Source organism: Hypanus sabinus, chromosome 10, assembly GCF_030144855.1.
Source record: "Hypanus sabinus isolate sHypSab1 chromosome 10, sHypSab1.hap1, whole genome shotgun sequence".
Lineage (NCBI taxonomy): Eukaryota > Metazoa > Chordata > Chondrichthyes > Myliobatiformes > Dasyatidae > Hypanus > Hypanus sabinus.
The window spans coordinates 25,350,527-26,266,129 of NC_082715.1; the positions used below are offsets into that span (position 1 = coordinate 25,350,527).

At 40.6% G+C, this 915,603-nt stretch overlaps 3 protein-coding genes and 1 pseudogene across 9 annotated transcripts; 1 reads left to right on the forward strand and 3 right to left on the reverse strand.

Moving 5' to 3' along the window:
- Positions 1–1,156: 1,156 nt before the first annotated feature.
- Positions 1,157–55,870, reverse strand: themis (thymocyte selection associated). Of its 2 annotated transcripts, XM_059981525.1 has the most exons (7): positions 55,723–55,870; positions 21,613–21,771; positions 16,796–17,251; positions 10,827–11,866; positions 9,839–9,977; positions 7,471–7,599; positions 1,157–1,761 (listed from the first exon to the last, which is right to left on the reverse strand). In XM_059981525.1, the coding sequence occupies exons 1-7, from the start codon at positions 55,817–55,819 to the stop codon at positions 1,751–1,753; spliced, it is 2,031 nt and encodes a 676-aa protein (XP_059837508.1). In that variant the 5' UTR covers positions 55,820–55,870; the 3' UTR covers positions 1,157–1,750. The 2 variants fall into 2 exon arrangements, with proteins under 2 accessions (XP_059837508.1, XP_059837509.1); XM_059981526.1 differs by lacking the exons at positions 21,613–21,771; positions 55,723–55,870 and adding an exon at positions 19,401–19,518.
- Positions 55,871–114,120: 58,250 nt separating this feature from the next.
- ptprk (protein tyrosine phosphatase receptor type K) lies at positions 114,121–770,489 on the reverse strand. 6 transcript variants are annotated; one of them, XM_059981528.1, is made up of 31 exons: positions 770,268–770,489; positions 648,085–648,207; positions 564,599–564,870; positions 498,461–498,542; positions 493,115–493,230; positions 487,626–487,800; positions 402,228–402,521; positions 302,650–302,952; positions 270,343–270,452; positions 262,738–262,939; positions 261,182–261,281; positions 235,254–235,527; positions 233,446–233,482; positions 203,366–203,501; positions 197,643–197,672; positions 194,828–194,988; positions 174,105–174,289; positions 164,394–164,481; positions 163,318–163,394; positions 159,081–159,117; positions 153,881–153,978; positions 151,840–151,956; positions 143,269–143,423; positions 141,502–141,637; positions 139,097–139,246; positions 137,596–137,769; positions 136,790–136,921; positions 135,150–135,275; positions 121,303–121,466; positions 118,746–118,881; positions 114,121–115,343 (listed from the first exon to the last, which is right to left on the reverse strand). In XM_059981528.1, the coding sequence occupies exons 1-31, from the start codon at positions 770,341–770,343 to the stop codon at positions 115,290–115,292; spliced, it is 4,320 nt and encodes a 1,439-aa protein (XP_059837511.1). In that variant the 5' UTR covers positions 770,344–770,489; the 3' UTR covers positions 114,121–115,289. The 6 variants fall into 6 exon arrangements, with proteins under 6 accessions (XP_059837511.1, XP_059837510.1, XP_059837514.1 ...); XM_059981527.1 differs by having other exon boundaries at positions 203,366–203,504; XM_059981531.1 differs by lacking the exon at positions 770,268–770,489 and adding an exon at positions 703,313–703,358 and having other exon boundaries at positions 203,366–203,504.
- Positions 310,746–310,821, forward strand: LOC132401419 (small nucleolar RNA U3; annotated as a pseudogene).
- Positions 770,490–830,102: 59,613 nt separating the features above from the next.
- On the reverse strand, positions 830,103–871,563 carry si:dkey-126h10.1 (vesicular inhibitory amino acid transporter). The gene is made up of 2 exons (XM_059981352.1): positions 871,312–871,563; positions 830,103–831,294 (listed from the first exon to the last, which is right to left on the reverse strand). The coding sequence occupies exons 1-2, from the start codon at positions 871,561–871,563 to the stop codon at positions 830,143–830,145; spliced, it is 1,404 nt and encodes a 467-aa protein (XP_059837335.1). The 3' UTR covers positions 830,103–830,142.
- Positions 871,564–915,603: the final 44,040 nt, after the last annotated feature.

The window sequence follows — 915,603 nt, forward strand, 5'->3', positions numbered from 1 at the left end:
AATACAAATTTCACAACTGAACATCTGATAGTATGCAGTGTAATCTTGTGTTGGTTACTCATTGAATTATAAACTAGACAATACATTTATCTCAAAAAATGAAGCTTATACCATCAGTTTCAGAAACAAAAGTGTTATCGGTGAATCAAAAATCATTGATGGATAATGGAAATTTGAGGTAGCGCATTGAATACTTCTCAATAATCTTCCACAAACACACATTGCTCAATACAAATGTAGGATTCCTGGATAATCTCATTCTTCTATTCAGATGTGAAAGCAAGGTCCACTCTGTAAACGACATCGCCCTACCAACTATTTGGTGCTCATTACGCCAAGTTCATCTATCTTTGTACAGAGGTTGGGTGAGACTGGAACTAGAGGACATGGGTTGGGGGTGAAGAGTGGAATATTTAAGGGGAACATGATAGGGAGCTTCCTCACTTGGGGGTAAGTGAGTGTGGAATGAGTTGCCAACAGAAGTGGTGGATGCAGGTTCGTTTTCAGCATTTAAGAGAAATTGAGATAGTTACATGGATGGGGGAGGAGGTATGGAGGGCTATGATGCAGGTGCAGGTCAATGGGACTACACAGATTAATAGTTCAGCATAGACTTGATGGGCTAAAGGGCCAGTTTCTGTGCTGTAGTGTTCTATGTCTCTGTAACACTAATGCTCATTCTATGTGGCGGTGGTGAGCGCCACTTAACATGCAGGTGCCTATTCACAGTGAATTTGTAAATAAAGGTAACAGGGCTGTCCCTATTGTCAGGTATTCCCTAGTTTGCCTCTTCCATTTGCATTGACAGAAACTTGGAGAATAGTATTATTTTATTTCCAGATTTTCTACCCTAAATCCACTGAAATTAACTAAGATCAGTACTAACCTGTAGTTAATTAGCCTACCGGAGCAAAACTTGCAATCTCAGCCAACAGCGATCTCAGTGTGATCCAGGAGTGCTTGTGCTAAAAAGCACAGTTCTCCAGCTCAGGGGAGGATGATCAGTGGCAATTTCTGCCATCCAGCTCCAGATTTGCCAACACTGCAAATACAGATTGAAGTCCAAGGGGCTTTATCCAGCCACCTAACGTCGTATTTGTGGCACTGTCTGTTCAGCCACCAAGGAGAAAATCTCAAATCATTAACAGAGACCGTCTGTTGACAAAATGGTTTAATTTTAGTTGCATTTACAAAAATTGCAATACAATTCATGTATTTGCAAACATTGGTAATATATAGATTTATTCAGAAATAGAAATTCAGTATCTCAGGAAGTTCTTGAAGATCACATATATGTTTATGAAAATAGAAAATAAATAGCTCAATATTGCAAAAGAGAAACAAATAAATTAATGCTTACGTATAACAACTAAAACAACCATTCTTTCTTAGTAAAATCCTCCACACATTTGGATGAATTTCAATTATTTGCAGTTTATCAAGATAATAAAAATATACAAACAAGATTTTTAAAAGTTACACAACCAAAATTAATCTATCTGTTCCTATCTATTGAAGAATGATTTGACACCTTCAGATTTTCAGGCTGAACAGGAACAATAATCTTCTCTTCATATGTTAAAAAATTTGCTCCACAACACTTCAATGGTCCTAACTTAATGGAATTTTAATCACATTGAGAAATGAAGTCCAAAGAAAGAAAATGTTGTGAAGATTGACTCAGAAGAAGTCTTATTCCCGAACAGATGCCTGCTTGTGTTCCCTCAAATGCGTCGCACGTTCGTTCTTCTTACTGGTTTTCTAAAAGTAAGGCAAACAGTGTTAAGTCAGCGAGCCAGAAGTTTACCTCGGCACATTCCTGACCTTAAATGTCAACCTCCAGAAGGAAGTGGAGCAAGTCGCAAAAGCAATGGGGAAACTGTGCGGACTGCGGAGAAGCCAGGTGTAGTCAAGGGGCACTGGTGTGGCTGAGGTTGAGCATCTCACCTGCTTGTCTGCAGTTTTCTTACAAAGGTTAAGAAAGTGTACACTTGAGGTTTGCTGCTAGTTAATCCACTTAATCCACAGCAGGAGTCGAGATGAAAATATTTAAGGGGAACCTGATTCCTTAGCCAAATGAAAGTAAGAAAAGATGCAAATAAAATTGAAAGAGTCCAAGAAAAATTTACAAGGATGTTGCCGGGACTGGAGAGCCGGAGTTAAAAGAAAGGTCGGACAGGTTAGAACTTTATTCATTAGAATGTAGAGGATTGAGGGGAGATTTGATAGAGGTATACAAAATAGATAGGAGAAATGCAAGCAGGCTTTTTCCACTGAGGTTGGGTGAGACTAGAACTAGAGGTCATGGGTTAAGTGTGAAAGGTGAAATGTTTACAGGGAACACAAGGGGAAACTTCTTCATCAGAGGGTTGTGAGAGTGTGGAACGAGCTGCCAGCGGAAGGGATGGATACAATTTCGATTTCAATATTTAGAAGTTTGGGTAGGTACATGGAGGGCTATGGTCTGGGTGCAGTTTGATGGGACTAGGCAGCTTAAATGGCTTGATACAGATACGAAGGATTGAAGAGCCTGTTTCTGTGATGTAGTTTCTATGTCTGCAGCAAGAATGTGTAACTCATGGCGAACCAAAAACTAACAAAAATGTTGACTGTCATTCCTAGAGTTGTGGGGCCCTAGTATCACAGTTGAATCCTATAATCATATGGTACACTGGAAAGACAATCCTGACATACTTGTTTTTTTTCAATTAATGTATTTATTTAATAAGTTTAATTTCATCTTGACTCCTGCTATGTGAAAATGATACCAAGGTAACAAACCACCACATAAATAACAAAATGACTGTGAACTTAATGAATATTTGCAGGTGGTGAAGATGCATATTAACAAGTTTTAGACTCCAGTCATCATGGTGAGTTCTATCTAACATCATCTAGAGGTGGAGAATATATAATGTTAAAAGGCTGGCTTGCAAGCTGGGGAGGGAGAGGGAAGGGGAGCGAGGGAAGGAGTGGGGGAAAGACCAGTAGCTGCAATTAAGGATTAAAGCATACAAGGTACAGCACGCCGAAGTCCTATTATAGCGCAATGGTTTTGCAATATCTATCACAAACTGCAGATGCTGGAAATCCAGAGCAACACGTACAAAAGGCTGAAAGAACTCAGTGCCTACGGAATGGAATGAAGAGTTAATGCCATTTTTTACATGTTACATACATACATGTAGTCACAGCTTTGCGAGCCTTAGCTGATCTTCCCTATTGGACGAATTCAGACCAAACTCAGGAAAAAAATAGCTTTAGGAAAAGCCACATGAAGTTGCCTTACTCACTGGAGTATGTCATAAGGGGACCTAAAACAGGAGTTAGGTCTTTTATTTCAACACACTGCAACAAACTTGATTGGGCTAGGTGGCAGGGTAATGTGATGAAGAGACAAATTGCTGGAATTTCAGACAGGAAACACAATTTTTTGGCAGATTTATCCCAATTTCAAGGATGTTTTACTTCCCTTTATTTCCTTACTTGGAAACAGATCTACAGTAACTGACACACTTGGTTCAGGCAGGGAATGTTGTAGAGCAGAAAACAGGTCTGGCACAAAGTTTTTTTTTAAAGCTGAGTTGGTGGGAGATTACATTTGACAGCTGACATCCCGTCTCAAAGTACATCCAATCCAATCAAGTCTGGTGTCCATGTGTTGAAATAAAAGACCCAACTCCTATCTTAGGTCCCCTCATGAAATTTGGACAGTTTGCCAAAACTTGTAAGTTCTGACCATAACAGCACAACAGAGGAGGACGTAGAGACCCCAATCAGTTCAACAATAGAAGTGCCTTTTGCTATCCTGTCTGGGCCAAGAGAAACTTGGCGGGCTCCTCTTTCCCTTCCATGAGGCCTCAAGGCCAGGTTCTGCTAGTCACCACCACTTTCTTGCAGAGCCTCATCCAAGTGCCTGAGCTGCTGTCATTGCATCTTGTGATCATAAGACTCTCATCCCCCTCACCACTCATACCCAAATCTCTTGCCTCATTCCCTCCAGGAGACAGGAACAGACCAACTCAACTACAGTCTTCTGCCACTTTTTCCAACTCTCATTCTAGTTCCCCCCCCCCCCCCCCATGACATTATCCACTAGACCAGGGGCTCCCAATCTGGGGAACACAGACCTCTTGCTTAATGGTATTGGTCCATGGCATAAAACAAGTTGGGAACCCCTATGTCAAATGGATATCTAGGCAGTGAACAGAAGACTAACTAAAGGCCCTGCTATTAGATACAACAGAAACTCCACTCTCTTCTCTTTCTGCAGCTTCCGCCATCCTCAGCCCTCATTCCCACCTCTGCCAACCTCACCCCTCATTTCTTCACCAAGCATGCCAGCAAAGCAGCTACTGTAATGTTTTACGGGTCAGGGTTCAATTCTTGTCACTGTCCGTAAGGAATACGTGCATTCTCTCAGTGCCCACTGGGTTTCCTCTCATGTCCCATAGACTATGGGCGTGCAATGGTGCCACAAACATGGCGACACTCACAGGCTCCCCTCAGCAACCGGCAGACTGTGTTTGTCGCTGATTCAAAAACAACACATTTCCTGTTACAGTGTACGTATGACAGATAAAGTTAATTTTAATTTGACCGCACCCATCTCGGACACAAGTTCAGAGTGAAGTACGAGGCTACACCTCCACATCTTCCATTTATGAATCAATTAGAAGCCTTTATCATTTATCACAATGTTTGAACATTGCTTATCATAGAAGCTGATCCGTTTTCTTTTTACCCATAACGTATTACACAACCTCTATCCTCATGACCACGAAGAGTGGAACGGTTATAACCACTGACCACAACACCACCTGCCCACGCAGCCCCAGGATTGTCCAAATTCAACAACGTCACACGCAGATCAATCTCACTGAAGTGAGAAGTAATAGCACTTGAGTGACCAATAGTCCTGGCACCTAAAACCACAAGCGTTGAGTTATGAGCTGATCAACTGAACCTTAACTTTCTGCAGTAAAGTACTTCAAACAACTGCACTTGCACATGCACGTTTCTAGGTTACCATGCTGCAGACAGCTTACAGATGACACTGCAGTGAGGTGAAAGAGGCTCTCTTTTGGTCTCTACACTAACCCAGGTAACCCTCTGTCCTCTCCACACCACAACCTTCTCTGCAACTTAAATCATAGAACCATAGTACAGGCCCTCCATGTTGTGCCCACCCATATAATTGTAAAAAAAATACTAAACCCACACTACCCCATAACCCTCTATTTTTCTTGATAGGTTCAATGAGATTCCCCAATGAGAACCAATCAAATGGTGAAAGGCCTTGAAAGATTGGACGTGGAGAGGACGTTTCCTATGGTGGGTTAGCCTAAGAATAGAGGGACATCCATTTAAAATAGAGATGAGGAGGAATTTCTTTAGCCAGGCAGTGGAATTCATTGCCACAGTCGGCTCTGGAAGCCAAGTCATTGAATATATTTATGGGAGGGGTTGTTAGATTCTTGATTAGTCAGGGCATGAAGGGATACAAGGGGGGGGGGGGAAAGGCAGGAGATTGGGGCTGAGAGGGAAATGGATCAGCCATGATGAAATGGCATTGCAGACTCGATGGGCCAAATGGCCTAACTCTGCTCCTATACCTTATGGTTTCAAACTTTTCCTAGTCCTGACGAAGGATCTTTGCCCTGAGCATGAACTATGTTTCCCCCTCTAAAGATGCTGCCTGATCTGCTGAACATCTTCAGCATTTTCTGCTCTAATTTCACATTGCTAGTATCTGAAGTTTTACTTTTTTCTTTTCTCGGTCCTTCTTCTTGGGTTGTAGACTATACAGTCCTGTCCTGGACCCACAAGCTCTATTGCAGGTGGGACACGTATATGTGGTAGTGGTGGTAGTGATGGCAACCATGGCTGCATTTCTCCTGGCTCTCTTCTGCTGTCTTCTGGTTGTTCTTTCCATCTCTAGAATACAAACCCCATCCCAACACAGCTTTCGCCAAGTGTTACGGTCAGCAGCAACTTCCTCCAAGTCCTCAGGTCTGATCTTGCACTTCCTTAAAGCATTCTTCATCTGATCCTTATAGCGCTTCTTTGGCCCTCCAGCTGAGCGTCAACCATGATGCAGCTGGCCGTATAACACTCTGCGGGGTAGCCGACATGGGGGCATCCTTATCACGTGCCCCAGCCACTGCAGCTGACCATGGCCTCAGTACTTCTGCAGTTGGTCTTTACAAGTATTTCAGTGTGAGGCACCCGCTCACACCAAGTAACTCCCAGGATGCACTGAAGGCAGCTTCTGTGGAAGCACTCCAAGGACTTGATGTGACGGCTGTAGGTTACCCAAGCTTCACAGCCATAAAGGAGGGTGGTGACACAGACTGCTTGGTATACAGCGACCCTTGTGGAGGTCCTGCATAAGCAAGGTCATCCATGGTATATATTTTAAAATCTGAAATGTAAATTAAAGACAACACTCACAAAATACTGGAGGAAAAATGTAAACAAGGTTGAAAGAGTACAAAGAAAATTTACAAGGATGTATCTGTGTCTGGAGGGCCTGAATTACAAGGAAAGATTGAATAGTTTAGGACCTTATTCTTTGGAACAGAGAAGATTGACAGGAGATGTGATAGAAGTATACAAAATTATGAGGGGTATAGATAAGGTAAATGCAAGCAAGCATTTTACATTGGGGCTGGGTGGGACTACAACCAGAGATGTAAGGGGAAAAGGTTTAAGGGGAACATGAGGGGATACCTCTGCATTCAGAGGGTGGTGAGAGTGTGGAGCGAGCTGCCAGTGCAAGTGATTCATGCTAAGTTCAATTTCAACATTTCAAATAAGTGTGGATAGCTACATGGATGGTAGGAGTATAGAGGGCTATAGACTGGGTGCAGGTTGATGGGTGTAGGCCATTTAAATAGTTTGGCATGAAATAGATGGGCTGAAGGCCCTGTTTCTTTGCTGCACTTTTCTATATCTCTAACTCAGCAGGTCAGGCAGCATCTACGGACATGAAAAACCAGTTGACGTCTCGGGCCGAGACTACTTCAGGACTGGACAGTGAAGGAAGTAAATTAAAGCGCATCAGAGTGAAAGCAATAATCACAAAGGCTGACCGGCAGTTATAAATAGCGAACACATTGTTAAATGGATTATTTCAAATGACAAGGTTTTAGATGCGAATTTAATACACATCTACTCTTGAAAGTAACAAATTCATGCCAATCAATGTCTTGAGTTGTGATATAAATATCAAGATTATTAATGCGATAACACAACTCAGACAGCAACATCTAAATAGCCATGCTCATCTGTCCTTCACGTGAAATGAACGTACATTAAAGAATCACAGGCACCACTATTAGCCTCAACTGTCATCTTGACAGCAAGCTCATCTAGTTTTCATTGTTAATGTCCACTTCAATTTGGCAGCTGACATATCCAGTTCAAATAGGAAATATGCGTTTAGAACAGTGAGAAATTTAACTATACCTTTTTCACTCTTGCAGTTTTTCTTGCTTAGGTGTTCATTTTCATTTAACTGCTTCCTTATATCTTCAATTTCATTTTCATTAATATATTCATAGTCATGTTTGTCAGACAAATCCAAGTTTTCAAGATCTATGGTAAGGAATAAAAGATTTACAGGCATGGTTTACAAAGGTGACATTACTGGGCAACCACACCAAGAATCAGAAGCTAGTAACTTTCAGACCACACCAACAGTTTACAGTTCAGGAATGGTAGAGCTGCTTCTTCCAATATCCATTGCACAATTTGGCTATTGAATATAAGCAACAGTTCGCAAACTTTTCAAGCTGGTCTGCACCAATGGATTTTAAGGTCATTTTAGCGCTAGGCACCAAATAACCCAAAAGGGTGCAGATGTTGGAATCTGCAGCAATATACGAAAAAGATGGAGGAACTCGGTGAGTCAAGCAATGAGGGAAATGGACAGTTTTTGTTTCAGGTTGAAATCCTTCATCTGGACCAGACCCAATTAAGGGTTTTAAAAGACCACAAGATACAGGAGCAGAATTAAGCCATTTGGCCTACTGAGTCTGCTCTGCCATTTCATCATGACTGATCCAATTTTCCTCTCAGCTCCAATCTCCTGTCTTCTCCCCATACCCCTCATGCCCTGAGCAATTGAAAATCTATCATCCTCTGCCTTAAATATAAAGACTTGGCCTCCATAGCTGCCTGTGGCAAAGAATTCCACAAATTCACCACTCTCTGGCTAAAGAAATTCCTCCTCATCTCCATTCTAAAAGGACGATCCTCTATTCTGAGGCTGTGTCCTCTGGTCTTGAACTCTCCCACCATAGGAAACATCCACTCTATCAAGGCCTTACACCATTCGATAGATTTTAATGAGATCACCCCTCATTCTTCTGAATTCCAACGAATACAGGCCCAGAGCCATCAAATGCTCTTCATATGACAAGCCATTCAATCCTGGAATCATTTTCATGAAACTCCTTTGAACCTTCTCCAGCTTCAGCACATCCTTTCTAAGGTAAGGGGCCCAAAACTCCAAGTGAGGCCTTCATAAAGTCTTTTTTTATCTTTGCAATACTTACTTAGTTAACTTTAAAAAGAACACACACACACACACACACACCCTTAAGAATATTCACTTTTACGAACATTTTTCCCATATAAATTAATAGTACTGTGCTTTACGCCATTTCAGCTTAAGAAAGGTTTCATGGGAACGCTCCACCTTTGTAAAGTGGGGGGACGACACCTGTATATATACACACACACACACATATTATAAACAGCTATATATATATATATATATATATACACACACACACACACATACACACACCCTTCTTACTGTAATTTACAGTTTTTATTATCATGTACTGCTGTCCCATAACAACAATTTTCATGATGTATGCCAGTGATATTAAACCTGATTCTGATACTAGTAAGGGCACTTTTAATGCACCCCAAGGTGTTTTGCAAGTCCTGACCACAGTATTAGGATCAGTAATCTAATAATCACAATATATTGCTCTTCAAACTTATAATTTCAATTTTACAGCATTTTAATTCTGAAAGATGCAGTGGGCCCTAGCGGGGGTGGCATGGTGCGGCATCCGGACGGGAGACAGTGCTACCCCCCCTCCCCAACATTCACAGAAAACAAGCTTTATTGTGGCGGACTGAAGATTCGCATAGACTGAATGGTCTGCACTATATATGGTTGTAGATAATCTAAATGTGCTTGTTATTTATATATGCGAGGATTAGGCTGCAAACCAGAGTGTTGCTTGAGAGAGGTGTTGGAGTTGGGGCTCCCTATCAGGGGTGTTTTGACGTGGCACCGTCTAGGCTGGAATCAACGCTGCTCCCACCCCCCCCCCCACTTAAAACCCAAAAGACAGTTTTAAGATTGTTTTATAATTATATCAGGAAATCATATATAAAATAAAGGCATTCAAAATCATCATGTCATTATAGCATTCTGAGGCTACTTGTCTTAACATTACCAATAAGATTTTCATTTTATGGCACGGGAATAAAGAGTGATTTCGATATGGGAAATCCACAAAGAAATATTTGTGTAAATTCTGTTAATGAGGCAGCTACTCATCAATTTTCAAATTCAGTCATCCTGGACTGGGTTGCAGTTTCTTTCGATGAATGCAGCACAAATCATGAAAAGCGGCCCTACTCCAAAAGAAAATCAATCAAGAGAAACAAGCCAAAAACCAAATCCCAAACTCTAGATTCAAGTTTATCCAGTATTGTGCACACCTATAAGTCAATCCTACGAGTTTTGGTTTTGAAGACTCTAGGAAGCACAGAGTATTTCAACATTACTAAGAAATTTCCAAGTACTCACCATTCAGTAGCATTGTATCTGTTGCTGGTGCACCAGGTTCTGTAATTAAGGTAGGAGCAATATTCTCTGATTTTGCAGTGACATCAGGGACAAATCTCTGAGATTTAGCTTTGTTTCTTGGTTTTCCAGTTGTTGAACACTAATTTTAAAATAAAGCACAATAGGTATCAATACAAAAAAACATTTCCCAATATTTAATACTAACAAATTGAACCATAAACACACGAAGTAGTTTAGTTATCTTGGCTTTTTCATTGCTCTCCTCAGCAGGCTGCTGGGTTTCCCCAAACACAAAATACACCACCTTTCACACCTATTGAATTTTGAAAGGTCTAGATTGAGTGGACACAGAGAAGATGTTTTCCATAGTAAGGGAACCCAGCACCAGACAGCATAGCCTCAGAATAGAAGGATGTCCCCTTTAGAACAGAGATGAGGAAAAATTTCTTTAGCTAGTGGATGGTTAATCTGTGGAATTCATTGCCACAGACAACTGTGCAGGCCAAGTCATTTAAAGTGGAGTTTGATGGGTTCTTAATAAGGGTGTCAAAGCTTACAAGGAGAAAGCAGAAAAATGTGGTTGAGAGGGTTAATAAATCAGCCACAATGGAAGAGCGGAACAAGCGCAATGTGTCAATTGGCTCAATTATTTGCACCTACATCTTATGGGCTTAGCTATTCTTGATATCTCCTTCAGATGTTCTGTTTCTGAAATTAACAACAAGTAAAAATACAGTCCACATAAGGTTGGACCTTGCCTCACTTACCAGATCTTCACAAATATACTCCACAAATAGAAATGGTTTCCCCATGCTGACCAAGATCAGTTCAACTAGCCCTGTCATTCTTTATTCACAGGGATCGCAGACAGGCAGTACTGATTTCACTGACTTTCTTGCCGACTGGCATCACCCTGCACTAGGGAACTTCCTGACTTGGGTAGACAATGGATGGTAGTATGTTCCTTTGATATGAAAAGTCACCTTACCTTTGGAGATTTGGGAGGGTCTGGTTTCTTCGACTCAGGTGGAAGCAGCCTCATTGTTTTTGTCGATGTGAGAGGTGACTGAGGTTTTCTTGGAGGGCGGGGTGGAGGAAGCAAAGTGGAGTTTTCATATCTCCGCAGCATGTAGTACATCTCCTCACTGATCTCCTCTACAGCGAATGTTGGCGTCAGAAATGGTATGTCTGCATCTAGTCCTCGCATGACCTGAACGGTCATGCTCACTCTTTGAACTGGAACCCTGAAGCATTCTGATGGACTATCCGACAAACTAATCAGAAGACAAGGATCGGCAATTTCTTCTTCAATTCGTAATGAGGCCAAGGCAGCTAAATTGTCATTGATTGATAGATCTCTAATGGATACTTTAACATTAAATGGAAGGCTAAATTGTTTACAAATTTCCAAAATATCATACTGCTTTTTATCGTGGACAACTTCAACAAAGCCCCCTCCCATATATGTTGGAAGAAGGACTTGTTCACAGTCTTTTTCCAAAATTCTTTCACAAGCCACAGCTTCAATTAGACACTTCTCTCCTTCATGGTTGACTTCAACACTCTGGCAACGATGGACAAGAAACTGGTCTCCTACAACAACAGAGGCAAATTCTGCATACTCAGGGACAAACTCTTTTGTTGCAATGACGTGCAAGGATTCATTGTTTTTAATGGCAAGCACCAAGTCATAGACAGTTGGGAACTCCCTTGGCCTTCTTTTAAATCGACCCTTGTAGCTTTTGGGGATTAAAAAATGCTTTTTATTTAAATCGCTTCTGTTCTCAGAGGCAATTATTGTGTTGAATAAGTGTTTACTGTGAATGATAATTTGCTTTCCAGTCATCAGTGATTTGTAAGTACACTGTTCGTCAACGATTACTGCCAACAGTGGGAAGTCTTCATTTGGTCTTTTATAAACATCAGTTAAGGACATTGGTTGTACAAATGAGTTAAGGTCATAACTTTCTGTTATATCTTTAACCTCTACGTCCAAGTTAGATGGTATGCGTAAAATATCCATTCCAACTGTGAAAAAAAAGAGGAAGCAAGTCAGTCATTTTTTTTTCCTCAGACGCATACATAGAAAATACAACAAAACAGTACAACATGCCCTTTGGCCTACAATGCCTGTACTGCCCACAACAATAATTTAAACTAATCCTGTCAACCTGCAGATGGACCATATCCCTCCACTCCCTGTCTGTTCATCTGCCTGTCTCAAACCCTCTTGAATGGTGATATCGTACCTGTTTCCATCACCAGTCCTAGCAGCACTTTTTAGGCACCTACCTGGAAATCTTTCTCTCTGGAAAATATTTAATTTATTTGCCTGTTTATTTAGTTATCTATCTAACTATTGATCTATTTATTGAGATTATTTATCTATTGATTGAGATACAGCACAGCCCTTTCTGCCCTTGTAAGCCACACCGCCCAACAAACCCTGATTTAACCCCAGCCTAATCACAGGACAATTTTCAACGACCAAACAACCTACCTATCAATACGTCTTTGGACTCTCTATATCAATGCACCCGAGGGTCTTGCCATTTACCGCATACTTTTCTCTTACATTTGATTTCCCGAAGTACACTACATCACACTTGTCCACACTAAGCTCCATCAACCACTTCTTCATATATGGTTTCAACTGATCTCCAGCATCCAGGACATCTTCAAGGATCGATGCCTCATAATGGTGGCATGCATTATTAACAACCCAGAACATGCCATTTTCTCATTATTACCATCAGGAAGGAGGTACAGGAGCCCGAAGGCACACCCTCAATGATTCAGGGATGGGTTCTTCCTCTCTGCCATCAGATTTCTGAATGGACATTGAACCCATGAATACTGCCTCACTTTTTTTCTCTGACATATGCCAGTGATATCTAACCTGATTCTGATTGATAACCTACTGTATCCTTTGACAAATTTCCTCACTATCAAGAATCCCACCTGTTTTTATGTTGTCTATTCACCCACATTTTCATCCAGATCAACCAGATATCTGCAGACCACCATTGATCATAGAGCTCCAGTAGAATTGCCCCTACACTACCACCCTGCCCTCTGTGGACAAGACAATTCTGAATCCAGTCTGTTAAGTCTCCATGGAACAGTCTACCAAGAGGGACCCTGCTGAATATTTTACTGATGTCTATCCATTGCAGTTATAACTTGCATAATGTACTGGTTAGGCACAGGAGTACATTCAGCCAGAGACTCATTCCACCGAGATGCAACACTGAGCGTCATAGGAAGTCATTCCTGCCTGTGGCCATCAAACTTTACAACTCCTGCCTCGGAGTGTCAGACACCCTGAGCCAATAGGCTGGTCCTGGACTTATTTCCACTTGGCATGATTAACTTATTATTATTTAATTATTTATGGTTTTATATTGCTATATTTCTTCACTATTCTTGGTGCGGCTGTAATGAAACCCAATTTCCCTCGGGATCAATAAAGTACGTCTGTCTGTCTGTCTGTCTGAAATCAAACTGTGATTTAGCAAACATTATATCTTAATACCTCCTAGCATGTGTTTTTTTTTGTCTATCCGAGGCATGAATCAGGTGTTAAACACACAAAAACTGATCCTGTTTATCGATTCACAGTAGTAACACATTCCACAGGAGCATCACCCTCCTAAAGTAATGTCTTCTCTAGATTTACTGAGAATTCAACAGAAAAGGACTGAACGTGTGTACCATTTTATGGGATTGTTACCCCGATATGTTCCATTATTACCACAGGTTAAACTATTGTTCTTTACATGTTCCCCGGTTCTCTAATTTTATTTATGATTCTCAGGGTAGATCGAAGGGTGGAAATGGTACAGAGGAGATTTTAAGTTTGCAGATTGGACAGAAATGAAAAGGTTTAACTCTAGCACCAGGGAGGAGATGAGTTAAATATCCTTTCTCATGGCAAAATGGTTAATGTCACCTTCCTAAAATCTTGCTGTTGGGCAGTTGGAGTATTTATAGAACATAGAAATCTACAGCACTTCACAGGCCCTTCAGTCCACAATGTGTCAGCCAGGTAACCTACTGTCGAAACTGCCTGGAACTTCCCTGCCGTATGGCCCTCTATTTTGTTTGGAATGGGCTGGGGTCCCTTCTGTTATGCAAAATTGTAGCCTTCTGATGTCAAAGTGATCACATCCCATTTTAGAAGCACAGTCTGCAGACTACAATTAATTTCCACAATTATTCTTAGGAGGGAAAAGGCACAGAATTAATTGCTATGATGTTATAAAAAGCAGGTGTTCTCTCTCTACGCTCCACAATACAACCCGAGCTGCTGGAACAGTTGCATTGGGACATTCAACATGATATTAACCATTAACCCAGCTGCAAATGGGTTCAAAAGCTCATGTTCATTATGATCCAGCAAAATCACCGTTCCTGTCTACAAACTGGTGTCACACTATTTGGAGAACAGAGGTGAACGACTGATAAGAGTTATTTCAAGGTTTCTTTTCAAATCAGGACAATGAGACTCACAACTAACAGGGTAAAGGAAGATAAGCAATGTCAAAAGCACTGCAAACGTCTTCTTGTTGCTCTTCTCAGCTCTTGGTGTTGGATGAATTTTGCGAAGGGAAATAGTATCATGGCCGCAATAGAAGCAGTTAATATAGATGCCTGCACACCCCACAGAAAGATTTCAAAGTTGAGAAGTTTCTTTGTTCTGTGTAACAGGAAATGAAATGCTAAATTTGACAATTTTTTCCCAGGAAAGTAGTGAATCAGGCATGCACTGATCTGAATCATCCATTAGCAGAAATAGCAGTCCATTGTGAAAGGCAACTAAACAAGATAAAAGGAGATAAAACGAGTACGTCATTTTGTTTCTCTGTGTTAGAGAACAACCTGATAGATTGAATCAGGTTCCTTTATGGAATTGAATTTACTTTATTACTTACATCCTTCATATACATGAGGAGTAAAAATCTTTACGTTACAACCCCATCTAAATGTGCAATGAGCAATTTATAGTAATTTATAATAAATAGTACGAACAACAATATAACATATAAATATATTTACGTCAGCATGAATTAATCAGTCTGATGTCCTGGTGGGAGAAGCTGTCCCAAAGCCTGCTGGTCCTGGCTTTTATGCTGCCGTACAATTTCCCGCAGTTTGTGTTTGGGGTGACTTGGATCCCCAATGATTCTTTTGGCCCTTTTTACACACCTGTCTTTGTAAACGTCCTGAACAGTGGGAACTCCACATCTACAGATACACTGGGCTGTCCGCACCACTCTCTGCAGAGTCCTGCGATTGAGGGAAGTACAGCTGCCACACTAGGCAGTGATGCAGTCAGTCGGGATGCTCTCAATTGTGCCCCTGTAGAAAGTTCTTAGGATTTGGGGGCCCATACCAAACTTCTTCAACCATCTGAGGTGAAAGAGGTGCTGTTGTGCCTTTTTCACCACACAGCTGGTATGTACAGACCACGTGAGATCCTCGGTGATGATTATGCCGAGGAACTTAAAGCTGTCCACCCTCTCAACCCCAGATCCAGTGATGTCAATAGGGGTTTAGCCTGTCTCCATTCCTCCTGTAGTCCACAACCAGCTCCTTCGTTTTTGCGACATTGAGGGAGAGGTTGTTTTCTTGACATGACTGTGTCAGGGTGATGACAAGTTTGTTGTAGCTGGGGGTGGTAGTGGGATAAGTTCCCACTACCTATTATATTAAATGCTCCCAATGGTGCTCAAATAGTTGCTGACAACCAAGTTTAGCTCCCACCCTTCACGTGTGGTTTGGTTACTGAGCCCGGCAGAATCGCTTCGACTGAGAGGAGGAGCAGAGGTGGGTTACTGGCGCCTTAAAACCAGTCAACTTAGGTAGATGGGGCTCATCAGCCACGGAGGGCAGCTCATCTAGGAGAAGGAAAACTCTGATCTCAAACCTCCGCTGCCTTGCAGCTATACCCACTCATAGGGAAGGCTTTGGGAGTAAACCCAGAGGGAAAAATCCGGAGCTGGAGTCCCTAAGTCCTACGTTGACAACTCCTGCAATGTTGCTGGTTCCAAACGCTATTGGTCTCTGCCATTCCTTTGGTTTCATCAGATGCCTGGAGAGAGGGAGCTTACTACGCGGGCAACAGCTTGCTCTCCACGTGGCCTACATATCTAGACAGCCAGGACGCAACATCTGTGATTGACCCTGACCTACAGAGGCCCCTCTCAGACTGAATTGGTAAATAAAGATTTTTATTTTTTACTTTGATTGTATTTCAAGTGTGTATCCTTTTATGCATGCTGTCAACCATGCTTCAAGCAAGAGTGGTGACAACCAAGGTGGGCTTTGATGGCCATCATGGACACATGGGCTGAAGGGCCTGTTCTCAGTTGTGTGACTATGATTCTATAACTCTGTGAAGGAAAGTCAGGCTCAAGGGCTTCTGCTGGTGCTGGAAATCTCGAGCCCCACACACACATGAAAAATGCTGGATGAAGCCAGCAAGTCAGGCAGTATCTATAGAGGGGAATAAACAACTGATGCTCCACCAGAACTGTTAACTGCTTATTAAAGCATCATCATTTATTTCCCCACCATAGATGCTGATTGACCTGCTGAGCTCCTCCAGCATTTAGAGTGTGTTGCTCGAGGAGGGAAGTTGATGCTGCACTCCTGTTGTTACTGATGCCCTCTAGTGGGCAAAGGGGCACAGAACAGCTTCTCCACTTTGCCTGACGACTGGACCCAAGTACGGATTTACTCAATGTTTGCATCTTGTACTTCAAATGGTTTTGAGACAGACATTTCTGCTTTACCTTATTCAAATAGCAGTGAACTTCCAGAATCCTGTGGCAAATTAATTGTAATTAAAGTACCAGGAAAATTCCTGTTAGCCCGCAAGTTTTCTCCCAAACATTTTACCGGGCTAAAGCAGTAAATCTCCAGAACTGTGATGAACCATAGACAAGTACTCACATCTCGCCATTGCTTGTACTTCATAGACAGGCAGAAGGTACACATCACCGTGTAAATACTCATTGTAAGGGCTCTCTTCCCAGGTGGCCGTTGTTTTCATGAGCTTCACAACTCGCCTTCTGTGCTTGGAGATCTTCCATTCTACAATCTCCTTCAGAGTATAAAACTGGTCATCTTCACATTCATGGAATGTCCCTTCGAATGACAGTGGAATTCTTAACGTTTTGGCTTTGGCACCTTTGATAACTGTGCAGTTGACACACTCTTCGCCGTCCACTTCTGCCAGAGAGTTTAGCACTATATGTTCACCTTTTTTAATGAGAATGTCATTCAGCTGAATGTCCACGGTGCTCCAGAAATGAGGATGACCCAAGCGGTTGTCCCCAATTTTTACTGATCTTACGATATCCTTCAAACTAGTATATGGACATGGATCAACATGAAGCTTGAAGAAACCTGTTGAAAATAAAACCACAAATTAGCTGCTATTCATCCTAGAGTCACTGAGCAGTACAGAATAGGATCAGGCCCTTCGGCCCATCTACTCCATGCCGAACGAATATTCTGCAAAGTCCCATCAACCCACACACCTGGACCAAAGCCCTCCATATCCCTCCCATCATGTTGCAATCAAACCCGTACCACCACCCTGCTGACAGCTCATTCTGCACTTGCAACACCCTCTGAGTGAGTTCCCCCTCAGATTCCCCTTGAATATTTCATCTTTCACACTTTACCCTTAAGATCTAGTTACAGTCTCACCCAATTTCAGTGGGAAAACACCTGCCCACATTAACCTTCATAATTCTGTATATCTCTATCAAATCTCCCCTCAATAGTCTACATTCTAGGGAATAAAGTCCAACCCTATTTAATCTTCCTTACAACTCAGGTCTTCAAGTTCCAGCAACATTCCCATATATTTTCTCTGTACTCCTTCGACCTTACTAATATCTTTTTTGTAGTCAGGTAATCAGAACTGCACACAATACTACACAAGATGCTGGAGAAGCACAGCTGGCCAGGTAGCGTCTACAGAAAAGAATAAACATATGACGTTTCAGGCTGAGATCCTTCGTCAGGACCGTAACGGGTCTTGGCTCAAAATGTCGACTGTTTACTCTTTTCCATAGATGCTGCTTGGCCTGCCGAGTTCCTCCAGCATTTTGCGTGTGTTGTTTGGATTTCCAGCGTCTGCAGATTTTCTCATGTTTGCACACAATACTTACCGTCTTATACAACTTCAACATAAGTTAGTAGTTTGATTTAGGAAAGCTAATGTGCGAAAAGGTCTGTTTATGACCCTCTCTACCTGTAACACCACTTTCAAGGAATTACGGATCCGTTTCCCTATATCCGTACTGCACACTTCAGTACCTTAGCACACATTCTGTAAGAAAGTTTCTATCTAAAAATAAGTCATGTCTTAAGTTCTTGTTTTATAATTGTAACTTAGCTATAGATCATATGTCATAAATACTTTAGGAAATACAAAGTGAATGGTTTATCATGTCATGTAACTTGATTAAAATTTTTACTTAAACCCAGCTCAGATCAACTAAACAGGCATGAATGGAAATCTGAAAGAAAAGTTAACAGCTGGTGTACTATGGATGAAAAATGTATCTACTCATTAGGGTTACTGCCAAAAGAATTTTTAAATTACTGACTCTGGTGAGCCTTTTATTAACTTGTTCTAGAGCACAGTTACGTACAGTTAAATGTGTTCACGAGCTTTTACGATTTATTTCCTGCTCCTCCACTAGGGAATGCTGTTCGGCAACTTTCTCTGCCGTACTCAATCCACTTCTCAAGGTAGACTGCCTTTCTCACCAGTCTACAGCTCAAAATAGCTCCTATATTGCTTGTCACTTTTATTTTATTTTTATTTACTTAGAAATAAAGCTTGGACTGGGCTTTTTTGACCCAACAAGCCACACTGTCCAGCAGCCCGTCTCTTCAGCACTGGCCTAATCACAGGACAATTTACAATTACCAATTAACTTACTAAGTGGGACGAAGCTGGATGGGGAGACCAAACTCCTTACAGATGGCCCTGGAATTGAACTCTAAACTAGAGAACTCCCCGAGCTGTAATAGTGTCCTGCTAACTACTACACTGAGGTGATGTCCCAGCAGCTGAGGATCAATTGACGCCCTCAACCATTTACAGATTATTTGCAACTCAAGACTCTAAATATATTGTTTTTTATGTACACGCAGTATCTTCAATACTGTACTAAATCACAAATATTATTAAACATACTTGGATCCTAAAAATTGAATATATTGTCATTCCTATATAGAAACGTACAAGATTGTTTAAAATAATTAAGCTTATTTAATTTACAACAGTCTCATTATTCATGAAGGATGAGGACATGGACTTTTTATGGACAACAAAATACAACAAAGATAATCGTAAGGCTATGAACAATGATACTAAACCTGCAACGACATTTGAAGGTCAACATACACACGGATAAAACTCCCATGCAAGTTTCAGTTGTGGCTTGTACGTAAACCCACCCATATTCCTGACACCTAAAATCCAACTCCAACCCTGGTTCCAGTCACACACAGAACACACACACCATCTGCAAACCTGCCCACATTGCGGACCGTCTTTGCCCCTGATCCTGACCCCAACTTTGCAATACACAGATCCAAGGTGATAAGTCAGAGCGTAACAAGGGTTTAGAGTATTTCAGTTCTCTTTAATTGAAATGCAATCATCTAAGAATTGTGCTTTTTCTATTTCTACTTCCTGGGTCAATGTACCAGAATTCTTCAGATGACTCAGCCTGTTTGATGACATTACAGCTAATGAACAATCAAAATTCTTCATGGTTAATGACTGATGTAAACTGATGTCAGAAAAAGTCAGATTCACGCCCCTGACACTCCTAGACATTCCTGCTTGTTAATAATTCATGGAGGTCAATAAAATGGAAGCTAAATTTACACTCATTTCAAATCCTGTACAAACATACAGCTTGCACTTCACTGAAAAAAATAGTCGTACATCTAAAACTTTCATGATAGCCCAATCATCAGCTGTACAGGTCCTATGGCCCATTGCCTCTATGCAAACCATCATCCCTAACAATACTAAACCCATTTGCCTGCATTAATCCCACATTCTTCTATGCCTCACTCATTCAATTACCTGCTAAAATGCCTTTTTAAATACTGACACTGTTCCTGTCTCCACCACCTCCTGTAGCAGCTCATTCCAACTACACTTTGTGTGAACAATTTACCCCTCAGATTAAATCCCCTCTCTCTCATCTTCGATCTATGTGCTTTAGTTTCAGATACCCTGGCTATCTACCCTACATCTCATAATCTGCACCAGTGTGAAGTGAAACTAGGGCAGAACACATATAGTGAATGACAGGGTTCTGGGTCATGTTGCTGAATAGACAGACCTTGGGGTAGAAATATACAAATCCCTGAAAACTGGAGCACAGGTAGATGGGGTGGTGAGGATGGTGAACCTCCTAATTTTTATACATCTTTCATGTCATTTTTCATCATCCCCAGCTTCGGAGATGAAAGATCTAGCCGATCCAATTTCTCCCAGTTCTCAAGCCTCCCAATCCACGTTAATCTTTTCTGTACCCTCTCCAGTGTGCACAGTGAGCCGAACTGAACACAATATCAGCAGCAAACTTACTAATCGTGCTACCTACATTCTCGTCAAAATCATTAACACTTTCCATCATTTACATTTTTCTATATTCTATGCCCTAGATGAAAAAACGCTGCACCACACTACTGTTCTCGTTGCACGTAGTTTGCCAGAGAAAGTAGAGAGGCGGCTGCCTAACATTTACACTTCCTGTCAAAAAACAAACTGCTGGACGAACTCAGCAGGTCACACAGCATCTGCGGAGGCAAAGGGACGGTCGAAGTTTCTGGTCGGAAGCTGCATCAAGATCATTATGCTGTTTCTAAAACACTTCATAACTAATACACTCTAATGTATAGTTGACATTGTGACAAAGGAAACACAGTATCTAACCCATACACTGTAATCTCCCACAAAAAGCTGTACAATAATCATCAGATAACTTGATTCTTTAGTGGTGGTGTATGCAAGAATAAATATTGGGCAAAATACCAGGTATAGTTCCCTCTTCTTCAAAAATTGTGCTATGTGCTACTTTACATTCACCTTAGAGGGTAGTAGAACCTCCCTGTATTACATGTGACCACATCTATATTGCAGTTAGAAAGGAAATGGTTTTCTAAGTGGTTGCATTTATATTTTGCAGAAACAAATGGGGCAACAAAGGCTTACATAAGACTTGTTAGCTCACATGTACATGTAGCTATAGACATGCACAACTACGTAAAACTTACAATAATGCAAGTAGGTCCTAGCTCCTGAAGTAAACTGAAACAAACCAAAAATCGACAGAAGTATTTAATGGGGCAGATGACAAAACGAATGGTAGAAGGAAAAGGAAATGGAGGGTTTTACAGAGGGAATTGCATAATATAAAGAGTCTCGGCACAGCTGCCAACAGTGCAATTAAAGTCAGCAAATGCAACAGGGTATCTGGATGAGTGGTAATATTTTGAGGGGTTATAGACAGGAAGAGGTTACAGAGATAGGAAGGATCAAGACCGTAGAAGACCTGAGAACGAGGGTGACAATTTTAAGAGTGGAGCATTTGTTAACCGCAAACCATTGCAGGTCAGTGAGCCAAGAGATAACGGGGGACAAAACCTAATGCTAGTTAGGGTACAACACAAGAAGATTACAATTCTTAGACAAACTTAAACAGAGCAGAATTACAAAAAGGTACCTGGATAATCCAATGGCAACTCCACTGCGAACGGGGAGATGTTCCCTTCAATGAATTCACAACTCTTCACTTTAACTTTTACTACTTTGAATCCAACGATCTTAATGATTTCTCCTGTAGACAAGCAACACACTTGTCCTTGTATTTCATATACCGAACCTGGGGAAACAGTTCCAAATATTTTATTTTGCTAATTTGAATATTTTAGGGATGATGATAGATATTTCAGATAATAGGTAATTCATACAATAACTTATCAAAAAATTCAAGTTACATCATGGAAGGCAACAATCCAGAGTAACAATTACATGATGTTGAAATAACAAGGCATGCCCCTATATATTCCAATAACACTATAAGAAATAAAACTGACAAATATAATAGCAACCTGTATCAGCAAGGTGCCTATAACATAGTAACTGACTTAAGAACATGAATTTTACAGGGAATAATTAGTGTAAAATATTGGAGCAAAGCATTCAGCAAGGTGACAGAGTAAAAGACGAGGTTTGTGGATGGAACTTGAGAGCTGGGAGCTGGGTCACAAGATAGATTACACTCAGGAATAATCAAAAAGCCACAATCGCGGATACCTCATACAGAGGTAGGACCAAATAGATGCACGGAAATTGGAGTGGAAAGTGAAAATATAAATAAGTTTCAATCTGTAAGTGAGGGTTTTAAAATTGAGACACTTCTTAATGGGGGTTTATTTAGGTCACTGGGACCAGAAGTGATGGGTAAACACAACCTTTTGTGAGTTCAGGGAAAGGAAGCAGAGTTTTGTTGAACCTCACATTCGCAGGGGATAAACTGAGTAGTAGCACAGAACAGTTCACCGTTTTAATAAGACCATTTGCTTTACAGCTATCATAAATCATGACCCAAACATTTGAAATAATACATAAAACTCACTCACAGAATTTGTGTGAGATAAAAAGTAAATAAATTAACGAGAAATTTAATTTTTAATTTTCCATCTCTTGACGCATAAACAGATGATGCGGCTTCATATTACAGAAAATCCTGACATTGTCTATTTTCTAGGAATGCAACTCCCCAGTAAAGCGGGGTTGTGGGGGGGGGGCGCTTGTGCCTGGTTTAATGCTGTCTCACAGAGCACTGATCCATTACAAAGTTGTTAGTCCTGGAGTCAATCCATTCAGGTCTTGACTTTAAAAAAAGGCAAACTGTTTTGACGACACGAGTTTCTGCTGGAAACCTGGCATGAATGCTCATCCTCCTCAGGTACTCCATTCATGTGGCGTGAGTAATGAAGGCCATCTGCAGAGGCCACTGCTGAAGGCAGTTTTGGTCAGATCTGGGTGAGAGCTGCAGCTGTCCGGCACTGAGATATGGTGCTCAAGTGTACATCCTGGCTGGTACTGAAAGTGTGGGCCAATGCCAAGGAACGGAAGCATCTGTTTGGAAGACTGTCCAGTTCTGATTCCTGTTGGATGAGACGGAAGCTACTGTCTCTCCCTCTTTTTGTTTCTCTGCAAGGCCCTCCCTAGCCCAGAGGCTTGTCAACTTTAACGGGCTCAACAGATGTAACGACGTTATGAGTGACCACAACAGCAGTAGATGGCCCAAGGCACAGTGAAGTTAGTTAGCCTTGTTAGGTAGTTGAAAATTGGCAGTCTTAAATTTGGCATAAATATCTGGTCTGAAGCACAACCAGGGTTCAAATATGAAATGAAGGCTCCTTATAGATTTAGAACAATTTCTGAGAGTCTCTAAGCACTGAAATTAATTTGCACACCCATCAAACTTTAAGTTGAAATACATTCATCATTTCAATATTATAATTAATTTATATGCAATGTGATTTGCTGTTTATTTAAAATGATAAATAGCTACATATTCACATGTTTGATATAAGAAGCAAGTGCAGTTATAGAATTCAATGCATTGTTATGAGTTTTGATTTTCCAGCAGATTTGCGTTTCTTCATTCATTGGTTAAGTTTGTTTTCTTATTTTTTTTCATTTCCATTTTAGAAAATTTATTTTATATAAATTAAAAGACTAATTAAACTTATTGTATCTCAGCACGTGGTCTGACTCTAAACTCTTCTACAGGAAGGATGTAAATAGAGCTGAAAGAGTTCAGAGAAAATTTACAAGGATGTTGCCGGGCTCTGGGTTATAAGGAAAGATTGAATAGGTTAAGACTTTATTACTTAGAATGTAGAAGACTGAGAGGAGATTTGATGGAGGTATACAAAGTTATGAGGGGTACAGAATGGGTAAATTCTAGCAGGCTTTTTCCACTGAGGTTGGGTGGACTACAACCAGAGGTCATGGGTTAAGGGTAAAAGGTGAAATGTTTAAGGGAACATGAGGGGAGACTTCTTCACTCAGAGGGCCATGAGAGTGTGGAATGAGCTGCTGGTGCAAGTGGTGCATGCCAACTCGATTTCAATGTTTAAGAGAAGTTTGGATAGGTACTTTTTTTTATTATGAAGTGCAATTGTGAACAATAGCCAGATCAGAAATGCTGATCAGGTCAACTAGTTCCTAAAGAGAACTCTGATAGGCCAATCAGATGGTTCACTGCTGCTCAGCAATAGAACACAAAAAAAAATCATACCTACAATTAAGAAACATTTTAAAAAAGTAGAAATAGTGGAGTCATGATGATCATGATGAAGGCTGATGGAGAGAGACATTGATATACATGCTGTCCTCCATAATTCAGAGAAATTGAAGGATAAGGTTACAGGGTGACAAAACGTGACAGGAGCACTTGGAACTAAAAACTAATCCCTACCGGGAGAAAACAGCACCTGATCTTTCCGCACTGTTCTCCAGCAGTTTAAGGACTAAGTCCAGCCGGAACATAACTCACAACTGCTCTTGAAAGTCAGGTATTAACCCTACCTACCAACAACCAAGCACTGTCATCCTGGTCCCCTTCATGATAACTTATGAAGAAGCATGTGACCTCACTCCCAGAGATGATCGGTGTTTGTGCACTTAACTCTTGGACCCCATCGTCACAGATGTTTCCAACCACAGCATCTGGAAGGATGTTCCAAATTCTGATAACACAGTGAAGGAAGTTTCTATCCAGTGCGTTGGTTCTCGCATCAGGTATAGAAACAGCATGAGCAGGCATAGATAAACTTGATTCTGTGGTGCACCGTCTCTCATAAGATGAAGGCAGCATGGCACAAAGGTCTGCAGGGCTGTGGCTGGTGTGCAATTTGTATAGCACAGTAGCTGCAGCAACCTGTCGTCTGTGGTGTAAGCTACTGATGACAAACTTCTCATGAGCTGTGGCTTCATCTACACCTATAGTCCTGGGAGCCTTTCTTTGAATGAATCAAGCTGACAGGATATGAATGGCTATGGTCAATGTGAGCAGTCATTTTGAATGGTTTTGCATTGATTAGATGGGCCAAAGGGCCTATTTCTGTGCTGTACTTCTCTATGACTGAGTCGATATCACTTCTTGATAAATAACTGCAGGATATTCATTACCACCATTCAATCCAGAATACCTAATTCATTCCAGTTATCATTTAATCAGATTGTCTTGCCTACTAATTATCTATTGATGGTTCTCAATGTACAAGATTAATAATGCTTCATATCTCCTGAAAATGAAAACACTGATTTGTAATATAATTGTATAAATTAGTCCATTGGAACATTTGTGTGTTAGGCTTTATCATAATTCTGCTGTTATGGGGCAAGAATGAATCACAAAGTCAATCACCTACAGAGAAATTCTATGGGGGGAAGAAAATGGAGGAGTGGAGGTGAGGGGCTGGTGTGAGAGGAGGGGGAGAGCAAAGACAAGTTTCCAGAGTTTATGGTGAATTATATTTGAAACACAATGGATTGTCTGCTTACTTCTCACCAATTATGACAAAAAAATCACCGCTTTTTTGATGATATTTAAAAACTGTTCACTCTAAGCACGGTGTAGTGTTTAACAACCACACAGGGGATTTTTATCATGATAATTTGTGAGAAATAGGGAGTAAGACAATTCAGATCTGTTCTGCTCACTGTGGTTTCAAGCAGTCAGGCTGTGTTTACCAGAAATAGCTGGGAGTGTAAATGTAACAACTTTACTACTTCAACAGGATAGGAACTACAAAAAACTTGAAGGTATCAACAATCATCTTGAATGTTACAATGAAAATGAGGATTGAGAAAGCAATTGTCAAAGACATTGTACAAAGGCAGTTCGTTATCTACACTAGGTGTCTGTGCTGATTTATTCCTTTACAGTCAATCAAAAGAAGCTGGCAGTGTACACTAGATTAATTCCTCTGTAGATAACAGTTTTATAGTACCATAGTGGTATTGGTCATGTTCTAATTTATGGTATTTTATTTAAATACATAAATAGGTACTTGGTTAAAAAGTAGTTTATCTTTTTTACACCTTTTTAACTATTTCCTTTAAACTTCCGCTAATTGGGGGCTGCTTAATTGTGCCAAAATGTACTGATACCCCAGTGTTCCAATTAACCTGAATCCACTGTAATTACAAAGCATGTTGCACAAACTCAAAACTTATGTGAATTTAATATTTAGCTGTAGATATTACATTTTCAGTTACAGAGTGTTATGGAGAGAATTGTAATCATGCCTCCAAATTTTTCAGAGGAACTGAGGTCACCATGTTACGTTATTGAAGACACTACCCTAAGAAAGATTAATTAGGTGGCTACATAGATTTGATTGATATTTTCTTTCCTTGCTGAGTTTTCCATACATTGCAAATGATTTTTGTCCCTTCTCAGCTTCGAGTTTAATTGTCATTCAGCCATACTTGAGTACCCGTGAATACAGCAAAAGAAGCTGCATTACTCTGGGGCCAAGGTGCAAAACGTTTTATCATCAGTCACACACAACACAAAGAAGGTACAAGACAGCAGTGGACATACAGGGTATCAGTAAAATACAGTCAGACAAAAATGCAAGAAAAATTAGATGTGGATCTGCACAAGTTTGAGATTTGAACTACATTACACTGATTGAATGTTGAATATTGAACAGTCAATGTTTTGAGCTGAGACCTTTCATCAGGACGAGGGAGGAAGCCAATTGTCAGCATCTGCAGAATCTCTTGTGTTTAGGAAAAGAGTCTTGTCTGTATTTGGGATAGATCTGAGGAGTCCCTTGAATGTAATCGAAGAAGAGGTCAGAAAGTCATAGCAAAAGAAAAGACACTCAAACGCAATTTCAAACATACCAAATATTTCATGGGTCAATCTTTGACCAACTCATAAAATGTGTACATGGGTACACATTTGGGACGTGGATGGCCAACCTATAACCACCTTTCCCCCCAACCCCCCACATGAAGACAGGCTGAGTATTTCTAACTAGGAATAGACAAAAAAATTCTGGACAGCATCAATTTCCTGAACTGTATATAAAAACACAGCTATACACTTAGCTTTAAATACTTACAGATTAATCTGAGAGAGAGGTGCACAGTTGCAGAATAACATCAATATAATATGTAGCCAGATTGCTTCTTGACAAAGGGATTCGATGTTGGAACAAGTTGGATAAGCAGAATGACATTTTTTCATTACTATATTCTTATTGATAAGTGCCTTTTTCTAATTTATTCATTAGCTTTTTCTTTTAACTGCTACAGCCCATCTATCATTATAAAGATTTCAATTACGCTGCTTATCTATGTTAATAATGCTGTTGGTTTGATTTCAAGTGCTCCTTTGATCTTCTGATGTAGACGACGGCTATCCAAAAATAAAGCAGCTAATTTATATTCTGTGTCCACTTTTCCATTTTCATGCTCTGGCTTTTAACCATTTCAGTCTTCAACTACTCAGTATCTCCTTGAAACCTGGAGTAGGGGAATAAGTCTAGGACCAGAGGATCTAGCCTCAGAACACAAGGGGACCCTTTGGAACAGAGATGAGGAGGAATTTCTTTAGCCAGGGTCGGTGAACCTGAGGAATTCATTACTGTAGATGCATGTGAAGGCCAAGTTATTGGCATATTTAGGGTGGAGGTTGATAGGTTCTTGATTAGTATATGTGTAAAATGTTACGGGGAGAAGTCAGAAGGCAAGAAATCAGTCATGATGGAATGGAATAATTCGACTCCCATGATTTATGGTATTTATTAATGCTAATTATTGGCAAAAATAATTAAAAGAATATGGTGAATTAGATTTTTTTCTGTATAACAAAAACCCATATTCCAATTTTTTGTAACCATGATTCCAGAATATTTAGGCTTCAAATTTACAGAATCTTTGGTTAATATATCAGCTCAAAATTCAAAGAATGAAAAAAGAGGTATGACCGTGCATTAGAGACTATTTTCATTTCCCTCCCCACTTACATGCTACACTCCTTATTTAAGTTTGCTGACGACACCACAGTCAAAGGTGGTGATGAATCAGCACGTAGGAGGGAGACTGAAAATCAGGCTGATTGGTCCCACAACAATATCAACACAATGTCAGCAAAACCAAGCAGTTGATTATTGAGTTCAGGAGAAGGAAACCAGAGGTCAATGAGCCAGTCCTCATTGGAGGATCAGAGGTGGAGAGGGTTAACAACTTTAAATTCCTTGGTGTTATTATTTCAGAAGACTTACAATCATGAAGAAAGCACAGCAGCGCCTCTACTTCCTTAGGAGTTTGCAAAGATTCGGCATGACATCTAAAACTTTGATGCATGGTGGAGAGCATAGAAATTGGCTGCCACACAGTCTACTATAGAAACACCAATACTCTCGAATAGAAAATCGTACAGAAAGGTGTAGATACAGCCCAGTCCATCAAAGGTAAAGTTGTTCCCACCACTGAGCATATCAACATGAAACAATGTCACAGGAAAGCAGCATCCATCTTCAGGGACCTCCATCACCCAGGATATTCTCTGTTTTTGCAGCTGCCTTCAGGAGGAAGGTACAGGAGCTCCAAGACTCCACCACCAGGTTCAGGAACAATTATTACCCCTCAATCATCAGGTTTTTAAAACAAAGTAGATAACTTCACTGAAATGTTCTCACAACCTATGGCCTCACTTTCAAGGACTCTTCATCTCATGTTCTTGATATTTTTTGCTTATTTATTTTTATTATTTCTTTCTTCTTGTATTTGCACAGCTTATTGTCTCTTGCACTTTGGTTAAATGCCCAAGTTGATGCAGTCTTTCACTGATTCTGCTACTGTTCTATTGTGATTTATTGAGTATGCCCACAAGACAATGAATCTCAAGATATTATATGGTGATGTATGTGTACTTGGATAATAAATTTACTTTGAACTTTGAAATCTCTGCTTTTTAAATTCTGCAAGCTTCCCCCAGGTTCTGTTATTACAAACATCCAAAAGTCAATTTTGTCTGTTAATGAGGAAAATACACTCAATATGATAATCATACTCCCACAGTTTTGTAATGAATGTTATCAAAAGCAGATGAGACTGATAAGATTGAACAATTACTGAAAGTGGGGCGAGTGTGAAACTATTTCTGCAGTTTGTAGAAATTAACAGTATGCATGTTGGACTTTTGAGTTCAATAACATTATAGGATCTCACTTGTATGTAGAGTGTATTTCACAAGTTGGCCAGTCACAACCCAGAGATGTCTTGTAAACCTTTTAGGAGATGTTCAAAGATTGTCCCATATTTGTTAAGTGTGAAATTTCACTTAAGAAGCTCAACTTTGGTTATGACTTTCTGACTACTGCTTTGAAAACATTCAAGAAACTGTTCAGATCCATTCCATCTTTTTTTATTCTAAATACCTACATATCCCTTTTCCCAAACACAAGCAATTCTGCAGATGGAGGAATTTGGCTTCTTCCCCCTTTCCTTCCAGTCCTGAATGAGAGGTCTTAGCTCAAAGATGCTGCCTGGCCTGCTGAGTTCCTGCAGCATTTTGTATATGTTATTCTGAGGTCTCTTTTCCTACTGGAAATTCTGGAATGAGAAAACAACTGAAAGTTTCCAAAAGTATTCTGCAACTTTATTACTCCAAAGGAACGATGCCCCATCCACGCTGTTGTCCTATTTACACAGGAGTCCCATGGGTTGGTTACCTTAGAAAGCTGATGGAACAATCATAAAACCTGAATGAAGTGCAGCTTTGAAACACATGGCTCCACCTTCACTCTTGCAAACTGCTAAGTACATAAGACAGGAGCACAATTTTACCATAAGCCCATCTAGCCTGCTCCTGTGTTTCATCATGACTGATTTATTATCCATCTTAACCTCATTCTCTTTCCTTCTCCCCGACACCATGAATAATCAGGAACCTATCAACTTGTATTTTAAATATACTCAATGACTTGGCTTCCACAGCCATTTGTGGTAATGAATTCCACACATTCACCACCCTCTGGCTGAAGAGATTCCTCCCCATCTCTGGTCTAAAGATAATTTAATGTTTAATATCATTTTTTGTACACAACTATAAAGGAGAACAAAATAATTGTTACTCCAAATTCCATAGAACCATAGAACACTTCAGCAGAAAAAACAGGCCCTTCAGCCCTTCTAGTCTATGCCGAAAGTTTATTCCGCTAGTCCCATTGACCTGCACCCAGTCCATAACCCTCCAGATCGCTCCCATCCATGTATCTATCCAATTTAATCTTAAAACTTAAGAGTGAGCCCGCATTTACCACATCAGATGACAGCTCGTTCCACACTCACACCACTCTCTGAGTGAAGAAGTTCCCCCTAATGTTCCCCCTAAACCTTTCCCCTTTCGTCCTAAAGCCATGTCCTCTCGTATTTATCTCTCCTAATTTAAGTGGAAAAAGCCTACTCACATTTACTCTGTCTATACCCCTCATAATTTTATATACCTCTATGAAATCCCCCCTCAATCTTCTACGCTCCAAGGAATAAAGTCCTAACCTGTTCAATCTTTCCCTGTAACTCAACTCCTGAAGACCCGGCAACATCCTAGTAAATCTTCTCTGCACTCTTTCAATCTTACTGATATCCTTCCTATCGTTAGGTGACCAGAACTGCACACAATACTCCAAATCTGGCCTCACCAATTTCTTATACAACCTCACCATAACATCCCAACTCTTATACTCAATGCAGCACAAAAAAAAGAGAAAAATAACGCAATAAATGTAAGACAGCTTGCATACAAAGATTGGTTGTATGTTCATAAAGTGATACTAGGCACAGAAATGTCTGTGCAGAAGGTGACTGATAGGAAATAAAGACATGGTGGTTGTGGACAGGTTGGAGGGGGTGTTCCTTGTATTCTGAAGCTGTGCCCTCTGGACCTAGACTTCCCAACTATAAAAACATCCTCTCCAGGCCCACTCTGACCAGGGCTTTCAATGTTCAATCGGGCCTGAGCCTGGCACTCAAACATGGTGGTCAATTTATACATAAGAAGATGGAACAAATATTCATGTGTTCAGTCATGCTGGTTCAGGGTTGAGTTGGTCAAGGCTCTGGAAAATCTCCCCTGACACACTTTGAATGAAATGGTTGGATCTGATCGTCCATTTGACTGGGCAGAAAGGCTCCAGTCCGACATTCTCTTTTTTTTTAAGAAATAAAAGGAAAAAATTGTCATATAGCATCTAAAGAAAGAGAACCTAAGCTAATATTTTAGGTCAGAAACTTCGCAGTGGAACTGGAAACGTTAATTTAAAGACGTGGAGAGGATAGGAAGGGATGCCTAGGGGAAAGGGACTATCTCTGATGGGGTGGGGTCAGGATTTATGGAAATATCAGTTGAAGAGCTTAAAAAGAGCATTTGGAAAAGGATAAAACAGACAAAGGAAAGTAGAAGTTTGCAAAAAACATGTCAGAACCTAAAATGACTATGATGCTGGAAATAATCTGTACATCAAGGAACAGAGGAAGAAGAACTGGACTTGGAGTCATACAGCATGGAAACAGACCCTTCACCCCAGGCATTCTATAATGACAAAGATCCCATCTAGAGAAACACACAATATGCAGGAGAAACTCAGCAGGTCAGGCAGATTCTATGGAAATGAATAAACAGTTGACATTTCAGGCCAAGACTCTTCTTCAGGACTGGAAAGGAAGGGGGAAGACGCCAAAGTAAAAAGGTGGCAGGAAGGTGAAGGAGGATAGCTGGAAGGTGATAGATGAAGTGGGTGGAAAAGGTGGAGAGGAATGAATCCATGGGAGAAAGGGAGGAAGGAGAGGCCCTAGAGCAGAGGTGGTAGGCAAGTGAAGAGGATATAAGAGGCTGGAATGGGGAAATAGAAGAGGGAAGGTTGAAGGAAAAAAACTACCAGAAGAAGAAATCGATGTTCATGTCATCAAGTTGGAGGCTACCTAGAACATGAGGTGGCAAAAGAGGAGACCATGGAATGACATGTCGGAATGTTGAAATGCGAATGAGAATAGGAATTAAAATTGTTGGCCACTGGGAAATCCCACTTTTGGCGGATGGAGCAGAGGTGCTCGACAAAGCGGTCCCCCAATTTACATAGGGTCTCACCGACTAGAGGAGGCCGCACCAGGAGTACCGGACACCACAGACAAAACCAAAAGATTCAGAGATGAAGGGCTGCCTCACCTGGAAGAACTATTTAGGGGAGGAACTGAATGGAGGTAAGGGAGGAGGTGTAGCATTTCGGTTGCTTGCAGGGGTATGAGCCAGGAGGGAGGTTAGTGCGAAGGGACAAACTGGCAAGGAAATCATGCAGGGAGCCTTCCCTGTAGAACGTGGGGAGTGGGGGGAGGGGAGGTAAAGATGTATTTGGCGCTCGGATCCTGTTGAAGATGGTGGAAGTTGCACAGAATGATGTGGTGGATGCGAAGGCTTGTGGGGTGCTAGTTGTGGATAAGCATGGTCCATCTAAGCTCGTCCTATTTTCCCCAACTCTGGCTCATGTCTCCCTAAACCAGGGGTTCCCAAACTGGGGTCCACAGACCCCAGGGTTAATGGCTGGGGTCCATTGCACAAAACAGTTTGGAAACCCCTGCTCTCAATGCATGTTCTAAATGCTGTTAACTTGCCTGCCTCGACCACTTCTCCTGTTAGCTTGTTGCATATATTGATCACTCTAATGGTAAAGAATTTCCCCTCAGGTTCCTTTGAAATCTCTCCTCTCTCACCTTAAACCTCTCTAGTTCTTGATTCCCCAAATCTGGGGAAAAAAAAGACTGTGAACATTCACTCTATCTATGCCTCTCTTTATATACCTCTGTAAGATCACTCCTCATTCTCCTATACTCCAATGGGAAAAGTTCCAACCTGCTCAGCCTCTTTCCATAACTCTGTCCCTCGAGTCCTGGCAACATCCTCATAAATCTCCTTTCCAGTTTAATGGCATCTTTCTTATAGCATGGCAACAAAAACTGAGTACAATATTCCAAATAATGCTCTGTCTTGTACAACTACAAAATAACATCCCTCTCAATGATCCGAAAAATGAAGGCCTGCATGCCTAAAGCCTTCTTCACCATCCTCAACACTGATTTCAGGGAACCATGTACATGTCCTCCCAGGTCCTTCTGTTCTAGAACATTCTTCAGGGCCCTACTGTTCACCGTGAAACTTCTATCCTCATTTGTCTTCCCAAAATGCAATACCTCACACATATCTAAGTTAAATTCCATTTGCCATTGCTTGGCCCACTTACCCAGCTAATCAGGACCTCTTCGTAATTTCTGATGACCATCTTCACTGTCAACAACATGACCTATTTTAGTGTCCCCTGCAAACTTACTAATTATGCTGTAGGAGTCATGCATCTGTTTTCAATCTACATTGTATTCAGTGTTGCATGTTTATTATGGTAATTAGTCATGTGGGTGGGGGTATTGTAAAAGTGAAGGGTTTAGTTATCCATTCATGCTTTATTCTGGGTCATTTAGACTGGAGACTGAAGGGTGCCATATCTTTTATTGACTGCTTAATTACATTTGAAGTCACTTAATTCCACATAACTTCACATGAGTTTTAGATTCACAGGTTTCAAGACTGTATGTCTTGGTAGTAAAGCATCAAATACATTTGACTTTTTTTGAACGTTATTATTGGATTTATTGGAGGGGGCATCATACAAGGACTGCTCCCTGTGCAGTCGTCAGCAGCGGTATCGGTTTGTTCGAGATGCCACAACACACACTTTGTGCGTTCCCAGCTAAATCATTGATATAAAAGATAAATAACATTGGGCCTAGCACCAAGCCTTCAGTCCTAAAAAACCTAACCTTCCGCCAATACCGATCATCAAGTCATTTGTGTATCCAGTTAGCTAGCTCTTCCTGAATCACATGTAATCTATCTTTCCATATAACCATATAACAATTACAGCACGGAAACAGGCCATCTCGGCCCTTCTAGTCCATGCCGACGCTTACTCTCACCTAGTCCCACTGGCCCACACTCAGCCCATAACCCTCCATTGCTTTTTGTCCACATACCTATCCAATTTTGCTTTAAATGACAACACCGAACCTGCCTCTACCACTTCTAATGGAAGCTCATTCCACACAGCTACCACTCTCCGAGTAAAGAAATTCCCCCTCGTGTTCCCCCTAACTCTCAAACCATGTCCTCTTGTTCCACAGCAGTTTACCATGCGGAACTGTATCAAAGGCATTACTGAAGTCCATATCTACTGCTCTGCCCTCATCAACTTCTTGATTACTTCTTCAGAAATCTCAATGAGGGGGGATCTCCCATCTGCAAAGCTATGCTGACTGTCTCCAATTAACCCCTATATTTCTGAAGGCTTCGAACCCTTAATCCTCGGAATTGCCTGTAGTAACTTAATTTGGACAGGCATTAGGTTTATTGGTCTCCAATTCTCAGGGTTTTCTTTTCAGCCCTTTTTAAATAAAAGCAATAAACAAAAACATTTAATATTAGAGATGGATAACATCATGGCACAACTGGCTGGTGCTGATAACAAACAGAAAAAACAAGTTACCAGAAATTATTGAATGTGTTAAAGAGTCACTCTGACCTACATTTCACACTTTTAGAATCTCCGTATTTGTTTTCACTCTCTAGAATCACCTTGGCAAACCTGCCTTCACCCTATCAGAGATATTCCCTTTGTCCCCTCTGTCTCACCCACTCTCCCTGCAACCTCTTCTAGGAAAGGTTCTTTGACTTGAAACGTTAACTATATTTTTCTTTCCAGCATTTTCTGGTTTTGTTTCAGACTTCCAGCATCTGTAGGTTTTTCACTTTCATTTCCTTTCCCAAAGGCTGTGCACAGCGCTATTGTAGATCGACACTGCAGCCTGGACCACGTGCTCAGGTTTCTGTTCAGGGGCTTAAAGCCACAAAGTTCCGACTCTGAACTAAAGCTGCTTATACTGTGACAAAGCAAACCCTAAACTACTTGAGGTTAAGTACACAAAGAGAGGAGCTGTGCAAACAGATCCACATACTAACAGATGTTACATCACAATGGAACGATACATTATTAATAGGAAAGGTTTATTAGCAGCGTCATTAGAACAATCTCTTACACCAATGGATAAAACTTTTATCAAAGTGACTGCATTGGCCAACACATTCAAAAACGCAAAGGTTCAAGGTCCATTTTATTGTCAAAGTATGTACGTACAATACACACTCTGATATTTGTCTTCTGGAATCATCTTACAGCATCAGGTTCACCAATTTAAGTTTTCGCAAATAAAACAACACAAGTCCTGATGAAAAGTCTCGGCCTGAAACGTTGACTGTTTATTCCTTTCCACAAATGCTGCCTGACCGGGTGAGTTCCTCCAGCGTTTGGTGTGTGCTGCCTTGGATTTTCAGCAGCACATTTTCTGCAGATTTTCTTGTGTTTCTGAGGCGTTTTATGTTTAAGAAAAACCGTAGCAACTCATTTATTGTACTCCAAACCCTGAACACAAAGGCATAGTAACTGAACTTCATGTTATAACATCTGCACGTCAGACCAGCCTCTTAAAAAGAACCCCAACCCAATGTTGGTGGTTGTGAATTATGTATGTCTCCACCAATTACATTACCCTGCCCTTCCCAACCCTCTGTATTTATCTGAAACATATTCTCTCTCAATCCCCTACCCCAATCTCCTACTACCCCTCTGCACTAGAAGCAATTAACAGTAGCCAATGAACCTACCAACAAGTACAGTATGTATCCACAAACCATTCAGCAATGCCATATGAAACAAGCTAACAGACTGTGACAAACACAACACTTGATGCAAACAGAAACCCTGCACCTTTATATAGCAAAAACTTCAGGGCAGTAACATTCTTCATCAATGTCAACTGCAGCTGATTTTTTAACAACACTAAGCTTTCTGCAAATTCCTGAAACATTCCATAAATTGAGCTAAAGGAAATGCCATTTGCAGTCCCTTTATACTGAAACTATACACACACACTTACTGTAATTCACAATTTTTTCCTCCAATATTAGGTATTGCATTGTGCTGCTGCCACAAAGTTAACAAATTTCACGACACGTGCCAGTGATGTTAAACCCGATTGTGATTGGGACAATTAAACACACTGGCTCAGCCTTGTAAGGCCCAAACCCTTTTAATAAATAAGTAAAATGGGGACAAATAAAAAGGTTATTCAGGTTAATGAAATGTATTTTGTTAACATTATTTTATCTGGGTTCATAAGATCACTGAAGGTAATTCTTTTAAAGTAGCTTTGTCTTTCTCTGACAAATATTGCGCCTATCAGTGTGTCGATAAGCCACAATAACTAATAGTGCCGTTCTAGCAGATGAACTTTTTGAGAGAGCCTTTGAACTATACTGAACATTGTTCAGTTGTATCAAAGATTTCCTGTTTCCAGCTCACTCCCGACTCTGAAGTGGTTTGGTCTCACAGCTTGTAACTGGATCCGCTGACAGTGCTCAGTGAAGAAGAGGCCCCTAAAGCCACACTACCCTCATAATGTTGCGGCTGACGCTGAAACTCGCACTATAAAAGTAAAAGGGTACGAAGAGGAAAGGCAAGAGGACGGTGCTGCACATGGTATCGCCATCAACTGTCGGACGGTTGACAGCAGTTACTCTTCTGGGGTCAGTAACCACCTAGACAGTTGGGATTGCTCATGCTGGGAATCCTCAGAAGTTCCCAGAGGAGAAGGTCCTTGTGTACAAGGGCAAGATGGCAGCAACAATGAGATCAGTTGCAATTACTTGACCTGCTGGAGCCAGTTGTACAATATAGATAACTTGGCCCAAGGGAGCATGTCTCCTGCCATATGGCACATCACTTAATGTTTGCTTGATAAAGGAAAAGGTGCAAAAAAGTGGTTCAGACCATTGAAATGATTGATGGAAAATCAATGATTCCTGGACCTATGTTACGCATATTTGAGCTTGTGTTAAACTGAGAGCAGGGACCAAAAAAAAGGAAGCAAAGCTCAGGGTTTAGAGGGGAAATTAACTAGGGCAGAGAAAGTTCCTGTGGGGTATGTGGTGGTCATGAGTGAGTGAGGGCAGTTTTTTCAAGAATGTCAGCAGCAATAGAGACATTGAGAACTACAGTACAGAAACAGGCCATTCAGCCCATCCAAATCCATGCTAAACTATTATTCTGCCTAGTTCCATCAACCTGAATCTGGACCATAGCCCTCCATTCCCCTCCCACCCACATAGCCATCCAAACTTCTCTTAAATGTTGAAATCAAACTCGCACCCATCACTTTTGTTGCTGTTAGTCCCACACTCTCACCAGCCCATGGAATGAAAAAGTTCATCCTTTATGCTCCCTGAAAAAATTTCACCTTTCGACCTTTAACCATGACTCTAGTTCTAGTCTCACCCAACCTCAAGGATAATGGAACAATCGCCTGGAATGATTTAGAGCCAATGGTAACAGTCCAGGAACCCATGAGCCACTACCTTGCTCTTCCTGTTTTTACGTCTTTCACTGTACTGTGGGCATTAAACAACAAACATCATGACATGTAACAGTGAGACGGATTCTGATTCTGGGCAACGAAAGCAGGGCGACCACCTGTCCATGGTTCACTCTGGGGACCCAGAGTCAGAGGAAGGGTGCAAGGGCACAGTCGCTACAGTCAGAGCTCAGAGTTCAAAGTTCATATGCCACCATATATGATCCTGAGATTCATTTTCTCGCAGGCATACTCAGGCAGGCAGTGCAGAATCTCTGGAGCTGCTCCTTCAGAACAAGGGAACAGCGGAACAGAAACCAATACATTTGGCCACCTCTGACCATAAACCACTCACCCCAGAATTTTCAAAAATCTTAAATACTGTTTTAAAATTTTATTTTTTTTATTCCACCGTATCCAAATGCCAATGCTTGTTAGATTTCTCTAAAAATGTGGTGTCAAGCGATCCCGCGTTGTCCCGAGATCTCAAAGAGAATTGACAACCAGTGACCAATCATCATTATTAAAAACCGTATCCAGGATCCAGGCATACTGGGGAGCCAGCACTGAGTTTCAGTTGTCGTTCAGACCAAACATCAGAAAAGAGAAGAAAATGCAGGCAGTACTGAAAATGGTACATGAGGATCTCACAGCGACCCATCCAAACATGAGGATGGAAGGGAATACCAATGCTGCTATTGTACGTTGGACAGGCGAGGTAGATAGGGAGGGAGGAATGACATACACTCAGGTGGGGCTGCTTTAAAGACTCCAATGGGAAAAGTGAGAGAGGATTGTAATTACTCCAGTGGTGATTCATTTGCTCGGTTTGTCCTCTTTTGCACATTGGTTGTTCGTCAGTTTTGTTTTTGCGTAGTTTTTGCATTGATTCTATTGTATTTATTTGTTCTACTGTGAATGCCTGCAAGCAAATGAATCTCAGCGTGGTATATGGTGACATACAGTACGCAAACTCAGATAATAAATTTACTGTGAGTTCTGAACTGCAGTAAGCCAAGGCACGTGGTCAAGTTTGTCATAATACAAATGGTGGAGAAGGGCAGAGCAAAGGAAGGCTACAGTGAAATATACGAACATTGGATAGCTAGGACACATAAATGGACAGCAATAAAACTATCTGAATATTATCAGTATGTTTCTCATCCATGTACCTGGAGGGATATGTCATCAAAACTTGAAAAGTTTATCAAAGATACACAAACAATTTTTAAAATGAAAACTGGCACTGAAACTGCTGTTTGCTCTGCTGACCCACGACTCTGCAGCAATACACGGCTCGAATCACATCATCAAGTTCGCCATTGACACGACCATGGTGGGTCTCATCAGCAAGAACGATGAGTCAGCATACAGAGAGGAGGTGCAGCGGCTAACGGACCGGTGCAGAGTCAACAACCTGTCTCTAAATGTAAACAAAAGAGATGGTTGTTGACTTCAGGAGGGCACGGAGTGACCACACTTTGCTGAACATTGACGGCTCCTCCGTTGAAATCGTTAAGAGCACCAAATTTCTTGGTGTTCACCTGGCGGAGAATCTCACCTGGTCCCTCAACACCAGCTCCATAGCCAAGAAAGCCCAGCAGCATCTCCACATTCTGCGAAGGCTGAGGAAAGTCCATCTCCAACCCCCCCATCCTCACCACATTCTACAGGGCTTGTATCTAGAGCATCCTGAGTAGCTGCATCACTGCCTGGTTCAGAAATTGCACCATCTCGGATCGCAAGACCCTGCAGCGGATAGTGAGGTCAGCTGAGAAGATCATTGCAGTCTCTCTTCCCGCCATTACAGACATTTACACCACACGCTGCACCCACAAAGCAAACAGCATTGTGAAGGACCCCACGCACCCTTCATACAAACTCTTCTCCCTCCTGCCATCTGGCAAAAGGTACCGAAGCTTTCGGGCACTCATGACCAGACTTTCTTACCCCAAGTCATCAGACTTCTCAATACCCAGAGTCTAGACTGACATCTACATCATTTATTATTGTATTAAAATTTGTCCTCTACTGTGCCTATTGTCTTGTTAATTAATTAATTATTGTACTGCCCTGCACTGTTTTATGCACTTTATGTAGTCCTGTGTAGGTCTGTAGTCTAGTGTAGATTTTGTGTTGTTTAACATAGTCTAGTGTAGCCTTGAGTTGTCTCATATAGTCTAGTGTAGTTTTATGCTGCTTCATGTAGTACCATGAACCTGGAGGAACGTTGTTTTGTTTTTACTGTGTACTGTCCCAGCAGTTTATGGTCGAAATGACAATAAAAAGCAATCTGACCTGACTTCTCTTGACTTGATGTGATAAAACTACATTCATGTTCAACTTTGCAGTCCTTGTCTGAAATTAGATTGTTAGGAAGTGTCAATTGCTTGTGGTCAGTATTATTTACTAATCTGCTCAAAGCTGAAAGCTGTTTATCTGTTTACACTTATCTTTATCGTTGAGTGTATTTTCCTGTATGAGTTCTATTTTTTAACTCTGTAGGGTAGGGCACCGAGAAGTGCTGTAGAATAAGATCTGGGAATACAGGTCCATAATTCATTGAAAGTGGCATCACAGGTAGATAGTGTCATAAAGAAATCTTTTGGCTCATTGGCCTTCATAAATCAAAGTACCTGCACTGAGTACAGGGGATGAGATGTTATGTTGAAGGTGTATAAGAGATTGGTGAGGCCTAATTTGGGGTTCTGTGTATAGATTTGGTCACCTACCTACAGGAAAGATGTAAATAAGGTTGAATGAGTACAGAGAAAATTTACAAGAATGTTGCCGGGACTGGAGAACCAGAGTTATAAAGAAAGATTGAATAAGTTCGGACTTTATTCTTTATGATATAGAAGATTAAGAGGAGATTCAACAGAGGTATACAAAATTATGAGGGGTATAGATAGGGTAAATGCAAGCAGGCTTGTTCCACTGAGGTTGGGTGAGACTAAAACTAGAGGTCATGGGTTAAGGGTGAAAGGTGAAAAGCTTAAGGGGAATATGAGGGAACCTTCTTCACTCAAAGGGTCATGAGAGCATTGAACGAGCTGCCAGCACAAGTGGTGCATGCAAGCTTGGTTTCAACGTTTAGGAGAAGCTTGGATAGGTACATGGATGATAGGGGTAAAGAGGGCTATGGTCCCTGTGCAGGTCGATGGGAGTAGGCAGCTTAAATTGTTTGGCACAGACTAGAAGGGCCAAAGGGCCTATTTCTGTGCAGTACTTTTCTATGACTGTGACTCGAGTCATGCCATAATTTTGATTTTTAATTTATTTAAAAGACATGATTATTCCATGGGTTTTCAACTTCAGATGCTCCTCTATAAACTGATGAACTCCTAAGTTATCACACGAACTAAAGCCCAGGCCTGGATGGAGATGTTCATTTTCTTTATTTGTCTATATGTACAATTTTCGATGGAATGTTGACTTAAGGACTAAAAACTAAAATATTAACTCCAAATACTAGCATGCTTTCTTTTAACCAAATAAATTATTGACTGCTGTGAGGAATTAGTGCCCAAAAAGAACATAGTAACCTGCCTCAATGACAGTTGTCCAGGAGCACTTACATCCATCATGATGGAAGTGCTTTGAGAAGTTAGTCATGAAGTATATCAGTTCCTAACTGAGGAGTGACATGGATCCACTCCAATTTGCCCATTGTTGCAAAAGGTCAACAACACTGTGCCTTGGTACCTCCTCATGCAACTGCATCCTCAACACCACCATTGCGGGCGAATCAAAGATGGTGACAAATTGGCTTATCGGAGGGAGATTGAAAATCTGATTGAGTGGTGCCACAATGACAAATACAAACTGAAATGTTGCATGTGTGGTTGAGGCTGAAAAGAAGCTAACTCTTTCAGTTGACAGCTCTTCTATTTTTTTTTAAATTTAAAGGGATATTGTTTTTATTTAGAAATACAGCACAGTAACAGGCCCTTCTGGCCCTCCAAGACTGTGCTGCCCCATTACACCAATGTGACCAATTAAGCTACTAACCTGTACCTCTTTGGAAACCAGAGCACCTGGAGGAAACCCACACTGTCACAGGGAGAATTTACAAACTCCATCCAGACAGTGGCAGGTACTGAACCGGGTCATTGATGCTGTAAGGCGTGGTCTAACCACTATGTTACCGTGCTGCCCCCTTTTTCTACAATGACAAATTAAACCCTTGGGTTTTTGAGGAGAGTGGCAATTGGTAGTCTTTTTTTTTAAAAAAAGCAGATTATGATGGCTTTTGAGCTTCAAAAGTTGCAGCCATAGAATTTAAGAACTAGTTAGTGATCATTAAATTTTGTATGGTGACAATTTGAATTTCAGCCTTTGCCTTTCAGAGGCTGGGACTTAGGACATTTGGTATCTGAAAGAACAAAATATGCCAGGAGAATTTTTATATTTTGTCTAAGGAATGATCAAGTCTTGATCACAAAAAAAAAGAGAGAAAGGTGCATTCTGGCATAAGGCTGCATACAATGAATAATATTACACAATGAATAATGCTTTAATTGGGGAGACAAAACTCAACTTTATTAAAATTTGTCAAATCCAATGATACTGTTTGTTTCTATGAATGTGAAAAATGCATAATATATCAGAATATATCAAGAGATTACTGAGATTTAAATAACTATGCTTGTAACTTAATAGTTTGAGAGTGTCATGAAAATATTGTATTGAAGTTTATCCAGAGCTCCTACATAAGATTAAAAGGTAATTTTAACTGTACATTATCAACAGCAAATAAGGAAGTCACTCCACTAAATGGATAGATTTCCAAAACAGCTTTTGAATGAGATTAGATTAATTCAGTATAGCTCATTAAAAGACAAGATTTAAATCAGGGAAAGTACAATTAAGAATCAATAATTAATTACTTTCTCTTGGAGATGTTTTCTTTGAACTTTTTAAGCAAACTGTACTTGCTAATCACATCGCTGGATAAAACATGATATGGACTCCAAACTCTTTGTATTCTTTTGAAGATCACCCAAAAGCCAAAAGACAGTTTGTATTATTAGATGAGATTTTCGGCATGAGTTTGGGATGCCATAGTGCACGTGAAAATGTGTTTCTTTGCATTGAGGCAACATGCCTGTGGAAATGCATGGATAATTTGCACTGAAGACCAGGTCTCAGACTTGTTCAGTTGTAGGATAGTGGTGTATTGTTAAATATGGCTCAGGAGAAAGAGATATACCTGTAAAAGATAGTGAGGACTGCTGAAACTTCATCGGGGCCTCTCAGGACGTATCAGAGTCTCTGCATATGCAGTGCCTCCAGCATATTGTCAAACACTCGCCCCATCCATCCCACCTCTTTCATCACCTGCCAGCAGGAAGAAGGTACCGCAGCATAAGGACCAATTCTATCAGTCTGACTATCAGCTTCTTCTCACTGGCTGTTAAACTTCATACCACATGCTGCTGCCCCTCAGCATACACGTGCAACCTGTCTGAATGCCCTACTGTCCACCTCCCCCCAACTACTACCAAACTCACACTCGCACTGTCACCCAGCACTCATCACTTTCATCCTTTGTTGCTGCTGTCTCACATCTTTATACCACTGTTTATTTTATTACAATAGTTCCAGTAACATTATCCTGTCTTACATAAACGAGCATCTCTCACTTGACGTCAGCCAGTCAATCTTCAGGCCTTGTCGCTCAGGGACTCGTGACAATGTTATTTTGTGACTGTGTGTGCTGTGTGGGACTATACAGTACATACACACTGTGTTTTGCATTTTGGCCTCAGAGGAACATTGTTTTGTTTAGCAGTATACATGCATATGATTGAATGACAATAAACTTGAACCTATTTACATAATCAAGACTATGTCACATATTGCATAAAGAAGTTAATTTTGAAACAATTCAGACAGAAGTTAAAACACGTAGTTATCTTTGAGTCAAATAATAAAAACAGATAGTTGAAAGCGAGTGAGAGGTAGTTCTTTTTGCAATGATCTCCTTCAGAATGAATATTATTAAAAGGCTGTGCTAAAGGGTCTTTTACATTCATGGTTGCTTTGGGGCATTGTGAATTTCTTTGTCTGGATACATTTTTTTCCAATTATCTGAGAAATTAAGGAAGCAAGCAGTTAATCCAGAAATTGCTAATCCCTTTCATTTGTTCCTACTACAAATTAGTGACGCTGTATGGTGTGTCATTTTTAATTGTGTACGTTCCCAGGAAAAGAGAACCAACATAACATTTACAGAGCTCAATTTTCTCACTCCTGTTTCAAGATGGACATCACTGGGATATCCAGAAATCTAGGAGAAGGAAAATAAATTTTGTGGATTTCCATTAATTGAACATCCTGGTTGTAAACTAGTACCTACCTTCATCAGATATAATCTATCTAGAAGCTATCAGGAAGGATTGAATCAGAAAATTCAAGTGGATAATGAAGCTATAAGTTATGCTAAAGTCATTTAGTCAAGTTAATCAAGTTGCTGCAGTTCATTCTGATTTACTTTGTCTCTGTCTGAAATCGTCAGTTTGTTTATAGGTTGGGAGAACAGAATATACACAAAACACAATGCTTTTGGACAAAATGGAGTGAGTGTATAGCCAGTCTCATCTATTTCTAACAAACCACTATGTGGATATTTCTGCTTTAACAGATGATATTTTTCCCATTACTCTACTCTCTCTTATATACTTGGAATCAGGATTTTCTGTTCCCACCTCTCTCAAGTGGTTTTATCCCACAAATGTGCCATCAATGTGATCAGCAGTTGTCAAGAATTCCCAACTTTGTTGATGCATACTTTAGGCACCATACCAACTAATATTCAGACTGAGAATAAGTTGGGAGACCTGAAATATCTTTTCCAAATAACTCTGCCATTCCCGAGGAAAAGCAATAACGGGTGATTATCTGCTGAAACAGATCTTATTCTGCCTTCCTAATCTTCAAACTGAATAAATGAAAAGTACAGAAAATCAGAGGATTGGTAGGAAGTGGAATACTGCTGACAGGAAAGGAATTTTATTCTCTGAATTAAAGAACAACAATTAAAGAATGTGAATCTATTATTCTACTTTAATACTAATAGCTCAAATTCCATCACCATGAGGCCTCTTAATTCTCTGCTTGGCTAAATCATTTTCAAATTAACATGTCAAGTTAAAGTGGTGAAACAAAATTTCAGGCGAGGTGCCAATTCTTAGAAGACAGATAACTTTGTTCAGATGTCTTCTATATGGAAACTAATTATGTGCATATTCTACTTAAAGCAATTTCCAATTTATATTGAGCAACTATTGGAGATTAGCTCCATTCCTATTGAAAAGACTACCATCATTTCAAATGGCAACAGTAACTCCTACACAAATAGGTGCACAATACATTTTGACAACCTTTCTTCCTACTATAATATATTTTTATATAATCAATTGCTTCTTGTTTATAAAGGCCATACTCATTCTATATAGATTACATGTCAGTCATAACACATCACAAAAACATTGCACAGACAGGAAGATAGGTGTCAATGAGACCAATGGACACTTCAAGAGCACAATTTCATTTTATATGAAAAAAATGTGATGAATTATGCATGTTTTTGCAACCAGAAGAGGACAATGCAATGACAACAATGTGTTTAACCAATGAAGTGTTAGATAGAAGGATCTCAGGAAATGCAATTTTATTGCACATACATCATTACAATCTATTTGCTCTAGTCTAACCCTCGCTCCCTCAGAGCAGTGCTCTTCAACATTGTTTTACAAATATCAAATGAATTTTAAATTCATAGTTAATGGTCAATAGGAAAGAATTTACTGTATTTTGCACAATTTTATTTACTAATAGATTTTATTTAAATTCCACAAAATAACCGACTGAGAAATTCTGATATAAATTTAGCTTTCATTAATGTTTGTCCTAGCTTTAAAGTTATCATGCAAGAATTCACTGATTGTGGACTTCAGAAAGGTTAAGATGAGGGGACCACACCAGTCCTCAGAGGGATCAGAAGTGGGAAGAGTGAGCATTTTCAAGTTCCTGGATGTCAATATTCCCAAGGATCTATCCTAGGTTTAACTTATCGATGCAGCTACGAAGAAGGCATGACAATGGCTATACTTCATTAGGAGTTTAAGGAGATTTGGTATGTCACCAAAGATAATAGCAAATTTCTACAGATGTACTGTGGAGAGCATTCTGACTGGCTGGATCACTGTCCGGTATTGGGAGGGGGAGACACTACTGCACGGTATCAAAGTAAGTTGCAGGGTTGTAAGTTTAGTCAGCTCCATCATGGGCACTAGCCTCTATAGTATCCAAGACATCTTCAACACGTGATGCCTCAAAAAAGGCGGCGTCCATCATTGAAGACCCATAGGTCATGCCTTGTTCTCATTGCTACCATCAGGAAGGAGGTGCAGAAGCCTGAAGCCACACACTCAACGATTCCGGAACAGCTTCTTCCCCTCTGCCACCCGATTTCTGAATGGACATTGAACCCATGAACACTGCCTCACTACTTTTGTATCTCTATTTTTGCACTATTTATTTTAATGGAAATAATTTAATAGAAAGCAAGAATCAGAATCAGGCTTAGTATGAAAAGTATATGTCGTAAAATTTGTTAACTTAGCGGCAGCAGTACAATGCAATACATGAAAATATAGAAAAATAAATAAATCAATTACGGTAAGTGTGTGTATATATGCCTATTAAACAGTTACGCTAAAATAAGTAGTGCAAAAACAAACAGGAAAAAAGTAGTGAGGTGATGTTCATGGGTTCAATGTCCATTATGTATTGCACTGTACTGCTGTTGCTAAGGTAACAAATGTCACAACCCTTGTCAGTGATAGTAAACTTGATTCAGATTCCGTTTCATCCACAAAACAGGCCATGCCTCCAGACCCCTCTCAATATTCTAGAGGAATATTGTTCCTCTAGAATTAAAGACCACTGTTTAAAAAGATGTTTTTGGCCAAGGCATTTTCTCTCTCTCTCTCAAAGGGCTCAGAGCTTTTGGAACTCCCTCAAAAGACAACAGAAGCAGAGTAATTTAATGTTAAGGCAAAGGTGGGAGGGCTTTGATCGGAAACACATAAAAGGTTATTGGGAATAGGTGTGAAAGCAGTATTGAGGTTATAATCACATTAATCTTGAATGCCACAGCACTCTCAAAGTTCAAATTACCCACTCCTGTATCGACTGTGTAAATTTGATACTTCTGTTACTTACACCAGTGTATACAGCTAAGAGGAGGCTACTGGAAAATCCTTGTGACAACCAATATGAAGGCTCATTAATAAACTTCATTATATTACCACAGAACCAAATAGAACAGTAGAGGCCCTTCATCCCACAACGTCATGCTGATCTTTTAACCCACTCTAAAATCAATCCACACAGCTTCCCATTTTTCTTTCATCCATGTCCCTAACTTTAAAGACCCTAATGTAACTGTCTCAACCATCACCCCCGGCAGGTCATTCCACACACTCACCATTCTCTCTGTAAAAAAAAATGCTTAACTCTGACATCTCCCCTAGACTTTCCTCCAATCACCTTGAAATAACCCTGTCCCCTCCCCATATTATCTATTTATAAGCTAGATAAAAATTTCTCTGGCTATCCACTTGATCTACACCTCTTATCATCTGGTGCATGAGATATAGGATTGCTTTTAATACAATTTTAGTGATAGGTTTCTAAAATCCAACAGATTGGGTTGTTGACTGAAAATCTTACGTTTGCTGATGACGAAGAGTTTCAGCAGTAAGTTAAGCAAAACCACTCTAGCAGCACCTCTTCACCCCAAACTCCACCAGAAAAACATAAAGCAATACAATTAAGGCATAAAACGATACATTAGGTCCATGCATTAAGATGACAGGGCCAGATTTAATTTTGTTTTAAATCAGCATTTTGGTTTCAACGGTGTCCACTAAGCGATGTGCTACAATTTTACAGTCTACTGATCCAGACCCTTGCGACTAAAGCAAGCAGCACCATCGTATCCAAGAACAAAATGAAATGAAGTGGCTGGAATCTGAAATAATTGCTGGAAACGCTCAAGCAGGTCGGGCAAAATCCGTGGACAATAAAATGAGTTAATGTTCCAGGTTGAAGACCTTGTGTCAGACAAAAGCTCTTTTACAAAAAACACCAGTTCCGTTTCTCCCACTGATGCTTGCTGTCCGGCTGAGCTTTCCCAGCATTTGCTGAATACAAGAGATTCTGCAGATGCTGGAAATCCAGAGCAACACAAGCAATATGCTGGAGGAACTCAGCAGGTCAGGCAGCATCTATGGAAATTAATAAACAGTCAATGTTTCAGGCCAAGACCCTTCATCAGAAACAATAAATATTTATTCCTCTCCATAGGTGCCGTCTGACCTGCTAAGATCCTCCAGCATTTTGTGCGTTATTCTGCCTGGGTAGCCTCCAACCTGATGGTATGAATATTGATTTCTCCTTCCGGTAAAAAAATGTTTTCTCTCCCCCTCCTCTCTTCTATTCCCCACTCTGGCCCCTTAACCCTTCTCATCTGCCTATCACCTCCCCCAGGGTCCCCTCCTCCATCCCTCTCTCCTATGGTCCACTCTTCCTCGCCTATCAGATTCCTCTCTCTCCAGCCCTTTACCTTTCTCACCCACCTGGGTTCACCTATCATCTTCTAGCTATCCTCCTTCCCCTCCCCCTACCTCTTTATACTGGCACCTTCTCTCTTCTTTTCCAGTTCTGAAAAAGAGTCTCGACCCAAAACATCAATGGCTTATTCACTTCCACAGACGCTGCCTGGCCTGCTGAGCTCCTTCAGCGTTCCCTGTGTGTTGCTCTGGATTTCCAGTATCTGCAGAATTTCTCATGGTTATTATTTTCTGGTTTTGTTGCATTCCTGTGGGTTAATTTATTGCAACGGTTGAGTAGTTTAAACTATTCTCCTGGTCGAACTCCACTGACTTGTTCTGATTACAATTGCATGGTGGCATCTCATAAACCACACAGAAATGACAAACTCTGTTTGTTCCTTTATAAAAGGTATCAGTAGGGAGTTTGGCTATTCTCCCACGTGCTGAGCAAAGGTTATTGGAGAAGTGAGGTGCCAGGATTTGGGAAGGTCAGATAATGCAGTGTCTTCTGCTTCCATTAATCATTCTCAGATATGCAGTACAATTAATGATGTCACAAAATGTCGTCACAATATTTACGAGGGGTGATTGATAAGTTCGTGGTCTAAGGTGAAAGGAGTCTATTTTAGAAAACCTAGCACATTTATTTTTCCTACATTTACACACTCCAGTGGTCATGGAGCATACGGATCCCATCTTTGTAAAAGTCAGCGTCTTGGACCTCCAGAAAGCAGTCCACAGCAGGGGTGATTGATAAGTTTGTGGCCTAAGGTAAAAGGAGACGAGTTAAACAGCTCTCGTTACATGCATGTACAGTTCAACTCTTTGAGTGAATATGCAGAAAGTTTGAATTTAATAACTTTTGTGGTATTTGTTTCAGATAATTGAAAATTGCAAGGAAACACCGTCTGAGAAAATGGACATCGGCCTTCATGCAGTTATCCGCTACCTCGGTCTCGAGGGCTTATCACCCAAGGAGGTCCACGAGGACATGGTGGCAACACTAGGGGAGGGTGAAAAATAAATGTGCTAGGTTTCCTAAAATTGACTCCTTCTACCTTAGGTCACGAACTTATCAATCACCCCTCGTAAAGCATGATTAAATTTCCTTGCAATATCAATGCTTGTTTGGTCAGAAATATTGACAGACCAGGGCCCCTGTGGCCCAAGTTGAACATCCCACACTGTTCCCTGATATCTCACCCCCAACTTCCCAATCTTTCAGGTATCTATACAATTTTTTTTTATTTTATTGAGATACAGCACAAATTATGGCCTTAAAGTCATGGTGCCCACCAATCCCCCAATTTAACCCAAGCTTAACCACAGGACAATTTCCATTTCCAATTAACCTACCAACCGATATGTCTTGGGACTGTGGGAGGAAACCAGAGCACCCAGAGGAAACCCAAGTGGTGACAAGGAAGAACATACGAACTCCTTACAGTCAGAAGCGGGAATTGAACCCGGGTCGCTGGTACCGTAAAGCATTGTGCCACTATGCCACCCAAGTCTAAACAAAGACGCATTTAATGACGACAGATCTTATCTACTGTTAAGCTCACAAAAGAGTGGTCATGAACTGGACCATGAAAGATTTTCTTTAAATCGCCCATGTTGGGGATGCTGTAGGCAGTTTTATGGAAAACATTGCTTATTTTCAACTCTTATTGCTAATTCCGCTCCAATGTGTATGCTGAAGCACAATTCACAGTGGAATTATGTCACCAAAGAACCAGACTGACAAAACAAAAATTGAAAATGGCAGCAAGAATCAGATTTGTGAAGAAGTTAGCGCATAGATAGACAGATAAGCCTAAGTGGACCAAAAATATGATAAATCTTAACAATTTATGAAATACTGCCTATTATACAATCATCATTTTCCATTAGAAGTCAGTAATTGTCCAAAATAGCATACTGTAGTTCCCTGGCAGCTTGCAAAATAAACATTAAAACGTTTCATTTTTTCTCTAATCTGGCACATTATATCACAGATTTACTTTAAGTTCTCAGGCAAAACAGAGCAATCGATAGAGTCACAGGAAGGGTTCATGACATAAAGCCAGCGCTCAGCTCAGGCTATCAAGGACAGCTGCAGTTCAATGCAGGGAAATATTGTCAGGGCCCACCATCTTGTTTGACGACTCCAGTGGCGAAGCCCGCCACTTAGAAGAGTACAAAATATTACAACCAGGAAAAAAAAGAGGAAACAATTCAATACAGAAAAACGTCAGCACAAGTCAAATTCCAGACACCGTCTCTGCTTAAAGGAAATTTAAGTACAATGCTATACACAGTATCCACACTATAAAACTATTCACTGAATGGCCATCACAGTAGGAAAATTAGAAACAGTAAGCAATGCATAGAAAAGGAATTTAAAAAAAAAACTAAATCAACAGATTAGTACTTGTATAAAAATGGATAAATTGTAGACATCTTGTTTGGTTTTTAACCATCTACCAAAAACAGTCGGTAGAGTATCTACCGAAATGTCACAGGATGTTAAATTGAAATGTCTTTGTTTAAACAGAAGCCTTTGAAAAATTAAAAGATTTCCTGTTAAATGATCTTGCACCCAAAGCAGAAAGGTTTACCATTGAATGCAGGGAACTTAGGCGGCACAAAAACGAAATCTACACCATTGCTGAGCCTCACATTCCAATCGCCAATATATGCCTGTAGCTCTGCAATACACCACCAGTCTATAAAGTCCACTCTAAAATAAAGAATGAGAGAGAATTCCACCAAAGGTTCTTGCAAATTTTATGATTTACAGCAAAATAGGCACAGTTCTTCAGCAAGTTTACCCTAAGTGTATTTGGACAACTTGTCCCGGAAACTGTTGAGTTCAATCCTTGGTCAGTACTGAGTTAACTGATTTCAAAAGGGATTAAAATTAATCTCAGCACTTTGCATGAAAGAAGAGTTGTCTGTAGTCACCAACAGAAGCAAGCATGTCATCTACAAGACAGATTTGTCCACCACTTTAATTTCTCTTGAAGCCACGGCTTTCGGATGCATTCAATGCGAGCATAGACTTGGACAGAAAAGAAAACAGCAACCATTAACAATAGAACCTTTTGCAAAGATGAAGTTAGTGCTTTTGGAAGTGAAGGGATGGTGAAGAAAGAAAACCAACTAGAAAAGCTGGACTGCACTGCTTCATGAAGAAGGGAGCTACCTGGCTTATACTCTGCACTGTTAACTTTTACGTGTATAGATTTTTCTAAGCGTGGAATCAAACTGAGTTTTTCTATTGCAACGCTGCACTTTTCTTAGAAGTAGAATTACCATCAAACACCAGCACATTTTAAGAATCTTTATCCATTTTTATTAATATAACGATTTGTAAATTATGCTGTTCTATTTCTCAATATTGTCCTTCCCTCCCTTGTGGAATGGAATTTATCCTCTGTTACTTCCTCATGCAATAAAGCCAATTGGGGGAAAAACCTAAGCAGAAATCACTGTTAGTTATTCCTGAGCACACATCCATAATTCTTAATTGAATAGTGTTTGCATTTGATGCTTCCCTATGGAAATACACAGTAACACACAATTTGTTGCATATCAGAATCAGATTTAATATCACCGTCTTATGTCATGAATTTGTTATGCAGCAGTAGTGCAATGCAATATATATTAAAAACTGCAAAATTACAGCATATAATATATAGATTTAATTTGGCTTTTTTAAATTTGGATGGTTAGATACAGCACCTATAAAAAGTATTCACCCTCCTGGAAGTTTTCATGTTTCATTACTTTGCAACATTGAATCACAGTGGATTTAATTTGGCTTTTTTTTTTGACACAGATCAACAGAAAAAGACTACTTTGTATCAAAGTGGAAACAGATCTATACCAAGTGCTCTAAAAATTACAAATATAAACACAAAATAATTGATTAAGTATTCGTCCCCTTTAATAATGACACACCAAAAGACAAAAGAACACTCCAAGCAACTCTGTGAAAAGGTTATTGAAAAGCACGTCAAGAGACAGATACAAGAAAATTTCTAAGTCACTGAATATCCCTCGCAGTGCAGTTAAGTCAATCCTCAAGAAATGAGAAGAATATGGAATAGCTGTAAATCTGCCTAGAGCAGGCCATCCTCAAAAATTGAGTGACCATGCAAGAAGGGGACTAGTGAGGGAGGCCACCAAGAGACCCATGCCAACTCTGGAGGATTTACAAGCCTCAGTGGCTGAGATGGGAAAGACTGTGCATACAACAACTGGTGCTTCACCAGTCCCAGCTTTATGGGAAAGGGGCAAAGAGAAAGCCACTGTTGAAAAAAAAACTCACGTGAAGTCTTGGCTAGGGTTTGCCAGAAGACATGTGGGAGACTCTGAAGTCAGCTAGAAGAAGGTTCTCTGGTCTGATTAAACCAAAATTGGTGTAAACCAAACACCTCATATCATCAAAAACACACCATCCCTACCATGAAGCATGTTGGTGGCTGCATCTTGCTATGGGGATGCTTCATTTCAACAGGCCCTGGAATGCTTGTGAAGGTAGAGGGTAAAATGAATGCAGGCAAATACAGGGAAATCCTCGAGGAAAATCCAAATCAGTCTGCAAAAAAACTGTGATGTAGCTGAAGATTTATTTTCCAGCAAGAGAATGACCCCAAGCAGAAAGCCAAAGTTACACAGAAATGGCTTAAAAACAACAAAATTAATGTCTTGGCTAAGTCAAAGTCCAGACCTCTATCCAATTGAGAACTTGTGGCTGGACTTGAAAAGGACTGATTACTTACAATCCCAATGCAATCTGACAGATCTTGAGGAGATTAATAAAGAAGAATGGGGATAAATTGCAGTGTCCAGATGTGCAAAACTGATATTGAGGCCTATCTGCACAATCTCAAGGCTATAATTGCTGCCAAAGTTGCATCTACTAAATACTAACTTGAAGGGGTGAGTAATTATCCAATTAATTATTTCTACCAATTTGTAAACTTTGTTTTTGTTTTGACACAGAAGAGTCTTTTCTGTTGATCAGTGTCAAAAATGCCAAATTAAATCTACTGTGATTCAATGTTGTAAAACAATAAAACATAAAAACTTCCAAGGAGGGGAGAGAATACTTTTTATAGGCATTGTATATATTCAAACAGTTAAATTAAATAAGTAGTGCAAAAAGTGAAAAAAAGTAGTGAGGTAGTGTTCATGGGTTCAATGTTCATTCAGAAATCAGATGGTGGAGGGGAAGAAGCTATTCCTGAATCTCTAATATGTGTCATAATCCTGAATATGTAATTGTTACTTCAATTTATTTGGAAGTACTTGCTTATGATATGTGGAAAAGGATTTTGAAGTCAAATCTCTTTAGAAGCTATAAAAATAATTTTAGCAATATTCAATACATTTTCTATCATTTTTAGTGAGGTATCAGTAATTGTGGAGCCTTACCAATTTGCCATGTGGCAAATATACAGGCAGTTTTATTTCCAACTCTATAAGTACTTCAGAGAGTTTTAAATGTTGCTGGTTTTGCTAGCTCTTCTTTTACCACCTTAAAACTAGATTTATGCGGCATCACATACAGAAAACGCAAATACTTTGATCAGTTCGGGACAAAAGAAAGTGGCTAATTGTGCATTTACTTCCACATAAACTATCAAAAAGTCCAAGAACAGGGTTTAAAAATTGTGAGTCTGAAAGATAAGTAAGTTCATTTAATCACATAAAAAGGAAAAAGTGTTGTGTCTGTGCGTGTGTTTAGAAAAGGCATTTTATTTTATAGCAATATTTTCAACCATTAAGTCAGAAGAAACTTGAAATTAAATCTAACAGAAAACATTTTTGGAGGCAGTAAACTACCTTGCCAATTTATTTTGCTTTAGACTTTTTAAAATTACCGTTTGCTATCTTATTTGTGTTCAGTTTTTTATCCCCAAGCAAATATCGACACTGATGGGAAGAAAAATCACTTTATTAACAGAGAAACTTTCATGACTTCTATGCACCCAAAATTTCTGAAACTAATCAAGGAAGAATTTGCAAAGCAATAGCCACAGTACTTCCCGCAAACAGCAACCACCACATAGTGTCCATCTTTTAGGGAGCTTGCTTGAGGTACAAGTTCTGGCCAGAACACAAAAGAAAGCTTGCCCAGTCTTTTTGAAATATTGTCTGGTGATCAGGTGAGATAGCATAAAAAAGCTGTCATTTGGCCATTGGGTTACTAAGCAGAGAGAGGCTAACAACTGATGTAGAAAGGAGGATAAAGCTAGGTGTTCATGAATATTGGCTCAGAGTCCACAAGATTTTTATTTCTATTTGTTCAAGAGTACTCCAAACATTGAGTAAGCAATGAAACATAAAATCAATGGTATATATAATTAGTGCATCTATAAACCAGAACGGAATTTACAAGATGCTTCCGAAAATATTTAACAGCAAAGCAAACTGCCCGGATATCAAATATAAAATTAAGATTGATTCGTGACAGAATTATATTCAAAGGTCAAAGTACATTTAATATCAAAGACACGAAGAAGTTTGCAGATGCTGGAAATCCAAAGCAACACACAAAAAGGCCTGGAGGAACTCAGCGGTTCAGGCAGTATCTATGGAAAAGAATGAAGTCACCGTTTCGGGCGAGATCCTTCTTCAGGACTCGGACCTGAAGAGGGGTCCCGGCCAGACCTGTATTTTGTGTGTGTTGCTTTTAATATCAACGTCTGTATATGTCACCTTGAGATTCAATTTCTTGCCGGCAGTTACAAGAAAAAGACAAATACAATAGAATTCTACGAAAACTAAACATAAGCGAAGACTGACAACCAACCAATGAGCAGAAGACAAACTGTAAATACAAATAAAACAGAAAGCATGAGTTGTAAAAAGTCCTTGAAAAGTGAGCCTGTAGGTCGTGGAATCAGTTCAGAGTACTGGTGATTGAAGCTACCCACGCCGGTTCAGGAGCCTGTTCCCGATCCTGATGATGTGGCACCGGAGGCTTCTACACCTCCCGCCGGATGGTAGTAGTGAGTAGTGTGCATAGCCTGGATGATGGATGAAGCATTTCCTTAACGCGATAATTCCGGTAAATATGAAGCAACCCTTCACCCTCCCCCTCTAAATCCGACAGGTTTTAAAATTTATTTTTGAAATATAACATGGAGGTAAGCATTGCAGAACTGACAAGTGAAGTGCAAGTGGAACAGTGGGGAGCAAGGTGCACAACACCGGATATCTGCACAATCTGGTGCGTTGAAAATTCAAGGCATTAGAAAGTAGATCAAAACGAAATGTTAACAAAACCCTTAAAGAGAGTGCACTAAAACTCCCGCTGATCACAGATAAACTAAACTACATTTAGCACTGCAAGAAGAATGACCTCAATCCAGGTTTCAAACAGGCAAGGTACACTGTGCAGCTAGAGTTTTATTTACCTGTGGCTCCATTCACACCGAATGCGTACTAACTTTAATATGAACACACATTGAGGAATTGAACATTAAATAAGCGAAGTAAAGCCAGTTTGTGCTTAGTTTTGTCAGTCTGTCCAACACGGCGGAATGTATGTCACAGATAACGAATGGAGCAAGAAAATAAAATTAATATAATTTAAAACACTCATATAAGTTTTTTAGTTCAGTAGGATCAGTGAAGCGGCAGTTCTTAAGTCTAACCTTTACCTTCGGAGTAAATTCCACACAGAATCTGCAGAACCCTCGGGAGAGTGGTGGGATCTAGAGAGTCGATGTAGTTCTCCAGACTGAGCGCCATCGCCATGCGACGCTCCCTGAGCCGCGGGTGCGTCCTAAGAAATTATAGCCGGCGCGGCGAGCGCAGTTCGCACTCTCCCCCGCCCACCATGTCTCAGCTCCGCCCCCTCCTCGCCTGGCAGGGCAACCCCACCACCACACACACACACACACACACACACACACACAATGCCAGTCCTCCCCATGGCTATATTCATAGAGGCCTTCTCCAACCACAACCTGTTCCACGTGTCCCCCGCACCCCCTACCAGAAGATACACATTGGACCTGGTCCAGTCTCCCCCTTCATCCAGCTCCACTCGGCCATTGTCCCCAATCTACCTGCCCAAACCATCCTCATTCCAGTCGCTCAGACAATTGAGAGCTGCCTGTGACAAGTCTATCTCCGCTTACACACTGGGACAGTCAGTCCATCAATGTTCCACCCAGCTCAATTTTCCCACCTCCACTTTAATCAGGATCAGTCTCTGTTTGGCCCCCTAACCACACTGCCAAATCCAGCCTGAACCCTGCCTATCCAACATTACAGCCTTTGTTCTAGTCTGCACAGGCAACTCCAGAGCACTGGCACATCTATTTCAGTAAGTCTCCATTTCAATAAGTCTTGCCCTCTGGAACTTCTCAAATTTTCCACAGCCAACCCTCCCTCCCCCACCCCACATATCTCCTGCACAGATTCCCCACATGGGCTGTGGCTGGCTGTCTGCTCTGAGTGCAGCTGCTGATGGTGGGAGCTGTGGCCCCGGAGATGACTGCCTTGTCTCATTGTGGTGGCTCATTCTTATCTGCAGCATCACAAGTTCATCCTGTAGAGCAGCAGTGGGCGACAACACCACTAAACGTCTCATTTTGCAGTCTCAAACAATATCAACTTGCCAGAATTTCTCACAGCACTTTCTATAAATGAAGTCTACAGATGAGGTAGTGACAAGTCTGCAAGGTAACACTGAGGATTTATGAGAGGCACTTGCAAATTCACACCTTTTAAAGTGTCAGTTTTTCTGGCAGATCAGTGTCTACATTTTACAGTGATAATTACGAGGATCTATTTTTCAGATTGACACGAGGCAGAGTCTTCATGCGAGGTACACACAAGGAAACAGCTGCGACTCGGCATCTCCCCATCTGCTGCCTAGCGGCTCATACAGTTGGTTCCTGAGTTTTGCTGCAACGAACATGACCCAAAGAAATACCTGACTGTTTTTTCATAGATGCTGCCTGACCTTCTAAGTTAAGCCAGCATTTTGTGTGTTGTGCGCAAGGATCTTGTTTCCTATTGCTTGAAAGGTCAGCCAAGGGAAGGGGAATTACCCCTTGCATGCAGAAATCTCAGAGACTGCTTCCCAAGCAGTCACACCTATGAACATCATCCAATACTGAGCCATCACTGCTATTGTTTGCAGTGAACTTTTACGAGAAAAAGCATGAGAAAAAGTACGAGAAAAAGTATTGAGTTGTTTCCTTGGTTTGTCTTCTGATGGCATATAGTTGCTAGGCTTCATCAGTGCCATCTTCGACCAATGGTGTCCTGGAATGGTACAATTATCTTTCTCAATGTACATTTTATTACTGATATACACTGGATTCTCAATAACGACATGGTTTAAAAAAAACTTGTCTTGTCAGTTGGCTTCAGTGATTGAATGCATACCCTCTACTTTAGAAGTCACAAAATTAAAGGTGGAAAACTTTCTGGAGACATAAAATCCACGATCAGTCTTGATAAAATGTTTAAGATGTCAAGATAAAGAAAAGATCTTGAAGGCAGCTGCTCAAGGTGCCAGAAAGAGAAATGGGCCATTGATGATAGAAGGGAAAAGAGTTCTTTTTTTATCCTGACATGTAACGACCTTTTGAAGAGGCGGAAGGCATTTAATTCAGTGAAAAAATCGTTATGGGAAAAGGGTTATAAATTTATATTGAGCTACCCAGCAACATTGATAATTTTTCTGGATGCTGAAGAAAGAAGATTTTTTACTGATCATCAGAAAGTGGAGGAACTTGTACAAGAACTCCCTAATATTCGCGAAATGTGGTAAAGAATTATAGAAATAAAATGGCTTAAAGATGGAGATTGAGATAGGGATTGGACGATGGACATTTATGAGTAGAAGAACATAAATATACTTTAAGTATATGATAGAAGGGGAACAAGAAAAAAGAAAATAATTGAGGAACATTAATTGGGAGTAGAGACATTAATTTTTTTTCTTCTTCACTTATATATATCTTTTTTTTCTCTTTTCTTTTTTTTGCGGGGGAGCTGGAGGAGCTTCTGATCGATGGCTGCGGGATTCACGTGTGTAATCATGGCGATTACCATGACCATTAAAACGGAGGGGGGAAATGTCGTGTTTCTTTTCATTCACAACATTAGTGGGGGGGTATTTTGTTATTTTTTTCTGTATCAATTATCTTTCTTCTATTTTTCTTTTTTTGTCTGGATGATTGGGGGAGAGACACATAGCAACATGGAGAATTTTAAAAAGATTCCCCAAGGTATTATGAATGACTAATTTACTTAATTTTTTGTTTTAATGTTAATGGCCTTAATGGATCTGTGAAAAGAAAAATAGTTTTTAACATATATTAAGAAAATGAAAGGAGATATAGCTTTTTTGCAGGAAACACATTTAGCAGAGACAGAACATCAGAAGTTAAAGAGAGATTGGGTTGGAAGTTTTATTGCAGCTTCATTTAACTCAAAATCAAGGGGAGTTGCAATTTTGGTTAATAAAACCTTACCAATTAAAATACAAAATGTATTAATTGATTCTGTAGGGAGATACGTGATTATACATTGTCAAATCTTTTTGGAGTTATGGACTCATATGAACATTTATGCACCAAATGAAAAAGATGCAAAATTCATACAAGAAGTTTTTTTGAATTTGGCCGATGCACATGATAAAATATTAATAGGTGGAGATTTTAACTTTTGTTTAGATCCAGTTCTAGATAGGTCAATTAAAGCTGTTACAAAATCAAAAGTAATAAAGTTAACTTTATCATTAATGAAAGACTTAAATCTGATTGATATATGGAGAAAAATTAATCCAAGAGAAAGAGATTATTCATTTTATTCAAATAGACATAAAACTTATTCAAGGATTGATTTTTTCCTGTTATCAAAGAACATTCAGGATAGAGTGAAAAGTGTGGAACATAAAGCAAGAATACTGTCAGATCATTCCCCTTTGATAATGACAATGATAATGATGGATAAGGAGAAATTGATTTATAGATGGAGATTTAATTCAATTTTATTAAAACATCAAGACTTTTGTGATTTTTATGAAAAAACAGATCCAATTTTTTTTGGATACAAATTCACATTCAGTTGAGGATAAATTTGTATTATGGGAAGTGATGAAAGCATATTTGAGGGGTCAGATAATAAGTTATACTTCTAAAATTAAGAAGGAATATATGGTAGAAATAGACCAATTAGAAAAAGAGATTACAAAATTAGAAAAAGAATCCCAAAGATATACGACAGAAGAAAAACGAAGACAACTTGTCAATAAAAAATTACAATATAATACACTCCAGACATATCGAACAGAAAAAGTAATTATGAGAACTAAACAGAGATATTACGAATTAGGTGAAAGATCACACAAGATTCTTGCTTGGCAATTGAAAACAGAACAGGCTTCCAAAACAATAAATGCAATTAGAACAAGTGCAAATAAGATTACTTATAAACCTTTAGAAATTAATGAAACTTTAAAAAAATTTTACTCCAAATTATATCAACCAGAATCACAAAATGAGATTGCTGAGATAGAAACATTTTTATCACAAATAACTCTTCCAAAATTAAATTTGGAAGAACAGAAAGGATTAGATATGCCCTTTACATTAAAAGAGGTTGAAGAAGCTTTAGTATCACTTCAGAGTAATAAATCCCCAGGAGAAGAGGGTTTTCTGCCTGAATTTTATAAAAAATTTAAAGATTTATTAATCCCTCCTTTTATGGAGTTAATATATCAAGTGGAAAGAATGCATAAACTCCCACAATCTTTTTCGACAGCGATCATAATAGTATTGCCAAAAAAAGATAGATCCTTTAAAACCAACATCATATAGGCCTATCTCTTTGTTGAATACAGATTATAAAATAATAGCAAAAATTTTATCTAATAGAATATCTAAATATTTACCAAAATTAATACATTTGGATCAAACAGGCTTTATTAAAAATAGACAATCGATGAATAATGTAACTCGGTTACTTAGCATAATTCATCCGGCACAAAAGAGAGAGGAAATGAGTGTGGCAGTTGCTTTGGATGCAGAAAAAGCATTTGATAGATTGGAATGGGATTTTTTATTTAAGGTATTGGAAAAATATGAGTTAGGAAAATCTTTTATAAAATGGATTAAAACCTTAAATACTAGTCCCCAAGCTAAAGTAGTGACAAATGGTCAAATTTCAACATCATTCCACTTAACAAGGTCAACTAGACAAGGCTGTCCATTATCACCTGTCCTATTTGTATTGGCGATAGAACCATTAGCTGAAATAATTAGAACGGATTCAGATATTGTGGGTTTTAGAGTTAACTAAGAAGAATATAAGGTTAATTTATTTGCTGATGATGTTCTGATTTATTTAACAAACCCATCGCAATTGTTGCATAAATTATCTTTTAGATTGGAAGAATAGGGGAAAGTATCAGGGTATAATGTAAACTGAGATAAAAGTGAAATTTTACCCCTTACCAAAGGAGATTATAGCCAATGTCGACTAGTAACTCAATTTAGATGGCCAACAAATGGTATAAAATATTTAGGTATAAAAGTCGATAATGATATAAAGAATTTAGATAAATTAATTTATTTGCCATTATTGAAAAAAATAAAAGAAGATCTTGATAAATGGATGATGTTACCAATAACATTAATAGGTAGAGTTAATGCTGTAAACATGAATATATTTCCTAGATTACAATATTTATTCCAAACATTACCAATACAACTGCCTCAGAAGTTTTTTCAAGAATTAAATAAATGTGTGATGAGGTTTCTTTGGAAAGGTAAGATGTCAAGAATATCATTGGAAAAATTGACATGTAAATTTGAGTTAGGAGGTTTACAACTTCCAAATTTTAAGATTATTACAAAGCAAATCAACTTAGATTTATTGCATCTTTTTTTGATTAAGAAAAACTGGCTTGGATTAGAATAGAACTAGGTAAGATAGGAGAAAATACACCAGAAGATTTTATATATAAATGGGAATCCAAATGGATACGGGAAAAGAAAGAATCTCTTATATTAAGACATTTGATTGATTTATGGAATAAGGTAAATATGGATGATGAGGTAAAGAAATCCTTATTAGCAAAAAGAACACTAATTCAAAATAGGCTTATTCCTTTTACAATGGATCATCAACTTTTATATAACGGGTTTCAAAAAGGGATCAGATATGTAGGTGACTGTTTTGAAGGAGGTATATTGATGTTGTTTGATCAATTAAAAAATAAGTATAAAATATCAAGTAACACTCTTTTCTGTTATTTTCAATTAAAGGCCTATTTACGAGATAAACTGGGTCAAACAATGTTAATGCCAAAACCTAATGAAATAGAAATTTTAATTCAAAAAGGAAAAATTAAAAAATTTACATCTTGTATGTATAATTTGTTTCAAAAACAGACAAGTAAACCAGGAATTCATAAGTCAAGACAAAAATGGGAAACTGATTTGAATATTAAAATTGATGAAAAAAATTGGTCAAGGCTATGTCTTGATAGTATGATAAATGCAATAAATGTCCGACTTAGATTAGTACAATACAATTTTTTACATCAACTATATATAACACCACAGAAAATAAATAGATTAAATTCAAATTTATCTGACCAATGTTTTCTATGTAATCAAGAAATTGGTACCTTTTTACATTCTACTTGGTCTTGTTTTAAAATTCAACCTTTTTGGATAAATTTAAGACTTTTACTGGAACAAATTATTGGAATACAAATCCCACATAGCCCAATATTATTTTTATTAGGTGATATTGAAGGGATAATACCGAAACCTAAATTGAATAAATATCAGAAAAAAAATATAAAAATTGCATTGGCAGTAGCCAAAAAAGCTATTGCAGTTACTTGGAAATCAGATTCATATTTAACTATGGACCATTGGAATAATGAAATATTTAGCTGCATTCCACTTGAAAAAATTACTTATAATTTAAGAAATGAATATGATATATTTTTGAAAATTTGGCACCCCTATCTACAAAAGATTAGAATAAATATATAGGTCCTTTGAAGATAAAACTGTAAGTTATTTGGGGAAAATAAGAACTAAAGTTATTTTGAACTCCATGGAGCATGTGGGGATCCTCCGATATCCAGGCATTCTTTCTTTCTTTTTTCTTTTTTTTTCTTTCTTTTTTTTCAGATAGGGATCTAAGGGGGGAAGGGTTACGGGGAGGGGAGGGTTAATATTAATTTTTCACTATTCTAATATTCTATTCATTTTATGTAATTCTCTTAAAAATTTAATAAATAAATAAAAATTTAAAAAAGAAGTCACAATGGAACACTCAAAGAGATGGCATGAATCTCTGAAAGCATAACTTGCTTCAAGTTTAAATACATGATAAACTTACTAGCAATGAAACATAACATATCATTTTTCCTGCCTGTTTTATCAAAAGCATCATTGTGATCTTTTACATACAAAGCATTCCAAAATCAGAATCGGGAAAAGTCTGCTAAACTGGTATTCTTCAAGCATGAATTCAGCTGAGGATAAATGTCTTCGAGTTTTCATGTCCTTCTAAATATTAAAATTTAAACTCTCTCGATAATATCATTATTTTATTTAGAGTTACAGATCAGTACAGGCCCTTCCTGCACTGCCTACAACCAATCTATTTAACACTACCCCAATCACAGGAAAATTTTTATAACGACCAATTAACCTGCTAACCAGTACAAATTGGACTGTGGGAGGAAACCAGAGCACCTGGAGGAAATCCATGCACTCACGTGAAGAATATTAAAACTCCTTACGGACAGCACTGGAATTGAACTCTGAACTCTGGAACTCCCTGAATTGTAATAACACTGCACTAACCACTACACTACCACAGCACCAACGGTGTTATTGTTCTCTTCAGAAAATATTTTCATCCATTCTTTGGAGTTTCTGCTAATCTTTGCTTTCTCAGTGGGATTATCTAAATCTGTTTGTCAACAGTGGTGGATATTTAAATCAACATGTCACTTATCTACAACAGTCATTAAAAGATAAACAGGAAGCATCTGATCATCTGATTATTATATACAGTGACAACATGCAACAAGATAATAGGTCTCTTTTTCCTCTGGGTTGCTGCCAGCATTTCCCATCCCCTTCTGTGTGTCTGGAAGGCAAGTCCAATTGGCCAGCAGTTTCTCAAGCTGAGTAACGTGCTTCTGGGTCAATGTTGAGTCATTAGAATGTAACTGGCTGATGTGAGCAAGTTGAACAAGATCCAGGGATGGAACACATTTGTCAGACAGCCAAGCCCCCATCTACCTTGTCAAAAATGTCACATTATTAAATGGTTCTGAATTATCTCTGACAATTATCAAATCAACCTATACACTCAGTATATAGGTAATATACCTAAAAATGTGGCTACTGAGTGTATGCTCATGGTCTTTTGCTCCTGTAACCCATTCACTTCAAGGTTTGATGTGTTGTGCATGCAGCGATGCTCTTTTACACACTACCATTGTAATGCATGGTCATTTGAGTTACTCTTACCTTCCTGTCAGTTTGAAGCAGTCTGGCCATTCTCTGTTGGTCTCTCTCCTTAACAAGGCAATCTTCAAGGTTGGATAGATTCTTTCATAGTAGGGGAATTAATGGTTCTGGGGAAAAGGCAGGTAGGTGGAGATGAGTCCATGGCCAGGTCAGCCGTGATCTTATTGAATGGTGGAGCAGGCTTGATGGTCCAGTTGGCCTACTCCTGCTCATATTTCTTATGTTCACCCATCGAACTGCTGCTCATTGGACACTTTTTGTTTCTCACCCCATTCTCTATAAACACTAAAGGCTGTTGTGCATGAAAATCCCAGGAGATCAGCAGTTTCTGAGATACTCAAACCACGCTGTCATTCCACAGTCAAAGACTCTTAGATCACATTTCTTCCCCATTCTGGTGTTTGGTCTGAAGGACAACTGAACCGCTTGACCACGTCTGCATGCTTATATACATTGAGTTGCTGCCACATGATTAGCTGATTAGGGACTTGCATCATCAACAAGCAGGTGTGCTCATGTACTTAATAAAGTGGCCACTGAGTTTATGTTTTAAAATAATTGAAATTTAAAAAATAACAAAGGATTTTGACACAAGTTCAGATAAGGGTTTGCTATTAGTAAATAAGGGCCAATTGTGAGTGCTAATATAGCTTTGCCCATGAAATTCAAAGTTCAAAGTAAATGTATTATCAAAGTAGATAATGTCAGCATATACTACCTTGAAATTAATTTTCTTGCAGGCATTCGCAGTAGAACACAGAATCAATGAAAAACCACATTCAGACAAAACTGACGAACAACCTCTGTACAAAAGAAGACGAACAGTGAAAATTATAACAACAATAACAAGTAAGAAGCAAGCTGGATCAGGGAGGAAAAAGAACGTACACACACGATTGAAGAAATGCAAATACCAGAAGTTACAATGGATACCCTGAAAGAGATTATAAAAATTATCGACAACAAGGAAAGCACTGGAAGTGATAATATTCATAATTATCGGTATAAAAATTTACTTGCCTTCATCTGTACCTTTTAATGCATATCAAAAATTTTCTTAAAAATTCTGAAAAAGTGCCTGAATTTTTGACAGAACATAAAACATATTTTACGTAAAGGGGAAATCACAAAAGATCAACTACATATAAAATTGTAACATCATGTATCTCGCAACTAATCACCACTCAATGAGATAACCACAATATACTTACAGAAGAGCAGAAAGGATATCAAAAGGGTACAGTAGGATGTAAAAACACTGATAATAGATTCCATAATTCTAAATCAAGCTCAGAGGAAAAGCAGAAATCTTTTGTGTTGCTATATTTACTACCAAAAGGCATTTGACTCTATCCCACACTCAAGGTTAATAGAAGTTCTTTATATATATAAACTACACCCTAAATTTGTGAAATTCCTGCAACATTTGATGATGCATTGGCGTACTGTAATCACCCTATCAATTAACAACTGAAAAAGAACAACCAATCTTATCAAAATAAACTGTGTCATTTTACAAGGCGACTTTCTAGGCCCACTATTGTCTGGTCCAGCTTTAAACCCGATCTCTAATTTACTGAATTGGACGAAAATTAGGTATCACACTAGCAACAATGAAATGAGCTAGACCTTAACATACCTTCTGTACATGGATGATTTGAAATTATATGCTCCTTCATCAGTTAGCTGAAACAATTAGTTCTAATAGTAGAAATATTTACGAAAGATATAAACATGAACTTTGAACTGGATAAATGCAGAATATTAAACATAAAGAAAAGTGCAATAGAGTTAATAGAATAGGATCAGAGTAGCAGGATACAATACAACCAATGGATGAATATAAATGTATAAATATCTGGAATATCAACAAGGAAGGAAAATAGATCTAGTGCAATAAAGGAAAAACTTTCGACAGAATTTACTTCAAGGCTCAAGAAAATCTGCTAAACAAAGCTCAACAGTAAAAATATAACAAAGGCAGTAAACACTTTTGCTATACCTATATTAATATATCTTTTGGCATAATATCTTGGTCTGAAACCGATCTGCAAAATTTACAAAGGAAAATAAGAACTCTATTGACAAATTTCAGAAAACATTATGGACATTCTAGTACACTTAGATTAACAGCTTCCTAGGACAGAAGGGGGAAGAGGAATACAGACATTAAAAATCTACATAACAGTTAGATAAGACTTCTAAGGCTATAATTTCATCAATGAAAACAGGAATTGGCACACCACACAAGCACAGAAAAATACACCACTAAATTTAAATGAGAGCACAACCCATAAAAATGAAGAAATTATCACTTTTGAAGAAAAAGTTAAGCAATGGAAGAGCATGACCCTCCATAGAAGGCACTCCCATGAACTCAGCAGACTAGATGCTGATAAGGAAATGTCGAGCCCCTGGCTCAGAGTTGGACACCTCTTCCCAGAAACAGAAGGGGTCCTTGTGGTAATGCAGGATCAGGTGGTTAACACAAAAAATTATCAAAAGTATATAATAAAAGACCAACAAACTCAAAATGATAAATGTAGAAAACGTAGAGAAAAAATAGGAACAATCCAACACATTACAGGATCCTGTAGCAGTTTAACACAATCTGATTACTTACACAGTCACAATCAATTGGCAAACATCATTCATCAAAATGTTGCTTTAAAATTCAAACTCATAAATAAATTCACACCTTACTATAAATACCACCCTGATCCAGTTTTAGAGTCAGAATACCACAAATTATATTATGCCTTCTCAGTTACTACATTTAAGACAATCCATAACAACCATCTGGATGTAAGAATATAGAATAAACAGGCAAGAACAAAATAGATATAACCATTCCAAACACACATTCTGTACCTTGTAGAAATCAGTAAGTGAAAAAACACCAGAAATATGCTGAATTAAAAGAGGAAGAACAGAAATAAAAAAATTGACACAATAGTCAAATAGGACTTCTAAGCATATATTTTCATGATTGAAAACAGGATTCCACACTACACACGATCATTTGCAATTCTGATAAGAAGTACACACCACTAAAATGAAAGCACAATACAAGTCAAGTCGAGTCACTTTCATTGTCATTTCGACCATGACTGCTGGTACATAGTGAAAATGAGACAATGTCTTTCAGGACCATGGTGTTACATGACACAGTACAAAAACTAGACTGAACTACGTAAAAAACAACACAGAGAAAGCTACACTAGTCTACAGACCTACACAGGACTGCGTAAAGTGCACAAAAACAGTGCAGGCATTGCAATAAATAATAAACAGGACAATAGGGAAAATAAAGATAACTATAAAAATAAAGATAAAAGTAAAGAAACTATCACTACTGAAGAAGTAGTTAACCAATGGAAGGCGTGACCCTCATAGGACATACACCACATTCCAGGCCCTTCGTCCCACAATGTTGTGCTGACCACATTACCTACTCGAGAAACTGCCTAGAATTTCCCTACCGCATAGCCCTCTGTTTTTCTAAGCTCCAATTCTACCACCATCACTGGCAGTGCATTCCACACACCCACCTCTCTCTGTGTGAAAAACTTAACTCTGACATCCTCCCTGTACCTACTTCCAAGCACCTTAAAACTATGCCCCCTTGTGCTAGCCATTTCAGCCCTGGGAAAAAGCCTCTGGCTATCCACACGATCAATGACTCTCATCATCTTATCTACCTCTATCAGGTCACCTCTCATCCTCCATCACTCCAAAGAGAAAAGGCCAAGTTCATTCAACCTACTTTCATATGACACACTCTCCAATCCAGGCAACATCCTTGTAGATCTCCTCTGCACTCTCTCTATAGCATCCACATCCTTCCTGTAGTGAGGTGACCAGAACTGAACACAGTACTCCAAGTGTGATCTAATTAATGTCTTACATAGCTGTAACATTACTTCAAGGCTCTTGATCTCAGTCCGACAGTTGATGAAGGCACAATACGCCTTCTTACCAACACTGTCAACCTGTGCGCAGATTTAAGTGTCCTATGGACACCAACTGGAAAGGTCTCTCTGATCCTCCACTCTGCCAAGAGTCTTGACATTGATATTATATTCTGTCTTCAAATTTGACCTACCAAAATGAACCACTTCACATTTACCTGGGTTGAACTCCATCTGCCACTTCTCAGCCCAGTTCTGTATCCTATTGATCTCCCGCTGTAACCTCTGACAGCCCTCCACACTATCCACAGCACCCCCCAACTTTTGTATCAACAGTAAAGTTACTAACCCAACCTTCTACTTCCTCACCCAGGTCATTTATAAAAATCAGAAGTGGAGAGGTCCCTGAACAGATCCCGATGGAACACTGCTGTCCACTGACCTCCATGGTGGACAGCCCACAAGCTCAGCAGACTAGACATCGACAAGCAAGCATCGAACTCTTGGCTCGGAGTTGGAGACCTCGTCCTGGAAATAGAAGGGTCACTTATGGCAATACAGGACCCACTGGTTAACACAAAAGAAATGATCAAAAACAGGTAAGACTAAACCAACAAATTCAAGATTATAAATATAGAAAATGTCAAGAGAAACCAGAAGCAATGCAATTCATTACAGGATCCTGCAGAAGTTTAACTCATTCTGATTACTTAAATGGAAAACATCATTCACCAAAATCTTGCTTTAAAATATAAACTCATAAAACCACATCTTTCTATAAATACAAGCCTGATCCAGTTTAGAGTCAGAGTCCCACAAATTATATTACAACTGATGTGTTATTACAGATAGGACAATCGAAATCTGGATATAATAATACAAGATAAAGAAGCAAAAACAAATTATTCAATCGATATACTGTAGCCACTTCAAACACACATTACGTACAGAAATCACTAAGTGAAAACACCAGATATATGCTGAATTAAAAGAGGAAATTGTAAGACTTTGGAACATCAACAGGGCATACATTGTCCTCATTGTAATGTCTACAACTGGTATCATTCCAAAGTCACTACACAAAAGCATTAAACAATTACACCTACACAGCAATATTTATATAAATCTTCAGAAAATAACAATATTAAACACCACTAGAACTGTCCAAAAGTTCCTAGCAATTGAGAAATGTGTGTGCTTAACTATGCCCATAGTTCAGGTTTTACCAGTCTGAGCTGAGAAAAAAAAACATACATAAATGAAGAAATAAAAATTAACACGTGTGCCTGCAAACACACATTACATATATATATATATATATACACACACACACATATACATATACAGCAGCCATCGTCGGAGTGGACTGAGTCGGAGTGGGATGGCTTTGGGTCAATCAGGCTTCGGCGAGAAACAGGCAGAGGCGAGGGTAGGCTCCGGTAAGTTTCTGTTTTGAGAATATGCCAGGCAGGATGTTGGAAAGCTCCTCTTGCAGGATGTGGGAAGTCAGGAAGACCTCCGGTGTCCCTGACAACGATATCCGCAAGAAGTGCATCCAGCTGCAGCTCCTAACAGACCGCGTTAGGGAACTGGAGCAGGAGCTAGATGACCTCCAGATCATTCAGGAGACTGAGCAGTCTATAGATAGTAGCTTCCAGGAGGTAGTTACACCTAAGGAACAGGGCACAGGTAATTGGGTTACCGTCAGGCAAGGGAAGAGGAAAGGGCAGGTAGTGCAGGGTTCCCCTGTGGCCATTTCCCTCCAAAACAGGCATACCAATTTGGATACTTTTTTTGGGGGAGTGGGGGAGGGCTTATCTGGGACAAGCTGTGGCAGCTGGATCTCTGACACTGAGTCTGGTTCTGCAGTGCAGAAGGGAGGGAGGAAGAAGAGGAGAGCGGTAGTGATAGGGGACTCCATAGTCAGGGATACAGACAGGAGATTCTGTGGTCGTGACAGAGACTCCTGGATGGTCTATTGCCTCCTGGGTGCCAGGGTCAGGGATGTCTCTGATCGCATGCACAGCATTCTGAAGTGGGAGGGTGAGCAGCCAGATGTCGTGGTACACATCGGTACCAATGACATAGGTAGAAAGAGTCAGGAGGTCTTGAAGAGTGAGTACAGAGAGCTTGGTAGGAAGTTGAAAAACAGAACCTTGAGGGTAGTGATTTCCAGATTGCTGCCTGTGCCACGTGCCAGTGAGGGTAAGAGTAGGATACTCTGACAGATGAACACGTGGCTGAGAAACTGGTGTAGGGGGCAGGGTTTCAGATTTCTAGATCATTGGGACCTCTTCAATGTCCATTTAGAAATCAGATGGCAGAGAGGAAGGAATACCCATCAGGTGTTTGTTCCAGATCGTAAGGATTTCCAATTATTTCATTTTTGTTGACTTGACTGATCTCACCATGATGGAGATGGAGAAGTTTCCAACTGCATCATGACCACCATGGAGATGGAAACTTCAGCAAACAAGCAGTTAAAACCACATTGTACATTGACTGTTTCTGAATTTATTAACTATCAACTGTAACTATCATTATAACTTCATGTAAATGCACTAGCATCCAATATTACTTCAATTGTATACATAGATAGGCACTGATTACATACAAAAGATGATTTGTTGGTACCAATGTAAGAAAGAGTTTCACAGATTACAGGAAACCAGTATCCCATGTCGTTACAATCTCAACACAAACTAGCAACTCTGTTAGATCCTGTCCAAAGCCTCTGATGGGGATGTTTTGTTTAGTTGCACTGGTTAATGTTGGAAAGACTCTCCATCCAGCCAAGATATCCTGACAATGAAAGGGATCCTGAGAGTGAATAACTACACAGCTGTGGAGGAGTTTGTCCTTAAAGCTGTCAAAGGATCCATACTTCTTCGCAGTAATTCATAAGTGATGCAGAATTGAGGTGGCAAGACCCAGGCCTGGGGCTGATAGCGAGGAAAGACCTGAGTATTAATCAAATGAAGCACCGGCCTGAATTGGGAAGGTCAGGTACAGGTCCAAGAGCATATCGAAGCAACAGGGCCCAGGTCCAAGAGCGAGGAAAGACCCAAGGTCTGGACGATTTAAGGGCTGGGCCAGATTGAAAAGGTAAGGGTGTCGAGGCTAGAAGCACAGTTCGCTGCTCTGCGAGGTTTACTCATCTCTTGCGCTGAACTGTTTGCATGATTTGCCTTTTTTAATGCACAGTGGGTGTTCGACAGTCCTCTTTTTTAATGGGGTCTATTGGGTTTCTATATTTCATAGCTACCTGTAATCTCAAGGTTGCATTGTTAGGTACATGCAACCCTGTAGTAGTATCAGCAGCAATGGAGTCAGGTTGTGCTGTTAACAAATCATGATTTTTATTAGTAACTACCAAATATAAAAACTTAAACCAGGTAAACCAAGAGTTAGCAGTGTTATGCATATATAGGTGTAAAACTAAAGTTCCCAAACTCATTCAAGCTCAGGTGGCTACAGTTACAGTCTCACGATGGTATGTAAGAAAGTTCAGTTCAATCCACATGGTATGAGAGAGGTATTTGTAATCCAAATAAACAGCTGTCGTCAATCTTCCCATTGTCCTCCAAATCCTTCGAGTTAGCCAAATGTGACTCCACTAAGGGTACTGTCTTCAAGTGGTAAAACTACTAACCCAGGCAAGGGTTAAACACACTGGCAGTTCCCACGGGGTCACCCTTACACGCACTGTGATAGCCACTGTTCCAGTTCCATGACAGACGAAGTAACTCCAGCAGTGATTTGCCACAGGGGTGCCTTCTTCAGCGAAATACCACACCCAGACAAGGGTAAATACACAAGTGGTATTCACAAAGATTTTCCCTTGACCAGGGAACCCACTCCTGTGGATTAACTATGGTCAATCACACTTTCGTATCCAAATTGAATCAAACTCACCCTTACGGGCTACTTGGAGAGAGTCCAAACAGTGATCTCTTCGTCACTCGGTTTCTTCTGTTTCAGACCTTCATCTCCTCTCCTTCCTGCAAACTTCTTCTAGTTGCAGCACTTGTGAGAGTGTTTTATCAATACTCTGGATCAATCTCAACTCAGCCTTTTGGGCTACTGAAAGTTTAAACCAACCACCCCTCTCACACCAAGCAATTTTGTAGTCACTAGAAATCCAACAGTGTCCGAAAGTCAGTCTCATTCTTTCGGCGTTTTAAAGTGACAGTCCACAGAAAAAATGGACCGTAGGGGTATATAACAATATACTTTGATAATAAATGTAGTTGAAACTTTCTTCCTTGTGGGTGGCATGACCGTGGGTAAGGTCACAGTGTGTCTATTCTTAGAGAGCCAACCGATGCTCTGTTTGGTCACCAGGAGATGTAACTCCCAGTGGTCTAAGACAAACTTTCTTGAACTAGACAACCAAGCAAGTGAGTGAAGTGGGACCCATGGGGGATCCACAGCTGGCCTTTCACTAACAGAGCTTGGCTATGTTTCTGAACCTTGTCAATACTTTTGTTGAGAAACACAGGTGAATTTATGTAAAAGTTCTGGTGAAACCCAGCAAAACAGCACCCATCAATTCACACTTCGGGGGATCTTAATGTAGCCAGGTGATTCGGTTCAAAACTTTTGTCCCCCAAGGTTATTAATCCCTTAAGCAACTTCAAGCTGGTTGCGAAGCTACCAACATAAATTGCTGAACTTGCTTTCATTTATGAAAAAGGAAATTACTTAAAGTCCAGGAATTAAAAGTACACCCTTGAGCCTTTTCAAAGCATCAATAGCTCATGGATTGACTTTCAAATGGTAAAGACTTTGCCCCTAGGCACATAATGCTTGCTAAGATGTGCAAAATGATTGGGTTTCAATGCTGACACCTCACAAATCGAGTTTATAGTCCCTTCTGGGATATTAGTGTGGCTGAGGTGAAATTTCTCTGTCATGGGAAGAAATTAAAGTTCACTTCATTGGTCTCGCAAAGAGGACAAGAGTAAGATTCTCTAATGGCACAGCAGCATAGTGATTAGCAGAACGCTTTACAGAACCAGCGCGTTTGTTTCCTGGCTCTGTCTGTAAAGAGTTTGTACGCTCTCCCCATGGCCACGTGGGCTTCCTCTGGGTGTGCTGGTTTCCTCCCACAGTCCAAAGACCTACTGGTTGGATTGCTCAGTGTAAATTGTCCCATGATTAAGCTACGGTTAAATCAGGGGTTGCTGGGTGGCATCTCAGTAAGTAAATAAATAAAAGGAGGTTTTATCATATCACTTGAAAATACTTAAAGTGCCAAATGATATAGGTTTGCTTTACATAAATGGATGAGAGAATGAAGTAGGTTCCAGGTACCATCAGAAATAAAGATCAACTACTGGAACATGTGGGGATAAAAAGCGATGGGACAAATGGTATTGATGGGCAGCTATTCATTCAGTGACGAAGTGCCGGTGAGCTCCAGTGGGCAGATCAGCCCATGACTTCACACTTCAGTACGGAAAGCCCTGAAAGTAAAATGCAGGTCAGCTGACTCCTTCCTGCTGCTATGCACTGAGCCAGAAGTGGTTCTGTCAATGGTAGAACTGAGGGGCCATGTGCTTATCCTTTCATTTGATCCCAATGGTGTGGTTGCTGTCATAAACAGAAAAAGTAAGTAAAGTGTTTTAATTAGTGCTTTTATTAATGTCTTTAAATTAAATTACTAATTTTTAAGTGCATTACATATAATTGCCACTGATTATCTGTCAGAAGGCTGTTATGAGGCCCTGAGGCAGGACCATTGTTTGTGTTACCCGTAGTGCAGTCTGCCTCCCCATTTGGCCAGGGATACAATGATAAACACAAGAGTTTCTACAGATGCTGGAAATCCAGAGCAAGACACACACAAGATGCTGGAGGAACTCAGCAGGACAGGCAGCATCTATGGAGGGGAATAAGCAGTCGATGTTTTAGACTGAGACCCTTTATCAGGACTCAATGATTTAGGGAGCTGTGCAGCCTCAACAATGGGACTACATAGATTATGACAATGAAAATAATGTATGAAAATAAACTGGCAAGGAACATAAAAAATGGACTGTGAAAAGTTCTAGAAGCATATAAAAATTATTAGTGAAGACAAATGCAGGTTTCATTACAGTCAGAAATAGAGAATTTATAATGGAACAAAGAAATCACAGGGCAATTAAACAACTACTTAGGTTCTGTCTTTAGGGAAGGGCCTAAATACATTTCCGGAAATGCTCAGAAACCAGGAGTTAGATGAGAAAGAGAAATTAATGGTAATTTAAAAAAGTATACATGTACAGTATACGCAGTGGATTCCAGTTAATTGGGGTATCAGGGCAGCTGTTTATTTGGGACAACTCTTAAAGAACAAAAACTAAACTGCAAAGATAGTTGAGGTTCCCTTCGTTCGTTTGGGATGCTTTGCTGCTTAGTTGGGGTAGGGGACTTGTTGCTGAACAACTCCTAACTTGTATCAGTCATGTGCACTTGAGGTGGCGTCAGCCTCTAGACAATACTTAGAATGTAACTTTTTTTTTTAAAAAGAGAAAAGATGATGAACAGGTCACTTAGCTAACATGAATCATCAGGGAAGTTTCAGAGCCCGTTACAAAGCTTGCTTTAAGCTGGATACGTAGAAACTAGCAATGTGAGTTCAGAGACTTCATGTTCGACAAACCTAATGGAGTTTTCAAAGAATTAAGTTTTCAAGGAACCGCATTATGAATGGCAGCGATGCTTCGCCCCCAGACAAGCTCAGCACTTTCTATGCTCAGTTTGAAAGGGAGAATAAAACTACTGCTATGCAGGTCCCTGTAGCACTGGTAGCCCTGTGACCTCTGCTTCAGAGGCCGACGCCACAGTGAAATCTTGCAAGGCCCCGATGGACTGCCTATTCTGGGGAAGAGGTGACCTGCACAAGAGGGACGGGTTGCACCTGAGCTGGTGGGGAACCAATATCCTGGCTGGGAGTTTTGCTGATGCTACTCAGAATTTAGGGAGCTAGGAGATAAATTAAAGAGTAGGACCTCAAAGGTAAAAATCTCAGGATTATTACCGGTGCCACGTGCTAGCCAGAGTTGGAATACCAGGACAGCTTGAATGAATATGTGGCTTGAGCGGTGGTGCAGGAGGGAGGGTTTCAGATTCTTGGGGCATTGGAACCGCTTCCGGGATGTGGTTAGATAGATTTTTACATAGTAGGGGAATTAAGGGTTATGGGGAAAAGGCAGGTAGATGGAGATGAGTTTATGGACAGATCGGCCACTATCTTATTGAATGGCGGGGCAGGCTCGATGGGCCGGATGGCCTACTCCTGCTTCTATTTCTTATGTTCTTATGTTAAGTTTTTATGAGAGTTTAAACTAGCTTTGCACGGGACTGGGAACCAAAGCATCAGGTCGTTAAGAGAAGGATCAGACAAGAGGGTGTATGTAAGGGAAAGTATTGAAAGTCAGAATCGAAATAACAGATATGATGGGTTGGATAGCTTGAAATGTTGTATATTTTAATGTTAGGAATATTACATGTAAGGGTGAAGAAACATAGAAACATAGAAAACCTACAGTACTATACAGGCCCTAAGGCCCACAAAGCTGTGCAGAACATGTCCCTACCTTAGAACTACTTGGGCTTTACTCAAAGCCCTCTATATTTCTAAGATCCATGTAGCCATCCAGGAGTCTCTTAAAAGACACTATCGTTTCTGCCTCCACCACCGTTGCTGGCAGCCCATTCCACACACTCACCACTCTCTGCGTAAAAAACTTACCCCTGACATCTGCTCTGTACCTACTTCCAAGCATGTTAAAACTATGCCCTCTCGTGCCAGCCATTTCAGCCCTGGGGAAAAGCCTCTGACTATCTACACGATCAATGCCTCTCATTATCTTGTACACCTCTATCAAGTCACCTCTCATCCTCCGTCGCTCCAAGGAGAAAAGGCCGAGTTCCCTCAACTTATTCTCATAAGACATGCTCCCCTATCTGGGCAACATCCTTGTAAATCTGCTCTGCACCTTTCTATGGTTTCCATATCCTTCCTATAGTGAGGCGACTAGAATTGAGCACAGTACTCCAAGTGAGGTCTGACCAGGGTCCTATATAGCTGCAACATTACCTCTCAGCTCTTAAACTCAATCCCACAATTGATGAAGGCCAATGCACCGTATGCCTTCTTAACCACAGAGTCAACCTGTGCAGCAGCTTTGAGTGTCCTATGGACTTGGACCTCAAGATCCCTCTGATCCTTCACATTGCCCAGAGTCTTACCATTAATGCTATATTCTGCCATCATATTTGACCTACCAAAATGAACCACCTCACACTTATCTGGGTTGAACTCCATTTGCCACTTCTCAGCCCAGTTTTGCATCCTATCAATGTCCCGTTGTAATCTCTGACAGCCCTCCACACTATCTATAACACACCCAACCTTTGTGTCATCAGCAAACTTACTAACACATCCCTCCATTTCCTCATCCAGGTCATTAATAAAAATCACAAAAAGTAGGAGTCCCAGAACAGATCCCTGAGGCACTCCACTGGTTACCGGCCTCCATGACTCCTTGAATATAACCCATTTACAACCACTCTTTGCCTTCTGTGGACAAGCCAGTTCTGGATCCACAAAACAATGTCCCCTTGGATCCTATGCCTCCTTACTTCCTCAATAAGCCTTGCATGGGGTACCTTATCAAATGCCTTGCTGAAATCCATATACACTACATCTACTGCTCTACCTTCATCAATGTGCTTAGTCACATCCTCAAAAAATTCAATCAGGCTTGTAAGGCATGACCTGCCTTTCACAAAGCCATGCTGACTATTCCTAATCATATTATTCCTCTCCTAATGTTCATAAATCCTGCCTCTCAGGGTCTTCTCCATCAACTTACCAACCACTGAAGTAAGACACGTCGGCCTATAATTTCCTGGGCTATCTCTACTCCCTTTCTTGATTAAAGAAACAACATCCACAACTCTCCAATCCTCCAGAACCTCTCCCGTCCTCATTGATGATGCAAAGATCATTGCCAGAGGCTCAGCAATCTCTTCCCTCGCTTCCCACAGTAGCCTGGGGTACATCCCGTCTGGTCCCTGTGACTTATCCAGCTTGATGCTTTCCAAAAACTCCAGCACATCTCCATTCTTAATATGTACATGCTTAAGCTTTTCAGTCCACTGCAAGTCATCCCTACAATTGCCAAGATCCTTTTCCATAGTGAATACACAAGCAAAGTATTCATTAAGTCCTTCTGCTATTTCCTTTGGTTCCATACACACCTTTCCATTGTCACACTTGATTGGTCCTATTCTCTCACATCTTGTCCTCTTGCTCTTCACATACTTGTAGAATGCCATAGGGTTTTCCTTAATCCTGCCCACCAAGGCCTTCTCATGGCCCATTCTGGCTCTCCTAATTTCATTCTTAAGCTCCTTCCTACTAGCCTTATAATCTTCTAGATTCATATCATTACTTAGTTTTTTGAACCTTTCGTAAGTTCTTATTTTCTTCTTGACTAGATTTACAACAGCCTTTGTACATCACAGTTCCTGTACCCTACTGTACCTTTCCATGTCTCATTGGAACATACCTACTCAGAACCCCACGCAAATATCCCCCGAACATTTGCCACATTTCTTCCATACATTTCCCTGAGAACATCTGTTTCCAATTTATGCTTCCAAGTTCCTGCCTGGTAGCCTCATAGTTCCCCTTACTCCAATTAAACATTTCCCTAACTTGTCTGTTCCTATCCCTTTCTAATGCTATGGTAAAGGAGATAGAATTGTGATCACATCTCCAAAATGCTCTCCCACTGAGAGACCTGACACCTGACCAGGTTCATTTCCCAATACCAGATCAAGTACAGCTTCTCCTCTTGTAGGCTCATCCACATATGTGTCAAGAAACTTTACTGAACACACCTAACAATCTCCACCCCATCTAAACCCCTCACTCTACAGAGAAGCCAATCAACATTTGGGAAATTAAAATCTAACCACCACAACAACCCTGTTATTATTACTCCTATCCAGAATCTGCCTCCCTGTCTGCTCCTCCATATCCCTGTTACTATTGGGTGGTCTATAAAAACACCCAGTAGAGTTATTGCCTCCTTCCTATTCCTATCTTCCACCCACAGAGACTCCGTAGACAACCCCTCCATGACTTCCTCCTTTTTTTGCCGTCGTGACACTATCTTTGAATAACAGTGTCACAGCCCCCATCTCTTTTGCCTCCCTTCCTGAAACATCTAAAGCCTGGCACTTGAAGTAGCCATTCCTGCCCCTGCACCATCCAAGTCTCTGTAATGGCCACATCATCATAGCTCCAAGTGCTGATCCATGCTCTAAGCTCATCGGCTTTATTCATGATACGGAGGCAGACTGGACATGACTTGGACTCGGAGCTGGGACTTGAGCTGGATACAAAGCCTTCATTGGGACATGGACGTGGAGCCTTGGCTGGGACACAGACCCGGAGCCTTGGCTTGGACTGGGACTCAGAGCCTACAAAACAAAACAATGACAGAGCCCTCGCATCCCGGCTCTGAGCAGCGGCAAAACTGCCAACAACACTGAGCTGGACACGAGATGACAAAATCAGACAACGACAGACAACATGCATCCTCTCACGGAGAAGCTCATGAAGATGGTCCCTTATTCTCGGCGGCTCGGAACATTCATTGTCACCCTGGGTACGGTGATGGACCAGCCCTGAGCAGCTGTAAGCCAGGGATTTTCCCTGTCGGTTCGGATAAAGATCAGGTGCCCTAATCAAGGAGCCCAGTGGACACAGGGAAAAGGAAATTAACTGAAATGAGTAGTTAACGGACCGGAGCATGACAGGAGGGGTCAGACATCGAGTCCATTTGGGTGGAACTCAGAATAAGAAAGGTGCAATCACACTAATGAGATTGTTCTACAGACCCTAAATAACCAGTGGGGCATTGAGGAACAGATATGTAATCAAACTCAAGGAAATGTGTAATAATATTAGGTTTGTTGTCATGGGGGATTTTAACATCCCTAATTTGACGACACAAAGGTTGGGGGTGTTGTGGATAGTGCAGAGGGCTGTCAGAGGTTACAACGGGACATTGATAGGATGCAAAACTGGGCTGAGAAGTGGCAGATGGAGTTCAACCCAGATAAGTGTGAACTGGTTTATTTTGGTAGGTCAAATATGATGACAGAATATAGTATTAATGGTAATACGCTTGGCAGTGTGGAGGATCAGAGGGATCTTGGGGTCCAAGTCCATAGGACACTCGAAGCAGCTGCGCAGGTATACTCTGTGGTTAAGAAGGCATACAGTGTATTGGCCTTCATCAATCGTGGGATTGGGTTTAAGAGCTGAGAGGTAATGTTGCAGCTATATAGGACCCTGGTCAGACCCCACTTGGAGTACTGTGCTCATTTCTGGTCACCTCACTACAGGAAGGATGTGGAAACATAGAAAGGGTGCAGAGGAGATTTACAAGGATGTTCCCTGGATTGGGGAGCACATCTTATGAGAATAGGTTGAGTGAACTCGGCCTTTTCTCCTTGGAGTGACAAAAGATGAGAGGTGACCTGATAGAGGTGTACAAGATGATGAGAGGCATTGATTGTGTGGATAGTCAAAGGCTTCTTCCCAGGGCTGAAATGGCTAACACGAGAGGGCATAGTTTTAAGGTGCTTGGAAGTGGGTACAGAGGAGATGTCAGGGATAAGTTTTTTTACACAGAGTGGTGAGTGTGTGGAATGGGCTGCCAGTGACTGTGATGGAGGTGGATATGATAGGGTCTTTTAAGAGACTCCTGGATGGCTACATGGAGCTTAGAAAAATAGAGGGCTATGAGTAACCCTAGATAATTTCTAAAGTAAGGACATATTTGGCACAGCTTTGTGGGCCAAAGGGTCCGTATTGTACTGTAGGTTTTCTATGTTTCCATGTTTCTAATTTAAGCTGGGACCTTCTTAGTGTAAGGGCTTTAGACAGGGCTGAATTTGTTCAGTGTATCCAAGAAGGTTTATTAAATCAATATGTGGGCAATGCAGTAAGAAGACAGACCGTATTGGACCAGCTGTTGGGTAATGGTCCAGCAAAGTCGATGTGCACATGTTGCCATGATGATGAGAGCCACTCCCATGGATGGAGAGGGGCTTGTGATGGTGTGTTCTGGATCTTTTGACATCCAGAGCAGTTCTTGGTCATGTCCTCAATCTGTTTATCGACTCCTGGCCACCACATATAGGCATGGGCAAGATGTTTCATCTTTCATCTTCACTTCTGCTTCTTGTGCAGTTCCTCCAGCACTCCTGTGCGTAGCTTGAGAGGAATCACAACTCGTGAACCACACGTCAGAGTTCCCCGACACTCTGACAACTGCTCCTTCCTCGCTGAGAAGGCTGGAAACAGTGTGTTACCCCGTGCTGGCCATCCCTTCACCGTGGTGTCATACACTTTTGGCAACATAGGGTCATTGCGTGATTCCCTTTCAATGAGGCTGTTTGTCACTGGTAATTGTTCAACTATTGTTGTGTGAGAGACCTCTGCTGACTTCATTTGTGTAGTTATCACTGAAGTCAGCAGTGGTAAATGTGACAAACCATCTGCATTGCCATGTTGCTTGGTCCCCTTGTGTCCAATGTCATACCTGTGACCTCCTAAGAAAAGAGACTATCGCTGCAGCCTTTGAGCTGTCATCACTGGAACGCCTTTTCCTTGGGTTGAAGATTGACAAAAGAGGCTGATGGTTAGTCAACAGGGTAAACTTTTGGCCGTACAGGTAGTGACTGAATTTCTTGACACCACACACTAGGTCTAGGGCCTCTCTGTCAATCTGTGCGTAGTTGCCTTCAGCTAAAGTTAGAGTTCTTGAGGCAAAGGCTATTGGTCTTTCTGAGCCATCTGGAAACTTGTGCAATAACACAGCTCCTATCCCATGGGGTGAGGCATCACACGCCAGTCGGATTTGTAAGGAGGGGTCAAAGTGCACAAGCACCCCCTGTGAAGTTAAGAGACTTTTAGTTTCTTGAAATGCTTTCTCACAACTCTCAGTCCACTTCCATTGTGTCCCTGGCTGTAATAGTGCACTTAGTGGGCATAGGACTGTGGATAGATTAGGCAAGAACTTGTGGTAATAGTTCACTAGACCAAGATATGCTCTCAGCTGAGACACATTTTCAGGTGGTGGTGCCTGAAGCACTGCTTCTATCTTGTATTGAGACATGTGTAAGTCATCCTTGGTGATCACATGCCCACGGTATGAGATTTCCTATTTGAAAAACTCACATTTCTGTCAATCAGCTATGCGCCCATATTCTGGTAACCTGGTGAGTACTTGTTCAAGGTTAGAAAGATGTTCATCGTCATCTTTGCCGGTGACAATGATGTCATCCAGGTAACACTGAGACCCTGGAATCCCCTGCAGGACCTGGTCCATTGCCCTTTGTCAGATTGTAGGAGCTGATGCTATCCCAAACACCAACCTGTGTACTGGTAAAGTCCTTTGTGTGTTTGTATTGTCAAGTATTTCTTGGATACTTCATCAATTTCCATTTGGAGATAAGCCAGGGTCAAATCAATTTTTGTGAAATGTTTCCCTTCTGACAGGGAAGCAAAGATGTCCTCAATACGAGGGAGCGGATAATATACTGTGTGGAGAACCGGGTTAACAGTCACTTTATAATCACCACATATGCTCACCTTGCTTGGTTTTCCTGGTTTTGTTTTGGAGGTTTTCTTCATCACTGGAACGATAGGCGTGGTCCAGTCACTCTAATCCACCTTTGACAGGACCCCAATCTGCTCCAGATTTTTCCAATCTGCCTCTACTGTAGGACGAATTGCATATGGCACTGGTCTGGCTTTGTGAAATTTTGGACATGCATTTTCCTCAATGTCAATCCTTGCCTTCATGCTGTGAACTGTTCCCATTCCTTTCATGAACACTTCCTCACAGTCAGCAAGTACTTGTGACAGTCTCTCAGATGTAGTTTTGCTGACACATCTAGTGTCATCTTGATGGTGTGCCAGTCCAACGGGATTTTCCTGAGCCATTCATGTCCCAGAAACAGCGGTCCTCCATTTTTCAGTACATAGAGGTTCAGCTGCTGTGTTTTATTTTCATAGGTCACTGTTACTTTAATTTTGCCTTCGGGATGCACTTGCTGTCCTGTGTAAGTCTTCAGTAGAAGTTTAGTTTGTTTCGGAGGTATGTGCAAAAACCATTGTTTGTAGTCGTGCACTGTTAAAGCTGAGCCTGTGTCCAACTCCATTTTCAGTCTCACAGCCGCCACTTGTGGAGTGATCCATATTACTCTTCGATCACCTGTCTCTTTCACACTGTGAAGCTGCCGACCAGACAATTCACTTTCGTCAGAGTCGTTTTCATCAGAACTGCCATCTTTCATTTTATGTACATTGTTGTATTTTCCTTTCTGAGGTTTCTTGTTTCTCTGTATTTTGCCCCTTTTCTGCTGTTGACTAGCTTTGCATACTCTGTCAATGTGGCCCTGTTTGCCACAGTTTCTGCATTCTTTGTCTTTAAACCATCAGTCATCCTGGTCATGTGACCTGTTCCCACAATGGTAACATTTCTTTCCTTCATTCCTGTTCAGTGCCATTTTATTTGTGGCATATTCCAGAGATTTTTGTTGCATCTTGGAAGCGCCCCGTGCCCCGTGCCACTGTTTCCATTCATATTGCAATATTTAGCACTTTCTCGAATGTAAGGTCTCTTTGACACAGGAGCTTCTTCTGTGTGGTTTCACAGTGCATGCCACTCACTAACCTGTCCCTCAATGTGTCCGAAAGACCAGCTCCAAATTGACAATGTTCTGATAATTTGCGCAATTCAGCACAATATTCAGAAATGCTTTCATTTTTGCTCTGAATCCAATTGTGAAATTTAAATGACCAGTGGTTTGGGGTTTAAATGCTGTTAGAGAGTGCCACTATTTACTTGAACATTTTGTCAGCTGGTCTTTCAGGGGTTAACAAGCTCCATAGCAGCCCATATATTTTTGCTCCCATAATACTGATGCTGGCTTTCTTTTCATCATTAACACCGTTAGCATCACGATATAACTGCACTCTTTCAATGTAGGTTACCCAGTTTTCAATGCCACTATCAAAAGCTGTAATGGTTCCAATCATCGCCATCTTTGTTATGTTAATTTAGTCCAATTTTTCCTTGTTTTCTTTTTAGCTAGCTCCTTGTAGTCACTACACGTTCCACTTGATTCAGGTGTCCTTTTTGGTAGTGCAATGATCGCACTCCGTCTAGATGCGTGTGTCGCTCCTTTCCATCTCTCTTCTCTTTCTTTACAGGTATCAACTAAAACACGGTGTTCCAATAAGATGTAAGTTCATAATTCTCATCGCCAATTTGTTGTGTATATGGCCTGTTACACAACTATGTTATTAATAAAAACGCTGGAGACGGGATCTAAGTTTCATGGTTCTTTACTGGTAGAGTCCGAACTTGACACACACATACAGATCAATATGCACCTAATAGTGCATGCAACGACATGTTACTAAAACATAAAGTAGTCCCTTATTATAATGTAGGCTATACGGTATAATTTCTATGTTTCTATTCCCACAGTATTGTTGGGGAGGTTTAGACACTGGCATGGCAAAATACTTTCAAGACTGAACTACTAATTTTTTTAATATAACAGACATAGTTCAATCTGCCTTGCTGAACAGACTAAACAATGAGGTCCTGAGGATGTTTGGGAGCCGGACAACCTCAGCAGTGTAACTGTAGGGAATTGTCCATTTCACTCTTTAGATGCTGCCCAACCTACATACCTCCTTCAGCACTTTGTGTGCGGCTCCAGACTCCAACGTTGTTGCCTCTATTTTTTTTAAAATTGCTTATAGAAGAAGTGTATAAAATCTACAGAGTAGAAAATCAAGCTCTAGACTTTGTGCAAGCATGCAGACTATCAGTGGGGAAAATCTAAAGTTAAACCATTAACGCGAATTGTCATTTCTTAACATTTAAGTAATCTATTAGAAAACTTCCATGATGAGTTTCTTATTTTCAGATGTGAGCTTGGTGAATTAATTTTCCCAAAAAGACAAAAGTGGGCAACATGTCCCACAATCTGTCTGATTAATCAGCCTTCACAATCGCAATTTTAAAAAAGGATGCATTTTTTATATTTAATTTTCTGTTATTTTTGTCTGTTCCATTACGTTCGCACATTGTTTTCATCATTTTTTCTGCGTGTTGAAGATGCCACTGAATATGATGAATATCTTACACACGCCTGCTAAGGCATAAAATAGTTCCACAGTAACTTACTTTCTAGAAAATATTGGACCACAAAAATACTATTCATGGCAAGAGCAAACATCAAAATCTTTGTAGATGGAATGGAAACTTATAGTAGATGCATTCTTCAGAATCAGAATCAGATTTATTGTCACAGATATATCTCATGCAAATTGTTGTTTTACGGCAGCAATACAGTGCAATTGATATGTTTTAAAATTACAATGAAATATATTAAAAATTGCTTGTTCATTATGTACCATGATATATAACATGGGTGATCATGGTCTTTTCATGACCATGATTGTTCTTGGCAAATTTTTCTACAGAAGTGGTCTGCCACTGCCGTCTTCTGGGCAGTGTCTTTACAAGACGGGTGGCCCCAGCCACTACCAATACTCTTCAGAGGTTGTCTGGCTGGCATCAGTAGTTGTATAACTAGGACTTGTGATATGCACCAGCTGCTTATTCAACCATCTACCACCTGTTCACTTGGCTTCATGTGACCCCGATCGGAGGACTAAGCGAGCGCTACACTTTGCCCAAGGGTGACCTGCAGGCTAACGGAGGGAATGAAGGTGTGCTTTGTACCTCCTTTCATAGAGATTCTCTCCACCCTGACACCCAAGTAAAAATTAAACAGTGCAAAAGATGAGGCAGTGTTCATGGACCATCCAGAAGTCTGATGTTGGAAATTTCTAAGAGAAATTGGTTTCATGTTGGATCAGGAGGTTCCCAAACTGGGGGGCATGGCCACCTTGGTTAATGGTAAGGGTCAATGGCATTAAAAAGGTTGGGAACCCTGTCTTAGATTATGAGGAATGGGAGGGCTTTTCTCTATGTGTGCTGGTGTAGGAGTGAAAGATCCTCATCTTCAAAGTCCTTACTTGCCCATAATGTACAGAAGAAATGCATCCTTGCAGTTTTGATTCAACCAAAGAGTGCAAGAGCTATGCAAGGATGTAGTTCACGAGGGGACTGAACTGAAGGGCCTTTGTTCATGAGAGCAGGAATATGCTCAGAGATTGTCTGCCTGCTGTCTGGGGTCACATAATCAGATCATGAAAAATGTTCAGCAGATCTGCTCTACCCACAGTTAATGCTCCTTCAGCCCGTGTGGATGTGGACATTGGATATAAAAACACATGAATATTCTGGGGACAAAAGCAGGGATTATTCATTCTCTGGATTTATACATATATTCAGTGTTTAAAATGACACCATCAGAAAAGTTTGCCAGTTTCCAAATTAGCTTCACATTTTTAAGATTAAAAAGGAGGCATTGTAGTGCAATAGTTAGCTTAATGCTTAAACTTGTCAGCTGTGAGATAAGACCATAAGACATAAGAACAGAACTAGGCCATTCAGCCTATCGAGTCTGTTCCACCATTCCATCTTGGCTGATCTCGGATCCCACTCAACCCCATACACCTGTGTTCTCACCATATCCTTTGATGCCCTGACTGATGAGGATACTATCAACTTCCGCCTTCAGTATACCCATGGACTTGGCCTCCACCACAGTCTGTGGCAGAGTATTCCACAGATTCACTACTCTCTGGCTAAAGAAATTCCTCCTTACTTCTGTTCATCCACCAATTCTAGTTCTAGATACCCCCACCATAGGATCAGGGTTCAATTCTTGCTCTCTGTAAGGACTTTGTGTGCTCCCTCTGTAACCACATGGGTTTCCTCCAGGTACTCTGGTTTCCTCCCAAATTCTGAAGACATACAGGTTAGGGTTAGTAAATTGAGGCACACCTCCTCTGACTGTGTTGGCTGTTGATGCAAGCAACGCATTTCACTGCATGTTTCAATGTTTCGCTGTACGTGGCAAATAAAGTTAATCTTAAAGTCTTTAATGGAAATTATCCCCACTCATCCCTGCAAGTATACAAAAAAAGTGAGCAGCCTGCTTATGCTGTTGTCCTTCTAGTAAACACCAAGTATCACTTCTGTTAACATTTTATTTTAAACAACCTAACCATGATGACAATCATTAAATCATTATTAGACTCATTCAGAAAGTCACAAGGCATGGGATCCAGGGTAACCTGGTTGTGTGGATTTGGAGCTGGCTTGCCCACAGCAGGTGGGGGGGTGTTTGTAGTTGGAGTGTACTCTGCCTGGAGGTTGGTGTCCAGTGGTGCTCCACGACAGTCTGTTCTGGAACCCCTGCTCTTTGTGATCTTTATAAATGTCCTGGGCAAGGAAGTGGTAGGGTGTGTTAGTAAGTGTCAAAATGCCACAGAGGTCAGTGGATTGGATAGTGTAGAAGGTTGTCGCAGGTTGACAGGTGGAGCTCAATGCAAATAAAAATCTGTGAGATGATATACTTTCGAGGGTCAAACTTGACAGAATTAATAGCCAGATTCTTAACATTGTGGAAGAACAGAGGGATCTTGGGGTTAAAGATGATGCAAACATTGTGAACACTGAGGAAGGTTGTTGAATGTAGGATATAGATACATTGGAAATATGGATGTAGAAATGGCAGGTGGAGTTTAATCTGGGCATGTTTAAGAGGCTGCACTTTAGGAGGTCCGAAGTAACAGGAAATGCCAGGACCCTTAGCAGCGTTAATGTACAAAGAGGCCTCTGGGTGCACGTCCAGAGCACTCTGAAAGTGCCAACACCAGAAAGTAGTGTAGCATAACACACACTTGCCTTTATTGGTCAGCGTATTAAGTATAAAATTTAGAAAGTCATGTTGCAGCTGCATAAAAATTTGGCTAGGCTACATTTAGAGTATTGTGTGCAGTTCTGTTTCCACATTTCAGATTGTGGAGGTTCAGGAGAAGATGACTTGAATCCTTTTCTTTGGAGCTTCAGATGCAACCTGATAGAAGTTTATGAAATTACAAGAAGCATAAATGGGCAGATGGTCCCTGGAAAGGTCAAATACAAGAGTGCGTAGCTTTAATGTGAGAAGGAGAAAGTTTAAAGAAGACTTGTGAGGCAAACTTGTTTTTACACAGGCAGCAGTGGGGGCCTGAAACATCCTGCCGGGGGAAGTGGTGCAAGCAGAAAGGATAATAATACTGAAGTGGCTTTTAGAGAAGCATACGTACAGGCAGTGAATGGAAGGATATGGATCAGTGCAGGCTAATGAAATTAGTATAAACTGACATAATAGTTGACACAGGTATTGTGGGACAAAGGGCCTATTCCCGTACTGTACTGTTCTATAAAATCACCTAAATTATAGAATGGGGTGATGTTTCCAGAAAGTCCCCTGCCATGGAGCAGTCACTGTTTTGCTTCTGTAGCAGGCGCACAGCAGAGAAAACATGCCCAATGAAGGGTCTCGGCCTGAAACTTCGACTCTTTGTTCCTTTCCATAATTGTTGTCTGACCTGCTGAGATCCTCCAGTACTTGTGCATGCATCACTCAGGATTTCCAGCATCTGCAGTGTTATTTTTTTGTAACTTCAACCCATTAAACCAATTCAACAGAAGACATGGGGGTCTGAAATGTGAGTCTAATTTGGTGTTGGACTCGAGGTGTGCACAAATCTTGTGGTGGCGTGTTGACACGTGCAATTCACATATTTATATAGATAACCTGCAGTGAATTATTGAAAGAAAGCTTAATCGACAATATATTTACAAGATCACTCAAATATTACTGAAGTATTAAATACAAATATAGAAACTTGTGTTTAGAGGAAATATACCTATCTCTTTGTAAATTTTGTTCCATAAAGGTCTTCTTTCTGTATTTTGAGAATAATACTGATACAAGGCGTCAGAAGTGTTGGTGAATGAATTTGATGAAATTTAGATGCTATGTAGAAGAGTGTCAAGCGTCAATGATTCAAATGAGATAGCAGGGCATGGAACTAAGATGTATGAGCTGCTAGATTTGCGGGCAGATAACCTGCTGAAGGAGTGAGAAAGAGATGATAGAAGACGACTAAATTTTCGCTGAGCATATTTAAAAGGTAAACAGGAACAGGCATAAGGTCTTTCATTAGCCTTTTGTTGATTATTGTTTTACAAAGTGATTGTCCTGAAAGGCAGCAGTGGCTCAACAACTTTTCAACTCAAGTCAGCTTTTCAGAGAAGGGCATCCCAGATTGGAGGAGCAGAAGTCAGGCTGGATGTGGGGGCAGAGTCCAAAGACAAAATTTCTGTTGGGGTACTTTATCAAATTTCTAAGTGGACCACAACCTTGTCATTGTGTTTGGAGGCTTGCGTGCCTCGATGGGTTATGCTGCCTGGAGTCGGGGCCTTGCACTTTGACATGTGGTAGGGTCGCCCATGCCAAACAGGTCAAAGGGGTTCAGCTCAGGCTTCAACCCTGACTGGTCAAAATAAAAATTGTTACAGAAACAGCAATGAAGAAGCCTTCTACGTCCGTGTGCGACCGAAGGCAGACAGAGATGGAGGACCTTCATTGCTACCCTAAGCACCAGTGGCGTAATGGGAACAACATGATATTTTATCAAAGTATGCAGAGACTGGACAGTAATTACGATAGTCTTTTCTTCTTGTATGGAGGATATGCTGCTCTCGCCACACTGAGCATGTCATCCTGAAGTTTGTGGCATGCAGTTCCTCTGTATCACCACAATGCATAAAAAGAAGCATGCAGGGAGAGCCTGTATGACAGGTCTCAGCTTGTCTCCATGTAGCAGGTGCATAAAAGAAAAGGAATGTTTATCCCTCAGTTAATTTCCCTTCTGTCTTGCTGTATCGTATTCATACTGATATTGTAAAATATATATGGTGAAGAAGATATCTGTTCTTTATCTCTGATGCAACTAAATGACAAATTGAACGCTCCATGTTTAAATTTAGTTTCATGGTGTTTAACAAATGTTGTATTAAAACACCTTCTAATATATTAAAATTGATTTTCTTGAGATCCCCTCTCACTTAATTAGGTACCTCCTGTTCATTTCCTTTCAGTTCACGGTTTTTCAGGATTGAGAACAAAAAAAAATTAGAATTATTTATTCAACAGGTTCTCAGAGGAAACAGGAGACTTTATGAGCATAAGCCCATTTATATTGATCAGAATAAATATCATTGGGATGGCATGGTATGGTAATGTAGTGGCTAACACAACGCTTTACAGTGACCCCTGCAGCTGCCTGTGAGGAGTTTGTACGCTCTCTCCATGACCACGTGGGTTTCCTCTGGGTGCTCCTGTTTCCTTTCACAGTCCAAAGGCATACCGTTTGGTTGGTTAATTGGTCATTGTAAATTGCCCTGTGATTAGGCTCGGGTTAAATCGGGGGATTGCTGGGTCGCGTGGCTTGGAAGACCGGAAGTACCTATTCCATTCTGTATGTCAATAAATAAATAAATATTAAATGATTTTCATACCTTTATTATGGAATTTGACCTTTGTCAAGGTAGTTAGGCGTGTAAAGAGTGCACAATACTTCTGAAATGCAAAAGAGCCTTGCAGCTTCTTTAATTACCCATGGCCGTAGCATTAATGAGAACATTTTGGCGGATGATTCATTTTTCAGAAAACTGCCAACTGTCAAGTCTTCCTGAAGGACAGTCAGTCATATCCTGTGGGGGGGAGAAACCAGTGCAATGGTCCCAGACACCTGAATTATAGCTCCTGTTAATTTCTTCGCCTCAGGGTCTGTTCAGAGATGGTTGACATTGCAATTTGATCTAGAGGTTGTAATGTTGGTGCCTTTGTGGTGGCTAACCTAGTTTATTAATGCTCTGGCTCACAAAAATATTCAGCGCAGAGCAGGAAAGCATTTCAAGTAGTTATTGGAGAGATGCTGAAGGGATCAATTATATCCACAAATCCGCCTGTGTGTCTCTGTCAGGGATACTATGAATGTAAAAAGCTGAATGAACTGCCAAGTGTGTGTTGCTGGAGGCAGATAAACTACTCGTCGAATTTTAGCAAACGGTGTTATGAATAGAGAGACTTTCATCCTTGCAGCATGCCCTGGGGTAATGCCTCATTTTACTAAGCCTCACGGTACAGAATTGAACACAGACTCCCACGACTGACAGTTCATTAAACTGAATGGTGACTAATGCTTGGGCTGGGTTCCTGAAATTACCTCCCTACAAGTGCGAACCCAGTACCAACAGCATGCTTCCGCAAAACTCATGCACTTCCGACAGTTATTTGGACGATTATTAAAGAATAACTTTGAGCCAGAGTCATGCAACATGAAACAAGGTTACTCGTCAAACCGAATTCTTGTTGATCAGCAAGCACCTAATTTATTTTTATTTATTGACAAATGGAGTGGAACAGGGCTTTCCAGCACCAAGCCAGGCCACCCAGCAACTCCTGATTTAATCCTAGCCTTATCACAGGGTAATATACAATGACCAATCAACCTACCAACACGTACATCTTTGGACTGTGGGAGGAAACTGCAGCACCTGGAAGAAACCCACGTGGTTACGAGGAGAACGTACAAGCTCCTTACAGGAATTCTAAACTGTTGTGCTAACTGCAATGCTACTCCATTAATCCCATTTTTACCCCCAAACCGTACCAGCAACTTCTCTGGATTCTACCCCTCACCTACAAATGGGGGACAGTTTACACTGGCTCAGGACATGTGCCAATGTGAGGTGGGACAAAACCAGAGGACCAAGGTCACAAGGAGAACATGTAGCCTTCATACAACACCAGAGGTCAGGACCACATAAAAACCAATGGAACTGTGAGGTCGCAGCATCCCAATCCTGGAAGCATTTTGTCGAGTAGTGCTGAGCTAACTACATATCCAAGACATTATGTTCCTTACGTAGATGCTTCCTGACTTGCTAAGCTCCTCTACCATTTTGTGCATGTTGGAAAAGTTGCTACGTTTCAACATAAAATACATCCCAGTTTTTAATTTGCAAGTTGAGTCGGTGGTGAGGAAGGCAAATGCAATGTTGGCATTCATTTTGAGAGGACTGGAATAGAAAAGCAAGGATGTAAGGATGCTGAGGCTTTATAAAGCACTGCTGAGTCTCATTTGAAGTATTGTGACCAGTTTTGGGATCCTTATCTAAGAAAGAATGTGTTGACATTGGAGAAGGTTCAAAACAAGGTTCACAAAGATGATTCCAGGAATGCAGGTCTTATCATACAACTCCCATAAGTTGTATAAGTTTCATACCACTTGTGAAAATCTTAGCAAAAGGTGGCGGTTGGCAGATTCTTGATAAGTCAGGGCGTGAAAGGTTATGAGGAGCAGGAAGGAGATTGGGGCTGAGAGGGAAATGGATCAGCCATGATGAAATGGTGAAGCAGACTCGATTGGCCAAATTGCCTAATACTTTTCCTACACGTTAAGGTCTTTTTCAAGTCTAACAAATTGCTTGAGTCACTCTAGATATATGTATACAAGGCATCACAAACAGGGACAGGCTGAGAAGGGCAATGGGGGAAAGTCCCTCCATTTCTTTTTCTATAGCCCCATGTTCTGATCAAACATCATCAGCTAGGAAGTGCCAAACAGGGTCAGTGCAATTCCTAAAGGACTATTAACAGGGATATGAGAGGGAGCGGGTGTGTATGATAATTGTATTGGGGAAGAGAAGACACAACGCATTGGAGACCCTCCCAAACATGGGGGCATTCCTTTTGCACTGAAAAGACACAGAACATCACCAAATTCAAAGCAGCAGCAGCAAGCTGCTATTGGAATAAGAGTTCACGTAGATCCACCACCGCATAGCTGATAACACTTAGTTTGCAAGGGCACAAAACTAACAGAGTATTTCTGCCTTCCACGTTTAGGTAAATAACACACCCATGACATTTACATCTTCCTACGACATGCGTTTAACATCAGAAGTTGAAGGGCAAGCAGGGGTAATGCTTTGCATGAGACAATGCAAAATTTCCCACAGTGTCTTCAGCAGAAACATCACACTCTTCTGCCCGGAGTCAAATGGAGTTTCTGCTCCTTCAAATTACCTTAGAGTGAAACTGTAACAAATAACGATGAGCCAAATGGCTCTCTTTTTATAGTCAGACTGAATGAAACGTCTTTCTGCTCCCTATAAAAAGCTTTCAACAAGAACTTCCAAGCCCACATTCCACACTTGATAGGACTCCGGAATATGTTGGGAGCTGCATGTCCTGAGGTGGTAAAATTGCATTGCTTTACAAATTACAAGAGAGCTGGTATGCAATAAACGTGTTTAAAATGGAAGTGGGAGCCAAACTTATAATTAACTCCTGCCGCAGAACTGTAATACTCAGAGCGAAGGGAAAATCTTGGCTCCAGACATTTGTGGACCAGGAAAAGCTGGATTGTGGGACCTGTACTCCAACACATCTTTCCAGAGGCAGAATCAGGTTTATTATCACCGGCATGTGTCGTGAAATTTGTTAATTTAGCTGCAATATATAATCTAGAATAAATCAATTACAGTATACGTATATTGAATAGATTAAAAATTGTGCAAAAGCAGAAATAATAAATTAGAAATCCTATATATTAAAAGAAGTGAGGTAGTGTTCACAGGTTCAATGCCCATTCAGGAATCGGATGGCAGAGGGGAAGAAACTGAGGGGTCCTTAATAATGGACGCTGCCTTTCTGAGACACTGCTCCTTGAAGATGTCTTCAGTACTTCGTAGGCTAGTACCCAAGATGGAGCCGACTCAATTTGCAACCCTCTGCAGCTTCTTTCAGTCCTGTGCAGTAGTCCTCCCCCCATACCAGACAGTGATGCAAACTACACACACAAAATGCTGGTGGAACACAGCAGGCCAGGCAGCATCTATAGGGAGAAGCACTGTCGATGTTTCAAGCCCAGACCCTTCGTCAGGACTAACTGAAAGGAGAGGTACTAAGAGATTTGAAAGTAGTGGGGGGAGGGGGAAATGCGAAATGATAGGGAAAGACCAGAGTGGGTGGGATGAAGCTAAGAGCTGGAAAAGTGATTGGAGAAAGTGATACAGAGCTGGAGAAGGGAAAGGATCATGGGACGGGAGGCCTCGGGAGAAAGAAAGGGGGAGGTGGGGAGCACCAGAGGGAGATGGAGAACAGGCAGGGTGATGGGCAGAGAGAGAGAGCAAAAAAAAACAACAAGCAAACAACTATATATGTCAGGGATGGGGTAAGAAGGGGAGGAGGGGCATTAACGGAAGTTAGAGAAGTCAATGTTCATGCCATCAGGTTGGAGGCTACCCAGCTGGTATATAAAGTGTTGTTCCTCCAACCTGAGTGTGGATTCATCTTGACAGTAGTGATGCAGACTGTCAGAATGCTCTCCATGGTACATCTATATAAGTTTTTGAGTGTTTTTGTTGATGTACCAAATCTCTTTAAACTCCTAATGAAGTATAGTCACTGTCTTGCCTTCTTTATAACTGCATCGATATGTTGGGACCAGATTAGGCTCTTAGAGAACTTGACACCCAGGAACTTGAAGCTGTCACTCTCTCCACTTCTGATCCCTCTATGAGGATTGGTATGTGTTCTCCTGTCTTACCCTTCTTGAAGTCCACTATCAGCTCTTTTGTCTCACTGACGTTGAATGCAAGGTTGTTGCTGTGACATTTCCACTAATTGGTATATCTCACTTCTGTACACCCTCTCATCTCTATCTGAGATTCTATCATCACTGGTTATATCATCAGCAAATTATACATGGTGTTTGAGCCATGCCTAACCATACAGTCATGGATATAGAGAGAGTAGAGCAGTGGGCTAAGCACACACCCCTGAGGTGCACCAGTGTTGATCGTCAGTGAGGGAGAGATATTATCACCAATCCGTGCAGATTGTGGTCTTCCAGATAGAAAGTTAAGGATCCAATTGCAGAGGGAGGTACAAAGGCCCAGGTTCTTCAACTTCTCAATCAGGATTGTAGGAACGATGGTGTTAAATGCTGAGCTACAGTCTGACATAGGTGTTTGTATTGTCCAGGTGATCTAAGTCAGTGTGAAGAGTCATTGAGATTGCATCTGCCATTGACCTGTTGAGGCAACTTATATAGTTTCCATTGAATATCAATGTAAAGAAACTTTTATTACAAACCTTTCATATATTTTCTAGCGAAGAATGAAATTCCATTACCGTCCATCAGAAATCCCAATTCATTTGCTGAATACTTTGAATAAAATTCATACCATTCAGTTAGTTAGCTAGCTAGTTATTTATTTATCTGTTTGCTTATTTATTTATTTAGCTATATAACATGGAGTAAGGCCTTTTGGCCCATCGAACACAACGCCCCAGCAGCCCCCAACAAATCTGATTAACCCTAGCCTAATCACGGGAGAATTTACAACGACCCAACCTAACCTATCCTACTAGCCAGTGCGTCTCTGGACCATGGGAGGAAACTGGAGCACCGGAGGAAAACATACACACTCCACAGGGAGAAAGTACAAACTCCCTACAGAACAGAGCCAAGATTGAACTCCGGAACAGAGTAATAGCTGCAATAGTTTCATACTAACCGTTATGCTACTGTGCAAAATGTGTTCACGTTGTAGAGATTACATCCCATTCTTTGCTTCATAAGCAACAAAAGGCTTGGTTCTACTCCAGTATTTTTGCTTATCCTACACCTTTATCAATGAGGATGATTCTGACTTGATGGGAAAGCAATTTTTTTTGATAAGGAACATCTCTTGGAAAAAAAATGACATTAGATTTTATGGTCAGGGCTCTCAGTTAAATAGTCTACTGAATTATTGCAAACTAGTGCACAAACTGCACATTCTTGCAGATTTTTATGGTCCATAAATCTTGTCATATGACTTGTGTCACACTGCAATGGCATAGCAGGTAACAAATTAAAAGAGTTTTTGTGCAAGGAAATTGCTTCTGCAAGTCTAAATCCAGCAAATGCAGTTAACTATCGGTGAACAGATATCATAATGTTTTTAAAGTGTTGTTCAACCTTGTCAAAATTTGTGTGACACTGACAAACACTCATGATTTTATCTGCACTTTACTATTTTCTGCTCTTAAATTAAATACCAGTGTCTCATTCAGATAAGAGAATACGCTTAATGATTGTTGGTATTTTGCACAGCATAACTAACATTGAACCATAAAATTCAATAACAAATACCTGGGAATAAAAGTTGCACATTTTTACTCATAGTTAAAAGGCAAAAGACTTTGAAAAGACATTCATGCTAAATGTGATAGCCTCAAAGATCAGATACAGAAATTGAATGGGAAGTTAATCTGAACCCTTCGATAATGCTGGCAGCACACCTTGTTTGAGTTCTCTGCCACCTTAAACCTCAGACTGATTGAGTGGATGCATTAACAATGAGCCAATTTCATGGCCAGCTTGTGTTAAAGCTGCCTCGCACATTTTAATTGGGAGTTTACTGTGGCTGGAGCAAGTGTTGGCAGTGATCCTACAAGATAATCCGATTGGGGAAACAGTGAAGTGTGACACAACACAGGAGTGTGTGTGCATTCATACACTGAATGAAAAAGCGCAGAGGAGAGATGTCCTTTATCAGCAAAAATCCTCCAGCCAAATGTACAGGAACAGTTAAAGTTAATCCCAGGAGTTTATTCCCGGAGATACAAGACACAACTTCATGTGTGGTAAACGATATTGAATGCACCCTCAGGGTACTGACAATAAAGTGCACCACTTGGTGTTAGGAAATATTTAGATTTAGATCGAAGTTGACGATACAAAAGATTGTCATTGGTGATTAACTGGACTCTGAAAACTCAAATTCATTTCTCTACCACACTTTGTACACTGGTGCTCAAGGAGAACAACATGACTCCTGTCACCACACTGCTCTGAAGTTAAAACAAAGAAATTCCATTTTTATACAGAATTGACTAGTTGGATACAGATACGGACCAATTGGTAACCTTGCAAATGTTCAAATTCCTTATTTGCCTGATCAATTACCAATCACACTATCAGAATCAGAATCAGGTTTAACACCTCTGGAATATGTCGTGAAATTTGTTGTCTTTGCGGCAGTAGTACAATGCAATACCTAATAGAGAGAAAAAACTGAATTACATTAAGTGTATGTGTGTGTGTGTGTGTGCGTCGGTCTAGTGATCTGAAGGTCGCTAGTTCGAGCCTTAGCTGAGACAGCATGTTGTGTCCTTGAGCAAGTCACTTAACTACACATTACTCTGCAACGACACTGGTGCCAAGTTGTATGGATCCTAATGACCTTCCCTTGGACAACATCGGTGGCGTGGAGAGGGGAGACTTGCAGCATGGGCAACTGCTGGTCTTCCATACAAACCTGCCCAGGCCTCAGTCATCATCGAAAATTGATGGACGGCTGAAGAAGAAGAATAGTTAAATTAAATAAGTAGTGCAAAAATAAAAATTAAAAACTGTAGTGAGTTAAAGGTCATGAGTTCAACGTCCATTCAGGAATCGGATGGCAGACGGGTAGAAGATTTCTTGAGTCATTTAGGCTCCTGTACTTCCTTCCTGATGGTAGCAAATAGAACAGGGCAAGTCCCAGGTGATGGGAGTCCTCAACGAGGATGCTACCTTTATGTGGCATTACTCCTTAAAGATGTCCTGGATACTATGGAGGCTAGTGCCCATGATGGAGCTGACTATGTTTACTCTCTGCAGCTTGTTTCGATCCTGTGCAGTAGTGTCCCCCCCCCCCCCCCATACCAGACGGTGATGCAGCCAGTAGAGAGTTCTCCAATGTATATCTATAGAAATCGGAGAGTGTCTTTGGGGATATACCAAATCTCCTCAAATTCCTAATGAAATATACCACTGCCATGCCTTCTTTGTAGTTGCATCAATATGTTGGGCCCAGGATAGATTGTCAGAGGTGTTGAAACCAGGAACTTTAAATTGCTCACTCTTTCCTCTTCTGATCCCTCTATGAGGAGTGGGCTAAGTTCCCTTGTCTTACCCTTCCTGAAGTCCACAATCAGGTCTTTGGTCTTTCTGACAAGGTTGTTGTTGTAACACCACTCAACTAGCTGAGATATCTTGCTCCTTTACGCCCTCTCATCACCATCTGAAACACTACAACCAACAGCTGTGTGGTCATCAGATTTATCGATGGGTTTTGAGCTGTGACTAGCCGCAGTTATGGGTTTAGAGAGCACAGAGAGCTGGGTTAACTCATACTGCTGAGGTGCACTAGTGTTAATCGGCAGCAAGCTGGAGATGTTATTTCTCATCCATGCAGATTGTGGTCTTCAGGTGAGGAAGTCAAGGATCCAGTTGCAGAGGGAGGTACAGAGGCCCAGGTTTTGGAGCTTTTTGATCAGAACCGCAGGAATGATTGCATTAAACACGGAGCTGTAGTCAATAAGTAGCATCCTGACATAGATGTCAGTATTGTCCAGATGATCCAAAGCCGCATGAGGAGCCAATTAGATTGCATCCATTGTAGACCTATTCTGGTGATAGGCAAATTGCAGTGGGTGCAGGGCCTTACTGGGTTAAGAGTCAATTCTCGCCACTGCCAACCTGTGAACGCACTCGAAGATGTGAGTGCTTGTTTAAGACAGCTCGCTCTGCTCTTCTTGGGCACTGGTATGATTATTGCCCTTTTAATGCAGGCGGGAACTACCAACAGTAGCAATGAGGGACTGAAGATGCCTTTGATCACACCTGCCAGATGGTTGCCACTGGTTTTCAGAGCCTTATGTTACTCCATTGGAGCCCAGCACCTTGCAAGGGCTCACCCTCTTGAAAGACAGTATGATGTCGGCCTCCAAGACAAAGAGATCACAGGGTCACTGGATCCTCATAGCTGTACTTTTATTCTCCCTTTCACAGTGAGCTCATCTGGGAGTGAAGCATCACTGCCATTTATGGTGTTGGGTTTCGCTTCGTAGGAAGTAACAATCTGCAAATCCTACCAGAGTTGAGGTGCAGCTGATTCCATCTCCAACCTCATTCAGAATTGTTCCTTTGCTCTTGAGATAGCCCTCCATATGGTAATAGAGGTATTAACAGCCAATAGAACCTACACATTAAAGGCTAATAATACTTCAGAAGTGGTAAAGTAAGTGTCATTTCTATTCTTCCCTTGTCTCGGTATGCCAAATAGCTTTGGTCCTCCTGCTGTGCAAAGGGAAGATCTTCTGTGTAAATCTGAGTGCTTCTGGGCGATATTCTTCTTGGGCACTGGTGTAATTGCTGATTGCACACTATCTGCAAACTATCCTAATCTGGAAACTGGAGCAACACACAAAAATGTGAATGGTCTCAACTCAAAATCTCAACTATCCATTTTCCCCCATCGATGCCGGCCTTTTGTGTGTTGTTCAAGGAAGCCAGTGAAGTGTGTGGAGCTCTTATTCAAGTAGCAATAATACTTCTCATTTTAACTCTGAGATTGACTGATCCTCGATGGTCAAAGGTGATAGATTTTACATAAACAAAGTTATTGAGAAACTTGAGGTAAAATCGTGGTAAATAGAGGCAGGTTAGATCACAATTCATCTTATGAACAATAAAACATGCTAAGATGGAAAAGGTACATATCCTTTAAGAGCATGGAAAACACCTTGCTTACAATATGGAACAGATTTGGAATGTAGTATAAGTAAAGCAATGTGCATACAAAAGCAGTCTGGGCAGGGCACATCTGAAGGTCTGGAAAAGGCATTTGTTCTCTCATTTGATGACCTTTGACCAGAGAAGATACCTGCAATCTGCTTTGAACAGAGGTCCATCAGTGCCCTCATTTAAAAAAAACTGTGACTTCCAGCTAAGAAAAGCCCAGATGGCTTAAAAGTTCAGACCATAAGACACAGGAATAAAATAGTTCATTTGGCCCATTGAGTCTGCTCTGCCAATCCATTATGGCTGATTTACACAACAACACACACAAAATAAAAACACAAAATGCTAGCAGAACTCAGCAGGCCAGACAGCATCTATGGGAGGAGGCAGTGACGACGTTTCGGGCCGAAACCCTTCATCAGGAATGAAGTAACATGGGATGGTCGAGGGGGTATAAGAAGTGGGGGGAGGGATAAAATAGAGAGCTAGGAAATGATAGGTTGGAGGGAAATGGGCTAGGGGGAAGGTGGAGAACACACACAAAATGCTAGTGGAACACAGCAGGCCAGGCAGCACCTATAGGGAGAAGCACTGTCGATGTTTTGGGCCGAGACCCTTCATCAGGACTAACCGAAAGGAAAGATAGTAAGAGATTTGAAAGTAGTAGGGGGAGGGGGAAACGCGAAATGATAGGAGAAGACTGGAGGGGGTGGGATGAAGCTAAGAGCTGGAAAAGTGATTGGCGAAAGTGATACAGAGCTGGAGAAGGGAAAGGATCATGGGACGGGAGGCCTCGGGAGAAAGAAAGGGGGAGGTGGGGAGCACCAGAGGGAGATGGAGAACAGGCAGGGTGATGGGCAGAGAGAGAGAGCAAAAAAAAACAACAAGCAAACAACTATATATGTCAGGGATGGGGTAAGAAGGGGAGGAGGGGCATTAACGGAAGTTAGAGAAGCCAATGTTCATGCCATCAGGTTGGAGGCTACCCAGCCGGTATATAAGGTGTTGTTCCTCCAACCTGAATTTGGATTCATTTTGACAATAGAGGTGGCCATGGATAGACATATCAGAATGGGAATGGGATGTGGAATTAAAATGTGTGGCCACTGGGAGATCCTGCTTTTTCTGGCAGACCGAGTGTAGGTGTTCAGCGAAACGATCTCCCAGTCTGCGTCGGGTCTCACCAATATATAAAAGGCCGCACCAGGAGCACCAGACACAGTATACCACACCAGCCGACTCACAGGTGAAGTGTCGCCTCACCTGGAAGGACTGTCTGGGGACCTGAATGGTGGTGAGGGAGGAAGTGTAAGGGCAGGTGTAGCACTTGTTCTGTTTACAAGGATAAGTGTCAGGAGGGTGATCAGTGGGAAGGGATGGGGGGGATGATTGGACAAGGGAGTCGCATAGGGAGTTATTGATGGTGCATCAATGATGAAAATAATTGATGAGGGGAGAGTGGTGGATGTTGCCTGTATGAACTTTTGCATTCAGTAAGACCCTTATGGGAGGCTGATCCTGAAGATTAAGATACATGCATTCCATGGAGAAGTGGAACATTGAAATCAAAACTGGCTTGGCCATAGACATTGATCAGCAGCAAATGGGAAAACTAACAACACAGAAGCTGGATAAACTGAGACACCTACTCTCCTTTCCTTTCCCATTCTCAGCAGCCTGTCTGCTGGAAAATAGGTTGGAGGGGATTTCTTCCAATCTGTATTCAACTAAACAAACTTGAGGGAGGGGTTGGTGTTATCCTCGGGACTCAAAAATGGCATTAAAACAGTAAAAATAAGCATTGGAGATGATTGCCATCATGGTCTTTATTTAATTCATTGTTTTTAAACTTGTACACGTTGACTGATTGCACAATGCCCTCAACAACACAGCTTTCAGTGTCATTCAGCTAAAAGGTGCAGAAGTATTGTGGACAAAAGCTCGTAGTTTTAAAGACAAACATGACAGTCACAACAATGATCACTACTGTGCTAAATTTCTAACCAAATCATGCTTGGCGCAAATAACAGCCACAAGAGTGACTGCAGATGCTAGAAATCTTGAACAACAAACAAAAAATGCTGGAGGAATTCAGCAGGTCAGACTATATCTGTGGTGGAAAATTGACAGATAACATTTTGGGCCAAGACCCTTCATCAGGACTGGAACGGAGGGGGCCAGAAACCAGAATAAGAAAGTATGGGGGGGCGGGAGGGAGGGAGGGAATAGAAGAAGAAAAGTGATGGGTGAAGCCAGGTCAGGGGGAGGTGAGCAGGTGGGGAAGGAGGAATGATGTAAGAAGATGGGAGGTGATAGGTGGAAGAGGTAAAGGGCTGACAAAGAAACAATCCAATCAGAGAGGACAGAGGATCAAGGAATAAGGGGAGGATGGGAACCAGAGGATGGGAGGTGGTGGGTAGTTCCTGAGGGTGGGATAGGAGAATAAAATCAGTGAGAGGCTAACCAAAATGGGGAATGAAAAAAGAGAGAAGGGATTAAGGCAGTGGTCACCAAACTTTTTTTGCACCGCAGACCTGTTTAATATTGACAATATTCTTGCAGACCTCGTGTGCATTCAAATTCAACAGTGGGCGTGACAGGGAATCAGGAAAGGTGCAGCTGACTCGTATCGTTTCATATTGCCAAATCATATCATTTCCTTGCGGCCCGGTACTGGTCAGCGGTCCAGTGGTTGGGGACCACTGGATCAAAGGTAAAAAGTGGATTAGGGGATTAAGCATTTTACAGGGGGAGGGTGAGCAGCCAGAATTCTTGGTAAATATTGGCACCAATGACATAAGTAGGAAAAAAGAGGACGTCCTGAAGAGCAAATTTAGGGAGAGAGGTAAGAAGCTGAAAAGGTGGACCCCCAGGGTAGCAATCTCTGGATTGCTAACTGTGTCATGTGCCAGCAAGGGTAACAGCAGGACAACTTGGCAAATTAAAGTGTGGCTGAGAGACTGGTGCAGGAGGCAGAGTTTCAGATTTCTGGATCACTGGGGTCTCTTCTGAGGAAGGTATGAGTAGCACAAAAGTGACGGATTATACCTGAACCTGAGGAGGGCCAATATCCTTATGGGCAGGTTTGCTAGAACTGTTGGGGAGGATCTTAACTGATTTGGCGGGGATGGGAAACCGACAGGGCTGAAGGTAGGGCAGTTGGTGTACAAGGAAGGACAATCAGTGGAATGAGTTGCAGTATGATAGGGGGACAAAATCAAAAGATGATTAATACAGTACTGAAGGTGTTATATTTGAATGCACCAAGTATACGAAATAAGGTAGATGATCTTGCTGCACAGTTAGAGATTGGCAGGTATGATGCTGTGGGAATCAGGCTGAAAGAAAATTATAGCTCAGAGCTTAACATCTAAGGATACACATTGTGTCGGAAGGATAAGCAGGTAGGCAGAGAGGGTGGTGCGGCTCTGTTAGTAAAAATTGAAAGAGGTGACAAAAGATTAGAAAATACAGAATCATTGTGGGTAGAGTTAAAGAACTGCAAGAGTAAAAAAAAGTCTCTGATGGGAGTTATATATAGGCCTGTGAACAGTAGCCAGGATGTGGGTTGCAAATTGCAATGGGAGATAGGAAATGCACATCAAAAGGGTAATGTTATAATAGTCAAGGGGAATATCAATATAACCATATATAACAATTACAGTACAGAAACAGGCCATCTCGGCCCTTCTAGTCCATGCCGTATGCTTACTCTCACCTAGTCCCACTGACCTGCACTCAGCCCATAACCCTCCATTCCTTTCCTGTCCATATACCTGTCCAATTTTTTTAAAAATGACAATACCGAACCTGCCTCTACCACTTTTACTGGAAGCTCGTTCCACACAGCTACCACTCTCTGAGTAAAGAAGTTCCTCCTCATGTTACCCCTAAACTTTTGCCCCTTAACTCTCAACTCATGTCCTCTTGTTTGAATTTCCCCTACTCTCAATGGAAAAAGCCTATCCACGTCAACCCTATCTATCCCCCTCATAATTTTAAATACCTCTATCAAGTCCCCCCTCAACCTTTCTCTGTAACTTAGGTGCTGAAACCCAGGTAGCATTCGAGTAAATCTCCTCTGTACTCTCTCTATTAGCGACTTAGAGTAGCTCGTGGTTGAGCACACGAGGGGATCAGCTATTCTGGGTTCAGCGTGGTGCAATGTGCATTTGGGCGTGGAGTATCTGGCCAAAGTTGATTGGAAGAGGATACCAGCAGGGGTAACAGCAGAGCGGAAATGGCTGGAGTTACTGGGATCAATGCAGAAGGCTCAGGGTAGATAGACCCCAAAGGAGAAGTAGTTTTCTAAAGGCAAGGTGACGCAACTGTGTCTGACAAGGTAAGTCAAATGCAACTTAAAATCCAGAGAGGGCATATAATTGAACAAAAATTAGTGGGAAGTTAGAGGATTGGGAAGATTTTAAAAATGAACAGAAGGCAACTAAAAAAGTCACATTCAAGAGGATACCAAACATTTTTTCAGATATACAATGAGTGAAAGAAATGGAAGAGTAGATACTGGACCGCTGGAAAATGACGCTGGAGAGGTAGTATTGGACAAGGAAAAGGCAAATAAACTGAAGAAGTATTTTGCATCAGTCTTCACTGTGTAAGACGCTAGCAGAATACCATAAGTTTGAAAGTGCTATGGGGCAGAAGTGGGTGCAGTTGCTATTACTGAGGAGAAGTTGCTTGGGAAACTGAAAGGTCTGAAGGTAGATAAGTCAGCTGGATGAGATGGACTACAACCCAGGGTACTGAAAGAGGTAGCTGAAGAGATTGTGGAGGTATTAGTAATAATCTTTCAAAAATCACAAGGTTTTGGCAAGGTTCAGGAGGACTGGAAAATTGGAGATGTCACTCCACTCTTCAAGAAGGGAGAGAGGCAGAAGAAAGAAAATTATAGGCCAATTAGTCTGATCTCAGTGGTTGGGAAGATGTTGGAGTCAATTGTTAAGGATGTGGCTTTTAGGTACTTGGAGACATGTGATAAAATGGACCAAAGTCAGAATGGTTTCCTGAAGTGGATATGGAGAGGACGTTTAGGACCAGATGCACAAGCCTCAGAATAAAGGGACGTCCATTTAGAGCTGAGATGAGGAGGACTTCCTTTAGCCAGAGAATGGTGAATCTGTGAAATTTGTGCCACAGGCGGCTGTGGAGGCCAGGTCATTCAGTGTATTTAAGGTGAGCTTTGATAGATTCTTGATTAGTCAGGGCATGAAAGGCTACAGGGAGAAAGCAGAAGAATGGGGTTGAGAGGGAAAATGGATTAGCCATGATGAAACCCAAAACAGACCAAACCAAATGGCCTAATTCTTCTCCTATGTCTTATAGTCTTACTCGGACTCTGAAACTTGACAATTCAAACTTGGGGAAAAGGTATATCTATTCTGCTCATAATCTTACAAACTTCTATCAGATTTCCCTTTCAAGCCTCCATGGCCCTAGAGAAAACAACTCAATTTTGTCCAAGCTCTTGTTATAGCACATGCCCTCTAATCCAGACAGCAGCCTGGTAAACCTCTTTAGCACAATCATCCAAAGCCTTGACATCCTTTCTATAATAAGACCAGAACTGTATGCAATACTCCAGATGTGGCTAAACTAGAGTTTGAAAAAAGTGCAATGTAACTTTCTCTGTTTTGAATTCAGTGCTTTGACTGATAAAGACAAGAATGCCAAATACCTTCTTAATCATCCTATCAATCTGTGTAGCCACTTTCAGGGATCAATAAACTTGGACCTCAAGATCCTTCTGCTCAGCAACAATGTTAAGGATCTTGCCCTTTGACAGTGTACTGTCTCTTTATATTTGACCTACCAAGGAGCAACACTTCACGTTTGGCCAGGTTAAACTCCATCTGCCACTTCTCCGCCGATATCTTCAATTGATCTATAGTCTACTGCATTCTTTGCAGTCTGCTACATTATATACAATATTACCAATCTTCCTACTAATAGCAAACTTACTAATCCACTTATCTACATTTTCATCCAAGTGATTTATTTCCATCACAAAAAACAGAGGTCCCAGCTGAGATCGCTAAAGGATATCATCACAGAGCTCCAGCTAGAATAAGTCCATTCAACCACTATCCTCTGTCTTCTACGGACAAGCCAGTTCTGAAGCCAAATGGCAAACTTATCATGAATCCCGTGCACCTTAATCTTCTGGAGGAGACTCCCATGAGGAACCTTCTCAAATGCCTTACATGTTGATGACATCTATAGCTCTGTCTTCATCAATCACTCTTCTCATCTTGTCAAAAAACACAATCAAGTTAGTAAGACACAACTTGCCCCACACAAAACCATGCTGGCTCTCCCTAACTAGGTCATAGTTTTCCAAATACTCATAAATCATATTCCTAAGAATTCACTCCAGTAACTTCCATAAGATCCACCCCACTATCCATCAGACCATAAGATATACGAGCAGAATTAGGCTATTTGGCCCATCAAGTCTGCTCTGACATTTCATCATGGCTGATCCCCACTCTCATGTCTTCTCCATGTATTCCTTCATGTCCTGACCAATCAAGAATCTGTCAACCTCTGCCTTTGTTGTTCAGTTGAGTCTGACTCTTCGTGATCTCACGGACTCCTGCACATCAAGCTTTTTCTTAATTGGAAACTGCCTCTCTAAGATCCCCCAAGATGATACGCATTGTCTGAATGATATTAACTATCCATTGTAGCCTCTGTCATCCTCTCCTTCTTTTATCTTCTGCTTTACCTAACATGAGAGTCTTCTCCAAGAAATCCTGTCTTCTCATGATGTGGTCAAATCATCTGAGTTTTTGTCTCATAATCAAGCCTCCTAGTGAGCAGTCTGACTGTACTGCTTCAGGTATTGACTTGTTAGATCTTCTTGCTGACCAACAAACTCTTTAACACTTTATTCCAGAATCCAAGTTCAAAAGCATCAATTCTTTTGTGAACTATCTTACTAATAGTCCAGCTCTTACAGCCATACACCACAACTGGAAATACCATCGACTTGACTATACAGATCTTCGCAGACAATGCTATGTCTCTGCTCTTCAGTATTTTATCTAAATTTGCCATTGTTGCGCCCCAGAAGTAAGCATTGTTTGATTTCGTGGCTGCAGTTACCATCTATAGAAATCTTTGAACCGAGAAAGACAAAATCCATCACTGCTTTCACTTCCTTCCTATTTATTACCACAGAGTTAATAGGGCTGGTCAACATAGTCTTGGTTTTCTTAATATTGGGCAACAATCCAGCTTTTGCACTTTCTTCTTGATTAGAAGCTTTCTTGTATCCTCACTTTCAACTTTTAGAGTAGTACATATACATAAAGTTTTGGTGTGTAGGATTTTGGCCAATTGGGCTGGGTAATTATCTTTGCAAGACTATAGAATTGTGTGTTTGTATTGCTCAATGCTGGGGTCTGTAGAAAATCCTGGTGTTACCCTTTAGCCTACTGCTGTAGATGTGAGACTGTGTGATGTTGCCTTCTAGCCTGCAGCTAGCTTGCTAATAACAATACCAAATATGGAAATGTTGAAGAAACCATACCCAATAGAATCAACCGTAAAGAGGGCACAGGTACTGTCTATAGCAGAGATGTGCTGTTGCTCTCCGTGTCACGTAAATAAAGAGTCTCCTGACGAATACCTGGGTCTGAGTCTTGTGTGGAAGAGGAAATTCCTAACACTTGGCCTCTACAGCTGCCTGTGGCAAAGAATTCCACAGATTTATCACTCTTTGGCCAATGAAACTCCTCATCTCCACTCTAAAAGGATACCCCTCAATGTTGAGGCTGTGCGCTCTGGTCTTAGACTCTCCCACCAGAAGAAACATTCTCTCCATATCCACTCTATCAAGGTCTTTCACCATTTGATAGGTTTCAATGAGGTCACCTCTCATTCTTCTGAACTTCCCTACTACTGACACAAGAATTGCCAGTCTATAGATTCCAGGATTATCCCAGGTTCTTTTCTTGAATAATGGAACAACATTAGCTACTCACCAGTCCTCTGGGACCTAGTCAATGGCTAGGGAGGACAGAAAGATATTGGTCAAGGCCTAAGTAATCTCCCACTTTGTCCCTCTCAATAAACTAGGGTACAATCCCATCAGCAATATGTGGTGCATGCTAGCTCGATTTCAGCATTTAATAGTTTGGATAGGTACATAAATGGTGGGGTAAAGAGGGCTACAGTCTGGATGCACATTTAAACACAAAGTACACTGCAGATGCTGTGGTCAAATCAAGACGTACAAAAAAGCTGGGTGAACTCGGTAGGTCGGGCAGCATCTGTTGAAAGAAGCAGTCAACGTTTCGGGTCAAGACCCTTCATCAGGACTAAAGAAGGAGCGGGAAATGTGTCTGGGTGCACATTGATAGGCGTAGGCAGTTTAAATGGTTTGTTATGCACTAGGTGGGCCAAGGGGTCTGTTACTGTGTTGTACTTTTCTATTACTCTATATCTTGAATTTAAATGCCATGTTAACGATTTTGCAGAAAAAATACACAAAAACACTTAAAAAACTGGAATAAATTCATATTAATTCTTTCCATTTGGGTTGAGCCTGATTATGTCAAAACCTTTCTCAAAAGGGTGCTTTCAAAATCTGGGCTAATTACACCCTGTAGGTCATACTTTTCTATGAAGTTAAGAAGTAAATGAATGGCTGAAATGTCACCTGTTATTACCAACTACACTGCATGCCTGATTGATTTAAAGTGGGCAAATCAGAAGGAACGTCAAAGGAGATTGTAGGTAGCAATGAAATACAATTAGAGGTTGTGCAAACTGGTCCACTACCTTTCCAATTTCTAAATTATCCACTATGAATTAATGTAAAATGATGAAATCAGTGCGATAAGTTGAGCTCATTCTAAGATGCCAGTCATTTTGGAAATTAAAGATAATAATTTATGTGTTTTATCAACTACAAACTTCTTCCTTAATCATCCCTTTCATTCTCAGCTAGTTCTTTGTTCATGAAAAACTGTTGAAAACCCATGGATAATTTGGTCCACTTTATTGTCTCTGTTACAGTTTAGTTGTATCAGAGTCTCCCAATCTCACCTGATGTCAAGCTGATCACATTTCTCATCCATCCTCAATTCCTCTCCAAGCCTATTTGTCTGATTTAAAAATTTGGCCTGAAACTTTAATGAGTTGATTATTTTCATTTCTTTGCTTCTTACAATTTTGTGGTTTATTTTTCTTGGGATCTTTGATTATAATCCATAAAGCCCTGCTCAATTTGGCCCCAGTAGTATTTAACTGGACATTTTCTCACATCCAAGTATTCCAGAAAAAAAAAGATAGGCTTCATTTCATAGCATTAACCTAGTGGGTGTCCTTTAACTGCATATAAATTAGAATTTACTTATATCTTGCATCCATCCCACAATGTGAGGGAGTAAAAATCTTTACGTTATGACTCTGTTGCAATGCACAGATATGTAAATTTAAAACTCTAATGGCTTGTAGAATGAAGCTGTCCTGTGGCCTGTTGGTCCTGGCTCTAATGCTACAGTAGTGTTTGCCAGACGAAAGCAGCTGAAACATTTTATGGTTAGGGTGACTGGTGTCCCTGATGATCTTCCAGGTCTTCTTTCTGCACATTCTTTCAATGTCTTCAGCAGAGGGAAGTTCATGACCGTATATGTGCTGGGCTCTGCAGTGCCCAGCGATCAAGGTTGGTGCAGTTCCCGTACCAGGTGATGATACAGCCAGTCAGTGTGCTCTCAATGGTGCCCCTGTAGAAGGTCTTGAGGATTTGGGGACCTATGCTGAACTTCTTCAGTTGCCTGAAGTGGAAGAAACGCTGTTGTGCTTTTTTTTTGCCATAAAGCCAGAGTGTACAGGCCAGGTGAGATCATCGGTGATGTGTATACCAAGGAACTTGAAACTCCTCACCCCCTCAACTGCAAACCCATTAATGTTGATCAGGGCAAGCCTGCCTCCATTCCTCCTGTAATCCACAATCAGCTTTTTTGTGTTTTGGACATTGAGGGAGAGGTTGTAATCCTGGCCACTCTGTGTCAGGGTGCCAACCTCTCCTCTGCCTCATTACCGCTAGAAATAAGGCCGATCAAAGTCATGTTATCTGCAACTTTGATCAGCAGATTGGAGCTATGTGTGGCAGTACAGCTGTGAGTGTAAAGGGAGTAGAGAAGGGGACACAGAACACAACCCTGGGGGGCACCTGTTTTGAGTGTTAGAGGGGCAGAAGTGAGGGAGCTCACCCTTACCACCTGTTGGTGATCCGATAGAAAGTCTACGATCCAGCTGCACAAGGTGGGTCTTTGCATAAAGTGCCAAATGAATTACAAGGCAGCATATTCCAACAAATGCCACAACCCAAACCTATTATGTAATTCGATATAATCAACAATGTTGCCGACACCAGTCGATTGGACGTGGACATTCCAATAATGCTGTATTATAATATAGAGCTGGTTAGATTGGCAATTCCATGCCCTTGAACCAAAAATCTTAGAAAAAGTAGTGGACATGACCTCGTCCATTGTGTGTAAAGCCCTCCCCGCCATTGAGCAGATCTACACAAAGCATTGTTGTAGGAAAGCAGCATCTATGATCAGGGAACCACAGTATCCGGGACATCCTCTCTTCTTCTTACTGCCATCAAGAAGGTACAGGAGACTCAGGACTCACACCACCATGTTCAGGAACAGTTATTACCCCTCAACTATCATGCTCTTGAACCAAAGGAGGATTACTTCACTCAACTTCACTTGCCCCATCATTGAAATGTTCCCACAACTTACGGACTCAATTTCAAGGACTCTTCATCTCATGCTCTCCATATTATGATTATTTCTTTTTGTTTTTGCATACAAGTTGAATGCCCAAGTTGCGCGGTCTTTCATTCATTCTATGATGGTTAATATTATAATCCGGATTTATTGAGTATGCCTGCAAGGAAATGGATCTTGGGGTTGTATAAGGAGGCATACAAATATTGTAGTGATAAAATGACTTTGAACTTTGATTTACTAACCAAATGGTAAGAGTAGTGAGCCAATTAAGTCTGTCCAAAACTGATGCTGGACCATCAAGTCCACTCTGCTTCTCCTCACATCCCCTTTTCCTCACTCCCTTCAAGCTCTCCAATGTCAGTTGCTATATAATCTTCTGAGCCAAAAATAATAACTGTGCAACCAAGCAATGCCTGGAAATACAGATAATTATGTACCATTCCACAAATTTTATGACAAATGAAATTTTATATCATTTCCTTTTAAAATTTGAATTAGTGAATTTACTATTTAAGGAAAGATTACACATAGGTTACAGACTACAACCCAGGTAAGTATCCAGTTTTTCTGGCATTACAATTTGGAGTATGGGAATGAAACATTTTCAAAAATATCTTATGGAATTTTGAATAAGGGAATAATAATGAGACTCTCAAAAGAATTGAATTGCATTTTGAAAGGCATAGCAGCTGGAGCATTATAATATGTAACCACAGGGAATTCTCCATTACAAAATTTCTAATGCTTACTGACATTAAGTATGCTCAATTAAACAGTATCTACTGTGATTTATTAATAAATCATAATACACCTTGTTTTGAACAGACGGAAACAGCCAACAAGAAAACCACTGGTATCCCCAAAGGTTCAAGTTTCAAACACACTTAAAACAACTAGAAGTTATTACATTTGTAAATACCATAAATTGTATTACATTCCACAGCTGTAATTCATCATGTATATTCCCAAATGACACTGAATTTTGACTAATGTGGAACATTAAAACTCTGCTTTTGTTAAAATGATTTTTAAAATACATCTCCACAAAGATGTCCTGCATTGGTAAAAATTTTCTTGATAAGTATGTACAGGGATGGTACTTTGTAAATACCATCAATCATAAAACAATGAGAATATTGTTGAAGGGATTTTTTTTGTATATATATTTCTTAAAAGAATCTCAATATTTTGTTATTCTGCAACTGCTCCAATCTGTGAGTATTCACTCCCCTATCTGATTTCACCTTCCTTAATTATCAGATTCTAGTATCTCCACTTATCACTTTCGGGCCCCTGTCCCTACCTCCTCTCTCCCCTCCTCCATCTACCCATCATTCCTGTCCACACGTTTCTGCCTCAAAAATCCCTCTCACTAATTTATACTGACCATCTCCCTACTACAGGCCCTTCACAGATACTAATCACAATATTTTGACCCAGATTACAGTATCTGCTGTCTTGTGCCCCAATATTTCATTTGCTTCACAAACATGAGTTAATTTGCAGATGATGGAAATCCGAGCAACACACACAAAATGCTGGAGGAACTCAGCAGGCCAGGCAGCATCTATGGAAACAGTCCACATTTCGGGCTGAGACCCTCCCGATGAAGGGTCTTGGCCTGAATTGTTGACCATTTTCATAGATGCTTTCTGGTCTGCTGAATTACTCTAGCATTTTGTGTGTGTTGTTTTGCTCGCTTCATTAGCTCATATTCTTAAATTTTATAATGCCATGTACAGATGAATTTGACATTTTCAAATTTAAGGGCATTTTATAATGACATTAAATTTTATAATGCCAAATTCATCTGAATGAAATTGTCAAATAATTTGTCACACTCTATAGCGGTTCAGAAAACAATGCCATAAAAGCCATCATATCATGCAAATCACATTGTTCTTGTAATCATGCTTACTATCAAGGTATGACTTTTATGAACACTAAACTTAGATTTTTCAGTGTTTTGCTAACAACTCCAGCTTACACGGACTCCAACAAAGGACTTGGGGTGTAGTTAGCAGTTCAACACGAAGCTCATAATTTACAAGAGAATGGTGGAAAAACTGCTGTTCAATATCACTACAGTGTGTAACTGACAATGCCTCACTGAATGTGGAAATTTAGTCATTGCTATTAGAGACAGTGCAAATTAGTGAACTGGACTCCAAAGCCAGATACCTGATGAAGATCAGGATGCAGAGGGAAGATAGGATGAATACATACTTTTCATCTTTTCCGGTCTAAACAGTCCTTCCAGATGAAGTTGTGATCCATATAACAATTACAACATGGAAACAGGCCATCTCGGCCCTTCTAGTCTGTGCTGACACTTACACTCACCTAGTCCCATTGGCCCGCACTCAGCCCATAACCCTTCTTTCCTTTCCTATCCAATTTTGCTTCAAATGACAATACCGGACCTGCCTCTACCACTTCTACTGGAAGCTCATTTCACACAGCTACCACTCTCTGAGTAAAGAAATTCCCCCTCGTGTTACCCTTAAACTTTTGCCCCCTCTCAAATTATGTCCTCTTGTTTGAATCTCCCCTACTCTCAATGGAAAAAGCCTATCCATGTCAACTCGATTTATCCCCCTCATTATTTTAAATACCTCTATCAAGTCCCCCCTCAACCTTCTATGCTCCAAAGAATAAAGACCTAACTTGTTCAACCTTCCCCTGTAACTTAGGCGCTGAAACCCAGGTAACATTCTAGTAAATCTTTTCTGTACTCTCTCTCTATTTTGTTGATATCTTTCCTATAACTCGGTGACCAGAACTGTACACAATACTCCAAATTCGGCCTTACCAATGCCTTGTACAATTTTAACATTACATCCCAACTCCTATTCTCAATGCTCTGATTTATAAAGGCCAGCATACCAAAAGCTTTCTTCACCACCCTATCCAGATGAGATTCCACCTTCAGGGAACTATGCACCATTATTCCTAGATCACTCTGTTCTACTGCATTCTTCAATGTCCTATTTGGATTATTCCTACCAAAATGTAGCACCTCACACTGATCAGCATTGAACTCCATCTGCCATCGTTCAGCCACTCTTCTAACTGGCCTAAATCTCTCTGCAAGCTTTGAAAACCTACTTCATTATCCACAACGCCTCCTACCTTAGTATCATTTGCATACCTACTAATCCAATTTACCACCCCCTCATCCAGATCATTAATGTATATGACAACGAACACTGGACCCAGTACAGATCCCAGAGGCACACCACTAGTCACCGGCCTCCAACCTGACAAACAGTTATCCATCTCTACCCTCTGGCATCTCCCATCTAGCCACTGTTGAATCCATTTTCCTACTCCATTTGCATTTCTTTCAGGCTGGGTTCACAGTGTGGTCACATCTACATTGTAGAAATTGCATGCATACTCTTTTGTCTCTTTTTCAGTTCTGAGAAAGGGTCTTGATGATTTTTGTTTCCTTTCCCACAGATGCAGCTACCATGTGGTTTGCTATTGAAATGAGAGTTAAAAAAAACAAGGATGATTTTCTCAAATACAGAAACTCAGCAGATGCTGAAATCTGGAGCAACACACACAAAATGTTGGAGGAATTCAGCAGGTTGTCAGGCAGCATCGATGGAAAACTAAACACTTGAAGTTTTGGGTCGAGACCCTTCTTCAGGACTGAGAGGGAAGGAGGTCAATGCCTGATTTAAATTTCCTTTCCCTTTCCCTATTGCCCAAACTGACCTTTAGCCTCCTCCCACCTGCCTATTAGTTCCCCTTGGGTCCCCTCCTCCCCTTTCTCCTATTGTCCACTGTGCTTTCCTATTGGATTCTTTCTTCTCCAGCCCTTGACCATTTCCACCCTCCTGGCTTCACCTATCACCTTCTAGCTAGCCTCTTTCTCCTTCCCCAACCTTTTAATTCAAGTATTCTCCCCCTTCCTGAAGAAGGGTCTCACCCTGAAATGTTGACTGATTCCTCTTTCCCACAGATGCTGCCTGACCTGCTGAGTTCCTCCAGCATTTTGTGCCTGCTGCTATGGATCACTTTCTTCTTTCTGACAACTCATTAAGGACACTCACTATTCAGAACATGCCCTCTTCTCATTACTACCATCAGGGAGGCAGTACAGGAGACTGAGGACACACACTTTAGGGACAGTCTTCACCCCTCTGCCATCAGATTTCTGAACAGTCCACGAACATCATCTTGCTACTTTGCTCTCTTTTTGCACTATGTATTTGATCTTTATTTATGGTAATTTTTAATCTTTTGGAAGTGTACTGCTGCTGCAAAACAACAAATTCATGACATGGGTCAGTGACGATAGGTTTCAAAGGTGCATTTAATGCCAGAGAAATGTACACAATATACACCTTGAAATTCTTTTTCTTTGCAGGCATCCATGAAAATGAATGCCAAAAGAATGAATGACTAAAGTTAAAGGTTAGACCCCAAAACTCCCCCCCAGCTCCCCCCTCCCACGCACAACTAGCAGCAAGGCAATGGCACCCCCCCCACAACCAGCAAAAAATCATCAGCACCCTCCTCCGAGCACTCAAGCATGCAGCAAAGCATCAATAAAGACACAGACAACGCGAGTGAATCTGCAGATGCTGGAAATAAATAAAAACACAAAATGCTGGCAGAACTCAGCAGGCCAGACAGCATCTATGGGAGGAGGTAGTGATGACGTTTCAGGCTGAAAACCATCATCAGGATCCAGGCCTGCTGAGTTCTGCCAGCATTTTGTGTTTTTAATAAAGACACAGACTTGCAGCACCCCGAAAACTACTCATTCACCTGATAATTCGACACACCACAGGCTCACTCTCTCCCTAATACAGGAAAAAGAGATGTGCCTGTTTCACAGTGAAAGGGGAGGCATAACAAACAACTCGCCGATTTACGACGTTGAAAGTCTGTTGCGTCGCTTTTTCCGAGCTCTGCTGCAAAACAATCTGCCTGATTCTGACTGCACTTAGTACTTACCCACTATTTTTTCTTTTTTTTTAATGTTAAGTCCAGTGCCATTTCTATGGAAATGGTTATCTTCAGCTTATGCATACAACTTAAAAAATGACGTGGTGCAACAGACTCTGTTAGTTACAGGAAGAGAAAGAAAATTACCAGAACATCTCTTCATAAGCAATCAACACCTCAAATCTCCTGATGCCTTTATTTGATCATTTATTCTGCAATACCCAAAGTCATCTTGATTTTCTTTATACAGCATTAGAATAACTCAGAAAATACATCGCAAGTGAATAACTCATTACATCTTTCATCCTAAACAGTATTATTCTTGCATTGATTGCCCTGCTAGATTACCTTTAGACAGATTTAAAACACATTGTTTCCTTCTGATAATCATTTCTTGTCGTAAGCCATCTATAATACTGCCTCAACTATTAGAAGTCATGATTCATCAATGTAGGCTTTTAAGCACGAGGTACAGCTGACATTAAGTCACACATAGCTTTATTTAAACTAGTTCGCTAACACATGTGGAGAAACAAAGCTTCAGAATGTCTCACATAAGAGGAAAAATTTGCATTTGGTCCAAGTTTAGAGGCCTCCCAACTATCTCAATCTTCTTTATTCAAATAGGTTAGCAATTAACCAGCACACAATGTAAACAATTCTATGAATGAATTAAAATATGACCAGTTACCCACACCAACCACTACATATAAAAGTAAACTATTTAAAAACATCCAAACTTAAAAGCTCTTTCAAAAAAAATTCTGTAAGAAATGATTGTTCTGCTTTCAAATAGGTTTACAAGCAAACAATAAATACAATGTGCTTTCTTCATATAGACATATTTACACTCATCTTTGGCTTATAATAAAGGTTGCATTACAAATTACCCTGTGTGATCCCAAAGATCACACATTAAACTTTAATAAGCCAGCCAGATATTAGCTCATATACAATAGCAGTCTGTGCACAATTCTGCTTTTAAATGAGCTTGGTTGAAAACAAGATGTAGCGTCACAGCGTTCGAACTTGTGCATGCAGAACTACATGTTGTTTTGTTTGGATAATAAAAAAATTCAAAACTGTTCTTGAATAACACTTGAGTTTTTTTTAGCCTATCACTGAGCAATGAAATCTCGAGTCAGATCATATTGTTATGATGGCACCAAATGCTGTCTGGTAATAGCCTGGATGCACAAATACACTGTCATCATAGTTAAGACTCTTTGTATAATAGAATACTTAAGCTGGTTTTTAAAAAAAAAACTCAATTAAATGTGTACTCTTCATGCGCAGCATTAGTGATAATTTCCCATTCAAATTTAGCACAAATCTGTACTGATGTAAATGTGATAACTAAGAAGATTCAAGGTATTCCAAAGCAACATCGTAACAGAATCGATACTGATCCTGAAAAACAAAGCAAAAGAAAATTACTTCAGTTTTTCATCTAAATATAGTAACTATACTTTATTTTCTATAAATTTTATATTAGTGAATCTGTGGGGAAAAAAATCGAATATAGGGATAAAAGAGCTTTGTCTGTTGTTCAAGCTTTGTGTCCTTGTGAACATCTTTGAGTTTCCCAATTAAAGTTCCAAATATGCACAACTAGAGTATAGCGCTGGCCAAAACCCATCATTAGAGCAACAACATAGCTGTACAAGCTAATGGTAGATAGATGAGCCACAAATCAACTCTGCATTGTTTCACTCACTTGTCTGCTACTGCACATAAACAAGCTGATTTCCTTGTAACTCCGAGTTCCACACCTGTGGACTCTCCATGATAGCATGCTAAAAGATTAGCCAATTGAAATCTGGTACCGAGCTTTATTTTAAAATTTCCCTGACAATAATAATTTCCTGACAGAATCATAAAACATCACAGCTGTCTACTTGCAAACAGCTTGATAACTTGCAGATCGTAGAGAGGCTGAAAAATATTTAGCTTCCACTCCCTTGAAAACCAGTATTCATTTTGCTTATATCATCACTCTAGTGTTGAGTTATGAGTTGGTTAACTGGCCAATTGATCTTAAGCTGGTGCAATTTTCATTTAATTGGGGAACACAATTTATTTAAATGGGATGCTACTACAGAAAGGCCTGCAAGGAATGAAATGACAGCAGAATGGCTAGTATTTATTGTTGAAGCTGTATAAGATGTTGCTGAGGACTAATTTGGAGTATCGTGTGTAGTTTTGGTCACCCACCTACAGGAAAGATATAAATAAGATTGAAAGAGTACAGAGAAAGTTTACAATGGTGTTGCCGGATCTGGAGAACCTGAGTAATAAGGAAAGATTGAATAGGTTAGGACTTTATTCCTTGAAACCCAGAAGATGGAGAGGAGCTCAGCTAGAGGTATACTAAAATATGAGTATACAAAAAGTATTGTACTTTTTGATGACTCTATTTAATTCTAGAATAAAGCAAGGAAATAAGGGAAAACTAGTGCTCGGCATTAATAAAGTATTATTTTTATTATTAAAACAAAAAGGATTACTGAACAACTGAGTAGCATCAATGAGAGGACAAAGGCAAAAGCAAAACAATGGGAAGTGGAACTCATGTTATATGAACTATTCTGTAAAATCTTTTTCCAACACCTACAGTATCATGGCTACTTTTAATAAAATCTATGTAGCACTCGGGATTTTCCAGCAATATAATCTGCAGGAATTGAGACACTTTGAACAGTATTCGAAACTTTTAAAATTTCCGTTTATCTCCACCTCATAACAGAAAGTTAATACAGGTGTACTGTGCATAAACAGGGTCACACTTTTAAATATTAGTAAACCAAATAAAAGCATGGAATAATATAGTTTAAAAACTCTGCAGAAAGTAATAATGATCTTGGTCATATTCTGAAATTAGTCAAAATTCCAAATGATGAATTTGAAGTTAAATGATATCCATTTTGTTTTGTGAAACAGAATGCTTCTGCAAAAGATGTGGATGGGGAAAACCTCTGGGCTAATTGTGCATGTTGATGGTTTCTGATTATTGCTAGTAACAGAATAGCAGCTGAACAACACAGTGGCATTAATCTCATAGCAACCAGAAAATGTATTGGTTTCATTTACCTAAAAACTAAGACGAGATGCACCAAATGAAATGAAAATGAAAAAAAAGACAGTTTATGGGTATAATGGAAAATGCTGCTACAGGCCCTGGGGATGTGTAAATATTCACCCATCAAGCAACATTTCCACTTGTTACCATTACAAATAAAAATTCAATTACTTCCCATCAGCACTTCAACGGTAAACGTGAAGTTCACAACACATCATTCAAATGATCACAATCCTTTTGCTCTCGCCAAATGAAAAATGTTGTGGTTAAATCTAGTAAATCTGAGCAGCGTTGGCAGCCAAACCTCAAATATTAGCAAACCTATTTTCTGTATATTTTGGAGTACTGATTTTGCAATAGGGGAAAAAAATAAGATCGAATGTACTGATTTTTTTTCTTTTTTGAACCAGTTGTCGTGTTAAATTTATAATTAGCATAATACATGAAGGAAATGCCCAGGGGTGAAAGTTTAACATTGTTCAAGTTGTTGTAATCAATAAAACTGTCATGGGAACCTTCTTAGATGGGAAATAAAGTTCTCAGATCTGAATTTAATAAAAGATTAATACTTTTTATAACCCCAAGAGATCCTGTAGATGTGCCCAGACCAACACACACAACTTGCTGGAGGAACAGGAAGCATCTATGTGACTAAACAGACTGCTTATTCATTTTCGTAGATGCTGCCTGACCTGCTGAGATCCTCCAACAATTTGTGTGTGTTACATCTGGTAACCTTCAATTTGCACAAGTCATATTTAAGACTTTTGGCAGAATTCTTCCAAACAATTCCAGTATGTCCTTTGATTTTTGGTTCTTTTTTACAGTTCCGACATCTTTTGTTCTGCCTTTCCTCTGTTCTCATTTATCTCCTATTTAAATCTCCTCCATATAGAATATATCTATAGAATATATATATATAATTTATCTATCTATCTACTAATGGAGATACAGTGCAGAATAGGCTCTTCTAGACCTCAAGCCACACTGCACAGCAATTCCCCACTTTACCCCTAGCCTAATCAAGGGGCAATTTACAACAACCAATTAACTTACCAACCATTATGTCTTTGGACTGTGGGAGGGAACCAGAACGCCTGGAGAAAACCCACATGGCCACGGGGAGAACGTACAACCTCCTTACAGGTAGTGTTGGCAATTGAACCCAGGTTGCCTGTACTGTAAAGCATTGTGCTAACCACTATGCTACCATGCCTCTCCATTAACAAACTTCATATTATTCTTCAAACGTGGTGCCATTCGGTCTTTCCTGATCTTCCTGCCACAGATATTCCTTTTATTTTCTCTCCTCAACCTCTTCCTTATCCAGAACTTAAGGTACATTGGATTTCTAACTTTTCCTAACTCTGAAGAGAAGTTTGACCTGACACAGCTCACGTCTCTACTGACACTACGTGACCTACACAGTACTCTGTGTATTTTATCCAAATCTTTTCAGTCTATCCTGGTCGGCTGTCCTGCTTATTAAACAGGCTGTGAGTATTGTGTGAGACCAGCCATACCACAACCTTAATCTTTAATCCAAAGAAAAGTGGTCAGATGTCTGCTCTTGCATCCAAAAGTATTGCAGAACATTTAAAGTGACTGCAATAAAACATCAATATGATTTTAAAATAATACCAATAGGCAGAAGTGTACAATTTATTTATTATATTGGATTTCATTTATTTTTGTACGTTATGAGGAGAATAAAAGGGAAAACGAATTCTCACCAGGGTTTCCACCATATTTGGTTTGCTGTTTCGAAGCGTCTTTACTCCATGGAAAATGTCGACTACATTTTGCCTTTTGATCATTTCGCAGATAATGTTAATGGCACAAAACATTCCACTGCGGCCTCCTCCGTTTCTGAAATGCACCAAGGAAATTCTCAATGTCTCTTTTTATTTTCCAGGTGGAATGGAACTGAAATCATTTTTGACAAATTATGCTACAATTCTTTGAGGATGTAACTGAGTAAGTTAAGGGAAATTAAGATGTAGTATATTCGACCGCTTCATCGGGCACCTCCCCTCGATCTGCCAAAAGTGGACCAACCCCCATTCCTGTTCTGACGGTCTCCTCTGGTGCCAAGATGAGGCCACTCTCAGGATGGAGGAGCAACACTTTATATTCCGTCTATGTAGCCTCCACCCTGATGGTAAGACTATCGATTTCTCCTTCCGTTCTCTCCTTTCTCTCCCCTCTTCCGCACACTGGCCTTTTACCTTTTCTCACCTGCCTATCACTTCCCCCTGGGTCCCTCCTTCTTCCCTTTCTCCTCTGGTCCACTATCCTCTCCTATTAGATACCTTCCCTTTACCATTTCCACCCACCTGGCTTCACCTATCACCTTCCAGCTGGCCTCTTTCCTCTCCCCACACCTTTCTATTCTGACAACTTCCCCCTTCCTTCTCAGTCCTGAAGAAGGGTCTCGGCCCGAAACGTCAACGTTTTATTCATTTCCACAGATGCTGCCTGACCTGCTGAGTTCCTCCAGGATTTTGTGTGTGTGTTACTATCTCATGTATTTGAATTTCCAGAAGGCATTTGATAAGATAATTAAAACAAAAGATTACTGCACAAGTGGATAATACATTAGCATGGGTAGAGGTGTGGCTACAGAGTTGGGATAAATGGGTTATTTTCAGAATGGTAATTAGTAACCAATGAGCAACGACAGGGATCTGTGCTGATGTCTCAACTAATTAAATTAATAAACTATTTTGTTAACTTGGGTGAATGCAGAGTTTGTTGTTGATATGGGTTGGCAGATTTAGAGGAGGCATGAAAATAGTAGAGCTGAAGGTAGTGTTACTGAACACAAGGACCACGATGTTGCCTGGATTGGAGCATTGAAGTTATAAGGAGAGATTGGATAAGGCTGGGTTTGATTACACTGCAGTGAAGGAGCTTGAGAGGTCCATGGACCCTTTGCTTAATGGTGTGGGTCCGTGGCATATCAGATAGAGGTTTATAAAATAACATAAAGGGCAGAGACAGTAACCAACAAGAATCTTTCCCTGTTGGTGAGGGTATCCAAAAACAATGGGTCATAGATTGAAAATGAGATGCAAGAAGTTGAGAGGGGACCTGAGGGGGAATCTTATCCACACACAGTATTTGGAATCTGGAAACCACTGCCTAAGGAGGTGAAGGATACAGATACAATCACAACATTTAAGAAGCATCTAACCAAGCATTTGATTCACCAAGGCAGAGAAGATGATGGGCTAAATGCATGTAAACAGGATTAGTACATCCAAGTACAAATATTGGCATAGACATGGTATACCAAGGGGCTGGGTCAATTACTTTAAACAGCCCGTAAAAGAATACAGATAATAAATGAATGAGCAAAAAGCTGGAAGATGGAGTATAATGTGGGGAAATGTGAAAACATCAAGTTTGGAAGCAAGAATGAAAAAGCTAATATTGCTGAGCAGAAAGAGATACTAATATGTTGCAGTACCAAGTGATCTGAGGGATTGAGTGCCTGAGCCACAAGAAGTTAGCATGCAAGTACAGCACGTACTTAGGAAGACAAATAAATTGGTATACAAAATTATGAGGGGTACAGATAGGGGAATTGAAAGCAGGCTTCTTTTCTACTGAGGTTGGTTGAGACTACAATGATATATCAGGGGTTAAGGGTGGACAGTGAAATATTTAAGGGGAATGTGAGGGGGAACTTAACTTCGACACTGGTGAGAGTGTGGGACAAGCTGCCAGCTGAAGTGGTAGATGCAGATTTGTTTTTTTCTGCATTTATGAGAAATTTGGATAAGGGCGTTGACGGGAGGGGTATGGAGGGCTATGGTCAGGGTGCAGGTCAATGGCACAAGGCAGAATAATAGTTTGGCAAAAATAATAGTTTGGCTGAAGGGCCTGTTCCTGTCCTGTAGTTCTCTTTGTCTCTATGAATGCTGGCCTTTATTGCAAGGAATATGGAGAACAAATATAGGGAAGTTTTGATGCAACCTTTGCAAGATTTTGGTGAAGTTGTACCGGGAGAACTGTGTACAGTTTTATTTTCGTTATCTGAGGAAGAAAATGTAAGTTCACTCCATTGATTCTTGGGAAAATGGTCTGACATATGAAAGAAGGTTTTGCTAAATCCAATAAAGTGCAGAAGTTTGAAAAGCGTTTTCTAGAAGCACATGTTATGATGAAGAGTCTTTGAACTGAAACATTAATTCTGCTCCCCCCTCCGCCTCCAGGGATGCTGGGAGTGTCCAGTATTTTTTGAAGGAGTTGATGAATAAAAACTACCCTTATGGTGTTACTCACAGACAGTGAACAATAGTTCGTCCTTCTCCTTCTTCACAGTCTTCTTGCCATTTATCAACCTGGAGAATTAACTTCAGAAATGATCGCTTTGAGGCAGGTATTTCCCTGTGAGCCGCCCATCCCAAGTACTGGAACTGCTGCACCATGAGATAACCTTCCTGTGGCTGAGGATTAAATAAAAAAAAACAGACATTGATGTACCTGCTTCCATATAAAAAAATAATAACTGACTGCTATCATGGAGGCTAATTCATCTTCCTAAAGTACCTGTAACGGCTGCCAGCGCACAAAAATATAGACAGTGTTATATTTATGCACATATATTTCCAACACAGCCTTCTCTTCCTACAGCTTTTATTTGCGAAATAATACTTCACACAAGGTGCTGCGGTACTGTATACCCAGAGAGAAGAAAACCTGTAGTAGGGTGTAATTCTCACTTGGAGAAATACACAGGGTGAACAGCAAGATGTTTCTCCAGCATTGCCATCCTGAACACCAGAAAATCCATCTAGTTGAGGAACAGTATGGTTATTTTCTTCTTCCAATTGCTGTTGTGAGGCTTGGCTGTAAATTTTAGTGTCACAATATGAAAACTGCAGCCTTAATTTTTGTCAAAGCAGCACCATGATGAGGTCAGAATACTATCCTGATGTGCAATTGGATATAATTAGAGTTCTTATTTAAAGGTAAAGACAAATCAACTCATTGTGCTACAAAGATGTGTTATATAGCAGTGAAGCAAGATGACATAGAAAACAAGATGTCAAGGAATGGAATTTTGCAATTAATGACCGAGTAACCCTGCCCAGTAACTGGATCACCCAGCAATGAACACGGTGAGGGGAGAAAGCATGTGTTAATTAAGGATTAAAGACATCACTGGCATCATGGTTTGCATCACACCAGCCCACCATCTTTTGCCATTACCTCATCTTAGAACTAGAGCCAGAATATAAAAGCAAGCGCTTAATGCTGAGACTTTACAAGGCACTGGTCAGATCACATTTGGAGTATTGTGAGCAGTTCTGGGCCCCATTTCTAAGAATGGATGCAGTTGCATTGGAGAGGATCCAGAAGTAGTCCATGAGAATGATACCAGGAACAAAAGGGTTAACATATGAGGAGTGTCAGATGGCTCTGGGCCGGTATTCACAAGAGTTTAGAAGAATGGAGGTGAGGAGGGGAATCACATTGAAATCTACTAATACTGAAAAGCCTAGATAGAATGGACATGAAGAGGATGTTTCCATAGTGAGAAAGCCTAGGACCAGGGGTCACAGCCTCAAAGTAGAAGAACATTCCTTTAGTATGGAGATGAAGAGGAATTTCTTCAGCCAGCGGGTGGTGATGGAGATGGTTGTTGACTTCAGGAGGGCACAGAGCGACTGCTCCCCACTGAACATCGACGGCTCCTCGGCAGAGATCGTTACGAGCACCAAACTTCTTGGTGTTCACCTGGTGGAGAATCTCACCTGGTCCCTCAAAATCAGCTCCTTAGCAAAGAAAGCCCAGCAGCGTCTCTACTTTCTGTGAAGGCTGAGATAAGTCCATCTCCCACCCCCCATCCTCATCACATTCTACAGGGGTTGTATTGAGAGTATCCTGAACAGCTGCATCACTGCCTGGTTCGGAAATTGCACCGTCTCGGATCGCAAGACCCTGAAGCGGATAGTGAGGTCAGCTGAGAAGATCATCGGGGTGTCTGTTCCTGCCATTACAGACATTTACACTACATGCTGCATCCGCAAAGGAAACAGCATTATGGAGGACCCCACGCACCCCTCATACAATCTCTTCTCCCTCCTGTCGTCTGGGAAATGGCACCGAAGCATTCGGGATCTCACGATCAGACTATGTAACAGTTTCTTCCCCCAAGCTATCATACTCCTCAATACCCAGAGCCTGGACTGACACCTTACTGCCCTATTGTCTTGTTTATTATTTATTGTAATGCCTGCACTGTTTTGTGCACTTTATGCAGTCTTGGGTAGGTCTGTAGTCTAGTGTAGTTTTTTTTTCTGTGTTGTTTTTTACGTAGTTCAGTCTAGTGTTTGTACTGTGTCATGTAACACCATGGTCCTGAAAAACGTTGTCTCATTTTTACTATGTACTGTATCAGCAGTTATGTTCGAAATGACAATAAAAAGTGACTTGACTTGACCTGAATCAGTGGAATTCATTGCCACATATGGCTGTGGTAAGTTATTGGGTGTATTTAAAGTGAAGATTGATAGGTTCTTTATTAGTAAGGGCATGAAAGGTTACAAGGAGAAAGCTGGAAATGGGTTGAGTGGGATAATAATTAAGCCATGATGGAATAGCAGAACAGACTTGATGGGTTGAATGGCAAATTCTGCTCCCACAATTTATGGTTTATCTTAATCCCAAAAGCTCCTCACATCTGTTTTCTAATCCTCCAGGCTACCTCCCTGCTCACTGGTGTTTTCCCTGAAACACAACTCCAGTATGTTCAGTCACACCACCATGAACAAGGGCAAATGGTATATGGTTTTGTCTCATATTAGTTAATTTGCAATGTCAGCTGCTTGCTTGGTTCAATTGCTTGCATTCTTGTCTTTGAGTTGATAGTTTAGTTCTCACCCAGGGATTTGATCAGAAAGATCGAGACTGACATTACTTTGATGTACTAAGGCAGTCTGACATTGTCTGATTATATTGAGCTGAGTGGGAATCCATCAACTCCCTCAGCTGGAAGCAAGTGATTTCATATAGGTCTCCCACTGAACAGCAGTGTTGTCATCAATGTCCTCCACAACATCCATGTCACTAAACTAAAATAGATAACCCTTTAACTATCACATTTCTGGTTTAAGAAAACCTACAGGGCATAAATTAACTTGTTTTTTACAATACAACACTACCTGCATTTCTAAAATATTTTAATGGCCATGTTTTGAGAAATAACAGATGAGGTACAAAAGGGGACAGACTATGGCAAGTTTCTTCTTTTTTGATTGTGAATAATATTTAACCTAATAGTTATCACACTGATAAGGCTGTCAACATAAAATATTGTTCAGCAGGATTATAGTTAATCAAGTGGTACATGTACAGTACAACCTATTCAACTGATTCAGCAGGTGAATTTTCATTGGGAGTTTGAGATCTGGTAGGTCACCAAAAACATTTGCAAATTTCTACAGATGGTACTGTTGAGAGCATTCTAACAGGCTACATCACCATCTGGTACGTGGAGTGGAATAGCTACAGCACAGGATCAAAATAAGCAGCAGGGGGTTGTAAACTCAGTCAGCTCCATCAGGGGCGCTGGCCTCCATGGTATCCAGGACATCTTCAAGGAGCAATGCCTCAAAAAGGCAGTGTCCATCATTAAGGACTCCCATCACCCAGGTCATGCCTTGTTCTCATTGCTACCGTCAGGTAGGAGATACAGAAAGCCTCAAGGCACACACTCAATGATTCAGAAACATAGAGGTGTATAAGATGCTGAGAGGCATTGATTGTGTGGATAGACAAAGGCTTTTTTCCAGAGCTGAAATGGCTACTATGAGGGGGCATAGCTTTAAGGTGCTTGGAAGTAGGTACAAGGGGGATGTCAGAGGTTAAGCTTTTCACACAGAGAGTGGTGGGTGCGTGGAATGCACTGCCAGTGAAGGTGGTAGAGGCGGATATAATAGCATCTTTTAATAATAAGGTTGTAAGAGTGCAAAGAAGGTTTACAGGGATGTTGCTGGCACTTGAGAAACTGAGTTACAGAGAAAAGTTGAATAGGTTAGGACTTTATTCCCTGAAGCGTAGAAGAATGAGGGGAGATTTGATGGAGGTATATAAAATTATGATGGGTATAGATAGAGTGAATGCAAGCAGACTTTTCCCACTGAGGCTAGGGGAGAAAAAAACCAGAGGTCATGGGTTAAGGGTGAAGGGGGAAAAGTTTAAAGGGAACATTACTGGGGGCTTCTTCAAACAGAGAGTGGTGGGAGTGTGGAATGAGCTGCCAGATGAAGTGGTAAGTGCGGGGTCACTTTTAACATTTAAGAAAAACTTGGATGGGTACATGGATGAGAGGTGTATGGAGGGATACGGTCCAGGTGCAGGTCAGTGGGTCGAGGCAGAAAAATGGTTTGGCACAGCCAAGAAAGGCCGAAAGGCCTGTTTCTGTGCTGTAATGTTCTATGATTCTATGAGACTCTTAGAGCTATGCAATAGGGTAATTCTAGACAGCTTCTAAAGTAGATTAAATGGTCGGCACAACAGTGTGGGCCAAAGGGCCTGTAATGTCATGTAGATTTTCCATGTTCTCTCACAGTTTCTTCCCTCTGCTTTGCTGAATGGACATTGAACCTATGAACACTACTGCACTGCTGCCCCAAAATCAACAAACTTCATGACATATGCTCATGATATTAAACCCGCCTCTGATTCTACAAAGGTTAAAAACAGCAAAGACTGGAAGCCTATAATCATTTTGAACCCACCAGGTGAAGTCATTCTAATGTGATGTAATTTCTTTCCCAGACAAATAAGAATGAAGGAAATTTGCTCATTTTATCAGGACAGCAAAATCCCGTCCATCATTGAATAAGAACAGAGAAATGAACTAGGCAGATATGAAAAGATCTTACTCTTGTCATTGAATGCATCTTGTGTGTGTTGCTTGGATATCCAGCGTCTGCAGATTCTCTCATCGTTGACTGCATTGACAAGATCAAACTATATGGAAGTTTGGCCAAGTGGATTCAGAATTGGCTTGCCTGCAGAAAGCAGAGGGTCGTGGAAGAGGAAGTACATTCAGATTGGAGGGTTGTGACTAGCGGTGTCCCACAAGGATCGGTTCTGGGACCTCTACTTTTCGTGATTTTTATTAATGACCTGGTTGTGGGGGGAGAAGGGTGGGTTGGCAAGTTTGCAGACTGATGCAGAAGTGGGCTGAGAAGTGGCTGATGGAATTCAACCTGGAGAAGTGTGAGGTGGTACACTTTGGAAGGACAAACTCCAAGGCAGAGTACAAAGTAAATGGCAGGATACTTGGTAGTGTGGAGGAGCAGAGGGATCTGGGGGTACATGTCCACAGATCCTTGAAGGTAGATAGGGTAGTTAAGAAAGCTTATGGGGTGCTAGCTTTCATAAGTCGCGGGATAGAGTTTAAGAGTCGCGAGGTAATGATGCAGCTCTATAAAACTCTGGTTAGGCCACACTTGGAGTACTGTGTCCAGTTCTGGTCGCCTCACTATAGGAAGGATGTGGAAGCATTGGAAAGGGTACAGAGGAGATTTACCAGGGTGCTGCCTGGTTTAGAGAGTATGGATTACGATCAGAGATTAAGGGAGCTAGGGCACCACTGCTCAATACAAGAGAACATGGCTTTAAGGTAAGGAGTGGGAAGTTCAAGGGGGATATTACAGGAAGGTTTTTCGCTCAGAGAGTGGTTGATGCGTGGAATGCACTGCCTGAGTCAGTGGTGGAGGCAGATACACTAGCGAAGTTTAAAAGACTACTAGACAGGGATATGGAGGAATTTAAGGTGGGGCGGGGGTTATATGGGAGGCAGGGTTTGAGGGTCGGCACAACATTGTAGGGGGAAGGGCCTGTACTGTGCTGTACTATTCTATGTCTGTCACAGAACCTCACATATGCCCTCAAGGAATATTAGTTATCCACATTTGATTTACAAGATATATTCCCTGTCCAAAGATCGTGGTTGGTCGTGACGAAAAAACCATTTCAGTTAAATCTGTCTACTGGTTATTCATTAGCCAATGTTCATTCATGGAAAAGGCAAATTAAGCTAGGAATGTCACAGAAGAGCAAAATCTTGTAAATCATTTAAATTTGCACACAATTTGGAGGAGACTTCACTGATTACTAAGCTTGTAATCCATTCTAGTTCTGGCAAAGATTTATGCTGTAAATTGTTCAGCTTTCCTGAGATTAGCCGAGTTTGCCTCTTCGAACGTCAAACACTCCCTTATTGGAATTAAATGGAAATGAATGTTGTAGTTGCCAAAAATGTTGAAGCCACCCACCACTGAAAGGATCTAATGATATCTTTATTTTTTCTTGATGTATTGTCATTTGGCCCTTAGGAACACCAAGCAAAATAATGACAATAAATTGAAGTGCACTCTGTTTGAGAGTTGATGAATCTTCATTCTATCCCCACCCTCAGCCCCATATTACCAGTAATAATTTTCAGCTACTTTACTGAAAGTTTAACATCCTTGTGTGAAATCTTTTGATGACAACTATAAATTCTCAAATACAGTAGTAGTACTGTGCTAAGGTTTTATATACATATATATATAAATAAATAAAACTTTTGCACTGCACTGTATTTGTCAACGTGGAGCGGAGAGTGTTTGTAAATCCGGTGGGAGCAAAAGACGTTGGAAATAGCAAGGGTAGAACACTGCAGGAGGAGTATGGGACAAGTGGCAGAGAAGGAGTGTCAGGGATGGGGAGGCAGGTAGGCATAGGTGCTGACACACCCAGCCCTGGGAAGGCATTTGATTCCAAACAACTGATTTATTGATCATGACAGAATGTCTCTCTGGTGCCTCCTGCTCCCTCCCATCTCCCAACTGTGATTCCCCTCCCCTACCCACTCTCACTCCACAACAGAGACCTATCTCATATTTTGGCCCAAAACGTCAACTGTACTTTTTGCCATAGGTGCTGCCTGGGCTGCTGAGCTCCTCCAGCATTTTGTGTGTGTGTGTTACCCATTTCAGAATCAGAGTTATTATCACAGTGCAGTGCAATGCATAAATTACTACAGTACTGTGCAGAAGTCATAGATATGTGCCAAAGACATTTTGCACAGTACTGTTATGTTTTGTGATTTTCATCTCAACAAAGTCTGAAATGTAAATTGTATAGGTATTTAGAGCATTTTCTGCTTCTACTGAAGATTTCCAGCAAACACAGCATTTTGCTTTTGTATAAATTTGGTGATTGAAGGCTTGTGGTCCAGTACTTCCACAATCAATAAAGAGCGATTATATCTGTCAAGAGTCATACACCCTCATAGCTCATGTGTATCATTGGCTCATCTTCTTTCTCTTGTCTTGCTGTTCCACTGGGACTGCCACTTTCTACACTGTCACTTCTCATACAAAGGTACCTTATTCATCCTAGTTTCCAGGGAGTAAAAGCAATATTTTAAACCTGACCTGTCTGGTTTCTCAGCATTTTACCTTAACATTCTGTTGTGATTTTGAAAGAAATTTATCCTGATAAGCTCCTGCTACACTGATTTTTCAGATCAGTGATTTCATTTTGATTAAAAACAGTATGCTTTGTTGATGCGTCTTTCTCCCTCATGTTAACTTCTTCATTCTTCCTATTCTTTCCAAACAATTTGTAAATTGGATGAGGGATGACAAACATAATACAATAAAAACATTAAATTTATTATTATTTCATAATGTCAACAAATTAAAAATTCTCCCAATTTTATTTTTCTTTGTAAACCTGCATGGCACAGTAGTGCAGTGGTCAGCACATGCTTTACAAGCCAGGTGACATAGGTTCAATTCCCACCACTACCCGTAAGGACTTTGTATGTTCTCTCAAGACTGCGTGGTTTCCTCCCACAGTTCAGAGATATACCACTCAGTAGGTCAATTGGTCGTTGTAAATTTTCTCATGACTAGGCTAGGATTAAATGGGGGATTTAATCCAGTAATGGGTGGTGTGGCTTGAAGGCCCAGAAGGGCCCTTTATATAACCATATAACAATTACAGCACGGAAACAGGCCATCTTGGCCCTTCTAGTCCATGCCGACGCTTACTCTCACCTAGTCCCACTGGCCCGCACTCAGCCCATAACCCTCCATTCCTTTCCTGTCCATATACCTATCCAATTTTACTTTAAATGACAATATCGAACCTGCCTCTACCACTTCTACCGGAAGCTTGTCCCACACAGCTACCACTTTCTAAGTAAAGGAGTTCCCCCTCGTGTTACCCCTAAACTTTTGCCTCTAACTCTCAACTCATGTCCTCTTGTTTGAATCTCCTCTACTCTCAATGGAAAAAGCCTATCCACGTCAACTCTATCTATCCCCCTCATTATTTTAAATACCTCTATCAAGTCTCCCTCAACCTTCTACGCTCCAAAGAATAAAGACCTAACTTGTTCAACCTTTCTCTGTAATTTAGGTGCTGAAACCCAGGTAACATTCTAGTAAATCTCCTCTATCTCTATCTTGTTGACAACTTTCCTACAATTCATAATTATTTAATTATGGGAATTAATTATAATTCCTATAATTTATTATCTCAATAAAGAATTAAATAAACAATGCCAGGGAAACTTCTGTCAAAATAACAACTGTAGGCCTGTCAAAGGAAGCGGCCAGTTTGTAAATTCTGAAGTGATGCTCACAGCACCTCCAGCTTCCTCTGCTAGTTTGCAGAATACGCTATATTTTATCATTGATTATTGCAAATATTATTAACCACCATTGTTAATTTGGATTAACTAATTTAGTTTTCTGGAGATTGGTATAGATTTTGCATTGGACTCTGATAGTCAATTTGTACATACTGAAGAGCACTGTGAAACCACGTTCACCTGATGGATTACAATGGTTCAAGAAGGTGACTGTCACCTTCTCAAGGGCAATTAAACAGAAGCAATAACTGCTGACCTTACTACTGATGTCTTGATCATGATAACAAACAAAAAACTTCCCCAGATTTGCTTAGAATCTGCAGATGTATCAGTATCTGCCTTGAACACACTCGGTGATCAAGTTGTCACTTAGAGTGGGGAATCACAATCATTCCCCATCTTCCAGTGAAGAAGTTGCCTCTCACCTTGTTCCTGAATGGCTAACCACTTATTTTGAGTGATTCTTGGTTCTAGGTAATTCAGGCAGGGGAAAAATCATTCCCTTTTTCAACTGTCTCAATCCCTTAAAGTATTTTGAATGATTGAGTTCACCCCTCATCCCTCCATCAATATATTAGTATATTCTCTCCACAGAGAATTGAAATGTATAGTAACTTTTTAAAAAAAACACTTTGCAGAACAATCTATTTCACAACATTACAGTGATATAAAACCGATTCTCATTCTATGTACCTTAAGATTCCTCAATTTGATTAATTACCCTTGATTCTGGTCCACAGGGCTACAGAACTGAGTTCCTGGATAATTAAACTAATCTCAGTATTTCTGGGTTAATCCAAGCACAGAGAGGAATGCTGCTGCTGCTACTTTTGTTGTATTGATGATAATAGGACATGCTTTTCCATCATGACAGTGGCAAAATCCAGACTTGTGAAACTGGTTCACTGGATTTCCCTCATCCAATTACAGATGAGAGAATAAATTAATTGGATTGTATTCACCACTGAATTCCACATTAATAAAGCACATTTGATGGGAACCGAATTACGAAATTAATTTAATTGATCCAAACTACTGAGTCACACATAATGTTTGATTCCAGTGACTTAAATGAAATCAGTAAATTTGATTCATTGAGATAATAATGAAATAACTATACCATAGCTAGACATGAAAAATTTATTAAAAAGTTAAATGGATATATTGTATGCCCTCAGTGTAGGTTAATTTAATTAATTCACGGCACGGAATGAGTATCGTAAGACCGTAAGAAATAGGAGCAGAATTAGGTGATTTGGCCCACTGAGTTTTCTCTGCCATTTCATCCTGGCTAATTTATTATCCTTCTCAACCACATTACATTTGTGTAGCTTCAGTATCATATAAACTGAGGCTATACAAACATATTGCCCAGTTCAAGGAGTGTAGTCACCCCCAATGTCATGCAAAGTCAAGCTGGAGTGTGAAGTGTAGGTTTGCCAGCACCATCGGTGTCCAGCAAAGAAATAAGTGGAACCCTCTAACTCATGTTTGGAAGGTGCAGAGCATCAGCAAACATTATGAATAGTGCTGAGAAGGGTCTATTATTGAGCATTGACTGAAGAACGAAGAAGCTGTTTCCTGGGGGATCTATCAGAGGAAGAGATGCCCCAGATAAGGAATGAAATAGTACTAAGTACCCTCATAGCATGGTGTGCTGAGGTAATGCCATGAGACTAGGACAGAGGAGTAAGTATGGAAGGAAGGAAGAGATCATTAGATCAATTAGGAGCAGTTGTGATGCATATCAATCACACTCCAGCTGTTCAAACATGTCAAATATATTCCATTTCACTGTTGTGTTCCAGTAACAAATTATACATACGCTTCATGGGATCTCCATTTAAATAGGTATTTCTGTGACATAAAATGGATGTAACAGCAAAAGGAATTGGTTGAACAGAAGTTATGTAATAGAAATTAAATAATATTCAACAACCTTTTCTGATTATAATTGTACCTTAAAATTCTGTCCCCATCATATTTCTGCTCTCATCAGCCTACAAAGTAAATTTGAATCTGATGGTAAAAATTTGTTGTTCTTTTGACTTTCAGAAGTGAATATAAAAAAATGGATATTTAGTATTTCAGCAGAGTCACAGACTCATCCGGCTACTATAACCTCCTCTGCAGCACTGTGCTTATGCCCAAAGTAGGGACTTTGTAACTCTCTTCTGAATTTCCCCCTCCACATACTGAAACATATGATTGTTATGTGTCGTAATTCCAGAATCTATTGGAAGCATCCAGAGCAAACCACATGTTCAACATCAACAACATATTACCTTGGTGCAGAACACGGGAGACAAATCACTTTATAATTCAAATACCCAAATCAACTTGAATATCAAGTTTAAGTTATATTTAAAATAAACCGAAGTTCAGCTGCAACTATAATATTTAATAATGATAAAACTGTAAGTTGTTGTTACATTTGCTTCTGAACAAGATAAATGTAACATTTAATGTTTTAGTAGAACTACTTAAACAGTGGATTCCGATCAATTAATCCATTGGTTAACTGGGGCAGCTGCCTACTTGCTTACTGTAGAACAACAAAGGTTAATCGAGAACATAGCCAAGATTCCCATGATTTATTTAGAACACTATGCCACTTAATTGGGACAGGCGACTGTGGTCAAACAGATTCTAACTAGCGTCAGACATGTGGACTTGTGTGGCCATCAGCCACTGCTCCATGCTTAAAACAGTTTTAAAACAGCATCAGCTGTGTTACGTTTGTGCTCCAAAAATCAGTGTTTTTTGTCACTGGTAGCTGGCAAGAAATAAGCAGGAAGATAATTTAGATTTGTTTTGCTCACTGTATTTTCAAGCATTCATGCTTAGAGATGTCAGAAACGGCTGGGGGCGGGGGTTGAAAATGAAACGAGAGTTTGAAGGTATTGACAATCATCTTGAATGTTACAATGAAAATTAAGATGTGGAGGATGCAATTGTTAAAAGCATTGCATGAAGGCAGTCTATTATCTGCACTAGGTGTCTGTGCTAATTTTGTTCATTTAGATTCAATCAAAAGAATATGGTGGTGTGTTTGTTGTCCGGTGTATCCGACGATGACAGTGAAATCTGTGCGGAGGAGTTTTTAAAGTGGAAAAGCCATTGCACTGGGACAGTTCCACTCTCTTGACCTGGTCCAATGGTACAAGTAGTTGTCAAAAACTGGGGTCTTCCTCGGTCGCCGAGGATAAACATAAGTCCTCCTGTGCCTATCATGCCTTTCACTCTCCACGAAGTGTTGCAGAGCCACGTTCTTGACTGCTGGATCTCACTGTTGATCTCATCCACCCAGTCCACCAGAGCTAACGTCACATGCTAGAGCAGCCATGTCCCTATCTTACCGGGGTATGAGGCTCACTGGCTACCCTCACCCAGTTTAATCCACCAGTCAAAGCAGAGCACCAGGGTATGGCCGCTGAATGTCTGGTGGGGACCAAAGGTGAGTGAGCTGCCCCAAAATGGACACAACTAGCCCCTTCACCAATGTTGATACCCCTCCCTGGACACCCCATACACAGTACTGTACACTGAATGAATTCCTCTGTCAATAACTATTAGGAACTAATACACAGTTTTACAGCACTATAGTAGCATTCTTCTAATTTGTTCTGTATTTCATTTAAATACTTAAGTTGTAACTCAGTTAAATGCTAAATTGAGCTTTTTTAAAGTATCTTTTTAACTATTTCCAAGAAACTTTGGCTAACTGGGGCAGCCACTTAATTAGTCTAAAATGTACTGGTCCCAATTAACCGGAATAAGAACATAAGAAATAGGAGCAGGAGTAGGCCATCTGGCCCATCGAGCCTGTCCTGCCATTTAATAAGATCATGGCGTAAACCCAGCTCCATCTACCTGCCTTTTCCCCATAACCCTCAATTTCCTTACTATGTAAAAACCTATCCAACTGTTTCTTAAATATATTTAGTGAAGAAGCCTCAACTGCTTCCCTGGGCAGAGAATTCCACAGATTCACCACTCTCTGGGAAAAACAGTTTCTCCTCATCTCTGTCCTAAATCTTCTCCCCTGAACCTTAAGGCAATGTCCCCTAGAATCCATTGTATCACGATTTTGATTTCGTTTTTCTAAACAGTGCACTGGTTAAAGTTATCAATTAAGTGACACAAAGGTAGATGTTTACAAAAATGTATTTCACTGCAAAAATTTTAAATGCACAAACTTAATACAGTGCTTCTATTGGAAGGTAAGACAAATAACTTTGCATCAAAAGCATTTGAAATATGTTTTAAAAATACCAATGGCAGAAATTAATCCTATCTTTAACCATATCTTTATAATTTTTCATTGTCTGTAAAATGTCAGGTGCCTTATGGAACAAAAAATCTAAAAAAAATGTAATTTGTTCTTTCCGTGATGCAAAAATGTAACATGAGACCATAAGACATAGGAGCAGATTAAGGCCATTCAGCCCACCGAGTCTGCTCTGCCATTCCAACATGGCTGATCCCAGATCCCACTCAACCCCATACACCTGTCTTCTTGCCGTATCTTTTGATACCCTGACTGATCAGGAAATGATCAGTGTCCGCCTTAAATATACCCACGGCCTTGGCCTCCATCGCAGTCTGTGACAGAGTATTCCACAGAGTCACTACTCTCTGGCTAAAAAAAATTCCTCCTTCCCTGTGTTTGAAAAGGCCGCTGCTCAACTTTGAGGCTGTGCCTCTAGTTCTGGAAACTTCCTCTCCACGTGCACCCTATCTAGATCTTTCAACATTTGGTAGGTTTCAATGAGTTAGAACATAGAACAGAGAAATCTATAGCACATTACAGGCCCTTTGGCCCACAATGTTGTGCCGATCATACTGCCTAGAATTTTCTATTTTTCTAAGCTCGATGTACCTACCTAAGAGACCCTATTGTATCCACTTCCACTACTGCAGCCGCCAGCAGTGCGTTCCATGCACCCAACACTCTCTGTGTGAAAATCTTACCCCTGACATTCCCTCAATACCTAGTTCCAAGCACCTTAAAACTATGCCCCCTCATGTTAGCCATTTCAGCCCTGGGCAAAATTAATCCACATAATTAATGGCCCTCATCATCTTATACACCTCGTAAGATTCCCACGCATTCTTCTAAATTCCAATGAGTGCAGGCACAAAGCTGCCAACCGTCCTCATATGTTAACCATTTCATTCCCAGTATCACCCTCGTGAACCTCATGTCTACCAAAAACGTTTCATATATTATCATAATTAAATGGACAAATATTTACTTTCAAATAATCCTCATGGATTTATAATTATTTGATGAGTGCAAAAAAAAGATTTTATTGTTGTTGAACTTGATTGAAATGAAAGAAAAAGAGTGGCAAACATGAAAAGCTCAAAATAAGAAAACTATTTGGCCAATAAAGAGCAATAAAAGTAGTTTAATTTTAGTCAAGTTTCTTAGAAAAAACATGGTCTGCAAAACACTTACCCTTGTAAGATTGCAAATCCTGAAGAGCCGACTTACTAGATCACAATCCATTGAACAAGAAACGCAGTCAACTTGAATAGGCCCATATCGAAGTGTCCCTTCTTCTGGCCAATACTGTGGGCATCCCTAAGTTACCAAAACATATTTATACTCTATGAGATTTTGTGTGTATGGCAAAGAAGCATATCAATATATAGCTCATGTGGAAGTTAATGGCCATTCACCACTTGTCTACTCAATTATCTGCTCTCAAGTTTCACAACCAAATGCTCAAAGAGGGTTGATAAACAACACTGGAATTCTCAACATGTTCCACTTTGTTCACAAATAATCTCAAGATGAACAGAGCACGGTGCAAATATGAGAATCGACAACTTTGATCAGGTTTACCCAAATTAACACTAACGTGGGGAGCAGGGTTGAGATGCACACTGTTTGTGTCAATGCCAAATTATTTATTGGTTATAAAACTCTGTGTAGGGCCAGGTGGTCAAATTTAACAGCAAATCAAAACTACATTATAAACTGAGTTAGTAAATGTTCCAAAAGCAACAGCAGACCATTGTAGTAACGCAACACAAACAAGCGACCTTCAAACTTGTGGGCAAACAGATTCATGCAAACCTAATAATTTTGCATGCTCGTTTATTGCATGGAAGTTTCATTATGAGCATAAATTCTAACAATACACCTCCTCTGGAAACAAATACGTAAATGAAGTGCATAAGTTGATAAAAATCATATTTCCTCATAAATCAGAATGCAGAAAATTAGTATCACAAATACACTGTGTATTTACTCAACAACTATTCTGGGTCTGGAGGACCTGTATTATAAGGAACGATTGAATAGGTTAGGACTTTATTCCTTAGAATGTAAAAGATTGAGAGGGGATTTGATATTGTTATACAAAATTCTGAGGGGTATAGACAGGGTAAATGCAAGCACCCTTTTTCCACTGATGGGACTACAACCAAGGGTAATGGCTTAAGGGGTAAAGATGAAAAGTTTAAGGGGAACACGAGGGGAAACTTCTTCACTCAGAGGGCTGTGAGAGTGTGGAACGAACTGCCAGCACAGGTGGTGCAAGAAAGCTCAATTTCAATGTTTAAACGAAGTTTCGATAGGTATATGGACAGTAGGAGTATGGAGGGTTCTGGTCCCGATGCAGGTTGATGGGAATAGGCAGGGACTAAGTAGGCCGAAGAGTCTGTTTCTGTGCTGTACCTCTATGATCCTTAACAGTTCAGAAGGGATTGATTTTGGGTAGCACGTTCAAATAATATTTCATTAAAACTGTAGTAAAAACTCTTCTCATTCAGAAGCGCATATGTTGGATCTATATAACTTGTAGAGCCATAAATTCACCTAGAAATTACATTTTCATGATCGACCAGCCACTTTAGGTGGCAAGAAATGCTAACAAGAGCAAAAACAATCGGGCATGTTATTAATTTAAGATACTTAACATGAGCTCCCCGCATCACTTGTTTTACTCATCAGGAAAATTAATCAGTCTATACTCGTCTGGGTGGCTAAAGCTAAATTATACACCAGTAACACTTCAATGGTGATAAAGCTGAAACGTGCAGGGGTGAACATACTAACAATGTCATCATCTTCAAAAAGACTGTAGCTACCTGAACAAGGTCCAACTCGTTCAACATGACAACAGAAGTGCAGCCATAATCATAGACCAGCCTCCAGAAATCTTTGACTGTGTTTGGCAAAGGATGCTGTGTCACTATAAAGGCAGCTGGTTGTCTGTAGCTCTGTAAAGATAGAAAGACCAAAAACTTAGATGATAAAATCGTTCAGCTTAGTTCTGTTTGCTACACAGTTGGTAAACTTAAAATATGCTGATTTTAAACTGACTGCAGGTTCAGTCTATTACTTTGGCCCTATTCCTTAAAGTGTTTTCAATGCGCTGACAGCTGGAAGCCGTGCAAGTACAGCTTGCTACAATTGGCTCTTTAATCTTACATTAACTCATTTCTCTGCCTTTCATTTTTACAGATGAAGCCGAAGTCCCGCTGATTGAGGCAGTCACTTCAGAGCAGAGATGAGGTGGAAGTTCCTTACCCAGCAGGTGGCAGATCTGTGGAATTCATCGCTGTGAAGGCTATGAGGGTCAAATTTCTGGGTAAATTTAAAGCGCAGGCTGATAGGTTCTTGATTAGTAAGGACATCAAAGTTTACAGGGAAAAGGTAGGAGAATGGGGATGAGAGGGAAAATGAATCAGTGAAGGGCAGAGCAGATTTGATGGGGCCAAATGGCCTAAATCTGCCCTTACCTCTAATGGCCTATCTTAAGTGGGAGGAGGCTAATTTGTTTCTCATCTTTTTAGAAATGTTGCATAATACTTATCAAAGCATCTAATAAAACTGACGATTAAAATAGATGTTTTGTTTTGAAATTGGGAGGTGAAATGTATGAACCACATACGTCCATAAGACCAGCATTGATGTAGTTACTGCTTTCACCATCTATGGTGATTAAAAATGGCAGGCATCTGTCTGGTGGCAATGCGTCCATGTATCGATTCTTCTCATGATTCCTGGGAAGAAGGGCAATGCTACAGTCTTCGGGTTGTAGTTGTGACGATACAGAATTTAGGGTCTATGTAAGAAAACAATAAAACACATTAGTTGCCCAAGTGACTCCAATATACTGCCTAAACAACACCTTTAGATAACCATTTCAATTCCTCTCTATGTGCATATTAAACACATAAATGCTCTGTGGGTTAACTGTTTATTACAATGTTCAAAGTTCAAATTTCATTATCAGTGTGCATACATATCATTCATTTCCTTGCAGGCATTCACAGTAGAATAAAGAAACACAGTAGAAGCAACGAAAAACTACACACATCGACTGAAAAGCAACCAACCAGCAAAAGAAGACAAACTGCAGAAATACAATAAATAGATAGATAAATAACACTGAGAATATGAGTTGTAGAGTCCTTGAAAGTGAGTTCAAACGTTGTGTTCAGTGATCAGATCAGTGTTATGATGAGTGAAGTTATCCACGCTGCTTCAGGAGCCTGATAGCTGAAGAGTGAAAATGGTTCCTGAACCTGGTGGCATGGGACTGAAATTCCTCAAGTTGAAACTATTAATTTACACTTGAAATATTAGAATCTTATTTTCTAGTTAGGTATTGAAAATCAAAGATATTGACACCAAATATATAGTTCTGGCAAATATTAATGCCAAGCTACTGCAGGAAAGCTTGCTGGAAGCAAAAGAAGTGACTACATTTTGTTTCATTTAAAGGATATTAAAAACAAACCCAAATTCCCACAACTATTTTAGCCTTGCATTGGGAATAAATGTAATTGTTGAATATAGAAAATCTGAAAACAACTGAATGAACAATATTGCATTTGATGCCAGGAAGGTTTACAATTACTGAATAAGCACTTTCCAGGGCTAACTCCCTAGAAGACAGCAGCAGCAGGGGTGCAGCACAGTTCAATAGACTGTAAGTTATTGACCCTTTTGACAGTCCTTGTAGCTGGAAGGAAGTCCTGAGCCATGTTTAAGATGTCTTCTTTCTGTAACATTTTGTTTCTTTCAAACAATGCTGTGGTTTACGTAAGTAAGTAAATAGCACAAAGGAATATTGCGGAAAATATACATTTTATAATGTAAGAAATAAATCTATGTAGAAGATGTTACACTAAATTTAGAAATGTTCCACGACGACAACCCTCTAGAGAGACATCACGAATGAAAACATAAATTTACAAATCCAACTTAACAATCCCCGATTAAAAGTCTATATTTTGGATTTATGACTGCACACATTACATATACTTTATTTACCAATATCCAGTTTATTTCACTGAACATCAGCAAAGTGAATGCGCAATTGCTATTGAATAATGAAAATAACTAAAAGAATTCATGTCCACATCTTATAACTGAGGCTTGCTTACTTGAAATTCATCTTTAAGCTGGGAAGAGTTACTCTGTGAATCAACTCGTATCATTTCGTAATAGGCTTGCTTGATTTCACAGACTGGTATTGATGTGTCCCCACACAGACAAGCCTCCAGAATGGCATCATGAATGAATATATATTGTTCCTTTAAAACAAAAACAAATCCAGTCAGTATCAGATTCTCACTTCATGGCTATTAAGTCAGTTAATTGCATTTAAGAAGACAGCATCCGCTGTGGGATAGAGCTCAAAGGAATGTAAAACTTAAGCAGATAATCCACAGTGAGATGAAGAGGCCTCAGATCTCAAATTGTTAACACCAAGTAGGCTTTGCCCTTGATGACAGAGAATCAAAATCAAAATCAAATGCACTGTACGAATATTGCCATTCAGCATAAATGAGCTTTCCAAATTTCTTGATTAAGTACAAAGAGAAACTTTAAAAGTAATAAAACAGCTCTAAGGTTCCAGAGTCACAAGAGGCTGCAGCTGCTGGCTTTTGAAGAACGCGACCGGTGAAGCAGCATCTGGGGGCAGAAAGGCACATCAGCACATCACAGGACCCGGCCTCCCCTCGATTCTTCTTATTGCCTTCGTAAAGCAGACCTTAAGAAATAGGAGCAAAATCTGGCCAGGCAGCATAATCAAAGGCTCACCCACCCTGCTCTCTCTTCTCCCCTCGCCCATCGGGCAGATGATACATAAGTCTGAAAGCATGCACCACCAGGTTCAGTGACCGCTTCCCTCCCACTCTTGAATGATAAGATGAACGGCTGTTAACTCGTCAAATGAACTCGTTATGATTTTGTATTTTAGGGTTTGCCCGCACTGCATTTCTCAGCAGCTTTTGCATTTTATTCTGCATTGTTCTTGTTTTGCTTTAATCTAGCTCAATGCACTGTATGATTTGATCTGTATAAATAGCATGCATGGCAAACTTTTCACAGCATCTTGATGCTTGTGACAATAATAAACCAAAACTACTAGGAACCGTCAACGTTTTGGGTTGAGACTCTCTGTCAGGATGGATCCAGATCCAATTGCAGGTTCTTGACCTGAGTTCCTCCAGCACTATGCATAATGGCCTAAACCAGAGCTCCAGAGAACCCTTGGGGATCTGCGAATTTCAATGGGAAAAAATCTTACATCTTTATTTTCACTAACCTTTCAATGGAATTTAGCATTTCCTTCAGGCAACAAATCACTGTAGCATTATCAGTATCTGTGACTTTGTCACCAATAGAAATCACAGGTATTTTCATATCAGATTACAGTTCAAAGTAAAATTTATTATGAGAGTACTTATATGTCATTGCATACAACCCTGAGATGTTTTTTCTGCGGGAGTACATCTATAGAACAGTAACTCTATACAGGATCTGTAAACTGTAAACAAACTGTGCAAATGTAGATAGCAAATATATGATAAACATGACATAAGAGTCCTTAAATGAGTGTAGTTATCTCTTTTTGTTCAACAGCCCGATGGTTGTGGGTTAGTTAATGTGGGTTAATGAACCTGGTGGTGCGAGTCCTGTACCTTCATGTACCTTCTACCTGATGGCAGCAGCGAGAAAGCAGCATGGCCAGGGTGCTGAGGATCTTTGCTGATGGATTCTGCTTTCCTATGCAACGTTTCAAGCAGATGTGCTCAGTGGTGAGGAGGGTTTTGCCCATGATGCACTGGGCCGAATCAACTACCTTTTGTAGGATTTTCCACTCAAGGGCCTTGGTGTTCCCATACCAGGCCGTAATGCAGCCAGTCAGCACACTTTCCAACACACGTCTATAGAAGTTTGCCAAGGTTTTTGATGACATGCCAAATCTCCGCAGACTCCTGAGGAAGTAGAGGAGCTGCTGTGTTTTCATCTCAATTATATTTATATGATGGGTCCAAGACAGGTCCTCTGAGACAGTGACACCCAGGAATTACAGTTGTTATAAATTCCTTAAAATAGCATTTACAGCTCACTCATCACTATAGTTATGTCCAACATGACGTGCGTGTTGCTTTGTCAAAGACCACCCCACAGTTTAAGGTTCTTATTCAAGCAACAACACCCTTCACACGGATAAGTATTTACAAAATAAAGTTTAATCTTAACTTGCCTATATTTTAAATGTATAGTCTTGTTATTTAATATGTTAATAAAGAAGTACATATAATAATAGGTCAACTGGTTCTTTTAAGTATTTTGATAACTGTATTTTAATATAATTGGTTTCCTTTGTAATCCTATGTATTTCATTTTGTATAGTTAAATACATTATTCCGAGAAGGAGCGCGTAGGCTAAAGAGATCCATGACATAAAAAAGTTACGAATCCTTGGTCTAAACTTCAGCACACGACTGATGTCATATTATGCCAGGTTTTTTGAGCACTTCAATTTGAATCTTACCTCTGTCTGAACCATATTAATGCGCCTCGATCGTAATGCTTTAACACAGTTATAGATATCAACAACTCCTTCTCGCTCTGCCATGTCCAACATGATATCTATAACAATATAACAGCCGGTCCTTCCTGCCCCAGCACTGAAAACAAACAGAATGGAGAGTTTCATGTGTAGTTAAACACTGTCATCATTAGATATTAAAATTCAGTTTACAACTCAATACTATTTGCAATGAGAAATGTTCAGTGGGATAACTGATTGAGACTAGTAACTTAATTTCAATGCAGTGAGGTCTTGAGAGCAACTTATAAAACATCTTTGACTTACAAAAGTACTGCTCAGAATACTAATGACAACCATGGCAGATTCACACAAGACACTAGTTGGATTTGCTTGGAGAATGATTTATAAGAATGAAAGGGAAGTAGAGAGACAACAAGGTTATGGAATGGCTTGCAGCCTTGACTGCTGAAGAAGCCGGCTGCAGAGTGATCAAGCCAGTATTAAAGATTCACAAACGACTGCCGGAAAGAGTTGTGGAACACAAGGACCATAAGACATAGGAGAAGAATTAGGTCATTCAGTCTGCTCCCCCATTCCATCATGGCTGATCCCGGATCCCACATAGCCCCATATCCCCATATGCCTTCTCGCCATATCCTCTGATGCACTGACTGACCAGGAAACTATCAACTTCTGCCTTAAATAAACCCATGGACTTCGCCTCCACCGCAGTCTGTGGCAGAGCATTCCACAGATTCACTACTCTCTGGCTAAAAGATGTGGAGGATTTGACACAGGTTCAATGCTATCCTCCAGCGCTGCCTGTGTGGAGTTTGCACGTTTATCTTTTGGTAGTGTCTGTGTTCGTGTGTGCTCCTTTTTCCTCCCATATCACAAAGACGTATTAGCCGTTAGGTTGATTGGCCACTGCAGATTACCCCTGGTTTAGGTGGCTGCTGAGAGAACCGGTGGGCGTTAATGGAATGTGGGAGAAATAAGGTTATAGGGAAATACATGTTCTGCTGGGGATTACATACAACCCATACACATGACTGAGTGTTTAGGAGACTGTGGGGTGCAGCTGCTGGCTGCTGTGCCAACTGGCAACTTGGCTAACGGCTGAATTTTTGACTGGCAAAGTATCCAGTTTGTGAACTATTCCCAGAAACAGAACCCTGTTGTAACCTGCAGCTGACAGAAAGGTGGCAGTAACTCCAATTACATCGCGTTACAACAGTGGTGTGCAGAGGAGCATCTCTGAACACTCATGTCGAACCTTGAAGTGAATGGGCTACAGCAGCAAAAGACCATGAACATACACTCAGTGGCTACTTTGCTACGTATGTGGATACTTAATCAGATGGCTACTGAGTGTAGGTCTGTGAAATAGGGCAGGTTAATGGATACATATAACTTTGTGCAAGTTAGGAAAAATGATCAGAAAAATGCTTCTCTCTGTTGAAGGATAGGAGAGAAGAGATGAAGCTGTATGCCTTGTCTTAATAGAGATTGTAACAAATTGTTGAACTGAGGACAATGAAGCAACAATGGTCCAGAAACAATCAGCAGAGCTTTGGAGAGAAGGACTGAGTGATTCGGTAAGAAGATGGGGTGAGATGAATCATTTCTGTGTGAACTAACTGCCATTGGTAAGTTGACTTCTTGCTATGTGGATATATTTGTAAATGCAGCTATATTGACATTAGGCACAGAGATACACAAAATCAATTTTGCATTATTGAAATATTTATACAAAATGAAGCCAACCTGCAATGTACAACTACTGGCCCCGCTCCTGGGGGATTTGAGATTTTCACACGGCGGATAAACGCTAGTAGACCAGTTGCATGATAAGGAACGCCATGATCAGGCCAGCCAGTGAAATGGAACTGCTTCACTTCACGAATTTCATCAAAGCCTCTCTGAGAAGGAACAGGTTTACATTTAAAAACTTTTCTGTTACGGAATTATGATACAAAATGTGTGAAAGGTATTCACAGCTACATTTCAGTAAATGAGGCTAAATCTTGGCCTCTAATTAGGAATGCAATCATGATCATCTCAGGGATGCACATTAAGAACTTAAACATACCACCTTTTAAAGGGGAACAAGTGCCGATCCTTAATGTTATAGGGTGTCCATAATTTCACCAGATGCCACTGTATCTGGTTCATTGAATCATACATTTATTATGGCACAAGAGACATTCATTCAGCCCACTGATCAACTCTGCAATCCCATTCTCACAGTTCCTTCCACATTTTTATTGTATGGTTGATGGTGGGGCTGTTCCTTTCACCTGATTTAAGTACATTATGTTTCCAATGAGTATTCTGACCTATAATCTGCTGCTTCCTTCACATCACATTTCCTGAATGCTTATCCTTATCCATGAACATCGACTGGCTGTTGAGTGCCATGACCAACTCCCCCTAGCCTCTGCTCATGAATATCAAGAAGGGCACAAACTGGACTGGGCATCACTGAAAGTCATGGTGCAAGCAAAGACTGAGCATGCAAGAGATTTTCTGGAAGCATGGTTTTCCAGGACCAATTCTGTAAACAGATATATACACCTCCATCCTATTTATAAGTCTGTGTGGGCAAAATTCCAGACCACAAAGGACAGAGTTCGCCCTACAACCAATCAGCAATGAGACCTCCTCCCCAGGTCACAACTGAGTTTCTGCAATGATGACCAATCAGCTGATTGGTAAGTACTTAAAGCCAAGCATTTGGAGGACACACCACAAATTAACAGCACAGCAACGATGTCTCCTTGTATTGTGATGCAAATGAATTGGCAGCACTGGAGAAGAACTCAACCCAACAATTATAGTGGCAAATTAACCTACTAAACTGCACAACTTTGGGACACAAGTGTAGACTAGAACATCTAGAATAAAACCCATGCGATCACAAGGAGAGTGTGCAAACTTCATACAGGGAGGATCCTACGTCAGGATTGAACCTTAGTTTCTTGAGCTATGAGGCAGCAGCTCTGCTAGCCGAGCCACTTCCTTCCTGGTTCAAGATTCCTAAACTCAGTGAAGTCAAGGAGAATCCCAATAGTTCTGTTGTGTCAGCTATGCTTAGTTTTTGTGGACAACATACCACTGCTCCTCTTGAAAGATCAATCCCTGAAACTAAGGTTCATAAAGTTCAAAGTAAATTTTATTATTAAAGTACATATATGTCACCATATACTGCCCCGAGATTCATTTTCTTGTGGGCATTTTCAACAGATCTATGGAATAGTAACTATCACAGAGTCAATGAATGACCACCCAACATGAAGATTTCATGTCTGGAGAACCGCCTTAGCTACTTCTCTTGATCTTTCAGACAAGTAGCAAGAAATGGCTAACACCTCAGAGGTTTTACCACTGACATACCTAGACTTTAAACTCAGTTTTTTAAAAAAGCCTGACCTGCGCATCTTAGCAGTAATATTATAACTAGTGGTTCACTGACCCTTCCTCCCATTCTAGAGGGTTTCAAACCTGTGGTCCTACAGTGTTTTCTCCTCGCCCATTGTGTGAAACCAAGACATTTTTTCTGAAGATGTGAAAACAAGAGGTTCCCTTAACTATCCAATCTATCCATCTTCATGCATTCTTCAGGCCTTTAAGAGTTAATCCTGGGGGGGGGGGGGGGGGTGGAGTTTCAAGATGGCGACGTAGACATCTGCCTTTTAGGCGCTCTTCATTTTTTAAGCTATAATCACCCTTTAATCAAATCTTTTCGTACTTAATTACATGGGTTGATATTTACAATTTATTTCTTTTTAAAAATAATACTTGATTTAATTTTTTCAAACTTAAAATGTCTGTACCTAAGAAATCGTCTAAAGACCCTATATCTCTCGATGCAATCTCCAGTCTTCTGGATACTAAACTGGATACTAAACTTGCAAGTCTGGAAAACAAACTTACTGCGAAAATGTCTGAGCTTGAAGAAGTCGTTAAATCATTTGATATCAAGCTTCAATCGCAGGCAGCAGTTATTGAATGGCATTAAGAAAAGTTTGCGGCTCTTGACAAGATAATTTGTGAAAAAATACATACAATCGAAACGTTGGAGGAGAAGGTACGGTCGACCGCTAAAATAGTGGAGCAGAATAAGTTTAAAATCACCGATCTTGAAAATCGATCTCGCAGACAGAACTTGCGTATTATTGGATTTCCCGAAAATGTTGAGTCTGGTGACCTAACTGAATATTTCTCTAACTTATTGTGGGAAATTTTTGGCGAGGACGCTTTGCAGGCTAAACCTACTATTGATCGTGCCCACAAAGTTTCGAGATTTTTTGCTGCAAGAGACAAGCCACGAGCTGTGATTGTCCGTCTCCATTATCCTCGGGAGAAAGAGCTTTTAATTCGATTAGCTCGTCAGAAAGGTATGATTTCTCACAGAAGCAACAACTTTCGTATTGTTGAAGATTATTCATTCGAGGTGATGAGGGCGAGAATCGCTTTTAAACCGGTGATGGCAGAGATTCATTCGATTGGACTTAAACAAGCTTTAAGATACCCAGTGAATCTCAGAATTACGTTGAGTGATGACAGTCAGCGCTTCTTTAATACTCCGGAAGAAGCGAAGAAATTCGTTGAAGAATATCGGTCTTCTAGTACAATTTGAACTATGTGTTATGTTGAAGAATTTTTGGAGAGAAGACGCCATTCCATTTTTAGGCTTTAACTTATGAAGCTGCGGTATAGCTTTTTACTTTGGTCTGTAGACCTGGTTTTTTTTTTATTATCATGATTTACAGATGCTCTTTTAATTTTACTATAATGTCTTTTTTCTTAATTAAGTTTTTTTCCTCTGGATTAGATATACATGTTAAGACTTTGTAATAATGATTTATTTTTTAAGATGTCGTTTCTTTTTCCCATAAGACTTTGCTTTCCGTAAGCGTTTATTTGCCTGTATTTGAGAATGGGACGAATGTTTTGAATTTTTGGACCTTTTTTTAATATATATTGTAGTGGTTATTGAACCTTTTTTAATCTTATTTTGATGACCTTTTTTTTAAAAAAAAAAGATTGGCGAATTTACATTTATATTCTGTAATATGGTCCTTTCAAAATGTCGTTTCTTCTTCCCTTAAGTCTCTGTTTTTGAAACGTCATTTTCTTATATTTGAATATGGAATCTTTTTTTAAAGGCATATTACACTATTTTAAACTTCAATGGTTATCCTTTTTTTTATTAATGATTTTTTGCTTTTTTATATTATTTTTTCATTTTGATTGATATATATTCTTTCTTTTTACAACCCTGTGTTTATATCTGGGTGTTATATAGTTTCTCTTTTCTTTCTTTTCATGAAGTTGCCATCTTGAAAATGGGGGTAATATTAGTATTAGTTTGTGCGCCTGCCGTTTGGCTCTTTTTCGAGGGGTTGGGGGAGGGGGTAGGGATCTTTTTTCACGCTTTTGCTTTTTATTTTTTTGCTTTTAGTTTATGGGCTGACTTTAAATTATTAATATTGTTGAGGTGTCATGTTCTCCGGTTGCTCCTGAATCATTTTTCCTTCTTCCTGAATTATTGGTTATCTGTCTTTTTAACCTTTTATGATATATACAACTAATATTGGCATGATGGATAAGTCTATTAACTTTATCTCTTGGAATACTAATGGTTTAAATAATCCGATTAAACGTAAAAAAATATTTAAAGTATTCCATAGAATAAATGTTAATATTATTTTTGCACAGGAGACCCATATTAGGAGGGAGGATAATCAACGTTTTTTTAGGTTCTGGAAGGGTCAACAATTTCACTCGAATTGTACCGCCAAAATTAGGGGTGTGTCTATTTTTATAGACCCCTCAATTTCGTTTACACATCATGAAATTATTTCTGATCCACAGGGCAGATTTTTGTTGATAACTGGTTCACTTTTTAATCGAAAAGTGGTTCTAGTTAATATTTATGCTCCGAACTTTGACTGCCCTGAATTTTTTAAACGTTTATTTACTTCCCTTCCTAATCTAAATGAATATATGTTGATAATGGGTGGAGATTTCTATTGTTGTCTGAATCCTTTGATGGATAGATCTAAACCTATCCGAATTCTTCCGAATAGATCAGCCTTACTTACTAATTCTTTTATGGTTGATTCGGGAATTACTGAAATATGGCAGTTTTTGAACCCTAAAGATAAAGAATTTTCGTTTTTTTCACATTCCTTATTGATCATCATTTATTAACGGATGTTACTGATTGTAAATATGATTCTATTACTATTTCGGATCATGCACCTTTGAAGTTATCTATCAAGATTTCGGACTTTTCCAATAATACTAGATCTTGGAGACTTAACGCTACTTTGCTTCAAGATCCAGAATTTATCACCTACATAAAACAGCAAATTGACTTGTTTTTCTCAACAAACTATACTGAAGTGATTGACAGAGGAATACTTTGGGACTCTTTTAAGGCTTTTATCCGTGGACAAATTATCTCATATTCCGTTGGTAAAAGAAAACAAAGATATTTAGATATTGCTTTATTAGTGGATAAAATTAAAGAAATTGATAAGATTTATTCCGTGACTCCTACCAAAGAACTTTATAAGAAGAGAGTTGAGCTTCAAATGGAGCATAGCTTATTATTATCTTCTTCAATTGAGAATCAATTAATTAGGACCAGGGCTCAATTTTATATCCATAGTGATCGAACTGGTAAATTGTTAGCTAACCAATTAAAAGCTATTTCGACTAAGTGACAAATTATTAAAATTCATAAACAAGATGGTAATCTAACTACTGATCATAAAGAAATCAATAACACTTTTCAAGATTTTTATAAATCTTTATATCAATCAGAATTTGACGGTGATCTGTCCATGATGGATAATTTTTTTAACAATTTGAATATTCCCAAACTGACAGATGAAGATCGTAGCTTGTTCGATGCTCCTATCTCTATGGCCGAAATAGGAGAGGCTATCTCATCAATGAATTCAGGGAAAGCTCCTGGTCCTGATGGTTATATTATAGAATTTTTTAAAACTTTTTCTTCTTTGCTTTCCCCTTGGTTATGTGAAATCTTTCATGATGCATTTGCTAAGAAGAGATTACCTCAATCTTTTTACGAAGCTACTATCTCTCTAATTCTTAAAAAAGATAAGGATCCTACTTTATGTGCATCTTATTGCCCTATATCACTATTAAATGTAGACTCTAAGATTCTTACAAAAATTTTAGCTATTAGGTTAGAAAAGGTACTATCACAGATTATTTCAGAAGACCAAACTGGTTTTATTAGGAATTGGTATTCCTTTTTCAATGTTAGAAAATTGATTAATATAATTTATACTTCATCACCCACAATCCCAGAATGTGTTATTTCATTAGATGCTGAAAAAGCTTTTGATAGAGTTGAATGGACATATTTATTTAACGCTTTGAGATATTTTAATTTTAGTCCTAATTTTATATCATGGATCAAACTAATATATTATAAACCTGTTGCTTCTGTTCTTACAAATAATTACAGATCCTCTTTTTTTCAATTATCTCGTGGTATGAGACAAGGTTGTCCCTTAAGTCCTTTATTATTTAATATTGCATTAGAACCTTTAGCCATTGCTATTCGTGAATCTCCTAATATTTTTGGTATTACCCGTAATGAGAAGTTATACAAGTTATCACTTTATGCTGATGACTTGTTGTTATATATTTCTGATCCTGACAGGTCTATTCCCGCTATTTTATCCTTGTTGGCTCAATTTGGTAGTTTTTCTGGTTATAAACTAAACTTGGATAAGAGTGATTTATTCCCTTTAAATGTGCAAACTTTATTGAATGACAGGATACCATTTAAAGTTGTTACTGATAACTTTATTATTTAGGTATAAAAATTACCAAGAAATATAAAGATTTATTTAGACTGAATTTTTTACCTATGCTCCATCAAATTCAACAACTTACTACAAGATGGTCTCACTTATCCTTATCATTAGTTGGTCGGATTAATGCTATTAAAATGATGATTTTACCGAAATTTTTATATTTATTTCAAGCTTTACCAATTTTTATTCCTAAATCTTTTTTTGATAACATTGATTCAAAAATTTCCTCATTTGTGTGGCAAAATAAGAACTCCAGGTTAAGTAAAAGGCAATTACAAAAATCTAAAAAAGATGGTGGTTTAGCTTTACCTAACTTTAGATTTTACTATTGGGCGAATAATATTCGTAACTTAATATATTGGAAATTAGATTTGGATTCACCATTGTGCCCACAGTGGGTAAATTTAGAATGCAATGAGGCACAGGGATATTCTCTATTCTCCGTTCTTGGTTCTTCTCTTCCTGCTGATTTAGTTAAATTCAATAAACAGATATCCAACCCTGTTGTCAAACATACATTATGAATTTGGTTTCAATTTCGTAAGTTTTTTACTCTGAAAAACTTTGTTCTTGATAACCCTATTTTACTTAATTTTTTTTTCAAACCTTCTTTGACAGATCAAGCCTTTAGCAAATGGAAAAGGAAAGGTATAATATGTTTTCATGATCTTTTTTTTGAAGGTAGTTTGATGTCTTTCGACCAACTGTCCAACAAATTTAAGTTACCTAAATCTAATTTTTTTAGATATTTACAAATCAGAAATTTTTTACATAAAGTTCTACCATCCTTCCCCAATTCAACTTCAATGGATTTTTAAGATTTGATTTTTACCTTAAATCCTTGTCAGAAGGGATTTATTTATAATATGATTATGAAGATACAACCAGAAATATCAGGTAGAATTAAACAAGAATGGGAAAAAGAACTTCAATATAATATATCAACAGAAAAACGGGAAAATTTTTTATAAATGGTTAATTCTTCTTCTGTATGTGCTAAACATGCTTTAATACAATTTAAAATTGTACATAGAGCTCATATGTCTAAAGATAAGCTTGCTCGATTCTATTCTCATATTAACCCTCAATGTGACAGATGTCATTCAGATGTGGCCTCATTGACCCACATGTTTTGGTCATGTCCCACCTTATATAACTATTGGAAGGACATATTTGCTACCATTTCCTCAATTTGGAATATCGATTTACAACCTCATTTTATTACTGCAATTTTTGGTATACCAAATGAGGATGGTAATCAGTTTTCCCCTTCAATTAGACGAATGATCGCCTTTGTAACATTAAAGGCCAGAAGGTCTATATTACAAAATTGGAAAGAAGTAAATCCTCCTACCACGTTTCAGTGGTTCTCTCAAACTATTTCTTATCTGAGCTTGGAAAAAATTAGAAGCGCTATTTTTGACTCATCAATTAAATTTGAAGAAACTTGGGGACCGTTCATTCGACATTTTCATATGAATTAATTTGGCCTCTTCCAGACCTTCTCTCTGTTTATTCTTGTTCTGGTATGGAGTTCCGGAGTTTTTGACACTATCATATACATATAAACTGTTATTATTGCCCATGTTAGTTTAGTTTAGTGTTTTTTTTTCTCAATATATATTTTTTCTTGTATTTTTAAATTTTTTTTCTTTTGATGATTATTCTTATTTTTTTATTTTTTTTCATATATAATTATTATAGGCTTGATTGATTAATGTACTTTTTTCTGTTGATATTTTAATAGGATATTGTTATCTTATTATTAATTTAATTTCAAGTCTATTGCACTTATAACCTATTCATTATTATGTTTTTTTTTATATATGAAACTTAATAAAAAGATTGAAAAAGAAAAGAAAGAAGAGTTAATCCTAGCAATTCTATTTGAATTTAGCTAATTTATTCCAAACTCCTAAAACTTCATATGTAACATTTTGGCTTTTAAATATGGCTTCTCGGTAATTAAAATATGATTAAATTGTTCACAAGTAATATCATAACCATCTTTATTTTTGCTATAAATATCTTAAAGGAATATTGGCTCATTCCTTTTTTGGAGGTTAAATAACCAGTGATTAATGCATATTTAGCAGTCGCCAATTAAGTTGTCACAGAAATATAACACCCAATTGGTGCCGAACGCACACTGCTGACTTGAAAGCACACTTGCTGTTGGCTGCTCAGCATCCACAGATTAGTGTTTAATATATTGTACAGCCACGTGCATTAGCATGAAATTGAATTTTCTATGATCTCCTACTTTGTCCATTAATTTATTTTCCAGTCCAACAAGTAAATGCCTGATTATTTTAACTGCAGATTTTTCCGGTTTGTGTGGGTTAAGTAATGAGGGTAAAACATAATTTGAACAATCAATCTGACTGAATACCACTTCTCCTAAAAATCATTACATCAGGTAAGTACTGTAAAGAAACAAAGTGAGGAAGTTAGGGTTGATAAATGAACTTACCCTTTCCAATGTAAATGTTCGAACAACATATTCTGCAAGAGGCTCCTCTTCCACGAATGTAACTTTGAAATCTGCATAAACTTCACTATCATCTGGCCAATATTTGTAACACTTGACCTAGGATTTAAATTTTTAAAAATCAAAAGATTAGGAATGGGAAATGATCCTAGTTTTATAGTGATAACTGAAATATCTATTATAGACAAGCAATTAAAACGGAATTGCTTTGCATTATCTTTGCTGGAACACTAAAAGGGCAAGAAAATACAGTGGATTCTGGTTAATTGGGACACATCGGGCACTGGAACATTTCACCCAATTAGCCAAAGTTTTTACAGAAATAGTTGAAAAGAATCAGATTTAATATCATTGGCATATGCAGTGAAATTTGTTGTTTTACAGCAGCAATACATAATAATTTAAAAAGCTAGAAATTACTATATATATTAAAAACTAATGCAAAAAGAGAGCAAAATATAGTATGGTATTGTTCATGGGTCCATTATCCATTCATAAATCTGATGGCAGAGGGGAAGAAGGAGTTGCTGAAACTTTGAGCGTATGTCTTCAAGCTCCTCTACCTCCTCCTTGATAGTAGCAACAAGAAGGGGGTCCTTCTTCAAGCATCACCTTTCGATGGTGTCCTGGATACTGGAGAGGCTATTGCCCATGATGGATCTGGCTGAGTTTACAACTTCTTGCATTTTTTTCTGGTCCTTTGCGGTGGCCTCTCCAGTTAGAATGCTCTCTGTGGTACACTGGTAGAAACTTGGGAGTGCCTTGGGTAACACACCCAGTCTCCTCAAATTCCTAATGAAATATAGCTGCTGTTGTGCATTCTTTGTAATTGGACCAGGATAGATGTTGATACCCAGGAACTTGAAACTGCTCACTCTTTCCACAGCTGATCCCTTGATGAGAACTGGTCTGTCTTCCCTCAATTTCCTCTTCCTGAAGTCCACAATCAATTCCTTGGTTTTAGTGATGTTGACTACAAGGTTATTGTTACAACACCATTCAACCAGCTGATTTATCTCACCCCTGTACACTTCCTTGTCACCATCTAAAATTCTGCAAAGAGGCCCACGAGACCTTTAGCCATTGTTACAAATGGCACTGCAATAAACATTCTCTGAAATAGTCTGATTTGATGTTAGGTGTCTCGGCCTGAAACAGCGACTGTTTATTCTCTTCCGCAGATGCTGCCCGACTCGCTGAGTTCCTCTAGCATTCTTGTATGTATTGCTCTGGATTTCCAACATCATCAGTTCACAAATATACTACACAGTGTCAGGTGGACCCAATCAAATAAAATGAGCTCGTTTCTTGAGCCATCTCCTTCAAAGTAAATTCTCCTTGAAAACTTTATGAAGTTACCAAGGAGAGGAAGCCTGTGAAAGGGATGGGAGTCTTGGAAGAATTTGAAGGTATCAACAATTATCTTGAATGTTACAATGGAAATGACAACTCGAAGGATGCAATGATAGAAGGCATTGTATAAAGGCTGTCTATTATCTGTACTAGGTGTCTGTGCTGACTTTGTTAATTTACAGTCAATCAAAAGAAGATGACAGCATACACTGGATGAATTTCTCCTATAACTATTAGAAACTAATACACAGTTTTATAGTACTGTAGTAATATTGATAGTATTCTAATTTTTCTGTATTTCATATGGAAGGCTATGTGTTAAGGGTGAAAGACAATTTTGAGTGAAATTAGAGATGGAATCGGGTGCACATCATCCTAGTCTAATAAGTGTAACCACTAATGGCCAGAGAATGTTACTTGACTTACATATATTTTAAGGAGCGATAAAATCCAAGTACAGCAAGCAGTGGAAGCTTTGCCTTGTGCAAAACACACTCTGGACTTTAAACTAGTGAATACTCAGCACATCAAACAACATCCATAGAAAGAGAAGTAGAGTTAATATTTGTCAGGTTTCTAGCATCTGCCACTTTAAAAAAAATTCTTTTCTCAGATTTTACGTGCTCCAAAATATTGGCATATACGATCTCACCACCAAAACTAGACTTACTCTTCCAACTTCCACCAGATTTGTGACCATAACGATACAAACTGATTGTTCTTGCCAGACCATTCTCCAGAAGTCATAGACAGTGTCATGTACTGGCCCTAGAGAATAGAATGAGAGAAAGTTAGTTAAACGATTAGCTTTATTTGTCACATGTACAATGAAACATGCAGTGAAATGTGTCATTTGCACCAACTCGAATCAGCAAGGATTGTGCTGGGGCCAGTGTTGCCATGTTTCTGACACCAATATAGCAGGCCCATAATTTACCAATCCTAACCAAACCATACATCTTTGGAATGCAGGAAGAAACTGGAGCGGAAGGAGGAAACCCACGCTGTCGAGGGGAGAATGTTCAAACTCCTTTTGGACAGCGGCAGGATTTACACCTGATTGGTATGAAGTGATGGTGCTAACCACTACACTACCCTGCTGCCCTTTTATTTATGTAATGTGAGAAATAATTTACTGCCTCAAAAATTTCTGGTATCACAAGTTTTTTCACATATGTTATTCAGCTGTTTCTTAAAGCACACTTACATTGGAAAGTAATAATAATAATAAATGCAAATACACAAAAATTATCAAAGCATTTTGAACATTGAAGCTTATTTCAATAAATTTCTGCCCAAAGTATTCAACTTGCATTACCATGCCCTGTAACGTTCATTAAATGTTAATTGAAAGTGAAACTTTCTGCTCATTGGTGCCAGATCACAGTAAAACCTGACCACAGAAAATGTCCAGATCATCTTTCTCTGAGCAGGAGAACTGTTTATAAGTATAGACACTCCACATGTCAATGAAGGGCACTGAGGACTTTCTGTAACAAAGAGCCACTAAGTTTTATATTAAACCGTGACACCATGGCAGCAATGCTGTTCAAGTCAAGAGGTTTGTACATCATCCCTGGGCACTCTGGTTTTCTCCTGCAGTGCAAAGATGTACTGGTTAGTAGGTTAATTGGTCATTGTAAATTGATTAGGTTAAGGTTAAATTGCGGTTGTGGGGGGTGTGGCTCAAAGAGCCGTAAGGGCGTATTCTGCCCTCTATTGCTGAATAAAAAAATAAATAAACAGACAGAAAAAAATAAAATCAGAAGCACTGTTACATGCACTGGTAGGTTAATTAGCTTTAGATCGGCACATCCCAGTTAATTTTAGATCTTAGTTGGAATTAATTAGTATAGATCTCTACTGCAGATTCAGAATGTGCTGAACCAAGGGAGTTGGCCAACCCCAGAATGATGGGCGTGTACAAGTGGACCAAACACAATAGATTCGAAGTTAATTTTATAATTGTACATAAAGTAAGTTGCCCATGATTACTGGGACTAATAATTTTTAATTTGGAATTGGCTTGGCTTGATATAGCTGTCTTTTATACTCCGTGCACAGTACTGAGCCAGGATGTGCAATCGACAGCAAGCTGCCTTCGTGTACTCTTGTGGTGAGTCTGAAGATGGATTTGCACCACAGCTTTGCATGACACAGTGCTATTATACGGGTGGACTAATATAAAACCTGACTTCAAAGTAACAGGAAAATATCTGACAGCCAACCAAGATATGCCATATATAACATATCAATGATTTTGAAGGTTCCTAGATGCCCCCAACACTTAAAAGCATTTTAAATCTGTAAAGAAAAACATTTAAACATTTAAAACAATTACTTTAACAGAAATAAAGCATTTCATGTACTTCCTACAACAGGGTGAAAATACAACTCGTCGAGTATCTGCCAATTCACTGCAGAGCAGTGTCATCTGTTGCACTACACCCCTCAGTTCCCTGTTAGCTATTTTCTCATTAAATCCACAACTCCCTCCTCAATTTTCCTGTCAACCTACGACTCGGGGCAATTTACTTGTCAGAATACCTTTGTAATGTGGGAAGAACCGGAGCATGTGAAGAAAATTCATGTGGTTACAGTGAGAGTGCGTAAATTCTACACAGAAAGTAAGCAAGGTCAATTCTGAATCGCTGAAGCTGCAGGACAGCAGCGCTAGCTGTGGTGTCACTTTGCTGCCCAGTACAGGCCTCTAATGATACAAGAGCAGGCCATTCAGGTCATCAGGTCAATGCCAGCTCTATTAGTCCTGTGGTCTGATGTGGAACTTTATAATCCATTATAGAATCAGAGTTGTACGTTACAGGAAACAAGCCCTTCATCCACCACACCCATGCCAACCATTTTGCCCATCCACACAAATTGCAATTTCCAATATTACGATTGTGATTGTACCTGATTCCAACAGCTCCCAACCTCACCACCCTCCCAGCAGTATCTTCCAAATATCAACCACTGTAAAAAAAATTCTCCTCAGATCCTCTTTAAAACCCTTCTTCTCCCCTTAAACCCATGCTTTCTTATCCTTGCTTTTCGTAATTTTATAGACCTCCATCAAGTCACCTCTCATCCTCCTCTGCCCCACGGAAAGCAAACCCAGCCAATGAAATCTCTTCCCAAAACTGAAGTCCACCAAGCAAGCAAAATCCAGATGCATTTCCTGTGCACCACCTCAAGCATAATCACATCCTCCTTACAGTGTGGCAAACAGACGTTGTTTCCATGCTTTAAACATTCAAGCTTGTTTATTCTATGCCCCAAACTTCGTCACACTACATCTGCCATGCTTTGCCACTTTCAGGGAACTGTGCCTTGAACCCCACGGTACCTCTGATCATTAACACTCCTCACTTACTGCATATATCCCACCCTAACCAAGGAGTCACAAATCCTTGAGTATATGGGATGTAGGGACACATCATCATTATGTGCCATGTTGTATGATGTAGGCGATCATGGTCTTTCCGTGACCTTGTTCTGGACAAATTTTTCTACAGAAGTGGTTTGCTGTTGCCTTCTTTTGGACAGTGTCTTCACAAGTTGGGAGACCCCAGTCAGTGTCAGTACTCTTCAAAGATTGTCTGCCTGGCTGGCGTCAGTGGTCGCATAATGAAGAATTGAGATACACACAGCTGCTCATACGACCATCCACCACCTGCTCCCATGACTTCACTTGAACCTCATCGGGGTTGGGGGGGGGGGGGGGGGGAGATGAAATAAGCGGTGCTACACCTTTCCCAAGGGTGATCTGCAGGCTAGCAGAGCGAAGGGGCGCCTTACACCTATTTGACTAGATATGTCTCCAGCCCAACACCCCAATGAGGGAAATGGGAGGGCAAGATGTGGACAAGATAACTTTGTTAGACTAGGTAAAGAGGAATGTCAAGAGACTGCACGTATATTAAGAGTAAAAGGGTATCTAGAGAGAAAATGAGACCCCTTAAAGGTGAATGTGATCCACAGAAGATATAAGGAACTGATGTACTGCAAATACCCTACATTATAAAAGAGGGGGTACTTGTGGTCTTAAAGTGGATAAAGACCTGAGGTTCACCAAGTGTATCCTAAGACATGGCAGGAAAGGAGAAAAAAAACTGTTGGGGCCGTGGGGTAGATATAATATTGCCTATAGCCCTAGATAAGGTACTAGAAGACTGGAGGTTGGTTAATGTTGTGCCTTTTTTTTAAGAAGGATGCAAGGTCAGGCCAGAAAACTGTAGGATGGTGAGCCTAACATTAGTGGTAGGAAAGTTATTGGAGAGGTTTCTGAGAGCTAGGACTTGAGTAAAGGTCTCCCAAATCTGACTGAGAATTTTTTGAATAGGTTGTAAAGAGAATTGACTAGAGTAGGGCATGGGCTTCAGCAAAGCCATTGACAAGGTTCTACATGGCTGACCGTTCCAGCAGGTAGAGCAAACGGCGAGCTAGTCAATTACATACAAACTTGGCTTGGTGAAAGGGGTCAGCAGATGGTAGTGGAAGTTTGATTTTCAGAGTGGAGTTTTGAGACCAGTGGTGTGTCACAGGGATCAGTATCAAGTCCATCAGTACAATTTCTTAATTATCATGTCAACTACATTAACAATTTAGATGAGAATGTAGTTGTCATGATGAATAAGTCTGTGGAAGATACAAAAATTGGTAGTACTGAAGAAGATTATTTATGATTACAACAGAATCTAGATCAAGTGGGAAAATGGGCTAAGGAATGGCAGCTGCAGTTTAATTTGGAAATGTGTTAAGTGTTGCATTTGGCGAGTTAAACCAGGGAAGGATTTACACAGTAAAAGGAGGGGCCCCTGAAGAGTGTTCTAGAACAGAGAGACCTTGGCATACAAGTACACAGTCCCTTGACAGTGGTGACAAGGGTAGATGGGATGAAGGAGGAGCTTGCCTTGTTTGTCAATTGGCCAGAATGTTAAATAGAAGAGTTGGGACTTCCATGTTACAATTGTACGTCAGTGAAACCACATTGTCTATTATGTGCATTTCTGGTCACCTAGAAAGGATATCACTGATCCAGAAATGGTTCAGGAAAGGTTCACAAGGATGTTGCTGGGATTTGTGGGCTTAAATTATAAGGAGAGACGATCGACTGGAACTTTTTTCCCCTTGAGCAGACACAGCTGAGGGATGACCTGATAAAGATGTATATAAAATCATGAAAGACATAGACAAGGCGAATAGTCACTGTCTTCACTAGGGTAGGGGAGTCTAAAAACTAGACAGCATACATTTCAGGCGAAAGGGGAAGGATTTAACAGAGACCTGAGGGGCAACATTTTTCACGCAGATATGGTGGTATGTGAAATGTGTTGGTGGGGAGTACAATTACAACATTCAAAAGGCATCTGAGAAAGAGCTAAAGATTGGGAGTGACTGTAATGCCTCTGCATCATCGCAGGGTGATGTTGTATGATGACTACCGCAGCATATTGCAGGGATCAGTACCAAGTCCATTACTGTTCATCAGTACAATTTCTTAATTATCATGTCAACATGCAGCATGACTACATGTTGGATGACGACTACCGCAGCATAATAACTTTATACTTTCCTTCTTTAATATAATAAAAGCTGTAAGTTTTATATAATTTAAAAATGTCTGAACAGCAGTGTGCAATAAATAAGAGCATGGTTGTTAACTTAATCTCTGGCCTCATGTCAATATTTATAGGTTATCATGAATCACTACCTTACCGAGGTTTAAGACTTTGAAGAGAAAAATACTTCAAATCATTCCTCCAGCATAACTGAAGACATATTAGGTCACAGAAACTGTATTCAATGCAATTATTTTCAGAATCCCAACGACATACAAGTTATGCATTACTTAATGTAAAAATTGTTACCTTGTGTAGCTATGTAATGACTTGGCCTGTGGTATCCCTAAAAATGATAAAAAAAATATTTCACACAATCAGATCATCTGAAGAAAGGATTGGTCTGGAGAAATGTACCAGTGTAAAGTCCATTGATACCATTAACATATACCAATGGCAACTTGCTCACCCAGCACCATTAAGATAAAGGCCGACAGCTTAATTCAAACAATTCTCACTGAGCTACATAAAAGTCAAATCCAATTAAGGACGATTACTTGAAACATATGTTACGACTGAAGAGGAATAGAGTATAATTTTTACCAGGTTAGCTGAAAAAAAGGAATGGACTATTGTCAATTGCAAGATGAAGAGTGGGTGTGCTTCATTTCAGACTTCTAATAAATATCTCCAAATGGCAGTCCTGCCGACCCTTATGCAGAATGGCACTTAAGAACAACGTTAGATTAATCATAAATTAAAGGCTTTTCACAGGCAGTGGAGATGACATTAAACCACAATGGTACATCTTACACCGGAACGATCACATGAATCGGCATGAATAAAATGATTTAGTTGAAAATGTTAACATAAAAATGGAAGTTACTAAAATACAAAAATAAGTCTGGTGAAGAAAATGACATCTGGAATAAAATGTAGCTAATATGAATAAATAAGAGCACCGGATGCTCACAAATAATAGAACTATGGTGAACTTTACTGGTGACTTTTTTTTTACAGCAACTTTAGCATTGCCGTGAAGCTTTATAACAGATTTAAATCTGTAATATTAATTCACTGCTACTCCCACAAATGTTTTCCCATTTTCTCCCTCTCACACTCTTATCCCTCTCCTCTGCCCTACTTCATCATAAATTATTAAGATAAAGGCCAATGAAAAGGGGTGGGAGACCTCTGAAAGGGCACACCTTCATCTAATTTTAAAATGTTCTCAGGGGTGTCAGCATTTTCTAGCTGTAACTGGCCTCAGTTTAACGATCGCAGAAAGTTACTCACATTTGGACAAATAGTGCCACCCATTTATTGATTTGGGCTAAACACCCCTAAATTTCAATAATATTTCTAAACAGTTTTAAAACAAAGGCTCAGTTAATATTCCAATTTTAGGAGTTTCTGTCTCTAACCTGAAACATTAGATATTTCGCTTTCCATAAGTGATACTTGATCTGCTGAACGTCTGTTAATATTTTCTGTTTTTAATTCAGATTTATGGAAGCTGGTGAAAAAAAATCTCCGGTTTTTGTTCAATGCAGATAATGTACCTGCCACTATCAAAGGGCTTTCCATGAATGGGACAGGGCATTTCAAGGAGGGCAAAAAAGAAAGAGTGAGAAGCTGGGGGTGGGAAGAAAGGGAAGAGAAAAGGGAACAAGAGATGCAGAGAGACAAAGAGATGGAGGAAAGACAGAGAGAAAAGAAAGGGAACTGTGAAGAAGAGACAGAGAAAGTGGATAAATGTAAGAGAGTTCAAGAGGGAGAGAGGGATAAAGAAGGCGAAGAGAGGGTAAAAGAGATAGGGAAGAATGAACGAGGATGAAAGAGAAGGCGAACAATGAAATGAGATAAAAGAGAGAAAAAGGAAAATGACAGGAAAGGAAAAACATTTGAGGAAATACAGAGAGGTGGGAAAGAATAGTTAAGATGCTAAAAAAGAGAACATCTGGAAAAATTGGAAAGTGGGGCAGAGGAGAGGGGAAAAGAGTGAGAGATGCAGAAAAGGGGAAAAAGATTGTGGGAGCGGCAGAGGCCCAAGGAAAGAAAGAAAATTGGAAGGGGTAGAGATAGCCTGAAAGAAGCAGGGAAGAGGGGAGAAAGGGGAGACAAAGAGAAAGAGAGAGGGTGATAGGAAAGTAATGATTTCAAATATTTAAGTCTCTTTAGAAAAACTTGGACAGGTACATGGATGAGAGGGGTATGGAGGGATATGGCCCAGGTGCAGGTCAGTGGGACTAGGCAGAAAAATGGTTCAGCACAGCCAAAAAGGGCTAAAAGGCCTGTTTCTGTGCTGTAATGTTTTATGGTTCTATGGTACCAGACTGTCTTTCTTTTCATTTATAATTTTTTAAATAGCTCTGAAAAAAATTGAAAGCTTTGACAAATAGCAAAGCTGGGCCAAGGCTTTACCAATGTTTTCTGAGAAAAGAAGGGTACCAAGTCTGATCTGGCCCATTCACATAGCTCAGCTACAGTACATGAGCCTCTGATGACCTGCCAATCAAATCAACACAGCTTTTGTCTGGCGTTTTCTTCCTTACAGGTATGTATTATGTGCAGTTCCATTGTTCAAGTTAGCAGATGCATTTCAGCAAGATTCAAGGCTCTAGCATTGGAACAGATGAACAGTTTAACTCTTGCTCTCCCTTCCAAAATGTTTTAAGCACACACTTTCAAAATTGCACCTTGCATAGGTTCGAAATGCCTGAGCAATACTCTGAATTGGCATATTTTTAATTCAATGACCAGTGAACAATTAAAAGCTGACAAAAATTCAGAAATTTTAACTGAATCCAAGTTTGTCCAAGAATAAAATAAATAAGTATGTTTTTAAAAATCTAATACTGAAAAGAGGGAACTGATTGAAGATTACAACCTAGACTCAGAAGTAAATTACACCCATTTTGGAAAATCTAATCTTAATTCCCAGTATGAAATTTGGGGGAAATAGTTTTTGCTTTATTTTTAAAAAATTATTATGATTACAATTTCAAGGTTTTATGTTGCCCTTAAAGAAACAAAATGAACAATATTTTAAATTGAGAATATAGGCTTTATATACAAACTCTTGAATATTAAAGGCTTGCAAGCAAAGCAAATATGAAGCGAATCCTGAAGAAGAGTGCTGGCCAAAAATTATCAACTGTTTATTCATTTCCATATATGCTGCCTGACCTGCTGAGTTTCTCCAGCATTTTGTGTGTTTTGCTTTGAATTTCCAGCATCTGCAGAATTTCTCGTGTCAGTGAATATTTTGCTTAGTTATACTTCAGTTTTAATCATTTTTAAATATTTGACTTGATTCTTGGAACTCTCGGAAATACAAACCATTGTAAGTGCATTTAATTAGCAAAATGCTGCCAATTCCACTTGTAAATTATTCACAATTGTGATCTTCAATGGCTCAGGAAAACTTGTGGTTCCAATGTAAGTGATGCCTTCAATTTCTTTCAGTACTTTTTCCTAAAACTATATTCAAGACCATAATTGTCATTTACTGAAATGTTTTGTATGGATATTGCTTTTTATTGACACATGTTTTATAGAGTGCAAATATATATGGTATCTCTTTTAGGAAAAGGTGAAAGAAGGCTCCTTTTCACCAAACCACTTAATTGAAGAGCATTTATCTTCAAGGCTGTGTCAAACAAAAGCAAACTATCTGTATACTCTCAGAATCTAGTTTAAAATTAACTAGTATCCCAATCTTATGCAATTTTTACCTTAGATTTAAAGTCACAAGGCCCATGATAACTTTCAACTTAATAAAATGATATTTGCACTTTTACTGTAGACCTGAAAAGTTACTATTTTCACCCACACGTGCATTAGAAAAAAAGTTTTTAAGCACAGCAGATAGCCATAGAGAATATACAATGATAACTTATTTACATGCAGGAGTTCACCACTTGGATCTCTTCATAATGTATGCCATTGGCCATGGTTCTTTAACAGAATCATTTTGCAACATCAACCCACAACATTTTAATAACTAAACTTAAAATGCCAGTGTATTCAATAATAAAAGAAAATCCAGGGCTTATTTCAGAGTAATGTACTTAAAAGGTGATTTTTCTCCATTATACAAGGCAGAATATTGAACTAGTTTATGCACTTTAACAAGAGCATTGTTTATTTTCTGCTAGAACCTCTTTACATCCCACACCATGGAAAAATATTACTACTTATATTATGTGAGGCTAACTGAAAATCGAAAATGCTTTTTTTATGAAGAGAATCAAAAGGGTTAGCTCAACTATCTGCTGCAAGTACTGCTTGTTTTAGTAACATATTGAATATATTTAGAAAAAAAAATTAAAAAAAGAAAAGATCCAGCTATTTCAGTGGTACTTACATCCCTGTACAGCCATATCTACAGCCCAAACCAAAGCCAGATGTGAAAGAAAGCACAACAGTGTCAGTGAGTGCCAGCAAATTTAATATACAAGGTGTACATTGTAAGAGTTGTAAATTTTAGACACAAAACAGGAAATGAAATTTTAAGATCAAATTGTTAAGAAATACCACTTACATCAATGTAATTTGCATTAATATAATCTGATGTTGAATCATCTTCAAGAGACTGTAAAATGACTCTGGAATGGTCATCTGTAGGAAAAGATTTCAAAATTTAAATTTATTCACGCAACACCTTTTTCTGAGAAACAACACAAAAAGATTGAAAAATTGATGCCAATATCAACCACAAATTAGTGGCACAAACTGTTTCAGATGATTAATATCTTCACTTCCCCAGATGGTTTCAAACACTAGTGCTGGCATACAGCAGATTTACAATTTAAACCATGCTACAGGGAAAGAGGTGAGCGACAGACTGAAAATATTCTACTGAGTTTGAATTTGAATTTGATAAGTACAGTTTAGTACTAGTTTCAATTTTAACTAGCTAAAAATTAGCAGTTTGTCTATTTTGCAGTTCTGCTCTGCAGTGTAACTCTCATCTACGGGTCAGAAGGTTATAAGTTTAGATCCATTCAAAACAATTCACATCAATTCTTTAGTGGGGAAACAACATTTAGCACTCTAACAGGTGGCTTGTTATTTAATCTCTGTTCAAGAAGAAAAAAACTTGAATGCTTTCAGTGCCAAGCTGCATTCAAAGGGAAAATAAGCTGAATTTGTTCCAACAAAACTTACTGATTTTCCATTCTTGAACACTGCTTCCTACTGAGATCGCAGACTCTCTGCTTTTATCCCAAATCCTTCTCACTCAATTATGGGATACCTCATGTTTATACTGACATTTTTACATAATCTTCTACATATTTGGCAATGGCAAATTGTACTAGACTAGCTTTGTTAATAACTGTACGAAATAGTTAAAGTGAAAATGGTGGTTATGAGTGGCTTTTTTTAAACAACATTTTGATTTGGTTTTAAATAAAAGATGGAAGTTCATCACTAAAGGAAAAGCAGAAAAATAAATGCAAGCTATCTCAAAGACTAAAAATAAAAATTTTGAAGGGGTGTTGTAGGATTTTTCTTTCTACTCAAATTCAGGTAAAATAAAATGTTGCTCATTGAAACTCAAAATTTCAATAAAAATAATTTTTAAAATGCACCAGAGACACTTGCAGATCAACTTACAGGCTATAATATTTCCATAACGGTTTTTTGTTCGGTTCTGATCTTTCTTGGCTACGTCCCAAGAAGCAGATTGCCCTTCAAAGAAACTCTGCCAATGAAGAAAATTATATTAACTGGAATGATTTCTGCTTTATTATTTAAGTTTCAAGTCAAAGTTTGCAACTTCAGCGAGCCCATATAAATAACTAAATGGTAACACTAAAGTAATTCCTACAAAGAGCAAACCATAAAATTTACTTGTACCAAATACTCCTGATGAAAAAAGGACATTTTGGACTATTAGAGGCTTTTCTAAATGTTGAATGTGAGACCTTCATTGCTCCAACTTGCTAAGTATCTACTTTTCACAGTTGAAACAATGGCTATAATTATTTTACCTTATTTATATCATAGTTCAATAGAAACAACCATTAAACTGACCTTCTGATTTCACGATGTGTTAAAATTAGAGTATAATTCCTAACAACTGCTGGTGGCTCAAGAAAATTGCAAGAAGAGTTAAGTGCATATTGTGTATTATTTAGGTATATGGAACAATATTCAACATCACAGCTCAGCTCAGTATCAAAGGATTTTTAAGAGGCAGCATTTTTCAATATATTTTGTAGTGACAAAAATATGATAAAACAATAAGTTATAAACACAGTAACACGCACAAAATGCTGGAGGAACTTAGCAGATCAGGCAGCATCTACCGAAAAGGGTAAACTGCCAGCATTTGGGCTCAGACCCTTCATCAGGACTTCCAGCAGTGGATTTTCTCGTGTTTGTGAACTTACAAACAATGTGATTTTATGTTTCATTTTGTAATAATACTATGACTGAAGTTCTGCACATTAAAGGCTGTTGGTCTCCCCTTTCACTGTGGCAGGAGCGATCATACCTCTCTCTCTCCCTTGTTAGTTGAGAGTCTTAAACATTGGGATGGACAGTAGATAGTTTTTCCTCTCTGTTTTGTGAAAGTCTGTGAAGTGTTAGGATTTCAGGTTGTATATTGTATTTATTGTCTGATAATACATTGTTCCATTAAAGCTCTACCATCAGGAGCATTTCCCTTCCTGTGTGCCAGTTCCATGCCTCGCAGGTAATTGGTTTTAATCTATGTGAGCATGGTCTCGGAAAATGATAACTGGTTCACCACCATTGTTTAACATGATTATCCTTCAGATTATCATGAGCAATTTCTCTTGTCCAAAACAGTTTAAGCAAAAATATTCCATAATAGCAGTATATACAGGTGGGTTATAACCAAAGGAAAGTGGCTGGGGCTGCTTAGCACTTTAGTGCAAGGGTGCTTCCTAGTTGCATCAACAATCAACATACAGAAATTAGAAAAAATAGTGAAAAGAAAACTGCCAATATTTACAAAAAGATATCTACCAGAAAACACAACAGAAGTTTCTACTATTCTATTTGTCCAGTCTGAACTCCTGGCAGTCCCAATCTCTCTCTCCTACTAAGGGCAAAGAGCTCCTTTAAATTGGCACTAGGACATACCATCTTTAATTACCAACAAAATTAACTTAAGACTACACAGAAATAAGAATATGATGCAATCAAATTGCAAAATAAAAAAAAAGTACCGCATACAAGCAAGATATACACATTTATACATTGTTACGAGTGATGAATAGACCTGATGGACAATGGGGTACAGAGTTAACCATTTCCCCTCCTGAGAAACACCAACTATTACTGTTGACCATGAGAAAAAGAGATGGAAAAACAAGTAAGAACATCGGCGACAGATAAGAGAGAGGAGGAAATTGCTGATTAACCATACTGTGATTCCTTTTTTGAATTATTTACTGTTTCGCTGCAAGGACAATAGTTTGCTCATGAACATTCCTCAGCGGACTGAAGGAGTGGCCTTATTTGATGGACACAGTCATTCAGGAGTGATGGATAGCTGAGTCCCCGTGAGTAGGGATAAAAGACAGGTCTGGAGAGACACCCTCCAGACACGCCAGTGGACACTGATTGAGTGTTGCAACCCACAAGAAAGGTGGGGGCTTCAAAGACCAAACCAGGAGGTCGGTCATTAAGGCTATCAGTGTAAAAGCAGGGCCGGTGGGGACTTGTGTATGTGTCCACTCATGCCAGAGTGACGAGTCCACCACAGAAGAACCGTCTAGCAGAAGGACGGAGAGGTCATAACTGAATGACCACACCGATACGACGGATTAAGAAAGCAAAGGAAGGTTTGCCTTACATCTTGCTCGCTCTCTCTCTCTCTAACGATTACAATACAACAACTATATCTACATCAGCACTCATGAACTGAACTGAACTTTATACTTTTCTATGACAATTTATTTACCCCTAGACATCGACAGAGCTTGCTTATTATTGATTATTATTATTCCTACACTTTTAGGTTTATTACTGCTAACTGGTTTTATATGTATATTTGCATTATTCATATGGTTTTGCTTATTTTTATTAATAAACACTTTTAGTATAGTACCACCAGACTCCAACGAATTCTTCTTTCTCTGCTGGTTAGACACCCAGTTACGGGGTACGTAACAACATCCTCATTATGTAAGAAATTGAATATTCCACCATGTATGAGAGGGGGGATGCACCATAAAGCCAATCCAAGTGCATCAGCTTGGTTTAGGACCCATTATGAGAACATACTAGGGAAGACATTGAAGTGTGCACACTCAGTGCAATTTCAGCAGAACGGCAAGGAAATGGTCGTGCTGTGTGTGAATCCGTGAGTCTGAGGAGTGTGTTTACTGAGTGCTCCGTGTTACAGTGGGCTGATACTTCCCACCCCCCCACCCCCCCCATTGAGGAGATGATCAGATCATTTACTGTTAAGAGTCTTGGTAATCAACTTCAACATCAACACACACAAAGTGCTGGAGGAGCTCAGCAGGTCGGGCAGCATCTACAGATGGGAATTGACATCTTGGGCGACACACTTTTTGAGAAGGGCTCAATGGATTAATACACTGTTTTCGTGTATCTTTTTTTTGTGTTCACCAGACATCCTTTTAGGTAATTATGGGTCTCATGCTGTTTTTTTTAAAACCAATGAAATATAAGCTTCTTCTATATGAACCTCGATGAAGATGAATTTAGTTTGGGGAATAAAAATTTCCCCAAATTCAATATTGAATAAGGCCATTCAGCACTTTGTCCAACTTTTTCAACCTCTGGTCTAATTTTCTGTTCATATCCTTCCATACTTTTCTGATCAAATCTTCTGATTTACTGATTTAAATCTTCATCGGTCTGAACAGTTTTTGATCAAAGTTTTTTTTAACCATAAATTTAAAGTATATCTATTACAGGTAAAATTTGTGGGTTTTTTTGAGTCTTAAAAATACTTATATTTAAAAACTTCGGAATCATCGGGAGAACAAGGGAGGTTTCACAAGTTTCAAAATCGAAGTTGAATTTTGAAATTCATTTATTCAAGCAGGGCCACTGCTGAAGACTTGAAGTGCCTGCATTAGTTTGATTGTAATATCCTCTATCTGAATCAGTAGCTTGTGGTTCAAGTCCTGCTCCAGAAACCTGACCACAGAGTACAGCGTAACCCAAAGGATATGCCATATTGACAGAGGTTCTTGGCAGCCACTCTACTTCCTTAAGTGTTTGCTAAGATTTGGCACAACATCTAAAACTTTGAAAAACTTCTTTAGAAGTGCAGTGGAGAGTACGTTGACTGGCTGCATCACGGCCTGTTATGGAAACAGCAATGCTCTTGAACAGAAAATTCTACAAGAAGTAGTGGATATGGCCCAGTCCACCATGGGCAAAGCCCATTGAGCTTCTATTGAGCACATCTGTCAAAGGAAAGTGGCATCCATCGTTGGGGACTGCCACCAACCAAGCCCTGCTTTCTTCTTGCTGCTGCAATCAGGGAGAAGGCACTGAAGCTTCAGGATGTGCACCCACCAGGTTCAGGAATAGTTATTACACTTCAACCATCAGACTCTTGAATCAAAGGGGATAACTTCCCAAACTACGGAGTCACTTTCAAGAACTGGACCCTTCCTCTCAAGTTCTCAATATTTACTGCTTATTTATTTATTATTTCTTTCTTGTTGTACTTGCTCAGTTTGCTGTCGTTTGCACAAAGGTTGAATGCCAAAGTTGATGCGGTCTTTCATTGATTCTATTACGGACTTATTGAGTAATGCCTGCAAGAAAATGAATTCCTGGTTGTAAATGGTGACATTAATGTACTTTGATAATAAATTTACTTTGAACTTTTAGCAAAGATACTGTATAAACTTAATCTTTTTCTGCTTTCCCAGTTTAATGTAGAAAGTTTCTGAGCACTGCTTAAAGGAGGCAAGTTCTTCCTATTAGCTGTCATTAAGCAGAGATCATTACAGAACAGATTATTGGTCATTATCAGATTGTTACTTCGACAACCCAGCTGCTGAGTTTCTTGCAGTTTCGTGGTCTTAATGGTATGTCATTGGCTGTACAGGGTTGGGACAACCATATTTTCATTTGGCAGATGTGGCTCTCTCAACACCCCCCCCCCCCACCCATCTCTGCCAAAGTGGAGATGATGAATTACTTTATCAAAGTGCTTCAATGGGTCAGATGAAAATACCCTCACAATGCTTTTGGGTGGGGATTTCCAGAATTCAGAGGTAGCAGTTTATTAATGGGGATTATATTTCCAAGTCCTAATGATAATTAATTTGAACACAGATCTGCTCTCCGTGAACGTGCTGGTGGCAGAGGTTGTGGAGTTAAGCTCAGGCAAGTAACTATGATGCAGACGGTACACGGTTCAAGCTGCTTTGTTGGAGATCACGTTCAGCTTCTTTAGAGGTTCACTCAACCAGACAAGTGGAGGGAATTCCATTACACTTCTGACTCGCAATGGCAGAAAGGCTTGTGGAATATCTATATATCCACATTCTGATCACTGACGAATCATCTACAGATGACTGTAGTAAAACAGTAGTTAAGCAGATTTATTCATTGCTTTAGCCCACTCACCGTCTATTGTAATCTTTTTTTTCTTTTGGCCCGTCAGTAATGCTACCAAACCACTGCTGGTGATGGACAGTCAAAATTCCCCAACTACATGTCATGGTATGGCCACTTGCGATGGAGGAGCTCCACACATTCCACAGGATGAAACCGTGAGAGCAGTGACATCCATGGGACAGCTCTCCTAATAAGGACACTCTAGGACAGAGGTTCCAAAACTAGGGTCCATCGCATAAAAAAGGTTAGGATCCCCTGCTCTAGGATATTTGAGAGATGCACTTTGCAAGTTTTGACCAGGCTGGGTGCAATCTGAATGCTGTGCAAACGAGGAACTCCATTTGTCCAACCGGTTTCATACTCAGTGAGGTGTGCTTTGCCAGTTGACAGATGGCTACTCATAGAGGCCTGTGGTTAGGCTCAGTTCTGCTGGGATTCCCCAGCATTATGCTTTGGGTTTGCCAGGCCAATCTTATTTAGGTCACATTTGCCCACGTTGATTCAAATGAGGTTTCCTGACTGTTCTATCAGGGAGCATAAAAAGGGGCAAGTAACCTTTTAAGATTATTTTGCTTCAGTTCAATGTCTTTATTTAGTTGTGTTACATGGAATTGCATATACTTAAGATATGGCATCTTGTTTTTAAAAGTTAAATAAAAATGTATTAGATTTTAATAGATTTTAAATATCAGAGACAGTGATAGCTTTGACAAGCAAGAGCCAGCCTTTTGTATCCGGCCCAGTTCCACCACAATCTAGCACTTTGATTGCATACAGCAATTTATCCAGTGAACAGTTTGATAGTCCATTTCAGAGAAGGGATGTGATTATGGAGTCCCATTTAGGCCTCAAACCAGGTACGGCGTCAGATTTCAATCCCTTCATGGTATTAGTTAAAGAAGAGGGATTTTGCATTCCAGTGCTTTAATGATCACCAGTACCAACAGTCAATTATTATTCCCAATTAGTTTTAATGAAGTGAACTTAAATCCTTGGATAGTCGGCAGGCATTGAACAAGTAATACCTGATTGCCCATTCAAGCCTCTGAATTATTATTCCAGTAAACATTATCATGACCACAGACAAATTCAGCAACCAATGACTGCCAGATATGCAAATGTCAAGCTTTAAAATTAAACGTTTGTCATGCCCTTAAATCTTTTTTTCCACCCACTGTGGAAATTCTTTATGATGTTCTGACTGAGATCAATTTGACAAATGTCATGTTACTCCTAGACTGATAAGTATGAATTAAGAATAGGTACACCCTCTATCGGATAACACGCAGGTGCCTTAATTACAAAGGCAAGCAGATATAGTACTGTGCAAAAGTCTCAGGCACATACATAGAGCTCCGGTGCCAAAGATTTTTGCATGGTACTGTAGCAATTTTATGTAATGCACTGTACTGCTGCCAGAAAAAAAAACAATTTTCATGGCATATGTGAGTGATGATAAGCCTGATTCTGATATGGGTATCTATTGTGGATTGAGAGTGAGAAGGGGGCAGGGAGAGGGGAATCATGGTTGAGGAATGGGGAAGGGAGAGAGGAGGGAGCAGGAAGCACCAGAGAGATACGTTGCGATGTTCGATAAACCAATTATTTGGAATCAAATACCTTACCTGGTGTCTCAGGGGTGGGCGAGCCTGCATTTGTGCCACCTCCCATCACTGGCACTCCTTCTCTGCCATCTGTCCCACACCTCACCCTTGCCAAATACAGTACTGTTCAGAAGTCTTAGGCATCCTAGCTCTATATATGTGCTTAAAATTTTTGCAGAGCACTGTAATGTGACACCCAAAATACAGATGCATGACCAAAAAAAAAGCCTTGAAAGCAATACTCTTGTGTGAAATAAAATGATCCTTTTCAATGAAAATAAACCATTTGGCTAACTTATCCCCCTCAAATAACAATGTGGGTTATTGCAATGGGAATTTTGTCATCTGCCCTCATGTTGGTTAAGTCATTGACAGACAAGTAAATGCCAGTAATCAGCATGAAATTAAACAATTCATAATAAGTCCACCACAGTAAATAATCCTTCACGAGGAAAGAATCCAACAAGATTTAGTTGCAAGATCTAACTTTTCCAAGTCCTGTGAAACCTGAACAGATCATTTTGGACATGAATTATTTAATAGTTACTGCTCAGTCTATATTACATTTTTATGCTGTGTGAGAATCCTTTGTGATACTCTGCTGGCTTCTTTACAATGACAAGTAAACAGGAAGCTGCTCAGAAACAATTCATTTCTACAGGAAACATTATCAGTAAAACTATATTCTCAGTTAATAATGAATACCATATCACTTGATTGAAATAGAATAAATCCTGATATTCAGACATACCAACATGACAAAATCCTTGTATGTTGCAATACAGAAACCCACCCAGTTTGGTCGATACTGATGCCACCATATAATCTATTAAAAAAAGTTATTAATCCACTCTTTTAAAGAATTTGATTGAATTTCTAATGAATGCATGAAACCTATTCTTCCTGATAGAAAAGAGTACCATACTGGCACAGTAACATTCGTCATTAAATGATTTGCAATCCTTCATTAGATGTTCTATACTTTCAGGTGAAACAATTATAGTTTTACTGTGCTAATTGCAAGTTACATTTAGCCGACAATCAATATCATTACATCAATTGAGAACACATGTTGGAAACAAATAATTTGGGTAAAATAGGCCAATTAAGCTGCAAAATCATTGGAAGCCATATGAAACTGCGGTTGTTTTGAAACTGCAACTCATTGTTTAAATGTCTATAAGTTTCATAAATGTCTCATGTTTTAATCTTTGACTTCTATCACCTGAATCACTTATTTATAAAGTAACTCAATGTTTTTTGCTGCAACTCATGTGAAGTCAATGTTCAGCGAATCTTCTGTCATTGTACATACCTAAAACGGATGCCTGAAATAATAGGCTCAAAGAAGCTGCATCTTGAAAGATCATAAATTCAAACTTCCAAAAGCAACGATTTGCAAACAGAGTCAGTGCAGGAAATGTGAAGCTGCATAAAGTGAAAGTAGTGCTTTTTTACTGCTCCAGAGTTCATTTTACACAGTACTCACATGGGCAAGGAAAATTCTCCACAAAGTGGCAGGCTAAGGAAGGGGTGTTTCAGTGGAAGCAAGAGAGCTGGCTGGGTTTGGGATGAACAAAGTCCTCTCTGCACACTGCCAGTTTCCCTCTTCACTTGCTGCCCTCCCTGTTTTTGGAACATCTCACTCAACAGCAGCTGAATCCAGACTATTTTAAGGTATAACTGTAAAGAGCTATAAATTGTGAAGTTAACTGTAAGACCTGGGCTGTCTAGTTGACCACAGTGCAAAATGCTAAACTTATCAATACTCAGGAGTTTCATTCCAATATTTCTTGCAGTCTGACTATGGAAGCTCCTACAAACAGAGAGCAGTTAACCACCTTAGACTGTAGACAAAGGAGATGCAACCAACCATTAATTAGCTACCAATTTTTGCAGAAAATACACCTATCTTCTTTCACATGCTGCCAGCGTCAGACAGGCTGTAGTCACAAAAGGTATCACGTCAATTACTGATCAGTTGCACATTATGCACATACCTAACTTTACAAATTTAGCAGCTTCAGAATCCCAAATAATGGCCTACAGGATATTAACAAATTCAGTTGTGATCTGCAAACATTCCAGTCTGTTAGTGACCAGTTTACTGTGGGCAAGCTATGAATGTAGACCCTACCACAGGCAGGAGGATCCTTTTTTTGACAGTGTGTGTCCAAATTGGTGATTATCCTCTAAAAAGATTCTAGAGTGTCATAGTAACATTGAATAGATTTATCATTGACTAATGAATTAGTAACAATGATAATAGACCTTGCTTAAGGAAAAAGGATGAGTCCTGTTGCTTATGTACATGTACTGTTTGTGCTGTTATTAATAAAACTAAAAGCAGATTTGAAATATATGAAGCATTTTAAAAACCTATTCAACAACTATCAATAATCTTAAAAAAACAATTGAAAATAACATCATTTTTAAATAGTATTGTAGTCATTTACTTTATAAATACTCAAGGGTATTTCATGTCTGCCAGGATTTCAAAATGTATTATCTAATGTCCCATATTCTCAGAACTATCCAGCTGGCACAAACACCTCACTGTTCTTGGGTTGTAAAAAATCATTTGGTCATCCTTACAAGCATTAAGTATTTGTTTTTAGTAAGGGTGTGGGTCCGAAGAATTGGTGCATGTCACGTACCACCAAAATTTTTGTGTGCGCCATCTGGGGCACATTTTTGTCACCTCTGAACAAGTCCTTTCCAAAACAGACAAGGTCCCTGGAACTGCAATCATCCTTGGAAAATGGACCAAAACCACATCAGAGAGATGGAGTTCCCAAAGCTGGCATGATGTCAGGAGATGCCAAGGAAAGCAGCAGCAAGGCTGAAGGTGCATCCAATCTTGGGATATTTCCTCACTGAGTTTACGGTGACTATTGTAAAAGGATTACTGTTGCCAAGTTCATACATGTTTCATTATATCAAAAAGGCAGGTTTCATATTTGGTTCTTATCACCCAGAGTTAAGGATAGCTCTGGAAAACAAAACTTAGTACATGCAGGAAACAAAAATGAGGAAACAGAATTTATAGGTTGGAATTCCTGAAGTTACTCTGTTAAAGAAAGATGACCCTCCAAAGCTGAGTAGTATGAAACATTCACTTGCATTGTATTCTCACCTCGTATTCCTCCTTGAAGCCGTAGCCCTCTGACGTTTTCATTAGGTTGATATGTTGCAATAAGTCTGCAACCCGAATGGCAGGGTGGAGCTGACCGGTCTGGTATGGAGATTCTGTGTGCTCACCATGAAAACGAGGGACATCTAGCAACCTGCTTGACTCTGCCGACACTGTATGGTTTTCATCTAGGGAATGAGAAAAAAACCTTGTGTTCAATTTCTCCATCTGCTTCTGACAAAAGAACACAGACCGGAGATAAATGGCGTGCAATTTTAGAGTCACCCTTCACCATTATCTTACACCTGGCATGCTGACAAAAATATGTACTACACCATTTGAGAAGATATTTATGTTGTTTCCACACATTTATCATGAGATCTACCCAGAATTAAAATTGTACAGACTGCCTTATGATTTGTACCAGTAGAACACACCAGAACACTTCATTTCCTAAAACACAAAACAGCTCTTTTTAGTTGCTGTATTTACACATAGAAGAATAAAAACGCATTCCAACTCTTTTGCTGGGAAAGAAGGCAGCCATTAAGCAGCTGGTACACGTTCTAGGCTTGGATAATAACATTTCAGAAGATCACAGTCTTCAAGTATAGCAAAAAGATAACACTCGTCGGCAAACATACAGCTACATCACATGGTTTTATATTTCCTGTAACACTTAAAACCATTGTTTTCAAATACTCACCAGCAATAGGCACTTTGTAGAATAGAGCAGCGTAAAGGAACAAACACAAATTAAGATTGACGCATTGTGCAAAAAATAAATAAAATGATGCATAAATTAGCATCCCTATTTTAGATGAATTGATATATAAAATGATTAACTATATCTTCACTCTCTGCTTTATATGAAAATCTTTAAATTCATTTGAATTAAACTGAAAAATAATGTCACTGGCTCAGTTTCAAAACTGACTTGTCAGAAGGAGGAATCAGGTTTTATCAATGAATAAGGTTTCTCGATGATTAGGGTGCATGACAACAGCAGATTTTTGGAAATGCTCAGCAGCATCTGCTGAGGAAGAAAGAGTCAATGTTTGAGGATCATGAGTTTTAATGGTGACCTGAAAGGTTACCACTGATTCTCCTTCCAAATATACACAATAAGACAAGAGCAGGACGAGGCCATTTGGCCCATCGAGTCTGCTCTGCCATTCCATCATGGCTGATTTATTATCTCTCTCAACCTCATTCTGGGGCCGTCTCTCCAACACCTTATGATGCCCTTAATAATCAAGCATCCTGCAACCTCCGCTTTGAATAAATCCAATGACTTGGCCTTCACAGCCATTTATGCCAATGGATTCACCATTATCTGGCGAAAGAAATTCCTCCTCATCTTGGTTCTAAAAGGATGTCCCTCTATTCAGAGGCTGTGCCCTCTGATTCCAGACTCTCCCACTACAGGAAACATCCTCTCCACGTCCACTCTATCTAGGCCTTTCAATATTTAACAGGTTTCAATGAGATACCCCCCTTCATTCTTCTAAACTTCAAGAGTACAGGCCCAGAGCCATCAAATGTCCCTCATATGTTTATTCTTTCATTCCGGGGATGCACCACCGAGAGCATCCTGACTGGCTGAAAGGGCCCAGAGGATCATCAGGGGCTCTAGCCATCCCAACCACAAACTGTTTCAGCTGCTTCTGCCCAGGAAATGTTACTGCAGCATTAAGGCCAGGACCAACAGGCTCCAGAACAACAACTTTCACTGGGCCATCAAATTTATCAATACATACTCAATAAATCTTCATTCCTGTAAACCTCCTCTGTACCCTCTCCAATGTGAGCAAATACTTTCTTAGCTAAGGAGCCCAAACTGCTCACAGTACTCCAAGTGTGGTCTGACCAACGCCTTATAAAGCCTCAGCATTACGTCCTTGCTTTTATATTCTAGTTTTATCTGCCCGGCAGGTCGAGTATTTCCAGCGCTTTGTGATTTTATTTCAGATCTTCACTTGCAAGTTTCTTGCATTTTCTCCAATCAAAGACTTCAGATGACCTTACATTGCAACAGTTACGAGCAAATAGCTTTGAATCATCTGGCAGGGTTGTCATTTAAATCGGTAATCTTGTGCTTCGTTTAATATTAATTGCCAAACTATACAGCTAGTTGCATCTTTAGCACTGTGCATGATCACTGAACAAGTGCAATGAAGGAACTTCAACATGATAACATTTAGGAAAAGCAAACTAAAATAAGTTAAAAACAATTGTGAATTTTGCCACTGAGGAACAGACATTTACTGACAACACATGCAGCAACATACAATCTTGCAAAACCCACGGAATTAACCACTGCAAAAAGGAGCCATAAAATGTTGAGTTTGCAAATGTTCTTTATAGGAGTAATTGTTCTCCAAGCAATTATTCAATGAAGGCCATATGAATAATAATGTGATAAAGGATTTTGCTTTCAAATTTGACAAATTATAATTGTAGCACAATTTAAAAGATCCTGAATTAACTTTGGTTGTAATATATACGAACCAGACAATTTATTTGACATTCTTTTAAAACAAAACTCAACACCATTCCTACCTAACCAATATTTTTGAAATTCACTGTACTATCACAGTGTGTTTCTAATGGGAAATAGGGAGAACCCTGGCTAATTTTAAACAGATTTTTGCTGCAGTAAAAACAGAACAAAGGATTCAGTGTTTTCTAATCTGGCAGAAGTTATAATGTGGTCTATGTGTTAAGTGTTAGATATCTTAAATGCAATGTACACAGCAAATTGACCAATTTGCAGAGCCACACAGTTCATCTGATTAGTAATTATTTTAAATTATTCTGTCAAATATATTACAAGCCCAAATAATCAGTAACATATATCTGGCAAACTTTTGTCTTACTATTTATTTTGAGTGAACTTCACAAATTAAGATCGCCAATGTGAATAATTAGACAGTAGAACTTTCATTGCCTCGGGCTTTTATTTCCATAAAGCACATTCCTCACATTTCTGCTTTTCTTTGAGTAAATCTTATCAGCACAGGAGATGATTGAAAGTGAACAGTGCTGCCCACCAAAACAACTGTTTCCTTAAACCCCCTACATCTCCATTCTACCTTAAACCCAAGCAACTCTCCTTCACCTACCTTCATCCAACAGCAACTTTTCCCAACTCCACTCATTTTCTCCAAATCAGCAGTGTAGTTATGGCTAACTGCATGTCCTGTCTTTTCTTTGTTGGATACACGAAACAGCCCTTGTTCCAGTTTTACTCAGAACCCCCTTCCTCAGCTCTTTTTTCTACTTTGATGACTGGGTCTGTACTACCTTCCTTCACTGACCTTTATTTTTATCATTTTTTTTTGCTGCCAATTTTTACCCTGCTCTCATCACACCCCAGCGGCTATATTTCACTTGTGAGTCTGAAGGGGTTTGGGATGTCACCAAAGACTCTAGCAAATTTCCACAGATGTCCTGTGGAGAGCATTCTAACTGGCTGCACCTCTATCTGGTATGGAGGGGCCACTGCAAAGATGCAGATATTGCAAACTCAGACAGCTCCATCACAGAAACATAGAACACAGAAAACCTACAGCACAATACAGGTCCTTCGGCCCACAAAGCTGTGCCAAACATGTCCCTACCTTAGAACTACCAAGGCTTTACACATAGCCCTCTATTTTTCTAAACTCCATGTATCCATCCAGGAGTCTCTTAAAAGACCCTATCGTTTCCGCCACCACCACCACTGCCAGCAGCCCATTCCACGCACTCACCACTCTCTACGTAAAAAACGTACTCCTGACATCTCCTCTGCACCTACTTCCAAGCACCTGTGTCCTCTCATGCTAGCCACTTCAGCCCTGGGAAAAAGCCTCTGACTATCCACACGGTCAATGCCTCTCATTATCTTGTACACCTCTTAACCTCCATCGCTCCATGGAGAAAAGGCCAAGTTCACTCAACCTATTCTCATAAGGCATCCTCCCTGTTCCAGGCAACATCCTTGTAAATCTCCTCTGCACCCTTTCTATGTTTTCCACGTCCTTCCTGTAGTGAGGTGACCAGAACTGACCACAGTACTCCAAGTGGGGTCTGACCAGGGTCCTTTATAGCTGCAACATTATCTCTCAGCTCTTAAACTCAATCCCACGATTGATGAAGGCCAATGCACCGTATGCCTTCTTAACCACAGAGTCAACCTGCGGAGCTGCTTTGAGCATCCTATGGACTCAGACCCCAAGATCCCTCTGATCCTACACACTGCCAAGAGTCTTACCATTAATACTATATTCTGCCATCATATTTGACCTACCAAAATGAACCACCTCACACTTACCTGGGTTGAACTCCATTTGCCACTTTTCAGCCCAGTTTTACATCCTATCAATGTCCCGTTGTAATCTCTGACAGCTCTACACACTATCCACAACCACCCCCCAAGCTATGTGTCATCAGCAAATTTAATAACCCATCCCTCCACTTCCTCATCCAGGTCATTTATAAAAATCACAGAATATGGGGTCCTAGAACAGATCACTGAGGCACACCACTGGTCACCGGCCTCCATGCAGAATATGACCTGTCCAGAACCACTCTTTGCCTTCTGTGGGCAAGCCAGTTCCGGATCCATAAAGCAATGTCCCCTTGGATCCCATGCCTCCTTACTTTCTCAATAAGCCTTGCATGAGGTACCTTATCAAATGCCTTGCTAAAATCCATATACACTACATCTACTACTCTTCCTTCATCAATGTGTTTAGTCACATTCTCAAAATATTCAATCAGGCTCGTAAGGCACAACCTGCCCTTGAGAAAGCCATGCTGACTATTCCTAATCATATTATACCTCTCCAAATGTGCATAAATCCTGCCTCTCAGGATCTTCTCCATCAACTTATCAACCACTTAAGTAAGACTCACTGGCCTATAATTTCCTTGGATATCTCTACTCCCTTTCTTGAATAAGGGAACAACATCCACAACCCTTCAATCCTCCAGGACCTCTCCTGTCCTCTTTGATGATGCAAAGATCATTGCCAGAGGCTCAGCAACCTCCTCCCTCGCATCCCACAGTAGCCTATGGTACATCCCATCCGGTCTCTGGTGACTTATCCAATTCAATGCTTTCCAAAAGCTCCAGCACATCCTCTTCCTTAATATCTACGTTCTCAAGCTTTATAGCCCACTGCAAGTCATCCCTACAATCGCCAAGATTCTTTTCCGTAGTGAATACTGAAGTAAAGTATTCATTTGTTGTTTGGCACAAGTCGTCCCAGCATCGAGGCCATGTTCAAAAGACAATGCCTCAAAAAGGCTGCATCTATCATTAAGGATCACACCGCCCAGGACATGACCTCTTCTTATTACCGATAGAGAGGAGGTACAGAAGCCTGAAGACACACTCTGAACGTTTTAGGAACAGCTTCTTCCCCTTTGCCAACAGATTGCCAAATGGACAATGAACCAACCCATGAGCACTACCTTATTACTTCTGCTCTCTTTTGCACTATTTATTTAATTTTTAATATACATTTCTTACTGTAATTTATAGTATTTTTATGATTTGTACTGTCCTGTTGCTACAAACAACAAATCTCATGGCATACGTCAGTGATATTAAACCTGACTCTGATTCTTATCTTTGATGATTCACTTCCTTGGATCTCCACCTCAGCAGTCAGATCTGCAACAAACATTCATCACAAGCCCACAGTTTCCACTGGTTACATCGATTATACTTCCTCCTACCCAGCTGCTCTGGGGTACTTGGAGGCACATGATACAATAGGTTTAAGTCAGTATTAAAACCATAGAACACTAAAGCACAGTACAGGCCCTTCAGCCCTCCGTGTTGTGCCGACCCATATAATCCTTAAAAAAAAGTACTAAACCCACACTACCCCATAACCCTCCATTTTTCTTTCATCCATGTGCCTGTCCAAGAGGCTCTTAAATACCCCTAATGTTTTAGCCTGGCAGGTCATTCCAGGTACTCACAACCCTCTGTGTAAAAAGTTTACCCCTGATGTCTCCCCTAAACTTCCCTCCCTTAATTTTGTACATAGTGTTGTTTCCTTAAGAGAAAATCCTGCCTGACAGATACGTTGTACTTTATTGAAGATGAACAACTGGGACAGACAAAGGAGAATCAGCAGATGTTGTGTATTTGGATTTTCAAAAGGCCTTTCACAACGTGCCACATGTGAGGCTGCTTAGCAACCTAAGAGCCCATGGTGTTATGAATGTACCACAGCTCTGAGGGGCCGAAGGAGCGGGAGCAGCCCCCTCCTTCCGGAGAATCGCAAGATCGCTATTAATTCGGGTCTCGGACCCAGGAAGTGAGAGACAATGCAACGGTTTTGGCCATTGTTCTTAGAGGCACCTTTGTGACGTGCATGACCCTGCTACGTGACAGCTACCATGGACATGGACACCCTCGGGCAATGTGGGGGTGGGGATTGCATCACCCTACTTTGATGGACATCTACAACTCTGCAAGTCAAGATAAAAAGGGACTGCAGGAGGCGGTACCCCAGAGAGACGCACCAGAAGGACACCCTCGCTCAGTGCTCCCATGGCTGGAAGCCACTCAATGCCATGTGCGCTCCTAACTCCTTTGCCTGGGGAGCGGGTGGCTGATAATACCGAGAAGGACTTCGAACTAACAACGGGGAAACAACGTTCCTCTGATTTTATGGAGTGGCTTCATAAAGACCCGGGCAAGTTTTTTTCGTTTGTCATCGATCCCTCTAAAACACGTGAAACCCAACGATTCCCCGAAAGGCTAAAGTCTGCAGACTTCTGAGTGACTTCTATATTTCCAACGGACAAAATATTATCCCCTAGACAACAGCAGAGCTTATTTCTTAATGATGATTATTACTATACCCACGCTTTAGATTGAGTATTGATGACGTGCATTATCTGAATGTTTGTGTTAACCTTACTTTTGTGCCCCTTTAGAAATAAAAACGTTTGAAAATAGTGACATCAGACTTCAACGGACCTCTCTATCTTTGCTGGTAAGTTATCCAGTTACGGGATACGTAACAATGGTATTACAGGAAAGATACAAGCTTGGATAGAGCATTGAATGATTGGCAGGTGGCAAAGAGTGGGAATGAAGGGAGAGTTTTCTGAGTGACTGCCGGTGAATAGTAGTTTTCCACAGGGGTTGGTGTTGGGATTGCTTCATTTTGGCAAAGATTTGGATGATGGAATTGTTAGCTTTGTTGCAAAATTTGTAGATAATATGAAGACAGGTGGGGGCAGGTAGTGTTGAGGAAGCTGGGAGACTGCAGAAGGACTTCAAACAGATTAGGAGAATGGACGACGAAGTGGCAGATGGAATACAGTGTCAGGAAATGTATGGTCATGCATTTTGGTAGACTATTTTCTAAATGGGGAGAAAATACAAAATCCAAGGTGCAAAGGGATGGGAGTCCTCATCAAGTCAAGTCACTTTTATTGTTATTTCGACCATAACTGCTGGTACAGTACACAGTAAAAATGAGACAATGTTTTTCAGGACCGTGGTGTGACATGACACAGTACAAAAAACTAGACTGAACTACGTAAAAAAAACAACACAGAGAAAGCTACACTAGACTACAGACCTACACAGGACTGCATAAAGTGCACAAAAACAGTGCAGGCATTGCAATAAATAATAAACAGGACAGTAGGGCAAGGTGTCAGTCCAAGCTTTGGGTGTTGGGGAGTCTGGTAGTTTGGGGGAAGAAACTGTTACATAGTCTGGCCGTGAGAGCCCGAATGCTTCAGAGCCTTTTCCCAGATGGCAGGAGGGAGAAGAGATTGTATGAGGGGTGCGTGGGGTCCTTCATAATGCTGTTTCCTTTGCGGATGCAGCGTTTAGTGTAAATGTCCGTGATGGCGGGAAGAGAGACCCCGATGATCTCATGCAGGATTGCCTAAAGGTTAATTTGCAGGTTGAGTCTGCAATGAGGTAGGAAAATGCAATGTTAGCGTTCATTTCAAGAGGACGAGAATACAAAAACAAAGATGTAATGCTGAGGCGTTATAAAGCACTGGTGAGGCCTCACTTGTGTATTGTGAGCAGTTTTGGGCTCCCTTATCTAAGAACGGATGTGCTTACATTGGAGAGGTTCAAAGGAGATTTATGGAAATAATTCTGGGATAGAAAGGCTTATCATATGAGGAGAGTTTGATGGCTCTGGCCCTGTACTTGCTGGAATTTAGAAGAATGTGGGGCGACCTGAAATCTTTTGAATGTTGAAAGGCCCAGAAGGAGTAAATGTGAAGATAATGTTTCCTTTGGTGGAGAAGCCTAAGATCAGAGGGCATAACCTCAGAATAGAGGTCCATTTAGAATGGAGACAAGGAGGAATTTCTTTAGATGGAGGGTGGTGAATCTGTGGAATTCATGGCTACAGGCGCCTGTGGAGGCCAGATGTTTTTGAGTATTTAAGGCAGAGGCTGATAGATTCTTGCTAAATCAGGAACTGAAAGGTTATGCCAAGAAGGCGGGAGAATGGGATTGAGAGGGATATGGATCAGCCATGATAAAATGATGCAGCAGATTCGATGGGCTGAATGGCCTACTTCCACTCCAATGTCTTATGGTCTTAAGCTTTTCTTCCCAGAGAGGTGAGGACATACAACGATGTTGTGAATATTCTGGCTGCTCCAGATTCTGCGGCCAAACTTCTAAAAAATGATGCTCTAAATGTGAGAGAATTTCAGGCCAAGATGTGTGAACTGCAATCAGATATACAAACAGATTCACAGTACTCGAGTCAAGGCACATTTTGATTGTTCTCAGGAAGTTGTGGGAAACATTAAAAAGTAATTTAGCAACTAGTGTAGTCAGTTCAGTAATGTTTGGAAAAAAAAGCACAAGAGATGATTCAGATAATAATTTCACAGTTTTGTCATAAACACACAGGTTATGGACAATTTGCTTCATAAAATGTGCATTGCTGCACCCTGTGGGATCTTCTTGATGATAAATTAGCCTAATATTTTGTCCCCACAGAGAATAGATTCTTTTGATTCTAACTGAAAGCAGCAGTCAGATGCAAACGAACAAACACAATACATTTTTAAAACAAAAAAACAAGATGAAAAATTGATAAAGGTATAACACTGACAAAAGAAATCCAGTTATAATTAACAAGGACACACTGAATTTAAAAATATATTACTTTAAAAAACTTTAGATAAAACATTCATATGGGTATGACACCTGGTAACTTGGCAATCAGATTTAAATCTCAGATGATACTTGTCTGTTGAATTACATGCTGAGCTATCCAGAGATGCCAACAAGTTTGTATTCAGATAGAAATGATTATAAAATAGTCAATTTCAAGTATGATCATTCAATTAGTGTACCATATTTATCCGCGTACTTCTTTAAAGACATCACTTTTCTGAATGTTAGAAGTATCATCATTGGGTAATGGAAAATTTATTTCTCCAATGTAGCCTTCTCAAAAGTCATGTGTCATGTAGACAAGACAAAGGGGCAGAACTAGGCCATTCAGGCCATCGCATGCACTCAGCCATTGGAACATGACTGACATACTTACCTCCTCAACACCATTCTCCTGTCTTCTGCACATAACCTGACGCCCTTACTAATCAAGAACATATCAACCACCACTTTAAATGTACCCAATAACTTGGGCTCCAGAGCCATCTGTAGCAATAATTCCAGACTCACAACCCTCTGGATGAAGAAATACCTCTTCACCTCTATTCTAAAGGGACATTTTCTATTCTTGAGTTGTTCCCTCTGGTCCAAGGCTCTCCCACGATTTCAAACATCCTTTCCAACTCCAGTCTATCTCGGCCTTTCAATATTTGTTAAGTTTCAACGAGATTTCCCTCCTCATTATTCTAACTCCAGTGAGTACAAGCTCAGAGCCATGCACTGGGACTCCCACGACTCTTTACACTTCCGATTTCTGAATTTGTCCACCATTTAGAAAATTATCTACACCTATATTCCTTCTACCAAAGTTCATGACCATACACTTCCTGACACTGAAAGGGCCTTTGGATCCCGATACCAAATCTGGACCAGAGGGCACTGATTAATACTGGAGGGATAAGATCCAACTTGGCCAGTAATGTTTTAGAAATAATCAGTTCCTCGAATATTTTGGTAGTTTTCTACAGCAAAAAGGGAGACTATCCAGAAGCAATACACAGTGGATAACCTATAACTGTGGCAGAAATTGATGTGCTCTGCCATTTCAACATGACTGATCCATTCTTCCCTCTCATTAATTTTGGCCTCCATTCCTTTTTCCTTATCATCATCATCTGACCAAGGATAAGCTCAGAATCAACATACTCTTGGCCTTTTATCTTGTGAAGTGGTATGGTTGTGACTACATCTCTGACCCACCACCAAGACTATCTCGTCTTTGCAGCATCACACTACTCTCACTGCATCAATCTCCTAATGTACTAAACAGATCAGCTTTAGCTAGCTTTCGTATCCAAACCATCACTCTTGTATTGTTCTCCTCCTCAACATGCTTTGCTCTACCGTGTATAAACTTAACGCCAAGCAGATTATTGCAGGTCACATTTTACCTTGTATCCAGCCTTGCTCATCAATCATCTCCTTACTCGCTGACCAATCGCAGCACCCGTCTCAGTGATGTCCAGAATTCAAATGTCTCATTGTTCTTGAGTAGCTCTATAGCTACACTGCCTCCCCTGCCCAAACCAGCCCCATATCCTCTGGTATTCTATATCCTTCCAAGACAGCTGCATCCCGCCACATCAGGTTTTTTGTACACTCTCACGTTTAATTGCTGCACCATTGGTCAAGTTACTTCAGCCGACAAGATCATGAGTTCTGAAATTTCTTTTCCACACCTCTTTGCTTCACTAGTCTTTATGATTCTCTTTAAATCTTACCTCACAATTTAAGGTTGGGATGTTGCTCCTAATTTCTTCTTATGGCTTTGTTTTTAATAATACTCTTTCAAATAGCATGGGATGTTTCATTATGAAATGAGTCCAATACAAGTGTTACAGCCACAGCTGGAGGGCCTGTGGGCTAGCTACAACTTGCCTTGCACCGAGAATATCTTGGAATACTTCTGCACATTCTTCACGAAGAGCCACATGACATCAGCTACAGCAGCAGTGAATGTGTCCTTGCTTGGCAGCTGTGTTAATCTCACCGCATCTATTAGTGTTAGAATGACCGAGGCTTCAATGACAGTTGGAATCTCACTAGACAGTTAACAGGCTGAAGAACTACCCAAGAGTGAAATTCAAATAGGTGCAGCTTATTTTGGAAAGTCTCCAAGTAATCAGTCCCATTTCACAGAAATGTATCAGCTGAGCATGAAGAACTCAGATGTGATTTTGAAGGCTTTATTTGTCGACGTGAACTCTGCATCAAAGACAATATTGGTTCAGCAAAACAAGTTCTAAAAATGTTGAAGAAAGGATGTTACCTTTCTGGATTCATACTCCAACCTGATGACAAAGGGGGAAGATAGTGCCGCAACATTCAGGAAACATAATACCTTTGGAAAAATATTTTCTAAAAAGTGTTTAATGTTTTCTGGTTGTTGACAGAATGCCACATGCAGGCAGAGTTCATCATAAACCTAAGAGATTTATTTTTATTTTCAGTGCTTGATGAGAAAAGAGGCACTTTGCCTTTCAAAGGCAACTTTTACTCTTCGGTGTAATGCACAGTCATGGGCTGTATAATTACCATGGGAATTTTAAACAAGCCCTTCAACCTCAAGGTCATGGATTCCCTTGTGCAACTCACACAGTAAAGAGAAGAAGGGTTGGTGGGGGGTGGGGTGCGAAGAAAGGCCAAACAGAAATGCAATCCACTGAAGTTCTGCCTTTAGAAAAAAACTAACTGGAAGCTTTCCTTTATCTCAAGACTCAGCCCTCTCTACTGAAGCTCAGATGCAAATACATCTGCAATGCCAATTCTAGGAGTCAAAGCATGCTCCATGTTTCGCACATTATTGAAGAATGTGCTGATTCAGAAAAGTGAACACAAGTGTAGATACTATAGGACAAGGGTTCCCAGCCTATTTCATGCCATTAACAAAGGGGCTCGTGGACCCCAGGTCGGGAACCCCTGTTATAGAGGTCAGGTAATGGAATCAGCAAAAGCTGAACTAGAATCCTCTAGTAATGTGGTATAAGCAACAAAGAAAGACTATAAAATGATAAAGTGAAAGCCTTGCATCAAATAAAACCTAAAAAGAGAATGCAATGGCAATATATCTGTTTGAATTCTTATTTCATGTTAATAGGAACAGCTCGCTCGCTGCTCCCGAGAAAAGGTCGTTGCATTTGAGTGATCTCTCTCTGTCAGCAGATGGTGCTGCAGCAAGGTTTAATCGATGTGGATTGCAGATTTGGACTCGTAATTCAGGTTTATGATGTGCTAATTCTAGTTCTGGTCACTCTTCTTTGCTGCTACTTTTCAACATGAGTTGAACTGAAAAATGCCTTTTGGTTTTGTGTCTATATTCTGTTTTTTGCTTTTTCTGTTTCTGTTTGCGTGACGTTTGCATGCGGGGAGTGGGGGGGGGGTGCGGTTTGATGTTTGACGTTTTCTTTGAACGGGCTTGTTCCATGGTTTTTCTTTGTTTCGTGACTGTCTGCGGGGAAGACGAATTTCACGGTTGTACACTGCATACACAGTTTGATAATAAATGTACTTTGAATCTTTGAATTCCTTTTTGCATGTTAACGACCATATTAGATACCCATCTTGTTCCAAAATGCAGCCTCTCAGCTTAATTTCTCTGGAACAAGATTCATTAATACTAACGAAGGAATAAGTGATTGATGTCTGCACTTACTCCTCCTCTCTCTCTTGACTACTGAAACTTAATTTACTACTGAAAAATACATCTCCTTGTTCACTCCATTAACCACACACTCATGAACAGTTTGTTGACAAAGCTACTGAGCATGCAAAACATACAAAGCCATGCAACAGTTGGATACAGGGCTTGGTCCTCACCTAACACTGCAGTCGGTACCAGTGGATCATTAGGCACTGTAGGAAAACATATCTCATGAAGCAAATATCTACATAAATTACTTTTGAAGTAAAAACAGCATTTAATTTCAGCTTGCAAAGACTGAAGGAGAAGCGTCAAAGGCACATTATTCATTCACAATAACTGCAAAGTAAACAAGACTTAAAGCAATTTCATCTATAGGCCATATACTAATGCCTATATTCCAATAAAAATAAAGGAATGCAATAAAGAAGTACAGAATTCTACAGAGATGAAGACAGATGGCCAATTTTCTGGATGATTTAGAAACAAGACAGGTAGTCATTACCAGATGAATTAGTCAAGAAATTACTACAGCTGCAATATCATAATCAACTTACATTGTCATATTTGATTCTTTTAAATTGTTTGTTAGAATTGACAAGTCAAACTAATTTGGATTATTTTTCAAAACAAAAGTCAACAAATCAGCAGTTAAATTTTACTTTGTGAAATTTCTCCCTATGGAGAAACTGATTTCTTAAAACATGTAATCTCTAAGAGATCAGATCACACCATGATAAACCCATAGAATAAATTGTAACCATGACATCGCCACATTGTTTTGAACTGATTAACCACATGACTATTACCTGTAATTACAATGCAAACATAACTTATCACATCTACTGAATACCAAGGAAAGGACAACGTCTCAAAGTATCCTTGCTCATGCTGGAGACTAAACCAATCCATACTTTGACCACAGGGTAGAAAACATCTTCAGAAATGAAATATAGTGGCAGAGGCAAACAAACATTCTGTGTGACAAGATCAAATAACTGAACGTTAAAATGGAGATACAGTATTCGATTCTTAAATCCATTTCAGAATATAGGGAAGATTGTCTCGCACTGACAAAATACTTACTTGAAGAAAACAGCAGCACACAGAACTATCATTCGAAATTATTCACTAATAACATAAATATAAAGTGAAACTTCAGACCTGTTCTCGATTACTTGGTGGAGAATAAGTGACAAAATCTCTGTGTATTAGGAGCTACGATCACAGAAGATTCAGCATGTTTCCTGTTTCTTCTGTTGTTTCATACATTGAAATAAAAAGTGCAGCTAATAAAAATAATATTTTATAATTGCAATTTTAGAATTTTGATTTTTACCATCAAATTTAGTCATTTTTCCCCCAGTCCTGATGAAGGGTTGCTGTCAGAAACTTTTCCATAGATGCTGCCTGCCTGCTGAGTTCCTCCAGCATTTTGCATGCGTTGCTTGGACTTCCAGCATCTGCAGATTTTCTTGTGATCAAATTTACTCTACCACTTCATTCAATTTTCTTCCCTTTCCAACAAGGTAACACACACGAGCAGGTCTTGGCCTGAAATGTTGACTACCTATTCATTTCCATAGACGCTGCCTGCCCTGCTGAGTTCCTCCAGCATTTTGTGTGTGTTGCTCAAATACTTTCACCGATTTTTAATGAAGTACTGCAATGGTGACTCAGGTTTTGCAATGGATTGAATTTCCAGGAAGTTGATGACAGAAAGATTGTAATAGTTTTGTCATAAGTGAGACAAAAATGGATAAAGGCTTGAGGTAGGGGGAGTATGAATGTTGTTGCAGATATAAGCAAGTAGTTTGTTGATAGAAAGATAAGGACTTTGAAGATCAACCTTTGACCTGACAGGAAATGGAACTGGATTATTGTCACATATAGCAAAAAGCTTGTCTTAAGACAATAGAAATGTAGAATAAAGTGTAACAGCTACAGAGACAGTGCATTGAGGGTAAACAAGAAAGTGCATGAACATAATGAGATAGAATGTGACGTTAAGAGTCCAACTTATTGTACAAGGAGCTGTTTAATATTCTTGTAAAAGTGTGGTGAAGCTCCGTTTGGGCTTGATGGTAAGTACCTTCAGGATTGTCTCTCTGATGGAAGATACAATGTCTGGAATGATTATGACGTGAGGTATAGACAGAGGCCCCCGAGGGGAGGCTGGTGACTTGTGACCAGCATTCTGCAGTTTCTTGTGGTCATGTGAAGAACAGATGCCATTCCAAGTCATTAACATGATTCATTCATAAAAACTGGTGACATTTGACAGGAATATGCTAAATTTCTTTAGCCCCCTGAAGAAATAAGGGCGCTGGTGAGCTTTCCTGGCCATGGCATTGAAGTGCTTGGACCAGTTCACACCCAAGAACTTAAAGCTCAGAGCTTGATGAGAACAGGAGTGCGTACAACATCCCACTTTAAGTCAATTGCCAGCAATTTTGTTTTGCTGTCGTTGAGGGAAAGGCTGTCGTAACATCATGTTACTAAGCTCCCTATCTCCTTCTTGTTGTATCTTTATCTGAGATATGGACCACTATGGTGGCATCATCTGCAAGCTTGTAGAGGGAGCTTGAGCAGAATCTGGCCATGCAATCATGAGCATACAGGGAGCAGAGCAGAGGGCTGAGGATGCAGTCTTCTAGAGCACTAGTGTTTGGAATTACTGTGGCAGAGATGATGCTGTTTATTGTTACTGAACATGGTCTGCTGGGCAGGAAGTTAAGGAATTACAGAGGGAGCCATTAATTACCAGGGTATGGGGTTCTGCAATGAGTTGGCTTGAAATTACAGTGAATGCAGAGTTGTAGTGAATAAAATGGTAGGACCAGATATGATGGCTTCGATTTTTGTGTCATATTTTTCCATCCTCTCATTATACGTATCAATAGATAGCAGAGTAGAATCACTGAGGTGAGGATGAGGGAAGAAGCTAGTGATCAGGACAGTGGAGAAGTACAGAAATTTTTGAACTCAGAATGTTCTTTTGCATGAAAATGCAATGAGCAGAGGACTTATGCCAAGGTGTCTGAGATCACATAGTTAACGAGGTGTCTGGGCGGAAGCAGTTTAACTTTGGGGTTTTTACCAATTCAGTGGTCATTAGCAAATTGTAAAGTTAAGTCTATAATGCTCCATCAAAGCTGGAAGTTCTCAAGCAACACACACAAAATGCTGGTGGAACGCAGCAGGCCAGGCAGCATCTATAGGAAGAAGCGCTGTTGATGTTTTGGGCCGAGACCCTTCGTCAGGACTAACTGAAAGGAAAGGTAGTAAGGGATTTGAAAGTGGGAAGGGGAGGGGGAAATGTGAAATGATAGGAGAAGACCGGAGGGGGAGGGATAAAGCTGAGAGCTGGAAAGGTGATTGGCAAAAGGGATACACAGCTGGAGAAGGGTAAGGATCTACACCTACACTCTGTCCGCTAGAGAAAGCAGGATCTCCCAGTGGCCACACATTTTAATTCCACATCCCATTCCCATTCTGATATGTCTATCCATGGCCTCCTCTACTGTCAAGATGAAGCCACACTCAGGTTGGAGGAACAACACCTTATATACCGGCTGGTTAGCCTCCAACCTGATGGCATGAACATTGACTTCACTAACTTCCGTTAATGCCCCTCCTCCCCTTCTTACCCCATTCCTTATTTATTTATTTTTTCTCTCGCTCTGCTCCTCTCACAATCTCTACTTGCCTGTTTCTCCATCTCCCTCTGGTGCTCCTCCTCCCCTTTCTTTCCCCCTAGGCCTCCCCATCCCATGATCCTTTTCCTTCTACAGTCGTGTACTTTTGCCAATCACCTTTCCAGCTCTTAGCTTCACCCCACTCCCTCCTGTCTTCTCCTATCATTTTGGATTTCCCCCTCCCCCTCCCCCATTCAAATCTCTTACTACCTTTTCTTTCAGTTAGTCCTGACAAAGGGTCTTGGCCCAAAACATTGACTGTACTTCTTCCTGTAGATGCTGCCTGGCCTGCTGTGTTCCACCAGCATTTTGTGTGTGTTGCTTGAATTTCCAGCATGGGCAGATTTCCTCGTGTTTGAACTCTCAGTGGTTTTTAACTTGGGGCAGTGAGACATTGTTAAATTGCTATACATTGCAGTGAGTTGACATTAAGTGTCTCAGCATGCATAAAAGAATGTAGGATGCTTTGACCCTCCAAAACTGGGCATTATAGCAACATAAATTTAAGTCCCAGATTAACGCAGTTGATCCAAGTGGTCAAATTTGTATAAAAATGGCATTTATTTGTTCAAACTTCTGAACAGTGTGGTCTGCAGGGACTATGCTGTTGTCCTTGTGCATAAGTAAATAGAGTGTGGCTGAGGAACAAGTGTGAGATTTCAAAGTCCAGTTAATTGGCAATGACACACCCATAGAAGTTTAAAGTGCCTATCTGCAATACAACTAGAAATCTGGTCTGCAGTATCAAGTCAGAATCCATCTTGTCACCGTGAAGTGGGTAAGCGTTTTGTTTTTAAGAGCCTTAAGCAACTTTCTTCATTTGGGATCTGTTTACTCTCTCAACCAATGTCATACTCGAAGGTACATGCTATATCTAGATTTGCATGGTTCCAGGATCTTGCAATGGACACAATATTTCTCAGCCAGGTTATCTTGGTCTGAAGTTTCAGTAATGGCATTAAACATGCAGCAGATGCTGAGACTGATAACTGATACCATTGCAATGCCCTAGTATCACCCATATCTAGATAACGCTTACACATTGAAGCAGGTGATCATGAATAGCGCTATGTATGGGAGGACATGGATCTTACAACTGGATTCACCAAGAGGCCAACTATACTGAAGAAGCCTCGACACCATTTGAGACAAAGCAGTCTGCTTGATTGGCTGTATGTCAAAACTGACAGTTCTTTGCTTCCTCGTGAAGGGCATCAAAAGTCATCAACAATGATGACTTAGATGTGGCTTTCCATTTCTTCATTCTCAATGAGCTAAAACACAACAACTTCTTGTGCAGCTCCCAGCCAAACCTCATCGAAGATCACTATCAGCAAGTATCCAACACCACAAGTATTGAGTTGTTGCTGGTCACACAAAATTGCATTTCTGGTTTTACTCAAAGTGGATATTAGCAAAACAGGGTTTGTTTTTAAAGTGCAGTTACAGCAAATATTAACACTTGCATTGAGAATGGCTTCAAACAAAAATTCGGCTTACATAAATGTCATATTTTTTACACTTGCATCAGCTAACAAAAATATTTTAGTAGGTCAATTATATCAATTATAAGTTATATCCACTTATATTTTAGTAGAAACAGATTTTCAGATGATTCATTGAACTAGAGGCTCATTCTGCCTGTTCAGGTGGATGAAAAAAGTTTCTTTTTTAAAAAAAGAAACTTCAAAAGTGTGTTGTTTTAGTAATTACATACTCATTCTTAGCCAATACTAGTAAAGAAACAGACAATGAGTTCATTAATTGTAAGGGCATGTTGTGTGTAAACTGGGGCAGCAAAATAACATGGTGTTCAGTGCCTTGCTTCACAGCCTTCAGCTGTAGGATTGGGGTTCAATTCCCGATGGGGAGTGTTCATGTTCTCCCTGTGATGTTCTGGGTTCCTCTCCCACTGTAAAGAATACTAGTTAGGGCAATCAAGTTGTGGACATGGTATATTGCTGCTGGAAGCATTGCAATACTTGTGGGCTGCCCACAACACTTTTCAGATGGTGGTGGCCACTGAATTAAAACAACATGTGTTTCGATGTTTCAATGTACATGTGACAAGTAAAGCTAATCTTCAATCTTTAAACAGGATGTTGATTTGCCTTCAAAGAGCGTGACTGCAACTCAAAAAACATTCATTGATGCTTTAGTCCTTTGTGATGTAAAATGCAAATTGTTTCTTAAATTCAATCAATGGGATATACATTTTAAGTCATCCTTTTAGTAGATACGTTTCTCATAAAGGTCCATCTAAAAAAAATAAGTGTTCATTCGGTTTTTTAACATAAGTCGTGGTTCAGGTTATTGAAAGTTGGCTGAAATCCAGAGTTAGAGTAAGCAGCAGGGTCTTGTTCAGCTGGCTCCCTCAGTCGCCTGTGTAGTATTTCCTTTACTCAGAGATACAGTGTGGAATAGGCTCTCTGGCCCTTTGAGCTGTGCTCCCAGAAACTCCTAATTCAACACCAGCCAAATCACGGGACAATTTACAATGACCAATTATCCTACTAACCAGTACGTCTTTGGACTGTGGTAGGAAGCTGGAGAATCCAGAGAAAAAAAAATACATTCCACAGAGGGGACATCCAAACACCTTACAGAGGATGCCTGGATTAAACACCTGATGCCCTGAACTCTTATAACGCCACTCTAACCACTACGTTACTGTGGCAGAGTGAGATGACATGAAAGGTGGTGTCACGGGGGGAAGGGCCAGGCAGAGCACTGGGAACCTGGAAGTGTAGGGTTGATTCTCTAGGTTGGCACGGTGTTTTGGGGGGGGGGGGGGGTGAAACTCTGGACAGAAGCAAATCATAGGATTAAGTTATATCCAGTGAGAGCAAGTTTAGCAGTTACAATAGCTCAGGTCACAATAATGGCAGGGGAAGGAATACTCAGTTTAACTGCTTTTATTTCAATGCTCAAGGTCTAAAGGTAAAGTGAATGAACTCATAGCATGCATTAGCTCTGGGGGCTGGGATATTATTACCATATCAGAAACTTAGCTGAAAGAAGGGCCGGGCTGGGCAGCTCAGTACTCCAGGATATAGATGTCACAGGTGTGACAGATGTTTTTGCCTTTTTGATAAGGCAGAACATTACAGCAATACTTAGAGATGACACCTTTTGGGGGGTGGGGGGTTGTCCAGTGAGGCCATATGGGTAGAATTTAGAAACCGGAGAGGGTTCTCTATTGGAGCAGTACTTTGGACTCCATCCTCCTCCCTCAATAGTCACTGGGAACCTGAGGAGCAGGCAGTAGAGAAATTGCTCATAGTTACGAGTATAACATTGTTGGCTGAAGTCCACAATCTTACTGTTGTTATTGGAATCGTGCTCATAATATTTATGTCATATGATGGGTACCCACTCAGTGTTTGCCAATTCTTCAGAAAGATCTCAATGGGCGGATTTGACTTTAAATTGTAGGAGTAGAATTAGGCCATTTAGCCCATCAACTGTTCTCCATTATTGGAATTAATTGGATACTCTCTGTAATCCTATTCTTTAATTAGACTACATTATACAGGTTTCCCCCGCAATCTGAAGGTAGAGCGCTCCTGTGAAACCATTTGTAAACCGGAATGTTCTAAAGCAAATAAGCAATTACCATTAATTGATACGGGAAAAATTTTTGCGCATTCCTTGACCGAAAAAAATAACCTACCAAATCAAAGCAAAGAACACATAAAACCTAAAATAACACTAACATATAATAAAAGCAGGAATGATGTGATAAATTTACACCCTATATAAAGTAGAAATATTGTAGGTACGGTATAGTTTCACTTATCAAACTCAGGAAGACAGCGAGCCAAAATTGATTTGGAGAAATAAAAACACGCATACGCATGCGCAAACAACTGCCCCCACAAGGCTTCACGGTCATTGTAGTCTTTCTCGGGGTAAACACACATATAAAGCGGGCTTCTTTTTATTGTAAAAGCGAAAATCCTCTCTGGCTAGCAAAAACAGGTACTAATGTACGTCTTTCGTAACAGCGAGATGTCGTAAAACGAACGTTCGAAAAGCAGGGGCCACCTGTATCTCAAAGACTCATAAAGTTTGGCAAGCTGCATTCCTTAAACAGATCTTAGTATTCATCTTTGCAATCTTTAAAAAGAGAAAATACATGTGTCATCTGTTGCTTTGTATGTCTTAACAGATCCCCAATTTTATAAATACTGAACAATGTAATACTTACATCTTGGACTGAAGTTGTGCGAATCCATAAAGGTGATGGAAAGAGGCTCATCAGCATGAAGTGTGCTTTGGTCGGCATAACTCCTGTCCATAGCATTCACCATATGAGTCATCTCCTGCCGAGCATTTCCTACCGCATCCTTGCGCTTCTTTGCAAGTTTACTGCAATCAGCAAAAGGCATGTCATCAAGCTGTTCAAGTCTTAAGCTTGGTTTTAGTACAGCAAATAAACATAAAGTTCCTTTAACTTGTGTGGAAACTGTTTCCTATCTTTTACAGCGTGCTTGGTAAGCCAAGTAAATAATGTCAGAAAAATTCTTTTTGGTACTACGTTATAATATCAGATCCTAATCACTATTGATAAAGCAAACACCTACAAAATAACGTTTTTAAACTTATTACTGGTGAATAGATCAAATAACAGCTCAAATAACATCATAACAAATCCATTAGTCTAGGAAAACACATTTAAAAAAACTAATGAAGCTAGGAACAGGAGTGCATTCTGCCTGTCCTATCATTCAATCACATCTTTGTTTATCACTTCCTCAAAATTTATTCAATTTTTAAAAAATAAACTCAATTTTTTTCAGTTTTGATTGGAATGCAGGAAAAAGCATCTTGAACAAATTAAATAACAGAATTCATTTGTAATAATCTAGCTTGCGTTGTGCTTCTGGGGAGGTTTTAACACAATGTCATTCTAATTTTACTTTGACTGCTGAAGATCTTTAACTGAGGAGAGTTGAAAAAGCAGCAATACCTCATCTGTTTGTATTTCAACTTTCAAATTCCTTCCAATGTATTAAAAGGATTTGCAAAGGCAAGTATTAATAAATAATTTAAAACTAAGTTTAATGCTATATATATTTTTTATGGACTACCATTGATCCATCTTTACCTTAATGTACAAAAAATGCTGACTATGATTTCTTCAGATACACTCAATTTACAGCACTGGTTTTGATTTTACTTTGATTTTTAATAGGAATCAGCAGTTGGAAGTTTTACTTTGATTCCAGATGATGCTTGTCTGTGCCAATCACTGATCAGATTAATAGAGCGAAATATTTGATTACAGAATGATAGATGTGCATTTATAAACTAGTTAACTGATTTTGATATGATGAGTCTGCATGTTAATATAAATTGATAAAATTATATCAGACAATGATGTGGCCCTATATAAATTATTCCGCAATTGCGAATGCAACATACTAGTGCATTGTGCTGTATATCCTCAAATCTTTAGAAATCACTTAATTGTTTTTCTAAGAATCTGCCACTAATCCACAAATCTGTGTGCTATAAGTATAGTACTGAAAAATGCTGTAAACTGGATGTACTCAATAAAAAAAATCACTCATGGTCAATCCAGATACATTGCTAGGAATAAATATAAATTGAAGTTCCTGAATCTTTATTCAATATTTTCTGCTCTTCACATTTAGCATGCACTAGAACAACAGTTGTCAAGGGTAAAAGGCCAAATTTATAAGCTTTGACAAAAATTCCAAAAGATAATTCAGTATTATACTGAACATGCCAACGTTTACAATGACAATTTCTATCCAGTAATTTAATTCACTGCTCAAACTTCTGACAGTCTCTCTGTTGGATTCCAGAGAACATGTGCCATCTTTCAAGCGCACTGCTACATTTTCAGCCAAGCACTTCCTATGCATCCTCTCCCATGATAAAAGAAAAGCAATTTAGTATTTATTCAGGATTGAATAAGCTGCAGCCAGTTCTCATTATTTATCAAAACAAAACTTGTTTCAATGGAAAAACTGAAGCACATATACAAGCCAGTGGTGCAAGCATTCCAAGGGTGAGGGATGGGATGAAAATCACTTGATGTAATGACACTGTGAAACTAATCATGCTTTGCTGAATTCAACCAATTAATATTTCATTTTGCAAATAATCGTACCTAAGTGCATCTTTATTTTTGGCTTCTTACCTCTGGTCACCTTTTGAAAAGTTTTATTTAGGATAGCAGCCCTGAGCCCCAATTTTTTTTAATCTTTAAATTTTAGGTATTTAGAAGAGATAGCATCTCCATAGATCTTTGGCCACTTTGAATAACCAGGTTTACGAGTCAAATTGTCTCTCTAATTAATCTGAAAACTGCCTCTAATACTCAAGGACATTACAGTGCAGCTTTTTCCAAAATAAGCACTGCAATGGGGGTACATATTGTAAGTAAAGAGCAAGTCATAACAGTCCTTAGAGATCTTGTTGACTCCTTCAGTGTGCAAAGGCAGCTGAGGTAGTGAGACGCAAGAGGCTTTTTTTAGAATTCTGTGTGCATAAAAAATGCTGATTACAGTTATATTGACTAAATTTATTTAAGTGTTTGCTCCAGTACAGAGAATTAAATCTGACAAATATCAGATGCTTTGGATAATAAATTAATAAAATAAAATTTAAGCTGAGCTTCAAAGTTGATTTAATAGTCTCTATTCACATCAGCACAAATTTTTTACTAAGAACATGAAAAATAGAAGAACTGGGCCAGTTAGCTCTTTGTGTCTGCTCTGCTGCTCAATAATATCATGGCTGATCTTCTATCTTAGTGCCACTTCCCTGAACTATCCCATATCCCTTGATTCCCTGATATTTCCAGTTGAATTTATTAAAGTGTTCTGCCATGTTCGATTTTAAGTTAAAACTAAAAAAAAATCAATGTAAAAAAGGGGTCTTTGTATTTTGGGGTTTTTGAAGTTATAACAGGATTATGTCAAAACTTATCATTTGCACCCAATACCGCCCTTTACCTTCATAATAATAACTTGCTTCTATAGTCTACTTACAGGTAATAAGAATAAGAATAGTAGCTCCTCCTGGTAAGCAAATCAGACAGTGAAGAAAGAATTATTGGTGAATAAAGTGTGGAATCAGTTATAATCAACAAAGCAAATGCTAGCTGGATTTAGATACTGATTACCTTCTGTTAGCATTTTACTGCAAACTCTTCATGCAAAAATTAATCTTACATTCCATGCAATCATGTGCTAGCAAATAAAATAGAAATAATGCGTACGGAATGACAGTGAACAATTATGCTCCAGATGTGGTTCATTGAACAAAATAAGTGAATAATTAAAGTTGATTGCACATTTCTTCCATGCACTGTACCATAAGTTAGAATTACTAATTTTCTTCAATATGTATTTGAAGAGATTAACTTCCATCTATTCAGGTTTTTTGTATGGAAATATCAGATCCAATAATTAACATTTCAGCTACTCAAACAAAACAAAGTTATGTTAACCACATCCATTACTGTACATCTATAGATTACAGATGATCAAGTCAGATAGCAGTGATCTGGTGATTTAACTTGAATCACTCATTAGCCTTTTTTATGATTTTGATTCAAATGACATTGTGTAAATGAACAACTATTCTTGTCCTTAATTAGCTGCTAACAGTATTGATGAATTTAAATACTATTTTCATTACAATGAATGAAAAATGTACACATGCCAATTGGCCTCTTTGAAATTTGATTACTATCTGTATTTTCTATTGGGTTTATCTATAGCCTTAACCAATTTACTCATTTAGGGAATAAAATCTCAGTTTAGTTTTCCTGCCAAGATACCTTGTTATAACGTGAACTAAGAACACTGTTTAAAGTTATCTGTTGGTCTATAAACACTTGTAGTATATCAATATTTTCTGAGTGAATTAAATACAGTCAGAAGGACTGTGTGCATGTGCTCTTACATACTCAAATTTAGCACAAGTTCGAGGAAATAGAGTCAATTGTTGAACATAGTGAGAAGGTAAGTGAGAACAAAGATGTAAGTTGACAAGGGTCTTTTTGGAACCTCATTTCATGAGGAAGTTGAAGAGTGAATAAAGTAAGAGAATGTGGCAGATATCATCTGCATAGATTTCTAAAAGAAGATATCCTGCCTTCTGATTGTGGATGGAATCGCTCTGTTGGAAAAGGAGCCTGAGTGGCCAATCATTGTTTCCAGAGGGCAGGCCTCTGTATTCAAGCTCTTTCGATGATGCTGACGGTGCTACCGAGGTTCTGTGTTACGAATTTGGACTGTGGACTTTTCTAGTCTTACGGTTTTGATATTCTGTGTTTTCAGCCATTCTTTCACATTGCTCTTTTGTGCGGGTGGGAGGGGTAGGGGGATTTGGAGGCCAATGCTCCCGTTGCGTTTCATGTGAGGGGAGGGGGATTTGGAGCTGATATTCCTGTTGTGTTTTGAGCGGGGGGGGGGGGGGGGTGATGATGGTGTTGCAGTTTTGTTAGCTTTTGGATGGGGAAGTGGACTTGATGCGTTTCGTGCAGGGGAAGGTTGATGATCAAGTCGCTGTTCTTTTTCTGTGCAGGGAGGTGGGTTTGCTGTTTCTCTCTGAACTAACTTTCATGGTTTTTCTTCGTTTCCTGGCTATCTGGAGAAGAAGAATCTCAGAGTTGTGTATTGCACAAATGCTTTGATAACAAATGAACCTTTGAAGATGTTGATAAAGATGAAACATTGAAAATATAGAAGCATATATTTGTAAAGATAATATGGTCACATGGCAAGAGAAATTTCCAATTCCTTTTGGAATAAAGATTGTGATTTTTTTCGTTGATATCAGAATATTAATCAGAGCTCCTATTGAGATAATCACAGGAAGAGAGAATTATACCAAACCACAAAATCTTCACCAAGAGGCTGGAGAATGCATTACAAGCACCTTGCAAACTACCCAGAAATGAAAATTTGACCTTTCATCAGTCCTTTGCACATCAACAGAATTGGACACATTCTTAACAGAGTTCACATTACCTGCAGGTTATTTGTGGACAACAGTCAGAAAATAGACAGAGCTACCAATGCTGGAGTAACAAGGGTAGGTTAATATGCAAGATGAAATATAGAAAAGGGAATGTGCCACTTAGATTCCCAGTTGTTGCAGGCACTGTGGAATGCAACATGAATAACAACACAAATAATGACCCTACATGCAGGGTAAAGTTTACACTGGACAATAATTGACACAAACAGTACACCAAAATCCATCGATTAGGTCAGCTGACAGACTGGATCAGACTCAGAACATAACTGATGCCAAATGGTTTCAGTCCCTCTACACTAAGGGGAACACGTGACAATTCAATCCCACTCTGGAGCAGTCTGTAACTAAGATCCATCAACTTCAACGGATTTATTTTTACACACACACACACACACAGGAAGTATTCGCGGTCTGGAATGAACTACCGGAAGTAGTCACGGAAACAGCATCGATTGCAGTGTGCAAAATGGAGTTGGGAAAGTATCTAGAAGTAAAGAATTTGCAGTGGAACTGGACCAGCTCGATTCCTCTCCAACAGAACCAGCAAAGACTTAGAAAGGACAGAACAACATCTGTCTGTGGCGTAGCTGTTCTGTGATTCTGATTTTGGAACTGTTTGGTATCCATCTGAGACAGCCATGAGTGGCATTCAGACTGCTGCCCAGGAAGAACTAGAACAGTGCTGGTTGCTTGCCCGCAAGCAATAACCAACAAATTATGGAACGTCACAGCATAGCCTGTCTTGCAATACTTTGATGATTAAAAGGAGCTGAAAATATAGGCAGACATCTCCTAAAAGGACCCTGAAGCAACAATCTCGCAAGACAGTCAGTTGACAGCGTGCACAAGCAGATCTGATAGAAATGTCAAGCACAGACTGGAAGGCTTCTTGCTTTGACCTTTGGAACAGAGGCATTTCACCTCTACAGCTGTGGGAGAAGCGTGAATGTGCACATTAATCATAAGCCATTCAAGGTCATTCCCGGTGAGACCCTCCAGAGAGAATCAAAGAGTTGGCAGGAAATACCTAAGAGGATACAGGTATAGAACAAAGGTTTGGTATGGTCCAGGCAAAGATGTGTGGAGCTGGAATGCTAAGCAGGGCTTTCTCAAGGACACCAGGGAGATGACTTTAATTTGTTACACCCCAAAACAGGTGAGATATTCTATTAAATGTTTAGAGACGTTTCACATAAATTACAGCTTCTCAGGACATCCAGTGTAAACGACATCAAGAAAAATGGTGCTGCTCAGGAATAATAGGACATATGGAAACTAATTTAACAAACAATATAAAAAGATGAATGTTTCAGACTTTCCTTTCTCCACCAAAGAAATTTTCACTAACTATTATGCATTATGAACTTTTGCCGATCCAAATAGCAATAAGAATTTTAGAACAAATTGTCCTAAAGCTTCTCATTGCTCCTGGGCCATTTGGAGAACCTAATATGGAAGGTGACGTGTGCCAAGAGCAGTATAATGGGCAGATCAGGAGGCAAAGTGGCCACCTGCCAGCGGGAATACTCAAACCAATGTTGTAAAATGCCATTTTTTGGGGAGAAGACTGACGTTTTAGGAGGAACCTGTTCCTAAAATGAACAGAGGCAACAAAGTTGATGGCCATGATAACAAAACTAAGAGATGAATGAATGCCTGTACATTTAAGACTGCATGGTTAGTGTATCAAAGTTTGAGATCAGTGCTTTTTTGGACAACACTGGAATCAAGGGTAATGACAATTGGGAGGAGTGGAGGCCAGAGATTAGATCATCCTTCGAGAGAGCCTGTGGTCTGCGCCTGCTCCTGATTCTTAGTTTTTGTATAATTGCAAAAGTGCCTACCTTTCTGGTAACGGAAAATTCCCTGGGAAGTTTTGCTTACAGCTGTTGTTTGAAAGAAAGCATGTCACTCTGAGTGACAAGCAGAGCTTGAATGTCCCACTGGAAACTATTATCGAGCACATCTGCAGGCCTTGGCACACCAAGACACCAACAATTAAGCAGATTGCAGTTTTTGAATTTTCTTATATTTACAAACTACTTGATGTTAATTAACAATGGAACTTTGGTGTGCATTTCTCCAAATCACACTTCACACAAGGACTCTGGTGTTTTGACTATGGTCCAACACTTTAGCCTTCAAACCTGCTCTATCAGGACACATTAAAACAAATTCTAAAAAATTCAACCTGCTTAATAAGACATGTTGTTACGGAGGTATGGTATAGAGCAAATACCAATTTCATCAGTAACCTGTCTTCAGATCTGAACGTGGATTGTAGTTTCAAATGCATCCAGAACAAAGGGGTGCTTGAAGCTGCAGACTGGCAGATTGCAAACAAAGAAACAATTCAGTTGGCCTCAGAGCCCTTCGTATGCATGAAATCGGCCCAGAGTCAGAGGGGATTAACATCCATTTTGGGTGTCTGGAGTGAAGGTGGGGGTGTTTGAAAATTATATGCAATTCAAAGGAAGCACTGTGGATACATTGTTACTTTTGATCTTAGGCTTATAAAAATGTCGTGTAATATTGGGTCAGATAGGCCTTCTCTTCCAAGAATGTCTCAAGTATGATGGCTACTCTATACCACTAGTTTCAGTGTCACCCAGTGACTTCGCTCACACTTACAACAACGTTATCTTCCTATTTTCCTACTCAGCTGTAATATTAAAACAGTTCTAAGTCCTTTTCATGACCTGCTGTGCTTCCATTTTCAAGTCTACTTCAATTCCATTTCTCCCGGTTATTATCATATTGCTCAGTACTTTGTAATCCGCTCCATTTAACAATAACATTTGCCCAAACTAGTCCTTTCTCCTTTAACTGTAGCTATACTCTGCTTGTACTCATTCTCCTCCTGCTGTCTAATATTACATACATTACTCTTCCACTATCCTTCTAATAGGGCCTCTTCTTTCACAGACATTATCCACTGATGAGTCAATTCATTACCCCTAACTGTTCAACCTTTGTTATTTAATTTCAGAACAAATCACAAAGTTATTACTTGGTTTATCTGGAACTCTGCATTACCACAGTGACTACACTTGAAAAGTACCTCAGTACTAAGCTTTGGGACATCATGAAAGAACAAGGATATAAAGGAGCGTCACTTGATAGTTTTGCTTCACTTTCAGATTTTGTGGAAGTGTCTAGAATTTTCCAACTAAGCACCCTTGATGGGTGATTGTACCTATAGTAAAGGCATATTAGAAATTCAACTGCAATGAATAGTGGGAAAGTCACACATCATGTATCCACACTCACACCGAGACGCACACACACGCACTCACGTATCTCCAGGCAGGGCATCACTCCAGCGGTATGAAATCAAGCCCTTGTGGGGTGCAAAGCAAGCCAAGCCCAAGTGTGAAATGGGGTGAAATGTAAGTTGGGACCAGAAGTTTTACCAAATGCATTTCTTTTATGATTTAGATCTCAAGAACTGGCCGAGAGGACATCTCTGGTCACTTGTCAATTGAGCCTTAGTCAGATCCTTCTAAAATAAGTAGTTAGGCAACATTAGCTCATTTGTTCTTACTGTTTGTGTTAAATTGTGAATTTGCACTGCCAAATAGTTCAAAATTTTATAAAACAAGCTTTTTCAAAGTGCACAAATACCCCTACGATTATTTTTAATGCCTTATAATCGCCTGATAGTTATTGAGTTATGAGTCAACCAACAGTTGCCGACATTTGAAAAATTCTAGCAATTTTGTACCTTCTCTTAACGATCATTACCACAACGAGGAGGAGCAGGATGAAAACTAGAATTCCGGCACTGATTCCAGCTATTTTCACCACCCGATCACTTTGCTTGCCGGGATCAGGGACCACCTCAGGTTCTTCAGTTGTGGCTGCTAAATTAAGAAGAAGAACTTGCATGAAAGCATGTAATTATTGCTGGCAAGGAAATTATATTTCATGCCACTTTGTAAATACACTTCAAAAATCCAGGTACAATTCACAAAACAGTTTATCCCATAACATGTGATGATTTCACCATGTTGAATTCTAGATTTAGTGTAAGACAGGTGAAGAACACAAGTAGCAAAAATATAAACATTGTTAAAAATAATGCAATTGCCAAAAAATAAAGGTCATATCATATTGAAGATAATTTACATAGCTCACTTTCAGACTTGGGAATAATTTGTTGAAGCTGGTGTCACAGTTAGCGAGGGCTGTAAAGAAAGCTTTGGGCACACTGACCTTCATAAATCAATGTATTAAGTACAGGAGATAAGATGTATGTTGAAGTTGCGCAAAATGTTGGTGAGGCCCAATTTAGAGTATTGTGAGTAGTTTCGGTCACCTACCTACAGGAAAGATGTAAATGAAGTTGAAAGAGTACAGAGAAAATTTGCAGGGATGTTACTGGGGTGGAAGAAACTGAGTTATAAGGGAAGATTGAAAAGGTTAGGAGTGTATTCCTTGGAAAGTAGAAGAATGAGAGGAAATTTGATAGGGACGTACAAAATTACGAGGGATATAGATAAGGTAAATGCAAGCAGGCTTTTTCCACTGAAGTTGATTGGGTGGGACCACAACCAGAAGTCAATGGTTAAGGGTGAAACTTGAAAAGATTACGGGGAACATGAGGGGAAACATCTTCACTCAGAGGGTTGTGAGAGTGTGGAATCAGCTGCCAGCACAAGTGGTGCATGCAAGCTTGATTCTAAAGTTGAAGGGAAGTTTGGATAGGTACATGGATGGTAGGGGTAAGAGGGCCTGTGGTCCTGGTGTAAGCTGATGGGAGCAGACAGCTTAAATGGTCTAGCATAGACTAGATGGGCTGAAGAGCTTGGTTCTGTGCTGTAACTTTCTGTGACTCTAATAAGACAATGACATGTCATATTTATAAAGACAGGTATCAAATACATTTTGCTCATCACCTGGATGAAGTTTTATTCCAAGCCTAAGATATTGATGAAATTGATCAATCATTTGTGTTCTCAAGCATTTTCTATATTATTCAGAATAATTATTGGACTGCAGTTCAATTACACCATTGTCAAAATGAACTATCATGTCACTATTACTTGCAGATTTGTTTTAAAAAAGGGTGGAGATACATTTCTACCAAAGGAGGTGCAAGATGCTCCCTCCCTCCGCTAACCTGTCGGTCAGCCTTGGGCAAGGTGTAGCACCTGCTTAGCCCTCCCACTCCCGATCAGGGCTAAGTGACGCCACGGGTGCAGGTGGCGGGTGGTCATATCAGCAGCTGGTGGATATCACAAGTCCTAGTTATGAAATGACTTATGCCAGGCAGACAATCTCTGAAAAGTATAGATAATGGCTGGGATAACCTGTCTTGTAAAGGCACTGCCCAGAAGAAGGCAATTGCAAACCATTTCTTTAGAAAAATTTGTCAAGAACAATCATGGTCACGGATAGACCATGACTGGCCACATCATACAACATGGCACATGATGATGATGATGGTGGTGATGACCTTGTGGGACTGATACATTTCATCCTGTAACATTCAGGATACACATTCAGTCTATTAGAGACACATCTGAGTGAAAGATGTGGTCTTATTTCAAACACTCTTTGCTTTACCAATAGTATTAACAATAACATTCATTTAAAATTGAAGTAACCTGTGCTCATTAATCACCTCTATCACTCGTTAGTATTTAATGAATCAGGAAAATGTTGCTATTTAATCATTACCACAGAGTACACAATGAAACAAAGGGTATACAGAATTAGAAAGGAAATGTAATTTACAGTGTACAAGAAAATGTAATTGAAAGCTACATTTAATTAATATTAAATTTAATTGGGCATTATGCTTACAATAATTCAATATCATTTTTTGAGCAGCATAGTATTAATTACTCTGATATTTACAGAGAAATTGTTATTGCTGTCATAGAAAAGTTGTCAAATCAATTTGTTCACATTCAATTTAAAACCAGAGAAGTTGACTTACTATTTCTTTACCTCTGTGACATTTCAACTTGTATCCTAAATTGTACCCTGGTCAGATCCCACTTGGAGTACTGTGCTCAGTTCTGGTCGCCTCACTACAGGAAGGATGTGGAAGCCATAGAAAGGAGATTTTCAAGGATGTTGCCTGGATTGGGGAGCATGTCTTATGAGGATAGGTTGAGTGAACTCGGCCTTTTCTCCTTGGAGTGAAGGAGGATGAGAGGTGACCTGATAGATGTTGAGAGGCATTGATCGTGTGGATAGTCAGAGGCATTTTCCCAGGGCTGAAATGGTTCCCCAAGAGGACACAGGTTTAAGGTGCTGGGGAGTAGGTACAGAGGAGATGTCAGGGGTAAGTTTTTTACTCAGAGAGTGGTGAGTGTGTGGAATAGGCTGCCAGCAAAGGTGGATAAGATAGGGTCTTTTAAGACACTTTTGTAAAGGTACATGGAGCTTAGAAAAATAGAGGGCTATAGGTAAGCCTGGTAATTTCTAGGGTAGGGACATGCTCGGCACAACCTTGTGGGCCGAAGGGCCTGTACTGTGCTGTAGGTTTTCCATGTTTCTATGTAAATTCTCCGTCTATCACACAATTTTTCATTACATCTCGAATGTAACTGTGAAAACTTTGCAGACTGGAATATAGACTACAAATCACCCAACAAAGCAAAAATTTGTACTGCTTGGTGTATCTACTCTTGTATATTAAACTTGTGAAATAAATTGTGCCTCTAAAACTAAATTGCCATTTTAATCAGCTAAGGGGCATTGCATCTTCAATAGGCAAGTAACCCTTTGGAGAGGCAACCGGCATCATTTGGAAAGGAGCTATTTTAATTACAATAGTTCTTGTGCGTGAACAATGTGAAATTACCAATTTGTTTTTCATTACCTTTTCTGCTCGCATCAAAGTCTTTTAGAAAATGAATTCATGGTTTGCAGTACTACAGAAAAGGGCAGTGTTTATTGCCCAATCTTAATTCTCTTTTCAGAGATGCTGGTGAGTTACCCTAAACTGTTGTAGTCTGCATGATGGTGTTCCAACTGCCACTCAGTGGTTCTGACCCAGGGACAAAGAAACGCAATGATACAGGGATGGCAAGGAAAAATACTTGCCCTCAAAGAAGGCAACAGAAAAACTGCTAGAAATGCCGGAATTTGGAAAGCAGCTATTTTAATTATAATTAGCTTTTGTGAGTGAACAATGTGAAATTTCTAATTGCTTTTCATTAACTTTTGCTCACTGAGTCCAACAAGAATGTGGAACTGAAGGGAATTCGTACTTACTAAAAACAAGTGGTACCAGAGAAAATGATGAGACTCAATGCCAAGCAACACTGGTTGAGGCATCTTTCCTGTAGTTATCCAGCTTCTCATACACCCTAATTGTTCCTGCACAACACCTGTTAAATGATCTTTACTGCTCTCCTTGTTCTGTTGATAGTGACCTAATTTGTTCATAAGTTCCCATTTACTTAAGTTTGATTGTTGACTTTTGTGGATGAAACTGTTTGGCTCATGGCTGTTTGCACTATTGCCTTGTAAACTATTGGTTGCTATTGTGTTGTCTGTTGTGGTATTGTCCTGTGTTTTAAGCTTGGCACCGAACCACAATCAATTCTGGTATGTTTCACATACTGGCAATAAAGTGATTCCGATTCTATTCGACTTTCTAGAGTTTCAAAAGAGGTGGGTTATCATCTAGCAAAATTCTATCGATTCTGGAATGTTCCCAGCAAATTGGAGGGTAGCAAATCTTAACCCACTATTTAAGTGGGAGAAAGAGAAATAAAACTACCTAATCAGCCTAACACTGTTAGTCAGGAAAACGTCAGAGTGGAAACCATAGAAAGGGATGCAGAAACAGTAAACAACATGGAGAAATTCAACAGATCTGGCAGCATCAGTGGAGCAAGTTAAATCCCTTCATCTGGATAAGTAACAAGATAATAGAATCTATAAAAGGAAAAGTTTGATTGATTTATTGGAATTCTTTGAGGGCAGAAGTAGGTAATGGGCAACCTGTAGATAGAGCACAGAACAGTATAGCACAGGAACAGAACATTTGGCCCACTATGTTGTGCTGAAACAGCTAAAAAGCAACTCAAAAACACCCAAACACTATTTCCTCCTACCAGCACCATGTCCATACCCCCCCCCATCTTCCTTTCATCCATGTGCCTATCCCAATGTCTCCTAAATGTGGTATACTTACCCCAATGCTCAGAAGGCTTTTGATAAGGAACCCCAAAAGAATTTGGACAACACGGTTAGAGACATGATATTGGGCATGGATTGAAAATTAGTTAGAGACAGACAGCAATGAGTGCGAACAAACAGGTCACTCACAAGTTGACAGGTTGTGACTAGTGGGGCACAACAAGGATCGGAGGATTGAGCATCAGGCCGTTATTCACAATCAGTATCAACAGTCTTTCTGAGGGGGCTAAATGTCATATTTCCAATTAGTGGATTATATAAAACTGTGTATGCAGGAGTATATAAAAAATGTTTCAAGGAGTAGACAAATTAAGTGAATGGAAGAAAGCATGGCAGATGGAATGTAAAAGTGAGGCTATCACTCTGGAGTATTTTCAAATCATGAGAGCCTGAGTCAAGTTGATGTTGAAAGGACTTAGCTGTCCTTGTACACAAATCACGGAAAGCAATCAAGCAGGTGCAGAAAGCAATAAAAGAGAGAAATAATGTTAGTTTATAATGAAGGATGAGTAAAAACTATCTTTCCATGATTATGCAAGGCTTCGGCGAGATGCAGCAGCTGAGGAATCCAGTTTTGGTCTCTAATTGAAGAAAGTATGTACTTACTTTAGAATTCTGTTAGAATTCAACAGAAACTCAATAGACTGTTTCCTGGGATGGCAGATTTGTGTTACGTAGTAGTGAGATTGACTAAATCAAGTCCGTATTTTTATTTTTAAACAGCTTATAAAATTACATCATCTCATTGAAACTTCCAAAGCTCTTAAGAGCTCTGTTTCAACAGGTAATGACTTCTGATCAGAACATGTGTTGCAGATTCAGAATTAGGATCTGGCCTTTTATAACTGAGATGAAAAATTCCTTGCTGCAGAGTTTGGCCGGCCTTTGGAATTCTGCAACAAGGAGGAGCAGTAAGCTGACTTCATTCAAAACAGCAGATTTCTGAACTTTAGGGGTATAAACCAGCATTGGGGAGGGAGTACAGGAAAATAGAGCTGAGGTAGAAGTTCAGCCATGATGTTAATAAAGATGGTCTGCATTTGTTCTTAAATCTTCCTCAGTTACAATGATGCAAATTAGAAGTTGATTTGCTCTCCACAGATACTGCCTCATTGTTTGAGCATTTCCAGCATTTTCTATTTTCATTTCAGACTTCTTCACTTGCAGGCTGATGATGTATCAGAATCAGACTTTAATCGCCAAGTACCTATACACATACAAGGAATTTACTTCCAGCAGATGCTGTCTCTCTGCTCATAACAGATGATAAATATAAATGAAAATATAGATTATACATACAAGTAGTGCAATCCAAGTAATAGTTAGCCGACAGTTAACTGTTCAGCAAAGTGACCGCAGTAGGGAAAAAACTTCTCCAGTGCCTATTAGTCTTAGTCTGGAGGGATCTGAAGTGCCTACCAGACGGAAGCAGTTCAAACAGTCCGTGCGCAGGATGGAAGGAGTCCTTTATGATGTTCCCCGCCCTCTTCTTCAACCTGGAAGAGTACAGGTCCACAATAGAGGGCAGGGAGGCTCCAATGATGCGCTCGGCAGTCCTCACTGTGCGCTGTAGTCTGGTTCTATCCTGCTTGGTGGCGGCTCCAAACCACACAGTGATGGAGGTGCACAGGACAGACTCAATGACTGCAGTGTAGAACTGCAGCAATTGCTGTCCATCTTCACTCTTGTACTTCTGAGTGAATTGGGGACATGTTGACAAAGCAGCTTTGCTTAGTGTAGTATCTGTATCTTACTTTGGAAGCACGTAGACACTGCAACAACAGTGCAATAATTGTTAAATATAGAATCACAGAGATCTACAGCACATCACAGGCCCTTCGGCCCACAATGTTGCATCGACCATGTAACCTACTCTAGAAACCTCCTAGAATTGCCTTACCACATAGCCCTCTATTTTTCTAAGCTCCATGTAGCTATCTAAGAGTCTCTTAAAAGACCCTATTGTATCCGCTTCCACCATAGTTGCCAAAAGTGCAGTCCATGCACCCATCATTCTGTATGTGAAAATCTTACCCCTGACATCCCCCCGCACGTACTTCCAAGCACCTTAAAACTATGCCCCCTTGTGTTAGCCATTTCAACCCTGAGGAAAAGCATCTGACTATCCACATGATCAATGCCCCTGATCATCTTGTACACCTCTATCAGGACACTGCATATCCTTTGTTGTTCCAAGGAGAAAAGGCCAAGTTCACACAATCTATAAGGCATGCTCTCCAATCCAGACAACATCCTTGTAAATTTCCTCTGCACTCTCTCTATAGTATCCACATTCTTCCCGTAGTGAGGTGACCAGAACTGAACACAGTGCTCCAAGTGGCATCTGACCAAGGTCTTATATAGCTGTAACACTACTTCACGGCTCAGCTTTGAGTATCCTATGGACACAGTCCCCAAGATCTCTCTGATCCTCCACACTGCCAAGAATCTTACCATTAATACTGTATTCAGTCTTCAGATTTCAAAGGGAGGAAGTCGGAAGGCAAAACACTTGACACAGCAAACCCAGGCTTTTAACCTGCTCTTTTTAGCTGCAATATTTATGTGGTCAGGTTATTTGTCGTAAACAAATACGTTAGAGACATGTAACAAGTTTATGGGTTTGGCCACAGATCAACTCTGATTTCACTAAACGACAGAACAGGCCTAAATGTTCACTCCGGTTCTTATTTCTCCAGATTACAAAGCTCCAAACACAAAATATAAAAAAAACCTTCAATGCGAATGATTTTATCTTTATCATAATTCGCCAGAAAAAGAACCGATTTGTTCAACTGCTGTAAATTCTACTGATAATATTCCTGCAGAGGGCAGCCAAACCTCTCCTCACACTGTTTTGTGTTCTGCTTCACACATCTATAAGGACGTGTTTCAATTAATGCAGAACAAACCATTATTCAGAGGAAGAGAACTCGAAAATTATATTTGAAACTTTCTTCAATAAGGGATTACAACTTATAACAATGGGAATCAGAATGGGTAATCAATCACCCCTGACTTAAAATGAAAGACAAATCTGAATACAACCAGCACTAAACTATCTTTTAATGTTAAATCTAAAGTAAATTAAAAGTTGAAAAGTTGATTTAAAAAAAACTATTTTCCCCTCTGCAGATCTGCTTGACCTTACAAGGGACTTCATCTTCACAGTTTTGCTTTCAGATTTCTGATAACTAAAGTATATTTCCTTTTGATTGGAGTAAACATTTTCTTTTCATCATGAACATATCGACAAACACATCTAATGTTGTGTGCACAAAATCACCGGCAAGAAGTGCTGATACGTATGAAGCCGTTTCTTTATTCGACAAAATGAGACACAGCAGGCAGCATATTGAGATCTCTTTCAGAGGAAAAAGACCTGCGTGACCCAACATTACATGACATTTTATATGCTAAAGGTCAAAGGACAATTCCATATTTACAATATTCCCTTTGAACCTTCACATACCTCCCTCTTCACAGCCACATGACACCCAAATAATGAATTTAATCAGTATCATCTTGTCTTCAAATTAACTGTGGTTCACAGTTTTTAGGAACCCCTGGTTCAAAGCTGCATTTTAGATTCAGTCCACAGTTCAAATTCATAAAAACTGGCTGATGTCAGTTGCTGAAATTATTTGTAAAATGTGCTAACCCCCAAAAATGTTCTAGCAATTAGAAGAGAGAATTTTACTGTGCTGTCTTTGGAATTTCACAGGTTAAAGATATTTCACCCTCTTTAATTCTCTTATGGTGTTGGTGAATTTTATTATTCGAAGTCTCCAATAGAACCCAGCTCTGAAGAAAATCACCAACAATATTCACCTAATACAGCATTGCAAGTTGCATGTTAAACTCCAAGGCACAAAATACATTTTAGAGAACATGTTAATACACTGTTGAAGCAAAGCCTCAGGCTACAAGTTGCTTAGCTGGAGCTTTGTCCTATTTCTTTTCAATGATGCCATAAAAACAAGTTTTCACTGACTGAGAAAAGCACACTGATTGCTCTGCAGTTATCATTAGAAGCATTTATTACCAGATTATAATGTCTCATTGATTGAAATTACATCTTCATGAATTCTATGTATTAGAGTCTTTATCCTTTCATCAAAGGGACATGGAGAAATTCCTTTCCAGTTTAATCATGAATAAAATTAGTTTTGTTTACTAAAATAAATCACTGTTAATATTTTGTTTCTCAAGGCATGTTAGCCAGCTATATAAAACAACAGAACGTTGTTTGGTGACAAGAGCAGAGCAAAGATTGTGCCAAAGCTGTAAATGGCTGCCCTCAGTGACTGTCAGGCACTGAATTCTGTTTCTTCCTGTGTCCACTGACGCAACCACTTTGATTAAACTAAATTATGTTGTGTAGGCTTGTTTGAAATTGTGCTCAAAATGTTAACCTTTGAATTTGGCACATGAGTAAGATACCAATGATTGGAATGTAAACATGGAATTAGACTTCAATTCCACTCACTTGATTGACAGCTTCGTGGAAGGGGTACCATGTGTAAATTTTAAAATGATCAAATTTTATCACAAGGATTCAACAGTAACATATCTGTGCCACTGCCAGATGTCCTTCTCTAATGCACAGGCAGGAGAGCTTCTACTGGTGTACAAAGAACTCGTCGCATTGTAATTCTGACAAATTATAAAAGTATCTGTTCCAAAATACAAAAAGAATATATCCTCTTCTACTCTAAGAGACCTTTTGAATGTTGGCCTAACTTTATCAGGCAAACCAGGGGCTATGTACTGCCAATACCATTTAAGTTTAGTGGGATATCTATTTTCTCACTCTTAAATAGCTTTTTAATAGCTCCTCAAGGCTTGTGCAAAACAGCAAAGTGCAACGATTGTAAGTTCCAAAGATGCATTTTAAAACAATCCAAGCATTTTAACTGCAAGCAGTTTTACTCTTCTGGAAGTATAATCATTCGCGTGGAATTATGTTTAAAGCTGCAAGGATTCTATGACCCTGCTTTGGGTGCAAGGCGATTGCTGACAGGGATAACTATCAGGCAAACGTTCATTGTTTCTCAGAGTGTATTATAGTACAAAGTAATTTCTATGATCTTGGAGAAGAAGGCCGAGTTTCAAATGAGGCAGATACAGCTCATGGCTGTACTTCTGGAACAAGGCACCGGACAGAAAAGCAAAGAACAAAGATACAAAGCAAACAGACACAAAGCACAGCTGGAAAATATACAAATGGGAAAACTTAATGCAAGTACAAAAGGAGCTCCAAAGAGTTTGGAATAAAAGCAGCAATGTGGCCCATCTACTATATCCTCCTCCTCCTACACTAGACTAATCTAAGATTATCTTAATAGGCACTCGGTCTCCCTCCAATCATTATGTGCTTTCCTATTTCATGGGAAAGGCTTATTCTCCTTTAACCTCAAGAAATAAACCGTGCTATTTGACAATCCTCAAAGCTGACACCTACATCTCAACGGATGTCCATACAGTTCTTTTCCAGAAGAATCAATTGACACAGCAGCTACCCACACTGAAAATCTGGCCTCTTATATCACAACCCAACAGGGAAAATATTTGTTATTTTTGCAAATGCTAACTTTGGTACTAATTCAGCACTGATGAACTTTGGAGCAGTGCTTTGAAAGCTGGCATTTCATCATCATTAAGATTCCATCATCATTAAAGTGGAATGACATATTGGGAAAGAACTTTCCTTAAAAGATACTAGTGAATCTGTTAGTTTTTATAACATGATCCATTATGATTCACAGCAACATGTCTATTTTGACATTCACTTTCCTTTTATGCTGAATTTATATTTTTTTCTCTATCTACCCTTTTTTCCCTGCAATGCAATTGGATATCAAATGACAAGCAGGTCACTGGAGCTCATGTTAGAGCATTGGCTATGGCAAGATGCTCCTGCCATCTGATTCCATTGAGCTAGATCAGTTTGACTAATGATTATTATTGGTGAAATTCAGTGGAGTAATTTCACATTCAGTATTTTCTGGACTAAAAACTCAGTCATCTGCTCCAAAATGGACAATCAGTTTTAACGCTCTCAGACACATCTCTCCCATTTCCCGTACATCTGCCCTCACCCCATCCACCCACCACCCCACTTGGGATAGGGTTCCCCTTGTCCTCACCTACCACCCCACCAGCCTCCAGGTCCAACGTATAATTCTCCACAACTTCCGCCACCTCCAATGGGATCCCACTACCAAGCATTTCCAGCTCTTAGCTTCTTCCCACCCCCTCCGGTCTTCTCCTATCATTTTGCATTTCCCCGTCCCCCCCACTACTTTCAAATCTCTTATTATCTCTCCTTTCAGTTAGTCCTGATGAAAGGTCTCGGCCCGAAACGTCGACAGTGCTTCTCCCTATAGATGCTGCCTGGCCTGCTGTGCTCCACCAGCATTTTGTGTGTGTTGTTTGATTTCCAGCATCTGCAGATTTCCTCGTGTTTGAACCAATTTTAACATCCATTTTTCTTCACAAGTGCCAATTGGAAGTGAGGTAAACTCCATTGACAATTAAAAAAAACATTCTCCTCTCAGGAAAAACTGCTGATAGAAATATCTAAACGCTGCTGAGGTCAAAACAAGATAACTTTACATACTTCTAAAGGATAACATAGGACATGTATTTCTTACTGTTCACATCTTGCTGTCTCATACAGTCCCAACTTGCAAAGATTTGAAAAAATTGTTTCAATTGGAAAAGGAAAGTAAAGTTGGAACAGGATTTGATTCAGCCTGTTTAGATTCCTGTTGTGAGGGCTCGACATTTTTCTGTTTATCTATTGGTCATGCCATTGGCAGCTCAGCTATTTCTATAAGTGGCATTTGATTGGGGTGAGGGCTTTTCATCTGGAACTTCGTCCTATGGCTGCATGAAGTTATGGTGGAGAGTGGGGAAGTGGACAGAACATTATACATCAGGTGCTCTGCACATTGTCAAATACAAAGGTCCTTCAATATTTCAGTGATGTGCAGCACAAGTTTTGTCATTCTTCCTTTGGGCAGAAAAGGGTTGGCTTATTTTAATCTGCTCAGAAGTGGATAAATATTTGTAACAGTACATTTTAGCCCAGAGTAACCAGTCAAAATAGATGCTGGATCACCTCCAATTCCAGGATAGCTACGAAAGCTAACAGCCATCCAACTGACTTGTATTCCCCCCCAACCCCCAAGCTTGGAAAACAGAAGAGACACCACCAGTGTCACAAAGGGAAACAAGAGGATTAAATACAGTGAATGCGGCTACATAGCATAGAATGAATTAATACAATTTGGGTTCATTAACACTCAGCTATGCCCTGAAAGATTTCTGTTTGTTGTGCGGTAAATTAAGTTAGGGAGAAATGCTGTCACATTTAATGATCTCAAGTTAGGCTCAAGCCAATCAAGTCAAAGCTTTATTTTGCTGCACTATTAAATGCTGATTTATATAAGCAGCTGATTTTTTTTTAAAAAGTCCCCTGCACAGGCCTGATTTATCATGAATAGATTGGTTTGCAGAAAAGCCTGTGGTCGATGGCAATTAACTAAATTTTCCCCCACATTTATGTTTGAAAATTGTCCTTTGCAGGATGCAGCAGCTAAATAAAATGTAGTGAAGTTTTTCAAGAGTAGCACTGCAACACTGCAGTCTAACCTGCACCAGTCTTACAGGTTCATACACATGGGCACAATCAATAGGTTCCTGCACTTATGAAATCAAGTTCTGTGATAAAAGTGCAGGCTCTTTTCTGTTGCTGAGCAAGTAAGCTGATATCCCTCATACAAGTTCATAATGCCTTACATAAAGCATAGAATACAATAGTTCCATTTACAACCTTTAAAGGATGACCCAGGCTGTGCTATGATTACACTCTGCACAATGTATGCTTAGAAAGCCTTCAGCTCAGTGGCCCACAAAGCCAGTGAGTAACAGCACAAAAGGAGCAGATTTTAATCCAGCTCACAGGTTTAATTTTTAAGGTAACTATAGTTACCTATAAACCAAATTAAAACAAAACAGAGGGAGGGAAATTACATTTGTTACAGTTCAAAAAATTTTTGGACCCATTACTCAACTTTTTTTTCGTGCAGTGAAGGGTGATAAGATTTATTTGCCAACGATTTGGACAGGGACGGTATATCCTTGGTGCAATGAAAATGCTCGAAGGTGCAGAAATAATTGCAAAGCATAAGCAATTAGCTTTAAATCTATATTGGTTTCTTTGCAAGCATAAATAGTTTCCCTGTTGATCTTTCCGTATCAATTTATTACCCATTTATTATAATAGAGATGTATTTAAAAAAAATTGACTGTGATTGGAGTTCCATTCGAATTGCAGCAACACGTCTCAACGAGCAACTGAAAAGAAATTCATTGAAACTTTCCATTCAGTCACCTAATTCCAATGGGAAAAAGAAAAGGAAATCATTATCAGATGCTGCGCAGTTCAGTAAAGTTTTCCCTCCAGCATCAATTGACCTCTCCCCACTTGTATTCATTTCAGCCTCCCTTCAAGGCAGCCACGCAGTTTGCCTTTTTCATCACTGTGAATACTGACAGTATTTTCATACCTAACAATGAAGAAAACGGTTTTTTTTTTGTATATTGCTATCCACTCCAGACCCCAAGTGGCTTTTATTCATCCGCAAATTTAATGAAAGAGATGCAATTTTTCATCATGGTTGCAGCTTGCATCAATTCCTTTTGTTTCTTGCTTGACTCTTATTGCAAAGATGACCCTACAGATCTTTATGACTGGTTTGACCTTGACCTGTACAAATTTTTGGCCAAAATATTATTTTAAGATGTTGTTGAATTCCACAATTTTAAATAAATCTTCAAAAGAGCTTGCAGGGCTAATCAGGATCTTGCATTAAAGACAGTATTAAGCAACCTATTATTAAACAAACCTGGCAATTCCACGGAAGTACTGTCTGTGTGCTACAAACCTGCCATTATTCAGAGGCAAGCCCAACATTGAACCGTTCTCTCCTCACCAGCCTGCTGCCCTTCACCCCTCCTTGGTCCACCAATCACCTACTGGCCTCTGTTTCACCCACCGCGCTCCCTCTCTTCCCTGTTCTCTCACAGTCCTGATTCAGGGAATTTACCTGAAACATTTACAATTCCTCCCCCCACCATCACCACCACCAACAGATGATACTTAAAACTCCACATTCCGCCAGCAGATTGCTTGTTGCTCCTGTTTCCAGCATCTTCCCTCAGGCTGTGAGACTAATGAGTACCTTGCCACCACTGACATCTCGTCAACAGCATGGTGAGCTGCTTACTGTACTGTTTACCTGTGCTGCACACGACATACATTCTCAATTATATTTTATTAACTTACTTATTATATTATTTTGCTTCATGAGCTGTGCGTGATATACGTTTTGTGGGTGCACTGTGGTCCGGAGGAATGTTGCCTTGTCTGTTTTACACTGAAAAAATGTACAGCCAGATGACAACAAACCTGAACTTGAGTACCCTCACTTATGAAAACGAGAAGACCATAAAACAAAGGAGTAGAATTAGGCCATTTGGCCCATCAATCATGGCTGATCCTTTTTGACTCCCTCCTCAGCCCCACTCCCTGGCCTTCTCCCCATAACACTTGATGCCATGTCCAATCAAGAACCCATGAAGCTCTGCCTTAAGTACACCCAACAACCCGGCCTCCACAGCTGCCTGTGGTAATATTCCATCTATTCACCACCTCTAGCTAAAGAAATTTTAAATGGATGCCCCTTCATCCTGAGGCTTTGTCCTGTTGCCATAGATTCTCCTACCATGGGAAACGACTTTCCACATCGACCCCAACATTCAAAAGGTTTCAATGAGATCCACCCCCCCCCCCATCCTTCCAAATTCCAGCAAGTAAAGACTCAGGGTTATCAAATGTTCCTTGTACGATAACCCTTTCATTCCTGGAATCATCCTGGTGAAGCTCCTCTGAACCCTTTCAAATGCCAGCACATCCTTGCTTAGATGAACAGCCCAGAACTGTTCACAATACTCAAGTGGATGTATAGGAGCTGCAGTGATGTAGTCACCCCTAGATTGCAGGAAATAAGTACCTGGGTGACTGTAAGGAAAGGCAAAGGGAATAGGCAATCAGTGCAGAGTACCCCTGTGGTGATTTTACTCAACAATAAGAGCTCGCTTTGGATACTGTTGGGGGGGGGGGGGGGGGGGATCACCTTCCAGGAGGAATCCGCAGCAACCAGGTCTCTGGCACTGAGTCCAGCTCTGTGGCTCAGAGGGAAGGGTGGAGCAGAGAAGTGCAGCAGTGGCAGAGGATTCTGCAATTGGAGGAACAGAAAACCGATTTTGTGGGCATGAAAGAGAACCTGGATGGTATGTTGGCTCCCCAGTGCCAAGGTTAGCGATGCCTTGCATCAAGTCTACAGCATTCTAAAGGGGCAGGTTGAACAGCCGGAAGTCACGGTCCATATTAGTACCAATATCATAGGTAGGAAAAGGGAGCTGGAACTGGAACCAGAATATAAGGAGTTAGGCAGGAAGACGAAAAGTGGGACCTCCAAGGTAGTAATCCTGGATTGCTGCCCGTGAAATGTGCTGGTGAGGGTAAGAATAGGATGATGAGTGTGTGGCTGAGGAATTGGCGCAGAAGGTGGGGTTTCAGATTTCTGGATCATTGGGATCTCTTCTGGAGAAGGCATGACCCGTCCAAAAAAGACAGGTTACACCTGAAGCCATAGGAACCAATATCCAGGTGGGCAGGTTTGCTAGAACTGTTGGGGAGGGCTTAAACTAATTTGACAGGAGAATGGGAACCTGAGTGAGAGGGCTGTTGGCGTGAAAGTAAAGGCAATGTGTAATGAGACAGTGAGGAAAAACAGGCAAATGATAGGGCAAAATTGTAGTCAGTGGGATGAGTTTAAGTGTAACAGAGGTTCCAAGTCAAAGAGAGTGATGAATACAGGACTGAAGGTGTTATATTTGAATGTACACCGTACATGGAATAAGGCAGGTGAACTTGTAGCACAGTTACAGATTCTATGTACGACGTGGACATCACTGAATCATGGTCGATAGAAGATCATAAATTGGGAGTTTAACATCCAAGGATACACATTGCATTGAACAGACAGGCAGGCAGACAGAGGGGGTGGAGTGGCTCTGTCGGTAACATAGAATAGGAAGATGTAGAATCCTTGTGGATAGAGTTATGAAACTGCAAGGATAAAAAGACCCTGATGGGATTTATTTACAGCCCTACAAACAGTGACCAGGACGTGTGCTATAAATTATGAGAGATAGAAAAAGCACGTAATAAGGGCAATGTTGCGATAAATCATGGGGATTTCAATATACAGGTAGATTGAGAAAATCCAACAAATGCTGTACCCCAAGAGAGGGAATTTGTGGAATGCCTAAGAGAAATGTTTTAGAGCAGCTCCTGGTTGAGCCCACTAGGGGAATGGCAATTCTGTATTACGTCTTATGTAATGCCCCAGACTTGATTAGCAAGCTTAAGGTAAAGGAACCCTAGGAGACAGTAATCATAATATGACAGAATTCACCCTGCATTTTAAGAAGCTAAAATCAGATTAGTCAGTATTACAGTGGGATATAGGGAATTACAGAGGCATGAGAGGAGCTGGCTAAAGTTACTTGGAAGGGGACACTAGAATGGTTGATGGCATAACGGTAATTGCTGGTTGCTTCTGGGAAAATTCTGAGGGCGCAGGACAATTATATCCCAAAAAATGTATTCTAAAGTAAGGATGATATAACTGCAACCGACAAGGGAAGTCAAAGCCAACGTAAAAGAGGGCATATGATAGAACAAAAAAATCAGTGGGAAGGTAGAGGACTGGCAAACTTTTAAAAAACAGCAAAAAAAATCATGAAATGGGAAAAGATGAAATTTGAAGGGAAGCTAGCCAATAATATCAGAGGATACAAAAGTATTTTTCAGACATATAAAGAATAAAATAGATATCAAACCGCTGGAAAATAATGCTGGAGAGATAATAATGAGCAACAAAGAAATGATGGATGAACTTAATAAGCATTTTGCATCAGTTTTCACTGTGGGAGACACTAGCAGAAAAACAAAAATGCCAGAGTGTCATAGGGCAGAAGTGAGTGTCATTGCTATAACTAAGGAGAAGGTGCTGTGGAAGGTAGAAAGGTCACCTGGACCAGATGGACTACACCCATGGGTTCTGAAGGAGGTAGCTGAAGAGATTGTTTAGGCATTAGAAATGACCTTTCAAGAATCATTAGATTTTGGAATGGTTCCAGAGGACTAGAAAATTGCAAATGTCAATCCATTCTTTAAGGGAGGGGGGGAGAGGCAGAAAAAAAATCAAATTATAGGCCAGGTCGCCTGACTTCAGTGGTTGTAAAGATGTTGGAGTCGATTATTGAGGAGGAGGTTTCAGTGCACTTGCAGGCACATGGAGCTGTTACACTTTACGGTATTAGGAGTTTAAAGAGATTTGGCATGTCAACAAAGACACTCAAAAACTTCTATAGTTGTATCATGGAGAGCATTCTGTCAGGCTGCATCACTGTCTGGCATGGAGGGGCTACTGCACAGGACCAAAAGAAGCTGCAGAGGGTTGTAAATCTAGTCAGCTCCATCTTGGGCATGAGCCTACAAAGTATACAGGACATCTTCAGGGAGCAGTGTCTCAGAAAGCCTCCAGCACCCAGTGCATGCCCTTTTCTCACTGTTACCATCAGGTAGGAGGGACAGAAGCCTGAACCCACACACTCAGTGATTCTTCCCCTCTGCCATCCAATTCCTGAATGGACATTGAAGCTTCGGACACTAACTCACTTATTAAAAAAAAATACAGTATTTCTGTTTAATCTATTCAATATATGTAACTGATTTACTTTATTATTATTATTCTTATCGTGTTGGCGCGTGGCCAAGTCGTTAAGGCGTTCGCCTAGTGATCTGAAGGTCACTAGTTCGAGTCTTGGCTCGAACTGTGTGTGTGTCCTTGAGTAAGGCACTTAACCACACACTGCTCTGCAACGGCACCGGTGCCAAGCTGTGTGGGTCCTAATGCCCTTCCCTTGGTCAACATCGGTAGCATGGAGAGGGGAGATTTGCAGGGGAGACTTGGAGAGGGGCAACTGCAGGTCCTCCATACAACCCTGCCCAGGCCTGCGCCCTGGAACCTTTCCAAGGCGCAAATCCATCGTCTCACGAGACTAACGGAGGCCTACAAACACACACACACAATTTTTATTTTCTTTATTATTTTTTTCTCTCTGCTAGATTATGTATTGCATTGAACTGCTGCTGCTAAGTTAACAAATTTCACATCACATGCCGGTAATAATAAACCTGATTCTGATTCTGACATGATAAAACAGGCCAAAGTCTGCATGTTTTTCTTAAGGGGAAATCTTGCCTGACAAATCTGTTGGAGTTCTTTGAAAAAATACCAAGCTGGGTGGACAAAAGAGGATCAGCAGAGGTTGTGTACTTAGATTTTCAGAAAGTGCACCACATGAGGCTGCTTAACAAAATAAGAGCCCGTGGTATTACAAGAAAGATACGAGCATAGATAGAAGATTGGTTGACTGGCAAGAGGCAAAGAGTGTGAATAAATGGGGCCTCTTCTGGTTGGCTGCTGCTGACTAGTGGTGTGCTGTAAAGGTCAGTGTTGGGGCTACTCCATTTATAGGAGCACAGAAAACCTACAGCACAATACAGGCCCTTTGGTCCACAAAGCTGTGCCGAACATGTCCTTACCTTAGAAATTACCTAGGGTTACCCATAGCCCTCTATTTTTCTGAGCTCCATATACCTGTCCAAGAGGCTCCTAAAAGACCCTATCATATCTGCCTCCACCACTGCCACTGGCAGTCCGTCCCAAGCACTGACCACTCTCTGTGTAAAAAAACTTACCCCGATATCTCCTTTATGTTGCATGTCAATGATGTGGATGAAGGAATTGATGACTTTGTGGCCAGTTCTGTGGACAATATGAAGGTAGGTGGAGGGCCAGGCATTGTTAAGGAGGCAGGGTGCCTGCAGAAGGATTAAGACAGACTGGGGAAGTGCACAGATATAATATAATGTAGGGAGATACATGGTCATGTTCTTTGGCACAAAGAATAAAGGTTACCTAAATAGGGAGAAAGTTCAAAAATCAGAGGTGCAGAGGGACTTGGGAGTCCTCATGCAGGATTCCCTAAAGGTTAACTTGCAGGTTGAGTCTGTGGTGAAGAAGGCAAATGTGATAGAAACATAGAAAACCTACAGCACAATACAGGCCCTTTGGCCCACAAAGTTGTGCTGAACAAGTCCCTACCTTAGAAAATACTAGGCTTACCTATAGCCCTCTATTTTTCTAAAAGTTTCTTAAAAGATCCTCTTAGAAGATGTCAGCATTATTTTCAAGAGGACAAGAATATAAAAGCAAGGATGTAATGCTGAGGCTTCATAAAGCACTTGGAATATTGTGAGCAGTGTTAGGCCCCATATCTAAGGATGTGCTGACTATGGAGAGGGTTCAAAGAGTTTCTCAAGAATGATCTCAGGAATGAAAGGGTTAATGTATGAGGACAGCTGGGCCTATTCTCATTGGAATTGAGAAGGATGAGGGGCAGATATCTTATTGAAACCTACTGAAAGGTGTGGATAGAGTGGGTCTGGAAAGGGAGGTTCCTATAATGGGGGAGACCAGAACCTGAGGGCACAGCCTCAGGATTGAGAGACATTCATTTAGAAAAGAGATGAGTAAAAATTTCTTTAGCCAGTGGGTGTTGAATCTGCGGAATTCAACGCCACGGACATCTACGCACGCGAAACTACTGGCTATACTTAAGGTGAAGTTTGATATGTCTTGATTAATCTGGGCATCAGGGAGAAGGCAGGAGAACATGGCTGAAAGGAATGATAGGTCAGCCATAGTGGAGTGGCAGTGAAGACTCAATGGTCTGAACGGCCAAATTCTGGTCCTATGTTTTATGGTCTTATCATATCATTTACTTGTTTTATGCTTTTTGCAAAAGACCACCTGGATGTTCTACAACACTTCTGAGACAACCTGCTGTGGACAGATGAGACAAAAGTTGAACATTTTGGCAGAAATGCACATTGTTATGCTTGGAGGAAAAAGGCCACTGCACACCAACACTAAAATCTCATCCCAACTGTGAAGCATGGTGTTAGGAGCATCATGGTTTGGGGGCTGTTTTGCTGCCTTAGTGCCTGTACAGCTTGCTATCGTTGAGGGAGCAATGAATTCAAAATTGTATCAAGACATTTTACAGGAGAATGTCGGGGTAGCAGTCCGTCACCTGAAGATTAATAGAAGGTGGATAATGCAACCAGACAATGATCCGAAAGGCAAGAGTAATTCGACAACAGAATGCTTTAAAAAGAAGAAAATTTGTATTTTGGAATGGCTGAGTCAATATCCAGGCCTTAATCCTATAGAAATGATGTGGAAGAACCTGAATCAAGCAGTTCATGCAAGGAAGCCCACCAACATCCCAGAGTTGAAGCAGTTCTATAAGGAGGAACAGCTTAAAATTCCTCTGGTAGAACTTATTGCTATACAAGGGGATCATACCAGTTACAGAAAGAAAAGGTTCACATACTTTCTCCCACAAATACATGAAATATTCTATCATTTTTCTTAATAAATAAATGAACAAGTACAATGTTTAGTGTTATTTATTTAACGAAATCCTCTTTATCTAGTTTTAGGACTTGCATGAAGACCTGATCACATTTTAGGTAATATTTATGCAGAAGTAGAGAAAAAAATTCCACAAGGTCCACAAACTTTCTAGAGCATCTTCTACGAAATCTTAATTAGGTTGCATCCCAGCATCACACACTATTAACTCCACTTCTCATTTCCATTCTGACATGTCAGTCCATGGCCTCCTCCACTGTCGCGACGAGGCCACTCGGGCTGGAGGAGCAACACCTTATATTCTGTCTGGGAAGCCTGCAACCAGATGGCATAAACATTGACTCCTCGAACTTCCGGTAATGACCCACACTCCCCCCCCTTCACTATTCCCCATTCCCATTTTTCCACTCTCATCTCATCTCCTCCCCCTTTTCTTTCTTCCAAGGCCTTCGGCCCTCCCCTATCAGATTCCCCCTTCTCCCGTATCTCTTTCACCTATCAACTTCCCAGCTCTTTACTTTTTTACTTCACTCTTCCTCCCCCTCCCGGCTTCACCTATCACCTTGTCTTTCTTCCTGCCCTCCCCCCACCTTCTTACTCTGACTCATCTTTTTGCTCTAGTCCTGATGAAGGGCCTCAGCCCAAACCATCGAATATACACTTTTCCACAGATGCTGCCTGGCCTGCTGAGTTCCTCCAGCTTGGATTTCAAGCAACTGCAGATTTTCTCTTGTTTGTGATTAGGTTCAATCCCATACCTCTTTTTCAGTAAAACTTTGGCTAGATAGTTGCAATTTCTTACAGTTGCCCTAAATGGGAAAATTCAATCAATTGCAGTTCTAAATTTTTCTCTTCTAGTGGTCTATATAACCTCTTTTGCTACTAGCGCACAAAGGAACTTAAACTGCGCACAAACGGTTGTCACCCTCTACCTCACAGGCACGTTAAATAGATTTCACAATTGTACACAATTACATTTCATTTTCCAATTTTTGATGCAGATGCTGTTGATAACACGGAGTTTGCTATGATTTGTCTGCAGATTTTAGAACTGGCTTAGCTTGAAGAAATTATTGATTCACTGTGTTGAATTCCACAGAAGTAAAGGGCACAAAGGCAAAAGAATTGCTCGTTTATTTGAACTGGAGTGGCAATGAAACAGTAGAAACCGCTACACCAAAAGCTCATGTGGTCAGGAACGTGCAGCTACAAGAAATATTTATTATGATAAAGAACCAGGTGATACCTGCCTGTATTGTTGTGATGCCAAAGTTGCTGGGGGATTTGCAAATGGAAAAAAGTGGGGTGATTTAAACTTTGCTTTTTAAAGTGGCTTTTAGTAAGTAAATCACATATGGACAGTGTGCAAAAGCTCTGGTGAGAAAATTCTTTGTTGCCCGCTATAGGCCTGCTACATATGTTTTGTGAGAGTCTGGATGAATGACTGCAAAAATGACCAAACCCAGAGGAGATCAATATTCTTATTGACAGTTATTTTATTTCTTTTAAACAATGAATAACAAACTGGACTTGGTAGGTTATTTTCCTTAAAGCAGCTTCAGGTTTACTTCTACTTAAAAATTCAGCGTGCTCATGTTGTTGTCACTGGGCAAAAAATTGCACAGTACAAGATTTTTGTGCCAATGGTCATTACCTATCAGAGGGAACGTTGGCCTGGAGCACTCTTCCTCCTATCCTTAATTGCGCAAGACAATCAAAGTCCTTTTGTGGGAACTACATGAATCTTCCTTCTTTAGGAAGTAGACAAAAACTGCACACAATACCCAAGTGCACTCACCAAACCCCAACATGAACATAGTTAGACTTCCTCACTTACGTATTCAAATCATCCTGTAACAAAAGCTACAAATATCTTCCTTCCTTATCACTTGTTAAACCTGCACAGTGACTATTGGTTACTTATGTACAAGTAGGCCATGATTGCTTTGAACATCAAAGCTACCCAGTCGCTCACTATTTAACAAATAGCCATACTTGTCTTTTGGGCATCAAAACGAGCTACCTGATTTTTTCTACATTATATCCTTTTTTCATAGTTATTAGGAGGATATAAAGAGATTTTCACTTGAAACTCTTTACATCCTCCTCCATACTGACACAATCACATAATTTTGTATTGTCAGCAAACTTGGAAGTAAGACAGTTGACATTCTCAGCCAAAGCTTTGATATAAATTGTGAGTGGCAGAGAGTAAACACCACAGAATTCATTTATCTCATTCTTTCTTCCTGATAACAAATTTCTCAAATCATGTCAGTATATTAACCCTATTTCTGTCTATTCTAACCTCGCTCACCATCCTCCTACACAGGGAGTTATTGGAAGCCTTCAAATACACCACATCTACTGGCTTCTCTATTTTTTCCAGTCCATCCCCAGAGATTTCTAGTAGATTAATGGAACATGATTTTCTTTCATAAATCCATACTGGCTTGACTTGATCCTACTTTCTGGATGTTGTTATTACATTCTTTATTGCCAGTTTCAATACTTTCTCCATACTTGTCATAAGACCTGAGGGACTGCAGTTTCCTTCCTCCTCCTCAAATAGGGACGTCTTACTCGCTGCCCTGCAATCCACAGAAGCATTTCCAGAATCTAAAGAACTTTGGATAATCGGAGCATCCATTTTTTCCATAGCCACATCTGTCAAAATTCTGGCATGTAGCTAATTGAGCCTAAGTCAGCTTTCATCATGCTCTATTTTGACAAACAGCTTCTTTCCTTCACTTTCTCATTCTCACTAGAAATCAGTTCAGTTCTCTCATATGTCTGGCATGATTTTTTCTAAAGATAGACACAAGATCACTGTTCCTGCTAAGCTGTGCAGGTACGTTAACAGCGCAGTAAGTGAAATGTTCCTGAGCAGTTGGAATTTTCTTTTATATAATGTTTTACAGGCTGTGCAAAAAAAAAATTCTTACCCAGAGCAAAGGTTGTAAAAAAAAATAGAGGGAACATAACACGTGTTTAATTTCTTTGCTATTTCAATATTGCCTAATAAAATTTTTCCTGCCTCTGACTGCAAAGGTACCACATTAGCTTTTGCTTGTATCTGATACCTGCATAAAGAGTTTACGTTTGCGTTTCTCATAGGTCTACTCTCATATTCTGTCTTTCCTTTTTTACCCAAAAATAATTCCTTGATGGTCTGAGGCAGAGTTCCACAATGCCCCCAATGTTCTGGCCTACTGCTATGTTTGGCAACTTTCTGAGCTGTTTCCTTGGACTGAATTTGTCTTGTCAGCCACGTTTGAGCTTTTGTGGGTTTTCCCTTACCCCAGAGGAGAGGGTTCGCAGACTCCCTCCATTTCACTCCATTATCCTTCATAATCTCTGATATCATTCCCTTGCCATATGCCATTCACCTGGGACTGACTATTCCTCTTCAGGGTCATTCTTCTGTCCCTTCTAATAGCCATTGCTTCCCAAGCAAAATACATATGAAATAACGGGAGATGCCACATTTGCTGTTCACTCTCCCTCTGCACCATCTACATATTCAATCAAATATACCCTTCTGGATGAGGCAGTAGGTGACTTGCATTTTTACCACTTCCCTTAATCCCATTAGGTGCTCACAATGTGGTCTCCACACCACTCTCAATTTTATTCATTTTTAAGGTAATTTTAGGCTGAAATTTGTTTTATTTGCTTTATTTCTGCTCCTTTCCGATCTTTTTCCAGACAGGGCCACAGGCCATTTCTCAGCGCAGCAAAGGCTTGGCCAGAGTTTAGTCTGACATCAGACCACGAAGGATATCCAGCAAAAAACAGATTGTCAAAGATATGCAGAATTAATTATTTCATTATACAACCACATTAAGACTGATTGATACAAATTCTGAAAATCAAGTTTAATATGTAAATTTTAAAGAAAGAGAAAAATAACATTGTCCTATCCAGAAACTCTATGATCTCTCCATGCAAACTATAAAAGTTACTGCTTTGATTTCAAATTTTCTTGTGTTAACTGGTCGTAATTTTATTGTAAATTAGACAAAGCAAGTTAAAGGACATTAAAATATAAAAAATCAAATGCATTCTGTTTTACTTCCATTGTGGAAATTGCTAAGATCATCACAAAAATAAAATATTATTGAGCCCTGCATAAAATGATCGGGAAAATCTGTTAGATGCTTCTTTAGAAAATACAATAAAAAATTATTGTTTTAACAATAAAATCTAAAGTTAAAATTACAGAGTCCAGGCATGTAAATCAGTTTATTACCTTCACAGCCATTATTTCTCTATTAATTTTCACAGATTAAGAGACAACCGTGGTCAACTATGCCAACAGCTAATTAATTTTAATGCAAAAAATTCTATATTATAGCCTCAAATTTAAAAACATGTTTAAAAGAATGTTATATAAAATAAACTGAATCAATTTGACAAAATTTTCATTTCCACAAATACTAAATAAAATACATTTTTACATTAATGCAAAATGCTTTGGGGTCCTATTAAGGAAGACTGCAAGGAAGGCATAAAATGTCTGACATTTCCAGCTCAAATACATTTCTCTGAGGACTTTGTTTTAAAACTGTTTTGTAAATGGATCTCTTGGAAACATAATTATTTAAAGCCACTTAGTTCATTTCTTAAAGTAATTAACAGCTGATTTAATTGTATTGCTTAATTTATATCTACACTGATAAAAACAATGAAAGATTTAGTGATATATCACAAGCATGAGAAAGTCGGCAGATGCTGATAACCCAAAGCAACACACACAAAATGCTGGAGTGACTCAGCAGACCAGGCAGCATCTATGGAAAAGAGTGAACAGTCAACATTTCGGGCTGAGACCCTTCTATAGGACTGTAGAAGACACAGGCTCTGATGAAGGGTCTCAGCCTGAAACATTGACTGTTTACTCGTTTCCATACATGCTGCCTGGCCTGCTGAGCTCCTCCAGCATTCTCTTTAGTGTTGCATGATTTATAAAAGTACATTGTAATCAGGGCAAAAGTAACCTTTAAAGATTAAATTTGTCAACTACGGGAAACATTATATTTTACTTTTACGTGTCTCAGATATATTCAATAAGCACAGGCTCATGCAAGACGTCTGTTTTGCAAAATAAAGATTAGATTGGTTCTCCATCTAAAATATACTGCTGTACTAGTTACATCTTGGCGAATATGAATAAAAACTAAAATAAAACAGTATACTAATAAATTTTGTCCATTATCCTTCCTAGTTGCTATAGTTTAACAAAAGGTAGATCTGCTCATTTGAGGCCACAATCTTGGGTGTGCATTATTTGAAACACTGATGCCATTCAAGGTACTTAACTTTGTCACTCTTGTTATAATGCTTAACTTCTATTTTCCCAAGTGAAAAATAACTTTATTTTAAAGGAACTTCGCCTTCAAGTTGTCAAAAAGATATGATTACTAATATTCATGACACAGCTACAGTATTTTCAGACTGCGATAATAAAAGAATATCTCTCCCCAAACCAAAATACCTAACTGGTGACAGTTCTAATTAGTGTACTCACAGTTCTGTGATCATGCATTCAAAATTGATTTTGGTTTTAATCAAAATTACTAATGGATTTGTTCTAACAATCGTTAATTAAAACATGTCATGATTAAATAACACAAGTTTATATTAGCAACACAGACAAAATGCTGGAGAAATTCATTAAATCAGGCAGCAGCTATGGAAATGATTGGACAGTCAACATTTTGGGCTGAGACCCTTCCTAAGGGCTGGTTTATATTGTTGCAATATGAATCCGATTTGTAAAGTTTTAAATATACCTACATCTGAAATCAGTAATAAAAAGCTAGCATATAAGCTTGAACAGTGCCAATATAAGAGACTGCATGTAACTATCTCTGAAACCAGTTACATATCCAGTGCTTTATTCAGTCACTTCCCACAAAACGAATGATGCAGACAACAAACTACCAGATTTAAAATAAAGATGTTCAAAAATTGAGATAAAATGCATCCCTTCGATCCACTCCACTCAGCAATACCAGCCCCCCCCCCCCCTCGAATTTAATCCTAGCCAAATTGTGGGACAATTTACAATGATCAATTAACTACTAACTGGTCTGTCTTTGGATTGTGGGGAGAAACTGGAGCACCTGGAGAGGAAACCTGTGCAGTCATGGGGAGAACGTATAAACTCCTTAGAGGCAGCAGCAAGAATTGAACCCAGTTGTCCTCACTGTAAAGTGTAGTGCTAACCACTACACTACCGTGCTGCCCCAAATTAAACTGCTAAACCACGCCTGTGCTATCAAATGTAGTTTGGTGGGCTTTCAGTGCTAACAGTGAAAATTGATTAAGGGGTGGGTTTTATGTAATTTGATTTGACATGTAATATAATTGAACTTTTCCGGTCTGTGATCAAATATCTGCAAAGCACCATTATTGAGTTTTGCTTTCAGAGTCAGTATAGTTATATAAGCATCCTATTCAGATACATTTATGTGAGCATCCAAGATTTCCATTGAACGAAATAAGGTTTATAGACATTGATTTTGAATAATGAATCAAGAAAGAAGCAGGCATAGCAATAAGTCCCCAATAGTAAAAGTGATGATTTGAAATAAATACTAGGGTGTTAAGTTCCGCCTGGCTCTTCTAGTTACTTTCTTACATTCCAAGTGAATCAGCTGAAGCAGTGCAAAAATTCAAGGAACGCTGTTTCATTTTAGCTGTGTACCTGTGTATAGTTGAATAACAATTAAGTTTGAACTTGAATGTGAATTCTCAGTCTAAGAGAGTTACCATCAAAAAGCACATTTTTGTGCATTTCTCTGGAATCTTATATGCTGGTTCAAAATTATATTTTGTCAGGGTCAAACTCTTCCGATAAAACTGCCTTCACCCCAAGGTTAATAGACCGAAAATTTGACAGCTACAGTTCAGGTAAGCTCTTTGAATTGGCTTCATATTTAGGGGGAAACTGACTGACTTGCTACTTTTTAAAACACAGAACACTATTTAACTTATCAAGAAATAACACCAAACTATTAATTGACTTAGTATTGATATTTTCAAAGATGATTTTCTGATAGTTTGCAACACATATTATTCACAGATAAAGGGCTGTGCATCATCCTTCAAGATTTTCCTCTGGTGATAAACTAATTTTTAGCTGAGGTGATGCAGCTACTCCATGGTTTCGCAATGAAATTTGCTGAGGAATCCTCGAAGGAAAAATACAACCGTGGCTTAGCATTAGTGCTGCTGCTTCACCAACTCCAGCAACACAGTTTGATCCCAACGTGTGGAATCTGTGCGTGGCCTCGCCGTGACCAATCAGGTCTTCTCACACGTACCCAAGTGTGCAGATTAGCTCCTGAACATTATCTCTGGTGTCAGTGGGTGGTAGAAGGATTCGGGGTCGGGTGGGGGGGGGGGGGCAATTGCTTTGCATGAGAGAAAAGGGCTACAAGGAAATAAATGTAGGAATGGGATTGATGCATTTGCTCTGAGTCTGCACAGATTATAAAGGCTGAATGATCTTGTTTCATGTTGTAAAGCAACATTTAAAAAAGTGAGAACAATTAAGTTGGATTAGATTTATTTATCACACGTACATCGAAATAGTAAATCAAAGAGGAATGTGCCGGGGCATCACCTGCGCCAGCACAGAATGCCTACAACTCACAATATGTCTCTGCAATGTGGGAGGACACTGGAGCACTCGGAGGAAACCCATGCAGTCACAGGGAGAACATACAAACTCTTTACAGGCAGCGGTGAGAATTTAACCCCATTTCTTCACTGCTGGCTGGCGCGTAAACCAATCCACTAATTTCTACACTACCACCCCGTCCCACTTGTTACAATATGCAACCTAATTGCATCAGCTCATTGAGTATTTTGGTCTGGAATTTTAGATAGAAAGGCCTTTTAAATAGTAAATTTAGCAACAACTTAAAAGCGATCTTACTTTTCCAAGTTTGTTGAAAAATAAATGCAAAGCTCCATTAACGGGTAATAGACAAAATAGCACCCAAAGAGTATTTTTAATACAGAAGCAGAACTTGGGAGCCCTTGGGAGTCCTAAGGGTTAATTTGCAGCTTGAGTCTGTGGTGAGGAAGGCAAGTGCCATGTCAGTATTCATTTCAAAAGACTAGAATATAAAAGCAAGGATGCAATGCTGAAATGTTATAAAGCACTGGTGAGGCCTCACTTGCAAGTTTTGGGCTCTTTCTTTGTGAAAGGATGCGCTGAAACTGGAGAGGGTTCAAAGGAGGTTTACAAAAATGATTTCAGGACTGAATGGCTTGTCATATGAAGAGTGTTTGAAGACTCTGGGCCGGTATTCACTACAATTCAGAAGAATGAGGGGTGACCTCATTGAAACCTAAATGGTGAATGGCCTTGATAGAGTGGATGTTTCCTATGATGGGAAAGTCTCAGACCAGAGGAAACCACCTCAGAATAGAGCGGTGTCCTTTGAAAACAGATGAGGAGGAATTTCTTTAGGCAGAGAGTGGTAAATCTGTGGAATTCTTTGCTACAAGCAGCTGTGAAGGCCAAGTCTTTATGTATATTTAAGGCAGAGATTGATAGATTCTTGATTGGTCAGGGCATGAAGGAATGTAGGGAGAAGGCAGGAGACTGGAGTGGAAAACTGGATTAGCCATGATGAAATGTTGGAGCAGACTCGATGGGCCAAATGGTTTAATCCTGCTCCTATACCTTATGGTCTTATCTAACTGGATCGATGTACAAATGTTTGAGAACCTCTGATCTATAGCAACAACTTCTGAGTTAAATATTTCACAAACTCTATTCAAAAAGGACATTGCCATCTTGATGGAACTTTGCAGGGCACTACTAATCCCACAGAGACGGGAACAAAGCAGCACTAAAAACAAAACAATCAAAGATTAAAATTCCAATAAATTGCAACCACTATCAGCTTACTGAACAGTTTGTAGAATAGTTTATTGATAATAAACTAAAACAGAATTTCACCATTAATAAGCCTGAGGTCATGTGATAATGCCATTTTTGCATAACCTGATCACCGACTGTATTGCAAAACTTTCTTGCAAGGTGACAATGTTCTTTATTATCAAAAGGCAAAAATAAAAGGCTTATATTAGTCAGTGCCTCAGCTGGTGCAAAGCATTAAGAGTTGGAAAACAAGTGTTCCCAAATGGTCAGATATATTTTTGCTTCTTTACATAATTGGCTGTATCCTTTTGACAACTCTTGCACACAAAAAAAAAAAGATTGCAAACTCAAGCAGTGAAGAGGTAAGGGCTCTGCCAGGTCAAAATCAAAAATAGAATATATGGCTTTACAAACCAAGCCTGCATTGGGTACAATAATAATTACTTTGCTTTGCTCTAACTTGAGCATTGCATTGAGGTTTTCAGAACTAGATTTTTTTTTAATTTTAGCTGCATTTACTGTACTTTGCACTTTGTGAATTTTTAAAAATAATGTAGCTATATATATTTGAACTATCTTACAATCTTACTTTCTAACCAATTTTCAGACTCCTGATAAGTAAGGACATAAAAGCAGGATTAAAATATAAAGTTAAATCCCAGTGAGATTTAAGAATATTTACTCAGATAAACTCCACATACACACATAATGCAAGTTTTATTCATTAGAGAAAGCAACAAAATCTAACAGCCAAAATTCCACACAAATGATAAGGTTGAGACAGCTTTTAAAATAAAACCTTCAAACAGCTTTTCACTATTAATACTCCAGCTGTTCAATGTCAAAAAGTGGTTTGCTGCAGAAATAATACAAAGTAATCTGGTCTTAATATTTATAAAAATCCTGTCTACCAAATGCATGGTATTTCTCCGGATGAGGGACAGAAAATCAAAGCACACTCCCAAAACAGGATAAGCAGATGAGTCAAAACAAAAACCTGACAGTACTATGCATCCTCTGCTAGAAAAGTAATTTTTTTCAATTATCTTTGAAGTAGGCAGGGATTTTAAAACAAAACGTTTGTCCTACCTTTTGTTGCAATCCTCACACACTGTGTCTTTGTCTCCTATAAACACAAATTGAAATAGTAAGAAGAGAATTGACTTCATTACTTACATTCTTCATACACATGAGAAGTAAAAATCGTTACGTTAAATCTCCCTCTAAAGGCGCAATGTGCAATTTATAATAAATAGCATGTACAACAAGATAGTCAATATAATATAGAAATACAGTTGTGTCAGCATGAGTTAATCAGTCTGATAGTCTGGTGGAAGAAGCTGTTTCAAAGCCCGTTGGTCCTGGCTTTTATGCTGCGGTACCGTTTCCCAGATGGTAGCAGCTGGAATAGATTGTGGCTGAGGTGACTTGGGTCCCCACTGATCCTACGGGCCCTTTTTACACACCTGTCTTTGTTAATGTCCTGAACAGTGGGAAGTTCACAACTACAGATACACTGGGCTGTCCGCACCACTCTCTGCGGAGTCCTGCAATTCAGGGAAGTACAGTTCCCATACCAGGCAGTGATGCAGCCAGTCAGGATGCTCTCAATTGTGCCCCTCTAGAAAGTTCTTAGGATTTGGGGTCCTATACCAAACTTCTTCAGCTGTCTGAGGTGAAAGAGGCACTGTTGTGCTTTTTTCACCACACAGCCAGTATCGACAGACCATGTGAGATCCTCGGTGATGTTTATGCTGAGGAACTTAAAGCTGTTCACCCTCTCAACCCCAGATCCATTGATGTCAACAGGGGTTTCCATTCCTCCTGTAGTCCACAACCAGCTCCTTTGATTGTAGTATCAAAAACAAACTGATCCAGAGACCTACTATTTCGTCATTTCACACAGTTTTCTTTCATCAGGCTTTTGGGACAACTTCTGCTACATTGTTCGAAGTCCAATTTACACCCTTCTCCAATGTTTGCTGAAGTAACATCGGAAGATCAATTCACTATGTTTATCCCCCACCCAAAATAAAATTAATTATGCCATCCTGTATTTCTACCTGTTTCCTGTAGAACTGACCCTTGGATCTGCAGTCAGGAAGAAATTATTAGGAAGATAGGAGATGGAGTATAAGGGTGTTTGAATTTAAAGAACTTCGTTTGAACAAACTCTTATTTTCCCTTTCTTCTTGAGCAAATCTAAAAGGTAATCTTCCAATCCCCTCACCAGCATTTCACAATTGTTTTTACAGTTCAAACCATACCAAACAGTATTAAGCTGGGCGACTGGAAGGTGCACTGCTTATGAATGACAAAGTCAGTCATGTCCTGATGAGATAGTGAAAGGTATTTTCCCCATACATGAATGCATATTTGAGTCATGTTTTGTAAAAATACATGGAATGCATACAAAATAAATTACAAAGAGTGAGACCATGTCATAATGGTAACAGTGTTAGAGTGGATAATTAATGGTCAGAATGCCTCTTTATTGAGACCTATTTAATTACGTTGCCATTCTTGCCACTTTGGAGGTAGGGTTGGGTTAGGAGTAGGAATTTTAACCACCAAATAATTTTTGTGGAGATATTTATAATTTTACTCTCCAGCAAGAATGAGTCCCTTTGACTGAAGACATAACCAAAAAACAAAGCATGCTTGTCGGCTTTAAATTAGTAATCAACCCCGAATCCAGCCCTGGAATGTTTTTTTTTCCCCTTGTCTTGTGGAATTTTGCCTCAGTTTTCCACAGCACTTCCAAGAGTCTCTTCTTCATGCAATCAGCTGCACATTATTACGAGCAAGTGAGTACACCCATGTACAGAATTCACTCTGAAGCTCCAGCAAGCAATGAGCCAGGGTACAAACTTCTCATCGCAATGCACTACACTCACCTTTTCAACGCTGCTCACAGCTTGGAAGTGTATGTGATATCCTTTTCTAGGGGCCAGTGGAGGATTCCAAAACCCACCATAGGTTTTATTGTCACCCACTGTGAAGGGTGTTTGTTCAGATATCCCAGTAGGAGGAAGCTCTGCAGCATAATAGTATGGTGACCCACGAGCTGCCGCAGTTTGATAGGTCACTGGAATCCGGAAGCACTCTGCCACACCTGCCTCCCTTTTAGATCTTTGGGAACTCACTTGCTCGACAACAACTTGGTAGGCACTATGAAAGAGAAGATATAAAGCTCCATTTACACGTGAGTACAGCACAATTGGTATTTCTTCAGTTTATAGATTCATAGAGGTACAGGCCCTTCAGCCTGTCATGTCTGTGTCAATCATCAAGAACCCATCTTACCCTCACCTTATTTAATACCCCTCCCCTTTTCCCATCAACTTACCTAGCTTCTACCACTAATCAACACAATAAGGTTCAATTTACAGTGGCCATTTAACATACCAAACTAACAAAATCTGCAAATATTTTCTTTAACTTGCTCTAGGCAGTTCTGGCAATTTGAAAAACAAATTGTGACACAGCACAGTAACAGGCCCTACTGGCCCAATGAGCCTGCACCACCCAATTACACCGACCTGATGTGACCAATTAACCCGCAAACCCATAGGTCTTTGGAATGTGGGAGGAAACCAGAGCACCCTGAGGAAAACCATGTGGTCACAGGGAGAACACAGAAATTCCTTACAGCCAATGTTTCACCAACCATTACTCTACTGTGCCACCCAAATGAAACAAATACAACAACTTTTGGTAAAAATGGACAAAAAAAAACAGAATTCCATTTAATTAAACATTATGTAGAAAAGGATCCATGGAAGAGTGCTGATACAAACTTTGAACTTTAAATACAAATAATAAAATGTTGCTTTTAGAGTGATTTTTGGGTTTAGCACATTTATTTTTAGCAAATGACTTTGGTTACCAGTCTTCAGGTTGGAATATAAATTGTGGATTTAATTTGGAGTACAGCTCTGATCAATGGTTCCTAAAAGCCATGAATCCCAGACTAGACAATGCTGATTAAAATTCATTTGGATATCTATGGTGTGGGTGCAAATCGGGAGGTGTGAAGTCTGTGGGTAGTTTCAAAGAAAGCATTGTAAATACATTGTAAATATGGATTTGTCCTTTGATGCTTTGCACATAAAATATTGAGCACTATGTTTGGCCAGCCACACCTTTCCACTAAAAGCATCTTCACATGATGCCTACTGTACTTTGTTTTGCTGAATAAAGAATCTGCTCCGTATCTACCAGTACCGTGCTTCAGTGACTTCATTCATGCGACAGCAGTTGCCTAATGCTGACCAAATGAGTTTCTCCTTTTCCCAATTATGATGAAATGTTAACCTTACATATTAACTTTGTTTCTCCTTCCATAGCTACTGACCAACTTGCTACACTTCCAGCATTTTTGAAATAATAAATTTGGCCTTACCCAACTTTGTGTACTTCTATACTTTTCCCCATGTGCAATTTTTCAGGAATATCAGAAACATAGTTCATTGTTTATTTGTCCTAATGGTTTCATGGACCAGAGTTTTGTAAATTCCGTATAGACTACAGATCTGGCATTTCTAATTGTCAATAGATCAATGGCGGAATATACAACAGTTTTCCCACCTTGACACCAATATCAATGATCTCATATACCCCAAATTATTTGCTTTCATCTTTTCATTATGAGGCATACAATCTTATCATAACTGAATCATAGCATTTGACATTTTTGCATGTTAGAGTCATAGAAAATTAAAGCACAGAAACAGGTCCTTCTGCCCATCTAGTCCTTGCTGAACCATTTTTCATCCTACACTCAAAACGGTCACATTGATATTCAAGTGATGGTTTAAAATATTAATCCTAGTATAATATAAATGACAAACACTTAGATACAAATATATATGGTGACACACAAAGAGACTTGGGAGTCCTTGTGCAGGATACCCTAAAGGTTAACCTCCAGGCTGAGTCAGTTGTGAAGAAGGTGAATGCAATGTTGGCATTCATTTCTAGAGGTATAGAATATAAGAGCAGGGACGTGATGTACAAGGAACTCATGAGACCACACTTGGAGTATTGTTTACAGTTAAATGTTCCTTATTTTAGAAAGGATATACTTACATTGGAGAGGGTTCAGAGCAGATTCATTAGAATGATTCCAGGAATGAAAGGGTTACTGTATGAGGAAAGTCTGGCAGCTCTTAGGCTGTATTCCCTGGAGTTCAGGAGAATGAGGAGGGATCTCATAGAAACATTCCGAAAGTTAGAAGGCCTGAACAAATTAGATATGGCAAAATTATTTCCCATGGTAGGGAATTCTAGGACAAGAGGGCACGATTTTAGGATTGACGGACGTCCATTTAGAACTGAGAAGCGGAGAAATTACTTCAATCAGAAGGTGGTAAATGTGTGGAATTTGTTGCCACGAGCAGCTGTGGAGGCCAAGTCATTGGGTGCATTTAAGGCAGAGATAGATTGGTTCTTGATTAGCCAGGGCATCAAAGGGTATGGGGAGAAGGCAGGGGAGTGGGGATGACTGGAAGAATTGGATCAGCCCATGACTGAATGGCGGAACAGACTCGATGGGCCAAACGGCCTACTTCTGCTCCTATATCTTATGGACATATTGCCAACCAAGAAAAAGCAGCAAAACTTCACTTGGCTTAAAGAAAATGACAAAAACAATTATCTCATTAAGTAAAAGCAGATGAAGAGAACAAGGTTTTGTTGATATCGCCAAGATGTCTTCACCTGCATTGTACTGTACCTGTAGAAGAAACTTAAATGCCAAAATTTGAAGAGCATTTCTGGTGGATTTCTTCATTATTCTTCTTCTAATTATTTTTAATGCACTCAAAATTCATACAAACTGGTAAATGTCAAAAAATTTATTTTTAGTAATGAATAGACACATGATCTCAACAAAAAAGCCAAACCATCTGTTCTCCAAAATCAACAACAGCAATCTGAAATCCAAGCTCTAGTACTCTTTACAGGTGGAGTTGCTAAAGGAAGTAATACAACCATCTCTCCCTTTTCCTTTTTTCAGCTTTCAAGGTCATCTCTCCTGTTTAACTTGCCTTTTTCTTTTCCATTTGATTTTATGGGCTCTCGCTTTTCACTACACCAAATTCAAAGTCATTCTTATCCCCCCCCCCCACCACCTTCAAACGCTGGTTTTGCTCCAAATCCCCTAAATTTATGTTGACATTACTTATACATTTCATTTATATATTGCATTTCATTGGCTTTGTATCAGCACAATGACAATAAAGTTGAATCTAATCTAATCTAATAAGCAGAATCTTCCTGTTCCAGAACTTAAGCAAGCATTTTTCTTCTATTCCAACTCAATAAACAACTGTACAACTAGTGTCCATCATGGGCAGCAGCCTCCCTGGCATCCAGGACATTTTCAAGGAGTGATGCCTCAAAAAGGCGGCACCCATCAATAATGACTCCCATCACCCAGGACATGCTCTCTTCTCATTGCTAACATCAGGGAGGAGGTACAGGAGCCTGAAGGCACACACTCAATGATGCAGGAACAGAATCTTTCCCTCTGCCATCAGATTTCTGAATTGACATTGAACCCATGAACACTACTGCGCTACTTTTCTGTGCATAACTTAGTTAATTTAACTTTTAATGAAGATATACTTATTACTATAATTCACAGTTTTATTATTATGCATTGCAATGTGCTGCAAACAATTCTACAACATATGCAGGTGTTATTAAACGTGATTCTGATTCAACTGATTATTTCCCCTCTTTACTATATTTACAAAGATTTCTCTCTTTCCTATTGTTCAATTCCCTTGTGGTTGATTTTACTTCACACAACCCTGTCCTTTCCCCATTTTAATTTCTACCAATTTATGTTCCCCTTTTCAATTTCACCTTCATTGGTATAATTGGGCAGCAAACACTGCTACTATAATGGAAGCAACAGAAAAGCACTGGAAGAATTCAGTCGGTCCGGCAGAATTTGTAGAAGGACAGGCTCTTTTGACTCTGGAATGGAAAGATTGAGTAAAAGGTTTCTTCATCTGGCCTATTAGTAGCTGGACTATGTCTTCCACACTATATTAATGACACTGAATGCAGAGGGGCTCAAGTCTACACCTGTAGTAACAATCTATTTATTTATTGTGATAAAGTGCATAACAGGCCCTTCTGGTCCTTCGAGCCATGCTGCCCAGCAACCACTGATCTGACCTTAGTCTCGTCACGGGACAATTTACAACGACCAGTTAACCCACCAACTGGTATGTCTTTGGACTGTGGGAGGAAACTGGAGCACCTGGAGGAAACCCACATGGTCATGTGAAGAATGTACAAACTCCTTACTGATGGCAGCAGTAATCTATATACGCAACAGATATGAACATCTCAAGAGGCCTACAATGCATCCTGAGTTAGGGAGTTGAAGCTGGAGCTGGATGAACTACGGATCATTCGTGAGGCAGAGGCAGAGATAGATAGGAGTTATCAGGAGGTAGTCACACTAAAAAACCAAGATTTAGGAAGATGGGTGACGGTCCAGAGAGGCAGGGGGAGCAGGCAGAGAGAGCAGAGCACCCCTGCGGCCATTCCCATTAACAATAAGTATACCCTACTGGATACTGTTGATGGGGATGACCTACCAGGAATGAGTTGCAGTGGTCCTGCCTCTGGCACAGAGGTTGAACCCTCAACTAGAAAGGGGAGGAGGGAGAAGAAGAGAGCGATAGTTTTAGGGGATTCTATAGTTAGGGGGGCAGATAGGAGATTTTGTGGGGCAGATCGGGAGTCTCGGATGGTATGTTGCCTCCCTAGTGCCAGGGTCTGGGACATCTCAGATCGGGTGCAGGCTATTCTTGAGAACGAGGGCATGAACCCAGATGTAGTGGTCCATGTAGGGACCAACGATGTAGGTAAGGTGAGTGAGGGGGTCCTGCTTAGAGAGTTCAGGGAGTTAGGAGTGAAGCTGAAAGGCAGGACCTCCAGGGTGACAATCTCGGGATTGCTACCTGTGCCACGTGCGAGTGAGGCGAAGAATAGAATGATTATGCACATTAATACGAGGCTGAGAGCATGGTGCAGGAAGGAAGGGTTCAGGTTTTTGGATAATTGGTCTTTGTTCCAGGGACATTGGGATCTGTTTCGAAGGGACGGTCTACATCTGAACCGGAGGGGTACTAACATTCTTGCAGGAGTGTTTGCCAGTGCTGCTCGGGGGGGTTTAAACTAGATGTGCAGGGGGCAGGGATCCAGATCCAGAGGGTTGGTCAGAAGGAGCATGGGGTTAAAAGTGTAGAAGGTTTGGGTGATCTTGAGAAGGTCATCAAAATTCAGGGTGCAATTAGCCCGATGGAAGTTCAAGGAGCTGGGTTAGGTACAGTAGACAGTGTTTTAAGCAAAGAGAGGAGGAATGGGCTAAGAATTCTATACTTGAATGCGCATAGTGTCAGAAATAAGACAGATGAAGCTCAGATGAAAATGGGGAACTATGATATTGTTGGGATAACGGAGACATGGGTGCAAGGGGATCAGGCCTGGGAATTGAGTGTACCAGGGTATATGTGCTATCGTAGAGACAGAAATATGGGAAGAGGGGGTGGGGTGGCCCTGTTGGTGAGGAATGAGATTCAGTCTTTAGCAAGAGGTGACTTGGGAACAGGGGAAGTAGAGTCTGTGTGGATTGAGCTGAGGAACAGTAAGGGTAAAAAGACCCTAATGGGTGTTGTGTACAGGCCCCCAAACAGTAGCGTGGATATTGGGTACAAGTTGATTAGGGAGTTAACATTGGCATGTGCTAAAGGTAATGTAGTCGTTATGGGAGATTTCAACATGCAGGTGAACTGGGAGAATCAGGTAGGTGCTGGACACCAGGATAGGAAGTTTGTGGAGTGTCTAAGGGATGTATTTTTGGAACAGCTTGTGCTTGAGCCAACCAGGAACGAGGCTATTTTGGACTTGGTGATGTGTAATGAACAGGAATTGATAAGTGATCTTGAAGTAAAGGAGCCATTAGGAAGTAGTGATCATAACATGATAAGTTTTTATCTACAATTTGAGAGGGATAAGGGCAGATCAGAGGTGTCAGTGTTGCAATTAAATAAAGGAGACTACGGAGCCATGAGGGAAGAGCTGGCCAAAGTTAAATGGGCGGATGCCCTGGCAGGAAAGACAGTGGATCAGCAGTGGCAGATATTCTTGGGCATAATACAAAAGATGCAAAAGCAGTTCATTCCAATGAGAAGGAAGGATTCAAAGAGGGGGAAAGGGCCACAGTGGTTGACAAAGGAAGTCAGAGATTGTATAGCATTAAAGAAAAAGAAGTATGACAGGGCTAAGATGAGTGGGAATACAGATGATTGGGAAAGTTTTAAGGAGCAGCAGATCTTAACTAAAAAAGCAATAGGGAGAGAAAAAATCAGGTATGAGCTCAGTCTAGCCAGGAATATAAAAGGGGATAGCAAAAGCTTTTTTAGCTATGTGAAGAGAAAGAAGATAGTTAAGAACAATGTTGGCCCCTTGAAGAATGAATTGAGAGAAATTGTTATGGGAAACAGGGAAATGGCAACAGAATTTAATGCGTACTTTAGATCTGTCTTCACCAGGGAGGACACAAGCAATCTCCCAGATGTATGGATGGGCCAGGGTCATAAGATATCAGAGGAATTGAGACAGATTGACATTAGGAAAGAAACTGTGATGAGTAGACTGGTAGGACTGAAGGCTAATAAATCCCCGGGTCCAGATAGTCTGCATCCGAGGGTTCTAAAAGAGGTGGCTCAGGAAATTGCGGATGCATTGGTAATCATTTTCCAATGTTCCTTAGATTCAGGATCAGTTCCTGAAGGTTGGAGAGTGGCTAATGTTATCCCACTTTTCAAGAAGGGAGGGAAGGAGAAAACGGAGAACTATTGCCCTGTTAGCCTAACGTCAGTCGTGGGGAAGATGCTTGAGTCCATTATTAAGGATGAAATAGTGGCACATCTAGATGGCAGAAATAGGATTAGGCCGAGCCAGCATGGATTTACCAAGGGCAAATCATGCTTGACTAATCTGTTGGAGTTTAATGAGGGTGTAACAAGGATGTTAGACAAGGGTAAGCCAGTGGATGTTGTATACCTAGATTTTCAGAAGGCATTCGATAAGGTGCCACATAGGAGATTGGTGAGTAAAATCAGAGCTCACGGCATTGGGGGCAGGGTTTCAACATGGATAGAAAACTGGTTGGCAGATAGAAAGCAAAGGGTAGCAGTGAATGGGTGTTTCTCGGACTGGCTGGAGGTGACTAGTGGGGTACCACAGGGCTCTGTATTGGGACCACAGCTCTTTACGATTTATGTCAATGATTTAGATGAGGGCATTGAAAACTATATCAGCAAGTTTGCTGACGATACTAAACTGGGTGGCAGTGTGACATGCGAAGAGGACATTAGGAGAATACAGGGAGACTTGGATAGGCTGGGTGAGTGGGCAGATACTTGGCAGATGTCATTCAATATGAATAAATGTGAAGTTATCCACTTTGGAAGCAGGAACAAGAGGGCAGAGTATTGTCTGAACGGTGTAGAGTTAGGTAAGGGAGAAATGCAAAGAGACCTAGGAGTCCTAGTTCACCAGTCAATGAAGGTGAATGAGCAAGTGCAACAGGCAGTGAAGAGGGCAAATGGAATGTTAGCCTTTGTTACAAGGGGAATTGAATACAAGAGCAAGGATGTCCTTTTGCATTTATACAGGGCCCTGGTGAGACCACACCTGGAATATTGTGTACAGTTTTGGTCTCCAGGTTTAAGGAAGGACATTCTGGCAGTTGAGGAAGTGCAGCGTAGATTCACTAGGTTGATTCCTGGGATGGCAGGGCTGTCTTACGCAGAGAGATTGGAGAGATTGGGCTTGTACACGCTGGAATTGAGGAGATTGAGAGGGGATCTGATTGAAACGTTTAAGATAATTAAAGGATTTGATAGGATTGAGGCAGGAAATATGTTCCAGATGTTGGGAGAGTCCAGTACCAGAAGGCATGGATTGAAAATAAGAGGTCAGTTATTTAAAACAGAGTTGAGGAAGAGCTTCTTCTCCCAGAGAGTTGTGCAGGTGTGGAATGCACTACCTCGGAAGACGGTGGAGGCCAATTCTCTGGATGCTTTCAAGAAGGAGCTAGATAGATATCTGATGGATAGGGGAATCAAGGGGTATGGGGACAAGGCAGGGACTGGGTATTGATAGTGAATGATCAGCCATGATCTCAGAATGGCGGTGCAGACTCAAGGGGCCGAATGGTCTACTTCTGCACCTATTGTCTATTGTCTATCTCTACTTGCAACTTGCAATCCTAACTATACACTTTGTTTCCCATGTTTGTCAGCCAGACAGATGCTGAACAATGTCCTGATGTAGGCTGAATCATTCTGCCTGTGGTCAGCCATTCCTAAAGAAATATTTGTTTTGTCATTTCCACATAAGTTAGTTCCAAAACTGTGCTGAGAAATTTAACTCTCTGATCATATGCCAGGGCTTAATAGGGGACAAAGTTCCAACTCCAGCTTCACCCTGTCAGACGTTATTGGGAATACGTTACCTGAGAACTTTGAGTCACCAAGGTGGAGCTGAGCAGTGAAACTGGCTCTCCGTATCTGGTTGAGGTTCGTGTGAGTAAGTTGAGCCACAATCAACAAACTGGTTTCAGTATACTTTGAGATAAACTTTACCATTTTAGTCACCTATCAGTTCTGCTATTTCACCTCATCAAAGGTCCTTGTGGCTCACTGGACAGGTTTTAAGGTCACAGTGAAGTCTTCCAGACAGTGGTGGGCCCTTGGAATATACTGCCTGAGAAAGTGGTACAAGCAAGATTTGCACTCGATAAGCACTTGCAGAGAGGCTCAGTTCACACTTGGGATAGTTGTGTGAGGCTCTTGCTCTAACTCTGTGATCTTGAATATCAACTGTTGTTAATATTCAAGTTAGACATACTCGGTTTCATTTCTGAACCACCATCCTGGATTGAATCATGCTTCCTCTATCTCACTTTTTTGGAATCGGTGACACTGGTGGTATTAAGAACAAGGTGGTGCATTGAAAAAAAAAACAAGATTTTAAAAAAGATATCCCTGTTTGTTTCTTCCACAGGCTTTCAATGTCCCTATCTTAGGCTATTTTCTACCACAAATCCAATCCCCTTGATCACCTTGGGCTCTGCCATTCAGGATACCTTTGTGATTTGCATACATTCTTAATCCATTAAAGGTCTCAGGCAGGACACATTGGGATGGTTGTGTGAGGCTCTTTCATCAATTCAATATTCTCTCATTTTGTTAATACCATTTCGGCAACTGTTGCTAGACATACTCTGAACCACCCGCCTGGATTAAATGATGCTTCTTCTAACTCACTTGTTTGGACTTCCTGAAGCTGATTTAGTAAGAGCCAATGATACCCCATCAACTTTCATTGTTCTCAGATTGTAGACCCAATTTATCCTTCCCTAGACTCCCTACACATGTTGAGAAAAAGCCACTTTGTCCTTCAAAATGATTGCAATGTTAAAATGATTTCAACTGAGACTTCAAACCACTTGGTGCAGATCCGACATTTATGATTGAGATCATAAGCAGGGAAACACTTAAACAGAAAAACTGAGCTGATTCAGCATTGATACTCACTCACTGGATATTGGCAGCTCATTTATCAAATACTCCACAGTAAAAATTATGCTAAGCATCAATGATAAATAAACTGAATCTAAATTTTGATTGAAGTGTTCTCATTGCTTGAAATTTGTCATGAAATCTAAGTATTCGACTTGTTATAAATTAATCTAACAGTTCAGTAATCTTAGTGATATAGCAGCCAAAAAACATCCTTTGAATGCTACATTGTTCAAATTTAGACTTTAATTTTTATGGATTTTTGAATTATTCAGTCAATTTTATAGGCATCCTGTGATACTGTTTGCTTTAGTACATTTACCGTACTTAAGAGGAACTGCCAAAAACGGAGTGAACTGACCTGAATGAATAATGAATAATTTCAAGGACTCTTTATGCTACTACATTTTTAGGTAGCATGAACTTTATATCAATTCTGCAACATTTACAATCGCATAATTTGGATTGCTTGATTCATATGTTGCCAAATCAAAACATGCTTAGATTTGTTAAAATACACAGGCTGCTTTTTATAATGGCTTCTCCCCACTTCTAGACTCTGGAGAGCCATCATTATCTGTGATCAAAAGGAGGAAGGCAGACAACTGTTCCAACATCAATGCTGGCCTTGAGTCACCCACTAAGAAACAACCAAGATCCAATTTATTCTTGCTGCTATGTGTAGAGCCATTTTACAGATGGTTTCAAAGGTTTCAATGCTCATCGTATAATTTTCTTTTCTACTTAGTCAGTGATTTTTTGATCTCTATTTCCTTCATTGCAAGAGTGTCTCAGGAACATCCAAGCAATTATGTAAAAATAGGGGTAGAATTTTACAGTACACAATGGTCACAAATGGGTGAAAATATTGAGAATATTTTATATAATATTTATATCTAAACAGATATTCAAGTTCTACAGGGCTCAAAGAACAAGCCAGAAGTACTTAGATGGCTTAATAAAAGATTTAAATGTAAGTTCTATATTTGTTGCAGAAACCATGTAAAATTACCCGATCCAAATGATCAAATTACCAAATCACACTCACAGATAATGATCCCAATGAAGTATTTGAGTCATAGAAATGTACAGCACATAAACAGGCCCTTTGGCTCATCTAGTCCATGCTGAAACCATTTAAACTGCCTACTCCCATATTATAAGAACTCAAACATTATTTCCACATTTGGTTTAGCTTGCTGTTTGACACCATCTGTGAACTTCACGGTAATCTGTGGCCCATTTTCAGAAGATAAGAATTTCTGAGTATTAAGTTCTACTGGCGTATTACTGTATTTTTGTTCTTCCACTCTGATTTATGGTTATCGCAAGTACCTTTGGGTCTGGAGGTTAAAGTGGAGCAGCAAGGAAGTTGAGAGTAAGCTGCTGACAGAATAAAGAGGAGAATCATATTGAAGGCAACATTAACAGTAGCCCTGCTCTCAATGAATTCTCATTGAGTAATGAAAGGGGTATATGGATTGTCCAGGGAAAGGGTAGCACCTCTGGTGAAGGGGCTTATTTTATCTTTTCTGGGGCAGCTCATTCACCTTTGGTCCCCACTGGACATTCATCTCTGACCTGTGGCTCCAAGCAGCTGTTTGCATCCAACAGCAGCCACACCCCAGTACACCACTTCAACAAGCAGGCTAAACCAGGTGAGGATACTGGCTGCCTCGTACTCTAGTGAGATAGGGACTTGCCTGTCCTAGCATACAAAGCCAGCTTTAGCGGACGAGGCAGTTGAGATATGCAGTGAGATCCAACGGCTAGAAAGGTGGTTCTGCAACACGCTGTGGAGAGTGAAGAGCATGACAAGGCACAGAAGGCATCATGGTCATCCACTGCAACCAAGGAAGACCCCAGTTTGTGATGCTTGTTCGTACCACTGGAGTTTGAGGGAGTGGAAACGCCCCAGTGCAACAGCTTTTCCATTTTAAAAACTCTCCTACGCAGGTTTCCTGTCACTGTCAGACATGATGGACAACCAACCAAAATGGAAGGGATGAAGAAGCCACATCACCTACTGCAGTCAAAACTTGAGCTTCAGAGAGCCATGACATCATGACTGAGTCTGGCTGTGGACGTTTAAGTTACCGTGACTTAACCTTTAATGCAGTGAGCTCCTTCCAGAATACAGCAGCTGGGATCAGTGCTATCTTAGCACTAATATTAGAGAAATCACCAAGTTTCTCTCTGCAAGGAGAAACACCCCAAGATCTTTCCACTTGAAAAGTGAATCACAGCAAGACAGCTGTCTAAGTATCTGGCTTCCAATGGCTGCAAATTTTCCACACCGCTTATTTTCCACTGCCATCTTGGCATTTTCTGAACAATCTCTACTACCATTGATTACGACTCCAAGTTGAGAATCACACAAGTCTATTCCCAGTTACTTGGCTGAGTCACAATTCACTTGCTGTGCACCATGTCTCTTGTACACCTTTAATTGGAGACTTTATGGAAAGCGATGAGCAAGGACTATGGCCATCACAGGTGGCCCACCTGAAGCCACTGTTAACCCTTGAGGGCTCAGCTGTACAGGGCTGCCACTTAGCAGGCATCATGGCAACGTGATCAGGCTGGCCTTGTAGCATCCACAAGAGTACAACAGGAGTGAGACTTGCTCCACACAATATATTAACTGAGCTAAAGATGGCGCCAAAGGTTTTTGCAGACCTGGGTGACTTCTTCCAGTTCATCTGCAAAAGTTTAATTTCTTCTCTTCTCATGTCTCTTTATTCCTTTTCAAGGAGGTTGGGGTCCTGTCAGAATCCATCATCTACAGTTACACTCAAACTACAGAGGATTCTACAGAGGATTCTACAGAGGAAACACACACACAAAATGCTGGAGGAACTCAAGATGATGAAGGGTCTTGGCCTGCTGAGTTCCTCCAGCACTTTGTGTGTGTTGCTTGGATTTCCAGCATCTGCAGATTTTTTCGAGTTTTTATTCTTCACAGCAGTGGGTTCTCACTCTCAGAACACGAAGAGCGGCCTGGCGTTTTTGTATTTCCAGGTATGCCTTGAAAGGCATGTACCTTTGGGGTGCATCCCTGTGAGCGAACCGATTCCTCACCGACGTTGCTGACTGAATCGTTGTGGGAGGATAAAAATCAGGACAGCAGTGCATGCTGCTGTCGAAAGAAGGCCCCTACACCCTCTCTTGATGGTGAGTGAGAGTCTGCTGGTCCTCGAGTTGGAGATCTCGAATAAGTGACACTGCAGATTGCAACATCAGTGAGCTGTTGGTTTTCCCTCTCACCTGTTACAGGAACTACATCTCTCTCTCCCTTGCAAGTGACAGAGGGAACCTGTCTTGAGATGCCTTGGGATGGACAGTGGTCTTTGAAAGACTCTGTTGCTTGCATGGTGGGTGGTGGGGTTTGACACTTCTGCTGAAGCAAGGGGTGAGGTTTGATGATTTTGCTGCCGCTTGTGTGTGGGAGGGGAGCGGGAGGACTTTGGGGTTCTAATGTGCTTCTGTCATTAATACTTCGGGCGTTTTCTCGGCTTCGTGGACGTCTGCAAAAAGTAAGTGTGGAGGAAGGGTCATTAAAAGGATTAATGAACTAAGGATTAATGAATTAAGTAGCTAATGGGGATTTTTCTATTTGAACTTTGTAACCCAATGTCCTAAGTTTAGATCTACAGCAAACAGTCTTTCATAATCAGGATGCTGCACTGAGTGCAGAAAAGAGGAACATGTGACTAAGTTACTGTCTGTTCTATGGTTAAAAATGCCTAGTGCTCTGGAGGTACCCATTTGCTCCTGGTTGTTTACAATGGTGCTAGAAAGTTTGTGAACACTGTAGAATTTTGTCTATCACTGCATAAATATGACCTAAAAAGCAATCAGATCTTCACAAAGGCCCTGAAACTAGATAAAAAGAACCCAACTAAATAAATAATACAAAAAAGTATGCTAGTACATTTATTTATTGAGAGGTATTATCCAACTTTACATGTATTTGTTGGAAAAAGTATGTGAACCTTCGTTTTCAGCAAAACAAACAAGAGAAAATCTGCAGATGCTGGAAATCTGAGCAACACACACAAAATGCTCGAGGAGCTCAGCAGGCCAGGCGGCATCTAGATCCCTGCTGAAGGGTTTCAGCCCGAAACATCAACTGCACTTTTTCCCATAGAAGCTTCCTGGCCTGCTGAGTTCCTCTAGCTTTTTATGTTTGTTGCTTTTTCAGTAACTGGTGTGATCTCCCAGCAATAACTTCAACCAAATGTTTCCAATAACTGTTGCTCAGTCCTGCACATCTGCTAGGAAGTAGTTTAGGCCATTCTGCCTTACAAAACTGCTTCAACTCTGGGATGTCAGTGGGCTTCCTTGCATGAACTGCTTGCTTCAGGTCCTTCCACAATATTTCTATAGGGTTAAGGTCAGGACTTTGACTCAGCCATTCCAAAACACAAATTTTCTTTCTTTTAAACCACTGTGTTATTGATTTACCATCTAACATATAAACATATAACAATTACAGCATGGAAACAGGCCATCTCAGCCCTCCTAGTCCGTGCCGAACTCTTAATCTCACCTAGTCCCACCTACCCACACTCAACTCATAACCCTCCACTCCTTTCCTGTCCATATACCTATCCAATTTTACCTTAAATGACACAACTGAACTGGCCTCTACTACTTCTACAGGAAGCTCATTCCACCTTTGCCTTTCAGATCATTGTCTGGTTGCATTATCCAACTTCTATTAAGCTTCAGGTGACGGACTGCTACCCTGACATTCTCCTGTAAAATGTCTTGATAACATTTTGAACCATAATGCTCCTTCCACTGTGCTTCCCAGTTGGGATGAGGTTTTGGTGTTGGTGTGCTGTGCCCTTTTCCCTCCAAACATAGCAATGTGCACTTCTGCCAAAATGTTTAACATTTGTCTCATCTATCCACAGAACACTGTCCCAGAATCATTGCAGAACATCCACGTGGTCTTTTGTAAACTTGAGCTGTGCAACAAAGTTTTTTGAAGAGCAGTGGTTTCCTCCATGGTGTCTTTTCATGAACACCATTCTCGTTTGGTGTTTTTCTTGTTGCGGACACAAGAACAGAGATTTTAGCAAGCTCCAGAGATTTCTGCAGGTCTTTTTGCTGTTACCCTTGGGTTTCTTTTTCACTTCCTTCAGCAATGCACGTTGTGCTCTTGGTGTGATCTTTGCAGGTTGCCCACTCCTAAGAACAGTACTCTTGGCCTTGGCGAGTAGGGTAAAGGAAAACCCCAAGGCATTCTTCAGTTATGTGAAGAACAAAAGGATGACAGGAGTAAAGGTAGGACTGATTAGAGATAAAAGTGGAAAGATGTGCCTGGAGGCTGTGGAAGTGAGCGAGGTCCTCAATGAATACTTCTCTTCGGTATTCACCACTGAGAGGGAACTTGATGATGGTGAGGACAATATGAGTGACGTTGATGTTCTGGAGCATGTTGATATTAAGGGAGAGGAGGTGTTGAAGTTGTTAAAATACATTAGGATGGATAAGTCCCCGGGGCCTGACGGAATATTCCTCAGGCTGCTCCACAAGGCAAGGGAAGAGATTGCTGAGCCTCTGGCTACGCTAGGATCTCTATGTCCTTGTTGTCCACGGGAATGGTACCAGAGGATTGGAGGGAGGCGAATGTTGTCTCCTTGTTCAAAAAAGGTAGTAGGGATAGTCCAGGTAATTATAGACCAGTGAGCCTTACGTCTGTGGTGGGAAAGCTGTTGGAAAGGATTCTTAGAGATAGGATTTATGGGCATTTAGAGAATCATGGTCTGATCAGGGACAGTCAGCATGGCTTTGTGAAGGGCAGATCGTGCCGACCAAGCCTGATAGAGTTCTTTGAGGAGGTGACCAGGCATATAGATGAGGGTTGTGCAGTGGATGTGATCTACATGGATTTTAGTAAGGCATTTGACAAGGTTCAACACAGTAGGCTTATTCAGAAAGTCAGAAGGCATGGGATCCAGGGAAGTTTAGCCAGGTGGATTCAGAATTGGCTTGCCTGCAGAAGGCAGAGGGTTATGGTGGAGGGAGCACATTCAGATTGGAGGGTTGTGACTAGTGGACAAGGATCTGTTCTGGGACCTCTACTTCTTGTGATTTTTATTAACGACCTGGATTTCGGGGTAGAAGGGTGGGTTGGCAAGTTTGCAGACGACACAAAGGTTGGTGGTGTTGTAGATAGTGTAGAGGATTGTCGAAGATTGCAAAGAGACATTGATAGAATGTAAAAGTGGGCTGAGCAGTGGCAGATGGAGTTCAACCCGGAGAAGTGTGAGGTGGTTCACTTTGGAAGGGCAAACTCCAAGGCAGAGTACAAAGTAAATGGCAGGATACTTGGTAGTGTGGAGGAGCAGAGGGATCTGGGGGTACATGTCCACAGATCCTTGAAAGTTGCCTCACAGGTAGATAGGGTAGTTAAAAAAGCTTATGGGGTGTTAGCTTTCATAAGTCGAGGGATAGAGTTTAAGAGACGCGATGTAATGATGCAGCTCTATAAAACTCTAGTTAGGCTAGACTTGGAGTACTGTATCCAGTTCTGGTCGCCTCACTATAAGAAGGATGTGGAAGCATTGGAAAGGATACAGAGGAGATTAACCAGGGTGCTGCCTGGTTTAGAGAGTATGGATTATGATCAGAGATTAAGGGAGCTAGGGCTTTACTCTTTGGAGAGAAGGAGGATGAGAGGAGACATGATAGAGGTGTACAAGATATAAGGAGGAATAGACAGAGTGGACAGCCAGCGCCTCTTCCCCAGGGTACCACTGCTCAGTACAAGAGGACATGGCTTTAAGGTAAGAGGAGGGAATTTCAAGGGGGTTATTAGAGGAAGGTTTTTCGCTCAGAGAGTGGTTGGTGTGTGGAATGCACTGCCTCAGTCAGTGGTGAGGCAGACACACTAGTGAAGTTTAAGAGACTACTAGACAGGTATATGTAGGAATTTAAGGTGGGGGGTTATATGGGAGGCAGGGTTTGAGGGTCAGCACAGCATTGTGGGCCAAAGGGCCTCTAATGTGCTGTACTATTCTATGTTATTTGTTAGTACTGAGTTTCCATCATTTGTATACAATTTCTCTTACTGTGGACTAATGGACACTCAGGTCTTTAGAAATGCTTTTGCATCCTCTTCTAGCTTCATGCATCTCCACAATTCTTCTTCTAAAGTCCTCTGAAAGTTGTTTTGACCAAGGCATATTGCACATAAGCAGATCCTGCTTGAGAAAAGCAAGTTTTGTCGGTAACCAGACTTTTTTTTTAATTATAGGGCAGGGCACCTATACAACCCACACCTCCAATCTCATCGCATTAACTGGAACACCTGACTCCAAATAGCCTTTGTAGAAGGAATCACTCCTGACTTTCACACACTTTCCCAAACAAATACATGTAATATTGGATAAATTTTCACAATCAATAAATTAACAAGTATAATGATTTTTGTGCTGTTTATTTAATTTGGTTCTCTTTCTCTAGTTTTGGGACTAATGTGAAAGTCTGATCACATTTTAGGTCATTTTTATGCAGAAAGAGAGAAAATTCTATGGAGTTCATAAACCTTCTAACTGATTATCTTCTTGTGTAACAGAGTACCTTGCATGCCAGTAGTCATGTATATTTGCCTGCTTAGAAGTACAAATACATGCCAAAGTCGGTCTGTAACTGAAAGTGCTGCACATTTCTGCAGGCTCTCCATGATATCAAGTTGAATAAAGGTATTGCCGCTTGAAGTCTGGTCTCTTAAAGCATTTTGCTTCGACAGTAAGGATTTCAGGTTGTATTCTGCATACACTCTCTGAAATTAAATTGAACCACTGAACCAAGTTGGAGGTGGACTGATGACCTGAACTAGTCACTGGTCTTTTAAATGCATGACAACTTTCTTGCAAAGGCTTACTGGAATCTGCAAAAGAGACCTCAGCAGAAAAGGATGTAAATAATTTCACCCTCTGTTCATCAGGTACCTATGCTATCCAATCCCTCAGTACAGCTGATGCCTGATATGAAGCCAGTTTTCTACTTTCCGGTAGTTGAGCTTTTGCATTCTCCTTCAAGGTTAGCATTAGATGGTGTACATTTACAAAAAGGTACATAAACAACATGAATTTCATCCCATTCTGATGAAATATGATACTGGAGTAGCATTACTTTTTCCACTCTGAAAAGAGCAGGGGAAGACGTGGCTGCTGAAAAGTAGCAACAATCCTCATCATCATTATGTGCTGTCTTGTATGATGTAGGTGACCACAGTCTCATGACCATGATTGTTCTTGGCAAATTTTTCTACAGAATTGATTTGCCATTGCCTTCTTCTGGGCAGTGTCTTTACAAGATGTGTAACCCCAACCATTATCAATGCTTTTCAGAGATTTTCTGCCCGGTGTCAATGATCGTATAACCAGGACTTGTGATACGCACCAGCTGCTCATACGACCATCCACCACCTGCTCCCATGGCTTCACATGACCCTTTATTTGGGGGTGCTACACTAAGTAGGTGCTACACTTTGCCTAAGGGTGACCTGCAGGCTAGCTGAGGGAAAGAGTGCTTTACACCTCCTTTGGTAGAGATTTATCTCCACCCCGCCACTCATAAGAGTAGCAGCAGGGAAGTTAAAAATGCAAAACAAAAAGATGTGGGAGAAACCTTTTGCATCTTCAGCACGGTTGCTTCCAGTGGGTACAATTCTTGCCCTGTCAGTAATGATTCGTATATTCATGAGGGAGAGCAGTCGGACAAACTTGGGTTTTTCCTGGAGTGGTGGAGACTGAGGGGAGATCTAAAAGAGGATTACAGTATTCTGAGAGGCATAGATAGAGTAGACAGGGAGTATCTTATTCTCAGAGTTGAAATATCCAATACCGGGGCTGTACATTAAAGATGAGAGGTGGTAAGTTCAAAGGGGATGTGAGAGGCATGCTTTTTTACAGTGAGGAATGGACTGCCAGGGGAAGTTGTACAGGCAGATAGATTAGGCACTTTTAAGACAGAGATGTTTAGATAGGGGTATTAAAGTGAGGGAAATGGAACGATACGGACACTGTGTAGGCAGACGAGATTAGTTTAGCCACCGTCTTAATTTTTCTTTCTGCCATTTGATTACTAATTTAGTTGATCCAGCACAACGTTATGGGCTTGTTTCATGCTATGCCCTATGTTCTATAGTGTGCAGGGTGAAGCAACTTCTTCCAGTAGCAGGTTCTTGAGGATGTTGAGCACATCTCTCTCTCTGCAAGGAAGGAATGTAATTGTGACAGTCAGGTGTGATGTTTGTAAAGTATGTTTGTCTTGACTGATGATCCAGCTGTCAGAGTCAAGTATGAACTTTCAGGAAGGCATGCTGCAAATGTGATCCATGCAGATGAGAAGCAAATATACACAAAGTAGACTATGAAAGACAAATGAGAGGGCAGGACAGATGGAATATTGAGAGTATTTGGCAACTCCGATAAAGTTGAGGAATCTTTTCCAGAATTACCACTACATTCTACATCTCTTATTAAAGATGTCCTAATACGACCTTTTCCCATTTATGTATGCCAAAGAAGTTGCTTGCCAGTATAATGGAGGAAGCGTCAGCAGTCACTGTCTTCAGTTTTCTTTCTGTGGCCCAGTCCATCACGGGTAAAGCCCTCCTCATCACTGAGTATACCTACACGAAGTGTTGTCACAGGAAAGCAGCATCAATCATCAGGGATCTCCACCACCCAGGTCATGCTCTCTTCTCACTGCTGCCATCAGGAAGTTGGTACAGGAGTCTCAGGACTCACACTACTAGGTTCAGGAACAACTATTACTCCTCAACCATTAGGCTCTTGAAGGAAAGCGGGTAACTTCACTTGCCACATCATTGAAATGTTCCCACAACCAATGGATTCACTTTCAAGAACTCTTCATCTCATGTTCTCAATATTTATTGCATATTTATTTATTATTATTATTATTTCCTTCTTGTATTTGCACAGCTGTTGTCCTTTGCTCACTGTTTGAATGTCCAAGTTGGTGCGTTCTTTCACTGATCATATTATGATCATCATTCTATCATAGATTCGTTGAGAATACCCATAAGAAAATGAATCTCAGGGTTGTATATGGTGACATAATAAATTTACTTTAAACTTTTTAACCAAAGTTTCCAAAGCAGCAGCTGAAAACCTGGTGACCTGATGCTGAGAACTGGCTGAACTCTTGGCCTCATCAGATATTCCTCATAAATTTCGATGAGAACACACCTCCTTTTCAGAGGTTCTGGCTGACTCTCCATACTACCAGAGGCACCTGACTTCAACCCACACACACTTGAGCAACATGACTGCTGCAGTGGACAGGTGAAGAGGGAAGACTTCTTCACCTGGTGCTTGAATGTGAGTGGCTCGCTTTGCCTCTGGTTATCCCAATAATGGGTAAAGCCCCACCAGCACATTTGCTAGCAGTATCAGGCTTAACATGAATGACAGAGACTAAAAATCCAAAGCAGTCTACTCAAATAATAAAAGAAAAAGGAAATAATTAAAATTAGAATGTCACAAAGTTAAAGGAAAGCATGCTCACACAATTAACTCAACTCAATTAAACCAAATAAAAGAAAATTAACTTTTAATTACTGTTCTCTCCACCTCCCTTCTGCTGGCATAGGCTGCTCCATGGGCAGATTTCCCAGCCGAAGAGTGAGCAGTGAGAGGAAATCTTCCGACTGCACGGGCTCCTTGAGGAATTGATGACTAACGATAAGATGAAGGAAGACACTGGACTTCATTCTCTAATCTACTGTATAAGCCCTACCTCGAGTTAAAAATCAGCGAATCTAGTGGAAGAGTGCTCTCATTCAAGGGCATCAATTTTACATGACCATTAAAGTGAAAAAAATCATTTGAATCTCAACAAATAAAGGCCTGCAGTACCCTTAGTGTCACATGCAATGCCACAAATTATGAATTAATCTATTTACATTTCTGAGTACACAAAATAAAGTACACCAAATGTGAAGAATGCAGTGTCTTCAATGGAAGATCAATATCTGGCTCATTACTACGTTCTGGCACATTAGTGGATTAAGCCATCCACTTTCTTAGCTAAAGACATCAAGCCAGATAAATGAGGAAAGAAGACTTAAGCATACTGTATTTATGGAGTGGTTTCAACACAAGAAGAATTTTCATATAAAGTAACTCATATATTGCAGTGGGAATAGATTTTGAGAAGGAATTTGCAAGTAGCGATGAGATTTAGAGACAGGGTTGAAAGTTTGAGTAAAATAATTGAAGAATATAACCACTAATAGTGCAGCAACAAAAAAGGAGGGATTTATAGCATCCATACGTGAGTATAATTGAGCATGGACTAGCATATATGAGGCAAAGTAATCTCATAGAAAAATGTGCAAATAATGATAAGAATGTGAATCAGTATGCAGAGTGAAAAAATAGCTAGTGAAGGATTAGGGTAGTATTAATGTGGGACATTGTACAACATACAGTTTGTTTGATAAAGTTCTCAACCCACTGTAATTGCACATGGATAGACTACATTAAGAAAATCACTTGAGGAATCTCAGGAAGAAAGAAAATTGAAGTGTTGCATTATAGGCAAGCTAAGGGTGAAGACAGTCTAAAATAGTTTGATCAATGAAGAGGATTGAGGTTAAATTCAGCTTGCTGCAGTCAACTAGCAGATCATAATGGAGACCACGAATGTAACCAACCGAGATTTTAGTAATAGGTGAATGAAGATGAATTTAGTCTTCCTGTGACTCATTAGTGAGGTTCAAAAATCAACATGAGAAAATAGAGATGAACGTAGCACCGAAAGACATTGCAGGAGAAACTGATCCATTGTGTGAAGAAACTAGCTCTGGTGCATGGACTATGTTAATGAGGAACACCACGTAAAAAGGAGTGAATAACAGATAGAATGCTATCATTTTCTACACAATATTATGTCAGTGCTCTTTCCTAATTGACAGTTGAGATCATGCTTACTGCAGGAGTACAGAAGCAGACTGAATCCCGGATGCCGCCATTCAGCTATTATTTATGTAACAGATTTTCCCCAAGCCATCGGACTACCAATCTACTGCCCTCTGCTGTGCCTATTGTCTTGTTTATTATTTATTGTAATGCCTGCACTGTTCTGTGTACTTTATGCAGTCCTGGCTAGGTCTGTAGTCTAGTGTAGTTTTGTGCTGGTTTATGTAGTTCAGTGTAGTTTTTGTATTGTTCATGTAGCACTATGGTCCTGAAAAACGTCGTCTCGTTTTTACTGTGTCCTGTTCCAGCAGTTATGGTTGAAATGACAATCAAAAGTGGCTTGGCCTGACTTGACTTGAGGAGGAACTTACTACTTCAGAAAGAACGAGCTGTCAAGGATGAATTTAAACCTAACCTTTCACCAGTCTATAGCATGGCCATATTCAGTTGACTTAAAGGGGGCAGTGAATACTTGCAAAAATCCATAACTAGTCCATCATGAAGGGGAAATGTTGGATAATGAGCTGCTGGAACAACTCAGCAGGACAAGCAGCACGTGTAGAGAAATGGGCAGTGAATGTTTCAGATCAATACCCTATATCTAGATTCTGAGAGGAAGAAAATGTCTCTGAAGTGGTCATACCTTGAAGAAAACTTGCAATGGAGTAATAAAGCGAAGATGCAAGAAACTGCAAATGCTGCACACTGACTGTCCATTACCTTCTAGAGAGCTGCCTGACCCAATGACAACCACCAGCACCTTGTAGATGCTCCACATATCAGCTTTCTGTATCTCCAAGAAATGAGATTTGTTTTCTTCAGTGCTTGTTAAAGCAGTTCTCTTTAACAGAACTTTTTGAAGTTGACTTGGCCTGCAGACATGTTCTGATTATAATCAAAATGAGGAAAAGAACTGTTTTACTTTCTTTCTTGCTACATCAGGCAATATACCATCTGCTTTACTAACTTGGATTGGTTTATCATTAGAACCATATAGCAGTGAGCTGCTCTATTTTAGAGGATTGGACAGATTTCTGCCCATCTGTCCCCATGTAACAATATGCCACTTACTGTATATTTTAGATCTGGATAGCTCCAAGCGAAGTTGGATGCAATGCCAAGGTCACGAGCTGTGTATGTGTCGTAGTGTATTCTGTCTCTAGTTAGATGGCAACTGCAGATTACTTCTGTAAGCAGCCATTATCCTGTGCTGTGTTATGAAGCAACTTGCGAAACACATATTCATCTTAAACAGTATTATCAGTAGAAATCATAAATTGTAGTTAAATCCATCCAAGGAGAATTAATGAAAAAAATATTTATTGACATAAGTTAATGTCAGAAATACTTTGTTATATCATGAATACTGCGGGGTTTTGCAACTGTAATTATTTAAAGGCTTCTAATAAAATGATGGAAATTAGCAATCAGATGATTTCCCCTGAGTGATCTAAATCAGCTTTCAATTAATTATTTCATGATAGTGTAAACATTTTGAAGAAATTATTTCAGCACCTTCGCCATAAGTACATAACAATGACCCCTTAATCTCTCCAAATGCATATTGATGTCTAACTTTCCTTTCTGTTCAGTATACATTATCCTATTTTCACAACTTAGAGTAAACATAGTTTTAATTTATATTTTACCATATACTAGCTTGATGTTTATTTTCTTCACAAGCCATGATAGTCCTCTTCATTGTCCACAACACCCCCAACCTTGGCGTCATCTGCAAATTTGCTGATCCAGTTTATCACATTATCATCCAAGTTGTTGATATAGATGACAAGCAACCACGGACCCAGCACTGATCCCTGTGGCACTCCATATGTCACAGCCCCCCCCCCGATCAGAGGGGCAACCATTGATTACCACTCTCTAACTTTGCCCACAAAACCGTGTTTTATGAAGCACTATACATAAACAAAGACTTAAGAACAACCAATGCACAAAAGAAAACAAACTGCGCAAATGAAGTTAATACTGAAAGTGACTGTGTAGGTCATAGAGTCAGTTCAGAGTAGTGGTGAACAAAGTTAGCCACATTAGCTCAGGAGCCTGATGGTTGTAGGGTAATAATTGTTCCTAAACCTGGTGGTGTGGGACCTGTACTTGCTGTTTGATGGTAGTGGTGAGAAGAGGGCATGGCCAGGATGGTGGCAGTCTTAGATGATAATGCACTCCATGTGAATGCATTCAACGGCAGGGACAGCTTTGCCTGTGATGGACTGGGCTGCATCTATCATTTCCTGGAGCCTTTACTGTTCCTGGGCATTGGTGTTTCCATACCAGGTCATGACGTAACCAGCAAACACGAGGAAATTTGCAGATGCTGGAAATTCAAACAACACACACAAAATGCTGCTGGGTTCTCCGCTCTGTATCCCTTTTGCCAGTCACCTTTCCGGCTCTCAGCTCCACCCCACCCCCTCCGGTCTCCTATCATTTTGCATTTCCTCCTCCCCACCCCACCTTCAAATCTCTTACTATCTTTTCTTTCAGTTAGTCCTGACGAAGGGTTTTGGCCCAGAACGTCAACAGTGCTTCTCCCTATAGATGCTACCTGGCCTGCTGCGTTCCACCAGCATTTTGCATGAGGTAACCAGTCAGGATACTCTCAAATGAGTACCTAAGGAAGTTTGTCAAAGATTTTGGTAACATGCCGAATCTACGCAAACTTCTACAAAAGTACACGTATTCTTACGATGATATGTGCTGGTTCCAGAACACACCTCCTGATGTGTTAATGCCAAGGAATTTAAAGTTATGACTCCCTTTGCCTCTGATTTCCTAATGAGGGCTTGCTAATGACTTCTTCCTCCTCTGGTTTGTAATCAGCTCTTTGGTTCTGCTGGTGCTGAGTGAGGTTGTTGCTGTGGCGCCACTCAACCAGATTGTCAATCTCTCTCCGATTTTGGCCAACAAATGTTGGTGTTGTCAGCAAATTTAAATATGACACTGGAGCTGTACTAACCACACAAACATACATCCAGTGTGAGTAGAGCAGGGGTGTAAACACACAGCCCTGTGATACACCTGTGCTGATGGTGATTGTAAAGGAGATGTTGTTGCCAATCCATACTGTACGTCATGTGCATTTCCAGAGTGCTAGATCATGAGTTGCATAAGCACCAAGGATTAATGTAAAAGTTGAAATATCAATTTAAAAAACTCCCCTGTAAATCAAAATACTCGAGTAAAAATTTTATAATACATGCAACATTAAATTAGTTTTTTGGGGGCAATCAGTCTGCTAAGTAATAACAATGATCTGACACATTAAGATATCACTTTTTCAAGGATTAGTTCATAAGATGTCCAAACTGAGATAATTTCTGTTCTTTGTTGGAAAGGCAGTTGCAAATAGCATATAGCCTGCACAGAGATATTAAATCAAAGAAACATACATCTGAGATTTCCACTTTTAAATATATATACAAATAAATCCCTCGGTTGATGCCAGCTTCATGGACAAATGGTGATATTGCTGCCATCCTTACACAAAATTCAGGCTACAAAAATGCTAATAATTTAGATTTTTAAAAAATATTATGGCATAAACTTGACACCAGCAAAGTAAATGAACAAGCAGCCAAGAATGAAGAACTGTTCAGTAAGTGGAGTAGCAAGTGAAGTATTCAGATCGTATTAACAGCTGCTTGAAAAAAAACTGCTTAACAAATTACTCCTCATTAAGATGACAAGCAAATGTCATTCAAAATTAATGTTACAAAGAATGTGAGAGTAAATTACACAGACTTGCCAGACAAAATGTAATAGGGGCTCCTGTGCTGGATGAGGTCATTTGATTCAAATTCAAAAACATTTTTCTCCATTTTCTTTTAAACGACCTTCCAAATTCCCAATAATTTGCATGACACTTCGAGCGTGAATGCTGACTTGATATTTTGGGCAACTATAGTTCGCTGCAAAATCAGCTCAAAATGTTTCTATTTATTCTTCCATTAAATATATGATGGAGTTAAAATAAAATTCTGGTAGTAGAATAAAGTAACATAAATAGAACAGACATATGGAGCATTAGGGACTTGAATTTGCAAAATCCCTGAAGACAACTCTCTCATTAACGATGGGTCTACTTCATAGACTTTGCCTAACAGAGCAAGAAAATCCCTTGATATCAATGTCAAATGAATATTCCCTGAAACTAAAGATCTTTATCACCAGTGACCAGCCTTCTTATCTGATGAATGGTTTACTGCACAGAAGTTGTACCTGATTGGAGCACCTTTAGCCTGTGCTGGTCTCAGCATGACAGTAATTGTGGTTGCTGTTTCATTAAGAATTGCATCTTCGTAGTCAGGCAGAGTAGGAGCTGTTGGAATGTATTAGACAAAAAAAAGAGAATTCAACTTTATTCCGGAAAATACATCCCAAGTATCTTTGAAATAAAGCTTAACATTGAAAGCTCTTTAGAAAGATATAAAATATAAATAACAGTGAATCTACCTAAAGACCTTATAGATAAAAATAGGGATAATATTTAATTCCTAATATTGCGTTCAAGCTTACACATTCTCCAGGGAAAGTAGAAAAAATAATTTGTACATTCTTTTGTCAAGAAGCAGCTGCTTGGGTATATAACTCGGAACTTCTTCCCCTTGGGAAAATTAACTTTGGTTCAATGCTTCCCTCAAGCATAACAAATGTTAAGTACTGGTCATTTTTTTGGAATCAGGACACATCCTGATTTAGGATTTCTGGTTCCTAAAAATAAGTCACCATAGCTTACCAGAACATTTTTCAACAAAAATTAGGGGAAATTGTTTGGAAATGAATACAGCAAAATAAAGTTCATGGTGGGTAATTACAAAGCTTTATTCTCCTGCTATTCAAAAGTGCATAAATTAAATACATACAACATGCTTCCTGTTTTATTACTAATTTTATAAATTACATTCTTATGAACTGCAGGAAAGTAAAATTTTATTTTTCATTACAAAGCGAAGTATGGGAGTATCTTAACACACTCTGGTGCCACAGGCAACATTTAAAAATCATAATGCAAAATAGTGTCTTTGAACTGAAGTTCACCTTGTATTCACTGACAGTCATAAATTTATTTTTCCAGAAACAAAAGTTATTTTTAAAATGAAAATTACTAAATTGGAAAATGGTTATCTATTCAAGTGAAACATATTTGAATAATGAGCATGGATTATGGAAGTTCCAATGCCTTTCCTTGAGAGTAGGAAGAGCACTTCCGATGTGTGATGCAAAACTTACACTTTCAGTGAGCATTCTGGACTTCAATGATCATTTTAAAAAAAAATCAAATGTCATTAAATTCATTCACATTATCTTATTCTTTTTGATTTGTTTGTGTTTATTGAACAACTTGGCAAAACACCACTTCCAGGCTTAAAATGTATTTTTAAAGTTAATATACTTTTGAAAAGAAAAATCAAAACAGTAAACTTACAAAATTTGTTCATGGAGAAAATACTGAACATTCTTTAAAGATCAAACTTGTTTATATTGGATGCAGCTTAGAATCAGAAATGACAAATGCATTGCAACAAGACAGATTGGGCATGGGTATTAGATTTTTGATATTTTGAAACTATATATATACATATACACACACACACACACACACACACATATATATATATATATATAAACAAGCTAAATAAGACAGCTAAACGTGTTAAACAGAAACGTGGTTTAAAGACTTTCTACATGCATTCTTTAAAAAATTTAATACACAAAATCAATTCACAGGAGAACAGTTATTTAAGTTTCAATTTTTACAAATCTTACGGACTTACCAGATATATTAGTTGTAATGTTGACCACGGTGGCTGGACCAAACCCTTTCACAGTGCTAGCCTTAATAAAGAACTGGTAGGTTGTCCCAGGATTCAAATGTGTGAAAACATGGTGTGTACTGTTCCATAATTTAGACACCTTTTGAACAGAGCCAGCCACTTGAACAGCAGGGTCAAATGATCTCACACTGCTGTAAGATACCTGCCAAAACATGAAGCAATTGCTTAAACATAAGGTGAAACAAGTGATTATAGCATTTATAAAATTCTTTTGGATCAGTCCTGAGGTGAAGATTCATACATTGATAAGTTTTCCTACACTTATTGGATACAATGAGGTGATTCTGGATTTGATTCTAAAAGCGATAGACAGAGTTGACACTGAGACAGTTCCTTCAAGAAATAAAGGAAGCGGACCAAGTCTCAGAGATCAGCTATTTAAGACCCAGTTGAGGAGAAACTGCAGCTCTATCACTGTACGTCGTCTGAGACTGATTTTTATCAAAACAGAAACCAAGGGATTTGGAAAAAACATGGTGGAAGAGTACGTATTAGTTATGATCTTACAGGATGGCAGAAGAGGCTTGAAGGGTTGTATGGCCTATGTGGTTGCCCAGTTCAACTGGACTGATCTACTTGAAAAAGCCTCTCAATGAAGGAGTGTGTAATATCACATAATGAACAAATGGATAGATGAGGACAGAATGATTGATATTGCATGTCTGCGTCAAAATACCAAATGATGCAAAATTGTCAGTAGAATGAGACCTAATGGGGGTTAAAGTGGTATAAATATGAATGTGGTTTGGGGTCAGGGAGACGTGGTGGACAGCTGTTTCATAGAATACACAACGCTGTCCCCTCAGATGTTAATATTAGCACCACGGTTTCCTCTACTGTTTACTAACCACCTGACTTCGGGTACAAAAGGCATACATTTCAATTATGCAGAGAGCAACATTTAAAAATAGAATCTATAGTGAGGAGCCCAGTAGTTTGATAAAATCAACAGGCTCAACAGGCAACAGAAGTGCTAATGGAGACAATAAATGAAAACAGGAACAAATTATGAAGAAGGGAAGGAATTGAGATACCATAAGATCAGAAGTGGAGAGAGTGAGCAATCTCAGGTTCTTGGGTCTCAATATCTCTGAGGACCCAAGCTGGGCATATTGATGCAGCTATAAAGAAGGCAAGACCATGGCTTTATTTCTTTGGGAGTTTGAGGACTAAAACACTCACAAACTTCTACAAATGTACTGTGGAGAGCATTCTGACTGGCTGCATCACCATCTAGTATAGAGGGGGAGGCGGCAGAAACTTGTAAGATTATTCAGCTCTATCACGGGTACTAGCCTCTGTTATATCCAAGGCATCTGCAAGGAGTAATCCTCAGGAAGGCAGTGTCCATCGTTAAGGATCCCCACCACCCAGGACTCTTTTAAACATAGAAACCTACAGCACAATACAGGCCCTTCGGCCCACAAAGTTGTGCCGAACATGTCCTTACCTTAGAACTGCCTAGTCTTACCCATAACCATCTATTTTTCTAAGCTCCATGTACCTATCCAGGAGCCTCTTAAAAGACCCTATCATTTCTGCCTCCACCACTACCACCGGCAGCCCATTCCATACACTTACCACTCTTTGTATAAAAAACTTACCCCTGACCATCTCCCCTGTACCTACTTCCAAGCACCTTAAAACTATGCCCTCTCATGCTAGCTATTTCAACTCTAGGAAAAAGCCTGACTATCCACACGATCAATGCCTCTCATTATCTTGTACACCTCTCATCCTCTGTTGCTCTAAGGAGAAAAGGCTGAGTTCACTCAACCTATTCTCATAAGGCATGCTCCCCAATCCAGGCAACATCCTTGTTAGTCTCCTCTGCACCCTTTCTATGGTTTCCACATCCTTCCTGTAGTGAGGCAATCAGAACTGAGCACAGTACTCCAGGTGTGGTCTGACCAGGGTCCTATGTAGCTGCAACATTACCTCTCAGCTCTTAAACTCAATCCCACAGTTGATGAAGGTCAATGCATTGTATGCCTTCTTAACCACAGAGACAACCTGCACAGCAGCTTTGCGTGTCCCATGAACTCCGAGCCCTAGATCCCTCTGATGCTCCACATTGCCAAGACTCTTACCATTAATAGTATATTCTGTCATCATATTTGACCTACCAAAATGAACCACCTCACGCTTATCTGGGTTGAACTCCATCTGCCACTTCTCAGCCCAGTTTTGCATCCTATCAATGTCCTGTTGTAACCTCTGACAGACCTCACTCTATCCACAACACCCAACCTTTGTGTCATCGGCAAATTTACTAATCCACCCCTTCACTTCTTTATCAAGGTCATTTATAAAACACGAAGAGAAGGGGTCCCAGAACAAATCCCTGAGGCACACTACTGGTGACTGACCTCTATGCAGAATATGACCCGTTTACAACCACTCTTTGCCTTCTGTTTTCAAGCCAGTTCTGGACCCACAAATAAAGCTCCCCTTGGATACCATGTCTCCTTACTATCTCAATAAGCCTTGCATGGGGTACCTTATCAAATACCTTGCTGAAATCCATTGCTACTGTCAGGAAGGAGGGACAGAAGGCTGAACGCACACACTCAGCGATTCAGGAATGGCTTCTTCCCCTCAGCCATTCAGTTTCTAAATGGACATTGAACTCATGAACTCATTGAACTCATCACTACTTTTTTAATTTGTTGCTTTTGCACTATTTATTTTAACTATGATATATATGTGTGTGTGTGTGTGTGTGTGTGTGTGTGTGTGAGATGTTTTGCATTCCTGTCTTAAATACTAAAGAAGGATTAATGCTAAAATTTATAAAGCTTGTTTAAGGCCCACCAACTGGAACACTACGCTCAAATATAGGGAACACAAATTAGGATGGATTCGCAGACTCCTGCAGAGAGTACAGAGATTGGAGCCTTCAGTTGTTGATGAAGGTATCCTTCTTTATGCAAGGAGAGAATCATTGGACGTGTTCGGAGTCATGGCATAATCTGACAGAACAGAGATAGGAGAAACTCCATCCACTGACAAGAGGCAACTGCAAATGGAAGATGAAGGGGGAAAACAATTTGAATTCTCCTTTTACTCAGTACGTAACTATGATCTAGACTTCCCTGCCTGAAAAGATGTTGGAAGCAGATTTGATTATGGCTTTCAGAAGCAAATTGGGAAAATAATTTACAAAAAAAAGGTAAAAAGTGCAGGTAACAAGGAAAGGGCAGAGGAGTTTGGATCAATGGGATTGTTTTACTGAAATGACTAGTTATTCTGCAAAGGAGCTAACTGAGAGGACCGATCCCTCCAGAACCCAACTTGCTTGAATCTACACACATTGCTGTACACGCTGGCAGTTGGATGCCCTTGTAACAGGCCTCCTGCTTCACCACTGGACTCGGTAGTGCAGCACAGATACTCTGGATGGACAGGCTACATACATCACATCCAAACTCTCAGCTTAATTCACTTAAATTGGGCAACTGATCTTGAAGAAATAGGCAGAGTGCAAATCAGTGTTTGAGTTATTTTATTAGCCACTAATTAAAAATTAAGCATTTTTTGCATAACAAACTGTTCTTTACATTATTCAAATTAATCTGAAGATTTTTTAGTCAATAAGCCTTTCACAAGGACAGGATGCACTGGCAGAGGTCAGTTCACTGTGCGGAGCTCACTCTGCTTCACGTGATGTGTTTTGGGTAAAGCGGGTCAGTTTGTTCAGCTCTTCACAGCCTGATGAGCTAAGTTTGGTCAGAGAGACACTGTTGGCAGTGAATCTGGGCAACCGGCCAGGTACAGCATGATCAGGCTCATTGCGTTTTCACCAGCAAGTTTCAATTAAAGCAATTGAAGCTCAAACTATAGAAAATTTATAAGGATTATGGTCCAGTGTGCCTGTGTCAGTCCCTTTCCTTTCTGCATTTACTGTAAATTATGGCCTCTTCAAGTGCACATCAAAATACTTTTCAAGTGTGATGAAGTTGTCTGACTTTCAGGAAACGAGTTCCAGACACCTGCCACCCTCGAGCTATAAACATCTTTTCCTCATCTCCCTCTAATCCTTCAAATGGTTAACTTTAACTCCAAACCTCGTGACTTTTGACATGCCTGCCAAGGGAAGTAACTGCGTTCACCTCAATTAAACCTCCCTTAAATCTTTCCTGTTCCAAAAAAACAAACAACTCCAGCTTATTCGAACTTCCTCATAGCAAACAACTTCCTGTCCTCATATATCTCCTCTCCATCCCCTCACGACAGCATCATGACTTGAACTATATGCAATACTTGCCTATCTACTATTGCATACAGTCCTTGCTGCTTTTTATAGTCTACGTCTCGGCTAATTAAGGGGAAAAGTCCCATGTAACTTTTCAATAATTTCATTGCTGTGTCCCACTGTATTTAAAGATCTGTTGACGGGTTACCTTCTGACTCAGCTCTCAGTATAATTTTTTCCCCAGTCTTCCTTTTCTTTGTTGCAAACCCTTCAGCATTACTTCATATTTCTCTGGATTGAATTGTCTTTGTCACTCGGCTTACCAAATGAACCTTCACATTGCTCTGAAACTAAGTTAGTATAAAGTAGCTGTTGTCAAGTGAGAAAAGTAACTTTTCACGTGAGAATTTTGTTTTGGAGCTGAAATATATGGACAGCAGGTTCAGCCATATTAAGAGCTTCCATTTAAATTAGTTTTTAGTGTCATATGCATTTAAAAATAAATAAATTCAGCATTGTGGTTATAATGAAACTTGCAGCAATTTTTGCAACATGTGGACCAAGCAGAGTTCGGCAAAAATGACAAGTGTCAAAAATGGGAACATGTTAGCATGTCAGTTCTCTACACAGCTGCTGTTCAAGCTGCATTTATAACAATCTAAGACTTTCCCCAAAATGAGGGATGTTTCTTAGTTTAGGCAGACATGTAAAGACTATCTAGCCAACAAAAGCAAGATGGAGGCTAGCCTTACAGTGGATTTAATGCCCCAAATAATTCTTTGCGTATACGGCTTGGTTCATCCCACACATAAGCATACTTGGTTTCTTTTCTGACTGATCAGCAACCAGAGTGAAATAAATGTTATACTTCTTTTGTTTAAGATGATAAACTGAATAAAGTTGGAAGAGGCAAGCACAAGAAATAAGCTCCTACAATGATAAATTTCATAAAAATGCAGACTGAATATTTCCTCTACACCCAGATTGTAACCAGAATGCTGGATTGAGCAAACTGAGAGAACTGAAAATGCTGGATTAAGCAAACTGCCCAAGTTGTTTCCACTTTGGTTAATACAAGTGTTATTAATTAGTAGAGAGAAAAAACATACAAGACTCAGAATCAGGTAGAGTTAAAATAGGAGGTCAATATAGACAACAAGATCTGTGCAAAGATTTGTTTCTCCGGAAATATGTCCACAGCCTTGTTGCAGGGTTTGGAGGTTTCATGACCTGCAGAGTTATGTTAGCTGGTGTCAGGGTTTTATACTGTGGTTCGTGGTTGGGTCACCCAGGCCAAAGCAGATCAAAGGGTAGAGGTCAGACCAAAAGTAGTCCACTGATCCTCCAGATTTGAGGGGGTAAAGCTCGGGTCTAGCAACGCTGACCAGTAAAACAAAATTATTACAGAAGACTCCTTTGATGCCTTTTATGAATCTCCTCCTGGGATATGCATGACTGACAGTAGGGAAAACCAAAAGGAAGCTACTGCTACAATGAAGGAAGCCCTGAATGAGAGATGGAGCACCTTTACTGCTGCCTTAAACACCAGCAGCATTATGGGCAGTAAGTCTCTTGGAAACAGGGAAAAAGAATGCTATTGGTATGCACTGAACATAGAACAGTACTGCACAGGATCAGGCCCTACGGCCCCATGATGTCAGCACCAAACACAATGTCAAAGTAAAATAAATCTCTTCAGCTTGCATATTCCCTGTCCATTCAAGGGTCTATCTCAAAGCCCCTTAAACAACATTATCACACCTGCTTTCATCACTACACATAGTAGCCTGTATTAGACACCCACCACCCTTTGTGTAAAAAAAATGCCCCACACATCTGCTTTAACCTTTCCCCAGTCCTCCAGTACTTCGATCACAAAGAAGATCTGCAGATGCTAGAAATCCAAGCAACACACACAGAAAGCTGGAAGAACTCAGCGGGCCAGGCAGCATCTATGGAAAAGAGTATAGTTGATGTTTTGGGCCAAGACCCTTCATCAGGATTGGAGATAAAAAATGATGAGGACAGTGGGGAGTGGGGTCCCATGGTCTCTTCTACTGTCGCAATGAGGTCACACTCAGGTTGGAGGAACAACACCGTCTGGGTAGCCTCCAACCTGATGCCATGAACATCAATTTCTTGAACTCTGGGTAACGCATCGCCCCCCTTCACCATTTCTATTTCTCTCTCTCACCTTATCACTTCCCTCTGGTGCTCCTCCCCCTTTTCTTTCTTCCGTAGCCTTCCAGCTCTGTATCTCTTCCACCCATCAACTTCCCTGGTCTTTCCTTCACCCCTCCCAGTTTCACCCGTCACCTTGTGTTTCTTCCTCCCCTCCCACACTCTCTTACCCTGACTCGTCTTTTTTCTCCAGTCCTGATGAAGGACGTGTACTGTACTCTTTCGGACAAAGATTCTGATCGTCCGCTCTTCAATGCCAGAAATTTATAAATTTCTATCAGGTTTCCCCTCAGCCTACAACTCTCCAGAGAAAACACAAATTGGCCCAACCTCTCCTTATAGCTCAATCCCACTAAACTAGAAGCCTCCTGACAAACTGTTTTTTTGTACCCTTTCCAAAACCCGCCACATCCTTCCTGTAATCGAATTGAATAACCAGGACTTTGGGATTGGTCCAATTTAGTAGGAATGCTTTTCTGCCTTATGCCAAAATTTGAAAAAAAAACATCCGCCCAGGAAAGCAATGATCTCCTTTTTAGTTCTGCAGCAAATAGATCTCACGTAGAGTGTTTATTCTGAGAGGACAAATGGGACAAAAGTTAGGAAAAGTATTTTCAACCATCAGAAAATAGAAAAGTGACTGATCCGTCAGTTCTGAGGATCAGCCAAAGCTCTTCAGAGTTATTATGCATTAAATAATAAAATTTGAAGCAATTCCTATGTGCTACACTTGAAGAATAACAATCATATCCAATCACTTTCTTTGCTGCTTCCATCATTTTGAACAGTCCAGGATTTCCACAGAGATGCATGCTTGGGCTTAGTGTAGGAGGTACAACTCTCAGTGTCCAAAGCCACATATTACAATGCTTTTCACCTTTAAAAAAAAGCAGTATGGGAAAGGAGACTCTGAGAAGAAATAAATTTCCCCAAATGGAGCCTCTCTATGGCCTTTGGAGCAGGAAAGAGTTTGGATGCAGATGCAAACTTGATGTGAGGAGATCTCAAGGGGGTCATGGAGTGCAGGCATCCACAGAACCTAGGATTCTAGCACCCCACATGCACAAATATGCAATGGCTTGTGTACGTTGGGCAAATTAAGTCTACCTAATGGTCAGGTATTGTGTGTGGCTCAGGGAAATGTGTAAATATTAGCATGGAGTAATTACCTCATATTGTGTGATGATACCATTTGCTTCAACGGGTTCACGCCAGTGCAAGAAGATTTTGTCTTCGAATGGTGTTCCTTTCAATGAATCACTAGGTATGGGACCAGGTACTGTAGGGAAAAAAATGCATTAATTATGTAGTAAATAAATAAATAACACTCAATTGGGTTGGTGGGGGGGTGGCATTTTATGAATTTCACCTCCACAGGGGATGCACTTAATTCAAGAAGTTTCAACTGAAATCTCTATTTTTGGTTATAAACACCTGGAAACAAAATTATAGTAATACTTGGTAGATTAATACATTTACACTACATCAAAAGATTAGTATTTTCTTTTGAATATATTAAAATAGCACAGGCATCCTGAAACTGACAATTGGTCTTTATTCTTTGGAGTGTAGAAGGATGAGGGGGGACTTGATAGATGTACTTAAAATAATGAGGGGGATAGATAGAGTTGACGTGGATAGGCTTTTTCCATTGAGAGTAGGGGACGTTCAAACAAGGTGACATGAGTTGAGAGTTAGGGGGCAACACGAGGGGGAACGTCTTTACTCAGAGAGTGGTAGCTGTGTGGAACAAGCTTCCTGTAGAAGTGGTAGAGGCAGGTTCAATTTTGTCATTTAAAAAAATTGGATAGGTATATGGACAGGAAAGGAATGGAGGGTTATGGGCTGAGTGCAGGTCGGTGGGACTTGGTGAGAGTAAGCATTCAGCACGGACTAGAAGGGCCGAGATGGCCTGCTTCCGTGCTGTAATTCTTATATGGTTATATATCACACTTATCAGGTAAAACTAAAGCATAATAGTAATTTCCTCGTCATGCAATTTTCAGGTTTTGGGCTTGCCTTAACCACCCTTGAGAAAATGGTGGCAATATACTGCAGAAAGCCTCCCACACCACTGTTGAATAGGGCGTCATCATAGGGCATGCAAAATATTTCCAAATCCAGATAGTGAGCAACTCAGAGGAAATTGGCAGGTGATGGTGTTTCCATGTGCTTGCTGCCTTTGTCCATCCTTCTTTCATACTTCTTATGAAAGGAGACTTTTTGTTCCTTGGGGGGTGGGGGGGGATTTATGCCAGCTCTGACCAGAGCAACTCCAGTCAAATGCCCTCTCCTCTTTCCTGGAGCTCAAATTACTGATAAGGATTGCAGGTTTGGCAGATAGTTGCTGAGGTTGTAACTACAATGGATCCAGTGCACTCAACACACTGGAGCTATTGCACCCTGACGGTGGATGGTTCAGGCAGTAAACAAGTGAGCAGCTATGTTTATTTTTATTTATTTATTGACGTATAGAATGGAGTAGGCCCTTCTGACTCTTTGAGGTGTGCCAGCCAGCAAAGCCCCGATTTAACCACGGGACAATTTACATTGACCAACTAACCCACCAACCAGTACATCTTTGGACTGTGGGAGGAAACCGGAACATCCGGAGGAAACCCAGTCCTGGGTAGAAAGTACAAACTCCTTACAGGCAGTGGCGGGAATTGAACCCAGGCTGCTGGTACTGTAAAGCATTGTGCTAACCACTATGCTACTGCGTCGCTTTGTCCTGCATGATGTAAAGGTTCCTAAAACCTGTTGGAACTATATCCAACCAATAGACACCTTACCTGTGCCCTGTAAACGGTGCAGAGTATTTGAGATAACAGAAGTTCAGTCACGAGACCCAGTTTCTTAATTGCTCTTATAACCACAGTAATTACATGGCTATTTCAATTCAGTTTGTAGATAATGGCGGAAATTTATGACGCAGAAGTCAGAGATAGTAATGCTTTTGAGGTGCACAGGTAGGCAATTAAGATCTCGCTCTCTGAAGATGAACGCTGCCTGATTGTTCTGTCGTACAATACTTGCTGCCAAGTATCAGCCAGTGTCTGAATGCGTGCAGCAGGACTGGGGCAGCAAATGTGGAATGCTTCATTTGCTGAGGAACTGCAAATGCAAATGACTGCACACACTTCTGAATTACAGTAGAAGAAAGTCATTGACGTAACATGTCAATGTTGATGGTCTGGTCAAAGCCTTAATGGACTTCTGCAGTGACGTCCTGGTACCAGGATGATCGGCTTCCAATGAACAAAACGATCTTCCACAGTATGAAGTAGTTCTCAATCATTTTCCCCTTTGGTACTCACTGTGTTCAATGTTACTGATCTGCAGCCCTTTGCTGCCTTCACCCAACACCTCCCAGCCTCTGTCACTATTTACACTCTTCAATCCTCCACTTGCCTGTCACGGATCAATCCACCTGTTCCTCGCCAGCTCCTGCTCCATCCCTTTCCTTTAGCTCTTTATTCAGGCCATCTTGCCTTTACTTTTTTTTAGTTGAGATAAAGAGCCTTGACACAAATCTTTCACTGTCCATTTCTCTTCACAGATCTGCTGAGTTCCTTTGGCACGTTCTTTACTTTGCCTTGATCCACGCCTAGTCAAATGCTGCTTTAATGTCATGGGTTGACTGCAGAAAGGTGCCAGAAGAGGGCCAGTATCGTAATGAAGGATTCCACCCACCCTGCTCATGGACTGTTAGTTCCACTCCCGTCAGGGAGAAGGCTACATAGTATCTAAGCCAGGACCAGCAGACTCAAAAACAGTGACTTTCTCCAAGCAATAAGGCTGATCAACACCTCCACCCACTAACCCACCCCTCAACTTTATAATTTCCTGTCAGAGTCACCTTATTGTATGTACAAACACTCCTGTGCCTAGCATCACTTATGGACATACAACCCCAGTAGGGGAGGATGATTATGACTCTCAGTACCAGTAACAGTAGTGTTAACTGTTCAGGCTAACAAAATGGCTTCTCTGTATTGTTACAATGAAATGGCTTCTCTGTAATGCTGTAATGGGTTTCTGTGTCTGGTATTTTTGGGTTATGACTTTCGATAAGGGGGAAAATAACCAATGGAGAATTGTTATGCTATCTTGTATGTGTAAGCTGAGTGGGAGATTACGGTCTTTCTCGGGAGGCGAGCGAGGAGGGTGAACGTGTGAGGAGTGGACAGCAGTTCCAGAGCGACGGATACCGGATGTCTGTGGTTCGGACGGTGGCCGAAGGCTTGGAAGATCGTTGTGGATGGAACCGGAGGCGTGAGCTCCAACGTATTAAAATACTATGTGCACAAACTGATAAACTTATTTACTTGGCCCCTTTAGATTATCTGTTTCTACTAACCCATCACTAAGAGATAACCATAAATTTGCAATTATTTACTCACTTTTGAGTGTATTGCCAGCGTGTACTGGGGGGGCATTACTCCGTATTTACACCGAAGCATCGCACTATTGGCGGGGTGACGGCACTTCACCCTAGGCGAACGGGGGTCAACTGGGGGCACGGAGGCTACGTGTTATTGCATGTTTCTTTATCTTCTTGTGCTTTTAAGTGCTGCACTGGATCCAGAGTAACGATTATTTTGTTCTCCTTTATGCTTGGGTACTGGAAAAGCCATTAAACAATTTTGAATCTTGAATCTCTGAAATTTAGTCCATTGGTCCAGACATCAATTCAAGTGCCAAGCAAACCTGGCCAAATCCAATACTGGACAACAGTGAGAAGGCTGCTGAGTAAATGCCATTTGTTAGCAATGCTTTTTGCATTTTCCATCGATCTGCTGATGACTGAGCTGAGACTGATCGGGGTGTAACTCAGACTGGATCTGTCCTACACTTTGCTCAGAGATATACTACACTTTTGTTAACAGATCGGGAGATATAAATAATGGTGATCTTATACAGGTGTTGAAAGCCACGAGAGGCAGAGATAGGGTGAATGCACCCAGTCTTTTGCCCAAGGTCGAGGTTAAGAACTAGAGGACATAGGTTTCAGATAAAAGAGGTGAGATTTAACAGGAATCCGAGGAACTTTTTCCACGCAAAGGATAGTATATATATATGAAATGACTCTCAGGGGAGTTAGTTGACACAGATACAACATATGGACAGGATAGGAAAGATTTGCTTGGATATGGGACAAATGCAGGCAAACTGGACTCATTCAGATTGGCATCTTGTTAAAATGGGACAGCTGGACTGAAGAGTCCGTTTCTGTGGTGTATGACCATGACCTGGGATTCACGCATTAACAATGTTAACATAATTCTGAAAAACTTTAAATATTCTCCATATCTTTTTCATAATAGTCAATTCTTTATGATGCCTTTATTGTGCAAGTATGAATGATTTCTGGGTATTTGTGGTGAACAGGCAGCATTGATGCATGGCAACACATAACTGCAAGGAATGCATGATTATCCAATAATAATGCGATGATATTTTTACAATATGTTTTCCATTAGAAATTCCAGGGCAAAGGTCGTGTCAGTACCTTTTATATCATGGGAACTGACCTACCAAGTTCCTCCCACAGGACCTCTATCCCTGGGAACAAAAGACTTGGGTTTAAACATTCATTCCATGTAAGGTAAACAAGTCTTGACATATTAAAAAGAAACAGCAATGAACTATTTTAAGTGCCATCACAAAAAAAACAGTTAAAGTTTTACTGCTCATTAGACCATTGTAATTAGCTGCAGTTGGAAAACAAAGCTAAAATTTATACAAGGTTAATTGTCCAACAGATATGCAAATAAACTGAATGACATTTATAGGGTTTGGAATAATTTCCCCACTTGATCTCCCGGGAGGAAGTAATAGAAATCTGCAAAATCTAATTTACATAATTTGTGGTTTTCTCCATCTTCTTCAATTTTACCAAACTTATTCCAAGACCTTGATTCATGAGTTGATTTGCTTACTTCTTAATTAGACTATTTTTATAAATTAATAAATGTGGAAAGACCTTCTGATAGTTGATCTCAACTGCATTTTACCTTTCAAACTGCATAATCCTTAATTCCCTTATCCAGCAGTCTATGCTAGCCTTTTACAATCTATGTTCAATTTTTACAATGCACTTCAGCCTTTTACAAGAGCAATACTCATGAAGTCCCAGTTTAAATTCACCTAGCCCTAATTAGAGCTATTTACTTCAGCATATTTGCAGAATTTCTCCTTGTCCATTTCAGACTAGAAATCTCAAAGCTTTTAATAATTGTACTTCAATTCATACTTCAACCAAATTCAGAATGTTACATTGAGAACTGTCAACTTAACTCTGTGGATTCAGAGGATTGAACACAGAACTTTAGACAGAATCAGAGTCAGGTTTAATATCACCAGCATATTTTGTGAAATTTGTTAGCTTTGTGGCGGCAGTACAATGCAATACATAACAAGACAGGAAAAGAATTGTGAATTACAGTAAGTATTTCTGATCATTGACTGTGTGCTTTCAGGATTCAGTACCTCCTTCTTGATGGTAGCAATGGGAATGAAGCATGTCCTGGCTGATGGGGGTCCTTAATGATGGACGCCACCTTTCTAAGGCACTACTCCTTGAAGCCGTTCTGGATACATGCCCACCTAAGTTTACAATAGCTGACTTTGATCCTGCACAGTAGCCCACACCTCCCCCTATACCAAACAGTAATGCAGCCAGTTAACTCGTTGACATATTACTACAGCATTTTGAATGAAAAGTCAATTGAGGATCAGTTTCCATATTCAGATGGGTCCAAAAAAATTTCACAAGGTGATTTATAAAGGAAGAAGTTTTTACAGTGCATTGGCCAGCAATCACGTGCAACCAACATTACTAGTACCAGGGCAAATTGGTACATGATATTCAATGTTTGTGGGACCTGGTTGTGTGAAAACAATGCATTGTCTTTGCCTACATAATATGAATAAGAATATTTATTAATTTGACAACTTGAAGAAGTTTTATGGAAGAGCACATACTTTCCAATTTAAAACAGAAAATGTGCTGTTCTAGTTTTCCTTAATAGTAGGCTGCAAATCAAACTGATAGGAATGAGCAATGATCAAGCATCACCTTGAGTTCGAATCAGGAAAATGTTTTCAGAATTCCATCTTTGATGCATTTACTCAAATTGGTTATAACTTGATTTGCTTAACCTATGCAAAAACGTAGAAAAGAATCTAATTGAAGTCAGGTGATAAGACAGATGACATGAGAGAAGCAAAGCTTATTTAGACATTGTCAAAACCAGTGTTTTTGCCAGTGCTTGAAATCCCTTACTTTTAATCTTTATCGACTAAGTAGATTTGGCACTGTGGTTTTATTTTATTGCACACAGATATCCTGGAGCCAGAATGAGATCTTTGAAGGATCATTAATTGCTTTATAATCATGCCAAGTTTATTGAGAAATAATCTACAGTTAGTTACCAAAAATCAATGTGCCATTATCCTACAGTACATTTCAAATTATTACAGGCCCATTATAATTCAGCTATTTCACTTTGTGCATTTTGCCTTTCTCAGCACAGATTTAACACAAAAAATCAAATTAAAATCTCAACCTGATTTGCTCTGCTCTGTAAAACTGAATTGTTTTACTTTCATTCAGTCTGGAATTAAATTCAACACTAAGGCTACAGACATTTACATAATGTGGGTTAAATGTGAGAGTAGCCTGCATTGTTCACACAGATTTAAATATTTGCATCACATTTAGTGATTGTATCGGACAATAAATAAATTAGTGGCTGATATAGTTAGGCGTGAGTGCCTTTGACGTGCACTTTGTCAGGGAGGAACCCAAGAAGAAACTGAATATCCTGATAAACTGTTGTGATTTCAATAAAATAGCTAGAAGCTGCAGTTCGGGCTAAAGGAGGACAGACTCAAAATTTAACAACAATGTAAAATGGCCAGTTCATTAGGTACTTGTTTGCCAATGCAAATATTTTATCAGCCAATCATGTGGCAGTAACTTCATGCATAAAAGCATGCAGACAAGACCAAGAGGTTTATTTGCTGTTCAGTCCAAACATCAGAATGGGGACGAAATGTGACCGTGGAATGATTGTTGGTGACAGACGTGGTGGTTTCAGTATCTCAGGACCTTCTGATCTCCTGGGATTTCCATACACATCGGTCTCTTTGAGTTTACAGAGAATAGTGTGAAAAACAAAAATAATCCAGAAAATGGTAGTTCTGTAGGTGAAAATGCTTTGTTAATGAGAGAGATCAGACTGACTGAAGATGACTGAAAGGTGACAATAACTCAAATAACCTTGTGATTTTTTTTTGTGCTGCACTGAGCAACAACTATTTGGATTCCAGCATCTGCAGATTTTCACTCATTTATGATTGGACTACTACACTGTGAATCTCTTCCAGGGATGCCTAGGCTGAAGAAGTTTAAATCTTCCCTTCGGGAAGGGTCTCGGCCCAAAACATCTTTTCCACAGATGCTGCCCGGCCTGCTGAGTTGCTCCAGCATTTTTTGTGTGTGTTGCTTGGATTTTCAGCATCTGTAGATTTTCTCTTGTTTGTTCACAATTATTTCATTTTCCTTTCTGCTTGTGTACTGGAAATGACATAAAACAACATTGATCCTGAATCTTGGTACAACGGAGGTGTGCAGAAGAGCATCTCTGAATGTACAACACGTCAAACTTTGAAGTGGATGGGCTGCAGCAGGAGAAGACCACGAACATCCACTCAGTGGCCACTTTATTAGATAAAGGAGGTACCTAATAAAGTGGTCATTGAGTGTATGTTTTGAATTGCCACTCATATGCCTCATGCCATTCAGTGTGCAATGTAACATTTAAGGTTGTAAATTCCTGATATGAATTTATGTCTGTAAAGGTGCAGCTAAGCAGCTCAGTGGACAGATGTTCCTTGTGGGATATCAGGGCAGAGCAGAAAAGGGGGTTGAGCATGACAAGAGGGGAGGAAACCACAATAGAAAGAGCTCAAGTTCTTGTATTTTCGATTTACTGAAAATGCATTGTGCATCTGACAGAGTCCAGCTCAGTTTTGATAGGACTCATGGCTACACATTTCTATCCAGGCTCACACAAAGAGCCGACACCTGCTTGAAATGACACAGGGCAACCACTTCACTGCAACATTCAAGAATCTTGCCATGAGCATAGCTCATAAATAATAATGTACTGTAGCTAACCAATCAACATCCTTACAGAGATAAAAAATGAGTCACCTTATACTGTGTATTGATAAATGCTCAAAAGACAGCACACAGTTTACAATCAGTCTGTGAAGAAGTCTTTCAGCACGACAATTACCTTAACTTAGTCACCTCTATGTATTTTCAACTCAGGACTTATTAGCGCTTAAGAACATTTTGTAAAACTCTGTTTTCAACAAAAAAAAATGAAATCCAAGGATTTCACTTTGAATCAGAATTAGAACCAAGTTTAGTATCAATGGCATGGATCATGAAATTTGTTGTTTTGTGGCAACAGTACTTCACAATACACAATAATATAAAAATTAAAATTTAGAATAAGAGATATATATTAAAATTAGAATAAATAAGTAGTGCAAAAAGAGAGAGAAAAATACTGAGGGAGTTTTCATTGTTTCATTGTCCATTCAAAACCAGGCTGGCAGAGGGGAAGAAGCGGTTCCTGAAATGTTGAACGTGTGTCTTCAGGCTTCCGTACCTCCTTGACGGAAGCAATGAGAACAAGGCATGAGCTGGGTGATGAGGGTCCTTTTTGAGGCATCGCCTTTTGAAGGTGTCCTCAGTGTTGGGGAGGTTGGTGCCTATGATGGAGCTGGTTTGAGTTTAGAGTTTTCTGCAGCTCTTTCAATCCTGTGCGGTGGCGTCTCCATACCACACAGTGATGCAACCAGTTAGAATGTTCTCCATGGTATACCTGTAGATGTATGCAAGTGTCTTTGGTGGTATACCAATTCTCCTCAAACTCCGAATGAAAAATAGCCACTGTTTTGCCTTCTTTGTAATTGCATCAATATGTTGGGTCCATGATAAATTTTCAGATATGTTGATACCCAGGAACTTGAAAATGCTCACCCTTTCCACTTGATTCTTTGATGAGGACTGGCGTGTATTCCCTTGGCTTCCCCTTCCTGAAGTCCACAATCAATTGCTTGGTCTTACTGATGCTGAGTGCAAGGTTGTTGCTGTAATACCACTCAACCAACTCCCAGATACTTCGTTGTCACAGTCTCTAATTACGCCAACAATAGTTGTGTCATCAAAAAATTTATAAACGGAGCTTGAGCTGTGCCTAGCCGCACAATTGTGGGTGTAGAGAAAGTAGGGTGCATAAAAGGCACTGAGCTCATCTGGGAGTGAAGCATCATAGCCATTTGTGATGTTAGGTTTTGCCTTACAGGAAGTAATGGCCTGCAAATCCTGCCAGAGCTGTCGTGCATCTAAATCCGTCTCTAACCTCAAATGGAATTGTTTTTTAATCTCCCTTCAAATAGCCTCTTGTCTCGTTCTGGATCACCAGTCTTGAACACCACCGATCCAGCCCTCAGCAGACTATGAATCTCCTGTTCATCCAAAACTTTTAGTTTGAGCATGTTCAATAAGTTCTCAAACACGCATCCACACACAGGAATTGATGAAGTCGGTGACAACTGGGGCGTATACATTCTGACTCGAAGATGTACTCCTGAATATTGTTCAGTCCATCAACTCAAAGCAATTTTTTATGTGTCTTAACCAGACTTTCTTGGTCCTCATCACTGCTGCTTTAGTCTTTGCCAGAACGCTGTGAATGGAAGTGCAGCCAGGTGATTGGACTTTCCAAAGTGAGGGCATGGGATGGAATGCAAGTGACCTTAAGTGTGCAAAGTCAAGCATGTCGGCCTCTCTGGAGGGAATGAATGCTTAGGATGGTAGGGGGAAATGGCAAATAAACAGTCAGAAGATTGGGTCTGAGAGGAGAAATGGATGACAAAAATGGCAGAGCAGCTAAGTGAAGTACTCAAATTCAATGTGCCTTAACCCCTTTTACATTGTTTTGGTTTCCAGTCAGGCCGCTTATGGAACATGAGTTTTATTCAGGCCCATCTCCCTTCACTCTAAGTTTAAGAACAACCAGTGAGGCAGCTGTGGGCATGTTCTGCAAGCCTGGAGGCCGCCAGGTTCTACCCTTGATGTGTCTACATCCAAGGCAAGTCAAGCTGTACTGTCTTTCACTACTTTTGCGATCTGAGTGAGGCTAGAAAGGTCAGCGTTCACTAACTCACCCCTAACCACGCTTGAAGAAGTGGTGATGAACTGTCTTCTTGAACCACGGAGCATTGAACACAGAAAACATACAACACAGAAAACCACTGCAATCTTTCTGGTGAAAGGTTTCCCCACAATGCAGGTGGATACGGAATTCAAAATTTTAAGAAGCAAGGGACAACAACACTCTTTCAGATCATCGCTTCACATACCCATTCGGGTATGTCCATATACGGCCTACTCTACTGCCATGATGATGCCAAACTCAGGTTGGAGGAGCAACACCTCATATACCATCTGAGTAGTCTCCAACCCTTGGCGTGAACATTGAATTCTCCAACTTCCGGTATTTCCCTCCCTCTCCCTTTCCCTCATCCCAGTTTCACTCTGCCTCCTCCTCCAGCTGCCTATCACCTCTCTCATGATTCTGCCTTCTTCTACTACACATAGTGCTTTCCCTGACATTCCTTCTTCACCTTTCCTGCCTATCCCCTCCCAGTTTCCCCTCCCCCACTCCTTGATCTTTCCTCTGATTGGTTTTTCACCTGGCACCTACCAGCCTTCTCCTTCCCACCCTCCCCCCACCTTCTTTATAGGGCCCCTGCCCCCTCCCTCTCCAGTCCTGATGAAGGGCCTCGGCCCGAAACATTGACTGTTTGTTTCCATGGATGCTGCCTGACCTGCTGAGTTCTCCAGCATGTTGTACATGTTACTCTTTCAGATCATCAGGACTCTTAGTGAGGTTTTAGCTACATATATGTGTGATCATAGTGTATTTTGCAGATTGTATGAACTATAGCTAGTCGTGGAGGGAAAGAATGCTTGGGATGGTAGGGGGAACTGGCAATCAGACAGACAGGAGATGAGGGCTGAGAGGAGGAATGGAGCAGACATGATGAGTGGACTCAATGGGCCTTATGGTCCTAAACAGTGCCAAGTTATTTGAGAGTTGCAGGAGACACACTCACCCTGGTTTGTCAAGGATCTTCAATCCATGATGTGTGCCTCGCAGATGGCAGAAAAGCTTTAGGTATTGGAAGCTAAGTCAGGACTCAGGATACAAAAGTTCAAAGTACATTTATCATCAGGAGTTGACTAGATTGAACTCCTGCCTCAGCAAGGATCTGGACCCATTGCAATATGCCTATCGCCACAATAGGTCAACGGCAGACACAATCTCCATGGCTCTTCACATGGCCTTATACCACCTGGACTGTTCATTGACTACAGCTCTGCATTTAACACCATCATTCCCACAATCTTGATTGAGAAGTTACAGAGGCTGGGCCCCTGTACCTCCCTCTGCAACTGGATCCCCGACTTCCTAACCAGAAGACCTCAGTCTATGCGGATCGGTGATAACATATCCTCCTCATTGATGATCAACACCGGTGCACCTCAGGGTGTGTGCTTAGCCCACTGCTCTACTCTCGATAAACACATGACTGTGACGCTAGGCATAACTCAAATACCATCTATAAATTTGCTGATGGTACAACCATTGTTGGTAGAATCTCAGATGGAGGCAAGAGGGCATACAGGAGTGAGATATGCCAACTAATGGAGTGGTGTTGCAGCAACAACTTTGCACTCAATGTCAGTAAGACAAAAGAGCTGATTGTGGACTTCAGGAAGGGTAAGACAAAGGAACACATACCAATCCTCATAGAGGGATCAGAAGTGGAGAGAGTGACAGCTTCAAGTTCCTGGGTGTCAAGATCTCTAAGAGCCTAATCTGGTCCCAACATATTGATGCAGTTATAGAGAAGGCAAGACAGTGACTATACTTCATTAGGAGTTTGAAGAGATTTGGTATGTCAATAAATACACTCAAAAGCTTCTATAGATGTACTGTGGATTCTGTACATTCTGACAAGCTACATCACTGTCTGGTATTGGGGGGGCACAGGACCGAAAGAGGCTGCAGAAAATTGTAAATCTAGTCAGCTCCATCTTGGATATTAGCCTACAAATAACCTAGGTCATCTTCAAGGAGACAGACAGACAGACATACATACTTTATTGATCCCGACGGAAATTGGGTTTTGTTACAGTCACACCAACCAAGAATAGTGTAGAAATATAGCAATATTAAAAAACAATTAAATAATAATAAGTAAATTATTCCAAGTGGAAATAAATTCAGGACCAGCCTATTGGCTCAGGGTGTCTGACACTCCGAGGGAGAAGTTGTAAAGTTTGATGGCCACAGGCAGGAATGACTTCCTATGACACTCAGTGTTGCATCTCGGTGGAATGAGTCTCTGGCTGAATATACTCCTGTGCCTAACCAGTACATTATGGAGTGGATGGGAGACATTGTCCAAGATGGCATGCAACTTGGACAGCATCCTCTTCTCAGACACCATCATCAGAGAGTCCAGTTCCACCCCCACAACATCACTGGTGGTGTCTCAGAAAGGCAGCGTCAAAATATTAAAGACCTCCAACACCCAGGGCATGCCCTTTTCTCACTGTTACTGTCAGGTAGGAGGTACAGAAGCCTGAAGGCACACACTCAGCGATTCAGGAACAGCTTCTTCCCCTCTGCCATCTGTTTCCTAAATGGACATTGAACCCATGAACACTACCTCACTTTTTTAAAATACATCATTTCTATTTTTGCAAGATTTTAGTCAATTCAATATATTTACTTAATTATTATTTTTTTCTTCTTTTATGTTATGTATTGTATTGAACTACTGCTGCTAAGTTAACAAATTTCATGACACATTCTGACAATAATAAACCTGATCCTGATTCTTGGTACGTATACATTATATATCATTATACATTTACTGATAAACCTTTCACAGTGCTTTCAACCAGCCAACCAGATCATGACATTTTATCAATAACTATTCGAACCCCGGAGGAGTATATAAGTTGGCATTCTGAGGAGACAACACCCACAACTGCACTTCAAAATGGTTTTTTCATTTGGAGCCAAAATGCCTGCAAACATGATCAACCAAATTTTCAAACATTCTTGAGATTTGTCTCCTTAAATCAAGAAACCGTAAAGAACCCATTAAAAAAGATCAACAATACCAAATGCGCAGAGAGAAAAAATTGTGCAAACAATAAAAGCAAGCAACCATCATTCAGAACAAAAGTGAGTCCACAGACACCAAGCCCAGAGTAGGCCCACAGCCTCAGTTCATCACACAGCAGAGCAAAACGTCAGGGAGTAGCAAGCAGTACTGGCCCATCATGTCGCTGCCTCTGGTAATCTTTTCAATCCATTCAGCCTGGCGATTAAACTGTCCAAACATTGGGTCACTCCTCACTCTAAGACCCAGGCCCTGCTGCAGTGACACACTCTGGGCCTGGACACCGCTGCCATGTTTTGGAAGGGCACTTAGATGGATCTGACCTCGTGCTCGGTTTTGGTGGATGGGCTCTGAAACTCCTCTGCTCCGATTATTTAATCTTTGTCAGGTTATCGACTCCACTACTGCTGCCAGGCCACGCCCAGGTTGGAGGCACAACAACTTATATTCTATTTGGGTAGCCTCCAACCTGATGGCATGAATGTCAATTTCCAGAACTTCTGCTAATGGCGCCCCCTCTCCTTCACCAATCCCCATTTCCCTCTCTCACCTTATCTCCTTACCTACCCATCACATCCCTCTGGTGTTGCTGCTCCCCCTTCCCTTTCTTCCATTGCCTTCTGTCTTCTTCTATCAGATTCCCCCTTCTCAGTCCCTTTATCTCTTTCACCAATCGACTTCCCTGCTCTTTACTTCAACCCCTCCCCCCTTCGTTTCAACAATCACTTCCTACCCTGTATTTCTCCCTACCCTTCCCCCACCTTACTCTGACTTCTCAGTTTTTTTCTCCAGTCCTGATGAACCATCTAGTCCCAAAACTCTGACAGTTGACTCTTTTCTATAGATGCTGCCTGGCCTGCTGAATTCCTCCTGCATTTTGTGTGTGTTGCTTGAACACAAAACCAATATTTTATATATCCAAATGTTTGGCAGCAACTATTATTTATTTCTGACCCAACAAATCACCCTATTTCTTCAGCCCCATCCAAGTAATCTTTATCAACAACAGATCTTACTTCCCTCTCCATTCTACTTATGCTTCAAATGTTTGTGTCAGCCAAAAGCTATAAAAGGTTTGGGTGAATTAAAATCAAATGCTACTGAACATTAAAAAGAGCAAAGTCATGATTTATTTTAACAGCTCTCCTTGAAAATTCACTCTCTAGATTTTTCAACTTCCCAAATGCCTCATTCCACTGACCCAGCCATTTTACGTATCGGCATGGTAACAAAATGTAACATTCAACATCAAGATAAATGTCCGTTCCAAGGAAGGTACCAACAGCACTGCAGGCCTGTGGCTCAAAACATCTTCCAACATACTTCAACCAAAACCCACAGACTGTGATAAAGAAAGCTTTGTTGTTAAGAAAAACTGGTACAGCAAATGCAGGAGCCTGAAACCAGAATGTGCTGTCTGGTTGGCTCGGAATCTATTATTTATTTACTGAGATACAGCACAGGATAAGCCCTTCTGGCTCTTCAAACTGTGCCACTCAGCAATCCCCGATTTAACGCTAGCCTAATCGCGGGACAATTTACCGTGACCAATGAATCGATACGTCTTTGGAATGTGGGAGGAAACCCAAATGGTCATGGAGTGAACGTACAAATTCTTCACACACAGCAGCAGGAATTGAACCCAGCTCACTGTCACTGCAAAGTGTCACACAAACACTGTACCACCGTGATTATTGGACCCAGCCAAGGCAGGGTTACTAAGAAAAATGTGGCTGAATGCAAGATCGATATAAACTCAATGACATAGACACATGGCTGAGTAACCAGAAATGGCAGACTCATTTTTTTCGCTCATTGGATGCAGAAAACCAGAAGAAGCCTGCAGCTGGATTCTGCAGCAAGTTTTTTGTCAGATGACTGAAAGCAATAGAGGAAAGAATTTTCTCCTGGAATCCAGCTGGGATTACTGTACCTGACCGGTTGCTGAGGTAGAAAGTATGGCTGACAAAATAGGTCTACCAGTGAGTCTCTTCTTGCAATGAAATGGTGGGCAGATTCAGGTTTGTACAGGAGAATCCAAACAAATGGGCAGAACAGTAGCCTGGACAGGTGGCATTGTAGCAGGTTGGTAAGCAGGTGAAAGGTCCAAAGCATTGTTGAGGATCCCTACCACCCATCCCACAATCTCTTTGACCCACTACTGTCAGGAAGGGGGTACAGGAGCATCAGGACCAGGACTGCCAGACCATTCTTCCCACAGGTTGTGAGAATAATGAATATACTGCCACCACCGAGGTCCCGTCACGGACAGCAAGCTGTTTAATGTACATTAACTATTTACTAGAGTATGCATTTTGAATGATCTTTTATTAACTTATTTATGATAATTCTTGGTTTATGTACTGTATGCAATATGTCCTGTGGGTGCACCATGCTCTGGAGGAATGTTGTTTCAATTGACGGCATATATGTACAGTCAGGTGACTATAAATTTGAACTTTAAAACGTCAGCTGTAAAATGGATCGGAAATCAATCCCCATCATTGTAAGGAGTTTTAAATTCTTCCCGTGATCGCATGCGTTTCTTCCAGATGCTCCGGTTTCCTCCCACTTACCAAAGGGTTAGGAATAGTAAACTGTGGAAAAGCTACGTTGGCACTGGAGGCATGGTGATATTTGTGGGCTGCCCCAACGTATTCTGGGATGTGTTGATCACTGACACAAAATTAGCATTTCAGTCTGAGTTTCGATGCACATGCCACGCACAAAGCTCATCCTTAAAGTTAATCTTGATATTTGACATATACTGGACTGAGCAGGCTGCTGGCTGCAATTTGCAACTTCAGAGATTTCAGAGACCTGTTGAGATCTGGCAAAATGAGTCAAATATTTTTGATGTTCTACAAAGTTGGTGTAAAAATGGATTTTCTTATAATGAGCACCATAATATGAAAAAACATGAATTACAGTGCCTTAAGTACTGAATTAAACATAATATATATGGATCAATATAAATGCATCATTCAGTGAAATGCTTCTACACTGCATCTTGATCATGGAATCACTATAGTCCAAGTGAGAGCTTTATACTAATTCTTACTTATTTATGTCTGGCCAATACTCCCCATAAGGTTTGCAAATACAGGTTGAATATCAAAGACTGAAATGTGTCAATGGTATAATCAGTGTAACCTTTTCAAAGTTGCGCATAGTTCTTTAGACAAAATGTTCAGACATTTATGAGGACATGGGTAGAAACAACTGCATAGTTAATTGCAGATTCTTTGTAATGTGGGCCAAGAACTTACACACACACACACACACACACACACAAACTAAAGGGCACTTTAACATCAGGACCGGCAAATTGTGGGAATCAGAGTTTTAACACAAATTTATTTAATTATTTATGGCAATAGACCTTTCTGGCCCAACTAGCATACATTGCTCAATTAGAATCAGGCTTAATATCATCTGCATATGTTATGAAACCTGTTAGTTTAGCAGCAGCAGTACAGTGCAATACATGATAATATAGAAAAAAGCAAATCAATTAAAGCATATGTATATTAAATATTTAAATTAAAAACAATGCAAAAATAGAAATAATAAAACTGAGGTAGTGTTTATGGGTTCAATGTTCATTTAGGAGGGGGACGTCACGTGATGACGTAGGATCGAGACGCTGGAACCCAGCTCTCCCGTAAAAAATCAGTAAATTAATGTTTAAGTGAAGAAAAGTTAGTCAATACTTTCTAAAAGTTACTTATAAACTACTCCGGATTGTTTCAAGTTATGCCTCACAAACAGAAGATGAAGAAAACTACTACCGTAAAGACAACGTAAGTTGGAACAGAATCAAGGCCCACCTCTGCCAAAGAACTGCGGGCTCAGGTACATTATACCACTGGCGATACAGAACAGGAAACTGCGGCAACATCGACCATTTCTAAAGAAAAAGACCAACGAGAACTGCGCAAACGTGAAGGAAGGAGCAGGCGCAAACGAGAGCAACCTGAACTACAAACCCCAGTTACGATTGAAACCGAAAGTGAAAGTGAAGCTGAGGTAGATTCAGATTCTCTGGAAAAATCAGACGAAGATGGAGGTAAAAATTCTTCTGGAAATATAGAAAAGACTTTGATGCAAATAATGCGTAAAGTAGGCTCATTAAAAGTAATCCAAAAAAAAAGATAAATATGGAGATTATGTTTGAGAAAATGACAAAAAGACAGGAAAAAATGGAAAAGAGAATTATAGATTTGGAAACTACAACGGAAGACATGGTTGAAAGGATGAATAAAATGGAAGATGATATTACTGCCTGGACATCAGAAAGAAAACAAATGTTGGAAAAAATTGATAAGCTTGAAAATGTTAGTAGACGAAACAATATTAAAATTGTTGGACTTAAAGAAGATATAGAAGGAGAAGATCCAATAATTTTTTTTCAAAAATGGATTCCTAAAAAATTGGAAATGGAAGGAGAAACTCTAATTGAAATTGAAAGGGCTCATAGAGCCTTAAGGTCAAAACCTCAAGCTGACCAAAATCCACGATCAATTTTGATAAAATGTTTAAGATACCAAGATAAAGAAAAGATCCTGAAGGCGGCTGCCCAATGTGCCAAAAAGAGAAACGGGCCATTGATGATAGCAGGGAAGGCAGTTCTTTTCCATCCTGATATAAGTTATAACCTTTTGAAGAGAAAGAAGGAATTTAACCCAGCAAAAAAAGTTTTACGGGAAAATGGTTATAAATTTATAATGCGTCACCCAGCAACACTGATAATTTTTTTGGAGGAGGGAAAAAGAAGATTTTTTACCGATTATCGAGAAGCAGAGGAGTTCGCACAAAAACGTCCAACTACTCTGACTAATCTGTTGGAGTTTTTTGAGGGTGTAACAAGGATGTTAGATGAGGGTAAGCCAGTAGATGTTGTGTACCTAGATTTTCAGAAGGCATTCGATAAGGTGCCACATAGGAGATTGGTGAGTAAAATCAGAGCTCATGGCATTGGGGGCAGGGTTTCAACATGGATAGAAAACTGGTTGGCAGATAGAAAGCAAAGGGTAGCAGTGAATGGGTGTTTCTCGGACTGGCTGGAGGTGACTAGTGGGGTACCACAGGGCTCTGTATTGGGACCACAGCTCTTTACGATTTATGTCAATGATTTAGATGAGGGCATTGAAAACTATATCAGCAAGTTTGCTGACGATACTAAACTGGGTGGCAGTGTGACATGCGAAGAGGACGTTAGGAGAATACAGGGAGACTTGGATAGGCTGAGTGAGTGGGCAGATACTTGGCAGATGTCATTCAATGTGAATAAATGTGAAGTTATCCACTTTGGAAGCTGGAACAAGAGGGCAGAGTATTGTCTGAACGGTGTCGAGTTAGGTAAGGGAGAAATGCAAAGAGACCTAGGAGTCCTAGTTCACCAGTCAATGAAGGTGAATGAGCAAGTGCAACAGGCAGTGAAGAGGGCAAATGGAATGTTGGCCTTTGTTACAAGGGGAATTGAATACAAGAGCAAGGATGTTCTTTTGCATTTGTACAGGGCCCTGGTGAGACCACACCTGGAATATTGTGTACAGTTTTGGTCTCCAGATTTAAGGAAGGACATTCTGGCAGTTGAGGAAGTGCAGCGTAGATTCACTAGGTTGATTCCTGGGATGGCAGGGCTGTCTTACGCAGAGAGATTGGAGAGAATGGGCTTGTACACGCTGGAATTGAGGAGATTGAGAGGGGATCTGATTAAAACGTTTAAGATAATTAAAGGATTTGATAGGATTGAGGCAGGAAATATGTTCCAGATGTTGGGAGAGTCCAGTACCAGAGGGCATGGATTGAGAATAAGAGGTCAGTTATTTAAAACAGAGTTGAGGAAGAGCTTCTTCTCCCAGAGAGTTGTGGAGGTGTGGAATGCACTGCCTCGGAAGACGGTGGAGGCCAATTCTCTGGATGCTTTCAAGAAGGAGCTGGATAGATATCTGATGGATAGGGGAATCAAGGGATATGGGGACAAGGCAGGGACTGGGTATTGATAGTGAATGATCAGCCATGATCCAGAATGGCGGTGCAGACTCGAGGGGCCGAATGGTCTACTTCTGCACCTATTGTCTATTGTCTGTTGTCTATTACTCACTAATTACACATAGAGATTTCCAAGTGTAATGGATTAAAGCTGAAGACAGAGACAGTGAATTTAAGTGATGGACATTAAGGATGACATAGGAGAGAAAAGCAAAATTTCAGAAATACTAATTGAGAATAGTATTTTTTTCTTTTTATATATATACTTTTTTATGTTGCGGGGGGGGGGCTGGGGAGCTTTGGATCGATTACTACGGGATTCACGTGTGTAATCATGGTGATTGCCATGACCTGTACAACAGAGGGGGGTAATGTTGTGTTCTTTTTTTTTCACAACATTAGTAGGGGGGAATTTTGTTTTTTTCTTTATACTCTATTTTTCTTCTATCTTTCTGCCTGGATGATCAGTGGGGACACACATAGCAACATGGAGGATTTTAGAAAGATTTCCCAAGATACCACGAAAGCTGAAAGATTAGGTATTATTATGGAATGGAGTAACATAATTGAAAATAATGACTAATTTACTGAATTTTTAAAGTTTTAATGTTAATGGGCTTAATGGACTGGTGAAAAGAGAAAGAATTTTAACATACATTAAAAAAATGAAAATAGATATAGCTTTTTTTACAAGAAACACATTTAATGGAGATAGAACATCAGAAATTAAAAAGAGACTGGTTTGGAAATGTTATTGCAGCTTCATTTAATTCAAAGGTGAGAGGAGTTGCAATTTTGGTTAATAAAAATTTACTAATTAAAATCAAAACATATTAATTGATTCGGCGGGGAGATATGTAATTATACATTGTCATTTTTTCAGAACTATGGACTCTTATGAATATTTATGCAGCAAATGAAAATGATGTAAAATTTATACAAGAGGTCTTTTTGAATTTGGCTAACGTACATGACAAAATATTAATAGGTGGAGATTTTAACTTTTGTCTAGATCCAGTTTTAGATAGATCAACAATGGTTGTCACAAAATCAAAAGTAGCAAAATTAACTCTATCATTGATGAAAGACTTAAATTTGATTGATATATGGAGAAGAATTAACCCAAAAGAAAGAGATTATTTATTTTATTCAAATAGACATAAAACATATTCAAGGATAGATTTTTTCTTATTATCAATAAATATGCAAGATAGAGTGAAAAATATGGAATATAAAGTGAGAATATTGTCAGATTATTCTCCTTTGATAATGACAATGATAATGATAGATAAAGATGAATCAATTTATAGATGGAGATTTAATTCAATATTACTAAAATGTCAAGATATTTGTGATTTTATGAAAAAGCAGATTCAGTTTTTTTTTAGATACAAATTCACATTCAGTTGATAAATTTATATTGTGGGAAGCAATGAAAGCATATTTGAGAGATCAGATAATAAGTTATACTTCTAAAATTAAGAAGGAATATATGATAGAAATAGTTCAATTGGAAAAAGAGATTACAAAATTAGAAAAAGAATCTCTAAGATATATGACAGAAGAAAAATGAAGACAACTTATTAATAAGAAGTTAGAATATAATACACTTCAGACATATTGAACGGAAAAAGCAATTATGAGAACTAAACAAAGATATTATGAACTAGGTGAAAGATCACATAAGGTCCTTGCATGGCAGTTAAAAACAGACCAGACTTCTAAAACGATAAATGCAATTCGAACAGGAGTAAATAAAATTACTTATAAACCTTTAAAAGTTAATGAAACTTCGAAGAATTTTTATTCTGAGTTGTATAAATCAGAATCACAAAATGATAATGTCAAGATAAAAAGGTTTTTATCACAAATAACTCTTCCAAAATTAAATACGGAAGAACAGAAGGGATTAGATATGCCTTTTACATTAAAAGAGGTTGAAGAAGCTCTAGGATCATTTCAAAGTAATAAATCTCCAGGAGAAGATGGTTTTCCGCCTGAATTTTATAAAAAGTTTAAGGATTTATTAATTCCTCCTTTTATGGAGTTAATACATCAAGCGGAAAGAACGCATAAACTTCCAGAATCTTTTTCGACAGCTATTTTAATATTATTGCCAAAAAAAGATAGAGTTCTTTTAAAGCCAACATCATATAGACCTATTTCTTTGTTAAATATTGATTATAAAATAATAGCAAAAATCTTATCTAACAGACTATCTAAATATTTACCAAAATTAATACATATGGATCAAACAGGATTTATTAAAAATAGACAATCGGCAGATAATGTAACTCGGTTATTTAGTATAATTCATTTGGCTCAAAAGAGGGAAGAAATGAGTGTGGCAGTTGCTTTAGATGCAGAAAAGGCATTTGATAGATTGGAATGGGATTTTTAATTTAAGGTATTGGAAAAATATGGATTAGGGGCATCGTTTATAAAATGAATTAAAACCTTAAATATTAATCCCAAAGCTAAAGTAGTGACAAATGGTCAAATTTCATCACCATTTCAGTTAACAAAGTCAACTAGGCAAGGTTGCCCATTATCACCTGCTTTATTTGTGTTGGCGATAGAACCATTAGCTGAATTAATTAAAATGGACCCAGATATTAAGGGTTTCAGAGTTAATCAGGAACGATTAACTTATTCGCTGATGATGTTCTGCTTTATTTAACAAACTCATTGCACTCGTTGCATAAATTATCCTATAGATTAGAAGAATATGGGAAAATATCAGGTTACAAAATAAATTGGGATAAAAGTGAAATTTTACCTCTTACTAAAGGAGATTATAGTCAATGTCGATTAATAACTCAATTTAGATGGCCGGCAAATGGTATAAAATATTTAGGTATAAGAGTTGATAATGATATAAAGAACTTATACAAATTAAATTACTTACCATTATTGAAAAAAATTCAAGAAGATCTTGATAAATGGATGATATTACCAATAACATTAGTAGGTAGAGTAAATACCGTAAAAATGAATATATTCCCTAGATTACAATACTTATTTCAATCACTACCAATACAACTACCCCAGAAGTTTTTTCAAGAGTTAAATATGTGAGGAAGTTCTTTTGGAAAGGTAAGATGTCAAGAATATCATTGGAAAAATTGACATGGAAATTTGATCTAGGAGGGTTACAACTTCCAAATTTTAAGAATTATTATAAAGCAAATCAACTTAGATTTATTGCATCTTTTTTTGAGAAAGATATTATTAGATTAGAATAGAACTAGATAAAATAGGAGAAAATACACCAGAAGATTTTATATATAAATGGGAATCTAAATGGATACGGGAAAAGAAAGAACCTCCTATATTAAAACATTTGATTGACTTATGGAATAAGATAAATGTTGATGATGAGACAAAGAAATCTTTATAAGCAAAGAGATCTTTAATTCAAAATAGACTTATTCCTTTTACAATCGATTAGATATATAGGAGATTGTTTTGAAGGAGGTATATTAATGACATTTGATCAATTAAAGAATAAATATAAAGTATCAAACAACACTCTTTTTTGTTACTTCCAATTAAGGGCTTATTTAACAGAAAAATTAGGTCAAACAATGTTATTGCCGAAATCTAATGAAATAGAAACTTTAAGTCAAAAAGGAAAAACTAAAAAAATTATTTCTTGTATTTATAGCTTGATTCAAAAACAGGCAATTAAACAAGGAGTCCTTAAGTCAAGACAAAAATGGGAAAGTGACTTGAATACTAAAATTGAAGAAACAAATTGGTCAAGACTATGTCTTGATAGTATGACAAATACAATAAATGTCCGGTTAAGATTAGTGCAATATAATTTTTTACCTCAATTATATATTACACCACAAAAAATAAATAAATTATATCCAAATTTATCTGATCAGTGTTTCCGATGTAACCAGGAAATTGGTACTTTTTTACATTCTACTTGGTCTTGTTCTAAAATTCAACCTTTTTGGACAAATTTAAGAGTTTTATTGGAACAAATTATTGGCACACAACTTCCACATAATCCAATATTATTTTCATTAGGCGATATTGAAGGGATAAAATTGAAACCCAAATTGAATAAATATCAGAAAGAATTTATAAAAATTGCACTGGCAGTAGCCAAAAAGGCTATTGCAGTTACTTGGAAATCGGATTCATACTTAAATATAGATTGTTGGAAGAATGAAATTTCCAGCTGAATTCCACTTGGAAAAATTACTTATAATTTAAGAGATAAATATGAAACATTTTTGAAAATTAGGCACCCTTATTTACAAAAGACAGGATTAAATATATAGGTGCTCTGAAGATAAAATAATTGGTTATTTGGGGAAAGAAATAAATATATATACTAAAGTTATTACGAACTCTGTGGAGCATGTGGGGATCTTCCGATATCCAGGCATTCTTTCTGTCTTTTTCTATAGGGATGTTAGGGGGGAGGGGGCTAAGGGGGGGAAGGGTATTTTTTTTCTTCTTTCTGTGATTATTTGAAAACTCAATTAAAAAAAAAGTTTTTAAAAAAAATCTTTTTAAATGTTCATTTAGGAGATGGCTGGCAGAGGGGAAGAAACTGTTCCTGAATCACTGAGTGTGTGCCTTCAGGATTCTGTACCTCCTTCCTGATGGTAACAATAAAAAGAGGGCATATTCTGGGTGATGGGGGTCCATGAAGGATGCCACATTTCTGAGGCACTGCTCCTTGAAAATATCTTGGATATTAGCATAACGTCCTGTCTCGGAAAGACACTACCCAGAAGAAGGCAATGGCAAACCATTTCTGCAGAAAAATTTGCCAAGAACTATCATGGTCAAAGACCACGATCACATATGATCACCTACGTCATATGACACGGCACATAATGATGATGACGACTTAACTTTTAACTTAATTTTATTTAATTATTTATGGTTTTATATTGCTATATTTCTTCACCATTCTTGGTTGGTGCGGCTGTAACGAAACCCAATTTCCCTCGGGATCAGTAAAGTATGTCTGTCTGTCTGAAAGTGCATGATTTACATTTACTTTTTTAAGTGCAAATAAATCCTCTAATGTAAATTCTTGCTGTGGTATCTGAAACCAAATAAATGGGACGCAGGTGTGCATCTAAGCAGTGGGAGTTTAGAAGATGTACTGTGATGCATAACCTTACATACGAGGTCAGAGTTCAGTTGTATTATTCTATAGCTGGATTAAAGAGATTTCATGCTACAATGGAATATCGTAGTATTTTATAGACCAAAATGGTTAGTGCATTTCTTAATCAAATTCATGCTGTAATGAAATAAATACAAAATTAAGTAATAACCTGGGGCTTCTTTTCATTTTGGGAAAAGAAATTTCAATTGCATATAATAAACAGATACAGTTCTAAATCTCAGTTTTGTTATGACAGATAAGAATTGACATTTATTTAAAGCCTGGCAGTTGGGCAGAATAATTATCTTTGAGAGTATATTCACCACAATTGCACAATAGGCATTGCATCAGCTACAGATTTAAAAATATGGAGACCCAATTGCTGGTTCTCTGTTAAATGCATCCTATAGATTTGCCTCAGTTTGAAATTGAAAACAATGTAAGAAGGGGAGAACCAAGTTTTGTTTTAGACTTTCTTCATGCTCCTGGGTCCATGTTTAATACAAACTCATTAATAGTTTAGCATAAAATTCTTTTGTAGGCCATTTCAATGGAAGCATTGAATCTTTTACAATAGATTTAAATTTAAATCTTTTAAATAGATTTAGTAAAATATCATTTTACTAAATCAGCAAAGGAATTTTATAGCATTGGACTGATACTGAATTGTGGAATCTTAACTCATTAATGTTGCTCGGTCACCAAAATTTTCATTTTTTTTACACCATTCCGAAACAAATGCTAAAATCTGTACAATTTGAGAACACTGATTATAACTTAATACAGAAGCTACTTCAAAAATCTTTCTAATCAATCATCATCATTATATGCTGTGTCTTATGGCATGGGAGATGGCGGTTTTTGACTATGATTGTTCTTGGCAAATGTTTCTACGGAAGCGGTTTGCCATTTCCTTCTTTTGGGCAGTGACTTTACAAGACAGGTGACCCCAGCCCTTATCAATATTCTTCGGAGATTGCCTGGTGTAAGTGGTCACATAAGCAGGACTTGTGATATGCGATAGCTGCTCATACAAACATGCAGGCTAGCGCAGGGAAGGAGCTCCTTACACCTCCTTTGGTAGCGACACCCTGCCACTCTTCAATGCTAATCAATACACACTTAAGATGCAGCAAATAATTTTGTAGTTATGGAACATAATCAAATTGATCTAACTGGGTAGGGAATAAATGCATCACTGATTGAAATTCTTTAAAAGCGTAATAGAAATTTTGAGCTGAGCATCACCTATTACTCCCTAATTCAGTTTAAGATAGTGAACAGGGAGCATATGTCAAAAGATAAACTAGCGCAAATTTTTTCTAATATAAATCCTATCTGTGCTAGATGTAACACTGAGGTGCCTACCCAAAACTCATATGTTTTGGTCCTGTACAAAGTTTAATAATTTTTGAAGAGATGTTTTTGGAACGTTATCCTCTGTCTTTTTGAGAGAGAGAAAGTGTGCATTGAGCGAGCCAATGCAGTCACCCAGTTACTGTCAGTAGGTAAGCCAACGATCTTCCATGAAAACCAGTACAGTGCAAATTACAAACCAGGATCCTACTCATCAGCCTTCAATTGCTCATTTGGCATTGGCGAGAACTGAAAGAACAAATTAATATTAAAATGTTAACATTGAAAAAGAACTACATGTTTTTCAGAAGCAGAATTTGTCAAAAGTTCATGAGGTCACTGGTGGGACAGAATCATTTAGGTACACCTGAAGAGGCATATTTGAAGGAATGGTGTCCTTGGGGATTTCTAAGATTAGAGAAGGTGGCAACATGTGGACGGGTGAGATAATGGGAGACACACGAATAAATTAACATACTGACTTTCAAAGAGGATGGTTTGAAGGAAGTCAGCAATGAGGTTGGAAAATGGTCGTTCTCTTGAGCAGAACAGAATAAGATGATGGAATGTGATTCAAATTGGATAAGATTGCAAAGGGGCTGTTTTTGTGAGAGGGATTGAAAGGATAGTTTAGTAGTTCACTATTTTTAAATGCTACCGCTCATGTGGAAAGAGACCAGCGCAAACAAATTTCCTCTGTTTCTTTTATCAAATATTTAACTCGTTAGCTTTTTAAATGTCATTGCTGACTCCGTCACTTGCCGAGCCGTCACTTGCAAGCTGAACAGGCATATGTATCCGAAGTCCCTTTCATCTTGCGACAGCAACACTATGTGGAAAGACCGGAACAGTGGCATATAGCAGGAGCCAGACATCCAAAAGTCCGGACTCCAGCACGGGTTCCAACGACCATGGACAGCTTCAGAGCGATTGCGCAACCACCGACTGCGACTCCAGCGTTGAACTCCAGGCCGGGTCTTCACGTGCTGCGATTGTGCCAGCTCTTAGCTTCATCCCATCCCCTCCGGTCTTTTCCTATCGTTTCGCATTTCCCCCTCCCCCTCCTACTTTCAAATCTCTTACTATCTTTCCTCTCGGTTCGTCCTGACGAAGGGTCTCGGCCCGAAACGTCGACAGTGCTTCTCCCTATAGATGCTGCCTGGCCTGCTGCGTTCCACCAGCATTTTGTGTGTGTTGTTGCTTGAATTTCCAGCATCTGCAGATTTCCTCATGTTTGCATGTCACAAATGTTACCTTCTGGAACCTCTGCAACTATGTAACCACATGCCCTGATTCTCTAAACCATGTTTGCTGCTAGTTGGTCATAGAAACTGGCAAATTTACTCAATGCCATCTTCCCAATTCCCAGAAACAGACAACCATTTTGGACTTCAGTTTATGCTTCACATACGTACATACCAACACCTACACCAGCTCCCTCGCTACCATTCAGGGCCCCAAGTAGTCCTTGCAGGTGTGGGCAACACTTCACCTGTGAGTCTGTTGGGATCCTCTGTTGTATCCTCCTCCCTCACCACTATTCAGGGACCTGAACAGCCCTTCCACTGTTACCATGGAACGTGAACTGGCGACATGTTACCAGTGAGCCTGTTGGGGTCATCTGTTGTATCCGGTACTTCCTGTGCAACCTCCTCTACATCAGTGTGACCTAACACAGCTTGGGGGACCGCTACGCTGAACACCCGTGCTCTATCTGACGCAAAAGGTACGATCTCTCAGTGGCCACTCATTGCAGGTCGACCTTCCATTCTAATTCTGATCACGGCTGGCCACGGACTCCTCTACTGCCATGATGAGACCAAACAAGTTGGAGGAGCAGCTTATCATAGCCTCAAATCTGATCCACGAACTTCAATTAACCTAACTTATAGTAATTTCTCTCCCCTCCCCCTATATTCTTATTCTGGCCTGTGACCTCTTCCTTTCCAGTCCTGATGGAAGATCTTGGACTGAAATGTAGATTGTTTATTCGACTCCATAGATACTGGCTGACTTGCCGAGTTCCTCCATTATTATGCACATATTGCACCAAAACTGTCTGCCGTTTCAGATTGTCATTTGATTGAAACAAACTGCAATTTTCCCAGTGCAGGATTCATCTAGCTGCAGCCAGCCACTTGTATCCTAATCCAGTATTTAAAATGTGCATTTCACTCTGCCAGGAGAACAGTTAAATCTTGACTTGACACATCATCGTACTCGTGTAGAAATTGCTTTAAATCACATTGGAGGGATTTCAATGCAAGAGTGGACTTTTAGTCTTTGCGATCAATTACACAATTTGGAAGTAGTACAGTTCCTGGTGCATTCTCAGATGAAAACAGGTATGTTTTAAGCTTAGTTAACTGATATAGAATGAAAAATTTGTTTAATACTGAAGTATTGTAATTTTAAAAACTAACAATTGTAATCCTAGAAATATAAATCCCCCATGACAGGCACAAGCTTCCCACCATCAAGGCCATCTTCAAGAGGTGAAACCCATTATTAAGGACCCTCACCATCCAGGTTACTACCATCAGGAATGGGGTACAGGAGCCTGAAGACCCACACTCAACATTTTACAAACAGGTTCTTCCCTTTGGCCATCAGATTTCTAAATGGTCCATACTCCTATCACTCTTTCGCATCAGTTATTTAATTATTGCAACCTTTTTGGTATTGCACAACATTGCTGCGGCAAAACAAGATATTTCACAACATACATCAGCAATAGTACATCTGATTCAGATATGACACAATAAACAGTTATACACCAGTGTTTATCATGGAGAAGTAGAACAGCATGGTGGATATCCCAAGAAAATTAATACTGAAACAAAAATTATGCTCACTATGCAAATTAAAAAATAAGGAAGACAGCAGAAGTATTTATGAGTGAAACATCCTCGAGGCTAGATGGTTCACATGGCAGCAACTTGAAGGAAGCAAGCAAGAAATGAAAATCCGTCCAACAATAATCTCCAATTGTTTTTTTAAAAATTCATTTGTGGAAATTTGCATGTAATCATTCTGGTATCTTAAAAAAAGGTGAGTAAGTGAAACCAGGGAATTATAGACCAGTTGGTCTAACATCTGGTCTCAGGAAATGGCTGGAGTTTCTAATTAAGTATTAGTGACTGCACATCTCGATCATTTTCGTTTGATGTAAGAGTGGCAGTTCACTGTCCCGCTGCTTTACAGATTATTGGATAAATCAAATTTAAATTCAAAATCAAATTCAAGATTTTATTATCATTCAACCAACCATGATTACAGCCAAACCTCTGGGGTCAATGTGCAAAACAAACACAGAATCGGAATTAGGTTTATTATCACTGGCATGTGTCATGAAATCTGTTAACTTAGCAGCAGCAGTTCAATGTAATACATAATACAGAAGAAAGAAAGTAAAAATAAATAAATCAATTACAGTGTATGTATATTGAATAGATTAAAAACCGTGAAAAAACAGAAATTATATTGAAAAAGTAAGTAGTGTTCATGGGTTCAATGTGCATTTAGGAAACGAAAGGCAGAGGGGGAGAATCACTGAGGCTTCTGTACCCCCTATCCGATGGTAACAATAAGAAAACAGCATGCCCTGGGTGCTGGGGGGGTCCTTAATAATGGATGCTGCCTTTCTGAGACACCACTCCTTGAAGATGTCTTGGGTACTTAGTAGGCTAGAGCCCAAGATGCAGCCAAAAGCACATGAATCAAGTCATGCAAAAAATCATATATATAGCCCAAGTTCCTGCGCAACATGTCTAGCAAATTGCTGGCACAGTTCCCCACACTGCTCAGCTACTGCAATCCAGACTGTTATTTCACTGTTCAAATACTGGAGGGCATCACTGACGGGAGACACAGACGTCATGCTACACCACCTCCGGCATCTCCTCTTCTGGACTGCAGAAGCAGGTAAACCCATGGCTTGAGGCCTAGGTCTTGCTACAACTGAGGCTACGCAGCTGCCTCTTGTACCTGCAAACAAGGGAAGCAGGTCTGCAGCATCTTACACTATCACTATCCATCAGGGTCTTGCAATCACAAGAGAAACATCCCAAACAATCACCCATGTTTACACTGCACGAGGCATTCACCTACAGTTACATAAAGTTAGAGCTTTGGAACTGAGGGCAAATTGGTGGAATCATGTAGACATTTGGTACACACTTTGAGATATCACTGGATCAAAATATGCCTTTGCAACATCAATAAGATGCAGCAAGGATTTTGTTATGCAGAGAAAGAAACCAAATGCTTATCCAAGAGGAACTTCAAACACCTCTGCTCGGATTACATTTTACCACTGCTATTAAAGATCCTAAAAGAAAAAGATGCTCCATGCCGTTAGTATCTGAAACATAAATGCAGTCGAAATATCATAGTGCAGGGATTCTCTCTTTAGCCTCCATTTTTTCCTTTAAAAACTACTATCAATAGATTAACTAAAACATTACCTTTTCTTTATGGTTGTGAATGATTATGTATCCAAATTCTGAAAATTCTTGAAAATGCTTTCACCTCCACATCCAGGTGAATTCCCCTCCCATCACATGCAATGATTGTCCATCTCTTTGCAACGTTTCCTGCTGTTAATACGTCATTCTGCCTCACAACATGTACCGCCAGGCTCAAAGACAGCTTCTATCCTATTGTTGTAAGACTATCGAACAACTCCCTAATAATGACATGATAGACTCTTAACCTCACAAACAACCTTGTTATAACTTGCACCATATGGTTTAACCGCACTGCAAATTTTTATCTGCATTATTTCATTCTACGTTCTATTATTACCTTACCTCGTACTACCTCAATGTACTGTTGTAATTAATTGATCTGTATGAACCATATACAAGACAAGGTTTTCAAAATATATTGGCACATATGACAGAATAAACCAATTTCAGTTCTTTGACCAAGATTTTGGTCGCCAGCCCCAATATCTTTGTTAAACTGTTCAACATTGATTGTGCTCTGTCAATGTTGCTTGGGTGTGTGATGTTACGGTAACAAGAAAGGGTGGTGTGGGAATGGTGCTATGTTAAAGGATGCAACTCCAGTTGAACTTCAGAAAAAATTTAAGTCATTTTTAGTCCCTGCCATAAACTGCATATGTTGCCTGTTGGACAAGAAAACTTTTCAAATATTCAACCTACCCGCTGAGCTTTTTCAATGTTCCTGTCACTCCCATAAATAGTTCACTTTATTTTATGAGATGGTTAGACATTCTTGCATTTCAGCATGAACACATCATTTATTTTTTGATGTTGCCAATTTGATTCGTCTATAATCGTAAAACTTTCTGAGGCAATCTAACAATAATAATATGCACTGATGACTGAAATTAATCTAGGAACCACAATTCATCCTAAAGGTCTCAGCCCAGAAGTTCATCTGCAACACACCTTGCTGCAGAGTTTTGTGACTGAAACGTTTTCTTCCGCTGCACAATACATTCAACATCCCCAGATATTTGGCAATTGTGAGCAGCTCAACTTTGTACCCCTGATGTGAAAACTTCTTCAGGGATGGTTCATGGGATGAATTCATTTTGGATGCAATGCCCCTCACTTATTGTTCACATTTCTGCCTCAAGACCCAGCCCCCTCAAGGTCCCTAAAGAATCTCTCATTGCCACGCAATGATCTGAATCTAACTGTACCTTCACTCAAGAAATAAAGCTTGTTTCAACTCTCTTACCAACTCAGAGGGCAAGCACTAAACCTTTTTGAATACTCAACGAATTGGTCTTGACTCAAGGAAGTCACTCAAATCCTTCCCATGCTGATAACATGATGTTGAAGATTGTCTACTCAGCTCCAACACAACATCAGACTCTTGACATTTCTACCCTTTAGCACAACATTAAATTCTCACGCTTTGCCCCAGTTCTAGGTTTCAATGCTTTTTCATTCCTTTCAAATGCTTCAATCTCTGACCTCTTCATTACTCATTCACCCTAATTCTCCATTAATGTCTTGGTCTTTTGGGTTCAACTGCACCTCACGAATAAATTACAGCACAAACCTATACACCCAAACACCCCAAAATCACCAATCCCAACTTCAAACCAGAAACTCGTTTTTGTTCAAGAAAATTGGCACAGCTTGTTCCATCGTGCTTAGAATGGTTACTGATATGCCAGCTCAAAGCTCACTAATCAGAGCTTTGGACAGAACAGGATTTTTAGGCAGAAAATGTTCATAAAATGAGGGGCACGGAGAGGGTGAACATGCATAGTTTTTTCCTCCATGGTTGGGAAATCAAGAACGAACAGGTGATAGGGTAGAAGTTTAATAGGACTCTGAGGGGCACCTTTTCATCCTGAGGGTGGTCAGCATATGGAATAACTTACCAGAGGAAGTGGATAGGTGCATGAATAGGAAGACAAGAGATGAGGAGCAGGGACTCCAAACCTTTTTTTTATGCCATGGACCAAAGTAAACTTCAGAGAGATATAGGCCAAACGCATTCTAACAGGAAGAGTTTAGATGAGAAAGTTGGCCTGCATGGAGCAGTTGAGCCTGTTTCTATCCTGTATTTGTCTATGATTCTGTGACTGACAATACTCAATGCTGTAAAAAGCTGCCTCTGCAAATTAGTTAGGCTCTCTATTAATTGCATACAACTGAAAGCTGGAAGAGACAATAATTAATTTTTAAAAAGCTATAATATTTACCATCTTCATCCGTCTGAATGATAACCTCTTCACTCTCCTTCCTTCCTTCCGGATTTGTCAGAATCATTTTGATGTTGATGTTTGTGTACGGTGGTAAATTCCGAATGATGTGATGGGGTGCTTTCTGATCCATCTCCATGCAGTGAGCTTTGCTTTTGTTGTGACCAATGAAATAGTGGTAACACACAGTTATGTTGAACGTGTGGCACCGTGTGACATTGTAGCCTAGAGAATCCAGTTCAACTGCAAGGTGTCTCGCATATATCTCTGAAATTTTCAGGCTTTTTGGTGACCTCATCGGTTCTATACAGAGCAAAGAGAAACAAAGACTGTCAGAGGGTATAAATATTTCACAAGCATCACATATGCAACACAAGAAATGTTCAAAAAGCAAACTTCTAAGTGAATTAACACTGGAATGCCTGTGAAAGGAAATATGTGTGCAGTGTAGGCCTCCGTTAGTCTCGATAGACCATGGGTTTGCACCTTGGAAAGTTTCCTGGGCAAGGTTTTTTTAATGGAAGACCGGCAGTTGCCCAAGCTGCAAGTCTCCCCTCTCCACGCCACCGATGTTGTCCAAGGGAAAGACATTAGGACCCATACAGATTGACACCGGTATCGTCTCAGAGCAATGTGCGGTTAAGTGCCTTGCTCAAGGACACACATGCAGCCTCAGACAAGGCTCGAACTAGCGACCTTCAGATCACTAGATGAACACCTTAACTGCTTGGCCACACGCCAACTAAAGGAAATATAACAAGAATACAAAATCTAGTTTCTTCATTTATCATAAAAACTCAAATTTATTATATATATGGAAAATAGCAAAAAGGGCTTAAATATGTCAAATAATTTTAAACCAGAGATGATTTGCAAACTTGGCCTTCTGAGCACACAAAGAGCAAGCATGTAGCAATCTTGTGTTCCCAGCAAATGTTATTTACCGTTGGACTGAAGAATGCATATTAGTGTCCTCAAATATAAAGCTTGTTTATTGCAGCAATTTTAGGAACTAGCATATTGCAGGGCATTTTCTAATCAAACTAGAAACTTGCTGCGAGGCATGGCCGCTGCAAGAGTGGCAAAATCAAATTAATGAAGGATACTCAACTGAGCAATCACAGCAATTGAATTTCTTCACTGTCCAATCGAATAATCTGCCATTCATTATTCTTCAGTAAACGAGGGGAAAATAAAAGCAAGATAATTGTCAGCCCTGGTCCCTTTGCTTCATAGCAGTATAGAGAATCTCAGAGATGCATTCAGACTTCTTTGAGCCCTTGGAACCAAAACCATCCCTTCCCACATCTACACAGACACACACGTTAATAATGAACCAAATTTTAGTGAAGGTACTCCACTTAAATAGGTTATCCTGTCATACAAGAAAAATAATAAATTTGCTCTTCAGGTATAAGAATCTTTCCCAATTTTGAACATTGAAATTAAATTTGCACAAATTCATCAACGTTCCTTTTTCAGTAAATAGCATTATTGTGTGGGTTAAGGTATTTTAATAATCAGTGTGTTGCTTTGATACAAGTTTCACATTATTTTTATTTAGCTTTACTTTTATTCAATATGATTCACCTGACTGTTCAAGGCTTTCCACCATCTTCACAGTTTAAGTCAGTAGTATAATATATCTGGATGAGTACTGTGCCAACAATTCTCAAATAGCCATACACCATTCAGGATGAAACAGCTTATTTCACTGGCACTGCATCAGTCACTCCAAACATTTACTCCCTCCACCACCAACAAACAATGGCTGGCTGCATTGAGCACGAAAGTGCACTGGGCAGTTAGTTACCTGGGCAACTCTGACAACACTCATTGTACCTACAATTTCTTCCACCCATGACAAGTAGGTGCAGAGAAACAGTGCCACCAGTGGAATCTTTGTCAAGGCGTACACCACAGTGGCTTGGAAGTGTACTGTCAGGTCCTCATTGTTGCTTGGTCTCAAATCCAGAAAGTTCCCACCCAAAGCACAGTGGGAATACCTTGATCAGTCCAACTGTGGTGGTTCTATGTGGCTGCTCACCACTGCTCCCTTGAGATGGAAATAAATGCTGGCTTACCAATGGTGCCCAGATATTGGGAATGAATTTATGATTATCAAAAATACAGTGTTTTAAGCATAGGAAATCCTTGTGAAGGGCAGCGTCTCATCTTCTTGACTCCTAGGAGGACAGAATTCACTCTGAGAAATCAAGAAGGATGGGGAAGATGGAGGATTAAAAGAGATCCATAAACATAGTGGAGAGGGAACCAGCAGAGGCAACTGAATCATCTGTTTTGATAAATCTAACAACAAATTAAGGCATTTGAGCCCAGAGTCTGGATTAGTACATGGAACTACGATACTGTAAACTATTGCCAAAACTTGTTTGAGAAAAAGGGAGGACTGGCAGACAGAGCTATACAAGGTTTGGGGAAAATGTATTACTAATTATGGAGAATGTCACCATTACAATAAGGAAAATTTTGGAAGGCTCATTCAGTGAGACCATATGAACAGAACTCAGGAATAAGAAAGGTGTAATTGCTGTGAACAGGGATGTATTAAAAGCCTCGCATTAGCCAGCAGAAGCTAGAGAGAGAGACGTGTAGGCAGATCGTGGAAAGAGGTTGAACAATAGGTTTAATGTAGTTGGTATCTTAGCTTCCCCCATTATTGTCCAGGACTCCAACAGTGGGGAAGTGGGGTTGCACAGAAAGCTGGCGTAGTCTTGATGGCTGATTCATCTTATTTGTTGTAATATACAGAACAATTAATTCTGCTAGCAAATAGCTTATTCATTGTTCGTCATAGAACATAGAATAGTACAGCACACTACAGGCCCTCCGGCCCACAATGTTGTGCCGACCCTCAAACCCTGCCTCCCATATAACCCCCCACCTTAAATTCCTCCATATACCTGTCTAGTAGTCTCTTAAACTTCACGAGTGTATCTACCTCCACCACTGACTCAGGCAGTGCATTCCACGCACAAACCACACTGAGTGAAAAACCTCTCTCTGCTATCCCCCTTCAACTTCCCTCCCCTTAACTTAACGCCATGTCCTCTTGTACAGAGCAGTGGTGCAGTGGGGAAGAGGCGCTGGCTGTCCACTCTGTCTATTCCTCTTAATATCTTGTACACCTCTATCATGTCTCCTCTCATCCTCCTTCTCTCCAAAGAGTAAAGCCCTAGCTCCCTTAAACTCTGATCATAATGCATACTCTCTAAACCAGGCAGCATCCTGGTAAATCTCCTCTGTACCCTTTCCTCATCTCAGAAGGTACGTAGACCAGTACAGAGCAGAAAAATTGTGGCCCTCTGTCCCAAAATATTCCAAGTTTAAAGTAAATTTATTATCAAAGTACATATATATCACTATATACACCCTTGAGATTCATTTTTTTGTGAGCATTATCAATAAATCCTTAATAGAATAATAACCATAACAGAATCAATGAAAGACCACACCAACTTGGATGCTGAATCACTGTGCAAAAGACAGCAAAACTGTGTAAATACAAAAATATAAAAACTGTCTGTGTTGACCACGCCAAATCTAACTAATCCCATCTGCCTGTACAAAGTCAGTATCCCTCCATTGCCTGCCCGTCCGTATGCCTGTCCAAATTCCTCTAACATTAATATCCTATCTGTTTCCACTACATCCCTGGCAGCATGTTCCAGGCCCCTAACAATGTGTCAAAAACTTGCCTTGTAAATACCCTTTAAAAAAATTCCTTTAAACTTCCCCCCTCTGATCTTAAAGCTATGACCTCTAGTACTTGAATAATACTTGTTCATATCTGCACCCTCTGGAGTGGGGGTGGAATATCAGAGAGGACTGCAAGGGCACGGAAGGGTAATGGATTTAGTGGGGAAAGGAGCAAAAGCTGACGTGAAGGTGAGATTGAGTAGGTCAACAGCTGCAAAAGATTGTAGGTGAATGAAAGATCAAAGGCAATGTAACCTAGAGTGTGGTTCAGTCAATTAAGTAATATTCTTTCACACATGTACATCTAGGAGGAAGTGGTTTGCAAGTGAGGTCTGATCAGATGTACTAGTATGATGCAACGGCTTTATTCAGTTAAAATAAATGTCAAGGTCAAAAGTGTGTCCATGATTGAGTTGAAGATAGACAAATGAGAAGCAGTAGAGGGCAGAGAGAACAGAAAGATGATGCTTAAGATCTGAGGATGAGAAGGTTGCAAATACATTCAACTACTTGAAGAAGGGTTTCAAATTTTGCAAACTGCTCTTCATGAACTCTGGTAAGACATACATAAAAACTGCCACACAAGGATTGTTGCCTTTCCTATAATACCAAGCGGCAGGTGAATAGAAAACTGTTCTTGCAGTTCTGTATTATTTTAATGTGAAGCCACTCTTTTTGATGACCGTTCTTCAAGTTGTACTCAACCCTGGCTAACACGGAATTATGGCATACATAAAAATCTATACGGCCTTGGCCACTTTATAAAATACTTCATGTTAAGTTTCAAAGCGATTTTATAATGCAGCTCCGGCATATCAATGGATATGCCAGCAAGATTTATTAGCTATAAAGGGGTAGAGAAATCTAAATTGAGAGCGCTATCAGTGTTAAACATTTTGAAGCTGTGCTGACAGATGCCAAATACCAAGCATGAGGCCACCACAGCTGTTGCGTATGAAACACTCAAAGCTGCTAAATTATCCTATACATCATACTAAAAAACAAGTCAACAAAATCTGGAGTGTGATCTATCTTGCCAGTGAGCCATACTGGATACTAATTACACTAATTGTACAACTTATCTGCCACTTACAAATCTGACACTAATTATTAATTATTGTTTATCATTTGCATTACAGTGCTATTCTTCTCCATAAAAGTGTTAACATTAGTACAACCACTTTGACATATTTGCATAAAAAAGTCATTATTTTCCCTATGATTATAAGCAGATCCTGATTTTTTTTTTAAAGTGACATCACTGTATTAGCTGACATCTGGCCATCACAGTACGAGCTGGATGCCACTGTGTTTACACGCATTTCAAATCGGCAGGCATACATGGAGTGCTCCCAGACCTGCTGCTAATCTTCTGAAATTGGAATGATATGCATCTTCATTAAACAGAGGCAATTCCTTTAGCCTGACTGGATAAGAAATCTCATGCACTTACTGATTACATTCATATTAAATAAATTCATGTAAGGATAAAAACTGGAAAAGAGTCCACTCAGCTTAGTTCTAAATTTATCTAGATTTTACAAAAATGCATATCAACCTTTGGTCCATTTACAAATGTATTCTGCACATGAGAGAGTCAACAACAAAAGAATACCAGCACCATTATAGACAACGTATTAGCACATATTTGTTCTGCTTATTCAAATATTATTTGGTGCCACCTGGCATTCCATAATTGTGCTTTCAATGGGGAGTAGCACTCAGAACAAACATCTTGGGAATTGTGTGCGAGTGTGGCTTTTCATTTTATATTCATATGTGGGTAATTAAGCACACACCTGCAATTTTCCAACAAGTGCCATTTCATAGACAGGGCTGTTCAGCTGGAATCAGACTTTGGTGCACGTCCTCTTCTTGGAAAGATGATGAAATAAAGAAAGCATAACAGCACAAAGATAGCCTTACCTTGGAAAAAGCTGAGGTAAATTTTGTGAAAGGCTACGACGGTAGGCTAGGTAGTTCTCTGAAAGAGATTAAGCGTCAAGACGACAGCCATTTTGCTTCTGGCTGGTGAAAGATCGAAGAGCAGAAGTTGTGGGCAGGGGTAGGAATGGGGGTGAGGAAGAAAGTAACTATGGTGATGTGGTGAAAGGCTACAATGTTTAGCAGTCCTCTATGGTTCTATATTTTTAACAAAGTCACAGCTATATATAAAAAGCAGTGCATCTATTAAAAACAAATAAAAAACCTTGATGAATTTACAGTAAAATCTATCATATTCTGTAAAAAACACCTGAGCACTTTAGTCTTACATTTTCATTTGCTAGTTTTGTTATTATAAACTGCTTGAGACCTCAGTGGCATGTCACGCACAGGCTACTTCTGAAAAAAAAATAGCCAATGCTTTTCAGCAAAGTGGTTAGTACAGTTAACTGCATTATAAATGAGTTTTTCATGTTGCTGTTCCTCAGATTACCACTTCTTCTGAAACAAAAACACAAGGCAGATGCCATTGGCACGATGGAACTTGTCAGAGCCCCACATACTATGGGAAAATCTGTCAACAATTGGGACCTTGCATGGGACCTTGACATCTATGGACCCACAAGCTGTAGTACCTATGAATTCATATCTACTTTTACAAAACTAGTTTTCTTTTCTAAAACTTCATTAAGAATATTGCTTTAAAGTTGGTCACAGAGGACATGCTGCGTAGTCAGGGTCAGTAGGTTTCAAGGTTTCATTGGGTTGTCTCTATCAGGTGGCCACATCCATTGAGATTTTGCCCCAGCTCTGCACCCACTGTTGAAAACTAGGTCCCACTGATATTTGGCTGCCAACCAAGTATCAGTAAGACCAAAGAGCTGATTGTGGACTTCAGGAAAGTTAAGACAAGGGAACACACACCAATTCTGACAGAAGCAGAGAGTATGAGCTTTTTCAAGTTCCTGAGTGTTAATACAGGTGTTCCCCCCCACCCCACCTGCACTTTACAAAGGTAGAGCATCCCTATGAAACCTTTATTAAGCCAAAAAGACGTAAAGTGAAGAACCATTAATTTAAATGGGAAAATTTTTCTTAAAAGCGAAAATCCTCTTTGTAATGCGAAAACAGGTTACTAATGTAGGTCTTTTGTAAAAGCGAAGTGGCATAAAGTGAACATTTGTAAAGCGGGGGACACCTGTATCTCTGAGGATGTAACCTGGTCCCAACATCACGATGCAGCTATAAAGAAGGCAAGACATTGCAGCTATTTTTTCATTAGGATGTTGAGAAGATTTGGAATCTCACCTAAGACACGTGAAAATTTCTAGATATATCGTGGAAAGCATTCTTACTGGCTTCATCACCGTCTGGTAAGGGAGGGGGGAGCTACTGCACAGGATCGAAGCAAGCTGCAGTGTCTTGTAAAATTAGTCAGTTCCATCATGGGCACTAGCCTCTGTAGTGTCTAATACATCTTCAAGGAACAGTACCTCAGAAAGGACCCCCACTAACCAGGACATACCCTCTGCCCATTGTTATCATCTGGAAGGAGGTACAAAAGCCTGAAGGCACACTGTCAGCGATTCAGGAACAAATTTTTTCCCTCTGCCATCCAACTTCTGAATGGACATTGAATCTATGAACAGTATCTCACTATGTCCTAAGGAAGACTCCTGGCCTGAAATGTTGTCTTTTCTGTTGAGTTTTAGCACTTGTGTGTTGCTTGGATTTCCAGCATCTGCAGATTTTCTCTTGTCACTACTTTTTTACTTCTGCTTTTGCACTACTTATTTAACTATTTGAGATTATTTACCGTAATTCCCAGCTTCTTTCTGTGTTTATCATGTATTGCATTGTACTGCTGCTGCAAAGTTTACAAATTTCACGACATATGGCGGTGATATTAAACCTGATTCTGATCAGTGTTACAGCAAGCTGGATGGTGGGTAACCAAAAGAAGCTTCCACTTTTCCAGACACATTCATGAGAGCATGCAATTCTCTTCATCCCAACAACATGGTTCCAATTGTTTTAGCTTTGAACTCAGTTTCATCAGACAAACAAGATTAGGTTAAACGTGGTAATGCTGATGAGGAGCAAAGAATAAGAATGGGTCCTTACCATGAAGCTGCTGCTTTCTGTAATAGTCTCAAGTAAATTACCTTGAAATATTACAGGCTCCTTGATCTGTGACACAGCTAGTCAAGCTAGTTAGTCCATCCAGTGATGTGCTATCCTGAAAGCTGCGATGACGTAAAAGCCTGAACCCAGAGTTGATTCTGCAATCTAACCTATCAAGGAACTTTCTCAGACTTTCCACCTAAAGAGGGTGACTTAACCGTGTCATCAACTTACATCATCATACCTACAGCAGGTTTGATTTAGTCACTGGTGGTTCAGGTTTTAATTTAATAGCTGAGCCAATCTGCGTGACTATACTTTTAAGGATCATTTCTTTAGTCTGAGACTGAAGAATCCTGAAGAATCTTAGTCATAGATCCTGGATAATTTTACACTGACTCATTCCAGAGCTACTTGCCCAGATTATGGGCAATTTTTACTGAAATCTGGGCTTTAGCACAGTTAAGTCACCATTCTTTGAAGCACATTTTGCTGTTTCTAACCTTGTTAATAATGCCAAGCTCCCAGGACTTTAAATACGTAGTCCCCGGACCAACAGTTTAGTACATACTATGAAAGAGGATCATAATTCCAGAACATTGCACAAGTAGGTATGCATTATTCTTCAACTGAAGTTTATTTCTTATTTAAATCCTTTATATTTGTTACAGGTGGTGGGGGTGGGGGGGGGGGGGTGGAATCGCATCTCTACCAAAGGAAATGTGAGGCGCTCCTTTCCTCTGCTAGGTGCAGGCCACCCTTGGCGAAGGTGTAGCACCTGCTTAGCCCCGATTCGGGTCACGTGAAGCCATGCAGCAGGTGGTGGATGGTCATATGAGCAGCTGGAGTTTATCACAAGTCCTGGTTATGTGACCACTGGCTCCAGGCAGACAATCTCTGAAGAGTATTGATCATGGCTGGGGTCACCCATCTTGAAAAGACACTGCCCAGAAGGCGGCAGTAGCAAACCACTTCTGTAGAAAAATTTGCCAAGGACAATCATGGTCATGCAAAGACCATGATTGCCCACGTCATATGGCATGGCACATAATGAACAAACATATATTTGTTGCATACAAAACTTGCATTCAATGTTCAGCATGGGCATAAAAATGAAGACCAAATAAACCAGAACATCCTGATATAAAGCTGCACTACCGGTAAAAAGCTATTAATGAAAAACTGTGGTCTTATTGTTTGCAGATGGCTGAGTTTATTGATTATGCGGGAGAAGACTGGGCAATTAACCTAATGTCTTTATCCACCTTTCCAACACTGTTTTTTAGAGAAACAAACTATATAGCTTAACACGAGCATTATTTCTGAAGTTCAAAGCTAATTTATTGTTGAAATACACGTCACCATATCCAACCCCGAAATTCATTTTCTTGCAGGCATTCATAGTAAATACAATAAACATAGTAGAATCAATGAAAGACAGCACCCAGTAGGACAGACAAGCAATCAATGTGCAAAAGACAATAAGCTGTGCAAATACAAACGGGTAAGATGTTAACCAGCAGTAGACTGGTCTGCTATGTATCATCCAATCAGATTTCAGCAGTGAGTTTTAAATAAACCTCCATATTAGTCAACCGTTTCAAGCACTTCCTAAACTGCAGCAAAGGAGTGGAAATGAAGATCGCATACTTGTACCTTTTATGTGCAAGGGGACAACTCAAATTTTACAGAGTTGTACATCAACAGCTACATATTGGGGGCAATTGCATAAAGAGGGAAGGCAATTGCTTTAGGGCTGGGCACATGGAGGGATAATTGTTTATTTCTCCTCCTCTATATAGCAGCGGATAGGAGCCATATTGGGGCAGGGCAATGAGAAACTTGACTTATTGACAATTATTTTGAAATACTTTTACTAAGTTATTGTTCTTCTGGAACTTTTCATGAGGGGAAAGTTTGTGCTGGAAAGCTTAATGCTGTTATACACATTGAAGGCAGGACATATTTACCAACTGAAATTAAATCAATATTTTAAATCTGGCCACACATCATATAAAATCCAATCATGGCACATCCATATTCTATTTTTTCCCCTTAAAGTTTTCTTTTAAGCAGGACCATACAACAGGATTGAGATAGGGCAAAGTACTGATTCTGTACTGAGGACCACCAACTCAATTTATGCGCATTCTATTTTAGATAACTTTCTCTTGATAAAACCACTGTTTCAAACTGACCCTCCTCCCACACTCCCGTAGATGTTTTATTCATATAATTCTTCCTGGAATGGGTTGAATTTGGAAAACCTTAATAAACCAGGCACCACAGCTGAACATCGAGAAGGAAATAATCCTCTGCAGTAAGGGTCATCTTTCAATTAGCATACAAGTTGCACACTGACACAAACATTGTTGAAAAGAGCAGTAAATGGGGAGCAGGTTCCCAGGCAAGTGAAAGAACACAACTGTAGGCAGTAAAGGATAGAATTTAATGGTCTGTAAGTCATACTTTTAGGTTCAAGTCTAATTGTCATTCAACCATACACGGATACCTATGAATACAGCGAAACAAAACCGCATTTCTCAGAGGCCAAGGAGCAAAGCAAAGTGCCAACAGCCTCATACAACACAAGGCAAATATAGCACGTTATCAGTGAAATACAGTCACACAACGAAAAATACAGTCCAAGACACCGAGCCCACGAATGCCACAGAAATCTGCAGTCGACCACAATACAGCTTGTCTTCTGCCAAGTGAACACAAGGGGGGCTGCACGCTTCCTTTGCACCGATGCCTCTCTGACACACGCTGCACCAAGCCCAGCTGCTTCAGCTTTCCCGCCAATGAGAAATGTGCTGATGGGGTAGAGCTGCGGTTCTTAATATTCAACAGGGTCTTGCGAATTTAAAAAATACATTTAAAGAAGACAATAACACCTTTGCTTGACCCTGTAGAAGCTGTTGCAATTGAATGTGCTGCCCACTTACCAGAAGTTAAACAAGTTAAAGTGGCAAATATGAGTGAGTATTATTTTGGTCTGTGACTGCAAATCGCAAAGCCAGAATCAAATGCGACTAGATATTTAGCATATTATTTGTACAATCTGTTGGCATCCCGAAAACACAAATGGAATTGTCTAAACAATTAGCTACTGACCATTTATCTTTGCTTTTCTTAGCAAACAAACAGATAAACCGGAAATGGATAATGAGTGCATGTAAACTACTTCATATCATTACTGCAATTTTACTTCCTATCAGCTAATGACACATCTTTCAGAGTTTGGAATCAGGGTTTCAGGGGCACATGATAACCATGTATCTGAAAAAAAGGTGCTTTATAGTGCAGGCAACATAGGTTCAATTCCTGCTCCATCTGTAAGGAATTTGTACATTCTCCTCGTGATCATGGAGGTTTCCTCCCACAGTCTAAAGACACATTAGTTGGTAGGTTAATTGGTCATTGTAAACTGTCTTGTGATTATGCTAGGATTAAATATCAGGGGATTGTGAGCAATGTGGCTTGAAGGACCGGAAGGGCTTAAATCAAAGTTGAATCTGAATAAAACTTCGGAGACCAGCTTCCTATTGTCACCACAGTTTTTCTGCACACTCTCCTGCAGGAGTTTGAGACCCAGTTGTCAAAGGGAAGGCACGTAAGCACTGCCACCTCCTGACAAGAGGACCCACTTACTCAGGTTACATTTATTTATACATAGTATACATAGTAAGTCCCATATATTACTGTTGCAAAATGTCATTTGAACTGGCACGCCCACTAAGTCTGTTGGTGCAAAACTTAGTTACAGATGAGAAAAGTCTGCTAAATCAAGGTTTAATTACAGTTGGACGTACTGTCCAGTCTTCATCAGTTATTCCTTTTGCAAGGCACTGACTTAATTACAGACAGATGTTCATTCCTGTCCTTATCGAGTCCTCCTCTCCCCCTAATCAAACAAGGGAACAATGTATAATGTATAACCTCACAATGTCTCTCTGCAAGCAGAATAGAACTGATAATGAGCCTGTCTGAGCTAACTACTGAAGACAGAGTTTACTTCAGTTCAAAAATTCCTATTCAGTCTCAATTATTCTTTCAGCCAGAGGTTACATAGGTTCAAAATGATTTTTTATACTCTCAATTCCTCACTTATTCCATACTGTTTCTTAATGAATACAAATTAAAGCACGATACTTTTCAAGAAATTTTATGAACTGCCAATAGAACTTACCCTTTCTACATTTTGACACTCTTTAACTCCACTCTATGGCTTTGGGTTTACTTAATTAAGGCGACAGAGACCGACAGGGCACAGTAAGTAATCAATGTCACCACAGAAAATCCATGATTGGAGAATTTGACCCCAATAGAGTACCTGAATCCGAAATCCACGTTAAAACATTTTGACATTCAGCTTTAAAAACAAATGAAATATGGCTTTAAGAATGTTGTGCAAGTACAATTTACAGTAAATTTTCTGATGGTTTAATCAACTGTAAATAAAACTGCAAAACACCCTTGTGACAAAAATAAGCAATAGGCTGATGATACTTCATTAATTCAGGAAACTAGATATTGATTGTTGTATCACAGACACATTAAAGCTTGACATAAAACTGTCAAAGTGTGGGCTGCTTAGCTGGGTGTAGTGGCAAGATACTAATCAGCATCATACAGAGGCAGAATCAGCACTGCAGTCTTTAAACGCTGTACAGTATTATTTATTGTGCTTGGTCTTTGCTGGATTAACAGTTTGCATGCCTGTCACATTTAATCAATAGCTGTGAAGGCCAGCACTTCCTTCACAGATCATAGGGACTTGCCCCTGATAAATTTGTTTGATGTAAAAAGCTTAGCACCTGAAGCCAGTGACCCAGTCATCAGAGTTCAGAGTAAAAGTTGAAAGATGGAACACAACCAAAAAATTGAACAGCAAAGTTTTGTGAAATGAACTCTATGGCCCTACCTTTGAAAATTAAACTATGGTCAGAATGTACATTATGCGTTAAACAATAATTGAAAATAAAGTCTTCCAAGCAGAAAAATGAGGGGACTACATTTTAGTAACATGTTTAAAATGGCATTTGATGTGTGGCTCTGTAGTGTATGAACTGGACCAATGCAACTTAACATCAACTGAGCCCTTCTACACACATTTGTGGCGTAAAGATGCACCTTTAATAACTCCACAGACAACAGTAATTGCAAACTGCCACAAATGACAAAAGTGAATGTTTAAATTCTTAGCCCTAAAGAGGGCTTCGTCAATTCAACACATTAAGTAAATGCAGACTTTTGGAGCTGTTTTGATTAGAGTTTCCTTCTGCACCTCTTCCAAGTCGCTCTGTCTGCATCACATCTGTTCTGCTTCTTAACTATTGTTTCTCATTCACTGCAGATGACAAGGGTCTCAATGCAACCATTTGATTTCTGGAAATTTTGCCCTCATACACTCTTCCTACACAGACAAAAACAGACTTCCCTTTGTCTTGGTTTCTCACTTCCACCATACCCATTCCAAGGAACCACTTCGTCTCCGATACTCGGTTTACTCTTCCATTTTAACCTAGCCCCAATTGGCAAAATTTTACTCTAATCATCCTTTTAAATGGCAAAATATGTCAATCAAATCTAATTTAACCAATGAATCTGAGATGACTTTCTGCTGAAGTTACCAGACGCAACATCCAAGTTTGGTTTCGCCCTACTAAAGTGTATACACAGAATGCCAGATGTCCACTAACCAGCAATTTGAATAATTATGACAAAATGATTGCCGCTTTTATATTATAACCCTAGAACATTCCATTCAACTTTTGCCAGGTTTTGTAACAGTGTGGTAATTATGTCTAAACCTTCCAATTTATTCTAAATATGGCCATGGATAACATTGGCCAAAATGGATAAAATTACCCTTAGCCCGTTGGAGTCCATTTATTTGGGGTAGCACAATGCTGGAGTGGTTAGCACAATGCTGTACAGTATGGACAACCCATGTTCAATTCCCGCCGATGCCTGTAAGGAGTTCTTACGCTCACGGGCGTGGATTTCCTCCAGCTGCTCCAGTTTCCTCCCATGTTCCAAAGACGTACGATTTGATAGGTTAATTGGTCATTGTAAATTGTCCCATGATTAGGCTAGGGTTGAAATGGGGAGGGATTGGTGGGTGATGCGGCTCGAATGGCTGGAATGGAATGGATCTTGTTCTGTAGGTCAGTAATTAAATAAAATACTACAAGGCTGTCAGCTCGCTCACTTAATCCATCAAAGAATGGTTGTGAGTTAACGCTCCCACTATGTACCATCAATTCCTGTGACATGAGGAAAGATGGATAGTTTGCTTTCTAAATTAATAATAAATCATGGTAACTGCAGCACAGGTCTATGCAGACATCACTAAGTCACTTTCTTCCAATCAAAGTAGTAATTTCTGTCTTTCTAAAATTTATCAGTCAATAATTCCATGAACTTCCATGAACTTTAATTTAACAATCCCTGACTTGGAATTTCATAAAATACCTTCTGACAGTTCATGTAAACTACATGCACAGACATGCCATTGTCTACATTGCTAATTACTTCACAAACAAAAATCAATTAGACCCTAAAGACATAAAGCATCTTTCTCAACTCTATGGTGGCTGCTTTTAATCAAGTTAGATTTTAAGCTCAAACACACTATCTGTAAATACATGTTCTAATATTAGCAAAAACACAAATGTTAGCCATACAAGTCTAGAGTTTACTTGCTTCTCCTTCAACTTCCTTAAACATTACATTTTACTAATCTAATGGATAATTCCAGATTAGAAATAGCTCTGGAAGAATATGCATCTGCAATTCCCTCACCTCGTTCCTTCAAACCCTTGAAGGCTAACTATTAGGCTTAGGGATCTGTCAGGACTTGATGCTATTATATTTGAGCGATGTCAAAATCTGATCTGTTCAATTAGCAGTTGCTAGACTGAAGTACATTGCCATCAGAGAGGTTTTTACTTTACATAAAATTTTGTAAAGAAAATGCTTCTCACATTTCTAATGTTGAAGTATCACCTTACTGTTAGTATAACTAAATACCTGTCACTCTAACAAGCAGCAATTTTGCTTTTAAGCATACATTCACAACCAACAAAATAGTTTAAATATATTCAAGTGTTAAGTAGCAAATATGATAGTGATCAATTAATCTGATTGAAGGGCAGATGCACACCACAGCACCATCAATAATTTGTTTGCTTGTTATTCAAACTTACATCAATCTAAAAGACTCTGTCAGTACATTAGTTTAATATCTTTGATACTCCCTCAAGCTGTTCAGATTCCTGATGTTGGGCTTGAACCCACAATCACTCAGCTGTTGATACCAGCACAACCAAGTGAGGTTAGGCTGAATTAAGGCATCTAGTGCATGATTGCCACCATCCTCACCCCTCCCCAAGTAGACCATCAAGAGCAAATGCATGCCGCTGTTCAGGTTAAGGACCAGCTGAAAACCCTGCCAACAACTGTGCACCAAATAGCGATCTTCCTACCGAGGAGAATGATTTCATGCGAGGTTAACCTCTTCACTGACAGCAAATTGCATCAGGCTAATTTAAATTAAATCAATCAATCCTCTAGTTCAAATGTAACAGGGTTTTCTTGCATCCACAGCAAAAGAAATCAAAACTGTTGCGGTGTTCATCACTGATAGCTGTGCATTTATGAAAAGGAATTGAGAAAAGAAATTCTGAAAAAAAATAAGACAAGTCAATGGACAAGGAGGAAAGAATATGACAAGAGGGGAAAAAAATGAATGCCGCTTCGTATTCCCTTGGGACCAATTCAGCTTTTTATATTAATGTTTTTGATGTGATTATTTGTTCTGAAGTAAAGACTCAAAACCTTACACCCATGATGTATCAAAGTTGTACCAACCAGCACTGACAACTGCAGCTAAACCTGCAGAGATGCAGATTATACCTTTGCAGATATAATCAGCATTGCAGTCGCTAATACATTCGATGCTCCTTTTCCTTGGTATTGGTCAAACCTTGATTGTTGAATTGGTTAAACATTTAGTTAACGTACCATCGACATGTGTACACCCTCCAAGGAAAGCGAGTCACTTATCAGCAGAACACCTGCACTCAAAAGCATGAATCAAACCAGTGAGAACATTCGGGGAGGAGAACAAGCACATCAATTAGCATTTGAAAAGCAAGCTGTCATTAAGAGTTTTAATCTGATGCCTTGCAGTTTTTCCACAGTTGTGCAAACCAATGAGCCCCTAGCTTCAGACATCTGCAGACATTTATATTCCTGACTACTTCCTTAATTTCCTGCTGCAAATGAAACACTGGCACTCAGAGTTGAATCTTGCTCCTAAACAACATTGCATTTGGGGAAAGAACCCATCAGAGATAATTCTAATTATGCACCCACTACAATTATCATCACTGTTATTTCACACTGGAAAAAAATGGTTTGCTGCTCGCTGATTGAAATTTGTCCTTCACATAACTCAGGAAGTGATGTTCAAAATGAAGCCTAGAGGCACCTTCTTTTCGACTGCACTCTCTCAAAAGCTTTCCAGCTGTCAGATATTTCTGGAACTTGTTGTAAAAGAACCATGACATTCGTTGGTAGTTCTCTTAAAAAATAGAAATTTAACTTTATTTGGCAATTATGTGAATAAATGGCATGAGACTACAGAGAGATATGAACTTCATAAGGAAAGCACTAACTACATACATAGAGATATGACAGAGGTAAACTGCATCAGTTATTTACTCTTATAAATGCTTTTGGATACAAACCTGTACATCAGCTCCAATAATTACGTCAATGATTTTATTTTTAATATTGTGGCGAGCACTTGGTCCATAATGACAGACGAGGAAGCTCTTTAACTTGACCACTGTTTTATTGTGATAAACATAAAACAGACCAGGCGCCATGACCTGCAGCGTGAACCCAACCAGTCTCACACAGATGGGGGGAGGTGACCATCACACACCCCGGTTACAGTGACCCACAAATACACAAGTGAATAACTGTGTAACCCAAACTAAAATGCAACAAGAAATTAAACGGAACTTCTCGCCATAATCCCACAAAAGCATTTTAACATACAGTACTGGTCATTAGAAATGCAAGGGCAGGCTGTCAACCACAGTCCCCCCCCAGAGTGTCACACTGCTCCCACTCAAGGGGTCAGCCGTCCCCGTCAACACCGAGTCCAAAGTCCAAAAGTCCTGGTGGCAACACTGTGGCCTATTGAAGCGTCACTTCCTTCCTTCAGCCTCGCTGGGTCAGTGGTGACCAAGGGTTGACACAGTGCCAGTCAGTCTCAGTACAGCACGACTGCCTTTCCGCCAATATGGCAACTGCACCTGATATACTATTTCAGAGATCCCGGCCCTTTCCAGTGGCTTCCAAGCCTGAGGTTAGTCCCCTCTTCCAGGAAGGGCAATAGACTGATACTGGGGCCCCCCCCCACCATGTACAGTTGCATGGGCACCCCAGACTGGTGGTCCAGCCACTTCTGGGACGTGCCAGCATTGCAGCAGTGCACGAACAGCTCCCCATCCTACCTGTACCCAGGCCTGTAGAGGCATTTACGCAGCCTGTCCAACATCTTTGCAACTCCAAGATGGCAGGCCCCCACCAGCCCGAGCACCGACTGCAACACCACGGCGCGGAGCCCCCAGGGGATCTCCAGCTGCTGGAGATGTCTGTTACCATCGGACAACTGCCACCGCTGGACAGCAACCCATCCCGCACCTCCAGTGTTCCCCACCGCGAGTATATGGCTTTGGTCTCTGGATCCATGGCAAAGGCCTCTGCCCACTCTGGCCACGTCCCACACTCAGCCATTCCCTCTCCCAGGCCAGCACAATATCGCTCAATTGTTTGCTGTGCATCTGCTGGTCCATGATGGGGAGGTCGTTGTTGGCCGTCACCTGAAGCGCTATCACCGTCACTTGCCCGTGGTTCAGCTGTGTTGCGTTGTGGGCCCGCTTTCTGGAGCTGCCTTACCGGAGAGCCACGGCTTTGGCACCGTGGTAGAGTTTTGTTTTGTCCCTGACACAGCCACATGGGCCCTCCAGCAAGCCAGCAGGTCCAGGCCAAGGATGCAGGACTCTCGGATGTCAATGAGCCACACCTCGTACTCCATTGTGATTTCCCCCACTGCGATGCCCAGACTCCTCTTCCCTCACATCGCGGGTGACCGTAGCCAGCTGGACCGCCATCATTGTCCACCAATGGTTGGTCCACGTTGGGAAGAACACCAGCACGGAAGATGATGGTTGACCCCATGTCCACCAGCGCCTGACATCTGATGCCCTCCCCCACACAGTCCACGCATATCCCTTGTTCTTCACTCAAGTGGCCCACCCAGAGGGGCAATAACGGAGGGGTTCTGCTGGAAGGCTTGGGTAGCGCTGCCTGCTCAGTGTTTCCCGATGAGCTGTGGCATGGTGCTGGTGCAGGGAAATGCCAGGCCAAATGGCCTGCCCCATCGCACAGGTAGAGATCATTTCATGGCCCGCGGCGCTGGTCAGATCTGTCTCACGGACTCTTCCTCGTCAGTTTCCTCTTCTGCCTCGGTGACTCAAGCCTGGGCTTGCTGAGTGTGGAGCGATGCTGGAACACCTTGAGGAGCTAAAATTGCTTTTGCCCTCTCCGCCTCGTCCAGTGACAATGGTGAGGTCGGGCGAACATGCTGCCGAAAGCGCTGCGGCGTCAGCGCCATTGCAAAGGCGTGGAGGGAAAGCTGTCTCTGGGCCGCGGGAGGGAAGCAGGGGTAGCCAAGCTGAGCACAGTGCTGAAGATCTGTTGCCAACGCCCCTGGGCTTCCTCCCATACGGCGCTGTCTGCTGCACAGTTCTTCCCTCATTGCTTCTGCCAACGGCCTCTGTTTGAAATCTGCCCCAGCGCCACTATGAAGGCCCTGTAGTCATGCAGTTCCACCGGCGTTAGGTTGAGGAGGGCCTGTAGGGCATCTCTCTCCAGTGCCAGGGCAAGGTGCACCACCATCTCGGTGTGGCCCTACCCGCTGTGCCATGTGGCAAGTTTGACTTGTGCCAGGTAAGGTTCCAGGTGGCTGGTACCATCACACTTGGGGAGATCCAGGGTGGATCTTGAGGTGTAAACTGTCGAGGCCCTTTGGCCTTCCTCTTGCTCTGCCGGCATCTGCCAAGGTACCCAATCTCCCACAGCTACAGCGTCTTGGGCTCCCCTGTGCAGGTCGCAACGGAGGCTCCGCTTTGTTCCCGTGTTGAGGAACCTGGGTATGCTCGCTATGTAGGGTTTCTGTGAGAAGGAACGATGCTCGGTTCCCTGGTCCTCCCACTGGGTCTCGTCTTCATGAGCCTAGCTCGTGGGCCTAGGGAAGGTATACTGCTCGGTCCCTGGTCTTATTCCCCAGGACTTAAGGCACTCTATCCGTTGTCATTGCTCTTCAAGCTTGTTGTCAATCTTCCATCCCACTCTTGAAACCAATGTGGTGAGCATTTGGTCCATAATGACAGGCGAGGAAGCTCATTAACTCAACAACCATTTTATTGTGATAAACATAAAACAGACCAGGCACCATGACCTGGAGAGTGATCCCAACCAGTCTCACACAGACGGGGGAGGTGACCATCACACAACCTAGTTACAGTCAGGGTGACCCACAAATACACAAGCAAATAACTGTATAACCCAAGCAAAAATGTAACAATAAATGAACTGGAACTTCCCACCCTAATCCCACAAAATCATTTTAGCACAAGAACAATAAACAGTACTGGTCACTAGAAATGCAAGGGCGGGCTGTTGACTACGTGTCACAATATTCTATTTAAAACCCAAGCACCAAAGGGATGCACAAGGGAAGATGTTGCTGAAGGGATACTGAGGATATCATGCATTAGGGGTGGGGAGTGAGATAAGGACCTCAGAGTTGATAGAGTCTGCACAGTGGGATTGATCAGAAGAAATTCAGAACAGATTCAAGAACAGCTTCTTTGCCTCTGCCATCCGATTTCTGAAAGGACAGTGAAGTCACGAACACTACCTCACGACTTTTTATTTCTATTTTTGCACAGCACATTTAACATACCTTTACTTATATTTACTATAGATTACAGATTTTTTCCTCTATTACTATGTATTGCATTGTACTGCTGCCACGAAGTCAACACATGCCAGTGATATTAAACCTGATTCTGATTCTGAAATGACAGAGCATAAGACATAGCAGCAGAAATAGGCCATTCAGCCCATCAAGTATGCTTTGAAATTACATCATGGCTGACTTATTATCCCTCTCAAACCCATTCTCCTGCCAACTCCCCACCATGTTTTGACACCCGTACCATCCAACAACCTATCAACCTCCTCTTTAAATATTCCCAATGTCTTGGCCTCCACAACTGTCTGTGGCAACAAATTCCGCAGATTCACCAGCCTGTGGCTAAAGAAATTCCTCATCTCTATTCTAAAGGGGCATCCTTCTATTCTAAAGTTGTGCCCTCCGGTCCAAAGTTCCCCCTATTAAAGGAGACATTCTCTCCAAATCCATTCTTATCTAGGAGTTGGTGCATTTATCAATAGTGGCTGTGATACTTATGAACACAAGGAACAAAATAAGAAATCTGTAGTCAGTAGGAAAGGCACTCAACGGAGATGCAATATTAACTTGAGGTAAGACTTGGCAGGTTTGGAGTTGACCAAGTATTAGAAAAACTGGGAAAAAAAGGACTAATTATGAAAGTTCCAAGGTCAGGTGGTGTAACAGACTGAATGTATCCTTGTGGGTGAAACTCAAATCATCAGGGAGAAATTAAGAGAGCATAAGATGGTTGCTTGGGATTGATGGAGATAAGCAAATGGAAAGAGTTAACTTTGCTGTGGGCAGTGGGAATAAAGAGCCAGAGGAGAGGATGGAGCAACACACACAAAATGCTGGAGGAACTGATGAATGGTCTGGGCCTGAAAGCAACCACTGTTTACTCTTTTCCATAGGTGCTGCCTGGCCTGCTGAGCTCCTCCAGCATTTTGTGTGTGTTGCTTTGATTTCCAGCATCTGCAGAATTCACCTTGTTTTGTGACAAAGGACGATGATCAGATCCAAGAGTGGGATCCATCCTCAGCAAAAGAGAAGAAATCTTGAAAGGCATTGTAGGATTTTTCTCTTTGAAGGTTCATGATTATAAGGAAAAGCTGCAATTCTTGTAGATGGCAAAACAGAATGTACAGGTATCAAGTTTTGTCAAGCAAAGGGACATCATCTTCTGACTTCCACTCTCCTTGAATACAGCATCTTATCTTTCTATTGACAGTACTGACAGACTTTTTTTTCCAACAACAAAAGGAATCTTTTATCAGCTGTCTGCTTCAAGTGGATGGAGAATTTCAGACTTCAATTATAACTCCAGCTAAATGAAAAAATATAAACCTGAAGAGAAAATGTTCTAAGTTAAGCCTTTTCTCCTAAGAGTTTGGTTGTTATAAAAAGGAGACCCTGCATTTACATTTCTGGGGCCTTGCTGGGTTGCTTCACCAGCCTCCCCTCTATGAACTTTTGTCAATACTTCCTGCTGCCTTGGAAAAGCAGTCAGCATAATCAAGGACCCCTTCCACCTTCGACATTCTTTCACCTCCACCACTCCACCATCAGGCAGAAGGTACAAAAGCCTAAAACCACGTAATACCACAATGAAGGACAGCTTCTATCCTCCTGTTTTAAGACTATTGAATAGACCTCCTGTATGGTAAGATGAATTCCTGACCTCACATGATTCTTACACCTTAATGTATATTTGTGTTGCACTTTCTCCATAACTGTAACACCATATTCTACATTCTGTACTACTTAGATGTACAGAGGGCATGCAGAACAAAGTTGTTCCACTGTACCATGATACACGTGACAATAATAAACCAATTTACATTACATCAGAGAGGATATAATGAATGCTAAGGCTTTATAAGGCATTGGTCAGCCCAATGGAGTATTTTGGAGTATTGCGAGCAGCTTTGGGTCCTTTATCTAAGAAAGGATGTGCTGGCATTGGAGAGGATCCAGAGGACATTCACAAATGTGATCCTGGGAATGTATGAGGAGTGTTTGATCGATCTGGGCCTGTAATTGTTGGAGTTTAGAAGAATGAGGTGGGGACCGGATCTCATTGAAACCTATTGAAAATTGAAAGGCCTAGATGGAGTGTATGTAGGAAGGATATTTCTTATAGTGGGGAATCTAAAAATGGAGGGCACAGCCTCAGAATAGAAGGACATTCCTGTAGAACTACAATGAGGAGGAGTATCTTTCCCCAACGGGTGGTGGATCTGTGCAACTTATTGCCGCAGATGGCTGTGCAAGCCAAGTTGTTGGGTATATTTAAAGCATGGTTGACAAGGTGCTTGGTTAGTAAGGGTATCAAAGGTTATGGGGAGAGAACAGGAGAATGGGATGGAGGGGATAATAAATCAGCCATGATGGAATGGTGGAGCAGACCTGAGGGGGTCTAATAGTCTAATGCTGCTCCTATGTTTTACGCAGCATGGTTCCAATAATAGAATGGTTCACACTTTGAACCACAATCATATCATACATCGAAATATTTGATGAGTACCTGTTGGGTGAAACTCAGACCTTGCCCTTGAACAGTCAGCTTGGGAGGTTTATTACTGCAACTTGTTCATGAAGTGTGACCAATTAGGTAAGGTCGTGCTAGTATCTGTGGGTGGGCGCCAAAGCACGATTCAGCACCTCTGGAATGAATCCAGTAATGCACAATAATGAGTTATAAATTCATCCAGGCAAATCCTAGGTTAAGAGGGCCATTGTCTCCGGCTCCATTTAATTCTTTTGGCCTCCTCATTAATTCAATCAGCTTCTCTGGCCTGAGTTTTAAACACCCTTCTGCAAATGTCTTCAGTTGTTTTCTGATGCATCCAGGAGGTTTCTAACAAATTCTGCTGAAAGATACATGGCTAATTCAAAGGGCAGATGTCAATTAATTTGCAACTGCTATGACTCGACAGGGAATTCTTTCCCTTCCAAATGTTTAATCACAAGGAGATCAGAAAGGGTAAAGCAGATACTTGCCAAGACACAGAGTTAGATCTGAACTGGGCGCAGCATAAAGAGAGTTAAGATGGAAAACAGCTTGAGAGGGGGAAGCAGGCACTGAACCAAAGGAACTTCTGTTTATAGTAAATTAATCTGATTTAAAGCTAACAAATTAATTTTTTAAATTAGCTTATATTTATTAAAGCAAGGTTGCAGATGGTGAGTTGGAGTTGTGGTGCAGAGATTGTGAAGCTTCATGGAGGGCTAAGGGATGGCTGAACATTTAGATCCAAGAAACAGTCACCTTATTGAGATTAGTGGTCAGGGACTGGTAAAGCCAAGACTGCACATCCCTTTGTCAAAGTCACTGGGATGATACGATCTGTGATTAAAATGCTGATGTGGATATTGTGAATGATATTTCATTCTGGGGAAAAAAGTCAACTCTATGCATTTTGAAATATGGAAACCGTTAAGTGGTGGAGTTGCCTCAGCCTTTGTCGAACACAAACACATTTAGGGATTACCCTGAGTATGCAATAATTCATTCAGCAGAAGTAATTGATAGTAGGCTAGTGCTCCATACAAGTAACAAACAATCTGTTGAAGCTCAGAAAGTTTAAGGTGCTTGTGCGTGTCGAGGGGCGGTTAGAAGGAATTATTAATGTTTTCAATTCAAAACCTTGCATCAGACTACAATTACAAATGGGGGGTAGGCAGTGGAGGTACGGAAATAAGCAAAGATTTCGACTACTTTAGGCCTCTCCTTACAGAAGAAAGTCATGTCAGAAATTATGAGAAGGTACAGGCTTAATGAGACCTAGGAACTTCAACAATTGTTTAAGAAGAGATGGTGAAAAATAAAATGGAGCAGAGAAAATCCTGAAGCTGCTCTACAACATCCTCCAGGGCCCTACCATTCACAGAGATGGTCCTACCCTGATATATCTTCCCAAAATAGGTGTTGTAGCATTTAACTTAATTAAACACCACATGCTATTCCTTGGTCAACTTATCCAGCTGATAAGACACCACTGTATTTCTCTATAACATTCTTCACTATCTACAAAAGTCTTCTGCAAAAGTCTTAGGCGTGTGTGTGTGTGTGTGTGTGTGTGTGTGTGTGTGTGTATTTATTTATTTATTTGGGGAGGTATCAGAAGTGATGCAAGTGAATTTGAGGGTGGTGTAGAAATTCATAGTGAAGGTGAAAAAAAATGTATGAGCTCTGCATAATGCAGGAGGCAGCACCAATGCAGTCATTAATGCAACAGAGGAAGAATTGGGATGGGGGAGGGGGTGTGCCTGAGTAGGGTTAGTACAAAGACTGCTCCACTTTGCCAAGAAAAAGACAAAAAGGAAATTAGGGCCCATATGAGCGTCAATGGCTATGCCTGATTTATATTAAGTGAGAGGAATCAAAAGAGAAGTTGTTCAGGATAAGAGTAAACTTTGTCATGTAGATGGGAGTGGCTCTCTCCTCTCTGCACTAATTCCTGATGCAAGGTCTTGACCTGAAAGGTTTGCCCCCATGGATGCAGTCTGACCTGCTGAATTCTTTTATGCTGCAAATTCTAATATTTCCATTTTTCCTATACCTTCACACTGAGTTTGAGGTTGTGTTAATTTAAATTGCAACCCCCCCCCCCCCAAAACATCTCCTTAGAATTTGGTACAGTTCCCATGGTAGATAGAAGAAAGTATTTGTAACCCTATGGTTCAAATTAGGAGTTGTTACCAAATGAAGAACACAGGTTAGTAAATCTGACATCACTGGAATGTAGATTTATTATTGATGGGATAGCAAAACACATGGAAAATAGAATATAATCATACCGTTTTATGTGGGGGGGGGGGAACAGTATCGAGAAATGTATTAAAAGCTTTCTACAAAAAAAAATGTAATTACTCAGGTAGGTTAAAGGGAAATGGCGATGTACTCCCAGACTTTGACAGAGCAAAAGCACTCCAAGGTTTACACTGGGGAAATATGGTCCTGGATCCTGTGAGGGATTAGATCTTGTTAAGAATATGTGAAATCTTTCAGCTGAATGTTGCTTTTATGATTAGAAGATAACAAGAACAAATAAGTTACATTTGTGTAATTATTTGCTTAGTTCAATATATTATTAAATTTTCATGATACAAAAGTAGTTTTTCTTACATTGTTTGTAATGTTCCAATAATTTAAAAATAAAACCTCGAATATTTCTGAACATACAGAAGTAATGTAAAACTCTTTCTGGTATCTTTCCCCTTTCTTCTGAGGCCTGAAGAAGGGTCTCTGGCCAAAACGTCGACTACCTATTCACTTCCATAGATAATGCCTCACCCGATAAGTTTCTCCAGTATTTTGTGTGTGTTGATTTGGGTTTCCAGCATCTGCAGATTTTCTTGTGTTCGTGATATTCTCGGAAGAGCCCTGCCTAATTAACCATATTATTGTAAAAACAAAGCAACTTTGACAGGTGGGCCAGGGAAAGATTTTTATGTCTATTTCATGGGTGATACTAGCTCTAGATCATCCACATCAACCTATTACATAATCATGAAGAAGGGTTTCAGTCCAAACTGTTTATTCTTTTCCATAGATGCCTGACCTGCTGAGTTCCTCCAGCATTTCATGGGTTACTCTGGGTTAACAACATCTGCAGGATCGCCATAGTTCAAAGTCCCATCACCACTGGGGTCTTGCCAGTTGGCTTGCTGCATCCTGAAGAGGTGACGTTGGCAGTATAAAAACATAGAAAACCTACAGCACAATACAGGCCCTTCAGCCCATAACATTGTGCTCAATATGTCCCTACCTTAGAAATTATTAGGCTTATCTATAGCCCTCCATTTTTCTAAGCTCCATATACTTTAAAAGTCCCTTAAAAGACCCTATCGTATCCGCTTCCACCATTGTTGCCGGCAGCCCATTCCACGTATTCACCACTCTCTGAGTAAAAAATTTCCCCTGGCATCTCCACTGTACCTACTTCCAAGCACCTTAAAACTGTGCCCTCTTGTGCTAGCCATTCCAGCCCTGGGAAAAAGCCTCTGACATCCACACACACGATCAATGCCTCTCATCATCTTATACACCTCTATCAGGCCATCTCTCATCCTCTGTCACTCTAAGGAGAAAGGCCGAGTTCACTCAACCTATTCTCATGAGGCATGCTCCCCAATCCAGGCAACATCCTTGTGAATCTCCTGTGCACCCTTTTTATTACTTCCACATCCTTCCTGCAGTGAGGCGACCAGAATTGAGCACAGTACTCCAAGTAGGGTCTGACCAGGGTCCTATATAGCTGCAATAGGCAAAATGACATTAATAATCATAATGAAACCCATTTATGGTCTTCACACTATTTAGGATATCCAGGCCACGATTGATTTCTTGAAGGCGTTTGATAAGTTACCACAAAGGTGATTGTCGTAACAGTTTAGGGCTCAGGGGTCTAAAGATTCAAAAGCCTAGACTTAAGAATGATTAATGAGAAGGGCAAAAAGGGAACATTTTAACATATTACAAACATTATCAACAGCTTATGAGGAAACAGAGAATATCCTATCTCAGTCTGTTGATGATAGAGAGCTGAGTAGAAACTGTGAGAACTCAAATAGACTGAGAATGAATGTGACTGGACAACTTGATGTCAGATGGAGCAGAATTTGTGGAAAATTAATTATCCTTATTGGAATGGCAGACAAGACTGGCAAATATTTAACTCGGCCAGCACATTATTGTGGTGGTTAGCACATTGGTTTTCAGCAGTGCAATTCCTGCTGAGGAGTTTGTACGGGCTTCCTTTGGCTTTTGTGAACATTCCAAAAGACATCCAGGCTAGGGTTAGTAAGTTGTGGGCATATTATAATGGTGCTGCAAGTGTGGGGTGCCCTGCACGTTTTGATGTACATGCGACAAATAAAGCAAATCTTCTTTACTCTAGTAAGAAACAGAGCAGAATTAGGCTGTTTGGCCCATCATCTCTATTCCACCTTGTCTGTAGTTAGTGGTCCTTGTGCAAAAATTTCAGAAATTTAATGTGGAGATACGACAAAACATAAGCCAGGAAAATAATATATAATTTGAATTTAAAGAGTGTTAGAGTGTGAGAATAAAGTAGTAATACGGCAGTTAGATATCATATTGTTATGGCCACAGTTGTACGAGATTGAATATAATTGCCAAAGAAATTTGCAAACAAGGTTCTTAAGATTGATTCCCAAGATGAGAAATCTGACCTTCTGGGTGACGTGGAGTTGAAAAGAGCTATAAGTAATTTCATTTAAAGATGCAAGACTCTGAAAGGGTTGATCAGTGCTTACCAACCTTTCGCTCAGTGTGACCCTATTAAAAAACTGAATATATTTTGTGAAGGCAAAATGACAGAGTGAACACATTAATAATTATAATGAAACCCGTTTATGGTCTTCACACTATTTAGAAACAAGATTAATTTAAAACGTTCGTTGAATATAAAAATGCCAGTAGTGAATCAGTTTTTCTGTCAAGTCTGTGACACCACTTTCCAAATTTCTTGCTGCTCTAATTGAAGCAAAAGCAGTAAGTGCCGAAAACACTGAGCACTAGGCAGCGTCTGTGCAGAGAAACAGGAGTTTAATGTTCTGGTTTAATTACTGAGAAACAGGTCCCCCGAGCTGGAGAGATGAGAACTGGGGGGCCATGGCTTTAGGATAAGCAGCAAGAGTTGCAGATCTTTGAATACAAAGTCAATGAGAACATTCAGAAGTCAGCCAAATTAACAGAATAAGGGGTAGGATTAGAACCTAAGTTAAACTACAAATTTATTTCATAGCACTGCAGACTTGTTGAGCCCTATGATTTATTTTGATTCTCATTTCATTTGTCCATATGGTCATAATATAAGAGCCAAATTATTTATTTACATAAAATGTTCTATCCAAAATAGTATTTTGACATGGCAGGTGTTAAATATATTGGGTTACCTTAATACCAGTGTATTTTAAATGTATTTACCATCTTTTTGAATTCATTTTACCATAGAACCATAGAACACTACAGCACAGTACAGGCCCTTCAGCCCTCCATGTTGTGCCGACCCATATAATCCTTAAAAAAATACTAAACCCACACTACCCCATAACCCTCCATTTTTCTTTCATCCATGTGCCTGTCCAAGAGGCTCTTAAATACCCCTAATGTTTTAGCCTCCACCACCATCACTGGCAAGTCATTCCAGGCACTCACAACCCTCTGTGTAAGAAACTTACCCCTGATGTCTCCCCTAAACTTCCCTCCCTTAATTTTGTACATATGTCCTCTGGTGTTTGCTATTGGTACTCTGGGAAACAGGTAATGACTATCTACCCTATCTATGCCTCTCATAATCTTGATCCAAGTCCCCTCTCATTCTTCTACGCTCCAAAGAGAAAAGTCCCAGCTCTGCTAACCTTGCTTCATATGACTTGTTCTCCAAACCAGGCAACATCCTGGTAAATCTCCTCTGCACCCTCTCCATAGCTTTCACATCCTTCCTATAATGAGGTGACCAGAATTGAACAACATTATGAATAACATCCTTCATAAAGATGGTGCACAAAGGAAAAAGTCTTCCAGCAACAGAAAATCAACTAATGCCAAAATTAATGCAGATTAGAAATGGTTATTGGGTGAAACCACTTAATGAACAAAGAAAAGCTGATGAGACTGACATCTACATAGAATGGAATAACTATCCATTTGCCTAAATGTTCAGTTATAACCAGTTACTTTGTGAACTGATTGAACTTTCCGGCCTCTGTTAACAATGGACAAGTAATTCCCAAACTTGGCCCGTTAGTGAATCTGGTGCTCACTCAATGGTTCACAATAAAGATTCAAGATTCAAAGATGCAAAGTACATTTATTATCAAAATATGTATGCAGTACACAACCCTGATGAAGGGCCTCTGCCAGGAATATCGACTGTACTCTTTTCCATAGATGCTGCCTGGCCTGCTTTGCACGGAACCCTGAGATTCATCCTCCCACAGACGCTCATGAAACAAAGAAAACCATGGAACCCGTTCCAAGGAAAAAACATCAAACCCCCAATGCACAAAAAAAGACCAAATTTGCAAACTGCAAAAAGCAAGAGTGAAAAACCCAGAATATAAAACACCAAAACACAAAGTCACTGAAAATAGTCCAGGCATGTTCAGTTCAATCTAGCACTGTGTTGTTTTGTTAACTGCAGGCCACAGAGCCAGTGTGCCCTGATCAAAGTCACACAAAACAACAAAAAAAAAATGAGCAGCAAGAATCAGAAACACATTGAACTACAGAGGGCAATCCATAAACCACATCGATTAAACCTTGCCCAAAGACCCAGGTCTCCAGCAGCATCTAGGGAGAGCATTTACATGCAGGTGGATGGTTCTGAACACCTGCCCACCTTTCGCTTGCGTCCTCACTGATTTCAGTCTTCCTCTACACTTTAATCAGCAAATTGTGATATCCTGGCCTCTGGGGTGCACACTTTGTTCAAACCCTCATCAAACCCCCTCAGAGACAGCAAAGCGGTGGATCAATGGCTCAGTCAGCCCAAAAGCACACCATCAAGATGTAGATCACTGTAGCAGAACCACATTTTAAAGACAAAGTAGTAGCAAAGGAAGTAATTTTGTGAACTATCGGATGGTTGTTGCCATTGGTCACATAGCTTGCTGGTGCCATCTTCTTCAAATAAAGTCAGAAGCTTTATTGAGCACCTTTGTAGAGACTCATGGTACTGATATTTAAGAAGATTCAATTTTAGTTCCATATTTGACTCCCATTTAGAAAACTTTGGACGAGCTTCTTTGTTCATTCGCATGCTGTATAAATACTTGGGAGCTCAACTATTTATTACTAATTTGTAGTTGTCAATTAACCAGGGAGAGGGCCTTGCACATTATAAGATACACGCACATCGATCTGAAACTAGGCTTTCATCCCAAAAACACAATTATAAACAGAGAAAGGATAAATGAGCAATCAAACCAATGAACCTAAGTCAATACTGAGGGTCTCCTAAATCAGCTTTGTAGCTCTGAAGATTCATTTAATTGCAAAATTGCTCCGACAATGTTCTGGCAACAATAACAAAGCACAGAAATTCTTCAGCGGTTAAATAAGGGACATTATAAGTTAAAATCAACATCAGCAAGAAGCTTCAAAATGAGAGTACACAACTATTGAAGAATAGCAGAATATTATTGAAAATATGTATTTCAAAAATTGAATGTTAATGCAACTACAAACATAAAATAAAATTATTGTATTCAAAACATTTATCATGGTAAGCACAAAATGGATAATCAATTGAAACAGCCCAAGTCGGTCAACACTTTAAGCATCAAATCAATTGGATGCATGATGCTTTCTCTTGATTAAGAGCTCAAATTACAAGAAAAGCCAAAGTGCACATAAATGGTAATAAGATACTTAAATGAAAAGCTGAGTAAAACGAAACACTGAAAGATAAACACCTCATATTCCTTCTTGGTAGTCTCCAACCCCATGGCATGAATATCATTTTCTCTAATTTCTGGTATTTTTCCCTCATCGCACTTCTTTTTTTCCCCCCCATTCCTCATTCTGGTCCCTCTCTCACCCTTCTTCTTCTCACCTGACCATCACCTCCCTCTGGTGCTCCTCCCCTATTCTTTCTTCCATGGTCTTCTGCCACCTCCAGTCAGATTCCCCCTTCTCCTCCTCTGTATCCCTTTCACCAATCAACTTCCCAGCTCTTTACTTCGCCTCTCCCTACTCCTGGTTTCACCCATCACCCTGTTTTCTTCCTCTCATTTTTTTCCTCCAGTCCTGAAGGATCTCCACCTGAAACTCAACTGTACTTTTTTCCATAGATGCTGCCTGGCCTGCTGAATTCCTCCAGCATTTTGTGTGTGTTGCTCAAATTTCCAGCATCTGCAGATTTTCCCTTGTTTGTGATTGGCCCATCTTGCATTCTTTTTTCCATGGTTCACTGTAGTCTCCTATCAGATTCCTTCTTCTTCAGCTCTTTACCTCTTCTACCCATCACGTCCCAGCTTCTTACTTTATCCCTCCTCCATCACCCAACCACCTTACCCCTCACCTAATTTCATCTATCACCTGGCACCTATCTCCTTTCCCCACATTCTTATTTTGGTTTCATTCCCTTTCCAGTCCCGATGAAGGGTCGCAGCCTGAAATATTAACTGTTTATTCTCCTCCATTGATGCTACCCAACTTGCAAAGTTCCTCCAGCATTTTGTGTGTGTTGCTCAAGATTTTCAGCATCTGCAGAATATGCACTGTACTAAGCTAGGGAGCCTAAGATTTTTGCACAGCACTGTAGAAATTTCATGTTTTGCACTGCACTGTTGCCTCAAAAATGAAAAACAAATTTCATGACACATGAGTGATAATAAACCTGATTCTGATATGCGTCTCCATTGTGGACTGATGGTAGGAAGGAGGCAGGTAGGGGAATTATGGTTAGGAAAAGAGGAAGGGATAGGAGAGAGAGCGGGAAGTACCAGATAGACATTGTGTAACGATCAACAAAACAATAGTTTGGAATCAAATTGCCTTGCCTGGCGTCTCTAGACTGGGTTTGTCTGCACCCACTCCAGCCCTCAACCTTGGCACTCCTTCTCTGCCACATGTCCCACACCCCTGCTGCGATACTCCACCCTTGCCATTCCCAACATCTTTTGCTCCCGCCAGATTTACAAACTCGCTCTCCACTTCATGTTGACTAATACAGCACTTTGCGAAGGTCTGAGGCACATTAGCGATGTGTGTGTCCAAGGTATTTGCACAGTACCATACGATAGGTTCAAGGGTGTGTTCAAAGTCTCAATGACTTGTAATTTCAGACACATGATCAGTCAAAGAATAGAAGGAACATTCAGAGTGGTATGAGTCAATGGATCATGAACTCACAGAAACCCTGCATACCACCTCACAAACTAGCTCTCCACCTACTGAGGTAGGCCATCTCCTGCTTCCATCTCACCCATCATGGGAGAGTCTGCCGATTCCACATCAGTCATCTCACACCAGAGTGGAAGCAAGTCATTACTGTTGCAGAGGGACTCTGCCTAAAATAGGAAACATGCAATACTACACGCAAGTCTGCCATCTGCATTTTATTTCCCCTTGAGGACAATGCTGCATATTCATATTGCTGTGATCCACTGACATCACGTATCTCCAAACAGAACAGGAATTCACAATTATTCTAAGTAGATAGCAAGTTTGATTAGAATTGTTTAAATCTGGAAGAAGTATTGAAGATTTTAACTTGCACTTAAGAATGCTATTTTCGCATCTGTCCTCCCAAGCCAGAAGCAGCAGGAAGCCGTTATTCTTTTAGATAGTTGCCGACCCAGTAAGCAGAAATAACTGATCGATGTTACACAAGTCCCAATATGTAATTACTAAGAACAGAAGACATAGGAGCAAATTAGGCCATTCAGTCCATGGAGTCTGCTCCACCATTTCTTCCTGGCTTATCCATTTTTCCTCTCAGCCCCAGTCTCCTGCTGTCTCCCCATATCCCTTCATGCCCTGACCATGGTATCCACCCAAATCCAGAATGTTGATGACTCAATGGGGACAACAGATCTTCCCCAGAGGGTGGAATGTGTCTTCCTGTAAGGTAACAAAGCTTGGACTGAACTTCAGAACTTGCAAACCGTTATGTTTCACAGAGTTATGATGGATCGTCCCTCTTGTCGAATTAGCCTCCAAAATTTGTGAGGTTAACCAGATAAAACGGAGCAGGCATCAAAATCTGTAATGAGCCCTATTGATAATCTTTTCTCTGGTAGGTTTTATATATTTTTCCTTGAAAATTTAATTATAAGTGTGCTGTCTTTACGACAGTTATTTAGTTTATAATATTTTTGCTTAGTAATTCATTCGATAGTATTTTCTAGTTAGAATTAGAAGTGTTTAAAGTATATTCATTGCATGTAAAATATATCGGCATGCGATGACGTCACATCCGGTTTCGCCGCTTCTTGTGGGAAAATACCGGTTTGAATTAGCGCGAGGGTGGGGGCTTACCACGAGGCACACCTGAGCAGAAGTTGTTTTGCAGGCATGAGAAATCACAGTGAGAGCAACGCTGTAAGTTAATAGATAATCGATATATTGAACTAAGATGTTAATGCCGATCCTGTTAGAAGTAACGACGGTAGATAATGTTTATGCTTTCGTTAGTTAAAGAGTCGCGGATAGTTTGCATGGAAGTGTATTTAAAGTAGTCAATGGAGCAGGTAAACTCTCCCTGTATACTGCATCTTAGTGTAATGTAATTATAGTCACCTTTGCAAGTATTTACACTTGAAATGTGATATTAAGGAAGGAACAAATACTGTATCAATCTTGTATTGTTTTATCAACAGTTTTCACCATATGTTAATGTGAAGAGTGAACAGTAAATGGTTAATCTTACTGCGATCTGGTTCTTATTAACTGTGGTTTATCTCGACGTTTAATTCGGCGTTTCGTTACATGCAAAGGAGAACATTACACCTAAGCATTTGAATTCATTTAGTTACCTGTTAAAATCAAAGATAAGGGACTGGGTATTGATAGTGAATGATCAGCCATGATCTCAGAATGGCGGTGCAGACTTGAGGGGCTGAATGGTCTACTTCTGCACCTATTGTCTATTCTCTATTGTTTATAAGCAATTCCATAGATTATTTCAGTCTCATGTTTACATTCCCCAAAGCACAGAGCTACAATTCTAATATCTTTCAGCTGCAGCCAGTTTCTCTGGCTTGCTTCACTGAAATAATTCTTCACTCTGGGAATAAAGATGAACAGAACTTACAATTTGCGCTCTGCTTTTAAAAAAACAAATTAAAAAAAACAGCTAAACCATTTGTTTAAATGTTAGTATTCAAAATGGGTTTGATAAACCAACCAATATACCAATATTTGTAACTATAATCAAAATTTTCCCAAAACATACATACTGTACATTACATGCACTTGAAAATTTGTTGCTTTATTGCATGAAAGAGCTTTCAATATAAGTTTTATGTAAATTCCCCATTTGGAGGATATAATATGCAAAATTTACAAATAATCTACTATTAATATATTAAATATTTTTAGGTTTCTATTGGTCAGTAGAGGATAACATATAAATTTTAATGTGTGTTATAGTACAACCAAAAATCACACCATGGTCATATTTGACCTGCGCATAATGCAAGACATCAAACAAGTTATCCACCATTTCCTCTAATCCAAATAAATTATACACCCTTATTTCATAGCAATATAGTACGACTTAAAGAAATTCAAAATTTTAGCCCTTCAAAATAAAATTTAGAATGCTTCTTTAAACAAAAACAATCAAGGAAGCATTTTCTCCCGGCTTTGCCACTATTGCTCCATGGGTTAGGGTTCAAGGGTCACGGGCCATCGATTCTTTGCATTTACAGTATTAATAAATTAATAATTTTCAGTGTAATGTATTAATAATGCTCAAGTAGAATCACCTAAAAGAGCCATTTGTGACATTGCACAGTAATTAGAAAAGCAGGAGAATGGTATCAGTTTTATTTCCAAAGAAGGAACACTTTTGCATACTAAGAGAAGTGCCACATGAATTTACAGTGCACAAAATTAACAATTTTGTGAGTTCATCCAAAGCACTCAATAACTTTGCATTTTATGTCAACAGCATGAAATAATGGAAAGCTGACTGCACCACGTACAGTCTGGTTTGTGAAAGTAAATTGCCGTAGTCAATAGGCTCCACAAGTAGTGGGTCACCAGGATGCAAGTTGTATATCAACAACAGTCAAGGATACTCATGTATACTCTCTCTTTTCCTCATTACCCAATAATACTCTGGCAATGCTTCCTACACGGGGGTGGGGGGCAGGGAAAGAAGAGGGGCACACAGGTCAAAGGACAAATTTTATGTATAATTTTATTCCTAGATACAGCATGGAACAGGCCCTTCCAGCCCAATGAGCCACCTAGTTATCACTAGCCTAATCATGGGACCATTTACAATGAGCAATTATCCTGCAAACAGGTACATCTTTGGACTGTGGGAGGAAGCCAGAGCACCGTGAGGAAATCCACACGGTCACAGGAAGAACATACTAACTCCTTACAGGTGGGTGACCAACCACATTGTTAATACAATTCGAACAATAAGTGCTACCGATATCCAAATCCTGTAAGTGAATTTTATAAAAGTCAGTAAATGCCCTGGTAAAATATGCCAAGGTGTGCCTTGGATTAATTATAGATTTAACATTATTTAAATAAATTTGGCATTTTTAAAACATTGATTTTACAGGAAAACTGATTTTGAGTGCTAAATTCTCTAAGAAGTCAATGCCCATTTTGCTGTGAATTTAAGCATGAAATTTCTGACTTCTTAGTAGTGCAACATTAAACATTAAAATCTTAAAAGAATCCTAACACATGACACGCAAATGCCACTCCACTCTTCAAGAAGGGAGAGAGACAGAAGAAAGGAAACTATAGGCCAGTTAGTCTGACCTCAGTGGTTGGGAAGATGGTGGAGTCGATTATTAAGGATGAGGTCTCAGGGTGCTTGGAGGCACATGAGAAAATAAAAAGGCCGTAGTTAGCATGGTTTCAAGGAAAAATTTTGCCTGACTAATCTTTTCTTTCTTTTTCAATCTTCTTCTTATTATTATTATTAATATCAACAAAATAAAATTGATACATAGATAATGGGATTACAAACATACACATTTCAACTGAATATGAAAGAATACATAAGCAATGGTTACAGTGCCTGACTAATCTTTTGGAATTCTTCGAAGAAATAACAATCAGGATAGACAAAGGAGAATCGGCTGATATTGTGCACTTGGACTTTAAGAAGACCTTTGACAAGGTGTCACACGAAGCTGCTTTAACAAGTTAAGAACGATTTTAGGGAAGATTCTAGCATGGATATAGCAGTGGCTGATTGGCAGGAGGCAAAGAATGGGAATAAAGGGAGCCTTTCCTGGTTGGCTGCTGATGACTAGTGATTTTCCACACAAGTCTGTTTTGGGACCGATTCTTTTTACGTTATACATCAATAATTTGGATGATGGAATTGCAAAGTTTTGTTTGCAAAGTAGGTAGTTTTGAGGAAGTAGAGAGGCACAGCAGGACTTAGATTAGAAAAATGGGCATTGCACTTCCATTATTTTAATTTGATAAAAAATCTGTTCATTTATCTACCAATAACACCAAGCCTAAATGGTCACAAGATAATTAACAGTAATGGAGAGTGTTCTTTGCTTAGAAACTTCCCACCATCTTGAAGCAAAACTATCACTCAGGTACCTGAAGGCAGAGGTCGAAGAAGAATCCAGCGATTGGACAGATGATGAGTAGAAAGGACCCAAGAGGTCCAACACCTTACAATTCTTCAGTGCAGTTGAAATCAATAATCCAAAAGCACAACTCAAAAGCACAACGCACAAAGAGCCAAGGATGGAGCTGGGCTTATCAGGGACAGTAAGGCAGTCAGTAGCTACAAGGAACAGGACTTCAGAGAATGCTTCATTTGTAACTCTGCCCATTTATGAGTGACTCTGACTTCATCATACAGAAAACCTTATTATTCAGTACCATCACCCCACACTAATCAAGTCAAAAATAACCCCTGAACCACCAGCCCTTGGCAGCCAATGGTATTGCTCTTGCTGAAAATAAGAGGAGGAATTTCAATTGCAAACTTACAATCTCACTTCCAGGTGGAAAGTGGAGAATATACCAGGGACTTCAGGAATGCTGTAATAGGGACATGCAAAAAGGACTAGCTTATATGGACACCTTAGTTAGCATGGATAAGTTAACCAATGGGCCTGTTGCTGTATGGTATAATTCCATGATGGCATCTTCACCAGATAAGGATGTGACAAGTCTAGGGGAAACATAGGAAGCAGCATTAATCACTTTCACCTCACGAACATCTTTACTATCAGGAACAGAGGGGACTGTGGACAATTTTTATCTCAATCTGCTATCTGCTATAGAGTAACTTACAAGTACTGATTTTAAGCAATACATCCAGAATATACGTTGTCAGCCAAGTGACTGCTGATGTTGGAACCTGCAGCAAATAAGACATAGGAACAAAGAAAACCTACAGCACAATATAGGCCCTTCGGCCCACAATGCTGTGCCAAACATGTACTTACTTTAGAAATTACCTAGGGTTACCCCATAGTCCTCTATTTTTCTAAGTTCCTATCCAGGAGTCTCTTAAAAGACCCTATCGTTTCTGCCTCCACCACCGTCGCCGGCAGCCCATTCCACACACTCACCACTCTCTGCGTAAAAAACTTACCCCGACATCTCCTCTGTACCTACTTCCAAGCACCTTAAAATTGTGCCCTCTCCTGCTAGCCATTTCAGCCCTGGGAAAAAGACTCTGACTGTCCACACGATCAATGCCTCTCATCATCTTATACAGCTCTATCAGGTCACCTCTCATCCTCCATCGCTCCAAGGAGAAAAAGGCATAGTTCACTCAACCTATTCTCATAAGGCATGCTCCCCGATCTCAGGATCTTCTCCATCAATCTACCAACCACAGAAGTAAGACTGACTGGTCTATAATTTCTTGGGCTACCTTTACTCCCTTTCTTAGATAAGGGAACAACATCTGCAAGCCTCCAATTCTCCAGAACCTCTCCTGTCCCCATTGATGATGCAAAGATCATCGCCAGAGGCTCAGCAATCTCTTCCCTCACCTCCCAAGGTAGCCTGGGTGTATCTCATCCAGTCACAGTGATTTATCCAACTTGATGCTTTCCAAAAGCTCCAGCACATCTCTTTCTTAATGTCTATATGCTCAAGCTTTTCAGTCCACTGTAAGTCATCCTTACAATCGCCAAAGTCCTTTTCTGTAGTGAACACTGAAGCAAAGTATTAATTAAAGTAAATCCAGTTCCACACACACTTTTCCACTGTCACATTTTTGAGCAAGGATGCTGCAGAAACTCAATATGTGGGGTGGGGATGGGGGTAGGGTAAGGAGAGGAACTAACTATCAACTATTTTCCCCCTTCTCTCCCAGTTCTGAAGCAAGATCTTGACCTGAAGTTATGACGGTTCCTCACCCCACAAAGATACGTTTCAACATGCTGAGTCTCTCCAGTCGTTTGTTTTCAGAACAGATCCAATCTTAATATAGAATTGGTTTAAGTAAATGCGTATCATTGCCCCATTATTTATCTCAAACTCCCTTCCTGCCATACAGCATCTCATTCACAACAAGCACCATTCGAGTGGGAAACTTGTCCAGACCAATGGGAAACTGCTGAACCTCTACTGGCTCCTGACCAGAAATAAGGTTGTGCAAGAGCCGTCATCACAAATACAGATGATATAGGTCGGAGTTTACTAAAGAAGCTTTCCATTTCTAATCCATAAAACAAACTTCTCTCTTAAACTTTTCAGGTTGTCCACTGCCCTCTTTTGACAATTAAAGCTCTCACGGAATCCTTGAAAATATGGTCCACCATCCTCTTCACCAATATACTGAATGAAATTCATGACTTTTTGTGTGCTAGCACACCCTTGTATTTTTGGTCAGATCATTCCACAGAAAAAGTTCTTGAAGATCTAAAATGGTGCAAAGCTTATGATCCATTGGACAGGAGTGATCCCTCCCTCTGAGACTTGGGCAATCTGCAACAAGCACCTGAAAGCACAGGACAGGTTCAAAATCCAAATGCACGAGCAGAATAAGCAAATCATGCGTCCCCTCTCCCAGGCCAACGTCACAATCATTGAGATTCTCCAATTCTGTTCAATCATTCTGAAGGGCAGGACCTATGTTTCTTAGTACCAGACTCATGAAGCAACCTATCTTGAGCTCAATCACAGCAAAATATTACGAAGTTGATTTAAGGCTGATCTCAAGGCCATTAATGTCCTTCAGGACTTGTGGGAATCCTTGCTCAAAATGGTAGGCCATTATCTGGAGTGAAATTAAAATCTTTGGTTCTCCTGGGAGAGCACAAAGATGTAGCATAAATAGAGGAGGAAAGACACGGGTTATAAACCACCTGCCTGCCCTGGCTGAGTCTGTCATTCCCACATTATCATCAGGGACCCTGGACCTCAAAGAACTGCAGTGGAAGCAAAGTATTCTCAATCCAAAGGGACTGGCCAAAATGATCAACCACAAACTGCACTTCAAATTACAATGGAGAAATATTTTAATATCAATGATCACTGGTAAATTTCAGCAACATGTATTAATGTTAGATCAATATAGGCTCAATAATATTTTACACTGACAAGCTTTACTGAAAGGAATTTTTGCTGCCATTTCTCTAAGAGCTTTTCTTGTCATTGATATTATGAGGAGCCTGATTTCATTCAGTACTGATGGTCAGTTATTCTTCAGACCTACGTTTTGAGCAATCTAATTATAGAGTTGAAGCCTGAAATATATACAAAAGGCTCAAAACCACTTGAATGTGATTTATGAGTGAAGCTCTCCAAAATCAAACCAAGATTCCACAAACCCTGAGCCAGAAGCAAACATGCTCATGCATCTCACTGAGATAAAGGGCAAATCATGATGCTCTTTTATGTTCCAGTTGATTCAGTGAAGTAGTACTGATACTGTGTTCTTTTATATTGATTTCTGCCTTACAGGATGATGCATCAGCAGAGAATATAAAGTCATTGCATAGCTGTTGACTGATAGCGTAAAAGATGGGTATTATTGCCAGTTCTTTAGCAGAGCTATCCAATTAATCCCCATCGCCTACTCTTTCTCCAGCGATACCTCAATTTTTCTTCCCTTAAGGTTTATTATCCTGCTCTTTTCTTTAAAATGTCGTTAGAAGTCTTCAGCAAAAATATGTAACTCATGATGACTGAAAAATTGACTGCAATTCCTAATCAGGACATTGTCAGGTATTTATTGTCAATGGTGAACGGTTCAGACAGGCTGAAAGATGGAAAAAAAATCCTACAGCATTTGTTTATGCAAAGATGCGCTTTTCTTCTGGACCCCTACTGTGTAACAATGCCACCAAAGTGACAAGTCATCGTTTAAACAAAAAGATGACATTTGTGTGTCTGATTCCATTTTCAGTTGTGTACATCAGGAGAAGTATCCATTAACAAGTTTTGGACAGCTGATAAACAACGGGCAAACAGGAATGAGATGTCAGAGACAAAAAGGAAGCTATGTCAAATTCCCAGTGGTATGAGGTTTGGATGACAAAATGGATAGAGAGGCGGTTTTAGTTGTCATGCAGAGAACATTCTCTGTGATCAACAGTGGTCAGTTCTGCCTAAAATCACCCAAAGGTAATAAGATCATACAGAGTTCAAGGCCAGCTCACAGGTACTGCAACAATATTGACAAGCGTGTAGACAGAGGCAGTGAGAGATACCAGGAGTTATAGTTAAGAGGTTAAAAAGTGTAAAATAATGAATGCAGAGGTCATACTAGAGTACAAACATTTGTAATATTTCATTCAGATATTCAATCATGTCACGTAACATCACATGCTATTTTATTTGTGCTGTTGTTTACTTATTAAAAACTCTTAGTTATTCTGCTCTGGGAGTTCAAAATGGCTTTCCCTAGCTTGACAGGTTCAGGCATAAATCAATGCAATAGCTGTGGGGAAAAGCTACCTGCAGAAGTGAGAATCATATTTACTTTCCCAAGTTTTCAAACTGTATATTTGAAACTGTACTAATATATAAGAAAACTGTCAGCTCCCCATTTTGCCTCTAGTGGTTTTCTCAATGATCACAGAACTCTGATCTGAGATACTAAAACTTCTGCCTTGCATTTCAACTTCTCTACTCCCTCAAAACCATGGAATATTTCTACCAAGTTTTCCCTCAACTTTTCCAGGCACAGAAAAATAAAGCCAGCTTCACCGTTCTCTTCACATCATCTCCTTAAACTGGAGGTCATTAGTACATCATAATCCCTTCCTTCCCTGCAGAACTACAGTGGCACCAAGACATCAATTTTAAGTTTCTTACAAATTCTGGTCCCACCTCTCCATGACTACTTCTAGCTGCTAATCAGTTGTAATTTAATTATTTGACTGTTGGCGGCAGCACAAGCAAATGCCAAGTTATGTAAATCAAGAACTTTGGACCTTGGCAATTGATGGTGAAGCCACTGATGGTCAAATAATAAAGTCACAAGTAATCACCAGCTGGAAGTGGAGGAAGTGGATATAGGCACCCTGCCTTTCTGTTATTCCGTATTCCTTTGAACTCATCTCTGATCAACTTTTTAGTTATCGTTCCTTCCATCTCTTTATGCGGCTCCCAATTATTTCATTTGATGAAGCTCTTGAGAAACACTGTGAGGCTAAAAGGTATTATGTAGCTGCTGGGTAGCAGGGTGGAGATACATCTGTCAAAGGAGATCCTCCGCCAGGCTGCAGGTCACCCTTGGACAAGGTGCAGCACCTGCTTAGCAACCCCCCACCCCCCACCATCCAATCAGGGTCGCGTGAAGCCACAGGAGTAGGTGGAGTATAGCACAAGTCCTGGTTATGTGACTACTGATGCCAGGCAGACAATCTCTGAACAGAACTGATAATTCCTGGGGTCACTCATCTTGTAAAGACTCTGCCCAGAAGAAAACATTGGCAAACCACTTTTGCAGAAAAAATTGCCAAGATTTACATCATGGCACAACACATAATAATGATGATGACAATGATACAACTTGAGGCATTTATTTTTTTTTTGAAGTGCAAGAATAGTAATATAGAAAACCTTAAAGACTGAAATGATAAACTAGCTGACTTCTGAAGCTTCTGAATTCCATTTTGTGAAAGACTGCTATAGATGAAAAGGAGCAGGTTCACACATGATCTTTCAATAGCTCTGCAACAAAATACATTTGAAAACAGGATAAGATGTATGAATGTATGAATTCAAAAAAAAAGTCCTGTTTGGAACAAAAATATAGACCAACCAAGATTTGTGAAGCAAGACTGAAGTGTGGCTTTGTTAAAGAAGATTTGCAGTTGATCTAACTTTCCAATCCAGTATACACGAGTAGGATGTGTAAAACAGCTGCAGATACACAGATTTATGAACATACAAAACTAGCTCAAAGCAACACACTTAGTAATCAAAAAATAAGATGAACAAGCCCGGGTGCTGCAATTTTAAAAGTGGTTAATTCTGTCTCGTGATCAGTTTAAACAATCGCATTTTTATTTGCATGAAATTAGCTGTGAGAACTGTACTATATATTGCTCAGCAGGGATTTGATAGCTCTGGGACAGGCCAAGAGCTAGATTTCTTGATGAATGTTGAATAGTGGCCTAATCTTTTTCTTGAATTAAAAATCTGGTTCATTTATATTTAAATTCTAGTTATAGTAGATGAATTGTAACTTATTTTGTATATCGGTTACAGATCCCAAAGGGCTTTTCTTATTGAAAAAGACCATAACCTTGTACACCCTTCTTTTGTCAGTCATCCATTTTAAATGTCACTCATGCTCAACCTCTGAATACAAGTAGTGATTAAAAAAAAAGACTTGAGCTGAAAATCAACTCAGTTTTGTTTTTGAAAAACAAACAAGATGCTGGAGGAAATCAGCAGGTCAAGCAGTATCCGTGGAAATTAATCAACAGTCAATGTTTCACACCAGAACTCTTCATCAGCGAGGGGATGATAACAGACGAAGTTAGGGGGGTGGGAAAGGACTACAAGCTAGAAGTTGATAGGTGAAACCAGATGGGTGGGGAAGGGGACCATGAAGTAATAAGCTGGGAGGTGATCAGTGGAAGAGGGAAAGGGCTACAGAAGGAATCTGGCAGGAGAGGAGAGTGAACTATGGGTGGGGGGTGGAAGACATCAGAGGGAGCTGAGGAGAAGAGATAAGGAGCCAGACTGGGAAATAGAAGAGGAAAGGGGGAAGAAAAAAAAAACAGAAGGAAAAAGGAGCTACCTAAATGGAATATGAGGTGTTGCTCCTACAACCTGAGGGTGGTCTCAAGGCAGAAGAGGCGGCCATGGACTGACATGTCGGAATGGGAATGAGGATAGGAATTAAAATGGTTAGCCATTGGGAAATTAGTCCCCCGATTCGCAGGTGAAGTGTTGCCTCATCTGGAAAGACTTCTTGGGACCCCTTTCTTTTTTTTTTCTCCACAGAACCTGCCTGCTCAGTGTTTCTATCATTCTCTCTTTCTTTTTCCAGATTTCCATCAAATGCATTTTTCTTCCATTTTTAAGATCTACTGCAACCTTGCTCTTTGCATTTCTGACACAGCATTTCCACTTTCTAACTACCTTGGGAGCTGAAACTTGGACTCAATTCCCAGGTCACAGATTCCCACTTGTCTCCCCACAAAAAACACAGCCTGCTCAAAATATCAGAAACTTGCAGGCAAAAGTAAAGAGTGCATAACAAGTCTAATGAATGGTTAGGTGTTCTGCTGCAGCAGAATCTGGTTGAGTATGTTATGGTTAATGTTACTGATGCTACTGATGTGCAGCCGCAGGGATCTGTGTCTGATCCTGGAAAACCAACTCCTATAATTACCCCAAGCATAGGCAAGTTCGGGTGGAGAGCATGTGAGAGAGGGAAAATTCAAGGAAATTGGGCTAATGGAAATATGTTAAGAGTTAGTATAGATTCAATGGGCTGAAGGGTCTCCTATGTTGTGAGAATACATGTGATATTCTGCCATATACAGTGACTGTAAAAAGTATTCACCTCCTTGGAAGTTTTCATGTTTTATTGTTTTACAGCATTGCATCACAGTGGATTTAATTTGGCTTTTTTTGACACTGATCAATAGAAAAAGACTTTTTTGTGTCAAAGTGAAAACAGAGCTCTACAAAGTCAGTTAAATTAATTAAAAATGAAAAACACAAAATAATTGATTGCATAAGTATTACCCCCTCCCCTTAATATGACAAATCATTACTGGTGCAGCCAATTCGTTTTAGAAGTCACATAATTAGCTAAATGGAGATCTGTTTTTGAAGACCTGTATGCACTCAAAGTGTTTCAATTGATTGTAGTAAAAATTCACCTTTATCTAGAAAGCCCAACTACTGGTGAGTCAGAAATCTGACAAAAACTACACCATGAAGACAAAAGAACACTCCAAACAGCTCTGCGAAAAGGTTATTGAAAAGCACAAGTCATGAGATGGATACCAGAGAATTTCCAAGTCACTGAACATCCGTTGGAGCTCAGTTAAATCAATCATCAAGAAATGGAAAGAATATGGCACAGCTGTAAGTCGGACTAGAGCAGGTTGTCCTCAAAAACTGAGTGACTATGCAAGAAGGGGACTGGTGAGGAAGGCCACTAAGAGACCTCTGACAACTCTGGAACAGTTACAAGCTATAGACTTCTATAATAGAGTGCTATGTGGCAGAGTAATTCGAGCAGCTTCTAGAGTAGGTTACATTGTCGACACAACATTGTGGGACGAAAGGCCTGTAACGTGCTGTGAATTTCTATGTTCTATATTCAGTGGCTGAGATTGGAAAGACTGCACATACAATAACTTCACCTGTCACAGCTTTATGGGAGAGTGGCAAACAAAAAGCCACTGTTGAAAAAACTCACATGAAATCTCAGCTCGAGTTATCGGAAGGCATGTGGGAGACTCTGAAGTCAGCTAGAAGAAGGTTCTATGGTCTGATGGCCATCAGACTAAATGCTGTACTTGACGTAAGCCACACATCGCATATCATCAGAAAACACAGCACCCCTAATGTGAAGCAGATCATGGTGCCTGCATGATGCTATGGGGATGCTTCAGTGTAGCAGGCCCTGCAACGAATGCACCAAAATGCAGGGAAATCCTGAATAATCTGCCAGAGAACTGTGACTTGGGAGAAGATCTGCTTTCCAGCAATAAAATGACTCAAAGCCAGAGCTACATAGGAATGGATTAAAGACAACAAAGTTGATGTCCTGGATTGGCCAAACCAGAGTCCAGACCTCAATCCAATTGAGAATTTGTGGCTGGACTTGAAAAGGGCTGTTCACTCATGATTCCCATGCAACCCAACAGAGCTTGAGCAGCTTCGTAAAGAATGGAGAGAAAGTGCAGTGTCCAGTTGGGCAAAGCTGAAAGAGACCTATCCACCACACAGACTCAAGGCTATAATTACTGACAAAGGTGCATCTAATAAATACGGACTTGAAGGGGGTGAATACTTATGCAATCAATTATCTTGGATTTTATATTTGTAACTAATTTAGATCAATTTGTAGAGATCCGTTTTCACTTTGACAAAAAGACTTCTTCTGAAGAAAAAAAAAGCCAAATTAAATCCACTGTGATTCAATGTTGTAAAACAATAAAACAGAAAACCTTCTGGGGGGGGGAGGGAGGAGAGGGTGGTGGTGAAAACTTTTTATAGACACTGTATATTGAGTCCTAATTTCAGGCATATAATGACCGAGTACCTCAAAAAACACTACCATAATTTTAAAAAGCTACATTAAAATTTTTTTGTGGAGTCAGTTTAAACTTACTTGTTAAATATCTATTAACTCATTCACAGTTTCTTGTAAATTTATTATCAAAGTATGTATGTGTCACCATATGCTATGCTGAGATTCATTTTCTTGTAAGCATTCAGAGTCGAAGAAATAGAACATTAAAGATGGTGACGCAACCAGGCAGGACACTCTATAGACATTTGTCAGAGGTTTAGATGACTTGCTGAATCTTGGCAAACTTTTAAGAAAGTAGAGACACTGCATGCTTTCTTTGTAATGGCACTTGTAATGAACCCAAGGTAGACGCCCTGAAATGATAACAGCAAGAAAATTAAAGTTGCTGACCATCTCCACCTCTGATTCTCTCATGATGCCTGGCTCACGGGCCACCTGTTTCCCCCTCCTGAAGTCATTAATCAGCTCCTTGGTCTTGTTGACATCGAGTGGGAGGTGGCTGTTGTGGCCACCATTCTCTGAGCTGCACGAGTGCGTGGCCATGCAATAACTAAAATACACTCATGCACACAGCATTTGTTGCTGCGCAGCTGGAAGTTCTTTTTATATAATGTTTTATTAAAGCACCACACTTTTTAAGCCGTGTAAGAATTTCCCGTTCGAAGTAATTGTTGGTCCACACAGCTGTTAAAAATCTTTAGAGTGAATGTTGATCGTGGCACCACTCGGCCAGATTTTCAATCTCCTTCCCATATGCCAATTATCACCGGTGCATTACTGATAAATGATAAATTATAATTTATCCAAAAGCAGTGGTGTCATCAGCAAACTTAAATATGGTGTTTGAACTGTTCTTAGCCTCACAGTCATTAAGTATAGTGTGAGAGGAACAGGGTGTTAAAGCACACAGCCTAGTGGTGCACCCATATTGATGGAGATTGTATAGAATATGTTGTTGCCAATCTGAACTGACTGGGGTCTGCAAGTGAGGAAATTGAGGGTTCAGATGCACAAGGAGGTATGGAGGGCTAGGAGCTTATTGACTCATACTGAGGGGAAAACAATGTTAAACTCTGAGTTGCAGTCAATGAAAAGGATCGAGGATTTTCAGTGTCCAGATGTTCCTGGACAGAGTGAAGAGCCAATGAAATGGCATCTGCTGTTGACCTATTGTGACAGCCGGCAAACTGGAGCAGATCCAAGTCCCCTCCTGCAATCTTGCTTTGCCTCAGTCTCATAATAACTGTCCAATCAGAACAGAACTATTTGAAGCAGTCCAAATATAACTTAGCTAAAATATGGGGTGTTTGACATATAATTGTGCTGTCAATTCTATAAGGTGGCCTTATTAAATCATGTCACTATGTTTAACTTTAAGCTGTATCTCTAGATTGCTGTCCAATTACTCAATTTTGTATAACTTTTCTTTCCAAGGTGTGTGTGATAAAATAATTCTTTTTAACAAGTATCTACCTCACTCATGATTGATAGAACTTGCTTTACTTATGAAATCTCTATTATGGAACTTCTTCCATCCGACTTTATAGAAGAATATATGTGCTTTAGAAATTTGAAACTGCTTTGTAGACTGAACACAAGTCACTTGTCCAAATCTGCTGAGAGCCTTACATGAGATGAACTTTGTCAGCATTAAAGGAGGTAAAGTTTAGACTCGGTTGACACAGAAGCAGAGCGGTTAGCACAATGTTTTACAGTATCAGTGACCCGGGTTTGATTCCCATCACTGCCTGTAAAGAGTTTGTACACTCTCCCCGTGGCCATGTGGGTTTCCTCAAGGTAGTCTGGTTTCCTCCCACAGTCCAAAGATGTACTAGTCAGTAGGTTAATTGATCATTGTAAATTGTCCTGGGACTAAACTGGGGGATTACTGGGTGGCATAGCTTAAAGGGCTGGAAGGGCATATACCATGCTGAATCTCAAATAATAAACAAACAAATAAAGTGAGTAAGTAAAATCACTAGAAAAACACAAAATGCTGGCAGAACTCAGCAGGCCAGACAGCATTTATGGGAGGAGGTAATAGCGACGTTTCGGGCTGAAACCCTTCATCAGGAGTGAAGTAACATGGGATGGTCGAGAGGGAATAAGAAGTGGGGGGGAGGGATAGAGAGCTGGGAAGTGATAGGCTGAAGGGAAATGGGCTACAGGGAAGGTGGAGAATTATGGGAAATAAAAGAGAAAGAAAGGTAGGGCTGGGGGGAGAGATTATAGTGAGGGGGGAAAAGAGAGAGAAAGAGAACCAGACTAAAATAAGAAATAGGGATGGGGGTAAGGGTGGGAGGCAGGGGTATCAACAGAGGTCAGTGAGTTGGATGTTCATGTCGGCAGGAAGGAGGCTACCTAGGCGGGAGATAAGGTATTGCTCCATCGACCTGCGTGTGGCCTCATCTTGACAATAGAGGAGGCTATGGACGGACATGTCGGAGTGGGAGTGGTCTGTGAAATTGAAGTGTGTGGCCACAGGGTGATCCCGCCACTGCTGGAGGACCGAGCGCTGGTAGCTCCACTTCCCACCTTGAATAAGATGCCTTTAAACAACAAAGCAAATGCGCTTCTCAAACCCAGAATGGATGTGGCCACTCTCTCATCTCAACACAAACATTCTCCTGTCTGTAACCAACTAACAAACCCATTCTGCAACTTATCCACAGATGTCATTTACCTTGCTCACTCATGTCTCACATCTCTATTTGCTCTCTCCCCCAATAATGCCTGCTCAAACTATCTTCAACTTACAGGCAAGAATAAATCGAGCTGAAGAGTGCAAAATCCAGCCCAAAGAATGCTTGAATGCACTGCCACGGCAGACGCTGTCTCTGTATATTTTATTTCACAGCAACTAAAGATTACATAACAGATAATGTCAACAGGAGTTTTAGTTTTATAAGCTTAATCTTTCAGTAGGATAAACACTGCTTACACTTCAGTTTCCAATTTCACTGGAGGTTTTCAGCCTACAAATTGTCAATTTTCGTTTCCATGTTCTCGTACAAGTGATACATCAATTTGTCACATTCAAGGACTTCAGAACACAGCTTTTCTGACAATTTTAGCAGAGTTTAACATGCATCATTCTTTTCATTAACTTGCACAAAGGAATTTCTATTGCTTAAATAAGCAGAAATGGAATACAATTATACACATGCACACACACACACACTATAAACAACCACTTTGTGCACTGAGATCTTGTGCTACAATTATTACATCAAATTGTGTTTAGAATAGATGATGCAATCTTCAAAAAACGTATATATGGTATTGGGAAAATATCACAGGAAAATGCTTACAAGTCTCCTGTTTCTATTTCAGTTTTACACTGGAATCATTTCAATAACACACAAGCAGAAGCACTATGAAAATCAAAAATGAAGAAGATTTTTCTTGGATACATCGAGAAGCTCAGCTATAATGGAACACTTCGCAGGATGAAATACACATATTTTTCAAATATGTTTCTGTAAAATTAGGCTTTTTCCTCAATTATTTTATTTTGGGGTTTTCAATGTCAAGAAATGGTAAAACAGGGACTTAAATTAGCTTTAGCTGTCTTAAATGGCAGAAACTTTAACTGAGCTTGATTATGTTATAGATTTTTAAAATTCACTTCAAGGAAAAATAAACTTAAATTATAAAATATACTTTATGGCTTTGGAAAGTTTTAGTTACATGTTGAAGTACACACAAAAAAACCCAGAATCAGCAATATGTCAGTGACCCTTCATGCTTACTCTACCATTCAATGAGATCATGACTAATTCAACCTTAGGCTCAATATATTTTCCCACCATTTCCCTTGTCTCTTGACTCCCTTGTTATTTAAAGGTATGTCAATTGTTGCTCAACCATGCCCTCTTCTCCCTGCTGCCACCAGGTAGAAGATACAAGAGCCTCAAGACCCGCACCACCACATTCAAGAACAGTTACTACTCCTCAAACATCAGGCTCTTGAAAAAAAGGAGATAATTTCAAAGAACTTCACTTGCCCATCCATTGAAATGTTCCCACAATCAATTATCTCACTTTACAGACTCTATACCTTTTTATTTCAGGTTTTTATTAATTACTATTTATTTATATTTGCATTTGCAAAGATTGTCATCTTCTGCACGTTAGTTGATCTTTCATTGATCCTGTAATAGTTCGTATTTTAAGGAATTGTTGAGAGGATGCCCACAGAAAAATCTCAGGGTTGTATATGGTGACACATATCTATGTTGTAAATAAAATTTACTTTGAATTTTGAATACATAGGATCTGCTGAGAGAAGAGGTTATCTCCCTTCTACACTGCACACACATTTAAGCCTCTATTTGCTTCATTTTGAATTTCAGTGAGAAATAAATGTTTAATGTTCACTAGGCTTTATTGAAGAAAAATAAGACTATAGGTAATCAAATCATTACAGAATTGGTACCTGATAAATCAGTATCTTTTCAAGAAAAGATTCACACCAGTCCAATACATTCTCTACTTTAAGCAGTATTTGTTTATCCATAATAAATGTCTATTGCTGAAACTACATAAATTGCTTAGTTGATGAACAAACATATAACAACCAAGATGAGTTTTACTTATTTTGAAATGTTCTTCAGTGCTAACTGTTTTGGCTTTATTAAACTCTATTTAATCAAGGATTACTGATTGATTTTTAAATAGTTATTAATATTTCTGAATACCATGTGCCTTCAAGCATTTTAATGCTGATTTTGTAGTTGACTACACTACCTAGAATCAGAGTCACAGACTTAGAAATACACTCTTCAGCCCAACTTGTCCATACCAACCGAATGCCCATCCAAGGTGACAAAATTTATTGATGTAATACCAAACAATCTCTAAAGGCTTTGACAAAGAGGTCTGGGACATCTTTAGGCTGACACAAGCACAAAAAAAACTAAGTTTGCGCTTATCACTTAAGTCAGCAGCTAGCACAACATTTTGCTGCTGGCAGGAGGCTCTGAGCGAAAACATTCAATATTCTAAAAGACAGATGCACCAAAGTAGGCATAAAGTCAATGAACGTCCCAATGAAGGCTCAGAGAGTCATGGTGGATGACCCGTGCACTAAATGTGGGGATTTATATCTGCGATGCTAACGTTACTACTGTCCAGGAAAGAGACAACAATAAACAAATGGATTTTCAAATAATGGGCAAATGCAATTGCCTGGCTTATTCCTGGGTCAACAGAAACATGGTATGAATTTATAGAACATTTAAAGGTTGCTACACAAATAAGGTGTTTAAATATCCTGCAATATAATTAACCAGAATTTTAACTTTTATGTACTAGTACCTAATTAATAGTCTAATTCAGGACCTCCAAGCGTAGATATTTTTGTTCTATAATATCATTTGTTAATGGAAGGCAAAACAAATGATACTTGGCTTTTAAAATATTGGTTTGCTCATTTACTGTGCTCAGAGTGGCTGAAATCATCTATTAATTGCATCTGAAAAAAACTCAGAAATTTGTGTTTTTTTTTCAAATTCATTGTAAACAAGGGCTGCTGCGTAACACTAAACTTTTTTTTGCCTGACGTATGGATGTCAGAAAACAGCAAGTTTGTTTCATATTATGATTATTCTCAGCAGTAGAATTCAAATATAATCTGTTCTTTTAGCAATTTTAAATAAAGCACACATCTCTTCCTATAGTTAATATAGTAAATTTAAGCAGGAATAGTGAAGCAGTTCTTCATTATCTTTGAGAAAATTAGAGAATAGACAAAGAAGTGGCATATGAAATACAGTGTCAGGGAGTGTATGGTCATGCACTTTTGGTAGAAGAAATAAAAGGGTAGACTATTTTCCAAATGGAGAGAAAATTCAAATATCTGTGGCACAAAGAACCTTGGGACTCCTTGTGCAGGATTCCCTGGATTAATTTGTAGGCTGTGTCCGTTTTGGTATTCATTCCAAGAGGACGAGAATATAAAAGCAAGGATGTAATGTTGAGACATTATAAAGCACTGGTGAGGCCTCACTTGGAATATTGTGAGCAGTTTTGGGTCCCTTACCTTAGTAAGGATGTGCTGACATTGCAGAAGGTTCAAAGGAGGTTCATGAAAATAATTCCAGGATTGAACAGCTTGTCATATGAAGAGCATTTGATGGCTCCAGGCATGCATTCATTAGAATTCAGAAGAATGAGGGATGACCTCATTGAAACCTATCGGATAGTGAAAGATCATGATAGAGTGGACGTGCAGAGGATGCTTCCTATGATGGGAGAGTCTGGAACCAGTGGACACAGCCTCAGAATAGAGGGGTGTCTTTTTAGAATGGAGATGAGGAGGAAATTCTTTAGCTACAGAGTGGTGAATCCATGGAATTTCTTGCCGAAGATGGCTGTGGAAGCCACATATATTTAAGGCAGAGATTGATAGATTCTTAAGGGATCTGGGGGTGGAAGACAGGAGACTGGGGCTGAGAGGAAAATTGGATCAGCCATGATGAAATAGTGAAGCAACCTCAATGGGCTGAATGGCCTAAGCCTGCTCCTACATCTTGTAGTAAAATGGTGTAAAATGTCTATTTTCCAATATCTTGTTGATTTGGAGTTTAGAGTGTAACAGATTTGATAATTTAATGACAAATTGAAGCTGTTATAATAAAATATTAAAGACAATTTTATTCAGCTCTTCATAGAAATTAAATTCACAAACTAACAGTAAATATTCAAACCGCTCACTATAAATCTAGACTTACTTGATCACCATAAATCATTGTAATATAATTATGCATTATACAGCACATACTGTAACAACCAGGTCAAAAGAAAACAAAGCTTCAATCCACTCTTAAGTGCTGGTGATGGAAATTCACTTTTTTGAAAAATCTACAATTTGTTTAGCTCAGTTAGAAAGTTAAATTTAAGATAGCTAGAAAGATAAATTTAAATTATCAATGCCACAGTGAGTTGAAAAATTCAACTCCCATGGACACAGATGAAAAGCCAGCCTTTTTTTTTGACAGATCTGTTCCAGTGACTTCTTTCTCTGTGAGATAAATGTTGGAGACTGAAAGCTAAAACCTGAATAAATATCAGTGTGTGCACTGATAGTGTTGTCACAAGGTCAAAATTAAATTTAAAGGACACTTAACTTCTATTTTGTTTTACAAGCGACGCCATAAAACACTCCAGAAAATTTACCAATAAATCAACCAGCCTTTATTACTTATAATATCCTCACGCAACGCCTACAACCTCACATCTTTCTTTCAATGATAAAACAGATCAAGTTTATTGTGGCCTACCTTCAGTGATAAAACACACTTGTATAAGAAATGCCTTAAAAGTTATGCACCACTTCAAAATATTAATGCTAATCAATCTGAAAAGGCCCAGCTTCCCACCTGTGAACCGAACCTGTACGTCGCGACTTTATTGCAGTGTCACTGTTACCATACTTTAGCACAATACCACAGCATGCATCTTCCACAGCTGGCATAGAACATTCAGCACTCCATTTTGAAATTCAAATTGAACAGCATGTGGAGAAGCTGATAACAGTGTAGTGGTAGAGAGAGAGAGAGAAAAAAGCATCAGCATACACTCTATTAACTGGCACAGGTGGATTTTGCATAATGGAGCAAATAGCACAAGTAATAATAGGATGTACAAATGTATCAAGACACACTGAGAAGAAAACAATGCTGTGCATAAGCAGGTTTAAGTGTGAATCAAAAACTAAAAGGACAAGGACTGGAGCAAGTTCTTTTCAAGTAAACTGAACTGCGATAGTCTGGAATTAATGCATTATTCAATTTCAGTTACCAATGCAATTTTGTTTTGCAATCCTAAACAGAGAATTAAAATGAAATTCAAACAAAACACATTAATTTGGCAAATAAGAACAGAAAGAGTGTGATCACTGGAGCTGAGTATGCTGCTCTCCCGAAGGGGTGTTGGTGGATGCTCAGGTGGTTGGAGATGCTGATTTGGGATCCACCTGTTCTGGTGCATCAGGATACTTTCCCAGAAACAGAGAAATAATTTTTTAAAAATCCACTGTTAAATCGAAGAGCAGAGAATTTTACCTTATGAGAGAAAGGATGTGAAAGCTTTAGAAGGAAGATTTACCAGGGTGCTGCCTGAACTAGAGAACATGCTTTATGAGGAAAGGCTGAGCGAGGCAAGGCTATTTTCCCTCTTTGGAGTGAAGAAAGATGAAAAGCAACATGATGATAGAGATGTATAGGGGTGGAGTTTCAAGATGGCGACGGAGACATCTGCCTTTTAGGCGCTCTTCATTTTTTAAGCTATAATCACCCTTTAATCAAATCTTTTCGTACTTAATCATATGGGTTGATATTTATGATTTATTTTTCTTTTTAAAAATAACACTGGATTTAATTTTTTCAAACTTAAAATGTCTGTATCCAAGAAATCGTCTAAAGACCCTATAACTCTCGATGCAATCTCCGATCTTCTGGATACTAAACTGGATACTAAACTTGCAAGTCTGGAAAACAAACTTACTGCGAAAATATCGGAGCTTGAAGAAGTCGTTAAATCATTTGATATCAAGCTTCAATCGCAGGCAGCAGTTATTGAACGTCATGAAGAAAAGTTTGCGGCTCTTGATAAGATAATTTGTGAAAAAATACGTACAATCGAAACTTTGGAGGAGAAGGTACGGTCAACCGCTAAAATAGTGAAGCAGTATAAGTTTAAAATCACCGATCTTGAAAACCAGTCTCGCAGACAGAATTTGCGTATTATTGGATTTCCCGAAAATCTCGAGTCTGGTGACTTAACTGAATATTTCTCTAATTTATTGTGGGAAATTTTTGGCAAGGATGCTTTGCGGGTTAAACCTACTATTGATCGTGCCCACAGAGTTTCGAGATTTTCGGCTGCGAAAGAAAAGCCACAAGCTGTGATTGTCCGTCTCGATTATCTTCGGGAGAAAGAGCTTTTAATTCGATTAGCTCGTCAGAAAGGTATGATTCTCACAAAGACAACAAGTTTCGTATTGTGGAGGACTATTCATTCGAGGTAATGAGGGCGAGAATTGCTTTTAAACCGGTGATGGCGGAGGTTCATTCGATTGGACTTAAACAAGCTTTAAGATATCCAGCGAATCTCAGAATTACATTGAGCGACAACAGTCAACGTTTCTTTAATACTCCAGAAGAAGCGAAGAAATTCGTTGAAGAATATCGCTCTTCTTGTACAACTTGAACTATGTGTTATGTGGAAGAACTTTTGGAGAGAAGACGCCATTCCGTTTTAGGCTTTAACTTATGAAGCTGCGGTATAGCTTTTTATTTTGGTCTGTAGACCTGTTTTTTTTATTATTATCATGATTTACAGATGCTTTTTTAACTTTACTATAATGTCTTTTTCCTTAATTAATTTTTTTTCCCTCTGGATTAGATATACATGTTAAGACTTTGTAATAATGATTTATTTTTTAAGATGTCGTTTCTTCTTCCCATAAGACTTTGCTTTCCGTAAGCGTTTATTTGCCTGTATTTGAGAATGGGATGAATGTTTTGAATTTTTGAACTTTTTTTATATATATATTGTAGTGGTTATTGAACCTTTTTTTAATTCTATTTTGATAACCTTTTTTTTAAAAATAAGATTGGTGAATTTACATGTATATTTCGTAATATAGTCTTTTCAAAATGTCGTTTCTTTTTCCCATAAGTCTTTGTTTTTGAAACGTCATTTCCTTATATTTGAATATGGAATTTTTTTTAAAGGCATATTACACTATTTTAAACATCAAAGGTTATCCTTTTTTTATTAATGATTTTTTGTTTTTTTATATTATTTTTTCATTTTGATTGATATATATTCTTTTTGTTTACAAACCTGTATTTATATCTGGGTGTTATATAGTTTCTCTTTTCTTTCTTTTCATGAAGTCGCCATCTTGAAAATGGGGCTAATATTAGTGTTAGTTTGTGCGCCTGCCGCTTGGCTTTTTTCCGTGGGGTTGGGGGAGGGGGTAGGGATCTTCTTTCACGCTTTTGTTTTTTATTTTTTTGCTTTTAGTTTATGGGCCGACTTTAAATTATTAATATTGTTGAGGTGTCATGTTCTCCGGTTGCTCCTGAATCATTTTTCCTTCTTCCTGATTTATGGGTTATGTGTCTTTTTAACCTTTTATGATGGATAAGTCTGTTAACTTTATTTCTTGGAATACTAATGGTTTAAATCATCCGATTAAACATAAAAAAATATTTAAAGTATTCCATAGACTAAATGCTAATATTATTTTTGCACAGGAGACCCACCCATATTAGGAGGGAGGATAATCAACGCTTTTTTAGGTTCTGGAAAGGTCAACAATTCCACTCGAATTCTACCGCCAAAATTTTAGGGGTGTGTCTATTTTTATAGACCCTTCAATTTTGTTTACACATCATGAAATTATTTCTGATCCACAGGGCAGATTTTTGTTGATAACTGGTTCACTTTTTAATCGAAAAGTGGTTTTAGTTAATATTTATGCTCCAAACTTTGACTGCCCTGAATTTTTTAAACGTTTATTTACTTCCCTTCCTAATCTAAATGAATATATGTTGATAATGGGTGGAGATTTCAATTGTTGTTTGAATCCTTCAATGGATAGATCTAAACCTATTCGAATTCTTTCGAATAGATCAGCCTCACATTAATTTTTTTATGGTTGATTCGGGAATCACTGAAATATGGCGGTTTTTGAACCCTAAAGATAAAGAATTTTCGTTTTTTTCACATGTATATCACAGTTATTCTAGAATTGATTATTTTCTTATTGATCATCATTTATTAACAGATGTTATTGATTGGAAATATGATTCTATTGCTATTTCGGATCATGCACCTTTGAAGTTATCTATCAAGATTTCGGACTTTTCGAATAATACTGGATCTTGGAGACTTAATGCTACTTTGCTTCAAGATCCAGAATTCATCACCTACATAAAACAGCAAATTGACTTGTTTTTCTCAACAAACTATACAGAAGAGATTGACAGAGGAATACTTTGGGATTCTTTTAAGGCTTTTATCCGTGGACAAATTATCTCATATTCTGTTGGTAAAAGAAAACAAAGATATTTAGATATTGCTTTACTAGTGGATAAAATTAAAGAAATTGATAAGATTTATTCCGTGACTCCTACCAAAGAACTTTATAAGAAAAGAGTTGAGCTTCAAATGGAGCATAGCTTATTATTATCTTCTTCAATTGAGAATCAATTAATTAGCACCAGGGCCCAATTTTATATCCATAGTGATCGAACTGGTAAATTATTAGCTAACCAATTAAAAGCTATTTCGACTAAGCGACAAATTATTAAAATTCATAAACAAGACAGAAATTTGACTACTGATCATAAAGAAATCAATAACACTTTTCAAGATTTTTATAAATCTTTATATCAATCAGAATTTGACGGCGATCTGTCCATGATGGATAACTTTTTTAACAATTTGAATATTCCCAAACTGACAGATGAAGATCGTAGCTTGTTCGATGCTCCTATCTCTATGGCCGAAATAGGAGAGGCTATCTCATTAATGAACTCAGGGAAGGCTCCTGGTCCTGATGGTTTTATTATAGAATTTTTTAAAACTTTTTCTTCTTTGCTTTCCCCTTGGCTATGTGAAATTTTTAATGATGCATTTGTTAAGAAGAGATTACCTCAGTCTTTTTATGAAGCTACTATCTCTCTAATTCTTAAAAAAAGATAAGGATTCTACTCTATGTGCATCTTATCGCCCTATATCACTATTAAATGTAGATTCTAAGATTCTTACAAAAATTTTAGCTATTAGGTTAGAAAAGGTATTATCACAGATTATTTCAGAAGATCAAACTGGTTTTATTAGGAATCGGTATTCCTTTTTTAATATTAGAAAATTGATTAATATAATTTACACTTCATCACCCACAATTCCAGAATGTGTTATTTCACTAGATGCTGAAAAAGCCTTTGATAGAGTTGAATGGGTATACTTATTTAACACTTTGAGATATTTTAATTTTAGTCCTAATTTTATATCATGGATTAAACTAATATATCATAAACCTGTTGCTTCTGTTCTTACAAATAATTACAGATCTTCCTTTTTTCAATTATCTCGTGGTACGAGACAAGGTTGTCCCTTAAGTCCTTTATTGTTTAATATTGCATTAGAACCTTTAGCCATTGCTATTCGTGAATCTCCTAATATTTTTGGTATCACCCGTAATGAGAAATTATACAAGTTATCACTCTATGCTGATGACTTGTTATATATTTCTGATCCTGACAGGTCTATTCCCGCTATTTCATCCTTGTTGGTTCAATTTGGTAGTTTTTCTGGTTACAAACTAAACTTGGATAAGAGTGATTTATTCCCTTTAAACGCGCAAACTTTATTGAATGAAAGGACACCATTTAAAGTTGTTGATGATAACTTTATCTATTTAGGTATAAAAATTACTAAGAAATATAAAGATTTATTTACATTGAATTTTCTACCTATGCTTTATCAAATTCAACAACTTACTACAAGATGGTCTCCCTTATCCTTATCATTGGTCGGATTAATGCTATTAAAATGATGATTCTACCGAAATTTTTATATTTATTTTAAGCTTTACCAATTTTTATTCCTAAATCTTTTTTTGATAACATTGATTCAAAAATTTCTTCATTTGTGTGGCAAAATAAAAATCCTAGGTTAAGTAAAAGGCAATTACAAAAATCTAAAAAAGATAGTGGTTTAGCTTTACCTAACTTTAGATTTTACTATTGGGCGAATAATATTCGTAACTTAATGTATTGGAAATCAGATTTGGATTCACCATTGTGCCCACAGCTGGTAAATTTAGAATGCAATGAGGCACAGGGATATTCTCTATTCTCCGTTCTGGGTTCTTCTCTTTCTGCCGATTTAGTTAAATTTAATAAATAGATATCCAACCTTGTTGTCAAACATACATTACGAATTTGGTTTCAATTTCGTAACTTTTTTACTCTGAAAAACTTTGTTCTTGATAGCCCTATTTTACTTAATTTTTTTTTAAACCTTCTTTGACAGATCAAGCCTTTAGCAAATGGAAAAGGAAAGGTATAAAATGTTTTTGTGATCTTTTCTTTGAAGGTAGTTTGATGTCTTTCGACCAACTTTCCAACAAATTTGAGTTACCTAAATCTAACTTTTTTAGATAGTTACAAACTAGAAATTTTTTACATAAAATTCTACCATCCTTCCCCAATTCAACTTCAATGGACTTTTTAGGTATGATTTTTACCTTAAATCCCTATCAGAAGGGATTAGTGGCTTTTATTTATAATATGATTATGAAGATACAACCAGAAATATCAGGTAGAATTAAACAAGAATGGGAAAAAGAACTTCAATATAATATATCAATAGAAAAATGGGAAAAAAATTTACAAATGGTTAATTCTTCTTCTATATGTGCTAAACATGCTTTAATACAATTTAAAATTGTACATAGAGCTCATATGTCTAAAGATAAGCTTGCTCGATTCTATTCTCATATTAACCCTCAATGTGACAGATGTCATTCAGATGTGGCTTCATTGACCCACATGTTTTGGTCATGTCCCGCTTTACATAACTATTGGAAGGACATATTTGCTACCATTTCCTCAGTTTGGAATATCGATTTACAACCTCATTTTATTACTGCAATTTTTGGTATACCAAATGAGGATGATAATCAGTTTTCCCCTTCAATTAGACGAATGATTGCTTTTGTAACATTAATGGCCAGAAGGTCTATATTACAAAATTGGAAAGAAGTAAACCCTCCTACCACGTTTCAGTGGTTCTCTCAAACTATTTCTTTTCTGAGCTTGGAAAAAATTAGAAGCACTATTTTTGACTCATCAATTAAATTTGAAGAAACTTGGGGACCGTTCATTCGACATTTTCATATGAATTAATTTGGCCTCTTCCAGACCTTCTCTTTACTTATCCTTGTTCAGATATGGAGTTCCGGAGTTTTTGGCACTATCATATACAAATAAACTGTTATTATTGCCCATGTTAGTTTAGTTTAGTATTTTTTTTATATTTTTTGCCTGTATTTTTATAATTTTTTCTTTTTCTTTTGATGATTATTTTTATTTTTTTCATATAATTATTATAGACTTGATTGATAATGTACTATGTTTCTATGTTGATATTTTAATAGGGTATTGTTATCCTACTACTATTTCAATTTCAAGTCTTATGCATTTATAACCTATTTATTATTACATTATGTTTCTTTTATATATGAAATTCAATAAAAAGATTGAAAAAGAAAGAAAGAGATGTATAAAATAATAAAGAGGAATTGATAGAGTGGACAGCCAGCACCTTTTCCCACAAGGCAGAAATGGTTAATGTGAAAATTTAATGTGACTGTTGAAAAGTGCTAGCATTTTTTTTAAAATACAGAGTGTTGGGTGCATCGAGTACGCTGCCAGGGGAGGTGGTAGTGGCAGATACATTAGAGACATTTAAGAGACCCTTACGTAGACATATAGACAAAAAACAAATGGAGGACTCTATAGGAGGGAAGGGTTAAATTAATGCTGGAATAGGTTAAAAGTGGCACAGTGTCATGAGCTGAAGGGCCTATACTATGCTATACTTGTGATGGTACTGGGGTCACTGTCCATAAAACTCTACATTCAGAAATAGATTTGAATCTCTATTCGATCTATGGGTAACCTCAACACAGGGAGTTTATACTGTGTCAACCTACTCTTAAAAGACTAACCAACTTCCCTGACTAGTTGCCAATGCCCATTTAAAATTCAAGAGAGTTTTGATTTATAAGAGATTTCTGAATTACGAAAGATTTATAAAGTACAAAGGATTTCCAAACACAAGTATAAATTCCTACAAACTATAAGAACATACCAACGAGCTGAAGATGAATAAGTTGTCCATCACAGAAACCAAAGGTTGAGGAATAAATTCTAGTTCTTCTTTCTGTCACCCTAACTTTGTCATTCTCCTCATCATTCCTAACAATCCCCAATGCTTTCCAACAGTTTTCTGTTTTGCTACTATTGACATTATCTGTATGTTATGCTTTTAAGATACTTTTGCCGGGTCGTAGTAATTCACACAGATGGTCTAAAAGCTCCTGGGGACAGAGATCCCAGACACATATAATTAATGCTACAAAAGTTGAATCTCTGAGTACACAAATATCCTAAGTATTGATTGAACAACTTGTCACATGTTGTCACCATGTTTGCAAGCTTCCTTGAACTCAGTCACTATGTTGCAAAAGCTAGTTTGTGTTGTCTGGTTTAACACAGGTCAAGTAACAACATGGGCTTACAAGATCTTGCTGTTTACTTGTTTACAACAAGAAGCTGAGCAAGGAATATTGATTAAAAGTTTAAATTTGTTACAAACAACTGTGGCCTTTTGGAAAGGCCATGCTACCGTGTTAGAAAGCTGAGGTTAGCAATAAGTATCCTGGGCCCTGGAAAGTGACTATCCATCATATAATGTTCTAAAGTTTGTTCAATGAAAATTCAATAGTTCCTTTGAAAATTTTGATGATGCTTAAAATGGTCATGGGCATTTGACCCCTAGTCGCTAAAGTGCTGGTGGTGAATTTTTCATAAATTCATCAACTTTTAATTTATTTTTGTATTGTCAGACACAAAACTCATATTGGTATTTTCTCAAATAATACATCTGTTGACGTACCATTATCAATAAATGGAATTCATACAATGTTTCCTCAGGGGTCAACATTTTTGGGGAAAACTAAAGAAAAGACAATCCCACGACACCACCAATATTGCTCTGGAAATGTTTTTTTTCATTTAGAAGATTGACCCAGGACAATTTCCTTAACATTTTCATTCTAGACAGGGCACTGAAGTTCACAGTGAGTTTGCAGAAGAAAATTAGTGACTGCTTTGGTTACAGCTTAATGTGAAAGATATAATACTGCACAACTCAACATGATGAACTTTATCCTGCATGCCTCTATGTACGCAGTTAACTAAGGTATTGCAGTGTACCAAGAGTAATTGAAAAGGTGAATGGTATGTGGTCCTTTATCACAAAAAGATTAAAATATAAAAGTAAGGAAGTCAGCTGTCAATTGTACAGGATACTGAACCAAAGGATAATTGGCTTGTAGGTGGTGCAGTTTATCATATTTTAAAAAGGGTTAAATTAGGTTCTATGAACATGGATCTTGATTTATGTCTGAGAAGCAATTTAGTAGAGATCTTAAAATAACAGTTTGATAGACATATACAAATAAACCATTTCTCCTTATCTGCAAATCCAGCTAAAAAAAAAGAATCAATCTTCAAATTAAGTTAGCTTTGGAATTGAATTTAGAAGCACCCCATCCCATAATGGATAGTAAAATCAGGAATCTGAGCCCCAGAAATGCTGAGAATGTTATATTAAACAACTTCCTTACAACATGAGATTGCTAGATAAGGTCATGAAATAACATGTGCAAGGGTACAGCTCTGATGCCTATCGATGAGAAGGCCAGGCGTCACAGAAAATTAAATGTATTTTACCAAAAGATTATATTATTTGAAGACTGTTGAGAGCTTAATGACCAAAAATGTTTAAATTCTCATGTAAAAAACAAGGATTTTTCAATACTGAGAATCTTGTAGATTTCAAAACCATGTTTCAATAAGAAACTCACTAAGTAAAATGAAAACTTCACTTAGAGTTGCCACTGAAGATTATATACCTTAATTCTTTTATCTATAATAGCACTGAGCATTAAAGCATTCCACAACAGATATGAGCATGAATTTATTGTCCTGCAAGACAAGTACCATGCAGAATTAAGAAAACAAGATGTGGAATAAATGTTGCAAGGGATAACCAGTAGGAAAGGGGTGCTGTAAAACTTCACTCCTGGAAACTGCAGTGCTAATAAGTTACAAATCATTTATATTGTTTCCTCATAGGAGCATTAAAAAGCACTGAAGGAAAAAAAAGTCAAATTCAAAATCTGTCTCCCAAGATTTACGAGGTAATAATGTATGCTGTAATGAATTTTGAAGCAAATGTTTTTATTTTACACATTCCAGAAAGTGTTTCCAGTTTAAAATATATTTTTTCAAATAAATTACCCATAAATGGTTGTTATCAAGATAAAATTATTTGATGGTAATACTTGAAATGGGGTGGGTTTTCAGGCTATCAAGAACATTTTCACCTCACCCATCATAAGCCAACATACTAAATGCAGTGCTTTTCTTTTACGTTTAAAGCCAAATGAATCAACGTATAGACTTGAAGCAGCTCAAACAATAGCTTGTTGGTGCAAGCTACATAAAACACACAGACTGCATAAACTTTGGCGCTTTGCAGCTAATTTGTCTCAAATCTGAAGTTAAGGAAGGAAGAACATGTTTTGCATGTTCTGCTTCTAGCTCAAAATAGAGTGAATTTAGTCTAATCCAACAACTAAGACCAACCCATAAGATACAGATTCCTCATTGCTCCATTCTCTTTACAATAAACATTTATTTCCAAATACTTTGTACTTTCCTCAGACATCTTTCTCACCTAAAATATTCCATGAAATTCAGAACAATGAAATAAAAGTATAAATATTTCAATAAAATAACATTTGTGACAGTCAGTTAAATTACGGTCGGATTTCCAAAATGAACCTAGAGAGTAATCTATGTTTTGTACTGACAACAATCATTTGTATTAGCTAGCTTGTTTTATGACATATAAATGCCCAGAAATCAAAGAAGGATGGAAGAAAAAGACTTTTTTTATATGCAAGCCATCCTCAGGATATCAGATAGCATGCCATGACTAAGTATATGCAAAGAAATTCCAGTAATCCAGCGATAAACTTGCATATAAAGAAAACTTTGAAGTATATGAACAATTTATGCTTTCTGCTCTATAGTGGAGCAAGTACAGCATGCAGACATCACACTCTTTCAGTTTGGTCACGATTTCCTTCTACTTACACCTGAACTTGGAGGCAAAGCTTTGCTCGAGCATTACATCTGAAAGATAGTGCCTTAAATCAAACTTTACCTTCTCGACTTATTTTTTATACAAGATTACAGCAGAATTGGTAAAACAAAATGGATTAATTTACAGCAACAAGTAGCAAACTGAAAGCAGCTCTGTGGTAATCTTAAAGCAATAGCAGCACATCAAAATGTCCACCTTGATAATCTCAGCACAACAACAGGGTTGGAATAATATTAAGCACTTTGCTTCTTAAATATACTGCGCAGGAAATTTTAGCATTAATTCAATCTAAGGATTTATCAGAGCTCAGGGGGCACTATCCATTATGTTCTGAAGGTCATTAATGGATTATGTCATCCGTCCTCATATGAGAGATAAAATGCTCATAAATCTTTAACAATTGAATTCAAATTCAGTTGTGATTCTAGTGGGGATCAATAAATAATCCTATCACTCATGATGAAAGCCGCATTAACAAGGGGGCATCCAATTTAGTAAGAGTGAAAATGCTAGTCATTTTATCAAAGCATCACACCTTTCATTAAAGTGGGACTGAACTGAAAGGTGATTTGAAATTGCAAATTATGTGCCCGATAAAAAGGGGAAAAACTAACCTCACCTTGTAGAAACATAGAAAATAGGTGCAGGAGTAGGCCTTTCGGCCCTTCGAGCCTGCACCGCCATTCAGTATGATTATCCAACTCAGAACTCTGTACCTGCTTTTTCTCCATACCCCCTGATCCCTTTAGCCACAAGGGCCATATCTAACTTCCTGTAACTGTGCTTTAGTTAGTACATGAAGTTTGCTTCAAATATATCAACAAATAGAAATACAAAAACAGAAATATGTAAAAGACCAGCTTGACCAGGAAGCCTTTCATACAACCATGGTGCAAGTTCACACTGTGAACTGCTACAGGCAGTAAAAGAATGCAGTGGCATCAGATCTCCATGGCAACCAGTTTAAAGCACAGATAGTTCAGGGAACAGCTGACTGACTGATTCTGTCCTAAATTAATGTTTTCATGTTGAATTGCATGGATACAAGTTCTGAGAAGTTTACATCTACTCGGAGTACAGATGCACAAGATTTTACCTAGAGGGTGGTAAATCTGTGAAATTCTTCGCCACAGGTTGCTGAGGAGCCCAAGTCTTTATCTAGACTTAAGACAGCAGTCGAGAGATTCTTGATGGTCAGGACATGAAGGGATACGGGGGGGCGGGGGAGGGGGGTGCGTGTGAAGAAAGGAGATTGGGCCAAGAGATGGATCAACCATGATTAAATGGCACAGCAGACTCGATGGGCCAAATAGCTTAATTCTGCTCCTATGCCTTATTTTGAAGCAGACAGCTGAAGTATGCTGATCAGAGTACTGACCACTTTAATCGCTTCCTGGAAGGATTCTTCACTGATTTTATTTGACAGCATTGCTTACAAGAAACAAGGTAAAACTTAAGTATAAAACATCAGCAAAACCTGATATCCAAAACACAAAAATCATGTTGACATGGTCTTAAAAATGCAAGTCTTTAATTTTGTGCATTGTTCTCTACTTTTTATTGCACTGTAAAACTTTTAAATTCATAACTTTCCATTCACTTTGACTATTCTTAGTCCTCCTTAAATCTGCATTGACCTTCCGGTACCTCTCAAGTCTTGTCTCTTCCATACCCACGAACTACACTGCTCCCTCATGATATTCATTGCTCCAACATTCAAAAGTCATCATCTGATGTCCTGAAATTCACCCTTTAAATCTCTCTCCCACTCTTATTTCTCTTTCTCAATAAAGCTTTGGGTCAACTACCTTGTCTTCTTAAGAGACCGTTCCCCATTTGCTCAAGAGTGAAGTAGCAATTGATGTGTGGCTAAGTGTGCTAAAAAGGTGCAATTTACTGTGAGCTTGTTTTGTTTCTTCTGCTCCAAGTGGTTGGACATTTAGAACTGTGATAAAGAGAAATTCCTTCTCGCAAAGGATTATAAATCTTTGAGGCTTGTGGATACTGAGTCACCAACTGCATTCAGGATTGAGAAGTAACAATTTGTGAATCAGGGGATAAAGGGAATATGTAGGAAAGTGTATCTGGTACAGGACCCACAATGACATAGTTTGGAGCAGACAAAGAACTACAAGATCTCATCCTGCTCCTACTTCTCATGTTCAGTAACACCAAAGGAATTTGATCATGGTCTCCACGATCAAATTTTTGTTAATTCAATGAAGTTAAAATACTTGCACCATAGAAAATAGAAACATAGAAAACCTACAGCACAATACAGGCTCTTCAGCCCACAATGCTGTGCCGTACATGTACTTACTTTAGAAGTTACCTAAGGTTAGCCAGAGCCCTCTACTTTCCTAAGCTCCATGTACCTATCCAGGAGTCTATTAAAAGACCCTATTGTATCTGCCTCCACCACTGTTGCCAGCAGTCCATTCCACGTACTCACCATTCTCAGAGTATAAAACCTACCCCTGACACGTCCTCTGTTTCTACTTCCGAGCACCTTAAAACTGTGCTCTCTCATGTCAGACATTTCAGCCCTGGGAAAAACCCTCTGACTATCCACACGATCAATGCCTCTCATCATCTTGTACACCTCTATCAGGTCACCTCTCACTCTCTGTCGCTCCAAGAAGAAAAGGCCGAGTTCACTCAACCTATTCTCAGAAGACACACTCTCCAATCCAGGCAATATCCTTGTCAATCTCCTCTGTGCCCTTTCTATGGTTTCCACATCCTTCCTGTAGTGAGGCGACCAGAATTGAGCACAGTACTCCAAGTGCTCAGGGCTCTATTTAGCTGCAGCATTACCTCTCAGCTCTTAAACTCAATCCCATGATTGATGAAGGCCAATGCACCGTATGTCTTCATAACTACAGGGTCAACCTGCTCAGCAGCTTTGAATATCCTATGGAGTCAGACCCCAAGATCCCTCTGATCCTTCACACTGCCAAGAGTCTTACTATTAGTACTATACTCTGCCAACATATTTGACCTGGCAGATCGCTGGCAGGTGGTAAGAGTGGGTTCCCTCACCTCTGCCCTTCTGACCCTTAACATGTGCCTCTCAGGGCTGTGTACTAAGCCCCCTCCTTTACTCTCTGTATACCCATGACTTTGTCGCCACCCACAGCTCCAATCTGCTAATTAAATTTACTAACAATATGGCCTTATCTCAAATAATAACAAGGCAGCCTACGGAGAAGTCATCACCCTGACACAGTGGTGTCAAGAAAACAACCTCTCACTCAATGTCGCAAAAACAAAGGAGCTGGTTGTGGACTACAGGAGGAATGGAGACAGGCTCACCCCTATTGACATCAATGGATCTGGGGTTGAGAAGGCAAACAGTTTTCAAGTGCTTTGGCATACACATCACTGAGGATCTCATGTGGTCTGTACATACTGGCTGTGTGGTGAAAAAAGCACAACACTTCTTTCACCTCAGACGGTTGAAGAAGTTTGGCATGAATCCCCAACTCCTAAAGACTTTCTACAGGGGCACAATTGAGAGCATCCTGACTGGCTGCATCACTGCCTGGTATGGGAACTGTACTTCCCTCAATCGCAGGACTCTGTAGAGAGTGGTGCGGACAGCCCAGTGCATCTGTAGATGTGAACTTCCCACTATTCACGTCATTTACAGAACCAGGTGTGTAAAAAGGACCCAGAGAATCATTGGGGACCTGAGACACCCCAACCACAAACTGTTCCAGCTGCTACCATCTGGAAAAGGTACTGTAGCATAAAAGCCAGGACCAACAGGCTCTGGGACAGGTTCTTCCATCAGGACATCAGACTGATTTCAGAAAGGGTCATTTTGTTTTTCTGTCTCCACTGATGCTGCTTGAATTGCTGAGTAATTCCAACTCTGCTTCAATCATATCCATGCTGCTTGGGGCTTACTTAAGGAAGATTCTTGCAATAATCAGTGGACCACATGGGGAATTGCATAATGCTGATACAATTGTATTTCGATGCTGTATTGACTGTCCTGTCGTACATACTATTTATTACAAATTGCTATGAATTGCAACTTCAGACAGAGAGGTAACATAAAGATTTTTACTCCTCATGTATATGAAGGACGAAAGAAATAAAGTCAATTCAATTGGACTGATTTGCAGCTGAAACTCTCTGAAGCCAAACAAATTACAAACACTATGTACTGGCAACAAAAAGTTTCATGTGTCACAGATATTCACTTGAATGGACTGGGCAGGGATTGTGCTGGTGATGCAGCTTTTTGTTTATTCCATAAAGTACCATGGATTCCTGTTAATCAGGAAGACGCTTGATTGGACAACTCTTAACGAACAAAAAAAAATCGAGAAAATAGCTCAGATTCCCTTTGTTTATTTGGGACACTGTGCTGTTTAATTGGAATAGGAGACTGCTGCTGAAGTTTCTAACTAGCGTCAGCAATGCATACTTGTGTGACCATCAATCACTACACAGTGCTTAGAGTGAACAGTTCGATCTTCCCGGTGTGGCCTCTTGTATATTTGCAAGACTTGACGTAGACTGGGAGACTACTTCATAGAACATAGAATAGTACAGCATATTACAGGCCCTTCGGCCCACAATGCTGTGCCAACCCTCAAACCCTACCTCCCATATAACCCCCCCCCACCTTAAATTCCTCCATATACCCGTATATTCACTGAGAACCTACGCTCTGTCCGCCAGAAAAAACTGGATCGCCCAGCATCTGCAGATTTTCTCTTGTTGGAGATTTTAAGTAACAGCAGTTGCATGTGTTTCAAGTCAAGTCCAGTCAACTTTTATTGTCATTTCGACCATAACTGCTGGAACAGTACATAGTAAAAATGAGACAACGTTTCTCAGGACCATGGTTTACACGACACAGTACAAAAAACTAGACTGAACTACGTAATTAAAAAAACACAGAGAAAGCTACACTGGACTACAGACCTACACTGGACTGCATAAAGTGCACAAAAACAGTACCGGCATTACAATAAATAATAAACAGGACAGTAGGGCAAGGTGTCAGCCCAGGCTTCGGGTATTGAGGAGTCTGATAGCTTGGGGGAAGAAACTGTTACATAGTCTGGTTGTAAGAGCTCGAATGCTTCGGAGCTTTTTCCCAGACGGCAGGAGGGAGAAGAGATTGTATGAGGGTGCATGGGGTCCTTCATAATGCTGTTTCCTTTGCGGATGCAGCGTGTAGTGTAAATGTCCATGATGGTGGGAAGAGACACCCTGATTATCTTCTCGGCTGACCTCACTATCCGCTGCAGGGTCTTGCGATCTGAGATGGTACAATTTCTGAACCAGGCAGTGATGCAGTTGCTCAGGACGCTCTCAATACAACCCCTGTAGAATGTGATGAGGATGGGGGGGTGGGAGATGGACTTTTCTCAGCCTTCGCAAAAAGTAGAGATGCTGCTGGGCTTTCTTTGCTATGGAGCTGGTGTTGAGGGACCAGGTGAGATTCTCCATCAGGTGAACACCAAGAAATTTGGTGCTCTTTATGATCTCTACCGAGGAGCCGTTGATGTTCAGCAGGGTGTGGTCGCTCTGTGCCCTCCTTAAGTCAACAACCATCTCTTTTGTTTTGTTCACATTTAGAGACAGGTTGCTGGCTCTGCACCAGTTCGTTAGCCACTGCACGTCCTCTCTGTATGCTGACTCGTCATTCTTGTTGATGAGACCCAACATGGTCGTGTCATTGGCGAACTTGATGATGTGGTTCGAGCTGTGTGTTGCAGCACAGTCGTGGGTCAGCAAAGGGAACAGCAGTGGGCTGAGCACGCAACCCTGGGGAGCCCCCGTGCTCAGTGTGATGGTGTAGGAGATGCTGCTCCCGATCGGGACTGACTGAGGTCTCCCAGTCAGGAAGTCTAGGATCCAGTTGCAGAGGGAGGTGTTCAGGCCCAGTAGGCTCATCTTTCCAAACAGTTTCTGAAGGATGATTGTGTTGAATGCTGAACTAAAGTCAATGAACAGCATCCGAACGTACGTGTCTTTTTTGTCCAGGTGGGTTAGGGCCAGGTGGAGGGTGGTGGCAATGGCATCATCTGTTGAGCAGTTGGGACGATATGCAAACTGCAGGGGGTCCAGTGAGGGTGGCAGCAGGGTCTTGATATGCCTCATGACGAGCCTCTCCAAACACTTCACGATGATGGCTGTAAGTACAATGGGACAGTAGTCATTTAGGCAGGACACTGAAGACTTCTTCGGCACGGGGATGATGGTGGTGCTGCTCAGGGAGATGTTGAAGATGTCAGTGAGAACATCTGCTAGCTGATCTGCACATCCTCTGAGAACTCTACCAGGGATGTTGTCTGGTCCGTGGGTTGACCCTGCACAGGGTTCTTCTCACGTCGTCCACAAAGAGACACAGCACCTGGCCATTCCATCAGTATGTGGACTTTGCAACGAGTTTTGAGTTCAAAAACAGTGATTTTTATCACTGATAATCAGGGAAAGACTGGAAGAAGCTGCAGAAGTTCGTGAACACAGCCCAGCACATCACACAAACCAATCTTCTGTCCTTGGACTCACTTTACACTGCACGCTGTCGGAGCAGTGTTGCCGGGATAATCAAGGACACGACCCACCCAGCCAACACACCTTTTGTCCCTCTTCCCTCCGGGAGAAGGTTCAGGAGCTTGAAGATTCGTACGGCCAGATTTGGGAACAGATTCTTTCCAGCTGTGATAAAACTGCTGAACGGATTCTGACCCAGATCTGGGCCGTACCTTCCAAATATCCGGAACTGTCTCTCGTTTTTTTTTACACTACTTTACTCTTCCTTTTCTATTTTTTATTATATTTACTTTGATTTGTATTCCAGGGAGCGCGAAGTGCAGAATCAAATATCGCTGTGATGATTGTATGCTCTAGTATCAATTGTTTGGTGACAATAAAGTAAATAAGCAGTCAGACAGTTAACTGTTTTGCTCACTGCAGTTACAGGCATTCAGGATTGGAGATGCCAGAAACTACTGGAAGTGAAAATGAAACGATTTCACTACTTCAATAAGATAGGAACTATGAACAATTTGAAGGTATTGACAATCACCGTGAATGCTACAATTAAAGTGAAGAGTTGGAGGATACAGTAGTAGAAAGCACTGTTTGAAAGCAGTCCACAATCCGTACTAGGTGTTTGCACTGATTTTGTTTATTTACGGTCAATCAAAAGTAGTAGTCTTGGTAGTGCTCTAATTTATTCTGTTTTTCATTTAAATACATAATCTGTTTGCTCAATTAAATGGTAATTTGTCTTTTTAAAAAAATGTTTTTAAACTGTTTCCATTAAACTTGGGCGAATTAACCAGAATCTACTGAAACTGATTCATATAATTAACTCTTCTTAGGAGAGATATCTGATAAGAAATATAAAAGACATGAAATTTCAAATTAGATTTGGCAATACATTTGTAAATCTAAGTTCTTGAGGATATTAATGCTGATATGCTGTACTTTAGGCGTTTTGCTTCTGTTCACACAATCCCACTCCCCACCCCTCCGAATTCCTTTGATACTGAATTTAGACATACAAGCATCTGGGCTTTTTATTATTTTTACCAGAATGTGTCACACAACTCTCATTGAAGTTCATTTGCCAATTAGACATGCATTTTACCAGTTTGTCAATTATCTTTGTACATTTTATGGAGCTCTTCCCTGTATTAACTATAATTTTCTATTGCAATCTCACCGCCTCTCCACTCTCTATTGGAGCACCTAAACAACAGCAAAAGATAGAGTAGGTCAGACTGATTTTTACCTACTACAGCCTGGCATTCATTACTATCATCCTCTCAGTATTAGTCAGCAAGCTTCTAAATGAGGCCTTTGGAGCTCCATCTACAACTGGATTCCCAACTAGTTTGGACTACCTCACGATTTTATTCTGTCCTATTTTGCTCTTTTTGTACTAATTTTTAAAAATTTCCTTTGTAACTTCCAGTAACGTTTTTATGCAGTTCTTTACACGGCTGCAATAAATCAACAAATTTAATGACATATGCCAGCGATAATAAACCTGATTCTAATTCGGACTTTCTCACTGGGAGACCACAGTCAATGTGGATCACTGATAATATCTTCTCCTCGCTGGCAATCAATACAGCTTCAAGGGTGCATGCTCTACTCCCTTTACACATATGATTGTGTGGCTACGCATGCCATGTAAGAATTTGCATGTTGTTGGCAAAATCTCAGATGGTAACGAGGAGGCATTCAGGAGTGAGATAGATCAGTTGGCTGAGTGTGTCACAACAATAACCTTGCACACAACATCAATAAGAGTAAAGAACTGACTGTGGATCTCAGCAGGGGAAGGTGGGAGAACAGGCACAAATCCTCACCGAGGGGTCAACGGTGAGAAGGGTGAGCAGCTTTAACTTTCTGAGTCTCAGGATTTCTAGGATCCGTCTTGGCCCAGCACATTGATGCAATCAGAAAGGCGGCATAAAAATGCCTCTACTTCGTTAGGAGCCTGAGGATATTTGGTCTGTCTTCAAAGACTCATTCAATTTTCTATAGACATACAGTGGAGAGCATCCTGACCGATTGAATAACATCCTGGTATAGAAGCTCCAATGCACACCTATGCAAGAGGTTCCAAAGGGTTAAGGACTCAGGCAACTCCATCATGGGCACACTCCTCACCAGTACTGAAGACACTTTAAGGAGGAGGTGCCTTCAGAAGGCAGCATCCATCTTCTCATTACTACCATCAGGGAAGAGAAGGTCTAATCCTGGTGGAAATCTTTATCCCTCCTGAACAGCATAGGCTTTGCCAGGTCTCTGAAAAATCTTAAAGTCACCTTATTTCAGTATGAACTTCCTTTTACCTTGTAAATCTCTACCTTTGTGCAGTTTTCACTGTCTGCATGAAATAGCTTTACAAGGAATATCAAATCCAACTGTACCAATGATTCCAAACCTCCTTCGAACTCTCTGGACTAATTAATCATTATGACTGCTGTAATCACAAATCAGTGTCAATTTTTAGACAGCATTTCTATCAGGGCACTGTGTTTACTGTAAATGAGTTCAGCAAACTCATTTCTACTAGACACCTTATTCAGCAATGCCTGAACCTGCATTTTGGTTCAACTAATGTGAGATTAATGTGGCAGTGCACCAAACTCTGCTTGCCAAGCTCAAAACTCTTGCCTACTTCCCTACTTATAAAAGACAATTAAATCAATTTGCACCATTGCATAACTTTCCCAGGTTAGTTCAGGTTTAAGGGGCTCAAATTATGTGGGTTGGGAGCCTTAAATCATTAAAACATGCCAGCATAAAGTATGAAATAAAAATCGAAATTGCTGGATTACTCTGCAAGTCAGACAACATCTGTGGCAATTGAAATAGTTAATCACCAGTTTCCCTTATAGAAACTAGGAGCAGGAGCAGGCCACTCAGCCTGTCTCACTATTCAAAAGGAAAATGGCCAATCTGAGTACATTTTAATGCCATATTCAAACCTGCCCAATGCTGTTCTTTTACTAATGTACATCAAAACATGCAGTGAAATGCATCGTTTGTGTCAAATCAAATCAGCAATCAACCGTCAGGACTTCTCAGGATCTTCTGTTTCCATCAAGTCCCTCTCAGTCTCATAACTTGAATGGCAAGTTGAAAGTTCAAAGCAAATTTATTATCCATGTATGTATGTGCCACCAAATACTTCCATTCACCGTAGAACAAGGAAATACAATAGAATAAATGAACATCTACACACAAAGACTGACTAGCAACCAGCATGCAAAAGACAAACTCTGCAAATAAAAAAATTATATTAACAATAAATAGATCGGTAAGTTAAAAACCATACTTAGAACATTGACAGTAGAGTCCTTTGACATTGGTTGAGTTTAGTGTTCAGTCCAGTGTTGTGGTGACTCAACCCTAATTTGTCAAACCTTCTTCATTAGACCACCCGCCCATTTCAAACGTTGGTAGAGTAAACATTCTCTGAACAGATTCCAAAGTTTGGTCCAGTGAGCTTTCTCTAAACTGATTCCAGCTCATTTACACCCTTCCTTTACTAAGGAGGCCAAAACTATTGTAACAATGTGTTCCACATGTGCCCTCTGCAGATGTAGCCCAGTTTGCTATTTCAATAAAACTTGCTACAATTTAATAAAGAATACAAAGAATTTTGTAGATGTCCTTCAGGACCTCAATAAATAATATCATTCAAGTAAGCTGGCACAAAACATGAATGCGTGTTTGGTTACTTTTAAACAATTTATCTTCAGCAATTGAATTTAGAAATACTAGACTCTAACTCCACTGCAATGCATGTGTGGAGGAACAATGCCAATTTAGCATTCGAGAAGGTTTAAAATGCCTGGGCTGCAGAAAGTAATCTACTCTTCACTGATGTTCACTGCAGGAAAGTCATTTGTTTTAATGACCATTGAAAGTTACTTAGTGCAAGCCCCAAGACGGTGATTTGTCCCTTCGCTACGGCCTTGGCGTCAATTCAAATTTAAGCTGCAGCAAGTGAGAAACTATGAAATTTAAATACACCTGACAATAATACATTCTTCAGAACAGACCAGTGGAGTTTTAATTACCGCAAAAGGGAAGGAAATAGAATTTTCAATGGTAATGGCATGGCTTTCACCAGCTCACTGTACATGGCCTAAAGGTAAGAACTCACACAATGACTACTAATGGCAGAATAAAAGAGGGAGAGGAAAAGAGAGAGAGAGAAGAAAGGAAGGAAGGAAGGAAGGAAGGGAGAGAGTACTAGAAAGAGACAGAGAAAGGAGCAGGGGCAAGAGGATGGGCGGGGAGAGAAAGTGGAGAGGAGGGAGAGAGTGAGGAGGGGATAGGAGAGAGGGGTGGTGGGTGGGGAGGAGAGGTGGTAGGGGGAGGGGGTAGAAGGTGGGTAGGGGGAAAGTGGGGGTAGGGAGAGGGGGAAAGTGGGGGCAGGGAGAGGGGAAGGCGGGAGAGGGGGTAGGGGATAGGAGTTAGAAAGGAGGGGGGTTAGGGCGGAGGGGTTTGAGAAGGGGGTGTGAGAGGTGGGGGTTGTCAAGAGGTGGGAGCAGTGAGAGGCGGGTGGTGAGGTGAGGGGTGTATTTGAGTGGCTGTTGAGGGTGAGTTCTTGAGGGGGATATTGAGGTGTGTGTTGGAGGAGTGGGAGGGGAAAGGTGCAGGGCTGGGTCGCAGGGAGAGTTGTGGGGAGGAGAGTCGCGGGAGAGGGGAGAGAGAGAAAGAAAGAATTGATTCTGAGAATTATTCTGGAGAATCAAGGTGAAGAAATTGCCATTTTGACTGGGTCATATTATATTAAGCCCAAGTGTAAGACTGCAATGAAAGTGTAATTATCGTCTTGTAACTTAATTTAGCTCAAGGCAACTTTATGGCAGGGTGTTTAAAGGTCATATTACAGTAAATTAATGAAGTATACTTAAACATTGTACATGGCAATTTAATAATACATCATTCAGAACTACAAAGTGTGAAGAAGATTAAACAGGCTTTATTTGAAGCCTAAGTCATTTTATTTAGTTACGGCTCCATGCAGAAAACAAGGATTTGGGTTATGAGAAGACTTTGCTCCATCAGAAGTCAACCAACGTGGTTGATTCTTAGATTCTCCTGTAATCATCTTCCAATTCACTCAGCTATAACATTATCACTATGTCATAGCAGAGAAAGAATATAATTATACTAATCACTTTGTATTAACTTGATCACCAGACTCAGTCACGGTAAGGAGGTTCTCAGGCCAGTTGACTTTTCAAAGGCACCCAGAAAAACATATGACCGTGAATCAGAATTACAAAGGTAGATAGATGTCCCACAGACTACTCAAATAACAGCCTGTCACTGTCACCATTAAATAAACAAAACTTCCAAGCAACATTTCCGATTCCTCCACCCTAATCCCCAGTTCGTTCTGTGTCACTGACAGGACCTCTAGGCAGGAGGAAATAGCCCTGAAAATCTTCAACATTAATCCTGGACCCAATGAAGCCTGATGGCATCAGGTCAGATATGTGCAAGAAAACCTCCTAATCATTACCTGATCTCCTCCTTCAGCTAATGACTCAGTGCTTCATATGGTAGAACACTTGAAAGAAGCAATGCACATTGCTGGGGAAGGTGGGACTGTCAGTGTCCTTGGCCAAGAACGGCTTGGCAGTAACACCACTGAGATCAGATCTGAGGAAGATAATGAGTGAACCAAGATGAGGAATAAACCTCCTTGACCTCTCGCTCATCGATAAAACTCTCCTTTCACATCAAGGACTTCTGGGAGCTCAAAGCTGGGAGCATCAATGAAGCTCTGTGGCCAGCTATAAATACTGCCATATTCAGTCATCCTACCCATTCTCACAAGTATTCCTGTCAGGCCTGATACTGCAACTCTCTACTGTGTCAATCAGCTGTAACATGTCATTGATATCAAATACCAGATGCACAAGTTTGAGATGAGGAGTTACAGGTTTAAAGAGGATTTTTGTTCACCCACAGGGTTGTTGCAATTTGGAACCAACTGCCTTAGAGGCTGATACTACAGTTCACTGGATTTTTTTTTTTGTTTTTTGCACCATCCTCAGTAAACTCCAGAGATTGTTGTGCATGAAAATCCCAGAGTATCAACAGCTTCTGAGATCTCAAACTATCCCATCTGGCACCAACAATCATTCCACAGTCAAACTCACTGAGATCACATTTTGTTTTCCAATTACGTTTGGCCTGAACAACCGAACCTTTTGATCACGTCTGTATTCTTTTCTACATCGAGCTGCTGCAACATGATTGGCTGAGTAGATATATGCATTAATGACGGGTAATAATACGGCGAATGCTTGCAGGTTTTTTCTCTGCAGACAAGGCGAGATTAGAACTACTGGTCATAGATTTAGTGGAAGGTGAAAGTATTTAAGGGAAATATAGGGTGTCAAAGGTTATGAGGAGAAGGCAGAATGGAGTTGAGAGAAATAATATATCAGGCTTGATTGAACGGCGAAGCAGACTCGACAGGCTCAATGCCCTGATTCTGCTCCCATGTCTTATGATCTATGGAATGGCTTTCATCAGAGGATGGCAGAATCTGTCAGCAAAGTGGCAGATGCAGACTTGTAACACTGAAAATCAGCTTGGACAGGTGCATGGATGAGAAGGTGATGGAGTGCCACGGTCTGGGTTCAGGTCGCTGGGACCGAGTGGAAGATGAGGCTGGCATTGACTAACTGAGGAGAAAGTGCCCGCTTCCTTGCCGTAGTGCTCTTGGGACTATGCTGAATATCTACTGTTTACCCAGCTCCAAATTCTCTGGCAAAATTGCCTTCCAACACAGGTCACTTCACAAGCTCTATAGAGAATATCGAGGCAACGTTACCTACAGATAACATCTAGTGTCCCACATCATGAAGACCCTGGAGAGACTTGTTCTAGAGCAGCTCCAGCCTATGGTTAGGCCACACTTAGTCCCCCTCCAGTTTGCTGACCAGCCCCGACTAGGAGTTGAGGATGCCATCATCTACCTGTTGAACCATGTTTATGCCCACCTGGACAAGCCGGCGAGCACAGTGAGGGTCATGTTTTTTTGACTTCTCCAGTGTGTTCAACACCATCCGCCCTGCTCTGCTGGGTGAGAAGCTGACAGTGATGCAGGTGGATGCTTCCCTAGTGTCATGGATTACTGATTACCTGACTGGCAGACCACAGTACGTGCGCTTGCAACACTGTGTGCCAGACAGAGTGGTCAGCAGCACTGGGGCTCCACAGGGGACTGTCCTGACTCCCTTTCTCTTCACCATCTACACCTCGGACTTCAACTACTGCACAGAGTCTTGCCATCTTCAGAAGTTTTCTGATGACTCGGCCATAGTTGGATGCATCAGCAAGGGAGACGAGGCTGAGTACGGAGCTACGGTGGGAAACTTTGTCACATGGTGTGAGCAGAGTCATCTGCAGCTCAATGTGAAAAAGACTAAAGAGCTGGTGGTGGACCTGAGGAGGGCTAAGGCACCGGTGACCCCTGTTTCCATCCAAGGGGTCAGTGTGGACATGGTGGAGGATTACAAATACCTAGGGATACAAATTGACAATAAACTGGACTGGTCAAAGAACACTGAGGCTGTCTACAAGAAGGGACAGAGCCGTCTCTATTTCCTGAGGAGACTGAGGTCCTTTAACATCTGCTGGACAATGCTGAGGATGTTCTACGAGTCTGTGGTGCCCAGTGCTATCATGTTTGCTGTTGTGTACTGGGGCAGCAGGCTGAGGGTAGCAGACACCAACAGAATCAACAAACTCATTCGTAAGGCCAGTGATGTTGTGGGGGTGGAACTGGACTCTCTGACAGTGGTGTCTGAAAAGAGGATGCTGTCCAAGTTGCATGCCATCTTGGACAATGTCTCCCATCCACTCCATAATGTACTGGTTAGGCACAGGAGTACATTCAGCCAGAGACTCATTCCACCGAGATGCAACACTGAGTGTCATAGGAAGTCATTCCTACCTGTGGCCATCAAACTTTACAACTCCTCCCTCGGAGTGTCAGACACCCTGAGCCAATAGGCTGGTCCTGGACTTATTTCCACTTGGAATAATTTACTGATTATCATTTAATTATTTATGGTTTATATTGTTATATTTCTACACTATTCTTGGTTGGTGTGACTGTAACAAAACCCAATTTCCCTCGGGATCAATAAAGTGTGTCTGTCTGGTGTCTAAACTGGCACTAAGGTGTGCCAGAAGTAGCATCGAGTTTACACAAAACCTGAGGTGCGAAACCCACAAAGCTACCAAATAACAAATGCAACAATCAAAAATTAAAATCAAAGCTCAGAATTCTTGCAACATCTCGCCATAAGTGGCAGGGAGCAATTAAAAGGGAAACTGGAGGAGATGGTCTTAAACAATCCCCATTTTAGATGATGGCAGAGAGCAGGACAATGCTACAAGCTGCAAATGCTGAATGGATTAGAGAGGGGATATCCTGCCGAGATTCACACCATCAAAGAAGCAAAGCTGCAGCCTTTTATTTTATTCTACATGATACCAAGAGACAAGTGTGAATACCAAAACCTACATCTGAGAGAAACTAGACGGCATCCCAGTTGTAGTACTGAAGTCCAGTGCTACGGTAATAATTATGCCACCAGTCAAGCTATCCCAGTGCAATTACAGCATTGGCATCCAACCAAGATTTGGCAAATTGCCTGGGTATGTACTGCTCACAAAAGCAGGACAAATGAAACCCTGCGACTTACTGTTCAATCTACTTTCAATTATCACCAAAGTAATGGAAGGTGTCATTGAACTTCAAAGTAAATTTATTATCCAAGTACAAATATCATATGTCACCACTTACTACCATGAGATACATTTTCTTGAAGGCATTCCAGCGGAACCAAGAAAAACAGAATCAATTATAAATTACACAATATACCGAAGGACCCAATGGACTTAACTCTCCGTGATGCGGGTACACCACCTTTAAGTGGACAAAAGTTAAAAGTGAAAGAGCAGGTGGAGTGGAGGACTCCAAACCAGACTAAAACGTCAGGGAATGAAATTCCCTCTACCCAGCACTTGTGAGGAAATACATAGTCACTGAAGAGCTAGATTTAAGACCTAAGGGCAAGATTGCTGAATTGGAGGAAAACGGGGAATTGCTGCGCTCTGCATTTCTTTCTTTTTGTATTTGCACACTTTTGTCTTTCGCATATTGGTTCTCCATCCTGTTGGGTGCAGTCTTTCATTGATTCCACCATGTTTCTTGGATTTACTGTGAATGCCCACAAGAAAATACATCTCAGGGCTGTATTTGGTATTGCATATGTACTTTGATAATAAATTTATATAGAACAAAGACTAACAAACAACCAATGTGCAAAAGGTGACAGATTGTGCAAATACAAAGTATCAAATCATAATAATAACCAACTAAATAAATCATACTGGGACCACGAGTTGTAGTCTCCTTGGAAGCAAGTTCACAGACTGGGTTCAGCGACCAGTTCTGTTATTGAGTGTTATGTTACTTCATTCTGGTCAAGATGGCACCTGCGTACAACATTCCTTCAGTTGACATCTTCTGGATAGACCATGAAACCATACGTTACTCTTCTGTTATGTCTTTAGAACCATGGAAAAATAGAACATTACAGCACAGAAACAGGCCTTTTGGCCCTCCTTGGCTGTGCTGAACCATTTTTCTGCCTAGTCCCACTGACCTGCACCTGGCCCATATCCCTCCTTACACCTCTCATTCACGTACCTATCCAAGATTTTCTTAAATGTTAAAAGTGAGCTCACATTTACCACTTCATCTGGCAGCTCATTCCACACTCCCACCACACTCTGTGTGAAGAAGCCCCCCCACCAATGTTCCCTTTAAACTTTTCCCCCTTCACCCTTAACCCTGTTTTGTTTCTCCCCTAGCCTCAGTGGAAAAAGCCTGCTTGCATTCACTCTATCTATACCCATCATAATTTTATATACCTCTATCAAACCTGCCCTCATTCTTCTACGCTCCAGGGAATAAAGTCCTAATCTATTCAACCTTTCTCTGTAACTCAGTTTCTCAAGTCCTGGCAACATCCCAATAAACCTTCTCTGCACTCTTTCAACCCTATTAATATCCTTTCTGTAATTCAGTGACCAAAACTGCACACAATACTCCAAATTCAGCCTCACCAATGCCTTATTCAATCTCACCATAACATTCTTTATGTCTGTTTATGTTTGTTTTTGGACTTGGATGTGATTTTGGAACTGTCGGAGCCTGTGATTTGCAGTTTGGAGATTGTTACAGTGCTTAAGCACTGTGCAGTCTCTGAAAAGATTCCGGGAGGCAGAGGCAGCATGCAGGTACCTCGGTGAAAAGGCCGTGAGCAGATATTTGCCTCCATTTCACCTCTTAAATCGTTTGCTGATTAAATAGACAAGAGAGATTGAAATGCCAGTTGTCTGCCTTTTAAAAAAAAAATCACTGGGGGCTCGCTCTGCTGCCAGAGAGGGGAGACAGCCTTTTATCACGGGAGAGATCCCTCTGATACAGAGAGGGCAGACGGCCTTTTAATCACTCCGCCATGGAGAGAGAGAGTGCCTTTTTATCGCTGGTGAGATTGCTCTGCCGCGGAGGGGAAGAACGTTGCCCAGTTTTTCTGCAGTTTGGATGTGGACTTGGACTGTGGACATTTTTCAGTCTCCTGTTTTTTTTGTAGTATTCTGTGTTTTTCTCCTGATCTTCCTTGTGTGCGGGGGAGGAGGGTTTGGGTGTCGAGGGGCCTGTTCCATTTTTGTGTGGGGAGGGGGAATTTTGGGGTTGGTGGTCATGTTACCATTCTTTTCTTTCTTGATTTCATTGTATTCTGGAGAAGAAAAATTTCAGTTTGAATACTTCGATAATAAGTGAACCTTTGAGTGTCATTTAGCAATAGCCTGATCACTGATGGGTGTTGCCTGTATAATTCAGTTCCAAATCACGTCACAGTCTGAGATGCAACCACCTTTAGCTGCTTCATCAGTGATCTTCGACCCATCTTAAGGCCTCAAGTAGGAATTTACAATAATTATTGCACAGAATTCAGTTCCATGCAACATTCTCAGCAAATGAGGCAGCCTATGTATGCATGCAGCAAGATCTAAACAGGACTCATGGCAAGGCTAATCAGAGTCTTAAATTGCCAGGCAATGACCACTTCAAAGAAGAATATGCTAAACAATGTATTCTTATATTTAATGGCATTACCAACACCAAGTTCCCCATTGTCATCAACATACTTGGATAACCAATAACCAGAAGCTTAATTAGTCAATCCACATAGAGTAACTAGAAAGGCAACACTGATTTACTGATTATCCCGAGACAAGTAACTTGTCTGATGTAACACTTTTCTACCATCTCCATAGCCAATCCTATTTCCTTTACTAGACAAGCGCAACTCCGACAACATGAATGAAGCTCAACACTATCCTATCCAAAGCTGCCCACGTCATCACTCAGGCCATCCACTGCTGAAGCGTTCACTGCTCTCATCACTGGTGCACTTTGGCTGTAGTACACCCCAATTACAAAATGTACAACAATTGCGACTCTGTGAAACACCTTCCAAACTTGCGACCCCCTACCGCCAAGGAAGATTAGGCTTCTAGTGCACAAGAGCATCATCAACTGCAAACTCCACTTCAAGCTGCACACCGTTCCAACATGGAAGTACATTACTACTGCTGAGAAATGCTAAACTTTGGAATTCTGTTCGCAATGGGTGATCCTTCACCTGAACTGCAGTAGTTTAAGGCAGCAGGTCACTGTTACCATCTTGAATACGATTAGGAACGTACGATAAATTCTGGTTGAGCTAGCAATGCTTAGATTCCACCCCCCCCCCCCAAAAAAAATTAAAAATAAAACAGGTTCTCCATACCAGCTGCATTTTAGATGAGTGACTATTTCTAGAGTGTGGATAGTTTTACTAATAACTGTCACTGCTACCACTACAAATATGAATTTGACAGAACTTTCCGATTAAAGTCTCAAGAATATGCCGTGCAGTTTTAGTGCTGAACTTAGCCCAAGGCATTTCTGATTTACACAAAGAAGAAGCTAAGAATCAATTTCCTCATTGGCCCAAACTACAGTTGTGCTGAAGGGAACCTAGCAAATGTGGTTCCAAGAATGAGTGCACATAACCAAACTATAGCAAAGATGTCACAACTCTGGAAGTTCTCTCTTCTCTTTCTTCCATTGGGAAGAAGATACAAAAGCCTGAAAGCACGTTCCAACAGGCTCAATGACAGCCACTATCCCACTGCTGTGAGATTATTAAACAGTTCCCCAGTACGATATATTGGACTCTTGGCCTTACAATCTATCTCATTACGATCTTGAAGGGTCTCAGCCTGAAACGCCGATGATACTCTTTTATGTAGATGCTGTCTGGCCGGCTGAATTCCTCCAGCATTCTGTAGGCGTTGCCGTGATCTTACACCTTACTGTTCACCAGCACTGCATTTTCTCTGTAGCTGGTAAACTTTCTTCTGCATTTATAGTTTTACCTTGTTCTGCCTCAAAGCACTGTGTAGTCATCTGATCTGTATGACAGTATGCAAGAACAGCTTTTCACTGTACTTCAGGACCTGTGACAATAATAAACCAATTCCAAGATTTTGGGAACAAGGATGTTACAGGGACAGGAGGTTTTGGCATTGAATAGATGGGGACTTTTACCCTGAAGCATAGGAGGCTCAAGGGTGACAGTACTGATGTTATAGTAAAGTTATTAGAAGGGACTGGATATATGAATATTTGGGTAGACAGGGATTGATTAGGGATAGTCAGCATGGCTTTGTGCATGATAGGTCATACCTAACCAATCTTACAGAGTTTTGAGAATGTCATTGAGTGTGTCCTGTGCACCTCCATCACTGTGTGATTTGGAGCCGCCACCAAGCAGGATAGAACCAGACTACAGCGCACAGTGAGGACTGCCGAGCGCATCATTGGAGCCTCCCTGCCCTCTATTGTGGACCTGTACACTTCCAGGTTGAAGAAGAGGGCGGGGAACATCATAAAGGACTCCTCCCATCCTGCGCACGGACTGTTTGAACTGCTTCCGTCTGGTAGGCGCTTCAGATCCCTCCAGACTAAGACTAATAGGCACTGGAGAAGTTTTTTCCCTATTGCGGTCACTTTGCTGAACAGTTAACTGCCGGTTAACTGTCGGCTAACTATTACTTGGATTGCACTACTTGTATGTATAATCTATATTTTCATTTATATTTATCATCTGTTATGAGCAGAGAGACAACATCTGCTGGAAGTAAATTCCTTGTATGTGCACAGGTACTTGGCGATTAAAGTCTGATTCTGATTCTGATCATCAGGAAAGCTGATGAAGGCAAGTCAGTGGATGTTGTATACATGAACTTCATCAAGGTCCCACATGGGAGGTTGGTCAAGAAGGTTCAGTCAGTTGTATTCAAGATAAAGGTACACTGAATTAGACATTGACTCTGCGGGAGAAGCCAGGGAGGGGAAGTAGACAGTTGCTTTACTCACTGGACGCCTGTGACCAGTGGAGTGCCGCAGGGATTGGTGTTGGATCTGCTGTCATTTATATCAACAATCTAGATGATATTGCAGTTAACTGGATCAGCAATTTAGCAACCGACGCTAAGAATGAGGGTGTAGTGGACGGTGAAATAAACTATCAAAGATTGCAGTGGGATCCAGACTAGCTGAAAAAATGGGCTGAAAGTGGCAGATGGAATATAATGCAGGCAAGTGTGAGGTGTGCTCTTCAGAAGGACCAATCAGGGTTGGTCTTACATAGTGAGCGGTGGGACACAGAGGCGTGTGGTAGAACAGATGGATCTGGGAATAGAGGGTCCATAATTAATTGGAAGTGGTGTCACAGGTAGATAGAGTCATAAAAAAGGTTTTGACACATTGGCCTCATAGATCAAAGAACTGCATGCAGGATTTGAGATGTTATGTTGAAGTTGTATAAGACATCAGCAAGGTTCAATTTGAAGTTTTGCATGCAGTTTTGGTCACCTACCAACAGGAAAGGCTTACGTAAATAAGATTGAAAGAGTGCAGAAGAAAATTACAAGGATGTTGACTAGGACCAGATTGAACTTTTGACAGATATAGACAAAATTATGAGGGGTATAGATAGGGTAAATTCAAGCAGGCTTTTTCCACTAAGCAAACACGAGGAAATCTGCAGATCCTGGTGTTATGAATGTACCACAGCTCTGAGGGGCCGAAGGGTGCGGGGTAGCCCCCGCCTTTGTAAGAATCGCAAGATCACTATTGAGTCCGTTCAGGAGACCCAGGAAATGAGAGAAAGACGTGCTGAATCCACAAAGATTGGAATGTGACCTGGCCTCCGAGAAGGCGGACCCATTGATACCGGCTATTGTCTCTTGGAGACGGACCAGTGTATTGCATCCTGTAGGATGCATCGAAGCCCCAGGCAATGAACCGAGGGCGAGTTGGTGGAGGGATTGCATCATCTCAACCTGATTGACATCTGAGACCCCGTGAGTCAGGATAAAAGAGGGTCTGTGGGAACAGCCCCTCAGACGCACCAGAAGAAACACTAGCGATCCCGTAATAGCAAAAGCCAGTGGGAAGGCCACGTGTGTTCATTTCCATTTGCCCCGGAATCGGTGTGCCTTGACCACGGAAGAAGGGTTTTTAGCTAACAACGGGGAAATCAACTCCCAACGACTCTCGAAGGATTGACATCATAAAAGGACTGGGCAAGTTTTAACCCGTCTTTCTCGGAAACCAAAACGCTGCAGCTTGAACGAACTAAAAGTGACTTTTATATTTCCATCGGACAATACATTATCCCCTAGACAACGATAGAGCTATTTCTTATTGATTATTATTATACCCGCGCTTTTAGATTTAGTATTGATGACATATATTATCTGTATGTTTGCATTGATATTATTTTGTGTATTTTTATCAATAAATACTGTTAAAAATAGTACCATCAGACTTCAACGGAACTCTCTATCTTTGCTGGTAAGTGACCCAGTTATGGGGTACGTAACACTGGAAATTCAAGCAACACACAAAATGTTGGTATATTACACCAGCCGACTCACAGGTGAAGTGTCGCCTCACCTGGAAGGACTGTCTGGGGTCCTGAATGGTGGTGAAGAAGGATGTGTAAGGGCAGGTGTAGCACTTGTTCCGTTTACAAAGATAAATGCCAGGAGGGAGGTCGGTGGGAAGGGTTGGGGGGGGGGGGGTGAATGGACAAGGGAGTTGTGTAGGGAGCGATCCCTGCGGAAAGCAGAAAGGGGGGGAGGGAAAGATGTGCTTGGTAGTGGGATCTCGTTGGAGGTGGCGGCAGTTATGGAGAATTATACGTTGGACCTGGAGGCTGGTGGGGTGGTAGGTGAGGACAAGGGGAACCCTATCCCAAGTGGGGTGGTGGGTGGATGGGGTGAGGGCAGATGTGCGGGAAATGGGGGAGATGCGTTTGAGAGCAGACTTGATGGTGGAAGAAGGGAAGCCTTTTTGTTTAAAAAAGGAAGACATCTCCTTCGTCCTGGAATGAAAAGCCTCATACTGAGAGCAGATGCGGCAGAGGCAGAGGAATTGTGAGAAAGGGATAGCATTTTTGCAAGAGACAGGGTGGGAAGAGGAATAGTCCATGTAGCTGTGAGAGTCTGTAGGCTTATAGTAGATAGCAGTAGATAAGCCGTCTCCAGAGATGGAGACAGAAAGATCAAGAAAGGGGAGGGAGGTGTCAGAAATGGACCAGGTAAATTTGAGGGCAGGGTGAAAGTTGGAGGCAGCACCAATGCAGTTGTCGATGTAGAGAAGGAAAAGAGGGGGACTGTTCCACAAAGCCAACAAAAATGCAGGCATAACTGGGACCCATGCGGGTGCCTATGGCTACATCCTTGGTTTGGAGGAAGTGGGAGGAGCCAGAGAAATTATTGAGAGCAAGAACTAATTCCGCTAGGTGGAGGAGAGTGGTGGTAGAGGGGAATTGGTTAGGTCTGGAATCCAAAAAGAAGCAGACAGCTTTGAGACCTTCCTGGTGGGGGATGGAGGTATATAGGGACTGGACGTCCATGGTGAAAATAAGGTGGCAGGGGCCAGGGAACTTAAAAATCACTGAAAAAGTTCACAGTGTGAAGTCTGGCGTACTGACCTCTACTTGGCCGAGGTACAGCGACAATCACCTGATACCTCCTCTATTTACCCCCTGATCATGACCCCACTAAGGAGCACCAGGCCATTGTCTCCTATACCATCACCAACCTTATCAGTTCTGGGGAACTCCCATCCACTGCCACCAACCTCACAGTTCCCACACCCTGCACTTCCCGTTTCTACCTCCTATCCAAAATCCACAAACCTGCCTGTGAGTCGGCTGGTGTGGTATCCTGCGTCCGGTGCTCCCGGAGTGGCCTTTTATATATTGGTGAGACCCGACGCAGACTGGGAGACTGAACACCTACGCTCGGTCTGCAAGAGGAAGCAGGATCTCCCAGTGGCCACACATTTTAATTCCACATCCCATTCCCATTCTGATATGTCTATCCATGGCCTCCTCTACTGTCAAGATGAAGCCACACTCAGGTTGGAGAAACAACACCTTATATACCAGCTGGGTAGCCTCCAACCTGATGGCATGAACATTGACTTCTCTAAGTTCTGTTCATGCCCCTCCTCCCCTTCTTACTCCATCCCTAATATATTTAACTTTTTCCCCCCTCCTTTTTTTTCTCTCTTTCTGCCCATCACTCTGCCTGTTCTCCATCTCCCTCTGGTGCTCCCCTCCACCTTTCTTTCTCCCGAGGCCTCCCGTCCCATAATCCTTTCCCTTCTCTAGCTCTGTATCCCTTTTGCCAATCATCTTTCCAAGTCTCAGCTTCACTCCATCCCCTCTGGTCTTCTATCATTTTGCATTTTCCCCTCCCCCTCCTACTTTCAAATCTCTTACTATCTTTCCTTTCAGTTAGTCCTGACGAAGGGTCTCGGCCTGAAACGTCGACAGCGCTTCTCCCTATAGATGCTGCCTGGCCTGCTGCGTTCCATTAGCGTTTTGTGTGCGTTGCCTGTGTCTTGTATATTTGTTTCATGTTTCCAGAATCTGCATCATTAGTCAGTTGCTTCAAGTGAAACAATGGCACCACTTCGTTGGCTCAATTATGGAGACACAGACTCTTGATTTACCAATTAGTAATTAATTTGTTCTGGTAAGGGGCAAAGAAGAGGGAACATTAACTTATGCAGCAGCTTTTCATAAGAACAGGAGTAAATGCATGGATATCTCAGGACTAATCTGATCTTGGTTTCAAGCCCACTTTACAAAAATTTATCTTCGGGCCATCCAGCAGCGATACAGGCACTTTGCTCCACTAGTTCATGCTGACCACTCAACTTGTTTTAATTTCCTGCATTCAGCCATTAACCATCTTAGTCCCATTCCTCCATGTACCTACTGAAATGTTGCCCCTCAGATCCTGTTTAAATATTTCTCCTCTCATCCTAAATCTATGCACTGTAGTTCTGGACTCCCCTACCCTGCTACCAGCTACCTTATTTATGGTATGCCTCTCATAATATTAAATATTTCCGTAAGGTCAACCCTCAGTCTTCTACATTCCACAGAATAAAGACCACACCTGGCCAACCTCTCCCAAAAATCCTAGCTCTGGCAACATCCATGTAAATCTTTTCTGCACTCTTTCCACGTTAAACATAGCTTTGTATACAAATGCAACATAATGTCCAACTCTTATACTCAGTGGCTGGCTAGTGGCGTAGTGGCATCAGTGCCGGACTTTGGAGCGAAGGCTCCTGAGTTCGAATCCAGCCGGCTCCCCTGCGCGCTTTCCATCCGTACTGGGTTGAGCGTCGAGCTAGCAACTCAGCCTCGTAAAAACGAGAATGCCTGCTATAAAAACGCTATCACGACTCCACTCGGAATTAAGGGCTTTCATCTTCTTCTTCTTCCTATACTTAGTGTCCTGACTGATGAAGATCAATGTTCTGAATCCTTTTTTCATCACCCCGTCTACTGGTGATGCTGCTTTCAATGAACTATGCACTTATACTGCTGGCTCCCTCTGTCTCATTATTCTCCCTCATCCCTTACTATTTATTATACAAGTCCTACTCTGGTTTGGCTTTCCAAAATAATCATCTCATACTTATCTGTATTGAAACTCATTTGCCACTTCTCAGCCACTTCCCTATCTGAGGAAGGTACCCTTATAATCTACGATAACCTTCTATACTATCAACAAAACTCCTAGTTTTGTGTCATCCACAAACTTGTGAATTCGCTTCCAAATTATTTATAAAAATAATGAATAGCACGGATTCCAACACCAGTGACATGCCACTAGTCACTGGCTCAATTTCAAGAAACGTGCTTCAAACTCCACTCACTGCTTCCTACCTCCAAGCCAATTTTGAATCAATCACTCGACTCTCTCTGGCTTCAATGGAACCTAACCTTCCGGACCAGTCTGGCACGCGGAACCTTGTTGAGGTCTTGCTAAGGTCGAAATAAGTAAGTTTGCATTGATCTACATGATTTTCAACTGCGACAAAGGAGGAATTGCAAATCATTCTCGTGAACACTACCTGCATCAACATTTCATACAGTAACAGGACATTCAACCCACCATTAGTCACCCATTTAAACAAACCCTATATTAATCCCAAACATGAGAAAATCTACAGATGGTGAAAATCCAGAGCAGCACACACAAAATGCTGGAGGAACTCAGCAGGCCAAGCAGCATCTATGGAAAAGAGTAAACATTCAACGTTTCAGGTTGAGAACCTTCGTCAGGACTGATCCTACGTCAATCCGATTTTTTATTCCCTTCATGTTCCTGTTGACACTCCCAAGAATTCACTACTTGCCTACACACCAGGGCCAATTCACAGTTGTCAATTAGCCTATCAATCTTTGGGGTTTGAGAGGAAACTGGAACACTGATGAAATCACACTCAGTGACAGGGAGAACATACAAAATCTATACAGACAGCTCCCAAAGTTCGGATTGAACACTGGTGTTGTGAGGCAGTGGGTCTATGATGCCACTGAATTGCCCTGTGACTGGACAGTTTGAACTGTACTGAGGAAAAACCTGGCACCCAGTCACTTGCCCATCATTACAAATGAAAAGCTAGTGCAGATTGCTCAATGGGAAAGTCTCTTGGATCATCTTCCTAATATACATAGACATGGGTAAGAAACTGGAAAATTTACATCCATGTTCAGAAAAAAAGAGTGTAGGGATAAAGCATGCAACCAGAGATCAATCTGGTGGGGAAGGTTCCAGAATCAATACTCAGGGACAAGTCTGGATAGATTTGTGAAAGTTAGCATGTATTTGATTACCTTGTCTTAAGAACCATTCACAATTTTTTGTAAAGACATTGACATAAGAAAGGGAAGTTTTCATGAATGTCCTGAAGACCAATTCTGATGAGAATTTGCTTTTATTTGAATACAATTATTAACATAAATATGCACATTCCATCTGGCAGAGCAACTGCTTTGACTTTTGGTTGGATGACCATCAACACACAGATTTGCACCATTCTCTCAAAGGTACTAATATTTCTCTGCTAATTATGACATCTTCAAACCACAATAAAATAGTATATTTTACATGCAACTAAGCTGGAAAGGAATTTAATTTTACTTAGAAGACCTAAATTCTGACTGCAGTGGACATGTGAATTTGGAGATGGTCAAAAATCAGCTGAAGCTGACTTTACTGTTTCTCTCTTCAGAATACCCAAATAAAAACAATCATACTGAAGTCATAAAGTTTAGAAGACCAGTGCAAGCTGTGATGATTTAATTGGGAGACAACACCATCAGCACAGAAATTTTGTCAGGAGACATTCAGAAGTACAACATTCAGCAAAGGACAGGGAGAAGTGCTGATACAGGTAAAACCACCACTAGTAGATGACTATATTTCCAGTTTGCACTAAATCAAGTGACAACGATCACATTACCATTAAATGCAGCTGTAACAATATCCGAATTTATCTTTATACTTATGTTTTATATATAAATATGTATCCAAAAGTTCACCAGGTTAATAAAACCTTTGCTTGAGTATTTTCTACATTGCCTTTCCCATCGTGGTCATTTGTCAGGCTTGTCTCCTTCACTTTGCCTTTCATTCCTTTTATATTAATTTTTTACATCTTACCGTCTGCTGATGGATGATTGTGAGGTGCACTGTTTTTGAATAAGTCCTGACTCTGTTTCTATTTTAGACTGTATCTTCAGAAAACAAAAAACTCAAGGGAATTCAGGAGACATCGGAAGTCTTCAGGAATCACTCCAGAGCACAGTGCTCATCACTGAGATCTAGGAATTCCCCCTGAGCAGGGAATTATTCCTTGAAGTAATCTCCTCTTTCTGGGAGTATTGAATTGTAGAATTGATTTTTATTTGGATTAGTATTTTCGTTAATCACAGGATTCCTTACGAGATGTGAGAGGTATTCATTAGCCAGGTACAGGTACAGTAACATTTTCCTGCTGTCAACCATCAGATGCTCTGATCATTAAGTCAACGTCACAACATTTTGAGTGCTTCATGGTATGATTACGGTTGGAAGAGGAGGGAAAAAAATTTAAATTTTTGGACATTAGCAGTTGGTCAAAAAAAGTCAGTTTTTAATCCAATTATAACTTTCTGATGTAAGAGGACAATAAGTCTATTTACATTGATGTTAGAGAGTCAGCACAATATCATGAGTTAAAGGGCCTGTCCTTTGCTGTAACATGGAACTGGGCTGAGAAGTGGCAGATGGAGTTCAACCCAGATAAGTGTGAAGTGGTTCATTCTGGTCGTTCAAATTTGAAGACAGAATATAATATTAATGAAAATACTCTTAGCAGTGTGGAGGATCAGCGTGATCTTGTGGTCCCTGTCGATAGGACACTCAAAGCTGCTGCGCAGGTTGACAGTGTTGTTAAGAAGGTGCATAGTGTGTTGATATTCATCAACCAGGGGATTGAATTCAAGAGACGCGAGGTGATGTTACAGCTATGTAAGACCTTAATTAGGCCCCACTTAGAGTACTGTGTTCAATTCTGGTTACCACACCACAGGAATGACGTGGATACTACAGAGAGAGTGCAGAGGAGATTTACAAGGATGTTGTCTGGATTGGAGAGTGTGCCTTCTGAAAATAGTTTGAGTCAACTTGGTCTTTTCTTCTTAGAGAAAAGATTAGAGGTGACCTGATAGAGGTGTACAAGATGATGAGAGGTTTTGATTGTGTGGATAGTCAGAGGCTTTTTCCCAGTGCTGAAATGGCTAACATGAGGAAATATAGCTTTAAGGTGCTTGAAAGTAGGTAGAAGGGCAACGTCAGAAGTAAATTTTTCACAGAGTGGTGGATGCATGGAATGCACTGCTGGTGATGGCAGATACAACAGGGTCTTTTAAGAAACTGGTAGATAAGTACATGGAGCTTAGAAAGATAGAGGACTGTGCAGTAGGGAAATTCTAGGCAGTTTCTAGAGCAGGTTATATGGTTGGCACAACATTGTGAGCCAAAGGGCCTGAAATGTGCTGTAGATTTTGATATTCTGCATTCGAAAAGCAGCTTAACGTGTATAACCAGAGCTAGGAAACCTTGATGACTGAAACATTGTGGCTCTATTAAGACTTGCAGATCATTTGCATGTAGATTCTCAGCATTGCTGACATAAATCCAGCACAGTGGATCACATCAATAAAGCTGAAAGCGCCAAAGATTCACAGCTCAATACATTCCGTCCTCTCTCAGTCCTAATTGCTCAATTGTTTATTCTGAGATGGTTCTAGTTCTAGACAATAGACAGTAGGTGCAGGAGTAGGCCATTCGGCCCTTCTAGCCAGCACTGCCAATTCACTGTGATCATGGCTGATCATACACAATCAGTACCCCATTCCTGCCCTCTCCCCATATCCCTTGACCCCGCTATCTATAAGAGCTCTATCTAACTCTCTCTTGAATGCATCCAGAGTCTTGGCCTCCACTGCCTTCTGGGGCAGAGCATTCCACATATCCACTACTCTCTGGGTGAAAAAGTTTTTCCACATCTCAGTTCTAAATGGCCTACCCCTTAATTCTTAAACTGTGGCCTCTTGTTCTGGGCTCACCCAGAACGCTGGAACATGTTTCCTTCATCCAGTGTGTCCAATCCCTTAATAATCTTGTCTCTGGGGCAACAGCTCTTTCATTCTTTTCTCTCCATTTGTCACGTGACATTATACTAACTTCTGAAGAATGGTAGCAATCGCTTCCATTTTTTTAAAAACAGGATTCTGCTGCAATTTTCGGCAATGCTGTTAAGGAACATCAGCAAAGAAAGGAAATCTATTGGAGGCCTCTGGAATACAATTTATCATTAACAACCTGGGGGGGGGTTCCTATGGTATGGATTTATGCCTCGCAAAAACTGATGCCTTCTCCTCAAACTCTGAAGATTATCGTTGATGTTTCAGTGAGTTCACCTTATTCATCTATAACTTAGAAAAACAGGTCTGTTTTTCAGTTCTTTCACCTTTCAGTTCTGGCATCTTCCCCCTCCTTCTCAGTCCTGAAGATGGGTCTTAGCCCAAAATATTAACGATTTAGTTTTTTCCATAGATGCTGCCTGACCTCCAGCATTTTGTGTGTGTAGCTGTTAGATTTTCTCTTATACATAGATCAAAAGTGTACATTATACTCCAGAAATAGGCCCAAATAATTACACAACCATTCCCTACTCATATACTCTAAACTCCAACAAGAGAAGCATTTTATTTGCCTTCCTAATTACATATGAAGGTTCTAGAATATCAAAAAATAATAGTTGTGCAACATATTAAAAATAATTTGTGCTCTTTCTCGCCTATCAAAATGAAAGGCCTCTCATTTTTACAAGTTCTAACTTCATCTGCCTGCCACTTTCTTACCCATTTAATTGGTAATTAATTAATCTTGGCATGCTTTTCACCGCTCATGTGTAAACTAACTTTATATAGTTAATGAAAAAGGGTTACTTAACTCTCAGTCCCTCTGACCGGTAGGTAGCTAAAACCTAAGCAATACTAATCTTTATGGCATCTGAGCGAGTAACAGCCTGCCCACTTGGAATGAGCCATTTATTCTGGTTTCTGATCTTTCACCTGGCTACCATATTCCCCTCAACCCTCTGGCCTCTAATTTTGTGCAACATCCTTCTTGGTGGCACCAGAACCAATGACTCCTGAAAATACAGATATAACTAAATCTACGTTTTGCATCGTGGCCAATATTCAGAGAAAATTCTTTCACAACAAGAATAATTGAATTAATGAAACACAACGCAACACTGATGCAAACAACCACTGGCTGAAAATTAAACATTCAGTTAGATTTTCCCAAATTGTGTGGGTTTGTCAATTCATAGAAAGCAACATTCACAATCTTCTTTGAGGAAAAAAAAGATATTATACAAGCAATACCATATATGAAAGTATCTAGCCAGGGGAAGATACAGTGGTGCAGGAAGAGATGAAAAGATGCTGTAGGTATCTGGCTTTAGAGATAAAAACATATCAGACTCTCACTGGAAAGGAAGCCACAAATATATTGCGAGAGGAACCCAGCAGGTTGAGAGTGTTTAAAGTTGAAACCCTGCATCAATACTGCAGATCTTCTAGACCTGCTAAGTTCCTCCAGCAGATCGTTTGTGGCTTTAGTTTCCAGCATCAGCATACAGTCTTCAATGAAAATTAAGATGGGAAGTGAGGTAGAAGAACAGAGATGTTGTGGTTTTGTTTTATTGACGAAAGTGATGTTTTTATTCAATTGTCTCATTATGTGATCATTCAAGTCTACATTATTGACCACTAAAATCCAAAACTAAAGTCTTGCAATAGTTCCTTAAAAATTAGGTATATTTGCCAATCGCAGATTATATTGCTTACCTCTCCGTTCAGTAAAACTGTATGTTTTTATAACTATGGTACAAAATGCAAAGGGGATACTGTGATATTGAACACGTCCAAGGGTAACAGCTTCAGTTCAAGGAAAACTAACTGAAGTAAATTGTCACGTAATTTTGCAATTGTCAAAAACAGCATATTTTTCAAGACTGGTATTTTGAAAACAGTCACTATTCTACTTAAAAAAAACATCAAAATGCTAACATCCTTCAGGGTTCCACGTATTTCCTTGGCTTAAAGGGAGGTCCAGAAACTTAGGACAGAAGTCTATTTAAAGTCATAGAGTTTATGCAGCATGGAAGCATGCCAACTCAAGCTGTTTACTTGAGCTAGTTCCACTTCTCCACATTTGGCCTATCTCCTAAGCCTTTCCTATCCATGCACCTGTCTGAATGTCCCCCAAAGCCAACCTATACCTATCAGTCCTTGTTTTTCCAAATGTTGAGAGAATCTGTCCCTCGGAATGCCCTTTGATAACCTTACCAATACTGATGCTAAGTTAATCAGCCTGTTTTTGCCTGGCTTGTCCTGGCAACCTTTCTTGAACTATGGAACATTCACCAGCCCCTAATCTTTCAGTACCTCACCCATGGTTAACAGATAAATTAATATCTCCACCAGGATCCTTGTAATTTTTCCCCTTGTTTTCCACAAACTCATAAGACTTTAAGTCCTCCAGTCTTCATAACATCCTTGCGAATCTTTAACATTGTTGTGACTTCACCCAAATTCAACAGAATCTGGTATCATCATTGATTTAAAAAAAAATTGTCTCAGAGAACAGTCTTGTCATGGATGAAGCCAACACCTGATGTCAACCATTCAAATCTCCTATATCTAGGGGAGAACAGCTTTAAGGTAAGAGGTAGGAGATAGAGGGAATGTGAGGAAAGATGTTTCTTTTTACACAGAGGGTGGTGGAAATCTGGAATTTGTTGCCAGAGGGGGTGGTGGGGGCAGAAACAGGGCCTATTCTTTTTAGTATTAAAATGAAGCACTGTAGCATTGAAGACGGCAAGCTGAGAGCTGGAAAAAATATTACACTCAGTGGTCACATTATTTGGTACAGCGACTGCTCGTTAATGCAAATATCTAATTAGCCAATCACGTGGTAGCAACTCAATGCATAAAGGCACAAGACATGATCTAGAGCTTCAACTGTTGTTCAGACCAGACAGCAGAAAGGGGAAGAAATGCAATGTAAGTGACTTTGACCCTGGAATAATTGTTGGTGCCTGATGGAGTAGTTTGAGAATCTCAGAGACTCCTGCTCTCCTGGGATTTTCAGGCACAACAGTGTCCAGAGTTTAGAGAATGGGATAAGAAACACCTTGTTAATGAGAGAGGTTAGCGGAGAATGGCCAGACCATTTCAAGCTGACAGGAAGGCGACAACTCAAATAACCATCTGTTAACTGTGGTGTGCAGGGGGGCAGCTCTGAACGCACAACACGTTGAACCAGAAGTGGATGGGCTACAGCAGCAGAAGACCAGGAACATACAGTCAGTGGCCACTGAGTGTAAACTGGGACTTGACGACCAAAAGAACCCAATGACCTGAATGCCCTATTTCTATGTTAAATAACTCGGGTGACATTAATGGTCATGATATCAGTGGACAATTTGGCCACAGTAGGTGAAATAGAGGGGAGGCCCAGCAATTTTATGCAGCTGCAATGAAGCTGTTTCTGTAACAGATTAGTTTTCGTCAGGGCAAAACAAACCAGAGGCTGTACAGAAATTGGCCTCATTGAAACAAGCTCGCAGACAGGGAGATGGAGCTGGGTAGCAAAACATGAAAATTTTAGCAGGCCCTGAATAGCAATATTCGCAACCTTTCAAGTAGAAGGCAAAACACAATATATTATCTTAGCAAGCAAGAATTAAGGTAATTAATAATGAAAACACCTACTGTAGCAGCAGCAGCCGCCAGCAGAGAAGTGAGTGGATAAACAGACCATGAACATGCAGCTATGTGCAAAACCGGAAGAGTTGAAGGGCTTAAGGGGTGACCATGAATAGCTGCCTACATTTTATTCTTCTGAACAACTCTGTTGTTTTACAGCCAAAGTTATATTTCATCATACTAATTCTGTGTATACTTTAGGAATCAGGGAAGAGTAACATTAGATTTTCTATCAAATTTATAGCACTGCACATAAATATTAAAAACACAAACTACATTAGTTTATAGTCAAAATAAGTTTAACCTAAGTAGAGTCTAATTGGGATGGGCAGAAACAAATTAACCTTAACAGGGCTTTCGTTGAAGTATTTGCTAGCATTTTGAAATCTTAATCTGCGCAGTCAACCCAAACACCCTAGAAATAAAGCTCTATAAATATTAACAATGCATTTGAAATCAGTAAGCTTTACAGAAAAGTCTAAGAAACACACCACTGTTTTGTTAGTATTTAGAAAATCACCAGCCATGAATTTCAGTACAATATCTTATGTATATTGAAGAGAGAGAGGAAATAACTTTGTAAACTAATCAAATCCTCGCAGTATAGTAAGGATTGAAAATGTTGGGAATGGAAACTGACATATGTAGCAGTAGTAGATGACATTGGTGATGCCACAGTTGGAATACTGGGTATAGTTTTGAATTCTATTTTGTAGGAAAGATGTTATTAAGCTGGACAAAGACTTTGGAGAATGTTGCCTGAGTTATCGGGAAAGATTGCGCAGGTGGAGGCTTTATTCCTTGTAGCATGGAAGACTGAAGGATGATGGCACAGAGGTGCACAAAATCATCAGGGCATAGATTGAGTGGATGCACACCATGTTTTTCCAGGGGAAAGGAAATCAGTAACTAGTGAACATGGGCTTTAGTTGAGAGGGAAAGGACCAAGGAGATCATTGTGGACTTCAGACATGCTAGAAGCCACACTCACGTCCCTATCTACATCAATGGAGCTGTAGTGGAGCGTGTATCAAGCTTCAAATTCCTTGGTGTCCACATTTCTGAGGATCTCACCTGGTCCCTGAACTTCTCCATCCTGATCATAAAGGCGCAATAGCAACTTTATTTTCTGCAGAGCATCAAGGAAGCTCACCTCTGTCCCAGGATACTGATGGACTTTTACCGCTGTACCACTGAGAGCATACTCACCAACTGCATCTAAGTGTGGTATGGCAATTGTCCTGTATTGGACTGCAAAGCTCTCCAGCGTGTGGTGAAAACTGCCCAGTGGATTATCGACACCCAATTACCCACCACTAAGAACATCTACCATAAATGTTGCCTGGGCAGGGTGAAAAGCATTATCAAGGATGCAACTCTCTCTAACCATGGAATTTTTACTCCCGCTCCCACACCAGCAGGCACAGGAAGAGCTTCTTCCAAGGCTGTGACCCTGCTGAACCTCACATCACAGCGCTACGCAGTACTGCACCCATATTGTACTGTCTCAGTACTTTCATATTCGTGTGCTGTAGCACTTACTTTTTATTCGCAGTTATTTTGTAAACAACACTATTCTTTTGCACTTCTGGTTAGATGCTAATTGTACTTTATTGGCTTTGTATCTGTACTCGGTACAATGACAATAAAGTTGAATCTAATCTAATCTAATTTAAATGGAACTTCTTCACACACGATATAATGTAACCTGCCAAAGGGAATGACTGAGACAGGGACAGTGACAACATCTGAAAGACATTGGGATAGGTATATGGACAGAAAAGACTTTGAGGATGTGTGGGCAAAAAAGCTGATTTAAAACTGTGACAACTGAGTATTTCTTGCACAATTCAGGAAAAACATATCAAAGCATTGAAGCACTATTTTCTAAAAATATTGTTCAGAAATGATGGCACAGTTAAAGCGTGAAGGCACACACTCAACAACTCTAGAACAGCTTCTTCCACTCTGCCATCCGATTCTTAATGGACATTGAACCCATGAAAACTATCTTACTACTTCCCTTAATCCCTAATTTTGCACGACTTATTTAACTATTTAATATATAAAGATTCAAAGGTTCATTTTATTGTCAATGTATGCATGTACGATACAACTTTGATATTTGTCTATAATAGCTATTGAATACAGGAAGACCATGGGTGTTCATTAAAGAAAGATACCCACCCCCCCCCATCATGAAACAGAAAACAATTCACAGGAGGGAGGGGGAAGGGAAGGGGAGGAGAGGGAGAGAGGGAGGGGGAGAGGGAGGGAGGGAGGGAGAGAGGGAGAGGGGGAGAGAGAGAGAGAGAGGTGGGGAGTGCGTTGTGTGTGAGACATAGTCAAGGGTATGTCGCAAAGATAGAAAGGGGTAAAGAGAAACAGGGGAATTTAGAATGTCATGCAAAGCAAGCATGTTTAAAAGCCAGGGTAAAGTACACTGCTGCACAACATGACATTCTCTTAAAGGAATAATGCAATAACTGAACTTCTCCATCCAAAATGTGAGAGCAAAAAAGATTTAAAGCTATGTCGACAGATTGTTTGGATGAACAAAACTTAAAGTGGAAATAAATATTTCTTTGTATGATTCAGGAAAATGAAAATATCAAAGCATTGAACTATTTTTTCTTTAAAAATGATGTTGAGAAACAAAGGGACAGTTAAACAGCCAAAGTAAATAAAAAATAATTACTTGAAGACCAAGTTTAACACTGCTTTGTGCAGGAAAATGGTAAGGTCAGAAGAGGTGAGGAGATCATTTTTCTGACATTTAAATAAGGAATTAATTAGAAGGGCATGCGTTTTGGGAGAGGTAGGGGAAAGAAAACTCAGTCTAGCTAAAAAGGAACTAAAACCACTGCATTAATAATAAAATAAAAATTAGATGACAGAAGGTGAAAGAGATCAAATCTTTTTAACTGCAATAATCATGAAAGAATAAGCAATTACTTAATAAGGAGAGTTGAGCACTGTTCACTGATTAAAAGGAAATATGCAAATGTTTTATTTTAAAAACTAATTTAGACTTGACTGTAGTAAATAAACAGTGCCAAAAATTTGAGAGCTTCCAAGCCAAGTGGATCACAACCTTGTTGTTGGGTTTGTAGGTTTGCATTCCTCAATGATCCAGAGTTGACTGGAGTCAGGGCTTTATGCTTTGGGCCTTGGCAGGGTCACCCATTCTCAAAAGGTAGAGGTCACACTAAGAGTGGTCCACAGGTCCTCCAGGTTTGGGGCTACAGCTCAGGGCTAAAAACCTTGACTGGTAAAACAAAATTGTTACAGAGATAGCAATGAAAAATCCTTCTGCATCTGAGTGTGATGGATGTGATGCACCAAGTGTGATCTACCCAGGAGCATTCAGCAGGGGGCGTGTCCAGACAGGCACATAGTTCACCACAGGATGGTATTCCTGAGCCTCCACCTGGGACTTGCTTGACTGACGTTAGTGAAAGTCGAGAGGAAGCTACTGACATGATGGAGGAAGCCCTGAACACCGCCGGAGATGGAGGACCTTCATCTGTTCTAAATGCCAGCAGTGTAATGGGCCATTAAAAAAAAGTGAGGATATGAGGATATGAATCTCAAAATAAGAAAATATAACTGTCACAAAATGCTTAGATTTTGCGAAAAAAGTTAAAGCCTAGGGTTTTCATTACAGTAGATCCACGTCAATAAAGCAAATAAAATGCAGATGTTGATAGTATCTTCTACTGTATAACTGCAAAGCATTGTTAACTTACCTGTTTGCATCTACCTCCCCAGCTTTCTTTACTTTTCATACTTTCTTAGCTCGTTGCTTGTTCAAGTAGATAAGTTAACATTTCTGAACATGTCTAAGTAGAATCATCATGATACCAGCATATATATTGATAACAATACAAGTATCTACTTCATTTGCAAATTGTATTGTTCATTCTTGTTGCTAATTTCAGAAAAAATGCCATAGGATTAAGGTTACATAACCAGAAATTGTATTGGACCAACCTGCACATTTGGTTCTAGTGATGAGTGGGGGACCTGGTAATCCCGTTCCTCCTTCACCTGGCCGTGTCAGCAAGACTCTGATTTCATATTCCGTGTCTGGGTCCAGATGCCAGAGCTTGTAAGTTGCAGCATTTACAGCATGGATTTCAGTCCAAGATCCACTAGTCATGCAATATTCCACTTCCTTCAGAATGATGGGACCATCACCGATAATTGAATTTGCGTTGAGCTGGATTAGCAGATAGGTAGGACCAACACCAAGCAGATGGGGTGGTGCAATTGGCATGGGTGGTTCTGTACAGGAAAGAAATTATGCCCATTAATATGCAGCTTGAATTTCAACTACTAATATTCATATAGTTGATGGTTATTTTAAACACTTAAAAGAGCTAAATATAAAATTTTCAGATCAATAATGTTGAAATGAATAATTATATATCTGGAATAAAAATGTTGAAATTATTAGTCAGTCATCAGAAAGTGCTCTCTTCCACACCAGAAGAAACAAAGTAGCATGACCACTTACTCAAACGTCTCCTGTTAGTCTACAAATGCAACCATGAGGTTCCAGTTGTCTCTATCCCACTGTGATCTTTTGCAAAGGCCAATGAAACCTAGCATGTGGATTACTTCAATCACCAGTACTCTGAACCTAAACTCACCTTCACGGGCTCTGCACAACTCTTCCTCTCAGTATTCTTTATTTACACAGCTTATTATCTTTTACACAAGTCTTTATGTAGATTGTTTAGTGAGATTCTGTTGTATTTCTCCACCCCCCCCCCATAAAAGCCAGCAAGAAAATAAATCTCTCAAGGTAATATATGATAACATGTACATGCTTTGCTAATAAATCTACTTAATTAATAAACATTAGGAAATAGCACGTGGCCCTCAAAGTACTGTACATTACAGCAGTCAAAAATCTGCACTTACTTTATTTATTATTATTATTTTTCCCCCCTTTCTTCTATATTATGTATTGCATTTGAACTGCTGCTGCTAAGTTAACAAATTTCACATCACATGCTGGTGATAATAAACCTGATTCTGATTCCGATTCTGAATTCAGCAATTTCAGATAATCCAGACTTTCCAATTTGGCCAGTTCTGATGTAAAGTCATCAATTTGCAGTGCTTTCTAATTTTTCTTTCCTCTACAGATCTTCAATGAGTGATGCCTCAAAAAGGAGGCATCCATCGTTATGCACCATCATCCAAGCCGTGCCTTGTTCTCATTGCTATCATCAGTTTCCAGAGCCAAAATTTGATTTTCATCTTTTGGAGGATCTTTAACCTGAAATAATAGTTTCCCCTTCACAGATGCTCCATAATCCAATAAATGTCTTGCAGAATTTTGTTTCAGATTTGTAGCTCTTTGATTTTCATTTTAACGTACTTACAGACCACTTCTACATTTTCTTAAGCATGTAACATAGGGTTTGTTTTACATGAATGCCACGAGTGATCTACAACTACGCTACTAGCAAGTTTGATGAAAAAAAGATGGCTATCAAACGTCAATGCATGCGTGAAATTTCCTCAGAACATTATTGGAACTGAAATGACACCATATGCCCCTGAGCAAAATTAGGTACCAAATCATGGTAATTCCTTCAGCATTGTTCATTCAGGATTTAGAAGTACAAATACTGCAGTCCTGTTTGATTCTGCCTGGATTTTCAGAACATTTCAGCCCTCCATATGCAGTTTCTAAATGCTGTTGCCTTTATCTATATCCTGCTTGCAGTATTAACAAGCCCCAGTAACTGAGCAAATCAATGGATATTGGAATTTGGGAAAAAGGCAGAAATATAGCATTCTCTCCACCTGTTACAAAACCATTTGTAAAAAGGTCACCATTCAAGATTCTTTAATGTCATTCCTGTATACAAGAGTAAGGCAAATAAAATAATTGTTACTCCAGATCTGATGCAGCACACAAAAAAAAACACAAAAGGAACACAATTATAATAAAAAAGCACAATAAATACAAACAGATAAGATAGCATAAACATAGATAGTATGTAGAAAAGATGGCAGATGGGAAATAATAAAGTAGTGGAGGAGTTAGTGGGAGGAGGTGTTTGGTTTTTTAATATTTTTTAAATTAAATTTTTAAGAGAATTACATACAATGAATAGAATAATAGAGTAATGAAAATTATTAACCCTCCCCCTCACCTTAACCCTTCCCCCCCTTAACATCCCTGTCTAAAAAAAAGAAAAAAGAAAAAAAAAGAAAGAAAGAAGGAAAGAAAGAAGAATTGCCTGGATATCGGAGGATCCCCACATGCACCATGGAGTTCAAAATAACTTTAGTAAATATCTTTATCTTTTCCCCAAATAACAAATAATTTTATCTTCAAAGGACCTATATATTTAATCCTATCTTTTGTAGATAGGGGTGCCAAATTTTCAAAAATATATCATATTCATTTCTTAAATTATAAGTAATTTTTTCGTGGAATGCAGCTATATATTTCATTATTCCAACGGTCCATAGTTAAATATGAATCTGATTTCCAAGTAACTGCAATAACTTTTTTGGCTACTGCCAATACAATTTTTATAATTTTTTTCTGATATTTATTCAATTTAGGTTTCGGTATTATCCCTTCAATATTGCCTAATAAAAATAATATTGGGCTATGTGGAAGTTGTATTCCAATAAATTGTTTCAGTAAAAGTCTTAGATTTATCCAAAAAGGTTGAATTTTAAAACAAGACCAAGTAGAGTGTAAAAAAGTACCGATTTCTTGATTACATCGGAAACATTGATCAGATAAATTTGGATTTAATCTATTTATTTTTTGTGGTGTAATATATAATTGATGTAAAAAATTGTATTGTTCTAATCTAAGCCGGACATTTATTGTATTTCTCATACTATCAAAACATTGTCTTGACCAATTTTTTTCATCAATTTTAATATTCAAAACAGTTTCCCATTTGTCTCTACTTATGAATTCCTGGTTTAATTGTCTGTTTTTGAATCAAATTATACATACAAGATGTAAATTTTTAAATTTTTCCTTTTTGAATTAAAGTTTCTATTTCATTAGGTTTTGTCATTAACATTGTTTGACCCAGTTTATCTCTTAAATAGGCCTTTAATTGAAAATAACAGAAAAGAGTGTTATTTGATATTTTATATTTATTCTTTAATTGATCAAACAACATCAATATACCTCCTTCAAAACAGTCACCTATATATCTGATCCCTTTTTGAAACCCGTTATATAAAAGTTGATTATCCATTGTAAAAGGAATAAGTCTATTTTGAATTAGGGTTCTCTTTGCTAATAAAGATTTCTTTATCTCATCATCCACACTTACCTTATTCCATAAATTGATCAAATGTTTTAATATGAGAGATTCTTTCTTTTCCCGTATCCATTTGGATTCCCATTTATATATAAAATCTTCTGGTATATTTACTATCTTATCTAGTTCTATTCTAATCCATGCCGGTTTTTCTTCATCAAAAAACGATGCAATAAATCTAAGTTGATTTGCTTTATAATAATTCTTAAAATTTCGGAGTTGTAACCTTCCTAGGTCAAATTTACATGTCAATTTTTCCAACGATATTTTTGACATCTTACCTTTCCAAAGAAACTTCCTCACACATTTATTCAATTCTTGAAAAAACTTCTGGGGCATTTGTATTGGTAATGTTTGGAATAAATATTGTAATCTAGGAAATATATTCATTTTTACAGCATTAACTCTACCTACTACTGTTATTGGTAACATCATCCATTTATCAAGATCTTCTTGTATTCTTTTTCAATAATGGCAAATAATTTAATTTATTTAAGTTCTTTATATCATTATCGACTCTTATACCTAAATATTTTAAACTATTTGTTGGCCATCTAAATTGAGTTACTAATCGACATTGACGATAATCCCCTTTAGTAAGGGGTAAAATTTCACTTTTATCCCAGTTTACTTTATACCCTGATATTTTCCCATATTCTTCCAATCTGAAAGATAATTTATGCAACAAATGCAGTGGGTTTGTTCAATAAATCAGAACACCATCAGCAAATAAATTAATCTTATATTCCTCCTGGTTAACTCTGAAGCCCCCAATATCTGGATCCTTTCTAATTAATTCAGCTAATGGTTCTATCGCCAATACAAATAGGACAGGTGATAATGGACAGCCTTGTCTCGTTGACCTTGTTAACTGGAATGAAGTTGAAATTTGACCATTTGTCACTACTTTAGCTTTGGGACTAGTATTTAAGGTTTTAATCCATTTTATAAAAGATTTTCCTAACCCATATTTTCCCAATACCTTAAATAAAAAGTCCCATTCCAATCTATAAAATGCTTTTTCTGCATCCAAAGCAACTGCCACACTCATTTCCTCTCTCTTTTGTGCCAGATGAATGCTAAGTAACCGAGTTACATTATCCGCCAATTGTCTATTTTTAATAAAGCCTGTTTGATCCATATGTATTAATTTTGGTAAATATTTAGATAATCTATTAGATAAAATTTTTGCTATTATTTTATAATCCATATTCAACAAAGAGATAGGTCTATATGATGTTGGTTTTAAAGGATCTCTATCTTTTTTTGGCAATACTATTAGGATCGCTGTCGAAAAAGATTGTGGAAGTTTATGTGTTCTTTCCGCTTGATATATTAACTCCATAAAGGGAGGGATTAATAAATCTTTAAATTTTTTTATAAAATTCAGGTGGAAAACCATCTTCTCCTGGGGATTTATTACTCTGAAGTGATCCTAAAACTTCTTCAACCTCTTTTAATGTAAAGGGCATATCTAATCCGTTCTGTTCTTCCGAATTCAATTTTGGAAGAGTTATTTGTGATAAAAAAAATTCTACCTCAGCAAACTCATTTTGTGATTCTGATTGACATAATTCAGAGTAAATTTTTTTAAAAGTTTGATTAATTTCTAAAGGTTTATAAGTAATTTTATTTGCACTTGTTCTAATTGCATTTATTGTTTTCGAAGCCTGCTCTGTTTTCAACTGCCAAGCAAGAATCTTGTGTGATCTTTCATCTAATTCATAATATCTCCATTTAGTTCTCATAATTACTTTTTCTGTTCGATATGTCTGGAGTGTATTATATTGTAGCTTCTTATTAACAAGTTGTCTTCATTTTTCTTCTGTCATATATCTTTGGGATTCTTTTTCGAATTTTATAATCTCTTTTTCTAATTGATCTATTTCTACCATATATTCCTTCTTAATTTTAGGTATAACATTATCTGACCCCTCAAATATGCTTTCATCGCTTCCAATAATATAAATTTATCATCAACTGAATATGAGTTTGTATCCAAAAACAATTGGATATTTTTTCATAAAGTCACAAAAAATCTTGACGTTTTAATAAAATTGAATTAAATCTCCATCTGTAAATCAATTCCTCCTTATCCATCATTATCATTGTAATTATCAAGGGGGAATGATTTGACAATATTCTCGCTTTATATTCTACACTTTTCACTCTATCCTGAACATTCATTGATAATAGGAAAAAAATCAATCCTTGAATAAGTTTTATGTCTATTTGAATAAAATGAATAATCTCTTTCTTTTGGATTAATTCTTTTCCATATATCAATCAAATTTAAGTCTTTCATCAATGATAAATTTAGCTTTATTACTTTTGATTTTGTAATAGCCTTAGTTGACCTATCTAGAACTGGGTCTAAACAAAAGTTAAAATCTCCACCTATTAATATTTTATCATGTGCATCAGCCAAATTCAAAAAAACTTCCTGTATGAATTTTGCATCTTTTTCATTTGGTCCATAAATGTTCATAAGAGTCCATAATTCCAAAAAGATTTGACAATGTATAATCACATATCTCCCCACAGAATCAATTAGTACATTTTGTATTTTAATTGGTAAGGTTTTATTAACCAAAATTGCAACTCCCCTTGACTTTGAATTAAATGAAGCTGCAATAACACTTCCAACCCAATCTCTCTTTAATTTCTGATGTTCTGTCTCTGTTAAATGTGTTTCCTGCAAAAAAGCTATATCTCCTTTCATTTTCTTAATACACGTTAAAACTCTTTCTTTTTACAGGTCCATTAAGCCCATTAACACTAAAACTTAAAAAATTGAGTAAATTAGTCATTCATAATATCTTGGGGAATCTCTTTAAAATTCTCCATGTTGCTATGTGTCTCTCCCCCCAATCATCCAGGCAAAAAAAGAAAAATAGAAGAAAGGTAGATAGTGAAGAAAAAAATAACAAAATACCCCCCCCCACTAATGTTGTGAATGAATAGAAACACAACATTACCCCCCTCCATTTTACGGGTCATGGTAATTGCCATGATTACACACGTGAATCTCGCAGCAATCAATCAGAAGCTCCTCCAGCTCCCCCGTAACAAAAAAGTGATATATATAACTGAAGAAGAAAAAAATTAATATCTCTACTCCCAATTAATATTCATTAATTTTTTTTTATCTTGTTCCCCTTCTATCATATACTTAACGTATATTTGTATATTCTACTCGTAGATGTCCATCAAATCCAATCCCTATCTCAGTCTTCAGCTTTAATCCATTTCATTTCCATAATTCTTTAACGCATCTTGCGAATATTAGGAAGTTCCTGTACAAACTCCTCCGCTTTCTGATGATCTGTAAAAAACCTTTCTTCGTCATCCAAAAAAATTATCAGTGTTGCTGGGTAGCTCTATATAAATTTATAACCCTTTTCTCCCAAGATTTTTTTCACTGAATTAAATTCCTTCCGCCTCATCAAAAGGTCGTAACTTATATCAGTATAAAAAAGAACTCTTCTCCCTTCTATCATCAATGGCCCATTTCTCTTTCTGGCACCTTGAGCAGCTGCCTTCAAGATCTTTTCTTTATCTTGATATCTTAAACATTTTATCGAGATTGATCGTGGATTTTGATCTTGTTGGGGCTTTGATCTTAAAGTTCCATGAGCTCTTTCGATTTCAATTAACTGACTTCCCTCTTCCATTTCCAAGATTTCCGGAATCCATTTTTGAAAGAATTTTATTGAATCTTCTCCCTCTATACCTTCTTTAAGACCAACAATCTTAATATTGTTTCATCTGCTGAAATGTTTGAGCACATCTACTTTTTCCAACAACCATTTTCTTTCTGATGTCCAGACAAGGATATTATCTTCCATCTTTTCCATTCTTTCAGTGTTGTCTCCCCTTTTTTCTTCCAACTTTTTAACTTTCTTGTCCATTTTCTTTTGTTTTTCCACCACCTTATCAAGCGTAATCTTCCTATTTCTAATATCTGTTTTTATTACTTTTAATTCATGCATTATTTGTATCAGGACTTCTCTTATGTCTCCAGAAAGTTTTCCACCTTTAATTTCTTCCTGTTCTTCTTCTTCATCTATTTCTTCCTCTGTGTTTTCCAGAGAGTCTGATTCTACTTCCGATTCACTTTCATTTTCACTTCCGGTCGCAGTTGGAACTTGTAGTTTTGTTTGCACCTGTTTGTGCATACTCATTTCTCCACACATGTGTAGTTCCCGCTGTTTATTCTTAGAGACCGTTGATATTGCTGCAGCCCTGCATCATTGGAGGCGACATGTACTTGGCCGGGAAGAGATCCAACTTGAGTACAAGGCTCCGCCAAAACGGCCGGGCCTCCTTCCCCGCCAACTCACGCTGTCTTCAAAGTAGTAATTCTCTTCTGTTTCTGTTTAGGAGGCATATCTAAAGATAGTCCTGAATTGTTTATAAGTAGTTTCTAGAAGGTATTTATTAACTCTTCTTCACTTAAACTTTGTTTTATTGGTTTTTAAGGGAGAGCTGGATTTCACACGTCTCGATCCTACGTCATCATGTGACATCCCCGTGGGTGAAGCTGTTGATCAGTCTTACTGCTTGGGAAAAGTAACTGTTTTTGAGTGCAATGTCCAGGTGTGGATGCTACATAACTTGCTCTCTGATGGCAGTGGGACTAATAGTTCATGGGCACAGTGGGTGATGTTACTGGCCCTCTTCCGTCTACCTGTCATAGAGACTTCCTATCCACCTACTGCACAAGTGTAGAATGACATCAGTGTGGATATGCAAAGTCCCGCTCTCTTCAGCCTCCTCGGGAAGTAGAGACATTGGTGAACTTTCTTGAATGTGGATGTGTTCTGGGGCCATGAGAGGTTGTGTCCCAGAAGTTTCAAACTTTGCCTTGGTGACAACAAGGAAGAGGTTGTTTGCCTGGCACCAGGCCTCGAGCTCTCCTTCACCTCCTCTCTGTTTTTGGTAATGAGCTCCACCATTGCTGTGACATCAGCGAACTTGGACTACGTGATTGCTCAGTTGTATATCAGCAGAGTGTACACAACCCGGGAGGCATCCATGTTGATGATAGGGAGGGAGGAGCAGTTATTGGGAAGTACAACACCCAGTTGCACAGTGATGCATTTAGATTGAGGAGTAGGAGTTAGCTCATCTCAGCTGCAGAATGGCAGAGTCTTTTTATTCCCCAATTATAAAGTGATTGAGTACAAGAGATTGTCTTACTGCTGGGTGGCACAGTGGTGTGTACAGTAGAGCTTTTGCCTCACATTGTCAGAGTCCTTGAATCAATCCTGACCTGTCTGGGTTCTTAAAATTATCCTCAAGGGTTTCCTTGGTGTCATTAACATCCTCCCAGGTGCTAGCTAGTATGTTAATTCATTGCTATTTGTAGGAGACTGGGAGGTCAGGAGGGAATTCATGAAAGTTTTGACCACAATTTACAAAAAAAAAATATTTTGTAACTGTCAACAGATGGACGACAATTAGGGAAGACTCTGGACTGGTGGAACTGTTTCCATGCTGTATGCTTCTGTGACACTTCAACACTTTTTAAATGGCAAGTGTATTTTCCTTATACACCTAAAGTGAAGCAAACACTCTGCCGGTTGTACATTCATAGGAATGCATTTGCAGTCCAGTGTGCAATCCTCTGAAATGTAACCCCTGTGAAACCATTTAGTGCCCATCGTAATCTCGTTAAGACATAACATGGGGTGGCGGGATCAGTATGTGTACTCAGAATTGAGTTTGCGATCACCATGTACAAAAGATTAAAACGAATGCGATATGATGCTGGCTTGAAGCTGAAGGTAGTTGATTTTGCTAAAGGAGCGAATAATTCTGCAGGTGTTAAGACGTTTAGTATAAACAAGAAACAAGTGAGAGAGTGGAGAAAGGCAGAGGACACACTGAGGGAAATGCCAAAGAATGTGCAAACTGCGGGAAAACATGCCAGTGACTAGAACTAGAAGAAAAAGTTTTAGAGTGGATGAATCACCAGCGACTGTCTGGATACATTGTTACTAGAGAAATGATTCCAGTTCAAGCGTTGAAATGGGCTGAAAAACACCGTGAGGTCAGCGAAAATTTCAAAGTTACACAAAATTGGTGCACCAGATTTATGAATATGATCTTGTGTTGAGACAAAAAACAAAGATTACTCAGAAAATTCTCACAGGGTGTTGTTGTTTACATTTAAGAATGCTGCTGGATGGACGAAGCGGGTTGCTTGAAGTGGGTTAAAGAGGTGTGGCATCAACATCCCGAAAGTTTCAGGAAGGAAAAGTCGCTACTTGTCTGGGACATGTTCAAAACGCATTTGTCAGGTGAGACAAAAGCAGCACTGAAAGCTGAAAATATGGACATTGCAGTCATCCCCGGTGTTTTCATGTCCGTGCTCCAGCTACTAGATGTGAGTTTAAACAAACCATTCAAAGAATTCAAGTGTTGACAGTGGTATGGATTTGACTCAAAAACAGCAAATAAATATGACCTGTATTCCGTGTATGCATTTTTCCAAAGTTGGCACCCTCTGTATAAGCCTACCCCTAATTTTAGGACCAAAACTTAGGGCCAAATTCTTGGCTTATACACTGGAATTTACGGTACTTCACTTATTGCAGGTAAAAGAACCAAACCAAGCTAGAAGGTCAATTTTTTTTTACAAATTTCACTGGCTTATGGGGTATAATGTTATGATGAGAAACTTGCAGTTATTCCATTGGTTTTAATGAAACTTTTAGAGGAATCTCAAAGCACTGCAAGATGAATTCAGATCAAAACAAGAAGTTTTCGGAAATACTTAGCAGTTTAAACCATAAAACATAGGAACAGGATTAGGCCATTGAGTCTGTGCTGCCATTCCATCATAATTGATTTATTATCCTCATTAACCCCATTTTCCTGCCTTCTCTCTGTAACTTTTGACACCCTTAACTAATCATTCCTAGAGAGAAAAGCAGAATTAACATTTCAGTCAACAATCTTTCATCAAAATATGAGACAGATTGGTTTAAGGGAGGGAATTCCATTGCCAGATAATGAGAGGATGTACTTGACTTTGGATCCAGGGAAAGGAGGGGCTCACACAGGCAGAGACTGCAAATATGGAAAGCAGGAAAGTGACATAAACCTTTGAATAAAAAGAAATAAAAATTTTAAATCAGAGGTGCTGACAGCAGGAAATATTGCAAATCAGCATCGAATGCAAAGAGCAAGTGAACATGGCAAAGCTTAAATGGGAAGTTGCCATTTTTTCAGCATTAAATTAATGATTTGAGTAGAATCTAAAATGAAGCAAACACTACAGTATGCCGGGGATTTAAATCAAATGCGCTTTTAGGCAACTATTAAATGTCATGTAGTACACTTAATCCAGGTAAATTTAATCAATGAGCAAAAACAAAAAGACATTTACATAAGACATTCAAATAACCTTTTTATGACAGTTGCACTATTAACTGTAGACAGTTGTGTGAAGCCTTTCGTGTTCCACCATATTTTACTGGCTGATTAAAGGCACAATATTGTATCATGATGCTTTTGCCATCCATAACATTTAACAAGCTTTCAAAAATGCAAATGTAGTACTGGTTATCCATAACACTAATTATAAAAGGCTCTGCAAGTACCTAATGGACACTCTACTAACACTACATGAGTAATTTCTGAATTACCACTTTCAACAGATTTTAACCAATCAAATTCAAACAAGCCAAAAAAAGCACACAACACCGCAAAGTCCAATGTTGATAATCAATATGATACTGGGAAGGGCTCAGAATTTAAAATAAAAGATCACTTAATAAACCTAGTGTCATAGAGGAGATTAGGGTTGAGAGGAAAATGGATCAGACACGATGAAATGACAGAGCAGACTTGATGGGCCAAATGGCCTTAACTAATCACATGACCAATAGCAGATACAATTTAATGAGGATCCACTGCAAATTTAACATCTATTCAAAATAAGCAATAATGTGAGTGTGAGTGAGAGTCTCTCACACACACACACTCACCACAGTCCTCAATTAAATTTGCTGTGCTAGATAATCTTAACAATTACACAATTTCTTTTCTTAGACCATCATTTAAATAGCCGAGATAGTAAACTGTTGAAACATGGGAGAACAAAATATCAGCTGATTTGAGGCTGGAGATACAGCCAGCCTCATAGCTGCTCACTTCTTTTTTGTAAGTGCTGATCTGTTTTTCTCCTATATTGCCAATCTTGTTAGCTCCTGAGAAAAGCAAGAATAAAGGCTAGCTGCACACAGAAAATGCTGGTGGAACGCAGCAGGCCAGGCAGCATCTATAGGGAGAAGAACTGTCGATGTTTCTGGCGACCCAATAAAGGCCAGCAATTTTTTTAAACTGGTGAGAGAATGGAATTAAATAACTATTCAGATGACAGTCTTGCAGCTCCCAGGACTTGCTTTAGGGTTATATATAGAAACACAGAAACATAAAAAACCTACAGCACAATACAGGCCCTTCGGCCCACAAAGCTGTACTGAGCATTTATGTACTTTAAAAATTACCTCCGTTTACCCATAGCCTTTTATTTTTCTAAGCTCCATGTACCTATCCAGAAGTCTCTTAAAAGACCCATCTCTGCCTCCACAACTGTTGCCTTATCTGGGTTGAACTCCATCTGCCACTTCTCAGCCCAGTTTTGCATCCTATCAATGTCCCGCTGTAACCTCCAACAGCCCTCCACACTATCCACAACACCTCCAACCTTTGTGTCATCAGCAAATTTACTAACCCATTCCTCCACTTCCTCATCCAGGTCATTTATAGTGTCTGGACTTAAAATTGATATTGATGTTGTTTAAGAAGACAGGTTCCCCAGCACTAATCCCACAATCTGTGGGATCTGTCCCACAGTCTCTAACAGTTTCTTCCTCCAGGCTATGAAAATTCTGAACCACATTGTCTAAGAGAGTGCCTGGAGCAGTATACTGATGTATATTTAATTGTCTGTTGAATGTGCACTTTATGTCAACTTGTTCATCTACAGAATAATTTTTTAATGTTAATATTATTGTTTGGGTAATGGGGTGGAGACACATTTCTACCAAAGGTGGTGTGGGGTAATTCTTCTCTCTGCTAATCTGCAGGTATAGATGGCTGAAAGAAAAAAACTTTCCTTTATATAGAACCTTTTCAAGTCTTTAGGGGTGTTCTAATTTATTTCCTAGTAAGTTACATCTAAAATTTCACCATTTATCAGACAATAAATCATTGCAACAAGTTGGAATATGACATCATTCCATATATACCAATTAAATATACTTTAGAAAATTGCTTATGAGCATCACTAGCAAGACTGATATTTATTTACCACCCCCAGCCTACACTGCTGGAGAAGTTGGCATTGGTCCTTTCTGAATCATAGCTGTTCCAGAAGTGAAAGGTGAAGATACTCCCACAATGCTATTAGGAATTCCACAACTTTAATGTCACGAAGAAGCAGGATGAATAAGTAATCAGTTGAGACCTTGGATGAATTTGACTAATGGACAAATGTCAGCCAGGAAATTGCATTAAAGTTTTCTACTGTTTCTCGAATTGGGCCACAGCATATTTATATCTGCTGTTTTGGCACAGAATATTCTACTCAAACTAAGTGGGAGGGTAAGCTAAAAAAGGGAGATGCAGGGATTGTAGACCGATGGCAGCAAAGCCAGGAAATTTTATTTTCAAAGTAGAAAACTAAATTATCATGTGCTATAAATAGAATGTTATTTCCAGCACAACATAAAGAGAAACAAAGTTCAAAGTTCAAAATGCATTTATTATCAAATTATGTTATGCTACATACAACCTTGAGATTCGTCTCCCTTTCAGGCAGTCAAAAAAAAAGAAACCCAGTATAATCTGTAAAGACCGTCAAAGATCCAAATGTTCAATATAAAAAGAACAAACCGTGCAAACAATAAGAAAACAAATAACATTCAGGAGTAAAGTTCATGAAAGTGACTTCACAGACACGAAGCCAGTCAACACTGCAGCGGGTCCAGGAGCCAATCAGGGGTAGGCAACAGCCTCAGTTCAGAGCAGAGATCAGTAAACCGTGCTGAGACAAGTTACCGTTCTCTGTAAATTCTGCAGAATGTTGTGCAGGAATATCCCAGGAGATCAGCAGTTTCTCAGAAGCTCAAAAACACCCCATCTGGCCAAAACAATCATTCCATGATCAAAGTCACTTAGATCACGTATCTTCCCCATTCTGAAGTTTGATCTGAACAATAGCTAAACTTCTTGACCACGTCTGCAGGTTTTCTATACCAAGTTGCTGCCACGAATGGCTGATGTGGGTTAACAAACTGGTGTACAGGTGTATTTAATAAAGTGGTCACTGGGTCTTTATCAATAAAAGAGAAACAGAAGAATTTTTAATTGGAATAAGCCCTTAGTATGCTGATCATTCAGCTTAAATGCAAATACATTTGTAGGTCAATAATATCCTGGTTCCAACAAATATTTTAATTTAATCTGGGAGCATATTTTGTTCCCTCAGTTGTATATACCCAAATACCGTCAGTTAGGAATAGCTGAATGAAACAGTTAGTCACTATATTAATTTAACAGTTAATATTTCAGCTTGAAAATTTTTTGCAATTATTATTTTTAGAAGACATTGCCAGCGTAATTGTTGTCCAGCTGAACAGTGGAATATTTATAACATTTTAAATAAATTACCATGAACCAGTTGAACTCCAATTTATAGCAACAAATAGTATATTCAGAAAACTCCCCTTGACTTTCGACTTGAGGACGACAATGAAGTGGAACAACAGATTCTGGTTCTTTGGCATGGAGTAGATGGGCCGAAGGGCCTGTCTGTGTGCTGTGGTTTCCTCTGACTCTATTTGTACACCCTCCTTAGTTTTATCTAAATAAGGTGGATAACTGGAAAACTAGTAAGCATGGAATAATAGCCATATTATGGCGATTCAATTATCTCTTCAATGTGTCTAAAAAGGTATTGATGATTTGCAGTATTAACTGTGACCTGTATTTCCCTTCAGGGCACCTTTTGCACTGGCAGTAATTCATTTATTCACATTAGGTTGTAGTACAGCTCAAGAGCAGACTCAAATGCAACTCTAAATCTTTCTTTATATCAATGGTATTTCAGCACCAACTGTAGAGCTTAAGACAGACAGCAATTTACATTCAGATAGCATTTCATGGTCACATCCTCCAGGTTATTCCAAACCTCTTCTGTGTCTGAACAAGTCCTATGCAGAACAATGTACTGAGATGACTGGCCAGTGGTCCCACGGAAAAAACATACCCAACTTAAAAAATTAGGAGCAGGCATAAACCAGTCAGCTCAGGAAAATGCCCTGGCGTTTCATTAAGATAATTGATCTGATTACAACCTTATCTTCACATTCCCATGTAATCCTTTACTCCTTTGTTTGACAAAAAATTATCGTCAACAGACAGTGGCAGCAGAGTGTTTGAACATTTTTACACAGAGCTGTAAGCGTTTCAAAGGTTCAGGGAAAAAACTTCATCTCGGCCTCAAATGAGTGATCCTGAGTTCCAATGTTTCCTGAGATTCCTACCAGCTTTAAGACACTACCATCTTGGTACCGAAGAAAAACAAGACAACGTGTCTTGATGACAACTGCCTGGTTGTTCTGACATCCACCATCGTGAAGTTCTTTGAGACGCTGGTCATGGTAAACATTAACTCCATCCTCCCAGTCAACCTTGACCAGCTGCTATTTGTCTACTGCCCAAACAGATCCACAGAGAGATTTTATTCCAGCTCCATCTATGAATGACGCCACTGCAATGGGCCATATCATGAATAATGATGGAGTACTGGAAGGAGTGAAAGAGAGAGAGCTTTCCCTCACTGTCAGCAAAACAAAAGAGCTGGTCATTAACTTCAGGAAGGGTGGCAGCGCAAACGTTCCTGTTTAGATCAGTGGCACTGCACAAGTCGTCGAGGTACGACATACGAAGGCTATCTTAAAGGTGAAAAAGTAATTCCAGTTGAGGTTAGAGACAGAGTCAGATGCACGTCAGCTCTGGCAGGGGTTTCAGGCTGTTCTTACAAAACGAAACCCAACATCAGGAATGTCTGTGATGTTTCACTCTCAGATGCGCTCAACACCTTTTAGGCACGCTTTGAAAGGGAGAATAAAACTACACTTGTGCGACTCCCTGCCACATCCAGCCACCCTGTGATCTCTGTCTTTAAGGCCGACGTCAAAACATCTTTCAAGAGGCTGGACCCTCGCAAGGCATCAGGCCACGATGGTTGACCTGGTAGAGCTCTAAAAACCTGTGCCAACTAACCAGTGGGAGTGTTTAAGAACACCTTTAATCTCTCACTGCTGCGGTTAGAATTTCCTTCAAGAGGGTGACTATCAGACCAGTGCCCAAGAGCAGGATGAGCTGCCTCAACAATTATCACCCAGTGACGCTCACAACTACTGTGATGAAGTGCTTTGCGAGGTTGGTCATGGCTAGAATCAACTCCTGCCTTCGCATGGACCTGGACCTGCTGGAAAATGCCAATTGCCACAATAGGTCTACAGCGGATACAATCTCACTGGCTGGATAACAGTAACACCTGCATCATGCTGCTATTTGTTGATTCAACACAATCACACCCTCACTTCTAATCAACAACCTCCAAAACCAGGGCCGTGCAACTGGATCCCTGACTTCCTTACTGGGAGACCACAGGTTGTGCAGGTTGGAAATAACATCTCCTCCTCCTCACTGCATGCTTAGCCCACTGCTCTACTCTCACTACAGCTCAAACACCATCTATAAACTTGCTGATTGTTGGCAGGATTTCAGATGACGTGTAGGAGGTGTACAGGAATGAGACAGATCAGCTGGTTGAGTGGTGTTGTAACAACAACCTTGCACTCAGCATCAATAATACCAAGGAATTCTGGGTTTTCTGGTAAGATGGCAGCACTTGCAAGCACAGAGGCCTCTCAGTAGACCAACAAAGGTGCTTCTTCCTTTGCAAAATTTGTTTTTAACAATTGCAGGACATTTCCACTACAAGAATATCAGATACTCCTGGCTCCATCAGTGAGCTGCTCGTTGAGTGAAGTAGCTGGACTGGTATCGACAGTGGAGCTGGCCAAGGAATCGAAAGTGCTGTCCAGGGGGTTGGAGAAGGAGCTGGCCGGGATTGCAGGAAAGGAGCCCATTAGGATGTCGGAGAATCCTGTTTGGGTTTGGAGGAGCTGACCTAGATGCAGACTGTGTCGCTGCCGCTACTCAGAAATATTGCAGTTGGTGCAGATTGTCTTGGATACTTCACTTGTGATTGCAAGACTCTGATGAACAGTGATAATGTAAGTTGCGGAAGGTCTGTTACCTTTGTCTAGTGGAGGGACAGTGGATATGGGTGCCGTGTAGCCTCAGTTGTTGTGAGAACTGGGCCCCAAGCCTCAGGTTTACTTGCTGCTGCAGACCAGGTGAGAGGCACGGAAGTGCTACAGAGTGGTTGAGCTCAGCTGGGACCTGGCCTCTCCCATCAGTACTGCCTTCCTGTGTCGAGCAGTGTAATGACATTCTGAATTGCAAACTTCATTTGATTTTTAATTTGAACTAATTGTGGACTTCAGGAAAGGGAAATTGAGGGAACACACACCTGTCCTCATTGAGGAATCAGAAGAGGAAAGGGTGAGCTTGGGTGTCAAGTTCCTGGGTGTCAATACTTGGCCCATCTTGGGCCAAATATACAGATGTAATTACAATTACAAAGGAGGCTATACTTTATTAGGAGTTTGAGGAGAATTGGTATGTCACTAATGTTATGATCCAGCAACAATGAATATATAAATGAGACAGGTTTTTTATAACAAATAAAACATTTATTAAACACTGCTAAAAAAAAACCAAAAGTAAACAAACGACTAACTTAACCGGAAGTCGGCTGCAACATGGCAGCTCGAACAGTTCTTAAAGCGAGAAATGCAAACTCAGTTCTTTAAAGTAGTATTGCAAAAAGTCCAAGATGATTTACACAGTCGGTTAAGGAGAGATTTTCCTTGAAGTAATTAAGTCCTCTTTCGCGACGTTACGGCTGATCCCAGCCAAAGTATGCTTTGCCGAGGGATTTACGATTGAAAGAAATGTAAAGACCTTTCCTTGACAAAACTCTGCATCCAACTCTTTCTATTCTTTTTTGGCAAAGCAGGAGTTATCATGGACACAGGTTACTAATTCCTCATACGAAGATTAAATAATGGTCGAATCAGTTTCACCATCAACATTAATTTTCCTCGATCCTTCAGCTTCCTGAACTTCGACAACTCTTCACTCTTCCCTGGACTGAACTGAACTGGCAGTATTGTAGCAAAACTGCCGGCAATAACCTTTCAGACTTAGGCAGAAAGTAAAACTCCACTTTAAAACAAAACTGCATCATAACATTGAATACGCAGCAGAACAGAGTCACTGAATGAATTCAACCACAAATTGCCCGCGTCACAGGAAGGGGTTCTCCTTTTATACCCTGTTGAAAAAAACTATCAGATGACCTCTCACTGGCGGGAAAATTACATCATGCCACCATCACAAGACCTTTACCTCATGCCCAGCATAGCCTCAACTACATCATGGTCATGTGACAGGCACAAGATACCCACGGGTATGTAACACTAAAAACACCTGCAAGTTTCTATAGATGTACCATAACAGCATTCCAACTGATCGCATCACTGTCTGGAATGGAGGGTGGGGCCAAATCTGTAGAAAGTTTCAAATTCAGCCAACTCCATCGTGGGAAATAGTCTTCCCAGCATCCTGGTCATTTTCTAGAAATGATGCCTCATTCAGGACCCCCATCAGCTAGGACTGTAATTGTGTACTGTAATTTATTTTATTTATCTATTATTATTATTTATTCTTCTATATTATGTATTGCATTGAACAGCCGCTGCTAAGTTAACAAATTTCACAACACACGCCGATGATAATAGACCTAATTCTAATTCTGATTCAGACACGCCTCACTGCTACCATCAGGGAGAAGGTACAGGAGCCTGAAGGCACACATTCAATGTTTCAGGAACAGCTGGTCTGTGGCCTTGCAGCTCCCCCACCATCGGTCTCGTCAATGAACTGCAGTATTTTATATTACCAATGGCCAACAGGGTCTTGCGATCACAAGAGAAATGTTGAATACAAACACTGGCATTGTTTGTTGGACCATGCACCACTTCCAACGGCTTCTCCCCTGGTTGCCTGTAGCAAGTGAAGACACGATGAGCACTAAGCCTATGCAGTGCAGTTCCTCTGCTATTTAGCAACTCGCTAGCGAGGGAGACTTCTAGTCCTTGGTTTCCTTAATATTTCACAGTGTCTTGCGATATTAAGACAAAAAGAATTGACAATTATACCATTGGTTGGATCTGGAGAGGCTGCTGGTCAGACCAAAATCTGACCAGAACATCAATCTCCTGGCTGGGAGAGGTTACAGCTCGGATATGGAATAAAATGTGCATAAGTCTGTAAATACCAGCATGGAATGACAACGTAAACAGCATTATAAAAAGTGGTTTAAAGTGTTTACAGTGCCATGCAATGATTGAGTTAATAAAATAGTGGGAGTGGGGTGGTAACTGGAATGATTGATCAGATTAACTGACTGGGGGAAGAAATTCTAAGATAGTGTGAAGTTTTTGTTTCAATTACCCTATACAAGGGAGTTTTTGGAAAAGTAAGTTTTCAGGGTGGGTAGTGTCTGCAATGATTTGTCCTACCCGGTCCTTTGTGCTGGACACAAGCAAGTTCTGTAGTGATGGTAGACAGTAGCCAATGACTTTTTTTTACTGACCTGACAATTCACTGTAGTTTCCATATATCGTGAGAGGATGCTGCACCAGACGAGTTAGTAATTGCTGACGAGAGGATGGCAGTGTACAATTGCACCAGTATGTTCAAGGGAAGACAGAATTTTATTAGCTGTGGCAAGAAGTCTTTTGTTAATGAAGGAGGTGTTAAAACAGTGCTCACTATAGAATTGCTGATGACGAGTAAGTCGAGAGGGGACACATTTCTCCTGAAATTGATAATGTATCTCCACAGTTTTGAAGGCAATCAGCTCCAAGTTGTTGTGACTGTACCAGGACACTAGCTCATTAACTTCCTGGTGGGACTTGGATTTGTCACCTCTGGTGATTAGTCCAATGACAGTGGTGTCGCCCGCAAGTTTGGCGACTTTAACTGATGCATCATTAGAAACAAAGTCATTGGAGAATAGGGGAAAGAAATGAGAGGGGAAGGTACACACCCATATGGCACGCCTGTGCTGACCGAGCAGGATGAGATGTTCTTGCCTATACTCATATGCTGCCTTGTGTCAGAGAGAGAATTTGCGATCCACCATTACTAGTTTTTAAAAGAGTAATAATTCTCCGTATATCTTCCTGTCTATATCTCTCAGCACTTTATTAAGTTCACTTACTGTCTTCTGACTGTACATATATATAAAACCAAACAAATCAACATTGCTCTAGACAATAGTGCACCCACAAAATATACATCACACATAGTACAAAAAACATAACACTACCACAAGCAAGTTAATAAAATATTGTCCTAGTGACGAGACCTTGGTGTGGTGGCAGGGTATTCGTTAGTCTCACAGCCTGAGGGAAGAACCTGGCAGTCCTAGTTCTGATGCTCCTATACCTTCTTCCTGAGGGTGGGGGTCAAAGAGATTGTGGGATAGGTGGAAGCGATCCTTAGCAATGCTTCAGGCCCCTTGCAGATAACACTCCTGGTAACTGTCACAAATAGGGGAAGGAGACACTGGCGATCCTTTCGGCAGTTTTCACTATCCTCTGCGGGAACTTGGGGTCCAACGCCTTTCAGCTTCTGTATCAATGATGCAGTCAGACAGGACATGCTCAATGGTTTTTAGAAAGGGGGCAGAGAGACTTGCATGCCTCAATCTCCTCAAAGCGTAGACGCTGCTGTGCCTTCACAACTAATGAGGTAGGGCCGTGGGTCCAGCTTAGATTGTCCATTATGTGCACATCGATGAGTTTTGTGCTTTTCACTCTCTTAATGTGGAGCCAGTGATGTGCAACAGATTGGTCAATGGGCACTTTCCAGAAGTCCACAATCACCTCTTTCATCTTGTCCACGTTGAGACTCAGGTAGTTGAGCCTCTTTCCCTCTCCTCTCTCTGCCGCTTCATAGTTGTTGCTGATGAGGCCACCACTGTTGAACATCAATGAGCTTAATGATGCTGTTTGAGCTGGACGTGGCAGTGCAGTCTAAGTCAGAAGCAGGAACAGCAGCAGACTGAGCACATAACCCCTGGAGGGGGTGGCAGCAGTGCGTATGAGGCAACGTTTTCCAGATGGGACAGGACTGAGTGGAGAGCTGAGGCTATGGCTTGATGTCCGGTTTAAGCAGTAGGGGAACTGGAAAGAGTTCAATGCTACTTGGAAGGTGGGATTTTATATGATCCAATTGTAACCATCCCTCACTCTTCAGAACTCTAGCAGGGACAAGTGAAGTCAATTCTACCTTTCCTCAACAAGGAAATATTAACCCAGCAAGCTTTCTCCAACCTTATTTCAAACCACATACTGTATATCCTTCCTTGAGGGATATTAATACTATATATCACACTTTTGATATGGTCTCCCCAATGTCCTTTCTAACAGAGGCAGTGTCAGATTTATTATCAACAGCATATCATAAAGTGTGTTGTTTTGTGGCAGTAGTATAATATAAACTCTAAATTAAGTGTATAAAAATAAATAAGAAGTGCAAAAAGAGAGGGGCAAAAATACTGGGGAGGTGTTCATGGATCCACTGTCCATTTAGAAATCTGATGGCAGAGGAGAAGAAGCTGTCTCTGAGAGATTGAGTGTGTGTTTTCAGTCCCCTGTGCCTCTTCCTCGAGAAGGGGGCATGTTCTGGGTGATGGTGGTCCTTAATGATGGATGCCGCCTTTCTGAGGCATCACCTTTTGAGGGTGTCCAGGATGCTGGGGAGGCCAGTGTCCACGATGGAGCTGGCTGAGTTTACAACTTAATGCAGCTTTTGCCAATCCTGTGCAGAGGCCTCTGCGTACCAGACAGCGATGCAACCTGTTCTCCTCAAGCTTCCAAATGAAATATAGCCGCTGTCATGCCTTCTTTGTAATTGTACCAATATGTTGGGCCCAGCATTGACTTCCAGGAATTTGAAACTTCTCACCCAATTCTGCAACTGCTCTATATCCCACTGTATTCTTTGCTAGGCTTCCATGTTGTCTACAACACCTGCAAACTTACTAACCGATCCATCTACATTTTTATCCAGATCATTTATAGTGCATACATCACAAACAAGAGGGTCCAGTACATCTCTCTTTGGAACACCACTAATCTCAGACCTTCAGGCAGAATAAGTGTCTTTGACCACTACCCTCATACTTACCAAACATACCTCCAAACTTATAACTTGTTACATCTTGCATTTGCTGCAGCCAAAGCAACACATTTCCTGACACACATCAGTGATATTAAATGGATTCTGATTCTGTCTTTATCCAAGTTATCCATATAAACTGTAAAAAGATGAAGCCCCAGCATTATATCTTACTCTACAGAATCAGAAAATGTCTCATTTAGACCTGAACTCCGTTTCCTATAAGCTAGTTGATTTCAAACTACTCCAATGTTACCTCATACATCATGTACTTTCAGTTTCCACAATTAACTTTTTTTTTACAGAAAATAATTGAGGAACAAAATTAAATTGTAAGTTTTTGCTTTTAATCGTTTACCTACTTAAAAAAAAATCTATTCCAAGGGTGTTTTGATCAGCAGACATACGTATGTATAGTGAACATATCAGTTCCCTGATCCCACATGAAATTATCAGGTGGATTTTAGGGTGCACCATGGTTCCTTCCTTTGTTTTCATCAACTTCAACCTAACCATACCCTCTTCTTCACTTCCTATGACTAGAAGATGAGCTAGTAGCGGACTCAGATCCAAGTAGCTGTTAAAGCTTCTGCGATCCAAAGTCAAGAAGGAGGTATAAAACATATTGCTTACAGTGCTTTATTAAATGTTACAAGGGCAACAAAGAACAAGAAGCATTGAGAGAACAAAGAGCAGACTAAAAACTAGTCATGGTCTTCTCATACTCAGACAATAGCTAACAATATTTCATTGATAACAATTAACCTACTTTATAAAATAGCCCCTCTAAGAGGACCATTTTGGAGGCTTGTATGCCTCAATGACCCAGAGAGCTATGGTGGCTCGAGTCAGGGCCTTGTGACTTCTTGGTAGGGTCACTCATGCCAAACAGGCCAAAAGGTAGAGGCCAGACTAAGAGTGACTCACCGCTCCCCAAGTTCAAGGGGTTCACAACCCTGACTGGTCAAAAAAAAACTGTTACAGAAACAGCAATGAAGAATCCTTCATCTGTGATCAATGGTATGGACAGAGAGAGATGGAGGATCTTCACTGCTGCCCGAAACACCAGCAGCATGAAGGGCAGTAAGTAAAGAAGATAGCCCAATAATGCAGCATGACATCTGTTTCTTAGAATTAATTTTCGAGAAAAATGCAGAAGCAATTCTACTGTAATTGCTGGAAAATTAACTGAACAATTACATGCATATGGGTGATTATATAAAAAAACAAGCAAACAAAGGAAAGTTACTCTACAAGAAAAATAACAGTTCTACACCACAATCCAATATAGCCAGAGTGAGCCGGAGGTCAAGTCAGTTGCTGGTGCTTGAGGTTACTCCAAGATGTGGCTTGAGATCCACATTGTTTGGGGGATTCACAAAATTGCTTATGGGTATATCAAACTTCAGACGATCTTATTCAATAAGTAAAACATAACTTGCACTATGAAGAAAATAGAAGAGACTGTCAAAAGCCAATAAAATATTTATCATAGTCCAGAAGTCACATCATCTGAAACATGATTGGAGAATTATCTTTGAAAAGATGTTTACCTCACAGCTGGCTTCAGTTGAAAGCTTCCCTATTAACATGTCTGTAATTGCTCTGCACCATGAAGGAACATGGATGATCTGAAAATGGATTTTTGTGCACTTTCGCTCCATTTCAAATCCAGGAGGGCACTTAGAGCATAGTTAGGAAATCTGCTCTCTCCATCCCCCCGCAAAATAAATTTACTTTCACTCCATTAAATTAAATGAAGTACTTATTTATGTCTAAGAGTTTAACTTATGTGAATCTAAAGAACTCATTTCTTTGTCTTTTTGCGGTCACTGATATGAAAAGCATACAACACAATGACCTCTGTACACCTGAATAAAGGTTTTGCTATTGTTTCTGAACAGCACAACTTAAAGCCATCAATCACGTGGCTGCGTTAGACAGAGCAGTGATTCACGTTTTGCTTATTTTGCTCTTGAAGATAACAGCACGAAATAAGCTGCTCTGTTAACTGGCATGCAACAATTCACGGAGCACGTCGACTGGATTAACATAAAGCAGTGATTACAATATGAGACAGGAATGAACTTTACCACCCATTTTAATGCAGGGCTTATCACAATGCTGGTACAGGCAGTTACTACTTTTAAAATCTAGCTAGACTGGATGATTTATGCACCAGAAATGGAACAAAAATTGCCCTTATATGCTATGGGATGGCAAGATCCCTGGAGTCAATCCTGCAGCCTGACTGCAAAGTAACAGTCCAAAAAAAAATTTCAGTACACAGAAGACAAAAGCTCTTGTATTGTGATATTACGTCATGCAACAAAGTTTATGCAATAAAGTTATTTTCTTTTGCTTCTCAATGAAAGTGAGAAAATTAAATGATTTTATCGTGGGAACAACATTTACAACCTATTAAACAAAACAATAAAAAACTGACTCGGCATGACTATCAAATTCTGGTGATAAACAGAGTTAATTGCTTAAATGATAAAATTAATGAGATCAATTATACATCCTGGAATATTTAGAATTAATATTAACTTGGATATCCACCTGCCATGCAAAAATTTGTCCTTCTGCTCTAAAATCTCGCCACCATATCACATGCCATTCAGATAATTGGGATCTCAGTTCCAAATGAATTATGATGCAAACGCCGCTTCAGAAAATTAATAAATCACCATTTTTTCTGGTTAAATTCCTACCTTTCAAGAAGATACAAAATGAGTCTAGCACTAAAGAACAAAACAAATAAGCTTTGCAGTTACAACAATTTTGCTAGTTAATTTTTACCTGTGGAATCGTGTGTCTTTCACACAATCATACAGCCATTTCCAGTGCCAAAATAGTAACAACCATTATATTTCAACAATGATGGAATGCTATGTGAACATATTTGAATATAACTCAGCATGGATATAATTTGTGGCCACAATTTGTTTGGATAGCATTATGAACAGAACAGAATTAATAAAATCTCTGACATCTGGATGCTTTCAAGAAGGAGCTAGATAGATATCTGATGGATAGGGGAATCAAGGGATATGTTGACAAGGCAGGGACTGGGTATTGATAGTGAATGATCAGCCATGATCTCAGAATGGCGGTGCAGACTCGAGGGGCCGAATGGTCTACTTCTGCACCTATTGTCTATTGTCTATCCCAGAATAAGATCAGGGACAATATGTGGAAATTAAATTACTGAGATGGACTCAATTTTCTTTCATAAATGAACATTTTCTCCCCACTTGTCATCTCCAGACCCAAAGTTCTAAAAATGAAAAACTGAGTTGAATTCACCAGTTCACAGGCTCTTTTGCAGGACTCGGTCTTCTGGATTAACTTCTTATATATGAAAACCAAGACAGAGATGGTGGGGCAGCTGGTGATGAAGAAGCAGAAAGTCAGTAGAAGGACGTGGTCAGATTAGAACTAGCAGAGGAAAAGCATGGTACGGAAGTTTATGGTGAATGCACTTTTCGAGTGAATATAAAAGCAAAGATGTAATGCTGAGACTTTATAAGGCCTTGGTCAGGCAACGTTCAGAGTAAGGTGAGCAGTTCTGGGCCCCAAATCTAAGAAAGGATGTGTTGGCATTGGAAAGGATCCAGAAGATGTTCCTGGGATCCTGGGAAGATGATGTTCCTGGGATTTCTCTTCAAGGAGCAGTGCCTCAGGAAAGTGGCATCCATGATTAAGGATCCTCACCACCCAGGACATGCCCTCTTGTCGTTGCTACCATCAGGAAGTTGGTACAGAAGTCTGAAGGCACACACTCAATTATTCAGGAACAGCTGTTTCCCTTCTGCCAATTGACTTCTAAAGGAATTTATTTTGCCAGAGGGTGGGTGAATCTGTGGAATTCACTGCCACGGATAGCTGTGGAGGCCAAGTCATTGAGTAGATTTAAAGCCGAGGTTGTTAAGTTGTCAAAGGTTACATGCAGAAGGCAAGAGATTGAGGTTGTGAAGGATAATTAATCAGACACGGTGGAATGGCGGTGCAGACTCAATGGGCCAAGTGGCCTAATTCTGCTCCTATGTCATTGCATTGCAGTATGCCTATATTAAGAAAAGAAACCACCAGTGATTTAGAAACAGTGATGAATATAATGGCATAATGGATATATAGTGGCATTAATCACTTTTATGCTCCTTCTCCACATGTTATCTGTAGTTTATCCTGAAACAGATGGTATAATTTGGTGACATTCTCCTTGATGATATTAATGCTCGAAGGGAAGTCAACAATAGCTGAAACATCTAGGTAATTGGTGGTCCCAGTGCAGTGACGAACATGGAAGAAATGCCTTGAGAATATCACTGTACCTGCAGTTCATCCTTCATGAAATTTCTCATGCAATCAATGAAATGTCATTAAAATCAAAAAGGAATTCCATTTTTCATCACTTCATTGAATTAAACTATGACACTGTATTGGGCAGCACAGTACCGCGGTGTTTAGCGTAACGTTGTTACAGTGTCAGTGATCGCCATCGGGGTTCAATTCCCCCCACTGCCTCCAAGGAGTTTTTAATGCTCTGCCTAAGACCACGTTCGTTTCCTCTGGGTGCTCTGGTTTCCTCCCACATTCCGAAGACATACAGTGGGGGTTTCTATGTCATGGGCATGCTATTTGGTGCTGGAAGCATGGCAACACTTCCAGGCAGCCAAACACAATCCCTGTTGATTTGTTTTGATGCTTAGGAGGTATTTCACTATATGTTTCAATGCACATGCGACAAATAAAGCTAATCTTTCTAATCATCTGAAAGGAACAACTAGCAGAGGATACAACAAATCTAAAGAGGTCTGAATGTGCCTGCCACCCAGCATGAAGGAAAGATCATGAAGATACCTTCACTATAGTAAAGGGTGTCTCTTCATCAACTTCTCAACTGCAATTTGGACTTGGCTGTATATGGTGGCCTTGGCAGCAACAACCACTTCTTATAAGTGAATGAATGAATCAAATAAATTTGAGAGAGTTCAGGAGTCGTTAACCCCTTTATAACAACATAAGTTACAGGAGCAAATTAAGCCATTTGTCCAATTGAATTATGATATATACCATATAACTATTACAGCATGTAAACAGGCCATCTCGGCCTTTCTAATCTGTGCCGAACGCTTACTCTCACCTAGTCCCACTGACCTGCACTCAGCCCATTAGCCTCCATTCCTTTCCTGTCCATATACCTATCTAATTTTACTTTACAAGACAATATTGAAACTGCCTCCACCACTTCTATTGGAAGCTCGTTCCACACAGCTACCACTCCCTGAGTAAAGAAATTCCCCCTCATGTTACCCCTAAACTTTTGCCCCCTAACTCTCAACTCATGTCCTCATTTGGAAATCCCCTACTCTCAATGGAAAACTCTCATGTCAACTCTATCTATCCCCCCATTATTTTAAATACCTCTATCAAAGTCCCCCCTCAACCTTCTACGCTCCAAAGAATAAAGACCTAATTTATTCAATCTTTCTCTGTAACTTAGGTGCTGAAACCCAGGTAACTTTCTAGTAAATCTCCTCTGTACTCTATTTTATTGATATCTTTCCTATAATTCAGTGACCAGAACTGTACATAATACTCCAAATTTGGCCTCACCAATGCCTTGTACAATTTTAACATTACATCCCAACTCCTATACTCAATGCTCTGATTTATAAAGGCCAGCATACCAAAAGCTTTCTTCACCTCCCTATCCACATGAGATTCCACCTTCAGGGAACTATGCACCATTATTCCTAGATCACTCTGTTCTACTGCATTATTCAATGCCCTACCATTTACCATGTATGTCCTATTTTGATCAGTCCTACCAAAATGTCGCACCTCACACTTATCAGCATTAAACTCCATCTGCCATCTTTCAGCCCACTCTTCTAACTGGCCTAAATCTCTCTGCAAGCTTTGAAAACCTACTTCATTATCCACAATGCCACCTGTATTAGTATCATCTGCATACTTACTAATCCAATTTACCACCCCATCATCCAGATCATTAATGTATATGACAAACAACACTGGACACAGTACAGATCCCTGAGGCACACCACTAGTCACCAGCCTCCAACCTGACAAACAGTTATCCACCACTACTCTCTGGCATCTCCCATCCAGCCACTGTTGAATCCATTTTACTACTTCAATATTAATACCTAAAGATTGAACCTTCCTAACAAACCTTCTGTGCGAAACCTTGTCAAAGGCCTTACTGAAGTCCATATAGACAACATCCACTGCATTACCCTCATCAACTTTCCTAGTAACCTCTTCAAAAAATTCAATAAGATTTGTCAAACCTGACTTTCCACGCACAAATCCATGTTGACTATTCCTAATCGGACCCTGTCTATCCAGATAATTATATATACCATCTCTAAGAATACTTTCCATTCATTTACCCACCACTGATGTCAAACTTACAGGCCGATAATTGCTAGGTTTACACTTAGAATCATTTTTAAACAGTGGAACAACATAAGTAATACAGCAATCCTTTGGCACCATCCCCGTTTCTAATGACATTTGAAATATTTCTGTCAGAGCCCCTGCTATTTCTACACTAACTTCCCTCAAGCTCCAAGGGAATATCCTGTCAGGACCTGGAGATTTATCCACTTTTATATTCCTTAAAATCACCAGTACTTCCTCCTCTTTAATCATCATATTTTCCATAACTTCCCTACTTGTTTCCCTGACCTTACACAATTCAATATCCTTCTCCTTAGTGAATACCGAAGAAAAGAAATTGTTCAAAATCTACCCCATCTCTTTCGGCTCCACACATAGCTGTCCACTCTGATTCTCTAAGGGACCAATTTCATCCCTCACTATCCTTTTGCTATTAATATAACTGTAGAAACCCTTTGGATTTATTTTCACCTTACTTGCCAAAGCAACCTCGTATCTTCTTTTAGCTTTTCTAATTTCTTTAAGATTCTTTTTACATTCTTTATATTCCTCAAGCACCTCATTTACTTCATTCTGCCTATATTTATTGTAGATCCCTCTCTTTTTCCAAACCAAGTTTCCAATATCCCTTGAAAACCATGGCTCTCTCAAACTTTTAACCTTTCCTTTCAATGTTGCTCCACCATTTCATCATGACTGATTCAACTTACATCTGAGCTCCAATCTCCAGCCTCCCCATGACCCCAATATCCCTTCTTGCCCTAACCAATCAAGAATCTATCAATCTCCATCTTAAATATACATAAAGACTTGGCCTCCACATCTGCCTGTGACAAAGAATTACACAGATTCGCCACTCTCTGGCTAAAGAAATTCTTCTTAATCTCCATTCAAAAAGGGCACCCTCTATTTTTTGGCTGTGTCCTCTAGTCTTAGACTCTCCCACCACAGGAAACATCCTCTCCACATATACTCTATCAAGGCATTTCACCATTTGATAGGTTTCAATGAGGTCACACCTCATTCTTCTTCATTCTAATGAATACAGGCCCAGTGCCATCAGACTCTCTTCATATGATAAGCCATTCAATCCTGCAATCATTTTCACGAACCTCTTTTGAACCCTCTCCAGTTTTAGCACATCCTTTTGAAGGCAAGGGGCCTAAACCTGCTCATAATACTCCATGAGATCTTGCCAGTGCTTTATAAATTCTCAACATTACATCCTTGCTTTTATATTGTAGTCCTCTTGAAATGAATGCTAACATTGCCTTTGCCTTCCTCATCACTGACTCAACCTGCAAACTAACCTTTAGGGAAACGTACAAATAAGCTGGATGAACTCAACAGGTCGGGCAGCATCCGTTGAAACGAGCAGTCAACGGATGCTGCCCAACCTGCTGAGTTCATCCAGCTTGTTTGTACGTCTTGATTTGACCACATCATCTGCAATGTACTTTGTGTTAACCTTTAGGGAATCCTGCACAAAGACTCTCAAGACTATTTGGACCGCAGTTTGTTTGTATTTTCTCTCCATTTAACCATATAACCACATAACAATCACAGCACAGAAACAGGCCATCTCGGCCCTCCTAGTCCGTGCTGAACTCTTAATCTCACCTAGTCCCACCTACCCGCACTCAGCCCATAACCCTCCACTCCTTTCCTGTCCATATACCTATCCAATTTTACCTTAAATGACACAACTGAACTGGCCCCTACTACTACTACTACAGGAAGCTCATTCCACACAGCTATCACTCTCTGAGTAAAGAAATACCCCCTCGTGTTTCCCTTAAACTTCTGCCCCCTAACTCTCAAATTATGTCCTCTCGTTTGAATCTCCCTTACTCTCAATGGAAACAGCCTATTTACGTCAACTCCATCTATCCCTCTCAAAATTTTAAATACCTCGATTAAATCCCCCCTCAACCTTCTACGCTCCAATGAATAGAGACCTAACTTGTTCAACCTTTCTCTGTAACTTAAGTGCTGAAATCCAGGTAACATCCTAGTAAATCGTCTCTGCACTCTCTCTAATTTATTTATATCTTTCCTATAATTTGGTGACCAGAACTGTACACAATATTCCAAATTTGGCCTTACCAAAGCCTTGTACAATTTTAACATTACATCCCAACTTCTGTACTCAATGCTCTGATTTATAAAGGCCAGCGTTCCAAAAGCCTTCTTCACCACCCTATCTACATGAGACTCCACCTTCAGGGAACTATGCACTGTTATTCCTAGATCTCTTTGTTCCACTGCATTCCTCAATGCCCTGCCATTTACCCTGTATGTTCTATTTGGATTATTCCTGCCAAAATGTAGAACCTCACACTTCTCAGCATTAAACTCCATCTGCCAACGTTCAGCCCATTCTTCTAACTGGCATAAATCCCCCTGCAAATTTTGAAAACCCACATCGTTATCCACAACACCTCCTACCTTAGTATCATCAACATACTTACTAATCCAATTTACCACCCCATCATCCAGATTACTTATGTATATTACAAACAACATTGGGCCCAAAACAGATCCCTGAGGCACCCCGCTAGTCACCGGCCTCCATCCCGATAAACAATTATCCACCACTACTCTCTGGCATCTCCCATCTAGCCACTGTTGAATCCATTTTATTACTCCAGCATTAATACCTAACGACTGAACCTTCTTAACTAACCTTCCACGTGGAACTTTGTCCACATGGAAGAAAATAGTCAACCTTTCATTTTTTTCTACCAAAGTGGATGACCATACACTTTCTGACAATATATTCCAACTGACATTCTTTGCCCATTATTCTAATCTGTCTGTCCTTTTCTCCTCTTTAGCTCCTCAAAACTATCTTCATATCATCTGCAAACTTTGCAACAAAGCCAATAATTCTGTCATCTAAATCATTCTGTAATCTCCCCCCTTCCCTTCTGAGTCACCAAGACACAGTCAGTGCCAGAGACTCAACCACTGTGACTTTGCTCTGTTAGGTTGTTCCCCCCACCCTGACAGTATCCAAAATCTGTTGTTATGGGTGATGGCCACAGGAGTACTTTGCACTGACTCCTTAATCCCTTTCTCCTTCCTGACTGTCACCCAGTTTCCTGTGTCCTGCAGCTTGGATGTAACAACTTCTCTGTATGTCCTATCTATCACCCCTTCAGCCTCCTGAATGATCCAGAGTTCAACCAGTTCCAGCTCCAAATCTTCAATGCTGGTTGTTAGAAGCTGCAGCTGGATGCTCTTCTCGCAGTTGTAGTTGTCAGCGACACTGGGGGTTTCCCTTCCTTCCCACATCCTGCAAGAGGAGCATTTCACTATCCTGCCTGGCACCTCTGCTGTCTAAGCTGAGCAGATATAAACAGGAGGGGGGAAAAAACTTGAGGTTTTTCTTTCCTTTGCTTTCTCTGAGTGAAGCTGAGTGAGCTAAAGCCCCATGTCCACTCCAGTGACAGCCACTGCACTTGCCCCTGCCTTCCTTTCATGTGCTCTCACTAATCAATCCCAAACACTGATCAATTGCTGGTCAAAGCTCTTTCTCGCTGCTGTGCGCCCACTGCTACCTTTTTATCCTCGGGCAGTGGACCTGACTGAAGTGCCCTACTCTCCAAACTTCTGATGTCAGGAATGGCCACTGGGCAAATCTCTTTTGTCCAGAACTAAATATTTATAACTTTCAATAATTGTTTAAAGTGTCCTGTATCTCATTAATTAGGACCTATTAAGCAGAGTTGCTTTTATTGAGGAGCTGCCCTTAAACTGTCCTCAACATCACTCTCCCAATTACTTTTACATGCTTTCAAAGAAATTTCCCTATTCTATTTCAAGGCTAATTGGGATAAATATCCCTATTTCCTATTCTATTTTAAGGCTATCGACAAAACTTTAATTCTGCTTAACTATCCACAGATGTATGCTCCCAGTTTGTTCCATTTAGCCTATCTTAGGCTTTGTGAAAGACAGGAAGGATTGTTATTCTTTCAAGTCTTGGAAACAATCAAGCCAAGCAAATCCTTTGCCACAATCTCAGCAGCCCAGAGATCTGCAGATTTTCAAACTCTTATTCATGTCATTAAGTCCATGTGAACGAGAGAGGAAGGGAGGTAAGAGAAATATTCAGTTTGCTTCTGTAACACATTGAAAGCAGCGTCTCATCACTATGTAGACTGCAGTCTGTGATAGCCCAGGAAAGTGTTATGCTTATCAAAATACAAGAAAATCTTAACTGATAGACAAAAAAATAATCTGAGAATCTGGGTTACGGTAGTGTTTTGGAAAGGTTAATACATAAGTGCAGAGGCAAGGTGCGACAATGAAATATAAATTAATTCAACACATGATCTTCTCTCTCATTTGCTGTATCCATTGTTCTGTTCATTGAAGCATACATCAAACACATCATTGTCTGTACAGCTAAGAAAGAACATTACCAACATTCAGCCTTTTTCACTTTTGGCAGATGCTTCACAGTCATGTCTTTTTATATACCACAAAGAAGCTCAAGACAAATGATAGTGGTTTATTATGAAGTGAAAAGCTTGTTTCACATACTGCTTGTACCGATCAAATGATTGCAGAGTGAATTGAGCTGGAATAAGGTAAATCAATAATAATGCAGAATAAAGTGTAAAAGCTACCAGAAGAGTGAAGTACAGGCAAACAATAATGTGCAAGATCATAATGAGGTAGATTGTGAGGACAAGAGTCTATTTTAGCATTCAAGAGCTTCATAATAGTTCTTGAGCCTGGTCATAGGTGCTTTCAGTTTCATGTATCTTCTACCTGGGAGAGGAGAGAGGAGGGAATGCCTGGGATGGATGGGGTTTTGGATTACGCTGGCTGCTTTACTGAGGCAGTGAGAAGTACAGACAGAGTCCACAGAGGGGAGGCTGGTCCCTGTGATGTGTTGAGCAGTGTCGTCGTCATTCCAAGCCATTATGCCTCCAAACAGAATGATTTCTGCGGTGGATTATTAAAATGTGGAGACAGTCAAATGGGACAATTTTGAACTTATTTAGCCTCCTAAGAAAGTAGAGGTGCTGGTGAGCTTTGTTGGCCATGTCATCGATATGTTTGGACCAGGACTAGCTATTGATGATGCTCATATCTCGGAACTTGAAGCTCTCAGCTCAACACCACTGATGTGGGCAGGAGCAAGTGCACTCTGAGGTCAATAACCAGCTCTTTTGTTTTTGTAGACATTGATGGAGAGGCTGTTGTCATGACAGTAAGCTCTCTAACTCCTTCCTGTACTCTGATTCACCATTATTTGAGATGCAGTCTACTGCAGTGATATCTTCTGCAAACTTGTAGATAGAATTGAGCAGAACCCGGCCACACAATCATGAATACACAGGGAGTAGATTAGAGGCCCAATGATGGCCCCGACTCCAGGAATGGCAATCTTCAAGTACTGAAAGGCTATCACTGCAATTTTTTACCCACAAACTTACACGCTGACAGCTAGAAGGACAGGGCTGCTGAGCACTATAACCTCCTCCAACCTAGGAAAAGGATCTTTTAAGCATCTTTTTCTCATTTTGTGATCTCCCATTTACATAACTGAAGAAACTACTGCCAATCTTAATTTTGACTGCTGTGTGCATACATCTACTGATGCTTCTGGACACATCTTCACTGATGTTCCTGGAATCATCGGGTGTTTCAGGTCTTTCAATGTCATATACCCTCCTCCAGGTGACCCAGTCGGGGCTGATCAGACCCCAGCTTGTGTCCAGATGGCTAACTACTAGTGACTCCATGGCTCCCCTCTCTTGAGCCACAGCCATCTTGAGGCCCTCTCTGCCACGTCGGTGGTACTGCAGATGGCTCTCCTCTTCCTCTCTCCCTCAATGCCCAAATTGCTGAAGGCTCTGGCTGAGGAACGGGCTGAGAATCCCCTGCAACCAACTTCCACTGGGAGACACCTCGCTCTCCATCCAGCCTACTGGCAGTTGCTGACCAGTCCTGCGTACTTAGATAGCTCCATTCAAAGGCCTCTTCCAACTGATCTTCCCATAGGACTGTCAGCTCCAGCATCACCACCTGCCTCGTAGACTCAGAAACAAGGACAATGCCTGGTTGCAGGGTGGTGGCTGCGATAGGGAAAGGGAACCTCAGCTGCCTTTCGAGGTCCACCAGCAGCTGCTCGTCTCTTGCAGAGGTCAGGATACCTGCCGATGTTCTTTTGATGGGTATTGGCTGCTCCCCAGTTCTGACAAAGACAATGGCCTGCTTAGAGGGTCGGGGCTGCTTCGCCCACTCAACCTCCACGCTGATGGCTTCAGCGATGGTCTTCAGGACCTGATCATGCCTCCGTCGGTACCGTCCCTCACCAAGAGCCCTTGTGCAGCTGCTGAGGATGTGCTCCAGGGTTCCTCACTTGGAACACAGTGGGCACGCAGATGACTCTGCCTTGCCCCAGGTGTGCAGGTTTGATGGGCTTGGAAGTACATCATACACTGCCTGGATGAGAAATCAGATGCAGTGTGGCTCGGCTTTCCAAAGCTCAGCCCAGGTCACTTTCCTCTCCACTGCATTCTCCCATCTTGGCCAAGCTCCCTGTTGCTTCATTCTCACTGCCTTGCAGGTTCTCCTCTCCTCCACTGCAAATTAACTGGTCCGAAATATTAACCCCATTTCTTCACAGATGTTGCTTGACCTGCTCAGTATTTCCAGCATTGGTTTTTGGGCACAAGAAATCTCAGCTCAGTGTGAGTCTGACAATTCAAAACCATGCGAGGCTTCAAACTCATGGTTAAGGCTAAGAGAACATTCATATTAACAACAATGATAATGCCTCTCTCATGCATACCTGGTTCCTAGCTCACGCTTAGCTTAAGGATGCAACTTCCTTTCAGTACATCAGCAACCCACATAATGAATTGTCCATTTCCAGTTTGAGCTTTGCTATCTCTACAGATCCTCTTAGCCAAAACCATCCATGAACTGTTGATCCCATCAATATCAAAATGATATCCAGAAACTTACACGCATAAGTAATTGAGCCATGGGTAAACTGTAATAGGACATAATAAATTTAGCAGTGAAAATTAAAGCAATATTTCATTTTGAGTAACACACACAAAATGCTGGAGGATCTCAGCAGGTCCAGCAGCATCTCTGGAGAGGAATAAACAGTTAACATTTTGGCTGAGGCCCTTCATCTGAGCTTTATGTGAATGTCGAAGCCATAACCAAAAAGGCCGCCTGAACCGATCAAATGATTTGCAGGTCTAAATAGCTAATTTACAAGCTTCAATCCATATGCAAAGATGAAATGTTAGCAATAAACATTAATCAACGACTCGGTCCTGCAGAATTAAATGCAATACTTGAAAAGATACGCAACACAGACAGACTGTGGTCCCATTACCTCCATTGTACCAAGCACACACAGCAACTGATTAAACCCCATTCTCTGTCTTCAGTGAAAAACAAAATGGCAGCAAATGTCCATCAAGGCAGAGGATGCAACAACATAAAGCACTGCAGGATTAATTATCATGCACGGGTAATGCCAGTGACAGACAGACCCTTTGATTTCACAACTCAAATTAGTTTTTGCTGTATCTGCATTGTGCTCGGAAGAGAGCAGAACCTTTAAAGCTCAACATTTTCAGGGACAATTTTCTCATAAATAACATTCACCACACATAACAAAGCCCACATGGCTTCATCTAAATGTCTGCTTAACAAATATTCAATATAGTAGTGAGATCCAGGAAAGAGAGAAATCTTTCTTCACTGTACTGCAGGGAGCAGCAAAATAGTCTGCATGCTGATAATAATTTCACAAGAAGCTAAATAATAATGTTATTTGGTACAAAGGAGCATTCGATGATGACTATACAATTCTATTAAAACCATCATTCATATCTTAATGGAATGTTTGGACTTGTACAATGTGTACAAATAGCTCCTACAGATGCACAGATATAATTGTTAAATTAAATATCCTAAAATCTATTTGGACAAGAAGTCAAAGATGAGCTGACAATATTATTTTGCTCCATAAATATATGCTGTGCAAAATAAACTTGATTCATACAACAAAGGCAGAACTTTATATTTTGTGGAGTCAAGGACATTTAATCTTACTGGCACCTCCAGTCCCATTTGGTGAAAGAATGAAAGAAAGGAATAATCTTTATGGTGGAACTGCAAACCTTGGCAGTGACTCTAGTCAATTCAGCACAGCTTTCTTCTTATCACTTATTCAAGACAACCAGAACTTTGATGGATAGAACTTATTAGAAAATGCTGCCCATCTACACAATATACAAGTTTGAGTGACAAAAATCACACATTCAGCCAGTGGAAATTGATAGCAATTACTTATCTTACAGTTTGGAAATACTGTTGCTGATCGTAGAGTAAGCCTGACCAAGATTGTATAACTGAAGTCAGTTCAAACTGTGATCCATAATGTTTTCTTGGCAAGCTCTTCTCTTAAATTCTATTAATCTACTACATGAACCTGTCAAAACTCATCATAAAATATGAACTTAAACAAGAGATAAAACACTAAAATTAAACTGACTCCTCTCAGCAAAAAACCCACAAACATTTTGTTAGCCTTAACCTCCCTTTGTTGTACATCCAGAGGATTCTGGTGTTTATCACACTTGTCCTTTCACACTTAAGTGTTTAAATTTTGTGTCTGGCAAGTTGCTGAACGTGTGAGCTGATAACAATGAAGGAATAAAGAGACATCTGGAGTTTGAGTGGATAAAGGAGAGAACAACAGATATCCTTAACTGTTCAGATTGCAGGAGTGTGAAATTATTAGTGCGAGGGGCAGGCAGGCAAGTGAAATTTAGGCAATGGAAAAGTGCTGATGAACTATGTTAAATGGTGCACAAAGAGAAATAATGGGAAAGATATTAGAAAAAAAACGGGGGATGAGCCTTATATTTTCAATAGCTTTAATGTTTAAAACCATGAGGGTTGAAACACACACACACACACACAAATGCTTATCATGTCTGTTAGAGATCACGTTGGAGTTATTACATTATGGATAGCATAATCATGGATCAACTAAAATAAGAACCAGTCTTCAGGAAATAAAACCTGTATATTATTCAACTTCCAAATGATATTTTGTGGCTAGTGAGACCAGACCTGTGGGATTGGTTAGGCTGCTGTTTATTCGCAGTGTTTAATGTTTAACGTAATTATTCCTACAGTTTTGACCCAAAAGCTTCAAACCCTGGGCCTCTGCGACTGTATCCTCAGATTCCTCACCCGAAGACTGCAGTCTGTGTGGACTGGATAAAACATCTCCTCGCTGATATCGACACTGGCGCACCTCAAGGATGTATGCTTAGTCCACTGCTCTTCTCTCTCTACACCCACGACTGTGGCTAGGAGAGTAAAACCCAAATGCCATCTATAAATTTGTTGACGACACAACTATTGTTGACAGAATTTCAGAGCTTCTGGGTGGCGAGGCTCAAAGGGCTGGATAGGACTATTCCATGTTGCATGCTAATAAATAAATAGAATCAGGTTTTATGTTCTGAAATTTGTTGATTCGTGCTACCATTGTAAATATGTTTTTCGCACATTTACTTAACTATATTACAAATGTTAGTTATGTAGGTGATTACAACCATTGAAACTGTAGTTAATCGTTCATTGGTATCTTTGTGTTGAAGTATAAAAAGTCATCTCAGGAGAGTGAGGATCTCTTGTATTCTCCTGAAGGTTTGCTGTGAATAAAGACCTTTCTATTTCCCAGTTGTAGCTTCTGTTTGGTTCAGTTTTAGGCAGTCACAATATGGCTAAGATTGAAATGAGTAAGAGCTAGCATGCTGCAGTGGGTAGTTTGAAATTATAGCACTAAACACGACAATTTCATACAGCTAAAAGTTGAGACAGAAAGCAAAAAGCATTTTCTCAGAGCAAATGGTATAACAGCATATGACAAATAATATTAGTAGTGCTTAAGTACATCTCTAACAAAGTCTAATCATCAACCTTTGAAATTGATGGACTGTCATCATTGAAAATGCCACCATCAACATCCTCAGGATCACAAGTGACCAGAAACTCAATTGGTCCAGAGACACAGGGACAGGTTCAGCGACTAGTATTTTATGGCTAGTGACTCATCTTCTGATAGCACATGTCTTTCCATCACCTAAAAGGTACAAGCCAGGTGTGTGATGAAATAGTCCACATTCGTCCAGATGAGACTGCAGATCCAACAACACTCGGAGTTCAACACTTGTCAAATCAAATCCATTGGTACTCCAATCACCACCTGAAACATTCATTCCTTGCACTTGCACAGAACAGTGGCTGCACTCTGCACCAACTACAAAATGCAAGCCTCCTCCGACCCAGAACGGAGTGGGCTTCAGATACAAGGAACACAACCTGCAGCAAACTCCTCTCCAAGTCAGTGTAGACTGAATCACGATAGACCAAAATTTCATTCCATCTCTGATTTTCTTTCTTCCTCACTAAAAATAGTCAAACATTAATATGTTTAGGTCCAATAATAAACCAATCTGATGACAATCCAAACTTCTATACATATAAAGATAAATTTCCAATGCATTTATTAAGGTGAACAGTCACAAGGGAAAGATATTGCTCTTCGAAGTCTAGTTCAACATAAAAGATTGATATTTTAAAGTAAAATTATCCACCGCATTCTAATGTGTGTAGGTTCAAAATCAACAGCATTCAACTATCAAACTTCTCCCACCATACATCTACTCGATATCAGTTGATAATACTTGTTTTATATTTTTTGCACCCTCAGAATAGCAAGTTAATTTAAGAAGTCTTGCTTCATCAGCCAACTAATCCAATAAGCGGATCCGACAGTCCAGAGATTAAATTGTTTGCAAAAGCACTGCATAATGGACATAAATTTTCAATCCATTATAGTGTTTTATTATGGATGAGTTTAATACAGAAACCACACGAGTGTTTCATTACTTCCTGCCTCACCTCAGTATGTCAGTACTACATTTACATTTCGATCTAATGTCGATTACAGATACCACAGTAACATCCATGGATTCATTACTTACTGCATCAAGTTAGAAATGAAACAAACAAAACTTCCACTGTGCAAAGAAAATTTGTCTATTTATCTGATTGACACTTGACACTGGCTTATTTATTAAGGCATTGCTATAAAATTTGGTGCTCTGTCTGCCAAGTTTTAAGAGCCTGAAAGTTGAGAATGCAGGAAGTACAAATGATATATGTGTGCTAAATCTAAAGGCTATTTACCTGTAAAGCAAACTTTGAACATTGCCAGAATTTAGTGTAATACACACAATGTGCTGGAGGAGCTCAGCAGGACAGGCAGCAGTTATGGATGAGAATAAACAGTTGATATTTTGGGCTGAGACCATTCATCAGGACTGGAAAGAAAGTGGGAAGAAGCCAGAATAAGAAGGTGGGGGGGGGGGGGGGGGGGAAGAGGAAGTACAACATGGCGGGTGAAATCTGGAATGGGGGCGGGGAGGTGGTGAAGCAAAGAGCTGGGAAGATGACTGGTGGAAGAGATAAAGGGTTGGAGAAGGGGGAATTTAGCTGTAAATTAAATGTTAAATCAATGTTAATAATCAAATTAATTAATCAAATTTTAAAAATCTGTTTCCCAGACCAGTACTGATCACAATATATATAAATGCACAGATATACATATTGAACATTAAATACATTTTGCAAAAATCTAATAATGTTGAACGAAAGCAGGTAGAAAATGTGACCATATAACAAGGTTAATCTTGGAGCATCCTCTTTTATAATTTCAACATCATTTAAACTACCTGAATCACAGGAAAAAATTGTATGTCCCTGTTATTTTCAAGTGATTTTAAATAATTAATTTCCAAGCCTATTACAAAATTAAATGCTTGTATTTTTTTCTGTTAAAAATGGGCCAATGTGTTTTCATCAATTTGTCCTAGAGATTGTCTTGAGGAAAGATTGGATAAGTTAGGGTTGCATTTGCTGGAGTCCTATTTTGTTCTCCCCACAAACCATCAAATTCTCCCCAAATTTGATCATTTACCTAAATACTGTGGCCAATTAACCTATCAACTGGGGCACAGAGTGAAAATGTAAACTCTGAGCATACGGAACTCGAGGGTCAGGATTGAAAATGGGTCACTAAGCTGTGGTGGAGCTGCTCCACAATACCCCCCTTACTCATATAGGAGGTAGTCTGCCCATCAAGTCTATGCCAGCTCTCCAAGCAATCCCACCCCAGTACACATTTTCCTGTAATCCAACCTATTGCACATGCCCACCTACCTTACACCGTGAAAAATGTATAGTGCCCTGTAACATACCCATCAGCATATCTCTGAAATATGGTAAGAAACCCAAGCAGACATGTGGAGAACAAGTATAGACAATAGGTGCAGAGGTAGATCATTCAGCCCTTCGAGCCTGCACCACCATTCTGAGATCATGGCTGATCATTTACTATCAATACCCGGTTCCTGCCTTGTCCCCATATCCCTTGATTCCCCTATCCATAAGATACCTATCCAGCTCCTTCTTGAAAGCATCCACAGAATTGGCCCCCACTGCCTTCCGAGGCAGTGCATTCCACACCCCCACAACTCTCTGGGAGAAGAAGTTTTTCCTTAACTCTGTCCTAAATGACCTACCCCTTATTCTCAAACCATGCCCTCTGGTGCTGGACTCTCCCAGCATCTGGAACATATTTCCTGCCTTTATCTTGTCCAATCCCTTAATAATCTTACATGTTGCAATCAGATCCCCTCTCAATCTCCTTAATTCCAGCGTGTACAAGCCCAGTCTCTCTAACCTCTCCGTGTAAGACAGTCCGGACATCCCAGGAATTAACCTTATGAATCTACGCTGCACTTCCTCCACAGCCAGGATGTCCTTCCTTAACCCTGGAGACCAAAACTGTACACAATACTCCAGGTGTGGTCTCACCAGGGCCCTGTACTAATGCAAGAGGATTTCCTTGCTCTTGTACTCAATTCCCTTTGTAATAAAGGTCAACATTCCATTAGTCTTCTTCACTGCCTGCTGCACTTGCTCATTCACATTCAGTGACTGATGAACAAGGACTCCTAGATCTCTTTGTATTTCTCCCTTATCTAACTCTGCACCGTTCAGATAATAATCTGCCTTCCTGTTCTTACTCCCAAAGTGGATAACCTCACACTTATTCACATTAAACGTCATCTGCCAAGTATCTGCCCACTCACTCAGCCTATCCAAGTCACCCTGAATTCTCCTAACATCCTCATCACATGTCACACTGCCACCCAGCTTAGTATCATCAGCAAACTTGCTGATGTTATTCTCAATGCCTTCATCTAAATCGTTGATGTAAATCGTAAGCAGCTGTGGTCCCAATACCGAGCCCTGTGGCACCCCACTAGTCACCACCTGCCATTCCGAAAAACACCCATTCACCGCTAGCCTTTGCTTTCTATCTGCCAACCAGTTTTCTATCCATGTCAATGTCTTCCCCCCAATGCCATGAGCTCTGATTTTACCCACCAATCTCCTATGTGGGACCTTATCAAATGCCTTCTGAAAATCAAGGTACACTACATCCACTGGATCTCCCTTGTCTAATTTCCTGGTTACATCCTCGAAAAACTCCAATAGATTAGTCAAGCATGATTTACCCTTGGTAAATCCATGCTGGCTCAGCCCAATCCTATCACTGCTATCTAGATATGCCACTATTTCATCTTTAATAATGGACTCTAGCATCTTCCCCACTACTGATGATAGGCTGACAGGTCGATAGTTCTCTGTTGTCTCCCTCCCTCCTTTCTTAAAAAGTGGGATAACATTAGCCATTCTCCAATCCTCAGGAACTGATCCTGAATCTAAGGAACATTGGAAAATGATTACCAATGCATCTGCAATTTCCAGAGCCACCTCCTTTAGTACCCTAGGGTGCAGACCATCTGGACCTGGGGATTTGTCAGCCTTCCGTCCCGTCAGTCTACTCATCACCATTTCCTTCCTAATGTCAATCTGTTTCATTTCCTCTGTTACCCTATGTCCTTGGCCCATCCATGCATCTGGGAGATTGCTTGTGTCTTCCCTAGTGAAGACAGATCTAAAGTACTTATTAAATTCTTCTGTCATGTCTCTGCTTCCCGTAACAATTTCACCCAATTCGTTTTTCAAGGGCCCAGCATTGTTCTTAGCTATCTTCTTTCTCTTCACATACCTAAAAAAGCTTTTGCTATCCTCCTTTATATTCGTGGCTAGCTTGCGTTCGTACCTCATTTTTTTCTCCCCGTATTGCCTTTTTAGTTAAGTTCTGTTGTTCATTAAAAATTTCCCAATCATCTGTCCTCCCACTCACCTTAGCTCTGTCATACTTCCTTTTTTTTAATGCTATGCAATCTCTGACTTCCTTTGTCAACCACTGTGGCCCCTTCCCCCCCCCTTTCTCTGGGGGATGAACTGATATTGCACCTTGTGCATTATTCCCAAGAATACCTGCCATTGCTGTTCCACTGTCTTTTCTGCTAGGATATCAGTCCATTTAACTTTGGCCAGCTCCTCCCTCATGGCTCCATAGTCTCCTTTGTTCAACTGCAACACTGACACCTCCGATCTGCCCTTATCCTTCTCAAATTGCAGATAAAAACTTATCATATTATGATCACTACCTCTTAATGGCTCCTTTACTTCAAGATCGCTCATCAAATCCTGTTCTGTTTTGGAGTAAACTAAACTCCAAATAGCATCCAAAGTCAGGATCAAATGTAAATTGTGCTCCGGTAGTAGTCCTACCTGCTCTGGACAAGGCCTCGATGCTTTAAAATAAGACAGATAAATTAAATTTCATTCTTTTCAAAGGCCACTAAACTTTCACTCCCACATTGGGCTTAAGAAAAGAGTCTGAATATTTTTCAGGCAGGCATGGACAGATCTCTGCTGCGCTTTGTCAAACTGACCTGTGTTCTTAACTTTACTCCTCCTCTGATTGTTCAGTCTCCAATGTTGGCCAAGAAATGCCCACTTCTAAGCTCAAAGAAGAACCTTCATTTTCTATGTGTGTAAGCGGAAACCCAGAATTTTGACTTGAGCAGTTTTGAGTAACCACTGCATCTTTTTTTCTCCTTTGCCAGAGATGTTTCTATAACACCACTCCGCAGGCTCATATACAAACTCGGCTTGTTAGCTGACTCTGCTAACAGCCATGCCACTCACCGTCGAGAAGGTCACCTTTCATGTAGGGTCAGTACGACTTGGGGTTCAACCAAATAGGAATGTTGTGATGTTCCGATGAAAGGAACCTCGATTTGAGCGAATACTGTGCAAATACTACCCATACACAATTATTGTTTGGCAAGAAATAACAGATCGTACACCATAACAAATCATAAAGAAACTATATTTACCAATTTCAGCCTTATCAAACAGTGAATAGGAAAAAGAAAAGGGCCCATAACAGTTAAACTAGTCCAATGCACACATGACCATTGGAGCTCATATTGGAGTATTCAGGGGTGTATCTTTTACTCACGTATTAGACTCACGGTCTGCGTGAAAGCACCCACCACATTCCGAACTTCCTTCGAAGTCTATCTCCAACACGCTGGCTCTCCCTCAGGAGTATTGGCTCTTCCTCCTCGGAGCCATTCATCTGCACAAAGCACTTCCTGAAACCAGGACTCTCCCCGAGCGGCATTCTGCAGCGTCTTCTCCTCTGTACTGCTCAATGGCTCCCGCCAAAAAACCCAAAAGCATATTACTGTCCTTCAGAAAACTCTTCCCCACAGCTCTCTAGAACCTTCTCTCACATCCCACAGCCCTGATTGGCTGACTTAAAAGTTGGACAACCTGGGTCCTTAACTCAACCAAATCCAAAACACACTTTCCAGCATGGCACACTGCTTTCATAGAAAACTGCTAATATAAACTACCCCACAGCATAGCAGTAGAAATCTTAACCAGGGCCTTACACTTCTGTTACAGACATCTGTTCTTCAATTTGCATCTCTTCCGATATGACATAAGAAAGTCGAAGCTATCTTTGTACACATATCATTGATGTTTACTGTTCTTGCCACCCTATCCCTCTCATCTACTTAACACATTCATTTTTAAACTTTTTTAGTGCTGTTAATGAAAGCCTTTGTGTCACCTCATACCTTCACCTCACCCCAGCCACAAACATTTGTTTGACCTTGAACATTAACATTATTTTACTTCACATTTCAGAATCAGCTTTGCTCTTATCAATTGATAAGTTTCTATTCATCTACATAGAGTATTTATCTCTATTATACATATTTATCTAAATATAATTTTTATTTTGATTAACTTTTATCAATTCACACACACACACGAATTCTGAAACAAATTCCATAACTATTGAAAACACCTGACCCTTGGAAAGAGCAACCGTTAATATTTCAGATTTAAAACCTCATTAAAACAGGGAAGAAGAGAAAAGTTGATCATTAACTTTCAGCCCACCAATCTTCATGTTCAACAAATTATCTTCTAATTTCCATTACCAGATACACTTTCTTCTCTCCTTCTAACCTGATGGCATGAACATCAATTTCTCGAACTTCTGGTACTTGCCCCTTCCCCCTCTCCTTCGCCACTTCCCATTCCTATCTCCCTCTCACCTATCTCCTACCTGCCCATCACCTTCCTATGGTGCTCTTCCTCCTCCCCTTTCTTTTATTATCTTCTACCCTCTCCGATCAGATTCCCCTTTTACCAACCAACTTCACTCCCCGCCTCCTGTTTTACCTATTGCTTCCCACCTTGCACTTACTCCTCCTCTCCCCCCACCTTTTTGCTCTGAATTCTCATCTTTTTCCCCCCAGTCCTGATGAAGAATCTTGGCTTGAAATATCGACTGTTTATTCATTTCTATAGATGCTGCCTGGCCTGCTGAGTTCCTCCAGCAGGTTATGTGTGTTGCTCTGAATTTCCAACGTCTGCAGTTTTTCTTGCCTTTGTTCTTTTCTCTTCCCATTTCAGCATTCCAGGAACCATCCTCTTCGTAACCTCATGGTTCCTTTTTCTGTCTCTACTAGCCACTCCTCTCCTTAGGATATCGTCCCATGTGACCGCAGACGCTGACACATCTAGCCTTTTACACCTCTTCCAGGGACACAAACGGCAGCTTGAGGTGAAGCACCAATCTCTTGCACTTCTTCCAATTTCATGCCCGACACAGGGTGCTCACAGCGTGGTCTCATTTACACTGCAGAAACTGCATTCAGTTCACAGGGAGAACTCTGAGCTTCCAGTCATCTTTCACTCTAATTCTCCATCACACTCTGCCCAGTTCACGACTTCCTGCACAGTTATAACAAGGTCTAACATGAGTCTGAGAGACAGCAACTCATCCTCAGCACGAGCATCTTGTAGCCTTTGTGTCTCAAAATTGAATCCAACTGTACCTGCTGTGTTTTATTAATTTGTAATTCTAACTCGGGTGCTCGTCCTCTCTCTGCAGTCCCTGTCAGATGTGCAGGCAATTCCAGCATTTTGCTTATGATGTCAGGTTTCAGCAACAGACCTGTCCTGCATTTCACAGCATTGTTCCCTATGTCTCTAACTGCCCTCATTAATCTATTAACTAGACATTTCTGTCAACATTGGAGTACCCTGTCACTGGCACACAGGTGTGAAAACACTAAGGTTACTCTCAGATCAGCCATGATCTATTGACTGTTTATCCGCCTGACTTGCTGAGTTCCCCCAGCACTTTGTGTGTGTGTGGATCAAGATGTCCAGCATCAGCACAATCTCTTGCGTTTATGATCTGTTGAAAGGTGGGGTTAGCTTAAATGGGCTGAGTGGCCTACATTGCTTGAATATGTATTATATAAAAGCAAAAAGCTAAAGGCAGTAAAATTACTTACTCTAATGATTGATCATTAACATTTATTAAAAAGATAGACCCAACAGTTTCCAACCTTTTTCACACTTTCTCCTCCTACTGCAGTGAAGACCAAACACTGCCACCCCTCTCCATCACTCACAATCATTTCCCCAACCACCTCAACACATTTCAAACTGGGCAGCTGAGGCACCGTGGAACATTAGAAGCAGCAGCAGCAGCAAAAACAATATATTTTGTCTCAATCATTCTTCTCAAGGAAACACACAATACGTTGGAGGAACTCAGCAGGCCAGGCAACATCTATGGAATAGAGTAAACAGTTAATATTTTGGACTGAGACTGGAAGGGAAGGGGAGAAGTGAGAGTACAAAGGTGGGGGAAAGGGAGGAAGTGGTACGAACAGGTGAAAACAGGAGGGAGAGGGGTGAAGTAAAGAGCTGGGAAGCTGATAGGTGAAAGAGATAAAGGGCTAGAGAAGGGGGGAATCTGATAGGAGAGGCCAGAAGACCGTGGAAGAAAGGGAATGGGGCGGAGCACCAGAGGGAGGTGCTGGGCAGTTAAGGGGATAAAGTGAGAAAGGAAAACAGTGAAGGAGGGGGAGGGGTGGCGGCATTATTAAAAGTTCAAGAAATCAATGTTCATGCCATCAGGCTGGGGGCTACCCAAACGGAATATAAGGTGTTACTAATCAGGAGATCAATCTACCTTTCCCATCTGCACATCTCTCCATTTTTCTATCATCCATCTGCCTATTTAAGTTTCTTAAATGCCCTGGTGTATCTGCCTCTACCACCACACCTGGCAGGGTGTTTCACACACCCACCAATCGGTGTAATAAACTCACCTCTGGCATCTTCCCAAATACATTCCTTTAATCACCTTAAAGTTACGTCTCCTTGTATTAACCATTTCTGCCCCGGGGGAAGGTGTCTCTGATTATCTATCTATGCTTCTTATGATCCACTACATCTGGTCTTCAGAGGGTGAATTAAACTATTTAATAGAAAAGCTTTCAATTGCACAACATCTTGCTCAACAACTGTTTCACTGAAGCCTTTCAAAACAAATACACTTTCCTTTGAAGATCAAACATACATGAATTAAATAAGATTGTATGTTTATTCATAATTTAAAAAATCTCCAAAACTGGGATTCAACCTTCCGATGTTAAAAGCTTAGTATTTTTTCCTTTGCTTTCATATCTTAGCACATGCTTTCTCCCTCCTTCCAGAAGTATTTACGTGACAACAAGGGTTTTATTATTGAATTTGCGTCATGCACTTCTAGCAAGATTGAAAGACATTCTGAAGAAGGGTCTCGGCACGAAATGTCGACTGCTTATTCATTTCCATAGATGCTGTCTGACCTGAGTTCCCCAGCATTACATGTGTGTGACTTGAAGGACACTCTTTTATAGTCCCTGCTTGCTTCCTGTTCCCACTTGTAAATTTGGAATAGTTATGCAGAAAGATTTTGTTTGCTAATTGTGTATTCTTAAATAGGAACAATTTTATTAGCATCCTTTAATTTAAAAGGCCATCTATTGGATTGTAATATTGTTACTTTGATATACTTTATTAAAAATGCAAATCACAGCAAACCTGTGTTATTGACTGGACTGAAAAAGTCACAGATAACACTAACTACAAAGAGACAAATGCTTTGATGTAACCGATTAATGGCAGTAAGTCCAATTCAACAGTTAATATTATTTGCAGCAATTATTGTAGAAATTCTTTGCACATCTCAGCTAAGGATCATGTTCTCTCTTCACATCCTGTGAATTTGCAAAAATATGCTTAGTTTTATTAGACTTATGATCAAATACCTTACAAACAAATACTCTTGAGGTCTTGCACAAAGGGCTAAGTTCATGGAAGTCTAACCACAATTGTGAAATTCTATCTAAATATGAGCAATATTGAGGATTAAAAGAATGGAAACTTTAAAATTGCTGATTACCATCTGCAACAAGCACTCAGCCATTTTGATTAGGAGAATTAAATAACATCCATCACACGACTGTAGTCAGTGCAAAACACCCTGAACTGCTGTCTTCCTGTGTACAGGCAACATTTCAGTATATATTTTTCCCATCCTATATATCCAGTATCTCTTGCACTTCAACAGACAAGGAAAAAAAAGAAAGAAAGGTTGCCTGGATATCGGAAAATCCCCACATGCTCCATGGAGTTCATAATAACTTTAGTATATATATTTATTTCTTTCCCCAAATAACCAGTGATTTTATCTTCAGAGCACTATATATTTAATCCTAGCTTTTGTAAATAAGGGTGCCAAATTTTCAGAAATATTTCATATTTATCTCTTAAATTATAAGTAATTTTTTCAAATGGAATGCAGCTAAAAGCTATATCTATTTTCATTTTCTTAATGTATGTTAAAATTCTTTTTCTTTTCACCGGTCCATTAAGCCCATTAATGTTAAAACTTTAAAAATTCACTGAATTAGTCATTATTTTTAACAGGGTTACTCCAGTCTATAGTAATACCTAACTTTTCAACTTTCATAGTACCTTGGGGAATCTTTTTAAAATTCTCCGTGTTGCTACGTGTCTCCCCCCCCCCCCCAATTGTCCAGGCAAAGAAAGAAAGATTAAAGAAAAATAGATTATAAAGAAACAAAAAACAAAATACCCCCCTACTAATGTGAATAAAAAACACAACATTACCCCCCTCTGTTGTACGGGTCAGGGCAATCGCCATGATTACACACGTGAATCCCGTAGCAATCGATCCGAAGTTCCCCCAGCACCCCCGTAACATAAAAAAGTATATATAAGAGAAGAAAAAATAATCAGTTTTTAAACTGCACTTACAATCATTACATCTCAATTTATACAACACATTGCCCTACACAGATTTTAAAAGTCAAAATTAAGTATTATCACAATGCAAGGAAATTTCACTGAAATTAAAATCAGTTAATAGCAAAGTTGCTCATATCATTACAACAAGCAATCATCAAAAGGAGGCTTCAGCTCATAACTAAAGTGCAAAATCTGAATATAATACACCAATAGAATTTATCCTACGTAGTGGTTTCTGCATTATGTGGTGCATTGAAATTGTGCTGAAATATTACTTGAACAAATTGCACTGTAAGTTAAATTCTGGTTTTGATGTGCTAGAAAGTGATAGAAAGGTCAGTCGATCAACAAACTATGAACACACTTGCATGCATTACATTCAGTTATAATCTTAAAAGAGTTCTATGAATTGAAAATGGAAAACATTGCATTTTTTAATTTTATAGAATGTATCATGAAATGAAATGTTTTCCATTTGTTTAGAGTTTACTCTAAAACAACAAAAAAAACCCAGCAAAGTCACATCTTTATAAAAGAGCAAATTGCTTACAGTATTATCAAGGCCTACTAGATACTTGGATCTGTAATGTAATTAAATGTACCAGACACAATGCTCTGTGCCACGTAACAGCTGCGTTTAGCAGTCATGCGAGCGTGGCTCACCACAATCCCACATTTGGGTGCTAAGTACAGCAATTTTGATCTTAATAACATATCAGGAATCGTTATGCCAGATGAGTATCCATAGGTGATAGCATGCAATAGGAGAGAAGGCAAAAGATGAATCTTTCATCATCTAGTGTTATTGCTTCTTGCCACCAACACATCCATCACCCAGCTGTGACAGCTTGAAATGATGATTCTAGACCTTCACGTTCCTGCTCCTTGAACTCTGTCTCATCTATCCTTTGCATCACTTGAAATTTTCTGTTAAATATCTTATTGCCACTGCAAACCAGCACAAAAGCTGTACTGGTTTTAACTTCGCAATGATCTAACTGTTATGGATGAAACAGGATTTGATTTTTAGGCTTACTCGTAAAAGTCCATGCATATGTGATTTGTGGAACTAACTGGGAAAAACAGCCATATAAGCACTTCATTTATACACAGCATTTCAGATTTGTTCCTACATTTTAACAGCGCAACGTATTGGAAGGGTTCTGTCATAATGTTAATATGTTCAAAACAAGAACATCTAGCCTCTTTTTCAATTTAATTGGCATTGCAACTCTGATATTATGCATATAAAACATTTCCATTCCAGAATATTCAGCTAATTATTACAAAGATTGACACAATATATTTCATGGCTGAATCTATTTTTCATATATCAATTTTAACTGTTTGAACATCAATGGAGCCACCTGGATTCTCACAAAATGGGGGTTTCTGCAGTATAAACATCAAGAGACTAAATACTTTAATTCTACTTCATTTGAATGTGGTTATAAATGTTTAATAAATCAAAATGATCAAAATGCTCCCAGTGGCAGGTAGGGTTTCAGTTTCCAATTCAAATTCCCTTTAATATATGGCTTTTCTGACATCTCGTATTTTCTATCATCAACTGTGAATTTCAAATGACTTCTTTTCAATCACATCCATGCTTCAACCAATCCAGACCCATCACCTCAGTTCTCTTCAGCCATCCTTCACAGCAGCTATTCATGTCAAATCTTATGCTCTTCCAGCAACTACTAATAGCAGTCAGGTACAGTTATTCTCACGATAAGAAAATGTTTGTTAAAGCCAGCCACATCCTGAAAGATTGTTTTAATACACTGTCTGTTCAGTTGTACTATATCTTGAACTCTTCACCAATTAATCCACTTGAATAATGCACAATCCACAGCAAACCTTGCCAAACTTTCTTAATAAACCAACAATCAAACTGGCTGACAAGAGGATAAGCAAATGCTTGTAGAAGTTCTTATCCTCCATAGATACTTCCCCTTGGCTGAGGAGGAGGGTTAGGGGACCACTACCTTGCCGTAGGGTTTGGGTGCTTGTGTCCCTCAATGACCCGGAGGGCTATTTTGGCTGGAGTTAGTACCTAGTACTTTGGCTCTTGATTGGGTCACCATGCCAAACAGATCAAAGGGTAAAGGACAGATTAAGAGTGGTCCACCGGTCTTCCAGGTTCAGGGGTTTCAGCTCAGGGCAAACTACCCTGACTGGTCAAAAACAATTAATATGGAAACAGCAATGAAGAATCCCCTTATAGAGATAGAGGACCTTCATGCTGCCCAAAACACCAGTGGCCTAATACAGAAAGAAAAAGTAGGGTAGGTTAACAGAATGAATGTATTCACTGAAGCATAGAACATGAAAATAAATTTTAACCCAATTAGATTTTTAATATCAGGAAATTAAGCAACTTAAGATATGCTCTATCTGCAGCAATTTATAAATATAGTGCTCCTATAGGATTACTCAAAATGGAATTAACTTCAAACAACATAGCTTTTGTTGAAAGGACAACTTAAAAGTCAAGTGTGACATGAATACTCATAAATAGTTATTTGTTATTGCAAATGAAAAGATTGCTGTAAAACATAACATTGACAGTAATGGTACTAAATAGTAATTATTAATTACTAATAATTTAGTAATTATTTTTCTTTACCAAAAGATTTCATGGACTCAAGTGTATGTTTTTACAAACATGTACGTGGGTATTAATGCCATAGAATGTCACTTAGAGTTGAATAAACAATTCAGAATTATATCACATACCTCCCAGAATTGGTAATGGGAGTTCAGAGATCAAATTCCACAGTGCAGTCCTTCATTCTCTGCAAATGATTTGTCATTATTTGGCCAGCAAATAATTTTCCACAGTAGCGTTGACAACGAGTTAAAAGATTTATGAGAATGGGGAATTAGTATCAAATAATGTTAGCAGAAACAATGGCATCAACATTGGGATTTTAAACACAAGAAACTCTGCAGATATGTTGTGTGTTGTTTTGCAAATCCAAAAGAACTCAGCAGGTCAGGCAGCATCTATGGAAATGAAATAACGGTCAACCTTTTAGGCCGAGATCCTTCTTCGGGGCCAGAAAGGAAGGGGAAAGATGCCAGAATAAAAATGTGGGAGAGGGAAAGGAGGATAGCTATAAGGCGATAGGTGAAGCCAGATGGGTAGGAAAGGTAAAGGGCTGAGGAGAATGGAATCTAATAGGAGAGGAGAATGGACACAGGAGGAGGTGACATGCAGGTATGTAGAGGTAAGAGGCCAGAGTGCCGAACAGAAGAAGCGGGGAAGGGAAGGGATTTTCTTCACTGTTGGGAGAAACCGATATCCGTGCCATCAGGTTGGAGGCTACCCAGATGGAATACAAGGTTTGCTATTCCACCCTCAGGGTGGCCTTATCATAGCGTAACACTGGGATGTGAAAGTGAGAAGCAGGTCGAGGTCCCAGCAATACAGCTCAAGTCATATTTTAGTGGTGGCTCTTGATACAATTTACAAATGTAGAAGCACGAGATAAATCTTCGGATTCCCAAACAATGGGGAAATAAAAGGAGAATCTTGACCTGGGTGAAGCTGGAAGGTCAGATGTTCCTGGAACACTGTACACCTTAACAACTGCCAACTAACCACCTTTACTGAATTATGGGCTCATGATGAATGGAAAACCATAGACAAAATGATCTATATAAACCATTCGAATGTAGTGGAGAGTGAGAAATACTCAGCATCAAGCAGCATCTGTAGGGCAAGGGGCAAGAATGAATATGAATAGATCCAGATCAAACTCATTTCATTGTGACTATAGGGTGCAGACAACAAAGGAACGTCTTGAGATATTGAGATAAATTAGAGGCCAAGATACTGCTGTTGCCAGCTAACATAAGGATTAAGAGCAGGAGGAGGCCAACTTCTGAATGAAGCCATAATCCCCTCTGCTACAGTAATCTTTCATGTCACCCCACCCTCCCATTAATCTATGTACCTCTGTTTAAAAAATACTTCAGACTCAAAATCACTCCTCCAATGGACGGAGGAAGCAAAGACTCAAAAAAAAGCTTTAAATCTGTCTTGAATGGGTGACCCTTAGTTCTAGATTTTCCAGCAAGGAAAAATTCTTTACTCATCCACTTCCTAAGATGCTCCACGGATTTCTATATCCTCTAATCACATTTCTAAACTCCTGCCGATCCAAGAATAACCTGGCCACCTTCCCTCCAGTGATAATTTGGTTATTTCAGCTATTAATCCAGTGAATTTTCTTTAAACTATTTCCAATGCATTAATATCCCTACTTTAATAACACAACACTGTATGTAGTACTCCACATGTCATCTCACCAATGCCCTATGTAACTGAAGCACAATCTCAATGTGTTTGCATTCAATTCTGAGCAATAAATGATAAAATTTTCAGGTTAATTACTTGCTGTGCATTTTAATATTTTGCAAATCAAAATTTTAAAGATACTCAAATCCTTCCGCACTTCAGAACTTTGCAATCTTTCACTTTACATAATATCCTTCATATTTTTTTCCCAGACAAATGGACAATTTCCTATTTTCCCCACATTATACTTCATTTACCAGATCCCTGCATACTTGCTCTGCCTATCAACACTAAACTGGAAGTAGTGCAAGTAAGTTGCTGCTTCACCTGAAAAAATGCACGTTTAAATCTCTACATGATGAAAAGGGAAATGCTAAAAATGGAGATCTCCTGAAATTCTTGGAAAAACACTGAGGGGAAAGGCCGGTGTAGCTGGAACAAACCAGAAATGTGCGAAGGAATATCTTATCATATCTCACTGAGTATCTGAATCCGGAAGCTGGTGGGATAAAAGGTGTGAACAAAAGGCAATTATATTCTTGTTCGATTGAGGAGGAAATGTAAGTGAAATCAAATGAGAGGAAATGGAGCTGATGTGAGTTGGGAAAGGGAAAAAAGGTAAGTATCCCAGAAGTAGTAAAATAACTTTTCATATAGTCCGCACCTGACTCTTTTGGCCACTTGACTTTTTTGTCTCCACCTCAATAATAAGTTGGTGCCAAAAGTCCATTACAAACCAAGATCCTCACAGCTTTCTCTTTCAACCCGATGCTTGCGAGACTCTGTTTTCAAGCTTGCTGTAGTGACTTAACAATTACATTTGGCACACCAGTGCTTCTGAAATGTCTTTACCTCACTTCAGCCATGCTTCAACGAGATTGCACCATCAAATTTACGTTTTGCTCCTCACCACCATTCCAAAGATCTCATTCCCTCCAATAGTCCCTGGTCTGCTTTGCTATCTTTCTGATCTGCTCTCCTCCACAATGCACATTCCCATGTAAAATTTGCACTTCTTCCATCAAGGGGAATTAGAAAAGCTGAAGCAGCAATTTACTTTCAGTCTGGTGTACAGTTCATTTTGATACAGAATCAGATTTATCATCATGGCTGATGTGACATGAAATAATTTGTTTTGCAACAGCAGCACACTGCAAAGACATAAAATTACTCTAGAAAAAGAAGTGAACGATGAGGTAATGTTCATGGACCATTCAGAATCTGATGGCAGAGGGGAACAAGCTGTGTTTCTTCATCACTGAGTGTGGATCTTGCCCCTCCTCCCTGATGATAGTAATGCCCTGGATGGTGAGAAACTCCAATGAAGGATGCTTTCTTCTTGAGGAACTACTTATTGAAGATGTCCAAGATGGTGCCAGTGGTAATTTGGCCAAGTCCATAACCCTCCGCAGACTATAGTGATACTGTGCATTGGAACCTCACACTAAGCTAAAGAACTACGCCCAAGAACGTAGATGTGTTCATCCTTTCCCCCGCTGACCATTCAATGAGGACTGAAAGTATTCTTCTGCATTAGTGCTGCATTTTGTGCTCCTGATATAGTCTCATTTATACTGAAGAAACCAAATGCAGTTTAATGGCTTTGCAGTGATACGTACCCGTGGGTATCTTGTGACTGTCACATGACCATGATGTAATTGAGGCTCTGCTGGGCATGATGTAATGGTCTTGTGATGGTGGAGTGATGTCATTTTCCCACCAGTGAGAGGTCATGTGATGGCCTGTTTCAACAGGGTATAAAAGGAGAACCCCTCCCTGTGATGCAAGTCAGTTCGTGGTTTAATTTGTCAGTGACTCCGTTCTGCTGCGTATTTGATTTTATGACACATTTTCGTTTTAAAAGTGGAGTTTTAATTTCTGCTGTAAAAACTGTTGAGCCAGCAGTTCTGAAAATCGCTGCCAGTTAAAGTCCAGTCGGAGAGTGAAGAATTATCGAAGTTCGAAAAACCCGAAAGATGCAGAAAAGTTGGTGTTGTCGGCGGTGAAAACAGTTCGATCTTACTTGACTCTCATTCGGAAGGAAATAGTGACCTGCAATCCAAAATAGTTCCTGCATTGCTAAAAGAGCAGAAAGAGCTGGATGCAGTGTTCCACCAAGGAAAGGTGGAAACGGCCTTCAAGCCGTTTTATTTCCTTCATCGTAAATCCTTCGGGCAAGGCTTACTTTGGCTGGGATCAGCAGTAACGCCACAAAAGAGAATTTATTACTTCAAGGAAAGTCTCTCCTAACTGACTGTGTCAATCATTTGCACTTTTGCATCTACTACTTTAAAGAACTCAGTTCCATTTATCGCTTTAAGTACTGTTCAAGCTGCTGTATAGCAACCGACTTCCGGTTAAGTTAGTTGTTTGTTTACTTTTGGGTTTTTTTGAGCAGTGTTTAATAAATGTTTTATTTGTTATAAAAAAAACCTGTCTCAATTATATATTCATTGTTGCTGGATCGTAACAGCAGAGTGGCTCTATTCAGAACAATGAACTCTGTGTTGCTTTTTTGACCATAAGATATAGGAGCAGAATTAGGCCATTTGGCCCATTGAGAATACTCTGTCATTTCAACATGGCTGATCCAATTTTCCTCTCAGCCCCAATCTCCTGCCTTCTCCCCATATCCCTTCATGCCCTGACCAATCAAGAATCAATCAACTACCTTAAATATACATAAAGACTTGGCCTCCACAACTGTTTGTGGAAAAGAATTCCACAGATTCACCAATCTTCGGCTAATGAAATTCCTCCTCATCTCTGTTCTAAAAGGATGCCCCTCTATTCTGAGGCTGTGTCCTCTGGCATAAGATTTTCCCACCATAGGAAACATCCTCTCTACAGCCACTCTATCAAGGCCATTCACCATTTGATAGGTTTCAATGAGGTCACCCCTCATTTTTCTATATTCTTATGAATACAGGCCCAGGGCCATCAGATGTTCTTCATATGACAAGCCATTCAATCCTGGAATTGTTTTCGTGAAACTCCTTTGAACCCCCTCCAGAGTCAGCACATCATTTCAAAGATAAGGGATCCAAAACTGCTCACAATAGTCCAAATGAGGCTTCTCAGTGTTTTATAAAGTCTCAACGTTACATCCTTGTTTTTATATTCTAGTCCTCTTGAAAAGAATCAAACAAGAGAAAATCTGCAGATGCTGGAAATCCAAGCCACATACACAAATGCTGGAGGAACTAGGAAAAGAGTACAGCATCTAGGGAAAGAGTACAGTCGATGTTTCAGGCTGAAACCCTTTGGCAGGACTGTTTTCCTAGATGCTGCCTGGCCTGTTGAGATCATCTAGCATTTTGTGTGTGCTGCTCTTGAAATGAATGCTGACATTGCATTTTCCATCCTCACCACAGACTCAATCTGCTAATTAACCTTCAGGGAATCCTGCACAAAAACTCCCAAGTCCCTTGGCATCCCAGTTTTTCATATTTTCTCTCCATTTAGAAAACAGTCCACCCTTTCATTTCTTCTACTGAAGTACATAACCATACACTTCCTGACACTGTATTCCATCTGCCACTTCTTTGCCCATTCTCCTAATCTAAGACTTTTTGTAACCGCTCTGCGCTACCTGCCCCCTCCACCTATCTTCATATCATCTGCAAACTTTGCAACAGCGCCATCAATTCCATCAGTCCAAATCATTGACATATAACATAAAAAGTATCTGTCCCAACACAGACCCCTATGGAACACCACTAGGTACTGGCACCCAGCCAGAAAAGACTCCCTTTATTTACACGCTTTGCCTACGCTAATCAGCCACTGCTTTATCCATGCTACAATCTTTACTGTATTACGACGAACTCATAGCTTGTTAAGTACTTCTTGTGGCACTTCATCAAAGGCCTTCTGAAAATCCAAGTTCACAACATCAACCAATTCTCCCTTGTCTATCCTGCTTGTTGCTACTTCAAAGCATTCCAACAGATTTGTCAGGCAAAATCTTCCTTTGAGGAAACCATGCCAACTATGGCCTATTTCATCATCTGCCTCCAAGTACCCTGAGACCGCAACATAATAATTAACTCCACCATCTTCACAACCACTGAGAATTGAATTGACTTTATTACTTACATCAAAAATCTTTTTATGTACACCTCCGTCTAAATGTGCAATGTACAACTTACAGTAATTTATAATAATTAGTATGTACTACAAAATAACAGAAATACAGTTGTGTCAGCGTGAATTAGTAGTCTAATGGCCTAGAAGAAGACTAACTGGCCTATAGTTTCCTTTCTTCTGCCTTTCTAAATTCTTAAAGATTGGAGTGACATTTGCAATTTTCCAGTCTTCCAGAACCTTTCCAAAAATCTACTGATTCTTGAAAAAATCATTATTGATGCCTCCATGATCTCTTCAGCCAGCTCCTTCAGAACTCTGGTGTGTACACCATCAGGCCCACATAACTCAACTACTTTCAGACGTCTGAGTTAGCTATGGTAACATCACACACTTCATGACCCCCGACACCTGGAACTTCCACCTTACTGCTCGTGCCTTCCACAGTGAACACTGACGCAAAATACTTATTTAGTTCGTCCACCATTTCGTTGACCCCTATTACTACCTCTCTCCTGCATCGCTTCCAGCAGTCCAATATCCACTCCTGCCTCTCTTTCACAATTTATGTATCTTAAGAAACTTCTAGTATTCTCTTTAATATTTTTCACTAGCTTACTTTTGGATTCCATCTTTACCTTCTTAAGGACCTTTTTAGCTGCCTTCGGTTGGTTTTTAAAAGCTCCCCAATCCTTTAATATGCCATCTTTTCATGTTGCCTTTGACTTCTCTTGTTTGCCACAGTTGTGACATCTTTCCTTTAGAATACATCTTCTTCTTTGGGATGTATATATCCTGTGACTTCAGAATTGCTTCCAGAAATACCAGTCATTGCTACTCTGCCATCAACCCTGATGGTGTTCTTTTCAAATTCCGACCAACTTCTCTCTCATGCCTCTGTAATTTCCTTTATTACACTGATATGGTGATACATCTGACTTTAACTTCTCCTTCTCAAATTTCAGGGTGAATTCAATCATCTTATGATCACTTTCCCCTAAGGGTTCTTTTACCTTAAGCTCTCTATAATCAATTCTGGTTCTTCCCACTACACCTAATTCAGAATAGCTGATCATCTCGCGGGCTCAACCACAAGCTACCCCAAAAAGCCATCTCGTCAGCACTCCCAAAACTCCCCCTCCTGGAACCCAGACCAAGCTGATTTTCCCAATCTACCTGGATATTTAAATTCCCCATGACACCTTCAGTCCTGTACTCTCCCCTTTTATCTTGTCCATCTTTTATTTTGCAACTCATGCCTCTGTTTTTAAATGAGCCATCTCATTTTCAGTATTTCATCAGCCTTTCCCACAATACTTCCTGCATTGAAATCTATGCGGCTCAGGACTCTAGTCGCATCATGCTCAACCTTTTTTTCTCTAATTTTGTCTGAGGTCCTACCAACATCTGCCTCCACAACCTCTCCAGTAACTGTTCTGGCACTCTGGTTTCCATCACCCTACAACTCTAGTTTCAACCCCACCATGCAGCATTAACAAGCCTTCCTGCTAGGATATTAGACCCCTCCAGTTCAGGTAAAAGCTGTCCCTTCTGTACAGGTCCTATCTTCCCTGGAAGAGAGCCCAAGATCCAAAAATCTTAAGCCCTCCCTCCTACACCAGATCCTTAGCCACGTATTAAACTGTACAATCTTCCTATTTCTGGCTTCACTAACACATAACATGGGTAACAAACCTCAAATCACAGCCTTGGAGGTCCTGTCCTTTAACTCAGCACCTAACTCCTTGAACTTCCTGTGCAGAACCTTGTTATTCACCCTATCCATGTCATTGGTACCTACATGAACCACGACTTTTGGCTATACACCCTCCCATTTAAAAATGCTGAGGACTCGATCCAAGATATCCTGAACTCTGACACCTCGGGGGCAACATCCCATCCATAAATCTCATCGTCACCCACAGAACCTCCTGTCTGTTCCCCTAACAAATCTCCTATCACCAACAGTGTGCCTCTTCTTTCCCCCCCTTCCCTTCTGAGTCACAGAGGCAAACTCAGTGTCAGAGACCCGACCACTTTGACTTTCCTGTGTTAGGTCATTCCCTCCCACCCCTTCCCCCAACAGTTCCAAAATGATATACCTGTCATTGAGTGGAATGGCCACAGGGGTACTCTGTGCTGACTCATTAACCCATTTCCCCTTCCTGACTGTCACCCAGTTTACTGTGTCCTGCACCTTGGGTGTAACAACCTCTCTATATGCCGTATCTATCACCCCTTCATCTTCCTGAATGATCTGGAGTTCACCCAGTTCCAGCTCCAACTCCTTATTACGGTTTGTTGGAAGCTGCAGCTGGATGCACTTAACCATGGAACTATAGAACACTACAGCACAGTACAGGCCTTTCAGCCCTCCATGTTGTGCCAACCCATATAATTCTTAAAAGTACTAAACCCACACTACCCCAGAACCCTCCATTTTGCTTTCATTCATGTGCCTGTCCAAGAGGCTCTTAAATACCAACAATGTTTTAGCCTCCACCACCATCCCTGGCAAGTCATTCCAGGTACTCACAACCCTCTGTGTAAAAAAAACTTACCCCTGATGTCTCCCCTAAACTTCCCTCTCTTAATTTTGTACATATGCCCTCTGGTGTTTGCTATTGGTGCCCTGGGAAACAGGTACTGATTATCCACCCTATCTATGCCTCTCATAATCTTGTAGACCTCTATCTAAGTCCCCTCTCATTCTTCTATGCTCCAAAGAGAAAAGTCCCAGGTCTGCTAACCTTGCTTCATATGACTTGATCTCCAATCCAGACAACATCCTGGTAAATCTGTTCTGCACCCTCTCCATAGCTTCCACATCCTTCCTATAATGAGGTGACCAGAATTGAACACAATACTCTAAGTGCAGTCTCACCAGAGATTTGTAGAATTGCAACATGGCTTCTCGAACTCAATCCCCCTGTTAATGAAACCTAGCATCCCATAGGCCTTCTTAACTACCCTATCAACCTGTGCAGCGACTTTGAGGGATATATGGATTTGAAACCCAAGGTCCCTTTGTTCATCCACACTCTGAAGTAACTGACCATTAATCCTGTACTCAGATTTCTGGTTTGTCCTTCCAAAATGCATCATCTCACACTTGTCCGGATTGAACTCCATCTGCCATTTTTCTGCCCAACTCTGCAACCTGTCTATATCCTCTTGTAACCTTCAACTACCTACAGCTCCATCCACAACTCCTCCAATCTTCGTGTCATCCGCAAACTTTCTCACCCATCCTTCCACCTCTACATCCAGGTCATTTATAAAAATCACAAATAGCAGGGGTCCCAGGACAAATCCCTGCGGGACTCCACTAGTCACCGACCTCCAGGCAGAATACTTTCCTTCCACAACTACCCTCTGCTTTCTTCCTTTAAGCCAATTTTTTATCCAAACAGCCAAGGTTCCACTTATCCCATGCCTCATGACTTTCTGGATAAGTCTCTCATGAGGGACCTTGTCAAATGCTTTGCTAAAGTCCATGTAGACCACATCCACTGCCCAACCTCATCAATTTCTTTTGTTACCTCTTCAAAAAACTCAATCAGGCTCGTGAGGCACGATCTTCCCTTCACAAAGCCATGTTGACTATCCATGAGTAGACCTTACTTCTCCAAATGCTTGTAGATCCTATCCTTAAGAATCCTTTCCAGTAGTTTGAAGACCACTGACATAAGACTCACCAGTCTATGTTTCCCATGTATCATATCCAGCCCTGGGGATTTATCAATCTTAATGTTTTTAAGAAGATCCAAAACTTCTTCCTTAATCTCCACATTGTCCAGCACACAGGCCCGCTCTACTTCAACTTCATCCTGATCAAGATCCTTTTCACTTGTGAATACTGAAGCAAAGTATTCACTTAGGACCTCCCCAACCTCCTCAGCCTCCAGGCACATGTTGCCCTCTTTATCCTTTAGCAGTCCCACCTTCATTCTCGTCATCCTCCTATTCTTCACATACGCATAGAATGCCTTGGCCTACTCATGCCCCCTTCGAGCTCTCCTAAATCCTTTCTTTATTGAGAAATATACCTGACATAATCATTATATATACCTTTAATATAGTCACTATGTATTAGCTATTTACTATAATATGTAATCACTTCTAGGTACTGAATTATTAATATGTATTATTTTACTAGACACATTTTGCTATGTGTTGTTTTAACTGCATACTGTGGTACTTACAGAACGCCTGTTTAGTTAGCAGCACTATTAGCTGAAATGTATTACACTCAACCTTTGTTTAGTACGAGATAATACTGGCAGACAGGATGCTGTGAGCAGGAATGTAATGTGAGGAAGGTTGTCTGGAAAACATAATCTTGGCCACGAATAAGGTCCCAATGCGAACGGGTGAAATATAATGGTGGCGCACCGTGGGCTAGGCAAGAGCGATTAATTAATTAATATATAGATGATATGCAATGAAAACTTGATTGGGTATGCTGATGAAACCAAAATGTTACTGAGATAAGAAATTACTATGAAGAATGCTGTACACCGGAGCTCGGTGGGCTTTCGGTGACAAGTTCATTGATTGCCTCAGCCTTTGTTTGCAAATAAAGGTTTAAATTTCTCGAAGAATTGTCTGTGTCTCCTGGTCATTTCAAGTAACTACGACATCTTTAGCTCCTTCCGGGCTACTCTTTACTTCTCATAAGCCCCTCCTACTTCCTGCTTCTTATATCTAACATATGCTTCCTTTTTCCTCTTGACGAGTTGCCTCACATGTTCCGTCAGCCATGGTTCCCTTTTCCTACCATTTTTTCCATGCCTCAGTGGGACAAACCTATCCTGAACCCAGCTCAAGTGGTCCCTAAACTTCTCCCACATTATTTCTGTGCTTTTCCCTTTGAACATCTGTTTCCAATTTACTCTCGCTAGCTCCTGCCTCATCCCTTCAAAGTTGGCCCTTCCCTAGTTAAGCACTTTACCATTTCGTCTGATTTTATCCCTTTCCATAGCTATGCTGAAGCTAAGGGAGTTGTGGTCACTCTCACCAAAATGCTCCCCCACCAAGAGGTCTGTCACCTGGCCAGGTTCATTACCCAGAACGAGATCCAGTATGGCCTCTCCTCTCATGGGCCGGTCCACATACTGTGTCAGGAATCTTTCTTGAACACACCTGACAAATTCAGCCCCATCTATCCCCCTTGCACTCAGGAGGTGCCAATCAATACCCTTCTCGCAGTTGTAGTTGTCAGGGCCACTGGAGGTCTCCTTGCCTTCCCACAAGAGGAGCATTTCACTATCCTGCCTGCCGTCCCTACTGTCCTAGCTGAGCAGATATAAAGAAAAGAAGGAAAAAAACTGTAGCTTTGCTTTTCTTTGAGTGAAGCATCTCTTTGCTGAAGCGTCGAAGACCTAAAGCCTTAAAATCACCCCTCTGACTATGTCCACTCAGACGACGGCCACTCTGGCAGCTTTATTATGCTGTCACAACCCACCCTTGCCTGTTACCTTGTTGGGGCGTGGACCTGATTGAAATCCCCTCCTCTCCAAACTTCTGATGTCCGTCCGGAATGGCTGCTGGTCAAAGCTCTATTCCCCATCCCAATCTCACTTTGACCTTTCTCTCTTCTGTATTTTACACCGTTCCAAAGTTGTCCATTGTAAGATCTAGGGACAGCAACTCACCTTATATCCAGACATGTAGCAGCCCTTGGTTTCAATTCAGAAATTAACAATATATGACAATAACCAGTACTAACTTCGTGTTGTGTGATACTCTGAATGTTTTTTTCTCCTTTCTGTCCTTAGCCATCCCTCTTTACTTGCCTCACAAGATTAATAAGCATTTACTATCCTCTCTGAAAAAATACCAACAATGCTTGCAGCAGTTGAAATCTCTATACCTATCCCATCACCGATACTCTCCCTATTCTCTATAACTTACGCTACCATTTATTACTTTGAGATTCATTTTCTTCTAAGCATTTATGATAGGATCTGCGGATATGATAGGGTCTTTTAAAAGACTTTTGGATAGGTACATGGAGATTAGAAAAATAGAGGGCTATGGGTAAGCCTAGTAATTTCGAAGGTAGGGACATGTTTGGCACAACTTTGATGGCTGAAGGGCCTGTATTGTGCTGTAGGTTTTCTATGTTTCTCTGTTTTATTCACAGGAAGAAGTAAAATAAAATAGAATTTGTGAAAAACTAAACACAAACAGGCAAAACTGATAAACAACCAAGACGACAAACTGTACAAATAATACTGGGAATATGAGTTAAAAAATGTCCTTGAATGTGAGTCTGTAGGTTATGAAACTGTTCAGAGTAGCAGTAATTGAAGCTATCCACACTGGTTCAGGAGCCTGATGACTGTAGGGCAGTAACTGTTCCTGAACCGGTTGGTGTGGGACCTGTGGTTTCTGTACCTGCTAACCAATGTTAGCAGTGGGAAGTAGGCATGGGCTGGATGGTGAGAGCCCTGGAAGCTGCTTTTCCATGGCTGTGCTCTGTGTAAACGCATGTGATGGTGAGGATGGCTTTGCCTGTGATCGACTGGGCAGTGTCCAACTCTGACGTTAATTAGATATTAACACCTGAAAGTGTTTCTCTCTTCAAAGATGCAACCTGACCTGATGAGCATCTCCAACACTGTCTTTATTTCATGAACCTTTTATATTTTCTTTTCTAACTACATTGGACCAAGAATTCTTGGTCCAATGTACTTTATCAGACACATGTAAGCTAACAATGCAGTTGTCTGTCAAGATGTGGAGATTTAAGCTTTTCGCAATAAAACCAAGCAGCTCCCAAGGAGGAACAGATCGTTCAATCCTTCAGCTCCTGTTGATGTATGGATTACACACTCAGAATGCAGAGACTTGGATCAAATTACAAATGCAAAAACATACTATCAAGCCAAACCCAAGGCACAGTTTTCAAAATAAAAAATGGTATACGACACAAAATGAACAATTCAACATAATCATGTAAATTGTTCTCTTACTTTGCTTTCTATTTTATCTTGCAGTTAAGGACACTTGGAACGCTGAGGTCTATGCCATAATTACACAAAATGTATTTCAGTTGGACAGGGGTTCCCAACCTTTTTATGCCACAGACCCCTACCATTAACTGAGAGGTCGGCGGACCCCAGGTTGGTAACCCCTGCAAGAGGAAATGTTAATTAGAACCTTTTTCCTTCCTTTTCTGAAGTACATTTGGTACAGCTGGAAAATGTTATGACAAGTCCTACTTACTTCTGAAATGACAATAATAAACCTATTTACCAACATTACCCTGGCCCAGACATTACAGGGTGTGCCAAAATTGTGGTAAATTACCATTCATTCTAAAAGAAGGGGTTCCCAATCTGGATCCACAGACCCTTGCTTAATGGTATTGGCCAATGGCATAAAAAAAAGGCTGGGAATCCCAGCTTTAAGGACTGACAATCAAGTATGCCATGGAAGGTAAAATGTTATAGCAAACACAAATTTAGATTCTGCATTTACATTTACTTTTCAGTCTCTTAAATATTTAAGTGTCAATACACAGAAAGGCATGATCTATCATATTAGCTCAAATTTGACAATTCATTTCAAAATGAGCACAAACTGAGGTGGATGATGCCTGAGGCAACACATAAAACACCAGCAGGACAGACAGCATCCATGGAGGGAAACTGGCGGTCAGTGTTTCAGATCAAGACCCTTTACCTGGACCTGAGTTGGTAAGATAAACGAGTGGTCAGACAAAACATTTGGTGTGCTGCTTGGCATCGGCAAGTGACCTGTCTTAAGAACCTTATCCACCTAAAAGCACAGTTGTCCAAATCTAATCTAATCTACCTATCTAATTCAAAGTCACTCTTAACTGGCCCCACTCAGGTTCATACAGGAAAATATTCACAGATTTTATTCTTCAGCCCTGGATTTGGTGATCAGCTTCTACTGATACACTCTAGTCCAGCTGAAATTAGCACAATTCTAATCAATAACTAGAGTCTCCAATTTTTGACACATTTTAATTCCAGGCAGTCCCCAGGTTACGTACGAGTTCCATTCCTGAGTCCGTCTTTAAGTCAGATTTGTACACAAGTCGCAACAAGTACATCCGGGTATTATTTAGCGTCAGTTAGTCAAACGTTTGTCTTAGTATATAGTATATATTTTTACCTTTCTATGCATATAAAACACTTAAGAAAAGTATGTATTCCAATACTTAAACCACTGCTTTGCTTAGTAATAATTGTAGCTTTCATCATGGCAGGGGCTTTCATACGTTCCATTATTCTCACTTTATCCTTTAAATTTGTTCCGATCGTTGACCGACTGTAGTCTAATGCTTTTCCAATGACCGATGGCATTTCAGCTCTTTCCAATTGCTTTGTTACTTCAACTTTACTTGCAATTGCAATCGCTTCCCATCAACAGTACAGAAACACGGTCCGCTGGTTCCTAAGGACCACCGTACTGAATTTCCCCGGGTCCGGAAGTCCATTGCAGTGAGACAGGTTAAATGGGACAAGTGGGGGCTGTGCTGGGTTTGGGTACTGTATTTGATCCTCCACAATATTCCGCATGGGAATTTAAACTGGAGATGGCTGTGCTTTTTCTTACGAGGTCGAGTTCTGCGCTCGACATCAACCTGGCATGGATGGTACGGGAGTCACTGGGTCGACATCAACCTGGCACGGGAGTGGTCTGTCACTGGATCGAACTCGGGAACCTCTGTTCTCCAGCCCGGCGCTGATCTCACTGTGACACCAGCTGACCGGAACGAGTTGTCTGTAAGTCAGACATTCGTAACTCGAGGACTACCTGTATTTCAGCACTTTTAGACTATAATTTTCTTTTCATCGCAATCTGCTACATTCTTGGAAATCTTTGCAAAGCTTGCCAGTTTAAAACAGGTACAGTACAGAACAGGCCCCTCTGGTCCAACGAGCTGAACAGCCTAGCAACCCGTCCATTTAATTACAGGACAATTTAAAATGACCAGTCACCCTACTTATCACAGAAGGAAGGAAACAGAAGCACTGGAAGAAACGCACTCAGTTGGTGGCGGAAATGAACTCTGAAACGCACTAACCATCGTGTTAATCGCTGCACTACCGTGATGCCCAAGGACAAGTGAGATGAAGTAGAACAATCCTGAACACCAAGCTGAATGGAAGATGTGATTGGACCATTAATAAGCAACATAACTTAATTGCAGATACAAGGAAGTACAAAGTTGTGACTTTGGAAGAAAGAAAAACTGGAACCAAAGGAGGAAATATTAAATGGTGCATACATCATGCCAAGAAAATCACAAGAATAACTCCCAAAGTTAAACATTGAACTATTGCTATTTCCATAACTACCAGTCTTCAAAAGAAGCACAGAAAGGCAGCACGGGGAAAGTAAACAAAGGAAATGAGTTTACCGATTACACTCTAATCTTCTCAATACCTCAAAGCCAGCATTGTAATTATAATGCAAATCCATCTTTCTATTTTCTTAAATTATTCCTGTGGTTTGAGAAAGAGAAAAACAACTTCAATTGCACCTCTGCCGGTACCATAATCAGGAAAAAATATTATTTGCCACATCGTGTACAGTATATTAACTAAAATGTCTACAAACCATGTATAAAAATAAATTTGCTCAAAATATTCTTTTTAAAATTAAGCACATTAAAGATTTGATTGTGTAACATATAAAATGCAACCATTCTTCAAAAAAATTCTAATCCAGAAATTCTTGAACTCTCACCTCTAATAGTGTAAAAACCGTACAACATGACAAAGGGAAAAGTTTTCTGAAACCAAGCACCTCCTTTTTGATAAATGTATTAAAAAACTTGTAACAGTTAAGGTTGTTACAATCATATCTGTTTATTTTTTAACCTCTAACTTCCTGTAAGTAGTATTAGTCAATTTATCAATTTTCCAACATTTTCAAATCACTTCAGAAATTTACCAGACACATTTCTAAATTTATGAAAGGGTAAATTCTTCAAATCAAATAAGATTTTCATAAGTAGCTAAAAAGAATTGATTGCATCAGATTTCAGGCACAGTGGAAAATAGCTGATTAGAACAATGCAGAGCCACAAATGACACCGAAATTTGATGACCAAGCTAGTTTCAGGTTGGGTAGAGCTCTTCAACTTTCCTCCTGCTATCCACTATTTCTGCTAGACGATAAGCTGGCCTGCACTGGGGATTCACTGGATCTGTTGGGCAACTGAAAGCTGAGATAGCTGACACTGAGACAGAATAGTAAATGTGGGACTGGCAAGTGCACTCAATTTGAATGGACCTAACCCAATGGGCTTGAGATCACTCATCCATCAAGCAACTGGAAGGCAACTATCAAATCTGACATTTTATTACTGTTCAAAATTTAAGCAAAACACAAATGTTTCTCTGCAGCTGCACTTTGGAACCTTAATCAAAAGATTTAGGCCATCTCTTTGGTAGAGTATTGTAAGAAATCACATTTTTAAATAAACTACAAAAGACCAATGAACCTTTTCACCACTCCAAAGAAGTTTTTCTTCCAATTTCCTGGCTAATAGTTAACTATGGCACTGTGCAAATGTCTTTGGCACCCTAGCGTGGTACTGTAATAATTTTATGAACTACATTGCACTGCTGCCATAAAAAACAATCATGACATCTGTGAGTGATGATAAACCTAAATCTGATCTGGGTCTCCATTATGGATGAAGCGTGGGAAGGGAGAGGGGAATCATGGTTGGGAAAGGGGGAAGAGAGAGGGGAGGGAGCAGGAAGCACCAGAGAGACATTTTGTAATGATCAATAAACCAGTTGTTTAGAATCAAATGACCTTGCCTGGATGTCTTGGGACTAGGTGATTCTGCACTCGCCCCGGCGTTCCTCCTCTGCCTCTTGTCCCACACCCCTCTCGCAGCATCCCACCTTCACTGCTCCCAACATCCTTTGCTCCCGCCAGATTTACAAATTTGCTCTCCACTCCATATTGATAAATACAGAACCATGCAGAAGTCTTACGCACCCTAGTTATATTTCTATGCCTTAAGACCTCTGCAGCATGGGAAAATCACCCATTTGGTGGCTCCACTCTAAACTGTAAACCATCCTGACTTGGAAAACTAACACCAGTCTTTCCTTGTCTCTGATTCAGATTTCTGAAAATCCCTATTATGTTTGCCATGTAAAGACTCCAACAGATGGACTTAAAAGGCTCAAAGAGGCTTTCTCAAAGGTTATTAAGCATGGACAATATGCAAATCTTACCAAAAATACTTGTATCCCCTAAAGTGAATGAACAAATAGCAGGCCAGCCCAAAGATTAATGATACACAATGAACCAGTATACACCAATACTTGAAACAGAGCTTACAGTCTTGCATCTACAAATGAAACAATTATATGCTCTAATCCAGACATTGATGAAAATGATTCCCGGCTCCAACAGCCTTTAGAACAAGGGCTCCCAACCTTTTTTATGCTACGGACACCAACCATTAACTCAAGGGTTCATGGACCCATGGTTTGAGACTCCTGCGTTAGAACAAAGCAGTGCAGCACAGAAACAGGCCATTTAGACCATGATTTACGTTCTGATAATGATGCCAATTTAAACAAACTTCATTTTTCTGCACAACATCCATATTCCTCCATCTCCTGTCTAAATGCTACGATCATACAAGCTTCCACCACTTCACTTCACAGCCTGTTCCAAGCACCTAGCACTCTCAGGGTAAATATTGAACTTGGCTCACAACTCTTCTTTTAAACTTCCCTCCCCCCAGAACTTAACTCAATGCATTCTCCTGTTCTTGAAATCTTAACATCACTTGAATTAATTTGTTAAAAGATAACATTTTAAAACAATGAACAAAGATTTATTTGAACCTGAAGTATCCTTGATCTCATCTGTATGCCTGTTTTATTGTTTTCTCCTGTAAAATGATCTGAAATTAATTTGTATTGCTTGCTTTTACGTTGTACTTTATAGGCTGAGGTCTCAGTGTGTATTCTCCAGTCTGCTTTCAAGAACCTTCAAGCTGCCTGCCTACTCCCAGATATCACCGTTCTTTGGCTGAGAGAACTTCTTGCAATCACATATATCAGAACTAGAAATCTTCACTGAAAAGCCTGCGAAGAGTTTCAATATTAGTTGACAATATAAAGATCAGCAGGAAACCAACAGCACATAAAGAGACACATTAAGTAGAAGGGAAGGACCTAGCAAACACAGAATGATGTGGGTAAATGTGAATTTAACCATTTTGGAAAGAAATTAAAAAACATCACATTATCTGAACTGAGAGCTATTGCAGAGTTTAATGGGATCCAGACATTCTTGCACATAAATTTTCAAAACGTTGGGAAGCAGGTTTTGCAAAGGTTTAGAAAAATTAATGAATTAAAACAAACATCTTATGGTTATATTTCATTTACAGATTTTAGATCATAAGACAAAGCAGCAGAATTAGGCCATCTGGCCCATCGAGCTTGGCTGATGGCCAACATTTTTTCTCTCTTCCTCAATTCCAGTTCCGGGCCTTCTCCCTGTTACCTTTGATACCATGTCCAATCAAGAACCTATCAATCTCTGCCTTAAGTACACCGAACAACCTGGCCTCCACTGCTGCATGTGGCCACAAATTCACCACCCTTTGGCTAAAGAAATTACTCTGCATCTGTTTTAAAAGGTTGCTCCTCTATCCTGAGGCTGTGCCCTCTTGTCCTAGACTCTCTCACCATGGGATAAAAACATTTCCACATCTACTGTCTAGGCCTTTCAACATTCAAAAGGTTTCAATGAGATCCCCCCCTCATTCTTCTGAATTCCAGCAAGTACACACCCAGAGCCGTCAAACATTTCTCGTATGATAACCCTTTCATTCCTGAATTCATTCTGTGCACCTCCTCTGGACCCTCCCCAATGCCAGCACACTCTGCTAAGGTGAGGGGCCCAAAACTGTTCACAATACTCAAGGTGAGGCCTCACCAGTGCCTTATAAAGCCTCAACATCACATCCCTGCTCTTGTATTCTAGACTTCTTGAAATGAATGCTAACATGGCATTTGCTTTCCTCACCACCGACTTGACCTGCAAGTTAACCTTCATTGGGATCATTGGGGTCCCAAGTCACACCAACCACAATCTATTCCAGCTGCTACCATCCAGGAAACGGTACCACAGCCAAGACCAACAGTTTCTGAGACAGCTTCTTCTACCGGGCCATCAGACTGATTAACTCATAACTCACGTTGATTTTAGTGTAGTTCTACATTACATTGCCTGTTCTATTTATTATAAATTATTATAAATCACTATGATTGCACATTAAGATGGAGATGTAACAAAGGTTTTTACTCCTTGTGTATGTAAAGGATGTAAGAAATAAAGTCAATTCAGACTTAAGGGTCTTCTACACAAGGGTCTCTTTGCATCTCAGAGATTTCGATTTTCTCCTCATTTAGAAAATAGTTCACATTTATTTCTACTATCAAAGTGCATGACCATGCATTTTCCAACATTATATTTCATTTGCAACTTTCTTGCCCATTCTCCTAATCTGTCTAAGTCCTTCTGCATCCTACCTGTTTCCTCAACGCTACCTGCTCCTCCACCAATCTTTGTATCATCTGCAAACTAGGCAACAAAGCCATCTATTACATCATCTAAATCACTTATATGTAGCAGAAAAAGAAGCGGTCCCAACACCCACCCCTGCAAAACACCACTAGTCACTGGCAACCAACCAGAAAAGGATCCTTTTATTCCCACTCACTGTCTCCTACCAATCAGACAATGCTCTAACCATGCTAGTAACTTTCCTGTAATACCATGGGCTCTTAACTTGGTAAGCAGCCTCATGAGTGGCACCTTATCAAAGGCGGTCTGAGCGTTGGTGAGAATACATCTACCATACTGTGTACAGTATTCATTGATTTAGGGAAGGATGTAAATGCATTGAAAGCAATTCAAAGAAGGTTTACTAGATAATCAAAAAAGCAGAAAATGGAGAAACAGTTGAGGCAGCATTCATGGAAAGAAACAGACCTTGCTGAAATACATGATGCAGAGGGTGGAGGTAGAGAGGATGTTCCTGCTTGTGGGAGAATTTCAAGCTACTGGGTCACTATTTAAATAACAGATGAATTATGGGTTTCTTCCCCTAGAGGATACAGAGACTTTTTCAAATCCTTTTCTTCAAAAGACACAGCAGAGTCTGTGAATATTTTTGATAAGGTAGAAGTAGATAGATTCCTGACAGGCAAGGCAGCGGCTTACAAACAGTTTTCAGAAACCTTATGTGAGCTGGGGAAATGTCTATACTTGAAAAGAACAGTTCTCCTGCTCAGAGGAAAATGACTCGAGGCAATTTCTGTGATTGGGCATCAGCCAGGACCCAGAGGGTGTCAGATGAGTGTGGATTAACCTGCATAGTTGGTGCTGATCATTTGGGGTCTTCCCTTATTTAAATAAAACAAATCTTAAATAGCAAATGTTCAAATTTCATTAGTGCTCATTTGCTTATCTTTAATTCATATATTAGGTAACGATTGAATTTTGAGTGTTGGTATTTGATGGTGCTGAATGTTAAGCAGATCAAAAGCTAAGATTAAAATACACAAGGGTCTTAGCAATTGCAGTTTTTCTTCCCCAGTACATCAGACGTCTACTGCATGACATAAATTTAGAACAATATAGACAGGTAAACAAGACTGCAATATCATTGCCAACACCACTGATGACTGAATAAGTTGAACTTTTTAATGGTGTGGTATTCTCAGGATAAAGATCTTCAATCCAGTTCACTTATGATAATGATATTTTCTTTTTTTTTGCACATTCAATTATCGTCCATTATGATTTGTAAATCCTATTACTTCACAGCATAATAGCAGAGATGCTGCTTCAGACAGTATATAGCTCCATACATTATACTTAAGACATTTTCAAAGCTTCCATCTGAAATCCCTCTCATGGGTAATGTCTTACTCCTTATTACAAACGCCACCTTTAACTCTCAATTATCCTGATGATCTGTAGCTTGCACAGTATGAAGATATTACCACCGAGAACCACTATTACTGTCCTTTGGCCCAATTGCAAGATCAACTGCCCTCAATTTCAAAATGCACCGTACAAAACACTTTAGTAATGCCTCCTGAAATACAAATTTAAGTTATAATACTACTTTAGCTCTCATAATAAAATTCTACACCACCAATCTTATGAGAGGTTTAGGATGGATCTGTAGAGCTAAAATAAAAGAAGGAACCAAAAAAAATATCAGAAAGTTACTATGAACCGCATTCCATATCAGGTCTTCAAGCTTTTATCAAGAACAAAAGAAACTACAAATATCTTTGACAATTAGAAAAAACTGTCAGAATCTGTCTGAATTCATACCAACTGGCATGTCCCAAATGTCAGAATTAAAATCAGGTTTAATATCACTGACATATGTCGTGAAGTTCATTGTTTTGCAGTAGCAGTGCAGTAGAGTTACATTATTAAAAAAAAACTAAATTAAAAACAGAAATAAATAAATATATAAATAAGTAGTGCCAAAAAGAGAACAAAAATAATCAGGTAGTATTCAGGGGTTGGTTCATTGACCTTTCAGAAATCTGATGTGTGTGTGGGTGTCTGTTTATCTTCAGGCTCTTACATCTCCTCCTTGATGGCAAGAATGAGAAGAGGACAGGTCCTGGGTGATTGCTGCCCTTAATGGTGGATGCTGCCTTTTTGAGGCATCGTCTTTCAAAGGTGTCCTCAATGCCGAGGGAGCTGGTTGAGTTTGCAACCCTCTGCAGCTTTCTCCTGTGCCCTGGCACAAAGACTCAAAAAGAAAATCATGATTAGCAATGGCATAATCAGACAGTCGCTCGCCTCCAACATTCTGCAGGTTACCACTGACCAGACAGCTGAACCAGCTACGTAAGTACTGTGGCTCCAACAACAGGTCAGAAGCAACAAGTAACCCACATCTAGGCACCTCCAAAAGCTTTTCCTCATCATGTCAGTAATTCATGGAATAATAGCCTCCTGTAACCTACAAAAAGCTTGTCACCATGCAGGATAAAGCAGCCCAATTTATCAACCTCCCATCCACCATCAGTGCAGTGTGATGCCATAATGTACCATCTAAAAAATACCCTGCAATTACTCACGCAGGCGACTCTGACAACCCTGCTCAGCCCCACGACATCCACTATTAAGGAGAATGAGCACTGAGCATACAGGAAAACCACAACCTGCACGTTCCTTTCCAAGAACTGCACTACCTCAATTTGGAATTAATTGTCACTCATTCAAATGAACTTCATGTTCCTGGGCGTCAGTATCTCTGAGAATTGAACCTGGACTAACATGCCAATGCAGCTACAAAGAAGGCACGACAGGGGCTATACTTTATTGGGAGTTTGTCACCAAAAACACTTGCAAATTTCTTCAGATGTACTGTGGAGAGCATTCCAACTGGCTGCATCGCTGTCTGGTATGGGGGGTGGGGGAGGGCTACTGCGCAGGATCACAGTAAGCTTCAGAGAGGTTTACAATTAGTCAGCTCCATCATGGGCATCGGCCTTGTGGTATCCAAGGCATCGTCAAGGAGTGATGTCTTAAAAAGGCAGCATCCATCATTCAGGCCCTCCATCACCTAGATCAGGCCTTGGTTTCATTGCTACCATCAGCAAGGAGGTACAGAAGTGCGAAGGAACACACTCAACAATTCTGAAACAGCTTTTCCCTCTGCCATCCTATTTCTGAATGGACAGTGAACCTTTTTAATGTCACTAATTTTTAATTTACCTCAGATTTACCTCACTAATTTTTAATTTCTATTTTTGCATGACTTATTTGATTTAACTAATATATCTAAAAACTTACTGTAATTCACAGTTTTTTCTCTCTATTATGTATTACTTGGTAATGCTGCCACAAAGTTAACACATTTGCACAATATATCAGATTTAGTTTATTGTCATTTAGAAACCACAAATGCAATGCAGTTAAAAAATGAGACAACGTTCTTCCAGAAAGATATCACAAAAGCACATGACAAAACAGACTACACCAGAAAATCCACATAACTTTTGCAAATCTCTAATCCAGAGTCCGGAGAGGCTGCTGCATATTAATATCGCGCTACCATCTTAGTACGTTCCCCGGAAAGGAGCTCCAAATACACCAGACAAAACAAGACCAAAACCTAAAGCTGCAAGACCTGCACGACCTGCACAAAACCACATAGTTACAACATATAGTTACAACAGTACAAACAATAGCATAATTGATAAAAAAAAAACAGACCATGGGCACAGTAAAAATAGTCCAAAGATGTTAAGAGACTATAAGTTCGAAAGAAACCACCACACGGTTTCCACGTCCTCAGGGTTCTGACAGACTCGACATCCCATGCAGGCGACAGAAGGGAATACTCCCGCTATGGACTTCCACAGCACTGGACTCAGCCTCGGAGACACAGCACACAATGAGAGCTCTGTCGAACCCAGCCTCGCACAGTGAAAGCGCTCCGACCACAGCGGACTCCGAGGCTGTCGAACCTCCGACCATTCCCTCCGGCACAGCTTCTCTGAGCACCATCCTCTGCCGAGCGTATTAAGACGCCCCTGCCAATGGCCACCAACAACGCGACCGCGAGGACTGGGGGCCTGTTCTTCTCAGCAGAGACCCGGACCTCACAGCAGCAGCAGCAACGAAGAAGGCCTTCCTGGAGATTTCCAGATGTTCCTCCGTGCTCCCGCATCAGATTTTCATCCAATCAGGATTGCACACGTCACCCCACTTAACAAATAACAGATATGAACTCCGGAGAGGCCGCTGCAAGCTGCATTGCGCCGCCATCTATGCCGATGATATTAAACTTGATTCTGGTATTGATTCATTCAGTGTCGCTCGGTCTAAATCCAATATCGTGCTTACGAATAGCAGACGGGAGAGTAGATCCAAAGGATGGCTGATGACACCTTCCCAAGAACAATTACGGATGGGCAATAAACTCTGGCCAAATCCATATCCTGAGAAATGAGCACAAAATCTTTTTAATCATTTCCTGTGCCTGAAAGAATTTTAATCGATTTCCCCATTTCATACCTAATCTCATGACTAATTTCAAAACAAACAGATTAACAAAATTTTCCAGATTTTAGAGTCAACGCCAATTTACACAAGCCTGTCATCAGTCTACCAAAGGTCCACTCCGATTCTGCTAAAATGCTTAGGACCATAAAATTATTTTCCAAAGTCAAGCTGGCCTTCAAAAGTAAGGCTCTATACTCATATTTTTCATCGTGAAAAACATTAAAATATACATTTCAAAGTTTGAACTACTTACACAAAACATACACTTAAAATATGCATTCTCTAAAACCGAAGGCATTTAAATAACTAAGCCTAAATGTAAAAGAAATACAAATTAAAACTCCTATTTGTCTCTTGTGGCCATTTATTACCTTTCAGATAAAGGGAGATAAGTTTTTGCATCATGCAAACTAATGCATGTTGTTGGCCAGTTTTCCTCATGCAAGTTTTTGGAAAACACTTCAGCTTATAGCCTCAATACTGGACACCACAATGAGCCAAACATCATGACACACTTATTTTTCAATATCACAAACAACTGACAGATACTTTGAAGCTATTGCATTGACATACAAGTCCTCAAGTTGTCTCAGTTACGCAGTGAAGCATAATTATTGTTAACACTGTCTCACTAAATATAGTTCATTACAATTCAGGCACATCACTGTGCTGTAGTATTTGGAAGCCTGCTCACTTTCGGTGTGTGGAGATTCATCTCTACAAAAAGGGGTATAAGGCACCTCGCTAGACTGCAGATCTTCCTCGGATAAGGTGTAGCACCTGCATAGCCCCCCCCCCACCCCCGATCAGGGTGACATGAAGCCATAGGAGCAGGTGGTGAATGGTTGTATATGCAGCTGGTTTTGCAACCACTGACACCAGGCAGGCAATCTCTGAAGAGTACTGATAATGGCTGGGGTCACCCGTCATCGTCAGGATACTGCCCAGAAGAAACCAATGGCAAACAAGTTTGGTAGACAAATTTGCCAAGAACAGATATGATCATAAAACATGATTGCCTATAGCACATAATGATGATGATTCACTTTTGCCAACAAATGCATGGGTTGTAACAAGCCCACTAGTTTCAACTATAATTACATTAATCTATAGATTTTACCCTTACAAAACAAACATATTTTGCTACCACAGTATCAGTTCATGGAAAAGAATTACTGGTTAAGATGTTTTATTATAAATTCACTCTAATTTAACGGAATAAAGCTTACTGATCTGATTCTGGTATTGAAGAGAGCCTTCTGAACCTTCCTTGCTAAAGTTCACATCAACAATGTCTAACACCCTGCCTTCATCAATTCTTTTAATTACCTCTTCTAACACTACAATCAGATTTGTGAGACATGATTTCCCATGCACAAAGCCAAGCTGACTATCCTTAATCAGTCCTTGCTTTTCCAAAGGCAGATTGATCTTGTCTCTCAGAACCTCTTCCAGTAACATTCCAACTGCTAATGTTAGACTCAGTAGTCTGCTGTTATAAATAACTAGAAATAACTTCCCACTTGCTTTCCAAATCTTCACACAGCCATCCACATTGAAATCAAAGGAATCTCTGATGTGGTGCCAGATGTGACCTGGCACACGATTTGAAGGGCACCAGCCTGGCTTAGTACAGGGAGGTTTCAGAACAGCTCAGTCTGTTCCACTTCTGGACTCTGTAGGGGGTCCTTTGGTGAAGTAAGCACCTTACAAACTTTTCAATTTTGTTACTTTTCCCTCAGCAAGTGCACAGCATTAACATCAAACTGAACTTCTTCAGATTTTCGGAAAATACTTCAGTCTCAGATGCTGAAAGCAGGTACTTCCAACAATTGGCAAGATCTGACCCAGAGCAAAAACGTGTGAAACCATGCAAACTACCCTAGCATACAACTCAGATGACAAATTGGATCCTTACTTCCGTTACTTCGAGAAAAGACGTGTTTATTTATTTACTACTCCTACAAAACAACCTCTCCTCCCCCCAACAATCAAACACAAATATTTGGACAAAATATGGACATACATGCACTCCAAGTGGAACTTCAAGCTCGGCTCAGTCTCAAAGCTTGTATACATTCCCTGAGATTAAATTGTACCATTAAAGGTTCCATGAAACGTCCTGCATCAAAAGGCAATCCAATGCCAATAATAATTATAACTGTAACCTTGATGCCACCCAAATCGTATGCCAGTGAAGAGTACTCGCTCAATTTGATTAGAGCCATCAACACATTTTCTAATACATACACCCCATGTCCCTTTCTCACACCCATTTACTCATCCAGGGTCTCTTCCTCTATTGACCTTTTGTATCCCTCATTTCTTAGACATCACCCTCCTCCACTTGGTTCCATCTGTCCATCATCCATCTGTCCTTCTCTCCCTCTTACTTCTTTACTCTGCCATTCTTGCCTGAACATAGTCAGTATTGATGCAAGGGGTTAGCCCATCTCTTCTCTACAGATCTGCTTGACTTAAGTTCTTTCAGCAGATTGTTCATTGATATCAGCATAATTGATTTTTAAGCCAAAAATATTACTTGGTACTATATAAAGATGAACAAATTAATGCAGAAGTAGACTTGGATTCCATCCCGGGGTCAGATCATACTCCTCGATAAAAAATGGCAAGACTGATCACTTTGACATTCTTCTTATTGTAATAACAGTGTATTTTTAACCAAATGAGTTTTTCAGCAGTTTTGAACAAATTCCCATATGGAGAGCTAGTCATTCAGGATCCTTCAAAGTTACAGAGCATTATACAAGTAAGACATTACTTCTAAGTGTGAGTGAAGATTTAGCATTGGTGCTTACCATGAACTATTCTCAATTACTCACTTAATACATTTGGTTATATGTTATGGAAGTTCTTCACAATAACGGCAGCATTTCTATTGATTGCTGCAGTTTGAATCATGTTTGTAAGTCTCCAGCCTACCAATTTCTCTTCGATTTTGAGGCAGTACACAATTGCTTCTTGATTATGCATTTTCTTTGACAAAAATTACAATTGATTGTATTCATCACCCTTTTTCTCCTATCACCCTGTGATTCACCTTTCATTTCTCTAATTTATTCCTGTCCTTTTACAATTCACCTTCTTTACTTATTTTGTTTCCTGCCTGCTTATTGGCACATCAGTACTTGAATTCGTGCCTTTCCTTCATCCAGCTTAAAGTATCCTCAACAGCATTGCCATTATTACAATTTTCTTCAGTTGTTGTCCTGCACACCTCGTGGGTTTATCCTATGATTCTGATCTGTCTTAATCCCCAAGATGGACAGAACATAGATAGAAAGAGAGAAATTAAGATCAGTTAGTCACTCAAGCTGCTCCACCATTTAATCAGACCATGGCTGAGCTGATTGTAAGACTATATGACTGTAAGATACCTAGGAACAGCAACAGGCCATTCAGCCAATCAAGTCTGTTCTTCCATTTCATCCATTTCTTTCTCAGCCCAAACCTCCTGCCTTCTCTTCGTAACCCTTCATGTCCTGACTAATCAAAAATCTGTCAGCCTCTGCCTTAAATATACCCAATGACTTGGTCATCACAGCTGTCTGAGGCAATGAATTTCGCAGATTCACCACTCTCTGGCAAATGAAGTTTCTCCTCATCTCCATTCTAAACAGACATCTCTCTACTTTGAGGCTGTGTCCTCTAGTCCAAGGCTCTCCTACATAGGAATCATTCTCTCCACATACTCCCTGTCTAGGCCTTTCAACATTCAGTGTTTCAATAAGATTCCCCCTTTCATTCTTTTGAAATCCAGTGAGTACAGATCCAGAGCCATTAAAGAGCTTTCAATTCCGGAATAATTTGCTTTAACCTTTGAACCCTCTCCAATGTCAGTGCAGCCTCTACCTCATAACCTCTGCTCCAAATTCTACTCAACAACTGATAAACTTTGACCTCTCTGCTTATTAAGAACCTACCTTCATATACCTATCTTCCACCGCCCTTGGGAAAAGAGAGTTCTGAAACTTGATGACCCTCAGAGCAATATTCTTGCCCTGCCTCAGTCTTAAATAGGCAACCCCTGATTTTGAAACAGGGAACCCAAGCTGAAGATTCTCCCACAAGAGGAAAAATCTTCTCCACAGCCACCCTCACGACCCTTAAAGTTCTCCTACGTTTTAATTAACCCACTTTTTGCTTTTGATGAGAAGACAGGCCAACTTCATCAAGACGGCACATTCTACAAGCATGTGAAGAGCAAGACAATGAGCCATGTGAGACTAGGACCAATCAGGAGCAAGAGTGGAAACATTGGCATGGAGCCAGAGGAGGTAGCAAAGGTACTTAATGAATACTTTGCTTCAATATTCACCAAGGAAAAGGACCTTGGCAAATGTGGATATGAAATGCTCGAGTGTATAGACATTAAGAAAGACGATGTGCTGGAGACTTCAAAAGTATTAGGTTAGATAAGTTGCCAGGACCAGATGAGATATATCCCAGGCTACTGTGGGAAGCAAGGGAGGAGATTGCTGAGGCTCTGACGACGATCTTTCCTTTATCAATAAGGATGGGAGAAGTACCAAAGGATTGGAAGATTGCAAACATCATTCCCTTGTTCAAGAAAGGGAGTAGAGATAACACAGGAAATTATTGACCAATGAGTCTTACTTCAGTGGTGGGCAAGTTGTTGGAGAAGATCCTGAGATGCAGGATTTACAAGCATTTGGAGAGACATAAACTGATTAGGGATAATCAGCATGACTTTGTCAAGGGCAGGTCCTGCCTTACGAACCTGATTGAATTATTTGAGGATGCAACAAAACACATTGATGAAGGTAGAGCAGTGGATGTAGTGTATATGCATTTCAGTAAGGCATTTAATAAGCTTCTCCATGCGAGGCTCATTCAGAAGGTAATGAGTATGGGTTCCAAGGAGAACTTGCCTTGTGGGTCCAGAATTGGGCTGCATGAAGAAGGGAAAGGGTGGTTTCAGATGGTTTGCATTCTGCATGGAGGTCGGTGACCAGTGGTGTTCTACAGGGATCTGCTCAGGGACCCCTCCTCTTTGTGATTTTTGTAAATGAAGGGTAGGTTAATAAGTTTGCTGATGACACAAAAGTTGGTGGTGCTATGGATAGTCTGGAGGGTTGTCAGAAGTTGCAGAGAGACATTGATAGGAAGCAGAACTGGGCTGAGAAGTGGCAGATGGAATTCAACCCAGATAAATGTGAAGTGGTTCATTTCTGTAGTTTAAACTTGAAGACAGAATATAATATTAATAGTCAGGATACTCAAAACTGCTGTGCAGGTTGACAGTATTGTTAAGAAGGCATATAGTGTGTTGGCCATCAACCATGAGATGAAGTTCAAGAGATATGAGGTAATGTTACTGTTATATAAGACCCTGGTCAGACCCCACTTGGAGTACTGTGTTCATTTCTGGTCACCTCATTAAAGGAAGGATGTGGATACTATAGAGAGAGTGGAGAGGAGTTTTATAAGGATGTTGCCTGGATTGGGGAGCATGCCTTATGAGAATAGAGTGAGTGAACTTGGCATTTTCTTCTTGAAGCGATGGAGGATGAGAGGTGACCTGAATGATGTGTATGAGAGGCATTCATTGTGCGGATAGCCAGAAAAACAGAGGACTATATGGTGGGGGAGTTCTAGGCAGTTTCTAGAGTAGGTTACGTGGTCAGCACACACTGTGGGCCGAAGGGCCTGTAATGTGCTGTAGATTTCTATATTTATGTTAATTGGACGTCTGAAGCGCAAAGGAAGTGCGGGAGACCAACGGCAACCTGGCGCCATACCACAGAGACACAAAATAAAGACCTGGTACCACACCTATGGCACAATAGAGAAGATGGCCAAGGACAGACAGTGATGGAGGACCTTCATCACTGGTGTACTGGGCAGTAAGTAAGTGAATGCTTGACACGATCTCACTAATATCTTCTAAAACTGAAACAAAACTTGTTACTTTTGTACTTAATTACCGAGAAATAAATAATATTGTTACCTTTCCCAATCATTTACTGTACTTCATTGCAACCTACTTGATGAGACACAAAGTTCTCTTTGCATTTCTCACCATTGAAATAATATTCTTCTACCTTCCCAATAAAATAAACAATGTCACATTTTCCCATGTCATATTGCCACTTACATTATTCATGTTTACCCAGCTGTAATCTCCTTATAACCCTTTCACAACAGAAGCTGGAAATCTGAGGTAAAGAAAATACCGTAAATGCTCAGCATTTCAGACACAAAATGCTGGAGGAACTCAGCAGATCAGGCAGCACCTATGTTAAAGGGTAAACAGTTGACTTTTCAGGCCAAAGCTCTTCATCAGAACAGTCCTGATGAAGAATTGAATCGAATTTATTTCGTACATCCTTCACATACATAAAGAGTAAAAATCTTTACATTATGTCTCCATCTAAATGCGTTCCATCTAAATAGTAACTTATAATAATCTATAATAAATAGAACAGTTGATGTAACATAGAAATACACTCAAAACAGCGTGAGTTTTTCAGTCAGATGGCCTGGTGGAAGAAGCTGTCCCAGAGTCTGTTGATCCTGGTTTTTATGCTGCAGTACCACTTCCCAGATGGTAGCAGCTGAAATAGACCATCATTGGGTTGACATGGGTCCCCGATGATTCTTCAGGCCCTTTTTTCACATCTGTCTTCATAACGAGCCTTCGTTGGAAAAGTCAACTGTTTACAACATTGGTGCTGCCTGGCCTGCTGAGTTCCTCCAGCATTTTGCCTGTGGTGCTTTGGACTTTCAGCATCTGAAGATTTTCTTGTGTTTCAGAAAGACTATTGGTGCTTGGTTTGTTTACCTTACTGCAGAGTTTCTGTGCCTCAAAACATATAGGTTCATTCACTACAGATATACAGGAATATATTGAGCCTGACATTTTAGACATGGAAAAAAACAAATGTTCAAAACAGAACTGCAGATGCTGAAAATCCAAAACAATTGCATGTTATCAAATATAAAATATTCCTACAATACGTCTCCAGTCTGAAACATTGATACTGTTCCTCTTTCCACTGATGCAGTTTGAATGGCTGAGTATTTCCAGCAGATGTGAAAATAAATACTGTATTTCATTCTGTCGACTGCCTCAAGCTTGCAACTTTGCTTTTTGCACACACTTTCTAGTATATAAAGATAAGCTTTGTTACCACTAACTTTGAGAAGTTGAAATAACTTTACTTGCAAATGAACAACTTCACTATGAATGAGTTTTAGCTGCAAGGTACAGGGTTTTACCACAACTTTCCAAGTATTGTGAGCCCTTGAAGATACCTCCAAAGCAATAAGACTTAGCAAATACAAGACAGTTCCATAACTCAAAATGATCTGTGTAATATAAAACTTATGGCTTAGTGTACTGTGCTTGATCTAGTTTTCATTTCCTCCAGCGCTAAGCACACAAGATCAATGGTCCAGAACACAAGAAGTCAGTGCAAAAATTTTTGTTTGTGACACACAAAAGCAAAATTGCTTTGGGCATCTCCTGTCACATTCTGTTAGGAGGAAAAGTTGCTAATAAAGTGCTGCCCTTTGGTCATCTTGACAATGGGCAATGCTATGCCACCTCTTATTAAATGTAATCCATATCAGTAAACCCAAATTTCTTTTAAAATTATCATCTTCTGTCTCGATGCAGCAGGATGTCACTTTTATAGCACCATTGAGATATCTGACCTGTCAGCACAGTTAATTTTCGACTTAGTTTCAACACCAGGGTTCCTTGGCCTTGGGGTATTTTTTTACTATACTAACAGGATTTATTTTACTTATTCAGATCAGCAAAGAGCTGTTATATAGCTGCTGAGACAGAAACCAACTAAAACACACAAGGCTTTATTATGCAGCAGTTTCAAGCACTTGCTGCAGAATTTCCATTTTGACAATGAAATTATTTAATTAAGTTACTGCACATACAGTACAATCAGGGTAGGCTTTTATTCCATTTCATCCCAGTTCTCCAAGATAAGCCGCTGCCTCCCAGTGCCCTAAGGTAGATGTTACTGACAGAGGAAGTGTACAAAAGAGTGAAGCAGACATAATAAAACAGAAAATAAATTGCTATTGCTGTAGCCTAAAGGCCAAGCTCGATAATTGCTTATTGTCTCTGGATGCAATCATTGATTACCCAAAGCTATGGTTTAAGTGAATATGTCATGCTGGCAAGCATTAAAAAACAATTTCTGAATACACTTTGTATTGGCATTTCTTGTAACTAAAAATATTCTTTTATTCTTTAAATATTCTGCATCTTTCTGAAAGCTGAGAAAATGTTTAGCTGTAGAACGCAGCTCAACTGATTCTGGAAGAACTATACAAAGACGCTAGTTTGTGATGTTACAGAAAGATCACGCTGGTCACTGCTTCCCATTTCTATGATTTGCAAATTCCTACACATCGCACCATTGCAATAGTTTATTTTTAACAGAGTAACTAACAAGCAATAATACACGCTTCAAATAACCAAAATGTACTTACTGCAGGAGGTCCCTGTATAAGAAAGGTGCTTCATGCAACTCTGCTCCAAATTTATGTATTTCGCATAATGAGTCTGAGGTAGACCACTCTGCACTCTGGTACCAATATATATCAAAAATAATGTTAATTCGTCCATATTCATTATCAAAATTTAAAAGAAAGGCAACTCCTCATTTATGGCCATCCTTCTTTCATCCATCCTCTTACACACAGAATATAAATTTGAATGCAAGGATACCAAGCACAAGGGGCAGAATCAATTTCTACACAAAGATTTAGAACACCCTTAATGCCAAAAAAATCTCAAGCTACCAGCCATTTCATAGATTCAACAGGGACGTATAGAAATAGAAGCATGAAACAACAATGAAAACTGATAAGTAAATTTTGTAAATTTTTTTAAAAACTGAACACATACACGGAAATAAATTGGCTTTACTTGATTTCAATTTTGCCAGGGGTTTTGATTCAACTTCAGGATTCAAACTTGTCCATTTCTTGCCCTGATAATGGAGTACAGTTTTCATATACTTGTGATCTATGGATTAAGCATTCAAATTTCATCTTGGCAAAATGAGTAAGTAAATAAATCTGTTAACTTCTGGAATGGCACCACATATTGCAAATACTCATATCCCCAGAGAAAGGATCATATCCCCTGCCTTGATGAACAACATCCAACTCCAGCATTACTGGGCACAGAGGCTCATAAAGCATTCAGGCTAACTGGAGTTGTCAAATAAATTTTGGCCTTCTAGTGTTCATTGCAAGCCAAATTTCTCTCTTCTTAGTGCAGACTTAAACTCAACTGGTATATGCTCAGGAGTATTTTACTATAATTTTCTTTTAATCAAATAGTTGAATTTAAATCACTTTAATAATGAGAAGCTGTATGTCTGCATATGTGGGGAACCGAATGTACATTCCACTTGCTTGTTCTGACAATGCTGAAATTTTAAAAATTAATCTAATCATCATACAGCAGTGAATTCTCATGCCTTTGGCCTTGCGACTTCAAAAGAGAGAACAAAAAACACATATTATTTATGATGTAATGTTGGCTTTAAAGTTGATGCTGTAGCAAAGACCACACTGGACACTGGGAGCTCTTTACCAAAGAAGCAGAAACATGGCACAAAACATCTTGAAATTTGGGATTTGTGTACTGTGGCAGAAGGACAGCATTCCCAAACCAGACTTGTACATAATTTTTTTTTTTTAATAGATGTAAATTGCATCTTTAAGGTCAAAGTTGCTTGTTAATTGAGCCCACTTACACCTTACCAAAGTTAGTATGCATCTCATTTCTGGCCTTGGACAACTTAGCTAAGGCTTGTGACAGACCCATCATTTGTTTTTAAATGTAAAGAACATTCACTTAAGACTATCTTGCAATGGTAAATCCCTATTTGCATCGATGTTCTGCCATCATGGCTCCTGGTATAATAGCAGGGAATTTCACAGCAAAGATTTCACTAAATGTTACACTTTTCAAAAAAAAAAATCATCCGGTAGAACAAATATACACTTCATTATAACACTGGAACCAAATTAAATTCACAATACCTCTAACAATGAGCTCAGCAAAATTTGATACACCAGAACCTCTTTCGGACTGAGTCACGCAACGGTACAAATCTTGGTCGTCCCTTGTCACTTCTTTCAATTTGAACGTTGCAGCAAACCTCCTGTGATTTATATTCTTTGTCAGAGCAACTGGGATGTCTTCCCCATTGCGCCTCTGGGGGGGGGAGAAAAAACACATTATTTGTAACACCGTGGGTCCAAATAGGTACTCAAAATGGAAGCAATTCTGGCTAAATTCACAACTTTAGCAGACAAACCATTTAGATGTCTTAATAGATTGTATTTCTAGTTCACACTAGTTCTACTCACAGCCAGGACCAGTTATTTTTTCGCTTTGGCAGTGACGTGTGTCACAGTAGCATAGCAGTTGGCATAACACTATTGCAGGTCAAGGAGCTCCAGAGTTCAGAGTTCAATTCCAGTACCACTCTGGAAGGAGTCCCTGTATGCCTCCCCCGTGTACTGTACGGGTTTTCTCCGGGCGCTATGGCTTCCTCCCACAGTCCAAAGCCAAACCGAGTAGGTTAAAATTATCCCGCGATTAGATTAAGCTTAATCAGAGTTGTGGGGCTCCAGGGGTGGAGTGGCTCGAAGGCTCGGAAGGACCTACTCTGCAATATATCACAAAAAATAAATATCAATGTTATTTTCTAACTATAGTATGAAAGAGTTAAATTCTCAATTCCCTAAAAATTGATTGCAGGTCATGAGTGTGACACTCAGTTCCATTGTATTGAGAGGTAAATGGCTCTGCTTGGGCACAAGTGAAATTGCACAATTTACACCTGTAAATAATATGTCAGTTATCAAAGCATGTTTATGTATCTGAGGAACAGGGTGGAGGAACTGTCTTAGAAATTGTGTGTTGGGTAAACTGGGCCCATTTATTGTGTTGCTGTACAAATCACGAATATGAGATTATGTACGGAAATTTACCTGAGCATACAGTTAAGCTTCAAGGGAAAAAACAATCAAAATCTATATTGTACAATCAGCTAATTGTCTTCATGCGTGCCTACCTCTGCCGTAATGAGGAGACCATCTGTTGAATGGTCCGAAGTGTCTGCTGCCTTCTCAGAGAAATTAAATTTCTCAGCCGGGGGTTTTTATGCCCCTGAAGCTTTTTGAGTTCCTCTGAATATGTCTTCCAAATGTCTGTAGTAATTTTACTGTTGGGAAATTGCCCCAACCAGCTTTCACATCTCACCTCAGAAAATCCATTAGAAGATGATTGACTATGCCCTCAGAACCTCCTTATCCTCTATCCACAACCATCCAACCGAAGGATCATCCAGACAAAATTTTCTGCTCCCAAAGCTAACTTATGTAAAATTATCTAAAATTGCTATAGTCACATTATCATACTGATACATACACTTGACTTGTATGGCAATATGGCACATTCCCAATGGTGACTACACCAATACTTTAAAGGACTTCCCCTTCTTCTCCACCACTATTCAGCTGCAACATGCTTAAATAATGTGTTTAATTTCTGAGCTTTCATTTGATGAACCACCAATCTCCAAACGGAATTCTTCTTAATTAATCCTTTATATTTTCTTTTAATTAGTTCCCCACTGTGCAGGCAACCTGTGGTGCATAATCTAACAGGCTATTACTGATGTGGGGATAAAGGTGATCATTTCCAAATGTATACAGCATAAAGCTAATTGAGTTCTTGCCCAGCATCTTCACATACATGATTTATGGATGGCATCACCAAATAACAATTAGGATTGGGAATCCATGTTGGAAAGAGGTCCTTTCTCTCTAACATCCAGGAAAACGGCAACGAATTAGAGCAAAATCACTTCCACCCAACTTCAACAACTCAGTATAGGCGAACAATTGGCTCTGCGCATTGTTAAATGGGATGAAAGAGGATTGGCTCTGTCCATCCAAATCACCAGCTGATCAATATCATTCTATTATCTTAAAGCTATCTTTCTCATTAACAATCACCCTTCCAATGTTCATGTCATCTGTGATCATACTAGTAACGCCTCCTACATTCATATCCCAGTCGTGAATACATGAAGGAAATATTAAGAGTCCGTGAGAAACACCAATTACAGGCTTCCAATCATGAAGGCTACCCTGTACCATCACCATGTCATAATTTACCAAGTCAACTTCGGATCCAATTTGCTAACTTCAAAATTCAGGTGGTTGATCAGTTCAATAACACAGCAAACAGGCAAGTTCAACAAGGAAACTTTTTCACCCTACAGCTGCTCTCGTTGCAAAGCACAGCAATTCAATTACTGAATTGACATTTATATTATAAAGAATGAGAATAGATTTGCTTTCCTCAAATTCCTCATAATAATTTAATTTTGGCACTATTCTCTTGTACAATACAGTGGATTCTGGTTAATTGAGAAACATCGGGACCATTACATTTTGGCCCAATTAAGTGACTGTCCCAATTAGCCAAAGTCATGGAAATAGTTAAAAAGATATATAAAAAAGACAAACTATGCATTTAAATGAAATACAGAATGAATTAAAGCACTGCCAAAACTATCATACACTACAAAACTGTATTGGTTTCTAACAGGTGTCAATGGAGAAATTCATTCAGTTCATAGATACCTTCAAATACATCATAGTTTCTAACTTGAAGTAGTGAATTGTCTCATTTTTGCTGCCGGCTATTTCTGGCATCCTCAAGCCTGAACGCTTGGAACCACAGTCAGCAAACCAGTTTGGGATTGTCTTATAGTTTAATACTCGCCAACAATCAGTGTCAAAATTCACTGCTTTCTGAAGACAAACATATAAGTGATGCTATTTAAAAGCTGATTGCTCTAAGCACAGTGACTGACACTAGTTACCAGTCTCCCGCCTCAATTAAGCGGCACAGCGTTGTAAGTAAACAAAGGGGATCCCAAATATTTTCTTGGTTTACTTCTGTTCTTTAAGAGTTGTCCCAAATAAGTGGCTGCCCTGCTTAACCTATGGTCCAATTAACTGGAATCCACTGTATGTCATAGTTCTAACTGTTTGGCTTTTGAGAGCATAACATTAAAACAATTGGTAAGGTATATTTTTAATGATATGGTCAGCAACAGGAATTGTTTCTGTTTTCTGTGTAAGAGATATTCCCCTGGCCCAGAGTTTAAACAGCTGTGACATGCCATCACAGGGATTAATACAAGTTGGCCATTTTGAGTACTGGCCGACTTAATCACAAGCATAGAATGAAGCAGCTGACTGCAGCCTCAGAAATACTCAGACAACCTTGGTACATAAGTAGATATGTGTTAGGAAATTTTCAGATGGATACATAGATAAAATCTAATCCATTCAAGAAAATATTCAACTTTCAGTTCCAAAACTGTGCTTTTTAGGATAGAAGTTTCCTCAAAACTTTACACTATGAACTTCTTTACAAAGTTCATTGCAATTCTAAATGTTAAATTAAATCCACAGAGAAGCTCCACTAAACTATCTAATAATATATTTGAACAACTATCTGACAAAATATTTTATATTTTTGGTTCAAATATATTGTTAGGTTCTGGTTCAGTTTAACACAGTTTAAACTACTGATGAAAATGTGCACTTTCTACAGAAAACATTAAGGTGAAAAGCATTATGAAAATAATGAGCTAAAACAGTACAAATACACTCTCAACATGCAAATCCAACTGATATGTGTTAGTTGGATAAATAAATTGCCTAAACAATGCGAGGTTCCAGTATTTTGTTTAAAACCATAACCTTAATAAAACATTTTGCAATTAAGCATTAATAAATAGGTTTGTGTTTTGGAAACAGTTGCTGTGGAGCTTGTGTGAATTTTTACTATGTGCCCGTGCATTTTGGAATTCACTCCTGGTGTCACCTGCAAAAGGAACAAACTTCATTACTTGAAACATCTTGAAGTGATACAAGTGGTTTTGGCAGCCCAAATAAGCCAAACCTTGGTTTATATGGCCTGCCATTAGATCAAATCAAAACAAGCTCCATGGAAGAGTGTGCCACAGTTAGTGGTCAACAGGCTCATTGAGAAAGCAGTTCTATTGAAAGGCAATGCAGCTACACTTCCTTGCAATTTATTCAATTCCCTTTAAATCTACTATTTAATCTACAAGCAACACCCTCTCAGATACTGCAATCTAAATGCCAACAACTCACTATTTTCAAAGAAACCTCTTCTTGAGTCACCTCTGTATCAGCTCCCAACTACCCTGTACGTGTCCTTTCTGATCATTGGCTGTTCTGCTGCTGAAAACAGTTTATCTCTTTCTATTAAACTATTTTATGATTTTAATCACCTCCACTGAATCTCCTCAGTCTTCTCCAAGAATAACTCCAGCTTTTCCACTACTTTCACATAACAGTAATCCCATACTCCTGGGACTATTTCAGTAAATCTCTCCTGTACTTGCTTCAAAACATTGATAGTCTTTTCTGAGTGCAACAACTGTTCAAATGGTTTTATTTACAGCAAATAAGTATCCAAAGCATTGAAAAACGAGCAAGCTCCCATCTCAAAATGAAATGAATTTATCACAAGAAATACTGTAAACTTCAGAGAGAATTCTTCAACACTACAGTAAAATAAAATTAGTCTTACTTTGCAGTACATTTTTCAATCTGCTGTCATGATCAATCTATTAGAAATATTTTCTCATATTTTAATCTGCCACTTTGATTTCTCAATAAGCACCATATTATAATCGGTTGTGCGTCATTGTTCCTGCTTTGCCAATGCTTCAAAAACTCACTTGTGTTCATTACACAGGAATTATGGATGTTTCAGAAACTGAGAAGAGAATCAACTGCCATAACACATCCATAACCATGAACAAAGGAAACTGAAGCGAGTGCAAACAAAAATAGAGCTTTCTAATCACTGTCCAGGCTCTGCCATTATGCACATATCTTACTTTCTGCTGAGTTTAAGGAATGTGCCAAAAGCATCAGCATTTAACTGCTGCTTCCTTCCTCATTACAGAAATTCAAGAAAAGTATCTCTTTAATTGTGCATCAGTTGGCTGTATCTTTCACATCGATGTAAAGTATTCATCTATTATGCATTCCTTCAACTTTATCAAGAGCATTTTACATAGAGTTGACGATAACCACTCCCCTAGCAGTAATTTACATAACCATGATTGATTCAGTCGCTGGTTTTCTGAATCCAACAGTCACTTAAGTCTCATTACCAAACGTGAAACTGTTTTGCTTCAGGGTAATATTCTAAGTGAGATGACCTACTGTGTGTTAAACTACAGTACATCCCAGACTGCAGATTCACTGAATATTTATGTACCAGTAAAAAATAAACTGCACAGTTGTTTAAACTTCCATAATATGGAAGTTGGAAAATATTTTTCTATAATGTATAGATTGAGAAAGTCAGAATGGCATAAAATTCATCGACTTTTTTCCCCTATTTTTGACAGAATTAATTATTATGAGACAGATGGGAATACGGTATTACTGGATCTCACCTGTAGCCACAGCTTGTTATTCATTGTGTCCCTGCCTGTAGCGATGCACTGAAATGTAGCATTTTGTCCTGCATTTACTTCCACATCTCCAAGTCGCAAAAAATGAGGAGATTTATCTGCAAAACAGAAACATTTTGACATGTCTGTGACAAAGTCAACTGATTTAGTACCTTTCTGCTTGGCAGCACTTCAATGTGACAGTAAACTGCATTCGCTGATGGTTTGTATAAAATACTCAACAGTAATTAGGAACAGCAATAATATCAATTGCTTCTTAACTCTCTGGCATATTATCCTTCTTTCAACGAAACCAATTAAAGTTGAGATGTAGGGTTTTCGACCCGACACCTTAACTGTGTTTATTTTTGCACAGATGATTCCTGAACCCAAGGTGTGCTCCAACATAATCAGTTTTCATTTTATTTAAAATTCTTTTCTGACAAATGAGGAAGATCAAAAGCAATACATCCAGCTCCTCCCATTTTTAATAGCATTGATGATTGGTCATTTACCTCAGTGCCACTTCCTAACACCGAGTTCATATCCCCAAGTACCCATAATATTTGAAAATCTATCCATCTGCCTTGAATATACTTGACAAATGATATTCCACAACCACTTTAGGTAAAGAATTTCAACCTCCCTCTAGGTGAAGAAATTTCTTTTTATCTCAGTTCCGAGTGGTTAACCCTTAATTTCCCCTGATTCCAGGCACACCAGCTAAGTGGAACCTATCCATTCTATTATGCTCCATCATAATTTTGTCTACCTTAATGAAACCATCCCTCGGTCTTCTGCACTCAAGTGATTTGGCTCAGGCTGCTGAACTTCCACTCTTTGGACAACTCATCCATCCCAATTTTCTGGTGAACCTCTGGCCCTCATAACTTTGCGACCCAAGGACAACCAGTTCACAGGGCATTTTAGCTGCAATTTACTGGACACGGGCAGTCAACTGTTCCATCTGCCCACGTGGGCAGAGACAGCAAACATCTCATCTAGTTAGTTGGTTAAATACAACTGAATCAAATCTGCTTTATTCAGATTTACACAATTAATTCACCAGCTGGGGGAAAGAAAAACACCTTTCCACTCAGATTTGTTTCAAAGACACTCTAAATCTCTATCAGACAAATTCTGAACAGTCTCTGGATACCTCTCCTATATTTTGGAAAACACATTTCTTTTAGAGTCATGGATCACAGATCCAAGTTCTTGGCCCACAATCTCTCCATGAGTTTACTTACCACGCCTATTAAAAATTCCCCATCCCCCACCCCTGGGAAGATTTCATGTTTTACTGTTTGACAACGATGAATTACACTGGATTTAATTTGGCTTGTTTGACACTGATCAACAGAAAAAGACTCTTTCGTGTCAAAGTGAAGACAGTTCTCTAACTACAAATATAAAGCACAAAGTAATTGTTAGCACAAATTTTCACCCCCTTCAAGTCAGTATTTAGTAGGTGCACCTTTGGCAGCAGTTACAGCCTTGAGTCTGTGTGGATAGATCTCCATCAGCTTTACACATCTGGACACTGCAATTTTTCCCCATTCTTCTTTACAAAACTGTTCAAGCTCTGTCAGATTGCATGGGGATCATGAGGGAACAATCCTTTTCAAGAACAAGTCACAAATTCTCAATTGGATTGAGGTCTGGATGCTGACTTGACTACTCCAGGCCATCAATTTTGTTGTTTTTAAGCCATTCCTGTGTAGTTTTGGCTTTATGGTTGGGGTCATCCATAATTGTCTTGCTGAAAAACAAACCTTCTCCCAAGTCACTGTTCTCTTTGCAAACTGCATCAGGTTTTCCTCCAGGATTTCCCTGTATTTTGCTGCATTCATTTTACCTTCTACCTTCACAAGCCTTCCAGGGCCTGCTGCAGTGAAGTTTCCCCACAGTATGATACAGCCACCATCATGCTTCATGGTAGAGACGGTGTATTTTTAATGATGTGCAGTGTTTGGCTTACACCAAACATAGTGATTAGTCTGATGGCAAACACCTTAATTTTGGTTTCATCAGACCATAGAACCTCCTTCCAGCTGACTTCAGAGTCTGCCTTCTAACAAATACTAGCCAAGATTTCATGTGAGGTTTTCCCCCCAATAGTGGCTTTCTCATTGCCACTCTCCCCATAAAGTTGCAACTGGTGAAGCACCCGGGCAACAGTTGTTGTATGCACAGTCTTTCCCATCACAGCCACTGAAGCTCGTAACTCCTCCAGAGTTGTCATGGTCTCTTAGTGGCCTCCCTCACTAGTCCCCTTCTTGCACGGTTTCACGGTTTTTGAGGATGGCCTGCTCTAGGCAGATTTACAGCTGTGCAATATTCTTTCCATTTCTTGATGATCAACTTCACTGTACTTCAAGGGATATCAGTGACTTGGAAATGTTCTTGTATCCATCTTCTGACTTGTGCTTTTCAATAACCTTTTCACGGAGTTGCTTTGTTTGGAATGTTCTTTTGTATTCATGGTGTAGTTTTTGCTAGGATACTGACTCACCAGCAGTTGAACCTTCCAGATACAAGTGTATTTTTACTGCAATCTATTGAAACACCTTGACTGCACACAGGTCTCTAAAAACAGATCTCCATTTAACTAAATATATGACTTCTAAAACCAATTGGCTGCACCAGTGATGATTTGTTGTCATATTAAGGGATGAGGGTGAATACTTATGCCATCAATTATTTTGTGTTTTATATCTGTAATTAATTTAGATTACTTTGTAGAGACCTGTTTTCACTTTGACATGAGAGTCTTTTTATAGGTACTGCATATATACTGATCCCATTTTCAAGATTTTGGCATTTAACATCCTAAACATTACTAATTCAAGCACAAAAAAAACCTGCAGGAGAACTGTGGAAGGCAGCATCTGTGGAAGCAGAGAGATAATTGATGCTTTGCGTCTCAACCACTGAAAGATGCTGAGATGATGACCCGTTGAGATCCTTCAGCACTCCTTGTGTTCCAGGTTACAGCATTTACAGTCATTTGCATCTCCTTGGAGATTCAAATGCTCACGTAATTCTTTCTCAAATGTCTCCACCAGTCCCTCAGGCAGCTATTCATAAGGTGAAAAATTCTTATCAGCTACACCTTACCTTCTACATTAAGATGTTCTTCATTCTTACTACCCAGCACGTTGGTGCAAATTTTCCCCAGCGTCACTGGCAAACCTCCCTTGCAGGCTCTAGATGCAACCCTCCGGTCCCACTTTCTCAAGAAACAGTTTCAGTAATCCAAAAATCTGAACACTGTTGTCCAGACTGGGCTTGTACACGCTGGAATTAAGGAGATTGAGAGGGCATCTGATTGAAACATATAAGATTATTAAGGGATTGGACAAGATAGAGGCAGGAAATATGTTCCAGATGCTGGGAGAGTCCAGTACCAGAGAGCATGGTTTGAGAATAAGGGGTAGGTCATTTAGGACAGAGTTAAGGAAAAACTTCTTCTCCCAGAGAGTTGTGGGGGTGTGGAATGCACTGCCTCGGAAGGCAGTGGAGGCCAATTCTCTGGATGCTTTCATGAAGGAGCTAGATAGGTATCATATGGATAGGGGAATCAAGGGACATGGGGACAAGGCAGGAACCGGGTATTGATAGTAGATGATCAGCCTTGATCTCAAAATGGCAGTGCAGGCTCGAAGGGCCAAATGGTCTACTTCTGCACCTATTGTCTATTATCTTTTCTCCAATTATTTTCTAACATGGAAACATTGCTCAGGAGTGCGATGGACTCTGAAGTTTCCCTGAATACTTGCTTACCTCACTTCCTCACACAGAATCCCATTCTCCTCCCTATGAACACATTTCTTTTTGTGTGCAGATATGACCGCTGGTGTATGCTGTGTAACTCCATTTGTTTTCCCATGGGTTATCTGATAAGTTCAGATACTTTGGATGAGTGGTGAAATTTTGGTTGAAAATTGCAAATCTTTTGCCAACCAAGGGAATGCCCACGAATGATGAAACAATTAGAATAATCACTACAGTTCAGAAATCCTATAACCCATTTTGCTATAAAAAATAAGTTTTCTTACTACATTGTGTTCTCCTGCAAAATTTGTATATTTCAATAGTAATCTCAAGTTCCTGGGTGTCAGTATCTATGAAGATCTAACCTGGACTCAACATATCAACGCAGCTATAGAGGCAGCAAGACAGTGGCTACATTTCATTAAGAGTCTGAAAGATTTGGTATGTCACTAAAAACACCCGCAAATTTCTACAAATGTATCGTGGAGATCATTCTAACTGGCTACCTACTTGTCTGGTAAAGGGAAGAGAGTGGTTACGGCACAGAATTGAAGTAAGCTGCAGAGAGTTGTAAACTTTGTCAGCTCCATCATGAGCATTGGCTTCTCTCTGTAGTATCCAGGATGTCTTCAAGAAGCAATGCCTCACAAAGGTCCACTATTAAGTACCCTGTCATCAAGGTCATGGTTTGTTCTCACTGCTCCAATCAGGAAGGAGGTACAGAAGCATGAAGGCACACACTCAATGAATCAGGAACAGCCTCTTCCCATCTGCCATCCAATTTCAGAATGGTCTTTGAACCCACAAACACAACCTCACTACTTTTTATTGCTATTTTTATACAACTTAATTTATATACACACTTACTGTAATGCATGTTTTCTCTATTACAGTATTATGCATTGCATTGTATTGCTGCCGCAAAGTCAAATTTCACGACTTATGCTAGTGACATTAAACCTAATTCTGATTCTAAGTGCTTTTCTTGCGAATGCTGTTTATATGATGCTATTGTAAGTAAGTCTTTCATTGCACCTGTGCACACGACAATAAACTCAACTTTGATTTTAGTGATGGAACAGTCCGGAGACCTTTATGAGGCCTGGAATTAATTACATATACAGAAAGATGAAACAATGAAAGGATTTGGAAATAAAGACACTATTTTGATAGAGATGGCTAGCCTTGGAACACTCCACCAACTCATGGAGGATACAACAAGAGAAGCTGAACAGACTTGAGTGGCAATGGACATGTACTGGTATTTTAGGATTAGCAATGGGTACTTGTTAGTCAGTTTAGATACTTTGAGCCAATAGGAACTGGAATAGAATGCATTAATAGTGACACAGATCATCACAGCGATTAGTAGAAAAAAAATTCACGTCAATGTTAAATGTTGCCATTGTGTGACAAAAAAGTCCAGATTTGATTTTAAAGGAAAAAATCAATGTCTATTTAATATCCAAATTAATTCTTTCTTGGGTTGATAAAAGCTAGCTTCTAATCAAAATTCTACCCTCAAACTTCCCTGTACTCTGAACAAACAGCATTTTAAGAACATGCACTTACCACATGGGTAGCTTAACACCTGGATGTCATCGATGGCGATATATCCTCTTTGATCATCAGAGACAGCTGCTTCAAAGATTACCTGCAAACAGACAAAAAAAATCATTAAAACTATTTTCTATTCCATTCACATTCAATTACTTATTTTGGAAAATGCCATCTTTATTGCCATTAAGATGGAAATAATGGCCAACAACTGAACAGGTATTTGCTCTTCTGTGAAGGTATTCTTACTGAGTTGCTAGATAGGAAATGACAGGAGATAGACACAGTGACCAAGACTGATCTGCAAGAAATCCCTCAGAGTTCAATCAACGAATGCCATGGTCACGTATCCAGAATTGACACAAATACTAGAGCATTGATAAGCTGAATTCAGAATTCACTGCATGTTGCTTGTTGATGAAATTTAACAAAGCTTGCTTAGAGACAATTAGAGATGGGCAAGATGTCTGCTGTGTTACCAGTGAATATGAAACAGGAAGATAATTGCACATTTTGAATCTTAAGGCCACTTTGGGGATGTTTCAACATAATTTTAACATTGTCTGTTTCTCTGCATCAGCAGTCAAGTGGCCATTTGGCAGCTGCTGCTCTGAGAATCTGGACTGAACCTCATCAGAAGTAGAGGACAAACAGCAGGTGGGTTAGCAATAGATTACATAATCAGATCAATCCTTTATTCCAGTTCAATTGCAATTTCCACCTGCAGAAATTATGAATTTTATCTTCAGTACATGGTTGAACCAAAAACCATTTGAAACAGGTTTGCCTTGCCAATATAATCTGCAAAATCTTAGTACATTCTTTGAGTAAATAGCGATTTCATTAAATCCTCAACAACATATACATCCAAAAGCTTACTCTAATACTTTTAGTTTAATGGAAAAGGTTTGATGGCATTCAAAAGGCATTGAGTCAATCATTGTTGGTTGCCAGCTTCTGTGATTTTCAGCAATATCAGAGTTTATAATCACACTTGTGTCATGAGCCTGACATAATAAAAGCGATGTATGATGCCACAATTAGCTGTGGAGGCCAAATCATTGGGTATAATTAAATGGAGGTTGATAGGTTCTTGATTTGCTAGGGCATCAAAAGTTACAGGGAGAGGGCAGGAGAATGGGACTGAGAGGGAAAGTAGATCAGCCATGATGAAATGACAAAGCAGACTTGATGGGTAGAATGGCCGAACTCTACTCCTGTGAATGATGGAAATAAGGTAAATTTGAAAAGCAGTGGTTACTAATGATCCTGTCCTATTTTTTTTTGTTTTAAATAAATGATCTGGCTAACAAAAATAATTGCTCATTTAGATTGACCCTTGGGAAAAAGAGCTATGGTACAGCACAGGACTCTCAGTGATCTATTTATTCGTAGCATAAATAACATAACCCTGGCGGAACTCTTTGGGGAAATCCCAATTATTGCCTGTAGCTCAGGAATATAAAGAATATTGGTTCAAACTGCGTAATTACCAATATTATTTCCCAGTCAGCAAGTGAAAATTATTTTTCAGTGAAGCTGATTTAACAATTAGGATATCATTGCAATGGTACTTGATCAGCATCCTCAATGTAGGAACCTCAACCACAAACCTCAATCCCGAACTGCCTATACATTTCCAAGGTTAATAATGACATGAGATGTGAAAGGCATTGAATCAATCATTGCTGGTTGACAGTCTCGGTGATTTGCAGTTTTGTCACAGTTTATGACCAAACTTTGTCATTGTTAATGTAAGTTTCGTTAGAAAATGTGACATACCTAAAGATCACAGAGGCTGTCAACCAACAATGATTGATTCAATGCCTTTCAAATCTCATGTCAATATAAATTATTTTCCACCAAACTAGAAGTATTAAAGAAAGCTGTCAAACTTAAGAATTTAATGAAATCACTATTTACTGAAAGAACACTGAGGATTTTGTGGATTATAATGAGGAGGAAATAGCAAAGGATGGAAGGGATTATTGGCGGTACTCACTATTTATAAACAAACAAGCTTTTTTAAATGTGTTCATTTACATCTCTATTCTAAAAGGTCCAACATTTTGAATGGAAAGACACTGCATAAAGAATAAAATGAAGATCTTAATCATGTGCTGAAAGAGTGGATTCATCAGTGTCAGAGTGACCATATGTTGCTTTAACGCGATGTTGATTCTGGAAGAAACAAAGATCTATCACGATTAACTGAAAATTGAAGGTAACTGTGAATATTCAGCAGGCTGGTTCCAGAAATTTAAGAAAAGACGCACAGTAAATTTTTAAACATTTGTGGAGATAACACATCTGATCATGAAGCAGCAGAGAAATTCACTGATGAGTTCGTCAAAATGAAAATTTCACTGTGAAAATCTGACATCAGAACAAGTTTACAATGCTAATTTTTCTTAGGATTCAGTAAAGTATAAGAAAAAAGTAAAATACAAAGTATATTGTAACCTCAAATAAAACATGGCGTCGCAGTTGGAGGCTGAAAACATGCCGCTGTGCAACAGCTGATGCAGGTATTCTCCCAATGCCGCTGAGCTGCTTTTGTTACCCTGCACACGTTATATTTTCTTGATTATTAATGGTATGCAACAATTTTAACTGTTTAGTACATATGTGTGAAGAACAAGTGTTAGGTAAACACTGCACATAAATTTAGAGTCGGAAATAAAGACGGTCCCAAGTTATCTCATTGTATATTCCAAAATCCTACACACGTTTGGCCCCAAGTATTCCAGAAAAGGGGCAATCAACCTGTGTCTCTCCCTCATTCAACCAATGGTGCTATTTTAAGTATCAGTGACCGTGATGGATTCAGCCATTGATTTTTAGAGCTCCCTGCAGAGATGTTACTGATTTTCAACAAGGACAGCACTGTCAAAAATATATTTCTACAGAAACTGGTGAAAGCAGCATTAATAACATTAAATTTTAAAATCAAGTTTTCAATTATCAAAGAGGATTGGACATAAACATCTTGAATCTAAAAGAATGCCTGAGAGACCAAAACAGAGCGTTGTGGAGCATCTGCGCTTAGTCCAGAAGAGCAACCAAGAGCTTCCCATTGCCTACTACTTTACTTCTCCATCCCACTTTAAACACAGTGGGTGGCCTCCACTACTGTTCCAACCAGGCCCAACACAACATGGGGCAACATGGTAGTGTAGCAGTTGTTTACTGCTATTACAGTGCCAGCAACCTGGGTTCAACTCTGCCAGTCTGTAAGGAGTTTGAACCTTTTCCCTGTGACCGCTTGGGGTTCCTCCAGGTGCTCCGGTTTCCTCCCACATTCCTTCTCCCCAAAGATGTGAAGTTGGGGTTAGTGAATTGCGGGCATGATATGCTGCTGCCTTAAGCTTGGCGGCATGTTTACAGGCTGCCCAGCACAGTGCTCATTGATGGGATTTGAGGCAAATAATGCATTTCACTGTGTGTTTCAATGCACGTGTGACACATAAAGCACATCTCATCTTATCTTCTCAACACAAGCATGAGAAACAGTGCCCCTACTTTCAGCAGGGCCTGCTGCAGCTTTGTGCACTCAGTACTAAATCTTACAATTGATATCTCCATCGCTATTAGGCATTCATCTGTGATATCATCTGAACTGTTCCCCCCTGAACTTTTATTCTCCCTGGGAGTAGAGGACATGCTCAGCTTGCTCAGGAATTCCGACTCTGCATTTTGGACTAAGATATGCTTTTCTCTGTGTTCCCACTCTCTGCTTCCATTCAGAGATATCTTCACTTTCCACCCTCCCAGCTGCTAAACAAGAGCTCTTTGTTCCTTTTCCGGATCAGCCAAAGGGTCTTTGATCAGGAATGTTAACTTTGATTCCCGTTCCACATAAGTGGCCTGACCTGCTCGGTGTGTCAAGTGTTTTCAGTTCTTATTACAGGAATTGGAAAATGATATTACATCTTCACCAAACTCTGCTGAGCTGCACTCAGAGTACTGTGTGCAATTCTGGTGATCACAAATACTGTACAGGAAGGATGTGCTGGAGCGGTATAGACTGGGTACAGAGTCAAAACCATTTTCCATGACTGAGGGGTCAAAAACAAAGGCATAGACTTATAACCATATAACTAACAGCACAGAAACAGGCCATCTCGGCCCTTCTAGTCCGTGCTGAACGCTTACTCTCACCTAGTCCCACTGGCCCGCACTCAGCCCATAACCCTCCATTCCTTTCATGTCCATATACCTATCCAATTTTACTTTAAATGACAATACCGAACCTGCCTCTACCACTTCTACTGGAAGCTTGTTCCACACAGCTACCACTCTCTGAGTAAAGAAATTACCCCTCGTGTTACCCTTAAACTTTTGCCCCCTAACTCTCAACTCATGTCCTCTTGTTTGAATCTCCCCTGCTCTCAATGGAAAAAGCCTAACCACATCAACTCTATCTATCCCCCCATAATATTAAATACCTCTATCAAGTCCCCCCTCAACTTCCTACACTCCAAAGAATAAAGACCTAACTTGTTCAACCTTTCTCTGTAACTTAGGTGCTGAAACCCAGGTAACATTCTAGTAAATCTTCTCCGTACTCTCTCTATTTTGTTGACATCTTTCTTATAATTCGGTGACCAGAACTGTACACAATTATGATGAGACAAAAAGGGATTTTGGTTAGTTAGGGGAACAGAGTGGAGGTTCTGTGGATAAGAACGGGAATCCTGGACGATATGTAGCCTCCCAGGTGCGAGAGTCCAGGATATCTCGAATTGAGTCCTCAATTTTCTTGAGTGGGAAGGTGAGCAGCCAGAGTTCATGGTCCGTGTGACACAGGAAGGATGAGTGACGAGGTTCTGCAAAGTGGTATCAGGGAGTTTGGTGCTAAGATAAGGGCAGGACATCCAGCGTTCTGATCTCAGGATTGCTACCTGTGCCATGTGCTAGTGAGGCCAAAATTAGGAAGATTATACTGCTTAATACGTGGCTAAGGAGTTGGTGTAGAAGGGAAGTGCAGCAGATTCTCGGATCACTGGTCTCTCTTTCAGGGAAGGCGGGATGTGCAGAAGGGACGGTTGCACCTGAACAGGAAGGGGACTAACATTCAAGTGGGAAGGCTTGCTAATGCCTTCTAAATGAGGTTTAAACTAGAGTTGCTGGGGAATGGGAACCAGAATGCCAGAACAGATAGTGGAGGGTTTGCGGAGACAGATGTTGGTAAAACCTCACGGTTGAGGATCAAAAGGTGTGACTAATGTTCAGAGCAGCATATACTTCAATGCAAGAAGTATTGTATGAAAGGCAGATGATCTCAGGGTATTGGATCAACACATGGAATTATTGTAGCCATTAGTAGGACTTGCTTGCAGGAGGGGCATGACTGGCAGTTTAATATTTCGGTGTTCTGTTGTTCACACGGTGTTTGGTATTCATGCGAGAAAGTGGGAAGGATTAAAGGAGGGGGGATGGCCTTACTACTCAAGGAAAATGTCACCGCAGTGCTCTGTCAAGACAGACTGGAGAACTTGTCTCAGGAGTTGTATGGGTGGAACTAAGCAATAAGAAAGGTACAGTGCCTACAGTAAGTATTCACCCTCCCCCTCTCCCCCTTAGAAGCTTTCATGTTTTATTGTTTTATAACATCGAATCACAGTGGATTTAATTTGGCTTTTTTGACACCAATCTACAGAAAAAGACTCTTGGGTTAGTGAAAACGGATCTCTCCAAAAGTTATCTAAATTAGTTACAAATATAAAACACAAAATAATTGACTGCAGAAGTTTTCACCCCCCCCCCCCCCCCAGTCCGTATTTAAATGCGCCTTTGTCAGCAACTACAGCCTTGAGTCTGTGTGGATAGGTCTCTATCAGCTTTGCACATCTGGACACTGCAACTTCCCCCCATTCTCCTGTACAAAACTGCTCAAGCTCTGTCATACTGCAAGGGCGTCATGAGTAAACAGCCCTATTCAAGTCCAGCAAAAAATTCTCAATTGGATTGAGGTCTGGATTTTCACTTGGCCCTTCCAGGACAACAATCTTTTTGTTTTTAAGCCATTCTCTGTAGCTTTGGCTTTATGCCCAGGGTCATTGTCTTGCAGACGGTTGAGGATGCCTGCACGGGGCCAATTTACAGCAGTGCCAGATTCTTTCTATTTCTTGATGATTGACTTAACTGTACTCCATGGGATATTCAGTGACTTGGAAATTTTCTTGCATCCATCTGCTGACTTTTCAATAACATTTTCACTTGGAATGTGCTCTGTCTTCAAGGTATAGTTTTTGCTAGGATACTGACTCACCAGCAGTTGGACCTTCCAGATACAGGTGAATTTTTATTACAATCAGTTGAAACACTTGACTGCGCACAGGTGATCTCCATTTATCTAATTGCGTGACTTCTAAACACCAACTGGTTGCACCAGTGATGATTTGGTGTGTCATATTAAGAGGGGTGAATTCTTTGGCAATCAATTAGTTTGTGTTTTATATTTGTAATTAATTTAGATCACTTTGTTGAAATCTGCTTTCACTTTGACATCATGAAAGAGTTTTTGTTGATCAGTGTCAAAAAATGCCAAATTAAATCCACTGTAATTCAATGTGGAAAAACCATAAAATATGAAAACTTCTAAGGAGGTGAATACTTTTTAGAGGTACTACATATATACCGATCCCATTTTTGAAATTCTGGCATGTAACATTCTAAACATTACCAATTCTATTGCAAAAAACAAATTGCAGGAGAAATTCAGGCAGCATCGGTGGAAGCAAAGCGATAATTGATGTTTTGAGTCTCAACCACTAGAAGATGATGCCTGACCTGTTAAGATCCTCCCGGGGTGGTGGGGGGGGGGGGGGGGGAAGAGAGAATACTTTTTATAGGCACTGTATGATCACTTATAATGAGGCTATATTACAGACCACCCAAATGTCCATGGGATTTAGAGGAACAAATTTGTAGAGAGACTGCAGACTTTTGCAAGAAACAGAAGGGTGTTATAGTAGGTGACTTTCCACATACTGACTGGGACTCCTACACTGAAAAAGGATTAGATGGGGTTGCGATTGTCAAATGTGTTCAGGAAAGTTTCCTTAATCAGTACGTAGAAGTTCCAATGAGAGAGTGTGCAGTACTTGATCTCTATTAAGGAATGAGACAGGGCAGGTGACAGAAGCTCGTGTAGGAGGACACTTTACATCCCGTGACCACAATGCCATTAGTTTCAAAGTAAATATGCAAAGAGTTAGGTTTGGTCCTCTGGTTGAGATTCCAAATTGGAGGAAGGCCAATTTTGATGGTATTAGAAATGTGGATTGGGACAGGCTATTTACAGGCAAAGGTGTACTTGAGAAGTGGGAGGCCTTCAGAAATGATATTCTAAGAGTACAATGCTTGCATGTGCCTGTCAGAATATAAAGTAAAGATAACAAGTGCTGGAAACATCGGTTTTCAAGAGATTTTGGGGCCCTGATTAACAAAAAAGGAAATATGTTTTAGCTGGTATAGACAGGTACGAGCAAATGAGGTGCTTATGGAGTATAAGAAATACAAGAAAGCAATTAAGAAAGAAAACAGGAAGGCTAAAAGAAGGCATGTAGCTCTCTAGCAGACAAGGTGAAGGAGAATCCTAAGGGAGCTATTACAAATTCAAGGGGGACATCGCCTTACTGAAGGAGTTGAAGGTCAATCATTATCGCTTTGCCATCTCTTGGCCTCAAATCATACCCACAAGGATAAAAGGTAGTGTCTCTCTTTGCACATCTGATGAGGATGGGTACTACTCAGAGTAGAGCCTTCCTGTTTGCCACAGAGCAGTTTCCGTACCAGCTTGTTCGGATGCTCTCTACTGCACGTCTGTAGAATGACGGGAATATAGATGTGCGAAGTCCAGCTCTCTCCAGCCTCCTCAGAAAGAAGAATGTGTTAGTGAGCTTTCTTGAAATTAGATTCCTCAAAGTTGTTGTGCAAGTTGATAGGATGGTTAAGAAGACATATGGTGTGTTGGCCTTCATTGTTTTGAAGATTGAATTCAAGAGCTGCAAGGTATGTTGCAGCTCCATAAAACCCTGGTTATACCACACCTGGAGTATTGTAGACTGGTCGACTCTTTGTAGAAAGGATATGGAAGCCTCAGAGAGGGTACAGAAGAGATTGACCAGGACACTGCCTGGATCAGAGAGCATGTCTTCTGAGAATAGGTTGAGCGAGCTAGGGCTTTTCTCTAAGAAGGATGAGAGGTGACTTGCTCAAGGTGTACAAGATGAAAAGAGGCATAGATTGAGTGGATAGCCAGATACATTTTCCCGGGGTGGAAATGGTGAATACGAGGGGGCCGAACTTTAAGGTGATTGGAAAAAAAAGTATGGGGGGGGGGGGGAATGTCAGAGGTAAGAGAGTGGTGGTTGTGTGGTAGAGGCAGCTACATTAGGGACATTTAAGAGACCACAGTATACTACTGGAGAGGAAGGGGTCGGGTTGGTGGAGGAGCCCCTCAATTATTGTAGTAATGAACCATCCCAGAGTGTGGGGGGGGGGGGGGCACATGAGTGGCAGCAGTGCTATTAGTGAGCAGGAATCTAACAGAATAGCATTGACTATGAATGCAAAGAATGCAAAGACATTGAATGGCTTATTCTTCTAAATATTTTTAAAAATTATAAATAAAGTTTATTTTGTTCTAAAAAAAGTAAGACTGTTAGGCACATGGGTAAGAGAAAAAAATCAGGGGATTATGTGAGAGGGAAGATTAGATTGATCATGGAGTTGATTAAATGTCAGCAAACATTATGGGCCTAAGGGCCTGTACTGTGCTGTATTGTTCTATGATTCCACTGATACATTAAGAGCAAAATGACTGCAAGGAACAAAATTGTTCCTCTGGAAGATCAGAATGGTAATCCATGTGTGGAGCCAAGAAATGGGAAGGAGAAACCATAAATAATTTTTTTTTTTGCATCCGTATTTACTCAGGAGATGGACACAGTCGAAAGAAATGAGGAAAAGTGGCATCAACTTCATGCACCCGATACAGATTATATTCGAGGTGGTGTTCGCTGTCCTGATGCAAATGAGGGTGGATAAATCTCCAGGGCCTGACAACGCGTTCCCTCAGACCAAGTGCACAAACTGCTGGGGCCCTAGCAGAGATATTTAAATCATCCTAAGTAACAGGTGAGGATTGGAAGATAGCCACTATTGTTCCGCTTTAAAAATAACCAGAAATTTATAGGCCAGTGAACCTGTCATTAGTAGTGGAGAAGTTATTGGAAGGTATTCTAAGGGACTGGATAAATGAATATTTCAATAGTCTTGGATCGATTCCGGATAGTCAACATGGCTTCATGCATGGTAGGTCTTGTCTAAACAACAGTATGGAGCTTTTCAAGCAAGTTACTGGGAAAATTGATGAAGACAGGGCAATAGTGTTGTCTCCATGGACTTAAACAGGCCATTTGACAAGGTCCCACATGGGAAGCTGGTCAATCACTCAGCATTCAGGATGAGGTAGTAAATTGGATTAGACGTTGGCGAGCAGAAGAAGCAAGAGAGTGCTAAGTAGATGTTTGCCTCTCTGACTGGAGGACAGTGACTAGTGGAGCGGCGCAGGGATTGGTGCTGGTTCCATTGTTTGTCATCTACGTATGTCAATGTGTGGTTAACCGGATCAGCAAATCTGCAGATGACACCAAGATTGGAGGTGTAGTGAACAGCGAGGAAGTCTATCATGGCTTACAGCGGGATCTGGACCAGGTGGAAAAATAGCAGATGGAATTTGATGCAGACATCTGTGAGCTTTGCACTTCAGTAGGACCAACCAGGGCAGGTCTTACACAGTAAGTGATAGGGCACTGAGGAGTGTGGTAAAACAAAGGGATCTGGGAATACAGGTCCATAATTCAGTGAAAGTGGTGTCACAGGGAGATAGGGTCATAAAGAAAGCTTTTGGCACATTGGCCTTCATAAATTATTGAGTACGGGAGATGGGATGCCACGTTGAAGACATATAAGACATTAGTGAGGCCAGATTTGGAGTATTGTGTGCAGTTTTGGTCAACTATCTACAGGAAAGATGTAAATAAAACTGAAAGAGAGTGCAGAGAAAACTCACAAGCATGTTGCTGGGTCTGGAGTACCTGAGCTACAAGGAAAGACTGAATAGGTTAGGACTTTATTCCTTAGAATGTAGAGGACGGAGAGGAGATTTAAAGGTATACAAAATTATGAAGGATATAGGGTATAGATAGGGTAAATGCAAGCAGATTTTTCCCCAAGGTTAGGTGGGACTACAACCAGAAATCATGGGTTAATGGTGAAAGTTGTAAAGGAACAAACTGCCAGCGCAAGTGGAGCATGTGACGTCGATTTCAATGTTTAAAGGAAGTTTGGAAAGGCAGTGGATGGTAGAGAAATGGAAGGCTATGGTCCCAGTGCAAGTTGATGAGAGTAGGCAGCTTAAATGGTTCAGCATAGAATAGATAGGCCGAAAGGACTATCACTGTGCTGAAGTTTTCTATGACTGATTCTGAAATAGTCTGAGGAGACTGATTTTATTTTAGATAGATAGAAATATTGATCCCAAAAGAAATTGCAGTGTCATGGCAGCAGTACAGTACAAGTGCACAGGTGGACAAATTTTATAAGAGAAGTAAGAAAGAGTAAAAAATAAGTTACCTCAAACAGTCTAACAGGAGGGAGCTGTCACTTCCCCAGCTACAGGTTGACTCATTATAGAGCCTAATGACAGAGGGTAAGAATGACCTCATATAGTGTTCTTTGGAGCAGCACAGTTGTCTTAGTCTATTACTAAAAGTGCTCCTCTGTTCAGCCAAGATGGCACGCAGAGGGTGAGAAACATTGTCCAAAATTGCCAGGATTTTCCATAGGATCGTTTTGTTCTACCATAGCCTCCAGTGTGTCCAGTTTGACTCCTATAATAGAGCCAGCCTTTCTAATCAGCTTAATGAACCTGTTGACATCACCTGTGTTGATGCCATTGCCCCAGAACACCACCGCATAAAAGATTGTACTGTCAACAGCAGACTGATAGAATATGTGAAGGAGAGGCCTGCACACTCCAAAAGGACCTCAGTCTCCTCAGGAAGTAGAGGTGACTGCACCCCCAGGTACTTGCAGATCCTCACTACACCCACATATTCTCCATCCATAGTCAAAGAGCACACACAGACACTGGTGTGCTGTTAGAGATGATGTTATTAGAAGCAATTACAGTCGGCCCTCCAAATCCGCGGGGGATTGGTTCCGGGACCCCCCGCGGATACCAAACTTCGTGGATGCTCAAGTCCCTTATTTAACCTGAATCAGTGCAGAGGTCTTTAGGACCCAGCGGAACCCCGGACTTTATTTACCATGTATCAGTGCGGTGGACATTAGGACCCGGTGGCGCAGCTCTGAATGCAGTGTTTCTGTTCACGAAAATAATCACGATCACGATTGAAAAATAAGGTGGAAGTAATAACATGATCGGAAAGAGGTGAAATGCCATCAATCATTGGAAAAGCGTCAGGCTACAGTCGGTCAACGATCAGAACAATTTTAACGGAGCATGTGAAAGGCCCGATGAAAGCTACAATTATTACTAAGCAACGCAGTGGTAATTATTGAAATACGTATGTTTCTTAAGTGTTTTATATGCATTGAAAGGTAAAATATGTACTATATACTAAGAAAAGTGTTTGACTGACACTTAATAATACTGGATGTACCTGTTCCGACTTCAAATCCGACTTAAAGACGGACTCAGGAATGGAAATCATTCATAACCCAGGAACTGCCAGTACTTTAAAGTCATTTCTAGATTACTTATAATACCTAATACAATGTAAATGCTATGTAAATAGTTGCTATGCTGTATTGTTTTCGGAATAATGACTAGAAAAAATAGTCTGTACATGTTCAAGCAACGAGCACTGGAGAGAGAACTTCCGGGTTTTCCCGATCTGCGATTGGTTGAATCTGCGCATACGGAATCCGCGGATAAGGAGGGTCAACTGTACTACGTTTAAGCAGCATCTCAGTAGATGGTTAAATAGACTGGGAAATAAATCAGGCAGAATCAATTAGCCTAGATGGGTAGGAAGATCTGTACAGACACACTGACCTGAAGTACCCATCTCTGTGCTGTACAACTCATTGATTCTCAATGGACTCCACTCGAAGCACTTCATGCGGAAGGATATGACAGCACTGGATGAGATACAAGTTGACTCACCAGGACTTTGCCTGAGATGCGTCTTCCCAGCAATGAGTAGAGGCCTGGCACTATCACCCCTCGAAACTCAACAATAAGATCCAAGATCTGGCTCTTCAATTTCCTCAACAGCAGATCCCAGTTAGTACGGATTGGCAGCAAGATCTCCTCCACCCTCATCATCAGCACTGAAGCACCCACTAGGCTGTGTGCTTAGCTCCATGCTTGACTTACTTTCCATCCGTATTTAAGTTAGATGATGACACCGTTATTGTTGGTGATGAATTGGCATATAGAAGAAAATCTTGTTGAGTGAGACACAACAACAACCTAACAACCTCTTCTCAAGATCAGCAAAACCAAAGAACTGGTTATCAACTATTGGAGGAAGAAGCCAGAGGTCCATGAACCAGTTCTCATTCGGGAATAGAGATGGACAGTGTCTGTAGTTTTAAATCCCGTGGTGTTACCACATCAGAGGATCTGTCCTGACACCAGCATCCGAGTGTCATCACAAAGAAGGAACAATAGCACCTCTACTTTGTTTTTTTTTACTAGTTTGCAAAGATTTAGCATGTCACCAAGATCTTTGATAGACTTCAATAGATGCAGTGGTTGTATCACAGCCTGGTATGGAAACACCAAAGGCCAGGAATGGAAAAGTTACAGAGTGCGGATACAGCCCAGGCCATCACAAGCAATGCCCTCCCCATCATTAAGTCTATTTACATGGAGCACTGCTACAAAAATAGCAGCATCCAAAGTCAAGGGACTCCTACCATCCAGTACATGCCCTCTTCTAGTTGCTATCATCAGGCAGCAGGTACAGCAGCCTCAGGTTCTACACCGCCAGACTCAGGAACAGTTATGACCCTACAACCCACAGGCTCCTGAACTGCCACGGAAAGCTTCAACGATCATTACTCTGAACTGATCCTATGACCTGAAGACCCACTTTCAAGGACTCTTAACTACTCATGGTCAGTATTATCCTTTTATTATTTGCACAATTTGTCTTCTTTAGTACATTGGTTCAGTCTTGTCTGTTTATATGTAGCTTTTCCATAAAGTCTATTGTATTTCTTTGTGTCTCATATAAACGCCTGCTAGACAATTAATTTCAAGGTGGTATATACAGTACGTACCTCAATAATAAATTAATTTTGAACTTTGAATAGGCTCGCTTTGTTTTCCTTTTCAGAAAATGACCAAAAAGGATACCTGATTGAATTATATAAAGTTATAAAAGGGCAAAGATGGTAGATTTTACAAAACTTTTACCATAATCAGAGATATGCATGTCTGGAGGACACAGGAAAGCATTTGGAAAGAAAGACAGGAAGATTTTTTTTCACTTGGAAGAATAGTTGAGATCTAAAATACCCAAAGGGGTAGTGTAGACATGAACTCTCACAACATTCTAGTGGAATTCAAATAAGCATTTTCTACATTCTGGCATGGAAGGCAATGTGCTGGAAAATGTGATTAGTATAAATTGGCACTTTACATTCAGCATAAAGTCAGCAAAGGTCTATTTCCATGTTCTATGACCATGCAATATTAGAGTTTACCAGTCTTCCATATGATGTCTAGACCTCCTTCTACATAGATTGCTTTTCCAATCAGATCATAATGTTCTTTTAATCTCCTGCAATTCTCCAGAAGCCAAAATTTGTTTGCAATTTCCATGAACCAAGGACAGATGATCCATAAAAACAGATGAAACAGTGACTCAGTACATTCAGACTCAAATCTGATGACCAAACACTGATCACTACATCAACATTTATCATTCCCATTCTAATTAAAAGACGTCAAAAACAGAAACTGCACATCCTAAGTCATTCTTTTTCAGTACCAAGTAAGAAATGAAATATTAATAATTTAATACAATTGAGTTCCAGATCAATGAATGGGCTTGATATTTAAATAATTGAAACATTAGTTTTTGAATGCAATTTCAACCAAGCACAACAGTGAGAGGCTTGGGTCTCAGACGAAGTTCAAGAAACAGTTCTTACCCCATCCACCATCAGGCTCCAAACTAGAGTGGATATCTTCACTCACCCCAATACTGAACTGATTCCGCAACCTAATTTATGGACTCATGTTCAAGGACTCTAAAACTCCTGTCCTGAATTTTTATTGCTTACTTACATATTATTATTATTTACCTTTTTTCTTTTTGTATTTGCACAATTTGTTGTCCTTTGCATATTGGTTGTTGGTTTGTCTTTCTTTGCATGCAGTTTTTTTCCCCATTGATTCCTTTCCACTCTCCGCTGAATGTTGATGGCTCCTCCATTGATATCGTTAAGAGCACCAAATTTCGTGGTGTTCACCTGGCGGAGAATCTCACCTGGTCCCTCAATACCCGCTCCATTGCCAAGAAAGCCCAAACAGCCCAGCGGCGTTTCTACTTTCTGCAAAGGCTGAGGAAAGTCCATCTCCCAACCCCCATCCTCACCACATTCTACAGAGGCTGTATAGAGAGCATCCTGAGCAGCTGCATCACTGCCTGGTTCGGGAATTGCACTGTCTCGGATCGCAAGACTCTGCAGTGGATAGTGAGGTCAGCTGAGAAGATCATTGGGGTCTCTCTTCCCACCATTACAGACAGTTACACCACGCACTGCATTCGCAAAGCTAACAGCATTGTGAAGGACACCACGCACCCGTCATACAAATTCTTCTCTCTCCTGCCATCTGGCAAAAGGCTCCGAAGCCTTCGGGCTCTCACGACTAGACAGTATAACAGTTTCTTCCACCAAGCCATCAAACTCCTCAATATCCAGAGTCTGGACTGACATCTACATCATTTATTATTATACTGAAATTTATCCTCTACTGTGCCTATTGTCTTGTTTATTATTTATTAGTTAATTATTGTACTGCCCTGTACTGTTTTGTGCACTTTATGTAGTCCTGTGTAGGTCTGTAGTCTAGTGTAGTTTTTGTGTTGTTTTACATAGTCTAGTGTAGCCTTCAGTTGTCTCACACAGTCTAGTGTAGTTCTGTGTTGTTTCATGTAGCACCATGGCTCTGCAGGAACATTGTTTATGGTCAAAATGACAATAAAAAGCGACTTGACTTTGCATTTCTTTGTATTTACTGTGAATGCCCACAAGAAAATGAATCACAGAGTAGCAGCATAAATATACTTTGATAATAAATTGACTTTGTACAGCACTCTTATTGAGATATGCAACTAACGAGCTTCCGTCAAGATTACCAGTCAGATTTCCACTCCATGCTAATAACTGGAAGGGGATATATACCCACTCTCTTTCTGCTTGATTTGACACACTGCAGCTCTGAACCACTGAATTTCTACCCTGCATGTTAATCCTGAACCTCTGCCATGGCCTGTCCCAAGCCTGGCTGCGAAAGGAGGTGGACTTGGCAATGGGGCTAGCAAACCCATCTTGTAAAAATCCAGAGCTGCAAAATGTCGTCCCTAGGACAGGAAAGGTCAGTGCCAGAAGACGCACAGAGTCATGCGGTGAAAGCCGCACAGTCGAACAACCTTCGATGGCCCAGGACAGGGGACTCTGGCAGGCTGCTGTCGACAGTCTATGCTCCAGTAGGGGTGATGGGCGCCACTAACTAATTAACAGATTTTATATCATGAGGCATCACTCACCCACATCTTCCGCTGTCTACAATGAACTCTGATATAAGTGCTAAATTTTATTCAGTATTATGATTCCCTGATGTAGTAAACAAATGATTCATTCTTCACCATTCTTCTGATCTGATTCTATACTTGACAAAAGGGAAACATATCTGCTTTAGTAAATGTTTTTATTGTAAAGCAATTCATCCTTATGGTGTACCAGAGCACAAACCACAACTGAGCAAATGAAGGCTACTTACAAGGCTGTAAACTTAAAATCAGTGAACTAAGATCTGCGATTACACTATTGCTTTACAAAAATATATCCCATTTAGCCAATCAGCACATATGTAAAACTCTGGATAATAGTCAAAAGAGTCAAGTCCAGACACTGTTGCCAAAATTGAATGGATATGCCAAAAAGGACACAATTTAAAACATAGATTATCTCAGTCTTAAGATAAAACTGAGCGCTGAACAAGGAGACCATTAGAATAGAATCAAAATGAAAGAAGTTTGAATTGAAGTAAAACAGAGCCCAGTTGTAGCATTATCAAAACTTCGCCGGGCACCTAAGCTCCGTCGGCCGGAACAAGCGGGATCTGCCATTGGCCACCCATTTTGACAGGTCAGTCCACAGCCTCCATGATGAGGCCACACTGAGTTAAGAAACCCCTCCCCCCCCCCCCGTTCCACTTAAACATTTCACCTTTCACCCTTAACCCATGACCTCTAGTTCTAATCTCACCCAACCTCAGTGGAAAAAGCCTGCTTACATTTATCCTCAAAATTTTCTAAACCTCTATCAAATCTCCTCTGAATCTTCTATACTCTAAGGAATAAAATCCTAACCCATTGAATCTTTCCCTAAATCTCAGCTCCTCCAGACAGGGGAACATTCTTGTAAATTTTCCCTGTACTCTTTCAATCCTATTTATAACTTTACTATAGGTACGTGACTTAAACTGTACACAACAGTCCAAATTAGACCAGTCTTTTCTTCATTCATAGGATCAAGCAATGCAATATAGGAGTAACACACCAGTGAGATTTATAAAAACATAAAGATTAATTCAAAAACATGGTCAAAGTGTCTAAAGTAGATTTTGAAAGTGCACGATTTATGAGACAGTTGACACGGAAAAATGTTATTCAGAACAGTTATAATCCACAGAGTTGCAGTCATAAATTTGATGCGCTTAAACTTCTTTCTTTTATTTTAACTCAAGTCTATTTTGAATAATTCTGAATAATTCACTGATACTTGGAAGAAAATTTCTAGCAAGGGAACCTGTAGGTGGCATAACATGCTAACTATACTGCACACAGTAAAACAGCAAACAATCACAGCCTGGAGTGCAGCAGCCGCTGAAGCCAGCATGTTGCTCAAGAACCGATTATCACAGGTTCGTCATGAAATTACTGTCCAATAGCCAAACTACAGCAAATTTGGTTGAGCGTGTGGAGTATATTTACAGAACAAATTTCTTGCAAAGTGAAGTGCCAGTTAGGGAGCAGTACATAAATGCATACATTTTGCGAACCATCTGATCAGTGATTCGCACCCTACCTCCTCTCCTTTGTGGGCACTACACCGTTGAAACCCCCATAAAATCTGGATCCTCAGTTCCAAACTTAATGTGACCCTCAATTAAAGATGACAAAAAAGTGATAAAGCAGAAGGAGTGAAAGGAGGTTGTCCACAATGGCACATTTTAGACAGTTGAGCCAAAATTGTTCACCCAACGTGCATAAAGTTTGCTGTTGAAGATGCATCAAAGAAGCAAGCTATACTGGGGCTTATTCCCCTCCAATAAAATACCGACACAAGTTTAAAAGCAGTTTATCAGCTAAATTAAAGAATTTACTCAAGCCTTTTATATCTGGTTGGAAATAGTGATTGCAGTAATTAGGTGAAATTTGCAGAAATGAATCCAAATCGGATGTACTGCACACTGCAGAAAATGTCATTTACAGACAACAAGCCAACATTTCTCCTTCCTTACCCAATTAACTTTCCACATGACCTGACAATAAACATCATGGGAATGAAGCATCCCAATAGTCAAAGGTAACTGGCACACCATTCTTTAAAAATGTAGCTCTGGCTAAAGTATATACGTAGATGCACAGATAATAAGAAGCAATCTAACCAGGGATTATTATTCTCCCTCTTCCCCCTTGCATTTGATGTGGATATTTTAGGTAGTGAAGGTATCATGCCTGCTTTGAATGGTAATGACATGCAAATGGAAATTTCTATGCTCATACAACCTGACCATTGGCAATTTATTAATTCCCATTTCTGGAAGTCATAAGATATGTTAAAGTGATCTCTGATACTTAAGGATGCCAGCTTTGCCAATCTACTTTTGAGAAAAATATTGATGTTTAACAACGTCTATCCTCCCTCATGCTGAAATTTTCCTTCAGAATGCAAATTCCAGCTGCTTGATACATTTCTTCACTAAATTCCGCAAAACTGAAGAAATCCAACTGCACAAAAGCTGTGCAATTTCTCAACAGAACTACTACTGTTGTCAGGTTATTCTGCAGCAGATCACACAATTCTTTCTGTTAACTGTGTGAAGCAGGCATATTATAGTTAAATCTGTATCTCTATTTCTTTCATAGAAATGATGAGCTGTCTACACACATTAATTCTGGGATTGTCATGATGGTGGTGAAACAGCCTTATTGTTGATCTGGTTGAATCTATTGTGCATTGAGGCACAGAAAGAAACCGTTCAGTCCATGAGTCAGTGCCAAACATTTATTCTGTTTAGTGCCATCAATCTGCAACCCGACCATAGCCCTCCATATCCACCCCATCCATTGACCGTACCTGTAACCATCTCTCTCGGGCTGCTAGCGACCTCTGCCAACACTCAGCATGGCCACTTTTCATAAACAATATATGTCCAGGTTCCATGATTTGGGGTTCAACCAAACAGGAATGTCATGATGTTCCGATTAAAAGAACCTTGATTTGAGCAAATACTGTGTAAATACTGCCCATACAGTTAACTGTAGTCCAGAAATGATAGATCAAGCACCAGCATCAAATTATGAAGAAAGTATATTTACCAACTTATAAACTCTAAACACACAGCTACAGAAAGAGGAAACTATAAGGGCCATTACAGTTAAACCAGCCCAATGCGGAAATGAAGTCGGAGCTCACACTGGAGTAGTTTGAGGCGCTGGGCCCACGATCTGTGTGAAAGCACCCTCCACAATCTGAACCGCGCTCGTTGACCATCTCCCTCTCAGGAGTATTGGCCAGTCCTCCTTGGAGCTATTCATCTGCACAAAGCACCCCTTGCAATGGGGATTCTCCTTCCAGCAGCATTATGTGACATCTTCCTTTGTGACCCCCTCTGCTGCTCTTGCCAAAAGCCCCCAAACCAGACTACTGTCCTTCATAAGACTCTTCCCCAGAGCTCTCCAGAACCTTCTCTCACACCCCGCAATCTTCATTTGCTGACACACATTCCTAAGCTGGACAACATGGTTCTTTATCTTAGCTGAAGCCAAAACACACTTCCTAGCACAGCACACTGCTTTACAGAAAACTGATAATATAAATTACCTCACAGCATAGCAGTAGAAATCTTAACCAGGGCATTACAAACCCATTCAAATTGCTCTTAAATGCTGAAATTCCGCTGGCAGCTCATTCCACACTCTCACCACCCTCTGAGGGAAGTTGTTCTTCCTTACATTCCTCTTAAATATTTCATCTTCCACCCTTAACCCACAACCCTCAAGCTTTTGACTCACCCAACCTCTGGGCATAAAGCTCTGCCTCTGCCCCTCATAATTTTGTCTTTCTCATTTTCCAAGGAAATCATCAGTGCTTCACTATCAGAATCTGAAAATTAGTTTACATTCAGATTTGAGCAGCAGCAAGTGAAGCAAGTTACCAAGAGAAAATTCCCATCAAGGAAATAATGACAAGCTAACTAAAGCAAACTAAAACTGCTAGCAGCCAAGTAACACATGCTATAAACCTTAATGTCCTGCAACAACTCTTTTAAGTAATTGATTGCAGCTGGCCAGATTATCGATGCCTCTGTTTGGTATTGATGCTCTTAGCTCTGGTAATACGGACAGCTGAAAGAAAAGATCTTTTAAGACTCAAATCTGCACAGATTGAGCCTCTGACAAAGCTTTTCTGGGTGCATATATATTCCATAGAGCTTTATTTTTTTTAAACCATAAAATATGGTGTACTTTGCCCTGAGCACACAGGCTGTCACGCTCCATTTAACAACGTACCCATAGCCTCCAGCAAAGTTCTGCTGTTAGTTCAGACTTGGAATTTCTACTCATATGCAATGGAATACCTTTGTGCATTTAACAAGTTCTTGGTAGCTGTACAGGAAGGAGAAAAATCCCAGATTTTGTCATAAATAACTGCAGTTCTGACATGGAATTGTTAGCTATTACCCAGGCAGATGCAGAAGTCCCAAACCTTGCCAGCCAAGCTCCACGGCTGATTTCCTGGCTGCACTCTGCCAGTGGACTCCAATTGGGAGTCCAGCAATGGAATCAAAGCTTTTTATTAATCTCTTGCACTATTTATTTATGTTTTCACCTCATAGTAATTTTTGTATTGTACTGTACTATGGCTGCAAAATATAAAACATTACAACATTTGTCAGTGATAATAATTCAGATTCTGAGAAGTTTCTGATACTGGAATATGTTCAGGGCAATCAAAAGATTAAAGATTAAGGATTAGCTTTATTTGTCACAAGAAGCACATTTTTTGCCCTTGAATGGAAAATCCAGTAGTGAATACAGCCCAGTCTATCACAGGTAAAGCCTGATGCACCATCAATAACTCACATTGAGACGAGATATCGGCTTTTATTGACTGGAAGAAGGAACCAGGAGTGAGTGTCTATCATACAATGTCCTGGAGACTGAGGCCGAGCGTCAGGCCTCAGATCTCCTTTATACAGGGGCCTGTGGGAGGAGCCACAGGAGCAGTCAGCAGGGGGCGTGTCCCGACAGGCACATTGTTCACCACAAAGCCCTCCCCACCACTAGCACATCTATACGAAACACAGCAGCATCCATCATCACAGAGTCCCACCACCAGGACATGCTCTCTTCTCATGGCTGACATCAGGGAAAGGGTACAAGAGCTTCAGGAGTCCCATCGCCAGATTCAGGAACAGTTTGTACCACTCAATCAGGGATAATTTCACTTGCCCCATCACTGAAATGTTCCCACAACCTATGGATGCCCTTTCAAGGCCTCATCATCTCATGCTCTCGATACATAGCGCTTCTTTATTTATAATTATTTCTTTCTTTGTGTATTTGCACAGTTTGCGTCTGTTGCACACTGGTTGAACGTCCCAGCTGGTGCAGCTGGTGCAGCCATGACTTACTGACTCTCACCTGTACACCTTTGGAATGTGGAAAGAAACAGGAGCACCTGGTGGAAACCCACGCACCTGGGTGGAACGGGAGCACCTGGTGGAACGTAGAAACTCCTGACAGACAGTGGTGGAATTGAACCCACGCTGCTGGTGCTGTGATAGTTTTACGTTAACTGCTCACTACCATGCCGCTATCTGCCCTCGGATTCTGTACCAGATTAGATCTGACTAAGGATTTGGTTGCTTATTCGTTTGGATGGCAAAGGCAGAGCTATAGAAAGAGAGGCAATAGAAAGATAAATTACCTTTCCCTTCAATTATTTATTTACCTTAATTTTTAAAAAATTATATGTTTTGAAATATTTTAATTAGTTTATTACATTTTAACTACAGGTAGTCCCCGAGTTACAAACATCCGACTTACAGATAACTCATACTTACGAACCGAGGAAGGGGAATGCCGAATGCCATTTTAAGTAGATCGCGACGCCGTCCGTCATTTTAAGTCATTGCCGTTGACACAGTGTTCAGTGTGTAACTTTGTATTTCGCTTAAATTTTTCTTAGCAACAGTCACCCTGACCCCCACGCTCCCACCCCCCCACCGTTCCAGTCGGCTGGTGGCGCAGTGAAATCAGCGCTGGGCTCGAGACAGACCACTCCCGCCCAAGCGCGCCAGGTTGATGTCGATCCAATGACTCCCGTACCATCCATGCCAAGTTGACGTCGAGCTCGCAACTCGACCTCGTAAAAAAACTTCTGCCACCTCCAGTTTAAATTCCCACCAGGAATATTGTGGAGGACCAAATACCCAAACCCAGCACAGCCCCCACTTGTCCCATGTAACCTGTCTCAGAGCGATGGTCCTTAGGACCCGGGGAACTCAGTGCGGTGGTTCTTAGGACCCAGCGAACCTCAGGAGCCGGCGGAGGTCGGGACCCGCCACCCGCTGTGTTTCTGTTCCATTGACGGGAAGCGATTGCGATTGAAAATAAAGTGGACCAGAAAAAGAGAAGAGAAAAAGCAAGGACCAGCCATGACAGACTCGATGGGCCAGATGGCTTAATTCTGCTCCTGTCTCTTATGTTGTCCCCTTCTGCCTGCCCCCTTCCCACTCTCAGTCCACAGGTGACCCATATCAGAATCAGATTTATTATCAGATATCATGAAATTGTTTTTCTTTTGTGGCAGCAGAATTGTGTAATACATAAAATTACTACAGAGTTGTGTAAAAGTTTGAAGCACCATAGATATAGATATGTGCCAAAGACTTCTGAACAGTACTGTTCGTCTTTGGAAAATGTGCCATGATGTTTTTTTTTAAACCTTAAAAATCACGGAGTCATACAGCATGGAAACAGATTATTTGGCCACAACACCCATGCTGACCAATGGGCATTCAACCATGTGAAACCCATCTTCTGGCACTTGGTTCATAGCCTTCTATGTCAAGCTGATTCGAGTGCTCATCCAGACACTTCTTAAATTGGCAACTTTACTGCTCCTAGTCTTTGTCTGCATGTCCTCAAGCAAGCTGTAAACCAATCTGCTTTCACCACACCCTCGGGTGCTGTATCCAGATTCTCACTCCTCACCAAGTGAAAAACATGTCTTTCCAATCCTCCCTTAATCTCTTCATCTTACCCTCAATCTTTGTCCTCTAGCTTAATTTATCCCGATATGGGGAAAGGTTTTCTACCTCATACCCTACATATACCTTTCAATTTTATTGTTCTCAATCATGTCCCTCTTAATCTCCTCTTTTCCAGGGAAATCAGGCATTACTTGTCCCAGTTACTCCTTGTAACTGAAATGCTCCATCAAAGGCTACATCCTGGTGACCCTCCTCTGGTCCCCTTTCAGTAACTGGTCCCAGTAATATGGCACACCAAAGACCAGGAGTGACCTATTAAGTTAATAGCTAATACTTAAAAAAAAATTTTTAATGTGTATGAACATCCAAAGCACATTCATAACATTATAAATTGAGTGGATATAACAAAGCTATACTAAGAATGGCTCAATCAAGCCAATGAATTTATATAAGAGTCCTAAAAAGAAGGGGAGATGCCAGCACAGCATAATATAGGAAGAGATTTCAGGAGATGGGAAGGGTAAGATTAGGGTTTCAATCAGGTACCTGGTTCCTTTTCACATCCAAAAAGCATTAGTTTAATGGACAACATTGATGGCAGAGCAGTGATTTAAAAAAAAACATAGAACTATAGAAAACCTACAACACAATCCAGGCCCTTCGGCCCACAAAACTGTGCTGAACATGTCCTTACTTTAGCAATTACCTAGGAATACCCATAGCCCTCTATTTTTCTAAGCTCCATGTACCTGTCCAGGAGGCTCTTAAAAGACCCTATTGTATCCACCTCCACCACCGTTGCCGGCAGCCCATTCCACGCACTCACCTCTCTCTGTGTAAAAAAACTTTCCCGACATCTCGTCTGTACCTACTTCCAAGCACCTTAAAATTGTGCCCATTCCAGCCCTGGGAAAAGGCCTCTGACTATCCACACGATCAATGCCTCTCATCATCTTATACACCTCTATCAGGTCATCTCTCATCCTCTGTCGTTCCGAGGAAAAAAGGCCACGTTCACTCACCCTTTTCTCATAAGCCACGCTCCCCAATCCAGGAAACATCCCTGTAAATCTCCTCTGCACCCTTTCTATGGTTTCCACGTCCTTCCTGTAGTGAGGTGACCTGAAGTGAGCTCCGTGGGGTCTGACCAGGGTCCTATATAGCTGCATACCACTACCTCTCAGCTGTAGGGACTCACCCCCAATCCTAACCCTCGGGTGCTGCCAGCATACAACATGCTCATTCTCCTTTTGATAACATGGCTTTCCTCCCCTTGCTCCATTTAGCTCCAACGTGCTGATGGATTAATGATCTACTATAAAATACCCATCGGTGTGGTCTGTCAGGAAAAAGAATGAATGGGCACAAGTGAGGGAGGGGGGTAAGTTGCGAGGATACAGGGAAACGCAGAGACCGGGAAAAAGACTCAGGGTCTGGCATGGTCCAAACGTGCTGAAAGATCTCTGTCTGTGTTCTTACAGGTACGAGACTGTAAGCAAACGAAGGCATGGCTGCCAATTAAGAAACTGCAAGGGGAAAGCAATGATTATGGGATTCATATATAGGTCTCTAAATAGAAGACAAGATATGGGGTTGAGATTGCAAAGGGAGCTGGAAAAGGCATGCAATAAGGGTAATGTCACCACTGTAATGGGGGACTTCAATATATAAGGGGATTGGGAAAATCAGGTTGGTTTCAGATCTGCAAGAGAGGGAATTTGTTGAATGCCTATACGATGGCTTTTCAGAGCAGCCTGTGCTCCAGCCAACCAGAGGAAAGGCTGTCTCAGATTGGGTGTTGTATAATAACCCAGATCTTATTAGTCAGCTTAATGTGAAAAAATGCTTAGGAGACTGTGATCAAAATATGATTGAATTCATACTACAATTTGAGAGGGAGAAGCACAAGTCACATGTATCAATATCACAATGGAATAAAGCGAATTACAGAGGCATGACAGAGGAGCTTGCCCAAGTGGATTGGAGGAATGTACTGGTGAGGAATACGGCAGATCAGAAATGGCTGATGTTTCTGGGAATAGTTCACAAAGCGCAGGATGGATGGCAGTGGTAGGAACTGTGGCTGACAGTGAAGTTAAGGACAGTATAAAAGCCAAGGACAGGGCATATAAGGTAACAAAATTGAATGTGAAGGATGATTGTGAAGCTTTTAAAATCCAACAAAGGCACTAAAAAGTGATAAGAAGGGACAAGATGAAATGTGAGGCAGACTAGCCAATAATATAAAGCAGGACACAAATTTTTTTCAGTTATATAAAGAGTAAAAGGGAGGTGAGAGTTAACATTAGACCACTGGAAAATGTTGCTGGTGAGGTAATAACAGAGGACAAAGAAATGGCAGATGAATTTAATGGGTACATGGCACCTGTCTTCCTTCACTGTGGAAGACACTAGCAGTGTGCCAGAGGTCCGTGAGTGTCAGGGAGCAGGAGTGAGTGCCATTGCTATTACAAAGGGAAAAAGTGCTAGGCAAACTGAAAGGTCTTAAGGTGGATAAGTCACCTGAACCAGATGAACAACATCCCACAGACAGTGGTGGGTGCATGGAATACACTGCCAGCAAAGGAGGCTGAGGCAGATGCAATAGGTTCTTTTAAGAAACTTGCGTGTGCCAATGAATTTGCTGCAGTGACTTTCCATTTCTAAGAACACAATTGTCAATTACATGCCTGTGGGCTCCCTATATATTATTGGGGAAGTATTGTTTGGTGGCAGAATATTGATTAAAATCACACTGGCAATGTGACTGGGCCAGAATAAATCCAAACTGCTGGGGAGAAACAGGCTTTGTACAGGCTTTGCTTGCTGTCTTACCAATTAACGTCTTCAAATGCTCCTGAATGTCTTTGACACATTTCAAATCAATTTAAAATCAGTTGAAAGCTATAATTCATTAAAATTAAAAATTAAAAATTTAAATAAAGTTAAAATGATAAGCTAAACATAGAATCCAAAATTATAAGCTGATTAACATTTCTGTCCTTTTCAGGCATTATGATCCAATGATCTAAGCAACACAGATAAAATGCTGGAGGAATTCAGCAAGTCAGCCAGCACTTATGGAAATGAATAGGTAGTCGACGTTTCAGGCAGAGACCCTTCAGGACTGAGAAGGAAGGAGAGGTGGGGGAAGATGCCAGAATAAAAAGGTTAGTGGAGGGGAAGGAGACCAGCTGGAAGGTGATAGGTGAAGCCAGGTGAGTGAGAAAGGTCAAGGGCTGGAGAAGGAGGAACCTGGTAGGAGAGGAGAGTGGACCATAGCAGAAAGGGAAGGAAGAGGGACCTGGGTACTGCGCCTCTGGTAGTCACTGGTTTGTCGGGGTTGGGAAGGAGAAGGCTGGTAAATGCCAGGTGAAAAACCAGTAAGAGTAAAGATCAAGGGGTGGAGAAGGGAAAGCAGGAAAGGTGAAGGAATATAAGGGGAAAGCACTATGTGTAGTAGAAGGCAGAAACATGAGAAAGGTGATAGGTAGCTAGAGGAGGAGGCAGAGCGAAACTGGGATGGGGAAGGGAATTTTCACTCTGCCTCCTCCTCCAGCTGCCTTTCACCTCTTTCATGATTCCACTGCCTTCTACTACCCATAGTGCTTTCCCTTTACATTCCTTCTTCACCTTTCCTGCCTACCCCCTCCATGCGTCCCCTCCCCACCGCTTGACCTTTCCTCTTACTGGTTTTCCACCTGGCATCTGCCAGCCTTCTCCTTCCCACCCTCCCCCCACTTTCTTTATAGGGCCCCTGCCCCCTCCCTCTTCAGTCCTAGCGAAGGCTCTTGGCCTGAAAAGTTGACTGTTTGTTTTCATGGATGCTGCCCGACCTGCTGAGACATGTTGCTTTGACCCCAGCATCTGTAGTGTACTTTGTGTTCACTGCTCTTTGTGGTCTTTCTTCCACAGATAGAGAGTGGATGGTGTCACGAAGGTATGACCATTGTTCTGTTGCAGTATCTCCTTGTGAGGAGGTAGTCGTAGCACCCTGTACTGACTTGGCAAACTGGCCAACCTTTTTTGATTGTTTCATCTCTGTTGTGTTGATGCGGGACTTTCCTCAAACTTAGTTTGATCTTGCAGTGTACTAAAGCGTGATCCATATCGCAGTCTGCACTGTGGTATGAGTGGGTGATTAGTACAGAGTTGATGAAAGAGCGCCTGGTGATAATCCTGTCTAGTTGGTGCCAGTGTTTAGACCGTGGATATCGCCATGAGACATTGTACTGTGAACTTCATCTGAAAATAGGGGTTGGCTACACATGGGCCGTGATAGGAGCAGAACTCCAGAAGACGTTGTCCATTGTCATTTATTTTGCCAATTCCAAAGTGGCCAAGACAAGATGGCCAGGAATCGTTATCGGCTCCCACTCTGGCGTTGAAGTCACCAAGGAGAACGAGGTGCTCACCACTAGGAATATTCCTGACAACAGCTTCTAATTTGTCCTGATAGGAAAGGAGAGTGGATCAGAGGAGAAAGGAGAGGAGGAGGGGACCTGGGTAGGGAAGAAGTAATAGGCAGGTGAGAAGAGGTAAAAGGTCAGAGTGGGGAATGGGGGGCAGAGAGAATGGGAACTTGTTTACCGGAAAGAGCAATCAATATACATGCCATTGGATTGGAGGCGACCCAGACAGAATATAATGTGTTGCTCCTCCACCGAGGGTGGCCTCGTCTTGGCACATGATCCCTCAGCTTACAGTTCCTATGTTAGGTTCAGGGTAGTCTAGTTTACCAGCTACCCTGGACTTCTGAATCCTTCAGAATTTCAGTGCAAGGGAAATGTTAAAGCAGCTCAGCAGAGCGCTATTAGCATTTCCCAGCTATTTCTGGCTCATTCCGTCCTTTATATAACCCTGCACAAATCATCAGATTTAAATTTCTGCAAACATCCCTGAAGTGGAGATGATGCTTCGGAGGTGGTTCTAAAAGTAAAACTCGCCAGAAAAATAGTAAGGTTGACTGTAGTGAATATAATGGAGATAAAGTATTAAACACAGACACGAGACAGAGAGCCTATCTTCCAGCTTTCCAGTATTTCATATCTTTGGGATGTCTTGCTTTGCAGATTTTCTTTTTAAAAAAGTAAGCTGAAATCCCTGAACCACAAGATTTATAAATTGTAAATGACCATTATAGAGATCATTACACACAAACTACTGAGTTTCTCTGTCACTTTGTACATGTTACTCTGGATTTCAAGCATCTACAGAGTCTCTTGACTTTAGGGAACGTCATAATCATGCCTATAATCTATAAACTACTTAAAGCTTAGTTAAACTAATTAACATTGCTCAGTGACACTTCATTTGATGATAAATATTTTAACTTAGTTCTTTATACAAATGTCCATAAATTGTTTCTGGAAGCTAATCCAATTTCATACCACCTTTTGACAAGAGGTCATGCCTCAATCAGAAATCAAAACTGGAATCTGCAATGAACAACCCGCAGCAGGTTCCAAATAATATCCATGGACTTAGAAAGCATATTGCATAACTGAAAAACATTCATTAAATGTGTATGCTGGAGCTTGATATATGGAATATCAATTGCTACTGCTAAAAATTGTATTATATGATACTTTAAGAACCATATTTATTCATTTTTAAATACCCAGTATTTGACAAAATGAGTAGTGTGGTGGAGAAACATCTCAACCAGAGGAGATGTAAGGTGTTCCTTCCCTCCACTGACCTGCAGTCACCTTTAGGCAAAGTGAGGCACCTGCTTAGCCCCACCGAACAGGGTGATGTGAAGCCACGGGAGAAGGTGGTGGATGGTTGTATGAAGAGCCGGTGCATATCACAAGCCCTGGTTATGTAACCACTGACAGCAGGCAATCTCTGAAAAGTACTGATCATGGCTGGGGTCATCGGTCTTCTAAAGACACTGCCCAGAAGGCAACGACAAAACACTTCTGTAAATAAACTCTGCCAAGAGCATTCACAGTCATGGAAAGACCATGATCACTCATGTCATATGACTTGGCTCATAACAAACAAATGATCTGAGGAAAAACTGCTAAACTATTACATCAATCTATAGAAGTATTGCTGCTTCATAGCAGAGCAGTACCTTGGGAATGCCATTTGCCTGCACAAATTTGGTCAAATTATTTCTAAATTTATCACAGGATTTGGGAAGCCAATGACCAAAGCAGAGTAAATAAATCTTCCTAGTTTCTTGGTTAAGCTGCTCAGTCGTCTTCAAGCCATAACTCGGCGGGTCAGATCACGTCTGTGGAGAGAGGAGGACAGCGGAACCCCCCCCCCCCCCCCCGTTGCTGACGGAGGGTCGATTGTCCATTTCTCAGCATGGATGCTGCCTTATCCACTGAGTTCCAACAGTTTGTGTGATGGTCTACACTTCTGTTCTTGACTGTCTGAGAATAGTTGGGTGGGAGGGTGAGAAAGAAAGGGTCTTGTTCTGTTGTTGTCTTGTTTTAGACCAGAAGACAGTAAGACATTGAAGCATAATTAGGCCATTTTGCCCATCAAGTCTGCTCCAAAATTCAATCATGGCTGATCCTTTTTTCCCTGCTCAGCCCCACTCCCCACAGAGTATGGGGGGGGCAGGGGGGGCAGTAAGAAGAAATAGGCAGACATAATGTTAATGACCTCATGCATGTGGGAACAGAATCCATACACGTGTAGATCATACATTGGCTGTTACATTGGAAAATCACAGCTTCACTTAAAAAAAAATTACAACCACTCTATAAACCTTAACTGCTGGAGAATGCTCATCTGAATTTAATGTGTGTGTACAATGATTCGAATTTATCTTTATTTAGCTTTGCAACAGTGAGTGAGCATGGCTTTTGATGAAAAAGACCTTTATTATAATGAAGTCAAAAAATAGTAAAAGCAATTTCAGTCACAGACAGGGTTCAAAAGAGGGTCATGTGAATAAATCAAATTACAGAAGAAAGTATTTGCATTGATGCCTTCCACGTGCTCATCACGGCCAATACGATCTACTGAAACACCAAAAAGACAGATCAGAAAAAAATAACTGCAACACGGCATCTTTCAAGTTTCCACAACAACCTGCTAATGTCAAGAAAAGTTACAGTGGATTCCGGTTAATTGGGATACATAGGGACCAGTACATTTGGCCCAATTAAGCAGCTGCCCCAATTAGCAGAAGCTTCTTGGAAATAGTTAAAAGTGTATAAAAAAGATAAATTACCACTTAAATGAGTAACATATTATTTAAATGAAATACAGAACAAATTAGATTAGAGCTTTACCAATACTACTACAGTACTCTCAAATTGTATACTGCTTCCTAAAAGTTATTGATGGAAGAATTCATCAAGCATACATTGATGTTTTGATAAAATACAAAATAATTGCCAACACCTTCAAATTCTTCATAGCTCCTACTTGTTAAAGAAGTGAAATCATTTCAATTTAACTCTTGGTTGTTTCTGGCATTTCCAAGCCTGAATGCTTGAAACCACAGTGAGAAGATCAGTTCTGAATTATGTTACTGCTTATTCCTCACCATCTATCAGTGATGAATTACTTGCTTATTTATTGAGATACAGCACAGAACAGGCCCTTCCGGCCACACAGCCCAGCAATCCCCCAATTTTATCCTCACCTAATCATGGGACGATTTATAATAACCAACATCCAGAGGAAACACATGTGGTCACAACAAGTACAAACTCATTGCAGGCAGCGGCGGGAATTAAACACAGGTCATCTGTACTGTAAAGTGTTGTGCTAACCGCTACACTACCATGCCGCTCTTCTTTTTGAACACAAACACATACAAGATATGCTATTTAAAAAGTCTGCTCTAAGCATGATGTTGTATCTAACAGCCATGCAAATGCATGCAACTGACTCCAGTCAGAAACTGCTTGCCGACAGTCTCCTGTTCCAATTCAGTGGCAGAGTGTCCAAAATAAATGAAGGGAACCTCAGCTATTTTCCAGATTAGAGTTTGATCTTTAAGAGTTGACCCAAATAAGTGACTGCCCCAATTAACCTGAATCCATCGTATATGCTAACCTCATCGGGGAATCAGGGACATCAGTTGCTGTCCTGTCTTACAGTGTACAACTTTTCTGAACCACGGCGTTATTTAGCTAAAACATATGCTCAAGCTTTTTGTGGGATGATAAACTTTACCTAATGACTCTGTTGCAAGAGCATTACCAGAAATGAAAAGCCAATACTTCATGAACATCCATCTAGTCTCATGAAAAAATTTAAATGACCTATTTGGATTAATCAACCAGGAGGCTGCTTTTTCCTGGTGAACATATACCCCTCAAAACACCAGCGTTAAAACAAAGCAATTTATCATGCAGTTGTTTTTGAGACAAAAAAAAGATTGAATTCTCCTCTAATGAAACACCTCATTGCATTTCAAAATGAACTCTTGGATCATCTTGAATGATTCATTTTAGCTTTCGCCTGACATCCCCACCATCATGGGATCCATAATTCAGTCAATTCAATTTGTTCCACATGATGTAAGATGGCTGACAACACTAGACATAGCTAAAGATAAAGCACCAGATAACACCCCAAGCGTAATACCAAAGACCAGCACTCCAGACTAGTACCTTAAGTCCCGCTATTCCAATAGTTAAACATTGGTAGCTATCCACCAACATCCCAAGGACAAAAGGGAAAACGACCCAAATCTTTCATGTTGATGGTTCTACTTTCAGTTGTTATAAGGAATCAACTGTGCTATAACGTAATACAATGTTACGTAAGAGCGTGGAGTTAACGCATTCCGTACATATGCACATTCTCTCTCTCACACACACACAAATATTGCTTTCTCATTCTGCTGTCAATGTGGTTGAGTGTGCACGTGACAATGCTGACCCTTCCCTCCCCAACCCCCCCCCCCCCAGTACATTCTCATAACGGAGTGGCTTTGTGGTTCCTTCCCCTCCATACATGGTGGAAACATTCCATTCCTTTAGTGATGGGGATGTGTAAATGTGCATATATTTTTTGGTATACCCTATTTAAGGTACATAATTCTGTCCTGAGCTGCGTATATTTCAATGCAAGAAGTACCGTAGCAAAGGCAGATAAGAATGAGGTAGCTCATTTACAAAAGAATGAGCTGCAACATAAAAGGTGGACAGAAATGAAAAGGATGAACCACAGGACTGAAGGTCTTGTGTAGGAACGAATGTGTGCATTATATGGAATAAGGTGTTGGAATATTAGCACAGATGCAGATTGGCATGTAAAGATAGCATGCAGTAAGAGACCATTAGGAAGGGCAGGCAGATGATAGGACATATTTGCAGCCAGCAGGGTATCAGTGCATCAGCGATATAGAATCAAAAAGGGTAACAAATACAGTACTCAAAGTGCTATACCTCAATGCGCAGAGTACAAGAAATAAGGATGATGATCTTGTTGCACTATTACAGATTGTCAGATATGATGTGCCCAACACTGAATTGTGGCTGAAGGATGGTTGCAGTTAGGAGCGGAATGTCCAAGGCTACACATTTTATCGGAGGAGTAGGAAGCTTGGCAGAGGGAGTGGCATGGTTCTGCTGATAAAGAATGGCATGAAATCAGTAGAAAGGTGTGACATAGGATCAGAAAATGTTGAGGGTTGAGCTAAGAAACTGCAAGGGTAAAAGGATCTTGATGGCAGTTATATACAGGCCTCCCAACAGTAGCTGGGATGTGGACCACTAATTACAATGGGAAACAGAAAAGGCCTATCAAAAGGGCAATGTTATGATAGTTATGGGAGATTTCAATATGCAGGTCAACTGGGAAAAATCAGATTGGTAATGGATCTCAAGAGAATGAGTTTGTTGAATGCCTACAAGATGGCTTTTTAGAACAGTTTGTAACTGAGCCTTCTAGGGGATCAGCCACACTGGACTCAGTGTAACGTAATGAACCAGAGGCGATCCGGGAGCTGAAGGTAAAGGACCCCTTAGGAGACAGTGATCATGTTATGATTGAGTTCGACTTGAAATTTGATAGGGAGAAAGTAAAGTCTGATGTAGCAGTATTTCGGTGGAGTAAAGGAAATTATAGTGGTATGAGAGAAAAGTTGGCCAAAGTAAGTTGGAAGGACATGCTGGCAAGGATGGAGTCATAGCAGCAATGGCGTGAGCTTTTGGGGAAAAAATGAGGAAGGTGCAGGATAGTTGTATTCCAAAAAACAAATAAACACTCAAATGGCAAAATACTAGAATAGTGGCTGACAAGGGAACTCAAAGCTGATGTAAAAACAAAAGAGAGGGCATATAACAATGCAAAAATTGATTATAAGACGGAGGATTGGGAAGCTTTTAAAAACCTACAGAAAGCAACTGAAAGAATCATTAGGACAGAAAAGAGTAAATATAAAAGTGAGCTAGCAAACGATATCAAAGTGTAGAGCAAAAGCTTTTTCAAGTATTTAAAAAAATAAAAGATAACAATGGTTACAGGACCACTAGAAAATGAGGCTGGAGTAATAATTAACATGGGACATGGTGATGGCAGATGAACTAATTGAGTATTTTGCATCAGACCTCACTGTGGAAGACGCGAGCAGTGTGCCAGATGTTGAATGGTATGAGGGAAGAAAAGTGAGTGCAGATACTATTTCAAGGGAGAAGGTGCTCAAAAAGCTGAAAGACCTCAAGATGAACTATGCCCTAGGCTTCTGAAAGAGGTCATGGTAGAGATTGTTGGAGGCATGATAATGATCTTTCAAATATCACTGGCCTCTGGCATGGTGCCAGAGGACTGGAAAATTGCAAATGTTACTCTACTTAAGAAAGGAAGAAGGCAGCAGTAAATAAATTTTCGACCAGTTAGCCTAACCTCAGTGATTGGTAAGATGCTGCCATCAATTGTTAAGAATGTGGTACGGAGTTCTTGGTGACATAGGACAAGATAGTACCAAATCAGCATCGTTCCTTAAGGGAAAATCCTGCTTGATGAACCTGCTGGAATTCTTTGACAAGTGACGTTCCGCAGCGGTTGGTGTTAGGACCACTACTTTCTATAGTGTATATCAATGATTTAGGTGATGAAATAGATGGCTTTGTTACCACGTTTCTAGATTATATGGGTGGAGGGGCAGGTAGTGTTGAACAACCAGGAAGGCTACAGAAAGACTTAGACAGATTAGGAGAATAGGCAAGAAAGTGGCAAATGAAATACATTGTTGGAAAATGCATGGTCATGCACTTAGGTAGAAGAAGTAAATGTGCAGACTATTTCTAAATGGGGAGAAAATCCAGAAATCTGAGAAGCAAAAGGATTCTGGAGTCATGCAGAACACACTAAACCATATAACCATATAACAATCACAGCACGGAAACAGGCCATCTCGGCCCTCCAATTCCGTGCCGAACTCTTAATCTCACCTAGTCCCACCTACCCGCACTCAGCCCATAACCCTCCACTCCTTTCCTGTCCATATACCTATCCAATTTTACCTTAAATGACACAACTGAACTGGCCTCTACTACTTCTACAGGAAGCTCATTCCACACAGCTATCGCTGAGTAAAGAAATACCCCCTCGTGTTTCCCTTAAACTTTTGTCCCCTAACTCTCAAATCATGACCTCTCGTTTGAATCTCCCCTACTCTCAATGGAAACAGCCTATTCACATCAGCTCTATCTATCCCTCTCAAAATTTTAAATACCTCGATCAAATCCCCCCCCCAACCTTCTACGCTCCAATGAATAGACATCTAACTTGTTCAACCTTTCTCTGTAACTTAAGTGCTGAAACCCAGGTAACATCCTAGTAAATCGTCTCTGCACTCTCTCTAATTTATTGGTATCTTTCCTATAATTCGGTGACCAGAACTGTACACAACATTCCACATTTGGCCTTACCAATGCCTTGTACAATTTTAACATTACATCCCAACTCCTGTACTCAATGCTTTGATTTATAAAGGCCAGCGTTCCAAAAGCCTTCTTCACCACCCTATCTACATGAGACTCCACCTTCAGGGAACTATGCACTGTTATTCCTAGATCTCTCTGTTCCACTGCATTCCTCAATGCCCTACCATTTACTCTGTATGTTCTATTTGGATTATTCCTGCCAAAATGTAGAACCTCACACTTCTCAGCATTAAACTCCATCTGCCAACATTCAGCCCATTCTTCTAACCGGCATAAATCTCCCTGCAAGCTTTGAAAATCCACCTCATTATCCACAACACCTCCTACCTTAGTATCATTGGCATACTTACTAATCCAATTTACCACCCCATCATCCAGATCATTTATGTATATTACAAACTAAAGGTTAACTTGTCGGTGATGAGGAAGACAAATGCAATGTTAGCAATCATTTCAAGAGGTCGAGAATACAAGAGCAGGGATGTGATGCTGAGGCTTCAGGGCACTGGTGAGGCTTCACCTTGAGTACTGTGAACAGTTCTGGGTTCGTCATCAAAGAAAAGAGGGTTCAGAGGAGGTATACAAGGATGATTCCGGGAATGTAAAGGTTACAATCTAAGGAATGTTTGATGGCTCTGGCTCTGTACTTGCTGGAATCTCATCAAAACCTTTTGAATGTTGAAAGCCCTAAACAGAGTAAATGTGGAAAGGATGGAGGAGTCTAGGACAAGAGCACACAACCTCAGGATATAGGGGCGTCCATTTAAAGCAAGGATGTAATGTTGAAACTTAATTGGTCAGGACATGAAAGGATATCGACAGAAATTGGGGCTGAGGGGAAAATTGGATCAACCACAAAGAAATGGCAGCGCAGACTTGATGGGTCAAAAGGCCTAATTCTACTTCTATATCTTATGGGTCTTACTTTGTAATATGATTATAACTTACTGTAATTCACATGTAGTCTTAAGATGCTATGTCTGCAGCCTAAAACAAAATGGGGCGGTTCACTCTTGGAAAGAGAGGGGAAGACAGACAGAGACTGAGGCGGGGAGGGGTGAGGGGACGTGCTGCCAAGGGTCCACGCTTGACATAGCATGCACCAATAACTGTCTTCTCTGACAGAAATCTTCTGTAAATACTGGCAGTTTTCTTTTTGCTACTTTTGCTAATATTGTAGATATGATTTTTTGACACACCAATGTGTCTGACACACCTATAATATGCTCATCAAAGCCCAAACTAGATTTTAAACAGGCCCATTCGTCACCACAGGTACTCACCAACTGAGCTTCAATGTGGACTCCTCTTGACTGGGTGTGACATCAAGGCATCCCAGAAAATCAAAATGAATGGGCAGAACAGGTTAAACACTGCAATAGTTGGCCATCCTTTCTCACACAAAGGGAGATTGTTTGGCTATCGAAGGTCAATGATCCCAGGTCCATTACATCAGCACAGAAGGCACTGCCTGTGGCTCCAAATTTCCACATGTTTCACCAACCACCTTCCATTTATATTAAATTCAGAAGTGGAAATATTTGCTGCATTGACAAAACCAGCTGGTGCAAGGCAGTACTGTGATCCAAAAATCTCACTTGAATTACATCACTTATTCTTCATCATTGCTGCCTTAAAAATATAGAACTTTCTGTTGCACAACAATGTGGGAGTACTTTCAATACACAGATTAATGGTTTAAATGTAGAGGCGATAAATGTTGGCCTTGCCACTACACCCACATCCTGTCAATGAAATTAAAAAATGCAATGCATTAAGTTGGTCTGCCACTTAACAGTAACTTCCCCTCTCACTCTGAAGTGCTTGAAATGATTGGCGTTAATCAGAGAGACATTGTATGATGCTTTTGCAGTTTCAAGTTTCAACTCTAAGTGCAGCTTCGTTCTAAATAGCCGACAAAAATGAATGGAATACTTTGCCGTTTCTTCTTCCATATGATTCACCACCATTAAAGGCTGGATGGATGGAAGGCATTGACTTTAAATGGGATATTTCTTTGTGTACACATTAGCACTGCTCTTCAGGGTAAAACTCCAAAATAAAAAAGGTTCAACCACAAGCTACATACCATTTTTGAAATAAATGATCAACTTTGTTTGAAGCACAGAACTACAGAAACAGCATTTTCTGTCTTTCCTTTGGTTACATACTGTAAATCGGATTTCTTTGGACGTTATACTTAAAACTTTGTCATCACTCTCATCTGACCGTAATCACTTATTTTTCTTTCTCATTTCAGCAACCCCATCCTCCTGGAATAAAATTGAAAATACTCAGTTGGGTGGATAGTATCTGGGGAAAGAGAAACTGATTGACTTTCAGGTCAATGACCTTCACAGGGCAACATAGCATGAATACAGGGCCTTCAGACTCTCCAGCCCATGCCAAACAGAGTGCACATGCCATTACTCCCAATGTCCAGCATTCAGCCCATATCCTTCTAAGCCCCACCCTTCCATGAATCTAAGTGCTTCTAATATTATACAATCATACCTGTCTCAACTACTTCTTCGGGTCTTATACAATGGAGCTGAGAGGGATGATAAATCACCCATGATGGAATAGTGGAGCAGACTCAATGGGCCAAACAACTTAATACTGTTCCTTCTGTTTTATGGTCTCTGGCAGCTTGTACCACATGCTCACCGTCCTCCTTGTCAAGGAGTTGCCCCTCAGTTCACCATCGAAACGCTCCCCTCTCACCCTGGATCTATGCCCTCTAGCTTTGGACTCCCCTACTTGCGGAAAACTCCTGTTACCATCCACTTTATCTATGCCTCACATCTGAGGAATCTTCACTGAAGTGCCTCCAAGAGATGCTTTAGGTTTCCTAAAGAGAACCTTCTGCAGTAAGAGGCCCAACAACCTGCAGGGATTGTTTTTTGTGTGTTCAATGTGATCCCTTAATACATGGAAAAATCCAAATTACAATGGCACACCAAACCCTGAGCCACTTTCACGCTTCTAAATTTTAATAGCTTTGTCTACTTCCATTGCTTGTATTGCTCTGGTTGAGGACAAAGAGGATCGAAGCTGCAAAGTTGAAAGAATGTGGTTTCAGTGACAGACTTGTGGTTTCATCCCAGAGAAACACTGAATTCAGCATCTCGCTCTGTCTGGAAGTTACTATGTACAACAACAAGCAAGATCCTAACACTTCAGTCCTCAAACCATTGGAATAATTGCAATGCACACCCGAAGGCACTCAGTATATGCTTTCCATGTAATTGGACATGCCAATTTATAAAACCGTCAAGAGCATATAACTAAGGAAGTGCACAGCCTTTTCAAAATAAACAAGTCCATATCTGAAATGAAGAGACATTTCAACTGCTTAGCAAAGACATTACCCTGAAATGCACGTTTGCTATTGAACCTGCTATTGAAACAAAGAGTAGCGGTTAATGGGTCCCTTTCGGAATGGCAGGCTGTGACCAGTGGGGTACCGCAAGGTTCAGTGCTGGGACCACAGCTGTTTACAATATACATTCATGATTTAGATGAAGGGATTAAAAGTAACATCAGCAAATTTGATGATGACACAAAGCTGGGTGGCAGTGTGAAATGTCAGGAGGATGTTATGGGAATGCAGGGTGACTTGGACAGGTTGGGTGAGTGGGCAAATGCATGGCAGATGCAGTTTAGTGTGGATAAATGTGAGGTTATCCACTTTGGTGGCAAGAACAGGAAGGCAGATTACTAGCAATGTTAGGAACATTTAAGTTAGGAAAAGGGGAAGTACGAGATCGAGGTGTTCTTGTACATCAGTCAATGAAAACAAGCATGCAGGTACAGCTGGCAGTGAAGAAAGCTAATGGCATGTTGGCCTTTATAACAAGAGGAATTGAGTATAGGAGTAAAGGGGTCCTTCTGCAGCTGTACAGGGCCCTGGTGAGACCCCACCTGGAGTATTGTGTGAAGTTTTGGTCTCCAAATTTGAGGAAGGACATTCTTGCTATTGAGGGAGTGCACTGTAGGTTCACAAGGTTAATTCCCAGAACAGTGGGACTGTCATATGTTGAAAGATTGGAGCGACTGGGCTTGTATACACTGGAATTTAGAAGGATGAGAGGGGATCCGATTGAAATGTATAAGATTATTAAGGGATTGGACATGCTGGAGGCAGGAAGCATGTTCCCGCTGATGGGTGAGTCCAGAACTAGAGGCCACAGTTTAAGAATAAGGGGTAGGCCATTTAGAACAGAGATGCGGAAAAACTTTTTCACCCAGAGAGTGGTGGATATGTGGAATGCTCTGCCCCAGAAGGCAGTGGAGGCCAAGTCTCTGGATGCATTCAAGAGAGAGTTAGATAGAGCTCTTATAGATAGCGGGGTCAAGGGATATGGGGAGAGGGCAGGAACAGGGTACTGACTGTGTATGATCAGCCAGGATCACAGTGAATGGTGGCGCTGGCTAGAAAGGCCGAATGGCCTACTCCTGCACCTACAGACTACTGTCTATTGTATCTCTTTCACCAATCAACTTCCCAGCTCTTTACTTCATTCCTCCCCCTTCAGGTGTCACCCTGTGTTTTTCCCTCCCCTCCCCCCAACTTTTAAATCTACGCCTCAGCATTTTTCCTCCAGTCCTGCTGAAGGGTCCTGGCCCAAAATGTCAACTCTACTTTTCTCCTATAGATTCTGCCTGGCCTGCTGTGTTCCTTCAGCATTTTGTGTGTGTTGTTCAAAGTACATTTATTATCAAAGTGTATATGCAGTATATAAACCCTGAGAGTCATCTTCTCCACAGACAGCCACAAAACAAGGAACACATTCAAACAACCAATGCACCAAAAAGAACCAAATAGCGCAAACGGCAAAAAGCCAAGCGAAAAACACACCGAACATATAACCTCAAAACCACAGTCCCTGAAACAGTCTACAAATGTTCGGTTTAGATCAACATCAGCAGGTCCATGAAACTTGCTGTAATAATCTGCAAGCTGATTTGCATTTAAAAATAAAACAGATAATGCCTTTTTGAAAAAAAGCTTTGAATTAAATATAAACACGAGATTCTGCAAAGGCTGGAAATGCACAGCAACACATGCAAAATGCTAGAGGAACTCAGCAGGTCAGGCAGCATGTATGGAAATGAACAGTCAACGTTCTGGGCTAAGATGCATTATCATGACTGGAAAATAAGGGCAAAGGTGTCATAATAAAGAGGTGGGGGGAATACAAACTAGAAGGTGATAAGTGAAGACAGGTTGGGTGGGAGAGGGTTGTCGCAGTAAGAAGCTGGGAGGGGATAGATGTAAAAGGTAAAGGGCTGGAGACAAAAGGAAGCTGATGAAAGAGGAGAATGGACCATTGGAGAAAATGAAGGGAGGGGGAAGGTTTACCAGGGAGAAAATGATAGGCAGTTGAGGACAAGTAGTAAGAGGGGACCCAGAGTGGAGAATTGTAGAACAGAAAGGGAGGGAAGGGGGGAAAATTACCGTAAATTGAAAATATGGGAAGAATAAAAGGTGCTGCTCCACCAACCTGAGAGTGGCCTCATTGTGGCGGTAGAGGAGGCCATGGATTGACGTGTCAGAATAGGAATGGGGGTTGAAATTAAAATGGCTAGCCACTGGGAAATCCTGCTTTTTGCAGATGGAGCAAAGGTGCCACACAAAGCAGGCTCCTAATCGACGGAGGCTGCATCGTGAGCATCAGCCCACCCCAGAAGATTCACAGGTGAAATGTTGCCTCACTGGGAACGGCTGTTTAGGGCTCTGAATGGAGGTGAATGAGCTTGTAGGGATAAGTGCCAGGAGGGAGATCAGTAGCGAGGGAGGAACGGGCAAGGGAATCACGGAGGGAACAATTCCTGTGAATGAAGAAGAATGGAGGGGGAGGTAAAGATCTATTCAGTGAAAGAGTCCCACTGAAAATGGCATGAGTAATGGAGAATGATGTGTTTGATGTGTAGGTTCATGGGATGGTAGGTGAAGACAAGAGAACTCTATCCCTGTAAAGGTGGTGGAAAGATGGGGTGAACACAAATGTTCAGGAAATGGAGAAGATGAAGGCAAGGACAGCATCAATGGTGGATGAAGGGAAACCCCATTCCTTGAAGGAGGAAGACAATAATGGAATTGATGGCTTTGTTGTAAAGTTTGCAGATGACATGAGGAAAGGTGGAGGGGCAGGTAGTTTTGAGGAATTAGAGAGGCTACAGAAGGACTTAGATTAGGAAAATAGGAAAAGAAATGGCAGAAGGAATACAGTGATAGGAAGTGTATGGTCATGCACGCTGGTAGAAAAACTGAAAAGGCTGGCTGTTTTCTAAGTGGATAGAAAAAATTAAAAACTGGTGTGCAAAGGGACTCGGATTCCTTGAGCAGGATTCCCTAAAGATTAAATTGCAGGTGAGTGTGTGGTGAGGAAGGTAAATGCAATGTTAGCATTTATTTCAAGAGGACTAGAACGTAAGAGCAAGGATGTAATGTTCAGACTTTATAAAGCACTGAACAGGCCTCACTTGGAGTTCTGAGAGCAGTTTTGGGCCGCGTAAAACTGGAGATGGTTCAAATGAGGCTGACGAAAATGATTCCAGGAAAGAATGGCTAATCATATGAAGAGTGTTTGATGGCTCTGAGCCTGTATTCACTAAAATTCAGATGAACTGCAACCTATCGAATGGTGGAGAGGATGTTTCCTATGGTGGGAGGGTCTCAGACCAGAGGACAAGGACACAGCCTCAAAATAGAGGGGTGTTCTCCTTTTAGAACAGGAATGAGGAATTTCTTCAGCCAGGGCGTGGTGAATCTGTGGAATTCTTTGCCACAGGCAGCTGTGGAGGCCAAGTCTTCATGTATGTTTAAGGCAGAGTTTGATAGATTCTTGACTGGCAAGGCTATGAAGGGATATGAGGAAAAGGCACGAGATTGGGCTGAGGGGAAAACTGGATCGGCCAAATGTCCTAAATCTGCTCATATATATTACAGTCTTATCTTCTGATTATCTCCGACATCCTGGAAACAAATGAAGCAGTGATGAATGAACTGAGAAAAAGGAATGTCATTTTTACAGGAGACTGGGTGGGAAGAGGCATAGTCAGGATAATCTTTGAATTAAATAGATGGGAGACTTTAAAATTTGCTTTTTCACTTTGGCAAATGGGAATAAGTAGTAATGCCAGCACATAAAGCAAAATTCAAATCACTGACAAAAAGTACTGAACTAGCCATGAAATAATGAATAGTAATTCATTCTTCAACATCAATTTGAAAATGGCTGGAGTCTTGCCAAGCGTTACTAATTATTATATATTGCATTTTATACTTCAATATTTTAAATCAGAGATTTCAATTTCTGGCAATCCTCATAGGAAAAGTAAATTAGCAATTAAATTTGTGGGAGGGCCCACTAAATGATTGGCACCCATCATGATTAAGCCAGGATCTGAATGTCCATCTGAGCATCTGTTCCCATATGCAAATTGTGATGCCAGCTCATTTGTAATGCCCAGAGATGGCAAAATTAAGAGAAAGTTTTTAAAGTAAATCTTTAGGCCCTCTGTTGGAGTAATTACTACCAGTTTAGTTCTCCATGCTTATGAAACAGTTTGCTTCCCTCCCATCATAAAGTCAACTGCCTTGACCACTGTCTCTAAATTGTGAGGTTAACTATCCAACATCCAGTGCTGACTGAGCAAAGTCCACAAAGTACAGCAAATGGGTAGATTTCATTCTCAGTCTTTCTAAGGTTAAAGTCATCCAAACATTTGTTGCCTGTGACCTAAACTCACAAGGTAATTAATGCCCCAAATTTCCATCCTTGTTTTCAAATCCCACTGAGCAATTTCCCCCTCAAGCTTAGTTACTTCCCATTTGTAACATTTAGAGTTGCTTCAGTTCCTCCAAGAGAATCACAATCTTGTTGTAGCGTTTGGAGACTTGGGTGCCTCAACGACCCAGAGAGCTATGTTGGCTAGAGTCAGTCGCTTGTGCTTTCACTCTCAGTAGGGCCACCCATGACAAACAGGTCAAAGGACAGAGGTCAAATTAAGAGGGGTCTCCCAGTCCTCCAGGTTTATGGGTTCAGCACAGGACTAACAACCTCGACTAGACAAAAAAAGCAATTGTTACAGAAACAGGAATCCTTCTACATCTGTGTGTAGCAGTATAGACAGACAGAGGTAGAAGATCTTCATTGCTGCACTAAATGCCAGCAGCATAACAGGCTGTAAGTTAAGTTACTTCAGTTTTGGCCCAGAATGTAAATACTCATATGATCTAAACCTATGGAATTCTTCTCACGTTCTTTTTGCTCCTTTTATATGTTCTCTTGTACCAACTTGGATTGAACATTTAGCCACCCGTTTCAACAGCTCCCTTTAATTCTTTACCCATTCTTGTTAGTTATCAGGAAGATGGATTGGAGGCTTTGAGGGATATGGGTCCATCACAGGCAATAGGGATTAGTGTGAATAGGCCTCTCAGTTGATATGGTTACGAAGGGCCAACTGACCTGTTTCCGTGCTGTATAAGTCAATGACTATAACAATGAAACATGTTGTGTCACAATTGCATTAGCGATACAAATTTGTGGGGAAGACAAGCAAACATGAAAACTGCTTAAGCATCCTTAAACTGACTGAAAGCACACAGTTTTGGTGATGGGCACAAGCAATTTTACAGCTTTGTTGCTGATATTGTTCAAACAAAGTAATTTGATTTGTACACGATAAATTCAATGGGCAACGTGGGACTGTCTTCAATTTATTTCTGGCAATCTTTCCGCACTTCTGTAAAGTGACTGATAAAATGATAGTATGCCGAGCACATCCCTGTACCAATGGATTAATCTTTCTAGCTCTCCTGTTTTAGCCGTACTAATTCTGAAGGTACATGAATATCTAAATTAGTAATATCGGCACAGCAGAGTGAACAAATAAAAGCAGGGTCAATGTCAGTATCTTATTCACCCCGATTTACAACATTTCAACACTTGAAACATTTCTCCAGGATGAGTCGACATTGTTACAAATTAATTTGTCACAGAAAATTTTGCAGGTTGCACCAACAATTACAAGGCGAGCTGCTCATGTAAACACAACGTCTTGCTTAATCTGTCCAGCTAGTAATGTTTAAATATCAAAAAGGAAGGTGTTTCAATATCCAGTTGGCAAGAGCAATTATATCACAAGTAAACGGACTGACAAGTGAAGACTTGTGCACAATTAACTTATAAACTTTAACCGTAGAAACAATGCTTCTATGCTCGCTTTGACCATCAAAACAATGGAGGAACCTTCACAAACTCCCATAGCCCCTGATGATCCTGTGATTTCAGTCTCTGAGGTTGACATGAGAAAATCCTTCAGAAGCATGACCGAGTACATGGCCGAGTATTAAAGACCTCTCTACTCATCAACTGACTGGAGTGTTCATTGATATTGTTAACCTCTTGCTTTGGCAGTCTGAGGTACCCACCTACTTCAAACAGGTTTCAATTACACCAGTGTCCAAGAACGTGGTAACTTGCCTCAATGGCTATCATCTAATAGCGATGCTGTAGCACTTTGAGAGGTTGACGATGAAACATATCAACTCCTGACTGAGAAGCAACTTCGAGCCACTCCAATTGGCCTAACAGCACAACAGGTCCACTGCAGATACCATTTCATTAACTCACTCAAACCTGGAACAGCTGGACACTGAAGATGCATACATCAGGGATGCTCTTTATCGACTACAGCTTCGCATTCAATACCTTCACCCTCTCAAAACTAATCAACAAGCTTCAAGACCTTGGCCTCAATACCTCCTTGTGCAATGGGATTCTCGATTTCCTCACTTGCAGACCCGAGGCACTTTGGATTGGGAAAAACACTTTCACCACCATCTCCGTCAGAACAGGTGCACCACAAGGCTAAATTCTTGGCCCCTGCTCTACTCACTTCATATTTGTGACTGTGAGCTAAGCACAGTTCCAAAGCCATATTTAAGCTTGTTCACACCATGTCGTTTGCCAAATCAAAAGTGGTGACGAACCAGCATATAGAAGAGTGAAAATCTGGCTGAGTGGTGCCACAACAACAATCTCTCAACTCAAGGCCAACAAGACAAAAGAGCTGAATAATGACATCAGGTGGAGGAAACGGGAGGGCCATGAGCCAGTCCTCATCAGGAAATCAGAACTGGACAGTCATCAACTTTAAACTCCTCAGTGTTATCACTTCAGAGGAACTGTCCTGAGTCTAGAGTGTAAATGCAATTTCATGAACAGCACAGCCGCAACTCTACTTCCTTTGAAGATTGTGAAATTTCAGCATGACATCCAAAACTTTGACAAGCTTCTACAGTGGAGGTGGTGGAGAGTATATTGACTGGTTGTACCACGGCCTGGTAAGGAAACACCAATGCTCTTCAATGGAAAATCCTTCAACATGTAGTGGATATGGTTCAGTCATCACAGGTAAAGCCCTCCCCACCAATGAGCACTTCTACATGGAGCGCTGTTGCAGGAAAGCAGCATCCATTATCAAAGGCCCCACACCATGTTCTTTTCTCACTGCTGGTATCAAGAAGAAAGTACAGGAGCCTCAGGACCCACACCACCAGGTTCAGGAACCGTTACTATCTCATCAACCATCAGGCTCTTAAAACTAGTGAGGATATTTTCACTGGCCCATCGCTGAACTGTTCCCATAACTGGTCTACACTGAGAAAACGGCAGCGCGTGCTGCCTCTCCAGGAATGAATATCTGTTATCTGTAAGTAGGGGCCGTGCACAATCCTAATTTGATGGAGACGGACATGAGAAGCAAGGAGGAACATCTGGTGAATCTTCTGACATGCCCGTTTTGCTGCCGCTGCTACTGTGCGATCAAGAAATCTCCGGAGAGGAAGGCCCAGAATTCTCGGCTTTCCCTGTTGCTTGGCGGCCGGGGCCGGGGTCGAAGTGCTCGGCAGAGAAGGCGCTCGGTGTCGGAGGCTCGAAGTTTTTCGGACGGACTCAAGAGTTCGCTGTGGTCAGATGCTTCCAGAGGCTGCATCAGGAAGCTTTGCGGCGCTGGAGGTTCAAGGTAGGAAGAGCTTTTCTTCCTTCTACCGTCTACGTGAGGTGATGGGCTATCGGGGACTTTGAGACTCTCTTTTACCATGTCCATGGTCTGCCCTTATCAAATTACGGCATTGCTTTGCACTGTTGTAACTATAAGTTATAATTACGTGGTTTTTGTAAGTTAGTCTTGGTCTGTCTTGTGTTTTTGTGATATCATACTGGAGGAATATTGTATCATTTCTTAATGCATGTATTACTAAATGACAATAAACGAGGACTGAGTGTCCTCACAATCTAATAATAACTAATGGAATTACTTTTAAGGACGCTTCATCTTATGTTCTCGATATTTATCACTTATGTATTTATTATTTTTCTTGTATTACACAGTTTGTCGTCTTTTGTCCATTGGCTGTCCATCCTGTTAGATACAGAATTTAATTGATTTTATTATCTTTCTTGGATTTTCTGTGTACGCTCGCAAAAAAAAAACAACCACAAGTGTTGATTCTCTTACTTCTGAACTAAAATCTATTTCTGGGCTGCCATAGCCTTTTCACTACAGAAAAGCTACAACTTTGACATTACATTCTTTTAGATTAGCAAAGTCAGAATCAAGTTTATCATCACTGACATATGCCATACAATTTGTTGTTTTGCAGCAGCAGTAGTGTATTTCATGAAAATTGCCAAGTTAAAATAAGAATATATTTTTAAAAATTAGTGGAAAAAGAGAGCAAAATTGTGAGGTAGCATCCATGGGTTCATGATTCATTCAGAAACCTAACAGCAAAAAAGGAGTTGATCCCGAAACACTGAGTGTGCATCTTCAGGGTCCTGTACCTCCCTGAATGTAGAAGGGGGCATAGCCTTAAAAATCGATTGTACCTGCTTGTTTGAAAATCTAAACCTCATACTATTCAAGTTTGAAAACAACGGAGCATTTCTGTTGTACTGTCAGCATGTTTCCAAAGTACATTAAATATTCATTTTGCTAATTTCTTGCATGTAAGAAAGTGCTGCACACAAACCAGCTTTATTTGCCCACAAATTAAAGAGCATGATAAATTTAACGAATCTGCTATGATGCACTTGACAGATGAGTTTTGGGAAAAGTCCTATACATTCTTCTTTTGTCCATACAATCTGATTTTCTGCTCTCAGTTGTCACCTTCTTTCAAGACTGAACAACTCACTAATCTCTCTCTCTTCTCATCCAACAGTCACTGGATAGACATAATTAACCTCTTTGGCACAATTCACTCGAACAAAATAGTAGCTGCTCTCTCTCTTGTTGACCTGACCAGTGATCGCCAATATGACACTGTTGTGATGGGTAATATTTGCTAATGCACATTTTGTATGAGACATCTTAATCTAGTTTATGTTCATTCTTCCTTCATTGGAAATATTGTCAGCTTGCTTCCTTAAGGCCCTCCATTGGTCGTGTTCGACTGTGGATGTTGCATCGTAGCTGTCTACGTGACACGCAAGCCAGGGCAGCACAATATGGAAAGCAACTTGTTGCCCACGTAGAGGAGTCCCCCTTTCCATGCAGCAGAGGAAAGGAATCTTTCCTTTGGAAAGGAATCCAAAGGAATGGCAGAGACCGATAAGAGTTTCTACCAGTAGCATTGCAGGAGTTGTCAGTCAGCTTTAAACTCAATGTAGGACTACCTTTGGGACTCCAGCTCTGGATTTTACCTCAGGGTTTACTCTCGAAGCCTTCTTCATAATTGGGTATAGCCGCAAGGTAATACAGGTTGGGATAAGAGTTTTCCTTCTCCTGGATGGGCTGCCACCCACGCCTGACTAGCCTCAACTGCCCAAAGCAAATGGTTTCAAGGAGCCAGTAACCCGCCCTTGCCCATTCTCCTGTCAGCAGAAACCGTTCTGTCAGCTGAGCCACACATGAATGCCAGGAGCTGGACTTGGTTGCCAGAGGCTTTTTCAGACACACACCATAGGGAGCATTTAATAGGCAGGAGGAACTTATCCCCTCTACCACCCCAGCTATAACCATCTCAAGGAATTTTGCTTAAGATTAACAAATTATAATTCAGGGAAGAACAGGAACAGACATAAACCAGCAAATGAATTCAGCCTTTGAACTAGGTCTACGTAGTGATCATTCTTTTCACTGGGGTGGAACAAATATTAGAACATCATATTATTGACAAAACAGTGCTTAGCTATTAAGAGTCTGGGTTTGGTATAATTACTTTGGAAACTTAAGCAAACAGTTTCATAAACAGTGACCTGGAACTGTAGGAAGGTTAATGCGACCCATTTAATTTGAAAAGCATAGTTATTTTGGATCATTAGATTCTTCACTGGGAATTGCTCCATTCCACAGGAATTCTATGTAGAAACTTGAGATAACAACCTCACATTCAACATCAATAAAACCAAGGAGCTTATCATCGACTATAGAAGGGGAAGTTGAGAGACGATATCAGGTCTCCTGGGCATTAATATCTCTGATGACTTGTTCCAGACTCAGCTTATAGCTGCAATCATAAAGGCCCACCGGTGTCTCTAGTTTCCAGTTCAAAGTTCAAATCCAAGTTTAATTGCCAATAAACCAAACAGACACACACCTTTGAGAGCATTGACAAAACAGTATTCTAGAGCAAAGATGCAAAACAAGGTACCAACACGTCATTCCAGTAAATTACTACTCACCATATATCCAGTGTTATTATAATGGTAGGATATAAATTCCTCATTACTTGAACTTCAGCAAGTATCACTTCCCTACTATTTAAGCAACAGCAGCAAAGAAGTTTTCTGCCATGAATGAGAATTCATCAAGCATGTATTCATGAAGGTTTCTTTCAAGGACTCCATCATGTTCTCAATACTCATTACTTATTTATATATTATTATCAGTATTGCTTTTTTTTTCTTTTCTGTTTGCACAGTTTGATGTGTTTTGCATGTTGGTTGCTTGTCCAGTCTGTTAGGTGTGGTCTTTCATTGATCCTATCGTGGTTCTTGTACTCACTGAGTATGTCCACAAAGCAACAAATCTCAGGGTTGGATATGGTGATATATATGTTTGATAACACAGTGAAATTTGAACAGCAAAAAATCTTTGTTTCCTGGGAATAAGAGGAGTAGGAGAAATCAAGACAGTGAGATTAAATAAAAAAGGGAATCTGTGGGTTAAGAAAAGCTGGAGGAGAAAATATATAATCAATGCACACAAAATGCCGGAGGAACTCAGCAGGTCAGGCAGTACTTGTGGAGAGAAATAAACAGTTCATGTTTCAGGCTGAAACTTGTTCAACAGGACAAGAAAGTAAGAGGGCAGAAGCCTAAATACATGTGTAGCACAAGCTGGCAGGTGACAGATGAAATCAGGGGACGGGGGAAGGCAGGAAGGTAGGAGGTGGGGGGCTATGATGCAAGAGGCTGGGGGCTGATAGTGAGAGAGGTAAAGGAACAAAAAGAAATCTGATAGGCCAGGACCACAGACTAAGGTACACTGGGAAGGAGGATGGAACCCAGGGAGAGGAAGGTAAAGGAGATGAGCAGATCATGAGAGGCAAGGGAAAACTTAGGGAAGGGAAAGGTAGAATACGGGATTGATTACCAGAAAATAAGAGAAATTGACATTGATGCTTTCAGGTTGGACACTATTCAAGTCAGGATATGAGGTGCCCATTCTCCAATCTGTTTTGGGTCAGCCATGGACAGACGTATCAGCCTTGGGAATGGCTGACCACCAGAAGGTCCTGACTGTTCCAGCACATACAGTGAAGGTGCTCAACAAAGCGCTTCCCCAATCTGTGTCGGGTCTCACCGACGCAGAGGAGGCCACCCCATCAGTGTCAGTTACAATAAATGACATCAATGGATTTCCATATGAGGCGTTGCCTTACCTGGTAGGATTATTTAGAACCCTGATTATTGGTAAGGATCAAAATAAAAAAGTGGAAGAATTGCATTTTGACCAGGTGTACCTGTTCTAAGAGTTAGTGACTAGAAAGTAGCAATTTATTATTAAAGGAATTAATAGGACGGAGATTTGTGGAGGATAAAACAGGCATTGTCTTGGGTTTTAATACAACCAATACCTCCCTCATGCTTTCTCTCCATGGCTACCACTAGGCCTGTGTATTACCTTTTTATTTCAGTTTTCCTGCAAAGTACATCACTTTTTAAAGGTCTTGCCAGAAAGACATTATAATTTACATACATTTCCGCCATCTGTGTGACTTTTCATTTGTGGATAGTTATAGACAGGGAGAGTTCTCATTTAAATTTGTATAACCATATTTAAAAACTATTTTGGCAGCTGTAGGGAGCCAGTTTGAGAGTACAGTTTTCCTTCAGCTTGACTGTCAAAACCAATCTACCACATTTGGCACTTATCAAATCTCAGCACTGCTGCAGTAAACTTTTAAGTTACTGCAAGATATAATTATACCAACATTTTTCAACACTCCACTTGACTGAGACCGAGGAAGAGCAAGTGTAATGCATACAAACCCAAGGTGAGTTAAGGGGCTGGGAACATGAATATAATACAGCTTCGAGGGTTAACCCAACAATGGGCGAATGAGAGAGGATTAACACGAGAGAGGACTGGGCACCACGGCAGTGTCGCGGTTAGTGCAACGCTATATCAGCTAAGGGTTCCAGGTTCAATCCTGGCACCCCCTATCAGGAGTCTCCATACGTCCTCCCTGTAGAATGCGCCGTTTCTTCCCACGGTCCACAGACGTACCGGGTAGGTTAACTGGTCACTGAAAATCGTCCTGTGATTAGGTTAGGATTAAATCAGAGTGGTCTGATGTTGCGGGGCAACGCAGCATAAAGGGCTGGAAAAGCCTATCCCACCGTTTTACAAAATAAATTAAATAAAATAAACACTGATTGATTACAGTGCAAATTTTTCTCAAATGCCAAATTCTAACATTCTTAAATACACCACGCGAGGAATTTTACCGAAGGTGGAAAAACAGATTGAGCTGCTGGTCATCACAAAACATTCGAAAGGCTTATGTGGAAAAATTCATGGAAATACCATTGAGACTATTAGGATGAGTTGATTTACACTAATTTTGGAAGTTCTGCATGGTATTTTTGTCTTTTAATAAAAAGTATGTGCACAAGACATTTATTGTTGCAAAACAGCCCAGGCCGCAACGTAGGAGAGTTACCAAATAAAGTGGAGTATGGATTTCAGGTGTCATTTTTAACACGAAAACAGAAGTAAAGAAACAAGTGTCCTGTGAAAGAATTCCAGATTTTAGAGTCTAAGCAGCTAAATGGATTGTGGTTATCACTGAAGTGGATATAGATATGGACGATCAAGAGGTCAAAACTGAATGACTGCAGATATCCTGAGATTGTGAGAGGCAAGGCCATGGAGGGATACCAAGAAGAGTAAAATATAGAATAGTATCTGTATGTAATGGTTTCTCTGTACTGTTAACTGCTGAGGTGATGGTTTCTCTGTAGCAGCAATATTTGGGTTATAACTAGAGATAACGGGTGGCTATCCAATGCGAGAAATGTTATTCTTTCTTCTGTGCCTGGGAAACAGGGTTTTTCGCGGGCTTTCATCGAGGAGAGGAGAAGAGGACGGACGCGTGTGGAGAGCGCAGGTAGACCACTGGACAGCGTATACTGGGATCAGACGGTCTGAGGGTTATGGCATTCGGCGGAGATCAATGGTAGAGAAATGCCTGCTGAGTGAGCTCTAACTGATTTGGACTTTAACTTTGAGCCCTTTTTTTTTTACTTTGTTTTCATACTAACCCTATACTCAGATTAAGATTCATAAAGTCTATCGTTTAAATCCATATGGCGTTCTGTCTGATATTTTGCACTGTGGGTACATTACACAGAATCCACACAAATGTGATTACCCAGTTTGGCAGGGCTGAAGGCTGATTTCCCTGGACGAACACGAGCTGGGCGAGCCCGAGGGCTACGTCCTGGATTGACTCCGTTAGATGCTGTATGATTGTTCTGTTTAAATTAGTGCTGGTATGGATGCTGCTAGGATCGAACGCTGGTGTGCCTCTGTGGGGTTACCAGTAATTAATGCGTGCATGTTGAGTGGGGTGGATATTCATACCCTGAATGAATTGTTAATTCGATGTTTGAGTATGGTTAAAGCTGTCGACAAGGTTGAAATCGTAGCACAAAAGTTTGATGAAACCTTGCGCTCAGACAGCGTTTTAGTTCAGACTAGAGCTGACATAACGACGGTGGGACTGCCAGTGTCTATTGGTGACCCAGGTGGGGCGGGGCTGTGGCCTGTCCATACAGACCGGGAGGAGGAGAAGGGAGCACAGCAGGGTGGGTCACAAGCTAAATTGCCCGCTGCTGGGGGCAGAGATTTCAGAGGCAGGGTTCTATCGTTTCCCAGGGATGAGGACAAAGAGTGGCTGGATTTGGAAAGTTTGATTAGTCCCTGTGCCCCAGTGAAGGGTGAGGGTTCTGAGTTGGCATCAGCCATTACCTCCCTGGCGAATAAGGCAGCGGGTCCCCACCGGAAGCCAAGGATTTTCTCTGGCATAACGCCCACTCATGGAGGGGGAGGAGGATTATGAGACATGGGTGGAGTAGGTCTCTCATTTGCTAGGTGAGTGGCAATGCTCTGATGACGATAGGCGACAGAGATTGCCTGAAAGTTTGAGGGGGTTGGCGGCTGAGTTAGTAAGAGGCGTGAAAGTTGACCAGCCCTCTGCTTCTCTTGCTCAGTGTCTAGGCGCGTTGGAGAGTGCTTTTTGGTCTGGGGGGGGGGGAGGGGTTTCAAACCGCGCGTCAGGAGAAAGGGGAGAAGCTTTCCGCGTATCTTTTTCGGCTAGACAGACAGCTAAATTGTTTGCGGCAGTGGGGGGGGGAATATCATTCAGCCGGCTGAGGTAGATCAGCTGAGGATGGACCAGGTAAGCAGGGGTGCCCAAGCCCAGGACATAATTACTTGGTGTCTCTGGCAGTCCCCCCTCCATCATTTGTTCAACTGATCAGAGAGGTGCAGGAGGAGGCGAACACATCGGGCCCACGAGAGGACTCCGTCAGCAGGGTGCAGTCCTCAGTAGTAGCGCCTTGTGGTGAAGTGACCGGGGCCAGCCCGACCCGGGAAGTGGTAAAGGAGATGGGGGTAGAGCTGAGAACTGAGAGGCCACTGGGGTTCACGGCGGGTGTGGACCCTCTGTATGACAGGACTGGTAGAGAGGGCCCCCCCCCCCCACCAAGAGGACGGACGACGTAGAGGGCGCGGGTGGCCGGGGTTCTGCGAGAAGAGGGGCGGCCGGCAGCATGCGCTGTAACTGTGGGAAAGAGGGACACTTCTGGCGGGACTGTGAGCGGCAGGAAGCCCCTCGGAAGGCGAGCCCACGGGTATCCAAGCAGGGAGAGGTGTCCGGGAAACTTAAGAGGAGACCTAGTGAGGGAATGGCCTGGTGTCTCTGGGGGAACACATTCCCAGCAATGGACCAAGGAATTCATGAAAGCAAAAGACTCTATTCCTGAAGGCTTAGTGGGACCACACTCCAGTGTGTCGTTACGGATAGAGGGAATCTATGCTAAAGCCATACTCGACACTGGTTCGCAGGTCATGTTACTGTACCATTCGTTCTTCAACCAGTATCTGAAGCATTTACCCTTGACACCATTCAATGCACTGGAGATTTGGGGTATCAATGCTGGTGATTACCCGTATGACGGTTATTTGTCAGTGAAACGGGAGTTTTCGGAGGCTGATGTGGGAGTGTCTGAGGTTCTTAATACATTAGTGCTGGTTTGTCCGGACCCTGTTGAGACAGGCAGCGTTTCGATTCTGGAGGGGACCAAACCCCCACTTGTGAGGAGGCTCATGGGGGACTGCAAGGAGAAGGCAACAGGTGAGAGATTTTTGGGGACCTTGTCTGTGCACCCAGTGTTTCGAGCTGCTTTTGAGGGAGTGCGTGGCCGCACTGGGATGGATATCGAATTTAAATGAGGGATTATGTGGTGCACCCAATCGAAGCCTAGGGTGCTACGGCCCAGGGAAGTAGCGAGTGTGATGGGGAACCCCAGATTTCCCGGAGTGCCTGTGCGCAAAGCCCTCTTAGTGGACGACCACGAGAGGGAGTCGGGATCTCCTGCTGGGGTACTGGTGAGAACTGCAGAAGCCCTCATCATCAGGAACACTACTGTAAGCTTGGGATGCCCCTGGTGTCTAGTGCCCTGGTGAGGCACGCCGGGGAGACACTATTGAAAAAGGGGGAAAAGTTGACCGCTGAGTCATTCAACTTCGGGGACTCCCTGGTGCAGCCAGGTTGGAAATGGAGGCTAGTAGAGAAGACGTTGAAGCTGGAAGATGTCTTTTCCATTGGCGAGTTTGATGTGGGTGGTTCCAAGAGCACTCGTCACACCATCAGGGTGACCGAGGACACCCCGTTTAGACAGAGGTCGCGGTGACCGGCCCCCTGCAGACATGGAAGACGTGTGGCAGCATTTGTGTAAGTTGAAGAAAGCTGGGATCATCACTGAGTCCCGAAGCCCCTATGCGTCCCCAATAGTAGTGACCTGGAAGAACGGGAAGGTATGCGTGTGTGGACTATAGGACTCTAAACAGGTGCACCATCCCGGACCAGTATACGGTCCCAAAGGTCGGGGATGTGCTGGCCTGTCTAAGTGGTGCGAAGAGGTTTGGAGTGCTGGATTTGAGGAGTGGATATTAACAGATCCCGATGAGTGAGTGGAATCTGAGGATCCTGATTATTCAGGGCATGAATGGATACAGGGAGAAGGCAGGAGGTTTGGGCTGACAGAGAAATGGATCAATCATGACGCAATGGCGGAGGAACATCAAGTGGTCCAATTCTGCTCCGATATCTCAGGGTCCAAGAGTACTTCAAAATCCGAATTGGAATCCACTACGTTTCCCTCACTATCCAAAGGTAGAATGTTACTATGAATCCGTTTGTAAGCCGAAATGTCGTAAAGCAAAAAAGCAATTACCATTAATTTATAATGGGAAATTTTTTTGAGCATTCCCAGACCCAAAAAATAACCTACTAAATCAAACCAAATAACACATAAAACCTAAAATAATACGAACATATAGTAAAAGCAGGAACAATATGATATACAGTCTATATAAAGTAGAAATATTGTATGTCTGGTGTAGTTTCACATATCAAAATCAGGAAGACAGCAACCCAAAATCGATTTGGAGAGAAAAGAAAATCAGCATGTACACGTGTGCGCACACAACTGCCCCCACAAGGCTTCACGGTCATAGTAGTCTTTCTTGGGGTAAACACACATATAAAGCAGACGCCTTTTTCTCATAAAAGTGAAAATCCTCCTTGATTAGCAAGAACAGGTACTAATGTAGGTCTTTCGTAACAGTGAGCTGTCGTAAAGCGAATGTTCGAAAAACGGAGGCCACATGTATAGGTCAGCAAGCATAAAGAAATCTGAGAATGAATTATAGTAACTTAGCATAATTTTAGATGACCACAATCCAATTTTATTTTTGGTGGTCAGATTTTTGGAGCTTTATTTAAATGTGGATAAGTGTCATTTATCCTGAAGACACCACATGCCTGTTCCAATATTCTAGGTATTTGTATGCCTCAAGGTCACATCAACAATGTCACTATTTTTAACAGAGCCACTGCTGTATAATGTCACTGTAAAGATTAGGCACTACAGAAATCCCTAGATTACTAAGGAATCAAAAGCATTGATTGATTGCTACATTAAGCTAAACAAGTTAAAGACCAAGTTTTAAGCTGAATAAGCTTATCTCAGTCAAGTTGGGCTCTGCCATTAATCTCAACACCCTGCGGTTTGAAATAAAAAAGGGAAAAAAAACAGCTAACATTTCTGCTTCCAGTTGCTAAAAATGTACAGACCATGTTTTATCCCGACATGAAATCAAAGAGCATGTGTAAACAAAAAATATAATTTGAACACATTTTTTCTGCAAACTTAGAATTCAGCAGGCTAGACACATTTGGTTTAGGATTCACTTGCAAATTAGGCAAGCCAATTACACCTTAGGCATCTCACCCAAGTTATGTATGTTCATTGGGACTGTCAAGTCTGTTAACTTACTGCTTGAGGTTAAATTACCGGCAGCTTTCCCACAGACTACAAACACCAATGTATGCAATTTCTATAGGTAGTCATTATATCAGTTAAAGGGTTGAGAGCTTTTCTGCTAATGTCAGCTTATTTTTCCCACTCCTCTTCTTGAATCAAGATTCAGTATGTCATCTAAAACTCCAACAAACTTTCATCTATGTGTGGTGGAGAGTATATTGACTGGTAGCATTATGGGCTAGTATGGAAACACCAGTGCCCTGGAACTACAAGAGAGTGGATATGGCCCAGTCCATGAGTAAAGCCCTCCCCGTGATGAGCACATCTACACAGAGTGCTGGTGCAGGAAAGCAGCATCCGCCACGAAGGACCATGATCATCCAAGGTAAAGCTCTCTTCTAGCTGCTGCCATCTGGAAGGTGGTACAGGAGCCTCAAGATTCGCACCACCGGGTTCTGGAGCAGGTATTAACCCTCAATCATCAGGCTCTTGAACCAGAGGGGATAACTTCACTCACCCCATCACTGAACTGTTACCACATCTTACAGAGCGACTCTCAAGGACTCTTCTTCTCATGTTCTCAACGTTGATCACTTATTTATTATTATTATTATTATTATTATTATTTCTTTTTCCCCTTTTTTGTATTTGTGGAGTTTGGGTTTTTTTTTATACATCAGTTGTTGTCTGCCCTGGTTGGTGTGATCCTTCACTGATTCTACTGTGATTACCCACAAGAAAATGAATCTCAGGGTTGGATATGGTGGCATAGATGTACTTTGATAATCAATTTACTTTGAACTTCTCATACCCAATACAGTCTGTGCATGAAGATACTCAGAAAGAGCTGTACAGTAGGGAGTGCTGGAACTTTGATACAGCCATAATGCAAGAATGGTGACATTACTAAGTTACTGCTTATGTAGACTTATAGAGTCAATCATTATATTTAAGGAAATAACCTTGGCTGCAATGACAATCTATGTTGGGTGAGGGCATTAATTATGACACAGGTCATCAAAGATCTAATTTAGTGGGCCTGTATGCACTAGAGTTTTGAAGAATGACGGAGCAACCTTATTAAATCCTATCAAGAACTGAAAGGTCCAGATGGATGCGAAGAGTATGTTTCAATAGTGGGGAGAGTCACAGGACCGGGGGCACAGCCTCAGAATACAAGTATGTCACTTTCGAACAGTGATGAGCAGAACTTTCTTCAGCCAGAGGGTGGTGAATCTGTGAAATTCATTGTCACAGATGGCTTTGGAGGCCAGGTCATATGGGTAAATTTAAAGTGGAGATCAACAGATTCTTGGTTAGAAAAGACATCAAAGGTTACAGGGAGCAGGCAGGAGAATGAGGTTGAAAAGCAAATCAATAGGCCTTGTTTGAATGACAGAGCAAACTCGATGGGCTGAAAAGCCTAATCCTGCTCCTATGTCTTATGGTCTTATTTCCATCACACCGTACCATGCAAATTGAAGGAAGCTTGCAGTTCCAATGCATTTGCTATCCTGGCCCATACCTGGATTTGAGAACAGTTGTCAATGAATCTTTGTCGACTTACTGTAATTCATCTCACAGATAACAAAAACTACAGGCAGAGATGTGATTGATTGAGAATGATGATCAATCACACAGTATTCTTATCCTGGATAATTTCTATACTCTATTGACAGATTGTTGGACTTTTAGTGGAGTTGGGGGTACTCTGATCTCAGCAAGAGGAAGTTCAGTTTACATCTGAAAGATCCACACAATTCCAGGCATTACAACTTTGGCCAACCAAGGGCAGAACCAACCTGCACTGGTGAGGAGGCAACAGCTGCCTTAACCTCAAGGCAGGCATCTGACGGTATGTGACATTAGCATCAGAGTTCATGGCAATTAAGACTCTCCCTGGATTGGGGTCAGAGGAAAATGGCTATGGCTGCTGGAGAGCATTCATCTCCAAAAATACATTCCAACCCGAGACCTCTTTCACCAAGGACGAGGATGATCAGCAGATGCAAAGGAACATCGAGTCTGGATTCCAACCTGGCACAAAAACACCATTCCTTCACCATTGAACCCATGTTGAGTATATACAGGAGTATGATGAAGCGTGTATCTTCATCAGAAAGTTGGCTGTTGTTCAAGAAGGTGGTAAGCCACCATCTTCTCGAGAGCAATTAGGGATGGGCAAGGAATGATGGGATTATCAGTGATGGCCGCTCTCTGAAAACTAAATAAATTAAGGAATCCTCGATCTTGTCCTACTGCAGGAACTCCTCAAGGCTGGGATGTAGAACCAACCAGTTTCAGCTCCAATACTAATCCTCACCATCAGAGGTAAAAACAGAGGCTGTTTATTGCAGTTAACAAAGTTCATGACATACGCTGGTGATATTAAATCTGATTCCGACTGCTGCTTTCAGTTACAAGTACAAATCCCCAGATGCTCTCAGCCAGCACAGCAACACCCGAAAGGAATTCAGGCTTGCTATATTATGGCAAGAAATATTTGTGCCAAGGAAACACCAGATAATCCTTAAAATTCTTTAATATCCGATAAAAAGGAGTCAAAGCACCAACTCTTAGCACTCAACTATACCAGGAGATTACTACAAATAATTAATTTTCTTATACAAAGTATGACTAATATAACTGGACAAGGACAAAGAACTAAAAGAGAATGTGCAGGCAATAAGCTGGTTCCTCACTGTGCAACAATACTCCACATCAGAGGACAAGGAAGGGTAGATGGGAGATATGCACAAGAAGAGGAGGTACTGCAAAATCTTTGACTGGTTGAAGAAAAGTATGTGGGCAAGGGGCTGAGAGCCAAAACTAGATTAATCTAGGGCAGTGAGCGGGTTTGGCATTTACCAGAAGAGAGCGAGATGGGCATCATCTGGGGGCAGAAGCTGCAGGAGGTAATATATCCATAGCAACACATACAAGTTCAAGTTTATTGTCATCTGATTGTACACATATACAATCAAACAAAATTCCTTTCAGCCATGGTGCATCCACAAAACACATCACACTCAGCACGCAAATCCAAGTTATACCATAAATAAGTTAATAAAATATAATTCAAAATGTAAGTAGTTCACAGCACGGGTAAACAGTTAACAGTAAACAGCTCACTGTTGTAATGACAAGACCTCAGCGAATGCAGTGTATTCATTAGCCTCACAGCCTGAGGGAAGAAGTTGTTACCCGGTTTGGCAGTCCTAGTCCTGATGCTCCTGTAACTCCTTCCTGATGGCAGCAGGTCAAAGAGATTGTGGGACGGGTGGTATGAATCCTCAACAACCTCTCAGGCCCTTTTAATATAATGCTTCTGGTAAATGGCACACTCGGGTGGTTTTCACATCCTCTGTAGCATCTTGTGCTCTGATCTCTTGCAGCTTCCATATCGTACAACGATACAGCCAGTGAGGACACGCTCGATGCTGCTCCTGTGGGTTGTTAGAATGGGAGTGGAGAGCCCAGCAAGCCTCGATCTCCCCAGGAAGTGCAGACGCTACTAATGAAGAGCTGTGTGGGTGCAGGTTAGATCGTCCGTTATGAAGACACCAAGGGCTGTTCACTCCCGCCACAGCTGAGTCACTGATGTAAAATGGATCTTTTGTCTTGTCCACATCGAGACTCAGGTGGTTGCTCTCACATCATTTGACAAGCTGTCCTACCTCCTCCCTGTTGTATCTTCAACATACTTGATGATGTAGTTTGAGCTGGACCTGGCAATGTAGTCCCAGGTCAGTACCATGAACAGCAGCGGTCTGAGCACACAGACCTGGGAGTTTGAGATGCTGCTCCCAACTTAGACTGACTGGAGTCAACCGTCAAGAAGTCCCAGATCCAGCCAGGGAGAGGTGTGTTGAGTCCCAATTAAAACATTATACCCACCAGCCTCTGAAGATGATCGTGTGACTCGCAGAAGGTCCACAGGCATTCTTGTGACACCAGGGACACTCGGCAAATGTGGTAAGGTATACAAACCATAACAAGTTACAAGTCCATCTTGCGTATCAGCAACAGTGGCAACTCCTCACTCGATAGGCTGAATGCCTTCTATGTTGATGAACAACCACCTGACATATGAGGCATTGTGGGACAGGAGGGCCAAGCCAATGGCATCATTCGTGCACTGGTTTGAGTGTCAGGTGAAATGGAAAGGGTTCAATGTAGCTAGAATTCGGGATTTTATAAAATCCATTACCAGCCACTCAAAGCAATTCATGATTGTTGAGATCAGTGCCACTGGGCAGTAATTGTTAGGCCAGCTACCATGGGCACTGGAATGATAGTGGCTACCTTCAAGCCTGCAGGAACAGTGGAGAGTTGTAAAGAGATATTAATGATGACCATTAGGATCTTTGGTAACTGGCCGCACAATCTCTCAGCACCCAACAAGATATGTTGTCCAGCCCTGCAGCTTTGCATGGGTTTACCCTGGCTAAGATCCTCCAGGGAATCAGAATCAGGTTTAATATCACCAGCAAGTGATGTGAAATTTGTTAACTTAGCAGCAGCAGTTCAATGCGTTACATAATCTAGCAGAGAAGGATAATAATAAAAAAATTTAAATAATAAATAAACAATTAAACCAATTACATTCATTGAACAGATTAAAATAAATGAGCAAAAACAGAAATACTGTATATTTAAAGAAAAAGTGAGGCAGTGTCCAAAGCTTCACTGTCCATTTAGGAATCAGATGGCAGAGAGGAAGAAGCTGTTCCTGAATCGCTGAGTGTGTGCCTTCAATCTTCTGTATTTCCTACCTGATGGTAACAGTGAGAGAAGGGCATGCCCTGGGTGCTGGAGGTCTTTAATAACGGACACTGCCTTTCCCTAAAGATGTCCCGGGTTCCTTGTAGGCTAGAACCCAAGATGGAGCTGACTAGATTTACAACCTTCTGCTCTCCACGGTACAACAATAGAAGTTTTTGAGAGTATTTGTTGACATGTCAAATCTCTTCAAACTCCTAATAAAGTATAGCTGCCGTCGTGCCTTCTTTATAACTACATCGATATGTTGGGACCAAGTTAGATTCTCAGAGATCCTGACACCCAGGAACTTGATGTTGCTCACTCTCTCCACTTCTGATCCCTTTATGAGGATGGGTATGTGTTCCTTCGTCTTACCCTTCCTGAAATCCACAATTAGCTCTTGTTGTGGTGGCACCACTCCACTAGTTGGCATATCTCATTCCTGTATGCCTGAGATTCTACCAACAATGGTTGTATCATCAGCAAATTTATAGATAGTATTTGAGCTATGCCTAGCCATACAATCATATGTATACAGACAGTAGAGCAGTGGGCTAAGTACACACCCCTGACATGTACCAGTGTTGATCGTCAGCAACATATGGTGATATGTTATCACCAATCCATACAGATTGTGGTCTTCCAGTTAGGAAGTCGAGGATCCAACTGCAGAGGGAGGTACAGAGGCCCAGGCTCTGCAACTTCTCAATCACGATTGTGGGAACGATGGTGTTAAATGCTGACAGCCAAACAGAGTGCCTGTTCCTCACTGAGAGGGGGCTTTTCTCGATATCACATAATTCATTGTTGTGCATAGAAGGCACTCGGCCTATCAGGTTGCTGACTTTCAGGGTGGGCCTGTAATCTGCTGTCGTTCGTCTACCTTGCCACATGCACTTCTTGCCCTTGGTGTCACATACGTGGCTGTGAACTTTCTGTGAGTACTCTTGCTTTGCTTTCCTGATGGCATGCGATAGCATAGCTCATGCTGAACTTGAGTTCCCTAGATCTGAAGGCAACGTCCAGATCTCTAAACAGTGCATAAACCAATGCAGTTAACCATGGTTTCTGGCAGTATAGTGTTTAATGTTGTTGTCCCTCTCCACACCTTGTGGTGCATCCAACAGGAACCTTGCTGTTTCTTTAGCATATATCTGCTGCTAGCTTGATGCTCAATCCAGCGTACAAGAAGCCATCCAGATTTAATCCTGGGACAATTCATCTTGAAGGTGCAGCCAGCTAAACCATGGCAATGTCCTTGATGCATTTTTCCCTTTGTAGCCAGTCACTAAACTTAAAAGGGATAAAACCTTTTACAGGCATGGGATTTTTACTAATCTTAAGAACAAGTATTACACTTGGTGTATAATAGACCTTACCTTGCATTGCCGGAAAACAGATTTACTAACGCTGAGTATATCTTACTGCTACGTTAAGTCAAAGTGCAACCATTTCGTTTTGTTACCAAAAGGAATCCAATTAGTCCTCTTCTCCCCACCCACCATCTCCAATTTACCTGAAGGCAACACAAACCTCCAATTAATATACCCATTGTTTTCACTTCAAGGCTGCATTGAAAATAAGCACATGTTCATTTCAATCAACAGTACAGAAAGGTAGTAACTGGAAAAACCTGCTCCATGGAAGATTTTAGTCAAAGGACTGCCTTCAGCTGAAACTAGCAATTAGACCAAAATCTCTTTGTAATGCTGAATATAGCACCATACAATTAACACCAGTATCATCATCCACCTTCCAGCAGCAGAACCCACCGTCTCACAAATAAAAATCTGGCCATCGAACAGGAGATAAAAATTTGGGTGTCCAAGCAGCAGGAAAATAAAACACTAACCCTATTATTCTACATTTCTAAATCAACAAGATTTAGATTACTTGCTGTAATATCTCTGCGCATACACTCCATCGTTGCAATAAACTGCTCCCTCGGTGCTCACTTCATCCTTCTCCTTGCCCGAGACTGAATCAGAGAGTCACAATTTAAATCCTCTATCACTGTGACTGTGCTGCGGCATTAGTCGTCCCCTTGCAAGAGTAGTCTTAGTATGTGAATAGTGAAGCCAAGGTGTTGTATAAGGTTGGTGGTGTCAATTATCTAAGGCAGCAGGGCAAAGAAGGTACAATCACAGAGTTAAGAGGATGTAGTTCGTTAAACTGATTTAGTAAGTGCCCTCCTGATCTTTGTCCTTGCAGCAGAACAAGCGCTACACCTGCCCCTACCCCTACTCCTCACACCATTCAAGGCCCCAAAAAGACCCTCCAGGTGAGGCAACACTTCACCTGTGAGGCTGCTGAGGGCATCCACTGTATCTTGTGCTCCCGGTGCAGCCTCCTGTATATCGGTGAGACCAGACATAGATCGGAAGACCACTTCACAGAGCACCGATGCTTCGTCCGCCAGGAACAGCAGGACCACCTGGTGGCCACACATTTCAAACCTACTTCTCATTCTGACATGCCAGTCTACGGCCTCCTCTACTGCCACTATGAGGTCACACTTGGGTTGGAGGAGCAACACTTTATATTCTTTCTGGGTAGCCTCCAACTTGATGGCCTGAAGATCAATTTCTTGAACTTCCAGTAATTACCCCACCCTCCCCCCTTTCCCATTCCCCTCCCTCACCTTATCTCCTTACCTGCCCATCACCTCCCTTTCGTGCTCCTCCCACTTCCCTTTCCTCCATGATCTTCTACCCTCTCGTATCAGATTCCCCCTTCTCCAGCCATTTATCTCTTTACCCAATCAACTTCCCAACCCTTAATCTCACCCTTCACCCTCTTCCAGTTATGCCCATCGCCTACCATCTTGTGCTTCTTCCTCATCTCCACCCACCTTCTTCCTCTGACTTCTCATCTTTTCTCCCCCAGACCTGAGGAAATGGTTATCATATGAGGAACATTTGATCTCTCGGAGTCCGTACTTGCTGGAATTTAGAGGGATGAGAGGGAGATCTCATTGAAATCTTTTGAATGTTGAAAGACCTAGACAGAGTAGATGTGGACTCCCCCACCGTGGGGGAGTCTAAGACAAGAGGGCATAGACTCAGGACAGAGCAGCGTCCATTAAAAACAGAGGCGTGAAGAAATTCCTTTAGCCAGAGGAAGGTGAATTTGTTGAATTTTTTATCACAGGCAGCTGTAGAGGCCAAGTTGTTGGGTGTATTTAAGGCACAGATTGATAGGTTCTTGATTGTACACTGCATCAAAGGTTGTGGCGAGAAGGCTGGGAAATTGGGTTGAGGAGGCAGAGCAGACATGTTTGGGACAAATGGCTGACTTCGGCTCCTATGTCTAATGGTCTCCGTCCAAAATGTCAGCTGTTTACTCTTTTCCATAGATGTTGCGTGGCCTGCTGAGTTCCTCCAGCTATTTGTGTGCACTGCTTTAATTTGTAACTGTCTGTTTCAGTCTCAGGCAGGTGGCAGTGGGAAGTATGAAGTGAGTGGTTCTGGAAGAGTCACTACGACAGGTTGGAAAGCATTCCGAGATATTGTGAGAAATGGTCAAAAGCACAAGGTTTGATTTAAAAGAGGTGGAGAAGTTTAGAGAGGGATTCCAGTGCTTGGGATCAGAAGGCCTAGTCCTGACCACTAATGTTGGAACAATTAATATTAGGAATGCTTAAGAACATGGAGTTAGAAAAGTTCAGATTTTGAGGCAGGTCATAATGATGGAGCAAATGAGAGTGGAAAAGGAGGAAGAAGCCGCAGTAATATTTATAAGCAAAGATCAAAATGTTAATCAAGATGCAACTTAAGGACTACAAGCACCAATATGATTTTTAGGTTAGGACATTGGCTTGCAGAGATGTAAAACACATCAAATGTCATTGATATGTAAAAGGGAAGCAGGGCAGAAGACCATAAAATATAAGAGCAGAATTAGGCCATTTGTCCATTGAGTCTGCTCCATCATTCAACCATGGCTGATCAATTTGTCCAACCCCATTCTCCTGTTGTTTCCTCACAATCCTTAATCTACTTAGCTATCAGGAACTTAGCAATCTCTGCCTTAAGTACATCCAATTACATGGCCTCGGCACTCTGTCGCAACAAATTCCAGAGGCTCACCAAACCCCGGATTGAAAGATTTCCTCATCTCAGTTCTAAAGTGATACCCCTTTATTCTGAGGCTGTCCTAGGATCCTAAACTCTCATACTAATGGAAACATCTTCTCCACAGTAGGGAATTGGAATAGTCTATTATAGATGTAATCTAGACATGGATGGGTCTTTTTAAACAACTAGATGAAAAGAGCCACAACCCTTAATGCTGGTCTTGGAAACAAACAATAGGCCAAAGTTTATCCCAAGTCAAAGGTAAAAAAAAGATGGCAGAGTGCACCACAATTCAAGGGAGGAGTTATATAATTAAGTATATAAGCCCTGAAGTATGTAATTACTGGGCCATCTTCAGTAGATTTTTTTGCAACATACATTTTCACTTGTTATATTTAGGCACAAATCTTTAAAATATTGTAGTTAAGTGAAACACTGCCAATTTGATGACAGAATTATCTCTAGAGCATTGGCACCTATCATGAATAAGGTTTGCAAACCATGCTTGATCTGCATATTGCTGTATTCCCAAAGTTAATTTTAAACTGAACACTGAGTTCTGGTAAATCTCCATCAGGTTTGACAAGCCATGTAATGAGTTACAAGTAGAGGAATTTTGAATAACAGTTAATTGGGTTTTAGACAATAAAATTAAACGTTCACTTTTGCTTCATCATCAGCCCATTCTCTGCTCTTTATACACTGTGGGGCCATATTCTGCTTTACTTACAGTTTTGCAAATGATACCTTTGCAGCAGGCCAAATCTCAAATATCAAATCAAAAAAATCTCAAATCTCAAATCTTGAGGCCAAGAGAGTCAAGAACTAAGTTCCTCAAAGTGGACATCATGAATAGCCTGCACTGGGCCAGCCACATATATTCACGGCCCAGAAAGCTCACAGAGCAGCCCTACTTCTGCAGGAGGCATTTCCCCTTTGACCATCGCCAATCTTTATAGATGCACCATGGAAAACATCCTATTGAGATTCATTACAGTGTGCTATGGCAGCACCTCTGCACACGACCGTAAGAAGCTACAGCGCCTGATGGAACCTAGCCTCCCTTCCACGGACTGTGTCATACCACCAAGCTCAAGTACAGCTTTCATCCCACTGCCCCCCAAGTACATACGGACTCTTCACCTCACAACTGGGCACAACAGTGCAGCAGACAGTGCAAAGGTATTAAAGCTCCGAGCATTCCAGTGTTCGGAGTTCAATTCCGACGCCATTCTGTAAAGATTCTCTGTACATGCTCGCCATGGAATGCATGGGTTTTCCCTGGGTGCTCAGTGGGTCCTGCGATTAGGTTCACTTTAAACAGAGTTGTGGGGTTGCAAAGAGCTGAAAGGGCCTACTCTGTACTGTATTGCTAAATTAAATAAATAAATCTACCTTGCGGTGGCCTTGCACCTTATTGTCTACCTGCACTGCACTTTATCTGTTACTGTATTCCCTTGTATTACCTCAGTGTACTGCTGTAATGAAATCATCTATGTGGACAGGATGCAAGAACAAGTTTTTCCACTGTACCTTGGTATATAAGCAATAGTAAATCTATTCACCATTACCTGATACTCATTTGGCCAAAATGTGCTCACTGCCAACTCAGCCCGATGCCACTCCCTTCCCTGTGACCCGGTCACATTCCAAATGGGATTCGCAAGAGCTCCTTTGTTCACTCGGACAAAAATGTTCAGCGTTCCTGGATTTGAGTAATCCTTACTGTACAGCCAGTAACTGAAATCGATGCAGTGAGTGTCATTTTCTTTCATGAGTGGAAGCAAGAGCCGGGATTTCTCTCCTGACATGTGCTGGGAAGAATCAACCATCAAGAAGGATCCTGTTGGAAATGAAAAATAACATCTATTACACATTTACACATTAAAATCTATGATTATCATTAAATAAGCAAGTTTTTAAGAACCTAGCAAGCTTTATTCCATAAACTATGGCATAATTATGACTGTAATTGCTTTATTTTCCTGTTTCAACCCACTTTACCAATACAACAACAGGGCACTTAGAAAAAGAATGTAGGATTATTTTTCTTTCACAGAGGAACTCCAGGAATGAAACTACGGTTATATATGACAGCTATTCCTGATCATTTCTCAATAAACTACAGGATCTAGCCAACATGATTAAAGAATAAAAACTACCTCAACATGTTATACAGCTATTAATTGATACCAAGATATAATTAACAACCAGACATTTTAAGTTTTAACTTAAAACCTTGCTGACAAAATTTGAAATGACTAAAACGAAGAAATGCTTAAAATCACTACAAAAGCTAATTGCTTAAGGGTCATTGGGGAATTATGATCAACTTTTTGCTTCATTCTGCATGTAACTTCCTAGTAAAGAAAATAAATAATTTTAATAAATGAACTGCAAACAGTTGAAATTGCTGTTTCAAACATCCAAGGACCAATTTTAATTAACAATAATAAAAACAGAGGGGATGAAGATTGAATTTTCATTGTCCCTCAATACTCCGGCTAAAAGTCATGGCATTTAAATTCCTAGAAAGCCATAGTGGACCTTGCAGCAATTCATGCCTTCTCCACCATTAAACTAGATCACACCCAATCGTCTACCTCACTGTCATTTCTTGCATTCTTCTTGCAGTCTGACTCCTTCATTACTTAAAAGCTTACTGAACTTCATATCATATAAAACACTCAGTGACTAAAACCCTACGTCGTCTTCATTTTTAAAAAACCACAGTGGCTATTTCACCTCCATCCTCTCACATTATATTCCATGTGCCCAAGTCCTTAACATTTTCAGACTATTCTGGTGTCTCTTGTCCCACACTTATGAAGTGTAGGTGGAATGTCAAATACAAAAATGTGAAATCTTCTTGGGGGAGGGGCAGGTTAAAAAATGCGTAAAATTTCTGTCACTATTTTCCAAGAAAAAAGAGATTAAAGGATTTTTATAAAAATCAAAGGGTATGAATGTGACAGTGAGGGGGGAACCATCCATCTTGTTTTCAGAAATATGATTATTGTATTCTTCTGTACAAAGGGAATTTAAGCTGAATCACTCTTCAACAAAAGATAACTGATGCAAAGTCAACAGTTAATTGAGAGATCAGAGATTTGTATGTGTTTCTTACCCTAGAATTGAAAGAAATGGGACAGGTAATGAATCAACCAATTCATCACTAAATGCGTAACAGGTCCGAGACACTAAAGTGCCTACATGCATATTTAATTGTTAAAAAAATAGAATCTTCACTTCACACTTCAAATGGACACTTCAAACTATTGCCCAGTTAGGAAGTAGTTCCAAGTAACTGCAATTGATTCATCCTAGATAGGAGTGGAGCGAACACCTCAAATATCAGAAATGGCTTCAAGTATTAGCTCAGAATACATTCACTGGAACTGAAAATAGCGTTTATTTTCTACATTGGCACAATCTGTTAGCCCTAATGCTTCAACATCAGGCAAGGCCTTACATTGCAATATGAGCAATCTGTCATTACTCCAACACATCTGTTCATCAGTTTGAATCTCTAACCATGAACAGTGCGACAGCCACAAGGGTGTTCTTGGACCCAAAAGCAAATATAACACCCTCTAATGTTTTATGTTCCGCATCAGGTTAAAATTAGATATATTTAGTTCCTTAATCAGGACTCAATAATAAGGGTATCAAACAGTTTTGGTAAACCTGCACAGAAGTAAAGTTAATTGAATAAGTAATGTAATTTACGAGCAAATTGCACTTACAGAACTAGTAATAACAGCAGCGGCTTTCAAGCCAATTAAGCGCTCTAATTCATTCAGAAAATATTCATAAAATATTCTTTGTTAATTATTTCAACTTTTTTTCTCCAGGACAACATGCTCAGTATATAAAACGATAAAAAAGTTCAAGAATGAAACATGGTGCACACCAAAAAAAAACTACTAAGGGCAAATTAGTGAAAGTACATTTTCCTGAATCTACATCCAAATACCAGGACCAGGACTTCACCAAAAATATCCACTTGTCAGGTTTGACCCCTCATACATTATCTTTATGTCTGCATTACAGTTACAAGTCAACTTCAGTCCCCACACCACAAATGTACTTCCACTTGCACATTATATACTAATCTTTTTTTAAAACTAAAGATGTGAACACAGAAGCATGCAAAGGCATGAATATGTAAGGCCGGGTGAATTATATATGCCTAGTTGATTAATGATCTATTTTTCACAACATACAAATTGAAAAATTAGTTTACTTTTCCAGAAGCCTGCACATGCATTTTTGCTTCAGCACTCCATTACACCATTTGTTACACCTCCCCAATGAAGCCTGAACATTATCTTTTAATTAATGCTATACAAAGCCGCAGCATATTGGAGGAAGTGAATTGCTGCAATATTATTCTACAAAACTGAGCAACACTGTACAAAGCTACCATTTTTCACAGCTCATGGAATTTGCAAACTTTAAAAAAAACACAAATTATTTATATTTCACTATATTAGGGATTGTACTATCCTTAAGACAGAAAGCACACAAGTAAAACAGTGTGCTAGCTTCCAATATCTCTGCGGACTGCACAGACAGAAGCAGAATTAATATCGCTGACATATGTCATGAAATTTATTGTTTTGCAGCAGTACAACAAAAATGAATTGCAATAAGAAATATATTTTAAAAATTACATTAAATAAGTAATGCAAAAGGAGAGCAAAAATAGTGAGGTAGTGTCCATGGGTTGGAGTTTAGTTGCAATATGGACACTAGCCAAAGACTTGCATAATCTGATGACTAATTATGAATACTGTACTTCCCAGCAGCTTTTGTAATGAAACTAAAACCAGACAAATACTTCAGATACACTGGCCAGCATCCCAGGTTCATGCAGACACTGAATACATAAATGCTGACCATTCAAAATTTTCAAGATTCTAGAACAGTCTCAGCAGGGAATATTTAACATCCCATTTCAGCAAAGAGGAGGCTAAAAAAAAAAAGGTACACCAGAGATCGTTGATAAATCGAACACAGCTCCCCCAAGGATGCAACTAGTTGAGTTGATATGGAGGAGAAATAATGTAATTAGTATATTTGGATTTTCAGAAAATCAGTTAAGTTACCAGGAACCAGGTTTATTACCAGCAGTGACATGTAATGTGAAATGTACAGGAGGGAACGTCCCAGGTGGTGAGGGTCCTTAATGAAGGTCCTTGATTGTGGGGAGGCCTTGCGATGGAGCTGGGGAGTCTCCAACCCTCCGCAGCTTCATTCAATCCTGTGCAATGGAGCCTCCAAACCAAGAGGTAATGTAATAAGACACAATGTTCTTTACTGCACATGTATAAAGATTAATCAGTCCAGCTGGATCCTCATTTGGAGTGCTATGTACAGTTTCATCTCCAAAACAAATGAAGGATATTCTTGCTTAGTCATTTCAGTATAGACCATATCTACTCTTGAGCTAATGGAATGTTCCACAGGAAAGTAAGAAAGATAGGCCTCTGCATACGAATGTCCAGTAGAATGATCAAGAATATCATCGAGATATGCAAGATTCTGGAAGGCTTGGCAGTGAAGATTGCCAGTAGGTTGTTTCAACCAATATGATGGTCTAGATCCAAGGAAAATGTGTCATTCATTCCTTGGTGCAATTTTCGGAATTCAGCGGATGCCCATTGAGTACACTAACAAATGGACAATCATAAGTGTCAGGGGGATAAAAATCAGTTGAGAAAGTGGGCACAATGGACAGGATCAGCAATAATCGTACTGAAGATAGCTGCACAGGTCCCCATCTTTTGCCTTCTCCAAATCAGCAGAGCAGTACATACTGAGTATCAAGAAGCCTTTGGGTCCTATCAGACAGACAGACACACTTTATTGATCCCGGGGAAATTGGGTTTCGTTACAGCTGCACCAACCAAGAATAGTATAGAAATATAGCAATATAAAACCAAAAATAATTAAATAATAATAAGTTCATCATGCCAAGTGGAAGTAAGTCCAGGACCAGCCTATTAGCTCAGGGAGTCTGACACTCCGAGGGAGGAGTTATAAAGTTTGATGGCCACAGGCAGGAATGACTTCCAATGACGCTCAGTGTTACATCTCGGTGGAATGAGTCTCTGGCTGAATGTACTCCTGTGCCTAACCAGTACATTATGGAGTGGATGGGAGTCATTGTCCAAGATGGCATGCAACTTGGACAGCATCCTCTTTTCAGACACCACTGTCAGAGAGTCTAGTTCCACCCCAACAACATCACTGGCCTTACGAATGAGCTTGTTGATTCTGTTGGCGTCTGTTACCCTCAGCCTGCTGCCCCAGCACACAACAGCAAACATGATAGCACTGGCCACCACAGCCTCGTAGAACATCCTCAGCATCATCCGGCAGATGCTAAAGGACCTCAGTCTCCTCAGGAAATAGAGATGGCTCTGACCCTTCTTGTAGACAGCCTCAGTGTTCTTTGACCAATCCAGTTTATTGTCTATTCGTATCCCCAGGTGTTTGTAATCCTCCACCATGTCCACATTGACCCCTTGGATGGAAACAAGGGTCACCGGTGCTTTATCCCTCCTCAGGTCCACCACCAGCTCCTTATCAGCAACGTATCTTGCGTGTTTGGAGACAGCCCATTTCCTTCCAAAGCTGTGATCTTGCTCTTAGGTCCTCAACCTTGTTCTCCAGCAACTGTACGTTTGCTAAAAAAGATGCTGGGTAGAGGAACTTGCACTCCTTAGCGTTTCAGTCTGGCTTGGAGTCCTCCCCACTCTTCCAGCCACGGCAATGTGCCTCTGCCCACTTTACGGTGCCGTAGCTGCATGCTTAAGAGGCAAGTCCGCTGGGTCCTTCATAAGATCGCAAAATCGCTTGTTCATTACGACTGTTCAAAACTGTTTTGTTTAAAGGGAAATTACAAGCTGCAGATTGCAGTGAGAGTAATTCAGAAGAAAAGTTAGAAGTCTTGTAAACAGCCTGCAACACGTTGCCGTGGTTTACCAACACCATCCTGCCCATCTCCACTCCAATCCCTGCAACATTTGGACAGCAAAGGTGTATACATCAGTATGCCCTTTACTGACTGCAGCTCAGCATTTAATACAATCATCCCTACAAGGCATAAAATCATCCCTACTGCACCCAACTCCCAGAAGACCCGAACATTCCAATTATTTCTAATTAATACACTGGCTGTGAGAAATATTAGATTCTTTTGGGACAGGCCAAGACAGACAGGAAATTCAATAGGAAGTAATAATTTAATCTCGGCCTACTCCAGGAATTAAGATTTTAATCCTCAAACAGAAATTACAGTATAGTGAAGCAAAGTATCAATCCAATGGTTTCACAAGGGACTAAATGAACAGACAGAACAAACGGAGTCAAACAGCAGGATTGAAATTTAAATTCAAATTTAAATTAAGTATTATTGGACTATAGAGATTATTGATTAAGTTGAACATTTTCTTTAAATCCTTCTGTTTTTTTTTAAGGCCTGTGTTCTTATTTTCCCACTTAATTCTGAATCATGAATTTGCATCAGGAACATCGAATTCCGCTTTCCACCTTACTGAAATCTCAAATCTGAGGTTGCTTGAGCAAGGTTTCACATACATTTTTTAAATGAATGTTCATGTCACATAGATATAGACTACACTGTAGATACAACAATACAATTGTGAATATCCAACGTCTAGGAATGCTATACATGATCTAATTTATTATTCTTTTTGCAGAAAGATTAAGATAAAAATGTGCCCAATTTTAGATGGTAATGAAAACCAAGACATCAATCTTGCCATTTTATTTGAGAATTTTGCAATATCAGTAAAGCTAATCACACTCAGTAAACTTATCACCCACAAAATCTGAGCTGCTAAGAGCTAAGCACCTTGAGAGTTATGGCTAGGTTCACAAAGGGAAAATGAATGTGTATTATAAATCCAGATTTATTAAAAATGAGTCAAATACTAATCACGGAAAATGATTAAAATTAGATGGCAGCAAGTATAACTACAGGCAGCAGGGTGAAAAGAAAAACACAGCAAGAGGATTACTAGAAATATAAATTCATCACCCAGATTCTGTCCTGCCAGCAAGAATCACTGTGTCAAAACAAAACAATCATGTTACTTCCTGGAAAGGTAACATTTAACTTGTTTCCACAGACTGAATTGGTCAACAAACTAGATAACAAAGAGGAATGTCTCAGTTCCTAAGCAGCTAAGATGATAACCAGTGTAGTTGAGAAAGATGTACAGAAAATAAATTCCCAGGATAAATTCTAATATTGCCTATGCTAATTCACTCAGTTTACTTGGCACATTTAACTTATCTTCCCAAAGGCACCTATGGATTCACCCTCAACAATAAAGTGATTTCACCTATCACCTCGTGTTTCTTCCTCCCCAAACCCCAACTTCAAACTCTGACTCATCTTTTTCTCCTCCAGTCCTCATTAAAGATCTTGACCGGAAACGTCGACTGCACTCTTTTCATCAGATGCTGTCTGGCCTGTTGAGTTCTTCCAGCATTTTGTGTGTGTTGCTTGGATTTCCAGCACCTGCAGCCGGACGGGTTTGCATCTGTTTACACGTGACGCTCAAGAGCTTGTAAGAAATATCAGGCAGAACAACTAGCCAGGCCAATGGAACAGATATAAAATATGCTCCATATCTGTTAATAGTTTAATGATCAGATTTCAAAAGCAGGTGAATGAAAAATGTCACAGTACATTTTGTTTTGCATCCTTCTCTTAAGATCATTTTATACAATGTTCGAAATAAATGTATTATCAAAGAACAAACATGTCGCCATATACCACCCTGAGATTCATTTTCTTGAATCAATGAAAAACAAGAATGATAAGCAAGTGTAAAGGGGGTTTCTTCTTTTTTCTTTGTTACTGCTGGGAAAGGGTTTCTTTGTTTTGTTAAAAGCAGGAATGTTTCTTTGTTGCGAGAGAGTGCTGGAAGCTTGTTTGGGTTAAAATTTACTGATAACGAGAATTGTATTCCTTTGTAAACCAAATGGGGATTAATGTTCTTTCTTCTGAGTCTGCAAACTTTTGTTGACGGGCTTTTGGGCAGATCGGCGCGAGGGGGTTGAGAGAGAGGACGCAATGCTGTAAGCTGGGCGAGGAACGGACCCCAAGTGGGGGTCCGAGGCCAGGAGGTACTCTGAGGAGGGGGGATGAAGCTAGATGTGCTTGGTTGACCACTCGGAAGGTCCTGAGCTGCGAGTCGAGGAGTTCAGAGGGGATTGAATGGTGGCCAGAAGACTTCAGTAATTGAGCTCCAACGGTTGTGCACGAAGTGGTTTGGACTTTGATAAGTTTGGCGCCTTTTCTTTATTTTTTTCTCTTCATATATACTGTATCGTTATTAATCACTTAGTTATAGTAACCTTTATAAATTGCACTCATTTAATCGCTTATGGTGTACTGTCAGTTTTTGGGCGAGGCGGGGACATCACAGAGCATCCACACCAGCTGATTACCCAGTTTGGCGGGGCCGAAGGCTGCTCCCCCTAGACGAAATGAGCTGAGCGAGCCTGAGGTGATCCAGGGGGTTACACAACAAATGTGCAGAAGACAAACCATGCAAATGCAGATAGATAGATAGATACATACTGACAAAGAGCTGTAAAGCCCTTTCAAGTGATTCTACAGGTTGCCTTCAGTGATCAGCTTGGTGTTCGGGTGAGTAAAATTATCCACACTGGTGCCTGATGGTTGAAGGGTAAAAATTGTTCCTGAACCTGCTGGTTTGGGACCCAAGGCTCCCGTGCCTCCTTCCCGACGGCAGCAGCCAAAAGAGAACTTCGCCTGGAAGCTGTTTTCTAGCGGCAGCACTCCTTGCCGATGTGCTCAATGTTGGCGTATCTGCTATCACAACAATCTTTTGCAGTTTAAGTGATTACTGATCAAAGACAAGCCTGGGCGTCTCCATTATCCATTTGTACACCTATTTTGTTTTTCCAGTACGTGGGAACGTAGAGCCGACATGGTCCTTCTCCTTTTGGGAATACTACGTATGGGAGAACACTCGCTGTGCAGCACTATTTTGCAATTAATAACGGGAAGGGAAATTTCTGAAAAAAGCTGACAACTACTTAAGAAAGTGTTTTGAAAAGTTAATTCACATTTGAGATGGTTTTAAGTCACTTTTCATCTGCTCTGAAATATCTATTTTGCCATTAAAATATGTTTCTATATGTTTTTAATATCCAGCAAAACTGCACATCTATTTTCATTATGATGACTGGTTAAATTGTCAATTGATCATGCCAGTTCCAAGTAAATGGAGCAACTTTTAAGTACATCATTTATATCGTGAACACAAGAAATTCTGCAGATGCAGGCAATCTAGAGCAACACACACAGAATGCTTGAGGAGCTCAGCAGGACAGGCAGCATCAATAGAAATGAATAAAATGTCGACAGTGGAAGGGAAGGGGGAAGACATCAAATAAAAAGGTGGTGAGACGGCAAGAAGGATAGCTGGGAGTTGATAGGTAAAGGCAGCTAGATGGGAAAGACAAAGGGCTAGAGAAAGAATCTGATCAGAGAGGAAAGTGGACCATCGAAGAAAGGGAAGGAGGAGGGGACCCAAGGTAGTTGATAGGCAGGTAAGAGGTCAATGTGGGGAATAGAAGAGGAGGGGAGGGAAAGGAATTGTTTCATCATTTATATTATGCAACCATTCTTCTCTCATTCTAAATTGACGGTAAAATGATATACAACCATTTTCTATGCTACATTCTTCAAAAGTTGCTGCAACAATTCATGGTACAGTTCTTTCCATATCCCAAGGACTCTCCTTATTCAATACTGCTTAAGGACAAATGGATATAGTCTGCAAATTACAATCTGCAAACTTGTTTTTGTCTTGTTATGCACTGTTCTGGTGCTGCATCAACTTTGATAGCATTTACTTACAGTGGCAGAAGAAAATTTGTAAACCCTGTAGAATTTTCTCTATTTCTGCATAAATATGACCTAAAACGTGATCAGATCTTCACACAATTCCTAAAGCTAGGTAATGAGAACCTAATTAAATAACACAAAAAACAATGAGTTCAAAATTGTGTCAAGACATTTTACAAGGAGAATGTCAGGGTAGCAGTCCATCACCTGAAGGTGGATAATACAACAAGAAAATGATCCAAAAGACAAGAGTAAATCAACAACAGAATGGTTTATAAAGAAGAAAATGTGTGTTTTGGAATGACCGAGTCAAATTCCTGCCCCATAATATCCCAGAACGGATGCAGTTTTGTAAGGAAAAATGGCCTAAAGTTCCTCCAAGCTGATATGCAGGACTGATCAACAGTTATGGAAGTGTTTGGCTGAAGTTATTGCTGTACAAGGGGGTCACACCAGTTACTGAAAGCAAAGGTTCACATACTTTTTCCAACAAATCCATGTAACACTGGATAAATTTTCTCAATAAATTAATTAACAAGTGTAATGTCTTTTTGTGTTATTTACTTATTTGTGTTCTCCTCACCTAGTTTGAGGACTTGCGTGAAGATCTGATCACAATTTAGGTCATATTTATGTAGAGATAGAGAAAATTCTACAGGGTTCACAAACTTTCTAGCACCACAGTATACTCTGTGAATATATACCCATGGCAACAATAAACTTGATCTTGCATTTGAAGTGAAAAGATCATGGCTGATTTGTCTGTAACCTCAATCGGTGGTTAGTTTTCATCCCCTTTCTTACTAAGAGTGTGTCTCTGCTCCCATGGCCTCCTCAGAAAATAATTTCACAAAATTTTCAAATATCAAAGAAAATTGAACTTTATCTTTGTCTTAAAGGCTCCCCAGTTAATTTAAAGCAGAAGCCCCGAATTCTGGATTCTTTTACAACAGGATAAATGGCCCTCTCATTTCATCTGCACTGCAGGATCTGATGCAGTAACAAAGTCCCCTCTCATTTTTCTAAATTCTAGTGGTAAAGGGGTGCAGATACATCTCTACCAAAGGAAGTGTAAGGCGCTCCCTCCCCTTGCTAGCCTGCAGATCACCTTTGGGTGAGGTGTAGCACCTGCTTAGTCCCCCCAATCAGGGTCAAGTAAAGCCGTGGAACCAGGTGGTGAATGGTTATAGGAGCAACTGGTGCACATCACAAGTCTTGGTTATGCGACCACTGATGCCAGGTTGACAATCTCTGAAGAGTGTTGATCATGGGTGGGATCACCAATTTTGTAGAGACACTGCCCAGAAGAAGGTAATTGAGAGACCATGATTGCTCATGTCATACAATATGGTACATAACGAACGAACAAGCCTACACTGTAGAACCTTGCCTCATGAGAGAACATAGCCATTCTGTCTGGTAATCTTTCTCTGAACTACTTGCAACATATCAACCTCCCACCCCACTTTATTTAAAAAAGGAAACCAATAATGTATCTGACACAATACACAGAGCAGGACAGGCAGCATCAATGGAAATGAATAAATAGTCGATGCTTCGGGCTGAGGCCCTTCCTCTGGACTGGAAAACAAAGGGGAAAGATGTCAAAATAAAAAGGTATGGGGAGGGAAAGGAAGATAGCTACAAGATGATAGGTGGAGTCAGGTGGGTAGTAAAGGTAAAGGACTGGAAACGAAGGAATCTGGTAGGAGATGTATCCAATACTTCAAATATGGTCTCACCAACTCCTTACATTACTGAAGCAAAGCCGTTAAGACTTTTAAATTCAATTTCTCAAGCAATAAGCAACGTTAACTTCCCCATTACTTGCTGTGCCTGTATTATAGCCTTCAGCAATTTAAATGCTAGGACGATCTCTTCACATTTTGTCGAAAATAAATTCGTATATTCCCTCATAATGCTCCATTTTGATCTTTACTCTTTGCCTTTCATTTAAGCTGCCTATATCTTTTTTCTAGTTTCATATTTCCTCTGCCGATCTTTCTTTTCCGGCCAGCCTTCAGTGATCAGCAATTTTAGTAATCATACCTTCAGTAACTTCATCCAGGTCATGTATGTGATGGGTACACCTTGGGTTATATCTTGCCAAGTAGGGAAAGATCCATTTAAGGTGATCGCTGTTTCGTCAGCCAACCAGCCAAACTCGATGTCAGAATGGGTATGTTCTCTCATGAGAGGAGTCCGGACAGCTTAGGTTTCTATACCTTGAGCTTTTATCTTCAGCACCTTATCAAATATCTTCAGGAAATCCAAGTCTCTCTCTATTCACAGGATGTGTTATTAATTCAAATAATAAACTAGTCAAACATGATTCCTACATTAATTCTGTCCGATAATCTTGCCTCATAATGCATGCTAGGCTAACGTTTGTAGACCTGCTTTTCATTACTTGACTTATCTTATTAATGAGATTAGACAGAATTTTAATAAAAAAGATTCACTATTTCCTCTCACAGAATCTTCCCCAAATCTAGAGAATTTTGGAAAAGGCATGAGCATTATCACTTTATTAACAATGAGTCTGGCAGGATCCAGAGCATTGTCTGCATCCAGCTCCGATTTGCTCAGTACCACTTCCCTGATTAATTTAATTCTGCCCGAGTCCTCCCTCCCTTCCAGCCCCCAGTTCTAAGCTATTTCTGGAATGGTACAGGAAACCACAATAGTGAAGAATGTTTCAAAGTATCCATTTAATAAATCTGCCAAGACCTTATTTTCTATTAATTCTCTATTTTATAGGAGCAACATTCAATATGTTAGCCTATAAATATTTAAATTTCTATTACCTTCTTTTACATTTCCATTTAGCTTTAGAGCAAAGTCTATTTTTCCACCCTTATTAAGATTTTTGGGGGTGTATGGGGTGTTCATAGAGGGGTAGCAACTCTGGTGAAGGGGACTGTTGTACCCATTCTGGAGCAGCTAACTCACTGGACATTCATCTCTCATCTGTGGCTCCAAGTAGCTGTTTGTATGCAATAGTGGCCATACCCTAAATGCATTGTTTTGAAAGCTGGGCTAATCCAGGTGAGGGTAGCCAGTGGCCTCATACCCAGGTGAGATAAGGACATGCCTGTCCCAGCTTGCAAAGTCAGCTCCAGCGGACTGGGTGGATGGGGAAAACAACGAAATCGAATGGCGAGGAAGTGGTACTGCAACACACCATGGGTAGCTAAGGGATGACAAGGCGCAGATGATGTCATGGTCCTCCACCACAACCTGGGAAGACCCCGGTTTGTGACACTTGTTGGTACCTGGGTTTGTGAGGATTAGAGAATGGAAATAGCCCAGTGCAATGGCTTTTTCACTTTAAAAACTCGCCTGCCCAGGTTTACTGTCATCATTGGACATGATGGACAACTTAAGCAATTTAAGCAACTTTTGTGATGGGACAAATTTTAGAAAATTGTGACCTGCTATATGTCTTTGCACAGTAAGTTTGACCTATGATATTACCTTTGACCTTTCTTCAGTTAAAGTGGGGGGGGGGGGTCTCCTGTCCTGTGAATTTTTCTTTCTGAAGTCAGAATTTTGCAACTACCAAATCCTTTGGAATTTCTGAATCTGTGTATTCTGAAGATCTCTCTCAAATGCCGCTGCATCTGGACTGACCAGTGCATTAATCCTGTTTGCCAGTTCAGTTTAGTTGTCTCTGCTTTCAAGCTCTAAAAATTGCCCAAACATATTTTTCTTCAAATACTCATCTTGGACCTATTCCTCCCTCCCTCGAAGTCATGGTGAAATTTAATCAGGGCACCTAGGTATGCTTTCACTGTGAGGTCAGTGATCTACCCTGCTTGTACAATAACAGGTTCATACATTCTGTTCTTTTGTTGGCTCCAGCAGGCACTATCTCACAATACTCTCAAAATTGTTCAATGAACTTGCATCTAGACTATGTTTCAATTCTGATTCTCCGAGTTCATATTTCCCATACTTTGTTAAATGGGGGCTATTCAGCCCATCAAGTCTCTGTCAACTCTCAGGGCAATTAACAATCAAGCACATTTGCACAATTATTTACTGTCTTCCTCACAGGTCCATTAGCTTTCCCACATAATTCCCCTAACATCCATCTGTGTAACTTATATTAACCCATTAGCATGCCAACCGGCACGTTTGCAATGAGGGAGGAAAACGAAGCACTGAGGGGAAACACACACAGTCACAAGGCAAATGTGTCCACTCTACAAGCTCTGGAAGTCAAGACAGAATCAGGTCATCAGAACTGTGAGACTCAAGGTCCAAATGTTTACAGATCATGTTTTGGATCCCAAGGCTACTTTATTTAATATTCAGTGTGCTGGGCACCAAATACAAACAATTCTGAAACTGTTTAAAATTGAAAATGCAATTTTTGTTTTCGGATACTGCCTTTCTAGAAAAGAACATAGGTGGGAGGCAGATGAGAACTCCTACAGATATACCGTGGAGTGCATTTGGACTGGCTTTGTCACTATCTGTTATGGGGGGACTACTGCAAAGGATCGAAGTAAGTTGCAGGAAGTTGTAAAATTAGTCAGATCCATCGCCGACCCAGCCTCCGTAGTATCCAAGACATCTTCAAGGAGCAGCACTTCAGGAAAACAGCTTCCAGGACGTGCCGTTGTCTCACTGTTGCTATCAGGAAGGAGGTTCAGAAGTCTGAAGGCACACACGTGTCAATTCAAGAGCAGATTCTTCCCCTCTGCCATCTGATTTCTAAATGGACATTACTACCTCACTACCTTTTTTTTTCTGTTTTTGCATGAACTTACATTAACTTAACTAGTTAATATAATTATGTAGCGGTGTGCTACATGCAGCGCTAAAATTACGACACGGAGTCGGTAACTGCAGTCGAAGGAAAAACTTTATTCGAAATCCTCAGCCTCACTTTTAAGCCTCCCTCAGCCTGCCCCCCCGTGGCGCAGAGGCTCCAAAGCTCTGTGCTTGCAAACCCCCGTAGGCTATCTCCCTTAGCCAGAAAGCTGGCTAATTGTGAGCCGGTTCGGATGTGCCAGGAAATGGGTCGCCACAATTGCCGTAATTCAGTTTTGCTTCCTATATTTATTATGTATTGCATTGTACTGCTGCCGCAAAGTTAACAAATTTCATGACATATGCTGGTGGTATTAAACCTGATTCTGATTAGTTGAGGAGAGACTGAAGACTTCCAAAAACTACTCCCTTGTGCACCAATTCTATGACGATCACTACAAAGAGAGACCTTGTGTGAGAGAAAGTAGGTGGGCATCCCCCTTAATGCACTGCGGTTGTGAAAATTAGCTGTTAACCCACAGGAATGGAATTAAATGACAACTGGTTAAAAATAAAGCACCAAGCATTTATTTTTCACAATATTTCTCATACTCTCTTACATGGGAGGCTATTCAGCCCATACCATTTACTACAATTGCACCTTAATACCAGAGAAGTATTAAAAAGCTGTTAAAGTTTCTTTGCCTGAATAACTTAATAATGCATCTTGAACTTCAACTTTGATAATCATAAAAAGCTTATGTAAACTATTTCATTAATCAATTTCTGAATTACCTTTGAAACTTATTTAAATATATGTGATACTTTTACGCAGCAGTGAGAACTTAATATGAAAAGATCCTAGCTGTAAGGAAACAACGTGCCATACTGTTGAATGCACTGCATGAGGCCTTGTTTTGCAGTATAATCATCATATAATGCCTTCCCCAGAGAAACGAACATTACAATCCTCCACAATTATTGCTATACATTTATGACAAGCTCCTATTATTTATTTCTTCAGTCACTATCTCAGACTGTGTGGTTACAGTTGGGGGCAGGGGGACCTTTACACAACTCCAACAAGGGAATTATTACTTGTATCATATCTTTGGTGCAATTAAACAGGTCTTACATCCTGGCTTCCTGAACTCAGGCATAGCTTTTTATTGTTTAATTAATAGGGCCATTCCATGTTTTACCAGATTCCTGTCCTTTCTGAATGTCATGTATTCCTTAATAGTTACATGCTGATTTAGTAATGTCTAAGGACTAATATATTATTTTCAACTTACTCACTCATTTCCTCAGTTTAAGAATAGAAACTTATTGTCATTGCTCAAGACAACTGTTGAACCCAAAAGTAAACTGAGTTAAATCAGTCAATGTCTGTTAGAAGGAAGACAATATTTTGTCCAAAAAGTTCTTCCTTGGCACCACTAATGCCATTCATCATCACAGATATGAATCCCTGAGGAGGGCTAAGGCACCGGTGACCCCTGTTTCCATCCAAGGGGTCAGTGTGGACATGGTGGAGGATTACAAATAACTGGGGATATAAATTGACAATAAACTGGACTGGTCAAAGAACACTGAGGCTTTCTACAAGAAGGGGCAGAGCCGTCTCTATTTCCTGAGGAGACTGAGGCCCTTTAACATCTGCCAAACGACGCTGAGGATGTTCTACGAGTCTGTGGTGGCCAGTGCTATCATGTTTGCTGTTGTGTGCTGGGGCAGCAGGCTGAGGGTAGCAGACACCAACAGAATTAACAAGCTCATTCGTAAGGCCAGTGATGTTGTGGGGGTGGAACTAGACTCTCTGACGGTGGTGTCTGAAAAAAGGATGCTGTCCAAGTTGCATGCCATCTTGGACAATGTTTCCCATCCACTCCATAATGTACTGGTTAGGCACAGGAGTACATTCAGCCAGAGACTCATTCCACCGAGATGCAACACTGAGCGTCATAGGAAGTCATTCCTGCCTGTGGCCATCAAACTTTACAACTCCTCCCTTGGAGTGTCAGACACCCTGAGCCAATAGGCTGGTCCTGGACTTATTTCCACTTGGAATAATTTACTTATTATTATTTAATTATTTATGGTTTTATATTGTTGTATTTCTACTCTATTCTAGGTTGGTGCAACTGTAACGAAACCCAATTTCCCCGGGATCAATAAAGTCTGTCTGTCTGTCTGCTGCTGAAACTAAACTTATTTATTGATTGATTGGGATACAGTTCTTCTGGCCCATTGAGCCACGTTGTCCAGCAGCCCCCGATTTAATCCTGGTCTAATCATGGGATATCTTACAACGAACAATTAAACTACCCGATACGTTTGGACCGTAGGAAACTGCAGCATCCAGAAAAAATCTGCACATCCCACAGGGAGGGTGTACCGACTCCTCAGAGATGATGTCAGGATTGGACTCTTAACTCCCACTGTAATAGTGTCATGCTAATCACTACGGTAGCGTGGCATCAACAACTTGTGTAAATCACAATGAACTCTACTTGACTCAATATGAAGACATTTCACCAGAGGCAGGGTAGCCCACTCATTTAATTTGACCTTATAATAGCAGAGACCACCCTTCAACAAATTGGTCCGATTTTCCCATGGCCTATCCCATTTGCAGCTTTATTAATAGTCCAGATTCTCCCAGCAACCACCCAAACTATAACAATTAATCTATGTGGGAGAGAGAGAGAGAGAGACAGAGAGAGAGAGAGAGGGGGGGGGAGAGAGAGGGGAAGAGAGAGAGGGGGAGAGAGAGAGGGGGAGAGAGAGAGGGGGAGAGAGAGGGGGAGAGAGAGGGGGAGAGAGAGAGGGGGAGAGAGAGAGGGGGAGAGAGAGGGGGAGAGAGAGGGGGAGAGAGAGAGGGGGAGAGAGAGAGGGGGAGAGAGAGAGGGGGAGAGAGAGAGGGGGAGAGAGAGAGGGGGAGAGAGAGAGGGGGAGAGAGAGGGAGAGAGAGAGGGGGAGAGAGAGAGGGGGAGAGAGAGAGGGGGAGAGAGAGGGGGAGAGAGAGAGGGGGAGAGAGAGAGGGGGAGAGAGAGAGGGGGAGAGAGAGGGGGAGAGAGAGAGGGGGAGAGAGAGAGGGGGAGAGAGAGAGGGGGAGAGAGAGAGGGGGAGAGAGAGAGGGGGAGAGAGAGAGGGGGAGAGAGAGAGGGGGAGAGAGAGAGGGGGAGAGAGAGAGGGGGAGAGAGAGAGGGGGAGAGAGAGAGGGGGAGAGAGAGAGGGGGAGAGAGAGAGGGGGAGAGAGAGAGGGGGAGAGAGAGAGGGGGAGAGAAAGAGGGGGAGAGAGGGGGGGAGGGGGAGAGAGAGAGGGAGAGAGCGCATGCATGGAGGAAAACCCACATGGTGCCGGGGAAAGGTCCACAATTCAGAACAGGCAGTCCCCAGGTTACGAATGTCCGACTTACAAACAACTCCTACTTAAGACCGGCCTGCCATAAAGTCTATTACATTGAAAATTCAAGTTAAATACAATTGTTCATAATAACGAATGCACGCACTATGTTGTGATGTACCTGTTCTGATTTACGTACCAGTCCAACTTAAAGACGGACTTAGGAACCGAACTCATTTGTAACCTGGGGACTGCCGGTACTGAAGATAGGGATGAAACCTCGATCATTGGGGTTATGAGGCAATTGCACTACCTGCAGCAACCATGTGCCCCATTCAATCAACTTTACTGCTAAAGGCAAGACCAAGGACCATATGGGTTTCCTTCCATTTCCATAGTCATTACAAAAACATGGATTTGTTGGTTAATTGCTCATTTGGGTGTAATTAAGCTACATGACTTTTCAGACAAGAAAGATTTGTTACCATGCTCTGACTCTAAATAAAATTTTTAAAGTATAAATAAAATTTACAGAATACCATTTTGCACACGAATTTGTTTCAACAGGATGAATTACCTGCATTTAAATCCACAATAGCACTTAAGCTTTGATCTTAACAGTGTAAAATGGTCCAGGTCATTTCTGTTGGCTGCTATCAAAGTAAATTTGTCAGTGAAATGTATGGGATTATTAGGGTAGTAATCTGTTCAAAATTCATGTTTCAGGGAGAGCTTTAAAGGGATAAAATAAGGCAGAAATGGTGTGGATCATGGGGGTAATGCGGGTTTAGGAAGATTAAACCATAACCTTCCAAGTAAAATTCAGGGACTTGCAACTATCACATTTGAGTGCGATAGGGTCTAGGAACAAGGCAACAAAAGAATCCGAAAACATGGTCAAGAAATTTACAACCAAAGTAGAATCTGATCAGATTAGTTGAGAAAGCACAGCTGAATGGGAAAGTATGTTAAGATCATGACAACAGATATAAATCTCAATATTAAAGAGCAAGACAGGTTGTCCAAAGAGCTGTGAAATACACGCTGAAGGTTTTAACACCAGATAAGCAAAAATGGGCAAAATCACAGAATTATAATTTTATCCACTGAATTACAAGACTGGATCGGTGAAACAAGAAGGCGTTACATTGAAAGCAACTCAGTTCAAAAAGGTACTTTGGCACATGATGTGACCATGAAACACTGCATAAATATAAGCTCACTTCTACATTATACAAAAGTTTAACTGATAATTATCAAGATCAGAATGATCCTGATTTTTCCCCAATAAAAAGATAAAAGTTGCTGCTTTCATAAATGCTATTCTTTAAAAATTAATGATTATTCACCTTTAAATTTTAATAAACATAAGGTAATAATAGCCTCCATTTACACTTCAGATCACACAGGGTACCAAAACGCTATGACTTTTACAGTATTGCCCCAAAACAACAAATTTCCACTGTGGCTCAGTTGCTATGGAGATTTGCTGAGCCGTACTGCATCATTCAGATGTACACATTTAATCACTGGCCCGTGCTGAGTCAGCTCATCTGTGATTACATCTTGTTTCCACATCTCCAAGCACATAAAGAGGGAAGTAAACCTTGCTAGCTCAGGATCAAAGGTAATAACACCCCCAAGAAATTAGTCAACCAAAGCCTAATGACTGAAAAAAGAAAAATCACTTCAGGTACCAAAGGAACCATATACTTTTAAGTGACAACCTCTGGAGTGCAAAAAAGTTACAAAGTAAAGGTATTTAAGACCACTTCTTGATCTGACTACATTTCCAATCCCTTCACCAATCTCTGACTCTGCACACTGTATATTCTCCAACTTCTCCACACTTTCTTCTTTGGAACAGAGAGCAACTCATTGTTCTGAATGGGTGACGACCAAGCCATCTTTTCTTCCCCCAGTCAATTACTGAGGACGTAATGACTATACTGGGTAACACCATTATGTCATGAATATCAAAATGCCAACCTTAGCATGCAAACAAATCTCGTAACCAATACATAAACCAGACAAGTAAATTTACCATATCCTGTCCAGTTTAGAAAAGATGCTCAGACATTTGCAGTACTCGTAACATCAATGTCAGCTCGGCTACCAGTTAATTACCATGTGGTGCCCTGGATGAAACTAAAAATCTCATTATTTACCTCTTTTAACAAAAAACCTTGCCATGCCAGTTGATTGTTGGTTCCAATATTTAAATAATCCATTATTGATGTTTAATTGCCACCCTCTAAACCTTGCTCAAATCCTCTTGCTTAAAGACAAAATGCCAGTTTTGTCCAAGCTTTGGGACAAATGCCATTTCCTCCATATCAGGTCCTTTGTGTGGCTTGGTGCAACTTCTTGCTTAATAATAATCATGAACTTGAACCACATGTGCCATATTAAAGGTGCTCTATAAATGAACACAGCAGGTAACGTTGTCCTGTTACCCCCAACATTATTTTACTTCTAGTCTGAGCCCATGACTTCCCCATACTCCTACTACCTTACATCCTTTCATCACCACTTTGGGAAAGAAGGGTAAAAGAAAGTTGAAGGTAGATATAGGACCAATAGAAAATGACACTGGAGATATTGTACTGAGAGACACAGTGACAGCAGAGGAACAAAATGCATATTTCTCAGCCTTCACACTGGAAGATGTCTGCAGTATACCGGACATTCAAGGGTGTCAGGGAAGTGAAGTATGTGCAGTGAAAATTACGACTGAGAAGGTGGTCAGGAAGATTAATGGTCTGAGAGTGGATAAATCTCCTGGACCTGATGGAATGCACCCTCAGGTTCTGAGATAAGTAGCTGGAGAGATTGCAGAGGCATTAACAATAGATTCTGGCATTGTACTGGATGATTGGAAAATTGCAAATGTTACTCCGCTATTTACGTAAGGTAGGAGGTAGCAGAAAGGAAACTATAGACCTGTTAGCCTGAAATCAGTGATTGGGAAGTTGTTGGAATGCATGAGATTTCGGAATACATGGAGGAACATGACAAGATAGGCCAAAGCCAGCATGGCTTCCTGAAAGGAAAAAACTGCCTGACAAACCTACTGCAAATTCTTGAGGAAATTACAATCAGGGTAGACAAAGGAGATACAGTAGATGTGGTGTACTTGGACTTTCAGAAAGCAGTTGACGAAGTGCCGCACATGAAGTTGCTTAGCAAGATAACAGCCCATGGAATTACAGGGGAATTACTAGCCTGGGAGGACCATTGGCTGATTGGCAGAAAATAGAGAATGGGAATAAAGGGATCCTATTCTGGCTGGCTTGCGTTCCACAGGGGTCGGTGCTGGGACCACTGCTTTTTACGATGTAAGTCAATGATTTGGACTATGGGATTAGTGGATTTGTGGCTATATTTGCCAGTGATACAAAGATAGATGGAGGAGCATAGATGTTGAGGAAACAGAGAGACTTAGATTGTTTAGGGGAATGGGCAAAGAAGAGGCAAATGAAATACAATATTGGAAAATATTTGGTCATGCACATTGGTGGAAGAAATAAAGAGGCAGACTGTTATTTAGATGGGGAGAGAATTCAAAATGCAGAGATGCAAAGGAACTTAGGAGTTCTTCTGCAGGTACCCTAAAGGTTAACCTCCAGGTTGAGTCGGTGGTGAAGAAGGCGAATGCAATGTTGGCATTCATTTCTAGAGGTACAGAATATAAGAGCAGGGATGTGATGTTGAGGCTCTATAAGGCACTCGTGAGACCACACTTGGAGTACTGTGTGCAGTTTTTATTTTAGAAAGTATATACTGACATTGGAGAGGGTTCAGAGAAGATTCACGAGAATGATTCTAGGAATGAAAGGGTTACCGTACGAAGGAGGTCTGGCAGCTCTTGGGCTGTTTTCCCTGGAGTGGGGGGGGGGGAGGGGGATCTAATAGAAACATTCTGAATCTTAAAAGGCCTGAACAGATTAAATATGGCAAAGTTATTTCCCATGGTAGGGGGGTCTAAGACAAGAGGGCTCAACTTCAGGATTGAAGGACGTCCATTTAGAACAGAGATGCGGAGAAATTACTTTAGTCAGAGAGTGGTAAATCTGTGGAATTTGTTGCCACGAGTGGCTGTGGAGGCCAAGTCATTGGGTGTATTTAAGGCAGAGATAGATAAGTTCTTGATTAGTCAGGGCACCAAAGAGAAGGCAGGGAGTGGGAATGACTGGAAGAATTCAGCCCATGACTGAATAATAGTAGAACAGACTCCATGAGCCAAATAGCTTACTTCTACTCCTATTTCTAATGAGTGACCGATCCAAGACATAATTTAGCACACCAGGTCCATTCCATAAATCGACCCCAAATAACCTAAGTTCTCAGTTATTTGTTAACTGTTTTAGTTTAACTGTTTAGTTTTCTCAGTGCGACAGCGAATCAAACACATGCACCAGGTGCTTGCTCAATACATGCGTTGGCATTTGAAGTTACAGAAAGTGAAGAATAAGTACAGTTGAAGCTCTATTCAGCATTTATGCTTTCAGTAACTAAAGCGAGGCATTTTTCTATTTTGCAAGCATTAATATTCTTCATTTGGTGTTCCTCACCATTAAACTGCCAATCAGATGCCAGGACACAGGCCAATATATCCTGCTTAGGAACCCTCACTGTTATTGGAATCAGTTGTTATTTAAGGCCACAGCTGTGTACAATGTTTTAACCTTGTTTAATCAATCTGATTTGAATATGTTTTAATGAACGGTGATTGCTGCGGAAGACCTGTTCAGAGCACTCTGGCTTGGTTAATGGAATTGCAAGTCTAAGGATATTGCATGATTTAATTCCAGCTATCTTGACATAAAATTAAGGGGGGGGGAAGGAAGCATGTGCAAATGGGTATGAAAGCGTTTGTAAGACAAAAGGCCTCTTTTTTCGTCAAAACTTTCAGAATTCTGCAGGTCTATTTTTTTGTGAGAAATCCGCTGCGTTAGTTTTCGTTCCGCACAATGCAGCTTTGAATCTCGTGGATCTGGGAACATTACTATGGGGACAAACCTAATCCAAGGCTTCACATTTGATGCAATATTTTAAAGATTATCTTAATGTCAATCAACTGTCAATATGCACAAGACTAAAGAATTTTTCCCCACAAAAAAAAATGTGATGAAAAAAGCAATTAAATAGGTGACCAATATTTTACTTCTGTTGTATATTCAAGACTCTAGTCTGAACAGAACTAGATATGCATCACTTTCTACAAGTCAGTGCTTCAATAGCTCCAGTTGACATTTTTCATTTTCAATGAGGTGGCCATTAAAATTAACTGCAATAACCCCTGCATTGTCAAGCTATGTGAATCTGAATATCAAATGTTTTTCACCCTTTTCAAATGGTGCTTGCCTGCAAAATTGTGCAAACAGTAAAAAAAAAGTCATGAAAGTTCTACAGGTTTTTCTGATCCTGTGCAGTGGCCCCTCCATGACAGACAGTGATGCAGCCAGATAAAATGCTCTCCACAGTACATCTGTAGAAATTTGTCAGTCTTTAATGATAAACCAAATCTCCTTAAGCTCCTAACGAAATATAGGCTGGCACACCTTGCATTTTGGGACTTTAGTGATGTTGACGCACAAACTTGAAGCTGCAACTGAGGTGGACAATAAGTGTATCAACATTCTCATTTAACTTTTAAAATTTTGCAGGCAAGCACCATTTGATTGACTCTATTTTGCAATTAAAGCGATGAGAAAGATTGAAACATTGGGGCGATTACAGAAGGTGAGAGAGTATTCAGCACTGGCTACTTGCCTTTTGGTCCCTCTGTTGCTGGAGGAGCCTGTGTGGCCTATCACTGTGTCCAGAAGGTAAGCCTGTGAGATCCAGCCGTGCCTCCCTCTTTCCACCATGTTGGAGGACATCACCGAGGTTCTGTGTTTATGGATTTGTACAATGGACTATGGATTTTTTCAGCTTAAGGTTTTTTTTCACTTTGTGTTTTCACCTGTTGTTTCTCATTGTTATTTTGTGTGTGTGTTGGGGAGGGGGAGAGGAGAGAAGGTGCACTGGGGTCAATGTTCTTGTTGGGCTTTTGTTTTTTTTTGTTCGGGGACTACATTCTGGTGAGGGGAAATGGCATTTGGGGCTGATGTTTTTGTTGCATTTTTGTATGTGGGGAGAGGTTGATAATCTTGTTGCCGTTTTTTTGGGGGGGAGAGTTTACTGCTTTTCTTTGAACTTACTTCCATAGCTTTTCTTTGTTTCATGGCTAACTGGAGGAGAAGATTCTCAGAGCTGTATATTACATACATACTTTGATAATAGTGACAAAGGCCCATGGTTGAAAGTTCACATAATTTACTTTCAGATGTAAGACTAGATTTTCTATGTGCAGTTTGTTGAGTTGATCACCTTTTAAATAGATTATTCTTTAAACAAAAAGTGAATAACCACCAAAATTTAAAAGCAAGACTCACACCAATACTCAAATTCACACTAACACTATATAATTTGCAAGCATTTCTTAACCATCCATTCCAATTAATATCTTAGCTTCAATTTGCCCCTTTTCTCAGAACTACTTGTATCTGCCACTGGCCAAATTTTTCCTGGTCTTCAGAAAACTGTCAAACATCATTTAACTGGTACGTGCAGCTCACTGATCGGATGCAAATTAAGCTCCTCTTCGGCACTAAATTACTTGGAATGATACCTGTGGCAGGTTTGGGAATTTTGTCAGAAAGCATTTGGGAATTGAATCAACATTCACATTGCATCTGTTGAATGAATCTTACTGACAGGCCCAAATTATGATTTCCTTAAGTTTTAAATGGGCATTCAAGAAACCTCCAAAGATTCAATGTTAAGCCTAACATTAATATTTATTATTTTATTTCAGCATTACAGAGTGAGCCCTTTGAGCCACGCTGCCAAAGAGCCCCCCCCCCCCCACCTCCCCCCCAAACACGATTAACCCTAACCTTATCCAGGTACAATTTACAATAACTAATTAACATACAATAGACACTAGGTGCAGAAGTAGACCATTCGGCCCTTCGAGCCTGCACTGCCATTTTGAGATCATGACTGATCATCTACTATCAATACCCGGTTCCTGCCTTGTCCCCATATCCCTTGATTCCCCTATCCACCAGATATCTATCTAGCTCCTTCTTGAAAGCATCCAGAGAACTGGCCTCCACTACCTTCCGAGGCAGTGCATTCCACACCCCCGCAACTCTCTGGGAGAATAAGTTTTTCCTTAACTCTATCCTAAATGACCTACCCCTTATTCTCAAACCATGCCCTCTGGTACTGGACTCTCCCAGCATCTGGAACATATTTCCTGCCTCTATCTTGTCCAATCCCTTAATAATCTTATATGTTTCAATCAGATCCCCTCTCAATCTCCTTAATTCCAGCGTATACAAGCTCAGTCTCTCGAACCTCTCTGCGTAAGACAGTCCGGACATCCCAGGAATTAACCTCGTGAATCTACGCTGCACTTCCTCTACAGCCAGGATGTCCTTCCTTAACCCTGGAGACCAAAACTGTACACAATACTCCAGGTGTGGTCTCACCAGGGCCCTGTACAAATGCAAGAGGATTTCCTTGCTCTTGTACTCAATTCCCTTTGTAATAAAGGCCAACATTCCATTAGCCTTCTTCACTGCCTGCTGCACTTGCTCATTCACCTTCAGTGACTGATGAACAAGGACTCCTAGATCTCTTTGTATTTCTCCCTTACCTAACTCTACACCGTTCAGATAATAATCTGCCTTCCTGTTCTTACTCCCAAAGTGGATAACCTCACACTTATTCACATTAAACGTCATCTGCCAAGTATCTGCCCACTCACCCAGCCTATCCAAGTCACCCTGAATTCTCCTAACATCCTCATCACATGTCACACTGCCACCCAGCTTAGTATCAGCAGCAAATTTGCTGATGTTATTCTCAATGCCTTCATCTAAATCGTTGACGTAAATTGTAAAGAGCTGTGGTCCCAATACTGAGCCCTGTGGCACCCCACTGATCACCACCTGCCATTCCGAGAAACACCAATTCACCGCTACCCTTTGCTTTCTATCTGCCAACCAGTTTTCTATCCATGTCAATGTCTTCACCCCGATGCCCTGAGCTTTGATTTTACCCACCAATCTCCTATGTGGGACCTTATCAAATGCCTTCTGAAAATCGAGGTACACTACATCCACTGGAACTTTGAACTCCAGAACACCGCGAGCTGTAATAGCGTGGCGCTAATCACTACGCCACCGTGGCATGTTACGTTATGCTTTGAAGATCTGTAGGCTTCAAGATGCTGCAGATGTTGATAAGTTGCAGGTCATTGGTTTTGTGGCAACAAATCACCATCACTAATACTCGATGATAGCCAACTGGCGGTCAAGTGGCATCAGTACTGGACTTCGGCGCGAGTGGTCCCAGGTTCAAATCCGGCTGGCTCCTTGCATGCTGTCCATCCTCGCTGGGTTGAGGGTCGAGCTAGCAATGCAGCCTCGTCAAAAAAAAGACAAAATGTTAAAGTTATGGCAAGATTGCCGCCTGATGTGCCACACGGTGTGGACAAAAATAACAACACTCGATGAAAAAGCTTGCTAAACATTCACAGATGAGTTAAGTATCAATTTGACAAGTAGCCCCTTTACTAACTCTTTGACAAATATATGATTTGCACAAACAACAGAAGCAGTTTAACGTACATTCCTTGAATATTACATTTTCCCCTGATTAATAAGTAGCTACACACTATACACGTTGTAAATGTCATGGTGTCCATCATCAGTTCTGTACATCTGACCTGAGCACATCTCACTACACAGACCCAGAAATGAAACGTGCATTATCGCAAAGATTACTTCTGATTCACGCATTGTACGTGCAACATATCAGCTTAAAATTAAAGTAGATCTGTAAGAAAATCATACAGTGTTTTCAAGATATTGGTAACATATTTGGCCTCTCAAGCCTGCCTGGCCTTCAATACTACCATGCTTATCTGCATCACATTCCCCATCCCAGTGCCAGTTTTCCACAGTTCTCAATTCCCAGATCTCTGAAAATGTTGACAATCATATTTTTATGACATCAGTGTAAGTCTACTGTTTGAACAAATGCTGGTAAGCATACCTGATGGATCATATTTAACCAGATCTATTCAGAAACCTCTATCCATTTATTTATCTTGTAACATACTTTGTTATGTCATTGGGGCTTAAAAATTCAAGTTTTCTTTGAATTCTAAGGAAAAGCGCACCCTATAAACATAGAAGTCTAAACCTTTTCTGGGGAAGAGGTACGTGCAAAATTCATAACCAGCATCATGTCAACCAGTATGTTCAAACAATTAAGACCTCAGGCACAAGCTGCCAGTTTTGAAACCTGCCCATCAATTCCTTGATGCTTTGCATAGACAGCAGCTTGTCTTTATTTCTCCCATTATTTTTCCAAACTTCCTGGATTTGCATATTAATTATTCATTAAACTCCTAACACAAAGCTTACTGATGATTTAGAGCACTGCTTTCTTTTCGACGGTAGGTCACACAAAACAATTAACCTGGTCTAGAAAGAACAATTCAAACAGCCAATACTGCTTTCTAAGCAGACGTGTTCTAAGCAACATGTTCATGATGTTTTCAGTTCATTCCCCTCCTTCAGTCTTCCCCTCCTTAAAATTAGTAATTCTATTTTGCATCTTTTTTGACTATTTCACCCTCAATTCAGTTATTGCTGTTCTCAGGACTGGACCTGGTCCCATCATTCACTCAGGGACAACTCTTGCTGAATTGTCATCTGGAGCTTCTAGCATTCACATGCAAACCAACAAAGCCACTCAGCCCCAATAAGATTGGCTCCAGTGTTATCACATATAGAGTCAACAAGCAACACATGCAAAATGCTGCTGGCGGCATCTATGGACATGATTAAACTGTTGTCGTTTCGGCCCAAGACCCTTCAAGCAGATCAGAAAGGAAGGAGGAAGAAGCCAGAATAGTAAAGGGGGCCAAGCTGGAAGGTGATAGATGAAGCTCGGCAACTGGAGGGGGAAATGAAATAAAAAGCTAGGAGGTGATTCGCAGAAAATTCAAGGGGCTGAAGAAGGGGGAATCTGATTGGACAGGAGAGTGGACCATGGGAGAAAGTGGGAGGATGGGGCACCAGGGGATGATAGGCCAGTGAGGAGAAGAGGCAAGATGCCAGAGTGGGGAATAGAGGGAGGAGAAGGAGGAAGGGTAAAAGAAATAACAGGGAAAAATAAAATTAAAAATGACCAAAAAGAGAAATCGATGTTCACACTATGATGCCTGGAGGCTAACGAGAGGAAATAGGAGGTGATGCTCTTCCATCCTGAGGGTGGACTCATAGTGGTAGAAGAGGCTGCCATGGACCGACATGTTGGAACAGGAAATGGAATAGGAATTAAAATGGTTGGCCACAAGAAAATTCCAATTTTGGTGGATGGAGCGAAGGTGCTCAATGAAGCATTCCCCAACTTATGACGGGTCTCAACAAGTGGGAGGCAGCATTGGGAAAATCAACGACCCCAACAGATTTGCAGGTGAAGTGTTGCCTCACCTGGAAAGACTGTTTGGGGCCCTAAATAACCATAACACTAAGATAACGGAGCAGAAGAAGGCCATTCAGCCCATCGAGTCTGCTCCGCCATTCAATCTTGGGCTGATCCAATTCTTCAAGTCATTCCCACTCCCCTGTTTTCTCCCCATACCCTTTGATGCCCTGGCTAACCAAGAACCTATCTATCTCTGCCTTAAATGCAACCAATGACGGCCTCCACAGCCGCTCGTAGCGACAAATTCCACAGATTTACCACCCTTTCACTAAAGTAATTTCTCCACATCTCTGTTCTAAATGGATGTCCTTCAATATTGAAGTTGTGCCCTCTTGTCCTGGACTCACCTACCATGGGAAATAACTTTGCCGTATCCAATCAGTTCAGGCATTTAACATTCAAAATGTTTCAATGAGATCCATGCTCATTCTCCTGAACTCTAGGAATATAGCCCAAGAGCTGTCAGACGTTCCTCATACAGTAACCCTTTCATTCCTGGAATCATTCTCCTGAATCTTCTCTGAACTCTCCCCAACGTCAGTATATAACTTTCTAAAATAAGGAACCCAAAACTGCACCCAATACTCCAAGTGTGGTCTCATAAATGCCTTATAGAGCCTCAACATCACATCGCTGCTCTTATATTCTGTACCTCTAGAAATGAATGCCAACATTGCATTCGCCTTCAGCACCACCAACTCTGCTTCTACCAGTAGCTACCGTATCTGCATCTACCACGATTCCTGGTATCATGTTCCATGCACCTAACACTCTCTGTAAAAAACTTACCTCTGACATCAACCCCCATACACTCCTTCAATTAGGCCTTGAATTCTAGTTAAAAACTGTTTTAATGGTGCAAAAATGTGAGGAGCACTGGTTAGGAGGAGGAGAACACTTGTTATCATGTCCTGATGAAGGGTTTAGACCGGAGACCTTGAATGTTTGTTCCCATCTCTGGATGCTGCCTGACCTGCTGAACTCCTCCAGCACATTGTGTGTGTTCCTCTGGATTTCCAGCATCTGCAGTACCTCTTGTGACTTAAAAAAGAGCTTCATTTATTCTCATGGATACGCGTTTGAAAAGCCAAAGACTAAAAAAAAGGAAAACAGATACCAGAAGTATGACAAGGTTAAAAATAAGGAAGAGAATTGTGTTTTTTTTAAGCAGTCTTCGGCGGACTGATAAATGACATTACAAAAGATTTTAAGTGGTGCACTCTGAAGAAGAGTTTCTGAACATAAGCATTTGGAAAAAAAAGGTATTTACATGCTGCATATGGAATTGATGTTATTTATCCGATGGCAGTTTTCGTGGTGATCTCAGTTCCGACATGATTAGATCCAATATGATGAACATGTCCATCACCCAGAAAGATAGATTTGCATCAGCACAGAAAAAGAATTTGCTGCTTCACAGACATCTTCAATCTTCAGTGATTTACTTTTCCATTACAGTGACACTGATTCTAGATGGCTCTCTTGCAATGGATTCTCATGGGAAAGGCGGCAAATTACTTGTTATAGTGAGAATATGATTGAGAGCAGCAAGACATTATCACGTTGCAACTTAACAATGTGTTGATTTATATGCTCAAAAACAATATCCCAGGTGAATTTTAAAGGTGAATCAGACCGCCAGTATCTCTGTGCCTTACGTTACAGTCACCTTTGGATTAAAATATGACTCTCAAATAGGTTCTGCACCAAAACATTAGCTTTATGGCACCACTAGTGGAGCTGGGTTTCTGTGATGGGTGGACAAATCAGAAACTGATTCTCCAAAGCTGCTTCCAAGTCTTTTGATAAATAGGAAGAATTTTGGAAGGCAACATGAGCTGTAAAATTTTAATTCTTCCTATGGCTAGTTGAGGCTCACAACCAAGACTTAAAGGAAACAGACAACTAATATCTTACATAAGCAACACCTTATATTCCGCCTGGGTAACCTCCAACCTAATGTTATGAATATCGTCTTCTCCTTCCAGTAAACAAATTCCATCCTCTCCCCCCACTTTCTCTATTCCTCACTGACTTTTTACTTCTTCTCACGGGTCCCCTCCTCCTTAACTTTCTCCTATGTTCCACTCTTCTCTCCTATCAGATTCTTTCCTCTTCAGCCTTGACCTTTCCCACCTGCCTGGCTTCACTTATCACCTTCCAGCTGGCCTCCTTCCCCTTTTTTATTCTGGCATCTTCCCCGTTCCTTCCCAGTCCTGAAGAAGGGTCTTGGCCCAAATGTTGACTACCTATTCATTTCCATAGACGATGCCTGACCCGCTGGGTTCCTCAAGCATCTTGTGCAATTTCCTGAACTCGGATAATACTCTCACATTCAATTTCATTCATTACTAGATAGGTAATATTATACAAAGCATACATTACCAAACTACCACCAAAGGAAAACTTAACTGAATTCATCACTAAATATAAACCGGGTCATTTTAAGTTAACTAGCATTACCCAGTTTTGCTTGCAAATTAACAAATTGCCGTACAGTGGCAAGTAAAAAAAAAATTCCCAGAAGCTGGCTGGCATGATTCAGACCAATATTTTAATGCCCAGACCCACTTACCCTCATGAAACTGGACATGTATCACCAACGCTTGTGTGGTGAAGCTGCACTCAAATCATTGCTCAGCAGCCATTTCCGGGACTTTAACCCACTGAGAATGAAAGAACAGGAATATGTATTCACATCAAGAGAGTCATAAAATTAGAATGGAATCCTGTTCTTGGGCACTAAGTATTTCTATTGTTGAAGATCACAGGTCTGTGTGGTCCCACCAAAAGACATATCATAAGATGCTACAATGCATGTTGAGGAAAATGCATAACATTCAAGGCCACAATGGCCTAATCATTAGATGTCTGCAGACTCCCTAATATTGAAGACACAGAAGTATGTAGATGCAGTAATTTGGAACGACAAACTATCTGCTGGAGAAACTCAACAAGCCAAGAACCTGCAGAGTGAAAGGAATTGTCAGACTTCAGGTCGAAGCACTGCGTCAGTAATGAGGGTGGAGAGGGAAGATAGCCAGAATAGAGCAAAGGGGAGTAGTGAGTCGAGGAACAGTAGATGATTGACAGACCAAGGAATAGTGAAGGATGATTGGCAGATGGAGCTCAATTAGGGGAGGGGTGGGGCAGAGCAGGGCGACAGAAGCAGGTGGATGATCTTGGAGGAGGACAAAAAAAGCAAGGCAGACGAAGTGAGGTTTTTTTTTGGTGGGGGTGGGGCAGGAGGAGGTGGTGGATTCAAATAGGAGGTCTCAGACTGGTAATGGAGAAGGCCAAAGGCAGAGAGGTTGGTGTAGGGTATGGGAAGGAGGGTTAAATGACATGCAGGAGCTCAGAGAGCGCGAGAGGGAACAGGAGTTCACGCTGAAAATGGTACATAGCTATAATGGTGTTTTCTGGTAGATATCTTTTTGTGAATTGGCAAGTTTTCTTTCCACTAGTTTTTGTAAGTTTGAATTTTGACGCACCAAATCAACACCCTTGCCCAAAAGTGCTGAACGGCTCGTACCATTTCTTTCTGAGTCAAAACCCAAGTATCGTAACAATTCTGTAACCGCAGCTTTACAGGTTGACTTGCTAAAAAACTGACAACAGCCCAGCCCTTACTTGCAGCACCGACACTGGGGGGAAGAAATCCTGAGTCCACCCTTCACAACTTTGAATTCATTTTCTTCTCTTCTCCAATCACCGGTTTTTCTGTTTGCCCATTTTTCACAGAGGGCAAACCAAGTGTGTTTGCGTCTCTGGAGTTTACGTATTCAACTCACCCAGCAGCCGTCATCATCACTGTCAGAACCTCATCCTCTCCAGACTAGATCACTGTCTTGTTTCTAACTGGTTCTTCCTTGTATCACCCTCGATAGAGTGATCATGTCTTTTGTCAAGTGTGGTGACCTGATTGTGACCTCACCAATGTTTAAGAAAATTGTACTATAATTTCCTTGTTCGTATATTCTGTGCCCCAAGCCATAAAATACATCTTAGTCAGGTTAATTAATCCTCCCAGAAAGCAGCACCTTGAACTTGGCAGGATTAAATACCATCTGCCGCTGCTTTGTGCATTTCACCAACCCTGATGGCCAAAAGAGCATCTTTATCTGGGACTGCAAATTATATTTACAATACAGAGGCTTTCAGGTACCTCGTGCAGCATGGCTGGTGGAACTACATACCAGAAGTAAAATCCTGCCAATCCCAGAACCCGCTTTTCGTTACCAACAGCTTCCCGATTAGTATTAACTTGAGAGCCCATAAATAGATCAACGGAATGAAGACCATCGTCCTCAACCTCGAGGGATAGCTACAATAGTTCTATAGCCCGAGACTACCTCCCTCATTTTGCTAAAGGATAAAGCATAATCATAAATTACAAAGCTGGTTTGTTATTAAAGTACACTTATGTCCCATATTCAACTATGAGATTTGTTTTCTAACGGGCATACTCAGTAAGTCCAAGAAACTCAATGGAATCAATGAAAGACTGCACCCAACGGGACAGGCTACAAATGTGCAAAACAAACTGTGCAAATTCAAAAGAAATAAAAGAGAAAAATAGATAGATAGATAGATAGTTAGATAAGCAAGCAATAAATAAATATTGAGAACATGAGGTGGAGAATCCTTGAAGTCCATAGTTTGTGGGAACAATTCAGTGAAGGGGTGAGTGAAGTTGAGCTAAATTGAATGAAATTATCCCCATTGGTTCAAGAACCTGATGGTTGAGGGGTAATAACTGTACCCGCATCAGGTGTGTGGGTCCTGAGGCTCCTGTACGTTTTTCTTGATGGTAGCAGCGAGAAACGAGCATGGCCTGGGTGGTGGGGGTCCTTGTTGATGGATGTTGCTTTCCTGCAACAGAGCTCGAAGTAGATGTGCTCAATGGTGGTGGGTAAGGTTTTACCTGTGATAGACTGTGCTGTTTGCACTACTTTCTGTAGGATTTTCTGTTCAAGGGCTTTGGTTTTTCCACACCGGGCTGTGATGCAACCACTGGAGGAACCCAGTATCCAAAATGTGATCTTTGCTTTGTAAAGGAGAAAGAGAACCTTCACATATACAGCACCTTCTACGTGTTCAGAATATCTCAAAAAGCCCTTAAATTATCGATTATCTTTAACTGCAGCATCACTTATGCAACAAACAACTGATTATGAAGTTATAAATTTCAGGTTTTGAATAGAGGGTCAGACTGTCATAAAGACAGCAAATAGCAAATTAATAAGCACTAGATGTGCTTTTGATACAGTTGGTTGAAAGAGATATTCTGATCAGTAGCTCTTACTATTTATTGAATGGTACCACGGGATTTTCTTTACCTAGGTGTCTGAGGAGGAATTAGATTTTTTATTTGAACATTTCATCCCATTGACTGATAGTATTTCTGGCAATGCAGTACTCTCTCAGTAATAAATTCTAACTGTGTAGTAAATTCTAAATCAGACAATGCTTCAACCTGAAACTCCAAATTGGAGGCCAGAGAACTACCAACGTAACAAAATCAGAAATCACTCACAATGGGAAAATATCCAGATTATAGGGAATAATAAAAGGATGCAAAGTATTTTCCTCACGTCCTTCAGTCGAAGCCAACTCAAAGACCAATGTCATTTCTCATAAATATCCCCTTAAAGTTACTCTCTAACTGGTCTCAATTCCACCGTTCCCCAGCGTCAACACCCAGCTCCAGTGGGGGCAATTTTCTCTGGCCATCACTGGTGAAAGGAAAGCAGAGGACCCTGTGCAAAAATCACACAGTCAGAGGGAGAACGTGCGACCTCAGCACAGGTAGCATCTGAGGTCCAAATTGAATCCGGATTACTGGACTTATGAGGCAGCAACTCTGTTAGCTATGCCACGCTAATGCATAGAATGTTTTCAGAAATATTAATCTCATTCTAGTTTGAGAGGGCTGGAAGAAAGAAAACATCCCAAGCTTTGTTAAAAGTTGCAAGGAGCAGCATTTTGAGAATATTGAGTATATCCACCCAAATTTCTAGGCCTTGCTTCACTTAACATTCAATATAAATGCATGAGCCTACATGGCTACTAGTAAAATATCTATACATTTATTAAACAATTCAAATAGCTTTTTTTAAAACGATTTTTCTCCCATGAGATCTGTGAAAAACAACAAATGCAGTTCGTATGTATACTATTGAACTGAAATCAAAAATGGTACTGTACAATGCCAGGAGCAAATAACTTTGCTGAGGGGCAAGTTATTTCATTAAATTCCATTGAGAAGAAAGCAGCTATCCAACTGTTCATGGAATCATCGTTGTAAAACAGGGCAGCATGGTATCGCGAGCAACTACCGCATGGCTTTACAGCGCTAGCCAGTGACCACAGATCAGTTCTCAATTCCTGCTACTGCTCACAAGGAGTTTGTGCGTTCTCCCTGCGACTGTGTGGTTTCCTCCGAGTGCTCCGGTTTTCTCCCACATTCCAAAGACGTACGGGTTAGCGTCAGTGAGCTGCAAGCTTGCTGCGTTGGTGCTGACTCTTGTAGACTGATCCTTGATTTGATTTGATGCAAGCAACAGATTTCACTGAGTTTTAATGTACAATTCACAAAAAAAGCTAATACTCATCTTACAAATGTCTTAAATGACTCTATGCCTACCACATACTTGTGTTACTTCAGCCAACGTGAACTGCCTGAGAGAATTGCACAGCATAAATACAATGTTTTTTTTCTCCTCGAGAATTAATCTTGTGGTCACAATAACAGGGCAAACTAAATGTGCTCTGTTACCGACTCCATAGCTGAGATCTCTGCAGGAAACACTGTATTGCTTCCAGTAGGCTTTAGTTGAAAGAATCAAACTGCAGGGAAAATTGCAGATAATTCTCCAGTGGGATGGAACTAGAAACACGACCAAAAAGTATAATACAACGCTTTTTTTTTTAAAAAAAGAATGCATCATCCTTGTTGAGATTCAGTGGATCATTCCACTAAAGCTTTCTACCATTGCAGAAAACAGAATATTTCATTTGTTGGTTAAAGCACCACTTTGGCTTTCAGGAGAATTTAAACAGCAAGTGGACAAATAAGAGAGAAAGAGAGGGAGAAAGACGAGGAGAACACTGGATAACATTTCCTTCATTGCCAAACAGCACCAGACCACATGTTTCTAAGAGAGGGGGTCATGTTTAGTCATGCTAGCAGTTATATTCAAGGAACCTCTCCATACATCAGCAGGGATCACTCCAGATTTAATCAATTGCTCCCTTTCCCAAAAGCCAAGTACTAATGCAGGAGTGATTCAAATTGAATATTGCAGGAGGGAGAAATCAGAAGATGTAAGAATTTCATGTTCATGGACAGCAATATGAAATTAGGCACTTGTAAAAGCATCTTCCTCGTGATATATTACAACCCCTAAAAGCAAGGAATTCATTCTTCTACAATGGCTCTCAAGTTCTAGCTAATTAACAGATTACTCAGCATTTTTATTAATGTAGTAGGTCAATTCTCCCCTTTGATCTCCAGACCCAATTCATGTACAGTAAGGTCACGTCAAAATAACTACATGTCTGGAAGAAAACTGCATACAAAATAAAAGCATCAGCGTAACATTTTTTCTAACATTCCAACAAACTGTGTCTTTGCTATTGCTTTGCTCACGCTTGAGTGCTGGTAGTGGGTGTGCTTTATTTTTGCCGGTGGGGGGAGGGGGGTTGTTGCTTGCTGCCGTTTACGTGCGGGAGGGGGGAGCTGGGAGGGGGGGGGACTTTGAGGTTCGAACATTTAACTGTCATTCATTGTTTGGGGCAATCCTCTGCTTTCGTAGACGGTTGCGAAGAAAAAGAATTTCAGGATGCATATTGTATTGTACACAGTTCTCTGACATTAAATGAACTTTTGAACTTTTCATCCCCATTCACAGAATTTAACAAGTCATAGAAAAATTAACTTGAAAATTACCTTGAATTCCACATAAATTAACCCTCAAGTAATTCCATTCCAAACACCCTGTATTAAACTCACAGTTAAATTAATTACATCTCACACTCTCTGCAGTGCATCTTACAAAGACCATACACCTGAATAGTTTGCCTGTAGACCATAATATCTCATCCTAGAATGTCATTGTTCAAATAATCATCATTAAATATAGCAATAAAAACTGATTGGTTGGAATAAGTACTCTTCTTTAAATTAACAAATGAATCACTGCTTGACTAAGCACAAATATGCAGCCATTCAACTTCTCTCAGTACTTAACAGCAAAGGATAATCCGCAAAAGCTCAATTTATTTTCAATTTACTAAAAAATGCCGGAAATCAAGCTATCCAATTAGCCAGCTAATGTTGTGACCTTCATTTGAGCTTCCATTTTGCTATTGTCAACCAGATAAAAGTTTATACAAATTATATTTTGTACAAATTCAAAAGATGAAGTAATACTTATTTGGATTCTCTCAGCAAATGCACAACTCTGGGCCATCGTTTTTGAGGGCCTACAGCCTTCCATGGCCTGTTAAATTTCGAGTTAAACTTATACTGTGAAAATATTTCAAGATGCTGCAGAAAAGATAAATTTAACATGGATACTGAGCCAAAAATATGATTGAAATGGCATGGGTAGTGTAGTGGTTAGCACAACGCATTACAGTGCAGGCAACCCAGGTTCAATTGCCATTGCTGCTTGTCAGGAGTTTGTATGTTCTCCCCATGTTGCATGGATTTCCACCGGGTGCTCCAGTTTCCTCCCACAGTCCAAAGACTGGGGTAGGTTAATTGGTTTTATAAATTGTCCCAAGCATTAAATGGGGGGATTGACTGAAGGACCGACTCTGCACTGAACCTCAACAGATAAATAAATATAACCACTAGTATTTACAGCATGACAGGCAGACATTTACCACATCATGCCCACCAAGTCTTCATAGCAACACTAATCCCACTGCCTCATCTCTCCTCCTCCATTAGTATCTGAATCTGGTTCATCGTCATCATAATTGAGGGGAAATTTGTTGCTCTGTGACAGCATTATAGTACAAACACATAAAGCTTTTATAATTTACAACATAAACAATGCAACAAGGATAATGAGGTAGTGTTTAGACCATCCAGAAAGCTGACGATGGATGAGCTTACAATCGTTGAGTGCAAGTCCTCAGGCTCCTTACCTCCTCCCTGATGGTAGTTTTATAAGAAGGGTATGCCTTGTATGGGTGAGGGCCCTTAATTAAGGATGCTGCCTTCATGAGGCACTACTTACTGAAGATGTCCTTGAAGGTAGGGAGGTGGCCAGGTGGTTAAGGCATTGGTCTAGTGATCTGAAGGCCGCTAGTTTGAGCCTCAGCTAAGGCTGCGCGTTGTGTCCTTGAGCAAGGCACTTAACCACACATTGCTCTGCGAGACACCAGTGCCAAGCTGTATCCGCCTTTGCCCTTCCCTTGGACAACATCGGTGGTGTGGAGAGGAGAGACTTGCAGCATAGGTAACTGCCGGTCTTCCATACAACCTTGCCCAGCCCTGCGCCCTGGAAACTTCCCAAGGCGCAAATCCATAGTCTCTCGAGACTAACAGATGCCTAATATTATGAAGGTAGGGAGGGTTGTGTCTACGATGGAGCTGGCAGGGTCCTGTAATGCTGCACATTGGAGCCTTCATACAGGCAGTGATTCAACGTGTCAGGGAGCTCTCCATCATTCACCCTTTGCTTTAGCCATTTTTTTCCAATTGTCCCTTAATCATCCTTTAGGACAAAGGATTCCTACACCACCAGCCCTAAATAATACTGAACTTTCTCCAAAACTCATTTCCTTCTTCATAAAGGCATAAAGAGACCAATTATTTCAAACTTACCAATGGAAATAGTCATTTCTGGTTTTGTATTTATACAATACACTTAAATTTTAAACCATATCAAGGAAGGTCATAAGCCTCTCATTTGAACTATTATTGTTTAATATTACTGTAACACGCTGAAAGGTTTCATCCTAATGTAATGGCTTCTCTGTAATGTTCCACTGCTGAGGTAATGGTTTCTCAGTAGCAGCAACGTTTGGGTTGTGACTAGAGATAATGGGGCATGCCAGCCAATGAGCGGGATGGTGTTCTTTCCTGTGTGTCTGCGAGCCGGGAATTCACAGTCTTTTGCCGGGGAGAGATGAGGAGAGAAGATGCGAATGGAGAGAGTTGGTAGACCTCGGACGGAGTGGACTTCCAGCAAGGGTCCGAAGATCGGCAACGATCGGAGGAAGTCGATGGTGGACAAACGGCCTTATCTGTGAGCTCCAACGTTGCGCATTAGACTGTTTCATGAGAATGGGCCCCTTTTCTTTTTTTGTTTTCTTTACTAACCCTCTAAGTCAAATTAAGAATTATAAAGGTCAATTGTTTAATTGCATATTGTGTACTATTTGTTATTTCATGGTACTGATTTGTAACAGGGGACACATCGCGCTGCATTCATCTAAACGAGATTTCTTAAGTTTGGCCAGGCCGGCGGGCTCTCATCCCCTATATTAAGCCGCTAGCCGAAGTGAGAGTTACTTACTTCAAAGAAACAACAAGCCTGAAGTTTAGATACTGTTTTGGGGGTGGTGGGGGGAGAGGGTCGAGTCGACCTGTGTAATGATAGGAAATTCCTCGATTAGGCAAACAGAAAGGTGGTCCTGTGGACAACAGCAGGATTCCCAGTTTGTTTGTTGTCTCCCAGGTGCCAGGGTCAGGAAAACCTCGCATCATTCTTGTGGAGGATGAGCAGCCAGAGACCGTGAGCCATGACAGTACTGAAGACTTGAGCAGGATGGTCCTGCAAAGTGAGTTCAGTGCTCAGTTCAAGGACCGGACCATGGGGAGCATTCTGACAGGCTGCATCACTGTCTGGTATGGGGGGGGGGGGGGTACTACACAGGACCGAAAGAAGCTGCAGAAGGGTGTAAATCTAGTCAGCTCCATCTTGGGTACTAGCCTACAAAGTACCCAGGACATCTTCAGGGAGCAGTGTCTCAGAAAGGCAGCCTCCATTATTAAAGACCTCCAGCCCCCAGGGCATGCCCTTTTCTCTCTGTTACCATCAGGTAGGAGATACAGTAGCCTGAAGGCACACACTCAGCGATTCAGGAGCAGCTTCTTCCCCTCTGCCAACCAATTACTAAATGGACTTTGAAGCTTTGGACACTTTAAAAAATATATACAGTATTTCTGATTATACATTTTTAAAAATCTATTCAATATACGTATAATGTAATTGATTTACTTGTTAATTAATTATTATTATTTTCTTTTTCTCTGCTAGATTATGTACATAATCCATGTACTTCTTCACTCAGGTGTGGTGAGAGGGTGGAATGAGCTGCCAGTGCAAATGGTCGATGTGAGGTCAATTTCAACACTTAAGAGAAATTTGGATAGGTACCTGGATGGAAGGGGTATAGAGAGCTAAGGTCCAGGTACAGGTCAATGGGACCAGACAGATTAAATGTTTTGAAATGGACCAGAAAAGCCTATTTCGGTGGCATAGTGTCCTATAACTATGATAGGAGAGAAGAGTGGACAATGGAAGAAAGGGGGAGAAAAAAGGAACACCAGAGGGAGGTCATGGGCAGTTGAGAAGGGAAGGGGTAAGAAGGAAAACAGAATGGGGAATGGAAAAGACTACTGGGCTTTGCGTCAAGAGAAGAGAAACTACTCAAATAATTTAGGAAGTTGTAATAGGCTGCTTAGTAATGTAGGACTGGATAGAGTTGATCTGAATTTATGGAAGAGAAATCATGTTTGACGTTTCTGCAATTACTGGGGATAAGGACGAATCAGACGTTGTATGCTTACAGTACCAAAGGACTTCAATAAGAGTTTTGGACAAAATTAAAGTATATGGTCTAGAAGGTTATATACTCCTGCACCTTCAGGATTGGTTAGCAGCCGCAAAACAAAATGAATAATTTTGTCATTTTTAGATTGGGTCTTTGCAGCTAGTGGAGTGGCACAGATCAGTGACGTGACCTCAACCGTTCTGCAGCTAAAATGATCGGATGGGTAATTGGATCAAGGTTGCTGATCCTATAAAATGGCAGTGTGATCTGTGAGAGCTCGACAAAGCAACTTTAAGAACGGTATTGTGAACAAGCAAGGACATGCAGCTGGAATACAATGTGGAAAAATGTGAAGTTATTTGCTCAAGTGGAAGAAATAAGAATGATTCTTTTTAATGGTAAGAGACTGATGGTGTTTGTGTTTTTAAGGACACCTTAGTGTCTTTCCACACAGATCACTTAAAGTTAACATATTGGTTCAGAAAACAATTAAGTCCATCGTTGCAAGAGAATTTGAGTAAAAGCAAGGAGACATCTTGTCTTAATTCCAGGCAGTCCCCAGGTTACGTACGAGTTCCGTTCCTGAGTCCGTCTTTAAGTCAGGTTTGTACGTAAGTCAGAACTAGTACATCCAGTATTATTTAGCGTCAGTTAGTCAAACGTTTGTCTTTCTATGCATATAAAACACTTAAGAGGTGCATGTATTCCAATAATTAAACCATTGCATTGCTTAGTAATAATTGTAGCTTTCATCGGGGCAGGGCCTTTCACATGCTCCATTATTCTCACTTTATCCGTTATCCTTTAAAATTGTTCCGATCGTTGACCGGCTGTAGCCTAACGCTTTTCCAATGACCGATGGCGCTTCACCTCTTTCCAAACGCTTTATTATTTCCACTTTATTTTCAATCGCGATCGCTTCCCGTCAATGGAACAGAAACACTGCGGGTGGCAGGTCCCTTCCTGCGCCGGCTCCTGAGGTCCGCTGGGTCCTAAGGACCACAGCACTGAATTCCCTGGGTCCTAAATTGCACCGCACTGAGACAGGTTAAATGAGACAAGTGGGGGCTGTGCTGGGTTTGGGTATTTGATCCTCCACAATATACCGCGTGGAAATTTAAACTGGAGGTGGCAGTAGTTTTTTTTTTACGAGGTCGAGTTGCGAGCTTGACATCAACCCAGCATGGATGGTACGGGAGTCACCGGATCGACATCAACCCAGCACGGGAGTGGTCTGTCACTGGATTGAACTCGGGAACCTCCATTCTCTAGCCCGGTGCTGATCTGACTGTGCCACCAGCCACCAACCAACCGGAACTGGGGGAGGGGGGTCTGGGGTCAGGGTGAATCTTACTAAGAAAAATTTAAGCCAAATACAAAGTTAAACACTCAACACAGTGTCAACGGCAACGATTTAAAATGGCGGACAGTGTTCTCCTTCTTCTGTTCGTAAGTACAAGTTGTCTGTAAGTTGGACGTTCATAACTTGGGGACTACCTGTCTACTGAGCCCTGATAAAACTGTATCAGGAAGACAGTAGAAAATCTGGTCAACGTTCCTGCAGTGAGATAAACATGAAATAGAAAGAGTGCAAAGAGTTAATCAGATTGATTCTTGGTGTGGCTAGTTTACCACAGTATGATATACCAAGAAAATAATGTGTACACTGCCATGAGTTTAAAAGAGTGAGGTGTAATCTCATTGAACAAATAACATTCTTATGAAACTTGATAAAGACATTTGTAGAATTCATTATGTTCCCCAGCCAGGGTTTCCATAAACAAATATCACCATTCGAAAACAAGAAGTCAGCTGTACAGAGTGCAAAGAAATTTCTCATCAAAGGGAGACAAATCCTCAGAAATCTCCAACAAAGGGTTAGCTGCTGAGCTTCTACAAAGCAGAGATTTATAGATATTTAGACATTTATGAAGTTGAGAAGTATGGGGTTTCTTCAGGAGAGTGTTACTGAGGTAAAAGTTCAGTTACACAATCTCACTGATTGGTGCAGCAGGCACAAAGGATCATATGAACATTTTTTGTTACCTTCATTTATTTTGCTCTAGTATCAATATCAGTGGCTTAAATCTCTCCTTACAACCACAGTCAGCAACCTGACCATTGGCCTTAGCTATTTTCACTCTTCACTGCATTCAAAACCGCACACTATACTCAAATTGTGGCCTAACTATGTTTCGCATGCACACTGGATTCTGAATAATCGAGGTTATATTGGAAAGTCTGGCACATTGCTTGGAAGTTACCTTTCAACTTATAAAGGGTCAACAACTGACACGTCTGTGGGCTTTCTATTTAGACACCAGACCCAGGTGTACTTAAAAGGAATAGGCAAGTTCGAAAGGACTGGAAGTGACTTGGACTCGTTCACATTTAGTGCAATGACTACTGCCACATGATGCAACAGACTTTATTCTTAACCTGTTTTAATAAAGCAGTGTTGATACAATGGCTGGTATAGTTACTTTGTAAGGCAGAGTCATCCACATTGTTATGAACCTGCAATCTTCTTCACAGGGGACAACGCCTTAAAAAGATGGCGTTCATCATTAAGGACTTGCGTCACCCTGAGCATGCCCTCTTCTCATTGCCGCTGTCAGGGAGGTGGCACAGGCGTCTGAAGACACCAATGCAATGTTTCAGAAACAGATTGTTCCCTTCTGCCATCAGCATTCCGAATGGACATTGAACCCATGAACACTATCTCACTACTTTTTCTCCATTTGCCCAATTTAATACAAATTATATATATAAAAAATTATAGTATAGCATATATTTTATGTATGTATATATAATAAATATACTTTGCAATATACTATTGCTGCACAAGTTTCACGACATATGCCATTGATATCAAACCTGATTCTGATTCTTCTCATAAACAGAAACAGCAAGTTTCATTTTCTAATGACATGACTGAATCTGCTGCTTTTTTGATCATATACAGGAGGTTCATTACTGAAGCTATTTTTCTAATTCCACAGGTGGAATGTAATACTGATCTCATTTCAGGATTGCTAATGTAATCCTGTTGTACTGGTGTGGCAACATTCCGCCCACAACCCCTCCCCCACCCCACCATCACAGCCATTGCCTCTGTACACTTGAATTTTTCACATACAAAGTTTGCAAGTTTGTCCTAATCAAGTTTGATACAGCTTCTGATTTCCAATTCTATCAACCTAGAAATGAACAGAATTCTTTTTGCTTTTTTAATTTGCACTGCCACTTTCAGTGATCTGTTTCAATATCACCAAATCTCTCTCATTTTTTTTCCATTTGACATCTATTATCCAAGCAATTTATCACACCCTTCCTAAACCAACACATCATCTCACATTCACATATATCAAAATTCATTTGCCAGTTTCACAACTTTAGGAAATAAAACCGAACTCAATGCTGAATTATTAAGTACCGCCTGTGCCCAATGAAGTGGCCACTGGGCGTATGTTCACAGTCTCCTGCTGCTGTTGCCCCTCCACTTCCAGTTTTGACGTGTTGTGCATTCGGAGATGCTCTTCTGCACACCAGAAGAGCATGGTTATTCAACCACATGCATGGTTGTTTGAATTACTGTCGCCGTCTTGTCAGCTTGAACCAATCTGGCCATTCTCTTCTAAACTCTCTTGTTAACAGGGCGTTTCCCCGCCACATAACCGCCGCTCACTGGATGCTTCTTTATATCTCAGAAAAATATCTGTAAACTCTAGAGACTTCTGTGTGTAAAAAACCCCAGGAGATTAGCAGTTAAAGATACTCAAACCACCCCATCTGGCACCAGCAATCATTCCGCAGTCAAAGTCTCTTGGAACATATTTCTTTCCTATTCTGGTGTTTGGTCTGAACAACAAATGAACCTTTTGACCATATCTGCACACCAAGTTGCTGCCACGTGATTGATTAGATACTTGCATTAAAGAGGGGCAGGGGTTGGCACTGAGTGTATAACTTTCATACCTTAGTCTACACTAAGTATTACTCCAGCAGATATCCAACTTATCAGATTTTCCACCATTCTAACTTTATCTGCAGTTACCATTTTATTTGGAAGCTACATATCTACAAAGGTCTACTTGACTTTAGCAATGTGCTCATTAAAGACAATTTAAATCTTCTTCTGCCATCCCATTTTGCATGTCCATTTCCAGAATTCACTGCAATAGACCAAGAACAATTCCTCTCCTATTTAACCCACTGTTGACATCATTTCCATTACTTTGTTCAGGCCACTATGCATGATACCATTGAGTAGATATCAATGTTGTTAATGTTCTGGGACAGTTTGAGATAGTTCTGAGCACAAGCCTTCATTACTGCAGTCAGGATGCTGCCTGGACCCATTGCTTTGGTGTAACCCATGCTTTCAAGCCTTTCTTAAAGGGAGACGGAGAGAATAAATGCAACAATTTACCCAACACCAAAGAATCTGCTGAGCAACTCAGTGGGTCAACAAACATGAGTGGCGGGAGGCAAGGGTGAGGGAGAATTGTCAATGTTGAATGCAAACCCTATGTCAGGCTGAGAATGGGGAACAGAAATATCACTCTGCCCCCACTCTTGCCCTCCAAGTAGTTTTATATTAGTCTTGGTCCCATTCCCATAACACCCAGTCTCCACCACCCATTTTCATTCTCCTCCCCAAATTGTAAACTCCAGAGACTTCTGTATGTAAAAACCCCAGGAGATTAGCAGTTTCAGATACTTAAACCACCCCATCTGGCACCAACAATCATTCCACAGTCAAAGTCACTTGGAACACATTTCTTTCCCATTCTGATGTTTGGGAAAAAAAACACTCCACTACCTACATGCTTTACCCTACCCACCCCCACCTTAATTCTGCCCCCTGCCCTTTTTATTGGTCTGCCTCCACCTGCACCTGTCTCCCAAATTTACCCCAATTGGCTTGATCTGTCAGCACTCTTCAACCATTCCTGCACCAAAAATCTCGGGGGACCAATATTAATACTTCCCCACTCTTCTCTTCCTTTTGTTGGCCATGTCCCCTCTCAGTCCAGATTCAACAATTCCTCCCTAACAGCCACACCTATTCCACGCGCGCACACACACACACTCACACACGTGCTGCTTGACTGGCTGAGTTCAACAAGTCAGAGAATGCTTGTTACCCCACATTCTAGCACCTGCAGATTATTGTGTCTCTATTATTGTGTCTGCACCTCTGAGTGAACATTACTGCTTTAGTACAACCCTCGACACTTGCACGCCAGGCTTTACAATCAATGATGACGACTATGGGGAGGTTCTTGAAGCCTTTTCATTCTTTCAGTTGTTGAGACTGCAGAGCTATAACCTGCTCCGTCAAAACTGCCTTTGTTTAAATTGTTTAGTGCAACAGACTCATCCTGTTAAATTCAAACACAGACCTATTTCTTGCTGACATTGCAAGGATTCCTCCTCAACCAGGTTGTGAGGGGCAACTGTACAAAGGCTGCAAAAGAGAATTTAGAAAAGTAATTACAGATAGCAGAGATTTGGTTTTAATTCAGTCGGAGCCCCTGGTTATCACAGGCTAGAGAGGTACTTTTGGTCCATCTCTAAACTGTACAGAATTGAGTAACTTGCTTGCTAATTGAGGCTATAATGCAGTTGGGAAGCAAACTGTTGTATGTCCAGAGTCACAAATCAGCTGAAACACGATTTGTTTCCTTGACAGATTTATTCATTTATTGAGATTCAGAGCAGGGTCGGCCCTCCTGGCCCTCTGAGCCTCGCCACCCAGCAACCCCTGATGTCAACAAAGCAGACAGTTTCCTTTTAAAAGCACAATCTAGTAATTTCAGGGCCCATACAGAAGAACAAACCTTTTCAACTCTAGGTATAATTCATGGTTTGCATTCCCCAGAAGCAGTTGTATGATTAGAACATGTCTTCACATTGATGGCCCAAGCCCTCCAAATACCAGAGAAGACTGACTGTAACTGGAAAGCTATAGAATAAAAGGCTGCATGGTTGAGATGCAGAAGGATGGTAGGAGATGGTACATGAAAACCAGCCAATGATAAAGTTATACTCGGGACCTTACACTTAACACTGCAGATATAATCTTTGTTCTTCTACATTATAGTCCAAACCTTCAAACCCCCTGCAGGATACCTGTTGATTCCTACCTGACATCTGATGTGCTTTTATCAAGGGCCGAGCAAATATCTGTATATCTGGTCAATAATTCTACCCTTATAGACCTCAGGGTAATATAGGCAAGTTGCTCCTTAAGGCTGATTTATACTTGTGCGTCGCATCTATGCCATAGGGACCGCGTACCCTACGCCGTAGGGTGAAATGCACCTCCCCAGAAAAGTAACTCACTCGTCATGGCGATGCAGACCGCATCAACTGTGATTGGTCTGCCTGGCAGCAACGCATTTCCTCCTATGCATTTCTGGTTGCTTCCTCTCCGTCGTGTCTGTACACCGATGCGAAATAGATGAGCCAAATTGTCAAATCTACCTGCCGACATGCGAAAATGTTTGAAATGCATTTCCATATCCATGTCTCTCATGAAGGAACTCAACACAGTGGCATAGAAACCCCACCGCCAACTAGCGTTTTGGCGCACACTGACGCATTTTTCATTGATGCAGTTTCATTGCCAGCTGCATCATTTCCATGTCAGTTTTTGTAGCCTTCCATGGAGGTCAAAGCATCATGAACTAAATCCATTAATACTTGTGAGACTGCAGAAGATGCAAATTAATCATAAATTTGTATTTTTGTCTGCTTTGCCCACCTCAGTGCCATTTTTCTAGCTCATATACTTTGATTCCCTAATGTCCATCAGCTTATCAATTTTCTCAGCCAGTCAAACAGCATCTTTCCATGCATTCTGCTAGAGTTTCCCAGAATTTGTTTTTGATTCATATCCCAGCATGTGCAGTTGTATTTGTTTTCTATCTGTCAATCTTTGTTTTTAATGAACACGGCCAGCAGAGTCAGGTTCCAAAAGTACATCAGCCTCTGAAGACATTTATGGACAGTAGGTGCAGGAGTAGGCCATTTAGCCCTTCAAGCCAGCACTGCCATTCAATGTGATCATGGCTGATCATCCACAATCAGTACCCCGTTCCTGCCCTCTCCCCATATCCCTTGACTCCGCTATGTTTTAAGAGCACTATCTAACTCTTTCTTGAAAGTATCCAGAGAATTGGTCTCCACTGCCTTCTGAGACACAGCATTCCACAGATCCACAACTCTCTGGGTGAAAAGGTTTTTCCTGAACTCCATTCTAAATGGCCTATTCCTTATTCTTAAACTGTGGCCTCTGGTTCTGGACTTCCCCAACATCGGGAACATGTTTCCTGCCTCTAGCATGTCCAATCCCTTAATAATCTTATATGTTTCAATCAGATACCCTCTCATCCTTCTAAATTCCAGTGCATACAAGCCCAGTTTCTCCAATACTTCAACATATGACAGTCCCGCCATCCCCCCAATTAACCTCCTGAACCTACGTTGCACTCCCTCAATAGCAAGAATGTCCTTCCTCAAATTTGGAGACCAAAACTGAACACAATAACTACCTCCCCTGGTCCAAATTGTCTCCCTCATAATTTCACGCACTGACGTGACACCCCGCCCCAGTTCCTAGATTCAACCAGAGGAAATATGATTCCTGTTTCTAATCTGTCTCTCCCTTTAAAAATTGTGGACATTTCAATGAGACTTTCGCTCATTTTCATAAAATTCAGAATCAGGTTTATTATCTCTGACATGTCATGAAACTTATTTTGTGGCAGCAGTACAGTGCCAGACATAAAAAATAAAAGTTACGATAAAACTGAATAAATAAAGTGTCAAGGAGAAGAACTCCAGAGAAAACAGACCCAATGAACTCTCCCTCGAACAGCAAATCCACTAACCTTGTAATGAGTCTTCAAGGCACTATGGCAAGTACATCTTTTCCTGAGGAAAGGAGACCAAAACTGCACACATGTACCAGCTGCCATCTCAGCAAAGTCTGATACAAATGTAGTATTATTTCTTTATTCACATATTCAAATCCTCGCTGAATGTTTGCTGAAGTCCAGGCCATTTTATCTAAGTCCAGCCCTAACACAAATTATCAACACTTCAGTCTGGAAATTTTGATTCAAGTGTATTTTTAAATATTACATTGGCCAAAGAAGTGACCAGAAGGATTTGAAATATCTGAGGGACTGAATTATTATAGTGTATTTGGTCTCCTACAGTTTTCTGTGTTATCTTTTTCGTTGCCATTTTCCGGGTGGGCGACATGTTAGTTTGTGTGCGAGGGAGGGGTTGGGGGCTTGAAGCCTGATGTCCTTTTTTAAAAAAAAATATTTATTTGTTAATTTTTTAGAAAATTACAAAGAATAAGTGTAATGAAAAGTAAAGAAAAATAACATTGATCCTCCCCCCTCCCCTTAACCGAAAGAAAGAAAGAAAGAAAGAAAGAAAGAAAGAAAGAAAGAAAGAAAGAAAGAAAGAAAGAAAGAAAGAAAGAAAGAAAGAAAGAAAGAAAGAAAGAAAGAAAGAAAGAAAGAAAGAAAGAAAGAAAGAAAGAAAGAAAGAAAGAAAGAAAGAAAGAAAGAAAGAAAGAAAGAAAGAAAGAAAGAAAGAAAGAAAGAAAGAAATAGATAGATAGATAGATAGATAGATAGATAGATAGATAGATAGATAGATAGATAAATAAATAAATAAAGATTGCCTGGTTATCGGAGGATCCCCACATGCTCCATGGAGTTCAAAATAATTTTAATATTTATTTTTACTTTCCCCAATTACTTTATAATTTTATCTTCAAAGGACCTATATATTTAATCCCATCTTTTGTATATATGGGAGTCAAATTTTCAAAAATATATCATATTCATTTCTTAGATTATATGTAATTTTTTCAAGTGGAATACAACTATATATTTCATTATTCCAATGATCTATAGTTAAATATAAATCAGATTTCCAAGTAACTGCGATAACTTTTTTAGGTACTGCCAATGCAATTTTTATAAATTTTTTCTGATACTTATTCAATTTAAGTTTCAGTATTGTCCCTTCAATATCTCCTAATAAAAATAACATTGGACGATGTGGGAGTTTTACTCCAGTAATTTGTTCCAATAAAAGTCTTAAATTTATCGAAACTGGTTGAATTTTAAAAGAAGATCAAGCAGAATGTAAAAAAAGTACCAATTTCTTGATTACATCAAAAACATTGGTCAGACATATTTGAATTTAATCTATTTATTTTCTGTGGTGTTATATATAATTGATGTAAAAATTATATTGTATTAATCTAAGTCAAACATTTATTGTATTTCTCATACTATCAGAACATAATCTTGACCAACTTCTTCCATCAATTTTAACATTCAAATCAGATTCCCATTTTTGTCTTGATTTATGAATTCCAGATTCAATTGTCTGTTCTTGAATCAAATTGTACATTCAAGATGTAATTTTTTTAATTTTTCCTTTTTGAATTAACATTTCTATTTCACTAGGTTTTGGCATCAACATTGTTTGACCCAGCTTTTCTCGTAAATAAGCCTTTAATTGAAAATAACAGAAAAGAGTGTTGTTTGATATTTTATATTTATTTTTTTAATTGATCAAACAACATCAATATACCTCCTTCAAAACAATCACCTATATATTTAATCCCCTTTTGGAACCAATTATGTAAAAGATTATTATCCATTGTAAAAGTAATAAGCCTATTTTGAATTAAAGTTCTTTTTGCTAATAAAAATTTCTTTATCTCATCATCCATATTTACCTTATTCCATAAATCAATGAAATTTCTTAATATAGGAGATTCTTTTTTTCCCCTTATCCATTTGGATTCCCATTTATATATAAAATCTTCTGGTATGTTTTCTCCTATCTTATTTAATTCTATTCTAATCCATGCCGGTTTTTTTCCATCAAAAAAAGATGCAATAAATCTAAGTTAATTTGCTTTATAATTCTTAAAATTTGGAAGTTGTAACCTTCCTAAATCAAATTTACACATCAATTTTCCCAATGATATTCTTGACATCTTTCCTTTCCAAAGAAATTTCCTTACATATTTATTCAGTTCTTGAAAAAACTTCTGAGGTAATTGTATTGGTAATGTTTGGAATAAATATTGCAATCTAGGAAATGTAATCATTTTTACAGCATTAACTCTACCTATTAATGTTATTGGTAACATCATCCATTTATCAAGATCCTCTTTTTTTTAATAATGACAAATAATTTTGTTTATGTAAATTTTTTACATCATTATCAACTCTAATACCTAAATATTTTATCCCATTTATTGACCATCGAAATTGAGTTACTAATCGACATAGATTATAATTTGCTTTGGTAAGAGGTAAAATTTCACTTTTATCCCAATTTACTTTATACCCTGATACTTTCCCATATTCTTCCAATCTAAAAGATAATCTTTGCAAAGATTGCAATGGGTTAGATAAATCAAAACATCATCAGCAAATAAATTAATCTTATATTCTTCTTGATTAACTCTAAAGCCCCCAATGTCTGAATCTGTTCTAATTAATTCAGCTAATGGTTCTATTGCCAATATAAATAAAGCAGGTGATAATGGGCAGCCTTGTCCAGTTAACCTCGTTAAGCAAAATGGTGTTGAAATCTGACCATTTGTAACTACTTTAGCTTGATTAGTATTTAAAGTTTTAATCCAGTGTATAAAAGATTTTCTAATTCATATTTTTCCAATACCTTAAATAAAATATCCCATTCCAATCTATCAAATGCTTTTTCTGCACACACTCATTTCCTCTCTTTTTTGTGCCAAATGAATTACACTAAGTAACTGGGTTATATTATCCATTGATTGTCTGTTTTTAATAAAACCTGTTTGATCCATATAGACAATAGACAATAGAAGTAGACCATTCGGCCCCTCGAGTCTGCACCGCCATTCTGAGATCACGGCTGATCATTCACTATCAATACCCAGTCCCTGCCTTGTCCCCATATCCCTTGATTCCCCTATCCATCAGATATCTATCTAGCTCCTTCTTGAAAGCATCCAGAGAATTGGCCTCCACCGTCTTCTGAGGCAGTGCATTCCACACCTCTACAACTCTCTGGGAGAAGAAGTTTTTCCTCAACTCTGTTTTAAATAACTGACCTCTTATTCTCAATCCATGCCCTCTGGTACTGGACTCTCCCAACATCTGGAACATATTTCCTGCCTCAATCCTATCAAATCCTTTAATTATCTTAAACGTTTCAATCAGATCCCCTCTCAATCTCCTCAATTCCAGCGTGTACAAGCCCAATCTCTCCAATCTCTCTGCGTAAGACAGCCCTGCCATCCCAGGAATCAACCTAGTGAATCTACGCTGCACTTCCTCAATTGCCAGAATGTCCTTCCTTAAACCTGGAGACCAAAACTATACACAATATTCCAGGTGTGGTCTCACCAGTGCCCTGTACAAATGCAAAAGAACATCTTTGCTCTTATATTCAATTCCCCTTGTAACAAAGGCCAACATTCCATTTGCCCTCTTCACTGCCTGTAGCACTTGCTCATTCACCTTCATTGACTGGTGAACTAGGACTCCTAGGTCTCCTTGCATTTCTCCCTTACCTAACTCTACACCGTTCAGACAATACTCTGCCCTCTTGTTCCTGCTTCCAAAGTGGATAACTTCACATTTATTCACATTGAATGACACCTGCCAAGTATCTGCCCACTCACCCAGCCTATCCAAGTCTCCCTGTATTCTCCTAACGTCCTCTTCGCATGTCACACTGCCACCCAGTTTAGTATCGTCAGCAAACTTGCTGATATAGTTTTCAATGCCCTCATCTAAATCATTGACATAAACCGTAAAGAGCTGTGGTCCCAATACAGAGCCCTGTGGTACCCCACTAGTCACCTCCAGACAGTCCGAGAAACACCCATTCACTGCTATCCTTTGCTTTCTATCTGCCAACCAGTTTTCTATCCATGTTGAAACCCTGCCCCCAATGCCATGAGCTCTGATTTTACTCACCAATCTCCTATGTGGCACCTTATCGAATGCCTTCTGAAAATCTAGGTATACAACATCCACTGGCCTACCCTCGTCTAACATCCTTGTTACACCCTCAAAAAACTCCAACAGATTAGTCAAGCATGATTTGCCCTTGGTAAATCCACGCTGGCTCGGCCTAATCCTATTTCTGCCATCTAGATGTGCCACTATTTCGTCCTTAATAATGGACTCAAGCATCTTCCCCACGACTGACGTTAGGCTAACAGGGCGATAGTTCTCCGTTTTCTCCTTCCCTCCCTTCTTGAAAAGTGGGATAACATTAGCCACTCTCCAACCTTCAGGAACTGATCCTGAATCTAAGGAACATTGGAAAATGATTACCAATGCATCCGCAATTTCCTGAGCCACCTCTTTTAGAATCCTCGGATGCTGACCATCTGGTCCCGGGGATTTAGTAGCCTTCAGTCCTACCAGTCTACTCATCACAGTTTCTTTCCTAATGTCAATCTGTCTCAATTCCTCTGATATCTTATGACCCTGGCCCATCCATACATCTGGGAGATTGCTTGTGTCCTCCCTGGTGAAGACAGATCTAAAGTACGCATTAAATTCTGTTGCCATTTCCCTGTTTCCCATAACAATTTCTCCCAATTCATTCTTCAAGGGGCCAACATTGTTCTTAACTATCGTCTTTCTCTTCACATAGCTAAAAAAGCTTTTGCTATCCCCTTTTATATTCCTGGCTAGACTGAGCTCATACCTGATTTTTTCTCTCCATATTGCTTTTTTGGTTAAGATCTGCTGCTCCTTAAAACTTTCCCAATCATCTGTATTCCCACTCATCTTAGCCCTGTCATACTTCTTTTTCTTTAATGCTATACAATCTCTGACTTCCTTTGTCAACCACTGTGGCCCCTTCCCCCTCTTTGAATCCTTCCTTCTCATTGGAATGAACTGCTTTTGCAACTGTGTTGACCCTGACTTCCCACATATTGCATACGGAGCACACCACTGCTCTGACTGTCTCCCCCATACCTTAACTGAATTAATAGAATAAGTCTAAAAAGCACCTAGCGACCTTACCTTCTTCCCCTCAGCGAGCAATCACACAGGCTTACCGAAGTCCCCTTACGCCGAAGCCCACTTAGCCAAAGCCCAGTACTCTGCTTCCACGGACTCATAATATGTATTATTATATGTATATATAATATATATAGGTAATATATGTATTAATATGCACTCATTAATATGTATTAATTTTGGTAAATATTTAGATATTCTATTAGATAAAATTTTTGCTATTATTTTATAATTTGTATTCAACAAACAGATAGAGATCCTTTAAAACCAACATCATATAGACCTATCTTTTTTTGGCAATACAGTTATGATCGCAGTTAAAAAAGATTGTGGGAGTTTATGCATTCTTTCCACTTGATATATTAATTCCATAAAAGGAATTAATAAATCTTTAATTTTTTTATAAAATTCAGGAGGAAAACCATCTTCTCCTGGGGATTTATTACTCTGAAGTGATCCAAAAGCTTCTTCAAACTCTTTTAATGTAAAGGGCATATCTAATCCTTTCTGTCCTTCCAAATTTAATTTTGGAAGGGTTTTGGAAGGGTTTGGAAGGGTTTTGGAAGGGTTAGAGGGTATCCCTCTAAACATTTCCTATCAGTGTACCTATCCGTATCCCTCTAAACCTTTCCTATCCGTGTACCTGTCCATATCCCTCTAAACCTTCCCTATACGTGTACCTGTCCATATCCCTCTAAACCTTCCCTATCCGTGTACCTGTCATTATCCCTCTGAACCTTTCCTATCTATGTACCTGTGCATATTCCTCTAAACTTTTCCTATCCGTGTACCTGTCCGCATCCCACTAAACCTTTCCTATACATCTACCGGTCCGTATCCCTCTAAACATTTCCATATCTCAGCAATCTTATTTTGTGATTCTGATTGATATAGTTCAGTATAAATTTTTTTTAAAGTTTCATTAATTTCTAAAGGTTTATAAGTAACCTTATTTACACTTGTTCTAATTGCATTTATTGTTTTAGAAGCCTGTTCTGTTTTCAACTGCCAAGCAAGAATCTTATGTGATCTTTCACCTAATTCATAATATTTCTGTTTAGTTCTCATAATTACTTTTTCTGTACGATATGTCTGGAGTGTATTATATTGTAATTTTTTATTAACAAGTTGTCCTCGTTTTTCTTCTGTCATATCTTTGAGATTCTTTTTCTAACTTTATGATATCTTTTTCCAATTGATCTATTTCTGCCATGTATTCCTTAATTTTAGATGTATAACTTATAATCTGACCCTTTAAATATGCTTTCATTGCTTCCCATAATACAATTTTATCTTCAACTGAATGTAAATTTGTATCCAAAAAAAATTGAATCTGTTTTTTCATAAAATCACAAAAATCTTGACGTTTTAATAAAATTGAATTAAATCTCCATCTATAGATCGATTCCTCCTTATCCATCATTATCACTGTCATTATCAAGGGGGAATGATCTGACAGTATTCTTGCTTTATGTTCCACACTTTTCACTCTATCCTGAATATCTTTTGATAATAAAAATCAATTCTTGAGTAAGTTTTATGTCTATTTGAATAAAATGAATAATCTCTTTCTCTTGGATTAATTTTTCTCCATATATCAATCAGGTTTAAATCTTTCATTAATGATAGTTAGTTTTATTACTTTTGATTTTGTAGCAACTTTAGTTGACCTATCCAAAACTGGATCTAAACAAAAATTAAAATCTCCACCTATTAATATTTTATCATGTGCATCAGCCAAATTCAAAAAAACTTCTTGTATAAATTTTGCATCATTTTCATTTGGTGCATAAATGTTCATAAAAATCCATAATTCTGAAAAAAATTGACAATGTATAATCACATATCTCCCCACAGAATTAATTACTACATTCTGTATTTTAATTGGTAGTTTCATTAACCAAAATTGCAACTCCTCTCGATTTTGAATTAAATGAAGCTGCAATGACATTTCCAACCCAATCCCTCTTTAATTTCTTATGTTCTGTTTCTGTTAAATGTGTTTCTTGTAAAAAAAAAGCTATATCTCCTTTCATTTTCTTAAAATATGTTGAAACTCTTTTTCTTTTCACAGGTCCATTAAGTCCATTAACATTAAAACTTTAAAAAATTAAGTAAATTAATCATTCATAATACCTTGAGAACTCTCTGAAATTCTCCATGTTGCTATGAGTCTCTCCCCAACCATCCAGGCAAAAAAGAAGAAAAATAGAAAAAAGGTAACTAATATACAAGGGAAAAAAAACAAAATACCCCCCCCACTAATGTTGTGAATAAAAAGAACACAACATTACCCCCCCCCATTTTACGGGTCATGGCAATCGCCATGATTGTACACGTGAAACTCGCAGCCATCGATCAGGAGCTCCTCCAGCTCCCCCGCGATAAAAAAAGAAAGAAAATATATTAGAGAAGAAAAAAAATAATTAATATCTCTACTCCCAATTAATACTCCTCAACTATTCTTGTTTTCCTTATAATTGTCCATCAAATCCAACCTTATTTCAGTCTTCATCATTAGTCCACTTCATTCCTATAATTCTTTAGTCCTCTTCGTGGACATCAAATAATTCTTGTACAAATTTCTCCGCTTTCTGGTAATCAACGAAAGATCTTCTTTCTTCGTTATCCAGGAAAATTATCAATTTTGCTGGGTAGCTCAATAAAAATTTAAAGCCCTTTTCCCATAAATATTTTTTCACTGGATTAAATTCCTTCTGCCTCTTCAGAAGATCATAACATGTCTGGATTAAAAAAAACTCTTTTCCCTTCTATTATCAATGGCCCATTTCTCTTTTTAACACCTTGAGTAGCTGCCTTCAAGATAATTTCTTTATCTTGATACCTTAAGCATTTTATCAAAATTGATCTTGGATTTTGATCTTGTTGAGGTCTTGGTCTTAAAGCTCTGTGTGCTCTTTCAATTTCAATTACTTGGCTTCCTTCTTTCACTTCAAAAATTTTCGGAATCCATTCTTGAAAGAATTTTTATCGGATTTTCTCCCTCTGTACCTTCCACAAGACCAACAATTTTAATATTATTTCGTCTACTAGAGTTTTCAAGCGCATCTATTTTTTCCAGCATCCGTTTTCTTTTTATTGTCCAGGCAAGATTATTGTCTTCTATCTTATCTATTCTTTCAGTGTTTTCTTCCACTTTTACTTCCATCTCTTTAACTTTATTATCCATCTTCTTTTGTTTTTCCACCACATTATCGAGTGTATTCTGCATCCTTCTTATATCTGTTCTTATAGCTTTTAATTCATTCATCATATATATCAAGACATCTCTTATTTCTTCTTTAATCTCTTTCTTCTTTTCCTTTTCTTCATCCTCTGTATTTCCCAAAGAGTCTGATTCCACCTCCAATTCACTTCCAGCCGTAGTTGGGAATTGTATTTTTGTTAATATCTGTTCATGCATACTTGTTTCTTCGCGCATGCGTTGTTCTTGCCGTTTCTTCTTAGAGACTGCCGACATTGCTGTAACTTCCTGTCCCGCATCATCAGAAGTGCCGTGCACTTCGCCGGGAGGAAATCCAACTTGAGTCCGAGGCTTCGCCGATACGGTTAGGCCTTCTTCCCCGCCGATTTGCACAGTCTTCGAAATAGTAGCTTTCTTCTGTTTCGGTTTAGAAGCCTTATCCAAAAATAATCCTGAGTTACTTATAAATAGTTTCTAGTAGGTATTTATTAATTCTTCTTCATTTAAACCCTATTTCATTACTTTTTACGAGGGAGCTGGATTCCCAATGTCTCGACCCTACGTCATCATGTGACGTCCCCCCCAAGCCTGATGTTCTTGTTGGTGTTTTTCTATGCGGGTGACCTGTTAAGATTTTCTTTGTACGTTACGGGGGTTGGGGGTTTGATGTTATTGTTGCTGTTTACAATTGTGTGAGCGGAGGTTGGGGGTTAAGGGTTTGATGTTCTAGGTGATCTGTTGGTTTTTGTATGAGGAAGGGCTCAGGGGTTTTGGGACTGAGTTTTGTTTGCTTTTCATGCAGCGGAGGTGGGGGGGTGAGGGTGTTGATATCTTTTCTTTCAACAACTTCTATGGGTTTTTTTGTATTACATGGCTATTTGGAGAAGACAAATCTCAGTTTGTCTGGTATGGAGGGGCTACTGCATAAGACCGAAAGAAACTGTAGAAGGTTGTAAATCTAGTCAGCTCCATCTTGGGCACTAGCCTACACTAGCCAGGACATCTTTAGGGAACGGTGTCTCAGAAAGGCAGCGTCCATTATTAGAGACCTCCAGCCCCTAGGGCATGCCCTTTTCTCACTGTTACTGTCAGGTAGGAGATACAGAAGCCAGAAGGCACACACTCAACGATTCAGGAGCAGCTTCTTCCCCTCTGCCATCCAATTCCTAAATGGACATTGAAGCTTTGGACACTATCTCACTTTTTTTTTAATACAGTATTTCTGTTTTTGCACATTTTTAATAATCTATTCAATATACATAATTTACTTGTTAATTTATGGTTTATTTTTCTCTCTGGTCAATACCCGACTAGGTGCACGAGGAATAAAGGGGAAGACCGGAGAATAAAAACCTGTAGAAGATGTGGTGTGGCGAATGAGACACTAGCACACATATCTGGAAGGTGTGGAGCGGTTAAGAGGAGTCGGATAAAGAGGCATAATAAGGTGATGGACAAGTTGAAAGAAAAAGTTTGCAGGAGCAGATGGAAGGCTTTTGTGGAACCTCATATTCGGACAGAAGACGGATCATTATGGAAGCCAGACCTGATCTTTGTGAAGGGAGAAAGGGCGGCAGTAGTGGATGTTAGTATCCGGTATGAGGATAACCACAACGCTCTAGAAAGAGGACTCTCTCTCTCTCTGCTAGATTATGTATTGCATTGAACTGCTGTTGCTAAATTTCACGTCACGTGCCGGTGATAATAAACCTGATTCTGATCTGATTCAGTTGTATTCTGTGTACATTCGACAATAAAATGCTAAGATCCTACAGAAATGTTAATAGTGCAAGAAACATCTCAACCCTGCCTATAAAAAGACAAGTTATTTCCCATCTAAGTGCCTTGCATTGGGTAATACTAGTTACATCAGCGAGATAAAATTACTTATTTTTATAACACATAATGTCCTACTGCTATGCTGTGGGGTATTTTTATTTTAGCACTTTTCTGCAAACACAGCATGTCCTTCATAGATTATTATTTTGGCTTCATATATGGAACACTTGAGAGTGCTGAGCAGGATCAAGTTTCTGAAGGACAGTAGTCTGGTTTGGGGTCTTTTGCAAGGAGGTTTGAAGAACAAGGGAAAATGCTCAGAGGAAATAAGAAGTGTTTAGTGCAGACAAACGGTTCAAAGGTGGAAGCGCCGATATGCCTGAGTTAACCACGGAGAATGTGAGTTCAGCACGGGTAAAGCAGCACCCATGACTACTCCAGAAATGAGCTCCAACGTTTATATACACATTGTACTGGGTTAACTGTAATGGGTATTTTATTTTTCTTTCTTTTTCTGTAACTGCTTGTTAAAGTTGAATACTTGGCAATTACTTTGTAATTTTATGCCAGAGTACGATCTTCTATTTTCCTAACAAACGATAACTTTGCATGGGGCAGCATTTACTCAGCATTCACTACAATCAATTGGAACATCACAACTTTCCCGTTTGGTTGAACCCAAACCATACCGATCCTAGATGCGTGTTGTTTATGGAAAGTGGCCTTCTCACTGCTGACTCATGTGGCTGTTCGTAGAGTTAGCTACGAGCCAAGTTTGGATACGAGCCCGGTGAGAGGGTTACATTTGTCAGGGCTAGTCCAGCATCGATTGCTGCAAGAACTGATTAAGCAGTTTATTTGTGTGCTTAAGTCAGTGCATCGTGAAAAGTAAGGTACTTTATTATTGATGACACAGACATTGTCAGGTGCGATATGACTAGCAGTGACTGAAGTCACGCTGCCCGATAGAACAGGAGTACCTCATGGCCAACTCATATCTCTGGAGTTGGCGAGAATGCAGCTGAAGGTGAAAATTTTAAAGGCAGGTTTTCTGTGGAATGAGGGGAAGACTTTGTATAATGTGATAAGTTTAATAAGTCATCCAGCTGTTGATTTAAGTTCTGAGCTGGTTTCAACAATTAAATTACTGGCTGATACATTTATCTGCGGAGAGCCAAATTTATCATACACTAAGAACATTCTCTGGAGTTAAGCCCACACTAGATGAGGAAGAAGCATGAGGCCTGGGCTGAGCAGTCATCTCAGTTACTGGATTTATGGCAGTGCTCAGATAATATGAACAAAAAAGAAATCAGTAGAGTTTAAATGGCCCCGTGGCTGAAATTGTGAGATTCCTAAAGGCAGAAAATCCATTAGCCACGTCAGCTAATTACCTGCAAGTTCTGGAAGATGCTTTTGGCACTACTGAAAGTTCAGCCGATCTTATGATGAAGTTTAGGCACAGGAAGAAGGAGAGAAGCTGTCTACTTACCTTTTCAGGTTGGAGAAACTGATGCACTGTTGTGCCACAAAGGGAGCATTCCACTGCTGGAGAGAAACTGCTTGAGGATGGAGCAAGTTGTGAAGGGCTTGCTGTGATTGCTCTATGTATTCCAATGACCTACAAAAAGACCCTACTCCATCTTTTACCAAGTTACTTGAAGAAGAGAGGAGGAAAACTTGATTGAGAAGCCGAACGTCTCTGAAAGCCAATTTTTGTCTCCAGTGGTAGGCTCTATTGCTAAAGTGGATGCCACAAAGATGGAGCATTTGAGGAATGAGATGAATACCCTTCGAGCTGTGCTGACTCAATGGATGCCTGCTAATGTTTCAGCTAAACATGACACATCCATTAGGAAACCCAACCCACCTGGAGGACTCACAAATAGGAATGCTGCTGAAAAAGGTATTTTGACCAGAGAGGCAACTGGTATTTTCTGTTACAACTGTGGAGAAGATGGTCACTTCAAGCAAGACTGTGAGGGACAGGATAATCTTTGAAAAGTAAGTCAACAGTCAAACAAACACAAAAGAAAAGCAGCAAAATTACAGCGATAACCCAGTAAAGGAACAGCCTGGCATCTTGGAGAGGACACATTCAAATCAGTTTATCGAGGGAAATACTAAGTGCAAAACACTATTCCTGAAGTTTTAGTGGGATCAAGCTCTGATGTATCTGCACAGATTGAAACTATTTATGCTAGAGCCATACTTGACACAGATTCTCAAAATATTTTACTTTATAGGTCACTGTACAACTGGTATTTAATGCCTTTACCATTGACGCCACTCAGTGCTCCAGAGATTTGGGAGCTTAGTACTGATGAGCACCCACACGATGGTTACTTGTCATTGAAACCGGAGCTTTCAGAAGCAAATGTTGGGAGTAACTGATTTGGTCTGTCTGGATCTGGTTGAAAAAGATAAGGCTTCCCTTCTTATGGGAACAAACATTCCCACGGTGAGGAGGTTCATGCAAACAGGCAAGAGGAGAAATAGAGAGAATTTTTTTGAAAGCCTTGTCCATTCACCCAGCATTCAGAGCTTCCTTTGAGAAGGTGCAAGTTTCTCCCCAGCAGAATGATAAGTATAGACAAGGAACTGTGGGGTACAGCCAGTCTACACCTGTCACGCTGTGTCCCGGAGGAATAGCCAGAGTGACAGCGAGGACAAAGGACCCCCCTCCAAGAGAGGTCTCACCAGTTAGACCAGCAGAGGCTGACGATATTCGGTAACACCTGCTCAAACTGGATTAAGCTGAGTTCAGTCAGGTGGCAGGTGAGGGGGTGGGGCTGAGTCACCTAAAGGTAGGAGTGGTAGACAGGGGAAGCAAGAACCGTCACAAGCAGTACCTAAGACTGAAGAAACTGAAGATGAGAGAAGGTTTCACTATTCTTGGTTGGTGCAGCTGTAACAAAACCCAATTTCCCCTCGGGATCAATAAAGTATGTCTGTCTGTCTGTCTCAGAGCCAGGAAACCCCCAGATAGGCTGGAATATTCCTGAACTCACAAAATTCATTTGAATACTGTGGTATTAATAGTGGTTTGCTAAGTTCCAAAGGCTTACAAAGCCAAGAGGGCGTGATTATTTTTGGTTAAGATTTCTTCTGCTATGCTGAGAGATTTTTTTTTTCATTTTAGCAGTTTTCTGTAAACCGCGTGTCCTTTTATTAAGCTTCATACACTATTGTTTAGCCTTCTGCTAACGGAGCATTTGCCATAGAACATTTGAGAGGGCCGGGCGGGATTAGAATTCTGAAGGAGAGTAGTCCCGTTTGGGATTTGTGAGGAGGTGCGGAGAAGAGCACAAGAGAAGACGCTCAGAGGATCCCGCCCGAAGGGGAGGCCCTATTGTAAGAAGCGCTTTGTGCAGACAAGTCATTCAAAGGAGCAAGTGCCAGTACTCCTGAGTTAGCCAGTTTGTTCAAAATGGTCTTAGAGGGAAGTTCGAACTGTAACTGGTGTCTTTCACACAGAACATGGGTTCAGTGCGTGAGTAAAGCGATACCCGACTCCTCCAGAAATGATCTCCCAATGTTTATGTGTATGTTGGCATAAAGATATGAGGTTCAACAACAGGGCAAAGTATGGTAACACTATACAACAATTAAAGTATCCTTTGTACTTTTCACTTCAATAACATTCATTGTTCAGTCCTCTAGAGGTACTGTCTTTTTGTATAAATATCACTTTCTGTCTGTAAGGAAGTACATATGAATTTTGCTTTGAAGCATATGATGGAAAGACAGCTATCTCCAACATCTGTTTATTTGCCCTTGAAATGGCAATATCTGAGAGTCTCAAGGTGTGTTAATATTGGTGGAAGGAGTCTACCCCTCCTACACATCTTCAATGGCTACGTGATATTATGTCGTATTTAAATTTAGAGAAGATCCGCTGCTCAGTCTTAAATTCGAAACAATCTTTTTATGATATTTGGGGACCTTTCCTAAATTACTTTACCAATTTATAAAGTTTAACAGTGCACAGACTTTTATGTATATTTTTATCTTCTCTTCTTAAGTGAATGTTTTTTTTCTAATTATCCATTGTCATCCATCAACTTCTTTCTTTGGTAGTTGGCAGGGGGTTGATTTTTTAATATAAAAAGAATTTCTTTTATGATGTATGACCTATCTTTAAATTTTTGATTACAGAGTGGTATTCCTTTATGTGTTATGCTATAACATTTTGATCAATTTTATTACAATATATGAATGTACACAAGTTATGTTGAGATGTATCTATGTGTTGCACTCTGTAAATCCTTTTTTTCTTCTGAATAAAAATATTGTAAAAGAAAGAATATTGGTAAATTTTGAAGGAAGTATTATGTTTATCACTGATCATTATTAAGATATGGTTATGCCAAAAGTTTACTCTTGTTTTCACAGTATAGTTGAAGAGTGTTGCACGCGTGAATTACTCTGGTTCACACCTACTGCGAAAATAATTGATGGGCTAAGTATATTCAGGCACACGGTGATTCTGTATTGAATGCAATACGTATTTTACTTTCTGCGGTTTCACAAGTAAGAGCTCATTAAAATCTGATGGACACTTCCATCTCAGTTGATTTTTGGGAAGGTGGTTAACCACTGCTTTGTATGCAGTGAGTTAACCTCACTTAATCTTTGCATCAATACAATGTTTACCTTGCATAATTACCACTCATTCTCAAATAGGAAAAATAATCATTAGCCTAAGTTACAAAGTGTCCATTTTTATCTTAAATTGAACAATGAAAATTCAAAATATTGTTTACGTAGTGAGCAATTCATGCAATACATTACATTTGAATATTACTCTCATTATTGTGAAAGAGAAAGAAACAATCTCATATTATATACAAAAGTCTAACAAACTCATCACTGACCGAATTGTGAAATCGCCTTGAAGTTCATGGTCAAGAAAGTAAAGGCAACATAATAAAGTGAGACCATAAAACACAGGAGCAGAATTAGACCATTCAGCTCCATTGAGTCTGCTCCGCCATTTGATCATAGCCGATTTATCTTCCTCTCAACCTCATTCTCCTGCCTTCTTCCCATAACCTTTGATGCCCTTAGTAATTAGGAACTTGTTAACCTCCACTTAAATACACCTGAAGATCTGACCTCCAAAGTGAGGTACAAAAGAGGTCTGAAGTATTCTGAGAAGTACAGAACTTTAGGAAGGGATACATAGACATTAGACAGCAAAAGCTTCGTAAATGATAGTGAAACTGTAATGAGTGGTGTGCAAAATGCCAGAATATGAAGAATACCATAAACTATCAAGTGCCTGAACTGGTAAAAATGATGAGGAGAAACTGGAATGAATTTTAAATTTTTGTACTGAGACACTTTCAAGTGAACATACTAACTACATGGTAGGGACAATGAAAAATTTAAAGCAAAACTGGATACTGGCAGTGGTGTTTTGAATGAGTACTTATCTAAGGTGAAGCAGGCATTGAGATAGTTGAGACTTAAGATTCTCAATGTTTTATAATTCTCATGGAAGGCAGAAAATACATGTCCCTTCCAATCATCTATATAAATTTCACATAGTCATTCCTCTCTCAACTCTTGCTTCTGTTGATCATTTGCATATTTGCTTCATCTTAGATTTTGAGGAGGAGATGAGAACTGGAACTACAGTGAACAGAACCCAAGGTCCTGATTTCACAGTTTACCACGGAGTCACTTTATGAAGTGTAATGTAAATAAAGTCATTTTTATTTTCCATCAGTAACTTCTGTCACCTTTATCACAATCTCACCTAGCCCTTTGTTAAACAGATTTCAATATAGAGTTTAGAGGATTAAAATTTTTTGAAATGAGTTTTGTATCCTCTCAAATATCTTGAAAAATGAATGCAAAAACATTCCCAGAGATTAACTGATTAGAATGTTATGATACACTTCACAAGTTTATACTCCATAATCTGTATTCAGCAAACAGAATCATCGCCCTGGGCAAAGATATCAACTCTAAGCTATATTCGTGGTGGAGGTTGAGACTTTAAAGAAGCAATTCAGCAGCTTGGACATGTCATTCTGTAATATGATTGTCTTTGATATTTTAAATTTTTTACTTAAAAGATTAGAAATTCAGTCAAAGATGTCACTTAAAGGAATTTAGGGAATCATGGGGGGAAAATTGGTATTAGCATGAGCTAATAACAGGGAGCAAAATGTCAACAAGACATTCAAATTCCTAATATATTGCCTTCATTTGGTAGAGGCAACCATAAAAGACGAGTACAAACTTCTTAAAATTGAAATTTAGTTCATAAAAGTTTCCATGGAATATAAAACACATTTTATATTATCACAGACCATTTTTGAAAAGATTCACATATCCTTATTGAAACATTTACTATGAAATCGCAAAATTCAGGAATGTTCAAGCCTGATCAAAAATTGAATTCGGGGAGATCATTGAAAGCTCATAAAATTAAAATACTAAATATTTGAAATATTCTGAATTTTATATAATAAATATAATTTTGAATGTGAATAACAGTATTAAAAGTTAAGAATAAATGTGCTAATATTTCACTTTAGTTAATCTTCAATGGAGCTGCTAACAGTGTGACTCTTGATGCTTTGCCGTCAATGTTTAAAATATACAGCATGTTGAGAAAAGGGGCACATTGGGTTTATGAACCAGTGACAATGAGGAAAACACAGCATACATTTGTAACAAGACAATACTTCCAACCATCATAACCAATGTTCCCTCTAAGGTGTGAGCACACGCTCATATTTGCTACTGTGCACAAAAGCTTGTCACTCTCTACCTCGTTGGCAAGTTAAATATATTTCACCAGCATACGCAATCATACTTCCTTTTCCAGTTTCCGATGCAGATGTGTTATTTGTACTGTTTTTATGGAAGAATTTATTGATTCACTATTTCAAATTCTGAAGCAGCAAAGGGCGTGAAACACAAAAGAACTGCTTGCTCCTTTAAAGTGTAACGGTTTATTATCCTTAGAATAGTTTCAGGTTCATTTCCACTTAAAACTTCAGTGCGCACATGTTGCAACTGGGCAAAAAAGTTGCACAGCACACGATTTTTGCGCACACTGGTCATAATAAGTTAGAGGGAACATCAATCATCTCAAACTAACTTTGACTCCAGCCAGGAAACATTTTCTCTCCTCCCAATAATTTCACTTTTTTTATACTATAATTTTATCAAATACTGCCTTGATGTGTAAGCTTTTTCATCTCTACTCATCCAGTAAATCCAGATGTGTCCATTTACAAATCAAGGCAGCAATCAGGTCTGCCACAAAGTAGCCGGGCAAATGAAACTTAATTTTATGTTATAGCATAGATTGAAATGGGCACTGATGATGGAGCACAGCGTATTAGTTATAAAGGCACAGTGTAAAGTGATAGTTCTGGAAAAACTTACTTTTTAAGAGCGTGTTCAACACAAATATCCAAGTCAGCTGAAGACACTGGTGCAAATAATGTAATTGTTTAAAAAAAACAGGGATATGGAATAAAGAAGGAACTGGGAAGAATTCAAGAGTTCTTGCAAAATTGAGGCACTCAGACTTATGGAGATACGGCAGGGCAAGAACCTGAAAGAGTATGAGATTCAAAGTAGTATTGGGATAGTCTATAGCTTTTTTTTAAATGAAATTTTCCTATCAGCTTTCCCAAAAATCTCCTTAACATCACCCCCTACCTTCAAAATGTTTCCTGTAAGATACCAAACATTCATTTAAAGAGCCAGTGCTAAAGGAGAATCTGGATTATTTCTTGCTGGATAAGTTCAGCATTTTAGAATGACTGATGCAAAGATCTAAAATGTTGCACCCCAAGGAGGAAATCTAACCCACCTGCCTCAATGGGAGCTGCGATAGATAATATTCACCATTACAGATTCAAATATGGTCAGAATATTTTAAGGAGTTAAATCAGAATCAGGTTCAATATCACGGGCATATGCCATGAAATTTGTTGTTTAGCAGCATCTGTACAGTGCAATGCACAATAATAATGAACTTATTCAGTGCTGAGCAAGTTGGAGGAGGAGATCCTGAGAGGCAAGATTTGTGAGCATTTGGAGAGAGAATCTGATTAGGGATCATGGCTTTGTCAAGGGCAGGCTATGCCTTGCGAGCATAATTGAACTCTGAGGATGTAGCAAAACATATCGATGAAGGTAGAGCAGTGGATGTAGTGTATATGGATTTCAATAATAAGGTTACCCATGCAAGGCCCATTCAGAAAGTAAAGAGGCATGGAATCCAAGGAGACCTTGCTTTGTGGATCCAGAATTGGCTTCAACACAGAAGGCGGCTGTGGATGGTTCATGTTCTGCATAAGTACAGTGACCAGTGGTGTTCCACAGGGATCTGATCTAGGACCCTCCTTCTTTGTGATTTTTATAAATCACCTGGATGAGGAAGAAGGGTGGGTTAGTAAGTTTGCTGATGACACAAAAGTTGGTGGTGTTGTGGATAGTGTGGAGGCTCTGTCAGAGGTTACAGTGGGACATTGATAGGATGCAGAACTGGGCTGAGAAGTGGCAGATGGAGTTTAACCCAGATAAGTGTGAAGTGGTTCATTTTGGTAGGTCAAATTTGAAGACTTTTAAGTAGTGTGAAGGATTAGTGTGATCATGGGGTCCACATCCACAGTCTTGTTAAGAAGGCATATGGTGTGTTAGCCTTCATCAACCGTGGGATTGAGTCCGAGAGCTGTGAGGTAACGTTACAGCTATACAAGACCTTAGACCCCACTTGGAGTACTGTGTTCAGCTCTGGTCACCTCATTACTGTAAGGATGTGGATACTATAGAGAGAGTGCAGAGGAGATTCATAAGGATTTTGCCAGGATTGGAGAGCATGCCTTATGAAAATAGGTTGAGTGAACTCGGCCTTTTCTCCTTGGAGTGGCAGAGGACAAAAGGTGACCTGATAGGTATACAAGATGATGAGAGGCATTGATCATGTGGATAGCCAGAGGCTTTTTTCCCCAGGGCTGAAATGGCTAATACAAGGGGGCATAGTTTTAAGGTGCTTGAAAGTGGGTACAAGGGGGATGTCAGAGGTAAGTTTTTCCACACAGGGAGTGATATGTGTGTGGAATGCACATCCAGTGAAGGCGGTAGAAGCAGATGCAACAGGATCATTTAAGAGACTCTTTGATTGGTACATGGAGCTTAGAAAAATAGAGGGCTGTGCAGTAGGGAAATGCTCAGCAGCTTCTAGAGTAGGTTACATGGTCAGCATAACATTGTAGGCCGTAAGGCCTGTAATGTGCTGTATATTTTATGTTTATGTTTCTAACTATAAAGCTATCCCACAGGCAAAGTGACAATTCCAGAATAAACATGAAACAATGAAGGATGCTTGACAGCTGTGCAGGGCTGTACAGGCTGGGTACTTTTACCTCTTGCAAAGTGAAAACAAATGACATCAGTGACAACAGGGCATAGGTTCCAGTTGAGCTCAGTGCTCTCTCTGCTCGCTTTGACCATCAAAACATGGAGAGCCCATCATGAACACCCACAGCACCCGATGACCCTGCCATTTCAAACTCTGAGGCCAATGTGAAAGCATCCATCAGGAGAATTAACTACGGAAAGCATCCGGCCCAGACTGAGGACCTGGCCAAGTACTGAAGGCCTGTGCTCATCAACTGGCTGGAGTGTTCATCCAGATTTTTAACCTCTTGCTTCAGCAGTCCGAGGCACCCAGCTGCTTCAATTATACCGGTGCCTCAGAAGAATGCTGTAAGCTGTCTCAATGACCATCGGCCAAAGGCACCTACATCCACGGTGATGAGGTGTTTAGCAATAGGTCAGATTGCTAAATTTCATTAGCAATCTACAGTAAGTGAAATCACGCAAAATAAGTGATAACAGGGCATGTCTTCCAGATGAGCTCCATGCCTTCTGTGCACACTCTGACCATGAAAACATGGAGAAACTGCAATGGGAGATGGGAGAATAGTTTAGCTCAGGATAGAGTAGCAGAGCAGACTCGATGGGCCAAATGGCCTACTTCTGCTCCTTTGTCTTGTGATCTTGTGTAAAAAAAAAGGAAGAAGCTGTTCCTAAAACATTGTGTATATGTCTTCAGGCACTTGCACCTCCTCCTTGATGATAGCAATGAAAAGAGGGCACATCCTGTGCGACGGCTGCTACCATTTTTGAGGTGTCAACTTTTGAAGACTTCATCAATACTGAGGAGGCTAGTGGCCACAAAAGAGCCAGCTGGGTTTGAAGCTTTCGACAGCCTTTTCCAAATTGAATGCTAGACCATTGAGATTTCTTAAAAATCTCCATCACAGACTCAAGCAAAATAATGCAAAGGAAAACCAAAGTACTTGCAATTATAAGCAAACACACAGCATCTGTGGTGAGAAACTGAGCTATAACTTCAAGACGGTAAGCTTTCATCAGAACAGGTTAGAAAACAAGTTTTAAGCAACAAAAGGGCAGCAGGGAAGGTAGGAAAAGGGAGAACTTCTGTGAAACCAGGGAATGATAGGTGCTTAAAAGACACAAATAAACGTTAATGACACCCAAAGGATGATTTTGAAGGAGCATAACAGTGAGAGCACTTATCCTCCAAACTCATAGATACTGAGTTCGATTGCTAGAAATCCAAACTAAAAATAATGAAAATACCTTGCAGACCAAATGGTACTGACAGAAAGAACGGATTAACATTATATGAGAATGACCTGCTTTTTGAAGCTAATTAATGCACTGCTGTTTTCAATAATTAACGTAATGCTTAAATGTATCTGCTGATTTGAACCAAATTCATAAATATTTTACACTGTAAAATATATGTTAAGCTTAAGGAGATGTTCATCAGTAAAATTGAAGAAAGCATTGTATTGCAATTAAACTAACTTAGCAGTCATCCAAAACATGGATTATGATGAAAATTGCTTTTAATTTAGCCTTAGAAAAGAGGACTCATTGTTCAATTAAGTCAAGGAATTTTAGATCGAAGGGAGCTTTAAAAGATAATGAAAAACAATTTCAGGTCTTTTAAAGAATCCAATATATTCATCAAATTTTCACCAACAAAAAAAAATCAGATTTTTAGAATTGGGTAAAAGAAATGTCATTTCCCCTATTATATCCTAGTAGAGTGCCGAATCTCTGAAAAGGTGGTGTGTTTTCCTCGGGGAGGGGAGGGGAGGGGAGAGAGGCAAGGAGGTCCAGTGAATTGCTCATGCTAATTGATCCTGAGTGCCTATTGCAACGTGTATCTCAATTTCAACTTGAGCCATCAGCAAATCTGCTTTGATAAAATGTTCACATCACATACTTAATTTACACCAGTACAGAAAAATACATGCACATAGAGCCAGAAACAATTGAAATATCTCACCCTCCAGCCAAACAAATAGGTGCAGTAAACCCAATAGTGATCTTTGTCAATACAGGTCAGGTGCCTGAACCTCTGCAAATCAGGAATTAATGCGATTAGTCATGCTATGTACTTGCCTACTCGGCAACTCAAGTTTCAGAAGCATAATTATTCTCATGTGAAACTGTCAGCATTTAGCTAAAACCGGAGTACACAAAAATTTAAACAACTATTTTTCAATTGTCTGGCCTGCTGAGTTCTGCCAGCATTTTTATTTATTTCCAGCATCTGCAGATTCACTCGTGTTATTTTTCAATGAATTTGCCTACTTTTAAATTTTCTGGGTTCTCTTAGTTCAGGAGGGAAATAAATGAACTTCAGAACTGAATGCAAAGGGCTGCTTTTCTTACAATGCTGATTGCCCCCTTGCCCTCATTCTACGAGTAACAACAATCATAAGAACGGTGGTTATTAATTTATGTAAATGTTCCTACTCTGGATCTTAAACTCTATCATAAAAAGGGAAAGACTACATTTTCAAAGAGGGCTGAATTTGGGAACTGGTCACACCAGATAAACAGCTTTAGCTTGAATTTATAGAGAAAAATGGGGCTGGGGTGGAGGCTTCAAGTAAAGTTCACAGCCTGTCACATTTGCAATGAAACTTCAAAGGCCGTAACAGATTTTTCTAACCATTATCCCCTTATCGTATCTAGTGAACAAGGTCAAAGTACAGAACTTGTATTTTTCTTCTTGAAGACAAATTTTAAACGTCAGAAAATTCAACCATCAAGAAAATTGCAAATGTATAGTATTGGTAATAAATCCTTTTGCCAGTAACCTCATTACATACAAGAAATACAAGTAGTCTTGCTCTGCTATTTGATAAAATCATGACAGATCTGATTGTTCACAGCTCCATTTTGGGCAGAAATCTACCCAAGCTCTGATTATATTCAATATCTCAACAGCTAAAGCTCTCAAACGTAGTCAGAATCAGAATCAGGTTTAACATCATCAGCATAAGTTGTAATATTTGTCGTCTTTGTGGCAGCAGTATAAGGCAATATGTAATAATAAAAGATGTGAATTACAATAGGTGTATATATATTAAATAGATAAATTGAATAAGTAGTGCAAGAATAGAAATTAAAAAGTAGTGAGGTAGTGTTCATGTGCTCAATATCCATTCAGAAACCGGATGGTAAATGGGAAGCTGTTCCTGAATCATTCAGTGTGTGCCTTCAGGCTCCCTTACCTCCTTCCTGCTGGTAGAAATGAGAAGAGAATGATGGATGCCGCCTTTTTGAGACTTCCTGGATACTGTGGAGGCTAGTGCCCATTGTAGAGCTGACTAACTTTACAACTCTCTGCAGCTTATTTTGATCCTGTGCTGTGGCACCCCTCCCCCAATAGAAAACAGTGATGGAGCAAGTAAGAATCCTCTCCACAGTACATTGAAAAGATTCACATCATCAGAAGAAATTACATAACTTCAGTAACTGGTCTCATTCTGACACTTTCAGTAAGGGTAAAAATACATAGCATTTGGTTTTATAATCTTATAATAAGATCACCTCATTAAACCTTTCCACATAAAGCCAAAGGACTACAGAAAGAATCATCGGGGTTTCTCTACCCCGCCCCCATCCTGGACATATATCAGAAAAGCTGTATTCACAAAGCGCTGATCATTGTCTAGGCCAGGGGTCGGCAACCATTACCACTGAAAGAGCCATATGGACCCATTTCCCACAGAAAAGAAAACACTGGGAGCCACAAAAACTGTTTGACATTTAAAATGAAATAACACTGCATACAACGGTTTTTTTTTGCCTTTATGCTATGTATAAACAAACTATAATGTGCTACATTTATGAAATTGATGAACTCCTGCAGAGAAAACGAAATTACATTTCTGCATGCAACAAAAACATTTTGAACTCCGAACAAAAGACGTTGGGTTGAAGGTTACTCCATAGTTAGCCTACCTTCGATCGAAAAATTAAAATAAATCGCGCACTGGCGGGTGTCAGGGATTGGCAGTGGTGACGTATATTAATAGCGATAAAAAACACGTTGTGGCGGTGTGCTACACGCAGCGCTAAGATAACGACACTGCAGTCAAAGATAACTTTATTCGAACTAAACAGCCTTACTTTAAAGCCTCCCTCAACCCGCCCTCCATGGGCGCGGATGTTCCAAAAGACACGTACTCACAAACCCCCGTAGGCTATCTCCCTTAGCCAGAAAGGTGGCTAATTGTGAGCCGGTTCGGATGTACCAGGAAATGGTGTCGCCACAACGTTTTATTTAGATTGTACAAGATCACCATAATCTTCAAATTTCGAATTACATTTCAAAAACTAACAAACCACGGGGAGCCGCAGCACAGAGATGAAAGAGCCGCGGGTTGCTGACCCCTGGTCTAGGCCAACACCCATCCATCCTACAATCTCCTTGACCTCCGACCATCAGGCCAAAGGTACTGCAGTATAAGAAGGGCAACAGCTTCTTTCCTCAGGGCTTGGACTTCTGAGCACACACTGCTACCGCCCAGTACACATTATTTATGACAGAGCCAGTAGCATGACGCCGTTGCATATTACACTAAATGTTGTATATGCACTTTATGTCAACTTTTGCATCCATAGAACATTTTTTATCTGTTAATTTTAGGTGTTAATTCCACTTTATGTGCTGTATGCATTATGTTATGTACCTTGGTCCCAGAGGAACAATGCTTCGTTTGGCTGTATACATGTGTATGGTCAAATAGCAATAAACTTGAACCTGGCCTTGAGGAGTCTACTCTTTACGTACGACAGGAACTTTTGAATTCCCCACATACACCAGAAGTTGCTGTTTACATTATAGTGTGGCAGCAAACACTGAAAATTTCACCTGTATCACACCAACAAAAAATGGGTCATTTTAATCTGCTTAAATCTGAGTCAGGCTTATTATCACTGACTGCTGTGACATGAAATTTGTTGTACTGCGACAGTGGCACGGTATAATAATATTCATTATTGTTATTGTGAAGCTAACAAACTTCTGATTCTCGCACGTGCAAAGTAAAACGTGGAAATCCAGAAGGCTGCCACAAGAGACTATTATTGCACTGAACATAATAGGAACAATAATTCATATGAAGTTAATGTTTGTAAGATGAACAATTGAATGTGAATAATAATTGTCTGCACTCCCCTCACTGAAACAAAACTAATGAAATTTCAAATTATGAAACTACAAACCACACACTGGAATCAGCTGAATTACTCGTGTTAATTTCAAGCGAATGGCACAAAAAATTCGACTCAAAGCACAGTAACCTCATATTAAAATTTTCAATTTTAATCTAAAGTTAGATATTTCATTTGAAGTTATGAGGTAGTATTTATCATTTTTCTTGTAACAGTACATTCATTTTGCACTTTTCAAAGAAAATATGGAATTTTTTTTGACATTCTGCCCCAAACTTCACCATTAATCAATGAACCAGTTTTCTCTTTTGTACTAAGAGGGCAACAGTCAATATTCATCACAGTTATTGAGAAGCTAACAGAAATTGTGGTTCCCACACGTGCAAAGTTAAATGTGGAATTGCAAAGGCTGCTGTCAGTGATGACTTTCTCCTGTACAAAGCCTGCTGTTGTAATCACTGCTTACCTCTGCAGTGATTAGGAAGAACTTAAATTGTTTGCACACTATTTTGCTGGTATCATCTTTGAACATGACTTAATTTTGTATCAAATTCAATTGAATTTTCAATGATGTGCTGAGCCATAATTATTGTTGAACAACCTAATAAGCCACAAGAAACATCAACTTCGATGGTTACCTACTCGCTTGGAATAAATTCAAAATTTCCTTGACTCCAAAACGGAACAAAACTTTCAAAAAGTTAGTTATTTCATTTTTTTATAAATCACAATTAATCTCAAAGTCAAACTTGATTTCATTCTGTAAAATTACAAAATTTAAGCAAAGTAAAATAGGATTTCTTTTGTCGTTTGCTATCCATTAAATCCATCTAATTGACTACTCAATTACTGCTACCATAAATGAAACACTGCATTCAGTCAACATCCTGATGAATTTCCCTCTGCACTTCTGCAGTCCCAAATCATTTTATTTGCTGCCCCTCCATCATCTGACATTTACCCTGTGACCTCACTAATGTGTTATAAATTTTGTGCCACAATCTCGCTGTTATATTCCACACCCCTGCTAATAAAGCAAGTTTACCATAAGCATTCTGTATCACTTCATACACTTGTCAGAATCAGGTTTATTATCACTGGCATATGGCAGAAGATTTGTTTTTTTTTCCTGGCAACAGTACAGTTCAATACATGAGTGATTACTATAAGTTACAATAAGAAATACATTTTAAAAAATAGCACTAAAAGAGAGCGATATCGTGAGATAGGGTTCCTGAGTTCATGACCTTTCAGAAACATCTTCAGGAATCCTTTGACTGTACACCAAGGGCCTTCTGTTCCTCAGTAGCCCCTTTGGTCCTGGCATTCAATGTATGATTTCCAGCATCTGAAGGTTTTCTCTTGCTTGCGTCTTTTCTCCAATCCTGATGAAGGGTCTGGCCCAAAGCGTCGACTGCACTGTTTTCCATAGATGTTGCCTGGCCTGCTGAGTTCCAGCACTTTTTGCGCATGTTGCTTGGATTTCCAGTGTGTACAGATTTTCTCATTGGTGTTTCAATGTAGACATCCTGGACTGAGTAATCCTCCACAACCAGCACCACAAAATCCATCTGCCAAAGCTCTGCCCACCTTACCTACTACTCAATATCATCCTGTAGCCTGGGACAATTGTTCCCACCACCAACCTCACCAAATTTCATGTCATCTGCTCAAGTACTGATCATACTTCTAGCATTCATATCCAAGTTGATGTAGTCCCAGCACTGTGTGTTACACTTTGAATACACATCCACTGTCACCCCTGCCACCTATCAATTCTCGACCTAATCTGCCATTTTGCCTCAGATCCCATCAATTTAGTTTCCTCTGCAGACCTCTGTCACTCTGGCTGACTTTACATCAAGTACATTACTGCTATTAATATTTTAATATACCCTTATTAATATATTAGCTCACAAACTCAAGCAATTAATCAAAGTCACACCACCATTCATAATTCCCTGCCTTTCCCTTTCCAAGTGTGATTAACATGTCCTTAGTAGTTTTTTTTCTAAAAAAGCTGTCCACCACTGGCATACATTTTAAAGGCCTGTAATAACTTGACTTACCCCTGCTGTCTTTCTTGAATAAAGATGTTCTATTTGCTGCTCTCCATCACCTGGCAATTAACTATGGCCAGCAAATATCTGAATCTGTTGGGATCCCATCAATCTCCTCCCCTTTCCTTTGAAAGCTGCTAACACCTCATCAGACCCTGGAAATTTATCCACCTTTAAGCTAAGGCATCTAAACTTTTTAAATATAACATGCCCTAAAATACCCTAATATCCTCCTCCATGTATGTATATTTAAGAGCTCACTTACATCCTCTGGTTCTGTATTTAAATGGCCCCTGATTCTTAATCGGCCCTACTCCCCCCCCCCCCCCCCCATGATAATCCAATCCTCAACTTAATGCTTAAAATGATTTTGGATTTTTCTGCCTGGAATATTTCACACTGCCCCCCTTTGCCCTTTTGTTTTTAAATGCATACTCCCAGACCAGAAATGCATACTACAGTTTCCATCTACTTAAATGATCTCCCCGTTTTCAATTCTCTAAATGCAAATTGGGTTAACAAACTGAAAGCAGCAGCTTCTGGTGAACAACTTTTAAGACCAAGTACTTGTGTGGTGACCCACTTCCCAGCGCACTCGAACCGGCACACAAAGCAGCGCGCACCGGCATGGAGGCCAGTCCCAAAAAGGGCGCCAAGTCTGCTTCACCAGCAAGGGGGAAAAGCACGCGCCCGGGACGGGACTGTGAATACACGCCCCCTACAGCATTCCCGCCTGGAGAGGGCAGGATCAGGAAGGCTTTAAAGCGAGGCCGCAAAGTTTGAATAAATCTCTTTTGCAACTGCAGCTCATCGACATGTCGTTATTTCAGCGCTGCGTGTAGCACACTGCTACACTTGTTTATTAAAGTTTCCAGAGGTCAATGTTTGTCAATAGTTTCAAAAACATCTGGATCGGAGGCAGCATCTCCAATACCTTCACACTGAGCACGGGGCCCCCCAGGGCTGTGTGCTCAGCCCACTGCTATTCACTCTGCTGACCCACGACTGTGCTGCAACACACAGGTCAAACTACATCATCAAGTTCGCTGATGACACGACTGTGGTGAGTCTCATTAGCAAGAACGACGAGTCAGCTTAGAGAGAGGAGGTGCAGCGGCTATCGGACTGGTGCAGAGCCAACAACCTGTCTCTGAATGTGAACAAAATAAAAGAGATGGTTGTTGACTTCAGGAGGGCACGGAGCGACCACTCCCCGCTGAACACTGACGGCTCCTTGGTAGAGATCATTAAGAGCACCAAATTTCTTGGTGTTCACCTGGCGGAGAATCTCACCTGGTCCCTCAACACCAGCTCCAAAGCAAAGAAAGCCCAGCTGTGTCTCTACTTTCTGCGAAGGCTGAGGAAAGTCCATCTCCCACCCCCCATCCTCAACACATTCTACAGGGGATGTATTGAGAGTATCCTGACCAGCTGCATCACTGCCTGGTTCGGAAATTGCACTGTCTCGGATCGCAAGACCCTGCAGCGGATAGTGAGGTCATCCAAGAAGATCATCGGGGTCTCTCTTCCTGCCATTATGGATATTTACACAACATGCTGCATCCACAAAGCAAACAGCATTATGAAGGACCTCACACACCCCTCATACAATCTCTTCTCCCTCCTGCTGACTGGGAAAAGGCACTGAAGCACTTGGGCTCTCACAACCAGACTATGTAACAGTTTCTTCCCCCAAGCTATCAGACTCCTCAATACCCACAGCCTCGACGGGCACCTCACTGCCCTGTCATCTTGTTTATTATTTACTAATGTCTGCACTGTTTTGTGCACTATATGCAGTCCTGGGTAGGTCTGTAGTCTGGTCTAGTTTTTTTTCTGTTTTTTTTTAACGTAATTCAGTCTAATTTTTGTACTGTGTCATGTAACACCATGGTCCTGAAAAACATTGTCTCATTTTTAAAATGTACTGTACCAGCAGTTATGGCCGAAATGACAATAAAAAGTGACTTGACTTGATATGCATTAATAATCTCAATGTGCATATAAATGCAAAATTTGCAAATATCACAAAACTTCAGAACAAGGTACAGGTAGTCCCCGAGTTACAAACGTTCCAACTTACTAACAACTCATACTTACGAACTGAGGAAGGAGAACGCCATCCGCCATTTTAAGTCGGATCACGACACCTTCTGCCATTTTAAGTTGTTGCCGTTGACACTGTGTTGAGGGTATAACTTTGTATTTGGCTTAAATTTTTCTTAGTAATATTCACCCTGACCCCACCCCCGTTCTGGTCAGCTGGTGGTGCAGTGAGATCAGTGCTGGGCTGGAGAACTGAGTTTCCCGAGTTCGCTCTCGTGCCAGGTTGGTGTCGATCCAGTGACTCCGGTACCATCCACGCCGGGTTGATGTCAAGCTCGCAACTTGACCTCGTAAAAAAAAACCACTGCCACCTCCAGTTTAAATTCCCACGCGGAATATTATGGAGGATCAAATACCCAAACCCAGCACAGCCCCCACTTGTTCCATTTAACCTGTCTCAGTGCGGTGGAGTTCCGGACTCAGGGAATATAGTGCAGTGATCCTTAGGACCCAGCGGACCTCGGGAGCCAGCACAGCTTGGGACCCAGTGTCCGCAGTGTTTCTGTTTCGTTGGCGGGGAGCGATCGTGATTGAAAATAAAGTGGAAATAATAAAGCGATCCGAAAGAGGTGAAACGCCATTGGTCATTGGAAAAGTGTTAGGCTACATTCAGTCAATGATCCGAACAATTTTATAGTATAATGGATAAAGTGAGAATAATGGAGCACATGAAACACCCTGCCCCGATTAAAGCTACAATTATTACTAAGCAACGCAGCTGTTTAATTATTGGATTACTTGCATTTCTTAAGTGCTTTATATGCATAGAAAGGTCAGATATATACGAAGACTAACGTTTGACTGACACTAAATAATACCGGATGTACTTGTTCCGACTTACGTACAAATCTGACTTAAAGACGGACTCAGGAACAGAACTCCTATGTAACCCGGGGACCGCCTGTACATGATAGCAGATTCAGGAAAATAGAAATACAGAACCACTAAGATGACAAGGCATGTAGGGGTCTGAAATTTGCCTTTGAGATGAACAAAAAGGCTATATTTTTTTAGAAGCTAAACCTCGCACTCTCTGCCAGCAAGACCAAGGAACCGATTGTGGATTCAAGAAGGGGAAGTCAGAGACGCACAGCTGTCCTCACTGAAGTGTCAGCTGTGGAGAGTCAGAGGAGATTTAAGTTCCTGGGTGTCAACATGACCAAGTAACCATCCTGGGCCCCACACAATAAGGCTACCATTAAGGCAGGATTTGTGATGTCAAAGATGAGCAAATTTCTTTACATGTAGCTGATAGAGAAGATCCTGATGCAGGATTTATGAACATTTGGAGTGGTATAATATGATTAGGAATAGTCAGCATGGGTTTGTCAAGGGCAGGTGGTGCCTTACGAGCCTGATTGAATTTTTTTTTGAGGATGTGACTAAACATATTGATGAAGGAAGAGTAGTAGATGTAGTGTATATAGATTTCAGCAAGGCATTTGATAAGGTACCCCATGCAAGTCTTATTGAGAAAGTAAGGAGGCATGGAATCCAAGGGGACATTGCTTTGTGGATGCAGAACTGCTTTGTCAACAGAAAGCGAAGTGTGGTTGTAGATGGGTCATATTCTGCATGGAGTTCAGTCACCAGTGGGGTACCTCAGGGATCTGTTCTGAGACCCTTATTATTCGTGATCTTTATAAATGACCTGGATGAGGAAGTGGAGGGAGGGGTCAATAAGTTTGCTGATGACACAAAGGTTGGAGGTGTTGTGGATTCTGTGGAGGGCTGTCAGAGGTTACAGCAGGACAATGATAGGATGCAAAACTGGGCTGAGAAGTGGCAGATGGAGTTCAACCCAGATAAGTGTGAAGTGGTTCATTTTGGTAGGTCATATATGATGACAGAATATAGAATTAATGGTAAGAATCTTGGCAGTTTAGACTTTCAGAAGGATCTTGGGGTCTGAGTCCATGGGACGCTCAAAGCAGCTGTGCAGGTCAGCTCTGTGGTTAAGGAGGTATACGGTCTACTGGCCTTCATCAATTGTGGAATTGAATTTAGGAGCCAAGAAGTAACGTTGCAGCTATATAGGACCCTGGTCAGACTCCACTTGGAGTACTATGCTCAGTTCTGGTCGCCTCACTACAGGAAGGACATGGAAACCGTAGAAAGGGTGCAGAGGAGATTTACAAAGATGTTGCCTGGATTGGGGAGCATGCCTTACGAAAATAGTTTGAGTGAACTCGGCCTTTTCTCCTTGGAGCGACGGAGGATGAGAGGTGACCTGATAAAGGTGTATAAGATGATGAGAGGCATTGATCGTGTGGATAGTGAGAGGATTTTACCCAGGGCTGAAATGGTTACCACAGGAGAACACAGGTCTAAGGTGCTGGGGAGTAGGTACAGAGGAGACGTCAGGGGTAAATTTTTTTACTCAGAGTGGTGAGTGGGTGGAATGGGCTGCCGGCAACGGTGGTGGAGGCGGATACGATAGGGTCTTTTTACAGACTTTTGGATAGGTACGTGGAGCTCAGAAAAATAGAGGGCTATGGGTAAGCCTAGTAATTTCTAAGGTAGGGACATGTTTGGCACAACTTTGTGGGCCGAAGGGCCTGTATTATGCTGTAGGTTTTCTATGTTTCCATGTATGGTGAAGAGCATTCTGACTGGCTGATCATTGCCTCGTATGGAGGCTTCAATGCACAGTTCTGCAAGAGGCTGCAGTGAGTTAAAGACGCAGCCTGCTCTATCATAGCCACAACCTTCCCTGTCATCGAGGTCATCTTGAAGAGTCAGTGCCTCAAGGAGGTAGCATCCATCACTCAGGACCCTGACCATCCGGGACATGTCCTTAACTTGTTACCATCATCAATGAGGAGGTAAGGAGCCTGAAGACCCTCAATATGGATTGAGAAACAGCTTCTTGCTCTCTACCATCAGACTACTGAACGGTCCACGAACAGTGCTCCGTTTTGCTTTGCATTATTTATTTTGTAATTTATAGTAAATTTATATCTTCGCACTGCACTGTTGCCACAAAACAAATATCACATCACAAGCCAGTAACAATATATCTAATTCTGATAACAAATACTAATTACACAAGGGTTAGTTGTACTCACATGACATTTAATCAATTCACACGTTTCTATCCTGTTAACCAAAGAATTTGGTTACTTTAATATAATTTCATTATTTTTCCAGAAATTGCCCTTTCTAGCTCTCTCAGATAAAAAATACTTCATCTTTTTAACTTTTTTGCTTGATCCATTCTATTCTTTTCCTTTCTAATTTCCATTTGTATTTCACTCTAACTGCAGTCAAAATGTCAGCACAAATTTAACTTCACTAAATTCTTCAATGCTTTTAGATTGTAGGCATAAAATTAAGGAATCTATTCATTTCCTTTATTAGTGTTCAATTGGCTCTCTAAATTTTGAACACGCCAAAGCCAGTCCATGAGTTCATTTGGAATCTTGAAATTTCAATATTTACTTCCTTACAATATTTATGCTAGCTTTCAATGCCCTATGTCCTAAAGAGTTACTTTAAAAGCTTAAGTACTTACTTGCTCTCTCTTACACCAGTGGTCAGATTGTAAGTCTGTTAACTTATAATCAAAAGCTTGCAGATGCATGCAATCTAATATTATGGCATACTGTCATTATCTTCCTGAATCATGAAATGATACCTATTACAATAACTCCCATTACATCATCGAGAATGCCACAGATCTCTGTCTGATTTTCTTATGGACTGATTTGATATTACTTTTATTCTACCTTTGACACACAAGTTTACAGGGCTTTAAACTTCAGTAAAAATTATATTGCCAGATCAAGATGGGAAAATAATTTATAGAATGCATTCAGAACTGTTGCCTGGAGGAATTTACAAAATTGGAAATGGGCCATCTTAGACCCTTGTGTACTGAGAGTTAATAACTAATATATTCACATTATGATGAATTTCATATCAATTCTGAGACATACATTCAAGTCTGACATTAGGCTTTAACTCAAATATATCTAATAGCATACATGATAGGAGAGTTGAATCTAGGGCAGCTTGGGAAAGCAGAGTTAAAATTTAGTAGATAAATTAAGATTAGTACATAATAAGTACACATTCCACTAAGGAAACTGCAATTTATGAGAAAAAATGTAGACTGTAAGAGTAAACTAATTATAACTGTACAGGATTTATAATTACGTGGCCAAAAAGAGCAGCAAGAGATTATTTGGATCTCGGAGCTACAAAGGATACTATAAATGAGCAACAAAGAAGCTGAAACATGAAGAAGAGTTACCTGCTTCTTTTTGATAAAACACAGAAGTTGCAACAGAATATCAGAAATGGTGGGAAAGCAAAAGGTCTTTAAAATAAACTGAATAAATTTAAATTGATGAGGAAAAACAAAGGGATCTGCTGCATTCACAGTTACCTTCTAAATATCTCCAAATTCGGAAATAGCCCCAATGGAGTGAAACGGTGGAAAAGTAAATTTTTATTCAAGAGCAGGAGGTTGGGTGGGACAACAACCAGAGGTCATGGTTTAGGAGTGAAAAGTGAAAAGAACTGCATAAATGAGAGGATTGAGAGAGGGTAGATTGAGCCACTAGCGCAAATGCTGCACATGAGCTCAATTTCGACATTTTAAGAGAAGCTTGGAAAGGTACATGGATGGCTGGCTTATGAAGGGCTATGGTGCCAGTGCAGGTTGATGGGACTAGGCAGTTTAAATGATTCGGCACTGGCTAGATGGTCTGAATGACCCACTTCTGTGTTGTGCTTTTCTATCACCATGCAAAAAGAAATTCTTTCAAAATGTAGCAAGCAGCTGACAGAAAAACGCTTGAGTACAATATTAGATAAACAGCAATAGAGTGCTCAGTAAATTAAAGCATTAGGCAGTCAACATAACTATGAAAAGGGAATGAAGCTTGACAAACCTAACAAAGGATTTTAATGATGTAGCTCGCAAAAAATTGTATTCATAGAGCAATTTTAATGCAGCAAAGTGTTCCAATGTTTTACAGCTTTTGACAGAACCTACATAAGTAATTAATGTAAAGTGAAAAGAAATGATCAAGAGCGAATTCAAGAACCTTACAATTGAAGCCACAGGCACGAACAGTGAATGAAGTAAAATCAGGGACAACTAAGTGGCCAGAATGAGAGGAGTGCAGAATGCAAGGTTATCAAGGAATCTGAAGTCCGAGATAATACTTCAAAATTAAGGGACTGCAAAGTCGGGCCCCGGTTAAATCAGCAAGAATAAATTTGATTGAAATATGAGACTTTTGGATAACCTCATCAGGAGGGAGCTTAGTGGAGGGCAATTTGATTGTAGTGAACTGGTCAAGATACAAAGACATGGATTAGGGTTTAACAGCAAATAAGCTCAGAGACAGTCAGAATCAAATACTTTTGGATCTGAAAATGGGTACGGTTGGCTGAGGTACTGCTGTGTGATCCAAAGCTGATCTCGGAGCCAGATATAAAATTGATCTGGTTCAACAGCCTGGCGTGGAGCTTTGGTCTTTTGCATGCAGAAGACTTCAAGTCATTGGATGGTGAGGAAGTGGTCCTCATGGAGGAACTCAGCAGGTCAAGCAGCATCTATAGAATAGAATAAATAGTTGACATTTCAGGCCGAGACTCTTCATCAGGAATGTCCAAGGGAGAAGTGCAGAAAGAGAGCTGCGTTTCCTGCTGATGTTCCCAAGAGGTAACATTTTGATAAAAATTAGGTGGCGTCCAGGATAACTCACACAGAGCCAACAGAAAAAAAGAGAGCAGGTGTGGAATGATAAGTTACAGTTGGTTATTTTCCTGCAATTACTAACTACTCTCGATGTAAATAAGAAACAAATGGAGAGACCACGGAAAAGGAATCTTCCATCATTTCAAATTGCATAGACAGGTTGGTTAAAAAAAAAATGATGGGTCACCTTCACCATACGCACATAAAATGTCACATTGCTAGAAACCACTATACAGTGGCTATACTGGAAACATGATGAGTGGGATTTGTACTGGAGAATTCCAGGTAATATGGCAATGAGCTTTTGAAGTGATCACATGAGAAAATTCAGGTTAAAGATCAAAACGTGCGAAAGCATTAGGTTTCCAAACGATGTGCAATCTTGAAAGAAACTACTACAATATCCTTCCCTTTCTTTGTCCTGTATGGCACAGCCTAACCCTCAAATGTATATCTGCACATAAATTCAGCTCGTCTTTTTGTTGGGCTACATTAATTAAAAATGAATTAATATTGAAGGTCAACATCACAAGGAGTTAAATGTCATTATGAAATTGGCCACAATATAAATTCATTAAAATATATTCAAGATAACCTTCCTCCTAGTGCAAGATTAATTATGCTAATGAAAATGTCCTCTGATTGAAAGTAAAGTACATTTTAGTTCCCTTGCTGTCTCCACAGAATTAGTCAATTAGTTGTTCACAAAAGAAAAAAATGACAATACCACTTTGTCAATATCTCTTCAATGATATGCAAACTGTCAAATTAGTTACTAAGTTTGGCAAATGGTTCCAAAAACTCTGACAGTGTATTCCAGCAAAAATTTATTATTTTGATTTACTTTAGTCTTTCAGGTAACATGGTTGCCATTGTCGAATCTCCCTTTACTGCCTGCTGAATACCTTCATTAACATACGTGTCAGTGCAACACACTCCGGTTCGATTTCTTCTATTTCTGCCAAATTATGGTTAAAAGTTGGCAAGTTATTTTAATTAAAAGTACACATTTGTTAATATTAGCTGTAAGATGGCTTGCATGTTCAGGATTATTCATCGGCAATTCTCTAGTAATCTTTCCATACACATGAATACCAAACACATTTTCTCAGCACACATTTAGAAACAGTACGATTTCAGCAGTAAAGCCCGGAGCACACAGGTTGGTATTGGCTTACCTGGTGGCACGCTGGGCCGCAAGTGCAACGTATCCTCAGCCCTAACATGCCTCCAATCAAAATCATCTTCCTGATCTTGCAAATACTCGCAAAGCTCCAAGCCGTCATCAAAAGCACATCCTCCTATATCGAAGAAAAATTAAAACATTATGAAATGGTTAAAGAAAATAATAAAACAAGCCTGTAAATTTTGTTACTCTTTAAAATTTTTCACTGGAAGCTTTATCAATAATGACATAAACACAGGTTCACACAATTGACTCATGCAATCATTTTCCATTTGGCAGCTCCATTTATAAGACAATTTTATGAGCATGACAATTTGAGTCATGATTAGGACTCTGGAACTCCTCTCAACACTCCACTGAATCAATTTGCCTTGTACGTTCTGTACAATGAAGAAGATAATTGGTGAGGGTTGTGCAATATATCTATTTAACACATCTATTTAGCTAGGGTGCACAACTCTTTTGCACAGTACTGTAGTTGTCCATATGGAGTGGAGAGCGAGTTTGGAAATCTGGTGGGAGTAAAGGATACGGCAGTAGAGGAAGTGGTGGACTGATGTCAGAATGGAAACCGGAAGTAGAACTAAAATGAGCGGCCTCTGGGAGATCTCAATTTTTCTAGCATTTGGCAAAGCTGTCTCCCAACTTACACTGGGTCTCACTAATATACAGGAGGTCACACCAGGAGCAGCAGATACAGTAGGTAGTCCCAACAGCTTTACAGCTGAAGTGTCGCCTCACCTGGAAGGACTGCTTGGGACACTGAACAGTAGTGAGGGAGGAGGTGTAGCACTTGTTCCACTTACAAGGGAGATCAGTGGGAAGGAACCAACGGTCAAAGGAGTTGTGCAGGGAGCAATCCCTGCAGAAAGAGGGGGCAGGAAGGGAAAGATGTGTTTGGTGGTGGGATCTCGTTGGAGATGGCGTGATAAGGCCACTCTCAGGTTGGAGGAACACCACCTTATATTCCGTCTGGGTAGCCTCCAACCTGGTGGTATGAACATCAATTTCTCAAACTTCCACTAATGCCCTCCCCCAGCTCTCCTTCACCACTCCCCATTGCTGCTTCCCTCTCTCACTTTATCTTCTTACCTGCCCATCACCCCCTCTTGTGCTCCTCCCCTTTCCTTTTTCCCATGGCCTTCTGTCCTCTCCTTGCAGATCCCCCTTCTCCAGCCCTGTATGTCTTCCACCAAGCAAGTTCCCAGCTCTTCACTTCACCCCTCTCCAGACTTCATCCATCTCCTAACTACCTTGTATTTCTTCCTCCCCTTCCTCCATCTGCTTACTCTGACTTCTCACCTTTTTTTCTCCAGTTCTGCTGAAGGGTCACGGCCCAAAACATCAACTGTTTACTCTTTTCCATCGATGGGGAGTTCCTCCAGCATTTTGTGTGTATTGCTTGGATTTTCAGCATCTACAGTTTTTCTCTCGTTTGGAACTTAACTATGACACCACTTTCACTATTTATCCAAGCACACTTTCAAATCCTATAACTAAAATTCACCGGTGAAACTTCAAGACTCTACAACTCATTTTTACCAAGCACCCTTTCTTATTTAATTTTTATGAATCTGGAGATCACTGGCAGGGCTAATATTTATTGCCAACCATAAGTGCTGCTGAGAAGCTGGTAGTGAAGCACATAATTAAACCTTTGCAGTCGTTGCTTGGTGCTGTAAAAATGGAATTTAAGGATTTACTCTCAGTGATGTGAAGGAATGACAATGCATTCTTAAGTCAGGATCAGGATCAGAATCAGAACCAGGTTTAATATCACCGGCATGTGTCATGAAATTTGTTGACTTGGCGACAGCAGGACAATGAAATAGGTGATAAATATAGGGAAAACCTGACTTACAGTATATCACTATTTCCAAATAAATAAAATAAGTAGCACAAAAACAAATATAAAAGTAGTGAGTTAGTGATCACGGACACAGTGGCCATTCCGAAATCAGATGACAGAGCGGAAGAAGCTGTTACTGAATCACTGAGTATTTGTACCTCCTTCCTGATGGTAACAGTGAAGAAGAGGGCATGCCTTGGGTGGTGGGGGCCCTTAATGATGGACACCGTCTTTTTGGGGTTCCACTTCTTGAAGATGTCTTGGATACTGGGACAGAGGAAAACCTGCGAGTGGTGGCGTTCACAGGCATCTGAATCCCCTATCCTCCTTGGTAATAAAAGTCAAAGGATTGGGAGCTGCTGTCACAGGAGCCTAGATAGGTAACTGTGGAACATTTTGAAGGTGATGGAACCTGCATACCAATGATGCAGAGTGAAGCAGGTGAGTTGATAGTGTCAATCTTGTAGAACGTTACTGAAGCTGAGTATTCCATCATATCCTGTCAGATCACGTGTATGGATTTTGTGTGAGGCACCAAGTGGTTAAGTCACTCACCATGACACATTCATACTCTGACCTGATTTTTGGAAACACATTACTTACAATGGCAGGACTTCTCTTGCTCTTCAGTTACGGCTTTCAATATCGGAGATGCAAACGGAATCAAATACTGTGCAATCATCACAGAACACCCCTACTGCTGATATTCTGGACAAGCATCTGAAGGTATTTTGATTTAGCTCCCTGTGCGGAAGGCAGATAGTGTTGTCCCAGCTCTGTCAACTGACCTCCAATGACACAGCTAACTTTCCTTTGTGCAAGGAGCATTTCGAAACATGGTAGTGTTTTCCTCCTGATACTAACTTTACAGGAGCTCTTTGAAAATATGTTTGGTCTGTTTTGATGTCAAGGGCAGGAGTTGAGTTGTCCTGCTGGACAATGAAGAGCAGCTACTGGGCAGCAGTTTCTCTAATATCTCCATTGTTAGTTTTCTCCATCTCTGATTCTTCAGACAAAAAGAACCCGAAGATTAGGCCACTCAATCCTTGTGCCGACTCCACCACTAAGTTCATGGCTCATTACTACTTCAGTACCACTTTCCTGTACTCAACTCCCATTAATATCTAAACACCTGCAGTGTTCTGTGTGGAATGGACTCAGTCACAAAGACCCTGTTACATATTGACATCAGAATTTTAGCCCCTGGGTTAAGAGCATATCTGTCTTAAATGGCCATCCCTTCCTTTATAATAATCCCTGCCAATAGATGCTCCAATCAGCTGAAAGATCAACCGAACATTTACCCTTTGAAGTCTTATTTAACCTTCACTGCACACCTGTTTCTCTCAATTCCTTTGTTTGATACTTTATCACTTTCGGCTACAATTTATTCCCATTGTCAGAAGTATTTGTTCAAGATTAATTTATTTCCTGCACAGATGCTAATCTGTCTTGTTCCCAGAAAATAGGTTACGTATTTTCAGCATTTACAGCACTAAACAATACACACAATATGGGCCCTTCAGCCATGATGCTGTGCCGAATTTTATAAATATACTTCCACAGTCAATCTGACCCTTCCTTCCTACACAGCACAATTTTGAGGCAACTATATAAATTTGGACCCCCCAACATCCCTCTGATTCTCCACACTGCCAAGCTATCTCAACCTTCCAAGTGAACCACCTCAAAAATTTGCTGATGGAGCTCTGTCTGCCAATTCTCCATTCAACTCTGCAGCCTTTTTATATCCTGTTGAAACCTATGACAACCTTCTACACTCTCCACAACACCTCCCACCTTAATGGCATCTGCAAACTTATTAAACCACCACTCCGCTTCCTCATCCAAGTCATTGATAAAAATCCCAAAGAGCAAACCCCTGTGAAACACCACCAGTCAGGCAAAATGTGGTTCATCTACTCCGACCCTCTGCTTTCTGTGGCCCAGCCATTTCCAAAGTCAGACAGCCACTTCATCTGGCTCACAAATTTGTGGACAAGCCTACCATGGAGAACCTTGTCAAACATCCTCAATAAGATCCATATCTAGCACATCCACCACTTTACCTTCATCAATCTGCTCTGTCACTTCCTCAATAGACTCAATTAAGCCCGTGAGGCACAAGCCTCCCTTCATGAAGCCACGTCGACTATCCTTTATCAGACTTATTTTTGAGTCAGTTTCCTTCCTTAACAAATGTTTTAATACAACAAACCTCACCCTGGCAGGAAGTCAATTATAAACAATCTGCAGAATGCTTTACAGAGAAGTTAGAATCAATATCATTTCTGTGGCTGCACTTTAGGAAAGATATGGGAGGAATTTATGTAGTAGATTGGGAAGTAAATGTAGCATATGGGTGCAGAGTATATAGAGTTAAACTGGAAGAGAGGAATTAAGATGATGAATGCTGGTACAGATTTATTGGGCACAGTGACCAGGTTCTCTGCTATTGATACAGTGCCCTTATTATTACACAGAATTCCAGTGCATTATATGCAATTATCTACAAAATAAAGCACAGAAGAGGCCATGTGGCATAACAGCTCTATTTCAATATTCATACTGTACAGAAGTCTTCTTGTACTCAACTTAACATAACCCTATTAACAGATCCTATTCTTTTCCCTCTCAGGTACTTATCCAGTTTCCCTTCAAGCGCATCTGTGCTACTTCTCATAGAGGAAAAAAAATCACAAAACTCGCAACATTGAATAAAAGGATTTTTCCAAATTCCTCATTGGTCATCATATCTACAAGCCTACGTCTGGACTCCCATTAGCAAATATATTTTCCCTAAATCTAGTCTATTAAAATTCTATGACCCCCTTAAAAACATTCACACCCTTTGATATAAAGTAGGAATTGTTATTTAGTATTGTTCTGCCAATGTTCACTGGTCAACAATGATGACAGAATAAAGATTAGAACTGGAGTTTAGTGACTCCATGAATCTGCCAAATGACTTTTAAAACTTGTGTTTATACCTGCTTCAACTACCTCCTCTGGCAACTGATTTCACATAGGTCATACTCTTTATCCAAAAAAATGTTGCCCGTGAAGTCCCTCCTAAAACTTTCCCCTCTCACAAACCCATCGCTCTAGTCTGGGAAAAACAGAGTCCCTCTATGCCCCTCATGATTTGTATGACTCAGTCTCCTGCACTGATATCCTAGCCCTAACCTCTCCCTAAAGCTCTGTCCCTTGAGTCATTGCAGCATCTGTGCAGATCATTTCTGCAATCTTTCCAGATTCATAAAATCTTTCCAACAGCAGGATGATCAACACTGAACAGAATACTCAACAACCTGTACAGTCAGTCCACGACCAGCCAACTTCTGTGACTTACGGAGGCCAGCACTCTAAAACCCTTCTTCACCGCACAATCTACCTGTGACTCCACACTCATGTACTTGCACTCCAATGTTCCTGCTTGGTAATACTTCCCAGAGCCCTGCATTCATGGTAGGGTAGTTCTACTTGAATTTGACTATCCAAAATAAAACATGCCTCACTTATGAAAGTGGGTCCATAGGTTGTGGGAACAGTTCAGTGAAGGAACAAGTGAAGTTGAGCTACATAGTGTTGTTAGTCCCAGTGATTCAAGAGTCTGATGACTGAGGGGTAATAATTTGTTCCTGAACCCAGTGGTTTGGGTCTTGAGGCTCTGTACTTTCTTCCTGATGGCAACAGCAAGAAGAGAGAATGGCCTGGTTGGTGGAGGACTCTGATGATGAATGCTGTTTTCCTGAAACAGAGCTCCATGCAGATGTGTTCAATGGTGGGGAGGGCTTTACTTGTGATGTACTGGTCCACATCCACTATTTTTTGTGGAATTTTCTGTTCAAGGGCATTGGTGTTTCCATACCAAGCCAAGATGCAACCAGTCAATATATCCATATATATAAGTTCATTGACGTTTTATATTCAGGCCAAATCTTCGCAAACTTCTGAGGAAATGGAGGTCCTGCCGCACTTTCTTTGTAACTGCACTAAAGTGCCAGGCCTAGGACAGAACCTGTGAAACGTTAACACCGATTAATCTAAAGCTGCTAACCCTTTCCAGCTCTGATTCCCCCAAATGAGGACCGCCTCATGCACCTCCAGTTTCCTCCTCTTGAAGTCAATAATTGGCTCTTTGTTCTCGTTGACATTAAGTGAGATTTTCAATCTCCTTCCTGCTTGCTGATTCGTCACCACCTCTTATTCAGCCAATGACAGTGGGTGTCATAAGCAAAATTAAATATGGCATTGGCGCTGTGCTTAGCCTCACAGCCGTGAGTATAAAGCGAGTAGAGCGGGGGGTTAAGCACATGACCTTGTGGTGCATCTGTGCAATCAATTATTATGATTGTGGAGATTATGGAGGAGATGTTGCCAATCCAAACTGACTGGAATTAGTAAGAGAGGGAGCTGAGGTCTTAACAGGGTACTGAGACACACACAGTGAAGCTTATTGATTACAGTTGAGTGGATGATGGTATTGAATGCCGGGCTGCAGTGGGCAAAGAGCTTCCTGATGTTTGCATCCTTGTCGTCTGGATGTTCCAGGGTTGAGTGAAGAGCCAATGAAATGCCATCTGCTGTCGACCTGATGTGCTGGCAGGCAAACTGGAACAGAACCAAGTCCTTTCTCAGGCAGGAGTAGGTGCGTTTCATCACCAGCGTTTCAAAACACTTGATCACTGTGGATGAAAGTACCACTGGATGATAGTTAGAGGCAGGTTGCTATGTTCTTCTTAGGCACTGGTTTAACTGAAGGCTGCTTGAAGCAGATGGGTACCTCAGATAGTCAAAGTGAAGAGGCTAAAGACATCAGTGAATGCTCCAGCCAGTTGATGATTTAATCTAGTTCATAAGGCATTGTCTCCCATGCATCAAGACATGCCAACTACCCCGAATCATTTCCTGTCTTTCCAGATGTAGGTATACCTTATCACTTAGAATCCTCTGCTGTAACAGTGCCAAAAAAAGTGTTCTCACCTCACCCTCACCCCTGCCGCTGGAAGCTTTCATGCTTTATTGTTTTACAACATTGAATCACAGTGGGTTTAATTTGGCTTTTCTGACACCGATCAACAGGAAAAAAAACCTCGCTCATGTTAAAGTGAAAACATCTCTACAAAGTGATCTAAATTAATTACAAACATAAAACACAAAATAATTGATTGCATAAACATTCACCCCCTTTAATATGACACACCAAACCATCACTGGTGCAACCAATTGGTTTTAGAAGTCACATAATTAGTTAAATGGAGATCTGTTTTTGGAGACCTGTGTGCAGTCGCGGTGTTTCAATTGACTGTAGTAAAAATACGCCTGTATCTGGAAGGTCCAACTGCTGGTGAGTCAGTATCCTGGCAAAAACTATACCATGAAGACAAAAGAACACTCCAAGCAACCGCAAAAAGGATATTGACAAAGAGATAGATACAAGAAAATTTCCAAGTCACTGAATATCCCTTGGAGTACAGTAAAGTCCAATCATCAAGAAATGGGAAGAATATGACACAGCTGTAAATCTGCCTAGAGCAGGCTGTCCTCAGAGCTGAGTGACCGTGCAGGAGGTGGACTAGTGAGGGAGGCCACCAAGAGATCTGTGAAACTCTGGAGGGATTACAAGTTTCAGAAGCTGAGATGGAGAGACAGCACATACAACAACTGTCGCCTGGGTGTTTCACCAGCAACTGCTTTGTGGGAGAGTGACAAAGAGCAAGCCACTGTTGAAAAAAGCTCACATGAAATCGCAGCTAATTGTCAGAAGGCATGTGGGAGACTCTGAAGTCAGCAGGAAGGTTCTATGGTCTGATGAAATGAAAATTGATCTTTTTGACCATAAGACTAAACACTATGTTTGGTGTAAGCCAAACACTGCACATCATCAAAAATACACCATCCCTACCACAAGTCACGGATGTGGCTGCATCATGCTGTGGGGAAGCTTCACTGCAGCAGGCCCTGGAAGGCTTGTGAAGGTAGAGGGTAAATTGAATGCAGGAAAATACAGGGAAATTCTGGAAGAAAACCTGATGCAGTCTGCAAGAGAACTGTGACTTGGGAGAGGATTTTTTTTTTAAAACAGCAAGGCAATGGCCCCAAGTATAGAGCCTACACAGGAATGACTTAAAAGCAACAATGGGGATGGGAAATGATGAAGCAATTGGGGGGGGGGGGGGGCGCATTACCAGAAGATTGAGGACTTTATGTTCAGGCTACCCAAACGAAATGCAAGGTGCTGTTCCTCCAACTTAAGTTGGTGGAATCATGACAGGGAAGGAAGGAGGCCATGGATGGACATATCCGAATGGGAATGGGAAATGGAATTAAAATGTGTGGCCACTGGGAGATCCTGCTTGTTCTGGCGGAAGAGCGAAGCTGCTCAGCGAAGCGGTCTCCCGATCTACACTAGGTCTCACAGATGCACAGGAGGCCACACCAGGAACACCAAACACTGTAAATGACCCCAACTGACTTGCAGGTGAAGTGTCGCCTCACCTGGAAAGACGGTTTAGGGTCCTGAACGTAGTGAGGGAGGAGGTGTAGCGGTAGGTGTAGCACTTGTTCCATTTACAAATACCAGGAAGATGATCAGTGGGGAGGGATAAATGGACAAGGGAGTTGCATAGGTAGCGATCCCTGCGGAAAGCAGAAAGTGGGGGTGAGGGAGGGAAAGATGTGCTTGGTGGTGGGATCCTGTTGCAGGTGGCGGAAGTTCATGCGAATTTTGTGCTGGATGCGGAGGCTGTTGGGGTGGGAGGTGAGGACGGGAGGAACCCTATCCTTGGTAGGGTGGTGAGAGGATGAGGTAAGAGCAGATGTGTGTGAAATGGAAGGGATGTGGTTGTGTGCAGCGTTGATGGTGGAGGAAGAGAAGCCCCCTTCTTTGAAAAAGGAGGACATCTCCTTCAGTCTGGAATGAAAAGCCTCATCCTGAGCAGATGTGGCAGAGGCAGAGGAATTGAGAGAAGGGGATGGCGTTTTTACGAGTAGCTATTGTTCAGGTAGTTGTGATAGTCCCTGGGTTAGTAATAGACATTGGAGGATAAGCTGTCTCTAGAGATCGAGAAAGGGAAGGGAGGTGTCAGAAATGGACCAGGTGAATTTGAGAGCAGGTTGGAAGTTGGAGGCAAAGTGGATGAAATAGACGAGTTCAGCACGGGTGCAGGAAGCAGCACCAATGCAGTCGTCAATGTAGCGTCGGGAAAAGTGTGGGACAGTCGCCAATGTAAGTTTGGAACATACTGTTCCACTTAGCCAACAAGCAGGCAGGCATAGCTAGGACCCATGTGTGTGCCTATGGCCACATCTTTTATTTGAAGGAAGTAGAAGGAGCCAAAGAAGAAATTATTTAGAGTGAGAACAGAGGAGAGTGGTGGTGGAGGAGAACTGGTTAGGCCCAGTGGCCAGAAAGAAATGGAGAGCTTTGAGGCCTTCCTGGTGGGGGGGGAGGGGTGGAGATGTACAGAGACTGGACATCCAGAGTAAAAATAAGATGATGGGGGCCAGGCAACCTGAAATCCTTGAAAAGATCAAGTGCATGTGAGGTGTCAAGGATGTGGGTAAGAAGGGACTTGACCGGGGAGATAAAACAGAGTCAAGTATACCGGAATGAGTTCAGTGGGGCAGGAACACGCTGAAACAATGGGTCTATCTGTACAAGTGGTTTTATGGATTTTGGGTAGGAGGTAGAAATGGGAGGTACGGGATACAGAAACTATAAGGTTAGTGGTGGTGGATAGGAGATCCCCAGAGTCGATAAGTTGGTGATGGTATGGGAGACAATGGCCTGGTGCTCCTTAGTGGGGTCCTGTTCAAGGGGCAAGTAAGAGCCGGTGTCTGAGAGTTGTCGCTAGATCTCAGCAAGGCACAGGGCAGTCCGCCAGACTTCAGCACCCACTTTATCGGCGGATTTGAAGGTGATGTTAGGATTAGTGCAGAGGGAGTGGAGAGCCGAGCGCTCGGAAGGAGTGTGGCTGGAATAGGACAGAGGAGTGCTAAAGTCTAGATGGTTAATTCCCGTCGGCAGTTAGCAATGAAGAGGTCCAGAGCAGGCAGAAGACTAGGGTGGGGTGTCCAGGAAGAGGAGGAGGGTTGAAGTCGGGAGAGGGGCCATGGATGCGGGGTGGAGAGTCCTTGCTAAAGAAATAGGTTCAGAGACTGAGGTGGCAGAGGAAGAGCTCAGCGTCATGGTGGGCGTGGAACTCGCTGAGGTGTGGACGCAGAGGGACAAAAGTAACGCCCTTACTGAGGACAGAATGTTCTGCCTCAGAGAAGGGAAGATTGGAGGGGATGGTGAAAACCCAGCATGAATGAGAGCTGGGACCAGATGGGGGAAGGGGGTTGGTAGTGTCTGGGGAGAGGGGAGGGTTGGGCAGGGAGGAAGGTGGAGTCTCCGAGGGCCCGAGCTGGCGGTGGGACCTGAGCGAGAAGGAATTGTGGAGTGGCAGTGGGGAAAGGGGAGGCAAAGGTTCCAGCAGCAGCGTGTGGAGACCTGGCCTGGAGGTCAAGGCCGGCGTTGGAGAAGGAGGTTGCGCAATCGGCACTTTGGAGATATCAGAGGCTGTTGGAACCTGCACTGAGGGCAGTGGAATTTGGGTTTTGAGACTGCTCTGGATTGTTAGATGTGTTCATGTCAGCAGCAGGGATCACAGTCTGGGGACATTGAAGCCTGCCGGCGTTGGAGTCAGCAGGTTCTGTGGTCTGTCGACAGGCGATCTTCCGATTCTTGCAGCACATGAGAAATTCAAAGAACCGGCAACTGAAAGCCTGGAGGATAAAGAAGCATTACAGGTGGGGGAGAGGGAATCCCAGAGTTGTGGAAGTGACTGGGATAGGGTCACCAGGTACCTCCTCATGGCGGAAAGCGTGGTATGTAGAACACATTGGGAGAAGCAGTCAACTGAATGCGGATACCTGGGTCCTTGGAGGGTCCAAATCGAGAAGCTTGAAAACGAACCTGGAAACAGTGTGGTATTAGTTGGCGGCAAAGACGTGCTCCCAGAAAGGATAGACGGCTGTGGTAGCGGGTCTGGACAAGCACGTAGTCAAAGAGTTGGAGAGCAGCAGGGTTCACTGTGAGAAAGAGTTTCACTGAACTTCCTAAGGGAAGATTTAAACTTCTGCAGGACAGGCATCCCCGGAAAAGACTTCTTCAATTTTAGATTTTGTTTGTACGAGTACCTCAACAGCCATGATAGACAGAATTCAAACTTGGATCCCAGGGTTGAAGGCCCCTGACCACTGGTTTAATGCTTTTGTTGCTTTCTAACAATATTCAACTTAAAGCTCAAGCTGCATTGGAAAATTACTGTTTTCCCTAACTGAGTTTTAGAACTAAGTATGCAAAATCGAAGGCCAAGGCTCATTGTGCTGTCAGCCTCCATGAATGAAAAGATAACTAGCACTTAACATTGTTTAATCATTACATATCTGAATCAACTGCAATAATATGCATCATACCACAATGATTTCACTTGCAATTACAGGGCCTAGAACAGCATTAATAAGAAGTTTTTGCATGGAGAAGCAGATTTCCTTGGCTCAAATTTACTTTGCTTGAGAGCCACTGTCATTACCCATGGTACCCAAGCCATGGAACTAAATGAGCCTTAAATAAGGAATTTATTAATCTGGATCAAAAGAGAACCAACATTATTTTTAACTGCACATGCAAAAACAACAATTATGCTCTTTAGTGCATCACAAACCAGACAAAATCATGACTAAAAAATTGAACCTGGCTCTTCCTGGTTGATTTTGGAAACGTACATTGCCTGCATTGAATGAATCACTACAGTAAATTCAATGAGGCAGTGAAGATGAAACACCATGATTAGCTTTGTTAGGCATTCTGGAATATCGCAAACTTTGCTTGGCTGGTTCATCAATGAGCGACAGTACTAAATCATTCCAGAAGAATCAAACCTTAACTGACATTTTGTCCTGTGACATAAATTAGCCCAGTACTGCAAAACATTTCCAGTAAGTTTTACCCAAGTGTTTCAGAAACTTTTAATGCTGGAAGTCCAATGGCAATTTCCTGCTTTATATTTCTTAGCTATGATTAAAAATATCTTTCACCTCAGGCTTCATAGCAGTTCAGTCTCTCATCCTGCTCTTGACTGTTACTTTCATTTCCCCTTGTACTTAGCCTTTCCTGAGTCACACTTAATGACATCCTTTCTCACATCCTTACAAACAACTTAAATGATTCTGCCTTGCATTCAGAAGACAGAAGACCATTCTTATCACCCCAGCACACCTATCATTGCGAAACAAAATCTTTTACCCAACCTCAGAAATCAATAAACCATCAGATATCTTTTCTCTCCAAACTCTAAGCCCATTTTCTCTCATTTATGAGTCTTGATTTCTCCAAGTTTATGACAGAGGACTGTTACAACTCAAAAGAATCACAAATTGTTCTATCCATCATTTTAACCTGGGTCCAGGAGCCTCCACGCCTCCTTAACTCTATACTACCCATTAATATCATATCTCCATTCTCAAGTTTAGCTTGACTATACTCACTTAATCATCTTATATTGTTTACAGGAATGGCTTCTCTTTCTACCCTATTAACTCTGGAGTCATTCAGGTATAATTTAATGCCTTACACTTTGACATCCATGGATAGTTCTGTATCTATTTCAACTTTTTGGTACAAGAGTCAACTTTTTCTTAATACAAAGTCCTGCCAACATTCACCTCTCACCTTATTGCTAAACAGCTTGGCCCTTTTAAACTAAGGAAATGGAAAGCCATTGCCTGATCAGAAACTTGGAGATTTCAGCAATTAGATCTTTTTTGGGGGCAACCAAGTGCATCTTCTGCATGTTCTGATTGCACAGATTTGAAGACACTATAGTGAAATCAGATATCCACTTAACTAAATGGTTCAAAGTTGAAGAAACTTGTAAAATTAGCCCCATCATGGGGACTAGCCATCTTCAAGGAGTGGTACCTTTGAAGTGCAGTGTCCATCATTAAGCATCCCCACCACATGCACTCTTCACATTGTTAACATCAGGAAGGAAGTACAGAAGCCTGGATGCACACACTCAGTGTTTCAAGAACAGCTTCTCCCCCTCTGCCATCCGATTTCTAAATGAACACTGAAGCCATGAACAAGAGGACAAGAGATGTCGACAGTACTCTTTTCCATAGATGCTGCCTGGCCTACTGAGTTCCTCCAGCATTTTGTGTGTGTTGAGTGAACCCATGAACACTACCTCACTATTTTTTTTTGGCACTACTTATTTTAACTTGATTATTTAATAGACATATATAATTAATGTAAATCAGCTTTTCTTCTAAATTTATGCATCATGTATTTCACTGTACTGCTGCCATAAAGTTAACAAATTTCAGGACATATGCTGGTGATACTAAACCTGATTCTGACAACTAAGTGAGAATCATTGAGAATCCGTTATCAACAAGCCTCACACTCCTGCCAATATTATCACCAACATAACTTCACAGCACAACACAAGTAGTCCCTGAGTTACAAATGTCCGACTTAACAGACAACTTGTACTTACGAACTGAGGAGGGAAAACGCCATCCGCCATTTTAAATCGTTGCCGTTGACACTGTGTTGAGTGTTTAACTTTGTATTTGGCTTAAATTTTTCTTAGTAAGATTCATCCCAACCCCCCCCCCCCCCCCCGCCCCCCATTCCAGTCTGCTGGTAGCACGGTGAGATCAGTGCTGGGCTGGAGAATGGAGTTTCCGGAGTTCGATCCAGTGATAGACCATTCCCGTGCCGGGTTGATGTCGATCCAGTGACTCGGTACCAAAAGTTCTGGGTTGATGTCGAGCTCACAACTCGACCTCGTAAAAAAAAACACTCTGCCACCTCCAGTTTAAATTCCCACACAGAATGTTGTGGAGGATCAAATACCCAAACCCAGCACAGCCCCCACTTGTCCCATTTAGCCTGTCTCAGTGCTGCGGGCCTTAGGACCCAGTGGATCTCGGGAGCCACCGCCTGGAGTGTTTCTGTTCCAATGATGGGCAGCCATCGCAATTGAAAATAAAGTGGAAATAATAAAGCATTTGGAAAGAGGTGAAACGCCATTGGTCATTGGAAAAGTGTTAGGCTACAGTCCGTCAACAATCGGAATAATTTTAAAGGATAAAGTGAGAATAATGGAGCACATGAAAGGCCCTGCCCCGATGAAAGCTACAATTATTACTAAGCAATGCAGTGGTTTAATTATTGGAATACATATGTTTCTTAAGTGTTTTATATGCATAGGAAGTTAAAATATATACTATATACTTAAGACAAACATTTGACTAACTGACGCGAAATAATACCGGATGTACTTGTTCCAACTTCCGTACAAATCTGACTTAAAGACGGACTCAGGAACAGAACTCGTACGTAACCCAGGGACTGCCTGTAATGGTGCCTGGTGATATACCTGGACATGCTGCAGAATAGGTTCATGCAACACTCACCACTGAACCTGAGCGTCCCAATTCATGAGGCCCTCAAACTGCCTGGAAACAACAATCTTTACAAAAGCTAGTCTACAAAGAGAAGTGAAACTGCTTCACATTAATGTTAGCTCATGTGTATTCATCTTTCACTACAAAATTAAAACCTGGAGCAAAAAAAGAAAGTAAACTGCTGGAGGAACTTCACAAGTCAGACAGCAGAGGGAAATGAACAGTCAGTGTTCTGGGATGAGATCTTCATCTGGCCTGAAAGACCAGAGGAATGATAATCAGTAAAAAGCGGCGAGAGGAGTGAGTGGACTAATCAAGGTGGAATATGTGGCACAGCTCCTCTACAGTCATGAAAAAGTAGAGCTCAGAAAGAGGCCTTTTGGCCCATCTTGTCCACACCAGAATCACTGGGACCATAGCCCTCCATATCCCTACCATCCCATATACCTAGCCAAACTCCTCTTAAATTTTGAAATTGAGCTGGCATGCACCACTTGTGCTGGCAGATCATTCCACACTCTTATGACGCTCTGAGTGATGTTGCGCCTCATTTTCTCCTTAAAGTTCTCACCTTTCACCCTTAACCAATGACCTCTAAGTTGTAGTTCCACCTAACCTCAGTGGGAAAGAGCCTCCCTGTGTTTATCTATATCCATCATAATTTTGCATACTTCTATCAAATCTAGTTTGTGTTTGGTCTACAAAACTCCATGAATATCTAACTCAGAGTCTGGTAACCTGCTCCCTTTCTCCTGCTTCCTGGTCCATCCAGTTGCTGGCCCACTTATCAACCCCTACCCTTTCAACCAATTTCCAGCGTTGCCTCATCTGCCCTACACACTCCTCCTACTGGTTCCTCTTCTTCCAATCTTCACATCTGCCCACAACTCTCCACCTTCCTTTGCTTTCAGATTCCACTATCTGCAGTATTTTGCTGCCTCTCCCCCGTCACTATTTCTACCCCGTAGCAACTACTTGAAAAATAAACCGAAACCGATGAGAAACTAAGAATTGACACCATAAGATACACTTCTACATAAACTCCAAGTTTAGAGATCCAAGTTGAAAAAAGTGCACACAATCTTTGTTACAAAACCAGCAAAAATGGGATCTTACATAGCGATAAAATCTAATTAAACTAGCGCAGCGACAGTGAAATTAGAGTGAGTAGAATTAGTGCAAAAAAATTAGCAAACTAAGCAGTCAAGAAAAACATATTCATTCCCTAACTAACTAAATTAAACTAAAGGCACAAAGGATGAATAGTGACATGCAGTGATACTAACCACTATACAGGTGCTTCCCCCCCCTTTACAAAGGTAGAGCATTCCTATTAAACCTTCCTTAAGCCAAAATGGCATAAAGCGAAGAACCATTCATTTATATGGGAGAAATTTTCGTAAAAGCGAAAATCCTCTTTGTAATACAAAAACAGGTTACAAATATATGTCTTTTGTAAAAGCAAAGCGGCATAAAGTGAACATTCATAAATCGGGGGACACCTGTCTCTACCACACCCCAATCCACGTGACAAATTACCATAACTCCGAATAAAACGCACGCCACAAAATACAATACTGACAGAAAATAGATAATTGCCTCCGACATTCCCTCCCCTTATCCGTTTGCCAATCACACATCGACACTTGTATCTGCCCATCGCTGGCTTGCTCCTGCCCCACTCCTTTTCCTCAGCATCTATCAGCCCTTTATCAGAGGAAGGGCCTTTGATTGTCCATTTCCTCGCTACATGATGTGCGACCTGCCAAGTTACTCAAGCATTTTGTTCTTTACTCCAGATTCCAGCATCGACAGTCACTTATGGCTCCAACAGTAATGATAGCTCGTAATAAAGCCTGCCAGACAAGTTAAAACGTTCAATTCTTTATTGCTTAGTTACATTTGGATACCATTTCCAAATAAAGTTCATTCTTATAACATCTATCCCCTATTAAAATAAGTATGCCTGATAGTTTGTATTACACACAATTTAAATAGTTTTGGAATTGTTCTATTTCAATGGAGCTCAATAATGGAGCTATACTGTATTGGACTGGTTACATGACTAGCCAACAGCATGCAGCAATCAAAACTGCAACATTTCTGTCTTTTTGGGGTTATTTCTACAAAACAAATACATAGCAAGATTTTCTGACATTTGTATTAGTGAGGGAAACATGATACACAAATACAAACTTTTTGATGATGTGCAAGGAAATAGCTTCTCGTGCTCACATTAACACTGCTCAGCAGTTGATGTGGAAACTGTCAAGGTCAACGTCATCACTACTTTCTTCAATTTCATTATTACCAAGATTGTCACTTTGCTTCTCTGACATCAGCTATTAAAAGGAAACTGTTCTTTTCATCTCCACAGTTCAAGTATTTTATTGATGAGTGAACAATCCCATTCATTCTTGCTCTGAAACAGAGTCATAGAGAAGTAATGGGCCCTTTGGCCCATCTAGTCCATGCTGAAAACCATTAAGACTGCCTACTTCCAGCAATCTGCAGCAGGTCCACAGACCTCCACATTCCTACTATCCAAACCTCTCGAATATTGAAATCAGTACGGCCCATGTACTGTGGCAATATTAAACTGTGATTCTGTTTCCATATTCTACACATTCTTCTTTCATCTAAGAGACTCTTATAGTTTTCCGTTTTCCCAACCTTTTGCCTTTTTAATTCTTGGAAAATGTGGACATGTTAATTCCTTCTAGCCTTGTGCAACACATGGTCAAATTGCCAACACAGTACAAAAACAGTTCCGTTAACAACTTTCAGACATTTCAAAATTCAAATATTAACCTTAAACTTTTTTGCTTGGCATTCAATGTTGTACCAATTGTACTATTTCAAGCACTTATTTCTTTTTAAGAATATGCTGTCAATTAATAATGCGTAGTTTGTTAATCCCATCAGGAATATCATGGTTGGAACCGGCGACTTGTATTTTGATGGTGCGTTTTTGGGCCTGATTGAGCAACCTGCCTCTATTGCTGTCTCCGAGGGAGCGTGGTGAGGCTGGCAGCAGACTGTGCAGACTGGTGCGCGAGCCCATGATCGACTCCACTGTTCCTCTCCGATTGAAGACAAGAGCATAGTGGGGGTGGGGGTTCAGCACCATCCGTCGGCATTTGACCGGTCTTCCTCCCACTCTCACTAGCTGCTGTCAGAGCAAAGTGCAGGAGTCTTGTCTTCCACACTGCAAGGATTGATCGGCAAGGTTCCTGCCTGTGGACTCATTTTGGGGGACTTTGAGGTTCACGTTGAAGCAGTTTGGAGTGGACTGATCGGCGTAGACTGTGACACCTTAGCAAAGACCTAGCAGCATGGAGCTGAGCCGAGCTGAACTGAATACAGGCTGTCCCCGAGTTACAAACATCCAGCTTACAGACAACTCGCTCTGTGAGCCGGTGAGCATTGTGAGGGTCATGTTTTATGACTTCTCCAGTGCGTTCAACACCATCCGCCCTGCTCTGCCAGGTGAGAAGCTGACAGTGATGCAGGTGGATGTTTCCCTGGTGTCATGGATTATTGATTACCTGACTGGCAGACCACAGTACGTGCGCTTGCAACACTGTGTGCCAGACAGAGTGGTCAGCAGCACTGGGGCTCCACAGGGGACTGTCCTGACTCCCTTTCTCTTCACCATCTACACCTCGGACTTCAACTACTGCACAGAGTCTTGCCATCTTCAGAAGTTTTCTGATGACTCGGCCATAGTTGGATGCATCAGCAAGGGAGACGAGGCTGAGTACGGAGCTACGGTGGGAAACTTTGTCACATGGTGTGAGCAGAGTCATCTGCAGCTCAATGTGAAAAAGACTAAAGAGCTGGTGGTGGACCTGAGGAGGGCTAAGGTACCGGTGACCCCTGTTTCCATCCAAGGGGTCAGTATGGACATGGTGGAGGATTACAAATACCTGGGGATATGAATTGACAATAAACTGGACTGGTCAAAGAACAATGATGCTGTCTACAAGAAGGGGCAGAGCCGTCTCTATTTCCTGAGGAGACTGAGGTTCTTTAACATCCGCCGGACAATGCTGAGGATGTTCTACGAGTCTGTGGTGGCCAGTGCTATCATATTTGCTGTTGTGTGCTAGGGCAGCAGGCTGAGGGTAGCAGACACCAACAGAATCAACAAACTCATTCGTAAGGCCAGTGATGTTGTGGGGGAGGAACTGGACTCTCTGACAGTGGTGTCTGAAAAGAGGATGCTGTCCAAGTTGCATGCCATCTTGGACAATGACTCCCATCCACTCCGTAATGTACTGGTTAGGCACAGGAGTACATTCAGCCAGAGACTCATTCCACCAAGATGTAACACTGAGCGTCATAGGAAGTCATTCCTGCCTGTGGCCATCAAACTTTACAACTCCTCCCTCAGAGTGTCAGACACCCTGAGCCAAGAGGCTGGTCCTGGACTTATTTCCACTTGGCATGATTAATTTATCATTATTTAATTATTTATGGTTTTATATTGCTATATTTCTTCACTATTCTTGGTGCGGTTGTAATGAAACCCAATTTCCCTCGGGATCAATAAAGTATGTCTGTCTGTCCGTACTTAGGAACGGAGGAAGGAGAATGCCATCCGCCATTTTAAGTCAGATCACGACGCCGTTCACCAGTTTAAGTTGTTCCTGTTAACATGCAACGACTTAAGTTATGTTGAGTGTGTAACTTTGTACTTGGCTTAAATATTTCTTAGCAAGATTCATCCTGACCACCCCCCCCCCCCCGCCCTTTTCCAGTCAGCACTGCTCCCAACTTGTCCCATTTAACCTGTCTCAGTGCAGGTGGATTTTAGGACCCAGGGGAGCAGAGGACCTGCTGCCCACGGCTGCTGCTGTATTTTTTTTTATTAAGTGCAATTGTGAACAATAGCCAGATCAGAAATGCTGATCAGGTCAACTAGTTCCTAAAGAGAACTCTGATAGGCCAAACAGGTGGTTCACTGCTGCTCAGCGATAGAACATAAAATCCAGAGTTTTTCTGTTCCATTGATGGAAAACGACGTGATTGAAAATAAAGTGGAAATAATAAAGCGATTGGAAAGAGGTGAAATGCCATCGGTCGTTGGAAAAGCTTTCGGCTACAGTCAGTCAATGATCGAAACAACTTTAAAGGATACAGATGAAGGATAAAGTGAGAATAATGGAGCATGTGAAAAGTTCTGCTCCGATAAAAGCTACAATTACTCAGCAACGTAGTAGTTTAATTATTGAAATACACGTTTCTCAAGCGTTTTATATGCATAGAAAGGTAAAAATATATACTAAGACAAGCATTTGACTAACTGATGCTAAATAATACCAGATGTACCTACTCCGACTTGTGTACAAATCCGACTTAAAGGCGGACTCAGGAATGGAACTTGTTCATAACCCGTGGACTGCCTGTACTCCCTAGCCTGATATTGAATCTCAGAGTTGTTCGCTCATTTTTTTGGCAATTTGCGCAACTTGTTCTTTGTTCGCTTGCTGGGTGCTTGATGCTAACTTTGAACTGGTAGGGGCTTCTTTGTTTCGTGGCTGCCTTCGCAAGGACGAATCCCAGTGCGGTACACACACTTTGATCATAAATGTACTCTGAATGGGGACAAATTGTTTCCAGCTGCAGAGAGCTACTACAGAAGGTAATGGAGGGTAACTAGCAACACTGGAACAAATAACATTGAGGAATCAATATTTGGAAGGAAGTAAAGATTTATATCTTGTAATGGAAGTTTTATGACCATGGACTGAATTTGTTTTGAAGAATCAATTTCAAAATTATTCAGCTGTCAAATTTCAGACTGTGTTATGGCCATCATTTCATGGTAACTTAAACTAAACTCAAACATGAAAGCAGAGTTTGAGCATTTTTAAGCAGAGGAATATGGATTACCAGCATGGGCAGAACGAGGAGCTCAGAATCAGATTAGCAATGATGGAGCATACTGAGCATACTACTACTCCTCTAATTCACATTCCCAAATGTTCACATGAAACAGACCAGGCCGACAACGACCACAGATCAACTGAGTTCTTGCAAAAACCCACTTGATACACTAATAACCATCAGGAGAGGAAATCTGCCAGCCTGACTTGGTTGATCCCCAACCGCAAACCCACGGTAACAAGGCTGATGGTTAAATATCCTCTGACCTGGCCAGTTCACGACATGTACATGTCGAAAATTGATGGTGGACTTTTCAACAACGCCCACGTCCCAAACATCAAATTATCAAATTAGAAGTAAAATGAAGCTATTACAGAAAGCTGTGTCATTTCACCTCCCCGACACCCGCCCACCCCCAACCACCACTTCTAGCTTTATCCAGAAATTTTGTCCCTATCCAAGATACTCTGGTCCTGGATACTACCATGGATTTCCAAACAGTGATTTACACGATAGTCTGTTCAAACAAAACTTGAAATTGCTAGGCAACCTGGAGACACCACCAACACCCTTAAGCGATAAATGTTTGGAACGTTAGTCAATTGAATGGGATTTGCATTGAAGCCTGAAGAAAATTGTATGGTGATATAATAGTTAGTCACAAGTTCAGCAACAGCATCCACTTAGGCCTCGTCATGCAATGTCTGGCACTGTAACAAAGCAATACTGTGATTTAGGAGTTGGAATGCTTTGGGGAAAAAAAATCTTGATTCACTTTGGAAAGTTTCTGTTTTAGAGTAATTATTTCTCTATAAATTATTATAGGACATACAAAAATATTAAATTAGTTCGAAAAATAGCAAAGAAAGAAAAAAAAAAGTGAGATAGCTTCCATGGGCTCATAGTCCATTCAAAAAATCTGATGGTGTGGGGGGGAAGAAACTGTTCCTGAAATGTTGAATATCTGTCTTCTTCCTTGATGGTAACAATGAGAGGAGAGCATGTCCTGCTGGGTGATGGGAGTTGGTGGGTGGGGGATCCTTAATGATGGATGCCACATTTTTGAGGCATCACCTGTTGGAGGCGTTCTTGATGTTGGGGAAGCGAGTGTCCATGATGGAGTTTACCAGGCTTACAACTTTTACCAAGACTGTTCAGCGACCCCTCCGTACTAGGCAGTTACGCAACTAGTCAGAACACTCTCCATCTGTATAAGTTCACTTGAGTCTTGGGTGACGCAGCAAATGTCCTCCAACTCCTAAAGAAATATAGCCACTGTCATGTCCTCTTTGTAATTACATCAATATGTTGGGCCCAGAATAAGTCTTCAGAGATGCTGACATCCAGATTATGCCCCCAGTAACGACTACATCAATTAGTAACTACAAGGGCATTTAAATAACCAGAAAAACAGCAGCACACTTGGAAGTGCTCGGAAATCAGCAAAGACTTTAACAGGGGAAAAAGTACATTTTTCCAGAATATTACCAGCAACTACCGTGTCTGCATCTGCTTTGGTAATGGGAATTTGACCTCATAGATTTAACAAATCACTATACAAAAATGTGAGATTTGGAATATAACTCGCTTTCATGTAGCTCGGGCAGAAAAACACAGTAAATAAACTTTCTTTTCCAATTTGTGTTTGTTTACCCATGCGTGGAAGTCTGTTATGGAAAAACCGTGTAGGGACCATTTATTAGGAAAGCAAGCCCCCAAACCTTAAGTGTGGGGTTGGATGTATTCTGTGAAATAATCCATCTAGTGGATGAATGGCTAAATCTAGATTTTACTTCAAAAACATATCAAATTCTACACACACACACACACACACACAGAATTCAGTATGCTTTAAAGTAAAAATTATTATAAAAATCAGGACTCTTCACATACATTGTCTATCAATTCAATGCACGAAACAATGTGTCAATGCCAATCATGTTTCTTCCTTAAACCAAGCATTTGAGTGCTACACAGAACCCAGTGTCCCGGCAAGAAAATTCTTCACTGTTCCTCCCCCACAAAGCAACAAGCTTTAGTCCATCATTAAACACTTATCTCTAGACTCTATGCTTACCATGAGTAAGGGCATCAAAAAGGGGCGGCACTGTGCTGTAGCGGTTAGCACAACACTTTACAGTGTCAGCGACGCAGGTTCAATTCCCGCTACTGCCTGTAATATCCCCGTGAACCTGTAGGTTTCCTCCAGATTCCTCCCACAGTCCAAAGATATACCAGTCGGCAGGTTAACTGCCCCATGTTTAGGCTGGGATTTAACTGGGGCTTGCTGGGCCAGTAGGGCCTAATCCAGCCCACATCTCAATAAATAAGAAGTAACAAGGCTTAAGGTGAGGAGGAGGAGGAGGAGGAGGAGATTTGAGGAGGATCTGAAGGGCAATTTAAAAAAGACTGTGGTTGATACCTGGAACACTGCCAGAGGAAATGATACATTTAAGTTGTAGCTGGACACAAATAAACCCATCATAGAAGGATGTGGTCCCACTGCAGGTAAGAGGGATTAATGTTGTGGGTGAGAAAGGTCACATGAGTATGATGTGCCAAAGAGACCATTTGTGTGCTGTATGACTAACTATGAATGAGTCAATAGGGGAAATTTCCATTCCAAACTCCCATGGTCTCGGGAGATGTAAAATCCTCTCTTTATAAACAACAGTCAAAATGCCTAACCATGCTTAACTTCATTATCAGTACAATACGTGATGACCAGGGTGGCTCACGGTTAACAAAATGGCCTTTGCCTTTTATCCTTCAATAACTCCTGTGTCCCCAGTTTATGATTACCACCACCCACTCTTTGTGAAAGTAACACACAGGAACTAATTTGTGTTATTTGTCAGTTTATTTTCTGGCCAATTGCAGATCATAGTGCAGGGAGGTGGGAGCACTGAGAAGGGACACATGGGGAGAGGAAAAGTAATAAGTGTGAATGGCTATATGAAATGCGTTTTGCATGGCCATTCACATTCCTTGCGTGCTATCAAAAAGTTTGAAAGCTAATGTAATTGTCATTAAGAATCACAGAAAAATATGGCAAAGAAGAAAGCTGCTCTTTACTTTACAAGATCCATACAGACTTCCTGATATTTGGCTTGATTTTACCTGCTTCATTTCATTTCAGTTTTGGTCCCCTAATCTGAGGAAAGACATTCTTGCCATAGAGGGAGTACAGAGAAGGTTCACCAGATTGATTCCTGGGATGGCAGGACTTTCATATGAAGAAAGACTGGATCGACTAGGCTTATACCCACTGGAATTTAGTAGACTGAGGGGGGATCTTATTGAAACGTATAAAATTCTAAAGGGATTGGACAGGTTAGATGCAGGAAGATTGTTTCCGATGTTGGGGAAGTCCAGAACGAGGGGTCACAGTTTAAGGATAAAGGGGAAGCCTTTTAGGACCAAGATGAGGAAAAACTTCTTCACACAGAGAGTGGTAAATCTGTGGAATTCTCTGCCACAGATAACAGTTGAGGCCAGTTCATTGGCTATATTTAAGAGGAAGTTAGATTTGGCCCTTATGGCTAAAGGGATCGGGGGTATGGAGAGAAAGCAGGTACAGGGTTCTGAGTTGGATGATCAGCCATGAACATACTGAATGGCGGTGCAGGCTCGAAGGGCCGAATGGCCTACTCCTGCACCTATTTTCTATGTTTCTATTTCTTGCTCATTCAAAATGCATTAATCCACATGTTTCTGGATCGTGGATTTCAATTACCATCATTACTATCCTGCTGAAGTATACTTTCTTCCTCAGTATTAACCAAACACTGCAATTGCAGTTCCTATATTTAAGCTTAAATCATACATTTATTTCACAGAAAGCAGTATTTCCAGCACTGAGCCACACTAAACCTCCCCAAGACATTTTTAAACATAGAACACTACAGCACTTACAAGCCTTTCAGCACACAATGTTGTGAACCTTTTAACCCTCTCCAAGATAAATCTAACCCTACCCTCCCACATTGACTTCCATTATCTTTTCACCATCATGTCTACGAACCTCTTAAATGCCCCAAACTTGACAACCTCTGCCACCACACCCAACAGCCTGTTCCATGCATTTGCTGCTCTCCGTGTGGGAAAAACCTACCTCCAACATTCACCCCCCCCAAAATTCCTCTGATCACCTTAAAAGTTTGGATTTTGCGTTACTGTTGTGTACAAAGTTACACAGTTGCTGCAAAGAAGTTTATTTCAGTATTATAATTTTCAGTTAATGATGGAAAATAAAAATGCTTTGAGGGAGAACTTCTGTGCCATCTGGTGACCAGATGGTCTATTATGGTTGGTGATGAATTTTAATAGATCTTTTCCATTGCAAATTCCTGTGCCCGGATCTATAATGGAAAAGATGGTGAAACTATGCCAGGTAATAATGAAATGAGCCTAAAATAAATTTATCATAATTTTTAAGAAAGATGGTGAGCTTTTTCTCTGGCTGAAGTTTACTGGAAACGGACAGCAGGATCTTAGAACATAGTAATCCATTTAGAAAAGGGAGTACCTTCCTTCCTTGAAAGATTGTAAAGCTTTCCAATTCTCTACCAGAAGGGCCTTCAATGTGGAGACTGATCAAATGACTTCTGAACACCAAGGTAGTGGAGATACAGTGGGAAAACAAATTAAAAACACAAGAGAATGTGTAGCTTACATATGCAAGATCTTAATAAGCAGTTTTCTAAACACATGTTATACCATTTTCCTTAGGATATTCTTTCTTCTGAGCAAGAACACAGAGCTTTGTGGAATTTCCTCTACCATGATCAAAAAGATCATTTACGACATTTTCAATAAACATTTGTATTAAATGCAGACACGACTGGGGGAAAGAAAAACTTAAATCATCTCCACTTTGATTCTTCATGCAATTAACCTACATTAGAAAGTTATTTACTGAAAGCTACTGGCCTGTCTTCGGGATACGGACAGGAATGGAAGCAGCCAGACGAAACCCAAGTGGTCAATTAGAAAACATGTCAATTTCACACACAGATAACTTAAGGTCATGATTCAACCTAAGCACTGGAAGTTGAGGATACTGCACTGCCATTCCAAACTTATGACAGAAGTTTCATTCTTGTTTCCAAGAGTCAAGATCGTCTAGTGTCATTTCCTGTGCATAAGTGTAAGGAGAACAAAATTATTGTTACTCCGGATCTGATGTAGCCCAAAAAAAACACAATTTTAAAAAGCACCATCAATATAAATAAGATAGATTACATTCACAGATTGACTGTATGTTCACAAAGTGACACTCGGCTGTGCATAAGGTAATTGATGGAAAATAAAGTAGTAGTGGAGTTAGTGGGTGGAAGTGTCGATCAGTCTTGCTGCTTGGGAAGCTAATTGTTTCTCACCCTGGTGTGGATGCTCCCTGATGGGAGTAGGACAAACAGCCCATGAGCAGGGTTTGTGGGATCCTTCACGATGCTACAGGCCCTTTTCTGGCATCTTTCTGTATCTGTGGCCTTGACATTGGGTCGGCTGGTGCCAGTGATGCACTGGGCAGTTTTGACTACCCACTGGAGAGCCAGTTTCCATACCAGGCAGTGATGCAGCTTGTCAGGACGCTCCCTAGTGCACAGCTGTAGAATGACATGGGCGTGGATGTGCAAAGTCCAGCTCCCTTCGGCCTCCTCAGAAAGTACAGGCATGATGAACTTTGACTGTGCAGGATTCATTCTGGGACCATGAGAGATTGGGGGCACTCCCAGGAGTTTGAAATTGCTCCGTTTCCACCGCTGCGCTGTAGATGTGAAGAGGGGCCTGAGTGATGCAAGTTCTTCTGAAGTCAATAATCATCTCCTTTGTCACGTTGACATTAAGGAAGAGGTTATTTGCTTGGCACCAAGCCTTGTGCCCTTCCACCTCCTCCTTGTAGGCCGTCTCATTGTTGTCCTGCCATCGGCGAACTTGACAATGTGATTACGCGGATGTTTGACTATGCAGTCACGAGTGAGCAGCGTATCTCGGGGGGAGAGTGTGTCCACCCGCCTTGAGGATGATGGGGAATGAGGGGCAGTTGCACACCCAGGCTGTGCTCTGTTCATTAGGAAGTACACTTTCGTGGCCAGCGTGTTGTGTTGCATGCCTCTTAGCATGCATAACATCTGTCTGGGGCTTTAGGGAGGGAGGGAGGCTTCACTGGTACAATTAACACTGTTTTTCATTGCGTTATCAGTAATTCCCCTGACACCCATATACACTGGAGATTGTTATCAGCCAGCTGTTCCCGAATTTTTGTGTGCAGGCAGTTTTTGCCCTCTTGGAGACTCCTGGCTGCTCAGAGAGTGGTTCTGACACCGGACTTCGCTTTCCACGGCATCGCTATGGATGGGAAAATAACCTAACAAATCAGTTATTAACACTTGCAGATTTTAATTTTGAACCTTCTCTCCAGGTCATACTTATACACCTCCTGCTCAGATGTCAGAAAATGATCAACAGATTATCGCACGATATTAAGTTTTTGCACCAAACAGCACTGAAAATGCATCAATAATTGATTTCATAGAAATAGAAGGCAGGCAGGATTAAGGAAAACCCCAAGGCATTCTACAAGTATGTGAAGAGCAAGAGGATAAGATGTGAGAGAATCGGACCAATCAAGAGTGACAGTGGAAAAGTGTGTATGGAACTGGAGGTGGTAGCGGAGGTACTTAATGAATACTTTGCTTCAGTACTCACTACGGAAAAGAACCTTGGCGATCGTAGGGATGACTTACAGTGGACTGAAAAGCTTGAGCATATAGACTTTAAGAGTGAGGATGTGCTGGGAGCCTTTGGAAAGCATCAAGTTGGATAAGTCACCGGGACCAGATGAGATGTACCCCAGGCTACTGTGGGAGGCAAGGGAAGAGATTGCTGAGCCTCTGGTGATGATCTTTGCATCATCAATGAACCTCTGGAGAGGTTCCAGAGGATTGGAGGGTTGCAGATGTTGTTCCCTTATTTAAGGGAAGTAGAGACAGCCCAGGAAATCATAGACCAATGAGTCTTACTTCAGTGGTTGGTAAATTGATGAAAATCCTGAGAGGCAGGATTTACGAACATTTGGAGAGGCATAATATGATTAGGAATAGTCAGCATGGCTTTGTCAAAGTAGGTTGTGCCTTACGAACCTGATTGAATTTTTTGAGGATGTGACTAAACACATTGAAGGAAGAGCAGTAGGTGTGGTGTATATGGATTTCAGCAAAGCATCAACCATGGGATTGAGTTCAAGAGCTGACAGGTAATGTTGCACTTATAGGACCTTGGTCAGACCACACTTGGAGTACTGTGCTCAGTTCTGGTCAGTTCTGGTCTCAGTTCTTCACTACAGAAAGATGTGGAAGCCATAGAAAGGGTGCAGAGGAGATTTACAAGGATTGGGGAGCATGCCTTATGAGAATAGGTTGAGTGAACTCGGCCTTTTCTCTTTAGAGCGACAGAGGTGTACAAGATAATGAGAGGTATTGATCATGGATAGTCAGAGGCTTTCTCCCCCAGGGCTGAAATAGCTAACACGAGAGGGCACAGTTTTAAGGTGCTTGGAAGCAGGTACAGAGGAGATGTCAGGGGTAAGTTATTTTATTTTCTCCACAGAGAGTGGCGAATGTGTGGAATGGGCTGCTGGCAACGGTGGTGGAGGCAGATACAGTCTTTTAAGAGACTTCTGGATAGGTACATGGAGCTTAGAAAAAGAGGGCTATGGGTAACCCCCTAGGTTAGTGGTCGCCAACCCGTCGATCGCGATCGACTGGTCGATCTTTGAGACTTTCCCGGTAGATCCTGAAAAAACAAATACACAAATACTGTTGAAAGATTGTTTCCAGGTTGTGGGGTTTTAGTTCTTTCTGCCCAGTGTCCATACGTGTAGCTCCCCCGCACTACACTGTGTAATTCAACACGTACAAACAAGCTGGATGAACTCAGCAGGTCGGGCAGCATCCATTGAAATGAGCGGTCAACCTGCTGACTGCTGAGTTCCTCCAGCTTGTTTGTACGTGTTGATTTGACCACACCATCTGCAGCGTTCTTTGTGTTTACGCAGTGTAATTCAGTGGTCTCCAACCATCGGGCTGCGAGGAAACAATATGAGTCAGCTGCACCCTTTCTCAGTCCCTGTCAGCCCACTGTTGAACTTGAACACACGTGTGGTCATTGGTGGCCTAAACGCAGGGACACCCTCGCGCCGGGGATCACTGGTTCACTTCGCACGGCTGGCGGGAAGTGCTGTTACTACTGGCCTGGAGCGTGGACAGATGGGCGCGGCCTCTAAACCTGTTCAGCACACCGAATGTTCGTGGGGAATCCAGTGCTAAAATATTCGCAGACGACCTAATTCGGGCTCAGGGTTCCCCAAGTATCAGAGCAGCTACCGCGCTGCGATCTACTGAAGCAAACTTTTGTCGGCCGATAGATCCTACGGGGGGGCTGGGGGGGCAGCGGACGCCCTGACCAGCCGCACCTGGCCAAGGCATTTGGCGGTGGGCGGGCAGGAGGCTGGAGTTCGGGCCCGGGGGCTGTCCAATGAGGCGATGTAGCCCTCAAAACTGCTTCGGTACCCTGAGTCCAAGCACCCCACACTTAGAGATAAACCCGCTGAGTTTTTTCAGCGGAAAAAACATGAGCAGCGCGGACAGAAGCCAAGTGCCGAGAGCCGTGAAAACTAAATTGCGGAATAATCTGGACATAAGGAACCTGCTTTGCGTATCGGTTTGTTCCGGTTGTGTTTTTTACACCCCCCTCCCCTACATCGGCCGGTCCGCAAGAATATTGTCAATATTAAACCGGTCCGCGGTGCAAAAAAGGGTGGGTACCCTTGGTGTTAATACATTATTTCTACTTCCGGGTTGTGGAGTTTTACTTCCTGTCTTTTCTGCCCTGGTGCGCATGCGTGCAAATAATCGATCTGGGGGTCAATCTCGCCTTTGACCATGGCCGAGGTAGGGGACCTTGGGCTTAAAAAGGTTAGTGACCACTACCCTAGGTAATTTCTAAAGCAAGCATTAGTTTGGCACAGCATTGAGAGCCAAAGGGCCTGTATTGTGCTGTAGGTTTTCTATGTTCTAAATGTAATTAAATTGCTCCACTGCCTGAGATGTTACTCACAGAGCAAAGTTTTTAATAGAAGCAGGGGAAGTCCATTTGGCCTCTCATGGTTGTTCCACTGTTCAAGATTGTCCGTTTATTGGCTTCCTGTTTGCCAAGTATTTAAAAATCTTTATTTCAAATATATTCAGTAACTGAAGCTCTGACGGCCTCTTTACTAGACAATGCCAATAATTCACAACATACTTGGTGTAAAAATTTGTTTACATCTAAATCTGAATGATGCACCATCAATAACTCACACTGAGACGTAGGCGAGATATCGGCTTTTATTGACTGGAAGAAGGAACCAGGAGTGAGTGTCTATCATACAAGGTCCTGGAGACTGAGGCCGATCTTCAGGCCGCAGGTCTCCTTTATACAGGGGCCTGTGGGAGGAGCCACAGGAGCAGTCAGCAGGGGCGTGTCCCAACAGGCACATAGTTCACCACATTCACCCCCCCTTCGTTTGAAAAAGTCCTCATGTAGCGAAGGTTCTTACAAGTCAAGCCGATCAGGCGGTCGAATCTGTCGCTGCGATCTACGTAGCACCGGCTGTGACCGCATAGGTGCCGGCAACATTGGCGATTGCACAGGGGACGGGGGTTGCGCGTGTTCTTGCCCACTAGGCGCCGGTGATCCCTCATGCATGTGCGAGGCGCCTGGTATAAATGTGTACGAAACGCCCGGTATACAAGTGTCGGGAGGAGTCTGTGTAGGGCCTGGTGAGTACGGTGTCACCTCTGGTGCAGGGTTCACAGTTACCGGAGAGCCTTCAGGGTAGTGGTTTGCTGCACCTGCGGGTGCCAGGTCGCGGATGGAGACCGTGTCCTCCCGCCCATCAGGTAAGACCACGTAAGCATACTGGGGGTTCGCATGGAGAAGGTGAACCCTCTCCACCAGCGGGGAGTATTTATTGCTCCTCACATGTTTCCGGAGCAGCACTGGCCCCGGGGACGTCAGCCAAACTGGTAGGGTGGTCCCAGTGACAGACTTCCTGGGAAAAGAGAATAGGCGTTCGTGAGGGGTGGCATTGGTGGACGTACATAACAGAGAGCGGATAGAGTGCAGTGCCTCAGGGAGGACCTCCTGCCATCGAGAGACCGGCAACCCTTTGGACTTGAGGGCTAAAAGTGTGGCCTTCCACACTGTGGCATTCTCCCGCTCTACCTGGCCATTACCCCGGGGATTATAACTCGTGGTCCGACTGGTAGCAATGCCCCTAGCTAGCAAGTACTGGCGCAGCTCCTCACTCATAAAGGAGGACCCTCTATCACTGTGGATATAGCAGGGATACCCGAACAGAGTGAAGAGCTGGCGCAGGGCTTTTATGACGGACGTGGCAGTGGTGTCGGGGCAGGGGATGGCAAAGGGGAACCGTGAGAACTCGTCAATAACACTGAGAAAATAGACATTGCGGTCAGTGGAGGGAAGGGGGCCCTTAAAGTCAACACTCAGGCGTTCAAAAGGGCGGGTGGCCTTGACAAGTTGTGCCGTGTCAGGACAGTAGAAGTGCGGTTTGCACTCGGCACAAATTTGGCAGTCCCTGGTCATCGTCCTGATGTCCTCCAGGGAGTACGGCAGGTTCCGAGCTTTCACAAAATGGTAAAATCGGGTGACCCCCGGATGGCAAAGTTGTGCATGAAGGGCGTACAGCTGGTCGAGCTGTGTGCTAGCACATGTTCCCCGGGATAGGGCATCAGGGGGCTCATTGAGTCTGCCAGGCCGGTACAGGATATCATAGGTGTAGGTGGAGAGTTCTATCCTCCACCGCAAAAGCTTATCATTTTTGATCTTGCCCCGCTGTTGGTTGCTGAACAGGAACGCAACCGAGCGCTGGTCGGTCAGCACAGTGAATCTTTTGCCAGCAAGATAGTGCCTCCAGTGCCTAACAGCCTCCACTATGGCCTGGGCTTCTTTCTCCACCGCGGAGTGCCGAATTTCAGAGCCTTGGAGGGTGCGAGAAAAGAATGCTACTGGTCTGCCTTCCTGATTAAGGGTAGCAGCCAGAGCGAAATCGGAGGCATCACACTCCACTTGGAAGGGAGCGGTCTCGTCCACTGCATGCATCGTAGCTTTGGCAATGTCCGCTTTAATGCAGTTGAAGGCCGCGCAGGCCTCAGCAGAGAGGGGAAACGAGGTAGACTTGACCAGGGGGCGAGCCTTGTCTGCGTAATGGGGGACCCATTGGGCGTAATAGGAAAAAAACCCCAGGCACCGTCTGAGGGCCTTGAGAGTGGTGGGAAGAGGGAGCTCTAACAGGGGTCGCATACGTTCGGGATCAGGCCCAATAACCCCGTTTTCCACGACATACCCAAGTATAGCAAGGCGGGTGGTACCAAAAACACACTTGTCCCTGTTATAAGTAAGGTTCAGAGCTGCGGCCACTTGGAGAAACCGTTGGAGGTTGGCGTCGTGATCTGGCCTGTCATGACCACAGATGGTGATGTTATCCAGATAGGGAAATGTGGCCTGCAGTTGGTACTGGTCCACCATCCGGTCCATTTCCCTCTGGAAGACAGAGACACCATTCGTGACACCGAAAGGGACGCGCAGGAAGTGATAGAGCCGGCCGCCCGCCTCGAAGGCGGTGTAGGGGCGGTCCTCTGGGCAGATGGGGAGCTGGTGATAAGCGGATTTCAGATCTATTGTCGAGTACACCTTATACTAAGCAATCTGGTTGACCATATCCGCGATGCGGGGTAGGGGGTATGCGTCAAGCTGCGTAAACCTATTGATGGTTTGACTATAGTCCACCACCATCCTATTTTTCTGCCCAGTCCGAACAACAACCACCTGGGCCCTCCAAGGGCTTGTGCTCGGCTCAATGATCCCCTCCCTGAGCAGCCGCTGCACCTCCGACTGAATGAAGGCCCGGTCCCCCGCGCTGTACCTCCTGCTTTTGGTTGCCACAGGTTTACAGTCGGGGGTCAGGTTGGCGAACAGCGGTGGGGGAGGGATCTTGAGAGTGGAGAGGCTGCAAGTGTCGGTAGCGCAGCTGTTGGCCTGGTTCTGGATGGGATGTGTGTGTCCGTGTGTGTGTGTGGTCAGTAGCGGGGTATGTGAAGAAGTCCCACAAAACTGAGGATTCTTGACAGTGAGTGGTGGGAGGGGCCCGTCGTATACCATGGTCACACTTTCGAGATGGCTCTGGAAGTCCAGCCCCAATAGCACAGGTGCACACAGATTAGGCATGACCAGAAGTTCAAAGTCCCGATATACTGTGCCTTGCACCACCAAAGTCGCTACACAACCCGCCCGGATGTCTGCGGACTGCGACCCAGAGGCCAAATGGAACCTCCGACTGACCGGCCGCGTTGCAAGTCCGCAGCGTTGCACTGTGCCCGGGTGAATAAAACTCCCAGTGCTGCCCGTGTCAAACAGGCATCCAGTCCAATGCCCCTCCACCTGGATGTCCATCATGGATCTTGCAAGCTGGTGTGGGGCGCTTTGGTCGAGAGTCACAGTGGCCAGAGTTGGATCGCCGTCGGGGTACCCGGTCAGCATCGGAGGGTCGGGGGCGGGGCATGCTGACGCCGACAAAGATGGCAGCTCACATCCGGGGTACCCGGTCAGCATCCGAGGATCGGGGGCGGGGCGTGCTGACGTCGACAAAGATGGCCGCCCACATCCCGGCATGCAAGATGGCGGCCCCCACGTTTCACCCGCAGCGCTGCACTCCGCTCGAGGTTGAGACTTACAGACCTTGGCGAAGTGGCCCCGCTTTCCGCAGCTGGAGCAGGTTGCTTCTCGCGCTGGACAGCGTCGTCAAGGATGTTTCTTTTGGCCACAGAAATAACAAAGCACGAGTTGCTTACGGGCCACAGCCGTGGTCTGGGTCGGGGAGCTCGTGGAATGGCGACTGGCGGCGGCGTTGGCGAATTCGCTCCCGGGAGCCGGCGGTGGCGGGGTCTGAGGCGTCCACGAAACCGGCGGGGAATCGCGCGACTGGACAGCGTCGGCGTTATGCCGCGCAGCTTCTAGAGCGTTGGCCTTCTCTATCGCCGAGCTTAAGGTAAGATCCGAGTTCTCCAGCAGTCGCTGGCGCATGTACACTGACCTCAGTCCCGTCACAAAGGCGTCTCGCACCAGCAGCTCCGCATGCTGTTCTGCCGTGAGCGTCTTGCAGTCACAAGCTCGGACGAGTGTCTGTAGTGCTCGGAGAAACTCAGCGCACGATTCGCCAGGCCGCTGTTGCCGGGTAGCTAAGCGATGTCTTGCGTAGACGGTGTTCACCGGCCGCAGGTACTGTCGTTTGAGGGCGTCCAGTGCCCCTTCGTAGGTCGGCAGGTCCCGGATAAAGGAGTAAACTTTGGAGGAGACCCTCGAGAGTAGGATTCTGTGCATAACGGCGGGTTCAGTCACACGAAGCTCCGCCAAGTACGATTGGAAGCATGCAAGCCAGTGTTCAAAAGCGAGAGCTGCGTCAGGGTCTTGAGGGTCCAAATCCAACCGGTCCGGACGCAAAACGGGTTCCATGTTTTAAAACTTCCAGTCAATAAAATTGATGCACCATCAATAACTCACACTGAGACGTAGGCGAGATATCGGCTTTTATTGACTGGAAGAAGGAACCAGGAGTGAGTGTCTATCATACAAGGTCCTGGAGACTGAGGCCGATCTTCAGGCCGCAGGTCTCCTTTATACAGGGGCCTGTGGGAGGAGCCACAGGAGCAGTCAGCAGGGGCGTGTCCCGACAGGCACATAGTTCACCACACTGAATAACCATGCCTTCAACTGGAGACCAACCAGTAATATGACCAACGCCACAAGGGGAAAGTATCAGCACTGCATTTCCCTCGTCAAATCCACACAAATTTTTTATGTTGCAACAGTATCACCATTTTTCTCATCTATAGGGTGTCGTTCCAACCTGCTTACCCTCCCTTCATTTATCAAACCTGTCACTCCAGTGAACCTGTATTACACTCTCTATAGCAAGAGATCTATCTATAGATAGAGTTTTACTGGCCTTGATTTAATGGTGGAGGATGTGGGAAATATTTTTAAAGTAGTACACATCTACCTTCCTACTTGCTTGCTACAGTTGCTAACTTTCAGTGATTTGTGTACAAGGACACCCAGGTCCCTCTGAATACCAACATCTTTCATCGAAAATTGAAGAACAGCAGGAGGAGTTTCAAGATGGCGACGTAAACACCTGCCTTTTAGGCGCTCTTTACTTTTTTAACTATAATCACCCTTTAATCAAATCTTTTCGAATTTAATCAAATGAGTTGATATTTTCGATTGACTTTTTTTTTCCTAAAACTATATTTGATCTAACTCTGTCAAACTTAAAATGGCTACAAGTAAGAAATCGTCTAAGGAGCCTTTATCTATCGATGCAATTTCTAATCTTCTGGACACTAAACTTGCAAGTTTGGAAAGCAAGATGGAAAGTAAAATGGCAAGTTTGGAAAACAGGCTGGAAAGTAAAATGGCAAGTTTGGAAAGTAAAATGGTAAGTTTGGAAAACAAGCTTACCACGAAAATGTCTGAACTTGAAGGAGTTGTTAGATCGCTTGATACTAAGCTTCAGTCGCAGGCATCGGATATTCAGCGGCATGAAGATAAGTTGGCGACTCTTGAAAAATTAATTGTTGAAAAAGTACGTACAATTGAAGTGTTGGATAAGAAGGTACAATCGACTCTTAAAACTGTAGATCAGTATAAGTTTAAAATTACTGATCTCGAAAATCGATCTCGCAGACAGAATTTGCGAATTATCGGGTTTCCCGAAAGAGTTGAGTCCGGTGATTTAACTGAATTTTTCTCTAAATTACTGTGGGAAATTTTCGGTGATGAAGGTTTGCAAACTAAACCTGTTATTGACCGCGCTCACAGAGTTGCGAGGTTTTCGTCTACGACTGATAAACCACGAGCGGTGATTGTTCGCCTTCATTATCCTCGTGAGAAAGAGCTTTTAATTCGATTAGCTTGTAAAAAAGGTATGATTTCTTACAATACCAACAAATTTCGAATTGTTGAGGATTACTCCTACGAGGTAATGAGAGCCAGAATCGCTTTTAAACCAGTGATGGCAGAGAGACTCGATTGGACTTAAACAAGCTTTAATGTATCCAGCGAAGCTTAGAATTACGCTGAACGACAACAGTCAGCAAATTTTTAACACTCCAGAAGAAGCGAAGAAATTTGCTGAAGAATTTCGATCTTCTAGTGCAACTTGAACTATGTGTTATGTGGAAGATTTTTCGGAGAGAGGATATCTTTTTACTTTAAGTTTTAACCTATGAAGCTGGGTTATAACTTCTTATTTTGATCTACGGGTCTGGTTTTTTTTACTATCATCATTGTTTATAGATGTTCCTTTTAATTTTTATAATATCTTTTTTTTCTTCTTTCTGTTTTGGTCATATACGTTTATATTTTGCAATAATGATTTACTTTTTTTTAAGATGTCGTTTCTTTTTCCCGTAAGATTCTGTTTTTTGTAAGCATTTATTTGTTTGCCTGTACTTAGAAATGGGACGAACGTTTTGGATTTTTGGTCTTTTTTTTATATATATATTGTACTGTTTATTACATCCCTTTTTTTTAATCCTATTTTGTCTTTTAATAGATTGCTGAACTCACATTTGTATTTAGTAATATGGCTTTTTCAAAATGGCGTTTCTTCTTCCCCTAAGTCTTTGCTTTTGAAACGTCATCCTGTATTTGAACACGGGATTTTTTTTTAAAGGTATATTACACTTTCAAATTTTGATGTTTATATTTTTTTTATTAATGATTGTTTGTTTTATTATATTAGTTTTTTTTAATTCTGATTGATATATATTTTCTTTTTGCAACTCTATATCTTAATCTGGGTGTTATATAGTTTTCTTTTAATCTTTTTATAGAGCTGCCATCTTGAAATGGGGGTAATATTAGTATTAGATTATGCGCCTGCCGCTTGGCTTTTTTTCGAGGGGTTGGGGGAGGGGGTAGGGATCTTTTTTCACGCTTTTGCTCTTTATTTTTTTGCTTTTAGTTTATGGGCCGACTTTAAATTATTAATATTGTTGAGGTGTCATGTTCTCCGGTTGCTCCTGAATCAATTTTCCTCCTTCCTGAATTGTGGGTTATGTGTCTTTTTAACCTTTTATGATACACACAACTAATATTAGCATGATGGATAAATCTGTTAACTTTATCTCCTGGAATACTAATGGTTTAAATCATCTGATTAAACGTAAAAAAATATTTAAAGTATTCCATAGACTGAACGCTATTATTATCTTTGCACAGGAGACCCATATCAGGAGGGAGGATAATCAATGTTTTCTTAGGTTCTGGAAGGGTCAACAATTTCACTCGAATTGTACCGCTAAAATTAGGGGTGTGTCTATTTTTATAGACCCCTCAATATCGTTTACACATCATGAAATTATTTCTGACCCACAGGGTAGATTTTTGTTGATAACTGGCTCACTTTTTAATCGGAAAGTTGTTCTAGTTAATATTTATGCTCCAAACTTTGACTGCCCTGAATTTTTTAAACACTTATTTACTTCCCTTCCTAATCTAAATGAATATATGTTGATAATGGGTGGAGATTTTAATTGTTGTTTGAATCCTTCGATGGATAGATCTAAACCTATCCGTACTCTTCCGAATAGATCAGCCCTACTTATTAATTCTTTTATGGTTGATTCGGGAATTACAGAAATATGGCGGTTTTTGAACCCTAAAGATAAAGAATTTTCATGTTTTTCACATGTATATCATAGCTATTCTAGAATTGACTATTTTCTTATTGATCATCGGTTATTAATGGATGTTATTGATTGTAAATATGATTCTATTACTATTTCGGATCATGCACCTTTGAAGTTATCTATTAAGATTTCGGACTATTCCAATAATATCAGATCTTGGAGGCTTAACGCTACTTTGCTTCAAGACCCAGAATTTATCACCTACATAAAACAGCAAATTGACTTGTTTTTCTCAACAAACTATACTGAAGAAATCGACAGAAAAATACTTTGGGACTCTTTTAAGGCTTTTATCCGTGGACAAATTATCTCATATTCTGTTGGTAAAAGAAAACAAAGATATTTAGATTTTGCTTAATTAGTGGATAAAATCAAGGAAATTGATAAGATTTATTCCGTGACTCCTACCAAAGAACTTTATAAGAAGAGAGTTGAGCTTCAAATGGAACATAGTTTACTATTATCTTCTTCAATTGAAAATCAATTAATTAGGACCAGGGCTCAATTCTATATTCACAGTGATCGAACTGGCAAACTGTTAGCTAATCAATTAAAAGCTATTTCGACTAAGCGACAAATTATTAAAATTCGCAAACAAGACGGTAATTTAACTACTGATCATAAAGAAATTAATAATACTTTTCAAGATTTTTATAAATCTTTATATCAATCAGAATTTGATGGTGACCAGTCCATGATAGATAATATTTTTAACAATTTGAATATTCCTAAACTGATAGATGAAGACCATAGCCTGTTCGATGCTCCTATTTCTATGGTGGAAATAGGAGAGGCTATCTCATCAATGAATTCAGGGAAAGCTCCTGGTCCTGATGGTTATATAGTAGAATTTTTTAAAACTTTTTCTTCTTTGCTCTCTCCTTGGTTATGTGAAATTTTTAATGATGTGTTTGCTAAGAAGAGATTACCTCAATCTTTTTATGAAGCTAATATCTCTCTAATTCTCAAAAAAGATAAAGATCCTACTTTATGTACATCTTATCGCCCTATATCACTATTAAATGTAGATTCTAAGATTCTTACAAAAATTTTAGCCATTAGATTAGAAAAAGTACTATCACAGATTATTTCAGAAGATCAAACTGGTTTTATGAGGAATCGGTATTCCTTTTTTAATGTTAGAAAATTGATTAATATAATTCATACTTCACCACCCACAATCCCAGAATGTGTTATCTCATTAGATGCTGAAAAAGCTTTTGATAGAGTTGAATGGACATACTTATTTAATACATTGAGAAATTTTAATTTTAGTCCTAACTTTATATCATGGATTAAATTAATATATTATAAACCTGTTGCTTCTGTTCTTACAAATAACTATAGATCCTCTTTTTTTCAATTATCTCGTGGTACGAGACAAGGCTGTCCCTTAAGTCCTTTATTATTTAATATTGCATTAGAACCTTTAGCTATTGCTATTCGTGAATCTCCTAATATTTTTGGTATTACACGTAATGAGAAGTTATACAAATTATCACTTTATGCTGATGACTTGCTGTTATATATTTCTGACCCTGATAGGTCTATTCCCGCTATTTTATCCTTGTTGGTTCAATTTGGTATTTTTTCTGGTTATAAACTAAACTTAGATAAGAGTGAATTATTTCCTTTAAATGCACAAACTTTATTGAGTGATAGGATACCATTTAAAGTTGTTACTGATAACTTTACCTATTTAGGTATAAAAATTACCAAGAAATATAAAGATTTATTTAGATTGAATTTTTTACCTATGCTTCATCAAATTCAACAACTTACTACAAGATGGTCTCCTTTATTTTTATCATTAATTGGTCGGATTAATGCTATTAAAATGATGATTTACCGAAATTTTTATACTTATTTCAAGCCTTACCAATTTTTATTTCTAAATCTTTTTTTGATAACATTGATTCAAAAATTTCCTCATTTGTGTGGCAAAATAAAAACCCTAGGTTAAGTAAAAGGCAATTACAAAAATCTAAAAAAGATGGTGGTTTAGCTTTACCTAACTTTAGATTTTATTATTGGGCAAATAATATTCGTAATTTAATGTATTGGAAATTAGATTTGGATTCACCATTGTGCCCACAGTGGGTAAATTTGGAATGTAATGAGGTAAAGGAATATTCTCTATTCTCTGTTCTTGGTTCTTGTCTTCCTGCTGATTTAGTTAAATTTAATAAACAAATATCCAATCCTGTTATTAAACATACATTACGAATTTGGTTTCAATTTCGTAAGTTTTTTGCTTTGAAAAACTTTGTTCTTGACAGCCCTATCTTACTTAATTTCTTTTTCAAACCCTCTTGGACAGATCAAGCTTTTAACATATGGAAAAGGAAAGGTATGAAATGTTTTCGTGATCTTTTCTTTGAAGATACTTTGATGTCATTTGACCAACTTTCCAACAAATTTGAATTACCTAAATCTAATTTTTTCAGATATTTACAAATTAGAAATTTCTTACATAAAGTTTTACCATCTTTTCCTAATTCAACTTTAGTGGATTTTACAGATTTGATTTTTACCTTAAACCCTTGTCAGAAGGGATTAGTAGCTTTTATTTATAATATGATTATGAAGATACAACCAGAAATATCAGTTAGAATTAAACAAGAATGGGAAAAAGAACTTCGATATAATATATCAACAGATAAATGGGAAAAAATTTTGCAAATGGTTAATTCCTCTTCTATATGTGCTAAACATGCTTTAATACAATTTAAAATTGTACATAGAGCTCATATGTCTAAAGATAAACTCGATTCTATTCTCATATTAACCCTCAATGTGACAGATGTCATTCAGAAGTGGCCTCTTTGACCCATATGTTTTGGTCATGTCCCACCTTACGTAACTATTGGAAGGACATATTTGCTACCATTTCCTCAATTTGGAATATCGATTTACAACCTCATTTTATCACTGCAATTTTTGGCATACCAAATGAAGATGGTAATCAGTTTTCCCCTTCAATCAGACGAATGATTGCTTTTGTAACATTAATGGCCAGAAGGTCTATATTACAAAACTGGAAAGAAGTAAATCCTCCTACCACGTTCCAGTGGTTTACTCAAACTATTTCTTATCTGAGCCTGGAAAAAATTAGAAGCACTATTTTTGACTCATCAATTAAATTCGAAGAAACTTGGAGACCGTTTATTCGACATTTTCATATGAATTAATTTGGCCTTTTCCAGACCTTCTTTCTGCTTATTCATGTTCAGGTATGGAGTTCTGGAGTTTTTTGACACTCTCATATACTTGTAAGCTATTATTATTGCCCATGTTAGTTTAGTTTAGTGTTTTATTTTTCTTAATATATATTTTTTTCACATATTTTCAAATTTTTTCTTCTTTTAATGGTTATTTTTGTTTTTTTTTTCATATATTATCATATGGACTTGATTGATTAAGGTATTTTTTTCTGTTGATGTTTAATAGGATATTGTTATCTTATTATTAATGCGATTTCAAGTCTATTGTATTTATAATTTACTCATTATTATGTTATGTTCTTTTTTATATATGTATATATGAAACTCAATAAAAAGATTGAAAAAGAAAGAAAATTGAAGAACAGCAGATGCAGGCATAATGAAATTAAAACAAAATTGCCAGATATACTCTGCAGGTCAGGAGAGAGTTACACAGTTAACGCTCAGGTCAGTGACACTTCAGCAGAACTGAAGTTTCAAAATTACATAGAACCATAGAACATTACAGCACAGAAACAGGCCTTTTGGCCCTTCTTGGCTGTGCCGAACCATTTTTCTGCCTAGTCCCACTGACCTGCACCTGGCCCATATCCCTCCACACAACTCTCATCCATGCACCTGTCCAAGTTTTTCTTAAATGTTAAAAGTGAGCACACATTTATCACTTCATTTGCAGCTCATTTCACACTCCCACCACTCTCTGTGAAGAAACCCCCACCAATGTTCCCTTTAAACTTTTCCCCTTTCACCCTTAACCCATGTCCTTTGGTTTTTTTTCTCCCCAAGCATCAGTGGAAAGAGCTTGCTTGCATTCACTATCTATACCCATCATAATTTTATATACCTCTATCAAATCTCCCCTCATTCTTCTACGCTCCAGGGAATAAAGTCCTAACCTATTCAACCTTTCTCTGTAACTCAGTTTTTCAAGTCCCAGCAACATCCTTGTAAACCTTCTCTGCACTCTTTCAACCTTATTAATATCCTTCCTGTAACTCAGTGACCAAAACTGCACACAATACTCCAAATTCAGCCTTACCAATGCCTTATGCAACCTCACCATAACATTCCAACTCTTAAACTCAATACTTTGATTTATAAAGGCCAATGTACCTTGTATGTTCTACCTTGATTTTTCCTGCCAAAGTGCAATACCTCACAATTGTCTGTAGTAAACACCACGTGCCATTTTTCAGCCCATTCTTCCAACTGATCCAGATCCCTCTGCAAGCTTTGAAAACCTTCCTCACTGTCCACTACACCTCCAATCTTTGTATTGTCAACAAACTTGCTCATCCAATTTACCACATCATCATCCAGATCATTGATATAGATGACAAATAACAATGGACCCAGCACTGATCCCTGTGACACACCACTAGTCACAGGCCTCCAGTCAGAGAAGCAATCCTCCACTACCACTCTCTGACTTCTCCCATTGAGCCAATGTCTAATCCAATTTACTACCTTCTCCATGTATACCTAGTGACTGAATCTTCCTAACTAACCTCCCATGTGGGACCTTCTCAAAGGCCTTTCTGGAAAATACAGAAACATCTGGAAAATGCTTCAATATTGCACTTGTAGATTAGAGGTATAACCAAGTTGCATTGCACACTCCCCCACTCTCACTCTTCAGTTCTGGACTGCTCTTCGATTGTGAAATCAAAAAGATATGAATCAGTGAAAAATATGACGATGTGCTCCCATTCAAAATATCTTTATCAAAACGTTGCTAAGAGCAGCATGCTCTTATCAAGCACTACATCAATGAGGTGAAAAAGAAAAGAGCTAGTATATTATGAAGTTCAAGTTCAATTATTTTTCAACCATACATGAATATAGCCGAACGAAACAGCGTTCCTCCGGAGCCAAGATGCAAAACATTACCAGCAGCACACACAGTTACAATTTCAGAAAAACATAGTCCAAAACAAAAAAGACTTAATATACCCTGAGGGGCACAGATTCTCCTAGTCCAGCTTGTTCTTCCACTGAGCGAACAATGTAGGGGCCATACTACAACCCAGCACATTTCCACCGCACCCAGCAATGGCCCTGATCTCTCCCCTGGTGACTGCAACAGGCTACTAACATCCAAGGTAACCCTGCAGCCCAGGACTAGTCTTTGCCACAAACGAGGCAACGCAGCTCCCTGGCTGTCAGTCTCGCCAATGAATACACTGCAGTATTGTGCATTGCCAATGTCCAACAGGGTCTTGCAATCACAATAAAACATGCAAAATTACGGCTCGCTCCCATCTGTTGGATTTTTTTTGTGTTAGACGCTAAATAGTTAATTTCGTTAATGTTAACTTTGTTGATTTTGTTTCACTTATTTCACTATCGCTACACTATCGCTGCAATTTGTCTTTGCGGGTTTCATAATAAAGGGTCTTTATTTCACTTTTTTTTTACCTGGAAGTCAGTTATTTGGAAGTGAGTCACAGTGCCAAATCCCTCACTCAGTCTCTCAGTGTTTTCAGTTGTTTTTCAAATAACCACTACAGATAAGATTGATAAAAGTAAAATCTAAAAGCCTCCAGCCTAAACATCTGAAAGACTCCACTGGTGACACAAGAGACAAGAGAAGCTAGAATCTGGATTAACACATAAAATGCTGGAGGAGTTCAGCACGTCAGTAGCATCAAGGCAGGAAAATGGACAATCAATGGACCAACCCGAGACCATTCATCTGGGGAAAAAAGTCCCTCCTCGCCATTGGTGAAACCAGGCGTAAACTGGGCAACACTTTACTGAGCACTTGTAGTCTCTCTTTTGTGGCTGTCTGTAATACCCAGTTGCTATTTTAATTCTCATCCCCATTCCCACACCAACAAATCTGTCCTCTTTCTCTACCCATCAGCATAAACACCGAATTTGTCAACTTACAGCAAACTGCTTCCCTCTGTGCCCTTTTCCCTCTCCTTCTCAGCAACCCAGTTCTCACCCTAATCCCCATCAACCTGCTTGATTCTCCTCCTGCACCCACTCGACCTGGTTGTTAGACAAACACACTTCCCTAAAGGTCCCCATCACAATTTTCCCACCTGGCGTCGCCCTCCACAGGTACCACCTGACACACTGACTTCCTCCAGCATCTCGCGCAAAAGCCTGCTCCACCTACGGATCATTGTACAGTGTGGATCACTATCCCACCAACTAGGTTTTTGATGGCTGAACTAAACGGTAGAGGCACGCTTCGATCGGAAATGGAGTTTTGGTGCGCTCAAGAGGAAGGCAGATGTCCAGGTAACAAGGCACTGGAAGGGGCATGAATGAATTCAACCAGGTGCTAGGCCAAGGAAATGCACACAGGACATAGCAACCCAGGTTTGGTAATGCGGCTGTCGGTAAGGAGTTTGTATGTTCTCTTGCCATAACTGTGTAGGCTTCCTCTGGGTGCTCCAGTTTCATTCCACATCCCAAAGACGCACGGGCTGCCGGGTTAATGGGCGGAAGTGGGCGGCGCAGGCTTTTTTGGCCAAAGTGGCCTGTTACAGTGCTTCAGCTCCAAATAAAAAAAATTAAAAAGACGTGGAGGTGAAGGGAATAACCAACACAAGTCTGTGTTATTAAAAAAAAACAGCTTTGTGTCAAAGATAATGTTATAAAGGATGGAATTGATGACAAAACTGCAAAGTTTCTGGAAGAACTAACTGCTATGACATCATAAGTTTGCTTTGGATGAAACAACTTGCCATTGGTCAAGCTTCTCCTCAAGGTTATATAGCCCTTGGTTCAAGGCTAATATTAAGAGTACAAGTTCAATCTTCACAGTGCTATTCCAGCAGAACACAGGGTAAGTACTAGTCAGGATGGATGAAATCTGCCTGCAGCATCATCATAAGAAAGCACTGTGACTGAGATCTGTAGTTCAATAAGATGGCTCATCACCACAATCTCAATGAATGAAACTCAATGAAAAGCATCTCAGTAATTTGCAGAAAAAAGCAACTCCTTTGATTGAATCCATCCGCTTCCTTAAATATGCAATTAGTCTACAATCAACGCTTGCTGCTCTAGTGTGCACTGACTTGCTTTTCAGTTCCAAATTGTCTTGTAGTAGACACCCACACATCAAAGCCTCTTTGATAGCACCTTACGCAATCAAGATGCAGATCAAGTTGGTGATCCTCCAAGTTGTGGGATCTATTTCACCTTCAGTGTTTAAGAGAACAACCACAGCAGTTCAAGACTGGGGCTCTCTTGTACCCTTACAAGTGCTGTAAGAGACAAGCAGTAAATATTGGTCATACCAGCTACGCTATCTCCCACAGAAGAATCAGGATAACTACCAGATTTCTCAGCAGGTCAGGCAGCATCTTTGAAGGGGAATAAACAGTGGATGTTTCAGTACATCACTGGTAAAGCCCTCCCCACGACTAAGCACATCTACATGGAGCGTTGTCACAAAAAAAACACAGCATCCATCATCAGGGGACCCCCACTACCTAGGCCATAACCTCCTCTCGCTGCTGCTATCTGAAAGAAGGTACAGCAGCCTCAGGACTCACATCACCACCAAGTTCAGAAACAGCTACCCCTCAGCAAACATGCTCTTGAACCAAAGGGGATAATTTCACTCAATTTCTCTTGCCCCATCATGGAAATGTTCCCACAACCTATGGACTCACTTTCAAGGACTCTTCATCTCATGTTCTCAATATTTACTGCTTCTTTATTTATTTTATATTTGCAGTGTGGTTTTTTTTTGCACGCTGGTTGTCCACCCTGTTAGTGTGATTATTCTTTTACGGTTATTAGATTTATTGAGTATGCCCGCAAGAAAATGAATCTCAGGGTTATATATGGTGACATATCAGTATTTTGATAATAAATTTACTTTCAAATTTGAGACCTTTCATCAGGACCAGATGAAGGCTCGAAATTCCAACTGTTTATTCCCCTCCATAGGGGCTGGCTCTCCTGACGCGTTCCTCCGACATATTGTGTGTGCTCTCAGTTTACCAAGTTCATCACTGCTGACTGCACCGTACTAGAGTTTTATGACAAGCTGCAAAGTTTGCACAGGTTCAGCTTGGTTTAATGACAGCATTCCCTTTTGCTGTGATTTTGCATCCTTGGTGCATTACTCCCTTCATTCATGGATTAGATTTATCATGATCATGCTGCCTAAGGAAGACAGGAACAATCTGCAAGGCCGTACTTCATTTTTTTTTTGGGGGGGGGGGAGAGAAAAAAGTTTGAAGGGCATGTATTAACACAGCATCAAATTTAAGGGCACTAAGTATATTTTTGCTGTTCTTGGATTTTGATCTCAAAATTCCTGGCTTAAGTGGTAATAGAAATTTCAGCTCCTTGCTTCAGAGAAGAAATTCACCAGCATCATTAACATTTCCCTAGTGTCTCCCTTTTACTCCACATTTAAAGTATAATCAGCTCACATTATATCTAAAGGAATTCATTTCAATTTGAATCTTACATACTTAGCCCAGTATTTTCTACCTGTGCACTCTACATTTGTCAAATCCAGTTTGGATGTAATGGGATTATTCCCCAGTGACTGGGGTTTTAATTACATCTGCATTGACTGAATTAAATATCACACTTAAATTCGGAATTTCTAAAGTTCTGCTTATGTGCATCAACCACTGATAAATGTAATAAGTCAGCACAATATCGGAACTGAAAAATGACCTCATAAACCATTCTATATATTTACCTTCACGCAAGGCAAGCATATGAAGAATTGCATATATTATTCTATGATAGTTGTGGATCAAATCCTGTAATCTGTTTTTATTTCTGGTTGTCAGGCGCTGTTATCAATATTGAAACACAAAAACTCAGTCCTGATTCAGAAGGCTGTAGGTTGAAGTATCACTCAATTTGACATCTGATGCACCAGGATTCCTATATTAATTTGAAAAGATGTAATTCAAATAGAATTGCACACAGTATTTATCATTCTATTTCAGAATTAGAGTTTGGACTAATTAAACTAAAATAAAGCTAAAAGTTAAAGTGCATAAAAAGTAAAAATTTATTGTGAATGAAGAATAGGTCATTTGGCCTTTGTCTGTTCCACCATTCCTGTTGGCAGCTGCGAGAAGAGAGCGTCCCTGGATGGTGGCGGCCCTTGGTTTTGGCTGTACTCCTTGTCAATGTGCTCATTGGTAGAGCCGACATTGTCTGTGATGTCTCGTTGCAGTAAATGTCTAAACTTGCCTGCTCCTTCAAAGCAACTCCCCTGTGGGAGGTGGGTATTGGCCTGTGGATTGATTGGCCATTGCAGCATTCCTGTACTAATGCTACATGCCTTAATAGCCAAAAAAAAATCTGGAATATACTCACTGACACCTGCAGGCAGTGACTTGTCAAAGATCTATTATCTTCTGGGTGAATAAGATTTCTTATCAGTGACCTAAATGACCCATCTCCGAAGGATACAATAGGGTCTTTTAAGAGACTCTTCGGTCTTTATTCTTTGGAGTGTAGAAAGTTGAGGGGGGACTTGATAGAGGTATTTAAAATTATGAGGGGGATAGATAGAGTTGACATGGATAGGCTTTTTCCATTGAGAGTAGGGGAGATTCAAACAAAAGGACGAGTTGAGAGTTAAGGGGCCAAAGTTTAGGGGTAACACGAGGGGGAACTTCTTTACTCAGAGAGCGGTAGCTGTGCAGAGGCAGGTTCGGAATTGTCACTTAAAGTAAAATTAGATAGGTATATGGACAGGAAAGGAATGGAGGGTTATGGGCTGAGTGCAGGTCAGTGGGACTTGGTGAGAGTAAGCGTTCGGCATGGACTAGAAGAGCCGAGATGGCCTGTTTTCGTGCTGTAACTGTTACATGGTTATGGATAGGTACATGGAGCTTAAAAATAGAGGGCTGTAGGTAAATCTAGTAATTTCTAAGGTAGGGACATATTCGGCACAACTTGTGGGCTGAAGGGCCTGTATCGTGCTGTAGGTTTTCCACGTTTCTCTTATGTTGAAACCCAGTCCCATGGTTTTGAAACAACCCAGCTTGGGGAAATATAATTGCTCCATCTAGCTCATCAACCCCAACAATAACTTTAATGAAAATATTTCTTCTTCTTGTAAACTCAGTAGAATACACTCCATTAAGTCTCTTGTCAGAGAACAATCTCCAGCCAATATCGATCAATTCTGTTCATCAACCTCAAAAAAAGCAACAGATTTGTCAAACGTTTTCTTCTTCACAGATCATGCAATGTTCAATCCTAATAACATTTTTTGCGTTCCCTGTTAACAGTTCCTTAAATATCCCTGCATTTTCCCCAATTATGCTGCAGGGAAGAAAATATATTGTCCATTTTAGCTGGTGAAATAAAAACCATTTAATCAGTTGTGACTAGTTGCAGAACTTCGCAAACTTTTCAAAGTAAATACTGTATATGCTACCTTGAGAATTATTTTCTTGCAGTTATGTAAAGGAAAATGTACAACAGAATTTTGTGAGAAACTACACATCAACACAGACTCACAAATGCCACTGTGCACAAGACAAATTGTGCAAATAAAATACTGAGAACAGGAGTGGTAAGGAGTCCTTAAAAGTGAGATCTATAAATAAGGGGGATCTTTGTGTTCCTGTCGACAACTTGCAGAAAGCAAACAACCAGGTACAGCAAGCAATTAGGAAAACCAAATGTTATCCTTCATCGCTAGGAAGTGAAATATAAATAGGAGAGCCAATGCTTTGTTCTACAGGTTTATTAGCACATCACACCCAAGGCAATGTGCGCAGTATAGGCTTTCCTACTTGTATAATGACGTAATAATATATTCAAAGATAAAGATTTTCTCGCCCAATACCTAGACAGGGCACACCGTCTTACAAAGAAAAAAATTGGATGAACTCATCAGGAGTTTAGAAGAATGAAATGGGAATTGGTTAAACAAATTATTCAGTATCATGTGCAGATTCAGCACGTTACCTAAAATTTTGATAAACCCATCTACTGATGCACGGCAGAGATCATCCTGACGGGTTACATCATGGAAACATCAACACCCAGGAATGGAAAAGCCTACAAGAAGTGGTGGACACAGCCAGTACACGCCTGTGGGAAATCAGATTTGTGGGTTTAGTGAGTGGGGACAGAAGAGATTCACTGCCAGTCAGTAGAATAACTATTTATTTACAAGACGGACACTAAACATTCAGTAAATGCTTCAAGCTACACTCAGCTACAGATACTTGGCTAAGCTGAGCACCCAAAGCAGCAGGACAAAACAGACACTAAACCCAGGCCCTCTGCACTGCAGCACACGTCCACTGTCGACCGTTTCTGCAGCACCCTTGTCTACCCGGTCAGTCCGCAGCAACCAGAGAGGTGCTGTGACATTGTCGGCGACACAGAAGTGAGTCAGAGAGGCTGCAATGGCCAATTCACAGGCCAATACCCACCTCCCACAGGGGAGTGGCTTTCAAGGAGCAGGCAAGTTTAGACATTTACTGCAATGAGACATCACAAGCAATGTCGGCTCTACCAATGAGCACATTGACAAGGAGTACAGCCAACACCAAGGGCTGACACCATCCACGGCACGCTCTCTTCTCGCAGCTGCCAACAGGCAAGTACAGGAGCCTTAAGTACCACACCACCAACTTTCAGAAGTTACTACCCTTCAACCATCGTTCTCCTGAACCAGCGTGGATAAGTTCCCTCACCTCAACTCTAAACAAATTCTCCAACTTATAAACTCAGTTCCTGTGAATGCCCACAAGAAAATGCATCTCAAGGTTTTACGTGGAGACATATGCATAACATTGACCATAAATTTACTTTAATCTTTGAAAGAATGCTGAAAATTTTTGACAGGTTAGATGTGGAGAAAATATAGAGCCACTATCTCAAAAAATTAAGAGGTTGGCAAAATAAGACAAAGATGAAGTTAAATTTTCTGTCAGCGAGAGGGTCATGAGTTTTCCAAACTCTCTTCCTCAAATAGGTGGTACTCGATAAACAAGGGGATTTATCTGATACCTTTACAACTGGTCTGCATCGACTGCAGACATTTTCTTTGTTCTCTCCTTGTCTTCCTAGTCTTGCATCTGTAAATTAACATGCACTTCCACATTTTTCCAGGTCTGGTGAAGCTGCCCTCGATCCTAAGTGCAGCTGCTTCTCACCTAACCAATCCTGCCTGACCTGCTGATTGTTTTGAATTTTCACTAAATTTTCAATAGATGCAGGAATTTGAAGTTGAGAATACAATCTTATCGCTTTACTAAATGACAAAATGGTGTACTTCAGCTCCTAATTTAGTGTACTACCTATCACTACAGCCATTTTCTTGAAAATCAGACGTTGGTCAAGAAGTACTGGTATTGAACTTCAGACTTGTTAATTTCTGCTACTAATTGTTTCACACACCAATTTATTTTGAGCTCCTCTCTCACCGTGGACCTCTCAATTATTTCCAAAAACTTTGAAAAAGTCACAAGATAGCTGTTTCATTTCTGTCGTTCCCTTATTCCCCAATATCATTTCTCAAAGTTCAAAGTAAATTTATTATCAAAGTACACATATGTCACCATATACAGCAGAGGTTTAGTTTCTTTTGAGTTTACTCAATAAATCTATTACAGTCAATGAAAGACCTCACCAACAGAGCAATCAACCAGTGTGCAAAATACAACAAACCATGCAAATACAAAATAAATGGAAAAAGTAAACAAATAAGCAATAAAAATCAAGAACATGAGAGGAAGAATCATTGAAAGTGAGTCAATAGGTTGTGGGAAGAGTTCTGTGATGGGGGCAAGTATAGCTGAGTGAAGTTATCCTCTCTGGTTCAAGAGCCTGATGGTTGAGGGGTAATAACTGCTCCTGAACCTGGTGGTGTGAGTTCTGAGGCTCCTGCACCTTCTTCCTGATGGCAGCAGTGAGAAGAGAGCATGACCTGGGTGGTGGGGCCCCCTGATGTTTGACACTGCTTTTCTGTGGCAATGCTCCATATAGATGTGCTCAATGGTGGGGAGGGTTTTACCGTGATGACCTGGGCTGGTTACGTTAATTTTTCTATGATCTTCCATTCAAGGGCATTGGTGTATCCATACCAGGCTGTGACACGGCCAATCAAAATACTCTCCACCACACAGCTATAGAGGTTTGCCGAAGTTTTAGGTGGCATAAGGAATCTTTGCAAACTTACAAGAAAGTAGAGGTGCACTCATGCTTTCTTTGTAGTTGCACGTAACTGCTAGGCCAAGACAGGTCCTCTGACATGATAACACCGAGGAATTTAATGTTACTGACCCTCTCCATCTCTTATTCTCCCAATGTGGACTGACTCGTGGATTTCCAGTTTCCTCCTCCTGAGGTCAATAATCAGCCCCCTGGTCTTGCTGACATTGAGTGAGAAGTTGCTGTGGCACCACTCAGCCAGATTTTCGATCTCCCTCCTATACTCTGATTCATCACCACCTTGGATTCAATCTACAACAGCGGTGTCATCAGCAAACTTAAATATGGCAATGGAGCTGTATTTAGCCACCAAGCCATTAGTATAAAGCGAGTAGAGCAGGGGCCTAAGCACAGAGCCTTGTGGTGCACCTGCACTGCTGGAGATTGTGGAGATGCTGACAATAATCCAAACTGATTGGGAGCAACTGAGCAAATCCAGGATCCAACTGCAGAAGGAGATATTGAGCCTAAGGCTCTTGAAGCTTATTGTTTAGATTTGAGGCGTTGATAACATTGAATGGTGCGCAGTAGTCGATAGACAGCATCATGCTGTATGCATCTTTGCTGCACAGATGTTCCAGGGTTGAGTGAAGAGCCATTTGCTGTGGACCTATTGTGCTGGTAGTCAAATTGGAACGCATCCAAGTCACTTCTCAGGCAGGAATGATCCACATTAAATGTAGCCCATCTTTTCTTTTTATCCAGTTTTGGACCTGCAGAATGGATTCTGAATTTATCCCATTTAGCATGGTGGTAGTACCACACAACTTGCATAAAGGCAAAAACAAATCTCTTACTATCTTTCCTTTCGGTTAGTCCTGACGAAGGGTCTCGGCCCGAAACGTCGACAGTGCTTCTCCCTATAGGTGCTGCTTAGCCTGCTGTGTTCTACCAGCATTTTGTGTGTGTTGTTGTTTGAATTTCCAGCATCTGCAGATTTCCTCGTGTTTGTTCTTTAAAGTTAAAAACAAACTGCTGAAGAAACTCAGTAGGTCATGCAGTATCACTGAAGGAAAATGGCAGACATTTCAGGTTAAGTGTAGGTCTGGATGGAAACACCTTTTGGAGAGTATCCTGACTGGTTGCACAATAGCCCGTTTCTCTACAGATTCTGCTTGACATGCTAAGTTCCTCCAGCAGTTCTTTTTTTGTGCTCTAGATTCCAGCAACAGCAGTTTCTTGTCTCAATCTTGCATGATCTCCAGAATGAGGTAAAAAATAAATACTGGCTTTTTATTATTCCCAGAAGTTTTATAGCTTCATTCTTCTGGATCTACCCGGCTTAGCCAGTGGACCTGGCTTTCCATTGTGCATTATCCACCCCAGAGGGGCCTGAACATAGAGTTCTTGGTTGAGGGAAGGCAGTAAGCAGCCAACTACAAATTCTTTGCTCATGTTTGGCCTGGTGCCAAGAAATTTCTTAAATACTGCCAGACTCCTCCCTCTCAACCTTAACCCCTGCCACAGAATAGACACACCGACAACAATAGGAAAAGTATATGACATGACTTTTTAAACAATGTTGCTGCACTGCAATTTTGGAACAAGTCCCAGGGTGCTCATGATTGGTTAGAATCCAAATCAGATTTAACATCACTGGCATAACTTGTGAAATTTGTTATCCTGCAGCAGCAAAACATTGCAATACATGCTGGGGAGGCTAGTGCCCAGCATGAAGACGGTTGAGTGTGCAACTTCCTGCAGCTTTTACCGATCCTGTGTAATGGCTCACCCATACCAGACTGTGTTACAACCAGTTAGAACATCTGCACAGTACTTCTGTAGAAATTTCCAAGTGTTAGGATCCATCTTTGCCTGTTTCAATGCCGAGGATCCATCAGATTGGGTTATATTGAAGTTCTAAGTAAATTTATTATAAGTACATACATGTCATCGTATATACAACCCTGAGATTCTTCATGGAAGTATGCTCAGTAAATCCAAGAAACATGATAGAATCAATACAAGACTACACCCAACAACTTGGACAAACCAATGTGCAAAAGGCAACAAATTGTGCAAATACTAAAGAAAAATAATACTAAATATCAAGAACACGAGATGAAGAGTCCTTGAAAGTGAAACCATAGGTCGTGTCAACATCTCAGTGATGGGGCAAGAAAGTAGAGTGAAGTTATCCCCAGCGACGCAGGAGTCTGATAGTTGACTGTACCTGGACCAGGTGGTGTGAGTCCTGAGGCCCCTGGACCTGTTTCCCGACGAAGCAACAAGAAGAGAGCACAGTCTGGATGCTGGGCATCCTTGACGATAGATGCTGCATTCCTGTGACAGCAATCTGTGCAGATGTGCTCAGTGGTGGGGAGGGCTTTACCCATGATAGATTGGGTCGTAATCACTACTTTTTGTAGGAGTTTCCATTGAAGGAATTGGTGTTTCCATACCAGGTTGTGATGCAGCCAGTCAATACATCCTCCACAACTTATCTACAGAAGTAGGATAACATTTTAGATGTCACATCGAACCTTCACAAACTCTTAAGGAAGCAAAGCTTTCTTTGTAATTGTACTTAGGTGCCAGGCTCAGGACAGATCCTCCGAAATGATAATACCAAGGACTTTTTAAAGTTGCAGACCCTCGGCACCTCTAATCTCCCGATAAAGACCGGCTCACTGAACTCCAGTTCCCTCCTCCTGAAGTCAATAATCAGCTCCTTGGCCTTGCTGGCATTGAGTGAGAGGTTGTTGTTGTGGCGCCACTCAGCCAGATTTTCAATCTCCCTCCTTCATGCAGATTTGTCACTATCTCTGATTCAGCCAACAACAGCAGTGTCATCAGCAAACTTAAATATGCCTGGCCTCACAGTCATAATTGTAAAGTGAGTAGAGCAGGGGACTAAGCACACTGCCTTGTGGAGCACCTGCACAGATGGAAATCGTTGGGACGCTGTTGTCAATCAGAACTGACTGGGATCTGTGAGTGAGGAAATTGAAGATCCGTTTGCACAAGAAGGTATTGAGGCCTCTGTCTTGAAGCCTATTGATTAGCTTTGAGGAGATAATGGTATTGAATGCCTTTCACTGCAATTTCATTGCAGTTTGCGGCAGCACATCATCCGGTGAAGTCAGGCACACTTCTGTTTGTCCAAAATCACACGAAGATCGGGCTGGTTAAAAAGAGCAGATTTCTTCTCCAAAGAGGTATTAATGAAGTAGAAGGATTTTTAAGACAATCTGGAAACGTAAATGAATAGGATTTTAATTCTACTGCTATTATTAAGCATGTATTTCTTAACCTTCAAGCCACTAGACTACCGATCCATAACAGAACCACAAATACACAGAACCACAAGAGTACAGACTGCTGGAACAGCAGACTCAGGGCAGATAGAAATTCACTCAGCAAAATGCAAGGTGGTCATTTTTGCTAAGACTGGGGAAAATCAATATCAAAGCTGTTAAAAATATATGGATGCTTGAATTGATCACTTGAAGCAGTGTACAAAAGACAGTTATAACTTGTAGACATAGAAAACTAAAGTGGTCCAAGCAGAATTGCAACTAACTTTCCAAACTATTCTTAAGAAGGATACCCATTTTAATGACAGTACAAAGGACTAAATTTACATGTGACAAATTTACTAAAGTTATTTGTACGTGATGACAAATTTCAGTTAGGAATTGACACAGAATAAAATAAAATAAAATAAAATAGAAATGTTCTCTTTAGCATTGAAAATAAGTGGTATTTCGATAAGAATGTTTAGAAAATAAGGCAACTTAAAGGTTCAAATCTAATTTATGGTTACTGTCTAAAGCATCCAAGATAACATGAGGGAAAAATATTATTATTGCCCCCACAAGAATGGTTAAAATTTGGAACACTATATCTGGTACAGATAAGTAATGGTTAAATAATAAAAGGCAGCAATCAGGAACCAAACCACTGCTTTATCAAAAAAAAGTTTCAAAATATTCTATGAATGCCATTCCACAGTTTTATGGTAATTCATAGATCTGATTTACATACCTTCCAAAGCAGAGTATTTTAACCATATACTGTTATGGCAAAAGCTTATGGAAAATCAATTGACGTATAGAAAATTCCTGATTGCCACATGTAACTATATTTGTTAAACTCAAAATATAATAATACAGTATCCAAATTTTTTTAAACGAAAACTGGTCCAAAGATTTTTTAAAATGCTAGTATTGTCCTTCATGATCTTAGCAATACAATGGCCGATTTAAATGTAGCTTTTACATTTAGTTCTGGGTGTTACCTGAAAAGATAACGATATTTTAAAATGGTGGCAAGAAAATGGAAGCGTTTTGACTCCTCAGCTCAATGTGTATTTCCGTTAAACTAAATTTTTTTTTAATTCCCTAATAACTGAAGTTTAAAATTACCTGGAATAGCTGTGATATACCTACAAGTTGAAATCAGGAGTCATTTTTCATTATCTTTCCTCCGACAAATTGTAATGCGATAACTTAGCAATATTTTTCACGCTATTGACTTTGAATTTTTGAAAGTTCTAGTATTTGAGAACTGAGAGGAGGCAGTCATGTTGCATTTCAAATATATTAACGCAATTTAAAAATGGTAATTCCTGCAGATTTAATAACTATTTCAACCCTTTCATAGGTGTAGATGAGAAATATTTATGCCTGCAGAAAGTTTTCTTCTTTATATTCAGTAGCCTTAGACCTAGCTCTTTGGCGACAGTAAACAGTACTTGGGCAAATAAATGCCAAAAGCTGTCTGGCTCTCAAAATCAGAAATATTCAAATCATTTCCAAAGAACATTTCAGTTGAATATTAACTGACCTGAGACATAAGAGTTTGTACGAAGATACATTACTTCGCAGGCAGATTTATGATGGGACTACTTTCCAAGTGGTTCTTACAATTGCAAATGCTGCAGCATAAACCATGCCACGTGCAAACTGGAAAGCTGACTGATTTAACAGTTTTGAGTGGTTATTTCCACTGCAAACAATTCCAAAAGTTTACAGCAGAGCGATTACACAGCCTGAAACAGGTGACTTGAAACTTTACCCAAGCTCGCTATCCAAATGCCTCATGTAATCATTAACAGCTGCTTGAATACCCAGCTTTGCTCAAAGTCAGTCAGCAGTAAGGAGCACGAAAAAGTCAGTGTGTTTAATGTGTTTCAATTTGAAACTGCCACCGAAGGCAATGCAAATGGTAAGCATTTATCTTAAATTGTCTGTCATGATGCATTTGAGTGGTAGGAATATAATCATGTGTTTAAAATACCACCACAATAAAGTCCACTGGCAAATTCTCTGTTCTGCTCCATTTATGTTCAAGTTTAATTGTCATTCACTCATACATGAATATCCATGAATTTAGCCAAACAAAACAGCATTTCTCCAAGGTCAAGGTGAAAAACACTGTAGCAACACAGCACAAGGCACGTACAAGACAGCAAGCATGTATGATATCTGCAAACTAAAATCTCATTAAAAAATTGTCCAAGGCCCTGAGTCCATGAACGTTGCAGCAGTCTGCAGTCGACCACACTACAGCCTGTAATCTGCTGAGCAACTACAGGAGAGCAGCACCAACCCCAGCTTGGATGCCACACCGCACCAACTCCAAGGGCTCTCTCCTGAGCAGCTAAGGACTGAGGCCTAAGGCCTAGTTCTCACTGTGACCGAAGCCACACAACTCCCCCACCATCCACCCCTGGTGTCCACCAACAAATCAGTGAACCAGATCACAGCACTCCACATTAACAACGTCCAAAATGGTGTTGCGATCAGTAGAAAAGTGACAAAGACTATCACGCACTGTTAAACTGCACAACGACTCTTCCAATGCCTCTCTGGCACAGACACCGGGGCGATCTGCTGCAAGTCCAGCTCCTTCAGTTTCTCCGCCAAACAAGCAACCCACTGATTGGGCAGTATTTCAACTTCTTAACGTCCAGCAAGATTTTGCGATCACAAAAAATACATTTAGAAAAGACAATAACACCTTTAGTTGGACCCATAGAAGTAGCTGCAATTCAACGTGCCACCATCTTACTGGAAGTCCTGGACAAAGTTGTTGCTTTACCAATGTGGCTGGCTATACGGCAAAGACTGTAAAACTTTTTCATACATCAAAATATTCAGTGTACTTTGTTTCTCTTAAACATTGCGAAAGCATTAATCAGGATTTGGAAACTTATTTGTTTAAAGATACAGATATTAGCATAATTAGACTCACAGTAAAACTACACAGATGGAGACTCCTCAGCCAAACCACAGTCCCATCTAGCAGGGCCTAATTTCCTGAATTAGGCCCATACCAGACTCAGTTCTGCCCTTCCACGTACCTATCCAAGTGTTTCTTAAATGAGACCCTTATACCTAGATCAACCACTTTCTCTGGCAGACCATGACCATAAGACAGAGGAACAGAATTAGTCCATTCAGCCCATCGTTTGATTTGTTGTTCAGTAATGGCTGACTTATTTTCCCTCTCAACCCCATTCTCCGGCTCTCTTCCCATAGCTTTTGATGTCCTTACTAATCAGAAACTAATGCCTCAACTATACCCAATGACTTGGCTTTCAGAGCCATCTCTGGCTATGAAACCATAGATTCAAAGTTCAGAGCTAAAAGTAAATTTATTATTCAAGTGCATATATGTCACCCTACATAATCCTGAGATCCCTTTCCTTGCAGGCAAACTCAATAAATCCATAATAGAATAACCATAAAAGAAATAATCATAGACACACCAACTTGGGCATTCAACCAGTGTGTAAAAGAAAACAAACTCTGCAAATACAAGAGGGAAATAATAGATAGATCGATAGATAGATAAATAAATAAATAAATAAATAAGCAAGCAAGCAATACATATCAAGAACATGAGATGAAGAGTCCTTGAAAAAGAGTCCATAGGTTGTGGGAATATTTCAATGACGGGACAAGTGAAGTTGAATGAAATTATCCTGTCATTCAAGAGCCTGTTGGTTGATGGGTAGTAACTTGGTGATGTGAATCCTGAGGCTTTGTACGTTGTTCCTAAAGGCAGCAGTGAGAAGAGAGCATGTCCTGGGGATACACCAATGCTCTTGAATGGAAAATCCTGCAAAAAGTAATGGAAGTCGCCCAGCCCATCACGGGTAAAGCCCTCCCCACCATTGAACACATCTACATGAAATGTGGTTGCAGAAAAGCAGCATCCATTATCAAGAGCACTGGTGTATCCATAACAGGTGAGATGCAGCCAGTCAATACACTCTCCATTATAAATCTCCCCCACCCCCGTGGGTAGCAGGTGGAGCCATTTCTCTACCAAAGGAGATGCAAGGACTCTCCGCTACCCTGCAGTTCGTGCTTGGGCAAGGTGCAGCACCTGCTTAGTCCCCAGTCAGGGTCACGTGAAGCCATGGGAACAGGTGGTGGATGGTCATAGGAGCAGCTGGCGCACATCACAAGTCCTGGTCATGTGACCACTGACACCAGGCGGACAATCTCTGAAGAGCGTCGATAAAAGCTGCGGTCACACACCTCGTAAAGATACTGCCCAGGAGACGGAAATGGCAAAACCACTTCTGTAGAACAGCATGCCAACTACAATCATGGTCACAAGACCAGGATCACCCATGTCAAACAAGACAGCACAATGATGTCTTTCTGAATATACTGCAATTGTCTCAAGTCTAACCACCTCTTGTATTTCTGAGGCACCATATTCAATGGTGATTCTTCATTATTAAGACACCTTCGCCTTCACATCCATTGCTCTATTGTAAAACTGTATGTAAAGTGTTTGGAAGTTTGAAAACATAATGTAAATGAAAGCCCATATTACTGTCTAACTTCGAACGTTTCGAACCTTTTCTGAATTTGTCATCAGTTTACTTGTGGTGTCCAATAATTGCTGCTTACTATTTGCTGGCCCTATCTTCAAGCTGCCAATGTGCCAGAGTCTAAAATTAACTCCTTACATTTCAGAGATTATTTTGCATTGTTTGATGTTTTCTTCAAATCTACTTTGTCAAAGCTTTCAGTCACCATCCAAAATATACCATGTGAATCACAGAGGTTGGGCTGGCCGGCACTGAGAATGGAGACCAGCGATCGCCAGGTCTGAGGCCCATATGGGCGGCAGTTACAAGGTCACCAGAGTCAGAGGTTCACAAGTAGGTCAAATTTGAGACTGGCGAGTCCTGCGGTCGAGGCCCAAAGGTCAGAGCCATGATCATGGAGTCCTGGAGTCAACACCCAGAGATTGGCAAAGCAAACGCTGAACACCAAAGTAGGCAGGGCCATAGATAGAGGCTGGATGGCCGAACCCTCCTGGGCCACCCTATCCAGACGTCAGAGGTCCAATATCTGCCAGCCTGTGAGTGAACTGAAGGTCAAGGACTGAAGCTCAGAGGAGGCCCAGAAAGGGCCTGTCCTGGGTTTGGAGGGATGTCTGTCTGTAAGTGAGTGGGTGGGAAAGAGAGAAGCTTGCTTTGCTGCTCCTGCTAATGGTTCTAATGTTCTGCTGAACATTGTGGGCGTGCTGCATTGGCACCAGAAAGCAAGGCGACACAGTTCACTCCAAGTTTAGATGCGCTTGTGATAAAGAAATCTGCAACAATATACTCATTTTGCACAAAAATATTACAAAACACAGCCAAACATTACAATACTAGACTATTCTAAAATGAACCAATCCACACTTTGCTTTTCTTTTCTCAAGAATTAAAGTTTTATTCCTACTCCATCATATTCTGATCTTCTAATATATCCATGGAAATAGGCAGTCATCTAATTGGTAAATTGCAGGCTATTCAATTATAATGGCTATTATATCCACTCTCCTCTCCTAGCAGATTCTTCAGCCTTTTCTACTTACCTCCTAGTTTCTTACTTCACCCCTCCTTCCCCCACCCACCTGGCTTTACCTTCCGGCATGTCCTCCTCCCCCAACCCTCCCTCCACTTTCTTATTCTCAGAATCAAAATGGTTTATTATAACCAGCATGTGTCATGAAATTTGTTAACTTAGCAAAAGCAGTTCAAACCTGCACGTGATATAGAAGAAAAATAAATATATTTTTAAAATAATAATCAATTACAGTATACATGTAATGAATAGATGAAATATCATGCAAGAACAGAAATATATATTAAAAAGTGAGGTAGTGCTCATAGGATCAATGTCCATGTAGGAATCAGATGGCAGAGGGGAAGAAGCTGTTCCTGAATCGCTGTGTGTGTGCCTTCAGGCTTCTGTACCTCCTACCTGACAGTAACAGTGAGAAAAGGGCATGCCCTGGGTGCTGGGAGTCCTTACTAATGGAAGCTGCTTTCCAAGATATCACTACTTGAAGATGTTCTGGGTACTTTGTAGGCTAGTACGAAAGATGGATCCGACTAAATTTACAACCCTCCGCAGCTTCTTTTGGTCCTGTGCAGTAGGCCCCTCCTCAATACTAGGCCATGATGCAGTCAGCCAGAATGCTCTCCACGTTGCATCTATAGAAATTTTTGAGTGTTTTTGTTAACATACCAAATCTCTTCAAACTCCTAATGAACTATAGACACTGCCTTGCCTTCTTTGTAGCTGCATCGATATGTTGGGACCAGGTTAGATCCTCAGAGATCCTGACATGAAACTGCTCACTCTCTCCACTTCTGATCCCTCTGTGAGGATTCTGGCTTCAATCGCCCTTCTTTTCCAGTCCTGAGGAAGGGTCACAGGCCAAAATATTGAACCTTTGTTCATGTCTATTGATGCTGCCTGGTATATGTTCCTCCAATGTTTTGTCTGTCCTTCTTAGGATTTATAATGGATATTGCCTCTCAACTCAATGCCATGTTATTTTGGCATCCGTGTGAACAGTGTCAAAGTGCTCTCATTTTTCTCTCTTCTGAACTCAATACCCAAAAAAATGATGCATTTGCTAAATGTACTCAGATAATGCACCAGGATCCATTCTTATAATTTGAGTTTCAGCTGCCTTTAATTCACCAAAAAAAACAAGTACTTGTTTGGTATCTACTACATCAATACATTTTGCCCTGTTACAGTAGAGTTGGTTCGGTTACAAAAAGCAAAGTGATCTTAATTTATCTGTTAAAGATACTAACTAAATTAACCAGGAAGAATAAAATCTGACATTAGTTTTCCAATTTCTCATATGTTATACCAAGTACAGACTAGCAGAAGTTAAACAATGAAAACTAAGAAATAAAGCTGAAAGTATTTGCTGGGTTACACTTTCACATGTTAAAGCCTTTCTTCAAGAACACAGACAAAAACTTCAAATGCATGTTTTCTTAAATAGATTACCTGCATGAATAGGCAAGGAAAAATATTTTGCAACAAGTTTCTAACTGCGCAAAGGCAGATCAAAGAAAGGCCAAATTCAAGTTTTATTGTCATTCAGCCATATTCATGATAAAAGCCAAACAAAACAACTGGGGACAAGGTGCAAAACACAGCGTCAACAGTTGCAGAAAAGCATAGTGTCGTGGCCTGAAGATTTGATGGTGCATGGGATGTTGTCCTGGTGCCATGTTTCTGCAACACAAACACACAACAGTTCCTCATCAAGCGCTGATACAGCCACACACGAAGGCAATCCAGTGCAACTTCAACCAAGTGGAGGGTGGCACCAACAGGAGGAGCTAACCCCCCCCCCCCACCAACCAAGCACATACTCACGCATGCCCACTGCGCCTCTGCTCTCTCACAACACCTCTGGTGTTTCCTCCAATGGGCGGCTGCAACAGGCGACTCCATGATATGACAGCCTAATCCGTGCAACTGAGACTGTGTAGCTCCTCTGCCGCCGATCTCTCCAAGGAACTAGTGAACCAGACTTGCACATTAGCCATGTCCAACAGGGTCTTGCAAATTATAAGAAAAACATTTAAGGCAGCCAATTGCACCTTTAGCTGAACGACGTACCATCTCCGACATCTTCTTCACTGGGTGACTGTAGCAGACACATGGTAAATTGCCAGCTCCATCATGGGCACTAGCCTCCCCAAAGAGAACATCTTCAAAAGGTGATGCCTCAAAAGATGGCATTCATCATTAAGGACCCCCACTACCTGGGACATGCCCTCTTCTCATTGCAACTATCAGAGAAGAGATACAGGAGCCTGAAGATTCATACAGTGTTTTAGCAACAGCTTCTTTCCTTCCAACATCAGAATTATGAACAATGAATCCTTGCCATTCTTGCTCTCCTTTTACACCAATTTTTCTTATTTTACATATTTCTTATTGGAATTTATCATCTATTTTATGCACTGCACTGCTGCCACAAAACAAAAAAGCACGTTAGTGATGATCAACCTGATTCTGAGGTTCACCCTTGAGAAAAATTGGTGTTAAAGTATCTTTCAAACAGAGTCTCAGTCAAACTGCACGGAAACCACAATCTTCCAACTAATGAATCTCCACCATCCATGAAGCATCCAATACATTTTCCTTACATATCCATTATACCACTAGTCACCTGCGCACCAGGGCTGATTGACAAATGGCCAACATACCAACCTGCATGTTTTTGACATATGGGAGAGAACTAGAGCACCCAGTTGAAGGTCAAATGTGTAAAGTTCGCAAACTGAGCATCAGAGTTCAGGATTGCACCCGGATTTGTTGGAACTGAGGCGTTAGTTCCAGTAACTATGTCACTGTGGTGACAGCTCTCTCTCTCTCTCTCTCTCTTCAGGCACTGCAAACAAGGTTCTCAAATATTACCCGTCATCAATAATTTATCTCTTTAGTGGACAGAATAAATGAAGTGGTAAAGTGGCAGATGGTCCATTGGACTTGACATAATCAGCTACTCTAATTCCTACACATCTCCTCATCACCATCCATGATTTTAAGAATAATGATGTCATCAGTGAATTAATACACAGTCATGAGTGTAGAGAGGGTCAGGCAGTGGGCTAAATGTGCTTTCTTCACGTGCTCGTGTTGACTGCCAGCACTGAGTAGATATTACCACCGATCTGTACCAACCATCATCTCCTATGACTATATCTTAGATACACTGCAGAGGGAGGTACAGAGGCCTAGATTCAGAACTTTATTGATTAATTCTGAGGAGATAATGGTATTGTACATTGAGCTGTAATCAATAAACAGCAGCCTGACACATGAGCTGCTGTTGTTTAGGTGCTCCAAAGCAGTAGAGAGCAAGTGAAATTGTGTCCACTGTAAATATGTTGCAAACAGTAGGCAAGTATCAATATGCCCAAGTCCTTGTTTGGGCAGGGGTTAATTCTAACCACAAGCAACCTCTTTGTGGACCTAATTACTGCACTTGATCTGGTCATGAGCCTGGTTGGGTGAAGGACCCATTAGTGAGTGAGCAGTTGGGGACAGTGATCACGACTCCTTAAATTTTAAGATATCTGTAGCTAATAATATGTGTGGACCTTGCAGGGAAGTATGAAACTGGAGCAGGACAAATTACAAGTGCATTAGGAAGAACTAGGGACCGTTCAGTAGGAGCGGTTATTTTTGGGCAAATCCACATCTAACATATGGAGGGCGTTTCGAGACCAACTCAACAGATTACATTTCAGACACTATAGGTTCCAGGGTTCCAGTCAGACGAGGACAGTAAGGAAAGAGAACCTTGGATGTCAAGGGAGCTGATGAACTTAGTCAAGATGAAAAACTAAAAAAGTATGCAAAGCTTAGGAAGCTAGAATCAAACAAAGCCCTCAAGGATTATAAAGAAACCAGAAAAGAACTCAAGAAAGAAATTAGCAAAGCCAGGTGGGAGGTGAAGAAAAGTCTTTGGCAACTAGGGAGAGAGTAGGATCACACAATGATATATGGGGAACTCTTGCTTCAATGCGCAGAATGTGGGCGAGGTTCTTAATGAGCACTTTACATCAGTATTTATCAAGGAGAAATATGCAGAGGATAGGGAGATCAGTGCCAAGCGTATTAATCTGCTAGGGCATTTTGAAGTAAAAGGGGAGGTAGTACTGGGTGTCTTAAAGAACATAAGGTGGATAAATCCACAGGGACTGATGGGATATAGCCCAAGATTATTGAGAGGCAAGTGAAGAGATTGTTGGGGCTTTGATCAATATCCTTGTATCCTCTCTAGCCACAGGAGAGGTCCCAAAGGAATGACAAGAAGCTAATGCTTCTCCATTATTCAAGAAGGGAAGCAGAGTTTATGACCGTTTGGAAAACCATGGCCTAATTTGGGAGAGCCAGCATGGCAGTTGTGTAGAGTAAGCGGTGTCTTACTAACTTGATTTGAGTTTTTTGTCAAGGTGATGAGGGTGGATGTTGTCTACCTGGATTTTAGTAAGGCAGTTGACAAGGTCCCTCACTGGAGGCTCATTCAGAAGATTAAGATGCATGGGATCAATGGTGAAATGGCTGTTTGGATTCAGAACTGGTTTGGCCTCAGAAGATAGAGGGTAGTGGTCAAAGGATCTTACTCAGCTGAGTATAAATGACCTGGATGAAAATTAGATGAGTGGCTTCGTAAGTTTGCAAGATGAAATGAAGATTAATGGAGTTGTGGATAGCACAGATGGCTGGTAATTAATACAGCAGATTATAGATCCATTGCAGGTATAGGTGGAGAAATAGTATATGAAGTTTAACCTGGCCAAATGTGGTGTCACACCTTATTTGGTCAAATATACAGAGACAGTACGCAGCTAAAGGCAAGAAGCTTTACATTTTTATGAGCAGAGTGATCTTTGGGTCTAAGTTCAAAGCTCCCTGAAAGTGGCTACACACGAGGCATGTGGTATGCTTGCCCTTTTTAGTTCAGGCATTGAGTTCAAAGGTCAGGAAGTTACATTGGAGCTTGATAAAACTCTAGTTAGTCAACATCTGGAGTATTCCATACAGCCCTGGTCTCCCATTATAAGGAGGATGTCAACACTTTGGAGAGGGAGTAGAAGAGTTTACCAGGATACTGTCTGGATTAGAGGGCATTCAAGTTTGAAGATTGTTTATTGTCATTTCCAGTACACGAGTATAAAGGAGAACAAAATAATCGTTACTCCAGATCGAAGCACAGTAAATATAAATACACAAGATAACTTATGGACATTGTATGTCCAAAAAGTGATGTTAGGCACAGGACTGTCTGTACATAAGATGACCGACAGGAAATGATAATGTAGTGGTGGAGAGGTGAGTTAGTGGGTGGGATCCTTCACGATATTACTGGCTCTTTTCCAGCTATAACAAGTTGTGCTATAACAAGAAGTTGAATAAACATGGGTTGTTTTCTCTGGAGCAGGGAGACTGAGGGCAGATCTGACAGAGGTTCATAAAATCATGATAGGCATAATAGAGTAGACAGATACCATCTTTTTTTCCCAGGTTCAGAATGTCTAATACAGAGAGCAAGTATTTAAGATGAGAAGAGGTAATTTCAAAGGAGATGCAAGGGGCTTTTTTTAAAAACAACACAGAATGTTGGCTGCCTGGATGCACTACCTGGGTAGAAGCCAATATATAATTTCTCTTAAGAGACGATAAGATAGGCACAAGAATGTGAGGGAATGGAAGGACATGGACATTGTGTAGGCATGAGGGATTAGTTTAGTTGGCCATTTAATTGTGGACCAAAGGGCCCGTTCTTGTGCTGTGTTCTATTACTGTTGATACGAGTGCTGCCCGTTGATATACACTGAGGCAACTCACCCTGATCCTGGTGGGATGACTGAAGCAGCTGGGACTCTCAGGCCACAACAGTGAGGGATTCAACTCTCCAGCCAATTGGTCAGCACAGATTTTCAGCACCCAGCCATGTACACCATTGGGGTCTAAGACAGGTTATGAGGATTCACCCTCAGGAGGCAGGAGGCTCTGTGATTATCTGGGGCCCTGGGGAAATCACACACGTGCAGCGTTATTCTCCCTTTCCAAGTGTTTATAAAAAAGGTCTGAAACAGACAGGTGCAATCACATCTGTGAAGGGAGGGAAGAGAAAGAGCAAAGTTGGAAGTCAAAGACAGCAATCACACTGAGAGTGGGGTAGAATTTAACATAAAAGGTGACTGGGAGTTCAGGCTCACCTTTGCCCAGCTAATGGCAATGTTCTACAAAACAGTCACCCAATCTGCTTTCAGTTTCACCAATCACATTATAGTGCCAAACGCAGTTTACTAAATTGATGGAACAGTCCTTCCAGGAGAGGCAACACCTCACTTGCAAATCTGCAGGAGTTGCCTATTGTGCTCCCAAATCGAGCTCCTCTACATCGGTGAGACCTGTCATAAACGGCGGGAACTGCTTCGTTGAGCACCTCCGCTCCATCCACCAAAATCGGAACTTCCTGGTGGCCAAACATTTTAATTCCAATTCCCCTTCTCATTCTGGCATCAGTCCATGGACTCCTCCTGAGCAACGACGAGGTCACCCCTCAGGGGTGGAGGAGCAACACCTTATATTCTATTTGAGTCACCTCCAATCTGATGTCATGAATATGGATTTCTTCTTCCAGTTAAAATCCCCCCACCACCACTCTTCTCTATTCCCTACTTTGGCCTCTTGTCTCTTCTCACCTGCCTCTTTATGGGTCCCCTCCTCCTTCCCTTTCTCCTATGGTCCACTCGCCTCTCCAATCAGATTCCTTCATCTCCAGCCCTTTACTACCCACTTGACTTCACCTATCAGCTTCTAAGCTATTCTCCTTCCTCTCCCCCCCCACCTCTATAATCTGTAATCTTTCCCCCTTCCTTTTCAGTCCTGAAGGGTCTCGGCCCGATACGTCAACTGTTTGCTCATTTCCAAGATTGCTGCCTGACTTGCTGAGCGCATCGAGAATTTTCTGTGTTGCTTCGGATTTCCAATTTCTGCAGACTTTCTTGTACTACGAAACTGAAAGATGTGGAAGTGAATGTTATTCCTACATTTTTCAAATGATGCCCAACATAACTTTAAAGAACAAAGTTATTTTCAAAGTACATACATGTCACCATATACAACCTTGGGATTCATTTTCTTGCAGGTATACTCAATCAATCCATGATAGAATATTAACCATAATAGAAACGGTGGAAGGCCACACTGACTTGGGTGTTCGACCAGGCATAAACTGTGCGAATACAAAAAGAAAGAAGCAATGCCAACAAATGTTGAGAAGATGAGATGAAGAGTTCCTGAAAGTGAGGCCATAGGTTGTGGGAACTTTTCAATGATGGGGGAGGTGAAGTTGAGTGAAATTATCCTTTTCGGTTCAAGAGCATAAAAGGTGAGGGGTAATAACTCTTCCCGAACCTGGTAGAGAGACGCTCCTGAACCTTCTCCTGATGGCAGCAGCAAGACGACAGCATTACGTGGGCGGGGTACCTGATGACGGATGCAGCTTTCTTGCGACAACGCTCCTGGTAAATGGTCACAATGCTGGGGAGTGCTTTACCCATGATGGACTGACCCATCTCATATTACATCTTGCTATGTTGAGATCTTTGGAGCTTACCAATGAATTTTACCATTTCATGTAACCTGTCTTTTTCTCTCTTAGTACATAGCTTTACCTGTCTCACCTTTCCAATTGCCCCGTTTTAAAGTAATTGTTAGCTCTGACACTTTTGGTCTGCATTCCATCAGAGATATTCACTCTTTTCTCTCCACCACTCTACCCTTTCAACAACTTAAAATGCCTGTTTCACCAACTTTTGTTGCGTTCTGATAAAAGAGTTCTTCCACAAAATGGGAACTCAGTTTCTCTTTTTGATGCCGCTTGACCAGCTGAGAGCTTCCAACTTGTACTGAGTTGAATTCTCCACCACATGTATTCAGGAATTCAATCCTTTAATTACATTTTGAGAGCCAAGCTGGGAGCAGGGTGCATAATAATTTTCACGAGGACGTGGAATCAACGGCAATGGTGGAGATATATATTTGTGGTTCATTGGCACGAATGGAACATAAAGGGTTAGAAAGTGTGATTTTTAATGTTTTTCCAGGGCAGAAATAAAGAGGCTTTGGGAGGGGTAAATGAGCAGAAACAACACAGTATATAACGAAAGCTGCCTTTTCTGTAAATGACAAATTAAGTATTTTGATCATGAGAAGATGACTAAGTCAAACTGATTACCATGACCCAGCACCATGGGTAAGAATAAGCAGTGAGCTTAGAAGGGAAAAAGCACAATGCATTAAACTAGAGTTAAAAATCGATAAGGATGAGTAATCATGAAAGAACAATTAACAAAGCGGTGATTGATGGGCTGTAACAGCGAGATCTCAAGCTAAAAATATTTTTATATAATTTAATTGGTGATGGAGAGCAGGAATTTTAAATGCATCAAGGGAGAGTTGGAGTAAGCTATTCAATGACGGTGGAAGTGGTAGAAATGTTAGACGAGCGAGGAATCTTTCACCACCAATTATCCAAGAATCTCTCACAGTCACAGTGTTGATGCAATTATTTACAATAAACTCCTGGATGGCAAGGACCATATTGACAAATGAACCGAGGTTCTGGAAGGTACGTCGTCAGGCGCAGCAGAAGCAATGAATGCTGCACAGGGCCCTTTGGAGGATGTCAAATAAGAAATGGGAATATTAAAGTTTGTAGTTAGACAAGCCTAAACATAGTTACAGCTGAAATGCAACTTCCATTTGAATCAAAAGTGGAAGAAACTGAGTGAGAAAAGGTAAAAAGATAGCAAAAACAAATGGCAAACAATGTAGTGCAGTACAGTAACAAGTTCCATTGGGAGCTGACCATCAACAAAATTGCCTAGGACAGCTCATCCACAAAATTGATTCATTATTATAATGTTTTCTGAAGGAAAAGATCTCTATTTCTCAGGAGCTTGAGTATAAAAAATAAATCTAACCTCATTGGCAGATCACTCAATAATATGTCATACATGTACAAAACATTTTTTTCTGTTTAGATTTCCACTGCCTGGTATCCAGTATCTCACTAGTTTTGCAAACAATGCAGTTCTTGTACAGTATTGGATATCAACAGAAAACTGTAAAAATTTGAGGAATATTTAAAACATGTGCTGTCAAATTAGCCTATTTTTAAAAAAAAACTATCACTTTTCCAACATCAGAAAACCAACAGGAACCACTGCACAAAAGCAACACCAAAGGCCAAAGTTATGTTACTGCATGTGCCACTTATTTAATAATTTGCAAATGATCTGAAACATTAACTGTTGCTCAGCATTGCTTGTTGGCAGTTTTAATTTAAAAGTTTGTTGTAGAAATTGCTTGGTGAAGGAATTCTGGACTGAGCAGCATTAGAGATGCTTCTTTGAAGTCAGTATCCAACTTACCAAGTTGCGAGAACACTTGCTGCAAAGAAAACGGGATTAGGCTGATCCATTTATAAGGATATCCAAAAAGATTCTTCTGCTTGACATATTCAAACTTTTTTGAATTTGAAAGACTTTTATCTCACCAAGATTCAACATGTAAACAGACCAACGTTTAAACTGTGCGATCTATAACCTGGACATTCAAAAGCAGTTACTCCCACAGTGACAATTAACCTATATTTTTACACCATTTTCCAAAGGAAAATCTCTCCCAAGGTACTTGAAAGCAAGGTAGAAAATGGGCCCCAGAGGAGAAAGTAGTAAGAATAACCAGTAAATGTCTGGTTAAATTGACATTTAAAAAGGAGGTCTTCAAGTAAGTGTGCGCTGGGGGTAAGCAATATGTCTAAACTGGGGATAAACAAGAAGCAAACTGAGAAAAATCACCAGCCTTTGTGTTTACCTCATAAACTGAAATAACACTAAGCGAGAAATTAAATGAAAAAAAACTTAAGGGAAGTTATTCCTCAGAATCAGCTAAGGTTGGGACAGTCATGGTGAAAGTTTTCCACACTGATGAAGCATGACCTACAAAGGTGTGAGAAAAGGAACAAAGTTTGTACAAACAACTAATGGTGCTCAAAAGGTTCTGAAAGATGGGAGTTCTGAAAGGGAGACTGAAAGATGAGATTTCCTGAAGAATGTAATAGCATGGAAGGTTCAAGTACCAGTTGCAGAATAAATAAAACTTCACCTGGAAACTTAGTATGGTACTTCAGGTTCCATAGTCTGATTTTTAAGTAGTTACGAGATCTGAAGGACGTGTGTTTCCACAAATTGTCAGAGGTGGCAGGACAGATTAACAATGTATCCCTGGGTTTACAGATGGCGGCAATGACCAATCATTGCAGGAAATTACTTTAAACCAAAACAAATCATTTATTCAGACCAAAGTAGAATACCGTCTGGTTCTGGGCATCCTATTTTATGTAGGTGGCTCTAGAGAGAAAGAAATCGGCAGAAATTATTTGAAGAATGTTTGAAGGGACAGAAGCAATTGGGCTTTCAACAAAATGATCTGATTGAGGTGCTTAAAAATAATGAAGGGTTGAAAGAGAATAAGAAGGAACTCTTCAGTGGCTAAAAGAACATTAGAAGAGATTTAGAGCGACTGGTAAATGAATGAAAGAGCAATGAAAAAGAAAACTTCACAAGTTGTTGATAAATACTTAAAAGAAATTATGGAGATATGGGAAAAGTGCAGAGGAGTGGAACTAACTAGATTGCTATTTACAGTCATCCCAGAAAGATGGTGCCAACTTTGCTCCGTAGGTTGACAACTGTGATAAGAGATGGAGAATATTACTTGCCAAAGACTAAAAGATCAAAACACTTTTAAAAGCCAAGCAAACCACATGTTTGAGTTGGTGATGTTGATCAGACTTGAAATACTAAAAACTGAAAGAAATCACACTCGCCAACCAATGCCTGGGGACTAGCTGACATATTAAGTGAGCAAAAGGAATTGCAGGAGTTGAGCATCGATGCCAAAAAGACGGATGACTTGCAAGAAGGGAGCAAGGCAAAGGCACTCTGCAAATACTTGGGTGTTTGATGATGAATCAGTCAAACGTAAGAAAAAAAAAGTGGTAAAAAGGATGGGGAAGAAATACTGTTTATTGGAAATTAGTGAAAAGCATTGCTAGGTTCACTATCTGTTCAAGTGGATATCCACATCATTAATGTGGAAGTTTATCTACCCAATAATGCTATCTTGATCACGCAGGGAGGATCTTTCCAAGAAGTTAGAGCCACACTGAGTTCCACACTACCAACCGCTTTCATAAACAAACTTGCAAACTAACAGCCTTCCATTTTATAACAACATTAAGATACATACTGACGAGTTACAACCTACCACGTAACTTTAGGCGTAGCACCATTTCCTTAGAACTGCCTCGAAGACTGAATAGAATGTTACCTGGCAACTCACTGGCACAAGTTCAGCTGCAATCCTCGACATACTTCCTACAGCCAAAATCACATCAAGATACAACTCCATTCAGCAACTTCAAAATGAATTCTGGTTCAGGGTTCGTCTGCCCTTTCAAACAAGACCTTTCCTTCCATACCGCAACACTAAAGCATCCTAGAGGACAGCTTGGACAGAAAGCACACAACAATGAACTCTTCATCTCTAACCCAGCAACTGGAAACTTGAACCCAAACACCAAAATAGAGACTGATGGTGGCCGATGTGAACAGCAATTGCACTGCTATGAAACTCCACTCAAATCGCATGGCACTGCCCCCATCAAAAGTTTCAGAGCCATGCTTTGGAATTACATTTGCTTCTCTGCGATATAGTTTCTTCATCCTATGAAGTAACAGTTGTTGAAGCATCAGGCATTATCTATAAAAATGGCGAGACAGTTGCAGAGACATAGTAGAACTGCAATTTTCTTGAGCAGCTCACCATGCCAGCAGTCAAAAGCAGTGTCACGGGGGGAAAAGTGCAATGTTATCCAGACACCATTAAAGCCTGAAATTTCAGGACTCCAAAGCAATACACAAAATATCAGAATAAACAATCTCTAAATTGGAAGCTACCATAGGAGAAAGGAGATCAAGTAGAAAGAAAACTGAGATTGTCTGAAACAATACACAGAATGTTAAATGCAGCTACACAAATGTGAATCATCAACACTGAAATCCATCAGAACATCATGACAACGCGAATTTCAACTTGTATGAACCAAATTCTTCTGACTGAACAGGTTTCACTTTGACAGCATTTGCTTGCATGGCTTTAGGGTAGCCAATTAACCGGCCCCAGACAAAACAAGGGAAAGAACCTCTCTGAACTCTCTGACGTTCAAGCTGCTTTTGCTTGGTAACTGCGTGCAGCTTATTAAGTTTGGATCATGGCATTCTTAGATCAGAGCCCCAGAGAACAAGTGATAGAAGTCTCAAAAAGAAATGCACTTCTTACCAGATATACCATTACAAATTGAGTACACACGGTCTGATAAAATCTCTCAAGACTAACCTCAGGAATCATTTTTCAAATTCCTTTCAAAGATGTCAGGTGTTGTTGCCAAGTCCGTTCCTAATTCCCCTGAAGGAATGAGCCTGATCATAAACCAGTGAGGTGTGTGTGCGCGTGCGTGTGCGCGTGCACGTGATGGCGATAAACCCAAGGAGATGCCAGTTTTTGAACACAGCCATGGCAGATAAACTACAACCTAGTGCGGAACCCTGCTAGGGATGCCCATCCCAATGAGACCAGTGCCTCTACCCTACTAACTGGAAAGGTTGCATGCGTTTAAAGGTTCTGTCAATTACGAACCCTCAGTGAGTTATTGCACTCTGTACCGTAGGTGCTGTATGGCGTGGCAGTGCATACCGATGATGAAAAGAAAGACTTTCAAATGAAGAACTTTATAGTTTCTTGACTGAGATGGCATTAAGCTTCAAGTGCTATTGGAGCTGCGCTCATCAGGTAAGTGAACAGTCCTAAATCAAGCTTCCAATGCATTTTAACTTGGTAGAAAGCTCAGAGATGAGCCATCCATCAGAGAATCCTCAACTTCTCATCTGCTCTCACTGCCATAAAACACAGCAGGACAGTCAACATCAGAAAATTAATCAGGCAAAAGATGAAAATGCTGAAAACATGAGACTAGGAAACACAAAGGAACCATCCTCTTCATGAACCTTTCCTCGCTCATCAATCGGTGCCCTTCTTATGGCACCTCCCATGCACCCACAAATGTAGCACTGTTTTTATTCTGTAAACAAACGTGTAAACCTCGATCCTATTTTGCAGCCAACGTGGGCAAAATTCCACAGAAATTTGCCACTCAGCCAAACAGTGATGAAATTTCCTTCCCATATCACAATTAAATTTCTGACATGATGACCAAGCAGCCGATCGATAAATATATAAAGGCCAAGCATTCAGCTGACACACTACAATCAACAACACACTATGTCTCCTCGCAAGAGGATGTAAATTGCCAAGATCGGAGAGTTTCCCCTCTCCATCAGCAAAGCCTGTTGTGCAGGGCACTTGATGCTGCTCTCTATTTTGCACCTTTTGCTTGTGTTCTTTCTAATTCTTTCACTTAATGCTTTGTAATTTTTCTCTCTCGTGACCATTTTTTTTCATGTTCCTTTATTCATACATTTGCCCTCTCACTTCTCCCATTAACCTTCAAAATGTACCTCCAACAACAGCTCATCATCTTGTCCACACAGCCTCACCCTATCACACACATTCCCTTCATCTAACCATTTCCCAGCCTCTTGCCACTGAAAACTAACTTCTTTATTTCCCACAGTTCTGATGAAAGATCATTGACAAGAAATTTTAAACATTTTAAACTGACTTCAGCACTTTGAATCTACCCTACTGAATACTGTGATAGTGTAAACAGAGTGATGAATGGAGTGAAACTCGAAATTAACCTCAAAATGGCTAGATTGTGAACAATGCTACCAATTATAGTTTCCTTGCTTTATCTGATAACACAAAGGTCTAGACTGAGACCATCTTCAGATCTTCCAATAACAATGGTGGGGTCTTGCATTTAGTCATGTCACTATACTTTATCAAACACATACATGCAAGCTCATTTCACCCTGAAAAGGTGATATTACATGTGTATTCTTCAGGTTATAAGTCATGTGCCTACGACTGTGCAAAAGTCTTAGGCACATGTAAAAAAAATTCTGTAAAGCGATGATCGTCTAAAAATAATGAAATGAGAAGATTCTAAATATTTAAAAAATTACTGCAAAGAGCAGTGAACACTAAAAACAAAATCGAATCAATACTTGGTGTGAAGCTGCATCAATTCTCTTAGCAACACTCTCAAGCAGTTTTTCTGAAAATCAGCTGGCAGGTTGCTCCATGCATCTTGGGGAGCTTGCAATGGTTCTGCTGCAGACTTTGGCTGAATAGCCTGTGTCTGTCTCTCCAGACAGCCTCAATGATGTTAAGATCAGGGCTCTATGGAGGCTGTACCATCTGAAACCATTAAAAGAAAATCAAGGGTGCCTAAGACTTTTTGCACAGTACTGAAACGTCGTTTTTCAAATATCTGAAAACAAACCCAGACAATACTCAATTATCAGACTAGATACAAATTGCAGAATCAGCCCTATCCTTTATCTCTAATTTCACATAAAGAGACGCAAGGCGATATTTAATGAGTCATAATTTTGTTTTCTTTCTATGTTGCAGCCCATTGAACCATTTAAGTTGATTATAACCCAACTCAATTTGACAATATAAAGAACTCTTTGTAACAGCAAAACTCTTACAATTACTGGCTCAGTTACTTACACCAATAGCTCCTCTGGATATCTTTGCTGAAGAGAACATAGCTGCACAGTAAAATTGATGTCAAACTTGACGACATAATGCCATTACTAAAAGGCAACAAGTTTTAACAAAGCACTTACATACAAGTAACTTGAAAATCCCACATCTGGTCTTTAATTTCTCCTCCACAAAGTATCAGCGCATGCATGCTCTCCAATGTAATTGCTCAAACAGTTACTTTCCCCCAGTTGTTCAACTCTGCTAATTCATTTATTGATTATCCCAGTTAAAATATGCTAATTTATGTAATTGGGAAGGGAGTTCTATCAATGTGCAATCAGTGAAAAATTATGATAACCAGGCAAGTCTAATTGAATCCATTGATTTGTTGTGACCAAAACTGCATAGCTTCAACAGGTTTTATGTGAAACTAACCTATACAGCCCATGTGAAAGTGGTTAGCCATCGATAACTCTGCTGGTCAAACAGTCGATACTGAGCCAAGAAAAAAAAGCACAATTAAATTTCTCACTGCGAGGAATGCAACCTCATTGCAAGACCTTTTTCAAAAAAATTTCTTAACATACAAGTGCACCATAGCCTGGTATGGGAACACTAATGCCTCTGAACAGAAAATCCTGCAAAAGATAATGGATTCGGCCTAGTACATCATGGGTGAAGTCCTCCCAACCACTGAAATACTGTCGGAGGAAAGCAGCATCCATCATCAGAGATCACCACCAGCCAGACCATGCTCTCCTCCACTGCTACCACTAGGTCAAAGGTACAAGAGCCTCAGGACTCACCCAGCAGGTTCTAAACAGTTACTACCCCTCAACCATCAGGCTCTTGAATAAAAGGGGTAACTACACTCTCTTGTCCATCCATTGTGATGTTCCCACAACCAACAATCTCACTTTAAGGGTGCTATCCTATTATTTCATGTCCTCATTATTCATTGCTATTTATTTATAATTTCATTTGAATCCATACTTTAGAACAGCTTAATTTAGATTAGAAATAGTTTGTTTTGTACTTAATAAGTTAACACCCAAGTTTTTGAACCTTATAAATTAGCATTATGCAAATTTCATAAATTAGTTTCCTTTGACAGAATGGTCACTCAGAAATTTAACAGCAGAATGTCGAAGACATGGTGCCTAAATTTATCAAGGAGACGGTGCCTAAATTTATCTGCTGAACACAGCACCTTTGATCAAGACAACCAGTTTTCACTCTGCCTGCACTAATGAGACAACTTGCATTTCACATTCTAAAATTTTAAAAATATAAAATGGCAGATACGCAATTATTTTTAAAAAAACACTACCCAAACCAAAAGGATTCAACAATACCAATACAATTATTCGGCTTTACTGAACAGTTTTGTGCTCTCCGTGAAAATTACTTATGTCACTAATGAGGCAAATTGTTACTCGCTGAATGCCTGCCCTTACTTCTGCAAATAACTCAAAAAAACATACAAATATGGTTAACATTAAAGCATCCTTATTCACGTACATTTTCACAAATACTAACAAGCCTCAGTGGAAGAAATGATGGCAAGCTTAAAAAAAATTATTCAACTTGTGCTGTTCTGACAACAACAAATTTAGTCCTCCCCACTGATTGAAAATATCAATCTGGAATCAACTGTTACCAGTACTTAGCTCAGTGGAATTAGTAGTACATTTACTATACTGAAGTTAGAGATCTACAAAAGACTATTTGCCCTTATTTGTTACATTGAGGACAATAGGGGAAATGCAAATACATTCCAGTTTTATAACAAATATAAATTGTTTTTTAACAAATAAACATCATAGGTAGTCATGTTTCTCTCTGAAAGGTATTTGCTTTGCCTTACTAACCTGCACAGTTGTTTTGTTTGCAATAAAAATGTTTAATAATGCTCCAAACAAGTTCAACGTTAAAAGTAAAATTTATTATCAAAAAACATGTCACCATATATAACCCAGAGATTAATTTTCTTGCGGGCAGACTCAATTAATCCAGTAACCATAATTGAAAGACCGCCAAACGGGGCAGACGACAGAAGAAAAAAATCTGTGCAAACCCAGAAAGAAATAATAATAATAAATATCGATAACATGAGATGAAGACCATAAGATCATAAGACACAGAAGCAGAATAAGGCCATTTGCCCCATCAAGTCTGCTCCGCTTTTCAATCATGGCTAATCCTTCCCCCTGCCCATTCCTTTTTCCTCAACTCCATGCCTCAGCCTTCTCCCCGTAACATGTAATGCCAAGTCCAATCAAGAACCCATCAGTCTCTGCCTTAAAAACAACCAACAGGTTGTTGGTCAGGTTCCAAGCTGCCTGTGGTAACAAATTCCACAAATTCACCACCCTCTGGCTAAAGAACTTTCTCCACATCACTGTTTTAAATAGATGTCGCCCCATCCCAAGGATGTGCCCTCTTGTCCTAGGCTCCCCCAACATGGGAAACATTCTTTTCAAATCTCTGTCTAGGCCTTTCAACATTCAAAAGTTTTCAATGAGATCCCACCCCCCCCCCCATCCTTCTAAATTCCAGTGAGTACACACCCAGAGCCATCAAATTTTCCTCATATGGTAACCCTTTCATTCCCAGAATCATCCTTGTGAACCTGCTCTGAACCCTCTCCAATGCCAGCACATCTTTTCTAAGACAGAGCTCAAAGCTGTTTATAATACTCAAGGTGAGGCCTCACCAGTGCCTTATAAAGCCTCAGCATCACATCCCTGCTTTTGTATACTAGACCTCTTGAAATGAATGCTAACATTGCATTTGCCTTCCTCTCCACCCACAAGTTAACCTTCAGGGTGTTCTGCACAAGGACTCCCAAGTCCCTTTGCACCTCAGACTTTTGGATTTTCTCACCATTTAGAAAATAGTCTGTACATTTATTTCTAGCAAAGTGCATGACCGTGCATTTTCCAACATTGTATTTCATTTGCCATCTTCTTGCTCATTCTCTTAATCTGGCTAAGTCCTTCTGCAGCCTACCCAGTTCCTCAACACTACCTGTCCCTCCACCAATCTTTATATCATCTGCAAAACTACACAACAAAGCCATCTATTCCATCATCTAAATCACTGAAATACAGCAGAAAGAGAAGCGGTCCCCGACACTGACCCCTGCAGAATAGCACTAGTCAATGACAGCCAACCAGAAAAGGATCCTCTGTGCCTCCTACCAATCAGCCAATGCTCTAACCATACCAGTAACTTTCGTGTAATACCACGGGCTCCTAACTTGGTAAGCAGCCTCACGTGTGGCACCTGGTCAAAGGCCTTCTGAAAGTCCAAATCTACAACATCCACTGCATCCCCTTTGTCCATCCTACTTGTAATCTCCTCAGAGTCCCATGGGCTGAGGGAACATTTCAGTGGTGGGGCAAGTGAAGTTATCCCCTTTGGTTGAGAGCCTGATGGTTCAGGGATAGTAAATATTCCTGAACCTGCTCTACTCGCTTTACACTTATGACTGTGTGGCTAAGCACAGCTCCAATGCCACGACACCGCTGTCGTTGAGCGAATCAGGGATGGTGACAAATCAGCATACAGGAGGGAAATTGAAATCTGGCTGAGTGGTGCCATAACAACCAATCACTCAATGCCAGTAAGACCATGGAGCTGATTATTGACTTCAGCAGGATGAAACCGAACGGAGCCAGTCTTCATTGGGGCATCAGAGATGGAGAGGATCAGCAACATTAAATTCCTCAGTGTTATCATTTCAGAAGATTGGTCCTGGGTCCCCCACAACTGCAAACTAGAAAAATACACGGCAGTGCCCCGATCTCTTAAAAAGTTTGCATAGATTTGGCATGTTATCTAAAACTTCAACAGACTTCTTTGGATGTGTAGTGGAGAGTATATTGACTGGCTGCATCACCGCCCGTTATGGAAGCTCCGTCCTTGAACGGAGTGTCCTGCAGAAAACTGTGGATACAGCCCAGTCCATCATGGGTAAATTCCTCCCTACCAGTGAGCACATCTATACAGAAAGCTTTTGCAGGAAAGCGACATCCATCATCAAGGACCCCCAAGCAGCCAGGCCATGTTCTCTCCTCACTGCTGTCATCAGGAGCCTCAGGCTCTTGAACCGGAGGGGATAACTTCACCCAACTTCACTCGCCCCATCTGAACTGGACTCACTTTCAACAGCTCGTCATCTAATGTTCTCCATATTTATTGTTTTTTTTAAAATTTATTACTATTTTTTCTTTCTTCTTGTATTTGTAGTTTTCTTCCCCTACACCAGTTATTTTCCGGCCTATTGGGTGTGGTCTTTCATTAATTCCAATGAGTTTCCTGTACTAACTGTGACTGTCCACAAGAAAAGGAATTTTGAGGTTGTGTATGGTGACACATGTACTTTGATAACAAATTTACTTTGAAGTCTGAACTTCAAAAATGCAGATGAAATATATTCAGAAGATTAATAACATCTATTAACTTGTTAACTGCTGCCTTGCTGAGCAACTGAACAATGCTTTTGCAATCCGACAGTCTCATAGCTTTCTGGATATCGAAAAAAATCAGAGTGCTTCACTGCTACTGGAAGAATAAGTCTGATCCACTGCAATAAAGCCAACAATCAACAGAGAACATTAAATGAATGCTTCCTTGTCTCAATAGTTTTGCAAGTCCCTTCTCCCAGTCCTCCCCCTCAACAACGTAGTTAAGGAAAACACTGAGAAACATTCTACCTGTGCCAACCTGTCAAGACTTTCAAAAGATGAAAATCACCTTAATTTTAATAGCTCATTTTCACACAATAAAGTAGCACATCATGGTCAGACACAGAAAATATCAGTCAACAAAATAATGCAGAAATACCAGATGCCCAACAATGAAAAAGAACAGCAACAAGATCAGATATTCATAGCCATTCCCTGGTTAATTTTGAACTATGCTACACACTCCCTCCTCATTTGGGCTTGGTTCAATGAAAATAAGTACTTACTGCATCATGCGTAAGTTTAAAATTAATTACATCTTTATAAAAGAGATGGCTTGTCGCTTCTTGCTGTTAACAATAACTTTCCAGTAAGGCAACTTAATTTATCATATGTAAGCATGTTCTAAACTGAAGTCCAATACGTGCTGAACAGGTAATTTTTTAAAAATTTTAAATTCATTTTTGTAATCAAATACGATGCAATGCAGTGCATTCTGTTTAATTGGGGCACCTTGGACCCAGTACATTTTGGCCCAATTAAGCAGCTGCCCCAATTAGCCAAAGTTTCTTGGTAATATTAAAAAGCTATAAAAGAAAGGAATGACCATTTGAGTAACAAATTAAGTATTAAGTGAAATACAGAACAATTTGGAATACTACCTATAGTGCTACAGTACTAAAAAACTGCTTGTTAGTTCCAGGTAGTTATCAATGGAGGAGTTCACCCAGTGTACACTGCCGTGTTCTTTTGATTGACTGTATACAAATAAAATCAGTGCAGAAACCTAGTGGAGATAGTGGACTGCCATATACAATGGATCCTCCAAATCATTGTAACATGATTGCCTATATCTTCAAATTCTTTGCAGTTCCTAAATTGTTGAGCAGTGAAATCATTTAATTTTCACTCAAGGCCGTACTTGCCCTCTCCAAGCAAAGCAGTTCTAAATTGTCTTACTGCTCGTTTCTCACCATCAATGACAGAAACCACTGCTTCACACACACCCCAATTTAGTTGATTAGTTTCAGTTTATTAAGAGTTGTCCCACAGAAACAGACGCCAACAGCTCAATTAACCGTAACCCACTGTACTTAAAATTAGTATTTGAAGGCAATGATGATTAAATTTATTTTTATTCAACTTATTCATTTAGAGATACAGCGAGGAACGGGCTCTCCCAGCCCAAAGAGCACAGCACCCAGCCACCCACCTATTGTGGCACTAGCTTAATCACAGGATAATTTATCATCACCAGTTAATCCTGACAGATGTTGCCCGAAGTGAACTCCAAACGCCCCAAACTGTAATATCGTCACTCTAAGCACCACTGTACCCCTAATATACTCTGATATATTGCTCCAAGTTACAGCTAAATGGAAAAGGGAACAAGACTTGTTTGACTGACATCAAGCAAATGCTTCAGAGCTGGAATCCTTGACTTTATTATACAAAGTCTCACTGTACAGATGAAGAATCAGATGCATTATTTAGTAAAGCATTTAAAATTACTGTAAACAGCAACTTCACTTCCAAGTTTCTGCTTCACTGAAATAAACGTATAAACAAAATGATTACACTTACATTGAAAGAGTTCACATGCACACAAACATTGCTTCCTCACAGAATCAGTCTATTTGAGCTGGAACTGGGGGAATGTTTTGTAATGTCAATTTAAACAATTACCTATCTAGTTCAAAATATAATTCAAGCAAAAATCAGTGAGGACCAAGTAACGTGGGTATCCAAAGACAGGCAATTCCACCTGAATTCATCAACCACAGACAAGATTTCGGGAGTTCCTCCAGAATTTTATGAATAAGAGGCTAAATTTTGTCTGTGATGTTCATCTCTCTCCCATCTGATATTAATGGACAACAAGCACAATGCAAGAAACAAGAGAAAATCTGCAGGTGCTGGAAAGCTGAGCCACACACACAAAATGCTGGAGGAACTCAGCAGGCCAGGCAGCATCTATGAAAAAAGTACAGTCGGCGTTTCCGGGTGAAAACCTTCAGCAGGACTAATATACTCTGATATATTGTTCCAAGTTACAACAAAATGTAAGTGTCCCTTACTAAGTCATTTTAAGCTTCCTGCGCAGACAAATGAAAACCAGCAACTTTTTAGGGCAAGGTCCCATTCATTTGGCTTCAAAGCACAGGCTAAGGGCTGAAGGCCATTACAATGATTTGAGTTGCGAGATTAATTTATACGCTTTCAACTTGGGAGGTGGCACAGGAAATTTGCACTGACCACTCTGTGATCTGTGACCACACAAGGCTACTGCGTTGGCGGAAATTCAAACTGAAATTCAAGTACAAATCAACCATATGTGAATGTAGCCGAACGAAACAGGATCCCTCTGGGGCCAAGCTGCAAAACACATTACCAACAGCACATAACACAAATGGTTTCAATGTTATCACTGCACGTATGGTTGCAATTTCAGAAAAGCCATCACAAAGAAAAAAATAATATAGACCAACTCCCTGAATGCATGACTGTAGATTGTCCCAGTTCAGCTTGCTCTTCCAGCAAGCAAACAATAGAGGGCAGCACCGAGCAAACACCGGATGCTCAATTTCAGAAATCACTACCTGAATAAAGGCCAAGCCATCCAAAGAGATGTTTAAAGAGAAAATCAAAAACCTTCAAGGGACAGACACAAGAATGTGGAATTAAAGTCAGAGACATTGTCAGAGCTGGAAGTACTATACATCTGCAAACTCAGCCATGTTAGAGTGAATTAAAATATAGGCAAGTTTTGTCCCAGCACAAGAATGTTTGTGAAGGAGAAGGGAATTGCAACAGTCCAGTAACATTTTTTTTAAAGCACAAATGGGAATTTCACTAACATAAGATCTGGAAAACATAAAATTTGGTGGAAATAAAATGCTTTAGCAATTGATCAAAAACACAAAAATTCTGCTTTCAACAAAACATAGCACTCTCATCTGCAGGCCATATCTTGAAAAAGAACTCAAAACCAAAGAATCAAGCCCGGACTCAGCCTTTCAACCTCTCACACTTGCTCCCCATTCATTAAATTCAGGACTGATGTTTTACCCAAGGCTCTAGTTCAAAAGCTGGGTTAGTGCAATGATTCAAGGCAGTGGCTTCAGTTCTTCTCATAAGAAATTGCTGGAAGTTTCTGAACAATGTAAAACACAAGCTAAACTCTAAGGCATGTGAGACTAAAGCGTGGAATGACTCACTCTTAATGAAGCTTTCCCACGGGCTGCAGATGCATGTGGAACATAGAGTTTGCCCAAGGCAGAAAAACCAGCAAAAAGATCACTTCACTTCCGGCAAAATGTTGATTGGAAATAACAATGGATGCTAAGTAAAGATACTTTAAGAGGCAGCCCGAATACAACAGTAAGAAAGATGGGCTGCCGGCTGGCACACTGCCTCCCTCATGCAAGTGTCAAGGTCTCCAAGCAGGTACAGGACAATCTGAAGGGGACAGGTGAGCAGCCAGAGGTCATGGTCCATATTGGCAAAAGAGACTACGTTTTGCATGGAAAACTTACAGAAATATGTCATCTGCATCAAATCGGCAGGGACTGTGATGGGAAGCCCACCCATGCTTCCAGCATTTGGCACAAGCAGTAATCCTGAGACTAAAATACTAAAATTACTCTTTTTAAAACTTTATAATTCTCTAAGTTTTCTATGCAAAACGTACTGTCTTCTGCCTATGTCCTTCGTACCAGCGTAGCATGCCTACAAACTCACTAACCCTGACCTGTACACCTTTGGAATGCAGAAGGAAACCAGCATGATGCCTGAATCGGAACGCATTTGCTTTCGGGAAAAGATGGAAAAACACAGATCGGGTTTCTCTGGGGCATCAGAGGCTGAGGATCAGTCTGGCATAAATATGAAATTATGAGATGGAGTAGATAAGAGTCTTTTTTTAATGGTGGAAATACCAGATACAAGAGGGTATTAATTTAAAGTTGGGTGGGGATGTTGGAGTTTAAAGAAAACTTGCATGCCAACTGCTAGGTGCTGGAACTCTCTGCCAAGGGAGGGATACAACAGCAATACTTAAAGAGCCATTTAGACAAACAGGTGTTCAGATGAGGAACAAAGGGATGCCAATGCGTGGATAGATGCTATTAGTTTATATTGGCATCGTGGTCTTCGGCACAGACATCTTGAGCTGAAAACACTGTTCCTGTGCTGTAGTGTTATACGTTTAAGTTCTCAATGCGCTGAAGAATTGAGAACAAAATGTAGATAAAAGAACATTAAATCTGTTTTAACCAGCAATTCGAAGTAAAATTGAAAACACCATGAAGTGGAAATAACATAGCACCTTTATTCCACTAGTTTAAAGGAAGTCAAAAATTCATATATGCAGAACAAGACCGATGGCTTTCTATTAATAAATTATGATACCAGTATATTGCATGACAGATGTAACTGATTAAATTCACCAGCTGTCATTGTCCATTGATCAAAAGTCACTCTTCTTGTTCTTGATTTCCAGCTGTGTCAAGACTGGACTCCCAGGGTGGAGCAGGCAGCCCAATCCTGTGAATCAAGTCCTGCAGCAATGTTGCAAAATTCCCTGCAGGGGATTAATCATTGGCAGTCAATTCTGACCGGTGTACTCGTGCAGCAGGCACAAACAGCCGACAGCAAATGACCAGCCTGGATTTGAATCAATTCAATAGGCACCTACAGCCAGACAAGTCCCACAGCAACACCAAGAACCAATGAACAGCTCCGATGTACCACTTTGCTCTATCACATCTTATCTACATTGCCATCCTTTGCAATCTCAAAAGCATTACATCATTCCCTGTTCATACTTTTAGAATAATCACTACAAATTCTGTTTGCCCAAAGTCTTGGTATACAGAGAACTTTCATGGATAAATTTCAGCTGGGATTTTGTAAAACACATAGGTTTCCAGCACCGAGGTGTTTATCATGTAGTAATGATACAAATCAAATTTAATATCACTTCAATTGCCTCTCTGCAGGGATGAAATAGAAGATATACAACCAGACCAAAACAAATCAAACATACCATAACTGCAGTTTTCATTACACTGAATTTGGCACAGCGTCACACAATTTACTAGATACTGATGAAGAGTTTTGACCTCAAATGTCAACAATTCCTTTTCCCCTAACACAGAGTTTGAACCACAGAGCTTCTACAGCGAATTGTTGCTACAGATCCCGGCCGTCTCTTGTACCTCCATTTATCAGACCTGCCCCAACTTTACCCATCACTTCCACTTGGGCTAAGAAAATCTACATCATTGACACCCACCCTCCTCCCCATCACCCAGGTCATGCACTCTTCACACTATTACCGTCAGGAAGGAGATACAGAAGCCCAAAGGCACACAGTGATGCAAGAACAGCTTCTTCCCCTCTGCCATCTGATTCCTGAATGGACACTGAACCCATGAGCACTACCTCAGTACTTTTTTTTAAATTTCTATTTTTGTGTTTGCTTCTTGGTAACATACATAATAATGATCAGATGCTCATTACAGATTTCTACTGTCACATTTTCAGAAGATGCATCTATATGTGAAGAAAGCAAATGTAGACAGCCATCAAGATGTTCTTGACACTGGCCTCTCCACAATATTTCCATTGTGCAACATTCTTGTTAAGTGGACTTCTTAATCCTTCACTCCATTCAAAACTTTCATGTGGGCCTTAGATCAGTTTTTAGTGTAAAGTAATAATAAAGGGAATATTTTGGACTTTTGTTAAGTATCCACTTTCAAGTCAAATCTTGTGACCACAGCTGTCTTGTGCACAAATCATCTGAATTTACCATACAGTGAATTAAAGTTATCCAAAACCTCACTAACCGCATTCTAGCAGGTAGCATTTAAGAAGCACCCACTCCAATATCCAATTAACCAAGCACACCTGATTAACCAGCATTCAACAGGTCTGACATGTTCCAGTCACAGCAATGACTCTGACAGACCCGCTTAACCATTCAAACATCAAGAAAACATGAAAAGTGAGGAAGTGAGTATTCAGAGAGAAACCGGCTACATAATCTATCTCCAACTTTGGAAACAGGTGAAAATTTGATCTTTTAATCATATATTGTTTCCCTTGCCATTTCTGTTCTCCATCTATTTTTGTATCTTCGGTTTTGTGTTCTTCAAATTCTTCAAATGGTCGGTATGGACCAAGACTGCACCAAGGTAGACATCCAATTTAAAACTGAAATACAATTGCCAAGTTTAATATAGCTCTATAACACAAAGAATTACATTAATCTGTTTCACATGTCTAATGGTAGCATGTGAAATCTATTCAGGTGTGAACCAATTTCTGATTTAAATTATCTGCCCACTTCTTCTAATCATCAGCCCTTTCCTAAATTGAACACTGCCATTTACCACAGTATCAAAGGTTCAAAGTACATTTATTATCAAAGAAGGTCGAAATTATTCAACCTTGAGATTTGTCTCCTCACAGGCAGCCGCAAGTCAAGGAACCAAAATGAACCCAATTAAAAAAAGACCAAATCCCAATGCGCAGAGAAAGAAAAAAACCACAAATCATGAAAACAATAGGAACAAGCAGTATTATTCATTGATTGAGTACAAAAGAGATACATTTTTGATCCCAAAGGAGACTCGTTGTTTGTTCAACTGTTTCAAGTAACAGTAGGGAACAATGACCTTGAACACAATTATCTCTGTCAGGTGTTCACATAAGCTTTTTTGAAAGGATTATTGGTCCTCCAAGTATAAGCATTCTTCTTAATTGGGTGGGTACAAGTTACATAGCTAAATACTGGGCAGTATTCCAGTGCACTACAAAGAGAATATTACATTGAAAGATGAACTCAGGATGCAAGACACCAGGATTCTGCAGGTTCAAATAAGATGTGGTGACTTCATATAAAAACTATTTGAGTATTTACTAAAGACCATCATTTGCTTTTAACTACACTGCAATGTACAACACAACCGAGGCAATTTTCCCTGATAGAGTGGCTGTAGTACTGGACACTGAGTCATTCTGACCATTAAAGGAACAATTGACTGGGAAGCAGAGATTTAACTAGCAAAGCCATGGGGCCAAATGCAACAGAATGTACAACAAATATCACAGTCAAAAGGTTTCTCACTAACCCAAGCCTCCCCACTTAGACTGTTTAGAGATTTTTGTTCCCCACATGGCTGCTATTCATGGTAACAAGCAACAAGGTAATTTTTTCATACAACACAGGTTGTTAAACTTTGTCAAACAATGTTAATGCCAAAATCTAATAAAATAGAAACTTTAATTCAAAAAGGAAACAAATTTTTAATTACTTCTTGTATGCATAATTTGATTAAAAAACAGACAATTAAACCAGGAATTAGTAAGTCAAGACAAAAATAGAAAACTGATTTGAATATTAAAATTGATGAAACAAATTGGTCAGACTATGTCTTGATAGTATGATAAAGACAATAAATGTCCGACTTAGATTAATACAATACAATGTTTTACATCAATTATATATTACACCACAAAAAAAAAATAATTAAATCCAAATTTATCTGATCAATGTTTTCGATGTAATCAAGGTATTGGTACTTTTTTACACTCTACTAGGTCCTGTGCTAAAATACAACCTTTTTGGATAAATTTTAAAGTTTTACTGGAACAAATTATCGGAACACAACTTCCACATAACCCAATATTATTTTTATTAGGTGATATTGAAGAGATAAAACCAAAACCTAAATTGAACAAATATCAGAAAGAATTCATAAAAATTGCATAGGCAGTAGCCAAAAAGACTATTGCAGTTACTTGGAAATCGGATTCATACTTAAGTATGGATCGCTGGAGTAATGAAATTTTTAGCTGCATTTCACTTGAAAAAAAATTACTTATAATTTAAGAAATAAATATGACATATTTCTGAAAATTTGGTGCCCTTACTTACAAAAGATAGGATTAAGTATATAGGTGCTCCGAAGATAAAGTTATTAGTCATCTGGGGGAAGAAACAAATATATACATTAAAGCTATTTTGAATTCCATGGAGCATGTGGGGATCGTCCGATATCCAGGCACTCTTTCTTTCTTCTTTCCTTCTTTCTTTTTAGATAGGGATGTAAAGGGGGGGGGGGAGAAAGGGCTGATATGTATCATTATTCTACTATTCTATTCTATGTAATTATCTTTTAAAAAATCGAATAAAAAAAACCACAGGTTGTTAAATAGAACAGCATATTTCTAAAACACAATGGGTAAAAAGGTTGAATGGCAAAGGGATGGTAATTATCACTAGTTGGATTTTCAAGGTGGCTGGGGTCATGTCAGAGTTTGTGATCTGCAACTGCACTCACACTGTGGTTCTGCACTGCAGTGGGTTCCTGCCCTTGGAGGCTAGTGTTTTCAATATCTCCAGGAGCTTTTGAAGATGGAAGATGGGCGCTTTTGGGATGCGGCCCTGGGACGAACCAATTCCAAGTGGGTGTCGCCAACTTAAAGAGAGGGAGAGAGGTAGACAGAAAGGGGGACAGTGGCCTGTCGAACTGTTAAGTGAACAGCTGTTTTTGATGGACATTAGATCATGGAGGCTTTATATTTCTTGCATGGGGGTAGTGGGGGGGAGGGGGCTGATGACTTCTGTTGAGGCAAGGGGGGAGGGGAAGAGGGTTGATGCCTTTGTTGCTGCACTGGACCTTTAGAGTTCCTATATTCATTCTTTGGTATCCTGGGTGTCTGTGCAGAGCAAGAATTTCAGGTTGTCTACTGTATACATCCTCTGATATTAAATGGAACTAGTGAATATGTATTTGTATTGTGAGAATATTACCTCCCAGTTCAGTTTACACCGCAGATCATCCATAACTTCCTGCCTTCACTTAGTTTCAAACAGGATAGCTGCCTCAAATTTACAGAAAATAAGGTTAAAGTCAGTCAGATTAATTCCTTAAATGTGAACGCCCGACTCTTTGATATTCTATTACACATATTTCACCTTCACAGGAAAATAAATTGCCTGGGAAAATATGGCCAAGTTTTTATAAGCAAGAGTTTTCCACTGATAAAAATGAAGGGCATCTACAGGTTGAAAATGTAATTTCAATCCTTTGCATTGTATCACGTGCCACACAATATGCTCATCATGCAATACTCAAAATTGGTCACAGCTCTCTCACACGCAAGCACTGCTACTCTCCACCAAGCCTTAACCCCGACACAAACTGGAGCTAAATGGACTGATGGGAGTACTGTGCACAAAACTCATATCTCTAAAAAAAAAATTCTGGACGTGTGTGAGTGGTGACAAACCTGATTGTGATAAGAGCCTGTATTATGGAGTGAGAGTGGGAAGGGGTCAGGCAGAAGGGAAACGTGAGGAAGGAAGAGCAGAGGCAGTGAGAGACACCAGAGAGGCTTTCTGCAACGAACAACAAACCTATTGTTTGGAATCAAACGACTTTGTCTGGTGTCTCAGGGCTGGGTGTGTCTGCACACATACACCACCCGCCGCCCTGGCACTCCTCCTCTGCCACCTGTCCCTCCACCCTTGCCATTCCCAACACCGATACTCCCACCGGATTTACAAAATAGCTCTCCACTCCAATTTGACAAATACAGTACTGTGTAAGGGTCTCAGGCACCCTAGCTATATAAATGTACATCCTTTGTTTTCAGCGACAAAAGTTACCATTCCTGAAGTCACAGTTCAGGTTTATACCCACTAAAGTTTGCCAAGAATCGCAGACTGACTGAGCCACCAACAATGGAACGCTATCTGCCAGGCAGAGTTGCAGTGATCCAGGAGAAAAGTGCAAGCATCGTTTGCACTACCATAGGGAACACTGGTCATGTACACAAGTAACATGCATTCTCCTGTCACCACCTTGAACACCAGCTAGAATACCCAGCATTGCCTAGGGCAGCTCCCAGAAATCTGCAACTAGGCGTGTGAGGCGGTCAATGCCAAGGAATTGATGTGGAAAAATATGAAAAAGTTTGCCAAGTTCAGGCAAATCTAAAACAGGACAAGAGAAGATGGATTTATAACATGCACATATACACACAGCCAAAATCAAAATGGTTAAACCATTTGTAATACAAACAAAACAAAGCCATTTCTTAACTACTTCATTATATTATTCAAATTTTCCAGATCAGGAGTAGTCCTGCAGATTTGAAGAAGGCATGCTGCTGTGCAGTTCATCTGTGGTTTGGACTGAGATGAATGGCACAGCAGAAACCCGTGCGTGATGGAGGTTTATGTGGAACGGCCGCAGGAGCAATCCCACTCTCTCGGCAGAAAAGACCCTGATCCAGTGGCACGGACAACCGTTACGGCTGGAGACCTCTCCGGCTGCAGTGGATGACCAGGGGCCTTGTCGTGCTCCTAGCGCTCCACAACGCCTGCTGGCCTGCCTTCTTGACCGTTTATTAATCGGTCTCCTCTGCTCAATCTGCCAGAGTCAGGCTTCACACGCTGGGACACACAGATCCCCTACCTTGCTGAGGGTCGAAGACCTTCACCTGGTTTGGCCTCTCTGCCGAGACGGTTTACTGGGGTGTGGCTACTTGGAGCCCTAGGTGAGCGCTGAGCTCCTGGTGGGGACCAAAGGTAGACGAGCTGCCCTGAAAAGGGCACAGCATGCCCCCCCACCAGAGGTGCTACCCCTCCCTAGACACCCCATACACCCAGATAAAAGCTAGCAATTTATCACAGATCTCTCTTTTAAAAAAAGGGGCAATTTAAGATAAAATTCAGTCAGTACAACAGCTCAATAAGATGGGATGGTGGGGTTGACATTCCAGTCAGACCTCAAAATTTCACGGCAGGCTTGAGGCCAGTTGGCTTATTCCTGAGCCTAATTTTATTATTGGTTATTAATAGTATATATATAACAAGACAGAACGCATAGGAAATTAAGCTAGAAAACATCTTAAAACAAAATCCAATGTATATAACTTTCAGATGTGGAAAAATTACTTAGACTAATCACTGAAATATACTGTTTTAAAAGGCTAAAATTTTGGTAGCCTTCCAATCTTTGACCTCATACTATGCAAGTAGTTACAAAATTGGACAGCAATGATTGCTATGAATGGGGTGGATTAGGCAACAGTTAATATGATATGCAAAATGAAATAGTCCAAGACTTATTAACTGGGGCCAATTCTAGCATAGCAGACAAAATATGAGAACACTATCCTTAAATAACAGCAGTTTACTCAGTTTTCGTCTGGCATATACTTATCCATTCAGTATCACATCAGTGGGGCAATCTAACACACCCAGCTGTCTTGGTATTCAGTTCTTTCTGGTGCAATTTGAACAATAAGTATGGAGTAAAAGCTTTTGAATGCTCTTGAACTGAAATCTGAAAGTATCAGCACTATTTACTTACTGTAATGTATTGCTTGTGTATACATACTGCCATTCAATCATCAGGCTCCTGATAACTTCACTCACCTCAACACTAAACTGTTCCACTGCCTACACAGACTCACTTTCAAGGAAGCTACAACTCATGTTCTCAATATTCGCTTATCTGTGTATTTGCACAATTTGTCCCTATTTTGCACACGGGTTGATTGTCGGCCTTTGATTGAGTTTTTCATTGATTTTATTGTATTACTGTTCTACTGTAAGTAGCCACAAGAAAATGAATCTCAGGGTAGTATATCGTGACACACATGTACTTTAGTAAACTTACTTTGAACTTTTTAAAATCAACTTGGACTTTTAGCATAACCAACAAGATCCAAAAACATTGATCATAATTCATTGCCTGTCAGTTGTCCTAAATACAACTCTAGATGTACTTTTGTTGAACTCCAAATTCCTCTTTATCTGTTAACATTGTGATTAATCTACAGTCAAGTATATGAATATTTAAGCAATAGGGCTGCTATCCCCAGAACTGTTGCTACAGTAACTTAATTCATCCCCGAGCTGACAGTTATAACCATAGAACACTACGGCACAGTACAGGCCCTTTAGCCCTCCATGTTGTGCCGACCCATATAATCCTTAAAAAAAGTACTAAACCCACACTACCCCATAAGAATGCAAGGTATGCTCCAATGACATTACTGTTCCCATATCATTTTATATTTACTACCACTGCATTTAATTTAAATCAAAGACAAATCAACTTCCAAAGCAGAGGTCCCCTTGCTTAATGGCATCAGTCCACAGCATAAAAAAGTCTGGGAACCCTGTTCTAAAGGAACAATCGACAGAACAAATGTGCAAGCCATTCATTGTAATGTATTTCATTTGTGTGTGCAAAACAATTCAGAATCTAGCTGAACTCATGAGTGCAAGAAAAATGCGTTAACGTGCCTCACTGCCTGACGGAAACCTCTGGAATAGTGTGAGCAAAGTTACTGGGCTGCCATAAACACCTACGTGCCCGATCCACTGCTGTCCTGGAAGGAAGCAAACTTGCCCACCTTTACAGATGCCTGTTACGCGTCTTCAAACCCAACCATAAGCTGCCCACTCAGTTCAAGGACAATAGATGATAATTGCTGACCTTACCAAGAATATCCACATTGCCTGAATAAATCCTCAATAAGCAGCATACACAGGTCAAAACAGAGGCAAAACATACCAGACATGCATCACTTGCCTTGGGAAAATTATTTACTTGAGATTTGACATCTAGGGCCAAAATCCAACATTGGAATGTAATGCAGCCAACTGTTTCTACAGTGAGTTAATTCATCCCAAGCTGGGAGTTGTTCTTAAGAATGCAAAGCATCCTGCAATGACATTACTATTACTATACTACTTCATATTTACCACCACTCCATTAACTTAGATCAACGATCGAGCAATTTCTAAAGTACTATTGCAAAGAATCAGCAAAGCAAACATGAAAAGCATTTATTGTAATGCACTTCATCTGCGTCTATAACCTACCGGTTAGTAGGTTAATTTGTCATTATAAATTGTCCGACCATTAGACTACAATTAAATTGGGGGATTGCTGGCCAGTATGGCTTGGCTTGAATACGAAGTAGGGCCTATTCTTTTTTTTAAAAAAAAAAGTTTAGTCATACATTCAAAGACCAAATGTACCCTTGCCCTCCAGGTCAACTTCACAGCAGTCAGTGACTTCATTTTACAAGACCGAGGCTTGATATGATTAGCTAAATACGACAGGTACATTTCTGTTTCTACCCCCACTGACCCGAGTGAGCAACTTGAAAGCTCAGAGTACAGGTAGGATCATTTGGGTCTCAAATGCTTTTCCTGATCTCAAGGATAACACAATCAAAAGCAAAGGGCCAACTCAGACTCACCGTGGTAGAGATGTCGCAGTTAATGTCATTGTAACAGGTGTTTGGGACAATGTCAATGCAATCAATCCAAGGCTACAAAACTTTTCCAGCAATACTAAAGAAGTGTGACTAAAATAGGATACTAAGAATGCAGGTGGCAAATAATGGAAAGAATCAGTGGAAGTGCCCTTGTTGATTGAAACGGGAGATAATGAGATCCAATTGATAGAGTTTCAAGGACAGTAACACACAGAAAATGCTGCAGGAACTCAGCAAGTCAAGCAGCATCTACGAAGAGGACTAAAAAGCTGACATTTCAGGCCATGGCACTTCATCAGGACTAGAAAGGAAAGGGGAAGAAAGCAGATTAAGAAAATGGGGGGGGGGGGGAAGAGAAGTAGTATGAACTGGAAGGTGAGGGGGAAGGTACGTGGTGGGGGAGGGGGAATGAAGTGAGAAACCAGGAGGTGATAGTAGAAAAGGTAAAGGGTTGGAGAAGGAATCTGGTAGGAAAAGAGAGTGGATCACAGGAGAAAGGGAACAAGGAGGGGCACAAGAGGAAGATGATAGGCACGTGAAGAGAAGGGGTAAGCATGGAACCAGAATGGGAAATGGAAAAAGGGAGTGGGGGGGGGAGGGAATAATTACCAGAAGTTAGAGAAACTGATGAGGCTATCCAGATGGAATGCAATGTTGCTCCTCCAACCTGAGGGTGGCCAGGTCATGGCAGTAGAGAAGGCCATGAACCAATGTGCTGGAATGGGAATGGGCAGTGGCAGATGGAACAAAGATGTTTGCTGAAGCGATCTACCAATCAACGTCGGGTTTCATCAACGTATTCTAAGGGAGTCGATACATAAGTATTTGAACAGACATGGACTACATAAGGATAGACAGCATGGTTTTGTATATGGTAGGTCATGTCCAACCAACTTTAGAATTTTTTCAAGGAAGTTACCAGGAAAGTTGGATTAAGGCAAGGCAATGGATATCATCTACATGGACTTCAGCAAAGCATTTGACAAGGTCCCACATGGGAGTTTGTCCAAGAAAGTTCACTCAGCAGTAAGTTGAATAGGACATTGGCTTTGTGGGAGAAGCCAGAGAGTGGGAGTAGAGGGCTATCTCTCTGACTGGAGGCCTGTGACTAGCAGTGTGCCGCAGGGATTGGTACTGCATCCATTGTTGTCATCTATATCAACAATCTGGATGGTAATATTGTCAACTGGATCAGCAAGTTTGTGGACACCAAGATTGGGGTTGTAGTGGACAGTGAGGAAGACTATCAAGCTTGCAGCAGGATATGGGCCAGGTGGAAAATGGGCTGAAAAATGGCAAATGGAGCTCAACACAGACAAGTGAAAGGCGTTGCATTTTGTTAAGACCAACTGAGGTGGGTCTTACACAATGTACGGTAGGGTACTGAGGAGTGCGCGTGAACAAAGGGATCTCGGAATACGGGTCCATAATGTATTGAAAGTGGCGTTACGGGTAGATGGGGTTATAAAGAAAGGTTTTGGCATATTGGCCTTCATAAATCTAGATACTGAGCCCAGGAGATGGGACGTTATGTTGAAGTTGTACAAGACGTTGGTGAGGCCTAATTTGGGGTACTAAGTGCAGTTTTGGTCAGCTCCCTGCAGGAAAGATGAAAACAAGGTTGAAAGAGAACAGAGAAACTTTACAAGAATGTTGCCATGTCTGGAGGGCCTGAGTTTTCAGGAAAGATCGAAGAGGTTAGGACTGTATTCCTTAGAACGTAGAAGATTGAGGAGATTTGATAAAGGTATACAAAATTATGAAGGGTAAATGCAAGCAGGCTGGGTGTGACTACAACCAGAGATCATGGCTTAAGGGTGAAAGGTAAGAAGTTTAAGGGCAACAAAAGGGGAAACTTCTTCATTCAGAGGGCCATGTCAGTACGCAATAAGCTGCCAGCACAAGTGGTGCATGCTAGCTCAAATTCAACATTTAAAACAGAAGCTTGGATAGGTAGATGGATGCAAATAAGCACACAAATAAATAGCAATAGATAATCAGAACATGTGATAATGAGATGAAGAGTCCTTGAAAGTGAGATCGTTCGTTGTGGGAACATTTCGATGATGGGGCAAGTGAATTTGAGTACAAGTTATCCGCTGTTGCTCAAGAGCCTGATAGTTGAGGAGGAGTAACTGTTCTTCAACCTGGTGGTGCGAGGCCTGAAGCTCTTGTATCTTCTACCTGATGCCACCTGCAAGAAGAGAGCATGACCGGGGTGGTGGGGATCTCTGATGATGATTGCTGCTTTCCTGCGACAACATTCCACGTCGATGCCCAGATGAGCACAGTTTCAACAGAATAAGCTAGCAAGGCAAAGCATGTTATTTGATTAACATCTTATTTAAATGTCGTTGAACGTAGATATGCTGTGGCTTTACTTTGCACCATATACAATGTTCGCTGGGGCAACTGTTCCTGGACACTTGCCCTTCGTGGAAAGCCCTACGTAATGTTTTAAAAAGTCTGACAGTTTCAGAGAGAGCTCTGTGTAATATTCCCACGTCTTCTCAAATTCAATTTTAAAAACTTCCTGATGAGATGTTTTGCCGTTCCTGTGTCATGTAATTAACATCCTAAAACGATCTTCTCAACCCCAAAAGAGCACAAGAATTTAATGAGAAAACTTGAGAGGAGTACAAGTTCACTCTTTTTTGCCAAAACATCTGAAATCTGCCAGTCATCTAAACCGCAGTCTGACTTAGCTTAGTGTCAAACCTGTTAAAAGCAGTGATGCTACTACTTTCTAAAATAAAAACAAATTCATTCAGGCCTAAGAATAACAAGGCAGAACAGTTTCCTTGCACAAAAATTGCTGCCACTTCATGCTTTGAGCTACACGTAGTTTGAAGCAATGGTCAGAGGACAGTCTGGGAACAGCCGGCAGAAATACACAGCATGTGTGCACACATAAAATTAACTTAATTCATCCCATGTACCCAAAACATAGCTCAAAGTGAAATGCATCCTTTACTTCAATTCAAGTCAGCAAAGATTGCACTAGAGATGGAAGCCCAGCGTCACACATGCGGTATCAACATAGCATGCCCACAACTTACTAACACTAACCATAATAATTTCAATTTTAATTGCCATTCAGCCCTACATGAATGCCCATGAATACAGCCAAACGAGGCAGTAATACTCCATGGTCAAGGTGCAAAACACAGTACCAACAATCTCACACAGCACATGGCAAGTACAAGATAGCCAGCACATAAAAGGTATCGGTAAGACATGGCTAAGCAATAAAGAGTCCAAAATTGAACCATAATGCAGTAGAAACCTGCAGTCCACCACAGCAGAGCTTCTTTTTGGAATGCGGGAGGAAACCAGATGATCCCAATGTTGTCACGGCAGGAAGGTACAAAGCAGAGGGGAAATAAACTCCATTTGGTGATCGTTAGCGCTGTAAAGCGCATGCTCTAACCGTTAGGCTACCTTGCAGGTTTCCTGCATTTGGAGACTTATAAAATACCAGCAATTCCTTGCAAAATCTTATCCACTACCTCAATGGCAAGCATGAAACAATACCAGTGTTATTCAAATATCAATAAACTAAAATCATAAGTAAAAACTTTTCATACAATTTAGTTGAATGGGTATAATAACAATCAAGATGCAAGACAATAATGAACAATTGACTCATTAAGATGAAAAGATAGGATAAATTGCAAAGAAAAAAGTCTAAATTTGAATTATTATAATCAGACAAGATTTACTCTAGGAAGCGGAGCTCTAGCTTTCATTAAATAAAAACATGTGTTAAGCATCAAATTAATTATCAGCAGCCTGCACTCTCACTGTAACATTGCGAATTGTTTGCTAATGCTTCAATAGTGTTAACCAAGATTACTTTAAAGAGAGCTGAAACAAATAATTACCAAGTTCAATTAAATGGTTGAAGCCATAGCAAATTATTTTCAAATTACTAATTTGGTTCATTTGTTATATTTTTATCTGCCTTGCATGATAATATGTTACAGCAATGTTTTACAGAGTCTCAAATAATGTCCTTCAGATCTTTACCAAGACCACCAAAAGTAACCTCTTGCCAATGCAAGCTCTTGGTATTCACTGCTTTCCCCTCCCAGCTATCACCTCAGATGGAACCATACTGCCTTGGTACACACAACTTGCTTTCAAACTTCCATCACAAACCCTCTACTACCTGTGAGGTAACCTGCCATGTTAAGGCAGTGGTCCCCAACCACCGGGCCGCGAGGAAACGATACGATTTGGCGATATTTAACTATATGAGTCAGCTGCACCTTTCCTTAATCCGTCACGCCCACTGTTGAACTTGAACACACATGAGGTCATTACGCACACAAAGTCATTAGCCACGCGAGGTCATCAGTCACCTAAACGCAGTGACACCCTCGCGCTAGGGATCACTGGTTGGCCTTGGGTAACCAGCAGCTTCATGTGGCCAGCAGGAAGTGCCATTGACCGTGGCCTGGAGCGCAGACAGATGGGCGCCGCCTCTGAACCTGTTTAGCACACCGAAAGTTCGTGGGGAACCCGGCGCTAAAATATTCGCAGACAACCTAATTTGGACTCAGAATTTCATAAGTAGCAGAGCAGCTACCTCGTTGCGATCTACTGAAAGTCGTCCCTCGAGCCAAACGTTTGTTGGCTGATAGATCCTACCTATCTACAAGCCAGGGGGGTAGGCACGCACCCTGTCACACACCTCATTCAGTCTGTCACTCTCTCCAGACTGCGACCACTGCGGCCCCGGCACAGGGACCTCTGGCCCTTACCTTGTCCTCTCACTGGTGTGTTGCAATGATTTTATATGTTCATATGAGGAAAACATGCACTGTGTGTTTAATATCCAAACGTTACTTAAAATGGTGTGATGCTATTAACACAAGTGAGTTATAATTGATTTATCACTATATTCATGCCAGGAAAATATGCACTGTGTGTTTAATATTAAATTCATTAGATAAACCCTTTTAGAAACGAAATTGAGTGTATTAGCCACTTTATAAGTGACTTATAGTTGACTTAACACCTATATTCCATTCGTGATTAACAACCCCCCCCCCCCCCGGCCCCCTAGTCGGCCGGTCCGCAAGAGTATTGTCGATATTAAACCGGTCCGCAGTGCAAAAAAAAGGTTGGTGACCCCTGTGTTAAGGCATCAGAAATTTCACTGAAAATCTGACACAAGAGATCCTGCAGATGTTATAAATCCAAAGTAATGCTCAATCAACACTGAGGAACTCAGATCAGTCAGCATCTATAGAAAGAAATAAAGAGTCTCGGTCCGAAATATCCTTTCCATAGCTGCTGCCTGACCGACTGAGTTCTTCCAGCATCTTGTGTGTGTTGAACTGAAGATCGAAGATCAAATTATATTTATCAAAGTACATACATGTTACCATATACATGGGCATACCCAATAAATCTACAGAATAACCATAACAGAATCAATGAACTAGAAATAGATTTTTTTTATTTCTTACTTCCATCTCACAACATGAGGGAGCAAAAATCTTTATGTTGCATCTCTGTTGCAATGTACAAGCAATAAGAAGATAAATGTGGGAGGATGTTGCCCAAATACTAAGATTATATTTAGCAGATATGCAATCAGATCAATGCATATTGATAAATCTGATGGCCCGGTGAAAGAAGCTGATGAGCCTGCTGAACCTGGCCTTTATGCTGCAGTACCGTTTGCCAGGCAGAAGCAGCTGAAACGGTTTGTGGCTGGGTGCCTGATGATCTTCCAGGCCCTTGTTACACACCTGATGTTGTAAATGTCCTGAAGAGAGAAAAGTCCACATTCACAGATGCGCTGGGCTGTTCACACCACTCTCTGCAGTACCCTGCAATTGAGGGTAGTACAGTTCCCATACCAGGCAATGACACAGCCAGTCAGGATGCTCTCGATAGTGCCACTGTAGAAAGTCCAGAGGCTTTGGGGACTCATGCCGAACTACTCCAGCCATCTGAAATGAAAGAGGTGCTGTTGTGTTTTTCTCACCACACAGCTGGAACGTACAGTCCAGGTAAGATCCTCGGTGATGTGTACACCAAGGAACTTGAAATTACTCACCCTCTAAACTACAGTCCCATTGATGTTAATAGGGGTGAGCCTGTCTCCCACCCAACTTTGGCATTCAACCAGTGTGCAGAAGACAATAAACTGTGCAAATAAGAAAGAAAGACATAATAATAAATAAGCAAGCAATAAATATTAAGAATATGTACAAGAGTCCTTGTAAGTCAGTCCACAGGTTGTGGGAACTTTGACGATGGGGGCAAGTGAATTTGAATGAAGTTATCTCCACCGGTCAAGAGCCTGATCATTGACGGGTAGTAACTAACCCCAAACCTGTTCGTGTCAGTCCAGTACCTTCTTTCTGATGTTAGCATTCAGAAGAGAGCATGTCATGGGTGTTGGGGATCCCTGATGATGGATGCTGCTTTCCTGGGACAGCGTTTCATGTAGATGTGCTCAATGGTTGGGAGGGCTTAACCCATGATGGACTGGGCCCTATTTACTATTTTTTGTCAGATTTTCCATTCAAGGGCATTGGTGTGTTCATACTAGGTTGTGATGCAGACAGTCAATATGCTTTCCAGAACACATCTGTACAAGATTTGCCAAGTTTTAGATGCCATGCCAAATCTCCACAAACTCATCAGGAAGTAGAGATGCTGCCATTTATTCCTAATAAGACCATTAGATATAGAAGTAGGCTATTCGACCCATTGACTCTGCTCCGTTATTCAATCATGGGCTCATCCAGTCATCCCTATTCTCCTGCCTTCTCCCCATACCCTTTAATGCCCTGGCTAATCAAAAACTTAGTCTTGAATGCACCCAATGACTTGGCCTCCACAGCCACTCATGGCAACAAATTCCACAGATTTACCACCCTCTGACTAAAGTACTTTCTCCGCATCTCAGTTCTAAATGGACATCCTTCAATCCTGAAGTCATGCCCTCCTGTCCTAGACTCCCCTACCATGGGAAATAACTTCGCCATATCTAATCTGTTCAGGCCAGTTAACATTTGGAATGTTTCTGTGAGATCCCCGCTCATTCTCTTGAACTCCAGGGAATACAGCCAAGGGCTGTCAGACTTTCCTCATATGGTAACCCCTTCATTCCTGAAATCATTCTCGTGAATCTTCTCTGAACCCTCTCCAATGTAAATATATCCTTTCTAAAATAAGGAGCCCAAAACTGCGCACAATACTCCGTGTGTGGTCTCACAAATGCCTAATGGCACTTACCTGCAGGCCTAGGGTATAGTGCAGGGTGCTAAGCACACAGCCTTGTGGTGCACCTGTGCTGATGGAGATGATGGAGGAGATGTGGTTGCCAATCTGAACTGTCTGGGGCCTGCAAGTAAGATCAGAGATCCAATTGCAGAAAGAGGTATTGAGACCAAGGGATAAATTGGAGCAGTTATAAACTGCTTCTCAGGCAGGAGTTGAGGTTTCATCACCAACTTCTTGAAACACTTTATCACTGTGGATGTAAGTGCTACTTGTCACTGAAGCAAGGCACTACACTGTTCTTGTACACCAGTATCATTGAAGCCTGCTTGAAGCAGGTGGGTACCCTGCACTGCTGAAGCGAAGCGTTAAAAGATTTCAGTGAATACTCCAGCCAGTTATCAGCACCGGTCTTCAGGACTTGACGAAGTACCCCATCTCAGACCGATGCTTTTCGTGAGTGCACCTTCCTGAAGGCTGTTCCCATGTTGGCTTCAGAGACTGAAATCATAGGTTCATCGAGGGATGTGGGTGTTCATGATGGTTTCTCCATGTTTTGACGGTCAAAGCAAACATTGAGCTCATCTGGAAGCGATGCCCGATTTAAAACATGCTTTTTTTTTCCCAGAAAGGCTCCATCCTGTTTTTAAATTATAAAATCCGAACACAAAGTCTGAAGGGTGTCGAAGAGGAGCAGAGTAAGATTTACTGTGAGGACTAAAGTGATAATTATCCTTGCTGTAGATACAATTAAAAAGGAACACTGGAAGACTGTTCACAATAGGGAATTTTTAAGTTAAACTGTAGCTTTTTGTGTGTTGCTATATCAGAATCTGTATTACCATATCAAGTACATGCAAAATTAGATTGTTAAACATCAAAATCTAGTCTCATGGAGCCATGAGCAATCTAATGTAGCCTCACTGAAATTGGCTTTCTGTGCAGATTTCCTGCAGCTGACATCTGGTAGGAAATGCAATCCTGTCCTTAATCACTTGAGCAACATACCAGCCCCATAGATATGCTAATATTAAAATCTCCAGTTGAACAATTGACCATTCAACAAATTTAAGTAAGCCTCAATTAGCCCATTAGCCCACCTTTTATTTGACAATAACTGCAAATGTTCAACATCATAAAGGTGCTTCAGAGTCCTTGAGGTATTGATGAATTGTCAGTTGAAGTTATTGTGAAGGAACACTCAACTTTATAAGAGGTAGAGAACTGGCCTTCCCTATTATTCAACAGGTAAATTCTATGACAAATTATCCAATAACTGCCCATGGAAACTGTCAGTTAAAAGGACATCTATGGTATTGAAAAGCAAAACACTATAGGTACTGGCAACACACACAAAATGCTGGAGGAACTCAGCAGGCCAGGCAGTAGTAGGCAGCCTTTGATCCCAGGCGATCATAGGTTTGCGCCGCTGGTGGACTATATCCTCGCCAAGGCACGAGGCTAGGCGGGAAGTTATGAAGAACCAGCTGTTGCCCATGCAGCGGGTTCCCCCTCTTCATGTCACTGATGTAGTCCAAGGGAAGGGCAAGCGCCGATACAGCCTGGCACCAGTGGTCAGCAGCCCAGGCAGCATCTATGGAAAAGAGTACAGTCAATGTTTCAAGCCGAGACCCTTCATCATGTAAAGCTGAAACAAGCAAAAATGTACTGATGATGGGTCTCAGCCCAGAACAGCAACTGTTCATTTCTCTTCATTGACACTGATTGACCTGCTGAGTTCTTCCAGCCATTAATGTATAATAATTCAGATTTCCAGCATTTGCAGCCTCTCATGTCTGCATAAATGCTGGAAGTACTCAGAAATTGAAGTAACTTTTTGAATGAAAACAAAACTCCTGCTTCATGTCAACAACAACCTTTCATCATCAATCTCTTTTCCTCTTTCCACAGATGCTGCCCAGCCTGCTTTGTATCTTCAGCATTTTGTCTTCCCACTATAAACATGTAGAAAAAGTTATATAGTTATGTCTAGTGTAGTCATAGTGTAGGTTCCTAAGGTTATCAAGCCAAACAGTGGTAGTGGGGACAATCTCCTACTACCTAAATGTGCTCCTCACGGCGTGCGCCTCAAATAGCCTCTGACAACCAAGTCCAACTCCTGGCCTTCTCGTGTGGCTTAGTCTCTAAGCCCGGCGGAACTGTTTCTACTGACAGGAGAAGGGGCGAAGGCGGGTCCTGGTGCCTTAAAACCAGTGCTTCGGGTAGATAGAGCTCGTCTGCCTGGGAAGGCAGTCCATCTAAGAGAGGGAAAACTCAGGTTTCAAGCCTCCGCTGCCTTGCAGCCATACCCACTCGTGGGAAAGGCTTCGGGAGTAAACCCTGAGGACAAATCCGGAGCTGGAGTTCCTAAGGCAGTCCTACGTTGTCTTCAACCTCACTCTGGCAACTCCTGCGACATCACTGGTGCCAAGCTGTATCGGCCCTTGCCCTTCCCTTGGACAACATCGGTGGCATGGAGAGGGGAGACTTGCTGCTTGGGCAACTGCCGGTCTTCCATACAACCTTGCCCAGGCCTGCACCCTGGAAACCTTCCAAGTGTAGATCCACGGTCTCGCGCCACCAGTCATATCATCCTGACATATTATTACTGGCAATCAGGATGTAACCAGATGGGGAAGGATAACTTAATAATGCAATGTGCTTGCTACCGCTATCAGAAGGGGTCAACATACACAAAATGCTGGAGGAACTCAGCAGATCAGGCAGCATCAATGGAAATGAATGAACGCTCAACGTTTCAGCCAGAGACCCTTCCTAAGGACATTGAATAGGTTGCCAAAGCCACAGGATATGGTCCATACAATATGGACCAATCAGCCCAGGAAGACTGCATATGTAATAAAACATTTTTTTCTAAACTGAGGCCAAAAAAATGCTTAAATGCAGCATGATTTTATCATGGAATCTGACAAATTATTTAATCAAAAATCACACTTATTCCAGATATTACTATACCACTATACCATACCACCATCACTTAGAAAAATAGAGGGCTATGGGTAAGCGCAGTAATTTCTAAGGTAGGGACATGTTAGGTTCAACTTTGTGGGCCGAAGGGCCTGCACTGTGCTGTACGTTTTCTATGTTTCTACATTCTCTCTTTGTACCCTGCCCATTGAAAGCATGTACAACCAAGCTCAGGGACACCTTCTAGGTCACTGTTAAAAGACGAATGAATGCCACACGAGTATAAGAGATGGGCTCCTGAGCTTGCACCTTACTGTCTGCATTCTCTCGTAGTCTGACACTTGATTCTGCATTCTGTTATTACTTTCCTTGTTGTTATTGTTCTTGTTGTTATTGTTTACCTCAATGTGCTAATATGATCTGTATGGATGGTATGCAAAGCTGTACTGTATCCCAGTACGCCACAAAAATAAACCAACATATACTGAACACTTTGGGGTATTGGGAAAGCCATGCACCAATTCAGATTTCCAATATATGTGATTTATTTTCATGCACTAAATCTACTCAGGCAGTGTGGATTATAACATGTAGTTATGCATGGTTTTATCTCTGATCTATAGTAATTTAACTGATTTTCACTGAGAGGATAACAGAGAAGTGTTACAATGAGACAGTGTAAGGAATGGAAATGTTAGTTTTCCTGTACTTAAACAAATCCATTGACCTGTATGAATTGAATATCTGATTACCAGATAATAAAAACCTATTGATTTAAATGCAATTGAGAACATTGGGGAAAATCACGCAAATGAGCAGCTGGACAGGATAAATGTATCATGGTTTAATTTAAAACCGCTGGAAAGGTGTCAATTTAATCACCAGCGAAGAGGCATACCTCATTACCTTACCTCATAAAACAGTATTCCTCCCTCTGTTAGTGCCAAAACCATTGCAGTTAAATACCACTGTATAATTCTCCATTTGAGACTGTTACACAATATACAAAATATATTTACACCAACACATACACAATGCCCAAGACACAGCTAAGCGCATCCAGACTTGGCAAGGTTATTTGATTCCAAACAATTGATTTATTGATCATTACAGAATGTCTCTCTCGTGCTTCCCACTCTCTCCCCTTTTCCCTTCCTCTTTTCCCAACCACAATTCCCCTCTCCCCGCCCCCTTCTGACTCTCAGTCTGCAATAAAGACTCATGTCAAAATCAGGTTTATCACTCACATGACATGGATTTTTTTTTGAGGCATCAGCGCAGTGCAATACATCAATTACCACAGTATTGTGCAAAAGTCTGAGATACCCAGGCTATATATGTATGCCTGAGACTTTTGCACAGTTAATTTTTTTTTAAAAAGAACTTTGCATGCCTTCTACTTGTTAATAGTAGACAAACTTGCTTGGATTTATTTAGTTTCTCGTTCGCAGATATCATTGTCAATGCTGCCATTTATTATCCACATAACCAGCCCAAGAGACTGGAGTTAAATATAACCCCAAACTGGTAACTGCAGATTTCATTCTCTGATGGATACCAGTGAACTGGAAGTTTCATTCTTACTGGTACAAAGAACATTTCAAAATGTCCAATTCCTCAAACACTATGGTGGGATTTGAACACAAATCTCTGGATATAAAAAAAGCTTTTCACTGCAGCAATATTAAACCAATTCCATGATCCAAAAAAGAGCCATCAGTTTCATACCTTAACCATAATGCTGTAGAATCTAAATAAATTGACTTCACTGCATTTATTTACGTGAGACTAATCATATCACCATGAACAATTAAAACACATTTCACTTTATCACTAGATTTTGTCGTGGTTTCTCGCGCCCCACAAACGACCAGGAGACGCAGAAGATTCTTCAAGAAGGGTTAAAATTTAATTTGCAAATCAAAGCTCAGACAGTCATTGAGCTAGTCGCCAATTGCCACCCCGCCCCCCCCCATCCTTGTACACAGTATTTTTTATAGCAATCTCCTGGTTTAGTTGCTTTAGCATATCCAATCAGTCTACAGTTGCGTATCACAAGCACATCCGCCACTATTATTTCTACCCATTGACTTAATCATGTTCTAATCTACATCTTTTAGCTATCTCTCATTAACACACCATTGTCTTCTACATTCTTAAGATTTCATTCTCTAGCAAATAGCAAGTTCAAAGCTGACTACATAGTTTTGGTTACTCAGCAAACAAAGCAACTTTTATACTCCAATAATATCAGCTACCAAACAAGACAAGAATAGTCTCCAAAGAACCGTCAGGTCAGGGCTGCGGAAAGGATTATTGGTGTGAAGCTGCCCTCGATCCAGGACTTATATGCATCTGGGGAGTCAGGAAACGAGCAAGCATCATTATTGTAGACCCATCACACCCTGGACATCACCTGTTCCAACTCCTTCCTTCTGGCAGGTGCTTTAGATCACTCTATGCCAGGACAAATAGGTACAAGAACAGTTTCTTTCCGTATGCCATCAGTCTTATGAACACTTGAATTTTAGTCTATTATAAATCAAGTTCACCTGTACATTCAATGAGGTGGACCTCATTGTATATAGTTAATGATTAGTTGCACTATTGTTTTGTTTGCTTTTAGTTCTGTACAGAGAGAGCTCAGGGAACCGGCATCAAATTCCCTGTACGTGTCCTCATACTTGGCGATAATAAAGGATTCTGATTCTGATTGAGATACTCATTTCCATTTTCAACATTAATTAATTTCACCTCTACCTGTATATGGAACTGGGTTTAAAGAAAACACTGCCTTGTTGAGCAAGTTCCTTTCATTTTCTCCTCATGAACTTGTGGCCAGCCTGGAGCGAAAGGATAAAAATCCTCGTCAACTGTAATAGTGTGATTGGAACTGAGCTCCAGCAACATTCATTTGGATCTTGACCTACAATGCAAATTAACTGCTAGTCAGGAGTTTCACTGAGATGCTAAATGTCAAAGCAAAGCAACATGCATAATATGCTGGAGGAACTCAGCAGGCCTGGCAGCATCTAGGAAGAGCAGTCAATGTTTTGGGCTGAAACGTCGACTGTACTCTTTTCCAAGATGCTGCCTGGCCTGCTGAGTTCCTCCAGCATTTCTTGTGTGTTGCTCGGATTTCCAGCATCTGCAGATTTTTTCTTGTTTGACAATGACAAAAGGTTCCTTCAAGTTGTCACAGCTGAGGGAGTTAGTGAGAACAAGCTCACACTTGCTACTGAATGCTCCCAATGGCGGAATCTCTTCAGACAGACAGACAGACGTACTTTATTGATCCCGAGGGAAACTGGGTTTCATTACAGCCGCACCAAGAATAGTGAAGAAATATAGCAATATAAAACCAAGTTCAAATAGTTTCTGAGAACTAAGTTCAGCTTCTGGCCTTTAAGTATGGCTTAGCTACTAAGCCCAGTGGAACCGTTCCTACTGACTGAAGAGGGGGCAAAGGTCCACTACTGGCACTTCAAAACGTGTCATTTCGGACAGTTGGGGCTATGGTTGGCAGCTGATCTAGAAGGAAAACTCTCAACTCAAGCCTCCACTGGCCTTGTGGCTATACCCAGACACTAGGCAGGCTTCGGGAGTAAACCCTGAGGAAGACTCCAGAGTTGGAGACCCTAAGGCAGTCCTACACCGAGTTCAATACTGACTGGCAATGCCGCTAGTGCCAACCTGTATCGATCAGTCTCTGCTGTCCTTTGGATTCATCAGCTGTACAGGCAACAGCTTGCTCTCCCTCTCCATATCGTACTGCCCTGGCTTGTGTATCACACAGACAGCTCAAAACCAATATCCATGCTGGACCCTAACAAATGGAGGGCCTCAGGGACAAAGACAAAGCTACTTGAACTGCTACCTCACGTGTCCGGTGTCCTAGGTTTAATGCCCCCAAAGAACCTCAATGAAATTTGCACATTCTCTTAGTGACCATGAGTTCCCCCCCACCCCCAGGCATTCCAGTTTCCTGACACATCACAAAGACATATAAATTGCCCTGGAGTTTAGGGATAAAAGAATCCAAGGCAAATTTGCAGTCACATGGGAAGTGCAAAGCAGGATCAGTGTAATTAAGAGTTGGCTGGTCAGCACGACTCACTGCGCTGAAGAGCCTACTTCTGTGTTATCTAATACCTACTTATAAAGTCCCTTTCACCCACAGTTAAACAATCCCGGTTCACTTTCCATAAAAGAAAAATGCTCTCGCCATGTAATCCGACTCAAATGCTGAGTGCATCAGTTTGTGCAGCACAGTTGACACAATTGGAGGCCACACAGAGCGGCCGTGCAGGATTCGTGTAAATAGAAACTTGGCTGTTGGCATCAACTTAGTGAGTTTTAAGCTGGCGCTGGTGAAGCTCAATGACTACTTGCTGGTGGCAAATAAAACAAACTAAATTCTTTATTAAAAACACTTTTCTGGTAAATGATCACATAGAACATAGAACAGAATAGTACAGCACATTACAGGCCCTTCGGCCCACAATGTAGTGCCGACCCTCAAACCCTGCCTCTCATATAACCCACCTTAAATTCCTCCATATACCTGTCTAGTAGTCTGTTAAACTTCACTAGTGTATCTGCCTCCACCACTGACTCAGGCAGTGCATTCCACGCATCAACCACTCTCTGAGTGAAAAACCTTCCTCTAATATCCCCCTTGAACTTCCCTCCCCTTACCTTAAAGCCATGTCCTCTTGTACTGAGCAGTGGTGCCCTGGGGAAGAGGCGCTGGCTGTCCACTCTGTCTATTCCTCTTAATATCTTGCACACCTCTATCATGTCTCCTCTCATCCCCCTTCTCTCCAAAGAGTAAAGCTCTAGCTCCCTTAATCTCTGATCATAATCTATACTCTCTAAACCAGGCAGCGTCCTGGTAAATCTCCTCTGTACCCTTTCCAATGCTTCCACATCCTTCCTATAGTGAGGCGACCAGAACTGGACACAGGACTCCAAGTGTGGCCTAACCAGAGTTTTATAGAGCTGCATCATTACATCACATCTCTTAAATCCTATCCCTCGACTTATGAAAGCTAACACCCCATAAGCTTTCTTAACTACCCTATCTACCTGTGAGGCAACTTTCAGGGATCTGTGGACATGTACCCCCAGATCCCTCTGCTCCTCCACACTACCAAGTATCCTGCCATTTACTTTGTATTCTGCCTTGGAGTTTGTCCTTCCAAAGCGTACCATCTCACACTTCTCTGGGTTGAACTCCATCTGCCACTTCTCAGCCCACTTCTGCATCCTATCAATGTCTCTCTGCAATCTTCGACAATCCTCTGCACTATCTACAACACCACCAACCTCTGTGTCGTCTGCAAACTTGCCAACCCACCCTTCTACCCCCACATCCAGGTCATTAATAAAAATCACGAACAGTAGAGGTCCCAGAACAGATCCTTGTGGGACACCACTAGTCACAGCCCTCCAATCTGAATGTACTCCCTCCACCACAACCCTCTGCCTTCTGCAGGCAAGCCAATTCTGAATCCACCTGGCCAAACTCCCCTGGATCCCATGCCTTCTGACTTTCTGAATAAGCCTACCAAGTGGAACCTTGTCAAATGCATGTAGGTCACATCCACTGCATTACCCTCATCTATATGCCTGGTCACCTCCTCAAAGAACTCTATCAGGCTTGTTAGGCACGATCTGCCCTTCACAAAGCCATGCTGACTGTCCCTGATCAGTCCATGATTCTCTAACTGCCTATAAATCCTATCTCTAAGAATCTTTTCCAACAGCTTTCCCACCACAGTCGTAAAGCTCATTAGTCTATAATTACCCAGACTATCCCTACTACCTTTTTTGAACAAGGGGACAACATTCACATCCTTCCAAACCGGTACCATTCCCGTGGACAACGAGGACATGAAGATCCTAGCCAGAGGTTCAGCAATCTCTTCCCTCACCTCGTGGAGCAGCCTGGGGAATATTCCATCAGGCCCCGGGAACTTATCCGTCCTAATGTATTTTAACAACTCCAACACCTCCTCTCCCTTAATATCAACATGCTCCAGAACATCAACCTCACTCATATTGTCCTCACCATCATCAAGTTCCCTCTCATTGGTGAATACCAAAGAGAAGTATTCATTGAGGACCTCGCTCACTTCCACCACCTCCAGGCACATCTTCCCACTTTTATCTCTAATCGGTCCTACCTTCACTCCTGTCATCCTTTTGTTCTTCACATAATTGAAGAATGCCTTGGGGTTTTCCTTTACCCTACTCACCAAGGCCTTCTCATGCCACTTTCTTGCTCTTCTCAGCCCCTTCTTAAGCTCCTTTCTTGCCACCCTATATTCCTCAATAGACCCATCTGATCCTTGCTTCCTAAACCTCATGTATGCTGCCTTCTTCCACCTGACTAGATTTTCCACCTCACTTGTCACCCATGGTTCCTTCGCCCTCCCATTCTTTATCTTCCTCACTGGGGCAAATTTATCCCTAACATCCTGCAGGAGATCCTTAAACATCGACCACATGCCCATAGTACATTTCCCTGCAAAAACGTCATCCCAATTCATACCTGCAAGTTCTAGCCTTACAGCCTCATAATTTGCCCTTCCCCAATTAAAAATTTTCCTGTCCTCTCTGATTCTATCCTTTTCCATGATAATGCTAAAGGCCAGGGAGCGGTGATCACTGTCGCCCAGATGCTCACCCACTGACAGATCTGTGACCTGACCCGGTTCGTTACCTAATACTAGGTCTAATATGGCATTCCCCCTAGTCGGCCTGTCAACATACTGTGACAGGAATCCATCCTGGACACACTTAACAAACTCTGCCCCATCTAAACCCTTGGAACTAATCAAGTGCCAATCAATATTTGGGAAGTTAAAGTCACCCATGATAACAACCCTGTTATTTTTGCACCTTTCCAAAATCTGCCTCCCAATCTGCTCCTCGGTATCTCTGCTGCTACCAGGGGGTCTATAGAATACCCCCAGTAGAGTAACTGCTCCCTTCCTGTTCCTGATTTCCACCCATCCTGACTCAAAAGAGGATCCTGCTACATTACCCACCCTTTCTGCAGCTGTAATAGTATCCCTGACCCAGTAATGCCACCCCTCCTCCCTTTTATCCCACCTCTCTATCCCTTTTAAAGCACTGAAATCCAGGAATATTGAGAATCCATTCCTGCCCTGGTGCCAGCCAAGTCTCCGTAATTGCTACTACATCATAATTCCATGTATGTATCCAAGCTCTCAGTTCATCACCTTTGTTCCTGATGCTTCTTACATTGAAGTACACGCACTTTAGCCCTTCTACCTTACTACCTTTACATCCTTTTTTCTGCTTCTCTTTCCTCAAAGCCTCTCTATATGTTAGATCTGGCTTTACTCCATGCATTTCTTTCACTGCTCTATCACTCTGGGTCCCATCCCATCCCCCTTGCAAATCAGTTTAAACTCCCCTGAACCATGCTAGCAAACCTACCTGCAAGGATATTGCTCCCCCTTGAGTTCAGGTGCAACCCATCCAATCTGTACAGGTCCCACCTTCCCCAGAAGAAATCCCAATGATCCAAAAATCTAAAACCCTGCCCCCTGCACCAACTCCTCAGCCACATGTTCAACTGCCATCTCCTCCAATTCTTACCGTCGCTATCACGTAGCACTGGCAGCAATCCTGAGAACGCCACCCTTGAGGTCCTGTTCTTCAGCCTTCTGCCTAGTTCCTGAAACTCACACTTCAGGACCTCATCCTTCTTCCTGCCTATGTTGTTGGTCCCAACACGTATCACAACTTCTGGTTGCTTTCCCTCTCATACCAGGATGTCATGCACCCGGTCAGAGACATCCCAGACCCTGACACCCGGGAGGCAACAAACCATGCAGGTGTCCTTCCCACGTCCACAAAATCTCCTGTCTGCTCCCCTGACTACAGAGTCTCCAATGACGACAGCTCTCCTCTTGTCCGTTCCATCCTTCTGCACCACAGGGTCAGACTCAGTGCCAGAGGCTCTGCCACTGTGGCTCACATCTGGTCGGTCGTCCTTGCCAACAGCATCCAGGATGGTAAACTTATTATTCAGGGGAATGGCTACAGGGGAGCTCTGCACTACCTGTCTACTCACCTTCACTTTCCCCCCTCTGTCACCCAACGACTTGCTTCCAGCAGCCTAGGCGTGACTAACTCCCTGTAGCTCTTGTCTATCACAGCAAACAATAACCTATAACTTCTCTGTTAAGAGTTCTGCTTTTGAATCACCTGCAATACCTGGTATTATTGTGGTGTGAAGTCTCAAAGGAGCAGAATGGTTGTAGTACATTCGAACCAGAATGACCTGATGGAATCACCATTGCTGGAGTGGAGGCAATTCGATGTGGATGAACAGAAGCGGAGCCCAGTCCCAAGAGTGTGGAAAGACCCGGGTTGATCAATTTAAGTGCTGAGCTGAATTGGAAAGGTCAGGTACAGGCTGAACCAAGCAGAGGTGCCCGGGCCGAAAAACACCTTGAGACGGCAGAACCGAGAGCAAGGAACGACCCAAGATTTGGACAACTTAAGCACCGGGCTAGATTGAAACGGTCCGTGTGTTGGGGCTGGAGGCGAGGCATGGGCCAGTTCAGCTCACCGTTCTGCAAGGTTTACTCATCGCTACACTGAACTGAGGCTGTGACCTGCAAATAGTGGACTTCTAAACCTGATGACGAGAGGCCTGGCTTCGTGAACTTCAGCATTGAATGCTATTTGCTTACTTTAATTGCTTGCATGATTTGTTTTTTTCCTCTTTGCACATTGGGTATTCAACAGTCTTCTTTTGTTTCAACAGGTTCTATTGGGGTTCTTGGTTCTGCGGCTGCCTGTAAGGAGAGGAATCTCAAGGTTGTATAACGTATGCATACTCTGATAATAAATGACTTTGAACTTTAGACCTTTGACTGAGCCAAACGGCCCGTCCGTGCTGTATACCTCAATGATCACTTTTTAAAATTATCTTTGCTCTTTATCGGGGGGGGGGGGGGGGAGAGAAACGTTATTTTCCCAGACACGTTCAAATTTAATGCAACTATTACATTCAAAGACTGAAGTACCAGGTTCTGGACCACATGACTAAAGCTTCTCTGACAAGACAAACAAGTATATATATGCTCAAACATTAAATTCTCTCCTATGAGTCAACCATTGTCTATCACTGTGTAAATACAAGCAAAATACATTACATCAGTAGTAAAATATTTCTGAAACTCCTTTACAAGTAAGGATTTCAAATAAATCATAGATGACAAAATATCCAATTTCAGACTGAAATGGCTGACAAGGTATTCATGTCACTGGCACCAACACCAGTTAGTGTCCTTGCGTTTTTGTCGTTCTTGCTTTTCTACACAGCGGAGCCCACGGTCAGCGGTCACCATTAACATAGGCTTAGTTAAACAGATTATGAGAATCCCACAATTACTGAAGGGTCCAGCCTTAGCAGAGAGTAAAATGGACTTTGAAATTAGAAATGGTCTGGAATTGGGTAATTATTGTCACGGAGACCAAGATACAATGAAAAGGTCGTCTCGCATACTGTTTGTGCAGATCAGGTCATTGCACAGTCTATTGATGTAGGACAAGGTAAAACAATAACACAGAACAGTCCAGCATAGGAATGCAGCATAAAGTGCACACCTACACAGAAAGCACAGCATAGGAAGACAATCAGGTCATAATGAGGTAGGCTGTGAGGTTGAGAGTCCATTTTATTGTACTCAGGAACCAACTAATACTCTTTATACAACAGGGTGGTAGTTGTCCTTCTCGTGTCCATTTTCAGGCTTTTGCATCTTCCGCACAATCAAAGAGGGGAGGAGAGAGACTATCTGGGGTGGGGACTATCTTTTATTATGCTCGCTTCATTACTGAGGCAGCATGAAGTATAAAAAAAGTCTATGAAGGGGAATGCTGGTTTCCATGATGTGCTGAGCTATATCCACAACACTCTGAATTTACATGCAGAGTTACCTGCTATACCATGCCGTTATGCATACAGGTAAGATGTTTTCGGTCGAACATTGATAAAAATTGTTAAGGTCAATAAGGACATGCCAAATTTGCCTGAAATCTCCTGAGGAAGTAGAGGCATTGGTGAGTTCTCTTGACCATCGTGCCTACATGGTTGGACCAGGATGTTCACTTCTAGCAACTACAATCTCTCAACCATGACCACCTTTTTTCCTGAGATCAGTGACCAGCTGTGTTGTTCCGCTGGCATTGTGGGAAAGGTTATTGTCATGATACCGTGCTACGAAGGTTTCTTCCTATACTCAAATTCATCATTATTTGAGATACGGCTCACCACGGAGGTGCCACTTACAAACTTGTAGATGGAGTTCGAGCAGAATCTGGCCACGTGGCCCGAAGTATACAGAGAAAAGAGTACACGGCTGGGGACACACCCCAATTGAGCATCACTATTTACCGTAATCATGATGGAGGCATTATGTCCACCCTTACTGGCTGCAGTTCATTAGATAAGAGTTCCAATCAAGGATTTTGTTCTCCTCTAGATAGTGTCAAACATCTTGGGTATGCATGACACCAAGCAACTGGAAAATATTAATTATTTTCTGGACTTAGACCACATAGATGGCAAAAAGCTCTGAAAAAATTATGCAGGTATGTGAGGTCGAGTGGGCCTGAGAGGCAAATCCCATGGGCCTCAAAGTGATTCCTTTTGTTAACTTGCTGCTGTCAAGGACGTCCATAACTATTTTAAATTACTCAGAGTAATTTAAGCCCTGTTGAAATGAATTTAATTATTTAAAATCACATTATAAAAACAAATATAGAGGTGAATTGAAAACCTTTCAAAATTTACTTCTCAATTTAAATTAGTAGGCCATTTCAAATGAGGGATCTTGATCAGTCAGGGAGATGGGCTGAGGATGGCAAATGGATTTCTACTTAGATAAGTGTGAGCAGATGTATTTTGGACAGTCAAACCAGGGTAAGCATTTATGCAGTGATAACTGCTGTTCAACAGAGGCACACGGGAGTACAAGCGCACAGTCCACCCAAAGCAGCTACACAAGTAGAGAGGGTGGGGAAGAAGACACTTTAGCACCTTTATTATTTAGGGCATTGAATTCAGCAGTAGGGACATTATGTTTCATCTATACAAGTTATGGATGACGGCACAGTGAAGGGTATTGTGCACAACTTTTGTAACCCTGTTATATGAAAGACATTGTCAAACAGGAGAGACACAGAAAAGATTCACAATGGTGTTGTCTGGACAAGAGGGTTTGAGTAATAGGTAGAAACTAGCCATGCTGGATCTTCTTTACCTTTCTCATCCATCTGGCATCACCTTCTAGCTTATACTCCTACATCTTCCCCCTTCCTTTCCCGTCCTGATGAAGGGTCTCTGCCCAAAACATAGACTGCCCATCCCTTTCCCTCAATGCTGCCTGAACAGCTGTGTTTCTCCAGTATTTTGCGTGCAACTTTGCATTTCCAGGATCTGAATCTCTTGTGTTAATGATATGCTGGATCTTTATTCATTGGAGTGCAGGCGAATAAGGGGTAACCTCATTGAGGTTTGTAAAATCATGAGGGAAGTGAGACGGCCACAGCCTTTTCCCCAGGGTTGGGATTTCAAACTAGAGGGCTAAATACAAAAGGGGCAAGTTTTAAAAGCAACGAGAGAGGCAAATTTAAAAAAACAGTGGGTAGTGAGTACTGGAATGTTCAATGTACATACATGTCACCGTATACAGTGCAACGCAGAGATTCATTTTCTTGCTGGAAGACCATAAGATATAGGAACAGAAGAGGCCCATCAAGTCTGCTCTGCCATTCAGTCATGGGCTGATCCAATTCTTCCAGTCATCCCCAACTCCCCTGCTTTCTCCTCATATCCTTTGATGCCCTGGCTAATCATGAACCTATCTATCGATGTCTTAAATACACCCAATGACTTGGCCTCCACAGCCGCTCATGGAAACAAATTCCATAGATTTACCGCCCTCTGACTAAAGTAATTTATCTGCATCTCAGTTCTAAAAGGATGTCCTTCCTTCCTGAAGTCATGCCCTCTTTTTCTAGTCTCACGTATCATGGGAAATAACTTTGCCATATCTAATCTGTTCAGGCCTAATAATATTCGGAATGTTTCTATGAGATTCCTTGTCATTCTCCTGAGCTCCAGGGAATACAGTCCAAGAGCTGCCATATGTTCCTCATATGGTAACCCTTTCATTCCTGGAATCATTCTCGTGAATCTTCTCTGAACCTTCTCCAATGTCAGTATATTCTTCCTAAAATAAAGAGCCCAAAACTGCACACAATTCTCTAAGTGTGGTCTCACAAGTGCCTCATGTGAGCCTCAACATCACTTCCCTGCTCTTACATTCTGTACCTCTAGAAATGAATGTCAAACTTTGCATTCGCCTTCTTCACCACCAACCCAACCTGCAAGTTAACCTTTAAGGTATACTGCACAAGGATTCCCAAGTCCCTTTGCATCTCTGCATTTTGAATTCTCTCCCCATCTAAATAACAGACTGCCCGTTTATTTCATCCACCAAAGTGCATGACCATACACTTTCCAACATTGTATTTCATTTGCCACTTCTTTGCCCATTCCCCTAAACCAGAGGTCGGCAACCTGCGGCTCCGGAGCCACGTGCGGCTCTTTGATCTCTGTGATGCGGCTCCCCGTGGTTTGTTAGCTTTTGAAATGTAATTCGAAATTTGAAGATTATGGTGATCTTGTACAATCTGAAAACTTTGCGGAGACACCGTTTCCTGGCACATCCGAACCGGCTCACAATTAGCCACCGTTCCGACTAAGGGAGATAGCCTACGGGGGTTTGTGAGTACGTGTCTTTTGGAGCATCCGCGGCCACGGGGACGGGTTGAGGGAGGCTTTAAAGCAAGGCTGTTTAGTTCGAATAAAGTTACCTTTGACTGCAGTCTTTATTTTAGCGCTGCGTGTAGCACAGCGCTACAACGTGTTTTTTATCGCTATTAATATACATCACAACTGCCAATGCCTGACACCCGCCAGTGCGCGCATTCTTTTAATTCTTCGATCCAAGGTAGGCTACCTACGGAGTAACCTTCAACCCAACGTCTTTTTTTCGGAGTTCAAAATGTTTTTGTTGCATGCAGAAATGTAATTTCGTTTTCTCTGCAGGAGTATATCAATTTCATAAATGCAACACATTATAGTTTGTTTATACATAGCATAAAGGCAAAAAAAAAACCCGTTGTATGCAGTGTTATTTCATTTTGTGGCTCCCAGTGTTTTCTTTTCTGTGGGAAATGGGTCCATATTGGCTCTTTCAGTGGTAAACGTTGCCGACCCCTGCCCTAAACTATCTAAGTCTCTCTGTAGGCTCTCTGTTTCCTCAACACTACCTGCTCCTCCACCTATCTTTGTATCATCGGAAAATATGGCCACAAATCCATTAATCCCATAGTCCAAATCACTGACATATATTGCAAAAAGCAGCGGTCCCAACACCCACCCCTGCGGAACTCCACTGGTAACCGGCAGCCAGCCTTTATTCCCACTCTGTTTTCTGCTGATCAGCCAATGCTCCACCCATGCTAGCAACTTCCCTGAAATTTCATGGGCTCTTATCTTGCTAAGCAGCCTCATGTGTGGCACCTTGTCAAAGGCCTTCTGAAAATCCAAGTACACCATATCCTCTACATCTCCTTTGTCTACCCTGCTTGTAACTTCCTCAAAAAAAATTGCAGTGGGCTTGTCAAGCAGGACTTTCCTTTCAGGAAACCATGCTGGCTTTGGCCCATCTTGTCATGTACCTCCAGGTACTCCGTAATCTCATCCCTAACCATCAATTTCAACAACTTCCCAACCACTGATAAAGGCTAACAGGTCTATAGTTTCCTTTCTGCTGCCTCCCACTCTTCTTAAATAGCGGAGTAGCATATGCAATTTTCCAGTCATCCGATACAATGCCAGTATCTATTGATTCTTGAAAGATCATTGTTAATGTCTCCGCAATCTTTCCAGCTACTTTCTTCAGAACCCGAGGGTGCAATCCATCAGGTCCAGGAGATTTATCCACCCTCAGACCATTAAGCTTCCTGAGCACCTTCTCAGTCGTAATTTTCACTGCACATATTTCACTTCCCTGATGCTCTTGAATGTCCGGAATACTGTAGATGTCTTCCACTGTGATGTAAAATACGCATTCAGTTCCTCTGCCATCTCTGAGTCTCTCATAACAGTAACTCCAGTGTTGTCATCTATCCAGGGTCCCATATCCACCCTCAACTGTCTTTTACGCTTTATCTACTTAAAAAAGCTTTTAGCATCTTGATATTAGTACCCATCTTCCTTTCATAATTCATCTCATCTTTTTTCTTCCTAATGACTTTCTTAGCTTCCTTCTGCAAATTTTTTTAAAAGATTCCCAATCCTCTATCTTTCCACTAGCTTTGGCTTCCTTGTATGCCTTCTCTTTTGCTTTTATTTTGGCTCTGACTTCACTTGTTTGCCATGGTTGTGTCCTCATTCCATTTGAAAATTTCTTATTTTGAATATATCTGTCTTACACTTCCTTCATTCTTTGCAGAAACTCCAGCCATTGCTGCTCTGCTGTCCTTCCAGCTTGTGTCCCCTTCCAGTCAACCTTGGCCAGTTCCCCTCTCTTGCTGTTGTCATTTCAATGCCAAAGGAATAGTCAATAAATCCATAACAGAATCAATAAAATATCACACCACCTTGGACATTCAACCAAGACAACAAACTGTACAAATAAAAAGAAATGAACTATTATTATACATAATTAAACAATAACTATCAAGAACATGAGATGACGAGTCATTGAAAGTGAGTCCATAGATTGTGGGAACATTTTAATGATGGGGCAAGAGAAGATGAGTGAAGTTACCCACTTTGGTTCAAGAACCTGATGGAATTGCCAAGGGATGGAGGCAGGTACAACTGCCACATTTAAAAAGCATTTGGATGGGTACATGGAGGGAAACAGATGGAGGATTATGGGCCAAACTGCGGCAGCTGGAACTACCATGAAGGATGCTGTGGTTAGCATTGACCAAATGGGCTGAAGGGCCACTTTCTGTGTTGTATTACTACTAAATACAAACATGAGAAATTCTGCAGATGCTGGAAATCCAAAGCAACAAAATACTGGAGGAACTCAGCAGGTCAGGCATCATCTACCGAAAAAAGTCAACGTTTCAAGCTAAGATCCTTCTTCAGGACTGAGACTGAGAAGGAAGTGGAGAGAGGTCAGAATAAATGGGTGGGGAAATGAGAGGCCAGCTGGAAGGTGGTTGGTGAAGTCAGGTTAGTGGGAAAGGTCAAGGACGAGAGAAGAAAGAATCTGACAGGAGAGGAGAATGGACAATAGGAGAGAGGGAAGAAGGGGGAGACTCGGGATGTAATAGGCAGGTAAAAAGTGAAGGGTCGGAGTGGGGGATAGCCGAGGGGCAGGAGATTTGCTCACCAGGCGAAATTGATATTCATGCCATCAGGTGGATGGTGCACAATTAACTGCAGTGTATCCAGAGCTGAGTGGCTTCTCACAACATTGCAGAGCAACGATATGCTGCCTCACAGACATTTCATCCAATAAAATCTTGCAGCAAACCACATACTGGAGCATTAAAACATAAAAAGATTTTAAAAAGTAAACCTTAAAAGGAACCAAGTAGAAGAAAGTTCTATGGAAGAATTCTACAAACAATATGGGAACAGTTAACAAAGGAGCAAATAAATCTGAAAGGTTCAATAAACCAGAATCAGGGAAACACTTGTAGGGCAGGGCCAGATTAGAGGGGAAGAAATAACGATAAATAAACAATGAGAAATTAAGAGGCTTTGCATATCATGTAACCGGTCAAGCAGAGGAAGAGAGGGAGAAGCAACAGAGAAGAGGTATTGAAGGAGAAAGAGAATAGAAATTAGATTTGGAACAGAGCGGCTAATGCTGCAGATGAACTGAGAAGCGCAAGGTAACAGTGAAACATTTTCAGTGGGTTGCAAGTCACAAATGACTTCAATTTCTTTATGAGGGCATCACAAAAAAATATTGATTTAAACGTAGTTCTTGAAACTTGCTTCTTATTGAAGTGCAAAGGAGCTGAGAAATGGAGCAGTAGTTTCAAGGATAAGAGCTTGAAATTAATTTAAAAGGTCTGCCAAATTCAATAAGTCCTCCACAAACTAGAGTTGATCAAAGTCCACCTCAGAGGCTGAATCATTAATTTGACCAGAGCTTGAAGTGGGGTTTGGACTCACAACTTTGAGATGTGGATCTTCATTTTACCTGTCTCCTGTGGCTACGGGCTCTCAGCAAATGCAAAAACACACAAATTACAGAAATTGATCCTTGCCCAGTAAGATATGCAAAGAATCCACTGTATATCATAATCAGGCAAAAGCAAGCCTTCTTACCTCCTACTTACCTATCACAAAAACAAATGTTCAATTTTTAAAGTCAGCAGCAATTTAATATTAATACAAACCTTTTTGACCTCATCTCTTCAAATGCATTACACAAAAAGTGTTTTAGAAACTGTATAATTCACAACATTTTCATATATTGGGCAACACTAAGTATTGTCAAGAATAACAAAAGAGCATAGACACAAGGAAGTCTGCTGGAAATCCAAAACAACACACACAGAATGCTGGAAAAACTCAACAGGTCAGGCCACATCTATGGAAATGAATAAGCAGTCGACGTTTCGGGCTTCTTCAGGACTGAGAAGGGTCTCAGCCCGAATCACCGACTGCTCATTCATTTCCACAGATGCTGCCTGACCTGCTGAGTTCTTCCAGCGGGCGGGGGGGGGGGGGGGGTGTGTGTGGATAAAAGTGCAGATGCCTTCAAAACTGATTTAGCAACATGAGAAAAAATCCTGCCAAATGTTCTCCCAGCCTCTAATCAATGCATCAGTACAGTAAACCTTATGAATGCAACATGATGTTTTGCTAACAGTTAAAAAGATAAATCTTTTGACATATTTCTTGTATGGTGTAAACAACACCATTGATCCTAAACATTAATGGACAACACTTTCTAAATCAGTGAGGTTAAGATTCATGAATTATCTGTGTGATCAAATGCTATGACTCTGCTATCACTGTCAATTTGAAGTTAAAGACTTGACTGCTCAACCTTTAAGAAGCATTGCACATCAAGGAATCTTCAATAGTTCATAAGTGTTTTGTTTTAAATATTCCCCTCAAACCTATACCGAAGGAAATCATACCAACAGCTGAAGAGCAGATTGAGGACGTAACAGGTACAATTTTCCCTTAAATTGAGTAATTTTAAACAATGTGGTCATTACACGGTTATTACAGGCAACTGCAGCTGTAATCATACAGTCATTGAAATGTCAACCTTGTGATCTGAAAGCATTTTTTAAAGACGATTTACAGAATAATATAAAGATGCTCCCAAATCCCTGTTGAAAAAAAATGTAACATCCGCAACTTCTGAAGATAATTCCTGGCCTGGAATCACTTAAAATGTATAGAGATTACAGTGACCACCTTAAATCCCCCCTCTGCACCCCCCCACACACACACACAGGGAGAAGAATGACCATCCCAAACAACCTATATGTCTTCTCAAGCAACACCTGCACAACTTGTGACAGAACCCACATATCGCGAAAGGGATTCTTCAACCATCACAGAAATGGAATGAAATCAGTATGCTCAACCCCAACAGCCTGGACTGGCAGTGTGCGGCTGAAAGCATAACTTCTCACTGGTGACACTTACTCATTTACCCATCCATTAATCAACACATTAAGAATAAAAAATGCTGGATACACTGAACAGACAGAGCAATGCTGAAAATGCTTCAATTCCAGAAACCTTCATGAGAATGCTTCTGATGAAAGGTCTTCAACCTGAAATATTATTTGGTTCTCTTTCCACAGGGCCCTCTGGTCACCTGAACATTTCCAACATTTTGGTTTTGTTTCAGATCTGCAATTATTTGATTGTCATCTCACAATCTAGAGACCCATGTACAAATCCCACCAAGGCAGCTGAGGAACTTAACATTGACTAATGCCTTGGAATTTGGAAAAAATTGCATAATTTCATCTTACTAATGGTGACCATGAAGAATAGCAGACTGTAACAAGGGGATATCTGCCAACCATACCTGACTTGACCCATACTTGACTCCTGATCTACCCCAAATGGCTGACTTATAAGGCATTTTCTAAAAATCTAAGAAAGCATTATCTGAGGCATTGATCGTGTGGATAGTCAGATGCTTTTCCCCAGGGCTGAAATGGCTAGCACGAGAGGGCATAGTTTTAAGGTGCTTGGAAGTAGGTAAAGAGGAGATTGATTGATTATTATTTATTTATTTATTTTTAATTTTACGCAGAGAGTGATGAGTGTGTGGAATGGGCTGCCGGCAGCGGTGGTGAAGGCGGAAACGATAGGGTCTTTTAAGAGACTCCTGGATGGCTTCACGGAGCTCAGAAAAATGGAGGGCTATGGGTAAAGCCTAGGTAGTTCTAATGTAGGAACATGTTCGGCACAGCTTTGTGGGCCGAAGGGCCTGTATTGTGCTGTAGGTTTTCTATGTTTCTAATGTACAGTAAGGCACTGGTTTGGGACCACCACCTTCAGAAGAGGACTATTAGCGATGGGCACTAAGTGTTACTCAGATCCATTGTTCAGAATTTGACACAAATCTTTGATGAGCACCAAGCAACTCTAATTTTAAATATTTTAATTCTAGGTTTGCAATTTTGCTTAAAGTGGATGTTCTAGGTAACTGAAATGCTTAATTTTGAATATTCAAAAGCCTCAATTTTTAAATCAAAATTATATCACGTACACTGTCACATTAATTAATGCACTGTTCTCTTTCCAAAAGTCTTCAGAATCACTAATTGGTTTCCTCTTAATTAAGTGGTATGAAAATGAACAAGGAAAAACTTCGTTGCTATCAAGCTACTTTGATTAACGACTTTAAAAAAATACTCATGCACTGCTGCTGTCCTTTCGCTCCAAAATGTAGAAACTAAAATTATCTGTAGCTGTATTAGGAAGCATTAAGTTCAGACGTGTGAGAACTGAGAGGAGATGGATGTTACCAATCCAGTGGCTTTACAAACAATGAAAGCACTGTATTGTTGAACCAAAAAAAAACTTCCCCGGTGTAAAATTACCAGGAAATCAACGAGTGCCTGCTTGCAGTTTTTCATTAGCAAGGTACTCCATTTTAAATTGCACACTACTGGGAGTGAACTATTGTCCAAAAGGACGCCACCTTCCAGTCGCTGAAATAGTGTTCCCGATACAAAGTTATTTCACAAAAAAGAACAGCGATAAGACTAAATTGCATTTGGATGCGAAAGTGCGTTCCGTTTTGTTCGAACTTTGGGAGCGAGGTTATGTTTTAATCAAGGTGCACTGCATATCGCGCAGTCTGAACACAACTAAATACCTGCCTGGCAAAGTAAAGTGACTCAATCTTTCGGCTGTTTCAAAGAGCGAAACCTGTCCCAGTCAAAAACTCCCAGAATCGGCTCGGCGCCGTTCGCAAGCTCGCCACACAAACTCCTAAATGCCTCACTCCCCACACAACAAGCACAACTCGTAAGAAAAAAAAAATTACTAGCAATCAACAACGTTCTGCCCTATTCAGCCCCGCGGAAAAGATGTGCTAAAACTTCGCCGCGGATCGACTGTGCCCAGTTGTTGCCAGCCGAAGAATTAAAGCACAAAGTGACTACATCCCCCTAGCCCGCGCTTCCCAGCACTTAAACCGCACCGCCGAGCGGTCGCCAAAGATCCTCACTTTTTGGAGAAAGGAAACACAATTACAGTTGTCCGTTAAACAGTGCTTCGCTTTGAACTTCAATTTCACGCAAATTTCTCGCTAACAAACAGCGCAGCTTGTAACGTTCTGGGTGTATATGTATATATACATGTTTGTATACATATAAAAAAAGTTACTACTGCCTGGAACGTGGAGACAGTTGCGAAGCCCACGAGACACTCACCCGAGGAGAATTCCGCGGCTGCCCCCTCACAAGTTTGATGCAAGAGCAGCAGCAGTGTCCAGGCCACTGCGCTCATGGTCTCGCCGCTGTCCTGCTGCCCGTGAGCTTGTTGGAGTGGCTGTTCCCCGCGACTTCAGCCCGCAGCTCCCCGAGCCCGGCCGATACACATCGCCCCTCCGGAGCGGTACTTTGCACAACACGGCGAGCCGAGCGAACCCTGCCCGTGACGTCAGCGAGCCACCCAGCCTCACGCCGGGCGGAGGGCGTCCTCTGCTGGCTCCGTGTCCACCTCTGCCACCTCCGGGGGTGCGGGGATTCTTACTCTCCCCGTAATGCTAACAGAAATCTTCATTCCAGTGCCTGCTAGTCATCAGCGGATTCAATCAGAGCCCAAAACCATAGGTAACAGGAGGCTGCAATCTTGTGGCTTTCTCGCGACTGAGGCTGTCAGGTAAATTATTACATTGGCGGACAACTTCTCGGATAAGCTTCGCGGTTAATTGATGCTTTACACAATCTAGGAACTTTTCATATAATGTAGGGGAAAAATGCAATGTATCAATACGTTAGCCTATTTAACTTAGCTCCAAGGTGAAACAAAAAAAAACGGGGTCAGTTTTAGTTAGATGGGCGTTTTGTTGGGGCTTAATTGACACTAGGCATCTGTCGATAGGGAACTACCAGAGAATGTGGAAGGTGGGTCTGCCGATTTCGTAAATCTTAAAACGTTCATCTGGAATGGAAAGATAGAAAGAAAACTGCCCAACAATTAGATTTTACTTCCCGTAACTCAGGGTCGCTGAACCAGTCTTGTAGACTGATATGACAACATTAGTTATCACTCGTTGATTCTCCCTACTAAATAGAAGGCTGAGATTTTTTTTCAAAGCAGGTTTAAATCGCCGTGCTGAACCGTGTCTATAACACGTCTAATAATTTTTGCAGACTGCGGTGTCCGCTCTTTGGAAAAAGCTTTACATTAAACTGACGGCGTTCAGCTTCACACGCCTCAGCTTGTGTTCCAGCTTCCGATTCTTTTCGTCACCTTCAGCACCTCCTCCCCTCCCAGGGAATCAAGAAAGTGCTCCACCATTATCTTCCAAGTTACTCGTCATGTTGAAATTCAAGAAAAAAATATAAATGGTACTTAAGGGAAGTAACACTAACCAAGCGTAGATATTTAAAGTCGCTTTATGCTTTCACATATTTCTCACCGCTTGAGAAGCGAGGGAACAGGTAGGTTTTGGAAACTTGTTTTGTGCGTTTCTGCACGGCAACGATATGCGGAAGGGATCTGTTGCAGCCACTGGGGGATTGCAACTGACACTTGGGTACCAAAACACGTCAAGGAAACTTGACCTCATCTTTTTGCTGTGTTGGAGATCTGACGTTTGGAGTTGCATTTATGAAGTACTCTGTAGCAGAGGCTCAAAAGGGGTAAATAAAACACTTACCTACCAAAGCAATTGCTTATTCTTCTTAATTACATTGCAGGCTTTGATGAAACTTTGGGTAAGTGCGTGTTGATTCATATCCTCTGGTTCATATATCAGTTTAACACAAATATTTAACGCTAAGTTGGAAGCACCACATAACAATTACAGCCGTAAAAACACTTCAGGCAATCTATAGCCTGTCAAGAAATAACTTGCTTAGTGCTGAAAAATCAAAGTGAAAACAAAGTTTAAACACACGCATTGGCAAGTTATTACACACTAATCAACACAGTTGGAAATTCACGTGAAACCTCCAATATGTTTGACCTCACTGTTTTTGATTTGTGCAAAAAGGAATACAGACGGTACAATAAATATGAAATAAGTATTATTTCCCAGCCATGTTAATTTAAATTGAGAACCTTAAATATTCATCAACTGGTGCTGTTGTTCTTTACTATTTGTAAGATCTAAGGTCATTCCTTCACTAAGATACATTTGCAAGGGTGAGCAGCAACTCCTAAAGGTAGGTTTATGCCAGTTGAGGGCAGGCAATAATTACAGGTGTTTCACACATTAAAAAAACATTTTCTTCTCTATGAAACCCAAGGAAAGATAAAATTGCATGCACAATTTGTTTCATCTTCTCAAATTGCAATATACCATAATACTCACTAACATTCAAACTTACATAAAACTTCCATTATTTAAACTATATTGTTTCCATGCAGGTTAAGCTTAAAAGTGAGGCAAATTAAAACTAAATAGATTTACAATTCAACTCACAATTTATTATTTTCTAGGTTATGAATAACAAAAGTAGAACTAAAAAGTGAATTAAAATGGTAATTTCCAACAAACACTAGCATATGAATAGTTTAATGCTGAAGCAGCTATTTCAGCCTCAGACACAGAGGTTGGGATGATAAAGCACTCGTGCTTCAACATTACTTTTACCAATTTTTCCACAATTTGAAATACACTGATCAATATCACATACTTTATTCATATTTTTCATAATGTTGGTTCAAAAGGTATTGGAAAAAATAGGATCTAATAAGTTCAAAGAAATTGATATTGAATCAAGATGGCTGAGCATTTGGATGTTGGGAAGAGAAATGACCGTGCCCAGAGACTGCGTCAGAGAAGTAGGATCAAGTCAACTAAAAGACCTGCAGTCAACACTGAGCAAATCAAGAATATTTTAAAAATTAATCCAGTCGTATGTGCAGATGGAAACTTTCAGAGCATCTCAGAGGAGTACATCACAGGAATAGGCCCTTCAGCCCACAGATTCTGTGCTGAACACAATTCCAAATTAAACTAAATTTCTTCTGCCTTCACGTGATCCTAATGCCTCCATAACTTCTTAGGTCTTTTAAGCCTCTTCAATGCCACCATTGTTTCTGCTTCCACTGGCCGGCCAGTTCACGTATCTGCTGCTCAGTAAAACAAAATAACTTGCCTCCATACCCACTTTGAAATGTTGGCACTGGAATGTGTGGTTGTTAACATTTCACTGTTTGTTTAGAAGTGCATGCGATAAATAAATCTGAATCTAAATTTCCTTCTCTCACCTTAACTACATGCTCTCTAGTGCTTGACATTTCTACCGTGGCGACAGAATTCTGATGTACTGCACTTTCAATTCCACTCATAGTTTTATGAACTATAATTTCTGTAGTCTCTGCCAGTTTCCACTTAATTGCTTAAAGAGACATAAATTGCAGAACTGGGCCCTTTCCCCCAAACAGGTCTACAGAAATCAAGATTCCAACTTAAACTAACCTCATTTGCTCTTTTTGACCTATATCCCTCTAAATCAGGGGTTCCCGACCTTTTATATGCCATTGACCTGACCATTAATTGAAGGGCCCATGGACGCCAGGTTTGGAACCCCTGCTCTAAATCTTTCCTATCCATGTGCCTGTCCAAATACCTTTTAAATTTTGTTAAAACGCCTGCATCAACTAGTTACTCTGGCAGTTCATTCCATTTACTGACTATCCTCTGCCTATATCAGGGTGAACACAGTATTCCAAATACTATACACCAAAATGTTTGAGGAATTCAGGACAGTCTGCGTCTATAGAGGGAAATGAACAGTCGGTGTTTTGCACTGACAGCCTTCATAAGCACTGGTAAGAAAGAAGGCAGAATAAAAGGTGGAGGAGCAAACGATAGCAAGTGATTTGTGAATCCCAAAGAGGCGGGTAGGTGGAGGTGGGGAAGTGGGAAAGATCTGAGGATCTGGGAGGTGAAAGGTGGAAGAGGCAAAGGGACAAACAAAATGAAATCTGACAGGAGACTATGGAATAAAGGGAAGAAGTTTGGAACAATGGTTCGGCACAGCTAAGAAGGGCCAAAAGGCCTGTTTCTGTGCTGTAATGTTCTATGGTTCTGTGGTTCTAAAAAGAGGGAGGAAGGGGTTGGTGATGAGCAGGTTAGGAGGGTAGGGGTGGGAAAAGAGAAAGGGTGAAGGGGCCAGAGGGAAAACAAAAGAGAGGTTAGGAACAGAGGGGATTTGCTACCACAAGTTAGAGAAATCAATGTTGATGCTGTTGGGTTGCAGTTTACCAAGACAGAATATGAAGTGTTGTTCCTTTAATCTGCATGTAGCCTCAACTTGGTAGTAAAGGAGTCCATGGACGGACATGTCAGTGTGGGAATAGATGTGGAATTGAAATGACTGCCCACCAGGTGATCCTGGCTGTACATTCTCATCCAAATATTGACTTAGATGACAAGTAGCAAAGTGCCCAGCACTAACCACTCATCACAGACCTCCAGTCCGAGAAACATTTTTCCACCATCACCTACTACTTCCTACCATAAAGCTAATTGTGTATCCAATTAGGTAGCTCTCCCTGGATCCCATTTGATTTAACTTTCATTACAGCCTATCATGCAGAACCTTATCAAAGGACTTACTGAAATCCATGGGATCCACCCCAATCTATTTCCCTGCCCTCATCGACCTTCTTTGATATTTCTTCAAAAAACTCAATTGTATTCTTGAGACGTGACTTCCCTCACATATCCTTAATCAACCCTTATCTTTCCAAATGTTAGTATATCTTATTCCTCAGAACTTCCTCCAGTAGCTTACCTATCACAGATGTTAGTCTTATCAATATTTAGTACCCAGGTTTTTCATTGCAGCTCTTCTTCATTTTCTCTAGAAAATTTGCAGAAAAAGCAAAATCCTTCTCAATCTTTCAGATAAATTTCTACAGGTGAAAGATATAGTTTTATGAGTGAGAGCCACTATTTAAAAGACCACTAATTAGTTCTAATTAGTTATGCTCTACAAACTAGTAAGTGCATTACAAACTTTTCTTATTCTAGCAGTATTAAAACAGATGGATTTTGAAGGAAACCACCTCTAATTAGCACATTTAATTTTTACTTGCATTTAGTTAAAACAGGCATATTGTCATTTGTAATTTGACAATTAGAAAATGTAAATGCTTAGTTTCCTGACAGCTGTCAGAGAAAGCAGGAAAGAAAGACAGATAGGCAATGACAGTGATATATTCAGGAAGCTATGTAGGATTTTGTATAAAAGTTTGCAGCTAGGAATCCCGGAAGCACCAGTGCCCCTGTCAAATTTAATGGCGCAACCTCATTAGCAGTCATTTACTCTGTTTCCAGTCTGTCAAACAGCAGGATTATCAGGCTGGCCTGCTGCTAAGGAGAGAATCCTGGGGCAGAAGCAGGCAACTGAAAGACTGGGGGATGACTGGGAGAGAAGTGTACCTTGTTAGAGAGGCTCCTTCAAGACTAGAAGTTGTGCTGGCAGAGAATTTGCCTTTTGCATCTGGAATCTCCTGCCTTACTTTAGCACTCCCAGAGCACAGGGTGACCCAATCCATAGCCATTCCACAGAAAAAAAAGTTCTTAAATAGCAAAGCCTCATTTTACAAACACCATTGAAGCTGTGGGATTAGCTTGGATAGGTCTCTTTGACCAGAATGTTGTGCAAATTTAAATAGGTTTCTATAGGTACATTTAATGTCAGAGAAATGTATCCAATATACATCCTGAAATTATTTTTCTTCTCAGACATCCACAAAACTGGAGGAGTGCCCCAAAGAATGAATGACAGTTAAGTGTTAGAACCCCAACTCCCCCTCCCATGCATAAGCAGATGCAAAGCAACGACTCCCCCCCCACCAACAAATAAACATCAGCAGCCCCCACCGGGCACACTGGACTCGCCATACTCGCCATACTCTGAAGACTCACCATACTCTGAAGACTACTTGTTCACCCAGTATCCAACATACCACAGGCTCTCTCTCTCACTCACTAATAAGGGAAAAAGAGGTTTCCCCATTTCACAGCAAGAGGGGAGACATAACAAGCAACTCGCTGACTTATGATCTTAAAAGTCTGTTGCCTGGCTTTTTCCAAGCTCTGCACCAAGACAATTGGCACCAAAGAGGCACAGCTCTCCAGACACACAACCCCCGGCAGCCGCAAACGATGGTAGGTGTTCTCCTGCGACACCAGTCGGGGCAGTGGTCTAGAATCAGCGTGTCCCCAGAGCCATAAAATACTGGAACCCTGAAGGTTGTCTTACAGGCTGCGATCTCAGGATATCAAAAAGCAGCCACTTGTGGGACCCCGGGAGCGGGTCCCATTCCCACACGGAACCAAAATCAGAGTGTAACTCCAGATCAGGGTATTCAAAAGACCCCCCACACCCTGAAAAGTTAAAGAAAGTTAAAAGTATCAAAGATAGAAATAGGGCTGTTTCCCAAGATGCAAGCAAAGGAGTCACCATTTAGTGCCATCTTGACTTCTCCCCACTTCTTGATACAATACTAATGCAGCAGCAGATTGGTTGGATGGCCTGAATCCTTCTGTAGCAACGCCAGAAGAGACTGAATTGGAAAGAATTGTCATATTGTACAAGGCTCCCCCCTCTCCATACTATTCAATATGTCACAAAGTATGGGAGGACAACAACTCATTGGAATATCTGTTCTCAACTTTAAGAAAACATAATATAGTTCTACATCCTGTTTTGCCTTCATCAGTAAAATACTTACTCCAAACAAATCCATTGTTCAGAAATAATAATAAATAAATAGCCAATAAATATTGAGAAAATGACATCAAACGTCCTTGAAAGTGAGTCCATAGGTTGTGGGAACATTTCAATGATGAGTTGAGAGAAGTGATCCCTTTTGGTTCAAGAGCTTATGGTTGAGGGGTAATAACTGTCCCTGAATCTGGTGGTGTGAATCCTGAAGGTTCTATACCTTCTTCCTGATGGTAGGAGTGAGAAGGCAGCATGACCTGGGTGTCCCTGATGATTGATGCTGCTTTCCTGTAGCAACGTTTCATGTAGATGTGCTCCATAGTGGAGAGAGTCTTACCCATGATGGACTGGGCCACATCCACTACTCTTTGTAGGATTTTCCTTTCAAGATCTTTGGTGTTTCCGTACCAGGTTGTGATGCAGCTAGTCGGTATACTCCCACTACACACCTATAGAAGTTTGTCATAGTTTTAGATGTCATGCTGAATTTTCAGACTCCCAAGGAAGTAAGGGCATTGCCATGCTTTCTTCATAACGGCACTTACATGCTGGGCCCAGGGCAGGTCCTCCGAAATACGAACACTGAAGAATTTAAAGTTGCTGACCCTCCCTACCTCAGATCCTCCGATGAGGACTGGCTCATAGACCGGCAAATAAAAGGGCCAGAAGAGAAACAAACAATTGCAAAAAGAGTCGTAATTTTAATCTGCCAGAGTATAAGAAACAAAGGTCAAGAAGTCATTCATCGGCCAGGAGTTGAAATTTATGAGTGAAGTCATTGACTTGTGAACTTTAATATCTAGACTCTCCCCCAATAGTTCTCGTTGCACAGCTCTTAACCCCAACAGCCAAGATTTATGGGGAGACTCTGGAAAAGATGGATTGAATTCTGTATCTCAACAGCCACCCTCATCATCATTGATGATGAAATTCATCACCACCTCCCATTTATCAGCAGACTCTGAGTATTTAGCGAACAAGTTCTCAAAGCTTAGACTCAATCTCCAGAGCAGAGATCACTGCCATACAAACTCCCACTCAGGAAAATACCCGCTCCGCAAAGTCCCCTAGCTCTGTTGGCAGAGTAGGCAATCTCACATCAGCAGCCCTTTCCTGGAGGTCATCCCCGACATCAGGTGATCGGATCATATTTACCAAGCTCTGGTGAGTGGGCCATATCGTCTGCACGCCCATCGCCAGAATCCAGAAACAAATTCAAGCTCCACGTCAGGAGGAAATTAACAGATGGAACTGTCAGGAACGCGGCCGGATGGACCCAAACGCAGGACGCAGACACTGAAGTACTGGGGGAGGACAGGATGGGGATGCCATGGCATTTAAGGGTAGAGCTGGGGTTCAGGTCGTTAGAGTGTCAGGCAGGCAGAGCGGAGCGGACTCCCGGAGTTCAGGCAGGCAGACAGGTCCCCAGGGTTCAGGCAGGTAGGCAGGCAGGTCTAGGTGGCTAGATAGGCTGGTGGAGAGCCTTCCCTGGGCAGGCTGCATATATCCTGGGTAGAGCCGCCTCCCAGGTGGAAACACCAGAGGCCTGGGTACGACGCGGACCCCTAGGTGGGTGTGGGGCACAATCCCAGGGTTCGGGGCAGAGGAGAGCCCTCCCTGGGTGGGCCGCATATGTCCCTGGTAGGGTCACCTCCCAGGCAGAAACACCGGAGGCCTGGGTACGACGCGGACCCCTAGGTTGGTGTGGGGCACAATCCCAGGGTTCGGGCGGAAGAGGAGGACGGGCCTGCCAGGCAGCGGCAGACCTGTCGGGCCTGCCCGACGGAGGCAAGGGGTAGGAACGGGCATAGGTCCATGGTGACCAACACAACAGTCATGATAACAGGAAAATCGGGAAAGGCCGGCAGACTGCGCAAACGACAAAAACGAGCGGAGAAGTGGGACCAGCGCATGGGAAGAAAGGTGGGGGAGAGGACCAACCTGGCAGTACTGTTACGGGGCAGAGAAGCATGATGAAGAGTAGATCTGAGCCCAGGCAGGATAAAAGAATGCAAAGAAAAGTTCAGAGCCGGCAGAGAACAGGAAACAGAAAAAAACAACCACCCCCGGTCCCAGTCCCAAGGCCCCTTATAAGCACCTGCAGGTCAATGAGTCACAGGTGTGCCTCCTTGAGCCAGGAGGGTCCTAACTAGATCACGGGTGACGGGAGGGACAACTGCAGGACCTGGAGTCCGGAACCCTCGGACCGGATCGAGACCCGGAACGCGGATTACGGACTGGACCGGACCCTGACAGGAACAGAAAAGAAACATCTCAAAAACAACCAGAAAGTCTTCTAGAAAAGTGTAACGTCTTCATCAATTGATGCAAATCCCTAGCACCACTTTATGGTCAAATTGGAGAAGGAGCATTTAGGAAGATGCTGATTCTCTGTAATGGAATCACATTTGCAAACAGCAGATTATCTCCAACTGTCCGCTGCCCTATAAAGTACCATTTGCTTCACAGAACACACAGATTCCTCATGACCCTCATCAACCATCTCAAAACCCAGGGAACTAAAATGAAAAGGGCAATGTAAGAAAAAGAGGTGCACAAGCCAGGCCATGGAAGCTGAATTCCATAATGAAAGATGCCAGAGCATGTATTCATTTACTACAACCTCATCTGTACAGATTCTGTTCAATGCTTTCAAAGTAAATGTACAACATATTTAATAAAATTGCAAATATTGATCCAATGAGTATAAACCATTGTCCATCTGCTTGTAGTATTGCAGCTATAAATCTTATTTGATATTTAGATTAACAATAGAAAACTCGGTAAAAAATTAATCCTGTCTATGCCTGTGATGTTTACCTTATGCAGTGAACTCGCTGATCGGATTAATAGAATTCAGCCTAGCAGGCATTCTTTTGGAATTGAATAGTATTAACAAAGACTAAGAAGGGTGTTCTCAATTGAAAAAAAATACTTCATGAAATCACAGGAACATTTTATTAAAAATTTTAATTGGATGGTGGGGGGGTCACGTTTCTGTACCAAGTGCATTATGTCAGAAGAAGACTTCAATGAGCTGTGTCCAAAAAGCACTTCATTGTACACAAAAAGAGTTTGCAAGTGTATAAAAAGAGCTAAGGCAATGGCTCATCCCTCAGGAAATGAGACTGTGGAATTAAATAATTACATGTCAGAAACTCTGAAAAGACATTTCATGCACTTCTTCACAGGGCAATACACTAAAAGCAACCCAATAACATAATATCAAGGAACAAATGGAAGTGAGGCACTTGAAACAATTATCAAAAGCAAAATCGTGGTCAAAAAACTAACAGGCCTAAAGATTTTAAAAGTCCCCTAGTCCTGATGGTCTGAATTGCCTGTCTTAAAATGATACTGCAGTCATAATGGATGCATCGTTTATGACCTTAGATTTTATCTAAATTATGGAAAAATCCCCAAAGATTGATAATTAGCAAAGTAACAACCATATTTGAGAAAGGAAGGGGAAAAAGTTGGAAACTATAGGCCAATTATTCTAACATATATCATTGAGGAAATTACTGTAATCTATTACGGAAGTAGTAGCAGGCCATTTAAATAGTTATAACGTAATCAAGCAAAATAAACATGATTTTAGAAAGGGAAACTGTATTGGACAAATTATTGGAAATGGGACGTAGTGAGCCACGTGGTTAAGGAGGGTCCACTGGATGTGTTTGGATTTTCGAAAGGCTTTCAGTAAGATGCGATCTAAAGTACTAACACACAAGATAAGTGCTCATGGCTTCAGGGATAATATATTAATATGCACCATCGTCTGAAAGGCCCATTTTCAGACTGGCAAGGTATAACTCATAGGATACCTAAAGGAACAGAGTTAGGAGCACAACGATTCACGAGCCATTTAAATGACTTACCGGCAAGAGGACCACAACCTTGTCGTGGTTTGGAGGCTTGTCTGCCTCAATGATCTGGAGAGCTATGTTGGCTGGAGTAAGTGCTTTATTCTTTGACTCTTGGTAGGGTCACCCATGCCAAACAGGTCATTGGCTAGACGCTAGACTAAGAATGCTCCAGGTTCAGGGGTTTGGCTCAGGGCTAACAACCTGATTAGTAAAACAAAACTGTTATGGAAACAGCAATGAAGAATCCTTCTACACCTTAGTGGCCCAGAATAGACAGAGAAGGAGACCCTTCATTGCTGCCCTAAATGCCGGCCGCATGACAGACAGTAAATTAATAACTTAAATGAAGTGACCAAGTGATTTAGTAACAAATTTGCTGACAATGCAAAGATAGGTGGTAAAGCAAGTTGTGAGGAGGATATAAAGTCTCCTTCGGTTGTCCATCGGAATCCGATGATGTCCACTTCTTTAACGGTGAGATCTTTGATGACTATCCTGGACCCACAAGCTCTATTGCAGGTGGGACATGTATATGTGGTAGCGGTGGTCGTGATGGCAACCATGGCTGCATTTCTCCTGGCTCTCTTCTGCTGCCTTCTGGTTGTTCTTTCCATCTCCAGAATATGAACCCCATCCCTACACAGCTGTCACCAAGTGTACTTGCAAATTGTTAAACATACATACAGACCAGGTGAGGGAAAAAAAAATAGATGGAGTATAATGTGGATAAATATCAGGTGATCTACTTTAGTAGGAAAAACAGAAGAATAAAATATAGTTTAAACAGAAAATGCCTGGAGAATGCCACTTTTCTTTGTATTTAAAAGCAAACCTAACAGCAATGAGGAAGGCTTTGCAGAGAGTCAAAATGTAGGTATGACTTGCCATAGCCAATATAGAACATCAATGAGATCACACCTGAAGAACTGCTTTTGCTTTTGGTCCCCGTATTTAAGGAGAGTATAAATGCACTGAAGGTAGCTTGGAAAAGTTTTTAGCTTGATCTGCAGAATGAAGGGGTTGTCTTACAACCTGCAGAGGTTGAGAAGATCTATAAGAATGAGAGAAGACATTAAAATATTCAAGGTTATGAGGATGCTTGATAAGGTACATGCTGAAAGAATGTTTCCTTTCATGGGGTAAGTTGAGGAAATATTTCTTCCCTCAGATAGTCATGAATCTTTGGAATTCCCTATCCAAAGGGCATGTCCTGTATTGCATTGTTCTATGTTCTATATTACAACTGAGCTACAATAGGAAGATAAGAAATAGGAGCAGAAATAGGCCATCTGGTCTGTTGAGCCTGTTCTGCCATGCATTAAGATCATGGCTGATCTGGCCAAGGACTCATCTCCACACCTGCCTTTTCTCCATAACCCTTAATTCCCCTACTAAGCAAAAATCTTTCCAACCTTGTCTTAAATATATTTACTGAGGTAGAGTCCACTGCTTCATTGGGCAGAGAATTCCACAGATTCACCCACTCTCTGGGTAAAGCAGTTCCTCCTCATCTCCGTCCTAAATCTACTCCCCCGGATCTTGAGGCTATGTCCCCTAGAATATATTCAAAAGTGTTGGATTTTATCTACTGAGATGTAGGGAACAGGTAGGAAAGTGAAGCTGAGGCCATGATCAGATTATCCATCTTCGTCAGGTTCAGGCACAGGTTTAATTATCATTCAACTGTACATGAAGATAGCCAAACAAAACAGCACTGCACCGGGGCCAAGTTGCAAAACCCATTACCAACAGCACACTATGCAAAACACATCAGACAAATAGCACACATAGTTAAAAGTTCAGAAACAATCACACAGAGAAAAAATATATAGCCCCAGTCCCTGAATGGCATGAATATAGTGTAGAGTGATAGTAATTTATTTTATTTAGCGATACAGCATGAAGTAGGCCATTCCACCCCTTCAAGCCACGCTACCCCAGCAACTCCCGATAAACCTGATTAATCCTATTCACGGGACAATTTGCAATGACCAATTAACGTACGTAGTACGCCTCAACCTACACATTCCAAGGGGAGGACCTACTTGTTCTTCTGCCAAGTGAACACTCAAGGGCAGCACTGAGCGGGTTCTTACTGAATAGCAGAGTAGAGTCAAAGAGTCAAATGATCTATTTCTGTAGGTATTGTACTCTTCTGTTTGTGCAGTAGTTCTGTGTTCCCAATAAATGGACTCAAGCTGACCACTGTATTTGAATCAGAACCTCCCTATTTTTAAAACTTGCATCTCTTGCAATTAAAAAACTAACATTCAATTTACTTTCACATTACTTACATATTTGTCTTTTGCAAGTATTGCACCAGAGCACCTAGATCTCTCTTTATGTAACTCTCAGAAATATCTTACCATTTTGAACTGCTACCCTCTGGGTGAAGAATTCCCGTCATCTCCGTCCTGAAGTGTCCATAGCCCCTAGTAATTCCTGGTTCTGCCAACCCAGATAAGGAAACTATTTCTCGAAACATTTTGTCAGACACTGTATCTGAAATGAATTTTATATATTTCTATGAAATCACCTTTCATGTGTAGTAAATTCAAGGGTACAAATGCTTGCATTCCTCATAGGACAATTACAATGTCCCTGGAATCAACTAATCTAGGGAAGTTCACCCCCTCTTTTATAAATACAACCTTCCTTGAGTAGGGATGACAGTCTCAATGTCCTCTGTAATTGGCATAAGGCCAGTTACTCAAATCTATTTGAAATTGAGGCAAAAGTTTTTTTATTTACCTGTTCGTTAAATTATAGTGATCCATGTTTAAGGATGACCAGGTCCATGGAACGGCACAATAGCAACAGGAATCTTCAGTAATAATAAGAAGCATTGAAAGAATGGATAGCCAGAGACCTTTTTTTCACCCCCAGCAGGATATAGCTAATACAAGGTGGCATAATATTAAGGTGATTGGAGGAAAGTATGGGGTGAAGTCAGAGGTATATCCTTTACACAGAGTGGTGAGTGTGTAAAACACACTGCTAGGGGTGATGGTTGAGGTAGATACATTAGGAGCATTTTAGATAGGCAGATGGACGATAAAAACAGAGGGTTATGTATGAGGGAAGGGATAGGTTGATCTTAGAGAAGGTTAAGACGACAGCACAGCATCGTGAGCCGAAGGACCTGTACCAGGCTATAATGTTCTATGATAATCGAGACATCCAATCTTGTCCATGTGGAGTCTGAATATTATCCTTCTGACTTCAGCTTCATCCAACATTCCCATGACAAGTTAGTTGTTAGGTTAACTGGTGGTATTAAATGATCTCTGAGAGGGGAGTGAATGGACATGAAGAATAGATGAGAGAAATGGGATTGCTCAGGGCCGTCATGGAATTAAATGGTTGAATATCATCCTTCATGGTATTGTGGGAATACAAGCCTGTGGTTCCTCAGAAGGGGAGAAGTCAGAGTAAGAAAGTTGGATGGGGGGGAGGGAGGAAGATCTACAAGGTAGCAGGTGATAGGTGAAACCAAGAGATGCGCGAGATCTTAGTTATATTTTAGCAACTATATTTACTCCCACTCTCCCAGTTTCACCTAAGCTTACCACCTTGTACTTGTTCCACCTTCTTACTCTGACTTCCCCCTTCCTTTCCAGTTCCGATGAAAGGTCTCAACCCAAAACATCGACTGTTTACCCTTTTCCATAGATGCTGCCTGGCCTGCTGAGTTCCTCCAGCATTTTGTGTGTGTTCCCTTAATTCTTTGTCTTTTCAGGTAACCAATCCTCACTAATAGATCATCATTAATACAATAGACAAACTATGCTTAATAATTCCTTATGCAACATTTGAAAAAGCTCAACCCCACATTAACCAGTTCAACCTAAGAAGCTAGTTATAGCCAAAGGAGTTCTAGACTTGTCAGATATTAAAATACTACCAAAAATCCACCTGATTTCAGTCCAGTTTTAAGTATAGGACTGTGCAGAAATCTTAGGCATGCGCTGTACATATAGCTAGGGTACCTAAGACTCTTGCACAGTACAATATTTGTCAACGTGGAGTACAGAGTGAGTTTGTAAATCTGACAGGAGCAAAAGATGCTGGGAATGCCAAGGGTGGAGCGCCTTGGGCGGGACTGTGGAACAGGTGGCAGAGAAGGAGTGCCAGGGCTGGGGGTGTCTTATGTGCAGACACACGCAGCCTTGAGACACCAGGCATGATCATTTGATACCAAGCAGTCAGTTTATTGATCATTAATGCAGACAAGTGCAAGGTTTTGCACTTCAGTAGGACTAACCAGGGTAGTTTTTTTACACAGTGAACAGTAGGGCACTGAGGAGTGTGGTAGAAAAAAGGGATCTGGGAATACAGGTCCATAATTCATTGAAAGTGGCGTCACAGGTAGGGCGTGAAGAAAGCTTTTGGCACATTGGTCTCCATAAATCTATGTATTGAGTACAGGAGATGGGATGTTATGTTGAAATTGTTTAAGACATTGGTGAGGCAAAATTTGGAGTATTGGATGCAGTTTTGGTCACCTACCTACAGGAAAGATGTAAATAAGGTTGAAACAGTACAAAGAAATTTACAAGGATGTTGCCGGGTCTGGAGAACCTGAGTTATAAGGAAAGGTTGCATAGATTAGGACTGTATTCTTTAGAACATAGAAGATTGAGGGGAGATTTGATAAAGGTATACAAAATTATGAGGGGTATAGATAGGGTAAAGGCAAGCAGCCTTTTTCCATTGAGTTTGGGTGGGATTACAACCAGAAGCCATATCTTAAGGATGAAGGGTGAGAAGTTAAAGGGAAACATGAGGGGAAACTTCTTCACACAGTGGGTCTTGTGAGTGTGGAATGAGCTGCTAGTGCAAGTGTTGTATGCGAGCTTGATTTCAATGTTTAAGAGAGGTCTGGATAGATACATGGATGGTAGGGATATGGAGGACTACAGTCCCTGTGCAGGTCAATGGGAGTAGGCAGCTTAAATGGTTTCAACATGGACTAGATGGGCTGAAGGGCCTGTTTCTGTTCGATGCTTCTCTATGACTCTATTACAGAATATCTTTCTGGTGCTTCCCACTCCCTCGCTGCCTCCCTTCCCACTTTCAGTCCGCAATAGAGATCCAGATCAGAATCAGGTTTATCATCACTCACATACGTCATGAAATTTGTGTTTTTTGTGTGGCAGCAGTACAGTGCAATACATAAAGTTACTACAGTACTGTGCAAAAATCTCAGGCTCCATAGCTCTATATTTATTTGTTATCAGTATCATATCATCTCATTTTCCATTTTATTTATTTTCCCAAAGTAAAATATGGTATTTCATTTCTTATCTGAGTTACTTTACAATTGTATCACTGAAATGACTATCAGGTACTGCAGAGAATAATTTAACTATTCTCTCCCCTATCATCACTACAACATTTATTTCTTCACACTCTCAGTATGAATGACCCCTATGCCAAGGCGTTTAGTCATCCACCCTGCCGTCTCTGCTCTCAACCATCCATGGCGAATGCAAAAGCTTCATTCCTGTCAGGCAAATGAAAGGCCAAGGGCTCGCTTTTGACTGATCAATTCTACAGTACTTAATCCAAGCAGTGTGACTGCCTCCCAGAGCAACTATTCAGGCAACTTTCTACCTCTCTGATTCATCACTGTGCTGAAATCTCAAACCAGCTCATTATCTGAGCCGAAGCCCCTTGAGTACAAACACTTACTGTAGACGTTATTGCTGGAGATTCCAAATAAGTCTCACTCCACCTCCAGAGCTTTTCAGTGAGGAGGCCCTGACATTCATATTCAAATTATCACCTTTGTGCCACCTGACTTGCATCCACCAGTTGCATCTCATTAACCAATTACCTCGCAACTGAAAGGTCAATTGTTCAGCACTTCAGATTACTTTAATTTTAAAACCATAAGGGCAATAAAATTTAATTATAAAACTAAATTTAAATAATACATTTCTAAAACAAAGATAAAATCAACTCATTCCTCACCCAATCCAACTCTAGCGTTATCTCTGTTCGCTTTTCTTTTTAAACTGCCTCATTTCCACTGCCACACCTTCTCTTGTGCACTGTTTTCCAATGTGTGGTTCCTGTACGTCCCATGTTCCTGTCATATGCACTTCTCTTCAACTCATTGTGACTCTGATAACCCCTCCTCTAGGCTCACAAGGATTGTGCTTTCTGCATTAGGGTTAAATTCATCTCCATCTCCGCAATCTTTCAAACACAGAAAATAAGAATTGCACTTATCTTCACGAAGGAAAATGATCTACCATGTGAAACCTGGAAGCACCAGTGTTTGTAAAGCTGAATGGGCTAAACATGGAGTTGTACTATTTAATTTCTTCATTGATTGGCCTCACTATTCAAAAAGGTTTATCATCCCTCATCCTAACCCTCAGTTAATAATACACCTTTATTCGTGTACCATTTAATGCAAAACTTAAAAGGAATTTAGAATGTGGAATTGTGGAAAGGAACAGTGATTATAATGGTAAGATTTTAGAAAAGAGGATGAGTTTCTTTCAGATTAACTTTGTCTGAATTGGAAAGATTGCTGTTTCTCACAATAGGTGTATAAGATAAGAGTCATAGATTGAGAGGACAGTCAGAAGGTGGAAATTGCTAATACAAAAATACAAAGGTGATTGAAGGAAAGTGTACACAGAATATCAGAGGTAAGGGTTCTATGTTGAGAATGGTCGCTGCATGGAACACACTGCCAGGGGTGGTTGTAGATGCAGATATATTAGGGACATTTAAAAAGGTCAGATTGACATAGTGGCCAAAGTGTCTATACCGTGTGTAATGTTCTAAGAGTTATGTGGCAGTAAACAGCACAATTGTTGGTCTACTGCAGGAGTTCCCAACCTTTTTTTAAGTCATGGACCAATTAATGAGGGAGTCCATGGATTCCAGGTTGGGAGCCTTTGGTCTAGTGGTTATACAAAGGAAAAAAAGAAGAGGCACGAGACACGAGAAGACACTAAAGACAAAACAGGCTCAAAGTGAAATCCGACAGCTCCATCAGAAATTAAGGATACTATGTTGAGACTTTATAAAGCACTGGTGAGGCCTCACCTGGAGTATTTTTGAGTGGTTTTGGACCCCTTATCTGAGAAAGAATGTGCTGAAACCGGAGAGGGTTCAAAGGAGGTTCACAAAAATGATTACAGGATTGAACAGCTTAGCATATGAAGAGCATTTGATGGCTCTGGGCTGGACTTACACCGGAATTCAGAAGTATGAGGGGTGACCTCATTGAAACCTACTGAATGGTGGATGTGGAGAGGATGTTTCCTATGGTGGGCGAGTTTAAGACCAGAGAGCACAGCCTCAGAATAGAGGGGCATCCTTTTAGAAAGATGAGGAGGAATTTGTTTAGCCAGAGAGTGGTGAATCTGTGGAATTCTTCACCATAGGCAGCTGTGGAGGCCACATCTTTATGTATATTTGCGGCACAGCTTGATAGATTCTTGATTGGTCAGGGCATGAAGGGATACGGGGGGAAGGCAGGAGATTAGGGCTGCGAGGAAAATGGATCAGCTATGAAGAAATGGCAGAGCAGACTCGATGGGCCAAATGGCCTAATCCTGCTCCCCTATTTTATGGAAAAAAATCATCCCCCCCACCCCGCCCCACCCCAGGCATCTGTCTCATCCTCACAGAGTTTGACACCTGATACCATAGCTGTCCTCTGATGTACAAGTGGTACCAGCAACTATATCCATACTGCAAGTTTGATCTATTCTAGCAACTGGCCACCAATGTCAAGGTGACTATGACTTTGAGCTATTATGCTCTTACTTTCTTGAGCAGCAATTGGCTGGTATCACAGGGGTCAGTCACGATGTAAAGAATGTTGTATCAGGAAGGCCCTATTCTCTTTGGAGTAAAGTTCATTACATTCAGCAAGGAACAGAACAAAAAGCAAAGGCAGAGACAAGTAATTTGTTGGATTGGTTGGTTCCCAATGTGCCGGGATGATTGATTGTATGCACATTGTAATTCATGTTTCCTGTCACAATCCAGATGTGTGAATTGCAAAGGATTTTGTTTCAGCAAAGTGCAAATTGTATGTGATAGCTCTTACAAGATTCTACATGTTAATGCATGTTTCAGTTGAAATATGAATAATTCTTTATTGTGAGTCAATTTAATCTGATGGGACAAAAACACCGAAACGTAGCTCAGCAATTATAGATACAGATATATATAGGCCACCAAGTTCTAACTTAGTTCATAACTATTCTTAGGACATAATTGCTTTGCTTAAAGTTTATATTGAGTGGTGGTACTAACAGAGAAATATCTCTGGGAGAAGCAGAATAATCCTAAACAATTCTTTTGGCATTTAAAGCAGTTGTCCAAATATCAGTGAGGGAGAGGAGCTCCTTATGAAATACACCTGTTTAAACTGTAGAAAATGAATTTGTTACGATACGCACCCAACCATGCCAGTCTCTGAGGTTTAGGCATTGTGATTCTCCGTGGTATGGATAGCTGGTGCAGTCCCTTTAAAGATTCTGGGCCACTCCACTGATAGTTGGCCATTTTTTGCACCAAGATTTGGATATTTAAAAAGCACCTGAACTCAGATTCAGTGCTCAACTTTTGTTCAATCTGTCATTGCGTTCAGGATTAATGTCTCATTTGGATTCTCATCCAGTCTCATCAGGTTCTCATCTAGCATCTAGTCAAGAACCCTGTTCTCATCTCATTCTCAAAATCGTGCCTCGATTCTCACCTTGGATACTCCAACACTTGGGTCCTTACCATCCTCGTCTCTCATCACAGAACTGGTTTGTTGCACCTCTACATCCTCCAAAAAGTATTTTGCATCACTTGAGAGAAAGGGAAAGGATGAAGGGGTTCTATAATCTGTAGATAAGCCAAAGATGTGTTGTGCATATAAATGGGAAGGGGTGAGACAAGAGAAAAATGAATAGAGTTAAAATAGAAAGAAATAAGTTGCATGAGTGAAGAATAGTCTGAAGCAATGTGACCACAGGGATAGTTGTGCTTGTGGATCTTGGAGAGGATGTCAAGGCAATTAAAGTAGGGTGGAGGCCCGTAATGTTGGTGGCAGTGGAGGAAAATCCTCCAAGTAAGTAACCTCAGTATCTTCCAGGGTCATAGTCCGGAGGTAGGTGTGAAGAGCTGTAATAGTCCTGGAACTCTGAGTAAAAGACAATTCAGAAATAACAATATCACATTTTCTTGTAAGTTTGATGTGGAGTGGGGTGTTGATTCTTTTGTAATGAGCGCTGCCAGTTCAGATACAAGTAGGTTAGAATTAGTAAGGGCAGCAGAAAAAAATTGATAAGTTGTGTAGGCAATTAGCAATGAATAAATACAGTTGGAGAGAGTTGAAACCTGGAGTTTGAACCTTCTGGTTAATATGGCGCTACCAAACGTGTGCAATAACTTCCTCATAGTCAAAAAGCTAAGAAATCTGATTAAAAACATCATTAAAATACTTTTTCTGAAGTAAATTGTGTTACATTATCACTGCAAACAGTGAAGGGGTGATGAATCGTAGCAGATAGTGTTCCGATGCCCGAACAGCTGGCCCGGGAGTGAGGCTGGATTGCTCTAGGTGCCATGAGAAGTCAGGGCCCAGGCAGAGGAGATTCGATTTTGATGCTCGTACAACTGGCCAGAGTGCACTGGCTGCTAAGCTGATTTGAACTACTTGACAGGGGCTTTGGGCTGGCTGATGAAATCTGGGCCCAGAACGAGTTGCTGGGTGGTGTGGTCTAGGCCCAGGACCCCTTGCAGCAGCGGTGCCTGGGTTCTATTGCAGGGTACAGTGCACTGCTTAGTCAATCTAAACACCGGCCCAGATCGGAGACGAGAACCAAATTCACTTGCTTTCTACGATCTTCACTCCTCTCTCCATGGTGCTGGAGCCTTTCGCTGTTCTGAAGTTTGGTTAATTTAGATACCGGCGCACAATGACTGAATAGACAGGGTGTCGGATGGGACAATAGCTGTTTTTGCTCATTCTCTGTGATGGTCATCTCCATGGCCCTGAGGCTATGAAGAGAACCCAGCTGCTGTGCTCCATGCCCGCTAATATGATGAACTGATAAACAAGGCTTTGGGCCTGCTCTGGGGTTCAGATCTAAGGACTGAATTTTGGTTTGGAATGCTGTTGTTCACTACAATTGTTTACATGACTTGTATTTTTTTTGTGCATCAAGTGTTGGTCTTATTTTTATTTTTTTTCTTTAAATTGGGTCTTTCAGGTCTCTTGCTTTGTGGCTACCTGCGAGCAAGAAAATCTCAAGATTGTAGAATTTATACATTCTTTAATAATAAACGTACTTGAATCTTGAGAGAGAGATCTGGATAGACTGAGAAGGTCTACAATATAGGGGTGAAGATACCTGGTGAAAGAAAGACTTCTGGAGTGAAAGTGCTTGAAGAAAAGCTCAACTTGAAGTCTGTCTCAGAATTTGCTGAGAGGGAAACGAAGAGAGATGGAGTTGAGGCCTTAGCTGAGGACTGATGATTCTAGTTCAGGGAGGATGGAGAGGGGCAGCATGTGTATGGAAAGAGTAAGCACACCGGGAATGGGTTCAGAGAAACATTATGTATGACTAAGTGCATGGCATTAAACGTGAATCTCAGGATGCTACAAGGACAATGATTCCTGAAGCAGTGACTGGCTTAATTATACCTGTGGATTTGAAATGGAAAGATTAGAATCCTGTGGAATAAATTAGATTCAGAAGCAGAGGAGATGTAGCTCTGGAATTAAATTCTGGAAAGCCCTGATCAAAAATGAGGATGGAAACAGAAGCCACTGAGGGTGAGCAAAGTAAAAAGACATGGACTGACATCCCATCAGAGAAAGGAGCAAAAGCTCTTCAAGTTTGTTATTCCAGGAAGAGATTGAGAATGAATCCAACAGTAATTGAAAAGCCAAGATTGCAGATTTCCAACACCAAAAAGGAATGAGATGGATTACTCTCCACTTGTCGATTTCGATTTTCAAACAGCTCTCAAGAACCATATCGTCATCCAGGACAAAGCACCTCAGATTTAGTCTTTGCATCACGGGAGGGGTCCTCCATAGATGCAGTGTTTGTTATCCCTAAAATCACTGTTACAGCTCATTAAGCATTATTTATTAAACCAGAGATTTTGTCCACCCAGAAAGACAAGGGCAGTAGGTACTTGAGAAACAATAGCATGTTACTATTCATTCCGTGCAGATGCTGTCCTTCGTCATTACTGTTCGACGTAATGTTGCTAGAGTAGCAATGGTACCTTGTCCACAGGGCTGGAAACTTTTATAATCCTCTCTGCCACTTGTATCCTAATTGCAGTTCTCTTCTCTCCCCTCCTGCTCTCTAACCTTGGTGTTGCAAAAGTGACTTTGCCCATGCCAGAACCTTTCTGCCAACCCCACCCCTACTATTGCCACTTACACCAAACAATCTACATCTCCTCTCAGCCATTTGTCTCCACCATTTCTCACTGCAGAGACCTGTCCCAGATGCCACAGCCACTGTTCCTCTCTGCAGCCTCTGACTTGGCCATCCGTTTGATGAGTGCCGAGCAGGACACAGAACATACAGCAAATATAACAACCTGCTTTAAAGTACCATTTGCATGTTTTTCTTACCAGGTGGAGATCACTTGCTCAGTATTATTTATTAAGTTGTTTATTATCATTTGCTCTTTTGTATTTGCACAGATTGTCTTTTGTACATTTACTTATCAGTCTTTATGTATAGTTTCTCATTGTTTCTATTGTATTTCTTTGTTCTACTGTTCATGCCTGCAAGAAAATGAATCTCAGGGTAGTATATAGTGACATATACATACTTCGATAATAAATTTACTTTGAACTTCCAATCTGCTTTTATGTCCTCTTGACATCAAAGAAGACCACCCTGTTTTTGATTATCGAGTATTAACAAAGAATTGAATCTCAGTATGTTGATTTATATCAGTTTTGCCTGAGAAAAGATCGAGTGTCTTTCATTGGTACTTGGTGTTACATATTTATTCAGAGTTATATTATTGTTCAAAGGTTAGTGGGATTTTTGGAATGGAATTTGTAAACCTTTGCTATTTTTGTTTGACAACTGCCTTGCTATTCCATCTATCACTCAAACTTTTTTAAAAAAATTGTATCTATTATTGATCAATTCAGATGCATGGAACATAAGAAAGTTGCATAATTTTAGGTTATTCATGATAGCCTTGTTTTCTGCCACTAGTATTATTGAATTTCTGCTTCATGAATTCATCAGTGGAAACCGGCCAGGGCTTCAGTTTTTTACAATATGTGATCACACAAACTAGGAGGCAGAGTAGGCCACTTGGTCCCAGATCTTGCTTCACTATTTATTAAGATTGTGGCTGATCTCATTGTAACCTCAATTCTGCATAAATGTCTCCTGTGGTAACCATTCACTTTATTGCGCTTATTGTGTATTGATTTGCAACTGCCTTAAAACTTATTCACAGACTCTGCTTCCTCTGCCTGATAAGAGTCTAAAGACCTTCTGAAACAAAACATTCTGCCATATCCCTGACTTAATTGGACAAGCTTTATTTTTAAAAATGTGATCCCTTGTACTTGATTCTCCTGCAAGAGGAATTGTCATCTCCGCATCTACTGTATCAAGTCCCTGAGGATCTTACATGTTTTAATCAAGTTCCCTCTCATTCTTCTAAACTCTAGCTGTTACAAGCTGAGACTATTCAATTATTGCTCATCAGAACAAAGTCTCCACTCCAGATATCAGTCTGGTAAATTTACTCTGAATTACTCTGAATTTACTCTAAATTTACTCTCATACTAAATGAGAATTACTCTGAATTTACTCTAAATTTACTCTCATACTAAATGAGAAGGTCAATACTATAGACAATACTCCAGATATGATTTACAATGACTTATATACTGAACATGTGTTTCCTATTTCTGCATCTGATTCCTTTAGCAATAAATAATAATATTCTGTTGGCTTTTCTAACTGCTTGCAGTATCTACAGTACTGTGCAAAAGTCTTAGACACGTATATAGCTCTGGTTCCAAAGACTTTTGCATAGTACTATATATTGGTTAAAATAGGAAGGTAGAAGGGTAACAGAATTAAGGGTACTTAGCTTTGTATTAGTACGGTGTTATTTGATAACTTGAAAGACATAATATACAGTACTGTGCAAAAGTCTCAGGCACCCTAGCCAAACCATAGAAACCTACAGCACATCAGTGTAATGCTAACCATGTCATCTACTCTAGAAACTGCCCAGAATTACCCCACCATGTAGCCCTCTATTTTTATAAGCTCCATGTACCTATCTAAGAGTCTCCTAAAAGACTCCACCACCATCACCAGCAGCGCATTCTATGCATCTGCCACTCTCTGTGTGTGAAAAAATTACCTCTGACATCCCTTTGGCACCTACTTCCAAGCATGTTAAAACTATGCCCCCTCACGTTAGCCACTTCAGTCCTGGGAAAATGCCTCTGACTATCCAAACAATCAATGCCTCTCATCATCTTATACATCTCTATCAGGTCATTTTATATCCTCTGTTGCTCCATGGAGAAAAGGCAATGTTCACTCAACCTTTTCTCATAAAGTACTCCCTCCAATCCAGGCAACAACCTTGTAAATCTCCTCTGCACTCTCTCTATAGTATCCACATGCTTCCTGTAGTGAGGTGACCAGAACTGAACACAGTACTCCAAGTGGGATCTGACCAAGGCCTTATAGAGCTGTAACGTTACCTCATGGCTCTTGAACTCAATCTTACGGTTGTTGAATGCCAACACTCCAAAAGCTTTCTTAACAACACTGTCAACCTGTGCAGTAGCTTTGAGGATCCAATGAATATGGACCCCAAGATCTCTCTGAATCTCCACACTGCCAACAGTCTTACCATTAACACGATATTCTCTCTTCAAATTTGACTTACCAAAATGAACCACTTCACACTTATCTGGGTTGAACTCCATCTTCCACCTCTCAGCCTAGTTCTGCATCCTATCGAAGTCCCGTTGTAACCTCTGACAGCCCTCCACACTATCCACAACACTTCCAACCTTTGTGTCATCAGCAAACTTACTAGCCCACCCTTCTACTCCTTCATCCAGGTCATTTTAAAAAATCACAAAGAGCATGGATTCCAGAGCAGATCCCTGCGAAATACCATATGTGACTTCTGCTCAGTACTGTATATAAGAGACTTCTATGTATTATGTATTTGGACATGTACATTTAGACAATAGGTACATCTGCCTCTCAGAGCTCTGCAATCTCTCACCATTGTGAAGTCGTAACTTGAAACACTCACCCAGGTCCTCAAGCGTCGATCTTTGTGTGTTCCCATTACCCTCTGAGTCTTTGTCTGTTGAATTCACTGCCTCCCTTTGGAGATGAGACATTTCTCTTACTGTCCCACTTATTCAAGGCTAAAATGCTGTGCCCAGAAGCATAGGCAATTGCTTCTCCCACTTTGTCAACATTGTTCCACTTGTCAACAGTCAGGTTCATTTTTGTGCAATTTCCTCATAAAATCTGGGCCTCAAATTGCACATTAACTTTAACTGGAGTTAGCCGGTACCTCACTGATGTGTCCAAGCAAACAAAAATGCTTTTACCAGAAAAATAATCACACAAAATTGCACGTATAATAGCAAAGTAAGCGATACAGTACTAAATGTCTCGATTGACTGAGAAAACGATTGACAGCACAATCACAAGTTTGCTTTGATTACCTTGACTGTCACAGACAAAGCCAAGCTATTACACTAGGCACAAAACTTTGTTTTAAATCCTTATTGCTGAATATGTTGAGGGTGAAACAACAAAAGTAGTTAAGGAGGGAAAACACAAATGGTGAGAAACTGGCTTTCAGGCTTTGGATACTATGGGCAGTTCGTATAAACCAAAATAGCACTCAATTGTTGGGGAAAATAATTGTACATTTGGTGTTGTTCAGTGTGCTTACCTGCATTTAATAAATATTTGCCAGAAACATGTCAGGCAGATAGATCAATTGGAGTTCATATCTACACATGGTGCTCAGGAACCTATTCTCCGAAGAAAAATGTGTCAGACTTCACAAAGGACATTATCACTGAATGTGCTTTCTATTGAATAAAAGGCCCAACCAACAGTGATGGTTATTAGCCGAATGGTGGGGCAGAACCGTGTAAGGCTGGGAGTTCAGGTGGTTGAATTTAGATTTTGAAAGTTTGTTCACCACCATTGATCACTCCGCAGCAGTCAAAGGACTTTTTGGAGTCTTCACCCAGTTGTTTTGAATTGCCTTCTGGTATTGATCTCATTGCTGAATGCCACAGTCACCGGAGAGTGTGTCTGGAGCTCTGTTTCTTTTTGAAGCTAGTATCTCTCCTATGCTGTTCTTCTTCCTTCAAGGAATGAAATGGTGTGTTCAAAAACCTTACAATTCACTGTCTCTTTTTTTGCATCACCTTTTAATAAGTGTCAGATTTTTCTTCTGCACAGCTGCGAGTTCCAACTGAAGCTTCAACAAAATTTCTTCATGAAAGGCAGAGTGTGAATTGCAGACCGGACCCAACTTCAGGTCTCTCACTGATCAATCTTACCCATTAGAAGAACCCCTGATTCGTTGGTACCGACTGTAATAAGTAGGTCTGCTCAGCATTCAATGGTCAAGATTAATCTTGCAATGCTCCCTCATACACTTGTTCTTGGGGACTGTTAAAGTTTGACCTCCGCAGGCTGTATAGCAGTGGAGCAACTAGAGCAAGTTTCTCACAGCTTCAATGAGCAGGGTTCAACCTGGTCTCTGCCGTGGAGTTTGCACCCTTACCCTGTGGGTTTCCAAAGGTTAGTTATTGCAAACGTCCCCTGGTCAGTGAGTAATAGAACCTTGGGTGAGTTAATGGGAATGTTGTGTGGGATTAGTATAAATGAATGTTATACTATATTAGTATAAATGAATGAATGTATAAATGAATGTCTGCACAGACTAGGCAAGCTGGAGGACCTCTTTCTGTGCTATAGGACTCTATGATGTAGTTACAATGTGTTTTTTTATTAACTCTCACTGTTGACCTGAAACAACCTGGTAAAAATTGCTAAATGTTCTGACTCACAGAATACACATTCCATTTTCATAATATGAAAAACACCATAATTCAGCATGAGTATCTCTAGATTAGACGGCTTATATGACTGTGTGGCTGCTTGATACACGTGCAGCAAAAAGAGTCCGTTGTTGAAATCTTGAAGGGGTTTCTGAAATGCAAGTGTTACAATAGTGAAGTGGCACAGAGGTTACACTGCATGTGTGATTTAGCTTCAGAAGAGGTACTTCAAACATCGCATCAAGACTGGCTAAATGCTAATCTCAGTGGAATGAAAGGAAGGGTCAGCCAGTATATAAAACAAGATGTCAATGCTGAAACACCCCTGACTCAATTTTCCTATCCATTTCCCTACCTGGTTCCAACTACCCATCATCTCTCCTTTATCTGGTTCGACCTATCACCGTTCAGCCTCTGTCTCTACCCTCTTTCCATCCATCACCTCTTTCCATCTCTTTCTGTCTTTATCCTCCCTCTTCCTCTCCCTCAATGGGCTCCATCTGTCCGTCCTCTCTCCATCTGGCTCTACTTATCACTAATCAAACTGTGACTCAGTCCTTCCTCTCACTTCAATATACTTAAGACCATAAGGTATAGGAACAGAATTAGGCCATTTGGCCCATCGAGTCTGTTCCGCCATATCACCATGGCTGATCTATTTCCCTTCTCTCACTGTATCCCTTTATACCCTGACTAATCAAGAATCTATCAACCTCTGCCTTAAATATACCCATTGACTTGGCTTCCACAACCATCTGTTGAATGTCATAAATACTGAATTCACTAAGATACCTGACTTAATCACATTTCTCTTGCTGCTCCCACAAAATGTGTCCATAAGACCATAAGACAAAGGAGCAGAAGTCGGCCATTCGGCCCATCGAGTCTGCTCCGCCATTTCGTCATGAGTTTATCCAATCTCCCCTTTAGTCCCATTCCCCTGCCTTCTCAGCATAACCTTGGATGCCCTGACTACTCAGATACCTATCAATCTCTGCCTTAAATACACCCAATGACTTGGCCTCCACTGCCGCCCGTGGCAACAAATTCCATAGATTCACCACCCTCTGGCTAAAATTTTTTTTTCACATCTCTGTTCTGAATGGGTACCCTGCAAAGATGCAAAAAAAATTTTCCTTGCGTAAACCTCAAATATGCATCTTTCTCTAGCTTTATTGACAGTGGTTGTCTTGTATATCTGTTCTCTGAGTGCAGCTTGAACTGATTTGAAAGTCTGGAAAAATATTAAAATATTACAGAGCAACATAGCCATAACTCAAACGCAACATTGCATAAGTGAAGGTAGTACAGCTAATATGACATAAAACAATACAAGATACTGTCAAAGATAATATGATGCAAAATACTGCAAAATACCTTGCAACGATTTGAGTCTTGTACTTTGAAAATTTCACACAGCTAACAAAAAATCTAAGTTCAGTTCACTAGTACTTCCCCCTGAAAGAACTCATTCCCAGCTGTTCAAGTAATTGCCCCTACCTGCAGTTTTCTTTAACCTAAATATCCTCGCAACCTAAATAACCTCAAGTACAGTTCTTCTTAGTTCTACATGACCTTGCAAATACTGTAATACCTCCTGGCAATTCTGCCCACAGCTCTTTGCAAATTACTAACCTCTGCCTTAACTTTCTCTATTTTGTCATACAAAAATCACATCTAACAAAATGATTGATGGAACCCCCTTTCCTCTTTAATTGTACCTTTGTTTTCCTGTTTGTTTTTGTAAGTCCATGAAAATGGATCCCTCTCACTCTTCTGTCAGTGAATTAGACTCTCTTAAGGAAAGGCTATCAATAATGTTTGGAGGGGAAAACAATTCTGGGTTTATTGACATTTTGACAAGGTGATAAATGAGTTTCACTCCACCTATGATGTGAGCATTAACTTTTCCATTGGCTTTGGGGATGAATCCAGATTTGTGGACTAAGATGGTTGTTTCTCTGTGAATTTGTACTCCTTTTGAACAGATAGATCAAAGGTGGTCAAAGAAAGTAACGGAGAATTCATTTCCTTCAATTCATAGCCTCTTTTAAAAATCCCATTTAAAATCCCTGATTGAAATTTTGGTTGTTTTTTTTTTGTTTTTAATACATTCCTACTGCAGATATGAATGTACAATCAACCCTCATGACTTAGCAATGCTAAACTGATCCATGACACAAACCTCATTCACCCATATACCAGAGGAACTCAGCAGGCCAGACAGCATCTATGCCAGGCATGGGCAAACTACGGCCCGCGGGCCATATGCACCCCGTTAAGCTTTTTAATCCGGCCTGCAGAACTTGATGAAATTATATTAATAAACCTTGTTAACGTTTTTTCCCTGCAATTCTGGCGTTTTCCCAATAGATGACGCACTCTATATACATTGACCTTTGTTGAGGTGCAGCGTATTACTCCACATTTGCGCTTTACTTTGTGACCTTGTGGCGACCCATTTCCTGGCACATCCGAACCGGCTCACAATTAGCCAGCGTTCCGGCTAAGGGAGATAGCCTGCGGGGATTTGCGAGCACAGAGCTCCACATATTGGTCGTTGTTGAGTTTTGGCACAGGGGACAATTGAATAAGAAGGAGCAGGACAAATAGACCTGCATCTCCTACTGTTTTTGAAATAAAGACAGTCAGGAGGAGAGTGATGATGATAATATCTTGAAGGATAACAGAATTTTCAGTGCTTTAAAATAATAACGGTTACTATTAAAAAAAGCGGTATTTTATTCATTTAATTTTCAGTGTTTTAAAAGACATTTCAATAAATAGCTAAATACCATGGGACTTCAAAGACAGATATTTTGTTGTAATGCATTTGTTCATTTTCAATTGAAATTAAAGCACATGTTTTCTACATATCCCATGATATTTTATTTTCTCTTATGAGGTGTATTACCAAAACACTCCATCCATCTGCTCCTGGTCCTGCTCCTGCTCCTGTCAAATTTTAGAACCCTTTGTGGCCCTCAAGTCAAAAAGTTTGCCCACCCCTGATCTATGCAAAAGATGAAGGGTCTCAGCCTGAAACGTCGACTGTTTATTCTTTTCTGTAGATGCTGCCTGGCCTGCTGAGTTCCTCCAGCATTTTGTGTGTGTGTTCCTCGTACACCCAGTCCATTTCAATCAATTGCTGATTTGTTTCCTGCAATAGATGCTGCCTCACTTGCTGAGTTTATCCAGTGATTTTATATTTGCTGTGTGTGTTACTGATTATTTAAGACACCTGAATTACTATAAACACGAGGAATTACTGTATATAGCTTGTATTAGCTCCTTCCATTCAGATACTGCCCTCTCCTATTCAAAACTCTCATGATCTGCTCAGCCCAACTTAACTCTACTGGAAAAGCCTAACTTGGATGCTTCGATCCTTGCAAACCTGCTCACATCCAAACCCCACTTCCTCCCTGATTCATAGACACCATTTTTTTAAACCCTCAAATCATCAATATATGATTCTAGAGGCAGAACGTTGACATATATTTCAACTGTGGAGACATCATTGCCAAATACCATTCAGTGATCTCACAACACTAACAGTGGCCGTTGGCAACTGCTATTTTTGGTTCACATTCTAAAGCAGGGATATTGTAACACCCCTACTAACATCTGCTGTAATGAATCTCCTCAAATCTGACCACAATTTAAATTTAGGATCTTCTCAATTTATTGAACACTGAGGAGGACAAACATTTTATTTTGACAAATATTTTACTTTGCATGGATGATATGCATATCACAGAATTCAGATAAATATCCTTCTACCATAATCCAGTATTTCAAAGTAAAAATAAAAACAGATTTTTATTTTTCCCAGCTTTGTATCCTCGGGTTAAGTGAGTAGACAAATTTCTGACAAGTGCACAATTACATTGGAAAATGTTGAAGTGGGACATTTGGACTCAAGAAAGTCTAGATTAGCTCATACATCACAATACAAAGACACGATGTAAGACAAAAGTAGGCCTGGCATGTGTAATGAAGCTAGTAGGCTTAGTAGAACAAATAATAAACAGTTCACTAGAGTGCTATCTGGAAAATGATAAACTGTCTTCACCAGAGATCACAGGATTATAAATGTTTTTTGCTGTGATGTCCTTCATGATTAAAGGCGTGGGTCAGCATATGGACACATTAAAGTGAAGGCAACATAGGTGGACACATATAGTATGCCTTAGTTTACATATTTGTAGTCAAAAGTATATGACATGTTTTCTCAAAACAAAAGCTTTGGTATAATGGTTCCTTTCACAGGAGAGAAGGTGCCTAAAGCTATGTGGAAAAGAGTAACTGGGCCATCCGTGAGAGATAGAGCCTGTGGGAAGGTAAAGAGAGGAATAATCTCGTTCCCAAGACAACTATCTCAGTAGAAATGTGTGGAGAGTTGAAGAACCTATTGAACATAAGGGACACCAAAATGAATATTATGAGAAATAACAGGTCTGCTGGACACAAATAGCCTGAAAACAGATATGAATCGTAATGAAAGCTGAGACCACTTGACACTACCCAGAGGCAGGGTCCACAAGGCACATGATATCATGCAGAAATATACAAAGGAACATTATCTAAGTGGTGAGGAATTGTAGAGCTCTGAGGAGGAACTGAAGGTTACGCTTCAGTTACGTAGGGCACTGCTGAGACAAGATCGTACCGGTTGGCCCCAAGTTACACCAAGGCTCTGTTCCCGAGAAGTGTTCACAATCCGGAAATGTTCTCACATGGAAGAAGGTGCCTTCAGAAGTGCTTTGGTCCTTATGAATAGATAGTTCGGAAAAGCTTTTTAAATTTCCTTTTGCAATTCTTAAGAATAAAGATGATATTAACAAATTTAGTCAGAACCTATCTCAGATGACCGTTATATTCTTGTAGAAGATTTCACTGCTGGCAAGATTTTAAATTCTATTAATGGTTTAAAAATCACACAGCTGTTACCAAGTATGGTGTGTCTCTAGATAGGTTTCAAAAAATGGAGATCAACTTATTCACTGGGATATATTTTTCTTCGTTACGACGTGGCAGAGTTCCAACTAGTGCAGAACAGTCACTTACAGCCCCACAGCAGCTGGCAAATCCGTCCTCTATCTCCCTGATGCTCATTTATTTGTACAAAGCGTGCAGAAGTTGGGCATTTGTAAGCTGGGGAGGACTTGTATAGTATTGACATAATTATTTAAGGAACATTATTAAACCATTGCATACAGTTTAAAAGAGGTACACAAGACCATGACCAAAATCAGGAATGAGCAGGCTGTTTCATGAGGAAAGATTTGATAGGCTAGGATTGCATCTAATGGGGTTTAGATGAGGGATTTAGTTTGATTGAAACATCAGATCTTGAGAAGTCTAGACCTGGGTAGTTGTAGAGTGGGTGATTTTCTTATGGGAGTTTCTGGAACTAGGGATTATAGTTTAAAAACATGGAGTTGATCATTTAAGGCGGAGATAACTAAAATTTATTTCCTCTTGTGTGGTTGTGAGTTTTTGGAACTCTCTTCTGGAGAGGATGATTGAAGCAGTCTTTCAATATTTTTAAAGCATAGTCAGATGAATTTTTGATAAGCCAAGGTGCGAAAGTGAGCATGTGTAGGCAGGAGTGTGAAACTGAGGTTACAGTCAGATTCATCATGAACTTATTGACTGGCCAATCAGTCTTGATGAGTTAAATGACCTAATTCTAATTCCATGTTCCAATGTCATTCTCTCATGTTAATGATTGGCATATGTTTTCCTTAAGTGAAAATTCACCAGAGGCTCCTAATAAAATCAATTTACATGTCAATCTTTAGTTGAATAAGACTATAAAGAGAAGCTACTTGTCCTGCAAGGATTGCTACAGGATGTTTTATCTATTCAGTTTTCTATCAGATTGCACAACTCGTATTTCAGTACAGATTATGTACTGAAGTCACTATGAGACTTGAATCTATGCACCTGTAACTCACAAACAGGCAAGCTTTCAGCTGAGACTTGACCACAAGAATAAATCATATTTGCTTTGTAATTGTTGTAGGCAAAGGATGCGTAAGAGAGGGACTACCAGTACAGAATGCACAAGGGTAGAAACACAAGATCATTTAGTAGGGAAAAGGCAAATGCGGACCACATGATGCTGCACCAAAATTAATTCAGAAGGAAAAAATACCGTTACTTTTCTTGTGGTGCTGTTAAGCTGGTAGCAGACACAGAGTATCTCCCTGCAGTGAGACAATAGGATGGGGATGTGCGGTAAAATAGGGTAAAGAGATTCAAGAAGCTGATTTACAGACCAGGAATTGGTTAGTCATTGAGGTGAGGTACAAAGAAGGAGTAGTTTATAAAAAGGAGAATATTTTCATCAGTAAAAGGAAAAGATAATATGCAGTTTCCATTCAAACTGGCTAGCTACTCACCAGAGTTGATTTCTTTCATTCTTAATCTCAATGGAATACAAAATCCATTGCACAAGTCATTTCTTGTGGCATGAGTCATTTAGCTCTGTCATGATACTTAAAACTGAAAGTATCCAAGCTTACAGTTGACAGTGGAACTGTAATTGCCACAGGAGTCAGAAGAGGTAAAGAAATAATTGATATTTTTATTTATATTGTTAGTACAGCTTGTTCAAAGTGAAGGGTTTGATTATCTGTTGATGGTTAATTCTTTATTTTCAAATTATCTGTTATTAATTCAACTCATATCTATATCTTCAGCAAAATCGATATGAAACAGCTAGAAGTTATTTTGATCTAAACATATTGCTTGTTTTGGTATTCCCAAGTACCATACTATCCAGAATTTTAAATTAACACTTTTAGTCATGATCTAGTAAGATATACACAAAAGGCATTTTCTACTAATTTTCATTTTCCAAATGATGTGTAGCTTACCCAGTGACCTGTCAAAAAGACAGTGAGAGACAGAATTGTCTTTATCTTTGGTAAACACACTGCTTGTGAAGGTTTTCTACTTTCATTCACTCAGTTAAGTAAATGTTGGGTTATAAGTTCAATGCCTGCTTTCTTTGGTTACCATAGTTACCACAGGCACTGCAGAGAACATTCATTTTGAGGTGCTAAGTTGTTTTAAGGTGCAAGGTTTCTTAGTACAAAAGAATAAATTTTGCCATTAAGTCTTAATCATTAGAGAAAAAGAGGAACACATTAAAGATAAATTCTAATTACCACATGTTTAGAAATTATTTTGCCTTTACGTGAGATGTATTTTGTATTAAATGTACATTTCCAAAATAGCATTGCCACTTAAAATGAAAAGTAGAGTACCAAGAACCATTACCAGGAGTAACCCTTAAAAGCAATACTAAATAATAAAAAAATATGACTTCTTATTCATAAAATACTTTTTTTAATAAAGTAAGTAGTTGTCATCTTTTGAAAATGTTATTTCCTGGTATTTTCAGGAAATTTATACGTGTCTTAATAAGCATAATTAATTTATACTGATTTAACATGAATCAGACTTGAAACCATAGCAGGAGGCCGATTATGTTTTTGCTGCAGCAGTCCAGCACTAATTCCAACATCTTCAACACTCCCCATCATCATGTATTTTTGTTTTGCTCTGAGTTTTATTTATTTTCAGAATTGAGAAGAATCGGAACTCTTCAAGAGTCTGCGTCTACAAAGGAGTTCTCTGAGGGATAGCTGTAATACTTTAACTAAATTAATTCAAGTATTTATTTTGACTCTGCTGCTGCTGTCTAAATTGACTTCTTGCCATGAAGTCTTTTGAAGTGGCTTCATAAAGTTGAAGCTATAGCCATACTGGTGAGTTCATCAAATCCTCTGAAGTTCGCTACCTAACACCCACAAAATAAATAGTCTAAAATTTCTGGAAGAGTACAAGTGAAAAGCTGCAATGACTGAAGAGAAGAAAGTGATGTTAGCTTACAGTGATGTCACTGTGAAGTATTGAAGGTTACATTACCTTTGAAGACATCACTGACAAATAAAGCTTTGATGTTTTGCCCCAGTCTAAAAAACTTTCTGCATTTATTAACATTCTATTTATCTGTAAATATAGTCCGTCTTTTCTAACAAGGCATCATATAAAACCCATACTAACTCTCCATGTTTCAGCTCTGTCATAAATAATTTCATATCAATAACACAAAGGACAATGATTGATAATTAATTTTACAAAGCACGGGAAAAAAATAACTGCTTGGAATCGTGCATGCAAAAGTAAATGATGATGAACTGAAATAATTATATTTGATGCCGAATGAAATCTGTACTTAACATTAACCTTAATTATATGAAGGCACACATCTATAAAAGATGCAGTCATATTCTGAGATGGATATCATTGGGATTAAGTTCAAAATTTCAAAATGCATTTCTGGATATTTAGATATTAGTAAAGATATAGTTTTAGAAGATCAAATATGTTTAATACTTTTTTAAAAAGTATTAAAAATACTTCCAGGTCTTAATCAAAGCATTTGCATTCCATGTCATTGTTGCTGTTTCAAATCTCCCATGCAGAGCAGACTTGATTGGCCAAATGGCCAAATTCTGTTCTTATGTCTAGTGGTATTTTTCATTATGTCAGTGGGAATGCACAGTGATAATTTAAAAGACAATAAATATCTCAGCACTGGTGTGACGTGTTCTTGGAAAATGCTTTTAATTCTTTTATTATTTTTATAAAATATGAGATCAGAAACATAATGAACATTTAACAAGGGAAACACCAGTCAAGAATTGTGTTCCTTCCAAGTTAAAAAAAAAATTGCACTCTTCAGAATCTCTTAATAATTCAACAAATTGGCAGAACAACTACCTGTCATTGCCTTCCCCCCACTTCACCATTCCCCATTCATGTTTCTCTCTTTACTTTTTTCCATAGATGCCTCCTAGCCTGCTAGGTTCCTCCAGCATTTTGTGTGTGTTGCTTTGAATTTCCAGCGTCTGCAGATTTTCTCGTATTTGTGCAAAAGAAATTGTTCCTCATATAATTTTTAATTTTCCTCCCCTTCATTTTATGCCGATGACCACTAGTTGTCAATCCCACCACCAATGAAAATTATCAGTATCCGGACCCCTCGTCCTTTCAAAATTTCTATCAAATCTCCTGTCATCTTTCCTAAAGAGAATAGTCACAAGCTCTGTAATTGACTCTTAAGAATGACGTCTCTCATCTCAGAAACCTTTATTGTAAGTATTTTATGGACCTTCTCTAATGCCCTGACATAATAATGTGACCAGAAATCAATACAATGCTGCATTTGAGGCTGGAACAGCTTTTTAAAAATTAAGATCTAATGTTGCTTTTATACATTATGCCACTATAACCTAATCTTCCTTTTATACACTATGCCTTATTGATAAAGTCCAGCATTCTGCTTGCCTTCTTACTTACTTTCTTAGTCTTTCCTGTCACTTTCAATGACAGGTCCCTCTACTCCTGAATCTTGTTGAGAACAATATCCTTTATTTTATCTTGCCTTTACTTATTCTTCTTTCCAAATGCAATACTTCACATTAAGCTGCATTTGCCAAGTATCTGCCCAATTCATCAGCCTATTTATACCCTGTTATAATCCATCAAAAACATCTTTGCAATTCATAGCTATGCTAAATTGTATGTCATGCATGGACTTAGAAATTGTATGTTGCAAACCTAAGTCCATTTCAGTGATATGATTCAAAAGCAAAGGTCCCAACACAAGTTCCAATACCACAATTCACCTCTATCCCATTTTTAAAAAAAATTCATGACAACCCTTTGTTGACTGTTACTTAGCTAACTTCATATGTATGCTGTTGATATCCATATTTTGCTATGTGTTGCAATTTTGTTGATAAGCTTATGACATGACACCTTATCAAATGCTTCCAAAGGACCATATTCACCACATCAGTTAGCCTCACAACTTGATCTGTCACCTCAGCAAAAAAATAGCATTAAATTGGTTTAACTGGAGTAACACCACAAAATGGAGAGGTATACAGGACTGGAAAGGAAGGGGGAAGGAAACGGAAATAGGAAGTAAGGAGAGGTGAAGGTATACAAGCTGGAATGTGATCAGTGAAGCCATGTGAGGGGATGAAGAGAGGAGCGGGGAGGAAAAAGTAAAGGGATGAAGAAGAAAGGATCTGATGGCATATGAGTGGACCATGGGAGAAAGGGAATGAGGAGGAGAATCAAGGGGAGGAGAGAGGCAATTGAAGAGAAAAGGTGAGCCAGAATGGGGAATTGAAAAGGAGAGAAGGAGAATTGGGGGGGGGGGGGGGGGAAGGGAATTACTGGAATTTGGATAACCTTAACAAATCCCCCTATTCTGATTTGCCAGAATCAACCCCTTTTCCTCCAGGTGACTATTAATCCTGTCACAGGTCAACTTTTCTAGCTTCTTTCCCATCACCAAGGTTAAGCTGACTGGCCTGTAGTTGCTAGGCTGATTCAAAGTCCATTTCGTTGAACAAGGGAATAAATGTTGTTACTCTCCAGTTTTCTGATATCAGTCAAAGAGCACTGGAAGAACGAAGCTAGTGTGGCCATGATTTCTGCCCATACTTTTCTCAAAATCTGAGGATGCATCCTATCCCACTTTGGTGATTTATTTACTTAAAATTCATCCATCTTTTCCAATACCGCTACACTATCATCTATCACCATTCTCAGTGTCTCAACTATCTTTTTTACACTCACTCTGGAAGCAGAACTTGTTTAATACTTTAACCAGTGTCATTAGTATCCGTGTTGATCTTGATCAGAGAAATAGCTATCAGAGAATGGCTTAAAGGAAGAAACAGATTCTAGGGGGATATCCCCTACTTCGTTGCCTGCGTTCGACCCGCTTCCCTTTCTTCTTGCTACTTCCATTGGGCAGGAGGTGCGGGAGTCTTGGGTCCTACACCATGGGGTTCAGTCTCCAACAACTGTCGGGCTCCTGGACCAGTGTGGATGACTTCACTTGCCTCATCACTGAACTAATCTACATCCCGCAGACTCACTTTTTGGGGCTCTACCTTGGTTATGTATGATTTTTCCTGGATTTTATTGTATTTCTTTATTTCCTGAGGGTACCTGCAAGGAAATGAATCAAAGAGGAGGTGGGGTTTGGAGATAGGCAGGCTCTCCTGGATTTACTGTGAATGCCTGTAAGAAAACAGATCTCAGGGTCGTATCTGGTGACATGTACGTACTTCAACAATAAATCTACTTGCAACTTTGAACTTTGAAGTGGTGCATGAGGCAAAGATCACAAAACCTTGGATGCTGGAAGTCCAAAATAATATTTTTAAAAATGCCAAAAATACTCAGCAGGTCAGGTACAACCATGGAATACTGACAGAATGGTCTGCCAGGTTAAAGACTCTTCCTCATTTCTGCCTGACCTGCTAAGTATTTTTAGATTTTTTTTAAAAATTTCAATTTGCAAGAGGCAATTGTTCAGTGAAAGGGCATAAGTGAGGATACGGACAGAACTGTCTTGGACAACCCTGCTTTTAATCAAAGGTCAGGCATCAGAGCTTTGGAATAGGTAGTCAAGCATGGAGGTAACAAAGCCAAAACAAAGAGGAATAGTCCACTAGTAGTGTTCAATCAAATTAAATGATCCTTTCCCCTTGCTTTGCAAACTTCTTGCTTTCCCACCTTCTCGTTCGCCAAATGCTTCTTCTGCTTGAAATAGTTTCTGTTTTGTGCTTTTTTGAATTGAGTAGATAGTATTTTCTGCCCATAGTGCACTGAGAAGAGCACATGTAGATTGGGTGATTACTTTAAGACCACTAGATGCAGAATTAGGCCATTTGTCCCATTGAGTCTGTTCCACCATTTGATCATGGCTGATTTATTATCCCTCTCAACCCCATTCTCCTGCCTTCTCCCCATAGCCTTTAATCAAGAACTCATCAACCTCCTCTTTAGGTATACCCACTGACTTGCCTCCACAATCATGGATTCCACAGATTCACCATCTGATGAACATCTCTATTCCATTTGCTGATATCAAGTCTCCATTGTTTATTAATTTCCTGTGCTCATTCACGTTCATGTTCATACATGAAAATATTCTTTTCACCTTGATGAAAACTACATGGTAGAAAATTCTATTTGTGTGCATGTTTACATTATTTTCTTAATAGCATCTAATTAGTTCTCCAATCTATATAACTTTTTTTGACAACTAAAGACAAAAGTCTTCATTCTAATCCACTGTTATGGTTATTTATTCTATTTGGGCTAAAACAAGCTAATGCAAGTTCAATGAATGAGTTAATATAATTAAAAAGATCAAAACTAAAACAGAGCCATGCTAAGGTATATCATTAAGCTGATCATGCTGAAATTCTACATAATAAAAGAGGTAAAGTGAAAGGGATTTTGGGAATGGCAAATTAAAGACACTGATGACTCTGCAAAACTGTTTATTAGATCTGGTAAAAGAACTTACCCTTACACTGTGCCTCATTACTGATGAGTTAACTAGTGAAAGACAATATTGGACTGGCAGAACTAAGCAAAGCTTATCTCAAATCAGCTGAAATTTGACTTCATAGTGGAAAGATGCTTTTCCCTGGGAGAATGGAATTTCTGAGTCAGGGGTACACATGATTGAAGACCATAAGACATAGGAGCAGAATTAGGCCATCTGGCCCATTGAGTCTGCTCTGCCATTCAATCATGGCCGATCCTTTTTTTTTCTCCTCCTCAATCCTGGTTCCTAGCCTTCTCCCTGTAACTTTTAATGCCATGACCAATCAAGAACCTATCGATCTCTGCCTTAAATACACCCAACAACCTGGCCTACACAGCCACATGTGGCAACAAATTCCACAAATTCACCACCTTTTGGTTAAAGAAATTTCTCCACATCTCTGTTTTGAAAGGGCACTCCTCTATCCGGAGGTTGTGCCCTCTCATCCTAGACTCTCCCACCATGGGAAGCATCCTTTCCACATCTACTTTGTCAAGGCCTTTCAACATTTGAAAGGTTTCAATAAGATCCCCCCTCATCCTTCTGAATTCCAGTGAGTACAGACCCAGAGCCATCAAACATTCCTTGTGTGATAACCCTTGTGGGGACATTCCTTGATCTAAAAAATAGCATTTGACACCATTGATCATAAATTATTATTAACAAAATTAGAATGATATGGTATTAGAGGGGTGGCACATGACTGGTTTAAGTAGTTATTTAGAAGACAGTTATCAGTATGTAAATATAAACAACTCAAATTCAAAACTTTTGAGTGTAACTTGTGGGGTTCCACAAGGTTCAATGCTTAGTCCATTGCAGATCATTTTGTATATAAATTATATATTTTATATATATATAGTTTCTCAGACATTAAGATGTATATTATTTGCTGATGATACAACTATATTTTGTAGTGGGGGAACACCTGAAACAACTTTTGGATACAATGGAGAAAGAAGTAAAATATTATAAAGAAATGATTTGATACTAACAAATTATCACTGAAGCTAAGTAAAACCAAATTCATAATATTTGGAAACTGTGTACCAAACTCATATAGTAAACTTAGAATAAATGATGTTGAAATTGATAAGATATCTGAAACAAAATTTTTAGGAGTGATAATAGTAAATTAAGATGGAAACCACACATAAATTATGTAAAAGCAAAAACGTCAAAATCTATTGCAAAACTGTACAAAGTGCAAGATTTCTTAAATCAGTAATCTTCATATACATTATACTGTTCACTTACAGTCCCAGACATGACTTACTGTGTAGAGGTGTGGGGAAATACATACAAAACAAATACAAACTCAATTTTTCTACTCTAAAAGGAAGCTATATGAATTGTAAATAAGACAAGTTATTATGAGCCAACCAATCCACTATTTATTCAACTAAACTTTTTATGTCGGAGATTTTTTAGATTTTAAAATAATACAAATTATGTATAAAGTAAAAAATGGGCAGTTACCACAAAGTATCCAAAGATTGTTTAAAATGATAGAAAGTCAACATGATTTGAGAGGAACATGTATATTTCAAAAACAAAGGATAAGAACAAATGTGAAAAATCATTGTATTTCAGTCAGAGGGGTGAGTCTATGGAACAGTTGTAGTGAGAATTTAAAAACATGCACCACACTTAATAAGTTTAATAAATAAGAATAATTTAATGAACGAATATAAAATACATGATTTAAACCGAATGGGAGTAATGTAAATAAATGATACTTGGAATTGGATTTTGTGTTAAAAGATTATGAAATCTTTTGTTTGGATGTGATGATTGATGCCAAATAAGTTTTTGTATAAGTAAGAGGGGTAGGCCTAATAAGCTGTAGCTTCAGCCTACACCCTTTCGGTCTGTTTTAAAGATTTATATGATTTAACTTTGTCTTATGAAATCATCATTGAAAATTATGCTTTTTGTTATGTTTGTACTGACTGAAATAAAATTTAATTCCTGGAATCATCCTTGTGAACCTCCTCTGGACCTTCTCCAATGCCAGTACATTTCCATGCCTTTTCTAAGAAGAGGGCCCCAAAACTGTTCACAATACTCAAGGTGAGGCCTCACTAGTGCCTTATAAATCACATCCCTGCTGTTGTATTCTAGACCTCTTGAAATGAATGCCAACATGGCATTTGCCTTCCTCGCCACCGATTCAATCTGCAAGATAACCATCAGTGTGTTCTGCACAAGGACTCCCAAGTCTCCTTGCATCACAGATTCCTGGATTTTCTCCCTGTTTAGAAAATAGTCCGCGCATTTATTTCTACTACCAAAGTGCATGACCATGCATTTTCCAACATTGTATTTCATTTGCCACTTTCTTGCCCATTCTCCTAATCTGTCTAAATCCTTCTGCATCCTGCCCGTTTCCTCAACACTACCTGCCCCTCCACCAATCTTTGTATTATTTGCAAACCTGGCAACAAAGCTATCTATTCCATCATCTAGATCACTTATATACACCATAAAAAGAAGTGGTCCGAACACCGACCCCTGCGGAACACCACTAGTCACTGGCAGTCAACAAGAAAAGGATCCTTTTATTCCCACTCACTGCTTCCTACCAATCAGCCAATGCTCTAACCATGTTAGCTACTTTCCTGTAATACTATGGGCTCTTAATTTGGTAAGCAGCCTCATGTGTGGGACCTTGTCAAAGGCCTTCTGAAAGTCCAAACATACAACATTTACTGCATCCCCTTTATCTATCCTACACTTGTAATCTCCACAAAAAAATTATACAAACATTTCTTTGCCTCATTATGCGAATCTGGTGGGACTTTGGGCAAGTTTTAGCTCTGCTCACTCAGAGTGTGAGGCACGTTACCAGTTCCTTTCTTCAGACTCAAACCCGTTCCCTTTGCTTGTGACTCTCAACCTGCTACCCTACTAGCAACAAGAATTACAAGTAAAAATTGTATCTACTATTCAGTTCTGATGAAGTTCAAATCATTCTCTCTTTCGATTAAATATAAAAGTTTCTGCAGATGCTGGAAGTTTGCAGCAACATACATACCGTAACTGTTGGAGAACCTCAGCAGGTTAGGCAGCATCAATGAAGGGAGCTAAACAGTCGACATTGTGAAACAAGATAATTCATCAAGACTGGAAAGGAATGGGGAAGATGCCAAAATAAGGTGAGGAGAGGGGGTGCAAGCTCCACCAACTCATACCATTTTGACATAGATTGTGGTCAGTTTTGCTCACTGCCTGTGGACATCCCTGTGCTTATTTATTTACTTACTTATTTTGAAACAGCACAATATAGGCTCTTCTAGCCCAGCAACCTCCAATTTAACCCAAACCTAATCACGGGACAACTTACAATCACCAATTAACCTTCCAACCGGAAAGTCTTTGGATTGTGGGAGGAAACTGGAGCCCCCCCAAGGAAACCCATGGGGTCACAGGGAGAACGTACAAACTTCTTTAAAATAACTGTGGGAATTGAACCTGGGTTGCTGCTACGGTAAAGACGTTGTGCTAACCATCTCAGAACTCAGCCTTCAGCATCACCATGTCATAACCATGGAATTCTTGATCTATCGACTCTGTGATTGTATCTTCTCTGTATGAAATGCATTGGTTCAAAACGACAGCTTACTGTCAAAGTTTCGAGGTCACCTAATTAAAGACAATAAACGTGGTCCTACCCTGCAAATTGCCTTTTCCAAAAGCTTCCTTCCAGAGAGTGCTGAAGACAAGATAAACTTTATCTATCCCGCAGAGAATTATTGTTGCAAGGTTGCTCAGTTAGAAACATATACTTTAAAATACAAAACGTAAGCACTGAGGTATAAAAAATAACCACAATCTGCATTAAAAAGTAATAATGCAAAATTCAGATGTTCAGTGTGACCATCTGCTTATATACTTAAGGAGGAGGAGGTACAGGATCTTATAGCCACAGGGAGAAAGGATCTCCTCTGGCATTCAGTGATGAACCTCCTCTGTTTGTCCACTATATCGTGGAGGGGGTGAGAGGGTTTGTCCATAATGCTCCGTAGCTTCTGCAGCATCCGCCTCTCAGACACAACCACCGGGATATCCAGTTCCACTGCCAGAACAGAACCAGCCTTCCTGATGAGCTCATTGATCTTCTTGACGCCAGCTGCTCTCACCCTGCTGCCCCAGTGTAGAATACAACGCTGGCCACCACTGAGTTGAAGAGCATCTGCAGCATAGTACTGCAGATGTTGAATGACCAGAGACACCTCAGGAAGTACAGTCGGCTCTGCCCCTTCTTGTAGAGAGCCCCTGTATTTTTAATTCCGTCCAGTGTATCGCCCAGGTGAGTTCCCAGGTATTTGTAGCCCCAGACGACTTCCACATCATTCCCTTGATGAAATTTCAAAGGGCTTTTAAAACAAAAACTTCACAACATCTTCCCCCAGGTGGTTAATTTGATCAACCATTCTAGTTACCATGCCTCCCCCCCCCACTATCCATTTATCTATTATCCCCGTCACTTTGCAACATTATAAACACTTTAAACCACTTTTTATAATGTTGTTTGTGCACATTTTATTCCATATCTGTAATTTAAGCTTTAACATTGTATATATATTTTTATATATATATATATATATATATTTGTTGAATGTTGCTTTTTGTTGATTGTCATGCCCTGAGCAATACACAACAGCAAGTCCCTGATATATGTAAATGTCCATGGCGAATAAAGTTAATTCTTCATCCTTGATCAATGGATAAGAAAAAGCCATGCAAAACGGAGTAAGACTGAACTACAGGCAAAATGAGCCTTTCAAACAGAACCATCATGGTAGTTTTAGCAGTTAGTGTAAATATGAGATTTCCTTTGCATTTTGTCCTTATTTATATTAAATTCCAGAAGCCTACAGTACGTGTTTCAGTAAATGACAGGGAAGCACCCCACTGGCACCAGCATTAAAACAGTTTTAATCAGTGTCCTACTTCAAATTATGATCAAGTAGCCTCAAAGTAAATCTTATCATTTGATTTAGCCTCAATCATAACAACTTCACTATGACTGAATTCTTCCATTGAATGCTCAGCAATCATATTAGAGTGTTTTTCTATTTATTCCTTTGCAATAAAGGGCTGCATCTCCTGGTGATATGAGCAAGTGATACTTATCTATACTCAAACTTTGTTTCAAGGTTTTTATCTGCAACCATTGAACAGGTTTAACTGTTCTTAAATGAAAAGTCTTTACTTTAAATTTATGTTCTGGCCAGATTTAATGCTACCTTAAGAAAGAGTTAAATTTCAAACATAAATTGTACTGAATAGTAACTATTTGGTTGACATTTTGGTCAATGAATAAAGAAACAAAGGACATGGTCTAAGCATTAGAGAGAGGTATGCAGAAAGTAGCAATAATTTGGAATTCTCTTCTGCAAGCATCAACTTATTCTAGGTCAATTGTTAATTTTAAATTTGAAGTTGATAGATTTGTTATAAACAAAGGTATTAAGAGATTCCGTGTTAGGCTGAGTATATTGTGTTTGTCCATGATCACCTTGAATGGAGAACAGAGTCGTCCTGTTTCTAAGCATGAACAGCAACATTAAAGAATTGGTTATCTTATCATTCTTCAACAGGCTTTTTCTAGAGCAAAGCCAATCTTCCTGCAAGAACCCCTTGCCCTCTTGAGCAAAGTGAAAGTTGAAAACTTCTGAAAAGATTTGAGAAAATCTTACCAAATTGTATTAGATTATTATGGAGTTACAGTTGATTTATTAAACATGACCTATTTCTAAAGCCATCAACATCAAAAGCATAGGAATTATTATACTTGCAGTGAAGATTTTCTTAAGAAGAATGTCAGTTTAGTCACATGAAGATTTTAATTTTGTATGGCTATGTCTTTGTTTCTGACCTTTTTATTACAAAAACACACTCATCAAACTTTTATTAACTGGTTTTAGTCCCAAACAGAATAAATAACCATGATATTAGATTAAAACAAAGATACTTTCTTTAGTTGTCAGGAGATTTCACATGCTACATATGGAAGCACTTAAATTAGTTTGGCTGTGTTTTCTTTATTGCCTTTTTAGAGTCTTGGGATGCAATTTTCTACAATTCAAGGGCAAATTTCCCACCAGACTATTTTCAAAGTAAAATCTTAATCACTGGAGATCAAATGAACCTCTCCTTCCTGCTTACTTTATTAAAGCTTGATGTGGAATAATTGCAGTGAAAATTAATACAAATAAAAATGAATGCAGAAGCAAAGATGGATGTGCAAATGCCTTTCAGTTTTACATGACACTATTGAGCAAAGGGCTCAGCCTCATTCTTGTTCCTGTAGATTTATCACTGTGAGAAGATATTAAAAAATAAATGAAGACAAAAGATTGAAGTGGAGAAGTGGGTTGTGGAGGGAAAGGTTTGGGGTTGGATGGACTATTAATGTAGAAAGTTATTCATTGAGGGGAATTTTAAATTATAATAGGAAATAACAGAGAGGGAAAATGCATGGAAAATCTGTCAGAAACGATTGATGGTAATGTTACTAGGAGAGATGCTTAAAATCAGGATAATATACCACCCTGCCAAGTGTATACCAACAGGTCAATAGGAGATAACTAGTTATTCCAAGGCTGAGCCAACTTTCACAGCGGCACTGAAGCAACCATTCTCTATTCCTATTCATGCTGTTAAGAAAGTACATGACCAGTTATTAAGATCTGAGATAAAAATGAATTTGAAGTTGTAAGATCTGAATGATAAGGTAGAAGAGATTTTCAGATGGCTGCTAGAAATAAGAGGAGCCTTCATCTCTTTTTCTCTATTTTAGGAGGCCAAGGAGAATAATGTCATTTTGGGAACTGGATGAATAACAAGTGCCTCAAAACCAGGACCTCAGTTGCTGGCCTAATAGTGACCTTGGACTACTTGCTTTTAATAAACATAGTTGAGATTGCATTATGCACAGCAAATTATATTAGGTAGGAAGATGATTATTGTTTCACCTTAGTAAGTTTGCAGAGGCATGGACATTTGGAAGTATAGGAATGGGCATGAGATAATCTGTGTTTGCACATACAGTTGTGAAAGAAAGAGTCAGTGATGGATATGGGTACCAAAGAAACCATGATCCAACGATAATGTTGAAAGAGTGGATGAGGAAAAGTTGTGTGCAGTGGGAAATAGCAAAGCATATTTCACTGCGTATGGAAAGATGAACAATAGTGGGGTTGTAGGGAGTGGCAAAGAATTGATGATGTAAATGTGAGGAGAGGAATCGATATGGTTGGCAGAACTGCCAAACATTGGATTTATGTTGGAAATAGAGGAAAAAAAGACCCAAAAGTATCTTGGTATAATGTAACTTGTTGGGATGGGTGCATAAGGGTCAGAAATTGCTGAAAAAGAATACAGTTCTCTGGGATGTGGGTAGAGGAATTATATTGAGGTACCCGGAGAAGCCTGTGGGATTTGTTGATGTTGGTGAACAATATATCCCCTGAGGCTGAGGAAGAGAAAGAGAAAGTAAGAACTGAACTGTAAAAGTAAGTGAGGGATGAAACTTGGAAGCAAAGCAAATCAGATCTTCATCTCAGAGAGGTAGCACGAAACAACGGTCATGTATTGGGAGTGGAATCAACCTGACATTGAGAGAAAAAAATTCAGAAATATATTTGTACAACTTTGAAGTAATTTGTTTATTTTCTAAGAGCACAATTTGGAGTATTGTGGAAAAACTATTCATCTCTTTGTTTGTAACAAAGGTATAATTATGGTATGACAGCTCTTTGGAAACAGATTCAGTTGAAATAATAACACGTTGGTACAAAGTCCCACTTTTCAGAAGCTAAATTAAAAGTATTTTTAGCGCTGTGACACTATGGACTGCATTTAGCATTGACACAAATGGCTGAATGTTTTTGAAAAACTTGGTTGCGGAAAAAAATCAATCTCTTGCCGATTCAATGTAAAGTATTCAGTAGCTGAATGGTAAAGGTCAAATCACAGACTGAATCATCAAATCATCAACAATGGCAATATGCTAGCAAATTCTAATTTTGGCACAGGTATAGATTTTTTTTTCACAGCAGTTCAATTGTTCTCCAATTTGTATATTTTTTTCCCTTTTGTTTCCACAATTGGTCATAGAAAACATAATAAAGCAAACTAGCTAAACTGAAAGGGTGTTTGAGGCTAGCTTTGACAGAGTTCAAACTGAGTAGTTCCCAATAAAGACTTCATAGATGTCGATGACAATGCGAAGCATCCATCAGATATCAGAGCGGAGTTTGCATTTAGGATATACCAACATCCAATATCCCTGACAGTTATTTTCTTGGGAGTGAGATGACGTTGAGATGAAAGGACCAAATAATTTTTTCCTTAAATCAATGAAATGTGGAAAATTGCCTTCTCCTTGGAAAAAAACAATCTACAGATTAAATTTCATGTATATGTTTTTTGCTATGGGGTAAGGTTGAAAGGGGGTTACGTGCCCACAACTCCACCAATTGAGTCTTCATATACTTGGCATACTTGTAATAACAAAGATACCATTCAGTCCATCTAATCAAGGCCGACTTCCAGCAAGATAATTATATCAGTCCCATTATTGCTAGTCTCATGCTCCTGTAGCCCTGCAATTTATTCCCTCTCACATGTCCACTAACTTCCTCACATTGATACCTTGGCCACTTAAACAACAGCAAGGGACAGCTTATCAATAATCTCCCAGCACATCTTTGGGATTGGAAGGAAACTAGAGCACCCAGAGGAGTAGCTGATATGCCATCATGCGCCATGCAAAGAAGAGGAATAAGGAGTTGGTGAAGGGAAGGAAGGAGAAGGAATGAAAGAGTGAAATTGGAAAGATTTGTATTCATTGCAACCAATCTTCCCTCCTGCTCCAACTCCTGCCTATTTCACTGGGTCTTATCTCACCTTCAGGATTAATATTGATTTGCTCAATTCCTGCTAGATCTAGGTTGGAAGGCTGAACCAAAGGAGGCAATGTCAATGTTGGATGTTGAAATCTTGAAGGGACAATGAAACTTTTGCCATTAAATTTTGCTCCAAGTGGAATCAAAAGATGGGATGAATGTTCTGAGCTATATTTTAATGCAAGGAGTATTGTAGGAAAGCCTAGGGCATGGATCAGCATGTGGAAATGTAACATTATAGCTATTTGTGAGACTTGGTTGCAGGAGGGACAGGACTGGCAGCTCAATATTCTAGGATTCCATTGTTTTAGATGTGATAGAGTGGGGGAGATCAATGAGAGAGGGGTGGCATTACTAGTCTGGGAAAATGTCACTCAGTGCTTAGTCAGGACTGACTGGAGAGCTCCCCTAGTGAGCCTTTATTGGTAGAACTGAGGAATCAGAAAGGCATAACCTTCTTAATGTGACCACCTAACTGGCCATGGGATTTAGAGGAACAAATTTGTAGAGAGATCACAGACTGTTGCAAGGAGCATAAGGCTGTGATAGATAATTTTAACTTTCTACGTATTGACTGGTCTCCCATACTGTAGAGGGCTAGTTGGGAAAGAGCTTTGCAAATGTGTTTGGGAAGGTTATATAGAATCAGTACATAGAAGTACCAGCTACAGAGAGTGTGATACTAGATCTCCGATTAGGAAATGAGACAGGGCAAGTGACAAAAGTTTGTGTCAGGGAACATTTTGCATCTAATGAACACAATGCCATTAGTTTCAAAGTAATTATGGAAAAGATAGGGCTAGTCCTCTGGTTGAGATCCTAAATTGGAGAAAAGCCAATTTTGATGGCATCAGAAAGGATCTGACAAGTGAGGATTGGGATAGGTGTTTTCTGGCAAAGGCGTAATTGGTAAATGGGAAGCCTTCAAAAGTTAAAGGTTGAGAGAACATAATTTGCATGTTCCTGTCAGAATAAAAGGCAAGGATAACAGTTTTAGGGAGCCTTGGTTTTGGTATTGAGGCGCTGGTTAAGTAAAAGAAGGAAGCATAGCAGTTATAGGCAGGCAGGGATAAATGAGGTACTTGTGGTGTTTAAGAAATGCAAGAGAATACTAAGGAAATCAGGAGGGCTAAAATTGACCTTTCCCATTTTTCTGGCTTCACCTAACACCTTCTATCTATCCTCCTTCCCCTCCCCACACCTTTTTATTCTGGTGTCTTTTCCATTGCTTTCCATCCCTGAAGAAGGGTTTCAGCCTGAAACATCAACGATTTATTCAATTCCATAGATGCTACCTGAGCTGCTCCAGCATTTTGTCTGTGCTGCTTTGGAATTTCAGCGTCTGCAGACTTTCTCATGTTTATGAGGTTGCTCTAGCAGATAACGTGAAGGAGAAGCCTAAAGGCTTCAACAGATATACTAAGAGCAAGGGACAAAATTGATCTTCAGGAAGATCAAGATCAGGGATCAGGGATATGGGGACAAGGCAGGAACCAGGTATTGATAGTAGATGATCAGCCATGATCTCAAAATGGCGGTGCAGGCTCGAAGGGCTGAATGGTCTACTTCTGCACCCATTGTCTATTGTCTATTATCAGTGTGGTAATCCACGTGTGGAGCCAAAAGAGAAGGGGGAGATCTTAAATTAAATTTTTGCATCTGTATTTACTCTGGAGATGGACACAGAGTCTCTAGAAGTGAGGCAAAACATCAGTGAGGTCATGGATCCTTTTGTCAGGGCGCTGGAGCAGGGATCCAATCGCAGATCCAGTACTGCGCACACAGTGATATTAATTGAGTAACAAATCCCAAGGTGCAAACAAAGTTGGCGTCAAAGTTCAGGCAGAGATGAAAACATCCAGAAAATTCCAAAAACCAGAATCGGGTAACAGGCAGAGTCGATATTCAGACGGACAGAGTACAGATACAAATGCTGGAAAGGCTCAGGAAAATTTACTGGCACAGTCTGGTAACAAACAGGTGAAAACACAGGACTGAAATACACTGAGCAATAAACAGAGAGGCAGATGATAGGTGGAGCACAATGAGACACGGGTGGCAGCAATACAGGTAATACTGAGAAACAGGTGAGGGACGGAGTACTCAGTGATACAGGGGCCGGAGTAGAGCAGGAGCGGGGACAGGAGCACATGGCAATACAATAATTTAGAGAACGTAAGATGAAAATAACTCCTTGGAGGCTACCTCAGTAAATATATTTAAGACAAAGTTGGATAGATTTTGGCAGGGATAATAACTGTTCCTGAACATGGTGATAGTGAGTCCTGAGGCTCCTGTGTCTTCTCCCTGATGGCAGCAGCAAAAAGAGAGCACGACCTGGGCAGTGGGTGTCCCTGATGATGGATGCTGCTTTCCTGTGACAATGCTCTGTGCAGATGTGCTCTATGATGGGGGGTGGGTGTTACCCATGATGGACGAGGCTGTATCCACTACTTATTGTAGGACTTTCCTTTTAAGGGCATCCATGTTTCCATACCATGTTGTGATGCAGCCAGTCAATGTACTCTCTGTAAACACCTTTAACAGTTAGTCAAAGTTTTAGATGTCATGCCGAACCTACCCAAACTCCTTTGGAATTAGAGACACTGCCGCGCTTTCTTTGTAATTGTACTTACCTGCGGAGTCCAAGACAGGTCCTCTGAAATTATGACACTGATTAATTTAAAACTGCTTACTCTCTCCACCTCTGATCCCCTGCTGAGGTCTGGTTCATGGATCTCTGATTTCCTCTTTTTGAAGTCAATAATCAGCTCCTTGGTCTTGCTGACATTGAGTAAGAGTTTGTTGTCGTGCCACCACTCAGCTGGATTTTTAATCTTCCTTCCTATATGCTGATTCGTCACCACCTTTGAGTCAGCCTATGACGGTGGTGTCATCAGCAAACTTGAATGGGGCATTGGAGCTGCGCTTGGCCACACAGTCATTAATGTAAAGCGAGTAGAGAGGGGGGGCTGAGCACACAGCCTTGTGGTGCACCACTGCTGATGGAGATTGTGGAGGAGATATTGCTGTCAGTCTGACTGACTGGGGTCTACAAATGAGGAAGTCAAGGATACATTTCCACAAGGAATTATTGAGGCCAAGGTCCTGAAGCTTATTGATTAGTTTTAAGGGGATAATAGTATTTAAAGTCAAGCTGTAGTTGATCAAGAGCATCCTGATGAATGCTCTTTTCAACCCCATCATCGGGGACTGTGAGAGACCAGGATGGCTCCACCATATTTTGATGGTCTAGGTGAGCATAGAAGGCATTGAACTCATCTGGAAGCAAAGTCAGTGTTTTCACTTAATTTCACTTTATACGCTATAAATGACTTTCTAATGTATCAATATTCAAGCTTCTCTTTGTCAAATGCAGGTGACATTGCCCATTCCAAGTTTCTTTCCTCTACTGCATTTCATATGGGCACTCTTTCTTTCCTCAGTCTTCCCCTATTCTTCCAAATCTTTACAGAAGCTAACTTTAATATTTGTTGACTCTCACTGAACTCTACCCCATCTGTGGCTTTCTCCTTCTTCCCATTCCTCCCTCTTTATCCTTTTACCTCTTTACATTCACTGCTACTTCCCCCTTACTCAACCTTCTCTCTTTTACTTCCTTCCTTTCATTGTCCCATTACCTTTCTTTCTTTAAATCCCCACTCACAAACAGGGTGGTCTAGGTAGCACCTTATCTGTGTAGCAGCAAATGGTTTAATCTTGCAACAAGACATTCAAGCTATGACTACACATATATTATACACGTAATATGTGTTTGGGGTTTACATAAATTCCTTCTCACAGGCATCTGAACATTTTCATAGTTATGGCAGAATAGTTTCTTTGCCTCTTGCAAAGCTAACCTAATTTTCACTTGTTAGGGATGGCTAGACATTGAATTTTATAAAGGGCAAATAGATTTCACTGTCAGACTAGCTCCAAAGAAATGAAAATGAAAATCTAACCCTTAGAGTCAAAATGTTCCACACATTGTACAAGTGAATGATTAAAAAAGAATTACACACATGTGAATGCATACATTTAATACCCATGGAGTTCAAGCCCACAGTACTATTGGTATTGCTTTGGTTTCTCATCCTGAGTATCGTGAAGGTAGGTTTCCTCACAGCATCACGGTGATATTGTAGGTTTTCACAAGCAAAATGGCGTTGGCATTTTTATGTTTAAGCAAAATCGTGGCAACTCATTTATTGTAATCCAAACACTGAACGCAAAACGTGGTAATAACATCATGCCAGGCCCGCCTCTTAAAGTGAAATCCCAACTCAATCTCGGTGGTTGTGAAATATGTACGTTTCCACCAATTACATTTGTCTACAATATGCTGAGCTAGCCGTCTTCTAGAAAGTTTGCAGTGTGTTACTTCATTATGTGGTACTAATGAAGCTGCTAGGTGAGAGGCTGAGTTAATGTCAGGTACTTAACAGCAGAGAAGGGCCAAACAGTTCCAGGGATAAAAACTATTCATAAGCTTACTGTAAAGAAAATTGCACAGGGATTATATTTTCAATATAAGTTTCTGCTTTCAATTATTTGTGGTGCAGATGCATTTATTAAGAAATTACAAATAGGATTCGAATCATGCCTTGAGAGTGTTAGCAGTCACAAGCAGTTATGCAAAACAACTCCAGTATAATGCTGGCTGATAGAATATGATAGAATAATGAAAGCTGACTTCGTTTGCTTTCCTCATGTTAACTACTGTAAGTGAACAAAGACAATTCTTACTGTTTTCATTATGGTTAAATAAAAGAAACAGTTCAATTCATTGGACATTTCACACAGAAAACAATGAGAATTTATTATTCAACATCAGACCAGTCACAAGCCCATTGAACATTGAGTATTATTTACAGTTTACTTAAATTTTTTTTATATAAACAAATTTTCATGCAGATAGGATGCAGATAGGCTGTTGCAGAAAATAGGAGGGAAGAATATGACAAAGTTTGGAGCAGATATTGCCATGCAAAGCATATGCTCCTGAGTGGCTTTAGATGATTTGAATAGCCTTTTAACAAGTTTGAGATTGGTAAATGTAAGAAAATGCGGTATGTGTTGTCTGTCACAGTTTCTCTGCAGTGGGACAATTTAATTTATTTTAACTGGTGCAAAATGATCCTGCACGACCTTAATGGCACCACCGTGGATGAGGCCACGACTGCAATCAAAGACTGATGAATTTTGGGGACCTTGCTCAATGTAATAAATAACATGTTGGTGATATCTGAGGATGGTATCGTGATTCTGTGTTTATGGATTAGACAACCACATTGTGGACTTCTTCAGACTTATGGTTTTTATATTCTGTGTTCTATATTCTCCGTGTTGTTGTGCGAGGGGAGGGCTGATGTTTTGTTGTTTTCTGTCAGTTATTTTTGTGTGGGGGAGGGATTTTTTGGGGTGGTGGGGTCAATGTTCCTGTTCTGTTTTGTGCGGGGGGAGGAAGGTTTTGAGGGTTGATGATCAGGATGTGCTGGGGGTGGGGGGTGGGTTTGACGTTTCTTTGTTTTGCGGCTGTCTGGAGAAGGCAAATTTCAGAGTTGTGTATGGATACATGCTTTCATATTAAATGATCATTTGAACCTTTTTTTTTAATACTATGCTCACTAAGAACACCCTGCCATTCAGAGGCACACAAAGAAATCTGGTAACATTCTGCCTTTGACTATCCTTCTTCAAACCCCTTAAAAATATTCCTGAGTTTTCCATATCCTTCCACAAAACCGAGCTAATGACAGGCCCAGCAGACTGTCTGGTCCCAACCCTGACAAGCTACCACAGATTGGATGAGAACTATTTAGTATGACATGAAGCCATCAAAGTATACACTTACTAGCCACTTTATTAGATACACCTGTTCACAGCTCATTATTACAAACATCATTAATACTTTGAGCAGTGGACAACCAGAGAGATCAGAAGCCTGAGAGGACATTGTTTATTCATATTCACTGATCAAGTAGAAAAGGCCATGAATGGTATCAGTTTTGGAGCTTTGAGGACTGAGTAGACATAGCTCTTACAGGTTCGCTGATCGAGTGGAAAAGGCAGTGACTCCTGGCAGTTTTGGAGCTTTGGACGGTGACCAATCAGTGATCAGGATTGATTAGTAAGAACAAATTAAATTAAGGCAGGGGCAAGTGGAGTGACCATCATTGGAGTGGTCAGAGTTAGAGTGGAGATTTTGAAGCTTTAACTCTTTAAGGCTTCAGTTAGAGAAGACAAAATAAGCTGTAGGTAAAGTCTATTCACCTCCCTTCTTTACATTTGCTCAGTTCAGACCATAGAGATGCCAGGCAGGATAGTGGAATGCTCCCATATGGGATGTGGGAAGGCAGGGAGACCGCCAGAATCCTTGTCGACTACAACTGTGAGAAGTGCATCCTGCTGCAGCTTCTAACAATCTGTGTTAAGGAGTTGGAGCTGGAATTGGATGAAGTCAGCATCATTCGGGAGACTAAGGGTGTGATAGACAGGACGTATGGAGAGGTAGTTACACCCAAGGTGTAGGACACAGGAGACTGGTTGACAGTTGGGAATGGGAAAGGGGTTAATGAGCCAGTGTAGAGTATCCCTGTGGCAATTCCCCTCAACAACAGGTATATCACTTTGGATACTGTTAGGGGTGGGGGGGGGGGTGATGACCAAGCAGAGGGAAGTCACAACGGTAGCATCCCTGGCACTGAGTTTGACTGAGTGATTCAGAAAGGGGGGGGGGGGATTTGAGAAGAGCTGTGGTTATAGGGGATTTGTTAGTTTGGGGTACAGAAAGGAGGTTCTGTGGACGAGAACGAGATTCCTGGATGGTATGTTGCCTCACGGATGCCAGGGTCTGGCACATCTCGGATCTAGGTTCTTAAGTGGGAGGGTGAGCAGCCAGAGGTTGTTGTCCATATAGGTATCAATGGCATGGGTAGGATGAGTGACAAGGTTCTGTGAAGGGAGTTCAAGGCATTAGGTGCTAAATTAAAGGGCAGGACCTTAGGGTTATATTTTCAGGATTGCTATCTATGCCACATGCCAGTGGAGACATAAGTAGGAAGATTATACAGTTTAACACATGGCTAAGGAGCTGGTGTAGGAGGGAGGGTGTAAGATTTTTGGATCATTGGGCTCTCTTCCAGGGAAGGTGGGACCTGTACAGAAGAGGTGGTTTTCACCTGAACTGGACTAATATCCTAGCGGGAAGGTTTGTTAATGTTGGGATATTGCAGAGGCCTGGCATGCCAGAGTGCCAGAATTGTTAGTGGGGAGGTTGTGGAGATAGAGGCTGGCAAGACCTCAGACAAAGTAAGGAATCAAAATGCTGAACATGGAGTGACTCGTGTCCTGAGCTGTGTATAGTTCAATGCAGGAAGTATCTAGGAAAGCCAGATGAGCACAGGGCATGGTTTAACACCTATAATTATGATATTGCAGCCATTAGTGAAACTTGGTTGCAGAAAGGCAGGAAAGGGAGCTCAATCTTCTGGGGTTCCCTTGTTTTAGGCAGGACAGAGCGGGAGGGGTGCAAGGAGGAAGGGTGGGGTTACTGGTCAGGGAAAATGTCAGAGCAGTGCTGAGTTGGGACAGACTAGAGAACTCGTTTAGTGAGGCGGTATGGGTGGAACTGAGAAATAAGAAAGGTATGACCATGTTAACGGGACTATATTTTCAAACCAGTCAACAGTCCATGAGATTTAAAGGAACAAATTTATAGAGAGATTCAGAGTGTTTCAAGAAACATAAGGTTGTTATAGTGGGTGATTTAATTTTCCACATATTGACTGAGACTCTCATACCGTAAGTGTAGGAGGACTAGATGGGATAGAATTTGTCAAACACATTCAGGAAAGTTTCCTTAGTCAGTACAGAGAAGTCTGAATGAGAGAGTGTACAATACTGGATCTGCTATTAGGGAATGAGACAGGGCTGGTGACAGAAGTTTGTGTAGGGGAACACTTTGCATCCAGTGACCACAATGCCATTAGTTTCAAAGTAAATATGCAAAGAGATAGGTCTGGTCTGTGGGTTGAGATTCTAAATCAGAGAAAGGCCAATTTTGATGGGATCAGAAATGATCTGGCGAGTGTGAACTGAGACAAGCTGATTTCTGCCAAAGGTGTATTTGGTAAGTGAGAGTCTGTCAAAAGTGAAATTTTGAATGTACAAAGCTTGTATATGTCTGTCAAAATAAAATGGAAAGATAGCAAGGTAGGGAACCTTGCTTTTCAAATGATATTGGGACTCTGGTTAAGAAAAAAAGGAGGTGCATAGCAGGTGTAGGCAGATAGGAACAAATGGGGTGCTTATGGAGTATAAGATATGCAAGAGAAAGAAATCAGGAGGGCTGAGAAGGCATGAGGTTACCTTAGCAGACTAGGTAATATCAAGCCAAGTTGGGAGTCTAGGCTAACCAGAGGGATGCCATAGACTATGGTAGGGTCTAAATGAGATCACTGGGCGCTAAAAAAAGGCTGTAGCGCTTCTCTTCTTGACGAACTTAACACATTCTATGCAAGATCCGAACAGAAGAGGAGTGTCCCACCCCCTCCGGATGAACCGGACCTGGTGGCATCGAGATTCATCGTCACCGAGGAGGACGTTAGAAGAGCCTTCCTGAAGATAAATCCAAGGACGGCGACAGGCCCAGATGGCGTCCCAGGATGGATTCTCCAGGCCTGTGCAAGTGAGCTAGCTGAAATGTTTGCTGACATCTTCAACTGCTCCCTGCTTCAGTCTAAGATCCCCTCATGTTTTAAGAAGGCAGCGACAATCCCAGTGCCGAAGAAAAGCAAGGTGGCATACCTGAATGACTACTGACCTGTGGCTCTAACATCAATTGCTATGAAGTGCTTTGAGCAATTGGTTATGGCACACATCAACCATAACCTACCGGTCAACCTCGACGCTTTGCAGTTCACCTACAGGAACAACAGGTCAACAGCAGATGCCATCTCTGTGGCACTACATTCCTCCTTAGAACACCTGGAGAATAAAGATGCATATGTAAGGCTCCTTTTCATTGACTACAGCTCTGCCTTTAATACCATCATTCCAAATAAACTGATTCATAACCTCCAGAACCTGGGTCTTAGCACTCAGATCTGGAGCTGGATCTTCAACTTCCACACAGACAGGACCCAGGCTGTAAAAATAGGAGACAAGCTCTCCTCTACAATCACTCATGAGCACCGGTGCCCCACAAGGCTGTGTGCTCAGTCCCCTGCTGTACTCACTGTACACCCATGATTGTGTAGCCAAGATTATCACAGGTAGATAAGGTCATAAAGAAAGCTTTTGGCACATAGGCCTCCATAAGTCAAAGGTTGAAAGAATACAGAGAAAATTTACAAGGATGTTGCTACGTCCATACGTCCTGAGTTATAAAGGAAGATCGTATGGGTTAGGACTTTATTCCTTAGAACATAGAAGATTGAGAGGTGATTTGATGGAAGTATACAAAATTATGAGGGGTTGTAGATAGGGTAAATGCAAGCAGGCTTTTCCACTGAAGTTGGGTGGGATTATAACCACAGGTCATGGGTTAAGGGCGAAATGTGAAAAATTTAAGGAGAACATGAGAGGAAACTTCTTCACTTGGAGGGTCATGAGAGTATGTAAAGAGCTGCCTGCACTAGTAGAGCATGTGAGCTCGATTTCAACACTTGAATAGATACATGGATAGTACGGGTATGGATGGCTGTGGTCCTGGAGCAGCTTGATGGGAGTAGGCAGTTAAAATGATTTCAGCATGGGCTAGATGGGCCAAAGGGCCTGTTTCTGTGCTGTACTTTACTATGACTATCTTTTAAGGTCAGGAGGCTCAATTGTTTTTCATCTGAGTATGGAAGAAATGTGACTTCGATCATGGAATGATTATCGGTGCCAAAGGGGTGTTTTGAGTATCACAGAAAATGCTGATCTTGTGGGATTTTCACTCACAATAATCTCTAGAGTTTACAGAGAATGGTGCAAAAGCCATAAAAACCCCATTTACTCAGTGGCAGTTCTGTGGGTGAAAACATCTTGCGAATGAGAGAGGTCAGAGGAGAATGCCCAGACTGGTTCAAACTGACAGGAAGGAGACAGTAACTCAAATAATCATGCATTACAATGGTGGTGTGCAGAGAACATCTCTGAACACACACATCGAACCTTGAAGTGGATGGGCTGCAACAGCAGAAGACCACGAACATATATATTCAATAATCACTTTATGAGGTGCTGGAGGCCAGAGTGGATATCGGACTGCTGGAAAATGATACTGGAGAAGTAATAATGGGGGACAAAGAAATAGTGGATGAATTTAAGAAGTATTTTGCATCAGTCTTCACTGTGGGAGACACTAACAGTTTGGTGGAAGTTCTAGGAGTCATCCGGACCAGATGGTATACGTCCCAGAGTTATGAAAAAGATGGCTGAAGCAATTGTGTAGGCATTTGTCATGATCCTTCAAGAATCACTAGACTCTGGAATGGTTTCGGAAGACTGGAAAATTACAAACTTCAAGAAGGGAGAGAGGCCAAAGAAAGGAAACTATAGGCCAGTTAGTCTGACCTCAGTGGTTGGGAAGATGTTGGAGTTGGTTATTAAGGATGTGGTCTCAGGATATTTGGAGACATATAATAAAATAGGTCATAATCAGCATGGTTTCCTCAAAGGAAAATCTTGCCTGACAAACCTGTTGGAATTCTTTGAAGAAGTAACAAGCAGGAGGGATAAAGGAGAATTGGTTGATGTTGTGTACTTGGATTTTCAGAAGGCATTTGACATGATGACATACGTGAGGCTGCTTAACAAGCTACGAGCCCATAATATGACAGTAAATATTCTAACATGCATAAAGCAGTAGCTGATTGCCAGGAGGCAAAGACTGCAAATAAAGGGAGCCTCTTCTTGCTGGCTGCCTGTGACTAGTGGCATTCCACAGGGGTCTAATTCTTCTTAGGTTATCTACCAATGATTTGGATGATGGAATTGATGGGTTTATTGCAAAGTTTGCAGATGATATGAAGATAGATGAAGGGGCAGCTAGTTTTTAGGAAGTAGAGAGGCTGCAGAAGGACTTAGATTAGGAAAATGGGCAAAGAAATGGCAGATGGAATACAGTGTTGGGAAGTGTATGGTCATGCACTTTGGTGGAAGAAATGAAAGGGTTGACTATTTTCTAAATGGAGAGAAAATACCAAAAAGTGAGGTGCAAAGGACTTGAGAATCCTTGTGCAGAATTTCCTAAAGGTTAATTTGCAGGTTGAGTCTGTGGTGAGGAAGGCAAATGCAATATTAGCATTCATTTCAAGAGGACGCCAATATAAAAGCAAGATGTAATTTTGAGACTTTATAAAGCACTGGTAAGTACTCACTTGGAGTACTGTGAGTAATTTGGACCCCTTATCTTAGAAAGGATGGGCTGAAACTAGAGAGGGTTCAAAGGAGGTTCACGACAATGATTCCAGGAAAGAATGGCTTGTCATATGAAGAGTGTCTGATGGCTCTGGGCCTGTATTCACTGGAATTCAGAAGAATGAAGGGTGACCTTATTGAAACCCATTTAATAGTGAAAGACCTTGATAGAGGGGATGTGGAGAGGATATTTCCTATGTTGGAAGAGTATAAGACCAGATGGAGAACACAGCATCAGAATAGAGGTGTGTCCCTTTAGAACAGAGAGTAGGAGGAATTACTTTAGCCAGAGAGTGGTGAATCTGTAAAATTCTTTGCCACATGCAGCTGTGGAAGCAAAGTCTTTATGTATATTTTAGACAAAGGTTGACAGGTTCTTGATTGGTCAGAGCATGAAGGAATACAGGGAGAAGGCAAGAGATTTGGGGCTGAGGAAAATTCCATCAGCCATGATGGAACGGCAGAGCAGACTTGATGGGCTAAATGGCCTAATCTTGCTCCTATATCTTACGGTCTATAAATTGGCCATTGATTGTACTTTACTAACCCATAGTAGCTCTCATGCACGTGGCTAAATTTGGTCTTTATTTTATCCTTTAAATGTACATGGTATAAGTAGGAAACACAGCACCAAGCAGCTGCTATCTTGGACTTAGCTGCCTTTGAAAGCATCAACCACCTCCTTCACTGAACAGAAGATCCCAGAAAGGCTGCATAGTGATCCAAGGAGAAAGATGGAAATGTCCAAGAATCTTTCTAGATTGCCCAATTTATCCCAGAGGAGCTTCAGGTGAAAAAGTGAAGGAAGGAGAAAAGTCATAACAGCCCCTGTAACACTGCCCGTTAGCCCCATGAGAAAGGCAAAATGTGGCATTAGCACAGCCAATAGAAGGGTTAACATCAATAAACAGCCTCGTATCACCAGTGGCCAAACTTGAGAATTTCCAGCCCTTGAACTTGGATTGAAAATACTACTTTGTACAACTTCAGCAGCTGCATAAAAGGGCAGTGGATAGGAAAGGAGGGCCTTGGCCACCAAACATACATTTACCAACATCCGCAGGTTAAACGGCAAATTATCTGTGATTACTTCCTTCATTTCATTGCCCCAGGTTACAAATGAGACAAGGGCAAACACTGTTTTAAAGACGCATGCAGCCATATGTGTCCAGTTCAACATGCACTCAAAGCTGCCCCTGTTTTTCATGCTGCCTTCCAGAGCGGGCAGGAAAATCTGTGAAGTGTAGCTGAAAATAATCACCCCCACAGAAACCAAAAACTTCTCAAAATCCACTGAAAATTTCACCTTTCTCCAGGACCATTTTCCCATTTGCATCATGCAGTAAGTAATGACAATGCACAGAACAACAAGATGAACTACAGAACAAAGGAGACTCAGCTTTGATACAATTTGAAGATTTTCTATAAAAATACATGGGACCAACATCACAATGGCAATCACAAACCAGGTTTCCTCTGACACTGGGATTTGTGGGAAACTGTGGACCATGAGATTCCCACTTACCACCAAATACAGAATGCAAGTCATAATTAGTTCAGCCACCTGAGCAAAATTAACAATTTTGCCTCCCAGTTTCGGGAATAGTTGCTTGCAGCAGGCATTGGCAATGTCTTCATATGATGTCCTCATTCTGACACTCTGTCCCTCTTCGTTCTCTTCGTAAAGGCAGGCAATGAGAATTTTGCCAGTATAGCAGCAAATGACAGCAGCTAACGTGATGAGAAGCAACCCGACATATCCACTATGCAGAACAGCGTACGGCAAGCCCAAGACAAAAATGCCCTGTAGAAAACAAAAACAAACAACCTCAGTCAAAATTGTCCATGATCAAAAGTTAATATGTAAAACTGGTGTTACTATTAATAATGTGTTCATTTACTAGATACTCTTATTTTCTGCCATTTAATCGGAAGGGGAACAAAATTCAAATCTGAAAACACGTGGTTGGACTCTTTGTCATGTAAATGAGTTAGCCCAGAAATTATTGTTCATTATGGTAGTGTGGCATTTTCTGATCTGATATCTAAACAGAATAATAATTAGTTTCTTTTAAATGGATTAATACCTTGATTAAAATGAACAAAAGGAATGTTTCATAAATGCTTGACATTTGTATACCAATACTCCAAGATATAATTTTGAGGCTATTTATTTATTAGGAGACAGTTATTTTCTCTCAGGAATAATCAAAGGCAATGAGTTATACCAAATGTTAAAGGAAATTTAAAAAAAAATCATTTTGGTTCAACCTACAAATAATTGTTAATACAGTAAATCACAGCTAATGAGGCCAGCCAACAAAGATATAGCTTCAAGACTCATGTTCATTAACATTGCTAGCAAAAGGTTCTTACATTTATCCTTTATTAATATGCCCATAAGGATCTGTACACACAAAAAGTGAAATATTAATAAATCATGTCACTGATAAAAATAATTATTGAACTCTAGATGAAAAGTTTTCCTTTTGAAACTGATAATTAAAATTGTTTACATTTCTCTGGATTATAGTGTTTCTGAATAATACTCTTTACACTAATAAAAAAAAATTGCCCGAAGTTACTGCAACAAAAGCAGTCAACAACTATCAAGGTCTCAGTTATGGGAGGAAAAAAAGAGCCTCACAAGCCTTCATAGTCATCCATTGGGCAGAAAATTTGGAAAACTCCTTTTGACTTTGCGATGGTATTGGGTTTGCTGACTGCAAAGTTCTAAATGAAGACCTCACTAAAGGGAGGTTATATTGCAACTACCCTATCTTCAAAGACTAGTTCACTTCCCTGTTTATTGTCCATGGTGAGTTCAGAATAGAATAGAACTTTATTGTTATTGCTCAAGACAAGATTGTGGCGTTACTCTGATCTGTGCAAAACATATATTACAATGCATGCAATATGGCATAATTTAAAAAAATTCTCATATTTACATGCAACAAATGACTTTGGTTGACCATAGCACTCAAAGGCCATTGGCAGGTTGGGGTGTAGCATTACTCAGCTGCACGGTAGCCCTTGGGATGAAGCTGTTTTTCAGTCTTACTGTCTTGGCTAAGACATTTCTGAATCTCCTGCCACATTGCAGGAGATTGAACAGACAGTGTCTGGGATGAGATGGGTCTTTAATGATATTAGGAGCATGCCGTAGGCAATGAGGGTTGTAGATTGTCTCCATGTTTGGTAGTTGAGTTCCAGTGATGTGCCGAGCTGTCCTAATCATCTGCTGGAGTGCTTTGTGATCTGTCACGCTGCATCTGGAGTGCCACAGTATCATTCTGTATGTCAGGATGCTCTCTATCGCACATCAATGAAAGTTGGCCAGCAACGTTCCGGGCAGACTAGCTCTCCTTTAACACCTCAGGCAGTATGGTTGCTGTTGTGCCTTCCCTACCATTGAAGTTGTATTGGAGGGCCAGTGAATTTCATCCCCAGAAACTTGAAACTGGAGACCCTTTCCACTACCTCACCATTTATGACTAGTGTCATAAATGACTAGTGTTCAGGACCTCTTGCCTTCCTGAACTTTAGCTGCCAATAGCCACTATTTGAGCAGTGGATCCCCTCTCCCTTCTAAGGAGAAGATACTTCCAGCTAACAAAATAGTTTAAAAGATACAGTTCATTTGTTTTCAATCCAAACAAAATTCTTAAAACACATTTAATGCTCACAGAGGATTTCTAACTTAAACATTTCCAAATTACAAACCATTTTTAAAACAGGAAACGTTCCTTTAACACAAAGGATTTCAATAGGTTTCAACAGGTACATTTAATGTCAGAGAAAAGTACACAATATACATCCAGAAGTTCTTATTGTTCACAGATATTCACGGAAACAGAGGAGTGCCCCAAAGAATGAAGGACAGTTAAATGCTAGAACCCCAAAGTCCCCTCACATCTGCCCCCTCCCATGGATAAGCAGCAGCAAAGTGACGATACCCCTCCCCCACCAGCAAAGAAGCATTGTTGCCTCCCACCGAGCACTCAAGCATGCAGCAAGGCATCAATAAATGCACAGACTTGCAGCACTACAAAGATTACTCATTCACCCGGTAATTCGACATACCACAGGCTCTTTCTCTCTCTAATAAGGGAAAAAGAGGTGTCCCCATTTCATAGCAAGAGGGGAGACATAGCAAAACATCTCACTGATTTATGTTGTTAAATTCTGCTGTGTCGCTTTTTCTGAGCTCTAAGCCCAAGGAACTTGGGTCTCTGGGCACACAGCCAGCAGCCAGCTTGCTGCTTCTTATCTTCTGTGTACTCCCGCCACACATCAGCCGCCAGCGGCACCAGCCTTGGAACAGCCTGTCTCCAGAGCCTTGATCTTCCAGGCCGCATCCTTGGCATATCCAGCAGCGGCCGGTCATGAGGCCCTGAGTGCAGGGTCCCACTTTTGCAAAGAACTGAAGTCAGCATGTAACTCCAGGTCAGGATCTTCAAAAGATCCCTGAAAGGGAAAAAAGTACAATTCCAAATCACAAGTACATTTCCCATAAACTAAAAAAAACCATACAATGATGCAAATGAGTGAATTGTTCCATGCAGAAACGGAGGCCAGAAGAATGGATTCTAGTTCTTTCATTCATCTTGATGTTCTTTACCCCATTTTGAATAAGTCTGAATGTCTCTCTATATTTATTATCCTTTCTGCCATCTGGGTAACTTCACACATATATGATATCGGATGTCCTTTTTACACAAAGGGTCTAAAAGTATATTGGAGACACAGATCTGGGCTAATAAACTGTAAGGCTATCTTCTGAGTACATGAAACTAATAACATTAATAGATTACTTAATTAGAGGTTTACCCATAGCCCTCTATTTTTCTGAGTTCCATATACCCGTCCAGGAGTCTCTTAAAAGACCCTATCGTATCTGCCTCCACCACTGTCGCTGGCAGCCCATTCCATGCACTCACCACTCTCTGCGTAAAAAACTTACCCGTGACATCTCCTCTGTACCTCTTAAAACGGAGCCCTCTCGTACTATCCGTTCCAGCCCTGAGAAAAAGCCTCTGACTATCCACACGATCAATGCCTCTCATCATCTTACACACAAAGCTGATTCAAGCTGATTACTGCGCTCAATTTACATTTTAAGAACTTAAAACTGACTCCCATTTATGACCAGAAGCTACACAAACAAATAGTTGGTAGATTATTTATCTATTTATTTAGTTTTATTGTCGCCAAACAATTGATACTAGAGTGTACAATCATCACAGTAATATTTGATTCTGCGCTTCACGCTCACTTATATTTTTTACTTATAACTGTTTTGATCTTGACAAGTGGCAGCTGCTGTGTTTAAAAAGTGAGCTTGGCAAACATGAGCAAGAGGCCTAAGAAATAAATATCCATCACAACTTTAATTAGGGGAATAAAACTTCAATGTGAGGTGGCATGTTCAGCTTGATAAATTTACGATTTTCTTTGATGTGGAAGCACTAATGCCACGTTTGCTGGTTAATACAAAATAAACTGTGCAATCATTTTTAAGAAGTCTTGTTGTTTAAACATAACCAGGTGCTCATTATTTTATTCCAGTCAAAGACTGTGCTTCCTTTTTAATACGAAAATAATTTAAATGTGTTTTATTACAGACTATAAAGATTCAGGCTAAAATACCTTTTTGAATCTGTAGTATCAAATTATTTGTAAATGAACTGATAAATGAACAATATCATTTTTTGAGTCTAAATACGCTGTATTTCGGTTAATTGGGACACATTGGGACCCGCATATTTTGGCCCAAATAAGCAGCTGCCACAATTAGCCGAATTTTCACAGAAATAGCTAAAAAGGTGTAAAAATGATAAACTACAGTTTGAGTTACGAATTATGTATTTAAATGAAATACAGAACAAGTTAGAATGCTACTAAAACGACTACAGAACTATAAAACTGTGTATTAGTTCCAAATGATTATCAACCGAGGAATCAGAATCAGGTTTAATATCCTTGGCCTATGTCGTGAAATTTGTTGTCTTTACAGCAGCAATAGAAGAAAAACTGTAAATTACAGTTAGACATATTAGAAGTACATATATTAAAAAGTTAAATTAAATAATTAGTGCAAAAAAAGTAGAGAAGTCGAGTTCATGGATTCAATATCCGTTCAGAAATCTGATGACAAAGGAAAGAAACTATCATATGACAGTGTGCTTTCAGGCTCCTGTACCTCCTCCTTGATGGCTGCAATGAGAAGAGGGCATGCCTTGGGTGAAGGAGGTCTTTAACTATGGCTGCCGCCTACTTGAGGCATTGCTCATTGAAGATGTCTTGGATGCTGGGGAGATCAGTACCCATGATGGAGCTGAGTGAGTTTAAAAATTTCTGCAGCTTATTTTGACCCTGTAACGTCACTCCACACATCCTGACCTGTACCAGATGGTGATGCAGCCAGTTACAATACTCTCCACGATATATCTATAGAAATTTGCAAGTGCCTTTGCTGACATACCAATTCTCCTCAAACCCCTAATGAAATATAGCTGCAGTCATGTCTTAGAAACACAGAAAACCTACAGCACAATACAGGCCCTTTGGCCCACAAAGTTGTGCCGAACATGTCCCTATCTTAGAAATTACTAGGCTTACCCATAGCCCTCTATTTTATTAAGCTCCATGTACCTTTCCAAAAGTCTCTTAAAAGACCTTATCGTATCTGCCTCCACCACCATTGCCGGCAGCCCATTCCACACACTCACCACTCTTTAAGTAAAGAACTTACCCCTGACATCTTCTCTGTACCTATTCCCCAGCACCTGTGTGCTTTTGTGGCAACCATCTCAGCCCTGGGAAAAAGCCTCTGACTATCCACACGATCAATGCCTCTCATTATCTTATACACCTCTATCAGGTCACCTCTCATCCTCCGTCGCTCCAAGGAGAAAAGGCCGAGTTCACTCAACCTATTTTCATAAGGCATGCTCCCCAATCCAGGCAACATCCTTGTAAATCTCCTCTGCACCCTTTCTATGGCTTCCACATCCTTCCCGTAGTGAGGCGTGAGCACAGTACTCCAAGTAGGGTCTGACCAGGGTCCTATATAGCAGCAACATTAAGCTCCTAAATTCAATTCCACGATTGATGAAGGCTAATACACTGTACATGTATTTCCTGGGCTATCTCCACAACCTTCCAATCCTCCGGAACCTCTACTGTCCCTTTTGATGATCCAACAATCACCATCAGAGGCTCAGCAATCTCTTTCCTCACCTCCCACTGTAGCCTGGGGTACATCTCATCTGGTCCCGGTGACTTATCCAACTTGATGCTTTCCAAAAGCTCCAACACATCCTCTTTCTTAATATCTACTTGCTCAAGCTTTTCAGTCTACTGCAAGTCATCACTACAATCACCAAGATCCTTTTCCATAGTGAATACTGAAGTAAAGTATTCATTAAGTACCTTTGCTATTCCCTCTGGTTCCATACACACTTTCCCACTGTCACATTTGATGGGTCCTATTCTTTCATGTTTATCCTCTTGCTCTTCACATACTTGTAAAATGCCCTGGGGTTTTCCTTAATTCTGCCCACCAAGGCCTTCTCATGGCCCCTTCTGGCTCTCCTAATTTCCTTCTTAAGCTCCTTCCTATTAGTCTTACAAACTTCTAGATCTCTAACATTATCAAGCTCTCTGAACTTTTTGTAAGCTTTTCTTTTCTTCTTGATTAAATTTATTACAGCCTTTGTACACCACAGTTCCTGTACCCTACCATAACTTCCCTGTCTTAAAGGAACATACTTATGCAGAACTCCACACAAATATCCCCTGAACATTTGCCACATTTCTTCTGTACTTTTTCCTCAGAACATCTGATTCCAATTTAAGCTTCCAATTTCCTGCCTAATAGCCTCATAATTCCCCTTACTCCAATTAAACGCCTTTCTAACTTGTCTGTTCCTATCTCTCTCCAATGCTATTGTAAAGGAGATAGAATTATGATCACTATCTCCAAAATGCTCACCCACTGAGAGATCTGACACCTGACCACATTCATTTCCCAATACCAGATCAAGTGCAGCCTCTCCTCTTGTAGGGTTATCTACATATTGTGTCAGGAAACCTTCCTGAGTACACCTAACAAACTCCACCCCATCTAAACCCCTTACTCTAGGGAGATGCCAATCAAAATTTAGAAAATTAAAATTTCCTATCACGACAACTCTGTAATTATTACACCTTTCCAGGATCTGTTTCCCTACCTGCTCTTCCATATCCCTGTTACTATTGGGTGGCCTATAAAAAACACAGTACATTTATTGACCCCTTCCTGTTCTTAACCTCCACTCACAGAGACAATCCCTCCTTGGCGTCCTTTTCTACAGCCGTGACACTATCTCTGATCACATTGCCACTCCCCCACCTCTTTTGCCTCCCTCACTGTCCTTTCTGAAACATCTAAAACCCTGCACTTGAAGTAACCATTTCTGTCCCTGAGCCATCCAAGTCTCTGTAATGGCCACCACATCATATCTCCAAGTACTGATCCATCCTCTAAGCTCATCCGTTTTGATCACAACACTCTTTACATTAAAATAGACACATCTCAAACCTTCAGTCTGAGCATGTCTCTTCTCTATCATCTGCCTATCCTCCCTATCGCACTGTCTACAAGCTTTCTCTATTTGTGAGCCAACCTCCTCTTCCCCAGTCTCTTCGGTTCGGTTCCCTTCCTACAACAATACTAGTTTAAAATCTACCCAGTAGCCTTAGCAAACCTCCCTGCCAGGATATTGGTCCCCCTGGGATTCAAGTGCAACCCGTACTTTCTGTACAGGTCACACCTGCCTCAAAAGAGGTCCCAATGATCCAGAAATCTGAACCCCTGCTCCCTGCTCCATTCCCTCAGCCATGCATTTATCCTCCACTTCTCCACTTCATTCTATTCCTATTCTCACTGTCACGTGACACAGGCAGTAATCCTGAGATTACTGCCTTTGCGGTCCTGCTTCTCAACTTCCTTCCTAACTCCCTGTAGTCTTTTTTCAGGACCTCTTCCCTTTTCCTACCTATGTCATTGGTACCAATATGTACCATGACCTCTGGCTGTTCTCCCTCCCACTGCAGGATATCTTGGATGTGATCTGAAACATCCCAGACCCTGGCACCTGGGAGGCAAACTACCATCTGAGTTTCTTTCCTGCATCCACAGAATCGCCCCTAATCATCCAGAGGCATGGCCACCATCGCTTCCCCCAGGTAGGCTGCCTCCCCCCAACAGTACTCAAACAGGAATACTTATTGTCAAGGGGTGCAGCCACAGGGGTACTCTCTAGTACCTGACTCTTCCCCTTCCCCCTCCTGACTGTTACCCACTTGTCTGTTTCCCGTGGCCCCAGTGTGACCACCTGCCTAACTCTTTTCTATCACCTCCTTGTCTTCTTTGCAACTGCATTGATATGTTGGGTCCAGGACAGGGTCCACGGAGATTTTGACACCCAGGAACTTGAAACTGCTCACCCTTTTCACTTCTGATCCTCCGGTGAAGACGGCTGTGTATCCCCTCGACTGACGTCCACAGTCAAGTTGTGGCTGCAACACCACTCAACCAGCTGATCTATCTAGCTCCAGTGCACCTTCTTGCCATCATGAAATTCTGCCAACAGTAGTTGAGCCATTAGCAAATTTATAGAAGGCTGTACCTGGCCACACGGTCATGGGAGTAGAGAGAGTTGAGCGGTGGGCGAAGCACACATCCTTGAAGTGTACCGGTGTTGACTATCAGTGAGACAGAGATGTTACTTCTGATCCACACAGACTGTGATCTTGTGGTGAGGAAGTCAAGAATTGAGTTGCAGAGGGAAGCAGAGAGACCTAGGGTTTGGAACTTTTTGATCATGACTGTATGAATGATTGTGTTAAACGCTGAGCTGTAGTCCATAAACTGCAGCTTGGTGTAAGTAATAGTGTTGACTGTGTGACCCAAGGCCATGTGAAGAGCCAATGAGATCACATCTGCTGTCGACCTATAGTGCTGAAGGGCAAATTGCAGTGGCTCCAGGTTCTTGCTTAGGCAGGAGTTGATTCCCACTCTGACCATCCTCTCAAAGCACTTCATCACTGTAAATGCTGCAACGATAATCGTTATGGCAGCTCACGCTGCTCTTCTTGGGCACTGGCACGGTTGTTACCCTTTTGAAGCAGGTGGGAACTTCCGTCTGTTGCAATGAGAGACTGAAAATATCTTCGAGCACACCCACCAGTTGGTTGGGAATTCATCCAGTGTTATGCTGCCGTGTAATTTTGATTGACTTTAAGTTAACAAAATCAGCACAGGCACCTCGTGCAGTAAATGGACAACCTTCAAACAATGCTTTTGACGTTTGCATCCTCCAAGCCTTCGCTTTCATTGTGAAACGTTTCAAATGATTGTCTATACCTTCATATTCTTCACAATTCCTAACTTGCTGAAGTAGTAAAATAGTGCCATTTTCTCTCCCAGTTGCCTCTGGCTTCTCCAGCCTCAATGCTTGAAACTGTAATGAACAAAACAGTTCTGAATTGCCTTACTGCTCACTTTCTCACCAACTATCAGTGACAAAAATCACTGCTTTTTGAACACAAACACAGAGGAGTGATGCCATTTAAAAACAGTTCACTGTAAGCGCAGTGTCTAACGACCGCACAAGTGAGAGCCACTGACACTATTCAGAAACTGGCAAACGTCTCCTTTCCCAATCGGGCAGCACAGTGTCCCAGGTAGACAACGAGAATCCTGCCTATCTTCTCCATTTGATTTTGTACTTGAAGACTTGCCCCAAGTAACTGGAATCCACTGTACCGCATTTATTTTGGATGCTAGGATAAAGATAAAGAGGTCATTCAGAGGAACATTTTGTCACGTGTGTACTGAAACTCAATAACAATAATGTGTTACAGCACATTTTAATGAAATTAAAATCACTAAGGACATGAGGATTCAGGGAACCAAAATGATGTGCTAGCTATCTACAACTGGGAATATAAAGGATAAAATGAAAATGATGCAAAATCAGAAGATATTACATAACCACATTGCCTCTGCTCCCCCATATCATTTATTATTATCTGTTACTAATTGTGAATAACCATGTGAGATATGTCAGAACTAAAAGAAAAATCCTTTATCAATGTGCAGTCAGTGAGACCCCTGCTTTATATTTACTGAGTCACAGTTGGCTTAAACTTTGTATTCATGAAATACTGCTGTAGAACGTTTTAAACATGATTGCAAAAGCTTTGTACAAAGCAACACACACACACACACACACACACACACACACACACACAATTACTTGTGAGAAATCACGAAGGACAAAAGGATACAGGGTATCAAAATGCAAGAAATTGCTTTACAAATGTTGCATTGTCTGTATGACTTATTCAGGTCACACATCAGCCAGAGCTCAACAACATAAAAGGTGCTCCCTATCGCTTCCAGAAATTAGAAGGAATAGTTCTATGAAGCTACGACTGTGAAAACAAAATACTACAGCTTGCCAAAGAATAAAAATGATGAAATAATAATTTCAGATGCGGATCTCTTAGTTATTTTAAAAAATCTGGATTGACTTTATGATTGACAAAGTAAAAGCAACACACACAAAATGCGGGAGGAATTTTGCGGGCCGGGCAGCATCTGTGGGAAAAGAGTACAGTTGATGTTTTGGGCTGAGACCCTTCATCAGGAAGTCCTCCTGCATTTTGTGTGTGTGTTGCTTGGATTTCCAGCATCTGCAGATTTTCACATTTGTGATTGGACTGCTGCACTGCAAAGTCTCTTCCAGGGATGTCTGCCCTGAAGAGGTTTAAATCTTCCGTTTGCCAGGGACCTGATGAAGGGTCTCAGCCCAAAATATGGACTGCACTCTTTTCCATCAATGCTACCTGGCCTGCTGAGTTCCTCCGGCATTTTGTGTGTGTTGTTCGCATTTCCAGCGTCTGTTGATTTTCTCTTGTGTGAGAATAAATAAAATCGCCCTTTTTACTTAAGTATTTTTTTTCTGAAGCTGCAGTTTCAACCATCATTTCAACCGTCCAGAGCATTTGGAAAGTGACAATCCTACCCTTCTAAGCGGACCATAAATCTGTAACCTTTCATCAACTGACTTTATTGCAAATAAATTGAACATCAACAAATTGAAAAGAAGCAGTTATAGCTTATTTTCATGCTTACTTCATCCATATGAACATTAGATTTGAATGATTAATGAGGTTCCTTCAGGCAAAAAAAAAACTTGTTCACTAATTCTCTTTTGTCTTTTCTAAATAATGCTCTGATAAAGCACTGTCTGGATACACAATGGTTTGGCTTCTGGCTCATGGGTGGTGCTCCTGTGGTACCCGCAGAGTGCTGAAACTTACCTGAGCCCTTGTTCATGCGGTTTCCAGTTCCTCAGCAACTTTTAAACCTGGGTGCATTGGGAATATATTATGATACCATGTAAGGTGTTTTGTTTTTTAATAAATAAACAAAATGTATTGAAACACGAACGTCCAGTAGTAAATACATGATTCTACAGATGCTGGAAATCCAGAGCCGCACGTACAAAACGTGGAGGAACTCATCAGGTCAGGCAGAATCAGTGGAAAGGTCTGTGACGCTTCACTAGGATTGGAAAGGAAGGGAGAAGAAGCCAGAACGAGCTGTGACGCTTCACTAGGATTGGAAAGGAAGGGAGAAGAAGCCAGAATGAGAAGGTGAGGGGAGGAGAAGTAGCCGACAGATGATAGGTGAGACCAGGTGAGTGGGGGTGAAGTAAGAAGCTGGGAGGTGATAGGTGGAAAAGGTAAAGGACTGAAGAAGGAGGAATCTGATAGGAGAGTGGACCATAGGAGAAAGGGGAGGAAGAGGGGCATCGGAGGGAGGTGATAACTGGAAAATCTGCCAGCACACCCCTATTCAAGTCTTGATCGTGAATTTTATTGTACCAGTGACAAGATCAGCAACTCACCACGGGGATTTTTTTTTCTCTTTCTCCAGCTCAACAAATAATTGTTTTGTTTTATAAATACTTTTTAAAATTCACTTTTCAGGATCTGGATGTTATTAGCAAAGCAAGCATTTATTGCTTGCACCTAATTACTTTTGAGAACATAAAGGTGAGCTACTTTCTTGTATCATTGCCATCTGTTCTGATAAATTACCTACACAAGGCAGAAGTATAATTCTCTTGAGAGGAAAAAAATCATGTGACCTGCATCAGAGGGTTAGAAATGAGTACCATATGAGAGCATTAGCTAGTGTGTGTAGTGTAAACAGGAAATGGAAGAAGTATACTTTAGGTTGTACATCTACTTCAAAGCTTCAACACGCTTTCCTCTCTCATTTAAGACCATAAGACAAAGGAGCAGAATTAGGCCTTTTATCCCGTCAAGTCTGCTCCATCATTCCATCATGGTTGAATTATTATCCCTCTTCTGCCTTCTCCCCTTTGCCTTTGACACCTTGACTAAGCAAGTGTAAAGGGGGTTTCTTTTTTCTCTTTGGCACTGTTGGGAAAGGGTTTCTTTGTTTGTTAAAAGCAGGAATGTTTCTTTGTTGCGAGAGAGTGCTGGAAGCTTGTTTGTTACAATTTACTGATTACGAGAATGGTATTCCTTTGTAAACCAAATGAGGATTAATGTTCTTTCTTCTGAGTCTGTAAACTTTGGTTGACGGGCTTTTGGGGAGATCCGCGCGAGGGGGTCGAGAGAGAGGACGCAATGCTGTAAGCGGGGCGAGGATCGGACCCCAAGCGGGGGTCCGAGGCCGGGAGGTACTCCGAGGAGGGGGGATGAAGCTAGATGTGCTTGGTTGACCACTCGGAGGGTCCTGAGCTGCGAGTCGAGGAGTTCGGAGGGTCCTGAGCTGCGAGTCGAGGAGTTCGGAGGGGATCGAATGGTGGCCAGAAGACTTCAGAAATTGAGCTCCAAGTTTAAAGATCTCTTTTGTGAAAACTTTGCCAACCTTTCATATGCTATAAAACAGAGTCTGGTACAATGGTCACCTCTATCTATGTCTTTAGTAGGTCGTATTAATGTTGTTAAAATGTATGTTCTCCCCAAATTTTTATACCTATTTCAATCTATCCCAATTTTTATTCCTAAATCTTTTTTTGATTCCTTAGACTCTATTATTTTGTCATATCTGTGGCAGAATAAGCGCTCTAGAATTAATAAAATCCATCTCCAAAAATCTAAAAAAGAGGGTGGCACGGCTTTACCTAACTTTCGTTTATATTATTGGGCAGCTAATATACGTTGTGCTACCTTCTGGTCTTTCTTCCATGGCCAACCCGAGTGCCCTAACTGGGTGGCGATGGAGCTGAGCTCCACTAAAGAATTATCTATCTCTGCACTTCTTGGCTCTGCACTCCCTAGTAGTCTGCCCAGATCAATAGCTAATCCTCTTGTTAGACACACTTTGCGTATATGGGCTCAGATCAGGAAATGCTATGGTTTCCAGGGGTTTTCCGTTTCCAGCCCTATTGCTCATAATCACCTTTTTTTACCTACTACATACGATTCAGCATTCCAGGTTTGATATAGGAAGGGCATTAGACATTTTGAAGATCTTTTCATTGATAATCGCTTCGCTTCTTTTCAGCAGCTCTCTGTTAAGTTCAATCTGCCCAATGCTCATTTTTTCAGATATCTCCAAATCCGACACTTTATTGCTCCTTTAATTCCTAACTTCCATGAAATGCCTGCGAAAAATGCTATGGACCTATTTCTTTTCATGAATCCACTAGGTAAAGGCTTAATATCAATCATCAGAGATAAACTAGTGGCCTTACGACGGGCCCCCATGGATAAAATCAAAATGGCCTGTGAGCAGGATTTAAATATCTCCTTATCTGAGGAGAGCTGGGATTCAGTTCTCAAATCGGTTAACTCAACCTCTCTTTGTGCTCGCCACTGCCTTTTACAGTGTAAGATTGTTCATAGAGCCCATATGTCTAAATCTAAACTATCTCGATTCTACCCTAGCGTTAGTCCGCTCTGTGATAAATGCAAGAGGGGCGTGGCCTCTCTCATCCATATGTACTGGTTCTGTCCTAGCTTGGAGAAATTCTGGAAAGATGTCTTCACTACGTTATCGTGTATTCTGAATCAGCACCTAGAACCAAACCCCTTAATTGCTCTGTTCGGTTTTTGGGGCGAGACAGATTTATGTCTGGGACCGACCAAATGCCAAATATTATCCTTTGCCTCTCTTCTGGCTAATCGCTTGATTCTCCTCAGATGGAGAGATGCTGTCCCGCCCACTCATGCTCAATGGCTTAACGACATCATGGCCTGTTTGGACCTCGAAAAAATTCATTATTCAGTTCTCAATTCGGATCTAATGTTCCATAAGGTCTGGGGACCTTTTATCGAGTACTTTCATAACCTTCCTCTTGACTGGGGTTTTTTTTTCTCTCTTCGGTCCCTTGCTTTCAGCTCCTTTTTTTTCTGGTAGAAGGCATTATTATCCTCTGTTGCTGAGTGTATTCACAGTCTGGGAGCTTGGCTGTCCTGACTTATACTCTCTATATTGTGTTGTGGTTGGTCTGGAGTTGCTGTTGTTTTTTCTTGTGTTGTGGGGCTTGGGGAGGACACTAAGCTTACTTGTCTTTAATTTAGGTGCTTTTTTTTTTGCTAAATTCTCTTCCTTTGTAGCATATTGTTATTGTATGCTTAATTTTGCACTGTTTTAATGTTCCTCATTGGGATTTGGGGTTTTTTAATTTGTAAAATATTTTGAAAAACTAATAAAAAATTTAAAAAAAAAAGAAATTGAGCTCCAACAGTTGTGCATGAAGTGGTTTGGACTTTGATAAGTTTGGTGCCTTTTCTTTATTTTTTTCTTGTCATATATACTGTATCGTTATTAATCACTTAGTTATAGTAACCTTTTTGAGCTTCAAATGGAACATAGTTTATTATTATCTTCTTCAATTGAGAATCAATTAATTAAGACTAGGGCTCAATTTTATATTCATAGTGATCGAACTGGTAAATTGTTAGCTAATCAATTAAAAGCTATTTCGACTAAGCGACAAATTATTAAAATTCGTAAACAAGACGGTAATTTAACTACTGATTATAAAGAAATCAATAACACTTTTCAAGATTTTTATAAATCTTTATATCAATCAGAATTTGACGGTGACCGGTTTACGATGGATAATTTTTTTAATAATTTGAATATTCCTAAACTGATAGATGAAGATTGTAGCTTGCTTGATGCTCCTATTTCTATGGATGAAATAAGAGAGGCTATCTCATCAATGAATTCAGGGAAAGCTCCTGGTCCTGATGGTTTTATTGTAGAATTTTTTAAAACTTTTTCTTTATTGCTTTCTCCTTGGCTATGTGAAATCTTTAATGATGCGTTTGTTAAGAAGAGATTACCTCAATCGTTTTATGAAGCTACTATCTCTCTAATTCTTAAAAAAGATAAAGATCCTACCTTATGTGCATCTTATCGCCCTATATCATTATTAAATGTAGACTCTAAGATTCTTACAAAAATTTTAGCCATTAGATTAGAAAAGGTATTACCACAGATTATTTCAGAAGATCAAACTGGTTTTATTAGGAATCGATATTCCTTTTTTAATATTAGAAAATTGATTAACATAATTTATACTTCATCACCTACAACCCCAGAATGTGTTATCTCATTAGATGCTGAAAAAGCCTTTGATAGAGTTGAATGGACATATTTATTTAATGCATTGAGAAACTTTAATTTTAGTCCTAATTTTATATCATGGATTAAATTAATATATTATAAACCTGTTGCTTCTGTTCTTACAAATAATTATAGATCCTCTTTTTTTCAATTATCTCGTGGTACGAGACAAGGTTGTCCTTTAAGTCCTTTATTATTTAATATTGCATTAGAACCTTTAGCTATTGCTATTCGTGAGTCTCCTAATATTTTTGGTATTACCCGTAATGAGAAGTTATACAAATTATCGCTTTATGCTGATGATTTGTTGTTATATATTTCTAATCCTAGTAGGTCTATTCCTGCTATTTTATCCTTGTTGGCTCAATTTGGTAGTTTTTCTGGTTATAAGTTAAACTTAGATAAGAGTGAGTTATTCCCTTTAAACGCGCAAACTTTATTGAGTGATAGGATGCCATTTAAAGTTGTTACTGATAACTTTATCTATTTAGGTATAAAAATCACCAAGAAATATAAAGATTTATTTGGACTGAATTTTTTACCTATGCTTCATCAAATTCAGCAACTTACTACTAGATGGTCTCCCTTATTTTTATCATTAGTTGGTCGGATTAATGCTATTAAAATGATGATTTTACCGAAATTTTTATATTTATTCCAAGCTTTACCAATTTTTATTCCTAAATCTTTTTTTGATAATATTGATTCAAAGATTTCCTCATTTGTTTGGCAAAATAAAAATCCTAGGTTAAGCAAAAGGCAATTACAAAAGTCTAAAAAAGATGGTGGTCTAGCTTTACCTAACTTTAGATTTTATTATTGGGCGAATAATATTCGTAACCTAATGTACTGGAAACTAGATTTGGATTCACCTGTGTGCCCACAGTGGGTAAATTTGGAATGTAGTGAGGTTAAGGGATATTCTATATTTTCCGTTCTTGGTTCTTTTCTTCCTATTGATTTAGCCAAATTCAATAAACAGATATCTAACCCTGTTGTTAAACATACACTATGAATTTGGTTTCAATTTCGCAAATTCTTTAATCTGAAAAACTTTGCTTTGGACAGCCCTATTTTATGTAATTTTTTTTTTAAACCTTCATTGACAGATCAAGCTTTTAGTATATGGAAAAGGAAAGGTATAAAATGTTTTCGTGATCTTTTTTTTGAAGGTACTTTGATGTCCTTTGATCAACTATCCAACAAATTTGAATTACCTAAATCTAATTTTTTTAGATACTTACAAATTAGAAATTTCTTACATAAAATTCTTCCATCTTTTCCTAATTCAACTCCATCGGATTTTTCAGATTTGATTTTTACTTTTAATCCTTGTCAGAAGGGATTAGTAGCTTTTATTTATAACATGATTATGAAGATACAGCCAGAAATATCGGATAGAATTAGACAAGAATGGGAAAAAGAACTTCGATGTAATATATCAACAGATAAATGGGAAAAAATTTTACAAATGGTTAATTCCTCCTCTATTTGTGCTAAACATGCTTTAATACAATTTAAAATTGTACATAGAGCTTATATGTCTAAAGATAAACTTGCCCGATTTTATTCGCATATCAATCCTCAATGTGACAGATGTCACTTAGAAGTGGCTTCATTGACTCACATGTTTTGGACATGTCCCACTTTACATAACTATTGGAAGGACATTTTTGATGTCATTTCCTCAGTATGGAATATCGATTTACAACCCCATTTTATTACTGCAATTTTCGGTATACCAAATGAAGATGGCAATCAACTTTCCCCTTCAATCAGACGAATGATTGCCTTTGTAACATTAATTGCCAGAAGGTCTATATTACAAAACTGGAAAGAAGTAAATCCTCCTACTACATTTCAGTGGTTCTCCCAAACTATTTCTTATTTGAGTTTGGAAAAAATCAGAAGCACTATCTTTGATTCTTCAATTAAATTTGAAGAAACCTGGGGACCATTTATTCGACACTTTCATATGAATTAATTTGGCTTATTTCAGATCCTTTTCTCTACTTATACTTGTTCAGGTATGGAGTTCTGGAGTTCTTTTCTTGACACCTTTATATATTTATAAAGTGTTATTATTGCCCATGTTAGTGTTAGTTTAGTATTTTTTTTCATTATATATTTTTTCTCATATATAATTTCAATTTTTTTTTTTCTCTCTTTTTTCGACGATTATTTTTGTTTTTCATATATATTTACATAGACTTGATTGATTTATGCACCTTTTGTTGATGGATGTTTTAATAGGATATTATTATCCTATTACTAATGTAATCTCAAGTTTATTGAATCTGTAATCTATTCATTATTTTGTGTTGTTTTTTTTTATATATGAAATTTAATAAAAAGATTGAAAAAGAAAGTTATAGTAACCTTTATAAATTGTACTCATTTAATCACATATGGTGTACTGTCTGTTTTTGGGTGAGGCGGGGACATCACACAGCATCCACACCAGCTGATTACCCAGTTTGGCGGGGCCGAAGGCTGCTCCCCCTAGACGAAATGAGCTGAGCGAGCCTGAGGCGACCCAGGGGGTTACATTGTGGGGGCTCATCTGGGATTGATTTCTGTGGAAGCTGTGTGATCACCCTCTTTAAATTGTGTATGCGGCGAAGAACTGGTGTGCCTTTGTGGGTGTGCGATTGCTGGTTATCACTGCGTGTGTGTTGGGTGGGGTGGCTGCTGTTGGTAGCCTGGAGGTCGTTGTTCGAGTTCCGACTAGTGCTGACGAAATGGTGGTGGGACCATGGGCTGTCCGTACTGTTTGGAGAGTGAGGAGTGACAGGTTGGGATGTTTCAGCAGTGGTGGGCTCCGCCCGGTTATTGGAATAATGTCCAGCCCTAAAGGGGCAGAGGCGTGGGTGGAGCGGACACCTCAGTTGTTCGGTGAGTGGCAGTGCTTGGCTGAGGAAAAGCGACAGGGACGGATTGAAAGTTTGAGTAGGCGGGCTGGTGACTTTGTTAGAACTGTCGGGAGCAATTACCTCGAAGTGACTGCTGCCAGTTCTGGGAAAGTATGGGAAAATGCGTGTGGTTCGACTGGAAGTCAAATGCCACAGCTGGGGGGGCTTATCATATCCGTGGCAGGAGATTGGTGGGAAGTTTTTAGGGTATCCCTTTTTGCCTAGGGGGGGCAGATAAATTGCTTGTGGTGCCAAGGGGATCTGTCAAGGGGATCAGTTGTTCCGTTGATTCGAGAGGTGTCGGGAAATTTAGAGGAGGCCCAGTGGGGGAACGGCTTGGGGTCTCTGGGGGAGCACGGTCCCAGCAATGTACCAACAAACTCCCTAAAGGAACAGACTCTATTCCTGAAGGCTTAGAGGGACCATGCGCACAGGTGTTGTTACGGATGGATGGAAGTCAAGTTAAAGCCATCCTTGGCACCGGGGCACCAGTTAAGTTGCTGTACAGTTTGTTTTATAACTGTTATTGGAAGCATTTACCCTTGATGTCATTGAGGACACTGGAGATTCGGGGTACCAGTGCCGGTGATTATCCAGACGATGGTTGTTGGTCAGTGAAAATGGAGTTCTTAGAGGCAAATGTGGAGGAGACTGAGGTTCGTGAATCGTTAATGCTGATGTGTCCGGACACTGTTGAGACGGGCAGCGTTTCTGTTCTAGAGAGAACCAATATCCTGCTGGTGCGCTTGGGGGCCTGCCCGGAGGAGGCGGGTGAGCGCTGTTTGGAGGCATTGTCGATGCACCCAGAGTTTCGAGCTGCTTGTGTGGATGTGTGTAGCAGCATTGGGCTGATGCCGAATTCAAACAAGAGCCAGTGGTGGTACGGCCTGGGGGATGTATCTGAGGGTGAGACCCTCTTAGTGGATGCTGCGAAATTCCACGAGGGAGGGGAGTTGACTGCTGAAGACACCTCGGAGAGAGAGAGGTTGCGGCGACTGGCCCCTACAGCCGTGGAAGACGTAGGCAGCGTGTGTGTGGATTATAGTGCATTGAAGAGGCGCACTGTCAGTGACCAGAATATGGCCCTGAGGGCCGGAGAGGCGATGGCCTGTCTTAGTGGTGCGATGTGGTTTAAGGTGCTGGATCTGAGGAGTGGATGTTGCCAGATCCCGATGAGTGGGGCCGACAAGGAGAAGACGGCCGTTATAAATTCCCTAGGAGTCTTCGGGTCTGAAAAGATGCCACAGGGCATATCTGGAGCCCTTGCAACCTTCCTGCAGGGCAGGTGGAAGACCATAGGGGATGTGGAGGCGTTTGGAGTTTTGGTGTATGTGGATGATCTTTTGATATTTGGACTTGCCTCAGGAGAATATGAAGTGAGTTTATTGCAGGAGTGGCTGAGAATTACAGAGTTAAAGTGTTTTCTGGACACGTGCCAGGGCTGGCGAAGGTCACAGCTCATGAGTGACTGTCTCTACAGAATCAAGTTTGAAATGAAGACGGAGAGACTGGAGAAAGTGATCTGGAACCATTCGGAAGACTTATAAGTTGGAGAGAATGAAGAAAGTTGTCTGACTGAGGGCAATAGCAAACTGAGAACCCGGAGAGGGGAGTTTGCGAATTACAGACAAATCTCAGAAGAGAGAAGCGGAAGCTTGAAGGGAACCTGAAGATGACCATCGACAGTTCAAATGAAGTGCAAAACCTGAAAGTTGATCTGGAAGAAGTCATGAGGAAGAAAAAGCTGGAGAGAAGTGCAGTGAATACTGAACAGGAGGCTGAGGAGACTGTGGGAGCAGTGCAGGCCACGTGTTTCCGTTTGGAGAAGATCAAACAGCAGCTACCGATCACAGAAATGAGGAAGAATACAGATTCGATGGATGATGTGCTGGATGTGTGGTACATGCTGCCTTTTGCTGACTTTCCCTCGATTGAGGAAGAGACTTTGTGGATAGAGCTAAAGAACTGCAAGGGTAAAAAGACTCTGATGGGAGTTGTATACAGATCCTCAAACAGTAGAAAGGATGTTGCCTACAAATTACAAAGGGAGATGGAAAATACAGGTCAAAAGGGCAATGTTACAATAGTCATGGGGGATTTCAATATTCAGGTAGATTGGGAAATCAGGTTGGTGCTGGATTACAGGAGCGGGAATTTCTAGAAAGCCTACGAGATGGCTTTAGCCCTCTATTCTGAAGCTGTACCCTTTTATCCTGGACTGCCCCATTATAAGAACACCCTCACCATTCATTCGATCGAGGCTTTTCAATATCCAACAGGCATTAATTAGATCCCTCTTCTTTCTTCTAACTCAAAGTAAGTACAGGCCCAGAGCCATCAAACACTTCTCACATGTTAACCTTTTCATTCCCAGAATTATTCTCATGAACCTCCTCTGGATACTCTCTAATGCCATCTTTTCTTAGATAAGGAGCATTACATCCTTCCATTTTATATTCTAATCCTCTTGAAATGAATGCTAACATGATATTTGCCTTCCTTACCATTGACTCAACCTGCAAGCTAACCTTTAGGGAGTCCTGAGCAAGGACTCTCCAGTCCCACTGCAACACTGATTTTTGAATTTTCTGTCCATTACTTCCATTACACTGCAAGTCACCGGCAGCCGAACAGAAATAAACATCCTTTATTACCACTCTTTGCCTCCTGCCATTCAGTGTTCTATCCATGCTTGTATCTCTCCTTTAATACCTTTGACTCTTATCCTGTTAAGTAACCTCACATGCAGTATCTTGTCAAAGGCCTTCTGAAAATCCAAGTAAACACCATTTATTGACTGTATATCCTGCTTGTTACTACCTCAAAGAATTCCAAATAGATTTATCAGGCAAAATTTCATTTTAAGGAAACCATGCCAACTTTGGCCTATTTTATCATGTACCTCCAAGTACCCCAAACCTCATCCTTAATGATGGATTCCAACAGTTTAGAGGTGTATAAGATGATGAGAGACATTGATCGTGTGGATAGTCAGAGGCTTTTTCCCAGAGCTGAAATGGCTAGCATGAGAGGCACAGTTTTAAGATGCTTGGAAGTAGGTGCAGAGGAGATGTCAGGGGTAAGTTTTTTTTACGCAGGGAGTGGTGAGTGCATGGAATGGGCTGCCGGTGACGATGGTGGAGGCAAATATGATGGGGTCTTTAAAGAGACTCCTAGATAGGTACATGGAGCTCAGAAAAATAGAGGGCTATGGGTAACCCTAGGTAATTTCTAAGGTAAGGACATGTTTGGCACAGCTTTGTGATCTGTAGGACCTGTATTGTGCTGTAGGTTTTTCTATGTTTCTATTTTTCTAAATGCATCCACAATCTCTTCAGCTGTTTCAGAACACTGGGCGCAGTCCTTCTGGTCCAGGCAACCTATTTGCCTTCCCAAGCACCTTCTCCTCAGCAATAGCAACGACACTCACTTCTGCCCCCTGACACCCTTGAATTTCTGGCAAACTGCTTGTGTCTTCCACAGTGAAGACTTGCACAAAATACTTACTAAGTTCATCTGCTATTTCTCTGTTTCCCATTACTTCCTCTCCGGCATTGATTTCTAGTGCTCTTTATATATCTGAAAAAATTTAGGTATCTTCTTTACTATTGTTGACTAGCTTACCTTCTTACCTCTCCCTATCTTTCCTCACAGGATGCTCACTACTCACAGCATCTTCTTGTACACCAAATGCCCCATCCTCAGCCCAATCATTCCAATTCCCATCCCCTTGCCAATTCAGTTAAGCACCCCCAACAGCTCTATGAAACCTGCCCACAAAGATATTGGTCGCCGTTGGCTTTGGGTGTAATCTATCCTTTTTCTACAGGTCACACCTTCCCCAGAAGAGATCCCAGTGATCATGCCTTTACCATGCTGCATCACAGTTTACAGGCTTCTGATCCTGGTATATTCCATTTCCCACTTGTTCGCTCTCAGTCCATCTTATCATTCCCGAGGAAGAGAGTTTCCTTGGCAGCACCTTCCACTCCACTAGTTATCACACGCAGTACCTGCCGCCACAGGCACATCTTCTCCTCCAACTTGCCCTTGTGGAAGTACAAATGGACCACTCCCTCTTTTATACTGTGATGCAAATTTCCATGTCCACAAATTCACATTCTGCAAGTTTCCCATGCAATTGCAGCAGAGGCCCTTCTACTTTTTCTTCCCACCAACCAGTTTCCCAAACAATCCTTTTACTTGTAATTCCTTCAGTTCATTCAACTACACTCGGTGCAACAATGTTGTCTCGTCCACACAGGACAAATCAAATGCAGATTGGGCAGAGTGCTTTCATGAATGTTTCTGTTTGGTCTTGCTGCCTGGTCCTTTAATTCTCCGTCATGAATTCTCCATCTTTCAGTTTTCTAATCAACTGTAGCTTGAATGCTGGTTTGCTCCTCCAGAAATGCTGCCTGACCCCTTGAGCATTTCTGCACTTTCTGTGCATCAGTTGTAATCAACAATATTTCAGCAGCCGACCTCAGCCAGCAGCACCACCAATTCTGCATTGAACCTTTCATGGTCTCTGTCTTATCACAGACACTTGTTTCTCTCTACCCCTCCCTTTTCCCTGTTGAATAAAACAAGTTTGATTTCTGACATCCTAGTTTTGATGAAATGTTAACTGTGTTTCTGTTCTCATTGGTGCTATTTGATCTGCTGCTTTCACACAGTTGGTGGAAGCTGGTAAAGTAAGATCTGACCAGGCCAAGGGAACAGGTCGATAACAGAACATTTCAATATGAACTATGATACTTGAATTTATTTTCACATAACCATAAAACAAAGTCCACTCAAAATACTCTTCTTATGTATTGTGATTGTCCACCCGAGTGCTGGATTGAAGTAACTCTCTCTCTCCCTCTCTCTCTCTCTCTCTCTCTCTCTCCCCCTCCCTCCCTCTCCCTCTCTCTCTCTTTTTTGACTTCCCCAGTAGATTCACAAAGACTTGCAAACCTAGGCTTCGGCCATCGAACAACTAAAGCTCCTTGACCAACCCCCAATGTGGGACCTTGTCAAATGCCTTGCTGAAGTCCATGTAGACAACATCCAGTGCCTTGTGTTCATCCACTTTCCTAGTAACTCCTTTGAAAAACTCTATAAGATTGGTTAGACATGACCTACTATACACAAAGCCACGCTGACTATTCTTAATTAGCCAAGGCTATCTAAATGCTAATACATCCAGTCCCTTAGAATTCCTTCCAATAACTTTCCCATTGCTGATGGCAGACTCATGGGCCTGTAATTTCCTGGTTTATGTTTAATGCCTTTCTTAAATAGTGGAGCACCATTGCTATACTCCAATTCTTTGGTACCTCTCCTGTCACTAAGGATGATTTAAGTATCTTTGCTATGGCTCTGACTATTTCTGCACTTGTCTCCTGTCGGATCTGAGGGAACATCTCGTCAGGCCCTGGGGATTTATTTATACAGATTTGCCTCAGGACAGCAAGCACTTCCTCCTCTGTAAACTGTATGGGGCCTATAAAGATAATGTCACTTTGCCTCACTTCTGTAGATTCTGTGTCAGTCTCCTGAGTAAATACAGATGAAAAAAAATATTTCCGATCTCACCCACAATTCTTTCAGAGGGCCAAATTTGTCCCCTGTAATCCTTTTGCTCTTAACATATCTGTAGAATAGCAGCAGAATTAGGGCATTCAACCCGTCAAATCTGCTCCACCATTCCATCATGGCTGATCCTGGATCCCACTCAACCCCATGCACCTGTCTTCCCACAATATCCATTGATGCCCTGACCAATCAGGAAGCTATCAATTTCTGCCTTAAATATACCCACGGACTTGGCCTTCACTGCAGTTTGGGGCAGAGCATTCCACAGATTCACTACTTTCCGGCTAGAAATGTTCCTCCATACACCTGTTCTGAAAAGTCACCCCTCAATTTTGAGGCTATGCCCTCAAGTTCTGACTACTCCCACCATAGGAAGCATCCTCTCCACTTCCACCCTATCTCGTCCTTTCAACATTCAGTAGGTTTCAGTGAGATCCCCCTGCATTCTTTCAAATTCCAGTCAGCCCAAAGCTAACAAATGCTCCTCATATGTTAACCCCTTCCATCCCAGCATCATCCTCGTGAACCTCCTTTGGACTCTCTCCAATGACAGCATATCCCTTCTGAGATATGGGGTCCAGAACTCTTGACAATACTCCAGGTGCAACCTGACTACTGTCTAATAAAGGCTCAGCATTATCGCTTTGCTTTTATATTATATTCCTCTTGAAATAAATGCCAGGATTACATTTGCCTTCTTTACCTCAGATTCAACCTGTAAATTAATCTTCTGGGAGTCTTGCACAAGGACTCCTAAGTCCCTCTGCACCTTTGATGTTTGAACCTTCTCCCCATTTAGATATACAAGAGTTCCTTTTATCAAAATGCATTATCAAAATGCAAATTGCCCAACACTGTATTCCATCTGCCACTTTTTTGCTCATTCTTCTAATTTATCTAAGTCCTGCTGCAATCCCATTGCTTCCTCAGCACTACCTACCCCTCCACCTATCTTTGTATCATCTGCAAGCTCTGTCACAAAGCAATCAATTCCATTATCTAAAACATCGACGAACAAGCTGAAAAGAAGCACCTTATATGCCCTTTCCTTGGCTTTTAAGCAGTCCCTAACTTCCTTTGTCAAACAAGATTGCCTAGCCCTGCCATTTGAGAACAACTTCTTCCATGGGACATATCTATCCTGCACCTTGTGAACTATTCCCAGAAACTTCAGCCATCTCTGCTCTGCCGACATCCCCACCATATCTTCCTCCAATCTCCCTGGGCAAGCTCCTCTCTCAAGCCTCAATAATTCCCTTAAATGCATTGTAGTACTGATACATGTGAGTAATGCTATCTCTCAAATTGTAGTATGATTCAATTATATTATGATCTCTGCCTCCTAAGGTTTCCTTTACATTAAGCTCCCTAATAAGATCTGGGTTATTATACAACACTCAATCTAAGATAACCTTTCCCCGAGTAGGCTCTAAAAAGCCACCTCATATGCATTCAACTAATCATTCTCTTGCGATCCAACACCAACCTGATTTTCCCAATCCCCTTGCATATTGAAGTCCCCCATTACAATTGCTTCATTACCATTATTACATGCCTTTTCAGCTCTCTTTTTAATCTCAACCCAACATCTTGGCTACTATTTGGAGGCCTATATATGAATCCTATAATTGTTTTCTTACCCTTACAGTTTCTTAACTCCACCCATAAAGAATCAACATTCTCTGACCCTATGTCTCCTCTTTCTAAAGATGTAATTCCATCTCTTACCAGCAGTCACACCACCACCGCCTGTGCCTTCATAACTGTCTTTTCAATACAAAGTAAATTATTTGATGTTAAGCTCCCAACTATGGCCTTCTTTCAGCCAAAACTCAATGATACCCACAAAATCATACCGACTAATCTGTAATTGCACCACAAGTTTGTCCACCTTTTTCTGATTGCTACCTACATTTAAATACCACACCTTTAGTCCTGCAATCTTTGCCTTTTTGAATTTTGACTCTGTGGTACAATCTAACTCTTTGCTTTGTTTGCATTTGTACCCAATCATTGGCTTGTCCTTCCTTACATTTATGTTACCCCCATCATCTACATGTAAACCTGTTGGCTCATCCTCAGCTCTATCACGTTGTTTCCTATCCTTCTGCCATATTTGTTTAAATTACTCCTAACAGCTCTAGTAGGTCTGACTGCAAGAATATTAGTCCCCCTCCAATTCAAGTGCAACTCATCCATTTTGTACAGGTCCCACCTGCACCAGAAGAGGTCCCAAATTTCCAGAAATCTGAATCCCTGCTCCAATTCTTCAGCTACACATTTATCTGCCACTTCATTCTTTTCCTATCCTCACTGTAGTTTGGCACTGGCTGCAATTCCAAGATTACTACCTTTAAGATTCTGCTTCTCAGCTTCCTTCCTAATTCCCTACATTCTTTTTTCAGGACCTCCTCCCTTTTTCTACGATGTTGTTCGTGCCAATATGTACCTTGACTTCTGGCTGCTTGCCTTCTCTTTTCAGAATATTGTGGACACATCCAGAAACATTGCGGACCCTGACACCCGAGAGGCAAACTATCATCTGTGTTTCCTTTTCACGTTCACAGAATCGCCTGTCTGTACCCCTGACTATGGAGTCCCCTATTACTGTTGCCATGCTCTTCAGTTCCAACACACTTCTGAGCCACAGGGCCAGACTCAGTGCCAGTAGCACAGTTGCTGTTGCTTCCCCCAGATCGGTTGTCACCACTGACAGAACACAAAATGAATTACTTATTCTTGAGGGGGACGGCCACAGGGGAGCTCTTCACTATCTGACTCCCTTAGGGTGCACCTTCATTTCTTTTTAAAGTGTCATCTTGCATTCCTTATACTTCATGAGCACCCCAATTGTTTCTACCTGCCTATAGTTGCTATGCACCTACATTCTTCTCTTAAACAGGGGCTCAATAACTCTTGTAAACCAAGGTTCCCTATAACTGGAGGGAAGAGCAAAGTTAAGATGGCGCTAAACGGCGACTCCTTTGTTTGCATCCTTGTAATCATTTCTTTTTCTATCTTTGATATTTCTTTTTTACCTTTTCAAGGTTCTTTTGAAGACCCTCTATCATGTCCTGTTTAAGTCTAGAGAAAATAAGAAGTCAGACATTGGATACATCCTTTAAATTTGAAGAAATCTGGAACCTTTTATTCAATGTTTTCATATGATCTGATTTTGGTACTGATTTTCTTCCAGCTATTTTTTTAGAACCCTGGATTTGATCACAGTCTCTTTTCTCTTGGTTTCTCTCTCAGGGTGGACTGCCCAGTCCTTTTTTTTCTGTTTAGAATAGTGTTTTTTTTTAATAAAAATTTCTAATAGTTCTTCCTTTCTTCATAAATTGATAAGAGAATTATACATTCTATATCAAATTTATACTTTGTAGATCAACACTGTGTGATTCTGATATTGTTTACTTTACCTCCTGTATGTACTGCTATCGACATATATATCAGAGATATTCTCGTTTGTATACACACTTTTTATTAAATCAATAGAAAGACTAAAAAAAGAAAGAAAGCGGACCCTGACCTGGAGTTACCCTCTGACAATGGTTCTTTGTGGAAATGGGAGCCGCTCTCAGGGCCTCATGACCGGCCGCTTTTTGATATCCCAAGGACGTGGCCTGGAAGATGAGCACCTTCAGGATGTCAGATTTTTGTGGCTTTGCAGACGGGCTGCTTCAAGGCCGGTGCCCCTGACTGAGGCATCGTGGGAGAACATGGAACATCAGGAGCTGTGTGTTCAGAGACCTGAGCCTTTCCGGGGATGATTCAATTGGAACAGAGCTCAGAGAAAGCGACACAACAGACTTTTAACATCATAAATCTGCGAGTTGTTTGTTATGTCTCCCCACTCGCTCTGAAATGGGGAAACCTCTTTTTCCCTTATCAGGGAGAGAGAGAGCCTGTGGTATGTCAAATACTGGGTGAAAGAGTAATCTTTGTGGTACTGCAAGTCTGTGTCTTTATTGATGCTTTGCTGCACACTTGAGTGCTTGGTGGCGGGCGCTGATGCTTTTTAGCTGGTGGGGAGGGGGGAACATTGCCTTGTTGCTGTTTGTGCGTGGGTGGGGGGAGCTGGGGGGGCTTTGGGCTTCTAACGTTTAACTGTCATTGATTCTTCGGGGCAGTCCTCTGTTTCTGTGGATGTTTGCGAAGAAAAAGAATTTCAGGATGCTGTGCCGAACATGAACTTATTTTAGAAATTACCTAGGGTTACCCATAGCTCTCTATTTTTCTAAGCTCCCTGTACCTATCCAGGAGTCTCTTAAAAGACCCTATCATATCCACTTCCACCACCGTTGCCCTCAACACCCTCCGTGTAAAAAAAACTTGCCCCCGACATCTCCTCTGTACCTACTTCCAAGCACTTTAAAACCGTGTCCTTTCATTTCAGCCATGGAGAAAAGCCTCTGACTATCCACACAATCAATGCCTCTCATCCTCTTATACACCTCTATCAGGTCACCTCTTATCCTCCTTCACTCCAAAGAAAAAAAGGCCAAGTTCACTCAACCTATTCTCATAAGGCATGCTCCCCAATCCAGGCAACATCCTTGTAAATCTCCTCTGCACCTTTTCTATGGTTTCCACATTCTTCCCAGAGTGAAGCAACCAGAACTGAGCACAGTACTCCAAGTGGGGTCTGACCAGGGTCCTATATAGCTGTAGCATTACCTCTTGGCTCCTTACCTCAATCCCATGGATGATGAAGGCCGATGCACTATATGCCTTCTTCGCCACATAGTCAACCTGCGCAGCAGCTTTGAGTGTCCTATGGACTCGGACCCCAAGATCCCTCTGATCCTCCACGCTGCCAAGAGTCTTACCATTAATACTATATTCTGCCATCCTATTTGACCTACCAAAATGAACCACCTCACACTTCTGGGTTGAGCTCCATCCGCCACTTCTCAGCCCAGCTTTGCAAATATTGACATCTCGCAGTAACCTCTGACAGCCTTCCACACTATCCACAACACCTCCAACCTTTGTGTCACTAACTCATCCCTCCACTTCCTCATCCAGGTCATTTATAAAAATCACATAGAGAAGGGGTCCCAGAACAGATCCCTGAGGGACTCCACTGGTCACCAACCTCCACCCAGAATATGACCCATCTACAACCACTCTTGAGAAGGGTCATCTAAGGACGATCACTGTCCCTCTTGTATAATACTGTTGAGTCCTGGGGACCAGCTAAGATAGAGGCAAAGGACTACTATGATCACTAACCGTATCAAAAATGTTCACGTGTATCGTTCGGAGCCATATACAATTGACCAAAAGAAAAGGTCAATTGCTTTTAGTTCCAAACAATACAGACTTCACCTTTAGTGTGGTGTGCTCGCTGCTGTTTCTCTTGTTCTCTGAGCATAACCGTGTCGAGAAATACACCCATACAGAACAGCAGAAACTCAATTTCAAAGTTCTACACACCAAAGTGAAATGTATCAATGTCTGAAACAATAATAATGGAAATACTGTATGGTGTCTCTCATAAGTGTTGAAATGTTATTATTTTGTAATGTCTTAGAAAGGCCTCCACCTGCAACAAATTTTGTGAAGAATCAATTAATCACTGTAAAGGATACATAGAATACAAATTCACCATCAAACAAAAGAAACTACTTAGTATTCACACTTTCAGAAAAGTTAAAACAATCATCAATTTACATATTTTTTTTAAAACTTGTTAAAAATATTACAGCTGTCAAAACATTAAACCTAGGTTAATTTGTTTACTTTGAATTTTGATTAATTTCGCAAGTAAATGCTGCAAACGTAATTTCTTCTTGATTTGAAAAATATTTTGGGCTACCATAGCTAACTTTTCGGAAGAACACATGATTCTTAATGTGTGCTTGAGCCGTGAAATCAATTCCAGAATAAACCACTCCATTTAATATTAATTTTATGCCATTGCTCATAACTTAATTATGGCTGGTTTTTAATGATATTAAACTGTAATATTTTATCACTTCTAAGTTTAAAAACGGTCTGGGATCACATTTGATTTGTCTTTTCTTTCTACTTTACAATGTAGGGCCACTGTAATTTGCTGTGTTTCAAGTTTTATTATATTAATGGCTAATAAATTGGGTTGAATTGTTTCCTATAAAGAAAACTGCCTAGAGTTTTATTGATTTTCCTTTTGTTGTATTGGGTTACTTTCCCAGCAATGTTGAGAATGGTGATTTTTAAATTGTAAATTCAGCATTATATCCCGTCCATTCCCTTCAGTAATGATGGCTATTAAATTCCTTAGTAAGTATAACTGTGGTTGGCTTTACAGAATGTCAATGAATTCCTCAATCTATCTTATGGAAGACTAGTCGGACTGTTACATGCTTTCTGCTGCATAATGAATGTCAGAAATCTGAAATCAAGTTCAGCAAGAACTCAAGTGATCAGCAGGTAGCTCCTGCCACAGCTGCAGTGGGAGTGAACTCCTAGTGATATGCTGCGTGATAGGGGAGTGTGCTAAGAGTTGCACTCACCATGCTGGGGTCGCTGGCCTCCGAGCTGTGCATAACCTTCAATGCATGGCTGATATCTCAACGGTCTCAGCACTACCTTTGGTGCCATAACAGCTCCTTCAAAAACGACGAGCACTTTCTGCTCCTCAGGGGAAGATGATGTGGTCCTATCTGCCCGAGACCAATAGTGCAGTTAGTAGGAGATGGCATATGAAGATACGTTTGCTCACGATAACCACTTACATGAGGTCACTAACAAAATGTCTACTCCCACACCAGGAGAGAAACCTTTGAAGTCCAGAAGTTGTCTAGTTCTACACCAGGGTTCTCTCCACCTGAGAGAAAGCCATGTATGTCATACGTTCTCTGGCAGATAAGAATTACTTTCACAATATATTTCACAACCTGCTTGTTTCTGCATTTTCCATCCCACTTCCCCTGCATTCCGCTTTTAAAAGTAATGGGCTTTCTTTTGGTGACATAGACTGACTTTATTTGGTGTAAGGAATCACAAAGTGGACCTTATTTTGAGACAACAAGGCAATCCACAGCTTGATTAAAACTCCCTGAACACTGCAATGACTATAAAGAGCAGATAGCTTGAATGTGTTGTGCTAGTTGCATTGGATCAAGTCGACATGCTGTAATTTACTGGTGTATTGCAATACTTACACCTATAGAACTTCATCCTTTGAACATAATTGGCTATTTTATGATACTGAGACAATTCACTCCATACTAAATATACAAGGGGTGATTGATAAGTTTGTGGCCTAAGGTAGAAGGAGCTGACTTATACAGCTCTCGTTACACGCACATGCAGTTTAACCCTGTGAGTGATTACGCAGAGTTTGTGGTTAATAACTCCTCCTTCTACCTTAGGCCATGAACTTATCAATCACCCCTGCTGTGGACACTTCCTGGAGGTCCAAGATGATCCATATGCTCCACGACTGCTGGACTAAGTGTGTAAATGTAGGGGGGGGGGGGGGGAACTATGTTGAAAAATAAATGTGCTAGGTTTTCTAAATTGACTCCTTCTACCTTAGGCCACAAACTTATCAATCACCCTTCGTATATTAAGAACCTCATCCTGGGTATATCCACTGTCATACCTCATTTAACAATTTACATTCAAAGGAAAAAGGTGTATCAGTTTAAAGATTGCTGAGAATGTTCAAATATCAAAATCCAAAGATCAGAAAAGAACACCCATTAAATAAAGTTTGTGCTCATTGTTAAAAATGAAACATGCCTGTGGAAGTTAGAAAATAGAACTTGTATCAACGGTCCTCTTGTACAGCAAAATTAATCTTGTGAGAATTTTCTTAGTTACAAACAAAACTCGTTGGAAATGATAGTCCAAAGGGCAGATCAATTTGAACTAATATTTCTGGATCTGACATTTTAACTGTTAGTTACTAATCTTTGACAATGCTAAAGATGTACATTCTTTTCAAAAGGAAGCTTCTACTTAAGGTCAAATTAACATATCATAAGTGAAAGAGGTGTCCAAATATTATGCTTATATTCTGTTAGCAAGAAGTTCCTTTCAGAATTCATGCTAAAATTGTTATTTCTCCTCTTTCTCTGTTCTTGTTAGGACTCAACACCCCTCTCTGCAACTGGATCTTGGACTTCTTCATGGAAAGACCCTAGTCAGTCCAAGTTGGCAGTAACATCTTAAGCTCCATTAGGATGAGCACTGGTGACCCCCAGGGTTGACTGCAATGTTGCTGTTGTTTACACTGCACTGCCAGATTCAGCTCAAACCGCATCATCAGCTTCATTGATGATACTACAGTGGTTGGCCTCATCAGCAACAATGATGAGTGGCCATACAGACAGGAGATAGAGAGGCTTACCAAATGAGCGAGAACAACAACTTGAGTCTCAACGTGGACAAGACAAAGAGATAATTGCGGACCTCAGGAAGACACGGGTTGAACACTGTCCAGTGCACATCAATGGCTCTGCTGTGGACAGAAGGAAGAGCACAAGTACCTTGGTGTGCTTATAATGGATGATCTAACCTCGACCCACAACACCTCCTCACTATTCAAGAAGGCACAGCATTCTAAGGAGATTAAGGCATGCAAAGCTCCCTTCCCCCATACTAACAGCTTTCTACAGGAGCTCCATCAAGAGTGTCCTGTCAGTCTGCATCATTGTGTGTTACAGAAGCTGCAAGGCAAGACTCTACAGAGGATAGTAAAAACCGCCGAGAGGATCATTGGCATCTCCCGCTCCCCTATTGGTGACATTTATTGGGAGCACTGTGGACCCAAAGCATTGTTGAGGATCCCTACCACCCATCCCACAATCTCTTTGACCCACTACCATCAGGAAGCATCAGGTCTAGGGGTGCCAGACTGGGTAACAGCTTCTTGGCTCAGACTGTGAGACTCGTACCCTGCCACCATCGAGGTCTTGTCACTAGGATAACGAATTATTTACTGTGCAACACACACAAGATGTTGGAGGATCTCAGCAGGTCAGGCATCATCTATGGAAAAGAGTAAACGATCAACATTTCAGGCTGAGACCCTTCATTAGTCTGTGCCAAACCGTTGCTCTCCTTACCCAGTCTCAGCGATGCTAGGCTTTCCAAGCTAATGGACCACATGCTGTCTCTGATGGGAAATCACCATCCTTGTTTTATTTTTAAAGAACTCTTGATTCAATAAATGCTTGATCAGGTCCGCATACGTGTGGTAATACACCCGTGAAGGACTAAAGGGAGCTTGCTAAAATAGCTGATTAATCTAGACGTAGCTAGGCAGTAGTACATCATTCCTCCTCCTTTCTCTACCTCAATAAGCCCAGTCAGCAAGGCTGTCAATGTAAGGACGCCCGTAACTGTGAAGCAGACAAAGCTAGGTCGGTTTTTACCACACTCGCTTTGGTACCAACGCTAGGAAGTGCCAGCCGTCTTGCGGCTTCAACAGTGACAGAACATCGAGAAATCAGAGATCTGTGAACATCATGGGTTCCAGCTGCCAGGGTTGCCTGCTGTTTGTTACAGAGACCCTTTCAGGACAACGCTTCCTGTGTGACACAGGCGCTCAAGTGAGTGTGCTGCCAGCATCGCCTATTGATGAGAAGGCAAAGAGCGACAAAACCTCGTTGGAGGACGCCAATGGCAACAGGATCCAGACTTATGGGATATGAAGGGTGACACTCTGCTTTAGAGGGTGATACTACATGTGAGAATTCGTCCTGGCTAAAGTGGTTCCACCTCTGCTCAGTGCAGATTTCCCATGTGCCCAAGGACTGTTAGTCGATCTTATGAAATGCCAGCTTGTGGGCGTCAAGGACTTTTGGTGGTTGCCCTGCTTTCCCAGTAATTTTCCCGCAACGACTCTGTCAGGTGCATGCACCACCACACGTTGAGTCGACTCAAGTGCTAGAACCTCACCAAGCCCACGTTCCCCACGACAGTCACAAAACATGGGGTCGAGCACCACATTCCCACAACTGGCCCGCCTGTCCATGTCCGTGCACGTGGACTGGATCCAGGAGAGGTGGTAACCATGAAGGCAGGGTTTGCCAGCGTGGAAGGACTTGGAATGGTATGCCTATCGAATAGTCCCTGGGCTTCACTCCTCCGTATGGTCCCTAAGTCTGACGGTAGTTGCTGCTCATGAGGCGATTACTGAGACCTTAATGAGGCCCCCCCCCCCCCCCCGATTGTTACCTGCTCCCACACTTTCAAGACATTCTAGCATGTTTAACCGATCAGGTGCCAGTGTGCTGGGAGGACATTCCCAAATCAGATGTGATAACCCTGTTTGGCCTTTGTGAGTTTCTGTGAGTGCAGCACAGGTTTTCCAAAGGCTGATGAACTCTGTATTAAAAGACTTAGATTTTCTATTTGTTTACCTGGATGACATACTTGTCACCAATGCATCCAATTCTGAACAGGTATCTCACCTCCACACACTTTCTGAGCACTATATGGATATAGGTTGATTATTAACCCTGCTAAATGCCAATGGGTTGTCAACCATTCACTTTCTCGGCCATCGCCTCTCTGCAGAAGGTGCGAAACCCCTCCCATCAAAAGTAGCCCCTATTATGGATTTCCCACCTCCCTGCACTGCAAAAAAACTACAGGAGCTTTTAGGAATGGTAAATTTCTATCACGGCTTTATTCCGCAAGCTGCTGAACTTATGCTCCCCCTGTATAGTGCGCTTAAAGGCAATACCCATAATCACGTGCTTGACTGGTCAGCGGACATGACTGGGCATTTGATGTTACCAAACAAGCTCTTTCTAATGCAACCCTACTGGCTCCCCAAAGTATCTATGGCCATTACTACTGACACCTCAGACTATGCCATGGGTGCCCTTCATGAACAATTGGTCAGAGGCGTGTGGCAACCACTCAGCTCCTCAGCCGGCAGCTCCATCCCCCTCCGAAAGGAAGTACGTTTAACCGTGAGCTTCTCGGTCTCTATCTGGCCATCCACCATTTTCATTTTCTTTGAGAGGGTCGCCATTTCACAGCGCTTGTTGACCACAAATCCCTCGTGCGTGTGATGGCCAAAATATCAGAACCGTGGTCTGCACAGCAGCAACCCCACCTAGCCTACATAATTCAAATTCACAACTGATGTACAACGTATCGAGGGGAAGAATAATGCTGTGGCTGGCTGCCTCTCATGGCCAACAGTTGAGGCCAAACACATAGGAGTTGACTATGCTGGCATGGCTGCAGACCAAGTTATTGACCCAGAGGTCCAGTCTTACTGAACAGCAATCACAGACCTGTAGTTGGCTGACATTAAGTTCAGAGGAGCTGGGGTTTCTCTCCCATGCAATGTCTCAACTGAACGGCCTTACCCCATCGTGCCCACAAACTGGAGATGAATTGCTTTCATCTCCATACATGGACTCTTGCATCCAGGGCAGAGCCAGAAGGCCACACAGAAACTGATTGCACTGAGGTTTGTGTGGCATGGGCTCAGAAAGAGCATGCACAATTGGACAGCAGCCTGTGTGGAGTGCCAATGGGTAGAAATTATGTTCAGGCAACATTGGCACCTTTTGAAGTCCCTGAGTGATGTTTTCACCATGTCAATGTGGACCTCGTTGGTCCTCTTCTCCACTCCCGTGGTTTCACGCACCTACTTACCATGGAGGACCATACCAGGTGGACAGAGGACAGCCCCCTATAATTGCTGATAGCCACAGATGTGGCCTGGGCAATCATCGGCACCAGGGTTGCTCAGCTTGGCACCCCAATTCAATCAGACCTCTGGGCTGTGATGGCCGAGAATCTTGCGTCAGGCTACATCGCACCACGGAGTATCACCTGCAGTCCAATAGCCTACGCGAGCTGGTTCACTGCTCCGCAAAGGCAGCTCTGAGGGCTTCCCTGATGGATGAGTGTTGGCATGATCGTCTCCCGTTGGGTCCTGCTGGAGCTTCAAGAGAGAACCTGCAGTCGCCTGTGGCTGAGTTGGTATGCGGGCAGCCATTAAGAGTGCCAGTTGATTTCATTCCTGATGCTACGACCGCCTGGTCAGCCTGTCAACAGCGTCCCACCCTCCTCGCTAGATTCAATTCCTTTTCACCTATTCCTACCTCCCATCATGGTGTACAGCACTCCTGGGTTCCTGTCGACCTACATTCCGCCTTGATTGTACTCGTCCACCATGATGCACACCAACATATCCCTTAGGCCCACTTACGATGGCCTGTTTTGCACTTTGGAATGGGGAGAAAACATTTTATCATAGATAAGAGGGGTAAACCTGAATGCATTTTGCTAGGTCGCCTTAAACCAGCCCACCAAGATCTGGAGTATTCCACTGCTACGAGCCTGGCATTACAACATGACTGTCAGCGTCTCAATGCACTTGCAGGCGAGCCAGGGGCACCTGCAGGTCCTCCACCCCTGGAACACAGAACCTGAGCTGGGCGGCTCACCTGAGCTCCAGAGAGGCTCCCAGTGCCGGTTTTAGTGAATTCTGGGGCGGGGGGCTTGTGTAGGGTAACATAATTGGGAGAAATGTACATAATTTACAACCACCGACATTGAATTGGGGTTTCACTGGATGATCTGACGTGACGCCATTATTACGTAAAGAGTTCAATGTGTTTTTGTGCTCAGGTTTTGGAGTTCAATAAAATGTGTTTGGGTTTCATTAAACATGAAATGCTTCACTTTGTTTTACTTGTAAAAACCTGCAATATTAAATCTGATTCTATTTTGATTCTGATTTTGCTGGGGAGCCCACTGAGTCTAAATCCCTCTGCAGTCTCTCGGAATCTCATGCATGGAGTCCCCATATCAGGCTGTGATGCAGCCATTCAGAAAGCCATACCTCTATAGAAATTTGCAGAAGTATTTAGTGATGTACTAAGTCTTCTCAAACTCTTGTAAATGAACCTGGACGCAAGAAGACTGGGTTAGCACGTGCCCGAGAACTGAAGCAGCAAACAGGTGACTTGGTGTCCCTAAGTGCCAATGCTTCAATGACCTGATGATCGAAGTTCAAAGTGTGTTTATTATCAAAGTATGGTCAGTGAAGAAATTAGAAAGGCTTCAGGAGGTGTTTTACACTAGGACAGGACTGAGTTCTTCTAACACTTATCGTTGAGACGAACCCACTGAACTAAAGAGTTGCTATTGAATTTAAGACTCGTAAACTTTCATATATATGGTGTTCGTGCATTCAGAAATCTCATGTAAGCTGCAAGAAGTTTTTTTTAATGAGAATCAGCTCAAACTGAATTTCAAGTGTTATGTGAAAATTTTGTGAAGAAAATAATTTACACTTACTCATTCAGTACTGTGCAAAAGTCTTAGCCTCCCTCAATCTTTTATATGGTTTTGGACGGTATGACCTCCACAGAGCCCTAATCGAAACATCATCGAGGCTGTCTGGGACTGCCTGAAGAGACAGAAACAACCGAGACAGCCAAAATCTGCAGAGAACTGTGGCAAGTTCCCCAAGAAAGCAATTTTCTAGCTCATCTGTGTCCCATTGTATCCTTACATAACCTTCTGTTCTGTCGAAAACTCAGCCAATGTTTGTGTTATCTTCAGATGAAAAACATCATAGATCGAAAGAGCAACTAAGGGAGCTATCTGGGTGAAAAATGTATATCCTGCATGATGTTTCTACTATTTATAATATGCAATGATTAGTTCATTCTAAATCATACCTGATACAACTCAATTTGATTGAAGTCTTACTTCATGTTTGTGATGCTTGCAGGAATTATGTCACTGAAAAGTAATTCTTCTTCTGAATTTCCTTGAAACATGTCTGATATTTCTTCTATCATCAATCACATTGATTGATAGTCAAAAAATGTTTTAAAGTCATATTTCATACTGACACAAGAGAATGCTTTTTATGCCTTCATAGTTATGTTTGTTTCAATTGGATTTTAAGCATTTAACCTAATAGTTCTTCATTAATGTGCTCAAAAGGGAATGTTGTGATGAACTGATATTCTCTTTTTATTGAAAGGGAGATCATGAGATTTTATAAACTTAAATTATTTCCAAACAGACATTTATTGTTAATGTCTTTAAAAAAGAGTTTGGTACTGAAGGCAGCTAATAGAATTGTATATACAGTTTTAGGGGTGTGGTACAGTACTCAAAGCCACAATAAAATTGCTTCAAGATAAAAATCAAATGATTTTATGCTTATGTTTACGTTTCAGATCAGCAAACGTTGTAATTAAAAGGGCAGGTTGATTTGCATTCAATTTCCAGGTTTCTGGTGTTGGCACAGAATCCACTTACAGCTCTGATAACTGGAAAAGACACTGGCTTTGCCAGAGCTGGCTGTAAAATCAAGTGTCAAGTGTGGTGGTCCTGTCACTTTGCCAAAACCAGGGATCTCATGTTTCAAACACAATTACATCCTAAGGACAGTTAAATATGTGCCAAAGGAAACTGAAGTTCAGCGATGCAGCAGTGACAAAGTTGACATTACATTTTATTTCACACACATGCAATATGAACTATTTGTCACTAGTTATTAATATGAGTGTAATTTTCAATATGAAGTATCAGACTCACTCCCACAGAGAACACACTGTCAATACAGATTATCAGGAAGCTACAGCATTCCTAATTCCCTGCAGCTTTAATGCACACATTCTGTCCCAACAATTTCCCTCCATCATCCACCACTAATTCTATATTATATCAGTTCAGTCATAAGCACAGATTCATCCGCAATAGCTTCCCTTCCCACAATTACACAATTACACAAAATCCCCATGGAGTCTCCCATCCATGGACTATTTGAAAATTTGTCAATGAGTCTTCACCAAGATCTGTGCACCCTAATTGCCAATACAATATTGAAACGAAGCCGGCTGTCAGATAATGAACTGGAAGATACCTGGACATTATTCCACATCCAGCAGCATCATTAACCACAGTTTTGTCTAACAGCACTGCATGCAAGATATCTATCCTGGCAATTTCAGAGCATGTTATGTCAAGTCTGAGTAAAATGAGGAAACAACTTCTGAGATTCCTGTGGTGGAGTCATGTCGTCTTGAACACAAGGCAACTTTGAGTTAGTGGGTACCAAACATGATACTTTGTTCCCAGCTTTTTGCCCCCTCCTCTCCATTTCTTCCTGAAGGGTTTACAGTTTCAAGACAATCAAGGTCATTACTTCATGCATACAGCCTTAATCTACCATCATTATCTCTTATCCCAAAGGACCTCCAGATGAATGAAACTTTTCTTCTTAAGTATAATCTCTTTGCAATATCTGAAAACACCATATTTAATTCATGCAAATCAAAATATCTTAAACAGGAAAGAGATACATGACTAATTAAATGCTGACTGAGCTCCTTGGATTTCATAGGTACAGTCATTCAGACCCTATTACCTCTTTCATTATTTAGCCACATCAAGTAGGTGATCCATCCCCTGGTTTCGTTAACCCACCCTTGTTCTGTATCTTTTTCTACCATCATCCAAGGATCTCATTTTCAGGAGGTCATTTGGTCTTTTATTTATACAATTTATTGGGGAGCAATTTCCACAACTCATTGAGTGAATGGCATAGAGCATGGAGCAGCAATGGGCAGGAAGAAGCCTTTTGATGCCAAACTAATCTAATTGTTCTGACTGCCCTCCCAGCTTGTTTATATGTTTGTGTAAATGCCTCTTAAATGTCCCTACAGTACCTGGTTCTACCATCTCCTCTAGCAGTATATTCCAAGCATTTTTGTGCCTTGAAATTCTCCTTTAAACTTCCTCTCTCAAACCTATGCCCTCTGGTATTTGAAATTGATACCTGATATCTTTTTCAAAAGATATTTGAAAAAGACTCTATCTACCCCACAAGTGCTTCCTGATCTCACTTCTACATCGCCTAGGTGTCTTTTTTTTTCCAACATTATGCCTGTCCTCTGGAATTAATCAGTCCAAGGAAAAAGTTCACTCCAATTGAATCCTTTCAATTTATTTAAGTGCACGTAAACTCGAGCCAATGCTGGCAACAGTGTTGAAAACTGCCACGGGTTAAAAAAATATCCCAGAAACCTTTTCTACATGCAGGTACAGTGTAGATCGCCCATCAAGGTTAACATTTAAATAGGTAACTGCATTTCTGAGATTGTGCAGATGGTTTCTCGGTTGGCGAAAACATTGTGTGAAACAATGTCTTGAAATAGGAAATGAAGAAGACGAGGAGTGTCCAAATGATTTGAATCAAGGAGTAAAATACAGCTTGATTCTGTCTAAACCCATCTCTCTCTTTCTTTAGATTGGATTGTTGAGATTTATTGGTTGTTTTGTTAACCTCACATGTCCTCTTTCTCTAAATTGCCCGTCAAAATTGCTGGATTAAGCACGCGGCCGGGGAGTTACACCACAAAGTAGCTACACATGAAAGAATTATTCCTTCACCATCATGTGATAGGATTTGCGTTAAACTAGTCTTTTTAATAACACTGGCGATAGCTTTGCTATTGTGCTCCAATATCCCGTAACACCTTCAAAATCGAAGCCATATTTATGTGACATCTGAACAATCCGCCTCCGTCGGCTTTTATTTGATTTATAACATTTACATTAAATTGGTTAGGACCTTAAAGATGTATTTGTTGAAAAGACAAATCGGCTCTCTTACTTTTAATTGTACATAAGGAAAAGCAAAACGGGGCTTTGCACCTACTTGGATGGCGTTGGTAACGTTCCAGCCGGCTTCCCAGGTGGTGAGGTGACGGGTGTCGCCGATCCCAGCCACGCGTCGCTCACAATCCAGCCCCCCGGAGGGCTCCTGGTCCTCCGCTTCCTCCCGAACGATTTCACTTTGGTCCCTGTTCAGTTCGTCCAACTTTGCAAAGCTCAGTCTTTCTTCGTCAACATGAAATGGGTATCGGTTCCTGCCGGGCAGGTTGCTGATCACATCCTGGAGGTTTATCATGGCCTTGCAGGCAGATATTCTTTAAATAAAACTGAGGAAATGCCGAATTAGCCCTATTTTAGAAGTAAAACTTTCAGCTCCAAACGAAAGCTGAAGAAATAAAAGTTTCGCTTGACTTCTGCAAGATCAAAATCTGATGTCTCTGCTCAATTTAGTCGGCAGTTTCTAGCATGAAGAAAACTTAGCTCGAGTGAGGATGAATTTCACTGGAATCTCTACCACCAGATTTATGGAGAAGCTGTGAACCATGGGCATCAGCGCATGGTTCATCAGCAAACAAAAATTTGAAATTATAATGATTTTTGCGTATCTCAACAACAGACAAGAGTATTCTCACGCCATGGTATTTAAACACCAGGTGACTAATAAATAAATATATGAATGCACTCTGCATCAAATCAACTAGAACTACTTTGGCGCCAGACGATTTGGGCATTTTTTTTATTATAACAGTTTTGTTTCAGAAAATAAGACAGTAAACACCTCGTTATCGCACCGTTCCCTTCCTTAATTTCTTCAAGCGTGGAGTGATTCCATGATCGTTATAGTTTGCTGGTGGCAACGTTCAAATCATTAGTTCTTTGCCTGTCTTTATTCCAACAGTAAGAAGGAATTAATTGATAACGTTATGATAATTACTTAACCTAAATTTTGCATGACAAAAGAGTGAAGATTGGCATCGTTTTCAAAAACACAATAAATATTGGGAAAGGACAATAGATGGAATGGGGAACTGAGGCATCATGAATATCTCCACCTTCAGCACGGTGGTGCCATTAACAAAGGTAATGGAAATGCTAAGCATTTGCAACCATCTGTGTCTTTGTGGCTGTTAAAATGCAGATTCATCCCTGTATTTCTAAATTTATATTGTTCACATGCGCACAGTGACCACTTTATATTACCCGCTGTACCTAATAAAGTGGCCACCGAGTATACGCTTGTCCCCATCTGCTTCAATGTTCGGTGTGTTGGGCATCCGGAGATGCTCTCCTGCACTCTGCTGTTGTAACGCATGGTTATTTGAGTTACGCTTGCCTTCCTGATAGACTGACCATTCTCCTCTCCCCTCTCTTATTCAGAATGGATTTTCACCCACGGAACCTCTGCGCACTGGATGTTACTGGATTTCTCACCATCCTCGGTAAACCCCAGAGGCTGTTGTCCGTGAAAATCCCAGGAGATCTGCAGCTTCTGAGGCACTCAACCACCCTGCTTGGCACCAACAATTATTTCCATAGTCAGGGTCACTTGGATCACCTTTCTTCCCCATCCTGATGTTGGGTCTGAACACCTGAACCTCTTGAGGATGTCTGAACGTTTTTATGCCTTGAGTTGCTGACTAGATATTTGCATTAACAAGCAGGCCTACAGGTGTACCTAATAACGTGGCCACTGAGTGCATGTTCTGTCCAGGAAAAGCAGAAGAAATTTTTCCTGGTCAGTTACTGCCCAGTCATTGCGCTCTCAGTCATGAATGAAGTGGATTAGATTAGTTTAGCTTTATTTGCTTGTCACATGTATTGGACATCAAAACATATGTTTGCGTCAATAATCGAACTAGTCTGAGGCTATGCTAGCGGACAGCCTGCAAGCGCCGTTATGCTTCCAGTGCCAGTGCAGCATGTCCACAACTTACTAACCCTGACCGGTATGTTTTTGTGAGAAGCCAGGAGCACCCGGAGGAAACACACACAATCATGGGGAGAATATACAAACTCCTTACAGACAGTGGCAGAGTGTTACCTGACCTTCTGAGTGTTCCCAGCAATTTCTGCTTTCATTATGCATGTGCAGGTGTACTTTTAAAATACACATACAAACTTAAGTTCCTACCTGTGACCCTGTGTAACTGAAAGATGCCTTTGCCATCTTGAACTCAACCATTCCACAATTCTGTCTAACAAGCACTTTCATCTCCCACTCTCCGTTATTTACAGATACTCAAAACCTCTACAGTTGACTGTTTGTGTACTGTAGAGGTTGGGTTGTGTATCGTGCCAATGAACACAACACAGAGGAAATGGAAAGGGAGCTCTTAGGTTTGGGTTTGGGTATTTGATCCTCCACAACATTCTGTGTGGGAATTTAAACTGGAGGTGGCAGAGTGTTTTTTTTACGAGGTCAAGTTGTGAGCTCGACATCAACCCGGCACGGATGGTGAGCAGGAGCGGTCTGTCACTGGATCGAACTCGGGAAACTCCATTCTCGATCCTGGCGCTGATCTCACTGCGCCACCAGCCGACTCTTGTTTCAAAGGAAAACTTCTCCAAGTGACTCCAGCACCAGCACGGGTATCTCGTGTCTTACATTTACATAGCTGGGAAGTCTAGAAAAGTCAATGTTTTATCATTATGGCTTTATCCTGAATCAAAATGCCCAATAATCAATGAGAATGAGGATCTAATGGATATCAGTTAAATGTTGAGGATTTTGAGGCAGCATCCTAAACAACTCAAGCAACGTTTTCCATCATTAAATGTCACCACTGTTCTAAATATAATCGATTAGACCATCTACTCATCTAATAAAAGGACCTTGATGAGGGGTCTTGGCCTGACATGTCAACTATTTATTTCTCTCCATCGATGCTGCTTGACCTGCTGTGTTCTTCTGACACTTATTGTGTGTTACTCTGGACTTCCAGCATCTGCAAAATCTTTCTCTCCTTTTCTGCTTCAGCTATGTTTGGATGGTCGAGGTTGTGAATGGTGCCCCCTCTCATTCGAAGTGGGGGTGTGCTGTTTCATGTTTCAGAGAGTCACACTGCACAGAAACACAGCCTTCAGCCAATTACTCGGATCATCAACCCTCATTTACACGAATCCTCCATTAATGTATTTTTTCATTCTCCCTGTATTCTCAGCAGTTGCCTTTGACTCTACAACTCCCCAACATCCTAGGGGTAATATGCAGTGGCCAAACAACCTACTAACCCACATGTCTTTGGAATGTGGGAGGAAACCAGAACTCCGGGAAGAAACAACATGCAAAGTCAGAGGAAAGACATGCAAGCTCTTCACAGACATCTCCTGAAATAAGGGTTGAACATGGGTGTCTGGCACCATGAGGCAACAGCTCTAGCTGCACCATTCTGCATTCCTGGATATTGACACTGAGAATGTCATTTGGGTTCATATGTTGCTACATTTGCCTCAATGCCATTGAATTGGTGTCGACTTCGTTTAGAGCAAGCTCCCGGACATATGTTCAAAGTTCAAAATACGTTGTTATCAGAGTTTGTATACTATATACAACCTTAGGTTTTATAACCATATAACCATATAACAATCACAGCACGGAAACAGGCCATCTTGGCCCTCCTAGTCCGTGCCAAACCCTTAATCTCACCTAGTCCCACCTACCCGCACTCAGCCCATAACCCTCCACTCCATTCCTGTCCATATACCTATCCAATTTTACCTTAAATGACACAACTGAACTGGCCTCTACTACTTCTACAGGAAGCTCATTCCACACAGCTATCACTCTTTGAGTAAAGAAATACCCCCTCGTGTTTCCCTTAAACTTCTGTCCCCTAACTCTCAAATCATGTCCTCTAGTTTGAATCTCCCCTACTCTCAATGGAAACAGCCTGTTCACGTCAACTCTATCTATCCCTCTCAAAATTTTAAATATCTCGATCAAATCCCCCCTCAACCTTCTACGCTCCAATGAATAGAGACCTAACTTGTTCAACCTTTCTCTGTAACTTAATTGCTGAAACCCAGGTAACATCCTAGTAAATCGTCTCTGCACTCTCTCTAATTTATTGATATCTTTCCTATAATTCGGTGACCAGAACTGCACACAATATTCCAAATTTGGCCTTACCAATGCCTTGTACAACTTTAGCATTACATCCCAACTTCTGTACTCAATGCTTTGATTTATAAAGGCCAGCATTCCAAAAGCCCTCTTCACCACCCTATCTACATGAGACTCCACCTTCAGGGAACTATGCACAATTATTCCTAGATCTCTCTGTTCCTCTGCATTCCTCAATGCCCTACCATTTACTCTGTATGTTCTATTTGGATTATTCCTGCCAAAATGTAGAACCTCACACTTCTCAGCATTAAACTCCATCTGCCAACGTTCAGCCCATTCTTCTAACCGGCATAAATCTCCCTGCAAGCTTTGAAAATCCACCTCATTATCCACAACACCTCCTACCTTAGTATCATCGGCATACTTACTAATCCAATTTACCACCCCATCATCCAGATCATTTATGTATATTACAAACAACATTGGGCCCAAAACAGATCCCTGAGGCACCCCGCTAGTCACCGGCCTCCATCCCGATAAACAATTATCCACCACTACTCTCTGGCATCTCCCATCTAGCCACTGTTGAATCCATTTTATTACTCCAGCATTAATACCTAACGACTGAACCTTCTTAACTAACCCTCCATGTGGAACTTCGTCAAAGGCTTTGCTGAAGTCCATATAGACTACATCCACTGCCTTACCCTCGTCAACATTCCTTACATTCCCTTACAGTCAGCCACAGAACAAAGAAACCAATAAAGATAAGAAGACTATCAAACACCAAAAGTGCAAAAAGAGGAACAAATCATGCAAACAATAAAAGGTAAGCAAATAACATTCAGATCTAAATAAAGTTCACAAAAGTGAGTTGACAGCCACATGCATACAGACTTGGCAATGTGGATTTGATTTTTTACAGTTTTCAATTTCTGCATTACAAGGTATCAACTTCTTATAGAGAGAGAGAGAGTACAATGAATGAAACAGTGCCGCCTATTTAAAGAGATTGTAAGACAGAAATGGGGAAGTATTTAGTCTACATTGGGGTTCTAGCAGTTTCTAAAACATCTTTCTGCCCTGAGGTTAAAGAAGTGCCCACACTCTTTCACAGCCAGTGCTCTCCACAATCTGTGCATCACACCTTTGATAGTCTCCATGTTTTCACTGCAAGCAGTTCTTTCCTTTTGTTCATAGAGAAGATCAGTAGAACTTTTGTTAGCTGTGACTCAGAGGGTAGGAGTCTCATCTATGAGGCTTTTTCTCATAAATATAAGAACTCAAATCTGACTCAGACCTTGATACCAAGAGAGTGTTTGGGCTGACAGAGTGCCATCTCTCAGATACTTCAGACGAAGAGCCTCAGCAGCATCTCCATCTGTTATCCCCTCTGGAATGGCCGTGCTCCGGAAAAAGTGTACTGGAATACAACAGACACAGAAAATGCTGAAAAAAAAAACACTCAGCAAGCCAGGAAAATAAAACAGAATTAAAGTTTCAAACTGAAGACTCTTTGTATTAAATAATAAGTCTCTGGGAGCATATTTATGGAAGATTCAACTGTATCATTGTTTAAGCATGACTTTTGCCACCCACATACTAATATCATTGTATCCCTTGATAAACCTACTGTAGCCAGAACAATATAACCATATAACAATTACAGCACGGAAACAGGCCATTTCGGCCCTTCTAGTTCTTGCTGAATGCTTACTCTCACCTAGTCCCACTGACCTGCACTCAGCCCATAACCCTCTATTCCTTTCCTGTCCATATACCTATCCTATTTTACTTTAAATGACAATACCGAACCTGCCTCTACCACTTCTAATGGAAGTTCGTTCCACACAGCTACCACTCTCTGAGTAAAGAAATCCCCCCCTCGTCTTACCCTTAAACTTTTGCCGCCTAACTCTCAACTCATGTCTTCTTGTTTGAGTCTCCCCTACTTTCAATGGAAAAAGCCTAACCACATCAACTCTATCTATCCCCCTCATAATTTTAAATACCTCTATCAAGTCCCCCCTCAACTTTCTACACTCCAAAGAATAAAGACTTAATTTGTTCAACCTTTCCCTGTAACTTAGGTGCTGAAACCCAGGTAATATTCTAGTAAATTTGCTCTGTACTCTCTCTATTTTGTTGACATCTTTCCTATAATTCGGTGACCAGAACTGTACACAATACTCCAAATTTTGCCTTGTGCAATTTTAACATTACATCCCAACTCCTATCCTCAATGCTCTGATTTATAAAGGCCAACATACCAAAAGCTTTCTTCACTACCCTATCCACATGAGATTCCACCTTCAGGGAACTATGCACCATTATTCTGAGATCACTCTGTTCTACTGCATTCTTCAATGCTCAACCATTTACCATGTATGTCCTATTTGGATTATTCCTACCAAAATGTAGCACCTCACACTGATCAGCATTAAACTCCATCTGCCATCGTTCAGCCCATTCTTCTAACTGCCCTAAATCTCTCCGCAAGCTTTGAAAACCTACTTCATTATCACAACGCCACCTACCTTAGTAGGTAACACATGTGGTAATGCACGTTTGAGAATACTGCTTTATTTGTAGTCTGAACTACATCCATTGACGTATCCTTTAAGACAGCCTCCCTCACCTGCTATTCCATCAATTTGGATATAGAGTATTGTGTTTGAGAGTCTTGAAGAAACTGACCAATTGCTGAGCAATCGACATACCAGCATACCAGCAATGCTGACCAGCATCATCGATATAAAAACCACGCTTTCAGCACTTGGTAATATCTCACGCTTATGAGTGTGCTTTGTTCATTCAGTCATTGTTTGAAAGGGTGACATCTCCATTGTCTAGAATCCTGCAGCGAGCTTTCATTCTGCCTAAGACTTTGCTTGCCTGGAACAGACAAATTGAAACAGATGATTTAAAACAGGTTGTCTGTTTGATGTTGTGAAGTGTCTGGGCCAGCTAGCTCAATGGCATCCATAACTACACAGTTAACATAGCAGTGGATGGGAATACATTGTAAAAACAACCATAAGAAGTGTATTTATTTTTAGCAAACTGTCTCTCTCATTGTTACAACAAACACAAAATGCTGGTGGAACACAGCAGGCCGGGCAGCACCTATAAGGAGAAGCACTGTCGACATTTCAGGCTGAGACCCTACGTCAGGATGTCAGGACCCTTCATCTTGTTTGAATTTCCAGCATCTGCAGATTTCCTCGTGTTTGCTCTCTCATTGTTGTTGACCAAGGAGAGTTAAACTTGGAAACAAAATTAGAATCTGCAGAATATTCATCTGGAATATTTTGTCTTTGAGATACCTTTATTTGCTAATTTAATACAGAGTGAAGCAGGAGTAAAAGGAAGAATCTCAGATTTGTTTTACTGAAGAGCCATTTTTAGTAATAAGGTTTTTATAATACTGGGCTTTGATGGCATCATTAACCTGCCAAAGGTGAGTTCGGTCTCGGTGCATTAGGGACCTGATTGCTCCATGTCTCATCAATGGCAAATTTTGATTCAGGACCACGATAAATGACAATTTAGCACATACGTAGTTTAATTGTTTTCTTCCAATCAAAGCAAATAGCAATAATTACAATTTGTACACATGAAAATTGTAACAAAACAGATGTTCTTAACTTATATTGAAATGGTAGTGCTAACAAAATACATAGAAGAGCAGAATGAATTAAGGAAGTGAGTACTGTTCACAAAAATCCTTCCATAATAATGCTGACAACAGATGTTTTGGAAATCAGCCAAGTAACACAAACGTGATAAGTATAACAATATATTCCTTCAGATTTGATTCTCAACGTGACATTTTGATTTATGGTTTTTAAACTTCATTAATATATAGCTTCTCAAATGATTTTCTTTGGTGTAAAAGAAAAATATCTGTAAACCTAGAGAGCATTAACAATACATAGAATGGAGAATTTACTCGTGCTTCAGTTTATGCACAGTTTGAGTTTTTTTCTGAAATATACTGCAACTGCAAGCATTATAGCATTTCAGGATAGAAGAAATGATTGAGCAGTTAGATAATCACCTTTCTATTTTGGTCAGGGCTGTCTTGATAGCTGTAGAGAGAGGATGGCTTGGTTAAATACATTTCCACCTGAAATGAAAATTTTTATCAGCAAGTCACTTTCTTAATGCCTATTAGGAATAGGCCATAAAGAATAAATAGAGGAGTTTTCATGTACTTGCAACCTTTTCCTAATGGACACATTTGCTGACAATGAGGTTGCCTGGGGCTAATTTTGAAAACTGCAAGAAGCTTATGCATCTTCAGCTTCTTCCCAAGTGCATACGTGTTGGCCTGTTCCATTCAATCTCTTCAAGAATATTGCATGCTGTCATTAGCTGCATTGGGTCACGTCTTTATATTCCCAATGTCAACCACGGTTCCCACCTCATTAATTTGCCACTGGAAATATTCTGTCAGCCGCTCAATCCTGGGTGGCAGCTTGTCTCTTTTTTTTTAAAAACCTAATTTCTGGTCCCAGCCAATTTTTTCTGCAGAAAGGTATGCAAATATTCTAGACATAGGACACAAAGGATGTGTATAGGGACAGTGTGAGGTGCCACACTGCCCGCGGTCCGCCACACTGAAGATCATTGAGCTGTTGCCCTCACAAGCCATCTATCAGGAATCTGAGGAATAATGAGGCAAAGGGACATTAATTCCCCCCTATTTACACCTTCCTCAAACATTTTTGCGTTCTTTACACATCATATTACCATCTGCTTCACTTTGTATTTTAATCTATTTTTGTCATTTGGTTTCTTTGACATCCCACATTTTCAAAGGTCTTCTCGCTCGCTCTCCTCTGTCCTACATTCTTTTGCCATTTCATAAAGCCTTCTCACCTTCGACTTTTCCCAGTTCCCAATGTTAACTGTTTCCATCTCTGCAAATGTCACTTGACCTGCTGCATATTTTTATCATTTCTCTATATACAGTGTTTTGGAAGAGCAGGATGATTTGTTTTGTAACTCCAAGACATGAAACTAATTGCAAGAAATAGACAGGAACCAGGAGAACTGTAATATTTACAATATTACTCAAATACTACCAAAATATTAAATACACAACACAGGAACAGGCCTTTGAACCTCGACCACCACTGAATTGAATCATAATAGATCAGAACCACCTTGTTTCATAATATTATTCCAGGTTCCTTGATATGCTTCACAGCTGAATTCAGAATTCCCTATCACCAGGAATAATTTACACTTAGACGGCAGATACTGTACATTAAATCATTTAAGATGCTTGTTGTTTTTGATCCAAACCATAGTGGGCCAAACTGTATTTCCAGTGGCCCAATCGAGTCGGGAGTGAGAGAGGTCCATGAGTGAGACTTTAAAAAGGAGCTGTGTACTGACAAATAACTGAACCCAGAATGGCAGGCTCTCACGTTGAGACAGACCAACGTTTATTCATAGGAATTCTAACGGAATACCTGTGCCTCGACCGAGCAGCCCTGCAAGATGGATCGTTCTCGAAACACACAATGACCCGTGATCTGCACTAATTGGGAGTTCGCTTTAAAGAAGCATAGCATGCTGAAAACCCGTGCCAATCAAAATAAACTTGACAAGTTTAAACAGAAAGCACAAGAGCTTAACAACTCTGGATAAGACAACAATTAACAAATAAAGGTGCAAGGCTGGCAGGACATAAGGCAGGATCGTTCATGGGCTTTTGATGTTTTCCATTGACCCAATCAAATAGCAATTCATCAGTGAAGGCAAACAAGAGTAAGACAGGGACAAGCAGACCAGCTATTGTGTAGGTGGAGCAGTGTTAGAGTCCTGCCGAAGGGTTTCAGCCTGAAACGTCGACTGCACTCTTTTCTATAGATGTTGCCTATCCTGCTGAGTTCCTCCAGCATTTTGTGTGTGTTGCTTGGATTTCCAGCATCTGCAGATTTTCTCTTGTTTGTGTCAGAGTGGGGAAGCTTTGGCTCAACAGGCTTGTTCAGAGAACAAGTTAAGGAACTGGAGTGGCAGCTTGATGATCTTTGGCTCACACGGGAGAATGAGGAGGTGATAGATAGGAACTACGGGGAGGCAGTCACCTCTGTGGCACAAGGCAGGTACCCAGGTGAATATCAGGAGAGAGAAATGAAATGGGCAGTCAGTGCAGTGTACCCCTGTGGCTGTTCCCTCCAATAATAAAAATGCAGTTTTGAATACTATTGGGGGGGGGTGACCTACCATGGAGAAAGTGCAGTGACTAGGTACCTGGCACTGGGTCTGATGCTGTGGCTGAGAAGGGAAGAGGGGAGAAGAGGACTGCAGTAGTGATAGGAGACTCCATCGTTAGGGAGTAGACACGAGATTCTGTAGATGCAACAGAGACTCCAGAATGGTATGTTGCCTACCAGGTGGCAGAATCAGGGAAGGGATCAAGTTCATGGCATTCTAAAGCAAGAGGGTGAGCAGGCAGAAGTGTTGGTACGTACTGGCACCAATGACATAGGCAGGAAAAGGAAAGAGGTTCCGAAGAGAGAACTTAGGGGGCCAGGTGGAAAGCTGAAAAGCAGGACCTCCAGGGTAGTAATCACTGGATTATTGCCTGTGCCAAGCCCCAGTGGAGGTAAGAATAGGACAATTTGGCAGATGAATGTGTGGTTGAGGAGTTGGTGCAGGTTTTCAGATTTCTAGAACATTGGGATCTCTTCTGGGGAAGGTGTGACCTGCACAAGATCCTGAGGGGGAGCAATATCCTTGTGGGCATGTTTGCTGGAACTGTGGTGGTGGGGGGAGGGGGGAAACTAATTTGCCAGGGGTTGGGACTCTGAGTGATAGGGCTGAGGATGGGCAGTAGGTATACAAGCAGAGGTGGTGTGTAATGAGACGGTCAGGAACAACAGGCATATAATTGGGCAAAACTGCAGTCAGTGGGATGATTTGCAATGCAACAGGGAGACAAATTCAAGAAGGGTGATGAATACAGGGCTGAAGTTGTCGGGAAGTGTATAGCTGTGCACGTTGGTAAAAGGAATAAAGATGCAGACTATTTTCTAAAGGGAGAAAATTCAAAAATATGACACGTAAAGGGGCTTGAGAGTCCTCGTGCAGGATTCACTGATGTTTAACTTGCAGGTTGAGTTGGAAGAGAGGAAGGCAAATGCAATGTCAGCATTCATTTCAAGAGGTAATGGTGGCATCCGTCCGTCTCGAGAGACCATGGATCTGCGCCTGGAGTTTCCAGGGCACAGGCCTGGACAGGGTTGTGTGGGAGACTGGCAGTTGCCCAAGCTGCAGGCCTTCCCCTCTCCATGCCACTGATGTTGTCAAAGGGAAGGGCACTAGGACCCATGCAGCTTGGCACCGGTGACGTCGCAGAGCAATGTGTTGTTAAGTGCCTTGCTCAAGGACACAAACACACATTTCAAGAGGACTACAATATAAAAGCAAGGATTTAATACTGAGGCTTTATAAGGCACTGGTGAGGCCTCACTTGGAGTATTGTGAATAGTTTTGAACCCAATTATCTAAGAAAGGATGTGCTGACATTGGAGAGGGCTCAAAGGAGGTTCACAAAATGATTCTGTGGATGAAAACCTTATCATATAAGGAGCATTTGATGTCTCTGGGCCTGTGCTTAATGAAATTTAGAAGAAGGGGGGAAGCCTATCGAACGTTGAATTGAGATAGAGTGGATGTGGAGAGAATGTTCTCTGTAGATGGATACATTGACAGATACTTTATTGACCCCAAAGGAAATTACAATGTCACAATAACATTACAAGTGCACTGATGTACAAATCTTCAGAAGAGAAGTAAGAAAGAATAAAAATTAAATGATCTCAAACAGTCTAACAGGAGGGGGTCATCCCTCCCCCGGCTATAGGTTGACACATTACAGAGCCTAATGGCCGAGGCTAAGAATGACCTCATATAGCTCTCTTATGAGCAGTGCAGTTGCCTTAGTCTATTATTAAAGTGTTCCTCTGTTCAGCCAAGGTGGCATGCAGAGGGTGAGAAACATTGTTCAGAATTGCCAGGGTTTTCCACAGGGTCTTTGTTTCAACCGCAGCCTCCAGTGTGAACAGTTTGACTATAACAGAGCCAGCCTTTCTAATCAGTTTATTGAACCTGTTGTCATTACCCATGTTGATGCCATTGGCCCAGCATACCACTGCATGGAAGATTGTACTGGCGACACCAGACTGGTAGAACATGTGAAGGAGAGACCTGCATACTCCAAAGGACCTCAGTCTCCTCAGGGAGTTGAGGCAACTCTTACCCTTCTTGTACTTGGCTTCTGTGTTGGTGCTCCGCTCTAGTTTGCTATACAATAGACAGGAGCAGAATTAGGCCGCCTGGCCCATTGAATCTGCTCCGCCATTCAATCATTGCAGATCCTTTTTTCTATCTGCTCCTCAACCCCATTTCCCGACCTTCTCCCCGTAAACTTTGATACCATGTCCAATCAAGAACCTATCTATCTCTGCCTTAGTATTTAAAGCAGAGGTAGATAGGTTCTTGATTAGCCAGGGCGTCAAAGGGTATGGGGAGAAGGCAGGGAGCGGGGATGACTGGAAGAATCATGATTGAATGGCAGAGCAATTGAACACCCATGATTGAATGGGGGAGCAGACTCGATGGGCTGAATGGCCTACTTCTGCTCTTATATCTATTGGTCTTATGGTCAGCCAGCTGATCTACACCCAATGACCTCCAGAGCTGCATGTGGCAACAAATTCCACAAATTCACTACCCTTTGGCTGAAGAAATTTCTCCGCATCTCGGTTTTGAAAGGGCACCCCCCCCCCCACCGTCCTGAGGCTGTGCCCTCTTGTCCTAGACTCTCCCACCCTTTTCACATCTAGTCTGTCTAGGCCTTTCAACATTTGAAAGGTTGCAATGAGACTCTCCCACATCCTTCTGAATTCCAGTGAGTACAGATCCAGAGCCATTAAATGTTCCTCATATGATAACCCCTTCATTCCTGGAATCATCCAGGTGCAGCCCCAGGTACTTGTAGGTCCTTAGCACATCCATGTCCTTGCCATCAATAGTAACAGGAAGCCATGCCAGCTTAGCCTTCCTAAAGTCCATCTCCATTGGAAGTAGGTACAGAGGAGATGGTGGGGGTGAGTTTCTTATGCAGAGAGTGGTGAGTGTGTGGCTGGCAATGGTGGTGGAAGCGGAAACGATCGGGTCTTTTAAGAGACTCCTAGATAGGTACATAGAGCTTAGGAAAATAGAGGGCTATGGATAAACCTAGGTAGTTCTAAGGTAGGGACATGTTCAGCACAGCTTTGTGAGCCGAAGGGCCTGTATTGTGCTGTAGGTTCTCTATGTTTTTATCTCCTTTGTCTTACTAATGTTCAGTTTGCACTATTTGACAAAATCCTCCACCAGGGCCCTGTATTCATCCTCCCGTCCTCCCTTTATACACTCAACTATCACTGAGTTATCAGAGAATTTCTGCAGATGACATGACTCAGTGTTGTATCTAAAGTCCGAAATATACAGGGTGAAAAGGAAGGGAGCCAATAGTGCTCCTGTGGGGCCCCAGCGCTGCTTATAGTCCTGTTCAACACACAGCGCAGAAGCTGCACAAACTGGTCTGCCAGGTAGGTCGTCCATTATCCAGGATACTATGCAAGTGCCAGTGAAGGCTGTACAGTATTGACGGCACTTGAGAAATCAAAGAACATGATTGTCACAGTGCTGCCCTGCTTGTCCAACTGAAAGTAGGCTCTGTTAAGCAGGCAGATGACAACAGCATCGACTCCAATGTGCTCCAAGACAGGCAGACTGCAGGGAATTGAGGGCTGATCTGATCGGGGTCGGAGGTGAGACAGGAACAGCCTCTCTGGGGGCTTCATGATGTGAGGCCAGGGCTGCTGGACGGTAGTCATTTAAGACTTTTGGTTGGCCCTTCTTGGGTACTGGGACCACACACGATGTTCTCCACACATTCGGGACCCTGTCCAGACTGAGATTCAGATTGAACTGCGCTGGGGAACTCCACGCAGCTGCTCGGCACACTCCTTCAGGACACCATCCGGTCCCAAAGCTTTGGCCTGTCTGAGCTTCCCCAGAGCCTGTCTCACCTGCTCAGTCGTGAAGGTGAGTCCATGATGACTGGGGAGTTGGTGGAAGGTCGGGCTGTGGGGAGGTGAAGATCGGGATGATAGCAGTTGCTATGTGGAGGTGTGGATGGAGGTGCAGAGCAGGGTGTTGCTCATCCACATGTCGAACCCTGGTGGGTGAGTCTAGGACCAGAGGGCATAACCTCAGAATGGAGGGACGTCCTTCTAGAGTGGAGATGAGGAGGAGCCTCTTAAGCCCAAGGGCGGTGGATCAGTGGTATTTGTTGACGCAGGCGACTCTGGAGGCCAAAGTATACTTAAAACAGAGTCAGATAGATTCTTGATGGGTCAGAGCATTAAATGTTATGGGGAAAAGTCATGAGAGTGAGGTTGAGAGGGAATTGCATCAGCAATATCACATGGCGTAGCAGACTCACTGGGCCATATGGCTTAATCCTATTCCTGTGTTTTACAGTCTAAGCTACTGATATCCTGCTGAAAGTTCTGTTTGCAGTGTTTGATATCTCCAGACACCTTGTCAGTATGTTCATATGTTCCTTGCACCAGCGGCAGTGTGGGATGCTGGAGGTCAGCTGTAGCTTGACCGGGCTGTCATTGTGTCCCTGAGCTCATTCCTGTATTGTGGTGAACTACTTATACCTGTCTGGACATGCCCCCTGCTGACTGCTCCTGTGGCTCCTCCCACAGACCCCTGTATAAAGGCGATTGAGGTCTGAGCCCGGCCTCTCAGTCTCCAGGATGTAGTATGGTGGTCACTCACTGTTTGTTCCTTCTTCCAGTCAATAAAAGCCAATATCTCGCCTTTACGTCTCAGAGAGAGTTATTGATGGTGCATCATGTATTCAGCCAAATTCTGCAGGGTATGAAGTTACAGGCCCAGATAGACAATAGGTGCAGAAGTAGACCATTCGGCCCTTTGAGCATGCACATAGGTCCTCTAAGTTTTATGCAGGCTATGTTATTTTTAACTTATTAATTTTTCATTCATATTTTATGTTTAAAAGATATACAGAGGTTCTTCAGCTTTTTCTTAATGTATTTGATTAAGATATTGGAAAAAGCCTCCTAGAATTATGAGTGTAGGTCAGTGCATAGTTCATATTCAAATGCCATAAATTATTGGCTTTTGCTCCTGGTTGTGCAGCTTCACTGGAAAGGACGATAGATAATCAAATTTTACCTAAAGCAAATTCAGTTATGACCTGATAGACAGATGGCATTTTCTAGTTCATAATTTTCACATATTCATAGACCTTGTGAACAGAAAATCTGCTGTTAATCAAAAATATATTCTGCGAGATGTCACCTTCTGACGTGCTCTTGATACTGGGGAAATAGCAGTGAATAGTTCACTCAGGCCAGCTTTTCACAGAAAGGTCGACCTTCCCAGCAACGTGACTAGCAAAGAAAAATTAGCATTTTTGATCAGATAAGCTAAATTAAGAGACAGGGCAGAAGATTCAAAGGGAATTGCTCTCAGGAATAGTTATGGAAACAATGGGTATGTAGGTGTGGTCCTTGGACACTGATGTTGGATATGTTTGAGAATGCAAGGAAATGGGAAGTAGGAGGAGGATATCATGCCTCCTGAGTCTGCATCACAATTAAATAAAATCATGGACTTCAAGAGACATTCACTATCTGTTCTTACACTCTCTGAACCTATTGTATTTAGCCTGAAATATATAGGCAATTCTCAGACCTCTGAGGTAGAAAATTCGACAGCAGGAGGAAAGTTCTATTTCACTCGGTTCATAAGGGAGATTCTATATCCAGAGACCACGTCCTGGTATTTTGGACTTCCCAGTGGGAGTGATTGATCTCTCAGCTCAGCATTTACCCTGTCAACTCCACTCAGTGTCTTGTATATGCCAATCATAAAATCTCCCATTGGGGTCATAAAATTACAGAGTTGTACAACACAGAAGTGTGCTCTTCACCCCAACTCATTCATGCTGACTGTGATATCTGGTTGCCTTCATTTGATTTGTGTACCTTCTAAGTTCCAGTAAATATGGGCCAATCTTATTAGAGATTTCAAATATAAATCCCCTCAACCCCAGAATCAATCCTGTGGATTTACACTGAACTATCTCCAATGTAGTACATTCTTCTTCCAACACAGAGACCAAAATTGCGCACACTGCTCTAAGTAAGGTCTCAATGAAGCTCTAAGGATTTCTGTAAGACTTATTTACATATGAACTCCTTGCAAAAAAGATCAAGGTAATGTGTGCCTTCCTAAATGCTTGCTGCACCTGGACGTTTCCATCTAGTGTCTCCAGGATGAGCAACCCATCATTCTTGTGTACGTCACACACAAAATGCTGGTAGAACACAGCAGGCCAGGCAGTATCTATAGGGAGAAGCGCTGTTGACGTTTCGAGCCGAGACCCTTCATCAGGATGTAATGGCCTAAAAATATGATTCATAGTTCTAAATGAAACAGTGCTATGCAGTTAGAATGTAGAACATTGAACAGAAAATCCTAGAAAAGGTATTGGATTCACCCAAGTACATCATGGGTAAAGCTATCCCAACCATTGAGCACATCTATGTGAAATGCTGTCCATCATCAAAGATCCCCACCACCCAGGCCATGCTCTTCTCTCACTGCTACCATCAGGCAGAAGGCACAGGAGCCTCAGGCATTGCACCAGTGGGTTCAAGAATAGTTACTACCCCTCAACAATCAGGCTCTTGAACAAAAGGGGATAATGATATTCACTTGCCCATCCATTGAGATGTTCCCACTACAAATGTCCTCACTTTAAGGATTCTTTATTTCATATTTTCATTATTTATTGCTGTTTGTTTATATTTGCATTTGCAGTTAGATATCTTCTGCACTCTGGTTGATCATTGATCCTGTTATAGATACCGTACTATAGATTTGCTGAGTATGCTCCCAGGAAAATGAATCTCAGTGTTGTATACAGAGACATATGTGTACTTTGATAATAAAATTTACTTTGAACTTTGAACTTCCATTACAATGCATAACAGTACCTTCAGCTAACTATGCATTTGCCGATCATGGTGCCGAATTAAACTCATCCCATCTGCTTGCACATGATCCATACCCCTCCATTTCCTGCTTGTCTATGCACTTTTCTAAATGCTTCTTAAAAATACCAATTTCATCGCTGCTTCCATCACTACCCCTGGTAACATGTTTCTGGAATTTCCTTTGTAAAAATTCTCGGCTCACACTTTAAGCTTTAAGTTTTCCCCCTTTCATTTTAAAGCTATGCCATTTAGTAATTGACATTTCCACCCTGGGAAAACACTCTACCTACCCTATCTATATCTCTCATAATTTTATATATTTCTATTTGGTCTCCTATCAGCCTTTGACACTCCAGAGAAAATAATCCAAGTTTGACAAACCTCTCCTTATAGCTGGTAGTCTCAAATCCAGGCAGCAACATGATATTGCAACCACACAAAAGACTCATGCAGAAATCTTGATCCTAGATTTACTTTCGTTCTAGAGCCTGTATTTATCATACCCCGTAGTTTTCTGGCCAAATGCCATCCATATTAAACTTTGGATCTGAACTTGGTGATGTGTCAAGCAACCTCTGCTTTCCAACTTCTCTGAGACCTTTCAGCTCATTCTCACACCATTCACTGCATGCCTGACACTGCTATCAAGAATATCTTTCAGAGATAATGAAATTATCTTTTCAATTACAAATTTAAGAGTGGTGGATCATTGCTACAGTTAGCTAAAGAGGACAAGTCATTGGTTATATTTAAGGTAGAGGCTATTAGATTCTTGATTAGTCAGGGCATGAGTGATTACGAGGAGAAAGTAGGATATTGGGACTGAGAGGGAAAATGGATCAGCCATGATGAAATGGCCTAATTCTACTTCTGTATCTTATGGTCGCAGAATTCGTTTCACAAAAGATCAATTGTAATCAGCTTTCAATTCCTTCCTGTTGATACTGACAAAGAGATTTTTTGATTTTCTATATTTATATACAAGTACTTTAGGAATACATGTCTGGGCTTCACATTCAAAAGCAATTTGATTTTAAGTAATCTAATTAATCTAAAGCAAGACGAATCAGTACAAACTGCTAGTTTTCTGTCCAACGTGAAGAGAGGAAGGACTGGTGCAATCAAAGGACAGACCAATTTGAACATAGATTACCAATGGCAAAAGGCTTAACCTAAAGAGATTTTGTTGAATTTAGTAATTAGTTTCAGCCATTAGAGAGAGTTAATTAGTCTACATTTAACAAATTATCAATGTCTAATCTACAACATGAATGGTATCTCTGAGTTTTTATCAGCCTCTTGGTAAAGGGGGAAAATAGGAATGGGAGTAATATATTGAGTTCCTTCAACCTGTCTGCCACTCAACTGCATCCAGCCTATTTGCGTCAACCCTATTGACTTACCTTAGATTTATATCCCATTACATACTGTACATGACAACAAAAGACATCAACCTTTGTCTTAAACTTCAGCATCATATTCATGACCTTTTGTGAGAGAGAGGGTTACAAATTTCCTCTACATTTTATGGAACACTGCCACTTTCATTCCCAAAGAGCCAATCTCTAAACTAAAATCCTATCCCATATTGGATTTGCTCATCAGAGAGAATAATTTTTCATTTGTTGATTCCATCAATTCCCTTTCTTAACTTAGGGGATTGAGTTTGAACGTTTCCAAACTACATAAAACACAAGTAAGTATGAAATAGTCTTGCAGAATCTGCTGTCATAATTTAATTATTTGATACCCAAGATCAGCACCGTATCTGTTCCAAAGCCAATTCATTCTTCTATTGAAAGTTCATTGACTTTAACAATTAATTTAGTTACTTTCTCCACAGATGCCCCTTGGTCTTTTGTACATTTCCTAGCATTTTCTGTTTTCAATAATTTCTATAGTTTAATTCACAGAACTTCTCACGGTGCAGAATTCCAGATGGAACATAATTAGAACCCTGTACAATTCAAATATCACTTCCTCTGCTTCATATTTCAACTCTGTGGGCAATCTATGTTAGCACTGGAAGCATGGTGACACCTGCAGCGCATCCTCGGACAGTATTGGCCATTGACACAAACAATGCATTTCACTGTATGTTTCAATGTTTCCAAGTACATGTAACAAATAAAAGTACTCTTTAATCGTTAACTTATTTTAAATTCCACTATTACATCAAGCTTGTTGTTTTTTCTTAAATGTAACAACATTTAAGAAAAAATGTGCACTGGTCTCCAGTTACTTTTCACATGGACAAGAAACTTCTCCATTTTCACAGCTTCTTCATGCTGGAATGTCTATAACTTCATTGCCTTGGCAACTGGAGGTGAAGGCAAGGTTGCAATTAAATGAAAAGACAATGCCACTTGTAATCTTCTTTGGTTGTGCTGTCGTATATCAAAGCATTAAGCTTTAGAAGTATATTTCTGAATACAAAAGGTAAAAGACCATAAAAACTTACTGGCTGAGTTCTGATATTTAAAAAAATCTGGAATTGTATTCTGATTTATTTATGTATTTATCACGTCTACATTGAAACACACAGTGAAATGCGTTATGTGTGTTAACATCCAACATAAGGTTGTGCTGGGGAGCATGCAGGTGTTGCTACAATTTCTGTCACCAATGTATCATGTTCACAGCACACACAACAATGGAATAGCAGAAACAAAACAGCAACAGTAAACAAGCCTCTTGCCTCCTTCCCACCTATCCATCAACACACACACACACACACACACACACACACACACACACACACACACACACACACACACACACACACACACACACACACACTCTTTTGTCTTCCTCAGCAGATCCGCAAAGACTCGCAACAATAGGCTTCGGCCATTGGGCCTAATCAGTTTCATTAACTATTGACATCCTTTGCAGAGTCATCAAAACATTAGCTATTTTTATGTTCCAAGTATGTATAATGTTCTGAAATCATCTGCATCTTTTTCCTGTTCAAATTTTATTTAAAGAAATACATTTCACAGATCATCACTTTTGTGCATGCCGTGACTGAATTATAATCTTTTGCCTTCTAAAGGTTAGAGGAAAGTGGGTGGAATATTGTCAATTCCATTGAGAAAAGTATTTCATTGTCACTTCACTGTTCATTTCCATAGATGCTGCCTGACTTGCTGAGATCCTCCAGCATTTTGTGTGTGTCACATTCATTGTCAGATATCTTAAGTGATGTTCTTTCTGTGGAAGTTCTTTCCTCTCTTGCTCTTCCCCTTTAACCATTAATATGCCTGACTCTTTAGAATGTGTGGAGCAATCAGATGGTGGGAACAGATCCAGAATATTTTGATGCACTGAGAATGACTGTTTTTCTAAAATATTGTGCTGGTTTGATAGTAAGTAAAAAAGACAATAGAAAATTTCAAACAAAAATCATTATTAAACTATACCCAAGAGAGTTTCCTCATTGGACACAATATGAAAAATATGCTATAAGTGACTGCGGTTGATTTTATGTACATGATTCCAATCAATCGAATGATTCCAGAAATTTCTGTCACATTGTTTTTCCATAGCTTTTTAAGTAGACGTTGTTTTGATGTTGTTTTCACTACAGTAGACAGTTTTCCATGAGCCCACACAGAGGCCCTGCCCTGCCTCCAACCCACTGACTGACAAAGTGTTATTTAAAAATAACTGTTCAGATTATTTTGTTGCTTTACCTTTCAATTTCTCTTGGTAAACTTCGATCTCTGCTCATGCTTGTTTATTTGTTTCCTTACACAATCAGAAATGTCTTTAAACTATACTATTTCTTTCATCCAAATTTTATTTCCATATTGCTTAGCTCATCTGTTGTGATTCTGTTGAATTCTTCGAATACAGACTATAACACAATTGGCTGCAACAACTTCAAGAAAATGAATCATCGTACTTCAGGCGACCCCATGCAAGATATCTGACAAGTGAGGGACAGATATGTCATGTTGTAGAAGACAGTGTCAATATGTGGCCCTTGCATCTCATTTGTCCTCCTGCCCTGCACATTTTTTTTGTAACTGCAACACTGTATTCTGTATTCTGTTCTCTTTTTCTGTCTCAAAGTGCCCTGTTTTTAGCAGGAAAGGTATTTCATTGTCGCTTCATTGCTGAAATATCGTGTTTGTTCATTTCCATCAATGCTACCAGACCTGCTGAGTTCCTCCGGCATGACATCTCAATTCTAATTATCCAAGTTATATCTCAATTCCTCTTGTATCTCAGGTATGTGCTAATTGCACGCAAAGTAAAAGCTTCTCACTGTATCTCAGTGACCATAATCCCAAAACTAGTCATTGTTTGTAGGTCTCCTGGGCCACTTCTTCGAACGTGTCAGAGGTCACATTCTTTTATACGAGTGGGCAGGGAGAATGAAAAATAGTGGGAAGGAGAGTGCATTGTTAACAGACATACTTTTGTGACTGCACTTTGTGAAAAGTATGTTCAAATACAGTGAAGTTAGTGTTTTAGTTGTCTTTCCTGTTGGAAATCTGCAACAAATACATTTGTTCAGTTTGATTGTAATGATTCCATAATTTGCTGCTTGCGAGGTGAGCAGAAGGTTAACCGGTTAGAACAGAGCCAACTTAGGTCCCTCTAGTTTCACAGTATTTATGCAGAGGAGACAAGTACTCAGCATGCCAACATGGCAATGCGTCAAATTGCTGATCAGGCTCGGAGAGACAGTAGAGTCTAACAGCTGAAGTGTAGTAACCATAATCTGACACTGCCATGTGTTGGAGGAAGCCTAACAACTAAATACCACATAATATCTCCAATGACATTCAGGAGCTCCTGTCAAGATTATAGTCTTGTGGAGTGCTATGGCGTAAAAAGAGGATGGGTTACAAGAGGTTGAAACACTTTATTGAGAAGAAGCAGAGATAACTCATTGTGATTTACGTTATTAATCCCTGAAAATTTAAAGAGTCACAATTCTTTTCCTACTCTAAGTAAGTAAATATTGTTCCCTCTCTTCAGTGGAGAAAAGCTGAAACCATACATCAAAGTTTTTCTCATGATTCTGTGTTGTCAGAAATCTTAAGATGAATGTCCAATGAATGATGGATTGTTTCAACAAGCACAGTTTAGGCGTAGAAGGGTTTTCTACTTTTCATCCTGGGAAGCCTGACCCTAATTTTGAGACTATGCTTTATATCCAGCCGGTCGTGTAGTGGCATCAGCATCAGACTTTGAGGCCAGTGGTCCTGGTTCAAATCCGGCCGGCTCCTTGGGCACTTCCCATCCGTGCTGGGTTGAGCATCAAGTTAGCAACTTGGCCTTGTGAAAAACAGACAAAATGCTGAAGAAATGGTCTTCTTGGAGTGAGAAGCATGTTTTTCAGTCCTGATATACCTACAAGGTAGGTGTACTTACTTGGGCTCTTAGCTCCCAGTTGAGCAGTGGCCATTGATGACCTCCCATCTCCATTGTCCTCTAGAATCGATGGTATGGTTGGATTTCATCAATGCCTCTGCAATCCATTACATCCGCTGTACAGAGGATGGGCCTATACAACTTCACTAGGGCTCTGTGAGCTGGTCTTATGCATTTCTACCTCTCACAATGGAGGTGCAGAGTTAGACATTGAGAGGAATAGTTAGGTGTATAGCACTTTGAATTAGTCTATGATGTAGAAACATAGAAAACATACAGCACAATACAGGCCATTCAGCCCACAAAGATGTACCGAACATGTCCCTACCTTAGAACTACTTAGGCTTTACCCATAGCCCTCTATTTTTCTAAGCTCCATGTAGCCATCCAGGAATGTTTAAAAGACCCTATTGTTTCTGTCTCCACCACCGCCGCCGGCAGCCCACTCCAGGCACTCACCACTCTTTGTGTAAAAAACTTACCCCGGACATCACCTCTGTACCTGCTTTCAAGCTCCTTAAAACTCTGTCCTCTCATGCTAGCCATTTCAGCCCTGAGGAAAAGCCTCTGACTATCCACACAATCAATGTCTCTCATTATCTTGTACACCTCTATTAGGTCTCCTCTCATCCTCCGTCGCTCCAAGGAGAAAAGGTCGAGTTCACTCAACCTATTCTCATTCGGCATGCTCCCCAATCCAGGCAACATCCTTGTAAATCTCCTCTGCACCCTTTCTATGGTTTCTGTTGATTTATCTTTTACCAGGAGAATATAATATATTGAAGGGCACTAACTTAAAAGTTGTTAAGATGTTGGTAGTTCTCCTTAGATTCTCCAAAATCTCAACTTTAAACAAAGTGAATTTTATTCAGTAACTTTTTCAAGTGTTTACAAAAATAGTCAGTTCTTTCAAAAATCAGATCTTTTGAATGAAGAATAATCTTACACATCCAACCATATTAAATGACAGTGAGGATAGGAATAGAATGAAGTGGCAGATTTCCATGACTGAGAAGTTGGATTGGGGGCATGGATTCAGTTTCCTGGATAATTGGGATCTCTTCTGGGGGAGGTGTGACTAAAATGAAATGATGAATTATTACACAACACCCAGTCTAAGACAGCCTTTCCCCAAGTAGGCTCAAGCACAAGTTGCTCTAAAAAGCCATCTTGGGGGCATTCAACAATTTTCCTCTCCTGCAAATCCCCTTGCATTTTGAAGTCCCCCATTACAGTGGTGACATCACCTTTATTACATGCCTTTTCCGGCTCCCTTTGCAATCTCACCTCTGCATCGTGGCTACTATTAGGAAGTCTATGTATGATTCCCATAAAGATTTTTTACACTTTGAGTTTCTTAACTCCACCCACAAAAATTCAACATTCTCTGACCCTCTGACACATCCTTTTAAAGATGTAATTCCATCTCTTACCAATATTGTCATAGTCCCGACCATTAATTCCTCTTATTACCCTGATTCCCTTTTCCCCGCGTTCTCCTGGGCTCCTTGATTGCGGCACCTGATTCTCTTCTAAACCTGCTGCATAAAAACCTCGACTTTGCATCCACTCGTTGCCAGATCATTGCTTCAGCCAATGTGGCAATTCACGTTCCCAGCCGCTTAGAATGGTGTATTCTAAGTTTTACTTCAGTACCGAGGTTTACCTGAGTAACTCTGTCTCTCCATGTCAAGATAAGTGTTGCCTGCCGCCTGTCTCTTGTTTGCCGTTCAGCTCCAGCAACGCCCTGTTTCATGAAGAGTATTGTCTGCCGTTTGCCTTTCCATCTAACGCTCCATGTCAAGGTAAGTGTTGCCTGCTGCCTGTCTACGGTTTGCTGTTCTGCTCCGGCAACACCGTGTCACGAAAAGCATTGTCTTTCGTTTGCCTTTCCATCTAACGCTCCAAGTCAAGATAAGTATTGCCTGCTGCCTGTCTACGGTTTGCTGTTCAGCTCCGGCAAAGCCGTGTATCAAGAAAAGTTTTGCCTGCCTCCTGCTCCTCCGTTCACCCGCGCTGCTTGCCTGTGTTAGTTCTGTCTCTCGACTGCTTGGGATTGTGTATTCTAAGTTCTGTTCTGCGCTGCCTGTGTTAGTTCTGCCTCTCGACTGCTTGGGATTGTGTATTCTAAGTTCTGTTCTGCGCTGCCTGTGTTAGTTCTGCCTCTCGACTGCTTGGGATTGTGTATTCTAAGTTCTGTTCTGCGCTGCCTGTGTTAGTTCTGCCTCTCGACTGCTTGGGATTGTGTATTCTAAGTTCTGTTCTGTGCTGCCTGTGTTAGTTCTGCCTCTCGACTGCTTGGGATTGTGTATTCTAAGTTCTGTTCTGCGCTGCCTGTGTTAGTTCTGTCTCTCAACTGCTTGGAATTGTGTATTCTAAGTTCTGTTCTGCGCTGCCTGTGTTAATTCTGCCTCTCGACTGCTTGGGATTGTGTATTCTAAGTTCTGTTCTGCGCTGCCTGTGTTAATTCTGTCTCTCGACTGCTTGGAATTGTGTATTCTAAGTTCTGTTCTGCGCTGCCTGTGTTAACCCTGTCTCTCGACCACTTAGAATGGTGTATTCCAAGTTCTGTTTCCGCGCTGTTTGCCTATGTTAACTCTGTCTCTCCACATTAATAGGAGCGTTGCATGTCTTCCCATTCATCTTTCCACCTGCTGTTCTCCTCAAGCCACGCTCGCACCCTGGTCTGCATCCCTGCTCTGCCTCATTCTGCCGCCCACCTACACTCTCCGTTGTCTTGGTAGTTAAAAGCCGCGTATCCACCGTAGCGACTCAGGTTCAAGCCCCGGTCAAGCCATTCTTACTCCTCAGCTTTCCTCATTCCCTGGCCTTCCCTGTAACTGTTAATAAACACTATAGATTACTTTACCTCCACGTCTGTGTCCTGCGTTTGGGTTCGCCCCATTCCATTGCAACAAATAGAGCCAAACCACTGCTTATGCCTTTCTGCCTGTCCTTTTGATACAAAATATCGAGGTTATCCTTCGAGGTTAAGCTTCCAACCAAGGCCTTCTTTCAGCCATGACTCAGTGAATACACAATATCACACTGACCAATCTTTAATTGCACTATGAATTCATCCACCTTATTCCAAATGCTATGCACATTTAAATGTAGCGCCTTCAGTTCTGCATTCTTTGCCACTTTGAATTCTGTCTCTGTGGTATAATTTAACTCTTTGCTCTGTCTGTATTTGTACCCAGTCATTGGCTTACATTCATGTTACACGCATCATCTGCTTATAAACCTTCTGGCTCATCCTCATCTCAATCATATTGGTTCCCATCCCCCTGCCATGTTCGGTTAAACCATTCCAAACAGCTCTACTAGACCTGCATGCAAGAATAATGGTTCCCCCTTGGATTCACTTTGAAGTGCAGTGATTTGTTTAGTCAGTTGAGAAGTAACTGAAGTTAGTTCTACTATATCATCTACTTTACAGGCACCTGAGTCTGTATGATGGCACATTGTTTGACTGTTTCCCTACTCTTGAGAGAAGGGTTTCACTGAACTGTGCTTAATTCTCTCTCAGGATTTCGCCATAATCTTTCCCACTACGCCTCGCTGAAGTTTTTAACTCAAGGAAAGCTTGAGTGGTGACTTTTCCAACTTCCTGAGTGTAAACACTAGTTAAAGTGACTACATAGTGGGAACAGATTTGGTCACTGCTTGCCTCTCGAGTGTCCGCTATCAAGGGCTGAAGATCTTGCACTGCAGAGTCAAAATTGTACTCTACTATGAGGGACTTAAGAGATTCTGCACTGGGGTCAGTTAGAGGAATAACTCTGGCAACTGAACGGTATTCTTTTCGAAAGTTGAGTATTTCCTCATCTTTTTCTGTTTACTTTATAAGACCATATGACATAGGAGCAGAATTAGGCCATTCAGCCCATTGAGTCTGCTCTGCCATTCATCATGGCTGATCCCGGATCTCACTCAATCACATACATCTGCCTTCTCGCCATATCCTTTGATGTCCTGACTCATCAGGAAACTATCAACTTCCACTTATATATACCCATGGACTTGGCCTCCACCATAGACTGTGGCAGAGTATTCCACAGAGTCACTACTCTCTGGCCAAAAAAATCCCTCCTTACCTCTGCTCTAAATGGTTACCCCTCAATTCTGAGGCTGTGCCTTCTAGTTCTGGATACACCCACCACAGGAAACATCCTCTTCGTATCCACCCTATCTTGTCCTTTCAACATTCAGTAAGTTTCAATGAGATCCCCACCCACCCAGCATTCTTCTAAATTCCAGTGAGTACAGGCCCAAAGGTGCCAAATCTGCCTCATATTTGCGGAATCATCCCTGAGAACCCTCTTTGGACTCTCTCCAATGACAACACATCCTTTCTGAGACATGGCATATTGCCAAGACTATTGACAATGCCCCAAGTGTGGCCTGACTAGTGTCTTATTAAACCTCAGCATCATTTCCTTGCTTTTATATTATATCCCCCTTGAAATAAATGTCAACACTGCATTTGCCTTCTTTACCGCAGACTCACCCTGTAAATTAATCTTCTGTGAGTCTTGCACAAGGACTCCTAAGTCCCTATGCACCTCTGATGTTTGAACCTTCTCCCCATTTAGATAATAGTCTGTACTATTGTTCCTTTTACCAAAATACATTATCATACATTTCATCTGCCACTTTCTTGCCTATTCTTCCAATTTGTCTAGGTCCTGCTGCAATCTCATTGCTTCTTCAACACTAGCTACCCCTCCACCTACCTTCGTATCATCTGCAAACTTTGCCTCAAAGCTATCAATTCCACTATTTAAATCATTGTCAAACAATGTAAAAAGTGACAGTCTCAATACTGACCCCTGAGCAACACCACTAGCCTCTGGCAGCCAACAGTGTAAAGGCCCCCTTTATTCCCACTCGCTGTTTCCTGCCTAAGCCATTCCTTATCTTTCCTGTAATGCCATAGGATTTTATCTTGTTAAGCTGCCTCATGTGTGTCACCTTATCAAATTCCTTCTGAAAATCCAAGTAAATGACATCCACTGCCTCTACTTGGTCTACCTTGCTTGTTACTTCCTGAAAGAACTCCAACAGATTTGTCAGGCTAGATTACCCTTTACAGAAACCATGGTGACTTTGACTTATTTTATCATTAGTCTCCAAGTACCCCGAAATCTCATCCTTAATAATAGACTCCAACACTTTCCCAATCACTGAGCTTAGGCTAACTGGCCTGTAATTTCCTTTCTCTTGCCTTCATCCATTCTTAAGGAGTAGAGTGACATATGCAATTTTTCAGTTAGCCAGAATCAAATGATTCTTGAAAGACCATGACCAATGCATCCATTATCTTTTCAGCAACCTCTCTCAGGACTCTGGGATGTAGTCCATCTGGTCCAGGTGACTTATCCACCTTGAGACCAGATAGACTAGTTTGAGATTAGTTTGCCTAGTACTTTTTCCTTTGTAATAGCAATAGCCCTAACTCCTTCTTCCTGACACTCACGGACCACTGGCACACAGCGTCTTCCACAGTGTATACAGATGCAAAGAACCCATTAAGTTCATCTGCCATTTCTTTGTCCCCCATTACTACTTCACTGGCATCACTTTCCAGTGGTCCGATATCAACTCTCTGCACCCTTTTACTCTTAATATAACTGAAAAAATCTTTTAGTATCCTTCTTTATATTATTAGCTAGTTTGCCCTCATATTTCGCCTTTTCCCTTCTTGTAGCTTTTTAGTTGCCTTTTGTTGGATTTTAAAAGTTTCCCAATCATCCAACTTCCCAGTCACCTTTGCTACCCTGTATGCCCTTTCTTTAGCTTTTATACAATCCTTAACTAAACCTTTTCAGCCATGGTTGCCCACCCATGCCATCTGAGAACTTATTTTTCTGTGGGGCATATCTATCCTGCGCCTTGTGAACTATTCCCTGAAATCTCAGCCATATCAGCTCTGCCGTTGTCCCTGCTAGCATCTTCATCCAATCCACCTGGGCAAGTTATTACACAACACCCAATCTAAGATAGACTTTCCCCAAGTAGGCTCAAGCACAAGCTGCTCTAAAAAGCCATCTCATAGGCATTCAACAAATTCCCTCTCTTGCTCCGACACTAAACTGATTTTCCCAATCCCCTTGCTTGAAGTCCTCCATCACAATTGTGACATTACCCTAATCACAGGCCTTTTTCCAGATCCCTTTGCAATCTCAACCCCACATCTTGGCTACTATTTGGAGGCCTATATATGATTCCCATAATGGTTTTTTACCCTTAAGCAGTTTCTTAACTCCACCCACAAAGATTCAACATTTTCTGACCATGAGTGTGCTCTTTCTAAAGATGTAATTCCATCTCAGACTGAGCCACACCACTGCCTATGTGTTCCTGCCTGTCCTTTTGATACAAAGTCTGTCCTCTGATGTTAAGACCATAAGACACAGGGGCAGAATTAGGCCATTTGGCCCATCGAGTCTGCTCTGCTCTGCATTCAATCATGGCTGATCCTTTTTTATCCTCCTCAACCCCATTCTTCGGCCTTTTCCCCATAAACTGTGAAGCTGCACCCAATCAAGAACCTGTCAAGCTCTGGCCCAATGACCTGGCCTCCACAGCTGCCTGTGGTAACAAATTCTATAAATTTACCACACTCTGGCCAAAGAAATGTCTCCAATTCTCTGTTTTAAATGGATGCCCCTTTATCCTGATGCTGTATCCTCTTGTCCTAGACTCCTCCCCCACCATGGGAAATGTCCTTTCCACATCTATACTGACTAGGCCTTTCAACATTCAAAAGGTTTCAATGAGATTACCCCTCATCCTTCTAAATTTCTGAACTGCCTCTGGGCCCTCTTCTATGTCAGCACATCTTTTCTGAGATGAGGGGCCCAAAACTATTCACAATACTCAAGGTGAGGCCTCACCAGTGCCTTATAAAGCCTCAGCATCACATCCTTGCTCTTGTATTCCAGACCTCTTGAAATGAATGCTAACATGGCATTTGCCTTCCTCACCTCTGACTGAATCTGCAAGTTAATCTTCAGGATGCTCTGCACAGGGACTTTCAAGTCCCTTTGCATCTCAGATTTTTGGATTTTCTCCACGTTTCGAAAATAATCTGCATATTTATTTCTTCTACCAAAGTGCATGACCATGTTCCCAACATTGTATTCCATTTGCCACTTTCTTGCCCATTCTTCTAATCTGTCTAAGTCCTTCTGTAGCCTACTTGTTTCCTCAACACTACCTGCCCCTCCATGTCATCTGCAAGCTTGGCAACAAACCCATCTGTTCAATCATCTAAATAACTGATATACAAAAAAAGTATAAAAAGAAGTGGTCCCAACATCGACCCCTGAAGAACACTACTAGTCACTGGCAGCCAACCAGGTAAGGTTCTTTTTATTCCCACTGGCTGCCTCCTACCAATCAGCCAATGCTCTAACCATGCCAGTAACGTTCCTGTAATACCATGGACTCCGAACTTGGTAAGCACTCTCATGTGTGACACCTTGGCAAAGGCCTTCTGAAAGTCCAAATATACACCCACAGCATTCCCTTGATCTATCCAGCTTGTAATCTCCTCAAAGAATTCCAACAGGTTAGTCAGCCAAGATTTTCCTTTAAGGAAACCATGCTGACTTTGTACTATTTGTCCTGTGTTCCCAAATACTCCACCACCTCATCCTTAACAGTTGACTCCAACATCTTCCCAACCATTGAGGTCAGGCTAACTGGTCTTTAATTTCCTTTCTGCTTCCTTCCTCCTTTCTTAAAGAGTGTGGTGACATTTGCAATTTTCCAGTCCTCTGGCACCTGACCTCTTTGAGAACCCTAGGGTGCAGTTCATCTGATCTGGCTGACTTATGTACCTTAAGTTATTTCAGCTTTCTGAAACCCTTCTCCATTGTAACAGTAACTGCACTCACTTCTCTGCCTTCAGACATCACAATATCTGGCACCCTGTTGGTGTCTTCCACATTGAGCCTCCCAACTATGGCCTTCTTTCAGCCACAATTTAGTGATACCCACAGTGTCATACCAGCCAAGCTCTAAATGCACCAAAGGTTCGTCCACCTTATTCTGAATGCTATGCGCATTTAAATACAGCACCTCGAATCCTGCATTCTTCGTCCTTTTGAATTTTGCCTCTGTGGTACAATTTATCTCTTAGTTCTGTCTGAATTTGTACCCATTCATTGCCTTGACCTTTCTTACATTCATGTTACACTCATCATCAGTTTGTCAACCTGCTGGCTCACCCTCAGCTCTATCATACCGGTTCCCTACCCCCTGCCATATTAGCTTAAGCCACTCACAACAGCTGAGTGCCACTGACTATAACAGCATTGGGGATTTTGACACCCTTTTCCTCTATGGCATACATTTTTTTTCACTGTAGTTTTTAATTGAACAAAAGTGAGTTTGAACAATATGATTCATTTAGAGATTTGCATACTAATCAGTGCATTAGCTTTTACCTAATAAACTGCCTTCTGGCAGGCTTGCCAAGTTTTATGTAACACCTGTGTAGTGCATGTCTTCATTTGTGTGACTGGTCACCGCACTCTTTACGAGACAATCAAATTATCTAGTACTATACCAGGTACAAGCGGGCTGTCGGAAGCTCTCGGTATCTGAAGGAGGCAGTGAATAGAGAACCCACACTTCTAGAGGCAAGTTTGCTTCGAAAAAATAGCAAAACATACAAAATATTTACATGGGTAAGCATCATTCAATATTCCAACATTCTGTTTCAGGTTCCAAATCTCAAACAAAAAACCAAATTCCTTTTTAGTTAGAATCAGTGAGATTCATTAGAATAACTATTATTACTCCAATTAGATCAAGTATTATTCCCTATTTAAATGTTTACAAACTAACCGTTCTTTTTTTTTAATCCCTGGTTAGTTCAGAAACTAATTGAATTCCTATTCTTAAGTATTGTGGTCAGTACAATACAAATTCAAATTATTTATATATATACAGCTTAACTCCTTTCATGACAATCCTCCAACATCATAACTGCTAGACAAGGTCATTTAGTAATTTATCAAAAGTCTTTACAAAAATAATTAGTTCTTCCAGAAAATCAAATTCAGATCCTTCAAATGACAAATAAACTTATACATCTAACCGTATTAAATCTGGATTGAATCTTCTTGAAACATACCTTTTTTGAATTACTTTCAAAATCTTTGATTCGTTATCGTACAGATATTGGCTAATAATGTGTTTCACTATATCATAAGGATTTTTTTCCTTTTTTCTTTCTTTACCTGTGATGAGATCTGAAGGATTATTCAATATCGACTGTTCCTTTGAAAAGAGAGAGTATACGGCTAATTCAGAGAGAGAGAGCTTTAATGCCTAATACACCTTGTCTTAGCCGTATACGTCACACAGCTGTACCAACATAGTAGTTCACAGGATCACCACTGTGGATCATTAGACCATCGACAAACTTCATGGATTTGGCTCTCTGACCTCGAAGCTTTCCGGAAACTACTACCTCACAGCCCTCGGCACCACTCTCCATGATGAAGTGGAGAACACCATGGCAGGCTCTTTGCACAGCCAGTCGTCCCAGCAGCTTGTAGCGCAGAGACTCAGCCTGTGCAATGGCACCAAGCGCCTAGACTCAGACTCCAGACGTGCTCCATTCTAACCTGTTAGGGGGTATGTAACATACCAGTTTTTCATGGTAGCGGGTTTAGATTTTTTTTGTTTAGTAAGATTATTACTTTTGAATAGTATGATTCAATTTAACTTAGATGAATATGGGGTATTACTATAAGTGTGATTCACATATATTGTAGTTGATAGATGATATATATTCACAATATGGCATTGTGGATAATGAAGTAGGTTTTCAAAGCTTGCAGAGAGATTTAGGCCAGTTAGAAGAGTGGGCTGAACGATGGCAGATGGCGTTTAATGCTGATAAATGTGAGGTGCTACAATTTGGTAGGACAAATCAAAATAGGACATACATGGTAAATGGTAGGGCATTGAAGAATGCAGTGGAACAGAGTGAACTAGGAATAATGGTGAATAGTTCCCTGAAGGTGGAATCTCCTGTGGATAGGTTGGTGAAGAAAGCTTTTGGTATGCTGGCCTTTATAAATCAGAGCATTGAGTATAGGAGTTGGGATGTAATGTTAAAATTGTACAAGGCATTGTTGAGGTCAAATTTGGAGTATTGTGTACAGTTCAGGTCACCGAATTATAGGAAAGATGTCAACAAATTAGAGAGAGTACAGAGGAGATTTACTAGAATGTTACCTGGGTTTCAGCACCTAAGTTACAGGAGAAGGTTGAACAAGTTAGATCTTTATTCTTTGGAGCATAGAAGGTTGAGGGGGGACTTGATAGAGGTATTTAAAATTATGAGGGGATAGATAGAGTTGATGTGGATAAGCTTTTTCCTTTGAGAGTAGGGGAGATTCAAATAAAAGGACATGAGTTGAGAGTTAGGGGGCAAAAGTTTAGGGGTAAATCGAGGGGGAACTTCTTTACTCAGAGAGTGGTAGCTATGTGGAACGAGCTTCTAGTAGAAGTGGTAGAGGCAGGTTCGATATTGTCATTTAAAAGAAAAATTGGATAGGTATATGGACAGGAAAGGAATGGAGGGTTACGGGCTGAGTGCAGGTCGGTGGGACAACTAGGTGAGAGTAAAAAGTTCGGCACGGACTAGAAGGGCTGAGCTGGCCTGCTTCCGTGCTAAAATTGTTATATGCTTATATGGTTATATGCATTGCCTGATACAGATTCACTAATAGCCTTCAGAGGCGAATTATGTACATATACCAGTAAGTAAAATTACATTAGATAGGTGGAGAAGATTGAAAGTGGCACAAACATGATTGCTCTTTGAAAGAGCTCGTGTAGACTGATGGTCCAAATGAATCATTGTGTGTTGCCTAAATGGAAGGAGCAATAACAAATGCAATTCAACATTGAAAATTGAGCAGTGTTAGGAACAATGAAGAAAGTATTTTAAAAAATGATCATTTTAAAGTGTATCAGGAATAGAGAGACAAGGCGGTCAACATCATAAGTGTACTTATCCTATATTTTTATGTAAAAACAACAAATTTCACGACATGTGTTAGTGATAATAAATCTGATTCTGATTCTGTAGTTTTGGAGTAAATAAGATAAGCTGTTACTGACAGATTTCATTGCCAGCAGAGCCAAAGGCAACATGATTTTATTCTGTTTTGTTATGCATTAACTTTTGATTGTCCAAAATCATGCTACGCATTATCTCGCAGTTGAATTGCTGACTTCACAGCAGTCCACAGGGCAGCTCCTCCCTGAATTCCAAGGGAGATGGCAAGACAGATGTCTGGAACAAGCTGGAGATGAGATCCTGGTGCACCTGACCTCTCTGGCCACCACTGGGCTCGCCAGCTTGATGCCAGGCATGCTGGTGCATGGGGAAGAGCAGCTTCACTTGAATGGGCTTGCTGACTTTGAAAATTTGAGTGTAGGTAAATGTTTAGATTACTTAATATTTTGCAGATCTATTTAAAGATTAATCATTTTGATATATTTTTATATTTCCCTGATTATTTGAGACATTTAAAAGTACTTCAAAGGTCTTTGACTATATATAGCAGGCTGTCAAAGGCCAACGAACAGTCTGGGAATAGGGTCAAGGGACACTTGGACTTGAAAGCATACACGAAGTAAAGGCGGCTGTCAAAGGCTGGTTCCAGCAGCCTCAGTAATAATGTTCAAAAGCGGTTTGTAAAAATACTTAAAATGGAAATACACATATTTGCATGTCTGGAGAGCGAATTGGTGTGAGGTAATCAAATGTTTACAAAAAATGTCCACTTGATCAACAAAGTGAACATCTTTGGCAGTTCAGAGGTAATTCTGGCATTCAAATAAAGTACATCTTAATAAAGGAGCCCAGTGCAGGGAAAAATTTCTCATCCAAATGTTCCTACATTTGAAGCTCTGAGTCAAGTCATTCAATTAGTATAAAAAGTCACATTTGAGGAAATTGACTCTGGTTGTTAATGAAAAAAATGTCAGGGATTGTGACTGAGTTGTGGCTGAAAGAAGGCCGTAGCTGGCAGCTTAAGGTGAAAGGATATACTTTGTATCGCAAGGACAGGCAGGAAGGCATAGGTGGTGGTGTGTCTCCGTTGGTAAGAGTAGACATCCCACCCTGCAAAAACTCATTTCAGGGAGGTAGCAGCGTCAATTTGCCAGACACTCCTGGAACTTCCGGGTGAGGTGAGATGTCTGCAATAGAGTAGCTCCTTAGCAGCTAGCCAACTAGTTTCAATAACTATGCTAATGACGAATGACTCCTGTTAAACTCACCTCAACAGTCATTTAACCCTCCACGGGCAATAGAAAAGTCACTGTTGCAAACAGTGCAGAAAGCAACACTGTCATTATTTTTGACCCCTATTAGGCAGAAGTCCTCTTTAGTGTAGTCTGGGGTGAAGTATGTTTTATATTTTCTTTTTTGGAACACTCTGCCATCGTTTGTTCTCTCTCTTTCTCTCTCTCTCACTCCAAAAAATTGATTTCCGGGATAATGTATATAATTTGTTGGCGACAGGGAGCAACTATCAATATGCAGGAAATTCCCGGAATGTCCGGGAGAGGTGGGATGTCTGTAAGGGATGAAATTACATTTTTAGAAAGAGGTGACATAGGGTCAGAGAATCCTGAATCTTTGTGAGGAGATTTAAGAAATTGCAAGGGTAAAAAAAACCATTATGGTAATCATATAGGCCTCCAAATAGTAGCCAAGATGTGGGGTTGAGATTAGAAAGGGAGCTAGAAAAGGCATGTAAAAAGGGTAATGTCACAATTGTAATGGGGGACTTCAATATGCAAGGGGATTGGGAAAATCAGGTTGATGTTGGATCGCAAGAGAGGGAATTTGTTGAATGCCTATGAGATGGGTTTATAGAGCAGCTTGTGCTTGAGCCTACTCAGAAAAGACCATCTTAGACTGGGTGTTGTGTAATAACCCAGATCTTATTAGGGAGTTTAATGTAAAGGAACCCTTGAGAGACAGTGGTCACAATATGAGTGAATTCATTATACAATTTGACAGAGAGAAACACAAGTCACATCTATCAGTATCACAACAGAATAAAAGGAATTACAGAGGCATGAGAGAAGAGCTTGCCCAGTGGATCGGAGTGGGATACTGGCGTGGGTTGATGGCAGAATGTAGAAGTTTCTGGGAATAGTTCACAAGGCACAGGATAGATATGTCCCACACAGGAAAAAGTTCTCAAATCGCAGGGGTAGGCAATCGTGGCTGACAAGGGAAGTTAAGGACTGCATAAAAGCCAAGGAAAGGGCATATAAGGTCACAAAAGTGAGTGAGAAGTTGGATGATTGGGAAGCTTTTAATATCCAAAAAAAGACAACTTAAGAGGCTATAAAAAGGGAAAAGATGAATTATGAGGGCACACTAGCCAATACCATAAAGCAGGATACCAAAAGTTTTTTCAATTATATAGGGACTAAAAGGGAGATGAGAATCAATATTGGATCAACATTTTCAATATTGGAAAATGATGCTGGTGAGGTAGTAAAGGGGGACAAAGAAATGGCAGATGAACTTAATGGGTACTTTGCATCTGTATTCACTGTGGAAGACCCTGTGTGCTAGTGGACTGTGAGTGTCAGGGAGAAGGAGTGAGGGCTATTGCTATTACAAAGGAAAAAATTCTAGGCAAACTGAAAGGTCCTAAGGTGGATAAGTAACCTGGGCCAGATGGGCTAAATCCCAGAGCCCTAAGAGAAATTGCAGAAGAGAATGGTCATGAGCTTTCAAGATTCAATTGATTCTGGCACGGTCCCGGAGGACTGGAAGATTGCAAATGTCACTCCATTCTTTAAGAAGGGAGAAAGGCAAAATAAAGGAAATTATCGGCCAGTTAGCCTAACCTCAGTGGTTGGGAAAGTGTTGGAGTCTATTATTAAGGATGAGGTTCTGGGATCTTGGAGGCTAATGATAAAAATAGGTTAAAGTCAGCATGGTTTCTGTTAAGGGAAATCTTGCCTGACAAATCTGATAGAGTTCTTTGTGGAAGTAGCAAGCAGAGTGGAGAGAGAAGAGGCAGTGGATGTCATTTACTTGGATTTTCAGAAGGCGTTTGAGAAGGTACCAGACGTAAGGCTGCTTAACAAGATAAAATCTCTGGTGTTACTTTCTTTGTCAGTGACTTAGATAATGGAATTGATGGCTTTAAGGCAAAGTTTGTGGATAGTATAAAGATAGGTGGAGGGGTAAGTAGTGCTGAGGAGGCAATGTGATTGCAGCAGGATTTAGACCAATTAGAGGAATGGGCAAAAAGTGGCAGATGGAATACAATGTTGGGAAATGTATGGTAATGCATTTTGGTAAAAGAAGCAATAATGCTGATTATTATCTAAATGGGGATTAGGCTCAAACATCAGTGGTGCCAAGAGAGTTATGAAGACTCCCAGAAGTTAATTTACAAGTTGAGTCTGTGGTAAAGAAGGCCGATAGAATATTGGCATTTATTTCAAGGGGAATAGAATATAAAAGTAAGGAGATAATGCTGAGCCTTTAAAAGACACTGGTCAGGCTGCACTTGGAGTGTTGTCAACAGTTATGGCCCCGTATCTCAGAAAGGATGTGTTATCATTGGAGAGAGTCCAGAGGAGGTTCACAAGAATGATTCCATGTAACCATATAACAATTACAGCACAGAAACAGGCTATCTTGTCCCTTCTAGTCGGTGCCAAATGCTTACTCTCACCTCGTCTCACCAACCTGCACTCAGCCCATAACCCTCCATTCCTTTCCTGTCCAATATACCTATCCAATTTTTTTAAAATGACAATATCGAACCTGCCTCTACCACTTCTACAGGAAGCTCGTTCCACACAGCTACCACTCTCTGAGTAAAGAAGTTGCCCTTCATGTTACCCCAAACTTTTGCCCCCTAACTCTCAACTCAGGTCCTCTTGTTTGAATCTCCCCTACTCTCAATGGAAAAAGCCTATCCACATCCACTCTGTCTATCCCCCTCATAATTTTAAATACCTCTATCAAGTCCCCCCTCAACCTTCTATGCTCCAAAGAATAAAGACCTAACTTGTTCAACCTTCCCCTGTAACTTAGGTGCTGAAACCCAGGTAAATCTCCTCTGTACTCTCTCTCTATTTTGTTGACATTTTTCCTATAATTCAGTGACCAGAACTGTATACAATACTCCAAATTTAGCCTTACCAATGCCTTGTACAATTTTAACATTACATCTCAACTCCTATACTCAATGCTCTGATTTATAAAGGCCAGCATACCAAAAGCTTTCTTCACCACCCTATCCACATGAGATTCCACCCTCAGGGAACTATGCACCATTATTCCTAGATCACTCTGTTCTACTGCATTCTTCAATGACCTACCATTTACCTTGTATGTCCTATTTGGATTATTCCTACCAAAATGTAGCACCTCACACTGATCAGCATTAAACTCCATCTGCCATCTTTCAGCCCACTCTTCTAACTGGCCTAAATCTCTCTGCAAGCTTTGAAAACCTACTTCATTATCCACAACACCACCTATCTTAGTATCATCTGCATATTTACTAATCCAATTTACCACCCCATCATCCAGATCATTAATGTATATGACAAACAACATTGGACCCAGTACAGATCCCTGAGGCACATCACTAGTCATTGGCCTCCAACCTGACAAACAGTTATCCACCACTACTCTCTGGCATCTCCCATCCAGCCACTGTTGAATCCATTTTACTACTTCAATATTAACACCTAAAGATTGAACCTTCCTAACTAACCTTCCGTGCAGAACCTTGTCGAAGGCCTTACTGAAGTCCATATAGACAACATCCACTGCCTTACCCTCGTCAACTTTCCTCATAACCTCTTCAAAAAATGTAATTAGATTTGCCAAACATGACTTTCCACGTACAAATCCATTTTGACTGTTCCTAATCAGACCCTGTCTATCCAGATAATTATATACACCATCTCTAAGAATACTTCCCATTAACTTACCCACCATTGACAGACAGACAGACAGACAGACCGACATACTTTATTGATCCCGAGGGAAATTGGGTTTTGTTACAGTTGCAACAACCAAGAATAAAGTAGAAATATAGCAAAATAAAAAGCAGAGATAATTAAATAATAATGAGTAAACTATGCCAAGTGGAAATAAGTCCAGGACCAGCCTATTGGCTCAGGGTGTCTGACACTCCGAGGGAGGAGTTGTAAAGTTTGATGGCCACAGGCAGGAATAACTTCCTATGACATCAACCTTACAAGCCTATAATTGCTAGGTTTACCCTTAGAACCCTTTTTAAGCAATGGAACAACATGAGCAATACACCAATCCTCCGGCACCATCCCTATTTCTAATGACATTTGAAATATTTCTGTCAGAGCCCCTGCTAATTCTACACTAACTTCCCTCAGGGTCCTAGGGAATATCCTGTCAGGACTCGGAGATTTATCCACTTTTATATTCCTTAAAAGTGCCAGCACTTCCTCCTCTTTAATTGTCATAGTTTCCACTACTTGTTTCCCATACCTTACACAATTCAATATCCTTCACCTTACTGAGTACCGAAGAAAAGAAATTGTTCAAAATCTCCCCCATCTCTTTTGGCTCCACACATAGCTGTCCACTCTGATTTGCTAAGGGACCAATTTTATCCCTCACTATCCTTTTGCTATTAATATAACTGTAGAAACCCTTTGGATTTATTTTCACCTTACCTGCCAAAGCAGCTTCGTACATCTGTGGAATATTCGGCCATCGACTGTGGTGGAGGCCAAATTTGTGGGTATATTTAAGGCAGAAGTTGATTATTTCCTGGTCGGTCAGGGCATCAACAGATATGGAAAGAAGGCTGGTGTAAGAGGTTGAGTTGAATCGGGAATCAGCCATGATGGAATGGGAGAGCAGGCTTGATGGGCTGAATGTGCTAATTCTGCTCCTGTGTGCTATGGTCTTATGGATTTGCGATCAGATTCTTAACTGGCAGCAGTTCTTTAATCACCTTTATCTTTATTTCATGTCAGTTGGGTGGACTGCTTGCCAAAATCAGCAGCCTCCAATAGGTCATGTCCCGATGCTAATCTTCAAATTTTCAGCTGTAGAATATAGAAATTGTCTGCAGCAGCTCAATTTCTAAACCAGGTTTCAATTTAAATTGGCCACGTCAACATGGGAAACAGATTGTGCCAACAGTAATGGAAAAAGGAAGAGATGTTGACAGCTCCAGTTGTGGGACACAAATGAGAACACTTAGAATACACTCAATCACTACTAGCAGGTGTACTGCTCCTGGGCTGCCAATAGGGAGCTGTCAGGCAATCACTACCAAGAACAATTAAAACATGTTAAAGTCTGCTGGTGATAAAGTACTATTTTTTAAAAAGGAGATGTAGAAATATTAAGCAATGAGGATCATTGTCTCAGTGCTAGCCATACTTTGCATCTATTAGAAGTTCCATGCACCATTGACTCTCCGGTGATCACCCCTGTGAATGTAACATAGTTGAGAAAATTGGGAATGCTTATTCCACCAACACAGTCACATCAACTTGAAACCCCACAGCCTGGAAAACATATTAAGTTTCTATCAGTGTCAAGTTCTCCAAGTTACATGTTGCAATATTATCCTGTGGTGAACTATACAGTGGCAGAAACAATAGCAAAGAACTGTGGGTTTCAATTCTGGATGCTTGTAGAGAATGTTATAACATATGATAAGGAGGAATACATTTTCATAAATGTTGGAATAGTCCTTTGAGAGGTTAAGGATTTAGAAACTCAGAACCCATGCCTGGACTATTTCGTGTATAGGCCCATGATAAATTCCTAACACTGCTTGAATATATTGTACATAAGGAAATACTATTGAAAATATGTCATTCTTGCATATTTTGTATTATCCATTATATTTGAGGCTTCATATTGAAGTGTGTTGTTGGAATTAAAGATGCCCGTGATTCATGCTTCCACTATATTTGCCCTTTCAAAAACCAGAACTTGCAAAGGAAAGACTGTCCACCCTAGTAGCCTCCAAGCTCCCGCATCCTGTAATTTCTGTGTTAACATCAGTGGCCTGTCTGATATTCCCTGTTAATTTATTTCCCAGCATTGTGCAAGTAATTTATGCACTTGAGCCCACTGCAAGAACTGTACAATTTAACTGTATAATTACACTATAGGTGTCTCATATCACTTGAAGTTGATCTGTCTGAGGTTATGCAAAGGTTTCGCATGTTGGATATCATTAAAAAAAGGATAGCTAATAAGTTATTACCCTAGGAAACAACTTCAATTAGAAATATGTTCTGATTCTGTTCTCATGCAACGACTGATTTTCAAAGCAAATATTTCCGAGGAAAATATTCTTAATTTCCCCTGTTCCTCAGGGCAGAGTGCACTGAAAGCATGTAGGTCTTTGGTCCTGAAATAAATACAGAATCTATCTTCCGGGATCTTCACCCTATGTCAGGGAGAAGGCTTTCTCATTAGCATGAGCATAGCACAGGAGCTGGAAAGCTGTCCCAGAGGCATACTGTGTGACAGGTACAAAAGAATAAAACACTGGCGTTTTAGAAGGGTGTGTTTATGAAGTGTAATATAGAGCAGAAAGTTCAAGATCTGCAGGCCAGCATTCTCTGGTGAATTTTATTATGCATGACTGGAAGATCAAAGTTTTATATCATTTCTGGATCCTGCTTCTCGTGCATCGGGGGCTCTGGAGAAGGAAAGGTCAAAAAGTTAGGCAATTGCCGTTTACAAAAATTCTGAAGGGATCAAATAATGTTGATTATGGCAGATTTTTTTTGTTTTTATTTTGTCTGCAAGAGAGGAATCAAAGGACATGGCTTGTGCTTAAAGCAGAATGAATTCAAATAAATCTTGCAGAAGCTACTTTGATTTTTAACCACCTTTCTCCAATGTTCCATCCTCCCCCCAACCACCACCAAAAGGCTGCAAGGAATTGGATATGTGAGTAAAATCCTAAAAATAAAAATTTTGCCTGTAGGCAGTTGCTTCCAGCTAGTGTAATATAAAGATCCTGAGCGAGGTTTCCACTGTAATGAGTTGGGATTTTACTAAGGATTTAAAAGTCACAGCTTGATAATGTCAGCAGCTTCACCTAACACCATCCATCAGAAGCCACGTAAAACAACTGGCCAGAAGAGGGCCCAGTAAATTTTTAAATTTCCTGTGTGTGAATTAGTGTTGTGGAAGTACTGCTGCCCATTCACCAGGTCTTCAAGGTCTTCATGGACATTCACAATCTTTCTGAATTTCCAGACCCGGATATTCCCAATGATATCATAGTATTTCATGAAAACAAATACACTGCAAATATCTGTGGAGTAGAAAGCAGAAGTAATGGTGCAGGCTCATATCTTTTCTCATTTATATCAACAGTTTAACCCTGTATTCCTCTCCTCAGTTGGCACCTACCCTGCTAAGTACTTCCTACATTTTGTTTTTATTTGAGATTTACACACAGTTTAGGTTCCACCAACATCTGGATGTGTGCCCCAGTGCACAACATGTAAGATTTTCAGTGACTACTTTATTTGGTACCTACTGTACCGAAGTGGCCACTAAATGTATGTTCATGAACTTCTGGTGCTGTAGCCCATCCACTTCAAGGTTTGACATGTTTTGCATTCAGAGATGCTCCTCTAACAGGAGGTCCACAGGTTCATTCATTATCAAAGTATATACAACTCTCAGATTCGTCTTCTCCAGATAGCCATGAAACAAAGTAAACCGTGGAAGTCAGTTCAAAGAGAAACAGCAAACCCAACCCCCTGGACAAAAAAGAATAGCAATGTGATCATCAACTCCCCCCCACACACAAAAAACAACAAGAACATTCACCCCCAAACGCGTGGTTATTTGAGTTGCTGTCGCCTTCCTGTCAGCTTGAACCAGTCTGGCCATTCCCCTCTGACCTCTCTCATTAACAATGCAGTTTTTATCACAGTACTGCCACTCACTGGATTTTTTTTTTGCTCATCTCACCATTCTCAGTAAACTCCAGAGAACGTTGTATGTGAACATCTGCAGTTTCTGATATAATCTTACCACCCTGTCTGGCACCAACAATAATTTCATGACCAAAGTCGCATTGATCACGCTTCTTTCCCATTTTGCTGTTTGGTACGAACAATAAGTGAAATTCTTGACCATGTCTGCAAGCTTTCATGCATTGAGTTGCTGTCACATGATTGGCTGATTAGATATTCACATTAACTAGCGGGTGTACCGAATAAAGAGGCCACAGAGTGTACGTACACGTACAAATCTCCTCACATTGTTCAGGACTCACAAATCTGCCTTAATTTAACTTAAGAGATGCTGCAGATGCTAAAAATCCGGAGTAACACATACAAAATGCTGGACAAAGCAGCAGTATCTATGGAAAGGATTAAAAAGTCGCCAACTGGGCTGAGACCCTTCGGCAGGACTTCCTGTTTAACTTTTTGTGCAATTCCCTGCTGTCAGCCTTCAACATCCCTGCTTTCCTCTTTTTACAAATTTGCCCCCAAAAAATCCCTGATCATTGTGCGCTTTTCAATAAGAATCTGCCTACCGTTATAGTAAATAATAAACAAACAGGTTTTTGGCTGGAAATATGAAATAAAAACAAAAACATGCAGTCATGCAGCATCTGTGGGAAGGAAAAACTTTGTAAATGTTTTGGGTAAAAGACACCGTGAGAATAAAAGAAAAAATAACAAATAAGTTTTACATTGCATAGAGGGCAAGAGGGGGATAGTTTATTTTAATCAGATTACTAAGATCATTTAATGCCAATTCCTGTACACAAATCTAAAGGAGAATTGAATAATTGTTACTCAGGATCCAATGTAGAACAAAACAAAAACCACGATTAGATAAACAACACAACAATAATAATAAAAAAGCACAATGAATATGTGAGATAACTTATATATAGATTGAATGACCATAAAGTGAGGCTATGCACAGGAGTGTCTGTTCATATGGTGACTGACAGGAAATGATAAAGTAGTGGTGGTTGAGGTTAGAGGGGTGAGTTAGTGGATGGGGGTGTGATCAGCCTCACTGCTTGGGGAAAGCAACTGTTTTTGAGTCTGGTGGTCCTGGTGTGGATGCTGTTTAGCCTCCTCCCTGATAGGAGAGGGACAAGCAGTCCATGAGCAGGGAGGGTAGAATCCTTCATGATGTTACTGGCCCTTTTCCAGGGCCTTTCTGTATGGATGTCCTTGATGATGGGTAAGCTGGTGCCAGTGATGCATTGGGCATTTTTGACTACATGTGTCGAGCCCTCCTGCCTGCCACAGTGCTGTTTTCCCTTCTATACAGTGACGCAGCTCCTTAAAATGCTCTTTACTGTGCACTTGCAGAATGACCTGAGTATAGTCCATCTCTCTTCAGCCTCCTCAGAAAGTGGAGGTGTTGCCCAGCTTTCCTGATTGTGTGCACCGTGTTCAGGGACCATGAGGGGTTGCACAAGATGTGCACTCATGGGAGTTTGAGGCTGCTCACAGCCTCCCCGGCTATGCCTCCAATGTAAAGAGGGGTGTGAGTGTCAGTAAGTCAATAACCATCTCCTTTGTCTGGTTGACTTCGAGGAAGAGGTTCCGTGCTTGGCTCCAGGCCCCCAGTTTTTCCACCTCCTCTCCGTAACCTGTCTCATGGTTGTTGGTGATCATTAGTGTGTCATTAGAGAACTTGACAATGTAATTACTCAAATGTTCGGCCGTGCAGTCG

What these genes read in the sequence shown, in the direction of transcription:
- si:dkey-126h10.1 (XM_059981352.1), bottom strand. Translation starts at nt 871,563, where the DNA reads ATGATAAACCTCCAGGATGTGATCAGCAACCTGCCCGGCAGGAACCGA. An exon ending in ACGTTACCAACGCCATCCAA is followed by an intron (nt 831,295 to 871,311) that starts GTAGGTGCAAAG and finishes TGTTTTCTACAG; the next exon opens with GGCATTTTTGTCTTGGGCTT.
- themis (XM_059981525.1), bottom strand. Translation starts at nt 55,819, where the DNA reads ATGGCGATGGCGCTCAGTCTGGAGAACTACATCGACTCTCTAGATCCC. An exon ending in GTTGCCATTGGATTATCCAG is followed by an intron (nt 17,252 to 21,612) that starts GTACCTTTTTGT and finishes TATTTTCAACAG; the next exon opens with GTTTCTTCAAGCTTCATGTT. An exon ending in ACCCTCCCAAATCTCCAAAG is followed by an intron (nt 9,978 to 10,826) that starts GTAAGGTGACTT and finishes TTTTAAAATTAG; the next exon opens with TGTTCAACAACTGGAAAACC.
- ptprk (XM_059981527.1), bottom strand. Translation starts at nt 770,343, where the DNA reads ATGAGCGCAGTGGCCTGGACACTGCTGCTGCTCTTGCATCAAACTTGT. An exon ending in TTAATGCAAATTACATTGAT is followed by an intron (nt 159,118 to 163,317) that starts GTAAGTGGTATT and finishes TATCATTTTTAG; the next exon opens with GGATACCACAGGCCAAGTCA. An exon ending in CGAACTATTGTTCACTGTCT is followed by an intron (nt 118,882 to 121,302) that starts GTGAGTAACACC and finishes GGTGCATTTCAG; the next exon opens with AAACGGAGGAGGCCGCAGTG.